The 1,153,433-nt window shown below is 41.6% G+C and overlaps 6 protein-coding genes across 20 annotated transcripts; 2 read left to right on the forward strand and 4 right to left on the reverse strand.

Annotated features, from left to right (window-relative positions):
* Positions 1-100,735: 100,735 nt before the first annotated feature.
* Positions 100,736-174,265, reverse strand: NAF1 (nuclear assembly factor 1 ribonucleoprotein). Of its 2 annotated transcripts, none has more exons than XM_084627220.1 (8): positions 174,015-174,265; positions 168,210-168,351; positions 159,339-159,432; positions 138,535-138,617; positions 132,115-132,275; positions 121,794-121,845; positions 106,291-106,396; positions 100,736-101,493 (listed from the first exon to the last, which is right to left on the reverse strand). In XM_084627220.1, the coding sequence occupies exons 1-8, from the start codon at positions 174,221-174,223 to the stop codon at positions 101,045-101,047; spliced, it is 1,296 nt and encodes a 431-aa protein (XP_084483346.1). In that variant the 5' UTR covers positions 174,224-174,265; the 3' UTR covers positions 100,736-101,044. The 2 variants fall into 2 exon arrangements, with proteins under 2 accessions (XP_084483346.1, XP_084483345.1); XM_084627219.1 differs by having other exon boundaries at positions 100,738-101,493; positions 159,339-159,435; positions 174,015-174,259.
* A 29,384-nt stretch (positions 174,266-203,649) lies between these two features.
* On the reverse strand, positions 203,650-291,227 carry NPY1R (neuropeptide Y receptor Y1). 4 transcript variants are annotated; one of them, XM_084627229.1, is made up of 5 exons: positions 290,963-291,227; positions 285,705-286,553; positions 280,293-280,367; positions 207,153-207,331; positions 203,650-204,996 (listed from the first exon to the last, which is right to left on the reverse strand). In XM_084627229.1, the coding sequence occupies exons 2-4, from the start codon at positions 286,431-286,433 to the stop codon at positions 207,179-207,181; spliced, it is 957 nt and encodes a 318-aa protein (XP_084483355.1). In that variant the 5' UTR covers positions 286,434-286,553; positions 290,963-291,227; the 3' UTR covers positions 203,650-204,996; positions 207,153-207,178. The 4 variants fall into 4 exon arrangements, with proteins under 4 accessions (XP_084483355.1, XP_084483353.1, XP_084483354.1 ...); XM_084627227.1 differs by lacking the exons at positions 203,650-204,996; positions 207,153-207,331 and adding exons at positions 279,164-279,173; positions 285,032-285,575; XM_084627228.1 differs by lacking the exons at positions 203,650-204,996; positions 207,153-207,331 and adding exons at positions 285,032-285,575; positions 288,646-288,752 and having other exon boundaries at positions 280,286-280,367.
* Positions 291,228-299,308: 8,081 nt separating this feature from the next.
* On the forward strand, positions 299,309-308,682 carry NPY5R (neuropeptide Y receptor Y5). 5 transcript variants are annotated; one of them, XM_084627224.1, is made up of 2 exons: positions 299,309-299,625; positions 306,951-308,682. In XM_084627224.1, exon 2 carries the CDS (start codon positions 306,960-306,962, stop codon positions 308,295-308,297), a length of 1,338 nt encoding a protein of 445 aa, XP_084483350.1. In that variant the 5' UTR covers positions 299,309-299,625; positions 306,951-306,959; the 3' UTR covers positions 308,298-308,682. The 5 variants fall into 5 exon arrangements, with proteins under 5 accessions (XP_084483350.1, XP_084483347.1, XP_084483348.1 ...); XM_084627221.1 differs by lacking the exon at positions 299,309-299,625 and adding an exon at positions 299,716-299,843; XM_084627222.1 differs by lacking the exon at positions 299,309-299,625 and adding an exon at positions 299,716-299,816.
* Positions 308,683-376,798: 68,116 nt separating this feature from the next.
* Positions 376,799-429,826, forward strand: TMA16 (translation machinery associated 16 homolog). Its single transcript, XM_084626292.1, has 7 exons — positions 376,799-377,074; positions 382,291-382,403; positions 391,297-391,334; positions 392,524-392,608; positions 403,924-404,072; positions 425,503-425,545; positions 429,585-429,826. The coding sequence occupies exons 1-7, from the start codon at positions 377,072-377,074 to the stop codon at positions 429,721-429,723; spliced, it is 570 nt and encodes a 189-aa protein (XP_084482418.1). The 5' UTR covers positions 376,799-377,071; the 3' UTR covers positions 429,724-429,826.
* Positions 429,827-437,838: 8,012 nt separating this feature from the next.
* MARCHF1 (membrane associated ring-CH-type finger 1) lies at positions 437,839-920,702 on the reverse strand. 7 transcript variants are annotated; one of them, XM_084626286.1, is made up of 9 exons: positions 920,533-920,702; positions 867,584-867,722; positions 866,786-866,873; positions 711,287-711,496; positions 531,208-531,258; positions 496,209-496,288; positions 476,145-476,325; positions 447,671-447,818; positions 437,839-442,358 (listed from the first exon to the last, which is right to left on the reverse strand). In XM_084626286.1, the coding sequence occupies exons 4-9, from the start codon at positions 711,383-711,385 to the stop codon at positions 442,060-442,062; spliced, it is 858 nt and encodes a 285-aa protein (XP_084482412.1). In that variant the 5' UTR covers positions 711,386-711,496; positions 866,786-866,873; positions 867,584-867,722; positions 920,533-920,702; the 3' UTR covers positions 437,839-442,059. The 7 variants fall into 7 exon arrangements, with proteins under 7 accessions (XP_084482412.1, XP_084482417.1, XP_084482414.1 ...); XM_084626291.1 differs by lacking the exon at positions 496,209-496,288; XM_084626288.1 differs by lacking the exons at positions 866,786-866,873; positions 867,584-867,722.
* LOC311519325 (uncharacterized protein) lies at positions 840,835-898,145 on the reverse strand (the record flags this gene model as incomplete). The annotated part of the gene is made up of 6 exons (XM_084625744.1): positions 897,308-898,145; positions 896,333-896,731; positions 881,125-881,215; positions 841,714-841,861; positions 841,390-841,533; positions 840,835-840,933 (listed from the first exon to the last, which is right to left on the reverse strand). Exons 1-6 carry the CDS (start codon positions 897,891-897,893, stop codon positions 840,835-840,837), a joined length of 1,467 nt encoding a protein of 488 aa, XP_084481870.1. The 5' UTR covers positions 897,894-898,145.
* Positions 920,703-1,153,433: the final 232,731 nt, after the last annotated feature.

Below are 1,153,433 nucleotides of genomic sequence, written 5' to 3' on the forward strand. Positions count from 1 at the left end.
ATCTTTTTTGTAACTTAAGGTTTTGCCTAGAGGGGTTCTCTATGTTTTGAATCTAATTACCCTGTAAGGTATCTATCATCCTGATTTTCCAGAGGTGATTTCTATTTACTTCTATTTCTATTAAAAGAATTCTTGTATGAAAACTGAATGCTTTTTCATTGTTCTCAGATCCAAGGGTTTGGGTCTGTAGTCACCTAGGCAAATTGGTGAGGCTTTTTGCCAAACCTTGTCCAGAAAGTGGGATGCAAGGTTTTGGGAAGTATTTTGGGGGGAAAGACGTGTCCAAACAGCTCTTCCCCAGTAACCAGTATTAGTTTGGTGGTGGTAGCGGCCAGTCCAAGGACAACGGGTGGAATATTTTGTACCTTGGGGAAGTTTTGACCTAAGCTGGTAAAGAGAAGCTTAGGAGGTTTTTCATGCAGGTCCCCACATCTGTATCCTAGAGTTCAGAGTGGGGGAGGAACCTTGACAAGCGGTCATAAATATAAAGGGAAGGGTAAACACCTTTAAATGCCTCCTGGCCAGAGGAAAAACCCTTTCACCTGTAAAGGGTTAAGAAGCTAAAGGTAACCTCGCTGGCACCTGACCAAAATGACCAATGAGGAGACAAGATACTTTCAAAGCTGGGGAGGGGGAACAAAGTGTTCTCTCTGTCTGTGTGTTCTTTTTTGCGGGGACCAGAGCAGGAATGCAGGTCAGAATTCCTGTAAAGGGCTAATAAGCAATCTAGTTAGATATGCGTTAGATTCTGTTTTGTTTAAATGGCTGAGAAAATAAGCTGTGCTGAATGGAATGTATATTCCTGTTTGTGTCTTTTTGTAACTTAAGGTTTTGCCTAGAGGGATTCTCTATGTTTTGAAGCTGATTACCCTGTAAGGTATTTACCATCCTGATTTTACAGAGGTGATTCTTTACTTTTTCTTCAATTAAAATTCTTCTTTTAAGAACCTGATTGGTTTTTTCATTGTTCTTAAGATCCAAGGGTTTGGGTCGGTGTTCACCTATGCAAATTGGTGAGGATTTTTATCAAGCCTTCCCCAGGAAAGGGGGTGTAGGGTTCGGGAGGATTTTGGGGGGAAAAGACGTTTCCAAGCGGGCTCTTTCCCTGTTATATATTTGTTAGACACTTGGTGGTAGCAGCAATAAAGTCCAAGGGCAAAAGGTAAAATAGTTTGTACCTTGGGAAAGTTTTAACCTAAGCTGGTAAAAATAAGCTTAAGGGGTTTTTCATGCAGGTCCCGACATCTGTACCCTAGAGTTCAGAGTGGGGAGGGAACCTTGACAACAGCATTACCTGATTTTAATTTTGACATTTCCACAATCTTACTTTGTTTAATTATGCTGCTCAGGTTTTAATATGACTGCTGCTTTATCAGAGATGGATGCAGTATTGCTGTTGCCATTTTGGTCTCGGGATACCATAGAGACAAGATGAGTGTGGTAATATCTTTTACTGAACCAACTTCTGTTGGCTCTCTCACCAACAGAAGTTGGTCCAATAAAAGATATTACCTCACCCACCTTGTCTCTCTGTTATCAAAGATGGATGAGAAACAAAATCCCAGCTACAACTCCATTGTCTCAAATTCTGGGGGACATTCAGCACTTGATCTGAGCTTTGTGGATGGTACTCCATCTGTAAAAAATAGGCCATATCACAACCCAGAATCCAAATGCTCAAGCTCCTGCAGTTTACATAATAGGGATCTAGCCATAAGACTCCTAATGGCTGTTAGGGGGGTCTCTGATGAGCCTCCTAAGGCTCATAGGCATGTGTGTGTGTTAAGAAGGTCTGTAACTACTTAATGAGCCTCTTTAGTTAGAAGCCACTAAATCCACACTGTAGTTAACCAACAATAATAATTACAGAAGGTAGGAAATTCAGAGTTAGGGTTAAATTAGCAAGAAACCCATTTTAAGATTATGGAAATTCCCAATTAAGGCACTCTGCCTGTAGTGATGGCTTGAGAAACTCAGGAAGGATATAAGTCCAGAACAAGTATTTTCATTTTATATTGAACACAAAAATTAGAATGCTTTATTTTTAATCATACAGGGGTTGTGCCAACTCTAACCTTCTTTACCATCATACACAATTGGGGGGAGCGGGGGGGGAGGGTGGGAAGACTACTTTACATATTTCTAATTAGACAAATAGCACTCTGAAGTCAATTATTCCCCACTCCTCATTAGGGCTGCAATCATGAGTGTGTGATTGGCACTTCAGAGGATCAGGTCCTGTAATTTCATATGCTAACCAATTATTCAAGTTTCCCTAAACACAGAGCTAGCCTGTCCTACAGTGGAAACAGGAGAGAAATTATACAGCATTCCATTGTGGTGCACACTTTCAATATTTCATTTCAAGCAGTACAAATACAGTAGCTTGTAAAAATTTAAGCCATAGACTTTGAATTTCAAGTCCTTAGAAAAAGTCCTTGCTCCAAAAGCAAAGCATCTTACGAAGCAACTATAAAAGAAATTTAGAAGTAGGGATGGAGCATCCAAGAAAATTACTTTGCATAACCTGTGTCAGGGTTCCCTCCCAACTCGGAACTCTAGGGTACAGACATGGGGACCCACATGAAAGACCCCCTAAGCTTATTTCTAGCAGCTTAGGTTAAAAACTTCCCCAGGCACAAATCTCTATTTGTCTTGGACTGAGGTATGCTGCCACCACCAAGTGATTTAGACAAATCAGGGAAAGGACCACTTGGAGTTCCTATTCCCACAAAATATTCCCCCAAGTCTACAGCCCCTTTCCTGGGGTGGCTTGAAAAATAAACAAGGTGAGCATAAACCAGACCCTTGGGTTTGTAGGATACTAAAAACCCAATCAGATTCTTACAAAACAGAACTTTATTATAAAGGGAAAAAAGGAAAAGAAGCATCTCTGTAAAATCAAAATGGAAGGTAATTTTACAGGACAATCAGATTCAAAACAGAGGATTTCCCTCTCAGCCAAGCTTTAAAGTTACAAAAAGAAAACCAGGAACACACCTTCTTCTCAGCACAGAGAAAATCACAAGCCAAAACAAAAATAAGCTAACGCATTCCCTTGCTAGTACTTACTAATTCTAATGGAGTTGGATTGCTTGCTTCCTTGATCTGTGCCTGACAAGCACACAGGACAGACAGACCAAAACCTCCCCTCCCCTCACCCCCAGATTTGAAAGTATCTTGTCCCCTTATTGGTCCTTTTGGTCAGGTGCCCGCCAGGTTACCTGAGCTTCTTTACCTGTAAAGGGTTAAAGGATTTTGTGCCTTTGGCCAGGAGGGATTTTATAGTACTGTATACAGGAAGGTTGTTACCCTTCCCTTTATATTTATGACAACCTACAAGCTTGGCAGTGCTTGAAGTCCTAAAAAGAGAAGTGCCAGAACTCACTACTCTATTAGAGCCCTGGTGACACAAGTCTGGGTTGACTTGCTTACAGGCAGCAAAATCAGTGGGGGTCACTATACTCCTGACAGGAACCTTTGGTCTATGTGGCAGTAAAGGACTCCTCTCCCTCCCCACTGGGTGCTAGTGGCACTAACCATAGGGAAGGCAGGGACAAGGGTAAATGAAAGGAGGACTGCCTGCACCCCTGGCCAGCTCTGAGCAGAGACTGCTGCTGCCTGCCCTCCCACCCATGCGCAAGAAAGTAGTACAGGGTGGCCCCATGGCTGGGGACCTTCTGATCACACAGGAGGTAACTGGATAAGGCACCTGCATCCCCACCCAATGCAGGACCTCCTGCCAGAGTCCCAGGCTCGGAAGAGAGGCCCCAGCACTTCACCAAGCACCCTGCCCCAGGCAGGGCAGCAGCAGGGAGTGGAACTGCAGACTTAAATTCCAGGGCTTTCCACAAGGAGCAGGAGTGCTGGTGGCCTGACAGAGATGCCTGGTACCATCCCCTGTACTCTCCAGGCTGTGCCCTGCCTGGCACTGGGGGACTAGGCTCTGCACCAGCGCTTCCTTGAGGAAGAAAGTGCATGTCTGTGATGGGCCTGGTCCTTGTTGCCAGATTGCTACTGCAGCTGCTCCTCAGAAAACATTTCAAATGCATCTCCATAGCACTGAGTATTGCCAGTGTTCAGAGACTTCACCCTTCATCCAAATGAAGTTAAATAACTTTAAAAGACCAACACTTCAGGCAATGTCATCTGGAGCAGGTGCCTTGTTGTTTTTCAGGGACCTGACTGAGGCTTCAATTTCTACTTCCAATATGTGTTCTTTGTTGTTGTCATCACAGTTGCTACCCTCAAGGACAACTGGGTGAACTTGAGTATTCATGTTCAATAACTGATGCAAATATTCTTTCCATCTTTTAAGCTTTTGATTTTTATCTAGTTCTTCTGAGCATCACATAGCTGACTTGTCACAGGTGTTAATTTATTTGATAGTAATCGGACTTTGTCAAAAACATAATATGAGAGGGCTTTTTCAGAGTGTTGTTCCTTCTCTCTGAAGCCAGTATTTCTTAACCTTTTTAACCACTCTTTTTAATTCCTTGCCATGCAGTCTGTATTTGTTTTTCCACTCAGAGCAACTTTCAGCTCTGAGAAGTACATGAGATGGTTTCTTTTTTCTTCTTGATAGGTTCTCTTTCCTTTTTGGATGCAAACTCATTTCTAAAACCTCTTTGCTCAGAGCATGAGTGATGACTTTCACTTCTGCCCAAAGTAGTTCTAGTGTTGCATCATCTAGGTCTAAGATAGGGGTAAAGGGCCACTGATGGTGTTCTGAAAGGTCACCATAGTGCCTGTATTTGTCAGGATTCAACACTATGACACTTTTGTCTTTTTCCCTAAAAAAAAATTTTTTTTAGAGTATTAAGTCTGATCCTGACTGCAGCACTCCCCAATAGTCTGAATCTGCTTTTACATTTTTATAGACCCTACAATTTAGGACACTTGTTTTTCAGCAATTATCTTAGTAAGATGAAGTTGATCATGATTTTTCTAGTACCATTTTTCTTTATGGGCTTGCAGTATTTGCTAGAAACAAGTTGTTTAATAGCACAAAAATAAAGCAATCTATTGCCTTGCTCATATTCCTTCCTTTCCCATGTTATTCTCCTAGTTGTTGTCACTCCCAATCATGGCATTAAATTCCCCCATTACAATTAAAAAAAAATCTAGATGGGGTCTTTTTGAAGTTCTTTGTACAACTGGTTTATGACACTGTCCTCTGCATCTGTGTGGCTGAGTAGACGTCCATTAGAGTCAGAGGGCCATGTTTCTCTTGTAGCTTAATGCTCATTATGCATGATGAGATTCTCCTACGTCTTTCCAAAGAAGTGTAAGCTTTTTCTGATATTATGAAGGCAAATCCTTCTCTGTGGGCATTGACAGTCCTTCCAGAGCAAATGATTTTGCAGCACTTCATGCAGAGTTCGCCACTGCCAGCCCAGTGTGTTTCACAAATACTGAGAATGTCTGTGGGAAAGGACGTAGCTCTGGCTTTGAGTTTCATCAATTAACATCCTGGCTTTGCCACACTCATATATAGTGTTCTTACATCCCATGTTCCAATATGCACTCTTGTTTTGGTACTGACCAATCTGTTTTTTCCTAGCCATTTTTTTTTTTGGTAGCAGCTGACGTTTCCAAATTGTTGGTACAGACCTTTTTAGGCTGTGTCATAAATATAAAGGGAAGGGTAAACACCTTTAAATCCCTCCTGGCCAGAGGAAAAACCCTTTCACCTGTAAAGGGTTAAGAAGCTAGGATAACCTCGCTGGCACCTGACCAAAATGACCAATGAGGAGATAAGATACTTTCAAAGCTGGGGTGGGGGGAACAAAGGTTCTCTCTGTCTGTGTGATGCTTTTGCCAAGAACAGAACAGGAATGGAGTCTTAGAATTTAGCAAGTAATCTAGCTAGATATGCATTAGATTCAGTTTTGTTTAAATGGCTGAGAAAATAAATTGTGCTGAATGGAATGTATATTCCTGTTTTTGTGTCTTTTTGTAACTTAAGGTTTTGCCTAGAGGGATTCTCTGTTTTGAATCTGATTACCCTGTAAGGTATTTACCATCCTGATTTTACAGAGGTGATTCTTTTACTTTTTCTTCAATTAAAATTCTTCTTTTAAGAACCTGATTGGTTTTTTCATTGTTCTTAAGATCCAAGGGTTTGGGTAGGTGTTCACCTATGCAAATTGGTGAGGATTTTTATCAAGCCTTCCCCAGGAAAGGGGGTGTAGGGTTTGGGAGGATTTTGGGGGGAAAAGACATTTCCAAGCGGGCTCTTTCCCTGTTATATATTTGTTAGACGCTTGGTGGTGGCAGCAATAAAGTCCAAGGGCAAAAGGTAAAATAGTTTGTACCTTGGGGAAGTTTTAACCTAAGCTGGTAAAAATAAGCTTAGGGGATTTTTCATGCAGGTCCCCACATCTGTACCCTAGAGTTCAGAGTGGGGAAGGAAACTGGACAGGCTGGGTGATGTCTGACCAGCATGGTCATCATTTTGATTCTTGCTCCTTTTGTCTGTTTCTTGGTTTAAGTAAGTACCTAGAGTGCCAGCCACCTCAAATCTAGGCAACCCCTCCTCCATTCACTGCCCATTAGGAGAACCTGGATTGCACCACAAGGAGTTTGGAGTTGCATATTGTGTTTGTGGTCTGGTCACCTTTCTACTCTTATTTAAGGTACCATGGGGTTGGACCTGCCAGTGTTTGACCCATCAACAAGATAATTTTGTAGAAAATTAACTTGCCCTTTAGAAACCTGTAATATAAGAGGGAGAAAAGGTGAAGAAAAAGGAGACAACAAGGAGTTGTCAATATTTATGTCTAGCAGTGAGTTTTCCATGTCCATGGTGACTAGGGACAGTACCAAAAATGACCATTCCCTAATCTCCCAAGGAAAACTGTGCGATCTGGTTTGCCTCCCTATGCAGCAACAAGGTGGATTCAGCACTGCAGATCTTTCTAAGAGAATGGAGGTGATGAGAAACTGGAAATTTTCATTCTGCAGGAAATTGTGACTTTAAAAAAATTAATTTCAAATAAAATCAAAGTTGAAATTTCCAAATTTCCTGTAAAAAGGAAAATTCTGGAATCTATTATTTCAATATGGTAAAAACAGGTCATTTTGACTTTGTTTCAATTCATTGTTTTTACTCTTTCATTAAAATAAATACAATACATATTTTATTACATTTAATATTTTACTATTAAAATAAAAACAAAATGAATTGAAACTGACTCCCCACCACAGAACATTCTGATTTTGACAAAACTGCATTTTTTGGCAGAAATGTTCCATTGAAGTTTTTTGACCAGCTCTATAAGAGAACTATTTATTTAACAGAGAGAACTCCATGCATTCCCAGAGTGTCTATCACTTTGTTTTTAACATTAACAAAATTCCATGAAGCATAAGTTTCAGTTACTGAGTTTGACTCTTAATCTCTACTTATGCTCTCCTATAGCAATCTGCATGGACTGCAGGAGGGAAGAGGTTGGGTGGGTCACCAGAAAGTCAGTCTGTTTGCACATGGATTGAATGCTAGCTGCAGTTGCAGCATCTCTGTAAATAAAGAACCAATTTAGTTTTAGAAACATGGAGTCTTTTCGTGTCATTACCCAGCACACAATGCGTGAAACATCTTCCATATCTCACACAGATTTGTATGTGGGAGTGAAGGGTGGGGTTATCATTTTGTATTTCCTTGTTGATATAAAAAAAAATTAATTAGCTTCTCAAAATTTGGCCTTGAGAGGTTAAATTAGTTCTGCTGTCTACAGTTCAAGAAGGATGTTGATAAATTGGAGCCATATGAATCATTAAGGGATTGAAAAACCCTGTAATGCCCTGTAATGACACACTCAAGGAGCTCTATCTATTCAGTTTAACAAAGAGAAGGCTAAAGGGTGATTTGTTCATCTATAAGTACATACATGGGGAATAAAAATTTGGTAAAGGGTATAATAAGATCTAATGGCTGGAAGTTGAAGCAAGATAAGTTCAGAATGGAAATAAGGCACACATTTTTAACAGTCAGTAATTAACCATTAGAGGAATTTATCAAGAATTTGGCAGAGTCTCCATCACTGGCAATTTTTAAATTGAGATTGGATGCTTTTCTAAAATATAATCAGGAATCAATTCAGGGAATTTCCATGGCTTGGGATTATAAAGGTAAGACTAGATGATCACAATGGTCCCTTCTGACCTTATAATCTATTAATAAATGGCTCATCTCATTAACTTTTGTGGGAGATGGTATCTTGTTTCTCTCAAAATACAGCCAAAAAGACAACAAAAATGCTCTTATGTCTGATATTGTAATCTAGTTTGCACAAAATGCTAGGTTTAAATATAAAATTCTGAGCAAGATTTTTCCTTCACACAAATGTTTTATTAATGTATTCACGTGTGTCCACAGTTGCTTAGGATTTACACCGATAAAAGGAAAAAAAAATAGATCCAGCCTATTAGCAAGAGCATCTAAAGCCAGTAGCATGAATTATCCCTTTGATGACAGAATGGAAATAGCTCAATTTACCTGGCAAATGGAACAATGGGTGCAGTTTAGAAGTTTGGGGGTTAAAATCTTTTTACTGATAATATATTGTCTGTATTAGTGGTATTACTATTCTAAGTACAGGGACTACCTGCTCAAACTAGGAAGGGAGACTCAGAGAACACTACTGTGTTGCCTAAATCTGAGGAAAAAAGGAATGATACAGCAAAGAGAGCATCTGAACTCTGCACTATGATGTCATCGTGTCATCCCAAAAGCCCAGTACTCTGAAATCAACATTGAGGTCAGCACAGCACCTGGTGTAGGAGATGAAGGCTGGCCTGCCTTTCACTGGGTCTAGTTGCTATGTTGAATCCTGAGAGCAGGGTTCAACTTCTGGCAACTGTTCAATCTGTGCCAACAGGTTGACTGTAAGAGGAGGAAGAAGGCATACTCCCTCAGGGCGGAGACACAGTAGTGCCCAGTCACTCAGAGCAAGCAGTGGAGGAGAGAGAAAAGGCACTCTGTGTATTATGCAGGACCGAGCCCTGGGATTTCCAGGTCATAGAAGAGGAACAAATGTTAGTTCTGAGTCTCTAAAGGAGCATTACCTTAATGCACCGATTTGAAGAGGCATGAAGTGGGAGAGAGAGTCAAAGAAACAATTCCAGAGAAATTCCATCTCCAAGAGGGAAATGAATGGTAAACTTTCATAAAGGTTTCTATGCTCAGTTGTCCCAAAGTGGGGGCGGGGGTGAGTTGCCCAGTAGCTTTCTGGGACAGAAGCAGAGTTTCCTGATCTTGCAGGACATACTGGTTTCTCTTTTGGGGAGAAAAAAAGATGGGAAATGACACCAGTGTGGCAGACCTTGAAGTTATGCAGATTTGGCAGTACCAAGAATGTAGGTGATACTGTGTTACCATATAAGGTTAGTGTATGTAACCAGTCCTGATTGCATGAAAGTATAAATTAATTTGACAAATACTTTAAAATGAGATAAAGCAAGGGTCAGAGTTAAAGCTGAGCTTCCAATCTGAATTTTAACCTGCAGGCTTCTCGTTGATGGATTTTCCAACCTTCACTTTAATATTAGTGTTGTGTATGGAATAGAAAATGCACTGTATGCAGTATTGCCAACTCCATGTCTTCAAAATTTATGAATCAACTTTCTCATCCCCAAAGATCTTGAGGTTGGTTTAGAAATCCTTAGATTAAAAAAAATGACTTATTTATCTACCTTTTAATTTTTCAGATGAGTCAGGGGAGTGCGTTTCTGTCTTTGGCTTTCTCATTTGAGCAGCTGGTAGAGCTCTTGAGGGGGTTCTGTGCTGGTTAAGATCCCAGGCAACTGGGGACTAAAAGTTTCAAAGTCCCGAAGAGGGCAATTTGAAGATCCATGCTGATCTCGTGGCCCCCTGGATTGGCCCAGCCAGACTGATGAGGCAGGAGGAAGAAAGTTGGAAATGCCAGGCAGCTGGGGAACATTAGAGATCCAAGATCAGTGGCAGATTAGCCACTGGGCCAATGGGGCCTGTGCCCAGGGGTCCCAGCCAATTCAGGGCCCCCTGCAAAAGACACCCCAGTGCTCCAATCTGTTCCACCCACCCAGCACTCCTGCTGGGGAGCAAGATCAGGGCACAGGGGTTTGACCTGCCCGGCGCTTCTGCCAGGGAGCGGGGGAAGCCCCTGCACCATGACCCAACTTCCTGGCAGAAGCGCCGGGGGAGGGGGGACAAGAGGAATGCAGTTGGAAGGGGTGGGAAGGGGCCCCCCACTTGCTCCAGCCCAGGTCCCCACAAATCTGTCTCTGTCCAAGGGACTGTGGGGTGTGTGGAGATCAGAACCAATCTCATCTGGGACTGGGAGGATGGTGCATGACAAGGCTACTCTGTACATCTTGGGGCAATATAATCTCAAGGACTCTGCAGGGTAGGTGGAGGCTAGGACCAAACTTCCTTTGGTCCTAGGCAAATGGTGCATGAAAAAGCAAGGCTTCTTTGGGCATCCAGAATTCTTTCATAAACCCTTTGCTTAGGACCAAAGGAAACTGGTTCTAGCCTCCACATCTCCCGGGGACCAGTGTATGTGTAAGGGACAGGGGTCCTCATCCTGGAAAAATGAGGCGTGAAAGGCAAATCCACCTGAGATATTCAGGAGCCATTACTTCTCCAGGATGCTGCAGGATGTGGAGAGGATGGGAGCAATCTCCTTTAGTTTTAGGCAGGTGGTGTATGAAAGGCAAGGCTACTCTGCAAATCCAGGGGCCAATAGCAAAGTGTCAGCGGGGGCAATGTAAAGTTCTATATCAACCTTGTAGTTCTCATAACCCAAAGAACCATAGCTCTCTCCTGTGGTGACCCAATGAGGAGGAGAATATGTCAAAAAATGTCTTTAAAATTCAGTTTCATCCTATCAGAGACCATAAACTCTAAAATGTGTTAATCAAATTAAAAGGATATTGCATGGTGGCACTACAGGGTAGAGTTAGGGCTGTTTGAGGGCCTTAACTGTGCATTTCCATATGTACACATGTTTGGATTCCTTTTATGTTTAATATTAACTGGGAATGCCCTGGCTTAATCATGCTTAGTTTTGGTATAATTGCAATTATAATGTATTTTATCTTAACTTACTGATGTGTTCTCAGCCTTAATTCCATCTTTATTCCTCTCTCCTTAATTGTCAGACAAAAACTATGTAGATACTTCAATATGTTACTCACTCTTTGCCTCTAGTAAGCTTTTGTTTGTAAAGGTCCATAAAAATAGTTCCAAAAAAACACGGGAAATATCAAAAAATAAGATTATCCTTACTGATTCCATAGAGGAAGCTAAAGATTCTGATCTAGTCCCTATTAACATTAAAAGACAAATATCTTTCCCAGAGCCCACTCAGTTTCAAAGTAAATAGAGATGATGAGTTTCCTATTAAAAAACAAAACAAACTTTAAATTCTAAATTCCTTTAGGGAATTTTCCACTTTTATTCAAACTGAGTAATATCTTTCTCTTCAAGTAATCCCACTGAAATCAGTGGGACTTACTGAGTACCATTAAATGTGAATTTGAGTGGAAAAATCTGTCCCTTTGATTTTAAGTAAGGTCAAAGACAAAGAGATTATTCTTCCACTAAAAGAAAAGGAGTACTTGTGGCACCTTAGAGACTAACCAATTTATTTGAGCATAAGCTTTCGTGAGCTACAGCTCACTTCATCGGATGCATACTGTGGAAAGTACAGAAGACGTTTTTATACACACAAACCATGAAAAAATGGGTGATTATCATACACATTGTAAGGAGAGTGAGCACTTTACATAAGCTATTACCAGCAGGAGAGTGGGGGGAGAGAAAACCTTTTGTAGTGATAATCATCCATTTTTTTCACGGTTTGTGTGTATAAAAACGTAAAACGTCTTCTGTACTTTCCACAGTATGCATCCGAAGAAGTGAGCTGTAGCTCACAAAAGCTTATGCTCAAATAAATTGGTTAGTCTCTAAGGTGCCACAAGTATTCCTTTTCTTTTTGCGAATACAGACTAAACACGGCTGTTACTCTGAAACCTGTTCTTCCACTGACAGTTCATCTTTCCCAGAGTGGGGACAACTCAGACTTTGAACAAAAAAGAGTCAGAGGAAAAGGGCCAGGATAGATTATTCCTAATGGAGTGTATTGCAACTGCGCTGAAGGCATTGATTAATGCTCTTTGACTTTCAGCCTGAAGAGGAAGAAAGCAAGAAGAAAAAAAGACAGATAAGAGAACTAAAAATGACAAAGCCAGCCATAAATAACAATTCCCTTCAGACCCAGCTAATCAGGTCTGTGCTCCACTGCATTCAGAAAATTTTAAAACAGAGAAGGAATATCCCAACAAAACCAGGTATCTAAACAGGCAAAAATCGAAAGTTTTGTTAATCCAAAAGGACTTAATCATTCTTATCTAAGCATCCCTAATTAAAGTCACAGTAATGCCTTCTTCCAAAGAACTCACTAACAAGAGAATGGAGTCCTCTCTGAGAAGGAATTATGAGGGTTTGTGTTCAAGGTGCTTCTACAGCTTTCACTTACTTTGCCAGAGCTACTTTTGTTAAAATGGGTAATTTGCCAGTCTCTGATCTTCCAAGCTAAAGGTTAGTGCCTTTGAAGTTAATGGAAAGATTCCCACTGACTTCAGTGCATGCTGGATCAGGCCCTATGAATATAATCATACGAATAAACAAAGCCAGAGTACAAGGTCCTTGCTCACCTGAGTTGAGGGCAAGGTCCATGCAGGATATAAAAAAAATAAAAAATAAGCAAAAGCAATATTTGGATCACTGCACTATGCTGATCCAATACTAACTGTTAGCTTAAATGGTGAGAAGAGCTGCAAAGGAAGTATTATTTTGGAGAGCAGTGGCAGAGCTTTTCAATTATTCTCAAGCTCTTACCAGATCTGCAAATTCCCTTATTGATTGAGAGGAGCATACATTAGTAAAGAGCTACAAAAATGAGATTTTTATCTTGTCAGTTTTGATCTAATGCCTTTATCAAATGTATTTTGGCAGTTTAAAACTACAGTACATTTCATCTGACTTACAGCTGTGCCATGCAAACTTTCTACCATGAAAGAGAGAATCTAATCCAAACCACATCTGAGATCTGTACTACCACTGGCCTTTGAAAAGATATGGCTATATCAGTGACCTACATTCACATGTCACAGGAGAAAAAGAAAAAATATAACAGACTGAACTATTACATCAGAATAAAATGTGAGGCAGTTGAACGGATTATGAATCTGAGGTACATAAGTGAGGGCAATACTAGCGATGGGCAGAAAGCATACATTTGAAATAGATAATGCTCATGTTTGGTGGTTGGAAAGGGAGTACATTATGAAATATCCTGAAATCTGAGAAATTCTGACAAAGAAAAATTGAGAAGGAAATGTTTGACAAAAAGATCTCCTAGTAATTTTTTATTTTCAATTGTTTTTAACGGATGGAGCTTTGAAATATTAGCACGTCAGCCAACACACCACTTTATTCCTGCAATTTCAATAGAACCAGTTTGGAAACTTCTCATCACTGAGAAATAATTATTTTAATTAGTCTCCTATAGAAAACACTTACTTAGGTATTTCTAAATAAGAGTTGGGAAGAGAAGGTTCCACATGAATCATTCACTTTAGTACCAAACTCAATATTGTTTTCTGACGGACATGCCAGATACATCAATGAACATGCTACCACCAGTGATTAGTAGATATTCCTCATAAGTTTTGTGTCTGTCGATTTTGCCTCTTGTGAAGTTAGATTATAGTTTTCTCTAGAATAGGAAGGCATGATTCCTGAGTCCTGATATGATGCACAAAAAGGTTCATCATTTGAAGTACCCTGTTGGGAGACCACAGCTTCTTCAACACCCTGATTGCTCCCCCATTCCTATATATTGGAGCAGTTGGTTGGTGCTGCACATTATCAGCGCCCACAATAGCTTTCATACTACTACTGGCCACCTCACTTCACAAAATGGTTCCCTCAAGCACTTCCTGTTTACCACAGGAAGCACTAGAAGGAGATTTACTATACTGCAGAGAAGCCAGCGGTGAGAAATGCAATTGGAAGAAAAGAAAAATATTTTAAGTCTGAATGGCCCAATTGCTAGTGGCCCCCCTTCATAGTAAGAATGGGAATGTTGACAATTTAGAAAAAGGTGAACTCAAGAGAGAGACTAGGAGGAAAGACCTCAACAGAAGGGTGAGCATTCACAAAAAGAGGAACTGGCAAGAGCTGAGGAGGGATGGGATAGCTCAGTGGTTTGAGCATTGGCCTGCTAAACCCAGGGTTGTGAGTTCAATCCTTGAGGGGGCTATTTAGGGATCTGGGGCAAAAAAAATTGGGGATTAGTCCTGCTTTGAGCAGGTGGTTGGACTAGATGACCTCTTGAGGTCCCTTCCAACCCTGATAGTCTATGAAGTGGATGGAAGGAAACCTGTGGTTGAGAAGAATCTGTCCACAGGCTGGTTATTTTGGTGGATAGGGAAGGTTATGGTGGAAAGCTAGATGAAGAAAATGATAGAATTGGGGGAAGAGACAATGTGAGAGGAAAGAGAGAATATGGGGAAATGAGAGACAGAGAGAGAGAGAGAAGGCAAGACAGAAAATTCTAAAACATTGGTGCCCAAACTTTTTATCTTGCATCCCCCCTTACCAGTAATGAATGTGTCCACACTCCCCTCCCCACTCCATCCCCATTACTGCTTGGGCTGAAGGCAGAGCTGGGGGCAGAACTGTGGATGGGGGAGGAGTTGTGGCTAGAGGCAGAGCTGGCGTGGGGGCGGAAATGGAATCAGGGCAGGGCTGGGCTGGAGCCAGAGTTGTGGGTGGGGCCAGAGCTGGGTTGCAGGCAGAACAGGGCTGGGTGTCCCTGTCCCTCGTGGGGGCTGTGCTAGGTCCTACTGAACCACCGAACATTCCTCCACCCCCACCCCCAGGTGAGTGCGTCGCACAGTTTGAGGACTACTCTTCAGCTTATTTTACCCATCTAATGTTCCTCTCAGAAGTGAAAAATCAGAAAATTGTTTTGAAGAGAAAAGAGAAGATACAATAACAGTTGGATGAAAATATATTTTTTTCAAAAGGGAACAGCAAAATTATACCAAGGAAATTGATTAGATTGTCCATTGAAAGTTTTCAGTGTGTGATAAAAGGCAAATAAATAACATTTGTGTATGTGATATAAGCACATGCACGAACACACTTTCATTGTAAATGTAAATCTGTGCTTTGGCTCCACTGTCCAAAATTCCCCATGAACAATAACCTTCACTCTTGCTGATCTTGTGATGGCCCTGCACATAGGTTGAGAAAAGTAGGAAAATTCACAAGAATGATACTGATATCATCAGTAAGCAACAGCTCATTTAGGATTTAATAGTGAGCTCTTTGAAGCTATTGGCAAAACTCCCACTGTTTTTAGTGGTACAGGAGCAGGCTTTTAATTTTTATGCTGGTTTGGATTAAGCAATTAGTTAGTTTCCTATGTAATTATACATTGAAGGGTATCCTGAAGTTAAGTTTAAGAAGCACTAAGTTGGAAGTAAATGGTTTCATTTCTTGTATTCCAGATTTTTTAGACTATTGAAAATGTCTTTAAAAATCCTTATTTCCTGTCCAACTTAATGGACATTTTCCTCCAATTGTCTACTTCTCCCATTCTGTGCCAATGTATAGATGTAATTAATAATAAATCTTCACAGGAAATAATTAAAATTTTTACCCTACAGAGCATATAATGGGGAAATAATATTAGGAGAAATTTTAAGTGTTATTATTACAAAGGAATGATGCAGAGATTTTGGATTTATAACAAGGGTTCAATCTGGCATCCCTTGCCCATCCAAATTTCACACTTACCAAACAGGATGTATACAAAATATGTAGCTTCCACCTTCAGGAGTTATATGTGAAAGTAGGACCTTGGCAGACAAACATTTATGCTGCCAGTGCCAACTGACCTTATAATGAATCCCTGACCTCATCAATGAATGTGGTTTGAGAAAAAGCTGACTGACTCATTCATTTTTATTGTTCCGGTTTCAAAGAAAACTTGGGATAATTTGAGATTTAGGAATTAAGTGCAATAAGCAATAAATCTTTATTTGCACTCTTGGAAAATGTATAGATGTCACAAGGTAACTATTTGGGAGGTGGATGGGGGTGGTTATGTTTTAGTATACATACCATCATTACAGATGGAATAAGTGGGCAGGGGTTACAATCAACTAGGAAATGTAAATGTATCTCATGCCATCTTTCCTGCTTATATGATGTGTAAAATATATTCAAAAATCCAGCTCACTCTCTTTTCTTTGGAAAGATGCTATTTTCAGCACCACAAATATTTTTGATGCCACATAGAAATGTATGTAAGTAAATACTAACATTGAAAAGGAGCATAGCTATTAGGGACTGAATACAACAATCCTCAAACCAGATAATTGTTGCAGCACAAGGTGGTAGCAAATGCTCTCAGTCAAGGGGTTCCAGGTAAACTTTACCTGAAACAAATGAAAAGCCATATAAAGAAGCTGGATAAGCCACACATCTAATTAATGTTAGTTGGTGCTATCCACTGATGTTGTGGAGTGCTGTAGGATCTATCAGATGGGTCAGTGGTTTTGATTAATTATGTATTCCTCCTGGAATATTTGCATTCTGATCAAACATTTCAGCTTCACTATATTTTATGCAGCAATCAGCTTCACTCGATCATCTTTCACAGAATTAATAGACATGTTCAGTATGGAAAGTTACTAGTTTCAGAAAATAAAACCTCAACAAAATTTTGGTCTCAACTCAACAGTCCATCTTTAGTCAATAAAACATAGAAGCACATTTTTATATTCTTTGCTAAATTGTATTTTAAAAAGGTACCTAAAATTACCATTGCTGAAAATCAAGTAATCTCATTTAAAAACTTTTTAACTGCTCTAAAACCTTCTACAGAATTTTTCCAATACTACATGTGAGCATGAATTTGGAGCCATATGTATTCATGGTAAATATGAAGCAGTCTTCAGCTGGTATCCAACAGGATGTTGGAATGTTTAAATGCAAATGACTATCCCCTCTACCCATCCTAAAAATAGGATTGTCCTGAATAGAATGAATATTTTTAATAGAATCAGCATCTGTGTGCACATTTACAATACAAATACAAAACAACCTTAACTCTACCCCTTAAAATAAAATGACTCAGTCTACAAATCTAAACCACTTTTATCGATCCTTCATTTAACTTTCAAAACTGTTCATTTGTGCATAAAAATGATACCTTAATTCTTACTCATACAAAGAATGTACAAAGTCTGGTCATATATATCTATACAAAATCCACAACAGTAAGGGTATTCTAATAAATCTGAATGAATCTTGCACATACAACAATGTTATCCAACTGAGCAATATAATTCTTCAAATCCATAATTAAACAAATACTAAAAAGGAGCAATATAAAATAACTATTTAGGCCCAGATCCTGAGCTGGTGTAAATTGATGTAAGTCCTCCATTGGCATTAATTGAAGCATGCCAATTTTACCCAATTGTGTATCTGGTCCCTAATTTAAGTGCAAAAGGTGAGATGAGTGGGATGCAAAATATAGTTCTTAAAGAAAAATTAATGAGATGATTTCCATTTACCTGCAACACTTAGAATTAAATCAACAATAAGGAAAGGGACATTTAAAAAAAGGGGGGGGGACATTAAAAAGAAGAGAGAACAGTACCAAATCTGCAAAGAAAGAAGGGTTTATTAAGTACATACCCATTTCCATCTGATTTCATTTTAAATTCTGGAATTCTTGAACTGATTTTGGTTTGGTTGTGGGGTCATTGTCAAGATAAAAATAAGCTTCCTATGTTTCTATTAACACTTAAAAATTTATAAAATCTAAATTTACTTTTTGCCATTTGTGTGTTTTGTTTCATCACGGTAGATAATGAAACTTGACTGGTTAATTACATTTGCTGATTCTAATGAAATAGCACAATGCTCTAATATTTGGATTCCAGTACTTCAGGGCTATAGTTAGATTCCCTAAAACCATGTATATATATTTAAATTACGATGCTTTTATTCATATTAGTTTCACTAACCTTTTTACCTGCAAGCCTCAAATTCTGAGGATAATTACAGTCTATTTCTATTATCAATTTTGAACATCTTGTTAATAACAAATCAGTGGTTTTACATATTTACAGCTATTTTACCTTAACATTTCATATTGATTTTGATCACATACCATCTGTGCTGTTATTTGTATAATATTTTGAAAGATACCATTTAAGATCTTTTCTTAGTTATATTTTGTTATAAAATATACTGCAGATAAGCTTGTGGCTTTAGAAATTACTCTGTTCAGATGCATTGTTAATTGCTCATTAATACTTTTCTGTATTGCATCAAGTATTAGTATGTCTGTCTCTTTCTCTATTGAGCTGAACATGACACATAGGGAACATTAAGTGGGAAATCCGAGATGGGCCTGATTACTCAAATTTGACTAGGATATTCTTCAGCTTTTGATGGATATTAGAAGTGATGGGTAGGATTCAAAGGGGGCTGTGGTGATTGGGGAAAAATCTGTACAATTCATTAATTCTGTGTGAGATTACAAAATCTGTATGTATCATTACCAAGCTGCAAACTCAATCTTGAATATGCAGCACTCTGCCTTTTCTATTGTCCATTTGCCTCTCTGCTGTACTGGAATTCCAAAAGGCTGGTGGCAGAGGGCTACCAAAAGAGGGTTGTTCATTTACATGGTCAACCATTGAAATTTTGTTGCTCTTCTAAACAAAAGCCTGACCCTGCCCAGAGGAACTGGTTTAGCAAGGGAGGTTGTCTAGCAATGAAGTCGCCTGGTAGGAGTTTATGATCACCTGCAGAAGCAGACCATGGAGTTACTTGGAAGGTTATAAAATGAAAGCAGCAGCTCTATTTGGGTGTTGTCTTTAGCCATTTTTCACCAGTTTAACATTATGGTATTATTTAATATTATGCTGTAGAAGCTGAATGAGATGGAGGTAACCCCTGAGCAACTTATGTTCTGCTGACATAGGCTGTAGTGTAGACAGCCTTAGACATATCAGACCATCCCCTGAAAGTGAGATGGGTGGGGGGAAACACATAGCTTGTGAATCCCATCTCTGATTTTCACCTTCGACCTTTGATAAAAAGGAAAGGGTTAATTTTACTTTCAGTCCTGCTGTGTGAAGGGTATTCACCTCTCCTGTTTTAAAGAGTAGGCAGACACACTCAAGGTGACAGAGAGACAGGATAGGAAAGGTGGGGGAAATATGGCTTTTGTTTATGTTCTTGGAACATTCGGTGGCTGGTCAGTTATGAACAGATGTTTTTGGGCTGGCTTGCCAGGCAGAATACCTATTGGTTGGACCTTGACTTACATTTTGGTTAGGGAAGTGACCTGATTGGGCCCTTTCCCCTTAGATAGGGCAGGGCTGGCTCATATAGCTGTGTTGAAGAAAGCAATACAACTGATTTCAGGATCCAATGACATGCAGAGAGAGATTGGAAGAAGACTAGTAAGACAAAAAGTAACACAAAAAGGGAAGGGAGACAGAACAGGATCTTATATGCCCAACAGCAGGCTCTACGTTGCTGACAAGTAGGTATCCCCACTCATGGGCTGAGGATATCATGAGCTAATGACTTTCAGGACTCACAGGTGAAAAACAAAATCCCTTAAAGAAGAGCAAGGCTTTACTGCCTTCCTCTCAGGAAGAAAGTCCTTTAGTCAGTTCTGCCACTTCTGTCTTAGAGTCAGGGAAGATGAGATGACAAGACAGAGTCCAGCTGAGATGCCCTGAGCCAAGATGCCATGATGATTTTTTTAAAGTCTCATTTTAAGGACCCCCCACAAAGGAGGGTGGCATGTGGGCAGCACAGTTTATTGCCTCATTGTTTTGTTCACCAATTAGGTCCAATATCCACCACACCAATCTTGGTTGATTAAATTCCAGACCCATATCTTGTTTACCAGGCACGATCTTAGCAGAGTCCTTGAGTTTTATCAGTAGGCCTTTCTGTTTGGACTAATTTAATCTCTGTCTGGTTTTTTTGCACCTGTTTAGAACATTCTTAATTGAAAATAACTTGACTTTTGGCCCACAACAACATTTTACCCAGTGTTATGAAGGCAGCAGCGTGAGGGAAAAGGAAGAGCACCTTTCCAAAGAGAAGAAGGATTATAAATACCTACCCTTAACCAGGTATTACATCAGTATTCCTGTATTGGTAGAGAAGACACATTCTGCTCTGGCAAGTCTCACAGAATCTTTATAGCTGTTTCTTTTCAGTAATGCTTTTGTCGATTAGTCTGTTTTACTGGTTAGTGTAAAAATGCATCTGCAGACATTACAACATTTATTTTGTGGAGCACCCAAATGATTTTATTAGAAGAGCAACTTATAAAAATGTTGCTCGTCATACTTAGTCAAAGTCAATTCCTGCTCTCTCATTAGTTTTTCCCTTAGAGCATTTTCAGGGATTTTATAAATAATTCAGTCCCTTTTTAAAGATTCTGTTGAATCTCAATCCTATATTTTGGTTGGTATTAGAAGCTCTTTCTTTTAGTGAGCTATAAATTCTTTCTTTCTCACAAGAGAAGAATGTATGGCACTATCAGAATATTTTTTCTGCAAAATATAGTATTCACCTGGACTATTTTAACATTGCTCTCTATAAATACATCAGAGGGATAAATACCAGGGAGGGTGAAGAATTATTTAAGTTAAGTGCCAATGTAGACACAAGAACAAATGGATATAAATTGGCCATCAAGAAGTTTAGACTTGAAATTAGACAAAGGTTTCTAATAGTCAGGAGTGAAGTTCTGGAACAGCCTTCCAAGGGGAACAGTGGGAGCAAAAAAAAACCAAAAAAACAACAACAAAAAAAAGCCACAACCAGCCACAAACACACACCAAACTGGCTTCAAGACAGAGCTTGATACGTTTATGGAGGGGCTGGTATAATGAAACAGCCTACAATGGCATGTGTGGCCCTCCCTCTCTGTCAATCTCTGAGGGAGGCCACACTTATTTGCCGTACATGCCCCTGTATGGATAGTCTAAGATAATGGGGAAGTTGTTAGTCTCAGTGCTGGATCCCTTAGTGAGGTAGAGCAGTGAGTGGTTCAGGGGCCCAAACCCTCAGGCAGGGCTGGGCACCAAACAGTCTAAAGCCCAACCCCTCAAGCAGAGTATAGTCAGGTACAGTTTGGCAACCCAGGCCCTCAGCTGGGGTACCAAACAGTCTTGGGTTCCAGCCCTCGGGCCAGGCGTCAGGCACCCAGCACACAGTCCAGGGGGCTCCAGCCAGGCGTCAGGCACAATCTGTCATCCTGGCTCTGGTGGGAGACAAGCACAGGCCTTTTGGCCTGCAGAAGGGAAGTACTTCTACCCCAGGGGTAGAGTGGCAGGGGTAGGCAGACGCAGGCCCACCTGACTCTACTGCGTCCCAGCCCAGGGCCCTAACAGTGGTAGAGTGGTCTACCACTGCATCAGCGGGGAATCCTACCGAAACATGCTGACCATGTTTCAGATGCCTCTGCAGCCAGACTAGTCAGCTTGTAACAGTGTGGGACTCATCCCTGCAGTGCCTCCTACTGGTCTCTCAGGGAAATTAGCTTTTCCAGCCTCCAGCACACCCTCTGCAGGCTACTGTCCTGCTTGCCGCTGACCCCACCCCCCATGTCCCTCCCAAACCCCAGTGCCCCTTTCCCTGAGGTGCTGCCCCCTGGCAATACCCCCACAGTGTCTGGGTCTCCCCTCCCTGGGGAACCCCCACCCACTATCCCCACCTCACCCCAGCCTTTGGCTACTGCCAGTCACCACTGCACCCCTGCACACTGGGGCAGACTGCAGCATCTAAGCCAATCATCACAGGCAAGGGGGGTTTGGACCTGCTGCCTCTGTCTACCCATGCACCACCCCCTGCAACCTCAGTACCCTTTCTGGCCTTACACTAGGCCTGCAGCCAGGGGGTTTCCAGGCCAGAGCTCCCCAGCTCCTCTGGCATTCCCCCAGCCCTGCTCCACTCCAGGTGTACCTTCTCAAGCTCCCCAGCAGTAGGCCTATCTCCCTCCACTGCTAGAGGAGACTCTCTCTGCTCCTGGCCCACTGCCCTCTTATAAGGGCCAGCTGAGCCCTGATTGGGGCAGCCACAGCTGAGCCTACTTCCCCCAGTCAGCCTGGGAACTGCTTCCTCCCAGCCACAGCCCTCTTCCAGGGCTGATTTCAAGCCCTTCAGGGCAGGAGCAGGTGGCCACCCCACTACACAGGTATTCCTGGGCTCCCCTCCCCTCAGGGTGTACTTGAACCCTGGGCTCATCCTCCATCTCCTAAGGGTATACTGCCAGTGACAATCCCAGCAGCTCTTCAGTATTGGTCAGTTCTGGTAGTTGGGGCAAGTCCTCAGGGTAACTGAAGCCTTCTGCATCAGCAGTAGAGAGAACATATCCATCTCCTTTGGCAGTTGACTCCCAACTGAGGCAACAGGGCCCGCCTTTTATACTTCCTGTTCCTGTCCCACCACTCTGCTTCTGGCGCAGTGAGCATGGCCTTCCTGGTTTTGCCCACCAGCGGGTGTCTGCCCCTCCCTTGCTGTCAATCTCTGTGGGAGGCCACGCCTCTTTTCTACAGGCATGTAGTCAATCTGCAATGACTAGCAGCAAATATCACCAAAGGCTGGTGACAGAACTTAGATGGGGAGGGTTCTGAGTTACTACAGAGAATTCTTTCCCAGGTGTCTGACTGGTGGATCTTTCCCACATGCTCAGGATCTAACTGATCGCCATATTTGGGGCTGGGAAGGAATTTTCCCCAAATCAGATTGACAGAGACCCTGGGATTTTTGCTTTCCTCTGGAGCATGGGGCAGAGGTCACTTGCATGTTTAAACTAGTGTAAATTACAGATTCTCTGTAACTTGAAGTTCTTAAATCATGATTTGAGGACTTCAGAAACTTAGCCAGAGGACTATTACAGGAATGGGTGGGTGAGGTTCTGCGGTCTGCAATGTGCAGGAGATGAGACTAGATGATCATGATGGTCTCTTCTGGCCTTAAAGTCTATAAGTCCAATATTGAATAGCATATTTTCATTTCTCTGAGTCTGGAAGTTGTTATAGAGTTGCAGCATATAATACTTTCTCCAGTTGCACGGAGGAAAATCATTTTTTCTTGGCTTTTCTGTATAAACAAAAATTGTGCACTCAATAGAAGGTGTGTCAAGGTAATAGTTTGTACTTATGTACAGTACTTGGAATTTATATAGCTCTTTTCACCTAAGGATCCCCATCCAATGACAATGTCTTACTTGAATAGTCTTCATAACAAATAAACCTGCTGATGGTATGCTGAGCATGCCCTAATGAAGCAAAATAAGTGTTGTGTGCAACACAAGCCAGGGACCACCTTCTATACCAACTGCCTGTGTATATTCTGAATTATCATGCCTCACTGAAGAAGGTGGTGTGACACACTCTCTCTACCCTTTGTTTTCCTCTTTGCAGTTAGAGACAGCAGTGGCATCACTTTTCCAGTCTCTACTGCAATCACTGTTAGAAGAAAAGGGGTGTAGGAATGCAAGGAGAAACCAGGAGTAATAGCAGCTATTAGAGCCTATTACTTGTCCTAGCGGGTATTTTTTTTTTCATGCCAAAATCCAAGACCGTTCTTCTTACACTACTTCACAGGTTTATGGTGAAAATATGACTTTAGATCAGCTGTCTTTTTCCAAGAGTGGAGGATCCTGACAGAAGCCAGAGATATTTTTGCCCTGTTGCTGCTGAATGAGAGGTAAGCAGGGTACCCTCTCTACTGACTTTGTTTGTCATGGGAATTTGGAGTGAGCCTCCTTCAAACCCTCAGGAGATGGCATCTGGAGAAGGATGAGAGGTGGAAGACCTTGAAAAACGTGGCTAGGTGGAGAGACTGGAAAAGAAAATGTGGTGAAGGTTTCTGGATTCAATGAGTAAAATTCAAAACTAAAAGGCTGTGAATCCATTTGAACCAAATTCAGTGGTATAGATTCTCAAAATCGTTATGAGCTGAAACCAGCATATTTTGCAAAGTCCTAATCACACCTATATAAAGAGGAGAAAACAAAGCAAATAAACACCACCCCAAGAATTATTTCAAGTGGACATATCTAGAGTCATCATTCCATGTGACTTGTAGGGTAAAAAAAAAAAAAAAATCACATAACCCAATTAAAGACCAAGAGTGAAATCCTGGCTCTATTGAAGTTAATGGCAAAACTCCCATTGGTTTAATCAGTCAAGATTTTACCCCAAGTGTTCCTACTGTTGATAAGCAATTGTTTATACAATTTGAGTCACTTTATATTCAAGAGACCAAATAATCAACGTCAGTCAGGTTTATTGCTATAAGAAAAAGGTTCTATATGATACCAGTGTCTGGTGGAAGCCATCAGGTGCAGAATTGTTACATTCACCAGATGCAAAAGGTGTGCTCCCAAATTACACCCCTAAAGCCATCTTTTTATACCCTACCTGTTTACAAGTAAAAGGTGGTGTATATGTAATCTGAAAAAAAGATTTAACCAATCAGTTTTCTACCTTGTTTCTCTGGTACCATGGTGTACTCTCTCTCTTTTTGCTCGGAACACATGCATTCCAACTACCAAGGGGCATGAAAGCACCTCCCAGCTTTGTACTGGGGTAGAACAACATATTCTGTCCTCTTCCTTTGGGATATTCCAGTACTAACCTGTGAGATTAACTCCCTACCTGTTGCTTCGGTAAAAGAATCATATGCCCTGATCCTGACAACTGTCCTATCTACTTAAGCCAAATGGTGCTTCAGCTAAAGCAAGGTGCTAGCATATGAGGGGCTAGAATGGAAACTCCTCCACAGTGCACAGATAGTCCTCCCTCTAGCTAGTACTCTCTCATCCTCAGCTCCAGTGTGGGGGATGTTGCATGTGTGTTCCACACCTATGTGCATTTCAGCCTCAGGGAATAAATGGCATTCGGCATTTATTTAATTCTTGTTAACATATGATTCCAGTGGTGTTTACTTAATTTCCTTATTTAGGGATAAGCAACTCTTTATAAAGACATTCTGTTCTCTAGATATGCAGCTGTTCCTATAAATACAGAACTGTTTGTACAGAAGTTTCAGTGATAATCTGAAAATAGATTATTGCAGGCCTAGGTGAAAACCTGTCATGGGGGTAATTCGTAAAGTTTTTTTTAAAAAAGGCTGAAAATGTAAAAAGTGGCCAGTAACAGACCATGAATCCCAGTGATGCTTCAACTTGGTAATATTCTAAACAAAAAGAGCCCTCTGCCATGCTTGTAAACTGCTGCAATCCATTCACATTGACTCAGATATTCTAGGCTCCAAAGTGACATACAGAGAGTAATAATCCTGGAATTTTATTATATACATAGTAATAACATTTATTTGGTAGTATTCAGAAATGAAATAGATTAACCTGTTATTCCTTTGATCAATCCAGCCCAGTGTTGTTGACTAAGCCCTATGAAAATTAAACCAAATATATTAATGAAGCCCCTTTAAGTTTTTCTTTAAAGAAACGTATTCCTTTTTTAAAACTACATCAGTGGTTTATTAAGGGCAAAATTGTGATATTTTTACTCTGAGTAGTCCCTGACTCCTTGAGTAGTCTCATTAATTTCATGGTTCCTTGTGATTTCAAAGGGATTTCTTGGGAGCAACGTACGACTCAGTGTAAAGACACCAGAGTCTAGCCTCATGTGAGCACAGGGAAATGCGGAGTACGTTATCAATACTCAAGTACCTAATAAGTTACAATAAATGAATAATAATAATAGGAAGGCAACATAAAAAATGAATATAGAAAATCACTAGTAAGCCTCTTTTCTTAGGGAAGTGTGCAGAATGAGCTCTGTGCAGCCAGGATACTTAATCCAATTTAATGATCCTAAAAGACAGAGAAATCCATATTGAAGAACAGAATATGAGGCTGCCTATTTCTGCTGCTTCACTACAAATCACAGGTCTATAACATACGGACCTAGAGCTGTTTGCAATTCATGAATTAAAATTATTAATTAAAACATAGGGGAAAAGTCAGCTTCTTCAACCTAATTTCCTGGGTAGTCTTTATGACCCATTGTCAGACCATTCAGCATTGGCATAAGGTCCAGGCACAATTATTAAGAGAAAGATTTAGGTCCATCAAAAGATAACCAAGTCAAAACACTTCCTCAGCTATATATTTTAGTTAAGGTTAATTTTAAAACGATGATTCATTTTTTATTACTATTTATTTTCTCTCTCAGCCTAATTCTCTGTGTTTAGTGGTGGTATCACATGGCTTTCTGCATTGTCTCAGCTTTCGACAGCTCTGCTCTTATCTGGATTTTGTAAACAGTTTGTTCTTCCTTTGCTGATTAATTTTATTTTTGTTTATTCTGTCTGCAATATACCAAAGGCCACACAGCCTTTGTGTACTTTGTGTGACATTCAGTGACATCCAACCAATTCATCCTTCAACGGTTGAGTCTAAAACTATGCTTGTGGACAAAATAAGTGTTGTAACTATATTGAAATGCAGTACATTTTAAACATATGGCCACTGAATAATTTATTTCTGTAAGCAATATATTTATATGATTATTATTATAAAAATGTTAGTCATGAAAATGTGTTGTTTGCATAGATATCTGTAGTACTCATGAGTATATTAGAATTTTTTTTCTTAATAGGGTAGATGATATATTAAACTATTTTTACATATGACAAGATGAAATCATAATTAAGATTTCATCTTTAACAATTTATAAAGCACTGGTTTTTATTTTTTTTAGTAATATCTTCGTTCAGAGGGCCAAATTCTCTACTGAAATCAATGGCATTATGGCAGTAGAAATTTTTGCCTAGTGTTTTTTGTTTTTTCTTAAGCTGTATCCTTTGTTAAGAGATAGTCAAGCCTGGAAGACTGAAAATAACCTACTGGCCGTGTTTCAGGTTGCAAGCAGGTGTATGCTGAAGGAGCTTTTCTCCCTGTTGTGCAGGTCTACTTCATTCTTTTGTTATCAGGCAGCGATTGAAATGTTTAAGAATCTTCACAGAGGCATTTCTTATACATTTAAATATCCTGCCTGATCAAAAGTTCAGAGCATACAGAGACATGAAGGAAAACAGTCTGTTCCAGTGTTGTTGTGGTGGCTTTTATTTATTTTGTGTTTATATAGAGTGCATTGTGGTAATTTATCAGAGGGGGAGGGGACACTGTTTTTGGTGTCAGAAGGATAAAACAGATTTCCCACCTATTAGCTTTGAAAATATTCCTTCAAAATGCATATTCTTTTCAAAAACAATTACAACAGTGATCCATATGGATCGGACTGAGCTGCCCGAGATCCACACAGATTATCCCTTTTCGATGAGGAAGGGAGACCAGCTGCCTACACAGTACGTTTCTCCTGGAGATGCATAAGTAGGGAGGTAAAAGGCAAAGGCAAGGCTTGGGGATATGAATTGTATCCTTACAACCACTGTGCAGAATAATTGGGATAAGTCCCTACCGTTCTGTATCATGGAGTCCTCCCCTGCAGGAAGGTCCCAGGGTTAACTCATGGGGTGGAAACTCATGGGGAGCCCCTGTGTGCCTCCAGGGAGGCAGGAAAGGAGGCAGAGTGCTCTGGAGTAACCATAAGAGTACAGAGCTGCCCCATGATTGGCCTGTGCCTAGAGTGGCTCCGAGGAACCCACAGAGGTTAAGGCTTGACCCTGCTCCTTCCATGTGAGCATGAGGGGAAAAGGGACATACCCTGCTTTACCCACTGGAAGAATTTGGAAGAAGTTTGCAGAAAATTCTGCAGCCGTCCCTTAGGTCTTTTTCCACAGAAGAGCACAATCTCCCTTCCCCCATGTTTTAGAAGTGTAAAACATGCAATGACGATCAAAGCCTCAAACATGAAAGGTGCCGAGTGCCCTCAGCTCCCACTGACTTCTGGCTTCACACCCCCTTTTTCACAGTCAGGGCCCAGAAATGTTTTGCTGAAGTTCTCCTGCAGCTGTTACAGAGTGCACTGCGGTAGTCTGGAATCCGTTCTCCCATGGAAAGACAAAGATTTGAGAATACTGCAGCAAATTCTACTACATCTGAACATCAAAGTGTCTTACAGAAAGTATATTTCTTTATGGCCTTTTCTCTACCATTTATCGCTATTGTATCTGGGCCGCTCCAAACATTAATTTATCTTCACTGTATTTCTGTGAAATATTATCCTCATTTTACAGCTGAGGGACTGAGGCACCGAGGGATTAGATAGATTGGCCAAAGTTACACAGGTAGTCTGACACTGAGCCAGGAACAGAACTCCCCTCTCCTGAGTCCCCGAAAGCCATTCATCCTCTAATGTGTCAGTATGCCATTGCTGTGCAATTGAACCTTGTGGAGCATTTCTGGATCCCACTGCTGAAAAACAGGGGGAAAGTGTGCTGCTACACAGAAGCTTATGGACGGTGACTTCCAGCCATGCCCTGTGAACACTAAGCAGGCCCTCTGTTCAGCTCCTGAAAGCTGGGAGAATAAGGTGGCCGCTGGACTCCTCCCAAGAAGGCCTACCAGCCAGGTAGAGATGGTTGGACATTCCTAATTTCATTATCTGAACTTCCAACACTTTCACCAAAAAGTGTTCAGTTTGAGATCAAGTTTAATGATGAATGAAAATTTGGTGGAGATGTTCTTATGTTTTCCAAATCAGTTTGTTCCATGAAATTAGTAACATTTAAACATAGATATTTTATTTCTGCCTGTATCTATGTATCTTCCTATGGTACACCAGAGGGAGAAAATGCAGGGAGTTCACTTTGAGAAGATATTGTAATGATAATATAATGCTTTTTTGGTGTCATTTAAATATAGGAGGTAATTACGGAACAAAGGCCCTCTGAGACAAATTTTAAAGAGAATTTTCCAATCCCTTTCACCTGTCCTCACCTCCAGTAATAGTGCCTTGGCTTTTAGGTGGTACTGGTAGACAAATGATTGAGTCACTATGCATTACTTCTGGGCAACTCATATCAGCCTGAGGGGACTTTGAAGCCCGGCCGTAGGTTTAAATTGTTGTCCGTTTTCCATGCAGAAAAAAAAACCCACATAATTATTCTAGGCCATGTTATCCTACTATTCTCCTCCCCTTCATTTTAGGTCATTGTGCTGACTTACCACTTGTGTTCATATCTGTGGACATACAGAATGCTATATAGTCAAGAGATCTGATAGAAGGCAGTGCTCGATCATGGCTTTCTAACAGCTTTATTTCATATATAACTAGAGGCAGCATCTAGCTGTTTTAGGAGGGGGCCATGGAGACATGTCAAATAGAATTTGTGAAACTGCTGCTTTACTATCCATTATCATTAACAAAGCAATTATATGAGCAAGGAATTTTGAAAGGGTGCTTTGGAATATTACATCCTGTCTGGAGACTAGTATTGAACCCAGGCTCACTGACATCATCCTTAACAGCTGTGCAACTCACTAAGCAATGTACTTAGCACTAAAGCTGTTGGTCAGGGAGCTAGCTAACGGCCTACAGCAGCCACATCTCTCATCCCTGATTGAGTGGACAGGCAGGTACCTTGGGTACCTGGATTTGATAAAGACCCCAACAGGAAAAGGAATGCCTGAGCAACAGACTAGTTAGTGCCTGCTGGTTACATCCCTATCTCATTGCCTCATTACATCCCTATCTTATTACCTCGCCTCACCCTGCCTTGTTGACTGTCTGCCTCACCTGACCCTATCTAGCCGCCTCATCCAACCTTGCCTCCCCGACCCACTGATCTGGCTTTTTGGATTAGCTTCAGGCTCCTGACGCCTGCAAGAATTCCAACTATTGCCCTGGACTGCCTCCGATACAGACTGACCTGCCAGCTACCTGACTACCTGCATATAGTGTTCTAGACTGACCTAGAGCCTGCCTCAGCCACCAGGCATTACACATCCACTATTAGGGAATTCTGCCGATATGCCATTACAGCCAAGCACATGGCATCCCTGCAGAAGAAGTATAGTCCTATGCAATGCTTCTTACCAAATGAAAATTACCCTGAAGTGCTTCTGAATTTCAGATGCCCTAATTAAGTGCCAACAGTCACGTAAGTAAAATATAAGAAACTCCCTGAGGAGAACTTTAGCTATGTCTGAGCTATTATAGTCACTCTCTACTTAGGCAATATAGTACAGAGAGGCAAGAGAAATACAGAATCCCTATCCCATGCTGGTACTCTGGTAAGTGAAACAGAAATTACCTAGCAAAAGCAAGAGAGACTTCCATGTTTACTGAAAGATTTGTGAGTTATTTTGGACACTTGTGCTTATTCTGCAATTGGACGGTTGGTTTATGACATTTTTCCAGTAAAGGTATAAAGTACGAGATTGCAAACTGTGCTGTTCGTTGGTAACTTTAACCTTTAGCATATCAGCTAATAACCAGCTTTATGTCAACTCAATGTATTGTATGCAGTTATTTAACTATAAGGAGATGTTATGAGTCTATCATTTGTGCACTACAATTTTGCATTCACTAAGTGGCCTGTGGCTCTAATAATCTATTTTGGGGCCTGTTTTCTGTGTTATGTTTTCTACATGCAAAGAGCCAGCAAATATTCCTACTCTAAATAACTTATTTTAGATATTAGAAAAACTGCCAAGAATAAAGAGGCTGCGCTAAGTATATCCCTCACTCTGTAAAATCCTCCGTTGTGATGATACATTCCACTGTCCCCTACCGGAAGGCAAGAAGATTCCTTACATTTAAAGGTGCCATACAAAGAAAACTATCAGAACAAGGGGGAGCAGGGAAAGTTGGGACTATGGCAAAGAAAAAGTCCTAACCCAATCACCCACTGCCAGGAACTTTCTTCTCCAAGGGCCAGATTAAGAAATAAGAGCTATAGTGATTTAAGTCAGCTCTGCATCCTCCCATAAAGCTTGTCCTTCCAAAGTGACCTACCTCCCCCTTGCAGTAATGTATTAGGAATTAATTCAAGGAAGTCCTATAGCTGGTATTATACAGGAGATCAGACTGGATGATCACAGTGACCCCTTCTGATTTCATAATCTGTGAAAGTCTCCCACTCCTGCCCCAGGAGGAAGAAGGTGGGTCACTTTACACTATTAGGTTGGAGACATTAGACAGAACTGGTATGGAAGCCAGCTGCATGGATGACCATGTAATAGAATCACAGAATCATAGAAGTGTAGGGCTGGAAGGGACCTTGAGAGGTCACTGAGTCTGCCCTGAGGTAGGACCAAGTAGACCTAGACCATCCCTGAAAGGTTTTTATCTACCTTACTCTTAAAAACCTCCAGTAAAAGGAATTTCTGAACCTCCCTTAAAAGCCTATTCCAATACTTAACTATCCTTAGAGTTAGAAAGCTTTTCCTAATATCTAACCTAAATCTCCCTTGCTGCAGATTAAACTGATTTCTCCTTGTCCAGTCTTCACTGGAGATCAATCAATCAATGTCTCCTTTATAACAGCCCTTAACATATTTGAAGGCTGCTATCAGATCTACCTCCACACACATACACACAGTCATCTTTTCTCAAGATTAAGCATGCCCAGTTTTTTTTAAACCTTTCTTCACAGATCAGGTTTTCTAAACCTTTTATCACTTTTGTTATTCTCTGGATTCTCTCCAGTGTGGCCATATGTGATGCTCAGAACTCGACATAGTACTCCAGCTGAGACCTCACCAGTGCCAACTCATGACATGTCTTACATAAAAGATTTCTGTTAATATACCCTAGAATGATATTAGCCTTTTTTGCATCTAGATCAGGGGTTCTCAAACTGGAGGTTGTGACCCCTGAGGGGGTAGCAAGGTTATTACATAGGAGAGTCATGAGTGGTCAGCTTCCATCCCAAACCCTGCTTCATCTCCAGCATTTATAATAGTGTTAAATATAAAAAAAGTGTTTTTAATTTGGGGGGGGGGAGGGTGTCGCACTCAGAAGCTTGCTGTGTGAAAGGGATCACCACTACAAAAGTTTGAGAACACTGAACTAGATCACCTTGTTGACTAATTATGAAACTAGGTACTTCAGGAAAAAAAAAAAAAAAAAGACAGGTGCTACTTATAATATACACCACCTGCCTAGCCTGGATAAGAAATCCTGGTTCTGCAGTTCCAAAACTGTTTCAAAAGGGATGTGTGGAGTGAGAGGAGAGGAGTAGGAAGTGTAAGGCCATTTGCCCATTGTAGGATGGCATGATGTGTTAATGAGGGGCAAAGGAAGGACTAGGAAAAAATGGGTGTTGTGTTAGGGGATGTCTGGTAAGATCCAGCCCTCCTGTTGTCAAGGAAGCGAGAGGAGATGTGTTGTCTTTTGCTCTTTACACAAGAAATGGAATATGAGAAACAATATAAGCACAGCAGAGTCCAAATAACCATTATTTACCACATGAAAGGACAAGCTACATATACACACTGCTGGTTCAAAGAGGGTTTGGGTGGCTTTGAAAACCAAATACTGAGAGGCCACTAAAGCGCCCACAAAACTATTTAAAGGGGTACTATCCAATTCCTATAAACTACAAGAGGTACTGAAGACTAATATATAACCTTCAACAGTCTCTGAGGACCACAAAATATGAAGATACTTCTTATTAGCACGCTAACAGTTGGTACACATACTCCAGAATTACAACAGCAGTATCCCAACCACACTGACTCAAACTGATTAGAAACCATGGTTCATACCACTTGATGTGGTAGTGGATCTAAAACTATGGACCATGGTCAACAGAGAATTTAGTGTTGTTGTCCAGAAGTGAACTATTTGAGAATTAAATATTAAGGGTGGGAGCTGATTCAAGAAATGACCAATCTTACCAAATGAAAAAGTTTGATAACCAATGTCATGACATACTAGAAAGACAGAACGCTAATACTACTGAACAAACCTAAGGGATCATCGATACAAGCCGTTAGTCTAGAATAGCTGTTATGCTTTAAATTAAACCGCCTGCTAACCACCAGCACCACTCTCCTTAGTGTTCCTTCACTTCTAAACAAAGTAGTGAAAGACATTGCTTTAGGATCTCTAGTTGAGAAAACAAAGAAAATATTGGTATTATGCTTACAAATTCTATGGATTACAGTGCCTGAACTCATTCAATTCCAGCTAGCATGGTTTCTTATCCAGTTGCTGCAAATAGCAAAGAACTCAAATCCCTGGGAAAGTGTAAGTCAATGGTACTAATATTTCTGGCTACAGCCAGGAGATGTACAAGTTTTCAGATGCTGCAGTTCTGCTACTGCATTCTGATCAATTTTACAAACACCCACTCTTATTTCACGCGCAGCCGCTTCCTGAATAGGACATGCCAGTCACGCATCATTATGTGGTGCAGACAAATATCATAGAATACCAGAATGAGAACACCAAACTCAATTCACTTCTCATCCAATCAGGATTTGAATGCACCATGGAGGTGAAAGGTAAGTATGATAACCCACTGAGCTACTTAGCCTCCCAGGAATACTCTGGCTTTATAATGGAAATTCTGACAGACATGTAAGGGTGCAATTTAAAGTGGGAGTATGGGGATTTAGCAGACTCCAATTAGCAGGGTTAGCAGATGCTGCTGTTGTATAACCTAACATTCCTCTTAAATTTTATTTTCTCTACTCTGTATTTTAGGACTAGCATAAAAGAAGTTCTTCCAGAACCTTAACAATTGTTCTTCAATTCTTGGGTGGTGTGGGAGGAAGGGTAGAGAGAAAATGTCATATGGCAGAAGACCTTATTACTTAATTGATCTTTTCCAGTTCTATTTTCATAGTTGATACCAATTTACATTTGCAGCAACTAGAGGAGCATGTTAGAGGTAATTCTGCATTCTCAGGACATGACTAGTAATCAAGTTTTATTTTATTGAATCAATACTAACAGAGCTTTGGTTCTGTTAAAATCTGTCATCTAGCGTCAAGAACACTGCAGATAACAAACAACCATTTGACTTCTTCAAGAGCATGTCCTTTATAGCATGGTGCAGTATGAGGTGACCACACATAGCAATGGCAAAAGGTGAAACCTAATCATTCTGTTGCTGTTTAACTTGATGATAGTGGGCAAGCTGTCCACGCTTCTAAAAGTCAGGATTGAGGAGAGGGATATGAAACTTCCTTGCCAACTTCTACATCCCACAAAGAAAGGGGAACAGGACCGGAGGATCATACTTTGCAGTTCACAAGAGAGACAGCCAGTTACCCTTGTCAAGGTTCCTCCCCCACTCTGAACTCTAGGGTACAGATGTGGGGACCTGCATGAAAAACCTCCTAAGCTTATCTTTACCAGCTTAGGTCAAAACTTCCCCAAGGTACAAAATATTCCACCCGTTGTCCTTGGACTGGCCGCTACCACCACCAAACTAATACTGGTTACTGGGAAAGAGCTGTTTGGATGCGTCCTTCCCCCCAAAATACTTCCTAAAACCTTGCACCCCACTTCCTGGACAAGGTTTGGTAAAAAGCCTCACCAATTTGCCTAGGTGACTACAGACCCAGACCCTTGGATCTTAAGAACAATGAACAATCCTCCCAACACTTGCACTCCCCCTTTCCTGGGAAATGTTGGATAAAAAGCCTCACCAATTTGCATAGGTGACCACCGACCCAAACCCTTGGATCTGAGAACAATGAAAAAGCATTCAGTGTTCTTACAAAAAGACTTTTAATAAAAAATAGAAGTAAATAGAAATAAAGAAATCCCCCCTGTAAAATCAGGATGGTAGATATCTTACAGGGTAATTAGATTCAAAAACATAGAGAACCCCTCTAGGCAAAACCTTAAGTTACAAAAAAGATACACAGACAGAAATAGTTATTCTATTCAGCACAATTCTTTTCTCAGCCATTTAAAGAAATCATAATCTAACACATACCTAGCTAGATTACTTACTAAAAGTTCTAAGGCTCCATTCCTGGTCTATCCCCTGCAGAAACCAGCATACAGACAGACACACAGACCCTTTGTTTCTCTCCCTCCTCCCAGCTTTTGAAAGTATCTTATCTCCTCATTGGTCATTTTGGTCAGGTGCCAGCGAGGTTACCTTTAGCTTCTTAACCCTTTACAGGTGAGAGGAGCTTTCCCCTGGCCAAGAGGGATTTCAAAGGAGTTTACCCTTCCCTTTATATTTATGACAACCCTACAAAGACATCAGTCAATGTGCTGTGGGATGGTTACTACATTCCATTCCACATACTGACTATCCAAATACAGGGGTCCTGATTCTTCTCTCACTTACACTGATTTAACACCCTCGTAATTCCATTTGCTTCAATGAAGTTGCTCCAAATTTACACTGATGTAAGTAAGAAGAGGTTTCAGAGCAACAGCTGTGTTAGTCTGTATTCGCAAAAAGAAAAGGAGTACTTGTGGCACCTTAGAGACTAACCGATTTATTTGAGCATAAGCTTTCGTGAGCTATAGCTCACTTCATTGGATCCGATGAAGTGAGCTATAGCTCACGAAAGCTTATGCTCAAATAGATCGGTTAGTCTCTAAGGTGCCACAAGTACTCCTTTTCTTTTTGTAAGTAAGAAGAGAATCTGTCAAAGAGGCTTTTCAAATTTCAGTTGCCTTAAAGACTTAAAATTCATTCAGAACACAGAATCATGGAAATTAAAGGGTGGTTTATTTCCTTTATTTTTAAATACAATCTAGGGGGGAGAGGAAATTGGTATTCATATCTGAGCAATGTTAATATTACTTTGCAAATCTTAATGTATTTGAATATGTTCTTTTTTCATCTTATTTTTACATGACACTTGGTTTTGAATGATCAGATTAATTTTCATTTGTTTTTTAAAGAATACTACATTTTATTCCTTTTCCCTCCATTGAAGAGAGATTTTTTTCATTCCAAACCCTTCTGTTACAAATTTTTTGCCTGGATATTTGTCTTAAAACCCCAACCCACAAATATGTATTTGCACACCATTAGTAACGCTTAGGACAACTGAAATCAATGGGACTACTGAAGGAATAAGGGACTACTCAACATGAATAAGCTGACTCTGGCTCTTAGTTAACAACCAGTTTCCCAATACATACCTACACAATTACAGAAGTTCACATTTTCCTGAAGGAGAAGAAACACAATTTGATTGTATTAAAAATGTGTGGTAAATCAGTTGCCAGAAGGAAAGGTACAGCACCTTTTAAAATATAACTATAATAAATCTCACTGACAGAGCCAAAAGACATTCAAATATCATTTACATTTGCTAAAATGCAGACTGCTACGAAGTAATAAAAAATTCGTTTGAAAGAACTATATTATATATGGTTAAGAGGGTGAATGCTAGATGTATAAACAGCAGAGTATCATGTATGATTAAGTATTAGTTAGATCATTACTGAAATACGGTGTCCAGGTCTAGTGTCCACATTTAAATAAGGATGTTAAAAAACTGGAAATGGTTCAGAAGAGAGCTACAAAAATTATTCAAGGTCTGGAAAACATGTTACAAGGAGAGACTTAAGCTCAGTTTATTTAGTATATCAAAGAGAAGATAAAGAGGTGACTTGGTCATGATCCATAAGTACCTATGTGAAAACAAGATTTCTGATAGATAGAGCTCTTTAACGAAGCAGACAAAAGCACAACAAAATCTAATGACTGGAAAATGAAGCTAGACAGAAGCAAACTGAAAATAAGATGCACATTTTAAATGAGGTAATTAGGTACTTGAACAATTTACTGAGGAAAGTAGTGGATTCTCCATCACTTGAAGTCTTTAAATCAATACTGGATTGCTTTCGAAAAGATATATCATACTGCAACTAGACATTAGGGACTTGATATAGGAATCACTTGGTGAAATTCTATGGCCTGTGGCATACAAGTCAAAGTAGATGATCATAAAGGTCCCTTCAGACTTTAAAATCCATGAATATAGTTAGTGAGCTTAGTTAATGCATTTTTACTAGATGGATATTCCCACCTTCATAATATCAATCACAAATATTATACATTGTATCATAGTTAAGAAGAGCTGAGAATTTTTCAAGGAATTTTAGGACCTAGAATATCCTACAGTTTTTGTCCTCATGTTTCTTCTGTGCACAGAGAATCTTTGCACTTAAAAAGAGGCCTATCAAGAATTTGCAGAAGAACACAGTTTTAGAATTGTGTAGCGCACAGAGGTATTATAATTAATGTAAAACAAGTAACATGACATCAAAAAAGTAAAATTTTTTACAAAAGGTGAAATCCTGGCCCTATTGAAGTTTATGGCAAAACTTCCATTGATTTTCAATGGGGCCAGGATTTTGCAATGTTCAGCTACCATTATAAACTCAACATTTACCAACTGTTATCAGACATACAGTAGAACCTCAAAGATACGAACACCAGAGTTACGGACTGACTGATCAGCCAGACACCAAGTGAAACCAGAAGTAACCAATCAGGCACCAGCAGAGACCCAAAAAATAAAAAAGCAAATACTGTACTGTATCTGTATTGCATCTTAAAGGTAGGCAAATCTGGGGTGCCTGTCCCCACCCCCACACTCAGGGCAGCCACTTACAGCAAGAGACTGGGGCTGCCAACCCAAAGCAGCCAGAGTCAGCCAGTAGAGCAGGAGCAGGGCTGGGGTCTGCACCACTTTCATCCCTCTCTCCGCCAGGAGAGGGACATGCTGTTTTTCCACCCCCTCCCCGGGACACCCTGTTTTCACACACACACACACCCTGCAGGGAGGGGGACAAGCTTGTATAGGGAGTTCAGCTGCTGCTGGATCTAAAGCCCGAACTGCACTTTGTTTAGAGTTATGAACATTTCAGTGTTATGAACAACCTCCATTCCCAAGGTATCCGTAACTCTAAGGTTCTACTGTACTGCAATATCTGAGTGTCTCACAATCTTTAATGTGTTTATCCTCACAACAAACACTCTTGTGAGTTATGGAAGTGCTAGAATTCTCATTTTACCCACACGGCTTTTGTCCAGTGTCACACAGGAAGTCTATGACAGAGCAAAGCCTTGAACCCAAGACTTAGGATAGAGAACACCTGTGGAATCCCAGAGGTTGTGCTGAGGTGATTGCGAGTGAATATTGATTTTCCAATGGCACCAACCGTATACTGTTATATCCCTTATTTAAAGTGTCAGTAACATTATGTGATAGGTGAAAATACATAAAATGTACTTAAACGACGTTTTATCTTTGAATTGCAAACTTACCCTCGCCTCACTTGCCACATAGTGTGGTTGTCTGCCTAAGCTGCATGCTTCCTCCCGCACCCCCCCTAGATGTGGGTATTATGGTTCTGTTCAGTATGTTTATACATGGTTGGTAAAGAATAATGAGTCCAGTTTAGCTAAGCTGAATACAAATGTTAACCTCAGAATTTGTAGAATCCCATTTTGTTTATTATAGTAAATACTTTGGTTACTAGAAATACTGAGGTTAGCTGTCTGCAAATCTTGTTTAGTTATCCAAGCCAATTGACAAATTTTAAAGGAATGCCCTGTGATTTCATTTGGGATCCTTTGAGTAAAAGGTTTCATATAAATATTGTTCAACTGCATATAATAAATGAGGAAAAATTACGTAACTTTTACCTTCACTTTTTACTTTAACATTTAAATGAGTTTATTATTTCAGGTTTCTGGTGTTTGGGGAGAAGATAGACTGTAGATATGAGATCTATATAATCTTAAAGCACTGGTGTGCCAAAGGCTCCTGATTTATTTTTGGAGCTGCAAATGGACCTGTTTCAGATTATATATCAAACACAGTAAGAATCTGATCCAAAGCCCATTGAAGTCAATAAAAAGACTTCCTTTGACTTTAACTTTGGATCAGACTCTAAGGGTATGTCTACACTACGAAATTAGGTCGAATTTATAGAAGTCTGTTTTTTTGAAATCGGTTTTATATATTCGAGTGTGTGTGTCCCCACAGAAAATGCTCTAAGTGCATTAAGTGCATTAACTCGGCGGAGCGCTTCCACAGTACCGAGGCAAGCGTCGACTTCCAGAGCGTTGCACTGTGGGTAGCTATCCCACAGTTCCCGCAGTCTCCGCTGCCCATTGGAATTCTGGGTTGATATCCCAATGCCTGATGGGGCTAAAACATTGTCGCGGGTGGTTCTGGGTACATATCGTCAGGACCCCGTTCCCACCCTCCCTCCCCCCGTGAAAGCAAGGGCAGACAATCATTTCACGCCTTTTTTGTCTGCTGCCAGCCAAAGATGTAAAGGATAGATGGAGTGGGTCAGAACAAGAAATAGACCAGATTTGTTTTGTACTCATTTTCCTCCTCCCCTGTCTAGATCACACTGCAGTCAGTCACAGAGAAGGCGCAGCGAGGTTAATCTAGCCATGTATCAATCAGAGGCCAGGCTAACCTCCTTGTTCCAATAACAACGATAACTTTGGTGCACCATTTCTTATTGGAACCCTCCGTGCAGTCCTGCCTGAAATACTCCTTGATGTACAGGCACACCCTTTGTTGATTTTAGCTCCCTGAAGCCAACCCTGTAAGCCGTGTCGTCAGTCGCCCCTCCCTCCGTCAGAGCAATGGCAGACAATCGTTCTGCGCCTTTTTTCTGTGCGGACGCCATACCAAGGCAAGCATGGAGGCCGCTGAGCTCATTTTGGCAATTAGGAGCACATCAACCACCACACGCATTATCCAGCAGTATATGCAGCACCAGAACATGGCAACGCGATACCGGGCGAGGAGGCGACGTCAGCGCGGTCCCGTGAGTGATCAGGACATGGACACAGATTTCTCTGAAAGCATGGGCCCTGCCAATGCATGCATCATGGTGCTAATGGGGCAGGTTCATGCTGTGGAACGCCGATTCTGGGCTCGGGAAACAAGCACAGACTGGTGGGACCGCATAGTGTTGCAGGTCTGGGACGATTCCCAGTGGCTGCAAAACTTTCGCATGCGTAAGGGCACTTTCATGGAACTTTGTGACTTGCTTTCCCCTGCCCTGAAGCGCATGAATACCAGGATGAGAGCAGCCCTCACAGTTGAGAAGCGAGTGGCCATAGCCCTGTGGAAGCTTGCAACGCCAGACAGCTACCGGTCAGTTGGGAATCAATTTGGAGTGGGCAAATCTACTGTGGGGGCTGCTGTGATGCAAGTAGCTCACGCAATCAAAGATCTGCTGATATCAAGGGTAGTGACCCTGGGAAATGTGCAGGTCATAGTGGATGGCTTTGCTGCAATGGGATTCCCTAACTGTGGTGGGGCTATAGACGGAACCCATATCCCTATCTTGGCACCGGAGCACCAAGCCGGCGAGTACATAAACCGCAAGGGGTACTTTTCGATAGTGCTGCAAGCTCTGGTGGATCACAAGGGACGTTTCACCAACATCAACGTGGGATGGCCGGGAAAGGTGCATGACGCTCGCATCTTCAGGAACTCTGGTCTGTTTCAAAAGCTGCAGGAAGGGACTTTCTTCCCAGACCAGAAAATAACTGTTGGGGATGTTGAAATGCCTATATGTATCCTTGGGGACCCAGCCTACCCCTTAATGCCATGGCTCATGAAGCCGTACACAGGCAGCCTGGACAGTGGTCAGGAGCTGTTCAACTACAGGCTGAGCAAGTGCAGAATGGTGGTAGAATGTGCATTTGGACGTTTAAAGGCGCGCTGGCGCAGTTTACTGACTCGCTTAGACCTCAGCGAAACCAATATTCCCACTGTTATTACTGCTTGCTGTGTGCTCCACAATATCTGTGAGAGTAAGGGGGAGACGTTTATGGCGGGGTGGGAGGTTGAGGCAAATCGCCTAGCTGCTGGTTACGCACAGCCAGACACCAGGGCGGTTAGAAGAGCACAGGAGGGCGCGGTACGCATCAGAGAAGCTTTGAAAACCAGTTTCATGACTGGCCAGGCTACAGTGTGAAAGTTCTGTTTGTTTCTCCTTGATGAAACCCCCCGCCCCTTGGTTCACTCTACTTCCCTGTAAGCTAACCACCCTCCCCTCCTCCCTTTAATCACCGCTTGCAGAGGCAATAAAGACATTGCTGCTTCACAGTCATGCATTCGTTATTCATTCATCACACAAATAGGGAGATGACTACCAAGGTATCCCAGGAGGGGTGGTGGAGGAGGGAAGGAAAATGCCACACAGCACTTTAAGCACAGCACTTTAAAAGTTTACAACTTTAAAATTTATTGAATGCCAGCCTTTTGTTGGTTGGGCAATCCTCTGTTGTGGAGTGGCTGGTTGGCCGGAGGCCCCCACACCGCGTTCTTGGGCGTCTGGGTGTGGAGGCTATGGAACTTGGGGAGGAGGGCGGTTGGTTACAGAGGGGCAGCAGTGGCAGTCTGTGCTCCAGCTGCCTTTGCTGCAGCTCAACCATACACTGGAGCATTCTGGTTTGGTCCTGCAGCAGCCTCAGCATTGAATCCTGCCTCCTCTCATCACGCTGCCGCCACATTTGAGCTTCAGCCCTGTCTTCAGCCCGCCACTTACTCTCTTCAGCCCGCCACCTCTCCTCCCGGTCATTTTGTGCTTTCCTGCACTCTGACATTATTTGCCTCCACGCATTCGTCTGTGCTCTGTCAGTGTGGGAGGACAGCATGAGCTCGGAGAATATTTCATCGTGAGTGCGTTTTTTTTCTTTCTAAGCTTCACTAGCCTCTGGGAAGGAGAAGATCCTGTGATCATTGAAACACATGCAGCTGGTGGAGAAAAAAAAAGGGACAGTGGTATTTAAAAAGACACATTTTATAAAACAGTCGCTACACTCTTTCAGGGTAAACCTTGCTGTTAACATTACATACATAGCACATGTGCTTTCGTTACAAGGTCGCATTTTGCCTCCTCCCACCGCGTGACTACCCCCTCAACCTTCCCCCCTCCCTGTGGCTAACAGCGGGGAACATTTCTGTTCAGCCACAGGCAAACAGCCCAGCAGGAATGGGCTATACTGAGTGTCCCTGAAGAAAAGCACCCTATTTCAACCAGGTGACCATGAATTATATCTCACTCTCCTGAGGATAACACAGAGAGAGAAAGAACGGATTTTGGTTGAATGCCAGCAAACATACACTGCAATGCTTTGTTCTACAGTGATTCCCGAGTATGTGTTACTGGCCTGGAGTGATAAAGTGTCCTACCATGAAGGACGAAATAAGGCTGCCCTCCCCAGAAACCTTTTGCAAAGGCTTTAGGACTACATCTAGGAGAACCGCAAATGCCAGGGCAAAGTAATCCTTTCACATGCTTGCTTTTAAACCATGTATAGCATTTTAAAAGGTACACTCACCAGAGGTCCCTTCTCCGCCTGCTGGGTCCAGGAGGCAGCCTTGGGTGGGTTCGGGGGGTACTGGCTCCAGGTCTAGGGTGAGAAACAGTTCCTGGCTGTTGGGAAAACCGGTTTCTCCGCTTGCTTGCTGTGAGCTATCTACAACCTCCTCCTCCTCCTCCTCTTCTTCGTCCCCAAAACCTGCTTCCGTATTGCCTCCATCTCCATTGAAGGAGTCAAACAACACGGCTGGGGTAGTGGTGGCTGAACCCCCTAAAATGGCATGCAGCTCATCATAGAAGCGGCATGTTTGGGGCTCTGACCCAGAGCGGCTGTTCGCCTCTCTGGTTTTCTGGTAGGCTTGCCTCAGCTCCTTCAGTTTCACGCGGCACTGCTTCGGGTCCCTGTTATGGCCTCTGTCCTTCATGCCCTGGGAGATTTTCACAAAGGTTTTGGCATTTCGAAAACTGGAACGGAGTTCTGATAGCACGGATTCCTCTCCCCAAACAGCGATCAGATCCCGTACCTCCCGTTCGGTCCATGCTGGAGCTCTTTTGCGATTCTGGGACTCCATCATGGTCACCTGTGCTGATGAGCTCTGCATGGTCACCTGCAGCTTGCCACGCTGGCCAAACAGGAAATGAGATTCAAAAGTTCGCGGTTCTTTTCCTGTCTACCTGGCCAGTGCATCTGAGTTGAGAGTGCTGTCCAGAGCGGTCAGAATGGAGCACTCTGGGATAGCTCCCGGAGGCCAATACCATCGAATTGTGTCCACAGTACCCCAAATTCGAGCTGGGAACGTCGATTTAAGCGCTAATCCACTTGTCAGGGGTGGAGTAAGGAAATCGATTTTAAGAGCCCTTTAAGTTGAAATAAAGGGCTTCACTGTGTGGACGGGTGCAGGTTTAAATCGATTTAACGTTGCTAAATTCGACCTAAAGTCCTAGTGTAGACCAGGGCTAAGCTCTTAATACAAAGCCTAGTGTCTAGTCCCCTACGCTCATGGCAGGGCCGAAGTTTTAACTAGACCATCCCTGACAGGTGTTTGTCTAACCTACTCTTAAAAATCTCCAGTGATGGAGATTCCACAACCTCTCTAGGCAATTTATTCCAGTGCTTAACCACTATGACAGTTAGGAAATTTTCCTAATGTCCAACCTAAGCTACCCGTGCTGCAATTTAAGCTCATTGCTTCTTGTCCTATCATCAGAGGTTAAGGAGACAATTTTTCTCCTTCCTCCTTCTATGGATTTGAAAACTGTTATGTCCCTTCTCAGTCTTCTCTTCTCCAAACTAAACAAGACCATTTTTTTTTTCAGTCTTCCCTCCTAGGTCATGTTTTCTAACACTAGTAATTTTTGTTGCTCTTCTCAGGACTTTCTCCAATTTGTCCAATTTCCTGAAATGTGGCGCCCAGCACTGGACACAATACACCAATTGAGGCCTAGTCAGCGTGGAGCAGAGTTGAAGAATTATTTCTCATGTCTTGCTTACAACACTCTGGTAATACATCCAAGAATGAGGTTTGCTTTTTTTCTTTTTTGCACTAGTGTTACACTGTTGACTCGTATTTAGCTTGTGATCCACTAGGACTCACAGATCCCTTTCTGCAGTACTGCTTCCTAGGAAGTCTGTGTCTGTGTGTAACTGATTGTTCCTTCCTAAGCTGAGTTCTTTACATTTTTCCTTTTTGATTATCCCTCTACGTCTGAGGGAGGCCATGCCTCTTTGCAATATGGGTCTGCTAAAGCCTTCTCTAAGCAGAAAAAGAGTGGGGGAATGAGCAATTCCCAAGGGGTCCCATCCTTCAAGTGGGGCGGGCTGTACACTGGCTGGGCTCTGGCTGGGCGAGCTGCAGCTGTTTACTCCCCCAGCTGTTAAGCAGAGTGGAGCGGTCAACACTGAAGGCTCTGGCCTGCAGTCAGGCAGAGCTTTCGTACCATATCAGTGTAGGGGCTCAGGTTTGGGGGTTGAGTACCACATGCAGTCTCTGGGGCACAGGTTTGGAGGTTGAGTGCCACACAGTGTCTGAGGATCAGGTTTGGGGTTGAGTTGAAGAACACGGGCCTCCTGGCCTACCATGGGGGAATAATGCCACCCCAGGGGTGCCGTGGCGGGGGGGGGTGTCACAGGCCTGCCCAACTCCACAGCATCCCAAACCAGGGCCCTAACAGTGGCAGAGTAGTCCACCACTGGGTCAGCAGGGATCTGCCAGCAACACGCTGACCTGGTTTCAGGCTCGCTTGCCACCAGATTACTGCCTGGTTCCCCTGGGTTGCTTCCTTCTTTCCCCCTCAGGCGTACCTGGATCCAGGGGTTGTCCTCAGTTTCCTCTGGGTACACTGCCAAAAGTAGCAGTAGCAGCTCCTCCATGTCAAGAGCACCAGGGCTTCCCAGAAGCTCACACTGGGCCCTGGGGCAGCAGCGGTTCTCCTTGGTGCGCACCTCCAGCAGTGGGGAAGAAGCATCTATTTCCTCCAGCGGCTTCCTCCCAACTGAGCAGCTGGGCTGGCCTTTTATATTTCCCCTTCCTATCCCGCCCCTCTGCTTCCAGCATGCGGGGAGTGGCCCTCGTGGCCCTTCCTACCAGGTGGCTTGATGTGTTCCCTCTGTGTCTGAGGGAGGCCACGCCTCCTCACTACACATCCTATTTACTTCAGACCATTTCTCCAGTTTGTCCAGATCATTTTGAATTTTAATCCCATCTTCCAAAGCACTTGCAACTCCTCCCAGCTTGGTATCATCCGTAAACTTTATAAGTGTACTCTCTATGCCATTATCTAAATCATTGATAAAGATATTGAACAGAACCAGACCCAGAACGGATCCCTACCACACCCCACTCGATATGCCCTTCCAGCTTAACTTTGAACCACAGATAACTACTCTCTAGGAACAGTTTTCCAACCAGTTGTGTACCCACCTTATAGTAGTTCCATCTAGGTTGTATTTCTCTAGTTTGTTTATTAGAAGGTCATGCAAGACAGTATCAAAAGCCTTACTAAAGTCAAGATATACCACAGATATCGCTTCCCCCCTATCCACAAGGCTTGTTACCCTGTCAAAGAAAGCTATTAGTTTTGACAGGATTTGTTTTTGACAAATCCATGCTTACCGTTACTTATGTTGTTATCTTCTCAGTGTTTGCAAATTGATTGCTTATTAATTTGTTGCTCCATTATCTTTCCAGGTATTGAAGTTAAGCTGACTGGTCTATCCTTATTCCCCACATTGTCCTTATTCCCATTTTTACAGATGGGCACTATATTTGCCCTTTTCCAGTCCTCTGGAATGTCTCCTGTCTTCCATGACTTTTCAAAGATCATCACTAATGGCTCAGATATCTCCTCAGTCTGCTCCTTGAGTATTCTAGGATGTATTTCATGAGGCCCTGGTGACTTGAAGACATCTAACTTGTCTACGTAATTTTTAATTTATTCTTTCCCTATTTTGGCCTCTGATGCGACCTCATTTTCACTGTCATTCACCATGTTAGTTGTCCAAACATTACTAACCTTTTTGGCAAAAACTGAAACAAAAAGTTATTGAGCACTTCTGCCATTTCCACAATTATTGTTTTCTCCCCTCATTGAGTAATGGGACAGTCCTGTCCTTGGTCTTCCTCTTGCTTCTAATGTATTTGTAGAATGTTTCGTTACCTTTATGTCTCTAGCTAGTTTAATTTCATTTTGTGCCTTGGCTTTTCTAATTTTGTCGCTACATACTTGTGTTATTTTGTATTCATCCTTAGTAATTTGACTTAGTTTCCGCTTTTTATAGGACTCTTTTGAGTTAGAGGTCATTGAAGATCTCCTGGTTAAGCCAGATGGGCTCTTGCCATACTTCTTATCTTTCCTATGCAGTGGGATAGTTTGCTCTTGTGCTCTTAATAATGTCTCTTTGAAAAAATGCCTGTCTCGTTTGAACTGTTTTTCCCCTTAGACTTACTTCCCATGAGATCTTACCAACTGACTCCCTGAGTTTTCTAAAATCTGTCTTCTTTAAATCCACCATCATTATTGTACTGTTTAGAATTATGAACTCTACCATTTCATGATCACTTTTACTTAGGATGCCTGCCTTCCAGTTTCAAATTCTCAGCCAGTTCCTCCCTATTTGTCAAAATCAAATCAAGAACAGCCTCTCGCCTAGTAGATTTCTCCACCTTCTGAAATAAAAAATTGTCTCCAATACATTGCAAGAACTTGTTGGATAATCTGAGCCCTGCTGTGTTATTTTCCCAACAGATGTTTGGGTAGTTGAAGTTCCCTATCGCCACCAAGTCCCATGCTTTGAATGATGTTGTTAGTTGTTTAAAAAAAGCCTCATCCACCTCTTCTTCCTGGCTAGGTGGTCTGTAGTAGACTCCTACCATGACACCACCCTTGGGGTTTTTTTACCCCTTTTATCCCTACCCTGAGACTTTCAACAAGTCTGTCTCCTATTTCCATCTCAACCTCAGTCCAAGTGAATACATTTTTAATATACACTTTATTCAGGAAGGACAGGAAGGGAAGAAATTAACCTGTACCCTTCTATACCAATATTCCAGTCATGTGTATTATCCCACCAAGTCTCTGTGAAGCCAACTATGTCATAGTTGTGTTTATTAACTCGCATTTCAAGTTCTTCCTGTTTATTCCCCATACTTCTCACATTAGTATACAGACATCTAAGATACAGATTTAATTCCCCACCCCCAGGTTCTCTCTTATCTCTCCCTTATCCTGCTATAACAGCCTATGCACTCCCCAGATTCCGACCCTTCTCTTAGGTGTCCATTTTTTTGACTTACCTGTGGTGCTTCTAGTGTGCCCTTCAATGATCCAGCTCAATTTTTATTTATTTTGTTACATCTGCAACTCCTCACGACCCTGCCCACCTTAAGCACTGTGTGCTGGCCACTGAAGTCATTTGGTGTTGTTTCTGATCCCTCACTGGTTGACAAACTTTTTGAGCAGGAAAACAATGAGCAGCAAATACTACATTTCTGGAATGAATTTTCATACAAATAATCATTTGCCCTAAAATACAGGATTCTTAGGAATTCTGCATATTTTCACAAAGAGCTGTTAGTTTTCAAAATACTCAAACAATATATAATATGATCTCCAAAAAGGCTCATCATTTTCATTCACTAAACTATCCAGTAATCAGATTCAACCAGACCTACTCACCAGCAAGTGTGACATAATTCTTCTAATATTCTTTTCCATTCTAAATATTTTGACTCAGTACAAGCTTGGGCTTTGAAGCCGAGGGACAGGGTTGGGCTTCAGAGCCTGAACTCCAGCGCAAACCTGAAATGTATACACAGAAATTTTTAGGGCTGTAACACAAGCCCTGTGACTTGAGTCTGCAGACCTGGGGTTTGAGACTTGCACCCATGGGATAATGCTTGCTGTGTAGATGTATCCAGAGAAACCACAAAAGAGACAGCAAAGCAGCTGTGCAGCCTGCAACTGTGACAAAACCTTCAAGAGGAATGATATATAATGAGGAAACTAAGAATCATTAACTTGGACAAATGGGCTGCATTGAGGACTTTACACCAATTCTCTCTAGAAGGATAGCTTTTCTTCGATACGTGCACGTTATTCATACTTTCAGCTCATCCTCATATTTTTGCTACCAGACACCTGACATGTTATAGTGTTGCCCATGACTCAGAATACAAATGAATTTTCAGAAGAAGATACTCTGCTTGTTTTATGAGGTCAAAAATCTTGCTCAGAACTTTCACCATGGAAACTGTTCTACTATCTATATTCTTGCTCAGATTGTTCCATAAATTGTATAGAATTTAATTATTACTTCTCAAAAAAATAGAAGTACTCCCTTTGACTGAAGAAATGAGGACTACAGCAGAGCAAAATTCAGAATTTCTGTACTGTGGGAAATTCCAACATTTGTTTTCCCTTCAAATTAGGGTAAATCAAATTTTATAGATTGGAAATTCTGAAAAAAATTAAATTTGGAAATAAAGATTTCAACATTCCTGGAATGAAAATGTTTTATTTCAATTTATTGAGTTGGTCTAAAATGCTTTCTTTAGATTCAGTTCATTATTAAACTGCATTTTCCTTTAGTGGTGCATTGCCATATGGGAGTGTAGGGTCATAGTGCCTTTGTTCTCCCCTCTGGACTAAGCTCCCTGGCTAGACTACATCTCCCAAGGTGCATCAGAGAGCTTGGTTGGAGGGCAATCCACATTGCATTATGGGAGATGTAATCCTTCAGGAAGCTCAGCTCAGAGAAACTGGATGCCTAACTAAAACTTCCATAAGGCAATATGCCAATAGAGAAATACAGTTTAATGAACTGATTCAAAATGAAATGTTTCAGGTCAGTTCATCTAAATTAAATATTTCAGTTCAGATCAAACTGACCCAAAATTACATTTAACTTTTCCCAATGGAAAAAATATCAAAAGTTTGAGCGAGAAATTAAGATTTTCGTGTGGAAAATTTAATTTCTGGAGAAACTGAATTATCTGTTGGAAAATCATTCCAACAGAAAATTCCAACCAGCTCTACTGAGCACCTGATGTTGTAAAATCTGACCCTGTATGCACGGTGCAGATAATTTAAACAAGTGACTCAAACTAGACTCAAGTCAAATCTCAAATGCTTTCTAGTGGGGAAAATAATAATAATAATAATAAATTGTATTGTAATGCAACATTTATAATACGGAAGCACTTAGTGGCCTTGACCAAGTTGGGCCCACAGTTGTAGGCACTGTACAAGTATGTAATAAGTGACAGTTTCTGCCCCACGAGCTTACAATCTACAAGACAGGATGTAAGAAATGGATGAGAAAAAGCAGCAGATCAGGATAGCATTGGAACAGGCATTGTAACAAATAAATCTAATGGGATGTGTCCATTTCTTAGTCAGTAGTAGCGATCACATGTTCTTTATGAGAGAAAACAGGGCAACGTATTGTAACAAATGTACAACTCAAGGGAACTCAATCATTGCTGATTAAAGAGAAGCTTGAGTCTAATATGGAAAGGTAAAGAACTCACCCCCTGTACCCTCTTCTCTTTTAGTGCTTGTAGAAAGTTAGGTGAACTGTTCAGAAGAATCCCAGTCCTGCCTGAACTTCTGGTTTATGCTATTTTCTCTGAGCCATTAATCCCTAATTGTGCTTAATAAACACTTCCAGACATGGCACTAAAAGGGAGAATGCAGTTTCCAGAGGTTCCAGTCAACAAAGTGGAATCAGGTAGCCTGGCAACAGTGGAAGTAGCCTTTAAAAACTATATCAATTTAACAATGCTGGGGGCGGAGGAGTCATACTGAGCTGAGGTTGCTTGAGAAATGATAGTCCAGTATCTGTAGTCACTACTTGATATAAAATAAAACACATTTACAATGGTGGAAAATGGAATTACTAGTACATTAATTTCTGGAAAACTTCCATGTAGAGTTTTTTAGATTACTTAGATTTTCAGTTTAGGAGTGACTAGCTATGTTCCCCAGTGTCCTGCAGCATCCCTGGAGCAATTAACTTCTAGAGTATTGTGTCCTCAAAGGATAATCATACCTCAGCTCAGCTACTTATTCTTTACCTATTTCCTTGCAACAGAGCAATCTCAGTAGATTTATGGGAATAAAAAAATGCAATGTTTTGTCAACACACACTGCATGAAAACTCAGATTGGATTTTATATCCCATTTAAATCCAATATCCCATCATAACAGGCTGCTAAAGGGAATCATGATGCTGACTGATAACTACAATAACTCTAACACAGCCTGTAAATGCGAAGATGGGCTCTAGCAATTTCGCACAATATGCAATGATAAAAGAGACAATTGCTTATACATTCATTGTCAGGTCTCATTTGAGCTTTATAAATGGTTAGGAGAATGCAGATACTCTGAAGGCAGCCACACTAACCAGAAAATGTTAAAAATAATGGCACTGCAAAGTAGAGATTTTACCAAATGCTGAATTTTGATACTAATACTATCTTGCAAAACATAGTTATACAATTACATGCAGAAAGATGCTATGTGCAATAGATCTTAACTCTAGCTTTAGCATTACAACTATCACTTGTACTCACTTTCATTATACCTGCTCCAATAATAATGCCTTTTAAATCTAAGGAGTGCTCATAGTAACACTTTGTATACCTAAGTCATTTGTAGGAGAGGAGAAAAATCCAAATTAAGACCCATGCCTTAATTATTTATAGCTTCTGAAATGTTCCAGCTTGTCAGCCCTGGTGACTGAATTCCCTAGCCAAGAAAGAAATAGAGCATAAGTAGTGGCTGTGTAGCTTTCTGACAACATAAAGCTAAAATCCCAGTGAATCAGCTGTGCAAGAAATCTACATATTACAGTGATGAGTACTCTACAACTACTGCATATAGTGTATTTTGTAAGCATAATGGGTGAAATTCTGGCCCTTCTGAAGTTAATGGGAGGCCATTGACTTCAATAGGGTCAGGATTTCAACTAGTCACTCAAAACACAGAATATAGCATATGCCTCTTGGGAAGCAGTGCATCCTAGAGCTTGTCTTCATGTTCACCTCAGAATTAACTGGAGCTCTTACACTCGTGTTGTCCATAACCCCACTCCCATCTACACACAAAATTTCTAACACTTGGGCTAGCTGGCCTGTCCCTACTAAAATCTGAGTACTGCTTACACGCAGACTAGAGAATCACTCACTTTATATTGTGGATGCTGTTTAACCACTAGAGTGGCCTTAGTCTTCCATTCCCTTCTCCTAATTCTCCGTATGTGCCCAAGACAATTTCTCCCACTGTTGACTGGAAAAGACTCATACAGCTGCTCAGCTAACTGTAGTATTAAGAGTAATGTGAGGTGCTATAACTTCTGAAGGAACCTTGAATGAGCAAGTACAGCTGAGTGGCCACATAAGTATGGCTTTGCAGTGTGGCTGCTCACACCTAAGCTATGACGATCTGGGCACTTACACCTGAGTGCTAATCACCCAAATTGATTTTCAATTTAAAATTACCCCTAGTGGAAAGGGCACTGGGATGAGATTTAGGAGAGCATGATTCTATTCCTGGCTCTTCCACTGAGCTACTTCATATTCTTGGGTAAGTCACTTTGCCCCCTTTCCACTCCCCACCTTAGTCTTCTCTATTTAGATGATGTGTGCTTTGCACACTGGCTATCACTTACTGTGTGTTGGTAAAAGGTACCCCAATGTCACTTGGGACCCATATTTGCTGCTTTAATACATATAACAATAATTGTAACTTTGTTGTATCTATTTGTTTATCTGTGAAAAGTTGTTTTCTTGATGCAGATATGTAAAATGTTAGTTTTACCTCCCACTTACTTCTCCAAGTGATGTGAAAAATGAAGTTGTCTAACAGAAGACAAGCAACTAAAGGCCCCACAAATTTATCCCTTACAGAAAGACATTGCTGTAAAATATGCATTATTTCATTTAAAAATATACTGAATTGTAAGATAAAAGCAGAAAATAAAAAAAATCTGAGGCTTGCTGCTAAAAGCTGTTAAATTATCACAGTCTGCAGGTAGGTAACAAATTGACCTCTAAAAAACTCTCATTATCAAATATTGTCAATTTGAGCCCACGGCTCTGAAAGCACAGTCTGGGTTCTCCAAGAATAGTACAGTACTTATGTCAGCAACCAATCAATGACATGCTAACAAATGTGTTGCTAATATCTCAAGCTATTCAGCTGATGCTAAGTAACACGCTTGCCAATTATTTGGGGAAATCTATTGGAACACACCAACAATGGCACTTACAGGTGGCATAGTAAGATCTCCTATAGCTTTAGGTTTTGATGGTCTTGCTACAGCTTACGTGGTTGTATCACCTTTTATTTGATTCAATTCTCTTGACTGTATATAGAAAGTAGTTGGATCTATCCTAATTAGAATTAAATGGACTGATATCAGGAACTTAATCAAGTCATTGATACTTCTGTCAGCCTTCCTGATTAGGGACTTGTAGACAATGGAAGCAATCCCACTGATTTCAATTTACAGTGGACTGGGCCCTAACCCTGAATTAACAGTCCTTTAGATGTCTAAGGTTTTCATCACAATTTGAGTAAATTCTCAATAGGTTGGTATGTAAATTCACCAGTACAACAAATGTAGAGCAGATCCTTCATTTATCAAGTCTTTTTGTTGCCCATACAATCGCTACTGACTATTTCCCTTGTCCAATTTAATGTTTTCTGAATGGGATTGCATTAGCAGCAGAAATATCAGTACTCACAGACATTCTGATGGAATACAAAGACAAAACATTAGGGGGCAGAATCAGCAAAAAAAAAAAGGGGGGGGAGGCACAGAAGCAACCATATAGCTGGCCAGCTAACGATTCGCATTATGAAAAGGAGTACTTGTGGCACCTTAGAGACTAACCAATTTATTTGAGCATGAGCTTTCGTGAGCTACAGCTCACTTCATCAGATGCATACCGCATTATGTCTTCCAGTGATTCCCCACTGCTGCAACAGTCTTTTGGGAGCCATTGCAATTGTCCATATATTACAAATAGTCTCTGAATTTAAATTTCAGTTTCTCTTCCTTGCTTTGAACTTAGGGTGATGGGGTGGTTGTTTCTGCCCTCTCCACTCCTCCCCATTGGCAGTCCCCCAGGGACCTCAGCAACATCTATTACTTAAAGCTGCCTGTATTTAGTGTTTTTATTTGTTTTGTTTTGGGAGAGTGGGTATTTTTATAAAACATTTTTCCTGAAATACTTACTGGACAACAACCTCTTGGCTATTTCTGCTAGTGGAAAATGTGGTGTTGAAATAAGCAAAAAGTGCTTCATATCATCCTTAAATCTTCAGACAAACTAATTATAACTCATGATTCTTCTTATTGGTTATGGTAGGTGCTTTCCAGAGAAACAAGAGGGCATTGTCCTTGCCTGAGGAGCTCACAATCCAAGGACAGACAAGTGTCAGTGGAACAGTCTCCCACATATAAATAGAATGGTTGAGATGGTGGTTGGCCCCATCTTGGCAAAACATGTCTGTGTAAAACAACTAGCTTCCTTGTAGGGAGCATGGCAGAAAAGTGTGCTCTAAAGGGATTTAAGTGTGGAGAGGGTAGGGGGCCAAGAAAATGAGCTCAGCAAGGATGCTCCATGCAGAGAGGGCAGCCTGGTGTGAGAAGTGGAAATGGATAGTGAATGCTGGCATCATTGGCAGAGCACAGGGGATTGATTTATCAGGATTAAACCTGGTTTTCACAATATACTGTATCAATTTTGGCTAGATATAAAGGATTTGGAGGAGATTTATCTTTCATGCCCTTTGTAGTCCAAGTCTTCCAGTGTTGTTTTTTTTTTCTCAGCAGCTCAGTGCAAACCCTTTCTAAATGTCCTGCAACTACTTCTGGCAAAGTTTCAACACTGCTTTTTACCTGTGGAGCTGCTGTCAGTTTATGTGACTCATTTTATGGTTATCCTTGCAACTAGTCTTTTGTAAAGTCTCTCTCATACCTTCTCAGAGTTTCATTAAGATCCTCTACACAATAGCTGCAATCATACAAAGATTAAATTCAGCTGTTGATTGGAACAGTTTCGTAGGTGGGATTTCTCTGGTCTCTCTTTCACAGAAACCACAGGAGCAGCTTATCTACCCTCTGCATGCTCCTCTTTAAGTGTTTTAATCTCAGCATCTCTTTCAATGTAGCACCTTAGTAGCACATTCTTCAGACTCTTTTCCAGACTGTTGATTAAAATCTCTGTACATCTGCAACACTTTTTTGTAACTCAGATGTATGCTCATTTTCCTCAGTTTGAGCCTCTAATTTTTCTTCAAGCTCAATAGCTTTCTGTCAGCTTTATCTCTTTGTTCTCTTTTCTTGTGTGGCTTCTGCCAATACCTTTTTATATACATTTCTATGCTTATGAGATACTATTTTACAGTTTTGTCTCTAGTTTAGCTCTTGCTTGACAAATTTCTCTCAGATCCTAATTCTTTAATTTGTATTCCTTAATGTTGTCCAGTTGGTGCTAAAGCAACTTCCAAAGTGATTCACTTTTATCTGGCAAGATTTTATTTTTACTCCCTCCCTTCTTTTCCAGTGGTCTAACATATCTGTTTCAAATGCTCACTTGTCAAATCAGTTTCAGTAGTTAAATCTCCTTCCCATTCTTTAAATGAATGATCTGCTGCTTCAAAACCTCGTCTATCCAGGAAATATTCTGTCTATACTAAAACGACAAGGACTCCTTGTGGCACCTTAGAGGCTAACAAATTTATTTGGGCATAAGCTTTCAGGGGCTAAAACCCACTTCATCAGATGCATGGAGTGAAAAAATAATAAGCAGAATATATGTTATGGGGGTCAGTGCTAACAAGCCAATTCAATTAAGGTGGAAATAGCCTATTCTCAACAGTTGACAAGAAGGGGTGAATACCAAGGGAGGGAAAATTACTTTTGAAGAAGGAGCCATGTTAGTCTGTATCCACAAAAAGAAAAGGAGTACTTGTGGCACCTTAGAGACTAACAAATTTATTTGAGCATAAGCTTTCATGAGCTACAGCTCACTTCATTGGATGCATGCCTTTTATATACGTTTCTATGCTTATGAGATACCATCTTATAGTTTTTTGTCTCTAGTTTAGCTCTTGCTTGACAAAGTTCTCTCAGATCCTAATTCTTTAACTTGTATTCCTTAATGTGATAAAGTGAGCTGTAGCTCATGAAAGCTTATACTCAAATAAATTTGTTAGTCTCTAAGGTGCCACAAGTATTCCTTTTCTTTTACTTTTGTAGTGCTGACGAGGCCAATGCAATCAAGGTGGCCCATTTCCAACAACTGATAAGAAGGTGTAAGTATCAGCAGAGGGAAAACTACTTTTTGTAGTGATGGGTACTACAGTTTTTCTGGCTAACTTCTTTCTCATTCTTAAATATGATATGCTCTCCTTTCCTTTCCTGAGCTTCTCTCTCAGCTGCTTCTTTTTCCTCCTCTCCTCAACTAGAACATTTGTGAGACACAAATATGGGAAGGAGTATCTCATTCAATGTATACATTAACTACATCCAAAAAATTGTTAAAAGAAAATTAAGGTTGCAAAGTCAAACACTTAGAAGTTAGAAAATGCCAGAATTAAGGTTACTAGGGCTTCTTTGTCCCAGTCCCAGTCTCCTTGCCTAGCCAATCCAAGTCTTCAGGCCTCCTCATCTCTGTCCCAATAGCAGGGAAAGTCCTATTCAGTCTCTGCACCACTGGGCTGGAGTAAGCTAAATACTGGCAGAATCTTCAGAGAATTTATCTGTGCAACTCTAACAAGTCTCTACTGATCACATTCAAACAGTTTGCAAAGGCTTATAACTTGACTAAATTTGGGCATCTTTTTACAGGAAGAGAAAAGGTCACATCACTGACCGTGGGAGACTCCCAGCCAAATCTGAAGGCCTTGCACCAAAACCTGGAGGGATTAGAGCTTTTCAGTGAATGGTATTATGCATTTTTTTAACATGGACACAGCAACATATTTTCCCTAATATTGGACATGAACCACTGAACCACTTTAGCTGAAGTTTCCAAAAGAAAAGAAAAAAAATCAGCCAGAGCCAGACACCCAGTATGGAAAGTTTCAGCCCAAATGGTTAAAGTTTGGTAACATTATAAACAACTGAAAATAGGGTATTATGGAAATGTCTGGAAAATTTCACCATAGATGGAGCTACCAGTTCCATCTATAATGGCAAAACCTATAAGAGTAAAATCTTCAAAAACACCTAAAGGTATGTCTACACTGCGGTGAAACACCTGCAGCTGGCCCACGTCAGTTGACTTGGGCTCATGGGGCTCTGACTGTAGGGCTACAAAACTTCAGTGCAGACATTCAGGCTCAGGCTGGAGCCTGGGTTCTGGGACTCCGAAAGTGGGGAAGGTACCAAAGGTGTTTTATTGCTGTGTAGACATACCCTGAATAACCTAGACACCTAGATCCCATTTATTTTCAAAAGGGTCTTAAGCACTTAAGAGCCTAAGTCTTTTAAAAAAATCAATAGAACTTTGTCACTAAATGTCCAGGAGTACATTTACCCTGCAAAAATAGATTAGATAGATAGATATAAAACAGCAAAAATCATACACCACTGCAGTGAATCTCAGAGCCCATGTCAACTGACTAGGGCTTATGGGGCTCTCACGAAAGGGCTAAAAATAGCAGTGTAAATGTTTGGGCTTTGGTTGGAGCCAGGGCTCAGACTCTCCCCACTTGCTGGGTTTCAGAGTCTGGGCTCCAGCCTAAATGTCTATATTTCTATTTTTAGCCCTGTACCATGAACCCTGTAAATCCTTATCAGTTGATCCAGGCTCTGAGGTTCACTGCCACATATCTTTCTCTGCAGTGTTAACATATGTAAAGCACTTTTGAAAATAAGATTTAGAATCCTTAGTCAGCCAGGTACTTCTGTGGGATGTTTAACCAATTAAATGGTCATATCTAGGAGTATTCAGTTCAATATACCCTTGTTCTTATAGGAATAGACTCACTTTCCCTACTAAGGGTAAGGACAAACTGATTTCAGTTAACAGCTAAATTCATGTTAACCCTTATTTTTAAGCAAGTGATGCTACACCATCAATTTTTGTTTCAAATTAAGAGAGACCCAACAAGCATTTCCTCTTTTATATTCACATGCACATTTAGACATCCCTGCAATCACAAGTGTCTTTGTTGAATGACTAACAAAAGTCTAAGTTGAAGTTTTCAGAGAAAAGTCAGTCCATTAGTATTAATAAGTGACCATTTTTTTCACTAAGAAGGTGACACAGTCTTTGAATATAAAAAGTAACTTTTATGTCTTGAGTAAAAGAGGGAACAAAGGTGAAATGAGGCAAGAAAAGAAAAAAGAAAAGTGTTAATTTATACCAAATGCTTCTTTGTTGCCATTTCCCCATTCAACGTAGGCATGTTCACATGAGCATATCTATTGGATAAACTTTATAGTCTAGTTGTCCAAGCCTGACACCCTTGGTTTGAAATTTGAGTTTCTCTTTTACTGTGTGAACTGCCTACCGACACTACCAAATCCCACATGCCGTGGCAAGACTTATTTTAAGGAGGAGGTCTTTATTCTCTTTGGCATCCTAGTCATAGGCCCTATGTGGCACTTTATAGGGGTAGCTGTGCCACCAGCTGCCCCAGCATGCCCTGCTGAGAGACGCCGCTGCCAGTTGGTCCAATAGGGTATTTGCAGATGTCTGGCATCTGCAGGATGTTCCCCTATCTGCTACCTAGGGACATGCCTAATGAAAAACATGGCTAAGTAACCTAGAAGCCTAATGGTCACCCCTTGAAGGGCAATTTGTACCAAACATCAGTTATAATATTGATGCAAGTGAAAGCTATCCAGATGAAGATGACATTATCCTGGCCACTTGCCGAGTCAAAACTTGAATCCCCATGTAAATATCAAACACAGATTCAACTGAAGACTCCTGCAAAGTTTTATGCACATGTTTAACATTAAGCTCAAGAGTAGTCCCACTGAATTTATTAGCACTACTTCTAAGTGTGAAGTTAAACACATGCATAAGTCTTTGCAGAGCTGAGGCCTTAGTGCCCAGTTCTGCATCTTTGATGTTAATTCCCACTGATGTCAATAGGTGGAGGACTGGGTTCCTACCGCCTCTTATGGCTGAGTAGATTATTCAAAAAAATCTTGGTATGGAACCTCTCTGTAGTTTCTACTTGACAGATGGTTGATTACTGGAAAGCAGTATGTTCTTGAGCAGTAAGCAACAGTTGTAACATTTCACTGAACTTCTGTTATAATTGAGTTGCTTACAGCCCTTTTGGCTCAGGATTACATCAGTCTGGATGGGCTATTATGAGTTTAGCTATTCCATCAATTTTCCTTTCTACTGTGAACGGAACATCTAAAACTAATTATTCTGCCTATTAAATAGCAAATGATGGAGGTATGCCAAGAGAGCTTGTTAACCATACATACCTTGGGAGAGCAGAAGGAATTAAGTGCTTATTTTTCATGGGTGACAAACCATTTATTTTCTGCATAGTTTTTGAATTCAAGCACAATTTTGAAGCATTTATCTTTGGGTGTCTTCAATTTACAAAGCCCTTTTTCCCAAAATTCTATTTCTGTGGTATAACCACATACCACATGCTTCCCACTAATCTAACAAAAAGATTGTTATATCTTAAAGGCCATTTATGAAGTGTGAATCCAAACTGTAGGGATATTCAAATCTCGCATGTTGTTTCGTGACCATTTTTACTTAATGACAGGTAAAAATATGCAAATGTAAGCTTGACTACTTTAGAATAAAGGTTAATGATATAATTTCAAGGCAGCAAGACTGTTAAATAACAACTGGGCTTTGATTTTCATAACAATTTATATCTGGCTCATCCACCATGTAACACTTTACAACACCTGCATATTTAGAGCTAATCTTATACTTAGTACTAATCAGGCCAATAAAGTAATCTAAAATTATGATACCTAACCATGAGCCAGATGCTGAAAATATCCAGTGAAGTGAAGTTCCAGAAATTGTGCACTGTGGAAAACTAGATATCTTTTCTTTAGATCGGTATAACAAGCAGATCAATAAACAGTACCTGTATTTGACTACCTTCAGCCAAATTCTATTTTCAATCAGTCATGTAAATGAAATAAAAGGTGCTAGAATGTTCCCCATCTTGCAGATGAATGAAGTAGAGGATAAAGAATGTCTCTTCTTTGCATAACCTGCAGCAGACCTGAATGTACAAAAGCCACCATTATATCTGTACTCTGCCAAAGCTTTGAACACGCTCCCTTTATGGAGCTTCATGAAACAATGTGCTCATAAAGCAAAAGTGTCAAATTTAGTCTTTTCTGGAGTGGTCAGAAAAGGGGTAAAAGATTCATGTTCAACCAAGGTGGAGTCTCTCTAACTTGAATTCTCAAATCATGATTTAAAGACCTTCAGTAACTCAGCCAGAAGTTATGGGCCTATTACAGCGGTTCTCAAACTTTTAATAGAGTCACCAGGGCTGGCTTAGACTTGCTGGGGCCTGGGCCGAAGCTGAAGCCCGAGCCCCACAGCCCAGGGCCAAGGCTGAAGCCTGAGCCCCACCACCCAGAGCCAAAGCCAAAGTCTGAGGGCTTCAATCCTGGGTAGCGGGGTCAGATTACAGGCCTCCCACCTGAGGATGAAGCCCTGGGGCTTCGCGTTTGCCCCCTCTCGCCTGGGGCAGCGGGGCTCTGGCGGGCTCAAGCTGCTGTCCCCCCTCCTGGGTTCATGTAGTAATTTTTGTTGTCAGAAGGGAGTTGCAGTTCAATGAAGTTTGAGAACCTCTGGTCTATTACAAGAGTGGATGGGTGGGTGAGGTTCCACAATGTGGCAAGAAGTCAGACTAGATGATCATGATAGTCCCTTCTAGCCTTAAAGTCTATGAGCTTAAGTAACATTTATTACACTGAGTTTTTGGGTTTTTTTTTTTTTGTTTAGGGCAACAAAAAATATCACAGTAGAACAAGGAAGAACAATAGGACCAACCACCTCCCAAGTGCACCCTTGTGAACTGTTCAAGTAAAATTTTATCCAGGCTTTTTGAGGTCTGTTAAGGCTGAATCTCCACTCTAGCACCTCAAGTGCAGGAAGTGGGGGCCCGCAAGGATTTTAAAAATTAATACTTGCCACTCCAGGCTTGTATTACACTCCCAAGATTACAGCTTCTCTCAGACCTAGGCTTGGCAAACACTGCCACCACCCAACTGGAAAAATCCCCCTTTGAACCCAGGAAGGAGCACTTGGAAATTCCTCCCTGTGGGGTATCATCAAGCCCTTTCACCTCCCTTCCAGGGAAGGGCTGAAAAAGAAAACAAAGGAAATCAGCTGTGGCTACCAGCTAATCAAACAACATGCACAAACCTCTTAGGACACCAAAAATCCAAATCCTTCTTTAAAAAAGTAAATTTTTTTTAAAACAAAAAGGAAGAAAATACATCTGGAACTTAAGCATTTGCTAGATTTAAAAAGAGCAATTCCAAAAATTTAGCACCCAAACTAGCTTTCTTGGGGGTTCAGCTTAAAGGTTACAAGCAAACAAAGGCATCTGGGGTTAGCACAGAGGAGATCCACAAGCCAAAATAAACCTGATGGCATCTGTCTAAACATTCTGTATCCAAATTATTTCTTCTAGGTATGGAAGTTACTTTTTCATACCTAGTTCAAGCCTTACACAGCATTTCAGCTTATAGCATTGGTGCTCTTTTCTAGGCTGCAGGGACACAGACCAAGGGAAAGTTTCTTTCCTCATTTTAAAAAGTTCTAGCCTTCCCATTGGTTCCTTTGGTCAGGTGCCCACTGTTTTTTTCCTTCTTCTTTGGGGGGGAGGGGGAGACACATGGACTTTTTAACCCTTTACAGGTAATGCAAATAAAGAATAGCTACCAAGAGGGATTTTACAGCTGGCTGGCTGGCTGGGTGTCCATCAAAGGGAGCTACCCCACCACTTTATATATCACAAGGTCAAAAATAGCCTCCTTGAGGATTGGGTTTATTAATATAAATAACCTCCTAACAAAACTCAAAATCCCAAAACAAAGTCCAACCAAAAATCTGCAAAAAACAAAGGGTTCTCTCCCTTCTCCCAGGCCTTCCTTCCTAGGGCCTTCCCTGATTTGGAGGGCCACTCCCAGGCCCTACCTAGCTCGAGTTCCAGTCCTGACACTCTGCTTGAGCCTGCTCACGCCTAGCAATCTCAGGTCCTTGAGCATTTCCCTCTTTTACAGGCTCCTGCTGCTTTTTTTAATTTTATTTTTTTTAAATAATAGGAAAATCACCTGATTCCTCCCAGGTGTGGCTTTTTCAGTAATCAGGGTTGATTGGTCCCCAGCCCTCCAGCCCTTAAGGGCGAGCCCCGTTACAGGAAGTAGGAAATTAAAGTTAATATGCTATTTTCTGCATTGCTAGTTATTGAAATTAAACTAGTGTTCACTGAGAACCATGGGGGGAGTTTGCAGAATATTTGCAGGGTCACATGGAAAAGAGTTGAAGACAGTAGTGACTAAACTTCACTTAAAACTGGTTTCTATGATTTACGAGTTTAGAATCACATTTTAAAAATTTCTCATTTTCTTCTGCAAACATTTGAGCCAAGAAGAAACACAAACATGTTTGTTTTGCATTATTAATAGGGAGAGACGGGAGGCACAGAAAATGATGAGACAGTAAAAGAGGAATAGATTAAAAAAAAGATAAAAATTAAAATAAATGCCAGAAAACAGTTTGACCACACAGCAAATTCCCAGCACCAGCACAACCGACGCTTTTGTTTCCAGCCTCAGCAGAAAGTCCAAGGATTGAATGAGCACAGACTATAAATCCTTGAGGTAGTTCTCCAAATCAGACTTGAGATACAAAGACACAACAGGGCAGGGACTGTTGTATTGTACCTGTGCTGGTGAAAACTAGAACTACCTTGTCCAATCATATCAATGGGAGCATTTTAGGAATAATTCTTTAATAGAAGGCATTGTATTCATCTCTCTAAATAAACTTAAAGTTATAAGAATTTGTGAAATGCAAGAGGTGATCTAACATTTTCTTCATATAATTGAATCCAAGAGATCATTATCCAAATAGCTAAAGACTCAGTCTCTGTTGAAATGGTCTAATGTACAGTGAAGCAGGATGAGAGATTCAGTATGAGAGCTCAATACTCAGACTATTAACTGAAAAGCTGTTACAATGAGATCCCTGAATCAGAAAACTTTACTTTAATGTAAAGTAGAAACAGTCCGAAAACAGCATGGAATGGAATGAAGTCAAAATAGTAATGACTTTTTTAAGTGTATGAGATGAAAAAGCTACAGTTTTGGAATAGTAAGAAACATAGAAAAAGAATATAGGAGTCAATAGCAAAACTTCCACTGACTTCAATGAGCCAGGATTTCACCCCGTATCTTCTGATCAGAGCCCTATCATGTCTACGTCACTGATTTTAATTGAGCACACTTTGGTAGTGATTGAAAGTTATTATCATTTAATAGTAATTTACTGTCCAATGTGAAATGGCATTTTAATTCAGTTAAAATTGTATTAGCATCCACATTACAAAAACCATCATCACAACTTTGCTGTCAGTAGGTACCAGATACGGAATGGACCTGGAGATTGAACTAATCCTTAGCCATAAAGGCGGCTCTCAAAGTCCTGAGTGTTTATTAGAGAGAGAAGCTTTCAGTGTATGAACTGTACATGGATCAGGAATAGAAAGATGACAATCTCCAGGGATATCAGTGCAGCAGCTTTTAGAAGAACTAAATTCACCTAATAATTATGGAAAAAGATAATTCTTCCTTAGTATTTGTTTGATTAATTTTAATCCCACGAGTTTAAGCAAACATTGATTACCATTCTTGCCACTGATGGAAAGACGACATCTTGGTTAAAAAGAGATATGGAAGTCGATATATAAAGGATGGAAGTCAAAATAGAAAGAGGGTGGACAAAAGGCAATGAATATAAGTTACAAGTTTTAAAATGTCAGTGACTGATAGGGGAAGCTAAAGGAATCAACGAAATGCCAATAGTCAACAGGGCTAAAGACAATAAGAAGGCATTTTTACAACAAAACAAAAAATACTAGATCATGTATATGGCCATTGCTAGATGCAGATGGTAAAATATTCAATAGTGATGCAGAAAAGGCAGAACTGGTCAATAGATAATTCTATTCTGAATTTGAAATGAAGCATTTCAATTTCTATTTCATATGATGTTGTGAATGGAATAGAAAGTTTATCATTTGTACCAAAAGAGTATGTGAGGCAGCATTTGCTAAAATTAAACATTTTCAAATCAATATGGCCCTGTAGCGGGGCAGTTACCCCGCTCCTGAGAGAAAAGGCTAGGCTGACTGGGGAAGCGGCCACAGCTAGGGCCGTGCCCCAATCAGGCCACAGATGGCCCTATAAAAGGGCTATGAGCCAAGAGATAAGTCAGTCTCTCTAGCTCTTGAGAGAGAAGGACCTGGGTGCCTGGGAAAGCAGGGTACTTGGGACAGAGCAGTGCTCGGGAGCTCCAGCCTGGCAACTCTACAGGCCTTGGTAAAGGCCTAAAGCAGATACTAGGGTTGCAGAGATGCGGCCTAGGGTTAGGCAGAGGCAGAAGGTCCCTTGCCAATGATGAGTGGTTTACAGACTGCAGTCTACCCCAGTGAGCAGGGGCTGGATGATGACTGGCAGTAGCCACTGATGCAAGGTGGGCTTAGAGGGTGGGGGTTCCCCTGGATGGGGAGACCCAGATTGTGGATTACTGCTGGGGACAGAACCCTGAGGTAGAGGGGCACTGGGGTCTGGGAGGGACATGTGGGGGCCTGAGGCAGGTGAGCCGCCGGCCTGCAGAGGCCGCTCGGGACTGAAATCAAGCTAATTCCCAAACTAAACAAGTCCTGTTCTCACAAACAGTAGCCCGCCACTCTTTAAGGTGGTATGGTCATCTGCTCTGAATGTCTACGATCTTCCCTGTGAGAATCATCTTAGGCTTTGACCCAATGAAACCATGTAAGAAAGGGCCCCCCAAAAAACCTAAACCTCGATGGCTAGAGGGTGTCAACAGATACCTGTACCTCACAGGCATCCTACCCCATACTATGCCAGATATGGCTCGGGACAGAACATCATGAAGGCACATAGTGCACTGGTGTCCTCTATGCTGTCCAAGCAACAGCGTGAGAACTAACCTAATCTGTTATACAGGAGGACAAACACGATAATCTAATGGTCTGTGATGAGGGGTGTACCCCAGATAGGCCCACATTAACCAGTTATGGTACCTGACTGCACCTGGAGGCGGCATAGGCGCCAACTTTTCCTGGTGCCAGTGGGTGCTTGCCTCTGGCCCTGCCTGCCCCGCCCTGCCCCGCCCCCATTCCAACCCCTTCCCCAAAGTCTCCACCCTCTCCCTGCCCCTATTGGACTCCTTCCCCAAATCCCCACCCCAGCCCCGCCTCTTCCCTGAGCGCACTGTGTTCCCCCTCCTCCCCACTGCCTCCAAGTACTTGCCGTGGCGAAACAGTGATGGAAGGGAGTGCTAGACTGGACAAGAGCTGATCTCCAGTCCCAGCCACAAGGGGGTACCCCAGCAGTGAGTGAAGCCTGTTACATGGTTGCTTCTGGCTTCAGACTATCTGTGTGGTGGTTCAATGAGAAGCCTCAGGGAGACTGGGAAGTATTCACTAAAAATCTCAGAATAATCCAAAATGCGTAGCCCCCCCTCTCCCCCCCCAAACAACCTCCACTATGTGATTGTTACATTAAATTCATAACTTTGCTAGACACTAAAAATCATGGTCTTGATAAAGACACTGGATTTATAGCTTATTACAAAACTCTGTAACCTACTAACCCCCATTTTTGTCCTATGATCACAAGGGTGTTAATGGGCCACTTCACCTTGAATGGTGCCTTAGAATATGTGCTGACTATTTATGCTAAACTATTTGTTGGACCTTGTATTTAGCTGTGACACTCTGAGTACATTCCCCAAACCCAAGGAAGAGCTCTGTGTAAGTATGAAAGCTTGTCTCTTTCATCAAAGAAGTTGGTCCAGTAAAAGATATTACCTCACCCACATTGTCTCTCTAATATCCTGGGACAGACATGGCTACAACAACACTGTATGCAATATGAAGTCAATCAACATCTTTTGCACTCTAGTCTCTTCTATATAAGGCATTTATGGTGCAGCACTGCCGATTAACCCATAATTGAGGATGTCTGAAACATCACTAGGTACACGAGAGCTTATGTAAATGTCAACATATTCACATCTGCAATTCTCCCGTCTCCTTTTGCAATTACCAGATTCTTCTTGAAATTATACATATCCCATATTAAACTCAGTGATTCATTCAACTATAGTGCTTCATAGGTATTATAATAATAATAATGGTGGGGGTAAGAAATCACAATTTCTACCTCCATTAACCACCAGCCTTTACTAATCAAGTGTGATATAACTCTTATGTCCTGGAGGAATCCATTATGTGGTTTTGTGTTTTTCCTAACAAGAAATATGAGGGGTTTTTTTCAGGTAATGGATGAAGCACCGAAGTGAAGCAAGGGATTTTTTTATTTTAATCTCTTGATGAACCTGTGTGTTGCTTCTGAATAAATCATAATGACTCTTATGGCTTTTAGAGCTTGGAACCTAAGTCAGAATAAAATGAAAGGCATGTATCAAGTAGGCAAGTATGTGTTTGTTTTTGTCCTGTCTGTAAACTTCACACATTTTTGCCTCCATTACTAAGTTTTATGACTACCATCATAATAGTTATAATATTTACAAACACTATTTTATTTTTTGTAATGTTACACAAAGAAAGAAAGAAAAAGTAAACAACCACCCACTACCACACCTTGCACAGCACAACAGCAATGAAAACAAGATCTGTCCATTCTAATTTACAGTAATAGACTAGTTGCATACAGTACCGCCTCAAAACTGTAATTACATGTGAAGAGTAAAAACATGTTTTAACTGGATTTAGCATTTTATTCTCATTCTAGTAACACCTTGTCTATTACCATATTTTATTATCCTCTCTATTTCCAGACATAAATTTGAAATATTGAATTTTTCCTACCTTTCCATATTTTCAATCATGCAGCATTACTAAGAAGAGAGTAGACATTTGTACACCAGTCTAATGTGGCTGGAAATAAGCAGGCAGATCCTCAGCTGGAGGAAATTGCCATTGTGCTATTGAAGTCAGTGTCACAATGACAATTTACAGCCTTTGAGGAGCTGTCCCTTAGAAACCATTACTGTGTCTTTTGTTCTTTACACAACAAACATAAAATGAAGGAACACAGGCACACTGGAGTCCAAATATCCGTGTTTACTAACTAACTATACACACACACACACACTCTCTCTCGCTCTCTCTCTGCTGCTCTGACAGGTTTCTGGTGACTTCTGAAACACAGAAGTCAGAAGAGGGCCAGTAAAGGGCTTTGGGATACTGCTCAATTCCGATACGCTACACGTATGCCCTTGGATTGAGCATTTAATTGGCAGAATTTATTAAATGCTGGGGGAGGGGGGTCAAAAGACTGACAAATTCTCATCTTTGGAGAGTTTGAAGTTAGACACACCCCTGAATCTGAAACATGGTAAAAAATCCTAAACTTGTCAAAAAAAGAAAAAAAAGAAAAATGTTGAGCTTGATCCAAAGCTCATTAAAGTAAATGGACTTCAATGGGCTTTGGAGCAGGACCTTTCTCAGCTAAAACACAATGTGACCTATATACAGAAAAAGAGATGTGTAAAAAGATTCAAAGTATAGGCAAATAGGATGCTTCAGGCAGTTTTAGGACTCTCATTCAGGCAAAATACTATCCTTGTTTAAAATTTAACAAACTTGCATAGCTAGAAAACAATGCAAATATTCATTTGTTGAATTTTTGTTTTCATTTATACTTTGTTGGGTATCTACATATTGTTGGAAAAATTTCACAGGTGTCAAAGTGACATTAACAATAAGAGTAAGAAATGCACTTTGAATATATTGGAAAGGGAGGCTGGCTATACCTGTGTCCTAGGGCAGCTTTGTCTGTATCTAATAGGTGTATTTGGAAATAACTGCTTCGAGACCTGGTCAGAAAGCATGTGTAGAAATCCAGGTTTTTTGTAAATGTTGCAGAAGGAGAACTTTGACTTTCTTGTGTTTTTATCTGATCTTTTATTTTTGTTTTGACCAAGAGTTTTTTGACACAAGTGGGAGGATGAAAGGAGAGGGAAGGAGAATCTGAAAAAATATTTAGAGACTTTAAAAATAATATAAATAATCACGCTCTTCTTAAGCATAAACAATTCTTACTTATTACAGACTAACAGTTTGATCCTGCTCCCATTGAGTTCTATGGCAAAATTCTTATAGATGTCAATGGAAGCAGGACAGTGACCTAAGTCGCCAACTGAATTTAGCAAAATGTGGATTTTCTTCATTTTGTTGGACAAAAAGACCCCACTTTTGAAGCTGAACTTTCTGAATATGTGCTTTCATAATATTATGTGCTGATTTTCCTTGAAGTGCCTTTGGTCTCTGCTTGATTTTATGAGTGGAAACAAGAAAATACCTGCCAAGTGTGTTGTGAATCATCATGCACTGTAATTACATCTAGAGGATGCCAAAATTCCTTCTGGAGTGAAAAATTGCCTTCTTTTATAATCACAACACTAATGGAATAAAATGCAGTAATATATTCCATCAGAATGAGTCTAGGAATCCAAAGATGTGCTATAAATATTCAATTAATCCTCCTGAAACAGTGGCAATAAGGCTGAAGATTAATCATCTTATCATTTCTTGATTGTTGTTGACAGTTTGACATGTGTTAATAATCTGGAAAGATTGCATTTATCAAAAGCAGTTTCACATTTGACATCCAGGCATTTTCATGGTCTCCCATACAATACTACTGTGTAAAATACCAGAAGCTCTGCCCCGCTTGTGAGATAAAATGGTAGGCTTTACTGTTTATTCTGGAGAATTCTTTGCACCATGCTTTTCTCTCTAATTAGCATTTATGCTCTTTGGGCAGAGACTACAGGTGGGATCCACAAAGGGACTTAGGTGTTCCAAAGCTGAGCATCACAGCATCTAACTTTTAGGTTGCTAGAAAAATCACAAGAACAACATTGCATTGCACAAAGCTGAGTTAGGTACTTAGTCTCTCCATACAATGAATGGGGAAAGATAGATCCCGAAGAATGTGATCCACAAAAACTAGCATGCTAGGTGGGGAGTCACCTAAACCAGCCAATGAAAGAGGTCAACTGGAGAGGGGTATGCTAATCCCCACCCTTCTTGCAGAGATAGGCACCAAGAGGTGCCTAGCCATCCATGAATGGTTGGAGGGTACCTACCTTTAAATTTCTGTACTGTGCTGAAAATTCTTTTTTATTCCAGTGGACTGAGCTATGGGATATTCTGATGTGGGGCCCATTGAAGCTGTTCCAAAGTTGATAAATAATGGAAGAGTGATCGGAGAAAGGGGAGTGGACCCAGGGTCTCCCATCTCCCAGGTAGGAGACATAACCATGGGATTACAGAGTCATTCCCTCTCTTGCTCTCTGGCCCAATGTCCATTTAATTATTTACAGTGGAACAACTTCAATGGGAGAGACTGAGGGAGTGCTACAGAATATCCTCAGTCTTTAGAGAACTCTCCTAAAAAATTGGAAGCCCCAGTTCAAGCTCCCCCCAACAGAGGCGGGACATGAGCCTGCATAGTCCACAGCCCAGGCAAGTGCTCTAACCATTAGGCTATAAATGGGGCACCACTCCCACCTCTTCCTCCTCCAACCAGATTTTAAATGGAACCCAGTCCAGAGGCAGGCCTCTGAGCATGCTTACCAAATCAGGCATACTGTGATTTAGGTGGCTAGATGCCCTATTTTGTGAATCACTCTGGGGCTTAGACACGTGGTCTACTTTTAGGGGCTACCCCAATTCTCAGCAGCACTGGGGGGCTGTGATTTGCAGCCCCACTCCACTTCTCCCTGCATGGCCAGCAGTAGGGACAGGAGCTGTAGGGACAGCAGCAGGTTCTGCTGCCCTCTGGTTGGGGGAAGCCAGGGTGTAGCAAGTGGATAGACTGCTGAGAGAGGGGAGATTGCCAGAGCAATCAGGAGACCTGGCACCACCACTTCATCGGGGGAGGGGTCCCCCGACCATAGTAGGACCCACTGCTCAGCCTTGGCACTTCCCTGGTGGAGTCCAGGCTCTGATGCCCTGCTCTAGAACCCATTCATCCAAGAAGGAAAAAAAGGCACACCTGGTGCCCAGTCCAGCTGCTCAGCAGCAATCATTTCGTGCCTGCTGCCTCTTGTACCAACCACTCATCCAGTGATGGGCAGAGGAGAGAGATGGGAAAGGGGATCAGGGATCTGCGGAACCATGTGAGAGGAATTGGAGATCGGATGAGCTGAGGGATCAGTGATCAAGGCAGCTGGAAGAGAGGGAGGTCAGGAATCAGTGGTCAGAGGCTTTAGTGAGCCAGGGGTGAAAGAGAGGAACAGGAGACCTATGCGGGAAAAGAGGGAAGGGAACAGCAGCTGTCACCACAGGGCACCCAGGGAATGAGGAGCTCCCCAATGGGGAGAGGGCATCTCTGGGATGGGTGGAAAGTCAGAGTGAAAAGGGAGACAGAGACGGGGAAGGCCTGGGGGGAAGCAGAGTGAGTGTTTGTCATGTACTTCTGTCTTGCTTATAGACACCAGTTGTGTTCACCATAAGATCCTTAACTGCTCTTTCAGGTATGGCTGAGGTTAGCTTAAATAATGTCTTTTACACAAAGTGCGACCTAGTGGCTGAACAGAATAATACAGTTTATCATTCTATTACATCTCCCCTTTTAAGATCTACATTCCTACCATTTACAATATTTACATTATCACACTGTCTTTGAAGTTCAGTACAGCCCAGTTTGTTAAGTGTGTCTCAGTCATACTGGTTTTCTAATGAAACATGTAACAATTTGGTCATCTAGTGGTCCATTAGTTACAATGACTGATTGTAGTCTGTCCAGAATCCTTGAGTTGTCTTCTTGTTATGCATCTGCCACCTGTAGAGGTTGCTCTGTTGATTGTTCTCTCTGAGAAACAAACTGTAGATGTCAAGAGTTTAGGTTGAACTTTCCACTGTTGGTCTTGATCACATATGATCTGAGTGCTGATTTTTTTTTCTTTAGGACAGCTGAAATTGACCTTTTTCTCAATCCACTTTGATATGAACACCGTCATCCAGTTCTAGACCCAGCAGTTCTCTGAATGACATCTGCTGTAAAAGTGTTTGTCAGCTCTTTTCACCAATTTTGAGTCATCTTCCCATCAGGAGCTGTGCTGGACTATATCCAGTGACTGCTATTGATCTGTAACTCAGAAGAGCAAGGAATGGATCTCCTTGGATAGGATTTTCTTGGCTGTCTGTGCAGCTCTCTCAGCCTCTCAATTTGCTTATGGGTAATGTGGACTGCTACTAATATGATCATAATTATGTTTCATTCAGAATGATTTAAATTCTGCTTCAGTGAATTATGGCCCATTATCCATCACTAGTTGTTCTGAAATATTGAAGTGAGCAAAACTACACTTCAGTTTCTCAATAACACTGCCACATGTTATGTCTTTCAAAGACATTCGTTCTATATACCTGGAAAAATAGCCCATGACAAGTAGGTAATGATGTCCTCTGAATTTTCATAACTCTGCAGCTAGTAGTTTCTAAGGTCTCTCTGGTCAAGGTTTTTGTACACTGCATATTTCAGCATTGTCTCTTAAGTTGATTTGTACTGTATCTCCTTTCATCATATCATATCATCATATCCTCCATCGAGTTCTTCCATCTTTCTGACAAGGCCCATCATGGCTGCCACTCTGTGAGACGATTGTTGCTATTTGATCCTTTGATCACATGCACTCTAAATGCATGCTTTTGTCTTTGTAAGTTGTTTTTGTGGTGAACTGACCCATGTACCAGCTACTCAGAGCTGTGGCAGGTGAGTTCAGCTCTGGGAGAGGTTGAAGGAGACTGTAAATCCCTTCTGAGATGACTGTGATGTCAGCTCCTGAGTCCATTTTAAAGTCAATAGTCTTGCCATGAAAACAACGAGTCCTGTGGCACCTTAAAGACTAACAGATTTATTAAGGCATAAGCTTTTGTGAGTAAAAACCCACTTCTTCAGATGTTGAAGAAGTGGGTTTGGGTAAAAACCCCTCATTGTTTTTGTGGATACAGACTAACGTGGCTAGCCCTCTGAGTCTTGCCATGGATATTCAGTTTCCCTCTCCGAGCAACCTCTGTGTCATCACAAGTGACAGATCCCAGAAACAATGGCTCTTGATTGTCTGTATTATGAGTCAATTCCCTGATTCCTTTGGTGTGGCTAACAGTTTCAAAATGTCCAGGAGTGAAGCAGGAGAGCCAAAGGGTGTTGTGTGTGCAGAAGGCTGGAAGGAGGCAGTGGTAGGAAGGCAGGTTAGACACAGGGGCAAAAGGCAGACAGGGATTTAAGGCAGTCAGGCAGAAGGGATGCTGTGGTGGGGGCAGAATGGGGAGTTATGAGTGAGGGAGTAGGCATGTGGGGAAGGTGGGGTAACAGGGGAAAGCCAGCCAGTCTTAGAGCAGCTGGGCTTGGCAGCAGACATGCCAAACCCATGAAAAATGCAGAAATTGGGCTTGTTTTTGGCTTAATTGGCTTGTGAATTGCTTGTTGGCTAATTTTTGGCTTGTAGCTTGTTGCTTTTTTTTTTTTAAATCAGCTCAAGGAGCAAACTGGGGCAAGTGAGGAGAGAGTTAGGGGTGCACAGTGGGCCCACCACAGTCCCAGACTGCATGCTAGCAAGGTCTAGTCAGAGAGTGTTGGGGTTCCTAGGGATTGGCTTGTTTGGGCCTTGTTTTGAAATGGGATTAGCTTGATTTTTGGCTTATTTTGAAAGTCGGGGTGCTTATTTACTGCGTGAAAGTTAGCAACTGTGTTCAGCAGCATAGAAGAGCCAGCACAGGAAACAGCCAAGGGATACCCTAGCACCTTGCTCTGCACTGTCTCCAGGACCAGCTGTATTCATTCAGGGTGCCCCCTATTTTTTTCCCATAAATTAAGCACTGTGGGCATGCTCAGAGACTGAAATGTAGGCAGCTAGGGAACTTCAACTTTGAAAACTCAGGCTCTGAGCAAGTTTAGGTGCCTGCTGGGTCAGTGGGAGTTTTGTGGATTGCAATAGAGATGTTGTACTGTGAGAGTATTTTCCCAAAGAATCCTTGGGAAACTGAGGTAAGACTTGATCTGCTTTCCTACAAAAGAAGATCAGCTACCTATCCTGGTTGAAGGAATCTGCAAGGGACAAGTGAAGTTATCTGCCTTCAAAGGGGAACCAGAGATGGGATCAAGTGGGACTTGAGGGATGCTCCTGGGCTGGAAGTCTTGACATGGAGGAAGCCCTAATGCTGCCAAGGAGGTAATCTCCTCCTCCCTTCCTGTATTTGGCTTATTTCAGTTAGGGGCAGTGTCCTCTTCTGGATTACTAGGTATTTTGTAATAAACAATCACTGCCTAAATAGCTTTGTCCAGTTTACATTGTATGTCCTGGACTCACATCCCACAAGTACCCAACAGTTTTGGGTGCTGTTATGTAATTAATAATAAACAAGCGGGATATTTACAAGTATCTTGACATTGTTGTTCTCCTCCTCCCAGATCTTTTACATATGCCGACCTACCTACCATCATTCCATAACACTATACATATGCTGCTCCCTTCCCACCCCTGTGATGGGCTATCCACTCCACAGAAGGCCTGAAGGGGTTAAGGTGTCTAAGTGGGCCAATTAACTGCCTATGCTGCACCTGGAGGAGGAGCCAGAGAGTAATGAGTGTTAATTAGCGATGAGGCTCAGCTGGACAAGAACGGTATAAAGCCCAGTACCCAAGAGTAGAAGGGGGTTCCAGATTGAGGCAGGCTGCAGTCACTGTTGGGGTGAGAGACGGCATGGGAGGCAGCACCCCAGAGATACAGCAGTAAGGTTTAGGATTGTGCAGACCTTGACTTTTTCTTGTAGGATCCATAGGCTAAAACCTAGCGTGGAAGATGGGCCTGGGTTCCTGCCTTACTGCCTTCTCACTTACATAAGCATAGTCACTTCATCACCATTATCAGTCACCTGCACCAGCTTCCTGTTCGTCCTAAAACTGACATCCTTGGGTGTGTTCCAGCATATCTCATGCACGCTGATTCTCTTTACTCTCATCCCAGATTCATCTGTTTGTCTACTTCCTCTGTCTACCACCGTGCTATTGTTTATGCAACAGCCTTTTCCCTCTGTAATACTTGCCCTCTGGAGCTGGCTTCCTGATCTTTCCATCTCCCTCTTTTTCCTGAGCTGCCTGTGTCACTCTGCACATTACTTGCAGTGGAACATGCACATTTACACAATTGACTTTTGTCATTTGTACCATACACTTACTGTATTATAATGTAAAGAATGATGGGAAACAGTTCGTATGAGACACACCTAACAGTATAAATGTGGAGATCTCCCCACCTTTTTTTAATTGAGTTGGCTTTATCTATTTAGATGAGCTGTTTAAAATATATGGACAGGGGGCAGGGAATGATACCTTCCATTAATACTGACAGAAGATAAATGTGTCTTGAATTTAAATTCCTTATGTGGATCCATATGGCATTTAAACTGGTGCTTAGAGCATTAGCCAACACAAAATTATGAGCAGGTAACCCTAGAGGAATGGCCACAGCATAGGCCAGCTAACCAGAGATCCAGAGAATACCCAGAAAAACAAAGTTATCTAAAGTTACCCAGGAAATTTGGCAGATGGTACTCTGGTTTTAATTTCTATTATGTCCATAGGCATACTTCTAATGCAACATGTGGAATGGCAGCAACACTATTACTATGATAAAATCCACACCTTGCTAAGAAAAAGCTTAGAAAAGCTGGACGTGCACAAGTCCATGGGGCCGGACGAGTTGCATCCGAGAGTGCTGAAGGAATTGGCAGCTGTGATTGCAGAGCCATTGGCCATTATCTTTGAAAACTCGTGGCGAACCGGGGAAGTCCCGGATGACTGGAAAAAGGCTAATGTAGTGCCAATCTTTAAAAAAGGGAAGAAGGAGGATCCTGGGAACTACAGGCCAGTCAGCCTCACCTCAGTCCCTGGAAAAATCATGGAGCAGGTCCTCAAAGAATCAATCCTGAAGCACTTGCATGAGAGGAAAGTGATCAGGAACAGCCAGCATGGATTCACCAAGGGAAGGTCATGCCTGACTAATCTAATCTCCTTTTATGATGAGATTACTGGTTCTGTGGATGAAGGTAAAGCAGTGGATGTATTGTTTCTAGACTTTAGCAAAGCTTTTGACACGGTCTCCCACAGTATTCTTGTCAGCAATTTAAGGAAGTATGGGCTGGATGAATGCACTATAAGGTGGGTAGAAAGCTGGCTAGATTGTCGGGCTCAACGGGTAGTGATCAATGGCTCCATGTCTAGTTGGCAGCCGGTATCAAGTGGAGTGCCCCAAGGGTCGGTCCTGGGGCCGGTTTTGTTCAATATCTTCATAAATGATCAGGAGGATGGTGTGGATTGCACTCTCAGCAAATTTGCGGATGATACTAAACTGGGAGGAGTGGTAGATATGCTGGAGGGGAGGGATAGGATACAGAAGGACCTAGACAAATTGGAGGATTGGGCCAAAAGAAATCTGATGAGGTTCAATAAGGATAAGTGCAGGGTCCTGCACTTAGGATGGAAGAATCCAATGCACCGCTACAGACTAGGGACCGAATGGCTAGGCAGCAGTTCTGCGGAAAAGGACCTAGGGGTGACAGTGGACGAGAAGCTGGATATGAGTCAGCAGTGTGCCCTTGTTGCCAAGAAGGCCAATGGCATTTTGGGATGTATAAGTAGGGGCATAGCGAGCAGATCGAGGGACGTGATCGTTCCCCTCTATTCGACATTGGTGAGGCCTCATCTGGAGTACTGTGTCCAGTTTTGGGCCCCACACTACAAGAAGGATGTGGATAAATTGGAGAGAGTCCAGCGAAGGTCAACAAAAATGATTAGGGGTCTTGAACACGTGACTTATGAGGAGAGGCTGAGGGAGCTGGGATTGTTTAGCCTGCAGAAGAGAAGAATGAGGGGGGATTTGATAGCTGCTTTCAACTACCTGAAAGGGGGTTCCAAAGAGGATGGCTCTAGACAGTTCTCAATGGTAGCAGATGACAGAACGAGGAGTAATAGTCTCAAGTTGCAGTGGGGGAGGTTTAGATTGGATATTAGGAAAAACTTTTTCACTAAGAGGGTGGTGAAACACTGGAATGCGTTACCTAGGGAGGTGGTAGAATCTCCTTCCTTAGAGGTTTTTAAGGTCAGGTGTCAAGGTTCCTCCCCGACTCTGAACTCTAGGGTACAGATGTGGGGACCTGCATGAAAAACCTCCTAAGCTTATCTTTACCAGCTTAGGTCAAAACTTCCCCAAGGTACAAAATATTACACCCGTTATCCTTGGACTGGCCGCTACCACCACCAAACTAATACTGGTTACTGGGGAAGAGCTGTTTGGACGCGTCCTTCCCCCAAAAATACTTCCCAAAACCTTGCACCCCACTTCCTGGACAAGGTTTGGTAAAAAGCCTCACCAATTTGCCTAGGTGACTACAGACCCAGACCCTTGGATCTTAAGAACAATGAACAATCCTCCCAACACTTGCACCCCCCCTTTCCTGGGAAATGTTGGATAAAAAGCCTCACCAATTTGCATAGGTGACCACAGACCCAAACCCTTGGATCTGAGAACAATGAAAAAGCATTGTGTTCTTACAAGAAGACTTTTAATAAAAAATAGAGGTAAATAGAAATAAAGAAATCCCCCCTGTAAAATCAGGATGGTAGATATCTTACAGGGTAATTAGATTCAAAAACATAGAGAACCCCTCTAGGCAAAACCTTAAGTTACAAAAAAGATACACAGACAGAAATAGTTATTCTATTCAGCACAATTCTTTTCTCAGCCATTTAAAGAAATCATAATCTAACACATACCTAGCTAGATTACTTACTAAAAGTTCTAAGGCTCCGTTCCTGGTCTATCCCTGGCAGAAACCAGCATACAGACAGACACAGACCCTTTGTTTCTCTCCCTCCTCCCAGCTTTTGAAAGTATCTTGTCTCCTCATTGGTCATTTTGGTCAGGTGCCAGCGAGGTTACCTTTAGCTTCTTAACCCTTTACAGGTGAGAGGAGCTTTCCCCTGGCCAGGAGGGATTTCAAAGGGGTTTACCCTTCCCTTTATATTTATGACATCAGGCTTGACAAAGCCCTGGCTGGGATGATTTAACTGGGAATTGGTCCTGCTTCGAGCAGGGGGTTGGACTAGATGACCTTCTGGGGTCCCTTCCAACCCTGATATTCTATGATTCTATGATTCTAAGAGGCTGTCTACAGACACAATCAAAATTGAAACCAGAATCACTGCAAGGTGCTTTGCAGAGATGAACTTCTCAAAATGCAAAGAAACAGAGCTCTTCCTTTGAAATATATGACTAGACACCCAGAATGCTAATTTCACACAGAACAACATATTAAATTCTTTTCAGAATAACATTTCAGACTTGGAAAATCTATATGAGCACTCCAAGTTCTGCCTGTTTGTCTTTCCAGAATAGGTGATAAAAGGTAAACCCATAGAACTTAGGCAGATTTTTTTCTTTTTATGAGACTTATTACAACCCATTGATAACCTTAATTTACAAATCAATGTGCACATTCTGTATATAACACCAAGTCCCTTAGGAACTTCTTTTTGGAGGGAAGGCCAAGGAGCTACAAACATTGTAGTAGGGTATCTTATGCCCTGCAAAAGTCATATTAAACGTCTATATAAAATCTATAGGACAAGGCTCCATGTTCTGAACAGCTAAGGAATTAACTGGAGGTCTTTACCTGTTGCATTTTAATTTCTAGCTAACTGTTTTTTGAGCAGGAAAAGATGACCAGCATTAAGAGTTTTCCCTTAATGGCTAAGGTAGAAAATTACCTGAAGGACCCATAGATTACTAGTAATAGACTACATTAGCTAACTACTAGTGTCTCTGGCTATTTATCTGGTTGTCCTGTTTCATGGTTTGCTTTATTACCATAGCTGATTCTTTACAACAAAGATTTCTGCTTAGGCCCAGGAACTGACAGGGTATTGTAACTCTTCTAGGTACTGTTACTACTAATCTGAAGCCCAAAAATGTCTCAGGGACACAGATCCCTGGTGCAGAACTGAAATAAATGAGCTGGCTAAGTGAGAAGAACAAAATGTTAACAAAATTAGCCAATAAGTATATTCCCCCAGCAATTTGGTTGAATTAAGGACTGAAAAAGAAAGGGAGAATAAAAGAGATGGGTGAAATGCAAAAACCTACACAGAAGAAATAAAAATGGAAGAGACGAGAACAAAGAGTAGTGTTCAAGGTCATTAATAAAATAGTGAGGGAACAACCATTCCCCCACACTTGAAAGAAGCAACGGTGATCTTTACGAGGCTACTGCTGAAGATAATACTGGAAAGAGGAGATTGCCTAATAAAAAACAATGAGTCTTAGTTGTCTGCTTTATTATTCTATTCTTGGTTCAGAATTAATAACTAAAAAGAATTGATTATTCTATTTATTAAAATCATGCATACATTCATATTGAGACATAAGATTACTGTTTACCCAGAATGGAGATTACTCACCAGTTGATATCACCTTCCTGCCCCCATCCCAACACATAGAATTAAAAAATCTATTTTTTGTCTCACTCTGTATGGCAAGGTGGGATTGCACTCATTAGGTTGCTTCTGAAAATGATAAACTAGATAAGGCTTAAAAGATCAGCCGCACTGGTTCCTTCCCTCCTCTACCACCCACACACCTCCTTTTTTATTTCATTATGTCTGGTTCAGAGTCAATTATTAAGAAATTATGATTACTTTTTTATGTGGTTTGAAACAGAATATTATAGTTTACTTGGATAAATAATTAATCACTTATAGATACCTACCCTATTTATGTATTTTAACTTTACAGGGAAGAGGCAGAGGGATAAAACTGAGATGTGCTTAGAAGTCTGGCACAGAAAAAAGACACTGCTTTTCATCTACCTAGATTGTAAGTGTCATAAATAATAAAGGGAAGGGTAAACCCCTTTGAAATCCCTCCTGGCCAGGGGAAAGCTCCTCTCACCTGTAAAGGGTTAAGAAGCTAAAGGTAACCTCGCTGGCACCTGACCAAAATGACCAATGAGGAGACAAGATACTTTCAAAAGCTGGGAGGAGGGAGAGAAACAAAGGGTCTGTGTCTGTCTGTATGCTGGTTTCTGCCAGGGATAGACCAGGAATGGAGCCTTAGAACTTTTAGTAAGTAATCTAGCTAGGTATGTGTTAGATTACGATTTCTTTAAATGGCTGAGAAAAGAATTGTGCTGAATAGAATAACTATTTCTGTCTGTGTATCTTTTTTGTAACTTAAGGTTTTGCCTAGAGGGGTTCTCTATGTTTTTTTACTCTAATTACCCTGTAAGATATATACCATCCTGATTTTACAGGGGGGATTTCTTTATTTCTATTTACTTCTATTTTTTACTAAAAGTCTTCTTGTAAAACACTGAATGCTTTTTCATTGTTCTCAGATCCAAGGGTTTGGGTCTGTGGTCACCTATGCAAATTGGTGAGGCTTTTTATCCAACATTTCCCAGGAAAGGGGGGGTGCAAGTGTTGGGAGGATTGTTCATTGTTCTTAAGATCCAAGGGTCTGGGTCTGTAGTCACCTAGGCAAATTGGTGAGGCTTTTTACCAAACCTTGTCCAGGAAGTGGGGTGCAAGGTTTTGGGAAGTATTTTTGGGGGAAGGACGCGTCCAAACAGCTCTTCCCCAGTAACCAGTATTAGTTTGGTGGTGGTAGCGGCCAGTCCAAGGATAACGGGTGTAATATTTTGTACCTTGGGGAAGTTTTGACCTAAGCTGGTAAAGATAAGCTTAGGAGGTTTTTCATGCAGGTCCCCACATCTGTACCCTAGAGTTCAGAGTGGGGGAGGAACCTTGACAGTAAGCATCATAGCTAAAGGTGAAGATTATGTCCTGATTGATTTCTTCCCACCTTACACATTTCTTTGGGTCTTTATTCCTCTTTCTTATTGGTATGCAAACTGATTCTCAATGAGAAGGACCCCAGTCCAGCAAACAGGTAAAAATGCATGTAACTTATGCACCTAGTTAGATCCATTGACTTTAGAGGGACTATTTGCATGAGTAAAGATCTTGTTGGCAGGACCAGGGTTTAATACAATAAAGACACAGAGTTACATTCACAAGGGGGACTTAGATACCTAACTATTTGTCATTTTAGGTGATACTGGCATTCACAAAACCCCTGTTCAGTGCCACCTAAGCCTGTAGGTGCCCAAAGTCACTAGATGCCTAAATTTCCACTGTTAAAGTCCTTGAGGTGCCCAAGTTTCAGCATCTGGAGATGTGCACAACCACTTATCTCGTAACATCCCTCAGCAGCTTGCCATCTAATGCCAAAGATTCAGAGGGCTTCCCTCACCTATCTTGAGTGTGGGGCCCAATCCAGTAGGCATGTGCAGAGCATACCTAAACCTGCACAAAAGACAGTGGAGTGTTCAACACTAACAAACTTACTTTCACTTTTACCTGTTGTTGTGTGTATTGTAATATGAAATTCAAAAGTTAGGAAATGCCAGGATTAAGATTGCCACATAACCTTGATTCTGCCCTTGTGTGCATATACATTAAGATAATCTATAACTATAGGATATCATACTTTTTTCCCCTACAGGATGTACAGAAATGAGATAGGGTTATATAATGAATGAGGCTGGGGTTTCAGAAAGGCAAACAATGGCCTTCTGATTAAAGCACTGGGCTGTGAGACCCAGCAGTCAGAAGCCTGCACCAGTATATATAACAATAATGTGCACCATCCAAAGGTAAACTAGAATTGCCAATGGTCAATAGAATTTCAAAAAGAAAATACTTAACTAAACATTGAAAGAATGTTATGGATGCTAATAAAATCCTGTATTCTCATTTGCACCAATATTCAAGAAAATAATACTCAGCACTTGCATTGCATTTTTATTTTCAAAATGATTTACATATATTTAATCCTTACACCATTTCTCAGAGACATTGTAGATAAATAATATTATCCCTCAAAGCAGATTTAGATGCAAGTCTTCCTGGAAGGCTAATAGAAGATATCTAAATCCCCTAGACTGACTTATCTTTCATTAGCCTTCCAGGAAGATGTGCATCTAAATTCCTTAGACTGCTTTAGAAATCTCAGCCTAAATTACTTTTCTCAGGCCGCAGAAACAGTTGGTATTAGTGAAAGTATTGGAATCAGGTTTCAAGCTGCTGGTCCTATGCTCAAACCACATCTCTCTTCCATACATCATAGCCTTCTCAAGATGAAAGAGTAAAAATAAAAGACAAGGAAAGCTCAGATCAGAATGATGAGTTAGCCTGGTCATATTAAAACAAGGCAGAAATGGAGAGATATTGATTTCAGAACATTATCCATCTTTTGCTCCTCCCAGGTGGTTAGAGAAGTGGTGAAGTTCTGTCTTTTTTGGCATCAATTGCAATATATAACATCACTATTTTATAGTATTTAACATTCAGATATAACTGCTTTGCTTTGGGGGTTTTTTTGCAAAAAGTTACTGTTTCTTATATGTTTCAGAGTAGTAGCCGTGTTAGTCTGTATCCGTGAAAAGAAAAGGAATACTTGTGGCACCTTAGAGACTAACAAATTTATTAGAGCATAAGCTTTCGTGAGCTACAGCTCACTTCATCAGATGCATACAGATGCATACAGATGCATCAGATGCATACATGCATCCGATGAAGTGAGCTGTAGCTCATGAAAGCTTATGCTCTAATAAATTTGTTAGTCTCTAAGGTGCCACAAGTATTCCTTTTGTTTCTTTTATGTAGCATTTAACATATTATCTCTCTGTTTTGCAAAGGGATTTTATCTCCTGTCACTGTTCCCCCCATATACGGTCTCTAATGTTTGTTCTGATTTTAAAATATCCCACTCTTTTTGTCTGCTTTGTCCCTCCTCTGTTCTGCCTGAGTATCCCATCCCTGGAATGGCAAGACTGCACGCAATACAGGATCAAAAATCTTGTAAAAGAGTAGCTATCTCAAGATTTCCAGTGTCTGAGACAGAAGAAAGTCCTTTCTGATGGCAGAAGGTAAGTAGCATTTTGAACCAGGAAATATAACAAGATTGACAAGCCCAGAAGTTGCCTAAGAACATATATTACTGATAGGAGATTGTGGTCCATTTGTGCTGGGTGGGAGAAAAAGGCAGAAGTTTTCGTCTTGCAACTAATGCCAGTCCCCCACAAAGTGAAGATGGAGTGCGGGGGAGGGTTGCAGGGAACTGGTCATCACAAGGTAACACTTTGGGGAGCAATGGGTAAAGGCAACACGGACGATCAGATAACTGATATGATGGGAAAGAGATTAGGCCTATTAAGTGGTATTGAGTGCCATGGCTTGGGAGTGGGGGAATTAACCCTCTTTCTCCCTCCAAAGTTGTTCTCCCCAGGAAATCTCCAATCCTTTTCCCATGCCTGGAGGTTAGGCTCCCAAGGTAGGGAATGTGTCCTCTCCATTCCTAGAAATATTGTGTGTGCGCAGTGTGGCATCCCTCTTCACAACTTACATGTGGAACTCCCTGGATAAAGGGTTCTCTCCATCTTTCACCTGGAGATTGCTGGGAAAGAAGTAAGGATTCTTCTTCACCCTCCTTCTCTTTCAGCAGCATGAGGGAAGGTCTACAGGGAAAGGATGAAGTGTGAGGGGGCCTATTCACCAGGAACAAAATCAGTCTCCAACCATCTTATGTACCGATGTTATAGAACTGTCATGAGCCACCGTTCTCACTATAACTATCCTCCCTATCTGGGATGAGAGTTTTGTTTTTCTCATGAGAGCACAACACACTCCAGCTGCTCTGGATAATTTTTATCCAAAATCCTAAAGTTTCAGGGATTGGATAAAAGGCTTTGGTCTTGGCCCCTATAGGCTATTATTTCGAGGTTGTGCTGTGTGCCAGTTTACTTGGGTGAATGTTCAGTAAAGATGACCAGATGAGCCAATGTGAAACTGGTGGGGTTTGTAAATACTCCACTGGCTGGAACAGTAAAGCTTTGAGACAGACTGCAGGGTTGTTTTGCTACTAGTGTGATGCATGTCTGTCTGGCATGTGCATCTGCAAAGGTGATCAAATTAGCAAAATTAGAAGGGAAAAGTTAAAAAAAATCCTCTTCAGGTTTAACTGGTAATGCAAAAGCTGAATGCTGAGTGAGCCGTGCTGAGACAACTGGTTATAAAAGAGCCTATTACTTCTACTCCCACTCGTGTTTTCTGTGCTTTATTAGAGGTGGTCCCATATGTCATACACCTCAATAGCTCATATAAAGTACTAGTGAAAGGACTCAAATCATCCTATTTATCTTGCTCATTTCTCCACTGGAAGCACATTCAATGGGAGGTAGGGGTGGTTGTGTGTGTAAAATCACAACCTGAGGTCGATCTGGGTCCTTTTCAACTCAATACAAATACCAAAACCTCCTTTTATTTATCTATATCTATATGGCATTTGCTGGGTGGATCTAGGAATATGACACTGCTCACACTGACAACCCAGTAAGGTATATTCTAAATACAGCTAGCTGTAGGGCTTGATTTTTCAGTAATTCCTTGAGCAAGCTATGAATTTCCATGGTTGCTCTGGCTGATGCAGGCTGGCTTGTCAGCATTACAAGTGCCCAGTGCTTCAGTAAGACGTGCCAGCTGTAAGATCCACCTCCATTATGTAGCAGGTGCTGTAAGATAATTTAATTTAACCCAAAGCCACACACTTTGTTTGGTAAGTACTGATTCACAATGACCACATTTTTCAGTCCCATTAAGGACCTGACTCTGGATCATAACCTGTGGAATACAAACAGCCAAATTCAGCAGTGACAGATCAGGGTCCTGCTTTGAGCAGGGGGTTGGACTAGATGACCTCCTGTGGTCCCTTCCAACCCTGATATTCTATGATTCTATGGCATAAATTAGACATTGGTATGACTCTCAGGTAGAAGTGTAAGGTTTTGATCAAGAAAAGGAAACAGGAATGGCTTCTTAACTTAAACCTTTCATAGACATTCCTATGTCCTTTTTCTGTTAAAACCCTGCTCTTCTGCCACATCAGTATCTAGGTAACACACACTACCATTTACATTATCCCTGGATTTTTAGTCAAATGCTTATCATCATGAGCCAAGTACTGAATGGATTTTACATCTGGCTTCTCCAAATGAAAATCATCATTCAGGTGGTCAGGAAATATGAATTATATTAATGAAGTAACTGAGCAAGAGGAGCCTGACATAGGTCGCTCTGCAGTCAGAGCTTCTTTTCAGTATTACCAGCCTCATGAGATCAAAAATTAAGATCATGAGTTTGATTTTTTTCCCCTTAAAAAAGTTATGCTGTGTTTTTGGCCTGTCTCTTGCTTTGTGAACTCCCCCTGGAGTTCACCTATGCTACAGGAGCTCTAACTTATACCTCTGCCTGGGCCTCTGCTATTAATTCTGCTCTCATTCTCAAAACCAATCCTTGCCCCCCGTTCCCATACCAGTTCAACCCCCCAGCCTCACCTCTGTTCCTTCTGAGTTTCTTCACCCCCCTCTGCCTCTTCCCAGGCCAGCTGTTGCAAGGGAGATGGAGGAGGAGCAGAGGCACCATTCTCTCCCCATTGCACAGGGGAGGGCTGTGGGGAGGAGGGAAAAGAGCTGCCTTAAGCTCCTAGGCTATTTAGCTCCATCCTCCTTCGAGAATGGTATTGGATCGCAGAGGGGCAGGGAAGAGAATTCAACCTATGACAGCTCTGATTGACTGCTCTGGCCCAGGAGGTGGGCAAGTGGGGCAGACAGCCAATCAGAAGGGGGTCCCTACACCCAGGCAGGGCTCAGATTTGCTAGAAAAGGAGCTTGTCCTGGCAGAGCCCAGCCTCAGCTGAAATCCCATCACTCGTAAAAATGTCACAAGAGTTGTGAACACTATTTCATGCCCCATATAAATAGAGTACAATAGAGTAAGTCCTCCAGGAAACCTAGAGATGCCACACATCCTGTCTCGCTGCAGTTGCCTCATTTTCCTCTGAGGTGCTGTATGCTGGGCAATAGAAACAAAGGAGCACAGTGCAGTTGCAGGCTGCAACAAGAGAGTAGTAGGACATTTTGTTAACTTATTTCTGTACAGAATTTTCTTCCTAATAAAGGAATGGTCCGCTGGTCAATAAGATACCATACCCCTCTTTACAGCAGTAGCTACATTTATGCAGGGAAGCACAGATCCTAGGTACAGTTAGATATAATGTACAGTAGGTTTCTCTATGCCACAGTATGAAAAGGAAAAATGAAAATATTCAATCTGTACATGCATGCAATTTTAAGGTCAAAAGCAGAACTAGGTGCATACTAAAAAAAATTAGTAAAACCCATTTAAATAGAAACAAAAATTCACATTGCTGGTATCCATTGTCCCTTTTGCTTTCTCTGAATGTTAGTCTGAGCAAGTATTTGCTTCCACAAGTTTTCATAAAATATTGGACAATTTTCCTGTATGGAAAGTGTGCTGTTTGTCTGTTTAAATCTCATGTTCATTTAGACGTTTATCATTTCCATGGTACAGAAATAAACTTTATGTATTTGTAATTATCAGAATTATGGGTACCTCCAGTCACTCTTTTAAAGATGGGCACTGCAAATGATTCTAATGAGACTCCAGATCAGCCACATCATTCTTAAGTTCCTTCACAATTCCTGGATATATACCTTCTGGTCCTAGGGACTTGTTGCTCTTCAGTTTACCAGTTTTTTCCAGCATCTTTAATTCTGGCAGATGAATCTGACATCATCTCAATTTTAATCACATGAAAGGAGTGGGTCTGGCCCTCTTTATTACATGAAGATAATAGGTGTCTCCCCAATATTTTTTGCAGTTAAGACAGATGCAAATAAATCACTGAGGGCCAGTGATTTAGGCACCTTAAGGCCCAGGTAGGCACCTAGTGTGATATTTCTAAAGCACTTAGGTACCTAATGAGAGGTGCTTAGGTGCTTTTGAGAATTCCACTAGGCATCTAACCTGCATCTTTAGGCACCTAAATGCCTTGAAAAGTCTGGCCCTTAATGTCTCCATAACATTTATCCTCCCTCTAATTACTTCCTTTATTTATTGGTAATCAAATGAATCCAATGAGTTCCTTTTTGCTCTTTAATAGGCATTAGGTAGCTAAGAAGCAATATCTTACATTTTATCTTTCTAATGACTTCATTTGAGCTTAATTTTCACTTTTTGACAGACATTTATTTAGCTTCCATAGCCTCTTGTGCCTTTGCTATATAACCATATTATTTCTTTCTTTTCTGGGATTTTTTTAAAGGGATATGCATATTTCCTGTGAATATTATGGTAAATTTAGGTACTCTCAAGTCTGTCTAAGGATTTTAATTACCTAACTTTTTTTTAGTTCAGAAAGGTGGGGTTTTGTTGTTTTTGTCTTTTTAATGAGAAAGCTAATTAAAGAGCAGGTGTTTCTCTTTTGTATTTTACTGCTAACTTATCCAAGTACAATTTCTTTAAAGTTTATCCCAAAATTTGGGCAGTTTAACAGTAGGTGAAATAACCAGGTAATCCAGTTTCAGTAGACTTGTAGCCTTATCATATGCCTGATCTGTTGGCCAATAAAATAACCCTACTAATATATTTGTGTCTTTCTGACTTGAGACTTGTATCCTTTCAAATTCTACCATACGGTCCTCTCTATTCAAATGTAATCTCTACTTCCCATACATCTTTGACCTAATTTGTCCTTCCAGTATAGTTTACATCTAGATAATACAATATTCCTTTGATTTATCATTCTGCTGTTTTTTAAAAACAAACAAACAAAAAAACTTGTCAATATCCTCAACTAGGGCCAAGCATTCCAGTTCATGTCTTTTTGCCTTTAAGTTTCTTACACTGGTATACTGTTTTTATCGCAGTTAAAATAAAATTGGTCATTTTCCTCTTTTCCACTTCATAGTTTCCATCTCCACATAATTCCTCACAAGAGAGAGATGAAATTCTACCCATTTCACACAGTTTCAACAGATGATAATCTTCCTAACCTTTATACGCTCATGACATTTTTCTCCTTTTTAGAGAAAATATACATCTCCTGAATCAGTCTTGCACACACAAATCTCCAAGGAACCTAGTCTGTGTTTAACTGGCATTTTATTTTTAAAGTTTGAGAAGTTCCTAGATTTGCTTTAGCTTTGTAAGGAGACCCATAGGCTGACTACATATGCACATTCAGAGAACACAAACCAAACAGCCTTTGCAGAGACTTACTATAAGCAAATGTGGATACTTAATATTTGAGCTTTTTCAGCTATGCTCCTTCAGCCAGCATAATCTCACTGCTAGATTTAGGATTCAGCATCTAGTGGAACAAATTATCTGTTGTTCATTAAAGATGGATATTCACTGCAACTGCATAGGAGCCTGACTATTTGCACTCTATGTAGCTGGAGTATGAAACAATTGGGAAGATTAATTCCATCTCTCCAACTCAGAAGCAGGGGGAGGCTCTGCTGTGCAGTGCCCCATCACCACCCATGTGGGATAGTGGGGCCTCTGGTTTTGTGTGAATGTGAATCTTCAGCCACTCTGATGAATTGTCACCTGTTTTACACACCCACAATTGCACAGAAAGTGCCAATGCACAGTTCTACATCTATGTACACATATTCGAAATAAAGAACTGGAACAATTTTAGATTAACAATAAAATCATAGGTTTCAGAGTAGCAGCTGTGTTAGTTTGTATCCGCAAAAAGAACAGGAGTATTTGTGGCACCTTAGAGACTAACAAATTTATTTGAGCATAAGCTTTCGTGAGCTACAGCTGACTTCAGCGGATGCATTCAGTGGAAAATACAGTGGGGAGATTTATATACACAGAGAAAATGAAACGATGGGTGTTACCATACACACTGTAACGAGAGTGATCAGGTAAGGTGAGCTATTACCAGCAGGAGAGTGGGTGGGGGGGAGGGACTTTTGTAGTGATAATCAAGGTGGGCCATTTCCAGCAGTTGACAAGAACGTCTGAAGAACAGCGGGGGGGGGGGGGGTCAGAATAAACATGGGCAAATAGTTTTACTATGTCAACATTTTTATGGCTGACTTAGAACAACGTTTCCTCAGCTCTCGTCCCCTAATGTCCCTACTCTACTTGCGCTACATTGATGATATCTTCATCATCGGACCCATGGAAAAGAAGCCCTTCAGGAATTCCACCATGATTTCAACAATTTCCATCCCACCATCAACCTCAGCCTGGACCAGTCCACACAAGAGATCCACTTCCTGACACTACAGTGCTAATAAGCGATGGTCACATAAACACCACCCTATACCGGAAACCTACTGACCGCTATGCCTACCTACATGCCTCCAGCTTTCATCCAGACCACACCACACGATCCATTGTCTATAGCCAAGCTCTACGATACAACCGCATTTGCTCCAAACCCTCAGACAGAGACAGACACCTACAAGATCTCTATCAAGCGTTCTTACAACTACAATACCCACGGGCTGAAGTGAAGAAACAGATTGACAGAGCCAGAAGAGTACCCAGGAGTTACCTACTACAGGACAGGCACAACAAAGAAAACAGAACGCCACTAGCCATCACCTTCAGCCCCCAGCTAAAACCTCTCCAACACATCATCAAGGATCTACAACCTACCCTGAAGGATGACCCATCACTCTCATAGATCTTGGGAGACAGGCCAGTCCTTGTTTACAGACAGCCCCCCAACCTGAAGCAAATACTCACCAGCAACCACACACCACACAACAGAACCACTAACCCAGGAACCTATCCTTGCAACGAAACCCGTTGCGAACTGTGTCCACATATCTATTCAGGGGACACCATCATAGGGCCTAATCACATCAGCCACACTATCAGAGGCTCGTTCACCTGCACATCTACCAATGTGATATATGCATCATGTGCCAGCAATGCCTCTCTGCCATGTACGTTGGCCAAACTGGACAGTATCTATGTAAACGAATAAATGGACACAAATCAGATGTCAAGAATTATAACATTCAAAAACCAGTTGGAGAACACTTCAGTCTCTTTGATCACTTGATTACAGACCTAAAAGTGGCAATTCTTCAAAAACAGACTCCAACGAGAGACTGCTGAATTGGAATTAATTTGCAAACTGGATGCAATTAACTTAGGCTTGAATAAAGACTGGGAGTGGATGGGTCATTACACAGAGTAAAACTATTTCCCCAGTTTATTCCCCCCGACACACTGTTCCTCAGATGTTCTTGTCAACTGCTGGAAATGGCCCACCTTGATTATCACTACAAAAGGTACCCCCCGACCCCCCGCTCTCCTGCTGGTAATAGCTCACCTTACCTGATCACTCTCGTTACAGTGTGTATGGTAACACCATTGTTTCGTGTTCTCTGTGTATATAAATCTCCCCACTGTATTTTCCACTGAATGCATCTGATGAAGTGAGCTGTAGCTCACGAAAGCTTATGCTCAAATAAATTTGGTAGTCTCTAAGGTGCCACAAGTCCTCCTTTTTTTAATAAAATCATAAATAACCTTCCATGGTTGCCAAAGGTTACATGTTCACCAAGCCAAAACTATGCTGCATTGATATGTAGATGAGCATAAACCTCCAGAAATTTCAAATAACTCTGGCATAGGAGAAAACATTAATTCTGCTATCTGAAATGTATATTTATTATGAAAGATTATCACCTGAAGTTTTAGTGTCTTGCAGTATGTCCATACAACATTTTCCACTGAGTCTTCCCTTAGTGCAAAAGTGAACACCTTTACTAACTGCTCTTTGCAGAGATGTAGTTTCTTTGTTACTTAAGTCAGGTAGTATTAAAGTTAACAGACCACAACAAACAACATCCTTGATGCACACTCAGAGCTGGGAGAGAACCTGTAAATCACTAATTATAGCTAGACTTAAAAAAACTGCCAGACTTGTTATTTCCAGCTGTGTGACACCAACATTTCTATTAGCATGCATGCACAGCTTGATCCAAAAGGTTCCCCTTTAGGAAAAAAAATCTCCATGGGGAGCTAAATTACAGATGTTGAAAGTAAATCTCAAAGTTACATTTTTAGCTTGTATTTAATCTTATTGACTTTTTTGGGTGCTCTTTTACTATTCTTTAAATTATTTTCAAAGTAAAGTTGTACAACACAAAATGTTTTACCCCCATGGAAGAAAATTACAGCAACTGAGACTTCAATTAGCCTTAATTCTCAAATAAGTAATAGAAGAACAAGCCTTTAAATCAGTGAATGAATCAGAAATTGAATGAAAATAGAATTAGTCATTAGCTTCCACAGCAAACCCAACTTTTAACACAGTATGGAGATTTCAGCTATCCATACCACTAGACTTATGAAACTTCACAATAGTAGCAAATTAAAAGCTATGTTTATTTAAGCCTTTAGAACTAGGCTTAATTCAGTCATTCAGACTAGGCTATTCCCACCTTCTATAATGTAGAAACAGAAGCCTCTCTAGTTTGAATAGCAGAAGACTGGAAGAGTGTGCCAATATTCAAAAAAGCCAAATGGGATGAGATAACAATAGGCCAGTTAGCCTGCCATCAATCCTAGGCAAAATAATTTCATTATTGGTACTGACTCAGTTTATAAAAAATTAAAGGATAGGAACATAAATGATGCCAATCAACATGGTTTTATGGAAAATAGGGTTTCTCAAACAAACCTGATTTAATTCTTTGAAATAATGTTGGTTGATGATCGTAACAGGATAGGTGTAATATACTTAGACATTTGTAAGGCATTTGATTCAGTACCACACAACATTATGATGAAAAGTTAGCACCATGTAATATCAGTAAAGCACATGTTAAATGGATTAAAAAGTGACTGACAGATCTCAAATAGTAGTTGTGAAAGGAGAATCATTGAATGGGGGTGTTTCTATGGAGGTTCTGCAGGGATCGGGAGCAGAACGGATTCTATTCAACATTTTCATCAGTGGGCTGGAAATAATTATACAATCACTGGAGATAAAACTTACAGATGACACAGCAGACGTAGAATGATCTGGATGACTTGGTAAACTGGGCCAATTCAAACAAAATGCATTTTAATAAAACCAAAGGTAAAGTTTACATATAGAAACAAAGGAACATAGGCCATATTTACACAATGGGAAATTGTATCCTGGAAAGCAGTAAGTCGGAAAAAAAGATTTAGGGATCACAGTGGACAAGCAATTCAACATGAGCTCCTACTAAAATACTGTGGCAAAAAAAGGTTAATGCAATCCTTGGTTGTATAAACAGGGGAGAAGTGAGCATACTGGGACATGTAGCAGTATACATGATAACATGCTGTCATAAATATAAAGGGAAAGGTAACCACCTTTCTGTATACAGTGCTATAAAATCCCTCCTGGCCAGAAGCAAAATCCTTTCACCTGTAAAGTGTTAAGAAGCTAAGGTAACCTTGCTGGCACCTGACCCAAAATGACGAATGAGGGGACAAGATACTTTCAAATCTGGAGGGGGGGACTAGGGTTTTGTCTGTGTGTGTGATGCTTTTGCTGGGAACAGATCAGGAATGCAAGCCTTACGACTCCTGTAAAGTTAGTAAGTAATCTAGCTAGAAAATGCTTTAGATTTCCTTTTGTTTAATGACTGGTAAAATAAGCTGTGCTGGAGGGGATGTATATTCCTGTTTTTGTGTCTTTTTGTAACTTAAGGTTTTGCCTAGAGGGATTCTCTATGTTTTGAATCTGATTACCCTGTAAAGTATTTACCATCCTGATTTTACAGAAGGGATTCTTTTACCTTTTCTTTAAATAAAATTCTTCTTTTAAGAACCTGATTGATTTTTCCTTGTTCTTAAGATCCAAGGATTTGGGTCTGTGTTCACCTGTACCAATTGTTGAGGATTTTATCAAGCCTTCCCCAGGAAAGGGGGTGTAGGGCTTGGGGGCGGGGGGGGGGGGATATTTTGGGGGAAGATGTCTCCAAGTGGTCTCTTTCCCTGTTCTTTGTTTAAAACACTTGGTGGTGGCAGCATATGGTTCAAGGACAAGGCAAAGTTTGTACCTTGGGGAAGTTTGTAACCTAAGCTGGTAAGAATAAGTTTAGGGGGTCTTTCATGCAGGTCCCCAAATCTGTACCCTAGAGTTCAGAGTGGGGAAAGAACCTTGACACACGCTATAGGCCATTGAGGCCTAGTGTGAATGGAGTATGCTTGACATGAGTACATGAGTTGCATGCTGGCAATTGAAGTGAGGATTTAAGGTTTTGAGCATTCAAGAACTGTTCATGCAAAACTACTATTTTGTGTCCATGGGACGAATCAGCAGATAAGGGAATAACACCAGCTGTATTGTTATGATAATATATCTGTTATAGCTGTGGACAAAAATTGCGGGAAATGGAATGCCTCAGATTATGGCAGCCTGCCTGGGACTGTTTTCTTGGAGTTGTGGGTGAAAGGTCCAGTGAACAGAGACAGAGAGCTGAGGAAGCAATGGACTGGTCTATAAATGGTTTCCTGACATATCTGAAATTTGGAGTCACCCATCGATCCAGGGCCCTGTTTGTGAAAAGGTGTGCAACACCAGCTCTCCACACCTTGTGATCAGACTAAATCTCAACTGGCCCTTGTTCTGATCTTTGGACTCTGGTGCAGTATGATTGGGATATGAATGTGGAGTGAGTGAGACCTATATCGTGATTAATAAAGAGCATTTAGAGTATTAAATACCAACACTGTGGTATATACAGGTATCTGTCTGCTCCCCCATCCCGTAGAGAGGCCTCTACTATGAGCCTAACAAGTAGGGTGACCATTTTATCTCTCGTGAGACTGAAATTGGAACACTGCATCTAGTTCTGGTGTCTCTATTTTAAAAGGGACATTGAAAACTGGAGAGGGTGAAAAAAGAGCCATAAAAATTATTCAAGGACTAAAGACAAGGCCTTACAGTGAAAGACTTAAAGGACTCAACCTGTTTAGTTTATCAAAATGAAGATTGAGATGTAACTTGATTACCGTGTGTAAGCATCTACACAGAGAGGAAATACTGGTACTAAAGCAGGGGTGGGCAAACTTTTTGGCCCGAGGGCCACATCTGGGTGGGGAAATTGCATGCAGGGCCATGAATTTAGGGCTGGGGCAGGGGGTTGGGGTGTGGGAGGGAGTGTGCAGGAAGGGGCTCAGGCGGAGGAGGGGTGTGAGGTGTATGAGGGGGCTCGGGGCAAGGGGTTGGGGCGCAGGAGGGTGTGGCAGGGTGTTGGTGCGGGGCTGCAGGAGGGGGCTCAGAGCAGGGGGTTGGAGTGGAGAAGGGGTGCTGGCTGTGGCCCAGCACAGCTTACCTTGAGCAGCTCCAGGGTGGCAGCAGCACATAGTGGGGCTCAGGCAGGCTCTGAAAATTCCGATTTCCCGGCCAATGGGAGCTGCAGGGGGAGGTACCCGCAGGCGAGGGCAGCACACAGAGCTCTCTCCCCCACCTCCAGGGGCCACAGGGACATGGTGCCGGCCCCTTCTGGGAGTGGTGCGGGAGAGATTGAGAGGGATCCCCCACAACAGAACATCCCATAGCCTAGTGGCTGGAACAGCTTGTGCAATGTGAAAGCCCCAGGTTTGTATCTCTTTTCAGATCAGGCAGAGGGGGGAACTGAAACTGGATTTCCCTACATCCCAGGAAAGTAACCTAACCACTAGGCTGTTGGTTATAAGGGAGGGCCTCCTCTTCCCCCACAACACTTTATGAATCTAGTCCTTTGCTTTTGTAAAAATGCCTGCAATGGAAACACATTTTTTATGTCAGGACAAAATGCAATGTTTAATTTCTACCAAACTGAAGATTTTTCTGACTTTGATTTGCTGAGGAAAATTGTTTTTGGTTCAATCTGAATTTATTATATTATTATTATTATTACTATTATAATTTTGGTATTGCCAGAAAACTGAAAAATCCATGATTCACTCAGCTCTACTCAGAAGTAGCCTTTCAAAACGGTGTGAAGAATGGACCTGGGAGCATACTGTAACTACTACTTACACTTCATCACCTAAAAAAGGAATGTTTAGGCTATTTTAGAAAATGATTGCCTTCACACGGAAGAGTTGGTCTGAGCTGCTACACAAATCTGTTTTTTTTTCCTTCTAACCTGATGCTAATTTTTCACATGTATAAACATCAAAAAAACATTTTTAAGATTCTTTTCTAAGATGTGAAAAACACTTCATCTTTCTCTGAAGATCTGCCTCTTTACTTCCTAAAAGATTTAACCCATGGTTTTATGTTCTTTTCATGACACATCATGGTTTCCCCAATGGCTTTATACATAACAATGCATTTTCACCACGTCTTTCTTCTTTTGATGTAGCAGTACTGATCAAGCCACCTCCTAGGATAATGACACAGATCAGTGGTAGCTCCTATTCACAACAAATAAATGCCTGATGGTGTTAGCATCTAACACCCTTTTCTGCAACCTAGTACTGAAGAAGTCAGAAAGCTTATGAACCTTTCTGATAAGGACACAGGAAATGAGGCACCGTATTTCTGAGTGGCTTAAGTTACTATTCATTGTGTTTATTAGGGCAATGCCTCATGGACCAGCAAAGAACGGGACTCTATTATGCCAGGTACTCTACAGATAGTTCCTGCCCCAAAGAGCTTACAACCAAGGCCCTGTCGAGCACTGCAGTTGTACCTACAGAGCTGCAGCGCTGAAGCGCATATGTTGAAGACACTCTATGCCAACGGGCGACATAGCACTGTGCTCCTCAGCGCTTATGCCGGCATAACTTATGTCATGGTGGTTTATTGATGCTCCTGAATGACAAATTATGCCAGCATAAACTGTAGTGTAGCGGGGCCAGCTCGAGGCTCCAGCTAAGGAAGCTGGTGCCTGGGGCAGCAAAGCCGAAGGGGCGGCACTTTGGCCGTTCTTGCAGCAGCACTCGTCCCTCGGCAGCACTTCGACGGCAGCTTTTTTCATTTTCCCTTCCTCGGCGGCGGCACTTCGGTTTATTTTTTCTTCTTCGGCGGCAGCTTTTTTATTTTTCTTCTTTGGCGGCCGCTTTTTTTTTCGCGCTTCGCTGCTTGGGGCAGCAAAAAAGGTAGAGCCGGTCCTGTAGCATAGGCAGAGTGCTAAATAGAGAGGGCAGGGTAGGGGAAAGGATGGAATGCACAAGCAGAGCAAACTATGTGAGCACAGCAAACACACTCGAATCATAGGACTGGAAGGAACCTCGAGAGGTCATCTAGTCCAGTCCCTGCACCCTAGGCAATTTATTCCGGTGCTTAGCCACTCTGACAGGAAGTTTTTTCCTAATGTCCAACCTAAGCTGCCCTTGCTGCAATTTAAGCCCATTGCTTCTTGTCCCTATCCTCAGAGGCTGAGAGTATTTTTTCCTCCCTCCTCCTTGTAACAACCTTTTATGTACTTGAAAACTGTTATGTTCCCTCTCAGTCTTCTCTTCTCCAGACTAAACAAACCCAGTTTTTTCAATCTTCCCTCATAAGTCATATTTTCTAGACCTTTAATACTATTAGAAATGCTGACCTTCACTCAAGTTAGTGCTGACAGGCAGAGGCAGAGTTTCATGGTCAGTACGAATTAATTAGAGTTAGAGGTCATACAGGCACTCTATTCCTTTAATTTGTGTACGTTATTCGCTTTATCTGTATGTTTTTGATACAGAAGTGTCTCCTCATTCTTTAAGCTTTCCACTAGCCTTAGGCTCTACTTTACAAGTGCCATGGTGTGCTCATACATTATATGGTGGACAGCACTGAAGTAATCAAAAACTTCTTGCTTCTCCTTCTGTTCAGGGGCAATAGTTACTCTAATTCTGCCCCTCCTGGAAATCACTGGTTTTAGGTGCATTTGGTCTACTTGCCCTTTGCCTTGAAAGGAGAATGTGGCTGCACGTTCATTTATAGTTGGCATCTTGGTTTAACAAAAGATGTGATTGCAAGACCATAAGTACCTTTTTGTGTACTCTAGCATGCCTGCACAGTACAAAGACAGTTCTAAGGTAATAATAGTAGTTCGAGAAATCAGGAGAGAGGAATCAGCCAGAGACTCCAACTAGTAGAAGCACCCAAAGCAGGTACTGCTGCACTGTGGCCTTGCTGGTGCCACTTCCTCAGTATCCCAAACCCTAGAACTGCATAGAGGAACTCCCCTGAACACTCTGGGGTTACTAGGACCCAGGTGTTGCCTACCCTCCTCCTGTAATATGCAGTCTTGAGGGGAAAATCTGCAGGAAGGAACCAGCTAGTCGGAGCAGCTGCAAATGTTCAATTTCTACCAACTGCTCACAGAAAAGAGGAGGAAAGGAAAATAAGTAGATCTTAAGCATCTAATTTGCCATAGGTCATGGCACTGACCTATCACAAACGAATTCAGCATCCCAGATATGAAAAATTGGTAAGTTCTGCTCCTCCAGTAGGTGTCATTAAAGGTGGGACACAATGTCTTAAGAAAGGCATAACCAAAAACATTATGAAACAAAGATGAACCAGTGCCACAAACTTATTTTTGCTTGAAAGTCTAGTTCTATAACCAGATAGGGAATTAATGCACCCCACCCCCCCAAAAAAGAAACTAGCAATATTTTGTCCTGCTACTATTTTAAAACCTATTTATTGAAATCTTCTGGCACATTAGTGACAGAAGATAAAACATGTAACTCTAGTTCGGTCATGTTCTGTAGTTCAGTCACTGCAATGTCTTTTTTACAGTAATCATGATTGTTAATTAACAAACTTGAAAATGTTAAACTAACCATGGGGGTGTGCTTTAAACTTCCAAAACCAAAGACATTCAAGACTTCTATATACCTACTTATTCTGTAGCGCCTAAATATTATGGAAGGGCCTCCAAATACTTGATGATCTTACCTGTTACTGTGCAGTGTAAGTTCATTAGTAACTGAAACCACAACAACATAAGGCTAGAGGAAGTATTATTTCTGAAGAGAGAAAAATGGAAACCTGGGGCTGAAAAGTCCTTCCTACAACTGATTCGACCAGATCAGCAAGCCAGGGCATATTTTGCAAAGACAGTTGAAGAAGGTATTTGTAAGTTGTAAGAAGGTATTTGCCTTTCAGGTACAGATTTTGTTTTCTTTGTGGAGCAGGAGAAAGGGAAGAAAATGGGGAGACCAAAAGGCTGAGGAGCTGTTACCTTCTGAAGTAACTAGAGTTCTTCATGGTGTGTGCCCCTGTGGGTGCACCACATACCTTTCATCAGGTTTTCCATAGCAGTGCCCATTTGGCCTACATTCAAGCTCTACACCTCCTTGCGCATGGTACCTAGGATATATACAGTTGCTTTGATGAACTACCCTTGGTTCTTTCTGCACTGTGAAATAATACAGATAAGAGACTGAAGTGGAGGGCCAGTAGTGGAGCACCCATAGGAAGACATCTGGAAGAACAAGGCAAGTAACCTCTCTTTCAAGTTGTGTCCCTATGAGCTCCAGTTCAGTTGGCTCCCAAGCAGTATCTGTAGGAGAGAGCTTTGGAACCAGATGTCAGACTGATGATCTGGCCTATAGCCTGTACATGGCCATAGTGCTTTGAGAAAGTGTGAACAGATGCCCAGCTTTGCATATCTGGCATATCTTTCACCCATGCCATGGAGGTGGATTGGTATTTAGTGAAATGAGCTGTCACATTCTTAAAGGACGCTTAATGTTAGTAGCCTCTTAACAAGTGAGGATATAGCCAGAAATCCATTTTGAAAGCCTTTAGATGGAAATTGTAAGCTTTTGATCTCACTGCAAATGAAACTAAACAGTCTCAGAGACACTCTAAGCCATATGGTTCTGTTCAAATAGAAGGCTAACTCCCTTCTAGCATCCAGAGTATAGAGGGTAGATTCCAGCCTAGAGTGTTGAGGGCTTTGGAAGAAACACAAGAACATAATTGATGTGGAAATTAGAAGATATTTTGGGTTAAAAATTTAAGATGTGGCCATAAGGAAACCTTTTTCTAAAAGAAAACTGTAAAAGTGTATCTGCCATTCATGCCCCTAGTTCTCCCACTCTGTGGAAGTTATGGTAGCCAAAAAATTTGTTTTCTTAAATAAGTGTAGCACAGAGCAATTAGCTAGTGGCTCAAATGGAGAGTTCATGAGGCAATTAAGGACTAAGTTCAAATCCAATGCAGGAGTGGGTTGTGACACTACGCCCCATATTCTTCATAGAGATATTGTTATATGAATATGGCATAACTGTGTTTTATGCAAGATGGGTCATGTGAGGTATCATTGGAAAGGTTATGATTTACTGAATGTGATTATCCTGTTTGTATGCATGTATTATTTCTGTATCTGAAGTTAGGAATATTTACTATATAACAATTACAAGCGGATTTACACCTGGGGAACACACACTTGACAGAATGCAATCAGCCTGGATAGGCCATTATGGAGCACAATAGGACTTTGAAGATGCTAATCTCTCACCTTCATGAGAAGCTTCCTGGGATGCTGTGAACAACCTTTGACTCATGACTGCTTTGACATTGCAGGATCATGTCATCTGGTACTCGACTCCATCTTGGACTACTAGTATTTTTCCACTAATAGGGAGTGGGGATCAAACTGGGAAACAAAAAATTTCTGCCATAGGTAAACCCTATTTAAGACAGAGAAGTGAGTTAATCGGGGTTCATTCTTCACTGAATCCCCACCCAGGATGAAACAGACAAAAGGGGGCGGGGAGAGGGAAGAGCTGAGCCCAGGCTGGAAAAGGTGTCTGGTCTGTGAAAGAAATGCTGAAAACTTTTAAGGGGAGAAATTACTACTTGTAACAAGTTTCTTTAATGTATTAAGCTTAGTTTGCATGTTTATTTTATTTGTTCCATAATTTGCTTTGATCTGTTTGCTATCTCTTATGATCACTTAAGATCTATCTTTTGTAGTTAATAAACTTGTTTTTGTTTTCTCTAAATCCGTTTGTGGCATTCATAACTGAGGGGGGCAAAAAGCTGTGCATATCTTCCTCCACATTGAGGGAGAGTGCGAATTTAATGAGCTTAGGCTGTAGTGTTTTCTGTGCAGCACAAGACAATAAATTTTTGTGTTTATACTCCAGAGAGGGAGTGCACTGGAGTTCTTGGCAATTCCCTAACTGAGTCTTCCCACGAAGAGCTGATTTCAGTGTCTGCATCTTTCTGCAGCTGGGTGTGCCCCTACTTGTGTGAGCGTGCTGGAGGAGGCTTGAAGGCCTGGCTCAGCAGGACAGTGTAAGGGAGCCCAGGGTGGTGGAACAGGTGGGCTCAGAGGTACCCCAGTACATCAGGTGGCACCCCGGAATGGGGGCTAACCAGTCACATGGGTTTCCTTATTTCTGGGAATAGGTTAATCAATGTGTCAGGCTCAAGGCAACAGCAGCTGTATTTCTCTTTGTGGTCCAGCAAGGTCACCCACTCTCAGGCTTCCGCTCAAAAGAAGCGCATTCGGAACATATTTAGTCCACCCTTTATACTGTTCAGAGGTCTTCACGAGCTCCTGGAAACTCCAAATCAATTAGTAGACAATGGATTTTCCTCACTGGGGCATAGCTTGAAAAGGGTGGATTCAAAGTGGATAATTTGCATTCCCCTTACACCACCCAGGAAATCCTAGTAAAGCCACTTTACATGTATTGTTCCAAAAGGCCCTTTGAAGTTCCTAATATCTTCCAGTGATTGAATTAGTCAATCTCTTATAGAAGTTACATGCAATTCCACAATAACTCATACACAATTGCATTTTAATACAATGGACTCCAAAGGTATTAAAGCTAATTCAATAAGAAAACAAGGCAGGAGCAAGAGCTATCACAGCCGTTGGTGACTGCATTGAGCAGCAGCTAAACTGCTGCTGGGCTTAAAAACTCATCTGCTGACTTCCAACTGATCAGGCAGTGTAGCCACTTAGGCAGTCCACTACAAGCCGGATGCACTCTTTAGTTTGTCCTGAGACTGGCTCTGATGCAGGCTCTGTTTCCTGATAATATGGTTCCCTCAAGTTTCTAGCCTAACAGATTTACTTCCTAACATACCTGAGTAAAGTTTATTTTAAATTCCTAAATTACACCTTTGTTCTTGTACATTTCTTTTTTATATTAATTTCATACTTCAATAACCTAGTGAGTTCAACTCAGTCCCCAGAGTAGCTAGTTTCCTGATTATCCAGAGTGGCTCACTCAGCAAGTTACTCAAGATTTACAGTTATTTCAGACATGAGGAGAAAAAATTGGCTCAATATGTTTACAAGACGGTTCACTTGCAAGTTGGTTCAAAAAGAGAATACAAAAAACCTTGTTTTAGCAGTGATTAACCTGTCACAGTTTCAGGGTTAACCGAATCTTTGCCCCCTACCCACCCTGATCTTCCTGGAGGACACCCACTTAAGATTTCAGGCTCTTGGGCAGAGACCCAAACCTCTCCCTCTATACCAGGGATTTAGGCTTGCAGTCCCTCTGCACCTCACTGATTTCTCTGGTAAGTCTGATTGTGGTCTATCGCCTGTGGTTAACCTTTCCCCAGGGGCTACAATAGTGTATACCAGTTACCAACCAGCTTTCACAAAGCCACGTACATTTATTCTCAGGATAAAAGCATTACAGAGAAAACATGTAAAAACAATAAAAATTCCTACACACATGCTAGAAGCTTATCAGAAGTCATTCGTCTTATTGGTCCCTAGTAAGTAAGTCTCTCCAACCCTTCCACAAGGGTTGGGGTCCCATTTGCACAGAAGTCCTGTCCATTTGCTGGATCAGAAAGAGGGCCCATTGTCATTATAAACTCTATTTTATACCAAAAGCCCTTTTTGCTCTCTGGTAAAAACTTCCTCAGGGGCTGATAATTCTCTAGAAGTGGTTACAACCTGAGTGATTTGCCTTAATCACCTCCCTACTCTTTTTTATTTCCTGGAGGAGCTGTGGTAACACTCCCGCAATGGAGCTACATACAATCCCTGGTCCACTGTGATACATAAACCATTCATGAAACTTAACAATGTGGTCCCTCGAAATACTGCATGGAGTTGTAATATCTGTCACAGTACCCTCTTAGAAAGGGTATATAATATTGGTCTTTAGAATGTGATGAAAGTAGACTGAATTATGTCATTTTTTTCAACAAGTTGTACAGAAGCAACATTTTCAGTTAAGATACGACAAACTACAATATTTACTTTTTTCCTAAAATATTTTTCTGGACCAATCATCATGCTATCTATGTCAATATACCCTTATTTTCATCTCAAGAGCAAATATTTTCTCTCATACCTCTATCAGATTGATACTTTATATCAGGGGTAGGGCAACCTATGGCATGAATGCCAAAGGCAACACACGAGCTGATTTTTAGTGGCACTCACACTGCCCGGGTCCTGGCCACCAGTCCGGGGGGCTCTGCATTTTCATTTAATTTTAAATGAAGCTTCTTAAACATTTTAAAAACCTTATTTACTTTACATACAACAATAGTTTAGTTACATATATTCTAGACTTATAGAAAGAGAGGGTCTAAAAATATTAAAATGTATTACTGGCACGCGAAACCTTAAATTAGAGTGAATAAATGAAGACTCAGCACACCACTTCTGAAAGGTTGCTGACCCCTGCTTTATATAAATGCTAGTTCAAAAGTTGCTACAAAAACACATCTAGACAGTTACAATGTAAAAATAACGTTTATTAATTCTTGGAATACTTCAAACTTACCACATATTATCAAAGTTAACTCATTATTCAATATATTTCATTTTTTTAAAAGATAGGCTATCAAAAGAAATACCAGTCTTTGCATGTCTGATATCGCTGCATAAGGCTGTATCTATTTAGCATTAGAACTTTGGATTTGTTCTGTTCTTACACATAATTTAAGCGCCCTCATATAAAATGTAAATAGCAATCACAAATCATAAGGGGGTTTGTGAGTGGGAAAGCCATAGTTTTCCAAGATCTGCCGCTCATTGTACACTCAGTCATGAAAATACTCGTCTAACTGGGAGATCCAAACTGAGATGGATGACCATTTGGAGAAGCAGGTGGTGGGGGTGGAGGTGGGGGCGGGGGAAATGGGAATGGTGGACTATAAATGTTAGAGTACATGTTGGGCCCTGTCCACATCATGTTTGGATTTGGGGGTGGAAAGTGATGCATCTCATTACCAACAGGTCCAAATCCTGGAGGAGGAAAAGGATACTGCAGCATCATGGGATTTTTTTGTCTGTGAGGCTGTGGAAACATTGCAGATTCTTGATGTAGCCTGTGATCTGAAGAGTACAAGTGAGGAGGTCTTAGTTGTGGTCTTGAGAAGCTTGGATTAACAGATGGATGAGGAAACCTATCCCTTGAGAAGCCAGGATTAAATTCTCTGCCACGATAGCCTCTTGAATAATTTGAAGTAGGCAGTTGTACAGACTGATGCTGAACTTCTTTTTTCTCACCTTAAAAAATAGCCACAGAATTACATTTTTTTAGTATTTATATTCAAATTTTGGAACTTGGACTATATTTAAAACAGCTTAGTCTAAAAGTCTGACAAAACAGGTGGTCTTCTCTTTATCTTTAAAATCTAATACTTAAACAGTATACGAATAAAAATATGCAACTCGCGTTTAAACAAACTCAAAACAAGGACTAGATTATGCTTAGCATTTATCAGCTGACCTATTTGTGTTTTAAAAATGATGAAAAAAACAAACATATGAACTGTAAGGTATCTTTTAAACATCTGAAATTAGTAAATGTTGTGTGATTAGTGTGGTCAATGTGGTCAATAAATTTCCATTTGTAAACAAAATGTTAAATGAACTCCATTAGGGTGGGAGGGTTTAAAACAATGCTGAAACAACAGTGATATTTAGTGGGTTTTTCTTGTAAGATTTGAAGGCTTGAAATTTAGTAGTAAAAAGAAGAAACATCAGCTTTTTCCCTCCTCCAGCATACATGGTTTATTTACCATAGAGATACTCAAATTATGAATAGCACACTCTAAAGTTTTCTTTACAATAAAATTTAAAGAGTTCGTTTTGAATAGAAAAAATATAAAGCTGAAGATGTAAAATTTGTGTTCTGATTTGGTGCAGGAGTTTTCAGATTTTAACTCCACTGAACATGCTAAGATTACTGGTACTGGATTTACCTAACAACCAACCAAATGTTTATTGGGTAAATCCAATAAACCCAATACGTTGCCTGTAGCCATCAAAAAAACCCACCACATTTTGGTCAGATAAGAAGCCAAGAGATCATATTTATGCACAGAGTTGACCAATATATGCAAGGCTAATTATAATTATATCACATTATCAACGTGAATTATTGATTCCACATATATTAATATGCCTTAAGCATACAGTATCAATATAACTTTATACTGTATATCTATTTCTAGCAGTTACAGGGCCTGTTTTGACCTATGTCTTTTTACAAGCCTGTTCACTTATGCTAAGTATCACTTTACAAAGCTGAAGTCAGCTTTGACATTAGAACACAAGAAATGTACCAAAGGCAAAATACATTAATGTTCTGACCCAGTACAAGCAGAGGAGGTATCTTCATGAACCACTATCTCGAATACTAGTATCCAAAATAAGAATAAGGACGGAACAGAACAACAAGTTAAAGAACTGGGTCAAACTGGTGGATTTTAGTGATATGTACAAAGTTTTGTAACTTGCAATATCATTTATAGGATGATAAACACGCCTAGTTAAAATATGTAACTTTGGGAGGATCCCTTGTGTGTATGTTGAATTTACCACCACCTGCACAAGACAGAGATTCCTTGAAACTAACATCCTTTAGCAATAAACCTGACTGACAATGGTTATTTGGTCTCTTGAATACATTTCATACCAAATCAAAGTGTGGTCAAGCAATTGACTATACAATTTATCAGCAGTATGCAGAATCTTGATTTCACCATTTAAATTTTACACATGTCATGCAAGGTAGTGTCAAAGGATATCCCCTATATTAACTCTAATTATTTAGTTTATCAGAGTAAGCACATAAGAGGCTTAATCAGGATTTTGATTTTTATGGTAACAAAAAGCAAGTCATGGAGCCCTTAATTAAAAGGTATTTTGACTCACTTGGGAAGATCATTTTAAAAGCATGTACATTTAAAAAACTGAGCTTATTATTCCACTGAAAGGAAAATTATCAGGATATCTTTGGTCATAAAAAATTCACAAGGTTCAGCATTAGTCATCTAGGGAATTTACATTTTTATTGACATCCCTACTGTTGTAAGAACTGAGCCAACAGGTTAATTATGAGCTCATCTGTAAAAAAAAAAAAAAAAAAAAAAAAAAAAAGTAAGCAAGTTCATAAGAGTTCACAATCTATAACAACAAATGTCAATGGGAAAAGAAGCAAAACAGAAAAACTCAATTAGCCCCAATAAAAAGGCCTAGTGATATAACTGAAGGACTATGTTAAAATCATGCTTGGTAAACAAGAAAAGTGTGGAACTGAAAATCCATAGGCCAAAATTGGTTTTTCAAAAACTAGGCCCCACAATTGGTGAACAAAAATAATGAAAGAATGGACTATTCCATCCAAACTTCCCTTTCGGGGTCCTTAAAAGACAAGACTTTAAAAAAAAAATTAGCAAAAGCAGCAGCTGTTTGCCAGCAGCTACTGAAACAAGCTTCCCATCATGGCTGCCATCCCCAAGGTCTCCTGGAACTCCAGAACTTCTTTATCCTGAACTTGAAAGATGTCTTAAGCAAACTGGGTGAGTGAGAGAGCGAGCACGCTAGATGACATCACCAGCTCAAGTTGAATCCTGCATACTTTCAGGGATGTTAGACTTTGCCAACTACTTGACACACTGTGTGTCCTTTTCTTTCCCCATCTTACTTCTTCCCTTTCCTTTTCCATTCTGTCTAATAAAAGCTAAGACTGCATATTTTGTAACACTGCTATAAGCCTGTGGCCAGAAAGAGGCACCTTACAGCAGTGCCCTGAACAGCCCAAGGCTGTTGCCAAGTCTTGGAATGGCTGATAAGACTGTGTATTTCCAGAAGAGAGGATGCAAGGGAAAGACAACCCCAGGTATAGAAGCTGCATTTTCTCTCTCTCTCATTCTTCTCTCCCCTTTTGTGTTTTTGTCTTATATCTTCTTAGGAAACAAGATCAGACTTTAACAGCAGCAGCAGCAACAGCTCCAGCCTATCACAACTAATTACCTCTCTTTTTCCCAAAAAGGACTGCTATTATTATCTTTGATATCATCAAAAAGACTGTCAAACAAGGGTTTTTGTCCTTCTAAAAATTCTTTTCAGCTCAGGGGAAAGGGAACAAGGGATGTTGTAAGGCTTTCATTTTAACTTAATACTTTACGTTTTAAATGCTTAACTGTTTTTCCTTTTTTCTGTACCTTTAATAAAAGGTTAGTAGGATTTTTAATGGCATTTACCATAGCACTAAGCAGGCTGAGGTTTTTGTATACCAAACACTGAACCCAGTTTAAAATGTTTAATGTTGAACACTAACTGGGTTAAATAACACCTTTGACTCGTTGGGCCCATTTATTCAATCTAAACTAGCACACCATTATATTGTGTTTGCACACACATGCAAATTTAATATTAAGTATATACATAATCTTCCATACAACATAATAATTAAGCAAAGTAGTATTTTTAGTTCACAATAAAGTTCTCATTTAATCTGTAAATATTTAAGCTCATCTGATAGCAATTCTTTGTTCCAATTTAGTGAGATATGTTTGTATTTGGCTTTCAGACTCAAAACCAAAAGAGAAAAACAATGGTGAACTCTTGCAAATTCCAGGTCACCACAAAACTAGTGTATCAAGGACAACTCTTGCCAGTGGTTTAAGGGTTAGACTAGTCTAAAAAACTTTGGTGCGTTTGTGAAATTTCTACAGATAAATCAACATCTAACAGATACTTTATTTTTCCAGTAAAGAAATGAGATTATTTAAATGTCAGGTACACCAGAATCCTTGCCAGACTATGTACTCTTTAATTGGTTAATGTAAATGCGGGGGGGTGTGGTTAGGTTCCAGGGAAATTTTTTTCACCAGATAAAAGACATTATATACATATACAGTATAAGTTTTAAATAATTCTATACTAACATTTTAATACTGTACTCACCAATGAGGATTGTGAAGCTTGGTTGAGGCAGGGGCGCAGCAGGATTGGGGCTTGCCCCATTCCACCCACCTGGGGCTCTTGTCAGGGAGTGGATGGGTGCGTGGCGGCTTATCCCGTTGTGCCAGCCCAGTGATGCTGCTGGGGAGTGGGGTCAAGGCATGGGGTCTTGCCCCAGTCCACCTGCCCAGCGCTCCTGTCGGGGAGCAGGGTGGGGACACAGGGGCTTGCCCACTCCCTGGCTGGAATGCCAAGCGGGAGGAACGGGGCAAACCCCTGCGCCCCCACCCCGCTATCCGGCAGGAGCGCTGGGCGAGCAGAATGGGAGGAGACACACAACGTAATCAGGGAACATTGCAGGACTTTAAAGGAGTATGTTCTCTAATAGGTCAGCGACCTAACAACATTAACTGGGACAACATTAAGTGAGGGGTTACTGTAAATGATGAACTGAGTGCTTCATCAAGATTAAATGTTTTCATTTAGTGGGTAGCGTCTTCTCTCTCTATTCAATGCCTCTGCACGGAGGCAACTGTGTCCTTCCAGCCAAGGTGACTGTGATGCAGCTCCCAGGAAGTCTGTCAGTTTTGATATATGTTGTCTAGAGAGGGACACTAATGAGTCATTTCTCCTTTTGTGAGAGTTTGTGACAGCTGCCCCCACTGTGTTCTCAGCTGCTGTCAGTTACGGAGTAAAAAACTGAATTCCATTCCTAACCATGTTTCAACAATCACACTAGATCAGCAGATTTACTTTTCATTTTTGGATAGTACGTAAATTCACAATTTAGAATATTCATTATATGTACCACAGATACTTAATAAATTATGTATATTTACATAAAAAAGTGATCATTTAGTAAAACAAAAACACACTAATAAGTTTTATGAGGAGATTAATCTGTATCAAATAGTGCAAGTTTAAGGGATATGCCCTCATGTGCTTTTAATTACAATTTTTAAAAGAACTGAAAGATTTCATGATGAAATGTACCAAAGCTCCAATATTAAACCAGTATGAAATTTAAAGAAACATCTATCACTATGCTTTTCAGACTTGGTTTGAGGGACTGAGGTTAAACCATTTATTTTCTCTATGGTATTTACTCACTTGAGTCATTCATTTCTGATTTGGGTTTCTTTCTTTCTTGATTCCGAGATTTCTTTTTCTTTGTTATTCCCTGCCTCTCCATTTCATCATCACTGAAATCTAAGGCCTTAGAGAAGTACAAAAAGATGATATTTAGAAAAATTGTCAAAAAATTGTTATACATTTAAAAGTCAACATTTTAACTTTTAGAATACCTTACAGAGGTCCTTTGGAAAATAGGCTGATCAAGTAATTACAGACTGTATCATAATGCATATGCACAAGGGATTTAAATTAAGATTTCACAGACAACTTTAATTCTATCATTTCCTAACTTCTGAATGCTTAATTTAGTTGTTTGGATGTAATAACTAACTATATATGTGTATATAAACATACATGCAGTATTGTTAGTAGTTACTGGATGCTGCCTACAATGTATTTTTACTCATTAGAAGTTATCATAAAACAGGGTCAACCAGTTATTACACAGCTAATAATTCCTCATTCAAAAATTTGAACTGGCCAGAAAAACCCTCTGCAGTATGTTGGCAGCAAAGGCATATTTAGGCCTGATAGAAGCGTGTTGTGAATTTTAAGAGTTTGTCTGATAACATTTAACAGCGTAAGCATAAGCAGAACTGCGCATGTGTAAGAAATTGCACGTTAATCATGTTTATGAGTAAAAGACCAGATAAAGTAACTAAAAAGAGCTAGAAAAGATCCACTTGAACAAACACAAAACTTGTAATGGAGGATGAAAGTTAACATAGAAATGAGAGACTAATGCATATAAAAAAAGAAAGTTATAAATAAGTAAGTTTGTGTAACAAAGGGAGGTTGACGTATTGTCCAGTGTTGGAGGCGATTATGATGGGATCGTTCTGATGAGCTTCCTACTTGTAAGTAACTGATCACCACTTGCTAAGCACTTTGCCGTAATAAAGATTTCTTAGACACATGTACAGATTAAGTGAATCTCAATCCAACACAGCACATTCTATAAATCCTCATATGGGGGGATGGAGAAATAACATTAATTTTTCTTCTTTTCTTCCCTCAGTCCAACAAATTCCCAGCTACTAAACAAAAATATTGATGAAAAGTAAAAGGCACTTTGGCCCAAATTTTAAAGGTATTTAGGCAACTAACTCATGGAAATCAGTGGGCGCCTAAATGCCTTTAAAAATCTGATCCTTCTAATTATTCAATTGCCTAGAAGCTGCAGTGAGAAATTAACCATTTACACAGAGGACAGGGTGCTTGTTAAGCACTCATTATGACAAATCAAGCTTGAAAAATAATCCAATACATAAAGTATTTTTTGTGAATAGTGCTAATCAACAGCAAAAAAAAAAAAAAAAAAGTTACTCACTTTCTCGTAACGGTTGTTCTTCGAGATGTGTTGTTCACATCCATTCCAGGCAAGTGTGCGCGCGCCGCGTGCACGCCAGCCGGAAGATTTTTCCCCTAGCAGCATCTGTAGGGTCGGCCTGGGCGCCCCCTGGAGTGGCACCTTCATGGTGCCCAATATCGGGCCCCGCCGGCCCCCACCTCCTCAGTTCCTTCTTGCCTACTATTCCAACAGAGGGGTAGGAGGGTGGGTATTGGAATGGACATGAACACCACATCTCGAAGAACAGTTATGAGAAAGTGAGTAATCATTTTTTCTTCTTCGAGTGATTGTTCATGTCCGTTCCAGGCAGGTGATTCACAAGCTAGAGCTCAGGAAGTGGGGTCGAAGTTATCCACAGAAAAGAGCACGGCTCGCCCAAGAGCCGCATCGTCTGAACTGCTGTGTAATTGCATAGTGCAACGTAAATGTATGCATCGAGGACCACGTAGCTGCCCTGCAAATTTCCTGAATAGGGACTTGTGCCAGGAATGCCACAGAGGAGGCCTGGGCCCTGATAGAATGAACGGTTATCTGCGGAGCGGGTTCCTTTGCCAGGGTATAGCACTCCCTAATGCAGGACGTTATCCATGATGATATGCGTTGAGAAGATCCTGGGAAGCCCTTCATTCTGTCTGCCACGGTTACAAAGAGTTGGACGGACTTCCGGAATGACTTAGTTCTCTCTCTATAAAAGGCTAAGGCCCTACGCACGTCCAGTGAGTGCAGCCTACGCTCCCTATCAGAGGAGTGTGGCTTGGGATAAAACACTGGGAGGAAGATGTCCTGGGTCATGTGAAAATGGGAGACAACCTTCAGGAGAAAAGCCGGATGAGGCCTGAGCTGGACCTTATCCTTATGAAAAACTGTGTAAGAGGGCTCAGACATGAGGGCCCTGAGCTCCGAAACCTGTCGAGCCAAGGTAATTGCCACAAGGAACGCGACCTTGAATGAGAGATATAACAGGGAGCAGGTGGCCAGAGTTTCAAATGGTGAGCCTGTAAGCCTGAAGAAGAGTAAATTGAGGTCCCAGATAGGGACCGGCCGATGCGTGTGTGGGAAAAGCCTGTCCAAACCCTTGAGAAAATGACTGACCATAGGGTTTGCAAAGACCGAGAGACCATCTGAGCCTGGATGGAAGGCGGAGATAGCGGCCAAGTGGACCCTTATTGATGATCGGGACAAGTCTTGATGCTTTAGGTGAAGGAGGTAGTCCAGTATAAATGATATGGAGGCAAGGAGCGGCGACTGACTACGTTGCTCCGCCCAGATGGAAAACCTTTTCCACTCGGCCAGGTAAGTAGCCCTGGTGGAGAGCTTTCTACTACCCAGGAGGACTTGTCTAACCTGGTCCGAATAAGACAGCTCTGCGGCACTTAGCCATGGAGCATCCAGGCTGTAAGGTGGAGCGACTCCAGATTCAGGTGCCGGCCTTGGTCCAGCGTGATCAGGTCAGGGACCAGCGGTAAGATGAGTGGGACCACTATGGACATTTCCAAAAGTGAGATGAACCAGTGCTGACGCGGCCATGCCGGCGCTATTAGTATGACTCGGTCCCGGTCCCTGCAGATCTTGAGGAGCACCCTGTGGACTAGGGGGATAGGTGGGAAAGCATATAGCAGGCAGCCCTCCCATGAGAGAAGAAAGGCGTCCCCGATGGACCCCAGGCCATGGCTCCCAAGGGAACAAAATGTCTGACATTTCCTGTTGCCCAGAGTGGCGAACAGGTCTATCTGGGGAGACCCCCAGAACCGGAAGATTGAGCTCACATCTGGCTGAAGGGACCACTCATGGTCATTGAAGATCCGGCTAAGACTGTCCACCAGTGTGTTTCACACCCCTGGGAGGTATGAAGCTGCAGGTGGATCGAGTGCTCTGTGCAGAAATCCCACAGTGCAAGGGCCTCTCGGCACAGGGGAGAGGTGCATGCACCCCCGTTTGTTGATATAAAACATCGCCGAGGTGTTGTCCATGAGGATTGAAACACATCTGCCCATTATGTGCGTTTTGAAAGCGTAGAATGCCAGACGCACTACACTCGTCTCTTTGACATTGATGTTAAGAGCGAGGTCCACCGGAGACCAGAGGCCTTGGGTCTTGAGGTCCCCTAGGTGAGCCCCCCAACCCAGATCCGAGGCGTCTGACACCAAGGTGAGCAAGGGCTGAGGGCTCAGAAAAAGGCACCTCTGCGCAAACCATTCGAGGGTCGAGCCACCATAGGAGGGAGTCCAGTACCAGGCGGGGCACGGTTACGACCCTGTCCAACGCATCGGGATGGTCTGTACACCGCCAGCCAAGACTGAAGTGGGCGCAGCCTGAGCCTGGCATGCTGCACCACGTATGTGCAGGAGGCCATGTGTCCCAGTAGCTTTAGACAGTTTCTTGCCAACGTTGTGGGGAACCGTCTGAAGCTCTGTATGATGTCCTGAAGTGACTGAAACCTGGCCTCCGGGAGGTTCGCCCTGGCTTGGGTAGTGTCCAGGACCGCACCTATGAACTCCATCCTCTGCACCGGGGACAGGTTAGATTTCTCCTCGTTCAGAAGGAGACCTAAGTCGAGGAAGGTCCTCCTTCAAAACTCGACCTGAGCCTCCACCTGGGCTCTCGAGCGACCTTTGATCAGCCCAGTCGTCGAGGTATGGAAAAACCTGTATCTGGCACTTGCGCAGGAACGCCGTGACGACTGCCATGCATTTTTTGAATACTTGGGGGGCAGTCGACAGTCCAGACAGGAGAATGGTAAACTGGTAGTGGCCTCCGTTCACCACAAATCTGAGATAGCATTTGTGATATGGGACTACTGCGATATGAAAATACACGTCCTTCAAGTCGAGGGTGGTGTACCAGTCTCCTGTCTGGAGGTTAGTGAGACCATGCGGAACTTGAGTTTCTTTACGTACTTGTTCAGCTGTCGCAGGTCCAGTATGGGTCTGAGGAAATACCGGGAGTAGAAACCCTTGCCCCTAAGCTACTGAAGAACCTCCTCCACTGCCCCTACCAAGAAGAGGGACTGCTTCTCTTGAATTAGAAGTTGCTCGTGAGAGGAGTCCCTGAAGAGGGACAGGGCAGAGGGTTAGGAGGGGGCGGGTGGTACAGAATTAGATGGAATATCCCTTCTCAACCATGTGGAGCACCCATCGGTCTGAAGTAATTCGAGACCAGGCACAGTAGAAAGGGGATAGACAGGACGAGAAAGTAAGATGGGAAGGATCCAATGGTCGTACTGGCAAGCCGTCCTCGACCGTATCCTCAAAAGGGTGATCTAGAGCCCAGTGGGGCCCTGGGCTGGCCCCAGCTTTGTCCAGAGGGAGCTTTGCCTCCTCCGAGTGCTCCTGTTCTGCCTATGCGGAGTGTCCTGGCGGTTTTCGGGTTGGTAAGGACGAGCGGCAGGTTGAGGCCTAAAATGTTTGCGCTGGAGAGCAGGCATGTGAAGCCCCAGTGAGCGAAGGGTAGCCCTCAAGTCCTTCAAGGTGTGAAGTCTCTTATGGTTGGCTTACCCCTGGAGTAGAACAGGGGGCATGCGGTCACCAGAGATTTGTCCCTCCTTTGGGGGGAGGATGGCACCGGGAGGCGCATCATAGAATCATAGAATATCAGGGTTGGAAGGGACCCCAGAAGGTCATCTAGTCCAACCCCCTGCTCGAAACAGGACCAATTCCCAGTTAAATCATCCCAGCCAGGGCTTTGTCAAGCCTGACCTTAAAAACCTCTAAAGGAAGGAGATTCTACCACCTCCCTAGGTAACACATTCCAGTGTTTCACCACCCTCTTAGTGAAAAAGTTTTTCCTATTATCCAATCTAAACCTCCCCCACTGCAACTTGAGACCATTACTCCTCGTTCTGTCATTTGCTACCATTGAGAACAGTCTAGAGCCATCCTCTTTGGAACCCCCTTTCAGGTAGTTGAAAGCAGCTATCAAATCCCGCCTCATTCTTCTCTTCTGCAGGCTAAACAAGCCCAGCTCCCTCAGCCTCTCCTCATAACTCATGTGTTCCAGTCCCCTAATCATTTTTGTTGCCCTTCGCTGGACTCTCTCCAATTTATCCACATCCTTCTTGAAGTGGGGGACCCAAAACTGGACACAGTACTCCAGATGAGGCCTCACCAATGTCGAATAGAGGGGAACGATCACGTCCCTCGATCTGCTCGCTATGCCCCTACTTATACATCCCAAAATGCCATTGGCCTTCTTGGCAACAAGGGCACACTGCTGACTCATATCCAGCTTCTCGTCCACTGTCACCCCTAGGTCCTTTTCCGCAGAACTGCTGCCTAGCCATTCGGTCCCTAGTCTGTAGCTGTGCATTGGGTTCTTCCGTCCTAAGTGCAGGACCCTGCACTTATCCTTATTGAACCTCATCAGATTTCTTTTGGCCCAATCCTCCAATTTGTCTAGGTCCTTCTGTATCCTATCCCTCCCCTCCAGCGTATCTACCACTCCTCCCAGTTTAGTATCATCCGCAAATTTGCTGAGAGTGCAATCCACACCATCCTCCTGATCATTTATGAAGATATTGAACAAAACCGGCCCCAGGACCGACCCTTGGGGCACTCCACTTGATACCGGCTGCCAACTAGACATGGAGCCATTGATCACTACCCGTTGAGCCAGACAATCTAGCCAGCTTTCTACCCACCTTATAGTGCATTCATCCAGCCCATACTTCCTTAAATTGCTGACAAGAATACTGTGGGAGACCGTGTCAAAAGATTTGCTAAAGTCTAGAAACAATACATCCACTGTTTTCCCTTCATCCACAGAACCAGTAATCTCATCATAAAAGGCGATTAGATTAGTCAGGCATGACCTTCCCTTGGTGAATCCATGCTGGCTGTTCCTGATCACTTTCCTCTCATGCAAGTGCTTCAGGATTGATTCTTTGAGGACCTGCTCCATGATTTTTCCAGGGACTGAGGTGAGGCTGACTGGCCTGTAGTTCCCAGGATCCTCCTTCTTCCCTTTTTTAAAGATTGGCACTACATTAGCCTTTTTCCAGTCATCCGGGACTTCCCCGGTTCACCACGAGTTTTCAAAGATAATGGCCAATGGCTCGGCAATCACAGCCGCCAATTCCTTCAGCACTCTCAGATGCAACTCGTCCGGCCCCATGGACTTGTGCACGTCCAGCTTTTCTAAATAGTCCCTAACCAGCTCTTTCTCCACAGAGGGCTGGCCATCTCTTCCCCATTTTGTGATGCCCAGCGCAGCAGTCTGGGAGCTGACCTTGTTAGTGAAAACAGAGGCAAAAAAAGCATTGAGTACATTAGCTTTTTCCACATCCTCTGTCACTAGGTTGCCTCCCTCATTCAGTAAGGGGCCCACACATTCCTTGGCTTTCTTCTTGTTGCCAACATACCTGAAGAAACCCTTCTTGTTACTCTTGACATCTCTGGCTAGCTGCAGCTCCAGGTGCGATTTGGCCCTCCTGATATCATTCCTACATGCCCGAGCAATATTTTTATACTCTTCCCTGGTCATAAGTCCAACCTTCCACTTCTTGTAAGCTTCTTTTTTATGTTTAAGATCCGCTAGGATTTCACCATTAAGCCAAGCTGGTCGCCTGCCATATTTACTATTCTTTCGACTCATTGGGATGGTTTGTCCCTGTAACCTCAACAGGGATTCCTTGAAATACAGCCAGCTCTCCTGGACTCCTTTCCCCTTCAAGTTAGTCCCCCAGGGGATCCTGGCCATCCGTTCCCCGAGGGAGTCGAAGTCTGCTTTCCTGAAGTCCAGGGTCCGTATCCTGCTGCTTACCTTTCTTCCCTGCGTCAGGATCCTGAACTCAACCAACTCATGGTCACTGCCTCCCAGATTCCCATCCACTTTTGCTTCCCCCACTAATTCTACCCGGTTTGTGAGCAGCAGGTCAAGAAAAGCGCCCCCCCCAGTTGGCTCCTCTAGCACTTGCGCCAGGAAATTGTCCCCTACGCTTTCCAAAAACTTCCTGGATTGTCTATGCACCGCTGTATTGCTCTCCCAGCAGATAGCAGGGAAATTAAAGTCACCCATGAGAATCAGGGCATGCGATCTAGTAGCTTTCGTGACCTGCCGGAAGAAAGCCTCATCTACCTCATCCCCCTGGTCCAGTGGTCTATAGCAGACTCCTACCACTACATCACTCTTGTTGCACACACTTCTAAACTTAATCCAGACACACTCAGGTTTTTCTGCAGTTTCGTACCGGAGCTCTGAGCAGTCATACTGCTCCCTTACATACAGTGCTACTCCCCGACCTTTTCTGCCCTGCCTGTCCTTCCTGAACAGTTTATAACCATCCATGACAGTACTCCAGTCATGTGAGTTATCCCACCAAGTCTCTGTTATTCCGATCACGTCATAGTTCCTTGACATCACCAGGACCTCCAGTTCTCCCTGCTTGTTTCCAAGGCTTTGTGCATTTGTATATATCAGGTCCGTTGCCGCCTCAAACACTTCCGGCGTCGATGGTGGTTGTATGTCCACCAGATGGTTCAGGGATCGAGGAGGGTTCAGACTCGACTGGACCCCGGCCGGGGCAGGAACTGACGAAACCCTGGCCGGAAGCGAGGCAGAGGCGGTCTGTCCCAAGCCACTCGTGGACAGCGCCGGCCCCTTAGGCTTCAAGGGGGGTGATCGGTCCCTCACCAGCCTCTTCTTTACTGGCACGGGAGATGGTGAACGGTGCCGAACTGAGGCTGACGCCCTATGGCCCGAGTAGTGGCAGTGCCACTGGGCTTTAGAATCCTTAGCCCGGCCCATTTCGGCCCATTTCAAGCACTGCACAGCGAAGAGGACATGCTCAGTGCCGGGCCGTTGGGTCTCGGGTCGGATTGCGGTCTCAGAGCCACCTCCATGAGCAGGCGTTTTAGTCTCTGCTCTCTGTCCTTACGGGTTCTTGGGTGGAAACCCTTGCAAATGCGGCACTTGTCCTTTTGATGAGTCTCACCAAGGCACTGCAGGCAAGATGAGTGAGGATCACTCTTGGGCATAAACTTTCCACAGGACTCACAGAGTTTAAACCCCGGAGACCTGGGCATACCCCCAAAGGGGAAACGAACTATCTAACAAACCACTGCTAACTATATGAAAAGTACAACTATAGAGAATAACTGTTTACACTCAGAACAAAGACACTGCTAAGGCCCTTGCTCTAAGAGCGAGCAAAGTTCCAGCTAGCCGTCACGGGCGGTAAGAAGGAACTGAGGGGGTGGGGGGTCGGCAGGGCCCGATATTGGGTGCCATGAAGGCGCCACTCCAAGGGGCGCCCAGGCCAACCCTATGAACGCTGCTAGGAGAAAAATCTTCCGGCTGGCATGCACACCTGCCTGGAATGGACATGAATAATCACTCGAAGAAGAAAACACCAATACATTTTAACTTAATGTCTCTTACTTTAATTCATTATCCACACGTACAGAATATAAAATATACACATTTTATACAATAGAAGTTTCACAACTCAAGTAAATTTTAAACCTGCATGGTGGTGGTAAGAACACTGCTTGCTGAAAGCTGGAGTAACAAGAGGAAAATACTTCTTTATTTTAAAGAATATTGATCTTTAAAGACCATTTGCCACTATTATAATGCATTCAATACTTCTGCAACATTTGTATTCTGATTTAGCTTGGCTATGCAGCATTTGGAAATCTGGCTAACACAATTCATTTAAGATTAATATTACTCATTAAAACGTCACAGCATCCACCCACACACTATGAAGAAGTCTTGTGGTGTGATTAGTTCTTTGAGAATTTGCTCCTTTGTTCTGGACTTTAAAAAATGAAATAAAACAAAACCATAACTAAAGCCAAAATTATTTTGCTACTATACTAAGAACCCATATTAGTAAGTGCAGAAAAACAAAATGGGCACCTGTTTCTATTAAAGGTAGTGAGCTAACACACTGCTGAAATGCTTGGATTTAAACAAAAATCATTAAAAAGGTAACACAGACCAGCACATTGCTATATTCAGACTTCTTGTATTACATTCATAAGGGAACCATAAAAGTCATGAAGTATATGCCAATATAATGTTTATGATTGAAAAAACCTTTCAGCAACTTTTTCCAGTCATGATTCTTAAAAGACCTTGCATAATCTTTGCTCCCGCCCTAGAACAACTAATGTACCTCCTGCAGCTAACTTTTTTGTTTCACTTAATGCACTGTAAGAATCACCTTATGGAAGAGCTGCAACGACTTCCCCTGAGCATTGTAGCAAATGGACCAATCTCAGAGTTTGCTAGAAAAAGCTGTGTGGCTTAACTGCCCAGATATCATCATGTGACCCCAAAGATGGGGGCCCAAGGCATGGGACAACTGAGTTCATGGTTAATCCAGACCTACTTGAAAATTACAAACTTGCCAGTAAAAAGTGTTAAGGCAGAGAGTTATATGGGTCCCTGGTGCCTGTGCTCCACTAATATTTAAGAATGTGGGCCTGACTCCACCAATGTTTGGGCTTACTGCACTTTAGGGGGCCCCACACTTCAGTGGGATGAGGGGTCCAGGGCGACCTGGGGGGTTAGTGGGGGTCCTGGCGCTGGCAGCAGGGAGCGACCTGGCCCCAGTTCGCCCCTGTTCCACCCCCATTCCACCCCTTCCCCCAAGCCCCTGCCTCTTTCAGGCTTCTGCCCCATCCCCCAATGCCGGGAGTCAGCGGGGTGGGGCAGAGTGGGGTGGGCTGGGGCTGGGTCACTTGCTGCTGCCTGCATCAGGCCCCCCACTAGCCTCCCAGACCACCCTGAAGCACGGGCCCCCCCCAAAGTTTGGTAAGCCCAAACACTGGTGGAGCTGGGTCCACGTTCTTTAAATATTGGTGGAGCATGGACACCACAGACCCACCAAAAGTTATATAAACCTGGCGCCATGGCGTTAAGCCCATATGTTAAAGAGAGAACAAGGAAAAGAGGCCTGAAATGGTTTGACCTAAGTGTGAGAGAATAGGAGTTAGGTGCTTCAGTGCTTTTGAAAATCCTACTAGGCACACCTCTGAATATTTAGGCACCTAAATACCTGAAGAAATCAGACCCTAGCTAACTAGAATATGGTTTAATACTAGAAATTAAAGGAGTATTGGATCATAATTACAGAAAAGTGACTGGGCGAAAAAGAAGGTCCTTCATCCATGTAAGATTGCTAGGGACCCTTTTGTAGCCTGTACTGGAGAGAGCTCTTGTATAGCACCAGTAAACCCTGGTTTTTGAAGGCTGTTCCAAAGCTCAAGTGATGCTGAGAAAAGTGGAATGAGCCCCATTCCACAAATAGGAATGTAATGGCAATGCTCTCAGAGAAGAACTACTGCTGGATAGCTCCACAACTTGTTTCTGGAAACAGTCTCCAGAAAGAAAGGTTTCTTACTTGTAAACTGGAGTTCTTCGAGATGGCTCTGCATATTCACACATATGGGTTTTGCACTGCCTAGTGGTGCCTAATGATAGAACCTTCTCCAAGCAGCATCCATTAAGAGCGCTCTCACGCCCCCTGCCACATCTTCCTTCAGCATCTCCAAACGTTCTGAGGGCAAGGCTATATAAGGGGATGCAGTGCCCTCTACCACCTGTGTTCCTTCCACCACCACCACAGAGACACAGAACAAAAGGGCTGAGAAAGAGGGGAAGGCAGGTGGGAAGTAAATAACCTTCATTTCTTCTTTGAGTGGGTCTGCATATTATTACATAAGAACAGCCTCCTGGGTCAGACCAAAGGTCCATCTAGCCCAGTATCCTGTCTTCTGACAGTGGCCAAAGCCAGAAGCCCCAGAGGAAATGAACAGAACAGGCAATCATCCATCCTGTCACCCATTCCCAGCTTCTGGCAAACAGAGGGTAGAGACACCATCCCTGCCCATCCTGGCTAATAGCCATTGATGAACTTATCTAGTTCTATCCTCCATGAACTTATCTAGTTCTTTTTTGAACCCTGTTATAGTCTTGGCCTTCACAATGTCCTCTGGCAATGAGTTCCACAGGTTGACTGGGCGTTATGTGAAGAAATACTTCCTTTTGTTTGTTGTAAACCTACTGCCTATTAAACATATAGCACAACCTCACTAATTGACAACTGTGACAGAGCCATCCATCACACATTACCGATGTTGTAAGCCAGTCCCCAATTCAAGAAAGCATTTAAGCACATGCTTAACTCTTATCATGACACATGGGTCTCGAACGCAGGGTTCCTAGTCACGGCCATGCCCCAACCCGCCACCTCGCAGTCTCCATTTATAGGCAGTTTGATAAGCGGTGCTGAAAATAACCTGGAGGAGAGAACACAGTCCTAACTGAACAGAAACTGAAACACCATTCTACCCAATCTAGCTTCAGACCGTGAGGCCAAATCGAGAGTATAATACTTAGCAAAAGCGTGTACAGAACTTCTGATCGCAGCTCTGCAAATTTCAGTAACAGACACTCGCTTAAGGTAAAGAATAGAAGCCGCTGCAGCTCTAGTGGAATGAGATTGTACTGTTGCTGGCACAGGAATGTCTGCTCTTGTGTAACATTCAATAATACATTTTAATCCATCTAGAAATAGTCTGGGAATAACTGTATAACCAATGTGATTGTTAGCATAAGACATGAATAATCTAGATGATTGTCAAAAGCTTTTAGTTTTATCTAAATATGCAAGAACTCTTACTTCCAAAGTACGTAAAACAGATCACCCTTATTAATGTGCAACTTTGGAAAATAAATACCATCAAATTAATTGTCTGATGTGAAAATCAGAGGCCACTTTTGGCAAAAACTGGGATCAGTCCTAAGAACCACCTTATGTTTATGAAAGGACATAAAAGGTGGACCAGCCATCAAGGCATTCAATTCACTCACACCCTTTCGGCTGTTATGACAATAATGAATTCCATTTTAACTGACAAATGATAAGGAACACTCATCCAAGGATTCAAAAAGGTGGCTTCTCGAGTGTAACTAAAACCAAATTAAGATCTCAAGGAGGGACAAGATTTCTCAAAGGGGGAATGCATAATGCATTGCCCCTTCATAAACTTCTTAACCATATTATGCACAAGCAGCCATCTACCAGCTACTAAAAAATGGTAAGCAGAGATCTATTTGAAAGTTCAGTTGTCAGCCGAATGAGATAAACCCTTCGTTTTTAAGGTGCATTAAATGTTCTAAAACACAAGGTATGGAAGCTGAGACCAGAAAATCAGACTTTCACTTCATCCAAGCCACAAATCTGGTCCATTTCAAATGGTAACATATTCTACCTCTCTAGAATTAAGCAGTATATCCTGAACCAATGAGGAACATGTCTGTTCAAGAGCCAGAATCTGATCACCCAGGCCATCAGGCAAAAGCACTGCTGATCTAGATGAAGAATCCTGCCCCCTTGCTGAGACAGAAGACGACATACAAAGACTCCACTGAACAACTGAAGGGGATCCATAAGCCACTGTGGATACCACCAAGCAGGAGCAACCAGAAGCATCTTAATCCTAGCCTGACTTATCTTTCTCACTACCTTCTGAATCAAAGGAAGCGGGGGGAGGGGAGCATACAGATGGCCCCTTTCCATAGTGTAGAATGAAAGCATCTGATATGGATTGACTATTCCTGTCTGCACTTGAATAGAAAGGGCAACACTTTTTGTTGAAACTCATAGCGAACAGGTCCATGTCTTGCTGACCCCAACTGGAAAATATGCTCTGAATCAACTGATCCTTCAGTGACCATTCATATATTTGAGAACTGTGTCTATTGAGACAATCTGCAATTGTGTTCTGACCTGCTAAATGTAGGACCACTGGATAAATGTCACCAAGAATGCACCAGTCCCATAACCTAATCACCTCCGCACATAGCTTAGCAGGGTGAGCACCCACATTTGTTGGCATAACACATAGCAGAACTACTTGCAGAAACCTTCCATGTGAGGGAGGAATGATCTGAGGGACAGACAAATGGCTCAAGTCCAACACAATGTGCAAGCCACTCTCTTGAAAAGACCAGTGACCTCAAACTTTAAGTTGGTTCAGATGCACCCTTCATCTCTCCCAACATCTGTTGACACATATGAAGTTACTGTTACCAACAACAGGAGACTGAACTGGACATCTCTGAAAACGTTTGCTGACCACCACATTATGTGTGTCCAGAATGTCTCAAGGCATGATGACTAACATTTGAGGATTATACAGATTTGTTTATATACTCAAGACATCCAATGCTACACTGGTCTCATTCTGAGACATGTAAATGGAATCTTGTAAGTAGTAGCTGCCATGAGACCCAGAGAAAAGATTAGTATCGTAGTGTCATCTGTGAACTTGCATATCTGAATGTTTAAAATATATTGCAATATCTTTTACAAATTCTGTCCTATGATAGAAAGGCTTTCCATGCTCCTAGTCCAATATGAAGCCTATGAATAAAAATTCCGAGATGGACAGAGATTTGATTTTTTGACATTCAGAAGTTGTCCCATGTCTGAGGAAAGGGTGGTTGTAAAAGCAATGAGGCTTAATAGATCCTTGCAAATGGCAGCCTTCAATAACCAATCATCCAAATAAGAGTAAACAGAAATACCCTGCATTCTCAATTGAGCCGCTACGACAGAGAGGCAATTAGTCAAAACTCTTGGTGCTGGAGGCAGGCCAAATGGCAGCACCTTGTCATGGAAATGGTATTCTGCTGCCACAAAATGAAGGTACTTTCAACGATTGTCAAATGATTGTCAAACTGGTTCTGTGGGTATGGGGAAAGCGGTGGATGTGATATACCTTGACTTTAGCAAAGTTTTTGATACGGTCTCCCACAGTATTCTTGCCAGCAAATTAAAAAAGTATGGATTGGATGAGTGGACTATAAGGTGGATAGAAAGATGGCTAGATCGTTGGGATCAACAGATAGTGATCAACTGCTCGATGTCTAGTTGGCAGCCAGCGTCAAGCAGAGTGCATATAGATCGGTCCTGGGGCCAATTTTGTGCATCTTCATTAATGATCTGGATGATGGGATGGATTGCACCCTCAGCAAGTTTTCAGATGACACTAAGCTGGGGGGAGAGGCAGATACACTGGAGGGTAGGGAAAGGATCCAGAGTAGACAAATTGGAGGATTGGGCCAAAAGAAATCTGATGAGGTTCAACAAGGACAAGTGTAGAGTTCTGCACTTAGGATGGAAGAATCGCATGCACTGCTACAGGCTGGGGACCGACTGGCTAAGTGGCAGTTCTGCAGAAAAGGACCTGGGGATTACGTGGACGAGAAGCTGGATATGAGTCAACAGTGTGCCCTTCTTGACAAGGAGGCTAATGGCATATTGGGCTGCATTAGTAGGAGCATTGCCAGCAGATCAAGAAAAGTGATTATTCCCCTCTATTTGGCATTGGTGAGGCCAAATCTGGAATATTGCATCCAGTTTTGAAACCCCCACTAAAGAAAGGATGTGGACAAATTGTAGAGAGTCCAACAGAGGGCAACAAAAATGATTAGGGGGCTGGGGCACATGACTTATGAGGAGAGGCTGAGGGAACTGGGCTTATTTAGTCTGCAGAAGAGAAGAGTGAGGGGGAATTTGATAGCAACCTTTAACCTGAAGGGTGATTCCAAAGAGGATGTAGCTAGGCTGTTCTCAGTGGTGACAGAACAAGAGGCAATGGTCTCAAGTTGCAGTGGGGGAGGTCTAGGCTGGATAATTTGAATCTCTGTTAGGATTGCATTTGCCAGTTGCCTTTCGTCATCCAGCAAATCCTGCACACACAGTGCCATCTTTGGAATTCATAACAGACCATAGCAGCTTGGTAATTTGCCACCCTAATACCAAGAAAAGAACATTTTTATTCCTAGAGAATCTTCTTTCCCTCTCTATCAGCTGAGGTGAAGTGTGCCTGTTCAGACTTCAACCTGCTACTAGCAGCAGTCACTATTAATGAATTAGATGCAGGGTGTGTATGGAAATATAAAACCCCCTCCAAAGATATCTGATATAATTTGTCTGCTTTCTTGGCTATTGACAAAAAGCAAGAGTGGTCCAAGCTGTCTTACCAGGCTGGAGCACACCAACAAGGATTGGTAGACATGGGGAAGTAGCCCCATAAACACCGGATGAGATATCTTCTCCATAGGCACTGAAGGCAAATTCAAAGTGGACACCAGGTGATCCACTAAAACTTACCTCAGGTGGTGGCTCTTGGTCATTCTGCCATGATGCATCAGACCCTTTCTCCCTAAAAGATTGGACACAAAGATGTTGAGAAGCTTTTAATAGCAATCTAATTCATTGGTTAACAAGAGATTCCTAATTCTGTGACTTTATCTAAAGTAATTACTTTACAAAAAAACAACACTAAGATAACAGATAGGCAGCTATGGCACCTTAAATAAAACATAAGTGGATTTTAAGCTTGTTTTTAAAACTAGTTAGAAATCTATTTCACAGCCTGGTAGATCATGCAGTTACTACACACCATTTCTACAATGCTCCTACTTTGAGTGAAGGCTTCATATAGTTAATATTAAGCTTTGGCTGAGTACTTTTTCAAATTTTTTTTTAAAGGCACATTGTTACAGTAAACTGGGGTACCTGTTGTATGGCCATTCTCTTTCCTAAGTGTCTGTTTTGACAATGGCACAGCAGAGTTTGGAGGAATAGATAATGTTAAAAGGAGGTTCTTCTTACTTATGGTCCTGTGTCCAACCAACTCATCCTCCTCCATATTGCCACTTCAGGTTTGTGCTTACCATTGTGTAACGCCAACAGACCCCGGTTGTCAGCAGGCGGGATCAAACCTGAGAGCTTAGTCCACGAGCCTCTACTGCACAAGCTAAAAGCCAAGTCACTGTTAGCTAAGGCTGCAGAGCAGACTCAATCTCTCTCTCTCTCAGTGGTCTCGGTGCCACTTGATGGGACATAACACCACACCCAGAAAGTATGTGGGTTACATATGAACTCCCCTTTTTCCCCAAACCACAATGATCACACACTACCTCTTGCTATCACTTTCATCTCATTCCCCTTTCTGTGATCAGAAACCCCTCACACACACATCTACCACCAGCTGGAGAATGCATTCAACTATTCTCGCAGGTTTCTCTGCAGTTTACTTACTGGCACAATAGAAAGATGGCTTAAGGAAACAAAGGTAAACACTTCTTGTTTAACACAGAAGATGAACAATTACCAGTCCTGAGTTAAATTTCACTCAAAAGTTTGTAAAAAACCTAAACATATCAACATAAAAAGCAAATGCAAAAATGGTCAGCTTGACTATTGTCCCTGAATTTCCATGTGTCAGTCTTCTGCAAATTAGCAGCTATGACAAGTTAAATGGGGGGGAGGGATAGCTCAGTGGTTTGAGCATTGGCCTGCTAAACCCAGGGTTGTGAGTTCAATCCTTGAGGGGGTCATTTAGGGATCTGGGGCAAAAAAAAATAAAAAAAATAAATAAATTGGGGATTGTGCCTGCTTTGAGCAGGGGGTTGGACTAGATCTCCTGAGGTCCTTTCAAACTCCGATAGTCTATGAGTCTATGAGTAAAATTGTACTATCATCCATTTGTGAAAACATCAACACTGTATGCCAAACTTAAATCATGATATTTGAGAAAAAGTTTATGCAAGCCTTTTTTTTAAAAAACAATGAAAATATCTCTCCCCATTTCTTACAAATAATTAAAAAAATGCTTTGATCTCCAATACGAGGATATTTGCTAAGATATTTGTTTATGCTAATGTTCTGTTTCAGTGGTAAGCCATGGCTTGAGCAAAGCACAATAGAGATTTCTAGAAAGCAGTATTGCGGTTCTATTATCCCTTTAAGTTACAGCACCAAATTGAGATGGGTCAGAGTTACATTGCCTCAGACTGTGCTATGGGAGGAATGCTATCTCAGAAAGGCAGAATTCTCCAGTCTGCACTGAGCATACTCACTGGTACACCCCTTCAAACTCTCCAATATACCATTGTGTCCCATCTCCTCCTAACCTTCCCTGCCATTCTTGGTGTGTTTGGCCCACAGGTGGCACACAAAATGAGCAGTCTCTGCACTCTGTGGAAAGCAAAGGTATGTGGGAGGAGGAAGTTAAGTAGGGTATGGCCTGGTGAATATTATAATATGTAATGAGGGCCATAGTGGCCACTTGTTTGTCTCTTACTGAGTCCTTGGTCTTTTCTTCAAAGACTGATAATTCTGTTACCATAGGAATGCATATACTGCAGAATTTATACATTTTGAGTGCAAATACAGAGTTGTAGGAATTCTCTTATTCTTCTTCTAAATGTTCTTAAGAATATTTCCTGGGATTCACATTTCAGATTCTTTTCCAAAAAACAGCCTACACCGCTTCCTGCGGCTCCCCGTGGTTGGGAGCAGCGAACTGCGGCCACTGGGAGCTGCGGACGGCCGTGCCTGCAGATGGTCAATGTAAACGAACTGTCTTGCGGCCCACCAGCGGATTACCTTGACAGGCCGCGTGCGGCCTGCAGGCTGCCCACCACCGATCTAAAGTAAATGAACAGAGAATGACTTGTCTGAAAATCTGTTGAAAGTATACAGTTCAAACGCACATAATGGAGAAGTGAGGGGCCACTAGGTGAAGAAACCCACACCTGTGGATAAACTCAGTGAAAAGAAATACAGCCACAGGAACAACGAATCTAACAAGCACTACAAGCTGAAGAGAAGCAAAAGATAGGACAGCAAGAGTAGATCTGGACTTACAACGAAGGAGAGGAAAAGTGGATTCCTCTCTGAAGTGACATAGTATACTGCTGAGAGTAATTTCTTTTGTTCTTATTAATAATGATGCATTTGGTGTAACTGTACAAAGTAAGGAAGTGTGTACAAGCTCACAAAAGTTACTGTGTTGTTAACTTACAGTTTATTATTATAATTAGTAGGTAGTTGGTAATATCCTATATTATTTATTTTCCTGCTACAGTTTTGGGTTTTCCCTTTTAAATAACTGAAAATTTAAAATTATCCCTTTGGTCTTGGTTGCCTCTGCCTCCCCTCACATTTAGCATAGCCTAATCTAGCCTGGGATCACAGCATATGGATACAGTTAAAGCTGTATTAGTGGCTGCAAGCAATCTTAAAACTGAAATTCCCATAGGAGAATTAAGATAGACCCAGAGATGAAAGTAAACCGGTGCGCTGTACCAGGCTGGATCGACTTCCCCAGGCACAATTTAAAGGGCCTGCAGCTCCCAGCAGCAGCTGGAGCCCCAAGCCCTTTAAATTGCTGCCAGAGCCTCGCTGCTGGAGCCTTGGGGTAGCGGCGGCGGGGCTGGGACGGCGATTTAAAGGGCCCGGAGCGGTAACGACAGCCGGAGTCCTGGGCCCTTTAAATCGTCCCTGGAGCCCCGCCGCCGCTTCCCCAGGGCTCCGGCAGGCTCCAGGGACGATTTAAAGGGCCCAGGACTCCGGCCGCTGCTACCGCTGCCAGAGCCCATGGCTGCCGCTGTTACCCCAGGGAGAGGGAAGGAGGCACTTGCCGGTAAAGGGTTTGACCTCTGACCTCCCCCAGCCCCGCCCTTTCCGCCCGAGGCCCCTCCCCTTCCAGGGGCCAGAGCCGGCCCCAGCCCCGCCCTGTACCAGTAAGTCCCTAGACTTACTTTCACCCCTGGATAGACCCGTAAATTCCTAATGCAATATTACTCAGTAGATTTTACCTAATCAAATACTTCAGCGTTTTGAACCCAGCTCTGCCACTGCCTCACTGTATTGCATGGTGAAGTCATTGAACCACTCTGTCTCAGTTTCTCTATCTGTAAACTGTGGATAACAATGCTTAATTACCTACTTCACAGAGATATTGTGAAAGATAAACTAGTTATATTTTATAGCACTTTGTAAATGTAAACAAATATGTAAATGTTAAGTATTATTTATTATCTAAGTAGTAAATAAAAGCTAGTTTCAAAATTGAGTTTTAACTGAGAGGATTAATTCAAATTCCTGATAAGGAAGAAACAGATGTAAAAGATATAGGTGTACCTGGGTTAAATTTAATGGCCTGTGATATGCAGGAGGTCAGACTAGGGGATCAAATGGTTCCCTCTGGCCTTGAACTCTACAAAACTAACATTAAAGAGAGAGAGAGAGATGTCTTCTATCAAGATGGAGCAGATAATGAAAATAATTACTTCAAAGATTTAAAGTACAAAACTGGCTCAAGAATCTGAATTTCATACATTATTTTACTTGAAATGTACTACCAGTTCACATTAGGGATTCAGAACACTAGGTAAGCTTGATTCCTACCATCTAAAAATCTAATTTTAACCAAATTGCACTTTGCGTATTGAATCGCTAGTACTTGCTTTGTTAGGAACGCATTTGAAATTGCATCTGCCATTATAACTTCTCATAGCAAATGTGGTCACGCATGAACGTCTTTAAAAAGAAAAATTGTATTATTATATTCCTAGATAAAATATTGAACTCCTTAGGGTTAAGTACATGGGTAAACAAAGGGTAAAAAAGATGTAATTATCTCAACAACAAGCATTACAAACCCAGGAAATTCAATGTTACATTTAAGAAATATCCAAACATGGTAAGATATGAAAAAACACAATTAAGGCACCTTAACCTCATCCTACAATTATGCAGTAACCATACAATTAAGATTCATACACAATAGTGTTTGTAGTCTTAAATTAGAAGATATTTGTTTCTGAAAACATTTGACTTCCAATTTTTTCCTCATGGAAAAGCCAAGACACCTGAGGGATGGTGGAATGTCTCAGGAGTCAATCTCTCCTCAAGCATCGAGGCTTCATTCCTTTTGGGAACAATAGGAGACAGTGGCCATTTTCATGAAGAACTTTTTTCTAATGGCAACTCTAACTTCATTGTTCTTGTGAGCTATATGATGGCAATTATTTTGAAAGAGGGTAATGTTTAATAATTTTCTGTAACACAATTTATCAGGGCCTGCTGAAGGAGAAACTTTCTGTTATGAAGAATAAGGGAAAAAATTACTTTTATTCCTGTAAAGCTGCTTTAAAGGTAGCCAATGAACTGTAAGTTATAATTATATGGGAAGCCTAAAGAGTTTGATCAGTTCCATTATTAAGATCTCTCAGGACACAACAGTTGTCTGACACAGGGTGCTAAGTCCCTTAGTGGACCCATTTTTAAATTAAACTTTAACTTGGATTTATTTGTCAATTATCAAAAAATGTATTCTGTACCCGAAGACTAATAGAATATCAGGGTTGGAAGGGACCTCAGGAGGTCATCTAGTCCAACCCCCTGCTCAAAGCAGGACCAATCCCCAATTTTTGCCTGGAATCCCTAAATGGCCCCCTCAAGGATTGAACTCACAACCCTGGGTTTAGCAGGCAAATGCTCAAACCACTGAGCTATAATTTTGGAGAGGATACGCTGAATTCTTCATACATAAAATTCTTTAAGTGTAAAAAATTCAGCCCCAACTCTGGAGCCACTAGAGGGGCTTCCATAAGTTTGCAGCACTATAAGAACAAATTATGAGGAATTTTTATCCAATTTTCAAATGTGTAGATTAAAATACATAAACTATACTACCCAATGGTTCAGAGAAACAGCAGGTTGCCCTCCAGCAAGACTCTGCGGAAAAGTTTGCAATTTCTTATAGCATCTGTGACAGATACGATTAACACAGGCATATCTTGAGACTATTACATTTAACATTATGAATGTTATCTGAATGATGTGTGCCAGGCCTTAACAGCATGAAAACGTCAAAGACTATTACCCTGAGATGGGCCAGATGATATGGACCCATGGGATATTCATAGATCTTTGTACCAGAAAGTGTTAAATATACTTGTAACAAGTTCCTGGCTCACTGTGGAATCTGGAATCTCTAGGGGGTGATTACTGTAAAATACCAAAACTAATTATGCACATACCCAGTGACTGAAGCTTCCCTTGAGGGAAGGGATAATGATTCATTTTACCTAATTTTACTAATTGTTTCGGAAAGCTTGGGTACAAAGGCTTTTGGGGGGTATAAAGAGCCAGCTTGAACTGAGAGAAGGGGACCCTTTATTTTGATTCAACAAATTAATATGACTTTTGTCCGAGTGGGAGCCAAACCCTGTAAAAGGGTTGAAAGGACTGGAACCTGCCAACGTCTCCACAGGACTGACAGGGAGACACTGGTAAGTTTAATATAGTGTTTAGACCATTTTATTGTTTTATATATATTCTCTCTCTAAGGCTTTTATCCCAAAATAAATGTACTCTACTTTGAAAGAGCTGTTTTGTTACTTGTAACTACTTGCCTACACTATTCATAGACCTTAGAGAACACAAAGTGCAAGTGCTGGATTCTGGTCAGGCCTACTGGAATAAACACATTGAAGTGCAGGAGGCCTACAAGCCTTGAACTCCAGTCTAGAGAAAGAGGAGCGCATGCCTCTGCCAAGAGAGAGGTTACTGCTTGAGGCCTGAGACCTAAGAAAGTATAGCTTGAGCAAATCACAGAGGGGGTCAAAAGTGCAGTTATCCTGAAACTAACAACATCTATATTCAAAGCACATAAAACATGAAAAATCTGGTAACTTTTTTTTAGGGGAAAAGTAGATGAGAGTGAGGAAAACAAGTGTCACCTTACAAGGAGCATAAAAAATTGTATTTTGGAACACAGTCAGAAAGTAGAAGGGTATTTTATTTTATCTACTTTTTAATCTATGTTTTGTTAATATATCTAACTTAAATTGTTAAAGGCTAGAGTCACAAAATTAAGCCTGGAACAAAAAACTCACCATTTTGTGTTCTAGAGAATTACTAAATCTAGGATTGCCGTGAAGCCTGTTGTAATCCTCACAGTAGGTATATCTGATGGACAGATTAAGGAAGAGCACCAAGGTACTCAAGTTGATTGATAAGATACACAAAAAAATATGTACTAATATTGATAGTTCTTACCACTTCCGATTGAGCAACCTAATTATTCTAGATATTAAAACCCACTTTTAGTTTTTATTATAAAGTATCAATCTATTTAATGCATCAGTGGCAACTGAGGTCTCTGAAATGAGTTTTAATTGACTTATGTAAATTCTGTGGACCATAATATTCCCCTTCAATGCATACAAGGAAGGAGATCCTCTGTGGACAGATCTCCCACAAGGAAGGGTGACTCAGGTTCCTCTGTGATACCATCTCCTCCCTATATCTGGGATCTGTGCTGGGAAGGGGTGGAAGACATGCACATTATTCTTCGCCAACTCCACAGGAATTGGATAAAAGATAATACAACTTCTCTGTATCCTCCTCAGTGTTCCTAGAGGCAGCTGTTGCCAGCCGAAGTCCCTTGCAGTGCAGCTAAGGAGGCCATGAGGCCAGGGAGTGGGATTTCCCACTGGAGGCCTAGAGCCAGTGCCTCTGTGGGAATCCAACAGATTTAAGCAGAGGCTCTGTACCCTTTTCCAGCTCCTACCCCAACACTGAAATCATATATGTGGGAGCTACATGAAGGATCCCTATGAGGTTTCCTCCCAGGGGTCTGTTCAGAAAAAGGGAAGAGCTGAGCCCAAATTTATTTTCTTGTGTATTAACTGAATGTATCCAGATTCTATAGGAATAAAAAACAAAATAAGTTTGGAAAAATACTGTTATTGTTGGGTATTGCTGAAGAGACTGGTGAAATTTTGGTCCCAAGGACAAATGGAAGAGAGGTCCTATGGCAATCTAAACAAACAATACATATGTAAATGGTGGAGGTCACCAAAAAGCAACAGTAGATAGTTCTACACAGCTCTTATAAGTGAATGCTTCTATAGGGTTTGTCTTGAAAACAAGTAAATAAACTGGACTTTCTGAAGATTTAATTTGAAACTTATTCAGACAAATCCAAGCATCTGTCAGCTTTCTCAAAGGCTCCTGAGGCTGTCAAAGGCAGCACTAATGAGCCCATGCTAATCAAATGTCAATTATATTCAAGACAGCAACTGGGTTTTAACTGAAAATGACAGTTTTCAGAAAAATTTTTTTAGCTATCATAATACTAAAAATCTGGTGTAGCAACCTGTCCAAAAGTAATATAATAAGCTTTTCTGACCACAATTGTGTTATATAAAACTTGTAAATAGAAATAACTGAAGTGCACATGTATATTACCCCAAAAGTATCTAATAGCAGCTGCATAATGGATTGCCAGGGAAAAATTACTAACAATTCTACTTGCACTGTTCTTCCCTCATCGTAGCATCACCTATATTAAGGTATTATAGCTCCACCAACAAGGAAGCCAGGAAAGAAGAATCTACAATTCCAAGTGGTTTGAAGTCAGACACAGTAACCCCTCCCATTTCTACCTCAGTCAAGAAACTTTACAGAAAGAAAAATTCTTTTAAGAGACTCACCACCTAACAAGCATTCCCCTAGAGAGAAGGAAGACAATGGAGGGAAGAAGAAGGTAACAGACAGTTATTGCTAAGTACATTTCTGCTGAGATACAAATATTAAGCAGCTACAACATACAGTAAGAATTAAGGGCAGTTAATATTCTCATAGCAGCACATATTTCATACTCTGATCCTCAAGTGCCTACAATATGATTCACAGGTTATAGCATTGCACTGGGACTCATGAGATCTTGATTCAATTCCTGCTCCAGCAACAGACTACCCATATGAGCTTGGGCATGTGTCTCAATCCCCCCCTCTGTAAAACCATACATAGCACTTCCCTGCCTCACACAGGAATTGGGAAGATAAAAATCTATTAATAATTGTGAAGCACTCAGAACCAACAATGATGAAACACAAATACTTAGGAGAGGAAACCTGCTTTTTGTTGTGTGCACACAGTTGATTATTCCTGAGCAGCAGAAGACTGCCAAGTTATTTTAATGATGGAATGTAACTCTTGCCTTTAATGTCAGAGGAACAAAAACATCTCTTCCTCACCCTCCACCCCCAGAATTTCTGTAAGAAAACAAATATCTGTCAGAAATACCAGAGCGAAGTATCAAAGGGAACCTGTAGCTCTGGTAGGTCATTACATGACACTTTGCAACCATACTGATTGCCCATAAAACTCAAACCTTGCTATAAGCCAGACACGGAAACAATGACAAACTTATCATCCTACTTCTGAGCCAGGCTTTTCTTCCTCAGCATACCACAACACAATTCACATGAACAGAGATACTAAATAACCTTCTGCAAGAAGGGGTAATAATTCTTTTATTTTTGAATTTTGGCATTTATTCTTAAGATTTACAAGTCCATCAAAAGGCTGACTTATCAGAAATATTATGTAACAATAAACCTTAAAATTAAACTCTTTAGATTGGACTTCATGTTTCAGACAAGTGTATTTTCCTTTTTAGCAGGTGATTATTCTTCATTAAAAGCATTACATTATTAATTGAACATCTACTTTCCTCTGGTGTACTGGTTAACAAAACTAAGTGAGGTTTATGCATAAAACACTGAAACTTTACTTTGTTCAATATGGGCTGAACACAGGCTACGTTTTCAAAGGGGATCATAGCTTCCCTTATGATCCTGATCTTTGAGCTGTTCCTTTTCGAGAAGCTACAATCATCTAGTCAGGAGCAGGACCTGGAGCATTACAATTGCTGTCAATCATCAATGCTGGCTGCACTGGAGTTCAATTTATAAGAGACCCAAGCTAGCTGTACTTGGAGCTCTGATTCTCAGGTAATAATCATAAGTCTCAGCATACCCAACTACACTGAGGGAATCTGCTGATGCAGGATGAGAAGAATGCAAAGCCAGTCCTAAATGCTTTGTGGCAGCCTTGCAGGTATCTATGGGCTACATCAGCCAATGTACTGCTACTCAATATGACCACCCCACCCTCCACTTGCAGCACATAGATGCAATCTGAGTTGTGTAATATTAACTACAGTTGCAAAAGTGCTATTTTGTCATAATGCTAGACAACGAATTTTATGTTATAACATCAAATTTGGAATAAAAAAATCAGTGTCAGCAGGATTATTATATTGGTGGTAGAGTCTCTTCAGACAGAAGACAGCTTTCATTTGTGGAAGAAAGAAAATGCAATACATTACAAAGAAAAGAGGTGGGGGTTTTTTGCAGAAATTGTGCCAATTACAATAAAATTAAATTATTTCAGATAAAATAGTGACATAGGAAGATTGGAAGTCTGGTTATGTATTTTACGTTGTTTTAACAATAAGTTTCAGTAATTGCTCAAACACTTAGAAGCTTGAAGATTACATATGTTCCTCTAATAACTATCTTTATACATTACAATATGTACAACTTCGTTATTACAGCATGGCTGTGAATTTATGGAACAGTTTTGTGAGAGTGTTTTATGTAGTTGTTTTTAAAGAAAAGTACATGCAGAGAAAATTAGATTATCTTTGTCGAAGTTGGTAGTACCAAATCTTTACCTATTTTTTTTTTCGTTCCTATTCTGGCCAGTTTAAGATACCGTGCTTTGTTTAGCTACATTAAAATATACGTTATATTAATATTTTAATAAGTTATAGACTCACTGTTTTAGTTTCTCTGTGAATATATACTGGGTAAAGTCCTCCACTGATGGTGCAAAATACACGGTATCTTGGATATTAATACCTTTTGCTTCAATATGCTCAGGGCTGTTAAACAGTAACACATAGAAGGGATGCAAAACAGGACCAAATATCTCATATATCTGAAAGGAAAAAAAAAAGAATTACAATTTACCTGAACAAACAACTTCCAAGGAGAAAGACAACTGTGAAGTTTTAAAAGTAAACATTACTGGTTATTATCAAGACAACATTAACTAGTGCAGTGGTTCCCAAACTTGTTCCGCCGCTTGTGTAGGGAACGCCCCTGCCGGGCCGGGCCGGTTTGTTTACCTGATGTGTCCGCAGGTTTGGCCAATCGCAGCTCCCAGTGGCCGTGGTTCGCTGCTCCAGGCCAATGGGAGCTTCCAGCAGCTCCCATTGGCCTGGAGCAGCGAACCGCAGCCACTGGGAGCCGCGACTGGCCGAACCTGCAGACACGGCAGGTAAATAAAACGGCCCGGCCCGCCAGGGGCTTTTCCTGCACAAGCCGGGGAACAAGTCTGGGAACCACTGAACTAGTGCATTTTAAAAAAATAGACACATCAAATTAATTTTTTGCACGTTGAGATTTTGTGATCGGATTTTTTTTAATGAGTTGTTTGACAGAGACTTATGTCTCTCTTCTGCAAATATCACTGCTAAAAACTAATTTTCTTCTTTTTATATCTAACCTTGTCACCACCACACCAGTAGCGGTTTCTCACCAAATGCGAACTCCTCACCCTTGCTAACAGTCTTACCTCCACCCTTCTCTCATTATCCTCTTCTACTGCTTTGACTCCCTCTGCTCCTCCCTGTCCTTTTGCATTGTAACCTCTTTGCTTTCCTTTCTAACTCTTGGTCTCCTCTCTTTTGTCATGTTGCTTGTCAAAGTTCAGGGCAAGGCACTTGTATTTCCCCTCCATGGTCTACCAAGGGCAATCACTCTACATTACTGGCTCCTCATCCGTCACCTTTCTTGGACGGAGAACCACATCACTATCATTCCTGAATGATTTTTTTCCCCCACCCAGGCTGCACAGTTCCCTACCTACACTGTGATATTTCCAGCAAGCTGGACTGCCCAAAGGGCCAGCATCTGCACTTTGCTTTCTCCCAGAGGTTATGAACAGTGTAATTGCCACAGTTGAAAGTAACAGCACAGCTTTCTAAGAAAGCACATTTATTCTTAAGGTGAAAGCATTACAGAGAATACACTGAAAACAATAAAAGAATCTATAAGCATGCTAAAAATCTTACCAGAGATCACCCCAACTCCAATCTCTGTATGTATCAGTCCTTCAAAGCCCACAACTGGGTTTCCGCATGGGTTACCAGTTCATAAGTATCTTAGATTCAGAACCGCAATTACCACAAATAGTTCCATCTTTCCTTTATACTGCTCTTGACTATAATCTTATCTCACCTAACAGGTGATCAGCAAACAATGACCCACTCCTCTTGGCATAGCTTCAAAAGTATGGAGTTTTTTGCATAATCAGAGGTGGGGAATTTTGCATTCAACCCCACCCCCCGACATTCCCCAGGAAAACCACTTAACACTTTTTGTTCCAAAAGCCCATTCTTGTCTAGCACATTGTTCAGTATAGTCCTTTGAACTCCCAGCTCTCTCAGCTCCCCCTTCAAAATGTTACACACAATCCCAGTTCACAATAATATATAAACCAGGGGTTCTCAAACTTTTTCTTTCTGAGGCCCTCCCAACATGCTATAAAAACTCCAAGGCTCACCTGTGCCACAACAACTGTTTTCTGCATAGAAAAAGCAGGACCAGCATTAGGGCGTAGCAAGCAGGGCCTGTGAAGCTAAGTTGCTCAGGCTTTGGCTTCAGCCCTGGGTGGCGGGGCTTGGAATCCCAGGCTTCAGCCTCATGCGGTGGGGCTTCAGCTTTCTGCTTGGGGCCACAGCAAGTCTAATGCTGGTCCGGCTTGGCGGACCCCCTGAATCCTGCCCAGGGCACCCCAGTGGGCCCCGGAACCCTGGTTGAGAACCACTGATATAAACCATTTATTTAATACAGTGGTCCCCAACCTTTCTGTTGCTATAGCATATTCATGTTCCTAGAAGAGTGTGGCAGGTGCCAGAGGACCAGCCGCCTAAATGCTGCCGAGAAGCGGCGTCATGAAGAAGCATCGCCGTCAAAATGCCACCAAGAAGCGGCAGCATTTCGGCGGCTGGTTGTCTGGCAGCCACACTCCTCGGCGGCGGGTTTTCTGGAGGAAGTGCTCCCCTCTCAGTAGGCGGGCGCACATAAATGCCCCAGCGGGCGCCATGGCACCCACGGGCACCGCATTGGGGACCACTGATTTAATACAATGAACCCCAAAGATAATGAAACTTAATTCTATAAGGTCTCCCCGGGATATGACAGGAGATTGCCCTGCCACACTGTCCTCTATACCCAGGGCCCTACCAAATTCATGGTCCATTTTTGTAAATTTCAGTCATAGCACTTTAAAAATCTTGAATTTCACAGTTTCAAATATTTAAATCTTAAATTTCACGGTGTTGTAATAAAACATGAATACGTATTTAAAAACGGCAAAATATAAACATGTAAAGCCCTTAAGACTCTGCATTTCTCAAACTGGGGGTCCCGACCCAAAAAGGGGTTGCCAGGCTATTGTAAGGGGGTCACAGTATTGTCACCCTTATTTCTGTGCTGCCTTCAGAGTTGGGCAGCCAGAGAGCAGTGGCTGCTGGTTGATTGCCCAGCTCTGAAGGCACCACTGTGTACCCATATAGTATAGGGTACTTTTATAGTATAGGGTAAACGTACACAAGAGACCAGATTTCACAGTCTGTGACACATTTTTCTTGGCCATGAATTTGGTAGGGTCTACACCTGGAATAGTCTCCATGTCTTTGTCTACCAAGAACTTTCTCCCCCTGCTTCAAATTCACCTCTTCACGCAACCCTTCCTCCCTTTTTACCATCCACACTGCATCCCTCACTTGTACTGCTGTGTTTGTGCAACTTGTCTTATTTAGACTGGAAACTCTTTGGACGAGGGAATGTGTCCCTATAGGTTCACTATGTATTGTGTAATTGCCCACATTTGCAAGTTACCACACAGCTTTACAGCACTAAATGATTTGTAATAATCCAAGTATCATGCTCATATTCTTTTTTAATCTAAATTATAATTTTACTTATCTAAATATATAATTTAGATAAGTAATCCATTTTCTTTTGATATAATTCAAACAGCTTGTATGTAATCTGAAACACTTCTCAGAATGGGTCAACTGATTTTTCAAAATCTGCAGTTAAATTAAGATAATCAGCTTTAAGACAGCTGGCAACCACTATCTTGATGAGAAGTAACAGATTGTAAAAATCTCCTTCCTTTACACTTTATTGCTTGTTCAATCCAGAGAAAGCCTTCACTGTACAGCTAGTACCCAATGTGCAGAAACATTTTAATACTTAAAGTATAAAAGCAGAATGGAAACTTATTTTACAGACTCTTGGGCTTTTCATTTCTGGCTTCTGATACCAATACAGCCACAAATTGGTGCTATTCAATTGGAAGGTAGCAATTTTTAAAGAAAGTATTTTTCAAGAACAATTTCTTTCCCTGTTTAAAACAAAATGGATATAATTTTCTTTTCAAGTAGGTATAAAATATAGGGGAAAAGTACAATTTAATCTAAAAAACCCACTTAAATTTGTTCTGCAATTAGATGGCTTCAAATTTTTCACTGAGTTCTGAGGAAAAACTGAAGTCTGAATGAAGTCTTGATAAGCAGGTGGATCATACTGAAATTTAGTGGAGAAAGACCTGGCCACATGTGTCTAGAAACAAACATATAGTAAGGAAGTGAGATTAAAAGGAACCATGCAGGGGTCAGGCATGACAGAAATCCTTTGACTTACCAACAGAAGAACTCTGAAGAACCAGTGCCCCTAATAGTGATAGTTTCTGCAAAGGTTTGGAGAGGAGAAAGAAGGTACCAGAGCCCTATACTCTCCATGCTAGCCAGAGAAGGGGAGTGCATAGCACACACTCTAAGATGGAAGGCACTATTACACCAGCTGGTCAGGAATTTTTTTTCATCATCACAGTTTTTCCATTGGAAAATTAAACATATCTGTTTTAAGGAAATTTTTGTTGGGAATGTTTCTCAGATCTAGGATGGATTCTCTGGTTTTAACCACAGAAAAAATCCCACCTCAGAAAAGCCAATAGTCTGGTGGTTAGGACTCTCACCTGTGATTTGAGAGGCCCAGATTCAAGTCCTCAATTTATTTCATGTCATATAAATAATTCTGTATTCACTGGGCCAGACAGACAGGCTGACTATAGTTCTTATGGCACTCACATGGGACTGGGGGAGGAAGTGGGGGAGAGAAGAGACCTCTCACTTTTTATTAAACATTTTGAAACGTCTTGATTTTGTCCTGTTGCAGAGTAGAAAAGTTTCTGAACTCTCACGGGAAAACCATTTCCCATCCAGCTCTAGGCACAATCTCTTTTCCCCATCTCTCTGAAAAGCTGTAACTCTGCTAATCATGTGACATCCATCAAAGCCCCTACATCATTTGTATAAGTTTTACAGTAGCTGTCAGGAAGTTCTAAATTCTAAAGCCAAAGCAGACCCTTAAATTCAAGCACCCTCTCCTGCACCAAGTATAGGTCTGTTTTCTATTTAAGAAAACGCGGAAAAACTCCTTCTCCTTTGCATGCGTCGGAGTCCATTATGCCACAAGCAGCTGACTCAACAGACTGGTGGAAACAAAACCCTATTATCTTTCCTATGACCAGGAACTTACCTTCTGAAAAGTTGTTGATCAATGTCGGGATACCTACTCTGAAGAGAGCTGCAGATAGTTCCTGACTACACAAAGACTCCCATTCCTAAAATTATACAGTAAGCTTGCTAGTAGTTAGATATCAATACTAAGTGTTGATAAAGAGGTTTCACGATTTTATTTTTAAATAGGAAATGTGCATTCCGTCTTAATTTATACACACTATTATAGTAGGAGCCAGAAGCAACCTAACTCTTTCCATTATAAAAAAAAAATTATTTAAAAAAATATCCCGAACACCCACCTTCATTGTTTGCATCAGAACTTTGAAATTTTCCAGAGAGAAAGCCCTGTAAATCAACTTTTCATAAGCAACTAAGGTTTAATAGTCAATTTTCTCAGAGAATATATCTGATTATATCTGAACAACATAACATTAGCCCAAGGTTAAAACAGCAGCAGAGATCTAAAAACACCCCATACCTTTCCTACAGTTTAGGAGTAGATCCTACCCTCTCCAAACTTTACTGCTAAAAAGAGCTAACTTTTAGATCATTTTTACATGCCTGAAATCAAACAACAGCAGAAACTCTTATATTGTCCTGTAATTCTTTAAAGGATAAAGATCTTGAAATCTAGTCAGTTTAAAATAAAATGGGAGAGTTTTTCACTGGTGCAACCCCACAATAAAAAAGTCAATGTTTGTAATTTTCAAACCCTTTCTTTTTTGGGGGGGAAAAAAGAGTGCTTCTCCCCCACTGCTGTCCAATTCCCACATAAACAAGAGGGGGAAATGGACTACAGTGAAAATGACTATAGAGCAACAGTTCTCGAACTTTAGGAACCCGAGTATCCCAATTTTGATTTAAAAATTTGAGGACTCCCCAAACCCCCACCCCCACTCCACACCTTCCCCAAGACCACACCCCACCTCTTCCCACCCCCTGCCGCCCCTCCTCTTCCCTACCTCTTTCCTCCTCCTCCCCCAAGCACGCCCCATCCCTGCTCCTTCCCCTCCCTCCCAGTGCCTCCCTTCACCCCGCTGAACAGCTGTTCCGCAGCATGCAGGGAGGAGGAGGAGGAGGAGGAGGAGTTGATCAGCAGGGCCAGGGGCCCCAGACATGATTCACTGACCCCCGGGAGTACCCTCATGGACCTCCAGGGATCCTTGGACCCCAGTTTGAAAAACCCTGCTATAGAAAAATGCTGTCAAATGCACAAAATAAAACAAAAAAACTGATGTTTCATTTATAGTTATATTGAATGTAACTTGTAAGAGAAGGTAAAATATTCATATATGCATGATTTGAAGTTTGTGTCCCGTTAAGAAATATTTTCATTTACAAGAATACCTCTGAAGTGTCTTATTGAAAACTCAGTTTTATAAAACACTAAGACTTTTTTCCTTGAAAGTATTAGAAGTATGGTTAATTATTCTAGTATTACATATACAGTCTGTTAAATGCAAGATACGTAGGTTAGGTGTTCAAACACATATGCAAAAATAGTCACACTCTAAACTAAAAAGAGCTAGCAAAGTAACCTAGCAAATATTTTACAGAACAAACTGCAATACAATATAATAGCTTTTGTGTTTCACACACCTTTCCTGCTGCATGCCGATCTCCTTTAAAAATGATGCTTTCCTCATTTACCGGAGGTAGGCCTTTCAGAGATTCAATTATTACTAAAATACAAGAAGATTTAAAATATATTAACCTTTAAAAATGTATTTACCAAATTATTTTAACAAGAAGCAGTAATTGCAAATAATAAAGAGCATGTTTAATTATGAAACAGCTTTAATAAAATCAAATCTGTGGATGAGACACCGATGCATATTCGTCATGAAATATACATGCATTTTTGTTGCAGTATCAGATTTTATTAGCAAGATGAGGAGTTATAAAAGCACCCACCCAAGAAAGAACAATAACTCCAAGGTTATATAATAAAACCTCTCTTACAATACTCTTGCAATACTGCAAGAATGACACATTGATGGAGATTCTAGGTAGGAAGAAGAGAAAAGGAAAAGTTATGTACAGGACCAATATTTATATTAGACCTTCATGGGGGAGGGAGAAAAGTGAGAAGAAATTAATTCAGATAGAAATTTTAAAAAAGGAATAAAAGAAGGGGGAACGATAGAATAGTTTCACATACTAGGAGCCATCATAGGTAAGCAAAACTTGCCTCTGGCCCAAAACATAATGTGGATTCCCTGATAGCTTCTCGTCTTTCAAGTGAGGGCAGCGGGATCATATGAAAAAGTAGCAAGTCACTAGTTATCACTAAGTATAATTTGACTCTGACAAGTTTGTGGAGAAAGTAGTTTGCTGGTGTAGATTTACTTTTGGATGCAATCATTCTGAAGACTGAAGTTATGTCCTAGACTACGGGTCTTTAGCATGTTTCAAAGACTGTTCAAAGTGTGTTGGTTTGTTGGATGGGTGGAGGCGGGTTTGTTTTGGGTAATTTTTGGTTTGTTTGTTTGTTTTAAAGAAAAAACAAACAAACAGTTTGGCTAACTACAGTGATAAATCCTAGATCAGAATGACCAAATAATGCAGATTAAATGCACAACAATTGCATGGTGCACTATTTGAGTTGCACTCAATCTCCACCATCTTCCCCCAGCCAAAATTGACATACCAGTCCCATGAACACAGCAAAAGTTGTTACCTTCTCTATAAAGTTAGTTTGTTCTTGCTTCAAAGATACTGGGCCTTTGAAGCTTAGCTGCAGTGAAAATATTTGAGCACACCTGCACAGCTAACAACTTCAAAGAATGGCTACTGTATGTATTATTGAAATATTTATAACTATTTAAAAACCATTATTTACAATTTTTAGAACCTTCCCCAAACCTATTATACTCAGTTTGAATTACAGGACCAGCTGCATCACCTGGTAGAGGATGTGTTAACAGCTTCTCTAAAAAAAAAAAAAAGTCACAAGAATCTTTATAATTAAGTGCTCTTCAATCTAAGTATAGGGGTCACCACCAGCTGCCACTATGGTTTATTATAAGTAGGGCCCTACCAAATTCAAGGACCATAAAATCTGGTCTTTTGTGTGCTTTTACCCTCTACTATAAAGATGTAAAATTGGGCGTCCTGATCCAAAAGGGATTTACATGGGGGTCGCGGTATTGCCACCCTTACTTCTGCACGGCCAGGTGCCCAGCTCTGAAGGCAGCGCCCTGCCAGCAGCAGCACAGAAGTAAGGGTGGCAATAGCATACCATGCCACCCTTACTTCTGCACTGCTGCCTTCAAAGATGGGCTGCTGGAGAGTGGCAGCTGTTGACTGAAGGCCCAGCTCCGCAGGCAGCAGCGGCTCTGCCTTCAGAGCTGGGCTCCCGGCCAGCAGCTGCTACTCTCCAGCTGCCCAGCTCTGAAGACAGTGCCACTGCCAGCAGCACCACAGAACTAAGGGTAGCAATGCCGCAACCCCCGCTATAATAACTGTGCAACCACCCCACAGCTCCTTTTTTGGGTCAGGATCCCTACAATCACAACACTGTGAAATTCCAGATTTAAACAGCTGAAATCGTGAAATTTACAATTTTTAAAACCCTAGGACCGTGAAATTGACCAAAATGGACCATGAATTTGGTAGGGCCTGAATTTTATAAAAGTTATAAAATTTGAACCTAGCTGTTAAAATACCATGTTAGTCTCCATGAGGCTTGAGAGCTGCTTCCTAGATACTGCTAGGCAAAATTCTCCAGCTTCAGTCCACTGAGCACACACACATCAATGTGGAATACACAGCTGCATCTACTTGAAGAATTATTAACTTTGTATGTTTTAAATTACGTACAAGTGCCATGGGCTTCAGGATAGTCACTTCTCATTATAAGACTGAACAAAACAGTTAAATGACTCAGTCTGAAAAGATGCGAAAGGCAAAGATGACAAAGGATGCCTTGTCCCCAGTGAAGTGAACGGTTGCCAGAGCATTTCCAGAAGAGAAGGTGTGCAGCAATTAAGTGCTAGAAATTTGCTGCATGGGAAAAAAAGAAGGGAGGCTGCCTGTAGGAAAAGTAGTGTTCTGCAGACATGGTTGTAGGTCTAGGCCAAATTCTCTCTCTGGTGCTTGTGTTAACTTAATTTTTGGTTATAAGCATTATCCTTTGAAGACGGAACTGTGGATACATCTGTACTTTGTTTCTTCTGAGTCAGTACATCTCAGTTAATGGTATATTTTTTTTAAATAATGCTACCATCTTTTTCCTTCCTTTTAAAAAGGTCATCCCAATATCCTGCATTGTGGTAAACCTCCCTTCCAGCAAAGAACTAGACTTGTCAGAAGGGAAGCTCAGATGTGCCAAAACACTATGGCACAGAGATTCTAACTTCACGTTATGTTGTCGCTATAAATATGGAAGCTTTATTGCTTCCACACAGTGCTGCTGTTAAAGCTAATTGTAAAGTGATTAGATTCCTGACAGAGAGCTATAATACTCCATAACTGATGGAAGCTTACTAGAGTGGTATAATTGAACAGGCACTGAGCAGTACCTTTTTTAAAAACAAAACAAAACAAAAAAACACTGATTATGGCAATCTATTATAGAACATTTATGATACTGCTACCTTAGAATATTTAATGAACATACCATACCATAAGGTACTCTTCATGTACCTGAAAGCCATTACCTTGTACCGAGGTGTTTAGCATATGTTTAGAGCAGTACCAGAAACAAGCATTCCTAAAGATATAACCACCTCAAAAGGCATCGGGGATTATTTGTTTCTAAGAATTGGTATCAGATAGCCTAAAGGCTACAATTAAGACACCAGTATAAGAACTAGAATAAATGAGGAAAAAAGTTCCCTGGAATTGGACTTATAGCATTTCCTTTAAAGAGCTATTTAGGATGGTGGGACACTCGCACCTCTAAGGGGAGGACCATGCAGACAGGACAGGCTGTCTCAAATATTAATACATTATAAAAACTGCTACAAAGTTATTGTTCTAACAGACCTATTCCTTTAAACACATATGCAAAAAATTCTGTTGTTTTAAACACATAGTTTGGTAGACAGGAAATAAGCCTACTGGATTCTTTTAATTAGATTTCTTTTAATGTATTTTCATCTTTGAGGAAATGGAAGTTTATTCCTTTTGTAGTCTCTTTTAAAAAAGAGTTGACTGTATTCACGGGTTTTATTTATTGTTGCTGCTTTACTGCACGTAATTTAAGATCTGTTCCTTTATTCTAGAAGAAATTAGTGTTGATAGTTGCTGGCCCACAGAAACTCAATGGGCCTCCTGGGCACAACATTCAGGAATACTAAATCCAGACTCAATGGTAAATTGTCCCCTCTTGAGGCAACAAAATGCTCAATTAAACATTCTCATTGTCTTACCATTAAGGTAGACTCTTAATCACTTAGGCCTTGTCCACACTGTCAAGTTTCTGCGTAGCAAAGCAGCTTTCTGCGTTGTAACTCCCGAGGTGTACACGCTGCCACGCCACTTAGTGCTCAGAAACTGCACAGTTGCAGCGCTGTATAAAAAACCACCCTGATGAGAGGCGTCCAGCGCTGTGGTGCCAGTGTAGACACCCTGGTCAGTTACAGCGCTGCGCCACAATGCCTGTTCTCGCCTCTCTGGTCATCGGTTTGAACTCTACTGCCCTGCCCTCAGGTGACACAATGGGAGCCCCACCCCATACATTCCTTTGCAAATCTGAAAGTCCCCTTCCTGTCTGCGTGATGCATGTAGTGGTCTCAGCGCATCTTTCCAGGTGGCCATGCCTGATCCATGCACCAGGCAATCCACTCCTTGGGGCAATATCGAGTTGCTGGACCTCATCAGCATTTGGGGAGAGGAGGCTGTCCAGTCCCAGCTGCGCTCCAGCCATAGGAATTATGATACCTATGGACAGATTTCACGATGCATGATAGAAAGGGGCCATGACCGGGACACACTGCAGTGCAGGGTCAAAGTGAAGGAGCTGCGGAACACCTGCCACAAGGTGTGGGAGGCAAACTGCTGCTCCACCCACAAACTGCCAGTTCTACAAAAAGCCGGACCGTGATGCTCGGTGGCGACCCCACCTCCATTGCGAAGGCCATCGTGGATACTTCGGTGGTTCGCATGCCAGTCAAGAGTGGACCAAGCCAGGAGGAGCAAATCTTGGACAAGGATGTGGAGCGGGACCCAGAGGGAGAGGATGACTCGGAGGTCAGAGATGCATGCAGCCAGTTCTTTTCTACCCCAGAAGAGGCTAGCCAGTCACAGCTGTCGGAGCTTGGCTAAGTGCAAACAGAAGAGGAGGCCCCTGGTAAATGGCTTTGATTTTGGGAAAAGTGAGTTGTTGGGGGCGGGAGGGTTGCAGAAAGCAGGGTAGAGTCTGTACGATGCACATACCACTACATGCCTAGTCTGAGCGGTGGAACAGGATGTTGATTGACTTCCTCACTTCACAGGAATCTGCTTCAGAAATCTCCAGGAAACTCTCATGGAGAGACTGGGAAATCAGTTGCCACAGGTTGTTTGGCAGAGCTGCTTTGTTTCTTGCCCCATTAACAGTAACTTTCCTTCACCACTCTGCCGTCACTGGGCAGGGGGATGGGGTACGACACCATTGCTGTACACAGGCGAGCCGCATAAGGGCCAGGGCGGAAGCCGCAATCTTGGAGAAGACCCTCCCTTGATTTCTTGCTCACCCTCAGCAGCGAGATATCTTCCATAATGAACACAGCCTGTGGAAAATGTGGGGACAGGAATGATTATCAGGCCCCCCTCTACAGTGCTAGCTCTCCCCAAGAGCCACATGCTCAGTGTACAGTACAGTCCTGGAACACTGATTTACCCTGCGGTTACTCACCATTTTGGGGGTCTTGTGGCTCATGTGTGATTGCCTGGGGTCAGCCAGTTAGTGACAGGAATGTGAATAGTGGCAGTGTTTTACATCAGTGGTCTGTGTGTTCTAAACAATACTGCTTGTGTAAAATGTTTTGGCTTCACAGAGATGATCTTGTGAGATCAGCCTCCCTCTTTGTTATCGCTGGCTGAATGGCTGTGCAGAATTAGATAGCAGCCATGAAAAACTAAAGAGGAATTTCTGCGTGATGTCATGATGCACTCCGCCGCTGAAAAACAAGAATTGAAGGAGAGGCACGACAGTGAGAAGAGGGACCGAAAGGAGAAAGCGGCACGCCAGAACAAAGCCACGGAGCGGCTCTTAAACATTATGGAGGTCCAACTGGACACTCTCCAGGCGCTACTAGCACTGCAAACCGAGCAGCTCCACTCCCGCCCTCCCCTGCAGCCACTGTCGCAAAACTCTTTCCCGTGCGCCCCCCCAGACACCGTGAACTCGCTCTTATCAACCTCGGGGCTCCAATCTGTACCCGATGCATTCTTCTCCTGCCCCATCACAGCCCAGCCTTGCAGACTCCCAGTACCCACCACATTCAACACCCATCCCTCTGCAGTTTAGTCCTGCTGAAGTGCAGTACCCACTGCACTGTGCTCCAAAGGACAAGGTTGCATATGATACCTGGACATTCACAAATCTTTAACCGTCCCGGGACCCCACCTCCTCCTGGGACCTTCTCCTCCCCCATACCCTTCAGTGCTGATGTGTTATTTTGTTTCTCTCCCCCCTCTGGTTGTTTTTTAATAAAAGAATTGTTTTAGTTTGAAAGCAATCTTTATTCCATTAATTGAAAGCAAACAGAGCCCTGCAAAGCAACAAGCAATTTTCTTAAACATTCACAATGCATTGTCCCCACCAATCACAATCACCTCCTAGCATTACAAGCACTTAACTCCCGAGCATAGCAACAATTATTAGTGGCTTTCAGTTTCAAATTGCATCCCTGGATCCTTATGGCCTCACGCTGTGCCCCTCTAATAGCCCTGGTCTCTGGCTGTTCAAATTCAGCCTCCAGGTGCTGAGCCTCAGCAGTCCAGCCCTGAGTGAAGCTTTCACCCGTCCGTTCACAAATATTATGGAGAGTACAACACACTGCTATAAGCATAGGAATATTGTTATTGGCCAAGTCCAGCTTCCCACATAGGCAGCGCCAGCGGGCCTTTAAACAGCCAAAAGCATACTCAGTCATTCTGCACTTGCTCAGCCTGTTGTCGAACCGCTCCTTGCTGCTGTCAAGGTGCCCCATGTATGGCTTCATAAGCTATGGCATTAAGGGATAGGCAAGGTCTCCCAGGATCACAATGGGCATTTCGACTTCCCCTATGGTGATCTTTGGGAAGAAAGTCCCTGCTTGCAGCTTCCTGAATAGGCCAGAGTTCTGAAAGATGCATGCGTCATGCACTTTTCCGGACCAGCCTGCGTTAATGTCCGTGAAATGCCTACGGTGATCCACAAGCGCCCAGAGAACCATAGAGAAATACCCCTTCCGATTAATGTACTTGGTAGCTAGATGATCTGGTGCCAGAATTGGAATATGCGTGCTAGCTATTGCTCACGTGCCGCCCCCCCACCCCTCACTCACAGTTAGGGAAGCCCATTTGTGCATAGCCATCCACAATGTCACACACTTTTCCCAGAGCCACGGTCTTTCGGAGCAGGATTCGATTAATGGCCCTGCACACTTCCATCAACAGGAGTCCAAAAGTCGACTTTCCCCACTCTGAACTGGTTAGTGACCGATTGATAGCAGTCTGGAATACCCAGCTTCCACAGTGCAATTGCCACGCCCTTCTGCAACGATAGGGCAGCTCTTATTCTCATGTCCTTCTGCCACAGGGCTGGGGCAAGCTCATCACATAGTCCTATGAATGTGGCTTCCCTCATCCAAAAGTACTGCAGCCACTGCTCATCATCCCAGAAGTGCATGACAGTGTGATCCCACCACTCAGTGCTTGTTTCCCGAGCCCAAAAGCAGCGTTCCACTGTGGTCAGCACGTCCATGAATGACATAAGCAATCTTGTGTCGTAGCTACTATGCGTGGTGAGTTCAATGTCAAACTCCTCTTGCCTTTGTAGTTGAAGGAATACCTCCACTGCCACTTGTGACGTGTTAGTAAGAGCGAGCAGCATACTGGTCAGCAGTTCGGAAGCCATTCCTGCAGTCCAAAGAGGCAGGGCGCACAGTACACAAACCGTTGAAAGATGGTGCCAAATGTGGGCAGAAGCACAGGGATTGCTGGGAAGCGAAGAAATGCATCACAGGGCATTGGGACAGCACCCAGGATGCCCCGCGACCCCCTTAGCAGCAGAAAAGGAAGAGATGCTCTGTCGGATAGCTACCCAGAGTGCACCGCTCCAAATACCGCTGCAAGGGCCACAAGTGTGAACATGCTCTTGCGCAGGCAGCTGCCAATGTGAACACACAACAGCTCTTTCCCTTCAGTGCTTTCTGAGCAGTGATGTAACTGCCAGCGATGTAACTGTCAGCGTAGACATACCCTTAATGTCACTGCAAAACTTCACTAAACATATCTAAGCAGCAGCATTGTTGGTAATCTTTTTGCAATGGGACTTTAAACAATAAAGTGCCCCAGTAGGCTAAGTTAGTAAAACTGCTATAAGTACAGTGTGTTTCTGATTGTTAGATGTCCGACTTATCAACCAAGTCTGCAAGCATGCTATCATAAGACTACCCGACTTACTCAGTCTCTGGGGGTGTAGGAAAACTGAACTACCTTCAGTTCTCTCATAAGAAGCCAAAGTGAACAGTAAATTAACATACTGGAAGTTTGTGCTTAGTTCAAACTCACACAAGCGAAGACACCTTAAAAAAAAAAATTCACATATGCCTTTTTGCACCAACATAAACTTTCCCCACTCCTCTATGTATTCTGCAGCAAAACAAACCCAAGTTCTGTGGCACTCGGAACACAGCAGGCCAGAAGTTCTACAGCAGCTTTAGGTACATTTTAAAATGGAGGTTTTATTGTACTATTTGTTTTCACAGTAGTTGTGTTATTTATTCTAACATTAAAAATTCGTTCACTACTGTGATAAATGTGGACATTTTTGGTAATATTTTTATATCCATATGTGTGCCTCAATCTACCCACCCACATTGTCCTGCTATACACCGCCTGTCACGGAGGGGGCGGGGGGCAATAAGGGATGGGGATGGTTATGTCACATATTCTGAGTTGGTAAGAAGGAGCCATCAAGAACTGAACGGAATCAGAACATAGGAATGGAGAATCTGGAAGAGACAACAAGACACTCAATGACTGAACATTTATGATTAACATCTGGGAAGCCAAAGCAGGCTCAGTGTGTGAACAGCGTGGTTACAAGCAAGAAATAAAGGAATGAAGTGTCAGGTGGCTGTTAAGAACTGGGCTTGGGAGTTTGGGACACAGAGGGTATGTCTACACAGCAATATAAGCATAGGATTAGTGGGACTTGAATCAGCAGACCCAAGTCTAGTAACCACATCCCAGAGTCCCTAGCACCCTCCTCCCAGTGAAATGTGGCTGGTCTAGCTCTAGGACCGTGATGTACGGTGAGCAAAATTTTACTGCTCAAAGTGAAAGTTACAGGAAGTTTGATCTGCTCACCAACAGAGCCTGCTGAGCAGTCACTTTGGTCCGTGCACTTTCAGCTACTGAAACCAGCAACATGAAGGAGGTGCCTTTTGATGAACTTCTCTTGCCTGTGCTTTCACTTGTGTGTCAGGAAACTGGCAGAGCATTCGTGAGGCACTGGTAACTCTTTAAGTGGCATTTTATGTCCCACCAAAAGGTACCTGACAGAGGCGGCAGCAGAATACCACCCCCCACCATAGACTCATACTGGCAGATGCTATAATTGGCATAGCCGCTGATACCATCTTACACAGACCACTGCTTCTGGCACAGGGCCACAAGCACAGATTGGTAGGACCACATCATCCTGGGATGACCAGCAGTGGGTCCAGAACTTTTGCATGAAGAAAGCCAAAATTCTGGAGCTTTGTGAGCAGAATCCTCCAACGTAAAGACACACCTCTGAGGTCACCTTTGCCAGTCCAAAAGTGGGTTGCTATAACTGTCTGGAAGCTGATTACCCAACTGCTACAGGTCCATTGCCAACCAGTTTGGGGTTGGAAAGTAGATGGTGGGTAAGGTAGAGGCGGAGGTTTCTGAGGCAATCAGGAGTCTGGTTTACCCCAAGGAGGCAGGCATTAAAGATATTCCTGAGGAAATTACTAATTTTTGAGGGAACGGGGTTTCCTAACTATGCCAGGCTTATTGAGGGGACTCATGTGTCTACAGTTTGCCCTCCTCAAGAACCACGAGTACATAAATCACATTGTTATGCAGGCACTAGTGGACCATAAAGGCATTTTTATGAATGTGAACATGGGCTATACAGGAAAAGTTCACGATGCCAAACTGTACCCTTATTTCAGAGGCCCTGGCAAAAAACAGGTTTAAGTAGCAGCTGTAGAATGGCTGTTGAATGTGCTTTTGGCAGATTAAAATCACATTGGAGGTGTCTACAAACCCATTTGGATGCCAGTGTCATCAATGTTGTCCACATTATTGTCACTTGCTGTGCTCTTCACAACCTTTGTGAAGCCAGAGGTGAGCCATTTCCTCCTTAACAGGCCTATGACAGAAAGGGGACACTGGAACAGCACCCTCAACCAGAAAGCACAGCCACCACCACGGGAACTGGTTGTACCTAGGCAGCAGAGGTCAGGGGTGCTTTGTGTTTTCACATTATGGACTTTAATGTCCCAATGGAAGAGGGGGAATAGTACCTGTACAAATGTGCTTGGAGGGGAGTGGGCTTCATTACCATGCAATAGAAGTCAATGACACAAATAATGAATTTGGTGAGGGGGAAGGGGTAGCAGAATGGCTGTACAGACCATATTTATTGAAATATGAACCGCTATACCTAGCTAAATAGACGAATACTGCTTGCTCACTAATGCTTAATTGCTCCTGAACATGTTTTAAGCTGTATTAACTCAAATCATGATTGCAACAGGTGATGCAGTGATAACAAACTTGCTTGAAAACATAGCATGCTTTATTTGTAAAAATGTCTTAAAATATTAAAACACTCAGTCTTGGGCAGACCAGCTGCCATTATAAAACAACACACACAAAAAAGGACCCAACACAATCTACTTCTACATGTCCCCATGCCCCACATTCTCATTTCCCTTCTATACATATTTTCCCCTCACTTGACAGCAGGGGAGATGGGTGGAGGTTTCCACTGGAAAGGGGTTGAAAAAGAAAGGCCGCATGGTGTGTAGTTGTCCTGCCCCACACGTCATGACTCCTGAATGCACAAGCTGCCCCAACATGGGGATATTCAAGCTACTGCTGGTATGCTGCAGGGTGATCATGCCATGGTGTGAGGGAGGCAGCAGAAGCTGGTGCTCTTGCAGTGATTATGGACAGGAGATGCTGGAACAGTTCTCTGTTTAGCTCTGTCCTCTTCCCTTAGCTACCATTCCTGTTCCAAGAACAGTTTTCAAGTGCCTGCTACCTCACTGAAACCCTGTCTTCCACTTGGGCAGCAAACATTAGCCTTTCCTGCTGCCTGTCAGCATGCCATTGTTCCAGTCTTTCAGCCCTTTTCTTCTGGTACTGGACCTGCTCGTCTACCCTCTCAAGATCAACCATAACATCATGGAAACACCTCCTTTCAGAATCATCCATGAGGATACGTTGGGCTGCGGATCAAGTTCCTGAAGAACAGCAGGCAACATAGCTTGAAGGTTCTGAAATAGGACAAAGAAACTCAGAGTTACTGGCTAAACTAGCTCTGTGCAAGAGCACAGAATTAATTATTGTGGAATCTGAAGGACATAAAATGTAACATTTCTAAAGTGAACCAACACATATTGTGAGGGGGATACTTCAGTCCTCATACTGTCTCCAGACATAGCCAACTTAATTGCAGTGAGAAGTGCAGAAACAGTGGTAAGTTTAAAACACTAATCTTTTTCTGTTTCAAAAAAAAAAAATAACCAAGTGCCATATTTGGGTGGGCAGAAAGGGGTATAGTGCCTTTGCTGCAAAAGGCTTTTTCTGACATTTTAGGCCTTTCATATTTTGGAAGACATAACTGTTTTTCTGGTGATCTATTGGCAGAGGGAGATGTTATTCCAAGCTGGGGGATGGAGACCTGTAATATATACAGCTCATGTATTCAAACATATAGTGACTGAGCAGCACATTTGTGAGTGGAGTGGATTGGTCAGCTATATGGGGGGGCCTGGAAAATATGCCTTTCCCCACAATGTAGGTAACTATCTGGAGTTTCTGCTTCAGGAAAAGTTTGCCGCTATTAGCAACCAGGTTTGGGTCAGAATCCATGAGGGAATTAACACCATGCTGTGTTTGCTCATTTAACAGCTTGCACTGTTACTGCTGCATGCAAACACACTGAAATCTGCAGCTTTTCTCCCTCCCACATCCGGCACAGTTCTGGGGGGAAAAACACTCATACTTTGGAGACATGATTTTGTGACCCGCAGACTGCATGGATTACCTTTAATTGAATGGACTAGATTTGGAAATAGAATACTGTTTCCCAAACACACGCACACAGTTCACTGTTCACAAGTGGCTCAGTAGACCCAGGAGGAGTGATTACAGAGCGGCAAACTTCTTATTACTGAAAGGAAAACAAGAATGACCCTAGCAACCATCTGTGACATAGTTAAAATAACTTTTTCAGCTGTCTATGAACATTTCAAATTCCAAGTCACCATTTTGAACTCCATTGGGGGGAAGACAGGGAAGACATCTGTGTGCTGTTATAGTCAGCCATTAGTAACCGAACGCCGATAGCCAGGCCTTATTTTTGCATTGCTTCTTATAGCAGAACTCTCTCCCACTACTGTAATAATAAACTTTACATTTGAGTCACACTTACCAGGCTCTGGGTAGCGTCCGTCTCCATCAGGTTCTCTGCAGGTTTGTCAGTGGGCTGTTCCTTGTCAGGGGTGGGGAATGGTGGAAAGCAAACAGTTCTTCCAAGCAGTGTTGGAGAATTTGCTGTTGATCCTGATCCACAGCCTGCTCTGGGACTTTTTTCATTAAAAGGAGAGTCAATTCAAGCTCCACACTGGTAGCCTGTTGCTGGCTCCCATCAGTTCCCATGCTGCATTCAGGGGCCAGCAGGAGATACCCCTGCTGACTAGGTCATCATGAAGCAGAGTTAACTCTGTGCTGGGTGCAGTGTCCAAAACCCAAAGACATCATAAAATGGGCATGTAAAATGGGCATGTTGATGAGTTGCCTGAGGTGTGGTTCTTGTCCCTGGTCTTCCAGTACTCACTCTTCAGCCTCTTAATACTCTCCCTGCACTGATCACTTGTCCAAAAAAATCTGTAGAGCTGCCAGTTTTTTAAGCTATTTCCTGGTACACATAGTCAGACCTGGTGCTTTTGCTGAAGTCCACAATTTACTGGCCACCAATCTGGTTGTGCTCTCGTGACCATGAAGCAGCTCGCTTTGCAAAAGGTTTGATCAGTTAGCTCTCCATTGCAAACCCAGGAGGCTCTCTGACAGTGTGCTTACAGACTGATGATCAGAAAAGAATGGGTAACGCTGACATGAGCTGTTGCTGTTTGCAAAGTGGGGGCGGCTTCTTGTTTTCAATGGAGTGGATTGTAGATTCTTGGGATAGAAAGGACGAAGGAAGTTATCCCATGGAATTGTGGGATTCTGGCTAACTCCCGGGACCTGAGTCAAGCAGGGTTGCATTTACACTGCAAAGCATTAGGACTTGGACCCTGTATCCTGGCTTAACTCCAGTTCAGACCCTCCAGCCCTGCATAGTCCTGCAACTCTAGATCCAAACCCTAGGTTAGCACAACTGCAGTGCAGATGCAAGAGGAGTTAGGCTGGAGCCCAGGCTCAAGAATGGGCTTACATTGCAATGTAGACATATCCAGAGACAGATATTGGGAGACAACATAGATCTCAGAAGAGAATGGAATCTTGGGACCATTGCTCCCACCAATATGGATTCTGACTTAGACTTGGTTTTAACCTTAGACTTGCTCACCTAAGGTCTGCCATATGTTCTATTCCAGTTGACTAATAAATGCCATCTTGTTTTGAAAAGGCTGCTTGCTTCACTACAAATACTTTCCTGGTTGCATTGCTCCTTCAGAAGGTAGAGCCTCTCTCAGGAGTCTGATTTCAGTTGGACTTTCTGTTGAAAGCCACAGTAAGAAGTGGGTGTGCTACAGCCCAAAAGTTCAGACTCAGAATCGGGGGTTGCATGACCCATTCTGAAAAACTATGGTTGGGGCCTCACACACTGAAAGGATTGCTCCAATCCCTTTAAATCTGTGACATATATTTTACTTTTCAGTGCACCACAGACTTTTGTATTTACGATGCATCGTTACATTGTAGGCAGTATGAAGTTGGATGTTTTGCCAGTGCAGCAGGGACAATGTAGACTTTAGTATCCAAAAGGAAGAAGGACACAGTTCGAGATTGTGGGATAAACAAACTACCTGAAGACGAGGCCATAGGGAGAAAGCCCATTCCCAGAAGAATTAAAAGGAAAGGAAAACAGAGGTGCAGAGAGGTACTGACCTGCCCATGCCTCACAGCAGGTCAGTAGCAGAGATGAGAACCTAGGACTCCTGATTTAAATTCTTTATACCATGATACCTTGCCTAAATTATGTGAAATGCTAATGGCTAAAGTGATAATTGAAACAGTTGACTCACATTGCCATTATAACGTTTCAGAACTGACAACCAATTGAGATTACTGGGCCAGTTCACACTTCTCAGCTATTACATAAGGCAGTCTGCAGACTCAGGGCATGGGGCAAGCTCATCACATAGTCCTATGAATGTGGCTTTCCTCATTCAAAAGTTCTGCATCCACTGCTCGTCATCCCAGATGTGCATCACGATGTGATCCGATCACTCAGTGTTTGTTTCCTGAGCCCAAAAGCAGCGTTCCCCTGTGGTCAGTGCCTCTGTGAATGCCACAAGCGATCTCGTGCCATAGCTAGTACACGTGGCAAGATCAATGTCGCACTCCTCTTGCCTTTGTAAGAAATAATTCCACTGCCATTCGTGACATGTTAGTGAGAGCGAGCAGCATACTGGTCAACAGAACCCTGAGCTCTGAACAGCCTGAGACCAGGGCTATTAGAGGGGCACAGCACAGGGCCATAAGGATCAGGGATGCCTTGAGGCAGCAATTTGAAGCTGAAAGCCACTAATATTTGTTGCTATGCTCAGGAGTGTAGTGCTTGTAATGCTAGGAAGTGATTGGTGCAGACGATGAAATATGTAGGTTTAACATAATTCTATGTTGCTTTGCAAGGCTCTTTTTGCTTTCGATTAATAGAATAAAGATTGCTTTCAAACCAACACAATTCTTTTATTAAAAAACAACAACCAGAGGAGAGAGTCAAACAAACAAACAAAAAATCAGCAGCAGTGAGGGGGATGGGGGAAGGGAAGGTCTCAAGATAGGAGGGGTCCCAGGATGGCTACAGACATGTGTATGTCCAGGGATCATATCCAACTTTCCCCTTTGGAGTACAACGCAGCAGGTACTGTACTTCAGCAGGACCAAACGGCAGACGGCCGGGTGTTGAGTGCAGTGGGAGTCCGCAGTGCTGAACTGTGAGTGGGGAAGAGTGGAATATAGCGGGTATAGACTGGAGCCAGGAGGTTGATAACAGTGTGTTGGAGGTTTGGGGGGGGGCGGGGAAGAGAAGCATGGGAAAGTTTTGCGACAGCAGCTGCAGAGGAGGGCAGGCATGCATGGAGCTGCTCGGTTTGAAGAGCTAGTATTGCCTGGAGCGTGACTGCTTGGTGCTCCAAAACCTTTAAGAGTCGCTCTGTGGCTTCATTCTGTCACGCTGAGTTCTCCTTTCGGTCCCTCTTCTCACTGTCCCGCCACTCCTTCAATTCCTTTTTCTTGGCAGCAGAGTGCATCATAACATCATACAGAAAGTCCTCCTTAGTTCTTCTTGACCACTTTCTAATTCTGCAGAGCCGTTCAGCTGCTGCTAACAAAGAGGGAGGCTGGGCTCCCAACGTCATCTCTGTGAAATTTAAACGCAACATTTTACAGAAGCAATATTGTTTGCAACACAGAGAACACTGATTCAGTGATTTAAAACACAGCCAGTACTCATACACCTGACACTAACCGGCTGACCCCAGGCAATCACACATGCCACAAGACCCCCAAAATGGTGAGCAGCTGCAGGGGCAAGGTAAATCACTCTTTCCCAACCCTGCTGTACACTGGGCATGTGGCTCTTGGAGAGAGCCAGTACTGTAGGGGGGAGGCCTGATAATCATTCCTGTCCCCACACTTTCCACAGGCTGTGATCATTATGGAAGATCTCACTGCTGAGGCTGAGCAGGAAATCGAGAGAGGGTCTTCCCCAAGACTGCAGTTTCCGCCCTGGCCCCTATGCAGCTTGCCTGTGTGTGGCAATGGTCTCCCCCCCGCCTCCCGACAGCAGAGTGGCGCAGAAAAGTTACCGTTAATGGGGCAAGAAACAAAGCAGCTCTGCTGAAGAACCTGCAGCAGCAGATCACCCAGTATCTCCACGAGAGTTTCCTGGAGATCTCTGAGGGAGATTCCCGTGAAGTGAGGGATTCAATCAACAGCCTGTTTCACCGCTCAGACTAGGCATGCGGTGGGAGACAAGCCTGCTTTCTGCAACTCTCCTGCCCCCAACAACTCACTTCAGCAATTCCCAAAATCAAATCCACTTACCAGGGGCCTCCTCTCCTGTTTGCGCTTCACCAACATCCGACAGCTGTGACTGGCTAGCTGCCTCCGGGGTAGAAAACAGCTTCTGGCTGCATGCCTCTCTGACCTCCGAGTCATCCTCTGCCACTGAGCCCCCCTCCACATCCTCGTGCAAGATTTCCTCCTCCTGGCTCTGTCCACTCTCAACTGGAATGCAAGCCACCGAAGTATCCACAGTGGTCTTCGCAGTGGAGGTGGGGTCGCCACGGAGTATTGTGCCCAATTCTTTGTAGAACCAGCAGTTAGTGGGCACAGTACCAGAGCAGCAGATTGCCTCCCACATGCCTTGTGGTACGTGTTCCGCAGCTCCTTCACTTTGACCCTGCACTGCAATGTGTCCTGGTCCTGGCCCCTTTCTATCATGCACTGTGAAATCTGTCCATAGGTATCATAATTCCTATGGCTGGAGTGCAGCTGGGACGGCACAGTCTCCTCTCCCCAAACACTGATGAGGTCCAGCAGCTCGACATTGCTCCAAGTTGGGGATCGCCTGGTTCGTGGAGCAAGCATGGCCACCTGGAAAGATGCACTGAGACCACTGCACGCATCACCGAGCAAACAGGAAGGGGACTTTCAAAATTCCCAAGGAATTTACGGGGTGGGGATGATCGTTGGTCACCTGAGGGCATGGCCATAGAGTTCAAACCGATGACCAGAGAGGTGAGAACAGGCATTGCGGGATACCTCCCGGAGGCGAATCGCAGCACTGTAGCCCCGCCGCAGAAAGCTGTACACCTCTCATTGGGGTGGTTTTTTAAAGTATTACAACTGCGCAGTTTCTGCGCACTAAGTGGCATGGCAGTGTGTACACCCTCAGCAGAAAACTGATTTATTGCTCAGAACTTGCCAATGTAGACAGGGCCTCAGGAATACACCACCCACCCCTGCACTGGTTTACATTTGGAAGGTTGCTTTGAAGCCATAAGGACTATAAACTTAGGCCAAAATTTTAAAAGCCTGTAAAGTCAGGCCACATCTAGACTAGAGAGTTTACAGGGGCAAGCTGTACCGATGCAGCTTCACCACTGTAAGATCTCCCACATAGCCACTCTATGCCAACAGGAGAGAGCACCTCCATCCATATAATTAAACCATCGCCAATGAGCTGCGGCGGTAGCAGCTACGTTGGCAGGAGAGTGTCTCCCGCTGACATAGCGCTGTCCACATCAGCACGTCTGTCGGTGTAACTTATGTCGCTCAGGGGTGTGTTTTTCACACCCCTGACGTAAGTCATACCGACAAAAGCGCAAGTGTAGACATAACCTCAGTCTCTTAAAATTTCATGTAGACAACTAAATACAAGTGATTCTCAGAAAATAAGCAACTGAGGAAAAGAGATTAGGCCCTATTTTATTCCTTTTACTTCCTTCCAGAGGATCTGTATCATGGTGACTATCCTTCCAAGCAAGGACAACTGAACTCAGCTTCCTCTCAAGATTCATTCTGACTCCTTTGAACAGCTAGAAAATGCAAGGGGACTGTGGACATGAAATCTCTTTAATATAAACTGCCTGTATCTATGCTTTCATCCACTATACTTCACAATCCCACGTGGGCTCACCCTGCAACCAGAACAATACATGAAACACTTCTGCACTTTAGTCATGCTCTATCTTATGACTGCTGGTACTAGCAACCAATACCTGGGTCAAGGTGCCAGAAGCAAAGTAATAAAAAATGTGAAAAGGATGAACAAATGCACAGTGCAAGCACTGTGGGAGAAACACAAGGTTGTTTCTCTATCACCATATACTGAAGGAGAGAGGAGAAAGCATTCTGGCCTACATTGCTACAGAACGTTGAAGGCTTTCCTTCATTGAGAGTGCTAAAGGAGTTGGCGGATGTGATTGCAGAGCCATTGGCCATTATCTTTGAAAACTTATGGTGATCCAGGGAAGTCCCGGACGACTGGAAAAAGGCTAATGAAGTGCCCATCTTTAAAAAAGGGAAGGAGGATGATCCTGGGAACTACAGGCCAGTCATCCGCACCTCAGTCCCCGGAAAAATCATGGAGCAGGTCCTCAAGGAATCAATTCTGAAGCACTTAGAGGAGAGGAAAGTGATCAGGAACAGTCAGCATGGATTCACCAAGGGCAAGTCATGCCTGACTAATCTAACTCCCTTCTATGACGAGATAACTGGTTCTGTGGATGAAGGGAAAGCAGTGGAAGTGTTGTTCCTTGACTTTAGCAAAGCTTTTGATACTGTCTCCCACAGTATTCTTGTCAGCAAGTTAAAGTAGTATGGGCTGGATGAATGCACTATAAGGTGGGTGGAAAGTTGGCTACATTGTCAGGCTCAATGGGAAGTGATCAATGGCTCCATGTCTAGTTGGCAGCCAGTATCAAACCGAGTGCCCCAAGGGTCGGTCCTCAGGCCGGTTTCGTTCAATATCTTCATAAATGATCTGGAGGATGGTGTGGATTGCACCCTCAGCAAGTTTGCAGACGACACTGAACTGGGAGGAGTGGTAGATACGCTGGTAGATACAGAGGGACCTAGACAAATTGGAGGATTGGGCCAAAAGAAATCTGATGAGGTTCAACAAGGACAAGTGCAGAGTCCTGCACTTAGGACGGAAGAATCCCATGCACCGCTACAGACTAGGGAAGGGACCGAATGGCTCGGCAGCAGTTCTCCAGAAAAGGACTTAGGGGTTACAGTGGACGAGAAGCTAGATATGAGTCAACAGTGTGTGCTTGTTGCCAAGAAGGCCAATGGCATTTTGGGATGTATAAGTAAGGGCATTGCCAGCAGATCGAGGGACGTGATCATTCCCCTCTATTCGACATTGGTAAGGCCTCATCTGGAGTACTGTGTCCAGTTTTGGGCCCCATACTACAAGAAGGATGTGGATAAATTGGAGAGAGTCCAGTGGAGGGCAACAAAAATGATTAGGGGACTGGAACACATGACTTATGAGGAGAAGCTGAGGGAACTGAAATTGTTTAGTCTACAGAAGAGAAGAATGAGGGGGAATTTGATAGCTGCTTTCAACTACCTGAAAGGGGGTTCCAAAGAGGATGGATCTAGACTGTTCTCAATGGTAGCAGATGACAGAACGAGGAGTAATGGTCTCAAGTTGCAGTGGGGGAGGTTTAGATTGGATATTAGGAAAAACTTTTTCACTAGGAGGGTCGTGAAACACTGGAATGCGTTACCTAGGGAGGTGGTGGAATCTCCTTCCTTAGATATTTTTAAGGTCAGGCTTGACAAAGCCCTGGCTGGGATGATTTAGTTGGGGTTTGGTCCTGCTTTGAGCAGGGGGTTGGACTAGATGACATCCTGAGGTCCCTTCCAACCCTGATATTCTATGATTCACCATCCTATATACCTTCTAAGGGTATGTCTTCACTACCAACGTTAAAGCATAGTCGCAGCACCAGCACTGGGAGAGAGCTCTCCCAGCACTGTAAAAAACCCACCCCATGAGGGGAGTAGCTCCCAGCACCAGTGCACTGTCTACACTGCCACTTTTCAACACTGAACCTTCCATCGCTCAGGGGAGTGTTTTTTCATACCCCTGAAGCGAGAAAGTTTCAGCGCTGTAAAGCAGAAGTGTAGACAAGACCTAAGACAATTTAAATATAACACATGGGACTAAATCATGGAGCAAAAGTTCTCACTTTAAAGTGAGTTTTGGTTTGATTTTCCTGAGCTTGTCACCTAAAACTCAAAAAAAAAAAAAAAAAAAACCAGCCAACTTGACACCTTGGTCCTTTGTCTATTGCTGTAATCATGCTGTGTTCACTTGGTCAACCTCCTTTAGCTTCCCAATTACGTGTTAATGTTGGGTCACTGAGGGTATGTCTACACAGCAAAGAAAAACCTGCTGTTTCGTTGCTGTGTAGACATCCAGGCTCAGGCTGGAGTGCAGGCTTTGGGACCCTCCCACCCTGAAGGCCTTTTCTTTTGCTGCGTAGACATACCCTGAGTTTCAAAATTGTCTCTTCCAGATTCTCCATTCATATATGCTGATTCTGTTCAGCTCTTGATGGCACTTTCACAGTAAATCAGACAGTGACGTAACAATGCAATAGCCACAGAGGGGCATTCAGCAGAAGTAATGGACAACTTACCCTAGTTCTCAGTTACTGAGGGACAATCTCCACTCATTGATATATTTTGCTTTCCTCAACCAAATCTCTGTACAACTTCTCATGAGTGATGTACCCGAATACTTGGATACTAATATCAAAACTGTAGTCTTAAATGTATTCGCCTAAATTTGGGTTATTGCTGATTATGTACTCTATGTATCATATGACTTTTAAAAACAAACTCTATTTGTGGATAATCTAAGCACTATACCCAGATGTACAAACACTCTTTTCTCAACCTATGTATTACATAATTTTTTTAACATTAGCTTTAATAAAATGTTTCTGTTCAGTAGAACAGTTTGCATTCAATGCCCTACCTTCTTTTCTCTTACATTCTGCAAGAGCATGAAGTCAAAGGAAATGGAGGACTGCCTTAAAAAATGTGATAGTGGTAATAAACACTGTTCCCAAAATACTGATAATACATAACATACATATTTTAAATGAAAATACACACACCCCTATACATATCCTTCAATTCTAGTACACTGATATGAAGCTTCTTTTCCAAGTAGTTCCAATTCTCATGAATACATATATAAATAAATTTATTTTCATTTAAACAAAATAAGAGAACTATATCTTGCTTACCCAACTGCTCAATAATGCTTGAAACTGTCCCAAAGGGCTTCAGCTCAACATCCTCAGGCAGAATTATTGTCAAATCTTCAACAGGAGGTGGTCCCTGCTAATATAGAAGAAATTAATTTTCAAAATATAATACTTTGTGGTTAGACATACCCTGCCAACCACCGAGGAATGATTTTAAACATTTCACTTTTGTAGTTCAAGAAAAAAGGTTATGGCTAATTTCTAGTAATAATTCATTCTAATAAATGGCATTCAAACAAAATTGTTCAAATTAAAGAGAGCTGAAATTACATCTGGGGAAATGTTATTTTACGTATTTTTTAAATACTTCCATGCCACGGCACTGCTGCATGACATCTAAGACAGTTTTACTCAACCAGAGAAGATTAACTTGAACACTTAGGAGAAATTTGTTTTTAAACTTTACTTTCTGACATGAACTTTTAGGTGATTATATAATCACATCCATGTTAAACACTGGAAAATATTTCTGTAGCAGCAGACAAAAATGGTATTAAATGCAGCACAGCAGAGATTAAAAATCTGATATAACAGCATGAAGAAGAGTGTATTAAACCTAAAAATTACTGAATTATATAGGATACTAGTACTGCAATAAATTATTAAGCCTTTAGTAAGAAGATGTCTGAGCTGTTGTCCGGCACACAATAAAACAGCCTATGAGAACATTTTAAAAATATGTTTAAGGTTGTTTTACACCGCCCCCCGAAAAAGATACATAGGTACAAACCACTACATGTAATATACTTATCTGAAGTTATATCTATACTGCAGTCTGCAGATGTGGCTGCAGCAAATGTAGACATACCCAGCACAGTCTTGACCTAGCTAGATTAAAGCTAGTTTGAGTAACAATAGCCATGAAGCTATAGCGGCACAGGCAGCAGGCACTGAATTACATACCCCTGGGTGGGCAGAGCTACCCTATCCAACCACCAGTCTGCGATCACACCTCTTGAATGCAGCATAAGCGTACCCTAAGATTCACTCCGTGTAACAGAAGGTTGAAAGACCCATCATAGTACAGCAATCACCACCACCCTCCAAACTTAACATTTTTCTCTAAAACCATTAGCATACAAAAACTTAAAAATACTTAAAATTGTATTAATTATCCTCATCATCCCATTTTATTGTATTGTGCTGATATTGTTAAGAGGACACCATGTATAACTTTTCCCTATATTCCTGTAAATTTGCTACAGACCTCTTATCTTATGGTTTTAAGATAATTTACACGTTAGTTCACTCATCCTTGAATCCAATGTCTTCTGGATTCTCTTGGGTAGAGTTCACAAATACCCATCAGACCTCAAACTCTGAGCTTCATTTTTGTTATTTTTGCCCTCCACAATCAGGAAACCCCACAGTACTAAAAACCAGATAATAGTGAAGACTCCTTTTATCCAGTTTCCTAGGATGGACTTGTATACTAAGATAAACAATTTTGATATCATACCTCCCCAATCCAACCAGCAATGGGCCTAAATCTACAATGTTTGTGCCACATTTCAGACATTTTAATTATTGGAGTAAATTTGGATCGGAACAGTGGAGGAATGGTTTGAGGGGTTTTGTATAACTACAGTGCTTCCCTTGCATCAACATCATTATAGGCTTTGGCAGTTGTATATAGTACTTCATCCAACACTATTCGCTCCCCTACCCTGGGATATCGTTTCATACCATTCTAAACTTAGATTAACAAATTTTCACTGAATTTCTATATTAGCAGAGACCATACTTTTAGGAGGGCTTCGGGTATACAAAATGTATTTCAGGGATAACAGAGTAAAGCCAATGATTATAGACTCACATAAAATATGCAGGGTCCTGGCCTCTCCTAATGGGAGAGTAGAAGCTAGCTACCTTCAATATATGTTTTCTTTGGGTAGAGAGGAAACATCTAAAATAGACTAGTAGTCTGCTTCTACTCTCAAGCAGAACCTCAGACATTTGGTGTTGTGCCTGGTTGTGAACAGATTTCCCGAGGTCTCTCGTCCATCACCGATGTCTTTAGAGACCAGCTTGTCTTGCAAGTGAGGAGGAAAAACTTTAGTATCCAGCTAATTGGTTTCAATTCTAGAACACTGATATGTAGCTTTTCCAAGTGGTTCCAATTATCATGAATTGTTAGGTTGCTGAAGTGGGATTCTCCATCCCAAATTGGGTTGCTGATGAAGCTATGGAGTTTAAAGTTACTCCTTTCAGGATTCAGAGGGGTGGCCGTGTTAGTCTGTATCAGTAAAAACAACGAGGAGTCCTTATGGCACCTTAGAGACTAACAAATATATTTGGGCATAAGCTTTCATGGGATAACACCCACTTCATCAGATGCATGGATTGGAAAATACAGAAAGCAGGTATCAATATACAGCAAATGAAAAGATGGGAGTTGCCTTACCAAGTGGGGGGTCAGTGCTAACAAGGCCAATTCATTCAAGGTGGATGTGGCCCATTCCCAGCAGCTGACAAGAAGGTCTGAGTATCAACAGAGGAAAAATTATTTTTTGTAGTGACCCAGCCACTCCCAGTCTTTATTTAGGCTTAATTTGTTGGTGTCAAGTTTGTAAATTACTTCCAGTTCTGCAGTTTCTCATTGAAGTTTTGTTTTGGTTGAAGAATGGTGACTTAAGTCTGTTATTGAGTGTCCAGGGAGAATGAAGTGCTCTCCTACTGGTTTTTGAATGTTATAATTCTTGATGTCTGATTTGTGTCCATTTATTCTTTTGCGTAGAGACTGTCCGGTTTGGCCAACACTCTGTCTACCACAAAAGATAGGAGAGCTTCTCTTGGGAGAGTCAATTTCAACTTGGCAGATGTTTTGCTAGCCAATATTGCAGAGCTCTCATCTTGAGCTGTGCATTGGGGTTATGTATGTAGCTGAGGCTATTAGGTCTGAGGAAGAACACTGCTGTCTAGTTGAAGTTCTCTTGACATCTAATTATTGCTGACTGAATTTTCAGGAAGGGCTCCTCTGTAAGAAAGGCTCCTCCTGCTTGAAAATCCAGAATCACGTAATGAAGGGGAATTTCTGTGTAGCAAGTGCTTTTTTCCCTCAATTTATTCTGAGTCAGTTTCTCAAAACAGTAGCATGTGAGAGACATATTCCTGGACAGATTTCTAAATCGGGGTATACAGGGTGTCACAGTTACAGGGCAAGCTGCACTTTAGACCCCTTTTAATCCCTCTTGAGTGCACCCTGCAGGTGGGAGGTCTGGCTTTCTTTACCCTCTCTTATGGGAAAAACCCATGCAGTTCACTCACTCAGACTGGGTCTCCCCCTTTAACAATCATGTTAACCCAACAGGACCAACTATGTTTGGCACCTGTAAGCCCTTTTCCTCTGGGAGCCTGTGACATCAGCTGATTAAAGTGACTCAAAAACAATCCTCAAAACAAATTATTATTCATTCACCCAGAGGTACATAACACCTAAAGCAAAAGATTGAAACAAAAAGTCCTATAGACATAGGTTTTACCTACATTGTCATGTTTCCTTGCAAGCTTTTATACACACCCTTTCAGCCAGTTACCTCCAACTTTGAGTTGGGGGAGACAGCCTGACTACTGCAGTTTCTGTGACTTTCTAAGGCCACGTCTACACTACCACTATGTCGGCAAAATTTATGGTGCTCAGGGATGTGAAAAAAATAACTCACCCCTGAGGGACATACGATAAATTTCACCTGCATAAGTGGTAGTGTACACAACACAATGTCGGTGGGAAAGCTGCTTCCACCGACATAACTACCACCCCTTGTTCAAGTGATTTTATTATGTTAACAAGAGAGCTCTCTCCCACCGGCATAAAGCCTGCGGGAGGAGACGGGGGGAACGTGGCTCTGCGAACTGACCCTCTCTGCAAGCACTGCCCTTGCAGCTCCCATTTGCTACAGCTACCCGCTCCCAGCCAATGGGAGCTCCGGGGGCGGTGCTTGCAGGCAGGAGCAGTGCATGAAGAGAGACCCCTACCGCCCGCCCCCTCCCCCAAGACCATGCTGGCCGCTTCTGGGAGCGGCTTGGGGCCAGGGCAGGCAGGGAACATGCCTTAGCGACAACCCCACTGCATCACCGGAGATTGCGATCAACTGGGAGATCCTCTAGGATCAACCAGTCGATCGCGATTGACCGGTTGGTGACCACCAATGTAGATATTATTCTGATGCTTTATCCCTCCCTAAAGCAAAACAGCTTCTGGGATGAAAACCCTGTTTGTAGAGAGATACTAATATGGCTCTGCTCTCATATAAGGTACTCATTTGGTTTCACAGCTTTGCCAAGCTTGTGGTTGACTATATTATAGTGAGCAACACATCCTTAACGTTTCAAAGGTGCTCATGGGTCTTCAATGCTAAATAGTGTAGTAAATTTAACCACAGACAAGTACCAGCTAACAAAAAACACTCAGAAGGTAAATCAGCAATATTACAGAACCAGACAGACCATTGCTATAGCTACAGAGCCTGTCATCGTTTGACTCAATCAATTTCCTTGCTTTTATGGGGTGAAGTCCTAAACACAAAAAAAACCTACAAAAGTAGAAAACACTAATGCTAGTCCTCAGTCTTGATAAATCTCATTATACTTCAGTGTGCTCTAGGCAAGCACGCTATCTTATATACACTCAAGATGAGCTGGTAACAATAGGACAAGGACACGGCAACAGGCTTAAAAATTCTGAATTTCTTTGCTTTTTCCATATTGAAGTTTGTTCAAAATGTATATATATTTAATTGGTATGCATTTAGGAGAGTCCCACACAATACACAGAAGATCAATAAAACCCATAGTATTGTATGATCCTATTCCAACCCCATCTAACCTAACCCAGTATCCCGGCTGACAATGGCCAGCACCAGCTGTTTCAAAGGAAGATGCAAAAGCCATTCACAGTAGGAAGGTATGGACCATCTGCCCCAATGAAGATCTCCTCCTAATCCTTAATAGTTTGAAGTTTGCTTAAGCTCAAAACCATGAGATATCTATTCCTTCCAAGTTACTTTGTTTGCATTAAATATTACAACTCTGAGTATTCAATAGTGATATTGTCATCCAATCCCTCCAAACCGTATAAATTCTTGCCCTCAATGACACATAGCAGTACTGAGTTCCACAGTCTAAATATGCATCAAGTGAAAAAGCATTTCCCTTTTTCAGTATTCAGTTTGCCGCCTTTCAATTTCACCACCCATTCCCTTGTTCTTGTGTTGAGACAGGGAGAACAGAAGCTCCTGGTCTATCATCTCTATATGCTTCATTCTTTTACATACTTCTGTCATGTCCCTTCTTATTTGCCTCTTTTCTAAAATAAACAATCCTGAGGAGTTCAATCATTTTCACTGCCCTTTTCTGAACACCCTCTAACTCAGTAGCATTCTTTAAGTGAGAAGATCACTATTACTGCACACAGAATTATAGATGAGGGCATATAATCAATTTATATAATGGCATTAAGCTATTTTATAATCCTTTTATTCTTACTTCATCTAAAGTAGATTATGGCTAATTACCCATCCTCATGTTATCAGAAAGAAGCCAGTTTTAAATATCTTAATTAGAATTTAGTTCTCATCTTGAAATAGGGAGTAATAATTACAGAAATATTTAATAAGTTTGTACCATTTATGAAACTCAGGAGCAAAGAAAAGAACAGTTAGATTCACATCAAGATGTTTCATCTGCAGTATTTAGAACAGAACTAATTGCAAGCACACAACAAAATATAAAAATCTATAACAAGTTCTGTTACCCATCAGACAATTCTCATTAATATGAATGGAGACGAGGGATGGTCAGCATAATCTTTGAATCCTTCCGGAGCTTAAGAAGAGCCAACACATTTGGGAGGTCCAAAACTTACTTTTCCAAGGTTTGATAACTCTACAAACATTTTAAAATAATTTGTAAAACTTGCAGAATACATCCAAGTTTCACAAGTCCCACATTTGAAAGAAAAGATTTAAATTTTAAAACAAAAACAAAAAAAAAAAAGCCAGGGAAATCTTCCTGACACAAATGATGAAGGAACACACTAACAAATACTTCCAGATTAGTGACAAATTGCTTTAGAGAGCCTTCTAATGGACCTAATGCAACTATGAACAGAAGATATATATACTCATATTTTGAGTTGTGTGAACTTCTCACTTAAATTGATCTTATTTAATACACTGAAATGTCTCTGAAAATTCTGAAATATTATACAAGCTTGTAATTTATAATGAATGTTAATTATAAGTAGTCTATATGTCCTCTAACAAGTCTGTCTATGAATGACTCATTGTGAAGTGAAAAACCAATAAATAAGTACAGCCATACTAGGTCAGACCAAGGGTCTATCTAGCCCACTTTTGTGTCTTCTGACATTGGCAGGTGCTGGATGCTTCAGAGGGAATGAACAGAACAGGGCAATTACTGCACGATGTATCTAGTCCCACCTTCTGGAAGACAGAGGCTTATGGACACCAAGAGCATGGGGTTGCATCCCTGACCATCTTGATGGACGTATCCTCTATGAGCATATCTAATTCTTTTTAAAACCCAGTTATACTTTTAGCCTTCACAACATCTCCTAGCAATGAGTTCCACAGGTTGAATGTACGTTGTCTGAAAAAGTTCTTCCTTAGGTTTGTTTTAAGCCTGTTTATTTTGTTGGGTAAGCCCTGGTTCTTGTGTTACATGAAGGAGTAAACAACATTTCCCTATTCACTTTCTCCATATCATTCATGATTTTGTAGACCTCTATTATATCACCCATAGTCATCTTTTCCAAGATGAACTGTCAGAGTCTTTTAAATCTCTCCTCATAAGGAAGCTGCTCCATACCCTAATTTTTCTTGCCATTCTCTGTACTTTTTCCAATTCTAATATATCTTTTTCTGAGATGGGGTGACCAGAACCACATGCAGTATTCAAGCTGTGGGTGTACCATGGATTTATACAGTGGCATTATATTTTCTGACTATCGATCCTTTTCCTAATAGTTCTTTATATTTATATGGTTCTGTTAACTTTTTAACTGTCATTGTACATTAAGTGGATGTTTTCAGAGAAATATCCATGATGACTCCAAGATCTGTTTCTTGAGTGCTAACAGCTAATTTAAGCCACATCCTTTTGTATGTACAGTTGTATGTTTTTCCAGCGTGCATTACTTTGCACTTGTCAACACTGAATTTTATCTGCCATTTTCTTACCTAGTCACCCACTTTAGTGAGATCTCTCTGTAACTCTTCAGAGTCAGCTTTGGACTTAACTATCTTAAATAAATTGGTATGGTCTGCAAACTTTGCAACCTCACTGTTTACCCCATTTTCCAGACCACTTATCAGTATGTTGAATAGCACAGGTCCCAGTACAGATCCTTGGTGGACCACACTATTTACCTCTCTCCATTCTGAAATTGATCATTTATTCCTATCCTTTGTTTCCTATCTTTTAAGCAGTTATTGATCCACGAGATGACCTTCCCTCTTATCCTATGACTGCTTACATTGCTTAAGAGCTTTTGGTAAAGGACCTTGTCAGAGGCCTTCTGAAAGTCCAAGTCCACTGGATCACCCTTGTCCACGTTTGTTGATCCCCTCAAATAATTCTAATAGATTGGTGAAGCATAACTTCGCTTTACATTTCCCCAACATATTGTATTCATCTATGTGTCTGATAATTTTGTTTTTTACTATAGTTTCAAGCAAGCTGACCAGTCCTGAATTTAGTCTTGCCAGCCTGTAATTGCCAGATCACCTCTGGAGCCTTTTTTTTTTTTTTTTTTTTTTTTTTAAAAGTCAGCATTACATTAGCTATCCTCCAGTCATCTGGTACAGAGGCTGATTTAAGTGATAGATTACTACAATAAGTAGTTCTGCATTTTCATACGAGTTCCTTCAGAACTCTTGTGTGAATACCATCTGGTCCTGGTGACTTGTTACTGTTCATCAATTTGTTCCAAAACCTTCTCTCCTGACATCACAATCTGACAGTTCCTCAGATTTGTCACCAAAAGAGAATGGCTCAGGTATGGGAATCTCCCTCACATCCTCTATAGTGAAGACTGATGCAAAGAATTCATTTAACATCTCTACAACAGCCTTGCCTTTCATTTACCACTTTGATCATCCAGTGGCCCCACTGATTGTTTAGCAGGCTTCCTGATTTTTACGTACTTAAAAAAGTAATGCTGTTGGTTTATTTCTTTTGCTAGTTGCTCTTCGAATTCTCTTCTAACCTGTCTAATTACACTTCTACTCTCGACTTGCCAGCATTTATGTTCGTTTCTCTTTTCCTCTGTAGGATTTCACTTCCAATTTTTAAAAGATGTCTTTTTACTCTAACCACCTCTTGTATTCTATTTCACCATGGTGGCATTCTTTCGGCACTCTTACTGTTTTTCTTTTTTAACTATTTGGGATATACATATAGTTTAAGTCTCTATTATGGTTTTTTTAAAGTTTCCATGCAGTTTGCAAGCATTTCACTTGTGACTATTCCTTTTAATTTCCATTAACTAGCCTCCTCATTTTTGTGTAGATCCCCTTTTTGAAGATGAATGCTATTGTGGTGGGTTTCTTTGGGTTTCCCCCCCTACAAGGGGGTTGCATTTAATTACATGATGGTTGCTATTACCAAGTGGTTCAGCTATATTCACCTGTTGGACCAGATCCCGTACACCACTTAGGACTAAATCTTAAATAATTAACTCTGGTACTTCTCAGCAAGTGAGAGCCATAAACCCATTGCTTATTTTATTTTTAAAAAGGAATTTTACAGAAGCTGTAAATATATTAAGTTAAATATATTTAACACGATAACTGAAAAATGTTGGAAAGGTAGCTTTCATAATATACTTACTTCAAGAGGCAATTCATCTTTTGTTTTAGCATGGGAAGATGTGTTATCCTTTCCATTTTGCTGACCATCACTTTCAGCTGATCCAATTGAAAGAGAACATGAAGAAGAGGAGGCAGAAGATGAACTATCAGAATCCGTATCACTGCATAAGACAAAGAACAGGCGTTATAAACATCTATGTCTTTTTTTGTAAGAAAACTCCTATTGTACAGTAAAATAAAAGACATAAGGATTATACTTTCATCTATTATCCTTGGATAACTCAAATAAGGGCACAACACAAGATTAGGCCATGGAACAAAACCACCATCTTTCTTAGATTGTAAGCTTACTGGGTCTATGAGTGTTTACATAGTCCTGACTGAGGTCCCATTTTACTAGGCTTCCTGAACACCACTGTAATAAAAATAATTGCAAATATATTACACACACAAACACACTTTCAATTTATGCAAAGCTATTGTGGTTACAAAACAAATTTAAGTTTATGTGGAGGTGTTGTGTGTCCATTGCTATGTCACCTAAGCATATGACAAAATTAAACTTATAGGTTTAAACTGTCTGCTACAGAGTACACAGCCACCGTTCCTGTACAACCAACAAAAACATTAACATGGAGTCTAGCCAGTCAAGCAAATACTTGCTCCAAAAGATACATTTTGCAACATGCTCTGAAGGTAAATAATTCCTAGCCCTTACAGATAAGGAACAAGTTGCACAGTCAATGACAACCCCCTGAAAATGGCCTCTTTTTACCCTGCAATTATGCATTTAGAGATTTAACAATTTCATCTGTCACAAAGGTATACAGGGCACAAGACATCTTTAAGGTAGCCAAGTCCTAAACCATTAGGCTTTATAGGTAAGAAGCAACACCTTGATTTGCACACACAAGCAGTTAAAAGGAGGTACTTCACACAACACATTCAACCTGTGGAATTCATTGCCAGGGGATGATGTGAAGGCCAAAACTATAACAGGGTTCAGAAAAGAAGTAAATCAGTTCATGGAGGATAGGTCCATCAATGGCTACTTGCCAGGATGGCCAGGGATGCAACACCATGCTCTGATGGTCCCTAACCTGTTTGCCAGAAGCTGGGAGTGGACGACAGGGGATAGAGCACTTGATGATTGCCTGTTCTATTTATTTTTTCTGAAGAACTTGGCATTGGCCACTGTCAGAAGACAGGATACTTGGCTAGTATGCAAGTTCTTATGTTCTTGTTCCACTGAGCAGAGGGGCTCCCAGGTTCTGTATTAGTTAAAGTTTCTGAGCCATCTTCAAAGATAACCCTGAATTTACTGCAGCACTCTGGCCTGGAGGTTGGAAAGGTCTGCCTGAACATGGCAAGGTGTGCAACTAGGGAGCGCAATCAACTGTCATCAGCAATTGTCCAAATTACTTCTCCCCTGAAGGGCTAAAATCCATACGCTGTTTATGTTACAACCTGATATACAGACTGTGTCAGCTCTTTTTACAGGCCCAAAATCCAGAGTTTGGTCAAGAAGACAGAGGCCTAGCAAACAGTGAACAATATTAGCTAAGAAGCAGAACAAACAAAGGACAACCTTGCTTTTTGCAAAGATAAGCTTGGTCAGCAAGAAGCCAGGCGGAAATTATAATTGGGGGCTTTATCTCAAAGTTGCAAACAGACCTAAGGAATGAAAGGGGCCCTGTTTCTTCTGTAGAAGAGGTGCCTTCCTACACACCAGCCTTGAGTTTACGGAAGAAGTTCAAACACGTCCGTATGAGATAGGATATCCTCCCTCTCACAGATGTGCACCTCTCCTCCAAGCCATTGCCAGTGCCTGCCTTAGAAACACAAATGAACTAAAAGACTATCTTTAATGATATATACTTTTCATTTGTCCTTTTGCTTTAACTCCTAGGTGTGTACCTGTCGGACAATCAGGGGAGCTACTTCATTCCTATGGATCCCAAATCAGAATTCAACATATATATTTTATACTAACACACTATATATTGTTTAAAAGAAAATACCTGTGTACTAATTAAGTGACATGTGTTAACCTGAAACTATGGGCAGAGACATTATGTAACCTTTCGACCATTGGCTACTGTGCTTATCTTGTCTTGCTGCTAGACCTATCCGGGGTTTGGGACTGCCTACCCCACCAGTTCCCACTACCCATGGAAAATCCATATAATCCATTGTAATCAATTGTTTGGCAGTGTCTCTGAGCTTAATAAGCGAGGTGACACTGTCAGCGCTGTACGTAATAAACGCACGTGCTTGATTCTACACGGTGTCCATATTTTGTTCCTTCATTCCCCCCAAACTACCTTTTCCAACTTCAGCTTCAGCCAACTCTCTAAAAGCCCGTTTCATTGCATTCTCAAAATCTATCTTCTATATCTGATAGAAGAGAGAGAGCAAAGTAGCAGCAGCAAACTATGGTACTACAGCTTAGAACTCTTTGCAATTTCCCAGACACATACTAAAAGGAGAGTAACAAAATGGAATCTCTAGGAAGCTATTATAAAGCCTTAAAGGAGAATTAGCAATATCAATCTTCCAAGTTTCTTCAGAAAGGAAAGAAAAAAGCCACTGCAGAAACAACCTAATTCAGACATATCAGCAACACCTCAGTCAAGAGTAACAAAAGGTTTTGATAGAGCTCCTATCTGGTTGTGAAGAAAGGTCTAATCAACTAAGGCCCGGTCTACATCTAATAAACAGATCAACATACCTACATCAGTGAAGGTCATGAAAAAATTCACACCCTGCACAATGTAGCTAGGTTCACCTATCCCTCACTATAGACACAGCTAGGTCAACAAAGAATTCTTCCATTGACCTAACTACTGCCTCTTGGAGGAGTCAATTTACTATAGCAATAGAAAAATCCCTTCCATCACTGAGTAAGTGTCTACACTTCAGCACCATAGCTACATCATTGCTGCTGTAGCACACGTATAGGGTGACCAGACTTCCCATTTTTAAAGGGACAGTCACATTTAAGCCCTCCTGCAGGTGTCTGGACTTTTTCTTAAAAACAGGCAAACTGTCCCATATTTTCTGTTTCTCCCCTTCTGCGCCCGCCCCCACCCCCCAATCAATAAAGGATGGTCCTGCTGCTGGCCAGAACCCTGTTTGCCAGCTGCCCGGACCAGTGATAAGTGTGTGTGGTGGGGGGAGGGGGGGGGTTCCAGTGGCAGCTGATGGGTGTGCAAGGTTGGTGGCAGGGCAAAGCTGCAGAACACGGGGGCGGACGCTCCCCCTGCTGGTCCATCAGTACAGCCCCCGCTGCGTGCCAGCTCTTGGCCCCTGTCCTGTTTCCAGCCAGCACTGGCTGCGCGCTACAGTGGCTGGTGAGTGCAGGCAGGCACCAGGCAGCGGAGTTACATGTTGCCTCTGCTGCCCACCCATCGGCCCTTTACATGCTGCCCCTCTTGCTGTCCTCTCCCTGCTTTACCCCTTCACACACCCCTCCCAGCCCTGCTGCTCCTCCATATCCTCCCCGGTGGGGTGCGTCCTGCTTCAAGAGCTGTGCAGAGAACCAGCCCCTGATTGGAGCACTCAGCTCACCAACAGCCTTGCCAGCAGGCTCCTTCCTTCCCCCTCTATGTCTGGCTGGGCAGGCACCCAGGGAAAGCCCAAGACCTTCCGGCCCGGGGCACTGACCAGGAGGTGCTAAAGCCCGCACAGCACTGGCACCGGTTAGACTCTCCGCGCCTCAGCTAAGCTCTGGAATGGTGGTTGGAGGGGCGGGGGGGAAGCGATTTCCAGCCTGTTTGCACCCCAACCCTGCAGGCTCCACAGCACCCTCTTCACCGGTCCTGCCTCCAGGAAACGTGGGGCTGCTCCATCCCCTAGGCACCCTCTCCGGCTGAGCTACCTCTCTGGCTGGGTTCTCTGAAGCCCCTGCTGTCAGATTCCTTGGGCCCTGATGCACAATGCATCCTTAGGGTTTAACCCCTTCCTGCCTGCGCTGTAGCCATGGGACAGGAGGAGGCTGGGTTATGTTGGTGGCCAGCAGCAGCCTGGAGGTGCCTTTCTACACTGTGCGGGCAGGAACGGACAGGAGCTGCTTCCAGCCACAGGGGTGGGGGTGGAAGAGATGAGCTCTGCAAAGACAGGAGCTAGGTCATCCCTTCCCCTCCTCCTGCCCTGCGGCTGGAAGCAGCTCCCATCCCTTCCCTCCCACACCGTGCGGAAAGGCTGCTGCTGGCCACATTCTGGTGGGAACCCTGGCAGAAATGGGGGTGGGGGGGAGAAGAGAGACACACGGACATGTAACCTTGCGTGCCCCACCCCCCCTTGTACATTGCCACAGGAAGATGTGGTGCCAGGTACAGGAGAGGAGGGTCTGTCCCAAAGGCCCAGCCAGGCATGGAGGGTGAGAGTGCCAGGCAGGGACAGTCAGGTCAATCACACACCCCCAACACCTATGTAAGAGAGCTGTACCAGAGTGTGTGTGTCACCCCTCCCTGCAAGTCAAAGAAATGGGCTTGCACTTCAAATGGAAAGTGATGAAGTTTGTGATGGTCTTTCATAGGGGGAGCTCATTCCAGTGTCTTGTACCATCCACCGAGAATCATTTCTGTGAGGGAGACAGAACTTTTACTATCGCTGTTGAGAGTTCCATTATGCAAGAGGAGAGGGGAACTGTTAACCACAGTCTTTGTCTCGGGATTTTAGGTGGTGTTTTAGATCTCTTGGACCCATAAAGTGCTTTACAAATAAGGACTGAGACCTTGACTCAAAATTATATGGGAAGTCGGTGAAGAGAGCAGAGAACAGGTCTGCTATGATGCAGAGGAAATTCACTGCAGTGTTTCGTTCTAGATAGTGTTTCCTAAGTGCCAAAGGCTTCATGCCCAGGCATATTGCATTGCTGCTGTCCAGCCAAGAGGTGATAAAGGCATGAACAACTGAGACCAAGTCTTTGTACACCAGGATGTGATGGAGTCTCCTAGCCAAATGGAGAGGTTAGAAACATTACTTATGATTGTATCCAAGTGTGCATCCTGTAGCTAGTAAATTGCAGCTCCCTAAGCATGCTCAGGACCCCAGCATACAAAACCAACAGGACAGCATATTTATCTCCTGATAGTGAATCTATAGAAGGATTCAAGTCAGTCTGATCCGACTTAGCCACAAAGTAGATGGAAAATTCCTCTCACCAACTGTATTACACTTCTGCTCATATCTGTACTTACAAAGCGAGTCTGTTCTCACTTACCTTTCATACCCCAAGGAACAGTTCTGCAAGCCCATTGTTAAAATTATGACTCCCCATCCACACACTCACCCAACAAAGAGTAGAGATTAGGGTTTGGCTTAAAACACCAGTTGATACGAATAACCTCGACAGTTAACAACCTGCCTTGAATTTTTTATTGATTGAATTTTCACATTTTCAGCAAGTAATGCTTAGTGCTCCTCCCTTTCCGCAGGGAAGACAACACCTGTGAGGAGGACAAGGCACAAGAGCACATCCAAGGCACAAGAGCACATCCAAGGCACAAGAGCACATCCAAGGCACAAGAGCACATCCAAGGCACAAGAGCACATCCAGAGGGCTGCTGGGGGACAAAGCCAGCAGAACCATAATCACGGAAATACACACGAATGGGGCAATGATACTTTTCTGATGGTGGAGACTGGCAGGCCCAGGGCTCCGCCGGTCAGCGCTTCCCCAAGCCGCACAAGCGTGAAACTGACAAACCCTCCGCTCAGTTTCGCGGCTGCTCCTGCCAACCCCGAAACTGACCGGAGCTGTGAGGGCCAACGGCCGGCACAGGGGGCGGGGGCGCAGGGGCGAGAATGGGCTACGCACCTGTCCGAGTCGGAACTGCTTTCGCCGGGCTGCTGCTCCTGCAGGCCCTGAGGGCCGGCGCCTCCGCCAGCCTCAGGCGCCGAGGCCTGGCCAAGCTCCTCGCCGCCCCCAGGGTCCTCGTGCCCCAGCTGCGGCCCCCCAGTGCTGGGACTCCCCGGAGCCCCCCCGTTATCAAACTTCAGCGTCTCCAGCTGCTCGACCACCTCCATCTACCCCCGCCCGTCCCCCACTGCAACAGCACGCGGCTAACGGCCACGCGCCTCAGTCTCGCCCCCGCCACCCCAACTTCCGGCTTCCTCCACACGTGCGTAGGGTCTGGAACGACGCTCCGGGGATCGGCCGCAGCACCCGCGCGCATGCGTATTGCGTCCACGGGCGGGCTCACGTCCCCATTCGCCCAGCCTTTTTTCTTTTTCCCGCTGTGTGCGCATGTGCAAAAAATAATACTACTTTAAAAAAAAAAAAAAAAGCCCGCGAGTCCGTGGGAAGCTGTTCCCTGAGGAGCGCCAGTTCTGCCTTCCCCTCCCCTGGGCGCTCGTGACAGCCGCAGGCGGGGCGGGCCCAAGCAGAGAGAGGGCTTTGAAGGGGCCCCACATAGTCTCCCCCAGTCCCTGACAGTGAGAGTTTGCGAGGGTCCCGCTCTGAGGGGCGGCGGCGCCGCTGTGTGACTCCGCAGCAGCTTCAAAGTCCCCAGCCGCGCACGGTTACATTTTACGCCCCCCCCAAGCCCCCAAAGTATAGGGGAGGAGAGTCAAGTGCGTAAAACGAGCACACTCGACCCCTTCAGCACTGCGCTGTCGGAGGGGTACAGGGCCAAGGCACACCATGAGGGGGGTGGGTGCATCCCAACGCCCTGCCCCAGGTCAGAACCCCTTACTGCACCCAAACTCCCTCCCAGACGCTGCACCCGCTCCTGCACCCCAATCCCCTGCCCCAGCCCAGAGCCCCCTCCTGCATCAAACTCCTGGTCCCCACATCCCTCACCCTCTCCTGCACCCCAACACTCTACATCAGTCTGGAGCTCCCTCCTGCCCGCAAACTCCCTCCCAGACCGTGCACCCTCTCCATTAATATAGTAGAAATGTGCGGCCCATGACGGCGCACCAAAATTCGTGGAGTGGCCCCCCTGCGAAAATTATTGGCCACTCATGATCAAGATGATAGTTCACAGTGGTTTAGAATAGGGTGCCAGGAATCACAGCACGTTGTATTTTCTGTATAAGTCTGGAGCCATTGAAATGCAAGTAATAATATCCCTCAGACTATACTTTCCGTTCCCTCCTCCCCCCAGTAATTTTTTTGTGTTTAAAAAAAATAAAGGGTTTATGGACAATTAAGTTTTGAAATAACACAGAAGCCTCAACATGAAAAACAATGACGTTAAAAAACCTATAAAGGCTTTTTCAGTTAACGATTTAACTCATAATACAAAGGAAACAAAAGTAAAGTGACATGGAAGAAATCTGACACTGCTTTGATGATCCCTCCTCCCCTATTTCCCCCAAGCAGTCACAACTATCAACCATGAGAGTACTCATACATAGCACTTGATAAACCCTATGAGCAACAGTGGCTTTTTTGTGATTTAAAAATAAATCCACATTACAATTTTATTAAATAAGTTAAAAACAGTTACAAAAATGTGAAAATTTTAAAATTTATTTTGAAATATACTTAGAGGCTCACAGTAAAAAGACAATAAAATTGTGCAGGCATTAAAGTCCCTTCGGACAGTTTACCTGGTCATTCTTAATCCACTAATAAGACTTCATTTTTCTGTTTCTACTCCCTCATACTGTGCAAGAAAAAAGTTTCAAATTTTGGCTTAGTTATTCATGCACCTTTACAAAAGTACTTTGCTTCCCTTGGGCCCAATGGTATGAGCACCCTCAAAACACTTACCGGGTTACGTTCAGCCCTAGCGATGGGTGAACATTTTCAGATAATAAAAATTTCACCAAAAAATCCCTGTTTCAGATTGTCAAAAACTATTGTGGGGAAGGAACAAAAAACTAAAACACGGATTATTTCTTAATGTTGCTTAAGTGCTCCCCAGAGATAGTTCAATGGTTTGAGCATTGACCTGCAAAAGCCAAGGTTGTGAGCTCAATCCTTGAGGGGACCATTTAGGGATCTGGGGCAAAAATTAGGGATTGGTCCTGCTTTAAGCAGGGGGTTGGACTAGATGACCTCCTGAGGTCCGTTCCAACCCTGATATTCTATGAAATCAAAGCATTTAGCATGTAACAGAAACATTGATGAATGATGGCATTGTAGTGCATTAACAGTGGCCTAAGAACAAGCAAAGGGCCCTTGCCATAATTGAATGCTTTAGTAGTTAATGTCATTGCAATGCTCTATTGAGCTTTTGCAGTAGCACCATTTCCAAGACACATTCTGGCTCCTCATCCTTCATGTGGGGTGGAGGAATAGCTCAGTGGTTTGAGCATTGGTTTGTTAAACCCAGCGTTGGGAGTTCAATCCCTGAGGTGGGCCACTTAGGGATCTGGGGCAAAAACTGGGGAGTGGTCCTGCTTTGAGCAGGGGGTTGGACTAGATGACCTCCTGAGGTCCCTTCCAATCCTGATATTCTATGATCCTATGTAGGAACACACAACAGAACTAGGAGTGTGCACATAGGCTGGGTCAGCTACCTATTCAGTTTTGGAAAGCAGTTCTGTCCTGTGACCACTTGCTATGAAAGTCTTCTCCTTTGCATTCACAGATGTGGAAAGCATAAGCACACTGCTATAATTCAAACATCATGGCCACTTTAGCATCCAGCTGGTTCTAGAGGCATTGCCAATGGGCTTTTGGATGTCTAAAGGTATACTGCACGACCCTTCTGCAGCTACTCTCTGTTGAATTCCCTTTTCCGTGGGTCATCAATGTTGGAGTACAGCTTCATTAGCCATGGTAGTAGCAGGGTTGCCCAAAATAAAGGTCAGCACAGAAGCACCATACACAATGACATTGTTTCAGGGGATATAAGTCACTTCTTGCCACTGTGGTATAGTCCCAACTTCCTGAGCACCCTGGCATCACTGACTTTTCCCGTCCTCTGAAATTGTGCTATTATTTCAGGGATGCTGGTGATGGCAGCTACCTATTGGTAGATCACAGTAGCCATGAGTCAACAGTCTAACACTCTTGCAAAAAAAGCTAACATCATTCTGGGATGTATTAGCAGAAGTTTGTAAGCAAAACACGAGAAGTAATTCTTCTGCTTTACTCTGCACTGATGAGACCTCAACTGGAGTATTGTATCCAGTTCTGGGCAGGAAAGATGTGGACAAATTGGAGAAAGTCCAGAGAAGAGCAACAAAAATGATTAAAGGTCTAGAAAACATGACCTATGAGGGAAGATTGAAAAAATTGGGTTGTTTAATCAGTACAGTAGACTGAGAGGGGACATAACAGTTTTCAAGCTCATAAAGGGTCGTTACAAGGAGGAGGAAGAAAAAAAATTCTCCTTAACCTCTGAGGATAGGACAAGAAGCAATGGGCTTAACTTGCATCAAGGGAGGTTTAGGTTGGACTTTAGGAAAAACTTCCTAACTGTCAGCATGGTTAAGCACTGGAATAAATTGCCTAGGGAGGTTACGGAATCTCCATCACTGGAGATTTTTAAGAACAGATTAGACAAACACCTGTCAGGGATGGTCTAGATCAGTGGTTCTTAACCCTGGGGGTGCGAGATGCTCTTTCTGGGGATGCGAGACTTGCTGGATTTTTTTAGAAGGTAAATCATCGAAAACACAAATTAAGCACAGGCACATAAGAACAACTACTTTGTTTCATCAAACCTATGTATTTATTAACATTATACATTTTTAACGATTATTGTAATATACAAACAGGTTTAAAGAACTGACCTTCTTCAATGATTTTTGATAAGGGTTTCGAGAACATATTTTGAGAACCCAAGGGGTGCAGGCTGCAGTAAAGGTTAAGAACCACTGATCCAGATAATACTTAGTCCTGCCATGAGTGCAGGAGACTGGACTAGGTGACCTCTCAAGGTCCCTTCCAGTCCTATGATTCTGTGATAGCCTTGTACACCTCTACAGCCAGTGTCCCTATAGTTGACTTCCCCAACCCCGAACAGTTTTGCAACTGACTGGTAACTGTCAAGCGCTGCAAGCTTCCAAACAGTGATGACCTCCCACTTCTGGCACCGGAGTTTGTTGCAAGCTCCTCGCCCAACCCGAGAAAGGTATGCTCCTTCATCCTGATGGTCTACAGCCACTGGTCAGCATCCCAGGTTTCCAAGACAATGTAGTCCCACCACACCATTCTGGGTCTCCGGGACCCAAAGAGACAGTCCACCCATGGATTCCAATCCCAACATTCAAGCTAGCTTTTCCATAGGATGCCATTGGACTTTCATTCTTCCACTAGGCCAGCTGTCTTCAGCGACTCAAAATTCTCCAGAGCGAATGCTTCCAGCGTCCGGTACTGGACCTCTGGAACATTTGTCTCACAAGAAGTAGCAGAAACAAATCCTCACACTCCATGTCTCCAAAGTAGTTTGGAAGAAGGGTGAGATAAGCAGAAGCTGCTGTCACCAAAATGTGTGAAAACATCTTATGTTACCTGCAACATGCAGCAAGGCTGTTCCCAGAGTGCACCTATGATGCAAAGGATTCTGGGATACCACCCCTGAATTCATGGTTCTACTGTTGCATGCTGAAAAGGGTCAGTTTGGATGTGGGAACATGCCCATGCACAGCATATACCCATGCCTGGAACGGCATATCTGAATAAGTATGGAGTGCCCCTCTAACAGTATACGTACATTTCCTGTGTCCACTTGCAAGTGTAGATGTACCGTTAGAAGCCACATGACTTGTGATTTGTTTAAGAACATAAGAATGGCAATACTGGGTCAAATCAAAGCTCAATCTATCCCAGTATCCTCTCTTCCGACAGTGGCCAATGCCAGGTGCCCCAGAGGGAATTAACAGAACAGGTAATCAAGTGATCCAACTGCTGTCACCCATTTCCAGCTTCTGGCAAACAGAAGCTATGGACACCATCCCTGCCCATCCTGGCTAATAGCCATTGATGGACCTATCCTCCATGAACTTATCTAGTTCTTTTTTGAACCCTGTTATAGTTTTTGAGCCCTCTGGCAAGGAGTTCCACAGGTTGACTGTGTGTAGTGTGAAAAAAATACTTCCTTCTGTTTGTTTTAAACCTGCTGCCTATTAATTTCATTTGGTGATCCCTAGTTCTTGTGTTATGAGAAGGAGTAAATAACACGTCCTTATTTACTTTCTCCACATCAGTCATGATTTTATAAACCTCTATCATATCCCCTCTTAGTCGTCTCTTTTCCAAGCTGAAAAGTCCCAGTCTTACTAATCTCTCCTCATATGGAAGGCATTCCATACCCCTAATCATTTTTGTTGCCCTAAATGATTACATGGAAGTAGAGTTAGTTTGCAGACAGGGACCTAACTATGGGCTAAAGCCACAGAGGTAGCAGAAGCTGGCTGTTAATGGAGGGCAGAGGCCTCTGCATGGGGAACAGTGGAGTCAGGGACAGGAGTGGGAGTGGGGTGGGTGCTTTTTGGAGGAGTGAGGTAAGCTACTGAGACTCAACAAGAAGAGTTTCTACTTGCTTCCCAGTCTGACCCCAGGCACCCTGGTGGCCACTCCAGCCTCTCCAGCTTCTGCTCTCACTTCCACCCCCAACATGTATGTACAGTTTACGGGAAATGATGCACAGGAGTGGAAACATAGATCAGCCCCCACAATATTTCCATTGAATAGGTGCGAGCCCTCACCGCCCGTCCCATCCCTGTTCCACCATCCCGTCAAACTGTGCCCACTATAATTGGTAGGAATATGTTTGGGATTTATTATTAATTTGTATTACTGTCATACACCTAGATACCCCAATCATGGATCTGGGCCCCATTGTGCTAGGTGCTGTACATACACAGAACAAACAGTTTCTATCCCAAAGGGTAGGGCCCAGTCTTAAAAAGCACAGAGCATCTTTCAGAGTAGCAGCCATGTTTGTCCAACTGCTTGGGCAGGGTATAGAGCCAGTTATAGCCTCTGAAAAGGAGAAGTATTGGACAAGAAGACAGTGTAGGTAGAAAATTAAGAAAGTCTTGTGCTATTTTATTAAAGATTGTAATTTGTTATTGGCCTGATCTAGTACTTTATAGGATTAGGCCCTATATTAAAATAGATCATTATGGAATTAAGAAAAACACTGCAACTATTAATCTATTGGGCAAAGGTACAGTCAATGTTTATATTCAATTAGTTATTGCCATCTCTAATTTGCTCTAGCAATATGAATAATAGTTTTCAATTTATCATTTTAAAAATGCTGTTTGCTTAATTGATCCCTAATTTCAATGTTTACTGTATTTCATAATTTATTTAAAGTAGTAAATTGTAAGTTTTATTTTCATTAGGCATCTATTTACTTACATGACAGAACAAAGATAGGGACCATTCTACAGTTTTGGGTAGGCATGAACATGCCATTATGGTGATTTTTTTTTTTTAAATCAAATCTTGAGTGGTGCTGGAGATATGAGGAATTCACCATTCATGTTAATATTTCATATGGCTCAGGTAAGGAGCTGAGAGAACAGCACCATAAATATTTTCTGTGATTAATATTCATTTAAAATATATAGGATTACTCACTAAAGTCTAATCAATACCACACCATCTTTAACAATGCCAAATTATGATCTATAACCACCTTATGCAGGAGGGTTTGCCATTATAGGTGCATTTTTATTCTCTTGTAGATTAAGTCAGAATTTTGGCCCTGAGCTACCAAACACTTCTGCACTTAATTTTACTCAAGTGAGTAGTCCCATGGAAATAGTAGGACTAATTCACCATGTGAAGTTAAGCCCCTGAGTAAATGTTTGTAGGATAATGCAGCATTATTTTACTGTGATAGGTTTACCTGAAATTTGTATGTACAATTTAACTAGAATAGGGCCACTGTTAAATATTTCTGCAGATTTAATATTATTTTGTAAACTCTTTGGAACAGGAACTGTATCTGCCTCTCTGTTTGTATTACATCAATCACAATAAGGCTTCATTTCAACCCTCATCAGAGTCCCTGGGCACTTGTAAAATATAAATCTTACACATTAACAACAATATTAAATGTTAACAGCTCTTCATAGTTGCACAGTCAACTCAAAAATAAATGGTGAGCTGTCATCAAAAAGAATATATTTTAAATCTCACTAGTGATATGGTTTTGTCTCATTTTGATTACATGAAACTAAGAAAGAATGACAGAAATAGGGAAGTACATGCAGGGGTGGCAGGTTTGTATAATTGTTGGTAGCCCAGAATGGGTCCAATTCCCACCTCTCCCCCCTCAACGTGTCTTGTAAGCCGATATATATTTTTTTAAATAATGTAAAAATGGACTGGAAACAGTAAGTGTTTAACAGTTTCCCTATATTGCACAATGTGGGGGGGGGGGGGGATGAAGGCTCTGGCTGGGGGTGAGGGCTCTGGGGTGGGGCTGGAGATGAGGGGTTTGGTGTGTGGGAGGGGCTCAGAGCTAGGGCAGAGGGTTGGGGTGCGGGGGTGAGGGTTGTGGGTGGGGCCAGGGATGAGGGGTTCATGGTGCAGGAGGGGGCTCAGGGCTGGGGTAAAGGGTTGGGGTGCAGGGGGGGTGAGGGCTCTGGCTGGGGGGCTCTGGGGTGGGGCTGGGATGAGGGGTTGAGGGTGTGGGAGGGGGCTCAGGGCTGGGGCAGAGGTTTTGGGTGTGGGGGTAAGGGCTCTGGCTGGGGGGATGGGCTCTGGGATGGGGTGAGGCTGGAGGCGAGGAGTTTGGGGTGCAGGCAGGCTGCCCCAGGGCTGGAGCCAGAGAGGAGGACTCCACAGTCCCCCCCAGCCCTCTCCCCGCCAGCAGCACATTCACCTGGCACTGGCACTGCACATGCTCCTAGGGGCCAAGCCCCTCTCAGGTCCAGGAAGCCCCCTCGTCTCCCCTGTGGTGAATGCTGTGGGGGAGGGCTGCCACCACGTGTGCGCCTCCTCCCTCAGCCTGCCGCTGGTGCTGCTCCATTTTGTAGCTGGCCATGGCAGCAGCCAGCGAGGGAGTGCACCACAGAGCAGCAGGGCAACCGCCTGCTGCCCAGGACCCAAGTAGGGATGCCCTGAGGGAGGCACACGGTGGCAGCAGGTGGGGCCAGGACACACTCTGTGAGAGGCACGCAGGGCAGGAGGTGGAGCTGCGGGAGAGACCCGGCCCCAAATATTGGTGAAGCCAGGCCCCCGGCCCCTGAATTTGCTGGAGCACAGGCATCCCAAACCTATATTACTCACTGCCCCTGGGTACGTGTAGCACAGAAGATTGATGAAAGGTAGGATCCTGCTAAGGCCCCAGCCCTGCAAAGACTTATGCACATACTTAATTTAAGAGTTAAGCAAGCCTTTCCAGGTTTGGATCCTAAGACCAAATAAGGTGACTGTAGCAGGCTACAGCAAATCATCAAGAGAGAATGTTCAGAAGTTCAGGTTGGAACACAAGTCAGCATCTCTGGCCTCTGGGTAAGAGTTATTGCAGGGATTCTGGTTCAACCCAAACTGACATCAGCTTGATAGAAGTCTCTAGCTGCAATCCTTCCATGCAATTTATAAACCCCAAACTCAAAAATATAATGGAAAGCATAAAGCATACAAGGTAGTCACTATGTTTCCTGAGAACAATCCCTTTCTTATCAGTGGGACTGGTAGTACTGACAATTATGTTTGCCTGACAATTCCCTTTATGAAATCATGTTTTCAGTTGCATATAACTTTGCTAGACTTTACTGTTTGAGCTGAAATTTTCTGTCATGTCAGCCTCAAGCAGAATCTTTTTGGAAATGTCAGCCAAACAGTCAGCTGTCTTCAGGGAAGAGACGAGGGAAAATCCATTGCTTTGCCCATGTGAAATAATTCTAGTAACTTTTATTTGAAAAGGTCTAGCAACCCCATGCTTTGAAATAGGAAAATGAAATTTGGTACAAGGTAGGGAGATGGCCTTTATGTCAGCGATGTGCCTTTTACCATCTCTGAAAAGCCATCAAAATTTGGCCAGGTTACAAACCTTTGAAAAATTGCACTTGCTCAGTAGGGGCTTCTGTCATTTTAGCAGCTAAATTCCACTAAGATTTCATCTGCAGTGGGCATATTCAAACCTGGAACTGCGTGGGCTTTTTTCCTACAATTCTCTGTGCTGCCATGGGCTTCCAGGTCTCGATCCAAGCACCCACGAGTGCTGGAACAAATTTTATAGTGGGGGTTCTGAGAGCCATTGAACCAAACAGTAAACCCTGTATGTGATTGTCATAAAAATAAAGGGAAGGGTAAACCTCTTTGAAATCCCTCCTGGCCAGGGGAAAGCTCCTCTCACCTGTAAAGGGTTAAGAAGCTAAAGGTAACCTCACTGGCACCTGACCAAAATGACTAATGAGGAGACAAGATACTTTCAAAAGCTGGGAGGAGGGAGAGAAACAAAGGGTCTGTGTCTGTCTGTCTGTATGCTGGTTTCTGCCAGGGATAGACCAGGAATGGAGCCTTAGAACTTTTAGTAAGTAATCTAGCTAGGTATGTGTTAGATTATGATTTCTTTAAATGGCTGAGAAAAGAATTGTGCTGAATAGAATAACTATTTCTGTCTGTGTATCTTTTTTGTAACTTAAGGTTTTGCCTAGAGGGGTTCTCTATGTTTTTGAATCTAATTACCCTGTAAGATATCTACCATCCTGATTTTACAGGGGGGATTTCTTTATTTCTATTTACTTCTATTTTTTATTAAAAGTCTTCTTGTAAAACACTGAATGCTTTTTCATTCTTCTCAGATCCAAGGGTTTGGGTCTGTGGTCACCTATGCAAATTGGTGAGGCTTTTTATCCAACATTTCCCAGGAAAGGGGGGGGGGTGCAAGTGTTGGGAGGATTGTTCATTGTTCTTAAGATCCAAGGGTCTGGGTCTGTAGTCACCTAGGCAAATTGGTGAGGCTTTTTACCAAACCTTGTCCAGGAAGTGGGGTGCAAGGTTTTGGGAAGTATTTTGGGGGGAAGGACGTGTCCAAACAGCTCTTCCCCAGTAACCAGTATTAGTTTGGTGGTGGTAGCGGCCAGTCCAAGGATAACGGGGGTAATATTTTGTACCTTGGGGAAGTTTTGACCTAAGCTGGTAAAGATAAGCTTAGGAGGTTTTTCATGCAGGTCCCCACATCTGTACCCTAGAGTTCAGAGTGGGGGAGGAACCTTGACAGTGATAGAAACCACTTAAAGCCAGGGGATGTGGCAGCACCCCCAGTATCACTAGTTCCAGCACCTATGCAGGCACCTGAACTGAGAGCAGGGAGACTGTCTGTCCTGTGCTCCTCTGCTTGTCCCAGGCAGTCTGGAGGAAATAACTGCCTGATTTAATGCTGAGGATACAGAAATAAGACCCAGGGAAACCTGGAAGTGGGAGAAGGAACTTGAGAGGGGGATACGGAGACTGGGTGGGTGATTAAATGAACTAGGACTGGGAGCCTGGGATAGAGACTGGGAACTGGTGGGAAGAATGGGACTGAGGGGGCAAAGAGAATGGGAAAGGAACCAGGGGGAAAGGAGTGGGAGGGAGACAGTGAAATTGGGTAAGGAGCCTGGAGAGGAAGATTGGGATTGGGAGCCAGAGATGACAGGAAATGTGGGTGTGGGACAGGTGACTTGAGTCTAGGATAGGTGAGAGAGATCTAATGAAGAGCTGGGAGGGTGTGAACCGAGACTGCCTGCCTGGCAAGGAAACAAGGAGGTGAAGTTTGGGCCTGAAATTGGGATTTGCTAATCAAGGAGGTTAGAATTTGGATGGAAAACCTGGAAAATGAAGATAGACTAGGTTAAGTGAAGAGAATGTGACTTGGACAAAGAGCTTGGGTGGAAAAGAGACAGGACCCGGAAAAGGCCAGGCTAGATGGGACAGGCAGAGGGGGGACAAGCTTGGAGCAGAAGAGACAGTGCCTCCTGGATCACACTCGCCTCTAGATCCTGTAATGAAACCCAAGATTTCCAAGTTACATTATTCCTCTACTGACAGCAAATATCTGGGAAACCTGCTGGCAAAGCATCCCATCCCCCACTGCCGCTGGACCACAGAGATTGACAATCTACCACGCTCATCAGTCCTATCCATTGGTTCAAGTGGCAGTAGTCTGTGAGATGGATCTAAATGTTACAGCCCTGCTGATGACCCATTGAGGTGTCAGTATTATGCCACATGATGGAATTTCTGTTATTTCAGTTTGCTTTTTTAAAAAGACGTAGGAAAATTTATGCTAAAAAATCTTAAGAACATTAAGATTGCAAAGTCATGGACTCAAAAGTTTGGAAATGCCAATGTATTAAGGTTGTGTGTGCAACCTTAATTCAACCCCCTCATGTATGTGCTTATGATACAATCTTTAATTATATGATCAGATGTTCTTTTTTCCACAGAATCCCTGCCTTATTCAGTGCACAAGATGGACCTGCTCTGACTCAACACTATAGAATTGATTCAAATCAGAGACATTCAGATCAGTAGAAGGCTCATGTATGGAAGCTAACTTTGTGACATAACTTTCAAGTACTGAAGACAGCAGCTCAACATGCAAAGGGCAGGGAATAGACTAAATGAGCCATATAAATATCTGGACATAAAAACAATATTAAAATTAATAATATCAGTGGCTTCAAATTTGTCAAATGACTGATTTGAAATGTCATTGTGACAGGTTTTTTGGTGAATTCATGGAAGGGACCCCAACGCGTTGCAGTACTGCACCCAGTTGTTACCCTAAGAGGAGCCACGCTAGACAACACCCTGGAACATTGTTTAATTCCCCAGCCATAATTCAGAGACGGTGCAGGAAGGCATTCCAAGCTAGGAGCTAATTAGGTGCAAACAAGTTCCCTGCTAAATGTAAACATCGTAATAATAATAAAACACTGATTCCTATCATGCAGTTCTTGTTGGAGCAAAGCACTAAGTGATTTTTAAGACTCTTATGAATCATACTGTGACATTCCATTCCATATTCCTTATGAAAATATACTTATGATATGCTTATGACATAACTGAGATGTACTTTATTCAAGATGGCTCATGTAAGATATCATTGGAAAGGTTATGATTTACTGAATGTGATTATCCAATTTATATGCCTGTATCGTTTCTGTATCTGAAGTTAGGAATATTAACTGTGTATCTGTATTTCAAATGTGTTACTTTGGGTGTTAACCCCAACCAGCCCTTCAGGTACAACAGTGGAAAAGCCAGGCAAGGCTAATGGGCCATTAGTAGAGACAATGGATTGTAAAAGAGCTTAGTCTTCCTGTGGATGCTGGAGACAGCCTACGAGCAATGACTGCCACAGCCCTGCAGAGACATGGATCCGGGTCACCTGGTGCTGGATACCCCACCTCCCCTTTTGGAATTCCAGTGGTTTTCCACCAGAAGACAAAGGGTTCCTGCCTTACACAAGAGCTATATATGGCAGAGAAGTGACATTATCATCCTTCTCCTCTCCATCCCTACCCAAAGAGACACTGAAAAACACGTTTCAGAGTAACAGCCGTGTTAGTCTGTATTTGCAAAAAGAAAAGGAGGACTTGTGGCACCTTAGAGACTAACCAATTTATTTGAGCATGAGCTTTCGTGAGCTACAGCTCACTTCATCGGATGCAAATACAGACTAACACGGCTGTTACTCTGAAACCTGTCATTATGCAAGGCACTGCATTTAGCCGTATGGAGTGGAAATCTATCAACTGCATGAAATATTTTAGATGCATCCGAAGAAGTGAGCTGTAGCTCACGAAAGCTCATGCTCAAATAAATTGGTTAGTCTCTAAGGTGCTACAAGTACTCCTTTTCTTACTGAAAAACACCTGGAAGCAAAAACTGAACTGGGTGGAGAAGGGTTGAACCCAAGCTGGAAGGGTATCTAGCTTTTGAGTAATAATACCTCAGGTCCCAAGAGGGAGACCAGTGCAGCAGCCTTTCAAGACTTTCTGTAATCTGCCTGCAACAATATCTAGGGTGAGAAATACTATTTGTAACCAATTTCTTTAGTGAAACATGCAAACTAGGCTAGTTTGGTTTCATTAGCTTAGTAATCTGCTTTGTTCTGTTTGCTACCCCTTTTACCATTTAAAAATCTGCCTTTTTTAGTTAATAAAATTTGTTTTGTTTACAATATAACCCAGTTTCTGCAATTTCTAACTGGTGAGGGTGGGGTGAGAAGTTGTGTATACCTTCCTCCACATTGCGGGAGGAGGTGGATTTCATAATATATCTTGGGTCTGCATTCCAAGGGAGGTGGACACCTGCGTGCTGAAGCAAGTCCCTTAAACTGAGTCTTTCCAGAGTTTATCTGCAGCTGGGTGTGGCCCTGCCTCTGTGTGTCTTAGAGGAGGCTTTAATAGCCTGGCTCAGCAAGACAGGTAAAAGGGAGCCCATGCTGGCAGAACAGGTAGACTCAGTGGTATCTCAGCACATCAGGTGACTTCCTAAGGAGTCCAACCCATCACACATACCTTCCCTATATATGCCTTGTAAAAGTATTTTAGTATTTTGAGATTATCCTGTAGCAACCACATTTGTTGTACTTTACAAGTTTCCTCCATTTTGAGAAAATTATCATTTCCAGCAGAATTCTTCATTTTGAGTAAATGGAATCTCTCTCAAATTGGAGAATCTTTCAAATCAGAAGACTATTTAGTGTGAACATAGGGCTTCTCTTAGAATAATGGTTATGAAAGGCATTATACATAATAAACATCAGCGTCCATTCAACAAGAGCAGAAATTGAAACAATCTGCAAAGCCGCAATGCAAGCACTAACATGTTCTAGGATAAAAAGAGAAATATTTAATATATGAACAGCTGAGACTGTATAGCTCACATGCCTATTTTATTCTCCATCCTCTATTGCAATGGAAAGATAATGCAATTTCAGTTTCTTTTAGATGGATTAGGTACATTTTGCATAAATATGTTTACAAAAACAATTCTTTGCTTTTATTTTACTGAGTTTTTCCTCTACTGCTCTTTTTTGCTTTTGTTTTGGGGGAATGGCAGAAAATATAAGAGCAGACATTTTATCAACTGGAAAAAATATGTTTTCAAAATTACATGGAGCATACTGATTTCTTATGTTAGGGGAATATTGGTGAACCTTGTTTTGCAATAAGAATGTATCAGATGATATTTTCATTAACTTGTGAAACAGGCAGAAAAAATATTTTATTTTATTTTTATTTTAAATATTAACAACCGAAGTTGTTGATGTCCATATAGGGTTTACAAAATCAGCTGTATATCCATTTATTATTCAACATGTTTAATTTCAAACACTGGATATTCATTTTTATTTTTTAAGGACAGGATTGTGATCTACCATTCTGACATTGCACAGGGCAGTATGAGGACACTAATGTCCCTTTTCCTTTCTTCAGACCCAACACTTACCAGTTCTGTTTTTGCACACTTTTATCATAGCAGCCAGAGTCTAATCAGAATAGAATATTTTCTGCTGAATTAACGTTATCATAGCTCCAAGGAGGACAAGTTTCATATTCATGCTGGGCTGGATTCTTCCACCCTTACTCAAGGTGAGTAGCATCTTACTCTGAAAGCAGTTCCATAGTATTCAGTGGGACTATTTGATGAGTAAAGTATTATTTAACAGAAGGGTTTCAAAATCTGGTCTGTAATGGCACGTTTGAATGCTGTGCTAGCTATAGCTAAGTACAACAGATGTTTGTACCTGCAGTGCATAGCTTTCTGCATTTTTATTAATACAGCACCCCAAAGAGTTCTAGCTGAGTCATGAAACATAAATGGCCTCAGCCACAAACACTTCACAGTGAATAGAATCAAGAGAAAATGTCAGCAGCTGATAATCTCTCTATTGGTAGGAAAGTATTCAATGGGCTGCTCATGTGAGTAAAGTTATGCATGTAAGTGTATATGTGCAGAGTCAGAAGTCAGGACCGAAGGTAGCAAGAGAAACAATGTGTATGAGAAAGGGATAGGCATATGCAATAGAAAGGCATTTGTGTTGCTAGTGCCATGATATTTTAAATGGGCTGCCAAATGATTTTAAAAAAATCATAATTAATTGCAAGATTAAAAAATCACAGTTTTAATCACACTGTTAATAATAGAATACCAATTTAAATTTATTATAAATGTTTTTGGATGTTTTTCTACATTTTAAAATGTATTGATTTCAATTACAACACAGAATACAAAGTGCTTACTTCATATTATTTTTAATTACAAATATTTGCTTTGTAAAAAAGATAAAAGAAATAATATTTTTCAGTTCACCACATACAATTACTGTAGTGGAATCTCTTTATCATGCAAGTGCAATTTACAAATGTAGATTTTTTTTTTTACATAACTGCACTCAGAAACAAAACAATGTAAAACTTTAGAGCCTATAAATCGAAGCATGGAGAGGCACACAAATTCTTAGCATATCTGGCACGTAAACATCTTGCAACACTGGTTACAACAGTGCCATCCTAACGCCTGTTCTCACTTTCAGGTGACATTGTAAATAAGAAGTGACAGTATTATCTCCCATAAATTTAAACAAACTGTTTGTCTTAGCCATTGGCTGAACAAGAAGTAGAAGTAAGTGGGCTTGTATTTTTTATTACAAATATTTGTAATAAAATAATATTATAAAGTAAGCACTGTACTCCTTGTATTCTGTGTTGTAACTGAAATCAGTATATTTGAAAATGTAGAAAAATATCCAAAAATATTTATAATACATTAAAATTGGTATTCTGTTATTGTTTAACAGTACAATTAAAATGGATTAATCTTGACTATTTTTTTAATCTAATTTGTTTTGCATTAATCGTATGCATTGATTGCGTTTAATTAATAGCCCTAGTATGAACCATTTTCCTCTCTCTTCCGATGTATTTTGGTGCCTCATTTTACCCATTCTCTCCCTTGCCAGATAAAGTAAGTACAATCAGCATTACACTGTGTGTGTGACACCATCAGAAAAATCTGCTAATCAGAAGGTGCCTAGTCTAGTCAACGTGTTCTAAGGTGGAGCTGAAACTTCTGGGCATGGCACCTTCATGACTCTTCCTGTCCATGAAATCCCTGCCAGCTCTTGCCACCTCCCTCCAGCCCAGAAGAGAGTGAGTGGAATCTGCTTTGGTGGAGCAAGAGTGGGAACAGGAGTCCTTATGGCTGGTCCTGCCCCTAGATTTTGTGGCTGCTCATGGTGCTCTCACTTCTCTTCTTTCTATCTCCCTTCTCGGACAGCAGGGAAGACAGCTGTCTTCTGTGTCACTAGCACAGATCATCATGTCCATCAAACACATTTTCAAATTGTTACATATATTCAGTAAAATGTTGCCATTAATTACAATACTAGTTTTCACGCTCTTAATATTTGATGCATGTTCTTCCTGGGACTGTGATCCAATACCATCTGTTCAGATAGGACTAGAAATTATTTCAGGCCTGTTCTCTGCCATATGCAATTCCTTCCATTGAAGCTCCAGGAAGCCATTTTTGACACTTATTTTATCAGTTCCTGCCAAAAGCTGCTGAAGGAGTTCTGCCTCCTTGACCCCATAATACTTTTAAAGTTAAAAGTAAAAAGAAAAGGAGTACTAGTGGCACCTTAGAGACTAACCAATTTATTTGAGCATAAGCTTTCGTGAGTTACAGCTCTGTTAGTTAGTTAGTCTCTGAGGGTATGTCTACACTATGGAATAAGGTCGAATTTATAGAAGTCGGTTTTTTAGAAATCGGTTTTATATATTCGACTGTGTGTGTCCCCACAGAAAATGCTCTAAGTGCATTAACTCGGTGGAGTGCTTCCACAGTACCAAGGCTAAAGTCGACTTCTGGAGCGTTGCACTGTGGGTAGCTATCCCACAGTTCCCACAGTCTCCGCTGCCCATTGGAATTCTGGGTTGAGATCCCAATCCCTGATGGGACTAAAACATTGTGACGGGTGGTTCTGGGTACATATCGTCAGGCCCCCCTTCCCTCCCTCCCTCCGTGAAAGCAAGGGCAGACAATCATTTTGCGCCTTTATTCCTGAGTTACCTGTGCAGACGCCATACCACGGCAAGCACGGAGCCCGCTCAGGTAACCATCACCGTATGTCTCCTGGGTGCTGGCAGACGTGGTACGGCATTGCTACACAGTAGCAGCAACCCATTGCCTTCTGGCAGCAGACGGTGCAGTACGACTGGTAGCCGTCATCGTCGTGTCCGAGGTGCTCCTGGCCACGTCGGCTGGGAGCGCCTGGGCAGACATGGGCGCAGGGACTAAATTTGGAGTGACTTGACCAGGTCATTCTCTTTAGTCCTGCAGTCAGTCCTATTGAACTGTCTTATGGTGAGCAGGCAGGCGATACGGATTGCTAGCAGTCATACTGTACCATCTTCTGCCAGGCAGGCAAGAGATGAGGATGGCTAGCAGTCGTACTGTACCATCTTCTGCCGAGCAGCCATGATATGTGGATGGCATGCAGTCCTTCTGCACCGTCTGCTGCCAGCCAAAGATGTAAAAGATAGATGGAGTGGATCAAAACAAGAAATAGACCAGATTTGTTTTGTATTCATTTGCCTCCTCCCCCGTCTAGGGGATTCATTCCTCTAGGTCACACTGCAGTCACTTACAGAGAAGGTGCAGCGAGGTAAATCTAGCCATGTATCAATCAGAGGCCAGACTAACCTCCTTGTTCCAATAAGAATAATAACTTAGGTGCACCATTTCTTATTGGAACCCTCCGTGAAGTCCTGCCTGAAATACTCCTTGATGTAAAAAGAAAAGGAGTACATGTGGCACCTTCGAGACTAACCAATTTATTTGAGCATGAGCTTTCGTGAGCTACAGCTCACTTCATCAGATGCATACCGTGGAAACTGCAGCAGACTTTATATATACACAGAGAATATGAAACAATACCTCCTCCCACCCCACTGTCCTGCTGGTAATAGCTTATCTAAAGTGATCATCAGGTGGGCCATTTCCAGCACAAATCCAGGTTTTCTCACCCTCCACCCCCCCACACAAATTGCCAAGCTCTGTGATACAACCGCATTTGCTCCAACCCCTCAGACAGAGACAAACACCTACAAGATCTCTGTCAAGCTTTCTTACAACTACAATACCCACCTGCAGAAGTAAAGAAACAGATTGATAGAGCCAGAAGAGTTCCCAGAAGTTACCTACTACAGGACAGGCCTAACAAAGAAAATAACAGAACGCCACTAGCCGTCACCTTCAGCCCCCAACTAAAACCCCTCCAATGCATTATTAAGGATCTACAACCTATCCTAAAGGATGACCCAACACTCTCACAAGTCTTGGGAGACAGGCCAGTCCTTGCCTACAGACAGCCCCGCAACCTGAAGCAAATACTCACCAACAACCACATACCACACAACAGAACCACTAACCCAGGAACTTACCCTTGCAACAAAGCCCGTTGCCAATTGTGCCCACATATCTATTCAGGGGACACCATCACAGGGCCTAATAACATCAGCCACACTATCAGAGGCTCATTCACCTGCACATCCACCAATGTGATATATGCCATCATGTGCCAGCAATGCCCCTCTGCCATGTACATTGGTCAAACTGGACAGTCTCTACGTAAAAGAATAAATGGACACAAATCAGATGTCAAGAATTATAACATTCATAAACCAGTCGGAGAACACTTCAATCTCTCTGGTCACGCAATCACAGACATGAAGGTCGCTATCTTAAAACAAAAAAACTTCAAATCCAGACTCCAGCGAGAAACTGCTGAATTGGAATTCATTTGCAAATTGGACACTATTAATTTAGGCTTAAATAGAGACTGGGAGTGGCTAAGTCATTATGCAAGGTAGCCTGTTTCCTCTTGTTTTTTCCTACCCCCCCCCCAGATGTTCTGGTTTAACTTGGATTTAAACTTGGAGAGTGGTCAGTTTGGATGAGCTATTACCAGCAGGAGAGTGAGTTTGTGTGTGTATGGGGGTGGAGGGGATGTGAGAAAACCTGGATTTGTGCAGGAAATAGCCAGACTTGATTATCATGCACATTGTGTAAATCACCAGCAGGAGAGTGAATTTGTGTGTGGGGGGGTGGAGGGTGAGAAAACCTGGATTTGTGCTGGAAATGGCCCACCTGATGATCACTTTAGATAAGCTATTACCAGCAGGACAGTGGGGTGGGAGGAGGTATTGTTTCATATTCTCTGTGTATATATAAAGTCTGCTGCAGTTTCCACGGTATGCATCCGATGAAGTGAGCTGTAGCTCACGAAAGCTCATGCTCAAATAAATTGGTTAGTCTCTAAGGTGCCACAAGTACTCCTTTTCTTTTTGCGAATACAGACTAACACGGCTGTTACTCTGAAACCTGATCCTTGATGTAAAGACACCCTCTTTGTTGATTTTAGCTCCCTGAAGCCAACCCTGTAAGCCGTGTCGTCAGTCGCCCCTCCCTCCGTCAGAGCAACGGCAGACAATTGTTCCACGCCTTTTTTCTGTGCGGACGCCATACCAAGGCAAGCATGGAGGCCGCTCAGCTCACTTTGGCAATTAGGAGCACATTAAACACCACACGCATTATCCAGCAGTATATGCAGCACCAGAACCTGGCAAAACGATACTGGGCGAGGAGGCGACATCAGCGCAGTCACATGAGTGATCAGGACATGGACACAGATTTCTCTGAAAGCATGGGCCCTGCCAATGCATGCATCATGGTGCTAATGGGGCAGGTTCATGCTGTGGAACGCTGATTCTGGGCTCGGGAAACAAGCACAGACTGGTGGGACTGCATAGTGTTGCAGGTCTGGGATGATTCCCAGTGGCTGCGAAACTTTCGCATGCGTAAGGGCACTTTCATGGAACTTTGTGACTTGTTTTCCCCTGCCCTGAGGCGCATGAATACCAAGATGAGAGCAGCCTTCACAGTTGAGAAGTGAGTGGCGATAGCCCTGTGGAAGCTTGCAACGCCAGACAGCTACCGGTCAGTTGGGAATCAATTTGGCGTGGGCAAATCTACTGTTGGGGCTGCTGTGATGCAAGTAGCCCACGCAATCAAAGATCTGCTGATATCAAGGGTAGTGACCCTGAGAAATGTGCAGGTCATAGTGGATGACTTTGCTGCAATGGGATTCCCTAACTGTGATGGGGCCATAGACGGAACCCATATCCCTATCTTGGCACCGGAGCACCAAGCCGGCGAGTACATAAACCGCAAGGGGTACTTTTCGATAGTACTGCAAGCTGTGGTGGATCACAAGGGACGTTTCACCAACATCAACGTGGGATGGCCGGGAAAGGTACATGACGCTCGCATCTTCAGGAACTCTGGTCTGTTTCAAAAGCTGCAGGAAGGGACTTTATTCCCAGACCAGAAAAACAACTGTTGGGGATGTTGAAATGCCTATATGTATCCTTGGGGACCCAGCCTACCCCTTAATGCCATGGCTCATGAAGCCGTACACAGGCAGCCTGGACAGTAGTCAGGAGCTGTTCAACTACAGGCTGAGCAAGTGCAGCATGGTGGTAGAATGTGCATTTGGACGTTTAAAGGCGCGCTGGCGCAGTTTACTGACTCGCTTAGACCTCAGCGAAACCAATATTCCCACTGTTATTATTGCTTGCTGTGTGCTCCACAATATCTGTGAGAGCAAGGGGGAGACGTTTATGGCGGGATGGGAGGTTGAGGCAAATCGTCTGGCTGCTGGTTACACGCAGCCAGACACCAGGGTGGTTAGAAGAGCACAGGAGGGCGCGGTACGCATCAGAGAAGCTTTGAAAACCAGTTTCATGACTGGCCAGGCTACGGTGTGAAAGTTCTGTTTCTCCTTGATGAAACCCCCCGCCCCTTGGTTCACTCTACTTCCCTGTAAGCTAACCAAAGTCATTGTTGCTTCACATTCATGCATTCTTTATTCATTCATCACACAAATAGGGGGATGACTACCAAGGTAGCCCAGGAGGAGTGGTGGAGGAGGGAAGGAAAATGCCACACAGCACTTTAAAAGTTTACAACTTTAAAATTTATTGAATGCCAGCCTTCTTTTTTGGGGGCAATCCTCTGTGGCGGAGTGGCTGGTTGGCCGGTGGCCCCCCCACCGCGTTCTTGGGCGTCTGGGTGTGGAGGCTATGGAACTTGGGGAGGAGGGCGATTGGTTACACAGGGTAGTGGCAGACTGTAGTGGCAGTCTGTGCTCCAGCTGCCTTTGCTGCAGCTCAACCATACACTGGAGCATACTGGTTTGGTCCTCCAGCAGCCTCAGCATTGAATCCTGCCTCCTCTCATCACGCTGCCGCCACATTTGAGCTTCAGCCCTGTCTTCAGCCCGCCACCTCTCCTCCAGGTCATTTTGTGCTTTCCTGCACTCTGACATTATTTGCCTCCACGCATTCGTCTGTGCTCTGTCAGTGTGGGAGGACAGCATGAGCTTGGAGAACATTTCATCTCGAGTGCGTTTTTTTTTCTTTCTAATCTTCACTAGCCTCTGGGAAGGAGAAAATCCTGTGATCATTGAAACACATGCAGCTGGTGGAGAAAAAAAAAGGGACAGCGGTATTTAAAAAAAGACACATTTTATAAAACAGTGGCTACACTCTTTCAGGGTAAACCTTGCTGTTAACATTACATGCATAGCACATGTGCTTTCTTTACATGGTCGCATTTTGCGTCCCCCCACCGCGTGGCTACCCCCTCAACCCTTCCCCCTCCCCGTGGCTAACAGCGGGGAACATTTCTGTTTAGCCACAGGCAGACAGCCCAGCAGGAACGGGCTCCTCTGAGTGTCCCCTGAAGAAAAGCACTCTATTTCAACCAGGTGACTATGAATGATATCTCACTCTCCTGAGGATAACACAGAGAGATAAAGAATGGATGTTGTTTGAATGCCAGCAAAGATATACTGCAATGCTTTGTTGTACAATGATTCCCAAGTACGTGTTACTGGCCTGGAGTGGTAAAGTGTCCTACCATGAAGGACGCAATAAGGCTGCCCTCCCAAGAAACCTTTTGCAAAGGCTTTGGGAGTACATCCAGGAGAGCCGCAAATGCCAGGGCAAACTAATCCTTTCACATGCTTGCTTTTAAACCATGTATAGTATTTTAAAAGGTACACTCACCGGAGGTCCCTTCTCCACCTGCTGGGTCCAGGAAGCAGCCTTGGGGGTACTGGCTCCAGGTCCATGGTGAGAAACAGTTCCTGGCTGTCGGGAAAACCGGTTTCTCTGCTTGCTTGCTGTGAGCTATCATCATCATCATAATCTTCTTCGTCCCCAAAACCTGCTTCCGTGTTGCCTCCATCTCCACTGAAGGAGTCAAACAACACGGCTGGGGTAGTGGTGGCTGAACCCCCTAAAATGGCATGCAGCTCATCATAGAAGTGGCATGTTTGGGGCTCTGACCCGGAGCGGCCGTTCGCCTCTCTGGTTTTCTGGTAGGCTTGCCTCAGCTCCTTCAGTTTCACGTGGCACTGCTTCGGGTCCCTGTTATGGCCTCTGTCCTTCATGTCCTGGGAGATTTTGACAAAGGTTTTGGCATTTCGAAAACTGGAAAGGAGTTCTGATAGCACGGATTCCTCTCCCCTACAGCGATCAGATCCCGTACCTCCCGTTCGGTCCATGCTGGAGCTCTTTTGTGATTCTGGGACTCCATCATAGTCACCTCCGCTGATGAGCTCTGCATGGTCACCTGCAGCTTGCCACGCTGGCCAAACAGGAAATGAGATTCAAAAGTTCGCGGTTCTTTTCCTGTCTACCTGGCCAGTGCATCTGAGTTGAGAGTGCTGTCCAGAGTGGTCACAATGGAGCACTCTGGGATAGCTCCCGGAGGCCAATACTGTCGAATTGTGTCCACAGTACCCCAAATTTGAGCCGGCAAAGCCAATTTAAGCGCTAATCCACTTGTCAGGGGTGGAGTAAGGAAATATATTTTAAGAGCCCTTTAAGTCGAAATAAAGGGCTTCATCGTGTGGACGGGTGCAGGTTTACATCGATTTAACGCTGCTAAATTCGACCTAAAGTCCTAGTGTAGACCAGGGCTAAGGTTAAATTAGTTAGTCTCTAAGGTGCCACAAGTACTCCTTTTCTTTTTGCGAATACAGACTAACACGGCTGTTACTCTGAAACCTATATTACGAGTATGAGGAGAAAAAATAGAAAAAAGCACTAATGAAAAAGACAGACACATTCTGTATTGTTATTGATAACTTTATTTCATCATTGTCTTGCATTCCAATTAATATTTCTCTCGCAGTCAGATTTGTATCAGTAATCCACAATCCTTATGTTTTGCCATGATATTAATAAGTCAATTTTTACTTGCATAAATTATTTTTGGTTCCAACATTTCATCTTTGCCACTATATCAATACTATGGCTTGCACAGTTAAAATGTCTTGTTCTGAAACAAGTTTAAAAGTTACTGTGCAGCACTTTGTCACCTGTTCTAAAACTTCAAGTTTGTTTGTTGTTTCTAGATATGAAATCCTTTTCTGATAACTAGATAAAAGAAAACATAAACAGAGAGCTTGACCTTCTAGCTACAGAAGACATTTTTCAAAACATCTGCTTTCAGATTTGGAAGAAATAAAGAAAGTTCCTCTAGGATTTATTTTTGAAATGTTCATCATTTTCTTTATCCTTCCAAACACAACCAGTAATTTCTTGATGATTGAGCTCCCTACAGACAATTTCTTTTATAACAATTTTCCATCCATTCACTGGCATATTAATGGTTCATCTCCAGCTATTCTCAGAGAATGTGCAGTTCATTTATCATCTCTTCTAGTAGGTTCTATTAGACTTTTCCCGGTTATGATTTGTATCACTATTGATTTGGATGCAGTCTTTTTACTTATGCCAAATTAAGTACTGTTTTATCAGTTGTCAAGCTTGTAAACTGCATCTACAAAAGTGGTTTAATTCCATATATATTTTGGCCAGAAATTTCAAGAGTCTTCACACGTGAAATTGGTATTTTGGGTAACTAGAAGTTTTTTTTCTGGCCACTCATGGTATCACTCATGGTATCTGAGAGTTGCCACAGAAGGTCCTAAGTGCACAGCCTGGAGGAAAGGGCCAGAACAAGAGCATGTTTAAGGGCATGGCTGCTGACCTGGCACTTTCAAACATCCTGATGAAGGTACCTTGTTCTCAGTAGGTGCTGCTGTTTACGAGCTTTCTTCATCACAGTGTTGCGCCTAACCTGACTCCTGTCCAGACATAAGAGTCTCTAGCTCATATTAATTGATGCTTTAAACTTGCACTAGCTGGCCTCTTAGGGAACATGGGTTGATGTGCAATGCTGCTGATTCTTGAGCTAGTAATAGAGTGGGGCTGCAGCTGCTGTGTGTTGCTAATCCCAACAATCTGTGCAGCTCAAGCGTTAGTTTGCAATGTGACTGCTCTCGCTGGGGCTAGGCTAACTCAAGAGATGAAAACGCAAGTGTGAATAACTTACGCTAACTCTGCACTGAAGAAATACCCTTAGTCGTGCCTCAGGCATGTCTAACTCAACAGAGACAAATTAATAGATTTACCTCAATGACGCTCATTAGCTCAGATACATGCCACACACCTGCAGACCCCATCACACAATGATAGAAAGACCACTCTACAGACAAGATAGCATAGGAGATATAGAGGGAAGTGGCTGCGGTTAGTGGGTTTGCCCTGGCCAGGAGAAGGATTATAGGAGAATGGAGGTAGGCAGAACAGAGGCTGGACGTGGTCCAAAGTCTCTGAAAGAGCTGGGAATTGAACACAGATTACAGAGTCCCATTTTAGTATCTTAACTACAAAACCTTTCTGCCTCCCTATGCAAGTGTGATGTGTTCTTGCCAGCCCATTCCCTTCATCTTGTACTTGTAGCACAACATTTATATATTTAAAACCCTCTTTTTTAATATTAAGATTCTGGAACATAAAAAACAAAATAGGAAATCCAAGTTTAAACCAGACATTCCCAAGCTCTACTTTTCAAAGGGAGGGGACTGTGTTTCACCCCGTTCTCTACCCTGGGTTTGCATATACGTATTCCAGTATGCATGTTTTTGTATACTCCCTTGCACTTTCAGATGACAAATTCCATCACTTGCCCACACAAGTAATAGAGGTTTACACCTGTATGTACACAAATCTCATTGTGTGTATATGCAAGGACTGTGCACAGAAAGTGAACATGTAGGTGTGAGAGTCTTCAAAATCATGAAACCACAAATGTCAGCCCTGTCCCATTGAAAATAAGACCCAGAATGTCAAATTTAACCTTGGATTTCCTCTTTCAAAGTTGTGCATGCACAGATGGAGGCTGCCATTTGAAAAATCTTTAGCTAATATGAAAAAGTCAGTATTGTTAAGAGCAAAATGGCAAACTTACACTGAAAAGAGCTGCTACAACAAATAAAAGAGACAAACCAAGCTGAGACTGACTCTGGAAACAAAACAGATTTCACTGATATGGATAGGAGTCTATAGACTCCTTGTATATCCACATGGATAGATAATGTGGATATACAATTCTTTTATCCAAGGAGATAATTGAGTATTATCCCCATACAAATTAGGAAACTTTGGCACAGAAAAGCTAAATGACTCACACTAGGTCACACAAGATATCCCTGGAAGAATGGTAGTAGAAATCAAGCTTCCTAACTCCTTGGCCAGTACATTAACCACAAAAGCATTACTTCCCTCATTCCTCGCCAATTACGGTAGATGCAATTTTGGAATCCTCAGCACAAGACTAACTAAGATTATTTCCGGATATTCTTCAACATGGCAATCCTTGAAAAACCTGTCTACCATGTATGCCATCATCATAGTGGAAGTGGACAAGAGTGTAAAACAGTATGGTATGTTTAAACAAGAAGGGCTGTTGTTAAAGTGAACTGATTTGCTTTGATCTAGGATTTCCAATACATTTACTCTGTGATAAATGAATACTGTGATACTCTGCTTACAGTTTTGAAGCAAGCATCGCTTTTGTACTTCCAAATGGAGACAAGAAACCAAAATTCCTTTACCATCAACAACATTGAATGCAACTGACAAAACCCATGCACAGGTTGAACAAGAAACTGTCAGTGTAGTTTTGGAGATTAGATTTGTTCATAGGGACAGCCATTTACTTTGAACACAGATAACTGATCTAAACACGGCATTCTTCTTCAATAGCAGAATGCCTATACCAATGAGCTCATTTCTTGTTTGTTCACACTTACATCATGCAATACAAAATATAAAATTGTATTCCAGGTCCCAAGGCCTCTCACATCTGCCCTACATAAATGATGAATAATTAAGAACTGCTTCAGAGATCTTTGATGAAATTGACAAAATGATCTGTCATTGGTAAAAACTGATCCACTGAGAGAGTGGCAAGGATCTTTTACTACTAATGAAGGAGGTTCTTCACAATGTCAACAGGAGACTGGTTCTGATTTAGCACCATATCACACATCTTTCTGCAATGGATGGATTCACCCCAGCTTATGCTCACTTCTGCTGATATAAATCAGGATGCAAAACCCCATCGCTGGAAAGTTGTTCAAAGCATTTCGCATCCACATAAGGCAGCCATAACCTACCCTCTGTCAGGGCATGAAAGGGTTCAAGCACAGCTCAATACTGTGCTGTGTTATGCTAGGAGAGCTGGACATGGCAGTTGGGGAGATGCTGTGATTTAGTGAACCTCTTCAGCAGCCTTTACTGATGGGATCCTGTGGAGCTTTGGCCCAAATTAATACTGCTTCTCCGATGTAACCCCTGAGGTTGGAAATACCTTCTGCCCTCTATGAGCAAATTTCCAGTGGAGAGCATTGTGTCTTGCTAGCGTAGGGAGTTGCAGTTTGCATCTTACTGCACTCACTGGGATGGATCTGGCTCAGTTACATAGGGTGTGCTAGCATCAGAGATGCTCTGTGATAATGTCTGAATATGAATAACAGGATGTTTATTGTATGAGCATATTGGTTTAATTTAATAGGGAGCTGTAAGGAAAAACAACAGAAATAAAACATAATAGTTTGAGATAAGCCACTTCTCCACAAACACTTGAGGGCTGTTAAGGGACAATGCCTAGACTGCTAGTGTGACTGCTGCCCTCTTGGCCAACACATCAGGAATTGAATGGGGACCTCTAGCACTATAAGTGTTAATTCCCACAGCTTGGGCTAAAGAGTCAGAAATCTGTAGCTGGGGGGCTGTAACAATTTTACCCCTTCCTCGGTCCACTTGCTAAACTAATTTTGTCCAGAAGGGCCACTGCCTGGGAACACAGTAGAATAAAAGGACTACAACAGTTTAAAAAGGGTCTCTCCCACAAAAGTTGGGAGGAGTTGTTCAAAAAAAATTAGACTGAGGTGCATGCACCCATTATGGTATCTAGAGAAGCAAGGCAAGGCCTGCCTAGGTTATCATTAGAGCATGATAAGCCATTAGGTAAGATAGTCATGCATATAGACTGTTGTTTTAAGATCTTTTCTCTCTAAAATACTTTGTTCCTACTGTTAAAACAAACAATACTTTGTTTTAAGAAGGCTATTTAACCACTGTATACTCCTGTAGGGAAGAACGGTAGGTATCAGATCCAGTTGGACCATCTGGGTAAGCACAGTTGATACACAGGGTACTTTAGCCCAGTTGCCCACTCGGAGAGTGGGAGAATTGTGTAATTACACCCAACATAGGTAAAAAGCTGAGGCCTGACACCTGAGGGGGGTCACACAGAGAGACTAGAAGGGAACAGAAGTACAGCTAGCTCTGTAACATAAGAGACACGTGATCTCACTCTCACACATCTGATTAAATGCTGGAGTTAGCACCCACTAAATGCAAAGGCATATGGTAGTATTTGAACACAATCATGAGGTGTCATGTTGGGACCTGTAATTGATCAGACAATTGACAACACTGCAAAAGAATTTTATTGATTGTCATCTGGGTCCATCATAACTTCATCGTGGTCTCATGAGTTTTACATACGTTCACTTGTCCTCTGCAATGTTTCTGAAAATCCAAACAGCCATGGTCACAAAAAACACCCTGCCTTTTCCAATCTATATCTGACAAGAAGATTGTGCCCCTTCTGTTTTCAGACTTAACCTCAGAGATCCATGCCCCGTTGACCTCCAGGTTTGATTACTGGAGTTTTCCGTACCTAAGAATGCAACTGCCAACCTTACAGAATCTACAACTGGCTCAGAATACAGCATGCCATTTGCTCTGCAAAACAGGTTAGGTTCTAGGTAGAACAATAATAAATCCTCTGATCCCCAGTGGCACCAGAACACTTAATTTCTTTTGTTTTGTGGAAGGAGCGGGGAAGTGTCTGAAAAGGAAGACACTTTAAGGAATCAGAAGCTGCAAATAGAAAACAAAAATATAGTGGAGGCAATGGATTTTGCCACCACTGCTGACCCCTTTGGTAATCAAGTTGAATTTAATTTCATCAAGGAAAAATGCATGATTTATTTTAATGCAAGACAAAGATACCCTGAACTTTAAAACTCATTAATGTCACTGGAAAAACTGAACAATGCCTATAATTTTCTTAATTTGGTTTACTTACTGAAGTAACTCAATATATTAAAAGGAAACATAATCCAGAGTAGCTCATTCATTTTCAGTCCACTTGGGAATTTTTGTTCATTAGGAGAGTTTCAGCTCCTCATTTCCACAAACATTTATGGGGTGGAAACAGGGTATACTCAGAATGGTTAGTTCCAGAGTAGTAGCCTGTTAGTCTGTATAGCTCACCTTACCTGATTACTCTCGTTACAGTGTGTATGGTAACACCCATCGTTTCATGTTCTCTGTATATATAACTCTCCCCACTGTATTTTCCACTGCATGCACCCAATGAAGTGAGCTGTAGCTCACAAAAGCTTATACTCAAATAAATTTGTTAGTCTCTAAGGTGCCCCAAGTCCTCCTTTTCTTTCTCAGAATGGTTACTTACCCACACACAAAGGCAGCATGCATATCTGCACTATTTCTGCAGCTCTGAGGCAGAAGAAGAACTTTAGCGATGGAAGAATTCTTGAAGAACAAGAAGCCTGGAATGTTGTCTGCCGCTCCAAGTATACAAGCAGAGCCACTGTCTGAAACTCCCCTTTCTTGTATCTTCAGCCTGCACTGACCTTGTTTTGTAAGCAAGTGGTACCCTTGATCTGACTTCCCAGCCCTCTGTCCTACCAAACTGTATATATAGACCCCCTCTAGCCCCTTCTATTAGTTACTTCTTTTCTCTATGGCAAGTAGACAGGGAGCACCGCTTAGAAGAGCTCTCAGCAAGGGCTGGAAGGATGCAGGACGAAAGATTGGAAATCCCATTCTCTTATAGAGAATCAATTTTGTCAATACAGGCTGGAATTGGGGGAACTGACACAGGACAATGAGGCATAAGTGACTGACAAGAATGGGAGAGGCATTGCTTGGAGCAGATGGAGAGAAAATGAACCAGCAGTGAAAGGGAAATGGGTCGGAGCAGACAAAGAGAAGTGACAACAAAATATGACATGAGGCAGTATTACACTAATAAAAATAATACCAACAGGATCTTGTAAGAGGGACAAGGCAAACTGCCACATTTATTGTAAATACAACAAAATATTCCTATATGCAATTTCTAAATAGATCCATTCACACACACAGACATTCACACACAGGTTCTACATAAAGGTTGTTATAGTTACCAGCCTAGATGTTGCTCATGCCAAGTCACTGGCCAGGTGGCCTGGACACGAGAGTGGAGCCGAGTCATTGTCAGATGCGCATCTGGTGCTCCTGGAGGGTGGTCGTAGAACCAGACTCAAAGAACACAGTCCCTGGACCCAATTTTTATAGGTCTCTCATTCAATACAAGCCTATGGAAGTTGCTTCATCATGCTTAATTTACAATTGAGATGACCATCAATCAACTCAATCAGCAGGTGGTACATCCATGATAGCTAGGTGTTATCTTCTTGTTCTTCCTTGATGCGTTTTGTGTGGATTCCGGTTCACCCTCCGGGGGTCATCCAGTTATCTCCACTTTGCATATTCTTCGGCCCATCGATATCAAGGTTGAAATTCTTAGGATTAGGCTGGCACCATTTACTAACCAATTATATCCCTGCTTCTGGCTTTCAGTCATGCACTCATCATTCATTCTTTTACTTAACAACACAATCTATGATTCTTGATTCATTTAACAAGTTTTATCCCACTATCTATTTTTCCCACTTTGGATACCAAGATTTACATAGGCATGACAAGGGGCCCCCGCAGGGAAGAACATCAGGGTGTTGTTTTAAAGAACAGCATTGTTTCCTCAAAGTTCTTATCACTTTCCAGCACAGACTCTTTGTCCTATACTGGCCTGAAATAATTAGCACTTTGGCCTTGCATTTGTTACAGAGTAAAATTCAACAGCATGGAACTGATGTTCATACCTTTTTACAATAACTATATACTTTTTTGTCTGTCTTTATTTCTACTACTACATAATTATAATTCTATCATACTTATATAACTTTGAGGGCGACCCAACAGCAGAGACTGGTAGTATCTGGAGGAAGTAATAGTAAATTACTGGATTGTGGTTATTAAGAGGAGATTGACGAAGGAGAAGCAGTGACATTAAAGCTTTGGGCAATGTAGGTGATTTAAATGTTAGTTTAATAGGGACGTTGACATATGAAACCATTCCCTGCGGTCACAGTAAAGCCAAATCCTAACTGATTAATAAAAATGTATAGCTCAGGAAAGTACTAGTAATATTTACAAACTTTGCCCATTCATTTTTCATGATTTGTTTTCATGGTGGTTCAGTAAAATTATGTCTCCTAGGGCATGAAGGCTTGATCAGCTCCATGAAAAGTTAGAGAGAACGTTTATTCAGATCACTAACAGATGATCAAAATGCAGCATCTTAATTCCATCTGGTATCACATGCAAAAAAGAAAAAGAAAGCAAGCCTCAGATACTTAGGCCAAAGAATTACATATGGGCCTATCAGAAGAGTCCTTTAAAATAGTTTAGATGAAATAATTGTATTTCTAATACAGTTACATTTAAATTAAAGACATTTTCATTAAAATGTGGTTCTATTTGAAAAGTGACTTAAATAAAAATTTAGCATCCTGGAAATTCCACTTACTCTTGCGAGAAAGGAAAATCAGTCCAATATCCCTTATTACTGTAGTAGATTGAGTGTTACTATTACTCAATTATTCTATGCCTTGATGCTGTACCACTAAAATCAAGGGAAGCAGGACAGGGCCCCACAGATGTTGTACAAAATGGAAATATCATCAAGCAATAGAATTGTCTTTACAGTGTATGATAGCCACTGAAATATAAAACAAAAAAGGTAGTTTAACTAAGGTGACAAAAAGGTTGAGAAAATTTGGAATAGGACTACAAAGCAGATATTTTCTCATGCTGTTACCTCTATCTGCAACCATATTATTTGCATACCTATCTGTTTTTTAATTTATGTGCCGCTTAATCTTTGTAACCTTCATGCACAGAGCATAGAAATCAAATAACAAAAAGACTGCTGAAAGATAATCACGGTAACCAATAAGAAAAGGCAAATAATTTGTTTGATTTATCGCTTTATTGCCACTTACCTGTTTAATCACTGCTGTATTAAATTTCTTTTTATCATCTGGTATTACATGGAATAATAAATGTACTTTTCAATTTATACTTTAAAAAGATTAATATAAAGTTGTGTGTGTGTGTGTTTTATTTCTTTGATAACGCTGACTAGTATCAAATAATTTGGCAGTATTACCAAAGCCTTTTGCTGTTTTGCAAACAGTGGGTTAGCCAATGCAACAATTCCTTACCCAGGTACTCCTAGGTGATTTTTAATTTTACACTATGATATCTTTTATTTACAACTCACCGTTAGTAAGAACTGGATTTTTCTTCAGGCACCCTTTTCTTTTTGTACATTAAAATACACTAACACGGTACTCAGAAATGTGGAAAGAATAAACTTAGAGGGTAGATTCAGTTTTCCATTCCAGAAATGTCAGTAGATTCAACAGTGAACATATGGCATTTCTTCAAACTAATAATCCAGATGGTGAAGTCATATCTGAAGCATGTTGATAATATAATTTCACCAATTACTACTACTGTTTCTTGTCTTCACAGATAAAATGCTCAGTTTTCTGATCTCATGTTAGTTAATTTAGAAACTAGATGAATTCACACCACTGAGTCTCAATTTTGGAGAAAGACAGTATTTATATATTTGAATGTTTTCAAATACTGTGCTTCTTGAACATTTCTGTTCAAGGAAGACAGAAAATAGGCAATGCTACTTATTGACATTTGTACTGTTTCTCAGTGTATGCAAATCAAAGTGTGTGTTTCATCCAGGCTTATGATTTATTGATATCACCATAGTTCTGCTGCACAAATGGGCCAATTTATGGAGAGACTAGGCAAGAGGACTTGGCAGCACCTTCATGCTGGTAGACCAGTATGGAGCTGCTCCGTAATATGTAGCCTATAGCTGTGGACTGCCTGAGCAGGTGCTTCAGGTGCCTGCAAGTGGCTCCAGGTTGGTGTGGGAGGAGTCAGTGTTCGCAAAACACTGATTCAGTCCCTTCCATAAAGCCTGTGTTCTTAGGCTTACTGTCAGTAACGGGACTTTCCACATGCACAGCTATTAAGTGAAATGCTCGCCCCATTGAAGTGAATGGGAGTTTTTCCATTGATTTCACTGGGATTGGGATTTCACTCAGTGTTTCTATCTGGCTGTGCAGAGTTGGTACATCATTGATCTCAGGGGGTGTTGGATTGGCCTGTAAAAACACCATAGTGTATTGTATTTTGTCTGAAATCTTAAGAGTTAGAAACTTAATGTATCTATTTATTAATATTTAGCTTATATAGCCCTTTTTCATTTCTAGATCTCAAAGCAGGTAAATAAGTTTGTATTTTGCAGAAAATAATCTGGGCCATCAGAGAAATGCAGGTATAGTATCCCAGAAAGTAATAGCTCAATCCAACACTTGCTTTTGGATCTTTTGGAAAGTTTGCTGGTTTTATAATGAAAAGCTATCTCCAGTCTTACCTTCTTGCAGAGTAAATTTCTGGTCATTATATATTTCCTTTGCTGGAACACTTTTTTTCAAATGCTTGACAGCTGGTGTAATGGTCCTCTAGATATCGTGATACAGCATGGCCAGAAGGCAGCAGGAGAGTGATATAGGAGAGATATGTAAGTCCCAGGATGAGGAGAAGCCTTATTCCCTGTAGAGGGAAGAAAAGTTTCTATAGATTAATTAAAAGCACCTGAAGCCAATTAGAGCACCTGAAGCTAGTCACCTGATAAAAACCCCCTGCTTCAATCAGCCCAGGGGAAGGAGTTGGAGCAGGTGCAGTTTGGAGAAGTGCTGTGGCTGGCTAGAAGACCAAGACCCTAGGTAAAGAGACACCCAGCTTGTGCAGAGAGAGAGAGAGAGAGAGAGAGAGAGAGAGAGAGAGAGAGAGAGACACACATGGCAGGAAGCCCCACAAGCTGAAGAGCAGGAGTGGGAAGTAGCACAGGGGAAGGAAGCACTAGTTCAAGTGGTTTACCACTATCCCTAGGGCCCCTGTGCTGGGACCCGGAGTAGAGGGTGGGCCAGGGTCCCTCACTCTCCACTACCCTTCTCTGGGTTACTAGTAGGACAGTAAATACCTTAGTTCAGGGGCAGGAAACTGTGCCCTGAAACCCCCCCTCCCCCTCCCCGCTCCCAAGAAGAGGAAGTGTGGGACCCATCATAATCTACCGGCAATTTGCCACAATATGTTCCTCTTCAGATCAGTCATGACTACACAGCAGATAAGTAAAAGTGATATCCATACATGACTCTCTAGCTATCTAAGAAAAGGTTAAATGACACTTTCATTTCTCTCTCTCTCTCTCTCTCTCTATGTATATATATATATAAATAATGATCTCAAGCAGTATGACTCCTGCTAATTGAGGACTTATAGCTCTAATAACCATTCAGCATCAAAGAAAATTTCAGGCATTATTCACTCCCTGAGGCCAAGAGGTATTTCCATACTTTCTCCCCATCCCCATTTTGAAAAATCAGAGGCTGAAAGAATCCATTTTATGACTGGAATCAGCAGCAAATAACTATGACAGTGACTGAAAGTTTTCCTCATCAAACTGATGTTTGTTGACTTCTGCAATGTGTATGATATCCCTAGTTGCTGTCTCTGTGGACTTAGGCTCTGCACAATATTTTATTAACTGGGGGTCAAGGCAGTCATTTCCTGAAGGATGAATTTTCTCGGATAAATAGCCTATTAAACTTTGACAGGAATCCTTTGTATTGCAAAGGTCGATGCTGTAATTTGGTTACTTGACATCTGTCATGTTTGATTTCTTGGCTTATTAAATAACACATGGGCTGTGGAAGGAGTCAATTATGGTTTCCTGTCTCCAATAAATGTTCAGCAGAATTGAAGCACCCGGAGAATATGGTATAATGCTTTATCACAACATCACTGAGGCTTTTGATAGAACAACCAATCACACACTTGTATGATTCTTTAGTATAGCCCCACACTAATTCTTCAGTTAGATTACCCAATTTCAAGGAAAAACGTGTGCGCCGTATGGGTATGCAAAATGAGGGGACATTGTTGAGCCTCTCCTCTTGTTTTGTTCTCCAATTCCATTTCTGATTTTGGACTCATAACTCATTCAAGGGTCTTGGGACATTGACTTCGATCCACCTAGGTACTTAGGTGCCTAAACCCCAGATGTAGGAACCACTACAATCCACAAAATCCTTGCTTGGCTGCCACCTAACCTTGTAGGCACCTGAACTCACTCAACTTCTTTCACTGGAAAAGTTCCCCTGCCACCTATGTTTCTGCCTGTAGGCATGTACACTGTTGCCTGACAAGGCATCCGGGAGCCTAAAGCCCTAGCACAATTCAGGAACAGAGGGAAAATAAGCACTCCTCCACTTATCTCAGATGTGGGACCTGAGCTGTTAGGTGTGCTCAGAGACCACTTAACTCCTCCCAAGACAGCCAGAGGAGGATGAGTTCCCTTCTAACCTTTAGCCAAGTGATTAGAGTATTCACTCAGGAGGTGACAGAACCCTAGTTCAATTCCTCCTCTGCCTGATGAGGAGAGAGGATTTGAATAGCAATCTGTCAGGTGAGTGCTCTGGGGATCACATTTTCACGTGCCTGCCTTTTCCCCTTCATTTTCTTGGGAGCCTAGGTACCTAACTCAGGCTTTGTTAATCCCAGTACTGTTCCAGAGATTTTTCTAGGCACCTGCAAGGTAGGTGCTCTGATGCTCAGTGTCACAATGAAAAGTCCCATTGTGAATCCAGTCCTCTAAGAAATAACAGGAAAAATTGTATATCTTTACAATGCCACTTAGCCCTGTAAGGTTGGTGAAGGGTGTTCAGTTGTATCAGTTCAATTCCTTCTCTCTGTGAGAGCGGGGCATTGGGTCTCATATTGCCTACAGATTCTCCTTTTTCTGCATATATCTTCTCTGTGGCATTTTCATTCTTTTTTTTTTTCCTGAATTGAGGAAATCAAATACTTCTTGACCAAGATATTCAGGCTAGCACTGACTCATTGTCTTATCCAAATGAAGACCCTTCTTTTCAGGGTGTTATCAGCTATGAATTTCTTTGTAGCCCACTAACAGATTCTGCAATAGTCTGGAATTTGCCTTTGTCAGGATTTCCACAGTATAGACCATACAGAGGTTAAACCACAATCTTACAACACTTAACACATCTTTAAATGCTCCAAAAATTAGGTATGCATCCGATGAAGTGAGCTGTAGCTCACGAAAGCTTATGCTCGAATAAATTGGTTAGTCTCTAAGGTGCCACAAGTACTCCTTTTCTTTTTGCAAAAATTAGGTGGCATTGTTTATCCTCTTCATTTGCTAGGGGATCTGCAAGCAGGAACATATTTCTAATCTGTAGGTATTGTTCAATTTGATACCTTCTGAGAGAAAAACCTCTGAAGGAGGTGACTTTTTCCTTTGCTTTCATTACTTCAACATTCTGTTGGACACGAAAAGCTGTGACGCCTTTGAGCACACTGATGGAGTCTGTATGCAAGTGACATAGGTGAAAATGGAATTCTGTGAAGTTTTTCTCTGGGGACTCTTTTGTTCTTTTAGGGGAAGTTTCAGTCTCCTCACTTTCCTGAGATAATGACACCACAGCTTGAAGTCACACTGAAGGATGTCACTCTCATTCGGGGACTGCTCTCTCAAGTGCCCTTCATTATTACACTGTTAAAATAGTCAGGTGAGGATGAGTCCTAGAGGGCAATGATTTAGAGATGGGAGAAACGAACTTTTATAGCAAAAAAGGAATAGTAACCATTTAGTTCCAAAAAACATAAATGAGACTTTAAGAAAAGTCTCACTAGTTTGGACCAGTCTCAAGATTTTTGATCTCTTGAGGTTGGCAAAACTGAAGTGATGAGTTTGTTCTCTCATCCCCTGCCAAGGGGGAGAAGCGTGTGCAGCAGAGTGTCTTCTTTTGGTAGGGTGATTTGTTGTTATAGTTGGGTCTTTTGTGGGGAGGAAAAAGGGGGCAGTTCTGTGTTGATTCTCAGGGCACCCATGGCTGAGAGTCTCCTTGTTGCCACCTGCCTCCAGCGTGACAGAGTCTTGCCTGGGCAAGCTAGGTGTTAGCTCCCTAATTCAGCCAGCCTGTCAGACACTCAAGTACTCTTCATGGTGCTATACCACCTCTGATGGTTGAGAGTAGATGCATCCCCACCCCCAAGTCCATTCAAAGTGTCCTCCTGTGATATCCAACCCCTGATCAGGTTTCAGAGTAACAGCCATGTTAGTCTGTATTTGCAAAAAGAAAAGGAGTATTTTGTGGCACCTTAGAGACTAACCAACTTATTTGAGCATAAGCTTTTGTGAGCTACAGCTCACTTCATCAGATGCATACTGTGGAAAGTGTAGAAGATCTTTTTATACACACAAAGCATGAAAAAATACCTCCCCCCACCCCACTCTCCCGCTGGTAATAGCTTATCTAAAGTGATCACTCTCCTTACAATGTGTATGATAATCAAGTTGGGCCATTTCCAGCACAAATTCAGGTTTTCTTCCCCCCCCCCCAAACAAAACCCACTCTCCTGTTGGTAATAGCTTATCTAAAGTGACCACTCTCCTTACAATGTGTATGATAATCACTTTAGATAAGCTAACACCAGCAGGAGAGTGGGGTGGGGGAGGTATTTTTTCATGCTGTGTATAAAAAGATCTTCTACACTTTCCACAGTATGCATCCGATGAAGTGAGCTGTAGCTCACGAAAGCTTATGCTCAAATAAATTGGTTAGTCTCTAAGGTGCCACAAGTACTCCTTTTCTTTTTGCAAACCCCTGATCACTGGATACCTACAGAAATCCCAGATGCCCTGCTCTCAAAAGAACAGTGAATCCCTAGACTACCACGACTGTATCATATAGCGCACAGGAGTTAGATTATAGTAAAGCAAAAGGAAACTGTTGCAGGCTTACTCCACTCCTGTCTTTTCATGCCACAGAAACTGATTTGGACTTTACTGCTTGTGTCCACAATGCCATTTATTTTACCATCCCATGCAACACTACTATTTATATCAACCTCTGTGCTTTCGGCCCTTTCCCCGGGGCTCAAGAGGAGCAGTGGTCTCCCTGCCTTGAGGCATCTGTGCGACTGAGATCAGCTTGCCCTGTTCCTCTCTTCCATTAGCTCACCAGCCTGATTGGAGTAATTAAAGGTAACTAGCTAATCAGATGTCTCCAGGAGAACTAATGGGTGTCAGAGTGATCAGAGTGCAGGCTCACTTGTTAACTCTCTGCGTTCTGTCACAGAAATGCATTGTGAGAAATAGAGCTTCAAAGATAAACAAGTGTGAGTGATGGAAACAAATGGTTACATACCAAACAACATCATAAAAGGCAAACTAGGGTCTATACCTAATTAATCGTTACATTTTGTATCTAATAGAGTTGATTCTTACCCCAAACTTCAGTCTTTTGCAGCAATTGCTGGCCCCACAGGAGCCAGGACTCAGTTTTTCATGAAGCACCCTCTCTGTTTCAAGGTACCTTCTCAGTGAATGGATCCAAACTGTCTTTCTCCACCCTGTGATATACTGAATCAGGTTTTTTTTTTTTGTCTTTGTTCACAGACAAGCTGATCCCCTGGCTCTTGTATCATTCCTTTTCAAGTCCAAGCAGCTTTGATGTTTACAGCTTGTCTTTAATTGTCTTCCACTGACTTTTCTGGATTGTTGCAATGGTGGACAATTGAGCCATTACCGACAGAAATCTCAATTTTTACACTGGAAAGCCCTCTGATCATTTAGTCTCCACCTTCTGCCATCATTCCCTACTTTTTCCCTCACCCTTAGCCATGCTCTAGCTTGTGATCCCCATTCTCAGTTACATTCTAGTGCCTTTGCACCGCTTCTGAGCAAAGGGGCTAGAAAGCAGCTGGATTCCATTACCACTACCAAGCTGGATAACCAGCGTGGTTCCTGGCTTCATGGCAGGGCAGAGGTGAGCCCAGAGGCAGGAAAAAGTGTGATTAGAGCTCTTTGTGGAGCAACCCTTGGGAAGATTTTTGAAGACGCAGTGATTTTAGAGAGGCTCTGAGGCCACAGACCAGTCCAGAATTCAGAAGGCACAAAAGATAGAGTAAAGCTACCTTTGTCCCAAACCTTCAGTCCAGCTCCCAAGCTACCCCCCTTGAGAGGTACAGCTCAGAATCTGGACCCTTGTCTTTATTCAGTACTGCTGCCACTCTGACTGCTCTATAGCTCAGGTCCCTCTCTGACCTCTGTCTTAGCACTTTGCACTCCCTCCTGACCTCTTTCCCACTCTTTCAATGACTTTCAATCATTAGCATCCTGAGTTCTCTTCTGCCCTCCCTCACCAGAGTTTACTCTATGGTTAACTCCTTCCACTTTATTCTCTCTCCACATTTGACTCCTTATGTCCCTCTCTCCAGCTGCACTCTCTGACCCCACCAAACCCCAGCAGTAGCTTACATCCATAATTGGTCACCTGTACCTCTGTGAATGTATAGTAAATACATTGGTAAATATCCCTGCCTGTCACAGAGGAGATCTGGGTTGGTTTCTCTATGGGGATCCACACTTTATAATGAAGTCCCTTGCCTGGGACCTATGGTTTTAAAATCATGAGCCTCTACTGCTTGAGCTAAAGCATATGGTTCTCTAGATCAGTGGTTCTCAAACTGTGGGTCGGGACCCCAAAGTGGGTCATGACCACATTTTAATGGGGTTGCCAGGGCTGGCTTAGACTTGCTGGGTCCCAGGGCCAAAGCCGAAGCCCAAACCCCACCACCCGGGGCCGAAGCCAAAGCCCAAGGGCTTCAGTCCTGGATTATGGGGCTCAGGTTACATGTCCCCCCACCTGGGGATGAAGCCCTTGGGCTTTGGTCCCCCTGCCCAGGGCAGTGGGGCTTTGTCCCAGCCACCCTGGGCAGCACTGGTTAGGTGGGCTCAGGCTTTGGTCCCCCCTTCCTGGGGTCATGTAGTAATTTTTGTTGTCAGAGGGGGGTCACGGTGCAATGAAGTTCGAGAATCCCTGCTCTAGATAGTTGCAGCCTCACAACATTTTATATTCAGTGTAGCCCCTAGAGGGCAATGAAGAGCCACATTTGTGCTAACATGAGTTGCACTCAGTCCATTCCTCTTATCTTTCTACATACTATACTGGAGTGATTTTATGATTTTAACTACCACAATTATGCATAAGTCTCTCTAAAGGACCCAGAAAAGCAGACTGGGATCTTTCTCATCCCTTAATAGATGGGGCAGAAGTGTCAAATCTTCCACAAATTTAAAAAAAAAAACCTATTTAATATGGTTAAAATATAATGTACTATTTTTTTGTTGACAAAAAAATCACTGCAGCCAATATTTTGAATTATTGTATCTATTTTTCTGTTATATTCCAGAATACTGAATCATATATAATTGTATATAATTTCCTGTGTATTTGTATACCAGGAAAGTCTCATTGTATTCCATTTTAATGCCAATCTTATATTGATGGAAGGATTGTTTCTTGTTGAAGTTTATGGTAACAGGAAGATACACTAAAACATCTGAACGGATAGTTATTTAAAGAAAGGGAGAATAGTGATTTTTAAAAAGTGAGTGGAAGGAGAGATAAACAAGAATACAGGAATCAGGAGCAGTGAATTTAAAGCATGAACAGATACAGTACATGTATTGGCCATATTAATCTACCCTGAGTAAAGAGAGGATACATGATAACAGTATGACCAAATGCATTATTTATGCCATTATTTCTTTGTAACTATAAACCACATATTATCCCTTTTGAGTCACACCTTTGGCCTACTATGTAAATTTATCTTTGATATTTGGAAGGTCTCTGGAATTCCAGACTCTTAATATAATAGCGCACAACAATGTTGCTGAAAGCTATTTCCTGTGGGGATTTGAATTTGTGCGTCTTTGAACTTATGAAGTGTCACCAGTGGTGGTTCCCCTAAAATGTCTAGGTATTTAGGGCCTGATCCTCATCTGGTGTAAATCAACCATTTACACCACTAGCCTTCGTTTCTGTAAAAAGGTGTAGCCTGTTGCCAGAGCCATCAAAATTTCCTTCCTAGTCCAGAAGGCACACTGCACAACAGCACAGCTTATTTTGTATAAAACACTTGTGTTGCATTTGAAGATATTGAAGTCTTGTTTCCCTGGATGAATGTTTAGATGTTTGTTTCTAGGAAATATCCTAGCTAATGTTACTTTTGTTATGTTTTTTTCCTGGATGTCCAAAATCAACTTACAGAAAAGCTTTCATCCAAATTATGAGAGGACATTAAAATGGCAGAAACAGTGCAATGTCTAAATTAGCTGTAAACAAATTAATCACACATCTTAAAACCTATTTCAGGCTTGTTTATTTTTTTAAGTGAGTCAGGCAATATTTTCACCCTTCTTTTTATCTCCTTGTTGTTTTAATGTGTTCTTAGGAGCTTTCACAATATTTTAACATTTCCCGTATACGAAACATGAATTCCCCCCACCTTCATTTTAAAGGGCCCTAAAATAAAATGAATGTGACTGCTTTGGGCTTTGTCTACACTACATAGCTTTTAGTGACATGGCCGTGTCAACATGGCCGTGTGGCTAAAAGTCGGGCAGTGTAAACGCTGTTTCTCGGCACTTTTGACAACAAAATACTTCCACCCCTATGAGCAGGTTTTGCATTGTTGACAGAACAGCACTCCTGCCGACAACGAGCCATTTACCCTGCCACTTGCCACGGCAAAGCTTTTGTCTTTCGGGGGGAGGGGCTTTTTTTAAGCACCTGTGAACGACAAAAGTTTTGTCATTCAATTGGCGGTGTAGACAAAACCTAAATTTAACAGCTTCACCTAGTTGCTTACTCCGTTAAAATATGTTTGAGCAATACCATTATTGATGAGGTCAGCTAGTTACTTGGTGGAAATTAAACATCACAAGAGTATTTACAGTAATTGAGTAAAGACTGCCTACCCTGCTGTGTAACACAGCCAGTCTGGGTATAGAAATAACTGAGTTCAAATACTGATGGGGTGCTTTACTGCTGTTGGATCAGTGGAAAATAGATGAGGTTAATGTACTGTGGAAGAATAAATTCTCACCACTTAATTCAAATGTCTACAGAAGAAGACTATCCAATGAAAAAAATTACACAGAAAGCTTAGAATTGGAGACAAGTGTTAGCTATTCAAAAAGCAAAGCTAAATAGAGAGAAAAATCACTTCCACCCTCCAGTTTCATACTCCATAAACAGGGGCACCTAGGGCAGGAACACACAAGGGAAGAGGGTCTTGTTTGTTTCAGCAACACTGACTGTGTTTATTTTGAGTAGGTAACTCTCTTCCATTTTCTCCTCAAATGTTTTCAATTATTAGTTTATAAGGATAATTGTTTCCTGACTTAGGACTAAATAATGCCTCTTGCATGAGAATCCTGTGGTGGCTGGGAATGTTCCGGAATTTCCTCAAAAATAAAGAAATTATGGCCAGCGGAATGGGAGCTGAGCTATCCAGTAGCACCTTCATCTCCACAGATACCCCTTTCACGTATTTAGGGTGAAATCAAGGGTAGCCGCCACCCATTCACTGGTCTGGGGTGGTTCTGCAGCACCCTACTTCACCTTTTCCCTCTTGTGGGCTCCTTAAACAAACTCCACCCATCCAGAATATGTAAAACATTCCCCTTATAAATTTAATTTACTTTATAGAATTTAAAAGAGCACTCAGTCCTAGGGCTTTTCCTCTTTTTCCAGAGGAGAATCCTCCTGTCTCCTGGGCCACAGCCACCCCTATCTAGCTAGAGTCTTTTTCCCCTCATATCCCAAACTCAGTCTTGGGCTTCTCCCCTTTTCACAGGAGAGTATCCAAGCCTTCTCGATTCACTGTGGTTATTCCCTGCTTTTGGCAGGCCTCTCCCACCCCTAACTGACTGGATCCTTGGCCCCTGAAGTCTCAGACTCTCTTGCAATCTTCTACTCTCAACAGCTTGCAGAGACTTCTAGCTCCTTACAGCTTCATTCTACCACCACTTCTTCTTCCTGTTTCCTGTGGCCCTCTAGCTTCTTATACAGTCCCCATGTCTTCTCACAAGCTCCAGCCAGAGGTTGTTAATGAGGCACAGGTGGGCTGGACTGTTAGGTTATAGATATTCAGGCCTGTCTGTAAAGGCCTATACTCTAAGAATTTAGGTGTATTCTTATCACTTGGCTAGTTATAGAGGTATAAAAGAATCAAAATCACTGTCTGCCAGTGTAAGGTCCTTCTCTTACTGTGACAGTCTGAGGCCCTGTGCTTAGGCTAAGGCCTTTAGCTAAGCAACAGAGGCAGCCATAAGCTGGGAAGCGACCAGTCACATCCTCACATTCCAAACTAGTCATACTGAAAGAAGGTGCTATTGGGCTGTTAGGAATACAATCCTGTCCTGATAATGCCTATCACCTCCAGAGAAAGGGAAGTGCCTAGAAGATGTAAAAGGAAACTTAGTTTGATAGCATCCTGTCTGGCAAGATCTCACTTATCAATAGCTGCGATGTGAAATCCTCACTTCTGTATTGTTTTGTCATTGTAGTTCCCACTTTGCTATTGTTTGTCTGTATAATCTCTGTCTGGTTCTGTGATTGTTCCTGTCTGCTGTATAATTAATTTTGCTGGGTGTAAACTAATTAAGGTGGTGGGATATAATTGGTTAAATAATCATGTTACAATATGTTAGGATTGGTTAGTTAAATTTCAGTAAAATGATTGGTTAAGGAATAGCTAAGCAGAACTCAAGTTTTACTATATAGTCTGCAGTCAAGCAGGAAGTGGGAGGGGGAAATGGGAACAGGGAATGGGGGTGGGGAAATTGGAATCATGTTTGGCTAAGGGCAGGAATGGGAACAGGGACACAGGTGTAAGGCTCTGTGGTGTCAGAGCTGGGAAGGGGGACGCTAAAGAAGGAAACTGGAATCATGCTTGCTGGAAGTTCACCCCAATAAACATTGAATTGTTTGCACCATTGGACTTTGGGTATTGTTGCTCTCTGTTCATGCGAGAAGGACCAGGGAAGTAAGTGGGGAAGCAATAAGCCCCCTAACATGGACCAGTTCCCACTGTTCCACCGGCTCTTCAGGTGCGGTGGCTATGGCTTAGTTTTCAGGGCAGTGAAAGATGAGTTATGGGGTGGAGGATAGTTATTCTCCACAACATCATTTCTCTTTAAACCTGCAGGGACATGAACTGTCATTGGGGAAGGGGAGTGTTAGGGAAGCATTTAACCTCTGCATGAATGTTCCAACTCTCAGAGATTGCTCAGAAAATCTTATAGATCCTGGAACAATCACAGCACACTCCCAAATTTGGAATGGCATGACACAGCCTGCTCCAAGGTAGAGTAAACAGTGTCCCTCTCCATTTCTAACAATAGGATGATTCCATGGAAAGAGGAGATCGGAGGGGGCAATCTCAGTGGATTTTGTCCGTTTTCTCATTTGCACACACTGCACAGTGCTATGTTTCTAAAAAGAGATGCTCTAGTTCAAACAGGAATTATTTGGGGGAAGTTCTATGGCCTGTGTTATACAGGGGCTCAGACTAGTTTATCCCAATGGTCCTTTCTGGCCTTGGAATCTATTAATCTATGTCTTTGATCAGAAGTAACCATAGAAGTAATACAGTAACAATTCTACACACGCACACAACTTCAATACACCAATAAATACATATGTAACAAGTTCTTTAAATAATATTTATAATAGCTTTTGTTTAAAAATATAAAGGCTTTCCTTAGGTGCATCAATATTTTTCTTGCAAAAGGACTGTTGATTCTGATTTGTGTAAATCAGCTTCTTTGTACTAACTGGAAATGAGAGAACATGTGGAAGATGTATGCTATTTGCATTGGATGATATGCAAATTGCCACCACAAAGCCTTCAAGTAGTGTGTGCATGTATTTATATATAAACACAACATCTTTTATATGCAAGACAGTGAAAACTGCCATAATTTCAGTGTAACCCATGACAACACAGTCAGTTGTGCTCTAGCTGTACATCTAGTATGTGAGGATCTCTTGAGAAATATTTACAGATCATGAAACAAAACAACTGATAATACCATGCCTTACTCATACATAGCATAGTAAGGTGTGAGCAGATGTGTGTAAGGCCCTAACCCTGCAATCAGTTGCATGTGGGTATGCCAGTGTACCTACACAGCGCCCCAGTGGGGATCTGCATGTAATCAGTTACAGAATGAGGGTCTTTGTCGCCTTACATGCTCTTTTAAGGTACTTCATTTGAGATCTGCCCCACTAGTGCTATTTCCTGGGCATTTTCTGGCAATTGTACTGAACTGTGCTATTTTTGAATACCACAATACATAGTGTGTGGTATGGAACACAGGTGGTACATACCCAGTGGAATTTACAGTCTAAATTAGACATACAATAAGGGTCAGACACAAAATATACTAGATGACAAAATGAGGGTTCAGTCCCAAAGCAGTGGAAGTGGTCTGGGTTTTTTTTTGTTTTTTTTTCTCTTTCTTTAATGGATATTTCTGATAAGGCTTCACAGAGAATATATCTGAAGGAGGGACTTGAATGAAAAGAGGCTGTCCATTTGGTGGGGTGGTTTTCTATGATAAACAAAAAGTTACTAGAGAAAAGGTTGAAGTTATCAAAGCTTTGTGCCTGAATCCAAGGCCTCAATCCTGCGAAGTCTTAAGCACACATGCTGAAGTCTCTGCAAGACTGGGACCCAAGTCTCCATAAGTGAAAAGCCAGTGCACTTATATACAAAGATAATGCCTTTAGAGACATCGCAAAGAAAGTGCCTGGATGTATATGAACTGAGTCACTTTAATCCGTGCTAACAGAGCTCAACTGCAGATCTTTATGATGCAGACTTCAAGACTATGGAACTAGACATAGCCAGTGACTATACACAGTGAAATGGCTTCTCCTACAAAGACAAAACAGTCATCCCTTGCAACAACTTAAATAAAAACAAAAACAACCAACCTTAAAATGTGCATGTGGGGAAAACTCTTGTGTATACAATCCTGTCAGGCTTTATGGAAAAGCTCTGAGATCCTGAAATGCTTAATACTATTAAATATAATTTAATGTACGTATTTAGGCCTATATGAAAGAAAGTTACAAGTAGAAAACTTTGAAGAGATACTTGAAACTGATCCTGGCCATTTCAAATTATTGAAGACTGTTCTGATTTAGGAATGATGTCACATTTCAATAATCTACTTTCTTTGGAATCAAAGGCAAGTCATTATGGTGACTGAAATATGATCGTAACTGCATTTGAAATAACAATCCTGATCCTGTTCCCATTTACATCAATAAGAGTTTTTTGTGGGAACCATGATTGTGCCCAGAAATTGTTAAGGATTTTACTTAATTATATATTGACAATTTTTTTTCAGCATCACCAAGATGCTCTGCTATGTCTATAGAGTAAATCTAGAGATATCTGGGCCAAACCAGTTTTCCAAATTAAAGACAGAAAACTGGGGTTCATCATGGAAGCTGGTAGCTACCTTAACGATGCAGAGGCTAACTCTATGCAGTTACATCAGATACCCTCCCTCCAACAGACACTCTCACATGTGTAATATACTCTATTGGGCTCTTGAGAATGCATAATGGGGGGGAAAGCTGGTAAGGTTTCCAAACTAGAGCTAAATGTACAGTTTGAAAGAAGAAAACGAAACCCAGCTTCTTAGGCACATCCTAGTTCCAAAACACTTAATAAAATCAGTTTGAGGTGTTTAAGCAAAGATCTTGTTTTCAACCTGTTAACTACAAACACCTCCAAAATATGGAAGGTAAATAGTTACAGTCTAAAACAAGTTTTGTTCATTGAATTGATCCAAACCATAGTCCTCTGAGATTCAGCTCTCTCTTCAGAAGAAGAAAGAAGCTTTGTTTAATTATTAACACATCATGCTACGGGGGACTCTTTAGAAGAGGCACTTTCTTGTAATCAGGTTAGAGGAAAGGAAAAAACTGATGGCACTACACAAGTCGCAAAAATTACTGATGAGTTGGAGGGGGGCTTGTGCAAACCTCTAGTTAACAGAACAGACCTTTGGCCCCAAAAAGAAGAATCTCAGCTTTCATTAAAAAATGTCTAGTCCCTTTTCTTGAGAAGATAGCCTTGAAAATATAAGATTATATAAATTGATCTCTATGATTTAAACAAACAAGTATCTTGGCTCAATTTCAGCAGCAAATGTCTGGTAAGCAGGTTACTAAAATATCCACACCACCCCCATGCACACACTTCTTATGTAAAATGATTAAGTTAAATCTGGGGTGTTTATAAAAAAGAATAACACACCCCAAATTCTCAGGCCAACCCTGATCATAGTAACTGGGAATCTTGTTTGAGAGGCCATCCTCAGAATGCTGTTAAATTGTAAAATGTAACTTGTTAAATTTTCTAGCCCTCTTTAAAGCTAGCATTGAGCTGGCTATTAACACAGGTAGCTGCTGTATTGTGTGGGTGCCCGCCTTTGTCATGCAATTACTGCAAGGGGAACTCCCCTCCTGCATCCCCTAACAGCACCATTAAGAGCAGGAGAGGTGGATACATCACATAGTTTCTGAACTATGCACCCCTGCAGGTTGCTCCAGCAACGAATAGGAAGAAAACTTGGCCAAGTTACTTCTGCACTGAGTGGGAATCCTGAAACTTACTTCTCTCCCCGACATTTTATCAAGCATGAAGCTTTGAGAGCCTGGACTGCGAAATAGCCTGGAGACCTGGTCCCTCCAGACACTCCACCAGTCAGGGTAAATCTATTTTCCCAACAAACCGATCATGCCATCTGGGAGAGACTTGCTCTCTCATTTCATCCTTCTATACCAGCAAAGGGAGACTGCCAGCTGTTAAGGGAGACTCATCCCTGCAAGAGCCAAAGGGGATCTATTCCCAACCAGCCAAAAGAGGGGACCCATTCCTCACCAACCAACCATAGCACGAGGCCTCTGAATGAAATGCCTGCCTCCACTGCTACTAGCAAAGGCTACAGATCATCCATCTCTGCTTTGAGGAACTGCTGCCAGGTCATGGAGTCAGACAGAGAAGCCTCCATGAGCTGCAAGGAGAAGTGGCAATGGTGGATTGAGACAGCTGTGTGGGTTCATGATTTTGGTGTGGGGGTATTATTTTATCTAGGCAATGTTGAATGTAGCCTCAACTCAGGTGGAACATTTCTGATCCCCTTGTTAAAATTTTGGTAGCAAATCAATGGATTAAATAGACCTTTGTCCTTTCCTGCTTCTGTATTTTTGGGAATGTTTGGAGGTAGTTGGTATTCAGCTATATTTCCTCATTCAAATCTACAAAATAATCAGCTTTCATTGCTTATAATAATTAAGCTGAGATGAAAGACCAGAAAGTTCCATGGGACTGTTACTGTTGAGGAAAATGACACTAATTACCACAGAGAGAAACACTCTTTAATTGCCTAAAACAGATAGAATGGATTTCAATTGTTGTCTTTAAGGGATTATATTCATAGCAGCAGGTTATGTTGGCAGTATTTTTTTTCAGACAATTAAATGCTGAGGGTAAAGCCACAGGGTTCATTTCAGAGTGGGGGGAAAAGAGTTAATTATACCCTTCCACTTGCTAGGAACATTATTCCTCTTACACAACAGGAAAAAACAGCAACCACCAACTTTTTAAAAAAGTGACTTTTTCTGCCTGCTGTCGTTGGACTTTTCTGCGCTACCATATTCTTGAACTTGCTTATCTAGCTATTTATTCCCCTTTGGAATAGCGGCAGAGCCCCTCAGAGTCATTAGCATAGTTATCTTCAAAACACCCCTATGAGGAAGGGAAGTGCTACTAGCCTCATTTTACAGATGGGGACCTGAGGCACACAAAGATTAAGGCCATGTCGAGAGTACAAGCTTGGAGCATGATTCCCCTGCTCATGAACACATACTTATCCTAGCTCTCATAGAACTAGTGTGAGTACAAATAGTAGTGTAGCCCCGGTAGCACAGGTAGGGGCAGCGAAGGCACAGCTGAGCCAGGCCAAGTACATACCCACCCGTTTCAAGTGGGTTTATAGCACTGCTCAGCTGTACCACCATTGCAGCTGCGCTACCATGACTATACTGCTATTTATTCGCACACCAGCTCGATGAGAACTAATGCAGGTATGTGTACATGAGCAAGGGAATCACATCCCTTGCTCATACTGTAGACTAGCCTCTAAGGCAGTGGTTCTTAACCTGGGGTGCATGCACTCCCTGGGGATGCGAGATGCCCTTTCCAGGGGTGCGAGACATCCCAGATTTTTTTAGAAGGTAAATCATTGAAAACACAAGTTAAGAACAGGCACGTAAGTATGTTGGATCATATTAAAGAAGTTCTGTATTAAAATCACAAATGAGTTTGATTCCCCATAGTTTAAATTCCAGGGTATTACTAATTAACAGGTCTCTTGGTTTTTGGTACTGTTTCTCTTCCTCTCTGTGTGAAGCTTGCAAGCTGCTAATTGTGTTAGTACATTCTAAGACAGAGTCAGGTTTCAGAGTAGCAGCCGTGTTAGTCTGTTTTCGCAAAAAGAAAAGGAGGACTAGTGGCACCTTAGAGACTAACCAATTTATCTAAGCATAAGCTTTCATGAGCTACAGCTCACTTAACACAGTCTGTTCTCAAAGCAATTCTTTGTAAGAACAACTACTCACACAGAGAGACTCAAAGCAATACTCTGTAACAACACAAACAGCACCCAGAGACTCCCCGCCCTTTTGTTGTATTCATCTGGCTTTAACAATTGTGATTAAAATAGAGATTGTGGATGGATGCTTGGTGTGGATAATAACTGAATGATCAGGGAGGTGCCAGCCTAAGAATCCAGTGTCCATCAGCTGAAGAAGGCGTCAAGTGGAAATAACCAGAGGACCCCCAGAGGGAAGACTGGAATCCACCCGACAGTCTCAAGGATGGGAGAACCAAAGAACAAGATAACATCTGGCAGCATGGAGCCATCAGGAATGTGCCATCTGCCGATTGATTCAGCAACAGCATGATGAAGCAATTCCCATAGACTGGCATAGGAAGAAATTCCTATTAAAAATGGACTCTAGAAAGTGAGAATTTTGGGGTCTGATTCTGCAAACCAACTTCCAGGAGCATCAGATGAGCATCTGACAAGGCCCTGCTCCCTCCTCATGTCCAGGCCACCTGGCCAGTGGCTTGGCATGAGCAACTCTAAGGCTGGTAACTATGATAACAACCTTGCAGAACCTGTGTGTGTGTGTGTGTGTGTGTGTGTGAATAAATACGAAATTGAAGGGAATGTTATAGCTATAACTAACTGCTTATTATGATTCTTTCTGTATTCACAATAAATGTGGCATTTTGCCTTTTCCCCTTTAAGATCCTGCTGGTTTTTATTTTATTGGTATAACAAGTACAACTACTTTGTTTCATCAAACCTATGTATTTATTAACATTATACGTTTAACAATTACTGTAGTATATAAACAAAATATATCTAGGTTTAAAGAACTGACCTACTTCAATGATTTGATAAGGGGTGCAAGAACATATTTTGAGAACGAAAGGAGTGCAGGCTGCAGTAAAGGTTAAGAACCACTGCTCTAAGAATATGTATAAACTGTAGCTGGAAGGTGTAATTTCAAGTTCAGGTAGATGTACACATGCTAGCTTTCATTGAACTAGTATGCTAAAAATAATTGTGTGGCCACAGTGGCATGGGCAGCGACTTAAGCTAGCTGCCTGAGTGTAATCCAATCTGAGATCCTAGGTACATGCTGGGCCCAAGCCACTGTCCATGCTGCCATTTTTAGCATGCTAGATTGATCAAAGTTAGTCTCTGTATGTCTACCTGAGCTAGGAAATAAAGAAGAGTTAAGGACAATTGGTCCATTACTAGAGGGAAATGGTAGAATTATCAATACTAATAATCATTCAGAAAAGGTAGAAGTAGTATCAGTACATATTTTTGGTTTGTATTTGCGTAAAAAAATAGAGTTTCATCAAATACTGATGATAATGTTCTTTCCATTCCACTAGTATCTCTGGAGGATATTAGATGGAAGCTACTAAAGTTGGACATTTTTAAATCAGCAGGTCCAAATAACTGGCATCCAAGAGTTTTAAAAGGCTGAGAGCTTCATTGGACCATTAATGTGGATTTTCAATAAGTCTTGGAGCAATGGGGAAGTTCCAGAAGACTGAAAAAAAGCTAATGTTATGACAAGTTTTAAAAAGGGTAAATGGAATGACCTGGGTAATTATACCTGTCAGCTTGATACTGATCCCAGGCAAGATAATGGAATGGCTGATACAGGACTCAATAAAGAATTAAAGGAGGGTAATGTAATCAATGCAAATCAACATTGTAAAATAGATCCTGTCAAACTAATTTGATATCTTTTTATGATGAGATTACATGTTTGGTTGATAAAGATATTAATGTTGATGTAATACACTGAGAATTCTCTAGGCATTTGACTTGGTACCACATGACATTTTGATTGAAAAACTAGAATATAAAATTAACATACACATTAAATAGATTAAAAACTCACATTTTGAGACCTATCAGTTAGCAATTGTAAACAGGGAATTGTCATCAATTGGATCCCACAGAGATCAGTTCTTGGCTCTATGCTATGTAACATTTTTATCAGTGACCTGGAAAAAAAAATCACTGATAAAGTTTGCAGATGACACAAAAATTGCAGAAATGGTAAATAACAAAGAACAGGTCAGAGCAATCTGGATCGCTTGGGAAACTGGGCTCAAGGAAATGGCTCAATGTTTAATATAGCTAAATATAAGAGTATATATCTAGGAACAAAGAACATAGGCTATACTTAACAGGATGGGGGACTGCATCTTGGGAAGCAGTGACTCTGAAAAAAGATTAGGGGATTATGGTGGATACTCAGCTAAACATGAGTTCGCAGTGTGACGCTGTGAACAAAAAAACCTAATGCGATCCTGGGACGCATGAACGGAGGAATCTTGAGTGAGATTAGAAAGATTACTTTAGCTCTATATTTGGCACTAGTGAGACTGCTGATGGAATACTGTGTCCAGTCCTGGTGCCCACAATTCAAGAAGGATGTAGATAAATTGGAGAGGGTTCAGAGAAGAGTCTTCAGAATGGTTAAAGGGTTAGAAAATATTTTTCTAAGGAGCTCAATCTATTCATTTTAACGAAAAGGTTAAATGGTGATTTGATTAGCCTATAAGTATCTACATAAGGAACAAATAGTAATCGGCTCTTCGATCTAGCAGAGAAAGGTATAACACAATCCAATGGTTGAAAAATAAAGGTAGACAAATTCAGACTGGAAATAAGGTGTAATTGTTGATAGTGAGAGTAATTAACCATAGAAACAATTTACCAAGGGTTGTAGTGGATTCTACATCACTGACCATTTTAAAATCAAAGTTGGATGTTTTTTCTAAAATATATGCTCTAGAATTATTTTGGGGAAGGTCAGTCACCTGTGTTATATAGGACTGACTAGATGATCACAAAATGGTTCCTTCTAGCCTTGGAATCTACGACTCTTCTAGCTACAGTGTATATGTACCCAAAGTAACTTGCCAATAGTTGCACAAGAAATCTGTGGCAGTGTCTGTACTTGGGTCTCCTGAGTCGTGCCACAAGACTATCCTTCTCCTCTGCTGATGTCACTTTGAGGGTGGGACTCTTAGACGAATAATTGTGTGGGCACAACACAAACAAGTGAATAATTCTCAGGGAATGGGCCGTCTCTGGGTGGAGAGATGCTGGCACACAGCGTCAGAAAGCATTTCAGTATCCTTTGTGCGAGGAGGTCTTTGTTTTTTTCTAGGCAGCATCACTGAAATGTTCTCCTGTCATACAATTTTAAATGATTGCCTTCTCCAACCTGGCCAAGTTAAACCCATTAATTCTTCACTGGCTTATTTTAATAAGCATGTTTTCCACAAAAATCTTAGAAGAAAAAACTCTGCAAAAAGTGGTCAACTTATCTTATTCAATAAGAAAGAAAATGAATTCTACTGCCATTAATTACATCATGCTTCACTGAGGGTCCTGCTTTCTGATCAATGACCTTTTTCTGGTGTAAAACAAATAAATAAATCTAATGAAAACTCAATAACAGCGGAGATGAGGAAATTTAAAATACAGATCAACTCATTTGTTCACTTAATATTTGTTGACAAAGCCCGCAGTAATGCTATCATTCTTGCAAACTTTGCGTGAACGACAGGTTCTAATGCACAAGCACATACTCTAATTAAGAAAAGGTCGTTCTATGTCTGGCTCACAGTGACCGAGAGCAATACACTGGAGTCTTGGAGTTCATAATAAGTATAATGATCTTAGTTAAAAGAAGTTACATTCTTAATTACAAGTTGCATAAATTAACCAGCTCTCTGCAAGATTTCTCTACAATCAATTATATAAACTAGAAATTGAAATTTGATTTTACTATCTAACCAAATTGCAGAAGGAGAGAAGGAGAGCTTGCAAAATAAACGTAGAGTCCATTGTAGGGCAACGTTAAAAAAGTTGAAGTACAATTTCTGATTTACACATTTAAAATTACATTCTCAACTGATCAGTTCAATCAAATAAGAATTTGCTATATGAAGAGGAGAATAAAGACTGAATGGGACCCAGATCCACCAAAAATCCACAGTCCTCAAACTTTCTGCACGGCCTCTGCCTCCCAGTGCCAATCAAATCCTTGACCAGGACCCTGACCAATAAACATTTGTTTCAGTTTAGTCCTCACTGGTGCCTTGGCATGGTGTAGTGCATGTTTCCTACTCAACATTACTTTAAGGCAATGAATGCAGTATTGTGGTTGTGAACCATGCAACTGCTTACTTGTCATCTGTCTAGGATTATCATCTTTGTGACTTCAGAGAGGCAAGGAGTAGGATACTCCAATACTGCCAATGGCACATCCGGGCGCTTTAGCACCTTCTAGTTTTAAATTCAGAGGTGTTAAAACACTTCAATCCTAATTGTCTACTGACTTCAAATTTGAACTGAGGATTGGTAAAATGAAATATTGGAACTGAGACTTTTAATATTCTGAACAATAGTTTATAACCCTAATTCTCTGCATGGATAATATGCACTTTTATGTTGAAGTCAGATTGTGAGCATGATCTCTCAAGGAACCAAAGGTTAGTCTAAGATTATGTAAGTAGTCACATTTGTGATCCCATCAGTCCCTCTGTTCACTCATAATCTCATATAATATATTGAGTAAATTCAGTATAGATTCCCCACTTGTGAGAGATTAACAGGCAGCACCAATTCTCAAGAAAGAGGTGCTTTTGAGTAATGTTAAATGAAGACTTCAGAAATGCTCACCCAAATGGGTATCTGATCTACTTGCCAAGTCAAAGGAATGATTCTGTGCAGAGGATGAATATAACTCCAAGTAGCAGCCTTACAGGTCTTTTAATTTCTGAGACATCCTTCAAAGGTTGCTATAGACCTACATGAACATGTTACAAGACTTAGATACTGAGACCCACAAGGTCACAACAAGGTTTGACTCATTTAGACAGTCTTTGAAAAGTGAATTTTCACTCTGAAGTCATGTTCCTAAAATAGATAATCTAGGACTTCTCCATTGTGCCAAGACTTATTGAAAATCCACTGAAAATTCAGTTTATGCGCAGGTGCAAATTTAAATGTTGTTTTCCCATGAACACTGTGCAAATAAAACACATTCACTGAATGTTCATTGAAAACTATCACAAGAGAGGTACCTACACTGTCTAAGAGTGTTGGATCATTCTTCCCTCTAGGGTCTGTCCCACCAGTAAAGGACTTAGATCTGAATTTTAAAGGTATTTAGATACCTAATTGTTAATTTCAACGGAAGTTAGGTGCCTAAATACCTTTAAAAATCTGGCCCTTACTCTTTTAGTTCAAGCTTTGGAGGTCTCTGATTCAGTGATATAGTTCTAGCTCTGGATTCTCTCTTGATGACTGATGAAAGCGGGGGCTAAGCACAACTGAAGGAAATTCATTTTAAGATTTAAGTGAATACTAAAACTTGTGCACATTATTTACCTGGCTACAATATTGCCAGTCATTTCTCTTCAATAGAGAATGGTGATAGGCAACTTCTCGTCTTCCCCAAAAGTCCAGATGTGTGAAATCTGGAAAGTTCCCCTACTCTTTCAATGTCTATGTAAGACCATTTGGAGAATTAATGAGATACCTCAGATTTTGTGATCAGTACACTAATGACTCAGCTGTATCTCTCATTTTTCACAGATGCAACTAGTGCTGGCAGAGATACCACAATGCCTAGGGGAGATCATACATGGATGAAAAGCAGCTGCCTCAAACTAAACCCAAGCAAGGCCAGAGTGATGCTTGTCAGAGAGGAAAGTTTTGGTGGACTAACAGAAACACCATCCTCCCCTTCTGCTAAGGGCTTAACCACCATTTTTTTCTGAACAGGTCTTTCTTTATTCTGTGTGCTACCAAATAGTGTATGAACTCTTACTAAACTGAATTTTGAGAGTGTTATATACCTAAGATCAAAATAGTTTAGCTCAAGGCATTTCACAAAAAAGATTGGAATATTTTTCTTCTAAATTTGAGGGAACATCATTTAACCGTGTGACAAGGCAGTTCCTCCACTCCTGTCATCTCACATAAATGACTGACACATCCAGTCTGTAACCACCACTGGGTATTAGATTTGTGTTTTATAAGCCACCATGCTCTTACACTCCCGTGCAGCAATTCTTATTTATAGTGTTATACAATCATAATGGACCTCACTCCATGCCAAGACAGTCCTCTCCCTTGGACTTCCTTCCTGTGCTCCTTTTCTATTCTTGCAGTTTAGGGACTAATTAGGTCCTTTGCTCTCCCCAGCCCAGGCCGATATAGTAACTAGTCATTCCTACACTCAGTTAGGCCCTCTCTCAGGCACTAACTGGATTTACAGTGACCAGAGTGCTGATTCAGCTGCTGGTTCTAAGCACTCTGTGACAAATCCCCAAACAACTATTTAAAATTGTTTTTCATCTACCTCCAGAGTCCCAAAAAATTATAATTGTTACAGCTCTTAAATGTAGCGCACAAGGACCAATATGAAAGTCTGTCTGCAATTTGAAATGCTAGATTTCCCAAAAGATCTCTTTGACAAGCTACAATGTTACTCAGATGTACTTGCATAAACTCTCAAAAACTGGAAGTGTTTTCCCACAGGGTGTTTTTGGAAAATTAGTGTATGCAACATTTCTCTTTTGTTTAGTGGAGAAGTATCACATTGTTTGACATCCTTGACTAATACAATCACAAACCTGAGGAAACCCCATCAGTCCCTGTAAAAGCACCATAATGTTGACTCTGAAAGGAAAGGACAGCTCACCCAGTTTGAAGAGTCATAGTACAAAGGTAAAAAAGTAACAAAAAGCCTATCATTCTGACAGAGAGAGACATTAACACTCACAATACCTTCTCAAGTTGCATAGAGAAAGAATTTTTTGAAATCAATATGTTGGGTAAAGAGTAGAGGAGAGAACTATACTGAATATTGCAGTAATCAGTTATGTTGCCTCCCACAACCAGCTCTCTACAAATTATTTTGTGGTACAGTTGTAATGAAGATTTTATAACAATTTTCTACATTATTCTTCTCTGTTTTGTTTTTCCCAAGGGCAGAGAAAAAGTGACTAAGAGAAAGATGTCAGCTTCAATAAATAACATCAGTTTCCAATTGTGCTGGGAGCCTTGAACCAGGCAGGCTGTAAAGCAAGAAGTGTTGGGATGTCCCACAGAAAGTGCACTTAAACTCTGCTCCAGAAACATCACCATGGAGGCATCAAAGGCTGAAATAAGTCATAACTTGGACATTTGTGTATGGCACTCATTTTCATAGCATCTATGAAATGATATTATAACTATCTTTTCAAATAGCATGTCATGCTATTTGAAAAGATAGTTATAATAAACAATATCAGTCAATGTTACTGTAGCCCATACATACTATTATGTATGCAGCATCATAATGTGTAAAATAACTAGTACCTTCCACTGTTTTGTACAGCAATACATTTTTGAATGGTAATGTGTGAAAAACCTGATTAGCAAGCTGCATTCTCCCCTGTAGATGATCGCACTCAACAAAATTCCAGAAGGAACAAATTCTATAGGCAAGGTCTCTGTATCAGAAAAATGCCCTGTAGACAAAGCAAGAGAAAAATGACTGTATTTATATTCTTGCCATTTATGTATTGGATGCAGCAATAAAGCATGTGAAGTAGTGAACATGGAACAATGAAAGATACTCTTAACTGTGTTTGTGCTTGATATCAAGTTGCCATTATGAAAAAGGAAATAAATTCGTTGTTGCAAGTTCCACTTGTGAGACGATCTAGTATTTAAAACAGGCAGTACACGCACACATTGTTTGTGTTAAATGATTTCCTTCTTCAATCTTAGTCCATGCCAATAAATTCACCTCAACCTCAGCATTACTTTTTCAATTTAAAGTAAAAAGTAAAGTTGTAACACTTGAAACACTCTAGAGAAATGGGCATAATATGTTGAGAAAACATATCTTCTTTTTGTAGAGAAATCATTCTAAGTGCCAAAATGCAGTCTGGAGTAAGTGGAGAGCTGTAAATGTTGTACCTTCATTCAAAAAAAAAAAAAAGTGCTAAGCATGATCTTGGGATTTGTTTGTTTTATTTTTTGTTTTTTTAAGAAGTTTGTTATTGTCCATCACTTCCCCATGCAAATTGGTAGAAACAATTATAAAAACACTTGGATGACATGATATGATGGGCTAAACTAGAACTGCTCTGCAAAGGAAAACTATGCCTCTCTAATCTACTAGAATGGTTTGAGAAGGTCAACAAAATGGCTAAAGGGGAACCAACTGATATAATGTATTTGGATTTTCAAACAAACAGTCTTTGCCGCAGTCTCTCAGAAAAAGCTATTAAGGAAAACCAACTAGTAATAAGATAAATATCTGTTTCAAAGTAGAAACTGGGTAATATACAGGGGAAAGAAGGTATAGGAATAAATTATCACTTTTCAACATAACGAACGGTTAATGGTGGGGGCGATCTGCTCCAAGAATCTATATTAGGGCTGGTGTTCTTTTTCAAACTCCATGCAAGGAGCACTAAGATAACAGATTCTTCAAATTTTCTTTACTCCAAGGGACAAATTATGGCAAAGCCCACTGTAGATGTGACAATGTTTTGACCATGGTGGAATCAAAAATTTTCATGATTCTTCCCATTAATTCATAGATTGCAGAGTTTATATATTCCTCCAGCTGGACCAGTTGAACAAGAGGTTTATCAACTTTACAGAAACAGGTTGACATTAGGGTGACCAGATGTCCTGATTTTATAGAGACAGTCCTGATTTTTGGGTCTTTCCTATATAGACTCCTATTACCCCCCACCCCCATCCTGATTTTTCACGCGTGCTGTCTGGCCACCCTAGTTCACATCAGCTGAACTGATTAGATTCAAGAAAAGTGAAAAACAATAATATATATTAAATACTTATTAGGGAAAAATCCTCAGCAAAAAATGCTAAGATAAAGCTAAGATTTTAAATACATATTATTTAAAATATTGTCAGAGTGGTGTAGTTATAAAAAGCACTTGCAAGTGATAAACTCTTAATTTAAGTTTCCACAAATAAATCTGACCCTTTATCAATTCACATCCTTTGCCTTTCTCCCAACCATCATATCTAGGCCAGGCATTTAGTTTTAAAAATTAGAAAGAACTGCCCACTGTCGTATTCCAGGTCTGGTCTACACTAAAAAGTTAGGTCAAACCAGCTATGGCATTAAGGGGTGTGAAAAATCCATGACCCTGAGTGATGCAGCTAAGCCGACACAACCCCAGTATAGACAGTGCTAGATCTGAGGAATTCTTCCATTAACCTAACTACCATGTCTCAGGAAAGTAGATTACCCACCCCAATAGGAGAACTCCTCCTGTCGGCATAAGTAGTGTCTTCCCTGAGCTCACAGACTATTTGTGTTTGTCAAGACTGGAGAGATATCCTTGAAAATCCCTGTGACAGAGTGTTGGAAACCAACAGCATAGCTAGAATTCTGATCTAGAGTGGACCTGACTTTGCCTAATTAATATATTAGAATGGGCTGGGGGAAGACTAAAGAGCTAATTAGTCCATTCACACAGGGAGTAGAAGAATGCACAGGAAGGAAAGGGAAGGCTGGTGGCAGCAGAGCAGAGTCAGAACTAGGGAGGATCTCCAAGTGGAGAGACCTCTTTCCTCTCCTCACCTTGGCAGACAGCTGAGAAGAAACTAATGTTGTGTATGGATCAGTAAAGATGGTGGAAGAATGTAAATAAACTACACAGTGGCATTTAACAACTGAAGGTCTCCAGACAGTTGGTGTAGACACAGCAGAAGACAGAGGCACCTTGTCACAATCCCCTTTTCTTTATCATGTGTTGATTTTTTTGAATGCAGAAAGCTAAAGTGAGGTGTTTTTTTTCCCCATCTCTACTTTGTAATTAATTGGTCTCATAGTGCACTGCTTGTGACACAAAGATAGAGTCTCATTAAAGAGGGATTAACTGGACAATTCAAACACAGTGGTGAATGCAACTGCTTCCCCTGTTATCTGTTAGAATAAGATGGCTCTGACCATAAATAGTTTTTAGAGAAAAATCTATTGAATGTGGAATAAGTGCATAGTCTAATTTCAAAGACATGGTTTATTTTGAAAATATTTGTATTCTATTCAGGTAGAGTCTTGTAGCTTTGTGAATTCTACAAAATTGGATGGCCCCTCATTTCACCAGTAATGCTGCACAGCCAAGAGAATGATTGGCTGACTTGGTGTAATCTAAGGAAATAGCTAAGGTAGTGCTCCTTACAATGTAAAATTCTTGGAGTTGACATGACTGTACTGGACAGTGTACAGGCAAGGAACATTGGCCAACAGGGCTTAATTCAACACACTGACTGTTAAGCACTCTAGTTTATGCCTTCTATGATCACCGGGGGATTACTGCTAATACATGTTTACTAGCAGAATTGTTGGTGAAATTTAGGATAAGTCACACTGTGGATGGTCAGGCTTTGAGTCCTGGGTGTGTTATAAAATTTAGACATTTAAAAAAGCCAATTGGGGTTTTTTTAAATTATTATTTCCCTGCTGACAGATGTACTACACATATCCTGCCGTCTGCAAGAACTGCATATTAACTTAGCTTGTAATAAGTATCTTATAAATTTTATTTCCCTAGGATATTAAAAACTCTAATGAAAAACTGAACATACAAGATGTCTGTTGATGGGAAAGCAACCAAGGTAACTGATTTTGGGAACCAATTGCTAACCTCATTTTTATTAAACCTACAGAAGTTTTAAATAATTTCACAAATGATACCTGAGTTGCACTGAGGGGGTCAAGTCTGCAGTACTCCTGTCATTGTTATTCTTACTAATGAAGGGTGGGTTTTTCCTTATTATTGGGCTAAATTGGAACTTACACTCCACTGCTTGGGCATTCAGTCTGAGAACCTTGGGTCCAGGCCATCAAGGGGTCCATTGTGTACATTTTCTCCCTTCCTTGAGAAAGTGGGTGGAAATATATAGGAAATAGTCAGCACTTTGGATCCACTCCCTTGTTGGCTGGTGCAGCAGGTGTTCATAGAGGCCAGCAGCAAAATACTCTCCTGCCCTGAGCAAGGAGAAAGCAGGGAAGGAATTGTGCCTCAGAAAGGGTACCTTGAGTCAGAATGCCTGCTCTTGAGTTGGTGCAGCCTACACACCGGCCTTTGCTCGGGGTTGTTTCTAAAGGCATAATCTAATCTACAAGTAGGAAAGGTTGTTAAGCTTTGCATTTCATTTTTGCTATAATGGTGTAGCCACTCATTCAGAATGCTAAGAAGTGATAGTACAAGGAAGTGGATTTTACTGAGGTTTCCTCTGACAGCTTTTATTGTAATTGGGAGCAAATTTGGTTTTTGTGGTCTTTAGATGTTGCTTGTAATTATTAGAATTGGGATCACTGGCTGTTGGGAGTCTGAAAGGACAGGAAACAGCAAGAAGGGGGGAGGAGTTGAGAGATTGGGAGAAAGCTACCAACGATGCAGCAGCAGCAGCTTGGTAAAGAGGTTTCCACTTTGAAAATAAAGTCCTTGTTGAAGCTTGCCTGGTTGATACAACATTTTGGTGATGAGGATGGATCTTCTGCCTCTGAACCCACCTGCACCCTTTCTGCAAAGCCCAGGTGAGCCTCCAATTGCTTTTACTACCTGGATCCATATGTTTGAGACTTATCTGCTTGCAATCAGTGCTACAGAGATTTCTGTAGTAAGAAAGCATGCTCTGCTAATCCACTGCCTTGGAGCAGAAGGGCAGCATATATTTTACACTTTTCCCCTCGCAGATGATAAATATGAGACTGCACTCACTGCATTAAAGAATTTTTTTGTGCCAAAAGTAAATGTAGTAGCTAATCGCTACAGATTTCACCAGCATGAGCAGAAACCAGGGGAAACTATAATGCAGTATATTGCTTCCCTGAGGAGTCTGATTGTAATTGGTGACTTTGGGAATATGGCAGATGAGATGATTAGAGACCAGCTCATTGAGAAAACAACCATGCTTCATGTAAGAGAACGCTTACTTCTAGAACCACAACTTACACTAGAAAAAGCAATAACCATTACTACTCAGATTGAGTCAGCTACAGCTGAAGCCAAAATAATGAGCATGGATACAGGAGGCACAGTCCAGGCCGTGACTCCTTGGTAGAAAAAATGTTCACTACCACTGCAGATACATAGTTGCAAGAGGAAAACTAATGAAAAAAACCACCAAATCAGCAAATTCAAAATACAGTAAAAGTATGTTTTCACTGTGGATCCCCACAACACCTTGCAAGCTACACAGGATGTCCAGCAAAAGTAGCTCAGTGCAATCATTGCAAAAAGATTGGGCATTTTGCTAAAGTATGTAGCAGTAGCAGGTTCAATCAACAGGTGCATGCAGTTACAATACCAGATGTTACTGTGCTGAGCATGGACAAAATCACTACTGCACATATTCCAGAACAGATAAAGTGCACTGTATACATTTTCGCCATACCCTCAGGCAAACCACATTCTATTCAGCTAACGTTGGACACTGGCTCAACAGTATCTATACTACCTGATTCCATCTACCTGCCTTACTTTAAAGATGTGCCTCTTACTGAACCCAAACTTCACTTGATGTGCTATTTGAAAAATCATATTCCAGTACATGGCTGCCTGCCAGTAATAGTTACTTTTGGTGATTGCTGTGTAACTGCAGAGTTCTACATTGTCCACAAAGGCACTCCTATCCTTGGCAGAGATCTATTGGCTGCTTTAAATCTCAGGGTAGTTAATGGATGCATTGATCTTCCTCAGCAAAGCACTCTTGCGGTACACACACCAGTTTCAGCTGAGACCCAACACCAACTTGAGGAGAAAATCGGCTGTGCTTATGGGTTTCTGCATAAAGTTAAAATGCTGAATAATGCTGAATAATTTTAATAAAGTACGACAGAAGTTACGGCGCTTACCATTTTCAGTCAGGGAAGCTGTGTCAGAAGAACTCAGAAAACTTGTTCAAAAGGACATTATTGAAGAGATCAACTCCTCGGAATGGGTTTCACCTATAGCAGTGATACAGAAGAAGTGTGGAGGCATTTGCCTTTGTGTGGACTTAAGGGAGCCAAATAAAGCTATTGTGATTGACAGCCATCCTCTTCCTCACATAGAAGAATTATTTGCAGAACTCCATGGAGCAAAGATGTTTTCTACTCTTGATTTGCAGAGCGCATGCCACCAGGTTATATTGCATGAAGACAGCAGAGACCTCAAGGCATTTATTACACATGAAGGACTATTTCGTTTTAAACGTGTTCCATACGGTCTCACATCTGCCCCAAATGCCTTTCAAAAAATGATGTAATTGATTCTGAAGAATCAACATGGAGTTCAATGCTATCTGGATATTATCATCGTGTTTGGAAATACTTCTGAGAAGCAAGACAATAACTGCAGTCTGTACTAAACTGCATCAGCACAGCAGGCCTCCAGCTCAATAGGTCCAAATGCAAATTTAGACAAACTGAACTCTCCTTTCTGGGGCATACAATTTCACAGGCTGAACTAAACCCTGATCCAGATCATATCCTGGCAATTTCACATGCTCCTCCTCCAACAGATTTGCAAACCTTACGTTCCTTTTTGGATCTTACCTCCTGGTATGCAAAATTCATTCCCAATTATGCTTCTGTCATTGAACCGTTATGGGAATTACTATGGAGAAGTTCAACCTTAGTGTGGACAACGGATGCACAAGCTAGTTTTGAAACGGTGAAAGACTTGATTGTACTTAGTCCAGTACTTGCACTATTCAGTCCTGCATTGCCCACAACTGTAACTACTGATGCTTCTGATTATGGACTTGGGGCTGTTCTCACACAACTGCATGAGGACACAGAGAGGACTGTTGCATTTGCTTCAAGGACACTAAGTAATGCTGAGAGAAAATATTCTACAGCCAAAAAAGAAGCACTTGCTTGTGTCTGGGCTACTGAAAAATTGAGAACTTACCTGTGGGGCCGCATGTTCAAGTTGCGCACAGACCACAGCCCTTTGATGACTTTGCTCACCACAAAAGGACTGGGAAGAGCAGGATACTGTATTGCTCGATGGTCTCTCTCTTTCAATTATGAACTGGAATATAAGCCTGGAAACCAAAATGTAGTCGCTGATTGCCTTTCTCACCTGCCTTTGCCTTCACCAGATGGTCCACCGGAGGATGAGGATGTGGTAGTTGTGCTTATTACAAGCACTCTCACTGCAGTTACAAAAGAACAATTTCAAGCTGCTTGTTCAGCTTGTCCAATTCAACAAAAAACTTTGGGAATTTCTGACAAAGAGATGGGCCAGTAACCCTAAAAACCTTGACCCAGTTTTGCTGCCTTATTTTAGAGTTCAGGATGAACTTTCTTTGTTTGATGGCTATGTGCTACGAGGTACACACCGGCTCCTTGTGCCAGAAGAATTACAGTCAAAACTCATACACCTGGCACACCATACTCATCAAGGAATTGTCCAAATCAAACAACGACAATTGAATCTGTATTGGTGGCCAGGGATAGACTCTCAAACTGAAGCACTCATAAAATCCTGTGTCACTTTCCAAATGCATGATAAGACAGCAGTGACATGTACCCCTCCATTACAGCCTGTTCCTCTTCCTGAATCTGCATGGGAAAAAGTGGCAATTGACATTGTAGGACCCTTTTATACTGCTCCAATTGACTGCCATTATGCCATCACTTTAATTGACTATTTCAGTAAATGGCCTGAGGTAGTGTTTACATTGCAAATCTCTTCTGCTACAGTAATTAAGTTTCTCTCTTCAGTTTTAGCAGGGAAGGTAACCCCAAAGAACTGGTTTCAGATAATGGTAGTCAATTTACTTCGCTGGGAGTTTGAAACTTTTCTAGCACAGAGAAACATTTTACACAGAAGGTCATCCCTATATTACCCTCAAGCCAATGAAATCGAACGGTTTAACAGAATATTGAAAGAGTTTGCAAACAGCTAAACTGGAAGGGCGATTGTGGATACCCTTCACTACTGATTTCTTGCAAGCATACCGAGCTACACGACATGCCACAACGCACAGATTGTTACTGCACGGGAAACAGATGAATACTAAACTGAACGTTGCTGGATTGTTAAAGACACGACCTGATGCCCCAACAGAGGATGATGTGAGAAAAACAGTTGAACAGAATCAAGCAAAGTCTAAGGGCTTTCACAGATAAGTGGTGGGGTGCTAAGGAAGCAAAGTTTGAGTGTGGTTCCTTCATTAGAATATGAAAACCTGGAATTTTACACAAAGGGAACCATAAATTCACAGCTCCTCTTAAAATCATAGAGAAGAAGGGATCTTACACCTATCGACTTTCTGATGGGTGGGTATGGAATGCTTCTTATCTTGCACCTGCCTATGCATCAAGAGGAGATTACGCCAACACCCAGTCTGCATTGGATGACTTCACCATAGTACCAACACAACAAGATATTACACTGGAACTGGGGCTTGACAGATGGCCTGTCAGACCCAGACGACCACCTGTCTGGACTAGAGACTGTTATGTAGTATCTACAGTGTTTTCAGCATAATATTTCTGCCAACAGTATAGTGTCTTGTTTCATATTTGTTCCTGTAGTTAGAACAATAATGTTTATTTTAATTGGGAGAGTTTCTTAAGAGAGGAGGGAATGTGGTATTTAGATGTTGCTTGTAATTATTAGAATAGGGAGCACTGGCTGTTGGGAGTCTGAAAGGACAGGAAACAGCAAGGATGGGGGAGGAGTTGAGAGGCTGGGAGAAAGCTACCAAAGGTGCAGCAGCAGCTTGGTAAAGAGATTTCCACTTTGAAAATAAAGTCCCTGTTGTTAGTACCTTGCCTGGTTGATACAACAGTTTTGATAGGACAAGTCCTGGGAAAAGTTAGAGTTCATCTAGCACTTGTGAAACAAGTTGATCTGGCATTCCTGGAGCCTGAAGTCTGCTGTTTATTCACAGAATAGATACAGTCGAGGGAATGGTAGTGCACACTTCCCACACAATCCCTCCTCAGTGTACCTCAGTGTGACCTGCAATCCATCTTTAGGGGGACAGAGAGGAGTGCAGTCTCTGTGCTCATTAAATCGTTGTTGGTCTGAGCAGAAACACCAAGATTTAGTTCCAATTAAGAGAGGTCTGAAAGCATTCACTGCTCTAACTTTTGAAAGTTCTGACCTTGAACTGCACATTGAAATTTAGTCTTCTCAAGATGCTTCCCTCTGGATGAATCAATCTGGATGTAGGCAGGCACATGCTTTTCAGGCAACATTCTGAAGACTAAAGATAATTAGAAGTCTTAGTAAGAAGCATACATGCTACTCTGGCACACTGTGAAGAAACAGAGGGGTTGCTAGTCTGGATCTGTAAAAGCGGCAAAGAGTCCTGTGGCACCTTATAGACTAACAGACGTATTGAATCATAAGCTTTCGTGGGTGAATACCCACTTCGTCAGATTCATGAAGAAACATTTATACTTCGAACAGGATATAATTTAGGATAATCATCATCTCAGGAATTAAACACAATCAACGATGGTCAGTCCAATATAGTAATGGGGAAGGGCTAGTAATATGTTTATACCATCTCATCTTCCTAAATTTTAGCTTTGTTTTTGCTGTGATCTTTCAGATCTTGCTAAAGAATTAATAACCAAAATCATAAGGAAATCCCCAAAGAAGCATATAAACATAAGCACTAAGTTACTGGAAACAATTTCCTATCACAGTGTTAATACACTTTTATGTATTTTAAAATGTAAAATGTTTAGTTTATTGCTGCACTAACCAACTGGAACTTAAATCACAAAGTAAAATTAATTAAGGAAAGCAGAGGCAAGGTAGATCAGCGGCTTCATTTATCTTTTAATCCTGCTAAGTGACACTGATTTGCTGATGGATCCTGCTCTGGATGAATGTAGGTTTACTAAAATTCTTTCCACCTATCAATCAAATACTATTGTCCCAAAAACAGCATCGCAAAGATTTCAGGTTACCTATGGACTCTTTATTTTTTTGTCTTTAAAGAATAAAACATTTTTGGGGAATGTTCCAAATAAAATAAATAATAAGCAGGAATTGTAAGCTGAAGGAAAGGCAATAGTTATAACACTGAGACTTTAAAAGATAGTATATAATGCTGGCTAATAATAACAGGCTAATATTGATTCTGAAGAATAAAAAATCCTGATGTTGATAATCAGATCATGAGAATCTTTCTAAAACAAATTATGTCTGGATTTGGCCACGTGAATCCTGCACTCATGAAAACAGAAAACATAATTAAGCTCTTTTACTGGGTCCAATGGAGTCACAGGCAACTATCTTCACTGAAAGCCGAGCAATCAGCTTCCTTGATGCTTGGTGTTATATATTAGTGTAATCAATGGGAGAAACTAGAGTTAAGGAGACAAAGAAAAAGATACAAAAATGGAGAAGGGGGACATTAAAATAGATACTAACCAGTCTCTTCCTGAGTGAAACATTATAGCCACAATAATAAAGGAAGCAGGAAGTGAAGAACCAGTTAAAAGCTATACATTCTTATAACTGGTCCATCATAGTTCTGAATATAATAATACATACCGACAGTATAGACTGAATGTATTAGATGGCTTTTGAGAATTTTACTTTATTGAATTAAATTTATATTACACATTTACTTTCTATTCTCCATAGGGTCTTATGGCATACCCATTACTGTGGTCTTTGAGCTCCTTCTAGTATTATATTATATATTATTGTAGCACCCAGGAGCCCTAGTCATGGATCAGGACCCCATTGTGCTAGGTTCTGTACAGACACAGAACAAAACAGACAGTCCCTGCCCCCAAAGAGTTTACAAGCTAAGGGCTCATTCTGAATTAATGTGACCTTCATTTGTTTAGTTTAACTGACTGAAATAGTCACTTTAATTCTGAATGAGCGGGGTAATGCAGTTTAACTAATCCACTTTAAATTCACACCTTTTGTTAATTCAGATTAATTTTCCTGAATATTCCTGTACAGACAAGCCCTATGTATTAAACAAGAGGCTGATAGATGAGGTAGTATAAAGAAACACTTAAACCATATTAGTCAGCATTATAAGCTGTGGTATCAGTGCACAGCAGCCTAACCAATGTCAATTTTTTGTCGGCATTACAGACCAGGCAAGTTTTACAGAGGTGTCTGGAGGATAAGTTAGTGTTGGGGATGTTTACAAAAAGCACTGCCCAAGCATGAAGAAAGAACAGAAGCATGGAAGAAAGTGAAAAGTTTGGGTTTTTTTTGAAAATTTAACCAGTGCAATAGAGACTGGCATCACTGGAGCAGGGGTGGGGATCAAACTTTCCATAGTGAATGAGATATGTAGGGTGTATATATATATATTCATATAGGGTGTATATAGACCATGATAGGACTTGAAAGTTAAGACAAGTAGCCTATGTTTGATATAATAAATAAGAAGGAGCCAATGGAGGGATGCAGAGAGGAGTCAAAGCAATGGGCTAGGGAAATGATCTTTGCAGTAGTATTCTGAATGGATATCAGCAGGGCAAGATTGCATTTGCCAAAGCTAGAAAAAAGGATGTTACATGTTACGGGGCACGGACTCACTCGGCAGCGCCTCCTACTGCTCATCTGCAGGAATTAGCGTGTCAGCCTCTGGAGTGCCCTCTGTCGTCCGGTGATCCGCCTTACCGCTGGGCCCGGTCCCTCCCAGGACCCGGTGCCTCCTCCCACTGGGGTGCTGCCCCCGCTAGTAAACCCCCAGCAATCCCTGAGGGTCTCCCCTCCCCTAGGAACCCCCACCCACTACCCCCACCTCATCTCAGTCTTGGTTACTGCCAGTCATCGCTTAGCCCCACTCCCCGGGGCAGACTGCAGCGTATCAGCTACTCATCACCAACAAGGGGGTTGGGACCTGCTGCCTCTGTCTACGCACGAGCTGCCCCCTTGTACTCCAGTACCTAATAAGCCCTAATCTAGGCCTCACAGCCTGGGGGTTTCCAGGCCGGAGCTCCCCTGGCCTTTCACCCTCAGCTCTGCTCCAATCTAGGTACTTCCTCAGGTCCCTGCAGCCAGGCCCTTCTCTTTCCAAAAGCAGAGAGAGACTCTGGCTAAGCTTTAGCCTAGCAGCCCCTTTATAGGCCCCAGCTGCGCCTGACTGGGGCATGGCCCAGTTGCGGCCATTTCCCCAATCAGCCTAGCCTTTCTTGCCCTCAGACCTGGCTCTCTCCCAGAGCTGGCTTTTAAGCCCCACAGGACAGGAGCAGGTAACCACCCCGCTACACTGAAGTATTTGAGACACAAGATGCTGAAAGCCTAGACAAAAGTTTTAGCTGTGTGGATGCATAGGAAAGGCCAGGTAGTGGTTCCTCAAGCTCAGAGAGGGGCCACTCTTTGTTGCTGTCAGGCAACCGTCAATTAGTAGTCTATAGTTCTGGCCCTTTGGCAGGCAGAGCAGTAAGCAGGCTCTTGCCTACACCTCCTGGCTAAGGCAGCCAGCAACCACACAGTCTGGGACTCTGGCCCTCTGGAGGGGTCAAACCACAAACAAAGCACAGGACTTTTGGCCTAGGGGTGAATAGGCCGCCACTCTAGGGGTTGGAATTGGCTGCAGGGGAACTCGGGCACATGTTTTCCACTGGGTCCCAGCCCAGGGACTAACAGTGGTGAATGGCTCCTCCACTAGGTCAGCAGAGATCCCACCGAAATACACTGACTCATGCTCCTGCAACAAAACCAGAATAAAGTCTGGTTTCTCTGGGTTACTTCCAACCACAGTCCAGGCAGAGGGTTCCGTAATCCAAGGGTCCTCCATCTTCTCGGGCTACACTGCAGACAGCAGTCGTGGCAATTCCTCTCCCGGGTCGGACTCCTCTGGGGGCAGGCTGCTGTACAGCTCTGGAGTCCAGCAGCAGTCTGGAGACATCTGACTCCTGTTCAACTGAGCTGCAGGGCCTGCCTTTTCTACTTCCTGCCACACCCCTTTGCTTCCAGTGCAGGGGGCAGACCTGGCCTGGCTCTGCCCTCCAGGGGGAGTTTAGTGATCCCTCAGACTCAGAGGGAGGCCACTCTGCCCTATTCCACCCTCGTCCCACGGCCCGCTGGGGACATTGGTTGGCGGCTTCTTCACGGAGCCATGAGCATGGGCGTCTACCTGGCATGGTTCACCCCCATTCCTGAGGCCTGCACCTTCTGTGGTGTGAGGGAGAACCTGCTGCATGCCTACCTTGAATCTGGCTCCTCCAGAACCTCTTGTTGAGGTTCTGGCTGCACTTTTCCCCACACTTGTTCATTTTCACACACCCTATCCATGGCCCCACGAAGTCACGAGATCTCCTCGTCAACCTCCTCCTGGCCCTGGCCAAAGTCACCATCTATCATTCCAGGAGGAGGATGCTAGAAGAGGGGGTGCTCTGCGACTGTGGGGCCTATTTCCGTTCCTCCCTGGTCTCACGCCTCCAGGCAGAGTTCCACTGGGCAGCATCCGCTAGCTCTCTAGACACCTTTGAGGAGCAGTGGGCCCTGTCCGAGGTCCTCTGCTCAGTGTCCCCATCCAATATCCTTGCTTTGAACCTCTGACCATCGCTCCTGACCCTGTTTTCTCATTAGTTGTCCCGAGGAATCAGTTGGAAGCCAGGTCCAGTGGTCCCTCCTGCTAGGCTGGGGGAGGGGCCTTTATAAGTGGGTGGGCTTGTGCCCGCCCACCTCCCAGGCTTTCCAATAAACCACACAAGGGGCCATATCTTAGAGATGTGATGGAGAAAGACTCTTCAAGACTTAGACATATCCTGGATGTGAGAAGCTAGAGAGAGATGTCAGAGATGAAGATGGCATCAAGGTAATGGGGCCCCCGTGCTCTCCTCATCCCATATTACCTGGGGCGGGGGTGTCTGTCCTCCAGCTGCACCAGCTCCCCCTGGCATTCAGCTGTTCTTCGTGGCAGAGAGGCCCCGGAGCCACTCCTGGATGCTGCCCGGTGCAGCATAGCAGCTGCCTGGGAGGGTGCCTGGCTCTCTCCTGTCAGCTCTGGCCTTCTGGCTCTGGTCTCGCCCCTTCCTCTCCCTATTCGGGCCAGCGGGGCTCTTGAGCCTGGGGAGGGTCACTTGATCCTTTGTGCCTCTCCCACCAGACGCCTTTACATGGCGATCCTCTGACCTTACCCCCCACAAAAAATGTTTCCTGACTAGAGCCCTGCGCGGATACAAATTTACACCCGCAGATGCAGATATCCATGAATAGAAATCGGTATCCACTGAATCGCAGGGCTCTTCTGGGAACCTCAGTGGAAAAAGGAGCAGAACTTGGGGCTGCTGGTAGCTCCTCCAGTGTGACTCTATCGCCCCCAGGCCTTCCCCAAGCCCGGCCCTCTAGCGGGGCTGTACAGACCCCAAACAGGAGACGCAGCTGCATGGAAGGGCTAGGGACGGAACTGAGGGTGGTACAGCCACACCAGAGGAGCTGCTGGTGTGGGGTCCCCGCCCCACGATCTGCTCCTTTCGCTGCTGCGGTTCCTGGGAGAGCCCTGTGGTGTTCAGCAGATACCAAATGTGTCTTTCTGGTATGGTGTACCAGCAATAAATGTCTTAATGGTACAGCTTATCTGACTGTACAGGCTTACTTGCACCATTGATTATTACCCATGTTGAGCTTAAATTGATGGCTAGACATTCATAAGGTGATGTCAGATAGACGGGCTGAGATTTTACTTTGGACAGAAAGAGACAGGTCTGGAATGGAGAGGTAGATCTGTGAATCAGCCACACAGACGTGGTATTTGAGTTTTTGTTTATAGATGAGATTACCTAGAGACAAGGTGTAGAGGGAGAAGAGAAAGGGACTAAGGAGAGATCCTGAAGAATGCCCACAGAATGCTATAGAGTTGATGAGGAAAATCCTCTAATAGATACATTGAAAGAGTGATTAGAGAGGCAGGAGGAGGACCAGGAGAGGACAGAGGCACAGAAGGCAAGGAAGGCCATGATTTCAGCTGTGTGGAAGGTGTGAAAGAAAGCCAGGGAGGATGAGGATGGAGTACTGGCTGTGAGCTTTAGCTAGGAAGAAGTCATTAGAGACTTTATTAAGAGCAGTTTCCATGGAGGGCAAAGGGGTGGAAGCCAGACTGGAGATGGCCTAAGAGGAGAGGAGCTTCTGACAGCAACTGTAAATGGTGCATTCAATTAGCTTAGATATGAAAGGAAGGAGAAATGGGGTGGTAATTGGGAGGCAAGTGGGATCAAGGGGTATTTTTCTGTTTTGTTTCTTTTTAAAAATGGGAGAAACTAAACTAAAACATGCTTGTATTGCAAGAGGTTGAGAGGTTAAGAGTAAGCAGGGGATGAGAGGTCGTTATGGAGAGAGATCAGGAGATGGGCTGGGAAGGGGTCACTGGGGCAAGTGTAGAGGTTAGAGGAGGAGTGCAGATGAGAAACTTCTGCATTTATGACTAGGGACTACTACAACTTGAAACATTTCATAAGCATTTTTACATTATCATTACACCATACTATATATGTGTTCTACAAACTATGATGTGCCCCCTGGTGATCAATACAGATAATTTAGTCAGGCAGTTATATAAATCAAAGTGATAGTAACAAATTTGATGAAAAATGAAAGGAAGACACTCTGACAGCTGTTTTGGAAATGGTTTTGTTTTTTTTCTTTTGTTCCTGGGGGGAAAAAAGCGGTCTAGATGTTTGGGCTTGGGCTGAAGCCTGGATTCAGACTCTCTCCCTCTCTGGATTCAGTGCCTGGCCTCCAGCCTGAGCCCAAACATCAACACTGCTACTCTTTAGCCCTACAGCCAAAGCTCCGCAAAACCAACTCAAACTGACCCAGGCTCTGAGACTTTATGCCGCAGGTTTGTCTTTGCAGCATAGACATACCCTATAAAACCAATCCTGCTCCAGTGGAAGTCAATGGCAAAACTCCCACTTATACTAGTGGGGGAGGATCAGGAATAAGCTCTCTCTACCTCGCTTCCTCTCTGTTCTTTTTTATTGTCTATCACATAGACTCTAAGTACTATAAAGGATAGTAAGTGTTTGCACAACTGGGCTATAAATTATCACTTCTACGCTCATTGTTTTTATGTTTTATATATATATTAGAAATGCTAAAATTGAAACGTTCACAAGTCACTATGGAAAAGAGCCAGTTCATTTCCATAGTGACTTGTGAACGTCTCAGTTTTAGCATTTCTAAAATAACAAAGCTATCACCCACACATCGCTAGTGTGATTCTTCTTAGCGTAAACACTTTAATACATAACACCACAGAATAAGTACAGTAGGTGCAGTATTTTGATTTTTGTGAAAAATAAAAGGCGATGGCATGAACACAAAGTGTAGTCAGAATTTTTATGGAAGATATAGGAAAATGTGATGAGTCTTCTCAGTGAACAGGAGAAATGCCTTGAACTCTTTGACATTTGTAATGACAGTGTTTCTCCACTGCCAATTTACCTCGTTTTAAATTATCTGGACCATATCCTCCTCTTTTCATGGAAGCATGTTTGAAAGATGTGGATATACTCAAACCTATCCTGTCATCTGTAGTCATACAAGCTTTATGGGGTTCACATGCCACTCAGTACAAGCCCTTTCATCAGCAGACTTCATGCCAGGCTCACAATGTTATGAGCTGGGTGAAATGTTGTGGGTTGAGTTAAACCCTCTTTAAACAGATGTGTGAATGAGTCTGGCTAAGAGTCTGCCCAGAAACTAGCATCAGGTGAGTGGAGGGTTTGACTGGGTATGGTCACCAAGTGCGGTGATGAGGGGAGAGAAGGGTAAATGGAGGAAGATAACACCCAACAGATTGAGTGAGAGGGGAGGCTGAAGTAGCAGCTGAAAGCATGTGGCGGACCCTGTAAGAAACCTGAAGAGATTTTTGAGTCAGGGGTTTAGGCTGAAAAGCATTCCTGCAGAACAAGTTGTTTCCTGCTATTTGATTCCCTCTGAGTTCAGATATACAGGACTTTGTACATTATTTGTAAATAAACAAAATTAGTAAATTAGTTAGGGGTAGTTAAAGATGATTTGGCACAAAAAGGTTTAAAGTCAAAAGCAGAGTTAACAGACTACCTTTAGAGACTGGATCTGAGACTTGGTCCTGGGGGAGTGGAGAAAAAAAAAAAGTTTCAAAGTGCAACCTGCCTTTCCACACTCTTTTGTTTTTCTGAAGTTTTAATGGAGGGTACTTTGGATACTTATGTGAGATGTCAAGAAAGAAGTTTTTGTTTAATGATAAAACCCAGTTATATACATGTAACTGTATGTGCAACTCTGTGCAGTCACATTGGATGGAAGCTTGGTAATTAAATTTTCCAAGGGGGTCAGGTAGAGTGGCTACTACCACCACTACGCTTCTGTCCCCAGAAGCCTTTACAGCTATTCTGAGGGAAAATGGGCCCTTTTCCCACAGAAATGGTCTACAAGGGACTGCTGCAGGCAGCAGGCAGAGAGAGAATCTGATCAAAATTATTTTACTTTTGGGTAATGTAATCAAAATCACTAAAGGATGGAAGGGGTTTCTCTTGGAACTTAACTTGGCTGCTCCTGGTTGTGTCTAGTTGTACAAGATGGAAGTGTAATCGGGGTACAGTTGTGTAAAAGAGTAATCACAGTGCAAGAAATGTTAGGCAAAAGAGAATTTTGTATGTGCACAGGTGAAAGGAAAAGGGGAGGAATGATGGGAACACTGAGCCTTGGGATGGCTCTGGGGGATCAGATTGTTGCTTTGGCGGGTGTGCATGAAAACTCTGTGGGCATGGGGGAGGCAGTTACACCTTGTGTAAAATTAATATGGCTAATATAATGTTATGGAGGTTAAACTATACGGAAGGAATGTGCATTTTCCCAGGACATGTGCAGTGTATATTGGAGAAAGGGTAAAAGAAATGCAAATAAAACATGGTACTTCATTAAAATCCTAATAGGTTTAGATTAAAATCCTAAAAGCCACAATAGGTTGTGCTTTCTTTTTCAGATCTGTGTGTTTTGGAGCAGGAGATGAAAGTGGAAAGTAATCAGAACTCTAGTGGAAGTAGAATGTTTCCCTTTTAAGACACTCTCTAAACTGCTAACAGCTTTGGATCCAGAAGCAAGCTAGTAAGCCTCTGTGTGTAAATGCAAATTACCTAGCTGATGGGCACAAAGGAGCTGCAAATAATGAATACATCCGGTCAGCAAACAAGCTACTAGAAGACTCAGATTATGGCCCTTCAGGAAAGGGAGGTGAAAAAAACAAGTCAAGCCTGAAAATAAGGGAGACAGGTTAACCTTAAGGGGTGTGTGTGTGTGTGTGTGTACAGTGCTAAAATCTGAAGCTGTGTCTCAGCTATTACCTGAGAATAAACTTAAAGCTTGGTACAGCAGAGAAACTATTGCAAACTTGGTCTGTTGTACAAGAGGGGAAACTGAGGTACACCATCTCATGAATTTCATAAATGACCAGTGAGTGAGGTAATTCACTAGCCTGACTATAGAACAAAATAAGGACAGCCTGGAGGTAATTCTTCTGTTTTTCCTGCAATTAGAAAGGACATTTGTAAAAGAAAGTGGTATTATTATTATTAAGCAATAATCTGTCCCCACCAGGGGGGTGGAAATTGTTTCTTTTGTTTTTCAGACACTCTACAAGCAAGCTGGCGCCAGCGGAAGAATAACCCACAATACCATGGATCTATGTTTTGTGTTGTTTGTCTGTGGTGTTTGTCTTGTTGCTAGCATTGCTGTGTTTTAATGAACAGAAAATCTCATGACGTGGGTGGGGGATGGCTTCAAAAGGCTGACCTTTGGGGGGAGATGTGTATGGGAATGCAAAATGCTCAACTAGGAGGCCAGCACCTGTGTAATAGCTACCGTGGTACCTGGAAATGGAATGGCAACTAAGGTGGCCCCCACAAGCCCTATGGAAATAATGAAAAGGGGAGGAGCTCACTGGGAATCAATGGAGGGGTGTGTAAAATAGTGTAAATCAATAGAAGATGTTTGGATGTGCCCCTCTCCTATGACTATAGAGGAGCAGGATCAATGGCCTATGCAAGGGGTGGACAATTGGGTGTACTGTGTATAAGGTGTTTTGCTGGGAATGTACATATTACTGGGGGCACAATTACACCAGCCCATAACCAAACTACACCCATCTACATGCTGCTATCTGGACTTTGGTGCACAAATGGATCTGTGAATCTTATTGCTGTGAATAATCAAACCAGGGCATACTGTCTGATTCCATACCAAGTGGTCAAGCTGGTTTGGACAATATCCCATTTCTCTGTGAACATTCAATGGACTTATGATATGGACAAAAGCATGCAAAACTTGCAGGAGCAGCTTGTTGCAACTGCCAGCAACTGGACACAAGATCGTGACCCCATCGAAGGAGGAGAGGCAGTGTTTTGGGGGTGTCTCGGATGTTGGACCATACTGCAGTGGACAGGACTCAGTGTTGCTGTGGATTTTGTATTGTTAACTGTACTTATGTTACGTTGCATATGGAGATAATCTATAAGTAATGTAGTAAGCCCTCCAAACCCTACAGTGTACTAGACAACCCGGACCCAACCTTCTCGGGCCTGCTATAATGGGAACTCTGGAACACTAATTGAAATAGGTGTGGTATGCCCGTACGAGAGAAGGTGCAGGGCACTATACTACACAAGGGGCAGTACTACACTATACTACACAAGGGGCACAAGGGACAAATGGAATATCGACACCTTCCACCTTGATGCCTGGCCCTATCAGGAAATGTGTCGCCATATGTCCTATGCTTTTCCAGGGATACCTGGGCAGGAGGATCCCAAAAGAAAAAAAAATAAAAAAGGGGGTGGAGTGTTAGGATATAGATATTCAGGCCTGTCTGTAAAGGCCTGTACTCTAAGAATTTAGGTGTATTCTTATCACTTGGCTAATTATAGAGGTATAAAAGAAAGAATCAAAATCACTGTCTGCTGGTGTAAGGGCCTTCTCTTACTGTGACAGTCTGAGGCCCTGTTCTTAGGCTAAGGCCTTTGGCTAAGCAGCAGAGGCAGCCATAAGCTAGGAAGTGAACAGTCACATCCTCACATTCCAAACTAGTCACATTGAAATAAGGTGCTATTGGGCTGTTAGGCACTATCAGGACAGGACTGTATTCCTATCACCTCCAGAGAAAGGGAAGTGCCTAGAAAATGTAAAAGGAAACTTAGTTTGATAGCATCCTGTCTGGCAAGAACTCACTTATCAATAGCTGGGATGTGAAACCCTCACTTCTGTATTGTCTTGTCATTATAGTTTCCACTTTGCTATTGTTTGTCTGTATAATCTCTGTCTGGTTCTATGATTGTTCCTGTCTGCTGTATAATTAATCTTGCTGGGTGTAAACTAATTAAGGTGGTGGGATATAATTGGTTACATAATCATGTTACAATATGTTAGGATTGGTTAGTTAAATTTCAGGAAAATGATTGGTTAAGGTATAGCAAAGCAGAACTCAAGTTTTACTATATAGTCTGCAGTCAAGCAGGAAGTAGGGGGGTGGGGGTGGGCATGAGCATGGACATGTGTGTGGGGGAGATGGGAACAGGGAATGGGGGTAAGAAAATTGGAATCATGTTTTGCTAAAGGGGGAAATGGGAACAGGGAATGGGAGTAAGGAAGTTGGAATCATGTTTGGCTAAGGGTAGGAATGGGAACAGGGACACAGGTGTAAGGCTCTGTGGTGTCAGAGCTGGGAAGGAGGATACTAAGGAAGGAAACTGGAATCATACTTGCTGGAAGTTCACCCCAATAAACATCGAATTGTTTGCACCTTTGGACTTCGGGTATTGTTGCTCTCTGTTCATGCGAGAAGGACCAGGAAAGTAAGTGGGTGAAGGAATAAGCCCCCTAACACCAGTTACCAGCAGCAGAAAGGGAAGAGGCACTACAGGCCATGAAGGAAATGTATCAGGACAGCATTGCTGAGGCTTCAGCCAGTTCTGGGGGCCTCACCCATAGTTCTGGTTAAAAAAAAAAAAGGGTGGCAGCACCAGGTACGTATAGACTCGCCTTCTATGATGAGATTACTGGTTCTGTGGATGAAGGGAAAGCAGTGGATGTATTGTTTCTTGACTTTAGCAAAGCTTTTGACACGGTCTCCCACAGTATTCTTGTCAGCAAGTTAAAGAAGTATGGGCTGGATGAATGCACTATAAGGTCGGTAGAAAGTTGGCTAGATTGTCGGGCTCAACGGGTAGTGATCAATGGCTCCATGTCTAGTTGGCAGCCGGTGTCAAGTGGAGTGCCCCAGGGGTCGGTCCTGGGGCTGGTTTTGTTCAATATCTTCATAAATGATCTGGAGGATGGTGTGGTTTGCACTCTCAGCAAATTTGCGGATGATACTAAACTGGGAGGAGTGGTAGATACGCTGGAGGGCAGGGATAGGATACAGAGGGACCTAGACAAATTGGAGGATTGGGCCAAAAGAAATCTGACGAGGTTCAATAAGGATAAGTGCAGGGTCCTGCACTTAGGACGGAAGAACCCAATGCACAGCTACAGACTAGGGACCGAATGGCTCGGCAGCAGTTCTGCGGAAAAGGACCTAGGGGTGACAGTGGACGAGAAGCTGGATATGAGTCAGCAGTGTGCCCTTGTTGCCAAGAAGGCCAATGGCATTTTGGGATGTATAAGTAGGGGCATAGCGAGCAGATCGAGGGACGTAATCGTCCCCCTCTATTCGACATTGGTGAGGCCTCATCTGGAGTACTGTGTCCAGTTTTGGGGCCCACACTACAAGAAGGATGTGGATAAATTGGAGAGAGTCCAGCGAAGGGCAACAAAAATGATTAGGGGTCTGGAACACATGACTTATGAGGAGAGGCTGAGGGAACTGGGATTGTTTAGTCTGCGGAAAAGAAGAATGAGGGGGGATTTGATAGCTGCTTTCAACTACTTGAGAGGTGATTCCAGAGAAGATGGTTCTCGACTATTCTCAGTGGTAGAAGAGGACAGGACAAGGAGTAATGGTCTCAAGTTGCAGTGGGGGAGGTTTAGGTTGGATATTAGGAAAAAATTTTTCACTAGGAGGGTGGTGAAACACTGGAATGCGTTACCTAGGGAGGTGGTGGAATCTCCTTCCTTAGAAGTTTTTAAGGTCAGGCTTGACAAAGTCCTGGCTGGGATGATTTAATTGGGGATTGGTCCTGCTTTGAGCAGGGGGTTGGACTAGATGACCTCCTGAGGTCCCTTCCAACCCTGATATTCTATGATTCTATGACTATAGAAAGTTACAGGAAGTCATTTTAAAGGCTTCTTATCCATTATCATGAATAGATGGTGTCAGGGTTCCCTCCCCATTCTGAACTCTAGGGTACAGACATGGGAACCCGCATGAAAGACCTCCTAAGCTTATTTCTAGCAGCTTAGGTTAAAAACTCCCCAAGGCACAAATTCTCCCTTGTACCTTGGATTAGGTAAAGCTGCCACCTCCAAGTGATTTAGACAAACTCAGGGAAAGGACCACTTGGAGTTCCTACTCCCCGTAATATCCCCCCAAGTCCCCATACCCCCTTTCCTGGGGAGGCTTGAGAATAAACAAGCTGAGCACAGACCAACCTTGGGTTTTTTTAGGACACAAAAAGAAACTCTAAAAGAAATTCTAAAAGAAACAGAACTTTATTAGAAGGAAAAACGGTAAAAGAAGCACCTCTGTAATATTAGAATGGAAGATAATCTTACAGGGCATTCAGATTCAAAAACACAGAGGATTTCCCTCTGGGCCAAACTTTAAAGTTACAAAAAGAAAACCAGGAATACACCTTCCTCTCAGCACAGAGAAAATCACAAGCCAAAACAAAAATAAGCTAACGCATTCCCTTGCTAGTACTTACTGATTCTAATGGAGTTGGATTTCTTGCTTCCTTGATCTGTGTCTGGCAAGCACACAGAACAGACAGACCAAAACCTCTCCCCCACTTCCCCATCTGAAAGTATCTTGTCCCCTTATTGGTCCTTTTGGTCAGGTGCCAGCCAGGTTACCTGAGCTTCTTAACCCTTTACAGGTAAAAGGATTTTATGCCTCTGGCCAGGAGGGATTTTATAGTACTGTATACAGGGAAGGTTGTTACCCTTCCCTTTATATTTATGACAGATGGTACCTAGATAGATACCTTGGATGCTGTAGCAGATTCAGTTTGGTTTTTCCACACTGTATCTTAAAAGTGAGCATTGACAAATGGAAATGGATCCAAAAGACAAGGGGGGGAAAAACTGCTTTCACAGCAGGACGATGCTTGTGGCAATTTAAAGTGATGGCTTTTGGCTTGTGCAATTCACCAGCCACACTTGAAGCTAATGGAGAGGGTATTACAAGGAAAGCCATTCTCAGCCTACGTGTTATACCTAGAGGATATCGTGGTGCATGCTAAAACATTTAAACAGGAACTAAAACATGTACAAATGAACTGTGTTAAGCTGAAGGTGGCCAATTTGAAACTGAATCGAAAATCATGTGAGTTGTTCCAAAAAGAGATAGTCTAGCCTGGGCACACAATTAATGAGGAGGGAATTTTCATGGACAAAAGAAAATTGAGGCTGTATAGAGCTGGCCAACTCCCCTGATGCCAACAGATGTGCAGCATTTTATAGGGCTCTGCTACTATTACAGAAGGATCATTTGTAGGTTGTCAATATTGCAAAACCACTGCGTAGGTTGGGTGAGAAAGGGAAACCATTTTAGCTATCTGCAGAGTGTGATGTAGCATCTTCAGAGTTGAAAAAGGCTCAGACTGCTCCTGTCTTGGCCTATCCATGTTTCAAAACCCCTTTCACATTGGACACACAGGCTTGTGTTTATGGTTTGGGGGCAGTATTGACACAAGAACACAAAGTACTTGAGAGGGTGGTAGCTTATTAGAGTCAAAGTCTAAGTTCTCCTGAGGGAGATTATTGCCCTACCCAAAATGTTTATCCTATCCTAGCAGTGTTTAAATCTAGAAAACACTTTCATCACTATTGGTATGGGAGGACGTTTATGAACAGGACTAACCAAACTTCCCTGCAATGGCTCTTTAGAGTCAGGAATCCAGAGGGACAGCTTGCCAAATGGTTTGAGAAACCACAGTACTATGATTTCACAGGCCTGTCATGGTAATGCTGATGCTTTTTCCACATGACTTTGTTGGGAGGCTAATTACAAACACTGCCCCAAGCAGGAGCCCAAAGAATTAGTTGCTAAAGGGGATGGGTGTGCCTCTTTCGCTAATCTGCAGAAGTGCCCCTGTTCCTGGTTCGTCCGCTCGGGGGGGCTACAGGAAGGGACCCTGGAGCAACTAAAAACTTCCTAAAGAGAAGATCCTGATATCAGGATAGTGTCTGAGTGGAAAATCAATTGGCAAATGTAGCCACCCTGGAATGTAGTATCCCTTCACAATACAACAGTAGACGCTATCTGGTCAGTGGGACAGCTTGGAGTTTAAAGATGAAATATTGTATATGAGATGAGATAAATCATTGGGTGATGGATACAGGTACCAGCTGGTTGTGCCAGATATATTAAAAATGGAGACTCTGAGACAATGTTATGATCATAAAACTGCTGTACATTTTGGGGTTGCAAAACCGTAGCCAAGCAAAGGGAGAATTTCTACTGGGTGAAATGCAATGTGGATGTAGAAAGCTGGTGAAGGAAAGGTGATGCTTCCCTTGCAAAGAAAGGTCCCCCTAAAATTGTCAGAGTCTCTTGGCAACAGTATCCTATGAGGGCACCAGTGGAGCCCATTGCCATTGGTGTTCTTGACAGTCTCTTGACAGAGACTGTGAATAATCAATACTTGCTGGTAGCTCTGGAGTACTTCACAAAATGGCTTGAGGCATATCTAATATGAAATCAAGATGCTCTGGGTCCTAGTGAATGAATTCTTCAAAAGATTTGGGGTCCCGGGTGAGTTATACATAGATCAAGAGAGAAACTTTGAATCCAAAGCATTTCAACAGGTTTGTGAGTCCTGTTAGGGGTCCACAAAACTCCGCAGCACACTTTGCGGACTTTGAAGGTTCAGCTGGTTATCTTTGTAGTACAGCACCAAGGGCCTGGGACCAGCATATCCGATTCCTTTTGATGGCTTATAGAACAGCAGTCACTGAGAGTACAAAGTATACCCCAGCTCTTCTCATGTTTGGGCATGAGCTAAGGACCCCAGCAAACATCTTGTTTGGAGTTCCTGAAGAGAAATAAAGGGATTTGAACCATTTGGATTACATAGAAACTCTACAATCCACAACTCAAAAAATTCACATCTTTACTAGGGAAAATTTGGGAACAGCCTCTGATAAAATGACAAGGCTGTATGATGTAAGGTCACATGGGGAAACTTTTAAGAGGGGAGTTGGCCTGGTTCCACAATCCTAAGACAAAGAAGGGTAGGAGCCCTAAGCTGGATAAGCTTTGGGAGGGATCCTATACAGTAATGAGTCAAATAATCAAAGTGGTGTACAGAATAAATTGGGTCCCAGGGCTAAAACCTAAAGTTATCCATAAGGATTTATCTAAGGCAGTATCAGGGGATAGGCTTTCAACAGGACTCCTCCTGAATCTGAGAATGTTACTGCAGACACTGAGGCTAAGAAAATTGTGACAGTTGTAAGTCCCCTACTTAAATAGAATGGGTGGAAACTGTCACAGACAGCAATTCCCACAGATACAATAAACATGCCTCAGGAGCACACTGAAAAGAAATCAAGGAAGAGAAAAGCCCCAAGGCTTTGGGTGGTAATAAAATTCTTATGATGATATTATGAAACTATCCTGACAGACATACATAGTATGGTTTAACATGGTTAAATAACTTGTTAAATTATTGCTTTCTTTCTGTTTGAGATAGGTTATTGCATGTTACCATTTCAGGTCTCCTCAGGATGCTGGACAAAACTGAGGTGGGTCACAGTGGAGGGATGTTTTGAGCTGAGTCAAAGCTTGTTCTGAGTTGAGTTAAAACCTTTTTAAACTGATGAGTGAATGAATCCCCCAATTAAGTCAGTTGTAAAGAGCCAGTCAGGGTAATACCTAAAACAATACCTAATAGAGTCCACCCCAAAATTAGCACCAGGTGAGCAGAGGGTTCAACTGGGCATTGTGAGCAGGTGGGTTTTGGGAAGGAGGTAGGGTGACCAGACAGCAAGTATGAAAAATCGGGACAGAAGGTGGGGGGTAATAGGATAATCTATATAAGAAGATGCCCCAAATATCAGGACTGTCCCTGTAAAATCAGGACACCTGGTCACCCTACAAGGAGGGGGAAAACACACACAAACTGAGAACAGTGTGAGTGGGAGAGACAGGGTGAAGGAGCAGCTGAAAGCAAGCGCCTGACCTGGATGAAGCCTGGGGAGAAGTTTTTTGGGTCAGGAGTGCAGGGTTAGTAGAGTGTTCTTGGAACCATGTGCAAAAGAAGCTATTTCCTGCTATTTGATTTCTTCTGATTTCAGAGACCCAGGACCTTGTACATTCTTTGTAAATAAAACTACATCAGAGAAATACCTGACTATCACAAATTTTTATCCCCAACTGGAATACCTACAGGGCCCCAAACTTTGATTAGCTGCCTGGGTTGAAAAGAGACACTGCTATGTTGAAAGACATGTTCCCTAACTCTTAGCTCTGTCTTTTTTCTGGTTCTGCCATTTTTATCCAGGTCTGCCCGCTGAAGGGAGGAGATTGTAATAGCTACAATGTGGGAGGGAACATTCTGTGTAGTCACTATACTCCTCATGGCCTGCCTGCCCCATTTTGTACAGAATTTTCATGATTCACACAGTTAAGAGGAGCTTATGGCTCTATGCTGTTATGGACAATTCAAATGAGAATAGGATACTTGGTTACTCAGGGTTTGTAGACCTGAAAAATGATATCTCTAACCAGTCTTCAGCAGCCACATAGATATAACAAAAGTTATCATTCAGATCAATCAGATGCAGACAGCTTTTGCTTCATGGAGTAATATGTGAAAAATTACAGATACCATGTTCACCATTCAAAGGTCAGTAAAGGGTGTGTTTTTGTATGAGAGAAATTAGGACAACAACTGTGATATTATATAAGGTGGTAAGTATTACAATGTCCCATGAAATCTGTCACTTTCTCCTACCTTCAACAAATTGGACCCTGTTTATCAGACCAAGTTGGCAAGTGATGGGAAGGGCAGGAACAGTCTCAATCCCTGAAAGTGTATCAGTTTTACATGATACTGCCACTAAACCAAGATGTTATTGCTCTGTACACTCCTTCAGGGCTCCTCATGCTCAACGGCAACCTAAGATCTATGTGGCAGCAGGATCAAGCCCAAAGGGCCTGAACCAAAGTCCATAGAAGTCAATGGGAAAATTCCCTTTAACTTTTATTGGCTTTATATCAGGTCCTAAAAAGTCAACATTTATCCAAGATGGACCACACACTGGTATCTGGTGTCTCCTTGTTTTAAGTAAATACTAAAGGATGGTAGCTATAGATAAATATTTATTTTTTAAAAAAAATAGTGACCACTGTTCCTGGACTTCATTAGGTCATACAAGTGAATTAATATGAATAGTGGACATGTAAGATATAAGACCTGATCTCTCTGTTTTGTGTCCACAGACACCTGCTCTGTAAGTCTCAGTACTAACAAGCTTAGAAGAATGGAACTCTTGGCTGCCTCTATAATGGAAAAGCCAGCTTTGGTCAGCCCCATTCACACAAATTATAATGTTGCTTACCCATAGCTCCACATACTGTGTTTTGTTCCTTTAATTGGAATTTCTCTGTTTTGATTGTATAAATGATAGGTACTGAGACTGTACTCATGAAAGGGCATAGGAATTGTGCAGGTATGCCCTGAAGTGTGTGAGTCTTTCTGAGCTTACAAGCAGTGGACTCTGATTTGGAAAAGGAATTTAAGCTCAACAAATGAGGTTAGAAGGCTCTGTTCTAGAGAGCAGAAAATCTGTCCTAGGATTGTATTGCTCTGGATTCTCCACCAGGAAATTCTGCGCCACATTGAATTCAACAGAGCTAGGATTTCACCCTTGTGGGAAGGTGCGGCATGCAGTAGTACACCAGTTACATAAATCTAATGTCATGCTGCAGTCGTAGCAGCAACAACTTTTAAAAAATTCTCCTAGGCTTCTGTTTTGCTTTTCCAAAAGTGTTTAACCTTTGATTCTATTGGATCCTTAGATATGCTAGGTCTTACCAGTGGGAGGGAGCTTCATACCTTCACACTATAAAATACAAAATAAGATTGTGGTTTTAATCTCATAAAACACTTCAGGTACATGGTATCACAAGCTAACAGCATCAATCATGTTCTGTTGTTGGGACTCTATGGTTTATGGCTAGTCTACTTGTTTGCTTTAGATAACACACAATTGTAGCGTGCCAGTGTTACTAGGGTGCTACCTTGTAAATAAAATTTATTTTAAATATATATCCTGGTGTAGAAACAAATAAAAACAAAACTCTTTTATAAATACTGTGATAAATTAACTAGCAACTATAACTGAAACAGATCTGCTTGGAGACACTAATCCAATGCTTCAGGTTGACAAGGCCTTGGTAATCATGTTTACTTCAGTTGGAGGTAAAATTACATCAATTGACTGTGGCATTGTAGCTCCATGAAGAAGACTTGTCTTCAGAATAACTTAAATAATGTTCCAAGTGTATGTTGCCTATTTTAATAATTTGATCTTTAGGAAGCCATTCTTTCAATAAGATCAAGTTAGCACATGTCACGTAAGGGAAGAGTACCCTCTTCACCCCACTGCCTCTCTGTTGTCATATTTTGATGGTCTACTAGTAAGTGATTAAAGTAACAGTGAGTGGACTTAACATAGGACAGGAAACCAGAAACTCCTGAGTACTAATTCGAGATCTATCACTTATTCAAGTAATCTAGGCACATGCCATCAAAACTGTCCACTAATACTGGATGTCCTTAGATTCTTAGAGGCGCTGAGTACTTACAATTCTAGTTGTCTTCCATATGAGTTATGGGTGCTCAGCATCATTAAAAGTCAGGCACTATTTGTCCCAATTTGGCCACTTAAAAGGAGGCATCTAGAATTAGTGGAGAGTTTAAAAAATGATCATTCATCTCTCCATTTCTATGTTTCCCAAGATGATGTAATGGGATTATATACTCACTCTTGCTTCACAGTCGTTGTTGTGCCAGTCTTCATTAGTTCATGTTTGTACAGCACTTTGAAATTGAAAAGCAACATACATGTGATAAATATTATTAATTTCAAGGGTAGCTAATGACAGGGAGGTGAACGTTGGAGAATGCAATTTAAAAACAAAGGAATCAAAGGAGAATGTAATAGAAGCCAATACGTCAACAGAAGATTAGAAGTAAAACAGATCAACATTCTAAAAATTGTGAGAGACCTAACTGAGCCAAATTCCTCCTTTCTTTAAGTCCATTGATTTTAATAGTATTCCACTGTGAATTTTCCCCTGACTGAAAATAACTGGAAGAACAGGCATTAACATGAGATACCATAGATGCAATCTGTGTGCTGTGGACAGCTGGTGGTCCATGGACAGCTAGATGGTCAGTGCTGGCCTCTCCTTGTTTACCATTGCTTCTCTAACTGTCTAGATGCTCTTCACTGGAGAGAAGGGTCTGAAGGACAGTGAAAGCAGTCGGAAACACGGTGGAGCCATCCTGGCTCTTTGTTTTTCCTCAAGCTAAACACACTACTTTCCTTCTCCAGATACACAGAAAAGCATTTGGAGATATTCCCATGACTAACAATTACATTTTAAGCCTATGCTGCCCCTAGCACTTGGCTGGTTTTAAACTAACTCTATTTATTCTCAGTAAACATGGTTTTAGTGCTTAAGTCACTGGTGTTAGTAACTCCCCATAAACTCTGATTTCTGCAAATTCTCAAATGTTCTATCCCTCTATTGTTGATACCCCTGTAATTCTTAAGTTGTTAGCATTAAGAACTCCCAAGTTTAATGGCAAAAATCCCTCTGCAAATCCATTCTTCAGACAATGTCCTTGCAAATATAAACTGTGCTCACTTTAATGGTGGTTATTTCTAGTCAGACAACTTACTTTAAGGCTTTTCCAAAAGCTTTTCCTAAATCTTTCATACACCACATCTTGAAAATATTTATAGTTGTTAATGTCTTTAAAATATTTATCACATGCCATACTAAAATTGAACGGAGGATTACAGTTGTAGCCTCTTTTGTTTGGAAGGCAATGAATGATAAGTAAACAAGTATATCCAAATATGTATGTTAGGTACACAAAATTAAAAATCAGTTCTGTACAGTCTCAGCTGTTTCACCCTTAGCTTCTCACACCAAATCTCTATCTTTCATCTATTTACAAAGTAATTGTAGGTAGCAATACTCATGGTCCCACTCGAGTGACCTCTGACAATGGCTTCTTCATCCTGGTCTTCCCCTTGTCCTCACAACCATCAAGTCTTCATTAGAGAATCTAGGTTGCACTTCCTAGTACTCCAACCACTAAATTTACCTCTCACACCCTCTTCACCAGTCATATATGAAACATGCCCCATTTTCATCATACTCATCTCAGCAGCTACCTTGTCATTTCTAATGTACCTGCCTTCACATGAGTTGATTCACTGTTTCTCTGCACCTTGTGTAGCCATTTACAACATGCAGTGTGGATATGAAATGCTATCATTCTGAGTTGGTGACATTTTACACACACTTTACACTGGTGTGACAGATTTATGTTACTATACCAGGTATACAGCAACAATAATATTTAGGCACCTGCGATGGAAGGTGAAACACGAGAAGGAACCTCCACTCTCAGAATGCCTCATACATCCTTTGTACCTCCCACATGGCTTGCATCTGGTTTGCTCAGGGCTCTCTGGGTTGGATACATGTCACAATTGTTTTTGAAATCACCTAGAACATATCACTGAAAACTGACAGTTACTATTCAAGATGTCTATGTCACTGCCAGAATTTCCTTCAGCAGCTCTGTTGCTCAGACACATAGTAAAGCTCGCCTTCCATGTTGGCACAACTTTCTCCTCAGCACCTACTCTTTCCTCAACCAGCTATAGTACAGATCTGCTCCTAGAAACTGTGACCCCAGTTCATAGCGCTGCTCAGTGTAGCTCAGGAAGAGGGGTATAGGAGCAAAAATGGTCCCATGCTGCCTTTGTAGCCCTGGATTTTAAATAAATTAAAGCAGCCTGGGGGATTCCCTAATTTACCCCTGGCTGCCACAGACTCAAGAAGCCATTGTAAGAACTCTGAATAGCCAGAACACAAAAGCACTCCAGCAACACCCCCTACACCAGAGCCAGTTGGTGGGTGATGAGGGAATTCCCAGAAATCCAGTTAAACTAGAGTGGTGAAAAGCAACCCGCATAATGGCCAGAATCTGGTTCTGTTTGTCTGCAGTTCCCCATTGCCCCCATCCTTTTCAACTCTCTCATCTCTTAGAAAAGCAATAGCAGTGAAGTGGCTTGGCTTGAACAGTGCCATTTGTGGACCTTCCAGGTGCCTCTACAGGACCCTGGGTCTCCCTGGGGGAAAGAAGTCTCTGTCTCTGATGTCCTTAGAGTAGGGCTCCAGCCCACCAGCTAATTGCCTCTTCAGTCCTATCCCTTTTTGTGGAATTTGGAACAGCTTAGCCCCAAATCATTTCAAACAAACCCAACTCAATACTGGGCCATTCACCAATCTTCTTAGGTGGCATCCCTGCCCTTTCCTTCAGGTGCGGTTCCAAAAATGTCTCTTACTTGTGTGTTGCCTGCTTCTAGGGGTCTAATTGCTCCTCCCCAGTGGCTGCTCCAGCTAGCAGGCCCATTTCTCCACAACTCTGCAGGCAAAGCTCTCTTGAGGCAGAGCTCCATCCTTCCTGGCCAGTCAATCCTGAATTGACTCAGGCTCTCTCCTTTTATCTGCTCCTAATTCCCCCTCCATTGACTGCAGATATAGTGGGATGGGGCTAGCTGGGCCTTAACACCTTTTCTAGTGGTGTGCAGCCTCTCTGCCCCATCACAAGCAGTTGTGTTCTACTTCCCTTTAAATGGGAAAAGCCAATACTTCGCTTTCCTCTTCTATGCAATACAGCTTATTACAACATGTCTTGAAAGCAATTATAGAAAAATATATTGCTTAAAACACACACTGGGGAATCTGATATGTGCAGGAGAAAGACACAGAAGGGATACTGGGAAGTACACTAAAGCAAATGATAGGCAGCCCAACAGATACTTATATCGTGGAGAAATAAATATCTTAGAAAGCAAAATGTAGCACACCTGAGATATGGAGGGATCAATGGAAAAAAATGGGAGTGCAAGAGACTTATAAGTCAATAGGATAATTGCTATAAAAATAGTGTGTATCAGAGGCACTGACTTTCCAAAGTGCCGGGAAGTACTCGACCCCTGGCTCTGCCCCAGGCCTCACCCCTACCCTGCCTCTTCCCACTCCCGCTTCACTTCCCACCCAATTCCACCCCCTCCCAAGAGCGCGCCGCATCCTCGCTCCTCTCCTCTCCCTCCCTCCCAGCCTCCTACGCACCACGAAACAGCTGTTCGCGGTGGGCAGGAGGCGCTGGTAGGGATCGAGAGGTGCTGATCCGTGAGGCCCGCAAGCAGGTGGGAGGCACTGGTGGGGGGGAAGCTGATAGGGGTCTGCCAATGGGTGCTCAGCACCCATCATTGTTTCCCTGTGGGTGCTCCAGCCCCGGAGCACCCACAGAGTTGGTGTCTATGATGTGTACAGTAAAGAAATGTCAGAAAATATTCAAGACACCCAAGGATGTAATTGGAAAATGAAGTGCAAAAGACTTGAAAAGCAAACACCACAAAACTAAAAATATATAAGAAGTGAGAAGACTGAGAGACTGCAAGAGCTTTAACAGATGAGATTAATTTGTTAACAAATGAGATGTATATGGCTGGGAAACTGAACATATTTTCCTATTAATAAAAAGTATTAAATGAAAAAAATAATAAATACAACTTCAGAATAAATGAAAAGTAAATCAGGGAATTAAAATGAGAGAAATCTCTAGGAATGGATGGCTGCATCCCAATAGTTCTGAAATATACGCTGAATGAAGTGAAAACCATTAGACTAGAGGGTTCTAACTTCTTGCAAGAAAGAGTAAAGATATCTAAAGATTGGGGAGGTGATAGAGACAATAAAGTGTTTCCTAATCATTAAGAAACAGGGAGGCAGAGTTCCCCAAAACACACAATGCTCCAATAACAGTGACGTGATATACCATTTTGTGGCAGTGCAAAAACAGGGTTTTGTTCGGCTAACATAGTAGTAGGCCTGGTATAAACACCTAGGTATATGGATAGCGTTGTCGGCCCCAATGCTGGGGGAGAAATTGTTTATCACTGTGACATAAAAGACACAAAAGATTCCCCTCTAAAAAACTGAATTGAATTCCTATGTCCTCTCTCCTCAGTGGGGTGTAAACTCTGCTCCTCCATTCCAGCCGATAGGAAAATGAAAAAGAGGAAAGAAAAATCATAAAAATGTTGGTAAAAATGCTTTCTTTTTTCCACGCAGAATAATTCCTTCAATCTACACTGTATGTATTCATTGGAATTGATAGTTCACAAATACAGAGGTGCAAATATTTGTTGTGTCAAAATATGCAAGAGAATATATCAGAAAGAATGTGTGATACTCCAGATATATGCAACTGCAACTCTTTGAATGACAGCACATTCATTTAAAAAAATGCAGGTACATGTGGTAAGAGCACTATGCATTCAGATTAAATATACACACGGATATTTATCTACTTACACATTCAGTTCAAATAAACCCAGGTATATTTGGGGTATAACATATTCAGAAAAATGCCAGCATGTTAATTTAAATGTGTGAGGTGGCCCAACCTCCATGTTTACTTCCATATCTAAGAAATAAAGTAGTAATACTGGCAACTTCCAGCAACAGTATCTTAAGGTATCTTATCTAACTTTTCTATGTGTCTTAAATGAACATAAATATCCATGAAACTAAGAGCGGAATTTGTCCCGCAGTTCATCTGTAAACCCTGGAAAGCCCAGCTCATACTCCAGCTACACTGTTCAGCAGAATTATTTTCACTCTTTTGGGTGATCTGCATTCACAAATCCACAGGAGGTATAGATGGGGAGACCTGTTCTTTTGAGGGCTTGGAGAACATTGGCAGATACATTTTGCTTAGTTTAATCCTCAGAACACTGACGGCTGCAATTTTCTGAATATACATGTGTAGAGTTGAGGGCAGAATTTTCCCTGTAGAGATTAGATCCAACTCAGCAGCAGTCCACGTATTGCATAGATAACTATTCTCCAGATGATATATCCACAATGAATTCATAGAAACAACCATCTTTGAATTCAGCCCATGCAATTTTTCTTGGTTGCTGGTTATAATTTAGGTTGACCTAGCTAACTCATTCAGGGGTGTGAAAGATTCACTCTCCTGAGAGACACAGTTAAGCCACCCAAAGGCTGATATAGACACTGCTAAGTCAGTGGAAGAATTCTTCTGTCAACCTAGCTACTTCCTCTCAAGTGTGTGTGTGTGTGTGTGTGTCGGGGGGATTTACTACAGTGATAGAAAAACCCCTTCTGGCACTAGGAGTATACAGTAACTCCTCACTTAAAGTCATCCCTGTTAACGTTGTTACGTTGCTGATCAATTAGAGAACATGCTCGTTTAAAGTTGCGCAATGCTCCCTTATAACGTTATTTGGCAGCTGCCTGCTTTGTCCACTGCTTGCAAGAAGAGCAGCCCGTTGGAGCTAGCTGGTGGAGGCTTGGAACCAGGGTGGACCAGCAGCCCCCCTATCAGCTCCCCTAAATCCCCTGTGCATCAGCCGCCCAGCAGGTTATCAATTGCCGGTCAGTTCAGATGTCCCTCTCCCCCACTGCTGTGTGCCACTCCTGCCCTCTGCCTTGGAGCTGCTTCCTGAGCCTCCTGCTTGCTGTTCAGGGAGCATGGTAGAGAAGTGCTAATGTCAGGGTGTCTCCCTCCCCCCGCTCCTTCCCCCTGCTCCTATATCTCATCTCCACAGAGGAGGTGCGGGGACATGACAGGGCTCAGGATGGAGGGAGCTTGCTGGCAGCAACTGCTGTCTCAACTTGCTGATCTTCTTAAAAAGGCAGTGTACTTAGAATAGAGTCAGCATACTTAAAGGGGCAATGCGCATCTCTCTCTCTCTCACACACACACACACGGTTGTGTGTCTCTGTCTCTCCCCCGCACACACACACCATCCCTCTATCTCACACACACATGCACACACACAGAGAGCACTTTGGGATATCCAGTGGGATAGCATGGGTTCATCATCATGTTCAGTTTCCACAAGGAATGTTTGCAGCCACTGCCATGCTGTGTCTCCTCCCTCCATTTGTGCTGCCTTGTAGAGTGTGTGGCTACATTAATAGCAATGTGTTAATCCGTGAGGGCTCAGCCGAGTGCTAGTTCATCATTTAGCAGTAAGACATTCCCTGGGAAATATCCCACCCTCTGACTCTACCACCTCAACCAAGCTGCACAATCATCATTGCTGTGTACAGTATTAAATTGTTTGTTTAAAACTTATACCTGACTCCCCTCCACCCCCTGCATTTATATTAATTCTTATGGGGAAATTGGATTTGCCTAACATTGTTAAGTGAGGAGTTACTGAGTAACTGAAACACTGCAGCTGTGCTGCTGTAGCGCTTGTAATGCAGATATAGTTTAAGTTCACTAGGGCTTCTCTGTTTTCAAGAGTAGAAAATTGGTACTTACATGATCATTATATTTCTTGGAAATCAGCACTTGGAACGCAACTGAGTAGCAGACTCTATGATGCGGAGCACATGAAATGGGGTTGCTATGCTGAAAGGTGCTAATGACTGCCAGCAGATGAATCTTGGGTCCAAAGACAATCACAGACCTTATTGAAGCCAGTCAGTGTCCCAAGCACTCTTTCTGGCTCCAAAGAAGGAATAATCCAGTTCCTTTATTTCGTAAGAACACCTGCAGGAAATGTTGGTGACTGCTTAAAATTCAAGTTGGGTCTCCCAGTTCTTCCAGGGCTCCATAGCTGGGAACATGTAAGCCTTGGGGTCCCTGTCCCTGGGACAGTCCGCATAGTGGGGCTGCTCCAGAACCATGGACCCTGAGTCCTGAGCTTCCCAACCGTCCACCAGACAACTCAGTAGGAAATCAGGCAGATTTCTGATGGAATCCCATTTTCTTTCTGGAAATTTCTTAAAACGGATACATTTCCAATAAAAACCTGTTTTGTTCGAAAATTCTCAGCCAGCTCCATGATTAAGTAACTAATCTATTAACAGTGTGTGTGATGGCATGCTAAAGCTGTATTGTAATGTTCAGCCACTAGGTGGCACCACTTGCAGCATACTTTACCTGAGCTGTTATAGCCAGTTATAGCCACCAGTGTGCATTAAATTATCTCATAGAGAACACATCTTTTGTATCTCTCTCCATGATGAAAGCTCTGTAGCCAGTCCATATCAACTTAACATCTATTTTAACAATGCTAACACATGGGTAGGCCAGACTGGTTTCCAGCTATGCTTTTGTTAGTATTCAGTGAGGCCTAGGGGTCTGCCTGTTCCACACCATTCCTCGCTTCACAGACCACAGAGATTCTGCCTTTGGAGAGTATTGGCAGTTTGTTATCAGTTGTGGGCAGTGGATAATGGCTTCTTTTTTATTCTCAGTTCAGTGACTGTGGGTCTATGAAGATGCATAATTTGCCTGATGTTCTTCTTTATCATCACCATGCTGTGTACCCAAACTCCTTCAAAAATGAATTATATAGTGCTAGAGGATTTTTTTATTTTTTTGTGGTAATCAGGTTCCACTCTGGGGTCTACTTCTAGTCACAGCTTTCCTTTGAAGCATAGTCATATTCAACGCAGCCTTGCCCCATTTCTGGGTAAAACATCTAGAGCAAGGGTCGTCAGTCTTCCGCATGCAGTCCATCAGGGTAATCCACTGGGATGTGCTGACTGCTGCTTCCTGCAGCTCCCATTGGCTGGGAACGGTGAACTGTGGCCACTGGGAGCTGCAGGGGTCCATGCCTGTGGACGGTCAACGTAAACAAAATGTCTCGTGGCCCGCCAGCAGATTACCCTGATGGGCTGCATGCCAAAGGTTGCCAACCCCGATCTAGAGAAAGTGAATGGGAACAATTAATGTGGACATGGCTAGTGCCAATCTCTAGTAAGAACCTATGAATTATATTTGTGACTTTACTATGGGGCCAGTAACACTACATTTATTCATCAGAAAAACTGGGGAGGGGGTATCTGTAACCTTTTTGCATACCTTAGCCAATAAGAAATTGATATTAGTGCAATCAACACTGCTTTAAATGCAGTAGGTTTTGAAGCTACAAAAGAATAATTTGTTCTGTCAGCATTCTCACTCTCACGATATTTCAACATCTAATATAAGGGTCATGGAAAACTAGAATTTACTGTTGCAACTATCATGGGCTTTACAAAAAAAATTCTATTGGAGACTTGTGTACACAATAGTTTTGACATAGAATAATCCCTCAAAGTTAAGAAGCACCATAAGTCTCCTAAAACTAAGCTATAAAAGCAAAAATACACTTGAAGACGAGGGGCTTCATTATACCAAGTGAAAACTGTCAGATAATCAGCTTGCTTACAGGTGAAAAAACTGTCTTTAAAAAGTAAGCAGAGAGTATTTATGAGCCCTTATCAAAAAAGCCATCTTTTTATAATGTTCCTCCTCAGGTTGCTATTTGTGACATGTTGGATCACAGAAACCCCTTTGGGACTGCCACCTGATGTGCCTAGACTACCTCTGAGCCCATTTTTCCTGCCAGCATGTGACTTCAGTTCCTTGCCTTGTTTGAGCCAGACATGCTAGCCTGCTGCAAACACAGATCCAAGTCTAAACCATATCTCCCGCAAGCTGCAGGCTTAACTGAAAACAGCTTAAGAAGTGCTCATGTGTCCAGCACTCAGATACCCAGCTCCCAATAGGGTCCAAACCCCAAATAAATCCATTTTACTTTGTATAAAGCTTAAATTGAGTAAACTCATAAATTCTTTGCCCTCTATAACGCTGATAGAGAAATATGCACAGCTGTTTACACCGCCACCCCTCCCCGTCCCAGGTATTAATACTTACTCTGGGTTAATTAATAAGTAAAAAGTGATTTTATTAAATATAAAAAGTAGGATTTAAGAGGTTCCAAGTAATAACAGACAGAACAAAGTAAATTACCAAACAAAATAAAATAAAACATGCAAGTCTAAGCCTAATACAGTGAAAAACTAAATGCAGGTAAATCTCACCCTCAGAGATGTTCCAATAAGCTTCTTTGACAAACTAGACTTCCTCCTAGTCTGGGTCCAGCAATCACACACACCCCTGTAGTTACTGTCCTTTGTTCCAGTTTCTTTCAGACATTTCTTTGGGGTGGAGAGGGTATCCCTTGAGCCAGCTGAAGACAAAATGGAGGGGTTTCCCAGGGGCTTATATAGTTTCTCTCTTGGGTGGAAACTCCTCTTTCTCCCTGTGTAGAATTACAGCTACAAAATGGAGTTTTGGAGTCACGTGGGCAAGTCACATGTCCATGCATGACTCAGTTCTTTACAAGCCGATGCCATTGTCCACATGCTAGTTTGAATGTTCCCAGGAAAGCTCAGATGTGGATTGGCATCTATCAAGGTCCTTTGTTAGCCAAGTACTCCCAATTACTTGGATAACCCCTTCACACTATGTTGACCAGATTTGCCTTAGGTGCTTCCTAAAGCAAACATTTTAAATACAAGCATAGAGTCAACGCCTGTAACTCCAGATATAAAAATGATATATGCATACAAATAGGATGAATTCAGTAGAACATAACCTTTGCAAAGATCTATTACATGGTATATCTAATATAAAACATATTCCAGTTATGTCATATTTACACTCATAAGCATATTTGTATAAAGCATTATGGGGGCAACATCACACTATACACCTATAGTTTTTCACACCCAAAGACCAAGTGTAATGTCTCCATTGTACACCACTCGTTGAAAGGCATGTGCTTCAAGCCCACTTTCAGGCACTATAATATGTTACTGTTAATACACAACTGGATAAGTACACAACCATATAAGGAGGCAAGATCCCTTCCCCGAGAAACTTTCAGACTAAGTAGTCAGTAAGTAGGAGAGGAATGGGATGTGAAAAAGCAAATAACTGAAACAAGAAGTGATGTGTGGTGTGTACCTTGGTTTCACATTTTTAACTATTATTGAGTCATATTGCTGCTCTCAACATTCCCATCCATTAACATATAGGAAACTCTGCACATAGATATCTCCCACCAAAGCAGATCCAAGAGATCAGCCACCTCCTGGAGTATAGCAAACTCCACGATCACATGCATTTTTTGCCCCTTGGAACAAATGCAAGTGAATCTAAAAATTACCATATGAGGCTGATCATCAACAAAATGTGCATTACTCCTGATCATGAACTGCATTATCTATTTATGAAGATTATATTTTATTGGGGCTGAATTGCTATAAGAAATGTAACACTCTGCCATAGTCAGCAATGCATAAAAGCACATTTGTTAAAGAATAGATAGATGTAATTTTCATAGGGATGGGTGTGGAGTGGGGAAGCGAAACTGGTCCAATGACATTGGAGACCAGACTCTTTTCCTAGTTAAGCCAGTGTAAATCTGGAGTAGCACTATGGACTTCAGTAAAATTATTCTGGATTTTCATCAAGTTAAATAAAATTAGAATCTGGCCTTTAGAATGTCTTTTTGGAACCTTCTGAACAAATCTGAAATCTATGATACATAGTGTATATTACTGTAAAAGCAAAAATCTTATGCGGAATTAGCCCCAATCAAATGGATTCCAGGAGTGGTGCAGTGGTAGGCTTGAAATTTGTTCCTGGACAAAAATAGGGAGTAAGAGTCACACTGGCAAAAAGGTGTAGAATAAAGATCTGTAAAAGAGTAGGAAGCATAAGCCCAGTTTTCATAGTAGAACTGATAAAAAGGACAAATAAGAGGAAGAGGCTGCAGGCATTCACCCCTGTGGTGAATCCTTATTATCATTATTAATAATTAGTATTATTTTTATTGATTTATGTTGCAGTAGCACTTATAGACCTTAACCAGATCTGAGTCACATTATGACCGACACTGTACAGACAAAACATTAAACAGTCCCAGCCTTCGGCCCTATAAGTGTAAAATAAATAGTGCAGGCCTGATTCTGATGTCATTTACAGTCTGATGTCATTTATGTTCCTGATATAAATCAAGAATAACTCCAGTGAAGTCCTTGTGTAAAACCAATATGGGTGAGGCTAGATTCAGGCTCTGTAATTTCACACAGTCAAGGAGTTATTTGAAACTGTAATTTTCCAAATAAAAATGTCACCCTTCAAACTGAATTATCATATGTTTAATCTAATATTGTCCATACTTAATTTTAAAGATATTACTTTGGAGGCCAGCATTTGTCATCACATTGTTGCTGTTCTTTGACTGCTGAAGATTGCTTTATAGGAAGCATTGTTATTAGAGAAATCTACAATTCCTGCCACAAACTGATATTTCTTACAGTGCAGGGTGAATTTGAAATGCAAATCATTCAGCTCTGGAAGATAATAATAATAATAATGATTATAACAAAATAGCAGCAATCATAGCAATAATAATAATTAATAAACACACACTCTTGGTAATGAAAAAATTGTAAATGTGTACACCTGTCAGGAACCAAAAATACACTCAGCAATGCCAGTGCATTTCTTCCAATTTTTCACTGCAGTAACCTAGTTAAAATCAGCAAGCCAGACAGTTTTGGCAGATGCATTTGGCTTAAAGTTGCATTAAGAAAAATGCACAGTACTAAGGGACACTGGGGAATCCATTATATTTTCTGCTTCCATAAGCAAAGGACAGCAGTAATAAACATATCTAATTTGGAGTGGGGGTGAGGAAAGAGAAAGCTTGAAATAAGGTCCTGATCTAACGCTCATTTAAGTCAATAGGACTCTTTCTATTGACCTCACTGGGCTTTTGATCAGGCTCTAAGGCCCCGGTTCAGCAAGGTACTTTTGCTTCTACCTAACTGTACGCAGATGAATAGAGTAAACTGAAGTCAATGGGACCACTCATGCTGAAAGTTAGGTAGATACCGAAGTATCTTGCTGCATTAGGGTCTCAATACGCACTCCTGCAGACTGCAATGACAATGCTAATGCAGAAACTGTCTACACTGCAATGTAAGCTCATGCTTGAGCCCATGCACTAACCCATGGCTCGGACCCAGGGTCCCACAGCCCTAGAGGGCTGGAGGGTCTGACCTTAAATCAAACCAGGACCCAGCGTCCAAGTCCTATTTCTTTGCAGTTTTGCTACAACCCCACTTGACTCAGATCCCAAGAGTCATCCAGGACTATCCCACAATTCCATGGGAGAACTTCCTTAATCCTCTTTATCACGACAGTCTGCAATCCACTCTCCTGAAAACAGAAGTCCCCTCACCCCCTGGGCAAAAGGCAGCAGATCAGGTCAGCATTAACCCATTCTGTTTTGATCACCAATCTGCAATCAAAGTATTAGAAAGCCTCCTGGGTTTGCAATGGAGAGTGAACTGATCAAGCCTTTTGCAAAGTGAGTTGCTTCCTGGTAACGTGCAGGGTGAGCAATGAAGTTTTCCCACATTGTACCATGCTCCTAGAGCTAGAGCGGCCACATTTTGGGGGTGTGTGCTAGGGTCTCTGTGATATGGTTACTTTGAGTCAGGTTTGTGCTCTGCAGTGTGGAGGCCAGAGGTTCAATCATGGGTCAAAAAATTCTTAATCTAGGGTTAAAATACAATGTAGACACTTAAGCTCAAGGTTCCCTAACATGGGACAGTTCACTTGAGTCCCACTAACTCTGGGCTTACATTGCAGTGTAGACATACCCAACGGGGTAAACAAAAGGCAGCCTGGACTTTTCCAGCAATGGCATTATTGAAATATAGCATTTGCTAAATCTAGAAAAAAATATAGGAAAGAACTTTTATTGTCAAATATCTGAGGATCCTACAAACAACAAAATATAATACATACATACAACTATAGGTGAGTATGAGGGAGAGACTTCAATACTGATGGGAAAATGATAGTAATAAAACTATTACCTTACTTTTGTTTTTGATGTTATCTCATCACAAATTTGTCTGTGTCTTCACCAAATATTAAGATATAGCTACAAGTAGTTAGAGCCAGGATGTTTGAAATATAACAATGCATGTTATGTTTAGCTAGTTATATTACAAAATGTTCAAGCTAATCAAAGAAATTCCAGGTGCTCTCTGCTTCTATTGTCACACCCGAGCCCCCACCACCACCACCACCACCAAGGGGTACCCTGGGGGAGGCAGATCAGCATTGTATATGCATTGTATATTGCTAACGCTGTTGCAAGCATCGCAGGGCAATTTGGGAAGGGTCAAAGGTGTGAGTGGGGAGTGGAAGATTCTTTTGCAGGCTGCGAAAGGCCAAAGGGGGAAGGAGAAAGAGAGCAGAGAACAGGTTAACTCAACACTGCAGCTAGCAAGCTCAGTCCAACGATAAGACACTGGCCCCAGTCCAAGGTCACGGCACTAGATGAAAAATTATCTCACCTAGCCACAGCCAGCTATGAGAAAAGAAAAAGTACACTGAACCAGGGCTGCAGAGCTGGAAAACACCGGCGAAACAACGAGGGGGGTAGCAGAGCTTCGCGTCCCTGGAGCCGTTGTGTTTTGGGAAAGCGGAGAAGACCACAGAAAGCCGGTTTGGACTGGCACAAAGAGCACCAGGAACAGAGGTCATGGAATGGAACAGCCCCAAAGGAGCCCAGGACTTAAAACCCTCCTGAGAGCTGAAGCAATTTGGAGATCACAGCGGACCCTGGACGACCTGTGCACACATGACAGAACTCCCGTCCACCCTTCTCCCTCTTCTTCTTATGTTACACCCAGGTCTGGCCAGCCTCATGTAGTGCGGGTGTGAGTATGAAAGTGGGTTAGGGCTTGGGGCACTAATGCTTTCTTCCTTCCTCTGAGTGATGTGGGGAGCACCCATCACTCTCCGGTGTTATTTTATTATTTTATCAATAAAGCTTTAAAACTTAGACACTTGGTGTGTTCCATCATCTCCTCCATTAACAATCCTGTGGCCTCAGCCTGATCACCTGATGCCTCAGGCAGATTGGTAACAGAAATCTGTCCCACTATCACCCAAAGACAAGTCAAATGTCAAGCAGATATCCCTCATTAGCCATAAAACCATGTTTATTACCCTTAGAGTGTCTTATCTAGACTAGGATACCTCACTCTTGTATAAATACCAGTTTGGTACAAATGTAGTCCTTATCTCAAGAATACAAACCATGTAAACATTCATGTTTTACGAAAAGATCTGACATGAAAAAGAACGTAAGGTTGGGTTAACAAAGCAGTAAATCTTCATGTAAAGTTGGCTTTTTCACCCTCACGAGAACAACTTCTAAGTAAACATTCACAGAGAATTCTAGAAATATCTTACTGAAAATAAATTTTATAATAATTCTAAAAACAGCAGTCAGAAAAGCCTCTAGGAAAAACATATGTAGTTGCAAATGTTTTAAACTTTTGTTTATTTCTAATGTTGAAATGGAAAATCATTTTGAATGGCATATATGCAAGTATTTTACCGAAAGGCAAAGCACCTAACCTAATTTCCTAACATCATTCCTATGTAAATGGTAAAATGCTTTACGTACCAGTGATGCTTTCCTGGGGTGTCCAGAACTATAAGTCACATTGTTACCTATCTGCCTCAGCAAAAGAGAGATTTGCTGGTGCTACACTAAGTGTCAGCTCCCTGCCATCCCAGTTAGTTAACCGGCCAAACAAACTGCTTAGAATTCTGCCAGCCCACACTTTGCTTTGTAAACCCTAACTTGTTGCTCTTCAGTTCCCAGACTCCCTGGAGGAGTGTTCCGCTGCAGTATCCAGCCCCTCTCACTGGACACTCACAGAAATTACAAAGACTGCTATCTCCAGAGAGGCAGTTTAGACACCAGCCTGTTAGCTCAGCACACTTTACTATTATATATTGCACTGAGATGAACTTAAAATAAAACCAGGACTAAATGTATTAATAAAGAATAGAGATTCAAGTGATACTAAGCAAAGTTAAAAAAATCAGAAAATTGTCATAAATAAAATAAAAGTATAATATGATTTCTAGAGGCTACAACTTTACAGGCTACAATCTTTGTCTAGGGTGGTTTTCTCACCTAAAGCCTCCTCTCAGAATCACAAGGCCTCCCTGGGCCAGGATCCAGCTTTCATGGATGCAAAGACCACTGATCTCTTTGTTCCCTCAAAGATGGATAACAAAATATCTTTTGTGCTTATAGTTCCCCAAAAATCATTGTTTTGACCCCAGAGACAAGACACCGCCTTGTGGCCTTGGTTTCTCATGATGGTTTCATATCCCCCAGTCAACCTGGCTTTTCCTGATGACTTATTGCAAATGGGGCTTCTTTTGGTCTTGTTTTCACAATGCTTCAGTTATCTCTCTGCCACTAATATAAATATCTTTCCTCCTGTCTGGAAGAAAACCTATTCTCTCTTTGTTTGGTTACAGATTTTAAAGCATAATATCAGTGAGTATCCTTAATTTCTCATATAATGTTAATACACACATTTCACAATGATATGAGTGACCAGGATATTACCAGCTTTCATTAAATACCTTACAAGACAGTCTTTATAGATAAATACTATGACAGCAACATGTTAGGTCCAGTGAGTTTGTCAGGCCTGATAGAAGTTGCTGACACAGAGTAGTGAACCGCCAATAGGCCTCAGTATCACAGGACCAGCCTGTAATCTAAAGATCTTGCTAAACCAATTAGTAATGTAAGAAGCCATTCAGGTATTGAATATTTATTTTAATGGGGATTTAATTATTGGCAGTGCTCAAGCCATATTAGGAAAACAAGAAGAATAATCTCTCAAAAATTGTTATGAAGACTCAACAACTTCTTTAAAAGCTATTTAAGATAAACACACTCTAAAAATCATTGAATTTTTGAAAAAACAGTTTTAAGAACCATAAGTTTTAAGTTTAAATTTAGAAGGAATATCTCAGAAAATGGACTGCATAAAAAAAGAGTTAAAACTCTAAACTTAAAGTTGTCTGAGAATCTCTCACCACAAAGACAAAGGAACTATAACTGCCAAGAAAGAATTACAATCCCAATGCATACATGCATTAATAAATTATATATTCATAAGATAAAGAGGCTTTTAAGGATAACCTATGAAAGTACTGAGCCAATGAACAGAAATCAACTTGGAGTCTAAACAAACCTGAAAGTGGCTTTTCTATAATTTCAAGCGAATAGGAAGTAGAATGGTATAAAACTCTGAAGTGGGTACCTCCACACACACACACCCTCTGCTACCCTGCTTAAACAGCAAGCATGCCACAAGTCATCCTGTCCATCTCTACAAGCAAGCTACTACAGAGACCTAACAAGAACAGAGAGGACTAAAGAAGAAACCAATTCTAGGAAAAGCGCCCCAAAACTTTAACATGGATTGGTGAAAGAAAATTAACTAAAACACTGGATTAGATTTTAAAACTCTTGTAATCATTTTGTTTAGCTATGGAAATTCTGTTGTAACTTAAAATACTAACAGTTTCTCCTGTTAATCAACACATGGTTAGACTATGTATTCCTGGAGAGGAGACAGGGGCTAACCATTGGCAAACCAAGAAATTGCAGATTTAAGTTTCTTAATACTCATAATTGGCTTGTCTTGAAGATCCTTAAATGGCTTCCTCTAAGTAACTGATTTAAATATTTTCTTAGATTTCATAAAATTGTTTATTTTGCCCAATTATAAACTGGCTGGTTGTTAATAACAACAAGACAGGTATCACCTGCCCTTAAACACATTATTTTGTCCATACATAAACAATTTTAAGTATCTAGTAAGAAACTAAGACTAAATTGACAATAACTTTGGGAAACAATATACTTTGGTCTTAATTTACCAAATGAAGTACATCCTGATTTCACTTTTAAATGTGAAATCTCTTCTAAAAGTTCTCTACAAAGAGGCATATAGAAGAGATTGTAACAGAACTAACCAGTTTATCAGTTGTGTTCTGTAATTTGTTTTGTATTGTTTAATGGTTTCTTTTCTTTTCTTTAATAATAAATAGCATGGTTAATAAGTGTGGTTATGTTGCATATCATGGTGTCCCCTAAGGTATGCAAAAGAATTTCTGTGACTAAAGTAGTGGGACTCACATCTCTGAGATAGTTTTATAAATAACCTTCATTAATTATTTCATCTTTTTATTTTGGTTTTCCTGGTTTGGCAGTAAGAGAAACACGTACTAAGAGCTGGCCCACCATTTCTTGATTCTCTGGACTAAATAGTTTTAGTATTTTTTAAAGTAAAACTACTTAGCTTGCAACAATTTAAAATTACCCCTTTCTACCCCACATAAGTATACAAGCTTCTCCATTAGGTGAAAGATTTATAAAGCAAAAGGACCACATGTAAAGAATCTTAAAATAAAACGAGGAAGAGAATGGAACATGTTAGTAGATAAATTTTGTCTCCAAAATGAGATTCAGCCATCAAACCCCCAATAGCATTTCCACAGAAATAACCAACCTCACGGTCAATATATTGAAACACTTGTGGCATAAGGAATACTCAACACAGAAACCTGAGGCTCCTCCAAGAAACACCTTTTCACAGACATCAGCAATAAAAGTAAAAAAGAGCTACGCCGCATCAGTGAGAATAAGAACAAGGGAGATTTAAGGTGGCCAGGGCTCTGCTCCTGCCATAAAATAGTTTGCCCTCACCCTGTAGAAGTGAAAGAAACTGAACTCAATGTTTTGCCAGTGTCAAGGGCTGCACTGTAGAATATACTTTTCTGCTAATGCCAAAATGGTTTTTTTCTTTGGCCTTGGTAATGAGATCCAGGTAAACCTGAGATGGAAAGTTGTAACAGGTTATCAGTTGTCTTGCCTGGCAGTTGTGAGGATCTCTCTCTTTTTTAAAATGGTGTAACAGAGAAATGTAATTGTTAGAGGTCACTGCTTGGGCATGCTTTCCAATGCCCCACCAACCATTTATATGACAGCTTGCTGGCCTCAATTAGTGCTTGATTCTGCCCTCAAATCTTCATATACATATTTCAAAAAATGCAATAATTAATGATTAACTGTTGTTCTGCTGTTTTTCTTCTGTCTTTCAAAATGTATGTTATGTCAGATATATCTGTTCTTGTTTGAAGATCTCCAAAATTAGTAGTAGACTGATTGGGCATTGGAGATTTCAGCGTAAATTACACCCATGCAACAGTCTGAAACAGACATATCTGGCATACATTTCTGAGGGCAGTGTGGATCTGTGAAATCTGCTCATAGCCTGATATGCACATGGAAAATAAAGTGTTGTGATAAACAGGAATTCTCTGTGCTGAACTGATCCTGCCATGCCTGGGTTTTACAAACACATGACACAGTATAAGGCCCATTCAGGAAAGCATCCCTTCCCAGAACAGAACTTAAGTGCAACATATTGACAGCCTTAACCCTGTACCTTCTTTAATTTTTTAGCTTACATAAGACCACTAGTGCTATTTTTTAACAAAAATGTCATTTAATATGTATCAGCATCAGCAACAGGCAAATTAGAGCATAAAAGATGTGAGTTGGTTATAGTTTTTTCCTTTCTTAAATTACATGACATCCCAAAACATTTGGACTTCAGTAAAACTGATGCAAAGAAGAACATATCTTCCTTTCAAACACACACTGGTAATGACTCAGTACTTGTCTTTTCACCTTAGAGAGGCAAAAACTGAATATCAAATAATTTAGACATGAAAAGAACATGGTAGATCAGTCATGATTTTGATCTATATCCTTTAGCCGAGAAAAAGACTGTCAATGCAACTTATCATTTGAGTATAATTTAGCATCTCTTCCCTCTACACCCCCTCCATCCAGCCAAATTCCTTTCAACTGCATAAATCAGAGGTGTTATCTGAGAGCACGTTCTGTACTGTAATATATACTGTAAAAATGAGAAAGGTAAAATCCATATTTCTTATTTCTTCCATTCACCGCAAACCAGCTGGTTAGAGTCTCTACGGCTAAAAACTAGAAAAGGACCTGAAGAAAAGCCATGGATCAAAACATCCTCAGGCTTTGGACTCCAGATCCAACTCTAGATCCAAAGTTTATGACTTGAACTTACCTGTATAAAAGGCTGAAACTAAACCCAAGAAGCAAATCCTTATGATATTTGGGACAGATCTGGGGCCCTGATTCACTAGTCCATTCCTATTCAGCAAAGCAGTTAAGAAAATCTTTAACTTTAAGCATGTGCTTAAGTCCCATTGACCTCAGTTAGAGCGATTTGCTGAATCAGGGCCTTACTGAACAGGGCTGGATTAAAGCATGTGCCCAAACGTTTTGCTGAATTGGGGTCTAGATACAGGTCAAGATCCAGACTTTGCTGGTAGAACTCATTCCTACTAAAAACCCTGTTTATAAACAGGGTCAATATTTATCAAGAATTTTCTTCTTTTAAGAAAAACTGATGTTAGAACAAGAGGTGCAATGGCAAGTTAGTTGTGGGTGGGTAATTTATTTTACTTAAAATGTTGACATTTTGTATAGAAGTTGATCATTTCTACTAGATGCTGATCATACATCCTGAACTGGAATTAGCTGATATTCATCTTCCATGGCATCTTCAGCATATGTCCCACCATGTCACTTCATGGAAGTTCTGTAATAATTTTTAAGTAAAAATATTTACATACAGGATCAAGGTGGAAGGGATCTGGTTCCTCCTCACTAACAATAGTAGTAGTAGGATCTCAAGCAGCTTCTTTGTATTGGTGATTGATCCTAATGGCCAGCTGAAAAGCTTTTGAACATCATTCAGCAAGGCATTTAAACACATGTTGAACCTTATGCTCAGGAGTTCCATTGACTTCAATGATGTGTAAGTGTCTTGCTGAATTGGGCCATTATCGTAAGATGGCAGGATCAGCACTGGACACTCAAGCCACTGGCCTTCTGAATGGTCAGTCCTGAACATAATTAGCAAATATCCCAGGTCAGATGGGTCCAGTTATGTAGGAAATTTTTTCCCCAGGTTTAAACATAATTTTCAGAGATGGATTCAAAGGGATTAAAAATCAGGGGAATTGTTTTAGTTTTTTTAATTGTAACCATAAAATACAGTCCTTAGTTAAAGGCCTCATACAAGATTACTTTCCATCACACCAACAGTAGGTGTTAGCCTAGAAACAAATAAATCAATTATTCCTTTTATATCTTCATGTAGTCCTTCTTTATGAAGACACAAAGGCTGTAGATCAGAATGCACAATAACAAGTATTTTGAAAATGAGGAATATGGGACTATTAATCTGAACACAGATAATTATTAACATGGTAACCACATATGGTAATATTTTATCTGCTATCAATCATAAAAATACTGAATGTTAAAAAACAAAAGCAAAATGTTTGTTGCTGTGGGGACAGGAATCTAAGATAATGTAAATGACCAAACAAAGGGAGGCTATTAGATTTTTATTAAATAATTCAATGTATCATTTAAGGCTGTAGTTTGGATTTGTATGTACCATACATAAATGAATAAGTAATAAGAATGCCATATTGATTCCTCTCTCTCTCTCTCTCTAAAACATTCTACCTGGCTGGAAGTCAGAACAAAAGCAATTTTCACAGAGTTTTGTCTAGAAGTCAGGATAGGTTGTGGGTTACAAGTGGACAGTACCACACAATAAAAAAACTAATCTCAAAATTGTGTGATTGTTGCTTTGGTAAATGTGAAACTAAATGTGAAACTGTGGAATTCATGTGGACAACATTACCTTGGATGAATGGCTCTCATACAAGGGAACTTGGCTGGTACAGGATGAGGGAAGTAGCAGTACAGGGAAGGAAATCTGAAAATGAAGAACAGGATCAGTGATTTGCCAGGTGGCGGGGAGGGGTCGTCTCTTGCTAGCATTGGGGGACCCTGTTGTCAAAATATTGACATGAAAGTGAAGGTGAATGTTAGGATAATCTATGAGGAAATGTTTAAAAACCTGGGTGTAGTTTGTCTTGAGAAAATAAGACTGAGGGGCGGGCAAATAGTCTCCACATATGTTAAGGGCTGTTATAACATGGACAGTGGTCAACTGTTCCCCATGTCCACTGAAGGTGAGACAAGAAGAGATTGGCTTAATCTGCTGCAAGAGAGATTTAAGTTATATATTAGGAAAAATGTTTTAACTATAAGGGTATTTAAGCTCTGGAACAAGCTTCCAAGGAAGGTTGTGGAATCACTGTGATGGGAGGTTTTTAAGAACAGCTTAAATTCTTAAGCTGTCAGGGATGTTCTATGTTTTCTTGGTCTGACTCAGCATGAGGATGTACTAGATGACCTCCTAAGATCCCTTCCAGCCCTACATAAAAATACTCTGAAGAGTAAAGATTTTGCCTTTGAAATGCCCTAGCAGGTGTCAGGCATTAGCAAACACATTGTCCTAAATGAGGAACCTTCTCATGCCCATAATTCTCTCTGCAATGTCTTCACTTCCCTCCACCATTCCAAATAACAAACTGTACTGTTAATATATGTTGTTCCTGAAAAATATACTGGGCTATATCCTCGGCTGAAGAGTACACAGCGCTTCTTGGGGAAGGAAGGGGGAAGAGTTCAAAGGTGACCTGATGCTGGGCTGGCTGTTCACCAGGCTGGCTCCCAGGTATAAGACATAAGACCAGCCATACTGGCTCAGACCAATGGTCCATCTAGTCCAGTGTCCTAGCTTCTGACATTGGCCAATGCCACGTGCTTCAGGAGGAATGAACAGAACAGGCAATCATCAAGTGATCCATCCCCTGCCATCCATTCCCAGCTTCCGGCAAACAGAGGCTAGGGACACTTCAGCGCAGGGCTTTGCATCCCTGCCCATCCTATCTAATAGCCATTGATGGACCTATCCTCCATGAACTTATCTAATTCTTTTTGAACCCTGTTAAAGTCTTGACCTTCACAACATCCTCTAGCAAAGAGTTCCACAGATTTACTGTGTGTTGTGTGAAGAAATACTTCCTTTTGTTTGTTTTAAACCTGCTGCCTATTAATTTCATTTGGTGACCCAAACTTCTTATGTTATGAGAAGGAATAAATAACATTTCCTTATTTATTTTCTCCACACCAATCATGATTTTATAGACCTCTATCATATCCCCCCTTAGTCATCTCTTTTTCAAGCTGAGAAGTCTCGGTCATACTATTCTCTGCTCATATGGCAGCTTTCCATCCCCCAATCATTTTGTTGCTCTTTTCTGTACCTTTTTCCAGTTCTGAGATATCTTTTTTTCCAGATGGGGTGACCAGATCTGCATGCAATTTTCAACATGTGGTTGTACCATGGATTTATATAGAGGCAATATGATATTTTCTGTCTTATTATCTATCCCTTTCCTAGTGATTCCGAACATTCTGTTAGATTTTTTGATTGCTGCTGCACATTGAGTGGATGTTTTCAGAGAACTATCCACAATGACTCCAAGATTTCTTTCTTGAGTGGTAACAGCTAATAATATAGACTTCATCATTTTATGTATTGTTGGGATTATATTTTCCAATGTGCATTACTTTGCATTTATCAGCACTGAATTTCATCTGCTATTTTGTTGCCCAGAACACCCAGTTTTGAGAGATCCTTTTGTAGCTCTTCACAGTCTGCCTGGGACTTAACTATCTTGAGTAGTTTTGTGTCATCTGCAAATTTTGCCACCTCACTGTTTACACCCTTTTTTTCAGATCATTTATGAATATGTTGGACAGTACTAGTCCCAGCACAGATCCCTAGGGGACACCACTATTTACCTTGCACCATTCTGAAAACTTACCATTTATTCCTACCCTTTGTTTCCTATCTTTTAACCAGTTACTGACCAATGAGAGGACCTTCCTTCTTATCCCAGGATAGCTTTCTTTGCTTAAGAGCCTTTGGTGAGGTATCCTGTCAAAGGCTTTCTGGAAATTTAAACAGACTATATCCACTGGATCCCCCTTGCCCACATGCTTTTTTATCCCCTCAAAGTATTCTAGTAGATTGCTAGAACAGTTATAAGACAGCTGTCATTTATACACACTGACAACAGTCTCAAGAGGCTGTTACAGTCCTCAGGGATTGCTTTGCTTTGTTCATAAGTCCTACACCAACCACAAGGAAGGGTTGGCATAGGAGCTGTTACCTCCATAGGTGCTGGAACTAGGTGTGCTGGGGGTGCTGCCGCACCCCCTGGCTTGAAGTGGTTTCCATCATATACAAGGTTTGCAGTTTGGTTCAGTGGCTCTCGGCCCCCCCACTATACAAATTGTTCCAGCACCCTGGGTTACCCCACTTTCCTATTTGCATCACAGGCAATAATAGCTTTAGAGTTGCTTTGCGCTAGTGGAGCCAAACACAGAGGAAACTGTATAAACATCTCCTGCAGGTACATGAATATGTTAGTTTGCCAAATACTTTTGTCTCCTGCCTTCTGTATGGTTACAAGAAAGTGTTTTTTTTTTAAATGGGAAAAACAAGGATGGATTTGCCAGTCATGCTCTGTTTCTCCCTGTGAGAATGTTTACCCCAAGTCATGGCATTTATCACAGAAGAAAGGGGAAATATTAATAGAAGCCCATTGTTAAACTATTAGCAATGTCTCACCAGAGATGACCACAGAAAAAAGGAAAAACATACGAAACACAAAAGTGGCCAAACCCCTAAAACAAAATTTTCTCTTCTGGATACAATATATATGTACAGTAGTGGTCTCATTACTCTCATCGCCCTCATAATAACATTCCCAAATTTTAAGAAATGATCCTAAAATAAAGAGATACATGAAATTATAATAGCACAAGGACACACTGTTACCTTAACATTCTATATAATACATTATTTATAAGACTGCACAAGGCACAACATTATTTTTTGACTTTTGAACACTGGCAAAATAAAATATTTTCATATCTTAATCATCTATTCCTATCAAATTTTGAGTATATTAAATTCAACATCATACTTAGAGATCCTTTATGTTTAGAGATGCCAGGCCTAATTTCCATGTGTGCTATACTTACATTACACCTACTTTTAGGCCCTTTTATACTGCCAAAATAGTTTCAAGGAATCTTAGTGTAAACAAGAATCAGGTCTATTCTTTGTATTAAACAAGCTGATTACTTGTATAGGCACTGACTTAGACAGAAAAGTACTTTATGGCATAGATTCTCTGCTAGATATTGTTGTAGTTCCATTTACTTCAGTGGAGCTATGTAGATTTTCATCAGCAGAGGATCTAGCCCTGTATGCCTATATTCTGGAGATTTATAGCTGAGAAACCTTTTAACAAATGTAATAATTCAGAGAACTGTATTGTGGACATTTGGGCAAATAATGAGTGGCTTCCACGGGTGAAAACACCATTGATCAACAGATGGAATGGGTGTATGGCAGCCAAATGTGCCAACAAAAATTTCAAGCCAAATTATGCCCTCCTTTACAATGGTGGAAATCTGGATGAACTCCTTCATTGTGTTGGAGAAAGTCCAGAAATACATCATTGTATCTGATGGAAGAATACAGCTCTACATTATTAATATAGACTAGTAAAGTAATTACTATTAACATTTCAGATAGCCAGGACCACCATATATTTTTACTAGTGGACCTGATTTTCAAAGTATTCTTTGAAGGTGAAATTCCAGCCTGTGCAGAGGGCTGGCTCTTAAACACCACTTAGGTCCTCAAAAAAGGGCGTAAGTAGCATTTAAATGGTGTGTATGTCCTGGGTTAGGGGCAAACTTCATGCTAACAGCCTGATTCCCTCAGATGTTAGCAAATGAAAATGTTAAATTTTGGTTTTTCAATGAAAAAATTGTTCACATTATTAAATCTAGCTGTAATATGTTAGGATCAAATTCAAAGACAAGATTAAGAGCCAAATTCTGCTAAAAGTTACACTGGTGAAAAGCTGGAGTAACTCCATTGCACTCAGTGGAATTACTCTGGATTTTCACTAGTGTAAATAAGAACAGAAATTGGCCCTTAAGTCTTTCTTTGATCCTAATTGATTAAAGCACAAATTATCTCTATCAACAATGCATATGCATGTCACCATTTAATTTAATCTGTGGCTTTGTGAGGGAGTCATTCTTGTCTGATTATTCCAGCAAATGGGGTTTTATTTAATACTGCTCTAAAACTGGATTTAAAAAAATAAAACTCTTCAAATCAGAGTGATCTAATTTTATGCCAGACTAGATGTCTTCTTTAGTGATAGTCTCATTCAGACCACTGTTGTTTCCGATGGATTTGCATATATTCACACTGCTGAAAAAATATTCCTTTTTGATAAATACAATAGATAAATCTTAGTACAGACATGCATAACTGTGCAACTCTGATGAAAACCCTAAATAGAAGCAGGTCCAACAATGTCTTATAGTATGATTCAAATATAACTACTGTGAATATTAAATCAGCAATCACGGGAAATGCACAGCATATAATTTCAAAGTGACACAAGAATTCCTTAAAAAAAGAAAAATCATTACCCATTTTGTTACAAATTTGTGCTTTTCCTTGGGCCCATATCACCTGTGACCACACTGACAACACTTTGGGTTGGATGTGGGGGGGTTATATTTTTTCATCATAATCATTATTTATTTTTTTAAATGCTACTGGGCTTGCTTGCTTCAAAGAGGTCTTTGAAATATCTGTTTGCATGGTGGACATGGCTATAGTCTCATAATCGTCATCCCTGGAGCGAATATCACAAAAATGAAAGAAAAACTGCAAGTCCCTCTGGAAGTTCTTGTTGAGGAATCCATAAAAGATAGGGTTCACACAGGTAGAGATCATGGCTGTGAGGTGACAAATCAAGAACAATACATTGTGGCTGCAGGTGGCAGCGGGCAGAATTTCATGATTCCAGTCAAACACAATATTAAAAATGGTAAGAGGTAGCCAGCAGACTGCAAATGCAACCACAATAGAGATCAGCATGATGTTGATCCTTTTGGTTTCAGTGGATCTGTATTTATTATCTCGCATCTTGTCCATCATGTTGTTCCTTCGTTTTAAGCGTATGTATATCTGCAGAAAACAAAATTCAACAACAACAAAGAAAAATATAGAATCATTTAGCCCAGAGGCAATTCTTTACAAGGACAAACAGAAATCAGACAGAAATAAGGAGAGATCATAAAATAGATTCTCTCTTACCTTTAAGTAGCAAATAAATATAAAACAAAGTGGTCCAAAGTACTGTATCACCAACAGAGCTGTGGTATAAGAAAGCCTGATAGTGTCCAAAGGAAACAAGTCCAAGCACACATATTTGTCCTTATATTCATCGATTGTTATATTTTTGAAGGGTTCATCAGTTAATACATGATAAACCAGGAAAGGCAAGGAGGAAGCCACGGCTAGAATCCAGATGGCAGCAACCCCTAGGTAGGCATGTCTGTTATTCGGCCTCCATCCTCGAGGGTTGATGATCAGCTGATGGCGTTCAATCGCGATGAGGACCAAAGAGAAAACCGAGACTGTGATTGAGACACACTGCACAAAAGGATTCAGCTTGCACATGGCCTCCCCGAAAATCCAGTGGTCCATTAAAGTGTATACAAAGGTGAAGGGCAGACACATGATGGTCATTAGAAGGTCTGAGAAGGAAAGATTGACAATAAGGATGTTGGTAACATTGCGCATCTCCTTCTGTTTTAAGATTATGATAATTAAGGCCAGATTTCCAGAGACGCCAAGAATGATCACAGCCCCATAAACCAGAGCCAAGGTGAAGACCATGGCCAATGGCATGTGGCAATCTTCATCTTGGAAGTGTATGATTCTGGAATTCTTCTCTGAAAAGTTCAGATGCATGGACTGATTCCCAGCAGAGGAAAGAAATGATGTGTTCATATTGTTGAAACTTGGGTCCATGCCCTGCATTGGTCTCGACTGCACTGAGTTTCTTCCGAATGGTTTCAGAAGCTCAAAATGTTCTCATCACTCAAGCAGCGGGATCTCACCAAAAGCTGTCACTTCGTTTCCTTGATAACCTTGTACAATCTGCGAAGGGAAAAGAGCACATGTGTTTATTTTTGATCATTTTAATGGCGCCATAACTTTATGGTGCTAAGGAAGCGGATATGAGCATGGAGAGAGATTGGCCCTTCTTTCGGCAGGACAGGGTATGTGAGTCCTTGTTCATAACCCTCGAAACAGACCAAGTGGTCTCAGACAGTAAGCATGCTCCCCACAACAGAACTGGTTTTACAGACTACCCTACATCAAACACTCGCCATGAGGACCCCGTACAAGCAATGCCAATGGAGTATTCTCCACCGTTTCAAATGCTTATCCACCTCGGGGCAGCATCCACCCAACTGACTTAGAAATACGGCCAGCAGAGCCACTCGCTCTGGAGCAGAAAGCACCAAGGAAGGTGAGAAGACGACTTGCCCGTAAGCAGAACGGACGACCCGAGAAGAATTTTCATCAGCACCACGGACAGACCAAAAAGCAGGCCGAGATTCAGCACGCGGAAGAGCAGGACGATGAGTATCTGTACGGAGCAGAGCTGTCCTGCTGCGAATAGACTCCAACGGAGAAGTCACTTCCCTGCGCCCTGCATCCCGAGCCTTAAATTCTCAGTGAAGAATATAGGCTGATTTCTCTCTTATATGACTTGACGGCACGTGGAGCTGGAAGAGTTTCCCAGCTGGTGGGTTGCACCCAACGCTAGGAAGCAGACGAGTCCTTTAGACATACGCATGAGAATGCATTAGGAGGAGGGCGCTTGATCACGGGGGAAGGAGAATTGTCCTTCTAGTTTCATGTCACGCGTTTGCCAGCCAGGATGAAGAACTGTCGAAAGGGGGACTGGAACAATGTGGGTGGGCCAACGCAAATCAGGAGTTTCACAATCTTTCCCTTGAATGTAGTTGCCTCTCCAGGCCTGGTGACATGAGTTCTTTCTCTGAGTGTGCCAGCGTGAGACTGCTTTGTGCCGAGCTGAAGAACTGTACAGATGAGAATGAGCGCGTGCTGCTGACAAACTAGAAAGTGAGGATGTAGGTATAGTGTCAAGGTCGTAATGGAGGCAAGGAGGAATTTCTGTTTGTATAAGCGACTCTGGCTATAAGACAAGGCTAGACGGAGAAGACGACCATTTTAAGGGATTCTACGTCCCCTCCATTCTGGGGCTTCAGAGGAGAAAAAGGGATCGCTCCCAAACCTACAGCCCTCAGCCATACCCACCTCTCACCCTTCCCAAGCATCAACCATTTTCAGTCGAATTATTCCCCCAAAGCTTTTTTAAAATAGAATGGTTGTCGTGAAACGGTTTCCGTGGTTAACTGTCTTCGCCACAGGGCTGTGGGGTTTAGGAGGAGATTGATTCACTGCTAAACAGCAGCGCAAGCAGTTCTGCGAAATGCCTGGCCCCTTAGCCTGCGTGCTCTGCCATTACTGTGATCTTAATCCTACACTTCTTCACGTGCAAAAGGAAGCTGTATCACTAAAACTGAGGGAGGAAGAAAGGGGGGTTAATGGATCCTAATCTATGCTAGGAGAGTACATGTGCGCACAATGTTTGTAATCGCTCTCCAGATTGTGGAAGTCCACCATGCCGAGAATGTAAATAGAGACTGGAAGGCGAATTACCAAAATTAAGGTCTAGATCCCGCGCCCCTGACTCAGAGGAAATTCTTTATTGGAGACGATGAGAAGTTTTGCCTCAGTAGGAAGTGCGGGAGGGAGAAAGAAAGAAAGAAAGAAAGAAAGAAAGAAAGAAAGAAAGAAAGAAAGAAAGAAAGAAAGAAAGAAAGAAAGAAAGAAAGCTCCATTATGTTACGAAATATTTACAAGTGAGAGAGAGAACAGTTGCCGATAGTTCACTATCAAAACAAGTGACATCTAACACATGACAATTATGTCGTTGACAAAGTGAGCTCAGTTTACGACCGATTGAACCTTTAACCCTTACATTCTTTTAAATATGTTTCTTATGATCTATTCTGTTGTTTTCTCAAATTGGCATGTGTTTAATGGCATCTCTCTTATTTTAACAAAGCTATTCAGCTATAAAATACAAAGGACAAGCCCAATCTGACATAAGTAAACAGTGATGAAAAAGTTACTGCAAAACATAGTTCCTTACCTAATTGATTTTCTACTGTTGACCGGCTGGTCACTAACGTGCCGCTGACATTGGGTCAAAGGCAAATCAGCAACTCTGATCACTTTAATCTCAGACAGAAGTGCTATCTAGCAGAGAAGAACAAAGGGCGGGGGAAGGAAAGAAAATAAAAAAGCAAAAATTAAACAGTTTGCCAAAAAAGAGGGGGGGAGCGATCAATATTTACCTATGCAACACAAATAGACATGGTTAAATAAGCCCCTCCTTCGCAAAAGCTGCAGGCTATTAAATCACAGAAACTCAGGCATGTGTGGTGGGGGGAGGGGAAAGAAGTCAACAAGAAACTGACACACCTCAGCTACAACCTGCAGTTAGCAACGGTCTTGTCCAATCTGGAATGTTCCCTTTGCCAAATCTCAGACGCTCTATTTACAATGTTGGATGCTTAACCTCGGAGCTGTAGGAGGGAGTATTGCCAGTTTACGCCATGTTAATGGTTCCTGAATCACAGCTCCATAATGTCGTTGTCACAAATGTGATCTTCAATGAGCATGAAAGCCGCCGGAGCATATATTGCTGAAATCCACTTTATTTTAAGATACCTCCATGGGGTGAAGTTACTTTAAATGACAGTCGGCATAAATAGTAACTGCAAACACACTAGTAACCACAAACACAGAGATTTAGATAAGTCTTCAGAGGAGGGAGGTTTTCCTCTCACCAGGGAACTGGCCTTACGTCTGTTTGATATATGCTAGGGTTCAGATCCCGTACCCTTCACTCAGACAGACCTGAACGCGTTGCCAGAGTGAGGACTGCAGGACTGGGCCCCAGATAGTCAACAGGAAGATGACAAAAGTGAACGAGGCTCACGCATAAATTAAATCGCAAACTCAGCTCAGCTGGCTTTGTGTTCCATTTCTGCAACGGATTCTCTACAATCATTATTAGCAATACGTTCACATTTAAAATCGCTAATTAATGTAGCCAGGCATTGGTGATTTATATCCACTAGCCAAAGTTTGACTACTTTGATTTTTTCCAGATAGCTTAATAGCAGACGTCCATCCACCTCAGTGTTATCGCTTAATAATATCTTTACCACATAGCTTCATCCAGTCTGTCTAATCTCCCCGGTCTATTTGAGGATTTGAAATGCCTCCTGTCACCGTGATATGTAAGGCCCCTAGCCAAACTGCTTTTGTTGTATTTTGTGTTTTAACAGAAAACTGTCTGTGCTGAAAGACAGTAGCACTCCCAAGAACCAGAAACCCTATTGAGAAGTATTTAGTGCCGGCAACGAGGACTTCATGAATTATCTACTCCCAGTAGTATGACTTTGCCGTGACCTGCTGAAAGACAGGACTGGTTTTGCTGTAAACATTAACTACATTTTCATGTCAACAGCAGAGGTCGTACAACTCCAAGCACGCTGGGACTTCAGTAGGTTTCCTCGGGTGGAGGTACAGGCTGGAGGAATGTGTTCTCTCCTCCCCGTTCTCCAATCAAGAAAGGCACTGGGATAATAAACTCAGCCACAGACTCAGACCTCGCCGCAGCGCCTTGTTCGGTGTCACTTTTCTTTTTGTGGCGCTACAACGGCTCGAAAGGGAAAATGCCGATGCTCCTTATTCTCGATAGAGAAGCCACCAGAGTCTCCAGCCCCCAAATCGCCCCCTGGGATCGGATTAAAGGAAGCTGTGTTTGCTGTGCGATTGTGACTCCCTCCCTCCTCATCTCTCCAGCGGGGATTGCATGAAGATAGGCGGGGAGGGGTAGCAGATGAAGTTGACAGTGACCGCGCTTGTCTTTCCCTGACAGCTCATCAGCTGGAGAAGACACCGGTTTACCCTCTCTGTGCTCAGGCTCCCCCCGCCTTTAAAACAAAAGGATCCCCGGAGAGGCTAACCTGTGCTTCTAGGGGTGGGGATGGAGAAATTAAAGGCAGGCAGAAAAAGCACACAGCCCTGCAACGCAACCCAACCCTCCCCCTCCTCGGGATCACACAGACCTCTCCTGCTCTCTCCAAGGATTTGATCCGAAGTTTGATGCTAAGGGATAAAAAGCTGTCACAATGCAAGGCAAGGTGACGGGAAATACCCTGTAAAAACTATTCCAGCCGCTCACAGGGAAGCATACCATACTGTGAGCCCGGACCGACAGGTAACATACCCAAGAGAGACTCCGGACGGTCAGGAATACACCTCTGAATACACCCCTCTCAGCTACACCTGTTCTGTCACCCTGATGAGCCACACAAACATCCGCCTAAAAAGCAGACGCGCACACCACAAATAAAAATAAAATAAAAACCGAGGAAACCACAAAAGGAACCCACCTTGTAACTGATCTTATCTCCCCCCGTTCCTTTATTTGGTCAGGGTTTGAGCAGAAGAGTGGATGGAGAACAAGGAGCCAGGCGATGTGGAAAACATCCACTGGTATTCCTCCAGCTCTGATCCTAAAGATGGGTGAGGAGAGCTGGAGACACCCCCTTAAAGCTGAACTCCACCTTATCCCAGTTATCACATAGTGTTGCTGTATTGAGCAGATCCTAAAGATCCCAGTGCAAGCACATCACCTTTAAATTATACATCTGGGGGTGGGTTGCCTAGTAATTCTGAAATAAATGCAATTAAGTATGGAAACAAAAGGGGAGGGGAGGTTGCACTGAGAAGAACTTGGGAGGGGAAGCAGTTTGAAATTGCTCTTACAGATTGAACATTGCAACATTTTGTTTGCAAGCCAGTGCCACCTTGTGGCCAAAGTTAAAATGATATTATATAATAGCGGGCTGGAGATGTGGCTGGTAACATGGATTGTGTCAGTTATAAAGTGTTCTGTTGTTGCTTTAAAGCAGCACAACTGGTCTCCACTTTGTTTTGCTCTTGAAAAGTGATTGAACTAATAAGGAGTCCCAAATGTAAACATGACCAATTTCTTTACATTTTGAAATACTAAGAAAGCTAAATGTTTTCTTAAAAGTAGAAACAAGTCAACTAACCAACCACCAAACCTCAAGGAACTATAACTAGTAGTCCTTAGATTCAGTGGATGTATGATTTCCTGCAGATCCATTTCACAGCTGTATGTAGTCCTGCTTTGCCCTAACTTAGCATTTCTCAGATTTTGGTCTGTTGGACCTTCCTGCATGCTGGAACATTGTGAGAACTCATCAGTGGGATGGTTGGGGAATTGGGAAGAGAAATACGCCATGAAAGGGTAGAACTATCCTCATAATATGATACACAGAAGGGAAAGTTGGAGAACCATTGCTCTAGGCAGCTCCTGCAAGTATTGTAAAAACTCCAGGTTTGACCAGATATTTGAATACAGGATGCACATGGCTAGTTCTGCTCACCTTTCCCACTTCTCACCCCATGAACTCAACAAGAAAGCAATGCTGCTTAAGGGTTGTAGTAGTAACGTGCAAGCCTCAAAACCTGGAAAGTTTTAGGACCCAGTGGAGAGTCTCAGAAAAGTCATACAATTAAACTTGTATTTAATAAAAAAAAAATCACTACAACTACCATGTAACTTGCAAACACTGGTGAGTTTCACTGAAGTCTGGAATGACTAGAAAGCTGAGATCCAGGGTTTTCCAGTGATTTAAATTTATTTTCAAAACATAAGTCATTGCAGATGTAGCTGCATTAGGATGGCACTCTGTAATTTTTGTGTGACTTGCCTTGTCGAAAAATGTCGAGTAATGATTATTATTATGTTATCATCATTACAGTAGTAATTTCACTACATTAATTAATACAATATTACCAGTAAATGGGAGGCCTGGCTTAGTGCAAGAAGAAATCTGGGACTGGTACTGAGGCTTGTGGCTAAGCTGCACCTACAGCTATAACTGCCAGGAGCCCCCATGTCTCTCAACTGAGCAGAGTAGGGCTGAGCCAGTATTTAGACTGGGAAGCCCAGCTGTTGAAGGGGACATTAGTGCTGGCATTCCCTAGATAGTGCTTTTCTCTCTGAGAAATGGCCCCTTCAGGATCTGTAAACTGAGGGTCTGACTGCTCACCTGGTCATTGAAGAGCCTGTGACACTATTCATAAGAATGGTCAGTGCCAATTTTACAGATTTTTTTAAAAGGAGTGAGAGAGTTGCCAGCCTGAAATGGAAGGGACCAGTTTCTTCTATCTTCCCCTTGTTCCTCCTGCACCAGAAGGCTCCCACGGCTTAACTGCTTCCCTGCAAGGCTCATGCCCATCCTCCCCCACCTTATGGTTATTTTAAAAAATAAATGTAAGCTTTATTGTGTCTTGCACAACCCCAGCACTTTGACTACCAACAGGTGCCAGAGGCATGGGATGAGCCTATTTACACATTCCTAGTTCTGAGTAGTGGTGTTACAGAAATTATATTTGTCTTATCTAAAAGAAATCCCAGCAGTTTCAATTGTATGAGAGACTCTTTGCTTCTTGTTTTCCAATCTTATACTGTATATTGGTACTGTCAGCTGCAATGTTTCACCTCCGAGGTAGCTGCATTTCAGTGGTACAGGAAGTAATCCATAATACTTTATTTCTATTGAACCTTCCATCCAAGGATCTCAGTGTACTTTATAAACGTGGATGAACCAATCCTCACACCATCTGTTTTGTAGTTGGTGACTATTAGTGTCTTTATTTTATACATGAGAAAACTGAAGCCAACAGAGATTAAAGATTGGCTCCTGCAATGACTGAGTGCTGTGAACTCACAATGAAGTCAATGCAATGGCAGTCCCTGATCCCACCACCATGCTAGTGGGTGCAAGTTTACAAGGCCCTTAAAGGGTTGCCCACTATCACACAGCAAGTTTACAACAGAATTGGCAACAGAGCTCAGAATCCTTGAGTCCCAGTCCTGAGTTTTAACTACAAGGCCATCCTTCATCCCATTCCCATATCTACCAAACCATGGCATGTCCAGGTTTAATTAAATAAGATTTGTGCAGTACTTTGGAAGTCCCAAAATATCATTCATTGGAGTACAATCCCAAAGGCCTATAGTACCAAAACTGGTGTTACTGCTTCCCATGTGTTAAGAACCACTGAGTTAGAGCTGTAGTTCTTAACTTTTGTGCCCTACGATATCTTTCAAAGGCAGCTTGTATTGCTAGAACTCTTGTCCTACCTCGCTTCACAAACCCCACCCCAAGCTTACTCTTTTGTCATCTCCACATGCTATTTTAGTAATTAAATTTAGACTGTAAACTCTACCGGACAGGGACTATTGCTTTCCTCGTTGAAACACCTATTAAACATTTGGGGCACTAAAAAACCCCAAAACAGTAATAATCAGGACTCACTTTATAAAGCAGAGATGTTTTCTTTTCAGACTCATAATATGTGTTGTAAAGTAAATGTTCCATAATATATAGACATAGTATACTTTCCTTATGAAATGAACTCGGACTTTAAAAGTCCTCTTATCCATTCTAACTACATTTCTATAGTGTCAGCACAAATAGCTCTTTCCAGCTCAAACTCCCTGGTTCACAAAGAGGTCAAATAATTCCCCAATAACTCTTTCTTATTGCTAGCCATTGGAAGGACACAAGAATACTGAAAAAACTAAATAACCGAGCAATAGTTCAGTAAAATAATATATTCAGACTTCTCTGGGGAGAACATTATCTCCATACACCAAAGGCACCATGAGCTGCAAACATATTATTGTTTATTTTGTAGTAATGGACTTTTTGCAACAAAATGGACTTTTTGCAACAAAACACACAGTATGCAAACACCCTACCTAGAAAAACAGTACTGTACAGATAAAATGTAACAACCTTTCATAAAATAATAATTGAACATTGAGGGAGGAGCAACATCTGTTATAGAGCCATTAATGGACTTAATAGACTTTTTGCAACAAAACACACAGTATGCAAACACCCTATCTAGAAAAACAGTACTGTACAGATAAAATGTAACAACCTTTCATAAAATAATAATTGAACATTGAGGGAGGAGCAACATCTGTTATAGAGCCATTAGGAAAGCAATATTACGAGCTTGCCTGTTGACCAATCCATAAATTATAATCTATTTGTAAATCTCAAAATATTGTAAAGTCTATATTAAAGAAAAAAACATCAAAATTAAGGTGGTGACACCATCTGACATTTATTTTGTTGAGCTCAGATAGTGCAGCACAAATGTTACACAAACCATCTTTTAGTGCAATATTCAAATTCAATAGGGTGAGTAAAGGGACTCCTGAAGAGTTCTGTGTGATCCCTTTCTATGTACAAAAAACTGTCTTTGAGGTTGCAATTGTTCTGAATAGAAATGTGACTCTTTGTAAGGATTTTTTAAAGTTTAAGTTTAGTGTTTTCATTTTGCAATAATGAGCATACACTTCTACTTTCACACCTTTGCAAGGTTTTTGTTGCACAACTGTACATTGTTCACATGTAAAGAATCACCTGTACTATTGAACCTGCTCCTATTACCATTAGAGTGAATCAGGGCTTTGCCGCAGGTTTCACTGGCAGCAGCAGTAAACTCTCTGCTTGAATGACTAAATTATATGCACTCTGTTATAGGACTAAATACTACCCTCTGTTGTCCTGGAGCCCTATTCTTCCCCCACAAGTGACGGAATGATTTAGTTGGGGATGGGTCCTGCTTTGAGCAGGGGGTTGGACTAGATGACTTCCTGAGGTCCCTTCCAACTCTGAGATTCTATGATTCTGTGATTCTATGACCAGGATCTAGAGGTTAGAACTGGATGCCAGCCTGGTGGTTAAAACTGTTGCCCAGCCTACTGAGCAGAGCCAGAAATAGGAACCAGGAGTCAGTGCCAAGGGTCAGAGCTGTAGCCAGGAGACAAGCCAAGGGTCAGAGCAGGGCTGTAGCAAGCTGGAATGAGACAGAAATAAGGCTGGGGACAAGGCAGACACAAGGGGGATCACAGCTGCAGGAATAAGCATTGAGCAGCCAGAAATACCTTCTTATGCTTTATGATGATGCAGACTCATTTAGACTCATCCTTACAAGATCCCACATTTGAGGAAGAAGACTGTGCTGCTAAAAAACAACCACCTGGTTTAACGGGGAAGTGAAGGCCCCTGTCAAAAACAAAATAATAAAAATATGTAACAAATGGAATAAAGGGTAAGTTGATAGTCATGAATATGAAGCAGAAGTTGGGAACTATAGCAAATTGCTAAGAGAAGCCAAGGAACACAAGGAGAACTCTGTGGCCAGCAGAGTTAAGGACAACAAGGAGTTTTTAAAAATTAATGGTAACAAAATGAATCCTGACAAGGGTGTTGGTCCATTGCTTGATGGATATGATAGAATGGTCAATAATAATGCAGAAAAGGCAGAGGTGTTCAGACATATTTCTGTTCTGTATTTGAGGGGAAAACAGATGATGCAGTTTCATCATATGATCTCATCTTTCCATTCCACTAGTATCTTTGAAGGATGGTAAACAGAAGGTGATAAAGTGGTCTCTGCCATGTGTTATGCCAGTTCACGGTGACACATCCTGACACTGCACAGATGTCACAACTGTAGATCAAAAAGCCACCTTCCCACTGCTGTCCAGGCTCATCCCTAATTGTTTTATATAAGGAAGGAATTTGGCTTACACTGTCTTTTTGGAAAGGTAAGAGAACAGAAATGGAGGCACAAATAACCTGTAGGATTTTTTTAATACATGCATTTTGGAGAGAAGGAGAGGAGAGAGAAGAAGGGAGGAGATGGGATGGACAGTTGAATTGCTCTGTGGAAAGCAGTATTTTCAAACAACAGAGATACTGTATATAACTTCCTTATATAGCATATCAAATCATAAAGTTGTCATTGTTTTTTAATTCATTCCAAATTTTCAAAATGTCATGCTGATGGATCACTGCTACACTGGTAGCAGACTTGTCATGACATTAAGATCTGACTCAGAGTGACTGTATGCCAGAGAATTCTGACAATTACTAAGTTAAGGCCTGTTTGTCACAGACACTGAGCACTTGCAGATCTCATTGACTTGAGCTGGAGCTTTGAGTATTCAGCGCCTCTAAAAGTTAGGCCCTAAAATCTTACTATACTCCCAGAGTGAAGTAGACATTTCAGAGTCTGATGAGAAACTTGTACTAAAATAACAGCCTCAGAGCAATGTGTGAACTGAAAGGGGGTGGTTTGGGGCATCCCCAATCATATGCCATTGGTTGTGGGATTGGATTTCACTTCTGGGATTCCACTCCACTCCACCTGCACAGAGACTGATTACTCAGGCTTTTTGCATGTAGAATTGATTTTGCTCTGTATGAATAATCTGGAGGAAAACAGAAGAATATGGAACAAATCCTGCTCACTTGAATATTATCCTGAAGAGACTACTCAAATGAATCGAATGAGCAGGATTTGGCCCTGTATTGGCATTTTAAGTTTCATTATGGTCTGAGATTTTAAAATGTATATGATCATTGTGTTTTTATATGGTAAAGCTTTTCAAACTGTAGTTATACCGAAGGGTTGTGTTCAGCACAGTATTAAATATTGATAGTGTAGTGATTGTATGAGAATGGAGAAGCCAGTATTTTATTTGTAGAAATAGCTGACATTGTATTACATTATATTTGTAGAAATAGCTGTTGTGAAGGCTAGGACTATAACAGGGTTTAAAAGAGAACTGGATAAATTCATAGAGGTTAAGTACATTAATGGCTATTAGCCAGGATGGGCAAGGAATGGTGTCCCTAGGCTCAGAGGGTGGAGACGGATGGCAGGAGAGAGATCACTAGATCACTACATGTTAGGTTCACTCCCTCTGGGGCACCTGGCATTGGCCACTGTCGGCAGACAGGATACTGGGCTGGATGGACCTTTGGTCTGACCCAGTATGGCCGTTCTTATGTTCTTATGACATACAGACTTCAACATGAGAAACTGATCTATTGAGAGAAGGAAGGAATTAGGACAGTGGGGATATTCCCTTTTCTTTCCAAAAGGTGCTATTGGATCTTTAATTTTCACCTGGACTGCCAATAAAAGGGGCCTCACTGTAGGGCCAGATTCTACCACTCTTACTGAAGCTAGTTGTACCTCACTTACTCCTCCCATTATTGTTCCTTTGGGATCAGTGAGACTTCTTGTAGAGTACTTGAAGTACTCCATATGACTAGTAGAATTTGGCCTCTTAATGTCTCATCCCACGACAGACCCTACACTTCAAAAGGAAATGTTACAATTTTAAAAATAATAGTCACTTAAACATGCCCTGTGTACATATCATGGACTAGGTCCTTGGTCAGCCAGAACTCTCCCTTTGAGGGGAATACAGTCTTACCTTCTCAAGGATTGCATTATTTATTTCTATAATAAGCCAATGTTGTTATGCAGAGTCCACCAACTCCCATACTCTTCTAGAAGGATTGAAAACTGTGAAAATAAAATGATTAAAAGTATCTTCAAATTAGTATTAAAATTCTGAACTGTCCAAACCAAGAAAATGCAGGCTGAAACTGTGCCAATCATCCTGCTGCGATTACCTTGTTACCGGTGAGTTTCCAGATTGCTTATCTCCTACAACATACAGTACATTCTATTTTAGCAAAATAAGTGAACTATGGTCCCAGTTGAGAATGACCTACTGAATCTACTCTTAAATATTAGTTGGTGTATGATTTGTTTACAGTTTCAGCAGCTTTCCATCAGAACCACCCTATGAAGTTTTGCCAGGGGGTAATCTTGAAACTTACAGGATACAAATATTGCATGAAATAGTTTGTCAGGATTCCCTAATAAACTGAATTAGGCCTGATCCTGTTCCGACAAGGGGGGATGGCAAAAACTCCATAGGAACTAGATCCAGCTTTTTTATTATTTTTAGGCAATGATGTTCTTATTTGGAAGATATTTATGCAATCCTCTCCCTTTTATTGTGGTATTCTCCATGTCACAATATTTCAACTTCGGACCTATTTACTAATTAGTGTACAGCACAGATTTTCCATTTGTATACCTCCTATTATATCATGTTTTTAAATAGCTGCATGCATCCATTCCCTCTCTCGGCTATGCATGCAAATGTGACGATAATACCTAAGAGGGCGGCTCAAAATGTTTTGTTGGCATCTGACCTATTTCAGATTCGCTTAGTCTCTCTCATGATTATAGAGCTCCTGCTGAAATACACCTCCAGTAGTTGTGATCTGTGTGTAAACTGGAATGCCAAATTGCGGAGTACATAAAGATCAGTAAAATAGGAAGACGTTACAAATATCACTCTGCCAATTATAGGAAGAAGGCAAACAGCCCTGATCACTCCCTGGGAAGCACCGCCAGGTAATACAAAGTTCAAGCACTTTCCATAAGGAGCAGAGCTGGAGCTGGTTAGTACGTGCACAATTGCATACAAAACCTGAGTTATCTGAAACATTGAAAAGGCAGATGTCCAGTTTAACCTCATGGGATTGATTTGTCAGTTTGATTTTTGCCCGTCCGAATTAAAAGGGAGTTTGCGTGATTACTAATACCTACGAAATCCGACCGAAATTAAATAACTTGTTACCTTTAAAAATATTGTGCCACGTTTTAAGCCCTCTGCAATGCGGGTCAAAGCCTCTGGCCCTTCCCACACCCTCACACACAGAGGACCGTAAAAACGGGCAGGATAGCCAATGTTTCAAGAATGCTTCGCCGCCCCTCTCGGTCCCTGGTGGTTCACCTGGAGATGGATTCAGGGGGTCTAGGAGCACTGCTTTCTTTTCTCTCCATCCTAATCCTCCCATCACCCATTCTTACCCCCAGCGCCCACGCTTCTGTCAGACAAAGACACCGTCTTCAGCGCAGAAACCCTCCTCCAGGCAGTGTTTGGTGCGTGTAAAACGCTTCGTTGCTCTTTGCTCGTTCTCCAGCATTCCAGCAGCGATGAACTGCCCGCTAGGAAAGCAGCTCTGACGACTTTGGGATAGTAGGGCTCATGGATATGAATTATTCTCCATTAAAAACATCGATAAGTCATTGGCTCCTATAGGACGCGTCGATCAGAAATGTGAGGCTACATGAACATTACTGGTGGTGGGGGGGGGGAGTTAAATGAACTGGCTGGGTTTGCTGAGGGGCATCGAGAGTAAACGGCTGGGAGCGAAGGGGCTCGGGGAGGATGCATACGCTGCCTTGTATTTAGGACCGTTTGTCGGGATTAAAGGGATACCGAATGGTCCCAGCATGACTCGACCTCCGGTAGGCTGTGAGCTCAAGTATGCAGGTGTAAGTGATGCGGAGTGACTCCACCGAGCTCAGCGGAGTTACTCCGGACTCAGAGAAGATACTGCTGGGCTCTCTGCTGGGTTTGGCTTCTTAAAGCGACGAGCCAGGCGGGCCCCCCCCCCCGGCCACCTTAAGAGGAAATCACTGGGGAGGGGGCCGGGGAAGGCGAGAGCGCGACGGGGGCTGAAGTTGGCGCGGTGCGTGGCTGGCGCTGGGGAGGCGGCAGCGCTCTGTCCCCACCGGCCTCGCCTCGGGGTCGCCGCCCGCCAGCAGCGTGCAGGGGAGGACCTGGGCCAGGGGTCGCTCCAGTCTGCCCGGCGTGCCCAGCCCGCCCCTTCTCCGTGCCCTAGGCAGCCCTGGGGCAGCAGCCTCCCTTCCCCCCGGCAGCGCGGGCCACTGGCGCCCCGGAGCAGGCTCCCCCGCAGCGACCGCCCCCTGCTGCCAGGCGCCGGGAGAGACCCTCGCCCTCGCCGCGGGCGCTGCAGGCAGAGGCTGCGGCGGCCGCTCCCCGCGGCAGGTACAGTACGAAGCCCTCGCCCCGCAGCGGCTGAGCGGGGCGCGGTCAGGGAGCCGGCGGAGAAGCCGCCACGCGCGCCGGCTGGGCAGCGGCTGCAGGAGGTGCAGGGTCAGGGCCCCGATCCCCCTGACGGCCCCATTGGGTGCGATGGGAGGCGGATCCGGCCCAGCAGCTGCGCCAGGGAAGTGCCCTGGGGAAGAGGCTGCAGGGGGAGCGCTTGCTTTTTAGCCGCAGGTTGGCGCTAACCAAGCCGGTGTCAGCGCCCTGATGGCTGCTCGGAGCACCTCTGCGAGACGCGCGTCTGCCGCCGGGCACTGCCCGACCTGGGCTGCTCCAAAGGCAGCCAGGCGGGGCTAGCTCCACACTGAATGAACCCATGTGCAGTTTAGGAGTCAGGCTGCTAGACGGAAATCTCTGTTCCTTATTTATAATCGCTTTCATGGAATACTGTGTAAATGCTTTTTAGAGCAGAGAGTATCCAATTAAGGACTTCCCCAAAGTGTGGCTAGGTAGTGATTCAATATCCCTGGAAATGGAAGTAAATATTATCAAACACCTCCCACGCTGTTGAATTATACTTAATGCAATGCCCTTGAAACATAAATATTCTGGCATTCATGTTTTACATTCTGATGAATAGTTTACCTTTGACTTGCTTACAGAATATGAGAAATGCCCACTGGAATGAGCACGTGTTTGCCGTCACTAACTTCTCTGATTCTTTGAAATGAATCCTTTTATTTTTAACCAGTGATACTTTGGCAATACTCCACTGGTGATCCTTTGGAATCTATGCTTAATAAACTTAGGATTTTGTCTAAGTAACTAATAATATACTTCAGTTGATCGCTGGAGGACAAATATAATATATTGTATTAGTTGACATAGTCCAAAATGCCTCCCTCTAGAAAAATAAAGAAAAGCATGTTACATATCTAAAGTTATAAGGTCTCCAGTGTTTGTTTGGTTGTTTATCTAGACGTTTGTTACAGTTACTCTATGTGCTCAGTAGCATATACTTTAATAATATGTTAGGCTTGCTTTACTGATCAGCCAGGTCATTAGGTCACACTCCTTCGAGTTGGGAGGTGTAATCCTATTTTAATGAAATGATGATTTGCCTACTGTGGGAAGCCATATTGTTGTTTCTCCCGGAAGAATTTTGCAATATTTATTTTCTTTTATCAAGAATGGCCACTTTAAGAGAGAGAAGTTAACTTTCATCATTAACATACGATGAAGTACTTGTCTGGAGTTTTGAAGTGCTCTTACTCTTTTTTTCAGAGCTCAGAGGTTCTGAAACTGAAGTTTCCTGTTGAATGTGCTCACTATAAAAGAATTGGAAGAGTTGCAATGGTAGCTCTACCTCTTTAATCTGTCTTTTGTCAATGCACAGCCCTAACTCTCCTTTGTTGTATTTAGGCATTATGACACAGTCTGGAATGACATGACATTTTTTATCCAATATAACATATTTCAGTGTTTTCTAGGAGCTTAGATAACCAACGATTAACTAATTATGGATTATTATAATACCTATATGCAACAGGGCAGCATTAAAGTTAAGTGTTCAACTTTTGCATTTCCTAGCTTCTGGGTGCTTAACTATACAGGGTTAACGTTGTGTTTGCAGTGTTGGTCCCAGGATATTAGAGAGACAAGGTGGGTGAGGTAATATCTTTTACTAGACCAATTTCTGTTGGTGAAAGAGACAAGCTTGCAAGCTTACACAGAGTTCTTCCATCCTCCAAAAGTAAGATTTATGGATTTTTTGCTTTTTGCATTTTAAACCAGTCACAGGCCTTAAAGTGGAATAATGAACATAATCCACTTCAGACATGTTAAACTGAGATAAGGTTAGATCACCTTATATCTTAAACTGAGCTGAGACTGGACAGTGGTTTAAGCTTCTTGTGCCATTTTAAGGCTTTAGATTAGTTTAAATGATTTTAAAAAACCAACCCTCCACCCCCCAATAAAAATCTTCCTAAAAACATAACTGGGGGGAGAAACAATTTGATTAAAGTGCTTATCAAAGGAAGATGAATATTAAGATATATCAGATGGACATAGGTGAACACGGTTCAGAAAGATATAATGAAGATCTTCCTAGTTCAGGATGCATTTACCTACTTTAAAGTACATTTACATGCTGAATGGTGACTATAAAGCAAAGTTGACAGGAAACCAGTGAGACACAAGGAATATGGAACCCCAAGATACTGTCTTTACAGTCACTGTTCAGGTTAGAACCACACTTTAAATATGATGAAGGGAAACATTTTCAAAAGCACATTAGTGACTTAGGAGCCTAAGTCCCATTTTAAAAGGTGACTGGCACTCACGAACCTAAGTCTTACTGAAAGTCTCACACTGGATGTCATTGACAAGAATAGGACCAGAGAGGGTAAACAAATCCTAGTAGTAGAAGTTGCTGCTAATACCAAGCAGCAAGAGAGACGCCTCAGTAAGTGCAAAAGTCCAAATAATATCAGTGGCGTGTTATTGTGTTATTGTGGGCTGAAAACCAGTAGTATGGTGGGGAAGCATTTTAGCTTCATACAGCTAATAGCACTCAAGCTGAAGACACACTATGCAAGTGTTGTGAGTCCGGGTAGAAACCCACAGAAACTGGAAACTGCCTTTTTACTGAATCATCTCTGTAACAACCCTCCAGCCCCCCGCATTTCTTGCATGACCAGCATGCCCCAGTGCAACAAAACAAACAGCTTCTGCATCCCAAGCTTAGTAAAATACCCACCAGTTCCAGTATATGTACTGAATCACCATCTCTGGGAGAGGCAAGCAGCGCTGGTGCATTCAAGTTGACTCTTGCTAAATATTCACTACAAGCGCTACAGTGTCAAAGCTGAAGCATAGAAACTTACTACAGTGGCAGAAGAGTTTTTCTGTTCCTGTCATAAAACCACCCCCTCAACAGGTGATAGGTGGATGGAAGAATTCTTCTGTTGACCTAGCTGCAAGTACAGTGGCGGTTAGGCTGACCTAACTACATCACACAAGTTGTGAAATTTTTCACAGCCCTGAGTGATATAGCTAGGTTGATCTAATTTTAAGGTATAGATTAGCTCTAATGTCTCCCTCTTTCTGTTATTCTACTCTCCCACAGCTGGTAGTGATACTTCTCTGTCTTCATCCTTAAGTAGGAGTACCACTGTGATGGGCTGCCCCCTTTAAGGTGCCACCTGATGTACTGGGATAACACTGAGCCCACCTGTTCTGCCATCCTGGGCCCCCTTTACACTGTCTTGCTGAGCCAGGCTTTTAAACCTCCTCTAGCACACACACAGGCAGGGTCACACCCAGCTGCAGAAAAACACAGACACTGAGATCAGCTTAAGGCAGAGTTTCCCAAACTTTAACAGCCCGCGAACCCCTTTCACTAAATTGTGAAATCTCGTGAACCCCCTCCTAAAAATGAATATTTCAAGGGATTTAAGTTTAAATTTCCTCTGCACTCCGCACTCGCACTCTGCACTCCGTGGGGCTCCTGCTGCTGGACCCCGTTGACCGCCCCAGTCTACTGAGCTCCACTGAGCTCGAGCTGGAGGTCCCACTGACCGCCGGGGCTCAGGCTACCAGCCCCAACTGCCCGACCCCGCCCTCCCTGGGGCTTGGGCTGCCAGTCCACGCGGCGCGCTGGGGTTCGGGCTGCCGGCTCCCCCACTCACAGAGGCAGGGTTTGGGCTGCCAGCCCCAACTGCCCTGCCCCGCTCTTCCTGGCTCTGGCTGTCTGCCCTGCAACCGGGTCCCACCAGCTGTCTCCAATGCCCATGGTCCTCTGGCCGCCATTAATGAAATTTTTCTGGCGATCCCCCTGTAACGTTCTGCAAACCTCAGGGGTTCGTGAACCCCAATTTGGGAACCACTGGCTTAAGGGACTTGCCCCAGCATTCAGGTGTCCACCTCCCTTGGAGTGCAGAGTCCAAAGGCATATTGTCTTGCACTGTATAGAAAAGTCTACACAGCTCAAGCTCATAAAAATTTGCTCTCTCCGTCAATGTGAAGAGAGATATGCACAGTTGTTTGCCCCCCACCCCAGATATGAATTGCACAAACTGGGTTATGTTATAAACAAGAAATAAGTTTATTGACTACAAATGACAGATTTTAAGTGATTATAAGGGATAGCAAACAGAACAAAGCAGATTACTAAGCAAATAAAACAAAACATGCAAACTAAGCTTGATTCACTAAAGAAACAGGTTACAAAATGTAATTTCTCACCCTAAATGTTGAATTAGCAGGATGCAGAGTTTCTGTATCTTAGAGTCCCAGTTATTTCTTCTTACAGACTGGACCCCTCTCTCAGACTGGACTCACCCTTGCCTTTCCCTTCAGGTTAGTTCCTTTGTCCCTTCAGCAGTCCTTCTTCTTAAGCAAGGGAGGAGAGTCCAGATCAACTCCCTCTCCAGATGTGAAAAAGGATTTACGCAAGGCTGGAATCCTTTGTTTGATCCCCATCCCTCTACAGTGGAAAAGTACCAGCAGTGTCGAAAGGGGTATTTTTCATCAGGTGACATTATCACCTGACCTTGTAGTGTTGATGCAGCATCTTCAAAGTTCTATTATCCTTCTTAAATGGGTCATTCAGGAGGATTGCCTACTGTCTGGTGGGCATTCCCCCCAAGTACACACACAGTTGTAATTGTTAGATAGTCAATATTCCTAACTTTAGATACAGAAGTGATACATGCATACAAATTGGATAATCACATTCAGTAAATCATAACCTTTCCAATGATATCTTACATGAGCCATCTTGCTTAAAGTATCTCTTAGTTATGCCATAGTCATATCATAACCATGTTTCTATGAAGAATATGGGGTGTAATGTCACAATCACATCACTTCAGTTTTGATCATGACCTCTCTCAGAAAGAAAGAAGGCAAAGTCAACCCACATTAGTGTTTATAACTAATCCAAATATGCAGACCTTTTGGGGCAAAACTAAATATATTTCCTCTGACACAACAGTACTTAGCTAAAATGAAGGATACACTGGGGTTGGCTCCATACTCTATCTATTTTGGAGATAGCTAGGTCCCCCCCACACCCCAAATGCATGAGATTTCGTTGTGGTCCACCTTTTCTATAAGAGTGCTGCCTTGTTTTTATCAAAGGGCCTGAAGGGAAGATTCCAGACTTCTAAGGCAGTTTGATACCTGGGCCAGTACAATTTCAGTGCACACCTCGCTGCCTTTGACAGCCCACTACTGTAGCCACAGCAAAAAGCATCAGTGGACATTCCCACTGCTCTGTGCAACAACCAATCATCTATGGGTGCTTGGGTAGATCTTGAACATTTACTGCAACGTATCTTGATACAGGCTATGAGCACACACTGGAATGGCATATTATGCACATTACACTGATTAACTAGACAAAAGCAGGCTGTACACTTCATGTTTATGGGGCAGGACACAAGGGGAAGCACTAGGCCACCATAAGTGGTTCTTCTGGAAGTCACTAGTCATTGTAAAAGAACCCTTTAAACACAGCACACTTGATCTTAATGACAGCAAGCATCATTGAGTGGCTCATATACACTAGACTTCAATCTCTTATTTGCTAGAGCAGGCAAGGAAGGATCCAGAGGAGGTTTCTGGTGATGATGCTGTCCCTGTCAGTGCCTTGAGGACAAACCTGAAAACTGTGTACAACAGTCTATAACAGAACAAACTGCATTGTTGCAATGGTGCTGGAATTTCACTGATCCCATTATAGTAAAAGGGAGATTTGCTAGGATTTGTCTGACTGCTAGTATTAACCCAGAATTCTCTATTTCACCTCTACTGACAAAACTCTGTAACTTTAGTGGAAGTTTTGAATCAGTGGAATCTGCAGGACTTGGCCCTATCTTACGTTAACATATATTAAATACTATTTTCCAGATTAAATTGAGTATGGCAGTTATACAATTCAAAAATTGCCACACTGGGACCTGAATTCTGTGGAACAGTGAGCAGCCATAATAATGTGACACTTTCTGAAAGATTCTTTTTTCTGGTGAAATTCTCTATTATGAAAATAAGGAATATTGCTGGAACAAAACAGTATGCATTTTTAAGCACTCCAATGTAGTTTGTCTTCATGTAACAGAAATAGGTACCCTAATAATATAATATATGGATGGGTGCAATTATTGCGCAGAGCCGGATTATGAACTCCTTATTCACAATGGTGAGCAGTTATTCAAATGACTTGTCCCATTGACTCTAAAGGGACTACTTTGATAAATAGCTGGTCACTCATGGTCCACAATCTGGCCAACAGCAAATAATTGTTAATTGCTTACTTCATCTGCACCACGCTTTAAATTGTAAGTGCAAAATATGAGAATCCAAGGGTTGGGGCCTAGGTAGGCTGCATAACACATGCTAAGAAGTGTGGCAATTAATTGGTGAGGGTTTATAATTATGCAGGATTTAGGGCAAAGTATAATGATATTACTGCACTTTTAAATGTAATGAAGCAATAAAGAAAATGGTTGTTTCTCTAAATTCTGATGAACACCAATGTCATCTTTTCTGCAGTTGCTAATTAAAATCTTTCTGATTCTGAGCAGGACTGTAATATGGAATTAGAACTCGAAGACTGTAACACAACACTCACTAAGGAGAACAGCTCTGCGACTATCAAGAGTTCTGATTTTTCTGCCTGGGAAGACTATAAGAGCAGCGTAGATGACTTACAGTACTTTCTGATTGGCCTGTACACATTTATAAGTCTTACTGGCTTCATGGGAAATCTACTTATACTGATGGCTCTAATAAAACGCAAGCAGAACACAATAATAAACATTCTCATTGGAAACCTAGCCTTTTCTGACATTTTAGTTGTGCTGTTTTGTTCACCTTTTACATTAACATCTGTCCTGCTCGATCAGTGGATGTTTGGAGCAATCATGTGCCATGTTATGCCCTTCCTCCAATGCGTGTCAGTTCTGGTTTCAACTTTAATGTTAATCTGTATTGCTGTTGTCAGATACCGCATGATAAAAAATCCCCTTTCTGGTAATTTAACAGCAAAACATGGCTATTTCTTAATAGCAACTATCTGGGCTCTTGGTTGTACAATTTGCTCCCCTCTGCCAGTTTTCCACAAAATTGTAGATCTCCATGAAACCCTTAATTTAGAGACACTGAACAGCAGGCATTTGTGTGTTGAATCATGGCCATCTGATTCATATAGAATTGCCTTTACTATTTCCTTATTACTCATGCAGTATATATTGCCCTTGGTTTGTTTAACTGTAAGTCATACCAGCGTCTGCAGGAGTGTAAATTCCAGATTGTCAAACAAGGAAAACAAATTTGAAGAAAATGAGATGATAAACCTAACACTTCATCCACCCAAGAGTTGCAGATCTCAGGTGCAACTCTCCAGCAGTTCTAGATGGAGCTATACATTTGTCAGACAACACAGAAAAAGGTATAGTAAAAAGACTGCCAGTGTGATGCCAGCTATTTTACGGAGTCATCAGGATAATAATTCTGGAGAACTCCCAGAAACCTCTGGTACAGAAAGAAGCCTGCTCTCTTCATCCAGTAAGTTCATACCAGGGGTACCAATCTGCTTTGAGATGAAACCAGAAGAAAATTCAGAGATGCAAGACATGATTACAGTATCCCGATCCATCACTCGAATTAAGACAAGATCTCGGAGGGTTTTCTGCAGACTGACAGTACTGATCTTAGTTTTTGCTGTTAGTTGGATGCCTCTTCACCTTTTCCATGTTGTCACTGATTTTAATGCCAATCTTATTTCTAATAGGCATTTTAAATTAGTATATTGCATATGTCACTTACTGGGTATGATGTCCTGCTGCTTGAATCCCATCTTATATGGGTTCCTTAACAATGGCATAAAAGCTGATTTGATGTCTCTTATTCCATGCTACCAAATATCATGATTTTAAAAGCTCGACAATAAAATATAAAACAAACAATGTTATGTCTATAAGCATACTGAAGTATAAAATATCTTTTATTTAGTTTTAGGTGTGAATCAGTTGTGGTTAGCAATGATTAGCAGCTTTAGTTGTGAACGGTTAGTTCTAGGTCTGAATGGTTTGTACATGCCTCTTATGTACAGCAGAAAATACAAATACATTGTAATATTAGTCTTTTGTTTACCTATTGTATGGAGGAAATCATGTCTAGTGTACAAAACCATATTATCATTTTACTAGTTCAGTTAAATGTTTTAACTGTACCTTGCAAATATCTGAACTCTGAATTCACAATTCATGTAAGAAATGAGTCAAATCATCTCATATCAATTATCATGAGGCTATAATCAGCAAATTATTATTATTACTGCTAAATAATGTTTAAAATGAATCAGACTATTTTGACCACTTCTTAAAATAAAAATTTTTGTTGCTTGATGTGATTAGGACAAATTTATATTTTTCTTTGATCTCGACATGTCCAGTGCAGCCAATACCTCTCTATCAAATTTGCCAGACATCAACAGATCTTTTGCTGCTTCTTTAAAGAGTGTCTTCTTCACTTGGATGACTACATGGATAATCACTGTATTCCAGATTGTTCTCATACGTCTGGATTTAATTAGCCTCATCTACCCTTTTTTTCTGGTAATTTACTGTGTCCTATCATTTCATATGATTTTCAACTTGACCTGAACATAGATAGAACGCCTCTCTCCTTATTTTCATGGCTTTCCTCCAAGAACAGTATGTTTTGATTCAGAATGAACTCTACTGATCCCTGGGAGAGCAAGTGACAACAGAAATAAGAAGAAATAGAAAGATAAACAGGTTTTTTTCTCATGAAAGCAAATGATGATCCCTTTTTCTTTACAGATAGTCTGTTGTTTTGGAGAACTGTGGTATCTTCCAGATACAAATATTGGTTGAGTCTGCATCCAAGCAGCAGACACTAGGGCCCTGGTTCAGCCAGATGGTGGAGTCAGTGGGACTACTCAAGTGCTTAAAGTGAAGAAAGTACTTAAGTATCTTGCTGACTTTAGATCAGAGGTGGGCAAACTATGTGGCCCGCGGGACCCTCCTGCCCGGCCCCTGAGCTTGTGGCCCAGGAGACTAGCCCCAGGCCGCTCCTCTGCTGTTCCCCCTCCCCCACAGCCTCAGCTCACTGAGCCGCCGGCGCCATGCTCTGGGCAGCGAGCTCCTGGGGCAACACAGCTGCGAGCCCGGCCTGACCCGGTGCGCTGAGCTGCGCGGTGCGTGGCTGGCTCCAGCTGGGCGGTGCAACTACCTGTCCTGGTGCAGCAGGGCTGCCAGCCACCAGTGCTTCAAGCAGTGTGGTAAGGGGGCAGGGAGCGGGGAGGGGGGTTGAATAGAGGGCAGAGGAGTTCAGGAGGGTGGTAAGGGAGTGGGGGTGTGGATGTGGGTGTGGTCGGGGCGGTCAGAGGGCGGGGAACAGGGGGGTTGAATGGGGGCAGTCAGGGGACAGGGAGAAGGGGTGGTTGGATGGGGCAGGGATCCCGGGAGGGGGCAGTCAGGAATGAGAAGAGGGGTTGGATGAGGGAGCAGTCAGGGGACAGGGGTTCTGGGGGCAGTCAGGGGACAGGGAGAAGGGGTAGTTGAATGGGGCAGGGATTCTGGGGGGGGGCAGTCAGGAATGAGAAGAGGGATTGGATGGGGTGGCAGGGGGCAGTCAGGGGTACGGGTTCCGGGGGCAGTCAGGGGACAGGGAGTGGGGGGGGAATGGGTTCGGGGGGGGCATCAGGGAACAGGGGGGTTGGATGGGGAAGGAGTCCTGGGCGGGGGGGTGTATCAGGGGCCGAGAAGCAGGGGATAGGGGGTGGGGACCAGCACACGTCTGGCTATCTGGGGAGGCACAGCCTCCCCTAACCAGCCCTCCATACAATTTCCAAAACCTGATGCGGCCCTCAGGCCAAAAAGTTTGCCCACCCCTGCTCTAGAGGTAGATTTTAAGAGCCTACTGTGGCTCTTTGATATCCCCAGTATCTCTGTGAACAAGTCAGTGCCTGCATCTGTTTTAAGTACAAATGCCCAGGTTCTGCCACCACTTACACTGAGAAATACACTACTCCACAATTAACTTCATTGGAATGAATAAAACTACATGTGGAGTTAGGATGACTCAAAGTGAGCAAGGGTGGCAGAATCTGGCTCAATGTCTTTCCTTTAAAAAGTACACTATGCTCCCCACTCCCCTATCTACTTTATTGCTTTTTACTTCTTCCCCCCCTCACCCCATTTTCCCTCTCCCTTTACCCTTCCCTCTCTCTTCATGTTTATTAAATAAAACTTCAAAACAAAACCAAAAATTACACTCACAGTTGGGACAAATCACAGACACAAAAATAAACTTCCTCACTCCAGACTCTTTGTCCTAAGAACTAAAATGTCGTTTTGATCTCATAGGCTACCCCCATCCAATGACAATTGCCATTTTGCGGAACTTATCTGTTTTCTCCTCGGCTATTGCTCACAATTGAATGACTGCACAAACAGTGGTGAACTAAAGTATCAGTCAAGTCATTCTGTGCCTGCAAAAGGGCTCTGTCAAAGTAGTATAAAACTACAGCATTAGAAACTGTCAGAGGCTCAAAGAAAATACATGGCAAATGTCTGTCCCGTCCTTATTGATGTATGTACCAAATCTTCTGCTGTCTGAAAATCTTCTGCTGTCCAACACCCAATTGTCCATAAGTCTCCCTTACTCCAACAGGTGCTTTATCTTCCCATTTAAACTGCAAGTGTCTTTCCCCGAAAAAATCTGGCCCCCTCCCATGCTATATTTTTATAATATAAATAAACTAAATATATATCATTCCTTGCTTTTGGCTGCTTTAACTCAGCACAGGGGAACTGGCTTTGCACAGAGGCTGCAGCAATAGATGGTGAGCTTCAAGCCACTTTTGTACACATAACCTTAACCTAAGATCCATCCAGGTCAGCTTCACCCTTGGAATTGCCCATTAATTCTTTTCCCTTTAATCCACTTTCTCCTCCAGTTCACATTTTCAATCTGGTGGCATTTAAAGGGCATTCTTTGGTGAACAGGAAGAACAAAGCGAGATACTAAAACTAAACACAGACAATTTTACATATAATGGTTGGTATATTATTACAAGTATACTTTGGCACTGTATCATCATTGATGTGTTTTGTTAAGTTTGAAGCATACAGAAAAATCAAATAATATAAATAATCTTGCTGGAAGAGTGAAACATAACACTACTTTATTTCTTAGAATTCCGAATGATAATGCACAAGAACCCAAAAACAGAGAGAGAAAAATCAGGCTGCTCCCTAAAGATGTGTCTCCACTGCAGCTGGGAGATGGGATTACAGCATGTGTAGAGATACTCAAACTAGCTTTACTCTGGATATATCAAAGCTATGTGTCTAGGCACTACTACTTGACACTACCAGTGAAGCTGCAGCAGCATGGACAGCTGCACAAGCTAACTGCACTCATCCAGATCAAGCGGCTGCCACCCGTGCTGGCATGGCTTCAGTGCTATTGTTTTTTTGTTTTGTTTTTTTCCAGGGGAAAGTGCAAACACAGTTCCCCACTACCACAAATTATGCAGTCGAGTTTCCTGCATTTGGGGAAATCACAGGGGTCCGCACACCCGCAGTGCAAAGGATGAGCCTCACCCTGGGAAAACCACCTTCATGATCATGGTATCTGTGCTATTGTTAGTTGAGCTCGCTTTGATCAAAGCTAGCTTGGGAATGTCTACACATGCTGCAATCATACCTCCCCATTGCAGTGTAGACAGACCTAAAGCAGAGAGACAGAACTCACCCCACCTTGCTTTAAGCTGGCTCTTTCCAGAACTGACTCTGCTTGCATGCTTTGCTACAGAGCCCCTAGTCTGCTTATGGGACCTGGAACCCCCTTTGTGCACACACGCACACACACATACACACTCTGTTAAAGTGCTAGCTTGCAATTTTGATACAGTCCTGAATACATGTTTAATACGCAAAAGTAGGGCTGTCAATGAATCACAGTTAACTCACGCGATTAATGCAAAACAAATGAACTAGACTAAAAAAATTAGTCATGATTAATTGCAGTTTTAATCACACTGTTAAACTAATAGAATACCAATTTAAATCTATTATATATATTTATGGATGTTTTTCTACATTTTCAAATATATTGATTACAATTAAAACAGAATACAAAGTATACAGTGCTTACTTCATATTATTTATATTACAAATATTTGCACTAAAAAGATAAAAGAATTAGTATTTTTCAGTTCATCTCATACAAGTACTGTAGTGCAATCTCTTTATTGTAAAAGTGCAACTTACAAATGTAGAATTATTTTTTTTTACATAACTGCACTCAAAAACAAAACAATGTAAAACTTTAGAGCCTACAAACCCACTCAGTCCTACTTCTTGTTCAACTAATTGCTAAGACATATAAGTTAGTTTACATTTATGGGAGATAACGCTTCCCATTTCTTATTTACATCACCTGAAAGCGAGAACAGGCGTTTGCATGGCACTGTTGTTATCGGAGTTGCAAGGTATTTACCTGCCAGATATGCTAAACATTTGTATGCCCCTTCACACTTCAACCACCATTCCAGAGGACATGCTTCCATGCTGATGATGCTCATTTAAAAAATGTGTTAATTACATTTGTGACTGAACTCCTGGGGGGAGAATTGTATGTCTTCTGCTCTGTGATTTTAGCCACATTCTGCCACATATTTTGTGTTATGGTAGTCTCAGATGACAGTATACGTTGTTCGATTTAAGAACACTTTCACTGCAGATTTGACAAAATGCAAAGAAGGTACCAATGTGAGATTTCTAAAGATAGCTATCACACTCAACGCAAGGTTCAAGAACCTGAAGTGCCTTCCAAAATCTGAGAGCAACAAGGTGTGGAACATGCTATCAGAAGTCTTAAAACAGCAACTGTCAGATGTGGAAACTACAGAACCCAAACCACCAAAAAAGAAAATCAACCTTCTGTTGATGGCATCCGACTCAAGATGATGAAAATGAATGTGCGGTGGTCTGCACTGCTTTGGATTGGTATCTAGCAGAACCCATCATTAGCAATTAATCACAACTATTTTTTTTAATCTCACGATTAGTTCTGATTAACTTTTAATAATTTGTCAGCCCTACTCAAAAGTAACATTGACCTCTCTAATAGCAAAATAAATAATAATAATAAAACTTCACATTTCTTTAGAACCTTCCATCACAGGATCATAGAACATCAGGGTAGGAAGGGACCTCAGGAGGTCATCTAGTCCAACCCCCTACTCAAAGCAGGACCAATCCCCAATTTTTGCCCTTGATCCCTAAATGGCCCATGCAAGGATTGAACTCACAACCCTGGGTTTAGTAGGCCAATGCTCAAACCACTGAGCTATCCCTTCCCCCCCATCTCTAAGCATTTAACATTGATGAATTAAGTTCTTCACAGGGGTATTGAGATTAAGTATTGTTCTCATTTTATAGATGAGTCATCAAGCAAAACCCTAAGAAAGGGGGTGAGTTTTGAACCTATATATTCTGCGTGGACTGTCTTGTGTAGGAAAGCCACCAGCTCATATGCATCAGGGCCAAAATCCCATCTGTACAATCCATAGCTCAAATTACAGACAATATATTGAGTATCTCTGTGGGGCAACCAGGGGACAGACTCCTCCCTCACAGAACATGGAGCAGTTGTACAGTTTCTCTGCTGTCACTACTGCAACTCTGAGACTACAGTGAACCCTGCAGCCTTAGCATGTGCACGCTGTGGGACAAAAGAGGTTTATGGCAGTATCTATGTAGCAGCAACTTCTCTAGTCCTTTGTACCCCCACATTTCCTGTGTACTGATATGCAGGTGGGTGGAGATACAGTCTATGGGGGATGAATCCCCCACTCTGATTCTCCCAAATCCCACTCCCACAGCCTCCCCTAAACAAGGAAACCACATTGGTTCCACTGTCAGGGGAGCTTCACAGCTGTTGAGGAAGGACCAGTTTGTCTCCAAGAGACTGAGGCCAAAATTTCAAATTTGGATGCTGAAACTGAAGCACTTAAATCCATATAAATCCATAAATCCATATTTAGTCACCTAAATAAGCGGCCCGCTTTTCAGATGTGTTGAGCAACCTTTAGTTGAGTGGGAGCTGACAGTGTTCAACTCCTTTGAAAAGCCCTTGAGGCACCCACCTTTGAAAAGTTGGCATAAGTGACTAACTCAAGGTCATATGGAGCATCTGCGGCAGATCTAGGAATAGAACTCAAGTGTCTGTCTTCCCAGGAACAGAACACAATACTATCCTTCCCCCCAGCATGCATTCCATTTTCATGATAGGTTACAATTTATATAATATTAAATGCACAAGAAAAAAAAACTTTGTCCTGGAAAATCTTTGTCAAATGCCCTTACACTTTTCAGTAAACCTGTGTCTTTACTTAACAAAGAGCTTTATCCTGTCTCCTGGTTTCAATTTTCTATTTGTAAAGGGTCCTCTTGTTAATTTTAACATGTTTCAGGAAACTATTTCCCATATACAGCATCTCCTTCCATTATCTGTGTATTTTTCCAGTAGTCTCACTCATAAACTTTTCAAACTAAGAGACAAAATCTTTCTTTTTATTGTGTTTCTTGGCTGGAGGTATTTCCAGGCAAAAGCAGTCCTTCTTTATAATACTTCAAACAATTGTCAGCCTACTGTTATTGCAATATTTCTGACATCTTCTCTCCCCAGGCTATCTTTTGATAAGAAGTCTATTGCATAGCAGGTACTAGTGTCTTTCCTTCAATATTCAACAATTTCCCCAAAGTTGGGTTACACAATAGCACATTTTTTTTTTCATTTCTGATGGTGATATCATTTATTAGTTTATTTGTGGCAGCTAATTATTACCTTTTGTAGATTTTATTTTTTTTCTAAAAAGCCCTTTATCATAGAATCATAGAATATCAGGGTTGGAAGGGACCTCAGGAGGCCATCTAGTCCAACCCCCTGCTCAAAGCAGGACCAAACCCCAACTAAATCATCCCAGCCAGGGCTTTGTCAAGCCTGACCTTAAAAACCTCTAAGGAAGGAGATTCCACCACCTCCGTAGGTAACGCATTCCAGTGTTTCACCACCCTCCTAGTGAAACAGTTTTTCCTAATATCCAACCTAAACCTCCCCCACTGCAACTTGAGACCATTACTCCTCCTTCTGTCATCAGCTACCACTGAGAACAATCTAGATCCATCCTCTTTGGAACCCCCTTTCAGGTAGTTGAAAGCAGCTATCAAATCCCCCCTCATTCTTCTTTTCCGCAGGTTAAACAATCCCAGTTCCCTCAGCCTCTCCTCATAAGTCATGTGTTCCAGTCCCGCAATCATTTTTGTTGCCCTACGCTGGACTCTTTCAATTTTTCCACATCCTTCTTGTAGTGTGGGGCCCAAAACTGGACACAGTACTCCAGATGAGGCCTCACCAATGTTGAATAGAGGGAAACGATCATGTCCCTCGATCTGCTGGCAATGCCCCTACTTATACATCCCAAAATGCCATTGGCCTCTTGGCAACAAGGGCACACTGTTGATTCACATCCAGCTTCTCGTCCATTGTAACCCCTAGGTCCTTTTCTGCAGAACTGCTGCCGAGTCATTCGGTCCTTAGTCTGTAGCGGTGCATGGGATTCTTCTATCCTAAGTGCAGGACTCTGCACTTGTCCTTGTTGAACCTCATCAGATTTCTTTTGGCCCAATCCTCTAATTTGTCTAGGGCCCTCTGTATCCTATCCCTACCCTCCAGCATATCTACCTCTCCTCCCAGTTTAGAGTCATCTGCAAACTTGCTGAGGGAGCAATTCACACCATCCTCCAGATCATTTATGAAGATATTGAACAAAACTGGCCCCAGGACCGACGCTTGGGGCACTCCACTTGATACCGGCTGCCAACTAGACATGGAGCCATTGATCACTACCCGTTGAGCCCGACAATCTAGCCAACTTTCTATCCACCTTATAGTCCATTCATCCAGCCCATACTTCTTTAACTTGCTGGCAAGAATACTGTGGGAGACCGTGTCAAAAGCTTTGCTAAAGTAAAGGAACAACACGTCCACCGCTTTCCCCTCATCCACAGAGCCAGTTATCTCATCATAGAAGGCAATTATATTAGTCAGGCATGACTTGCCCTTGGTGAATCCATGCTGACTGTTCCTGATCACTTTCCTCTCCTCTAAGTGCTTCAGAATTGATTCCTTGAGGACCTGCTCCATGATTTTTCCAGGAACTGAGGTGAGGCTGACTGGCCTGTAGTTCCCAGGATCCTCCTTCTTCCCTTTTTTAAAGATGGGCACTACATTAGCCTTTTTCCAGTCATCCGGGACTTCCCCCGATCGCCATGAGTTTTCAAAGATAATGGACAATGGCTCTGCAATCACATCCGCCAACTCCTTTAACACTCTCAGATGCAGCGCTTCCAGCCCCATGGACTTGTGCTCGTCCAGCTTTTCTAAATAGTCCCGAACCACTTCTTTCTCCACAGAGGGCTGGTCACCTCCTCCCCATGCTGTGCTGCCCAATGCAGTAGTCTGGGAGCTGACCTTGTTCATGAAGACAGAGGCAAAAAAAGCATTGAGTACATTAGCTTTTTCCACATCCTCTGTCACTAGGTTGCCTCCCTCATTCAGTAAGGGGCCCACACTTTCCTTGACTTTCTTCTTGTTGCTAACATACCTGAAGAAGCCCTTCTTGTTATTCTTAACATCTCTTGCTAGATGCAACTCCAGGTGCGATTTGGCCTTCCTGATTTCACTCCTGCAAGCCCGAGCAATATTTTTATACTCTTCCCTGGTCATTTGTCCAATCTTCCACTTCTTGTAAGCTTCTTTTTTGCGTTTAAGATCAGCAAGGATTTCACTGTTAAGCCAAGCTGGTCGTCTGCCATATTTACTATTCTTTCTACACACTGGGATGGTTTGTCCCTGTAACCGCAATAAGGATTCTTTAAAATACAACCAGCTCTCCTGGACTCCTTTCCCCCTAATGTTAAACTCCCAGGGGATCCTGCCCATCAGTTCCCTGAGGGAGTCAAAGTCTGCTTTTCTGAAGTCCAGGGTCCGTATTCTGCTGCTCTCCTTTCTTCCCTGTGTCAGGATCCTGAACTCGACCATCTCATGGTCACTGCCTCTCAGGTTCCCATCCACTTTAGCTTCCCCTACTAATTCTTCTCGGTTTGTGAGCAGCAGGTCAAGAAGAGCTCTGCCCCTAGTTGGTTCCTCCAGCACTTGCACTAGGAAATTGTCCCCTACACTTTCCAAAAGCTTGCTGGATAGTCTGTGTACCGCTGTACTGCTCTCCCAGCAGATATCGTGGTGATTGAAGTCTCTCATGAGAACCAGGGCCTGCGATCTAGTAACTTCTGTGAGTTGCCGGAAGAAAGCCTTATCCACCTCATCCCCCTGGTCTGGTGGTCTATAGCAGACTCCCACCACTACATCACCCTTGTTGCTCACACTTCTAAACTTAATCCAGAGGCACTCAGGTTTTTCTGCAGTTTCATACTGGAGCTCTGAGCAGTCGTACTGCTCCCTTATATACAGTGCAACTCCCCCACCTTTTCTGCCCTGCCTGTCCTTCCTGAACAGTTTATATCCATCCATGACAGTACTCCAGTCATGTGAGTTATCCCACCAGTCTCTGTTATTGTGCTATCACTGTATATTGTATAGGCATCTCTGTTGGTGATGCTGGATCAATATGTTAAAAAATATATCAACCAACTTTCATGTGAAAAAAACTGTGAAAAACATAGAGATAAATTCCCAGCCACTACAAACTGGAATAGCTCCATTGAAGTTATATATCAGTTTATACCAGCTGAGGATCTGGCCTATTTTGTAATCTAATTAAAAATGTAATACTTATCTAATTAATTGTATCTCTGAATCTAGAGCCATCTAACAGGATGAATTTTAGAACAAAAAAGCAGATACATGGTTGGAACTTGGAGCATTGCCTATCTCTTTCTCCATGCTGAATATTTCCTTTCAGTCTTTCTGGTAGTTTGGTTTGGTTTGTTTTGGTTTGGTTTGTTTTGTGTTGTTTTTTTGAGGAAAACAGCTATTTTCATAATTAAAACCATTTCCAACTCCTGCCCTTAGGGGAAGCACAGCTATTGTATAAGACATACACAAGCCCTGGAAGCCTTCCAGATTCAAAATGTAAAGAGCTTCCTCCATATTCTGAGGTGAGATGATTCCCTTCAGATTCAGGTGCATAAAGATGATTTTGGCTTTACGTGTCTGTCCAGTCCCCTGCATCTTTCCATGGATGGAATCAATTCATCTGTTCCCCATCCTACACCCCATTTCGACTGCTGTATATTGTAATGATGAAATCAGGGGATTCACTGAACATAGTCAGTGCTGCATCATCTAGCTTATTAGGACAACTGTTCTTTTTTCTATCTATCTATGATACCTATATGGTACCCGTCACATAGTATCTGAGCATCTCCAAAATATTTTAAGCCTCATTCCCTTTCTTTTTTCCCAGTCTTTCTCTTAAAAACTTGATTCATTTATAGGGGTTGTTTAGTATTAGTTTGTGTGTATGTGTGTGTGAGAGAGAGAGAAAGAGAGAGACTGGGTGTGCTGTGCATCCACGTGTGGATAACTTACTGAGGGAAAGTTAGATGCATTTAGCATTTAGCTCTGAAAGTGGTGAGATCTGTGGTCAGGCTTATTTCATGTAGAAGTGAGCTCCATAGTCTAGGTCCAGCTTCTCTGAACGTTCTGTGTGAGGATGTGATAGGGCAGTCTTCCCCCTTGAAGGTAGTAGTACCTAGCAGTCAGATCACTCTGGTCATGTGGCATGGTCCTTTATGATTTTGGGAGGATTTGATGTATGCAAAATACTTCAGAAATAAGAGGTATTGGTGGAGAGGAAGCAGGCCTAAACAGTATTTGGGAGAACATCAGTTACTGTTTTTTAAGGGCCCAGGACCAGGAACCTTACAGAGTGGGTGAGGCATGATTTCCTTTTCAGCCAACCAACTGGGAATGATCTTGGAGAAGACAGCTGCATATATTCTGTCTCATCCCTCAGAGAGGGACACCTTCAAGAGAAGGAGGTCTGCTGAGCCTGGGAGCAACTGGAGAAAACCATCTGAGGGAGAAGCTAGCTGAAACCCACAGCTGACCTGAGGTAAGTAGCACAGCCCTACAAGGGAGGACTAAAATCCCCTCAGACCCAATAAGGAGGGTGGGGAAGATGTCTGAATCTGATGGGAGAGTATAAGGGCTGGGAAGGCCATGACCAAAACAGCCCTAGCCCCAAGAGAGTGGCTTGTTCAGACCCCTGAAGCTAAAGGGGAGCTCTTTCGAGGGAGCTGTTCATATCAGTGCTCTGTCTGGGGGAGACACTGTCCCACTGACATAGTTTCCGCCTCTTGCGGAGATGGAGTAATTATGCAGATGGGAGACTGCTATCCCATCGGCATAGAGCATCTTCACCACACCTGCTACAGCAGTGCAGCTGTACCCATGTAGGACTTCTAGTGTAGATCTGCCCATAGGTGCTTAGATGATAGCCAGTCTCTTCCCCTTCCCTTAGTCCTGCCTTGAGTGCAGGGGACTGGACTAGAAGACCTCTTGAGGTCCCTTCCAGTTGTACTATTCTACAATTCCAGTTCAAGTCAAGATGACACAGTTTGTTGCATTTAAATTTCAAATGAAAATTTTCGATGAAAACATTTCTCGTGATTAAACACACTTAATACAAGATATATTCATGTGTGATCTTTTGGACAGTGAGGTTTTTTATTCTAGGACAGTTTTGACTATTTGAGGAACTATCCAACAAGCAGTGTTCTCAAATAATTTCTGTGGGTTCTATCCACAAACTCCTACACTCACATGCTCACCACCAGCCATCTGCTGGAGTTAAAATAAAAGCAAGTGTAAGAATGTTCAGGTAGAAGCATCCATCTACTAATAAAAACTGGAAAAACAAAACTGAAAACATACAACTGAAAATAATATTACTTATGCAGGTGGTTGTCGTGACTCTTATGGCTTCATTTGGCTTCAGGAAGATGGTTTGTGGCTGGAAAGGTTAGCTAATGGCTTTCTCAGTTCAGCTGAATAACATTTTCTGACAGACTGGCTAAAGGTTGCTTGCTTGCAGCTGTCAAATAGAAGTGTTGCACACCACTTGTCTCCAGCCCAGTTGGGAGCGTGGATGAAGTGCAAGCCTTTTTGCAGAGCATAGCTATCACAGGAGGCTGTGGTCCTGGAGTGAGAGGCAGTCAGCTAGGGTCAGTCCTATGGAAGGCTCTGATTGTTAGAACAGAAACCTAAACCTGGATTCTGTATTCATCAGGGACCCAATACTGTGGAAAACTTGTGTTGCTAAGCAGATGGGCTGTTGATTTGAAAAACAAAACAGTTTGATCTTTTTCAGGGCATGTGGCTTTATTCCCACATATGAGAAGTTCTGATAAAGCTTGTGTCATAAATATAAAGGGAAGGGTAAACACCTTTAAAATCCCACCTCTACCACCATGTCAAGGTTCCTTCCCTACTCTGAACTCTAGGGTACAGATGTGGGGACCTGCATGAAAACCTCCTAAGCTTACTTTTACCAGCTTAGGTTAAAACTTCCCCAAGGTACAAACTAAACAGAGAGGTTAGGATGACAGACTGCACGGTTCAACAAAAGCTGGAATTAGCCAGATTTGAGGCTGAGTAAAAACAAAAGGAACATGAAAGAAGGATAGAACTCATACGGATGGAGATGGATGCACACGCGGCCAGGGAAAAAGAAACGGAGGCTGCCCACAGGAGGGAAATGGAGGCAAGGAACAAAGAAATGGAGGCAAGGGACAAAGAGCTGGAGGAGAAGGAAAAAAAGAGGAAGCAAGTGGAGGAGAAGGAAAAAGAGAGGAAGCATGCACTGGAGATGGAGAAGGCAAAGGCTAAGCAGAATATACCAACAAACCCTAGCGATCCTTCTCCAGGTACCTCTTCCCCACCTACAAGGCAGGTGATGATACCAAGGCCTTCTTAGAAAACTTCGAAAGGGCCTGCCTTGGGTACAGCATCATCTCTACAGACCAATACATGGTAGAGCTGAGGCCGCAGCTCAGTGGACACTTAGCTGAGGTGGCAGCTGAAATGCCTAAGGAACACATGAACCAGTATGAACTGTTTAAAACCAAGGCGAGAGTCAGAATGGGGCTAACCCCCGAGCATTCCCGTCGGCGGTTCAAAGCCCTAAGATGGAAACCAGACGTGTCATTTACCCGACATGCCTACCACATGGTGAAACATTGGGATGCCTGGATATCAGAAGCAAGTAATAAATCTCCAGAAGATTTGCCCTTCCTAATGCAAATGGAGCAGTTCTCTATTTCCTGAGGAAATAGAAAGATACATCCTAGACAGGAAGCCCAAAACTGAAATCGAGGCAGGGGAGATTGGAGCCAAATGGGTGGAGGTGGCAGAAAAGAAAAAAACTGGTTGCAGTTGGAGCGGATACCAGAAGGGACAACCTCAGACCACACCCTATTACCGGGGGCCGCCCAAGGTCCCACCTACCCCCAAAGAACCCTCCAGACACCTTATCGTCCCGCCACACCATTCTCCAGCAACCCACCTCGCCCAAGTGACCCGTCAGCTGGGCAATGTTTTAAATGTAACGAGCTGGGGCATGTAAAGGCCAACTGCCCCAAGAACCCCAACAGATTACAGTTCATTGCACCGGAATCACCCCAGAGGTCCTCAGGCTCAGATACCTCCCAGATACCCTTGGAGCGGAGGGAAACTGTGAGTGTGGGCGGGAAGAAGGTCACCGCGTGGAGGGACACTGGAGCACAAGTGTCGGCTATCCATGCTTCCTTAGTGGACCCCAATTTAATTGACCCAGAGATCCAAGTAACAATTCAACCCTTCAAGTCAAACTCTTTCAATTTGCCTACAGCCAAGTTGCCTGTCCAGTACAAGGACTGGTCAGGAACATGGACTTTTGCAGTCTATGATGATTATTCCATCCCCATGCTGTTGGGGGAAGACTTGGCCAATCATGTGAAGCGAGCCAAGAGGGTGGGAATGGTCACCCACAGCCAGGCTAAACAAGCCGTCACACCTAGCTCTGTTCTGGAAACTTCTACCAGGACCCGGTCAGAGGTGGTGGACCCGGACACCAGGCCAATGTCTGCAACAGCAGTAGTGGATCCAGTCCCAGAGAGCCAGACAGAGCCAGTCCCAGAACCGGAACTGGCGGAACAACTAGCACCAGACCCATTGCCAGCACTGAATCCAGTACTTGCAACCCCAACACCAAACAGCCCCACCGAACCTGAACCGGCAGCAGCCGATAACCCTACACAAGAGGCTCAGCCGGAGCCTGAGCCCCAACATAGTGCACCAGCAGAGAGCGGTTCACAGTCAATGGAAACAGCCCCATCCCCTACATCGCTTCCAGAGGAACCAAGTATAGGTCCACAATCCAATGAGGAACTGATGTCTCCAGCATCAGGGGAACAGTTCCAGACCGAACAGAAGGCAGATGAAAGCCTCCAGAAAGCTTGGATGGCAGCACGGAGCAACCCACCGCCTCTCAGCTCTTCTAATCAATCCAGGTTTGTTGTAGAAAGAGGACTTTTATACAAGGAAACTCTTTCTGGTAAGTAGCGGGTCAAGCTCTTGAGCTTAGCCCATGATCATCCTAGTGGCCATGCTGGGGTGAACAAGACCAAAGACCGTTTGGGGAGGTCATTCCATTAGGGGGGAATGGGCAAGGATGTTTCTACCTATGTCCGGTCTTGTGAGGTATGCCAAAAAGTGGGAACACCCCAAGACCAGGTCAAAGCCCCTCTCCAGCCACTCCCCATCATTGAAGTTCCATTTCAGCGAGTAGCTGTGGATATTCTGGGTCCTTTTCTGAATAAGTCACCCAGAGGAAAGCAGTACATACTGACTTTCATGGATTTTGCCACCCGATGGCTGGAAGCAGTAGCTCTAAGCAACCTCAGGGCTAAAAGTGTGTGCCAGGCACTAGCAGACATTTTTGCCAGGGTAGGTTGGCCCTCCGACATCCTTACAGATGCAGGAACTAATTTCCTGGTGGGAACTATAGAAAGCCTTTGGGAAGCTCATGGGGTAAATCACTTGGTTGCCACTCCTTACCACCATCAAACAAATGGCATGGTGGAGAAGTTTAATGGAACTTTGGGGGCCATGATAAGTAAATTCATAAATGAGCACTCCAATGATTGGGACCTAGTGTTGCAGCAGTTGCTCTTTGCCTACAGAGCTGTACCACATCCCAGTTTAGGGTTTTCACCATTTGAACTTGTATATGGCCTTGAGGTTAAGGGGCCATTACAGTTGGTGAAGCAGCAATGGGAGGGATTTACACCTTCTCCAGGAACTAACATTCTGGACTTTGTAACCAACCTACAAAACACACTCCGAACCTCTCTAGCCCGTGCTAAAGAAAACCTACAGGATGCTCAAAAAGAGCAAAAAGCCTGGTATGATAAACATGCCAGAGAGCGTTCCTTCAAAGTAGGAGACCAGGTCATGGTCTTAAAGGCGCTCCAGGCCCATAAAATGGAAGCATCGTGGGAAGGGCCATTCACTTTCCAGGAGAGCCTGGGAGCTGTTAATTATATCATAGCATTCCCCACCTCCAACCGAAAGCCTAAGGTGTACCATATTAATTCTCTAAAGCCCTTTTATTCCAGAGAATTAAAGGTTTGTCAGTTTACAGCCCAGGGAGGAGATGATGCTGAGTGGCCTGAAGGTGTCTACTACGAAGGGAAAAGTGCTGGTGGTGTGGAAGAGGTGAACCTCTCCATGACCCTTGGGCGTATGCAGTGACAGCAGATCAAGGAGCTGTGCACTAGCTACGCACCAACGTTCTCAGCCACCCCAGGACTGACTGAATGGGCATACACTCCAATGACACAGGTAATGCTCACCCAATTAAAGTCCAACCTTACAGGGTGTCTCCCCAAGCTAAAACTGCTATAGAATGGGAGATCCAGGATATGGTACAGATGGGGGTAATCCGTCCCTCTGGCAGTGCATGGGCATCTCCAGTGGTTCTAGTTCCCAAACCAGATGGGGAGATATGTTTTTGCGTGGACTATCGTAAGCTAAATGCTGTAACTCGCCCCGACAACTATCCAATGCCAGGCACAGATGAACTATTAGAGAAACTGGGACAGGCCCAGTTCATCTCTACCTTGGACTTAACCAAGGGGTACTGGCAGGTACCACTAGATGAATCCACCAAGGAAAGGTCAGCCTTCACCACACATGTCGGGCTGTATGAATTTAATGTACTCCCTTTCGGGCTGCGGAATGCACCCGCCACTTTCCAAAGACTTGTCGATGGTCTCCTGGCAGGATTAGGGGAATATGCAGTTGCCTACCTTGACGATGTGGCCATATTTTTGGATTCCTGGGCAGAACACCTGGAACATCTACAAAAAGTCTTCGAGCGCATAAGGGAGGCAGGACTAACTGTTAAGGCTAAGACGTGTCAAATAGGCCTAAACTGAGTGACTTACCTTGGACACCAGGTGGGTCAAGGAACTATCAACCCCCTACAGGCCAAAGTGGATGCTATCCAAAAGTGGCCTGTCCCAAAGTCAAAGAAACAGGTCCAATCCTTCTTAGGCTTGGCCGGTTATTACAGGCGATTTGTAGCGCAATACAGCCAAATCGCCGCCCCACTGACAGACCTAACCAAAAAGAAACAGCCAAATGCCATTCAGTGGACCGAAGAGTGTCAGAAGGCCTTTAACCATTTTAAAGTGAAACTCATGTCTGACCCTGTACTAAGGGCCCCAGACTTTGACAAACCGTTCCTAGTAACCACCGATGCATCCGAGCATGGTGTGGGAGCAGTTTTAATGCAGGAAGGACCAGAGTAAGAATTCCACCCTGTAGTGTTTCTCAGCAAGAAGCTGTCTGAGAGGGAAAGCAACTGGTCAGTCAGTGAAAAAGAATGTTACGCCATTGTCTATGCTCTGGAAAAGCTACACCCATACGTTTGGCGATGGTGTTTCCACCTGCAAACCAACCATGCTGTGCTACAGTGGCTTCATACTGCCAAGGGAAATAACAAAAAACTTATTTGGTGGAGTTTAGCTCTCCAAGATTTTGATTTCTACATCCAACACATCTCAGGAGCTTCTAACAAAGTGGCTGATGCGCTCTCCCATGAAGGTTTCCCAGAATCAACTGGTTAAAATCATCCTTGAGATGTGGAAAATATTGTTAGTCTTTATATACTTGGTAGTATATTTAGAGGTGCATGTGTCTTATTAACTCTGTTTTTTCCTAGAGCTCCAGGAAGAAATTTCAGCCAGCATTTCCCCCTATCTGTGATTTGGGGGCATGTCATAAATATAAAGGGAAGGGTAAACACCTTTAAAATCCCTCCTGGCCAGACGAAAAACCCTTTCACCTGTAAAGGGTTAAGAAGCTAGGATAACCTCGCTGGCACCTGACCAAAATGACCAATGAGGAGACAAGATACTTTCAAAGCTGGAGGGGGGGAGAAACAAAGGGTCTGTGTCTGTCTGTGTGACGCTTTTGGCCAGGGACAGAACAGGAATGGAGTCTTAGAACTTAGTAAGTAATCTAGCTAGATATGCGTTAGATTCTGTTTTGTTTAAATGGCTGAGAAAATAAGCTGTGCTGAATGGAATGGATATTACTGTTTTTGTGTCTTTTTGTAACTTAAGGTTTTGTCGAGAGGGATTCTCTATGTTTTGAATCTAATTACCCTGTAAGGTATTTACCATCCTGATTTTACAGAGGTGATTCTTTTTACTTTTTCTTCAATTAAAATTCTTCTTTTAAGAAACTGATTGTTTTTTCATTGTTCTTAAGATCCAAGGGTTTGGGTCTGTGGTCACCTATGCAAATTGGTGAGGATTTTTATCAAACCTTCCCCAGGAACGGGGGGGTACAAGATTTTGGTGAGGATTTTGGGGGGAAAGACATTTCCAAACGAACTGTTTCCCAATAAAATATCCCGGTTAGACGTTTGGCGGTGGCAGCAAAATTCCAAGGGCAAAAGGTAAAATAGTTTGTACCTTGGGGAAGTTTTAACCTAAGCTGGTAAAAGTAAGCTTAGGAGGTTTTCATGCAGGTCCCCACATCTGTACCCTAGAGTTCAGAGTGGGGAAGGAACCTTGACAGCTTGGCTGCCAGCTCTGTAACAGCTAAGGGAGAGAAAATAGAGCCCATCAGACTGAAGATGCTATTTGGTTCACATAGCAACTGGTGGGGCCAGCAGTAGGGAAGGAGAAGCAGCAACCCCATCATAAAAGCAAAAGAAGAGTGGGGCATGCTATATTACCAACTCGAGATAAACAGCACCAAACTACCCCTTCAGCAATGTGGAGGGGTCAGTAGGAAGAGCCCTCCCTCAGCTCTTATCCAGGTGCATGTGATAATGTGTACAGTTCTCTGGCACCCACTGGAGGGGACATCTATGTCCACCTGCAACCTCATGGTCGATTGACTTGAATGGGAGCTGAATTAAGCCTATGCACTTCTAAAAATCCCACCCACTATTTTTCCATTACATTATGAATACACCTATGAATATATAGGCACAGCATATGGAATATGGCCCCATATTGATTTAAGTCAAGAGGAGTCTTGCAGTTGACTCTGATGGGACCAAGATGTTCTGAGTTGACTTCAGTGAGAACACAGTTAAACCAACACTAAGCAATCTTAAAAACCCCATCCATAATGTACAAAATGTTCTGGTGGTTTGAGTTTATGCTGGAAGTTAGGAATTCCCAAATTCTAATCCTATTTTAGAGGCGGATTCCCTTTGTAGACTTGGACAAGCCTCTTACCCTTCGACTCATTTTCCCACATCTATAAAGCAAGAACTCATTCTCCATTATCTCACAGGGGTATTGTAAGAATTTAGATAATGTTTATAAAGCATGTTAAACATGACATGTTATTTGAAAATCAGTCTTTGTCCATTCCACGCTTCCGATCTATTGCAGAATCTAAAAGGCAGGGCATGTCAAAGCGTGCACTGTGCAACCATTTGAAAACTCTTAAGGCAGTTTAAAATGTTAACCACTGTGATCCAACAGTGTGATATCTTTAGCATGAATATTTTTAATTGGTTTGAAGCTGCCTTACCACTGAGGTTAGCTGGTACTGTCAAGGTTTGTTGATATTCAGTAGGAGCAAATATTATTTCTATGTGCACTATTTAAGGGTGAAAACACAAAACTTGATATAGAAAGGTGTTGAGTCTAGGAACATCTTCATAAGCATATATCATCTTCATTTGGAAGCATACAAAAGTGCTTTCAAAACCCAATTCAAAGCATTTGAATTATTCACTTATGCAGAGACTCCCCTAATTCAATAAATAAGCGTTGAGTAAGGAACTATGCAGAAGGCTGGAATAGCAGCACAGATCCTTGCATGCCCTTGTTAGCATGTGCAGCCACTGGATTAGTGTAACCATGGAGCTGATAGCCATGCTACTTTCTCTCCACAGGCATACCTGTCTATGTGGAGCTCACAGGGAGCTCAGCTCTGTGGCAAGTAAGAAATGTTTAGTTCTCTTGCATTATTCTCTTCAAGCAATCTCCTCTATGCAGCAGAACCATCTGTGGTGTTGGCTCTTTCCAGGGCCTCAAATGTGCGTGGGTGAGTCATCTATTGAACGATGGGCTCAGTCCACTCTCCTGAAAGGTATTAAATGTCCTCAAGACTCATTAGCTTTAATGGAACTTGCTGTGGCTTAGCAGCCCACAAATGGACCTCTGCATGTTGAGGTTTGGTCTCTATATGAATAGTTCTCAGTGTAACTTTAGAGATGACTGCGTCTACTAAATCAATATATATTGAACCTTGTTTGTGCATTAAGTTTGATCAGAAGGGGTTTATTGTCTCTCCAGTGCATTATGGGTGAAATTAACAAGTGTGGGGAGGGCCAGAAAAAGGCTTAAGTGCCACTTATTCCTTCAAAATAGAGCTTCAGTGGGATACAGGTTTTGTGTTGGATATTCAGCACTGGAGTAAACGTCTCCCAGATTAATAATCAAGTAAATCCCCATTAGTATAAGTGAGAATCAGTAGGAAAGTAGATTCCTAAATCTTAATTCTATCTCTGAAGAGGACATATAATAAAAATTCTGCTCACTTGTTAAAATTGTCATGGTGTCTTTAAGAACAAGTTTAGGGATGTTCATTCTGGTATTTTGACCAATTTCCAATTTAGATAGTTACATTATACCTTTTTAGGACCTGATCCTATAACCACTTAGTTTGTGGAACTTCTACTGAAGTCACTGGGAGTTGTATGAATGAAATGGCTGCAAGATCAGGCTCTTAAATGATCAGCATCTTAAAATGTAAGCTTCTATGTTATCACTTTACTTAAATTTCAATATTCTTACATTTGCACAGCTCTAAGTAACCTCCTTAAACCCTGTTTCCTGATGTTCACCTTACCTGGTGACCACAAGTCTTCTATACTTTTTCCCTAGTGTCTCAAACACATATATTACTCTCTTCCTTTCCTGAAAGGGAACCATCTAATTTGGGTGAATATTGCCACCTTGAATTCGTATAAAGATGTTTTCTCAAAGCTAAACTAGGAGGTCTGAGAGAATAAATAAAGATCTTTTTGATCATGCTGTGATACTAAAAATACATTACTTTTAACATTGAGGAAAATAGTTTATTGATAATGTGCTTTCCTTTAGCACTTAACATAGGGTTTCCAGATCTACTATACTAGTGACTATGGACTCTTTTTGAAATATACTTTGGCAATGTACCACCATTGCAAAATAATTTCACTATAAAGTGGAATCTTGTTCATCACACTGACTGGACAGTCTATTACAAACTACTATAAGTTGGAAAATGACAGCTAAGGACTTGTCTAAATGGGGACACCCAGGAAAGTTAATCCAAATTGATTAGAATTGTGAACTTGAAGTGGATTAGTTAACCTGCATTAAATTCCTGTGTGGACATACTAATGCAGAATTAAAGTGACCTTAATTTGGCCAAAGTGAATTAAAGTAAACTAAATTAAGGCCACTAGCTCTGAATGAGGGTATCCACACAAAAACTTATTACAGTTTAAGTAATCTGGTTCAAATTCACATGGTTAAGGTACATCTACTCTATGATCACTACAGCAGCACAGCTGCAGCTTTGCCACTGTACTGTAGATGCTACAGTGACGGAAGGGGTGTACCCCCTCAAGAAGTGGTAGCTAGGTTGATGGAGAAATTCTTCTATCAGCCTAGCTTCATCTATATTGAGGGCTAGGGTGACCTAACTACATCACACAGGGTGTGAATATTTTTTACATCCCTGAGTGATGTAGCCAGGTCAGCCTCAGATGTTAGATGTTTGCTGTGTTGTTGTAGCCTGTGTTGGTTTCAGGTTATGAGAGAGACAAGGTAGGTGAGGTAGGTGGAACGTATAAGCTTTCAAGCTACAGAGTGCCTCAAAAGTTTGTATCTTTCACCAACAGAACGTAGTCCAATAAAAGATATTGCCTCATATACTTCGTGTCTCAAATTTTAGGTGTAGACCAGGACCTAGATAATTTGGATTAATTTTCCTTGAGGTGCCCATGTAGGCTGAAGTAAAGAAGCACAATAAAAAAGTCCAGGCTACTGCATATACCACTGTTCTATGACCACATACTTTACAACTAGTTTGTTTTCAAGCTATTTACAATACATTAAATTTACTGATACATTAAATATGTTTTGTAAAAATAGTCTGATCTCAGCAGCTGCTATTAAATCTCTCCTAAAGGTTCAGAGTTTGTTTTTGTTTTAAATCTAAATTGGAATTTAGTCAGATTCCATCCTCAGGACTCTCTCACTAGTCCCATTAAAATAGCCTCGCATAGAATGTCTTCTAAGGGTTCAGTAAGGCTGTTATATAGGTATCTTTTGTCACACCATTAATCTTGGCAAACAGGGAATATTGGCACAGAAAGCAGTAATTGGCCAGAGCTCTTATTAGAAAATTGCTGTCATAAATATAAAGGGAAGGGTAACCACTTTTCTGTATACAGTGCTATGAAATCCCTCCTGGCCAGAGGCAAAACCCTTTCACCTGTAAAGGGTTAAGAAGCTAAGGTAACCTCGCTGGCACCAGACCCAAAATGACCAATGAGGGGACAAGATACTTTCAAATCTGGAGGGGCAGGGGAACAAAGGGTTTTGTCTGTCTGTGTGATGCTTTTGCAGGGAACAGATCGGGAATGAAAGCCTTACAACTTCTGTAAAGTTAGTAAGTAATCTAGCTAGACAATGTGTTAGATTTTCTTTTGTTTAATGGCTTATAAAATAAGCTGTGCTGGAGGGAATGTGTATTCCTGTTTTTGTGTCTTTTTGTAACTTAAGGTTTTGCTTAGAGGGATTCTCTATGTTTTGAATCTGATTACCCTGTAAAGTATGTACCATCCTGATTTTACAGAGGTGATTCTTTTACCTTTTCGTTAAATAAAATTCTTTTAAGGACCTGATTGATTTTTCATTGTTTCAAGGGTTTGGGTCTGTGTTCACCTGTACCAATTGGTGAGGATTATTATCAAGCCTTCCCCAGGAAAGGGGGTGTAGTGCTTGAGGGGGGATGTTTTGGGGGACGACATCTCCAAGTGGTCTCTTTCCCTGTTCTTTGTTTAAAATGCTTGGTGGTGGCAGCATAGGGTTCAAGGACAAGGCAAAGTTTGTACCTTGGGGAAGTTTTTAACCTAAGCTGGTAAGAATAAGCGTAGGGGGTCTTTCATGTGGGTCCCCACATCTGTACCCTAGAGTTCAGAGTGGGGAAGGAACCCTGACAATTGTATTGACCTTTTTAAGGGTAGAACACTTAAATATATTATGGTTATGAACACAGTGTATGTATATAGACTAGACCAATTAGATTTGTTCATGCTTGCTCTTAAAGAGAAAATATTGTAATATGGATATTGAAATCAAATTCAATTAATATGTTCTGAGCAAAGATGGATGAAAAATGAATAACTTACCTCACATCCACTTTCGTTTACATTCTTGAAAGGTCTCTCTTGGTGACTGGGGTTAGAAATCCTCCTTGAGGTTGATATGAGTAATTCACTTGAATGGTCCTTTAGAATATGTGATAACAACTTATGCTAAAATATCTGTTCAATCTTATATTTAACTGTGACACACAAGGTACCTTTTCCAGACCTCAGGAAGAGCTCTGTATTGCTTGAAAGCTTGTCTCTCGTGCCAACAGAAGTTGGTCCACCTGGTCCAACTAATATTATCTTACCCACCTGGTCTCTCTAATATAGCACTTTGGCATTCAGAACTCATATGGGGCACAGTTCTGAATCCACTGGATTTAATGGGAGTTTCGTCATTGACTTCAGTGGGAGTAGGATCAGGGACATAGTAGTTCAGACACATTTTTCAGTGTGAAAAATCAGTCTTAGGTTTACTACTATTTTCATGAGCAGCAGAACCTATGGCAGCTGTTCCTAACCCAGTTTACTTCAGCTTCACCAGTGGAATGACCTGGTTCAAAGGATTGGCAAATACAGCAGTTTATCGGTTCTCCCTTTCTGCAGAATCAGCAAGAACTAGAGATTTCTGAAGAGAGGGGAATTGCAAGCCTTATTCTGACCAGAACATACACACAAACATCTGACAATAAATTACAATTCTTGATTTCAATTATAAGCCAGCATCTGTTTTAAAAAGGGAGATCAAATCTGTGCTTAATAAAACAGACGGGTAGTAAGCAACCTGAGTGATTATGTGCCATGTATACCAATACAGTGGGGACAAGATTCTGATAACCTTACTTTAGTTAGTATCCCCTAACTCCATGAGCAGTTCCATTGGCTCCAAGTGGACTACTGGTGGAGTAGGGTACTATTCAGCATCAATAAGGGTTTGGGAATCTGGCCTCTGGGAGCAGAGTGTGGAAGTCAGGATATAAGCTCAGTCTTAACTCTGACTTTTTTTGTGTGAATTTATACTGATAGCCACATTTTTGTTGTGATATAATATCCTGTAAATACAACTTATCTTCAATAAATTTGAAGAAGTGCAAGTTGTTCCAGTGAAACTCATCTTGTTTATTTTATGTAACCACTGGGACTCATTACTTAATACAGGCAGAACATTTATGCACTTGAATATGTGATCATCAGCAATATACATCTCTGTGGGATAGCTGTCTCAAGCCTTGTTCATCTGAATTAAGACAGTGGAGTCTTAGACCATTTGAGAAAACACAGACTTCAGAATCCTTATTGAGAGGCATGGTTGCATTGCTGAAAAGAACTCTGTTTTCAACAGATCAGAGCTACTCAGATTGTATTGCAATGTGCTCTACATGGGGCTACCCCAGGAGACCAGAGACTGAAGTTGGTGCAGAATGCAATGGATTGTTCACTAAGCTAGGGCATCTTGCTGGGAACACATGAAGCCAGTGCTCCAGGATCTGTACGAGGCACGGATGGTCTATGGGTGGAGTTAAGGTGTTGGTCATGACCTATAAAACCCTAACTATGCTGAAAGTAGCCTACAAGGCTGAGGAATTGCCTCTCTCCCTGAGCCATAATGCCACAGCTGCAGTCATCAGGGACACTGGAGCTGGATCCTCCTCACTATAAAAAAGAGGAAGTAGCTGGGAGGGTGTTCTCTGTGAGGGCTCCAAGACTGTGGAACTTGCTCTCCCCTTCCCCATCCCTTGGTCTGAAATGGTGTCCTTCTTGGCACACTGCAGAAGATGTCCATTTGAGAGGTATTGTTGAGAAGGCTGGGCATCTACCTCCCACAAAAATGAAGGGGTAGAAAGTAGTGTGTGTCTGCCTGGCTGAGTGCCAGTTGGAATGGTTACTTTAATGTTGGGATTTTATTGAATTGGTGTGTTAGGGCCTCTAGAGCCTTGGTGAGGCACCTTTGTTCATTATTTTAAATTGAAATAATAAATAGATAATCTAAGAGTATAGGAGGCAATGCAAGGCTTTAACCCTCACTTATGAAAGTCATGACATTAATGTACAGAGAAGAAAACAACTAGCTACATAAAGTTCACAGGACAGAAACAAAGTCAGTCTCTTTGGTGTACTTATAGTACATGACACTATGCCCGTTGATTCTGATAAGGGCCGTTAGATGTTACTATTATTAATCATTTATACCGCTGTAACACAAGAAAAGAAAGTGAATGATTAAATAAATGAATCTACCCAAAGAATAGTGATGGGAATGCTATGATAGTTAAATACCACTTGTCCTATTAAATGAAAATGAGGGAACTTTTTAGCAGTAGTTCAATAAGTCTGCTTAGGTGAAATGTTATTTTTATTGTCCTTTTAGATAAGTGTATACAGAGGACACAGCAATACTTCGAATTCCACAATAGTGAAATAGAAGAAAATACTAGACAAAGGCTTAAGTCTAAGGAATACTTTATACATTAAAAATCTCTCTTCCTTGCCCATATCACTATTACTACAGCAAAAGAAGTCAGTAAGTTGCTGCCTTTTTTTTCCCATGCAAAAACTTAATAGCTTATTCCCTACAACAGAACTGTATCTGCAGTATTACTGCGCTAAGGAAGAAGTAACAAGCAGAGATATAAAATTCCATCACAAACATAGACGTATACATTTTACTGTGTGAATTTGATTAACTGTTATTTAAATCTAACTGCAAAACCAGCAAACTGTTTTCTACAGTAATTAGGCAAAGATTTTATTGCATGTACCATTAGGAGGTTTTGCGGGAAAGTTACCAGGCAGGGTGCTTATGGCATGGATAGGCCCCCTCTGTATTTGTATTCTGATAATACATTTGTTCACATCATAATGGATTATCCCATTTTTCCAGATATTGGGAATCAACTCTATAATGATGTTTAGAACATGCATAAAGTTCATGATCCCATTTAGAGTTTTCCTTAGGGAATAAGTGATTGAAAGCCAAATGAGGAAAAGAGGACTAGTGCAACTACCTCTATAATGAATATGATGAATATGGGGTATTCCCCTGGCAATACAAATCACTGGAGTGTTATTCTTTGTGTGGTGTGGTTTTGCACAGAGCTGACTGCTCTAACATCACAAAGACAAAAGTTTTATATGTGGAGAAATGAATAGGAACATTCTTATTCTTCTCACACTTTTGTTGAAGCATTTAAAGTATATCAGTCTCAGATTTTACATTTATGGAGATCTTGGCATGAATTTGGAAATGCTGTTTGAATTTTGCAGTTCTTTTCAATTTTTTATATTAATTTTGATCTTTTTTAGCATATGCGCAATGTGCCTCAAGTGGCATGTGACCAGGATTCATCCCCAGATTTGGTCTGCTGGTTGGATCATTAGCTTCCCCAGCTTGGGCCGGGTACGGATGGGGATATTTTAGTCTTCAGACTCCATATTTCTACAGAATTAGTAGAAGAAGGCACCCTCTGCTGGAGGATACAATACCTCCATCTTCAACTATTGCCTGCTGACTAGAAACTTTGTTACAAAGTCCTGCTCTGTATTGGAAACTGGGTGGTGTTTAAAGCCTGTGAAGTTAGTATTTTTATTACTCCCCATAGTGTAATTAGAAATTTGTTATTTCTTAACACTCTTGTGAAACAAAAAGCAACCTAATGAATGAGAACAACATGTGTACCTTGAAAATCTGTCCTTAGAGTCTTCCCTGAGTCACCTTTGCCAAAAGCTTGGCATATTCAGCCACTTCTCTTTTTTTCTTGATTTGGGATTATTGTTTCTTCAAACCACTGACTTTGCACTTGCATTGCAGAATTCAAGGAGTCACTAAGTGACTGGTTTTACACACAGGTACCTACTGACATCAGATGGAGTGTAGGTGTTCCGCTGTTCTGGAAAATCAGGCATAAATGTTTTGGTCCCATGTAGAGCTGGCAAAATGTTACAACATGTTTCCAGAGAATATTCATTTGAATTCTTAAGTGAATTCACTTCAACTCTATTTGAGCCCCATAACAGAGATGGTCTTTCCCCTGTGAGGGCAGTAGGGGTCAGCAACCCCCATAGTACTGGAGGAGTTTTAGTAGCACCACATGCTCATAGGAAGTGTTATTTAAGCTCATTTGCTTAAATATTTATGAAAGGAAGTTTTAAAAATTGGTTTTCTGCTGCAAATGCTCAAAGATACTGGATGAGTTACTCATCCACCTAAGGAAAAGAAACAAGTTCAGGTTTGTTGGGGATTCGTGTTTTCAAGGCCACCTTACAAAATGAATAGTTAAGTCACAAAGAGTACTCATCTATCAAACAATAAATACTTGAGCAAGAAGTGGCAAAGAGTACAAGTAGCATGAGTTTCTGAATCTCTCAATACCCAATAGCAGGACTCATATACTTTACAGAGATTGACCTGATACACTTACAGAATGCTGCATGCTATTCCAAAATGGAGCCCTTATGATGAATTATTCATTTATAAAAGTGTTTTGACAAAGAGTGTGTACACACTGAAATTTATCAGGCAGGAACTGAATGAGTGAGCACAGCTTGAAAATCCTATCACATTCTAGATGGTACCATGGGAGAGCCCGAGAATTGAACTGCGGTAAAAGACTCTCAGCAGGAGTATATTGTTGGTTGCAGAGGGAAATAACAGAAGACGTGTTGGACAGACAAATAGAAAAATCATGTTTTGTCCCATATTTCCTGTATCTATTGCCATACTCTCTAAATATGTTCACGCTGCAGTAAGGAACTCAATATACTATAGTACTGTTTCCCTTCATCCACCCTCTCTCAGCTGCTGAATGCTATCAGTAATGCCAGATTTCCATTATACTTAATATATTGTTTATAATACAAATTGCCTCTCTCTCTCCAGCCCTCCCCTTCCCTCTCCCAGTATATATATGAAGGCATCTCATTTATGCCAAAATAGTTAATAAAAAGTGTTCACTCTCTCCCAAGATTTCTTCCAAACATATTGCTGCTCCTTCTCACTGATTTTTAATAGTCTCTGCCTCAGTTCAGGATAAAACAAGAACCATTAGTGGGAATATCACTCATGAATTAAACAGATACACTCACCATTGAGGTGTAAAGCTGGGCACAGACTGACAAGCAAATGGGGGTGGTAAATATGTAGCTTTAATAGAAATCTACAGGGGCTCAGTTAGTCTGCCAGTGTTTGATTCTCTGGCAAACAGCTCTCTGCAGCTCTTCTTGGTCATAACTTCACCATATTAATTGCACAGACCATGTTAATGCAGCATAATGGCTTAGATTGGAAATACAAAAACATTACTTGCCCTGGTTATGTTATGTATATGTGGTAGCTTGTTTTACTGTTGGTGGTATTAACTAAAATACCATTGTCCCTTCCGCATACACAAAAATCCATGTTCTGTCCCATGTTCACACACAAAAATCTATGCTTTGTCTTATCACCTTTTAAGCCACCATTCCATACAGTCTTTCGGTGTGATGCTGCTGGGGAGTACATACAGAGCTGAGATAAAATGGGTGCCTAAAATTAGGCTCTTAGTCCATATTTAGGCACTTAAGTAAGTGGCTTGATTTTTTCAGAAGCAGTGAACGTTCAGCAAATCCCAATGTATCCAATGGCAAAACGGGCAGTGAGAGAAAGGCTACATCAGTGGTCGAAGTTGTAATTCTTTCCCAGTCATCTCTTGGTCTGCTTGGGTGTTGGGGAGAACGTTACTTGCACACCTTTTTGTGGTGCAGCGTTGCTGGCTGCTGCGTAGAATCTGAGCCCCACCCACTCCAAGGGAAGGTAGTATTGGGTGCATAGTATCTGCTCTGCTCTGCTCCACCCCAGCCACATATTGCTGTGCAAGAGGAAAATGTTCTTCATGATTCCACTCTATAGTCACATTAAGGCTAGTAAATATCTAGCCTTGTATTATCTGTAGCTTCTCTGGAGGTAGACTTGCCATTGTTGGACAATTCAAGGAAAGTATCTGCTTAATCTAAAGTGGGGGTCAAAAAAGCAAACAGTCAGATCCTCAGCTGCTGTAAATCAGCATAGCTCCACTGATTTTAGAGCTACACCAGTTTACATCAGCTGTTTATTTGACCCAAAATGTAAGGATGTATACAGAAATAGGTAGAAACTCTGAAAATATGATATACCCTTATTTAAATTGATGGTGTGCCCTTACCTAAAATATTGTATTCCATTTTGATCATCCAACCTCAAAAATGATGGGCACCAAAATGATCAAAAACACAGAAAGACTTCTGTATGAAGAGAGGTTGAAAAGATTGGGAATTTAGAAAGGAAATGAGTAAGAAGGGGACATGGTAGAAAAATACAAAACAATGAATGTATAGAGAAGGTAAAATGGGAGCTCCTAATTATCCTTTCTCATAATGCAAGGATAAATGGATTTTCAATTCAACTAGAAAGCAAGAAGTTTATAAATGAAAAAGAGTTGTTTCTCCTTCTTCCCCCCCATGCATAATTAATCTGTGGAACTCCTTGCGAAAATATCACTGATGTCAAGATTTCAGTAAGATTCAGCATATCTATATGGATGATCAATTACATTAGAAGATGCGGGGAGTGGAGGGAACTATACACAAGTCCTCAGGCATCAGGACATAAGCCAACCATTAGCATTAGGAAGAAATTTCCCCTTTGGGCAGGTTATTCCTTAATTTTCAGTTCAAGGGTTTTTCCATCTTTCTCTGAAGCTTTTGGTTCTGGCCAGTATCATAGGCACGAATTTGGATGACACATGTCACTAGTTTTATCCAGTCGATGAAACCATTGTAGTGTGAGGGTGTGGCCTCCCTCCAAGAAGGAATGGGAGGAACCATGCCCCACCCCCTGGTGGGCGGAGCCAGGCAAGCCACGCCCACTCACTGGAAGCAGAGGGGCGGGACAGGAAGTTCAAAGGGCAGGCCCCACAGCTCAGTTGTGCGGGAGCTGGAAAAGGAGATAGATGCCTCTCACCCACTGCTGAGCCCTGCGCCTGAGACTGAGCTCCGCAGAGCCAAGGACTTGGAAGAGTTGCCGGGTCTGCCGACTGGCGAGGACACAGAGGAGTTACTGAGATTGCTGCTGGCCATATATGCCAGGGAGACGGAAGAATCTCAGGAGATAGAGGCACATGCCACCGGGATAGTAGGAAGTAGCCCTTGGACACCAGACGATAGTCCAGTTCTGTTGCCAGAATTCTGGTCAGCATGTTTCAGTGGGATCCCTGCTGACACAGTGGCCATCCGCCACTGTTAGGGCCCTGGGTTGGGACCCAGTGGAGTAGGGTGGGCTTGGGCCCCTGGGATGGCCACCTACCCGCCTTTGGCAAAGAGGCCTGCATTTGTCCACTGTCTGCCTGAGCCAGAAGGCCAGATGAAAGACTGCTTATTGCTCTGCCCTGCCCAGAAGACCAGAGCCCTGTAGACTACTTATTGCTCTGTCCTGCCAGAGGGCCAAAGCCCTACAGACTGCTTATTGCTCTACTCTGCCAGAGGGCCAGAGCGCCTTAAACTGCCTACTGCCTGGCACTGCCCAGAGGGCTAGAGCCCCTTTGATGGCTTCTTGCTCAGCTTTGTCCAGAGAGCCTGAGCTCCTGAGATTGCTAATTCCACTTTGAGCCTTGCCATTATAGATACGCAGTTGCGAGGGGGTATGGCCTCCCTCCGAGACTAATGGAGAGGGACGGCCATAGACTCCTACAGCCACAAAGGAAAGAGTGAGCAAAACCTTTTAAATTTTAACTGCAGGGCTGCTTACATGAAACTATAATAAAAATAGTAGCAAACAGCACTGTAGCTAAGCCAGAAAGCTATTTGACATTTGCAACTATAGTACAATTAGTATAAAATTATTTCACCTTGTGCTGCTAGGCAGATACTGTTTTATGAAAAGATTTCGTTTACAGTGAATAATATAGATGCTGTCAGGAAAAAAACACAGCTGTTCTGAGTTGCAATACTCACTGGCATTGTATCCAAAAAACAATTTTAATACACTAAGTCTTAAGTAATATTTTTAGACTAAAGCCTTCCATAACAAGTGCACTACATTTCAAGAAGAATGTCATGTGTTTACAAAGGCACAATATTAACATGTCCCTTCAATTTATATAACTAGTACACTTTGTCAACATATTGAATGATTCTAGGGAACTCCCAATGAAATTAATAAACAACAGGTTTAAAACAAACAAAAGGAAGTATTCCTTCACACAATGCACAGTCATCCCGTGGAACTCAATACCATGGTATATTGTGACCGCCAAAAGTATAACAGATTTAAAAAAGGAATTAGATAAGTTCATGGAGGATACGTCCATCAATGGCTGTTAGCAAAGATGGTCAGGGATGCAACCCCATGCTTTGAGTATCCCTTAACCTCTGACTGCCAGAAGCTGGAACTGGACAATGCAGGAAGGATCACCCAGAATTACCCTGTTCTGTTCATTCTCTTTGAAACATCTGGTGCTGGCCACTGTCAGAGACAGGATACTGGGCTAGATGGACCACTGGTCTGACCCAGAATGGCCATTCTTATGTAAAGAAAAGTATGACACTTATTGTCTAGGTAGGACTGAACTTAGGTTGGGGTATTGCCCTGCTAATATCAGGCATTGAAAATTCATTGGTTTTACTATGCAATATCATAACAGCTCTAGTGCTAGCTGTATTATACATTATACCATTTCTTAGAACTGCTTCTCAAGTTGGAATGTTATTTCTTTCACCAGCTACAAGTATACTTAAAATATTAAAAAAAGAAAAGAAATAGGAGTAACAAGTCTTGACGTTGGAGTCACAAGATAATTGGGGGAAGTTTTCAGAAGTGGGAGCCTAATGGAAATGGGAGCCTAAGTCTCTATTTAGGCACCTACGGTGACATTTTCAAACTGTTTAAAGGCTTTGGATACTTAATTCCACTGGAATTGACACCCAAATCTCTTATGAAGCTTTGAAAATCTCAGTCCTGCATAAGTAGCCTGATTTTTCAAAGGTGCTTGGTGTCCCACCAGGCTCTCCTTAAATGTTGTATGCTCAGGACCTGTGAAAATCCAGCTGTTTATGTTGGTGCCTAAACATGGATTTAGGAGCTTAACTGTGACTTGAATTTTCAAAGGTCTGTAAGGAAGTTAGGTATTCAAATCCCATTGACTTTCAACAAGAGACGGGTGCCTTTGAAAATTCCAACCTATATCTCTCTATATTACTAGAAATCTGAGATTTCCTAAAACAATGTTCTAAGACACATTTCTTAATCAAAGACCTAGGTAGAGTGTTTGTGAAAATTCACACAATTCTTTCAGGAACAAGTGTGCATGAGAAAAGACAGCTCAATTTCCCAACAAAAAGTCTCTGTTAAAAAAAAAAAAGCTCAAACAAGATCTGACTTTTCCAAAGGATTGATCATTGTTTATAAGAAAAGGAATGTTCTTCATTACATCATTTCTTGTCCATATTAAGATTTCCAATTGTGAGTCAATAGATGTTTGTAATTGGCTTTTTCAATTCTGGCATCCCAATGACATTTTAATATGCCTTTCTACTCCTCCACAGATGAGACATCGTTGCACCTGCTATAGTAAAGTTAGCCATGTTGCAGTCGTGTTAACTGGGTAACTGAATTTGACAGCAAATAGCACTGTGGTGAGGTGGTGTGGCCTCCCTCCGACCGTCTTTCTGCCCGGGTGGATGGAGTCAGGCTGGGCTCAACCCTCCCACAGGAAGTTGAGAGGTGGGACAGGAAGTACAAAAGGTGGAGCCCCTAGCTCAGTTGGAGCCAAGCTAGGGAAGGAGACAGATGTGCCTCGTTGGCTGCAGCCCACCGACCCTGCAGCCGAGCCAGGTGGCATCCTAGACCTGGAGAAGACCGAGGCCGGGGAGGAGCTGGTGAGACTGCCAGCAGCTGAGTACCCTGACGAAGACCACGGAGCTTGATCCAGAACTGTGGTTAGGAAGTAGCCCAGGGAAACCAGACTTTGGGACACCCTGCCACTGTTAGGGCCCTGGGCTGGGACGCAGTGGAGTCAGGCGGGTCTGTGTCCCCCTACCCCAGCCATCCCACCCTAGACCGCTTGCTAGCTCTCTCCTGCCTGGGGGTTAGAGTTTAGAGACTGCTTGCTAGTTCTCCCCTGCCTAAGGGTGAGAACCCATAGATTGCTTTGTTGTGCTTCCTGATTATGGGCCTGAACTTATAGAAGGCTTGTTAGCCCAGCCCTGCCTGAGGGCCTAGGGCCTACTGACTGTTTGGGGTTCCACCCTGTTATGAAGGTCAGGGCAATAATGCCTACTATGCTAATTCCCCTGACACTAGACCGTGATCCCAGTGATGTAGTGAGACGGTGTGGCCTCCCTCTGACCCAAAGGGGGAGTGACGACCGTGACACCACTACACTTGGTGGAGAATGTGGGCAGCGACCCCACCTCTGCACTAAGGGGTTTAGAGTGAGTCAAACCACAAAGCATCCCTGACACAATGATGGAGATGGACAAGGAGAGCCAGCAACAGCAACAGATGGCCCAGCTCCAGCAACAGCAGCAACTAGTGCAGCAGCTGGGGACCCAACAGCAGCAGCTACTCCAGAAGTTAGGAGCCCAGCACTGCGAGCAACAGCAGCAGTGTCTTCAGCGACTTGCAGTCCTGTTGCCTCGCCCTTGCAGGGCCCGGCCCATAGGAGCAAACAACCCACCTGTTCCCACCGTACTGGTCTGCCTGGCCAAGATGGGGCCCAAAGACTACCCAGAGGCCTATTTTATGACCTTTGAGCAGGTCAGCTCAGTGGCAGGGTGGCCCCCCGACCAAAGGGCCACCTTCCTCACCCTGTACCTGATAGGGGTATCTCAAATGGCCTAACAGAGGCTCCCAAATAATGAGGCCCAGGACTATGGGCGAGTGAAAGCCGCTATTCTCGATGCGCTGGAGATCATCCTGGAGACCTTTTGGTGACAGTTCCAAGGGAGAGTCTACTCACCAAGCATTTGACCCTGGGTTGTGGCCTAGGAATTTAAGAATGCTTGCTGGTGGTAGCTGCAGCCTGAATGATGGACTGCGAACAAAGTCGCTGAGCAAATTGTACTTGAACTGTTCGTGCATATACTCTCAACCTGAGGGAGGACCTGGGTCCTGTGGCACTGGCCAGTGACCCTGAGCATGGCCGAAACTCTGATGGAGGACTTCCTAGCCACTGAGACTCCAGTTGGGCTGGCAGCATGTGTCCCACCCTCGGGACCAAACATCCTGAGACCTGAAAAGTGGTCCCAGGCCCAGGGCTGATTGGCAATCCAAACCCTGAAGGCAGGATGGCTGGGTGGATGATACCCTGCGACAACCTGACCCTGCACCCCGGGGAGCGCCGAGGTGTCCAGATCAGAAGGCCCAGGCGCTGATCCCTACTCCACCCTAGGATATGGGCAAAACCCCTATGTGGCCAGGATGCCATGAAGTGGGGCCCTGCTTCTCATGCGGCAAGTTCGGACACCTGCAACGGGAATGCACCGAGATGAACCAAAGCTTTGGTTGGGTCTACATAGGTGAGTCGCAGGCATGTCAACAATCTGCCACTAAACTTATGACCCCCATGTGGAAGTCGGGGGGACCCCCATCACCACCCTCATCAACTCAGGGTGTGGACAAACCCTTGTCCGCCAGGAACTTGCCCAGACCTTGAGTGGACTCTTAGGGAGATACGGATCCAATGCATCTATTCGGACATAAAGCTGTACCCCAGGGCCCGGGTCCCCCTTACCATAAATGGGGTTGCCCAGGTAATGATGGTGGGACTGGTACCCACACATGCCTACCCTGTCATACTGGGTCATGACTGGCTGGATTTTGTTGGAGTGCTCTGGGTCCTACTGCTCGAAGTGATGCCTACACAGGAGGCCCTCAAGGGGAACCCACCCGAGAACAGTGTGATCCAGGAAAAGGGGACCAACTCCGAAGACCCACCGGCCCCAGCATCTGACCAGAACCACCTGGAAGTTGCAGCAATGCAACCTGGCTTTGCAGACTTTAATTGGGACCAGAGGGAAGCTCCTACCCTCCGCCATGCCTAAGAACAGTTGACCCGGGTCAATGGCGTGCTCCTTTGTGCCTAGTGACCAAGTGCTCCTTCTGCTTCCCTCTGAGAAATCAAAGCTTTTGGCTCGCTGGCAGGGCCCCTACAAGGTCATTCGCCAGATGGGCCCAGTCACTTATGAGATTAAACAACTGTATCACCAGAAGAAAAAATAAATGTACCACGTAAATCTCCTAAAGCCATGGCAGGAGCGTGAGGGGCTACTGATTGCCCTGTACCCCCCTGAACTAGCACAGGGTCCTCGGGCACTGGAGACCCATAGCAATGGCGAACCCCAGTTAGGTGATATCCTCACCGCTGAGCAACAGAAGCAGGCCTGCTGCCTGTTAAGAGAGTTCCCCAAGACCTTCACTGTGATGCCTGACCAGACCACCCTTGCCCAGCATGTCATCCTGACCAAACATGGCGAGATGGCCAGGGAGACTACCCAGCCCCTTCCCCGGCAAATGTGGGAGATCATAAAGGAGGGGGTCCAGATGATGTTGGAACTCAGCATCATAGAATGTTCCCAGAGTGAGTGGTGGAGCCCCATCCTCCTTGTCCCGAAGCCCAGTGGGACCCACCAGTTTTGCATCGACTTCAGGAGGGTGAATGCCATTTTGAAGTTCAATACATACCTGATGCCCCACATCGATGAGCTCCTTGACTGCCTTGGAGAAGCCCGCTACATTACGACCCTGGATCTCACAAAGGGAAACTGGCAGATCCCCTTGGACTCAAGCTCAAGAGAGAAAACAGTTTTTGATACCCCTTCCAGACTATGTCACTTCACCTGGATGCCATTTGGCCTCCCCGGGGCTCCAGCGACCTTTCAGCACTTGATGGACCACATCATTCAACCACACACCACATATGCCTTGGCCTAGTTGGATGATGTTGTGATCTATGGCTGCCATTGGGAAGATCACCTAAACCAGGTGGTGGCTGTCCTCCGAGCTCTGTGTGCCACCGGACTTACCACAGATCCCAAGAAATGACAGATTGGGTGGCAAGAGACTACATACTTGGGGTACACCCTGGGCAAAGCACAGGTACAGCCCCTCGTTGGAAAAGTCCAAGCACTCCAGGACTATGCAACCCCAACAACAAAGAGATAGGTGTGTCAGTTCTTGGCCAGGTATTACTGGTGGTTTATACCTCACTTCGCGTCCATTGCCACCCCACTAATGGGGCTACTAACTAAAGACAGCCTCCGCCAAGTCCGCTGGTCAGACAAGTGTGAGGAAGCCTTCTGGACCCTCGAGGAGAATCTGTGTAGCAAGCCAGTGTTGTTCAGTCCCGACTTCAAACAAGAATTCATTGTCCAGACTGATGCTTCAGGAGTGGGACTTGGGACAGTCCTTTCTCAGGAGGTAGAAGGCAGGGAACACCGCATCGGCTATTTCAGTCGGAAGCTGTTCCCAAGAGAAAAGAACCACTCCGTCACTGAGAAAGAGGCCCTCGCTGTCAAATAGGCAGTCAAAGCTCTCAGGTACCACCTTCTTGGGGCTCCTTTTGTGCTGGTTACTGACCATGCACCCCTGAAATGGCTCAACACAACGAAGAACTCCAACGCCAGGCTAATGCATTGGTATCTTGCCCTATAGCCTTATACCTTCACCGTCTGCCACCGGGCAGGGAAGGGCAATGCCAACGCGGACTTTCTGTCCTGTTTGGGGAAAGTGAAGATGCCAGCCCCAAGGACTGGGAATGGGACTTGAGGGGGGGAATGTAGTGAGGCAGTGGTGGTGTTGTGGCTTAACAGCCGGTCAGCGTGTTGTAGGAGGATCCCCACTGGCCCAGTGGCAGGACACCCAGCCACTGTTAGTGCCCTGGGCTGTGATGCAGTGGAGTTGGGCAGGCCTGCGACCTCTGCCACCCCACCCGTGGGGTGGCAGCCTCCCCACCATAGAGTGCTTGCTATCTCTCCCCTGCCTAAAGGTTAGAGCTCATAGACTGCTTTATTGTGTTGCCTGATTACTGGCCTGAGCCTGTGGACTGCTCATTAGCTCAGCCCTGCCTGAGGGCTAGAGCAGATAAACTACTTGTTAGCCCAGCCCTGCCTGAGGGCCTAGGGCCTATTGACTGTTTGGGGTTCCACCCTGTTACAAAGGCCGGGGCAATAACATCTACCCTGCTAATTCCCGACATTAGACCGTGATCCTGGTGATGAAGTGAGGCCTCCCTCCGATGCAGAGGGAGAGGGACGGCCATGATACCACTACAAGCATGTAGGACCAAGCTGAGGCAAGTGAAACACTGTATGATGCACTTAGCATTACAAAATTACCTCAGTGTTATCTTTTTGATGATAATCAAGACTTTGGGATGATCATCATTTACACTAAGCGCTCTTCACATCCACTTTAAGGCCCCTTACACTTGCAGAGTGAGGTAAGTCAAGTCCAATTTATTCATGTCTGAATACTGGTGACATCATAGCAGAATCTTCATCAGCATTCTTGATCCATCACTAACTTCAAACACTCAGCAGCTGACTTCTCAATGATCTGATGCACACTATCTATCCATCTCCTCATTTTAGTAAGGGAGACCGTGGCTGAGTGAGCGACCCCTCATAGACTTCAGATTTCTTTGGCACAGCCTCTTTGGTCAGAGGTGTATGATTCCAGATGATTACATTTATCTGCTGCCTCTACACCTTGGCCGTTAATTGTGATGTCCACTTGCATCCTGTTGTTCTTGATCAGTGGTTCTCAAACTTTTTTACTGGTGACCCCTTTCTCATAACAAGCCTCTAAGTGCGACCCCCCCTCCTTATAAATTAAAAACACTTTTTTATATATTTAACACCATTATAAATGCTGGCTGCAAAGTGGGGTGGAGGCTTATGGCTCACAACCCCCCATGTAATAACTTCATGACCCCCTGAGAGGTCCCAACCCCCGCATTTGAGAACCCCTGTTGTTGATTGTATACATGCATTTGGTTTTTGCCACATTCAGGGATAGTCCATATTCCTCACTAACTGCTTTTATAGACTAACATTTGTTGCATTGCATTGGTGGTTGCAGCAAAGAGTATCATATGACTGAAGTCAGTAAAGAGGCATCCATCAGTGGAAATCCCAGCTCCTTCCACTTTGACGGGCCCTGGAAGGTTTTTACATTGTGTGTACCTGTTGAAAAAATTTGGAGATAGAATGCACTCTTGTCTCACACCCTGCCCAGTGGAAAACCACTTGCTGTTGCCCGCTGTTCACATTGTGGGCTGTTAACAGTACAGACTCTCAATGAGATACTGTAGAATCCCAATATCTGTCAATATCATCCAGCAATGACTATGTTGCATTGTATTAAATGCTTTGGAGTAGTCAGTGAAACACAATCAATGGGTGACTATACTACCTACAGTTTTAAGGATATGACAGATATTCGTGATTTGGGCATCAGTGCCTTGTCTCACTCTGAAACCAGCTTGTTGTAGTTCTGCTTCTATTATTTGCTTCATGCAGTTCCTGAATTATGAAGAGCAGTACTTTACTCATGTGCAATATCATGAAGATGATACAATAGTTGCTGCACTCTGTTATAGCCCCTTTCTTTGGTAAGGGGGAAAAGATTACTTTGACCCGTCATCGAACCAATCTCTAGATCTCCATACATGGATGCACATTTTCTACAAGAGATCAATACCATGGTCACCAGAGTGGGGGTAAAGGGGTCTTAAGTGTATATCAGACTCAGAGACTGCTGTAGGCAAACCAGATAGTTGAGTAGAAGCGCTGCTACAGCTGATGGGCTACAGCAGCATGAATTGCAGAGTCTTCAACTGTGTAGACCCTGCTAGTGTGAGCGAACAAGGTAGCTCATACATCTTGATGCAGTCTTGTTTGAAAGTTAAAGTGCACTAGGTTTCCAAACAGAGCCCCCTCAAGGCATAGTCCTTGCCTTTTTAGCTGAAGCCTGCAGGTTCCACATGGGGCAGTTTGAGTGATTTGCAATTCACATCACCATAGACCACTCTCTGTGGCAACATTTCTCTCAGAAATCTGCCAACGCAAAGGAGCTGCCTAGTTTGCCAATAACTGTAGCAGCCCCTGGGTTAGAATGTGGGGGAGGCGAGCCAGAGCCCCCTCTTCCTCATCGCACCCTCCTCACCCCGGGCTCAAACCCAAGTATTGATCTGAGAAAGGCAGGCAGCTCTCTGAAACTATAAATTAACATCCAGTTGGGAAGGCAGGCAGGCTCTGGCTTGCTCTAGCTCAGGGGCAGACAAACTTTTTGGCCTGAGGGCCACATCAGGTTTCCAAAATTGTATGGAGGGCCAGTTAGGGGAGACTGTGCCTCCCCAAACAGCCAGGTGTGGCCTGGCCCCCAACCCCTATCCAACCCCACCCCCTGCTTCTTGCCCCCTGGGTCCCCCCCCAGAACTCCTACCCCATCCAACCCCCCCGTTCCCTGTCCCTTGATGCCCCCCCCGGGACTCCTGCCCCATCCACCACTCCCTGTCCCCTGACCGCCCCCGAACCCCCCGCTCCTGACTGCCCCCTGCCACCCCATCCACCCCCTCCTTTCATTCCTGACTACCCTCCCAGGACCCCTACCCCATCCGACCCCCCGCTGTCCCATCCAACCCCTCCTCTCGTTCCTGACTTCCCTCCTGGGACCCCTGCCCCCATTCAACCCCCCGCCGCCCCATCCAACCCCTCCTCTCATTCCTGACTGCCCTCCTGGGACCCCTGCCCCCATTCAACCCCCCTGTTCCCCGCCCTCTGACAGCCCCACCCCGTATCCACACCCCCGCTCCCTGACCACCACTCTGAACTCCCCTGCCCTCTATCCAACCCCCCGCTCCCTGTCCCCTTACCGCGCTGCCTGGAGCACCGGTGGCTGGCGGCACTACAGCCGAGCCGCCCGGCTGGAGCCAGCCACGCCACCGTGCAGCTCAGTGCACCGGGTCAGGCCAGGCTCTGCAGCTGCGCTGCCCCAGGAGCTCACAGCCCCACCGCCCAGAACATGGCGCTGGCAGCACATTGAGCTGAGGCTGTGGGGGAGGGAGAACAGCAGGGAAGGGGCTGGGGCGAGCCTGCTGGGCCGGGAGCTCAGGGGCTGGGTAGGAGGGTCCCAAGGCCAGATGTGGCCTGAGGGCCGTAGTTTGCCCACCTCTGCTCTACTGAATGGGGGGGCAGGAGGGGAGAAGGCTGGGACTGGGCCTTTATATGGTGGGCTCAGATAACAAAGCAAGCCCTAGACCTAGGGAAACCCGCAGTGGAAAAGGGGAGGGAGTCCTGTGACAATCTGGCTTAGGTCCTCAAAGGGACCTCTGAGGATGGGTCATTACACAAAGTAAAACTATTTCCCCATGCTTATTCCCGCCCTCCCCCCCCAACTGTTCCTCACACCTTCTTGTCAACTGTTGGAAATGAGCCATCCTGATTATCACTACAAAAGGTTTTTTTCTCCTGCTGATAATAGCTCACCTTAATTGATCACTCTCTTTATAGTGTGTATGGCAACACCCATTTTTTCATGTTCTCTGTGTATATATATAAATATATGTATAAATGCTGGCTGCAAAGTGGGGTTTGGGGAGAAGGCTTACAGCTTGCAACCCCCCATGTAATAACTTCCTACTGTATTTTCCACTGCATGCATCCGATGAAGTGGGTTTTAGCCCACGAAAGCCTATGCTCAAATAATTTTGTTAGTCTCTAAGGTGCCACAAGTACTCCTCGTTCTTTTTGCTGATACAGACTAACACGGCTACCACTCTGAAATTTGAAGGATATAGAGTCACTGCTTAACCCTACTCAGCTCAATTTAGGCTCAAAGTGTCAAGCTCCAAATTTCACCAGGCAGGAGGAACATTGGGTCTGAGGGGATGTGGGGCAGGACTCCCACCAGCAACTGCAGCCTGCAAGAGACTTCAGGGGACACCTATTTTTCAGAAAAGATTCACTGCATGAAGGAGTATGTGTGAGAAAGGGGGTGTATGAGTCTGTGTGCCATTGTGTACGAGGGTGCATGAGGGAGAGGTAGTTGTCTTTATGAGAAGGGGTGCATAGAGGGAGTGTGTCAGAACTTGTAAGTATGTGCACATGGAGAAGGGTTGTGTACATTTGAGAGGCATGTATAAGTGTGTGCATGTGTGAGGTGTATGAATGTTTGTGGGTGTCATGCATGTGTATACTTGTTGGGGTATAGGGATTGTATATGTGTTTAAAAGTGGGCCTCTGTGCATGCTCTGGTGCATATATGTTGTACGTGTATGGGGCACAGGTGAGGATAGACCTTTATGAGCTGCCACAAACTAACTGATGTACCAACCAGGCAAGGTACTAACAAACTTCAACAGGACTTTATTTTTAAAGGGGAAACCTCTTTACCAAGCTGCTGCTGCACCCTCGGTAGCTCTCACACCACCTCCTCAACTTCCCCCGCCTCCTTCCTGTTTCCTGTCCTTTCAGACTCCCAACAGCCAGTGCTCCCAGTTCTAATAATTACAAGCAGCATCCAAACACCACACCAATCTACCTTGTCATGCCAGTAGAGCCTCATTGGAGTGAACTGTATGTGGGAGTACAGGGAAAAATCTGTGTGTAAAAGTCAACAATAGCACTACATTCATCCAAAGAAAAATGCCGCTGGTGGGCTCTGGCCGCGCCATGTGGACTCTGTCTGAACTAGGGCTCATGCTTGTCCACTCCATGCTGCCACAGATCAATGCTTTCTGAGAGAGGAAAGCCCAGGCCATGGCTCCTCTACTACCCACCCTGGCTCCCTCTTCAGCAGGGCCATTTCTCCTGTCACCTGCACTTCTCACTCTCCCACTCAGTCCAGGTGCACCCCAGTACATCACACACACTGGCAAAGGACATGCTACAAGCCAGGCAGACAAATGTTCCCAGCACACACCCTGCCAGAGGGCCCACTGTAGAACAAACTGAAATTTAAGGCCAAAGGTCACTATAGTCTGTGAGCATGGGTAGTGGCCACGATCATACCAAGCACCAGTTTGCCCCTGCCCTGAGCCTCATGCTGAGTTGGTGCCCAGCTGAGCTGACTAGGGTAGGTACAGGGGTCTCCTCAACCTCACTCTGGTACGGGAGTGTTTACAGCAGCCAGCAATGAAGGGCAGAATAAAACTCCCATGGACCTAGCAGCCTCTGGCAGGGTTGGGAGGGAAAGACCAAGGGCTACCAGTCAAATGGTGGGAGTTAGTAGGAAAGGGGTATGAGATTGAGTGGAGGGTCTGTGAAACTCTGTGCAAATTCTATCCCACTGCAGTCAGAGCTGCTAGAGGGCTTGAGTGTGATCCCTTGCAGATGAACTGTTCCTGAGGGCAGGCCATTGAGGGGTCAGCTTGGCTCCTGCACAAGAGCAAATTTTCTAACAGTGAGCAACCCCCAGCATACATCCCTACTGATAAGGTCTATAAACACTTAATCTTGTAATTAAGTACACTTGTGCTGATTGGTTAGGCTGTACATTCCAGAGCATGGGAGAGGAATGACTCAGAGAGAAGGTAAGCCCTTCCCAGCTGGGGACATGCAGGTGGGATTGGTAACAAACTGCCCTGGATTTCAGTGGGCTGCTGAGGGAGGGGATTCCACTGCACACCTCTCTTTTCCATGACCGTGTGTTGCATTAAGATTAGTTAATCTGCAGTAGCCAGGGAAATGGCAGGGGCCAAGCTTCAGGATTGGAGCCATCAGTGTAGGAGGGAGGCAGCCCACTGGGGCCGCAGATTGTCACGAGTGGTCTCTGGTCAGAACCATGCCGTCTATCTTTTGTAAAGCCTTGGTCCCTCACAACACGGCAGACGGAAAGGGAAAGGTATTTGCTAATTTTGCAGTTATCAGTCTTTAATTCCGAATGATTATATAATCTTATGGCAAGGTAGTGTTAGTAGAATCAATTAGTCTTTCTTACACTAGCTTATCATGTTTCTCCCTTAGGGGATGACTACTTAACTCATGTGTTGAAAGAGCTGGTGGTATTAGTTGCTAATGAGCTGGATTATTTAAAGTGATTGAATAGTAATAATAGTAATAATATTAATTATCTATGGAACAGTTTTAGCTTTTTCAATTCATTCATTTCATCAAGAAAAAACACAAAGGAACCAGTTCCCCATGTCATCATCACTCATGCATGGGTAGCTTTTTTTTTTTTTTTTTTTTTTTGAGGGGGAGGAAAAAGGTGTCTCAATAGTTGTGTTTTTCAAAAATATCCTTGTCATTGCATATATTTTTGCAGGTTTTATGGGGCAAAGTTCAAAGTAACAAATATGGAACAAATTTCAAAGCATGCAACCCTCTGAAAAAAGTTTATTCAATAAAGAAAACATGCAGGAGTCAGCCACATAGTTTGATCATGTTTTATTCTAAATAGGGAGAAAATACAAAAACTGCAATAGCTTACCTCACAGAGAAGTTGATTATAAAGTACCCCTCTGCCTCATGACTTTTGGCTGGATACAACTGAGAAGTATTGTTAGGTAGTTTTCCTTTTGTAAATAGAATACAATAAATGGAATTTTTCTTTATTTATCCAGTGCCCACTTTTTAAATAATCTAAAAATAAATTTCTGATTCTTCACACTTAAAATGAATCTCTTGACCTGTCATATGCCTGGCTACATAATTGGTATACCTGTTTGTGTAGCCATTTGTGGATATTATAATAGAGAGATCACTAAAACAAACATCTTTCTGCATGAGTATACTAATGTATATAAGTGCTGTACTATAATAATGCTATATAATTTATAACTTTTCCTGGTATGTAATATCTGCCTTTGTGTTGTGAATTAGCAGTTTCTTTAGATCTATTTACAGATTCCTTTTAAAATACAAATTGAGTTCTTAAATAAAGAGTACTAGTAGACAAGATCACACAACATTAAATAATATTTCCCTATATTCAAAATGGACAATGATTACTAGAACATTAATTGAAATTTGAACCTAGACCAGTAGAGACTAGATAATGTTTGTATTTTATACATAAATAATTAGCTACCCCATTGCATTTGCATGTATACTGCTCATTGTTTAATTATGTGATAAAACTCAACTACTGCAAACCCACAATGGTCACCATAATTTTTATTTAGTAGGCAGCATTTTTTGAATACCTGACTAGAGAATAATGGTACACAAGTGAACATTTGTAATAGTGCCATGTGATTGATTTTAGAATAAAGTTGGCTAATTAAAAAATGGAGACAAGTCTGTGGCCACCTAGGGTTTAATGGTTTTTATTATGCTACACTTCGTGGGCTTTTGGAAATTCATGGCAGCAATGGGCTAGGACTCAAATCCCCCTTTCTTAGACAAATCATAGGTACCTAGGCCTTAGATTATGTCTACACTGTGAGCTGGGGGGTGTAATTCCCAGCTGGAGGGGACACCCGCACCATAGCTCTAATCAAGCTAGCACACTCCAGATACAGTGTAGCCATGGCAGCACAAGTGGTGGGAAGGGCTAGCTGCTCCAAGTACAGACCCATCCAAGACGAATATCAAGGTGGCTAGCCCATTCCACCACTCAGGCTGCCATGGCTACGCTACCTTGTGTGTTAGCTCAGTTGGAGTTGGCGTAGGTATGTCCCATTCAGCTGGGAATCATGACTGAAATGTAGATATACCTTTATTATGGCAATGTGCAGCCATGTGGCTACGTAAAGCATTTTTTCCTCTGTAGTCTTGCCAACCAGGTCTGCTGGTGGTCCCCCTTTGCCCTGTGATTCAGCCCTCCAGCCAGGTCACTTTTGGTCTCACCACTTTCAGGGTAAGCCAGGGGTTTTCACCCAATATTCCCAGGACCTCACAGCAGATCGACAGCCCTGGTCCAGGCCCAATAGTTCTTCTGCCCAGGAGGTATTCTGCTTATTTTCCCATTGAGCTTGCAGGAGAAGCCAGTACCTCACTTCACTGTGGGTTCTCTGGCCCAGGGATCCTTGCAGTAAGTGGTTAAGAGCTATCTCATCAGACCTCTTGCTTCTTCCCAGGGTGACTTCCTGTGTTTGATAACCTTTGTCTCAGGAGGCTCATTCTCAGTGAGGGTCTGCCCTAGGATCAAGCTACTAGTCTCAATTCTAAAGGTAACAAAAGAAAGGAAGCTAAATTAACAGAAATAAAGAGTGTCACCATCCCTTTATCCTACCAGGATCCTCCAGCTATCTGTCCTAGTTCTGTGCTTACAGACCACCTAAAGTAGCTTGGCTCATTTCTGTGTTCCTTTCAGGGAGCTGAAGATAAGGTCTGTCCACTTCTGAACAACGCTTCTCCCTTTTAAGACTCCTTCTCCAAGATTAGCATGCCTCACCGGTGTGGCAGGGCTGCCTGAGCACACAGTTACTCTAATTCCTCCTTGCCTCCTACACCCCACCACACACTTAAGAAAAATCCCCAGTAGTTGAGAGCAGTTGTGTTGATATGGTAATTCAATTCAACACTTCTGACTCTAAGAGAAACATGGTAAGCATGCATATCAATTTATTACACAATAAATGCTCTAACAGTCTGCTTGTTTCCATTTACTATATAGTAGGTATATATACTGTGACATTAGCAACTAAAAACTAAGGAAGAAAAAGAAAAGGTGATTAAAGCTGAAAATTATTCAACAGAACATAATGAAATAACATTCAAGCATTAGTAAAGAAAGATGTTAGGCTAAAGTATGTCAAATTAATTTTGGTTCCAGATTATTTCGCTACATCCTATTAGAAGGATGTTTCTTTTTGGTCTGGTACTGATTCAATAGAAACTAATTGAGAGTACAGTATGTCACAAGCCTTTTTGAGCTCCTTCCAGTTTCCTTTGGGAAATTAAGGCAAAAATTAAAATCAGGAATGGGTGATCTGTTTCCTCTCATTTCTACTGATCTTAGAAAGTGATGAATTGATCTGTTCTTGTTTATCCACTTACACAAGTAAAATATTGTGTAAATCTCATTTCCAGATGCCTGTTAGGCAGAAACAGCTATATGACAGTTTACTGAAGGGCTAAATGAGTCAAAGCACCTGACCTCAGCTATCAGAGCTAAATAGGAAAGATTCAAACTCATGTACATGCAACCACACCAGCACAGACCAAATTCAATATTTAATAAAACAAATTGAAAAAGTGGATGTGAACAGATATTGGGCTTCTCAGGAATAATGGAACTTTGATTATATAAGTCTGATTTATTTACCAGGACTCTCAAACTGCTAGAAGAGTTATGCTGGAGAGACATAAAGAGTATTGCCTAATTATTATGCACAGGGTAAACACATCCTCCAAGTTCAGCGGTATTCAAATGTAGGCATTTGGTTCAGGAAGATTTCTTGGTAAAAGTGGTCATGTTACTAGTCTAGAAAAGCAGACTGGTTATTTCAAGGGTAAGTAGATTTCCCTAAGCAATGAAATATTAAATTCATCTTAGAACCATAGGGTTAGAAGGGACCACAAAGGTCATCTAGTCTAACCCCCTGCCATGATGCAGAATTAGCATCTTGTGTGCTGCAGTGGTGATATCAGACACCTATCATTCACACACTATCAGGTCAACAGGTGGTTGCACAACAAACAAAATGCTATGACTTGGCCATGTGAGAGAAAGTAAGATGCTTGCCATGCTTTTATCCAGATGTTGCTATGCTATCCTGTGATGGGAGTGCCACTGTGTCACTTCCAGATTCCCCTATGCTTTTACATTTCATTCTTACAGGACCTTGCCTCACAGCCATAATCCTTTAACCTTTAACCTGGCTATTGGGCACAGGTTACTAATGAGTGATATGAAATATTCCTTCCCCTCTTCCGCAAAGGCGTCCACACTTCTGGCCCTGGAAACAAGAGAATGGGCCTCAGAATAGCCATAGATTACAGCTGGGCATGCTGGGCAGTGTGCAGGGAAGCAGTATGGTCCAGTGGCTAGAGCATGAGACTGAGCCTCAGAAGCTCTGGGCTCTATTTCCAGCTATGGCATGGATTGCTTTGTGGTCTTGGGTACTTCACTTTCTTCCTCGGGGAAACTGAGGCAGAGGAGTTCTGATACTCATCTTTGTGAAGTTCTTTGAGTTTTCTGGAGGATGAGTGATTATTATACAGCTAATCCCTTTTTGCTTCACAGATGTCTGAATGTTGTCTTCATACCTGTTCATGTGAGTTCACACCTACTATCACTCCAATTTTGGGATCTGAACGTTATAGCCAAGTTTCAAGTGAAATGCATGTAATATAATGAATTTCACATGTTTTTGATGTAACACACTTCAATGAGTGCCACCTTATGTTGAAATGTTTCCAATTAGTATTATGTTTTTCAAGATAAGGGTGCAATAAAACCCAATTTAGTTTTCAGGTTTGAGCCTCTCGATCCATTACAGAACATTTATTTAGTAGAGGTCCAATAGGCAACACTTTGAATAATGCACCAAACTTTATTTAAAAAGAAATATTAAGCAAACAAAAACTACAATCATGCTTACATTCAGAGATGAAATAGCATATCAATGGGTTATCATCCACTAACAAAGTGAAGTACTGCCTTATAATCCTGGAACCTAATGTTTGATGTTAACTGGAGCTTCCCCACAATTTAGCAAAACTATTCCTTTAATATTAAATTAACATAAAACTGTCCTTTACCATAATTCTGTTTCTTCCACTTTCTTATTTCCGCTTTCTTGACATTGCCCATTATTTAAATTAATGTCTGCACCAATGTTCTTCTCATACTATCAATAGACAGCGTTTAAATAACATTCACAATTCTCAAAAACACGCATTAAAAATCTTGCGTAAGCTATTTATACATAAATGGTAACATAACTCTGAGTCATGTCCTTGCTAAATCTTACTTACTCATTACACACTCTTTCCAACCTCTCTCTAACTTTCTCACAGTAGCAACTTCAGTTTCCCATACTCTTCTACAGTTAGGCTAACTTAAGCCCCAAACCTAATTTCTACTTATTTCTTAAGCCCCAAACCATCCTATAGGCTACACGCTAAGGGGTTCACAGACTTTTGAGAGATAGTACACAATTTTCATACGCTACAGGTTTCATTGCAAACATTTCATACAGCTCTAGTATAGAAGTATCTCTAGTATTTGTATCTTTGTTTTTGGCCACCGTCTCTTCTGACTAGATCTTTGAAACCCCATGCAAATGCTTCCTGGTACCATAGAAATGGTGCCACCTCTCAGTTTTCAGGTGGAAGGAAGCTGTGTGGGTCATGGAACAGAGTCTGGGAATGAGGTAGTTTGGGATAAACATGGCCTGAAAGACAGGGACAAATTCAAGCCTGCTGTAAACATGTGCATTGACCTAAGGGGCATTCTGACAGTTTACATCCAAGAATAAACTTGGCCTTTTACTTCTTCCCCTTATGCAACTTTTTTTTTTTTAAACAAGGTGCTGTTGCTAGTCCGGAGGTGGGCAAACTATGACCCGTGGGCCACATCTGGTCCAGGGGACCCTCCTGCCAGGCCCCTGAGCTCCTGGCCAGGGAGACTAGACCCCAGCCCTTCCCCTGCTGTTCCCCCTCCCCCCCGCAGTCTCAGCTCACTGCACTGCCGGTGCAATGCTCTGGGCGGTGGGGCTGCGAGCTCTTGGGGCAGTGCAGCTGCAGAGCCCGGCCTGACCCAGTGCTCTGGGTTGAATGGGGGCAGGGGTCCCGGGGGGGCAGTCAGGAATGAGAGGAGGGGTTGGATGGGGCAACAGGGCACAGTAAGGGGGGGGTCTCGGGGCGGTCAGGGGACAGGGAGTGGTGGATGGGGCAGGTGTTCTGGGGGGGAGGCATCAGGGGATGGGGGGTTGGATGGGGTAGGAGTCCTGGGGGGGCCATCAGGGGCAAGAAGCAGGAGGGGTTGGATAGGGGTAGGGGGCCAGGCCACACCTCGCTGTTTGGGGAGGCACAATCTCCCCTAACAGGCCCTCCATACAATTTTGGAAACCCGATGTGGCCCTCAGGCCAAAAAGTTTGCCTGTCTCAACTGACTAGCAACAGCCATTTTTAAAAAAGTTCACATCCCCCTGCAATGGGTTCACTAAGAAAGGGCTGTCCTTGAACAAGCGTCTAATGCTGCTAGTAAATGAAGAAATACAAAGTTTCTCTAGAATGACAAACGAATAGTGGAATGATTTGTGGTGTTTTACAATGGACTGTATCTGGTAAATGTTTCACATACAGAATACTAGCTACTAAAGATGGGGCAATTAGCAGTAACTTTCTATGTGGTAAGTGAATGTGTTTTAGAAATCCCAGATGATATCATTTAAGGCAATGCACTTACTTATACAGCAGAAAATAAAGTGCAATATGATTCCTCAATTAAATACTTTTCCAGATATGCAAATGCTTTTTGTGCTATCATCTCTGTAGTTTTACTTGTTTCTACTCCTTAGTTTCAATTTTTTTCCTCTCTCTATATTGGGAATAAGAGAGGAGGTAGAAGAGATAGTAGTATTGTACTGTAGTTACTTTCCCTTAGGAAGTTTTGTCATTATTTGTCTACTTTTTGTAGCAAACAAGTCAACTTGTACTACTGGAAAAATGCAAACAGTTATTTACATGCAGTTCTAGGTGGAAGTATTTAATTAACAAAATAGTAGGGCTTTAGCTGAAGCTGAAAACTAGAATTATGTCTCCAATGAATGTTGTAGTACAAGAAAAAGAAAAGGCCAGAATAGCCCCACTGATTTCAAGGACAGCATTTTCCTAAAGTTGACACTGTACGACAACGTCAGTAGATCTATGCCATTTACACCAGCTGAGGATTTGGCCCCTAAACTTTTAAGGCTGCTTAGAGGCTCTTTGTTGCCATTGTTTCTCTCTATGTTGCCACTCTAGCACAAAGAATATAAAAGATCAACTTGGGGCAGAATCCTGCAGATTTCAGTGGGAATATTGCAGGAGTAAATAAAGAACTGAAGGCTTTGGCCTTAGACTGCAACTTCAGGGGACACTGTAGCCACTACACACATAATATATCCTGTTCTTATAAAGAGAAGATCCCCTGTACGATTCCTCCTTTTTGTGCTTAGTCACATGAAAACAGACTGGAGCGCAAAGAAGAATCAATTTGTGTTTATGCTGGGTGTTTTCCTATTCACAAGGCTGAAAATATCAGGCCAATAACTGAAGCAGTCCAACCCTAGGATTTTGTTGATGCCGTGGTAGGTAGAGCTGTTATGGTGATGAATCTCATGATGGACCATGTGATATGGGCATCAGGTATGCTGTGTATGAGCCGTTACAACTATTGCGTAACCTTCGGGCTGTTGTTTTGCTATTTAAAAACACCACTTTCCATTCTTTCTACTCTGAAGCACCAGCAACTACAACTCTGATTGCTGCTTCTGTAAGCTTTTAGATCTTAGGACAGGTCTCGACTTAAAAATGCTGCACCAGTGCAGCTGCGTCATTGTAGCACTTAAGTGGAGATGCTCCTATGCTGATGAGAGCTTTCTACCGTGGGTGTAGTTAGTCCACATCCATGAGAGGGGGTAGCTATGTCAATGGGAGACGCTATCCCACTGATGTAGCACTGTCTACACCGGGGGTTAGGTCAATATAATAGATCACACAGGGGTGTGGATTTTTCACACCCGAGTTACCGATGTAAATGTGTAGTGTAGACCTGGCCTTAGTAACTTTAACACAGTATCTGCAGTGTTCCAGGTATTCCCTACAGTAGATACATGAAGGTTTATTTAATACTACAGATGCTAATGTACGCTTATCAATTAATCTAAGGCAAACTTGACAAGATTTTCATGACAACCCTTGTAGTTACCATAATCCTCTTTGAACGGGGAATAGTGCTCTAATGCTACAAAATCTAATTCATTCCCACCAAAGTGTAATTCATAAAATGTCTTTATAGCTATAAAAAAAGACTATTGCCTTTTTTGTGGCATTACAAAAAACTCATTGCAGCTTTAAGGAGTTTGTGTAAATCAGGGTTTGCAGACTCTGTAATAAGAAAATCTACAGCCTAAAGTAAAAAGCAATGCTACTAAACTTGCTTCACAGAGCTATCTTAAGCTTTCTTCCATTCTCCCCTCAGACATCGCTCTCCCTCCCACCTGCAGTTAACAAGGCAACCACTGTTTTCCTTGAAATTCAGCCTGAAAATACACATCTTCCATTAAAGTTCCTAATTTAATGCAACTAAGTTAGAAGTGCTATTATGCATAGATTTTAAAAAAATCATAACTACCTTCCTTGCATCATCCAGAGCAGTTTGTGGCTGTTGTGTCCATTTACACTGTAAACTCTATGAGGTTGGTACCAGGTCTTCCTCTGTTTTGTTTAGGCCTGAGCATACTGTCAACACTAAAGACAAGGACACTAAAATTATGTTTACTAAATCTTGTTGCAGTCTGCTCACCGTCTCTTTCACATTGAGTCAGAGGCTATGAAATCAGTGACATTTTAGACTGTGGAAGGTTGCCAGAGAAAAGTGGTGGAAGACTGTCAGCTGAGCAATTTAAATAAGAATTGACAAAGCTCGTCACAACACTGTTGGACCAGGTCCTGCCCTGGTTTGCATGATCTATTAGGTCTGTTCATTCTCATAGTCTATAATTCAGATTTACATTTGCATTATGAAGATCTCCTCAGCCTCTACTATTGTTTTCTGTAGCCAGTTGGTTTAGTCATTTGGCTTTAGTCTACCAGAGGCTGGTATAAAAAAATATTAAAGCCTTTAAAATAGTTGGTCAAATGCAAGTGGTCTCCAGAACCCAGCCAAGAGAAAATCCTGTCGCTATTTTTCTCCATTACATTTTAAACATGGGTGATGCAGCCAGGAAGATTTGGTGCAACTTTTTTTTTACAGTATATAAATGGAAACAAGATTATACTGTGCACCCAGGAGACTGTCTGCATGTAGAATAATTACATATGAAGCAGGCTCTCCCTCTTCAAATCAATCTTTTAGATATTTATGATTTTAAATTAGTAAAGTTCTTTGGCATCCTTTAGGAAGAAAAGAGCCACCTGAAGTGAGATGTGCAAATGCAAGCAAATGTTAATAGTCATATTACTAATGTTGTTCTTTGGTTTTTGTCATGGGGTTGCAGAGTCTGAGACTTCCTAGCAGATTTATGTTGTTTGTTTTGTTTTCTGAGATCTGTCTTTCTGCCACTGCCCTAATCCCTGCAAGTGGATAAACAGCTCCACTACTCTTCATTTCTGCTTTCTACATGGGGATGTAAAGACCCCTGATCTTCCCTTTGGCTAAACTCAGGAGGCTTTGGTTTGTGACGCACTTCAGGGGGTGAAACAGTTCAGACACTGGAAGTTACAGTTTCTGGAAACTGAAAAGCTCAGATGTTTTCATCCTATTTATCTTCTTTTCAAAAGGCAATTCCTTATATACACTGACCTATTTTTTATATGTTGTCAGCTCTTTGAAGCAGGTAACATCTGACACATCTGGAGAGGTTGTGAGGAGGAAAGTCTGAGAAAAATCAAGAAATAAATGGAATGTACAAATAGGATATACGATTTGCCATACAAGATTGGACCACGGGTGTGTTAATGTTCACTTATCCTGCTATCCTGCCTTCGGCATGACTTGAAAAAAAAAGAAAAAGGCTAAAGAAAATATTGCCACTAACAGGTTATACGATAGGCAATACATTCCTTCCTGACCCCTACAGCAAGCAGTTTAAGGCCTGACTCATGAAGTTTGATTGCCCTTATCTTAGCATACATAACTGCAAGCATTAGAAGTCAAACATCTCCAGTTCTTTTAAAAATCTAATTTTGAGTCTGTGGGTCAAATTCAGACAATAGACCAAGTAAGTAAAAGTGACCTAAGCTCTAAAGATTAATATTGAAAAGTATTATGGGCCAGACACTCAGCTGGTATAACTTGATGTAGCTATGTTAAAGTTAGAGTGCTACACTGATTTAAGCCACCTGAAGAGCTGATCCTTAAACTTTTTAGGTTGTCATTTCTTGTGATCTTGTACACAGTTATTACTGCAGTCAAAAATGTCTCCATCTGCCTGTCTATCCTGATTGAGAATAATCAAACACAGAAGTAATCAGCGGCATTACTTTTAGCTGGTTTCAGAACGATCACATGGGAGCAACTGATGAAGCCATTCTGGGATCAGATGAGGAAGCTTGTATCCAGGAATCTCTAGCAAATATAGTTCCCAGACTGATCATTTAAAATGAGAAAGTTATGTAGTACATTCATACAACAGAGATGTAACTGCTGCAGATCAGTTATCTGGTCCATAGAGACATGAATGGATGGATGGGGTGGGGGGGGGGAGGGAATGAACAAACCACCAAGCGAATATCCCAAACAGACACCAAGAACAGAAAGGACTAAAGAATTATCTACTGTATGAATCACATTTAAATGAAAGAAAATGTGTTGTGATGCAAAGCGGACCCATTGCAGATTCTTCCCATGTTCTATGGAGAAACCTGAAATTGTCTTAGTATAAAAGCTGACTCTTAAATTAGGCAGTTAATTTGTCAGAAAAATGTTCCTTCATCTTGCATTCTTATTACTGTTTACTGGTGAAAATGTCTCAGTGTATCTAGGAATATGTCAATGAATTATTTATCAGGCACACACTTCAATTGACTCTAAAATGAAGCAAACTGTGCTGCACCTTACTCTTAACCCTAAATTAAAGGGACGCTGTCAGGTCCTTCGTTCCCAAAGTGAGGTGTGCCAGTAGAGCAAGCATTCTCATAAGGGAGGGGAGTCTTTACTGTGGTTTAGGGCTGGTCTACAGGGGGTCCCCGGTATACATTTCCCCCTTAGCCATTGTTTCGGATACCTGTTGCTCATCCATAGAGGAATGTGTTCTGATTTACATTGGTCCTGATCCACATGTCCGTTGTTTGCATGGATTGGGACCGACGTGACTTCGAACACGTCCCCCTACTGTACGGTACAGTACTGTACTTACGTCCGCCAGCCACATTCAAGGCTTATGACCTACGGAGAAAGTTCTCCATGCTGATTAAGGAGACGGCAGGTGAAGGAAAGCCCAGTGTAAAGGAGTTTTGGAAGTCCTATAATACCTTGAACAGCATAAAAAACATTGATTCATCATGAGAAGAGGTCACTTTGCAATGTATGAATGGCGTTTGGCATGGCAAAATGCTGTCCACAGCTTCATGGGATTTGATGCCATTCCTGCTCTCAAGCAGGAAATTGTCAAGTTGGCAAAGGATGTTGGCTTTGAGGAGGTGGAGGAGGAGGATGTACAGGAGTTGTTGGAGTCTCACGTTGAGCAAATGACAAATGAGGAACTGACTGAGCTGGATCAACAACGGATATCTGAGGAAAGCAAGGACGATGATGCCAATGACGTAGGACAGGAAGCCAGGAGTCTGATGACAAAGAATCTCTCTTGTTTCTTTGGATTCCTGGATGAGATGACGGAAATCATATAGAGCAGTGATTCTTCTCATTAACAGTCTGCCAAAGTCTCCAGGGCTCTCAATGATGCAATGGCTTGCTACAGGGAGATCTATCATTCAAAGTTTCTTGCAGGACAGCAGACATTGGTAAAATCCTTTTTAAAGGTTTCTGCAACCAAAAAGCCAGTCATGGAAAAGCCAGACCAAGAAAACCCAGCCACCACCCCTACCTACGTTTAGCGTAATTGACACTGTTTTATACTGTACTACTGTACTGTATTTACTGTATTAAAATGTTCTATGTGTTTGAATGGTGTTAGTAGGATTCTACATTATTTTATTCAACGTTTTATGTGTAAAATGTGTACTGTATAGCCTGTCGTAAAAAGGTACACTGTTTAGGCACACTGTTTAGAACATGGGTGGGCAAATTATGGCCCGTGGGCCGGATCCAGCCCCTCAGGGCTTTGGATTCGGCCCGTGGGATTGCCCCCCATGGTGCTGCACGCCCCGCACCGCTCTCAGAAGCGGCTGGCACCACATCCCTGGGGCCCCGGGGGCAGGGGAGAAGAGGGCTTCGTGCGTTGCCCTTGCCTCCAGGCACCGCTCCCCCACAGCTCCCATTGGCCAGGAACGGGGAACTGTGGCCAATGGGAGTTTCAAGGGAGGTACCTGGAGGTGTGGCAAGGGCAGCACGTGGAGCTCTGTGCCCCCCCACGCCCCAGGGGCCGCGCAGGGACGTGGTTCAGGCCATTTGCCGGAACAGTGCGGTGTGGGGCCAGGGCAGGCATGCAGGGGGCCTGCTGTTGCCCTGGTGCATGCCACTGCCACCCCAGAACCGCTTTAGGTAAGCAGCTCCGGGCCGGAGCCTGAACCTCTCCTGCACCCTGCCCTCCAACTCCCTGCCTGCATCTTGCACCCCTCCTGTACCCCAACCCCCTTCCCTGAGCCACCTCATACACCCCTCCTCTGCCTCAATCCCTTGCCCTGAGCCCATTCCTGCAACCCGCACCCCCTCCCAAACCTCACACTCCTTCCTGCACCCCAACCCCCTGCCCTGCATACAATTTCCTCACCCAGATGTGACCCTCGGCCCAAAAAGTTTGCCCACCCGTGGTTTAGGAGAAAAGAGCATTGTCACAGGCGAGTGTGGTGAAGTTGTGAATGCATCCCTCCCACCTCCCTTATTCCATTATTTCTTTTGGGGAAAAATTCCCCATCACCCTTTTCAAGAACGCAACCCCAATGTATACAGGGGCTTGAAAAATCCACACCCCCTGAGAGATGCTGACCTAATCACCAATACAGACAGTGCTAGGTCGGCAGAAGGATTCTTCCATTGACCCAGCTCCTGCAACTTGGGGTGGTGGATTAGCTGCAGGGCCAGGAGAACCCATCCCATTGCTGGAGAAGTGCCACAGCAGCACAGGTAGAGTTTTAAGTGTAGAAATAGCCTTAGAAAAAAATCTGCACCCGGGGCTGGGTAGCTGTACAGGCAGAAGGAGGCGATACTCCCCCTGGAGACTGCCTGCGGCTTCCTGGTTGATCTTGCACAGCTGAAAGCAACTCAGAGGCAGTGGTTTGGGAGGAGAGAGAGTGAGCAGATCCTTTGGACCGGCCTTTGCTCTTACACAACCCGCTGCCTTCATTCTGCCTCGCAGGGAACCCTTGGGGAGTGAAACAAATAATAAACATACACAAATGTTATATTATACATTTAGACAAATTATTACCTTTAAGCGCTTTTTCTTCTGTGTCTGTACAGAGTCTAGCACAACGACACAATACAAGAAACTATAGGCCTGATTCTCCTCTGACTTACATGAATGTGAATGAGGAATAGTGCAATTAAAGTCAATGGTGTTACATGGAAGGAAAATTAGCGTATGTGAGAGGAGAATAAGTCCCTAGGTTTCCTCTGCTAGAGATCCCCTGAGTTTATTAAACAATGTTACACCAGTATCCCATAGTTTGGTTGCAGGGCCTTCTTAGTGAGAGGGTTCTCAGGTCCCCTGAGTCCAACAGCCCAAGACTGGGCAATCTTTAGGGTTGCTGAAAGGCTCACCTGTTTTCTCAGACAGATGGCATGAATAGAAGGATTTGGACAGTTTGCTGTGGGAGGTTACTACATTATGGTGAGGGGATTGCTTAGCTGGTTTTGGGAAAAAAGCAGATGGTTTTGAGTTGAATGGATAAGTTTGTGTGCATTGGTATTGATTTTTTGCTATTCTATTTTTTAAATATTTTAAAACATATTTATCAGCAGCTAGAAGATGAGAGCCACTTAAAATATAATCTAAATAAGTTAAGGGATAGTTCCTTAATTGTATACAGGTAAAGGTACTGTTAGAGTGGCTGGATATGCCAGCTAACTGCAATAGCCTAAAAACCTCTGACAGGAAGGATAAATGGTCTTTTACTTCTTTTGTTAGTGAGAGGCAATTGATCAGGGCTGTAATATAACTGGAAAGGAAAGAAAGATATGGAGGTCCAAAAACCTAGAGTAAGAAAGAGATAGGTAGTGTAAAGTTAAGAGTGTAAGTAGTACATTAGGGTTATTTGTTTAGAAATGAAGGGAAAGTAGGATGCTGCAAAGGTGTAATTATTTAGAAGTAGGGTTCCATGTTTTAGATTTTATAGTTTGACTATAGTCACTGTGTCTGATTCTCCATTCATTTTGCTTCTTGTGTGCTAGTTTACAAATTAGAGCTTTAATCATGAAAACAATTGTGTGTGTGCTTAAATTTAGACCTGTGAGAAGCTTTATTGACTTTATGCTCATGAATTGTTCCATTTATGTCTTAGATCACATAGGATATGTCTACACTGCAGTGTAAGATCAGGGTTAGTAGAACTAAAGTGAACAAACACTGGATTTGCAAAAAAAACCAAGGAGTACCTTGTGGCACCTTAGAGACTAACAAATGTAGGTGCCACAAGTACTCCTCATTTTTTTTGCTGATACAGATTAACACGACTACCACTCTGAAACCAAACCCTGGATTTGTTAATCTTAGGCTTGATCATCTACCCCAGGTTACAAATTGTTGAACCTAGGGTCCCAACCTGGGGTTCCAGCATCTATACTTCATTATGCAGGCCCAAGTCCAAGCATTCGTATCCCAGACTTCCTGTGCCCTCTCACAATGTGGTGCGCCAGACCTTTGTTCCTGGTGCAGTACAGGAAAACTTGACTGTTCTGAGGACTAAAAGGTGGCCTGTGGGATACTTTTGGCAGACTTTCAAAGCATGAGTCAAGTGGTACTGTGTCTAAATTTCAAAGCAATAGAGATTGAATCCTGAGACTCAACTTGAGAAGACTAAATGAGTGAATGAAAGAATATGGGCTAAGAGTAATGGAGTAACTGGGAGAGGGGAATTTGGTAGAGGTAACAGAGTGGTTGAAGTATAGAGATGGCTGTGTAAGGTATTGATAATTTTTTAAAGACAACATAAATGGAAAGTGGTCTTCATCTCTACAGTATTTACATCAGAGTTATCATTCTCACACAATAACCCAATCATTTCCCCCCTATTCAATTAGGTTCTTATTTGTATTCCTTTTTGAAACATTAATAAAAACAGCAGAATGGCTGTATGTGTTTTGGAGAACTAGGCCTAACACAATTCCAGCAGTTGTTCCCACTGTTGCCTGCAGCTTCTCTTCTCCAGGGATTGTTGCCCTCAGTATCTTATCTTTGCTAATGGTCCAGGTGACTCAACTTCATCAGTTTCATGCTGATCAATTCCTGGGGCATTTCAAATTTCTTTCTCAAATATGCCTGCTGTATACTTAGTGATTCTTTTAGGTGATGGTCTGACTTGGTTTGAAACATCCTCAGGGTTCAGGTAGCTTCCCTGAAGTTCTAAGGGTTCTTGATAGATTCCACAATGTGCTTCACAACCCATCTGTTCCAACAGCATTGGAGAAAAATCATATGTTCCTGCCACATCCTTTTCTTCCACTGTCAGTTAAATGGTAGTTCAAGCAATGAGGAGAAAGGTAGCCCAACTCATATACTTAACTTTACATGCTGCGCACAGTCCCATTAACTTCATCTTTACAAGATCAGAGCCTATACTGTATATATCTTGGGCCTGATTCACGTCTCACACTTGGGTAAATCATGAGTAACTGCATTATGTTATTGGTGTTATGGTGCTATAAAAGTAATGTGAGAGAAGAATCATCCTTGGATTTGTGCAGAAAGGAAGGGAAAAAGCCATTTTAATAGCTACTGATATTGATCATCCCTTCCAATGTATGGTGCACAGGAAACCAAAAGAGAGTAACCAAATGACAAGCAAGCACAGAAGAGGGTGTGGGCAGAGAAAAGCCTAAACATCATCCTTCCCCCACCACTCCAACAAACTGAGAGGGCTTCTCAGTCTAGTCAAGTCAAATGTGGGCTGCCATTGTGTTTTGGAGGGCTGGAATAACTGGGGACCAGCCATACTAGGTGACATTGTTTCCTGAAAATCAGAGGATTTTCCTCTTTAAAAAAAAATGCATTTGGACAAATGCCCTCTGTCTGTGTGGTACTTCAAACCTTTCTCCTTGAGAAGGCAATGCCTTGGAAACCCTTGTTCAGCTGTGCACGTAACAGATGTTTTAGGTCTCTGAGTCAATCCAAAATGAAAACTTTTCAGTTTTCTCAGCAAAATAAAAAAACAAAAAAAGTGGTTTTACATTGACAGAGATGTTCTGTTAATCCAAAATGAAATGTTTTGCTTTCAGATATTTTAACTTTAAAAAAAATTTATTTAGGCAAATTTCAAAGCAGAATATCATTTTGAAAGGAAAAATTGAAATATTTTGTTTCTAAATGGTCAAAATAAAACATTTTAACTTTTTTTTAAAAATTTTGAGGGGCTGAAACTGTGTACTGAATTTGACACTAAACAGCAGATTTTTTTAAGAATAAAATATTTGTTCAAAAATTTTACCCAGCTCAGAACACTTTAATGCATGGAGATTTTTGAATAACTTCCTTCTCCCATGCAATTTTGTGAGGAAAGGGATGTCATTGCTAACTATATAGAAAGGGAAATTAAAACCCATATACATTTAAAAAACCCTTGAATGTAGGGACTCGGATTGGAGCTTTTAGCAACTACTACAATGCAAATGAATAAATAACTGATTTGATACAGTTAAAAGAAACCTCATCTTTCAGCCTTGTAGATTTCTGATACATGGAAATGTTGTGAAGTTACACATAATCATATTACAAACTAAGATGCTTCCATTTGCTCTCCATAACCTTAAGAATGGCAAATGTTCAGCTGTGACATATTATCCAATAATACTCAGGACCTTGATCTTATGTAGATTAGATAGTATGGTAATCACACAATGTACTGAAACATTGCTAGGTTTGAGAGCCCACTAATCTATTCAAAGAGAGAAAATATTGTAATGTATTATCAATGACCCTATCCTGAGTGTCTTTGGCAAGTGCCCTTGAGATAGGGAAATTATGAATTTATGTCTATTGAAGGTGATATCTTAGGAAGAAATGTCAGGTTTTGAAAGCTACATGCTGCAAAGTGGATTTTTATCCCATACTTGATCTTGTAAAGGAACAGGAAATATTCTAAAGTGGCTCATACACTTTCAGTCAATAAATGGTCCTTAGATATGAAAACAAGATGTGAAACAATTACAAAGCGATAAAGGTTATAGAACTCGACACAAAGGGTCTCTCCACTCAGTTCAGTAGAGATGTAGAACAGTTTGATCAGCTAGTTTCTGCAGTAAAATATATGTTCCTTCTCCCCAATAACTAGTAGCTCTTTCACATTCTTTCTAACTAGACATTTATATGTCCCTCATCACCATAGTGTATAAGTGCTTAGTATTTCATGTTAATGATAGTGACAGATATGAACATACATCTGTGGGCCTATTTCTATCTAGATGTATTTGTAGTCATTTATACCTAAGTATACCTTATACAGTGCATATGAAATGCAACAATTCTGCTCTGGTAGTATTTCACACCCACACTGCACAGGTGTAAATAACTGCATAAGGAGGTAGGCAGTGGGGGAAAAAAAATCAGGGCTCTTCCAGGACGTTTTAAAAAATTTAAATTCAACTCCAACAGTAAAAGAAACAGCCTAAACTCATATTTATCTCCCAAGTCTATCCTTCTCCCACATAGAGTAGAACAGATGTACTTTTTTCTGAATCACAAAATAATTGCAATTTTAGATTCAATTCAGCTGGCATGCAGTCATATAATTAATGACATTGTTTTTACATTGCATTACTATTAAATCCAAATTCTCTTACCCATTATAATTTGTAATTATTGCTTATATAGTACATGATGTCTTAGCTCTCTAATGCTGGGCTAGTCTATCAACCCACACAGGACAGATTTTGACACATACCAGATGTGACTGACACTATTTCGAGTGTTAGTTTCATTTCTGCGAGCGCACTTCAGAATGATTACATACTATGTTAATTTTTAAGTGAGTTATACAAATATTCCAATGGCTATAAAAATTGCAAGTAAACCTTAACTTGATAAGGGTCTCAGGTGAGTAAATAAATCAGAACATTATAAAAATAAAATTTGGTTCTGTCAACATGTGGTCTTGTCTCAGGTACCCTTTTGTGGCCTCAGGCCACCCTGTGAACAGTCCTTCACCTCACTTTCCCCTTTCCTCAAATTATCTCCAAATGAGGATTTTACAAGTGCAACAACTGCTCTCCTTTGGGTCTGGTTTATTCACTTAAACTAAAATGTAACACAAAGGCCTTCCCCACAGCCTAAGGCTCTGCAAAGGCCCAAACTCCCTTGGTGTCTCATGTCCCCTCCTGCCTTGGCTTAGGCTAATCCCAGCCCTTCCTAGCAACTCCCCCTGGTTTTAGAGTCTTCCCTGTCGCGCCTGCTCAGCTCCCTGAATACAGCTTGCTGTTCCTTTGTAGGGGACCAGCTGCCCTCTTCAGTAATCAAGGTTGGCTGGGCCCAGGCCTCTGGACCACAAAGGAGCAAGCAACCCTGTTACAGTTCTATACAAATTTTGTGTATGGCTCAGATCTGAGTATCAGTTAGATAGTGGAGTTTAAAAACAAACAAACAAAACACACCCTACAATCAGCATGAACAACTGTTCAAGATGGAAGGTTTCATATTTACGGAGATTATTTGCACTACAAACTAAGAAACTACCACATGCTGCATCTCAACCACTGCCGTAACACCTCAGTTACAATATACTTTTTAATCCATCTGTGAAACTAGTGTCTTTCCCTTAGCACCTGTAAGATATGTGCTGTGCACAATTTTCTATTTTAGTTCAGTAGCTGACAAGATAATTAACTCACTATTTTGATCCTCAATACATGATAGCACTTGAATAGCCTTTAGAGAACATTTCAAACTACTAGATTATTCTACTGTTTCAGTGACAAAACTTTTGTTACATTAGAGTTCTTTTGAGTGATTTGGTTAAAAAAAATCCCTTCCCTATTATATTGTACTGCAGCTTTTACAAGTGTTCTGAGTTCAAGAGGGGAATCTGTGCAATTTCATCTCTGGGAGCCCTTTGGCATTCGTTGCAGACCTAAAGTCCAACTGAGAATGATCAATGGCAGTTTTGGGTGTACAAGGAATTGGGACTTCAGTGGATCAGTAACTATCTTCATCTAACATCAATGTGGCCTAAGATGCATGTTATTAAAACAAGAGGATAAGCAACCCTGTGTAAATTATCCAAAAAATATAGATGAAGGAGCAAAAGTGATAACATAATGGTACCCTGACTCATTTTAGTTCTATTTCCATTCTATTCAAACTTCCCTGAGCCTTAATCACAAGACCATCCTTCCTCCAGTATTTACTGCAAAAATCTCTGTTTAGTTAGTTTTAGAACAGCCTAAAAGACTGCACCTCCCATCATTGTAGCAGTCTTCTTCTGGAAGAGCAGAAATTATGTTGTGTTAGGTTTTAGTCTCTGATGCATGACAATGATGTGCATTTCTTGTGAAAAGTAGCTTTTCTATAAGCAATGTGTGGGATGGGTAAAGTGCTGAAAGGCAAGAGAGGCCTCTTATGACTAAGGAAATTCCCAAAGTGTGCTAAATGACTCAGTGACTGAGGGGGTTCACCGGTCTACCTTTGCAGAATAAAGTATGGGCGGTGGAAGAACAGGGAAAATAGGAAGGAAGGATTGTGAGTTTGTTATCTCTTGCATAGTGGATGTGGATAGAAAGTTGCCTCCTTTCTTCATAGTTATCCACTCTCTTCTTTTCTCCCCATCCTGACAGAGAGGCTTATGTTCCCTTTGGGTTCATCCACACTGTACAAATAACATATTGGGTTACAGTTGTCTCTTCATATGGTTAAAGCATAGTACTGTGTTACAGCATGGGAGGCATCCAGCTGTATAACTGTGGTGATGCTTCCTTGGGGTACCCAGGGTTGTGAAGCACCGCACTACCCTTAATGTGAGGCCTTGTCTGTGGCTGGCTCTGAGTCAGCTCCCCATCCGCACTGGCAACACAAGCACTCCTCTCTATACCTCACAGATCCTGCTGTCACTCTGCTGGTTAACAACAGGCACAGTTCAGTCCTCAGAGTATCTCCCTGGACCAGCCTCTGCTCCACTGGATATTCACCATATCCACCGATTCACTGCTTCCAAAGAAACAGTATACGCCAGTTTACCAGTTCCACCTCAGATTACTGCTATGCTTAACTCACAGCACTTAGATTTGCTTATGGTGAAATCACATTTTTTAAACAAAGTATAAAGATTCAACTGGTAACAAGTAGCAGTATTGGAAACAAATGGTTACATATAAAATAAAATAATAAACACTCCATTCTAGAGCCTAGACTTCATTAACAAGATACTCTCATATCTAATCCTCACTTGAAATCCTTGCAGCACTTTACAGCAAGGCAGGCTGTGACTCTTCTTTCATGAGACGTGCACTCTGTCAATTTGACTCCTAGGTGCAGGAGTCAGTGTGTCTCTTTGCATTCCAAGATATATCAGACAAATCCTTTGTCCTGATTCATAAACAACCCCCTTCTGACAACAAAAATTACTACATGACCCCAGGAGAAGGGGCCAAAGCCTGAACCCACCTAAGCCCTGCAGCCCTGGGTGTGGCGGGGAAGCCAAAGCCTGATCCACACCTCCCACAGCTGGGGAGCCAAACCTGAAGCCCAAAGGCTTCAGCCCCAGGCAGGGGGCCTATAGCCGGAGCCCCACCACTCAGAGCTGCCCTCAGGCTTTAGCTTTGACCCTAGGCAGTGGGGCTCAGGCTTCGATTGATTATCATACACATTGTAAGGAGAGTGGTCACTTTAGATATCATACACATTGTAAGGAGAGTGGTCACTTTAGATAAGCTATTACCAGCAGGAGAGCGGGTTTGTGTGTGTGTGTGGGGGGGGGGGTGGTGAGAAAACCTGGATTTGTGCTGGAAATGGCCCAACTTGATTATCATACACATTGTAAGGAGAGTGATCACTTTAGATAAGCTATTGCCAGCAGGAGAGTGGGGTGTGGGGAGGTATTTTTTCATGCTTTGTGTGTATAAAAGATCTTCTACACTTTCCACAGTATGCATCCGATGAAGTGAGCTGTAGCTCACGAAAGCTTATGCTCAAATAAATTGGTTAGTCTCTAAGGTGCCACAAGTACTCCTTTTCTTTTTACAAAATGGTATTGTGTTTAACTATGTTGGGAGACAATTCTGTGGTAACTGGATTTCCTAAACTGCTTGTCTGTAGTGTAAATGGCCCCATGTAGCTGGTCATTAAATGTTAATTGAGAGAAGACTTAATTCCTCGATACGTTAAAAATAATAATTTGAAAAATTAACATAAGAATTAAATGTTCAGAATATTTTGTATTAATATGAATGCAAAATTTGTTTAATAAGAAGCAAGTTATTAATACAGTCATTTCTGCCTTTCTTCAGAATAACCACATTTAGTTGTCATTGAAATAAATGCACCTTGCCAAGTTGAAGTCCAAAGGTGACTCAAAGCTTTTCTGCAGTTTCTGGAAACAATGTGTATAAGGAGGAAAATTAATCCCTTTCCATACTTATTCTGTTTTCTTTAAAAAAAAATAAATACAAAAATATTATGATAATACACTTTTATCTTTCTCCTACATCTTTATACATTTCCTTTGTCTCAGACAGAAAACAGACTTTGCAGGTTGTGTCTGGGAGAAGTTACTTGTAACTAGATAGTATTTCTATTTTATTTCTAATATAATTGTCATATTGGCTACATTATATTATTAGCCTTGTTTGGTGTTTGATCCTCATTGCCACACAGGTGAAAGTAAGAATTTCCAGTGAAATTCTTACATCCAGTAAAATCCTAATAATTCAGAATATATATAAATAATTTAGGATATATATAAATAATTTGTGGAAGCATCTTTCCAATATAACCTCATTCTTTCTCATGTATCATAAATGGGAAATAAGTGCAAATAAAAAGACTACATTCCTCAGTATAGTCATTACATATTGAAGTCACATACTACCCCATATTCTGTATTATTTCAAATCCACATACTGTTGTAGGTTCTATGGGCCATACCTTTCAGCTCTTATGCAAAAAAGTAGTAGTCGTCCTCATGCCCGCATAGTTCCACTGATTTCAACTGGGCTACCAGTGTGATTAAGGACTTTTCTCATAAGGGTTGCAAGACCAGGTATTCAGATGTCCTGAGTTGGTCTTGGAAGGTAGATGTTTATGAGAGTAAAGGGGAGAAAAAATAACACAAAATAGGAAAAGAATGGCTGAGTAGGGCATATAGGTAGATAATAGATGTTCACAATAGGAGACAAGGGAGCCAGATCCCCAGCTAATGTAATAAACTATCAGAGCTCCATTGACTTAAATGGTAGTATGCTAGTTTACCCCAGCTGAGGAGGTGGCCCAAGAATCTTTTTTTAAAGTGAACTCTTTTAGTAATTGAAAGAACAGTATCTTTAGGACATTTATTCTACGGAGAATGCTCTTAATATTCTCACTCTATATCAGACACTGAACTAGCTCAAGATATTTTACTATAATTTCCTTGAGAGAAGTTGTGTAAGCAGATATGTCACACAAACACTGAAGCTATAATATCTTCGTTAGATAAATGCCGCCATGACAGACTAAATGAATGGTGTCTTGGCATAATGTTGCCAAAGTAATCTATCAGGATGCAGTTGCCAAGCTAATCTATCAGGATGCTCTTCTGACATACCTGACGAATGTTATAGTAGTACTCATAGATGCCGGAACTAAGGGTGCTGGGGGTGCTGCTGCATCCCTGGCTTGAAGTGGTTTCTGTCATATATAGGGATTTACGATTCAATGGCTCTCAGCACCCCCACTATAAAAATTGCTCCAGCACCCCTGGTAGTACTTAGTTTGAAAATGCTATTTAAATGCTATATGTTTGAAGCACTTTACACAGATGGGTATTATTATCATCCCCATATCACAAATGGGTAAACTAAGGCTGTAAGAAATTAAATATTTTAAAACTTTTACTTCTGGACTCTATCCACTGGTTGGTGGAGAGAGCCAGTCATGGTTGTTGGCATTTATGTTTTGTGATAGGACCTATAACCCAGTGAGCTATTTTGGGACTTAGAAGCGGCATTATAGTAGTCCCTCAATCCCAAACATTCAGAAAGAATAGTCACCTCATTAAATGACCTGGGGCCAGGTGTGAGAAGAGGCTGAAATCTGGCTGACCTGACTGCCTGCATGCGGGTCCGGGACACTGAACTGTGTTGCTGTGTGGAAGCACTATTCCTGGAGGAATTCTGTGCCACTACACATGTTGAGAATTTATGTCCCCTGCAGATTTCTTTGCTTCCCTGCAGAAAAAATGACTTTCTGACAGGGAAGTAAAGGGAAGTCACAAGAGCAGTCATGCATTCCTCCCCAGCAATATGTTTTAGGTGCTTAGGGCAGACGCAGAGAGGTAAATTATTGTGAGGCAGAGGGTGGGACTGGGGAAAACCTGGTTGGTGGCTCCTACCCTGTGCTGGGCTCAGCTGCTCGTTCCAGCTGGGTTAGGGAGACAGGACTTCCTCTTCCCCTGCACTGCATCCAGGGCTGGGTCAGACCCACCCCCAGATTTCTCCCTCAGCCGCAGGAAGCTCTGCGAACTCCCCTCCCTCAACTTCCTGCACCCATTGCTCCTCGGCTGCAGGGGGTAAAGATTCCTGTATAGGGAAATGCTCCCCCATCCGCCTAAGCTCCATGGATCCAGACCCCCTCTTACCCAGACCCTCCTGCAGAGCCTCAGAACCCTCCTGCACCCCAATGAGCCCCACTCCCCCTGCACCTGGACCACCCCAATGAGCCACCCACACCAGGATCTGCACCCCACCAAGCCTCAACCAGCTGCACCTGGATCCCCATCCCACAGAGCCCTACTCCCCCACATCTTTATTCCCTGCTGAGCCCCACCCCACCCAGACCCCCCTGCCAAGCTCTATCCCCCACAGACCCCCCTGCTGAGCCACAACCACCTTCATCTGGACTCCCCTGCATAGAATCATAGAATGTCAGGGTTGGAAGGGACCTCAGGAGGTCATCCAGTCCAACCCCCTGCTCAAAGCAGGACCAATCCCCAAATAAATCATCCCAGCCAGTCCAATTACCGTTGTATCCAGATCATCCCAACAAGCCCGTGCACCCAGATCCTCCATTGAGTCACCTGCACCCAGATTGCCCCACACAAAACCCACAACCTACACCTGGATCCCCACACACTAAGCCCCTCCACACTTGCATCCTGCTTTGCTGAGGCTGCCTGCCCGCACCTGGCACAGAGGGGCAGCGCCCTGGGGTGTTTCTGGGGCAGGCCTGGTCAGGGTTGGGTTCAGCCTCACCATTGAGTCCTTGTGGGGGGGGGGGGGGGCTGCACAGTGATCACTCATCTCTGTGCAGCCAGTTGTTAAGGAAAAGTTAGCACATGTGACTCCATTTTGGTTTGGGGCCCACCATTGTCTAAAAGCAAGCACATCATGCACCAGAAGGAGTGTTCCATAGATACTGCATTCCTGTGAAAATCCTCCTCCTTGTCTCCAGCCTGCCTTGACTCCCGGTATCTGTTCTTTGTCTGTCCCTAACTCCCTATCTCCTGGCCTTTGACGTGAGGCCTCCCATCCTGATAATAAAAGTTACTGATGCATTGCTTTAGGACCATGCTGTGTAATTAACATACTAGTTTAGCACGAGGGATAGGTGGTAGGTAAGAAAAGGGTTTTTTTTATTGGCTAAGGTTTCCGATGCACGAGGGCAACATTCTTTGCTAAGAGATATATAACCTTTGTATAATCTGTATTCGGGGTCCCCTCCTGGCTAGCAGGGGGGCACCACGCTCGAGTGTAATAAACCTGGTGTTTTTGGGAACTCTGCAGTTGTGGACTTTGTTTATGTGCCTCAGCCTAGATTCGAACTGTGCATGACCTATCAGGTATAATTCGCAGCAGTTGTGTGCGTGTCCTACCAGATGTAATTCACAGCAGTTGTGTGCGTATCCTATCAGGTATAATTCGCAGCAGTTGTGGGTGTGTCCTATCAGGTATAATTCGTAACATAGTGGCCTATGCACCCCAATGCGATGCTGGAGCCTCCACATTTATTTGATAAATAAAATTTTGCAGAATTTTAAAATATTGTGCACAGAATTTTTATTTTTTTAGTGCAGAAGTAAAGCACTGAGAACTGCTGACTTCCTCGGTCTGTTTGCTAGTGTTAAGGACACATTTGCTTTCGGCCATTATTACTGTATTATCAACTGCTGCTCCTGATGGGGGATCAGTCAAGTGGCAACAGTTTCCCACAACGTCCTTAATAAATCTTGGTTTCCTTTTGAGATTTTTTTCGAGGAAAACGGTGCTCTGCGGGCCGGAGCTGGCCCACACCCGCGCACGGGGTTGTGACTTGCTTTTTCCTCCAGCCCTGTTCTGGGTAGCGCGCGGCTGGGGGTGAGCCGGAAGGGCGGGCCCCTCCCCCGCTGGGGCGACGCGCCCGGGACGCCCAGGCCGCACCCCTGGGGACGCTGGCGAGGACCAGGACGCGGCGCCGGGCCAGCGACGGGATCACCGAGAGCGGGCGGAACGGGACGCTCGGGAGCGAGGCACCGAGCCGGGCTCTTTTCCCGGCGGACCAGACGCCCAGTTCCGGCTTTTGCAGAGGTGCCCCCCTCCCCCGCGCCACGCACGCGTGCGTCGCCGTTGCCTGCCTGCGCCGCTCGCTCGGCGGACGCGCCATGGTGAGTGCGGGGGTGTCGCCTGTTGCGCTGCCGGGCCCCAGCTCAGCGGGGGGGGCGCGCAGAGCGGCCGGGGTGAGCAGCGGGGTCTGTGCGAGGCACCAGCACCCGCGCCGGGGCGACGCCAGGGTCCGTGGCGCTCGGCCCCTGCGGGGGAACCAGCACGTGCGGAGCCACGTGCACAAACATCGAAGCCCAACACGTCCGCGCTCGCCGCAGAACCGCGGTGCCTCGCCGCCTGTCCGGGGAGCGAGCGAGGAGCTTCCCCGGGGGCAGGTGCCTTCCCCAGCGCCCGCGTCACGCCCCAGCGCCTGCCTACCTCTAACGCGGGCTCAAGCCCGTGCTGGAGGCAGGGAGGAGCCGTGGGGCTGCTGGCAGGTTACATTGGAGCGGGGGCGTTGGGGTGTCTGGAAGGGTCGTTCGTTGCCTCTGTGTGTCAGGGTCCTCCACCTGGTGCCCTGCACCAATCTACTTTCCCTTACGGTTACTCTGCGCTTTGAAGTCAGTCAAGCCTGGGAACTCCGCAAAGAATTCACTGAAGGGATCCCGCCGCTCCCCTGCGGCCAGACAGTCCTTCATTACCCGCTGTTCGCTCCACCTGCCCTACCCGGCACACCCACTCTTAACCTTCCCCGCTGCAATTTGAAAATATATATACAAACAAAGACCAAAATAACAAGTAATCAGGAGATCCTAACATGCTGCCCTTGCTACGCCTCTTTTCAATCGATTCATTTCCAGCATATTAAAATACCAAAATATAGACTTGTTTAGCTCAATATGAAGACTATATAGATGAGATTTTTTTCAAAATCAGGTGGGGGTGTTGGACATATAATCCCTACTGATTTCTAATAGAAATTAAATATCCAAGTTGCTTAGATAGCGTTGGGAGTCTGTTGCTACACCATATTATTAAAAGTACAAACTTGCAAAGTTTGTGTTTAATATACAAAGCTGTGCAATGCATACATTTCGTAATAGATAATTTATTTCAGCTGTATTCATAAAAATATTGTTTTACCTCAACATACTACAGGATAAGAGAACTAATAAATCTATAGCATAACTTGGTATACCCTGGGACTATATTCTTTTCAAAATCTTTACTCCTTTAATAACAATTAGAAATACTGTTGCATATATATTTTTATTACAAAAAAAGGAGTAAGGTTTAGGTGTAAGTCTTACTTTCTATTCTGCTGAGTTTTTCTACATGCCTAATGTAAGCAGTCCAAATGGTTTAAGTCATAGAATCATAGGATTGGAAGGGACCTTGAGAGGTCATCTAGTCCAGTCCCCTACACTCAAGGCAGGACAAAGTATTATCTTGACCATTCCTGAGAGGTGTTTGTCCAACCTGCCCTTAAAAATCCCCAATAATGGAGATTCCACAACCTCCCTAGGCAATATATTCCAGTGCTTAACCACCCTGATAGGAAGTTTTTCCTAATGTCCAACTTAAACCTCCCTTGCTGCAATTTAAACCCATTGCTTCTTTAAGCCCTATCCTCAGAGGTTAAGAAAAACAATTTTTCTTCCTTCTCCTTGTAACAATCTTTTACATACTTTAAAACTGTTATCATCTCCCTTCTCAATCTTCTATTTTCCAGACTAAACAAACCCTATTTTTTCAGTCTTCCCTCATAGGTCATGTTTTCTAGGTCTTTAATAATTTTTGTCATTCTTCTCTGGACTCTCTCCAGTTTGTTCACATCTTTCCTAAAATGTGGCGTCCAGAACTGGACACAATACTCAGGCTGAGTCCTAATCAGCGGGGAGTCGAGTGGAAGAATTGCTTCTTGCCTTGCTTATAACACTCCTTTAATATATCCCAGAATGATGTTCGCTTTTTTTTGCAACAGTGTTAGCTTGTGGTCCACTCTGACCCCCAGATACTTTTTCACAGTACTCTTTCCTAGGCAGCCATTTCCCATTTTGTATGTGTACAACTGGTTGTTCCTTAAATGGAGTACTTTGCATTTGTCCTTATTGAATTTCATCCTATTGACTTCAGACCATTTCTCCAGTTTGTTCAGATCATTTTGAATTTTAATCCTATCCTCCAAAGCACTTGCAACCCCTCCCAGCTTGGTATTGTCTTCACCCTTTGTAAGTGTAGTCTGTATGTCATTATCTAAACCACTGATGAAGGTATAGAGCAGAACTGGACCCAGAACTGATCCCTACGGGACCCCACTCGTTACGCCCTTACAGCGTGACTGTGAACCACTGATAACTACACTCTGGGAATGGATTTCCAATCAGTTTTGCACCCACCTTATAGTAACTCCATCTAGGTTGCATTTCCCTAGTTTGTTTGTGAGAAGTTCCTGTGAGACAGTATCAAAAGCTTTACTAAAGTCAAGATAATAATCTATTTTGTTTATATGCTTATGGGGAATTCCTCTAAAATAGGTATTTTAGCTTTCAAGGCCAAATATTCAAAATAGCCTTATAGCCCGCCCCCAGAGTTGTACCTGCAGTTTGGCATGTGCAAATTCAGCAGGTGTATTTGATTTTCCTACTGTAAGTGTGGGGACTAGGGAAACTAGTGTAATAAAATTATACATTGTCATATTTAATGGTGTCCACTGACATACATTCCAATTTGCAAACTTTTCTTTCTCCACTTAAAAAAAAATTTAGTAATTCTTGATTCTAGCCGTGAATAAAATCTGCTGTTGTACAGCAGAGCGTACTTTAAAAACTCTTCCATTAATTGCAGGTTCTTTAACCAGGCCATTTTTTAAGCTGTTCTATCATCAGAAAAGGCAATTTAAAACATGTTGCAGAAGTTGGAATAGGATCAGTGTTCTGTAAATGCTCAGGTAGTAAATTGGTTCTTTCCTTTTCTACGTTAAATCAACAGGACAGAAAATCATTCTGTTATAGAGACTATAAACAAACAAAAGTTAAATGAACATAACAAACAGGATTGCAGCTAGAGGTCTTCTCTATCTGTAGAAGACGCATACCAAACAGGGAGAATGAAAAACTAACAAGTGGTAGTAAATATGTTAACTGCTTCTGAATCAGTCCATTTCAAGGAGTATCTGCAGGGAGTTGTCTGGATGAATTAGTTAAGATAAATAGATATGAAAGCGTTTGGTGAAAGTTTTTAATTTGTACTTTCTGCATTGTTGATCAAGGTACAGCAACTGAAACGTATCTGTTTTTCTGGACACTTTTGGCTCAAGTTTTGAGCAAGTAGTCTGCTTGTATGTGTATTGCTGTTTCACAGTTGTATTTCAGTGTGTTTCTGAACTGGATGGGCAAATGAGTCTAGGATTGTTAGCAATGACTTGACGAGAGCAATTATCTATGTTTTTCTAGACTTCCCACCACTATTCTGTTTAGAAACTGCAATCCTAAACTGAAAAATTTCTGTTCCAGTCTTGTGGGTAGAAGGCTGTGCCAAATTGCATCACATTTTTGTGATGTGGACTAGAATAAGGCCATCAAACTGCAATTCCATTTCAAAGCCAGAAAAACTTTTTGTTTCAGATTTTGAAAATAGATATTAAAAATGAGTTCAGCACCATGGGTTCTGGTCATCTCTTGGTTTTAAACATTTAATTTCTCCTATGTTTTATCTTCTTGGCCCTTACGCAGCAGGGTGACTTAGGACAGAAGCATGCAAGTGTGTAGTTGATCACCTGATGCTAATGTCACTTGTGTGGTAGCAGAGGGTGTTGAAGCCCTCAAGCTAGATTTGGAATGCATATACAGCAGTTCATTAGTACAGATTCTGCCTGATCCACGTTGTGATGCCCCCAACAATGGAAACTACAGAGCTTCCTATTTATGTTTGTTTTTCTGTGATGTTACAAAACAAGTTCATGTTGCAGTATGTTTTTAAGTGCCCTGTATATATGTAATCAAATAGAATACAATATAACTTGCTCTTTGGCCAGGAGTAAGTTATTATGGCACAGTGGTGTGCGTAAGATTCAAGAGGAAAATTCCTTGCCGCTTATGGCATGATTTAAAAAAAAAACAAAACAAAAAAAGCTGCCTTGTTTATGTTGCTGTTGCTTCCAGTTTGGCATGAAATTGGGCTGAAGTCACATGAGCAACAATAGTTGGCTATTAATACCTTCTTTAAATTAGTGGAGCTTCAGGGTGTGTTCTCAAGAAGTGCTAGAGGAAGCAGTGTATGCAAATTTAAATCATCACAGTAATAAACTTGTGAACACTAGTGCAGGATCACTACTTTATGACCAAGCTTACTCTTGTTTTCTTTCTTCCCTATATATTCCTCAATATCACAGTCCTTAGTAGTCTTTCCATTAATTTTTTGGGGCAACCTTCAAACTTCATAACAAAAAAACCAACAACAAAAAATTGAGAACTGAGAAATGGAGTGGTGTGGGGATGAGGCTTGCGATGTATTCCTTTTCAAAAAGAGCCCCTTCCTGTTACCCGAATGTTTGTTTAAGATGTTTTTCTTTAGAACATATACAAATGCACTTGAGTCACTGACACTGCAGAAAGCTATAACTTTATCTCTATTTGTAAAAGTCCTTTAGTACAGAAGTGACCAAGATGGAGCATTGTATTTTGACAGGTTTCAGAGTAACAGCCGTGTTAGTCTGTATTCGCAAAAAGAAAAAAAAAATGACATGTAGTCTCTGTGGGTGGCAGCTGCAATCTGGTTCCTTCTGTGCAAGTTAAATGGGTTCCTGATAAGGGTTGAAATGGAGCCGTCAGTTGGGCAAAGTTTAAATTAGGGTATACTGGAAATTGCATCCTTGTTAGGAGAGGTAATTTAAAGTTTCCTCACCACTGAGCTCTGTAAGAAGGAAGGTATTTTCTGTTTGTAGAAGAGTAGCAGCCTGTAACAAATTTTATCTTTTTTTAGTTCAGAGTTGATGTGTGTTATAACTGCATGCTTGCTTCAGCCATCAGTTTGTATGCCTGATTTTCATATTGCATGTGCTGTGTTGGAATCTGAACTCGGGAGTCTGCATTTTATTATTCTCAGTAACACAAGGAGTAACAAGAATATAACTTATACAAGCCCACCTAAACCCACTGTATGAATTTTGGACCTTCTGAGGTGTCAATGCATGCTCTTTCAAAGAGAGTCACTCAAGATAAGGTGCTGCTGGCTTCCCTTTGAGCAGTCTTTTACTCTGGTTGCAGTAGCTTATGAGACACTTTGTGAAGGAAACTGAAAAGTGTCTCATTTTATTCCTTGTTGTGTTTCATTTCAGCCAAAAGTACCAAAGGGCAGAGGAGGAGGGCAAGAGAAAAAAGTCATCCATCCTTACAGCAGAAAGGCTGCTCAGCTTACGAGAGAAGCACACAAACAGGAAAAAAAGGAAAAGTGAGTTAATTTTTACTGATGTTATTCAATGTGGGGGAAAGGGAGACTAATTCTGTGTTTTTTAAAAGTATTATTTTGTGTCTGAATTTCAGGAAAGTGGGGAACACGAAATTTGAAACCTTTTTTGGTAAGTGGTTAAAACTAGGAGTAATTAATAAGATGAATTTAAAACAAAGATAATTAGGCTGAATATTAGGCATTATTTCCTAATAGTGAGACTGTTAGTGTGTAGAATAACATTGCTTGGAAGCTGATAGAAGCTTCAGCACAGGAATAATGTAAAATTAAATTAGACAACCTGATTTATTAGAAAGTCAAGGTACCGAATCATAGGAATGTAGGATTGGAGGGGACCTGAAGAGATCATCTAGTCAATGCCCTTGCACAGAGACAGGATTAAGTAAACAGGATTAACTAAAATGTAAGATCATTGCATAAAACTTGAACGTAATGCCAAATTCTGCCAGATTATTTTCAGAACTTTTACTTACACTATCAATCTATTTACCAAAGTACTTTTTAAAATGAGTCTGATTAACACGTGACTGGTAATTGACATGGAGCTTTTCACCTGGTTTGAATCTACTACAAGTTGACATTGACAATAAGTTTGGTTCAGATTCTGTTTCTTACTACAAGTGTCCAGATGACAGAAAACGCCAAGATAGCTGGCATATTTTGTAGCCTTGCAAAAGGAGGGAAAGACTGAATGAGAATAGAGCCTGAATAATTCATCTCTAGAGGTGGTCCCTGCATCTTTTATCCTGCTGTTTTATGAGATCTTCCCCCACCCCCCTTCTGTGGGGCTAGCCAAGGGCACTGTGGTGAGAGGGATAGAGTTTGCCTAGTGCAGGCAGGGTAGAACATTTGGTGAAGAATTCTGATTGTCCCTACTGCTGAAACTCCTTTGTGCCATGGTAATCTGATCTCCTGGCATAACAGCCTCTCTCTTCTGGGAACAAATCTTTTCCTCAAGCTGGGAACTTTTTTTTAGGGTTGCTTCGTGCTTTGGAGGTCTGCTTGTTGGCATTTTAAATGCCAATATATATTCTTAGAACAGCTCTGGGAGATTCTCTGCTACTGCACATTTTATCTATTAAATGTATGATTAGAGATGACCAGGACAGTTAATCTGGCTTTTCACGAACTACTATATTTAAATGTTATTAGGGTTATGAGACAATAGTAACCAACCAGGAAAATTAAACTTCAATGTAAAAAAGAGTGGACTCACCGCTGCAGCGCCTTCTGGCAGCTCTCTCCCCATCTGGCACCCCAACAGCCACACTAGTCCTCCAGTGGTCCACGTCTTCCCATGACTCTGCCCTTCAGGCAGGTCACACTTTAACTCCATCTCTTCCAGGATATTAGAGTCCAAAAGACAAATGAATATTACAAACTCAAATCCAGGGTAATCTGAGAAGTTCCAATGCAATGGAATGGGTTACCTAGGGAAGTGGTGGAATCTCCATCCTTAGAGGCTTTTAAGGCCCGGTTTGACAGAGCCTTGGCTGGGATGATTTAGTTGGTGTTGGTCCTGCTTTGAGCAGGGGATTTGACTAGATCACCTCCTGAGGTCTCTTCCAACCACTGTTCCCTCTAAGCTGTGCACGTGTGTGCATAAACCCCTTGCAAATGGAAAAACACCGCACGCACAAAAATTTGCACAGAAGAAATTTTTTGCGCACACAGCCTGTCAAAAATTTGCACAGAAGAAATTTTTTGCGCACACGGCCTGTCAAAAATTAGAGCGAACATTGCTTCTAACCCTAATATTCTATGATTCTGTGATTCTAAGTCTTTGACAGAGTCACACCCCACCCTGCCCAGGATTTCTCTTCATGCAACCAGTCCTTTTAATTAGTCTTTCTGGGCTGGTTGTCCCATCTGCTTGGAGGTTCATCCATGCAGTAAGCCCTCTCAGACTCTTGCTTGAAACAAGGCTTCCCTTACCAAGAGGAGTAGAGCGCTGCTCTCTTTCCTTGTCAACCCCAAACTGAGCTGGGCCACCTCCTTTTAATTCCCCTCCTCTCTCCTGACATCTGCTACAGGTATAGAGGTGCAGGGCCAATTGGGACTACAGACCCTCATCAATCCCCTCCTTGCCAGCATGGGGCCTGTCTGCCCCATCACAGGCTGTAAGTGATGGTAATAAATAGAGTAACAATAACCAGAATATGACTACATACTACCCTTGGGTTTAATTTGGTTTTGTTTCCAGAGTATGTGCTTTAAGTGTTACGGAAACCACGCTTCTTGTGGAACCACGCGCAGAAGTAGGGTTTTATGGCTGAGTTAAGGATATTTGTGGAATTCTGACTATGAATTTCCTTTCTTTCCAATATTTGTGTTTAAGAACTATGGTGTTCTAACCATGATTTGAATTAATGGTATATGTGTAGGTTAGGGTTTTTTAAAAACTAATTTAGGAGCAAGACAATTGAAATAAATAATTGTAAAATATTTGAAAACTAGTATTCTATTGTGCAGGTTTAAGTGAAACTCCCACTTCAATAAAATGCCACTCTTTAAAAAATAGCTTATTGCGGTTTATTTAACTGAGTCTCCTGAATTTGTGCTGCTGTCTTCTGCCTGTGCTTCCTTATTGTGTCTGCTTCTTCCTTTCTTGCTCATGTCAGCCAGCTCTCCTCAGCCTAGTACTTCTCGTTTTCCCCCTGTAGCAGTGAGTGCCATAAGCCCGCATATGGTATGGGCTAGTCTAGACTAGAAGCACTACCGCAGCACAGCTGCAGTGCGTCTGGTGAGGGCGCTCTATGCTGTTGGGAGAGAGCTCTCCTGTCAGTATAATCACTGCACCTGCACAAGCAGCGGTAGCTATGTCAGCGGGAGAAGCTCTCCCACCGACATTGCACTATCCACACTGGCACTTAGGTCAGTGTAACTTGCATTGCTCGGAGGGTGGGGTGTGCGTGTGGCTTAGTCACACCCTTCTGACTGACAGAAGTTATGCTGACATAAGTGGTAGTGTGTACAAGCTCTGTGTAGAGAGAACAGATGTGAAATGAGAAGTGGCTGAAATCCTAGAGACTGGAACTCATGGATCTTCATAGCTGTCTTAGCATTTTTAAATAGATAAAATATATGTTCCACGCTTTTAAAAAATTGTCAGGTATCTTCGTTCTAGGGCTTAATTAATGTTTATGTAAAACCAAAGGCCCAACTAATAATATCGGTTTGGAAATGGAAATCTTCAAATAGAGGTGCCGGTGCAGTGTATATAGATGCAACTAAAATTATACTTGTCTCTTATGCCTGCCAACCAAGGATTTCACTGTACTTTGCAAACATCAATTAAGTATGCAGTGGAGAAAGTAACAAATACTAGAAAAGTAAAAATGCTGTAGAATGACCGCGAGTGAACTGTAAGTAATGCACAAGACTGCCACTGCCATCAGTATCAGATTGAGACTGCATTATGATCTTAGACCTACTTTGCCCAGTCTGAGGCTTGTCTACAGAGGAAAATTATCCTGGTATAAATTAAGGTGTGAATTTAAACTGATACGATTATAGCAGTATAATCTGGTATAGACACTCTGATTTGGTATGTGTGCTCCTTCTTTCAGTTTAGCTATTGTTGTTTGGGAACAGGTTTAAACTAAACCAAGAAAAGACACTTTTATATTGGGAGTAAATAGGGAGGGTTGTATAGTATTACCAGTAAACCTTTGTCCTGTCAACAAAGCCTTAGGCACCTGTTAAAGGTTACATGAGCATATCTGTGCTGCACCTGATATAGGAAACCCTGCCACATGTGTCAGAATGCAGGAGACAAACCAGCAATTTATCTGCCTGACACCTTTCGTATTGCAATAATGAGAGGTCATTGTAGCCCTCCAAGCACAGGAATACCTTCTACAGCTAGCAGAGGAAGATGTAGCAATAGACTGACCTAATTAGACTATAATATAATTCAACAAACCAGACAACAGTACTTGCCGACGCTTGTTCCCAAGGCAACAAACACTGGTAAGTATTATCTGGCTGATGTGCTGAAGTGACTACAGTGCACAAAAATGTCTTAGAGAAGTTTTATGAAGTGCTTCTGTCTCCTGACACTATGCAGTTTGGGAGAATCTGCACTCACTAAAGTGTCTTTGAGCCTCTCTGTATTATAGTGCAGGCAGAATGCCTTTGAATCCCAATTCTGTAGTGATGGACCCTTCTATTGTGAGTGGGTCCTCCAGGCAGTGAGACCTGGAACCAGAATAATGCTAGAAGTCAGTGGTTCTCAACCTCTACAGATCACTGTACCCTTTTCAGGAGTCTGATTTGTCAGATCTGGAGCACCCACAGAATTGGCACCTATGACATGCACCCTCTTCTCTCCCCTATGTTTTATTAAAAATAACATGCCTCTGGTATGTACTGCCAAAAATACTTTTCTTACTCTCTATATAGACCTTTAGGGTCTTGGGCAGCTTTGCAGTTCTACTGAATAATTCTAAAGCTATTTTAGCTTGATAGCGACTATTCATGTCACTGTTGCCAGGGAATTATTGCATTTGTCTGCACTGTAGAGCAGGGGTGGCCAAATTGTGGCTCATGAGCCACAGGCGGTTCTCAACCTATTTACCATTGCGGGCTGCATATGCAGCTCTCTGTGTGTTACACGGGCCACGTCCACACACTATCTACCAAAAAAGGCTTAGTATTTAGCAATACGATTCAGCCCGATATAATACCTTTCATTTCAACACTGGCAAATGTCTACCAAGAGTATTTTAAATGAGCAAAATAAGTGAAAACATTAACTCTTAAAATTAATTAATTTGGGTGTCATGGCATGGTGTATTGCCACCCTAGATTCTAAACTGCTGCTGGCGGCACGGCTGGGCTGAGCACCTGGAGCCTGCCTGCAAAGCTCAGGAGCCCTGCCTGGTGTGGAGTGCCCCCCAAGACAGGGACTGCTCCTCATGCACCCAGACCCTCCATCCAGGGACTGCCCCCCACCCCTCCCAGCCAGAGAATGCTCCTCTATCACCCAATCCCCTGAGACTATCCCCCCCCAGCATCAAGACCCTCCCCCTCAATACTGGGCTGGGACACGTGCCTGCGATGCAGAGACAGGGTGCCCTGTCCAGGGCAGAACTGACGCCCTTCTTCCCCAGGGACTGCCACCTCCGGAATCCAGTCCCCCACCCAGGAATGGCCCCCATGCACTCATTCCCCCACCTAGGGACTACTTCCCAGCAACTGCCTTCAGCACCCAGTCCCCCAGCACTCAACCCTTTCATCTCCGGACTGTACCTTGGTCTCTATCCCCCATTCAGGGACTGCCACCAGTCCTCCCCACATAGTCTGTCCCCTATGCATTGGCTGCAACCCAGCCCTCTGCACTCTCTCCCCAGTCCCCTGAACTGCCTTCCCTGTGGCCCTAGGTCAGTGGTTTTCAAACTGCGGGTTGTGACCCAGCACTGGGTCGTGGCGGCTCTGGTCAGCACCGCTGACCGGGCCATGAAAAGTCCTGTCGATGGTGCTGGCCAGCTAAGGCAGGCTAGTCCCTACCTGTTCTGACACTGCACTGTGCCCTGAAGCAGCCAGCATCAGGTCTGGCTCCTAGGCGGGGGGTGGTGGTGGTGACCGACTGAGGCTCCTCATGCTGCCTCTGCCCCAAGCACCGGCTCTGCACTCCCATTGGCCGGGAACTGGCCAACAGGAGCTGGGGGTGGTGGTGCCTGCAGTCGAGAGCCGTGCAGAGCTGCTTGCACACCTCTGCCTAGGAGCTGGACCTGCTGCTGGCTGCTTCCAGGGCGCAGCTCGGTCTGCGGTGCCAGGACAGGCAGGAAGCCTGCTTTAGCACCCCCGCTGACTAGGAGCCACTTGAGGTAAGCCCCTGCCCCAATCCCCTGCCTCAGTGCTGAGCCCCCCCAAATCCCAAGCCCCTTCCTGCACCCCATAGCCTCATCCCTCACCCCAGCCCAGAGCTTCGCAAACGTAGTTGGGTATGGGTGGGGTATGGGTTGGGGGGGAACAGCAGCTGTTTAACAGCCTGAAACAGGAAGCGAAGGAAAATTTATCCACTCAACTGTAGTTTTTAAGGTAGGATCAAAGAACCCAGCTTAACCTTTGGAGCCAGGGATGGAATTTATAGGAGAGAAAAAACCTCTTGACATGGAATCTGAGACATAAACATGGAACTTGCAGAGTAGAACCAAAGTTTAGTCTCAATTTTCAGAGTAGAATCTCAGTTTCATCTCTTCGCCATCCACCATATGCTGTCTGTCTTTTTGTTCTGAGTTTGTACAGCGCTTAGCACAATTGGGTCCTGGTCCATGTCTAGGGCTCATAGGTATGACAATAGTACAAATTAATAATAATATTGGGTAATACCCATATTGCAAACAAAAAAAAGCCATCACCTTTACCGCTGCTTTTCAGTCTCCCCCCTTGCAGGGTCCCAAAGCCCAGGCTGGAACCCGAGCCCGAATGTCTACACTGCAGTTAAACAACCACAGATAGCCCAAGCCCTGTGAACCTAAGTCAGCTGACACATGCAGCTGCAGGTGTTTAACAGCAGTGTAGACATACCTTAAGACACGAGGAGGGGACTGTTGGAGTGGCTAACTTGTGTGCATTTTTATCAGACTGCAGCCTGTTGTGATGGGCAACTGTTTCTCATTCCCACAAGCTCTCACTTGTGAAGTTCCTCATGGCTCAATCCTGCATTCAGAATGGTGGACCAGTTTGAGAAAGCTGCTAGTTTTGTGGATAAAAGCTCCTTTGTTGTCACTGCAACAACTTCCACAAGCCCTAATGTTCACTGGAAGAATTCCTTGTGTTAAGCTATTGACTTGAACATGCTACTTTAATTTCTAGGAGTCCCCTCATCCCTCCCCTGTTAGTGATTTCACAAAATGAAAGTGATATCCTTCCAGGAGTTTAATATTTTCTCATTTGGGATCTACATGGCTTTAACCTCTACCCACTCCAATCTCCTCTTGCAGAGTACAGTGCCAATCATGTAAATAACGTGTTCTATGCTAACTTTTTTCATGAAAATCTGTTAATGTGAAGAGTTTCTATGAATGCACACACATAAATAATGCCTGTGTGCATTCAAGCACTCACCTGCCCACCCCTGAAAAAAAGAAACAACAAAAATTTTTAGTGGTTTTTGGATAGTAACCTACTACCAACTAACATGTACCTCATATGCAGCATTTACAGGCAGGGTGAAACTATATAGCTTACACTTTTAGTTAGGCTGCTTGTCTGTCTGACGTCCCAATTTTCTCCATGGCAACACTTTGTAGACATGCACTATTGTCTGTATGTGTTATCATGTAAGGTATGGCAAACACTGAAGATGACTAAATAAAAATGCAAAGCTTCTGTTATAACTAATATGTAAAATAATGGGCTGACTTGTATTATTAAAAATATTTGAAGCACACAATTTTGTTTTGTAAAAACTGTATCATCTGCCCATGCTATTTCCTTTGTCCTCTCCTTTCATTGGTGTCTTTTTTTCATGCTGTTACCTACAGATGGAATGAGATTGTTTTTTCTGTGCTCTCCTCCTTCAAAATCCTCCCCCTTTGCTTTGCTTCTCACCACGTGCTTCCAATTCTGTGCACTGCACTCCTTCCCTCTTTTCCTACAGCAGTCTCTATTTCAAACATTAGGTACAACTCACATTTTAATTTGTTTTAATATTAAATCCTTCCTTTACATTTTCTGTGCTCATCACATTCCAGATTTGTCTAATTTAAAGTCTGCTCATCCTGCAAATCCTACACTCAGATGAATTCCATTGACTCATTTTTCTTTAAGCATTTTCATCTTTTAGCTGGCATTTATAAAATTGCTCTTACTTGTGAAATATTTAAAGAAATAAAAATAACTTCAACTTCTCCTACCCCCTGCTAAACTAATTTATTTAGATTTAGACTCTACTACACAAAAAGAGTGTCCATCCCAGGTAGAGGATGCCCTAGGCATTTTGGGGCAGATCCTCAGCTCGTGTTAATTGTCATTCGCACTACTGAAGTCAGTGTCACTATAAGTTTATACCAGCTGAGGATCTGCTCCTTTATTTTGTATATTTTAATCAGACTCTTCTCCCATGTATAACTTTTGGAGAGTCTCCATCACACGGAGTAATACTGTTTTTAAAAGACCTAATAAAGCTTTAACGTTGCTGTGTTAATCTGCCATTATTATAATGGTTTTTTCTGTGCCGAAGTAACAATAATTAGAACACTTCTGTATATTTTAACCTGTCTTGCTGGAAACAAAATTAGGACTGATGTGGGTCATTGCTGGGGATTGGACTGAGCTCTCCAGGGGTAAAATCATGAATCTCTACTACTGTACTTGAGCAGCTCCTTTGGGTAGTAGCTCTAGGCGACTTGAATCTTTTGTAAACCAGCCACTAGAGTGGGGCATTTAACAAATACTGAACAACAGGTTATATATGCCTCCTTCAGCATTGATGAGGTTTCAGTATATAACCCATAATTCAAAGAGAGTGAGAAAGAGAAAAACTCTTTGGGAACAGATGAAGAAAATCTTAGTGTAAAAGCCATTGGCTGGCTTTGTGACGATATCAGAACACTTATTTATATCTACTTGTCACAATAAAATGTTTATATTGTAGGGTCCAATAAATATCAAGAGGTCTTTTTACTCTGCCTTCACCTCCCTTCCACCATTTCTTTAAACAACGCAGTAGCGAAATGTTGGAAATAGTTTACTAAAATCTGAATTAACTGGTTGCCCTGGAGCTCTCACATAAAAAGGGAAATCAGAAGTTGTGACATTGGCAGGTTTTAGAAGTGGAATTGTGCTACAACATGTTTTCACCCAGCTTTTCCATTGATTTTTCTCTTGGGAAATGGTTGACTGGAGTGTGCACTTTGTCTTTTAGGTTGAAGAATGAAAAAGCCTTGCGTCTGAGTATTGTAGGTGAGTATCATAAGCTATTTGGTTGAAATCAAAATTAAGGTTTGTCCTATAACTTAGGTCTTACAGACTTTTGTGGGAAAAGAAATTCTATCCAATTGTTCTCTGTTTGGGGTAAGGACTGTCTTTATAGCCTATTAATAAAGTGTATAAAATTGTAAGAATATCATGGATGTTCTCACTTCAACCTGGCAACTGCAAATGAAATCAGAGCTAAGAGGAGTATGGGATTTCTTGACTTCACTTCTTTGCAACACATGTGGAGTTCATCACGTGGCTGACTGTAGCAGTAGGCAACTTGGCATACTACAGAACAAACCTTTATTTCATTAATACCACCAAGTCTTGTCAATCTATATGATTAGATGTAGCCTTCTCCGAAGTTTATACTTGTATCATCTCATGTAGATGTTTGTGAACTGGCAGAGATGCCAGGCAGCAACTGGGAAGGCTGGTAGATTTCAGACCACAGTTTGATACAGTGTTTTAAAGAGTTTGATTTTTACCTTGTTAGTTTACTTTACTCTTAAATTATGCAGATCTGTTAATCAGGGAATGAAAAGGCCTCAGGCCAGTTTCTCAGACTGCAACTCCAAGTTGCTAATTTTGACAGTTTCTCCATTACATATTTGATTATCTTGATATTGATCCAATATGGTGATTCTGTCCCCCCCCTCCCCCATCATGTCTTAATATAACATGATCTGAAAGTGATTTTTGGTACTTTTAAACATTTCACAAGCAGTACTTACAGAAAATTTTTTAACAATTTTTAAGATGTTCATCTAATTCCTCTGCACTGTACTATCTGAAAAAATTATACTGTGTATATTGATTGCTGAAAAATTGGGTTGTGTTTTAAGAAAAATAAATTGAACATTTTCTTCCTGATTTCTAGTACTTCAAAACAATTTAGGTATGTATGTATGTATTTATTCTTTTAGTAAAGGAGGATGAAAAACATCTGTAAACAACTTCTACCTTCTCCTCCAAATTAAAAATAACTGGATGAAACCTATTCTTTGTATTAATTTCATATCTAGACTGAGACCTTGTACTTGTACCATAGTGAGGCAAATTTTTATGACTGAATTTTACACCCCTGAAAAATGGGATTTATTGCAGGAACATTGATAGGCTTTGGTCTATGCTAGTGCTACAATAATAATTAACACACACTTTGTTCCTGTAGGAGAAAAATTGCAATGGTTTCAAAGTCACCTTGATCCCAGCAAAGCAGACTACACAAAGAAAGAAGCCTGTGAACTAATTGAAAAGTAAGAATGGGGTATACAATAATATAAAAGGCTCTTTTTTGATGGAAATAAGATTGACTTACTGACTGGTAAAATTAAGATGAATCTTTATTAAACTAAATATTTCCCTTTTGTATTTATTATTAGAAATCTCATTGATTTATTAATAGTGAAGATATTATGCATTAGCATAAGTAGATCATAATTATTCTGGAACTACTGGATGAGGTCAGATTATATCCAGAGAGACTTACCCACTCAAGTATTATATCTCTGCATATGTAGTGAAGGCAAACTCAAATTAAAATGGGTACACCTATATCTTTTCCAGTAACCGCATGATCAGCAATCTAAATGTTTATGTCCCCAGTGCATGAGGTGTTAGTCGCATTTCTTGGTGAAAGTGCAATCTACAGGTTCTACTTCACTTAGCCCCACTTCTTAGCTTTGTCACATTCTGTTTTAGGAAGGCCTGCTGAACAGCGCCAGAGCTGTTTCAAAAGTGGGGGCCTGTATGGGGACTATATCATTACTATACATAAGACTACATATACCAAAGGCTGCCCCCATTGCCAATTTGTCAGCTACATCTCTTGCTAGGTTATGCCTGTCTCATGATGGTAAATTCCTTTTACCCTCAGTATTTATGGCATATTTCGTATGCAGTTCAATGAAACCTGCATTATTGAGGAGCATCTCCAGTGCTACTCTGGGGCAGATCCATCACTGGTATATGCTATAGGATCTACTGCCATCTTATGTTTTAAAGTCTTCGCAGTATAATGATGGCATGAGACTTTAAAATATCCTCAATGTATCCAGAGTACTTTAGTTTGACATTTTAGTGAAAGACCACTTATAGCAGGCAACGTATGATTTTTTTTTTTTTTCCTGGGTTGCAGAGCGGTTACTTTAAGACAGGTTACACTAAGTTTAAAAAAAAAAACATTCACATTGAAAACACTACATTAAAACAGCAGTGTTGTGGTTGTGAAGTCAAGTACCCAGCAATTAGGAAATGCTAGAATTATGATTGCTTGTGCAACTTTAATTTGGCTCCCTTGTGTATAACCATTCTGATAGTCCTTAAGTACAGCCCTGGCTCGAGCATGCTGGAGTACTGACAGAGTCTTTGGAGAATTTAGCTTCCAAACTCTTAACAAATCTTTACTGGAAGTCAAAAAACAGTGATTTTTCTCATAGGCAAGGCCGCCCTGAGGGGGGGGGGGAACAAGTGGGGCAATTTGCCTCAGGCCCTGGGCCCCGCAGTCAGGGCAGGGGTGACAATTCGGCAGCGGGTTTTTCAGTCCCTCTCTTCCTCAGCGGCGGCACTTCGGAGGCAGCTCAATCGCTCCGCTTCAGTCTTCTGTGGCAGTTTGGCAGCGTGTCGTCCTGTCCTCTTCTTTCTTCGGCAGCATGACTTGGGTTTTCTTTTTTTTTCTTTTTTCTTCGACGCTTGGGGTGGCAAAACGAACTATTTTTTATGGAAGGGGCCCTTGAGATTGCTTTGCCCCAGGCCCCCTGAATCCTCTGGGTGGCACTGTTCATAGGCTCGTATCTTAGACAGGTTTGGCTGTTTGTTTCACCCGAATGGCAAAAATAGGACAGCCCCGTCTACCCCCACCAAATTTCAAGTTCTTGCTCCAAAGCGTGGAGGCACTAGAGCTTCTCAGAGAAATTATAGTACAAATGTTTAACCTAGGCAAAATAACACTTTTCTCTAATCTCGTTCTTTGAAGTGGCAAAATCATTTTAGCTGAAACATTCAGAAAAGTTCTGCCTGAGGCAGACACCTGATCTGAGAAATTTCTGCTCAAGTGATTAAAGTTTGGCAAAGTTATAAGCAACGGAAAATAGGGTCTTATAATGGGAAGTGTCAGGCAATCAAGGAAGAAGGCTGTACTTCTTCCAATCTGGTTTAGAGGGTGTCAAGGTTCCTCCCCCACTCTGAACTCTAGGGTACAGATGTGGGGACCTGCATGAAAAACCTCCTAAGCTTATCTTTACCAGCTTAGGTCAAAACTTCCCCAAGGTAACAAATATTACCCCCGTTATCCTTGGAATGGCCGCTACCACCACCAAACTAATACTGGTTACTGGGGAAGAGCTGTTTGGACGCGTCCTTCCCCCCAAAATACTTCCCAAAACCTTGCACCCCACTTCCTGGACAAGGTTTGGTAAAAAGCCTCACCAATTTGCCTAGGTGACTACAGACCCAGACCCTTGGATCTTAAGAACAATGAACAATCCTCCCAACACTTGCACTCCCCCTTTCCTGGGAAATGTTGGATAAAAAGCCTCACCAATTTGCATAGGTGACCACAGACCCAAACCCTTGGATCTGAGAACAATGAAAAAGCATTCAGTGTTTTACAAGAAGACTTTTAATAAAAAATAGAAGTAAATAGAAATAAAGAAATCCCCCCTGTAAAATCAGGATGGTAGATATCTTACAGGGTAATTAGATTCAAAAACATAGAGAACCCCTCTAGGCAAAACCTTAAGTTACAAAAAAGATACACAGACAGAAATAGTTATTCTATTCAGCACAATTCTTTTCTCAGCCATTTAAAGAAATCATAATCTAACACATACCTAGCTAGATTACTTACTAAAAGTTCTAAGACTCCATTCCTGTTCTGTCCCCGGCCAAGACGACTACAGACAGACCCACAAACCCTTTGTTTCTCTCCCTCCTCCCAGCTTTTGAAAGTATCTTGTCTCCTCATTGGTCATTTTGGTCAGGTGCCAGCGAGGTTACCTTTAGCTTCTTAACCCTTTACAGGTGAGAGGAGCTTTCCCCTGGCCAGGAGGGATTTCAAAGGGGTTTACCCTTCCCTTTATATTTATGACACGCCCCCCAAATCTCAGCTAGGGTGAAACACTGGCTGGGATTTCTTCCTGGAGCTCTAGGAAAACAGAGTTAATAAGACACATGCATCTCTAAATATACTACCAAGTACATAAAGACTAACAATATTTTCCACATCTCAAGGACGATTTTAACCAGTTGATTCTGGGAAACTTTCACGGGAGAGTGCATCAGCCACTTTGTTAGAAGCTCCTGAGATGTGTTGGATGTCGAAATAAAAATCTTGGAGAGCTAAACTCCACCGAAGAAGTTTTTTGTTAGTTTCTTTGACGGTGTGAAGCCACTTTAGTGCAGCATGGTCGGTTTGCAGGTGGAAACGCCGTCCCCAAACATATGGGCGTAGCTTTTCCAGAGCGTAGACAATGGCATAACATTCTTTTTCAGTGACTGACCAGTTGCTTTCCCTCTCAGACAGTTTTGTGCTGAGGAACACTACAGGGTGGAATTCTTGATCAGGTCCTTTCTGCATTAAAACTGCTCCCACACCACGCTCGGATGCATCTGTGGTTACTAGGAACGGTTTGTCAAAGTCTGGGGCCCTTAGTACAGGGTCAGACATGAGTGTCGCTTTAAGCTTGTTAAAGGCCTTCTGACACTTTCCGGTCCACTGAACAGCATTTGGCTGTTTCTTTTTGGTTAGGTCTGTCAGTGGGGCAGCGATTTGGCTGTAGTGCGGTACAAATCGTCTGTAATAACCGGCCAAGCCTAAGAAGGATTGAACCTGTTTCTTTGACCTTGGGACAGGCCACTTTTGGATAGCATCCACTTTGGCCTGTAGGGGGCTGATAGTTCCTTGACCCACCTGGTGTCCAAGGTAAGTCACTCTGTTTAGGCCTATTTGACACTTCTTAGCCTTAACAGTTAGTCCTGCCTCCCTTATGCGCTCAAGGACTTTTTGTAGATGTTCCAGGTGGTCTGCCCAGGAATCCGAAAATATGGCCACATCGTCAAGGTAGGCGACTGCATATTCTCCTAATCCCGCTAGGAGACCATCTACAAGTCTTTGGAAAGTGGCGGGTGCATTTCGCAGCCCGAAAGGGAGTACATTAAATTCATACAGCCCGAGATGTGTGATGAAGGCTGACCTTTCCTTGGCAGATTCATCTAGCGGTACCTGCCAGTACCCCTTGGTTAAGTCCAAGGTAGAGATGAACTGAGCCCTTCCCAGTTTCTCTAATAGTTCATCTGTGCGTGGCATGGGATAGTTGTCTGGGCGAGTTACAGCATTTAGCTTACGGTAGTCCACGCAAAAACGTATTTCCCCATCTGGTTTGGGAACTAGAACCACTGGAGATGCCCATGCACTTTCAGAGGGGCGGATTACACCCATCTGTAACATATCCTGGATCTCCCGTTCTATAGCAGTTTTAGCTTGAGGAGACACCCGGTAAGGTTGGACCCTAATTGGGTGAGCATTACCTGTGTCAATGGAGTGGTATGCCCGTTCAGTCAGTCCTGGGGTGGCTGAGAACGTTGGCGCGTAGCTAGTGCACAGCTCCTGGATCTGCTGTCGCTGCATACGCCCAAGGGTCATGGAGAGGTTCACCTCTTCCACACCACCAGCACATTTCCCTTCGTAGTAGACACCTTCAGGCCACTCAGCGTCGTCTCCTCCCTGGGCTGTAAACTGACAAACCTTTAATTCTCTGGAATAAAAGGGCTTTAGAGAATTAATATGGTACACCTTAGGCTTTCGGTTGGAGGTGGGGAATGCTATGAGATAATTAACAGCTCCCAGGCGCTCCTGGACCGTGAATGGCCCTTCCCATGATGCTTCCATTTTATGGGCCTGGAGCGCCTTTAAGACCATGACCTGGTCTCCTACTTTGAAGGAACGCTCTCTGGCATGTTTATCATACCAGGCTTTTTGCTCTTTTTGAGCATCCTGTAAGTTTTCTCTAGCAAGGGCTAAAGAGGTTCGGAGGGTGTTTTGTAGGTTGGTTACAAAGTCCAGAATGTTAGTTCCTGGAGAAGGTGTAAATCCCTCCCATTGCTGCTTCACCAACTGCAATGGCCCCTTAACCTCACGGCCATATACAAGTTCAAATGGAGAAAACCCTAAACTGGGATGTGGTACAGCTCTGTAGGCAAAGAGCAACTGCTGCAATACTAGGTCCCAATCATTGGAGTGCTCATTTACGAATTTACGTATCATGGCCCCCAAAGTTCCATTAAACTTCTCCACCATGCCATTTGTTTGATGATGGTAAGGAGTGGCAACCAAGTGATTTACCCCATGAGCTTCCCAAAGGTTTTTCATAGTTCCTGCCAGGAAATTAGTCCCTGCATCTGTGAGGATGTCGGAGGGCCAACCTACCCTGGCAAAAATGTCTGCTAGTGCCTGGCACACACTTTTAGCCCTGGTGTTGCTTAGAGCTACTGCTTCCGGCCATCGGGTGGCAAAATCCATGAAAGTCAGTATGTACTGCTTTCCTCTGGGTGTCTTTTTCGGAAAAGGACCCAGAATATCCACAGCTACTCGCTGAAATGGAACTTCAATGATGGGGAGTGGCTGGAGAGGAGCTTTGACCTGGTCTTGGGGTTTTCCCACTCTTTGGCACACCTCACAAGACTGGACATAGGTAGAAACATCCTTGCCCATTCCCTCCCAGTGGAATGACCCCCCCAAACGGTCTTTGGTCCTGTTCACCCCAGCATGGCCACTAGGGTGATCATGGGCTAAGCTCAAGAGCTTGGCCCGGTATTTAGTTGGAACTACCAACTGTCTCTGAGGATGCCAGTCTTCCTGGTGTCCCCCAGAAAGAGTTTCCTTGTATAAGAGTCCTCTTTCTACAACAAACCTGGATCGATTAGAAGAGCTGAGAGGCGGTGGGTTGCTCCGTGCCGCCGTCCAAGCTCTCTGGAGGCTTTCATCTGCTTCCTGTTCGGTCTGGAACTGTTCCCTTGATGCTGGAGACATCAGTTCCTCATGGGATTGTGGACCTAGGCTTGGTCCCTCTGGAAGCGATATAGGGGATGGAGCTGTTTCTGTTGACTGTGAACCGCTCTCCGCTGGTGCACTATGTTGGGATTCAGGCTCCGGCTGAGCCTCTTGTGTAGGGTTATCGGCTGCTGCCAGTTCAGGTTCGGTGGGGCCCTCTGGTGTTGAGGTTGCAAGTACTGGATTCAGTGCTGACACGGGGTCTGGTGTTGGTTGTTCGGCTGGTTCCGGTTCTGGGACTGGTTCCGTCTGGGTCTCTGGGACTGGATCCACTACTGCTGTTGCAGACATTGGCCTGGGGTCCAGGTCCATCACCTCTGACTGGGTCCTGTTAGAAGTTTCCGGAACAGAGCTAGGCCTCACGGCTTGTTTAGCCTGGTTGCGGGTGACCATTCCCACCCTCTTGGCCTGCTTCACATGATTGGCCAAGTCTTCCCCCAACAGCATGGGGATGGGATAATCATCATAGACTGCAAAAGTCCACATTCCTGACCAGCCCTTGTACTGGACAGGCAACTTGGCTGTAGGCAAATTGAAAGAGTTGGACTTGAAGGGTTGAATCGTCACTTGGATCTCTGGGTTGATTAAATTGGGGTCCACTAAGGAAGCATGGATAGCTGACACTTGTGCTCCGGTGTCCCTCCACGCGGTGACCTTCTTCCCACCCACACTCACAGTTTCCCTCCGCTCCAAGGGTATCTGGGAGGTATCTGGGCCTGTGGACCTCTGGTGTGATTCCGGTGCAATGAACTGTAATCTGTTGGGGTTCTTGGGGCAGTTGGCCTTTACATGCCCCAGCTCGTTACACTTAAAACATCGTCCAGCTGACGGGTCACTGGGGCGAGGAGGGTTGCTGGAGAACGGGGTGGTGGGACGATAAGGGGTCTGGAGGGTTCTTTGGGAGGTAGGTGGGGCTTTGGGCGGCCCCCGGTAATAGGGTGTGGTCTGGGGTGGTCCCTTCTGGTCTCCGCTCCAACTGCGACCAGTTTTCTTCTTCTCTGCCACCTCCACCCATCTGGCTCCAATCTCTCCTGCCTCAATTACAGTTTTGGGTTTCCCATCTAGGATGTATCTTTCTATTTCCTCAGGAACACCCTCTAAGAATTGTTCCATTTGCATTAGGAAGGGCAAATTTACTGGAGATTCAACACTTGCTCCTGATATCCAGGCATCCCAATGTTTTACAATGTGGTAGGCATGTCGGGTAAATGACATGTCTGGTTTCCACCTTAGGGCTCTGAACCTCCGACGAGACTGCTCGGGTGTTATCCCCATTCTGACTCTCGCCTTGGATTTAAACAGTTCATACTTGTTCATGTGTTCTTTAGGCATTTCAGCTGCCACCTCAGCTAAGGGTCCACTGAGCTGCGGCCTCAGCTCTACCATGTATTGGTCAGTAGAGATGTTGTACCCAAGGCAGGCCCTTTCGAAGTTTTCTAAGAAGGCCTCAGTATCATCACCTGCCTTGTAGGTGGGGAACTTTCTGGGATGGAAAGTGGTACCTGGAGAAGGATTGCTAGGGTTTGTTGGTATATTCTGCTGGGCCTTTATCCTCTCCATCTCCTCCACATGCTTCCTTGCCTCCATTTCCCTCTTGTGGGCAGCCTCCTGTACCTCCTTCTCCAGCCGCATGAGTTCTATCTGTCTTTCATGTTCCCTTTGTTTTTCCTCAGCCTGAAATTTGGCTAATTCCAGCTGTAGTCGAGCTGAGGATTTGGCCATTCTAACCTCTCTGTTTTTAACTAACTTTACACCCGAGGTTTAGAAATAAACAAACAAAACTTGGCTGTAAACTTTTGCTGTGCTGGAATAGAGTACCTATTCTCTGATAGTGATTGTCAGCCTACAGAAAAAGACAATTCCCTTGTCTCTGCTCTGGGCCCAAATTAAAGCAAAAAACCTCCAACTACTTGGAAAACTGCTTACCCAGCCCAAAGAAAAAAAAAATTTCTTTTCAAACCTGTGCTCCTTGTAAAACAAAAAAAAAAAAAATCAAAATCCTAAAAAAAAACCTTGCCACTTTTGTCTCCAGGCAAATGGGTAGAGCACACACCCCCTATTTACTTTTAGGAAGAAAAGAAAAAAAAAAAACCTCTGGGTTGGAAGACTGTGAATTTCCCTGCAGGAGTTAAGTACCCTGCCTCCAGGCAAGAAAACCTGCAATTCACAAGATAATCCCCTTTTGTCTCTGCTTGGCCACAAAGCAGAGAGAAACCAAGCTGCTTTCAGTTTCAAAGCTGCCTTCTGGACTTCCTAAAAATTCCTTTTTAAAATCTGTATTTCTAGTTCAAAAAATCTCAACTGGATCTCAAAATGATTTCAGGTTAATCCCACCACTGTGCCACCATGTCAAGGTTCCTCCCCCACTCTGAACTCTAGGGTACAGATGTGGGGACCTGCATGAAAAACCTCCTAAGCTTATCTTTACCAGCTTAGGTCAAAACTTCCCCAAGGTAACAAATATTACCCCCGTTATCCTTGGAATGGCCGCTACCACCACCAAACTAATACTGGTTACTGGGGAAGAGCTGTTTGGACGCGTCCTTCCCCCCAAAATACTTCCCAAAACCTTGCACCCCACTTCCTGGACAAGGTTTGGTAAAAAGCCTCACCAATTTGCCTAGGTGACTACAGACCCAGACCCTTGGATCTTAAGAACAATGAACAATCCTCCCAACACTTGCACTCCCCCTTTCCTGGGAAATGTTGGATAAAAAGCCTCACCAATTTGCATAGGTGACCACAGACCCAAACCCTTGGATCTGAGAACAATGAAAAAGCATTCAGTGTTTTACAAGAAGACTTTTAATAAAAAATAGAAGTAAATAGAAATAAAGAAATCCCCCCTGTAAAATCAGGATGGTAGATATCTTACAGGGTAATTAGATTCAAAAACATAGAGAACCCCTCTAGGCAAAACCTTAAGTTACAAAAAAGATACACAGACAGAAATAGTTATTCTATTCAGCACAATTCTTTTCTCAGCCATTTAAAGAAATCATAATCTAACACATACCTAGCTAGATTACTTACTAAAAGTTCTAAGACTCCATTCCTGTTCTGTCCCCGGCCAAGACGACTACAGACAGACCCACAAACCCTTTGTTTCTCTCCCTCCTCCCAGCTTTTGAAAGTATCTTGTCTCCTCATTGGTCATTTTGGTCAGGTGCCAGCGAGGTTACCTTTAGCTTCTTAACCCTTTACAGGTGAGAGGAGCTTTCCCCTGGCCAGGAGGGATTTCAAAGGGGTTTACCCTTCCCTTTATATTTATGACAGAGGGGAAGTGAAGGCAGCTATAAAAAATAAAATATAACAAATGGAAGAAAGGGAAAGTTTATAGTAATGAATATAAACCAGAAGTTAGGAATTATAGAAAATTGATGAGGGAAGCAAGAGGACACAAGGAGAAATCTTCCAGGGAGTTTTTTAAATATATTAGGAACAAAAACTTCTGACAATGGTATTGTTCCATTACTAGATGGAAATGGTAGAATTATGAATAATAATGCAGAATAGGCAGAATTGTTCAATAAATATGTTTGTTCTGTAATTGGGGAAAAAAGCAGATGATATAGTCTGATCAAATGCTGGTGATAATGCTCTTTTAATTCCACTAATATCTCTGGAGGATGTTAAACAGAAGCTCCTAAAGTCAGACATTTTTAAATTAGCATGTCCAAATAACTTGCTTCCTAGAGTTTTAAAAGAGGTGGCTGAGAAGATTGCTGGACCATTAAGGTTGATTTTCAGTAAGTCTTAGAGCAATTAGGAGGTTCCAGAAGACTGGAAGAAAGCTAATGTTGTGCCAATATTTAGAAAGGGTAAACAGCATGACCCGGCTAATTATTGGCCTGTCAGCCTGACATCGATCCTTGACAAGACAATGGAGTGGCTGATACAGGACTCTCCTAATAAAGAATTAAAGGAGTGTAATGTAATTAATGGAAATCAACATGGGTTTATGGAAAATAGATCCTGTCAAACTAACTAGATTTTTGTAACTTTTTTTATGAGGATACAAGTTTGGTTGATAAAAGTAATAGGGTTGACATAATATACTTAGATTTCTCTAAGGTTTGACCTGGTACCACATGCCATTTTGACTAAAAAACTAGAACAATATAAAATGAATATGGTGCCAATTAAATGGATTTAAAACTGGCTAACTGATGGGTTTCAAAATGTAACTATAAATGGGCAATCATCATCAAGCCAGTGTATTTCTAGTGGGGTCCTGCAGGGATAAATTCTTGGCCCTATGCTATTTAATATTTTTATCAGTAACCTGGAAGAAAACATAAAATCACTGTTAAAATTTGCGGATGACAGACAAATTGGGGGAGTGATAAATAATGAAGAGGACAGGTCACTGACTCAGAACGATGTAGATCGCATGGTGACCTGGGCACAAGCAAACATGTTTTTAGTATGGCTAAATGTATACATCTAGGAACAAAGAATGTAGGCCACACTTAAAGGATGGGGACTCTATCCACTACAGCCCACAAATCTTTTTGAAAGTCCCTGCTTCCCAGGATAATCAGCTGAACATGTGTGAGGCGGTGGCTAAAAGTGCTAATGCAATTCTGGGATGAATAACAGGGGGCTCTCAAGTAGAGGTAGAGGTTTTTTTGCCACTGGTGCAACTGCTGCTGCAATACTGTGTCCAGTCCTGGTGCCCACAATTCAAGAAAGATGTTGATAAATTGGAGAGGGTTCAGCAAAGAGCCATGAGAAAAATGAAAGGATTTAGAAAACATGCCTTACAGTGATAGACTCAAAGAGCTCAATCTGTGTAGCTTAACGAAAGTTAGGGGGTGACTTGAATATAGTCTGTAAATATCTACATAGGGAACAAATATTTAACAGGTTCTTTAATCAATAAAAAAAGTATAACATGATTCAATGAGTGGAAATTGAACATAGGCAAAAATCAGACTGGAAATAAGGCATGAATTTGTAATGGTGAGAACAGTTTACCAAGAGTTGTGGTGGATTCTTCATCACTGACAGATTTTAAATTGGTTGCATATTCTTTCAAAAGATATGCTCTAGGAATTATTTTGGGCAAGTTCTATGCCCTGTGTTATGCAGGAGGTCAGACTAAATTACAGAGGGCATTTTGGCCTTGGACCTTTGCTATAGGTGGAACAGGTAATGCTGCGTATAATAACAAACAGGTAGGAGCAAAATCTGCTCTCTCCTCATTATCCTGTAGTCGTTTGGAAGTTCTCCCAGTACAGCGCTAGTCTTCCTTCTCCCAGAGGTTCTTGGCTACAATAGGTGACATGCTATATACTCTGCTAAGTCTGAGGGGTAAGAGTCTAGAGGTCACAGCCTAAACAGAATTTCTCTTTTGGAAGAATATTACAGTTTTTCACACGAAATTCATGATTTGCATCGGTGGCATATTTAGATGTTGCGCAGATGGCAAAGAAATATTTCCCTGTCAAATGACCAAACCAGTATAGTTTTATTAAAATATTACGAGACATCTCATAGCTTAAACTTGTTGTCTTTCAGATATTTACATCGATTCAGTGATGAGCTGGAGCAAATTAAGTTACATAACAGCATTAAAGGCAGACAAGGAAGGCAGCACAGTTCCCGGGAGATAATCATCAAACAGACCATAGAGCATGAAAGACAACTCTATGAAGGATATGGGATAGGTATGGCTGCCTTATTATTTCGTTGTTGTGCAAACTGCAATAGCTGCAACTCCCTTCCTCCCTCCTCGCCCGCTCGCCCACCCCGTTCACAAGGCCTGAATCCTAAGGGAAAGCTTTAGGTCTTTAGGTGATACTTTGGTTTCTTGTTTTAGAGAAATAAATCTTCCTTTATGTCTCTTGATTTCCAGGTTCTTTTAAGGTGGATGTAAAAACAAACAGAAATATCCTAGTTAGAAATTTTACTTCCTTGAATGCAGTGATCGCCTTTGAGCAAAGATTTTGCTTTATGTTTTATGTTGCTTTAAGGCATATGTGTATGTAGATTTTGATTACTAAAGTTGACAGGAGGGTGATATTCCTATGAAGTCTGACTTCTGTTTTTAAAGCATATTAATGTAGGCACCCCAAAAGAGCATGAATTGCATACTGTACCTGTCTGTGCAGTTTCTTTTTAAAAAAGGTAAGGTTTTTTTAAGCCTGAACAAAAGGTTGCCCCCTCTTTAAAAGAATGCATAATTACATGTTTAGAGACATACGTATGATGATGTTTGTTAGTATAAAGGTTTTACTAGCTCTCATTTGAAATGACCAGCATTACTTGCTTATGGCTTCATTATTCATGACTGGTGACCATCTCAAACTCATGCCATGAAACCTTTGTACCATGAAACATCACAGAAACCTAACATCACTGAGGACCCCATGTATTGTTCCCTCTCACAGGAATGGGCCAGTGGGAAAAGTTCTACAAGGTTCACGTTGCATAAGCTTACTATATGCTCTCCACTTAAGAGGGAGGACTTCGGAGCCTACTAAACTTAGAGGGCCCAAGGCTTCCCACTCCATGAATCACAGGGATCTTTAGAGAAAAAAAGAACCCTTGATCTAAGGAGGTAGGAATAGTCCTGTATCAATTGGACCTGCCTGCACCAGGATTTACACTTTCTCCTTATTTGCGGTGGAGCAGAGCTCCTGCAGTAGATGCAGTGGAGCCAAAGGGCATTAATACAGCTCCAGACTTAATTAAATTTCTTGGGTTTTCCTAGATTTCTTCATTAAAACGTAGGGGCTCATCAAAGAATGGTGCTTCATTTTGACAGGTCTCTTGCTCCACTCTGGCCCAACCTAAAACTTTGTGCAGCCCCAGCAGACAAAAACTCTGATCAGGCTGAGGAGATACGTACACAGAAGGACCCCTTCAAATGTGTAGCTGGTGATGAATCTTTGACCCCATGGATGTTTGGAGTAGGGTTGAGAGTGTATGTTTATAAAAATGCCCTAACATTCAACCTTTAACAACGAAAGTCCCCTGAAACAAAACTCTAACATTTAGAATACAATAATGCTGTAATTTATAACAAAAATAATAATAGTCCAATAGACAGTTAGCTCAGAACAATATCTTAACTTCTAATCTGACGTTTCAGGGTTTTCACTGGCTGCTATCACAAATACATATAAAGTCAGACTGCCAGACATGATTATTGGTCTTTACTTTTAAATTTCCCCAGGGAAAAATAGCAGTTGCCCCTTTGTCATCAGTGTCTCACGATGCCTTAAAAAGAGCTCAGAGGAGAGCTGTGTGCGTCTTGAGAACCTCAGCATGATTATTACCAATGAAAGGTATCGGTCAGGGATGCTGCATGGGATTAACATTAAAGAATGGAAATATTTGAGCCTAAGTGAACTGATAGCATCCCTTTAGAAATACATACACCGGACCCTCACTAGAACGTGCGTCTATATAGCGCGAATTCACATACAATGCGGTCGCGGCCATGGATCCCAAATTTAATTACTTTAATTGCAATTCATTTTAATGCAGTCCCCGCGTTAACACGGTACTGCGCATGGATCCCAAATCCCGCGTTCTAGCGAGGGTCCGGTGTATTCTCTTTAAAGGTCGTATGCAAATACAAGCTATGCTTGAGAGAGGCCCTGAAATGACTGAAAATCATGTACATGGAACTAGGCTGATGGGCAAGAGCAGGAATCAAGTGGGGCAAGGCTAATTGGGACGGGGAAAGGAATTGTGGAGACTGAGATCCAGGCTGTGTTGTGGAGGATGTGGTAGAAAGTAATACCAAATTTAATGACCTGACACATTACTTCTTAAAAATAGACAGCCTTTTTGGAGCCAAATTAGCAGTTTAACTTTAATGTCTAGAAGTAGTAGTGTTCAAAGTCAGTGCTACTTTCATAGTGATATGGAAGTTCATTAACAGAATGGAAAATGTTTCCTGCTTGGAATGTAAAATCTTGGCCAATTAGCTTCTTTGCAACAAGTGTTTCCTATGTTTATGGGGTGGGGGTGAGGGAAGGGGAGTAATGAAAGGTTTTCAGAATATTTGTCAGCTGTACTTAATCCTCCAGAGCTTCTCATATCCTGTTCTGCATGAGATATCTTAATGCCATGAACCCCTGAATTGTTTGCTGTGTGACTTAGTGCACAGTAGGAATCCAGTGTTCTTTCTCCTCACTTCCTCTTTTGCATTTCTTCTAGGGCAGAAATAGGGAAGCAATCTATATGACTCTTTTAAAAATCTGTTCTTGTTTTCCAATTGTTGTGCACCAATACGAAGTCGTCCTTCCAATTTCTGTGATTTTAAAAATTAGTTTTCTTATTTTTAAAAATGTTTTTCTCTACTGTTGCTGTGTGAAAGTTCCAGGCAAACAGAAAAATCAGTGAAATAGGCTAGCAAACAACTCTATCAAATGCACAAGGTAAACAAACTGTAAAAAATAAAGAAACAAGGTGTTTTCATATATAGAAATCTCAAGTTTTACTTACTATTGCTGTAAGTTTAAAAATTGCAAAAATGTGACATTTTTAAGTTGATGGTGCCCCTTTACATGTTAAATGCATCCTCAAATCATTTATAGTTTATCGCAGCTGTTGAAGGTTCTGTCTGTCTAGAACTCAGAGAAAATTATTCAGAGAAAATTGTTGCTGCTAAATACTATAATTGGAATTGGGAGGAAAAAAATGTGAAGTCAGCTGGAGATTGTGCTTTAATGGCTCTATCTCATCATTATCACTAGAGGCTTCTCTAATAAAAGGGAATATCTTCAAACTGACTTTATATTTGAATGTCTCTCTCTGTTACTGAGGTCAGAATTTTCCCTTGTGTGTTGTATGTTTTGTGTTGAAGCAGCCTTAGAATATAAAAGTGTCAGGAGTTCTAAAAGTCACCCAAGGTATGCCATTTTTGTATAAAAAGTCATGTTCGCATGAATAGAAATTCAAGATTATATACATTTCTTCACTAGTTGATCAATAACAGGCTGAATTTCATGCAGAAGTTCTTAAATAGCTACACTGCCAACTGAGTATTCAGATAAATTAGTAAATGTTGTACAGATTCTTCTAGGAACAGTAATAATAAAGGAAGCTTCAGTCTTATAATCAGTGAGGTTGTTAAGGAAGTTGTGTTTCTTTAGTAGTGTCTCATTGGTTCCTGCCTTTCCCTCTATGCTTAATTGTATGACTAAACAGGTTCCTACAGGTTTGACTTTTCTGGCATATTGTCATTTTCATCATTGTGTGTTTCTGAAAAGTACTTATTTTTCAAGTGTTCATAGCTAATGTCCAAAGCTTGTTGAAGGGGCATCCCAGATGTTGACAGGAACCCCCTGATGACCTGAGAGTGCATGTTTCCAGCTAAAAATGGCAAGCAGTAGTTATTTCTTCTGAACTTCATGTTGTTTAGTTAAGTGACTAACTTTTAATTATGGCTTCTGTCAGAACATGGAAGCCAAGTGTCCTAGAAAAAGAAATTGGTCCAATGAGCTCTCAAAGTTAAACATACCCAGATATGAAGAGTTAAATTTTTTTTTAATATTTGGGATGGAAGACATAAGGGTAGAATATTATAGCACAGCTAGTGTCTGTCCTGTTTGTTCAATATATTTGAAGTTTTTGCTGCGGATTGTGGTAGAGTCCATTGTACAGCTGAATTGGTCCATGTCTAAAGAGATCACTCCTCTTTTGATGACCAGTCATTTCTCAACTTCACTTTGTGGCTCCTTGATTTTTAACACTGCCTCTTGTTCTCTTGAGTTTTTCCTCCACTCCTTAATGAGGAAATGTACATATGATTTGAATATGGGTTCAAGAACAATGTATTCCAATTCTCGTAAGACTTAACAGAAACCTTTAGTGCAAATCTGTGTGTGTCTGAGAGAATGAGGAAAAAGTTGTGTTAGAGACAGCTGATTTTTATTTTTCAGAAACATTTCATTTATATGAATCTCTATTCTGACCTCTACAGAACCTGATACTATTAAAATTAGGTAGGTATCTCTAAACTTGGATTGTAAGCTCTTCCGGGCAGGGATAGTCATTTTGTTATGTCTGTACAGTGCCTAGCAAAATGTAGCTCCCCAGCTGGGACCCTTTGGTGCTACTACAATACACATAAATATTAATAGACTAGAGTGTTTGCCAGAAACATTATGTAGTCACCTTTGTTTGACTTGCTACTCAGACTCATGTACAGCAATGGAAAGGCTGATCTGGATTGTTTAGTGAAGTGGCCTCATTTAAGCAACATGTCTTTTAATACAGCTAAATGCAAGGTTGTGCATATAGGAAAAAAACGTAGGTCACATACAAAATGGGTAGCAGTGTCCTGGAATGCAGTGATATTGAACAGGACTTAAGGGTGATGGTAAATCAACTAAATGTGAGTTCCCAGTGCTGTGCTGTAGCTAAGACAGGGGTGGGCAATCATTTTGGCCTGAGGGCCGCATCTGGGTATGGAAATTGTATGGCGGGCCATAAAGGCTCCCAAAATTAACAATTCAGAGTTATTCAAATAGACTCTTATTTAATACATTTTAGTGGAAATAAACATAAAACCTTACTTACTATTATAAATATACCATCATAACAACATATTACAATAATTAAACTAAACTTAACCCCTTTCCATGCCCTCTTTGATTAATGTGAACAATACAGCTGGTCACCCTTCTTTACAATGGCATCAAAGTCCGGTGTCATTCTTGTTATGGAAATCTGTAATACTGAGTTGAGATGCTGGTTGGTAGTGAGATTTGTTGTAATTCAGAAGGGAAAATGTTTGTTCATACACACAGGTGGAGCCGAACAAAACAAGGATTTTCTGTGCCACCTTGTGGCTATTTATTAACTTTGTTTCACTCAAGGAGGCATAAAACTCATCAGTGTTTTTCTGAATTGTACTTTTTCTTCAAGGTGGAATTGCACTGTAGATCAATGAGCAATTAAAAGTGGCAATTCTTCAACAAAAAAACTTCAAAAACAGACTCCAATGAGAAACTGCAGAACTGGAATTAATTTGCAAACTGGACACCATCAAATTAGGCCTGAATAAAGACTGGGAATGGATGGGTCACTACAAAAACTAAAAACTGATTTCCCCCTTGCTAATTTACCCCTACTGTTACTCACACCTTCGTGTCAACTGTTTGAAATGGGGCACCCTGATTACCACTACAAAAGTGATTTTTTCCTCCTCTTGATAATAGCCCACTTGTCATCAAGAGCTAACAAAAACAATGGAAAGCCCTGCTGCTTTCTTGTTCAGCTCAGAAGCCAAACGTTCACAATCACTTCTACACGGCGAGTAACAGTTTTTTGTGACAAACTAATGGTCTCAAATTTGTTTTGGTATTCCAGGCACAGCATGCCAGCAACATGAACCATGCATTCTTTCAAAAACTCCCCTTTAATAAAAGGCTTATTTTGTTTAGCAAATTTAAACTCCAGAATATAACTTGCCTTTGTAGTGGCTTCCTGAACTGTAGCTTGTCTCACATATATATTTTGCTGAGCTTTTAAGTACGTGGCGAGTTTCTCAGCTTTTCTTGCCCTTTCCTCAGTTGTTAAATTACTGCCATAATTAGGATATTTCGTTGAAAAATGGCAATTCAAATTGTACTCCCTGAACACTGCGATCCTCTCCTGACAAATCAGGCATACAGCCTTTGAGTTCACGTTTGTGAAAAAATACTTTGCATTCCAGTCTTTGTTAAAAACCCAACACTTTGTCCACTTTTCTTTTTTTTTGCAGCGCTCATTTTTGAAAGGGAAAAGAAAATCTTAACTGCTGCCCTTATTTCAAACTGCTGTTTTAGAAGATTTCACGCACTGTGAAAAAACTGGGCCTGCTCTCTAGCCTGGATTTGTTGGGCATCAGTGCCGCCGATAATTTTGAGCCATGGCACTCTATCCCAGAACTTGTGTGGACAAGAAGAGGCAGAGGCAGGTGTCAGCTCACTTGTAACTTTGTGCCCCACCCTCCCCCCCAAAATGGTGTATTTGAAATGATCTTACTGTTGTACTTTGAGTTCTGTTTGCACTGTTGTATTTATTAAAAGTTTACATAGTAAGGGATGTTACCAAGGTGGAGCGGGAGGACTCATGGGATGTGGTGCGGCGGGGCTCTGTAAGGGATGTTACCAAGGTGAAAGGGTCATGGGGTGTGGCACGGGGGTGGTACCTGGAACACCTAGGGGCCCTGCTGGCAGTGACACCAAGGCTGCCGTACCAGGCACTGCCAAGGGTGGAGGCTGCAGCCCCTGGGCAGTTTCGAGGCTCTCGAGGGTGGGGCCATAGGAGACCAGGAGGTCTCTGCTGTGTGTGGGGGGCTGCCGCATAGGGGTGGGGTTCTGATCCCGGAAACAGTGCGGTTAAGTTGCGCCTGCGCAGTGTGGCTCTTCTGCATGCTGGAAGGAATCTTCCAGGAAGATGGTGCTCATCAGTGAGTCGGGGGCTGGGGAGAGCCTGGCAGAGCGGAGCAACCCCTTGACCCCACTCCCCAGCAGGAGTGCTGGAGTGAGGCAAGCCCCCGACCCTGCTGCCTGGCGGGAGCTCAGGGGCCGGATAAAAACGTCTCATGAGCTGGAAGCAGCCCGCGGGCTGTAGTTTGCCCACCTCTAAGCTAAGAGGACTAATGTAAGTCTTGGATGCATAAGCAGGGAAATACCAAGAAACAGCTGAGAAGGGGGTATTACTACTTTGTAGAGCTTTGGTGAGTAGAACTGGTTGAAAATTTTTCATTAGAATGATTTTTTTTTTGGATGAAAAATTCCCTTTATGCAAAACTGAAATATTCTACTGAAAATTTTCAGTTTTTCAGAAAAAAAAAAATCATCATTTTTTGATTGGGAAAATAGAAACAGATACCCATCTGCCATCCCCTCCCCCACCCCCCGGCCTTGTCAGTTTCACTTTTTGCCAGTGAAATTGACAAAGGCTTTCTCAGCTGGCTGCCATGTCTGAGCTTCCATGACTTTGTCTCCTTCCCTTCTCTTCCTTTCTTATTCCCCCGCCCCAAATGAGCACTTGGAATCTCTGCTTCTCATGCTCCTGAAGCTGGGGGGAAGGTGTGCAAGTTGAATGGCCTCTCCAGCCCTGAAGCTGAGTGGGTGGCTTAGAGCCCTGTCTCTGTGCCTCTCTGGCAGCCAGGCTGGAAGGCTCTTGTCAATTTTACGAGTGCTGGACTTCAGTTCTCCCAAAACAGATTTTTTTCTTGAAAGCCTTTCCTATTAAAAATTTCACATTTTTGACATTTTGTCCAGGTTTGGGGCATTTTATTTTCAAACTTGGGAATTTTTTTTGCAGGAAGGGGATATCCATTTTCCAGCCAGCTTTGTGAGAAAACTGTATCTGGTTCCGCTTTCCATGCGTCAAAAAGGAGTTTGAAAAATTGAAAGGGTTTAGAAAAGAGCTAGAAGAATAATTTGAGGATCGGAAAACATGCCTTATAGTAAAAGACATAAGAAGCTCAGTTCTGTTGAGTTTTTATCCAAGAGAAGGTTAAGAGGTAACTTAATCATTCTCAACTAGTACCTATGTGGAAGAGAGATTCTGATAGTAGGGTCTCTAATCTAGCAGAAAAGGCATATTGAGAAGTTTGGAAGGTTAAGCTAGACAAATCCAGACTAGAAATAAGCTACACATTTTAGCACTGAGGATAACTGATAATGGGAGTATCTTACCTAGAGATGTGATAGATTTTCCATCACTTGCAGTCTAAAAGATATGCTGTTCAGCAGTTCTCAAACTGTGGGTTGGGACCCCAGAGTGAGTCGCAAACTCGTTTTAATGGGGTCACCAAGATTAGCATTAGACTTACCGAAGCTTGGAACCAAATCCGAAGCCCGAGCCCCACTGACCGGGACTGAAGCTGAACCCTGAGTTCCGCTGCCCAGGGCTGAAGCCAGAGTCTGCGAGGCCGGGCTCAGGCTTCAGCTTCAGACCTCTGCAGCGGGCTCACATTATAGATCTCCTGTCCGGGGCTGAATCCCTTGGGCTTTGGCCCCTTGCTTGGGCAGTGGGGCACAGGCTTCGGCTTTGGCTCCCCCGCCTGGGGTGGTGGGGCTTGGGGTTTGGCCCCCCCACCTTGGGCAGCAGGGCTCAGGCGGGCTCAGGCTTCGGTCCCCTTCATGAGGTCGTGTAGTAATTTTTGTTGTCAGAAGGGCGTCACAGTGCAATGAAGTTTGAGGACCACTGCTAGCTCAAACAGAAACTATGGGCTTGATGCAGAATTTGAGTGAGGTTCTATGGCCTGTGTTATGAAGGAGGTCAGACCAGATGTTCATAATTGCCCTTTTTGGCCTTAAAAATCTATGAATCTGGGAAAGGAGAATTTGAGAACTTATTTAAGCAGTTTTTGAAAAATTATTTGAAGGAAATGAAGTAAAGGCATGTGGATTAATTTACAAAGGGTAGGCACTTTATTATTCTAAAGCAGTGGCTCAAAAGCTATCCCTTGAAGAGTTTGTTGGGAGCTGTACATATCTGAGGGCAGAACGTTGCCCTTTGTGGTGACTCTGCTGCTGTTAAAATTGTACTTAAATAGCTTTTGTGTAAAATTGATTGGACTGTAGGTTATATGCCCTTGTCTGTTTTTGTATAACAGATATCTTGAAAAAAGCCTTTCAGAGATCACATTAACTGGTATTAATAAATCAGTTGTATTGCATCTAAACCAGGCCAAAAAGAGGTGAGAGTGTTAGATTCTTGTTATAAAGGTATTTTGTTTACATTACACCCTCGTAAGATTACAGAATTAAGGTTACTCCACAGAAAAACTTTAGTATGATTTCCAGTGAGAAATCTTCACTATGTGATGGATACCTGTCACAGAGCTCATCTTGAAAATTTAAATCAGCGATCCAAGAGATGACACATTCAGGAGTGTATTTGTGTATATTTGTATATAAGTTTGTGTGTGTAAAGAATTTATTGGCCTTATTAATACCTATACATTATTAATACTTATGTTAAAATACTACTGTTGTATTTTTACCTTCCCTAGATGTTTTCAGTTTTTTATTCTTCAGGTAGCTCTTTTTTCTAGATATCACAGTGCACTTTATCTTCCAATATATAAATTCTCTGGGAAGGGACTGTATTAATAGTCCTGTACAGAACTGAGTATCTTGTTGGTGCATAGATGGAGATAATATAAGTTCTAATCTGTGATTCCAATGGGATCAAAAATTCTGATTGGGAAGATGCTAGGTTGAACGTAACCCCAAATATGTTCTCTTTATTTATAACAGAAGCTTAATATCATGATTTTCAAAATAAGGTGCCTAAAAATTTATTCTTAGATCTATATTTAGACATCAAAATAACTGATCTTTTCAAAAATGCTAAGCAACCATTGAATTCAGTTGGAGCTGCTGGATGTTCAGCATTTTTTTAAAAATAGGCCATTTATTAAGTTGCCTAAATATGGATTTAGGAGCCAAAATTAAGGCATCCATTTTCAAAAATCTTGTTAATATCCATTAGTAAGACAGAATATTAAACATCTTGGTTAATATTACCATCAAGAGTACATATAGTGTTCTGTGTTTTTTGCTAACACACCCTATATTTGAACAGCTGAGATCTAAAGGCATGGCATTTCTGATGGAGGACTCATGACTATACACACCACCCTTCCCCGGTGCACTACTCTGTAAACCTCAAGGTACAGCATAAGGCCTGTTGTCACAGTTTCAGTTGTAACTCTCTTAAGGTTTCAGGCTTAGCCATCACCTCTTTTGGATGGAGACCCATGTCTCTCCTTCCAGACTGGGGGGAGAGAGAGAGAGACAGACTGTGGAGGGATCAGGTCTGACTGAGATCCAGCATCTCTAGGTTGCTCTTTTTTCAGGAGCTACAGGAGGGTACACAAGTTACCAGTCAGCCTTCACAGAGCAAAGTACATTTATTCTTAGGGCAAAAGTATTATAGAGAAAACATATAAAACACAATAAAAGGAACTACCTGCATGCTAAAAGCTTAACAGAGGTCTCCCCCAACTCCAAATAGGGCTCTGGAAGGTGCTAGTCTTTCAAACCCCTCAGCCCGGTTTGCTCTCTTGGTCAAAAGTTCATATCAGGTTTCAGATCAAGAACAACCTTGGGACAGTTCAAGGGTTTCTTTATGAAGTTTGGGCCTTTAATAGGTGACACTAGTCAGTGGCCCTCTCCTCAAAAGGTGAAGCTTCAGAAACTGAGTTTTTGTATAACTTGTGTTGGAGAACTTGCATTAACCACTCTTCAGGGATTCCCCAGGAAAACATCTCAGTAAGCCATGAACCTAAAAACATTTTTAAAATGTACTGTCACAAAAATCCATGTCTGTCTGGCACACTTCACCTCATGGTTCCCGGATCTCACATCTGTCTGTCTCAAGTGTATATCCTTTTTGTGAGAAAATACAGTACTACTGTAGTGTTGGTATCATGCCTAGGGACTATTTTGATGGGCTTATTAACGATGCATACCTATTAATTAATAAAACTTTTCTTTTTGAACAATAAATCCTTGTGCTTTCACTTCCAGTAGATGATCTGTAGATGTTCATTTTTTAAACTTGGGAAACCTTAAGTCACTTTCCAGGTGTATAGGTGCCCATAAATCTTTTGATTATATTGCAGTAGTAGAATAAGGTTAATCTAGATCTAAATGATTTTTGCTTCCTATATTTTTCAAAAGTAAAATGTCTGTTGTTGCTGTGGTAGATACCAGCACATTTAATAGCATTTTAATTAAGAGTATGGAATGATTGAGATTTTATTTTTTAAATCTCATCTTTTACCAAATCTCCTCTCTCCAATTCAAGATGAATCAGACTTTTATCACAGTCTTTCAGGAAATGATTTTATTTAACTCAAATAAACATGGGGTTATCTTATATTTACATACTGGACAGGGCAGTAATTGAATTGATCAAGATTGCAAATAATGGACCAAGAAACACGGAAGATTTGTAGTCTGTGTTTACAATTGTAAATTCAACTTTATTTGGATGTATTCGACAACTGTATTTGGTTAACTTTCTGATTTAAAATATTATTTTATCCAACTGTATATTGTAATAGATTCTGTGATTAGTCTGACCAAGTAATTATGGGGTAGTAATTTAATTGTAAGGTGCTTATGAATTCTCTGTTCCTATGGCTAGAGGACTCTGAAGTGAAGCAGAGCATTTCTTTTGCCACACAGAATAAGACACTCCACCTTCTAGAATTGTAAAATTTTAGAAGGCATTTTTTTTCTGGAATGAAACATTTTTATCAAAAGGTAAGCAAAATTTTTCTTAAGCTTTCTCTGATTGGTACTCAGAGTTTTTCAGGTTGCCAGGGTCTTCAGTCGTCTTATGAAAAGCTTTGAGTTCTATCCAGAAACAAGCTAGAATGTTAAAGGTTTTTCCACTGGTCAAGCAGAGTTTCAAATGAAATCTGATTATTTTAATGGCTCTGTAATACCACATCCTTTCGTAGCCCATCTTTAGGTTATCAGTTTGTCTCCAGCTGTGTGTGCTGTGACCACACATTTCTTTACATTAAAATTAAAATTAAAAAAAAAAAAAAAAACCACAGGAAATTCAGATTCCGTAACATACAGATTTAATTTTCTTGGGTCTCTACAAGGCAAGGAAATAATAAATTAAGCCAACACACACATAACAAAATGCCAATCTGCAAGCATTAATTTAGTACCACTGCAACACTCTACCCCACTGACATGCTAATACTCTGATACAAATCACTTTCAATTCAACATACTATTACCCTTGTTTCCTACATAAAACCTGAAAATCACAATCAAGTACACAATCCTAATTCTGACCTGTTCATTGTGGTGGTTTCTTACACAACGTACCGGTATATGAAAAGTGCTGAGCACCCTCAATTGGGGTTAGGGAAGGAACAGATTTTCAAAGTACTCAGTGTTTAGCAGCTCCCATAGTACTTAGTGTAGGTACCTAAATGTGAACTAGTCACTTTTGAAAATTTGTCTCATGAAATATTTGTGTGTGGGCTTGTTCAGTTGGTCGTATTGTATGGTTGACCTGGTTATACACACTTTGAAAACTCTGCTACTGCTGCTGAGACATCACTCGATGGAGGGTATTAATTGAACATGATACATGTTTTAATTTATTAAAAGTGCTGTTCATGTTTCCATAACTAGCAATTCAGGGCCAAATCTTGCCCTTAAGTGTATACTCATGGCTTTCATTGACTTCACCGAAGCAGAAATTTCTCATGTCCCTTATGGAACAGTCCTATAGAGTTTAATAGAAAATAAACTTCCAAAGGTTTTTGAACCATTCCATTAGAATGAAAGAAAATTATACCCTGTTATAGAAGGTTCAAAGAGCCTTTAGAAAGTTTCTCACTTTCTATTAAATCTCCTATAGATTTTAGAACAACTTCTGTAGAGACGTATTTATTTCATCTCTCTCAAATTCTGTTTCCATAAAGAATAGGAATAAAACTGATAGAATGGAGCGGAAAAAGCCCCAATTTGTCATGTTTGGTGCTTAGAATATAAAAATCCCTGCACCGGAGAAGAAATTATTGGTGCTGTTCACTGCTCTTTTTTTCTCATTACAAATGCTAAGGCATATTGCCTTTTGTTGTTCGTGTTTCTATCTTAGAGTCAAATTTCTTTCCCTGCCTATTTCTTTATTTGGCCAGTTTTGGGGTTCCTCATCCCCTAGCCACCTCTGTGTATTATAGCACTTGAGTCCACTTCCGTCTGGTTTGTTATGTTGTCTTTAAACATAATTGATAGAGCAAGCTCTCGGAATGGGTTTTGTTTATTGAATTTTGCTTCTTTACAGATGGCTGCAAATACTAAAGGTTCAGTGTTTTGAATCATGGACTTTTGTCATAGCTGTTGCAGTCTTTAGGTTTTTAAAGCCAAACAACCGAAACCCAACAACCCAAATCTAAGCGTGTCAAAGGGTAGGTGGGGATGGTAGTGTTTGGAAAGCAGTTGAACAAACCAGTGAGAGCCTTATGAGCTGTGGTACTAAATCCCGATTTGTCAGGGAAGCTAACGGAGAGTAGGAACCTGGAGACAATTCTGTGATAATTTTAAAAGGAGTGAAAAAGGCACCCCAGACCAGCAGCTGGTAGGTGAATTTTAATTCTTCAAGGACTCTGTGCGGACTGGTGGCAAAATCACAGCCACAAGAATAAAGCAGCAGTAGCTATTTTCACTTCTCAATGACAGAGTAATAGAATAAATAAAATTCTAGGTTCCAGAGAATAGTTTAAATTTATCTAAACTCTAAATTATCATGGCATAGCTGCACAATTTACCTGAACTACTAATCTGACATAGTACAAAAATAATTGTATTGTTTTAGATCTTTAAAGAACGGTACAAATATAATTTAATTACTTTACACTATTAATTTTGTAGGGTTATAGCCACTCACTGCATTGTTAGTGCTATTTTGCTACTCAGAAGCTATGCTCAGTACTACAGTAGGTAGGTTCCTACATGTGGGACTTTTTTAGCTATGAATTTCTTCCAGAAAAGAAAATGATTCATTTCTCTATTCCCCCCCCCATTGTTATAAATACAAAGCACAAAGTATCTTCTGTGACATGGATGAAAAATTTGGGCCCAGAGAGTCAAAAGTGTTAAACATGACCCTCAAACATTAAACAGAGTTAAACAAGGTTTAAGTGTTTGGTACACAGGTACCTTAGCCTGCTTAGTCTCATGGCAAACACCATTAAAAATCTTTTATTAAAGATGCAGAAAACGAAGGAAAAACAGTTAAAGCATTTGAAAAATGAAGTATTAAGTAAGGCTTTCATTTTAACAACATTTCTTGTTCCCTTTCCCTGGAGAGAGTTCTTAGAAGGAAACCTTGCCTATTTTGACAGTCTTTTAGATGGTAACTCTCCTTTTTTGAGAAGAGAAAAAGTTAGCTGAGATGAGCTGAAGCTGTTGTTAAAGACTAATCCTGTTTCCTAGAAGACAAAACAAGACAAATGCACACAAGAAGGGATGAAAAAGAACAGGAAAAGAAAAATAGAAAATGGTGCCTGTCTTTGTGTTGTCTCCACTAGCATCTTCACTGCTGGAGAAACAACAGCATGGCACGTGGTCTGATTAGTCACTCTGAGACCTGGTAAACTTGCACCAGCTTCAGGCAGTTTAGGAAATTGCTTTCATTATTCTCTCTGGTCACAGGCTTACAGCAGTGTTGCAAAATATATAGTCCTGGCTGGCTAAGCCTGACTTTTATTAAACAGAAGGAAAAAAGAGAGGGATAGGAAAGAGAAGGAATAAGGTGGGGCAGGAAAAGGATACACAGGGTGTGTGTGACAAAGTCTCACATCCTAGATGGTGTTCGGGATGTAGCTGGAGCCAGTGAAGGTGTTGATGTCATCTGGGTCCCTCTCTTGGCCCTGACTGGTCAGGACACCTCTCAGGATTAGGCGGACAAAAGCCCAACAATGTCACAGTGGCTCCTGAGGTCCCAGAAGATGGTAGGGGTGGCAGCCATGATGGTGAAACTCCTCACTTCCCCTTCCCCATCTCTAATCTCTGTTAGAGAGTGATGAGTGGAATAGCCAGTCCTCTAATTATTTGGTCCGGCAATATTGGGCCTAATTTTTGACACCCCCATTTTGGTCTGTTGATTTTGGGACTCTCACTTCTTTAGCAGCATGATCTTAATTACAGTCCTTGAGTGATATCCGCAGGAGTTTTTATTTGGACTAGTTTAATCTTTTTGTTTCCCTTTTGCACCTTTTTATTATAGGTTATGACACTATATAAACTTCTACTCACTTTTTACAGTTGAGTTCACAATTAGGATAAATCTGCAGGGACAATTATTACAACAGTTGTTGCACAATGTGTGAGTAAAGCACTTGAGTTAGCCATGAAACATACAGGAAAAGGCAAAACTTATCTTCAACTGATGTTGTATAAGCCAGAAAAGCTTGGATTATGTACTCTCCTGTGACAAGTTGGACGCTTTCCCATGTCAGTGCAGTCTACTTCTAAAGAAGCTAAATTCTCATTTAAAAAACAAAACCAAAAGCCCCCTCCAGAACCAATTTAGCACTTACGTGAAGAAAATCTTCTAAATATGAACCAAATGTAAACCGATGCAGAGATGTCACCTTAAGTCTTCAGACAGTTGTGCCTCTTCTGATGCTCAGAGTTCTGCCAAGTAGCTAAAGAATGAAAACGAACCAGAATCTTGAGTCTTCACTGGTGCTATTCAGAAGCCTGTGAGCAGCAGAAAAACGGACTAGAGTTGAGTAAGTTTCACTTTGCTACTGTCCAGTTAAGCTAGGAGCAGCAGCAGAGGCAATCATTCTGTTCTATAAACATTCTTATACTATGCTTATGTGAGCCGCTTCCAGTCTTACATTAAATGAAGTGACTACTCATCTGTCATGTAGTGTTTGTTCTTTCATCCTCTCCTCAGAATAAGGTGCAGTGCCTTTGTTTTGGTAAGGTTTTAGGGTTTTTTTTTTTTTTTTTTAAACTATATGTGTTTTTATGTATTATGTTAGAGATGGCAGGGTGAAAATGTAGATGTTGAAAAGAACTGGGAAGAAAATTGATCCTTGTGGGACTCCACCAGTGAGGGGTCTAGTGATGGGAAATTGCTCCTCTACCACTACTCCTTGTTTGTGTCCCTCCAGGAAGGCTCAGACCATTTTAGTGCGTTACCCTGGACCCCTACTCCCTCTCCCTGGTGAGACAACACTATGTCATGGTCAGCAATGTTGAATGCTGTAGCGAGCTCCAGCAGGATCAGAATGGATCTGTCCTTTATCCATTGACAGGAGGAGATCATTCCTGAGTGCCACTAAAGTGGTTTCGTTTCCATATTCTGGCCTGAATCCAGATTATGACATGTCTAGAATTTTAGCTTCAATTAGATGATCTTGTAGTTGGCCTTTGGCTAGCTTCTCTTTGATCTTGTTCAGGAATGGGAAGTTTGACATTGGGCAGTAGTTGGGTAGAACTGATGTGTCCAGGGTGGGTTTCTTCAGTGTTGGTCAAACTATTGTATATTTGAAGAAGGAAAGGAAGAGTCCACCTCTGAATGAGATGTTGTCTTTTCAGTCGAGAGTAGCACCAGTTGTTCATGACTCTTACAAGCCAAGGATATTTGTCAGATTTACAAGTCTTGGGTCAGTACTCCCTTAGGGACTCCTCTCTCATTGAAGCTATTCCCTAGGATACAGGACCCAAAAATCAAGGGTTTGGGATTGTGTAGAGTAGTGTAGATATCCCTGTTGCAGTAGTCAAGATAGGTAGAGCAGTTGAGATAATGCCCAGTACTTGTCAAGGCAAGTAACATGCTATATTTTATCATGGAGAATTGTGATACATAATTCTGTATTGATAGTATTATCTGGCTTATTACCTTGAGACTGAAGAAAATTGATAGAAGCTATTCTTTGTCCATCTAACTTTCACTGTGTGTTCAGGGTCAATCAGAGACTGCATGGGAGCCATCTGAAATGTGACATTTATATGACATGAGGCAGTAATTTAGATTTAATGCTACAGAGATAGCATTATTCCTTGTTGAGACACTTTTCTGCTCCTTAAATCTATATAGTTGTTTCTAGATAGTAATAAGGCATTTCAAGCTGTGCTAAAACTTCAAAGCATCTGAGCATTAGAATCTCTTTAAAGTGTTCACAATTACTGATGGCTTGAGAAATAGGTCACCTGTAAGATTTTAGAAATGGCCAAGAAACAGGGAATGGCTGTGTGTCACATAAAGCAGCCTAAAGGTTCTTGGCCAAATTGTGCACTGATTTGTACCGTGGGCAACTACCTTGATGCCAATAGGAATGCATAGGGATACAAGAAAGTTCAGAATTTGGTCATGTAATTTCAACTGGAAACTAGAAAAAGCATCTCTTCTATACATCTATATACAAGAATCTTGTATTCTATATTCTGCATTCTGTTAAACCAGTAAAAGTTGGATAATGAGTGTATTACTACATCCCATTTATTTCCTATTTATGAAGGGCTTTTGTTGTTAAAAGCTATTGCTATTTATTATGATTTAAGCAAGAGGTAAAATCACTTAAGTAGAAAGAGGACAAATATCAATGTACTGTGTAAGCATAACATTGAAATTACAAATTACACAACTGCATTTTTTAAAAATAGAAATTTCAATAATTGCAAAATGACAGTTTTAGTACCAAAAGTTCTGTTTATAATAATGATATATAATTAACAGTGTAAACTTCAACTACTCTGTAAACCGATACATTGATAGTGATGTGGAGGTGCCCTGTCACTCAAGCAGGCATTACCTCAAGTTTTCCAGGCAATTCAGATGTTGATAGGGGCCAAGACTGTTGAATGGCTTGAGTGGCGGAAATGGTGTGTTCCATAGCCAGAGAGATTAAACCCCCGGATATCCAAATGACAAACAGCAAGATATGATTATACCCCTCCATGAAGATACAATCTTATACATGTCCATTTTTTCTTAATGTTTTATTGATCTTTACATTCTTAGAACTGTGTTTAAAATTGATTTGAACTGGAAAGCCAGGTTTGATTCCCAGTTCAGGAACTGATCCGTTTGACCTTGCACAAGTATCTAGCCCACTACGTAGGAAAGATAGGAAGTACGGCAAGAGACCACCCTGGCTTAACCAGGAAATCTTCAATAAGTTCTACAAAAAGTGGAAACTAGGTCAAATTGCAAAGGATGAATATAAACAAATAACACAAGTATGTAGGGACAAAATTAGAAAAGGCAAGGCACAAAACGAGATTAAACTAGCTAGAGACATAAAGGGTAACAAGATACTATACTATAAATAAATAAGAAGCAAGAGGAAGACCAAAGACAAGGGAGGCCTGTTACTCAATGCGGGGGAAGAGAGCAGGGCAATAACAGAAAAAGTGCTAAATGACTTTTTCTTTCAGTTTTCACCAAAAAGGTTGGTAGCAACTGGACATCCAACTCAGTGAATGCCAGTAAAAATGAGGTAGGATCAGAGGCTAAAATAGGGAAAGAAAAAGTTAAAAATTCCTTAAACAAGTTACAGAGTAGCAGCTGTGTTAGTCTGTATCCTCCAAAAGAAAAGGAGGACTTGTGGCATTTTAGAGACTATTATTCTCTAAGGTGCCACAAGTCCTCCTTTTCTTTAAACAAGTTAGATGTCTTCAATTCACCAGGGTCTGATGAAATACATCGTAGAATACTCAAGTAGCTGACTGAGGAGATCTCTGAGCCATTAGCGATTATCTTCAAAAAGTCATGGAAGATCGGAGAGATTCCAGAGGACTGAAAATGGTCACTGTGTTTGCCCGTCTATAGAAAGGGGAATAAGAACACCCTGGGGAATTACAGACCAGTCAGCTTAACTTCATTACCAAGAATGATAATGAAGCAATCAGTTTGCAGACACCTAGAAGATAATAAGGAGATAAGTAACAGTCAGCATGGATTTAAAGAATAAATCATGTCAAACTAACCTAATAGCTTTCTTTGACAGAGAACCAAGCCTTGTGGATAGGTGGAAAGTGGTAGACCTGGTATATCTTGACTTTAGTAAAGCTTTTGATACTGACATGCATGATCTTCTCATAAACAAACTAGGGAAATGCAATTTAGATGGAGTTACTATAAGGTGGTTGCATAACTGTTTGGAAAACCATTCCCAGAAAGTAGTGTGACAAAGTTCCTCCTCTGCCTTGGTGGGTCTTGCCCTTATTGGTGGATTTCCTCGCCTCAGAGATTCACGGCAGCCCTCAGTTTGGTCACTTTTGCTAGTGGCTCAAACCTGCCATTCACTCAGCTAACCTCATCACTAGCCAGCATGGGGAAAAGGAAGGAGAACAAACCCCGTAGTCTCTGCTGGTCCACCTAATGGGTTGGAGAACAGGCCAGGGACCTTCTTCTCTGATGGGACCCACAGTTCAGGTCTACTCCTCCTGTATCCAATAGAACATTGGGGGGATGGGGGGAACCTGGGCCCACCCTCTACTCCAGGTTCTAGCCCAGGGACCTGTGGATCACAGCTGTCTACATGTTTCATGTAACCCCCGTGTGATAGCTACAACTCCCTGGGATACTTCCCCATGGCCTCCTCCCAACACCTTTGGTATCCTCACCACAGGACCTTCCTCCTGATGCTAGATAGTGTTCGTACTCCTCAGTGCTCCAGCAGCACACCCTCTCACTCTCAGCTCCTTGCACACTCCCTACTGACTAAAGTGAGGTCCTTTTTAAACCAGGTGCCCTGATTAGCCTGCCTGTCTTAATTGATTCTAGCAGCTTCTTAATTGGCTCCAGTTGTCCTAATTAGCCTGTCTGCCTTAATTGGTTCCAGCAAGTTCCTGATTGTTCTGGAACTGCCCTGTTACCTTACCGAGGGAAAGGGACCTGCTTAACCTGGGGCTAATATATCTGCCTTCTGTCACTCTCCTGTAGCCATCTGGCTGACCCTGTCACAGTAGTTATCAGTTGTTCACAGTCAAGCTGGAAGGGAATAATCAACTGGGGTCCTGCAGGGATCAGTTCTAGGTCCGGTTCTGTTCAATATCTTCATCAGTGATTTAGATAATGGCATAGGGCGTACACTTAAAGTTTGTGGATGATGCCTAGGTAAGAGGGGAGGATTAAAATTCAGAATGATTTGGACAAACTGGAGAAATGGTCTGAAGTAAATAGGATGAATTCAGTAAGGACAAATGCAAAGTACTCCAATTAGGAAGGAACAATCAGTTGTACACGTACAAAATGGAAAATGACCCTCTAGGAAGGAGTACTGCGGAAAGGGATCTGGGGGTCATAGTGAATCAAGCTAAATATGAGTGAAGAGTGTAACACTGTTGCAAGAAAAGCAAACATCATTCTGGGCTGTATTAGCAGGAATGTTGTAAATAAGACACAAGAAGTAATTCTTCCGCTCTACTCTGTGCTGGTTAGGCTTCTGCTGTAGTATTGTGTCTAGTTCTGGGCGCCACATTTTAGGAAAGATGTGGACAAATTAGAGGAAGTCCAGAGAAAAGCAACAAAAATTATTAGAAGTCTAGAAAACATGATCTATGAGGGAAGATTGAAAAAAAAATGGGTTTGTTTAGTCTGGAGAAGACAAGAATGAGAGGGGACATAATAGTTTTCAAGTACACAAAAGGTTGTTGTAAGGAGGAGGGAGAAAAATTGTTCTCCTTGTCCTATCCTCAGAGGTTAAGAAGCAGTGGGTTTAAATTGCAGCAAGGGTGGTGTAGTTTGGACATTTGGAAAAACTTCCTAACTATCAGGGTGGTTAAACACTGGAATAAATTGCCTAGGGAAATTGTGGAATCTCCATCATTGTGGATTTTTAAGAGCAGGGTTGACAAACACTATCGGGGATGGGCTAGGTAATATTTAGTCCTGCCATGAGTGCAGGGGCTGGACTAGATGACCTCTTGAGGTCCCTTCCAGTTCTCCACTTCTATGATTCAAAGTCACTTCAAGTAAAATTTCAGAAGTGTCCAAGTCCTATCTTCAGACCAAATTCAGAAATTTAGGAGCCTAAGTGCCTAAATCAGTTTTGAAATGGGACTCTTCTCCCATAGTTTAACTGGTTTGTCCGTTTAAACTGTAAGTTCTCGGGAGTAGGGCTTGTCTCTTACTTGTGTGTGTATGTATAGCACAATGGGGACTCTAGGGTATAATTGTAATACAAACAACGTAATTATGTTGCTAATCTCACTGTTGGCATTTGCAGCTTCCTTTTAAGGGCTTAAATCTTTTGCCGGTTTTAACACAAACATTTAGACAAAATGTAGCTTCTTTTCAGCAACTAGAGGCAGCTAAAAAGTTGATAAAGTACCTTGGGAGAGTCTCCCCCTACCCTGGTAAAATGGGTTCAGGAACAGCACCTTTTAGAAATCCCAGCACCCTCCCCCTTCCTGGCAGTTGTGGGAGAAAAGGTAGACTTCCTGCTAGATTATTACCATTGGACCTCGCTATTCTCAGTATGATCTGTATCCACCTTGTGGGTTCAGTCTTTCACCTACCATATAACTGATATGTCTTTGAAGTTCTAGTTTAATGTTTGCTCTGAAATGAGAATTGCTATGGATATTTTATAGCTGGTAATCTAACTGTATTTAATTTTGTTCCCTTTAGACATTCCTGACATTGTGAATGGCAAACATCTTAAAATTTTCAGGTGAGTTTCTTTTTGTTGTATTTAATTATTTGTGGTCTGTATGTGCCCGACTGGACATCTCTAGAAATGGCACGGCATATCTCCTCAATTTTTTTTGTTTTTGGATAAAAAAGCAAACCACCCCAGCATTCTACAAAAAGCAGTTGGTGGAGGACAGCGTTCTCTTGTTTGAAGGGAAACTGATGGCATATTATTAGTGTACTCAATGTTTTGCTGTTCTAGTTTTTTTCTTGGCTACTGCAGCCTAAAAATTGTAACTTACTAGCTAGTAACAATCAATTATTGAAATATTGTAAGGTTTAAAATGCTGAGACTGTTAGGATTGAGTTCATATAACTTCAGTGACTACTTTTTTTGGATATTTTCAAACAGACTTTTAAGATGGGAAATTCTCTGCCTATATTTTAGCAATTCATATAGCAAATAACTTCGACCATGCTCTGTTGAGAGATTCAGGGGATCAGAGTTATGGTGCTGAGCTTGATTCTTTTCTCCATGCATCAGCAACGGCTCAGTAGGATGCACTATAGAGTTAGCATTCTTCCTTTCCTGAAGAAGAAAACATACCTTGAATGTTATTTTGGGAGACTCTTCTGGCTGCAGAGAGACCAACATCCAGTTTTTAACCAGGAGGGCAGGCCAATATATAGGCTCAAGGCACAAAGTTTAATGGTAAATGGGAAGATATCCGAGCACCACTTCTACCTGCCACATACACTCTTCTCCCTTCCCCCCAAAAAGGATAAATAGTAGTTATCTGCATCTCATGTATCCTATCATGCAGTAGTTTCAGTATTGTATTGTTTAGATATCCCTTAAGTAACCAATATGAGTTAGGGCACTGTTTTATCTTCTGATATGTGGGTGCATCATACAAACTAGATACAGTAAAATCAGTAGTCGTACATGTGGACATCAGATGCAGTTGTTGATTTTTCCCTCTAAGATTTCAATGTGATTTCAAAGATTTGCATAGCCCCGGAATGCTCTGCCATAAAATATAATTCCTGCCAACAACTTAGAAGACCTTGTAAAGGGATTAGACATTTATATGGATGAGAACTGGCTCAGACAATTACATTAAAGGAGATACAACTTTTTTTTAAAAAAAATTATTTTTTATTTTTTGAGGGATATAACATTTCAAAGCATGAGCCAGCCACTAAGTCATGGAGACTGGGAAGAAACTTTCTGTATGGACAGGTGTCATGGTTACAGGTGAAACTGGTTTTGTCCCTCTTCAGAGCACCCCTTAGGTGACAGGCCTGGCTTCTACAGCATACTCTGGGTGGAAGCACAGAGTTCAACCGTTCTGGGACTGGATCTCTGTGCTGCAGCCCCTTAGCCTGTTTCCTAACTGTGTTAATGTGACAGGCTCTGCGGGGTTTGGCATCTGTAAGAGTTTCCCTTCTGGAGCTTGTGACAATATAAGTTTGCAGTGACAGAAACAACATCTTCAAAACAAAACATTATTTATTCTTTCATCCTAAGGTACAGAGCTTGCTGAGCAAAGGGTTAGAACAACAGAGTCCTATATACCTATTTTCCTATACCTACACCTTAGTCCTTTGCAAGTATTTGCAAGTTCCATTCAGTCTAGTTAACCCCTATTTCTGGGGAGAAGCAGACTGTCCTGCTCGTAGCATGCTCTCTTTCGGTGTCTCTCTTAGCTCTCACTGACACTCCCTGGGCAGCCTCTCCTTCCTACCAAAGCTAGCATTTTAAAGATTTTTAGGATCCCCTTTCAAACTAGGCCTAATCTGGGGGAGAGTAAACTCTTCGTAGCCTAGATGGAGCCAGTAAACAATTTTCCTGTTGTTTCCTTGAGGATTCTTATCTGTGTCATTGTTTTGCCTTTCCTGCTTGATTCCTTTAACAATCCTAAAGATTTAACTCTGTGCATTGAGGCAGGAGAATATTACAGACAGTCTGATGGGTATATGATATTTATAAAAAAAAAATACCACACATAAATCCCTCTTTCTCCACAGCAGGCTATTCTATAATCGGAGTTTCTCGGACCTGATACTGAGTACAGGATGATGGATTAGATGGACCAGTGGTCCAATCTGATATGGTAATTCCTGTGTCCATTTGTAAAATGAAATCCTTAAGGATGGATTTTCAGAGCTGCTGAGCACCTTCAAGTCCTTTTTACTCAGAGCAAGTTACAGGTGCTCAGCATTTTAAATGTTTGTTTAAAATTCAGCATAATAAACTAGCATTTCCCCATGGCAATGCAAAACCGCAACAATAATCCAGTCAGACTGAAGGCAAACTATACAGTCGAGCTACATTTATCTAGGAATAACTATAAGAAATCTTAAGAATTGGGCAGTGCAGTGGATTAATTACCACAGCTCAATCTGCTCTGTCCATTAGGAAGAAGGCTTTGGAGGATTTCATCTATGTGGTAGGAGTTAAATTTAAAGGGACTAAACCTCCAACTGCCATGAGTTCAGGAATGCATAGAGTGACTTATCATACCATGAACATTCTGACAGAAGGTTTGTGTTTTATTAGCTTGTTAGAACCACAGTAGATTTGTCCATGTAAAAAAAATGGAAAAAAAATGGCTATTGCCCTTGAGAAAAATCATCCACCAAGTGCCTTTAGTATAGTCAAACATCTATAATTTCGACACTGGGCCTGATGTGATTATTAAATGAATCCTTCCTCCTTTATGCAGCCTCTAGCCTTTAGAAAGTAATAGGTTCAGTATGTGAATTTAAATTACACATGCATTGTATCTCCTTGGAATCACTCATACAACATTTTAACATTTCTCATAGATCATAATGAACTACTGTTTTCCAGTAGGTGGAATATTAGCTCTGCACATTGAGCACCCAAATGGGGAAGTTGATCCAACTGCAGTTATTACTTTGCACAAAAGGAGTTAAGTCTGTCAAATCTAAAACCAAGTGGTTCATAGTCAGAAGGGTACAGAATAGAAATTGACAGTAGGAGTAGAATGAGTAATATTTAACTTACTTACATTTTTTCAGGGTCTCTTATCCCACAGAATTCTAAAGCACTTTACAAACTAGATAGATACATGAATCACTTAATTCATCACTGAAAGCAGCCAGATGTGGGTTGAAAAGTCATAATGGTTTTAGTTGTGCTCAGCAGAAGTATACAAGTTCAGGGCAGGAAATGAAGAACATTGTATCAAATTTGAAACTGCAGGGGGGATTTAAATTGATAGTGTAAATTAGTAGGACAGATTTGCTTGACTTAATCCAGTTCCCCTGTAAAAATGTTAACTCTGCTGTTCTTTTAAAAAGTTTCTTGATTTATGGCTCATCAAAAAGACAGCGTCACCGTCCCCCCATATGCCATGCTGGGGCACTGGGCAAGTACTAACTGTCAGAGAAGATAGTCACTGCTATAAATGGCCAGTATCACTTCCTGCAGAACCCTTTGTGATAACCTATCAAAATACAGACCAGACCTTTCTTGGCTGAGATCTTACCATGTTGGAGTCCCATGCTGTATAGATGTGTAAACACTGCAATTAGTGTGGTATACAGCAGCATGCATTTTAACAAACTTTAATCTATACAGTCAGTACTAGGTTCGTTAACACTTTAAGAACTGACTTCTCCTGAGCATCCCCATCTGCTTATCTTAACCCAGCACCCCACTCCTGCTCATCGCATACACCTTCTCCCTGCTGCTTTCTTGTCTCCCAGTTGGATAGTTGCTGGCGTGGGGTTCTTTTTTAGATTCCCCTGCTGATATACTGTCCCAGCGACATGTGCCCCCCGCCCCTACAGATTTCAGCATGAGTGTGGAACAAGTGGAAGAAAGATGTATCATTTGCGCACACATGAACCAGTAAAGGTTTGCAGAGGACAGAGCACACTGGGACTGATGTGAGGCGAAGGCTAATGCAGCAAATCCTTTCTGGTTCCAGACTTATACTTCTACCTGACCTGACTGAAAACCCTTTTCAGTAACCAATATTAGTTAATTTTTCTGGGTTCTGAATTTTAAACATTAATTATTTTTCATTATATCTTTTTTCTTTAAGAGAATGGGATGGCGATCTGAAGAAACTGCCAAACATTAAAATGAGAAAAGTGTCTACTAAAAATGCTGTTTGCAGTAGGACGGAGGTGGCAAATGGGGAAGCTGAAGAGGAATTAGATGCAGCAAAAGACACAGACTAATGAGCACCAGCTGATACGAAAGATAAAATAGCTGAAAGGGACTGCCAGGAACCTATTTGAACGATCACTGGAAGCAGAAATAAAGCTGGTATTTTCAATTATATTTGAGAAGACATGGCTTGAATATTTGATTAGTTGGTTGTGCTTCACCCTGGCCTTAATTTGTGGAGTGAGATTTCAGCAAGCAGCATGTTAGATTCAGTGTGGTGCTTACTTAAAGAAAAATGAAGGCTTTAAAATTTAAAACTTTCAGAAAATCTCCATTTCCCCCCTACCTCTTCCACTCTAGCTTCTCTTCAGGGTGCAAGCCCCTGGATATGCGTTGATGGGGAATAGTTATCTCTAGTCTAATGGCTGTGGGACAGTGCACTATCTGTGACTCACCTGTTTTGGCAAATGTGATGTGGGGGGTAAGGGGGATTTTCTTGGTAGTGCCCATTCATTGGATGATGATAATGAGAACATAAATGTAGTTTAATTTTGATAAGTAGGTAAGATACTGTTATACAGCAGACTGCCTTTACCCATAACTTGGTCCATTACCTGAGGCCTTTAAGTTAAGATAAAATGGTACTAAATAGGTGACTTAAATCTATCCCCATAGTCACCATCTCCAGATTTTCTTTACTGAGCCAGCAACCAGCCCTCAGCAAATTGTGCATTGGCAGATGATGGCTGAAGCTTGGGTAATGGCTTAGAGAAGCAGGCTTTCATACAGCCTCATGTTAGCACACTTGAAAAGAGCGTCAAAAATTGGAGGAAGGCTTTTGGAGCCTCCTGTAAAGCATCCCTCTACCTCCCTTTGTGCCTAATTTGGACCCATCTTTCAGAAAAGCCCTTGTCAGACTTTAGAAAAAGCCAAGGAGAGAACAGTAGGAAGAATTTCCTTCTCTACCCACTTCCTTTAAGGGCACAGGCCCTGGCCTGTAACTAAGAAATGTATGCCAAAGTAGAAGCATAGTGTCCCATTTAGTGATAGGGGATATCCATAACTTGATTATCAAAAGGGTTCCTAGGTCTACAACTGCATGAACTCAAGAAAAGCCTTTTACTCTAGGGCTGTAGAGGCAGAATGTATTTCTGCCACTAAAAGCTATGTGCACAGATTGACTGACTGTTTTCTGATGCCAGTGGTAACCAGTTAACCCTTTTACGGAAGAGATTTTATTGCCTTCATTACGAAGACTGAGTTGATCGCTAAACTGAGACACTGTTGGTTATTTGGTGTGGCTTAGTGGATAGAATACTGGACTGGGGTTCAGGACACCTGGGTTCTCTTCCCAGCTCTCCCACTGGTCTACTGGGTGACCCTAGTAAGTCACTTTCCTGTGTTTGCGTATTTGTAAAATGAAGATGATGATGCTTATTTCCTTTGTAAAGCACTTTGAGATTGACAGATGAAAAGTGGTGTGTACGAGGTTAGTGATAGTATTTGTACCATTGCTAGCATATTTACACGGGGATGCTCTTATGGCATTGTCAAATGATTCATAAAGTGGGTGGGCTTCCTCGGGGTTTAGTCTTAAGGGATGCTGCTGGGTCTGGCAGAGACTTGCTAAACAGGCAATAGTTTGCAGGTGGGCAGTTTAATATCTTCAGGTTAAGGGAATTTATATGGATCAGGTATTCAGCCCATCCCTCACTCATAGGGAAATACATAACAATTGAGCTTAAGGCTATTGGAAAAAACCTGACAATCTCATTTTGCTGCATCCTCCCATCCCTGTGGAAGGGACTGGGGACTCTGGATACTTTCATGGAACCTGCTGTGAGGCCCAAGTGTGTCTCTTTTTTAGCGAGTAAGGTCAGACAGTGGATAAAGTACATGTACCTGACTGATATGAAGTGTAGCGATGGTAAATGCTTTGTATTCTACTGAGCCAAATTGCCAATTCTAATATCTGTAGAAAAAAACCTGCCACGCTGTCACAGTTGTGTGGGATGTTTTCAGGGGCATAGATTTGTTGGTGCAGAAACTCAAGGTAAGATTAATTTATAGAATCCAGAATTCATTTTTCTCTTGGGCTTAGTGGATATCATGTGTAATTTGGGGCTGAGTGGGTTCTTGATTTAATATATAAAAAAGGCTTTCTTGGGTTCAATGGTATGACCATTAGGCTGCAGAAGAGAAGAATGAGGGGGGATTTGAGAGCTGCTTTCAACTGCCTGAAATGGGGATTCCAAAGAAGATGGATCTAGACTGTTCTCAGTGGTAGCAGATGACAGAACAAGGAGTAATGGTCTCAAGTTGCAGTGGGGGAGGTTTAGGTTGGATATTAGGAAAAACTTTTTCACTAGGAGGGTGGTGAAGCACTGGAATGGGTTACCTAGGGAGGTGGCGGAATCTCCTTCCTTAGAGGTTTTTAAGGTCAGGCCTGACAAAGCCCTGGCTAGGATGATTTAGTTGGGGATTGGCCCTGCTTTGAGCAGGGGGTTGGAGTAGATGACCTCCTGAGGTCCCTTCCAACCCTGATATTCTATGATTCTATGACCAAAACCTCCTTGTTGTGCTCAAGGCTAAGTTTTAAGGATCTGTAGTGTTAAGCATGTCTCTAGGATGTGGGGTTTGATTTGCCCTCTGTGTGAGACTCAGTGGGAGGACCAGCCTTCACCAGACTCCTCTGTTACTGCTGTTAGGAGATGTAATTCAAAACTAAACCTCTTGCTGTCAGGATTCCCTAATTACAGGGTATCACTCCTTTCCTTATGACTGAAATGGGAGGCAATGTTGGATACCACGCTAGAAGTTAGTAAGTGGAGGGCACAACTGGCATAGTTTGAAACTGTTGTGCCTCTCTTTTTCAGTGATGGATACATCTTGCAATTCTGTGTTAGTTCTGTTAGGCCCCTCCTAGCCTATTCTTAGCAAATTTCATTCAGTTACTTACCAGCTTTTTTTTGGTATGTGGTCTGGATAGGGGATTTCCTGCCCTGGACAGTGAACTACATTGCATAACAGTAAGTTTCTATTATTAACCAAAACCAAAAAAACTCCCTTCTTGCCAGACAGAAGGCACATGCACTGTTATGGTTTGAACTAAACTGGATTAGCCAGTAATACAGAATTAACCACTCTGTTTCTTAAACTCAAATGAAACAATGCTACAAGGAAGTGAGCTGGAGAAATTGAAGAGGCCTGGAAGATGTTTGAGTGACCTTTCACTTGTAAGCTGCATCCATGGCCATCCAGCAGTCTGGTAGCTAGTGCGCATCTCATGTGGCTGGGAGCGCAGCAGGCACCTGGGCTCTTAATCAGCCGGAATCTGTGGCAGCTCCTCTCAGAGCTGGGGACCAGGAGGAACCCGAGAATCAGCAAGGAGGAGGGGTGAGTAGTGAGGTGAGGGAGGCAGGGGCTCTGGAGAGAGCACGGCTGGCACCCATGTCCCACTCTGCCTGTCAGGCCCTCCTGGCGGAACCCATGGAAGCTCCTCTCAGTGCCACAGGAAGTTGTGAGCCAGCAAAGAGAGGGAGCTGTTCATGGTGCCATCCCAGGGCATGTGGAGCCAGCTGTGGAGACGCTAGACCCTGAGGCTGGCAGCAGCATGGAAGGCTGGCAGTGCTAAAATGAGCCCCCAGCATCCCATCCAGTACAGAGTAGTGGTGGGGGGAGAGCCTATACTGCCGTTGTGGCTGGGACATAGGTACCCGGTCTGTGAGTTCCTCTCCACTCCGGGCTCTGATTGCAACTCCCTCCCAGGGACTTGGGGTAGGGGTTGGGAGTAGGGCTGGCTTTGAGGCAGGGTTGGGGAGACCCTAAAATCCTTTCCCCAAAGAAGTCTTGAGCTAGCAGGGAGGGATAAGGGGACGCAAGGTGCACCTGGGAAGGAACAGTCTGGGGTGGGGTGTACCCTCAAGGGCTGTCTTTCACATCTTTGCTCAGTTAACCGATCATTCCCTAAAGCTGAGCATCTGAGCATTCTCATTCGTCCCTGCTAAAGGTTTTATTGCCTGCTCTACACACCCTGCATTGGTTTAACTAGAGATGTGATGATAACTGATTTAGTTAAACTGGTGCAATGTGATGTATAATTGCTCTTAACTCTATTTAAATCTGTCTCATCTGCTTAGCTTGCCTTGGTAAAGGTCCAAACAAAACCTGAACTGATATCATTGATCTGAATCACCAATTGACCTGTGTCCACAGAGCAGGTATGGAGGTTTTTTGGTTTGTTTTTTTAAACCCAATTTTAGCTGCATTGGTGTAACTTCCATATATAGACAAGTTCTGTGTTTCACTTTGGTGATAGAATCACTGCAAGAAGTTCTTTTTTTTTTTCTGCATTTTCTTTTAACGGGATGAATAAAAGGGGCAATAAGCCTTATTCTTCCTGGAAGGACTCGAAAGGCTAGTTTGTCATTGTAAAAGATGTGATGTCCTTAATAGCACTGTGTTAAACTGACATTTGTGTAAACATTTTTTAAATAATGTATGCTATTTAGAGTCATGGAGAATGTTAGATTAGCTAAGTTTTTCCATGAACAGTTCCATTAAAACAAAAGGCAATATATAAAGCAAATGTATAATCTGTAAAGTTAACTAGACAAAAATCGAGCAGTCTTGAAATAATTTGTAATACTTGCTGCTCACGTTATGCATTTTCAAATAAAAGCGAAACTAGATAGAGAAATAAAAATTTTAATTGTAATCTCATGTACCCTGTGTTCCTTTTTGCTATCGTGTAGACTTCAGCTTTTTAGACTATTATGTAGGTTACACAGGGAAACGGAAATGTCTCCAGCTAATGAAGAGAAAAATGTTTTTTATATTGATTGTAGCCAGAAAAATTACTATAAAAATGGCAAGATCTTACATAGGGAAGAGATAGGATGACTATCTGACTCATGCTGACAAACGCAAATTGGTATCAAGTGTCAGTATAGAAAAATGAGCTGGATTTTATTCTGTCTTGCACATCATCAATTTGTCGAGTAAGTTTTGACTGCAGAATCTTTATATGGTAATGATAGAAGAGAGAGACTCATGTTGACTTTTAAATTTCCAGGTTGAGAATGTTATTGAGAGAGAAAATGAATATGGAATCCCATGATGTCATTTTTATAGTAATCTTTCTGACAATTACTGTGCTTTACAGCCAGCTGGTGTGTTTACTGGATTGAAGAGCCTATTCCTTCTCTGAATGCTATAAGGATGCTTTGATGATCTGTTGCACTTACATTCTCTTTTAAATGTGACTGCCATTAACATGAAAAGTTTGCCTTCTAATTACTCCAGTGTTTTTCTATGTTTAGACTTAGATTGCTTTAATATAGGAAATACCGTGGAAATGTTACTTGCAGAAAGTGGTTATAAACATTGTAATGTTAACCACTGTAGATGGGAGGTGCTCTGTGTTTATAACTAAACTTTATCATGCTCTTTTAATTAGAAAATTCAAAAGTTCTTTTTTTCAGAATGCTGTGGGCTAATTTTCCCCCCACCCAAACGTCTATGGTTTTTTTTAGTTAGCTTTAGGTAATTGATTTTAATGGTGTTTAACTGCAAAGTTTTAAGTGCTAGAAGCAGTCTTTGTTTTAGCTAGAGGGACTCAAAATAAGTTGTGTACAAAACTTCAAACTAGCGTAAGGGCTGGTCTGCAAATTAATATAGCTCAAATAAGATAGGATGTGAACTTAAAGCAAATGAATGATGCCTCATTAATTTCACATGTAGACAATTTTATTTCCAAATAAGAGTGCCTTATTCAGAATTAATTTAATCAAAGAGGATTAAGCTAATTCTGGAATAAGAGCGTCCACCCATGGGGTTAATCAGGGGAAAAGAAACTGCTGTTATTGCATCAGTTAGTTGATGACTAAATTGGTATATTTCAGAAGCTTTCGAAGATAGGGGCCTTTCTTCCCCCCATTCCTGCTCATTCATTCAGAGGCATGGAAGCTTCCTGAGGGATCATATCTAATATACAAACAGGAGATAGAGGAGGGGCCACCTGGTCATGTTTTTTCACATCTTCACTAAATTTTACCAATTAAATGTGAAGGCCTCCTCTGCCATTGGAGGAAGAGACCTGTCTGCTAGTATTCACCCTGTAACAGTGTCTTTTTTTATTTTTTAATACATCAATCTCATCATTTGTCCTTTGTTTCTCTTGCTGGTGACACACTCTTTTCGGACATCCCATTGTAATGGATCTGCAGATTTTTCACTGTGAAGAAGAGGAACATTTGCCTTAGCTGAGAATCACCTTTCTTCTAGCATGGAAGTCAGCAGATCCAACCCACCCACCACAAGGTTATAGTTCTGAGCGAGACTTCAACTGTTGCCCTCTCCTCCATTTTCTTTTTTGGGCACATATGTACATATTGTATATATCTGCTGTTAATTGGGGTGGAATTTGAAGTTACTCTCACCTAGGAAGGGTTTATATAAATTTGTTGTTATACCTAATAACCTGTGAATTAAGGTTTAAAGGAACTAGCTCTACAAAGCAGGTCTAGAAGGATCTTGAACTGGCTTACTAGATGCATCTTCAAGAGTGTAGCCTCTCCCAGCCTGCTTTGACTGACTGATCTGGTGTCTGCCTCCAAGGAGCTGCAACTATGAGTAAGATCCATTATAATGGAGCTGCAGAGTGCACTGTAAAGAAAATGTTCAGGTAGGTTTTTTTTTAAAAAAAGGTTCCTAATAGGGAGCCTCAGAATACCATTTTAGTAAGCTGTTCTACAGAGTAGAACTGTTCTTTAAGCACCTACACTTAAACTGTTACCTTGAAAATGTGTGTATAGTGGCATGAAAATACCCTGTGCAAAGTGTCATGAGGCATATAATAAAACTCTGCTTACAACTTTAACTATGGATTTGCTACGGAGTAGTTTTGTAATCAGGGTAACTCTTAATTACCATAATTCAAATACACTGACCAATTTTTGACATAAATGGAACAGCTGTGTCAGTCTGTAACTAGTTCATTATTAGAAATGAATTAGAATTACTAAACCAACATTTACATAGAGAGCCTGGACTAAAATACTGGTCTCTCATTCACTGCTCTAAAAACACAGGCTTGTTCCAGTTGAGGTAAAAGAAGCTCTCTGTCATGCTGTCAGCCCTGATTTATATTCTTGAAGCTACATCCAATCAAGAAGGGCAGCATGCTCATTGAGAATGACTGGGTCGCCATGCTATTCCCTAGCCTACTACACATCGAATGTGATCTTGTCCAAAATTCTTATTTATTTTGCAGCTTTAGAAAGATAAGCAGCAAATCTCAAGGTGAGATTTCTAACAGTTCTCAATAAAACCTTGCCTGAGCTTCCCCTCAGACTGGTTTATGCCCAGAGCTGCTCTCTGCAGGGCTTCCTGTACCTAGCTGTTTTACCTCTGAGAGCCACTGAGCTTTTATTGGTTGCTGAACTGGTTCAAGTGAAACCCACCTAATTTTGTTACTACAGGTGGTCTTTCTTCAAAGAGAGATTTACAGACAACATGTCTGGCTTTAGGAACCTCTTACTTTGCTACAACAATTCCTGTGTAAATTTGCTTAAGAACAACCTAATTTTTTCAAATTATAGACTGTGTGTACTAGCTCTTAAGGAATTTTAACTATATGGCAAGTTTGAAGGAGTAATAAGCTAGTTTTTGCTTTCTCCAAGAGCTTCAAACTGCACGCAAAGCACCAATTGGAATAAACAAAAAAGTGCTGTTTTAATTCCCATTTCCTCAGTGTAACTAGAAAAGAGGCTACTCCATGCTGTCCTGCATACATCTTACCAAAAGATATGTGAATTCTCAGGCAAAGTGATAAACCGCATACTCCTAAGATCAAGTAGAACTGTGCATCAGGAAGTACCTACTGCTGTGGAGGGTAGGGTGGAGTCCCGGTCACCTCTAAGGTTGCAACCAAGTTCCAACATAAGCTTTATTTTAGCTGCCCAGCTTTAGCAAAGGACAGTTTTTTTCCCAGAAAAGGTAGGAAAAAAATTGGCCATAAGGTTACCATTCATGGACACTAGTCCAACATTACTTCAGGTTACCCACAATTCCCTAATTTTAAAATAAATGTAGCTCTGTATTTGTATACAATGGATAGAAATGAACATGTCTAATAAAAGCAGTTCAGTCATTTTTATTTTAATGCACTTTCTGTTTTTACTGGCAAAGTTGGGCATGTAGATCTGTTTAAACTATGACATTTTCTTTACACTTTGGCAAGGCTGGGTTAGATGATTTCTACTGCAACTCTTAAAACATGTTCTCTCAAGGAGCACTGTGATCCATTGGTCTTGGAGGCAATGGATACCATTTGATAATGTCAGACTGCTACAACTATGCTCTGGATAATCTATTTAAAACAAAGCAGACTATCATATAAAAATGGTGGGGCCCATACTTGCTGGAATTCTGTGCAAAGGGGCTTTTAAAACTTAACCAAAATCTTTTCCTGGGTGCATAGCTTGAGACAATGGGGAGGGGTCAGAAAGATGGAATCCTCCCAACAAATTCAGTTATAATTATGCTCGGAGGTCTGCCTCGGGGGAGAAATGGGATGTGAAAATGTTTTGTCCTGTTGAAGGAACGTCACACTTAAAGCAAACATAAATTTTGCATTTTTGCTTTAACAAACCAAAATGTTTTTTCTTTTGGAAACTCAAATATAGTATATGGTGGTAACATCATTTCTACCACTTAAAATACAGAAAACTGCAGTGGTTTGGGTCATTTGTTTAATACAAATACAAATTTGTTCTACAACAATTAGAAGTTATATTAATTTTGTTTCCCTTTAAAACTCCCCCTCCCCCTTCTTTCAGTACATATTCACTCACAAAAACCAACCGTTTTTGGAAAAGAGAATGGGGTTAAAGAAGTAACAACTCTTAGTTCCAGGTATTACACAGTGTAAAATATTTTCTTCATAGATTGTGTCAATTATAAAAAAGGGCTTGATCTGATGATGGGGAATGTATAGTTATGGACAGGCCAGGAAAATAACCACTTGCTTTCAGCTATAATGCTATGTGAAATAGAACCATTAGACTGGGTAAAAATCCTCATCATACTAACACAAAGGTAAGTGGTGCATTGTCACTGTTTTAAAATGAGTAATTGAAAATGTTAGTTCTGGAAATGGAAACAGATTTTAAGAAACCAAGAAAGAAGAGATCCATGTCCACATAGGGGACAGAAGCATTTTGTTTATGTTCCACAATTTCTCACTAATATCTAGTAATTCTGCAATCCTTATCCAAGCAAAACTGCCACTGAAGTTAAAGGGAGTGTTGCTCAAGCAAGAAGGCAGAATTTGGCTTCATATCCATGCAGTCTACCTGGGACTGACCACATCTACAAAAGGGCAGCTCACAATGAGTGTTCGTCCCAGAGACGATCCTGCAGTTCTTAGCCAGTCCAAATTCCACTGAGGTGAGAGGTGTTTTGCCTGAATAAGTACTGCATTTGATTACTGGGCCTAGGCCACTGTGGTTTAGCTACTTATGTATATGTAGGTTTTTACTGATCTTTAACTTCTTCTCAAAATAACATTAAAAGAAAAGCATTAAATTACTACTTGCCAATGAAAAAGAGTGGGTTTTGTGGCACAGAATCCTCAAGTGGACTACACTGATTGATTGGGTTCCTACAGAACATTATACTCTCTGATAGACAAGGATGGCAGATGTCCAGTACTTACACTCTTGACCCATTTTCATGTGAAGTTATTTATGCAAGCTTGTATCCATAACACCTCCGAGTAAATAATCTTTTTTGCTGGAGACAAGTCTTATACTACTAGGTAAATGTGGCTTTGAGTATATAGCTAAATTTCTACCCCAGACCAGAAGAAAGAGCTTTGTGTAAGCTCTAAAGTTTCTTATATCAATAGAAAGATATAAGATATTACTTCACTGACCTTGTCTCTCTAAAAACCATCAAGTCAACTGTAACTGACAGAGGGGATGAAGGGGGGAGAAAGGACTTTAACAGTGCTTAAGGCCCTTCAGTTTTTACCAGTTTAACTGATAAATTCCTGAGTTTTACAAAACAATTTTTTTTGTAAGAAGTAGAAGAGACAAGGGCATCTTCTCCTTATGCTGCTGCCTCCATCTCTTCCACTTCTGGGCCCTGCCCAGAAGGAGAGATGGTGTCTGGGTAGCCCAGTTTGTGAAGCCACTATCTCTGCTTCCAGAGCGGTGAGCCAGGTCAGAAGTATGGGAATGACCTAAATCTCATGCCCACTAAATACATATTTCCAGCTTTACAGAGAACGTGGATAAAAGTTAAGGAATTACTTTTCACACTAAATGGGTTGAAAATAAAAAACTGTATCCGACTATCTTTCGGACCACTAGGAGCTTTCTGAAAGTTAAACAAAACAAAACAGGAGCAGTGATATTTACCCAATATTTACTCAGAAAAGTGCAGTTAATTTTTTTCTGCAGATTTTCATCCTTTTTAAATTTTTGTATCAAACTGATAAATTCCCCAAAAAACATTAAACTAAATAAAAACTGAAAGGAAAGAGCCTCAATAAGCTGTAAGGGATTAAAGGCCTAGTCCAAGCCTCATTAGTCAGTGGGAGAATTACAGTTGTGTTCAATAGGCTTTGGAGTAGACATTAACTACTTCCCTATCTCCTTTCTTAAATTCTCTTCAGGGGACAAGTTCTGTTGAACTATATCTCCTAATATCTCATTCTGAACTGAGACTAAGCCTCAATTACGGAGTACTTGCAAGACAACTGCCATTTAATGGTGCTTTAAGGTTAGAAAACTCAGGATAAATTACATTCTGCAGGGTAAGTTCTGCTTGGTCATTATATCCACAAAAGGATTTGTTTGATTTCCTGTCCTTCCCCCCACATGCACACGCCAGTTTCCTAAACATGAGATCAAAGAGGGCCCTAGTTTACTGTGGTCCCCAGACTTACCCAAACCAATGCACAGGTATGTCTGGCTACTTTGGCTCTCCTGGCCCAATAATAAACACCACAGCAAGTGGAAGTGAATCACAAAATTCTTTATGACAGGTTTCAGAGTAGCAGCTGTGTTAGTCTGTATCCGCAAAAAGAAAAGGAGGACTTGTGGCACCTTAGAACTGTAGCTCATGAAAGCTTATGTTCAAATAAATTTGTTAGTCTCTAAGGTGCCAAAAATTCTTTATGTAACTCACCTCTGGACATCATTTTATCTACATTCATTTATTGCACTCTTTAATGTTATTCACACTTCAGTTTTACATGAAAATGCTCAAAACTAACAACTGAACTGTTGAATCCCTAATTGCTCAGTCTTATCCTGAACAGAGGATAACTATCCAGTCAAGTCAGAACAGGGCGATACTGGCATCCTTTTAATAGGTCAAAGTATGCTCTTTTGTGATTACCTGAATTACTGAAGCATGAACTCTTAAAAAATTCCATCTTCCACTTTATAGCTGTCATTCCTAGGGGGTGTGAGGGTCTAAATTCATTTCATATTCTTTTGTAATGGACTGCATGCTTCAACCTGTAATGCCTCTGACTATACTTTGTCTTTTTCCATTTTGGAGAAAAACTTTCTATATATCCTTTCTACATATACTGGCAGAGAGTTCATGTTAATTCACCACTTAACAAGTATCATTTATTTTACTTTAAGATAAGCAGAACTAAAAGTGTTGTTCCAGATGTAGAGCTAATAATTTGAGCCTTGTGGCTAGATAATACTTGTATTTCATGGGACCAAGGAAGCATTAGAGGCAATTAGAGGACTTGAAGATTACTTGTTGAAATTGCTTATTTTGCAAAAAATATAAACACGTATCCAAAAGCATTAAATATGTGCTTCACGTGTCCTCAGCTCACATGGCTCCCACAACATTCAGGCTCCAATGTAGCCATACAACTATGTAATGATTACTTTACGAGATTTAGAAAGTGAGTGACATGGTGCAGGTCTGTTTACTTTGTTGATTTAAGTTTAATGCAAATGACTTTTTAGTTGTGTCACTTTAAGATGATGAGCAAATAGGATGCCTAGTAGTAACAAAGAGATGGAAAGTTGTTGATGTTTTCTGTAACAGAACAGTTATAGCAGGTCTATTTCCAATTCCTCCTGGTCATCCAGTTTAAAAAGGTCATTTTGTCATGTCTGTTTGACGCTGTTAGAATTGTTCTCTGTTGTGCTTTCTACACTTCCACTACACCTGGCTGACTAATTGAGAAACTATTTCACAAACGGTCACATTCCATAAGTAATGCATTTTACTTCACTATATCCATTTCCCTGGTCAGGGTTTTTTGTTCTTTTATTTCAAATGCATGATTTGTTTCTGCTTCCTGTAGGGGCTGTGGTGTAAAATGCACACACACCTTCTTCAGTGAAGAAACAATGCCACCTCTGTCAAACTGGCATGACCTCAGAGGTCATTTCTTCAGCCGCTTGCTGTGAGTTTGTACCTGTCTGGGATACTGGCACTACTGCAGCGTCCTTGATTTCAGCGCTCTGAATGCAGGAAGGGTTCTTCTCCATTTTTTTGGCAGTGTCCGGGCAGTTTTGAACAAAGATCACTCGATTGTAAGCCTTCAGTCTGCGCCACAACTGAACGTAGACTTTGCACTGGACGTACATGAAGACTAGGCCTCCAGTGAACCCAATTGCTACCACAACCAGTTTTGTCCAAAATGGCCATTCAAGGACACCTTTCAAAGAAACAAGTTACAATTAGTTTCATCATCATTTCATAATGTCTTGCTGATGGCTTGTCTCTTCTGTCGCCTGTATATTCCAGTATTACATAAAACTGCCAAAACATTCTTTTCAAAGGATCCCTAATGCTATTTGTACTGTATGTACACAGTCACACACATGAAGTGCAGCTGTTGTTATGGTAGAAGACAGCAGCTGTTCCCTAGATCATAGAAACAAGATCAGATCCCTAAACATCTAGTACAATAGGGGATTTCTGGTTCAACAAGGAATGCAGGATCAGGTCTTAGGACAGAAAGATAACCGTCCTTACTAGAAACAGATGACATTTTTATGTCCCTTGATTGTACCCATGTCTATAGTACCTCTTTTAAGTAGGCAGAATGTAGTTATCTAGACTGGAATGGCCAGATCACTGGGCTTTGGGCCCTACTACTGAAATAAATAAAGAAAAAGCTTTTCATTTTTTTTTTTTTTTTTAAAGTTTGATGGCTGGTCTATAAGGAGACTCAAGCTAGAGTATGTACAGTGTACTGGTCTGCTACACAGTAAGGTGCTGCGTGGACCCTGCTACCATGCACAAAGTTTCATAATGAGCAGTAGCAAGGTCCACATGGCTACTTGGTGCACTGTAGTTTACACCCTAGTTTGCTGCATGCTATGGGTCTGTAAATATACCTGGCACACCCTATTTTATACCTCATTGAACAGTGGCACCTACAATACCAATGTGTTCCCCTGGTATGGGGCTGTAGCATTGGTTCAGTAGCAAATTATTGGGAAGAAATCCACTGTGTGAATAAAACAGCACCGCAGCTTTTTTTTGTTCTTTATGCCTCTCTCGTGTATGCTTTTTTCTTCTGCTAAATCAACACATTGCTATTTTCCTACTTAGTTATATAAGAACTTTACAGTTCCTGATACTGTTTTTCCTCATTGCACCCTTTGCTCTCAGTTTAAAAACCAGGAAAAACTCTTGAAAGGTCTTACTGTAACTGTAGAAAAAAGTCTCCATGGGTGATGACACTAAGGCTACAGAACAGAGAATTTGAACTCCGTAATGATATGAGTAATGCTAAGATGATTCACTTTAGCCTAGAACTAGTCTTAGAACTTTACAAAATCAATTATTGCTATACTGGGAACAGCTTTATAATCACAGGATAATGAACAACACTGCAGCTGCTTCTTGATATGTTTAGCAGTATGACTAAAATGGGGGAAAAACCCTCAGTTGTGCATTACTGCATCAGATCTAATGATGACAGTGTTGGCATTAATACATAATATGCAAGTGTGTGGTTTTGAGATTGCATGTCAATGCTGCTTTCTCGATATTTTACTTAAAATAAATTTATTAGTCACATATGGAAGATCTTTAAAAATCCTTAGAACATATAGAGTGCAAATCACGATCGAGGTGCTTTAGAAACAGGATAATTAAACTTCAAAGCAATGCGTGGGAGGCATTAGAGAGAGGCACTCCAAGATGGATATGGTGTCAGCTGGAGAATTAGAATCCACGGGTGGTCATCTGCCAGGCTTAGCTGCAACCAGTAGAGCAGTAATTTGAGTTTAATGGTGTTGTTAAACAATAATAGAATACCATTTATTTAAATATTTTGGGTATTTTCTACATTTTCAAATATATTGATTTCAATTACAACACAGAATACAGTGTACAGTACTTACTTTATATTTAATTATAAATATTTGCACTGTAAAAAACAAAAGAAATAGTATTTTTTCAGTTCACCTAATACAAGTACTGTAGTGCAATCTCTTTATCATGAAAGTTGAACTTACAAATGTAGAATTATGTACAAAAAAACAACTGCATTCAAAATAAAACATTGTAAAAAACTTTAGATCCTACAAGTCCACTCCGTCCTACTTCAGCCAGGTTTCAGAGTAACAGCTGTGTTAGTCTGTATTCACAAAAAGAAAAGGAGTACTTGTGGCACCTTAGAGACTAACCAATTTATTTGAGCATGAGCTTTCGTGAGCTACAGCTCACTTCATCGGATGCATCAGCCAATCGCTCAGACAAACAAATTTGGTTACAATTTGGAGGAGATAATGCTGCCTGCTTCTTGTTTACAATGTCACCTGAAAGTGAGAACAGATGTTCTCATGGCACTGTTGTAGCCAGTGTTGCAAGATATTTACGTGCCAGATGCATATGTCCATTCATGCTTCAACCACCATTCCAGAGGACACCTTCCATGCTGATGACGTGTTCTGCTCGATAACCATCAAAAGCAGTACAGACCAACACCTGTTCATTTTCATCATCTGAGTCAGATACCACCAGCAGAAGGTTGATTTTCTTTTTTGGTGGTTTGGGTTCTGTGGTTTCCGCATATGAGTGTTGCTCTTTTAAGACTTCCAAAAGCATGCTCCACACCTCGTCCCTCTTAGATTTTGGAAGGCACTTCAGATTCTTAAACCTTGGGTCGAGTGCTGTAGCTATTTTTAGGTATCTCACATTGGTACCTTCTTTGCCAAATTGCAATGCCACAGTGCCCAGCGAATGCCTTTTCTCACTTTCAGGTGACATTGTAAATAAGAAGCAGGCAGCAGTATCTCCCGTAAATGTAAACAAACTTGTTTGTCTTAGTGATTGGCTGAACAAGAAGTAGGACTGAGTGGACTTGTAGGCTCTAAAGTTTTACACTGAGTGCACTTATGTAACAAAAAAAATCCCAAACCTACATTTGTAAGTTATACTTCCATGCTAAAGAGATTTCACTACAGTACTTGAATGAGGTGAATTGAAAAATACTATTTCTTTTATCATTTTTACAGTGCAAATATTTGTAATAAAAATAATATAAAGTGAGCACTATACACTCTGTATTCTGTGTTGTAATAAAAATAGTTGAAAATGTAGAAAACCATCCAAAATATTTTAAAAACAAGAAAAGGAGTACTTGTGGCACCTTAGAGACGAACAAATTTATTTGAGCATAAGCTTTCGTGAGCTACAGCTCACTTCATCGGATGCATTCAGTGGAAAATATAGTGGGGAGATTTATATACATAGAGAACATGAAACAATGGGTGTTACCATACACATTGTAATGAGAGTGATCACTTAAGGTGAGCTATTAGCAGCAGGGGGTGGGGGGGGAAAGAGAGGGGAACCTTTTGTACTGATAATCAAGGTGGGCCATTTCCAGCAGTTGACAAGAACCTCTGAGGAACAGTGGGGGTTGGGGGGGCAGAATAAACAAGGGGAAATAGTTTTACTTTGTGTAATGACCCATCCACTCCCAGTCTCTATTCAAGCCTAAGTTAATTGTATCCAGTCTACTCTGAAACCTGTCAAAATATTTAATACATTTCAATTGGTATTCTATTGTTTAACAGTGCGATTAATTTTTGAGTTAATTGCATGAGTTAACTGCAATTAATCAACAGCCCTAGTTTAACCATCTGTTTTTGCTGCTTATGCAACTGGCTTGCCTTAGAAAAGTCTTTGTAAGTGAGAAATCATTGAAATAATCACTACAGAATGGTGTTTAATTACCACAGATTTCCCTGTCATGGAAACTGCTAGTAAGTGCTAACTTTTTCAGGGTGGCACTTTTGAAAGTCAAAGTGACTTTAGCACATGTTCCAGTGAAAGTCAGTTGGACTCCTACTCTTAAGTGACAGGGATGGTCTCCTTATTAAGGAAATGACAGCTACTCCACACACTGACTTAGGAGCTTCTGAAAATCCTACCTACCAGTGATCACTATTGAGATGTGGTGTTAGTTTTGAAAAATTACACACCAGGCAATAGCCTCAGCTGCAGTAAATCACTGTAACTCTGCTGAAGGCAGTGGAGCTATGCTGATTTACACGAGCTAGTTTGATTAGATATTTCTGTCATCTCACCAGACCCTGGAGTAAGTACGCCAAGAAGAAATAGGGGAAAATACTTTTAATGATTTCCCCCATCTTCCCACTTTATTGGGCTAGCGTGTAACTTTTTGGGTAGTAAATCAGAGTTCTGAATTTCAATATGAAAAAGAGTGGGCCTGCTGTTGCATCACTGTAGGGGATGGGAGCTTTGCAGTTGTCTGTAGTAATCAAATAAATGCTACTATGTGTGGATCAAATTCTGTTTTTGAATGTGCTAATCTATTTCCTCATTGACTTCACTGAGCACCAAGGGGTGTATCCATAGCCAGGATTTGCTCCCATGTGTTACTATTTCCTTAATGAATTCTTGTAACTAAAGGCAGCATAGCATTTGCAACTCTTCTAAAGTAGTATACTATACGCATGTTGGCAATATCTGCTTAGTTCAGTAATCCACTGTAGTCTGTTGTAAAACAAATCAGCTATGTAAATCCAGTCCTGCATTTAAATGCCCTCTAGCACAACGAGGCCACAATCCTGACTGGCATACTACTAGTACTGAAATAATAACCAAAACTTTTGTTAAGGTTCTAAATCAGGGGTAGTCAATAGGTGGAGCACGGGCCAAATCTGGACTGCCATATGCTTTTGAACAGACCCCCAAATCTTTTTATTTACTTATTATTTTCTCTGGATCCTGGAGATTGACTATACCTTGATGAAGAAATGTGGACCTTGACAAAAATAGACTACCCCTGTTCTAAACTGTTCCAGTAACTCCTCCCTCTCCCTCACTTTTCCCGGTCTTTGCTTGCCTGGATTCCCACTAGAACTGAAAGTGCTGAAATATCACAATAAAGGCTGCTGTTAGAGGATGAAATCCAGCTGTGTGTAGAGAATGCAGGAAAGGACCTCTGTGACATTTAATTCCCACATTAAGGGCTGCACAGGACTTTCTACACTAGGGTGAATTTCATGCAGCGTTTCCTGCTGGGTCTGGAAGTTTTAACTTGCTTGAAATCTTCTAAGAAAGCCTTTTGCAAGATTTCTACCCCAGTTTTGTAGAAGAGAGGTTTCAATAGGTCAGATGGGCAGCTTAAATCTTTTGGATGCTCTGAACTGAACTTGCACTGAACTTTTTAAGTTTCACTCATCAATTTTTAAATAGTAGCTTTAAAAAAGTCCAGCTATTGAAGTAAAATGAAAAGAATGAACTGAATGGTTTAGTTGTTGTGATGGGTGCATTGAACTGTGATCTCTTTGCACTGCAGGAAAGAAAATATATTCAGCAAAAAACAGGTTTGTAAACTGAATTGTGTGTCCTTTGCTTTGTCATCAAACAAATTCCCTATAATCCTGTTATATATTTACAAATAAAAAGTGCCTTGCTATCTATCTGTATTTCTAATGTTTCCCTCGCCATGTTAGCAATGAAGGAGATAAAGTCACTTACCATTGTCATTGCCTTGCTTAATTTCCTCAGCAGTTCGATCTATTAAAACATACAATGACCAAACAACGCAGGTAATAGCAATAATATGGAATGTAACTGAACAGACTATCTTCCTCCTTTCACTTGTTGTCATCTGTAGTTTCTCCCACTGTAATCAGAAAAGAATTAGAAATTAAGTGGGCTTGTAAAGAAAGCCTCCTTGTCATTCTAGTTGTTCCTGTTTGAAACGAGAAGAAAGACAGGTTAATTACAAAATATTTTTCTTAAAACTTATGTCCCTAAGATAGCATTGTAAGCTTCACAAACTTACCTGATGCATTATATACAAATCTACATCAATTCATAAGAACGTAGGATCCTGTGGAAGGAGTCTCACCTCTGATCTCTTACCGCCTTCCTATGAGTTACACCTAATCCTGTGTCTCTGCAGCAATGGCAGATTAACAGTGAGAGGGAAGTCAAAAAGCAAATATTAGTTTTAACTGCAGCAAGCACCCCAAATCTAGAGCTATGAAGAAAAATTCACATCTTCCAGAACTCCAAATGTGCTTGGTTGCTTAAAAACCTGTCACTTAATCCTGGGTAAGACTCTGGATAGATTTCATACAACAGGCCAAAGTCTCTCTTCAGTTGCACCCATGCAACTCAGCTGACTTCAAACTCTGACTTTTCCTTTTGTTAATACTGTATAAATTTTTTGTTTTTTGCCACAGTTCCTTCTCTCAATCATAACAAATTCTACTAAAAAAAAACCACCCTACCCTTTTGTCTAAAAAACATGTATTTAAAAACAGATTGCCTCTAACTTTGATGAATACTTTTGAAATCCACAGACACCACCCTCATGAATATTAGTAAAGTAGGTGGAAAACATAGTACAACAGTGCCACCTTTCGGATGGTCATTATTACTACATGACTGAACTGTAGAGATAATGAGACTTTTCTAGTTGTAGCTCTTTCACATAAAGTATCTAAGCAATGGCACTAACCAGAGGGTAAGTTCAACTGCACAAATTGGGAGGCACGGGGTAGAACTGAAGTGAAAAATAAATATAGAGTAAGATGAGCGGGAAAGGAAATTTAAAGACTCAGAATTTTTCTCTGACAGACATACATGCTCTCTCTCTCCAGCTCATGCAAGAAGGCAATTGCTATACCAGTAATAGTTCCTATTTAAACCCATGTCGGGACTGGCACACAAATGGTCATGTTGGTGTCCTTTGCAGGATAGTAATTCCTATATGATGCTATAACTTCAGTAAATGTGCCAAAAGCACCACTTTCCAAGTGAAGCAATTCTGAATGTGGAAACAGTTATGGTTCTGGGGACGGTGCTCTATATAGCTACAGTGTAAGGCCAGACCTTTGGGGCTGAAGCTTAGGGTGTTAGTGGGTAGGTCAAAGGATGATACAAAAGCGTTCCTCACTCTTAAGGCTTCATACCACAGTTTTACAAGTCAGTGATCTCAGCGGGTTGATATAACAAAACAACAGTTACAACAATTAAAAACAAATAAAAGCAGAATACTCCCGAGACAAGGAGGTGGAGGAAAAGTCAGGATAGTGTGAGATACAGGCAAGAGAAGGAACCCAGACTCTTGCATCACAGAAGAAAACTAAATAGCCATGGCTTATATTGGTTAAAAATAACAGGTGTTAAAACCACTAGAGCCAACCTTCAAGAATCGATTTAACACAGAAAATAGTTTCTTTTCCCTATTTTCTGTCTGCATTAGGTTTCCTAAGTTATTAGTTCTAGAGTTATTTAAACTAAATCTAGGCTAATAGTGTCTGTTGTTAACAGCCATCAAGTTCAAAGGCATTGAGTGTCCTCCCCCATTAACCTGATTCCATGCTAACTGAAGTAGCTGATAACCACTACTACATAATCCCATATCAGATATCTAGTTCAACTACAGCTGGCTGAAGAAAACACGTGAACAGTTTTGCCAATATATAGCTTTATTTTTAGTCAAAAAAACCCCACCACCCTACCAAAACAAGACACTCCACTGCACACGCTTCTCCCTGTGGGGAGAGGGTGAGAGAATAAACAAGTGACAGATGTGTAGGCATGTTGCTTCATGCACTACTGGCAAGCACTCAGATACTACTGTGATGAGCAAGGTATGAAAACCTGTATGGAATAGAACTTTTAATAGTGAAGAAAACTCCACAGATTTCATTTAATTTATTGCTAGCATCTAGTAGCCTCCACCAGGTCATGGCCCCATTGTGCTAGGCACTGTGTAAAAACAATAAATGATCATCCCTGTCCCAAAGAGCTTACAATATAACACTTACCAACAAACAGAACTTCCTTTAACACTGGGCTTTCATTGATAACACTTAGGAGAAACAAACACTCCAATTAGTCTTTTCTCAAAGTTAAACTGGGTATGTAATGTTGTTGATGCCTGAAGCACAAAAGACTTTTGAATCTAACTAGGGAGGCATAAGGGGACAGGAAGAGGGCGAGCAGTGAGACCTTGGGGAAGGGAATGAGGAAGCAGTCAGCCGAAGAGACTAAAAGGGATAAAAGTGAGGGGCTCCCTTCAAAGTCAATCTACAACTAGGAGCAGAATTTGGCCTAAGAGGGGGGTGCTGTACTGAGGCTGGTGGAGAAAAAGAGACAGCAGCAGGAAGCAGGACAGGCCAGAGAAACAGCAAGAGAAGTCTAAGGAGGGGGGGGAGAGGGAGGGGTTGGGAAAGGCATATTATGTAAAACAAACAAATAAAAATAATAATTGCACCCCTGAGTGTCAATATGGGTGGTGATGGTATGTGCTCCAGTTTCACTCTTGGAGAGATGTTTATACTGTGATTTCACAGTGCTGTATAAGAAGACAGTAAGCTCTTCAGGGCAGAGATCTAAAAGACTACAGAGTGAGTGAAGACAAATGGATAACGGAAGAATGTGGGGAAAGAATGAGGGGTACAACAAATAAATATTAAGGTTCTAATCCAGTCCTGCCACAACTCCAATAAACTCACTGGGGATGCACTTGTTTATACCAAGGATGCTTTGTGTCTTGTGGAATTTTGTGTTACAAGCTTCATAGGCATCTCTCAATTCTCTCTCTCCTTTTCATTTTGGGCAGAGGGTCAAGCGGAGGTGAGTGACAGAAGGCTAACCAATAGAGGAGTGCTATGATGAGGGATTTAGAACTACTCAGGATATTTATCTCCTTGTATTGTTAGACTGATAGGGTACAGCATTTTTCATTTTAACAAATCCACTAGAATATTACATTTTTACTGTGAAAGACAAGATAGGTGTGGTAATAACTTTTCTTGGACCAGCTGCTGCTGGTGAGAGACAAGCTTTCGAGCTACACAGAGCTCTTCTTCAGGTCTGGGAAAGGTACTCAGAATGTCACAGCTAAATACAAGATCAAACAGATAGTTTAGCATAAGTAGTTAGCACACACTGTAAGGGACCATTCATAGGACAAAGTGGTGGTGGGAGGAGGGGTGTTAGTGGGTTATAGAGAGTTGTAATAAGCCATAAATCCAGCGTCTTTATTAAGACCAGTGCTTAATTTGTGCCAGGGCTGAGCCCCGGGCACCTCTGGGCTTGCCACACCAGTTACAACAGTTAAAAAATTGCTCAAGCCCGTGCGCCTCCTTCATTACAAATTAAGCACTGATTAAGACCATGATTTTTAGTGACTAGCTAGGTTATGAATTCAAGCTCCAACACTTGTCTTTTGAAAGTGGTGTGCTGGTTTCCTTCAAGAATGAGGCCTGCTAGCCACTAGAGGGTGCAATAAGACTATACTGAGTTCATAAAGTTCATAACAATGTATTGTGAAGAGCATTCAAAGGCACAAAGAAATGAAAGCAAGATTTTGTAACTTTGCACAAAAATAAAATCAACCATTAAAAAGTGTACTGGACTAAATATAGAAGTAGAAACAATGTGCACTGTAGATTTTATGCACACATCCCAAAACCTTTGAAAAAGAAAGAGAACATTTTGTTATTAGCTCATGCCATAGAAAGGTTGTAATAATCTTAGTTAACAGTACATATAGCTCCTTGTTCAAGCTTTTTGCTTCCTCTGTGTTATAAAGACATGATCTTCCTCTGAAAACTAAAAGCTGTTACTGAAGTTCATAATCATTTTTTTTGTAATTGCAAACTAAATCATCATGAGTCATCACAGAAATAGGAATCTAAACAGTCTGCCTACACTGAGTGAGGAAAGGGTATCTAAATAAGACTATGATAGCCAATGTAGTTAACAAGTTCCTTATTCCTGCTGGCTAATCTACAGGAATCCATAGTACTTGTGGGGGCTGGCTATAGGTCAAAAGGCAGCAGGATCAAAACTGCCTCTTTTTATGTCTTTTTGAGGTGATACCGGTTAATCAAAATCACTATGCTAGTTTTATTCAAGCAATTGCTCAAAGACAGGTTTTCTGAAGTATCTAGGGATGCAGTCCCATTTTCTAGAGCAGAGGTGGGCAAACTATGGCCCACAGGCCGCATCTGGCCCGCGGACCGTTCTGCCAGGCCCCTGAGCTCCTGGCCCGGGAAGCTAGCTCCCGGCCCCTCCCCTGCTGTTCCCCCCTCAGCCAACTGCGCTGCCGGCGCAATGCTCTGGGCAACAAGCTCCTGGGGGCAGTGCAGCTGCGAGCCCGGCCTGACCCGGTGCACTGACCTGCGTGGCATGGCTGCCTGTCCTTGTGCAGCCATGCTGCCAGTCAACGGTGCTCCAGACAGCACGGTAAGGGAGCGGAGGGTGGGGGGTGTTGAATAGAGGGCAGGGGAGTTCAGGGGGTGGTCAGGGGTTGGGGGTGTGGATAGGGGTTGGGGCGGTCAGAGGGCAGGGAACAGGGGGCTTGAATGGGAGCAGGGGTCCCGGGGGGGGCAGTCAGGAAGGAGAGTGGGGTTGGATAGGGTGGCGGGGGGCAGTTAGGGGCGGTGGGGCCGAGGGCGGTCAGGGAGAAGGGTGGGTGGATGGGGCAGGGGTTGCCGGGGCGCTGTCAGGGGGCGAGAAGCAGGGGGGTTCAGATAGGGGGCAGGGGCCAGACCATGCCTGGCTGTTTGGGGAGGCACAGCCTCCCCTAACTGGCCCTCCATGCAATTTCAGAAACCCAATGCGGCCCTCAGGCCAAAAAGTTTGCCCTCCCCTGTTCTAGAGACTGCTTACTATAGACATTTTGGATCAAATTTTCAAAGGGGCCATAACTCAGTCTATAAAAGTATGGTGGCAATTCAAATTCCCTCCCCTGCACACAACATGTAGGTAAACAGACTTTATGCAAAACAGTTCCACGATCGAGACAAAAGTCTCTCCAAAAGGGCTGCACCCTTAGGATTATAGTTACCATTGGCTCACATTTCCCCATTCCCCTGCAACAGAGACACAGATTCACTGTTCAGAAAGCCACACAGTCCTCATCTAGCCTATCCTGTACCTCAAGCATTAGCCATAGTATGGCAGATAGAGCCCTGAAAGGGCATATTTCTGCAGCATGCTAAAGGTGCAGTTCTCTGCATCCTTCCACCCCCTCTCTGCATTCAGGGTTTCCCACAATCTTCACTTGGGCCAAAAGGCTTGGCCCACAATAATTTATTCCCACAATTTTGTATTTAGCTACCCACATTTGTAAATTAATGTGCTATTTACATACACAAATGTTTCTCTTGCAAGGGGCAAATAGCTATACATACAAAATTGAAGTTACAAGTTTGGGGAAAGGTGTCTCTCCTTTGAATGCTTGGAGCAGGAGGAAACTAACCTTCTGTACTGTGTAACAAACTTCAAAAGAAAAGAAGATAAAAAAGAGCTCAGAACACAAGAAATTCAGGTATCGCCAGCAAAGAAGTGATAGCGGCTCAAAGACTAGGTCAGTCAGTGTCCTGAGTATGTCATAGCAGCTACTCAGAGGGCTGTGCCACTTCACAGAGGCAGCTCAGAGACTGTCTGAAGTAGAGAAAGATGGCTGATGCTGCTGAGAAAGGGCTTCTGTAGAATTAATTAATTGTAACTCCTGTATCTTTTTCTGGATCTTTGTTTTCTAGGTTTGGTTAGAGCAGCCCTGGAAAGGGAAATTCTATAGTGATCGAGCATTAAATCTTTTGTGTTTGATGTGTTTTCCTGTTGCATCAATCCTTCTTGCTATATATAATTCTGCAAATAAACATAATAGCAGAATACAAGAAGCAGCACACACCTGCATGGAGCTGCTTCTGTTCACATCTAGAGACAAGGCTATTTTATTACATAGTTTCTGTTCTTTTTTCAAGAAGGTAAATAATTGGGGGGTGGGAGGGAGAGAGTATGTGTCCTTCTCCCTGCTCCCACCCAATAATCTCTGCAAAAGGGAGTCTGAAATGATGATTTTATGATGGCACCTAAAATGTGCTATTTCAAATGCTCTACAAACACAGAGAAGCGTGGCCCCTTTCCCAAAAGAAGCCTAATATGATTAGCAGATCATGGATGATCTTTTGGAAAAGACAGGGCAAAAGACCATAAGGACTTTAGCAAGTATATGATGCAGTGAACTGAGCACTCAAGATATTTCAGTGTGATCTGAGTACATAACTTGGGGGCATTTATTTTTCTATTTTTTTGGTCAGTTGTCAAAGTGCTAATTGTTTCCGACTCCACAGTAAACCACTCACTAATATCAAACTACCAGCTGGAGGAAAGAATCAGACTGTTTTCAGGAATGGAATGGGTTCACTAGGCAATCCGTGTGGGGAGGAAGAAGAAAGACAAACTAATACTAATAAAAGATAATAGGGGTTCCACACAGGGAGAGCAGAAGAGCTCTGAAGAAATCAGAAGTGTGGCTCAGAGAGGAGAGTTTAGCCTTTGTAGTATGTGAAGCAAAACCAAAGAGGAACTAGAGGTTAGATCTGAAACAAAGACTACCTTATACCCTAATGCAGCACAAAATACCCTGCTGTACATCACAGAATACTGAGTGTGTCTCCCCTTAGGATAATGCAGCATTTGCCAGGTCTAGTGGGTGGGAAGAACAAGGGATAGGTCCATGGCCTTCCCTTTGAGATAAACAGCACCCAAGAGGCACCAGTGCTCAGTAAAGTGTAGGGAGTATATTTGTGCCTGGTTGCTATAAGACAGAGGTGGGCAAACTACGGCCTGCGGGCCACATCCAGCCTGCAGGACTGTCCTGCCTGGCCCCTGAGCTCCCAGCCAGGGAGGCTAGCCCCCAGCCCCTCCCCCGCAGCCTCAGCTCGCCATGCCGCCAGTGCTCTGGGCAGCGCGGTGGCGTAGCTGGCTGCAGCCAGGTGGCGCGGCTGCAAGTCCTGCTGCTCTGAGCAGCATGGTAAAGGTGTGGGGAGCGGGGGGGTTAGATAAGGGGCAGGAACTCCTGGGGGGCAGTCAGGAGACAGGGAACAGGAGCGGTTGGATAGGCATGGGAGTCCTGGAGGGCCTGTCAGGGGGCGGGGGTGTGGATCGGGGTCAGGGCAGTAAGGACAGGGAGCAGGGACGGTTGAATAGGGGGTGAGGTTCCGGAGGGGTGGATAGGGGTCAGGACCGTCCGGGGACAGGGAGCAGGGAGGGTTGAATAAGGGGTGGGGTCCCGGGGGTGGGGCAGTTGGGGCGGGGCGTTCTGGGAGGGAGCAGTCAGGGAGCGGGGGGGTTGGACGGGTCGGAGGTTCTGAGGGGGGCAGTCAGAGGGTGGGAAGTGGGAGGGGGCGGGGGCCAGGCAGTTTGGGGAGGCACAGCCTTCTCTACCCGGCCCTCCATACCGTTTTGCAACACTGATGTGGCCCTCAAGCCAAAAATTTTGCCCACCCCCTGCTGTAAGATGTGTGTTAGGCTCATCATACCCCCTTCTCTTAACTGTGCATCCAGAATCAGGTCTCTATTGTGCTAGACACTGTAGACACATACAGAAAGACATGGTCCATAGACTGTATAATCTAAGGCCTGGCCTACCCACAGATTTGCACCAGTTAGGCTGTGTCTACACTGCCACTTTCAGCTCTAAAACTTTAGTCGTTCAGGTGTGTGAAAAAACACTCCCCTGAGCAACAAAAGTTTGAGTGCTGAAAAGCACCAGTGTAGACAGTATTTTATTGCCGGGAGCCGTGCTCCTGGCGATAAATCTACCACTGCTCGTTCAGGGTGGGTTTTTTTTTTGTTTTTTTTTTTTAATCACTGGGAGAGCTCTCCCCTGGTGATAAAGTGTGTGTACACTGCCCATGTCACAGAGCTGCTGCGGCCGCGCAGGAACGTGGGCAGTGTAGACATACCCTTAGCTAAGCTGATTTAGTTAAAACTGGTACAAACCCCTTTGTAGGCACTCATTTCAGTTAAAGAGTGACTTCTTTCACTGTTCCTCATCAACATAACCTAAAATATACTGGTTTAAACTGAAATCAGTGTCTACACAGACTTGCATCTGTTTAACTAAAGAAATGTTAAAATCACACACATTAAATTGGTGCAGCTCTGCTTGTAGAAAAGCCCTAAGATTCTACAGCTTCTGCAGTAATGGTCGCATAGATTATTGAAGAACTATGTTATTAAAATACCTCACTTTGCTGAACACCTTAGTAATGAGATTTTTATCTTCACAGAATTCAGAATGCAGCCTTTTCAAAATAAAGAGCAGTACATTTCTCTTTAAAAATGACAGTGAACTGAAAGAGTTGTACTCGGTTGGTACAATCAGTGCACACCACTTATTAAGCTTATGAATTTGTAACTTTGTATGTCATCAGTTAGCAGGCCCTTAAATGTGCAAAGTAGGGATATTAAGTAATTGGAACAGATCATCTCTAAAATGCAAAATGAAGTAGCTGTTTCTGTAAGCTGTATCATCAAGAATAATCATAATTCAGTAACTATCCTCACCCCAGTACCTATATTCTAGCACAGACCTAAAAGCAGGAATGTGGAAAATTAATATAAGAATGGCCAAACTAGGTCAGACCAGTGGTCCATTCAGCCCAGTATCCTGTTTCAGAGTGGCCAGCAACAGATGCTTCAGAGGAAAGTGCAAGAAACGCCACGGTGGATAATTATAGCATCCTCTGCCCATAGCAGGACCTTCTTCCAAACCAACATCATCATCACCTCCTCATCTATTAGGGATATGCTCATGTCACATTATGGTTGTTTATTTAGAAAGCAATATTAACAGCTTTCTACAATGCATAAACCCTTCTCCCTAAAAAGCCTTTAAGGATCCTCTTCACATGTTGAAACAGCAGTTAATACTGTCTTTGTTCAGTGTGACGTTGCATGATCTAGTGGACAGGGCACTAGTTTTAGCTCTGCCACTGAGCTCCTAAGGGCTAGATTCACATAAGGCCTGAGGCATTTAGCTGCCACTTTAGGCGCCTAAAATCCCAGAATCAGGCCCACTGGGATTCACAAAACTCCTGATCAGTCCTTGTCCTTGAATCCTTTAGGTACATAAAATCACACAGAGCCTACATTTCTTGCAGTAAAATTTCCCTTAGGTGCCTATGTTTCTGCCTCTGAGCATGTGCACTGCAACCTTACACCAAGGGTCCAGCTGCCTAAGCCCCTGTGTGATTCATGACTGGGGGAAGAGAGGTGTTTGGCCACCTAACTCAGTCCTTGCCTACTGGATCAGCCCCTGATAAGTGAGTTTACCAAAAAATAGCCCAGTGGTTACGATACTCACCGGGAATGTAGGAAGACCTCCAGGTCAAGTCTCACTCCACCTGAAAGGGAGAAGAGATTTGAAGTGGGATTTGCCACTTCTCATGTGAGGGCCCTAACCACTGGCTCATTCAGTATTCTGATGTGGGGCTCCCTCAGATTCTCCCATTGAAGCTGTTCCACTTTGGATAAATTATGAGAAAATCACAGGAGAGGTGCGGAAGGAAAGAACAAAAGACTATAGCTGATGGTTGCAGCACTAGCTTAGAAAGTCGAAGACCTATAGTCCCTCTGTTCCAAATAATTTTATAGGCATCTAACTCCAAGAGAGGGGTAGTTCTGAGCACACAGTGCTTGGCTTAATGTCTCCCATTGACTACCTGACGGGAGGAGCTGCCTAGCATGCTGGCTTTTGTGAATCCCACAGTAAGGGTCCTATGTCTCCCATGCATTATAAGAAGCTAGGTGCTAACCAGGTGTTTTTTCTAGGCATGTAAAAGTTAAGCAGGGTGACACTCAGCATTGCCATGCCCAAGTTCCTTTGTGAATCTAGCCCCACGTGACCTTGTGCAAGTCACTTCTCGTTTCTGTGAATCAGTTTCCCTTCTGAATCTTTATTTGTCTTGTCCACTTGGCCTGCAAGAAATCTGGGGAATACAGTCTCTCACTATGTGTTTGGACATGCCTAGCACAATGAGTCTCCAGCTGTGGCCGCTTAGTGCTAATGCAATCCAAAAGACGGTCATAATAGGGACTGTGCTGCACTACAGGCCAGTATTGAAGCTCCCGCTATCACGGGGAGCTCAGTGCCACCACAGAGAATAGCTTGGGTGAAATCCAAGATGGATAAGGCTTTCCTCCACATCAGTAGGGAGTGATCTTTTCTGACAAACAGCTAGAAGATGGCCACGTCTATCTCATTACGATATCCAGAAAGGACGTACTCTGGCTGCAGAGAAATCCATCATTCGTGCAAAGTCAGAGAGGACAGGCTATATGTGGATAATCCACACAGGAGCGAAGGGAAATGAAATCTAGCCCTGACCCTCCGCCAAGAGCTGCTGCTACAACCCGCTTTTGCTCAACCAGACTCTTGGGCAATCCTTTTTTATATTCCATTGGTTTGTTGCTCACATCTTTGGCTCTTCCCCAACCAGCCAATTCCTTTCCCTGTCCACTCTGCGATAAAGAAATTACGGCACATCTTTGTGGCAAGATCCCCTATAAGATGTCTCTACAGCATATATCTTCAGGTAAAATGTCTTGCTCCAGCTATCAAATGGAATAACCTAAATTTGTATAGTAGGTCAAACTAACTCAGGCTAAAACTACATAAGTCACAGTTACATTTGTGCTGGAAAGCCAGGCTCACAACAGTTAATCCAAGATTTTAGAGTCCCAATCAAAGCAATAGGGACTGCTGCATTTTATGGCACATACTGTATGTTAGTAGAATGTTAGTGGTATATCTAATGGCGTGTATTATGTCTTGGTATGGGACATATCCAGGTTTTTGGTTGTGATACGCCATTAAGGCTGAACATGTTGTGAAAACCACTTTCAGAGATAGGACCAGCCATGAAGCCCCCTTCCTTCACCTCCTCCAGAACCATGCCAGAGCATGTCTTTCCACTCTATGGCAATACATCTATCTGCCTCTCAACACCACGTAATATGGGCACCATCTGCATGGCTGATTATTTTTATGTTGGCATTGGTCTTAAATCTATAATGGTGCAGAGAGCATGGAACAAAGGCATAGTTAGCATGGAGGGGCAATGGGAAAGAGGGAGGATGAGCCACTTGCACCGACAAGAGGAATGAGGGGAAAGGGGGGATGGAACTAACAAGATGAATGTTTAACATTGTGACCCAAGGACCTCTTGATGCTAGCTGGCAGAAGGGTGCAATAGGGTTACAGGGATCCTCTGGGTCTGGTATTTACATACTAGTTCCCTCAAAGAGTGTTATGTAAGATCTCTACTGAAAGCCTGTGTCACACTGGTCATCATAGTCTTTGTGAAGTGTATGTGCAAATAATATGTAAGGAGGTGTGTGTGTGTAGGAAATTATATTCCTTTAAATCCTTGAAGATAAAGACAAGTCACCTAGCAGTGATGTGCCTCAAGACAGATTGCTGTACTATATAATTTCTTCTTTAAATTGAGTCTGGTCTTGCAGGTAACTATTTTAAATATCTCCAATTTAATCTACATACTTGACCATTATTAGTCATGGCATCGTAAGATTACAATTTCTAAGCCCAATTTCTACATTAGTGTACATTTGATTTCAAACAAGGTAGTTGATGTGATCCTCTATCACAATAATTCATTTGATACAAACTTGACCGATATTTACAGTTAATCCTTTCCTTATAATCTTGAAAAAACCTAGGTAATCTGTTGCTACGCTTTCTGTTACAGGAAAATTTTATTTAAAATATATCATCTTCAATTACATTGGTTACCTTCATAAACTCTAGAAAGTTGATATTCTAATTTTAAATCATATAAATACAACTGAAGCTCTGTATTACTTATACGGTATCCTCTTTGAGACTTTTGAATTTTGAACTAAATGTATATTTCTAAGTGTTTCCAGACTTCTCTGTTTGCAAACTTTTGCAACATGATTCTATTTCTTGCAGATATGGCAGGTTTGACCATACATTGGACATTGTCTAGGTTTGTGCCTCTTTCCATAACTAGAACATTCTTTCATATGCTCATACATTTTAACTATAAGACTTTCACTCTGTTTTCCTCCCTAGACTTGTTCTTTACTTTTTCTTATTAAGTCTGTATTCACATCTATTTCTTTCTGAAATGTGCAATCATTGTTGATTAAGTTCAGCAGTTTGGCAAATTCTCCTTTTTTCCTCAGATTTAGATCAGGCTCTTCTAACAGGCTTTTTCTTACATTGATACCTTTTATACCCATCTATATGTGTCTCTCTCTTCCTCTGTCTTGTCTAATTAGATTGAAAGCTCCCTGAGGCAAAGACTATGTCTTTATTATGTTTTATACAGTGCTTATAGCACTTTTGGGTGCTTATTAACAAATTATCATAGTTTTGTTAGCAAGAGACCTCTCATGGATCACCTTCCCCTCTCTACTCACGACACAACTTGGTTCCCAAAATATTTAATTATGAGACCTGGAACCACCTTGAGATATATGTGCCAAAATTAGAACTGATCAAATCATATTAATTAGATAATTTATTCAAAATTGCTGACATTTTAAATAAAATACTAAAAAAATTATATTTTTCTATTATTTACTAAGTCCCAGTCAAAATTCATGCATCCAGCCATCATCCTGGTGGCTCCAGATCTCCTGTGGCTACTGTGTAATATTAGTAATTCCCTGTAAAGTCTGGAAAATATTTTCACTTGCATTTGCTTTGTGTTAAGCCAATATAAGGGAAAAGGATTGCACTTAGTACTGTATTATGCTAAAAATGTCCTGTTCTCTTCAAATCATACACTTCCCCCCTCCTTTGTTCCATTTGCTCTAGCATCAGAGTAAAACCACTCTTTAGAGAGAGAGAGAGAATCCCCTATGCTCGCTTATTTGTTACAGACAAAACTATAAGTAACTTATTTGAGATTTGCTGGAGATCTTATGGTGTAATTTGACCTGAAGGTATTATATTTTCTATCATCAATATAATCCATGCGCATAACTCCCCTTCACATCAATGTATGTTCCTGTCACGGTTCCTCCCCCACTCTGAACTCTAGGGTACAGATGTGGGGACCTGCATGAAAAACCTCCTAAGCTTATCTTTACCAGCTTAGGTCAAAACTTCCCCAAGGTACAAAATATTACCCCCGTTATCCTTGGACTGGCCGCTACCACAACCAACTAATACTGGTTACTGGGGAAGAGCTGTTTGGACACGTCCTTCCCCCCAAAATACTTCCCAAAACCTTGCACCCCACTTCCTGGACAAGGTTTGGTAAAAAGCCTCACCAATTTGCCTAGGTGACTACAGACCCAGACCCTTGGATCTTAAGAACAATGAACAATCCTCCCAACACTTGCACTCCCCCTTTCCTGGGAAATGTTGGATAAAAAGCCTCACCAATTTGCATAGGTGACCACAGACCCAAACCCTTGGATCTGAAAATAATGAAAAAGCATTCAGTGTTTTACAAGAAGACTTTTAATAAAAAATAGAAGTAAATAGAAATAAAGAAATCCCCCCTGTAAAATCAGGATGGTAGATATCTTACAGGGTAATTAGATTAAAAAACATAGAGAACCCCTCTAGGCAAAACTTTAAGTTACAAAAAAGATACACAGACAGAAATAGTTATTCTATTCAGCACAATTCTTTTCTCAGCCATTTAAAGAAATCATAATCTAACACATACCTAGCTAGATTACTTACTAAAAGTTCTAAGACTCCATTCCTGTTCTGTCCCCGGCCAAGACTACAGACAGACACAGAGCCCTTTGTTTCTCTCCCTCCTCCCAGCTTTTGAAAGTATCTTGTCTCCTCATTGGTCATTTTGGTCAGGTGCCAGCGAGGTTACCTTTAGCTTCTTAACCCTTTACAGGTGAGAGGAGCTTTCCCCTGGCCAGGAGGGATTTCAAAGGGGTTTACCCTTCCCTTTATATTTATGACAGTTCCATAATATGGATTGAGAGAAGTATTCCTTTGTATGTTGGAAGCAACAATACACAGATAAATACACACACAACAACGAAAGACTGTATCTCAAAGAAAGCTTCTACAGAATCCTGACACAAAAGGGAAGTAACTTCATTAGAAACTTTAGTACTCATTCAGGAAGAAGACAGAGTTAAAACCCTCAAATATTTCTGAAAAATATATTTAGCTGAAGCCAATCATTCTTCCCCTCAGTATAAGCCTTACATTTTGCTGAAATACGTTCTTCAGGCCTCTTTCTAAATATGCTGAAGTGTCACTGTCCATAATTTCATGACTGCATATTAGGAAACCACGTACAAATCTTTTTTGGGCATGTCTACATGGTGCCTTAGGATGCACCAGAAAGGATGTAAATTCTAATGTGCACCAGCGCGTTGCACACTAAATGGCCCATGTGAATCCTGCTGGCATGCACTAAAAATTCCCTAGTGCACATTAGCGTAATTCTGAATGAAATGGGACTACATTAACGTGCACGTGGGAACCTTTAGTTCAGGCATAATTTGATAAGAGTTGGCTGAACCTCTAAAAGTTGTCACCCAAACCCCCATCTGCGTCCCTGTTTTTATTTTCATTTTCTGTTCTTTCTGTTAGATGCAAACAAAATTGCCCCCTGCCAATTCTGCTCCTTCCTACTCATCCAGTACATAGTAAAAGTGATCCTGAAAATAGCCATTTTTCATGTGGGCATTATTGTCTTCCTGAAGAATAAGCTAACCTTACTTGGGTGGGGAAATAGAACCCAGTATTTTTGATATTCACTTATTCAAATCAGTCTGATTCACAAGAAAGGTGTTGTTTGGGCTGCGTGACTGTATAGGCCAAAGGTCTGTCAGTCTGACATTTTCTCATGCATTTCAGCTTGATCAGGTCAGTACACTTGACTGTGCAAGTGCTAGATTCAAATGCATGACTTGCCACATCCCAGTGATTGAAAGAGGGGAGGTGCTTTATTTTCTTTAAATTTGACCTTTGCAAAAAATGTGCCAATTTGTCAATAAATAGCTACTCCTAACTCATTGTCTTTTATACTTTTCTCCATGGAAATGATTATCTGATACAATGAAACAAAACCAGCTAAGTGGGACCAATCTGTTCTGAATAATCCAGGGGAGTCCCTCACAAAAGTACACAATTGAGTCCTTCACAAAAGTACAGCCATAACACACAGATGAAGAGTTGAGGTAAGCTTTACATTCTCAAAGTCCTCTAGCAAAGATCTAATATTGTGCTTTTACTTTTCACATAGCCAACTTCTGAACATCATGTGGTAGGAGAGTGAGGTACATATAGAAAATTTTACGTCCTTGTAGTGAAAGACTATATTTTTAAACTTAAAAGAAAAAGGAGTTCAATACTGAAAGTTGTAAAATATAGGAAATTAAATATATTATTTTCCCTAATTTAATATAATTTAGACCTAGTGCTGCGAAAATAGCAGTTGATTACAAGAGAAGAGCCATGATATATATTGTAAATGAAATAGTTACATTTATTCCACCAATAACAAGCAAAGCAGATCCAGGCAGACTCTATATATAATCTGCTTCTTAGCTAAGGAAGCCCTCCATTCAGAACTACTCACATGATTTGGAAGTTTAGTTTAAATAATCTCAGTAAAGTTTGGATATTTTCATTTGATTAATTTGTCATTTATTACATTATTAATCAGTATTAGGGTGGCGAACAGCCCTCTCCCATTAAAGCCAATGGCAAAATTGCCATCAGCTTCAAAATCAAGCTCTAAAAATGGAATGTTTCAAGTATTTTTGGAACCATCTAAGAGTCAACAAATAACTAACAGCTTCAGATTTGTTTTAGGTCAAAATTGGGACTGAGAATTGAAAAACTGATGTTTTCTGCTTCTTATGTTTTTACATTTTCTAGTATGGCTCAGTAAATTCTAAAGACCCATGTTTAATATATGACTATTAGGAAATACTTGACTGGACTCTCCACCAAAAAGGATGGGGATAAAAGGTCTAGACTCATTCTGAGTTCCACAGGCCACACAACTGAGTAGAGCAGAATTGTAATAATCTCAGCTCCTGCTGAAATGCAACATTTCTGTGGGGAGCACAGTTGGGACTCTGGGCTTACCCACAGCCCCCAAGTGTTTGTTAACTGTGTCACACAATGAGAGTTAGGACTGTACAAAAGGCATTTTACCTAGCCAGATTCAGGTTCAGGTTTCTGTGCAGCAGTGGCTGACATCACAAACATCTAAAGCTGAGCAATGTCCTGAATTCCTTACACTTCCATGAGCATTACTGAGATCAGCCACTGTAGCAGGAGAAATACAGAACTTGGGAATGGCTGATGAGTAAAAGAGGAAATGATTTTTAGTAGCTGATTTTTAAGAAGCTTTATATTATGATAACCAAAGCTTTGGTTGTTTATCTTAAAATAGAGCCCAAATCACCATGAGCAACAAAACGTTATTAGAAACAATAAAAGCCAGCTGGTCTTCTCTTCAGGAAGGCTGCTGCACTGGGGTGTCACAGCACAATGTTATGATGTGATGACATTTTGCTAGCATGAAGATATCCTGGGGATGTTTCTAGGCCATGAAAGGTTCAGAGGTCAGATTCTCAGCTGGTGTAAGGCACTGTAAATTGGGAGAGGAGCAGCAGAACTGCCACTGAATAGAACAAAAAGAAATATTGGGATAGGTCGCTAGAGCAGACTTCCCACTGTGAAATATTTATGACCTATTGTTTTTGTCATGAGTCAAGTCATGAGAAGGTTGCACCACAAGAACAAGCATATGTGTGAACTGTTTACATACAAATTAGCAGTAGAGCACAACTGTAATTGCTAAAACACTAGAAGTATAACAACTGTCTGTACAAAACAGTCCCTTGTAACCTTGAGGCATCACAACCGGACATAAATGCTATAGAATTATTTTAACTTTAAAAGCTTTGATATACACATTCTCCCTAGTGCACAAAGTTGTTCCCTATAATGACATGATAGCCAATAAAAAAGTAATAGCTTTGTGCCTTTGTGCATACTGGTGAATTACATATTACAAGAAATGAGTGAGATTTAAGGCTTACAATGTTTGAGCCTCAGTTTACTGTAGGAAAGAAAACACTGATGCTGGTTGCCTTGACAACACTGGGTAGCTGCACCAGAAATCAAAGGAAAATGCAGGACCTTCTGCTATGTCAAGGACTGAAATGTATCCAGCAAATTAGGTTAAAAGAAAACGAATCCCACAGCAAGTCAGTGTTACCAGACCTACACAATATTAGCTATCACTTCTGATCATGGACCTTGTTATAAAGATAATGAAAAGGCCAGGTGGTTTCTACATTACAGCTCAGAGCAATAGGAAGAAAACAGCAAGGGATACAGTAGTGACCGCTCAAAAGTTTCCTTTTTTCCTAGGAGATACTGCAAGTCAATTCAGGTTCTGAGAGAATCTCTTCTAGTGGGAGGAGTGTTTAGTAATGGACTAGCTTGATTTCACAGCAGGAGCTCACACCGCTCTCTCTGCAGGGAATATCACTTTCAGCAGTGAATACCACATGGCATGTTCTTAAATAATGAGCGTAAATAGGAATGATCAAAGTGAAGCTATCTTTTAAACAAAAAGAAATCAACATCTTTCAGCATATTTTGCCTTTATTTCAATTATTATATCACCCAATAAAGATTTATTCTCAGATCATCACATCTTGAATGAATCCCTCCAGTAAAATACCATTTCTGTTCTCAGACAGATTCACTTCCTAAAGGTTATTCCTTCTCTGGCTTTCTACTGACCACACAATTTCAAGGCTCCATCACAAAGAAAACATTTTTGCTAATGAAACCTAAATCATTCTCTTCTAACTCTGTGCCCCATGTAAAGGGCTGGCTTGAAACCATATGAGAAGAATGTATTATATAGAATACAAAGATTTGGAGGACAGTCATAATGTCACTTTGATATGCTAGATTCTGCACTGTTTCCTGCCTCTATAGAGTCTATGGGTAAGATGAAAAAGAGGACTTGTGGCACCTTAGAGACTAACCAATTTATTTGAGCATAAGCTTTCGTGAGCTACAGCTCACTTCATCAGATGCTGTAGCTCACGAAAGCTTATGCTCAAATAAATTGGTTAGTCTCTAAGGTGCCACAAGTACTCCTTTTCTTTTTGCGAATACAGACTAACACAGCTGCTACTCTGAAACCTATGGGTAAGATGAGACTGCAAATTTTGCCAAACACCTGGAGCAAAATTGTTGTACCCATGAAGGTGAAACAACACAAGGAGTAGTGTGAGAATCTTTCCCTAAGTGTTCGTGGAATGGACTCAGTGAGAGAGACTGGATTATTATTATTAGCAAACACAACATACTGTATACAAAATCTGTAACAGAGTTTTGCCTTAAGATATTTTGAGGGAGCTCATTTGTGACCGGAATTATGGCTTTTTATTCTTGCCTCTTATAGAGAAAAATACTAAGTAGATCTTAATCAGTCACCAGCCCCTTCTCTAGGACCCAACAAGCCCTGCTGCAGACAAGGGTAATAATTTGTTACCTATTGCATTAAAACGGAATATCTGCGTTTTGACCCAATAGTGAAACTCTGTGTTGAATAACTTAATTCTCCACTAACCTGCCTCAACCACTGAGTCACTCACTAATCTACCCCGTCGGTTCACTGGGAGGACAGCAGTGACTTTAAATTCTTCTTTGGAGAGTCTTGAATGTGAGCTAACCCATTTAAATGAGTTGATTTCTTCTATATATTTTATTATTCTTATTATGGGTTGAAGTTATCATCTGGGGAGAGACCTTATCTTCTTCTGTCCCAGTACGGGTATCAGTGGGCTACCTAAGGTAATCCCATGGAGTCCACTGATATATGAAAATCAGTAGCCCAAGGAGAACTGTCTAATAGTAATGCTTGATTTGGTATACAATATTAGTATATAAACAAACACAGGCTGCAAAACTAGTGAATGCTTGGAAGAGCTACATCCACAATCTCCAATGGATAAACAAAAACGATCACATTTGTTTGAATATTAATAGTTCTAGACTTGCATTTAATTTGTTAATATGAGTAATGACAGAATTGTCATTCAATTTAAGAAAACCCAGAAACATGCCTTACGTTTTGTAAGGAGGATCATCCTGTAACTTCTATTACCCTTCCAAATAGAAATAAAATGCTGCCTGAATTATTGCATAAACAAAGTTGATAAATTCATTTTTAATGGTTAATGGTAATTACACTTCCTAAATACAGTAAAAGCTTTGTTATCTGGCATGTTCAGGGAATCGGGGGGTTCCAGTAAGTAAAAATTTCCAGTTAACTAAGAGGGAGGGAGTTTGGGTGCAGGAGGGGGCTTGGGGCAGGGAGTTGGGGAGAGGGAGGGGGTGCAGGGTGCCGGATCTCGGCGGCGACCTGTCCCTGCTGCTCCTAGGCAGAGGCATAACAGGCAGCTCTGTATGCTGCTCCTGCCCCGCTGTGAGCACTGGCTCTGCAGCTTTCATTGGCTGAGAACTGCAGCCAATAGGAGCTGCAGGGGCAGCGCCTGTGGGAGGAGGCAGCAGGAAGAGCCGCCTAGCCGCACCTCCACCTAGGAGCAGCAGGGACATGTCACCGCTTGTGGGGAGCTGCTCCAGATGAGCGTTGCCCAGATCCAGCACCCTGAACCCCCTCCCGCCCAAATTCTCTCCCAGAGCCTGTGCCCCACACCCCTTCCCACACTCTCAACCCCTTGTGTCCTTCCATCAGCCTAAGAGCAGTAGGGACATGTTGCTGCTTCTGGGGTGCCATGCAGAGCCAGCTAGGGAGCCTGCCTGGCCCGCACCAACTGGACTATAAACCGGGCTTTCAATGAAGATCAGAAATGCCAGTTTATAGAGTTTTCCGGTTGGTAAAGTGCTGGATAACACAGATTTTACTGTAAATGATTATTTAAAAAGTTTCCAAAGCTAAATCAAAACCAGGAGAGAAAGAAAGTCATATTTGATGCTACAGAATAATCAGTTGGGATAATACATTAAGGGAAAATATCTCATCAGAGAGCAAAAAACTTTAACTAGACAGCAAGATTTAAATATGAGAAGTAATTTGAAATATAATCACAGTGAGAGGCTTTGGGGAAAATCTCCATTTGAAGATATATCTCTGTGTTATGCACATTTTAATTTGATGCTTTCATCCATTCCATATGGATTATTGTAATATGTTGATTCAGTTTATGTTTTTTACTATGCTTCACGCTTCAAATATTGGATTGAGTATATCTGAACTGTAGCTGCTACTTTACCAAGATTCCATCCTTTTTAAAGGAGAATTGAGTTTCTCAAGGGTGGAGCTGTGTAACCTGATAGACTTCAGTAAGGAACACTAAAACAGGTTAATTCTCTCTCTTTAATCCTCAACATGATAAAAAAAGGTGAGTTCCTAAATGGGAAACTGAGGGATACAAAGTGGAGATGCTGAATGGAAAATCATCAAGTGAAACAAAAATTGCCTTATAAATTTAAGCAGATATAATGCACATCAGTGGAAATAAACCTGACTAGAAAGAAATAAACCTGACTAGTATTTCAAACTTAACCACCTCTAGGATTCTATAGGTTACTTCAATATAAATTACCAAAATGACAAATCTAAGTTTTATTTTATAGCATATGAGGCCTAGAAGAGACTGGGATAGGCAAACTGGTATAAATTGGCATATGGCCTTTGATTTCAATGGGACTATCAAGTTTGCATCAACTGAGAATCTGGCCCATGGTCCCGTCTGACTCAGACATAACTCTACTGAAAATCCCCCAAGGTAAGTGCCAATCTGACCTAGGGGGAAATTAATTCCTGACCACACATACAATGATCAGTTAGCCCCTGAGCATGTGACCAAGAACCAGCCAGCCAAGCACCTGAGAGAGAGAATTTTCAGTGCCACCTCAGAGCCCTGACCCTCCCCATCCTATGTGCCATCTCTAGCTGTGACCATCCCTCATTCTTCAGAGGAAGGAGATTAAAAGAAACCCAACAGAATACACTGGGGGAGGGAAGGGGGAGATAAAATCCATTCCTGACCCCTGGAGATGGCTAGATGAAATACCAAAGTATGAGCTTTTAGGACATATGACATAAACCAAAAGTGAACTCCAACACTGTTGAGCCTTGTCTCCCCTTACCACCACAAGCAAGCCCATCATACAATCACACTCATAAATTTGTCCAGCTCTCTTAAAACTAAATAAATTGTTTTCCCTCACAACTCCTATAGGGAGACTGTTCCAGAATCTCATCCTTCTGATGGTTAGAAACCTTCTTCTAATTGTCAGCCTGAATTTGTTTGTGGCTAGTTTATATCTAGTTTTGCTTGTGCCAGCATTCTCCGTGAACTTTAATAGCTCTTCACCCTCCCTGCTATTTACCCAACTGATGCATTTATAGAGAGCAATCATATCCCCTCTCAGATGCCTTTTTGCTAGACTAAACAAGCCAAGCTCTTCCAGTCTCCTCTCTTAACACAGACCCTCCTTATCATCCAATAAGCTGTTCGCTGTACCTCTTTCATTTTGAATTCACCTTTCTTGAACACAGGTAATGAAACTGTACACAGTATTCCAAATTAAGTCTTACCAGTGCCTTGTTCAATAGGATTAATACTGCTCTCTACTGGAAATGACTCACCTGATACATCCTAGGATCGCATTTGCCTTTTTCACAAGTGTTTGACCTTGAACTTTGTACTATTGAATTTCATCCCATTTCTGTCATGGGAGTCTTCAAGGTCATCCAGCTCTTCCTGCATAATATTCTGATCTTCCTCTGTACTGACAATGCGCCCCAACTTTGTATCAGCAGCAAATTTTATTAGCACACTCCTGTTTGTGGCAAGGTAATGAACAATTATATTGAATAAGATTGGTCCCGAGGAGGAGGAGGAGGAGCTCCACTAGCAATCTCCATCTAGTCAATAATTCACTTTTTAGCACAAGCTATTGCTTCCTCCCCTTGAGCCAGTTCCTTGTCCACCTTATAATGCTTGTACTGATCCCCTTCTTTCCTAATTTAACGAATAATTTCCCACATGGTACCATGTCAAATGCTTTACTGAAGTTCAAGTACTTAAATGTGAGTTTATCACACAACCTTAGACTGTGTTGTAAACAACATTAATGGCACATGGACGTCTGAGGCATAAACCCTCTGAATAAATATGGTACTTCACCAGTCAAGTTAAAGCAATGTTCTTTTAATGCCAATCCTGTTTCATGGTATCGTAGGAATAGAAATGTAGATAAACTGTAAATAGGTTCAGTTCCGATCCTTACAAGCCTGGCATTTGAAATGTTCCAAAGATGCTATTATGAAAACAATTGTAATGGAACATACTGCAATCAAGAGCCAAACCTCCATAGTCTGGTGTCAACCAGGGGTTTGTGAGAATTAGTGGCAAGACTGGTAATAGAATATTGAGCCTTTCACCTTTAGATTGCCACTTCAAATCTAGCCCTAATGGAAGTAGTGAAAATAACTGTTTTAAGCTGACAGGTGTTTGGTGGGGTTAGTAGAGCTGGTGGAATACTTTAAAAAAGCGGATTCATTAATAATGTTTTATTAAACTTGTGTAGTTCAGTTTACTATGACTCATAGACTCACATTATTCATTGTTTGTGAATCCAGTTTCATGCATTTTAGCACATAATGTTTATTCATACGAGAAGCTGGTTCTTCATTATTCACTATTCCCCTATTCAACAAGCTTTAGTCATCCAACAGGGAGCAGAAACAATATTTAGGTGACTGACCACACACTGTGAATAGTAAAGAGCCAAAGAGAACAGCTGTCAAATAATCCATATGCTGAACATTATTCATCAAAACTATTCAGCAAATACTTACAAAGAACAAATACATTCAAAGAAAAATGAAGATGGAGTCATGAATTGCTTCCTAGTCAAAAAAAGGCTAAATTCTTAAGACTATTATAGATACTGAATAGTCCAGCTCTAATAATTAGTTCTCAGATTGTAGTCCATGGAGTTCCTAGGGTTTGCAGAGCCCTTATTAGGGATGAGCAGAACAAAATGTTTTTCAAAAACAAGAAAAGAGGGTTTTATAGCATGTCTTCACCTCTATGGCACTCTCTTGCTCCTGGATATGGCATTGCAGGGGATTTTACTTCTAGTGCCCTTGGTGGCCACTTTCTCAGCCACACTAGGCCTGCTTTCTCTGGGTCTTCTGTGGCCAATTAGACCTCGTCAAAGGCTTTCTGAAAGTACAAGTACATCATACCCGCTGGATTGTCCTTGTCCACATGCTTGTTGATACCGTGAAAGAATTCTAATAGATTGGTGAGGCATCATGTCCCTTTACAAAAGCCATGTTGACTCTACCCCAACATATCGTGTTTAGCTATGTGTCTGATAATTCTGTTCTTTACTATAGTTTCAATCAATTTCCTTGGTACTGAAGTTAGGTTTACCAGCCTGTAATTGCCAGAATTGCCTTTGGAGCCTTATTTAAAATTGGCATTACACTACCTATCCTCCAGTGATCTGGTACGATGGCTGATTTAAGAGATAGGTTACATACCACAGTTAGTCATGGGAGTCAGCTAACAGTATCCATGAAACAGCATCTCTCTCAGCTAACTGTTCAGTGCCTCATATGCCATCTACTGTGTTCTTGCTGGTCCATTCATCAGTAGAGTTCACTTTTATTTCACCTTATTGGACTGTGTATATCAAACCCCTACCCTACCAGTGGGCCTGATTTTGCCTGGCTTTGAGCACTTCTCTCATCTGCACCTACCACTGTACTGTCTTTCAAGTATTCTCAGGTCCCATGAAATCAATGACTAAGTCACCAGTGGACATAACATACAGTAGGGATTGGATGTAAGTGTGATCTACTGGAAGCTGATGGCACTCAGCAACACTTTGCAAGAGATGATCAAACCCTCATTTGCATGGCTGCAAGACTGAGTCATAAGGATCTGATCCTAAAAGTTGCTAAGCACCTCAGTTTCCAAAGGGAGCTCAACCCAAGATCAGGTTACAATCATGGCTCAGAGTTCTAGGTCATCACAAAACCTGTCAAATAATTGCCTTCTCTTCTCAGTTGCTGAAAATTTCCTTGTGTGCACCTCAGAAATCTACCATTTTGCTGGCACTTCTATGCTTTATAATTTGCCTTCCTTAGTGAAGTTCAACAGCTCCGTAGAGCAAGAGGCTGTGTGGGGATCTGGGGGAGCTGACAGTGGCCTAACAGGCTGTGGAATCTGTTAAAATCACATGGAGGTTTGCAATAGAAGGTACCTGAATAGCTGAGAGCCAAGATCCACTAAGCAGAGGGCAGTAGTGTACATGGAGAAAGATGGTCTGGAAAAGATGGGTCTATAGCTGGCTTGGAAAGGGACGGTCACCAAGGAAGCTCTGGAGACCAGTGAGGGGTTGGGGGTGGGAAATCTTTCATATTATGAGTGGTTTTACAATCAAAGCCATATTGTTTTCCTCTTTACAAGGAAAGCTTTAATAGGTTATTTGCGAATACCATGGCTTTTTCAATATTAATAAAACTTCTATGATGAATTAGACAGGAATATGTAAATTGCTTTTCTATACATTTTGCATTGTCATCATTGTATTTTTAACTAATTCCTTTATGTCTTGATGCATTTACAGTCGATTCAGGCACTACTGAACCAGTCAGTGAAGGAATCAAAGTTTCCACAAACTGCCTGTTATACACCAACTTTTCTCAACATTTCTTAATCCACATTTTCTCAAGCCTGGAAGTAACTATTTCCTATTTTCTACCCTCATTCACTAGTGATGAGTATTCTCATTTTTTAAAAATGTTGTTTAGTTTGCTATTTTACTCCAAAATGAAACTGCACTACAAATGTACAGTTGAGCCACAGGCTACCGTACTTCATGGTAACGCACTTTTAGGCTATGTACACACTCCAGCTTAAGTCGGTATAAGTTGTGTTGCTCAGAGGTGTGAACAAACCACGCCCCGAGCGACGGAAGTTACAGTGACCTAAGCGCTGGTATGGGCAGCGCTGTGTCAGAGGGTTCTCCCACCAACATAGCTACCGTCACTCACAGGGGCTGGAATACTTAAGTCAGCGGGAGAGCTCTCTCCCGTCGGCTTAGAGCAGCTGCACCATTGTAAGCTCTTCACCATAGCCAGCCGCAGCCTTATTCTGAACTACCCTGGAACACATACTTGCTTTCTCTCCCACATCACCCGTTTTTAAAATATATACCTTTCTACACATGGACAGATTCAGAGTTATGGGATAGCCCTATAGAATTTAATAGGGATAACATCAATGGTATAGAAATGTAAATGTAAAAGATTACAGAATTTAATTAATAGAGAATGATAAGTTTTTCTGAACCATCCTATAAATTGTATAGCAGGGCTATAATTTTCTATTCAATTCTATAAGATGGTTGAAAAAGCCTAGAGAAAGATTATCATTTTCAATAGGACTTAGCCATAAGAGCAGGCTCAGCTAGACTGCATGGATAAAGATAGGTAGTCTCTGCGGCCCTCTCCTCCATTAAATATGAAGGTAGCTGTGGCTAGACGTTCTAGAATGCTACAGATCATATTTAACCTGAAGATGCCTCTCCTTGGCTACCCTTGCTATAAAAGTCACTCTCTGACCAGTTGTAGACAGGAAATAATTGTTTTGGGGATTCCCAATGAAGTGACTAATCCTGCTATCACTGAGATCAGTTGCAGAACTCCCATCCATTTGAATGGGATCAGGATTGCAGTACGTGGGTAGGCAATGCTCTGGCATAGAAAGGGGGGCCTCCATCTGATGCCTTTGAAGGGCTGAGTGGGATTACTGAACAATTTAGAACATCACTGGGACAGGTTAGGACATCTGAATCCACCAAGTTCATGTAGATCGTGTTACTGCCACAACTACCAATGCATATGAACATTCATATGGCTGATCTCTTTGTGATCTCTCTTCCCATTCTAGTTTTGCTTTTGCAACAACATACAAAATAGCTTCTTCATGACTGTATGGTGTATCTTAACATGTAAACAAATGTAAACAGTTAGGGATGGTATATCAGTGATATTATATCAAAAGGATATAATACTCAGGATTCCATTAATGCAAGTAATATAGATAATTTAAAGAACTTCTCAGTATTGTTTCAAAGAAATTCTCAGTAATTTTGGTATGTTGAAGTATTTAGCAGAGAGAAGAATTAACCAGAGAAGACCAGCAAGAAACAGGAGAAAAGGGATATTTCTGAGCCCAAATTACAATATAAAACTCAAACTTTTGTCACTGATTTGAGTGGGAGAACTGGGTCCATATAGTAATACACTGGGTCCATACTGTACATACAATATTGGTAAGTTATGAATTTGGGGGGGAAGACTGGTTGGCATCTTTTAATATTGCTAAAATAAATTGGGCTTGGAATGCTTCTTTGAGTGGAAAATAACTACTTTCTAAAAAACAGGGACAATCCTTGGCATGTACAAAATCAGAGATATTCCCAAGAACTGGTGATGACTGAGAGTCAGGGGGACATGACGAAAGATGAATAAAGTGTTTGCCATTCAATGAAGAAAGTTAGACTTACACGAATGTGGTTTTGTGTAACCACTCTAAATCTGCCAGTATTCCATATGATTTTCAGAATGAAAGAAGAATTCTGAATGAGAGTTACCTGCTCAGATGTCCGTAGTAATGTTAGTTTTTCATTTCTTTTCATCATGGAAGCTGTAACTTGTATTTCTTGGGCTTTCCACACACCCCGTTTAAATGTAAAGTGGAATTAGGCAGCTTATTTGTTTAAATAACATGCTCTCAGGGTATTCACCTGGGAAACATGTCAATTTTTACTTGTAATTTTGGCAGTTACTTTGGCGACTGAAGTATTGAAACCTATGTTGAAAAGGGAGTGAGCAATTTGTACAGATCATGCCAGAGGGTGTGACTAAAGATATTTAAGTACTCCATCAGATAAAATTTGCATATTAATAAAATTATAAATAATCAGTAATAACTTATTTAGATGTGCTCAATTCTCAGATCCCAGGTTGAGTTTGCAGGGCTGGCAGTTTAAAATAAAGTATTCCTTCTCTGTAACATCACCACCTGTGATAAAGCATTTGCAGATCAAATTAAGCCTTCCATGACACCTGCACAGCCCCAGTGCTTTTTATTAGCTGGTATAATTGATTGGAACTTGCTAAACAATTTCTGTGAATGAGACACAGGAAGGCATAGCATCCGGCTCACTCTCTCCAGGCTCTGTTAACAAGAGTAAAAAGCAGTATCTTTTTTCACCGAAGTGGCTCTGAATACAGGGAACAGGTCGGTTGAGTCAGATGTTATTTTTACATAATCACTTTTCAGAAAACCTCACATGAAAATTAAAGTTTAGCTTTAAATTAGATGCTGGCTCTAGTGAAACTCCAACCACAAAGATAAAACTTCAGTAAGACACAATGATGTACTGGGAGAGGAGGGAAGAGAATCACAAGAGAAAAAAAAGGATATTTCCCTTTTGCAAAAAAATTAACCTCTTCACCGTCTGTATACTGACATTAAACAGACTTTTAAAAGATTCATCCAAGAATATTTATCCTCAAACTGCATACACTTGACTTCCTAGATACCAAATTAGTTAATGTAACCTAATATACCTAATATACATTTATGCATCTAGAAGCATTATTTGGGATACCTCCAGTTTCCATCTCTGCACAAGCATCTGAATAAATCTCAATCAAAAATTATGGGCTTGATGGAGGAATTGCTGGGTGATATTCTAAGGCCTATATTATGCGAGAGATCAGATTAGATTATCGTGGAGTCCCTTCTGGTTTTGTAATATGTACATACCAATATAACACCAAAGCTAAGGAAGAAAAATCTAAACAGCAGAATATATCATAAGAGACAATATTACTGTGTGTGTGTTCTAAGGCCATGAAACTCATTGGACCAGAACCACAGCTGCTGTAAATTGACCAGCTTCTGTGGAGTAGAGCATCACCCCATTGTGTTTATTGCAACAGTAAATCAAATGACATTTGGGAAATGTAAACGTATCTTAAATATGTCAGCAGGTTGTGCAGCCATCTCATCCTTTCAACACTTGAATGTAATTAAATTACTAATATCGTACCTTCCGGAGAGGTTTGAGCTTGGTCTCCATTATAAAGTCATATTTGCAGAGTTCACAACAGCGCGTGTCTGAGCTTTTAATCCACTGGTGCAGGCAGGCCTGATGAACAAAGCGCAGGGTCCCTGTACAGCGACATGGTGTGATGAGAGGGCTTTCATCATCTCCCTCACAGTGACAGATCCTGACAGGGAGGACAGCAACAGATAGTAAGGGAGCCTTCCGAGGAGCAAAGCAAAAACACTGGTTTATTTACACTGCTTTTCATTCTCAGACTTGACATTCATAAGACTCAAGGTATATGACCTTCTAGATTAGAGCTCAGAAATACATTCCTCATTCCTTTCTGACACTTTGAATTTGCTGTGTGATCTAGAGATGAATCAGTAGAAATTATACTCATCCCCCCTCCCTTTGTATGACAAAACCTTTAGGGCCTAGTTCTGTCACCCAAACTCATGCTGAGCAGTACCTCACTCTGTGAGTAGTCCCAGTGATATACTCTGCAAGAGTGACAGAATCAGACCCCAAGTTAAACAGGCAAAGTATGAAAGGTATAGAAAGCCTACCCTGATAATGGCCCAAGGGATAAGGGAGACAGACTTGTGGATATCTTTAGCGTTCATACACTCCCCTTGGGAGAGGTTGAGAGGGGACTGGAAGAGTCACAGCCCTGTCTGTTCTCCTTTCGTCTCTGCCCCTTTTGAGGTAGGTAGCTGCACTATCTGGAAGCACAAAGAATACAACAGCAGCCAGCCTGGCTATGTCTACACTGCTGCTGGGAGCGAGCTTCCTAGCCAAGACAGACGAATTCATGCTAGTGGAGCTTAAGCTAGCATGCTAAAAATAGCAGGATAGAAACTACAGCTCCAGCAGAGACTTGGATAGCTACCTGAGCTCACACTCAGAGCATTGAGTGAGCTTGGGAGTCCAAGCTGCTATTTTTAGCACACTACCTCAAGCACCACTAGCTTGAATCTGTCTACCCACACTGGGAGGCTCCTTCCCAGCTGCACTGTAGATGTATCCCTTGAGGGTGTTGTGTGTGCACCCTGTGGGGGCTGGCCACAGTCTGATTTCTAGCTGGTAATGGGATAAAGAGCTTTTTTCACATTTGGATCTCTGTTTCAAATGTTTTGGAGTCAGTAGTGTCCTAAAGGTACTATTATTTGATGTCTTTTCTGCGGCCTACGTCAAATGACTTGGTGATCTCAGTCAGTTCTTAGTAAACATCTGTCCACATTAAAAACCGAACCAAAAACCACAATAATCAGAACTGGTACTTACTGACACCTTTGTTGACAGTGTCCCTAGAAAGGCTAAGAATTGTTCTGCAGGTGAACAGAGGACTTTGCTGTAGGGCTGTTCATTAAAAAGAAGTTTAATTTCAACAAACACTCACAAAAACTAAATGGATGTCCTAAATGGCAAACTGAAAAAAATAAGAAGCCACAAGCAATGCATCAAAACCCAAACCACATCAACCTCAAAATAGAGAAGTGGTAACCACGCACTTAGTCCTTCAGAGACATGTGAAGCTTGCAACAGGCAATTAAAATGTAGAAAAGGAACACTTTGTAACTCTTCTGCAAATTCTGTCGCTTGTATGAAAAAACCTAAAGAAAAACTCTTGCCGCAATATACAGACAACTGTGTCCAGTCTGTTCCCTATGAGGGCTATCATGCTGTATATGTTTTATACTGGGGAAGCTGGGAAGGAGCATCATATCCATCAGGATACATGAGCACCTGACATGAATTGTGAGAAGGGCTAGCAAAGTCTTGCAAATATGTTGATATAACTATTGACTACAACAGTAGCAAATACGCTACCTAGTCTATTGGCAGAAGAAAGAGGAAATTTGAAAGACAAGTAAGAGTTGATTTATGCCAGAAGTGCCATTGAAAAAACTCAACTCCCTTCCGTATCTTTCAACGGCCTGGCCCACAGCCATGAGAAAATTAGTCTACAAAATGAAAAAGCAGAACAGAGTGAGTCTTCCAGATGTACAGCCAGAAATGAAAACGCAACTTAAAAAGAAAACAGTACATGAAATTGAGAGCTGTCTCCACAGTTGGTTCAGTCAGTGATCTGATAATACTGCCAATGCACTACTCAAAGATACAAATCTTCACTCATGCACACCACTTAGGTTTTTGTACATGTTCAGGCAAGTTCACATTCTACAAAAAAAAAAAAAAAAAAATCCATCCGTGTTCTAACCTGTGCTAGCCCGGCCAAACTTGACAAATTGAAGCCTCAGCTATTATGCGTCCTCACTGTACACTGACTTTTTACTCAAACTCTCCTGTAAGTAGGATTAATTTTTTTAAATGAATAAACAGCTATTTTGATACAGCACACACATTCCCAAGAGTTGATTAAAGTTTTGTGAATGCAGTTATGATCTTACCTCTTTGCTAATGATAATTTGTAAGTCTTACTCTTTGCCAGTTTAGATAAAAGTTTTCTCCTTCTAAAATGTTACATAAAAAAGCAACATCACTTTCTTTTTAAATTAAAACCATTTCCCAAAGGGAAAATACAAGGCTTTGCTCATTTTAATTCCAGTTACATATAATTTATTTTAAAGCATTTAAGCCATCTAGAAATTAGACAACTAAATTGGGTACCCAAGAGTCTTTTTCAACCATTGTTGAAATCGTTTTACATTATTATAAAAGCTAAAATATAAAGCTAAAATTCCATTGGGATCCGCAAATAAAATGACAGTACTACTTTGAAAGGAACAAAACTATTCTTCAGTAGAAACACTTAATACAAAACACTATCTGAAATATAAATTAAAAACATACAATGAGAAAACAAACATTCTAGCAATAGAAATGATGACTCTAGAAACAATTTTCACTATATTAAATGCTCTTCTCTTCTGTATATTTTTGTTCTGTTTGTAATTTATTGACCCATAAAAGATTGGCTTGGAATGAAGCACAGCATGTCTTGCCTAAAGACAGAGTAAGTAAGTGTGAATGTTTGGCTTAGGAGGATTTGAACCAGCACAGCAATTGACCAGGCCTACCACTGCCCACCTACCCTGGTCATAAATTTCACCTCATGAAAGATTTTCTTCAAGGATGTTGAAAAAAATATTGCATAAAATAATTATAGCTGGAGGGCTCGCAATAGCTATATTTAAAGCTGCCAAAGTTTTTCCATTGTAGCCCCCCATTTTCTGATGCTCATAACTTGCTGAAATATCAGGCTGGCATTTTGCAGGCCTGGTCTCTGCCTGAGGGTTTTATTTTTCTTCTATATATCCTTTTTTTAAATACAGCTGTAGCTAGCTCTTCAGCTATAATTCAAATTTTACATATATGTTATACACACAATTATATAATTTTATATATAAATATATCATTTGATTCTATAAATATAAATACCCCATTGCCACCCTTGAAAAATTGGAATACAAATTGTTTGGGCACTGTTGAGATGAATTAAATGGGGAAAAAATACTCCCCCCTTCCCCCTCCCCCCCAAAAAAAGTTTTGCTAATTTTTGAATCGTCCTGATACTGAATTGACTGTGCCAAAAAAAGCAGGCTGAGCTCTTGGAAGGGTCCTAAAGGGGCAGTCCCAGTTCCCACTGACTTCCCAAGCTTTAAATTTGGCAGACAGTCTTCACTTTGGAGAAATTATTTTGACTATACTGGGGAAGATTAGTTACTTGGCTGTGTTAGAGTCCATTTAAAAATCACAATTTGAAAGTGCAAAGAATTTTTTTAAACAATGACAGTTCAATGTTTTAAAAATACATGGACAGAGAACTAAGTTGGATACAGTGTAAAAAATATACACAGTGATCGAGGCAGGGCTCCTCAGGAGATATGCCTCAATGATTCAATTGCACTCTGATAGCAAGTGGTTTTATAAATATCTTGTAAGATCCACAGGACAGCAACTTTTAATTATGTATTTACAATTATTTCCAAACTATAGAATTTATCCTTTTTCTTAGAAAAACAAACTTAGAAAATACACACACACACACACACAGAGGAAATTCCATATAAAATACTATATTAAGAGTATTTACAGTTGCATAGTTGACATTACTCCTTGTGCCGGTGCGTTATATGAGTCACATATTCATAAATTCATAGATTTTAAGACCAGAAGGGTCCATTGATAGTCTGGTATGGCCTTATGCACAACACAGACCATATGACTTCCTCGAAGTAATTACGGCTTCGAGCCCAATAGCTGTGGTTGAACTAGACCATATTTTTTAGAAAAACATCCAATCTTGACTTAATTTCAGTGACAGAGAACCCACCACAACCTTAGTAAGTTGTTCCACTAGTTAAATACCCTTACTTTTAATATGTTATCCTTTATTTCTAATCTGAATTGTTCATCTTCAACTTCCAGCCATTGGATCTTGTTATAACTGTCTGCTAGACTGAAGAGCCCATTATCAAATATTTGTTCCCCATGTAAGTACTTATAGACTGTATTCATGTCACCCATTAACCTTTCCTTTGTTAAATTGAGCTCTTTAAGTGTATAAGGCATGTTTTCTAGTCCTTTAATCAGTACTGTAGCTCTTTGAATCCTCTCCAATTTATCAATATCCTTCTTGAATTGTGGGCACCAGAACTGGTCACACTAGTGCCAAATATAGGGGTAACATAACTTTCCTACTCCTACTCGATATTCTCCAGTTTATACATCCAAAGATGGCATTAATCCTTTGGTCACAGCACCACATTGTGAGCTTAGGTTCAGCTGATTATCTGCTATGACTACCCCCTGCTTCCGAGCTTTTTCAGAATCACTGGTTAGAGCCCCTGTGATTGTGTAGTCTTCAGAATCCATGACAAATGACAGGGCAGATTTGACTAGAATGCAGAAATCTAGTCCCCTCTTCCCCCCAGGGATTTCTTGCAACAGTCTTGTTAAGCCCATGGGCCAGCACAGACAGCCCAACAGTCTTTATGTGGCAAAGCAAAGAAATAGTCCCAAAACCAAACTCAATAGTCCTGTGTTGGCCTGCTTGCCCCCCTCACTCCCTCTGGAAGGCTCCTGCAGTCTCTGCAGTGGTTCTGGGCTGGCCCTTTCCTCAGGGAGCAAAGGGTAGGAGGTCTGTTCTTCTCCCTCATCAGCTCATTACTGAGCTCTCCTCTTCCTTTTTTACCTGCCCCTTCATTATCTGACAGCGAGTGCACATGTGGCTGAGTGGGTCCACAGCAGCTCGTTAACCTTTGATGGCTCACTGTGGGGTTGGTACCCCCACCACAATCCCCCATCCCGTAAGTATGGCCTATATTCTTTGTTCCTAGTTATCTGACCTTACATTTGGCTTTACTGAAATGCACACTGTTTGCTTTCACCCAACTTATCAAAAGAACCAGATTGCTCTGTACCAGTGGCCTGTCGTATTCATTACGTACCACTCCATCAATCTTTGTCTCATCTGCAAACTTCACCAATGATTATCTCATGTTTTCCTCCAGATCATTGATAAAAATGCTCAATAGAATAGGGCCAAGAACTGATCCCGGTAAGACCTCACCAGGAAACACACCCACTCAAATTGGATTCCCATTTACAATTACATTTTGAGTCCTATGAGGCACTTTTTAGTCCATTTAACATGTGCAGTGTTGATTTTGCATTGTTCTAGTTTCTTATTCAAAATGCTATGCAGAACCAAATCAAATGCTGTACATATGTTTAAGTACATTACATCAAATTACTGCCTGATAATTACATAATCATAAAATATTTCACAAGCATAGAATTGTTTCTACCTTTAGACACACACACACACACAGCATCTGGTGGAATGATATGCTACTCTGTGTGTATGCAAGACAGAATCCATGAAAATTATTTATTTACAAAATGTGCTCCTGCAGAGCCCAGATTTATTTGTTATGCACCAGGAAAACAATAATGAACAATTTCAGTATTGTTTCCATTTCTTATTTTCCATATTTTGTGAAATTTTCTGCAATATTTTATACAAAGCTTTTTGCAAAAACAGTTTTCAAAGCTTTTCATTTACTGAAAACTAGGTTTTAAGTAAGAAAACATCTTTCAGTAAACAAAATAAAAAAGAAAATTTTGAAAATAATTTAAATACAAATTTAGAGAAGAATTGAAAGTTTCAGTAATATTGACAATTTTTCATGGTTTCATATTTTTTTAAAAAGCTATCTTTGACAACTTTTTTGTGTGAAAAATTTTGACCAGCTCTAAAATGTACATGAAAAGATTGCACAAAAACGGAATGTTAACATATTGCATTATGTGACAAATTGAGTGCATCATGTAATTAAATGAATACACAGCAGAGGACACAGATAAAGTTGTACCTGCAACCTTAACTGTATCATCTTCTGACTTTTGAGGACATAACGTGCTACTTTAGTTTTATCCTATATATATTACATCCAAAATTATTGTTAAAAGAATATTACTGTCACACGGTCAAGCACTCAAAAATTAGGACACGCCCAAATTAAAATTTCCCATGCAATCTTAATTCATCCCCCTTGTGCTAAGGCATTAAGATAAAATCTCCAATTACTTTCAGAAACAGCTAAACAAAAAAAAAAATCACCATTGGACAAACAGCTGGCATGGATTTCAGAGTAGCAGCCGTGTTAGTCTGTATCCGCAAAAAGAAAAGGAGTACTGGCATGGAACATTTCAGCCCCTATGGTTAAAATCTGGCAAAATTATTAGCAACTGAAAATAGGATCTTTTAATAGAAACTGTCAGGCAACCTTAATAATAAGTGTCACCACCTTCACTGCCTATAATTTAGAGATATAGATAGGTTGCAATAGGTTTGTATTTTTCCCTTCACGTGCAGGGTAATAATTTTACCTGCATTAGGAAGAATAGCTGTTAATCTCTGCCCTCATTAGTGAGAACAGTGGTTATCCTAACCTGTCTTTCACTAATTATCTTTACACTTCAGTAGTTAGGAAAATAGGCCAATTTCATTCCTGCTTGTGCAGCAAACAACATATCCTGCATCAGTCTTGCCTGCTTCACCCGAGGGATTGTACTACCTTTGGTGAATAATCCACTCTCATCAGCTGATTTGTGCAAAGTATTCTGAAGGAGCTTTCTCATCTGAGCCAGACTAGGATTATGACTGAATCAGTACATCTCTACCTACATTATCTTCAACGCAGCATTTGCAGGGTAGCGTTGGCCACATGAACGACCCCCACAACGGAGACTGCAAGCACTTTGCGTCACCAGAACCCCTGAATGGACTTTACATCACAAAAGATTCTGGATACATTTGGTACATTTATGTATAAAGCTATATCCACATGCATAATTTTCTCATCAGGGATTTCTGGAGACAATGTAAACTCTAACGTTGGTGACACCAGAATCCAAAGATAATATAGATTTAAAATAGGTTTGTCTTAAAAGAATCCCTTATCCACAAGATATCCACACTCAAAATATCCTATAAATTGCATTACTCATGGCTACGTTTTTTAAAAGTTGCAGCTAAGGTCTGCACATGAAATATCTAACTGTGGATGCGTTTGTAAAAGAAACAAGCAAAATGCCATGCAGTAATCCATTTTCTGCACTCATGTGAGAGTGTGGATACACCAATTAAATGCATCTTTGCAAGAATGTGGCCCTTACATTTGTATTTATTTGATCTTTCACACATTCATTCCTATACCTCAGTCTGGGAAATAATAAATCAAGGTATTTCAGAGGATATTTTGCTTCACTGTATTTCATTCAACTACATAGGGCCAAATTCTTCCCTCATTTACATCTCTGCAAGCCCAAGGGACATTAACAAAGCCTTTCTGAAGTTCTCAGGGTATATCTCACCACAGCCAGGGATGTGAATTGCAGCTCGTGTAGATGTACCTTCCTAGCTTTAATCTAGCCAGCTTGCTAAAAACAGAAGTGAGGACATAGCAAGTGTGGGCTTCAGCATGGACTGCACAAGCCTGCCGGACCCTGGTGGGTACACAACTTACATCTGTAGCCCATGCTGAAGCACATGCCAGTGTGTCCTCACTTCAATTTTAGTGAACTACCTAGGTTAAAACTAGCATGGGTATAGGGTGACCAAAGCAAATATGAAAAATCAGATGGGGGTGGGGGATAATAGCCATTTATATAAGAAAAAGCCCCCAAAATTGGGACTATCCCTATAAAATCGGGATATCTGGTCACCCTACATGGGTATGTCTATACGAGCTGCAAATCACACCTCTGGCTGCAGTGTAGATGTACCTTCAAAGACAGAAGAGAGGGCAGATACATTCTGTGACAGCATGGTACATAAACCAGCCATCCTGCCAACTATATGGAGCAGCTGAAGAGGTATATGGAGCTGACTTCATGGGGCTGGATGGCTGTAAATGAGGCTAAATATGGGCAGTATGTTTTCATTTGAAATCCCTGTTATTTCTTAGATAGGTAAGGAATTCACTGAATACATTAGGACCCGTTACCTTGTCAGCATGCCACAGAAAGCAGCTCCTTGCACACTCTTTTTCTCTACCTTGCTGGCCACCCCGACTAGTTGCATCAGGCTGTACTTGCCTTTGTTCTGAAACAGGCACAAAGGCATCCGATGGAAGGATGCTTCTGCCCTTGGGGACTCACAACAGAGTCCTGAAGGGGGATACACACTATCCAAACTTTCAGGTACTTCCTCTAGAACAGGGGTGGGCAAACTTTTTGGCCCTTGGGCCACATCTGGGTATGGAAATTGTATGGCGAACCATGAATGCTCACGAAATTAGGGGTTGGGGTATAGGAAGGGGTGAGGGCTCCAGCTGGGGGTGCTCTGGGGTGGGGTTGGGGATAAGAGGTTGGGGTGCAAGAGGGTGCTCCGGGCTGGGACTGATGGGTTTGGAGGGCGGGAGGGGGATCAGGGCTGGGGCATGGGGTTGGGACATGGGAAAGGTGTAGGCTCCAGGCAGCGCTTACCTCAAGCAGCTCCCAGAAGCAGCAGCATGTCCCCCCTCTGGCTCCTACATGGAGGCGCGACCAGGCAGCTCTGCGCGCTGCCCTGTCCGCAGGCGCTGCCCCACAGCTCACATTGGCCACAGTTACTGGCCAATGGGAGCTGCAGAGGCAGCACTTGGGGCAGGGGCAGTGTGCAGAGCCCCCTAGCTGCCCCTACACATAGGAGCCAGAGGGGGGACATACTGCTGCTTCCAGGAGCAGCTCAGAGTGGGGCAAGCCCCTGACCCTGCTCCCTGGCTGGAGCACCAGAACGGGGCAAGCCCCGGATGCTGCTACCCAGCGGAAGCTTGGGGGACAGATAAAAACATCTGGAGGGCCAGATGCGGCCCCTGGGCCATTGTTTGCCCACCCCGCTCTAGAAGTAACCCAAGAGAATTGTGCCCTAAATTCCTTTTCCAAATTTTTCACTGACTACAAGAAAAAAACCTATCCATGTTCCCATGCTTAGTGGACGTAAAGCCACGCACCTACTGAGAAGAAGATTACATTTGTCCCATATTTCTTTTTTTTGTGAGGAGAGACTTAAATAGGCAGGCACAATCTGTCCTAAAGTGCAAGGTGTATCCCACCTCAGCAGGGATTAACCCAGTGCGAGGATGAACCTCCAGTGGAACATACTCCTGTGCCATCCCTTCTGCTGCTGGAAGAGTGCATGATCAGAGGAAAGACACTGTTCCACACTAATCCATGGCTGTGGTTTGGGACTCCTGGAGCCATTAGCATCCAGCATAATTTACTGAGCAACACTCAGTAACTGGGCAGAGAGGGACCAGCTCCATTCACAGCTGTAACAGGATCCACGCATTGCTCTATGTACAGTTTGGCAGTCTTGAAAAATCCATTATAAAAATTTCAGTCATCCAGTTGGATGTGTCAATACCATGCATCTTAGGTAACCAATTACACACCACAAATAGCAAATGTCTGAAAATTTAGTCTGTGAACAACCCATGGCAAATAATTAACACATTTGTAAGAATCAAACCCAGCTCAGATAATTTGTCAACAGGAAAAAGAGTTAAATTTGCTCAATAAATTATGCTCTCTGGATAGTTCATCCAGCAGTAGATAACAGCATGTTGAGTTTCTCTCTCCTTCATTTGGCAGACTTGCCTTCTGATCACACACGCTCTTTTTCTTTCTATTCCAGTTTTTCAGTATAAAATAATCTAAATGACAAATTGGTCTTCCTCTCCCTCTAAACCTTGTCTGAATGAAGCACATTAATTCTGCATACTGAATGTAATCAATTTGTATACCTCTCCTCTGTCATTCCTGCCCTTCCATTATGCTATATAGTCAGCTGTCTCTATCTGAATACAGAAAAACACCTTTTGAAAATGTTGTACCACACTAACATAATTTCATAATGGTTCTGGTAAGGTGCTCTCTTGATTTCTCAAAACGTGATCAGAATAAAGAAGAGAGTCAAGAGCAAAATGTACTACGGAATGCAGGCTATGAACGATTTATTTTGTTTACAATACTTGTATTAATCTTCTTTCATTATAACTGATGAACAGGCAGTTTAATCATGTAAATAGTTACAACTCATTCCTACCCCAATGCTCTACCAGTGCCACTCAAAATTGGTGCAAAACAAGACCTCATAACACAGCAAAATTTAGGATTAAGGAATCAAGCCCACAACTTTAATAATATAGATTGCAATATACACATCAGCCAATAGCCTCTATGTCTCTGTTAATCAGAGATAAATGCTGAAAGCAACAACTTGATGACCTATTCAAGAGATGCAACCCTTGATTCCTCAATTATAATTTTATATCAGGTCACTGGTGGAATTCCCCATACCAGTGCATAATAAGGCTTTTCCTACTATATTCTCACATTGTTCATGCCCCTGGCAAAACCTGTGCCAGAATTTTGGGAAAGGAGGCTCAGAGCTTGTCTACACTTAAAATGTTACAGCGGCGCAGCTGTACCGCTGCAACTGTAGTGTTGTAGTGTAGACACTACCTACACAGATGGCTTCTCCCATCAGTGTAGGTAATCCACCTCCCTGAGACGCGGTAGCTAGGTTGACAGAAGAATTCTTCCGTCAGCCTAAAGCTGTCTACACTGGGGTTAGGTTGCGGATTTTCATATCTACACCTATGTAAATTCCTAGAGTAGACCAGGCCTCCAACAACCATAATTCCAACATGTAGGACATTTATCTAACAAGCTGCAACGTACCCAGCAGCATCTACATGTCTTATAAAAAACACTGCTTCTTCATTGCACCACACTTTTGCTACTCTAGGTACTAGCCTGAGCTGTGATCACTCTTCCAGTAAAGACCATAATTTTTTTAGAGAGCTGTTACAAACAGGTGAGCCCTCAAGAAGCTCTAAATGAAAGAAAAAAAACACGGAGCAACAGAAGTCTATTCACAGTTAAGATTGTGACCAAGTTTCCATTTTAAGCCTGATGTTGCCCCCTGCTGCCATAAAATCCATCCAAAGAAGTGCTATCAACCTCAAGTTTGGGTAGCTTTCTTTCTAGAAAATTCGAAGTAATTTGGTTAAGCAATTAATTGATTATAAGCACCACCTCCCCCAAAAAACTCTGTTAAACATAGTTCTAACAGCCTTCTAACTTTTTGCTATTTCCCAGTAAAATTGGAAAGAAAAAGAGGACTACCTAGTTTACTGGAATCTCCTAGCTGAGATTTGTGCCCACTGCTAAAACTTAGTTGCTTAAAGTCTAATTTTAGAAGTTATTAACTTTTTTTACTTTGGAATGTTGCTATGGATGCTCGCTTCAGTGAACTTAGTATAGTGTGTCAAAGGATTGCTGACCCAAGCTTTTATTATAAAGGAAGTAAGGGCTTTCTTTTTCATAGTGATTCTTTGTTACGGTAAAAACCCATTATACTGATCAGGCAGCATATAGCGGTCTTAATGTGGGTGGAAACAGCCCTTAGATTCTGCCTCCTTTATACTGGGATCATCATTTTGTTATCAGCTGACAAACTTGCAAGGTTTGCCAGCAGACTTGACAAAATACACTTCGATATCTGTATCTTGAATACTCCTGAGATCGAAGGAAACTATATTTTCTTACCCAATGCAGGTACATCACTGATGTTAAAGTTTCAGAAGTTAGGGCCAAAATCTCAGATAGTGTAAATTAGCCTAGCTCCATTGAAATAAAGGGCTCTGCGTTGATTTACACTAAGCGTCTAGGTTTTAATGTTAATATCCTCATGTGATAGTTAACAGCTGCAGAAATAAATATATCTCTAGTTCTACAGTTCGTCTCAAGACTAATCTTAGAAGGACTGTTTCTTCCCAAGCTTCTTCTCAACTTTTAGACTGTTTTCCCTTTAGATCCCAACCTGATGTGTATTAAGTGATTAAAGTTCAGAACCAATAAGACATATGTTAATTTTATACATAACTGGTACATGATTATAACACTTGATTTCACGTAATGAAATCAGGATTCAGAAATTTTATGATTTCAGTTTTATTATTTCATAATTACATTTTCATGTACCCTATGTAATATAATTTACATGATGTTTAAATTACTTATGTCTGCGGTTGATTACAATGCTTCATCTCACTTCTTTTGAAGTGTTTATAATATAGTCCAGAAAGAGTGATTCAAAAAAAAAAGAAAGAAAAAGAAATCAAATCTATTTAATACATTCACCAAAACTTTTTCTACTAAAAAGATGATTGTATTAAAGTGATGTTTGAAGTGGATTATGCAGCTTTCATTACCAATCCCCCTCATCTAATGATCGCTAAGTATCTCTCTCTGTTCCATCCGCTCCCTGACTATTAACTCTCAATTATCTGAACATATTTGTTTCCATTCAAGAAGTTCAGAAAAGTCAGGATTCTTCTGTGCATGTAATTAATTTTTGTTATGGTGATGCATCCTGTCTTATTTAAATGTGTTTTTAAAAGAAATGCATATTTTCAACCAATTACAGTTTAGTATTATAGAAACTGTAAAATTGACCCAGTCCTTTCAACTGCAAAAACCTTTGGGATAACAATTAGAACCACAGTGTAAATCAAAAATCCCTCAGTGCTCCTTTCATCAGTAATATCACAACTAACAATCTTCCAGGAGTGTCTCATCTATTGATTCTGAATTAATACCATTTCTAACTAGCACTTCTTCATAATTCCAGTGTTGAAATTCCAGGGATGAGATATTCACCCTGGTCCCAGCTCCTTTACACCAGGCACAAGGGCTGGTAGTGATGTAAAGGAGCCCTAATAGCCCCATTTCTGCCAGGGGGCGGAGTCCCTTGGCACAGGCACTGAGCTGCAGGGCTGCCCTCCAATGGTCTTGCAAAGGGCAAGCCCTAGTATAAGGGTGTGTTGGGGGGAGATTCCAGATTGCTGTGGCCCATAAGGCAGCCCAGGGAGGGCTTGCCCCAGGGTTGTTTGAGTAACACTAGGGACTTATCCAGCCCATGGAGCTACCCTCGACAGTGGCTTAAACCGAGTTTTAAACTATCCCGCCCATGATTTCATCCTCTCCCCTTTAGGAATAATATAGAAGCCAAGACAAAGCCCACTGAAGTCACTGAGAATTCTAAGGCTTGGAATTTTACAGTACTTGCTCAGTTAGCCAACACATCACAGGTAGATCAAACACTCCCACAGCCACTTCATATACTGCAAAGGGATGACACTTCTTGTATCCCCACCTATTCTGCTAGGAGCACATGGGAAACAAAACTTGTAGACCTAATACCATACATACATACATCCTGCCACCAGCAGCTCCAATACTGCATGAGGAAGAGAGGTAAGCGGCTGCAATGAGCAAGTCCTGCATCCTGCATTTCTCCTTGCCACTACCTGCCTGCCCAGCCATCTTGGAATTTGAATAAGGAGGGAACCCACCTGTGATGCTGTATGATTTAAACATGAGTATTTATCTCATTAATATTGTCTCTCTTGGACAATTGCAACACATCTTGTACAAAGTATATCGTGTAAAGTGTCAATGGAAAAGTTAGGATTTGCTGAGTACGATTATCTTGTTTATAGCATGTATCATTTTTGTATCTGAAGTTGTGAATATTGACTACATAACTGTATTTCAAATACATTTGCCCCTCAGGTAACAGCCACTAGGTAGTTTACATCCAGTCCAGCCAGCACATTGTGAATGGACCATTCAACTTGATGTTCCATTAAAGGACACTTAGCTCTCACAATGGATATAGAAGAAGCTTGTCTCCACCCCATTAGCCAGAATATGAGTAATGGCTATTCCTATGAGTCATCAAAGCATGCAAGGGCATGTGACTTTTTCATATGACCCTGGACTTCATCTTGTGCCTGTAATTTTCCACAGACTAAGAATAAGAGCATCCTCCCCACATGGATGATGGTATAAAAGACCCTGGAAGCATCTCCATTTTGCCTCTTTCCTGCTCTTCTCTCTGGACTATGGACTTGCACTAAAAGGAGCATTCCAACCAATGGACTGAGGACCTTCCAATCTCTTGGAAGTTGAGACTTTACAAGCCAGTAGTTTATTCCAGCATTGCTATAAACCTGATCCAAGATCTTTGCAATGAGTGTATGTATATGATTTCTTTGATCAATTTTAATTCTCTCCTCCTTCTTTTCTCTTATAAATAAACTTTTAGATATTAGATAATAAAGGATTGGCAACAGCGTGATTATTGGGTAAGATCTGAGTTATATATTGACTTGGCTATGTGGCTGATCTTTTGAGATTAGAAGGACCCTTTGTTTAATACGTTGGTTTTAAATAACCACACATTATAAAGTCTAGTATCTGGGTGATGAAACAAGGGCTGGTATGCCTAAGGAGACTGCAGTTTGGACTTCTTGTTTACCAGCGTGGTGAGACAGATGTTTGCTTTTGTTTCTGGCTCGGTGTATCTAACAGTAGAATAACCACCAGTTTGGGGTGAGCCTCAGCAGTTTGTCCTTAATTTGGTGTCCTCAGCTGTGACCCACTAAGGCATAGTGACACCCCCATACAATGCAGACATCCACTTCCCTGACCTAACTCCTTGCCCCAGCTAAAGGAGACCACCTCTCATGAGGGGAAGCCTGTTTGACCTCAAGATGCTAAGGTGTCCATTCCCCAACCAGCCATCCAGTCTTACACTGTAGTAAACATGCATCACTGACTTATGTGGAAAATTTGGAGGGAGCTCCTTATTAATATGTTGGCAGCACTTTACTCACTCTGAATACACTCTGCTTACGTATGTGTGGTATGCCCTACATGCCAGGATATGCAGTGCAGAAGAGGTGTGACTTCCTGCCCCAAAGTGAATATTTAATTCCTTTTTTTATTCCTGAAAGATACATTTGAATCTACGGAAAGAAACTACAAATCAGCTCTTGACTAAATAGCTAAGTAGTTTGTGCCACAGTAATTAGTAAGATTCTTTCAGCTGAAGCAGTATTATCGCATAATAAATCTTCTCCCTTCTGTGTAGCTGTATGCAAATTTAACAAGTAAAATAACTTAGTAGCCATGAAAAATTAGCATGCTTTTCATTTTGTAGCATCCTTCCTAGATGTGCAGTCTTCTAGAGCTGATACATCTAGAATGACTGCAAGAAATACAGCACTTCCCCGAGAGTGAGGAAAGGGTGGCCTTATGGTTCTGTTAACATGGCAGCATTTTAAAAGAAGAGGACAGATTCTCAACTGTGCCAAGTTTACACTCCATAAAGCTGAGCAGAGTGGCAGGGAAAGGCGGCTCCTCTGATCCTTTAAATTATGCTGGCTGTAGCAGTCACACACACACACTGCAGAGCTGCCCAGGCCTCAGGTTGAATGCTGTGTATTCTGCCCCACCCCTTCCTTGTTCCTCCTGATGTCATGGGAATCTTCGGCTACTCCTTTAGGGTTGCTTTCCACCTGCATTTGTGTGCTCCCTCAACAATTCCAACCTGGCAAAGTCAGGGCTGAGACTCTGTTCAAGCAATTATCTAATTTTAAGCATGCCTGTGATGCTTTCTTTTGTGATTTTAATCACTCTTTGAGTCTTATTTTGGGCTGCATGTGTCTGTGTGTATTTTCAAGGTGAATACTGAATATAGGTACGTGGGTCAGGCAGGTATTAGATGTTGCTGCATATTAACAGGGAGTTTTTTAATAAACGAGAAAGGAATTGTGTATGCAGCAAAATTACAATAGTGGAGACTTCTTACTAATTTGTTGTACGAGAAGAAAACGTGCTTCCCTTATTTTTATAATCAAACCAGGACAAAACACTTGGATTCAACTCAGGCAGTTACGCATTCCGAGCTTGGACATATCTAACAGAATCAGGATGGAGTGGAAACACAGGAATCTACCAGTTTCTACCCCATCCATATCTAATACCAGCACAGCTACAGTGCAATGAAGAGTCAACAAAATGGGGCAAAGAGCCAGGTAGAGAGATTTGCCAACTTCTCATAAGGGTTCCTGATTCTTTCCTATACCTCCTCAGTGTTAATGTTTACCATGGGATCAAATAGGGCACACCCCTCTCTAAGCTGGGCCGTTCTTTTGTACTACACTTGAGCCTGGGCCAGAGTTTTATGTGAACCTTCAAAAGTTTCATTTCCAGCCTTAAGCCAGGCAAATTTTACACCGCTGTAAAAGCAACTACGATGGTGGAACCTTAAAAGGTCCTCCTGTAATCTCCTCCTATAACCTCCTGTAACTTTCCTCTCTGTAATCTCCTCCTATTTCCTAGTTTCTGACCCCACCTAATGTACCACACATTTATTTTGGTGCATAAACACTGTAGTGAAAGTACACTTGAGAAACACATAGTATGATAAACGAAATTTAATCTAACAGTTCTTAGGCATCCTTCTCCCCCTACATGACCTTCTTTCTCTTCCTTTCCTGTGTGCCCCGGGTGAGCAAAATGTGGACAGTCATAGTAAAGCTGGATGGGTGGCCAAAAAGAATCATAGAATATCAGGGTTGGAAGGGATCTCAGGAGGTCATCTAGTCCAACCCCCTGCTCAAAGCAGGATCAATCCCCAACTAAATCATCCCAGCCAGGGCTTTGTCAAGCCTGACCTTAAGAACCTCTAAGGAAGGAAATTCCACCACCTCCCTAGGTAACTCATTCCAGTGCTTCACCACCCTCCTAGTGAAATAGTTTTTCCTAATATCCAACCTAAACCTCCCCCACTGCAACTTGAGACCATTACTCCTTGTTCTGTCAATAAAGAGAAAAATAGAGTCCATGCTTGCATCTGAAAACACAGTTTGAGTTTATGTTGGGGCAGCAACTTGGCCTGGTCTACCTGAAAAAGTTACACTTGTTTAATTTAAATAATTTTTTAAAATCATTTTTCACTTATATTCAGTTCATAACTGAATTTTCTTACTATATATGTGTACAGCACCTAGCACACGGAGTCTCAATATATGTTCGGGTCTCAAAGTGCTACTGTAATATAAATAATAATAATTATTATTTATTGCAATAGTAGGCAAGGCCCCAAGTATGGATCGAGGCCCAAACACAAAACAAAATGATGGGCCCTCTTCTCAAGCTCTCACAATGTAAGTACAGGATAAGACACAACAGGCGGATACAACAAACGAATAATGTAAAGGGAACTATGTTGTGGCTTGCCTAACATATTGAAGGGTGTATAGCACATGATCAACTCATAATTATATCTTACATACAGTAATCTGAAGGAACACACTGTCTATACTTCTACTGACAATTTTCTTAACCAGGACCATTGGAGCTTACTGCCAGACACAAAGTACACTGTATCACGCCACGTAGTTTCACAGCACATATTCATTTCCTCATTCCACTTCTGTTTATATTTTAATACCAATTCTTCCCAGAAAAGAAAGAAGATTGCAAGGTTTTCAGTTACTGTACCAATATATTAGGTCTGATTCTCATTTACAGTAAGGCCCACTGCCAGGGGATGCACTGTAAATGAGAAACAGGTCCAGCATATTTTTTTAAAAGAAATATTAACTTTAATGCCTGATTGTCCCCTATAACTTCCTTTTCAATTTACTGATGAATTGATTTACTCAAGTTCACTAAGTTTTCTACCCCAAACTCATATACTGGGTTTAAAGGTGTCAGTAAGCTGAAGAGTGTTTTTACTCAGAACACAATCCTGTCAGCTTTCAGATCCACTGACACGCTGCCATGTACTGATTTAATGTTGTGATGTTGGTCTGAAATCCTTCCCTTTGATAGTTCCCTCAGGTGAACGTCTCTGCTTACCTGGACCTCTTCTTGATGTTACTTTATCCTAATTCTAATCCTTTTAATATATTTTTCCTTCAAATATTGAATTTATTATTATTCCATGCACTTCCCAGGGTCTGTCACTGTGAATGGTGCCAGACTGACAGCCTTGGAAACCAAAGACCTCTATTCATTCACATAACACATCATGGATAGCAGCAGCACAAACTCCCACACACTACCTGTCAGCATACCTCTGTTCTAAACTGGAAGGTAGTTCAGTATTCGTGCTGTTACAGTTCTTAACATATGTGCCAAGACAGCCAAAGTAACGCCAGCTATAAGGCTGTCATGTGTAATATGCACTGACTTGAGACCAACAACTCACTTCATGCAGGTCAATGAACAGTCCCAGAGAGTAACACATTTCAATCACTTCAGACCAGAGCTGGATTTGAACTGGTCATCTAAGAATGAACGCCTCTGTATCCCATTAGTATTGAGCTATCTGATCTTCCCATTCAATCTCTGGTTCTCGTGCCAGAGTGCACAGTGTCTCAAACTTGGTAGGACAAGTCACCATGCAGGAGGTGGGAATCTAATTCTGTGCTACTAGTGTATTTAAATGAATTAGGTGTCATATCTTTCTTTAGAAATCTTCCTTTATCAACTATTTTGTGCTATGTATCGCTGCCCCTAACAGATAGCTACTGAGCAGTAGTTATAAAAAAATATCCAAATGACAGCAAGAATCAGGTAAAAGGCACACGTATAATTCACGGCAATAACCAACCAATTCCTTTTGGTAATATCCAATCTTTCTTATTAGAGACTAACCTGCATACTTCTAAATCATCAGACCAGTCATCATATAAAACAGGAATTTTCTGAACTGCATCTGTCACATTGGGCCCTGCCCCAACAGGTTCTCCATTTTCTGGAACTGTCAGAGTATCACTGCCAGAGCCTCTTTCTGTAAAGCCTTCCTCGACCACTTTATTTTGTCTAAGGTTAGATGAAGACTGCAGCCCTTGGGGGTAGCTTCTGCCCCTGTTTTTTCCACATTTTCTTGAGAAACTCCTCGCCTCTGGAGAGGACACTGAAGACAGCGAAAGGCAAGATTCTTTACATCTTGAAACCCTTCTCCTCCTGTGATTTAAAGTGTGGTTATCAGAATCAGACACCTCTTGTTTCTTTTCCCCCGTTGTCCCCAGGGTGACAAGTTCAATGGCATTGTTATTTGGAGATCCATCTGGGTTACTGCAAGATCTATTGCTCCTTCTCCCTCTCCTGGGCACTTTGACCTTTTCTCTGGCTCTCCTTCTAGCTTGAGCCCACTGATTCTCATCTGAGGATGATGAATCATATGTTTCCTTGTGCAATGCATTGCATCTGGAGCTTGCAACCATCGGGTACAATTTGCAGTCCTTCCCTTTTCTTTGCTTTTCTGTATGCTCAACATTGTCCCCAATCGCTTTTCTCCGCCTAAACCTTCGTTTCACTTGTTTCTTACCAGACTCCCTACTAGCAGGGGTAAGCACCATGACAGGTGTTGCATGTTCAGACTCATCTTCTGACACATCATGCAAGGTGGTAGATCTAAACAAAGCAGCAGCAAAGGAGAGAGATGGAAAATGGTAAAGAGAAAACAAAAAAAGAGAGAGATGAAAATAGAAATGAGTTGATTTAATAGAAAATATGAGATTGAAAAGGAAACATGACAAAAACAAGAGCTCAAAAGAAAACCCAGATATATGGAATTCATGAATAATGCTAGGCAGAAGCAATAGCTTATGTTCAGCTTCCTAGACAAAGAAAAAAACTAATGTTTGACAGACCGATTAAAATGACTGATTAAGCACCTACCTACAGATGTCCTGAGTGGAAGGACATACAGACAACCGTGACTGACTCCTAGGAGCTGTTCCTGTTGTAGGACTGCTTGCCTGTTGAAAAAAGTTAGACAATTTGGAATCTTTGCTCATAAAATACATTGCAGATATTTTACTGCTTTGCCACATGATTAAAAAGTTTAAACAACTGTTGCAGTTGTGCATGGTCTTCTGTTGCAAGCATACAAGTTCGCAAAATACAGGAAGAGTGAACGGAAGTAAAACCTTTTTGAGGAACTAAATATGACTGAAGGGCCACAGCTCTCATTTGCCCTTGGGTATTTTTTTGTTTCAGGAAGAGGCTTTCATCAGCTGAGATTTCATTTTAGTTCTGATCTACTGTAAGTATTTGATGGAAAAGAAGGTTGGTTTCTATTTGAAGCAGGCAAATAAGTATGACGATCCTTGTCAGAATGAAATAAGACACATTGACATTATTGTGAATCAGGATGAGCGCAGAGGCTCAGCTTGCAAACCTGCATGGCATGAAGTGACCAAGCATCATGAATATTAAAACATTTTTTAAAAAGGTTTCCAAGGCAATCAAATCATCTACCGGAGTTGAATGAATGTGAAATTGATGAGCCTGAGAAAGTCCAAAGTTCAGACTGCAACTCTACAGAGCCTATCACATTCTCCAAACAGCAGGAGAGAGAAATTCAATACACATACAAATCTACTGTACATTCCCTTCCTAAGGTTGTCACTGCAATTTGCAAAGCGCATCCAGTAAGAAACATGTTTTGATGGTGCTGAGAAGAAACAATTTTGGTCTGCCTGATAGTTTATTGGTAGGGTGGCTATGGGGGATCCAAATTTAGGTCCTGAGAGATTCCTGGTTTACCAGGAACTAGATCAGGGGTAGGCAACCTATGGCACGCATGCCAAAGGAGGCATGCGAGCTAATTTTCAGTGGCACTCACACTGCCTGGGTGCTGGCCACTGGTCCGGGGTGGGAGGGGGGGCTCTGCATTTTCATTTAATTTTAAATGAAGCTTCTTAAACATTTTAAGAACCTTATTTACTTTACATACAACAATAGTTCAGTTATATATTATAGACTTATAGAAAGAGACCTTCTAAAACATTAAAATGTATTACTGGCACGCGAAACCTTAAATTAGAGTGAATAAATGAAGACTCGGCAACCACTTCTGACAGGCTGCCGACCCCTGGACTAGATTGTGGAGCCAGCACACTTGCTTCTATAGGGAGAGGGAGCAACAAAGTAGCTGAAGTATCTGAACCCTCCCCCTGGCTGATATGGAGCACTATGATATGGGATGCAATCCTGTGAGGTGCTGAGAACCTTTAATACAGTGGGAGACAGAGGGTATGTCTACACTACAGAATAAGGTCGAATTTATAGAAGTTGTTTTTTTAGAAATCGGTTTTATATATTCGAGTGTGTGTGTCCCCACAGAAAATGCTCTAAGTGCATTAAGTGCATTAACTCGGCGGAGCGCTTCCACAGTACCGAGGCTAGAGTCGACTTCCGGAGCGTTGCACTGTGGGTAGCTATCCCACAGTTCCCGCAGTCTCCACTGCCCTTTGGAATTCTGGGTTGAGATCCCAATGCCTGATGGGGCTAAAACATTCTCGTGGGTGGTTCTGGGTACATATCATCAGGCCTCCCTTCCCTCCCTCCGTGAAAGCAAGGGCAGACAATCATTTCGCGCCTTTTTTCCTGAGTTACCTGTGCAGACGCCATACCACTGCAAGCATGGAGCCCGCTCAGGTAACCGTCACCCTATGTCTCTTGGGTGCTGGCAGACGCGGTACGGCATTGCTACACAGTAGCAGCAACCCATTGCCTTCTGGCAGCAGACGGTGCAGTATGACTGGTAGTCGTCCTCGTCATGTCCGAGGTGCTCCTGGCCACGTCGGCTGGGAGCGCCTGGGCAGACATGGGCGCAGGGACTAAATTTGGAGTGACTTGCGCAGGTCATTCTCTTTAGTCCTGCAGTCAGTCCTATTGAACCGTCTTATGTGAGCAGGCAGGCGATACGGATTGCTAGCAGTCGTACTGTACCATCTTCTGCCAGGCAGGCAAGAGATGAGGATTGCTAGCAGTCGTATTGTACCATCTTCTGCCAGGCAGGCAAGAGATGAGGATGGCTAGCAGTCGTACTGTACCATCTTCTGCCGAGCAGCCATGAGATGTGGGTGGCATGCAGTCCTTCTGCACCGTCTGCTGCCAGCCAAAGATGTAAAAGATAGATGGAGTGGTTCAGAACAAGAAATAGACCAGATTTGTTTTGTACTCATTTGCCTCCTCCCCTGTCTAGGGGACTCATTCCTCTAGATCATAATGCAGTCACTCACAGAGAAGGTGCAGCGAGGTAAATCTAGCCATGTATCAATCAGAGGCCAGGCTAACCTTCTTGTTCCAATAAGGACAATAACTTAGGTGCACCATTTCTTATTGGAACCCTCCGTGCAGTCCTGCCTGAAATACTCCTTGATGTACAGGCACCCCCTTTGTTGATTTTAGCTCCCTGAAGCCAACCCTGTAAGCCGTGTCGTCAGTCGCCCCTCCCTCCATCAGAGCAACGGCAGACAATCGTTCCGCGCCTTTTTTCTGTGCGGATGCCATACCAAGGCAAGCATGGAGGCCGCTCAGCTCACTTTGGCAATTAGGAGCACATTAAACACCACACGCATTATCCAGCAGTATATGCAGCACCAGAACCTGGCAAAGCGATACCGGGCGAGGAGGCGACGTCAGCGCGGTCACATGAGTGATCAGGACATGGACACAGATTTCTCTGAAAGCATGGGCCCTGCCAATGCATGCATCATGGTGCTAATGGGGCAGGTTCATGCTGTGGAACGCAGATTCTGGGCTCGGGAAACAAGCACAGACTGGTGGGACCGCATAGTGTTGCAGGTCTGGGACGATTCCCAGTGGCTGCGAAACTTTCGCATGAGTAAGGGCACTTTCATGGAACTTTGTGACTTGCTTTCCCCTGCCCTGAAGCGCATGAATACCAGGATGAGAGCAGCCCTCACAGTTGAGAAGCGAGTGGCGATAGCCCTGTGGAAGCTTGCAACGCCAGACAGCTACCGGTCAGTTGGGAATCAATTTGGAGTGGGCAAATCTACTGTGGGGGCTGCTGTGATGCAAGTAGCTCATGCAATCAAAGATCTGCTGATATCAAGGGTAGTGACCCTGGGAAATGTGCAGGTCATAGTGGATGGCTTTGCTGCAATGGGATTCCCTAACTGTGGTGGGGCTATAGACGGAACCCATATCCCATACCCATAACCCACGGGAGCACCAAGCCGCCGAGTACATAAACCGCAAGGGGTACTTTTCGATAGTGCTGCAAGCTCTGGTGGATCACAAGGGACGTTTCACCAACATCAACGTGGGATGGCCGGGAAAGGTGCATGACGCTCGCATCTTCAGGAACTCTGGTCTGTTTCAAAAGCTGCAGGAAGGGACTTTATTCCCAGACCAGAAAATAACTGTTGGGGATGTTGAAATGCCTATAGGTATCCTTGGGGACCCAGCCTACCCCTTAATGCCATGGCTCATGAAGCCGTACACAGGCAGCCTGGACAGTAGTCAGAAGCTGTTCAACTACAGGCTGAGCAAGTGCAGAATGGTGGTAGAATGTGCATTTGGATGTTTAAAGGCGCGCTGGCGCAGTTTACTGACTCGCTTAGACCTCAGCGAAACCAATATTCCCACTGTTATTACTGCTTGCTGTGTGCTCCACAATATCTGTGAGAGTAAGGGGGAAACGTTTATGGCGGGGTGGGAGGTTGAGGCAAATCGCCTGGCTGCTGGTTACGCGCAACCAGACACCAGGGCGGTTAGAAGAGCACAGGAGGGCGCGGTACGCATCAGAGAAGCTTTGAAAACCAGTTTCATGACTGGCCAGGCTACGGTGTGAAAGTTCTCTTTGTTTCTCCTTGATGAAACCTCCCGCCCCTTGGTTCACTCTACTTCCCTGTAAGCTAACCACCCGCCCCTCCTCCCTTCAATCACCGCTTGCAGAGGCAATAAAGTCATTGTTGCTTCACATTCATGCATTCTTTATTCATTCATCACACAAATAGGGGGATGACTACCAAGGTGGCCCAGGAGGGGTGGTGGAGGAGGGAAGAAAAATGCCATACAGCACTTTAAAAGTTTACAACTTTAAAATTTATTGAATGACAGCCTTCTTTTTTTTGGGCAATTCTCTGTGGTGGAGTGGCTGGTTGGCCGGAGGCCCCCCCACTCCGTTCTTGGGTGTCTGGGTGTGGAGGCTATGGAACTTGGGGAGGAGGGCGGTTGGTTACAGAGGGGCTGCAGTGGCAGTCTGTGCTCCAGCTGCCTTTGCTGCAGCGCAACCATACACTGGAGCATACTGGTTTGGTCCTCCAGCAGCCTCAGCATTGAATCCTGCCTCCTCTCATCACGCTGCTGCCACATTTGAGCTTCAGCCCTCTCTTCAGCCCGCCATTTACTCTCTTCAGCCCGCCACCTCTCCTCCCGGTCATTTTGTGCTTTCCTGCACTCTGACATTATTTGCCTCCATGCATTCGTCTGTGCTCTGTCAGTGTGGGAGGACAGCATGAGCTCGGAGAACATTTCATCGCGAGTGCGTTTTTTTTCTTTCTAAGCTTCACGAGCCTCTGGGAAGGAGAAGATCCTGTGATCATTGAAACACATGCAGCTGGTTGAGAAAAAAAAAGGGACAGCGGTATTTAAAAAGACACATTTTATAAAACAGTGGCTACACTCTTTCAGGGTAATCCTTGCTGTTAACATTACATACATAGCATATGTGCTTTCGTTACAAGGTCGCATTTTGCCTCCCCCCACCTCGTGGCTACCCCCTCAACCTTCCCCCCTCCCTGTGGCTAACAGCGGGGAACATTTCTGTTTAGCGACAGGCAAACAGCCCAGCAGGAATGGGCTCCTCTGAGTGTCCCCTGAAGAAAAGCACTCTATTTCAACCAGGTGACCATGAATTATATCTCACTCTCCTGAGGATAACACAGAGAGATAAAGAACGGATGTTGTTTGAATGCCAGCAAACATACACTGCAATGCTTTGTTCTACAATGATTCCCGAGTACGTGTTACTGGCCTGGAGTGGTAAAGTGTTCTACCATGAAGGACACAATAAGGCTGCCCTCCCCAGAAACCTTTTGCAAAGGCTTTAGCAGTACATCTAGGAGAACTGCGAATGCCAGGGCAAAATAATCCTTTCACGTGCTTGCTTTTAAACCATGTATAGTATTTTAAAAGGTACACTCACCGGAGGTCCCTTCTCCGCCTGCTGGGTCCAGGAGGCAGCCTTGGGTGGGTTCGGGGGGTACTGGCTCCAGGTCCAGGGTGAGAAACAGTTCCTGGCTGTCGGGAAAACCGGTTTCTCCACTTGCTTGCTGTGAGCTATCTACAACCTCATCATCATCATCATCTTCTTCGTCCCCAAAACCTGCTTCCGTATTGCCTCCATCTGGTGGCTGAACCCCATAAAATGGCATGCAGCTCATCATAGAAGCGGCATGTTTGGGGCTCTGACCCGGAGCGGCCGTTCACCTCTCTGGTTTTCTGATAGGCTTGCCTCAGCTCCTTCAGTTTCACGCGGCACTGCTTCGGGTCCCTGTTATGGCCTCTGTCCTTCATGCCCTGGGAGATTTTGACAAAGGTTTTCGCATTTCAAAAACTGGAACGGAGTTCTGATAGCACGGATTCCTCTCCCCAAACAGCGATCAGATCCCGTACCTGCTGTTCAGTCCATGCTGGAGCTCTTTTGAGATTCTGGGACTCCATCATGGTCACCTCTGCTGATGAGCTCTGCATGGTCACCTGCAGCTTGCCACGCTGGCCAAACAGGAAATGAGATTCAAAAGTTCGCGGTTCTTTTCCTGTCTACCTGGCCAGTGCATCTGAGTTGAGAGTGCTGTCCAGAGCGGTCACAATGGAGCACTCTGGGATAGCTCCTGGAGGCCAATACCATCGAATTGTGTCCACAGTACCCCAAATTCGAGCCGGCAAGGTCAATTTAAGCGCTAATCCACTTGTCAGGGGTGGAGTAAGGAAATCGATTTTAAGAGCCCTTTAAGTCGAAATAAAGGGCTTCATTGTGTGGACGGGTGCAGGTTTACATCGATTTAACGCTGCTAAATTCGACCTAAAGTCCTAGTGTAGACCAGGGCAGAGTATCATGAATGCTAAACATGAAGGAAAAGTATCCAAGGCAATCAGACCACATTCAGGAGAAGAATGAATACTAAATAGGAGCTGAGAATGCGAAGGATCAGACACCAAAACGTAATGCTGATAAATCATAGGACAGGGATCGGCAACCTTTGGCATGTGGCCCATCAGGGAAATCCACTGGAGGGCCGGGATTTACCTGCAGCGTCCGCAGGTTTGGCCGATTGCAGCTCCCACGGGCCATGGTTCACCATTTCAGGCCAATGTGGGCTGTGGGAAGCGGCTGCCAGACCATCCCTTGGCCTGGAATGGCGAACTGCAGCCTGTGGGAGCTGCAATCGGCCAAATCTGTGGATGCTGCAGGTAAACAAACTGTCCCGGCCCTCCAGCGGATTTCCCTGATGGGCCACATGCCAAAGGTTGCCGATCTCTGTCCTATGATTTATCAGCATTAAGCTTGGTGTCTGATCCTTTACATTCTCAGCTCCTATTTAATATTCATTCTTCTCCTGTATGTGGTCTGATTGCCAGTGGATTTCCCTGATGGGTTGCATGCCAAAAGTTGCCGATCCCTGTCATAAGACCTAGATAAGGCAAATATTATATAGACCATGCAATCAAACTGACTCCTGCATTACTTCGCACGGGGCAGGATGTCAATTTTTATTTCGATCAGGTGTGAATTTTGTACTAATGAAAATAAGGAATTAATAGCCCAAGCTAAAAATTGTTGATAGATGCATCTAGAGCTTCCTGCCACTGCAGCATAATCCTGACCCATAACATCCGTAACGTTTAATGTCTGGGTCTGTCTCGAGCAGGACCACCACTGTGTTATGAGGGTTTTTAATATGGACTCAACTGAAAGTTGGGAGCCGAGGTAGGACTTGAAGTAAAGTCTTCATGGGTGAGGGATTCAGTCATTAAAAAAAATAAAACCTTAGGAATAAAAAAGTGAACTTGATAATGGTGCATGTGAGAAAGCAGGTATGTTAAAACTGCTCTTGTATGGATAAGTCCCTTCCGCCTGTTACAAAACTCAGGTGTGATGTGTCGTCAGGCAGATGTGGCACATTAAAGTGTCTGCCACTGAATGAAAAAGATCAGTCATCAATGGAGAAAACACTTTATGTTCCTTGTCTCTCTAGACAAACAAACATCTTACGTCAACAGTTTTGAAGGAGAAAAGGCAGAGTCAATTACATCTGGGGAAAGAGGATGTTAGAAACAGCTGGCGGCTGTGTGCTGTGGAATATATTCTTCCTCATCTCAACATCTGTGATAAGCCTTGTTAAGTGATAGATAACTCATGTCTCATGCAGTTTGTGTGACTACTTACTACAGCATTGTCACTGAGTAACAAAATGCAGGGGCCAGTGCCAGACCCAGCAGATGCACAGTGGATAAGGGCATGAGAACAATCCGTCCAGGTCACAGAGCAGCCAAGGAATTGCCATCTGGCAATTGCTCCAGCCCAGCCCATGGGCCCTTACACAGGCTCCCTGCAGGTAGGACAGAAAAGAGATTCCACATAGCAGTGGATCCTCTGCCCTTGGTACTACTGGATCCACCCATATTCTATACCCGCTAAGCTCTATGGCATGGACACACCTTGCCTGTTCCTCTGGCCTTTTCTTTTTTGGGGTGGGTGGATGGGTGGTGGAAAGTGGTGGAGAATTGTCAGAAAAAATTAAGGACAGTTCTTACACTTGAACAATTACCTTTACATATGTGTTTAGCCGTAAAGAGCTGTGCCCTTTGGTGAAACACTGGAAGTATGAACACAAGATGTACCAAACGGAATCAGATCACAGGTCAGCTAGCCCAACATCCTAAGTTAACTTTAGAGTGAAATTCACCCAATATGCAGAAGGTTTAAGTGGGACTTAAATAATGCACAGACCTTGTGCAGGCCTTCTACACAAGGGAGAATTTGGCTTTGAGCTAATTTAGCTCTTTCTCTGTACATCAGTTGAAATTCACAGTGAGACTGTGAATTATATTATTTTATTCTATATTGGCAACTGTTTGGATTTTTTTTCCTAACAAATTTCAGCTGGTGGATCAGTCACAAACAAATTCTTCATGATTCACTAGCTGAGTGGTGTGACTGATGACTTGGCATCATGTGCCACTGTTTCTGTTACCTGTTTAAATGACCTAACCTTTATAAATTAATTCTGCTTTTATCCAAAATAAATTTCATTTAAAAACAAAGCCAACTGTATGTTCTGATGGAACAAATCCCAGCCTCTAATTGCTTTCTGCAAACATTTGTAAGAGGAACTTCATTTACAGAAATGTTTGTAAAACGTGAATAAAAATGGGTGACTCTCAATGTGGCTGAAGCAAAATTATATTTAGAAATGAGCAAAATGTTTGTCAAGAATTGACCTAATCCTGGATTAGTACAAGGTGTACTGAGAGCAGCTCCCGCTGATGGAGAGAAAGGATAGCCCACATATTTAGAGCACTAGCCTGCTACTTCGGAGACACTAGTTCAATTACTTTCTCTACTACAGGCTTCCTTTGTCCACAGACAAGTCACTTTGTGCCTCACGTTCCTATACATAAAATGGAGATAATAATACTTCCCTATTAGAGCTGGTTATGAGATTTCTGAGGAAATGGCATTGTCATCAGAAAATACTGATTCATCTAAACCTAAATGTTTTGCTCTGCCGAGGCCCTGCCCCCACTCAACCCCTTCCCCCAAGGCTCCTGCCCTGCCTCTTCCCACCCCCAACCCGCCTCTTCCCCACCCAGTCCCACCCCTCCCCCAAGCACGCTACACCCTTGCTCCTCTTCCCCCCAGCACCTCCAGACGCCGCAAAACAGCTGATGGGCGGTAGGCACTGGGAGGGAGGAGGAGGTGTTGATTGATATACACCTGAAGAAATCCAAGCAGAAGGCTTTAAGCAAAGCATGAGTGTGACCCTAGGAGAAGCTAAAGAGACAGCTTTGGTCTGGTGCTTGCGAAAGAGGCTTGGGGCTGTCAGGTAAGAAAGTGCTCCTTTTACCTTTGGTTCCTCCTGAGTTTGCAGAAGCAGGCTTTTGTAAATTCTTTGTAAATAAACAAGATTGCATCAAAGAACATCCTAGATTCCATAATCAATTTCTACTCCCAACTGGAACATCTTCAGGTCTCTGAATTTTGACTAGCCATTCAGGTCAAAAAGGGACAATGTTGTTCGCATTCACTCAGATGGTTAAAGATGATTTTTAGACTGGTTCATAGTGAGGTTCACTTTCTATTTCTCATACATTAGTAAAATGGTGTTTGTTTGGTTTCCAACATTAAAGGGGAATGTTCAAACCCTGCCAAAACTGTCTCCATTGAATTAAAAAACCAAACCAAACCTGGAAACATTTTTATGCCCATTATGGTGAAACATGACCCATATGCAGGCAGAAGGGCGATGCATCATCTAAGCCTGCAAAATAGAGCTTAAGTAGGATTTAAGTGGTGCACATGCCTTATACAGATCTTCCCCTCAGTAGTAAATTTCATTCAGTAAGTTCCCCACAATTTTTAACAGAAACCCAAATTTCAGGTTTAAACTGAACAGTGTTTCTTTAATATATGAATATCAAACTTAAATGGTGTGTGAGGCTCTAAAACTTAGAGATAGTGTTCTTAACATTTGTTTTGATTTACTTATTATTGCCCCTTTTCAATCTGAATAGCTAGTCAAAATCTGGGGTCCTGTAGGTGTTCCAGTTGGGAGTAGAAATTGAGGAGAGTCAGGTATTTCTTTGATGCAGTTTTGTTCGTTTACAAATAATAATATACAAAATTTGGCGTCTCTGAATACAAAAGGAATCAAAGCAGAAAACAGCTTCTTTTGCTCATAGCACCAAGAGCACTCTTTTCAGCCTGCACCCCTCTGCCCTTCCTCTCTGTAGCTTTCTTCCAGAGTCAGCTGCTCTTTCAGCCTCTCTCTGGCTCTGTTTGTTCTTCTGTTTGACCTCAATTTCTGTGTGATCTCTTTCCCACCCCTACTCCAAATAACACTCAGCCAAATTTTCCTGGGCAGGTTCACACACACCTTTTGTGTTAGGTTTGGCTTATGCTTTAACTATGTTAATTGAACTCTGAGTTCACAGCTACCAATCTTAATGTGGTTTTAACTCAAACATAGAAAGGTTTCACCCAGCTCGTAACATTATTCATTAAAGGTCAGATCTTGCAGCCCTTACTCAGGTTGAGTTGTGCCTTGGGCCCTGGAGCCTGCAAGCTGTACCTTACTTAAGTCAATGGGGTTCTGCATAGGTGTAGGAGTCCATCTGTGCAAAGCGGCTTGCGGGATAAAAGCCTTAGCTCACATGTAATTCCACTACGATCATACAGAGTAAGGTGCTACTCCTTGTCAGGATGGTAGAATCAGATTATAAGTTTTTATCAAGAAGCTAAATTTTAATGAATTCAGCCATACAGTTACAATGACAGAATCATGCAGAACACCATGAAGTTGATTACTTATATACCCCCCTCTACACTGAAAGCATGATAACTTGCATGGATTTTTCTAATACAATCTCAATCAAGATAATGAATCCTTAAGGGAAAATGTACACAACAGATATCTTGCAAATACATAAACTCTGCATACCACATCTCATTGCTATAATTTTCCATTTGGCACATTATGATTATGTTGAAGTTACTATATTCGTTGAATGGGTACAAGATTGATACTAAGGTCTCTATTTCATTTGGCATGTAGAATAATGAATTCTTGTAAAGAGTGTATTCCTTCAATAGATGTTTATTTCAGACAGCTTCATTGTATGGTGCATTCAAATGTGGAAACTAAACCGGAGGCCAGCTGCACAATTTTATCATAGCATATTATATCGAGTAGCAGAATTAAAGGCGGTAATTCAAAATTAAGTTGTCTGACAACCCATTTATAAGTAAGGCAGCTCATTTCTCTATGACATGAAGGCTACGAATATGCTGAAGGGACAGTGCCAACTCCAGCTGATTAGGTTTGGCATTTCAAAAATTACTGTTAGAAATCATTCTCTAGTCATCACCTTCTCATGTCTTAACCAGTTTAGATTAATTCTTCTTCAAAAGGATGCAATTCAATTAACAGAGATGACAGGATGTTTTAGTCATAATTATTTTGAACAAGAGCTGATGATGTACTTTACAAACAGAATAATTGTAAGTAGTACACATTCAGGACAACAAAAAAGCAGGCTGGCCTATTATCTGACTGCAGAAAATCCTCTAATATCAAGCATCTCTCTCTGCTTTAAAAGGCATCCAGTAAACTACTATCTTCCAGTAAAGACAAAATATTCATGGTAGCGCAGATAGTAGTGGAATTAATGTATCGTTATTGCTGGAACCCAAAGAACCTCCCCATTAGCTTTCAAATTGTTTCTAGGTCTTTGGTTTGTATGCCACAGATTTGTAAAGCTTCCCAGAAAACTTGTGTCTTCTGTAACTCAGCTGTACTTTTGACAAACTATTTCTGAAATATTGCACATTTAAGTTACCAAGAATTTAAGTCACAAGCATGAAGCAACAAGCTTCCTTCTGAATTGGAAAAAAAGGAGCTTTGAGGTGACCTTATGGAAATGTTCAGTAAAGATACATGGTTTCACACTTGCAAAGCATTCAGAACTGAACGGGCAACATGATTCAGATAAATGGTTCATTTGTCAAAAAGATGCAGTGTCAATTGACTCAAAACTATTTGCGAATTTGACCCAAGAGTTTCAGCTGGGAAAAGATTTGTGTATGTGTAGTTTGAATCCCCATCCTAGAGCAGAGAGTTAAACTCAGATTTCCTCTGCCAGGTGACTGACTAACCAGCAAGCTATAAGCTATACTGCAGTGGGTTGCTCTCAAGTATTTTCAGAACCATATTCTCTCCGATTCTTTGGTCTCCTGCCAAACCAAAAATCATTCATCCAGCTCTAGGTTTAAGCTTTGAATTTAGCCAGGCATAAATGGATAACCCATGCAGAATAATTTCACATAAAGGGTAAAGATATGGCAGAATAGGTGAATAAATTATCCTAAACCTCCCTCTTAAGTAATACCAAAAGCATTTGTATGGGATGCTTGGTTCAGGATGGTATTTGGGGCTATGATAAAAAGGAAGGTGCTAAGACAGAACCAGCAGCAAGTGTGTTGTCCTAGATGGCCTTGTTCAGTCCCTAAAATGACACACACTCTTATTCAGATACAAAGTATACTTTATAGCAGTGATTCATCATAAAATCCTCCAGATTCCCAACACCTGGCATATTCAAATAACTGAAACTTCATGTCCTATTAAAATAATGATACTTTGGAGAATGGATGCCGTAGAGGATCAGCAATGGTTTATGGAGCTTTACACATCTTGATTTGAATGCTGTTAAGGTCAGTAGTCACACAAAGTCATTATCATTTGATGACTGTTCAGAGACCCTGAAATGAGTTTGTGGTGTCAGTCAAAATCCTGGTGGACATGTATCTATACTACACAATCCATTATCATTGTTTGAGACTTAGGGCATGCTTGGTGCTGCATAGATGTAAAGGGAATTTACAATCTAAACTGGACATGGACAGCAAAAGTCCATATTATTATACATACAAAAAACATGCATGGCTCAAAGCCTGAAGAGTAGAACTTCATGTAAGTCCTGTTTAGGTTTTATTTTGCATAATTATAAAAGATGGTTGAAAAAATATATATTAGCCTATTAAAAAAAATTCTGATAAAAAATCTGATTTTTCTATGGAAATTTTTTAAACAACATTTTCTTTTAATTTCTGTTACATTTTGGACTTTTTCCTTCACTATCTTTCCCTTTATACTTTCCCCTTCTTTTCAGTGGAAAAAGAGGAAAAAACGAGAGAAACTGGGGAATAACAGTTTCATTTTTCTTCCTTTTTTCGATGATTGAAAAAGGTAAAAAGATGACCCTCAATCCCCTCCCAACCCCCTTTATTCAACTGAAAAAGTGTGAAGCTAAGTGAAAAAAATTTGTTGAAAGATTATCAAGTTAGAAAAGTAATACATTCTATCACTTTTTAATTTTATTTAACTTTTTTCACACTTTTCAAGTGCAAAGATGTTTTAATGTAAGTGTGAGAAAGTGGGAAAAATCCCTAGTTCTTTCACTTTTATTCCCCCTTTTCCACTAATAAAGAATAGAAAAAGTAGGAATAAGGAGAAAACAGTTGCTTTTTTAATTCTCCCGCTGCTCCTTCTCTCCCCTTTCTACTTTTTTTCCCAGTGAAAATGGTTTTCCCCCTTACCCTTCTCTTTCTTTTCTTTTTCTTTTTTTAAATATTTTCCAGTGGATCAAAGGGAGAGAAAGAGGGAAATAAATTCCCCCCAAACCCTAAACTGAAAATTGAAAATCAAGGTTTTTCAGGTTTCAAACTAATAAAACAAAATTTTAACCAAAATCAAAATGAAATTTTTGTTTTGTATGTTTGTTATATTAAAAAGCAGAAAAATGTTGGAAACAAAATTTTCCTGTAAAAAAAAAAATTGTTTTTGACAAAACTGCATTTTCTGACCAAAAAAGGTGTTGCTAGAAAATTGTCTAACAGTCCTAATGGTGACACTGTTACATTGTCTTGTTACTCTCCGATCTGTAGGTGTTTATCCACCTGGCTTGTGAATACCTTGGAGCAGAGGATTTTCTTCTTTGTTTACACAGACCGAGCACAATGTATTAACCATTATTTATTCATTAAATTAATTCATTCAATATAAAACACCACCATATTGTTTGTACTATAATCAAGGACCAACATCAAGGACAAGGATCCATTGTGCTAGGTGCTGTACAAACAAGACGACAATCCTGGTACCATATGTATGCAGGACTTCAACATGTCGTCATCAAAGGACCTGAAGAAAAGCTCTGTATGAGCTCGAAAGCTTGTCTCTTACCAGCTTCTTGTCCAATAAAAGATATTGCCTCACCTGCCTTGTCTCTGTGGTTGAATAAATGCACTTTAAAGAGAATTTTGAGTGTATCCAGGGATATTGCTTGGTGTACAAGGAGAAGGGAGGCCTTTCAAGGATAAGGGGAATATGGAAGAAGGCTAAAAGACAAGAGTGGGCAAATAATAAAAATGAGGTGCTTGTGGGGGTGGCAATGCTTGGGAAGAGTCTCAGTTGTGGGAGGGAGAGTTGGAAGGAATGAGAGCAGAAATATAGACAGGAGCTTGAAGGCAAGATTGAGAAACCAGAATTTGATTTTCAAAAGGCACTGAGTACCAAGAGCTCCAGCTGAAGTCAATGGCAGTTGCAGGTGCTTAGCACCTGTGCAAATCAAGGCCTTATTGTGTCATTTTTCACTCAAATGAGTGCACCAAGTTTATTTCCAACAAATCAGCATTCAAACACAAATTCTAAGTGGTATCATTATCCAGCTGTTAAAAAAAATTTAAAAACAAATCAAACAGTATGTCCAATTTTGGCACTGGTATTTAATGGATTTCTTATCAACTTCTCTCTTACTGGGGAAAGTCTATTTCCTCAGGGGTTCAAGTCAAAATTCTGTTCATTGTATAAAATCAAGAAAATTGCTAGCTAAACTTGGAATTACCAGGTCTATAGTTTTCATTGTGTGTTTGTATTACAGCAATGCAATTATTCTAAACTATGATTCCTTCTTAACTCTTTAGGACATATTTCTCAGTATTATCATTTTGTTAGTAAAAATGTTGCCGAGCTGCCTGAAAAATTAACTATTTCCTGAATCAGCAGCCTAAGCAACTGGACTTGAGTAAAAGCAAAAGTGAGCACAAATTTAGGTTTCCAACTAAACCAAGGGTTATATGAAGTTAATTCCTGAACTTCCATCTCAAGCAACCTTTTTGTCTAACCATCTCGTTCTTCCCTTTCAGCTGCATAATTAACGAACCAGCTTGTGACAAGTCATTTTGTTCCAAGCGGAATTCTCACAAAGAGCTGAAAGTTTGTTTAAGAAGTAAAGCCAAATGCCTTTTTTTTGGGAGGGGGTGGGGAAGAGGAGGGAATGGGGTAAATCAATATTATTATGAATATTTGTATTACAGCAGAACTCCAGAAGCCTCAGTCATATTGGGGAGCCAATTGTGCTGGGTACTAAACAAACACATACTGTAAAACATGCAGATATCAAGAATTTATGGACTAGGTTTATTTGCTCTTTCTTACCTGTATATACAACTTTTAAGTCTCCTAATCCACTGTTGGGGGTGGAGCAGGGAAGCTGAGCAGACTTTGTGCTGACAATGGGATTTAGAGGGATGAGTATCCAATCAACTGGCCGCTTAGAACTGAGACAGAATGGGCTGGAGCATACAACTACTGGGCTCAAGCTAAGATGTAGGGCTCTTCACAGACTTCTGTAAACAAATGGTTAAGTAATACAACACTGAGCTCTTACTTTCCCATGTCTGAGACTTTTATTTCTCAATTGATATAAAAGTAAATAAAAGGCATTTGGAGAACATCCCCTTGCTGGTGGAAAAAAAAATAGAAAAAATGCATCCTTAGGCAGAACTTATACTGGGACTTAGCAAAGCTCCACTAGTGCTCATTGTGCTGGCTACAAACCTGGGCTTCAGTCCGGCAGGTTGATCCATGAGAGTGGACCCATGGGCCCACGTAGAACAGCTTGCAGAATTGAGGCCTGGCTCAGCAGCAACATATGTAAATTAATCCTGTAAAAATTATCTGGAAACCATGTAATGTTTTCTGATCTAAAATCAAGAGCACTGATTCCTCCCACTTGCATTTCTTCTCATCTGAACTATCCTATCTCTTATATTAGCATACAAGTGCTAGATGGCTCACCTGTATCAATGACTATTAACACATCTAGGTGATAACTCCAATGTGCTTGCCAAAATAGGAAAGCAAGAAAAGGGCAAAGTGCTAACAAACACAATCACAAGATACAATGGTTTGAATTACTTTATCTTGGCTTCAATGCTGAAAAATAAATGAAAAGAACAGCCTCATTGCCTTGTTATTTATTCAGCTCAAGCTCATAGCCATATTTGATGTTGCAAGATTTTGAGTATTCTCCTTGAAAGCTGCTTGGGAGAGCTCTGCAAATAAAACTGGGTTGTGATTTCACTCTTTGTGGGCTAGATTATACCCTTGTTTTACTAAGGGTATGTTTACACTACCTGCAGGATCGGCGGGTAGTGATCGATCTATCGGGGATTGATTTATCGCGTCTAATGTAGATGTGATAAATTGATCCCTGACCACTCTGCCGTCAACTCCTGTACTCCACCACGGTGAGAGGCAGAAGCAGAGTTGATGGGGGAGTGGTGGCAGCCGACCCTGTACCGCGAGGTAAGTTGACCTAAGATACGTCGACTTCAGCTACACTATTCTCGTAGCTGAAGTTGCGTATCTTAGGTCAATCCTCCCTCCCCCACCCCCAGTGTAGACCAGGCCTAAGCCATGTAAGGCAGTAAGGGGAACTAAAGCCCTTTCCCGACCCTCATAAGAACATAAGAACGGCCATACTGGGTCAGACCAAAGATCCGTCTAGCCCAATATCCTGTCTTCTGACAGTGACTAATGCCAGAAGCCCCAGAGGGAATGAACAGAACAGGTACATCAAGTGATCCATCCCCTGTTGCTCATTCCCAGCTTCTGACAAACAGAGGCTAGGGACACCATCCCTGCCCACCCTGGCTAATAGCCATTGATGGACCTATCCTCCATGAACTTATCTAGCTCTTTTTGAACCCTGTGATAGTCTTACAGTCTCCTACTTGGCCTAATAAGTCCCACATGGATCTTGGATCTGGGTCTGGTGAGGAGTGCAAATCTGCTCTCTGGATACTCTTCTGTGAGTAGAAGGGAGGGGCAAAACCTTGGCTTCTCCCTTCCTACTGCTGGCTGTTTGTGTGAGAGGTGGGAAGTAAACTGCAGCCTTTCAAGTACTGTGGTAATTTATTTGCCCTCAGAGAAAGAGGAGAGCAGGAAAGAATTCCCCAGAGGGAAGGGTCTGAGGCACCACAACTCCCATGGCTTCTCCTGAGGTTGAGAGTGGAATCAGATTTGATATCCTTACTCGAGTTGGAATATGCCTCGATCTACAGATACTCCCACACGGCTAGGCTGCCTTTGAGCACTGCCCGGAGACAAAGGGTCAGGCATAAGCTGCATCACCCCAGGTCTTCCATTAGCAATGTGCCTCAGACACATCCCTCTGACTCTCTCTTCCTTAGAAACAGCTACAAGGATTTCACTTACACTTTTGAAAACACATATTCACCTTAGGACAGAGACCACGCATGGGAAGGCTCAGCCCAACAGAAACATTTCTGGGAAATCTGGGGTCGGGGGGAGAGACACATTATGGGGTTATGAAGAAACCATTTTGTATCTTAACGACAGCATTTGCTTCTCTGAAAGCCATAACAATATCATAATTGTACATATAGAAACAAAGGCCCTGTCCTGCAAACTCTCCTTCCACAACACTGCCATTGTCTTCAGTGTGATTTCTCTAAGCAGGTGGCCTGTGGGACCAGTGTGAATAATAAGGGTGCCCAGAGCGACTAATAAGGGTGCCCAGAGCATGATTCTGTTGATAGGTACATTTATGTAAATCAGGAGTAATACCAAAGAAAACAGTGGAGTTTTGTGAACCACATCCATGTAAATGAGAGTAAAATCAGGCTTGGCTACTCCACAAGAGTCAAAATGGTGACAAAAAATGGTATTTCACAGAAAATATTTTCTATTTTCTAACCTGCGTTGGTTGGGTATAATTTGTCTTAGTTGTGTTAAATTGTAACTACACAAGCCTGCCCAAGCTAGAGCATAACTGCTGAATGTATACTATCAAGTTATTCATAATGCATATTAAGTGAACAGTATTCTGTCTTTCTTTTTATCTGATTCTGTGTGCATTTTAGTTTAATGTGGAGAGTAGCCATTCTTCAAAAGTCATCAAGAGGATTTTCCCTTCCATGGAGGGCAAATATTCTGACAAACAGTTCTGTTTGCAAGACTTTTCTTAAAGTCTCAAAATACTTTTATAAGCTGAGCTTCTTGCAGGCACATTGTCTCCCACAACAGAAAGCTGTATTTCATCTACTTCTTTTTTGATCTTTTGTACTTCTGAGGATGCAGATTGAGGAAGTTCCCCTATCTGGGATTATAAAAAGGAAAGAACATATCTGAACAGTGCTATGTTCTCTGTTCAAGAATACTTTATTCTTTTATTTAAAAGAAGAGAGGGCAAAGGGGCTACCAAATCTTGAAAATAACTATGTGAAAGGATCTCAATGCTCCAATAAGGCAAAATGTCGTAAGAATTATGGGGCTGCCACATTTTTAAAGAGACAGCACTGTATCACAGAATGCAGCAAAACATTTTGGGGTCTGTGATGCCGGCTAGCCAGATGCCAGCTTATGCAGTGGTCCCCATGTCTCAGCTGGACACTGACAGCTACATAGCTAGAATCAGTTTGGCTCACTTGTAGGTTCACATTTGATAAAGTAGGTATTAGAATTATAAGAAAGAGTTTAGACTATTGAATGTTTGTGACTTGCTGCATGAATTAATTTCCTTTGTAATATTATAATGTAATATTTGAGTGGTTGTATTGTGAATTGCCATACAGGAGAGGGACAGTAATTACTGTGAAGAGCTGCTCCTTCCAGCATGAAGAGCTGCTCCTTCCAAAAGAGGAGACCCAGCAATACCAGCTGGGCTAGGGTTGGATCTTACAACTGGAAACTGCCTACATATGGACTGAGATACGGTCTGCAAAAGGACTGAAGACACTTATTGCTTTTCTCCCCTCATCCCCGTGAAGGTGAGTCATGCGAGTGGACTCCTTCCATCAGTTTGCACTTCAGTTTGCACCTCAGCACACATGGTACAAGGGGGATAAAAACTCGAAGCCAAAGGAACTAAGGATCTCTCTGCTTCTTGGACTCTGGGTGTGCAAGGTGTTTCTAGACATAAGCAAGAGATCCCCAGCTGTTTATCCTGGGTTAGCCCTAAAGGACAAATAGAGCTTGTTGATTACCAAAGCCTATATTACCCTTTGAGATGTACGGCTATAACTCTTTTGCGTATTTATGTTTCTTGCTTTAACCTTGTAAATAACTCTCTAGTTTCCTTTTCCTATTTAATATATCTTCATATAGGTTACGATAGGATTGGTTACAAGCGTTGTCTTTGATGAGAGATCTAACATGCAACTGACCTGGAGCAAGTGACTGGTCCTTTGAGCTTAGGAGTTGTCAAGGTTCCTCCCCCACTCTGAACTCTAGGGTACAGATGTGGGGACCTGCATGAAAAACCTCCTAAGCTTATCTTTACCAGCTTAGGTCAAAACTTCCCCAAGGTACAAAATATTACACCTTGGACAGGCCGCTACCACCACCAAACTAATACTGGTTACTGGGGAAGAGCTGTTTGGATGCGTCCTTCCCCCCAAAATACTTCCCAAAACCTTGCACCCCACTTCCTGGACAAGGTTTGGTAAAAAGCCTCACCAATTTGTCTAGGTGACTACAGACCCAGACCCTTGGATCTTAAGAACAATGAACAATCCTCCCAACACTTGCACCCCCCCTTTCCTGGGAAATGTTGGATAAAAAGCCTCACCAATTTGCATAGGTGACCACAAACCCAAACCCTTGGATCTGAGAACAATGAAAAAGCATTCAGTGTTTTACAAGAAGACTTTTAATAAAAAATAGAAGTAAATAGAAATAAAGAAATCCCCCCTGTAAAATCAGGATGGTATATATCTTACAGGGTAATTAGATTCAAAAACATAGAGAACCCCTCTAGGCAAAACCTTAAGTTACAAAAAAGATACACAGACAGAAATAGTTATTCTATTCAGCACAATTCTTTTCTCAGCCATTTAAAGAAATCATAATCTAACACATACCTAGCTAGATTACTTACTAAAAGTTCTAAGACTCCATTCCTGTTCTGTCCCCGGCCAAGACGACTACAGACAGACACACAAACCCTTTGTTTCTCTCCCTCCTCCCAGCTTTTGAAAGTATCTTGTCTCCTCATTGGTCATTTTGGTCAGGTGCCAGCGAGGTTACCTTTAGCTTCTTAACCCTTTACAGGTGAGAGGAGCTTTCCCCTGGCCAGGAGGGATTTCAAAGGGGTTTACCCTTCCCTTTATATTTATGACAGGAGTAACCAGAATATTGCTGTGATTGTTCAAGTAAGGGACCATGCATCACTGAGATTCACTCACCTGGGTGGAGGCAGGACAGACCAGAGTACCCAGGGGACTATCTGTGACTCCACCTTAAGGCTATTAAAGTGTCTGAGGAGTTTGCACTTGGTGCAATTGGTTGGTGAAATCTAAGTTTAGAACTCAACCAATCTGGGGTTTGTGCCCTAATTTTTAACAGTATGTCCTGAGGTTTGTACTCATGCTCTTGAGTCACTGTTGGGATCATCAGAGGGTCAATAGGACTCTGTACAGGGAAAACCACACTTAGCAGGACTGGGACCTTATATTTTCCATATTGCTCAACAATGAAATAGGCACATCAAATCTGATAAAAGTGCATACAATAAAGTATGTTAGGGATAGGCAGACCAAACCGTCAATTCATTGGATTATCATTCAAAAGCCTGCTTGAAAACGGGACATTTTACATAACTCAAACAACCTATGCATCATGGTTACTCTGATGCTACCAGGACTGCTTGATACATAGGGCTATGTATATAGTCTTATAGCTCAGGGTATCATCTTTTTCTCTAAAAGTATCTAGACAAGAAGCATATTATTTTAAGGTGTGTGTGTGTGTGTATAAAATCTCTCTCTCTCACACACACACACACAGAGTTTGGTTTAGATGTGTGAGTAAATGTCGCCAACTTGCATGAACTTCAATTGAGTGATAAACTATTGTTTGTATGTTCAAGATAAACTAGGCATTTTGATTACATAAAACAATCTGTACAGCAGAATGCATAGTATTTTTTCAAACACACACACACACCATTTCACTAGATTAGCAGTTTAAAACAGGTCAAGTGTAACCAAAAATAAATTGAAAAATTCATTATTCTATACTGGTAGGCCCTTGAAGTTGAAACATATTCAACGCAATTTTATTGAGAAGTTCAACCATCATGCAGAGACTTAGGAAAACAAATGCTGTTGTCATACACATTGTGAACTTACTGTAAATAGTACATTCTACAAACAGCCACTGTGTGTTTTCTGAACAAATTCTAATATTTACATCTAACAGGAAAACAAACAGCAATAGTTTTGAATGTTGCTGCATCTAATTTTAACTACATATGCTTTATTAATGTTTGCAAGAACAGGTTATTTTTCTAAGAATGTGTTTGTCAGCATAGGAGTTTTAGAGTTATAATGGTTTAATACGAGCTACACTCCAGGTCTACTCCATACTTTTTGATATTAACTGTTCTGTTTATCAGCAGGAGTTATCATTTAGGTGATTAAGCTAATATTTACTCTAATGTATTTTAATGCTGGTTTTGTAAACATAATAATAACTGAAGACAGCTTTTGAAGCATAATGACATTTTAAGATTTATACATTTTTGTTTTTTTAAGAAGCCATAAACCGTTATTACATAGGTATAGGATATACTCGCTCTCTTACACATTTGATTAAATAAGGGCCTTATTATACCTCAGATTTATGCATTATCCCCATCGGGCTCAACTGTGAGTTATGTTGAGAAAAAGATGGAACATAGCCCTTTGAAAAGTCACAGAATAGATTAGCCATTCAAAGGATTAGAGCAAAATTTGGAAAGGCCTCTTAAGAATCACAAACAAGGGCCAATTACCAGCTACATGCTGCCACTGTACTAAGATATGTGGGATTAAATATTTCTAATCATAAACCCCAATCCTACAATTGATAGTGAGCAGATGCAGCAGGCCAGTCTATCAACGGCCCGATGTGATTATAGATACTTTTTTTTTTTTTAAAGAACACTCCCAGTTCTGTGAAAAATACATATTCTTTTCTAAAATCTAAGTCAGTAGTGGTTACTTTCATAAAGAGACTGCTCAGAGCAACCAAAATAAGTCTATTCACAGAATTGCAGGGTGGAAACTTGCTGCCTTATTTAACTGTATCACACCACAGTGCTGGGAAAATGCCCCCTGACTAAAAGGCGAAGTAAAGGAGGGGCAGAGCCTAGCTCCATCCCATAATATACTAGGTAACCCAGTTAACACTATCACGACCACTTTGCTACAATTATACATTCTGATAGCGTGTACTGCGCATTCTCGGATAGCTGCACTGTTAAGGAAATGTGCTGTTTGCAGCTAGAGAAAAACTACATTATGCATGGCATCTTGAGTTTTGCTTCTATTGTGTAAATCAACCATTTATATTGTGCTATGGTATGCTTCACACTTGCACCTCAGAGTGCTATATAGAGGGTAAACTAAGAATTTGAAAACCCAGGCGGAAGACTCTTCAGCTTTGATTGAAGGAATGAAATGGCTCTCCATACTTCTAACTTAGGATGGGTAGAATAGACTGTAAACTATTAAAAAAAACCCACAAAACTTCCATTAGTGAATTCTACTTGTACCATTTTTTTAACCCCTTAGATAGAAAGCAGTGTGTAACCGGGTATATAGTGAATCTTTACAAATATTCCTCTAAAACAAGTATCTAGGACAGATGCTTCAAAATACCAAATCATGTGAGGTCAGTAATTTGGCATTTTTAATTTAATCATTAATCCAAACATTTAGAAGATATGTCTTTGACATGCCAGTGCCCCTTTTCTTGTTGTTTATAATATCACAAGAAGAGACAAAATTGACAGATATCTGGTGACAAAAATATTAGATAAGGTGAGGATAAAGATGATAAAGATACACGAAAAATCAATTCCCTCTTTCAGTCTCTGTCCATTGAGTGTTACTGTTCTCCACCTTCTAAAGCAGGCAATGAGTATTACCACACTTCATCTTTCTCCCTCCCTCCAACTATAACTCAACTGAGTTTTATATGACAGACCCTATAATAGGCTCCCAAAGAAAGAGCATTCTACTGCCTGTGTTGGGCTTTTGAAAAGTAACCGAGCTGAGCAAAATCAGACAATTTACTTTGAGTCTGAATTTCTTTTAATTGGAAAATAAGCACCTCCCATCAGGGAATTTTTAAGACTTTCTGCATGGAGAGCATATAGCTTCCGTCACTAACTAAGGGGCACTTGAATTATAGTGAACATGCAGAAAGATAATTACAATGTGTTAGAAGCATTTCTCCCAAGAAGCATTTTAGTACAACCAGTCAGTCTCACAAACACATACATAAACATATCCTCAGAGGATTATATTTCTAAGACAAGATTTGTTCCAGATAGCCACAATGGAAAGAAATGAATCCATCAGATCTTTCTCACATCATCATACCCCTTAAATAATTCAGACATTTAGGAAGACAAAGAATAGACACGGAGAAACAACATAGGCAGTGAAGAGAAATATACTCTCCAGTGGTAAGAGGCTAGATACTTTATTTATTTAGATTTAAATAAAGGCACTTAAAAGAATGTCAATCCAAGGAACTATCCGCCCTTCCCAAGAGTTAAAAATACTGTCCCAACTCCCCCTCGCCCCCCCCGCATAATTAAAAGAGTAGCACATTCGCCTACACACATACAAGCACCAGGCAGAAAAAAAAAATACAAACCAAATCTGGATATCTCCACCCCTTGCATTCCGAATTATTTTGTGTTTTCTTATGTATTGGTAATATGGTAGCGCCTGGGGGCCATAATCGAGACTCTCTTGTGCTTGGCACTGTACACATAACATAAAAAGTCCCTGTCCCTAACAGTTTACAGTCTATTATTGCAAAGCTGTGGGGAAAGTACACTCATTGCCCGCAAAGCAGGTCTAACCCTTCCTTCCTCCTCATTCTAACCCCACAAGCACCACACATCCACACTGTGTAAAAACAAGCACTCTTTTGGTCTTGCCTTACAAAGGGAATTCAAAAGACAAATGCAGTAAAACAGATTTCACATCCTGGCCCCCTTTAAAGTGTGCCTCTTACTACAGAAACCAAGGAATGTATCTTGACGGACAATTAATGCAGTGTAAGGAGGGCAGAGTTAGAGGAGTTGTGTACGCTTCTTAACTGTGGCATCTGCAAAAGGCTTATTAGGAATGCTGTGTCTTCATTAATTAACAAAAGACTGATGAAATCCTGGGCCCACTGAAGTCAATAGCAAAACTCCCATTGTCTTTCATGGGGCCAAGAATTCTCCCCATGTGCTTTTTACAAAGAGAAAGCTAACAGAGATCAAGCTGCAAAATACGAGGGTTTACTCAATCATCTACACTGAAGTAAAGCTACTGCTTTGCCTTGTGTGCGCTTGGATTTCACAATGAGCCCGTTATCTCATGTGAGCTCTCTCAGAGAAAAGGACACACTATTTGTACTAGTGAAAACTTACCCTATGTGACAGATAGCAATTTTCTGCAAAATCCTGGACAAATCTTATTGAATTAAGTTTAATCCCTTTGGGGTCTATTGTATTAAACATGCAATTGTTTATGTATTATTGGATGTAAATTTTATTGGAGGGGGTGTGTGCGCTAATGTAATTCCTTTGGTTATCAACTCTTTCAAGCTTCATTCTGGGGAGGGGACCCACTGTGTGGCTGATTACCTATTTGTGGTCTCTTCAAAGATCCAAGAGGGATTATCTAAACACCAGCAGACAAAGAAAGGACATTGGGATAAACAACCTGAGTTTACACTGACTCACGACCTTCTCCCTGGATCGAGCAAACAGACAGGACCTCCAGTCTACAGAGGGCCCCAATGTTTAAGGAAGTATTAGAAGGACTTTGGTCTACTGCAGCCCCATAGGACTGGGTTTTTGTTCAGAGCAAAGAGGTGTGATGAACTTTAAACCACAGGAAAACCCCTGGTTGGGGGCTTAACGACTACTCCTGCTGGAGTTGGGGGGTGATCTCTGGTAAGCTTACTATCACATGTATAGGTTCTTTAATTGTTTGAAAATATTTTCTTTGTATTGCTTTTATCTTAAGAATAAAATATGCTTGCTTAGAAAGAGTTGTGTGGTATCTTATATCTGTGAGCAATTACACTGTTTTTAGTCTCTGAAGAGAAGGCAAAAGAAGCCTGTTTAGACAGTCTGTATTTTACTGGGAATAACACAGTGAAAGCAGGGAACTGTTCAGCCTGGAACTACAGGCAGGAGAGAGACATGTCTCCATCCAAGAGAGGCAACAGCCACAGTTGCCAGAAGCCTGAGAAAGGCTGGACCACTGAGGGGAAACACAGATGTAGTTGCCCTCAACCGTTAGGCCCTATAAGGCTATATTTCCAGTAGCAGTTAGAAACTGTTGTGGCCTCTGGGTATAATTAGCTTCTGAGTTTGTTTTTTGCTTCAGTGTCTTGATATCCTGCTCAAGTGCTTGGTGTCTGAAGTTCTGTGGAACTAGACTAATGTGAAATTCTTCCTCACCAGTTTGCTTCTACATTTTCAGTTACACTCAGGAAATGAATTTCTATCTCTGCATAAACGAAGTTGTTATGTTTTTAAACTCACCTCCAGAGTCCTAGTGACGATTACTACAACCAATGCTAATCTTCTCCCCTCTAATTTTCTGGATCCTTACATCACATAATAACATGATTAATTACCTCTGTGATGGATCATATCTACAGTGTTCTTGACAATGCAGCAGTCTCTCATCAAGAGTCTGCAAAATGAACTAACATAGTAAGCAATAGACCGAAACAAAGATATAAATATATGTGATTGTGTGAGAGATAGAGATGAGAGTGAGATAAAGAAGGGAAAAATGTACAGTTGTTTAAAATGAAACTAGCTACTGCCATATTTTAAAAAAAATTAAGTTGACCTTTTGTGTAAGTAACATGGACAGAAAAGCTACTCAGAAAAGACCTTATCAAATGTGTTGCAGCGAAAGACACCACAGAGCAAAGGGTAACAATGAAATTTGACTAGAGCCTAAAAATACTTGACTAATGCTTTGTTAAAGTGGTGAAAATTCTTTTGCACATTTTCACACTAAAATTTTCAATATAATTCTCATTATTTTACATCCCTGAAATTCTACTTTCCTATGAAACCTGGTGAAATGAGTGTTTTAACATAAAAACATGCAAAAATATGAATTTTGAAATGTCTTCAAGGCAAAGTCTCCGACACTCAAAGTTGGCCATTTTTCTTTGAAAAATATCCTTTAATCCTGAAAATGAGTCCATTTTCATTCATAATGGTACCATGTTAAACAATTCACATAACTGGGCAAATACTTAGTGAAATTATAAAAAGTTTCATATTCAAAATAAAACATTGATAAACTCACTTAAGAATATTTCCCCTTTTTCCCTCCCCTCAAATATTTCATTTACCTGTAGACTTGACTTTAACCTGAGTAATCTAGTTGTACTCACATGCTATACATCCTGTGATAGCAATAGATGTGCTTAAAATGAAAAACAGGCAATATTCCAATAAGTATATCTGTTAGATTATGTGCAATCCTTTGCTTGAACTTGATAATTACTTGCAAAGGAACTCAGGTAGCAACAGCTGGTGCCTGCTGTGAATGACCTAATAATTCTTCTCTATTCAATCATTAAATGTCTGCAAGCTGTAATGAGACTCAGGTCTTCAGACAGAAATAGTAGTGCACTGAAACTCATTTCAGTGAGACAAAAGGCATCGAGCACCTTTATGCATGACTGATGTTCACGGAGTTCCCTTCCCTGAGATGACAGGTAATGGAAAAATAAAAAAAAAAAACAACTTTAACGTTAGCCTTTCCTTCTTTATCCATGCAGGTGACCCGTGGTAGTGAATATCTGGCAACCCTAGCAGTACACAGAAAAATCTAGAGTACTACTAAGCCTCCTTCAGAAGTGCTACAGAAATTAAACATAGTTATTTCACATGGTTAAAAAGACCATCAACTAATTGGAATAGTCCTCGTCTACATTTGCGGCAGAGTGTAGGGTACACGTACACCTCAGTGAAAAGCAGGCTGCAACCACACTGCAGTGTGTAGCTACACATAGCACTGAAAGGCCCTGGCAGGGAGGGAGGCAGCAGCGAAAGGCTCTGGAAGCAGGGTGCTTGCTCCCAGCCCCATGGGGAAAGTACCGAGTATAGAGGTGGGTCTAATTTCCCCCTGAGAACGTGCAGGGGGAAAGCAAGTCCTGTCCCTCCCCAGCCCAGCCGGGACTAGCAGTTAGGAGCCTCTGGGCTGGGGCGCTCTCAGCAGCGCAGACCCACCACCACCTCCAGAAACCGTCTGCAGCTGCATAAGTGAGTGTGGCAATCCCACGACCTCCCAGTGAGCCCGCCACAACCCCCTTAGGGGTCAGGACTAGGGATGTAAAATACTAAACAGTTTAACGGTTAACTGGTAAACTTTAGTCTTACCGGTTAACTGACCCTAACCATTAATCCCCAGCCACGTGGGCCAGCCGGCCAGAGCAGCTCCAGCCCCTCTCCCTTTAACTGGTTAACCCATTAAACAACACAATTTTAATTATTTAAATGGTTAACCTTTTTAACAGATATTTACATCCCTAGTCAAGACTCCGCACGGTTACAACACCCTGAAATTTCAGAGGTAAACAACTGAAAACGTGAACTTGACTAATTTTCAAATCCTATGGACGTGAAATTGACCAGAATGGATTACATTTGGTAGACGAAGCGCTTGGGAATGGACTGCCACTGGAGCTACTGCTGAAAGGAACTTCTCCAGAAACCCAAACAGACAAGAAGACAGACTGTTTGGGGAGCCCTTGAGGGCTAAGGCTCTAAGGAAAGAACCAGGAAACCTTGTTATGGTGTGTGAGACTGATCTCAGGAAGGGACTACTATTCTTGCACAGAGTTTGCAATAAGAGACATTAATGGGTGGGAGTGTGTTTAATGAGACGACTCAGTTACAGAAACTACCCTAGCTGAAGATAGTTTCCCAGGATTCCTTGAGAAACATAGGGAGTGAGCTGATGTGGCAGGATAAAACTTGGTCTGAAAGGAGAAGGGCACTAGAAGATAGGCCAAATCTATTACAAGTGCAACAAGTGAACTAACCTGCCCGATGGATTTTCCCTGAAACCAACCACAGCTGACCACAGGCATCAATACTGTGCAAACCTACAGATTGAAACTGGAGGATTACGGCAGATAGACAGCATTAGTTCCATGTGTAGATTATCCTCTACTTGATTTTTAATAACTCTTTTGCAAAAATCAGACCTTCCCCCATTGTTTGCCCAAATGCTTAAGTGTTCGGGGTCATAGAAGTATCTTTCAAAATGTTAGTGACAACTGTTACACATTAGTGATCCATTTCTGTCAGAAAGGACAACAAACAGCAATCAAGAAGAGTATGAAATGTGGATGAGCATATGAAATGGAAAAATTAACAATGAACTGCCTTCTAAGCCTAGGATAGTATTTCTTCCTCTCCAAACTAAGTGCACCAAGTGACGTGAAGATTACTTCACAAGTTTAAAACAAGCTCTGTGGCTACATCCAGAGCACTCCTTGGCAGATTTACAAAAAGCAGCATTGAAAGAAAACAGATGGATAAGCAAAATGGTTGGGATAAAATAAGAATGACTTTTCCTCTCCAATTCCCTCCGCCAAAAGCCAAAATACAATTTTCATCTTTGAAACACAATGAGATATTTCCATAGGTTTGATTAAAAATATTGTAATAAAAAAATTACATCTCTCTCTCTATCTAATGATAATACTTACTAGCCTGGGGTGGGAAGTGCCAAAATAAAATGCCGGGGCTTGGATCCTAAATGGACAAAAGACCAGCGTCTCTCTTGTCAGTGACCTCAGATAGCATTCCACCAATGTTTCTCTCCTGAAGTCTAGCCAGTATCGCACACATCATCATTCCTCAACTGAACACAAAAAGGTCTTCTACATCTTTCTGTTCCTGCCTCAACAGTTTCTTTGTTTACATCTCGGTGGCTGTGGTTTACTTTGGGGAGACTATAGGAAAAAAACCTCCTTGGACTTTCTAGTAAGCCTTCCACAAGGGTGCCTATTGTGGTAAGTAGTTTTGTGATATGTCTGCTTGGAACTGGACCTTCATATAGTATGGAGAACAATGAATCGATGGAAGAAACCAAAAGCTGTCACCAACATGAGATTTGAACAGACAGCCACAAGTTTAAAGATCCCACATTCTATTATTAATGGAGTTTCACCTGAGTAAGGACTGCTGGACATGACCTGTAGTGACTGGCTTAAATTTTGAGGGTTATGCTCTACACTGAAAGACTAGAAAAGGAGGACTTGTGGCACCTTAGAGACTAACCGATTTATTAGAGCATAAGCTTTCGTGAGCTACAGCTCACTTCCTCAGATGCATATCGTGGAAACTGCAGCAGGCTTTATATATACACAGAGAATATGAAACAATACCTATTCCCACCCCACTGTCCTGCTGGTAATAGCTTATCTAAAGTGATTTCCAGCACAAATCCAGGTTTTCTCACCCTCCACCCCCCCACACAAATTCACTCTCCTGCTGGTGATAGCCCATCCAAAGTGACAACTCTTTACACAATGTGCATGACAATCAAGCTGGGCTATTTCCTGCATAAATCCAGGTTCTCACATCCCCCCCACCCCCATACACACACAAACTCACTCTCCTGCTGGTAATAGCTCATCCAAACTGACCAAAAAGTCCAAAAAGACTAGAGACTTTTTCTTGTTTCAAAATTAATGTTCAGAATAAGTAGAACAGAGCTTGTAATTTTCACCAGACCTCTCACTGAAGTTATAAAGAAGCAGAAAGTTAAACAGTTTGGGCAGATCTACAGCAGGTATAAATCAGTGTAGCTGTAGCTTTATTGAACTCAGTGGAGTGAACTTTATTGAATCTCAGTTTATACTGGCTGAGGATCTGGCCCTTCATTTCATGCACACAGTGGGCTTTTGTTCCCCATTTCCGATTGTGGGATATTCATGACATGGAAAACTTACTAATATGAGCAAAGGAGGAAAGTGAACAGCATTTTGCTATTTGGTATCCTTTCATTAAACAAAATAAATCTCCTTACTTCCCATGTAACACTTATTAAATTGAACCATTTCAGAGCTGTTAAATGTCACTCACTGTGCAGGACACTCAGGCATTTGGAAGCCCTTTATGCATCCCCTCAGCCAGCTGGAACCTCACACATCTGGCTGGGCTCATGCAGGAGCCGTAGTAACTCCGTTTTTGGCCACCACAGACTACTGTGGTGCCTGCATTTCAGGCATTCCTCATTAACTATCCTTCTGTGAATGCCAGATTAGCACAGAGCTCCAGGGTGGGGAAATGGTGGAGGTGATGCAGCAGCAGCAGCAGCTAGTATGGAGGCGGAGGCCACAGGATCAAGGTAGAGCTGGAGTGGAGAACTGAGTGGAAGGATGTAGAGAAGAGGTGGGCAAACTATGGCCCACGGGACTGTCCTGCCTGGCCCCGGAGCTCCTGGCCGGGGAGGCTCGCCCCGGCCCCACCCCTGCTGTTCCCCCTCACCGCAGCCAAGCAGTCAGTGCTCTGGGCGGCAGAGCTGCACGCTCATGCAGGGCAGTGTGGCAGCGTGTCTGGCTCCAACCGGGCATCACAGCTCCAGACACGCTGCTCTGAGCAGCATGGTAAGGGGACCAGGGCTGGGGGGCTGGATAAGGGGCAGGGGATCCTGGGGGGCAGTCGGGGACAGGTAGCAGGGGGCGGTTGGATGGGGCAGAGGTTCAAGTGGGGGGGGGGCGGTCAGGGGACGGGGAACGGGGGGCGGTTGGATAGAGCGTGGTGTCCCAGGGGACAGTTAGAGGCAGGGTTCCGGGAGGGGGTGGTCAAGGGACAAGGAACAGAGGGAGTTGGATGGGTGTGGCTTCTGAGGGGGGCAGTCAGGGGGTGGGAGGTGGGAGGGGGCAGATAGGGGGTGGAGGCCAAGCTATTTGGGGAGGCACAGCTTTCCCTACCTGGCCCTCCATATAGTTTTGCACACCGATGTGGCCCTCAGGCCAAAAAGTTTGCCCATCCCTGATGTAAAGTCTTAAAAGGTGTCAGGCTCTAATGGAAAGTGGGAACAGTGGGTGAGACTACCTCTGTCCCCTCTTGCACTCAACAAGCCTCAGGGTCCACTTCTATTTCTGGCCCTTAGCAAAAGTCACACCTAGTACAGCACTGAGCACGTTGTTGGGCAAGCATTTGTGTGAAGTTTGCCCTGCTGCTGCCCTCTAGATAAATTACTTCATTCACTAGGTCTATAAATTGGCACTTTTCACCAGCAATAAACCTACATCATTTTCTAAGGAAACCTTTAGAGTCAAGTGCACATTACATTTATTGACGCTACTCCCAATAACTATTTTATTATCAACCACTCATAAATTGACACCTCTATTGTTTTAATTTATGTATAAGCCATGGATTCTCACAAGTACAAAAATCAACTTCTAATGAATATAACTTTTCCCTATAGCTTGGTTAAAATACTTCAGTGAGCAAATTCTTATTGGGGATTCATATATAAAATAAGCAAAATATTTACATACTCAGCTCATTTTGGATTATAAGCAGAAAATATTTTAACAGGAAATATATATATTTCAAATTCCCATAACTCTCTCTGCTTCTCTCCCATACTCTTTTCAATTAGAATTTGGTGAATTAAAAAATAATATGGAATTGTTACTGCTAAGTACACGATGAGCTAAACCAATTACACATGTTCCACATAGTTACAGGCCTCCGGGTGTATATCTGTACTGCATCTGGGAGCAAGCCTCCCAGCCTGGGTCTACAGGCTAGCAGGCTCATGGTAGCACTCTAAAAACAGCTGTGTAAGATGGTGCTTAGACGTTATGGCTTGGGCTGGAGCTCAGGCACTGAAGCCCAAACCCCACCACCCAAACCAGAGCCCAAGTGGCAGCCCAAGCTGCAATGTGTCCACACAGCTATTTTTAGAGCATATAATCCAAAATGAGCGGAACATGTACATATTTTGCCGAATACATAATCAATAAAATGAAACTATTGTACTACCAAGATGTTGCCTTTAATTCAACTGAATATACTACCTCTATGATGGAGAGTCAGAGGTTCAGCTCACTTAAAGTATGGTCCTGCACCACTGAAGTCAATGGGAACTTTGCAATTGACTTTGATTGGTGCAGGATCACCTTTAATGAAAATAGTCTTGGTTTTTTAATGTTGCTCGAGGAAAAAAATATGCTGTACAACTGTGCTGTTTTGGAAATCATTTCAATTAGATTAGGTTTTGTACCACACTCTAAAGCCATGTATTTTCTTTTTAAAAAATGTTTTCAGGAGCAGAAAATTAATTGGAAACATTGCATCCCCTGTCAAGTATACTCCATCATATTCCCTATTAGTGGAATATATAATGTAGCTGGTCAAATGGAATGACATCATGCTACAGATGAGCAGGAGACAGCCTAAGAAAGGGCAAGTCTGGATAATGTTGCATTGGTAAGCTGTGCACATCATATTTAAAGATCATCATCCAGAAAAACTGGTCTCCACAGAGGTCACTTTAAGAGAAATGTTAGTAGCTGATATGTTCTGCCTTGACACACACTGAATATATTTCTACAATCCCTTACAGATTATTTATGAACTGCTGATGCTGTGGCTTTGTCATAATTTAAAAGTAATTCATGTACTTTGACATTGATAGAAAAATAGACAACTATGTGTTGCAAACTGTAATAGATTTAGTTATTATAACTAAACAGGTTCAAAATTAAGGAGGCACGGAGCCACAATCTCTGGATCCTCCCGAAGTCTGGGAGTATTAGGGTTTTGAGTTCAGTTCAGCATGTAGTAGAGTGAAGTTTGACTCCAAACTTTCCCAAAAGTTCAAAAGTCTTTGCATCTGAGGTATCAGTTGGGGCCCATCTATAATGACACTATTAATATTCACACACACAACACTACGTTTACATAATATTTAGAATTTGTCAAAAATTAAAAAGTGAGGAATTCAGACTTAGGACCAACACATACATAATTGTAATTTCACTGCCAGAACTAATAGTGTCTGTTATTTAGTTCAGTCTCCTATTATGAGAGGTACCCGGGCTCGCTCTTGTTATTATTATTAATAATAAAACTAATACTTTTCACTTTTATAGCCCCTTTCATCTGAGGATCTCAAAGCATTTTACAAGCATTAATTAAGCCTCTAAGAACCCCTTCTACAATTCAACACTGGTCCTTTTCTTTTAGCCAATGGTATGAGTTAAAGGCATGACAGACTAAGTTAAGACTTAGAGTTTGAGGCTCAATTTTGAATTTCCTGGCTTTTGTTGGTTGGTATCTGATAACATTCAAGTTATTAAACCAATGGTTTTCATCTGTAATTTTCTGTGTTATCGGAGATCTTAAAACATAACAAAAAGGTGCCACAGAAGCAGATGAGAAGAGATACAAAACATTATGCTGCCTTTTGAGCAGATACCTACATAGTTTGGACAGAGTGATGGTGTATTTATTAATACTTTAAAGGGTAGATCCAGATTTTGATCTCAGTTACATTAATGTAAATCAAGAAGAAATATGATTACATCAGTTGAGTTCCCTTAGCTTTATATCAGAATAAATTATATCAAATGTAGATCCAATATTTAATAGACAATTCTAGGATAGGACACAATCAGGTAAATATGCATTTTGCTACTGGCACTATACTAATTCTGATATTGTATAACGTTTACCCAACACACTGTTAGGGCTCCCACTGGGTCAGTACAGATATTGATCATTATACACTGGAAAGTAACATACTACTTCCTTTATTTTTTCCTATAAATCTATAATTAAACTCACTAAAAAAGGAATTTGACATAATAGAGTCATTACAAAAAGTCCTGAAAGAAACAAGAGACTAGATCATACTATACACTACTGTGGTTTTATCAAAGCCATAGTTTTGTTATACAAGAGCAGAAAAACTGTTTAACCTGCATTTCTTGGAACTGCCATCATGTAACTTAAAAATTACTAGCGTAAGCATTTTCAAATCAAATGTTGCCATGGGGATAAAACCTTTTATTGCAGGGTCCAGCGTACTGTACATTTTTGTTAGAGAAGGACTGAAGACTGTGTTCCTCTGAATCAGGTATAGGATAGGGTTTGAAATTAGATTATGGCTAGTGTTTGGATTTGGCTTTTATGGTGCCAAAACCTTTGGAACTGCTCTTGTGAGATTTCAGTCTTTAGCTCTGTTTTCTGTCATTTTGGACTTGAGATTTCAGCCACGTTTGAACCAAAACCGTAAGAGTTGGTTAAAATCCATGGATCCAAGTCTGAAACAGACACTCTCTTACTGCCCCCAAGAAACTGAAAGGGATCTGAGATTCCACCACTGGCACATTTCTGGGGAGTTGAAAATCCCTGTAGATGGGACTCATATAGCAAATGCTGATACAATCATAACTGCAACATATTGTAAACTTTGGTGCCATCATTCTAGAACTGAGCAAGAAATAATTCTGCCTTAGACCAAAGATGACAGCATATTTCCCAAAGGTATTATACTGAGTGGGAAAAAAAAAAGATTGTTATGTATTTTAACAGGTTTTACATTGCAATGAAAGCATGGCAGCCTAAAACTACAAACTGGTGAATACAAAGGAAACATCAGAATATGGGTATCTGGGTAGTGGAATAAAATACTACATTACATTTAATAAATTGCTGTGACTTGGAATCCTATATAAAAGTAAATAAATTAATATATTCCACTTACCTTTGAAATGTTACTTGATCGACTTGTGGAGCGCCCTGGTGATTTGTCATTCTGGAAAACAAAATTGGACGAATTACTGAATTAGGCGGAACCCAAACTCTACGAGCTCAGATTGAGAAGAAACTGAACTCTTTAATCTTGATTGTGAACATAATGAGCTCTGTGCATACACTTCTGTGTTAGTCCACACATTGTATACTACCCAGCAGCTCAGCAACTGGCTGCCAAAATTGTTCATACTGTGCACGTTTATAAAAACTGATCATGCTATAAAAAAATAGAGGGGAGAAATTAACTTGAATTCTGAATTGCTGTTCAATGTGGCCTCTTTTTGTTGTTTTTCCATGAACACTTGAGCGAAAAGGTTTGAATATGCATTAGTGTTGGGGAGTGCTTGATGTGAACACCCCTATCTGCATGTAAACAAAGGTACACTGAGCACAAATATAGGCATTCAATATTCCCCCTGATCTCTGTTTATGAAACTTCAATCATCCATTTACAGAGAAGAAATGGCAACAACATGTAGCTTAAGTAACCAACCACACACTGTGAACAACAAATTGTGACTTGTCAGAGACAGTCACAGTAAATAGCTCACAAGTACTATATATGCTTAAATATACTAGCATAAAGTGTTTGTTGAATGATTACTAATAATTTAAACTGTGTTTGCAGACAATTCACAGAAAAGGGACTACATTGGTTCAATTAACTGTTCAGCAATAATACTTCTGCGACTCTTGTATCAGCTTAACTTAGTCTGATAAAAGATGCCTTCTCAAATCTGGATTTCCCTTTTCTAAGAATTTTATTCTGAAGCATAGAGCTCATCCAGGTGAAAAAAATACATATTTTATGGAGGTCATAATCTATGCTTTTCTTATCACCCCAATTGGTGGATTCAAATGCTGGTGTGATATACTGCTAATAAACAGGATTGATTCTGGTAGCTATTACTTCCCAGAAGAGCTGGATTTGAACCAGGCACTACTAATGTAGGTTTTCATAGTGTTTACTCTAGAAAAAAGTTTTCTCAATTTTCAGATAAATATGGGGACTTGACCCGTTCACTAAGATGTGTTCTTCAATTTCAGACCTAGTCCTACTTGAATAAAGATAAATGATTAAAAATATACCCTAGCTGTCACCAGGTCCAGCTCTAGGTTTTTTGCTGCCCCAAGCAAAACAATTTTGGCTGCCACCCCGCTTTTTTTTTTTTGCTTTTACATGTTTGCACTTTGCAATGGCTTTTTTTTTTTGACTGTTTAAAATAAAAAAAAATGAAAACAGTGAATTTGTAGTTAGTGAAATAAAACAATTTCCTACTAGTGTACTCATTTAATTTTAACAAAATCACAATTACAAACAATTTGGGTTCAATTATACACTGTAATGAAAAAAGTTAGTGTCTTCTGGTGCGCCCAGTTTCTCATAAATTAAAAGAACTATAACTGAGTAATATTTGGCATGTTTCAAATCCGATAAAATTTCATTACGCACTCTATTAGAAATTAATTGTATTATCTCATTTTGTGTATTTTTACCCAAATAATGGGAATGAATCTCTCCATCTTTCACTCTTTGTATATGCTCAGCCATAACACTATCCAATTTTGCCAATAACTCAACCAATTTCAAAATATTTCCATTGTTATTCTCATATAAAATATCCAAGGATCCACGGAATGCGAGGCACTGTTCGGCTACGAAATTAATGATTGCCAGTAAACGTTCCAACACAGCTTGCCAATGTAGAATTTCTGAATTTAGTATACATTGCTCTACCACATTGATTGTTGTACCGGAACATAATCTGTTTGACAGCTCAATCCAATTTGTCAACGAGCGTAAATGATTTTTTGATGTTTCATGTTCTTTCAAATGCTGATGCAAATTTCACCAGTCACTAAAACGTGCAGTTGCCAGAAGAATGTCCGAGTTACAGAATAGTTTGCAGCAAAAACGAAAAAACTACATCTTTGGTCTATGAATACACTAACCATGATCTATTAATTTGTTCCCTATTTTTCATTTTTTTCTTCATACTGCATGGCATAAATTGACGAGTCAACTCATTAAATGGATATTCAAATGTAGGATCTAGTTTTGAAGGACCTTTTTTCACAATAATCATTAGCATTGTATCAGTAATTATTGTTGGCCACATACTTGGATACGATCCAGTGTCAGTCTCTCCACCTTCCATTAATTGTTCTTCAGTTTTAGATTTGGATAACAGTTCTTCGTTTCTGGACTTTTTCAGCTGAAGAAGAAAATCTTTGGATGGATTGTGATTGTTTGACTTTATCAGATAGCGAAGATAATCTTTGGTCGGATTGTTGATCATCTTTATCAGTTGATAAAGATAATCTTTGGTTCGATTGGTCTTCATCAGTTGATGAATAATCACTTTCAATGCATTGCTTAGAGCTTTCTCCTTGATTGTTGACTTTTTAAAAATACTTATTTGAAGTACGAGATAGTTTTTCTAATTCTTTTTGACGTTTCTCTATTTGTTGCCGGAAAGCAGTACCAGAAAGTCATTTTCGTTTTTGTCCTGGCATTTTAGCCCTATAACCACTGGCACTGATGTGACACAGAAATTGGCGTGAATGGCGCCAATAGGGCGGCACAGTACACACAAGTAATCGTGATTCCTGATTTAATTAATCAATAACGGTTAAAGTTTACACATTTACGCACGTTCACATTATGAGTGACCGTGTCATGACGTGACACGATAGTTTTCACGTCACGCTCCTATCACACTGCTGGAAATTTGTTTGATCTTCATGTATTATTTTTTTTCCGTACATTGGTGGATTTTTCCGAAAAAAAAGCATGGCTGGAATGCCACCCCTGGAAATGTGCCACCCCAAGCACGTGCTTGCTTTGCTGGTGCCTAGAGACGGTCCTGGCTGTCACATGTCAACCTGTTCAACTCAGCAGGAACCTCCCCATTTTATTTGTCATTCGACATCTACCTTATTCCACTCCAGACTGTGGGTAACTGAGCTATTTTTCTTTTCAGCACCATGAATTGTCTACAGTGCAAATATCTTTTCACTGCACTAAATACGTCTTTGTTTTATCTCAACCAGTATTGAGTGGCACAACACATTCATGTATTCCAACAAAACCTACTGCACTTTGTGCTCACTTATATTTATCATTTTGCAGTTGATTTTTTCCCAGGGAGAGAAGAGGAGGCTGGCCTTTTCTCCAATCTTTGTATGCCTTAAGGTTTGGGTGCCAGAGCCTTTTCTTTCTCTAGAGAATTTCCAAAGCAATCTGTCCAATTTATTACTAATTGTGTGCCTTGTCCAATTACTATTTCAGTGACATATTCTTCACTGTAACTTAGTTAAATATAGTTGTAATATGTCATTAAAATCAGGTTATATTTTCTACCCTATTTTAAAAATATACAGTCTCAAACTTCAGTTTTATATCCATGCCAAATGTATTGTGGACTCTCTGGGCCTACATTCAAGGTACCCCACTTCAACCTCTAAATGGCATGCAGGAAATTATGGGCCTGTACAGAGACCTTCCTACCTAACAGTGGGGAATTGTCAGTGTAGTGGGGTTTGAAACCGGGACCTTAAGTGCTAAAAACATGAAACTAAATCACTTGAGCGAAAGGAGCATCTGTTCTCTCAGTGGTTCCCAAACTTTTTTATTAAGGTGACCCACCAACTGTATTTGGACCCACGAACTGTAACTGCAACAGCAATATTGATTTTGTATTAACTTCACAAAAACATTACTGTCTCCAACATACAACAGTGAAATAGTAGGTGCAGTGAAACCAAAATCAGCCACGAATTAAAAACACATATGAAAAGACTCTGTCAAATTATGTGCTTCATACTGCTAGCACTGAACATAATTCAGAAGATGATGACCTGGAGCAGCTTTGCAAAACCTTTCAATTCTTGGAGCAAGTTTGGAGAGGCAAAGTCTAAAATAATTTTCAACAAGAAATCTGTTGTATTGTTTGGTTTTAATTGCTGTCAGCATGGAAAACCTGTTTTTCACACAGCTAGGTGGTACAAAATGGAAAAAGCTTTTTCTGACAAAGCAGAGTACTCACATTTAATCCCCAAACAAAGTTTCCAATGACTGGGAAGGAAATCTCATCTTCAGAAAACTAATGCACGACAATTAAATGAACTCATTCTCTTCTTTGCTTTCCAGAGAATGCTGATTTTCTGAGTTTACTGTAAATTGGGCCCCAAATCCAGTCAGATTCCAGTTTGGGGAAGTAAAATGAACATTTCTGGTGAAGTACTGATAAGTTGTTTTTTATTTGATGCTGTCAAACATGTTGTCAGTGCTATTGAAGTATTCTGAAAGAAGTGGAAACGTAGGTTACTTCATTCTCAATTAGAATTTAACAAGTGTGAAGTTTCCTCTGGAAAACTTTTAATTTGTCTTGCAAAAATAGAATATTGGTATTATTACCTTATAAAGATAAATTAAGGGCATTCACTGCATTAAAGATATCTGCAAGATCTGGCCATTCAAACACCATTTCTGAAGCAATGTGCCAAATCAGAATTCACTCCTGACAGAAACTACAGCAGTTTGTTTCTAAGTTTTATAACACATTCCAAAACTTTTCCATGAGACAACCAACATATTTGTGAATGAAGCAGGTCAGTATCATCTCAGAACACAAATAGCAAATAAACACGAATTCAAGTGTCTTGCTTTAACAAAGTTTACTACTGTAATGGCACTATTAAAAACTTCATGCTGATCTACATCCATTTGTTTTGTTGCCAGAGTTTCTCAGTGGACAATGCAGTACACTGTGTTAGCATTCAGTACAACTTCTCTAGTGTGTTTCATAGTGGCACTGTATTTCCCTGTCATGACAGCAGCTCCATCTGTACAAATGCCCAAACAGTTTTTCCTATTTATATTGCTGGTGATTATAAATTCATTTAGTAGTTAAAACATTTCCTCCATTATTGCATAACTTGGAATTTTTCTGAATAAAACCATTTTTTTTCATTAAAGTCCCCCTCTCACACAAACCATACAAATGCTACTGCTTGGCTTTTTGAGTCACGTTAGTTGACTCCTCCAGTTGTAGTGTGCATATATCCTTAGCCTTAATTTCTCAAAGACTTGTGTTTTGATATCAGAAGCCATATCTTAAATTCTTCTGTGTACAATGTTGTCAGGCAGTGGGATAGTTTCCAGTTTTCGGGCAGCTTCAGTACCAATCATGACTTCACAGGTCAAAAGCTGCTGGAAGCAGAAGTTGTTCTCTAGTCATGCAAGGTATTTTGTTTTTCATTATCCTTGATGATCTGAGACAGGATGCGCACAATGGTGCCTCTGACTTATTCTTAAAAAGCAATTTACAAGTTTATCAACTAAATTAGGGTATCTGGTGTTCAGATGCTACAGAAATATCGATGACTTCACGGATTCTTTTGTTAATACCTCAGACCAAGCCAGGCACTGTGGTTTTTGATTTTCTCTGGAACCTACAAATCCAAAATCAAATTTTCAAGAATTCTCATCATACCTCTTGATCACAGATTTTGCCACTTTCACACTTGGTTCTCCGCTGGCATGTTCACTGTTTGTTCCACTGGATTCTTTACTTGAAGCATGTATACATCTTAAGAAAGGGATCTATTTTTAAATGCACTCATCACTGTTGATTCTTTACACTGGGAGAGAACTTTTAAAACAGATACATTGCTTGCCTCAGGACTGTATGACAGCTCCTAGCATGACTAGGCACAGTAGATAAACAGTTCTGAGATATGGTAATGAGTAAGCACAGTAGTGCACACAATTGTAAAAGGCATAGCAGCCCCAGACTTTTCTGGGTTTGCACACCCATGTTTATGTTCAGCATAAACACTTCACCTCGACAGTCATTTGTATCACATTTTATATTTTTCCTTTTTTCACAACATGTAAGCTTTTGAAATCATATACATTGATGCTTGTCTATAACTATGGCCATATTCTGTTTCTAATGTAAATATCAGGCATAATCTACAATGTCACAAGTGTTATGATGATATGAGACAGTTGTTAATGATAGTATACAAGAGCTACTTTCATTTTTCAACAGCTTTGAAAAGTTTCATAGGAGATAACCGCAGATAAGCAGCCATATTATTAATGCTCATAATTTAATTTCTGATGCCAAACTTATGCAATTACTCTGAAGTGAAAGTTGGAAACTGACACCCTACATCCAAAAAGTATTGAGCTCTACTCTGATTATTGAATAACAGCTGTCCTTGAACACTTTGGTATGCTTACATATTCTTAAAAACCAATTAAAATGGAAATACGTAAATTTAGAACCAGGAAGCAAATCACTGTGCTGTTGAAGGAAAAGCAGTCTGTGTTATATTGAGAATTGCTGTCACCTCCCAGCACCTATTTAAATAAATCCTGAAATATGGCAACCCATCTAGAATCTTCCGGCAGTCCACTGGTTCATCAGGACCCATCGTTTGGTGAACATTGTATTATCTGGTAGCAGTAGTAGGCTCTGTTTCTTTCATGTGGACCAGCCACGAGATGGGGACACAAGACACACTGAAATAATGGGTTACGTTCACAAGTTCTGTAAGCCCTAAAATTCAGATTTATGCATTCACACAGCATATCCACATTTAAGCTGAGTATTTATATTTTGAACTACTAGGTCTGCGAGCACAACTAGTATTCCGGGGTTGTGCAAAAGCTGATGACCTATAAAAAATGGAGGAGCAAATTACAGACTCTGTTTAAAGATCTGGCTCTTGACTAGAACTTTGTACTTCTTTCATGTTAGTTGCTTCTAAGGTGTATCACAGCAAGGCTCCCTTTTGCAAATCTTACAAAAGTGAGTACCACTCCTTCATTTCCCCAAAGGAGAAAGGATTCCTACGCCTGAAATCTCCTGTCATCCACTCCCTGAAAACCACCAACTCAACCACTAAATCATCCATACTTGAAAACTCCAGGTCTACCTTACTGCTGCATGCCTGAAGAGAAAAGAGAAGAGAAGGGACACTGTGGTAACATGAGCAAATCAGTTATTTCAAAGAAACATCCAGTTATCCAGAAGAATACCAAAATAAAATTAAATAGAATAAAAGTTAAAATTGTTGACATTATGTAGATTAAAGGCAGAGTTCTTAACTCAAGTCAACTTTAAAGTAGGTGGTATGTGCTTATATGGAGAGCATAATAATAGAGCTGCAATGAAGTTATGACTATAGAAATTTGACCTTAAATGACTCCTGGTGTAACACCATGTGTAATTTTGAAGCTGAATTTCAAAATCAATGGTTTAGTTTCTTGAAATAGGTTTTCTTGTAGAAGAACTAATTCCCTTTCATGGAACAGTCATTTTTGCTGAAAAACAGGCTGTGTTTTCTGCACACTTGATATCATTTTATATTTATAAGTTATTGTAAAAGAAACAACCATATGTTCAAGCATCAATTTTTATTCTTATTTTCATATATCAGGAAAGTGTATTAACATGTTCTTCCTAATATGTCTCTTGCAATAAAAACAGCATTAATACTTGACAATTTTATAAGATTTCATACCATGAATTAGTCAATGTCTGTAAAGTGCTTTAAAAGGTATAAACTTGTTCACTCTCTTTTAAAAAAAATTCAAAACAAAAGGCTTTTAAAGCATATTATATCAATTACAAACTGCAACACTATGTCTGGAGAGACCTACAATAAAAAGTTCCATGCAGCAGCATTTAAGATATTTTATTATTCCATAACACCAATGGTAAATTATACTGAATTCCCTGTAGTGGTAATTTAATATTAAGCATTTACAGTGTTATTTTATACAGTAAGGCAGTCAACAGGTTTTAAGGAAACTGTGACCCTATGTTTCTGCCTGGAGTTGCCTGGAGTTCCACTCCTCCAATTCCATTCTAGACCCTCTCCAATCCGGCTTCTTCCACTTTCTACTCCAGTGAAACTGTTCTCACCAAAGTCTCTAATGACTTCTTCCTAGCTATAGCTGAGAACCAGTACACCATCCTCATCCTCCTTGAGCTGTCAACCACCTTTGACACTGACCATGCTCCTCTTCTTGAAATTCTTGTCCTTCCGTGGCTTCAGTCCTCTCCAGATTTTCCTCCTACTTCTCTAATTGCTTCTTCCTCCTTCAGAGGATACTTCTTATGCCCCTTTCAGCTTTCCATTGGGGCTCCACAGGGCTCTGTCCTTGGTGTCTCTCTTTTTTCTTTACATATTATCACCAGGTAATCTCATCCACAAATACAAATTCAACTACCATTTCTGTGCACACGAATCACAGATCTACTTCTCGACTCTAGACCTGTCTCCTTCTGTCCAAATTGAATCTCAGCCTGTCTCTCTGACATCTTCTTACAGAAGTCTAGCCGTCAGCTCAAGTTCAGCATAGCTAATATAGATCTCCTAATCTTTCCCCACAAACCTACCTCTTTTCTCTACCACTTAGGACAACACCACCATTCTACCTGTCACTCAGGCCCATACCTTGGGTATCATCTTTGACTTTGAACTCTCTGGATCCTCACATCCAGGCTATACTTAAATCATGCAGATTCTTTTTGCATAATCTCTAAGGTGCGGCCTTTCTTATCTAGCCACAAGGCTGAAACTCTTGTCAGGCTCTCATAATTTTTTATCTTGATTAATGCAACATCTTTCTCTCTGTCCTTAAACAAACAAAATATTGCACCACTCAGATCTATACAGAATGGTCCTGCAAAGATCATTTTCCTAGGCCATTGCTTTGACCATATCATCCCTCTGTTTGCATCCCTCTACTGGCTTCCCCTTCTCTATCACATCAAACTTAAGCTACTTGTCTTCACTTTTCAAGGCCCTTCAAAGTCTATCCCTGCCCTAGCAATAATTTCTCATTCACTATCAAACGGCCACTGTTTACCTCCAATCAGCCATGATGCCAGCCTCCATCATCCACCTGTTAATTTTTCAAACAAACGCCTTCATGCTTTCTCTCATGCTGCCACTCATGTTTCGGAGTGGCTTCCCATAAATGTGCAAGGTTATTTCATTGTCCACATTCAGATCCCTCCGCAAATCTTTCCTTTGCCTACAAAGAACTCAACAACAGTTAGGCTGCTATTTTTCTGTGACCACTACCTATCAACAATGTTGTCTCATTGTTTCCTGTAGTCCCCCAGTGTCTAGCTGTATTGATCTGTTGTCTTTTGTTTTATACTTGGAGTGTAAGCTCTATGGGGCAGGGCCCATCTTTTTGTTTTATGTTTGTACAGTGCCTAGCATAATGAGGCCTTGGTCCATAACTAGGGCACCTTGGCACTATGGTAATATAAATAAAAATGATTAATAATAATATCCTCTTTGAACCAACCAGTCAGCAAAGATTGAGGGTTTTGCAGCTTGTTTCCCATAGGAAGAGAAACTGATGATAGAGTTGCTTTGATTCATTCCTATTTATTTACAGACAATGTAAATAAAGTCATGTGTCCTTGATCACAGCAGGAACCAACAGGAGACAGGTGTCAGAGTAGCAGCCGTGTTAGTCTGTATCCACAAAAAGAAAAGGAGTACTCGTGGCATCTTAGAGACTAACAAATTTATTTGAGCATAAGCTTTCGTGAGCTACAGCGAAATGAGCTGTAGCTCACGAAAGCTTATGCTCAAATAAATTTGTTAGTCTCTAAGATGCCATGAGTACTCCTTTTCTTTCAACAGGAGACAGTTTCCTTGCTCAACATTCCAAGCCTCCTTTTCTAGCCAACACTCTACCCAGGAAGCCTCTCTCTCTGAGCTTTCTCTCTGGGTCACTCTACAAGTGCTTCTCCGGCTGTCCTTGGCTTTCTGCTGCCTTCTCTGTCTACTTTTGTGGTGTTTCTGGCTACATCTGTTCTCTTACACACAGAACGTCACCAAAAAAAATATTCAGCCCTCTGCATTTGCATTCAGTCCTTAGTGAACCCCCTCTGCTGCACTTGACTGGCCTTGCAGGTGGCCTGTGTTTTGGGCCATGGCTCCTATTGTTTCAACTATCTTACACCAAAAGCAGTTTAACTGCTTCTTACATTTATCCTTAATGAAGGGCAGCTATTATGGTTACCAGCTTCTTCTAATCCCCAGCATAGCAGTTCAAATAAACAAATAATTTTGTAGCTGAATAGCCACAATCTTCAAAGATATGATTATTTAAATGAATGATCAACACTAGAGTCAACACTAGAGCTATGAGGGACCTGAAATTTCCATTTTGTGGCAAATTCAATTGTTTTGACATTTGTTTTAATTCTGAATTAGAAGAAAGAATTTAGAAATTTCCTGAAAAACAAAATTTTGGAAAAAATTGGTTTGGGTCAATCAGAATATTTCATCTCGATAAAATTAAAATGTTTTGTTTTGATTTAGACATATTTTACTTTTTTATTGTATAAAATAAAAACTTTCAAAAGCAAAAGTTGTTTTGAAACAAAAAATCAAAATGTGCCATTGCAAAAATGTTGGGGGGGACTGTTTCAGCCTTATCAAAATACTTCTTTCCCCTACCCTAATGCCCTGTTTTTTCTAAATGAAATAAGTTTAAATTGATACATTCCCATGTTTCAGCAAGGAAATGGCATTTTCCGACAGAACAATACTGTACTGGAAAATTTTCAACCAGCTCTAGTCATGCCATATTGTACAGCACAATCCAAAGAACGATACAGGACTGTAAAAGCTCCTCTCTTCCGTAAACTGAGATGTCAGTGTTCTCAGCCTTTTCCATCTCACATAATGGTCTAGTGGGCTTACTGTCGGGCTAGGATCCATGAATTTCCCAGCCAGGCTATTTATTTGCATCATAGTGCAAGTCACTTAACTTATTAATTAGTATCATCCCCATTTTTAAGGTGATGCAAACACATACTTACCTATTATTGTTATTTCACAGGGGCATTGTGACAATTAATTAGACTTGGTGGAATCACTCTGAATATGTTAAGTCCAACTCATAAAAGCTAAGTAATAGTATGATATTCACATATACAGAGGGCATTTGTTACTTATCAAGGCCTGTAAGTATTTCCGGAGACAACATGTCCTTGATGAAATACCATGTGATGAGATGAACATGAGGAATTTCATTAATGTCCAGCTCCCACTGGAAGATGTACAAAAGAACAAATCTAGTGCCGTCAAGAAGTAATGCAAAGAATCCAAAAACTCACTTTGTGCTTTTTCTCTGCAAAAATCAGAGATTTTAATTAAACGTTTAAGATTTGGTTCAGTGTGAAATTTGGCCAGAAAAAGTTCAACTTTACATGCCTGTCTGCCCCACATGAGCTTTCCATCTCAGCTAGTTAACATTATGTGAGGCCCATGTCTGAAGAACATAAAACTGAATACAACTTTCTACTATGCTTTTGCTCTGTTGCTCTTATCTTGCTGCCCGGGGGCTCTTTCATTCTTTGGTAGGGTATTAGGGTCTCCACAGCATCCCTGAACAGCCAGAAGCCAACCCATGATTTAGCTGAACTACATCTCTCTGCAGTCCCTGGCATTAGTCTTGGTAACTTCTAAATAATAAATTCAATTTTAAGGCCATGTATCTGGTTACTTGTACTGGATTATATCCAATTATTACTTCTTGTAGGGTATCACTGTTGGGCAGTCAACAATGGATGCCATCCTTACCCTCTGGCTGCTGGTGGAATTGCACCAAGAATTTAACTCCTTGCCTCCTGTGGCATATCTCAGCATCAAATTGGCTTTTGATTTGGTCAACAGGTCAGCACTTTGTCTAGCACTGAAAAGAGTTGGTGTTCCTGATGTTTAAATCTGGAGTGATAGTGACTGGTATCGGTGCAAGAGTGCATGTTGGTTCACAGTGTTTGCCATGTTTGTACACAACCTCAGGTGCGTGGCAGAGATGCATTCAACTGAATATTAGGACTTACCATTCCACATGCTGGAATCCAGGTGGTCAAGAAGCCTCTACTGACCAAGACTATACTGACAGACAATGTTGCCTTGCTTGTGGAGAAGTCAGAGAATTTCAGAGAATTCCTGCTCTCCAAGGTCTATAAGATAAGACCCGCACTATGGGACTGAACATTTCATGGCAGAAGACCAAGGTCCAGAACCTCTGAGCTGGGCCACCAGAATCCCTGGTGCAGGTGGGGTAAAGAACTTGTTAATGCTCTGTACTGTACATCTGCAGTGCACTGTAGGCTGCAAATAGGTCAAACAGTTGCAGCAAACAGTATGTTCTTTCATGAATAGGTCTTGCTGCCCCCTGCATGAAGTCCAGTCTGCTTATGGATGCAAAAACATTTTTGCAGTGAGATAAAAGTTTGGGAGCTATTAAACCTGCGTACTACCCAGGAGTGGGGGAAGCTCCCTAAATGTAGGGGGACTACTGGCACCTGAACCATGGCCCCTTCCCCCCTGAGTCTCCACCCTTGTCACACCCCTTCCCCTAAGGCCCCATTCCTGTGCCATCTCTTCCCGCAAGGCCCACCCTCCTCTGTGGTCCCTCCCCCCGTCACTTGCCCTTATGGTCAGTAAAAAGTGATGGGGCCATTCCGGCACCTCTGGTACTGCCTGTATTGACTCAGACACTCTTACAGGCAGACTTGGGAGTGGCTAGAGGTATTCCATATATGCTGACAGAGCCAAATCCCGGGCATAAATGGTTTAACTTGTGCAATGTAACACAATCTCACAAAGATCTGGCCTTCCTTCAACTGAGGCATTGCATGCTCTTCCGCCATGTTGCCAGATGAACTAAAGCACCCCAGCACAACGTGCCCTCAAATTCTCCATCAACACATGAATGGATGCACACCCGGACCCTACCTGGTGCCACCCACTGGGGCACCCCAAAGATTTGAGGATTTGTAGGATTGGACCAGATCTTGGAATTTCACTACATGATGCATGGTGCAATGCCATCAACTGTAGTTATTCTGGCTGCTGCAACAATCCTTAGTAGACTATTCATGTTTGATGATGATGAAGGTGTAAAAACTACTCTGAATATATGGTTTTGGTGTCTCTCAAGGACACCATTTCTCATTAAGCATTGTTTAAATTATTTTATGTTAAATGTAATTATTATATTACTGGGGAAACCACACACACATCTACAAACATGAATGAAAAATGCTTTTTAGCATGACTGTTTTTGTTTTACCTTACTATTATCCTTCTCCAAAGGAGAGGACGGACAGGAAGGTTGATGCCATCTCAAAAAGGGAAGGATAAGATTTTGCAATAGAGAAAAGTATAGTGAGTCCCAAGGCTTTGGAAAGTTAATGTTATTTTCTAACATTTCAGTTGCAGAAATTTGAACATACTGAAATTTATTCATAGTGGAAATTACTTAGACCTGAGAAACACAAAGGTCTTAACACAAGGAACAGGAATTAATGAGTATTCTTTAAACTCTTTTGAATTATTCTTACATTTGAAATAACCTACCAAGGTACAATTAATAAAATAACGCTGAGCATATCTTCTGAATATCCTCTCTTTCAATACCTTGATTCAAAAGAGTGGACAGATTTTTGACCACCAGGTAAGATCACATATACTTCATGAATATTTGGCAACATTTCCTCCAATTAAAAATAAAAATTGAGACATTGAAATACAATAACTCAAAGAACTGTTTTAATTTCTAACATGTACAAACCTGAGTTATTAAAGCAAATATTAGCTTAAGGAACCCCTAGTGAGATCATTCTAGTGGCAACAGGCTGAGCTGCAGAGAACTTCATTGAAAAATACTCTAAAAATGATTGCTGTCTGAGCTGATCAAGTTGGGACAATACTTCAGTATTTCTGCTAGGAAATTCATGCAGCAATATTCATGAAAATACTGAATGGGGTCATCCATCTTCTCTTGATAGTGGCAGTGTCCAGGATTTTGTTACCCCCACAGATAGATATAACTTCCCAAGTGGAAAGTTGCATTCCCCACCATGATACACCAGATAATGAGGATAAATGAGGAAAATTTTAAATTGTGGGGGAAAAGTTGAGGACTCCACTTAGGCTCATTGTCTTGTAAAGAGAAGGTATGATAGCAAGAAAGAACTCTCTAGATGTTTGAGGATTTCACCTCAGTAGATAAAAATAGTAAAGTAGAGTACATTTTCAAAGCTGTGTGAAGTACTGGTAGAGTGAGAACAAATTCTCAGCACTTGTACTTGTTAAGAGTAAGAAATTGATACACATGCCCTAGAATTATGTTAAATATACTTTTAAAATGACTTGCAATGAAAGTTCTGCTTAGAGATAAAGATAACCTTAAACAGTGTAGTTACAGACAGCACTGGGTCTGCAGTCGGAAAAAGGCTCTCCCACACGTGCACGCATGGCACCTGCACAGCAATATTCTATAGATGCAGTTCTAGGTTCATAAGCCATTTCAAGGCCTCATCTGAGGGTGAACTAGCTGGCTTATGTCTGTCAGGACCTTAGCTCCTTTCTAGCTATTGGTGTAGGAAAAGAAGTGAGAGTCAAATGCATCTGTGCTAAAGAAGAAACTGAGAAGATGATGGCAGACCTGCCAGCTGGAGCACCATAGACTGTCTCACATGTCCAAAATGTGCAAGAAAACTAGGGAACTTTTCCATCCCCTGGGGGATAGGGGAGGAAATGGTCCAGTAGTTGTAGGAGCCATATTGAAGGATGTCAGAGTGAACAGAGGTTTCTAAAAAGCTCTGATGTGGGCAACTTTGGCCCAGGAGTGCACCAGAGTGCTGAGAGACCAAGAAGGTAAAGATTAGAAAGAATCATGACCATCAAAAATGTTGTACATTTAGTCTGTTAGTTCTTCAAGGAAGTGTTTTCTGAGTCTATTCAGTATTTTGCTTACAACTCTCTACTAAGAGAGTTGCACCATACTAAGCAATATGAGTCCTATAATTATCTATTGTTCACATGCACCATGCCCCTAAATCACCATGCATCATTTCAAAATCATGTACATCTCAATGAATCTTAACAGTAGAAGCAGAAAAAGTTCTCTTTCACTTTTTCATAAATGACACAAACACACAATTTTCTGACTTCAAAATTTTAGAGGTTCACTCACCACTAACTATTACTTACAATTTTAGAAGTTCAGTTTGGATATAAACATATAACTATTTGATGTTTATATGAAGCCTGAACTTATTTGAAACTGATCCAGAACTGATGTTGGAAATCTCAAAAGAACAGGCCTTCATGGGAAATTTAAAGCAACAACAGGATTTGTCTAAGAATAACCTTTCACAAAAGATTGTTGGTATTTTCACTTTCAAACCCAATAAAAACAACAGTAAAAACAGTAATTTTTAAAAAAAAACTAAGCTTTTTTTAAACCTCATAGGGTAGTTCAATTTGTGGGTTAAGATTGGGTTAGTCATTTTATCTGAAGTGTCTTATAAAAAAAAAGTAAAATATTTTAAAATAGTATCTCAAAATACTACAGCTTACAACAGTAATATTAAAGTGCATTGGGCTACAACTATAAAATACTGTCATTCTGTATAAGGCTATTTGCTGCTTCTTTTTTTTTTCCCTCTGTACAGGACTCGGCAAATTGTCAGCACCAAAACATAATAAATAATGATAGTGACTGCCTAAAATAACTTTTTAAGGTCCCATTTATGTATAAGAACTATTAGCCATCCAAAATGAAAGCTGCAATGCAGATAAAATTACAGCTCGGAATCTGTCTGCCTCAACAACCAAAAAATGAAACATCAGGATTGCTTTACTTTAGCTCACAGGCTTACATGGTACAGTTTAGACCCTTCACTTTACCCTACCAGCTCCTTTCGTGCGTGAGAATAATACACCTTCAACACTTCTCTGGTGTACTCTTGCAGTGTGACTAGCATCCATCAGATGGCCCACTGTACATGGTTTGCATAACATGCATTCCTTTGAATTTAATAAAGTTGGTAGATTCTGGGATGAGCTGAAGGAGGAATCTCAGGAACCCAATGTGTTAAAAGTTTAAAGTTAAAAGTTTAATAAAACCAAAAGGAGCAAATGGGGTGGTTTCCTTGCTTACCTCTCATCTAGTGTTATCACTTGGTACTCATCAAGAGATTGAAAAGAGTAAATATTTTTCCTTTTGGTATGAACCAAGCTGCAACAAATGGCACATATTTTTCAAAAAATTCCAGAGCAGGATTCTTTGGACTCCCTGCAAGATCTTCCCCTTCTTCCTCATTACACAAGCTGAATGCTACTGCGTAGTATCAATATGCTTGGTACATAGTTATGAAACAAAGCATAAACATTTCCAACAAATGCAGTAAATATGGGCTTGTTTATGGTTGTGCGACACATGAAGAGATTCCCCAGTCCCTACCATTCCTCTCTTGAGGTCCATGGATCCACAGGATTTGTCACAGTGCAAGGAAGACAATTTTATGGCAATATTTGCAGCAGATAAACAGACAGATCTCATTCCACACCTACCAGTGTTGTATTCTGCAGATAGCCATTTCAGGGAAATTATTTCTTCTTCAGCATTTACTCAACAAGTAAATCTACACTGCCACTACTGAAGGGAAAACTAGTGCCAAATTAATAGAACACTTCTTGATGCTATTTATCATTACACCAACCCAAATAGTGGGCCAGAGCCTGATAATCTTCCATTGAATAGTACCTTACTTCACAAACAGTTCTACTGAAGTCAATGGACACCTTTGGGAAAGTAGGGTGCCAATCAACAAAGATGGTCAGAATGTGACCCAATATTTTTCTGATTTGAAACTGCTAATTACAATGTAATGAGACTCGGAGCAATTTACCTCACAGGCCAAACTGAGTCAATACTATACGTACTGTTACAGTGTGAGGGTTTCACAGTAATGCTTTTGCCTGCAATTAAAAGTACAATTTTCATGCTACCATATTCAGTTACTATCCCTGCATTACTCTGAAGCACAAGGTCAGAAACTGCATTCAAAACAGAATAAATATATCCTTGACTTAAAAACAAAAGAATTATACACTAGTGAATGTTGAAACATTAGTGCTTTTCCACAATATAATCAGGTAAAAAATAATCACATAGAGCACATAATGGGGAGGTTTCAGTTGTGCTTTAAAGTGAAATAGACATGACTGTCCAAAAAAAAAAAAAAAATCAGATGTGTTACCTCTGAACAGCTTCACACCAAGAGCTATTTTTTTGCTTTGTTGTATTTTATCCATGTGGGAATTTTGTAGCAATCCTTATCAAAACTCCAAACAAAATAAATATAAAGTTTCAAGGAGAATTACTGACTAAGTCCAATACAGTTTGATACATAGACGTGATACTAATTTCGTGTCATGTAACTAAGTATTTTTGACTGATCCCAGGAAAAAAAGCCTGTGAGAAGCTTTTATTGAAAAACAATTACTAGCACTACACAATGCTTATGGGTATGACACTATAGGAATAAAACCAAGGGAAGATACCAAAGGCTAGGATTGCAAGAGACCCATGTATGGGGGTAGAAGAGCGAACAACAATCTCTCCACACACACACATCTTGCACAGCTGTGCATGGGCCTCTCTAAAAAAAATCTCTTGCATTTTGGGGAGTGTAGGGACTGTTTGCTCCTGCTCCCTGCCGGGGTCAGGATGCCAAGAAGGGGTGGGGGAGGATTGGAGACATGGCCGTGATCCCCCTCTGCATCAACCTGTGCACAAGGAAAAAACCTGAAGAATGATCTCTCTGGTCCTCCTCCTGGGCCAGTGCAGCTCTGCAGCCTCAGGACAGCAGTGAACGTGCTACAGTCTAGTCTCACCCTCAAATGATTGAGATTGCTAACACCAGAGAAGGGAATTAAGGGGACATATAATATGCACAGAAAGTAAACATTACGGCATTACTCATATTCGGTATTACTCAAATGCAATTTTCTGCATCTCTAACAAATTTCCCCACTTTTATCCCTTGGATGTAAAGATTTCAGGATAGATCTAAACAATAATCAACACGCTGCATGGCCGTTTATCTACTGCCTTCTTTGATATAGACCAGCACTGTGAATTGCAGCTACAGATGGGGATTAACTAGTGCTGTTGTCCTTTTCCAAAAGTAAAGCAGCTTCCTTTCTTCCATCTCTTTCCCAAATGTCACCATCTATCACAGCCAGTGAAAACCAACACACCCTTCAATCTCAGGATTAAACCAATATAACAGAACATTTTTTCACCTAGTGATGACAATCTTTGTTCCACACTATGTGGAATGTTATCTACATTCTGAGCTTTAGACAGCTTTGACAGTTGTGGCACAGATAAATGTTGAGTCACAGGTCCAGTGTGTGTTCATTGACAGCAGAAAGGATTCCTATCCACATTTATCCTGCTCTCCTATGCCCTGATTTAAAGACTAAGATGTGATGGAAAGCATGTTATTGTGTAATGGTACATTTATCCTTAGATGCCATTTGCCATCACTGTATTGCACGAAACAAATGGACTGCAATATCTCAATACTGTTAGTAAACATGTTGGACACAAAACATAGTTAACTCAGAGCGCATTGCCTACTAGCACTATGACTGAAAAATCAAGGAAATCACTAATTAGGGCACTATTATCACTATTCCTTAACACCTACACATGATAACACCCAAACACATTCAGACAAGCCACCACCAGAGGAAACTTCCTGTCACTTCCACCACATAGCTAATTCCTCACAGTCACACCAAAACTCCATTTCTACTTCAGCCTTTTTCAAGAAAGTAATAACATATTATAGGTCAGAGTTAAGGTTATGCATTGGAGTGTGATGTTGAGGAACTGGATATGTGAACTGTGGGTAGTTGTCAATTGTAAGTGGAGAGCAGAGATAGAGAGCGTGCTCTGCCAGTATTTTTCTATACAAATTTCAAAAGGAGAAAAGAAATCAGAGGAAGACTATAGATAAGAGTAAACAAAAAGAAATTATCAGATTGAATGTAAGTGACATACACAAAAGAGGACGAAGATAAATGGCAGGTACTTCACAAATGCTGATTAGATGGAGAAATACAATACAGAAGATTAGATTAATAGACTTGTTTAGATAGACAAAGAATAATGAAAGAAGGAAATGAAGAGTGAAGGAGAGAGAGTGAAAGCAAACTTATTAAATATCACAATTGTCCCTACTACCTTCAGGACATACTGTCTCAAAAGGCAGAACCATACATGAAGTCACAGATCATTCTTGAGCATAAACCCATTTTTAAAAGTTTGTCCTATACACAGTTCTTTAAGACAAGGAGTGAACTTCAGGGAAGTAAGGGGTAGTCATATAACTGCATTAATTTTAGCTTTCAAAGTGGATAACAGGAGCAAACTGCACACAAGAAAAGATCATATTGATATTTAAATACATAGATCATCCTTTTCTTATTTATTAACTTTCATATCACATATAACAACTAATTTTGGCATACACATGGTTTTCATAATACTGCAGCAATATTCTGGTTTTCCTATATAGCACTATTTGCCAATATATTTCTCTGCAACAAGAATAAGCTTTCTTCATTATTCATCCATCTAAATACAGTCTGTTTTATTTCTCTATGGCATCCACCACATTAATCATAGCACTGTAGTTATAAAAGGTAGCAATATAATTTGTGATAGATTTCTGCATGTCAAAACCACCTTCTGTTACTTGCTTGCTAATGTCTAAATTACCTGGCAATTATAAATGACCTGCATGATTGCAAGAATATTTGATTTACATTAATTTATTATTGGAGACCTGCTTGGGGAGCTTCGATATTTGGTGGCTGTTGATAAAGATAGCTTATGTTGTAAAACTGCAACTGTAGCTTTCTTTCTTAGCATTGGTTTCAGAGTAACAGCCGTGTTAGTCTGTATCCGCAAAAAGAAAAGGAGTCCTTGTGGCACCTTAGAGCCTTTAAGCATAAGCTTTCGTGAGCTACAGCTCACTTCATCACTCGCTTTTTTCTTAGCATTGTTCATCTACCGAAAATCAAGACAAACACCTTGGGTAGGCACAAAAACATTCAAATTGCTCAGTAAAATGTAGCAAATGTGACAAATAGCTTGTGGGCTTAAATCTATTTTCCTAATTTATTAACATTACTTCAACCTCATTTTGTCCGCTGCAGCATAAAAGGCATGCCTTTGTGTCATCACACATCCTCATTCTGGATCAAATATTAGTCGACTGATCCAGTAAAGTAAAGCAACTAGTTACCTCTTATTTTTATGTATGAAGGAGTTCACTGTGCCTACAGTACTTCCCCTTCTAATTAGGCCTGATATATGTAGGGTTGCCAGGTATCCAGTTTTCAACGAGAACACCCAACGCTGGTGCAAGGATATTTTGCGCCCTATGTGAAACTTCCACCTTGTGCGCCCCCCCCCCCCCCGCACATCGGTTCATTGAAGGGCAAATCCCAACGAGCCATTATAGCTCTAACTACACCTGTTACCTCTTGATTATTAAAAAGATATTTCTTAATGATCAGTAATGAATACAATCTTACAATACAAGGGCAGAGGGGATATTTTATTATTGGGTTATAAATCTTTTTCTCTTATAATATAGATCATACATGCTGCTAAGAAGGAAGGTCTTGTGTGTGAGTCACATGCCTGGGAGTAAGCAGATCCATGTTCTATTCCCAGCTTTTCCTCAGAATTCCTGCAATGCACAAATTCTTCTCCCTTGCAAGGCACCTCAGAGGAACATCTAGAAGAGCTAGCTCCTAAATAGACATATCCTTGGGCCAACATGACACCCATATGCTTCATTTTCAATTGAATAGGCACATTACCTCCCAAGAACTCCAGAGAGCAGGGATAGGGCGTGTGCATGGCACACCATCCCTAGAGGACATGCTACCATATTTACAACCAATGTGGAGAAAGGTGTAAGGGGAACATGACCAAGTCTGCAGCCCAGCACCTTTTGAAGGAATTTGTGCACCAAGGGTCCACAGAGTGAGTCCCTTAAGCAGGACTACTTGCAACCATGTTCTGTGTGTCCTAGGGTGCAGGACAACACAAATCTGTCAGTTTATGGTTCAAGAGCACTTCAAATGCTATCACATCTACTAACTGATGATTAGACGATACAGCACTGAAGCACTTGCATAACTTCAACCATGTGAGTAATCCTGCTACGTTTAACGTTACTCACATGCTTCAGTGCCGCTAGCACGGGGGCTGGAAAAATGCTGCTACTCTGGATGGAGTTATGTATTGCAATTCCTATGGCACTGTGTTTCAAAAATGTTAATATTAAAGATTTATATTGCCAGAGGCGTCAACCAAGTTGGGGCCCCATTGTGCTAGGAACTAAATTGATACACAGTAAATGATAGTCCCCAGGTGTTTACAGTCTAAAGACATGATATAACAGGTGCATAGGCAAACAACTGGGCAGGTTGTCAGTGGTGCATATGACTGTGGGATGTTTCTTTTAGAATGAAATCCAAATTAATAAATAAAGTCACTTGGCATAGCCTACCAAGAATCAACTTTGCAGTTGACAAATCACACTCAGTTAATTGCTCATCTAACTTTCAGCAACTTTCATGAAAATCTAGGCTCTTTCTTAGATAAAAAAATGTATTTCTCTCTCCCCATCCTCTGGAAACATAACTACTTGGTGGCTTAGTTGATATGAGTTCATTGTTTTTCATTTGACTTTCAAAATATGCTGTGCAAATATTTGAGTAAAAGTACTTCAAAAGGTAGAAAAGGGCCAAAAAAAAAAGGTTGTTTTTCCATACTCAACTTTCAAAATCATTTCTTTCTTTGTGAATTTTTAACAATATTAAAGTTAGTAAAACAAGACTTTTTTAAAGATGTGATGGTCCAAGTATAAACAAACTCACTTTGTATAAACACATTAAAATACTTTATATTTACTCCTCAACCATGTAATTGATCTTTTTTTATCTGAAATCTGAAAAATATTCCCATCTTGCATAATAAACTATAATCTAGGCAGGGCTTCTTCTGAATTCTGTACCATTGTTCTGGAATGTAACCAAGATTTTCAATGGTGAACACAGAATCTGCTTTTCAAACACAAAACACAAAAGGCCAAAAATGCAATGTGATGGGATATCAAGTTATTGAAAACCCTAAATATGCATTTATGCGCTGGCCCCCATGCACCCCCCACCCCGGTTTCCCACCCCCGGGGGCTCCTGCAGCAGATGTATGTGGGCAGCGGCCCCCGTGCGCCCCCCGGCTCCCCCCTCATCGTGCTCGGGCTCTGCAGCTCCTGGGAGTGTGAGCTGCCGCTGCCCCTCCCGGAGCAGGCTCAGGGCCCCATGCCCTGGCAGCGGCTCACACTCCCGCAGGGGGTGCACGGGGGCCACCGACCGCATGCATCAGCTGCAGCCTGCAGGAGCCCCCCCGGAGGGGGCGCCGGGCCACAGCCTGGGCAGGAGGGGCAGGGGGCTCCCCTCTAGCAGTGCTGCCGCCTTTGCAGGGCTGCTCCCCCCTGTGCTGCGCTGGCTCCTCCATGGCTGGGGCTCACTGCCCCCGCAAGCCGACGCTCTGGCTCTCTGGTGCCTCCGGAAGGCGGCTTCTCCCTGCCGAGCCAAGGCAACGCTTTTTGGTGCCCCCAACCACTTGGCACCCGAGGCGACCGCCTAGTTCGCCTAGTGGTTGCACTGGCCCTGAGAACACCCAGTTGAAAAGGGACCATGGCGGCTCTGATCAGCACTGCCAACCGGGCTGTTAAAAGTCCGGTAAGCCCACACCCCAAACCCCGCCCCAGCCCTGAATGCCCCCCCACAAACCTGGAGCCCCCTCCTGCACTCCAAACCCCTCATTCCCGGTCCCAACCCAGGGCCCACGCCCCCAGCCCAGAGCCCTCACCCCACCCTACCCTGCCCCAGCCCAGAGCCCCCTCCCACACCCTGAACCCCTCATCCATGGCTCCACCCCAGAGCCCTCACCCCCTCCTGTACCCCAACCCACAGCCCCCTCCCGCACTCCAAATTCCTTGGCCCCACCCCTGCAGCACACCAAACCCCTCATCTCCAGCCCCACCCCAGAGCCTGTACCCCAGCCTAGAGCCCTCACCCCCCTGCACTCCAACCCCCTGCCTCAGCCCAAAGCCCCCTCCCATACCCTGAACCCCTCATCACTGGCCCCACCCCAGAGCCCTCACCCCTTCCTGCACCCCAACCTCCTACCTCAACCTGCAGCCCTCTCCAATACACCAAATCTCTTAACCCTACCCCCCAGCCTGGAGCCCCCTCCTGCACTCCAAACCCCTCATCCTCAGCCCCACCCCAAAGCCCTCACCCCCAGCCGGAACCCTCACCCCCTCCTGTGCCCCAGCCCGGAGCCCCCTCCCTCACGCTGAACCCCTCATTTCTGGCTCCACCCCGGAGCCTACACCCCCAGTTAGAGCCCTGACCCCCTCTTGCACCCCAACCCCCTGTCCCAGCCCAGTGAAAGTGAGTGAGGGCGGGGAGAGCAAACCACCGAGGAAGGGGGAATGTAGTAAGCTGGGGGTGGGGCCTCAGGAACGGGGCAGGGCTGGGGCAGGGCTACAGTGTTCAGTTTTGTGTGATTAGAAAGTTGGCAACCCTAGATATATGGCATGACAAATTGAAAATCTTTTTAACTCTGATATCAAATTTCAGGTTCCACTTTTCTCCTTGCTCTGCTGAACAGAAATGTAATACAGCACACTGTTATATTGTTCAGAATCACCAAATGGAGCTATTACAGATAGTATTACAGAGGTCTTTTACGGGCTGTATAGTGAAATATTGAAGAAATGTTTATTGTTAGTTTGTTATAATTCTGTATTCAGTAGCTATACTCACCATCACTAAATTCTGTCTGTTACCTTAGGATCTGATCCAGAGGCCATCAAAATCAATCAATTAATCTTTCCATTTACTCCAGTGGACTTTAGTTTCTGTCTGAATTATTATTTTTTATTATGTGCAGCTGCTGCTTACAGGATATACCACACACGCAAACAAAACCATGACATGGTGCCAAAACATTATGTAAACTAAGAGAGTCCATATAGACAGAATATCTCAAAAATACATTTTATGGCAGATCTAAGGCGGCTCTTTAGTTATCATAAAGAACTATTTGAAGATTTAGGTAGTAACTTTGCAAAGTCAAATATTCTAGAGGTTGTGAAACAAAGTCTTCAGTGGGAAAAATACAAGGACTATTGCATTGTGAAGAATACGCATCCTAGAGGCAAGAGAGGAACCCCTCATTCCTAGGCAAGATTATTGAGCAAATCAGTTCTAGCAACATCTCACCTCCACCTATAACCTGCCCCCTCACATTATGGCTTCAGGCAAGGTCAGAGCACTAGAAATGTTGCTGGAGGTGAAGGATGACCCCACAGCAATTCACAGAGATGAAACAACTATGCTAATCCTGCCACACACCTGCTTTTGTCCCTGTTGAACAGAGACCCACCTATTCATTCTGTCATGAACTGATGGAACCTCAATAAAATGGCTATGCTCATTTCTTTCTCGGCAGTCCCAGAGTGTCATGATGGACAGCTGCTCTGCCCTTCCATAGAACTCTCACACACAAGTGTCCTACAGGACTCAGACGTGGCTGTCAGTCTCCTTTTCATTAGCATCCTGAACTCTGATCAGGATAAATTTGAACCACCACGCGGAATCTTGAGCTAGTTGTCTTTAGGTCCTGATAAACTCTTAGTTCTCTGGATATTCTAGGATGCAGACATGAAATTAACTTATTTTGCACACTGGAATGTATTTTCTCCTTAGTTTTCTCTTATTTGAGGTGTGCCCTTCCACTGTTTAGTGTATTTTAGAGCTCACACTAGCACTTGATGGATTTTTCTCCCCTGAACATTCTACCCTCATAATCACCTCTCTGTATTGTACTTCCCCTGTATGAATGTTCCTGATGGTCCACACATAAATTGCAACAAATTGCCATGATCAAGAGTAGAGGGAATCATAGGAAAAGAGGTTATCTTTGTCATTGTCTTTACATAAACTCCTGCTTCCAACTTTGAATTCTGAGTGTGACACACATTCATCTTTTCTCTATGAATTATCAGTATATTTGCATTCTTTAACTTGGAAGACAAATTAATTTGTTTTGGAAGCCAGAATAATTCACTTTGGATTCCAGAATGTCATAGTAATTGGCACACAATAGTCAATTAACATGAGAGATGAAAGGCTCTAGGTGGCCAAGTACTTGTCTAACAGCCAAAATACATTTCAAAGGAAAGAACATTAATTAAATACACAAGGTCTAGGTGGCTCAATTACAACAGAGCTATAAAACACTTACTTGATTATTTTATGTACTTTAGCATCCATTCTTCATACCATATTTACTGATTAGAGTTTTCTTTAAAGGGACAATGAAGACATGAACCAAGTGATGAAATCAAGTTTCTCATAAGTAAAGGGGATGTGAGAGAAACATGGCTTTATTACATAAAACTCCCTATTTTTAAGGAAAGAGACCTGTTGGAGGGCTGCACCAAGGGATTACTCATTAGGGTGAAACTTTTACTGAAGAAGCTTGATGCTTGTCTTATTTTTCCTTAATCTTTTCTATCTTTAACACTATTCCTTTCAGTATAAATTAAAATGAAGAAATGTGCACCCATAAAACATGTTACTATAATTATAAGGATTTATTTTAATTAGGCATCCCCACCTCAAATACACAATACACCCGAAACAGGATTCAAACAATTCTTAGTGCAACCTTTGTCTTGATTAAAATACTGTAACAATTAAAATAATACCACCATTGATAACCTATGCAGGTGCTTTTCATCTGTATATCTCAAAGCTCTTTACTAAAGTTGGTTAGTATCATTACCTCTGTTTTACTCATAGGGAGGCAAGAGTGATTAAGTGACTTGCTTGAGGTTACACACCAGTTCTGTGGCAGCTACTTATAGAACCCAAGTCTCCTATTACCTAACCCACTGCTTTATCTACTGGGTGCACTGCTTCCCATAATTAATAATTGCTAAGAGCGTTTGCTTCTTCATCCAAGGCCTCCCTGAGACTGTCACTTTTTGTAGCATGGAAGGTGATGCTGTTGAGCAAGATAAAAGATTTCCCCATCATCATTATCATACTGGAGATCGCCACTTTTACAAATTCTGTTCATGAATAAAAAAAACCCATGCAAGAATGCAAAATGAATCTGACAGTTCTTATGAGATTTGGAGACTTATTTCCAAATGCACAACCTCAGAGGACTTTAAAAATAGCTGATCTGGGCTAAATGAGTTATCCTGGGAATTATCCCATAATACCTTTTACTCCTCCAACATTAGTGGATTTTAGTGGGAGAGTTGTCATTCTTTTATAGGACTGAAATCCTTCCTTTTTTGCCTGAGAAGAGAGAGAGGGAAAATGGGAGAGGGAATAAACACACACACAAGGTATAAAGTGTAGTAAGATTATAGCTCCAGAGAAAAGTACATTGTTATACAGGCTTCCCAGACTGCAGCCTCATGGCCCTCAGGTGGTGTAAATCAGTGGACCTCTATTGACTTCAGTGTCTATCTTTTTATTACACAGAGTACAGCATTCCCTGAAGAACCTGCAAATTTAGTCGCATTCACTAGCCTCTCTCCATGATAAAAATAAAATAAAGTACCCTGACTGAAATCCAAACCACAACTTGTATTTAAATTTCTTTACTTTCACTAAGCTGTTTTCCCCTCCCTTATACTGTATGGTGTGACCCTTATTGACCTAATTGATTCATTATACCCCTCACTATTAATTAATTATTGAATCAGTTGGTCTCTTAGATCTGTCCTATTTATAGTCCTACAACAATAGAAACCAAAGCCTTTTAGCAATCGTGCCCTTTGACTATGAAATATACTTCCTCATGCCATTTGTAATGCCCATTCTGTGCGGCCGTTCAAAATTGGGTTGTTGTTGCTTTTAACTCTTCTTAACTGCTGAAAATTTCATAATGTGTACAGCACTCTGTGGCTTCTTTGGGAAGAGTGTTCTAGAAATGTAAATTGCTATTGCTGATGGGCCAAATTCTGCTCTCAGCAAGGTGAATTTGGAGCACAGGTAAACTCTAATGTAGCAAACACCAAGTAACTGAAGTTTACTTACATCTAATTAAGTTGCAGGAGTGGAGTTTCAGCCCTGAAGCATACCTAAGCTGTTCTCAGGGTGAGCTTAGCGGGACTGAAGTTCCCAGTTAGGAGACGCTTTCGGTACCTTGTGTATTCCATTGGTTTCACTGGGACTATTCACGGAGTGAGGTACTATGCATTGTGTAATGGGGACAGAACTAGGTTCTTAATTGTCTGACCAAGACCTAGGCAGGCAAAGTGTCTTGTGTGCAGCACTCATTTCTCTCCAGAAGTGCTGCTTACATGAAAGAAACCTAATAACCGTGTTTGTAAGCAAAGTGTTTGGGTTTATCAGGAAGCCAGATATAGTCAAGCAGGTGGGTGTAGCACCAATGCTGACGTGGAGCAGAGAAGGGGGTAGGTCTGCGCTGCAGTCAGAGGGTGTGACTGCTTGAGTACCAGAACAGTGAAGCCATGTCAGCATGCACTTCAGCAGCCTGTCCAGAATGCTGCATAATTACTCATACTGCTAGCCCACACTGAAGCCCATACTCGATAGGGAACTCATCCTGAAAGAAAACTTTTTTGAACCTCCTCTTCTGGCCTTAAAATAACCCCAACCTCTTCAACTCATCATCAGAAGCAAGCTCCCCACAGACCAGGACAAACCAACACAAAGCGGCACCGAACCCTACTAGAAAAACAGATGCAAAACCCACAGACATATCTCCACTGCTACAATGATCAAACCCCACCCCCCCACATACACACACACACCTTTCAGGATCCGTGGGTCCTACACATGTCTATCACAACTGTGGTGTACCTCATTCAGTGCACTAAATGCCCCAACAACAACCAACTATGTGGGTGAAACCAGACAATCACTAGGTATTCAAATGAACTCACACAGGAAAATGATAAAAGACAAACACCACATCACCTGTGGGTGAACACTTCTGACAAAGCGATCACTCTGCATCTGACCTCTCAGTCCTCATCTTCAAAGGAAACCGCACAACATTTTCAAAAGATGAGCCTGGGAGCTTAAATTCGTAATGCTGCAAGACACTGAAAATCATGGACTGAATAAGAGACACTGGATTTATACCCACTAACAACCCTCTATCCCAGCTGCCTTGCAGTAGTAGAATGTGGCTGTGCCCACCTCCTCGGGAGCAGAGCTGTGCCCAAGCTGTGACCAGGAGCGGAGCCACGGCCAGAAGCAGAGACCGGGGGCTGCAAGCGGGGGCCATAGCGGTAACCAAGGACTGGGGCCAGGGGCAGGCTAGAGTGGAGCTGGGGGCAGAGTGGGGCTGAGTGGCACTTCCTTCCTGCCCTCTTCTGCTGCACCCTTCATTCCTCCACACCGCCTAGGAGGGCGAACCCCATAGTTTGGGGACCACTGTCATAGATGAACAATGTATTTGGTTTTGTTTGTCTTTATGGACACTAGTTGTTAAAAATTATCATTGAAATTAGTTATTTACTCATTCATGGCCATTTTAATTAATGTTTTAAATTGCAATTAATAGGTTAAGTTTTGCCTCTTTCTGTTGCTGTAGAAAACCATGTAGTCTGGCTGGCTCCATTTTATCTCTTTCTCTGCTGTCTCACTTAGAAAACCTGCATCCCTCAAATCAGCAATAAAATTATTCCCATTCTGAATAGATATCACATTTTTCTTTTTTTTATCAGACGGCATCCTTAAGGGGATAGTTTCTCCAGGTTTTTAATCTGCAGTTTATCTCCAGCTTTCTTCATGTATGCTTTGTAGCTTCCAGAAAGAATGTAAGACCATCGGGCAATGCTCCTCCAGCAGTGCCTGGGCCAAATCCTCAGCTGATATCAATGGAGCAGTTTACATGAGCGGAGGATCTGCCTCATCCACATGGTTTGAGATAATTTACACTTTGCAATATGTGGCTTGGAGCATATCTTCAGTAAGATGGATTTGTGGAAGCCTGGCCTCAATGCCTGTATAAACTGCACAAAAATGTGACTCAAGTTGTAATCAAAATGGAGAGGATGTTCAAAGTAATGATTCATGATATATAACATATCAGTAAACCAATGCATTGCCCTTAGCCTAATAACATAGCACAAATACACAGGAGATGGTGGACACCACTTGACTAATCTGAGCCATCTACACTGGGTTACCAAATTAAATGCCTACCATTGTATGGAAATTTCTTCTTACTTTGTAGATAAAATTGTGCCTAGTTGGGAAGAAAACTCTGCCTCCATATGGCAGAGCAGTATAATGAAGGAACAAGTTTTCTCTCCTTAGAGCATCAGTCACTGTTACTCTAAAATAGTGAATATGCTGTGAACACTTTGTGCAATAACTAGAGCTGGGAAAAAATTTTCAGAGAAAATTTCAAACAAACAAGTGACCTTTTTCAGAAAAAAAATTACTTTGTCCACTATGGGTTTTGTCTTTTTTCCCCAAAAAAGCTTAGTCACAAATTTTAACATTTTTTTTCCAAATCAAAATAGTTACCAACTTTTCTCTTTACCAAAACCTGGCTTTTTGATAAATGAAACATTTTTATAACCATTTTGATAAAAATTTCAATAATGTTTTTAATAAAAATGCCACTAAAATAAAAAAAAATTAAAAAGGGTGTACTTGGATCCCTGTGAAATAACTTCAACATTTTCCACCATTTTTTGAAGGCCAGTGGAAAGAACTGGACTCATTACTGAGATTAGCAATGCCTCTTTGGTGGAAGACTGGTGGCCAGCTTCTTAAAGAACCATATATGTAGCTGTTGCTCAAGCAATCATTCCCTGGTATTTACAGTCTGGCCAAGTGCTGCCCTTTATCTAATAATATTTTATTCTCAGTTAAAACTAGTTGAAAGGTTGTGATGGACTTGCAGGTCACAGGAGGGGTGAGCAGGGCTTGCTTTTGGTTGGCTGCATTTCTTTCTTGCTGCATATTCCCAAAGAGAGGTGATGGAAAATTGCTCTTTCCTTTAAGAGGGAGTTCTTATGTTCTGCAGGGTTCAGTCTCATCTCCCCTCTTGTTTAAGAAGTATATGGGCCTCTTGGAGAGTTAGGGATGACCCCTGCATTGTAGTGTATTCAGTATGGTATGGATACCTAATTGTATATTTCCATCTCATTTGATTCAGTCAGAGCCGTTGAATGCCTTACCTAGTGGCTGCAGTGTTGTTATAGAGGAGAGCTCTGTGTAAGCCCAAAACCTTGTGTCTCTCACCTACAGAAGTTGGTTCAATAGACAACATTACATCATTCACCTCTTCTCACTAGTGTCTGTCCAAAACTGGAGCATGAAAGATAGCTAGCTGAGGCTCAATGAGGATAAAACTGAAGTGATGTTGTTCGACTAGGGGAAACAACTGGAAGATGGGGTGAAGATAATACCCATCTCTGATTAAAGGTGTAGCTACATTTTATTGTTGTTTGAGTTCATAATCTAAGGCTGGTTTCCCCGCTACTGTTAGGTAACCAGTTAGCAGCAATTCATAGAATCATAGAATATCAGGGTTCGAAGGGACCTCAGGAGGTCATCTAGTCCAACCCCCTGCTCAAAGCAGGACCAATCCCCAATTAAATCATCCCAGCCAGGGCTTTGTCAAGCCTGACCTTAAAAACTTCTAAGGAAGGAGATTCTACCACCTCCCTCGGTAACACATTCCAGTGTTTCACCACCCTCCTAGTGAAAAAGTTTTTCCTAATATCCAACCGAAACCTCCCCCACTGCAACTTGAGACCATTACTCCTTGTCCTGTCCTCGTCTACCACTGAGAATAGTCTAGAACCATCCTCTCTGGAACCACCTCTCAGGTAGTTGAAAACAGCTATCAAATCCCCCCTCATTCTTCTCTTCTGCAGACCAAACAATCCCAGTTCCCTCAGCCTCTCCTCATAAGTCATGTGTCCCAGACCCCTAATCATTTTTGTTGCCCTTCGGTGGACTCTCTCCAATTTATCCACATCCTTCTTGTAGTGTGGGGCCCAAAACTTGACACGGTACTCCAGATGAGGCCTCACGAATGTCGAATAGAGGGGAACGATCACGTCCCTCGATCTGCTTGCTATGCCCCTACTTATACATCCCAAAATGCCATTGGCCTTCTTGGCAACAAGGGCACACTGCTGACTCATATCCAGCTTCTCGTCCACTGTCACCCCTAGGTCCTTTTCCGCAGAATTGCCAAGGCAGATGATATTTTCTATTTACTTACAATCAAAATTTCCTGGTCCTTTATTGAGTATGATGCCATCCATGCCTTTGCCACTGTCATAAATATAAAGGGAAGGGTAAACCCCTTTGAAATCCCTCCTGGCCAGGGGAAAGCTCCTCTCACCTGTAAAGGGTTAAGAAGCTAAAGGTAACCTCGCTGGCACCTGACCAAAATGACCAATGAGGAGACAAGATACTTTCAAAAGCTGGGAGGAGGGAGAGGAACAAAGGGTTTGTGTGTCTGTCTGTAGTCGTCTTGGCCGGGGACAGAACAGGAATGGAGTCTTAGAACTTTTAGTAAGTAATCTAGCTAGGTATGTGTTAGATTATGATTTCTTTAAATGGCTGAGAAAAGAATTGTGCTGAATAGAATAACTATTTCTGTCTGTGTATCTTTTTTGTAACTTAAGGTTTTGCCTAGAGGGGTTCTCTATGTTTTTGAATCTAATTACCCTGTAAGATATATACCATCCTGATTTTACAGGGGGGATTTCTTTATTTCTATTTACTTCTATTTTTTATTAAAAGTCTTCTTGTAAAACACTGAATGCTTTTTCATTGTTCTCAGATCCAAGGGTTTGGGTCTGTGGTCACCTATGCAAATTGGTGAGGCTTTTTATCCAACATTTCCCAGGAAAGGGGGAGTGCAAGTGTTGGGAGGATTGTTCATTGTTCTTAAGATCCAAGGGTCTGGGTCTGTAGTCACCTAGGCAAATTGGTGAGGCTTTTTACCAAACCTTGTCCAGGAAGTGGGGTGCAAGGTTTTGGGAAGTATTTTGGGGGGAAGGACGCGTCCAAACAGCTCTTCCTCAGTAACCAGTATTAGTTTGGTGGTGGTAGCGGCCATTCCAAGGATAACGGGGGTAATATTTTGTACCTTGGGGAAGTTTTGACCTAAGCTGGTAAAGATAAGCTTAGGAGGTTTTTCATGCAGGTCCCCACATCTGTACCCTAGAGTTCAGAGTGGGGGAGGAACCTTGACATGGTGGCACAGTGGTGGGATTAACCTGAAATCATTTTGAGATCCAGTTGAGATTTTTTGAACTAGAAATACAGATTTTAAAAAGGAATTTTTAGGAAGTCCAGAAGGCAGCTTTGAAACTGAAAGCAGCTTGGTTTCTCTCTGCTTTGTGGCCAAGCAGAGACAAAAGGGGATTATCTTGTGAATTGCAGGTTTTCTTTGCCTGGAGGCAGGGTACTTAACTCCTGCAGGGAAATTCACAGTCTTCCAACCCAGAGGTTTTTTTTTTCTTTTCTTCCTAAAAGTAAATAGGGGGTGTGTGCTCTACCCATTTGCCTGGAGACAAAAGTGGCAGGGTTTTTTTAGGATTTTGATTTTTTTTTTTTTGTTTTACAAGGAGCACAGGTTTGAAAAGAAATTTTTTTTTTCTTTGGGCTGGGTAAGCAGGTTTCCAAGTAGTTGGAGGTTTTTTGCTTTAATTTGGGCCCAGAGCAGAGACAAGGGAATTGTCTTTTTCTGTAGGCTGACAATCACTATCAGAGAATAGGTATTCTATTCCAGCACAGCAAAATTTTACAGCCAAGTTTTGTTTGTTTATTTCTAAACCTCGGGTGTAAAGTTAGTTAAAAACAGAGAGGTTAGAATGGCCAAATCCTCAGCTCGACTACAGCTGGAATTAGCCAAATTTCAGGCTGAGGAAAAACAAAGGGAACATGAAAGACAGATAGAACTCATGCAGCTGAAGAAGGGACAAGAAAGGGAGGCAGAACAACACCAAGAGGCTGCCCACAAGAGGGAAATGGAGGCAAGGAAGCATGTGGAGGAGGAGAGGGAAAAAGAGAGGAAGCATGTGGAGGAGATGGAGAGGATAAAGGCCCAGCAGAATATACCAACAAACCCTAGCAATCCTTCTCCAGGTACCACTTCCCATCCCAGAAAGTTCCCCACCTACAAGGCAGGTGATGATACTGAGGCCTTCTTAGAAAACTTCGAAAGGGCCTGCCTTGGGTACAACATCTCTACTGACCAATACATGGTAGAGCTGAGGCCGCAGCTCAGTGGACCCTTAGCTGAGGTGGCAGCTGAAATGCCTAAAGAACACATGAACAAGTATGAACTGTTTAAATCCAAGGCGAGAGTCAGAATGGGGATAACACCCGAGCAGTCTCGTCGGAGGTTCAGAGCCCTAAGGTGGAAACCAGACATGTCATTTACCCGACATGCCTACCACATTGTAAAACATTGGGATGCCTGGATATCAGGAGCAAGTGTTGAATCTCCAGTAAATTTGCCCTTCCTAATGCAAATGGAACAATTCTTAGAGGGTGTTCCTGAGGAAATAGAAAGATACATCCTAGATGGGAAACCCAAAACTGTAATTGAGGCAGGAGAGATTGGAGCCAGATGGGTGGAGGTGGCAGAGAAGAAGAAAACTGGTCGCAGTTGGAGTGGAGACCAGAAGGGACCACCCCAGACCACACCCTATTACCGGGGGCCGCCCAAAGCCCCACCTACCTCCCAAAGAACCCTCCAGACCCCTTATCGTCCCACCACCCCGTTCTCCAGCAACCCTCCTCGCCCCAGTGACCCGTCAGCTGGACGATGTTTTAAGTGTAACGAGCTGGGGCATGTAAAGGCCAACTGCCCCAAGAACCCCAACAGATTACAGTTCATTGCACCGGAATCACACCAGAGGTCCACAGGCCCAGATACCTCCCAGATACCCTTGGAGCGGAGGGAAACTGTGAGTGTGGGTGGGAAGAAGGTCACCGCGTGGAGGGACACCGGAGCACAAGTGTCAGCTATCCATGCTTCCTTAGTGGACCCCAATTTAATCAACCCAGAGATCCAAGTGACGATTCAACCCTTCAAGTCCAACTCTTTCAATTTGCCTACAGCCAAGTTGCCTGTCCAGTACAAGGGCTGGTCAGGAATGTGGACTTTTGCAGTCTATGATGATTATCCCATCCCCATGCTGTTGGGGGAAGACTTGGCCAATCATGTGAAGCAGGCCAAGAGGGTGGGAATGGTCACCCGCAACCAGGCTAAACAAGCCGTGAGGCCTAGCTCTGTTCCGGAAACTTCTATCAGGACCCAGTCAGAGGTGATGGACCTGGACCCCAGGCCAATGTCTGCAACAGCAGTAGTGGATCCAGTCCCAGAGACCCAGACGGAACCAGTCCCAGAACCGGAACCAGCCAAACAACCAACACCAGACCCCGTGTCAGCACTGAATCCAGTACTTGCAACCTCAACACCAGAGGGCCCCACCGAACCTGAACTGGCAGCAGCCGATAACCCTACACAAGAGGCTCAGCCGGAGCCTGAATCCCAACATAGTGCACCAGCGGAGAGCGGTTCACAGTCAACAGAAACAGCTCCATCCCCTATATCGCTTCCAGAGGGACCAAGCCTAGGTCCACAATCCCATGAGGAACTGATGTCTCCAGCATCAAGGGAACAGTTCCAGACCGAACAGGAAGCAGATGAAAGCCTCCAGAGAGCTTGGACGGCGGCACGGAGCAACCCACCGCCTCTCAGCTCTTCTAATAGATCCAGGTTTGTTGTAGAAAGAGGACTTTTATACAAGGAAACTCTTTCTGGGGGACACCAGGAAGACTGGCATCCTCAGAGACAGTTGGTAGTTCCAACTAAATACCGGGCCAAGCTCTTGAGCTTAGCCCATGATCACCCTAGTGGCCATGCTGGGGTGAACAGGACCAAAGACCGTTTGGGGGGGTCATTCCACTGGGAGGGAATGGGCAAGGATGTTTCTACCTATGTCCAGTCTTGTGAGGTGTGCCAAAGAGTGGGAAAACCCCAAGACCAGGTCAAAGCTCCTCTCCAGCCACTCCCCATCATTGAAGTTCCATTTCAGCGAGTAGCTGTGGATATTCTGGGTCCTTTTCCGAAAAAGACACCCAGAGGAAAGCAGTACATACTGACTTTCATGGATTTTGCCACCCGATGGCCGGAAGCAGTAGCTCTAAGCAACACCAGGGCTAAAAGTGTGTGCCAGGCACTAGCAGACATGTTTGCCAGGGTAGGTTGGCCCTCCGACATCCTCACAGATGCAGGGACTAATTTCCTGGCAGGAACTATGAAAAACCTTTGGGAAGCTCATGGGGTAAATCACTTGGTTGCCACTCCTTACCATCATCAAACAAATGGCATGGTGGAGAAGTTTAATGGAACTTTGGGGGCCATGATACGTAAATTCGTAAATGAGCACTCCAATGATTGGGACCTAGTATTGCAGCAGTTGCTCTTTGCCTACAGAGCTGTACCACATCCCAGTTTAGGGTTTTCCCCATTTGAACTTGTATATGGCCGTGAGGTTAAGGGGCCATTGCAGTTGGTGAAGCAGCAATGGGAGGGATTTACACCTTCTCCAGGAACTAACATTCTGGACTTTGTAACCAACCTACAAACCACCCTCCGAACCTCTTTAGCCCTTGCTAGAGAAAACTTACAGGATGCTCAAAAAGAGCAAAAAGCCTGGTATGATAAACATGCCAGAGAGCGTTCCTTCAAAGTAGGAGACCAGGTCATGGTCTTAAAGGCGCTCCAGGCCCATAAAATGGAAGCATCGTGGGAAGGGCCATTCGTGGTCCAGGAGCGCCTGGGAGCTGTTAATTATCTCATAGCATTCCCCACCTCCAACCGAAAGCCTAAGGTGTATCATATTAATTCTCTAAAGCCCTTTTATTCCAGAGAATTAAAGGTTTGTCAGTTTACAGCCCAGGGAGGAGACGACGCTGAGTGGCCTGAAGGTGTCTACTACGAAGGGAAATGTGCTGGTGGTGTGGAAGAGGTGAACCTCTCCATGACCCTTGGGCGTATGCAGCGACAGCAGATCCAGGAGCTGTGCACTAGCTACGCGCCAACGTTCTCAGCCACCCCAGGACTGACTGAACGGGCATACCACTCCATTGACACAGGTAATGCTCACCCAATTAGGGTCCAACCTTACCGGGTGTCTCCTCAAGCTAAAACTGCTATAGAACGGGAGATCCAGGATATGTTACAGATGGGTGTAATCCGCCCCTCTGAAAGTGCATGGGCATCTCCAGTGGTTCTAGTTCCCAAACCAGATGGGGAAATACGTTTTTGCGTGGACTACCGTAAGCTAAATGCTGTAACTCGCCCAGACAACTATCCCATGCCACGCACAGATGAACTATTAGAGAAACTGGGAAGGGCCCAGTTCATCTCTACCTTGGACTTAACCAAGGGGTACTGGCAGGTACCGCTAGATGAATCTGCCAAGGAAAGGTCAGCCTTCATCACACATCTCGGGCTGTATGAATTTAATGTACTCCCTTTCGGGCTGCGAAATGCACCCGCCACTTTCCAAAGACTTGTAGATGGTCTCCTAGCGGGATTAGGAGAATATGCAGTCGCCTACCTTGACGATGTGGCCATATTTTCGGATTCCTGGGCAGACCACCTGGAACATCTACAAAAAGTCCTTGAGCGCATAAGGGAGGCAGGACTAACTGTTAAGGCTAAGAAGTGTCAAATAGGCCTAAACAGAGTGACTTACCTTGGACACCAGGTGGGTCAAGGAACTATCAGCCCCCTACAGGCCAAAGTGGATGCTATCCAAAAGTGGCCTGTCCCAAAGTCAAAGAAACAGGTTCAATCCTTCTTAGGCTTGGCCGGTTATTACAGACGATTTGTACCGCACTACAGCCAAATCGCTGCCCCACTGACAGACCTAACCAAAAAGAAACAGCCAAATGCTGTTCAGTGGACCGGAAAGTGTCAGAAGGCCTTTAACAAGCTTAAAGCGACACTCATGTCTGACCCTGTACTAAGGGCCCCAGACTTTGACAAACCGTTCCTAGTAACCACAGATGCATCCGAGCGTGGTGTGGGAGCAGTTTTAATGCAGAAAGGACCTGATCAAGAATTCCACCCTGTAGTGTTTCTCAGCAAAAAACTGTCTGAGAGGGAAAGCAACTGGTCAGTCACTGAAAAAGAATGTTATGCCATTGTCTACGCTCTGGAAAAGCTACGCCCATATGTTTGGGGACGGCGTTTCCACCTGCAAACCGACCATGCTGCACTAAAGTGGCTTCACACCGTCAAAGAAACTAATAAAAAACTTCTTCGGTGGAGTTTAGCTCTCCAAGATTTTGATTTCGACATCCAACACATCTCAGGAGCTTCTAACAAAGTGGCTGATGCACTCTCCCGTGAAAAGAAAAGGAGGACTTGTGGCACCTTAGAGACTAACCAATTTATTAGAGCATGAGCTTTCGTGAGCTACAGCTCACTTCATCGGATGCATACCGTGGAAACTGCAGCAGACATTATATACACACAGAGACCATGAAACAATACCTCCTCCCGCCCCACTGTCCTGCTGGTAATAGCTTATCTAAAGTGATCATCAAGTTGGGCCATTTCCAGCACAAATCCAGGTTTTCTCACCTTCCACCCCCCACACACAAACTCACTTTCCTGCTGGTTTCAGAGTAACAGCCGTGTTAGTCTGTATTCCCAAAAAGAAAAGGAGTAGGGAGAGTGGTCACTTCGGATGAGCCACCACCAGCAGGATAGTGAGTTTGCGTGTGTGGTTTTTGGAGGGGGGTGAAGGGGTGAGAGAACCCGGACCCGCGCAGGAAACGGCCCACCCCGACTATCATGCACACCGTGAAGAGAGCCGCCACCCCGGATGGGCCACCACCAGCAGGAGAGCGAGTCCGTGTGTGGGAGGGGTGGAGGGCGAGAAAACCTGGACTTGTGCTGGAAATGGCCCAACTTGATGATCACTTTAGATAAGCTTCAGAGTAACAGCCGTGTTAGTCTGTATTCGCAAAAAGAAAAGGAGTACCCGTGGCACCCCAGAGACCAACCAATCCATTTGAGCATGCGCTTTATGAAGTTTCCCAGAATCAACTGGTTAAAATCGTCCTTGAGATGTGGAAAATATTGTTAGTCTTTATGTACTTGGTAGTATATTTAGAGATGCATGTGTCTTATTAACTCTGTTTTCCTAGAGCTCCAGGAAGAAATCCCAGCCAGTGTTTCACCCTAGCTGAGATTTGGGGGGCGTGTCATAAATATAAAGGGAAGGGTAAACCCCTTTGAAATCCCTCCTGGCCAGGGGAAAGCTCCTCTCACCTGTAAAGGGTTAAGAAGCTAAAGGTAACCTCGCTGGCACCTGACCAAAATGACCAATGAGGAGACAAGATACTTTCAAAAGCTGGGAGGAGGGAGAGGAACAAAGGGTTTGTGTGTCTGTCTGTAGTCGTCTTGGCCGGGGACAGAACAGGAATGGAGTCTTAGAACTTTTAGTAAGTAATCTAGCTAGGTATGTGTTAGATTATGATTTCTTTAAATGGCTGAGAAAAGAATTGTGCTGAATAGAATAACTATTTCTGTCTGTGTATCTTTTTTGTAACTTAAGGTTTTGCCTAGAGGGGTTCTCTATGTTTTTGAATCTAATTACCCTGTAAGATATATACCATCCTGATTTTACAGGGGGGATTTCTTTATTTCTATTTACTTCTATTTTTTATTAAAAGTCTTCTTGTAAAACACTGAATGCTTTTTCATTGTTCTCAGATCCAAGGGTTTGGGTCTGTGGTCACCTATGCAAATTGGTGAGGCTTTTTATCCAACATTTCCCAGGAAAGGGGGAGTGCAAGTGTTGGGAGGATTGTTCATTGTTCTTAAGATCCAAGGGTCTGGGTCTGTAGTCACCTAGGCAAATTGGTGAGGCTTTTTACCAAACCTTGTCCAGGAAGTGGGGTGCAAGGTTTTGGGAAGTATTTTGGGGGGAAGGACGCGTCCAAACAGCTCTTCCCCAGTAACCAGTATTAGTTTGGTGGTGGTAGCGGCCATTCCAAGGATAACGGGGGTAATATTTTGTACCTTGGGGAAGTTTTGACCTAAGCTGGTAAAGATAAGCTTAGGAGGTTTTTCATGCAGGTCCCCACATCTGTACCCTAGAGTTCAGAGTGGGGAAGGAACCTTGACAGCCACCTTTAGATTAGGTTAGAGCAACAGAATAAACTGATGGTGTTAACAGAACTAGTGAAGAACACAGTAGCTCATTTGTTAAGCAGGGCATCTCCCCATGAGCATATTACACTCGTGGTCTATGATCAGCACTGTTTGCCTACCAGTTTCCAGGCTGAGTTTTAAATGCTAGTTTTAACCCAGGGGTAGGCAACCTATGGCACGCGTGCCAAAGGCAGCATGCGAGCTGATTTTCAATGGCACTCACACTGCCCGGGTCCTGGCCACCGGTCCGGGGGGCTCTGCATTTTCATTTAATTTTAAATGAAGCTTCTTAAACATTTTAAAAACCTTATTTACTTTATATACAACAATAGTTTAGTTATATATTATAGACTTAGACCTTCTAAAAATGTTAAAATGTATTAATGGCACGCGAAACCTTAGAGTGAATACATGAAGACTCGGCACACCACTTCTGAAAGGTTGCCGACCCCTGTCTTAACCTATACAGCCTTAAATGCTCTAGGGCCTGTCTGCTTGCAAGATACCGTACCCTCACAGTTTAGGTCAGCAGAGGTGCTTATGCTACAGCCCTCTAGAAAAGGCAGCTGCCTACACAGCTTTCTGTCAATTTCCCTCAGCCTTGGAACTCACTCCTCCCCTTGGTCTGAAACAGCCCCAAAATGCTGACCATCAGAGCATGCTGCTAAACCCATGTAATTTTTCCTAGCTCTTGGGGAATGATTGGGGAAAGGAGGTATGAGAGTGGTGAGAGGATTTGGGATTTTTTTTTCTGGCCATTGCTGGCTAGATTAATTAGATAAGCTTGAAAATCATAACAATGATATTTTAAAAATATTCTTCAGTGTGCCTACATCCTGGGATAGAGGTTCTCATTTTTTGTATGCAACCCTAAGAGGATTCCCTAAACCTTAGCATAAAACCCTACTTCCTGTCATCATTAGTTCAGTCAACTGTTTTTTGCTCAATGTTATTTTTATTGATATACATTATTGACCAAATGTAGACTCTCAGAATTACTAACCAGTTCTGTGTTACATGGAAAAATCAACCCAATCTTTTTTTTAAAAAAATCTAGAGCTTGATGGAGAAACTTTGATGGAACCATATTCTGTCAGAATATGCTATTCATCAAAATAGAAAACCAGAAACAAAAAGTTCTGACATTGTAAAGTGCTGCCGAAACATCCTGTTTTGACATTTTTGGAATGGAACATTTTCATGTTTTTTAAACAACATGTTACTTCAATTTATTTTATTTTGTACAGTATTATAGATTATAAATTAATAATAATACAAAATAAAAAAGTTAAAATTGAAATGAAGCAATTTTTGTTCTGTTTTGGAATGAAATCAAATTTCAAAGCTTCAAAATGCTTCACTAAATAGAACTTCTGTCCTCTGCACAGCTCTACCTTTTACTTTTGTCTATAATTTGTACGCAAAAGGGTTTTCTCTCCCTTACGCAAGAATAGCCATGTCCCTAAATTCACTGTTTTACTATGTTTGTGACATGGAGATAACTTCATCGGACTTTCAGAGGAATAGTGAGGTAACAGAGAGAAACATAATTCAGAAGTGGGCTACAAAGATAGGGAATTATGGGTCCAGTCTTCAGGTATTTACATGAGGCGTCTCACTGACTACCAGGTGAGTTAGTCAGACAAAGACATCTGGCAGTGGATTATATCTATCACTTCTTTGTAATGCAGACATCACAGACACTTGCTTCCCTCATTTAATTTCTTTTAGAATTTGCAGATATACCAGCAAAACAATTGGAATTTATTATTTATTAAGAAGGCCCATGTTAAACACATTACAGAAAATGTCAGGAATACAGAAGACACAGAGGAAAGAGTTATATCTCACAAGAGAGGTTGGTGACTCCAGTGTGCCCTTTTTTTGCTCTTCCAATTTTACAATTAAGAAGATGCATGAAAACTTAATTTCAATACTCCATGAAGTTTATCAGTCTTTAAAAAGTTTAACTTTATGCTCAGTCATTTCAACATTCACTTTCCCTTTAATCTAATCTTATGCTATTACAATATATGACAATTGGTATATGTGATCCAATAATTCTCCCTGTGTTAGAATCTGCAACTATGGTTCCTTCTTATACTTACAACAAATAGTTTCTTGGTAACATTCAAAGGTAAAATATTTGTACACTGGTTGGGAAGTTTACTGAAGTGTGGTTCCATCTGGTGGGTCTAGTTGGAAAAGTTACTGTCCTGATTTAATCTACAGTGAAATGAACCTTTTACAATCAAAGATGACAATGAAATGGAGCGGAGGAACTGCAATGCAGGCACGCAGTGCTGTATATAATTCCCATCAGCTTGCTCACCCATGGAAGAGAGACTACCAGCGTTAGAGGGGAGGAGAGATGAGGATAGAAACTTCCACAAATCTTATGCTTATGACAAATTAATCAAATGCAAAAGGTACTCTTGCCCTGCGGTTTGATGAATACGCCCTATGCACAATGAAAGAAGAAAAAAAATAATCCCCAATAATTGCAGGACTGACATATTTTCTCTTTTGAAATGTACACATGCTTACTGATCTGAGCTACTGTTGTCCTTTCTACAAGCAGGAACATGATAATATTTTCCAACATTCTAGTGCTGGTTTTGTTGGCTTGCAACAAGGTCACTTAAGTACCAGATTGAACCTGGCACTTTTGAGGACAGAAGGTTTGTAACAGTGTAAGAAGTTTATTCCCTTGCCTGGCCTATAAAAGGTCTAACAACAGTTAAAATCCATATGAACATGAACTGCTTGCCCCTTCTTTCCTCAGTGAGCAAACTGCCCCAAAGGGCTGGGAGGAGGTGAACCCCACTCTGGAGCTGACCTAGTCTGCACCCTCCATGAGTGGCACAGAGTGCACTTCCTCTCCTCTCCACCCCATACATGCCAGTGAACTCAGGTTAAACTATGCCTAGAAAGACTAGACAAAGACAAGGGGTTGGGGTATTAGCCAGTAAAAATATAATCAGTATTCTAGTCCATACATTATCCAGAAGGCTAAATATAACCTGAATAATAGCAGCTGTGCTTGTGGGAAGGAGAGCTCCTGTACATTAGAACTCTATATCCAGGGGCCAAGCCCCATTGCCTTAATTTTCCTACAAAGTCCAAATGTTTGGCTCCTGCAGCTAATTGGAAAAAAGAAGTGGAGCAGCTGGGAACTTCTTCCCCTGCTCAGGTTCGCAGAGTGGTTGTTGCTTTGTGGGACTCCAGGGTTAGGCGAAAGAATGTGTGTGTATGTGCATAAAAGCCAGATGAGCCCCTTTTAAGTAGCTTAGGTGGTCATGGAAAATTGCTCTTGAAAAACTCAAAACAAAAGCAAGCCTTTAGAGCCAAACCCTCACTTCTGCACCAGAAAAGCTCAGCACTGGGGCTGCAATGTTGCGCTAAACTATTCCAGGGCTGGTGTGAGACCTGCCAACAGATCAGGAAGCTTCAACCAGTTCCTCCTGTTCCACCCCAGGTGCTCAGCAGATACTAGGGGCAGCAGAAAATCTATCCCTCTTCTTTAGGCAGGTAAATATAAGCACAAGCATTTAAATTCCATCATTCCAAATCCAGGACACAGAGTAACTCATTTCTACTGGGTTACTCAGAACTAAGTTCCTGTTCTTATAGTTTATAGCACATTAGCTTTTTCTGATCAGACTTCTAACGCACTTCTCCAATGGATAAAATTGTTTTATGTTCCTCAGCCTAACTAAGATCAGACAACTTGCATTAAATTTCTTCTCCAAAAAAAGACCTCTAAAAAAACCTGTGGTAAAACAGAAGCAAAGAGTGTCTTTGAAAGGTGCAACTCTTTGTAAGGTTTTTCCTGGAATTTGAGACAAGATATATTTAACTTCTCCATTTTCTGCCCTCTTTTCTCCCCTACTCTCAAGCGAACATTCTAATGGTAAATGCAAATAAAAAGATTTTTCCCCCCATAGTTTATTAAGCTATTTATTATAATCAAACATCTGCCTGACTCCCCATTAAGGTGCTGCCTTTACAGACGCTTTGGCAGGAATGAGTCATGTCTGCAAGTTAAATGCTGATCTCCATAGCAACTGGGTTATACACTCTGCAAATAAAACGGGTAATTCAAGGTTATTCCTTCTTTTCTCTCTCCTGTTCTCAGGTAGCTGGAACAATATAAAAAGGGATAGAAAAAACTAATGGACTATTAGTTTTGATTTATGATCAGCTTTAATCATGAGATGGATACAAACCAACATCAACAAAAATAGTATTAAGGTGCTTATTATTCATTCCTATGATATAGTCATTGCAATTACATTAATTAGTAAGGGATTCTTGCTATTCATATGACCATAAGCAGGAGTGCCACTGGAATCCTTCTGCAATTTAGCATTAACAACCATCCCCATTAGGATGATATAGAAAACCTACTCTATGGTACAGTAGTGCCACCCAGTGAAGAGTAAATCATTCCCGCCGGGCAGCTATGGTTGCCCACTGAAAGTAGGAACACTTGTCTCTGTAGAGGATCAAGCCATGCTTTAGCAAATTCATTTATGTTTCCCCAGAAACTTGTTTCCCTAATGACCACTGCACATCTGTCCTCTTTCTCTATATCATACTATGACCATCATTTTCCCAGGGGTATTGAACAAAATTAGAATCTTTTGTGGCCTGTCAATGTTTTCTAAGGATATACCTACACTGTCATCAAATGTGTGATTGCAGCTTGAGTAGGCATATCCATGTTAGCTTCAGTCTCAGTAGCACAGCTAAAAATAAAACTGCAAAGACACAGTGGCACAGATCCTAGCACAAGCTAGCACCATGAGTATGTGTCCGAGTTTCAGGCAGGCTTATAACAGCCTGCATTGCTGTTTCTTTACTGTTGTTTTTAGCTTCACTAGCTAGAGTAAAGCTAGCTGCAGGTATGGCTATCTGGGCTGCACATTACACCTTTCATTGCAGTGTAGACACATATTTTATTTTGCTGGAGGGGTGTTTACTGAGCAACACAAAGCACCCTCTCCTGCTAGAGATAAGTGTGATGCTTCTATGCCTTTCCATGCTCTTTCTGTCCCTGGGGTTGACCTGAAGAGCTCTGAATAAGCTCAAAAATCTGTCTCTCTTCCCAACAGAAGTTGGTCAAATAAAAAATATTAGCGCACCAACCCTGGCATTGACATTCTCAGATACTACTGCTACTCTGGATGTATGTAGTGCTTTGCATATTCAAAGCCTTATGCATGAAAAATAAAATTCACTCTGGTGCAAAGAGCTATCACTAGATTTCTTTGCTACTTTGGCCCCCTTAGTTCCCAAGGTTTAATATCCGTAACTACTGGGTGAGGTTCTGTAGCTTGTTACCCTGGAGGTCAAACTAGATTATCACAACAGCCCCTTCTGGCCTGAAGACATATGAACTTGGCCTTAGGAACCTGACTTTAAGCTCCCATATTTCATACTCTTGGGCCAATTTTTTAGATAATATTTTTGTTTCATTCAGCATCACTCAGTGGTGAAAAATGATGCAAGACACTTTAAAATTTCTGCCCATTTACTGGCATGTGTAACTTTCCCCTTTGCGTGCACAATCATACATGCAAAGTAGGAAAACAATTGCATTCTGAAAAATTATCTTTTTAAAGTACCACTGGGTTTCAGAGTTGAGTTAGCTCCACATTAGGGTGAATGGAGACAGTACACATGTACCTTAACACTATGGTTTCAGGGCTATTTAAAACAGCATCACATTAATTCACTTTTGGAAGATTATCTTCAGAGCCTGATTTTTAGAAGAACTCAGCACCCACAGCTCCCATTGTCTTCAAGAGAAATTTTAGGAACTCATCTCTTCTGAAAAGTATAAAACCCTATCTTTTTTTAAAAAAAAGTTAAAGCTAGTATTCTGCAGAATTTGAGTCTGTCAGGGATTTAGGTGACTGGAAGTTTGATCTCCCTGATGTAAAATATTCAGATTGATTTCCACTAATGTGCTGTAAATTCAGGGCCAAATCCTGAAGTCTTAACTCAGTTATTATTCAGACTGAGTAAATAACAGTTTTGCCTGAATAAAAACTGAGTAAGGACTTCAGGATTTGGTCCTTAATCCAGTTTACTCTCTAAATAAGAAGCAATCAGAAACAATCTCTTCAGAAACATGGCTTTTGCAATTCATCTTTTACTCCCAATGAAAAATACATAGTTAATGACACAGCTAGACTTTACTTTATGCTGAATAAAGTGTTGCAACCCATGCTACCATTTCTACTGAAACTAAACCCTCTAATTAAAATTGTTGTGCAAAAAACAAACAGAAAAACCCTACGTAGTAGGGCACTGAATACCACAGAATGATTAATAAATTTTCATTGCTGATATATTATACTTTAAACATGAAGTAGAGCACTTTGTTAAATAAAAAGTGAAATGAGATCAGATTTAATACTAGTCTAGTTGATCAACTGTAATTTAGATTACAGTCTTCCATTTACTCAAACCTAAGGAGCATAGCTCTCAGTAGACTATTATCTTTCTTGCTCTGCCATCAAACATACATTACATGGATTTGCATGGGAGATCTTCATCTCTGACAATGTGATCCATTACTAAGTGCCTGATAAGTTCTGTTTCAATTATTGGGCGGGCACAGCAGAATTCACAGTGAACTACACAAAATTTAACAAACTACAAAGAAACCAGTCTTGTTTGTGAACAGATGCTTCAGGTTTAGAGGTTTCTAATTGAGACTTTTTGATAGCAAGGATATTTTGTAGGTGAGAATGTGTCTACTTCATCTGTTCAACACTTGGAAAATAAAAATTCAGGGTCATGAAGAAGAGGAGAGGGTTTGGAAGGACACAGCTTGGTGATATCATTTTATATCTTGGCACAGGAATCCTTTTTTCCCATTAATTTTAAAAGATTGTGAATATTTTAATGCCAAAACTGTAAAAATAAGGAATTTAACAAAGAACAGGTAGTTATCAGTGAATATGTAATGCAGGAATGGTTTGACAGAATCATAGGGAATCTGGGTTTAGAACCATCCCCTGATTTTATTAAAGTTCTGAGTGCTCTAACTGTTGCATCCGATGAAGTGAGCTGTAGCTCACGAAAGCTTATGCTCAAATAAATTGGTTAGTCTGTAAGGTGCCACTAGTATTCCTTTTCTTTTTGTGAATACAGACTAACACGGCTGCTACTCTGAAACCTGTAAAAGCTACAAGGCCTCTGCAAATCTGCTGTAAATACCACTGTAGAATCTCAGTTGATAAAGCAAATGGACATATTCTGGATTGTCACATTGCAGTATGAGAATAATCCGGTAGATACAAAAAAATAGTAGGACATAATGTTCTAATTTACTTTGGAGCTCTAATGGTGCAAGCATGTGATATTGCAGCCTAGCCAGTGACTAAGTCCTCAGACATCATCCTATTCATGAAGCAATGGCACGTCGCCTGAGATCATTATAGTAACACAGCCTTCTTCATGGACCAGTCAGTGAAAAACAAGGGAAACCCAAACATTTAAGCAGGTTTGAGATCACAGCTATTGGAAGACAATGATACACATAAAACACAGTCAGAACTTTCCATACTCCCCCCAGTTCAGAGCTTATCCATGTGCATTTAGTGTTTATTAGAAGCACAAACTAGGTACATCATAAATGATGATTATCATCTAAGCAGCAAACACCCAAAATCATGAGTAGAGCTCAAAACTTCTAGTACAGTAAACACTGCGGGCTACCATTTGACCTAAAGGAGAATTACCCTTAAGATTTATATCTTCTTTATACGCTAGTTGCTAGCGGACAAGAAAATAAAAAACACCTGAGCAGTTCTGATTCTACTTGGGAGTCATAGCAGGCATACCCACAAATTGGTACATTATGTTAACAATCCCTTATTCTTTATGAGGCCCTTTTCCAGTCCTGTTGATCTCATCCATCACAAGTTTCAGTAAAGTTTATTCAACACTTCAACTTAATACAGACCTTTGATGAAGGGTTATCATGTAGCTGAACAGAAGCCTTGAATGGGAGATTTCTAAATACCCTTTGGGGTACCAGCTGTTGCATGGTAGTGTGGGAATACAATTTTACATGCTGGTTACTTGTATAAAAGGTCACCAGACACCATACATGATGAGGGAATGGTGCTTTGATAACAGAACTAAATGAACAGGCAAGGAAATGGAATTAGGTGAAATAGAAAACAGTACATTTTTGTATTAACTGTATAGCATTCTTAACTTGAAATGCCACAAGACCCAGAGCCAATTATAAACTTAAAGAAGGGTTTTAGGAAACATTTAAAGAGACACAATAGGAAAAAAAATTGCTTTGGGAAAAGGTAGAGGAAAGAAGGGAAAATGTATGAATATATAGGCAGAACAAGTGGAAGATAGACTTCAATATGTGGAGAGCTGATGAGATCATGTAAAGCCTGCAAAGTGGACTAAGTAAGCTGGGGAGTAAATATATGACAAGAGGCAGGACAGAGATAATGTGGATGAAAAACTGTAAATCAACTCAGTGGGTACATGAAAAATGGTTATGTCAGGTCCAGTTGAAAGTTGCACTCCTTGATATTAAAATCCTCCACGGGCTTGCTCCAGAATACTGCTCTCACAAAACTTGTCTGTCCACTCTTTTTGCTTATTGGTTTCTATAGATGGTCAGGAAATGATTATTTTCCCTGCAGAAAATTTTGATTTTAATTGAAAAAAATATCAAAAACCTAAATAATTTGTTGTTTTGGTTACCAAGAAAATTTTCTATTTTTAATTTGCTGGGTGGCGTATGCATGTCTTTTGCTTTGTTTTAGAGAAAACAGATTTGCTTTTTTTACAACATTTTTTTACTAAAGTCATTTTCTATTGAAAAAAAAGTTTCAAAAGAAGTTTTTTGACCAGATGTATTGGTTTTCTTTCTGTTCTCGCACACCATCAGACTACAGTAACAACAGGCTCCTCTGTTGGTTTTTTGGTCTAGGACAACTTATTCTATTTCTCTGCCTAATGGACACCCCATCTCATGTCATATCTCACTTGAAAATTTGTCTTTGCTAGAAAAATAGTAACAGAAGAAATATCGTACTGGATCAGACCAGTGTTCCATCAGGGCTACTAACAGGTGTTTCGGGATAAAGTGTAGTTAATCTAGTAGTGGGCAATTATGAGATTACCTCCAATTGAGGAAGTTCTTCCATACCCATTCTTCAAAAATTGGCATATGCCTGAAGCATCATGGTTTATATCCATATGTGTATTTTATTTTTAATCCTATGCAAAGGATGTAGATTATTTTGTTATTCATACAAATGTCAATTCCATTACCAGTCTTCCTAATCTCTTGGCCTCAATGATATTTTATAGCAGTGAGTACTACCTGTTAATTTTGCATTGTGTGAAGAAAGTATCTACTTTTATCAGTTTTTTAATTTGTTGCAGTTCAGTTTCATTGAATGTCATCTTATTCTTGCATAATGAAAAAGGGTAAATATGAGTTCCCAATTTACCATTTCTATACACATTCTAGTATATAATTTTTGAGACAGTGTGCCAAAAATGAACATAATATTCTTTATGAAGATAATTACAATTGATATATATACTGTCATCATAATACTTTCAGTATTACTTTCAATCCCATTCATTATACTTACTCACATTTTCTTAGCTTTATTGGCCACAATTATGCATTGATCAAAGGTTTCCATTGAGCTGTCTGCAATTACACTTTGGTCATTTTCCTGAGTGCTAATTTAGAACGCAGCGAAGAATATGAGATGTTTATATAATTGTTTCCAATTTGCATTACCTTGCATTTGTCAACAATGAATTTCAATTGCCTTTGTGTTGCCCATTTATCTTTATGTGTTAAATCACTTGGATATTCCGTCACTACTTTTAGCGTAATCTTTACTAACCTAAAACATTAGTATCATCTGAAAATTTCACTAGCCTACTGTTTCTCTCCTTTTGTAGATCATTAATGAATATTTTAAAAACAGATCCTTGGTAAACTTTTGCCATGATGAAGACACTTGACCACTGAATTTTACTCTGTGTCCAGCCCATACAGGAGAATCAGGCCACGAGACACCTGAACGACAACTTTTATTAGGTACCATGATGGCATTTCCAAATCTAAATGTTCTTTTTTCAACTGAAACTTTTTGGCCAAAATTGTTCAGTTTGGGGGAAATAATTTTCAGTTTTAAATTTTTCACCAAAAAAATCAACTTTTTTTCCCCATGAGGAATTCCTCACCTTCCCCTTCCCTGCACTCTCCTCCACCTTTCCCTCTCAATCAGCTGTAATTTTCATGAAAGAAACTATACAGATTGCGTTGTAACTCATAAAAATGGACTTTCTGGGTCTGGCATTGGTACTGTGTCTCAACTTCAGACTAGGATCAAGACTTTCCATAACCAATGTCTTTTCTATACACAAATACCATGGTATCTGGAAAAGTTGTCATTATTTTAGGCAGTTTTCCTTTCCTCCTCTATTCAGAGGGAAGCAAAACAATTAAACATACTGCTTGAATAACCCCCATCTCTAGTATTCTCACTATAATCATAGAATCATAGACTTTAAGATCAGAAGGGACCATTATGATCATCTACTCCTACCTGCTGCACAACGCAGGCCACAGAATCTCACCCATCCACTCCTGAACAAACCTCTAACCTGTGTCTGAGCGACTGAAGTCCTCAAATTGTGGTTTAAAGACTTTGAGGTGCAGAGAATCCTCCAGCAAGTGAGCCAGGCCCCACATTGCAGAGGAAGGCAAAAAACCCCCAGGGCCTCTGCCAATCTGCCCTGGAGGAAAATTCCTTCCCAACCCCAAATATGGAGATTAGCTAAACCCTGAGCATGTGGGCAGGACTCACCAGCCAGATACCCAGGAAAGGATTCTCTGTAGTAACTCAGATCCCACCCCATCTAACATCCCATCACAGGCCATTGGGCATATCTACTGCTAATAGTTGAAGATCAATTAATTGCCAAAATTAGGTTATCTGATCATATAATTCCTTCCATAAACTTATCAAGCTCAGTCTTGAAGCCAAATATGTTTTTTGCCCCCACTGCTTCCCTTGGAAGGCTGTTCCAGAATTTCACTTCTCTGATGGTTAGAAACCTTAGTCTAATTTCAAGTCTAAACTTTCTGATGGCCAGTTTATATCCATTTGTTCTTGTGTCCACATTGGTACTACGCTTAAATAATTCTTCTCCCTCCGTGGTATTTATCCCTCTGATATATTTATTGACAGCAATCATATCTCCCCCAGCCTTCTTTTGGTTAGGCTAAACAAGCCAAGCTCTTTGAGTCTCCTTTCATAAGACAGGTTTTCCATTCCTCGGATCATCCTAGTAGCCCTTCTCTGTACCTGTTCCAGTTTGAATTCATCTTTCCTAAACATGGGAGACCAGAACTGCACACAATATTCCAGATGAGGTCTCATCAATGCCTTGTATAATGGTACTAACACCTCCTTATCTCTACTGGAAATACCTTGCCTGATGCATCCCAAGACCGCATTAGCTTTTTTCACAGCCATATCACATTGGCCGCTCATAGTCATCCTGTGATCAACGCATATTCTGAGGTCCTTCTCCTCCTCTGTTACTTCCAAGTGATGCGTCCCCAGTTTATAACAAAAATTCTTGTTATTAATCCCTAAATGCATGACCTTGCACTTTTCACTATTAAATTTCATCCTATTAATATTACTCCAGTTTACAAAGTCATCTAGATATTCCTGTATGATATCCCGGTCCTTCTCTGTATTGGCAATACCTCCCAGCTTTGTGTCATCCGCAAACTTTATCAGCACATTCCCACTTTTTGTGCCAAGGTCAGTAATAAAAAGATTACATAAGATTGGTCCCAAAACCGATCTCTGAGGAACTCCACTAGTAACCTTTCCAGTCTGACAGTTCACCTTTCAGTGAGACCTGTTGTAGTCTCCCCTTTAACAAGTTCCTTATCCACCTTTCAATTTTCATATTGATCCCCATCTTTTCCAATTTAGCTAATAATTCCCCAGGTGGAACCGTATCAAATGCCTTACTGAAATCAAAGTAAATTAGATCCACTGTGTTTCCTTTGTCTGTTAGCATCTCAAAGAAGGAGATCAGGTTGGTTTGACACGATCTACCTTTTGTAAAATCATGTTGTATTTTGTCCCAATTACCATTGACCTCAATGTCCTTAACTACTTTCTCCTTCAAAATTTTTTCCAAGACCTTGCATACTACAGATGTCAAACTAAGAGGCCTGTAGTTACCTGGATCACTTTTTTTCCCTTTCTTCAAAATAGCAACTATGTTAGTAATTCTCCAGTCATATGGTACAACCGCTCAGTTTACAGATTCATTAAAATTTTTGCTAATGGGCTTGCAATTTCATATGCCAGTTTCTGTAATATTCTTGGATGAAGATTATCTGGGTCCCCAGATTTAGTCCCATTAAACTGTTCGAGTTTGGCTTCTACCTCAGATGTGGTAATATCTACCTCCATATCCTCCTTCCTGTTTGTCGTCCTACCATTATCCCTAAGCTCCTCATTAGCCTCATTAAAGACTGAGGCAAAGTATTTGTTTAGATATTGGGCCATGCCTAAATTATCTTAACCTTCACTCCATCCTTAGTGTTTAGCGGTCCCACTTCTTCTTTCTTTGTTTTCTTCTTATTTATATGGCTATAGAACCTTTTACTATTGGTTTTAATTCCCTTTGCAAGGTCCAACTTTACATGGCTTTTGGACTTTCTCACTTTATCCCTACGTGTTCTGACCTCAATAAGGTAGCTTTCCTTGCTAATTCCTCCCATCTTCCACTCCTTGTAGGCTTTTTGCTTTTTCTTAATCACTTCTCTGAGATGCTTGCTCATCCAGCTTGGTCTACAACTCCTGCCAATGAATTTTTTCCCCTTTCTTGGAATGCACGCTTCTGATAGTTGCAGCAGGCTTCTGATAGTTTCTGCAACTTTGACTTGAAGTAATTCCAGTCCTCCTCTGCCTTTCGATCCACAAGTTCTTAAGTCCAATCCACTTCGCTAACTCATTTCCTTAATTTTTTAAAGTTAGCTCTTTTGAAATCAAAAACCCTAGTTACATATTTATTTTTGTTTATCCCTCCATTTAGTTTGAACTGAATTAGCTCATGACTGCTCGAACCAAGGTTGTCCCCTACAATCATTTCTTCTATGAGGTCCTCACTACTCACCAAAGCTAAATCTAAAATGGCATCCCCTCTTGTTGGTTCAGCAAGTACTTGGTGAAGGAATCCATCAGCTAACGCATCCAGGAAAATCTGAGCCCTATTATTATTACTAGCACTTGTCCTCCAGTCTATATCTGGGAAGTTAACATCCCCCATGATCACACAACTCACATTAGTATTTACTTTATTTAAAACATTAAAGAGGTCTCTATCCATATCCAGATCAGATCCCAGCAGTCTACAGCACACCCCAAGCACTATCCCAGGGGAGGCTCTAGTAGCTTTCTTCCCCAATGTGATTTTTGCCCAGACAGACTCTGTCTTATCCATTCCATCACTTCTTATTTCTTTACAGTCTACCTCCTCATTGATATACAATGCTACTCCACCACCTTTGCCTTTATTTCTGTCTTTCCTAAACAGCACATACCCTTCAATACCTGTAGTCCAGTCATGACTGTTATTCCACCATGTTTCTGTTATCCCTATAATATCTGATTTCACTTCCTGCACCAGTAGCTCTAGTTCCTCCATTTTGTTACCTAGGCTCCTCGCATTGGTGTACAAACATCTTAATTTTTGCTGTTTGGCCTCGCTCACATTCTTTACCTGATTAGGCACAGACATTCTACTGTCAGTATCACCTATTAGACTGATATGTACACTACCGTTCCTCCTTATGTCCATTCTCCTACCCACGGCTGTATCCTTTCTTACTTCATTTTCTTCCCTCTCAATGTTAAAATCTAGTATGGAGACTACCTGGACATCTCCGAACCATTTCCCCCAGATTCCTAGTTTAAAGCTCTCTTGATCAGTTGTGCCATCCTCCATCCTAGAAGTCTATTTCCCTCCTTATTCACGTGAAGTCCATCCCGAGAGAACAGTCCTCTGTTCATGAATGCTTCCCAGTGGCCATATATCCCAAAGCCCTCCTTATAGCACCAGTGCCTGAGCCATCTGTTGAGCATCATAATCTTGTCACACCTTTGTTGCCCTTCTCTAGGAACAGGCAGAATCTCACTGAAGATCACCTGAGCCTCAATTTCCTTAAGCATCTTCCCCAGTCTGGCATAGTCTCCCTTGATATGTTCCAGCAAGAATCTAGCCATATCATTTGTTCCTACACGAAGGACAATCAGTGGATTCTTTCCCGCTCCCGTTAGGATCCTCTTCAGCCTCAGGTCCACATCCGTACCTTAGGACCTGGCAGACAGCACACCCTTCTCTTCTCTGGATCAGCTCTTGTTACAGGCCTGTCTATTCTTCTCAGTAAGGAGTCCCCAGTCACGTAGACCTGCCTTTTCCTGGCGATGGTGCGATTCTCCAGTCTATCCCCTGTTCTCTCTGGCTCAAAGTCCTCTCGATTCCTATTGTTCCTTGCAATCCTCTGCAACCCATCCTGTATCCTCCTGGGGCACATATTTGGTGTTATCTCCATTGACTCTTTCCCTCTTCCTATAGGACTAGCTGCTCTTCTCTTCTTCCTTGCCCTCTCACCTTCAGTGACCACCTGCTGTGCCCCTTCTTCATTTTCCAACTCCACAAACCACTATATTGTTTTAGTAACCAATTTATTAAAACATAATTAAAGACCCTATTACTGCTAGTTGAAATATTTGTGCTATTTCATACTGAGTATTTCTCTTTGCTCATCTAATTATCACTTTACTCAATTATACTTAAATCTCTCTCTCTGCTAAAATTCCATCCTACCTGATTTATATTTTTAACATGCTTTTACCTTTTATTTGTACTACTCTTTACAGCCTATTTAACTGCATGGCTTTCTGCACTGAAAACGTAACTGGAACAATTTGCATTTGGAATCTCTCCAACTCTTTTTAGGCATGTTTAACTTTACTGCCAGAGTTCCCCCAAACAAAAATTTCTAAATAAAATGCATTAAGCCATGTCTTATTTCCCCAAAGTGAACTCTCATAAGGTCACAAGTGTTTCTCTTGCTGCTTCTTGTGAATCTCTCAAATCTAATTACGTTGTTATTGAGAGATGAGCCAGATGTGGACTATAACCAAGTCATGGATGGCCAGTTCACCTGCTGTTGTGTGAAAATACCCTCAGGCTTCTCTATTCTATGATATCACTTCTAGAAAGAGATAACCTATAGAATTCTGGGAGCGATAATATTCACCAAACATTCACAGAGGTACAAAATCAGTTCTGGAAGTACCATATTTGAGGTTTCACTAATGATGGTACTGAAAACTGTTGCTATGCTTACAGCTATTTAGGGTTACTGAAATGCTCATGCAGATGGGTACCTTCATATTACTAAGTATTTTAAATTTCCCATATGACCTGTAAACTTATCTTTGGTGTTATTACTAGGTCTCATATTTCCCCAAATACAATTTTCTTTCTAGGTAATAATTCACATGTGCTAAGTATTAACATCATTATCATCATCATCATATATCACATCTATACTTACATGGACTGATTTCTAGAGATGATCAAACTGGTTCATCAGAAATAGCAGGAATTCTAATCTCCCTCACAAACCAATCTTCATTCATTTTAAAACCAAAGGTCTTGAGTTTCCACAGTGTCTGAACAGGCTTTTTATTTCATTTTTGTTTGCCCCTTTTCACCTCCATGCTAGGGCTAGGACAGGATCTAGGATTGATGAAATACTCAGAAAAATGCTGTTTTTACAGTATTTTCAGTCAGGATTAGAAGCAAGATCCGGTAAATGTTGTGAGATCACTTGTCTATAGGAGACTTTGAAGCAATTTGAGTAGTCAAGATGAGCTTCAGATAAGCACTGGAATTTCTGAATAAGCAGACAATAAAACCTTAGAGGTTTGCTCATCAAAACTCATTTCTTAATAAGCCTGTAACGGTATAGGAGAGCTGTGTAAATGCCTTGAAAAAGTGTTCATTTTCACTCCAACAAAAAAATTTCAGTCACTTCAGCTGTGCTTATTGGTGTCCACTTTCCTTAAATATTCTAACAAATATGTTCAACAAGTATGTAGACAGGGAATTGCATGAAATTTTTAGAGAGTGAATTTCTAACTTGAAATCTGGTATTTGCATAAACAATTTGATCCAAAGACTTACGTCAAAATCAGGGAACAGAACCATCATGTCAGCTCTGTGTCCAGTCAAAACTAATCAACACAGCTTGAATTTTGAATATTCATACTGAACTCCTCACGAACCATAGATGGACCAAGGATTATTCACCAACATTATTTGGAAAATAATTTTTAATTATGAAAGAATTGGAAAAGAATCAGTCTTTACAGACAACTCATGAACAGAAAAAAGGCTAACTTGTCAAATAAAGTATTTACTGTGAATTATTCACTCAACTTTTCTACATATATCTTAACTAAAGGTCAATTCTACTCCCTTTGAAGTGAATGGCAAGATTCCCATTAAATTCAGCGGGACCAGGATTAGGCTCCAAATGATTAGAAACAAAATCTTTCACTGCTCCCTCACAAAGTATTGGCCATCTCAGTTTCCACCTCTTTCATTATTGTAACTGCAATCGCTGGAGTCACTGGGTACTGACCCTTGTCTGGTGATAGGGGAATTAACCTCTGTAACTCTGACCTCAGTTAAGCAACTGGGGCCAGAAAAAAAAAAGTTCTTACCAGCATCTCAGAGTGCTACTGTATATGTTTATTACAGTTATCGAGTAATTCAAGTCCTTAGTGATCAGACTTCAATCTTAAACCTGAGATCATGGTCTTATCTGTGAAATACTTCCTGTTCTTAATCAATATTTTTTTTCTAATAGCTCTGGAGGTCAACAACATTCAGGAATATGCTGTTTTCTTGAATTCTGTGGCTGGGTTAGGACTCTGAGCTGAAGTTATTAACCCATTCAATGCATTTAAATGTGGGTAAATAATAGAGTGCAAATTATTGCTAGAAATGGCAAGTTCACAGATTCTGGATGTTTGATCCTGCAGCATGCTGTTGTAGTTAAAAGCATGCCAACAGGTATATACAACCAGGACTGGACCTGGAAAATGAATTCTCTCCCAATAGCCTTATGCATCAGCGTTCAGTGCATTGGAAGCAACATTATAGAATCTATCATAGGATCCCCATATATCATTCATGCTGGTTACACTGACTAAAGAAAACCTAAAAAAATGACACATACTTTGTCACAGAATAATGGTCTCCTTCTGTGGGGAAAAAGCCAGCGTAAATCTGGGACTGAGGTTATTTCAAATTGGGAGATGTTGAATGTGAAACAAACTAATAGAGTGACTTATACTAATGCATCAACTGATTGAAAGAGGCATTTGGCCCAAATATTACAAAACAAAGCCATGTGTTATACTGTAAAAACATGAACACATATAATGTCTTCTGCAGTTTCCACAGTATGCATCCGATGAAGTGAGCTGTAGCTCACGAAAGCTCATGCTCAAACAAATTGGTTAGTCTCTAAGGTGCTACAAGTACTCCTTTTCTTTTTGCGAATACAGACTAACACGGCTGTTACTCTGAAACCTGTCATGAACACATATCAGTAACTCAGTTAAAATGGAACAGCCTGCATTTCTCATAAAATGCACCCTTACAACACATCCAAGGCATATTAGTATCCTTATGGGTCAGATGCTTTGAGGGTATAAATTTCTTTAAGTCAGTGGAGCTATAAAAATGTACACCTCTGTCCATCTGGCCCAACATGTCAATACTCATTGCTAAGTACTGTTGGCTCCTACTAATTGAGCTACAGTATCTCCACTGGCTTTTAGCAATATAGTGACTGTTACATAGGGTATGTCTATATTTTGAGCAGGGTGGGGGTGATTCCTCACTCTAGGAGACATACCCACACTAACTCAGATCCAATTAGCATGCTAAAAATAGAGCATAGCCACAGCTGAGCGAATGGCGGGAGTTGTTAGCTGCCTCAAGTATGTGCCCATGGTCTCGGACAGACACGTACTCATGGCAGACAGCCCCTCCCACCGAAGACACTGCTGCAGCTACACTCTACTTTTAGCACACCCGCTGCACACAGAAATCTAATAATTTATTACAGTACTTCTACTTACATGTTGCTTTTATTGGTTTTGGCAAAAATCATGTCACTGGAGTGTAGTGCAGGTGGCTTATTACTAATCTAAAATGTAACCTGTTTGTATTGTATTTTGGGCATATCTGTTGTTCAAAATAATTAATGAGATTCATTCATTTATTTGTAAATGGATTTTTATTTGTTCTTCAAATTCTTGATTCATTTGCATATACAAGTTTTCTTTCTGGATAATCTGTCAGTGTAACTGCTTTCATGCAAGAAAGCGACATCATATCCATGCAAAATATATTCAGTGTCAGGAAAGTGTGTTATTCCTAATTATGACATGACATAAATGTACCGCAAACTTTCCTCTAACACTTATCTGGTTATATCTATGGCCCCCATCATTGTAATACCTAACTGTCTTGTGAGTACTTAAAAATATAAACAACAATCAATAACACGTGTCTCTTTCTCAGCTTATTTTGCCATCCAAATTGTATTGTACAATGTTAATATTCATGACTTTTTATGAATTGGATTTTTTTATGATTGGCCAGAGCTTGTTTATTTAAATAACTTTAAAGATCATCCTTCCAGCCGATCTGACTAGGTGATAACTGATACCATTTTGTATAGTAGATTATTGTAAAAAGGGGAAAAAATAACTCTGAAAAACTCTTAAAGGGGCACTATTGTGCCCTGTTTCATCAATGCCTCCTTGTAAGGCACAAATTAGTAATAAGGTTTTGACAGTGGACTTGACTAGAGACTGCCCATCCGATATGGAAAATGATGGTTTTACTTTGTAAGAAGACAGAAGATTTATTTTGACCTGACAGACACACACACACACATCCTTCTTTTAAAAGTGCACTGAGGATTCAACAACCAGACGGCAATTAAATTGCTGTGGAACTACTGAGAAGACAAGTTTCCAACAATATACTGCACAACATCCACCTTCTAATAGTCCAAGAGAAGTTTATATTCAAATACGTAAAGGTAATGCAACACAGACACAAAAGTACTATCAATTACTCTTTTGCTTTGCTCCTGTGACACCATACATCTCATCTAGTAATGAATATAAATCAGAAGCTAAGAACTGTACAAAATTGATGAGGGAAGCAAGGGGACACAAGAAGAAACCTATGCCAGTAAAGTTAAGGATAATAAGGATTTTTTAAAAGTACATTAAGAACAAAAGAATCCCAACAATGATATTGGTCCATTGCTACATGGAAATGGTAGAATTAGCAATCATAATGCAGAAAAGGTAAAGTGTTCAATAAGCATTTCTGTTCTGCATATGGAGAAAAACAGATGATATAGTCTCATTGTATAGCAACACACTTTTCATTCCACTAGTATCTCAGGAAGATGTTAAACAGCAGATAAACATTTTTAAATTAGCAGGTCTGGATAGCTTATATAAGTTTCAAAAAACTGGTTGAAGAGTTCACTGGACTATTCATGTTTTATTTTCAAAGTCTTGGAACACCGGGGAAGTTCCAGAAGGCTGGAAGAAAGCTAATGTTGTGCCAATATTGTAAAAGGTAAACAGGATGACCCAATTAATTATAGGCCTTTGAGTCTGACATCAATCTTGGGCAAGATAATGGAGCGGCTGACACTGGACTTTATTAATAAAGAATTAAAAGGAGGGCAATGCAATTAATACCAATCAGCATAGGTTTAGGGAAAATAAATCCTGTTAAACTAGCTTGATGTGTTTTTAATGAGATTTCAAGTTTGGTTGATAAAGGTTCTAGTGTTGACATAATATACGTAGACTTTTGTAAGGCATTTGAATTGGTAAAATGTGACATTTTGATGAAAAAACAAACAATATAAAATTAAGGCCAACATTAAATGGATTAAAAGCCGGCTAACTGATATGTCTCAAAACATAATTGTAAACATGGTATCACCAAACAGGTGTGTTTCTAGTGGGGTCCTGCAGGGACTTGTTCTTGGCCCTAAGCTATTTAACATTTTAATCAATGATCTGGAAGAAAACAGAAAATCATCACTGAAAGTTTCCAGAAGACACAAAAATTGGGAAAGTGGTAAATAACAAAGAGGACAGTTCACTGATTCAGAGTTATCTGGATCACTTGGTTAGCTAGGCACAAGCAAACAATGTGTGTTTTAATATGGCTAAATACATCTAGGAACAAAGAATATAGGCAATGCTTGCAGAATGGGGAACTCTATTCTGGGAAGCAGTGACTCTGCAAAAAGATTTGGGGATCAAGATGGTTAATCAGCTGAACCCAAGCTGCCATTATGACACTATGGGGAAAAGGGCTAATATCATCCTAGGATGCATAATCAGGGGAATCTTGAGTAGGAGTATCATAGAATCAGAATATCCAGGTTGGAAGGGACCTCAGGTCGTCATCTAGTCCAACCCCCTGCTCAAAACAGGACTAATCCCCAACTAAATCATCCCAGCCAGGGCTTTGTCAAGCGTGACTTAAAAACCTCTAAGGAAGAAGAGATTTCACCACCCACCTAGGTAACCCATTCCAGTGCTTCACCACCCTCCTAGTGAAAAAGTTTTTCCTAATATCCAACCTAAATCTCCCCCACTGCAACTTGAGACCATTACTCCTTGTTCTGTCATCTGCTACCACTGAGAACAGTCTAGATCCTTCCTTTCTGGAAACCCCTTTCAGGTAGTTGAAAGCAGCTATCAAATCCCCCCTCACTCTTCTCTTCCGCAGACTAAATAATCCCAGTCCCCTCAGCCTCTCCTCATAAGTCATGTGCTCCAGTCCCTTAATAATTTTTGTTGCCCTCTGCAGGACTCTTTGCAACTTTTCCACATCCTTCCTGTAGCGTGGGTCCCAAAATTGGACACAGTACTCCAGATGAGGCCTCACCAATGCCGAATAGAGGGGAACGATCACATCCCTCGATCTGCTGGCAATGCCCCCACTTACCCAAAATATGCCCCAAAATACCATTAGCCTTATTGGCAACAAGGGCATACTGTTGACTCATATCTAGCTTCTCATCCACTGTAACCCCTGGGTCCTTTTCTGCAGAACTGCTGCCTAGCCACTCGGTCCCTAGTCTGTAGCGGTGCATGGGATTCTTCCGTCTTAAGTGCAGGACTCTGCATTTGTCCTTGCGTATCTATCACTCCTCCCAGTTTAGTGTCATTTGCAAACTTGCTGAGGGTGCAATCCACACCATCCTCCAGATCATTAATGAAGATATTGAACAAAACCAGCCACAGGACTAACCCTTGAGGCACTCCACTTGATACTAGCTGCCAACTAGAGATGGAGCCATTGATCACCACCCATTGAGCCGGATGATCTAGCGAGCTTTCAATCCACCTTATCATCCATTCATCCAGCCCAGACTTCTTTAACTTGCTGGCAAGAATACTGTGGGAGATGGTATCAAAAGCTTTGCTAAAGTCAAGGAATAACATGTCCACTGCTTTCCCCTCATCCACAGAGCCCGTTATCTCGTCATAGAAGGCAATTAGGTTAGTCAAGCATGACTTGCTCTTGGTGCACCCATGGTGACTGTTCCTGATCACTTTCCTCTCCTCTAAGTGTTTCAAAACTGTTTCCTTGAGGATCTGCTCCATGATTTTTCCAGGGAATGAGGTGAGGCTGACTGGCCTGTAGTTTCCCAGATCGTCTTTCTTCCCTTTTTTAAAGATGGGCACTACATTAGCCTTTTCCCAGTCATCCAGGATCTCCCTTTATTGCCATGAGTTTTCAAAGATAATGGCCAATGGCTCTGCAATCACATCAGCCAACTCCTTTAGCACCCTCGGATGCAGTGCATCCAGCCCCATGGACTTGTGCTCATCCATCTTTTCTAAATAGTAGAGGTAATGTTACCCCATATAGGGTTGCTGGGATAGTGTATCCAGTTCTGGTGTCCGCAATTCAAGAAGAATTTTGATAAATTGAAGAGGGTGCAGAAAACGATTGAAGGATTAGAAAACATGCCTCGTAGACTCAGGGAGTGCAATCTATTATCTTAAAGAGTAGGTTAAGAGGTGACTTGAATACAGTCCATAAGTACTTACATGGGGAACAAATATTTGATAATGGGTTCTTCAATCTAGCACAGAAAGATCATAACAGTCAAATAGCTGGAAGTTAAAGCTATATGAATTCAGACTAGAAAAGAGGCATAAATTTTGAACAGTGATGGTAATTAACCATTCGAACAATTTACCAAGGGTTGTGGTAGATTCTCCATCATTGGCAATTTTTAAATCAAGACTGGATGTTTTCTAAAAGTTAGTGTCATGGAATTATTTTGGGTAAGATCTGTGGCCTCTGATATACAGGTGGTCAGACTAGATGATCACAATGGTCCTTTTTGGCCTTGGATTTTATCTATCTATGAACCTGTCCTTTATTACAAAATATTTTGTTAATTTTAAATTAAAAAATTGATTAAATTGATTTTTCAGGGGCAGGTTAATCTTGACAGGACTTTTTTTTTTAAAGAAATAAATTTATGGTCAATAATAACTTATTCAGTTATTGTGAATGAAATATCATATCAGGGCATTATGGGATTGTCACTTGAGTCAGGAAATAATCCCCTCGCTCTGAATAACAACACTGTATAATTAATAAGATGCATAAAAAGAATGTTGTAAAATTAATTACAGTGCACATCTGCTAATGACTTTCCAAACGAGAAGAGCGAAATAACGTTCTTTGACCTACTCTGCAGATACTTTAAACTGCAGTTTATTATTTATGGAGGATGCTCGCTATCTGTTTGTATTAAGAATCAGATCCATTAACTTCATCAACAATTTGTTTTTTAGGGATGTGGGAAGTAAGTTTGCTCCAGTAAGCCCACGTGTTGTCAACATAAAACTAAAAGGGAATTAACTGGATTTTATTTCTTTTCCTGTATTATCAACAGAATTGTTAGTTAAGTTTCAATTACAGTTAAATTTTTTCTTCAGTTACACTTGTGCAACCACCTTGGATAATTTGAAGATAATGAGGCTGCACATCTGTAACTGAGGGTGATACACAAGCTACAAAGAATCCATTTTGACTTTCAAATCACACTTTGAGTTTGCAGGGCTGGCAGTTACTGAAACATATTTTTACTTGCAATGAGTAAAACTGAGCACATTTTATCTGGAATCATGTAGACAAAATACGAATGGAACCCCAGGAAGCCATTTCTACTGAGTCACTTTTCAAATTACAATCAAACTTTAAAAGGCATAAACTCCAAGGAGGGCAAAGGATTATTTAAGATAGTATGAAGGACCATAACATGTGTTAAAAATTAAGAAAGGAAAAGTATTAGGTTGAATATCAGGAGACACTCAATAAATGAGATTCATTAGATGATAGTTTCCCAAAAGGAGTGGCAAAAGCTTGGGACTTTTAAAAATAGACTGGACCAAGCATCAGAAAATGTGCTGTAAAAAGCCATCTTGCCCTGTCAGGGGGATAGAGTAGATATTAAATAGCCTAATACAATTAGAACTTTTACACCTCTAATGCTCATGATTTGCATGGTGAGGAGAAAAACGGATACCCGCCCTTTTGTAACCGACATCAGAAATGCCTAACATGATAATTGAGAATATAAAACATTTTGTATGTATCAAAGAAAAGAGTTCCATATTAATTTAAATGTTACCTTCTGCTATTTGCAGTTTCTGTGACCCTTCAATTTAGTCTTCAACACATATTTCAAAAGGCAATATGGAAGGCAGAGTGGTGCTAAATTGAGAGTTATGCTATGCACAACAGTCATCAGTTTAAAAATTCTGTGAGCAAAATTTGTATAGGAACCCAAGAAGTTATTTCTGTCCCTGTAAACATCTTCTGTGTACTAATTAACACTGCAGAACATGCAAGAATAAGCTTTGAGTATGTTTTCTACTGGTCTTATTTTTAGAAGAATTATCCTGTCATTATGTAATCCATAAATAAGCATTTCACCCAAAATGAAATCTACAAGTTGTTAAATGTAGTCCAAAATGCCAGGAGAAATTTTAAAATACAATAAGCATTCACTTCAAAAGTTAAAGTCAGGCACTGATGGGACCCCACTATATTTTAGCGTTTCTCAGACTCAATTGCTTACTTCAGTAAAAGAAATGAATATTCAGTTGCACAGAGAGTTCCATTTGAACTCAGTATTCTAAAACAATTTGAGAAGAGGACTTATTATACTTGACTATTTATTTATTTAATTTTAAGTGAAGAAGCAAAATAGGTGATTATCAGGAAATATTATATTTGACGTTGGGTAGAGAACTCAATTTTCGGGAACATGGTAATCGTCACAGAAAGTTGTACTGGGGTTTGATTCATTGATCTTTATATGAAGGAAATACTATACAGAACAGGTATGGGTCACATGCAGCATGCTGCAATGTTATTAAACTAATCCCAAACTAACGGGGGAGGGCAGAGGGAATGTGTGCAAACTCCCCATTCCCCACCATCCCTTTAACTCTTAAGGTATTATGTGGGTCCATAATGACTAGACAATCCAATCTAACCAAGAGAGAGGAGTGACAAAACTCAGCCTTACCCCCAATATCTGGGATTCAGCTCATGCTGGGATCCATTACACAGTCCTCTCAAAGGGATGAGGGTGTCCACAAGAATGATACAATCTGCATGAGACTTAAAAGCACTCTCCATCCCCAAACAATCCAGGCTGGTGCCATGTTCAGGTTTACCCCCAGATCTGTCACGCACTTAACTTCATCTATGATACTGGACATTAGCTGCAGGTTGCAACAAAGGGTTTTTGTTTTGTTTTGTTTTTTTTAAATTTCTTTTAGCTACCTTAACTAACTGGTTAGACCTCTGGGATGCTGTGAGGAAGGCAAAAAAACCCAATCCAACAACAGCCATTTCTCCTCCAGTGGAAAAATCTCTTCCAAACCTCTGACAAGGTGATGTAACAAGGCCCATAGCATCCCCGGAGATCCAGCCAGGGCACTACACACAGTAGGAGTGGAAAGGGTAGGTGCAACTATGTGGGGTCCGAATGGCCACCCGCTCCTGGGAGAGATCTTGTATGCCCAGAGGAGGATAATGCTGGAGACAAGCCAATTAGCTTTAGTGACTCCCCTCAAATTAACTAATCACAACACTTCTCAAAGAGGCATAGCCAATCCGTTCTCCCTTGCATGTACTCAGGCAGTCTCATTAGGTGGGATGAGCTACTCCCATCCACTTCTGGTTGGCTAGAGACAAAAACACAAGTATCTCTCTCCCCATTCTCCCAGCAGGACCCAAGGGGTTTTCTATCCCCTGCCAGTGTGACTAAATCCACCTCTTGTCCCTAACTCCAGTTGAAACAGAAGAGCAGAATTCTAAATCAAAAGAAATTTCAAAACAAAGCTCCAGACAAGTGACCTGTAAAACCTGGGACACAGACTGATTTAAGCTGCTATAGGGCTATCTGTCAGAAACTCTCATTTAAGTGTTGTTATTTTTCCTTTATTTGACTTCCCACAGCTGAAGTGAACTTTCTAGCGTTTTGCATTAGACTCTGAAGAACAGAGCTGAAGACAACAATGATTTATGCTTCTATAAACCGGCCAGAGCAGGAAAGTTGTTAGATTAAAGGCCAGCCAGTCCCTTAAACAAATAGTGTCTTATTTTATTTTGACCACGTTTCTTCTTTAGGTCATCCATACACCGACAGTAATAATTTTCCTTTGGAGGAGGGAAAAGGGAAAGAAGTTTAGTGGGTAATTCCTTCTTTTCTGCAAGACTTGTTCACATACATGTAACGTTATAAATGTACCCACTTCCATGTTTTATTACGGACTTATCCTGCTTGATTACAGGACTACATTATTTTTTGTATCTTGCCCCCCTCGTAAAGCTGCATTATTTACTTGATGTTAACATCAGTCGTGTGGTGCTGTTGGCCACATCATTCACTTCTGATGTGCGGATTAGAAAATAAAGTTAGAAATCTCAGCCCATTTTGTAGCAACACAAAGAAAAGCTGTGAAGAACAGTTTGCATGTTGATAAGTCTATGCTTGGAATGCAAAGGCTCAGCTTGAACCATCTGAAGAGTTTATTATTTGTGTTCCATTTCTTCCATTTGTAAGTATAGGGCAACAATCTAGACTTGATTTAAGCCTTTGAAACTACAGCATAATACTAGTGGAAACATATGAGTTAACAGCAAGTGCCTGTTTTCATCAAGAAAATATACTCACATTATGGAGAGACGACAGCCTTCACTGTCAAGGTTACAATCATTTTTTATTATAAGCGTTATTTGAACCCCACAGTAACTTAAGCTTGGAAAACCAATTTGGGCTGAAAATTGCCAGTTTTACTGTGTAGGCAGAATTTGAAATAAACAGGTAATTAAAAATGTATCTCGATTTAAAATTTTAGCCTTTGGTTAAAATTTGTCTCATAGTTGTTAAAAAATGGCTTGTTACTACCCCGCCAAACTTTTCATATCCTTGAATCTCTTTGCAAACTCCTGCATTGGCTGTCTGAGAAAACTGCATTCAATCACACAAAGTTACAGCTTTTGTCGTGGATTGTGTTATGGCTCTCACTGATGTCAATAGGAGCATTATTCATGGATTATCATGAGAGCAAGATGAGGTGCCAATATATTTGTGCAAGCATGATGCTCTTTGTTGGCTTGCAGAAAGAAAGTAAGCTCAACTGTGGGCTTAGAGCTAATATACTGTCCTGCCTATGGAGTTGTGTGGTTTATTACTGAGCGTTGTTAACCACTCCTTATACATATGCCACTTTATTTGAGAGAGACATTGTGCTTTTATTTATTATGTGGGCAATGTAAAATGAATGATTACTCTAACTATTCATTTCTTGATTTTCAAATTCTGGAGTTTTATAAATCATGCAGTAGGTAGTACACAGTTGTTATTTTGCAATCTTAAAAGGTGGCTAGTTGGTTTATTCTTTTTTTGAGGGGTGGTTGAATTATTGACAAGGGTTATCGTTTTTCTTGACCTTAAACATGAGCAGTTTGATCCTGTAAACAGACAGCTAACTTTACTCATGTGAATAATCACATTTAACTCGTATCAAGATACAACTAATCAAATTATGATATACAACTACTAATTTCCTGCCTGATGTCCATTATTGCTCTTAATTGGAAATGATCATCATAATTAATTAAATTATGCTTCATCTGTCAACCTTTTTAAAAAAAATGTAATTCCATATTTTGTTGAGTTGTACCACCTAATCAAATTATGGTTATAGGAAAAGAAAACTCTGACAAATCCTAATTCATACTACCTATTTGTCTAATAAAAATTAAAATGTATAGCAGAACAATCCAGACAAATAACTACATGTAATTATTATTAACCAGTTATGTGCTGCATTTGTATACCCGAGTGCTTTTTAGTGGTAGGAGAACAAAGCACTAACCAAGAAAAGCAAATTTAATACTGTCCTCTCAATACATGTTTCTTGGAAGAAACACATATATGTGCATCTTTTGGAGTACAAAAATCCTCTAGAGAAATCTGTCTTCAAAAGTACACCAAGGTCAATAGCACAAGAAGATAAAAAGAAACAGTTAAATATTTACATCACTGTGCAAAACCATTATCTCAACTATACTAATGAAAACATGATGCAGGAACTAATATATTGTACTGTATAGTTAAAAGAGCATAGAACCAAAATTAAGAAGTGGTCATATTATTAATTACAAAGTAATATGCCAGGTGAAGACAATCATGGTGCTCACATACTTTTAGTCAAGAAATAAGGAATACCATGCCTGCAAGTTGATTGATAAAGAAACTAAAGTGTAAAAATAAATAGGTCACCTGCAGACCTAGCTCCGGGGCTTCATTTCCACCTGACAGTACTTCTCTGCTGCCTTCACTTTTAGCCTGCATCCAGTCCTGTCCTCCTTTACAGCTGCATGTCTCGCTCTTTTCCCTCTTGGCCTTTCATCACATTAAAATCACATCGGAAATTTTAATTATTTTCCAATGAGACTGCTTCTAACGATGTTAAGTGACTCTAGTTAAGCCTTTGAACATAAAGCCTTTTCCATCTTTGTATGGTAACTCAGCAAGTGTCTGAATAATTCATGAAAGCAGATGAACGTCTGCTTCCCCTGTAAATATACCACACAGACAAATAACTACTTTGAAGTAATACCGAGGGTCCGATTTAACCAACCAACAAAAAAATTCAAAGCTAAAACTTAAAAGTGGTCCTTAGTTAGCAATAGTTAGAGAAATTTGGGGGCCCAGTACATCATATTCCCTGGGACCCCACTACCGCCCATTTTATCTCAGTCACAGAGTTTTATCGGGGGGTGGAGGGTGAGTTTGAGACCCTGGTACAAGTGTCTCCCCTTCCCTCTCATCTTCCCCAAATCAGCACTCAGCATAAGGTCTTTAGATACTGCAAACAGGTCTGCATGAATTATGGGCCAAATTCGATTATCAGTTACACCTGTGAAGTCCTGCTGAGTCAGAGATTTCACTAGTGTAAATGAAAGCTGAATTTCATTCTAGGTAATTTTACAGTACACTATGGACACTAACACTTTGACAAAACAGATTGGTTTAGGATGGACTTTGAGTTGCTTTTAGACTTAATATTTTAGCATCTGTGCATATCTGAGAGATTAGTCATACATTACTGCATTCATTACTCCTGGGGGGAAATTCTGCACCGCTGCGCATACACAGAATTTAGGTCCTTTTCCGCAGAACTGCTGCCTAGCCATTCGGTCCCTAGTCTGTAGCGGTGCATTGGATTCTTCCATCCTAAGTGCAGGACCCTGCACTTATCCTTATTGAACCTCATCAGATTTCTTTTGGCCCAATCCTCCAATTTGTTTAGGTCCCTCTGTATCCTATCCCTCCCGTCCAGCGTATCTACCACTCCTCCCAGTTTAGTATCATCCGCAAATTTGCTGAGAGTGCAATCCACACCATCCTCCAGATCATTTATGAAGATATTGAACAAAACCGGCCCCAGGACCGACCCTTGGGGCACTCCACTTGACACCGGCTGCCAACTAGACATGGAGCCATTGATCACTACCCGTTGAGCCCGACACTTCCGTGCAGGCAATGGCCTGTGCCTCCCAATGCCATGCTGGAGCCTCCACATTTATTTGACAAATAAAATTTGCAGAATGTTAAAATATTGCAAGCAGATTTTTAATTTTTTGGTACAGAATTTTTAATTTTTTGGCGCACAATGCCCTCAGGAGTAAATTCATAGATAGAACTTTAGTCTTCAGCCTTGAGACACTGTGTTACATTCAGCAAGCACTCTGACACTTAAAAACAAACTTCCATTCTTTCACAACACAACTTCCTGATGTCCTCAGCAAATACAACATATTTTGCTATCAACATATTCTAAACTTCCCACAGTCTATTATTAAAGAAGCTGGACTATCTTATCAGTCTCTATTACTATTTGTTGTCACATCCCTAGAATTACTGGCAATCTATCACTACTGGCACACTATGTACTTCTATAATATTGTATCCTTCTATTACACTCTTGAATGGCTAAATTCCAGCAGAGTAGATTAGCATTCTGCAGTTAAAGTTTTATCAGCATTTCTCATTTGCCTACCACAGTAGTTTCTAGGCACTGTACATAGGTTTTAGAAAACCATATTTGCCAAAATGGGACAGTTAATTCTACCTCCTATTCTTTGATATAGTTGTTGGTATCTACAGAACCTCTGAAGGTGCCTTCAGTGCATGTTCAAACAGGACTTTGGGGAGTTAGTCTGTGCTGCCTTAATACTCAGAGCATGCAGACATGTAAAGCTCAATTATGTGCCTCCATATCCGTTCTCTTTTTCTTGATTTAAGGAGCTTCCCAGTGACCTGGGATAGCGAAACAGTTGGGTGTTCCTCCCATACCTAATTAACCGGGATTAGTACTATCACTGTCCATATTCTGGCATCTTTTATCTGCAAGAACAAAAATAAAATCAGTTTGTGCTCTACACTACATGGTACTGGTACCTGCTATAATTACAGGAAAAAGTAAAAAATTCCTTTGTATTGCTTGGCCATTTCTGTATGTCAGATAGTACCATGTACCATATTGCTTTACATGGTTATGTAAAGCACGGCTCTATGGTAAAGCATAAGACTGAGCCCTGGTCTACACTAGGACTTTAGGTCGAATTTAGCAGCGTTAAATCGATGTAAACCTGCACCTGTCCACACGACGAAGCCCTTTATTTCAACTTAAAGGGCTCTTAAAATCGATTTCCTTACTCCACCCATGACAAGTGGATTAGTGCTTAAATTGGCCTTGCCGGCTTGAATTTGGGGTACTGTGGACACAATTCGACGGTATTGGCCTCTGGGAGCTATCCCAGAGTGCTCCATTGTGACCGCTCTGGACAGCACTCTCAACTCAGATGCACTGGCCAGGTAGACAGGAAAAGAACTGCAAACTTTTGAATCTCATTTCCTGTTTGGCCAGCGTGGCAAGCTGCAGGTGACCATGCAGAGCTCATCAGCAGAGGTGACCATGATGGAGTCCCAGAATCTCAAAAGAGCTCCCGCATGGACTGAACAGGAGGTACGGGATCTGATCGCTGTATGGGGAGAGGAATCCGTGCTATCAGAACTCCGTTCCAGTTTTCGAAATGCCAAAACCTTTGTCAAAATCTCCCAGGGCATGAAGGACAGAGGCTATAACAGGGACCCGAAGCAGTGCCGCGTGAAACTTAAGAAGCTGAGGCAAGCCTACCAGAAAATCAGAGAGGCGAACGGCTGCTCCGGGTCAGAGCCCCAAACACGCCGCTTCTATGATGAGCTGCATGCCATTTTAGGGGGTTCAGCCACCACTACCCCAGCCGTGTTGTTTGACTCCTTCAATGGAGATGGAGGCAACACGGAAGCAGGTTTTGGGGACGAAGAAGAAGATGAGGAGGAGGAGGAGGTTGTAGATAGCTCACAGCAAGCAAGTGGAGAAACCGACAGCCAGGAACTGTTTCTCACCCTGGACCTGGAGCCAGTACCCCCCGAACCCACCCAAGGCTGCCTCCCGGACCCGGCAGGTGAAGAAGGGACCTCTGGTGAGTGTACCTTTTAAAATACTATACATGGTTTAAAAGCAAGCATGTGAAAGGATTAATTTGCCCTGGCATTCGCGGCTCTCCTGGATGTACTCCCAAAGCCTTTGCAAAAGGTTTCTGGGGAGGGCAGCCTTATTGCGTCCTTCATGGTAGGACACTTTACCACTCCAGGCCAGTAACATGTACTCGGGAATCATTGTAGAACAAAGCATTGCAGTGTATGTTTGCTGGCATTCAAACAACATCCGTTCTTTATCTCTCTGTGTTATCCTCAGGAGAGTGAGATATCATTCATGGTCACCTGGTTGAAATAGGTTGCTTTTCTTCAGGGGACACTCAGAGGAGCCTGTTCCTGCTGGGCTGTTTGCCTGTGGCTGAACAGAAATGTTCCCCACTGTTAGCCACGGGGAGGGGGGAGGGGGTAGCCACGCGGTGGGGGGAAGCAAAATGCGACCATGTAAAGAAAGCACATGTGCTATGTATGTAATGTTAACAGCAAGGTTTACCCTGAAAGAGTGTAGCTACTGTTTTATAAAATGTGTCTTTTTAAATAGTGCTGTCCCTTTTTTTTCTCCACCAGCTGCATGTGTTTCAATGATCACAGGATCTTCTCCTTCCCAGAGGCTAGTGAAGATTAGAAAGAAAAAAAAAACGCACTCGTGATGAAATGTTCTCTGAGCTCATGCTGTCCTCCCGCACTGACAGAGCACAGACGAATGCGTGGAGGCAAATAATGTCAGAGTGCAGGAAAGCACAAAATGACCGGGAGGAGAGGTGGCGGGCTGAAGAGAGTAAGTGGCGGGCTGAAGACAGGGCTGAAGCTCAAATGTGGCGGCAGCATGATGAGAGGAGGTAGGATTCAATGCTGAGGCTCCTGGAGGATCAAACCAGTATGCTCCAGTGTATGGTTAAGCTGCAGCAAAGGCAGCTGGAGCACAGACTGCCACTACAGCCCCTGTGTAACCAACCGCCCTCCTCCCCAAGTTCCATAGCCTCCACACCCAGACGCCCAAGAACTCGGTGGGGGGGCCACCGGCCAACCAGCCACTCTGCCACAAAGGATTGCCCAAAAAAAGGAAGGCTGGCATTCAATAAATTTTAAAGTTGTAAACTTTTAAAGTGCTGTGTGGCATTTTCCTTCCCTCCTCCACCACCCCTCCTGGGCCACCTTGGTAGTCATCCCCCTACTTGTGTGATGAATGAATAAAGAATGCATGAATGTGAAGCAACAATGACTTTATTGCCTCTGCAAGCGGTGATCGAAGGGAGGGTGGTTAGCTTACAGGGAAGTAGAATGAACCAAGGGGGTTTCATCAAGGAGAAACAAAGAGAACTTTCACACCGTAGCCTGGCCAGTCATGAAACTGGTTTTCAAAGCTTCTCTGATGCGTACCGCGCCCTCCTGTGCTCTTCTAACCGCCCTGGTGTCGGGCTGCGCGTAACCAGCAGCCAGGCAATTTGCCTCAACCTCCCACCCCGCCATAAACGTCTCCCCCTTACTCTCACAGATATTGTGGAGCACACAGCAAGCAGTAATAACAGTGGGAATATTGGTTTCGCTGAGGTCTAAGCGAGTCAGTAAACTGCAGCAGCGCGCCTTTAAACGTCCAAATGCACATTCTACCACCATTCTGCACTTGCTCAGCCTGTAGTTGAACAGCTCCTGACTACTGTCCAGGCTGCCTGTGTATGGCTTCATGAGCCATGGCATTAAGGGGTAGGCTGGGTCCCCAAGGATACATATCGGCATTTCAACATCCCCAACAGTTATTTTCTGGTCTGGGAATAAAGTCCCTTCCTGCAGCTTTTGAAACAGACCAGAGTTCCTGAAGATGCGAGCATCATGTACCTTTCCCGGCCATCCCACGTTGATGTTGGTGAAACGTCCCTTGTGATCCACCAGAGCTTGCAGCACTATCGAAAAGTACCCCTTGCGGTTTATGTACTCGGCGGCTTGGTGCTCCCGTGCCAAGATAGGGATATGGGTTCCGTCTATAGCCCCACCACAGTTAGGGAATCCCATTGCAGCAAAGCCATCCATTATGACCTGCACATTTCCCAGGGTCACTACCCTTGATATCAGCAGACTTTGATTGCGTGGGCTACTTGCATCACAGCAGCCCCAACAGTAGATTTGCCCACTCCAAATTGATTCCCAACTGACTGGTAACTGTCTGGCGTTACAAGTTTCCACAGGGCTATCGCCACTCGCTTCTCAACTGTGAGGGCTGCTCTCATCTTGGTATTCATGCGCCTCAGGGCAGGGGAAAGCAAGTCACAAAGTTCCATGAAAGTGCCCTTACTCATGCGAAAGTTTCGCAGCCACTGGGAATCGTCCCAGACCTGCAACACTATGCGGTCCCACCAGTCTGTGCTTGTTTCCCGAGCCCAGAATCGGCATTCCACAGCATGAACCTGCCCCATTAGCACCATGATGCATGCATTGGCAGGGCCCATGCTTTCAGAGAAATCTGTGTCCATGTCCTGATCACTCACGGGACCGCGCTGACGTCGCCTCCTCGCCCGGTATCGCTTTGCCAGGTTCTGGTGCTGCATATACTGCTGGATAATGCGTGTGGTGTTTAATGTGCTCCTAATTGCCAAAGTGAGCTGAGCGGCCTCCATGCTTGCCTTGGTATGGCGTCCGCACAGAAAAAAGGCGCGGAACGATTGTCTGCCATTGCTCTGACGGAGGGAGGGGCGACTGACGACACGGCTTACAGGGTTGGCTTCAGGGAGCTAAAATCAACAAAGAGGGTGTCTTTACATCAAGGAGTATTTCAGGCAGGACTTCACGGAGGGTTCCAATAAGAAATGGTGCACCTAAGTTATTGTTCTCATTGGAACAAGGAGGTTAGCCTGGCCTCTGATTGATACATGGTTAGATTTACCTCGCTGCACCTTCTCTGTGAGTGACTGCAGTGTGACCTAAAGGAATGAGTTCCCTAGATGGGGGAGGGGGGGAAGCAAATGAGTACAAAACAAATCTGGTCTATTTCTTGTTTTGATCCACTCCATCTATCTTTTACATCTTTGGCTGGCAGCAGACGGTGCAGAAGGACTGCATGCCATCCACATCTCATGGCTGCCCAGCAGAAGATGATGCAATAGGACTGCTAGCAATCCGTATTGCCTACCTGCTCACCATAAGATGGTTCAATAGGACTGACTGCAGGACTAAAGAGAATGACCTGGGTCAAGTCACTCCAAATTTAGTCCCTGCACCCATGTCTGCCCAGGTGCTCCTGGCCGACGTGGCCAGGAGCACCTCGGACATGACGATGAAGGCTACCAGTCGTATTGTACCGTCTGCTGCCACAAAGCAGTGGGTTGCTGCTATTGTGTAGCAATGCAGTACCGCGTCTGCCAGCACCCAGGAGACATACGGTGACGGCTACCTGAGCAGGCTCCAAGCTTGCCGTGGTATGGCGTCTGCACAGGTAACTCAGGAAAAAAGGCGCGAAACGATTGTCTGCCCTTGCTTTCATGGAGGGAGGGAGGGAACATGGGCCTGACGATATGTACCCAGAACCACCCGCGACAATGTTTTAGCCCCATCAGGCATTGGGATCTCAACCCAGAATTCCAATGGGCAGCGGAGACTGCGGGAACTGTGGGATAGCTACCCACAGTGCAACACTCCGGAAGTCAACTCTAGCCTCGGTACTGTGGAAGCACTCCGCCGAGTTAATGCACTTAGAGCATTTTCTGTGGGGACACACACACTCGAATATATAAAACCGATTTCTAAAAAACCGACTTCTATAAATTCGACCTAATTTCGTAGTGTAGACATACCCTTAGAGAAATGAACTAATGTTGAAGTTACTGTGTTGGCATTATCTTAGAATTTCTTGATTTTTCTGAGCCCTAAAGATGAGCCCCAAAGATGCAGGGGCATAGAAGATGAACACAACTTCCTTTGATCTGTATTTTTAAAGAAACATATCTGAAAAAAAATAACTGAAAATATGGTAGGTAAAGTGAAGCCAAAACTCCAGGAATAGCTTCTGCAGATAAATAAATGCAGTCTTAGCACAAAATATCTATCTGTTCTGCAGACTTATTTTTTCCCTTGGCTATCTTCATGTACTGACCAGACCCAGCCTTGCTTAGCTTATGAGATCTGACAAGATCACAGCTCATGGCAGTATAGCTGTAGAGAAGAGATTTTGTTGTTGCTGTTGCTGCTGTGCTCATTGACACTTCAAGGAATGAGATAAAAGGAAAACACATCAACAAATGATAAAGAATATGAACAGGACAAAGATATTAAACCTTTCCTATACCTTAATGTATGCACATTATATCATATATATTAAATACTCCTGAAAGGAATAAGATTAGTGAAGGTGAAGGAGGGTGGTAGAATCTGGTCCATAATAAAGATTCACCACAAATCTAGAACACTAAGCACAGAGTTTACTAACATGAGTATTCATTACACCCAAACCTACTGTGCTTCAGGAATTAGTCAAGATTAGGACTATTCAGACCAGAAAGCACATATTTTTTAAATCTGTAGCTGCTGTGCTTTCAACTGCAATTGATCGTGATTCCAATAATGTATTCATTCCAGACAACAACTGTATACCCGCAATACCATTATTTGAGTTGGTGCTACAGTTACATTGGAAATTAACATGTAGGTGACATGTTCAGAATGTAGCAGAAAGTGATGTTGAGCAGTGCTAACACTGAATAAGTGGTACAAGCACAGAGATATTTTGCTAAATGTTACCAACTAAGACCTCTAGATTTGAGAGAGAGAGAGATCCATACTACATCTGACCCCAGTGAAAAGCCTTTTAGAATTAGTGGTGACTGGGGATATCTACATCTATGAACATGTGGATAATTACACTTTGGTACATGGAAAAAAACCCAGTAAAGATACTGTGATGTTCATGGTTTTCAAGTAACAGATATATTCAAATATGTCAGTTCTTTTCTTAAAATAAAGCCAGTTTGTGTATCCATGTGTTAAAAGACCACCTGAAACATTCTTAAGTATATGTAAAAATATATTTTCCAAGCTTAAAGAACACAGACAATATTAAATGATTTTCTTTTAATTAAAAATAATAAAATCTCTTACAAAACAGTGCATGAGAGATTTCATCCACAAAAGTGATCCTGTGAGAGAAATCAACCGTTTCCAATAGAAAAGTTATATCAACCTTAAATGCAGCTTCATGAGTCTGATGCTCTAATTATAGCAATCTCTGGGCAACAAAAAAGTTTTAATTATACCTCCATGTTTCCACACACACAATGTTCTTAATTCCTTTGGGGATCTGAAATGTTCCAATCATGGCCTTAATTTTGGCAGTGAAAGGGGAGTACAGCTTGTGAAGAAAAATCATGTATGATAATCAAGGTGGGCCATTTCCAGCACAAATCCAGGTTCTCCCCCCCCCCCCCCCCGAGACGTTCTTGTTAAACCCTGGATTTGTACTGGAAATGGCCCATCTTGATTATCATACACATTGTAAGGAGAGTGATCACTTTAGATAAGCTATTACCAGCAGGAGAGTGGGGGGGGGGGGGGGGGAGAGAAAACCTTTTGTAGTGGTAAACACCCATTTTTTCATGGTTTGTGTGTATAAAAAGATCTTCTGTACTTTCCACAGTATGCATCTGATGAAGTGAGCTGTAGCTCACGAAAGCTTATGCTCAAATAAATTGGTTCGTCTCTAGGGTGCCACAAGTACTCCTTTTCTTTTTGAAAAACCTAAGGGATGTTATAAAAGAGTGTAGAGTTTTTGAATAGCAACATGCTTTTTTTAAAAATTCACAATACATTCTAGACACCAAACATCACGTTTAACTATAGCCACACTTATTAATCGCCTCTGAATGCTGATGAACCAATATGTGTACATCTCTCACTGGCCCTGATGCAGTCACTTACAGTCCCAAAATAAACTGAGAGAGAACAGAAAACCAAATTGTCTTGAATTTTCTCATATACAAAAACATAAGTTGCTTCCAGTCACCTATTTTCTTTAATCTACTACACAGTTTGAATCGAAAATAAACACGCAAAATGACTAAACTCATTGGAAACCTCCTACATCATAGGAGCCAATACGTAACATATTTCCAGTGACAGCCATAGGCTGAACACAGCGCTAGCTCAGATATCACTGCCTGCTGCATTATTTAAAAAAGTATCTCTTTGCAAAAGATTAATTTGGGTTCAGTATCAAGCATTTATAGAATGACACTATTTAAAAGTCATTGCATTCAAAGAAGCAAAATCCTCATCTTATGAGCAACATCCATAGGAAAGGCGGGGTGGGAGCATGGGCAGATGCGTAGGTGTTGAAGTGATCAGAGTCTTTGCCACCAATCCAAAACTGGGGCACAAAGCGCTCCGGATACTATACAGTGGCTGCAATTACAGCTCACACAGAATAGTAGCAGCCCAATATCTATCTCTCCCCTTACTTCAATATACAGTTTTGGACCATAACCTCTGCACTATTCAGTGACAGAATGGCCACAGTCCAACCCTACCACGTCCCTGTTCAGCATTCCTATGCAGAGTCAACACAGAGTTGGACTCTGGAGTATGAAGGACAAGTGTAATGTCCCACTGTGTGCGTTTCTGCCACGCCCTCAAAATACTACTTTTGCCCCAGAGATGAGTATTTTTACAGGAAATACTGACAACAGTATTTTATACGATTATTTGAAAATAGGAGTTTTGGTCCTAACTCTGTCCTGGATGAGGGATGCAATCTCCCAAATCCCACTGAAAGCTAGGACAGTGAAACGTGTGTACCTGAGGGAAGAATTATCTAGTATGTGTTCATACATCTTTGGAGCATAGTGTATGGGGGAGGGAGGGAAGCTGTCAGAAGAATGCAGAAGGGACAGGGGAAGACATGGATGTTAAAGTAATCTTCCTTTACTTTTTACAACTTTGCCAGGGACTCTTTCAAACACTGCAATAGGTCACATCCCCTGATAACCAGACTACTTGTGATATAACAGATTATTATTTAAAAATAGAGGTTGGGTTGTTTTAATTTGCACCTCCTGGTCTATTCCTGCCCAGAGTCAAGTGTTATATGACGGCTTTTTGTAGATATGCACAAAACTTCCTGTTGACAACATCCATTGCTAAAGGAAAGCTTTGCTATCACACTTCATAGAATCCATTGGGTTTAAATAATTTATTACAATCCATGAGAAAGACAGATTTCTAATAAACAGATAAATATTCATGTTCAGAAATAAAGTAGATCAGAGTGCAGGTCAAGCTGAGAAAAGGGATGTTTTCATTAAAACACAGAACCCAGGAATCAGAAGACCCCAGTGCTAATTATGGCTCTGCTATAGACTTCCTGTGGAAGCTTTGGCACATATTTTCAAAACAGGCCAGTAATTTTCAATGCTCAGCTTTAGCCACACAGACCAAAATTCTAAAGTTTGCATGCCTACAGTTATGCCCCCACAAGGGCCATTTCAAAAAATCCAGTCAGGTGAGCACCGCCATTTGCATGGCCTAAGAGATTCACTGTATTGTCTTCTCCCACACAGAATTCCTTACACAATTATGCCAAGCTAGATGGTGGAAGTGAAAAAAAATAGGCTATTATTTTATGTGGAAAAACTTTGAATAAAATTAAACAATTTTTTGAATTGTCATCAAAAAAATTTGGTTTGATTAGATTAAAAATTAATTTCACTTATTTGTTTTTTCCCTCCTTCTCTTCTCTTCCTTTCCTGCCTTCGTTTTTCTCCTCTAGGTGGGAAAAAGAAAAACAAAAAATTGTTTCAATTTGAACCAAATTGAATTGGAACAATTTTTCTTCATTTGAATTATAAGAAAATTTTCACCATAATGAAAAAAAAGTAAAAAATTTCTAATGATAATTTTTTTGTGAAAAATGTTGCTGAAATTTTTTGTAATAAGCTCTAGGTAGAAGGTTTTAGAGTAGCAACCGTGTTAGTCTGTATTCACAAAAGAAAAGGAGTACTCGTGGCACCTTAGAGACTAACAAATAATTCCATAAAGAATGCGCCTAAGCTTGTGTGTTTTCTTTTTCCCCAGAGGCTCAAGCACTCCACAGCAATCTCAGTGAGCACAAAATAGTTTTTAACCCAGATTGGGCAACACTAGATCATGAATGATCAAATATCCCAGTGTTATGTCAGCCTGTCCCTGGTGGGGTTGAATGCCAATGACCTACAGGTTTCCAGCAGCCATGGGTTTGGTGTCCTTTTCTGAACCAGATATGGGCATCTAAATTGATACTTGGGCACCTACATCGAAGACATATGATTTTTGGAGATGCTCGTTTCCAGATTCCTCAGAAAATCTAGCACCTACATAAAAATAGACTAAGTGTGAACTTAGGTGCCTATCTTTAGGCATCCAAGTTTGAAAATGTAGGCCCCAGAGCCTGATGTTCAGATATTGAGCATCAACAGTCATTTGAAGTCATTGGGAGGTGGAGGCGCTCAGCATCTCTGAAAAATCAGGTCTGTAAAGATATGTAAAATTGAGCACCCAAAGTAGAAGGTCATATTGGAGAATGTGGGCCTTAATCTTTCTATGACAATGTTCATCTGTAACATGGGGAGCATAAAACTCACCTACCTCACAGGGTATTGAAAGGCTCAATTCATTCATATTTTGTGAAGTATTTGAGATCTGAAGGCACTATTTTAACAGGTCTAACTGCTTTTCAGAATGCATCATGCTACTGAATCTTAGGAGCTACTCTGAAGAAGCAGTTGGATGCTTTGCATACCAATTTACATTTAAATACCCAGAATGCTCTTCCAGCTGTCTACTAATTCACAGCATTTGGGGCATCTCTAAGGAGATATGGAAAGGGTTAGTTGTGCTAGTTTGTCCAGAGAGTTCTTTTCTCCATGATTTGTAACACATACTATTAACTAGAATCACAATGGTGATATCTGTATATGGTATACTAGAAAAGCACCTGCACATTACAAGTTCATTAACTCAACTATGAGGGGACATGACTCACAGAAAAGCACTCGGAATTCTGTTTCTTAATAATTAATCCAGGGACAAACTTAGACACAAGAATATTAAAAAAAGAACATCTGTACTTAGCAATAACCCTGTAAACCTGAAAGCTTCCTTCCACTTCCTCTGCACCCCAAAAGTCTATCTGCAAGTTGTTCCCCACCTGACCCCCATTACAAGTATAAAATTGTGTGGATATCATCACCATGCCCATTCTATCTTTAGGCAGCTGGCAGATTCCTTTTGTTGTCAGGTATGCCAGATTGCATTCAGGTTCGTCTCATTTCTGCTAAGTGAGCAATAAAAGTCAAGTTTTAAAAAGAATGCCTGGAACTTCAATGATACCACAGTAAAAACAAGGAAAAGAGATGTAAAAATCAGTGGGACCAGATGTTCATAGTTACATCTAAACTGTTAGAAAGGCACTAAAAAAAATGGCCTTAGAGGAGAGAATAAAATCTGAAGGTGATCAATAGGCACAAGATTACTCCCCTGTGGTCACCAGTGAAGTTCTGTGGGATCATGATTATAAATTATATTGATCTGCAAGAAGGAGGACCTGCATACTATATAATGTCCAGCTGATAAATTAAATACAATGTTCTTTGTTCTTAAAAAGACATTGCTGAGATATTTTCAACAATTTTCAGATATCCTTTACATTATAATGTTACTCTTGGAAGCTTGAAAATGAAATTGACTCATTTTTTAAATGTGTATATACATGGTTATATTACAAGCACATAGGGACAAACTTGGAAAGGATAAAGCAAGGTATGAGTTACACCTAGTGAGAGACATAAAAGGCAATAAGAAGAGGTTATTTTAATACATTAGGAGCAAGAGAAAGATGAAGAAAAGTGTAGGTCCTCTACTTAGTGAGGAAGGAGAGCTAATAACTGATGACATCACAAAAGCTGAGGTGTTTAATGCTACTTTGCTTCAATCTTCACAAGGAAGGAACACAAGCCAAAATAGGGAAAGACCAGGTTAAAGAATATTTATAGATAAAATTAGATCAGGTTGAAGGACCTGATAAAATACATCCTAGAGTACTTAAGGAACTAGCTGAAGCAGCCTCAAAACTGATAGCAATTATCTTTGAGAACTCATGGAGTTCAGCTGAGATTCCAGAGGCCTAGAGAAGGGCAAACATAGTACCTGTCTTTAAAAAGGGGAACAAACAGAACCCGGGGAATTATAGACCAGTCTGCCTAATTTTGATACCTGGAAAGATACTGAAACAAATTATTTAACAATCAATTTGTAAGCACCCAGAGGGTAATAGGGTTATAAAGAATAATCAGCATGGATTTCTCAAGAACAAATCATGCCAAACAAACCTAATTTCCCTCTTTGCCAAGGTTACTGGCTCAGTGGATAGAGGAAATGCAGTTGACGTGATCTATCTTCATTTTAGTAAGGCTTTTAATGCAGTCACACATGACATTCTCATATGGTCTAGATTAAATTACTATAAAGTGGGTGCAAAACTGGTTTAAAGACCATACTCAATGGTTTGCTTTCAAATTGGGAGGTGGTAAGTCTTGCATCTGCTATTATTCCATATTCTCATTAATGACTTGGATAATGGAGTGGAGAGTATGCTTATAAAATTTACAGGTGACACCAACGTTGGAGGAGTTGCAAGGACAGGACTAGTATTCAGAACCTGGACAAATTAGAGAATTGCTCTGAAATCAAGAGGATGAAATTCAATATAGATAAGTAGAAAGTATTACACGTAGGAAGGAAAAATCAAATCCTTAACTACAAAATAGGAAATAAGTGGCTGGGTGGTAGTACTGCTCAAAAGGCTATGCAGGTTATAGTGGATCACAAATTGAATGAGTCCACAATGTGATGCAGCTGCAAAAAAAAAAAAGTTAATATTCTGCGGTGCACTATCAGGAAGGTTATATGTAAGAGACAGGAGGAAATTTTCCCACTCTACTCGTTACTGGTGAGGCCTCAGCTAGGGTATTGTGTCCAGTTCTGGGTGTCTTTAGGAAAGATACTTTAGGAAAGATGTGGACAAATTAGGGAGAGTCTGGGAAGAGCGACAAACATGATTTAGGAAACCTGAGCTATACGGAAAGACTGAAAACATTGGGCATGTTTAATCTTGATGAAAAAAATAAAAAAAAAGATTGAGCAGGGGACCTGATAACAGTCTTCAAATATGTGAAGGGCTGGTATGAAGAGGGTTGTAATCAATTGTTCTCCATGCACATGGAGACAGGACAAGAAGTAATGGACTTAATTTGCAGCCAGGGAGATATAGGGTAGATATTAAGAAAAACTTTCTAACTATAATGGTAGTTAAATTCTTGAATAGGCTTCCAAGGGAAGCTGTGGAATCCCTATCACTGAAGGTTTTTAACACCAAATTAGACAAACACCTGTCAGGGATGGCCTAGGGTTACCGGGGCTGGACTAGATAACTTCTTAAGGTCCCTTCCAGCCCTACATTTCCATGATTATAGGACTGCTCAAAAGTACTGGGATGCAGGCATTGATTTTTAATGTTTATCATAAAAACAAATAAGCATTTGTTTAAAAAAAAAAGCAAATGTATATGAATAATTGCATGTGATTTATAAAGAAAGACCAGTAAAAAGTTATATTTGTGATCTACCAATCGTCTTGGCCCTTTAATGTCCCCTTTAATTAATATGTCTCTTTACTTTTATTATCTCTGAGAAATCAAATAAAATGGCCTTAAACTATTTCATCAAAAAAACCCACATGAAGATCTTATTTATATTACACAAAATATTCAATCTACTCTACTAATTTTAACAGGAACCATTATTGGTGTTTTGACAATTTGGTAATTATCTATACAGTCATGAAATCAATTTAAATTGATTAATTGAATTGCTTGTTCTTCTGCATTTTGTTTTATCAGCTGCTATTAAAACAGCATAATCATTAATATTTATAGATTATAGAAATTACTAGGAGCAATTATCATATTTTGAAATATTACCCAAACAAAACGTCAAACATGATTAAGTAAACTCAGCTTTTCATAATAAAAAATAAATCCTATTATTTCAGTTTAGGGAAATATTGTGCTCTAAATTAGAGAAGTTTGCCAAGACGAGTATACTCTTAAATGTTAGTGGATTGAATCTTGCCTCCCACCTAACACACAATTTGTGTATATGCTCTTGGTCTGTTGGAACTACATTGGGTTTGAGGTTATGCAGCCTCAGCTTATGGAAAAGACATCTCTAGACTGCTCTGTTGCCTCTAGTAGAGACTGTGGCCTTTATGCACAGTGGTTTTGAGAGCCATTGGGTCTGTGAGACCACAGACTCACTGGCCACATCACTGCGTCTCTACTCAGCTCCCCTCCCCAGCTTATATGCAAACCTCTGTTACAGAGATGTATGCAAAGGTGATGGTCAGCCCAGCTTTACTACCTACTCAGGGCACGGAATCTGCAACCACTTCAGTCCTTATTGTCTATGTAGGTAGCAAGCTGAGACTAACACCTAATATGTAAAATGTGCTTATTCCAATGTTACCTCTTCTCTCACCAATCCCCTTTCCTATTTGTATGTTCCCAGCCTGTGTCTTATCAAACCTGACTATGAGCTCTTAGGGGTAGAGACTGTCTTGCTTGTTTGTACCGCATCCAGCACAAGAGGGGCATGACACACTACTGCTAGACAAACATAAATAATGAGACTAGAACAAAGTTGCACTATGTTTGTGGTGGGGACCTTCTATGGTCTCCTAACAAAAGGCAACAATGAGATAAAGAAGAAATAGGTTAGATATTCTAATTTAGCAATAATCCTTAACAGAGGTTCTGCATCAGTCTGGGATCTAACAATACCCTTATGTATTGTTAGAACAAGGCACAACTGACAAGTGGCAATCTACTATGCTAGCAATATGCACATCACATACATCTCAGGATGTCTTACTGTGATTACAAATACAGTCCTACTCTACGTTCATGACACCACCTAAAGGAAAGAATAAATTAATAGGTAAAATATTTTCTTAATTTCCAAAAATTCATGTTAGTTATTGTTTATTAAATCAAAAATACATTTTAAAAAACAACTGTTCACATTCAGCAGAGCCTCGCTAAACATACATCCCAACTATTCCCTCAGATAGCATAATGGGAAAGCTTCAGCAGTTAATTTTTAGATGTACAAATGTGAAGTCACGATTATGGTTGGGTTTATCCCTACTTGAAGTAATAGAGCTCAAAACACAACTCTTGTTTAAAGTATCCCATGAAAAATTTGCATTATATCCTTCAGATTCTATCCCACAGTCAAAACCACATTGATTTGCATATTGCTGAGGAGAGTTTGGGCGACCATGGGGGAGAAATTTCAAAAATGGAGCAAGGATGGAAGATGCGCACACACACATGCGCGCACACAAACCCCTTCACCGAAGAACAATGAAGTTAGATTTAAAGAAGGAAACACCCTATTAGGGTGACCAGATGTCCCAATTGTATAGGGTTAGTCCAGCTATTCCGGGCTTTGTCTTATATAGGGACCTATTACCATCACCACCGCCCTCATCCCAATTTTTCACACTTGCTATCTGGTCACCCGTCATCCTATCAACCAATAATTAAGCACTTGGCTAAATCCTAATAAGTCCATTGAAGTATTATACAATGCCAAATACCCATTTTATTCCTTTCTAAAGGAAGAACAAATGAGGAAAAACAGAAACATACAAGTTAGAGACCTATTAGAAAACCTATTGCATCACCATGCCCTTCACTGCTTTTCTGGTATTTTGTCCAGTTTAGTTTTCAGACTCCCAAGTAATGGAGCCTCCACATTTTCCACAGCCAAATACATTTTCTTTATAGTCAGCCTGATTTTTCTTTTCTTTTTTTTTTTACCCCATTACCGCTTCCTCACTTCATGCAAAACACTACAGAATTCTATTCCATCTCTACTGTCTATACCTTTAAAGCATTAGACTTTTAACTGTTTCTTTTATTATCTCCTTAGTCACTTACTCAAGCTATATATTAGTTCTTTTAACCTGTCCACCATCTATCCAGGTAATGTTATGGTCCTCACCTGTGTAGTATTTGAGCACGCCACAGTCATGAATGGATTTTATGCTCACAACTGGGTGCTCTCTATGTTATAGATGAGAAACTGAGGCACAAGGTAGATCAAGAAGCTGTCCAAGGTTGCACAGGACGGAAGCCTATGGCAGAGCTGGAAACTAGACAGAGTTCTACCAAATCCCAGTCCAGGGCCTTAAATACAAGATCATCCTTCTCCCTCTTAGGGTAATCTCTCATGTTTTATACCTTCTGTTGCTCTTCTCTCAACTGCCTGCAGTTTTTACTCAGTCTTTCTGGGAATGAGTATCCAGAACTGCATTTGCACCACAGCTACATACATCTAAGGCTATCACCTTCCTCACTGGGGCAGAGTAATTTTGCACATACAATCCAAAGTTATACTGGGCTTTTTTTGCAGCCACTTTACATTGTAAACTCATGTCTAATTAAAAAAAATATTTCTATTGTGGTAATATTTAAAAGCTCAGTCAGGACCAGGGCCCCAACTATAGGGTGTTATAGGACTGTGTGATTCTGTAGATGTGAAAACAGGATTACTAGCCAGGTTGTAGAATCCCCTACTGATAGCAACCAGTGATTTCAGAAGAGTCAGCCGCTAACCATTAGCTTTTGACTGCCTTTCAAGGTTTCTTGTGGCAGTAGTTCTGAAAAAAGAAGGACTGTGGTGGCCTTTTCTCTCCCCTTTGCTCCAAAACCTTCTATTGCCCCTAAACGCCCACCATTTTTGCTGTGGATTCCACCAGACTCTTCCATAGAATGTGGCCCAGCCAAACTGCCGACATCTGCAAACATCAGGCTATATTCTCTGCTTCTTCCAGTCTCTGCTGCACACAGGGAGGGGCTACAAAGAAGCTGATTGCAGTTCCATGATCCAGAGGCTGTTTCTACAGTAACTGTGGCCTAGTTTAAAGCATCCTTGGTGCTGTTCTTATTTATGCAGACTGGCTATGTATGCATCTCAAAGTGCAGTCTGCTGTAGCCTTGGGGGCAGCAGTTTTAGGAAGAAATCACTTGAGACACAGAGAGCTGTAAACCTTAAAAACAGCCATTTATTGCCACACACTGAACTAACCAAACCAGCCAAAAGTGGCTGGGTTATCCCTAATAATCTAACTCAGTTGCCATAGCAACAAGATTCTATTACCACGACAACCAAATACACAACATATTCCTCCCCGGTTAATAAGCACATCCCCTAAATAAAACAAACACTAAACTAAAGAAGGAGGGTAGACTGCTGCTGTTCCCGGCTAAACCCCAGGGATAATTTTGCCCCATAACCGTGGGTTCGCCCGAGCTAAAGATCCAGCCATGGAGGCCTTCTGTCTCTAGATGTATTATGGCGGACTTCTGGAGTTGTTGCACCCAAAAGTGTCTTGGGCACCAACCTGACAATGGACTCAGGGTTCTTAGGGCGAATGGGTGAGGATGTGGTATCAGCCCATTCTGGGCAGGGGGGTCTCTCTCCTGCCGGAAGGAATGGAGGGGGAAGTCAGGAACAGGTAACTCTTGATTCGATGTTTTGCTGGAAGTGGTGAAGTCAGGCAACTCAACTGCAGATGTGTCCTGAGGACTGGTATGACCTGGCAACAGCTGATCTACATGTCAACAGAGGGCTGGAAGAATTCACACTTGTCTTTACGGACTCATAGGCCATACTCTTCCAGTCTTTGTAGGGTAGCCTCTACTCTTCCAGTCTTTATAGGGTAGCCTCTAAATTCTTTAGGTGATCCTCCTCTTTCCTTCCAGTGACCAGGAAGTCGTCCAGATAGCACTGGACTCCTGGCAAGCCACACAAGATCTGGTCCATAGCCCTCTGGGACAAGGCAGGAGCAGACGTTATTCTGAAGGGTAGGCAACCGTATCAATAAAGACCTTTATGTATCACAATAGTCAACTGCTTTTGGGACTGTTGGGGTCATGGATTGTGATGAGGATCATATCTTGTGTGTTTTTCTACAGCACCTACCGTGATGGGGATCTGATCCTGATTGCAGCCTCTAGATGCGACTGCAGTAGAAATAGTGCTGAATCACAAAATATAATACAACAGTAATAATGTTCTGTCACACCTAGGCACAATAGAATGAGTTAAGAAGAGAGTGACTTGGAAGCATTCAGGATAATCTGAGATTTTTTTTTTACAAGATTTCACAGATTTAGCACCCTGCACTCTGCTTGAATGCTGTAGCTTAGCAGATTTTCTTGCTAGTATTACTTCTGGCAGTGTAAATGTAAAATGTGAATGCAAATTGCTTCTTTATCGCTCTTTGTAAGGAAGAAGCTTGGAAGACAATGCATGTGTTCAAATTAATTGTGTACAATGGGACAAAAGACTTCACGGAGCTAAAATGAGAATAACCTGGTTCACAGTTTCAAACAGGCAAGTTAATTGCTTGCCGCTGCCTGATTTACTAATTTTCTCGAATTCATTTTCACAGATAGCAGGTAGATTGCGACCTGGTAACCCCCTCTTTGTTTTATCATCTATAAACCTATCATGTATAGCCTAGAGCTGTGTGTGCTTTCAATTACCCAGCTTTCAAAGGAATCCAGGATTTTTATGGATATGTTAAAAATTAATTTAAGCCCTGAAGTTTCAATGTGAGAATGTTTAAACTCTGCTGAGATGGTCCAGCCTTTTTCTCTTTGACAAAAAGTGTAACAACACATTTAAAACCATTTACACACCAAGATGCCAGTTGTCTCTTTTTCAGTGGAATAGCCCCTGCTACACAAGGGAATAAGGGAAACAAATGACAAGGAGATAAATAGAAAAGAATACATAAGAAATATTTTGGTTTGTACTCAAATACCCTTGTTTGCATGTGACTACAAGCACTCATGTGAGGAACAGCCATGACCCAAACGTTCTGTGCAAAATATTCATGTCAACATTTGTGAACAGGAAATGAAAAGAAGTCAGACATGGTCTAACCAGACAGCCCTATGGCACTTAAAAAAACATTTGTCGACACTTTTCCTGTAACTGTAACTAACTGCATTCAGCCGCTGTATTAAATATATTCCCTGAAGAATTCTGCAGTCTGTAAAAGCCTGTTTAAGGAAATATATAAGTAATTAAGTTAAATGCACACAAGTACCATGGAAGGCTGTGGAGCTGAACAAAACTTCATTGCCTCTTGAGTAGTATCTAACATGGAAGAGAGATCTTTGTTTAATGTGAGCTCACTGCAGTAATATGAATGGATTAGCAAAAGTTCACAATGCCCCATTAGTAACCATCAGTTCTTTGTAAGCTGGACCACGTGGAATAACCACTTGGGAATGCCTTGTCTTACTTCTTCAACCGTCTAGCAAAGTCAACACCTGTAACATCCTTTTGGTTACCTGCATGAAGATAAAGTAACAGCATTCTTTTCTGCGCCATACAATTGTTTTCAGACAGCAGAGATGTGTTCCTTTTCATGAGTGAAGTAAAACTGGCTGAAGCCTTATGGATTTTATTGTATATAAATTTAGATATTACTTAATACAAAGCTCCTGTACATGGTCACATAAAAATGCATCTTCTGAAGAAAGCTACACTGCACCATAGGGCTGGATTCTTATTTGACTCTACCCACATTCCCCAAAACCAAAGTTTCTGTCATATATCACTGAGATGCAGTAAAGGACTTACAAATAAAGACGTGAGGAACTGAAACTTTTATAAACAGTTATAAATTAGTAAATAATTATCTTAATTTACATAGCTTTTCATCCCAAAATATCCCAAGCTCTTCGCAAGCTGAAGCCTGTAAATCTTTACTTGGTTAGCAATTCCATGTATTTCAATGGGATGGTTCATTTGAGTAAGGTTTGCAAAACTGGGTCCTATATACTGACAAAAATCACCTAGGGATGGACATGGCAGCAATGGGAATCAAAGTGTATAACAATGAAGAAGGGAAATTTTGGGGCAAGGACACCAGGACAAACTCTTACTTTCACTGAGACATGGTGTGGATTTTATACTCAGTTGTTATGCTAAATGGAGTACAGGTCTTGATTAAGGCAATAATGCAAAAGCCTACAGGTCTCAAGCCTATAAAATAATAGCTTAGCCAAATCAACCATAACTTACAGCCTAAAGACTTGACATAAGCAGCTACCCAGTAAGTGACCTTATATGACAAGGTGTAACAAGACAGAGTGGTGTTATAAGCTACTGTTGCTAAACTGCTGACAGATAACTACAAGATGTCAGTTTACACCAGCTTTAGATATTTTAAGTTAAGAATATCAGCAGATGTTGACCACAAGAATCCCATGGTAATGACTGACATACATGCTAACAAGCCTGAAGTAAAAGTCCTAGTCACCAACTGCAGCATAGCAGACCAACATTAATAGGGTGAGAAAATACACATAAGGAAAGGGGCTGAAACTGCTACTGAATCTGCATTAGGCATAAGTATTAGCATAACCTCTGCTAAAAAGATGGCACTTGACCCATGAATTCCCAAGAGATTTCCCAGAAACTGTCAAGCCAAGGACCACTGCTAGGTCATCTTCTCTAGTATGAGGCTCCCTGCAAAGGATGGCATGAGTATGCAAGTTCTGACTCCTCTAGTCTCTCTGTCTACTTTGCTACATTGTAGTGTTTGTGATATCGCTGATTGTGTTTAAAACTATTACAAATGCAGAAGGTCTTCCCTAAGTGTGAGTGTCTCTCCTGCATATACCACGGTCCTCACTTCCAACCTAACTAATACTGTAGCTGATCTAAAGGCAGTTGAGCCCTGCCAAACCACACCATGTTAATTGGAAACTTTAACTAATACCTAACTGATAAAAATTGTTGCCTGATCTAATGTCCCTGTAAGCAGAGAGACCCTCAATTTTAAGGTCCTCTCTGAAAAACTCATATACAGTAAACTGCATGAAACCCAGTTTACCAGCGTCAGAAAAATGAAGGGTGAATCAACCCTGCTGGGGTGTGAACCTGTAGTTCCAAGGACCATGAGGGATTCAGAGTAAGTTAAACTATCTCCTTTCTTATTCCTATGAATTTATGTTTGCTCCACATATTATTCTAAAAGCTACCTAACATAAGTCAGCAGTAATGGTGCTGAATTATAGGAACATGCAGTAACTATATTAAATAGGGTGGCTCCTAGGTTTCCAAAATACACAATTATGAATACAGCATGACATACTCAACTGAATTTTGCATTTTTCAGACATACGGATGGTGAAAGGTGATAAACAGTGTCCAATTTATTATGTCTGTTGAATAATGCTGTTTTGTTCAATTTCCATAGGTGGAATCATTCTGACCTTGGAAATAAGGTGTCTTTTATTTCTTTGTACACTGCAATAGGGAAATGTAAATCAGAGTGAATGGCAAGCTGTGTGGGGAAACTGACAAGCTGGGAAGTATGGGGTATGAAAGGTATTTGTTTTCTTATCCTTAGAGAATTACTGAATTGTTAAATATGACTTTATTTCCCAAGGATGAATTCAGCATGTACTGTATATGCAAGAAAGTTCCTACACACCATCAGTGCACTACCTGTAGTGGATTTCAAACAGCAGTCTCTGCATGGAATTTTTGTGGATCTCCTAATACAGCAAAATCAGAAGCTTGTTTTGCAGCCTTGTTAACCTAATTACATTCACCAATTAATTATGTAAATGAGAAAATAATTAACACAACACCTATCTATCTGGCCTTAATCACAGTAGCATCTAAGCACTAGCTTTTGGCTTTAACTACAGAATTTCCTTATGGCAAAGCACACTCAGTATTGATGGTGTTATGCTAAAAAGAGTAAAAACAAACCTAAAGTCTTGGACTGCTATATTCTCTTAACTTGAGCCTATTCTACAAGAAAGTCGGTAAGTAATTACAATATCCCTGAGGGAAATCAGTAAGCCAATTATTTCATGTTCAGATCAAGAGATTTTATTTTTATTTTGAAATTAATTTTATACTTTATCTAAAACTAAATCACTGTTACAGTATTCAGTACTTTCAAATAACTAGGCTGAGCAAATTAACATATTAAAATAATGTTTACAGCATGCTTGCTAGTCTAATCCTTCTGAAAGAAACTGTTCTATGTTGTTTCCCTCAGTATTTTTTGCATTACTATTTATTATATCATACCTAATAAACTGAAAAAGCTCTGCGGCTTCCATGTTGATCTGTGACCTGCATTTCTGCATTAAACTACCCTCATCTGACCTTTCAGTTCACACATATGCATCTTTTTGTTGCTGTTGCTTGTATGCTAAGCAGCCTGATAGAGGTGGATAGTACAGCATATCCCCATTTGCATCAGAGGAAGGCTGACCTGCACAGATAAGTTAGATATCAACTGGCTCATCCCCTAACTTATGTATGTGAAAGACTGTGCTGCTGGTTGAAAGAAAACAAAATGTACAGGACACGGATCCAAGGCCTCAGCTCATCAAAGCAATTAAGGCTTATGTCCCATTGAAGTCAATGGGATGGAAGCACATGTATAATTGCTTTAATGAATCAAGGCCCGAACTATTAGAACACATACCTTAGAGAGAAGAGAACTTATCATATATTATTATTTAGTGTTTTTATTGTGAAAATGCTCAAAGGCCTGAACTGGGATCAGGCTCCCAAGTGTGCTAGGTGCGTTGCAAATTCACGTGAAGACATGGTGCCAGCTCTTTTGCCCCCTAGCACTTACTGCAAACACACACACACACGTAACTTTACAAATCTGCAAAAAGAAAAGGACGACTTGTGGCACCTTAGAGACTAACACATTTATTTGAGCCACAAGTACTCCTTTTCTTTTTGCGAATACAGACTAACACGGCTGCTACTCTGAAACCTTTACAAATCTGAACATTCCCGTTTAAATCAATTGGACCACTCACACACATGAGTGTTTGCAGAATCAGGGCCTAAATAGACAAGACAGTTGCATATAAGCAAAATTTCAATGGTTTATATCTTGTCAGTTATATTTTTAAAGTTTATTCCCAAACCATCCTCCAGATAAGACATTAGCAGAGAGCATTTATTTCAAGGAGGTTTTTGAGATTTCAAAATAATCTGCAGAACAGAATTACTGTTCTTCACATAACTTTGCTGGGAGACCCTGCTCCGGGAAGAAGCACCGGAACCAGGGATGCTGGAAACCTTCGGAGCCTGGGAGAGGCCTTAATCCCAGGGAGCTGAGCTGCAAATGAGATGCAAGCCTGGGAAGCAGGACTCACAAGGACCCAACTTCCCAACAGCCTGCCAGGCAGGTTGCCATGAAGCTAGGCAGGTGGGCTCATTTCTGAAGGAGTTTTGTTAAAACTGACTTGGTCCCATAGAACATTTTAATTTTGATTAATTGGCAAATTAAAGCAACATTTTTTTTTGGTCAATTTTTTTCTGACCATTTCTACTCCACACCCTACATTTCTGTTCAGGTGTCTCAGACAACATGCTCCATCAATGCAGACACAATCTGCTTTTCTTCCACCTTCCCACCTCACAGAAATAGACTCAGGCTCAGCACGTGAAGGGGTGGGGGGTGAAGAATGGATAGTGAAGTGGCTAATCAAATACTGTTTCTATTAAAGCTACTGAAAGAATCTGAAAGCCTCACGGCTTCCTTTGCCACTCCGCACTACTTGCTGTGTAAGGGTAAAATATTCAAAAGCACTTAGGTAACTTAGGAGCTTAGGTCCCACAGGCTTTCAAAGAGAGTTAGACTCCCGAAGGCCTAACTCAGGGGTGCGGGAACCATTTTTATAGTGTGGGTGCTGAGAGCCATTGAACCAAACTGTAAACCCTGTATATGATAGAAACCACTTCAAGCCAGGGGGTGCAGCAGCATGCCCAGTACCCCTTTTTCGAGCACCGATGGCCTAAGCCCCTTTTGAAATGGGCTTAAGGTTCTAAGTCCTTTGGGCATTTCAGAAAATTTTATGCTAAATCAACACAATTAATGGATCATTCTAACAATGAAATTAATGTAAGTAAAAGATATACCAGATATGTATCCAGTGCTTAAAGTAGTGTGAAAAACTACAATTTCTCATAATCTGAGAGCAGCTGGTTGGCAAAAGAGTACTTAAATTCTGACCTTCTGCAATCATTTGCACCATCCTCTCCCCCACTTTAAGACTGTATGTTTCTCAAGTATATACAAATTAATTACAAGCTATTATAAATGTATTTTTGAGAAACTGTATGCAATCCTATAATTATAAAATGCATCATAATGTATGTGAATAAGGATTTCCTGGCATTGGAGTGCTTGGCCATGTAAACAATGTTCTCAAAGTGGTTTTTAAAATAACATTACAATTGTAACACAATTTAGTGAATTTGATGATAAGGCTGAGGCATTATTTTTAACGTTCACTATTCTACCTAGTATTTTTATAAGAGTACTAGTTAAAAGAAATTTCAACCTTCATTTGAATTTCCCATCAGTTCTTTTTTGTCACTACCTTAATACTACATTTTCATTATTTGAAATATTAACTCTCTCTAAGCTCCTCCCCATACTTTCATAATAATTCCAGGGTAGGCAGCTACTTTGTGAATTTTTGCACAAACGGCCCCCTCAGGCTGCCTCTATCCCAACATAAAGGGTCCTCACTGGGGTCCAGAGTCACTGAGCTCTTGCAATCTCTGCCAAGTGACTCCCTTAAGAATTACAACTACGGTGATGCTTTCTGCGGCCAACTAGGAACTGCCAAATGGACAGCTGATGGATTACTTTGGGCAGCTACTACTAACTCCAGTGATTTATACTTAATAGTCTCTATTTCTCGCTATGTTGTTTAGACTTAGTTTTAGTTTTTATACCAACCGTAAGATTTTATATCATCTGTTTACTCTGAACAATGCTCTTTAGCGCATTTGGAATAACTCACCATCTTATGCCATATCATCTATCCCTTGTCTTTGTGGGGTTTTTGGAGTAGTTGAACATTGCACCTGTCCTTCATCAGTCTCCCATGTCACAATGCAGTGCACAACCTGCATGCCATATTTGCTGAACAGTTATCTTTACATTAATATGCTCCTCACAGATAGCCCTATTTACAGGTTTGGCAAAAAGCCAATTGAACTGTTGTGCAAATATTTAATCTGAAAAGTTTTCTTCCTCCTAGTACCCCATCCCCACTTTGGTTCTATCTCAGCTTCTTCCCCATTCTAGTGTAATTCTCACAACACATGATAATCATGGCATGCTTCATTGTGTAAGGATCTCACTGTTCTTTCCTAACTGTTCTGCTAATCCTGCCTGGGAAGATCATCTACAGGAGCAGGGAGGAGAACCCAGGGTCCCTTGCAAAGAGGAAATGTTGCTGGATTCTTTTAAAATATGTAGTTTTAATTTTTTTAAACAGATGCTGCTATATAGCTACACAGTCTTCCTTTAAATAATAAGAATAATCTCTTTGACTGAAGTCTCTTAAGTAGCACTTGTCTACTTTGGTAAAATCCACATGGAATTAGAGCTTTCTTCAGCCAAACAAACCAAGCAACCAAAACAGAGCTTAACCTTACTTCAACTTCATTTAATGAAAAATCTTTTCTAAGCAGTATGGAGTCCTTGAGTTTCATACTTCCCCCATACTTCCTGACCCATAGGCTGGGTAAGCCCTTCCTCTGCCTTTTCCCCTCTAAGCTCCTCCTTTCCTAGACATGTCTGAATGAGCTAGTAATTCTCTTTCCTGCCTAATTTAGTGTGAAGTTGTGACATTAAGAACAGCCCAAGGGTAGAAGGCAAGGGGCATCCTGATGTCCAGCAGTGTGTTTCAACTGGCCTGACCAGCCCACTGTACCCCACCTCACTACTGTTATCATTTGCATCTAAAAGCTACCTGTAATATGTCACTGGAAAGCTTATAACTCACCACTTATTCATATCATTGTGTGATGTAGTTGCAACTGATTCAAAGTTATGGACATAAATTATAATTCTTAAAATGTTTGCCAGTCACACAGGAGCTACCCCGCCACAGACAAAGGAATGCAGTTTTGCCACTGGACAGTTACTTCCAAAGTACGTTGAAAGACAATGAGAATACATTTATGTATCAGATAAACAAAGCTATCAACAAGGGGGAAGAGACAGGTTGGTTACATCCCACCAGGGAAGAGAAACTTTATCTGAGCTACAAAGACAGGAGAATCTAAACCTCAAATAATAACCAACTGAATCAACTGATTGAATACAATATTAATGTATCATGTAAGTGTGACACTGTATAAAAATCATTTACATTATTATTATTGATACCATTATTATATAATTGCAAGAAATCTTGTACAAAGTGTATCATGTAATGTATCAATGGAAAAGTTAGTCTGTCAAGTATGATTATCATGGTTAAATCCATGTATCATCTTTGTATTTAAAGTTATGCATATTAGCTATGTATTTGTACCACAAATGTGTTTGTTCTTAGGGTGACACCCACAAGGTAATTTACATACAGTCTCTCCAGCCCATTGTGAATAGACTATTCAAGCTTGGTGGGTCATTAAAAATCAACTCTCCAAATAGCTGTTCCTGAGTACGCGTCAGACAGCGTGGAACCAATGGCGACCCCTGTGATTCAGCAAAACATGTAAGGGCATGTGATATGGACATGTGACCTCAGACTCCATCTTTGTCAGTAACTTTCCATACACAGGGGCTGTGGGCTTTGTTTGGGACTGTAAATTTCCATGCATATGGCAGAGGATATAAAAGACACCGGAGACATCTCCATTTTGCCTCTTTCCTCCTCCAATTCTCTAAACTGCGGATTTATAACTAAAAGAAGTTTTCTGAACTATGGACTGAGGACCTTCCAGTCTTTTGGAAGTTACCAGACTTTTGCAAACCAGCAGTCTATTCCATCACTGCTATGATCCTGATCTATGAACACCAAAAATCACTTGTATGTATATGCGGCAGAGAGTCCTGTGGCACCTTATAGACTAACAAACGTACTGGAGCATAAGCTTTCATGGGTGAATACCCACTTCGTCAGTTGCATGTTATATGTATATGATCCTTTAACCATTCAATAACTCTCTTCTTTTCTTTTACTAATAAAATCTTTAGTTAGTTTACTAAGGATTGGCTGACTGTGTGATATTTGGGTAAGATCTGAAATATATGTTGACCATGGGGTAAATGTCTGAACCCTTGGGTAGAATCTTATATATGGTGACTTGGGTTTTCAGTAATCTCTCACTATATTAGACCTATTTGTTTGGATGGGAGCCAAGGGCTGGAATGCCTGAAGGGGACTGTGTTTGGCTTCTTGTTAACCAGTGTGGTGCTACAGAAGCTCTTTTGTTACTGGTTTAGTGAATCTAATTACAGAATACACCACCAGTTTTGAGAGATTGCCCTGTTTCTTGCAATCTGCCCTGAGTGTGGCATTCTCAGTGTGGTCCATTCCAGACACCCAGTCACAGTAAGGTCTTTTACAAATGCCTATAACACACTGGTGATGAATATCATTATAAAATGTATGTATTAATACTACAGGAGGAATTATGGATACTCATTGATATGTTTTCAAGTGTGTGGCCAAATAAAGGAAGGAACAGTTCCCACTCAGACTGGGGGGGGGGGGCAGGGGGTGACTATTTATCTGTTTTCTTTGTAAATAAACATGGTAGAATCAGAAGCAATGAAAATTTGGGACTGAAGGTGCATTGGGGTCATCTTGTTTGTTGTAATAAGGCTGATGGAAGCCAGAATGGGGCTGAAAAGAGGCTGCTAGGATCAAAGCAGCTGAACCAGAGCTGTGTAAGCACACAGACACTCAGGGTGTGACCTGCTTGTGAAAGTCCCAGGTTGGGGGCTCGAGTAACAAGGCATTGTAAGGTGCCTGGGGTTGCAGGAGAAGTGATGATACAACTCCTCACTGATATAGGTTGCACCTTGAACCTGACTGGACTGTCACAGAAGTATCATATGTGCTTTTATGTTTATTATATATTTGTAATTTCCACATAAACCTGTTTCTCTTTCCTCCAAAACACTAAAAGGTATTTCTACCTAGAAAAGCCAACAGAACATATTTGGAATTTCTAAGCCAATCTTTTTTGCGAAAATAGACAAAAAATGCAATATTTTTTAAAAAGGGAAGAGCTAGTATATTATTTCAAAATACAGTAATTTTGTGAATTCTAGGAAGTTCCTGTGATGAAATGCAGCCTGCAGAATTTCAGAGGAAACATTAATCTTCTGGGAATTTAAAATAGGGCTAAAAATGGAAGCTAAATGCAGTTTCTAAGGAAACTGCCACTGCCTCTCCGTAACACACATACATAGGTGGATACAAACACACACACACACACACAAAGCATGGTACCATAGTTGACTTTGGGGAGAATACTTACAGCTGCTATCAGCAATTTAAAGCATACTTGATCTTCTGCAAGATGCAAGAAAATCCACAACACTCATAGAAGTGAGTACAGAGAGATGAATGGATTTACAGGATTTGTTAAACTGGATGGAAATTCGGTAAACCACCAGCAGTTCGGTTCCTGACCGAAGAAGCACTTAGCTGGGTAATGTTGGAAGTGAAACAGTGGAGCAGAAAAGTTAGACTGGAACAATTCATTTTTGTAAAGATGTAACACTCTTAATCAGACCTTCCCACTCTATAATAACTCCTCAAACAAGGCATAGGAATGAATGTTTATCATGATCATTGTGACAGGGTGTGTCCTCTGCTCCTGAGTTCCTGCACAAATGGCTCTAACACCTCTGGTTTGTAACTGCTGCCATGTAATTTATTTATATTATATCAACTACTAACCCTTTACATTTCCATGCAGCAATTCTATTTATAGTGACATACATTCATCATCCCTTTCTTGCCAGAGACAGGAGAAGGAAGAGATCTTTACATGCAGAGATCTCCCTTACCTGGATGCTGCTGGCCTTTCTTTTTCTCTCTTTCCTATGCACTTCATTCCTGTGCTCCTTTTCTACTTTTGCAGTTAATGGACTAATTATCTCCTTAGCACTCCCCAGCCCTAGCTGATCTAGTAATTAGCCACTCCTTCCCTCAATCAGGCCCTCTCTGGGGGAGCTAATTGGATTTACAGTGACCAGAGTACTGGTTCTCAGCATGGTCACAATGCTATGAAATTCTAAAAGAGAAAATGTGAGGAGGTTTTAGGTGCATTGGATTTAAATATAAAGGACCATAAATGCACATCAGAATTACAAAATCATATAAAAAGATAGAAAAGACCTACTGGATCGCCCAATCCACTCCCTCTTCAAAAACAAAGTCATTCCCTACAGTACATGCAGTGGAACGATGGCTCTTACTGCCACAAAACCTGCCCCCACACCAGCTCCCCCACCACCCCCCTAAAAATAGCAATAGAGTAGGGATTGAGCCCATGCACATGATTTAACCCTGCTGAGTAGGCAGAGCTCATTCAGATATGAGGCTCATGACTCATCAAGAACTGTCCAATAGTCCTGTTCTATCTATTCCACTGGGATACCAAGGACATTGCAGCCTTAGAGTTCCATGAACACCTGCAAAATACCTTGCAAAGGCAGGTAAGGAGTGTAACTGGAGTTGGGTCCCAAAGGGTTAGTCGCAAAGACCCATCTACCTCCCCTGGCTACTGAGAATTATCCTCTTCCTGATGGGTTATCCATTCCCAGGTTCCTGATCCATTTTGCTGTTGTATCTGAGCAATATGGCCCAGGCAGTCTCTATAGTTGTCAATATGCTAGGAAGGAACCCATCCCTTACATTGAGCCCACTACCTCCTCTGCATTATACAGTTTTGCCACAAAAGTGGAAAAATTAAACATTCTCTAACAAAAGGTAGAGAAAGAGCTCACAAAGGAACAGTTATACCATGAGTATACTTAAACCAAACAAGGATAAAATTATGGCACCACTGAAGTTGATAGCAAAGCTTACATTGACTTCAGGGGAGGTAGGATGTCACCCCAAGACTCAAATTGTACCCTACTAGTAGAATTAAATAAGTAATAACAATAACTAGCACTTTTCATCACTTTTTATGCTTTAAAAAGTATTTAAGATCCATAGCCTCATTTTACAGACTGGGAAATAGAGCCGCAGAGAGGTTAAGGGAAATCCAAGACTGATTATAATTATTTAATAGTTATTTTGCAATAACACTCCAGGGCCCCAATCCAGAGTGAAACCCCAGCATGCTAACTGCTATATACAAGAAAATACACAGTCTCTAACCCGAGAATTCTACAGTCTAACAAAACAAATAATTTACAAAGGTCTGACATTTTGGCTTGTTCGGAGGAATTAGCCAGATGTGCTGTGTTTTGGACAGAGTCCAGGGATTTATCCCAAACAGTGTATCTGACTTCTTCAGAACATATGCTCAGGAACTGCTCCTCTGCAAAACAATCAAGCAACTGTCCATAATTCCCTGCTTCCTTCCCCTTGGCTCACTTTTTGTCCAAATCACACAATTTACATGCTTATTCTCTCTGACTCCTCTTGTCTTGCATTTTGAGGGCTCTAAATTTCAATCTATACACTTCAGGAGTAATTTGAGACCTTTGCAATGTAGTCTTTTAAAAGTCATCTTATTGCAAAGCCTTACCAACAGGCATTTCATTAAACACATGTAATGCTTTACCCAAGAGCTTACTAATCAATGTTGGAACATTCTTGTCCTCTGGAACTTTATGAACGTCACATAAAAATGGCAAAGTATTCTTCAATACAGTCTGCTTCTTTGTACGCAGAGCACATGTCAGGGTTCCTTCCCCACTCTGAACTCTAGGGTACAGATGTGGGGACCTGCATGAAAAGCCCCCTGTGCTTATTCTTACCAGCTCAGGTTAAAAACTTCCCCAAGGTACAAACTTTACCTTGTCCTTGAACAGTATGCTGCCACCACCAACCATTTTAAACAAAGAACAGGGAAAGAGACCACTTGGAGACGTCTTCCCCCAAAATATCCCCCCAAGCCCCACACACTCCCTTTCCTGGGGAGGCTCGAGAATAATATCCTAACCAATTGGTTACAAAATCATCAAAGACCCAAACCCCTGGATCTTGGAACAATAGAAAAATCAGTCAGGTTCTTAAAAGAAGGATTTTATAAAAAAAAAAAAGGTAAAAATCATCTCTGTAAAATAGGATGGAAAATACTGTACAGGGTATTCAGATTCAAAACACAGAAGATCCCCCTCTGGGAAAAACCTTAAAGTTACAGAAAACAGGAATAAACCTCCCTCTTTACACAGGGAAAATTCACATAAAACAAAAGAAACTAATCCGCCTTGCCTGGTTTACCTACACTGGTTGCAATATTGGAGACTTGGATTAGGATGGGTTGGAGAAGACTGATTTCTGCCTGGCCTCTCTCAGTCCCAAGAGAGAACCACGTAAACAAAGAGCACACACAAAAGCCTCCCTCCCCGCCCCCAAGATTTGAAAGTATCTTGTCCCTTTATTAGTCCTTTGGGTCAGATGCCAGCCAGGTTAGCTGAGCTTTTTAACCCTTTACAGGTAACAGGGTGTTGCCTCTGGCCAGGAGGAATTTTATAGCACTGTATACAGAAAGGTGGTTACCCTTCCCTTTATATTTATGACACGCCCCTCAAATCACAGATAGGGTGAAACGCTGGTTGTGATTTCTTCCTAGAGCTCTAGGAGAAAACAGAGTTAATAAGACACATGCATGTCTAAATGTACTACTAACTGTATAAAGACTAACAATATTTCCCTCTTCTTAAGGACAATTTGGACCAGTTGATTCTGGGAAACTTTCAAGGGAGAGTGCATCAGCCACTTTGTTAGAAGCTCCTGAAATGTGTTGTATGTCAAAATCAAAACCTTGGAGAGCTAAACTCCACCAAATAAGTTTTTTGTTATTTCCCTTGGCGGTATGAAGCCACTGTAGCGCAGCACGGTCGATTTGCAGGTGGAACCACCGTCACCAAACATATGGGTGTAGCTTTTCCAGAGCGTAGACAATGGTGTAACATTCCTTTTGTCTGATTGACCAGTTACTTTCCTTCTCAGACAGCTTCTTGCTGAGAAACACTACAGGACGGAACTCTTGATCTGGTCCTTCCTGCATTAAAACTGGTCCCACACCACGCTCGGACGCATCTGTGGTTATTAGGAACAGATTGTCAAAGTCTGGGGCCCTTAGCACAGGGTCAGACATGAGCGTCGCTTTAAGCTGGTTAAAGGCCTTCTGACACTCTTCAGTCCACTGAACTGCATTTGGCTGTTTCTTTCTGGTTAGGTCTGTCAGTGGGGTGGCGATTTGGCTGTATTGCGGTACAAATCGCCTGCAATATCCAGCCAAGCCTAAGAAGGATTGGACCTATTTCTTTGACTTTGGGACAGGCCACTTTTGGATAGCATCCACTTTGGCCTGTAGGGGGTTGATAGTTCCTTGACCCACCTGGTGTCCAAGGTAAGTCACTAAGTTTAGGTCTATTTGACACTTCTTAGCCTTAACAGTTAGTCCTGCCTCCCTTATGCGCTCAAGGACTTTTTGTAGATGTTCCAGGTGTTCTGCCCAGGAATCCGAAAATACGGCCACATCGTCTAGGTAGGCGACTGCATATTCTCCCAATCCCGCTAGGAGACCATCTACAAGTTTTTGGAAGATGGCGGGTGCATTCCGCAGCCTGAAAGGGAGCACATTAAATTCATACAGCCCGACAAGTGTGATGAAGGCTGAACTTTCCTTGGCGGATTCATCCAGCGGTACCTGCCAGTACCCCGGGTTAAGTCCAAGGCAGAGATGAACTGGGCCCGTCCCAGTTTCTCCAATAGTTCATCTGTGCATGGCTTTGGATAGTTGTCTGGGAGAGTTACAGCATTTAGCTTACGGTAGTCCACGCAAAAACATATCTCCCCATCTGGTTTGGGAGCTAGAACCACTGGAGATGGCCATGCACTGCCAGAGGGGCAGATAACACCCATCTGTACCACATCCTGGATTTCCCATTCTATAGCAATTTTAGCTTGAGGAGACACCCGATAAGGTTGGGCTCTAATTGGGTGAGCATTACCTGTGTCAATGGAGTGGTATGCCCGTTCAGTCAGTCCTGGGGTGGCTGAGAACGTCGGCGCGTAGCTAATGCACAGCTCCTTGATCTGCTGTCGCTGCATATGCCCAAGGGTCATGGAGAGGTTCACCTCTTCCACTCCACCAGCACTTTTCCCTTCGTAGTAGACACCTTCAGACCACTCAGCGTCATCTCCTCCCTGGGCTGTAAACTGACAAACCTTTAATTCTCTGGAATAAAAGGGCTTTAGAGAACTAATATGGTACACCTTAGGCTTTCGGTTGGAGGTGGGGAATGCTATGAGATAATTAACAGCTCCCAGGCACTCCTGGACCATGAATGGCCCTTCCCACGACGCTTCCATTTTATGGGCCTGGAGCGCCTTTAAGACCATGACCTGGTCTCCTACTTTGAAGGAACGCTCTCTGGCATGTTTATCATACCAGGCTTTTTGCTCTTTTTGAGCATCCTGTAGGGTTTCTTTAGCAATGGCTAAAGAGGTTCGGAGGGTGTTTTGTAGGTTGGTTACAAAGTCCAGGCCATTTGTTTGATGGTGGTAAGGGATGGCAACCAAGTGATTTACCCCATGAGCTTCCCAAAGGCTTTCCGTAGTTCCTGCCAGGAAATTAGTTCCATTCTGTAAGGATGTCGGAGGGCCAACCTACTCTGGCAAAAATGTCCGTTAGTGCCTGGCACAAACTTTTAGCCCTGGTGTTGCTTAAAGCTACTGCTTCCGGCCATCGGGTGGCAAAATCCATGAAAGTCAGTATGTACTGCTTTCCTCTGGGTGTCTTTTTCGGAAAAGGACCCAGAATATCCACAGCTACTTGCTGAAACGGAACTTCAGTGGAGCGGCTGGAGAGGGGCTTTGACCTGGTCTTGGGGTTTTCCCACTCTTTGGCATACCTCATAAGATCGGACATAGGCAGAAACATCCTTGCCCATTCCCTCCCAGTGGAATGACCTCCCCAAACGGTCTTTGGTGCTGTTCACCCCAGCATGGCCACTAGGATGATCGTGGGCTAAGCTCAAGAGCTTTTCCCGGTACTTAGTTGGAACTACCGACTGTCTCTGAGGATGCCAGTCTTCCTGGTGCCCACCAGAAAGAGTTTCCTTGTATAAAAGTCTTCTTTCTACAACAAACTGGGATCTATTAGAAGAGTTGAGAGGCGGTGGGTTGCACTGTGCCTCCGTCCAAGCTCTCTGGAGGCTTTCATCTGCTTCCTGTTCAGCCTGGAACTGTTCCCTTGATGCTGGAGACATTAGTTCCTCACTGGATAGTGGACCTGGGCTTGGTCCCTCTGGAAGTGATGCAGGTGATGGGGCTGTTTCCACTGATGGTGAACCGCTCTCCGCTGGTGCACTCTGGGGTATTTCAGGCTCTGGCTGAGCCTGTTTTGTAGGATCATCTGTTGCTGCTGCCAGTGCAGGCTCAGTGGTGCCCTCTGGTTTTGGAGCTGTAGATGGGGTTGCAAGCACTGGACTCAGTGCTGGCAATGGTTCTGGTGCTGCTTGCTTCACCAGTTTTGGTTCGGGGACTGGCTTTGGCTGGATCTCTGGGACTGGATCCACTACGGCCGTTACAGTCGTTGGCAGGGGATCCAGTTCCACCTCCTCCATCTGGGTCTCTGGTAACACAGACGGGGCACTGGTGGAAGGCTCAGGAACAGGGATAGGTGTGGAAGCTTGCTTAGTCTGGTTGCGGGTGACGATTCCCACCCTCTTGGCCAGCTTTACCTTGTTGGCCAAGTCTTCCCCAGCAGCATGAGAATGGGATAATCATCACAGACTGCAAAAGTCCACATTCCTGACCAGCCCTTGTACTGGACAGGCAACTTGGCAGTAGGCAAATCAAAAGAGTTGGACTTGAAGGGTTGAATCGTCACTTGGGCCTCTGAGTTGATTAAGCTGGGGTCCACTAAGGATTGATGGATAGCTGTCACCTGCGCTTCAGTGTCCCTCCACACTGTAACCTTCTTGCTGCCCACACTCACAGTTTCCCTTTGCTCTAAGGGCATCTGGACCTGAGGACCTTTGGTGTGACCCCGGTGCAATGAACTGTAATCTGTTGGGGTTCTTGGGGCAGTTGGCCTTCACATGCCCTGGCTCATTACATTTAAAACATCGCCCAGTTGACTGGTCACTGGGGCAAGGTGGGTTGCTGGAGAGTGGTGTGGTGGGACGATAAGGTGCCTGGGGTTTTCCTTGGGATGTAGGTGGGGCCTTGGGTTGCCCCCGGTGATAGGGTTTTGTTTTGGGTTGCCCCTTCTGATAGCCGCTCCAACTGCTACTAGTTTTTTTTCTTTTCTGCTACCTCCACCCATTTGGTTCCAATCTCCCCCACCTCGATTACAGTTTTGGGCTTCCCATCTAGGATGTACCTTTCTATTTCCTCAGGAACACCCTCTAAGAACTGCTCCATTTGCATTAGGAAGGACATATCTTCTGGAGATTTAACACTTGCTCCCGATATCCAGGCATCCCAATTTTTCACAATGTGGTAGGCATGTCGGGTAAATGAAACGTCTGGTTTCCACCTTAAGGCTCTGAACCGCCGACGAAATGCTCAGGTGTTAGCCCCATTCTGACTCTCACCTGGGTTTTAAAAAGTTCATAACTGTTCATGTGTTCCTTAGCATTTCAGCCGCCACCTCTGCTAACGGTCCACTGAGCTGCGGCCTCAGGTCTACCATGTACTGGTCTGTGGAGATGCTGTACCCAAGGCAGGCCCTTTCGAAGTTTTCTAAGAAGGCCTCAGTATCATCGCCTGCCTTGTAGGTGGGGAACTTTCTGGGATGGGAAGAGGTATCTGCAGGATTGCTAGGGTTGGTTGGTACATTCTGCTGAGCCCTTGCCTGCTCCATCTCCAGTGCATGCTTCCTCTCTTTTTCTTTCTCCTCCATAGCTCTTTTGTGGGCAGCTTTCTCTGCCTCCACCCTGGATTTCTCTGCCTCCATCTCCAAGCACCTTAAGGCCCTCTGTCTATCATGCTCTTTTTGTTTCTCTTCAGCTTCGAATCTGGCTAGCTCTAGTTTATTAGCTGCTTCATTGGTAGTCATTTTCCTGCTTTCTTGTGCTTAACTCTAGCTATACCTGAGAGTTAGGGGGGAAAAAAAAACTTGTGAATTTCTCTGCAGGAGGTTAGCTACCCTGCCTTTAGGTAGAGAAAACTCTAGCTCAAAAAAGAAAAATCCCTTTGTAAAAAAACTAACACTTCTGTCTCCAAATAGATAGAAAACCCTCTAGCTGCTCTCAGTTTAAAAGAAGACCTCTTCAGGTTTGTGCTTTTGGTTCAAAATGATCCCACCGCTCTGCCACCATGTCAGGGTTCGTTCCCCACTCTGAACTCTAGGGTACAGATGTGGGGACCTGCATGAAAGGCCCCCTACGCTTATACTTACAAGCTTAGATTAAAAACTTCCCCAAGGTACAAACTTTGCCTGTCCTTGAACAGTGTGCTGCCACCACCAACCATTTTAAACAAAGAACAGGGAAAGAGACCACTTGGAGACGTCTTCCCCCGAAAATATCCCCCCAAGTCCTACACACCCCCTTTCCTGGGGAGGCTTGAGAATAATATCTTAACTAATTGGTTACAAAATCATCAAAGACCCAAACCCCTGGATCTTGGAACAATGGAAAAATCAGTCAGGTTCTTAAAAGAAGGATTTTATTTTAAAAAAAAAAAAAAGGTAAAAATCATCTCTGTAAAATCAGGATGGAAAATACTTTACAGGGTATTCAGATTCAAAACACAGAGGATCCCCCTCTGGGAAAAACCTTAAAGTTACAGAAAACAGGAATAAACCTTCCTCTTTACACAGGGAAAATTCACATAAAACAAAAGATAAACTAATCCGCCTTGCCAGGCTTACCTATACTGGTTGCAATATTGGAGACTTGGATTAGGATGGGTTGGAGAAGATGGATTTCTGCCTGGCCTCTCTCAGTCCCAAGAGAGAACAACGACAAACAAAGAGCACAAATAAAAGCCTCCCTCCCCACCTCCCACCCCCAAGATTTGAAAGTATCTTGTCCCCCTTTCTTTTTTTTTTTTTAAACTATTAAGAGAAACCTGTTTACCAATTCCACCTGACATGTCTCGTCGAAACACCTTTTAGTCACCTATTAGTGAGTCATCCATAATTTCACATAGAGTATTCTTACACATACTTTACAATTATATTATTTACAAGTGTGTTATTGGTTTTCAAATGACACTGCACAAGGCATCTTTTGTACAAAAATCATTGCAGTAGGTGTGAATACCGGGTGCTTAAGGCCACAAAAGGATTGGGGGAGGGTACAATACAATTAGATCTACAGGCATATACATTTCTCATATAGATATATACCACTGTAATTTTTTAATAATTATAAATAGATACATACAATAAATAAATGCCAGCTAACCTCACTGGCCCCTCAAGCTATCATTAATCAGTTGAGCTGGAAATATAATCCAGACCTCCCAATTACAAGTTCCAACTGCTGCCTGCTTGACCGTAGTGCTTTGCTCTGAGATATTCAAATTGATAAGAACTGTAACAGGAATTAAGGACACAATTGGGCTCTAAATACAGATTTTCATGTATTTAAATTATGTGGTGGGGTAAATTCTCTTTAGCACCTGGAGTTCACCAAACATTATCGCCATCAAAGTGAATGGGAAACACACTTGAATAGGATTCAGGGCTCACAAGTTTTGTTTTTCTCTCACTCTCTCTTCCTCTCTCCTTTTACTTTCAGATAAAGTACATTTCATCTCCAAATATAACTATCTTAAATTCTTTGGAATTATATAAACATTAAGTATAACAATCTGGAATTATCTGGCTTGCTTTTTATCCCAACAGAATATAGTACATGAATGCCAAGAAACTAGTGAACTTTGCCAGGTTAAATAACCCTAAAGGGGCTTTTTCACCAGAATTTGAATCTCTGCTATGTATCTTGCTGCAGCTCTGTATGTTCCCTCTCCTCCTCCAGCACCTCCCATACGACCACATGCCTCTGTAAAGAAACCTGGTTTTAAACAAGTTTCAGAGTAGCAGCCGTGTTAGTCTGTATTCGCAAAAAGAAAAGGAGTACTTGTGGCACCTTAGAGACTAACCAATTTATTTGAGCATAAGCTTTCGTGAGCTACAGCTCACTTCACGAAAGCTTGTGCTCAAATAAATTGGTTAGTCTCTAAGGTGCCACAAGTACTCCTTTGGTTTTAAACAATTATTTGCTTTTCTGTTTTGATGTCAGCTCCATGTTTCGACAACTGTTCTCTTCTTTCTGGTTCCCTGTTCTAATGTTTCTTCTTGACATCTTTTTAGTAATGCTTGACTTGAAATGCCTGCCTCATGTAAAACACTGAAAATGTTAAATATTCCTGAAATGGGAAAACTAACAGATCATTTGTTTTCCTTTAAGGAACAATTCTCCATCACATTAACACAAAAGTTACAATAGGAATTTCAATAAAAAGAGAAGTGTCTTCATAGAATAAATGCCCAAGTCAAAACAAGTGACAAAGACTGAATGAAACTTCAAAGGAGGCCAATTTAACACTCAATTTCATGTAACCAATGCATATACCATACTGTAACATCTTGGAGAGAGAGCGTCACAAATGTAAGTCTTAACATGTTCATTTTAAACTTAATTAACTGTTACAAAGTTTTTGAATAATAAACCTACAACCACAGCATTAAATAAAAAGGGGAAAAAATAAGTTGATTTAAGAGGATTACACTATTCATATCCAGCAGGAGCCAGGTCTTGTTTTACATCAGAAACTGGGCTTCCAGCTAGTGTCCTCTTTCCATTTTAGCAAAGAGAAATTGTAAGCATTTCTAAAATTTCATCCACAGTGTATCAAATATTCAACTCAATACTCTTCTAATAGACAGGTAGTGTTCAGTACAGTTTTAAAAGAACTGAATACCCAAACTATTTTTATTGGTGCTAGAGCCATTTGGCTAGGGGCCAGACTCTGCAACCTGTATTGTCTTTACTGTATGAATAGTCCACTGACCTAAATGGGTCTACTTGTATGAGTAACACCTGCAGGTGCAGACCTTAATCAAGTCACAGTGGGGCACATTTGACAGTCTGATACCATTTTTCAAACCAAAGAGAGTAAAAGTACAGGTTTATCTCAGACATTTTCTTATTACTAAGACAAGATTAAGATTGTGGCATGAAAAATGGAATGGACGATGCATGACAGAAAAGAGGGAAAACTGGCAAGTGAAAAACCAAAAATAGCAAATGATGCCAAAGTGATTCAAATATAGAAAGATGATGGACAAACGCTACTTTTCTTAAAATTTATTTTAGCAGTTTTGAGGTTCATCTGCATGCCGTCATGAAACATAACTTTTCACTCACCAAGGTAGAGGTATGTGAAGCATCACCTGAGACCTCGGGTGTTCTTGTGATGTTTGGGAGTCTGTGAGGGTTACGAGCTATCGCTTGACACCAGCCCAACATTTTCTCCTTCCACTTATCCCTTCTCAATTTCTGAAATTCTGAAAATAATTTACATTCCCTGAAACATTGACACTTTAAGTTTGTTGCGTGCATGCCTTTACACAGCGCTTTAGACTGTGTCTAAACAAGGTAATAAACATTTTTTACAGAAAAAGTGTAGTTGAAATAAACCATGCAGACGAAAGAGAACTGTATACTTATGATATGTATTACATGCACTCATACTATTTCAGTACCAGAAAATTCCCTTATCTAAAATTAAAAATATCTCTTGCTGAAACATGCCACCTTCTAGGGGAGGTTGTTTTCAGGAATTATATTATAGCCTAGCTGTGAAAATGGTATTACCCGTATGGCTCCCACATTGCCTGAAACAATCAACAGATATCAAATTTCATCCAGGAGCCTTAAAGGTGTGCAGCAAAGTGAGTATAAATCAACTGGGTGAACATACACACACACACTTTCTCAGCCTGAACAACTTGCATCAGACAGGGGAAATTTTCACTACAAATAGCAAAAATATCAACACACATGCTCTTTTAGATACATTAGCTATATATAATACATAACCTGTATGGAGCAGAAATTGTACCTCACATTTGTTTTAGCTATATTGGCGCTGTTTGACTGAACATTGTATTTTTATCATGGAGATAACTGGAGATCCATCAGTGGTAGTTTTCTAGTAAATGTGAAAAGTCTACAGGAAATGTAATATTTTCACTTGTAAAATTTTACAATCTACTTTTCCACCACACTGCCCAATTTGAAATGGTATAGTTAGGTCTTTAGTTAAATCATTACACTGCCAATTAAATATCAAAAATAATTTGGAGTAATTATTTTTCACAGCATCTGAAGCAATTAACAATCTGGTGGTTTATAACATTTCAAGATTTAAAATAGGCCATTCTATAGCATTATGAAAAGTAACATAAAAAGCTTTTGCTAACAGATTGATGAGTTATTACTACTCTTAATGAGAAATGATTTGAATTAAATGGATCTGAACAATGTAAATGGGGAAACGATAAAGACCTTTCATGAAAATCAAGACCAAAATGTTTAAAAGAACTGCATTCTTAACAACAAAGAAAACTCTGTGTGGGTGTAATTCTATCCATTTTAGTTTTCCCTATAATGTTAATCACTGTAGTATCTAAGTGATGAATAGGTAAATCAGATTTACCTGCTGACAATTATATCTTCACACTTCTCGGGTTCTAATTATTGACCTACCAGTTGTCCAAGAATAGATCTCAAGACATAATATTTTGATAGGCATTCACATATCCTGGTATTACCATTCCCAAACCTTCTGCCTTATGTAATGCTTAATTAAAAGAATTAAATGAATGAGGCAGCATTTTTCTATTGGTTAAAGCATGGAATTAAGTCAAGACACTCAGGTAACAGCTGTAGTTCTGTCCTACTTGTGATGGGGTAAATCACAATCTCTTTGAGCATGATAATACTTACCCATCTTTCTTAAGTGTATTGAGATCATCACATGAAATGCAAAGTATTAATATAAAATATTCATCTAATCAATGTAACATGCATTTAGTCGAATCCATTTTCATTTTAGTGAGAGAAAAATCTTTCTTGTAGACTCTTTTAGCGATCAATCATTCAAAGTATGAGCAGTCTGATCCAGCAAAGGATTTACTCATTTGCTTACAATTAAGCACTGGTTAATCTTACATGCTTACAGATACGTATTATTTAAGAGCTGCGTTGGATCAGAGTGCTCAGCATCTTGCAGGATTAAGTCTTATAACAAACTATCCATTTTAAATCATGTTTCTTGAATAATGTCAAAAGTAACATGAAATTGGCACAGTTTTGTGTCTTTAAAGTAACATGCAACCATTCAGCCCTGTGCACAAATTATTATTAAATCCAAAGGGTAAAATATGTAACAATCAAAACAGTCTACAGGTGCATAAACAGCTGCTGTCCTTAAAATATTAGATAATTAAAAATGACAATATGAGTTCCAAGTTTCCAAAAATTATTTTTAGTGCCTATCCAAACACCAGATTGAAGGATTCATACACAGAATAGGTTCAGGATGAGCAGCAATAATGCAATCATCCCCATATTATCCTTCAACATTCCCCAAACTCTAGTCTGGGAAAACTACCTCTTGGTATGAAAAGACCATCCATAGTGTTCATGTTCATTCTAAAGCCTTCATCGACAATGCAGTAAGGATAATAACTGTTGTTACGTATGATGCCATTTTCTGGTGTTCTAAATACCGGTCACACTGCTCACCAAGCAATTTTGGAATGGCAGCAAATCTTGATTCCTACTACAGCTGGTCAAAAATTTTGACAAAAAGAACAATAATTTAGTCAAAAAATGCTGTTTTGAGGAAAGTAAAATTGTTTTATGAAAACATCTTGATTGCTTTGAAATTTTTTGTATTTTCAGTATAGTTTTTAAGATTGTTTTTAAAAAACAATTAAAAATGTTTTGCCACGCCGTACCCCGATTAATGACTGAGTTTTGTCACATGGAGCCATGTGTTGTTTTGTGATTGGACGTGGGTACCTATAATTACAGGGTGACAATGCAATTAGTTCCGTTGACCTACATGTGCCAGAGGACGAACTGTTGCTCTCCTTTTAATGGTACTTGGGGTTGGTCTGGGGTGCACTGTGTGACTGATCATTTGCCTGTGCAGTTTCCAATAAGGATGCTTAGCTGTAATTCCCTTCTACACCAATCTCTGGAGAGAGGGAATGGATTCAGGGCTGTTTTTAATTCCTCTGATCATTAAAATTGGTTGTCCCTTGGCTAGTCTCTCGGGGATTCTGGGCAAGCCTTACACAATGTGGGTTGAATCATTTGCTAGTGGGGTTCCCATCTAGGACTTCTCGGCCATGCCCCTCTCACCACGAATACGGATTTTGTTTCTTTGGCTGATTAACCATTTTGTGTCTGTGTCCACATACGCACATGCATCCTTGGAGCCTTGGAACAATCTGGCTTTTCTCCATCCTCTACCCACAGAAGCACTGAATAAATAAACTCAAATGGCCTATCTTACAATTTATCCTCTGGGCTGAAATGTAGGAATCGATCACCAAATTGCTTCATTGTTTCATGTTTTTCCTTTTGACAGTTTTCAATTTGAAATTGGTGAAATTTTTCCTTTTATGTAAGATGTTTAAATTTAAACATTTCATTTCATGACAAAAATTTCAAAATTCTGAATTTTTTTGATTCAGCTGATATTTCTCTTTAATCAGAACTAGTCACTGCAGACTTGTATTGGATTTGAGAGAGTGATGTAGAGGCAGAAATCTTCATTGTCCATTAGACCCAAGATCTATGGTCTCCTAAATGCTTGTACACAGACATTTTTAAGTCCCAGCTAGCCCAACTTTTTTAATCTTTTCAACAGTTCCAAAATGTTCACTGTTCCACTTATTGTGTGTCATTGTAAACATGAAGCAAGATTTGTATCCATGAAGCCCTGTTTACCAAGTGTCTAAATAACATTTGACCCTTTGCTGAAGTTTAAATGGTCACTTAAAAAGAAAAAGAGCTTTACTCCACTGGCTATTCATATACAACTTGAGCAATTCAACGATCAGATTAGGAGAAAAGTAAATGGCAAAGCTGTTCATTCCCACAGCCATTCCATCAAGATCTTATTTTAAAGTTATCATGATTTCAGCTAATAAATGCAGTGCTTAACTTGTGCCAGGGCTTACCAGGCCTGAGCCCCGGCACCTCTAGGCTTGGCAATTCATAGCCCCAGCCTCTCTGGGCTTCCCATGTCAGTCATTAAAGTTTAAAAAAAATTGCTTGAGCCCTGGTACCTAATTGCTTGAGCCTCAGCACTTCTTTCATTACAAATTAAACACTGAATAAATGGCCAAGCGTACTGAGTGATATAAAAAGCTGAAACAAAAAAGTGAGCCCTTGAGCATGAACATATTTATATAGTGGTGAGAAAGCTAAGCACATAGATCTTATCTGATCAGCTTGAATAAGTTGAAAAAACTTAAGAGCAATAAAATGACTGGTGGCTGGGTCCCTGAGGCACTAGCCTTCCCTCACTCTAGGCCAGATCATGAACCCCTAATTCCCAGTGGAGAACAGTGACTCATATAAGTAGTCCTACTGAAACTAATGGAACTACCCATATGAGTAGATGCTTGACAGGGTTCACAATCTTACCCTATGTGCTTGATACATTACATGGTTGCAGCCTTGGCTACAGAAACTTACAAAAGCCAGGAAAGCAGGCAGTTTAAATACATTAGTCACCATCTCAAAGGTAGATTACAAGGCTAGTATTTAAACATTGAAGTTAACTACAGTCTAGCCACAATGTCAATAAATGTGTGTTAAGAAAGCAGCACTGAGACACAACTAGTGATCACAGAAACTAAGCTTTCACTTGTTTTTAATAAGCTACACTAAGCTTATTACACTATTTATTTATTTATTTGCTTACTATACTAAGGGCTTGGCTACACTTGCGAGTTTCAGCACAATAAAGGAGCCCCGGGCACACTAGCTCACTACGCATCCACACTGGCAAGGCACGCGTAGAGCACTCTGACTCTGCAGCTACAGAGCTGCTGGTACTCCACCTCGGCAAGTGGAATAACGTTTGCTGAGCCCCCGCTGGAGCGCCGCGGCGCCAGTGTGGACGAGGTGTTGCATTACTGTGCTCTGATCAGCCTCCGGAAATGTCCCATAAACCCCTTAAGTCAAGTGGCCACTCTTCTCATTGTTTTTAAATCACTGTAGGAATCCGGATATGCCCTTTGAAAGCTTCGTTTCTGACAGCCGGCTGCTTATCTGCTCTGAGACAAAGCAACCATTAGTGTGGACTGCTGTGTGAGAGAGAGAGAGGGAGGGGGAGGAGGGGTCTGCTGCTGTCTGAACTTACAAGACAGCATGTTGATATGCTCTCAGCCCCTCACAAACCCACTCTCTCCCCCCACATACACACAACACACTCCCTGTCACACTTCACCCCACCCCCACCCCCATTTGAAAAGTATGTTGCAGTCACTTGAATGCTGGGATAGCTGCCCATAATGCACCACGCCCAATGCCACTGCAAGTGCCACAAATGTGGCCACGCCAGTGCGCTGGAAGCTGTCAGTGTGGACACATGGCAGCGCTTTCCCTACTGCACTCTACGAAGGCTAGCTTAACTCAAGGCGCTCTACATATGCAAGTGTAGCCATGCCCTAAGAAACTTAATGTTAAACTTATCTTGTCCTGTTTCAGGATGTCAGTCTGATACCAATTTTCAAATCAAAGAGAGCAAAAGTACAAATGTATATAATAAATTTCTTTATTACTAAGCCAAGATGAAAATCGGCAGGGGTTCTCCTAGGGTCAGATCACAGAACTAGGTTGGAAGTTTCATTATCTAAAGGCTCAAATTCACAAGACTCTATGTTAGCATTATCTCACATCTTAAAATAATGAAGATTGTGTCTGATTAATCAAACTATTAGGTACATTTTGATTCCAGTTACATTACTGAAATCTATGGAATTACTGTAGCTTCAAAATAGCTGTAAATGAGACATAATCGTGCCCTATATTTGTCTTTTCATACAAAGCATATGCACACTATACAGTGCCATACTGGGAAAAATAATAGCCTAGTCAAAATAGTTTTAATCCATCATCTTAACAGTCTAATGTTAGTGCTTTGGCAAACAAATGCACTTTAAGTATGGTTTTATCAAATACAAAATACAGATAGCTCGTAAGAAAATTGCATGTGTGTCCTGGCTCAGTGGTTTAATGCAGTCTTTTCAATCCTGGAGATCTGGGATGAAATCCTAGTTCCATTGAAGTTAATGGCAAAACTCCCATTAACTTCAGTGGGGCCAGGATTTCACCATGAATACTTATGTCACAGTCAGTGTTTTTGATGGACTTTACTTAACAGCGAACAATTATTTGTATCAATTAACTGTCAAATTTGTTCAACTGTCCTCTCAAATTTTCTTGAGAGGACTTGGCCTTGGACATAGTTGTTTTGCTACAGGTATAAGAACCCAGACTATACCATATCCTTATTTATAAAGCACTGTCAATGTACACACAGTTTTACAAGACTAAGACATTGCCCTTAACCTATAGATCTTACAATAATATGAGAGCAAAGTTCACATGTGGTGATATACAAAGACATCAGTGATTAGCAGACAAATCTAGTGAGGTTCTATGGAAACATGGGCCTTACGGAGGAATTTGACTGAAGGAGTTGATCACTTTTGTCAGTGCCAAATTCACACAAGAATGAAAAATAAAATATTTATAAAAAAACAAAAATTATGCTAGTTTATCTGTCTCTGCATACTCAAAAAGGATGACAATTATGTATGAGATCAAAGACTTTTTAAACATCTTATGTTGTAAACAACATCAAGGAGGGCCATTTATTTAGGTAAGAAAGCTCATTTCAAATCAAGAAGCACTTGACTAATGAACTTCTCTATTCTGTGAAATGTAACTGGCTAAAATTCAGTTATTTTTGTTAATAAACAATTATTTTAGTCTGACTTTGGCTAAGGTTACAATAATATCTCATCAAGCTTTTATATTGCTTGGTTTTAAGATAGTTACCTTGGCATTAATTTCCTGCCCACATTACACTTCATAGGGTCATTTTATACTGATATCATCTGCCAACTCTGTAAGAATACCTAGTGGAAGTGCTACCAGAGTGAATTTTTCCAGGGATTCCTAAGTGTATGGGATTAAGGAAAAATCCAACAGCTCTAGGGAACCATGTACTTGTCATGCTTAGGATGCCAATTCAGCCTGAAAATACAAATCTACACAACACAGGTACACACAAGCTATCTGTCACAATACACAGTTTGTATCTGATCACAGATAAACTTCAAAGACAATATAGTCTAGGAAATATTGAAACAAAGTTACAGTGCACAACTATATACTCTTGGAATTTGGACCTTGACGGAACTGAAAGAAGACCATAAAACACAGGCCACAGATGTGGTTCAGTGTACAATGTATCTCTTAAAATCACTACACTGTGACTCCTGAGGGAATTCTGCACCACTGCATATGCTCAGATTTTATATCCCTCACAGATTCTTTTTCTTGGCAGAATATAGATTCTGTTGGAGAGGGGCTGCATTTATACCTTTCACCCACTGGGGGCTTCTATGCAGCCAGCTGCTGGAGAGGCTGCGTTCCTCACGGCAGGGCAAGCTGAGGAGACATAGAACGGACAGAGCGGAGCAACTGGGACTGCTGGGGGAGGTCACAGACTAGGGCTCAAAAGGGCTAGTGGGGGGGACAGACTGGAGCATGGGCTCAGGAGCTAGTGGGTTGACGGAATTGAGCCAGGAGCTGAATGAGAGGGGGCTGCAGGGCCGCCACACGGGGACAAGGTCAGATGTGCCTGACTGAAGGGGCGAGGCTAGTGGTCTGATTGGGGAGGCTCCCCAAATCCCTAACAATCCCCCCCCCATCACAAAAAACCTGTTCCATACTTCTCCCAGCCACACCCAACAATCCTCCAGGTTCACTCTCAGGCTTCTTCTCAACAATTACTTCCCTCCCCCGCAGCTCCTCTGTTACCTCTGACTCCCCCAAATCTCTGCACTGCAGCTGAAGAGAAATAAGTTTCTGTACTATAGTTTCAATAAATTATAACTCACAGTTCTGTATTAATATGCCTCGTAAGGAATTTATGTGTCAAAAAAAATTCTTGACTATTTTTGTCTGTATTCTTCCAGACATACTTGCTGGCAGGTATTTTGAAATAAGTTACCAAAATAAATGAAACTGGCATGATTATATTGTTATTCTGACAAATAAAATATGCAGAATTTTGCAGAATTTTAAAATATTGTGCATAGAATTTTTATTTTTTTGACAGAATTTTTAACTTTTTGGCTCAGAATTCCCCCAGGAGTATACTACGAGTGTGATTTAAATATCTTAAGGAGAAAGTAGTATTTCAGACTAATTAGCATGTATATGAAACAAGGCCTAAACATGCCAAAATCAATGTTTGTCTAATCTGGAAAAAAAACTACCCACCTCTTTCAGGATTACAATTAGATGTAGGCATTTTAACAGAGGCTGAATTAAGGCAAAATATATCAGAGGCTGCTGCTATTTCAGTCCTTGGTGAGATGTTATGAATGGCTTAAAACATTAGGAAATGAAACACACACACAGTGTTATTCCATGCATAAATTAAATGGCTCCCTTCTTTGCATTGTAACATTCCCTCTGGCAATCAGTGTGAAGGCATTTGCCCAGCACACAAACATACTGCATGACTTGGCACACTTAAAAAAGACTGCCAAAGAGGCCCAGGGCTGCAACATTAAGTGGGTCTTAAATCTACACTGAGATGCACTGGCTGTGCTACCATATGCGAACAATACAGTACCTGTTGGTTATGCCTGTCTATAGCCTGCACCTTACCATTCCTTGACTTTCATGCACACATTATTCTAATTGACTCAAATAAAATTCGCCAGATTCACTAAAATGCTCCAGCTGCATTGTGCCTTTCTGGTGACATACAGCAGCCATACATTTTACTTAACTAGCTAGCTAATCTTGGTTTAGACTGCCTTGCATTGCTGGAGTTAGTGCAAAGCAGCCAGAGCATAACAGTGAATCCCAGCCCTGTATTTCTGAAAAGAAATAATTTTTTCAGGTTTGAAGATCATTTCTAGTTTTAATCTCACTAATACAGTGTGTCAGTGACAAGTCACTATTGTGAATTCATGCAACACGCAGCAACAGTTTTGTAATACCTTAAATCCCATAGTACAATTTTGTAGTGAATTTTCTTATAATTAGAAGAATTAGTTGTAGTAAACCCAGATACCCTCAGTGGTAACCGTTGATAAACATTAACCTCCTAATGACAGCCACAGTACAACAACTGATCCTCCAAATGAAGGATACGTTTTTTGAGATGTAGATAAGATCGGAATTCCTTCCTTCCTTCCTTCCTTAATATGGTTTTTAGTGGCCTCAATGGATGACTGCCCCAGAAAATTTGAATTATCCTTGGTTACCTTCTTCATGGCTGCTTTCTATGTTTAGATAAAGAATAAGCAAATAAATTACCACAGGTTGCCAGCAACAAAAATAAATCACACTGAGAATGGTCAGAACAGCTATACAATATCAAATACCCACAGAGATATGATCTATCAAAATAGTTTGGTCAAGCCAAACTAGTTTTCCTTACACAGGATACTGTAAGTCAAACTGCTTTGCACTGTTAAGTATGAACTGATTTCTTTAAGAGCTAAGGATCTGATTCTGATACATTCAATCACAAACATTAGTACCTGGCTCCGGGCGAATACCATTGGGGCTACTTGGGGAGTAAGGCCCTGATTCAGCAAGGTACTTAAGCACATACCTAACTTCAAACATCTACTTAACCCATTGGCTCTGTCATGTAATTTATAACGGATGGAAATGGTATGTTATTTAAAAAAAAATACTGTAGCATGGGTCTTTGGGGACATTTCCAATTGCATAAGGAGCAGACTTCCTTTGTGCAATGAGCTTGAAACATATGTATAGCCTCTTCTTCCTCATTTGCTCCATAACATCACTTTAAATATGAAGCAAGTAGTACATACCGATGAGACATTCTTGCAAATAAAAACCTGGCTTTAAATCTGATTCAACAGATTTCTAGATATCCCCTTTTCCGTTATGTTCCATCTTAATAGGAATTGTATCTAACATAAAACAAAAAACAAAAACAAAAAACTACATAGGCCAGATTCCAATCCCTTTACTTAGTCAGTAGTGATACCACCTTAGACCCCAATTCTGCAAGCTACTTTAGCACGTGTCTAACTTTAAGCATGTGATCAGTCTCACTGAAAACATAAGGTAAGCCACCTCCTTTTATAATCAGAAACGCCTCCAAAAGATACATGCTTGAATATTTAATAGATTCACAGAGTTTAAGAAGGGATCATTAGATCATCTAGTGACCTCCTGTAAGTCACAGGCCATTAAATTTTACTCAGTGACCTCTGTATTGAGCCCAACAACATATGTTTGGCTAAAGCATATCTTCCAGAAAGGCATCCAGTCTTGATTTAAAGACAAAGAGACAGAGAATCTACCACTTCCCCTACTAGTTTGTTTCAGCGGTTAATCACCCTCCCTGTTAAAAATGTGTGCTTATTCCCAATTTGATTTTCTCTGGCTTCATCTTCCAACCAAGGATTCTTTTTATGCATTTTTCTGATAGATTAAAGAGCCCTCTAGTACCTGGTATTTTATCCCAGTGAAGGTACTTGTACACTGTAATCAAGTCACCCCTCAATCTTCTTTTTCATAAGCTAAACAGATCAAGCTCTTTGTGTTCCTCACTGCAAGGCATTTTCTTCAGTTCTGGAATAATTTCTGTGGCTCTTTTCTGCACTCTCTCCAATTTTGCAACACCTATTTTAAAACGTAGACGCAGAACTGTAGGCAGTATTCCAGTATAGTCTCACCTATGCCAAATACAGAGACAAAAATCACCTCCCTACCCCTCCTCAGTACTTCCCTGTTTACACATCCAAGGATTTCATTAGCCCCTTTTACCACAGCATTGCACTGGGAACTCATCTTGAATTTATCCACTATAATCCCATAACCCTTCTCAGAGTCACTGCTTTCTAGGCTAGGTCCCCCACCCCTGCACTCACACACATCCTATAGGTATGGCCTGCATTCCTTGTTTCTCACTGTATAAGTTTGAATTTTTCTTTATTAAAAACACATTTTACCTGAATTGACCTATCTTACCAAGGTGGCTCTGTAAGACTTACCAATCCAGGTGGCTCTGTAAGACTGCCCTATCCCCACAATTATTTACTACTCTGCCAATCTTTGTGTCATCCACAATTTTTTTAAAAATCAGCAGTGATTTTATATTTACTTCCAGATCATTGACGAAAATGTTGACATGTTGGCTTACTACTCTCCCCTGCAGAACTACATTAGAAACAACCCCATTCAATGACGATTCCCCATTAACAACTCATTTGTGAGATCTGTCCAGTTCTTAAGCCATTTAGCATGTGCTCTACTGATATTGTGTACTGCTAAGTTTTTAATCAGAATTTCAAGTTGCACGAAGTCAAATGACTTACAAAAGTCTAAGTATATTACATTGACACAATTGCCTTTTTCAACCAAATTTGTAATCTTATCACAGAGTGAAATTAGGTTTGTTTGACAAGACCTATTTTCCATAAACCATGTTGACTGGCATTAATTATATTCCTATCCTTTAATTCTTTTTCAATTGAATCCCATATCAGCATTTCCATTATTTTGCCCAGTCTAATGGGCCTATGGTTACCCGAAAAATTCCACTGAATTTTTTGAATATTGGTACAATGCTAAGAATCTCTCTACACTGCAATGTAAGCCCACAATTCAAACTCAAGCTTAAGCCTACACCCCACCCTCTCTCTACACACAAATCATGCTAACCCAGGGCTTGAATCCAGGATCCCACAGACATGGAGGGTCTGAGCCTGAGTCGAGCTGGGACCCCGGGTTCAAGCCCTAGTGCTTTGAGGTGTAGAAGCAGCCCCATTGGACTCGTGCTCTGGAGTCCACCAGAAGTATCCCACAACCCTACGAGCCAACTTTCTTTGCCCTCTGGACAGTCAAAGTTTGGTGGACAGTCAAGTTTTCCCACACTACTCCATAAACAAAGGGCTAGAGTGGCCACATTTTGAGGGAGGGGCACTAGGAAGTCTGGGATATGGGTCATTAGACTTAGACCTACATAATGCAGTGTATTTGCTGGAGCCCAAGGTTGGAACCCAGGGTTCAACAATTCCTAACCGGGGGTTACAAATGAATGTAGATGCTCAGGCCTTAATTAACAAATCCAGAGTCTGCTAACTCAAGTTCTATTAACCCTGGTCTTACATTGCAGTGCAGTCATATGATCACTCTTCCATTCTTCTGGAATCTCCTTGGTATGCCAAGATTTATTAAAAATTAACATCAGCGAGCCAGACATCTTTTCAGCCAATTCAAGTTATCTGGGCTGGATGATTTAAAAACATTTACCCCTTGTAGATATTGTTTAACATCCTCCTTAGTTGCTAATGGACTATAAAGTAGTTCATCATCCTCATGTGATACACACACTACATTCTGCTTCTTTCCAAATATAGAACACAAATATTTAGTGAACACTCTATTTTCAGCATCACCATGACGATTTTGTCCATCTCTAGGGCCTATACCATTGCTAGGATTTCTTTTGCTCCTAATATACTTTAAAAAAACCTCCCTCTTATTGTCTGTAGCCCTGCCAGCCATGATTATTTCCTCTGACATCTTTAGCTTTCCTTATCAATGTCCTGCATTTAAAAACATCCAATTTATACGGATTACTATATATTTCCTTTTTTCCCCACTTTTGTTATATATTGCTTTTTTATTTCTAATCCCTGCTGACACTTTATTAAATAGCAGCCTAACATTTCCACGCCCTTTAATTTACACAATAGAACAAAATGGCAAACCTTACTCATGGAAAATATGTGATAATGTGAGGGAAACAAAAAGCAATGGAACATGGTCCAAAGTGTACCAGCACCAATCATGTAATTAATACAGAAATCAAACTTCATTTCAAGATATTCTAAGCTGACACCCCACAATGCTGCTGTTTCTAGATTTTCTTTTTAATTCCTGTGTTTCCTGTCAGTGAAAGTCACTCTTTTGATCCCTGCTTTCTATAGCTGTTCATCTAATACTATATAGCACATCTGTATTCATTGACTTATGAGTTGAGAGAATTAAGAAATGAGTTATATGGAATTAAATACCAGTTCAGCTTTTATTTTGGATAGCTGATAAAACATCTAATTCCCTCATTTGTAGGAGTCCAAAATAATTGGAATTCATTAGTAATATTTGATCACTAGTAGAACTTTTATACTGGAACTTGCCATTAATCAATTTAAACAAACAAAACCATACTTTGAAAAATATGATTAATTTAAAAGAAAGTTTCTTCAAAAGAAGGTCAGAAGAAAGAAAAATTGTTGGGAGATCTGGCTAAGGATTGGATCAAATCTACTAATTACTTGACACAGTTCAGTTGGTGAAATCAAAAATCAAAATAAGAAGTTTGGGGAAACAATCATTTTATTTCTTGTGGTTAAAAATGGTCTCAGTATTCTTCTGATTTTCTTTGACTCTATCTGCTCTGTTTCAGTGTCTTTCTCCCTGATCACAAGTTTCACCTTGAAGTGAAGATGAGTGGTTCCCTCGTGCTAAGGACACAATCAGTGACACTCTGATTCATATCAAACATGCCAAAAAGTGTGTACAAACATTGAAACACATACTAAAGTAGACAGTTAAAAGTGATCTTTATAGGAGGAATATTGCATGAAAAAACACACATAGCAGAAACAGCAGTGATATGCACAGAGGGTCTAGTGTAAGTCAGAATTTTTTTTTTAACATACAGAGCTAATTCTCATTTTTTTCTTTTCCTACCTACATTCTAAAATACTTTAAAGCCAGTCTATCAGAAAAGAGAAGAGATTCTTACAAGTTTTCTTACAATCTTACTCAGTGAGGAATAGCCTTTACCTCAGAGTTTATGTAACCCAGTTACAATGAAGGCATGAGAACATTAAAATGTGGGCAGATCTGTCCTCACATTTCTTGAGCACATATTTTTTTGTATAACAAATCAATTGTAAATTAGAATGCAGTGTCTGGTATGCTGAAGTACCTAGAACTACATGCAATAGTCTAGGTTTGGTCTCATCTCATGTGACACTTAATAGAAACTATTCAGGTCTTTTCTCTTTCCCAGTAAAACCTCTAGCATCATTATTGCATTCTTAACTTTAGTGCAATCCCCAGAAGGAAACAACGCCTAGCTAAAGGGAGATAATATTGATATTAACAACCTAATGGCTACATATTTCAGACCAAATTCTTCCCTAATATATGTGGATGCTGCACCTTCTGATATCAATGAGAGATGTATCTGATTATGGCAGAGCTGATTTTAGCCCATTATGTTATATGCAATAAACTACTCAAACTTCTTCAACTGATGTGCCTTTTTAATAGGCTAAATAGAAACCTATATAGTGGACGCTCAGGGGATGAGGGGGCGGGGAGTGAGGGGAGCTTGGCTGCCAGTAATTTTTCCCCATGAGTGCTCCAGACCCAGAGCACCCACGGAGTCGGTGCCTATGCGTACAAATATGTATGCAAAGTTCACCTGTAATTATGCATAAAATTATCACAATTGTCATGCATTGTTAGTTGGGCTCCTATTAGCTGTATGAGTGCACATTTATCCAACTAGTACATACAGCTATGATAGTTGTAACCCAAATGTGGATGAACTTAGGAATGGATGTGGGTGAAACCTTAGCAAATGGCTTAAAAAAGTAAAATAAAATTAAGAATGCTACAAAACATTCTCACAGCCACTGTTTCTACTTCCCTGAAGTTATCTAACTTTAACAGATTCAATTTTTCTTTTCTGTTTACCTAATTAAAACTCAAACTAAACACAGAAGTTTAAATTTCTCAGGGTTTGTCTACACATGAAAATTAATCCAATATAAGGTAGGTGTACATTTAAAATGTATAACTATTCCTGATTAACTCCATTTGAGGACACACTTATTCCAGAATACAACTGTCCAGACATGGAATTAATCAGGAATAACTATTCCGGAATAAGCCCTCAGACAGAACTTTTTGACTTAATGCCCATTCTTTGGAAGTAATATTATGTTTATTCATAATGTGCCTGACCTAGTAGATGTTGAGCCCATTCTCCTGAAGCTAATGGGAAGACGTAGCTGCTCTGCACCTCTCAGGTCCAATGAATGGATGTTAAGAAAATGCATTTGTCATCCTGAAAAACCCATAGAGACTGAACTTAAATTTTCCTGCTGAGAGCATTGCATTTTCAGACATTTCAGGTGAGATCAAAACTTGGTTATACTGAATGAGATCTTGCTGTTACATATTCTAGTATTTTTCCCCACAGAAGAGATGCGGAAGCAGTGCATTGTTCAAAAATCAATACTTAGGCCCTGCTTCTGCAGATAGCTCTGCGTGGATGGACTCCTTGAAATCACTGGGGCACAATGCAGGTGTGGGGCACAATGCAGGAGCACGGCTCAGCCTGTGAAGAAACTCACTGACTGTACAAAGCCCATATGTGGATTTTCTCAGGACATGAATCTTGGTCAATCACTGTAAACCACTGAATTCTGAAAGACCATGGAAATTATAAATACTTACAGACTTATCCTACCCACCTTAATATACACTCAGGCAAGTTAACTAGATGGGATTTTAGACAGAGTTAGTCTATTTTTCTTTGTACAATGTCAAAAACTAAACAAATAATTACTAATGTAAATATTTATTTCTTTTACTCTCGCTGCATAAATTAATTATCCTTGCCCTATATTCATTGTTTTTCCTCTCCTGTAAATTGTTTCTAGTGTACCAACATTTTTCTGGTACACTGAAATACCTAGAACTACATGCAATAGTCTAGGTTTGGTTTCACCAGTGATGTACTGGGAAGGACACTAATGGGGCCTGTGACATGATACATTTGTTCATTATTGTAACAACCAGGCAAGGTACTAACAAACTTTAACAGGACTTTATTTTTAAAGTAGAAACCTCTTTACCAAGCTGCTGCTGCACCCTCGGTAGCTCTTACTCCGCCTCCTCAACTTCCCCCGCCTCCTTCCTGTTTCCCGTCCTTTCAGACTCCCAACAGCCAGTGCTCCCAGTTCAAATAATTACAAGCAGCATCTAAACACCACATGCATGTAGCCAAAAACAGTACTGCTATTCCCAGTTGTGATACTGCCTTGCAACCTCATATCTGCTTTGATGTCCACTGCCAATTCTATGTCTTTTTTGGCATTACTGTTTTCTAAGTATTTCCCTCGCGTGGAGATGAGTGTTTGACGGTTTTCCCACTAGCTCTCATCATACTTCTGACTCAATACCTAACCTCATTAGCGGTATAGCCCTAGTTATGACTCAGAAGAAAGACCTGTCAATGACCTTTGTGCTCCCGCACACTCAGAAGGTGTTTATTTTGAGTTTGAGGCCAAGCCGCAAAAGCACTAAGCTCCTTTGGAGAGGCTTGGCTACTGCCAAACAATTTCACACCAGATGAGAATTACCTATCAACACCGACACAATCATGTCAACAGCCAGTCATGTTTTCCCACATCCTGTCTGAAAAAAGGACAGGGAGTAAACCAGTGTCCCCTCCTCAAGTTGTTTCTAAATGACACTTAATCTGTTATTTTGAATTGTATAGTGTGAATTTTGAAAGCTGAAGATACTAAACTGTTGAGAATATGAACTTTTTAGTTTAGACCAGATTATCTGTTTGGGAACTGCATGTAATAAGTCAAACATCTCACAGTAAAGAATTGCTTAGTAATTGCCTCTCTCTTTTGTTCCACCCTCCCCCCCCACACCCTCCGAGACATACACAGTTGCAAATAACCCTGAAGTATCAAAAAATTTATGTTGTTAAATGCAATTTTGATTGCATTTTGGAGAAGAAAGTAGAAAGGGATTTACTCAAATTCTTATTTTCACAGATTAAGAGTGATTATCTTTTTTGCAGATCATTAATAAAGATGTGGTACTAGACACCTGCTACAATTTGGTACATTGTCATTTATCACTACCTTTTCTTTAGTGTGCTTCAGCCAGTTTCAATTCAATTGACAGTGTCAATAATTGGAATTAAGATTTTGTGAAGCACAGTGTGAAATGCATTAATAGTATGGGCCAAATTTCAAGGTGCTTGAAAGATTAGATTTAGTAGAGATGGAATTCTCCAAAACAAAGAGCATGCAAAAGAGTCCATATTATGGATCATTGACAAGAGATATTGGGATTTAGGGAAGCTGTGGATGAAGAAAACACACAATGGTGGGTCTATAAACTGTGCACCAGAATGTACCATTTCTCAATCTCATTATTCTCCTTCTTTAAGGGCCGCTCTCTAGCTCCCTGGCTAAATCTGGTGAAGGATCTCTTCACATGCCATTTCCCATCCCGGCAAGCCAAGATGTGCGAAGGTTGGAGGCTGTGACACTAGCTCTGCTGCTACATTGGCTAATTTCAGCTGGTAGCTGGAGTAAGTTATGAAGCTGAGATGCCAACACTCAAGGAGATGGAAGGTCCATCACTCCTGTATTCACCTTTTTTTTTCTGTCTAGGATAACTGAAATAAAAAAAAAAGATTTATTTTCAAAGGGCTAGGATTCTAGAATGACCGTCTTTTTTAAATGACACTCACTTTTTCCTTTAACCAGGACACTGTAGATTACTTTAAATCCACCATATTCCATCTTTGCATTTCTCTAGCCATTTGTTCTAAGAGAAAAGTGACTATGCTGTTTACTGTAGACAGTTCTACTTTCTGTTAAGTGCTTATAGGTTCCCAATATTTGTTCCATTATTTCACTTGAAATTATTTACATATATAGGTATCTATGTACCCCTCAGGCCGATTCTTTTACAGGTTTTTTTTCATTGGTTGGTTGGCTGGCTGGCATGGGCTTTGTTTTTGAATGTTTTGCTTGTTTTTAGAAGATCAGTACCATAATGAAAGATTTAAAGACTGAGCCATAGTTTTCTGAAGTCATTCAAAAGACTCCTATTGTCTCAGTGGATTTTGGATGAGACTAAACCTTAGTTTCATATTTGCATTTTCCTAATCCTCCAGTAACTCCTTGGTTCTCCAAGACTATTCAGAAATAACTGCCTGTGGTTCAGTAAGTTTGTGAGACCAGGGCTTGTCTTCACTACCAGGGTAAGTTGACCTAAGTTACACGACTCTAGCTACATGAATAACATAGCTGGAGTCGACATAGCTTAGGTCGACTTACCCTGGTGTCTTCACTGAGCTGCATCAGTTGGAAAAGCTCTCTGGGCAACTTCCCTTACTCTTCTCAGAGAGGTGAAACAGCGCAGTCGACCAGAGAGAGCTCTGCCTTCGATTCAGCGGGTCTTCACAAGACCCGCTAAATCGACCCCTGCTGCATTAACTGGAAATCATCTTGCCATCTTACCGTAAATGGTAACATTATTTAACATCTCTGTTATTTGGTCTGAATTAATACATAAATTTAGACATGTAGAACCAAAGTCTCTGATGACTACAGTGGATCTGTGTCAACTTACACCAGCTCAACTTGGCTCAACACTCAGTTTATTTATTAGCAGCTGATTGACATATCCAATTAATCCTTGATGATACCATAAGACAGGACCTTTTTTCCAAAATTCCTTAGCAGCTGTTTCTGGATATTTAATATGTTGTGTAAAGATGATAAATGTGATAATACCAGACCTCAGGGCTCAGTAGGATTGCAAACAGCATTGCTTTCTTCTCACTCACTTCAAAGGTGTCTATCTGCTGAGTCCTACACCCATCTCTTTGAATTTTTTGTCTATGAACGTTCAAATAAAGTATTTCACTAGCATATATGCCCCACCAAATGCCTCGAACTTCACCTCAGGCACAACATATGGTAGTATTGCGCACTATTAGGGGCAAGTTCATTGCAAGTACTATTTATTATAGATAAAATAATCACTAAGCAGCCAGAGTTTATTGCTGTTGTAATGGTTTATAAAACAGACTGAAGGAATGAGGGAGCAGTCTGAATATCTAATATTCCAACCCATGCAATTAAGCAACAAAAACAGCATAGCTCCAGCCTATTATTCTTTACTAAATATTTTCCACTTTAAATGTCAATTTTACATTTTTGTTTTGACAGATAAAAACAAGCCAGGGCATGCAGTTGTTGTAAGAGCAGCATACTCCTTAGTCATAAACTATTGAGGCACGTGGGTGGGTCTCACATTTACCGGAATACCCTAGCATGTGCAATTCCTAGCATAAACCATTTTACGATATCAACCAAAAAAGCAATATTTTTGTAAAATATTTTTACTCTTTGGAAAAAAAACACAGAAAGATGACAACTTGCTATTGCCAACTGAAGCCCCTAATAGGGTATAAAATGGTCTTTTATCCATTAATATTTGACAGTTTACCTAAAATCTAAATTATGCACTAGTAAGATGAACTTCTAAGCATTTCCCGTATGTCTGATATCAACACATTTGACCATGAAGTTTTAAATTACAACTACTAATTCTAAACCTGCAACAACTCACAATGACCATTTCAGTGAAAGCAACAATATTAGTCATACTAGCAATAACAGAAATCATAACGTTTAGACCATGGTTTAACACTGGAGGAACAACTTTAAGGCTTGATTATTGTGTAAGACACACTTACACAGTGTGGAACTATGTTTCCCATTAGTGGCTGGCTACACAGAAAGGTTTATGAGTATACTACAGCCTTGATCTAATACATCAGGCAGTGGAAGCTCATACTTTTAGATCCAGAGACCCTGGTTTCCAACCCTACTGCTGAGAATCCACCCAGAGATGTTGCATTACCATTACAATCTTCTGTTTTCTGGCCTCCATGCCATTCACTGGTCTGTACTAAGCTCAGCTTCCTTGCCTGTCATTCTGAACAAGTCACCTCCCTGTTTAAAGCTACAATTCAGCAAAGAGACTGAAGTAGGATTACTCACATGCTTGAAATTAGCCCTGTGCTTAAGTACCTTGCTCAATCAAGGCCTAATTAGCTGCACCTTCTCCACTGCAGCAAGTTCAAGTATTTTGCCATTGCCTTCAAGACCCTGCATAATTCCATCCTTCTACTTACCACTCTGACACTTTTTGTTTTGTTCCTTCAATTCCCTCTAGTGCTGCTCTGACAAATACATCAGAGGTTCTTCTATGTTACTCCTATATCGGATACTCTCTCTGAGATGGTCCACAGGACCATTATCTTTTCCTCATTCAAAGCCTTCCTGAAAACCCAAATCTACTGGGCCACCTACATGTAGCTAGTGAAGATTGAAAATGATCATTATATAAATTAAAACACAATCTCTTTAATGTTTAATCTTAACTCTAAATTCTCTAGGTTTGCTGTGCTTTGATTTTTCTATTTTTTTAAATCAGTCATTTACCATTAAGGTTAACAATACACTGACTCAATCTTAAAGTAGTATTTTATCTGAAAACTTCTCTCATCTAAGGTAAGAACGGACATCTCCTTTCAAGCCCTGCTTCTTTCAGTGTATGCAGAGAAATACCCAATACTTCCAACAAACTTTCCTAAGACAGATACATGTGAACATACTATTAGACTGTTGTGTCCACACTGCAATATCCAAGTAAGCACACACAAAGAACATTTTTAAACCCTTATAACTAGGACAAATCTCAACCAATTTTTACCAGACCACCAAAAGTCACATCAGCCACCTAGGAATATCTGACACATTTGGTTGCTACCATTTAGGCACTGGAGCTATTCAAGGGGGAAAAAACCACACGCACACACACACAAAATGAGAAAATCAAAATAATATTTTTCCTCACTGCTTTCATTTTTTTAAATGGCTAAACCAAAGGGCTCAAAACAAATTTGTTAAATATTTGTCTGAAAGGTAAAAAAATCAACAGTTATAACTTGCAGAAAAAGGTCCTTACTCGGTGAGTAGTCCCACTGAAATCAAATTTACATTTGGGAACATGAACAACTGCAAAATGAGCCTGAAGCAAAATCCTGGATTTAAAAACACCATATCTGTAGGTGGCTGGACTGTATTCAATTTTAACATCTATTTTAAAAGCTAAATTTAACTGCAGCCCAGCCACCTAGAAAACACAACATTTCAGGAGGAGCGGGGGGAGAGGGGATGCATGGGTTAAAAAATGTATATAGTTCTTGGCTGCTAAAGTATTTACTTTTAAAAAATCTTAGAGATGGAAAAAAAGATTTTTAGCCTCTATTCCCTTTTTTGTGTGTCTCATTGCCTAAAGGACAACAAATCCAGATCAAGATCCTTATAGTCATATGGAAATAGGTAAATACATTTCCAAATTTAACCAATGGAAATACTGCCTTGAGGGGGATTTGATTGGGACCTGTAATAGCAGAGGATCTAAATTTTCTGCTTTAGATTATCCATCCAAATTATAAACTGTAGAAAGTAAACAACACTGCCTTCTTGAATAGCTGCTTTTTCTCAGTTTCTTCTTTATCCAAGCAGCAATTCGATAACATGTGAGCAACATGTTTACATCCCTCATTTTATGTCCCATTTCCACCTCTCATGTCAAATCAACCATATCTTTGCACTCCTTTCTTCTACCTTCTTTGCACATGAATATTATGATTGGGGATGTAATTACTTGACTACATTGGGCAATAAGTCAGATTAATGGGAAAATATGTAACCTTAAATATATGATTAACTAAGATAAAAAATTATAGAACATTTCTTATATTGATATTTTGTAGTGATTAATAGGTTTTGAGTAAGTTGTCAGAATATAGTTAAGCTTACACAGATGATGAAACAGGGAACAACAGGTTGTTTCATCATAATTCATAGTTCTTATAACTCAACAACCAACCTTTTCATCCCGCTAAATTTGTGTGACTACAGAGGAGGCAGAGAACTAGCTCTAAATTGAAGCCACATACATATGCCAAACTTCAGCAGAGGAAGTTTCTCTCACTAAGTTATAAGCCCGAGAAAAAAGGGGCTTAGAATGGAAGTGTCTTAGAACGACGTGCCACCTCAACCTTATCTACAATGAAGCTACTGCTCTGTTAAAAGAAGGATGCTTTTTCAGAATTTTCCATGAGGCAGCAGATGTTCTTTACAGTAAAAAAGGACTTTAAAATTATTAAAAATAAGTGCTTCAAGAACTAGCCACGCTACATAATGGAATATGTTCTGCTTCACTTAAGCAGAGTGGAAACTTGTTCTGTAAAGAGAATGCAAGCACAAAGAGGCACGGTATCACAAGCGATAAAATAACATGCAATTCTCATTGCTATTACCAATAACAACCGTCAGCTTAAAAAAAAGGAGACAACAGAGTCCATTAAAATGAATGGAGACGTTCTCAGAAGTATTACCGTGTGTGCTTGAAATGTTCAGAGATTAGTGAAACAAACATCAAAACATGTAGGTGAGATTAAGGTCAAGCACGCCTTCAGTCACTGTGGAGGTTCAACACTGAGGCTCCAGAGCTATACAGTGACTACATTAAAGCCAGAGGATGCTAATTATATAAATGAAATTAAATATTAAGACAGTAGTGTATAGCCACTTTTTTGACATCCATTATTGAGGAAGTCCATTTAACAAGCTATCAAAATGATATCATGGGCTCTCAAAATACCGAACATGGCATTAGCAGTGGTAAATTTATCAGCTAGGACTTAGAGTGATTTATATTTACTAATTGTCGGCCCTCCTCAATAAGAAAATCTCTGAAAAACAATTTCCATCATAAAGCAATTTGCATGCATTTGTAAAAGCACCTCTTGAATTACTAATCTCTTTCTTACGAGATAAACAACTAGCAGGTAACAGACCCACAGCGCCATTCTCACAACTTGCAGCTGGCTTTAAACCCCCTGCTGATGGTTCAGACTGACTACTGAGTCTTTTTTATTTGTAAGGATTAATTAACTTGTTTCCTCAGTCATCAGTGAAACACCAGGTTGTGCTTCTGAAATAGACTTCTGAAAATGAAGCAGTCTGTCTAGTTTCTGATTGGTCTTAACTAACCAGATAGAAATATCATGGGATTTGATAGCTTTGGGTAGGTTGATTCCCCAACAGCCGTTCTAACTGATCACAAGGCATCACTGCTAGTCTACTGTTTCCTCATCATTCTGTGCAAGAGACCCTAGATACAAGGGGATAGAGACAAATTCCAGTTCTCAGTACAAAGCTAATTTGAATAATCTATATTTGATTTAATAACTGCAAATTAACTGAAGTATATGGCTTAATGCCTCTTAAGAGGGAAATGGAATAGCTCAAAAACCTGGTAATAGTATACAGAGCTTTTTACTTCTAAGTTAAACTCTGTCCCAGGATTGTAGTAACTAAAAGTCATTATTACTTAAAGGCTTTCAAGTATCAGGGGGTAGCAGTGTTAGTCTGTATCTACAAAAAACAGGTTTCTGATATAGGGTGGTGTTTATGTGACCATCTCTTATTTGCACTGTAGTGTCCAGGAAGTAGATCTCTTGTGTGGACTGGCCAGGCTGAGGTTGATGGTGGGCAGTGGTGAGCTGGAGCCGGTTCGCACCGGTTCACGCAAACTGATTGTTAAATTTGGAAGCTGGTTTACAATTGGTTGTTAAAGGGGTGGGCAAACTCCAGCCCGCGGCCCACACATGGTCCGCAGGACGATCCTGTCCGGCCCGCCTGAGCTCCCGGATGGTGAGGCTACCCTGACCGAGAATCCCTTTTTAATTTTTACTCACCCGGCGGCGCTCTGGGTCTTCGGCAGCACTTTGGCAGCGGGCCCTTCACTCGCTCCGGGTCTTCGGCGGCATGCCCTTCAGTAACGCCGAAGACCCGGAGCGAGCGAAAGGACCAGTTCTTCAGATTTTGGCAGCTCATTACTGATGGTGGGGTGGAAATTGTTGAAATCCAGGTGGAATTCTTCAAGGGCCTCCTTCCCGTGGGTCCATATGATGAAGATGTCATCAATGTAGCATAAGTAGAGGAGGGGCACTAGGGGGCGAGAGCTGAAGAAGAACTAAAATTCATTTGCAAATTTAACACTGTTAATTTGGGCTTGAATAGGGACAGAGAGTGGCTGGCTCATTACAAATGCAGCTTTGCCTCTCCTGGAATTGACAACTCCTCATCTATTATTGGGAGTGGACTACATCCACCCTGATCGAATTGGCCCAGTCAACACTAGTTCTCCCCTTGTGAGGTAACTCCCTTCTCTTCATGTCTGCATCTGTAATTTTCACTCCATGCATCTGAAGTGGGATTTTTGCCCACGAAAGCTTATGCTCAAATAAATCTGTTAGTCTTTAAGTTGCCACCGGACTTCTTGCTGTTTCTAAAGGCTTTCAGTGACTTTGGAGATACAGAATATTCTCCATCTACCTGGTTTCCTATACTATGTCCATCATCCTGGTATCCAAGCACCAAGGAACAGTTATGGTGTCTCTTGTCAGGAGCAGCTAATAAAAATCAGTCCCACAAAGGAAACTAGTTTCAGTAAAAAGCTCAGTTACTGGAGAATGACACTAGGTGGTGTCTTTGCAGGTAGGGCTGAGGCTCTCCAGCTGTGGAGGAAGCTTGCTGTACCAGCACCTCTGCTGTATCTGTTCTGTAAATTGAGAGAGAACTTTATTTTCCAAAGGCTGCCAATCTAGCCTCTTTAATAAGAACTAAATTCATTTAAAGATTTAAAAAGAAAATATGGTACAAGCCATTAAATTTTTCAGTTTTGCTGAGGTAACTGGCCAAATGCCTCCGAGACATAACTCTAAGTAAGCATGGTTCAGAACTAATTACATGTATGTGCCTGCTATAGAAATAAACATCACATAAAGTTAATACTATAGATTTTGCCATAAATTTTTCATCAAAAATCAAGATGCTGTGGACTCAGCAGATGCGAGACCAACAGAACAACTGCTCTGCTACAGAGCAAGCTAAGTGAGCAAAACATACTCTTCATTATTTTATCCACTTTTCTGCTCACTGTGGATAAGAATGAACATGGTGTTCAGTGTTGATTTTTATACCCTACTAAGCTGTCTTGCCTCCTTTTTTATAATTTTTTAAGTGTAGATTTTATATAGACTGTTACTTATTCCTCCACCTTTGAATGCCTGTCTGAGTACATTGTGTAGGTCTTATGGGGCATATTTTCTCCACATGTCTAATTGTATGTGATATTTTCCTTTGTATTGTTGGTTAAATAGAGATTAAATAAAGAAGTGGTGTTGCCACAAAAGCAGATGCTGGTTATTTCTGTTACACTGCATGACGAGAAAGATTTTACGTTCTGATTTCAAGAACAGTATTTAGTTAAACTAAAACAAAATCAGCCTGCTTCATAAGAGGCAGCTGAGGTTACAGGTACTGTGTCCAACACTCAGAAGATGAAAGTTAGAGAGCTAATGGCCCATTTTTCAGAAGTGCCAAGCACCTACATGTTGCCAGTGAGTAGTGTAGGTTGGCCCCTGAAAATCAAGCCACTTATTTAGGTGCCTTAGGCCTCAGTGCAGCAAAGAATTTAAGCCCAGGGTTAACTTTCACTTCAGTGTTTGAAAATTTTCACACAAGTAGGAATTTCATCACACAGAAATACTAATCTATCATTAACACAATCTACTATATCTTAGAGGACAGCTATTTTTGTACCTATCCTTAAGAAAAGACGCTAATGGTGATCTTTGGAATTACAAATCAACGAACCTTCCTTCACTAGGAGGTAAATTATCTAAAAAAAATAATTAAAGAAAGCTATACATATTAGCATTCTTGGAGGAAATCAAGAAAATAATGGATAAAGAAGGGGATAGATTTGTGCTTTCATAAAGCCTTTGATTAAATCCTTCTCAAAAGACTTTTGAAGCAACAAGTAATGGGTGATAGAAGTTGTTCTGTAATGGATAGGAAATTTTAAGAGACAGGCAACAGTAAGTAGGAATAGATGGTCAATTTTCAGTATGAAATAGGATTAACTCACAGATGCATAAAGAATTTCTACTAGGACACCTTTATTTGTATATTTGTTATTTAGTATGTTGCATGGGGGAGCCGGGGAGCTACGTTAACAGAACATTAACATGCAAGAGAAACCCTGCTCTGAAGACAGAATTATTGATTTTCTCATAGGCTTTTCCATGGCATTCATCATAAAGTAACTGAATGTTTCACAAACACGAATTCGTTTATCTTCAAAAGACTCTTGGAGAAGGAGAGAGAGATGATATCCCCATTTTACAGACAGGGATCTGAGGCACAGAGAGATGAAGGCAACAAATGTCCACTAATTTTGTGTGCCCAATTTGAGATGCCTAGGATCTGATTTTTCGGAGAATGTAGCATTACACAGTACTTAATGTGCCCAAAATACAACTCCCATTGACTTCAGTTGTAGTTGTGAATTCTCAGCACTTCTGTAAATCAGATCCCAGGATTTCAAGTTAGTCACCGAGAAAATAAGAAACATAGAATTAGTTTCCACTTGTGAAAAGTTAAGTTTAAGTGACTTGCCCAGCATGCTACAGGAGCTCTGTGGCAGAAGCAGGGATAGAATCCAATTCCCTAATGCAGCATTCAACTGCCTTAGCCATGAGATCATCCTTTTTCTTCATTCAACCCGTCTCTTTCATTACACACCTTCCAATTTTGGCAACAAATGAAGTAGGGTCCTACAGACCAGTCTCTATTACTACAGAATCCCAACTGATCCCCTGAGCAGATCCATTATGTGCACTGAAAGAAGCAGAGATGCCACTGAAAAAAACAGTATGTGAACATGTATCATAATGCATACACACAAGTAATCCTAATTCTATCAATTCCTAACTTTTGAGTGCTTGACTTTACAATCTCACTTTTCTTACCCTGATACTCATTTTCCACCTCCAGCTCCCCGTCTCATTACTCAGGCAGCCCCTTTCCTCCCCCTGGCTCCTCATATGAGATGATTCTCTACACAGATACCCATCCTCCAGTCACTCGCTGGCCCACATTCCCCTCCCCACTGGTTTCCAGTTCCGATGTGCTCCCTTCCCAGATTCCTCATTCAACCTCACTGTTCCCCACATGCAATCTCTATTCCCAGCTATTTCTGTTCTCCCTCTGCACCTTTGCTCCTTGTCAGATTTGTCTCCCCTCAACCTCCTTCCACCTACTTTACTGGCTTCCAATCCCAGTCACCTTGCCCAGTCAGTTCCAGTCTCCCCTTTTACTCCAACTCCCAGTTCCCCTCTTCTCTCCTTGCCACTAGCCTCTAGTTCCAGTCATCCCCTTTTTCCTCACCCCACTGGTCCAGCTCTTGTCCCCTCTGCATTTAAATCAAGCAGGTTCTTCCTTTACACTGCCTGGGCCCAAAAGGGAGCACACTGAGAGCACAAGAGAGACAAGCTCCCTGGTCTCAGTTGCACAGCCCAGCACACAACAGCAGGGAACTGAAATTGCAGGGAAGGTCTATTTCAACCCTCAGCTGGAGCATGCTCAGTATGGATGGAATCTTCAGAGATGGTAGCTGTGATGCTCTAAAGAGTTCTACAGTTCTATTTTTAGTGTACTAGCTCCATCAAAACTAGCGCAGATATGCCTCCCCAAACTGGAATTTCCAGCTCCAGTGTAGACATACACTATGGGATGACCTTTGTAAGGCTGCCAATGCCTGATTTGGGGAATTATACCCCTGGACAGCAAAAGGGCTTTCCTGGTCCCCTTTTTGCTGCTGCAGCAGTCTAAGACCAGAATGGACAGAATCCCCATATGGTATTAAAGGTATTTTCAAATAGAAGTATCTCTAGACTCCAAGAGGACTAGCAATGCTTATAAACCACAATGATAGATTATGGACCAGCAGCTCTCATTAAGAATGACTACTCTTCTGCCAGTGCTGTCATGCTCAGTAATGTGTGTACCCTTTCTTAAGGCTGTCTAGAAACTACAAATGTGTAGCTTGAATACCCGTGGATCCTTGGCCCTGTACTGAAGTCCCTGGTCCTGCCCCTGACTATTCTGTATCCTCACTAGTCACAGAGACACCGGGGAAGGAAGCAGTATTTCTGTGGCTCCAACCCATCTCTGGATTTTTAATTAGCTTGTTCCCCTCCCTGCATTTTTGCACAGAAGAGGAGAGAACAAATAAAAGTTTCTAAGAGTTTGAACAGCAAAAAGTTATTTAATGTCAGATTTCACTATCACATTAGGCCTAATTACGAGACTCAGTTATCTAACCTAAGAAATGACCTGATGAAATTGGTCATTCCAACACAGTGAGCAGGACATTTTACTTGTACACTATTGGGAATACAGCTGGTGATTTTATGACAGTTTTTACAAGCTTTAACAAAATGTAGACTTCACCACTTCCAGCACATCCTATAAATTATGCCAAACTCCCCCACAGAAGACAAGATCATCAACTTCTAGAATTAAGAAATGGTCCAGTGGAGCTTATCAAGAACGTTCTCAGTATATATGGGGGGACAATAAAGTCTATAAGCCATTTCATTATTTTCTCTCTAACTTCAACAACTATCTGTTAAGGATAAAAACATCATGGATAATTTCAGATAGAGCTTCAAGTTCTGTAATGCAAGGGGAAAAACACTAATTGACCACATAACCCGTCTCTAAAAAACACAACATGGATTTATTTAAGTTAAATAACTGCACTGTATTGTATCTTTTTCTGGTAATTGCTACATTTAAAGACACTGTGGTCCTAAGAACAATGTACAGGTGAGTCGCATCATACGTGCATTTAACTTATGCAAATTCAAATATACGTGCTCAGCAAAAAAAAGAACAACAAAAGATACCTGTAAATAGCGCGGGCGATTCCGCCCACCACTCCACTCAATAAGCGTATGCCCCGGAGTGAGCGTGAGATGGGAGACATGAATCTGCTGTTCCCTCAGTCGGTCTCAGTTCCCACATGCCTCTCATTGTGTGAGCATCTGGCCGTGCTGAGTGTGATTCTAGTATTTAAAGATACATATATTTTGTACAACATGGCCCCTAAACGCAAGCCAACTACTTCATCTGGTACTCAACCAAAGAAATAGCAATCTGTTTCAAAGCTGGAGGAAAAACTGGCTGTGTGGGACTTATTGAGAGACGGTATGTCAGTCTCCAAAGTGGCGCGTAAATATGGCCGCAACGAATCTCGCATCCGTGCCATCAAGATTAGAGAGAGAGAGATTCGTCAAGCATTGGCATCAAGTGCTCCAATAACTGCTAAGGTGACGAGCCAGGTGCATGATAAGACTTTAGTGAAGACTGAAAAGACACTAAACTTATGGCTGGAAGACATGAACTGTAAACGTGTGCCTATCGATGGCAACACATTGCAAGAAAAGGCTCTTAGCCTCTACGCGCTGTTCAAACCTCCCGCAGAAGAGGGACAGCCCTCTGATGAGAAGAAATTCAAAGCCAGTCAAGGTTGGCTTAACAGCTTTAGGAACCACTTCAACCGCAAAAATGTGCAGACTACTGGTGAAGCTGCACCAATGAAGAGGCAGCAAAAGCCTACTCCGAACGATTAAAGAAAATCATAGAAAAAAAGGGCTATCTTCTGGAACAAGTTTTTAATGCTGACGAGACTGGGCTCTTCTGGAAAAAATATGCCCAACTGCACTTACATTTTGAAATCAGAAAGACAAGCCTCTGGCTTCAGAGCAGCTAAAGACTGTGTGACTGTGTTATTTTGTGGCAATGCGGCTGGGCATTTATTAAAGCTGGGCTTGCTCTACAGGATCGCAAATCCCCGTGCCCTAAAAGGCAAGAACAAAAATCTCCTGCCTGTGTTCTGGCAATCAAATAAAAAGACTTGGGTGATGGCAGCATTATTTCTGGATTGGTTCCACAAGTGTTTTATTCCAGAGGTCAAGCGGTCCCTCGAAGAGAAAGGACTTGACTTTAAAGTGTTGCTGATTGTAGACAATGCTCCTGGCCACCATGCGGCACTCCGGTTTGCATATAACGACGTTGAAGTCTTCTTTCTCCCCCGCAATACCACCTCTGTCCTCCAACCTCTCGACCAAGGCGTGATACGCTGTTTCAAGGCCACGTACATGAGGCTTACATTCTCACGGATACGTCGCGCTGTGGATACTGATCCCAATCTTTATGTGATGGAGTGTTGGAAGTCCTTCAACATTGCCGATTGCATCACTTACATTAAACAGGCAATGGATGCAATCAAGCCTGAAACAGTCAATGCATGTTGGCGAAACCTATGAAAAGAATGGGTGAATGATTTCAAAGGTTTCCCGACTATTGACAAAAAAGTGAAACGCACTGTTCAGGTGGCCAGGAAAGTGGGTGGTGATGGCTTCGTCGACATCCTTGAGGAAGAAATTGAAGAACTGAGAGCCATAGAGAAACGCTGACTAACCAAGAGTTAGAGGAACTGATAAAATTGTCTACAGAAGACGAAGATGACGACGACGAACAGGAAGAGGCAGCAAGTTGGAATCTTCATAAATTTGCTGAAGTGTTCCAAGCAACAAAACACTTCAATTATTTAATTTCTGAATACGATCCCTCTATGGAACAAAGCCTCAAAATCACATGTAGTATTACGGACGATTTGAGACCGTATCAAGAAATGTTTGAGCAGCTCAAGAGACAACAGCGACAGTTGCCGATCACCATGTTTTTCAAGGAAAAACAACCAGCAGCAGATGAGTCTACGCAATCAACTTCTCAAGCTGAACCAGAGCCAACCACTTCATCTATGACTCGCTCTCCATCACCCAAGCTCTCCATCACCTCCATCTCCTGGATCGACATCAAGCCTTGACGACCCCCCCGTAATTAAAAATACAGTACTGTAAAATTATATTTTGCATATGTACCCTTTATTATATACTGTACATTACTGTATACATTTATACATAATACTGTACAGGGTTGTATACACAAAACCATGTAAAGTATACTTACTTTGTGGGCAATTTAAGGGATTTTCAAGGGTAATTTTGACTATACGCGATTTTCGTCTTGCGCGCTACCTTTAGAACCTAACCCCCGCGTAAGATGGGACTCCACTGTAAGTATTTAACCTTGAGGAAATAATAAAACCTTTATCTCCACACAATCATGGTTAGAGTTTTAACTTTAATACATATTTCATGTGGTCAATAAGTATTTTTGTTATGACACACCCATGAGCTTCGTCCCACTGTGATTAATACAAACGACACTTCTTTTGCTATTGGACTTTGTACATGACTAAGAAAGCGTATCTTCGAACAATAAAATGTTTTCTAAGGGGAAAACAGTTACATTTAGTTCTGATATAAATCAGCATTTTTTCTTGTATTAACTAGAAGTGAATTGGGCCCGAGTCTAATTTAGCACACCTCCCCAGTCTCAGCTTTTCCACGTTTATATATTTCATCAGATGTTGAAATCAGATTCCATAGATAAAAAGAGTTATGCTGGACTCTCTCCTGTAATGTAATTCATTAGATCATTAACTCACTGAACAGCATTTGAAGAATTAAGGACTTCTAACAAAGTATAAAGTTGTGTTTGTGTAATTCAGATTAAATCACTTCAAAGGAGCTTGTGCCACAGTGAACAAGATTAAACCGCTGGCATGAATATATTTCTGGGCATCATCTTCTGAATCTCTCTGCTACAGCTACAGGATAAAACCAGCCTCTATTTTTACACAGAGCATGATAAGAGTCTGCTTATAAAATTACTTTCACACTCCCAGTCCTTAAAAAATAAAATAAAATAAAATATACACTAAGAGAAGATATGCTGATGTATCTCTGGTAATGTAAGTTTAAAAACATTGCCTTTGTGATAGCCTCTGAGAAGCATAAAAACACACCCCATAGTCCTCCTGATTTAAACAGGCATTTACATTCTCTCTCTCTCTCACACACACACACACACACACCCCTGTTCTTTACATTCATATTCTTTTAGCTGATTTTTTAGCTAACGCTCTAATTGTGATTCCCTAAGTAATTATAACCACCTGCTTTCAGTTGCGCATAACTATCTGAAATATTCACCTTCCGAGGTGATATTCAGAGTTTCTGACAGATTTTTTTTTAATCTGGGGAAAATGGCATTTTTTAGAACACAGAGAATTATACTTGCTTGTGATATATTTTTGAACAGTATCAAAACAAATTGAGATAGAATGCTGAAGTTTGTCAGGAGAATGCTCCTTTCTTGAGGAGGTATTAGTCTTGAAATGGCTGATTGATTGTTACACGGTGATTTCACAGGAGGGTTACTTCGTTAATTTTTACTATGACAGCTAGAGCAAAGGGGAGAGGAAAATGTTGACAAAAATTAAATTTTGAGCAGAATTAAAATGTAATTTTACTATATTTGTTTGTTTTCCAGCCAGTTCTAACAATAGTACACTTGATCAATAGCTACTCAACATTATAAATAGAAGAGCTTTCACTGCATTCAAGCACAGATACTTTTAAATCATAGTAAAAATTGTGGTAAGTTCTGTTTCATTCAAGGTACAGTTACATGGCCTTCTTTGAAAGAGACAGAAAAATAGGCTAATTTAATACACAGTTTAGCATGCACTCTTTCATTCAGAATCTAATCCTGCACCTCTTGAAGTCAATGGTCCATTGATTTCAACGGTGCAGGGTCAGACTTTCACTGAGCTATTTCACACGGGTGCCTAGCACTACTGAAAATGGTGCAAGGCACACATCTGTCACTGTGACATGCCATCCTGGTTTCACTTCTGGCATGGTGGTGTGTCAAGTCAAAATGTGTAGACAAAAAGCACAATCTGTCATCTTTTTGATTTTCTTTTTCCTTAAAAGAAAAAGCCCATGATATTCCATACTGAAAATATATTAAATGACCATGAAAGCTGAAAGTGACCAAAAGTTAAAAAAATGCTAAAGGTAGCCTGTGGTTTTCTTCTGAACTGTGACTCTGAAGTTCCATTGTGGGATTCTATGCCGATTGTTTCAGAATGACTTGCCATGAAATGTGTTCAGTTTGCATGTGACTAGACGGTTTTTCTAACTGCCAACCCCACAAATTCAACCTCAGCTCTGAAGAGAAGTCCTTTTTTTTCATGCATCAACACCAGCAATAAAGATTGTACGCCAAATTATGCTCTCTGTTAAATCCTTGCAACTCTAAGGTCTTTGATGGTTTTTGACAGGTGTTACTATTTGGAGCTAGTTAAAAAAAAGTTAATGATGTACAATAAGGAATAGAATCTAGCTCCCTCCCTCTTGTGTTTTTAGCTCCTGCCAATTTTAAATGGTAAAATGTATTTTTGTTGCTAAAGACAATGGATGCAATTCTGAATGCATGCAGAGAGCACATCTGCAGAGTGAAAAGATCCCATTTTAACTCCTTTTTCAGAGTAGAATCACTCTTCTCTCTTGTACATGCCAATTATGATACAATTTTTAATTACATGATCACATACTATTATAGTGAAAGAAACATGCATCATTCAATTAACAGATTTGAAAGTACATAAGGCAACAGATAAAGGGTCCTGATGATTCTGCAAAATGTTCTGTGTAATTACATAAATGTAAATTCAAAGTAACTCCATTGAAGTACTACACGTGCTTAAAGTTATGCACTTTGAAGAATCAGGACCTAAGTGAGGTAATACTATTCAATGATCATATGACAAAAGTCTGTGTCATACTTCATATGCTCAAAGGAGCCTGTTATCCGGTGTAGATTTTAAAATTTACACCGGATATCTCTTGGGGATGATCAGGCAGAAGATTGTAATTTATTTTCCAATGAACAAGCCAGTTTCCAGAATGACTGCTTTACCATTGATAACTGCTTTGTCCACTCACTTGTTTAATAAATGCTGTTCCCGCCATGGGAAAAATGTTATGCAACCTTTGTCGATCTGAAATCAGCTTTGATTCTGTTGACAGAGGTCATCTCTGAGAGAAACTTGAGGGGGGCTAGCAACTCTAGGCTACTTTATCTCCTGAGTGCTCTTTATAGCCAAATAGTGGCCAAGGTCGGGACAGCAAGGTTAGCTAACACTATATCCATTGCAAAAAGATGTCCATCAGTATTGGTTATTGGCCCCTTTCCTTTTCAATTTTTATATTAATGAGGTGAGGGCTTCAGAAGGGATGTAATATTTCCCTCCCAAAAGTCTGAACCAATTTGTATCAGTCCTACTTTTTGCAGACAACATGGCTTTGCTATCCCAAATTACCCGAGGCTTGAAGCAAATGTTAAAGGACTTTAGCTCTTATTGCCAGAAGGAGTGCCTAAGCATAAACTATCAGAAAACTAAAGTAATTGTTCTTGGTCGCAGGCCGAGGCTTCCTAAAATGGATGATTAATGGCCATTATATTGAGCAGGTTAGATTTTCCCCTATTCAGGTATTTGTTTTGCATATAATGGCCAACGGCCAATAAACATATTGAGGTAGCAAAGAAAAAGCTTTACATTCTATGCAAGCAGTTCTGCATTTTATTTGGGTCGATGAGCGTAATTTAATCACTCAAACTCCTAGAGTTTTCAAAGCTAATGTCTGTACCCAAATACTTTATGGTGCGGAAATCTGGGGCTGGAAGAATCTTAGTAAGTAGAGATTGTGACAAACAAATTTTGGAAGAAAATACTTGGCCTCCCAAATTACATCCCAGATCAGGGCAGAGGTAGGGGAATGCGCTATTTTGACCAAATCCCGATGCCTTTATATTAATTATTGGCTCCATATTCCACATATGGATCAACAGCACATTCCAAGGTTATGTCTGGAAGAACAGCTCAACGATATCCATACCCTAAAGTTCCCTTGGCTTTTGCAAGTTCAGTATTCCCTCCATTCTTTTGGGCTTTTTGGAATTTGACTTAGGACAGTAGACAAAAGTATGAAAACCTGAATTAAGCTCGTTGCAGAAGATGTGTGCAAAAAAACTGGATATGACAATTGTTCAGATAACAAATATCTCTTTGGCTTTCTCAGTTAAAGAATGTTATGAGAAATATTAGAATATTTTGAACAGCAGTATGTTAAGGAGGGCCTTTACAGATCTCGATTTCCAAACTCTGCAGACAGCCTATTTGGAAAGGGAGATGTACTGGTATGGAGAAATGTAATTGTCTTTGCCCCTGTGTGTCTGGTCAGTTTGAAGACTTAACACACTATTTATTTCCTTGTAACCTGTACTGCCACCCAAGAAAGAAATGGTTATCTCCCTTCCTGGCCCAGATGCCTTAAACCATATCACTTCAGAAATCAGAATATTTGCTACACACTGAAAAATATTTCAGATGTGCAGGCTGTCATCTTATTTACCTGGTTTGCCATAAAAGAGAGGCTACTTTTGACCTGACTGGAATAGTGTACTCCTAATATTTTTGTAAATCTTATTTTCACATATTGGTGTAGATGGGATGATTTTACTGGTATAATTGATTTTAGGGAAGTGTTAATCTTGTTTTTAAATCTGTGTTCTTAAAATTTGGATTTTTTTTTGGAGTTGTGTCAATTTAAAAGAATTATTGCATTATACTCAATGACCTATGGCTAATACACTATGTTAATAAATTTGTAAACTTTATATGTTCATAGGGGTAGAGTTAAAGTTGAATTTGTAAACTTGATTTTGGCATTTCATTTTTCTTCAGTGCTTACTTGTGTAACATTAACATTTTCAGCTTTTAGTATGTAACAGTAACATAACAGCTTTCAGTATGAACTGTAAATTATTGCATCTTTATATATGCATAATGAACAACTTTAGGTAATCATTGAGTTTGTACTTCTATTGAGTATATGCACATATCTGCATATGTACATGGAAGATAGTATCAGACAGCATGCAGATATCATGGTGATGGGTAAATGATAAAATGAAATGCTAAGCAGGGATTCCTATGGTAAACATTTAACAACACAAGATGTCATCCTCAAATATTTCTGTGCATCATCCAACATACTTTTCTATTTCAGAGCTGTGAGAATGTCATTTTGAGATAGTCATGACTAATAATGACAGGCTATTATAAAAGGAGAAAAAGTTTAGTGATAACAGTAAAATGTCACCATAGTGATGACTGCCACACTCTTATTTGTAAAAATGTACTGCTAGAAATAAATTATTTTTTTCCTTCCTGGAGTCATTATTCTAAAGGTCTCTTGTAAGTTAGACCTGCTGTGGCAGCTTTTTGGATATTTTTCCCTTTAAAAAATGTTGATCTTAAAACTTAAAGAATTTATTTTAAAATGACTGTTAAAGGTACCTCAAACATAACCTAAATTGTTGATTTCTCAAAGCAACTATTTTTCATCTTTTCAAAGAAAAAGCAGTAAATATCTTAGCAAGACATGATTTTGAGAAAACTATTTTCTCCCTATAAATATAATCACAGTGAACATTTTCTCCCTTTAAGAAGCAGGGGAATTATTCACTAAAACAACATACATTGTGGTTTAGAGCATTACCGGTTTTGGTTTTTTTTAAGAAACTTGCATAATATGTGCAAACCCAATTTATCAAAGGAGAAAAACACAGCAACATAATGTTTCATATAAAATTGCTATATGAGTGTTGCAAGGTGTTTATCTGCAGCAGCTTCTGTACCAAAGCTCTGTTGTTCATTATCAGCAGCATTGTGGGAATCTGCTGAATTCAAAATAAGAAATTGAGCAGATAAAATATACCAAAAGTATGTGTCACTTACTTTTCGGGACCACAATAGCTGAAAGAAGTTGCAGGGTGTGGGGCATGACACATCAGAACTATAGATTCATAAACTAGAGTAAGATAATACTTAGAGTAACTGCGAGTGCATGATGCCTAACTCTCAAATTTTAATGAGAGTTACACTCATTCATCAGTGGAAGAGTGTACACTAAAATTAGTGATGGCAAAAGTATTCCTCTGTGAAGCTTTATATCTCCAAGAGTGAGGGTACCCAAAGACCAATTTCTATCCTCCCCAGTGGCAAACAACAGAATATTATTTTCCCTCATGCCTCACTAGTTACAATTCAATATGAAATATGATGTTTTGTCTTACAGATAGTCCCAGGCACTTTATGATAAAATTAGAGAGACAGATTGAAAAAAAACAAGCAATCTCTACCAGTGTCATTCAAACTAATGTATTTGTGATGAAAATCACATTATCTCCAGGTTAAATGATGTAGACTTGTATTTATCTGTGCAAAACAACTTGATGGATGTATTAGCAAAGTAGGAACCATGAAATAATTCCCCAGTAGCAAGCAGCTGAGATATTATTAAAAGAGAGTTTCTATACTATGTACAATACATCATAGGTGTTGAGAAAGAACGGTGTTCTAAGGGACCAGTGAAGTTAATGGGAGCTGGATTGGACCCTAAATAAGCATAATATTTCAGAGGTGGTTGCAAGGGTCATAGTCTACATCATTCTGGATATTTATCAGTCATCCACTCATGTGTTATCTATGCATGATCACAGTACCTCTTTATTGAGTATTTGTGAAGTTGAAGGTGTTTTGGAATCTTAGAATGGTGAAAATTGAATCAGAACAACTGCTTGGACACTTAACTATTTACCTTCTGCCACACAATAGGACCCTAAGAAATAGAGCAGGACACGAGAGTGTTCTCAAAATTTGAATTCACACGGGAAACATCTATCTTGGAGGTCCACATGTTGAACAGCTGCTTTTCTGTCCTAGGTTTGGACAAGCAGCCAAAGATTTTTAGAAGTTTTCTGTAAGTTATCCACCTATCTGTGCCTACTTGAGAGTCAATAAGATGGAGCTGGAAATCTCATAAGAACAGGCTTTTCTTCAAAATTTTCAGTACTTCCTGGTCAGGCTGCAAATACCATCTGAATAGCCTTCTTTTGCGTATTCTGGCCCTCAGCCATAACCAGGAACCACAAGGCAGCATAGCAATGGAAAATAAGGATAACAAAAAGTTAACCAAACCTTTCCACATCTCAACAAAACATCTGAGTTTTGGACAGTGGTTATGGTCAATTCTTATTTTATCTAAAAGGGATCACCCATCCCTTTTTATCATTAGGATGAGAAATAAATGGAAAGAAAAATACCCCACAACTCAGACAGCTCGGGTCCGTGACTGACAAAGTGCTATGAAAAATAAGATGCCTGAAACATCCTGGGTGTGTCAGATTAGAGCAAACTGCCTGAACTAAACCTTGGGGTTTTCATTCAGTTGAAAGAAAAGGAAAATATTTCCACTAAGCTTTTGTAAAGTGTGTTTCACATCACTCACATGTTTCTGACAACATGCCACTGAGTATAGTCTACTGAGTACTGTGCTGAGAGAATACTAATCAGCCTTCTTTCATTCTTTACATATGCAGCTATTAAAATCTATACTTCAGTGAATGACTGATAGCTGAGCTGTGGAATTACAGGAGGTTGTTTAACATCAGCTTGAATTCCAGTGTATGCATTTTACTACTAATATTTACATGACGACATCACACAAAGATTCTTGAGAACCAGCAAGGGAATGCACCCACAACAGTCACTTGTTCATACAGCCTTTAGCCCACTGAAATCTCCAGCAGCCTTCCTTCACTGCTCAGGATACATTAGTACATTTTCTAGCTACCACCAAACTGCACCTTCCTCCTCATCCCACTCCCCCCCAAAATAAGAACCTGTCTCTCTCCTTCCTTCAGGATTGCTTTAGATCAACAACTCATCTGTAGATCAGATGCAGAATAAAACTAAACCAATGGGAAAATATAACTGCTCATAAAAAGCTATGCAGAAAAAAAGAGGAAATGGAAGGATAACTATCCTTGCTGCTACAGCAAGTAATATCTCCTCAGGGTATTATGTAGGCAAAGGTGATGTCTGGTGTCTGCATATCTCAAGGGCCTTAAAGTTAGTCCTAGTGTGAGATGGTATTAAAATGTGTGTTATATGAGTATACTCATGGGGATATAGAGTTGGTTAATCTCTCAGAATAATTACACCTACTCTAATCTCTTGGAAATATGCTATTGTGGACCAATGAGAATAGAATATAATTTGGTTGGGTGTTTTATTATTGTTCGTTTCATTTTGTTTTTTCAGATCATAGAGTCTCATTCTTGTTCATTTTAATTTCTTCCCCAACATAAAACATAACATAAGAACAGCCATACTAGGTCAGACCAAGGTCCATCGAGCCCAGTATCCTGTCTTCTGACAGTGGCCAATGCCAGGTGCCCCAGAGGGAACGAACAGAACAAATAATCATCAAGTGATACATTCCCTGCCTCCCTTTCCCAGTTTCTGGCAAACAGAGGCTAGGGATACCATCCCTACCCATTCTGGTTAATAGCCATTGATGGACCTATCCTCCATGAACTTATTTAATTCTTGATTGAACCCTGTAACAGTCTTGGCCTTTACAACATTCTCTGGCAAGTAGTTGCACAGGTTGACTGTGCGTTGTGTGAAGAAATACTTCCTTTTATTTGTTTTAAACCTGCTGCCTATGAATTTCATTTGGTGACCCCTAGTTCTTGTGTTATGAGAAGGAGTAAACAACACTTTCTTATTTACTTTCTCCACACCAGAAATGGTTTTATAGACCTCTATCATATCCCCCCCTTAGTTGTCTCTTTTCCAAGCTGAAAAGTCCCAGTTTTATTAATCTCTCCCAGATGGAAGCCATTCCATACCCCTACTCATTTTGTTGCCCTTTTCTGAACCTTGTCCAATTTCAATATATCTTTTTTGAGATGGGGTGACCACATCTGCACACAGTATTCAAGATCATAGAATATCAGGGTTGGAAGGGACCTCAGGAGGTCATCTAGTCCAACCCCCTGCTCAAAGCAGGACCCATCCCCAACTAAATCATCCCAGCCAGGCCTTTGTCAAGCCTGACCTTAAAAATATCTAAGGAAGAAGATTCCACCACCTCCCTAGGTAACACATTCCAGTGTTTCACCACCCTCCTAGTGAAAAAGTTTTTCCTAATATCCAACCTAAATCTCCCCCACTGCAACTTGAGACCATTACTCCTCGTTCTGTCATCTGCTACCACTGAGAACAGTCTAGATCCATCCTCTTTGGTAGTTGAAAGCAGCTATCAAATCCCCCCTCATTCTTCTCTTCCGCAGACTAAACAATCCCAGTTCCCTCACCCTCTCCTCATAAGTCATGTGTTCCAGTCCCCTAATCATTTTTGTTGCCCTCCGCTGGACTCTTTCCAATTTTTCCACATCCTTCTTGTAGTGTGGGGCCCAAAACTGGACTCCAGATGAGGCCTCACCAATGTCGAATACAGGGGAATGATCACGTCCCTTGATCAGCAGGCAATGCTCCTACTCATACATCCCAAAATGCCATTGGCCTTCTTGGCAACAAGGGCACACTGTTGACTCATATACAGCTTCTCATCCACTGTAACCCCTAGGTCTTTTTCTGCTGAACTGCTGCTGAGCCATTCGGTCCCTAGTCTGTAGCGGTGCATGGGATTCTTCTGTCCTAAGTGCAGGACTCTGCACTTGTCCTTTTTGAACCTCATCAGATGTGGGCATACCATGGATCTATATAGAGGCAATATAGAACTATCCATAATGACTCCAAGGATGCTTTCTTGAGTGGTAACAGCTAATTTAGACCCCATCATTTTATATGGATATTTGGGATTATGTTTTCCAATGTGCATTACTTTGCATTTATCAACAATGAATTTCATCTGCCATTTTGTTGCCCAGTCACCCAGTTTTGAGAGATCCCTTTGTAGCTCTTCACAGTCTTCCTGGGACTTAACTATCTTGCGATCCTGCAGAATGCATTCCAACATATCATTTCAAGGGAGCAAGCTAAGACATAAAAGTCTTGCCCATAGTTAGCCCCTCCTTTACCGTGATTACTGTGCTATATATTTTTATTTGTTTAAAAACTTTTGAAAATAGGAACAATAATAATATCTAGTGTACTGTTCATGAATAAATTCATTCAGTAGGACTGTTCTTTATTAAAATTCTTTGTTTCTCTGGTACTATCAAAGCAGAAATCTAAACATTCACTACCCCGGAGTATTGACTCTCCCCCAAATCTTTATGGCTCTACCACACAACTATGATGTAAAAGTGACTTGGGATATAGCTACACTGAAGCTGGGAGGTGTGATTCCCAGTCCAGGTAGACAGACTCATGCTAGCTCTGCTCAAGCCAGTGCTCTAAAAATAGTAGTGTGGATGCTTTTACATTAGCAGTGGCTCAGACTAGCCACGCAAGTCTAAGCCCCCATGACCTTCTGGGTCCCAGCTTGGGTGGCTAGCCTGAGCCTCCACCCAAGCAGCAACATCCACACTGCTATTTTTAGTGTCCTAGCTTGAGCAGAGCTAGTGTGAATCTGTCTCCCTCCACTGCATTCTAGATATATCTTTAAAAACCTGGCCTTAAGTGCCTATAGGTATCTACACACCTGAAGATGCCGAAAGCTGCCTACTGTGATTTTCAAAAGCATTTAGGCACCTATCTGCATCTTCAGGTACCTAATAACTTTTAAAAATATGGCCCTTAGGAGCCTAAATCTCACTGAAAGTTAATGGGATTTAGGAACATTAAAAAAATTTACCCTGTAAACTCTTTGAGTCAGGAATCGTTTCTTGTTCTGTACAGTGCCTAACACAATGGAACCCCACTCATGAAATCCCACCTTTCTTACTTGGTGATTAAGACTCTGCATACACTCACCCTTACATCTCTTCCTTTAACTGGTTTGTATTGTACCCATCCAATTTAGGGATAGATTGCGGCTTCACCACGCCCACACTGAGTAAGGAGCAGTGTATAGTTGTGCTGCTTCAGGGAGAGCCCAAGGCCCAGACTGTAGACTCCAAGCATCTGGTTCACAATCTGGACATTGGTACTACCCCTGCCCCAAGGGAAACTCACATGTTCACTTACCCAAGGGAAGGTCAGGGTAGTAATCTGTTTCTGCCTTATACCCCCTTTCTCTATTCCATGCCAGTTCAACTACACTGGCTAGTACCTTACATCTATGTGCACATGTGCAGAGTCAAGGCTTCAGACAGACACTCTCCAACCCTTCCTGACCCATCTGCAGATAATGTGGAATAGTGGCTGCTTCTCCTTGTGGTACGCTGTAATATAACTAACCCTTGCAGGGAAGTTTGGGGTACCTTACCACAAAGCATGGATCTTGCCTCAGACTGTATTTTGTATGTGCCATGCAAGTCCATGGCACAGTATATAAGCTGTTAATAGTAAAGCAAATGTAACCACTATTTGTAGTCTATAGTATTTGCCAAAGATGATGACAGTGGGAATAAATAATGTAAGTTATATTTTAGAGAAGCCAGAGGGTGATTTGGAAGGGAAAATATTGCAGAGTACAATTGCTAATACAAAATAAAGGGAATGATTTCCAGCGTTTCAGCTCTGCCACAACATGAATATGACTTTTTGCTAAATTATCTATTCCAAATACTGTATATTCCCTGCTCTTTTGCTTCAGTGGCTTCTCTCACTTAGAGGAAGACATCCTCAGTAAATTCATATTGATGTTCATAAGTGGGCTGAGAAAGTTTATACTGCTATTGTTTTCTCCTGGAAATGTTGATTGGCACCTGTGTACACCTTTAAATGGTGGTGGAAAGGAAAGGAGGCATTTGAATAACAGTTCAAGGAAGTAATCATTAGCATTAATTTTCTTCTAAATAAACAAAATACGGTTCACCTTTTTTAGCAGATTTTTTGACAATCATTCAATCTTTTGTGAAGTAAGCTGGCGTTCTTAAACTTGACATCATTAGTTTTCTCAGCTTAAACAGTGCCAGCCTCCACTGTCAGTGAGATTTCATGTTTTAGATGTCTTGAAATTATATGACAGTAGAAACTGTATTCATGACTTGGGTCTTGATGCTTGAGAGCATTTAAATTTTAAACGAACAGAGAGAATATCAATCTTCATAAAATAATGGCAGAAGCAGTTAAGTTTACTGAATGGAATGTAAAAACTCCTATCATGGCTTGGAAAAGGACTTAAAAAGACGTGTGCATTAAAGGAACGAACGCGGGGTGGTTGGGACTCCTATGATTGATATGGCAGGGAGCCAACCCCACATTCTTAACCCTCCTACGAGGGTGGGGGTGGATGGTAAGGTCCTAGCAATGGATTTGCCAGAGGGACATGGATGGAAAAAGAGGGGGAGCTGGTAAAAGGCCCCTGGGTAATTATGGAACAAACATGGGGTTACCTGCACTGTACACTGTTATCTGCCGGGTAGTCCCAGACCTCTAATAAAGTTGCGGCCTGATCAAACCCATGTCACATGTCTCCTGACTTCTTTCGGCATAACCAGACAATGGTCAGACAAGTTCCGCATGTGGAAATGTAAAGACAAACTCTCTCCAACGCCTACAGCTAGTTGGACAAGTATATTGTATCTGGCTGTAGGCGCTGGAGAGAGTTTGTCTTTACATTTCCACATGCGGAACTTGTCTGACCATTGTCTGGTTATGCCGAAAGAAGTCAGGAGACATGTGACATGGGTTTGATCAGGCCGCAACTTTATTAGAGGTCTGGGACTACCCGGCAGATAACAGTGTACAGTGCAGGTAACCCCATGTTTGTTCCATAATTACCCAGGGGCCTTTTACCAGCTCCCCCTCTTTTTCCATCCATGTCCCTCTGGCAAATCCATTGCTAGGACCTTACCATCCACCCCCACCCTTGTAGGATAGCCAGATACAAAATACTTGTCCAACTAGCTCCTCTGTCAGGAATATTAGCTTTTTAAAAAGAAAAAAGAACCTAGAAGGATCATAGCTGTCTAAAACCTATCACCAGCAGAAGCCACAAGGAGCTCACTGGTTGTTAAGAATGGCTTCTACTTCCTAAAGGGAATGCCAACTTAAACTGGCACAGTCACTCATAGAAAACAGTTCGCCATCTGGAAACTCCTGCTGTACCAGATCAACAGCCAAGAGAGACAACAGCAGCAGAACATCAGTTGGAAACTGCTTCCAACTTTTTTCATCCCACAGTCCATAGTTCAAGGCGGCCAACTGCTGTTAGAATCACAGGCTGTCCTTCACGGAAGCTGTTCATAATGGAAATGTGAAATTCTATGAACATTAAGTAGCTATTAAACTTAAACGTGAATTCTTTGAATTGCAATAGTTTCTGAAGAATGGAAGCCCTACAATTTAGTCATTTAAAATGTATCTGCATTACAAATAGGTCTAAGATATAAAGTTCAGATCCAGATCTGGATCTCCCAATTTTCCCTAAATCCAAGGGAGGTTAGTTTGTAACTTCATTCAGGATAATCTCTAACTCTTGCCACCATTCAATAATTTATCTTTAAAAGATAGCATTCGACATGTGATGCAAGACACCACTGTGGAAGTAACCAAGACTGAAAGATTATGGAAATTTGCTTAGACTTAGAAAATGGCATTTCAAATTTGGGAGCGAGAACAAAATTAAACTAATTGCTACTACTCACTAGAAAAATATGCAAAGTATAACTAGCATTCTGTTGAATATAGATATATCAACACTGCCCTATTCAGCAAAGAATGTACATTTCACACTGTGGAATTTTGCTGAATAAAGCCAGAAATTCAGGAGACTATCTGGATTTTAATGAACACTACACTGTCTCTGGATTTTTTTAATCTTTAAATTGATGAGAATTATAAAAATTAATGAATTTTTTTTAAAAGAACTGTTTAGTCTCAACAGCAGTCAGTCATGGAGGCATCAAACATGATTTAAGATTATTTCAGTGTTAAATTAGTTTTTAGTTATGGAGGGACAACAAAGTTTAAATGTTTATTAGGAGAAACAGAAAGCCAACTATTCTCAGTAGTAATGGAGATGACTCCCTTGGTATTCTCTCTACTTTTCTTAAACTATGTTTACTATCTAAATTAATCTCCTTGAGGATTAGGCATTTAACAAACTAAAAACCACTGGAGCAAATCACAAGAGTATAATCCATTATGGAGTTAACATTTGCCACTATGCGGTGAAGCCAAAGGACCATTATCCCCTAGTCAGTGTACATTATCCATTGCAATGTTTGTTTATATACATACTATAAGAGTGAAAAGCAATTAACAGCTAAGACTAAACAATTTTTTTTTACAGTAGGATGCATTGGTGAATCCCAAGGATAAATAGTAAGTGAATCCTAGGACTTTGAGGATGTTTAGGGAAAATGAATACCTCCATAGAATCTAGATCACAGAAAAAAAAAGGTTAAGTAAAAACAGCAGTATACTGAAAAGTTATTAATGTTGCATAGGTTATTTAAAAGTTTTATCTGAAACTGAAAAAACAAAATTATTTTGTGTGGATGGAGAAAGTCACAAATGTATTAATTTAGAAAATATTCTCCTTCCAACTATTATAAAAGATGAGTTGTAAAACTGTATACTTCTTTTAGTTATATGCTCTAGACTGTAGATAAACGTTATATACTGTAATTCTATAGCTATAATTACCAAACATCTTGTTTGGCTGAATATTTTAATGTATCAACACCTGCAAATGGGCTAGGTATTTCAAGCAAAAAGTGACAGCCTATTACAGTTCTGTAGTATCATTCAGAATGATTTTGATTATATAACCAAAACCTAAGGCATGATCCATGATCAAGTCAAGTAATATTTTTTGGTCAGCAAACTTGCATAACATAATAAGCATAGAAGGGGTGACTCTCTATTGATCCACACCCTAAGAACCAGAAACGAAGGGACAAGTTGGAAATGCCACAAAGTGGTCATCAATAATGTGTTCCAGACCTGTTTCCTCCTACCACCACAAGTGATCAAGGATCCCAAACCCATGCAACCAACCTCTCTCCAACCTCTGTATTCCCAGCTCATGCTACCATACTCCAGTTCCCATGATTTCCTCATGTCAGGATTCCCTCTGGGACCTTTTTCCACTTTACTTCCCAAAAACTCAGTTTGACTCCAGACTTTGTCTCTCAGGTATTTTTATTTGGCATATAGCAACACTTCGCTGAGTTAATCAGGATCAAACATCAGGGAGGTGGATGCAGGGTACATCACAGCTCCAAAATTACAAAGAAACTCTACCCCGTTACATACATTACGTATCTCATTGCATTTACTATAAATTGCAAAAGACATTTTTGGATGGTTTAGTTACTTTACAAAAAACAATGTGCTGTCCATACTTGACCTCCTCTTTACCACCTCTCTACATTCCTATCTTATCTTGTTCATTGTTATCTTGTTTGCAGTAAATGGTTCTCTGGGTATCCTCCCTCTTATTTTAGCTGGTCCAGACATTCTGTCTTTTTAAACTGATGATCTGTTTACCTCTCAAATTCTATCTTTCAGGAAATGGGGCCTCAGTCTATGTGTTAGTCACTCATGTCAGGCCATGCCTCAGCTACACCTGAGGGTGCATAAAATCTGTCCCACCTTCCCCTTGGGCCTATCCTGGGTTGAAGAGAAGGTTACCAGTCAACACCATCCATCCTCAGCTCCCCCTCTGCCCAAATGACTTCAAAGCATTGTGATCCAAAAGGAATCAGAAGGTTATTCAAAAGCAAGAAACAGATTGGATTAAAAATGCTAACACCACAAAACACTGTTATGCTGCAATGATGAAAAGTCTCAGCTGACTTCCTTAAACTTGAGGAATGAAGTAAAATAATATACGAATCACACATGTTATTCTATGCAAAGGATCCTTTCCCTAGGGCCTAGAAGTTGTGACATAACAATATCCTCATCCAAGAGTCCATCTCAAAATTAGGTTTTGCAGCTGGATGTATAAGAAGTTATTGTTATGCATCTGGCTGATGGAGCTGAGCCTGATTATTTTTCCCTTCAGTTTATACGTTCAGTGTCCATTATGCCTATTCCTAGTTTTGAGGCAGCACAGTGTCTCTATGTTTTAATGCCAAAGTAAAAAAAAAAAAAAAACACATCAGCAACATGCCTGATAATCTAGGAGGAAAAAACACTGTGCAGCAACAGATCCTGTGTTTATCTTTTACGTTCACACAAAGCACAGAATTCCAAATCCATTAAGACTGGTCCCGTTAGATAATTCTTTTTTTCCCCTCAACCAAATAAATGCCCTTAGGCTTCAGACTTAGTGATTATACATGATACTGGAGAAGCATCAGCTCAAGCTGCAGAAATCACATTACAAAATATACAGAATGAGGGTCTGCTGCAGGAATAAGTTAAAGCCCAATTAATATCTTTTTCTAGCACTGATGGATGACAGAGCAGTATACACTCCCAGGACATCTGAAGCCAGTTCAAGCAGTCCAGAGCTTGTTCGGTACCAGACCATATGCTCTAGAAGTGTCCATATAATTAACATTAGACAAATAACTCCGCTCTTCACAACAGATTAACTGTAGGATGTGTTTTGGTTTTTTTCCTCCTGAGAACCACATAAAACATTACAAGTTACTAAAGGTTTACAATCCATAATTTAAGGCATTTTGTTTCATATGGTTTAAACCATATCTGGTAAAGATTAGGCTCCTGAATATGTCCATTATTCAAAATGGTGGAAGCTATACTTTGTTTAAATGAGTCAAAACTGTCTACAATCAGCATGCAACTCCCATCCATTGTTAAGGTTCAGAAAATCCACTTTAAAAATATCAACATGTGAAAAGTCAGAATGCAAAACTGCTGAAGAATGAGCATTTCGTTTTGGGAGAAAAAAGTTAGGAACAAAGCCAAATTTTGCCCCAGGGATGCAGCAGTCCACCAGTTTTTCTTCTATATGAAATTTTAGGAAAGCTTCTTATATATGGAAATCTAACAAATCTTGCAGGGCTTTTGCCTCTTGCTGTTCAGCTGCTGTGTTATCCAACTAATATTACAATGGAATGCTGAACAGCCATGCTTAACTTATATATGATACATTCACAAACTCAGAAAAGACTAGGATGAAAAAGAGTCACAGTCTATGTCAACTCAGCTGTAAGTCTCTGATAGCTAGTCTGTTCTATAGCATATTATATACACACACACACACACACACACACTCTATCATCATCATCATCATGGTTGCAAAGTGCAGCACTCAAAAGTCACAAAATGCCAGAATTAAGGTGGCCCATGCAACTTTAATTTGGCTCCTTTGTGCATATGTATTATGAGACTGTCTAATTACATAATAATTATTTTTCCACAGGATCTCAGCCTCATTCAGTGCACAGGATGGACAGCACTCATTGAATGGGTTCCTATTCAGTAGATCTTTCTAACCTCAATCAATGTATGACCCCCTGCATTATTTACTGCATGCCACCCAAACACTGTACTGCATACAGAATTATTAATTTCCTCATGAATTTTTCCATGTTACTCATATCTGAGTTCTTTACAAACAACTAACTTAACTTCACAACATCTGTTTGAGGCAAAGTGGTGTTACCCCCATTTTACATGTGGGAAACTGAGGCTCAGATTAATGTCAAAAGTGTCAACTAATTTTCGGTGCCCACTTTGAGACATCTAGGGCCTCACTTTTCTGAATACTTAGCATTTTATCAGAGCTGAGCTCCCACTGATCTCACTTGCAGTTGTGAGAGCTCAACACTTCTGCAAATCAAACCCCATGTGTCTCAAACAGGGTGCCCAGAAAAGGAGGAACATACCATGGTCACCTGTGAAAATTTTGGCTTAAGTGACTTCCCCAGCATCACATAGGAACTCTGTAGCAGAGGCTTGGCGAGAATCCAATTCTCCAGGGCAGCATTCAACTGCCTTAACCATGAGACCATCTTTCCTCTTCCTGTAGTTCCCAGATTCATTCACTACACACCTTCCAACCTCTGCAACAGATGAGATTGGGTCCTATAGAAAACAGCCTCCTTCACTACACTAATCTGAATCACCCAGAGGCCAGTCCATTTTTTGCACTGAATGAGTCAGGGGTCCTGTGAAAAAAAATAGCATGTGATCATGTAATTAAGACTATCATAATGCACACTCACAAAGGGACCAAATTAAGGTTGCACAGGTAATCCTTATTCAGACATTTGAATGCTTGACTCTGGCAACCTTAATGTCCAAGTATTTTTTAATGTAATTTTCTAAGATTTTTTAAAAATTAAAACTGAGTCAACACCACTATCCCCTTCCCAAGCTTCTGACCATCCACCATTCTGCTCGACTCCTGCTCCTCCCTCCACATTTGCTCCTGCCCATGTTTCCCCACCCACCGATCTCTGCCCTTCCCCCTAACAGCTCTGCCCCTTTCACCCTGCTCACACTCCCTCATCCACAGCTTGTCCTTTTCCCTCCTCTCTTCCTAGTCCCTCATCTTCTGCCTTCTCTCCCAGCTCCAGTTCCTAATTCCCATCACCTCCAGACTCCTACTTCCCCTCCCCTCAAGCTTCTGTCCCTGTCACCCTACACTTCATTTCTCACCCTTCCGCATTCAGGTAAATTTGCTTTCTCCATCTCACTACCTGAGCACCAGCAGACGGGGCAGTGAGAGCACAAGGAAGACAGTCTCTCTGCTCTCAGTTCCACAGCTTAGTGCCATAGCAGCAGGAGCAACAATTGCACGGAAAAGCCTGCTCACACCCTGCTCCTCTCAGTTAAAACATCTTAGTCGGTCCAGGGGAATGGTTTACACGCAGTCCAGTCAACACATAGGAGTCGAGAGCATGCCCAGTGCAGACAGGATAGTTAGAGAATTTAGCTGCTAAACTAATAAATCTCTAATGAGCATGTGTAAATTGCCATTTTTCCACAGGCTTCCACATTGCCCAAATTTGGATATATTTTCATGGGGATGGCAAAAGCCCCTGACCTAAAGGCAACCTGCTGCCAAATTTCAAGTCCCTACTCAAAAGCATAGAGCTATGCCACTAGAGCTTCTCAAAAAAACAGTTGTACTTTTCTGTTTTATTTTGTTTTTTACATGTGGACAAAACATATTTCTGCTTACCCTTAATTTGAGAAACATTTTAGCTGACTTCCCCCCCCACCACCACCACCCCCCGTGCAAAGAAAAAAAAAAAAGCTCAGCCTGCGGCAGACACCTACCATGGAAAATTTCAGACCAGACAAAGTTAGCAACATTATTATCAACTAAAAACTAGGTCTTTATTAATGGAACATGTTAGGTAGCCTTAACAATACACATTGCTAACTGCACCTGTGTGTATATTTTCTGGCTTCTTTAAAAAATAGTATTTTCTCTTTTAGAGGCACTATTCACTTATGTGAAGAAACATTCTGACCTCACTATAACAGCAATAATCTTTTACAAGTAATAATAAAACTTTGCCCTTTCATCTGAGGACATCAGTATACTTCAAAAACACCAGTGAATTTAGTTTTTAAAGGTCCTCTGAGATAGAAAGAAGTTATTGTTCCCATTCTATAGATGATAAAACTGAGGTAGGGATGTTAAGAGACTTGCCCAAGGCTACACTGAAATCCCATGGCAAACTTGAGAATAATTGAACCCAGATCTCAACCCCCAATCTTGTTCTTTAACCTTATTTGTCTCCCTATACATTACATCCTCTAAAGATTTCGCACTGTGAATTGTACAGTGAAATACATAAATTAAATTACCACAGCATCCAAAACTCAAGGTCAGCAGCTAATTAATATGATAGACATATTTACCATTACCATATTGTGATATAATAGCAGGTATTATGATACTAGTAATGTGAAATAAATATACATTACTTATTTGTCCTGAATCACTTGACTCAAAGTCTGCAACCTATATCTAGAATTTAGTCAGTATTTTGAAGTTCCACTTCTAAAAAGACTAATGGGAAGTAGGATACAGATTCTATGCAAATCATTAAAAATACATAATCAGAATGAGTGAAATCTAATGAGGTGACATTTAGAAATGCTTATCAACAAGTTTCCCATTTATTTATTCCATGTACCTAGATGAAAATAAAAGTGAACCTTTTAAATACTTGATAATGAGCTTCATTCTTTCCTGTTCCATAGAATTTTACCAGCTTTATTTATTTGACATTGTTCTATTTTTAATTGTTTTCAGAGTTTGAGTCCATGCTTACAAGCTACACATTAAAAGATGAAAATCTGAACAACTGAATCCGGTTTCAGAGATTAGCTTCACATGCTCAAACTTTTCATGACAATAGATAATGGAAAGAATCCATTCTCCAGAAATGGTCCCCTTAAAGTGCCAGTCAAAACAACACTATAGACATCATTCCTTTGGCACTTATAGAAGCTAATAATGATTCTGAAATGTGCATGTCCAACATGCTGGCTGAGTAGCACCCCAACACCAGGGTTTAGTTGCATTCACTCTTCTTTGTGCTCACCATGCATCTTGAAGTCACACCTACTTCCACCCTCCAATGATCAGACAAGAAAAATACTATTTATTAGAAAAATACTAATAAAAGATAATACTATGACTCAGAGCATTGCCAGAATGGCCATGGATGTCAAGGAGGAATGGGTCCCATGAGCATTATTTTCTGCCTGGCTCCCCAGTTCTCCTGAAATGGAATTTTTCAAAAGTTTCCATTCCACAGAAAAAGTTGCATTTCTGAACTTTCATTCCAATTCAGAATGTAAAAATGCAACATTTTCCATGGAATGTAAATTCCAGTTTCTGCACAGCTTTATAGAATAGTTTTCATGCTTGGCGGAGTTAACCGCTTAACTAAAAGGCTCAATAAAGATTTTCAAATTTCAGCCTGACTTTAATCAGGCTTCTGCTTTTGCACCCACACTTTTGCCTTTGTTTGTAATTTATAGATGTGATTGAATTTTAAGTTTCTATATACCTGATTTTGCGGTGCAAAAGTGAGGGCCTGTGCTTAATCTGTGTGCCCTTTGTGTTCTTAATAGTGCAGTAAGTGGCCAACTGGTAAAGTTGTCCTAATGCACAGTACACAAAATGGTACTTAATGTGTTTACCTCTTGGCCCAGTAGTAGCCCCCATCCCATGACTTAATAGAGGTGAAAACAATGTGGGCTAGCCCTTTGGCTATTTAAGGAGCAGCAGCACTTCTAGATGTTTTTTAACATTTATATTGCTATATCGCTTAAAGACCAACTACACTTCTCTTGGATCTGCCATGCAACAAAAATCATGCTGGTGCCCTGAGATGATCTGAAACCACACTGGGATTCTGGAAGGACATCTTCAGCAAGAGGGAGGAGACTGTTCAAAAGGATATGAGCAAGGATCTTCCTGGCAGTGGAAAGGCAGCAATACCTCAATAATTCCCACACATTGACTCGTCCCCTTTCTTAAAAATTGTCACAATATTGGCATTCTTTAGGTCAGGTGGAATTTCCTCATTAACCCAAATTCTAACAAGAAATTGCTGATATTTTTGCACGAGTACTATCCCACCAGTTTTGAAGACCTCCTTGGGGATGCCATCTGGGCCTGGCGCCTTGTTGTTTCTAGTCTCAATGATGGCTCACCAGGTTCTATTACTGAATACTGAGGAATGGACTCAATGGCGGCAGCTGAGACTTCAGATTCACAATTCAACCAGCCATTGCTTATGGCATTTACTGACCTAACAAGGCCTTTGATTCCATCAATCGTGAAGCATTATGGAAGGTGCTGTCTAGGTTCAGTTGTCCATTGAAGTTCATTCATGGTTACTTCATGATGGGATGACCGCCACCATCCTCAGTGATGGATTGAAGATGGAACCATTCACCATCCATACTGGTGTGAAGCCAAGCTGTGTTATTCCTCCAACCCTTTTTTCCATCTATCTTGCCATAATCTTGATTCTTATTCATGACTGCCCTTCTTCTGGAATTGGGATTGAGCATTGTATGGATGACCAGCTCTTCAATCTGCAACATCTTCATTCTAAAACTAAAGTCACCAAGGCTGTTCTTACCGACCTTTAGTATGCTGATGACTGTGCTATCCTTGAACACACTGAGGCTGATTTGTAATCCACCCTAGATCTCTTCTCAGGTGCCTATGATAGCCTGGGACTTTCCCTCAACGTAGAGAAAACTAAGGTGCTCCACCAGCCTGCCCCAGCAGACGTTATCCCTATTCTCCCACAAATTGTCATCAGCGGTGAACCCCTGTAAAACGTTGAACATTTCCCTTACCTTGGTATCCACCTCTCCCAGACAGCCAATCTTGATATGGAGATTGAACATAGGATCCGTTGCGCCAGTGTATCCTTCAGAAAGTTGCTCCATTGTATCTTTATTGATAGAGATCTGCGGACGGAAACTAAGATCCTGGTCAACTATGCAGTAGTCATCCCCACTCTTCTTTATGGGTGCAAGACATGTGTGACCTACTGAAACCACCTTAAGCATCTGGAGTGGTACCAGCAGCACTGCCATAGGAATATTGTATCAGATGGGAAGACTGTCACACCAATGCCAGTATTTTCTCTGCAGCTAACATCACCAGTGTTGAGGCAAAGATTATGAAACATCAACTTTGCTAGGCTGGTCATTGAGTGCGGATGACTGATACTCATCTTCCATAGCAAGTCCTCTTTTCTCAACTTAGTCATGGTAAGAGACCCCATGGGGAACAGAGGGAACACTACAAGGACAACCTGAAAGTCTGTCTTAAGAAGGGAGGCAGTTCCCCCAGGAATTGGGAAGAGTTGGCTGGCAATAGACTGCAATGGTGTCGCATCAAGCCTCGGTCCGTTTTGAAGATAATCGCCTTGCTCAAGAGGCTGAGAAATGGCAGAGGAAGAAGGAAAGGGTACAGCATCCCGGCCAGTAGTTGTGCTTTCTCCAAGCAACCACCTGTCACATATGTGGAAAAACCTGTAAAGCACAAATTGGACTCCTCAGCCATCTTAAGTCTCATTAATGACTTTCCCCCTAGCAGACATCATACTTGTATAGCTGACGAAAGACCAACTAGCAGGGTCCCATTATATTAGGCATTGTATAAATATATAGTAAATGACAGCCCCTGCTCGAAGTGCTTACAATCTCAAAATCTTGGAGCCAGATTTTCAAATGAACATATTTATGCCCACGCAGCATCTGATGTATGCACATATATAACAGGGTACACACACACCATTTACAAGGGCACAAAACTGTGCTTTTAAAAACCTGATTGTTAAACAGTAGAACTCATAGCCTCAAGGGGGAACCCAAATTGAGCACGCCTCAACTGGAAGAAGGGTGGACTGATGAGGGGCCTTACCAAGTGAAAGATAAACCATCATTTACATTATTAACATATTTGGTCCCCTAAACTCCTGTTGAATTCAGTGGGCATTGAGGGTGCTCTGCACTTCACTTTTGGATTCTTGGCCCAATCTTTTAATGTTAATGGTCTGAATCCTTGAGTCTAACCCTCTTCAGCTTCACTGAGAGTTCACAGCTGGCAACAGTGACCAAATGTCACTGTTCACAAATTTCTGCAACACATATGTGGGTGAGCTCCATGCAGTGGGTCGCTTGTGGAGATACCACTGTAGGATTGAGGCCTTAGTGAGCAAGGCATAGTCATGTGCTGCCTGTTATCCTTGGAAAACTATAATTAATCAGTGGGAGATTTCTGCAACCTCTAAATACCAACAACTCAGTTCTCTAGTTTATGCCAAAAATATTTACCCGTCTGTTTAAAAAAAAATGTAAAAAATTGTCATTTTTCTTTTCCTATTTTTTCCAAAGTGCCAAATTCTTCCTTAACTGCAGTGTTGAACCCAAAGTGTTCAAAAACCATGAGTCATATTCCAAAATTCATGAGATTGTATTTTAAAAAAAAATATTTTAAGCCATTTTGGATTCTTTTTATTTGCTGTTTTTTGAGCTATTAGGGTTCATATTTTCTAATTTTTTCTCCATAAGTGCTAGGGCTAGAAAGTTACTTATTTAAATAAAATAATGAAATCAAGATTGTTATGTGATCAACTGACTCCAAGAACTGAAGCTTTAAGAAAAGCACAAAATATATAAAATTATGAAATATGGCAATTGTAAATTATGACAATTGTAATCCTTAAAGTGATGCTGTAGGGTCCAACAGTCTTTCACTGTAAGGCAGCCAGTTTTGGGGGGCGGGGGGTTAAACGAGTAAAAGCGCTAGAGGTCAGTAATTCCACCTCTCTGTGACTGTAAATCTAGAACTTTGCTTCCAGGTCAACTCAGCTCGGTGAACTAGGAAGTGTTTAACTGCAGGGATTTGAGCTGCCTGTAATGCCTGCATAATGCCTTTTGTTCTCCCAGAAGATTATATCACCAATTTTTCAGTAATTTTATCTAAAAAAAATTCCCTCCTACTATATTAAGATATATGATTGCCTTTTGTAGAAGTATTACAAATTTTAGTTTAAATAGTATACATCTGATTAGCTGTACTTGGAAAAACTGAAGCATTTAGCAGAATTATTTTTTCAGAATACATTATTATGCAATACTACTGAGCATGATGTGTTTTTTCTTGCACACTCTGCTACTCTGATCCTGTAAGGAGCTGGGTGCTCCTGTGCCAGATGGAAAATGCCAAATGAGATTTGCATGTGTTCAGCACCTTGTAGGATCAGGTTCCATATAATGCTGTCCATGGAAATATAGAGTGTCCTACAGAGGATATAAGTATCAATTATGTTATAATCAGTCCTGATTCATTCGTATTTGATTTATCTGCACATTAGGTTAGTGTACCTGAATATGTACAATATATGGCAATCAGTCTTACAAAAATCCACTCTCTGCACCATTGATTTAGCAAACTGAAGTAACCAGAAAAAAAATGTTTTGCAAACTCCTCAACCCCCAGAGCAGGTGAATGAGGAGAGCTGGGGAACAGGTGGAGCTTTGATTCCATTCTTGTTCTACAGACACACAATGCACTGGCCGACACAGGTGAACTAGCACAATGGATATGGTATGGGCCAGCAGCAAATTACTACTCCCAGAGCAAGGAGATTTGGATCTCTGAGAGGTGTATCTAAGCCAGAACGCTTCCTGGAGGTACTCCTGGGGCAGGGGGAGTGCAGATTATGCATTACCCGTTGGTTGGGGCTATGCTAGAGGCAAAATCTTTCTTCACACAACACACTAAGCAATGAAACCTCTAAATTACACTGATGTTATATCTTTAGGATATCTGTCCTGCCTTGGTTGGAGTATCAAATATAGTTCCTTTGTCCAATACATGACATAGTTGTAATGAAAGAGGCAACTTGGACATTCCTTAAATCCCTGTGTCAATATAAGGATCTGAGGGTGCAGGTCCAGAACCCAGTGCTCTGGAAGATGCTGGTCTCCGACACTCCCACGCCACCAGGAAGGGAGACAAATGAAACAGCACCTCACTACTCCTGGAAGGTCAGGCCCCACAGGAAGTGCTCTCAGTTGGGGTTGCTGGTTTGTCTCACACCCACCATTTGAGCCAGTATGTGACCCAGTTGGCTGGTTTGAGCAACTGTGCAGACTCCCTGTTTCTGCTGCTTCAGATACCATTCTTTGCTTGTCTGCTGTGATCACATCCAACCCTATTTCCGGTTCCTGCTCCACTCCCATCCAGTTCCTGCCTTGCTGCTGGCTCAGAGCCTGAGCCTTGCCTTAACTCTGGTTCATACTCTACACCTTGATCCTAAACGTCAGCTCCAATTTTGGCTCTGACTCTTGGCTCCAGCTCTCACCTGAAGTTCAACTCCTAACCCGGCTTCTGGCCTTCAGTGCTGCCCTGATCACTAGACCTGACAGACACTGCTCCAACCCTTAGACCAGACCAACTGCATTCCAGTTCCTATTTCTTGTCCAGCCAATCTAGACAAAAAAAAATTGTTTACATTTGCAGAAGATAATGCTGCCTGCTTGTTGTTTATAATGTCACCTGAAAGTGAGAATAGGCATTCGCATGGCACTGTTGTAACCGGTGTTTACATAAAGATATTTATGTGCCAAATGTGGAAAAGATTCATATGTCCCTTGATGCTTCAACCACCATTCCATGTTGATGATAGGCTCTGCTCGATAACAATCCAAAGCAGTGCGGACCTACACATGTTCATTTTCATCATCTGAGTCAGATGCCCCCAGCAGAAGGTTGATTTTCTTTTTTGGTGGTTTGGGCTCTGTAGTTTCTGCATCAAAGTGCTGCTCTTTTAAGACTTCTTAAAAGAATGATCCATACCTCATCCCTCTCAGATTTTGGAAGGCACTTCAGATTCTTAAATCTTGGGATGAGTGCTGTAGCTATCTTTAGAAATTTCACATTGGTATCTTCTTTGCATTTGAGTCAAATTTGCAGTGAAAGTGTTCTTAAAACAAACAACATGTGCTTGGTCATCGTCTGAGACTGCTATAACATGAAATATATGGCAGAATGTGGGTACACACATTTATAATAAAAAATAATATAAAGTGAGCACTGTACACTTTGTATTCTGTGTTGTAATTGAAATAGATACATAGAAAAACATCCAAAATATTTAATAAATTTCCAGTTGGTATTGTATTGTTTAACAGTGGAATTAATCGCGATTAATTTTTTTGAGTTAATCATGTGAGTTAACTGTGATTAATCAACAGTCCTACTTTTAACTAAATAAACAAAACAGGAGTTTAAATGGTACCTTCCTAACATAGTTGTCAAACATTAGCTCAGTTCAGTTCTCAAACTGGCTAAACAGACAGAACTTAAATATGTAAGGAGACACAAACTCTGGTTCCCTCATTCAAAATGGAGAGACATGGCCCCAACTGCTAAAATCCCCCACAACTCTTTCATTGTGTGAATGCTAAGAATGAAAAGTTGTGGAGGAATTTAATATCTTGGGCTAAAATGGATTCTAGACTACCAATCTGCCCAGGCCAAATGCTTTGCAACCTCTGCACAAGTTTACGAATTCCAAAATTGGCTTTATTAACGTGACAATCCCTACTGGACATATGCAAAAGCAGCAACAATTAAAGCATAACAAGCCAGTCTGATTGAAGAGCAAAAACCAACCAAATCACAATGTGAAATTCACTTTGGGATGGTGTTGGGAATCCTGCCTGATCTCAAACAGCAAATAACTGAGCACAAAGCACACTAAAAAAATTGACAAAACAAACATAATCGACAAGCAACTACCAACCCAATCACAGTGAGCACAATAGATCAAGAGGCACCAAACAATGACTGGATATACCCAGGAGAAGGATTTAAAAAAGGCCTCTGGGTAGTCACAAAATAATGAACTCCCTTGCTATTGCAAATGGCCAACCACAACTCAACATGGGTGTGATGGTCAAGTGTTCGTCCCATCCTCTAACCCAACTCCATATGAAGCACCTAACACCAAAAAAAGAGGATGAAGGTCTCCTCACCCCCTTCAAAGCTTCAAGAAGGTGTCCTGCCAGCTCAGGTCAAAGCACCATCTTAGTGAGTGGAGTAGGCTTTTACTTGCAACTATTCTAACGACTCCAACCAGTTTGCATTACTGTTCTATGAGCATCTGCAATAAAAATTGAAGTCTAAACCTTTTAGGCCATGTTTTCAAATGTGGTCACTTACTCTGTTACAACAGATTTTGAATGCCCAGGTACAGTGGGCTCCCTCAAATGTTTCTTCCATTTTAAAAATTTCTAATGGTTTAAGAGATATTCCCTATTCCTCAAATGAGAAGTAACATTGGAACCCGTACTGTCTTTCAAAACAGAATTTTTTTAAGTGCGACCACTGTATTGTAGACATAAATACAACTTTTAAGAAAATAAAAGAAGAAAATAGAAACTGAGGCCCACATTCCCACTATTACAGTGGGAAAATAAATGATTTTAAAAAGGAAAAATATCAGAGAATACTGTGCAAAACTACCAATTTTCCACTTTGTTAATGTAAAAATGAAAGTTTCTGCCAGTTTGTGAGAATTCACTAATTTGGTCAAGGGTGAAAGGTGACCATTTCCTCTAGTGTACTGTATTCATAGTGTGACAGGGTTGGGCCAGATGGCTACAGGAGAGTGACAGAAGGCAGATATATTAGCCCCAGGTTAAGCAGGTCCCTTTTCCCTGGATAAGGTAACAGGGAAGGTTCCACAACAATCAGGAACTTACTGGAAACAATTAAGGCAGACAGGATGATTGGAACACCTGCAGCCAATCAAGAAGCTGCTAGAATCAATTAAGACAGGCTAATCAGGGCACCTGGGTTTAAAAAGGAGCTCACTTCAGTTTGTGTGCGGAGCTGGGAGCAAGAGGCGCAAGAAGCTGAGAGTGAGAAGGCATACTACTGGAAGACTGAGAAGTACAAGCATTATCAGACATCAGGAGAAAGGTCCTGTGGTGAGAATAAAGAAGGTGTTGGGCAGAGGCCATGAAGAAGTAGCCCAGGGAGTTGTAGCTGTCACGCAGCTGGTACAGGAGCCATTGTAGACAGCTGCAATCCACAGGGCCCTGGGCTGGACCCGGAGTAGAGGGCAGGCCCAGGTTCCCTCCATCCCTCCATGCCCCCAACTCCCTACTTGATACTGGAGGAGTTGAACTGGACTGTTGGTTCTACCAGAGGGGAAGGTCTCTGACCTGTTCCCCAATCCACTAGGTGGATCAGCAGAGACTGTGGATATTATTGTTCTTCCTTTTCCCCAGGTTGGCCAGTGACGAGGCTAACTGAGTGAACAGCAGATTTGAGCCACGAAAGTGGCCAAACTGAGGACTGCCGTGAACCTCTGAGGCAAGCAAATCCGCCAATAAGCGCAGTACCCACCAAGGCAGAGGAGGAACTTTGTCACAATAGCAAAAGGGACAAAATTCTGTTCTGGCAGGAAGTCAGGTTTTCATGCAGTAGTCTCAGGCAAAACATTGCTATTATCGCTGAAAAATGGCAGTTTGTCTCTCTCGCTCTCTTTCCTTTTCCTCCCCACCTCATCCTCCACTGCCCCTCTACCTCCTTACACTGTCTTCCATGAGAAACAAAGAAACGATGATATCTTTGAGATGAAAGCACAAAATATTTAGCTTTTGACAAAAATTGCAAAAATACTTGAAATGTTAAATAGAAAGTATGAAATGTGCCAACAGATATTTTTCAAATACCATTTTTCAAATTGTACAGATAAGAATAGACTAGGGATAGAGGAAGCAGAGGCTGACTGATAAACCTTGATTGCTGTCCAACGTGCTGAAATTATTCATACAGTAGTAAATGTTTGTGTGTAGAATTTGTCAGGTTTACAATAAATGGAGCCTCATAAAAGAGCAGGAAAAAAACCCAAACCACCTCTAAATGATAGGAAGCTGCATGTCATATTGGTAGCTTCCACTGAGAAGAAGGTGAATATACCACACTTCTGTGCTTAAACCATTGCATCGGAAAAAGATAATGCATTAGATATAGAGACAATTTTTTCAGTGCCAGGCTCAGTGGATTATTCCCACCCATTATTACTAACAGATGTTGCAGTTCTAAGCTGCAGTATACAGAAGTGAAAGTTTACTCCAGAGATTTCTTCTGCTCTAAGAATAAGTATCCCAGATGAACTCCACTCAAGGAGGAATTGTAAATTACCTGTAAAAAACACTAAACTGCCCTTAGGCAAAAGGTTTAGAGCCTGATTGAGCACTGATTCAGACCTGATTTCTACAGTGGAGAGGGTAAAACCCAAAACAACAAAACAAAAATGTGCGACTTTTCCTTCCATTTACATACAGTAAGGTGAGTAATGAAATGCAATCAATTAATAGTTTGCCTTTCAAATTTTTTGGTTACATATGTTTTTCTATAATTCGTAAAATGTTACTCTTTAGGACTTTCAATTAGTCGCAGTTAACTCATGCGATAACTCAAAATTAATCGCAGTTAATCACAGTTTTAATCAAACTGTTAAACAGCAAGATATCAATTCAAATGTATTTAATATTTTTGGATATTTTTCTATATTTTAAAATATATTGATTTCAATTACAACACAGAACACAAAGTGCACATTGCTGACTTTATTATCTTTTATTGCAAATATTTGCACTATAAAAATGATAAACAAAAAATAGGTTTCAGAGTAACAGCCGTGTTAGTCTGTATTTGCAAAAAGAAAAGGAGTACTTGTGGCACCTTAGAGACTAACCCATTTATTTGAGCATAAGCTTTCGTGAGCTACAGCTCACTTCATCGGATGCATCGAAAGCTTATGCTCAAATAAATGGGTTAGTCTCTAAGGTGCCACAAGTAAACAAAAAATAGTTTTTTTTTCAATTCACAACTGCAAATACTGTAGTGTGATCTCTATCGTGAGAGTGCAACTTACAAATGTAGATTTTTTTGTTACATAACTGAACTCAGTCACAAACCAACGTAAAAGTTGAGAGCCTACAAGTCCACTTGGTCCTACTTTTTGTTCAGTCAATCGCTAAGAGAAACAAATTTGTTTACATTTATAGGAAATAATGCTTCCCACTTCTTATTTACAATGTTTACCTGAGAGTGGGGCATTCATATGGCACTTTTGTAGCTGGCATTGCAAGGTATTTACATGCCAGATATGCTGAATATTTGTATGCCCCTTCATGCTTTGGCCACCATTCCAGAGGACATGCTTTCATGCGGATGATGCTTGTTAAAAAAATAATGCATTAATTACTTGGGGGAGAATTATATGTCTCCTACTCTGTTTTATCCACATTCTGCCATATATTTCATTTTATAGTAGTCTCAGATGATGACCCAGCACATGTTGTTCATTTTAAGAACGCTTTCACTGCAAATTTGACAAAACACAAAGAAGATACCAATGTGAGATTTCTAAAGACGGCAACGGCCCTTGACCCAAGCTTTATGAATCTGAAGTGCCTTCCAAAATCTGAGACGGACAAGGTGCTTTCAAAAGTCTTAAAAGAGCAACACTCTGATGCAGAAACTACAGAACCCGAACTACCAAAAAAGAGAATCAACCTTCTGCTGGTGGCATCTGACTCAGATGATGAAAATGAACATACCGCTGTCTGCACTGCTTTGGATCGAACCCATCATCAGCATGGATGCATATCCTCTGGAATGGTGGTTGAAGCATGAAGGGACATACGAATCTTTACTGCATCTGGCACATAAATATCTTGCGACGCCAGCTACAACAGTGCCATGCAAACACCTGTTTTCACTTTCAGGTGACATTGTAAACAGGAAGAGGACAGCATTATCTCCTGCAAATGTAAACAAATTTGTTTGTCTAAATGATTGGCTGAACAGGTTGAAGGACTGAGTGACTTGTAGGCTCTGAAGTTTTACATTGTTTTGTTTCTGAATGCAGTTTTTTGGTACATAATTCTAGGTTTGTAAGTTCAACTTTCATGATAAAGAGATTGCACTACAGTACTTGTATTAGGTGAATAGAAAAATACTATTTCTTTTGTTTTTTTACAGTGCAAATATTTATAATAAAAAATAAATATAAAGTGAGCACTGTGCTCGCTCTTTGTATTCTGTGTTATAATTGAAATCAATATATTTGAAAATGTGGAAAACATCCAAAAATATTTAAATAAATGGTATTCTCCGATTGTTTAACAGTGCGATTAATCACAATTAATTTTTTTAAAGCGCTTGACAGCCCTACTTTTTTATTACATTATAATTATCAATTTTTTTAGTGCTGACAATGTGCTCATTGCTATATAATACACAAAATAAAGTCAGCACTTGCCTGAAATATCTTACAGTCTAGGAGATAGACACACAGGAAGAAGAAGGGACACTGTGGAAGATGCAGAAGTGAGGATCACAAAGTATGTTTTATGGGGTTGTGGGTATTTAATAACTATTTATAAATGTAAACCGTTGGGGACTCTCAGAAGTGGATATTTAATTAATTGTATGGTTGAAATTAGCCACTTGGTCAGTGCTGAAACAGTTGCCTTTAACCAGAACTGCATTTTTGGCCTTACTAAACTTTCAGCTGACAGAGGCAGTTGCTTCCTGGTAAGAGCTCCAGATCAGAGACCAATCTCAAAGTGAATCTTAGAATGCAGGGTCTGATGCTGACTAAATACTGTGCTCAGTAGCCAATACAACAAAGAGAAGGCTATGCCTAACTTGTTCTAGAAACAAAACAAAACACAAGCACAGAGAATGGGGATAGAGGAAAGGGAAGGAAGGACTGACCAGAGTAGAAGCCCCCAGAAATAACCTTACCTGGGAGCCCTTAAAGGGCCCCTTTTACTCTCGTTTCTCTGGAATATTCTTGTGTTCTAGCTGCACTTTTCCACCCTCAAAAAATATGAGGTGTACTAGGTTTGAAACTGCACTTCAGGAATCCCCTATATAGTTGGTACATCATTCAACACTGAAGAGATTTTTAAAAACATATACGTAATTGCTATATATAATTTCCCACTTCTAGTGGGGAAGTTTCAATGTATGCAATTAAATAATAGAAAAGCCTTAAAAGTAATAATCTTGCTAAAGTCATGAAAAACACCTCACCATTTCTGTAGCAAAGGTGCAAAGCACAAACACATGGATTCAAACCTCCCAGTTTGTTCCCAAAGCTGGAGTTATTGTTTCCATAACAAAGCTGTTTATAATGGGGAAAGAATTGTGGGTAGCATGGAGAGCACATTACCAGCCTTCCAATTTCCAGATCAAAACAATCAAAACAGCTCCACTGAAGAGCCAGATTTACTCACCAGAACAGTGATTGGGGTAGACCTCAACTATGCCCTTGCCTAGAACTTTAGGCCATAATCAGGCACCTCTCTGAAACACAAGTGAATGAAAGAGCACCATCCAATATAAACAAAAACAAATGTATTAGCTAATGAGGGGAAAAAGCTTCCACCATTTATCAGCAAAGCAAATATTTGTTGTGCATATTTGGACAAGCAAACTTTTCCTTTTATTGTTCTTCTTACCATTGACCAATTTATATTGTTATTCCAGCAAAGCACCAAAATACACTATATCTCAAACTAAGCAGGAAAATACCATTTGATCTTAAAACTATTTAAAATCTCAGACAAATGTTGAATTGAAATCTAAATGAAAGTAAATCCAAAGTAAGGCGTTCTTCATACATTTTTAAACTTAGACTGAACAACCCACTTCAAGTGAATGCTACTGGGAGTTCCAGAGCCATCAGGAATTACAGACTTTCTCCACAAGGCTTGCAGGCAAACTTTAGAAGCAGCAAGAAATACGCCTCATCAGATTTTAAGCACTGACTATGAATGTAGAGAAAGAAGACAGCTAGTGAGATATGGGCTCTAAAGTTTCAACTGTTTATCAGTGAGAAATGCAATTTTAAAAATCGATACTCTTATTTGGCACACCCCCAATACATGATGACTCAAATGGGTGAAAAGTGCTGCTATCCCCTCCTTCTCCTAAGGAGCCTGACCGTCATACTCGGTAGCCACTGGCACTTATGTAGTCTTATCAGGCAAAGCAGCCAGTGAGGAATGGTGATAGTTCTAGAGGAAGCTAATAAAGGCACAGCAAGCAATCTCCTATTTCCTTACTGCTAACCGAAGAACTATTTGCCATTCAAAGGAATATCGAGCAGCAACAAGGAGTCAAAAATGGTTAGAACAAAAGAACTAAGTTTTCTTTTTTCAGTTTCATGAAATTTGCTGACATCCAGGCCCACCATAACTGACCAACACAATACTAATACCAAAACTGCAGGACACGAATCAGAAGGTTTAAATAAGGATTTACCTTTACAAAGCACCTTACATCTAGAAGAATCCTAAGTACTTCACAAACTGACTTACAAAATATACTTACTTTAATTACAAGAAGTGACTGTAACTTAGCTACATAAAACTACATATAAATTTGGTCAGGAAATGGAGAATAGCTTATAATTGCAGCTACAGGTGGAATTCAATGTAACAAGGTAATTGTTGAAATTTGGAATGTGTCCAAGAAAATTGGGCTAACTCCCCAACTCTTGTGAGAAGTGCCATAGGACAACAATAGATGTCAGAGATTTGGTTTTATGTCTTATCCAAAAGATGGCACCTCCAGCAGTACAGTATGCTCTATACCAGGCTGGAGCATTTGCTCACCACAGACTAAAAAGAAACAGCGTTGCCTAGAGTTGCCAACACCATTTTCTGCAACCCTAGTTAGTATGTCTGAGTACTTTGCTCTATCCTCTCAGATAAAAATAATCATCTTCGAGCGTTTGTGATTTTGTAACCCTCGACCAGCTGGTCTACAAGGATAATAAAAACTCCAACACTACTGGTAACTAATTTGTATGAGTTAGCAGGCAATAAATGTAGAATGGCAACAAGGCTGCCTGTTAAATTACACAGATGCCAACACTGGGAACAGAATTTAAGAACTTCAGCAACACAAGTATCTGCCACCTAAGCTGAAGAATAATTTCATTAATTGTCAGTAGTATTAGGGCTTTGGTATCCTTGCCCACATGCTAAAAGGTGACAAGCATCAACAATTTAGCAGGCCTGATTCCATCCAGCAGAGAGGACGACCATGGTACTCTGATATTACCTCATTTTTATTAGTACCTGATTAATTGCATCCGCAATTTTCAATAACCTAATTTAGGCATATCAGAAGCTGCTCTGATTTTTCCCCTTTAGTAATCATTAAAATAGTTGTTACACTTAATTACATAAGTAAAACCATGTACCTCTTTATCTTAAAAATTACATTTAAACATAATTTATTCTAATTTTGCAACTGACAGACAACATATATATTTGTGATTTTTACTACTGTACTTGTTTTCATTAATACTGAAAATGTGACAGGTTTTGAGTACCAAATAGTTCTGTATGTAGTTCCCAATTAACAGTGAAAATACAGTACAGATGTACATGAACAAATCATTTTCTTTAGAATGCAGCTAAATATATGCTACTTACCAAATATTATCATTGTATTTTTAAAAGGAATCTCCCTTTTTATTTGAGTAACTGTAGCTTATGTAAAGGGAATCCACTTTATGTGCAGAAAGAACATTCAGCTACCAGCATCCTCTTCACAAAGCTTGTCAATAACTTCTAAGCTATTTGTGAGCTTTAAGGTAAATGTTAGCAGTTACTTTAGCCTGGCATTTCAAATAAGTGTTAGCAATTACTCTAGGTTGGCATTTGCAATCACCATTCGATGTCAGCTTGATTTCTCACTTGAACAGAGGAGATCTGTTTAGAAAAATAGTATATGCTCTTTACACTAAATTGATGCAAAACATTTCATTGACAGACTTATTAGAATGCAATTCTCTTTTAAAATACAGATACAGACTTTATAAAAAACATAACATGCTCAAATTCAAATATCATACTGTCTCAGGCTCCCTGTTAGCCAAATTCTGCCCCCGCTAACATGCCAGAGCTAAAAAGCTGCAGATCTGTCACCATTCTGATGTATATGAGATTATATGGCATGGGAGAGAAGCATTGATGGGACACAAATGGGGACTCAGCATCCCCTTTGCACCACAGAATAACGTGCTGGTATATTCCATGATAAACCATGGAAGAGAGATGGCACTTATACAGATGGATGCACATGTTCCTACAGACCATGGGTTGTCATCACAGATGCAGAGCAGCTATACTGACTGGTGTTCCATACCCTGTTGTCAAATTGGTGCGAAGGAAGGGAAGTTTCTTCTTCCCCCACCACTAACCTCTTTACAGCAGTGGGTCTCAAACTTTTTTACTGGTGACCCCTTTCACATAGCAAGCCTCCAAGGGCGATCCCCCTAATAAATTAAACACACTTTTAGATATATTTAACACCATTATAAATGCTGGAGGCAAGCGGGGTTTGGGGTGGAGGCTGACAGCTCACGACCCCTCATGTAATGACCTTGCGACCCCCTGAGGGGTCTCGACCCCCAGTTTGAGAACCCCTGCTCTACAGGAATTCCATGAAAAGCTTTGTCCAGGGGACTAGTTTTTGTCCTGTAGCTCTGCCTGGGTAGCATAGTCTACAGGAATATTAATTTGTAGCAGTCTTAAGTATAAAGTTAACATTTACCAGTAAGCTACCAATGGTATTTCTTCTTTGCAAAGAATGGAAAATAACCATGGAAGCTCTAATGACGTGGTATAGCAATTGCTTGTAAATGTTAACTGTTTAATGATAGCTACTATACCATTCTTCAGGATCTTTTGTTTATTAATCATCATGCTAAACAATATATTTTAAAACAATGCTTCACTTTTAAAGTAATTTATTGCAAACATTTTACAGCAATGGCATAATTTAACTCGCAAGTTACTTTGCGGTAGATCACAAGATTGACTGACTGATGTCTATCATTTTCTTACTGTACGTATCAAGGTTATCTTTTCATATGCGGTTACTCAGAAATAAGCTCATGTTATTTTTGATGTATGCTGATGGGCAGTCATTATGTTAATCATTTTAATGTTATATGTCCTGCAATATTCTATTTCCAGAAAATATTAGCTGAGTCACAAATGTAGAAGATAGGTACAAAATGTATCAATGCCAGGGAAAAAATTTGGTTTGGTTGTGTTTACCATTTTTTCTGGTCATATCATGCTACTTATCGTTATCCTTTATAATCACAATTCATACATTCACCCAGTAAAGAAAAAGAGGGAGAGTTTGTTTCCCACAGTAGCAGCAGTAGCTTGCTATTCTCTGTAAGCTCTATATTGGTGTTGCATATTGTGTCAGATAAGCTTCATTTACTTGCTTTGGCTAAACTACTCTAACACATACAAATGACATTTTCAAGCTCTTTTTTCCTCCCTGGGGGCAATCCATGCCTGTGCAAAGTCAGGCACAGATGGAGACTCCTTATGGGTAACCCTAAGCGTCGGCCCCCGGTTAGTCAAAAGAATTTATCATAAGGGAATGTAAGCATCTCTTGCTCATCTACCCTGGGTTTTTGGAGACACATCCATAGCACTTCTTTAACCTGGCATCACAGGAAAGGAAGCCCAACAGCTCTCCAGCACAGCTACACAAGTACTATCATTAGGAGGTCTATTCTGCCCATCTCAACTCATTGATGCCTAGATTTTCAAAAGTTTTGACAAGTTTACAGTGCTCAACATCAGATAGCGGGGCCCTGATTTTTAGGAGTGTTGTGGAGTCACAGCTTCAATTGATTTTAACAGTTCAGTTGGGACAAACACACACAGAGGCCTAAAACATAACTGGACTCCTCTGAAAACGTAGGCTTTAGTGTTTTCCCATTCGCATGTGGGATGCTGCACATACAAGTTAGGCATACCTAGGGGTTTTTGTTTACTTAGAGTTTTGGGGGGGGTTGAAATGAGTGCCCAGAAATTTTATATTCTGTATATAAATCAGAATTCTAATATAACTATAGGTCTCTCAGGGCCTAAAATATATAGTAGCAAATTCATCTGTCTTGCAATTTCCCTGAAGCCAATGGAATTACATCCAGAAAGAATTTGGCTTGTTCTCATACACAGGCGTAAAGGCAAAATATTTATTTGCACTCCAGCTTTTCAGAAAAATGTACATTGCAAAAAATCAGTGTAACCATAGAATATAAAAAACACACTTACAAGTTTTACAAGGGCTGTCTACAACCACCAATTCATTCCTCATTATTTGCAAGTACCCTTTTTTACACAGTGTTGGTGGAGGAATAGATTGAGAAGGAGGACATGTAAAACTTGCTCAACTAAACCTTTTGGGCCAGAGCCTGCCCTGCATTCCTGAATGCAAAGCTGCCCTAAAGCTAGTGGAAGATTCTCCTTGCCTTGAGGAGATGTAGTACACAGCTATTGTAGTAGTGCCGGTAAAACCCACCTCTCCATGCCACAAGCACATGGGATTGGCTGTGGAAAAGAGGGTGTGATTGTGTCCCCCCCATTCCCTGAAAATCCCTGGCTGTCTGAATAGTCCCTTGAGGAGCCTTCAGGCTACGATAAATTGCTTCTCAGAACAATACCAGTGTCCCGTGGCCTCAGGATTAGGATGGTAGTGCAAAAGTGGCCCAAAGCCACTTTTGTCCTCCACTTTTCTCCTGAACTGCACAGTGTGCACGAAGAATGGACCTGGCTCTTTATTATTTACATTTTACGTAGAACCCTACTGCTAACCATGACTTCAACAATACACAGTGAGACAAGCTAACCAGAAAATGTGTTATGTGGCTAAAAAAAAGTTGAGCATCTTTGAATTGCACCCACACTTTTACTCCCACAAAGAAATTGCACATCACGCTCTCAAGAGGCAGACCACATTGCAAACATATCCTCATATGTGTATGCTGTGTTGGTGCTCCCAATATTGCGAGAATATTCATGTGGTTGAGGGCTCTAAGTAACCCTGCACTTAATGATATTATTGAGAATGTCTCAGTATCAGCCAACCACCTGTCTTAAAAGTGAAAAATCCTTTACTGAAATAAAACATTCGGTGGAAGTGCTCCCAGGAGAGACTAGAAACATGCAGCAGTAGGTCTTGAACTTTGTATAGTTCTGAGGTCCTTCTGTTGGCTTAACCAGTATACAGCTGCCCTTCACACTATTACACACTGTGAGGCTTCTCTCACTGCAGCCAGCCACGTGAATAGACAAGAACTGAAAGGTTCCGCCATCATCTCTAATGCAGCAATTGGGAAACCCAAGGGAATTCCCTACCAACCACTTGTTAGACCACCTTTTATGCACACATAGTAGCCAGGGATTATAGAGCATCTTTCGGACTCTACTCAGGGAATAAGAGGGCGCATTTCCCTGTTCTACTAAACTAGCCTTCTGGTTCTACCCCCAAGAAGATCTTTCTGATGGTTAGAGGACAGTGGCTTTCAAAGACACTTTCCCAACAAATAAAAAACACAACCTGCTGGTGGAAAAGGAGGGGAAGCAGCTACTCAGAGGCTCCTAAAAACCCAGAGGAAGGATAGAGGGTATCAATATACCTCTTGAGCCTAGCAGTAGGGGAAGGCTGCTACTGGAGACAAAAATAAGATGTGGATTGGGATGGGATTGAGGAAGGTTTCTAGGTGAGAGTGGGAGAGAACAGAGGATAGAGAGAGAGAGAGAACAGCTGGCAGGACAAAAGACCTTTTCTGTGAACCCAAATATTAGCCCACTTCAGCACAATGCTGGTGAACCTTATCAGATACCCACAAACACAGAAGAATCAAAACCAAGCATACATTTCAGATATGCTTAGGGTTTTATCTGAACAGTTTCAATTGCCCTGTTCAACGGCCTTCAGCTCTGGAAAGACATCCCTACCACATGATCTAAAGGAGAATCTCCACTAGCAGTTAGTAGCGTTAGGTCTTTTATCCTGCATAAATTGTGGCCACGGGACAGAGGGAGGACCATATAGTTGAGCAGATCAGACATGCTGTCCAGCAGAGGGCAGTTTTGAATATGCATTTTAACCAATACTCTGTAAGAGGCACAATTTTTTGTAAAAAAAAAAAAAAAGTAAAAACTAATTAAACTTTCATGAACCTAATAAATTCTGCAAACTAGTGTGCTCTTCCCAATTACACATCTGTATGAAAACCAGCAAACATTTGTACTCAGAGGCATCTGATTCTTTCCAAAATGATTTGATTCAGCCCATCACCGGACAAAAATCACCCACAGTGGAGCACAAGACAATTCTACTGATTTTAATTAACTCTGTGTGGACGTTAAACAAATGTGTTACTCTGTCAAAAATAATTTAAATCAAAAATTAAAGAAAGTTAATTTATTCTATGTATCATTTTACATGTTAGATTTTCATATATGAAATCTTAATTTGAACACCTTCCACTTCAATCTTTATCACTATTATGGAAAAAATTAAAATGTGTTCCAAGCACAGAAAACGCTAGGCATTATCAAGTTTGATAAACACTGATTAGCACAGTGCATTTGGAAAAAGATACTTTTTTTCACTTCTAGGGGAAAGACATTGTCAAGGATATTCTTCACTGAAATTTAAAATCAGAAAACAACGACTGCTACATTTGTCTTAAGCCAATTACCAGACCAAAAGAGTTTCTCAGTCTAAAATCAGTCAAAAATTAACCAGTATTTTCCACCATCACACACAACCCTGGAAACATCAGTCATCTGTTAGTCTCTAAAATTATTTATTGAGAACAAAGTCATACAAATGATTAAAAAAGGGAGGTTGTAAATACCACTTCTCTTTGGAAATTCAGTGAACTTTATTACTTTTCTCCCAGTTCATCATTAAAATATTCTCATTTGTTTTCTCCACACCCACACTTGTTTTCCAGATAGAAAGGTTAATATCCAGAACAGAAAAAATGTTTGTTAAAGATTAATTGGGAATATATCCCAAGCAAAAAATTGTTTAAGGGGGCTGGGCAGCTTTAGCTGCTACAGTATTTATTTTTCATATCGTCTCAGCCTCGCTGTTTTGTAAGGTGTCACCTACTCCTGATAGGTATTTTAAGCTAGAATCTCTGCCGCCCACGCACAAAACACTTTTCAAAACTTAGAAACAATTGTGGAGATATTTACATTTTATTTACATTTACATTTTTACTTTTTCATTATATTATGATCCAAGAATATTCTCTTAAATAGGCGAAACCTGATTATTAATACTGGTGGAATAATATTTGTTGCTTTTTAATCATCTTTTTCATGAAAGGCAGGGGACAATGGATGAAAAACAAAACAAACGGATGCATTTTAAATGAAAATGTAGACTAATTTGTAGGCTATAGAATATGTGCCTATATTTAACACAAGGAGTACATGCATATTAGTGAAACAGACGTTAACGTTAACATAATAAATGTTTTCCCTTAAAGAGGACTCTTTCTAGGCTATTTCTTCTCCCCTCCCCCCCCCCAAGAACTAGGAACAAGAAACTAAAATGTTCAAACTGCCTTGACATCTGAAAATCTGCACATGTATACGGAATAATATCCATTGTCTTTCAATGCTAGTGGGCTACATACCTCATAAAAGAGTTAAACATTTAAATATTTAAATGAATCGTAACAAAAACCATGCTATTGGCACTGCAATTTGCAACCTCCTCTTTCAGCAATAAGAAATATTTTAATCCCCCCCCCCCAATTCAGAGATGCATTTTAGTATATTGTTATTAGTTTTATAGGAATTCAATTTCGGTCTACTAAAGCATGCTGTGATCATGTGTAGTGCTGGTCCAAAGCTACAGCACAGTACATCCTGTTGAGCAGACAGAAATGCTAGCTAGTGTGGATTGGCTTTTCCTATTGTATCAAATCAAAACCTTCCTCTTACCTCGACTTCCTTGCTCTTCTCTTTGTTTCTGCCCATTGAACTTCTCCCATTGCTGGCGGTCTCCCGCGCTGGGATTACAGAAATCTGTTGGAGGGGCATTTTGACAGTGCTGCAGGTTGCCAATACCTGATTGGATGCCTTATATCTTCACTCCCCCTGAGTAGCCCACCTGTATAATTGTTCATATCCTGGCTTTGCCAAGCTCAGTTTCTAAATAAAAAGGGGAAAATAGTATTTGAGACACTGTAGCACAAGCCAGTCTTCCATCAAAAAAGTAAAGCAAACCACATTTGGGAAAGAAAAAAAACTGCACAACATAATAATCCAGAGAGTTTTGCATTCTCAGACAGACGAGTTACTGTGAGTAATAACTACTCTACCTTGTCACTGGTGCACCCCTTTCTCCCCCCTAGAGCATTGTGGGAGACCATTCAATTTCTGTGCTTCCTAATAACTGTCATGGAAACCAAGGAAACCTAGGTCTCACAGGCCCTTATTAGCAACTGCTTCCCTTTAATGGCACAGACTCCCACATTTGCAGCGGCTGCCACTTCTGCTTTTGTTTCCTGGCTGATTCCACAGGAGTCCACTAAGCACCCAGAAACACTGCATCGAGCTGACTAGGTAAATAGGCATAAGTCTGAAAGGCTTAGTGTCCTATTTTAGAGCCAAATCTCCTCCTTGAAAAGCACGGACAGCTTGCTGTGTCCTTCGTGCGTCCACAATAATCTGTTTTAGGTCAAAGGATCTGCCTCGAAGTGAAGCGCAGCAGTGAGCGAATGAGGTGCAAAAAGGAAGACCAGAGCGGGAGCAATTGCAAATGTGCCTTTCAGTGGTTGGTAGTAAGCAGTTAACCCTTTCCCATACCTTTCTTTCTCTGAGACAGCACCAGAAGCAAGCTCAGCAGGATAAGTCACAGGCACAGAGCAGAGCACGCAAGGCAGTTTTACACTTACACGTGCCTTCTAAAAGGTCATTTGCATGAATGTATTACACCCAGTAGCTACTGCTCCTCTCAGGTTCCAGAAACAAAACCAAGGGCACGGTTTCTTCTCCCCGCTTTAAACTACAAAACAATGGAAGCAGTCCCCAAGTGTCACATTGCACAAAAGGGTATGGAAATTAAAGCTGTTTTAGAAATTTCTCCCTCCTAAGAGTGCTTTGTTTGATATATCTATTTCTAAAAACATTTTTTAAACTTCTGAAGGTATAAGAAACAACTAGCCCAGAACAGAGCAAATCATACTCTAAGCAGTGTTTTGATAACATAGCTATGGATGCAATAAAGAAAAATCTAGACAGAGCAAGGACCACCGTCTTTTATGGGCAACTTACACATTAAGTAATATGTGAACAGGCTGCACCACACCTGTTTCAAGATATCCTCAAACAGGTACTTGAGTTTTTACTTATATCAATAAGGCAGCTTATGTACATATATTGGATCACATTATTTATTATTTTGTGAAGAGATTCTCTTAACACCTTTTTCTTTACTGTGTCAACTACTATCTCTCACTTTACTGGATTAAAATTAGACTACTTGAAAGAACCCAAAAATAAAAAAGTTAAGGCCTGGTTTACCATTGCATTACTCCAGTTGTGCACCAGTGATTTCAGTGGAGTTACACTTGCAGAAAACTGGAATAATGTGAAGGTGAATGAGTCTCTTAGCAGTCCTTTTGGAAGCCATACATATGTGTTACACCCTTTCTGTGGGAGCTGCACAAAATATACCGATATGCAGTGGAGACATTTACACTAAATACAAATTAAATCTATTTGCACTCCCAAATTTCCTTTAAACTCTTGATTCCTTTATTGGATTTCCACCTATTTACATTCAATTCACATATTTTACATTTTAAAATTCGTTTGAAAAACTCAGACCTCGAAACACATACAGCATCAGAGGGGGATCTTTTCTGAACTTGGAATATAAACTAGAAAAATATTGGCTTTTAAGCAAAGCACAACTAGAAACAGTTTACGAAAACAATTCTATACGTGGATCAAGTACTTTAATGGCATTTTGAGACAAGTAATACTGTTTTCAGAATAGCAGCCATGTTAGTTTGTATTCGCAAAAAGAAAAGGAGTACTTGTGGCACCTTAGAGACTAACAAATTTATTTGAGCATAAGCTTTCCTGAGCTACAGCTCACTTCATCGGATGCATTCAGTGGAAAAAAACTGAATGCATCGGATGAAGTGAGCTGTAGCTCACGAAAGCTTATGCCCAAATAAATTTGTTAGTCTCTAAGGTGCCACAAGTACTCCTTTTCTTTTTAAGTAATACTGTGTATACCATATTGTTGAGCTTAGTGTATTCATATTAAGTAATACTGTTGTCTAAGGTTAACAAATCCTTATTAGCCTGTCAAAAGTTTTAAGCCTCTAGACAAACTATCTTCCTGCTCTTAAAATCTATAGGATTAGGAGAAGCCGAGAATCTAGGTCTGCTTTGTCATGAAAGTCATCCACCTCCTTCTTAAAGCAACAGCAGAACTGTATTATTTGTGTGAGGGACTTGAAAGTGAATTTTCTAGTAAAGAGCAGAGTCCACATATGCTTCTTTAAGTAATGCTAACTTTAAGAAATGCTAACTTCACTTTGGATGCAGTACCACTCTAATTCTTCATTTTAAAGAATCTGTATTGAGATTCAAATCATACATGTCTAGGTTAACCAGTAATCCATTAAAGCCCATGCAGATCTCTCTTAGTTAGCCAGAAAAAGAGCTAATAGGGTATGACAAGCAGTTCTTGGTAAGCTTGACTTTTTCCCCTCCCCGCAAGCTATTTAGTTTATGAACCCCCAGTTTATTCTAAAACAGAAAGTCAGATCTAAAATTGAGGCAGATGCCTTTGATAGGCACAGGTTAGTTGCTGTACTGCAACTAAAATACACCCCATCCTCCTCTTTTTCCTGAAATGCCAATGACAGATTTTAGGATGGAATATTTTACCCTTTCAGTGGCTGTCCCATTAATAAGAGGAAGCCTATTGTGACTTCTTTGCCATGTGTACTGTTGTGGGGTCTAGAGCTGATGTTCTCATTATGTAAAGTATTTGTTCACAAATTTCAAAATGTAATATTTTAAAATATATTAAATATTTATTTCTAAGAACACCCCATGATCTCTGAACAGCAATATCCTATCTAAAAACTTCTTGGAATGATAATATTGATTTGAATTTATAGTGTATTTTAGCCAGAGTGACTCTTGGCTTTCTGAAGTGATTTACAGACTTACAGATACACCCAAGAATCACTTCACATCTCACTGAAATGTAGTTTCCTCTGGGGTTAAACACTGCACAAAAGAAGTGCAGGATAGGAAATGCAACTACAAGGGAAATATTAGGTAGATGGTATGTAAACTGTGTGCGAGATTTGGAAACCCTTCCCCAACCTGAATAGACCCTTATGCCATGAACAGGCCCACTGAAATCATTGAGACTTAACGTGGCCAGATGTCCGGTTTTCTACCGGAAAGTCCGGTTGAAAGGGGATTTGAGGGTGTCTGGTCAGATCTACTGACCCGACACCCCAAGTCTGGTTACTGTGGGTGGGGGAGGCACACGGTCATCAACCGGGCCAGCCCCTACTCAGCCAGGGCCACCTCCCACTTGCATCGGGCAGCTGCAGCTTCCAGCCCCAGCTCTGCAGGCAAGTCCCTCCTGACCCATGCAGGGAGAGGGGGAAAAGCAGTGAGCGACAGAGGGAAGGGGGAAAAGAGGAGCAAACAGGAGGTGGGGCCTCACAGTGGGAAGCGGCAGGGCAGGAGCGGGGCCTTGGGGGAAGAGGTGGAGCAGGGGTGAGGCCTGGGGTAAGGGGCGGCGCAGGGGCGGGTCCTCAGGGGGAAGGGGAGCTTCCAGCACTCCTGCTGGAGTGTCTGGTTCTTAAATATTACAAAGTTGGCAACCTTATGGAGACTACTTATAGAAAAAGATGTTGTTAGTAGGATCATCAGCATCTGTTCTTGAGTTTCCCACATTGGAACTAGGCTAGAAGATTGGAATTAACAACACTGCTTTTACAAAAAAAAAAATCAAAACACCGCTTTGTGCCATATGTCCGGCAGATTCTGGCTGTGTAGTCACCATAACCAGATTCAAAGGGCCATGCTAGTGCAAGAGGAATGTAGCTTCCAAACAAGGTGTGGTTATAGGAAAGGGACATGACTAGGATGCTCTTACACTGCCTCAGCCTCCTGCTGTGGTTGCAGCTTCTTGAAATCTTTAGTAGCTGCTTTGACCAGCCTTGCACTCAATAGTTCCAGGAGAAGGTAAATAGAAAGGGGAAGTTTAAGCCACTTTTTGCAATCCCTCATTCAACTTGTTCTATGCCAAGTTCAGATGGACCAAAGTATCTGCTTTAGAACTTCCAGTTGCCCAGTGCTCTCAACAGTATGCTGGGGTATGTGCTTGTTAAACTGACCAGTCATCATGGGACCAAAACCTTGAACACAAAGGAAACCATAAATCACAAGAAGTCAGGCCTCAATCCTGGCTCCACAGAAACCAGAACTGTTCACTGTTCAGAGGGTCTGCTTCGTTCTTCCACATACTGAGCCTTGGACGGTGAATGCCAAGTCAGGGCTTTTGGAGAAGGAGTGTGATCCATATGATTGAGGTTGGATGTGATGGATGCTCCTTTGGCCACTACTTACACTCCCACGCTTGGATCAACCACACTCTTAGTACAAGTAATCAGATTTACAGGAACACTTGCGTGGCCTGAATATTTTTCAATGCTAATTTACACCTGGTTGGAGAGCACAAAAGAGGGAGCTGGAATTCTAATTATGTTCTCTCACTGTTTCTACGTTATACTGTAAAAACATGATTTTCCTCTCATACCCCTTTACATCAAGAATAACTTTGGTGAAATAAGAGGAGAATTAGGCCTATTATCTTGCAGGGTGACATCATGATACTAAATAATATCAATGAGAAGTTAGAAAATCGAAACTAATACCCTTTTAAAATTAGTTAAAAACACAATTTGCAAGGAAACCTTACAACTATTGCTTTCCTGGAAGGTTATTTGCACGTTCTATCTTATTGCTATTATTTATAAAAATTACATGCATTTGCATGTAATAGAAGGATTTCAGAACAAAGCAAATTATAGTAGTGGTAAGTAAAACAATTTGATTTTTCTCAGCTTCCCTTCATTTTTGGGCTGTAAAAGCTAGGGACGATGTAGTAGATTTACAGATTTGGGGCTAGATGCTCAGGTGGTGAAAATCTGCACAGCTCTGTTGAAGTCACTGTTGATACACCGATTTACATCACGTAAGGATCTGGCCCTTTCTTTTAACAGTAGTTAAATTAAATTATACTCAGTGAAATTATCTTTGGGCAGAGGGGGCTGCAGAATCATAGAATATCAGGGTTGGAAGGGATCTCAGGAGGCCATCTAGTCCAACCCCCTGCTCAAAGCAGGACCAATCCCCAACTAAATCATCCCAGCCAGGGCTTTGTCAAGCCTGACCTTAAAAATATCTAAGGAAGGAGATTTCACCACCTCTCTAGGTAACACATTCCAGTGCTTCATCACCCTCCTAGTGAAAAAGTTTTTCCTAATATCCAACCTAAACCTCCCGCACTGCAACTCGAGACCATTACTCCTCGTTCTGTCATCTGCTACCACTGAGAACAGTCTAGATCCATCCTCTTTGGAACCCCCTTTCAGGTAGTTGAAAGCAGCTATCAAATCCCCCCTCATTCTTCTCTTCTGCAGACTAAACAATCCCAGTTCCCTCACCCTCTCCTCCTAAGTCATGTGTTCCAGTCCCCTAATCATTTTTGTTGCCCTCCACTGGACCCTTTCCAATTTTTTCACATCCTTCTTGTAGCGTGGGGCCCAAAACTGGACACAGTACTCCAGATGAGGCCTCACCAATGTCAAATAGAGGGGAATGATCACGTCCCTTGATCTGCTGGCAGTGCCCCTACTTATACATCCCAAAATGCCATTGGCCTTCTTGGCAACAAGGGCACACTGTTGACTCATATCCAGCATCTCGTCCTTTGTAACCCCTAGGTCCTTTTCTGCAGAACTGCTGCCTAGCCATTCGGTCCCTAGTCTGTAGCGGTGCATGGGATTCTTCCGTCCTAAGCGCAGGACTCTGCACTTGTCCTTGTTGAACCCCATCAGAATGGCTTACATAACACAGAAACCATGTAGTATTTGTGCTGAAAGTAGCATCCAGGTAAAGCTGCCACATATGGGGACCTAGACAATTACTGTGTCCCAAGGACATGGAGTCTGCACTGTATCTGAAAATTTTTGCAGGAAGGGAACACTGCTGAGGAGGCAATAGTGTGACATGAAAAGGTTGTAGTGTATGTAGCCTTATGGCCTGAATTCCTAAGTTGGGAGGAATGAGTTTCATCTCCCCAAAAACTGCACAGCAGGACTGAAAAAATTCTGGAATTTTTTTTTTAAAAGGCAAACTTCACAGATGCTGAAGAAGTCGGTTTAGACTCTGTGTCAACACTTCTCTTTATTAACTACCTAAAACTTCTGCAATAAACTTAGTAACACATCTCTACAAGAGTTAGATAAATGCAGCCCAGATGATGTTTCCAGGGTTTGATGGGAAAACCTGCTGCCAAAATTTTATGCATTTTGTTCCAGGGAATCTGTGGTTGCTCCATAAATATCCAGGGTCTACTTGCAAAATAGAAGAGCTATGCACAAGTAGCAAAACTCTCTCATTTTACTCTCTACTATTTTATCTCCCTTAAATGCTGTTTTTCTATGAGAATTTGGCAACATAGCCTTTTTTCACATGGAAAAAAGTAGTGAAGTCCAAAATTTCACATGAAAGTGCTATACTGACTAGTTTGGGCTTTTTGTGCCTAGAGAGGGGGAAGGAGGTTAGTTAGTTAAGTAGAGAGAGACTTTGAAATTTTATTAAAAACATTGCTCCCTCTTCCTTTTTCCCTACTCCCTGCAACTAAGGTATAGATTAAATCACAGCAATATTTCTTTTATAACATCTCCAAATCCATTCCTTCCTCTTCATCTCTGCCACTAAAACCCTGGATCCATGCCCTAGTCACCACTTCCTTCAGCTACTGCAGTATCTCCTTCGCTGGCCTACTGGATTCAGACATTGTTTCCTTCAAATCTATTCAGTGTGCTGCAGCTAAAGTAATCTTCTTTTCTCACTGCTCTGTCTAGGACCCCTTAATTCCCCCTTCTCTCCATACTTGAATTTCTGAACTGGTTTCCATTTTCTATAAGCATCAGATTCAAACTCTTTATCCTCATCTTCCAGGCTATGCACAGCAATCTGCCCTTCCCTAAATCTCAATAATTTCTTCTTTGCTGCTTGTACTCTTCATTCTGCCAGCTTACTGTGAACTGGTGCTCCCCTGATCTTGTCATCTCATAAGTGACTCCAGATCTTTTATTATGCTGCTCTCCCCCTATCCTTCTTGACTTCTACTCTTCACCCTCAAGTTTTCTCAAGAGACACTTCTTCCACCTAGTCTTGAACACTGACCTAAAAAAAAAAAATCATTTAAAACAAACGAATTAACATGTATTTAACAAGAAATGTATGGAAAAACAGCATAACTCAAGATCTCTCGTGACTGTAACTTTTATCTTCATAACATTATTGAATAATATCAACAAGAAAAATAATGTTTTAGCTAAGAATGAGCTGGGCCTTCAAGAAGAGCTCACCTCTGTCGGGTTTTATCCCAAATCAGGAGATTATGGGCTACAACAAGGCCTGCTGGGATGAGGAAAACAGAAATCAAAGGTAGATCCTATTCCTCAGTAAAGGAATCTGAAAAGAGCAGCAGTTTGCTTAGTGATCTGGGCTACAGATCAGCCTGGTTCCAGTCTGTAAGGGATCTGGGGAGAGGAGCTAGGAGCGTGTCTGATGTACAGTAGATGTGAGGGAGAGTGACCTAAGAGAAAGGCCAGTAATTCAGGGTTGGAAACAGCCCAGGGAAATTGTGAAATGGAATGCAGAGGCTGGAAGAAATGACTGCTTCTCTGCAAGGACTAGGACATACCAACTCCAGGGAAAGGATTGTGGCTCAAGCAGGGTAAAGGTTCTTGCAGAATCCCTGCCATGAGAAAGATTTCCTTCCCCCACCCCCACATTTGGGCATTCATTTAATCTGAAGGAGAGGATTTAGTTTAACCAGAGGGCTAACCTATCCTATCAACAGAGGCAGAGGGCAGCCCTGGGCAGAGAAAATAGGTCATTACTGTGACTGGACAGCAGGAGAAAAGCAGTATCCTCAGAATTCTGTAGGTGGAACGTTTTATTTTCCAAATCAGAACATTCTCTTTGAAGGGTGAGGGAACACTTATTACATTTTAAAGCCATATTTTTAGAAGGTGAAGGGACTGACTAATTTTTCCTTTAATATAAAATATAATACAATATAACTTTCACCTCTCTCTGGTGGGGAAGAAGGGAAGGCAAATGCATGGAATTTTTTCCCCAAGAATTTTGGAGAGTCCATCTCTAAAGGGTTTTTGTTTGCTTGCTTAATTATAAGAACTGTGAAAACTTGAGTTATTTAATTTACTAGTGATCTTATTATTAAAACTTCTTTTCAACAGCAGAAGTTCCAAAAATAAGAGTTTTATTTTGCCATTTTTCCCCTAATGCAACTTTGAACACTTCACATATAAACTGACAGGATTCCATACAAGCAAATTATAGTACAGGAAATTAGTAAATTCTGCTGTGATCCTGGGAGACCCTCAGTGCCAACTGGCAGCGGGCCCCCTGCCCACTGTAACTCACATCAGGCCTGACACATTCACTTCCCCAGCACACTGTTGTCATAAAATATATATCCAAAGGCATCATGTAAGTGATCATATCTAAACTGATGACACACTGGTCTTAAAAATTATTGTGTGATGTATGTAGTGGTTGTGCACAGTGAGTTATAGATGTGTGCTGTTAAGATGTTCATAAAATGTGTTTGGAAGGTCTGTCCTAGACAAAGGAATGTGTATTTACCTGTCTCACTGGCTCGGTAACAAGCAGAGGACAGTGAAAATACATTTACATATAAGGTAAACAAAGCCATCAAGCTAAACAAGTGGGAGAGACCATTTAACAATCACACTGGGGGACAGAATCTGCTCCAAAGGAAGCCTTCCTGGCTCTTGAGGCAGAGACAATGGACTTTGAGTAAAATGGGGTTAGCAAAAAAGCGTTTTAGTTACCCATCACTTAGGGGGACATAAATGGACAACGTCCTTTGAGCCTATGAAAGCTGGACCTCTTGACCCGAAGGCAAGAGTTTCTGGAAACATGATGTAAATGAGAAATCTGTTAAGACAAAACTAGTTGAAATCAAGTTTTATTCACTAGAAAGCATGTTTTGATTTGTTTTGTTTGTAAACTTATCTGTCTAACTGATTCTTGCTTCCTATCACTTACATATCTGTTCTTTATTAATCAACTCATTCTTTTTTATTACACAACCATCTCAGTACTACGTATAAACAGTGGAGAGTGAGTTCTCAAGTAACCCAACAGGTTGGTGTGTACATGGTCTCTTTGGAAGTAGCAAACTTAACTTCTGCGAATGTACAGTGAGAGGGACTATACACTGCAGGAAAACCTGTCTGGGAAACTTGGGATTTGGGGTTCCCTGACCATCTTGCCTAATAGCCACTGATAACCTCTGCTCCACAAAGATATCTAATTGTTCCCTGCAAAGCAAGGTTTTGGACTGGCAGAGTCCTGGCAAACCGGACAAGAAGTAGCAAAGTTCACTCCTGTTGAGGCGAAGTGGCAACACAGTGGCTCACAGTTCTGGGTGTCTTGCACAAACTGTCACATCTATCAAACAGCAGCAGTCTATTTCTACAGACCTCTAAGCTTGCTTCCCCAATAGTATAAGGAATATCTAGGTGACGATACAAATCCCCAGGTAATATTTGGTTATCAAAGGCAGTTGAAATTTTTTAAAGAATTATTATGTTTAAGGTAATAAGTATGTGTGATGTTGTATAATTAAAATATTACCATGTATATCATTGTTGGCACCACTGTTATACAATAGCAACAAATCTTGTACAAAGTAGGTCATATAAGGTGTCATTGGAAAAGTTATGATTTGCTAAGTATGATTATCCTGTTTATATGCAAGTATAATTTTTTATCTGAAGTTATGAACAAAGACTATATAGCTTTATTTCAAATGTGTCTGTGTAACGCCGACAGACCCCGGTCATCGGTGGGCAGCATAGAACCAGGGACCACTGGAGCTTAGAACATGAGCTAAAAGCCAACTGGCTGTTAGCTAAGGCTGTAAAGCAGACTCATTTTATCTCTCTCTTTAAGTGGTCTTGGTGCCACTAGATAGGACACAACAAACACTGCACCCAGGATGTGTGTGGGGGTTACATACTTCCCCTAGCTGAGGAAGCGGGTCCTGAGCTTCAGAATATTCCCAGCTGAAATCCCAGAAGAGCCCCCCCTTGTAACCCTGACAGACCCCAGTCGTCGGTGGGAAGGACTGAACCAGGGACCTCTGGAGCTTAATGCATGAGCCTCTACCACATAAGCTAAATGCCAACTGGCTGTTAGCTGAGGCTGTAGAGCAGACTCATTTTCTTTCTCTCTAAGTGGTCTTGGTGATACTAGATGGGACACACCACCACACCCAGAACGTGTGTGGGTTACATTTGCTCCTGGGGTAACACCCTCAAGGTAGTTGCATCCAGTCTAGCCAGCACATTGTGAACAGACTATTCAAGTTAATGGCCCATTAAAGACACTTAGCTCTCACAATGGATATAGAAGAAGCTGGTCTCCCCGCGCCCACCCGGTAACCCTCTCTGGGGGATGTTTTAGCCAGAATGTGGGTAATGGCTGCTCCTCTGACTCATCAAAGCACGCAAAGACATGTGACCTGCTCATGTGACCCTGGACTCCATCTTGTGCCTGTAATTTTCCACAAACTAAGACTGAGAGCATCCCCTCCACATGGAAAAAGGCATAAAAAATCCTGGAAGTATCTCCATTTTACCTTTTTCCTGCTCTAATTGCTGGACTATGAATTTACACTAAAAGGAGCATTCCAACCAAAGGACTGAGGACTTTCCAACCTTTTGGAAGTTACCTGAGCCTTTACAAGCCATCAATTTATTCCATCACTGCCTCAAACCTGATACAAGAACTTTGCACTGAGTTATTCGTTTTCCTTGTTCATTTTAATTTTCTCCTCCTTCTTTTGTCTTATAAATAAACTTCTAGATATTAGATACCAAAAGATTGGCAACAGCAGGATTATTGGGTAAGGTCTGAGTTCTATATTAACCTGGCTATGTGGATGATCTCTTGAGATTAAAAGAGCCCTTTGTTTGATGAAATTGGTTTTAAATAACCATTCATCATAAAGTCTAGTGTCTGCGTGGTGAAACAAGGGCTGGGATACCTAAGGAGACTTCATTTCTGACTTATTAACCAGTGTTTACACTTTTGTTACTGGCTTGGTATTTCTTATGGAAGAATAACCACCAGTTTGGGGTGGGTCTGCCACCAGTTTGTCCTGGTATTCTCAGCTGTGACCCCTGAGGCATGGTGACGGTATGTAAAATAGCAATTTGTGTAAAGGCAATCACTGTACCTCTCCCCTGTTATTCGTGAGTGTATCAAGGCAATACTGATCTGCACAAACAACAGTTACAAAATTACACAGGAGAAAATCATAGTATAACTAGAAATAATGCCAGCTAGAGCAGAAGAGTTACAGGCTTCCCAGCTTGCTACATATCCATTTTAATAAAAAATAATGTGTGCACTAAACCACTTGTAAGTAAGGCTAGGACACTGCTCGCAGGATCACATATAAACCAATAATAGTACTGTATAAGAAAATAAGCTCGGTCAATAGAAGTGGCAGCAGATTTAGAAAGAATTCCCAGACAGGTTCTCAAAAAAAGGATGCTATCCACAGTTAATATTGCTTGGTTCTAAATAATAAAACTTGCCTGATGGAGACCACAACTGATTATGTCAGATATAGAAGTTAAAGTAATGAGAATCAAAGCAAAATAGAATTATTCCCACCGACAGATGATTTTTGTATCAAAAGATAACTCTTATTCAGCTACATAAAACAAAAAGGAGAAAGAGGGAGATCAAGTGAGAAACATACAGGGGGCTTGGCATCTTAGTGGGTTTATACTCCAAAGCACAAGTTATCTGCTGTGAACTGTAGCTTCTCTCACATTTGCACAGCTTGGGTGGAGAAGCAAGTCTGCGTGTTGGTCACTGCAGGAGCCGTTGAACTGAACACTTGTATTACATTATGGTCAACTTCATAAAACATAGCTACTTAAAGTAGCGGAGGCTTCAAATCCCTCAAGCTGAACATACCATTAGCAGTTATTTATTGGCAGACAACGGAAGGGTCTGAAGGGTCTGGTCAACAGTCTTTGCGGCCCTCTCCTTTGCGGAATTCTCAAGCCCCTGACAATATACACAAGTCCCACTCTTCTAAACTGGCCTGAAGAGACTATGCTGTACAGGTTCTTGTACCACTCTCATCAACATGGTATTTTAGTGCCATCCAGTAAGGCATTAAGCATCATGACTATCATCTGTCATAGATGGTTTATTCTCTCTCTCATATTCTCCTTAGGGGGAGAATTGTGTCTCCAGGGTACATTGTGCTTATAATAAATTTGTTAGTCTCTAAGGTGCCACAAGTACTCCTTTTCTTTTTGTGTTTAGTTTGGGTTTTTTGAACATCTTCACGGCTACTATCCACATAATTCTCTTACACACTGTCACTGCTGCCACCAAATGCCATCAGAGATTGGTTGACCTGATGTTGGGAACATTCATGATATGCTTGGACCACACCACACTTTAATTGTGTTGATTAAGGTTATTCACTTCCACCAAGCATGAGAACAGTGTTGGAGGTTTTAAAATTGTAAATCCGGGAACAAGGACAGGATAGTGATGTTCCTGCCTGATATCACTGATGCACAGGTTACTCTGAAATGTCCAGTGCTTGCTGTGTGCAGATGACAGTGCCCCCTCATCATCGGCCTTCTTGTTCTAGACATTAATGGAGGAAAGATCTTTCTCCAGCAGAGAAATGACCAATATCACTTCACAACATTATTGTTCATCAGCTTTATAACATCAAAGGACTTTAGGATGACATGTACATGCTATATCATAGGCTCCAGGCAGGCTGATCTCACTGGGTCTGAGTGCAGTGCATGTAAAAATGTTGTGTTACTATATATTGTTCACATTATGGGCAGGATGGAATTCAATGACATCACCAGCTCCTGCTTTTTTTTTGCAGCTTTCCCCCTCCTTAAAAACATAAAAATGGCCACATTGTATCAGACCAACAGTCCATCTAGCCCAGTCTTCCGACAATGGCCAGTGCCAGATGCTTCAGAGGGAATGAACAGAACAGGACAATTATTGAGTGATCCATCCCCTGTTGTCCAGTCCCAGCTTCTGGCAATCAGAGGCTTAGGGACTCTAGAGCATGCGGTTGCATCCCTGACCATCTTGGCTAAGAGTCATTGATGGGCCTATCCTATATGAACTGATCTAATTCTTTTTTTGACCCAGTTATACTTCTGGCCTTCACACCGTCCCTGGCAATGATTGTGCATTGTGTGAAGAAATATTTCCTTTTAAACCTGCTGCCTTAAACTCCAAAAGGTGGTGAAGTGCCGAGTAAGTCAACTGAAGTACCACCTGTGGCACAGAGACTCAGCTCTTGGAAGGTATGTGGATTTGCTGCCTGGTCTTTTGCTGAAAGTGTGGACACAAATGCGGGAATCAACTGAGATGAATGTCTTTGGAAAGTTTTTTCCCCTCTGTTGTGCATAATGTATTGTACATTACTACACACCAACTCAGCATCAGCATTACTAGTTTATTTACAATTCTTCTTCTTCAACAAAGACTAAAAAGGAAATCAATGCAGTTACAGAGAAGAATAATGCACTTGCCACTTGTGAGGTCTGTGCCTACATATTGCACACCTGCAACATCTCTCCATCTCCACTGTGACATGGAAGTGGTAAGTCAAAAAAGCAAGTTTGAAAATATGGAAACACAAGGTGTGCAAGTAAAACCCAAAGACGTGTTGCATGATATGATGGCCCATGACATTACGTTAAGTACCATACAGTGCAAAGCTGTATCTCAACAGGAAGTGTCACAGCAAGAAAAAGAGTGGGTTGATGCAGGACAAAAAGTTCCCTCGTGTAATTTTCAGCAATGAAACAATAAAACTTCCATGGCACATCATGTCCTTCAGTCAGCTTGGGTATCACACTAGGAAGTCACTGGCACAACTTACATTAGAACTTCCCTATACTATATATAGTTTAATGCAGCTCTGCAAGTGCAGGATGATGGTTTAAACTGTACCTCACAATGTCTAGGCTGACTCCCTTTTTCTGTATTTCAGCCATTGTGAAAAGAAGTATTTTGAACAAATTATACACTTGTCTGGAGCTTTATATACAAAGAAAAGTGAAACTGGCAGCCATAGTTTACTCTAAACAATGGCAAACTAGCGTGGCAAAGAGTGGTAGAGAAAGGAGCAAAGAAGGGCCTCCAAGTCAGGCAGTAGTGGTTGTGTTTCTCCACCATCATTTGCTGTGTCCTGGGTGGATGCGGATTTTCCTTGCATGCTTCAGAAAGGGTGGGGTTGGAAATGGCACTGCTGCATTTAAACTTGTTATGTTCTGGCAGACCCAGCTGCCTCAGTGCTTTGGCCTGCCACATGCACTGCCCTCCCCCCAAATGCTCTCTTTCAGGTCATAATGAATATCACAGGAGTCTAAATTCAAACACCAGAGGACCATCAGAGGACATCCTGAGATTGCCTCAACTCCTGTGCCTTTTCTAGTGGTGGATGTGACGGGTTCCCCACTTTAATGTGCCACCTGACGTACTGGGATACCACTGGGCCCCATCTTTTCTGCCAGCCTGGGTCCCCTTTACCCTGTCTTGCTGAGCCAGGTTCTTAAGCCTCCTCCAGCACACACAGAGGTAGGGCCACACCCAGCTACAGAAAGAGACAGAGACTGAGATCAGCTCTGCGAAGACTCAGCTTACAGGACTTACCCCAGCGCTCAGGTGCCCACCTCCCTTGGAGTGCAGACCCAAAGGTATATTGTCTTGTGTGGTATAGAAAGATCTGCACAGTGCAAGCTTATGAAAATTCTCCCTCTCCCTCAATGTGAAGAGATATGTACAGCTTCTTGCTCCACACCTCTCCCAGATATGGATTGAACAAACTGGGTTATGTTAAAAACAAGAAAAGTTTATTAACTACAAAAGACAGATTTTAAGTAATTATAAGGGATAGCAAGTAGAAAAAAGCAGATTACTGAGCAAATAAAACAAAACACGCATACTAAACTTAAGTTCTTAAAGAGACTGGTTTCAAGAAGTAATTTCTCACTGCAAATGCTATTTTATGCAAGTTGCAGAGTTTCTCAGCTTAGAGTTCCAGTTATTTCTTCTTACAGACTGGACCCCTGTCTCAGTCTGGACTCACCCCTGCCTTTCCCCACAGGTCCCTCCAGGTACTTTCAGCAGTCTTTCTTCTTGGGTAGGCAATGGAGGAGCATGCAAATTAACCCCCTCCTCAGCCTTAAAAAGGATTTACCTAAAGCAGGAAAACTTTTGTTTGATCCCCATCCCCCTACATAGGAAAAGTACCTGCAGTGTCCAAGGTGGTATTTTGTATCAGGTGACAGGACCACCTGACCTGGTAGCGTCACAGCTATGTCCCAGGATGCTTCTCAGGAAGGAGAGAGATTAGTATCTTCACAGTCTTATGGTTTCTTCCTAATGGCCCATCAAGGCTGTGATGGCCTGTTATCTGGTGGATGTCTCCCAAATACACACACAGTTGTACTGTTATATAATTAATATCCCTAACTTTAGATACAGAAATTATACATGGATACAAATTGGATAATCACATTCAGCAAATCATAACTTTTCCAATGATACCTTACAAGACCCATCTTGCATAAAATATATCTTTGTTAGGTCATATTTATATCAACCATATTTATATCATAACCATCATCATAACCATGAGGAATATGGGGTGTAATGCCACAGTGGGGGGCCTCACCGCAAATGGATCTAAGTTCCACTGAGCCCCCATCCACCAGGAAGTAGATCCACAAATCAAATCTGTGTTTAACCTGAAATTGATTGGAGGGATCTTGGAACACCTGTAAATCCAGGGGCCTCCTGGGAAATCACTGTTATCTTTCCAAAGGAACCAAGCCAGAAATATTTGCAGTTAACACCAATAGATAATTAAAATATATCACATAATTAAAAATGTAAAATTAGACTCTTTGAAAGACATTTGTGCCCAGCAACTGTATGCATTACAAGTTAATCTACACAAAAGTTTAACTCTCTGTAAAACAATGAAAGAAAAATAATAATAATAAAAAAAAAATCTAACAAACGTTTACCTACCTGCAGCTTGGACTTTATGTGATAGTTATGTTAATGACAAAACAGTGCTAAAATTGTATAAAATGTAAGCAGTGGGTATTAAATCTGTTGTCTGCCCACCAGAGTTTAAAAGCACCAAGATCAAAACATTTAGCAAAAATTGCTTATGTTAACAGTACCTTTCAAATCCACTGTTGGGAGTTCACTTTTGTAGATGATGATAATGTAAATGATGATGGACACATACAATCCAGTAACAGCACCAAATTTGCTCTCATTTGAAATTCACTCCTAACTCACACATTTTTTAGGTTGTTGACGTAAATACCAACTAAACAACAAGCATGTCTTTATCATCTATTGTACCATAGTCCCCCAAAATGGGTGAGCAAATGAAGGTTGAGAGTTCTAATGCTATTCATAAATGAGAACTATTAGGTGGAAATTGTATTTTTTTCTACTCATAATATTTTATAAGAGGCATTGCAGTTTGTGACCCAGAGGTATATACACATATATCCTCACAAAAAAAACCCAAAAACTTTGAGTGAAGGTTGGTAGACATGTCATACTAACTCAAGCCACAAGCAAGCAAGCAAATATGCAGTTAAGTTATTCAAACTCCCCACATACTATTATTGTGCATTACTGACTAGGACACCATTGTGCCAGGCCAAATTATGACATAGAGGAAATGAATGCTCTCCAGGGATTGCAACAGATCAGGGTCTGTTTCTAAAAAATCAGAAGTTGGTCAGATTTTTGTCAATTCCCTTATCATTTCCTTAATCTTTGTTCCTCTAAGAAAATAAGGAGCTGAAAATTTAAATGCATCTATCTCATTCAAGAGAACTAATGATGTTTTTCAATGAAAAACACAAGTTCACAAGAAATTGACCATGGTCTTCTACATGAGGGTCAGCAACTTGATTCACACTGTTATGCAGATACTTATAAAGGAAAACTAAGCACTTTAATGTAAATGAGCCACCAGAGGGAGCTCATATAGCCATATGAGTGTAGTAGAAACACTGAGACTAGCAAAAAGTTGTTTAAACATTTTTTTATAAGGGCTACTGACTGAATTCAAACAAAGCACATTCCCTAGCCCATAACAAACTCTACATACAGATTCAATTGATTATGTTTTGTTTCTTTAACCAAAGGAACTGTTGAAAATTGGCTTAGTCAAATGAAACATATTTTGGGGGTAATAATTGAGTTGGGAAGCGTGTGATCCATACCACACAGAAAAAACATGACACATATATTTTTTTAAATAAACGTAGTTCCCAAAGGTTTCAGAGTAGCAGCCGTGTTAGTCTGTATTTGCAAAAAGAAAAAGGAGTACTTGTGGCACCTTAGAGACTAACCAATTTATTTGACCATAAGCTTTCATGAGCTACAGCTAGTACTCCTTTTCTTTTTGTAGTTCCTAAAAGATTCAGAATTACTAAATGTCTAAATATTTTTGAAGTTTATATAGTTTTGCCTAACAGCTATAGAAGTTTCAATGCAGTGTAGTTGTAGCCATGCTGTTCCCACGATACCCCCACTTCTGGCCTTCAAACAACTCCCCACCTCCCCAAGCTCCTGATCAGAAGCAAGCTCCCCACAGACCAGGACACACCAATTAAAGCAGCGCCCGGCCCTGCCAGAACAATGGATGAGAAACCTGCAGATTTATCTCCACTGCTACAATGATCAACACCTCCTACAACACACCTTTCGAGAGCCATGGATACCACACATGTGGTGTACCCTATCCAGGGCACTAAATTCCCCAACAACAATTTTATGTGGGTGAAGTCAGACAACCACTACACTCTCGAATGAGCTCACACAAGGAAATGATCAGACAAAAACATCCTATCACCTGTGGGTGAACACTTCACAAAGCGATCACACTGTATCTGATCTATCAGGCCTCATCCTCAAAGGAAACCTGGACAACACTTTCAAAAGACAAGCCTGGGAGCTAAAATTTGTAACTCTGCTCGACACCAAAAATCATGGACTGAACAGAGACACTGGATTTATGGCTTATTAAAACCACCTGTAACTCCCTAACTCTTCTTTTTGTCCTATGACTGTATAGTTGATAACAGACCACCTCTACCTTGAATGGTCCCTTAGAATATGTGCTAACTATTTATGCTAAACTACTTATTGCACCTTACATTTTGCTGGGATGCAGGGAGTACCTTTCCCAAACCTGAAGACAAGCTCTGTCTCTAAAGCTTGTCTCTCTCACCAACAGAAGTTCGTCCATTAAAAGATACTACCTCATCCACCTTGTCTCTCCAATAAAAGTGAATAGGTTTTTAAATAAGCTACCACTAGAAGCTCACCAAAGAACCATGAATTTGATAGAAGCATGTTGATAAATACAAAAACAAGCCCTTCCCACCCCCATTTTAAAATTCTGTGCAAGAATTAGAGGATAAAACCTGGTTATATCTATATTCCAAATTAAGATTTGCACTGCATCTTTTGTTTGTCTGATAACCAATTTGAAAAGAAAAAACAACGTTGGGGAGGGGAATGTTCCTACTTTTGGCTACATACTTCTCCATGACTAGAAGAACTAGCAAATCTTTTTTGGTGTGATATTTAATCCAATAATGGTAACACCACTCCAATGATTGCTGTGTTACTTCCCATCACATTCAAGCCTACGTAGCCACTAGGAAAAATAAATATTCTTATCTAGCTTACTGTCTCATAGCTATGATTCTTATTGCATTTTATAACTCTTCACTACAGTATTGTGATGTCTTGTTTTACATGGCTATCAAAGGCCCCGATCCAGCAAGCACATAAGCACATGCTTAACTTTAAGCATGTGAATAGCCCTATTGACATTAGGAGACTACTCACATGCTTAAAGTTAAGCACATGATCGATTACTTTGCTGAGCTAAGGCTAAATTGAACAGTAAGAAATAGGTTTAAACCCATGCTTGACTTCTGATATCACCTGAACAAAAGCCTGTACAGCAGAATTTCCAGGTGACAAATATTTATAAAGACACTCAGAGGAAAGGAAGGAGGTAATTAATCTAATCTGCTTCTGGCCTCTCTTTTTCCCACATGATCTCTCTCTCATTATCTCCCTACTTCAATTATCTCATCCCATTATCTCAGATCTCTTCCTTATTTCCCTCCATTTTTTCCCCAGATCCTGGGCTACCAGCCCCAACACTGTTGTATTTGTTGAGTTTCTTCCCATCACCACCACACCTCCTATTGTTAATGCTCCACATTCTTATGCAAACACTGCCTCTACAGGATGTTGCCAAGTTACATTTCAGTAGTTCTATCACAGAATCATATAATCTAAAAATGTAGTGGAAAGAGTTAGGATTAGGAAACAAACCTTTCAAACTTTTCAGAAAAAGACTTTGTTCTCAAACAAAAATTGTAGATATGAAACTGGTTTTCAAAGTGTAAGAATCTGAATTTACTCAGTTACTTATAGGATTTTACATCCCCAGTTTAATGACATATTTACCTAAACATCCCTAACCAATTAGAATCTAGTGTACTATGTATTTGTCAAGGACAATGATTCAGGTTAATAGTCAGCCAGTTTCTAGCATATATAAAAAGGTTGTTTACTGAAACCTCCTCTGTCCCTTCCTAAATTTTGAACTGAGATTTGTTTGGGAGCATTATGTCACATGGGATTTTTTGAGCTATATTAGAATATAAACCTCAAAGCTATCCAAAAGGGACCTCTGATTCTGAAATCTAGACCTATTTAGTTCAAATATGTACATCAAGCATACTGGACTCCAGTTCAGTTACATATGCTGGAAATATCATTCCTAGCATATCTCCTGTCATAATGCCCCAAGACGCTCTCAAAAATGTCTGTATTTAAGACCAGGATAAACCCAATCTTACAACAGACACCGGGCTGACAAGTAAGTGACTCTCAAATCTGATTTTGCATAAAATTATGGCTCCCACCAGCCATTCTTTGTGCTCAAAAAATAAAGAGTGCCCGGAATATTGGAACCTATCTAAACACAATAAACTGGAGCAATACCTTTTTAGAAATGATGTACAAGAACATTGCTTTATTTGGCTGAATGAATTATGTGTGTTCAAATCTGACAAATCTTTGTAGATCTATATGTGGAGTGTATACCTCATATTTCTGTACAATCTCTACAAAGTACAATTTGGCCCAAAGTTCTTAAGTCCTAGTTTTCTGTATGTCATCCATTGCCAGGTTCCAAAAAGTTACTAGAGTAAGTATGAGGGCCAGAGGGTGTTTACGCTCATCTTGTCTCTCTCTCTCTCTCTCTCTCAACTCTTCAGGGGATACAAGATGAATCTCAGTGTCCCATGACATTAATTTGCTCTCTTAGGATTTCAAATGCTACTCAAAACAATTTTTGTCTATTGGAATTTTTTTTTGCTTAAAGACACTATACAACATCTTGGCATATGGCCAACACAAAAACTTAGGGTGGATTTTACTCCATATTCTTAAGCAGAGCATCCACACCAGGTTCTAAGTATCCCTTAAGTCTCACTTAGAGAGGCTAAAGAGGCTTCTAAAGAGGCTTCCGCTGACTCTCAGAACAGAAGCATCACCTTTGTTGAGTAGAACTTTCAATCAATTGTTCAGGTCAATCCAAAATGATCTAGAAAAGATCAAAGTTGACATTTAAAGGACATTCTATCATTAATATGTCTCATTCCATTTTTCCTGAGAGTATTCATGGACAAAATCAGCACAACACACAAAATGAAAGCAGCGTCTTTTAGATAGTTAGAAGTGATAAACCAGGATCACTAGTAGAAGCAGAATATGTTAAGACTGTTACCTCATACTATCCCATGAAACCAGTCTCTCGCTCCATGATGTGTACTAGTTAAGGTTCATTTTTACTGCTGAATATCTCACCAAGTGTTTAGCTATCATGAAAAATTTTACTGCCGTGTATTTATGGCCAGCATATGTGGGATATCACTTAATAACATTAAAAATTATCATCAACAATAAATGACTACAGCAGATCACCAGAAGAGAAGTAGGTCCTAGACTTACTTGTAGATCTTAGAGTTATTTACTTCATACTAGTCACGCTAAAATGAAGAGAGAAAAATATTACCTCTGTGCAAAAGCCTGCACAAAGCCTATGAACCCCTGATTCCTCAATACACAGTTTGAGTGGGACTTAAGTGGTGAGTACGCCTTGTACTGGCCTTTTCCCATAGGGCTGAATTTCAAGACTGATTTACATATACGGTATCAGAATGACTTTATTTACACACACAAGTCCACATTATGTCTTTGACATGACGCTTTCAACTCAGCTTTACCAAAAAAAGGATAAAATATTTTCTTTTCCATCTAGTCATTTAGACCGTATGTATCACCACGGTATCTTGGCTAAATAGCTGGTAAGTGGCTAAGTAACATGGTAACTGGACAACGTTAATGCATTTTGTACCTTCACCTTCCAACCAGAGCATTTTTGTTTGTTTGCAAAGGAAGACTTTGATTTTACATTCTGAGTGAAAGGTATTGAGATTGTAGTTTTAACCTCCTCCTTTGTCCACATGAGCTATGCCAAAATAATTCCTCTCTTGGGAAGTTAGGACTCTCACTTTCTTTCTCAGATTCCAAGTAATTACAATCTATTTAGTTCTCAGTTATTTTTTAAAAGGTACAACTAAAGAAAAAAATGTCATGTCAAAATCATGTCACCGCAGCATACAGATAGTGAGTTTCCTTCATTCAGGGTTAAAAATGTGCCGTTGGTTTTGTACAAGCTACATGGTTAATGTGGGGTCAAGTGAAAACTGCAATTACCTAATTTGGACATGCATCCTAACCACTTCAGGACCATATCCTGCCTTCAATTTAAGAGAATTCCTAGTAGCAGTAATAAACATTTCATCCAGGAGCCCTTAGTAATCACCAAGATGTACAACATGAAACAGAATACCAGTGACATTTACCTTAAATAGATCATCTAAGAGACCAAATTTCAAGAACTCTGTACTGACGGAGCTCATCTGTAGAAGAGGAGGTTTGTTTATATTTTTTCTCAACACACTCTTAAGCAATGTGAAATATACCAGCTGAAAATCATTTCAAACTGCCTGGAGAAACTAGCAGGCACTTTGATGTGCAGACTTCTAAAAACCTATCTATGGCATAATCTGCTTTAAAATAAAAGGGCAAACCAACTTACTACACAAAATGACAGCTATTTTTCCAGACAAGGAAAGTTGAACACGAACTGAAATGAAAATGGTTCAAAGGGAAAATAATGCCTTAGGACACCACCACCAATGCTAACACATTATGTAAAAGCGGGAAAAATAAGTTTAGTAACTAAACAGAAACTGCCAAATAAAGAGCTCTTTGCAATATCAAAAAAATGTCCATGTGGGTCTAACTTATCAAGGTCTGATTCTGTAGCCCTTATTCATGTGAGTAGTCCCTTTCAATTCAGTAGTTGGGGTTGCTCAATACCTCTGAAAATCAGGTCACTTATTAAGTGCCTGCGTCTAGAATTAGATATTGGATTTTCAAAATGGAACTAAGGGAGTTAGATGCCCATGTCTCACTAAATAGTAGTGACCCTAAGAACCCTTTAAAGCTAATTGGTAAAGGTTTCACTGTTCCATACCAGTAACTCCTGGCAGGCCTGACAAACTCACTGCACCAAACACATTGCTTTCACAGTAATTATCCAGAGAGGGTCAAATGAGGTATCTAATAAAAGCACATGTCATACTGATTCCCATAACTGTTGAGAGAGAGATGCATGGATGACATTTAAGTTGTGTGTAAATCACATTTTCAGTACATATAAAATCTGCACCCAAGGCAGAGCTGACAAACAGTTTTGGGTCAGACAAAGGCTGCTGATTTACCCGTCTCTTTGTTGGCCATAGAGATTAAACATTGTAGGCCAATAACAATAGAAGCCCAATTTACATGTGAGTCAACAGGGGAATGGGAAGACAATGGAGAATAAACCTAAGGTGGGGGTATCATCCTGACTCTGGGGCAAAACAATGAATTTTGGGGGAATAAGAGGATGGCAAAATCCTCTTCATGCTTCACTGAGGAAGCAAAAAGAACAATTCTTTTTGCATTCATGAAAAGGGGATCTCAGCCATGAGGGTTGGAATCGCTGAGAGGTTGCTTTAGGTGAGATAAGCTCCGTTAGACAAAGGTTTTTAGCCTGTTTAAGTTGAGTTTAGATTCTAAGTGTGTTATACTTTTTATTTTATATGGAAACAGAAATGGTTACATTATTATTCTTATTCACTATCTCTTAAATCTGAGCCTTTGATTGTATGAATGTCTGCACTATAAATATATATCAGTGCTGTAATATTACACTGGAGCTGATCCTCAGTTATATCAAACAAACTGATGTGAACACTGTTCCTTTGGGGATATCTTACCTAGTAATTTCTGTGAGCGTCCTTTGACAGAGCTGGATACTGCAGGGAGTGCTTAGAGGATTCAGGGTTGATCTGTGACTAGTGCAAGTCTGCACAGAGAGGTTGAAGTCTGCAGAGACTGGGAAGGTAGTAGCTGTGTGGCCAGAGACTGGTGGTTTCAGGGAGCTGATCCACAGCAGGCACAGACAAGGCTGGCTCACTCTAAACTCCCCAAAGCTGGCTACCTTTGCTGAGTGTCACAGGTGCCTACTTTAAGCCCCTTTGAAAATCCACTATGCCTAATTGCACCAAAATTGGAAAGTGTTGACCCTTACATTTACTTACTGCAGGATAACCATATGCAATCTATATGTAAAAGTGCTATCCTTAATAGCTCCTTTGCCAGCTTGTTTTCTCTAAAGGAAGGTAACAATACTGAAACACAGACTAGATACAGCTTACCTGGTTTGAAAATGTTAGTGATGGAAAGAACCAGTTCAAATAAAATAAGTGACCAAAATCTTTTTCAAAACTCAAATCAAACCTTTTCTGAGATTTTAAAAATCTTAGCGCTGCCTCTCATCCTGCCACTCACTTTCATATCCATGCATACCTCTTCACTTTCTGGTTCTTGAAAGAACTGAAAAGTGGAAATGCAGAGAAAGGATAGATACATTGCATTTCCATCCTGACCAGAAGCAGGAAGTACCAAAATATCACAAACAAAAAAGTCTGTTCCCATGACATTTTAAGTCCACTTTTTTGGACTTTGAAGTCTGGATGACTGCTGGATGCTTACATGAACTAAATTCCTGAACTTCCCAAGTCTGGCTCAACACTAAGGTTATGTCTGTACTACCCGCTGTATTGGTGGGCACTGATCAATCCAGCGGGGGTTGATTTATCGTGTCTAGTCTATTCACATAGCTGAAGTGAAGTGTAACTTCTTCTTAAGTTGTCTTGCAACAAAAAAAAATGTCAACAGAACTAAACAGTGTGCTCAGCGATGTCATAAAAATTGTGAACCAGGTAAAGGCGAATGCTTTAAATTCGAGACTATTCACTGCATTTTATGATGATATGGGAGCTGATCATAAACAGCTCCTATTGCATGCCGATGTACGTTCATTATCAAGGAGAAAAGTCCTGTCAAAAGCATTTGAGCTCCGAAATGAGCTTGCAGAGTTTCTTCATGATAAAAAACCAAATTGGTCACAATTGTTCCGAGATGTGGATTGGATAGTCAAGCTGGCTTATTTGGCTGATATCTTTGCCATCTTTAATGATCTCAATACCTCCACGCAGGGAAGGATGGCTTCGTGTCTTACAATGGCAGACAAGATCGATGGACAGAAACAAAAGCTAAAAGCATGGAAGAGTCGAGTGTCAAGAGATCATTATGACATGTTTCACAACTTAGCGACAATCATCGCCGATGCAGGTGACCTTGATGTTACATCTCTACGAAGCGTCATCAGTGAACACTTGATGAATTTGGCAGAACATTTTGAGTTTTACTTTCCAGCAGAAGAAGATCCATGGAAAGGGACTGGATGGATCCGAAATCCGTTTATTCCACTGAAAGATGACTTAACTGTCACTATGGAGGATAAATTGTTGGAGCTGGCTGCTGACGAAAGATTGAAGATGAGTTTCGAAACTACAACATCACTTGCTTCCTTTTGGATAAAAGTGAAAGCAGAATATCCTGAGCTTACTGAAATTGCTCTGAAAACTCTTCTCCCATTTCCTTCAACATACCTCTGCAAGACTGGCTTCTCAACCGTGAGTGTCATTAAGACAAAGTACAGGAATAGTATGGATAGTCATTCTCCATTGCATGTGGCACTGTCCTCAATTGAACCATGACTGGATAAACTGACAAAGAAGCAGGCTCACCTTTCACATTAGTAAAGGTTAAGGTTTTAACATGCCTATTATTGTGTTAATAATTTTTTTTATATCATCTTTGTGAGGAGACTTTGCTAGTTTGATTTTTTAATATTTTTATTTGTATTGTAACGTATTATTTGTTTACAAAATAAACAAAATAAAAATGTCTGCCAACTTTTATTGTATTCATTATATTGTTTCAGATATAAACTAATATTACTACAAATGTTCAAATAATATTTTCTTGGATCGTAAACAAATAATAGTAATTTTATACTATCCGCTCAGACGCACAGCCTTTCAGTCAGTCTTCAATGTATTTAAATGGGAACATCTCCGCATGTACACCACACTCCCGTTCCAATTAATACAGTGAAGAACGTTAGTTTTTCTGATCTGATGTGCTACATGCCTATGCGAAAACGATAATGATATGGCACAAATATGGTACCGATTCCTGGCAAATATGGTACCGGTCCCTGGCACATTGGGGGAAAAAACTGCCGGTCCACCACATCAGATAGTTTGAGAAGCACTGATCTAGATGCATGTAGCACAAACTGTTGGCAACATCTGTTACCCTGGTCTCCAGTTTCCTTTCTGCTTCCTTTCTCTTGTATCAAGTGGCCAAACTTGTCATGCTTTTACAAAATGAGCTGTACTTACTATTGTATTCGGTTACTTATTTTGCTGTAATAAGTGCCTGCAGGAAAAGACATCAAGATACAACATAGCTGCTTTCCCAAAACAAGCTGGAGTCTGCAGATATTATAAAGATTATACCAGACCCTGACTCATACTTACACCAATTTAACCTGGCCTGAGCACAAAAGTGAAAAGAAATCCATTTGAAAGTGACCTATTCAAATGTAGGGTTTTACATGCATGGCATTCTGTTTGTTCCCACCCGTTGTGTGTCTTGTAGACTGTGAGGCATATGGGCTACAACTAGCACAGGGGGATCCCATTCTCGATTGGAACCTTTAGGTAGTACCATAATACAAATAAAACCACACTCTAAGTAGGAAAGTAAATACACTGATTTCAAAAGGATAGAACTAGAAAATCAGTGCCTCATGCCATTCTTACTTCCCACTTTCTGCATAAGAATAATGTTGAAAACACAATCTGAAAGTACAGTTATGTTCTTTTTTCCAATGAGAACACACCTAAGTATGAAACTACATTAAACAGGCAGGTCTTAGGGTATATTTATTATAACAATCCTATCAGACTGTTCCCATGGATCATTTAAACACAAATCAAGGAAGCATATTACATGCACAATCTAGCAGGCTAAATATGATGAGCTCATTAAGAAGTCCTGGAAAACCCAAAATTTTGATTACAAAAACTGAAACATTTTGGGGGGGAAGTCATAATTTCTCTCTTTTTTTTTTTTTTTGAATCTTGCACAATGAATTATAGTACAGACGGTTGACATGGGATTGTGATTCTCATGGTGAATGCTCCAACCCTTTTTCTCTCATAGACCAGTTTGAAATCTTTACAATGTCTTTGTCAAGGTTCCTTCAGCATTCTGAACTCTAGGGTACAGATGTGGGGACCTGCATGGAAAACCCCCTAAGCTTATTCTTACCAGCTTAGGTTAAAAACTTCCTCAAGGTACAAACTTTGCCTTGTCCTTGAACCCTATGCTGCCACCACCAAGCGTGTTAAACAAAGAACAGGGAAAGAGCCCACTTGGAGACGTCTTCCCCCCAAAAATATCCCCCCAAGCCCTACACCCCCTTTCCTGGGGAAGGCTTGATAAAAATCCTCACCAATTTGTACAGGTGAATCCTTGGATCTTAAGAACAATGAAAAAGCAATCAGGTTCTTAAAAGAAGAATTTTAACTGAAGAAAAAGTAAAAGAATCACCTCTGTAAAATCAGGATGGTAAATACCTTACAGGGTAATCAGATTCAAAACATAGAGAATCCCTTTAGGCAAACCTTAAGTTACAAAAAGACACAAAAACAGGAATATACATTCCATTCACCACAGCTATTTTACCAGCCATTAAACAAAAGAAATCTAATGCATTTCTAGCTAGATTACTTACTAACTTTTTACAGGAGTTTTGAGCTGCGTTCTTGATCTGTTCCCGGCAAAAGCATCACACAGACAGACCAACCCTTTGTTCCCCCTACTCCAGCTTTGAAAGTATCTTGTCTCCTCATTGGTCATTTTGGTCAGGTGCCAGTGAGGTTATCTTAGCTTCTTAACCCTTTACAGGTAAAAGAGTTTTGCCTCTGGCCAGGAGGGATTTTATATCACTGTGGACAGAAAGGTGGTTACCCTTCCCTTTATATTTATGACAGTCTTTTATACCAAGAGAGATTTAAGAGATCAGGATTGTTTACTTTAGAGAGGAGATGAATAAGAATAAAAGGATATATAATAATTGATGGTATACAGAAGGTAGACGGGGGACTTACACTGAGGGAGAATAGAAGAACAAGGGGACATCCAGTATAACTCAAAGGTGGCAAATTCAAAACTGATAAAAGGAAGTCCTTTCCCCCCATAACATACAAGTAGACGGTGTGACGCATTGCACAGGATGTGCCTGAGACCAAGAATTTAGCAAGATTCAGAGGGGAATTGGACTTTTACATTGATAACAAGCATATCTATGTTATAGATGCAACGTCTAAAAATAGAGTTTGGGGTGCACTTCGATGGGATTCTTCAGGGCTTAAGTTTATGTCTCACTATTAGTAGTTAGGAAGACTATATCTACACTTATAGTGCCATGTAGAGTACAGGCACTGCACGTGTAGCTACATGTCACAGTGAAAGGAAGGCTGTACTCATCTCTTCAATAAACTTCACAGTGAAATGGCTATCCATTCTGTTAGCTTGCACTCCTTAAATTACATCCGACAGAGACAGGTGAATAGACATCTCTTGTGTTACAGAAAACCTGTTTTTTCCACTTCTGATGGTGACTTGTACCTTGATACAGCCTCTAAGAATATATATATATATAAAGCTGGGGTCATGCTGCTCATTAATATCATAGTGAAAAGTATGTACAGATATAAACAAACTCCTTACATAATATCTGTACATACTTTTCACTATGATATTAATGAGCAGCATGACCCCAGCTTTCACTGAAGAACTCACATAATGTTCTTGGTGACCCACCACATACATACCAGAATCAGGAACTTCCTGTAACGCCCTTGCCAGATAGCATAGCGGGGTTCTTGGGTTATAAGCAGCAAGGCAGTGGGGAAAGATTCTGGCAGTTCCCTGTTGGTGGAGCCTTTCACTGCAGTGAGGAAAGTCTCTGGCAGTGGGAAGGCAGCAGGAAAGGCTCACCTCCGGCAAACTGTTGGAGATTTTCCCATTGCCTCCCTGCTGCCAGAGCCTTTCCTTGCAGCAGGAGACAGCACGACACTACATTGCTAAAAATAGCTGTGTTGTTGTGGGAAGCACTGCTTGGGGATGTACAGAGACACGCAGGGTACTTAACCTGGGAATTCAGGCACAGGGCCATCCCTAGAGGGGTGTGGGGCCTGGGTCAAGCCTTGACCCCACTCCACCCCTTCTCCCAAGCCCCTGCCCCACCTCTTCCCGCTCCTGCTCCACCCTGCCTCTTCCTGCCCCTGCTCTGCCCCCTCCCCACTCCCATTCCCCCAAACCCCCACCCAGCTTCTGTCCCCTCCCCCAAGCAACACTGGGAGCTGGTGGGGTGGAGCAGAGCAGGCTGGGTCTGGGTCGCTCACTGCTGCTGGCACCAGGCCCCCCTGCAACCCATCTGCCAGGGCGCCCTTGGCCCTGCGTCCCCAAGCGCAGGGCCACCCCAAAGCACAGTGGCTGGGGCGGTTGCACTGGTCCATCCTATGGACAGGACGGCTCTCTTTAGTCATGTCAGACACACTACTTGCCTAAGCCAAGTTTCCCCATCTATACTGTTAGTCATACCCACGTGAGCTGACTGCAGTGTCTACAGTGTAGCCACGGTCTAAGAGACTTCCTTAGATTATCCCACATCTTCCAAGGTATTTTCCTCTGAAGCATCTGGTGCTGGCCACTTTCAGAAACAGGATACTGGATTAGATGGACCATGGGTCAGATCCATATGGCAATTCCTAAATTACTACGTTGTCAAAAATTATAGCTGGTATTAAGATCCATTCTTCTTGAGCAGGTAAATTTCACAGGTGACTCTAAATTGGTGTTAAAAATTTCTTCTAATCCCAGACTTCTCCATCTGTCATATGCATTTGTTACTAGTATTTATTATTATTTCTATTGTGGTAGCATTCAGACACTCAGTTCAGAACCTGTGCCTCATTGTACTAGGCTCTGTAGAGCCACAATCTTAAACTCCAACAACTCTCCCTTAGACTGTATTAGACTACACCCACTTGCCAATGTGAAACTACCATCATCCCCCTGAAGAGCAATTCTATATTTGATCCATTTAGTCTAAAGCAGTCTAAGTTAATGTAACTCGTATGTAAAGGAGCCAGAAGAGAGATGTCTAGCAAGAAATGCAGCTAATAGTAGAGTGCACGAATGCATAGGTTAAAATAGCCCATCAGCTACTTTAAACCAATGTTGCACCTTTCTCTGGCTCCTCAGCACATAGCGCCCCCTCTTTCCTTCCCCCATATCCCTAAACAGGTCTAAAGATTAGACCAAAAACACGACTTACAGACAATCCTAGGAATTCATCCCCTGATTGGAGGGCCCATTGTGAATTATTGAGTAAGGCCCACATGTTTCTCGTCTGCACAATAACTCATGCAGAGAGGAATAAATTAGTATTTACCTCTTAGGCTACAGTGGAGCTGAGAAATCTGATCATTTTCCCCTCCAGTCTGTGAAACCCCCAGGTGTGCAGAATAGGCAGGGATAGCACCAGAAAGGGTGGCAGATCTCTCCTCCTCCCACCCCATCTTCTACCCCTCAATTGGTACTTCTTTACAAGTCTTTCCTTTCTCTATTTTAAGAATTCAGCTATTCAACATGAAGCAATCCTACTTAAAGAGAAAACAGTCAACATGAAATGATCTTACATAAAGAAAAAAAAGTGAAAGAGACTGTAATATAACAGGAGAAATAAGCCAAAACTATTCCAGCAGCAAATGTCAGTTATGTTTGGTTCAAAACATCATTGTTGTTGTTTTAAAAAATAGTTTACAATGTAATGGACATGTAACACAGTATGAGCTATTGTAATGAATTAATTTATTTTTGTCTAGTAAGCAAGTGTCACATTCTCTATTACATTTGATCTGCAGGCAGAAAACAGGACAGGATCAGGAACTGAAGATCAAACTCCTCCAGTATGCACACTAACTACACCTTTTCCAGGGAAATGTGGACCATTGGCAAAAGGAAGCCAGCTTGATCTCAGCAAAGATAAAGCTGGGTGAATACTGGGGGTTTTGTTTGGCATTTTTTAAAGCCACAAATATTTGTTCACTTTAAAAAATAAATAATCTGTTTCAAATGTATACACTTTGTATTCAGTTTGTGTGAATTTTACAGGGAGTGATTTTACCAGTGGAGATTTTCATTTAAACTGCAATTTTAAGTGAATATTTAGAATATTCTAGGAGGAACACATTTCAAATTCATAATTATGAATTTTTGCATCATATACCTGATTTTAGGAGTATGTTCATCCAATTGGGGACAAAAACCTGTGTGCCAATCAAAACAGCTCAATTTTTGAATATCAAAACTTTGCAGCAAATTACTAGTGAACAAACTACAATCCAAGAATTCATAGCAGAAAACATTTTAGTGAGTAATTCTAAATAATAAAAACATTCAAGAAGATTGCAGTCTGTTTGTAGACAAGTCACATCCAGAAAGAGAAACAATGTGTCAGAGAAATTGTTCTATGTAGGAGTTGTATAAAGCCATTTACTCTGATGTTTACTGAAATAAAAAAAATTATTTTAGCATGTCACACAACATGCCACTAACACTCTAACAACATTTCTTAATCTACTATTTTTTTAACAAAGAAATATCTAGGTAAACAAAACCTGCAATGCAAATAAAAACAGTAGATATGTTGTGAGAACAAGTAATAAAGGAGTTGCCATACTGGAGTCAAAATTTTGTTAACCCAACCAAGCACTACAAAGTTTCATTTTTTTATCCCAAAATATTTGAAGGAAGGAAAAATTCTCTTTAATCCTTGGGGATTTAAAACTCTGCTTGAGAATCCGTTTGCTGGGTCCGTGGAGTAAAATTTTCAAAAGTGACTAAGTGATTTAGGACTGGAGCTCAAGGGCCATTTTCAAAAGAGACACACATTTAAAAGCTTAAGTCTAACTGAGAATCAATGGGATTTAGGGTACGTCTACACTTAAAATGCTACAGTGGTGCCACTGCAGCACTTCAGTGTAGTCACTAGAAATGCTGATTGGAGGGGTTCCCCTATCGGTGTAGATAATCCATCTCCCTGAGAGGCAGTAGCTAGGTTGATGGAAGAATTCTTCCATCAACCTATGCTGTCTACACCGGGCATTAGGTCTGTATAGCTACGTCTCTCGGGGATGTGGATTTTTCACACCCTGGACAGACGTAGCTAGACTAATGTAAGTTCCTAGCGTAGACCAGACCTTAGACTCTTAAAAGCCTCAATCACTTTTGAAAATGGGATTTAGGTGCTTTGAAAAATGTATCCTTACTTTTGTTAAACTCCTTTTCTTTACTAGCTTAACAGGCAGCCAGGATTTAACTTTGCTGTTCTCCAAGTTTTCAGTGTTGCTTCATCAATTGTTTCCTATCACATCTGCTCACACAGAATAGTGCGAGAAATGTCAAAAGTCAAATATATTTTTGTAAAACCATTAGATTCATGGAATCTGCAACTCCAATGGGAGCGGAGACATGAGTCTGAACTTGTCTATAATAAAGTAATTGAAATACAGTGTAAAATACTCCAGCCTATCTTAAGTTAAAAAGGAGAAGCACTTCACAAAAATAAAGGACTAAATCCCAGCAAACTTTTTGCTGTAAAATAATAGGGCCACATCCAGAGGTCATTACTGAGGATTCTCAGTAGGAGTTTTGCTTGACTAAAACTGAGTGAGGACTTCAAAGTTCTCTTACAGACAGACAGTTGTTTCATTTCTGGCTCTATCAATAAATGACTTGATGTTTAGAAACACAAACAAATGTGGTGTAATCAAACTAAGAACCAAATCCTGAAATATTATGGAAATGGCCCCAAAATAGGTGCATATTAATGTGGCAAAAGTAGCCATATTTCAACCCAAAAGGCCAGATTTTCCAGAGTGCCTGAGTTACATTCATTGCACCTGACACAGAAAAGGCCAGCTTTTACTCTTTGACCTCCCTGCTGCCATCATTCTGTCCCAACTGCTCCTCCGAAGCAGCTTAAAAGGAGATGAAGTGTGGGCCAAGATCTAGGCCAAAGCTGCAAGAACTTTCCATTGATGGACTGTATTACATCATCCCATCTAATATTTACATAGTGTAAGTTAGTATCATCTCCATAACAAATTGCATTATTTCATCTTCTAATGACTTTTTAGAGTTTTACTGTATACAACTACTACCTCATGCAGGCAGAAGTTGATCCAAAGAAGATCTACATTAATCTTTACAGGGCAGTTGAGGCTTTTGTTTCTTTGAGGTAAAGCAGAGTGTTGCCGACTTCTTAAAAGGCAATCTGTGGAAACATTATTCTCTCCTTGCTCATCTTCATGAGTCAAGTGTTTTTAATTTATCTCTGCTGCTTCACTCATCGCTGGGCAGAATTTATCTCCTTGTCTGGAAGACTTTAGCTGCATTCTTGGCAGAAGAGATAAATCTGGTTTAAGGAACTTTCCTTTCCCTTTCTCCTGCATGGAATATTTGAATCCTTGCTCTACAAAGACCTGAGCGATATTTGTGTGTCTGTTACAACGTTATGCAGCATCATCCCCATTTCTATGTTCTCCTATCTCTCAAATCTTCAAATGATGCATACATTTAGAACTAAGTACTGAACAAAAGCATTACACCTTAAAGTTATATGGTCTAGTTTAAACAGATTCCCTCTTTAATATTCTCTAGCTCCATTACGGCTAATGTTATTAAAGTGTGCCCAGCTCCCAAAGCTTTGCAGGCCAGACTATAATTAAGAGTATGCAACATCAGCCAAGCATTTCACTTCCACGAACAGTGGATCACATCTTGTTGCTGGATCTTATTCCTAACTGGCCTTTCCTGCCATCCAGATCAACTGCCAAGTGTTATTCACCAAGCCCAGCAAGGACATGTGCAGAGGGGGCATCCAATAATCTACTACTGACCTTTTAAAAACAAATGATAAAATATTGAAAAGACAAATCAAGAAATCCTCTTCCATTTTACAGAGGCTAAGAAACTGTAAAATCTAAAAATTAGAAGTAAACACCATTAATACTCATCACTTACACCATATCCTTCCTCTCTCCTTAGAGGAGCTCAAAACATTAGCTGATTCATCAAAACAACTGCCCACTCACCACTTGCTGTACAGTTATTTGTAACCATCCTTTCCCACCTACTGCTGCTACCTTTCCACTGGTACCTCTTCACACTTTCTGCAGTTGAACATGTGTAAGAGGTTGCGGATGCCTCAGCACTAATTCCTGGGGCAGTCTCTGAAATTCCCATATGTATAAGGCTAATGGAGACACAAAAGGTGGTTTATCAGTGCACATGAGTTCATTAGTATTAGGTTAACAGCAAAGTATGTCAGCATATTGACAAGGGAATGAGATGTCAATACTTTGCCCGCCCCCCTTCCAAAAAAATAACTAAACAAGCTTTAACATGCAAGAGTGTCAAGGTTCCTCCCCCACTCTGAACTCTAGGGTACAGATGTGGGGACCTGCATGAAAAAAACCTCCTAAGCTTATCTTTACCAGCTTAGGTCAAAACTTCCCCAAGGTACAAAATTCTACCCTTTGTCCTTGGATTGGCCGCTACCACCACCAAACTAATACTGGTTACTGGGGAAGAGTTGTTTGGACACGTCTTTCCCCCCAAAATACTTCCCAAAACCTTGCACCCCACTTCCTGGACAAGGTTTGGTAAAAAGCCTCACCAATTTGCCTAGGTGACTACAGACCCAGACCCTTGGATCTTAAGAACAATGAACAATCCTCCCAACACTTGCACCCCCCCTTTCCTGGGAAATGTTGGATAAAAAGCCTCACCAATTTGCATAGGTGACCACAGACCCAAACCCTTGGATCTGAGAACAATGAAAAAGCATTCAGTTTTCTTACAATTTAATAAAGAATAGAAGTAAATAGAAATAAAGAAATCCCCCCTGTAAAATCAGGATGGTAGATACCTTACAGGGTAATTAGATTCAAAACATAGAGAACCCCTCTAGGCAAAACCTTAAGTTACAAAAAAGATACACAGACAGAAATAGTTATTCTATTCAGCACAGTTCTTTTCTCAGCCATTTAAAGAAATCATAATCTAACACGTACCTAGCTAGATTACTTACTAAAAGTTCTAAGACTCCATTCCTGGTCTATCCCCGGCAAAGACAGAATATAGACAGACACACAGACCCTTTGTTTCTCTCCCTCCTCCCAGCTTTTGAAAGTATCTTGTCTCCTCATTGGTCATTTTGGTCAGGTGCCAGCGAGGTTACCTTTAGCTTCTTAACCCTTTACAGGTGAGAGGAGCTTTCCCCTGGCCAGGAGGGATTTCAAAGGGGTTTACCCTTCCCTTTATATTTATGACAAAGAGCTATTTCCTCTCCCCCCACCACTTATGGAGACATTTTGTTATAATCAAATCCTCTAAACACCACAGAAGTTTATCTTTCTTTAGTGGAGCTTGTCCCCTTATTTCACCTTCAGCGAGTCATAGTATTCTCTCATTTTAACAAGGCGTGAAATTATGCCTGAGAAGTAAATTATCCTCAGGAACACCAGCGACAGATGTTGCATTTCTTAGTGTCATCAGTTTAGATATATCAATTTATATTCCCCATTATATCCTTTATTAAAAAAATCTACATAATAAGTAATGAAGCAATAGATGAAAGACCTTTGCAATCATTCATTTTTTTCTTGGTTTGCTTTGTACTAGCTTATGATCTGGAAGATGCTTACTGTATGCAAAAAAGGGAAAAATTAAAACTAGTCTCCCCTTGAATACATTTACAAAATCCAACATAAGATCCCTGGGCTAAATATTGTGTCATCTTAAAGTTTAATTCTATATCTAATTTTAACAAGACATGAAGACATAGAAATTGGATGCAAGATGCCAATCTCATCCCTACTGAACCAACAAAACCTTCCATCTAGAGCTGTGCAAAATATTTGTCATAATTTTAAACAGAATAAATCTGTGCTTTTTGAGTTTGCAGAACATCTGCATAAATGCAAAAACAATCATTTTCCCCCAATCTCTCTCTATCAGTTAAAATTTCAGTTCTGTTTCTTAGGGTACAGAATGACTCTATAGCCTGGTGGTTTGGGCTTTCACCCAGTAGGTGGGAGACCTAAATTCAAATCCCTTCTCCAATTACTATTTATTCACTATAAAAGTGAAACAGCTTCAGATTGAGCATGACCCACACCAGATTATCCCATAGCCTAGTGCCTCATTCACTACACACCTTCTAGCTTCTGCAACAAATGAAGCAAGGGTCCTACAGACAACAACAGCCTCCTTTGTGACACAATCCTGCTCATTCCCTGGAACAAATCCATTCTTTGCACTGAATGAGACGGAGCTGACCAAAAAAAAAAAAAAAAAAAGAACCACTATGAGCTCATGTAAAAATTAAGATTGTAATACAAGATTGTATACATACAAGGGGGAAGAATGCACAGGGAACTTCAATTTGGTCATATTTTAAGTTTTGAGTACTTGAAAGTACAACCTTAATAATAGTATTTTAATGTAGTTTTCTGTCTCCATAATTTCCTAATTTTTTAAAAAAAGCAAACAAACATTTCATCACCTTTACATCATATTGACACAGACACAGGACATCAGCAGGGTTGGAACCTTTAAATCCACTGTACAGATCTCTGTCTTTTGAGAAATGGAATAACTGAGAACAATAGTATGTTGCCATTCTTATATTTCTTTCATTGGACCAGCCAACAGAGAAGTATGAAACACCCTTTCCCAGTGGGTTTTACAGATATTTACTGACAGGAGAGGAAGAATGAGGCTCAGGAATCTTGGGTTCCATTTTCATGACCTGAAGGGGAATGTTCCTAGTAATCATAGATCCCATGTCTGTTTTTCAGCCCCCCATTAACTCCTTCTGCCCCACCTCTTCCAACCTGTCCCAGTTCTGTCTCTTCCCCACCTGTCTCTCTCCACTCCCAGTCTCCAATCCTCAGTCTTCTCATCCTAGTCTTGGTCTCCCCTGCTGGCTCCCTCTCTAAATTTCAAGATCAGCCCCCCCACTTCCAGGCTCTTCCCCCCCCCGGCCACTTAGTTTCCCAGTCCCCCTGCCCTGACTCCTTGACCCTGGTCTCCTTGACTGCCAGTCCCAGCTCCCCACTCTTGTCTCCTTGTCCAATCACTTTCCCCTCTCTCCATCATCCAGTTGTCCCCTTCTCATTCCTGTTTTCTCCCCACACTCCACCCCCAAGTCTTCCAAACCTCTCACTCTTTGGGTTCCTCATCCAACCTCAATCTCCATCTCCACCCTATCCCTAGCTCCTTGTCCTAGTCCCTTTATCCAGCCAACCCTAGATCTCCTTCCACCTTCTCACTCCCTTCTCTACAGCTACTAGTTCCCAGTGCCAGTTTCCTTGTTCAGCCATTTCCACCAGCTCCCTGTCTCTCCTCACTCACTCCCAAGTCCCAGCCCCAGTCTCCTTTATAAAGGAGTCATAGCCTCCCCTCCCTCCCTCAGCTACCAATTCCAATCTACTCCTTTATTCTTCTCCCCCTCCCACTGCAATCTGGCTCTTATCCACTCTGCATTCAAGTCTGGGCACCAGCAGGGGATTAATGAAAGCGCGGGAAAGACAGGTTTCTGCTCGCAGTTCTGGGTCTCACTGCCACCCCAACCAAAAGCAGCCAGGAGATGCAACTGAATGGAAAGTCCTGGTTCATTCATGTTACCAGGGGCTCTGTAGGGATTGCACCTATGCCATTTGGTCACACATGACGGGCTGGAGCATGCTTAGTGAGGATGGAATCCTCAGATTTTACCTGCTGAATACCAGGAAGTCTCTACTGACTTTCTGCGAACTACAATTTTGCAAAAGCTTAAAACTTGGACACTTTTGGACAGCAGGGCTGTCGATTAATCACAGTTATCTCATACGACGAACTCAAAAAACTTAATCGTGATTAAAAACATTAATCACGATTAATCGCAGTTTTAATCACACTGTTAAACAATAGAATACCAATTGAAATTTATTACATATTTTGGATGTTTTTCTACATTTTCAAATATATTGATTTCAATTACAACACAGAATACAATACGTACAGTGCTCATTTTATATTATTTTCATTACAAATGTAAAAATGATCAAAGAAATAGTATTTTTCAATTCACCTCATACAAGTACTGTTGGGCAATCTCTTGATCATGAAAGCACAACTTACAAATGTAGATTTTTTTTGTTACATAACTGCACTCAAAAACAAAATAATGTAAAACTTTAGAGCCTACAAGGCCACTCAGTCCTACTTCTTGTGCTGCCAAACACTAAGAGAAACAAGCTTGTTTACATTTATGGGAGATAATGCTGCCCACTTCTTATTTACAATGTCATCTGAAAGTGAGAACAGACATTCACATGGCACTTTTGTAGCTGGCATTACAAGATATTTACATGCCAGATATGCTAAACATTCATGCTTCATGCTTTGGCCACCATTCCAGAGGACATAATTACATGCTGATGACGCTAGTTAAAAAAATCAAGTGTTAATTAAATTTGTGACTGAATTCCTTGGGGGAGAATTGTAGGTCTCCTGCTCTGTATTTTACCCAGATTCTGCCATATATTTCATGTTATAAACAGTCTCGGATGATGACCCAGCACATTCTTCGTTTTAAGAACACTTTCACTGCAGATTTGACAAAACGCAAAGAAGGTACGAATGTGAGATTTCTAAAGATAGCTATCGCACTCAATGCAAGATTTAAGAATCTAAAGTGCCTTCCAAAATCTGAGAGAGATGGGGTGTGGAGCATGCTTTCAGAAGTCTTAAAAGAGCAAACACTCTGATGCGGAAACTACAGAATCTGAACCACCAAAAAAAGAAAACCAACCTTCTGCTGGTAGCATTTGACTCAGATGATGAAAATAAACATGCATTGGTCTGCACTGTTTTGGACAGTTATTGAGCAGAACCTATCATCAGCATGGATGCATGTCCTCTGAAATGGTGGTTGAAGCATAAATGGACATATGAATCTTTAGCGCATCTGGCACGTAAATATCTTGCGACGGCAGCTACAACAGTGTCATGAGAACACCTGTTCTCACTTTCAGGTGACATTGCGAACAAGAAGCAGGAAGCATTATCTCCTGCAAATGAAAATAAATTTGCTTGCCTGAGCGATTGGCTGAACAAGAAATAGGACTGAGTGGACTTTTAGGTTCTAAAGTTTTACATTGTTTTATTTTTGAATACAATTTTTTTTTACATAACTCTACATTTGTAAGTTCAACTTTCATAATAAAGAGATTGCATTATAGTACTTGTATTTAGTGAATTGAAAAATACTATTTCTTTTATTTTTACAGTGCAAATATTTATAATAAAAATAAATATAAAGTGAGCGCTGTGCACTTTTATTCTGTGTTGTAATTGAAATCAATATATTTGAAAATGTGGAAAACATCCAAAAATATTTATATAAATGATATTCTATTATTATTTAATTGCGTGACTAATTTTTTTAATTGTACGATGAATCATGATTAATTGCAATTGATTTTTTTAATCGCTTGGCAGCCCTATTGGACAGGTTTTCATAGGAACAGCAAAAGGCACATTTATGAAAAAATTGAACTCCCTGCTTGAAGCTGGAGCGTCTCAAAAGAAAAGGTCTCCAGGTTTTTTTGGGTTTTTTTTGTTTGTTTGGGTTTTTTTAAATGACAAAAAAGATTTTTCCTTAACCTTATTCTCAAACAGCTTAACTGTTTTGGGTGAAGATTTGCAAGAAACTTCAGCCTGAGGGAAACACCCAGCATGTAAAATTTGAACCCAAATGCTTTTAACTTTGCCTAACTTTAACCAACTGAATTTAGGATCTTAATAGGCTGTACTGCCATTCCCATCAAACAATAGCTCGATGTGTCTTCTAAGAATTCCATACCCTGAATATGGTACTTGACAATATATCTGCGGTCTACACAAAGCAAACACCCTTGAACCACAATTCTTTTGTTAAATTCTAAAATATCTGTACCAAAAATACCAAAGGGACCCTGAAAAATCTAACTGGACACCTGGACTGGTGTAATGATAGGTAAAACTTTACCTCTGAAAGACTTTTAAATGAATCAGACCTTTTCCTTTATTTTTTAAAGGAGAGCGTTCATTCTCTGTTAAACATGTGTTGCATGACAAAATAGTCTTGAATGCATGTTCCCAACATACTGCATATTATATGTTAATAGTCCTTAAGCGAAGCTGTTAAAAGGTAACTAGTAAAAGGCACATGACAGAAATGGAAGACAACAGACATTAGCTAAGAGCGGGACAATCCAACTGTATGAAAAATCCAGCAAAGAATTCTGTTCTCTTGTTAATTCCCCCATTAACGCTAATGGAAGTTATGTGCATAAATCCCCCATGCATGAAAAGTATAATAAACCCCAAAATAGCATAATGAACCAGTCATCAGCTTGCTCTAAAATTCACAACTGCTTGGTAAAATTATTCAGTTTGGATAATAAAGCCAATGACAAGCAGTTTGGTTAATATTGATTAGAGCATTTAGGACACTATCAAATAAGATATGTGCTGTAACAACACAACTAAGTGCCGAACCTCAGAAAATATATGCACTGCTTCATGAATACTATCACTGAACTATTCCAGTCTAAAAAAAAAGTTCACACACAAAGTGGAAATCTAACCTCATCTTAAACGAAGATTAAACAAATTATCTCCATGCAACTTTTTGAACACAGAGGAGTTTACTTCTGCCATTTCAACTGACAAATCATTTTGCTATCTTTCAAAGCTCTAGATTGTGAAGTTAGGCACAGTCCTGAGCAAGAGATGGTGCACACACTGAACCTGCCTTCCAGGAGCACCAAGAGGCAGAGAAGTACCACCAATTCACAATACCTCCCCTGCTTCCCTCCTTAGCAGATAGTAAGTTACTGGTAGTATAGGCTACCAGCAAGAGTGAAGAGAAAGCTGGGAGGATCTAATATAGTCCAGCAGTAAATTATTACCATCCTGATGTGGCTCAGCTACTCTAGCCCATAACATCATGAGGTGGAGACAAACCTCTGTTCATTCATTGCCCACCTACTCCAGGGAAAGATCAAACTGCATATAAGCAAAGTTACTCACTTAAGTGCCATGATGCAAGGACTAGGTGGCTCACACAGGGCCATAATACTTGGAAGGGTTTTTACTCCTTTATGCAGGCACACAGTCCTAACCAGAACCTAGTCCTAAAGGAGGCTGAACTGTTTCTTCTCTGTGTGTTGGACACTTGTTGGGTCAGGGATGCATCTACAGAATCTTACCATTTTCCTCGCAATATTACTGTTCAGGTGTGATGATTAAATATGGGGGGTGGGGGCAGTTGTTATAAAAAAAATTAATGGTCCAGATTTTAGACCACATCTGACCTGTGCTCTGTGAAGTGTGTGTGGGGAAAGAGGCAAAGGTGGATTTAAGAAACCCCTTTGCATTCCCCAACCTATCCTCTAGCCAGGTGTTTGTGAGGCCATTTCCTGATGTAAAAGAAAGAAGCCTCAAGGCTCATCTTTCTTACAGTTTGTGGCAATGTCCCCCAAGAGCCATTCCTCTACCTGGTAAGGTTGGTTGGTGGACTTCCTGGCCATGTCTTCTCATTCCCAACCTAAGGGCCAGGAGGATGATGGTGTAGGAGTCAATACTGTGACTCTCCTCGGAGGATTCCCCATTGGGCTGAATCTACTGGGCTTCCAGCTGTTTTCTGCTACCAGAACAGCATATCAGACTTCCATAGCCTGAGATACAAGGGGAAATCCTACAAATCTCAGGATACTTGAAAAGGACAGTGGCAGTAGCATAGATATCCATTTTTTCTCTCTCTTAGGAATGGGGTTCAGGTTGCTGGTTGGTACTCTACAAAGCATAAGAGAGTTAGGATGAGCATTCTATTGGGATATATTATTGCAGCAGTTTGATAGTTCCCAAAAAGCACTGAGTGACTTTTCACAAAATATACCTGAAGTAAAAACAGCTATGCAAAATACTTTACAAAAGGTAGTTGTCAGAAGTGGATGAAATTCCAATAGACAAGCAGTTGAGCAAATTCAGAAATATATCCAAAATCCCAAATGTCTCAAAATAAAATCAAAGAACTTCTTGTATCCTTCTCAGAGAAGGCTCAACCCCAACAAAGCATGAGAAAATACAACTGAGTAGGTGTAGTGTGTGTATGGATGAGAAGAGAATAGTAATCTGCTATTGGTAAAATACAGTGATAGATTATTACCTCTTTGAAGAATTGGGGTAGGGAGAAACTATTCCTTACCAGCACTGCTCCTGGCTCAATACAACCCCACACTTCCATCTCACTGTACATATAGTAAATGATTATGGCCCAAATTCTGCCACCCTTGCTCATACTGTAGTACACAGTCCCACTGAATTCAGAGACTGAAGTAAGCCGCTACTCAGTGCAAGGTTAACAGAATCTGACAGTCTTAAAACAAATAAATGTACAGGAAGTGAAGGTTACTGCTGAGATAGCAAATTAAAAGTTTTTGTACTTTGAGGTTTTCAAAAACTCCAGGTTACTTTGTATCAGAAAAAGGAGTAAAAACATCTCCTACATTATTGGAAATCTACATTTAATTTTAGATTTAGAGTACATGAGAATGAAATGCACCTTATCAAGTAAAAAGCTTAAAATGTAGGTGGTTTAATCACTAATTCACATGCCTTAGGGTAGTTTTAAACTTGTGGACAAAATGACAGGAATTATGACAAGAGAAGCAGAAGCAAATGTCACTCCTATAATCTGTAAGAAACTTTTGGCTTTATTCTGTGAAATGAATACAGAATAAAGATTTGGTGACTGGGCTTCTGTGATAGTCTGTACCATTTTACAAGACTATGATAAATTTTATATAAGGTATGCCTTGTAAAGTATCATTTGAAAACTCAATCTGCTGAACATTATTGTCCTCGTAAAATGTGTGTGGCAACATCGTATGTGAAGTTATAAGATTATACTGGACGGCATTCATAAGGTTAGAAAAGCACACACAAACCAGTTCCTCAGAAACAAAAGGCAAACTGATGTCTCAGCCAGGTGTCAACAGAATCAAATGGACTATCACCTGGTTAAGCATCCATCCTTTGGCAGGAAGGGAGTGAACAAGAAATGTACATATCGGCAAATAAACAGTTGGAGGTTCCCATTCCCCAGACCTCCTGTCTTCTGAACCTCAGCTGAAGATGATCTTCAAAGAGGAAAATGGCTATAAGAAGTGAGAACAGAGGACACACATCACTCTTCCTTCCTTCGCGCTGTTCACGAAATTAACACCTGAAGAAAGAAACAGCAGTACAGTACACTTCAGGTTGAAGAGTTGAGGAGATACAGCCCTTCAGCAGTCCAGATTGTATTCTGAGTAAAATCACAGCTTCACGATATTTATCACTGGTCTCATGAAAACCCAGAGAGTTGTCATTATTGTGTGTGTAAGAAGGTTACTTCCCTGTATTGTAACTATTGTTCTTTGAGATGTGGGTTCTTCGTGTATTCCATTCAGGTGTGCACATGCCCAGCTCACTGAAACTGACAAACTTGGTTTAGCAGTAGCCATCAGGGAGGCGCTTGTGCCCTCTGGCCCTCATAGGCCCTCCTATGGCAATATAAAGGCAGCACCCCCTGACTCCCCTCTGTTCCTTCACATCAAAATGCAAGGCTGGAGACTGATGCAGTGGGAATGGCATCTTCAGCACCCACATCTTGAAGAACAACACTTTTCAGAACAGATAATTAACTACCTTTTCTTCTTCAAGAGGTTGTAAGTGTGTATTCCATTCATGTGACGCACAAGCAGTTCTGATAGGTGGTGCGGCATGGAGTTTACTTAAATAATGACAGCAGTCTGCCCAAAGTTTGCATCTGATCTAGTTGCCAAGGCTGAGAACCATGATTAATCTCATCTGTGCTCTTGTCGAATGAGTCCATAATGTTGGTGGGGGTGTAGTGTGAGTTACTCCATAAGCATGGTAATACAAGAAATTATCCACCTGGAAATCATCTATGCGGAGACTGTCTGACCTTTCATCCAATCCGCATGGGAGACAAAAAGTTGAAGAGATGAATGCTAAATAAATAAAATGCTAAGTACGACCTGACATCTAAAGTATGAAGATGCTGCTCATGCACATCTGGGTGTGTCTTGGGGAAGAATATAGGCAAAAAATTTGGACAAAAACTTTGGATGTGATCTTAAGGACACTTCATCTTTGAAGACCTGGATATATGGAAGCTTGTAATTTGCTACAAGTCATTAAGATTTGTAATTTGCTGACTCTTTCTCTGAACGTTATAGCCACAAGTAAGGCTATCTTCTGGGAAAGGAAAGACCACAACAAGGTTGCTTTCAGCTCAAACTAAGGGCACATGATGAGTGTGGCCAGCACATTATTAAAGTCTCACAGTAGAACCCTTCCTTTACAGGAGGAAACAGGCAAACAATACCCTTCAAAAATTTCACTACCATGGAATTTAAGGAAACTGACTTTCCTTGGATGAGAAAATGGAATGCGAAAATTGCAGTTAAGTAAACGCTCCAATGAGATAAAAGCTAGACTTGAAATGTAGCAGATAATCCAAAATGTACTGAAACACAAGCAGACATGGGTTGCATTCCCTTCTATGTTGACCAAATCTAAAACCACTTCAACTTAGCCAAATAAATACACCTAGGAGATGCTTTTCTACTATTAAGCAGGATGTTCTCAACTGCTTCCAAGCACTGCCCATTGTTCTCATCTAGCCAAGTACCATTCACGCCATGAGATGTAGACTGCTCAACGCTGGATGAACAACACTGGATGAACCTGAATCAGCAGGTTGGGAAGAAGAGAAAAAGATCTGGTAAATCAGTCTGATAGACTGAGAAACTGGCGAACCAACATTGTCTCAGCCAGGCCAGCACAATAAGTGTCAGTGTCGCATGGTCTAACTTGAGTTTGAGGATACCTTGGGAATGAGGGGGAGGCAAAGGCACACATTAGGTCTTCTCCCCAGTTCAGATGGAAGGCACCCTGGGCTGAGTCCCACTTGGGAACAAAACTAATGACATTTCACTTTGGGTAAAGGTAGATTGATATGTTTTTTTGTTCAACTCCTTTCCCCTTTCCAGAGTAGCCTTGGTGCCTTGACTGGTAATGTGCCTATGTGAAATACCACTGAGGGCACTGTTGCTGCTGCTGATCTGCAAAACAACCCCTCCTTGTGGCAGGGTTATAAATCCCCAAAGAACACAGAGTTGTCCATGAGCCCTTAAACCAGTGGTTCTCAAACTTTTGTATTGGTGACCCCTTTCACAAAGCAAGCCTCTAAATGCGACCCCCACATTATAAACAAACAAAAACTTTAAAAAATTTTAACACTATTATAAATGCTGGATGGGAAACTGGGAGGCAGTGACCATGAGATGGTCAAGTTCAGGATCACAAGGAAGAAAGGAGAGCAGCAGAATACGGACCCTGGACTTCAGAAAAGCAGACTTTGACAACCTCAGGGAACTGATGGGCAGGATCCCCTGGGAGAATAACATGAGCGGGAAAGGAGTCCAGAAGAGCTGGCTGTATTTTAAAGAATCCTTATTGAGGTTACAGGGACAAACCACCCCAATGTGTAGGAAGAATAGTAAATATGGCAGGCGACCAGCTTGGCTTAACAGTGAAATCCTTGCTGATCTTAAACGCAAAAAAGAAGCTTACAAGAAGTGGAAGATTGGACAAATGACCAGGGAAGAGGATAAAAATATTGCTCGGGCATGCAGGAAATCAGGAAGGCCAAATCACACCTGGGGTTGCAGCTAGCAAGAGATGTTAAGAGTAACAAGAAGGGTTTCTTCAGGTATGTTGGCAACAAGAAGAAAGTCAAGGAAAGTGTGGGCCCCTTACTGAACGAGGCAGGCAACCTAGTGACAGAGGATGTGGAAAAAGCTAATGTACTCAATGCTTTTTTTGCCTCTGTCTTCATGAACAAGGTCAGCTTCCAGACTACTGCACAGAGCAGATAGCATGGGGAGGAGGTGACCAGCCCTCTGTGGAGAAAGAAGTGGTTCGGGACCATTTTGGAAAAGCTGGACAAGCACAAGTCCATGGGGCCGGATGCGCTGCATCCGAGAGTGCTAAAGGAGTTGGCAGATATGATTGCAGAGCCATTGGCTATTATCTTTGAAAACTCATGGCGATTGGGGGAAGTCCCGGACGACTGGAAAAAGGCTAATGTAGTGCCCATCTTTAAAAAAGAGAAGGACGATGATCCTGGGAACTACAAGCCAGTCAGCCTCACCTCAGTTCCTGGAAAAATCATGGAGCAGGTCCTCAAGGAATCAATTCTGAAGCACTTAGAGGAGAGGAAAGTGATCAGGAACAGTCAGCATGGATTCACCAAGGGCAAGTCATGTCTGGCTAATCTAATTGCTTTCTATGATGAGATAACTGGCTCTGTGGATGAGGGGAAAGCAGTGGATGTGTTGTTCCTTGACTTTAGCAAAACTTTTGACACAGTCTCCCACAGTAGTCTTGCCAGCAAGTTAAAGAAGTCTGGGCTGGATGAATGGACGATAAGGTGGATAGAAAGCTGGCTAGATTGTCGGGCTCAACGGGAAGTGATCAATGGCTCCATGTCTAGTTGGCAGCCGGTGTCAAGTGGAGTGCCCCAAGGGTCGGTCCTGGGGCCAGTTTTGTTCAATATCTTCATAAATGATCTGGAGGATGGTGTAGATTGCACCCTCAGCAAGTTTGCAGATGACACTAAACTGGGAGGAGAGGTAGATACGCTGAAGGGTAGGGATAGGATACAGAGGACCCTAGACGAATTGGAGGATTGGGCCAAAAGAAATCTGATGAGGTTCAACAAGGACAAGTGCAGAGTGCTGCACTTAGGACGGAAGAATTCCATGCACCGCTACAGACTAGGGACCGAATGGCTAGGCAGCAGTTGGACTTAGGGGTTACAGTGGACGAGAAACTGGATATGAGTCAACAGTGTGCCCTTGTTGCCAAGAATGCCAATGGCATTTTGGGATGGATAAGTAGGAGCATTGCCCGCTGATCGAGGGATGTGATCGTTCCCCTGTATTCGACATTGGCGAGGCCTCATGTGGAGTACTATGTCCAGTTTTGGGCCCCACACTACAAGAAGGTTGTGAAAAAATTGGAAAAATGTCCAGCGGAGGGCAACAAAAATGATTAGGGGACTGGAATACAAGACTTATGAGGAGAGCCTGAGGGAACTGGGATTGTTTAGTCTGCGGAAGAGAAGAATGAGGGGGGATTTGATAGCTGCTTTCAAGTACCTGAAAGGGGGTTCCAGAGAGGATGGATCTAGACTGTTCTCAGTGGTAGCAGATGACAGAACGAGGAGTAATGGTCTCGAGTTGCAGTGCGGGAGGTTTAGGTTGGATATTAGGAAAAACTTTTTCACTAGGAGGGTGGTGAAGCACTGGAATGTGTTACCTAAAGAGGTGGTGGAATCTCCTTCCTTAGATATTTTTAAGGTCAGGCTTGACAAAGCCCTGGCTGGGATGATTTAATTGGGGATTGGTCCTGCTTTGAGCAGGGGGTTGGACTAGATGACCTCCTGAGGTCCCTTCGAACCCTGATATTCTATGATTCTATGAATGTTGGGGGTGGAGGCTGGCAGCTCGTGACCCCCAAGTAATAACCTCACAAACCCCTAAGGGGTCACAACCCCCAGTTTGAGAACCCTTGCCTTAAACAAATTAAGTCATCTCTTTGTCAGAGAACAAACACTGATCATCACTGGGTAAGTCTTCTTACCTGGATCTCTGTAGCTATGCCAGAGTTCTGCCACCACAAAGCCTCTCATTTTACAGGCAGATGCCATAACACTAGTAGCTGCATCCACTATGTCTAATGCAGATTCCAAAGCTGCCTTGGCAAGCACGCTACCTTCTGCAATGAATACTTTGAACTCCTCCCTAGAGGATCCAGGTAGCTTGTCTATGAATTTTGCTATCCACTCCCAATTCACAAAATCATATTTGAACAGCAGCGCCTCCTGAGTTGCAATGTATATTTGCAAGGAGGAGGTTGACTTTTCTCCCCATGAGATCCAGACTCTTTGTCCTGGTGCATGGATTTGTATCTCCTTTGTCATGACTTCTCATTAGCTGCTTTTACAACAGAGTTGGGGCAGGATGTGAGTAAAGGCACTCAAACCCCTGAATAGGAATGGAGTAATGCTTGTCTTTTTTTTTTTTTTTTTTTTTTTTTTTTGCTGTAGGCATCAGTGAAACTGAGGTACTCCACAAAGACTTAGCAGGTTCTAACAGTGCTTTATGGATAGGGAGAGCCACCCTCCCCAGGGCTGAGGACTGAAGAATATCAACCAGTTCGTGCATATTTTCTTGTTCAACATGAAGACCCAAGGCTGAAGCCATTTATCTTAGAAGCTCCTGATGCTCCTTAAAATCTTGAGGCACTTGAGGAGGAAGACTCCAGTATCATGGAGTCATCTAGTGAGGCGAATGACCACTGAAGTGGAACCACTGGAATCACTTGCTGCAATACAAGTTGTGGTCTGTACTGCAGTCCTGGTCAGTACTGAAGATAGCAGCTCTGCTGATGGTACCAATCAGAAGGCAGACCTCAAATGTCCACTCTGATTTCGGCAGTGCTAAAGACAGTGCTAACAACTGGAACACATCTGCAATCACTCCAGGTGGCACCGTCCATATGGATGAGGATCTGGCAGTTGAATGCTCCTGAATAATTATGGAATCAGGAACGTATGCTATAAGACAACGGTGAATGGAGAATTAGTGAAACTATGACATCCAATCAAGAGAACAAAAGCTGAGTAACTAACAAGGGAAGGGCTTTTAATCAAACTGTTAACAGATGCAAAGGAAAATCAGAGTTGTGAACATCTATTTAACTATATTCTTTCTCCATCATGACATTTAAACATCTTCTGAGTCTTCAAACAAGGAAAGAAATCTCACAGTACACATGCTCCAAACCAATGAAGACCACAAGTGACATACCTAATACTTCTAAGGGCTTGTGTACACTCCCAATTTTATCAGTAAAACTTACATCACTCAGGGGTGTGAAAAAAAACACACCCAAGCAACATAAGGTACACCGACTGAAGTGGTAGTATGGACAGCCCTATGTTGGCGGGAGAGCTTCTCCACTGACATAACTACCATCATTCATGGCAGTAGTTTCATTATGTTGATGGGAGAGCTCTCTCCTGTCGTCATAGAGTGGCTACACGAGTGATCTTACAGTGGTACAGCTGCGCTGCTGTAAGATCACTCGTGTAGACATGGCCTAAGGAAAAAAACAAACCCTTAAAAATAAAAATAAAACTAGGGCTGTCGATTAATAGCAGTTAACTCACGCGATTAATTTTAAAAAATTAATTGCGATTAAAAAATTAATCGCTATTAATCACAGTTTTAATTGCACTGTTAAACAATAGAATACCAATTTTAATGTATTAAATATTTATTAAATATGTGGATGTTTTTCTATATTTTCATATATATTGTATTCTGTGTTGTAATTGAAATCAAAGTGTATATTATTTTTATTAAAATATTTGCACTGTAAAAATGAAAAATGAGAAATAGTATTTTCAATTCACCTTATACAAGTACTGTAGTGCAACCTCTTTGTTGTGAAAGTGCAACTTACAAATGTAGATTTTTTGTTACATAACTGCACTCAGAACCAAAACAATGTACACTTTGTATTCTCCGCTGTAATTGAGATCAATATACTTGAAAATGTAGAAAACACCCAAAAATATTTAAATAAATGGTATTCTATTGTTTAACTGCAATTAATCGCACAATTAATCACAATTAGTTTTTAGTTGCTTGACAGCCCTAACTAAAACCCTATCTATCAATAAAGGACTTGACAATATCTGACTTTTTCTTCCAACTCTTTCTGCTCACCCTCAAACATGGTCACACTATTTAAATATTAGACAGAGACCAATTTCCAGTACTCCAGACATTGCAACTGCTGGGTATTTATGGTCTAATATGCCATAAATATGACATTTTGCACAATATGGGTTCCACATGTTTTGCCTCATGTCATATAGATTTTTCTGATGACATCCCTTGGTCTGTTCTAGTCCACTTTGCATTTTTATTATTTCCAACAATATTTTTTCCTTAATTTGTTGCCCTCAGAGAACTGCAATTATAATATAACAGATGGTAAGTGAGTTGGAATAGGCAAGCTGATTCTAACTTCAACCCCATTTCTTTTTTTAGCCTAGTAATATGTTGTTGGAGCTCTACCTATCCCATTTGCATTAAGTAAGTAAACTCACCAAGCAATATTAAAAACTTGACATATTTAAATATCAAGCAGCGCTCATAAAGAAAATGCTCTCCCCTTCTCCTTTTCCCAGCTAGATGTGAAAGCCTGCATGAAGTGCCCTGGAACATCCTGTAAGTTCCTAACCACAATTTTGGCACAACTGAAAAGGAGATGGCATTAGATGGAGGCAAAGATTTACACTTAATCTTGGGTGACAAGGAACAAGTCTTTGGGCATTTAGTCAGTGCTATGTGACTATTAATACAGTGCAGACATGACAAACAGGTTGTGTGGCTTACTATGAAGTTTCACTGCCTTGGGACAACACTGCATACAGAACTGAGGTTTCAAAATATTAAATAAGTTGATAATGAAATTTCTATCAATTTGTGTTTCTGTACCAGGAGTTTGGAAATACCATGAAAACTGTCTCTGAGATCATTTCAGCACTGCCTAGATAAAACCAAGAAGTGCTACCAGAACAAATATAAAAACACAACAAAGCATAAATAAATTTCTTTGAACCTCCATAAAGGTTTGATTTGGGGGACTGACCAGCCTTTGCAAGTTTAGGATAGAGGTTTTATTTTTATCTAAGTCATCAGTTTGTCCAATAAATTACAGATACCAGGTACAGTGGTACTTTCCATTTGAAAGTATTTAGTATTGGGAATACCTCAGATCCTGCAGTAACCCTGATTTTAAAATGTTAAATGCTAACATTGTCATGAAAACCACTGTAAAGAAATCAAATTTGTCTAGCGAGTAAATCAGCAATTTACAACTTAATGCTATATTGAAGGGGAAGTACAATATAAATGGAGATACCAGAAAAGTCTCAATATATTAAAGAGATTTACATGATTGTTGTAGGCTATTAAGTAGATAATGTTTACTGGACAACTAGCTTTTGAGAATGTATAAATAAAAGAGAGAGTTTATTATTTTTCCCAAAGATATGATTTTATGCATATTTGACTATATAAGATCTGGGCAAATCAAGAGATTGGAACAGGATATAAAGCCTTTCATCTCTACACTTTAGGTTTGTTTTGTAGTTAAAGCACTGAACTGAGACTAAGACAATCGGGGTTCAATTGCCAGCTGTGCCACAGACCATGTGACCATGGGCAAACCAATCTATCTATAAAATAGGGCTACGAATCCTTCCTTCACGGAAGTGTTATCAGGATAAAATTCGCATCTCCTTACATACTTCAGTTATGGGGGAAACAAATACATACACAGAAAGATTTTGGCTGAATATTGAAGTCCAAATAATTTCCTACCAATGTTTGTTTTGTGGTCTATATGAAATCAGTTGGTTTCACTCCAGTTCAAAGAAAGTCACCACAAACATCATTACTGGTAGTCCAACCTCTTCAGTTCTGTGGGCTGGATGCTAGTTTTGGAGCACCTCAGGGTCACACACAAAAGTACACTTCCAAATTCTAGGATCAGATTTTTATTAAAGTTAGGATTCAGCCATATTTTAAAAAAACCATTAAAAGTACACAAGGCAATATGCTTGTCCACTACTTTCAATGAACAAGTCATCATCTTCCAACTTACTTTGAAATGCTCAATTCTTCTCTGCATCAACCTCTCTTCTTACTATAAGCCATTACAGTTACTTGCTCCCTTGCACTTGAGAGAAACCACTCCGTCCTCTCTCTCAGACTGAGTGCTACAGGAGACTGGTATCTTATGTGTGGGGATTGAAGGAAGAATGGAGTGCAGGGCTAGTTAGGGCTGTTCCCTGTTAATAAGGATTGCCCTACCCAAATAGCTGAGAGATGGTTCTACAGATTGACAATGCTACCTTCACTCTCTGCTGCTGTAGCAAAATGTTGTGCCGCATATGCTGGAGGAAGACCATCTCTACAACATGGCATCTTCCATGGTGCATGCATGGAGGACTCTACAAATGGTGTCCTCACACACACACCATACGGACGAGGTCATGTTAGGCACAGGACATCATTTTGTCTCCACATGTGGATTAGGCAGCATTTCACGCACTGCAATGCTCTGTTCTAGGCAACTGCTGCTGGGGGAGCGGAGGACTCAAGGGCCAGACTGAATCATCCTGCAGGCCAGATTCAGCCAGTTGTACCACTGACAATATTTTTATTGGCTGCCACAGGAGAGAGGCAGTCACTCCAAAAGAGAACTAAGGCACACTGGAAGCGGCATTGCTAGTCTCTATTACAAAACCTTTTGGTGCATTAATAATTTTGGAAAGTGAAGTCTGGTGTTGATCACCTTTTGCAAGCACTAAATTCATTTTTTAAAAATACGAGTATTTCACTGTATAATGAGTAACTACAGTTTAGCACGTCATGAAATATACAAAACTGGTGGATAAAATGCACTGTCAGCATAGAGCCTTAATAGAGAAGAATGAAACTGGTCACCACCCACGATAATTCAGCAATATAGGAATAGTAAAGAAGTGTGGAGAAAATGACTTATTCGTGTTTCCTTTACATACAGTAAAAATGCAGATGTTCCTAAGGTAAATAAAACCTCTACTTGTGATAATACATTTTCCCATTAAATTATGACAAAGAGGAACTTGTGAATAAAGCAATCTCTTAGCAAATTACTGCTATGGCAGAACTGTGTGTGTCCCTTCAAGATTCTTCCTGGGTACATTTCCTGAAAACAACAGAAATCAATTAATGACTAAACACACATCCACACCCATTATATATATATATAAAATAATGTGATAATGTAGAAAAGTCCATTTTTAAATTGAGGAAAATCTGTGAATTTTCTAAGTGTTCTGTGAAATTGGTCCATGCTCAAGAGAAGATAAAAGTGAAAGGAGGTTAAATTAACCACCCTTTTTGTGTGCATTTAGAAAATTATATCAATCCATCTCATTGTGCTTTGGATAGTCTATACAAGACATATAGGAGTTCAGGTATGAAAGATAAATTTATAGATTCACAGGATGAAATCCCAAGCATGTCAAATAGGTTTTGCCAAGAACTTCAATGAGGCCACAGCTTCACCTGTAGGTTTAAAGGCCAGAAGAGACCATTTTGACCATCTAACCGGACTATCACCCAGTAATTCTTACATCAAGCTTACCTTTAGATGATCCTATTCTTGGTACTTACATTAAAAAGGTAGAAAAGAGTTCTATAAATTTTTGGCCCTTTTTTTAGGCCCATAAATAATGTTTCTATAAATACATATTCCTTCATTGTAGAAATTTATAAAATTTCAAATGTTTGCGTTTGCTTAAATATGTTAAATTTTCTTGAAAACTAGCCTTCACTCTGGAAATAAACATGTTGCTCAAGGTCCCATATATCAATCAATCAATCTTCAGTATGCTGTTATTAGAAAGAATCAGGACAGATCCCTGGCTGGTGTAAATTGTCATCACTCCATGGACATCAGTGGAGATATGTCAGTTTAAATTAACTGAAGATCAGGGCTACTATACAGAAGACATTGCTTGGAATAGGCCCATGGAAAATGTTTATATAGTAATTTTTGAATATCTTAATGAGAAGAGAGGCATGGAGACAGACCCAACAAAAGACACAATATAAAGAAATCTTTTAGATTAAAAAATATTCTTTCACCAGTAGAATTTACACAACTTCAAAAAGGGAGCAGAATTTCGGAAAAGAATAGACAAGTTTACACTTAAGTATTCAAATTTTTCACAAACACATGACTACAAAAACACAATGTAAATGTGCCAAATATTTATTTCCCAAAGGAGAAAATAGAACATTAAAAGCTTCTGCAGCAACTACCGCCAGAGATCCCAACCACTGAACATAGTGTATTCAACAAAGAAATACACACACAATTATATCTCATTATAGATATACCATTAGATAGATATTCCATGTGTATTTTACCTAGAAATACTCACTACTGAAGTGTGGGTTGCATATGTATTATCTTCACTTTCATATTGCTAGACTTTATGCAGAAAATGTGTTGGTTAAGTTTCCACTGAAGTAGTCTTAGGGGATAATTAATTTTCAAAATGATTGGGTTTTTTGCTCAATAAAATCTATTTGTAATGCCACAAAAGAGCTTTTAGCAACAGAGAAGGAGTTAAACTAACAGGACCAGAAAACCTGAAATTAAAAGGATTTTCCATTCCTTTCAATAGATGTATAAATCTGCAGCCTTCAGAGCTACAGGAAAGGTAGTTTACAGATAGAGTAATCAGGGACACTTATTTTCCGATGTAAATTGAAAAAAAATAGGATGAACCCTGAAGATCACTGACTTTTTGAGAATCAAAGAATTAGTTGGCTATTTCCTCTTCCTGGCCATCAACATACAGTAGTTTTACCTCAAATTATTAAATTAAAATTATGAAAATTACTGACATGAAAAGCAGATAAAGAACTTTATAGCTAAGTGTCACCATTCAAAATTAATCTACTGACATCTCCATCCAAAATGTGCACAGTACTATCCATTGAATTTTGTTGCATTGCTTAGTGATCATGTTTTCCTGTTCTTTCACAGAAAATTACATAACTCTTGTTCAATACCTGTATCTATCTGTTTTATTTAGCCTCGGTCCATCTGCTCTGCAAATGTTCTTGTAAATCTGTCTCCCATGGCAACACTAAATATCATGCAGTTCCCTGTCTTCTGTTGAAGCACTTTCCTCCTGACTGATCCACTTCAGAATTTCAAGTAGTCTCGTTTCTATAGTAGTTTTTTGTTGTTGTTGTTTTAAACAAAGTCTAGTGTGCAACATTGCATTCCATAAAGCCTCAATAACGGTATGGAAACTGGAAGTCCTAGTTGTTAAGATTTAGCTGTTATTTTTTTTAATTAAATGGTTTCATTTTAGAAGAGCATTATGAGAGAATCATATGTAAATCCTGTAAAGCAGGATTAACTGGGTTATTTTATAAACAACTGCAGTTCTATTGGCAAATTTTAGTTCATTAAACCACTCAAAATATTAACTATACATGTAGTAACATACATTTGGCAAAACAAAGAGTTATATAGAATAAAAAGTCCATTAAGCTGTAAATTACAAGGTCCAGAATTAAAACCTTTAATTACTTCCTAATATAGCACTATTTAAATGGCGTACAGACCATCCCAGTTCTCTGCCTTCATATTCACATTCCTGCCCATTATTGTTCTAGAGGGAAATTCACAATATACATACACAATATATTGGCAAGATTTTATTTTTGAAAATACTGAGCCAAAGTTGTGCACGGATGTATACTCCATACAACCCCACTGACTTTGTTCTGTTTTTGTCAGCCAAAATTTCCAGCACCAGCCAGCAATTCTGATGCCCCGAATTTTTGGGAGCCTAACTTTAGAAACCTTGGCCTGACTTTCAGAAGCACTGGCCATGTTCAATGTCTTCTTAAGTCAATGGAAAGTGCTGAGTACTTTGAGAAAAAACAAAAATCATTCAAAAGGTGTCTCAAGGTGAGCACCCAAAATTGAAACACCTAAACATCACTGATTAGTTTTGAACATATTGACCTAAGTGTTTAATATGACATTCATCACCATGATATCAGACCACCTTCAAGGTGTTGCACACACTATGAGTCAGAGAAGAACTGCCCTGATAAACTCAAACTAATGAATAATGAGAATATGGGCCAGATTCTCAGATGCACCCAATATCTGTTGGGAACAGGTGATGTGAGTGATTGAGAAGGAGCTAGTTGTAAGTTCCTCTACTTTGAGCCCCGTTCTATACCAGCCCCAAAACAGTTTGGAGCAGCCTGAGGGCTACTTTAAAATACAACAGCTGTTATGGTTTTTCATGGCTGATACACGAGCTGAGAATAGCTGGAGCATAATAGTACTCTACCCAGTCCTCCTCCTCCCCAGACCATTCTCCAACTTAACCTCTTCCCCCTACCTCCATATATGGCAATCACCAGTGGAAGAGATCCACAGGCTTCCTGGCACCTTTGTGCCACCAGAGTGGCAAAAGGGTGCTGGATTAAAGTAAGAAATCTGATCCTGAAACTCAGAGTAAATATAAGGTATAAAAACAAATACACGATAAAGGTTTATATTCATAGTATTCCATATCCTTAATATTTTAGAATTGAGCTAGTTTCTATATACATACTTTCAAAATATGCTCTTGAGTTGATAAGGATATTTGTCCGTTACCTTTATAATAGGTACTATAACGTTTAGTACTTGATTTGTAAAATGGTTTCATAACCACATATTTACATGCGTATTTTAGTCAAATGTTTCAACCAAAAAATATACAAAGGGTTATGAAAATGTATTGAAACCTGTAATTAAGTATCTCTAATAATCTGTAACTACTCCTTAAATCGGAAGTTCTCAAACTGGGGGTTGTGACCCCTCAGGGGGTCACAATGTGGTTACATGGGGGTCACAAGCTGTCAGCTCCATGGGGCTGACAGCCCTGAGCCCCATTAAATTAAATTAACACCCCCCTCCCCCCCATTTTTAATGTATGAGGGCAGGGGGATCACACTCAGAGGCTTGCTGTGTGAAAGTGGTCACCAATACAAAAATTTTGAAAATCACTGCCCTAAATAATTTGAGGAGGGGTATTCCATTTTCAATTGCAAATTCATTACATTATTACCCATTTTCTAGATATCGTCAAGTTTTAATTTTAGCATTGTGCTTATTTTAACAGTAACGCGTGACTTCACTTTAATGCTGAAATATATTCAAATTGAAATATTGCACTGAATAAAATTCCAAAAGCTTAGGGTTTGAACTGAAAATGGAAAATAAGTTCTTAAAGAACTAAAACCTTTTTTTCTTACTTTGTCTCAGTCAAAGTCTAAAATTCTCAAGTTATTATAAGCCATTCAGGGAACGGCTAAGCAGCCAGTACCGTATTCATTTATCCTTTTGTCCTTTTAAGCTTTCAGGCTGCTGTGTAGCCATAGTAACTCAGTCTTTTCGTTCTGAAATCCATTAGCTGGTTTCAATACTACCATAAAAATCAAAGCCAGAGATTAAAAAAAGTTTTTTAAAATGGTAAAGATTCCTGGAGAATCTCTCTTTATCTATCTTCTTACTGCTTCTTCTGTAAGCAACAGCAACCAGAAGGGCACAAAAAGGCAAGTCAAGACTAAATTTAAAAACATGGTTTTCACTAACCAAGGTAGAACACAGTTTTGAAAATCTGGTCTATACTACAAATCAAGGTAATACAAACCAGTGGGTAGCACTTTTCATAAAGCTATCCTGTACTTGAATATGGTACAGATCTGAGCTCAACCCTAATCAGTGTGTAACTCCAACGTTAATTGACAAAAATTCTACATATGGAAGGACTGCTGGATTGAGTCCTATTAGAAGAAAGCAAGAAGGGAAGCACTAGTATCCTGCATCCTTATGCAAGGGACTTAGTTGAGTGTTTGTGTTGTCAAATACATGAGCCCTATATGAATGCGTGCTGCAATTATTTCTGAATTATACTAACTGGCAAACGTATAGTTCTCCAATAAGGTAATAGAGAAGTTGAACATCTGTCTGGAAAAAAGGTAACTGGGTCTGAGATGGAGATGACTTCTGCAATAGCCAAGCTTGGGGAGAAAGTTTAGACTGAAGTTTATATTGTGTTATTTCAATTGCCAATAAAGCCAGATCCCAGGGCAGGGATAAATTTGGACCTTATATACTGTGTATTTGTGGTGTTCAGAGCAGGGTTGAAATTCCATGCTGCCTTCAAACTTGTTTTAGAAAAAGGATATCGTTCTCTCAGTTCCCATAGAGTAATTTACAGTTACCTATTCATCACAAGGTATTTCTTTGCCATACCAACTTCACATATCAGGACAAACTAAAAGAAGGTTCCAACTGCCTCCCAAAGCTTCTGCCACAATTTTGCAAATATACAAAGGGTTATGAAAACTTACATTAGACAGAATCAGAGCATCTAACTGCCACATTTACATGCACAAATGCCATCTGCTCACCCAAATTCTGCATTCTATCAGTGCAAAAATTGGGACTAAAACACTGTAGGTACAAATTTTTGAAAATGTAACCTGTACAATGAAAAAATAATTTAAGTTTCAGAAATCTTTAGTTCAGTATAATAGAGTTTCATATTGACAAATTTTAAACAGTTTCTGCCATATTTTTGTTTGGTTTGCAATTTTTAAGACTAATACTAAAAATGTCGACGTTTTATATAATGTTGAGTGGAAGGATGACAAAGCTTATTATCATCATCTTTGTTAGTGGAGATGGGATTATTATGTTATTTCCACACTCTAAACACTAATTTAAGGGTGTTCTTATTCTAGTTTACTATACTCAATAATATGAATATTCATTTTGAACAGTTCTTTACTGTATGCATAGCCAGGTCTGTAGCTTTGCAGTAGGAATGACTCTTTATTGACTATGTATTGGAAACAAAATGGAACTGATTTTTAAAAAAAAACTAATCACCTCCAGAAATGTGAAAAAAATCTTCACTGTCATATATAATTTGTACATGTGCACACGCAAATCACCTTAAGTATACAGAGTATAGTATATTGAAAATGGGGGGGAGGAGGAGAAGGGGGAGAAAATCTCCAGTAACGTACATGCATTACTTTATTTTTTAATTTTGTTATCGTAATATTCTGCCCTGGAAGCTGAACCTGTGCTAAAGGATGGTGCAAAGGACATGAATTGTGGCTGGAACCCTCACCCCACCCATAAGGAATTTTATCCAAAATTCCTCCTGTGGTGCCTATGCCAGAGTGGTATCTTCAACAACCTTGGAGAGACGCAGCATGCTCTCCTCTCTGAGCCAGGCCAGGTCCACTAGCTGCTGTGGATGGGAATGGGACTATACCCAGACCCTGACCCCAACTGATCCCATTCCCTTTCAGACTGCTAGTAAAGATGTGAGTAGAGAGAAAGGAGTCAAGACTGTGGGATTTTGACCAGCCTCTGCACAGGGGTAACAAAAGGCAGAGGGAAACTCCTTGGGCTATATAGTCTCTTTTGTACATCCCTGCAGATGCTGACTACAGTGACCTTTATTTTGGCATTACGATATCAGATCATTATATTGATCTTAGGTGAAAATATATATATTCCACAAAGACTGCTGAGAAAATTTGATACAGGACAACTATATCAGCCTGTGTCTTTCCCACAGTGCTCACAAAGTTGAAATTCACTGTGGAAGACTTGTCATTGAAAGAATCCAGGACAATACTAGGAGGTTCTGAGTGTCTCCTTCATTTGCTGAGCACCTTCAACTCTCATTGACTTTAATGCAAGATTGGACCAAGTGTCTTGATATAGATAATAGGTCAATTGGGTTGATTGTTATTTCCAACTCTGGACACCCAGTGATTTCCAGATGAGTCTATAATCAGGGAATAGGATTTTGAGCTACCATCAACACAAAAATACAGAAATACTTATGCTCCTTTGGTCTAATGCCATATTCCTCAGTCAAGTAAAAAACTTTCACTGACTTCCGAGCAGTCAAAGTCATTTTCACAATAGCCTGGCTCCTGCTAATTTGATTTAACACTTGAATTTTTTCCCTTCTCAAGTAATGTAAATCATGATTTTAGATAGGGGAAAAAAGAGATCCATCATCGTAAGATTGCATTTTTTGCAATTATATCTTCCATTAAATTTGTTCCACTGAGAGCACGATTCTAGAACATGAAACAGCAACAAAAGGCTTGTAACCCTCAGGCAGCATTATGATGTTAAGTCATATGTGACTAAGTCCACATACGGTGCCCATACAAAACAACTTGATAAATTAGATGTATGTTTAATATGAAAGAAAATATGTAAAAAATTTATATAAACAAATATTTTCAGGTGTCAGAAATGTACACATTCTTTTGAGACATTTGCATGTCTTTTTTTAAACTTAGAGATAGTTTCAATTTTAAAGCTGTCATTCTAGGGAAAAAAACATGAAAGGCAATTCATAAAAGATGTTCAATATAATATCTCCACAGCCACCAAGATAGATTTTTTTTGTAAAATATGAGTTTGTGAAACACTAATCCTGATATCCAACTACTTCATTCTGGCTCCTTACTCTACTAAGTCCTTTTAAAAACAAACAAAATCCTGACTTTCAAGAACAGCTTTTCAGAGGATAAAAAGGAAGAGAGAGCTGTGTTATTTCATTTTAAAACAAACTAGAACAGTTAAAAAGCAACACCAGGGTCCTCTATGAAATAGATACATCTGAAGATCCAGTGCTAGGTTAGTGAAGCCTGAGAGGCTCTTCAGCCAGAAATGCAAACAGTATCACTGCTGTTCTCTTCTTCCTATCTTTTGTATGGCTCTGGGGAGCAGTGGAAAATGTGGCCAGCATGTAGGAGGACATTGCCCGGACGAGCAAGATGTCATTCACTATCTCCCATCTTGGGTCCTGACATAAGAAGAGCCCACGGGGCACTTTTTGCTGTTTACAAGTGCAAAGAGGTCAATCACCAGCCCACCAAACTGACTTCTCAGTAAGGGTATTTCTGGGTGTAGGTTCCTCTCTGTCTAACCCAACTTTGCCACGTAAATCTTGGTGTTCACCTCCCCCTTGATGGGCAGTGCAAATCAGCGATAGGAAACTTTGCTTCACCCAAAACAGAAGTTGATTTTCACACTGGGGCAAGGCTAATCATGTTCTTCCTAGTTTATTTATGAAAACAACAACAGACACATTGACTGTCATGACTGGAACTCATCCCTTACCCATGGAAGGAACATTTACCCAAGACCTCAGTGAATCACTGTGGTCAAGCTGGTGAATGGGTTTCCCCTCTCTCTTTTGGTACCTATTACATGGAGTCAGTTAGAACCTGAATAAGACCCCTCCATTATCCCCAGCTGGTATTTAACATAAGGATTTCTCTATCTGGTTCATTTTTTCCTTAAAAAAATTCTGATTCTCTGCACTCACCAGTTGAGGGAGTAGAGAATATACAATGGAACCTTGATCTCTGCCAGGATGAGACAGGGTGAGATGTAGAAACAGTGGGAATTTGTGGATAGGTCTCATTTGAACTTTATTGAAATTTATCTATGATTGAGATCAGCATTTCCAATAGGCTCCAATAAAATTGGATTTTTTTGCAACACCAGTTTCCCATGTTTTGTTACTACTGCCTTGCAGGGTCATAGTCAGTTATGAGTATCGTCTCATAGCCACAACCTAGTGTCAGTCAATCAATCCCAAAAGGTTCCCCTGTCTTCCCAAAATGTTTTAAAAGTTGTGCAAGAACATAGCCACCTACTTCATTAAAGTCAATGTAAGTGGCAATTCCAGGAACATTTGGAAAATGTACTCTTGTCTCTGTAACAATGCATATTGTATTTTGGCCACAACGAATATAGGTGAACTCAGAAACACTGAAAACACTCTGACTTTTCAAAGTTATGATTAATAACCAGTCATGGACCATTAGTTTTGGTCAAGTGACCTTTAATGATAGATTACTTCAAGGAATCCCTGTTGAGGTTACAGGGACAAACCATCCCGATGAGTCGAAAGAATAGTAAATATGGCAGGCAACCAGCTTGGCTTAACGGTGAAATCCTAGCAGATCTTAAACATAAAAAAGAAGCTTACAAGAAGTGGAAGATTGGACATATGACCAGGGAAGAGGATAAAAATATTGCTCGGGCATGTCGGAATGAAATCAGGAGGGCCAAATCGCACCTGGAGCTGCAGCTAACAAGAGATGTCAAGAGTAACAAGAAGGGTTTCTTCAGATATGCTGGCAACAAGAAGAAAGCCAAGGAAAGTGTGGGCCCCTTACTGAATGAGGGAGGCAACCTAGTGACAGAGGACATGGAAAAAGCTAATGTACTCAATGCTTTTTTTGCCTCTGTCTTCACGAACAAGGTCAGCTCCCAGACTGCTGCGCAGGGCACCACAGCATGGGGAGTAGATGGCCAGCCCTCTGTGGAGAAAGAGGTGGTTAGGGACTATTTAGAAAAGCTGGACGTGCACAAGTCCATGGGGCCGGACAAGTTGCATGCGAGAGTGCTAAAGGAATTGGCAGTTGTGATTGCAGAGCCATTGGCCATTATCTTTGAAAACTCGTGGCGAACAGGGGAAGTCCCAGATGACTGGAAAAAGGCTAATGTAGTGCCAATCTTTAAAAAAGGGAAGAACGAGGATCCTGGGAACTACAGGCCAGTCAGCCTCACCTCAGTCCCTGGAAAAATCATGGAGCAGGTCCTCAAAGAATCAATCCTGAAGCACTTGCATGAGAGGAAAGTGATCAGGAACAGTCAGCATGGATTCACCAAGGGAAGGTCATGCCTGACTAATCTAATCGCCTTCTATGATGAGATTACTGGTTCTGTGAATGAAGGGAAAGCAGTGGATGTATTGTTTCTTGACTTTAGCAAAGCTTTTGACACGGTCTCCCACAGTATTCTTGTCAGCAAGTTAAAGAAGTATGGGCTGGATGAATGCACTATAAGGTGGGTAGAAAGTTGGCTAGATTGTCGGGCTCAGCGGGAAGTGATCAATGGCTCCATGTCTAGTTGGCAGCTGGTGGCAAGTGGAGTGCCCCAGGGGTCGGTCTTGGGGCCGGTTTTATTCAATATCTTCATAAATGATCTGGAGGATGGTGTGGATTGCACTCTCAGCAAATTTGCGGATGATACTAAACTAGGAGGAGTGGTACATACGCTGGAGGACAGGGATAGGATACAGAGGGACCTAGACAAATTGGAGGATTGGGCCAAAAGAAATCTGATGAGGTTCAGCAAGGACAAGTGCAGGGTCCTGCACTTAGGACGGAAGAACCCAATGCATCGCTACAGACTAGGGACCGAATGGCTAGGCAGCAGTTCTGCAGAAAAGGACCTAGGGGTGACAGTGGACGAGACGCTGGATATGAGTCAGCAGTGTGCTCTTGTTGCCAAGAAGGCCAATGGCATTTTGGGATGTATAAGTAGGGGCATAGCGAGCAGATCGAGGGACATGATCATTCCACTCTATTCGACATTGGTGAGGCCTCATCTTCAGTACTGTGTCCAGTTTTGGGCCCCACACTACAAGAAGGATGTGGATAAATTGGAGAGAGTCCAGCGAAGGGCAACAAAAATGATTAGGGGTCTGGAATACATGACTTACGAGGAGAGGCTGAGGGAACTGGGATTGTTTAGTCTGCAGAAGAGAAGAATGAGGTGGGATTTGATAGCTGCTTTCAACTACCTGAGAGGTGGTTCCAGAGAGGATGGTTCTAGACTATTCTCAGTGGTAGAAGAGGACAGGACAAGGAGTAATGGTCTCAAGTTGCAGTGGGGGAGGTTTAGGTTGGATATTAGGATAAACCTTTTCACTAGGAGGGTGGTGAAACACTGGAATGCGTTACCTAGGGAGGTGGTGGAGTCTCCTTCCTTAGAAGTTTTTAAGGTCAGGCTTGACAAAGCCCTGGCTGGGATGATTTAATTGGGGATTGGTCCTGCTTTGAGCAGGGGGTTGGACTAAATGACCTCCTGAAGTCCCTTCCAACCCTGATATTCTATGATTGTATGATTACATAAGGATGGTGCATTTATAATCATGTCTTTTTTCACCTCTCAAACAAAAATATAAGAAAACAAAGTGTTCCTCAGTAATGCCTATGTAAAAGGGCTCAGAATTTCTGGCTGCTTGGTGAGACTTTTTATGAAATACCATCCTCCTCTTCCGAACCTCACCACAATCCTATCAATTTATTCTTAAATTGAAATGGTTAGTTAAAAAATATCCCTAGACCCTAAGCTTATGAAGAAAGCCCCTAATAGAACCAGATTATGAACTACACACAGTGTTGTTCTCCTGAGCCTGCAGACACACAGGAACAAGAGTAATGAAAAGCATGAAGTGTGCCATTTAGTAATAAATAGAAAGCAGAACTATGACAAATTTAAACTATAACACTTATGTCATCTACTGCCAGACTAGGGCCCAGTCTTGCAAAGCGTCGACTACCCTCAACTCTCAAAGTCAATGGAAGTTTAGGGCATTCACCAGTCTGAAGAATGAGGCCTATATCAAGGCGAAAGTATTTATTTCATGTTGCTACTTGTAAAGCATCAGACTTGTATCTGCATTCTCTATTCCCTACCCTTTCTATCACCACCTAGTCTATCAACCATTGCTATGGCCAATATTTATTAATCATGCTTAGTTTGTAAAATAAAAGATTTATTTCCAGTCACTGGTATGCAAATAAGGCCCAACATCTTTTCCCAAGGAACAGAGTTTCTACTGAAATCAAATTGTTTTCTTAGCATGAAGCAGGGATTCCTCTGGACCAAGACAGGCCCATTTATATATGCAGAGGAACGCTTTTTTTTCCAAGCACATTCTCTGCCAAATGAACATATGCTTCTGGTTATAGAAACTGCCCCACTCTCAAGACATCTGATGGTCATAGACACTAGACAAACAAACAGTGAATCTTTCAGAGAAATATCTTCCAATAAAGTACTGTAAACTGGAAAATATATGCAATCTGAGAAACTAACTAGTGTGTTTGACTGAGGACAAACTGAGCCTGGGACACCGAGCCAGCTTTGTATCTCTATTTTACACCACCCAGTATGTACATCACAATAGATTAGAAAAGGGAATTGGAGACGTAGACATAGATGAGATCTAGGTGGCAAAAAATTCATCTAATCTAGATAAGACTGAAGTGATACTGGCAGGTTAGGGGAAGCAACTAGAAATTAGCGAGTGGATTATATCCGGCCCATTTGTTGTGGGTTTGTGCATGCCATTTTCAACTCAACTTCACAATCCGAGGGTATTGCTAGGTCTCCAGATGCATGATCACAGAACAGAGTTTCGGAAGACTTTTTCACCTTTGCCTGAACAGCAGATTATGACAATTTCTTTCCTGTTCAGATCTTGTTACCATAATCCATTGCTTAATCACTTCAAGACTGGATTACTACAGTGTACTGCGCATAAAGCTACACTTTTAATCAAACCTGGAAACAATCTGGAGTAGAGTGTGGCAGCCCACGAAATGGCATATCTCACAGGCAGCACAGGACACCAGTCCTTTGTGATTTGCATTGGGAATGATTTAGTTTAGATAGCAACCTTCTCCTTATGTGATACTGTGACAGGTGTGGTCAGCACAGGTCTTGAGCTGAAATCCTCTGAAGGGAGGGTACACTAAGGGCTGATATTTATGGGCTAGTTGCGATATAATTTGAGTACGATTTCATCCTTGGTTGACTATTATCTGGTTTTGTAGAGAAAAGCGTCCAATTTTCTCTTACGTGGCTGTATTTTTAATTAAGATAAAAGGCTCCTAAACTCTGGAATAGAGGCTAAAAGCAAATTTGTTAGTCTCTAAGGTGCCACAAGGACACCTGTTGTTGGGTTTTTTTGCGGATAGAGACTAACACAGCTGTTACTCTGAATCCTCTCAGTTGTGTCTGATCATCACATGAAAAAAAGAGTGATTAAATGAAATACCCCAGAAAAACAATATTTGTCACACAAGACAAACTGTTCTTTATTTCAAGTGGAAACAGAAACAAGAGAGTGTGTCGGTAGAAGACCAATGGGTACCCAGAGGCAGATGAAAACACTATACTGTTCTGAACTAAAAAAACCCAAAACTTTTCACTGTATTGTATTAACAACACACAAATGAGGATGGAGAATGTGCATCACTGCAGGAGACTGATGTAAACTCAGGCTTGCATGTACAAATAACATTGTGTATAGGTTCAGCAATTCTGCCTCTTAGTCTGGCCATATGGAGTACTATTACTACTCTCTAGGATATGAAGGCCATTACAAAATCAGGGTTCACTCCTGAAACCATTATTCATGCTGGCAGCCATTAATCAAGCAAGTACTCCTATTGAAATCAATGAGAATGCTTCAGGGTTTAAGGTTTGCAGGATCAGGCTTGTATTAACCAAACTGAATTTGCAGATGGTAGGAAAAGGAATTTCATGAGCAGTGGGAAACTGTTTGTTTTTTACTCTTTAGTTAAGCACCTTTGTGGGTTTTTTGACCATGCAATTCTAATGCCAGTCTTGTGTCAGAAATACTATGAAAAGGTTTCTTGCAGCTGAGCAGTTTGCACACTTTGTGCACTTCTCTCACAACACACTTATAACCACAAGTTTGACTACTGTAATTTAATCTTCGCAAGGCCTCAGCAAGGTTCCTCTGCTGCTTGTAACTTGTAGAGAATTTAGCAGCCTGCACATTTACTGGCTTGAGCAGCAGTGACAATATTACGCTCACCTTGCAACCATTGCACAGCCTGCCTGTAATGTAGAGGATGATTTTAGGATGGCAGTATTTGAAAACTTTCTTCATATATCTTATTGAGGTGAGTGTCTGCACTCTGACCTCACCTACCTTCTTGGCAGAACTCATTTTAAGATGATGGGTGAGAGCTTTTGCTCTTGTATTCCCCACAGTATGAAATTTGCTCTCTCCTGGACACATGCCTTGTCCTATCTTTCCAGCGTCCTACTAATCATTAGAAAGCATTATTCTGGCAGAGATATATGCTTCCATCGCTGTTGGTTTGTGTGTAGGGGCCATTATCAGCCCTATTTCAGGGGAACCCATCTTTGACTCACTTAAGAGGAGTTTATTTAGTGCCTTCAAAATTAAAACAAAACAAAAATTGTGGGGCTTCTCTCATACATAGCAAAATGAAATGCGTGTTTTGCTGTTATTTGGTTTGAAGTTGCATATTGGTGAAAGGAATACGCTAAAGGCTCAACATTTTTGTTCATGTTATATTACTTACTGTGTGATGGTTGACATTTGTGTCATTTTTTTGGATTCTCATGTGATTGATACTATTGGCCTTCAACCACTTCTTCTGGTTAAGTATTGACCTCCAATACATGCTACGTTTGCAATAGCCAATAAAAGTCCATCAAGTTGGCATATATATAAAGGACAATTTAGGCCCCTTGCGACCAATCATGCTATGCTTTAGTTATTGGAATAGTCACACTGTTTTTGTGCTTTATTTGGCCTTCGTTTAGGTCCTCAGTAAAGTGATTTCAAATTTACTCAGGTTTCAATGGGCAGACTGGACTAGTTGTACCTGTTTATTCAGTCTTGGTGAAAGCAACAATATTTGCCCCTCATTATCTAGCACAGTGGCTCCCAAACTTGTTCCACCGCTTGTGCAGAGAAAGCCCCTGGCAGGCTGGGCCGGTTTGCTTACCTGCCGTGTCCACAGGTTCGGCCAATTGCGGCTCCCAGTGGCCGCGGTTCGCTGCTCCAGGCCAATGGGAGCTGCTGGAAGTGGCGGCCAGTACGTTCCTCAGCCCGCGTCGCTTTCCGCAACCCCCAATGGCCTGGAGCACTGAACCGCAGACACAGGGAGCCACGATCAGCCGAACCTGCGGACGCGGCAGGTAAACAAACCCGCCCGGCCTGCCAGGGGCTTTCCCTGCACAAGCAGCAGAACAAGTTTGGGAACCACTGATCTAGCAAAATGTAATTGGACAAAAGAAATCACTAAATCCCAGTCACACTTGATACTCCAAACTAAACTCAGAAACCTAGCATTTTACCCCTCTATCTGAAAACAGTTTTGTCAGTATTTGCGATTCTCTGTTAAGCAAGCTGTACCTCTTGTTTTTGTATTTCACAGTTACATGAAGATTATTTTGCAATTTAGGTGATAAATTACTCATCATTAACCTCCTTTGATGTTTTAGTTCCATGAACTCTGAATACATTTGACTAGCATTTAAATAAATAATCAACCAAAAGAAAGTCAGAGCTGTACAGTTCTTGAATTTGAGACATGACAAGAAATATCTAGAGGTCAAAAGAGATGCAACAGACTTTCTCCTACTAACTTAAACATGTAACTTTGTAAGAAACTGGTACAAAGTATTATTTAACATAGCCAACCCATGGTTCAGTGGCTAAGATATAGGAGTAGGCTGAGATCTGGGTTCTATTTCTCTCTCTTCAATGGACTGGCTGTGTGATCTTGGTCTAGTCACATAGATCCAGATTCTGATACCCTTACCCACACTGAACACAGTGGGGCTATTTGAGGATAAGGTCCTACTTAAGGCAAAAAGTATGTACATCTAAGTACGTTAACTAACCCCTACCTAACTTCAGCTTCTCTCTCAGTATGGATGCATTGCCATGCCTTCTAGCTTGCGGAGCTTTCATTGCTAAAAAACATTTTCTCAAGTTGATTGAGAGAGGAGGGTCACTGTTCTCTTAAATTCTCAAAGTTTGTTCCTCTCTCCCACTTCCCAATGATTTAATTTCCCCTGAAGTCATGGTCAGTGAGATCATCAGAGGGAGGAGGGGAAAAAAAAAGACACACAAGAATTTAGACAGGGCTGAGCTCCCTTTCTCTTACCTTAGCTTTTTGTTTTGAGCCCCTGTGAATGCAATATCTAAGCACTGAACAAAATTAAACAGCATAAAATCATGGAACAAAAAGATATGTTTCCCTCTCAGTTGCTCTATGCAGCTTGAGCATAGTGATGGTTTCTTGAGAAAAATCTGGGTTCCCTTTATTTTAAGCTCCTTAATTTTCATGACCAGGCTAGCTGGTTCCTGCCTCACCACCTCAAGCATTCTCAACCTTACCATCAGTGAGATTGTTCACTTGACAACATCCATGTCTTTTATACTTCTACTTAGACTAATCAAATAAGAATACTAGCACAAGATTTCAGTTTCACCTTCCCCCCCCGCCCCCCTTAGAGCTCGAGTGTGGTTTGGGCTCTGTACCAGCACATGAAAGAAAAGAGAGGAAGAACCTCTTTCACTCGTAAATGAACTACCTAAAGTCAGTGGGGTTACTAATCCAGTTACTCCCTCCTCAGAGCAGGTGGGCATGCTATGGATGAAGAGGGACAAAGTCTTAGTTCCACAGCCTCTTCCCCCACTAAGTGGCCAGACTAGCTGAGCCAGTGTTTGCTGAATAGTAACAAAAGGTTCGTGTAGACAAGCAGTAAATTACCACCACTGACAAGAGCAAGGATGACATAGGTAAGGAATTATGATTGGGAGCTATGCTTTTTACAAAGCCTTGCTCAGGACACGACTAAATTCAGAATCTAGCCCTTAGATTTTATGGTTTGTTTTACCACAAATGGTCAATTGTGATGCATGAAATCTGTTACTGTGAAAGCAACCTAGCTTTGCAGATGGGTACAGAGATATTAAGTAACTGATTTTCAAGGTCACACAGCAAGTCAGCGACCTTCAAGAATGGAAATGAACTACGCTCTCCTGACTCAGAAAGCTTTCCAAACCACAGCAGATGACAGAGAACAGAATGAGGAAGAACTACATCTTTAAACCCAAATCAGTCAACTTCTCTCCCCAAAGTCATCTCTGGATATTTAGAAGCTTTGGATGTAGTCTTGTCTCCAAAGGAAGTCAAGGGGAGATTATTATTGATTTCAATGGGACTAGGATTTCACCATATTTAAACTACACTTACCTGTATTTCAAAATGAGGATGTATTGAACAGCAGCTCAGCTGTCTTGTTCATATATTTAAGGTTTTATTTTAAGATTAAATTAAAAGTCAGTGTAAGAAAACACCTCATATACTCACATTTACATCAAATACGTAATAGGTTTTCACGAGAGTTCAGGTCTTTGATGACCATCTTCTCTTTTAAAAAAATATACAAAATAGGAACGAAGCTTATATATTTTACAAACATGTTGTGTTAACTGTTCGCTGTCTTTTTACTGCATATTCTGAGAATCATGTTTTACTCAACATATGTTTCATTTGATCCCCCAGTATGTACTGTAATATGTTTCAGTGCTTGAAGTGAACTTGCCTCAAGTTTCTGCTATTGCTGTGGTGTGGATCAGTTGTGACAATTTTTTAAATAATATGGACATAAACCACTGATTGATAGCCCAGCTCAGTTAATCAGTGTCTTGTTTTAATGATAAAGGAGAAGGGATTCGATTATAGTACAGATGGGCCCAAGCTGCAGAATTCAGATCAGAATCTAAATTGCCATAGATGCCTGGTAAACTGAAGGTTTGGTTCACCAGATGTCTTTTCCAATCTGTTCTACACACCTAGTCCACACAGTTGAAAAAGTCCAAATTCAGCCCTTTCCTGGGGTTTGGGTTTATTTTATTTTTTTTAAAGCAACAGTAAGAATATAAGGATCCACTCAAATCACCTCTCCAGGCTTGGCTGCACCTAGGGTTTGCTCTCTTAACTGCTTAGCCCATCCTCATCCTCTCTCCTCCATAAAGCCACTCATGCTTCCCATAAACCGAGGTGAGATCCTAAGGCACCTGCCTCCCTTAGTCAGTAGAACCAACTTAGCCTTTTCCCAACAGGATCAATACTTGTTATCAGCATAGGATGTTTCAGGTAAACTCTGCCAGCCTCTTACAAGCTCACCTCTAACTAATATAATCAATATAGCAGAGATTTAATGTATCAGTTTCTGTAGTAAATTAGCTAACTAATGTGCCTATCTTAAACATGAAATGTCATCCACAGAGAATTCAGAAAAAAAATTGAAGAACATCACCATCCAAAAGACAGTATTTAGCACCTGCTTCTATTTCACACAAGTTCTCGCAACACTGTACTTATATAAAGGGCATATTGATATAGTACAGCACAGATGTACATTACTCATCTAGAGATACTGTTCATCCTTTCAAAGGACACAGATTTTGCTAGTGAAGCAAACACCTCAAACTATCATTACAAGCCAGTGCTATATATATATTCAGAAGTTTCTAAACTAAAGTTATTGTTCAGCCACAGAAGACATATGATGCTATCATCTGGTTTCTTTTTTCAAAGTTTTCTGGAACTGATTTGTTAAAGCAATCAAGAATTTCAGCTGAAGTAACTTTACTGTGTTAACTAAGATCAATGCAAATGAGCTCCTCAGTTGAACTAAAATAGTGATTTGGCACCTGTATAAATGCATTATTGCACACTAACACAAGGAGGATGTCATCACAACAGATAGGTAACTTTTAAAAGATCCTAAGGTTTGGATTTTGCGAGAAGCTTATATAAATGTTTTGAGCTTCCATCCTAGCACCTGACTCATAACCCTCTAATAGGGCCTGCTCTCCACTCCCTGCTTATATCCTCCAAATAGGTTCTGGTATTCTCTTTCCAGAATTGCAGCACTGCATGCTATCTAGCTACGTTCTTAAGAATGTCATGCTGAGTCTTGACAGGTTTGAGATTACTACATTAGTAATTATTTCAGCATCAATCCCTGCACATAACAACTCAAACACTGTGTAGCACTTTGATCATGTGGCGTGGAAATGTTTGAATAAACTCTTTCTGTGCCATTTATAAAGGCTGCAAGTTGTCTTCCTATTTTGGCTCACATGAATTAAATCTGAACTATTTTAAAAGGGAGCTGATTATTTCATTCCACTTCCTATTTGAAACATCACAAAAACCACCACTGTAATTGCCACTGACAGGCAACATATCAGCTTTCTTAGTAGAGAGGCCAAGGGCTAAATGGGCATAAGGACTGAACATCTCCTCCCTCTAAATCAGTCCATTCCTTCAGTTCTATAATATTAATAGAATAGAAGATTTCAATCTCTAATGCTGTCAGCCTGGCACCTGTCATGAGCAGTAAATGTCTGTTTTAAATAAAAGGACTGTAGAGTTTTTAAAAAGCATCCTGTTTACATGAAGTAGAATTTGTTGTTCAATGCAGACTTGCAAAATTTTATCTATCTATATGCCCAATGCAAGTAACTTCATTCCCCCACCCCCGCATATCAAATATTATTCCTTTTTTCAGCACCATCAGTATCATGATGGTAAGGGGCAGGACAAGAGTTTTGGGGGTTTTGCTTTGGCTGGCAAATTTTCATAACTTTCATGACTCTCATGGCTGATTTAATGGTACACTGTGCAATGAAACTGCTTAGACACAGCAGAGGACACACCTTATCCAAAAAGGCATAGTATGACTGGCGAGTTGGGTTTTGTTTTATTTTTTTTGATGGGGCACAGTTGAGCACATGTATTTTGTGAGGTCCCTGCCATACACATTATATTAAATAGGAAGGAGGAGTTAATGGGGGGAACAAATATAACAGAGACAGCCTGAGGGCATAAAAGGTTAGAGAGAGGAAATTTTAGGGAGGAGCTGGAAGGAAAGAGTGACAGTTTTAAAGTCTTCTCTCCTTTCAGTGTACCACACTGCCCTTTTAGCAGCAGAGCACATGGAGATCTAGCCATTCTCAACCAACTTCCAGCATAAGTTGGGAAATGTTCATGGGCTGGTGTAAGTTGATAAAAAAAAGGGCGGGGGCGACAGCTTCCTTTTATGGACACCCAGCCAGCTAGTTAGCTGTAAAATCCCAGGTAGTAGTTGTTCTCTATTTGCTTTACCTGTAAAGGGTTAAAAAAGCACATAGGTAAAAGGAAGGGAGTGGGCACCTGACCAAACGAGCCAATGGGAGGGCTAGAACTTCTTAAAATTGGGAAAAAACTTTCCGTTTATCTGTCTGTCTGTTGTTCTCCAGAGAGAGAGAGGAGAGAGCAAAGACAGGGCTGGAGCTATGCTGTAAAAAGCTTTAAGCCAGGTATGAAAATCACCAGATCACGCCTAAAAACTACTTATTTGAAACCCCAGGTATGTAAGTAGATCAGGAAATGTCTAGGAAGATGTGATTAGGTTTATCTCTTATTTCTTTATGGCTTGTGGACTCCTCTGTGCTAACCCCAGGTGCTTTTGTTATGCTTGTAACCTTTAAGCTGGACCTCAAGGCAGCTATCTTGATGCTTAATTCTTGTAATTGTTTTTTTTTTTTTAAGTCTAGCAAAAAGCCTACATTCCAAATGTATTTTCTTTTGTTTTTAATAAAATTTACCTTTTTAAAGAACAGGATTGGATTTGTGTGTCCTAAGAGGTTTGTGCACATGTTTAATTAGCTGGTGGCAACAGCTGATTTCCTTTGTTTTCTTCCTCTGCTCTTCCCCGGAGGGAGGGTGAAAGGGCTTGAGGTACCCCACAGGGAGGAATACCGAAGTGCGCTTTCCTGGGTCCAAAGGGTTTTTTTGCACTTGGGTGGTGGCAGCATCTACCCATCCAAGATCAGAGAGAAGCTGTAACTTTGGGAGTTTAATACAAGACTGGAGTAGCCAGTATTAACTTTTGGAAACCTTGCGGACTCCCACCTTCTGCACTCAAAGTGCCAGCATGGGGAATCAGCCTTGACAGCTCCACGGAAGTCACTGACTACTGCAAGTACATCAAACCTGTCCTTCACTCCCCATACTGACCTCCCATAGAACATCAAATCAAGTTTAAGTTTTCAGCCCATATCATCAAGGCACAAAATCTGGGCCTAGCATGTCTAAGAGACTGCCTAAAACTCCAGAATAGACTCAGCAACACTACTCCACAGGCACAACAGAATTTTCTACCACAAGGGTGCATGCAGCTCATCTGTGCAGGAGGCAGAGCTTTCTCATAGGCTAGGCCAAAACCATGGAATGAACTCTCCGGATTTAAAGACCATCACAAACCTCACCAGTTCCCATCCCTAGTATAAGGCATACTTCTCTGACCTGCCTTCTCTAAAATAAACATACAGCAGCATGTAAAAAACAAGCAAACAAAAGACAACCTATCAAAGCAAAACATTCCACTGTACACACAATTCTCCCCCTGAAGAGAGGGTGAGAGGAAGAACGAATGACAAGACAGATGTTGGCCACATTGCTTAATACACGACTTGAAACCCCTCAGATACTATGGTAAGGAGGGTTATATGAGAACTCCTAGAATAGAACTATTGCAAAACTGGGGCCTTGGCTTTTAATAGTATAAAGTGAGCTGTTAATGATCTCCAGGCCACAAACTCCTGCTAAAAAGGAGCAACTGGGCTATTGAAGACTAGGAGGAGTAAGGATGGCTCTATATGGTCCAGGAATTTTTTTTCCAAAAATGTATTTATTTATATTTTCTTAAGGTTCAAAAACAGGGTAATTTTTTCCATACCAATTTCCTCATACATTTTTCACCAGAAACTATTATTCATAGTGGAAAAATAATGATTTTATAAAAAATTAAAGTTAGTGAGCCACACCACAATGGTAATAAGCCACGAGAGGGAGTACATTAGTAGAGTACCGAGATATTTCTTGAGTTTTGAAGGTACTCCACCTTCATGGTCATCTCTCTTAATGCAACTGATGCAATCAATGAAAATCCTGTTGTGGCTTAATAAATCCCTATTAAAAACACATATGGAGTATGACTGTCACTTGGCTTTAAGCACAGCTCCAGAGCTTTTGCCATACCAATAGTTTTTGCTCAGATATTTGTTTAAGCAGCTCATTCTGTGGGTTTTGAATTTTGTCATTATACATCTTTATTTCAGTTCAGTCAAATCCAAGTTTTAATTATCAGATAAGCAAAACTCCAATATTTCAGTTCTTGCTCTCATGTGGGTTTAAAAAAAATAGTATCTTTAATTTTTGATAACATCTGGTTGATTAGATTCATAAACATACTATATATGAGCCAAATTCTCACAGGACTACTCTCATTAAGAAGTCAAATTACTATGCTGATTAAAAAACCTTCTCATGAACCTTAGAATCAATAATACCCAGAATAATCTGAAATTTTATGTGGTTTTATGAAAATAATTATGCTTTTCTTTTGTACAGTATTTAAATAGAAACATATTTAAGTTTTCTTTGGCATTAAAATTATACTAATAATTCCTTAATTTTTCAGCACAGCAAACACAACAAAAAACCCACAAAAAACCCACAAACACCCTTGAACTCATTTTGATACTTTAAAATGTCATAAAGGAAAATCTCATTTAGTAGCTATAAAAATAAAAATCTTGGGGTCTACACAGTTTAAAGTTCTTAAAATTTGGTAACATGGGTTCTGACTTGAAGTTTAAAAAAAGAAATGAAGTTAGAGTTACGGAAAACTTCTTAACAGAAAAGACAATGGAATGATCTGCTTAGGCAAGTCATTGGAGGATCATCACTAAAAGGATTGAAAATAAAACAGTTGAGGGCCGAATGTATAGAAAAATCCTGCTTCCTTGCTGAGAGCTGGCCCAAGGTGACCCAATGTTTATATTTAAGCTCACATTGTTCACAGTATTGTCATAGTATTACATAAAACAGGTTGAGAACCACTGCTCATCATTGTGGGTTGCCTATGTGGCCCACAATGTGTTACATGGGACGCAGGTTGATAACCACAGCGCTCCCCAAAAACCCTCCACAGTTCCCTATACACCCTGCCCTGAGATCACTTTTCATTTTTTGGGGGAGGGATAGCTCAGTGGTTTGAGCATTGGCCTGCTAAACCCAGGGTTGTGAGTTCAATCCTTGAGGGGGCCATTTAGGGATCTGGGGCAAACATTGGGGACTGGTCTTGCTTTGAGCAGGGGGTTGGACTAGATGACCTCCTGAGGTCCCTTCCAACTCTGATATTCTATGATTCTATGAATCTGTGATTCTATGATCCTTCCACAGAGTGGGGCCACGAGGTAGCCCTGGGCACGGGGCCCAGCAGCTGGGACCCGAGGCCCACTGTGCAGCTAGGGCCCCCAGCACTGGGCTTGGAGTAGAGCCCTATCTAAAACCTGGGGGTGCTGCAGCACCCCCCACAAACCTCTAGTTCCCAGTGCCCCATCCTGTCACTGCCCAGAGTCTCCCCTTCCCCCAAAACCAGCCCAGAGACCCACTCTCCCATGTCCTGTCCCCTGCAGCACTCACTAGCACCCTGCTGGCAGGAGCACTCCTGCAGGCTGCCTTACACTCTCTCTCCCCACCTCAGCCAGCCCTACCAGAACAGAGCAGCAAATTTTGAATTTTTTTAAGCACAGAGCTGGGCTGCAGCTGTGTGCTAATTGGGCAGACGGTTGAGAACCACTTATGTAGAGTAAAATAGTAGCTTGATTCAATCCAACTGTTGCTTCCAAAATGGGCACAGAAAGCAGTGCCACAAAAGGTGCCATGTTAAGTTTCTTGTTTCAGCAATTTGGAAATACATGTTTCTTTTTGTTCGCTTGCCCTCTCCCGAACCTCTAAACCTTTTTCAGAAAACATCTGTGACAAGGAGCATGTCAAATACAGAAAGTCCCTAGCTTATTTTTGAAGTATTTCCACATAAGGTAAAGAAAACCTGTCACCTTTAATTCTAACTCTTTAGTACACTCTATTGTGTTAATAATCCAAACCACTGCAGGCAGCTGATTAAGCACAATGATTCAGGACCAAGTTCATCCCTGTTGTCACTCCATTTATTTCAGTTTTGAGAACTGCAATAGAATGACAGATGAATTTGGCCTTCAGTACACAGTACACAGATGGGTGTAAGCTGCTCATAGGTTCCAACGGGGTTGACTCTCCCAAAGGGTCCCACTTTGGAAAGGATAGCTTTAAATTCAGGACAATGGTGAATTAGCACATCTTCCTGGAACCTGGGTCACACCCCCGCCCAAACCCATTATGCTTGCTTTTGGGCTTAGGGGTTACAGGAATCTTTGACACTGCAGCTCATTATGTTACTGGGGCTTTCCACTTCAGAGGAACCAGAGCTTTGGCTTACACATCAGTGGAAGCTGGGATTGGATGCAACCCTTCATCAACAACTTCACATTCAGATACAAAACATTTCACAGAACTCTACAGTCCACTTAGAATCATAGAATATCAGGGTTGGAAGGGACCTCAGGAGGTCATTTAGTCCAACCCCCTGCTCAAGCGGGACCAATCCTCAACTAAATCATCCCAGCCAGGGTTTTGTCAAGCCTGACCTTAAAAACTTCTAAGGAAGGAGATTCCACCACCTCCCTAGGTAACCCATTCCAGTGTTTCACCACCCTCCTAGTGAAATTTTTTTCCCTAATATCCAACCTAAATCCTCCCCACTGCAACTTGAGACCATTACTCCTCATTCGGTCATCTGCTACCACGGAGAACAGTCTAGATCCATCCTCTTTGGAACCCCCTTTAAGGTAGTTGAAAGCAGCTATCAAACCCCCCCGCATTCTTCTCTTCCACAGACTAAACAATCCCAGTTCCCTCAGCCTCTCCTCATAAGTCATAGCATCATAGATCATAGAATCATAGAATATCAGGGTTGGAAGGGACCCCAGAAGGTCATCTAGTCCAACCCCCTGCTCGAAGCAGGACCAATTCCCAGTTAAATCATCCCAGCCAGGGCTTTGTCAAGCCTGACCTTAAAAACCTCTAAGGAAGGAGATTCTACCACCTCCCTAGGTAACGCATTCCAGTGTTTCACCACCCTTAGTGAAAAAGTTTTTCCTAATATCCAATCTAAACCTCCCCCACTGCAACTTGAGACCATTACTCCTCGTTCTGTCATCTGCTACCATTGAGAACAGTCTAGAGCCATCCTCTTTGGAACCCCCTTTCAGGTAGTTGAAAGCAGCTATCAAATCCCCCCTCATTCTTCTCTTCTGCAGGCTAAACAATCCCAGCTCCCTCAGCCTCTCCACATAACTCATGTATTCCGGTCCCCCAATCATTTCTGTTGCCCTCCGCTGGACTCTTTCCAATTTATCCACATCCTTCTTGAAGCGTGGGGCCCAAAACTGGACACAGTACTCCAGGTGAGGCCTCACCAATGTCGAATAGAGGGGAACGATCACGTCCCTCGATCTGCTGGCAATGCCCCTACTTATATAGCCCAAAATGCCATTGGCCTTCTCGGCAACAAGGGCACACTGTTGACTCATATCCAGCTTCTCGTCCACTGTAACCCCTAAGTCCTTTTCTGCAGAACTGCTGCCTAGCCATTCGGTCCCTAGCCTGTAGCAGTGCATGGGATTCTTCCGTCCTAAGTGCAGGACCCTGCACTTATCCTTATTGAACCTCATCAGATTTCTTTTGGCCCAATCCTCCAATTTGTCTAGGTCCCTCTGTATCCTATCCCTCCCCTCCAGCGTATCTACCACTCCTCCCAGTTTAGTATCATCCGCAAATTTGCTGAGAGTGCAATCCACACCATCCTCCAGATCATTTATGAAGATATTGAACAAAACCGGCCCCAGGACCGACCCCTGGGGCTCTCCACTTGACACCGGCTGCCAACTAGACATGGAGCCATTGATCACTACCCGTTGAGCCTGACAATCTAGCCAGCATTCTACCCACCTTATAGTGCATTCATCCAGCCCATACTTCCTTAACTTGCTGACAAGAATACTGTGGGAGACCGTGTCGAAAGCTTTGCTAAAGTCAAGAAACAATACATCCACTGCTTTCCCTTCATCCACAGAACCAGTAATCTCATCATAAGAGGCGATTAGATTAGTCAGGCATGACCTTCCCTTGGTGAATCCATGCTGGCTGTTCCTGATCACTTTCCTCTCATGCAAGTGCTTCAGGATTGATTCTTTGAGGACCTGCTCCATGATTTTTCCAGGGACTGAGGTGAGGCTGACTGGCCTGTAGTTCCCAGGATCCTCCTTCTTCCCTTTTTTAAAGATTGGCACTACATTAGCCTTTTTCCAGTCATCCGGGACCTCCCCCGATCGCCATGAGTTTTCAAAGATAATGGCCAATGGCTCTGCAATCACATCCGCCAACTCCTTTAGCACTCTCGGATGCAGCGCATCCGGCCCCATGGACTTGTGCTCGTCCAGCTTTTCTAAACAGTCCCAAACCACTTCTTTCTCCACAGAGGGCTGGTCACCTCCTACCCATGCTGTGCTGCCCAGTGCAGTAGTCTGGGAGCTGACCTTGTTCGTGAAGACAGAGGCAAAAAAAGCATTGAATACACTAGCTTTTTCCACATCCTCTGTCACTAGGTTGCCTCCCTTATTCAGTAAGGGGCCAACACTTTCCTTGACTTTCTTCTTGTTGCTAACATACCTGAAGAAACCCTTCTTGTTACTCTTAACATCTCTTGCTAGCTGCAACTCCAGGTGTGATTTGGCCTTCCTGATTTCACTCCTGCAAACCCGAGCAATATTTTTATCCTCTTCCCTGGTCATTTGTCCAATCTTCCACATCTTGTAAGCTTCTTTTTTGTGTTTAAGATCAGCAAGGATTTCACTGTTAAGCCAAGCTGGTCGCCTGCCATATTTACTATTCTTTCTACACATCAGGATGGTCTGTCCCTGTAACCTCAATAAGGATTCTTTAAAATACAGCCAGCTCTCCTGGACTCCTTTCCCGCTCATGTTATTCTCCCAGGGGATCCTGACCATCAGTTCCCTGAGGTTGTCAAAGTCTGCTTTTCTGAAGTCCAGGGTCCATATTCTGCTACTCTCCTTTCTTCCTTGTGTCAGGATCCTGAACTCGACCATCTCATGGTCACTGCCGCCCGGTTCCCATCCACTTTTGCTTTCCCTACTAATTCTTCGTGGTTTGTGAGCAGCGGGTCAAGAAGAGCTCTGCCCCTAGTTGGTTCCTCCAGCACTTGCACCAGGAAATTGTCCCCTACCCTTTCCAAAAACTTCCTGGATTGTCTGTGCAATCTCACTAACATTGTAAACTGAAAAAACCCCAAACCATCCAAAACAAACCCTCCCAATTTATTTCAAATGGCTTTCCTTTCACAAACCAAAGCTTGACTAAATTAGAAAAACAGGCTTATTTTGGCAAGAATGAACAGAGAACTTCTAAAATGTCAGAGCATAATAAAACAAAAGAGAACTTTTCAAACTTAATTCACATCATTGTGTTCTGTGCTGTTTGTATCATATCAGTGAGTTAAGGACAGTTTTGGAGGCTTGTATTTGATTTCCCTGGTTTGGTCAATTTGAGACCTGCAGCCATACCACCTCATGCTTGATCCCATCAGATCTCACAAGCCTAGCAGGATCAGGCCAACTCATTCTTTAGATAAGACTCCATTAGGAAAAACTAGGTGCTGCAGTTGTTGGAAATTCAGCAGGCATGTGTATCCATAAGAGCACCCCAGCACCAGAGGGGAAGAGGCTCTCTTGTATTTAACAATGAGTCGCAGCTGGACTGACCAACTCAGTTGTACACGAAACTCAACTGTTCTCATAATCTGTATCAAAAAAGGTATTATGTAAGATATCATATGCAAACTGGTAACACCTTCATCAATATTATTGTGCAGCGTGCATATGGGTGTTCAATGAAGAATTTTAAATAGGTGCCCGAAATATATTCCTAAAAGATGTTTGGCAGATGGGGCTAAAGTCACCCCCATCTAGACAAAGGAATGTGGTTCTGCTTGCTTGAATGTGTCTCCAATGTAAATCGATCAAGGAGAGAGACAATGAAATTACATTTACATGCAAGTTAAACAAAGCCATCAGCCAAACAAGAACAGAGGACGGCCATTAACACTCTAAGCAAGGGATGGAAGCTGCAGCTCCAGGAAATCTTCCTGCCTCCTGCAGTGAGGTCATTGAACTTTGGAAGACTTAAGCAAGAACACAAAGCCATTCTGGCATCCATTACTGGGCAGATACAAGAGGCCAGAGCTCTTGCATATCTGAGAAAAGTGGAACCTTTCAACCAAGGGGGTTGAACGTTGTTGGAAACTGAATATAGGTGAGAAACCTGCTTGAACAAAAGACTATTTTGTTAAGTTAGACTTTAGTCTTAGAAACATATTTTTACTTTTGATTGTTTGTAATCATTTCTAGCCCTATCCCTTGTACTTGATATCCCTTAAATATCAGTTTTTCTTAATAAACTTATATGCTTTTATTACATGTTTCAGTGCAGTATTTCAAACTGAAGTGCAAAAACCTCAGCTTAACAGGCTGGTGCTGTATACAGTATCTTAAAGGAGCAACAAACTTGATAAAGTTTTGCGAGTGCTACAGTCAGAGGGGTTAAGCACTGCAGAGAAAGACTTTTTGGGGAGACCTCAGGACTCAAAGGGCTGTTGGTGTCATCCTGCAAGGAGTAACCAGGCTGGTGAAAGCCAGGATGAGGCTAGTTTGCTCCGATAATGCTGTTGGTGTCAGTACTCTGAACTCAAGTTGTACAGCACAGAGGCAACCAGGGTTAACAGGCAGAGGGTGACAAGACCTGTTACTTGTCTGAGTTGAACCCCAAAGCATCATAGTACACTAAATCAAACACCTCATTATAATACTGGGAGGTAATTGGCAATTGGTACACGGTTTGTTCAACTGGTATTCTAATTGGTAAATGGCATGACAATACAATAGCCAAAACATTTCAACTTAATACTATACATTTAGCCAAGGCTATAAATTCAAAGTGAAACAATTTTGACCTTATCAAAAGAAAAGGTCATCAAGTTTTTCAAAATGAAAAGCTGGTATTTCATTCCCTGAGAAATTTCTATTTTTGGTCCCAATTCAGAACAGGAAAAAAAAATAATGGGAGTTGGGAATTTCCCAAGGAACAACAATCCCAAGTTCCAACCAGCGCTAGCTGCACAGCTGAACCCAAAGGCAAGATGGAGATTAGAATTTTCCACTTTCTTTATCCCTATTTCTCCCTGTAAGAGGGCAGGCTCCATCCCTATCCTTTGATGCTCCAGAAATCTCTCAGATTCCAGCAAGTGGCACCTCAGTGTCCTCATTACAGTCTCATGCAGCCAAGTATTTACAGTGTTTCTTGCCCTTTAGCCCTTTCATACAGGAACAGGGAGGAACAGAGCTCTCCCTTCCTTGAGATCTCAGCACATACTGTGCTCAGCTAGCCCAGGTCCTCCCTCCTCACTTCTTTCCTGTGTCTTTTATACCCCTTAGCTGATGGTTAATTGGTTCATCAGTTCCCCTACACCCCAACATGATGAGCTAATTAGCTGTATCTTACCAGTCAGCCTTCTCTATGGGAACTCATTGTTCCGAAGTCATGAGATGCTAGCTCACCTGTTAGCTACCAGCACTAGGTCACACTCCCCCATTACTTCATCCTGTGTTTTTGTCTTTTGTTCCAATTCTCTCTTGATTGCCCTCATCTCAACTGTGTCAGCAGCATGCATGCTCTTCGGTCTCAGTCACTCTTGTAATCATCAGCTCTTTACATTGCCTGAAAAACCAAGGCCAGAGCACGAAGCCAAGCATGGATCAGAGAACTAATGCTAGTCGGCATTAAGCAGAGTAAAAAGCTCTTCTTTGATCATATTTTTGCTGCCTGCAATGGCAGTGTGTTTTATGCAGAGGTGCATTAAATGAAGGTGTGACACATAAGAATGTCAATAAGTGACTGATTTTTATTTTCTAGCCCTGAGCACATAACATGGGTCAAGTTTACAAAAGCTTAATACTCCCACCACATTGAAGATTGTATACATATATATATGTATATATATACACACATTGTATATATACACACACCAACTCCACTGGCTAGTTGGCATAAGATGACCTGATCCCACTTCAAATACAAGGGGATTATTCTCCCTTTTCTTGATCATTTGTCAATAACCTCTCTCAAAATCTCAATGATTTTCTGATCATAATGTCTTCTTATTCTCAAAACAGTTTCTTCTGCAGTGTTCTGTTCAGCTGTTCAGGTGGACCCACTATCTGGAGGGTGGGTTTACTTCTCCTCATGAATGGGTGGGCATATGACTCCTTCAACACAGGAGCACTGTACCAGGAGCATCACGCGTGTTCTCAGGAAACAGATTCAGTATCATCCTTGGTTTCATTTGAATGTCTTCTCTCCTGCCTGTAGGTTTGATCTTCATAGGTGGTGAAGATATGCAACCCTTTTTGTACATGGTGTAGCTGTTACCTCAGCAGGTTGCCTTGCACCAGCTCTTTGAAATTTAACACTTTCTCCCACTTGCAATGGAATGATTATTTGGTATTTTGTTGCAATATTTCTTCTGTTTTAATATCCTTTTTGGTTTCTTTTATGGTGAAGAAAATGAAAAATATGTTTTCATATCAGTTTTATTTTGGGGTTTCTTAAAAGTATAAAGCAAAATTCAAGGAGGCTTGCAAACCAAAAGTGCAAAAAATAATTGACCAAACTACACACAAACCTCAAATGCCAAGCTATGCTTGGTAGTGAATACACAGAGGAACCAACTTCTGCAAGAGGCCAAGAGAGATGCAGTTATTAAGAAGATATTTTATTTTGGTTGGGCATATATTAAACAGGTTTAGGCTGTTTTCCATAGCAAGCCTGACCTTAATGGTTAGGTCAGACATTTTCAGGTCATTTCATTTCTTCAGGATCCTCTAAATGATTGACAGCTTTGTTTTTTGTCAATAGTCCATTGACAAGATTTTCAGAAAAGAATAGCGACTTTGGGTACCACAATTATTGGGTCCCAATTTTTGAGATACATTGCAAGGGGCCTGATTTTCAGAAAGTGCTGAGCACCCAAAGAAAAAGGCAACCAAAAAAAAATCACTCATTTTTTAAGATCTTGCCCATCATAACTCTTTCCAAGCTAATGGGGACCAGATCGAAAGCCCACTGAAAATAATAGGAGTCTTTTAATTGACTTCAATGGACTCTGGATTCAGCTCCTAGTGCCTAACCAGAATGAAATATACATTCATGATAGTTACTGTCTATATGGAACCATGCCCAACTTATCAGAATCATACTGAATGGCATAAAATTATTCTATTTCCCCTAACATATATTTTCCAAACATGAACACTTTAAACAGAATATATTTGCTGGATCATACACCATCTGTTCTGCATAGTATTAAGCAATCTGAATTCTACAAAGAAAAACAGCTTAGTTGACTAGGTCACTGTTGAGTAAATCATAGATTTCAAGACCAGGAGGGACCATTGTGATCCCATAGTGCCTAGTCCAACATCCTTCATAACACAAGCTATAGCACTCCTCCAAAATATATTCCTGGAGCACATATTTTAGGAAACATCCAATTTTAATTTAAGAATTACTGCAACCCTTAATAAATTGTTCCAATTATTAATTACCCTCACATATAAAATCATCAGTGGTTTAGAATAAAGAAATTCTACATTATGCGTAATTTTTTTAAAAAAAAAATCACTAAACAGAAAGACCTCTGTCATAACAGTCCCAGTTCTACCCTTTGAAGTGTTTTTTATGTTTGTCTTTCATATTTTTTCTATTGGTATCTTTATTTCATACAGAAAATTATAACAATGTATTCCCATGTTGAGGGAGCTCTCTCCGTCTAACAAAATTTTTGCCAAAGCCCAAATCAAGCGTAAAGCTCAGCTAAAAGCTTTATTTTTCAGTTCTATAATCCAATCATCCAAAAACTGCTTTAATCGAAATTCTGGGGCTTTCAAGAAAATATACCATTTTCTCCAGGCATCACAGTTTCAATATGCATCCTTCAAGCTCTAAATACTGTCACCTACATTCCAAAGATACAATACTATCACACTCAAAATGATCATTTCTTGTTTCAAAAGGACAGCCCTCTGTTGTTAGCAACATCGTGGCTGCTGAACAGAACTATTGCCTATGCTTTAACTTAGTACATGAAACTAAGAAATGTTGCAACTTGGTAAAATACTTCAATGATAGCTCAGTACTCTGTTCAGATAGGAGAGCAACAAAAAATGAGGAGGAAGCCTGAAGGAGTGACATACCAGGAGACTCTCAGGAAATAGAATGATTAAAGGATATGATCGCCTTCTACATGTGCTTAAAGAGTACACAGCAAGCAGGGAGAGTCATTATTTAGGATGTTTCAAGATTGCATAACTAGGAATAATGGGCTGAAATTAAGAAACAAATAGGCTAAATGTCAGTGAAAACTTTCTAATAGTGAGATGAGACTGTAAACAGTCTCAAGGGAAGTGGTGTAAACTGAAATAGCGGAGACATTAAATGTAAGAGCAAAGAAAGCACACAAAATAATTGTATCCTGTGAGGGGGATTGGAATATATCTTTTAATAGAGGGTTTTTCCAGCTCTAATTTCCCATGATTCACCCAACATTTTCTGTTATAATGAATAGTCTCATAGAGAAACAAACAACAAGATTTAATTTTCCTCACCCCATGAAATAATGATTCTCATTCTTTACTCCTAAGCTTTCAAATTCTTTGCTGCTAACTTACTTAAAATATAAGCAACTGCAATTTGCAAAGACAAGATTTTAAACATTTTAAAAAATGGAAGCCACAGCGTTTCTTTTTAAAGGCTGGATCTTTTGATATATGGTTCATGCGATGCATTATGAATAAGCACAGAAAAGGAAAAAAACAACATGGGGTTACTGTGAAATAGGCTGTTCTTGAATATGTTATATACATTTTAAAATAGTGCAGAGTGAGTAATGAAAGCACTGAATGTGCATGACTAGGCTAAGTGACAACTAAGGGAGGACATGCTAATTTACAGATATTTGAAGGGGATGACAGCTACGGTGAATCCTGGTTTCAATGAAGTCAATGGGCTTTTACCATTGACTTCAGCCAGGTCAGGATTTCACCTGAAAGAGAAAGACAAACAATATAGATATGTACAAGTATAACCAGGAGTGACAGGGGAAAATTAAGGGTGAGGGAGGGAAATGTAGGTTCAATATTAGAAAGAGCTCCCTGACAATAAGATGAATTTTACTATAAAACCGTCTCCAGAAAGTGTCCAACCCCTCTTAACTTTAGTCTACACATCCCTGGCCTTCAAATTCTCGGAACTGCCAAATTCTCCCTTAGATGAACATGCATGATTTCCATTGGCTTTAAGTTGAGGCCTGTGCACATACCCAAGGATAAAGGCATGCATGATATTATATATACACATAGAATTTTAAATCTGCACAAGGTTCAAATTATTCACATTATCAAACTAATGATTTTGTGCAAAAAATACGTTTTGATCAATTGAGAGGTAATATTTTCAGAAAGTATGGTCATTTATTCACACCATAGAAGATGTATAGGATTGCTTCATTGTTTAAGATTGTGACTAAAAAGCCTGCTTTGTTAATACAAGTCTAAAGTAGTCATAAAAAACAGATCTTACACAGTGGTTGCCATTATACAGTTAAAATTTACTCACACAGTTCTATTCAAGACACCATAAATATATTTCTGATGATAAAATCATCTCCAATCCTATTGTATGGTAACTCGGGATAAGTGTTTACTTTGTAATTGTTCTCACAGTGAACGCAATTCAGCTACGCATTTTCTGCGAGAAATCCCAGGTCAGTGGAGCTACTAATGCAGTAAAGTACTATTCTCTGTGGATAAGTGGACAATATCAGGCTTTGTGTGTTCATGCATGTGAAGTATATTGTTAAATATTATTCCTATTTGGTGGTGGTTGTTTTTTAAACATATAGGAGAAGGATAATAGGTTGCTATCTTTGTGCCACAGGGGGAAAAGAATTCCTTGGATGTTTGTACATATAGCTGGGGAAAGAGGCTTGTATGTATGTTCGTAAGTTATGTGGCATTTTGCTTTCACTCTTGGCACCTTGGAGACTAATCAATTTATTTGAGCATAAGCTTTCGTGAGCTACAGCTCACTTCATCGGATGCATTCACTCTGACTCCTACAACAAAGGCTGTGTGCAACAACTTCCAGTGACATTTGTTGCGACAATTAAAAATTGAATGGGAAAAGTCCCTTCTACATGGAATATAAACTTGTCTTGGAATTTGTACCTGGAATCGGTACATCACTCAGATAACCAATGAGAGAGAGAGAGAGACACACACACACACACCACCCCAAGCAATTATAACAAGCAAAACTAGTCACTCATCATTCTGTTGGAAGTTCAAGTTCACCCTGCTCAGGTTTTCTCCCTGAGCCAACTCAAAGGTTCATCAACTTCAAATAAACCCAGTCCCAACTTGAAATTATTTTTAAAATTTCATCGGCATTTCTCAACCTTTCAGTAACTTAAACATGAATATAAACATGCAAAGAGATTGTATTATACCAGAACTTATTGTTGGTTTAGTACATTGCTCCCTATTCAAATTCTCTTTGGTTGTAAAGTCAAATACACATGGTAAAATTTTAAGGACAAGTGCAAACCTACTGTAAGCAGGAATAGTACATCAGGTTGAATTTTGTTTGTATGCCGGTAGACTTGATTCTGTTGTTATTGTTTAAGATTACACCTAGGCTTGGAAGGATTAGATCAGTACTTGTCAGTAAATATTGTAGATACAGTTCAAATTTACAGATAGGCAAAAGGAAAAAAAAAACGCTGCTTGAGAACTTCAGAGTCAAAACCCAGTGATTTAAACTTTTGAATTAGGCTGGTTACAAATGGACTAGCAAATGAATAGTAACAACAGGTATACTTCATTAATTTAAGCATATTTACTTCATATATTTTGACAGGTGATGTTGACAGCTTGTGTTTTAGTAGTTTATCAAGCTTTAACTTTTTGAATCTCAACAGCTACTGTCATTAAATAATTGTCTGGACTCGTTCCCCCAACTATGAAAATTTAAAATGGTTAAAAATAAACATTGATATTATCCATCAATTTTTAAAAAAAATTGTCAGGACTAATTATACCACAATGTTGTAAAACTCTTTCTCGTATGAACATCCCATAAGGTTCTGATTTTGATTGAGAAGCTTGTAAGTATTAGATAGAGCCAAATAAATCCAGACTGTACCTCCAATGATAGAAACGGCAGTACAGCATGGATAAAGTTGGTCCAGTAGTTTTTTCCATTCATCCCTATATTGATTAAGCTAGGATGAAATCATGCACAGTGTTTCAAAAATTCAGGAATAGCTATTGGGCCAGATAAAATAGGGAGATACAGTGAGATTAGTGTTAGGGATTGAGATAGCATCTTTTTCAACTGTACTAGGAGAAGCTTGACAGCTGCAAGTCCCGTTCCACCCATACTCACAAAGATGCATCCCAGAACATCTGCCTCTTGCTGGAGATGCCAAGAACAAAAAAGAAACAGTATTCACATAAAAAGGAAGTACACAAGAATGTTCATCTTCTGGAGGGGGGCTTTTTACTAGCATCAGTTTAATATTACATCAGGATTTACAACTTGAGTTTGAGGCAGAAATTCTTGGAGATACTTCTAAGGGGTGTGGGTGTCTATTGGCAGTGCTGATTTGAGATCTACCTTCACAGCTAAGAGGATGATTCAGTCTTTGTCAAAAGATTGTGTACGACACTTCTGGTTATGGTCAGTACTAGATTACCCAATATTCGTGTTTTATTTCCATGTATGCTGTCTTTCAAATGAAAAATGCTCTTGACTAACCCTTTCCATGCAGACTGTACAAATAACTTCTTATCACATTATGGATTTTATCCCACCCCAATTCCACACATGTAGAAGACTCAGATGTAGCAGGCTGCTGGGGTCAGGTAGATGGAGAAGAGGGCAGGATAACAGAATTCTGTACAGGGAATCTGCATTGCAGCATACAACTCCAAGAGTAATCCTAGAAATTCTGTGCTCAGACTCATTCCGGAGCCAAGACAGGTGAAGTGGAAAGGGGTAGGGCAGAGAGAAATAAATCTGCCACTCCGCTGATCCTAAGGTTTTTCTTGCCATGCAGATGCTAGACACTAAGGCTAATTTCACCAGCAACCACATACCACACAACAGAACCACTAACCCAGGAACCTATCCTTGCTACAAAGCCCGTTGCCAACTGTGTCCACATATCTATTCAGGGGACACTATCATAGGGCCTAATAACATCAGCCACACTATCAGAGGCTCGTTCACCTGCACATCCACCAATGTGATATATGCCATCATGTGCCAGCAATGCCCCTCTGCCATGTACATTGGTCAAACTGGACAGTCTCCATGTAAAAAAATAAATGGACACAAATCAGATGTCAAGAATTATAACATTCATGAACCAGTCGGAGAACACTTCAATCTCTCTGGTCACGCGATTACAGACATGAAAGTTGCAATATTACAACAGAAAAACTTCAAAACCAGACTCCAGCGAGAGACTGTTGAATTGGAATTCATTTGCAAATTGGATACAATTAACTTAGGCTTGAATAGAGACTGGGAGTGGCTAAGTCATTATGCAAGGTAACCTATTTCCCCTTGTTTTTTCTACCCGCCCCCTTCCTCAGACGTTCTTGTTAAACCCTGGATTTGTGCTGGAAATGGCCCACCTTGATTATCATACACATTGTAAGGAGAGTGATCACTTTAGATAAGCTATTACCAGCAGGAGAGTGGGGTGGGGGGAAAGAAAACCTTTTGTAGTGGTAAACACCCATTTTTTCATGCTTTGTGTGTATAAAAAGATCTTCTGTACTTTCCACAGTATGCATCCGATGAAGTGAGCTGTAGCTCACGAAAGCTTATGCTCAAATAAATTGGTTAGTCTCTAAGGTGCCACAAGTACTCCTTGTCTTTTTGCGGATACAGACTAACACGGCTGCTACTCCGAAACCTAGAAAAATTAATATCACCTCTCAGATAAAAAAAACAGGACCCAAGAGCTGAACAATAGGGCTTAGCACCAAAATGTCAGCCAGTTATTACTAGCTATACTTTAATGCCTTGAATGGATGCATTCATAGGATACTTGCTATGAACATATGAATTAATTTGAATGTGGAAGCTAACAAGCTATTTCAAGAAGATTGCATGACTGATATTACCTTTATCACTACTGTAATGTACTTACATCTTGCATATCATTATGTTCTATGCATCATTCTACCCCAAATGTGATAGCTGGCCACAGAAAAGAGTGTGAGTACTTTTAAACAGCATGACCATGACTGTTAAAGGAGCAGAGAATAATGCATAGTGTATATATCCGATTACCTCTTAGAGTAGTGGATTACTGTGCTGTATTAAAATTTAGAAAAATGTAATCCTGAAAGAACCTCTCTCATTTACTGCTTAGTGAAAACAAAATCCTCCTCTGTAGACAATAAACTGAAATAAATCTTATGAGAAAAAGGTAAATAGATGACAAAGAGGTTGAAAGCTCAGTCCTTAAGGTGACAGAGACTAGCACCTGCACTTACTTTTCTTTCTGTGGAAGTAAAGTAGCTTACTGAAGCTTAATTCAAGAAGGATAGGTCTGATACTGGTGGGTAGGATGTGGTGCTTAGAAGGACTACCAGATGTATACTTCACAATCAAATTGTGAGCCTCTTCCTTCTGATCATCAGTCTAAGGAGTTCTTCTGGATTCCTTCCTGATCCTGCACCTCCAAATGGACTCAGCAGCCGCAAACACCCCCAGCACCTTTGGCTAGGCAGGAATCTATGCCCTTTGACAGAGACTGACCCAGCCAAAGTAATCATGAACTTGTCACCTCAACTAAGGTAACATGCTATATAGCTAAGAGTTGAAGTGACTGCCTGATGAATCTTCAGATTGTACAACGTGCAGCAACCCTATACATCCAATACAGAGTGTTGAATAAATCACTACCTAGTGCTTTATACTCTGAAGTGATTCCCTGTCCAATATGAGATCCAGTTTTGAGACCTAATGCTAAACTTAACAATAACTTCTCACAGATGATAAAAACTAAACACACAATTTCTAGGCATGCCACAAGACAAGACTGAGAACACAATCATTGCAGAATGTGTGTATTTTTATGCTTTTGGTTCCACTTCGAATACCATACAGTTGTGCAAATTAGACATAGATCTGCCCAGTTATGGTTTTGCTACAAAACAATGTTGATGTCATTAATAAAATAAATTAAACAAAAAACAACAACAAACAGGGCTACAGAAACTACTGGTCTGAGGAAACCTTGCCATTTGGGCAGCTCCAAGCCTGAGCAAGACCACACAGGTTAGAAAATCAGCAGCAAGTTGCTTCCTCTCCAGTTCCGCTACTGTTGGACTTTTGTTGTATTACTCATTTCAACTTTGTGTTAAACATTACTGTCCTTGCAATCTATTGATCTTTCTCAAAACAAATATTTTGAGACAATGGGAGAACAGAAATAAACATCGAAAGCTACAAGTCGCAAGGTATAGACAGCATTACAGAAAACATAAAAAGTTCTGTTTAGTTAGGCTGATCTGTAGCACAACAGAATTACACAGTACTGACCTATTTTTATGGCAAGGAAGATAACAGTGAGGTGGAAAGATAGTTTAACCCATTCTGCTGATGACTAACTTCTCAGTATATAGCCTCCAGAAGAGTCCAGGTGAAATTTTTCTGACCAAAACTTTATTCATTGAAAAATACAGTTTTGGTTGACTCAAAACTAATGTGAATTTGACACAAATTTATTGAATAGTTTAAGCTAAAATAATAAACATATTTCAAGCTGAATTCACAAAACCACAGCACCTTCCTTATAACCTTTAGCCCAGCAGCGGGATGTGGGAGACCTGATCAATTTCCTCCTCTGACCCATGTGGAGCAGGGATTTGAACTTGGCTCTACTACAGGTGAGGGCCCTACTTAGTGGGCTCTAGAATATTCTGGAGTATATTTCAGTCTCCCCTGTTGAAGTAGTCCCACTGTATATAAATTATTAAATAGTTCATGGAGCAGGAATTGGACTTGGATCTCTCCTCACCCAGGTGAGCGCCCTAACCATCCGGCAAGGGTGGCGGGGGGGCTGTGTGTCTCCCAGTGACTAGTCAAGTACTTTATACAAAGTAGAACAGCTTCAGCAAGGGAGACAGACAGACCCCATCCCCATCTTAAACTACCTTATAGACCACGTTATAGCACTCACCCAGGAAGTGGGAGATGCAAGTTCAAATCCTTTCTCCGCAGCAGGCAGCTAGGGGCAACTGAATCCAGGAACACCCCCCCCCCCCATCCCAAGTGAGTGTCCTCCTCACTAGACTCAAAATTGGAAAGACATTTCCTCCCATTTTGTGAATAATTTCCTTTGCTTTTTCTATTAAAAATGGCTGGAACTGAAATGTCTTGTTTAATCTGAAACAAAATTTTTGTCAACCTCCAAAAAAAAATTTGCTAAAGCAAAAAACACTTTTGGGGTTTGGTTCAACCCACATCAATTTTATTTTGGGTTTTCAGCACTGCCAGCAATCCAAAAAAACTGGTTCTTCACCCAGTTTCCTGGGCCACACCTTGACTGCCAACCACATGAAGTGCTATGTCAGTTATACATATTGTAAATGTCTTTTAGAAAAAATAAACATGCAGAGCTCTTTAAGACATTTTTGCTTCATCCACATTTTGAAGTGTTAGCATGAAACAGATTCTAGCTGTTACTAATATGTGCTCTATTTAAAAAAAAAATCTATGTTTTTGTCTTTGGGGAGGTTTAGGCTTGAAAAACAACATTTGTCAGCCAAAACTTTAACATTCAGACTGTCCTTGTTTGGCTGAGAAATAGAGCTCCATACAACAGAACCACTAACCCAGGAACCTATCCTTTCAACGAAGCCCGTTGCCAACTGTGCCCACATATCTATTCAGTGGACACCATCACAGGGCCTAATAACATCAGTCACACTCTCAGAGGCTCGTTCACCTGCACATCCACCAATGTGATATATGCCATCATGTGCCAGCAATGCGCCTCTGCCATGTACATTGGTCAAACTGGACAGTCTCTATGTAAAAGAATAAATGGACACAAATCAGATGTCAAGAATTATAACATTCATAAACCAGTCGGAGAACACTTCAATCTCTCTGGTCACGCGATTACAGACATGAAAGTTGCAATATTACAACAGAAAAACTTCAAAACCAGACTCTAGCAAGAGACTGTTGAATTGGAATTCATTTGCAAATTGGTTACAATTAACTTAGGCTTGAATAGAGACTGGGAGTGGCTAAGTCATTATGCAAGGTAACCTATTTCCCCTTGTTTTTTCCTACCCCCCCCCCTTCCTCAGACGTTCTTGTTAAACCCTGGATTTGTGCTGGAAATGGCCCACCTTGATTATCATACACACACTTTAGATAAGCTATTACCAGCAGGAGAGTGGGGTGGGGGGAGAGAAAACCTTTTGTAGTTGTAAACACCCATTTTTTCATGGTTTGTATGTATAACAACATCTTCTGTATTTTCCACAGTATGCATCCGATGAAGTGAGCTGCAGCTCACGAAAGCTTATGCTCAAATAAATTGGTTAGTCTCTAAGGTGCCACAAGTACTCCTTTTCTTTTTGCGAATACAGACTAACACGGCTGTTACTCTGAAACCTGTCAACTGAGGAAAGAATAGCTGGCAAAGATCTGGGTTCTAACCTTTAATGAAAAAGCATGGCTGAGTTTAGGAGTATTAAAGTGAGAAATTGCCCAGACTGCTGTGCAAAAATAAGCTTGTTTTAAGGAAAGCAGTGATGTAATATTGCCTGCACCAGCATTTTCCTTTAAATTTCCCACAGTTGCACCTCCACAAGTGCTAGTGGGAATGCTAATGTAGATAGGTCACCAGTGGTTGCCAGCATTGTAGCCACCTTGTCATCTCACCATGTTCCTCCTCAAAGCGGGATGCAATGACACTGTGGTTAGACTGAACTAAGCTAGCACTCCCATCACTGATACCCTTATTGGAACTGCATAGCCTTACAAAGCTTGAGTGTTAAAAAGGTAAATTTATGTATCAAATATTGAGTGAAATATTGTTTTACGCAAGTAGTTTCATGTAGGTAAATTCTGGAAAGCAGATGGGTGACAGCAGCTCTGATCTCTAGAACTGTGTCATTCTAAATACAGAAGTCAGTTGCATGAAAAATGCAAAACGATAAGATATGGAGGCAAAAATTAAGTTAGTATCCCATCCATCCATCCACATGCAAAACAGTTATTTTCTGGTAGAACTTACCATTTGCCCTACAGATGAGATGCTAGTTGACATTCTAATATACACTACATTTTTCTTAATTGTACTTTTACGATAAGGGGAAAAAACACAAGTATTCTAGTAACTATATATGCCCAGGTGTTGGATTTAGTGTCCTCCTCTAAAAGCCAGCTATTTTGAAATCTTCATTTTCACAGTTCCCAAATGCCAGTGTTCATCTATGCTAACATTCTCTGAATCACAATCGGAAGATGTACTGGAGGTCTCATGAGCAACAATCTCTTTGCTTTTAGCAGCTACATTGTAATCATTGTTTCTGTTACTAATACTAGGTGATATATTTCAATAAGAATATAATGTCCCTGTATCAAATACAGGTCAAATAACTGAATTACTAAATAAATCTCTCTCTCATATACACAAAGAGATCTGAGATTAGAACCATCATCCTTTCACTTCAGCCGTACAGTCTTCTATTTCTTGAGCTTAAGAAGAAAGGCATTACCTAAGAGTAGTTCTCATAACCTCTCTGTGGACTAACTTTTAAGGCAATGTCATATTCACTCATACACACGAAGTCTGTACATTACAGCCTGATATAGCATACAGAATTTCAGGTCCTGAATATTATAAACAAAAGCCTCCCTACATTAAACTGTTCGATCCCTCTGTTTGGAGATTAAAACATTGTTTTGGAGAAGTTGTTAATTGCAGCTGTATTTCTATCTCTGTAGCCACATGACCACATTTTCTCACCCAAGTTGCTGTGTCACTAAACTGTTTTGCCGTTACCTTACATTCCTTGTAGCTCCATCAAAAACTTACCTTGACCCCATAAATGTCAATAGTACAATATGAAGTCATGGCAGAATTCAGCCTATTAGATTTTAATAACTATAGAAGGTGCTGAGAATGGAGACTGTAGGTCTGTATGCATCTCTATTCAGGTCACAGTTGACCTGTTACTACTAAGTTGGCAAAAGCAGCTCAACTACTAGAAAAGTATATATCGGGGCGGCCAACCTGTGGCTCTTCAGAGGTTAATATGCGGCTCCTTGTATAGGTGTTGACTCAGGGGCTGGAGCTATAAACACCAACTTTCCAATGTGCCGGGAAGTGCTCACTGCTCAACTTCCTGCTCTGCCCCATGCCTTTCCCCACTCTACCCCTTCCAGCAAAGCTCCCGCCCCTTCCCCCAAATGTGCTGTGCCCTTCCTCCTCCCCTCTAGCCCTCCGAGCTTCCTGTGCATGCAAAACAGCTGATCACGGCAGGTGGGATGCATGGCAGGGGAGGAGGCGGCGTGGGGGACTGGAGGGAGGGCTTGCTGCTGGGGGGCTGCTGACATATTACTGTGGCTCTTCGGCAATGTACACTGGTAAATTCTGGCTCCTTCTCAGGCTCAGGTTGGCCACCCCTGGTATATATTGTAAAAATAAATAGTGGAACACTTCCTTGTAAGGCCCTGTTTTTGTTTGGTTGGATTTCTTTTTCAAGTTATATTCTGTACGTCAGAGCTTCTTCTACCTACTTGCAGAGAGATCGCTCCGTTAGAAACCTCAGAGCAAATAAAGCAAGCAAGCAAACAGTAGTATCACATTTTCCCCTTAGCCAGCAGACACACACACCCCCACACTCTTTTGGGCCATAGAGTTTGCTTCACCACAAACATACATACATAAGAGAAATGAATCCCCTCATTGCTGACAGTAATTGCAACATTCTGTGTAGAAGAATTTTCTGTTTGGACGCTAATCACTTTCATTCCCCTATACCAGTCGTTCCCAAACTTGTTCCTCCACTTGTGTGGGGAAAGCCCCTGGCGGGCCGGGCTGGTTTGTTCATCTGCCGTGTCCACAGGTTCGGCCAATCGCGGCTCCCAGTGGCTGCAGTTCACTGCTCCAGGCCAATGAGAGCTGCTGGAAGCAGCGTGGGCCGAGGGACATACTCGCTGCCGCTTCCAGTGGCTCCCATTGGCCTGGAGCAGCCAACTGCAGCCACTGGGAACCGCGATTGGCCAAACCTGTGGACACGGCAGGTAAACAAACCAGCCCAGCCCACCAGGGGCTTTCCCTGTACAAGTGGCGGAACAAGTCTGGGAACCATTGCCCTATACATAGATTTTCTTTGAGGTACACTACCTTTGGTAGTCTATATTTTGTTGTTTTCTGCAAACCCTATAGTTTTCAACAGCAGTAAGGTGCCATGGATTTCTGAGCACATGATCAGATAAGTCTATGCTGGACATAAGGAAGCAGTTAATTTTTTTCTAGCAATTCATCTATACTGGAGAAAGATGATGGATCAATACTTTAGGTTGAAGCTATGCATTCCTAAATCACAGATCACGATATCTCAGTACTATGTTGCTTTTGTGCTGGGATAGATAGAGGGTAGTTGTAACTCCAAACAACTTCACAATTCAGACAGGAATACAAAGATGAGCACTGAGGTTGTTTTGAGTCCCATCAAAAACCTTTGTCTCTGCTATAGGAGGAATACTAGGTATGTGGAACCACTAATCGGGACACCAGGAAAAGTCAGGAGTGTGCTAATTTTTCCCTGTTATCTATCAGAGGAGTCCTCCAAGAACACAAGGTTCAGGAAACCTGTTCCCCCTACAAACTCCACTTGGGGTCCCTCTAGCACCGATAGGGCTGGCTTTTCCAACAGCAGCTTTTTGTAAAGCCTGTTTCCCTGGAGAATACCTTCCTGTGGCACCAGCCCTGCAAGAAAAAGGGAAATGTACTTTCAGAGCCTCCAGGATAGTCTCCTCTTCTAGTTTTGCTCCCCCTCTCATCACCCTCAGTCACAGCACGAACACAGTGCAAAGGCTACAAGTTTCCAGACCCATTTTTCAAGTGCTGCTCAGAGAGCTGAGATGCCTTCCCTTCCCCCCACATCCCTAAACAATGGCTCACATCTCAAGCCTCCCTTATACCAGCACTCCCAAGACATTTAGTCAACTGTCCAGCTCTTCCTCACCACAAAAAACACCATCTGACCTGCAAGGTGGTCTCAGAAGCCCCCTGCTCCAGCCCAGTCTCCTTCTAGCAATGGCAGGATTCCAGAGACCATCATCAATTGACTTGACTGCCACCTGCTTCACTGAACATAGTTTTTATTAATACTGTCACTATTTCCCCATCTCAGCATGCTACCCTTTCATCCTCCCGATCTTTAACAGACCCCTTTGCCCACCCACCTCCTCTTACTATATCATTCCCCTCCATCCCTCATAGTTTTACTATTCTCATGTAACCAATTTTGCCAGCCATCACCAATGGCAACTTCTACACAGAAATGAATCAGACAGTGGGAGGTGGGGGAAGACCACTGAAGGAGGATCTCTAATCCCCTCTATAATGTCTTCAGATACAATTATTTCTCAGTGTTACTCACCTTGCAACAATCTCTTTAAGAAAGATAACCTCATTTATTAGCCTTCCAATCCACCAACTCCTTCAGCACTGTAAGTCTGATGCTCATACATTTGCAGGGCTACAGACAGAGCAGCTGAGTCCCAAACAGAATGTTCATTTTCTTTTAAAATTAAATATTTCTGCACTTTGAGAATATAGAGGAAAACATGTAACTGATGTAACAGAAAAGCTTCAAGCACAACAGATAATTACAATGGGCATGTAGTAGGGGAAAGGAAAAATAAAAGATTAAGGGAGACAGGTGCTCTGTTTTTCTTCCCCTTACTGTTACTGCTATCCATCCAAATAAAGGCACTGGAGATAAATATTACCCTTCAGTCCAGAGGTGTGGACCTACCTGAAGGCACAGATAAAGAAGCCAGAGCTACAATAGTTACATTTCACTATTTTATACACCATGCACATTCGCAACCCACACAAGAAGCAACAAGAATAGAGCAGTATGATAACTGTATCTGTAATCTGGGCTTCTTTTTCCTCTTTGTTGTCTACACTGACTCATGCAAAGACTTACTATATTTTAATACAGCAGTAGCATCCTAATCTCTGAGATCACGTTAGAAACATATTAAGGGCACCACAGTTGGAAGTACATAGTGAGTTTCAATGTACATCTCTGAATAGAATTCAGGAACTAAGATTCCTATATGCCAAGAAGCTCTTTATTAGCTGATAGCAAAGACAATTAAATAAAACATAATTAAAATTTTTAAAATGAATCTTTTTGCATTTTAATACGTAGTGTCTGTCAAACTATATTTCATTGAATTAACTACACACACCCGTGGCCTTCACCTTTTAATTATCTGCTGTCACCCTAAAATAAATTCTACTAGAATGCAATTGAATCACCAGCCTATCAAATAATTCACGTGTTCCATATGACATTTTCAATATATTATAATGGGAAATAAAATGTAAATGGTTCCTAAATAATTTCTGACCAGTTAATAAGTCCAAAGAAAACAGAAAATGAATTATGTGATTTCAAACTCCTGAGGGGTAATAAAATGATTAACTACCTCACCTGTCTGCAGAGTAGTTTACACTACAGTCTCTGTCTGTCACAAGAGGAAATGCTCTCAAGGGTCCTACAAGGAGTTCTTTGGTTGTATGTTTTTGGTTTGTTTGTTTTAAGTAAAGACATTTTGCTCAACAAAGCAGTTAAATCAAAGCTGTAGGATCGTTCATTTAGTGTTATTGCAAGGAGATCTATGCACATTGTCTTAACTAAAGATTAGCTGTTCCTTGCAAGTTCAGATAGGCCTCTGTCTGGAGCTGCTTTCAGCTAATGGTGCTGCCCTAGAGTTGAGTAGGCACAGTTAGGGAAAATTTGCCTTAATTTTTCCTTTGTTTTGGCCAATCAATCACTGTTCAGTCTCTTGTTTGGTAGTTTCTTGCTATGATTCTAGCCTGCTGGTAAAGCTGTTAGTAGTCTCTCTTTTCTCAGGGTGGTTCAGAGTTTCTTGAGTCAGAGGGCCAGTAACCTCAGTGAAGGGTCAACAGTTTCCAGCCCTCTTCTGGGGTTGGTAGAGAAACCCAGGCCTGCCCACAGCTCAAGGTTCCCATCCAGGGACCCTGTATCAAGCAGTTAGGATCAGTTTCTCCCAATCCCTTACTGCTTTCCATGACTGCTCCCTACTCCACCTCTCTTGTACACTATTTCCCAGACTCACGCTCTATGATCCTCCTCCTCTGGGGGTCCATGCTTCCTGGGAAGCTTCCCATCAGTCTGTTATTGAAAGCTGCCACTCCCACTGGTTCCTTAGCGTCTCTGGCAGCCACCCATCTCTTCTGACCTGCAACCTTTTAAAACTTCCTCACTGTTGCTGGACCACTAATCAGCCTCAGTTCAGGAGACAACTCATTTCTCTGTGGCCCCTTTAGCAGCCGGGACAGCATAGCAGCTGTATACCCCATGAGAGCCCCCCTTGCCTCAGGCATCCTCCCAGCACTGGGGCTGGGCAAGGCACACCTGAACTTTAATGTTATTTTTCTCTAAAATACCCTTTTTAAAATCCAGGAAAAGCAGTAAACAGGTTGTTTTACTTTTAAGATCTTTACTTTTTAAATAAAAGTTGAAAACCTGAAATGTGATAAGTGGGTCATTAACAGGTCAGATTCTGTACCATTACTACTAACTAGTCAAAGATTATGTTTAGGCTATATAAAGATGAGAATGAAATCATACTGAAACTCATCCTAGCTTTGGAAAGTTCAGATTTAGAAATGAATCTGGATTCTAATTCCACATCTTGGAATCATCTCTACTACAAGACACCAGTCTGATTCACATAATTGAAATCAACACTATTACCTCTAACTGCTGTGTTTATGAATGGTAGATAAGCTACCAGTTTCACATGGTCTCATTCTAGCTGAACGTTCTTAATTCAAATACCAAAATATAGAATATATATACACATATATACACCCACAGACTAGTATTCATTGTATTTAAATACTACACGTGTTTCAGGGTTATGTGGTGGGAGTCATGATTTGCAGACTTAACGTTTTGCTGCATTTCTATCAAAAAGAAAGGCCTTCAATATTTGAATAAGCTTTTCACAATGGGGATATGCTACTTTATCAACTGCTCTGACCATTTCCCTCCCCTCCATTCCCCTAATCTAGAGATGCCTTATTTGAAACCTGCCTGGTGGGACCATGGGAGCGGAATAAGAGAGGTGAAAAGTGTGGGGAGAATAGGGCAGAAAGGTCTGTATCCACCAGAACACACTGCCCTCAAGAACCTGGAATTGAGCCCATTATTCCTGAGTTTTAGCATTCTTTTGCTGTCTAGCAAATAGCTCTGAAATCCACCAGCAAAGCATGTGCCTTCATCCTCATCTAATGGCATATCCACATAGAGAAGAATTGCCTTCTTTGCTACCTGTTACTCCCTTAGCTCAAGTGGTAGAAGACTATGCTCTAGATCTAAAGATCCAAACTCTGCTGCTAAACTGTGTGGGAAGTTGATGTGGTTCCACATGATGGAATTTGCATTTACAATTATTACATTTTTTAAAAGTAGAAAATTACATTAAAAACTATGATAAAGAACAAAAGATACAAAGTCAAGAACTCATATTAGAAAATGCCTCAATTAAGGTTGCCCATGCCATGATAACAGTCTTCAGTTAAATGATCACATGCTATTTTTTCCCCACACAACTCCTGCCTTATTCAGTGCCCAGGATGGGCTTTGCTCTAGGAATGAATCAAAGGAAGTTTTTGTCTGTAGGATCCCATCCTCATTTGTGGCAGACGCTGGAAGGTGTGTAGTAAATGAAGCTGGGAACTTCAGGAAGGGTAAGCATGGTCTCATAGTTAAACAGATATTGGGAGACTGACTAAAGTTGCCACATTTCTGAAATATGTGCTACAGTACCTAAGATACACTTCGATGTGACTACCTCTCCCCCTCAACCACACGAAGTAGCATCAATTCATTCAGCATCAATACCTATGAAGTTAAAAAAAAATCAGTTTTTTTCTTTATAAAGCAAGCTTGAAGCCACCATTTTTTAAATTCCAGTGCAAGGCAACTGACACCAGATCCAATACCTTGCTATTGATCCGTCTCATGAGACGGATGAGCGGCAAATATAGTTTTGAAGTGAGATGTGGCGGGGAGAATGTACCTTGAAAACCAGACAGATTTTTGGTAAGGTTGTGTAACAGTGTACTTCACTTCACAATTCAATTTTTCAGTTTATTCTGTTGTGGCAGCTTCTGGCTTTTTTTTTCCCCCCAGCACGCCCTGAGGTAAGGAGGCAGCAGCGTGCAGGAAATTCCACAAAGACCTGGGACTGAGCATCAGGCTGTTTCTTCCTCCAGATCCCTGGGCTCTGGGAGGGTAGGGGGACTGGTATCTGGGCAAGTGTGGGGGGGCGCACCACAGCAGGGCTCAGGGGGGAGAGGAGCTGGTGTCTGGGCTGGGGAGTCCCACAGCTAAGCTCTCGGGGGTAGGAGATTTGGGTGTATTGGCTGGGTGGGCTCTGTACCTGGGCTCTGGGCAGGGAGGAGTTGTGGGTGTCTGGCTCCTCAACTGGGCTCTGGAGGGGAGGATGGCGGTGGAAAAACAGGAACTGGGTTGTCATAAGGGTTTCTTTAAGTCTAGTTCTAAGGGAATGTGTGTGTGTGTCTGTATTGTTACAGACATACTTGCTGACAAGTATTTTGAAATAAATTACCAAAATAATTGAAACTGGCAAGATTATGTAGTGTTATTTTTGACAAATAAAATTTGCAGACTTTTGCAGAATTTTAAAATATTGTGCGCAGAATTTGTGCTTGTATGTAGAATTTAATTTTCTTGCACCAAATTCCCCCAGGAGTAAATTGAATTCTAACCACAACATTACATAAACAGTTTTAAAACTATTTGGTCCTATCTAGGTACTTATTTGACCCCATGATAGTACACTATTCCAAATGATTAAATTTATTGCTAGGTACGTTGAAACGGCTATGACTGGAATTCCAACGTTTCATCATTTCCAGCAAAAGTTGTGTATAATTAAGGTAACTGACTCAAGAAAATCAGTGAAGAATTTGGATACATCATCACCAATTTCAGTGATAAATTCTCTCCATTACATTGGTGTAAAACTGGATAAAGTCCACTGGCTTCAATTAAGCCACTCCAGATTTACATTGGTGTAACAGAGTCAGTAGGTGAAATCCTGATTCCATTGTATTTAGTTATTTTGCCATTGAATTCATTGGATGAAATCTTGGCTCCACTGGTGTTATTTAAATTTAGTGCAGGGTAAACAGTAGAATTTGGCTGTTTACCATTAATTGACTGGACTTCAGAAAATTAAGAAGGCAAGTGAACAATCATTTGTTGGTGTCTCAATTTATTTTAAAAACCCTTCAGAATAATTAGTGATCAACAAGTCTCAAAATGTTTCAAGTCTCAGACTGGATAAGTCTCCCTTATGTCAGGTGCCAAGTTCTGCTCTCATACGTGCTCACAGCTCCCTTTCTTTTCTGTCCGAGTTACCCACATACAAAGGGCAGAACTGGCCAGACAGTATAACTGAGGGGTATTTTAATCTTCTCCCTCTTTCCTTCCATTTCTGCCCTTCCTTTCTATCCCTTTCTCCAGCCTCATTCTCTTCATTCCACTATTGAGTGAGATCAGCTCTGAGCGACTCTACTTCTCATTTCTTAGCTCCCCATCATTCTCTTTCCCCTGAGACTGCTCCCTATATCTAATTCCACTCCTAGATTTCCTTCCTTTTGCAGATATGCAGAAACCATTCTAGTCACCAGTAGAACTGAGTGGAAATTTTTGACAAAACATTTATTGGAAAATGCTGATTTGTCAAAGCTGTAACTTTTACTGGAAATATACTGGTTTCATTTAAATTCTGTTGGTAAGGTTTCTCAGGTCCAAAATGGAATTTCTGGTCAGAGTGAAAGATCCCTGTGCCAGAATACCCAATAGCCCAGTGATTCAGGCACTCACCAGCTACATGGGAGACCCAGGTTCAAGCCCCTGATCTAAGTCAAGTAGCCCCTAGATACCAGGTGAGTGCCCTAATCATCAAGTCATTGATTATTCTGTGGTGGGACCATATTTTTTGGTGAAAGTATTAAAGAGAGGAGTCCTTTTGTTCTTTTGCTGAAGGAAAACAAAATTTCAAAACCTCAAAATATTTCACAAAATGGAATTCTTGTTTATGGCCCACCTTAGTTACCACAGTTCAAGAGTCCTCTTTTAGGCTGGCATCTTTCCCCCCAGTTTGTGGCTTCATAGTCTGTGCCACTAACGTGGAGAAGTATTATGTGCTTCCAGCTTTGGAAGACCTATGTATCATGCATGATTTTAAGATTGCAGACAGTACAGAACAGACTGTCAGACCTGGTGAAACCACACCAAGAATATGGTAAGCAATAAGCTCAAGTGGAGAGGGAGTGGATGTTGATGATATATATAGAGAACATCTTAAGTCAGACAAGAGGGTCATTTATTTAAATTGAGGCAAATTTTCTATAAGTCATTTGGTATTTGTGCCTAGTATAGAGTTTGTATTAAGAAATAGGCTCAAAGTATGAAAACAGTCACATGATACAGCTGCAGAGACACGTAAAAGATTGACTTGTCTATTCTGCAGAAGAAGCAGTCATTAGATAAGCAAAGAAAAATGACACATGGAATTATAACCTTGTTTATACCCATTTCCGCAGAATACTATTTTTAAAAAATCCATTACATGTAAAGATGCTATTAGCACTTTGGTTAGATCCTATGGTTTGGAATGAAAAGAGTATCTACCACAAAAAAAAGGGAAAAAAAGAAATATGCAAAGCAGCGAGGGGACAATTATTTGCATCACAAAAAAAAAAAAAGATCTGAACAAAACAAACCGTATAAATTTAGTTGATTGGAAAGCGAAACCAAACAAAAGAAGACTGAAATTCTCTGTCAGTCTTTCATTTGAGGAAACAGAGTCTGGGATTAGGTTAATTACTGATCAAGAAATGGCTGTAACTTTCATTACCCAAATGTTTCATGATTGTACATAAACATGCATTCTGTGGTTCTCTTCTGCCATTAGAAAATTAACTGTAGCTATCTGGCCAAGCATCTTAGTCCTGATGTCCATTTATTTTACAGCCAGGCAGAAGCAGCATTTTGTAGGAGTACATAATTTAATGTGAAGCATTACAGAGGATAATATTCTTAAATCAGGATGGGATTGGCATGATTAACTGAAAGGTAAGCTGCAATGTAAACAGGAGCATTTGAGGGTCATAAGTATTAGGGGTAGGGGTGGAAATCTTTAAAATCTGTATCTCATGTCCAAAATACAAGTGTTATAGAGGAATTTGCCTTCTGAAATATGAACAGTAAGAAGAGTCAAGAAATAGATTAAGCCTGAATTCAAAGTTTAATCTTCCAGATGAAGAAAATAAAAGCCTTTCTAAGAATCAATTTAGCAAAAGCCTTCTCTTTTCACTGTCAAGTGTTACGCAATATGTCAGCATACAAAATGCCTTGACAACCAATTCTCTTTGGACGTTACTGTCCCAATCTACAATGTTACCATCAAGCTACAATTCCCTCAAGTAAGTAACCTGCTGTCTGAGCTCCCCATCCTTCACTAGAAAACTGTCATGCCAGAGGTCACTTTTCTGACAAACAAGACTTGTCTGTAGAAGTCTTGCTAGCACTATTTTGTAAGATTGAAATTACTCCTCCTCTCAAACAAATTGATACTTTGTCACCACCTGTATTTTGATTAAAGATGCATTTGTTATAATTTATTCATTAAGGGTCACGTACTACTTTTGACCAAATGTGCAGAACTCCGCAAGTATCAGTGGCAACTCCTCACATGGACTGAGGTGTTTAAAAAGGTGAAACGAGAGTTAAATCCTTTTTTAAATATTCTAAATTCCCTTTACCTGCTATTAGTTGTCCACTAAAAAGGTCTATCCTCTCTCCCCCCCCCCCCCGATTTTACATAGGGCAGAGGCAAAAGTTTTCAGAGATCACAATATTAACTAACTTCTGCCACTCTTCGATGGCCCCTACCATCATAGCACCTATATATCATGTGTGCAATTAGGTTCCATTACTGCAAAAGTGCAGAATGCCTCCTAGAAAGTGTTAACCATCCTCCACTGGGAGGGGACAAAGGTCTCATAAGATCAGCCATTCACTGCACTTGCACACCCATTCAGGCAGGTGTTTATGTATGTAAACTAGTAGGTCCAACATGTAAACGTGTTTAGAGTCCTGATCTAGTAAAACCCTAAAGCAGTGTGTAACTTCAAGGAGATGAGTATTCACAGTTACTGTAATGCAATATGGTTACCTGTGCTATTATATGGTGTCATAAATATAAAGGGAAGGCTAACCACCTTTAAATCCCTCCTGGCCAGAGGAAAAACCCTTTCATCTGTAAAGGGTTACGAAGCTAAACATAACCTCACTGGCACCTGACCAAAATGACCAATGAGGAGACAAGATACTTTCAAAGCTGGAGCAGGGGAAAAAACAAAGGTGGGTGGGGGTGTGGCTTTTGCCGGGACCAGAGCAGGAATGCAGGTCAGAACTCCTGTAAAGGGTTAATAAGCAATCTAGTTAGATTCTGTTTTGTTTGATGGCTAGTAAAATAGCTGTGGTGAATGGAATGTATATTCCTGTTTTTGTGTCTTTTTGTAACTTAAGGTTTTGCATAGACGGATTCTCTATGTTTTGAATCTGATTACCCTGTAAGGTATTTACCATCCTGATTTTACAGAGGTGATTCTTTTACTTTTTCTTCAATTAAAATTCTTCTTTTAAGAACCTGATTGCTTTTTCATTGTTCTTAAGATCCAAAGGTTTGGGTCTGTGTTCACCTATGCAAATGGGTGAGGATTTTTATCAAGCCTTCCCCAGGAAAGGGGGTGTAGGACTTGGGGGGATTTTGGAGGGAAAGACATTTCCAAGTGGGCTCTTTCCTGGTTATATTTGTTAGACGCTTGGTGGTGGCAGCAATAAAGTCCAGGGACAAAAGAAAAAAATAGTTTGTACCTTGGGGAAGTTTTAACCTAAGCTGGTAAAAATAAGCTTAGGGGGTTTTTCATGCAGGTCCCCACATCTGTACCCTAGAGTTCAGAGTGGGGAAGAAACCTTGAAATATGGCCACTACAAAAAACAGCTGACTCATAATGAACATTTAATACTTACACAAGATCTGCATATAAAAAAACCTCACTACAAGAAATCTGCAACTGGAGGTAGTTGGGTATTTGCATATGGAAGATCCTTTTAGCTGTTACAGCCAAATTCTGCCCTTGGTTACTAGAAGAGAATTCCCCTGACCCTTGTATTTGAAGAAACAAACTCTTAGGTGCAACAAAAACCTCAATTCACCTTATGTGAAGCAGTCATTATATAATGTAATAATAATTATTACAAAAACATGTACTTTATAAAGGAGGTCAGTATCTTTTCTCCCTTCTGTAAAATGGGGATAAAGGAGACACAGCAAGGTGAAGTGATTTGCTCAAGTTCACCAGCAGGCCACTGACACAGCTGAGAATACAAAATAGTTCTCCTGAGTCCCAGTGCAGTGCTTTATCCCACTGTGATGGAAATGTATCCACCCAAAAGTTCTAACTAGGAGGTTTCCATTTTTCATAGGCATTGAGGTTAAACCACCACACAAAGTTTTTCCCCCTTTTATTTTTAAATCAATCATATGCTTTTGGGGAGGAAATAACTTTCAGCAGGATGGTTAGACCTCTGCATATTGCGTGATGGAGAAGAGGGAATGAAAAGCAAGTGTGTTCATATGATGTGTTACTGTTTATAATACATTTTGAGAAAGAATACTGTATACAAGGGAAAAGACCTGCAATGTACAGGAATACAATGCTACTTTTTCCAATTGCATGGGTCTTCATTTGCTCTGAATCTACTATTTGGTTAGGAAGAGCAACAAACAGGTATCACACGCATGTTGGATAGTAGTAACTAATGTAAGCCCAAGAAAATGTATCTACACCTTTTTTCTAATTTACAGTCATTCCTCTTCATATCAAAATTGACCCAGCCTAGTTCCTCTTCCCTCCAGACACTAAAATCCAGCTTCCACCCATCTTGTCAAGTACTTTACCTTAGTGAGATTACTTTCAGCACTAACTGTAACACCAGAGGTGAAAATAAGCCAGTACGCCCTGGTACAGCGTACCAGCAAGAGCCGGTGCATTGTACTGGGGCAGCCTGGCTTCCCCAAGGGGCAATTTAAAGGGCCTACGGCTTCCCTGCTTCTACCGCCCTGGTCCTTTAAATAGCTGCTGGAGCCCCGCTGCTTCCCCAGGGCTCTGGCAGCTAATTAAAGGACCGGGGCAGAAGAAGCAAGGGAGTCCCGGGCCCTTTAAATAGCCCCCGGAGCCCTGGGCTGCTGCTGCTACCCCGGTGGGGGAAGGGGGCAGGAGGCGGAGGAGAAGGAGGGGTGGGGCACTTACCTTACAGGGTGGGCTGGCTCTAACCCCCACAGACCCGCCCCTTCCGCCCTAGGCCCCGCCCCTTCCAGGGGCCAGACCTGGCCCCAGCGTACCGGTAAGTCACTCCACTTACTTTCACCCCCATGTAACACTGACAGACCGCGGTCGTCAGCGGGCGGGATCAAACAAGGGGACCTCTGGAGCTTAGCGCATGAGCCTCTACAGCATGAGCTAAAAGCCAACTTTGTCTTAGCTAAGGCTACAGAGCAGACTCATTTTAACTCGAAGTGGTCTCGGTGCCACTAGATGGGTCAGAACACCATACCCAAAAGGTGTGTGAGTTGCATAAGCACTATGTTCAGCTGCAAGTATTTGCAAGGTTAGGACTCAATATATTGTACTAGAGAAATAGCATGGGATTAGAATTCAGGTACTCCAAATATTTCACTTTTGGATCTGGCACTGCCTTGCTACATGGCCTTGCATCAGTAATTCTATAAGACAGATTTTGCACAATTACATCTGTATAATTCCAGAGCAACAGAGCAGAATTTGGCCCTGCAGGTCAGTTTTTGCAGCTGTAAAATAGGAGTGCTAGTTACTACTTGTACTATTTAATGGCCCTAAATGAAAATCTTTAATCCAATCATCCCCTGAACATTAAGAACATTCAACTCTTCATCTGGATCCAGACTCTGAGCACTCCACTTCCAAGAGTGGAAGCAAGCCCTAAAGTCTTACTATATTAATTATGCATAAATGCCGTGCTACAGACTAGTAAGAAGTTCTCCTAAAGACACTTATTTAGAAGCCTTGAATCTCTTTTTTTAGGCCTTCTAAGTGATCCTGTTGACTTATTTAAAGCTCATCTAAAAAGGATCATAGAAGCCACATCTGTACAACTAACACCACTAATGAAAGGATTTGTTTTTCACAGACATGAATTATCTAGGTAGTGAAACCACAGCCAGATCTTTGTTCTAACTGCACACTTGTGTCCCTTAAACACTTCAACACACACACTGTGTTGATGCAGCTCATTTACGACACTGCCCTTTTAGCCTTTCATGTGCAGGGAGCTCATGAGCCCAGGTTTACAGAGAGGCTGTCAACATTCTACTTGTTGAAGGGATGTGGGGAAATGATTTAAAATATTCTTCAGGGATATCTGACAGCCCGGAGTCTATTAGTCATCAGTCCAGTATATCTTGCTGCCTTCCACAGATTCTTGCAATATACTTCGCAGGCTTGTAAGTTGCTATGTGGCAGAATAAGTTTCACAATCCTTTTGGCTAATTAGGAAGCAAACCTATATTACTTTAATTTGCTAATTGTAATTAGTTTTCATGTATATAAATTAAATCCAAGTTTTGCATGGCATAAAGAAAGTGACATGTTTCATCACTCACTTCCTCCTTTATGTACTGTGACAATAATTTAGTCATTATAGTGAGAATATCATGGATTGACCAGTAGTAAACTCTGGAAAATATATTCATTCCTATCAGATTTATACAGACATTCTGCTAATGAAAAAGTACACAACCAGCAGCATGACAAGCTTGATTAATTCAGAAAGAGCAAAGTCAAAACAAATTTTAATATAACCTAATTTTAATCATTCAGCATCATTAGCATTTCAGTTCAACATCCTTTGGTTCTAATCAATGTCTTCACCTAGATATTTCACAAACCAGCAATATTTACAAAGCTCAAGGCATAGAATGCTATAATCCATATATACCAGCATGCAAGTTCAAAATAGGCTTGAGTCACTTAAGCCTGGTCTACACTGCAGAGTTAGGCTGCCTTATAAATGTCTGTGTCTCCATTACCAGGACCATTCTACAGACGTAACTTTCCTGCCACTTTGGCTTAATTACTCCACCTGCATGAGAGCCATAGCACTTAAATCCACATTATTAGGTCAACGACAAAGCAGCGAAGACAGTGCATTGCTTAGGTCAACTTTAATGGCCTCCAGGTGGTATCCCACAATACTCCACTGTGACCACTCTGGGTGAATGTTTTCATCGTCTCTGCTCAGTGGCCAGGTACACAGGAAACAGCCCCTCCCCTGTTAAAGCACCAGGAACTTTTGAATTCCCAATTTTCTGTTTCATCAGCGTGGAGAGCTTGCCAGCACAGCTGATCATGGCAGCCAAACACGCTCCAGTCTAGAGTACACAGGGAGTGCCAGGTCTTATTGGTCTGTGGGAAGGAAAGTCTGTACAGGCACAGCTCCAGTACAGCCATAGAAACGTAGGCATCTACTAAAAGATTGCACAGGGCACGGGTGACAAGGGCTACACCAGGGACACACAGCAGGGCCACGTGAAAATGAAAGAGCTTCGGCAGGTGTACCAGAAGACAAGAAATACGAACAGTCACTCTGGTTCTGCACCACTGACATGCTGCTTCTACAATGAGCTGCATGCAGTTCTCAGCAGAGACACCACAACGACCCCCAAGAGCAGCACAGATACCTCTGAGAAGTCAGAGTCCTGACCCACTGCAGGCAACACTGAGGTGGTGGTCTTGAATGAGGAAGAGGAGAATGGGATATAGGTGTGCAGGGGATCCATTCTCCTGGAGAGCCAGGAGCTGTTTGAAGCCCCAGAGCAGTCCAAGTCCAGCCAGTCACAGAACAGCATATGGCTGAGCATGATGCCAGGGAAGGCACCTCTGGTGAGTATTCAATTCCAAAATATTGTGGGGGATATCTCCTGGAAAGTTTCACAGTCCAGTGCAGAAGGTTTCCGGGGAGGACTGCCTTATTTCTTCCACAGCAGGACATTTTCCCTCGCCACTCCAGTATTAGACTGCTGCAGTTGCACAGGAGCCAGCAAACAGAGCTGTAAACAGGGGAGTTTGAGTGCGAGTTCTGTTGGAGCAGAAGGCATTTGTAGAGGCTGGTAGGGGCAGTGTGCTGAGAGAAGCTTAGCCCTGATTAGGGGATGGGGCTTCTCTGATTAGGGGTCATAGAATAGACTTTAAGGTCAGAAGGGACCATTATGATTGTCTAGCCTGACCTCCTGCACAACACAGGCCAAGGAATCTCACCCACCAAATCCTGTAACAAACCCCTAACTTATGTCTGAGCTATTGAAGTCCTCAAATCGTGGTTTATAGACTTCAAGGTGCAGAGACTCCTCCAGCAAGTGACCCATGCCCTACGCTGCAGAGGAAAGTGAAACCTCCCCCTCCCCCAGGGCCTCTGCCAATCTGCCCTGGCAGAAAATTCCTTCCCAACCCCAAATATGGCGATCAGCTAAACCCTGAGCATGTGGGCAAGACTCACCAGCCAGACACCCAGGAAAGAATTCTCTATAGTAACTCACATCCCACCCCATCTAACATTCCATCACAAGCCATTGGGCATATCTACTGCTAGTAGTTGAAGATCAATTAATTGCCAAAATTAGGCTATCCCATCATATCATCTCCTATAAAGGGAGCCAGCCACTCTATGACTTTAGTTCTGCTGGCATCACTGCAGTACATAGCATAAGGATCGAGTTCTTACCTGGATGTTTGCAGCATCAGTTCTCTTCCCACCTCGGTTACCCTCAGAGGGCTGATATCACATAGGGTCAACCCAGGGGATATGGCAGCCATTTTCATTTCAATTTCTTGGACTGCAAACAGTAGTGCATGTGATTCCACCTCCACTGTGCTTTTCTGCTCCTTCACAGGTTTCCCAGACATGTCGGCAGTGGGGGTGGCAGGGATCATCATTGAACTTAGAAGCTGCAAGCCTTGGCCCAAAGCTAGCAACAGCGAAACGGGGGAAGGGGTTCTGGCAGAAGGGAAATTTGCTTGTGCACTCTCGCCACCATAAACCGACCTCCTGCACTGCCTCTGCCAAGGCTTGCAGTTTGGGAGAGTCAACAGTGGTTCCTGATTGCCACACAACATCCATGTTACAAAGGGCCGGGGGCCATTAAACTTGTGCTCTCATCACGGGTTGCCCACCCAAAGCTGCAGAGAATCCAGCACCTCTGTCCCCAGACCATATTCACCATGCCTGGTAGAGCAAGCCAAGTCAATGACTGCCTTGTGTAAATGAAAATGTTCTACCTTTTACTTCAGTGGAATAAGGGGAGTGATTTTTATACATCAGCTGTGCACTAGACCCTGGTTATGCACGGACAATGATTGCTTTGTGTTTTCCATATCTTACAACTGAAAGTACGGCCTTCATCTCATCCTCCACACCAGAGGAAAGGCTGTCCCACATTAGAAGAATGCGAAAAAGAACATTTGATAACATGTTTATGAATGCCTCTGGGACAGTGGACACCAAGCAGACGGCGTGGAGGATTTCTCTCTGAAAAATCAGACATGGACATTGCAAGCAAGAGAGAAGACCAGGAGCATGAGCGTGGCACGCAGCAGGAGATGTTAGGGATTCTAAAAGAAGAGACAGACACGTTGGGGCAACTGGTAGACATTCAGGAGAAACACCTTGAAGCTAGACTTCCTCAGCAGTTCCTGCAGAACAGCATTCCTGCATCATTGTATTCCCCCTCTCCCAAATGTTCCAGGAGGTGGGGGGCGGGGGAGAGCTATATCCCTTCCACTCCATGTCAGGGGAGGGTACTAGCAATGAAAGGTGTGCATACGATGCTCCATGCTGTGCTCTTCTCATTGTCCGGATATCTGGCTGTTCTAAATTAGCAGCCAGCTTATCTGCCTCTACACCCCACCCCTATGGAAACTTCTCACCCTTTGTCTCTGAGATATTATGGAGCCCACAGCAGACATGGGGATATTGCTTTCACTGCGGTCTAACCACACACTGCACCAGCGACCCTTTAAACAGCCAAAGGCACATTCAATCACCATTCTCAGCCCATTGTTGAACCGTTCCTTGCTGCTGTCCAGGTTTCCAGCTTCATGAGCCATGCGAGCAAGGCATATATCCCAGGATTACTACTGGTATTTCAACATCACCAATGATTTTTGTGTGTTCCAGAAAAAATTCACCGCTTGCAGCTTTCTGAACAGACCCGTGTTCTTAAAGATGCAGGCATCACGGACCTTTCTTGATCATCCCACATTCATGTCAGTAAAACGCCCCACTGGTAATCCACCAGTGCTTGCAACACCAGTAAAAAAAAGTATCCCTTTCTGCTTATGTACTCTTTGCCAAGATGGTCTGGTGCCAAGATAGGGATATACATGCCATCTATCACCCCCCTGCAGTTAGAGAAAAACCATCCAATATATCCTGCACATTGCCAAGAGTCACTACCCTTCTTACCAAAAGGCAATTAATGGCCCCGTGGACTTGGATCACAACAGCTCCACAGTGGGCTTACCAACCCCAAATTGATTCCCCACTGACTGGTAGCAGTCTGGCGTTGCCAGCATCCACACAGCAATTGCCACTCACTTCTCCACGGTCAGAACAGGTCTCATTTTATGGTCACTGCACTGCAGGGCTGGGGAAAATTCTGCACATAGTTCCTGGAAAGTGGCCTTGTGAATGCAGAAGTTCTGCAACCACTGATAGTCATCCCATAAATTCAGAACAGTGCAATTTCACCAGTTGGTATTTGTTTCTGAGGACCAGAAATGGAGCTCCACCATGTCCAGTTGCTGCATGACTGCAGCAGCAACCGGGAATTGTTTCATTCTATGAATTCCAGCAGGGCTGCTTGAAGGACATTGCCATGTGGCGGCTCCTCTGCTGCCTCTGGAAATACTGCAGCATAAGGCAAATGGTGTTTGTAATGCTCACAACAAGAGTGGGATCCATGCTTCTCAGGAGATGGCGTACATGTGGCTATGCCAGCCTTTTTGAAAAAAGGCACGAAATATTACGGTTTGCAGTTGAGATGGGGGGGGGTGAAAACTGCATCATGGGACACTGAAGCCACATTCTAAGCCTCCCCTGAGAAAATATTTTGGTCCCATGAGGCATTGCAAGCCCTTCCCAAAACCTCTGCAGTTAGTAGCACTGTTGGATAGCGACTCATGGTGCACTGCTGTCAGCATCGATGCAAGTGTTGCTAGTGAGAACACAATCCACTGACACAAGGAGCGTGGTGTGGACATGCACTATCGACTTGATTACTATGGCGGCTGGATGTGGACTTAAGTTTGAAGTGTACATATGCCCTTCAAATGAGCGTCTGGCCCATTCCCCACCAATTAAAAAGTTCAGGGTGTCCTACTAGAGGATGGGATGGTTTGGCCCTTTGTAGATGTAGGGGTCCCAAAGGTGAATTGTAGATCCAAAAGTTGATTTGGATTCCAAACCACCAAACACAGTTAGGTGAATTTGGATTCAAGGTTTAAATATAAGCCCCTCTGCTACAAAAGCTGCATGCTGATAGAAGTAGAACCACACCTTACATAAGCATTGTTTCAGGTGAGTGATTTTTCCTTTCTGCTTTGATTTGAATATTTGTAGTAGCATCTAAAAGAGATTATAAATCATCATCATTCTGCCCCCCCCTCACATTTTTACACCCTCAGCTTAGCAGGCTGAGGGTGTAAAAATGTGAGGGGGGGGCATTATTCCAAACCACTGCACTCATCTCACACACACCCTTATCACATAAAGGGCACTACACAGAAGATTCACGTGGAGCATGTTTGAGAAGAAATTAACAGTTACACAAAAGGGACAAATAAATGCTTCTGAAGTCAATTAGCCCGGTGGATATATTGTCCACAGAAGGAGAAAAAAGGCTCAGGAGAGGAATCGCAGCAGTCCCAAGGTGGTGTTGGTACCACACCTCATGCAGCTGTCTCCATACCTTATACCTGAACTCAGGAAAGGTGTTACGATAAAATTCAAAGCCAAGAAATTCAAAATTACAGCTGACACTCCATTTTTAACTCACCTGAGGTCACTTTCCATCCACTAGTTAAGGGGAAATTTCTGTCTTTACTTAGAATTTCATGTCACTTGTATATTTGCTCTCATGAGAGCAAATATACAAAAGCCTCTTTCAAAATGCCATCCCTGTAAGCCACACATTATCTACGGAATACCTTCCTTAATATTTTTGAAAAAAATTGAGTCTTTTTTTTTTAAAGTGATCCTGAACAATTCTGAGGAACAAAGTCAAAACGTTACTCTACAATTTGTTGCATAACAAGAAGAATATAAATTATATACATTTCCATATATCTAAAATCCTGCTGCAAAGTTATTTTATAAGAGTGTCCAATTTTCCTCTAAATTGAAATGCTGCGCTGACTAAATTGAAGTTCAAATCAAATGGCAAATGATTCCAGATACAAAAGCACAATAAGAGAAAGTATGCCACCCACAAATAATCTGCATGTTTGAAACATAATAAACAGCTTGTGCATCTGAATCAAGCTACATTAATCATGCTCTCTATTCTTGTGAAGAAAACAGATAAGAATGTGCTGCTAGGTAGGGTTGCCACCTTTCTGAATATATAATGCAAAATCATTAGCTTCCACCGAAAGCATTAGAAGCATTAGCACTGCCTAGACCTCCACAAATTCAGGGCTTTGGATGCTCTGAAGTGCAATCTGAGTAATTTCTTGATCTTTTAGTATATTTCTTTTACGGCAAACACATTCAGCCCAAGTCTCCCCACTCCTAAATAGATATAAAATATCTACTGTATCACCCATTTTAACACTCATTGTCTATATATGTCCCTGATTAACTGAGCATTTCTTTTAAGTGTTTGAAAGCATGACTGTACTTGAATGCAATATGGCTGATATTAATGAAGGTCAAGGGAAGTATTAGATATGTTTGGACTTCCTTTTCTTTAATTACCTCTAAAAATCCTCAATGTATTTTGGGACCTTCTACTTCCCAGCTACAAGACGACAGTTCCGCCACCTGCTGGTAGCATAGAAAAGGGAGCCCACTGTTTCATCAGCAACAGTACAAAGAAAACCATCTCCAGCACAACAAAATATGTTGATACAGTACATACAAAATGGGAAATGACTGGCTAGGAAGGAGGACTGAGGAAAGAGATCCGGGAGTTATAGTGGACCATAAGCTAAATAGGAATCAACAGTATAACACTTTAGCAAAAAAAGCGAACATCATTCTGGGATGTATTAGCAAGAGTGTTGTAAGCAAGACATGAGAAGTTATTCTTCTGCTCTACTCCTTGCTGATTAGGCCTCAACTGGAGTATCGTGTCCAGTTCTAGGTGCCACATTTCAGGAAAGATGTGGACAAATTGAAGAAAGTCCAGAAAAGATCAACAAAAATAATTAAAGGTCTAGAAAACATGACCTACGAGGGAAGATTGAAAAAATTGCATTTGTTTAGTCTGGAAAATAGAAGACTAAGAAGGCACATGATAACTGCTTTTGAGTACATAAAAGATTGTTACAAGAAGGAGGGAGAAAAAATGTCTAACTTCTGAGGATAGAAAAAGAAGCAATGGGCTTAAATTGCAGAAAGGGAGTGTTAGACATGGAGGGAAAAGCTCCTAACCATCAGAGTAGTTAAGCACTGAAATAAATTGCCTAGGGAGGTTGTGGAATCTCCATCATTGGATATTTTTAAGAGCAAGAAAGACAAACACTTGCCAGGGATGGTCTAGACAATACCTAGTCCTGCAATGAGTGCAGAGGACTGGACTAGATGACCTCTCGAGATCCCTTCCAATCCTATGATTCTAGGTTCAGAGGACGGGGGAGGGGAAAGAGACAGGAAAAGAGGCTGTAGCAATGCTTCTTTTCCCAGCACAAAAGACCTAGGCTAGGGCAGCTGCTGGATTGGAGTGAGATGAAATCAGTTCTCCACACCCACCAATAAGGCATTTCTCCTAGAAGCAGGAATGCTGACTCAATGGCCCCCAACCCTTGCTCAGCTCCCAGGTCGACTTCAGAATGACCAACCATAAATGAAGGTTTGGGGGGGAGGGATAGCTCAGTGGTTTGAGCATTGGCCTGCTAAACCCAGGGTTGTGAGTTCAATCCTTGAGGGGGCCATTTAGGGATCTGGGGCAAAAATTGGGGATTGGTCCTGCTTTAAGCAGGGGGTTGGACTAGATGACCTCCTGAGGTCCCTTCCAACCCTGATATTCTATGATTCTATGATTCTAAGGTTACTGAGGATGCAGTTAATGCTTTACTGACCATAAAGCACAGCTTCCTGAATCCTGCTGATGAAGAGTTAGGTAGGAATTGTCCATTAATTTCATCCCTGAAGACCCAGAAAATGGAGTCACAGAGTCTGTCCCATGGGTGAGGAGGGCAGAGTTTGGTAGCTGCCATAGTTGGATAGAGCAGGCCCAGGATTTGATGTAAAATTTCAGAAGTAACATATAGGAAGCTACACAATCCTTCTCTCCCTTATCATGTATCTGTTACCTGGCTGCACAGTTAATCAACACTGCAAAGGCTGTTGCATTTCAGAGACAGATTATGAAATGCTGCCAACAGTGTCTACAATATACTAGATGCTGTACAAACCCCAAGGAGGTAATGGTCTCAGGCTGGAAGAGAATTCCTGTCTATGTATGTAATTATTAGTTCATAAAGTGCACCAGGGGTGCTGGAACAAATTTTTACAGTGGGGCTGCTGAGAGCTATTGAATCAAACTGTAAAGAGGGTCTATAATGGAAACCACTTCAAGCCAGGGGGTGCTGCAGCAACCCCAGCACTCTATAAAGTGAGGGGCAAAAGCACCCCAAGGTATCTCTCCCTATCCACCTCTCTTTCAGCTCAGATGACAAAAGAAATAGCTTTGGAAGCTGGAAGCAAATCTTGGCCTGAGAATTTGGTCAGCAATGTTACTGGGATCATATGGTAAGGAATTTCACTTTGAACCAAGTTCTAGTACTAGGCAATGTTTTATCTTTATTTCTCTTCTAATCAGCTCTGACTTTAATGCAGTATACTTGTACCCAAAACTTCTCTTTACAGTTAAATAAACTTGTTTTAATTCTTTAATCAAAACTAATCCAGTATTATGAATTATTTGGTTAACAACATTTAAAGTCACAAACCATTGGATATTGTTCCCTCACAGGGCCAATGGACCTAAAAATATCTGAAATGCCCAGGAGAGGGCTGGACTGTGCAGAATACATATTTGGAAGAAAATTCGGAACTGGGATTGCGTTGGGATCACCCTGCAAGTGGTAACCAAGGCTGTTGGAAGCCAGAGTGAGACTTGAGTGTGCTGGCCGGCTGCAGCTATGCACAGACACTCAGGGTGTGATGTGCATGCGGTTTGGCTGTTTGTGAGGGGCCCAGGTTGGGAGCTACAGCAGCAAAGGATAGCGAAGCACCCCAGGTTGCAGGACAAGGGTGACAACCCCTTCACTGGTCTGAATTGTACCCCAGAATGTCAAACACCTATGTCCCCCTTTGTGGATCCAAGCTTGGGTTGTATGGATTTTGAGCTGACCACCACTACAGGCAAGTATTTACTTATGTACCGCGTAAGTTTAACATTGTCTTCCTTTCTTACAAATTTTGCACAATTAAGTATTTACACAATTAAGTCATGCTTTCACTCAAAGGAATCCATGTCACTTTGTGTTCCATTCTGGAACACTATCTAGTTTTGCCAACAAAACATTAACTAAACTTAAAATAGATTATAAATATCATTATTTCTCAATTGGATTATATACGTCACTGTAGTCAGTACTGCACAAATTAAAAAGCTTCTCATAGTCAAAATACAACTCCTAATAAGACTATGTAATAAGAGATGTTTTAAAATCCCACAAAATGTATACTTTGTAATGTTTTCAATGTAGTATGATACATAAACATTCAACTCACCTCTAGCGGCCAAACTGTGTCCAGACTTATTCAGAGTTTGGTCCAGTTAATATCCTATACTTCACAATACTTTTTCAGTGAGCTGTGAGAATTTAGATGCATGTGTGTTTCATCAGTATCAAAATGTATCCCTATGGTCCAACTTCAATGCTGGCTCCCTGTCAAAGGAGGAGGGAGAAAGTAACAAGATATTCTAGGCAGGTTGGTAGCACGGCTATTATTAAGGTTGCCTGACACTTCCTATAAGACCCTGTTTTCAGTTGGTTACAACTTTGCCAAATTAAACTGGCTGGGCTGAAATTGTGTGAGCTGGATGTCAGACTCCGAAAGGATTTTTTTTTTTTTTTTAATTTCAGCCAAAATGGTTCTGTGGATTTAGACAAAAAGGTTAGGGGAAAACACATTGTTTTGCCCATGTGAAAACATCCCAGTAACCTTTTCTAGCACCCTAATGCTTTGGAGCAGAGACTTGTAATTTGGCAGGGCGCTGGCATTTGTCAGTGATGTGCCTTTTGCCATCCCTGTGAAAATCCAGTGACATTTATCCAAGTCTTTTTTTTAAAGATCACATATGACTCATACTCAGAGACTTGCTACAGCATCAAAGTTAAATTCTATGAAGATTCCATGTACACTGGGCATTCTCCAGCTGTGGGTTGATGAGAATTTTCCTGGAAATTGCTGCTCTAGGCTATTAAGGTCTGGGCTGAGACCATGATCATGCCAATGCATGACCAAAGAGACTGTCTCTCCTGTGCTCTCAAGTCACTGTCTTTTGCTTGGCCCAGATAGCACAGAGAAAGAAACTGCCTGATTCAGATGCAGAAGGGAAAAGACCTGGACCTCAGGGAAGAGCAAGAGGACTAGACTGGGGCAAGAAGCCTAGGGAGAGAACTGGAACTGCAAGGTAAGAGAGGAAGTAGTGGCTAGTGGTAGTTAGGAGACCAAGATTTGGTAAGGAGCAATGGAGAGTGAGAGATTGAATCCGTGGAGTAGGAGAGAAAGGAGAGTGATCTGACATAGGGCTGTGATATAGGAGGGAGAACTGAGACTGGCTGATCAAAGAGACCAGGACAAGGAAGAAGGGGGTTAAGCATGACATACATTGGACAAGGAGTCCATGGAGGAAGACTGGGACAGGGAATGGGAGACAGATTGCAAGCACATGAGGGCAGACAAGGAATGGGGGTTGATGGGGAGGAAGACTGGGACTGGTATAAGGAGTCTGGGGCAGGGGTGAAACAAGGAGAAAGACTGGGATTTGAAACCTGGACACCGGGACAGGATAAGAAGCAAGGGCTGGGAAGAGACAGGACTAGCACAGGTTGGAGGGAATCCAGTTTGGGAGAGGAGCAGTCAGAAGAATCTATGCCCACTAGAGCAGCCTCCCCTCTAGAGCTTAGAATGGAACCCAAGTTGCTTGCATCTTCCCATTCCTCTGCTGTCAGCAAATGAACACCACTGGCAAAGACTTCCACCCCCCATAGGGGCAGGAACTAGGGGTGCGGGGTCCTGGCCACCAGCCCCCACACGCCTGGCTGCCAGCCTCAACTGTGGGGGGTGGACAGGGGTAAGGGGACTGGCTTTCAGCACCCCCACAATTAAAAAATGTTCCAGCACCACTGCACCCCCCTCTAACACTGGTCCACAGAAAGAGGATAACGTACCACTGCTACCAGTTACTCCATTAGCTCAAGTGATAGAGGTTCAGTGTATGTAAAGGTTCCAACCCCAAAAGGATTACATTTGACAGCACACCAGTGAAACAGGGAATGCTGGGAGAAAAGCTGGAAGCAACCCAGCCACATGGACAGAGCAGTGCCAAAGATTAGTTAAAGTTTCACTTGTTCAACTTAAACTGCATTCTGCTTCACTCTGTGAATGGTGGCGGTCTAAGCTGTAAATTCTCTGCACTACAGCAGCTGGCAGCGTGAGACATGGAACTGTCTGAAGCTGCTCTGGATTTTGTGGATACAAATGTAGCCAAGCAACAGACGCAGTGGGAAAGAGGAAGTCCAGCACATACAGCTGGCTATGCAGTAGGACAAGAGCAGCAAGGAAGTGTAACTGTTACTTTGAGTTACTGGGGAACAAAGCAGAAAGGGCTTCAGCACTCAAGCTCACCACTGCCTCAAGCCTCACAGCAATCCCAGGAACCCTGGGCTGCCACACCCACAGCGAGATGTATTTACTGTGGAAGACAGAATGACCAGGTAAAGGAGAAGTGCCCCACACTAGGACAGCGCTGCAAGGAATGTGGCAAGTTAAACCACTTTAGCAGAGTGTGCAAGAGCAGAGAATGAATCTTTCTGGGACCTGTCAGTCATTTACAAGAGGGGGATGGCCTGTTAGAGAGCAGTAATGACTTCATGGTGCTCCTTCAGTCCTAGAGAATATCAGTTTCAGATTGTTGGGACAGAAAAGCAACCAGGGACAATACCAACTTCCGTGCATGCAATAAAGTTAATAGGGAAATGTGCAATTTCAGCTGGCTAGCTGGGTCTCCTGCAGTGAGATTGCTTGGGCTGAATTGGACTCAGCCACATGACAAAAAGCAGGCACGTGCCAATATTGTACAATGAGAGCATAATCCAGCCCTGAGGAAAATGTGACCTCATAGTAACTAAACTGAAAAAATAACAGTTTTACCAACTGAAGTTTGTGGTGGTGGATAAGCACCATAGACCCCTCTTGGGGAATACAGCCATACAAGCCAGGGATCTGATTAGGATACAGTGCAAAAAGGGGGAGTCCCATGGACAATGGAGACCATTTTAAAAGCATATGGGGATGTTGTTTTCATGGACAACAGGTGCCTCAAAGGAAAGCTCTGACTTGAAGTAGACCGCACAGTGGAACCTGTGTGCTTACTACAAAGTAAAATTCCAGTTTCACTGTGTAACCCAGTACACAAGAAGCTCAAAAGTCTGCAGAGTAGGGGTATCATACCAGCTACAGAGACCAGTACAGCCTGGGTAAGCAGCATGGTGGTGGTAAAAAAAGCCATTAGACATGTGATGCATCTACATAGACTCAAAGTTTCTAAGCAAGCATTGAAAAGATGCTCACAATTGATGACATCTTGCCAGAACTTTACCAAGCTAGAATCTTTACAGTCTGCTAGGTAAGGAATGGGCTTTGGCACAAAAGCCTGGATAAAGAGTATGGCATGTTGACAATCTTCACAACTCCATTTGGTTGCTATAGATAGATGTGCAGGCTGATAGGTATAACACAGAGGTGTTCCAGAGGAGACTCACCAAAGTGCTGGAAGGACTGTCTGGGGTGAAAATAATTGCAAGTATCATCCTCATTGTAAGTGAAAGGAGCAATGATGTAAAATCTGAAGGAGACCATGAAAGAAAGCTCCAAGCTTTCCTACAGCAATGCAGGAACAAGAACAACTCAGCCCAGAAAAAAATGCAACTCAGACAGCATGAGGTGACCTACATTGGACAACAGCTTCCAGCAGAAGGACTGAAAGTAGATCACAACAGGATCAAGGCAGTCACAGACATGCCAGTTGATGTGAAAGGGGTATAGCACTTCATGGGAATGAGAGAACTTCAACAGAAAATTTGTCTGGAGCTGGCTGGGGAAGCAGAACCCATACATCAGCTCACAAGGAATAGTGGGACTGGGCAGGTTCCCAACAGCAAGCATCTGACATGCTGAAACAAATGATAATGGATGCCTCCGTCCTGAAGTACTACAAGACAGGAGAGCCACTGACACTCCAGTGTAATGCATTGGGGAAAGGATTGGGTGTAGCACTTTTGCAGGAGGGGCTGATCGCTTATATGCCAGCAGTGCCATGTAACACTGAACATGGATACACTCATTTGCTCAACTTAACCTGCATTCAGTTTTACTCTTTGTGAATAAAACTGTTAATCTGATGTCAGACTTGTGTGAGTGCCGAATCAAGCCCCAAATTAGCTGTCCAAGACTCACAGCAAAATGACAACTCAGGAATTTGTTTCCTAATCCTGTGCTTAGATTCCCACTCCTCCCATCCTTTCAATAGAGTATTTAATAATCATAAATATGCCAGCAAAGACTACTGATACTGGATACTAAACAGGACATGCCTTTTTCTGGAGCTTGATTTTCACAACAGGCTGAGCACTCAACCTTTGTATTTCAAATTTGAAACACCTCAAAAGGGGCTTTATTTTCAAATTTGTCAGTCACTTTAAATTTTATCCTTCTTCTTTGCAACACTATCCTTTGAGGAAAAAAACATTCTACATGTTGTAAGGAGGTGGTTTTGTAACAAAAATGTCTATATCCATTAGGTAAATAGGCAAACACTTACTGGGCTATGTTCAACACCAGTAGTTATTAGGAGACTGAATATATTTAAAGCCAAATTCAGTAACTATACTGGTCAGGAAAAAAAAAACATACTGCAGTAAAGATCTTAATAATTACGGAGAAGTGTGTTACCATAGTAGTGCTCTTCCTGACATTTCTGCATCTTTCTATTCATGAGTAACAATTCTTCGTTACGCAGCAATATGCTATGCACACTTTGATCATATTATGCTCCTTTGCAGAATTAAAATATGTGTTTTGACAAAGTTTCAAAGTATAGGATATTATATATATATATATATATATATATTTAAGTCAATGGCCTATATATATATATATATATATAGGCCATTGACTTAAACCCACTGATTTCATACACTCTAAGATTTGGGGGTGGGGGGCGAGTCAGTGACATCTTAAGTAGGCCATCGCTGATGCTAAGAGAGAAAGTCTCTTAAACTTAACGGTATAAAATTTTTGTAATCCATGCTTTGTCTTCTTTCCAATTCTCCAACCTCTAACAATTTGTCATGATCTAATATTGACTTTACACTGATGAAAGTCTTTTTGACAACTAGATAAAACACTTGGCATTTAAAAATACATTACTAGATTGTGAAGAATTAGCTTTCTGTTCTTTTTGTCTCCTTTTTAATTTATCCTACTGTCTGGGGTGTCAGAACTTGACAGAGCTAAAGATACATATTTTTTTAAAAAAATCTTAGTGGCATTTAAATGATGATGCATTAGCAAAATGTTCTAAAGTAATGGTAGAAATCTTAATTTGATCAACGCTTTATATTTAGATGCCCTTTCAATACAGTGTATCATTTGTTTTTTAAATCTGTTCCAATTTATCTCAAAAGCCACTTAATACAGTTTTCCAATAATAAAGGGGGCTGCTCTCTTGGTTCATTTTTCTGGCACTAACATGACTCTGAAGACAAATGGCATTAGGGTGCTATTTGAAAGCAGCAACAATGAATTTTATCAGGCTTTTAACAGCCAGGATGTTCAAAATACAGATCAATTTACTGACGTGGATATTCTATTTTGTTAAGGTATTAGTGTTCCTAATTGCATGGTAATTCTCAAAATATCTGGGAATGCATGTGGACTGCTACATGGGAGTAAAACGGAATTGGAAGCACAAGACTAAAAGAAAGTAAAAAAAATGTCAAGTCATACGGGATTCAAATCTTTCTTAAATACTTCCTACCAATCGCTCTTTCCACGTTCAGGACTTCTGAGGTAAAATAATTTACAATAGATGTGGTATCATAACTAAATTTGAAACTAAACTGAGACATATCCCTTGAAATGAGAGATGATCCTAAAGTATCAGGGTTGTGGAATATTAATTTCAGAGCCATCACCTCATGTTTTCAGGATCCGAGTAAAAAAATAGTTCATTTATGGTTTTTAAAACACCTTTCCAGCTTAAGTTACATAAAACTGATATTAGACAATATGTTTGTACTGATTTACGGTATAACAGCAAACTTATCCAATATACAGTTAAGCCACACTGAAATACAGGTTCTACTTGTAAGACACAAAAAACAGTGAAAAATTAAGATTCTTATAGTGGTATGCATTTGGTGTTCCTTTCCCCAGCCATCATCTTATGTACTTTATAGAATGTCTTACAGTGCACTTATAGGCATTCCTCTAACATCAGGAAAAATACTGTGTTTTTTCCTTAGTTTCCCAAAAGAAGTATATTCATGAACAACAATATTTCACTCCCTACTTGTATTTGAGTTCTTCAGTAACTCACTTATGGCATCCCAGCTACTGTCACAATACAGGCCCTCCTACGTTCTATTGATGTTTTAGGATTTGTCTTCCAAGAATTTGTGCCACAAAGCAACCATGGCTAACCTAGGGCGTGCCACCTGTTGGCTTTAATAGGCTTTGGGTCAGGCCCTTATTGAGTCACTACTGTTGCCTCTGGTGCATTGAATGTTAAGCTCTCATTTTTCAGGATAGGATGCTCTTCACAGTCTTTTGAACTTAGCAAAAAATATTGTATAAGCACCAGAAAGGAGAAAATATTACTATTACAGCAGAAGTAGGTACTTATTCTTCTAAGCTTTCACAATGCTAAACACATTTTTCTTGGTTATTTTGTAGAAGAGAAGCAGTTTCTATTTGGACAACATGGTGTAAAATATGCCCAATCTGAGATCTCTCCACTATTCCCATTGGGCGACATTCACCCCTGTGCAAAAGACGAGCACAAGGCCCTGTGTTGAGGGTAGTTGACAACTCAAGTGCTGCAGAGGGACTTTGAGTGAAGAAAGTTACGCACACAATGGAGCCAACTTGCTCCGAAATGATTCCTAACAAGGGTAAAATTGTTCTCATGAAACCATCTATCAGAGCACAACGTGTTTCATTTCATATAACACAGCTTTTCCCTCAAAAACTATTTAAAACTGATCACACTACGTTATGATACTTAGTACTATTAAAATGTGGCCTCAAACTCCAAGGTGAAATTCTAGTAACCCTATATGACCTATAGTATTAAATACCAAAGATATAGGGTCAGATTCTCAACTCGTGTCAAATAGCATAGCTCCATTTACTTGAATGGGAAAAATGCCAGATTACTCAGCTGAAGATCTTGCCCAGAATGTGAAAACAGTTACAGAGCAATTTATACAAACATCATGTAGGGTTTTTTTTTAAAAAAAACTTGACTAATTAAACAATTCTATATAGCTTCTTTTTATAGTAATTTTCTTAAATTCCATGTGCTTTCAGTTACAGTGGTGTAAATCTAGAGCAACTTATTTAGCTTCAAACACCTGTGTAAGTGACAGCTGACCCGGGCTCTACAGGTGCTTTGAATGTTTATTGTTTTAATTCAGTTGCAAGTAGCAGTTACTTAAAGAAAAAGAAAAGAAGCATGTTCAAAACAAAATCAAAAAGCAGTAACATGAATGGAGAATGATGAATGTGTCTACCTAGAGTGAAATCATTAACCTACAGACACCAACATCAAGATTGCCGTTGATTTCAGGAGGACCAGACTTGATCCTTCATGAGCAATATACACAATATCCCTACCAGTAAGAATACATTTCCATCATTCAAAAGACTTTCATGAAAGTTTCTCAACAGGCCATACTCAAATTATGTAATATTATTAAAGAAAAAGCTAGTAGAGTTTATTTCATACATTTTCAGGTATGTTAAAATAAATCTTTTCAGTATTGAATATTATTGGGGGGAAAGGATCTTGTTGCACTGCTAGCCATTTATCTTCACTTGTATTTATCCTTTATTTAAGAGCAATGTATGATCCTGAGCAGTCAAACTGTTAGTGTGGTGGTATGCCTGTTTCATGGATTCTAGAGAGTTTACAATCTATATCTGGAATTTTTGCTTGGATATTATATCACCATCTGTCCATATACTCAGAAAAACACTGTGAGAAGAAAAGGAGTACTCGTGGCACCTTAGAGACTAACCAATTTATTTGAGCATAAGCTTTTGTGAGCTACAACTCACTTCATCGGATGTATGCAGTGGAAAATACAGTTTTTCCACTGCATGCATCTGATGAAGTGAGCTGTAGCTCATGAAAGCTTATGCTCAAATAAATTGGTTAGTCTCTAAGGTGCCACGAGTACTCCTTTTCTTTTTGCGAATACAGACTAATATGGCTGCTACTCTGACGTCTGTGAGATTGACTGTAGAAGTTAACATTGAACTAAAACACTCATATACTCAAGGGTTCCCACTTTCAAAAGGAGGGTTCCTAGCCCACTACCCACATCCCTCTCTTCCACCAGACCACCAAAAAATATCCTTAAAAAAAAAAAAGTACCTAATAATATGTATCCAGATTCGTAGAAGCAGTGAAATTATTTTTTTCCAGTATTTTTCCGTGTTGTTAAGTTTGAACTGTGTCATCCAAATCATTACATGGACCCCATCACTGCAGTGTCAGAGCACATCACAAATATTAATTTATCCTCATGCCACCCTTGTGTGGCACTATTTTACAAGTGAAAAGCTGATCCAGAGAGATTAAGCAATTTGCACCATGTCACACAGGGTAAAACAATTTGAATGGGGAAGGAAGGACCAGGTTTCAAGGTGACCAGTATTTAAGGCAGATTTGAAATAGAGGTTCAGTCAAAAATAATTCTTTCTTGTATTACATTTAGGGTGCTCAAACAAGTGCAGGCTAGACTAAATAAGCAGAGAAAGAGAAGTCCTTAGCACAATATTTTATACCCTTTCTGGAACTTACTTAACACAGGGACATACTCTGCGTTCAGGAATGAAATATCTACTGTATCAGCATTAAACTAAATCAAATCTTCCATTTAACTATCAACTTGGTGAGTTCTGAAGAGACATTTTAGTCAGTCAGTGGAAAGATTACCTACATGAGCTTTACTTAAAAGGTGAAACTGAAGCATAAGCCTAACAGTGATAATAAGAGACAGACATCAGGAAGTGAGACTATACAAGTGTACAATATGAATTATGCAATGTGTGTTAATATGATCTGAAAAAAGGGGTAAACAGTGAGGTGGCAAAATTTGCAGATGATACAAAACTACTCAAAATGGTTAAGTCCCAGGCAGACTGGATCTCTCAAAACTGGTGACTGGACAACAAAATGGCAGATGAAATTCAATGTTGATAAATGCAAAGTAATGCATATTGGAAAACATAATCCGAACTGTACATATAAAATGATGGGGTCTAAACTGGCTGTTGCCACTTGTCATAAATATAAAGGGAAGGGTAAACCCCTCTGAAATCCCTCCTGGCCAGGGGAAAGCTCCTCTCACCTGTAAAGGGTTAAGAAGCCAAAGGTAACCTCGCTGGCACCTGACCAAAATGACCAATGGGGAGATAAGATACTTTCAAAAGCTGGGAGGAGGGAGAGAAACAAAGGGTCTGTGTGTCTGTCTATAGTCTGTCTTTGCCGGGGATAGACCAGGAATGGAGTCTTAGAACTTTTAGTAAGTAATCTAGCTAGGTACGTGTTAGATTATGATTTCTTTAAATGGCTGAGAAAAGAACTGTGCTGAATAGAATAACTATTTCTGTCTGTGTATCTTTTTTTGTAACTTAAGGTTTTGCCTAGAGGGGTTCTCTATGTTTTGAATCTAATTACCCTGTAAGGTATCTACCATCCTGATTTTACAGGGGGGATTTCTTTATTTCTATTTACTTCTATTCTTTATTAAAAGTCTTCTTGTAAGAAAACTGAATGCTTTTTCATTGTTCTCAGATCCAAGAGTTTGGGTCTGTGGTCACCTATGCAAATTGGTGAGGCTTTTTATCCAACATTTCCCAGGAAAAGGGGGGTGCAAGTGTTGGGAGGATTGTTCATTGTTCTTAAGATCCAAGGGTCTGGGTCTGTAGTCACCTAGGCAAATTGGTGAGGCTTTTTACCACACCTTGTCCAGGAAGTGGGGTGCAAGGTTTTGGGAAGTATTTTGGGGGGGAAAGACGTGTCCAAACAGCACTTCCCCAGTAACCAGTATTAGTTTGGTGGTGGTAGTGGCCAATCCAAGGACAAAGGGTGGAATATTTTGTACCTTGGGGAAGTTTTCACCTAAGCTGGTAAAGATAAGCTTAGGAGGTTTTTCATGCAGGTCCCCACATCTGTACCCTAGAGTTCAGAGTGGGGGAGGAACCTTGACACCGCTCAAGAGAGATTTTGGAGTGATTGTGGATAGGTCTCTGAAAACATTCACTCAGAGTGCAGCAGCAGTAAAAATAGCAAACAGAATGTTGGGAATCATTAAGAAAGGGATAGATAATAAAAGACAGAAAATATCATATTGCCTTTACATAAATCCATGGTACACCCACATCTTGAATACTGTGTGCAGAAGTGGTTGGCCCATCTCAAAAAAAAAAAAAAGATATGTTGGAATTGGAAAAGGTTCAGAAAAGGGCAACAAGAATTATTAGGGGCATGGAACTGCTTCCATATGAGGAGCGATTAATAAAACTGGGACTTTTCAGCTTGGAAGAAAGACGACTAAGTGGGGATACGATAGAGGTCTATAAAATCATGACTGGTGTGGAGAAAGTAAATAAGGAATATATAAGTAAATATGTCCTTCTCATAACACAAAAAACAAATGAAATTCATAGGCAGCAGGTTTAAAACAAACTAAAGTGTTTCTTTACACAACACACAGTCAACCTGTGGAACTCCTTGCCAGAGGATGTTGTGAAGGCCAAGACTATAACAGGGTACAAAAAAGAACTAGATAAGTTCATGGAGGATAGGTCCATCAATGGCTATTAGCCAGGATTGGCAGGGATAGTGTCCCTAGCCTCTGTTTGCCAGAAGCTGGGAATGGGCAACAGGGGATGGATCAGTTGATGTTTACCTGTTCTGTTCATTCCATCTGGAGCACCTGGCATTGGCCACTGTTGGAAGACAAGATACTGGGCTAGATGGACCTTTTTTCTAACCCAGTATGGCCATTTTATGTGTTGTACCCTTTTACTGACAGGCTAGAAGAAATAATGTAGGCATTTTGGATGGAACTGTTTTGGCTCTTAAGATTTGCTTAGGTTTGCTGATTTTGGCATCATTTTTTGCTAAAACAAGACATTTATTTCAAACACCAACACTGACCAAATAATTTTTGCCAAAAAAAAAATTGTTCTGTAAATGGCAAGTAACTGTCCAAGTGATACTCCAGTTCATTCAATATTTTTTTCATTCAAGAGTTTCATTTGTTAGGAGAAACCAAAAAAGTATTTTCTTAACGTATTTTCAGAAGCAATAACGTTGGCCTTCAAGAAGAACCAAAAAAATGTAATTAAAATCTAATCATATTGATGGCGTCTTTTGAAAAAAGTTATATTACAGTCAAATCTAAGATGACTTTACAATAAATGCTGCTTTCTGTTTGACTTGGTCTATAAACTTGCTTTCCAGGTATGATATATCATCTTCAATGTCTTTTTTATTTAACTGCATAATGTGGATAAAAAAAAAGTATGCACTTCTAGTTTTTCATTTCAAACATTTCCTAATTAATAACTAACACAACATTCACTACAATAATGATATGACATTTTGAATTAGGAGTTGCTTGAAAACTAATGAGTTGGTCTAGGTTACATAAAGATGATTAATTCATAATTTGCTGAGAGGTACTCCATCATAAAACTCACTTTTATTGATCAGATACCTTGGTTCTAGTTGCTTATTCTTCCTTTATCCTCTTGCACCTGCGGGTGAGTAAAGCATCCACCAGTTTCTGTGATTTATTTCAGTCCTGTGAAGGTCTGTTCACATTTTTGTGTGTAACAATGAATCTGGCTGCTTCTTCTATTATTCTGTATAATGCTTCTCTAGGTCACCCAGCTAGTATCCTTATTATCACCTGGTGTGGAAATCTTGTGGATGGCATCCTTAAAGCCTTACCCCATTTGATGCTTTAGGTTGGTTTGGTCTACTTTGAATTTCTGATGTTGCAAGAAAACTCTTTCCACTCTGAATATCTTTCAGAGGCATTTGCTTTGGAATGAGTTGGCTATCTATCAATTTCTGTTCCAGATTTCCATAGCTCTGTTCAACGAAAGAGGATAGACATGATACCAATGTTAAAAAAAAAATCAAAATTGTGTCCATGCCAATCATGTTACTTTTCCAAATCTTTTCAAGCTTATGAAAGTTGTTTGCCTGACATCTAACATGGTTTTGCTGTCATTGCACATCTCACTCCCTAGATAGGAAAAATAACTTTACTTCCTTTAGTGTTTCTTCCTCTATTCTAATGGTTGCTTTTGGGGCACTGATAACCATATTTGTCTTCCTCTTGTTGATGAACAACTGAATTGGTTTTGCTGTGTCTGCCAAAAGCTGGGTCTTTTCTTCCATTAAGTGATTTGTTGAACTAAGCAGGAACAGCTCATAAGCAAAAACAAGGTCATCCAATTGTGCTTTATCATTTGTCCACACAATACCTAGGTTGTCTGCTGAGATTACTTTATGACCATGTCATGAGTAAGAACAGCCATACTGGGTGAGACCAAAGGTTCATCTAGCCCAGTATCCTGTCTTCTGACAGTGACCAATGCCAGGTGCTTCAGAGGGAATGAACAGAACAGATAACCATCAAGTGATCCATCCCCTGTCACCCATGAACTTTAGTTCTTTTTTGAAACCTGTTATAGTCTTGGACCATTGACTATAGTGGGGACATAATACACTTTTGCCTTACTCCAGTTGTCACTTCAGTTGCTTAATCCCAATAAATACAGTTTCCTATTGCTATGCATATACTATATTTCAGAAGCCAGTAGTATAGTAGGGGGTTTCACAAACACTCCTTTAGCTTTGGAATTGCTGGATTGCATGACTTTGCTTATGCTTTCTTTTGTTTTTTATTCCTTCGGTGTGTTAACTGACAGAGACAAAGTGGGTGAGGTAATATCAAGCTTATTGTCCCCAACTCTGGCTTGAAGCCTTTTAACACTTGTCTCCTTCCCTTGTTTTTAGTTTAAATTGTTGCTTCTAGGTATTATAAATTGTCCATCTTATAAACATTCGTAAGCTATTACTAGGGACTTCTGAAAGGAAAATGTAGGACTATCCCTATTATGCCATTTATATTGCTAAAAAGTTCTCATAGCCTAAAGCAGAGCAGAACATTAGAAAACTGACACCACAATACTACCCCCTCCCCCCCAAGTCAACTAGCATGTGAGTGTGGTGTTGTTTAGCATGAGTAAGGATTACAGAATTTAACCCTAATTAATTGCATCTGAGCGGTCCATTTCTTCACTGCAAACCCAGGGGGGACAGATCAACATTCACGTTGCACTTCCCATCAGTACCCGAACCAGGCTGGGGAAGCTAATGATCCAACCAGCGGACCAAATTCAGTGATGAATCCTGGTCATATACCACCTGAGGCAAATTGTGCCTACGCCAAGATGACTGCAAACCCTATACCCTCAAGTTCTTAGCTCTGATGTTATATTCTACCATGTAAAGCTTTCTCTCAAAGCTGAGATTTTCTCTAGTTGTAACCTCTAAGGCTTCTCAGATGTTTTCCATTTTTATTGTTAAGGTTTCGTTGTCTTGTTTTACAGTTTCCAGCATATTCTGGCAGATATTTATAGACCTTGCAGCTTCCAGCATTCATCTCACAGAGGGCACCAAGCTTATCTTCATATGTTTTAAAATTTGTAATCCAGATATTTTAATTCAATACTAGCAGGGTTGCCACTTCTTAATTGGGCATAAAACACACGAAGCACAGAGTTTACAAAAAGTAACAATCCCAACCTTGGGGAGTAAGACATGACATTGCACTCTTTGTCTTCAAAACACAAGATACAGTATCTTCATGCTTTGATTTAAGTGATTAATGTAGAAAAATATAATGCATCCAACCAGGCTGATGGTTGGATGCATTACAGGACACTGTTCAGGACACTTTTCACTTAATTAAAAACAATTATTCTTCTCGTGCTCTTTTTGGTCATGATCTGGCTCTCTTCAAAGTGTCCAAGCTTCAGCCACTGGAGGGAGCTGTATTTAAAAAGTTTTGATCCAAGACTGCATTCTGATCGATAACCCTGTCCCTTACATTAACAATAGTTTGCTGACATATCTATGTGTGATTGATGTGCCAGTGTTGACGGTGATGTAACTAAAACAAATATGAAAGAAGCACCTCCACAATGTGAACCTGCAATGATTTCTATATACATTTGCATACAGCTTGAGGGCTAGTGTGCAGGAGCCAAATGAAACCTGGTACAGAGGGGAGTCACTGATAGAATGAAAACCATTTCTGGCTGCACAGAAAAGTGATCTGCAGAGCACTAATGGGCCAGCTGTACATAGTTCTCACTGTATTGTACATAAACCACTATTCTCTCAGATTTAGGTCTGAGCTCATTATTATGTAGACACATACATTTACTACTAATAGGCCAATATAGTTATTTCAAGAGAAACAAAACTTAAATTGATAGTCAACCCAGGATGCCCAGTTATTGAGTGTGTGATACCCTGGCATCCCAATATTCACCACTAACATGTAATTAGGATGTGTTTTGTACAAAGTAGGTCTTATGAGGTATCATTCTAAAAGTCTTGATCTGCTAGACATTAATATCTCATTGGATTGTATGTGTTATTGTCATATGTGAAGTTAGGCTATGTATGTGTTACTGAAACCTGTTGTGAGATTGAAAACACCCCCAAGCAGCCTTTCAGGTACAACTGTAAAAAGGCCAAACAATGTTAACGGATTACTGAGGAAATGCACACAAGCACAAGGATTATCCCAGGAACTGTGTACAATAGAAACCTCTTCAAGATAGCTCTACACAATGGGAACTGTTTGATCCAGGTCACAGCAAAAGAACTTTCCAGCAAGTGGGAAGAAGGGTTAAAAGGGAGACAATGACATCATGAAAGGACCTCGATGTCCCTGCAACACCACCTGCAAACACCTGAGGGGCAAGGACTGAACTGTGGGAATTGATGGTCCCAGACTAGAAGGACTGCATATGAAAACCTGGGAAACCCAAGGCATCTTGTGCCTTATGAGTCTGTCAGCCTGTTTATCACTCGGGGTGAGAATTTGCTAATTTATATCCTACTTATCAAGTGTGTTAAGCTGTGCGTATCTTCCTCTACACTGAGGGAGAGGGTGGATTTCATGAGCTTACGCTGTATAGTTCTCTGTCCAGCGCAAGATGATACAATTTGGGATTTACACTCCAGAGGGGGTGTGCACTTGAATGCCAACTTTCTTAGCCTTCCCATGCAGTACTGATTTCAGTGTCTTTCTGCAGTTGGGTGTGTCTCTACCTCTGTGCGTGTGCTGGAGGAGGCTTGAGGGCCTGGCTCAGCAAGACAGTGTAAGAGAGCCCAGGTTGGTGGAACAGGTGGGTCCGGTCATACCCCAGTACGAGGTGGCACCTTGGAGTGGGGGGGTAACCCGTCACAGAGTGGTCTGAAAATAAGTTTAGAAGAGCAAATCCACTCAATTATACTGTAGTGAATCACAACCCTTCACAATGGTTACTTGTCTAGACAAATTGTGGTGCAGAAAGATAGACAACAGAGTAGTATGAACTTTTTCAGCACAGTTTTCCTCACAGGCAATAATGCCAAAAATAAAATCCAGAGAATTATCTTCACTGTGTAACCATGAAATATTCATTTGGGATCTTAAATATTTCCATCAAAGTTCTTCCTTCTCCTCTATCACTGTGGACAACTTCACCATCCTTCCTGTCAGTGTCACCCAAACTCACAACCTGTGGGTCATCTTTGATTATGCTTCTCTTTTTATCCCTAGATGAATGCTTCCATTAAGTCCCACTCCTGTCACTTCTTTTCTCATCCTCTCACTCCATTCCTGCTGCTAAAATTCTGGTCCATCTATCCTTTTGCCACCTGCTGTCATAACCACTAACATCTTTCTGCTCTTCTTTCTCCTCCAGTCTATCCAAAACACTGCCTCAAAGATTCTCTCTCTCCACTCACCACTGGTGTGTCCATATCTCACACCTTTACATGTTCTTTCCCTGGTTTTCATTAACTTTCCATATCAAATTCAAGCTGGTATTCCTCTCTGTCAAGGCTCTGTATGTAAGTATTCCAAGTCATTTCCTCCACATCATCTCCTGTTCTCTTTGTGCTTTCCAAGCTTCTCTCAATTCCTTCCTTCATCTCCTTCACCATGCCTAACTTCATGCCTCTCTCATTCTGCCACTTACATTTAAAAAAACAGACTGTTCACTAATTTCCTTCCGTCTTCTCTTTCCTGATGGATTCTTGCTAAAAATAAAACTTGGAGCTATGTGCTTGTTCTATTGTGCCTTTTCAGGGCAAGGATCCTTATTTATTTAGGGTCTTTAATTATGTACACAATGACAGATGTACACAGCCCTGTACAACGGGTAAATTACTACTACTATTATAACCACTTGTGTAAGATGGGTATGATTTAACATTTAGAGAGACTTTTTAAAAGTATGGGTGTGTACAATAAGGGCTTGTCTACACTTACATTTTATAGCACTCTAACTTGCTGGCTCAGGGGTGTGAAAAATCACCCCCCTGAACACAGCAAGCCTGCTTTAAAGCACTAGCGTAGAGAGGATCCGAGCTCTCGGAGCCGCGCTCTCAGTGCTCGGAACTAATCCCCTCGTGGAGGTGGATTACCAGGAGCGCTCGGAGAGCTCTCTCCCAGTGCTCACGCATGACCACACTCGCACTTCAAAGCACTACTGAGGGAGCGTTCCCGCGGCAGCGCTTTGAAGTTTCCAGTGTAGACATACCCTAAGGGCATGGCTAAACTTGCAGATATAGAGCGCTTTGAGTTAAACCAGCCTTCATAGAGTGCAGTAGGGAAAGCACTGCCATGTGTCCACACTGACAGCTTCCAGCGCACCGGCGTGGCCACATTTGTGGCACTTGCAGCGGCATTGGGAGCGCCGCATTATAGGCAGCTATCCCAGCATGCAAATGACTGCAACGTGCTTTTCAAATGGGGGCTGGGGTGGAGTGTGACAGGGAGTGTGTTGTGTGTACGTGGGGGGAGAGAGAGTGGGTTTTTGGGGGGCTGAGAGCATGTCAGCATGCTGTCTTGTAAGTTCAGACAGCAGCAGACCTCCCCCCCACCCCTCTCTCTCTCTCTCACACACACACACACACACACACACACAGACAGCATTCCACACTAATGGTTGCTTTGTCTCAGAGCAGATAAGCAGCCGGCTGTCAGAAATGGAGCTATCAAAGGGCATATCCGCATTCCTTCAGTGATTCAAAAACAATGAGAAGAGTGGCCACTTGACTTAAGGGGATTATGGGACGTTTACGGAGGCTGATCAGAGTGTAGTAATGCAACACCTCGTCCACACTGGCGCCACGGCCACAGAGTCAGAGCGCTCCACGTGCCTTGCCAGTGTGGACGGGTAGTGAGCTAGTGCATCCGGGACACCTTTATTGCGCTGTAACTCGCAAGTGTAGCCAAGCCCAAGAGTCACCGTCCTGCACTTTAAGCGGGGGATGGAGGGGGGGTGTTGTTTGGCTGGCTGGAAGACGAGGACAATGCTTTCTGGCTTGGGGGAGGAGGGGAGACGTAAAACTGCTGGAAGAGAGGTCAGCATGGTGCATAACTCACCCCCTAGGAATGAGGGGTTTAAAAAGATCAGCCTGGGCCTGGCCCCTCCCCTCATTCACTCGGAACAGGTTGGCTCCGATGCATGGCTTGCTGCCGGACCATGTGCAGTCAAACGGTGAGCGGGGATAGCAAGGGGGGAACTCCTTCCCCATTTCAGGAGATAAAAAACAGGCAGGAATTGCACACAGTGGCAGCAGGGAGTGGGCACAGGCATAGAATCCCCATGTGGAAGCAGTCTGGATGATCAGCAGGGGATCGGGAGGGAGGAGACCACCACCTTCCCCTATTGCAAGGCATAAAAACAGGCAGCAGTTTGGGACACAGCAGCAGGGGGGAGCAGGCACTTGTTCCCTGCTGCATAGAACTCCCCATGTGGAATCAGTCCGGAGGACGAACAGGAACAGCCCCTTCCCCAATTCAGGCCATAAAAACAGAGTGGAGTTGGGACACGGTGGCTAGGGGCAGCAGAAACCCCTGTGTTTCCTAGCCGCAACTGCAAGGCAGCAGGGATGGGGGGAAAATTGCTCAATCCATTCTCACAGAGCCAGACAGACAGTGTCAGGTAGGGAAAGGCAGGAACCCTCCCCGCACAAATTGCTACAGGAGGGGAAAGAGGGCACTAAAACCAACACAATTTTGCATATAGCCCATACAGTGCAGGGGTTGGGGGTGGGAAGAAACCTCCCACTCTCTCGGAAAGCAGTGGTTGGGCTGGACTGGGGAATAGGAAGTGGATAGGGGGCTAAAAGCCATTCCCAGTTTCAGTCAAGGAGGCATAAGGGGCAGGAGCTGGTAAACATGGCTCAGCATGGCTCCAGGGGGACACAAAAGGGGAGAGCAAGGGGTGCACAAAAGGGAAGGCTTAATTCTCCTTTTCCTGTGGCACCAGTTGAACAGGATAGCAATAGGAGAACAGATTCACAAAGGGAGGTAGAGTTCATTAGAGGGGGTATAGGTACAAGAAGGAAAAGGAGGGGGGCAGTGGGCCGCTCCCATAGCGGTTGCAGTATACATGAATGTTTATGGAATCATGGTGCAGTTTTTCCCTACTGCAGCCAGAACACAACAGGATGGGGGGAATTTGCATCACCCCACCCCACCAGTTAGTTTTGTTATCACAGGAACCCAGAAAGCAATCAAATCACACACAGGGTGGACCCAGTGCAGTTGGTTGGCCCCAGGGCAAGCCAGAGGCAGAGTCCATACAGCAAGGGCAAGTGGCTGGGGGACCTTGGGGTAGTGCACCCGAGTATCAAAGTCAGCCTATCAGGCTTGGGGAAATGGAGGCACCAGGTGCAGCATTTGCTCACCCGAGTGCATTGGATTGTCACAGACGGCCTATCAGGCTTGGGGAAGTGGAGGCTCCAGGTGCAGCTCTCGCTCACCCAGCTGAGCTAGCGGCATCTGATGCTGGGGCCAGTTAGCCTGGAGCGGATACGATTAATTAAATGTATTGTGTATGAAGTTGTTTCCACAGCACTACAGGCTGTACAAAGCAGAACAAAAATCCAGGACATCCTGCTCAGGTGATTTCAGGAGCAACGGTAGATGCACAGGGCAGGAAGTGCCATCCACGAGCCCAGACAAATGCTGTTCACAGTAGGGAACCTTGGAATAGAACAGTTGTCAGTGTGGTCCAGACATCAGTGGCACCACGTACATGGCACAGCTATGAGAAAAGTTTTAATGAATTCATACAATTTCAGGAGCAGGAAGGCCAGTCAGCAATATGGCCCATTACAGAGGAACAGGTGCTGCAGTACATGCTGTCATTGCCAATCCGTCAACTGGCGTCCTCCACAATTTCTAATCGCCTTTCAGCCATTACATTTGTCAGGAGGCTAAATGCAGTGAAGGAAGCAGGTGCTTGGGGCAGCCAATAGAAAGGGGCGGCACTCCGCCAGTTATTGAAGCAGCACATCCGGGTCTTTGGCGGCAATTCGGCGGCGGGTCCTTCATTCCCTCTGTTCCACTTCGGCAGCAGCTCAACCGTTTGGTTTTTTTTCATTTTTGGGGGGTTTTTCGTGGCTTGGGGTGGCAAAAACGCTGGAGCTGGCCCTGGCTAAATGGCTACCCAGATTCTTGCGGGGGTTTCTCAATACGAAGGTTTTTGGTGGGATGGTCACGTAGCAGTGGACTCAGGGAGGATTCCCGTCATCCCATCAGGGTTTCCATGCTCAGGGACCTCTTTCACATCCTCAGTGTCATCTGTAATCATGCACAGGAGGTGTCCCTATTCAGGGCAGCATTCTGGACAGCATTTTTTGGTGCTTTCAGGATCAGTGATCTAGTGCCTGGGTCCATGAGGGATTCTACGGCAAAGGCTTTGGAATTTTGTGACATAAGCTGGCACAAGCATACAGTGATATTACACCTGCGAAGGTCAAAGACTGATCAAGTTGGCCGGGGTGCATTCGTTACCCTATGGGAGGGTGGTGAGCCTGGGGTCTGCACCATTCGGGCATTGAGGACCTTCATGGCAATATGGTGGAAGGCAGAAAGCCCTCCTTTTGCCCACAGAGATGGGAGTCCCCTTGTGGCAAATCAGTTGATTACCACGTTGAGATGGGGGCTAACGAGGTTGGGGCTGCTCACCCATGAATTTGGTTACCACTCATTCAGAATAGGGGTGGCTATGGCAACAGCGCAGATAGGTATGCAAGCAGAGGCTATTCAAGCAATTGGGCACTGGCGGTCTAATGCAGACTGAACGTATGTAAGATCACAGGTGGAAAATCAACATTAATCGGTTGTGTTCTCATTTCAGTTATGGGACAGCTGGCTATGCATGTGAGGGTGTGGATCTGTGGGCACAGTATTGTGTTGTGGGTGCATAGGCACCCATCCACATTGCCTGAGGGCTCCTAGCTGGTATTTGGTGGCGAAGCATTACTCAGTTGGCACGCACGGAGGGGCATGTTATGGAATCAACTGATACTGCTGTTGTACGCTGTGCGGGCACGTCAGCAGCCACCGGATATATTGGTGATACATCTGGGAGAAAATGATCTGGAAACACTTAAAGGGGTGGAGTTAATGCTTTGAACTAGGAGGGACCTGATCCAGATCCTGGCAATTTTTCCGGACATTATCATTGTCTGGTCAAATATGCTTCAGTGCAGGGTCTAGCAGGGAGCCATGAACCCTGCCAGGGTGGACAGAACCAGGAAGTATGTGAACAGGGAAGTGGCCAAATTCTTGTTGCCCTTGGGGGACGGGGGGACACAGTAATTTCACATCCTGGCATATTCCATGGGGCACCACAGTTATTTCAGGAGGATGGGGTGAACCTGTCAGACTCAGGTGCTGCCATATTTTTGGCTCTCAAGAAAGGCCTTGCAAGATGTCTGGGAACCCGGCTGGGGGGTGGGGAGGAGGCGGTAGCCAAGCTAATGGCTGGTGCCTCCTTGTGACGGATGTTCAATGCAGGTACTCCATAAATTAAGGCACGAAACAACGGATAAATGGCTTGGAAAAGGAATTAAGGAGAGGTGCTTGGTAACAGAGGAAGCAGGGAGCAGCTGGGGACTCCTCTGATTGGTACAGCAGGGAGCCATTCCCCCATCATTATAGTCCACCTTAAACCCTCCTATGAGCGGGGGTGGTCATTAAGGTCCCAGCAAGAGAATTGCTGGAGGGACCCGGATGAAAAGGGGGAGCGGGGAGCTGGTGGAAGCCCTTTCTCTCCCCCCCACACCCAGAAATGGCTGGAATTGGAGGGTCCTGGCAGTGGATCTGCGGAGGGACATGAACGAAAATTTGGGTGGAAGGCTAAAAAAATTACTCACTCCTCCCCCATGGTAAATTGTAGGGGTTTTCAGCTGCACTGCACATTTTATCCCAGACATCTAATAATAAAGTTGCAACCTGATTAAATCCATATCTAATGTCTACTGTCATTCTTTCGGCATAGCCAGACAATACTTTAGGAGTGAGAAATCCAGTAAAACGTTTGATTTGGATCCAGTTTTATTTCAAACCATAAATGCCAATTATATTTTAAACTTTTTGATAAAAAGTTATTTGCAGAATGTTTGGATTATTTCAAAAAGGACAATTCATTCATGGCTTAGACATATGCTGAAAAGATTTTGCAGTAGGTATTTTTTGGTTTATTTTCACAGTTTCATTTGGGGCCTATTCCAAAGCTCATTGAAGTCTGTGGAAAGACTCTACAATGGGCTTTGGATCCGTCTCCCTAGTATTCTCTCTGTAGATACTAGGAGCGAGAGGACCAACATGACATAACTGCCTTTTGCCAAGCCAAACAGAATGACATTCCGATACAATATATTTAGGCAATTTAAGGTTTGCTTAACTGAACTTAACCAGAAAGTGGCAAGACTGTATCTCACCATATTTAAGTAACCTTTCTAAGCTGCATCAATTATTACCTACAGCCACCTATACTTTCTCAAGGCATCATATAGAGAAATATCACTTTACTAATGGCATTTTCCATATTCAATATTGCATTCAAGGTAGCCCTTGGTTTCCACAGGAAAGACAGGCTATGATCCAATAGCCTTATCACAAGACCACCAAACAGTGGGAGCCAGAACTTTCAAACTCTAAGGTCAGTGTTATTATTGACTACTTATATGGCTTGTGAACAAGTGAGAGAGACTCTCAGGCCTCTTTTTATAGATGGCAAAAGTAAAAAGTGAATAATTACACACTTACAGACCTCACAGGGCCTCTTGAAAGAGGGGGAAAAAGCTTTTCATCTACCTTTTTAAAATTTAAACTACTCAAATGTAAAAAAAAAAAAATACAGTATTGATGCTTCATTCTCTAGTTGAAAGGAAGTGAAGCGTCGTTTATCCAAATAAAAAAGAGAGATGCTTACTCAAAGAATAAGAGCATAGTTTACTTGCTTTCCCCTCATCTAAGATTCACTGTTTAAGATAGCTTAGTTAGTATTGAAACCTTTATGGTACAAGCATGCTTGCAGATACAAGAATGTATTCATCTTTTTAACTGGGCATTTTCATGCCATTGGTAAGGTTAGAAGAGAATAAGGCCCCTTTAGCCCACCTGGGTGGCTGAATAAAATCATCACAGCAGGTTTTCCCCTCCAAGATCAAGTTTCAGACCTTATTGTTATTCTGATAAACAGAGAAGCAAGAAAGAAAAGGAAACATGGCTCTGCCTTCTCTGTGCACTGGCTCTAGAACCAGCTGGACATAAACAGAACTATGATTTTTTAGTTTGGCCATTTCTTTTAAATAATTGGATTTTCAATTTGACAACACCAACAAAACAACATTAATGAAAATGTCTTTCCTATGAAAGAGTGTAAAAGTAATGGTAAATCATTCTAATGAGACTGCTTTAGCAATCTGTTTTGCAGTTGCACCTGTAAGTAGATTATACAACCCTCTGGTACACCAAATTTAGAAACATCCTAAGATTTAAATGAGATGTGGACCTGCAAATAACTGAATAACTCCAATCACATGAAGTACCACACTGATCTGGAAAATTGGTCCAGTGTTTCTCATTGAGTAGTAAAAAACAAACTTCTCAGTAATCAAGGTAATGTTTCCAGTACTCCTGGCAATTAAAATGTAATGAAGTTCCCCGGCAGCACTTCTTTCAAAGAGTCAACGGTTTGAATATAGACAAGCCAGACCTTCAGCCTTACACAACTACGAGTGTTATTAAGTATCAGAGAAATGGGAAATAATAGCTTTTACAAAGCAAAAATGAATCAATGAATATTATTCATGGAGAGCTGTAAACAGAAAAGAGTCCGTTTTTCCTCAACGGTCACTGTTATATGGTGGCTTAAAAATACATTTAGATTTTAAATATACACTTGCAAGCAATTTGCTGGAGAGCACATACTGCCTTGAAAAGTTATCACTTTTTGAACAGAGCTTCACATAAAATGACATGGATGTCTTAGTAAATGGATAGAAATGCTAAGTTTTCTATGTAAACAACTAGAGTTAATAAAAGGGGAATATACCTGAATTGAAATAAATATAACCGCTGTTTATTAGAAGAGTAATCAATTTAGAGCTGCAGAGCATTTGAAGTGTTCCATCGTCAGCTGACAGGTTGTTAAATGAAGTTTTATCTCCACAAACACCTGGCGCACGCACGCACACACACACCCAAACTTCCACACCCACAGCTGTTAAATACAGTTACTGAGCATTTAAATTCACATAACTAGTCACACAAAAAGCTTCCTCCCAGCAGCTTCTGTGCAGTTGCATTTACCATAAACAAGAAATTAAGAGTCATCAGCCGTCTAACCAATACTACACATGCTTAAGAATATTAAGTGTATGATTAGGGCAGCATAAGGCAGCTGTATGGAGACAGGAATCCTTCCAGTCAGCATTTTTACTATTCTAAATAATTAGGAATAGACAACCAGTCATCAACTTTGGGTAAGACTACAAGGTAATGAGATTTAGTTGCACTCTACTGCTAATTTTAATCTAACTAGCATGGCTAAAAATAGCAGTGAAGACACATACAGCATGAGTTTCAGCACAGGCTCTATAAGGCTGCCTGGAACTCAAGGCATAAACCTGTGTACTCAACCCATACCATAGTCTGTGCTGCCCAGTGTTCACTGTTATTCTCCAACTACAGTGTAAGCATACCCTTGGGGTGCAAAACGTTCATTCTGTTCCTGAACAGGAAAACATACAGCAAACTGAAGCACCTAGTTCAGTGTTTCCAGCACTACCTCCATGTCCTCATTCTTATTTTCTCAGAACAAACCCTGGCAGAGAATCTGAATTTGGGCATTTACATGATACGTAAAGGAATGCAGTGAAGCGAAGAGCAACTCCTTTTGAAAAACCACTCAAGGCTGAAAATAAAACATTGTTTTAAATTAGACTAGCTGTTATTAATGGTTTCTCCCACATTTTGTGCAACAATTCCTTTAAAAATATATTTAATTGATGGGATGAGTATATTACAAGCACTCAATTCCCTGCGTTTCATATTTCCCCTCCTAACATTCAGGGTGCCCCAGATGCCCTTATCTTTTAAAGTCAGGGCAACGTATTTAGTTATCCAATATCAGAATGTAAGACATTGTGGACCTGATTTCCTTTCTGCTTACACTGATGTAAATCTGTGGTCAGAGACTAAGCATGGTATTAGGATTAAGGCACTGAACTGGGATTGAGGAGATCTGGGTTAAAATCTTGACTACCATAACTTTCCCAAGGTCATGCAGGAAATGTATGTCATCTCTTGCTTCTTGAGTCCTCTATCTACAAAATGGGAATAGGACTACTTTCATTCTGTCACCCCTAGTCCCTCCCCTATGTTAGTTAATAGCACTTCCATTTAGCCAGTGCCCAGCTCTCTGAAACTTTCAGATGTCCCCCAGGCTATTTGGATAAATATGATCAGAACACAACTGATCCATTTTTGTACTGTATTTGTTTATACAGAGCGTAACACAATGGCACTCCAGTGGCAGCTGAAGACTAAGTAATAATGTAATCCAAATAATATATAAAATAAATAGAAATGAATGGATTTGCAACAGTAAAAAACAGGTATGATAAAGGGGGAAAAAAGAGTATGTGTATATACCACAGGTGGACGAACTATGGCCTGCGGGACCATCCTGCCCGGCCCCTGAGCTCCCGGCTGTGTAGGCTAGCCCCCGGCCCCTCCCCCGCTGTCCCCCCTTCCCACGCAGTCACGCTGCCGTGTGGGCAGCACTCTGGCCCACTGCTCTTGACAGGCAGTGTGGCGGCATGGCTGGCTCCAGCATGGTAAGGGGTCGGGAGGTTGGATAAGGGGCAGGGGGTCCCGAGGGGCAGTCAGGGAGCGGTTGGATGGGGTGGAGGTTCGGGGGGGGGCAGTCAGGGAACTGGGAGCCGGGGGAGTTGGATAGGTGGTGGGGTCCCGGGGGGCGGTTGTGTGGATAGGGGTCGTGGCAGTCAGGGGACAGGGAGCCGGGAGGGAGGGGGGTTGGCTAGGGGCTGGGATCCCAGGGGATGGTTAGGGGCACGGGGTCCTGGGAGGGGGCAGTCAGGGGTCAAGGAGCAGGGGGGGTCGGATGGGTCAGGAGTTCCGAGGGGGCAGGAAGTGGGAGGGAGTGTGTAGGGGGTGGGGCCAGGCAGTTTGGGGAGGCACAGCCTTCCCTACCCAGCCCTCCATACAGTTGCGTAACCCTGATGTGGTCCTTGGGCCAAAAAGTTTGCCCACCCCTGGTATATACACACATAAGTAAAGTCACCCTTGCAAAATTGTCCTGAGAACATCAGCCCATCATTTAACATGTGGAAAAAAAACAAACAGTTTTACTCATCTCAACAATTTATAGACACAACATACTTTTTAATATAAACATAACTCACCCCAGCAAAGTGGACAAGTAGAACTCTGCAAGGCGGGAATATATTAGCAGCATAACTAGTACGTGCAAATGAGCTCCTCGCCTTCCATGCTGCATTATTCTTGACTCTTAAATGTGCAGGCAAATAACTTGAAGGCAATGGTGGGTGGAGCAGGGAGATTGAGATTGTCTTCAGCCTTCATGTATTACATTTTGCACAGTTAATGTTATCATATATTGATCCTCTATAGAGCTGTGCGAATTTTGGTTTGCTGTGACACAAGATTGGTGAGGTAATAACTTTTATTGGACCAGCTTCTGTGGGTGAGAGAAGTTTTTGAGACAAGACTCTCAAAATTTTGGCCAGCTCTAGTGTAATTTCCAGACAAAATCTCTGTGAAGGTGAGTTAAGGTTTTGTGCCATAAGAGACTCTTTCAAAAAGAGTGGAAGTATTAAAAAAAGTTGGCAATCCAGGAAATTCACAATTATGGTTAAACTTATAAGAAATCCTAATCTCTGAAGACATGGAAATGCAGTTAAGATCGCCCACAGATACACTGTTCTCATCTTCCCTCTTTTGTGGAAAGGGCATCAAAAATGTGCATGTTTTAAGAGTAGAACTTTACCTCAAATGAACACTCATGCAGAATTAATCTATGCCAACAAGCAAATTCAGGTTTTGTGCATGAAATTAAAACATTTTTTAAAGTCTACCCTACCATGTCTGGGAAATTTCTCTCACCCCCGACCCCCACCATGATAGCATTTTGTTTTAACATATGCTTAATGGTACCCATGGGATCTGATCCCTGGCTAGGAATCAAATAGCTTGAAGAATAAATAATCAAAAGAGACATGCAGTTGGTATATATTAGTTATACATGAACATTATTAATTAGTGGTATAAATTAACATCACAAAGCTTAGTGCTCAGTCTCACAGCCCGACAGTACATTCTGAGTCCTTTGCTATGGGACTAAGTCATGTTTTGTATCGAGAATCACAGCATAAAAAGGGGAAGGTGATATTTGTGCATTCATATATTGATACCTAGCATCTGAAAGTCATTTTTTTTGTTTGGGTAACATAGGTCCTCAGTTTGTACCAAATCAAATTTTCATTTTGAATTCAATTGAATATATAAGGCCCAATTTCAAGTTACCTCATGACAAAGCAGATGACCAAAACCCACACTGTGACCTATTATGATTATACTTGGGTACAGTCTTCGACATGCAGTTAGTTATTCCTGAATCTTAGTAAGCAGTAAAACAAGCAAAATGCCAACTCCTTTTACATCTGATGAGGCAGGATAAAAAGAGTGTAATACCCCTAGCCATATTGGGTGGCATCAAAATATGTACAAACTCATCATAGGCCAAATCCTGCTTCCTGCACAAAACCCAAATAGCTGTAAAAAGATATTCTGTACGTTCAATGGGACAAAGTACTCCCTGCCAGACAGCCCATGACAACAGCAGTCTTATTGCAGCCAGTGCCGTTCCCACTCAAAGAACAGTTTTGTTTTGTTGATCCATGTATTTGCAGTCATGCTTCTGTTCCTCACCCCTATATGGGCCTGTTGGGGAGGACACAATGGACTTCAGTTTAGAGGGCCCCCCCAAAAGAAAACTCTACCTACTTTTCTGTCTTGGCACTTACACCACATTCATCACTATGGTATCTAACACAGCCCACAACCTACTCCTCCCCACAAAGCAAACCTATCCCAAGTTCAGTGTCCAGAACTTGTTCTGGTATTACTTGAGCCAGAGAATTTGACATTATAGGAGAATATTTTTTTGAGCTTAGAGCTGGCATAAGCGAATAAATCAAGGCAGAGATGAAAAGCAGGAGTCTTGGGAAAGAGGTCATGAACTGGAAAAGAAACTGTCAGTCAACAGGTCTCAAAGATTCAGAGGGTTATAACAATCATTCCTGGAGGAAGAAACTATATTGGTAGGCCCCATATTCAGTGGGTTCCACATATGTTATAGTTTGTAGTACCTACAACTCAGAGAAAAGACATAAATGTGCACTGAATTCCACTATTATTTGAGAAGCATAGACTTTTGGCACAAAAAAAAAAGTCAGAATTTGGCTTTTACTGCTGAAAGATGTCTGTAGGTAGGCATATCTTTAATTTAAAGCTTCTTTGGGTTTTTTTTCAAAGTGTGCTTAAAACTTCCAATCAAAGTAGATCTAGCAAAAAAGATCAACAAGCTTGAAGTGCTTTTCATGAAAGATTTATTTTATAAATCATCACTCCTCACTTCCCATTCCAAACTTCATGATCCCTCCATTAGATTAATTGGATTTTGGCTAAAGATCTTTGCCATAGTGTCTTCACTTCTTTGACAGGTATCAGGTGATATCTATTTCAAAATCACACATCAGTTTATATCTGCTTAGAATCAGAGACCAGAAACGCAGATGAAGATTCTTCTATAATACACTAAAGATACACTAAATATTTTGTTCCATCAGTGAACATAGCGTTTGTTCCATTTTGTTTTGTTCCACTAACATTTTGTTCCACTAATACACTAAATATTTTGTTCCATCAGTGAACATAGTGTACCTGAAATAAATAGCAATAGAGCAGTGCTGGCTCAGGCTTTGCCTGAGCCAGCACTCATTAAATTTCAACTTCATTAAGTACTGGTCAGGCCTCTTAGACATACATAAAACAGAGACCATTATCTAAATATATGATACATACCAAGAGCAATGGTTGTTCGGGGCAGAACCCCTAAAATGTCTTCAAACAGCTACGTACTGGTGCTGCCTGAGAAACAAAAGCCGATTTATAAGAAATTATGGGGCAATTTGCCAGCATTGTTTCTATGCCACAAACAGTGCTCTCATATGCACCCTACACACTTTCCTCCCCCACTTTAATTTGGAAATAACGGAAGCTGAATGCTTTCAAACCAACGCCCCACTCAATACATCCTTAACTGTTACGGAAGAAATTTAAAAAAAAAAATCATTAAAAAGAAACCATAGAAAGTAAAACAAACCAACACTTCTTTGTTTTAAGCTCTGACAAAAGATCGGCCAAAACCAAAACTTGCAGACTCAGGGCAGGTCTACACTTAAAATGCTGTATCAGTACAGCCTTTCCCATCGGCACACTTAATCCACCTCTGCGAGAGGCAGTAGCTGTGCCGATGGGAAAAGCTCCCCCACTGACATAGCGCTGTCTACGTCAGGGGTTAGGCTGGTAGAACCACAGCGCTCAAGGGTGTGGATATTTCACACCCTTGAGCAATATAGATATACTGATATAAATGTGTGGTGTAGACCTGGCCTCAGGAGCTCCCATAACCACGATAGTTTTTTGAAGCCTAAACCTCCCACATCTTACTAAAGAAAGAGTAATTTGAAACAGAAATGAACTGAAAATACAAAATGCTACAAAGAACTTTCCAAATGGCAAATCTTCAGGGTTATGTGGATTTGGCAGCAAGTTCTGTAAGTTTTTTTTCCCCTCCCAGCAGCTTCTAGCCCATCAAATACTTGCTATAATTTTGTCACTCCTTTGAATGGGGCTAACTGTTTGGACACCAGCATAGCCATACTCCAACAAAAAGATAAAAGTCCTAGAGAATGTAGATCTGCTGACCAGTATCATCAGTCTGCACAATAAAATACTGCCCAAAAAACCTTGGCAAACTGGCTCCTCTTCAGCCTGATAAGTTCTTTCCAACACTGACCAGTCTGGTTGTATTCAAGGGAAAGCCAAAAATTATGATATTCAGTGATCATCATCAGTTTCACATTAAATAAATGAATACAAGAGGCTTTCTTCTAGCATTAGCTGCCGAGAGGGTGCGGAGGAAATTAAAATTTCAGACCTTCAGTCACAAACTGCATCCAACTACTCCACAATTCCACATATCCATTACTTCTTTTAAAATGGTTTGTGGTCAGACTTTCTTCCTAAATTGAGGCATGGGGTAAAAGTATTCTTTTATCACCTTTTCTATTTGTTCTATGAATCCATTGAACTGCTTGCAACAGCAATCAGAGATGGAGCAGAGACTGGAGAATCACAGTCTATGACAAAAAAAACAAACAAACCCTGCTCTTTTTGCAGATGACAGTTGCTTTATCTCAGTGAAATAGAAGCCTTCTTTCAATATCTTAAAGAAATCTTGGGGGCTCAAAGCACTATGTCTGTTTTTTTTGTAAATATGACAAAGTCAGAGGTAATGCTCTTAAGCATGGCTCCAGAGAGAATCTCTAATTAGATTTTCCATGCCAATGGCCCGGGGGATTTGAGAATATGGGGTACAATTCTCACTCAATTGAGCTAAACCAACACTAAATATGCAACCTCATCTGCACACTTTAGATCATGACTTTCAAAAGGCGACAACTTACCATTGTCAACACTTAACTGAGTTTATTTGAAAAACATTAATAATCCTTCCCCAAATGCTGTACTTTCTTCAACTTCTACTATTTATACCTATTTAGCATTAAAGGTGGAGGGCAAGGGTCCTAGATAGAAAATGCTTGAGTTTTACATGGCATGGAAAGAAACTGATGATCCGCTTGTTAAGGTGTTCACCTCTCTTCCTGGAAGTTTTATAAATGAACAGCTGTAATTTGACATTTTTGGAACTGGTTACATTTTACAGAAGCACCAAAACACCCCCACATGGCAGAGCACTGAAGCATCATATTGCTCTTTTTGTCCATTCTAACCTGATTTATAGCAAAGACACTTCGCTCCTGTGACGTTATTGACTTGAACTGGGACAGTATACAACATTGTTGCAACCAAGGCCCTGTAGTGGCACCAAATCTTATATAAAGGGCGTCAAATAAGGTGTCTAAAATGAGGTTACAGTTTGCTGGTTATGATTATGCTATCTGTTTGCATGTATCATTTTTGTATTTAAAGATATAAGTATTCACTCTATACTGTCTGTATTTCAAACTTATGCTATGCTTCTGGGTGACACCCCAGACAAGTTGGTGTCAGCCCTGCCTAGCCTGCTTGATGGCCCATTAAAGGGCCATCAGCTATACAATTGACCCATTGAGAGAAGGCAGACACGCCTTGCGACTCAGCAAGGCATGCAGGGACCTGCCTATGGACAGAACTCTGAGGTTTTTCCAGGCCATGTGATGGACAGCTTGTCTTTGGAACAAAGAAAGACAGACCACATGGCAAGAGACTATAAAAAGCTGCTGCAGCTCCTCCATCTTGTCTTCAATCCTGCTTCCTACCTCTGGAGGAACTTTGCTACACTGAAGCTTTGAACCAAGGACTGATGACCCATCCCAGCTGTGGATGTACTCCAGAGACTTGATTTGAACCTGCAGTTTATTCTATCACTGCTGCAAGCCTGAACCAAGAACTTTGCCATTACTGTATGTAAATGATTCCATTTAACCAGTTCTAGCTCTCATCTATATTTCTTTCCTTTTATGAATAAACCTTTAGATTTTAGATTCTAAAGGACTGGCGTGATTTGTGGGTAAGATCTGATTTGTATATTGACCTGGGTCTGGGACTTGGTCCTTTGGGATCGAAAGAACCTTTTTTCTTTTACTGGGGTATTGGTTTCCATAACCATTTGTCCCCATACCGAGTGGCACTGGTGGTGATACTGGGAAACTGGAGCGTCTAAGGGAATTGCTTGTGTGACTTGTGGTTAGCCAGTGGGGTGAAACCAAAGTCTTCTCTGTTTGGCTGGTTTGGTTTGCCTTGGTGTGCACAGAAACCCCAGCCTTGGGCGGTAACTGCCCTGCTTTAAGCAATTTGTCCTGAATTGGCACTCTCAGTTGGGTCCCGCCAGAACCAGCATCATTACAGCTCCCACAGGAGATCAGACAACATCCTATCTTAGGGAACAGTGTACAAAAATGGGAAAAGGCAATCAGGTAGCTTGGTATAGTGCCAAAATTCAAATGGAGTTTTTGAATAAGTGAGCTACTCAGTTCCTCTGCAGCACAAGAGGATGCCAGCTTTCAAAGATGGGATGCCGAAAGGACCGTCTACCATTGGTAAATCTCCAAAGTATAAACACTTACAAATTTTGAGCAGCTTAGATTAACATTTAAGCCACTTTAACTGTTGGCTTTTTTTTCAAAATGAATCTAAAAGTTAAACACTTCCTAGACATGGTCACTAGATAACCAACTATGGATGAATTTATTCAAATGAACTTGCAGACTGTGGCCAAACCCAAATCTACTCTCTTTATGGTACAACTTCTTCATCCAGAAACATTCGTAAATGCATATTCTAAACTCCCCTCCCCCACATCCTAAAATTCCTTTTAAGCAAAAATTGAAGGCTTAGGGTACTTGAACTGCCACCTGAAGTCTATACTTGCAACACTTGGAAGCTAATCCAGTACCTTATACTTCAAAAACTTCAGTATTATCTAATTTTCAACAAAACAACAACTCTAGAACTAGGATTTAAAATTTTCTATTACAATTATCAGTTACTCCTACTTCTAAAAGGCCTATGACACAAATACACCAGATTAGGGTATCAATTTAGCATTTCATACATTCCAAGTTGTGAGTGGCTATGATGTCAAACCTTTATTATATGTCCTGGAAATTGAACCATGGGACCAAGTCTGGCATGTATGGCATTGACTTAAGAGTACAGAGTGGAATGTCTATCGAGGGCAAAACATCAAATCCTAAAATCTACTGGCTGTACCACAATGCCTACATTACAGGTTTAGCATGTGATGTCAGAGACTACCTTAACCAACTGAAAGGGTCATAATAGAAAATTTGTTTGGTTTTGTTCTCTTAAGTATGGGGCAGAAAGAGAGACTGTCTTTGGACACTCGTACAGGGAGAGCAATTCTGAAAGAGAAAGTACAGTAGAACCTCAGAGTTACTGACACCTCAGGAATGAAGGTTGCCTAACTAACTCTGAAGTGTTCCGTAACTCTGAAGAAGAGGTTATGGACTTCAGCCACACCGGGCAGTTGGGACTGCGGGGGGGGGAGGGGGCGCGGAGGCGGAAGACATCTGGGCTCCAGGTGAGGGAGAGAGTTGGGGCTTCTGACCCTCAGGGTGCTAGGGCTCCGGACTGGGGGCTCAGGACTTCTGCCCTGTGGGAGTACCAGGGCTCAGAGCTTTAGACCTGGAGGGAGCACTGGGGCTTAGAGCTTCAGCTGTGCTCCCAGTTTCAGCCTCACAGGGGGTGCCGGGGCTCAAGACTCCCCATGGCTCGTCTCCCAGCTTCAGCGGGGGGGCACATTCACCAGGGCTCAGGACTTTAGCTACACGAGGGAGGGGGGAGCACTGGGGCTGACACTAGTTAAATTGGAGAGGATGGGGTTTAATACAGCAATCAAAAGGTGGGTAATGAATTGATAAAAGGGGAGACAACAACAGGTCATACTCAAAGGTGAACTGTTAGGCTGGAGGGAGGTCACTGGTAGAATTCCTTAAGGATTGGTCTTGCTCACTATAAATACATCAGAGGGATAAATAACTCCTCTCTTTCCCTGCTGTTTTAAGTTAAGGCCCAGTGCTGGCACAAGAAAAATGGATATAAACTGGCCCATCAACAAGTTTAGGCTAGAAATTAGACAAAGATTTCTAACCATCAGAGGAGTAAAGTTCTGGAACAGCCTCCCAAAGGGAGCAGTGTGTGTGTGGTGGGGGTGCGGAGGGTTGGGGGAGGAGAACCTAACTTGTTTCAAAACTGAGCTTGATAAGTTTATGGAGGGGATGGTTTGATCAAAGAGCTTCCAGTGGCATGTGGCCCATCCATGATTGCTTTTAGCAAATATCTCCAATAGACAGAGATGGAATACTAGATAGGGAGAGCACTGATTTTACTACAGAGAATTCTTTCCCAGATGTCTGGCTGGTGGGTCTCTCCCACATGCTCAGGATCCTATTGCCATATTTAGGGTCAGGAAGGAATTACTCCCCAGGTCAATTTGGCAGAGAGCCTGGGGTTTTCGACCTTCCTCTGCAGTGATGGAGGCACTGGTCACTTGCTGGTTTGAACTAGAGTAAATGTGAATTCTCTGTAACTTGAAGTCTTTAAATCAAGATTAGAGGACTTCAATAACTCAGCCAGAGGTTATGGGTCCATTACAGAAGAGAGTGGGTGAGGTCCACTGTGGCCTCTGATGTACAGGAGGTCAGGCTAAATTATCATAACTGTCTCTTCTGGCCTTAAAGTCTATAGGAGAATCTCAGTTCTGTCAGTTATGGGACATAGGAGGCCAGGCCTTGTAGTTAGCATAGGGTAATGGTCTGGGTCCCCACATCAGCCAGGGTTCAGAACCAGGAGGTAAGCAACCAAGAGTCAAATACCAGAAATCAGGCTGAGTCAAGGAACAAGGAGGTCAGGATCAGGAGACAGGAGCAAGTAGCACTGGGTGAGTAGTCTGAAACAGTGCGGAGTCCAGTTGAATGGATGACTTTCCTGTTCCTCTTCTGGCTTAAGTAGGGGGAGCAGGCCAGTAAGGACCTCTGGTGTTCCACCAATTGGAGCCCAGGGATGGAGCTTTCCATCTGACACAGAATATTTCTCCTGCCAGTGCCAGCTCACCTGCATTGGCCAGAACACTTGGGGGAGGAGGGGGTGCAAAACTAAGACTCCTCCCACTTCTTACCCCCTGACATGGTTAGAAATAAAATAGCAGCCCCATGGAACTGACTATCCATACACAGGCAGTCTAGATAGCCCATAGACAGGCAGTAGGTGGTATTGTACACAACCTCCTTTCTTCCCCATGAAGGCACACAGGACAAGTTACCATCTTGCTCTAATGGTAAGCTAATTGTCTGCCACATAGATTCTAATACCCAAGTCACATCAACTAACCACAATGTTATTTAAAATGAAAATTACAAGGAAGTGACTACTTGGCATTTTTAACATAGGTTAAAATGGTAACGCCACAGAATCTGTTCAGTGGAGACGCTGCTCATGTAACACTAGAAGGTTAAAAAAATATGTATTTGGAAATGGTATGTAGAATGCTGTTCAAAGGTGCACACACTATGTGAAGAAACCTCCTTTATCCTTCAAGTTTAACCTTAAATGTCAAAAAGTGTCACTCTAGGTTATGATTATTGTTGATGCTATAGATGATTTATTACATTTGTAAACAAGTGATTGAATTCCAGCAGTCAATTGTGGGGAGGATGGACGCATCGTTGCCTACAGTTCTGTCAGCATTTTATTTTAATGAATAACAAATTGCTTCTTTAAAATAATCTGTCCTTAAGATATTAAAATCTTTCAAATAAATCTCACTACGTCTAGGATCATAAGCCAGAAAGTGAATTGGGTTTAATTTCTCAATATTATGAAATAAGAAGCACACCAAAGCAGGGATAGGAAAGCATTGCAAACTAAACTAATAGCCTAAGAAATGAGCATGAGAGAACTGGGCTGTGAGCCATATTCAGGATTCTTGTGCCTGGTAACAAGCAGGAGCTAAATTTAGCTTGGATGCATATGACTCCCATTGAGCTCAAGAGGAAACACACATGCACCAAAAGCATAAAATTGTCCTAGGTGTAATTTTAGTAGGAATTACACTAAAAGGACCTGATTCCCCTGTTAATAGAATGTCTTGTCCTGCAGATAATCCAAGAAACTGAACTTTTGAAGTCCTTCAAGGAAGTGGCTTCCAGCTGGAGGAAGAGTACAGATACAAAAGGAACGATGATCAAGGATTAATTGCATAGGGGGGTGATGGGTACTGAATTAAGAAGTGACCAAAAGACAAGAAGAGAAATCTCTTCCATTTGCTATCAGGTCAGAAGACCAGCAGAACATGTATGATTCCTTCTGGTATTGCATTAATATGCATTTTCCGACAGACTGTGAATATACTGAAGAACAGTAAAAGCCAAAAATTTTCATTTGAAAATACATTACATCCTTTGTCTGAACTTTGGACTTGCATATCTCCTTACATTTGGCATCTCAAGAGACAAACAGCTCGCTATACAACCTCTTTCCACTGAAATCATTATAGCAGATACTCTGTGAGCAGTCATGATTCATATCATTGTTCCTGTGACTGATTTTGAAGCCATTTGAAAACACACAGAATTAAAGCCTATCTCTGTGGATTATCCGATACAATTTAATAGAAGCCTGGGATTTAATATAATTAAGTTAGCTAGTACAGCAGTAATACCCTGCCTATCCATAATCAGAAAATTAGAGAAATGTGACATGAATTATATAATTCACAAATTCAAACTGGTCCAGAAACAAAGTTGCAACTTAAGTTAGCTGCATTATAGAAGGTTTAAGAGTGTCTAAAAAAAGGAGTGCTACGTGGGTGGAGGAACAGAACAGAAAATGTCACAAAGAAAGATTAAATCCATGCGCCGTATGTTCGACAACCCTTCACAGCCAAATTGCAGTACTTGCGATAAGGGACTGTAGGTTTTTGCCCAAGGGTCTGGAAAGCTATAGGTACAGTAGGAATAGCTATATTGCTGCACAAAAGACACGGGGAAAACAAACAGGGAACAATTTCTTAGCAAAGAAATCAGAATATTAGTATGCATCTCCACAGATAAAAATACTTGTTAAAAAAAACAAAAACACCCCTCATACACCACCACCACCACCATGTGTCTAAACATGTTTAGACTCCATTTCAGAAGCTAACATCTCAAAAATAACCACTCAAGGAATTAATTCTGAGGAATGAGAACAGAAGAAAGTAGAAATCTGTCCAATAATATTAGTAACAGCCATATAAAAAAACAACAGGGAAAGGACTTTAACAATCTGGGAAAACAGACTCAGGTTGTGTTAATTATGCAGACTGCAGAGAAGAGAGGGTGGGGAAATAAAGATGGAGTTTGTACCATGTCATTGTGCAGACTGCCAAGAAGAAAAAGTAGTGGGGGGCAAGGAAGTGTGATAGCGAAAACTATTGAAAGCCTAGAATGAAAAATAAGCACAGGAAAGAAGGAAAGGAAAATCAACACAAAACTGTCAAAGTGAACTTGACAAAATATCTATTTTTCTGGATGCTGGTATACAAAAAGACACATGCAGGGAAACTGCTCATTAAAATGCATGTGACAGGTTTCTAGAAATCAATACGTTAAGAAAAGACAGCTAGAGATTTTAGAAAAGTTGCCAGTATTTTGAGTCTAAGTCCAGGAGACAGATGAACACAAAAAATGATACTATATCCTTATCTGTTAACTGGGTTTCTGCTAATTGAATTACTAATCCAGACACCCGGATTCAGCACTCTCTCAGCAGGTAGATGGACCAGTGAGAAGATATTTATTATGCAGTTTCAAATGCAGCTGCAAAAAGAAAAAGTTTCCTGACCCTCACCATCATTCCATAAAGTGATACAAATGTAGCTTGCTTGCATCTAGTCTGGTCCCCCATATTGGCATCACTTCAACTGGAGTGGGACCAACTATTAAAAAAAAAAAAAAAAAAAACAGTTAGCCTACAAGAAACTATTACTACCACCATTGTTTTCCAGCCCAGTCCCCAGATGACATTTTAAGTGAATGCTCCACAGTATCCCATCAGCTTTCAAACCAGCAGATGTCACTGGAGAGAGGCTAAGATTTGGCATCTGCTGTTCCTCTCACCGTGAGAATGCCACAGCCACTGGCTTGGGTGCCCCATCTTTAGGGCTGAACACTGTTTAAGAGCAGAAGCCATTTATAATGAAATAAAAGAGTTCTGGGGAAAAACAAGATTGGATAGCATTCTATTATCTGAGAACACAAACAGCGTATGGTATTACCATGTCCAAAATTGAAATCTTCCTATTGGTCTTTCAGCAAATTGATATTACAATTAGCCCAAAAAAATTAACAATTTTCAGATTCTTATTAGAGTGCCTCAGTAATGGTAACCAATGTTTTAAGAACATCCCCAGCAGATTCCTTACCAGGATTTTGAAACAATGAATGGAAAGTCCCCAGGAAATCCTTCCAAGGCTTTAAAACTTAGCCTACTCTATAGTGGGACAGGACTGAGTTTAATGGATACTCTATAGACATTGATACAGTTCACATGTGATTTTTTTTTTAAATATATATAGCTTATACTGTAGTTACATACCTACTGAGTTTCAGTGTAGGATTTTCAAAAATACTTAAGTGACTTACATACCTAAGTCAAATGGAGAATCAATACGACTTATTTAGGAAGAGAAATTCCAGGATACTTTCAAAGGGATGCATGCTTTTAAGTAATTGGGTGCTTTGGAAAATCCCACCCTCGGTGCCTTGATTTAAGTAGCTCTGAGTACCTGAAGGCAAAGCAGAGACATGGAAATATTATATATTTAGTAGTTCAAAGAGAATTCCACATTAGGAAGCACTACTGAGAACACAATAATGATAGGATATATATCAGAAGATAGAGTATTAGAGTCTCTGTAAAAAAATGTCTCAAGCTATAGTCAATTATTCTCATTTTAAATTCCATTTTTAAAGTAGAGATCTGGTAAGAGGAGAGACTTATCAAACCCACATTACTACAACTTACATAGATTGACAGGTAATGATGAAAAAAAATATTTATAGCTCAGGGAAAATGTTAAGTTGGTATAGAGTTCAAATCTGCCACAAGGCCAAATATTGGTTCATTATAGTAAGTGTGATTGCATAAATGATACATATTCATTTCACTTAATACTGAAGAGTACCTACTGCATCAACATTTTAATTAGTATATGCAAAAACCAGGAAGTTGTGGTGCATAAAATGCATAAACATGCAACCGTTTAATGCAAGGACTAGATGGGCCTTGTCAAAGATTGTTTGGCCTAATTTATTTTGACGGGGGTTAGATCAGAGGACTCATACCAGATGACAGCAGACATAATTTACAAAAATGGGTTTACAAGCAATTGTCACTACAACAAGAAATTTAAATTGTATATATTATATAAATAAATGTACGCATGGGTTTGGGGGCCCACCAAAAAAAAAAAAAGAGACCATGGCACATGGTAGGATAGAAAATATAACGTGCAATATAACATAGTAGGCAAAAATCAAGTGCCATACCCATTACTCATCTTGTCAGCATACTCGTCCAAATGTATTAAATCAATAAAGAGCAAATCTGACTCCCCCCTTAGTACTACAGCAATCCCAGTAAGCACGAGGTGCAGCTTGGTTTCACAGTCCAGGTACCCCACTACACAATCAATCTCAACTCTTTCGACACACCTGCATGGCCATGAGCAAGTGAACTTTGGAGCAGAGGTTTTCAAATGGGGTGGGAGGAGGGAGAGCTCCCTAGGGGAGTGTGAGAAGCTTTAGAGGGAAAAAAAAAAACACACATTGTGCACATTTTACCCACAGCAATGAATAACTAGCAAAGCGAATTCCTCCAGACAGACATACCAGCTCCTCAGATGGTGCTGTGCATTTTGACGGATTTACAAAGTTGCCATCTGTACCTTAATCAGTTTGCTACAACACTAGGTGCACATTTAATTGTAAGCATCGACCACAATTGCAGTTTTGTTTTTGCTCGTTAAAATGGATCGTTGGCTCTGTTTAATCAATACCTTACTGTTTTTAATATTTAGTGAGAGTTGTGTATTGATTTTTGGTTTTAATTGGTATATATATACTTGTGTGGTGGGGAGGGCGGTGTAAACAGACATGAAAAAGGAGGCACGATCAAATAAGTTTGAGATCCATTGCTTTAGGGCATGACAAGGTTAATTCAGTCCTCCAGCCAACCAGGGCTGCAGGCATCAAAGTTACTGCAGCCTCAAAACTCCAAGAGCAACCTTGGAGCAACTCTGCAACTACTTCCCACTTCTTCCTACTCCCATAACCCTAACAGAGATCACTAACCTACGGCCCACTAGGTGGGCTGTGCACGAATTCTCAGTATTTACAATGCTGCAATCAGGAGGCATAGAGTATTGCACCTTTAATATAACCAGTGCCTTTTTAGAAAGATTATACCTAATTCACTTGTGCATGTGAATTTCAGTATTTTTATGTAGTGCTTGTAAAAGGCAGCAAGTCACTGATTATTTACATGGTTACTGTCTGAAATAGAAGCAATAAGTGACTAGATGCTTAATTGAACAGTTTCAAAAAAGTGACTAGTGATTTTTGATGCTCAACCAGAAACACTTTAAAAGGCGCTTGATTTCCCTGCCAACCTCCTGCCCCTTCGCCCCCCCCCCCCGCCCGTTAAAAGTGGCCAAATATTGAGAAATGAATGCTGTCATGAAAAGCTAGAATTTAGGATCTCTCCTGGGATTCTCTACACTCTGACCAGGCAATTTTGAACCTCCATTCTTCCTTTGGAAACATTTAGTAGCTATATTATTTTGAGTAGCACATTCAGGTTTTGTCAGCTTGTCTCTGTTGGCACTTTTCATCCAGGCACCTCAGAAATCATTAAAGAATACTTACGGTTGACACAGAAATAGGAATATCTTTCTTGCAAATGCCTATTTTGAAAATGGATAAAACTAAAACCAGAGAGAGATTATAGCAGAGACTTATCTAAAGACCCCACAAAAGTTAGTTGCAGACCAAGGACTCAGGAGTCCCAGTGTATGTTATAAGAGAAGTAGGCTGGCTGCAATAAATTCATCTTAAGTCCCCTTCTATCAATATTCACTAGAATATCAGAGTGAGAAACAGAAAAACAACTGAAAGCCTGAAGTAGATGGAAGTAAAACCTGAGCATACGGATTAGTGGACACCACATATTTTTAAGTCTGTGTGAGAGCATGTGGGAATTCTGTCATGTCCAAAAATTACAATCTAACTCAAACCTTTTCCATTCTTGGGAGGAGGGGGGGAGGGAAGAGGGGGAAATCAAGCACAAGTTGATGATTGTGGGTGTTCGCAGAAGGTGAGCCAAGAAATGGCCATGGTATGACAGCAGCCAAACAAGTCAATTATCTGCAGCACCACATTTGAACTAAAAAAAAAAAAAAAAAGCACCAAATAATTGGGTCAAAAGAAAAACGACAAGGTAAAACCAACCAACCAACCTTATGTTGAGGTGACAGTTTTTTTATTCAAACAAAGACCAGAAAGTTTTGATGTTTGAGCTAAGAAGCAGAGTGAACTGCCACAAGTACACAGAACTGCACAGCCAAGTCAGTAGTGGAATATGAGAAAAATAGGGATAAGTAGTGAAAAGGTAAATGTTTTGTGACCCAAGGACCCCTAAATGCCAACAGGGAAGATAGCGAAAAGGGGTTACAGTAGTCTATCTTCGGAGTCTGATATGTACATTTTAGTTCATCAGCTAATGACATCGGAGGTTTCAAAAGCCAGTCAAATATAAAGTATTAGATAAGGTCTTTATTTTAAAAGCATCCCTTGTTCCCTTTAGCTGAAGAATTTCAGAAGGAAAAGTCCCCCTGCTTGACAGTCTCTTACATCGGTGGTGCCAAAACTTTTCCTGACATGCTGCCCCCCACTTAACAGTAATGAAATCGGTGTACACTGCCCATGCTCCATTACAGCACAGTTGACTGCCTCCCCATGGAAGCTGGCCTGAGACCCACCATGTGTCCCCCCAAATGTTCCTCCATGTCCCCCTTTGGGGGCACACTTCTCAGTTTGAGATCACTGTCTTCGACAGTGGCACCCCTGACAGAGAAGCTTGCTCCAGTAGCCTCCATCTGTTCTTCCATACTTTCCCTCAGAAGTTTTGTGGGGTTTTTTTTTTTTTTTTTTAAAGGACCTAAAAAAGGAGTGATGGAGGGAATAACCCATCTGCTTATTTTGTTCACCAGCTAGGCTTATTTTTAAACACACCAGCTTTGGTTTCCTAATTTTTGCATCTATTTTCTTGTCCATCAAGCATGAGTTTAACAGAATCCTCATGTTATATATTGTATTTAGACTAATTCAGTTTTTCTGTCTTTTTCATACCTCTTCCAATCAACATTATATGTTAGTGACATTTTATGAACTTGCACATAATTTAAAGTTGAGTTCAGAGAGTAAAAGTATCACAACATCCAAATAAATGGTATCCAGGTTCACTTTTGCTAATATACTCAACAAAAAACACATGTAGCAGAATTATAAACTATTCGGTTTTCTAACACAAGAGATAGGTTGAACCATCATATAAAATAGTTCAGTTAACCTAAAGTTAATTAAGACCAATTAAGACATGTAAAAAAAAATTAACACCAAAGCAAAGCTTTGTTAAAATAAAAGGCGTCATCTTAATTTATGCAGCTTCTTCATGAAAAGAAACATCAGGAAAAAAAGAAAAGCTACTGAAGTAAGAGATGCTATATTGCTATCAGTGCAGTTTCTCTTTCTAAAAGACTAATCTTTGAAATAATTCAACCTAAACCAACTTATAATACAGCTCTAGCACAATGCATAGGTGACAGGAGTTTAAATAACAACATTATAAAGCCATGTAGTTAAACTCATTCAGAATTATGTTGGGATAAAATTAGAAAGGCCAAGGCACAAAATGAGATTAAATTAGCTAGAGACATAAAAGTGTAACGAGAAAACATTCTACAGTTTCTTTAGAAGCAAAAGGACAACCAAGGACAGAGTAGGCCCATTACTCGGGGGGGGAGGGGACCGATAACAGAAAATGTGAAAATGGCAGAAGTGCTAAATGACTGTTTCAGTTTTCACCAAAAAGCTTATTAGCGATCAGATATCTAACATGCCAGTGAAAATGGAAGTAGGATCAGAAGCTAAAACAGGGAAAGAAAAAGTTAAAATTACTTAAACAAGTTACATGTCTTCTAGTCACCACGGCCTGATGAAATGGATCCTAGAATACTCAAGGAGCTGACTGAGGAGATATTTGAGCCATTAGAATACAGGAGAGATTCCAGAGGACTGCAAAAGGGCAAATATAGTGCCAAACTATAAAAAGGGAAATAAAGACAACCCAGTGAACTACAGACCAGTCAACATAACTTCAGTATCCAGAAAGATAATGGAGCAAATAATTAAGCAATCAATTTGCAAACACCTAGAAGATAATAAGGTGATAAGTAACAGTCAGCATGGATTTGTCAAATAGCATCAAACCAACCTAACAGCATTCTTTGACAGAGTAACAAGCCTTGTGGATGGGCGAGGAGAGGGGAGATAAGCGGTAGATGTGGTTTATCTTGACTTTAGTAAGGCTTTTGATACTGTCTGTCATGACCTTCTCATACATAAAACTAAGGAAATACAACCTAGATGGAGCTACTATAAAGGTGGGTGCATAAGTGGTTGGAAAACTATTCCCAAAGTGTAGTTATCAGTGGTTCACACAGTGATGCTCTGTACCTCAGGGAAACACCCTACGCCCCCATGTTCATCTGTATAAAATGACTGCATGGTATCCAATCCAAAGTTTGCCATGTCAGGCGTCTTTGGAAGGTTCATAGATTCATAGATACTAGGGCCAGAAGGGACCATTATGATCATCTAGTCTGACCTCCTGCACATTGCAGGCTACAGAATCTCACCCACCCACTGCTGTAATAGGCCCCTAATCTATGCCTGAGTTACTGAAGTCCTCAAATCATGGTTTAAAGACTTCAAGGTGCAGAGACTCCTCCAGCAAGTGACCTGTGCCCCATGCTACAGAGGAAGGTGAAAAAACCCCAGGGCCTCTTCCAATCTGCCCTGGAGGAAAATTCCTTCCCGACCCCAGATATGGCGATCAGCTGAACTCTGAGCATATGGGCAAGATTCACCAGTCAGATACCCAGGAAAGAATTCTCTGTAGTAACTCAGATCCCATCCCATCAGAAGCCATTGGGCCTATGTACCAGGAATATTTAAAGATCAATTAATTGCCAAAATCATGTTATCCCATCATACCATCTCTTCCATAAACTTATTGAGTTTAATCTTGAAGCCAGATAGGTTCATGATGCACTGAGCATTGTTGTTATAGTAACATTATTTTGCTGCCTACAGGTTTAGCAGCAGCCAAGCAGGGATTCTGTGAAAGGTAATTTCATGTATATAGTTATGAGGCTAAAAATTGTGTCCTCGTGGCTTAAAACAAGCCCAGGCAAAACTCTCCAAGAGCAGAGGGACAGTTCACACCTCATCAGGGCATGTATGGAACAAACCCCAGCCCAGCCTCACAGAAACAAAGGACACTGGCCTAGGGAACAACAAAGGATCTGTTGGACTTTCGAGTGAATCACCCACCTTCCTTTGGTTAGTTTGGGACTGCGATGTGATAATGAAGGCGGGGGCAAAGCCAAGAGAGAAGCCAGCCTGTGGTGAGAAGCATCTAAGTTTGTAAGGGCAATGAAAGTGTTAAGATCAGCTTTGAATGCGTTTTGCTTTTATTTCATTTGACCAAATCTGACTTGTGCTTTGACTTATAATCACTTAAAAATCTATCTTTGAAGTTAATAAATTTGTTTGTTTGTTCTACCTAAAGCAGTATGTTTGGTTTGAAGCATGTCAGAAACTCCCCTTGGGATAAGAAGCTTGGTACATACCAATTTCTTTGTTAAATTGACAAACTCATATAAGCTTGCAGCATCCAGTGAGCATAACTGGACACTGGAAGATGGAGGTTCCTAGGGTTGTGTCTGGGACTGGAGATATTGGCTAGTGTCATTCGGCTGCACAATCCAAGGAGCAGCTTACATGTCAGAAGCTGTGCGCGAACAGCCCAGGAGTGCGGGTTCTCACAGCAAAGCAGGGTAAGGCTGGCTCCCAAAGTCAAGGATTGGAGTGATCTAGCAGATCACTGGTCCAGATAACACCAGGAGAATGTCACACACACTCAAGCTGGAAGTGGGATCCTTCAGAGATCAATTCTGGGTCTGATTCTGTTCAATAGCTTCATCAATGATTTAGATAATAGCAGAGAGAGTATATTTAAAGTTTGCGGACAATATCAAGCTGGGAGTGCTTGCGAGTGCTTTTGGAGGATAGGATTAACATTCAGAATGACCCAGACAAACTGGAGAAATGGTCTAAAGTAAATAGGATGAAATTCAATAAGGACAAATGAAAAGTACTCCAATTAGGAAGGAACAAATCAGTTGCACACTGACAAAATGGGAAATGACTGCATAGGAAAGAGTACTGCAGAGAAGGATCTGGGGGTCATTGTGAAGCTCAAACTAAATATGAATCAACAGTGTATCACTGTTGCAAAAAAAAAAAAAAGCAACCATTATTCTGGGATGTATTAACAGGAGTGTTGTAAACAAGACACGAGAAGCAATTCTTCCACTCTATTCTGCGCTGATTAAGTCTCAACTGGAGTATTGTGTCTAGTTCTGGGCACCACATTTCAGGGAAGATTTGGACAAATTGGAGAAAGTCCAGAGTAGAGCAACGAAAATGACCTATGAGGGAAGATTGGAAAAAATTAGGTTTGTTTAGTCTGGAAAAGAGAAGACTGAGAGGGGACATAACAATTTTCAAGAACATAAAAGGTTGTTACAAGGAGGAGGGAGAAAAATTGTTCTTCTTAATCGCTGAGGACAGGACCAGAAGCAATGGGCTTAAAATTGCAGCAAGGGAAGTTTAGGCTGGACATGAGGAAAAGATTCCTAACTGTCAGGATGATTAAGCACTGGAATAAACTGCCTAGGGAGGTTGTGGAATCTCCATCATTGGATATTTTTAAGAACAGGTTAGACAAACACCTGTCAGGGATGGTCTAGACAATACCTGCATATTAATAACCTCAGACATGATTCTCAACAAGTGATAATGTTAAGTTATCTGTCAATAAGTGACCACCACTACCTGCTAATAACTGAGGTTCAGATCCACAGAAATATGTAGGTTCTTAAAACCTAGATGTAGGTACCTAAATCTCAATTTTAGACTCCATTATCTTTCACAGAATCCCTGCTTGACTGCTGCTAAACCTGTAGGCAGCAAAATTCACTCAATAGCTAAATTTTCAGGGTAAAACTTCTCTGGGCACTTCAGTTTCTGCTTCTGAGCATATGCACTGCTGCTTTGCTCTAGGCATCTAGATGTTTATCTCCCATCTAAGACCCTGCACAATCCACAACCTGGGGGAAGATAAATAGAGGAGAGCCTATCTTACCTGCAGGGCCACATCCAGTAGGGTGCTCAGATGAGGCCCCCTTTGAAATCGGGAGGGTGGTAGTGCCCACCTTATAACTTTTAACCAGTGGTTAGAGCGCTCACCCTGGATGTGGGAAGCCCAAGTTCAATTCCCCCCTCTGCCTGATGGGAAGAAAGTATTTGAACAGGCATCTCAGAAAAGTGCTCTCTACTACTGAGCTATGTTGAAGCTGTCCCACTTTGGATAAATGAAATCACTAGAGCAGGGGGACTGGACCCTGGGTCTCCCACCTTTCAGGCAAGTACCCAAACCCACGGGGTTAGAAAGTCATTCTCACTCACCCCCTCTGGCCCAATAACTGCATAGGTCTTTCCTCCACAGTTCTTCTATTGTGTATAAAGACTGATGGAGCCCCCCATCCAAATATCCTGTAGACTGGTGGTTAGGGCACTCAGTTTCAAATCCCTTCTCCTCTTTAAGCAGAGAGGGTAAAGAGAACCGCAGTCTCCTACATGAGTGCTCTAACCAGTGGGCTAAAAGTTGAAGGTGGGCAACAGAAGCACAAGCACCACCATCATCCCCCTCCCACCCCTCCCCACTTGTATGGAGTTAAGCTAGCAGCTGACTCATTCTCCCAGGAAACACCACACGTGCCTAAGCCACCTCACTCCAGGAGAGGGGCTCCCAGATATTTATAACAAGCAGAGACAGGTGCCTCTCTCATCAACATCTCCCATTGGCTAATTTGAGCAGCTCCCTGCCTAGCATGCTGACTTTGTGGATTACATTCTCGGGTGCCTCTCTCTCTCCAGGCATTGTGCTGTAGAAGTACCCTAGAAACTTACTCGGTCTGTGAATCCCAATGATTTTCTAGGCACCTAAAAGTTAAGAATTGCAAAGCTGAGCATTGCATTACTAACCGAATTCACACCCTACACACGATTGTAATCATCTTTGTACAAAATATGCCTTGTAGGTAGCATTTGAAAACTCAAAAACAAACTGGCCAGTAATATCATGGTGAAATATATGTAGCAACATTATGTGTAAAGTAATAAACAAGCTGAAATTAGGTCTGAAATTGATTTAACCAGACAACTTTAGGTAAACCAGCAAGCTGATACCTCTAACTAGGTATCAAAGTTGACAGGCAATCACCTGTCAAGTGACAATTCTTTGGCAAAAAAGGCAGAGGCGGAGAGCAGGAACAAAATGTATCTACATTTTAGCAAACATCATGGATCCTCTTTCACCATGGGACTCATCTCCATCCTCACAGCAGGAATTAGCTTTATCTAGGGGTAACCCTCAGGAAAAAATGCATTTTGAAGGGGGACTGGTCTATAAAGTGAGGGACAAAAACACCCAAAGGATCCCTCCCTATCCACCTTGCTTTCAGCTCAGACAACAAAAGAAACAGCCTTTGGGAGCAAATCCTGGTCTGAGAATTCAGTCAGCAATGTTACTGGGAACATATGGTAAGGGATTTCACCTTGAATCATGTCTAGTTTTTTAAGTTCTAGTACTAGGCAGTGTTTTATCTTTATTTCTCTTGTAACCATTTCTGACTTTAATGCCTTATACTTGTACTCAAAACCTCTCTTTATGGTTAACTAAACTTGTTTCATTACTTGTTCAAAACTAATCCAGTATTGTGAATAGTTTAGTTAACAATATTTTAACACACCTTGGTGAAAACAACCTGGTGTATGTTTGACTGCTAGACCACACTGGCCAGGTAGTGGAGTACATTTGGTAGCGAGAGAGATGCTGTGTGACACTTGCCATCCATTCCTCTTTCTACATCAGTTCCATTTAGAGAGAGGTGGGAAACACATTTCCTATCCCGCAAAAACATTTGGAGATTTAAAAAAAAAAAAAAAAAACCTGATCAGCTCTAGCCCACTTATCTTCCCTCAGCCCATTGCAAGCCACCTGCACAATTGTTAAGAGCATCTCCCAGTTCCTACTGCAGTGACATGCTTGGTTTAACCATGCCGCTGCTTTCTCAAAAAATACTCCAATAATCTTTGTCAGGCAAACAGTCTCCTGAAGGCAATGGGGTCACACAGACGTAACAAGGGGCACAATTTGGAATGTTGAGCCTCCACTAGCTGGTGAGGTTGCATTTAGAAGGAAAGATACCAGCTTGACTCTCAGATCCCAGGTTCAGTGACAGAAGTCATCTTTAAACATATAAACTGAGCAAATTTCATACAGATGTCATTTTAAAAAAGGGTTATTTATCAGATCACTTTAGTTTACAAACTACATATCAAAAAGAAAGTGTCCATAACTGAAGCCATTGTCAATTCTTTTCAGCAGTCCAAGTAGAGTGGTATGGTATGCCGTACCAGCAAGATATTTATAGATGATATGGCGTACCGGAAAGAGGAGGAGCAGAAGATGAGGCCACTGGGTGGCCCCATGCCCGCAGTTCCTCCGGCACCGCTGTACCTCCCCCAGCCCTTCCACACAGCACAGCAGCCAGCCCCACTGGAGTTGTACAGTGGCGCCGGAGGAGCTGTGGGCCTGGAGACATCTGGTGGCCCCATGTTCTGCTCCTTTTCCTGCTGCTGTTCCCGGAACAGCCCTGAACCACAGGGATCTCCCAGGAACTGCAGTGGGGAAAGTAGCAGAACCCCAGCCCCACCCCCTGCCCTACCATGGAGCTGTGCCTCCTCCGGCTCCCAGCAGCAGATGTGCCAGAGGACAGGGCTGCGGGTGGTACAGCAACTGCACTGGAGGAGCTGCTGACATGGCTCAGCTGTAAGCTAAATTGAAAGGGGAACCTTTGCCCTTACTCTTAAAATCACTTAGAGTGGGTCCTTCCATGAAAGGCACTACCAGATTAGTGCAGGAACACTGTGTGAATAAAGCTCACTTAAAGAGAAAAGTTTGGTCGCTAAAGGAAAGTCCCAACCAGAAGAATGTAAAGATTTGAACAGGGTACACAGTTCAGCAAGGATGGTGCTAGACCATGTAGAACAATATTCAGTACTTGACAGATGAAATTTAAAGATTAATGTGCTGACATGAAAAGACCTAAAGTGACCCAAACACAGGAGTAATATGATCAGAAAATTCAACTTATGTGGAAAGCTTTGCTGATGTATAATAGAAACAGAGAATGTCTGTATAACAGCAGAAAGAAGTGCACTAATCAAATCTACATAGAATAAAATCTTGAAGACTGTCAGCACAGAATGTATATGAGTTATCCTCACTGTATTTTTTTCAAATGGAGACAACTGAGTTTAAGAGGGTAGTCATATGTTCAGATAACAAGTCTAATTCCAAATGACCCAAGGCTGTTAACAAAATCAGCAGCTAGATCTATCTTAAAGTACAAGCTAAGGAAGCTCAGCTTTATTGTCCGGCTATGTCGAAAGAATGATAGGAGGCATTAGATATGAGGTTAATCGGGTTGCAACTTTATTATTAGATGTCTGGGACTAACCTGGCAGATACATTTTGCACCTGCACTGCACATTTTATGTCCCTCCAGCAGATCCACTGCTGGGACCCTCCAATTCCAGCCAATTTTTTGTGGGAGGGGGCTTCCACAACTCCCCCACTATTTATCAGGTCCCTCCAGCAATTCCCTTGCAGGGACTTTACTGACCACCCCCACTTATAGGAGGGATTAAGGTGGACTATAATGATGGGGAGGTTGGCTCTCTGCTGCACCAATCAGAGGAGTCCCCAGTTGCCCCAGGCTTGCTCAATTACCAAACACCTCTCCTTAATTCTTTTCCAAGCCATTTTTCAGTTCTTTTGTGCCTTAATTTATGGAGTACCTGCACTGAACATCTGCTATACTCTTAAATAAAGAGTTGCCACATATGGCCTACCATCTGTCATGCTATCATGAACAGAGCCCACCTGAACCTGCTGCGAGGAAGGTGACACCCCCCACACACCTGGTCAACATGGTGGTAAGGGAAAAATTCCTTCCCAGCCCCCCTTAGCACAGCGGCTAGCGTAATGCCCACAGCAGATATAGCTAAACACCTGGCATATTTGTGACCTACACAGGGAGGGAGGGTGGATGCTGACAGGCCTGTTCTGAGTGAATGAAGGGAGTGGCCAGGCCCAGGATGACCTTTTTAAACCCTCCTTCTTAGGTGATGAGTCATCCACCATGCTGACTGCTCTTCCAGCAGTTTTACATCTCCCCTCCTCCCCCAAGCCAGAAAGTTAAATGCTTAAAGAGCAGGGCAGTGATTCTCCAGTGTCTGCTATCAATCAATTGCAATTCACTTGTGTCTGTATTAAGGTAATGTCAGCCGACCATCTAAGAGCAAAACTCAGTCAAGCAACTTCACAAGAAACGCTTACTATGCCAAGGATACCCTTGTTAATGCACAGGACTATAAATCAGGATATCTGGGTTCTATTCCCAGCTCTGTCACCATCTTTCTGGGTGTCCTTGGAAAAGTAACTTAATTTCTCACTCGGTTTCCCGTTTCCTATGTGTAAAATGGATGATAACCATTCCAGTTCTCTACTTTTCTTCTGAGAGTCTTTATTCATTAATGATTGTGAGGTGTTCAAATATTATAGAATTAACTCCAAATCATCAGTTGGAAATTGAGCTAAATATTACTATCATGAGTACCATAAAAAGGCCTCTAAATAAATGAAAGTGTCTCTTTCAGTACAGATAAGCTTATGATCTGCATGACTGAGAGAACAACTTGTCAACATAGAGAGTTACTGCAGAATAGCTGTTCCTGATTAACTCCATGAGTGGATACTCTTGTTCCAGAATGAGCGCACTAGTGAATTAAGCTAATTCAGAATAAAGCACTCATTCTGCAGTAAGAGCATCCACTCACGGAGTTAGAGTGCTGTATTCTGAATTAGCTTAATTCACTGGCGCTCTCATTCTGGAACAAGAGTATCCGCTCATGGAGTTAATCAATCATGAATAGTTAATCCATGTTAAATCCTTGCCCCCACTTTATTCTGGACTACCTTTCTTGTGTAGACAGGCCCCAATCATGCAATCCAGAAAATGGCCAATTTTTGAATCAGCTCCAGAAGAGAAACTGGATGACACAAGGAGCAGTATTTTCAAAAGCATTCAGCATTGTTTTAACTCTCTTTCTACTGGAGTCAATTCCACTGACCTCAGTGGTAGCTAGGTGAGGTCAATGCTGAATGCTTTTGAAAATCCCATCCCATATGTACTTTTCTCACTATCTCAAATGTATCATAGTCTTATTATGAGAACTGTAGGGAATGTTCTAAGTTTATAATGGAGATTTATGCTCCATTGGGCATGTTTTGAGATAATCAAACGAAAATATTTAGATGTTCCAGCAAAAGTGTGTGGATCACAGTGACAGTCTGCTGAAATATGTAACTGAACTGGTAAAGTCTGAGGATGCGATATAGAAATATTGTGCTGATTGTAGTTTCTGACTAAAACAGTCTATGTACTGTGACCTGATTTTTAAAACTGAAAAATACCAAACACATGTGCCTAAGGCTGGATTATCACGGCCTTTCTGCCTATACAAGAATAGTCAAATTATAAATCTCATAAAATACCTGCAGGCAATAGAATAAAATAAGGGGGGGGGGAAGGAACATGTACCAGTAAGAAATGGATTCCACTTGCACCACTGTTTCCTTTTCTTTAGTGTTACCTGTTTTTGTTATCTTCATCTGTTATATCTATACCCTGATTATAAACTGCTTGAGGAAAGAACCATGCTTTATTTTTCAATGCTTTAGATACTATATTAAAAATAGTAATTTTGCAAAAATTCAATGTTGTCCAACCCCAGAGTAGCTTCTGCCAAGTTGACTCATTTTTCTGCCATCATTAAATGGGAGGCTGACTAGCTCTGTGTGCGTTTTCCATTTGCTTCTTTACTAGGTCAAAACACTGCTAATTAAGTGCACTGTCTATCTGCCAGAGTGAAAAAAAAAAAAAACATTCTTAAGCAGCATGTTCTTGTGTAGAGCATAACAGGAGGCTGAGAATCTCTCAATTCACAAAAATGTAACATTCAGTACCAAGAACAAGATTTCCTCCCTACATAGCGACATCTGACCATTTGTTCTTCAGAAAAACAGTGCGATGGATTACTTAGGCTTGTCCACACTTGAAATGCTACTGCGACATGGCTGCAGCTGCACCTCTGTAGCGCTTCAGTGCAGATGCTACCTATGCTGATGGGATGGATTCTTCCAACAGTGTACGTAATCCTCTTCCCTGAGAGGTGGTAAGCTAGGTTGAAGGAAAACTTAGGTCGACTTAACTACTTCACTCAGGGGTGTGGATTTTTCACATTGTGGAGTCACATAGTTGGGTCCATTTAATTTTCTCATGTAGACCAGCCCTTAGACCGATTTTAAAAACAGATTAAACTCCACTGACCTCACTAGATGCAACTCCTGATTTGGATAGTGTCTATATTAGTAGTAATTTGGATGGGGTCTATATTAGAAAACAGTATCTGATAGACAGCACTTAAATTAGTACATTCATTACTATACCTAATAACATCCTCGGGAGCGTGGCGGGGAAAGGGAAGATGTGATACAAATACCAAAAAGTACCATATTAGAATAGGATAGGATAGGAAGACTTGGATGGCTGTAATCTGTTCTCAGTGCCAACCAAAGAGAGGCCTCTCAAGAGCAATCATACAGTTTCAGAAGAGGTATACCTGCAGTATAGATACCTTGATGTTTCTATATACAGTACAGTATGTTCAAACCTGGCGTCACTCAGAGGTTCCCTAATAATCACTGGCAGGCATGAGGAGTTTCTCTATGAGAAACTTTAAAGGTCTGAAACATTTTGGATGTTCAAGAGAACCTGGACTGTCTGAACCAAAGCTGGCCACAAGAAGGGCCATATGCAACAGTCAGACATGGGCCCAAGGTTTACCTATTGTGTTGCAGTAGCTCCTACTGTGTCCCCAGCCATAGATCAAGGCTGCATTATGTTAACACAGTAAAAAAGATGTAACAAAGATCCCCGACCAAGGAGCTCACAATCTAAGTGTAAGTCCTGTGGCCTGAAGTTACAGAAGATAGGAAGCTCACTATCATTATCTGTTCTTTACTGGGCAGGGGAAGAGAGAGAAGAGACAGAGGGGCGGGAACAGAGTTCTCTGCCCCATCCACTGGTGAACAGGGGAGAGAGCTGCCAACAATTTCTTCAAAAAGTTCCTAACTACAGCTTTGGAATTTTTCACTGGAATGATTTTCCAACCAAAAAAAAGAAAATGCAGTTTCTGCAAAGTCAAGGTGTTCTATGTGAAAAATCCGTTTGAAATTTCATTTCGATTTTCCCAAATTTCTTTAGCATTTTGTGTTCAACTCCAAAACAGAAAATATCCTTTTGTGGAACTGACCTGAAACATTTTTTTGTTTTGAATCAGTTCAAAAATATACTAAACATCATTTCCCTATTAGTGTGTTGTCTTATAGTAGTTGTAGTTTGGGCCCATTTCTCTGCTATGAGCTGAGCTCCCTGGAAGACAACATCTCCCATAATACAATGTGGATTTCCCTCTGACCAAGTTATGTGTGGTGCATCATGGGAGATGTAGTCTGGCCAGGGACTGTCCTGCAGGAAATTCTGAATTTTGCTCAGCTTTACTATTCACCCAGAACTCCAGATGGACAGAAGCTCTATAAAGGAAGGAGCTCTCAACAGCCATTCACTGGTGGTGAGAGGAAAGTACAACTACAGAATTTATTTTCACAAGCTTTGTAGCCAGAAATCCTCCAAGTGACACTTCGGGACTCACCGGAACTCTACATGAGCTCAGAATTGACTGGGGAGCGGGAATGAACTGAGAGACTGGGGAGCGGGAAGGAGATTCGTACCTTTCAGCAAAGGCTGCTCAATGGCAGGGCTGCACAGAGGTTTTTGGGAGCCTGGGGCAAAATCTGAAACTTAGACCCCACCACACCTAAAAACCACAGGGGCAAAAACACTGAGGAAGTCCCAGGGAGGCAGGTTGGAGCGCAGCCCTGTGGCTCCTATCCAGACATTGTGACTACTGCATGGAGTCTCAACGCCATTCAAAATTTGGCCCATCCATCCCTAGGTGTGGACAGGCCAAACATGATTGGTGCTTCAACCCCATGTTCTAGGTTGCAACACCACTCTGTTTGGGGAGCTCTCTCGAATAGGAGGCCTCGGACAAACTTCCCCCCACCTTTAGACAGCCCTACATGCGATTGTTTTCCTTCCATTCCACTTTACAAAAAAGCTATGCAGAAGCAACTAATGACAGCCCGTCAAAGGCAGCTCTGCAAGAGGAAGCACCCTCTGAAGCCCCAGAGGGTAGCAATGGAGTTAAGTAAACTCAGGTCAGGGCACCCCTACCCAGCACCAATAAAGCTGAACTCCTATATCTGGATGAAGTGGAGGAGCCTCAGGTGGGCACGGCAGCACTTCCCCCAGGGGCTGAAGATGGGATTGTTCAAGTGCACTCCCAGACTTTGAGACTACACAACCCACTGACACCAAAATATGAGTGGCATATATGGCAGGAGGAAGAAATGTGTTAAAGAAACATTTGTTAATCAGACATTCACACCAGTGGGTGGAGAACTGAGCTAAAAGACTACTGCTAAAGATACCCAGGGAGTGGGCATTTTAATATCAATTCTATATATCTAGAGAGAGAGATGGATTATAGAGTTAGTTAGTTGCTGTGTTTTTGCCAAGTTGACACTGTGTCTTCTTATCCCCAATAAAGTCTTTCCTTGTTTTATATGCTGACTCAGCATTAGTGAACAAGGAAAATATTGTCTGTTAAGAACACCCAGGAAAGGGTATTTAGTTTTTCCACAGGTTTCTGGGTGGGACCAGTGCTGTTAGCAAAGTGAGAAGGGATGCTAAAATGCACTGGTTTGGTCCTTAATCACAAACCTGATACGGCAACTCCAAGTGATTCTCGGGGGTTTCAACACCCATTCAAACAAAAACTGGTTATTTCACATGACCATAACAATAAGCCACTACATTACAAGTTGTCATTGGGTGCACAGTACAATAGATAAAAAAAATCAAGCTAGTGTTACAACCCTCCTCCTTTCTTTCTTGCATACAGCACAAATACTCTCCAAAAGGACCTGCATTTTATTAGAGACAAAAAAAATGTAATTTAATTTATCCACAGGTTTCCTTATCTTATTTCAACCTGTGAATTAATTCTCAAGTAATTCCACAATAGGGTAGCACATGTACTAATACTTTCCTGGCTGACAACTTCAGATCTCAGTTATTGGAGGTTTATTCATCCATTTGCACACAACCTCTAAAAAATGTACTATCCTGTTGGAAAAACAGTCAGTTATGGGGACTGTTCTGGACTCAGCCCAGTGAAGATGTACTGAATAAAGCAGTTTTAATTATTAGGATCTATGAACTGAGTTAAGGTTATGGACCTTGTTTGCACAGTATAATTCACTGCTTCAAATGATTCTTCATGAAAGAACTCTTTACAAATTATGTGCACCACTATTGTAGAATGGTGTAAACTATGATGCTAAGTTGAAACATGCATAACCCACGCTCTCAAGTTACAGAAACCCAAAACGGGTGAAGTTAACATTTAAAATTGTACAAAGTCCTAACTGAAGGAGTTAAAAATAAAAGCTCTGAACTCCTTCCTCTAAGATTCAACTGACTAAAGTCATTCTGGATGTAACTTAGTTAAGTTACACACAGAGAATTTGGCCCAATATGCCTGTATTCAACATGATGCTATTTTACTGGTTTTGTTAGACAAAGCTGTCTAAAATGAGTCATTTACTTCATAATGCGACATAGATGAGAAATAGGATTTAAATGCACCCAAATGCCATTACATGGAAGTAAGTGTCACATACTAAAAAAATATATTTATTCTTTTATGATAGGATAATCACATAAGAGATTTGTCATTTTGCTTTGACCACAACAAACAACTGGCTTTCACATTTCTAGTGATGTCACTTCTCAGGGAACTTATGTATGCCAGGAGCATGCATAAGTATTTTTACTCAAAAAGAAAAGGAGTACTTGTGGCACCTTAGAGACTAACCAATTTATACTCAGTTATCTACGATCTTTTCAAGAATCTTGAATTTCTCTGAGAAGACTCCTCCACCCTGGAGCCACTGTTACAAGAAAACTGGATTTGACAGAACCCGCAGCTATCTTGTGCACTTCGCCACCATAAGCTGGAAGCAAGGACACCACATAGCGAGGAAGAATTTGGCCTTGCTAAGGCAGATAAAAACAACTGCACAGCTGCTGTGTTATAGATTCATGAGAATGAAAAAGGGAGGATGGATAGCTGACCTTGGTCTGGGTGCCTGTAAGTTTCTTGCTAGGATTTGCTTTACTGATAAGTAGAAATTATGAGTTATTTGCTGTTGCTAGGGAAATGGACAGCTTATTAGATGTTATCTTGAGTTGTATGCTTGATTTGGAGAAATTCTTTTTATGAGAGTTTAGTGAGTGTAGAAAATCCAAACTTCTCCAAAGTATATGAGCAAGATGACGTGGATATTAATCTCCCCAGCTAGGAAGAAGGCTGGCCACCTGAAATCTGCTGCCGCCGCTCAACACCACCTCAGATTTTGGGAAACTATATTCTAGGGTGCTCTAGACCAGTGCTTCTCAAGCTATCTGATATGAGGGACCGGCAATTTTTTTTCCAATGTGTGCGCAGACCGGTAGCCAATGGCTCACGGATCGGGACCGGTCTGCGGACCACCACTTTGAGTTGCACTGCTCTAGACTACTGCTATTTTAGATGTGTGCTTTTTATTCAATAAAAACAAGGATTTGGGGCGGCGGGGGGAACACCCTTGTAATATTACTTTCTGTAATATGAACGACCTAATCATTGGCGGAACCCTATTGAACACAGTTAAATTCACAAGCTGACATGGTGTTCTCCAAATAGCAGAAATAAGAACCAGATTGACCATATCATGATCAATGGCAAAGGGTGACGCTCAGATGTGACAGATGTGATAGTGTGACAGATGTGATGTGACAGATGTGAAAGTGAGAAGGGCTGCAGATGTTGGCAGCAACCACCACCTTGTGACAGCTTTCATCAAGCTAAAACTGAGATGTGTGGGTCCACCAAAAAAGGCACAGATGTTATGATATCGTCAAGCTAAAGTCCCTTGAAATACAGAAAGTCTTCGTTCTGCAGCTAAAGAACAGGTTTCACTGCAGACCTTGATGAAGAGGAGGGGAATGCAGATGAGGAGAACAACAAGAAGTGGGACAAAGTAACAGCAATTTATAGACAGAGCAGTGAAGCCTGTCTAGGCTACAGGCAGAAAAGGAAAGAACGAGTGGATTACACCCAGCACACGGAATGCCATAGAAACCAGATGAGCCCTGAAGAAAAAAGTTTTAGACACAAAATCCTAGAAGCTAAAGGACAAATACCACGAGCAAGGCACACCAGGAGGTCAAACACCGTGTGAGAGCGGACAAATGGCATTATATTGATAATCTGGCAACACAAGCAGAGGATGCAGCTGCTCGTGGTGAACAAGGAACTGGTCTACAAAATGACACGGCTTATCAGTGGTAAACAGCAGACACCAACAAACACTCATCAGGAACAAACAAGGACACCTACTAACAACCGAAAAAGAACACAAAAATGTGCTGGACAGAGCATTTCAAAGAATTGCTGAACAGGGAGCCACCTAAAGAGGAAGCAAACATCCAGGAGGCAGAAGAAGATCTTGATATCAACGCAGACATCCCAACTAAGGAAGAGATCATTCAAGCCATTAAATCCTGAAAAAATGGTAAAGCTCCAGGCAAGGATAACTTGAATACAGAATTGTTCAAGGTAAATCCTAAATCAGCAGCATCTATCCTGGCCCCTCTATTTACATCAGTCTGGGAAAGGGAAAAAGTGCCAGATGAGTGGAGCAATGGGGTTATAGTGAAGATACCAAAGAAAGGAACTCTCAGTAATTGTAATAACTGGCATAGTATCACACTTTTATCTGTGCCAAACAAAGTATTGTGTAAGATCATAGTGCAGCGAATATCAGAGGCAGTTGATAGCATTCTCAGAAAAGAGCAAGCTGGGTTTTCGGAAAGGATGTGGATGCACAGACCAGATCTTCACTCTATGAAACATAATACAACAGTGCTTATAATGGCAACAGCAACTCTACGTAAATTTCATAGACTTTGAGAAGGCTTTTGATAGCATTCACAGGACCAGCCTATGGCACATTCTGCGGGCATATGGAATTCCTTTCCATATAATAAACATCATCAGAAACTACTATTTCAACTTTACATGCAGTGTTGATGACAGTGAGCTCAGTTTTGAAGTCAAAACAGGAGTACGGCAGGGGTGTGTCATGTCTGCAATCCTCTTCAACATTGCCATCAACTGGGTAATGTGGCGTACAACAGAAGACATGCCAACAGGCATTAAATGGACACTTTTCTCATCCCTTGAAGACCTGGACTTCACAGATGAGGTCGCTCTTCTATCACATACCCAACACCATATACAAGAAAAAACAGCTTGATTCAACACATTCAGCCAGCAAATTGTACTGAAAAATCAACTGCAATAAGACAGATGATATCATGAACTTTAATATTGCCTCATCGTCACCAGTACAGATAGAGGATTATGTTCTTACCAATGTAGAAACATTCACATACTTGGGCAGCACAATCAGCCAGGATGGTGGAACAAGCCAGGACATCCAGAACAAAATCAATAAAGCCAGGAACACTTTCAGGAGCTTAAATACAGTCTGGAAATCATCAAAATACAACACCAAAACGAAACTCAAGATTTATCAGAGCTGTATACTTTCAACACTATTTTATAGTGCAGAATGCTGGGGAATGAGAAAGCATGACATGTCCAAATGGTCTTCATTCCATACAACCTGCCTCAGAAAAATCCTCTGTATCTTTTGGCTCAGAACAATCTCAAACCAAGATCTATTAACAGTGCAGCCAAGAGGATCTGAGCACCATCATTGCCAGGAGGCGTTGGAGACGGGACGGTAATGTGCTTCGGATGGAAACTGATTCCATCACCAGAGTAGAAATAAGATGAACACCTGAAGGCAAGCGAAAACAAGGCCGCCCAAAAACCAACATGGCGAAGAGCTGTGGAAGCCAAGCTGAAAAACCTGGGGCACAGCTGGGGAACCATTGAAAGACTTGCCAGAAACAGAAAGGAGTGGAGGAGCTTCGTCACTGCCCTAAACGCCAGAGGCGAATTAGGAACATGATGATGATGATGATGATGACTCTTGTGTGTGTCAATCATTTATCAGATGGAAGTACTGTGTCCCCAGCTGATTTATTTCCTGACCGACTGGAAAACAGATTAGTTACCATAGCTATGGGTTCAGATAATCCTGGGTACCATCACCTTCTTTTGTCCAAACTGAGATCTCCGTCTAACAGCTCCTTGGGGCTGTCCAGCAATGAGCTTAAGCTTAATGTGGCCAAGACACAGCTTCTAATTTTTCCCGTTCAGTTCTCCCCCTCCTTCTTCCTCAGTCACTGCAGATAACCATCTTTCCGGTCACTCAGGCCCACACCCTGGGTGGCATCTTTGACTCTGCATTCTCTCCAGATGCTCAAATCCAGGATCATGTATAAATCCTGCTACTTCATCCTGCAGGTCTTTCCATCCATGCAGCTAAATCAGCCCCAGTTTTGGGAGCAGACTAGAGGGGAGACTTGAACTGCCATCACCCATGACAAATGTTTAATAGATCTCAGTATCCTCAGCTCTGCATCCAGCACTTTTCAGAAGCACTAAATTTACATTAAAATATTTACTTAAAAGATTAGGTTTCTCTATACTTCAGCAGGCCCAACATTCATATCAGATGATCCAGTGTAGACTGGGAATTAGGCAGTAAACAAAAAATCCAAGCAAGCACCTGATCAACTAAATAATCCTGTACTATATCAGAGAATATATTTTCTTCATTTATTTTGATAAGTGTAGTTTAATACGTCATAGCATACTAGTAAATGTATTCTGGAATACTGTGTAAAAAGTAATAAGTACTAGGAGTCCATATTTGAATATTTTCTCTCACTAGATATCTTTCCTGAGCAGTCAGATGATATTTTGGAGAGAGGGGAATGCTTTTCTTATGGGGAAGGTGAGAATTAGAAAGTTTCTACCATATGCTAGGTCATGATGATCTTGCCATTTAGACTCTAGTCTAGAAAGAAGATGCATATCTTAGGGTTTGTCTACATATATAGTGCTGCAGCTGTGCATCAGATGTGCTGCAGCAGAAGATGTATAATAAAATCACAGCCACAAGCACCAATAGCTATGTCAGCAGGAGAAGTTCTCCCACCAACATAGCACTATCCACACTAGTGCTTAGGTCAGCATAATTTACGTCACTCAGGGGCATGGTTTTGTCACACCCCTGAGCGACAAACTGTAGCGTAGACATAGCCTTTCTAAATTTACCTGTAGCCCAAAAAGTACAAAAGCCAGTGTTTTGGGAGAAGATGATTACAAGTTCTATTCTTTATGCATATTGTCGACTGCTGCCACAGAGCATTACAGTACAAAATGGAAAAATTTAGACATTCCTTATATATCACTACAGAAACATTTCCTCTGACCACCTGTTCCTCATTAAGTATTGGAGCTTCTAGGTGGAATAAATGCCATTAAACACTGATCTTGCAGAAAAGTTTCTGGTTGCTAATAATAATCTAAGATCAAATGGAACTGAATGATTCAGGGAGATTATAATTTTTTACCTGATTAGACATATGTCATAAGGAATCCAAAATCCCATTTGTACAAGTTTTGTTTGCTTACTTTATGTGCTCTACCTTAGGCTCATGGTATTGCAAGGAGATTCTGAACAGCCTAATCATACGTACAGCACAGAGTGAGGAAAAAGGTGAGAATCTTGGATGCCCTGATTAGACACGTCAACAGGAAATCAAGCATAGGGAACCTCTTCCCAAATGGGTTAACAGACTCTTGTTAACATTTTGAACCACTGGTCACTATCCTACCACCTTTCATTTCTGAAGTATTTTCCATCCACTAACCTTTGATCTCAAGTTTAATTCTAAGGTTGGCATGTGTATCACATCACTTTGCTCAGCAAGCAAGTTAAAAAGACAGTTTCACAGGGGGCATCACTTTCACAGACATGAAAGATGGCATTAATTTTCTTGTTACTTCCAGCATAACTGGTTCACATTTCACTGTCTTTCAGCATGCTGATGAGCACTGAGCAAAATCTGGAGTGCCTCTACACATTAAACAGTAAAAATTCAGCAAAGGAGCACTAATACAGTGGAGCTGTGGTGTTGCACTCTAAGTTTATGGGCCTTCATTTAAGAGTGCATAGTCCCAGAACATGCCAAGAGCCTGCCACGCAAGCACTTATTTTTCCCTAAATCATGGAGTGGATTGCATACATTTTACAACCTTCTTCCATTCATTTTATTTACAGAATCCTTCTGGATAACAGGATAGATAAAAGAAGTTATGCTTTTTTCTGAGAAAAGCACCATTCTGAACTTATTTCTTTTAAGTTTTCAAATAAAATTTAGAGCCAAAGTCTGAGCAAAATATTCTACAGTGAGTGCCCCAGTTAAGGCAATTTAGTTCTAGACGGTACTATACTCAAATCACAGTGTTTGAAACCCAAGATTCACCTTAACAAATCTCTGTCTCGGAATTTTAAAGAAAGCCCTGTAATCAGAATGGGGCCAAGTGAGATTCAAGGAGGTGGGGTGGGGGGCGGATTCCCCCAACTCCTTTCCCACTCTTTCCTCTGAAGGTGTGAAGAAGTGAGCCTTATTAATGCATACCTCCTCAACTTCTTCAGAGTGGAGCTGGGGAACTTAGGTGGAACACAAATTAAGTCAGTCCAAATATGGGGAGATGCACTCAGCAGACCCCTTCCTTCTGCCCCTCTACCTAGCTAGAGGATGATCCAACATATCTTGATGTCTTCTGGAACATATGTTTTAGCCAATTACAAGTTATTGGGCTCAACATAAGGATATCTGGGTGATATTAAGTGATCTGTCATATTACAGGAGGTCAGACTAGGTGATCTGGCCTTAAATTCTATGAATCTCTTAAATATGGAGTGACGGTCAACTTCATTACAGTCCTAATTTATTTTACTCCACCCCATGCCAGCTAAAATATTCTTCTGCCCCTATCTTTAAATGAATACTAGAAGGTTCGGGTTTTTTCAGATTTGTAGGTGTAGCACGCACACATACAGCAGAAATTGTAACTTTGGCCATTCCATCCTATATACAAGGAGTCCCCTAATAAGGCATGAAAGACCTCATTAAATAATGCTAAAAGATGGCTTCTCTCTCTCCTTATTTTTCAATGAAGTTGAATACCACCATAATACAAGAATAATTAGAACACAATTCTAGGGCTAGTCTCAAAACCTGAAAATAGATCAGATTATACTATATTTTTCAAGAAGGCATTCTGACAAAAAAGTAAAGCTGCATTGAAACTAATATGTGGGACAGGAAGTCAAAATACCTGGATTCTACCATTAGGTCCATCACTGACCTGTTGTGAGATTTTGATAAGTGACTTAAGTTTTGTGTCTCACTTCGCCCCTCTGAAAATGTAGATATTTTTCTTTGTACTGTTCTTACAATCACCAAAGGGAAAGAGTTTATGGAGAAATTAGGGAGTTATAAAAACTCCTCACATAAAATGACATGCACCACCATTCACCTATTTGATATTATCCTGCCTGACTGCTAGGTGATAAATCAAAGGATGTTGTTTCAGGGGAAAAAACAAACAGGAAATGAAATAATGGTAAAAATAAGGTATAATCTGAAGAATACTGGGGTCCTTGAGGAAACAATGGGGGAAGTATGAATTGGGGAATACGCCTGCCTCGCTTAACTAAACTGGCATGGTCTTTTCATCCCTGGCCTGAGCCTAGGATAAAAAGGGGATACTAATATCTTAAAGATACTGGCCTAGAGAAGGAGGGTTGAGTGGATAGCAAGCAGCCACTGGATAGGATCTGAAGAGAAAGAAACTACAGCAAGCAGGCTCTCTCCCAGAGATGGAGGTAACTGAGCTAAATGAAACTTACTAAAGCTTTCAAGGAAAGACTAATGTTTAGGTAAGGGGTCAGGGAAATAGAACAAAGGGTGAAATAAAGAAAGGCCTATACACATATGTGTGGTGTACTTTTGGGAAATGAACAAACAATATTTTGTTTTTAAAAACAGCTATTTGAGTGACTTTAATCTGCTGCTCCTCAGGGGGAAAAAAAAACAACAACAGACTTCTAGGTTTCAAACCAGCTGAGCCTTCCATGTGGGCACTGTCATCCAGATATCCAGTCTAAAAGTGGTAGGACCACATGATTCCATCCTAGACAGGTGCAGGAACTCAGGCTTATCACCTTAGGGATGCACTTGAGAGGGACTGAAATGGGTGTAAAGCGCAGCTTGCTGTGTCACCATGACAGAGCTCTATACATTTTATTGCCAATATATGTATATAAGAGGTAAGAGGTTTGTACTAGTTCATTACTTATGTAAAGCTTCCATGCAATGTGACAGTGTTTCAAGTATCAGGGGAAAAAATTCAAAGCTTCAGACCATATGAGTTAAGACAGTCCCCATTGTAGGAATAATTGCCCTCCAAACGTAACACTATCTCCCCACATAGTGTTTATTCTGGTAATACACAATCTACATCAGATAGGGGGCACATTTTTTTCATCTGAATCCCTTCTCTCTCATTTGTAAAGATGGGCACTCTACATATATGGGAGAGGGTGTCACTTTGTATGGGCAAAGCATGGATGTGCTCCAATTACGGCATTTTAAAGAAATAATCCACATACCAGAAACAATGAGGTGAAATGCTTTGTATGAATATGAAACAAGTTGATGGGAACAATCTTCAGTCCCTATCTGCAGGCTATTCAGTGACCTCACGCCAGTCCACTGGCACTCCTAAGTGTCTCAGCAGAAAAGTCAAGGACTGATGGCCACAGAGAGCAAGTTAGCCTTTCACTTCTACAGATGGTTCTTCATGACTGAGGTCCATAGTGGGGGCAGTTCGCACAGATACTGCCCATACTGTACTTTTTCTATGGATATATAGAAAATCTGAGCTGTCTAGTTCTGTCAATCTGGTCCCTTTCACAAAGATTGAAATTCAGCTTAAAAATATTAAATGAAGATAAAGCAAACAAAGGGAAAAAAATTATTCTACAATTTACTTAAGCACACCAGGTTCCTCTGGAAATTGGCCAAAGGACTTTTACGCACTGAGCTCTAGGCTTGTAACAGCTCCATAAAAACACTTCAAATCTCATTAAAACAGGGCGAACAATGCCAATAAGGGTATGTCTACACTACGAAATTAGGTCGAATTTATAGAAGTCGGTTTTTTTGAAATCGGTTTTATATATTCGAGTGTGTGTGTCCCCACAGAAAATGCTCTAAAGTGCATTAAGTGCATTAACTCGGCGGAGCGCTTCCACAGTACCGAGGCAAGCGTCGACTTCTGGAGCGTTGCACTGTGGGTAGCTATCCCACAGTTCCCGCAGTCTCCGCTGCCCATTGGAATTCTGGGTTGATATCCCAATGCCTGATGCGGCAAAAAACATTGTCGCAGGTGGTTCTGGGTACATGTCGTCAGGACCCCGTTCCCACCCTCCCTCCCCCCGTGAAAGCAAGGGCAGGCAATCATTTCGCGCCTTTTTTGTCTGCTGCCAGCCAAAGATGTAAAGGATCGATGGAGTGGGTCAGAACAAGACATAGACCAGATTTGTTTTGGACTCATTTTCCTCCTCCCCTATCTAGATCACACTGCAGTCAGTCACAGAGAAGGCGCAGCGAGGTTAATCTAGCCATGTATCAATCAGAGGCCAGGCTAACCTCCTTGTTCCAATAAGAACGATAACTTAGGTGCACCATTTCTTATTGGAACCCTCCGTGCAGTCCTGCCTGAAATACTCCTTGATGTACAGGCACACCCTTTGTTGATTTTAGCTCCCTGAAGCCAACCCTGTAAGCCGTGTCGTCAGTTGCCCCTCCCTCCATCAGAGCAACGGCAGACAATCGTTCCGCGCCTTCTTTCTGTGCGGAGACGCCATACCAAGGCAAGCATGGAGGCCGCTGAGCTCATTTTGGCAATTAGGAGCACATTAAACACCACACGCATTATCCAGCAATATATGCAGCACCAGAACATGGCAACGCGATACCGGGCGAGGAGGCGACGTCAGCGCGGTCCCGTGAGTGATCAGGACATGGACACAGATTTCTCTGAAAGCATGGGCCCTGCCAATGCATGCATCATGGTGCTAATGGGGCAGGTTCATGCTGTGGAACGCCGATTCTGGGCTCGGGAAACAAGCACAGACTGGTGGGACCGCATAGTGTTGCAGGTCTGGGACGATTCCCAGTGGCTGCGAAACTTTCGCATGAGTAAGGGCACTTTCATGGAACTTTGTGACTTGCTTTCCCCTGCCCTGAAGCGCATGAATACCAGGATGAGAGCAGCCCTCACAGTTGAGAAGCGAGTGGCGATAGCCCTGTGGAAGCTTGCAACGCCAGACAGCTACCGGTCAGTTGGGAATCAATTTGGAGTGGGCAAATCTACTGTGGGGGCTGCTGTGATGCAAGTAGCTCACGCAATCAAAGATCTGCTGATATCAAGGGTAGTGACCCTGGGAAATGTGCAGGTCATAGTGGATGGCTTTGCTGCAATGGGATTCCCTAACTGTGGTGGGGCTATAGACGGAACCCATATCCCTATCTTGGCACCAGAGCACCAAGCCGGCGAGTACATAAACCGCAAGGGGTACTTTTCGATAGTGCTGCAAGCTCTGGTGGATCACAAGGGACGTTTCACCAACATCAACGTGGGATGGCCGGGAAAGGTGCATGACGCTCGCATCTTCAGGAACTCTGGTCTGTTTCAAAAGCTGCAGGAAGGGACTTTCTTCCCAGACCAGAAAATAACTGTTGGGGATGTTGAAATGCCTATATGTATCCTTGGGGACCCAGCCTACCCCTTAATGCCATGGCTCATGAAGCCGTACACAGGCAGCCTGGACAGTGGTCAGGAGCTGTTCAACTACAGGCTGAGCAAGTGCAGAATGGTGGTAGAATGTGCATTTGGACGTTTAAAGGCGCGCTGGCGCAGTTTACTGACTCGCTTAGACCTCAGCGAAACCAATATTCCCACTGTTATTACTGCTTGCTGTGTGCTCCACAATATCTGTGAGAGTAAGGGGGAGACGTTTATGGCGGGGTGGGAGATTGAGGCAAATCGCCTGGCTGCTGGTTACGCGCAGCCAGACACCAGGGCGGTTAGAAGAGCTCAGGAGGGTGCGGCACGCATCAGAGAAGCTTTGAAAACCAGTTTCATGACTGGCCAGGCTACAGTGTGAAAGTTCTGTTTGTTTCTCCCTGATGAAACCCCCCGCCCCTTGGTTCACTCTACTTCCCTGTAAGCTAACCACCCTCCCCTCCTCCCTTTAATCACCGCTTGCAGAGGCAATAAAGTCATTGCTGCTTCACAGTCATGCATTCGTTATTCATTCATCACACAAATAGGGGGATGACTACCAAGGTATCCCAGGAGGGGTGGTGGAGGAGGGAAGGAAAATGCCACACAGCACATTAAGCACAGCACTTTAAAAGTTTACAACTTTAAAATTTATTGAATGACAGCCTTCTTTTTTTTGGGCAATCCTCTGTTGTGGAGTCGCTGGTTGGCCGGAGGCCCCCCCACCACGTTCTTGGGCGTCTGGGTGTGGAGGCTATGGAACTTGGGGAGGAGGACGGTTGGTTACAGAGGGGCAGCAGTGGCAGTCTGTGCTCCAGCTGCCTTTGCTGCAGCTCAACCATACACTGGAGCATTCTGGTTTGGTCCTGCAGCAGCCTCAGCATTGAATCCTGCCTTCTCTCATCACGCTGCCGCGACATTTGAGCTTCAGCCCTGTCTTCTGCCCGCCACTTACTCTCTTCAGCCCGCCACTTACTCTCTTCAGCCCGCCACCTCTCCTCCCGGTCATTTTGTGCTTTCCTGCACTCTGACATTATTTGCCTCCACGCATTCGTCTGTGCTCTGTCAGTGTGGGAGGACAGCATTAGCTCGGAGAACATTTCATCTCGAGTGCGTTTTTTTTTCTTTCTAAGCTTCACTAGCCTCTGGGAAGGAGAAGATCCTGTGATCATTGAAACACATCCAGCTGGTGGAGAAAAAAAAAGGGACAGCGGTATTTAAAAACACACATTTTATAAAACAGTGGCTACACTCTTTCAGGGTAAACCTTGCTGTTAACATTACATACATAGCACATGTGCTTTCGTTACAAGGTCGCATTTTGCCTCCTCCCACCGCGTGACTACCCCCTCAACCCTCCCCCCTCCCCGTGGCTAACAGCGGGGAACATTTCTGTTCAGCCACAGGCAAACAGCCCAGCAGGAATGTGTCCCTGAAGAAAAGCACCCTATTTCAACCAGGTGACCATGAATTATATCTCACTCTCCTGAGGATAACACAGAGAGAGAAAGAACGGATTTTGGTTGAATGCCAGCAAACATACACTGCAATGCTTTGTTCTACAGTGATTCCCGAGTATGTGTTACTGGCCTGGAGTGATAAAAGTGTCCTACCATGAAGGACGAAATAAGGCTGCCCTCCCCAGAAACCTTTTGCAAAGGCTTTAGGACTACATCTAGGAGAACCGCAAATGCCAGGGCAAAGTAATCCTTTCACATGCTTGCTTTTAAACCATGTATAGCATTTTAAAAGGTACACTCACCAGAGGTCCCTTCTCCGCCTGCTGGGTCCAGGAGGCAGCCTTGGGTGGGTTCGGGGGGTACTGGCTCCAGGTCTAGGGTGAGAAACAGTTCCTGGCTGTCGGGAAAACCGGTTTCTCCGCTTGCTTGCTGTGAGCCATCTACAACCTCCTCCTCCTCCTCCTCATCTTCTTCGTCCCCAAAACCTGCTTCCGTATTGCCTCCATCTCCATTGAAGGAGTCAAACAACACGGCTGGGGTAGTGGTGGCTGAACCCCCTAAAATGGCATGCAGCTCATCATAGAAGCGGCATGTTTGGGGCTCTGACCCAGAGCGGCTGTTCGCCTCTCTGGTTTTCTGGTAGGCTTGCCTCAGCTCCTTCAGTTTCACGCGGCACTGCTTCGGGTCCCTGTTACGGCCTCTGTCCTTCATGCCCTGGGAGATTTTCACAAAGGTTTTGGCATTTCGAAAACTGGAACGGAGTTCTGATAGCACGGATTCCTCTCCCCAAACAGCGATCAGATCCCGTACCTCCCGTTCGGTCCATGCTGGAGCTCTTTTGCGATTCTGGGACTCCATCATGGTCACCTGTGCTGAGGAGCTCTGCATGGTCACCTGCAGCTTGCCACGCTGGCCAAACAGGAAATGAGATTCAAAAGTTCGCGGTTCTTTTCCTGTCTACCTGGCCAGTGCATCTGAGTTGAGAGTGCTGTCCAGAGCGGTCAGAATGGAGCACTCTGGGATAGCTCCCGGAGGCCAATACCATCGAATTGTGTCCACAGTACCCCAAATTCGAGCTGGGAACGTCGATTTAAGCGCTAATCCACTTGTCAGGGGTGGAGTAAGGAAATCGATTTTAAGAGCCCTTTAAGTCGAATTAAAGGGCTTCAGTGTGTGGACGGGTGCAGGTTTAAATCGATTTAACGCTGCTAAATTCGACCTAAAGTCCTAGTGTAGACCAGGGCTAAGTATCTGAAGCCAAACGACAGCTTTTCACTGGATTGGAGTCATTGAACAAAAATAAGTAGTATTTCCATGTGTCTCTACCTTTCAATAACAATGCCATCTTGTGGAAAATGTAGAAGTAGCACAGAAGAGCCTCTCTAGCACATATTGACTTAAGAAGGAGAAGGACTTCATTGACACAGTACACCAGTTTGTGACAGAATGACAAAGCATACAGGGCTCTGTAAAACATTCTTTTCACGTGGTAATCAGTAATCAATTTAGAGTGGATTGAAACCATAGGGGGAGCACTTATCAAGTAGGAGGAGAAAACTGGTTTCCCAAATGAGCAGGAAGATGGGGGCTATCTATAAAGTGGATCTGCAGCCCCTGAAATCCATCCCCGCCCCGCCCCCGCCCCCCGTGAGTGCCTGATAATCAAGATTCAACAAACATTGATCTATAGCCACCCTGTAGAATGGAGACCTGGATTTCTGTTACTATATCCTGGTGGTTTTATTCTGCTGTATTTTGGCCCTTTGTACTCCAATAGCCACTGCTCTCATGCAGTCAGGCAGCAGATATAGCTGCAGACTAGGGACCGAATGGCTAGGCAGCAGTTCTGCGGAAAAGGACCTAGGGGTGACAGTGGACGAGAAGCTGGATATGAGTCAGCAGTGTGCCCTTGTTGCCAAGAAGGCCAATGGCATTTTGGGATGTATAAGTAGGGGCATAGCGAGCAGATCGAGGGACGTGATCGTTCCCCTCTATTCGACATTGGTGAGGCCTCATCTGGAGTACTGTGTCCAGTTTTGGGCCCCACACTTCAAGAAGGATGTGGATAAATTGGAGAGAGTCCAGCGAAGGGCAACAAAAATGATTAGGGGACTGGAACACATGAGTTATGAGGAGAGGCTGAGGGAGCTGGGATTGTTTAGCCTGCAGAAGAGAAGAATGAGGGGAGATTTGATAGCTGCTTTCAACTACCTGAAAGGGGGTTCCAAAGAGGATGGCTCTAGACTGTTCTCAGTGGTAGCAGATGACAGAACGAGGAGTAATGGTCTCAAGTTGCAGTGGGGGAGGTTTAGATTGGATATTAGGAAAAACTTTTTCACTAAGAGGGTGGTGAATCACTGGAATGTGTTACCTAGGGAGGTGGTAGAATCTCCTTCCTTAGAGGTTTTTAAGGTCAGGCTTGACAAAGCCCTGGCTGGGATGATTTAACTGGGAATTGGTCCTGCTTCGAGCAGGGGGTTGGACTAGATGACCTTCTGGGGTCCCTTCCAACCCTGATATTCTATGATTCTATAGTTCTTGGATATTCAACAAATGATCAACGATTCATCAAAATAGCTTGAGATGATCACAAGACATGCTTCCACCAACTAACTAAATGCCAAAGCACAGTACCGATTATGACAATGGCTGATTTTTTGGACAGACAGCCGCCACTTATGTCAGAATGAGGGTTTCTCCCCTCTCCCCCCACCCCATCCTGATGCTTACATGTTTCTTCTGTCTTTATTTAGGCCCTGATCCTGCAAAGGCAACTGCATTAGAGCATCCCTGCACAGCCCCACTGAAGTCAATAGCGCTGCTCAGAGGTGTGGGTATCTGCCTAGGCAGCTGTTTTACAGGATCAAGGAGTGAGACTGTAAGCTCCTCAGGAGGGTAACTGTTGCTCATTTATGTATGCCTACAAATGGCCAGGCCCCAAGAACTGGTTGGTGCCTCTAGGCACAACCCTAATACATACAGATGAGGTGCAATTACCTTTCTATGCATGTATGTTTTTAAGAACTTCCTAAAAGCATTATAGCCAATGCACAGATTATACAAGTACAAGTTACCATGCACATGTACTGTAAAGAATTTGTTAGAGGGAGGCATAGAGTGAGGAAGTAAGGTAAGGTGCATGTTTATCTGAGCAAAATAGACAAGCTTAGCGTACCTGTTGACTTCTAGCTGACTCATCTTCATATTCATGGAACATTTGCTCATTTTTTTACTTCAGCATTATGAAAATGCAAACAGTACAAGTACGCTATGTTTCAGTAAACATACAGGTATCACAAATGCAGACTACTGTGCTCTCCATTACTGTCCAGGACAGATAGCAAAGATGGGTCAGATGGTTTTAAGCAGAATTGTGGGTATTTCACAGCTAACTGGGCTCTGGTACTATGGTTGCTCTATTAAGTATTACTGCCAAACAGTGGGAGCAATGGTAGCTAAATCCAGTTTGTTTTATATTGAGTTTTACCACGCAAAGGCGCTGGTTTCCTCATTTCCCTGGGGGTGCTTAAACCCCGACTTGCCCCAAACTCCACCCCACCCCACCTCCGCCTCTTCCCTCCCTACTCCACCCCCAGTGCCTCCTACATGCCGCTGAACTCCTCATCCACAGTGCGCGAGAAGCATAATGAGGGAGGGGAAGGAGCTGATTGGTGGGGCAGCTGGCAGGCACTGATCACCCACTATTTTTCCCCCTGGGTGCTCCAGCCCTGGAACACTCACGGAGTTGGTCCTATGTTACCAATCCCCACAAAGGGGTAGTCCGAGGACGTAACCATACAAACTTTACTCACATGTAACCCTCACCTCAAGAGAAGAGTCTGAGAGTAATACGGCCCAGTCCTCCAAACTGCATTAATGCTGCTCAAAAACAGATTCTTTTTTCAGAGTAGCAGCCGTGTTAGTCTATATCTGCAAAAAGAACAGGAGCACTTGTGGCACTTTAGAGACTAACAAATTTATTTGAGCACAAGCTTTCGTGAGCTACAGCTCACTTCATTGGATGCATGCAGTGGAAAATACAGTGGGGAGATTTTATATACACAGAGAATATGAAACAATGTTGTTCTCTGTGTATATAAAATCTCCCCACTGTATTTTCCACTGCATGCATCCGATGAAGTGAGCTGTAGCTCACGAAAGCTCATGCTCAAATAAATTTGTTAGTCTCTAAGGTGCCACAAGTCCTCCTTTTCTTTTTGCAGATTCTTTTTTGTTCTCTCTTCTAACCTGTATTTAAGCATTCTGATACAGTTGTTAGAGGTGATCTATTTTTAAAACAAAAAAAAAACAAAACACCACCTCTTCAGACCAGGAAGGCCTGAGCTATCTCAAACTGACCACCAATCTGTTCCTCAACTCCACTTGAATACACAGCAACACTGGTGTCCAGAGCAGCAACCAGCCCTATGATTCCAGCTGGACCCTTTTCATTAATGTAAGTTACCATAATTTGTTCACTTTCACATTATTTGTGAAGTACGGTATCAGAATCACAATCATTTCCAGCACTGGTACAAAACACTATTCACAGGTTTCGTGACACAGAACAACTTCCAATGAAGGATTCCTCCTGGCAGAACCTCTAATGGTTGTCAACTGTTTCACGAGCTAAGGTGGCATGGATTTCACGGCACACACAGTGCCTGCCATTTCTGAAGTCTTCATAGTATTACGGGAAAAAACATGAAACCAGAGCTTAAAAATTTGAGACAAACTGTGGTACGATTCCTAGCATTCTGTGGTAAGCGCTGCAGTGGTAAGAAGTTTTCTGATTTCAGTGCATCAAACAAGGATTGTGATTGACATTGAAGTAACAAGAGCTGCGGCAAGGAAATCACTTTACTTGCAAAAGCCCTTGAAAAGTTATAGAGCAGCGAGCTCTTGACACAACATGGCTCCTAAACTGTGTGTGTTTTTATAGCCTGTGTGTCTCTCTTCTCATGCTTAAATAAGACATTGTGGGGTGACCTAGCACGGATGCTGTAATTGCCCTAAGGGAAAAAGAAAAGGAGTACTTGTGGCACCTTAGAGACTGCATCTGACAAAGTGAGCTGTAGCTCACGAAAGCTTATGCTCAAATAAATTGGTTAGTCTCTAAGGTGCCACAAGTCCTCCTTTTCTTTTTGCGAATACAGATTAACACGGCTGCTACTCTGAAACTTAAGGGGAAAGTTGCAGCTTAAAAACAAAGGCAGGCATATTCATACCGAAGTGGGTTAAATCTATTCAAAACAATGGCCAACTAGGATACGCACAACATAAGAAATAGTGGGTGAAAATGCCTGCTTTGCTGTTTTGATTGATCTAATTGGAAAGATAACTTAACATTTCTCATCTGCAGAGGGCCTTAAAAACCATTACCCTAACCTAGGGTGGCCAGATGTTCCAATTTTATAGGGACAGTCCCGATATTTGGGGCTTTGTCTTCTATAGGTGCCTATTACCCCCCGTCCCAATTTTTCACACTTGTTGTCTGGTCACCCTAAGCGAACCTTTCAGCATCCCTTTTACAAATGGGGTAATTGAGACAAACAGGCCAGATGACTTATCTATGGCCATAGAGGGAGTAGCCAATAATATTCGTCAGGATTAGAATTCAAGAAACCCTGGCTCCTAGTTCTGTGGTGACCTAGCAAGGGTGCTGTAATTGTAATTGCAACCATTTCTTTACTTAGCTAAAACCTGATATGGTCCCTGGGTACCTACTTGCTCACCAGCCCACTCTGCACTGGTTTCACTACTCTTACATTCAAACTAGCTCAGGTAAGCTAGCCCATGTACAGGTTTTCCTGAGTAGACATCCTAAAAGACAGCAAGAAAAGCCCCCAGAACTTACAAGGTAATGTGTTACCTTTAACCACTGTTGGATATCGTATGTCTGTCAAGTATATACAAATGTGAAACTATTGTGGCATGCCACAGAAGCCCTACTGGCATATTAATACCCAGGTAACATTTAATACAGGTATATGTTTCAACGAGCAGCGAAGCCAGTGATATTACTGACAATTAATGCCAGTCCCCCCGCTTTTTTCCTCCAGTACAGAATGGGCTGTAAAAAGAAAATTAGCTACTATAGAATTAACTAGAACTAAAGGATCGTAGTTCATTACATGCAGCAATAATATCAGTTATCGGAGTTATGGTCCAGAACTGCAATTGAAATCAGTCATGTAACCAGAAGACAAACGCTTCCAAATCTAAGATAGAAAAAGGAAGCAGAATACACTAACCACTTCCAAAAATAAGAAGTACCAGAGGTGTGTGGACAAAGGCTAAAACATTAAATTGTGTCTCACTCTTTTGGTGATACACGTGCAGAAAGGTCATTTTTTAGTGCCTGTGGATCAAAACAAGTAGTGAGTGAATTGATGCCAGTACATTATATTGATTTGGAGGGAAAATTTCAGTAGCTACTCTAAGAAAACAGTAAAGCCTCGAAGGATGCACTGCTCCCCACCAACGTTTATCATGCAAATCAGTTGTCTCATCACATTTGTTTTGCTATCAAGACTACTTGGAAAACAGCCAGTTTTCAAAACAACTGCTTTTGTCTAGGAGACAAGTTATAAAGTGAAACAGCCATGTTTGTACTAAAACTGGGCAGGAAACTAATTGCTGTCCCATGGAAGATGGAGTTTCCACAATTTTTCATGTGACAGAAATGCCAAAATATTTCAAATCAGACACCAAATATTTCAATGCATCCTAAATGAAATATATTCCTTGGCAGCCCCTGCCATCCAGCTCCCTACACCTCCCCTTTTGCCCACTTAGCAGGCTGATGCACTCCCCAATTGCCTGGGTTGCCACACTAGCCTACTCCTCAGGGTCCCTGCCTGAGGCTCTGTTCACCAGGTGGGCTGCCTTGCTTCCCACCCGGCAGACAGAGGAGAGCACAGCAGCCTGCCAGCCAGCCCATTAGGCAGGCAGAGGGGGAGCCAGGCTGGCTAGCTGATAAGAAACCAAGCAAGCAGGCTGACTGACTGACTGACCGACCAGATTTCCAAATAAAGCTTTGACAGAATCAACAATTCCCATGGAATGTTGAGATTCCGTCAAACCAGCACTTTCCAGTGGAAAACTGTCTCGTTAGAAAATTTTTGACCGACTGTAGTTTGTACTCTTTATTGCTCCTTTACAATATGTAATACAACACACTTTTAGAATAGAGTCCAACCCGGTCTGTCCCTTTATCCTCACCCACACACCCGGTGGACTGGAGCAGGATAGTGACTTTATAAAAACTTAAGCTGGTGCATTTCCAGTCTTCAAATGAAGGGGTAATCAAGTGGTAGCCTCCCTAAAGTTTCTTTGTAATGAGGCAATAAAGGGAAACTAACTCACTTTGAAGTTCTTGTCTTGGAATTCAAGGAAGTAGTTTGGGTCTGCATCCCAAACTTTCATATCTTTGCAACACTACATTCATCATGGCTCCAAGTTATCTGGTACTATGTATTGGCACCTCTCTCAAGCTGCTTCCTTGTTCTCCAAAATCTTATGTTAAAAAAAGTTTCTAGCTGTTACAGTTGCACAGGTAACTTCAAAATGTTGAGACTAATAGAGCAGAGAGGTGTACAGAGATGCCAGAGAGCCTGGAACAATAGCTCTGAGAGGTTTGAAGTGCCCCATTCATCTCAACAGATGAATGTTCACAAGATGTGTCTTGTTAACCTTTAATGGCAAAATGAACAAGGCTATACATATGTAGCCCCAGCGAAGCTACCAGTTGGGTCCAGCCCCTTAGCCAAAAAGCAGCAAGCCAGATGTTAGGGGCTTATTCCTTCACCTGCTTACTTCCCTGGTCCTTCTCGCATGAACAGACAGCAACAATACCCGAAGTCCAATGGTGCAAACAATTCGATGTTTACTGGGGTGAACAGGTGAACTTCCAGCAAGCATGATTCCAGTTTCCTTCCTTAGTGTCCCCCTTCCCAGCTCTGACACCACAGAGCCTTATCTGTGTCCCGGTTCCCATTCCCGCCCCCTTAGCAAAACATGATTCCAATTTTCTCAACTCCATGCCCTGTTCCCATTCCCCTCCCTCACTTCCTGATTGACTGCAGACTATATAGTAAAACTTGAGTTCTGCTTAGCTATACCTTAACCAATCATTTTACTGAAATTTAACTAACCAAGCCTAACATATTGTAACATGATTTAACTAATTATATCCCACCACCTTAATTAGTTTACACCCAGCAAAATTAATTATACAGCAGACAGAATCAATCATAGACAGAGATTATACAGACAAACAATAGGGAAATGGGGACTACAATGATAGAACAACACAGAAATGAAGATTTCACATACCAGCTATTGATAAGTGAGTTCTTGCCAGACAGGATGCTATCAAACTAAGTTTCCTTTTACATTTTCTTGGCACTTCCCTTTCTCTGGAGGTGATGGGCATTATCAGGACAGGATTGTATTCCTAGCAGCCCAATAGCACCTTCTTTCAATGTGACTAGTTTGGAATGTGAGGATGTGACCATACGCTTCCCAGCTTATGGCTGCCTCTGCTGCTTAGCCAAAGGCCTTAGCCTAAGAACAGGGCCTCAGACTGTCACAGTCAGGGAAGGCCCTTACGCTGGCAGACAGTGATTTTGATTCTCTCTTTTATACCTCTATAACTAGCTAAGTGATAAGAATACACCTAAATTCTTAGAGTATAGGCCTTTACAGACAGGCCTGAATATCTATATCCTAACATCTATAACCACATGGCAATCTTGTAGACTCTTACATGGAAATCCTCAGCCAAAAGTCATATTGCCCTCATTGTTCTCTGTGAAAAACTTGGGCTAGGTCAGATGGGCCAGAGCAGAAAAACAGAAAAAGCCCCACTTTTGCTGAGTTGCTTTGCAACACAAACTCTCTGCAAGATCTGACCATACCTGTTGTCCTTCAAAGCTAGCTTATCTGCAAACCTCCAGTGAAATAAAGAATGCTCATTCTACAAAACTCACATGACAACAATCCATGTACACTTACTGGAGCAAAGTCTGTGAAGGATACTGTCTGTTTAACTGTTTCTATGAAAACCTTCACATCAAATACTGAGTGTTGCCAACTCTCATGAGAATTATTGTTTTCCTTAAAGCCCCAGCTCTTGGAGTCAAGTGAATATGCAATGATTTCAGCCTTCATGCTTAAAGAATAGTAAGTTTCCAGCCCTTGTGGCTGTGCAGAAGGCTTCAAAATATGAGCCCAGTGCACCCGAAAGACTCAGAAAGCAAATAGGAAGACCACCATATATTATTTTTACATAATCTCATGATTTTTGGTGAGCTCGACTCATGATTTTTGAACATTTGGGGTTGACAATACTGAATACTTACTAGAACAGAGTAATAACATGCCTTACTTTTGCAATAATTATTTAACCTATTTATTAAGGGCAAGGAAAGCTGCATCTCAGGTTTCAGTTTGATTATCTCATCACCACATGCTAGTTTCCCAACAAAAATATAAAAAAAATTTTGAAAAGAAAAAATGAACTGAATCTTTGTACATTGTACAGAAAAATTAAGGGTCGAAACACCAAGATTTTCCCCTTTTTACAATTCACCTTTAAATTATGTACTGTCCATACTTACTCAGGTCTATGACGAAGTAATGGTCCAGTCTTACACTCAGGAAAAATGCCAACGGATTTAAATTGGAATTTTGTCTCTGAAGATCGCAGTACCTGTACCAAACTGTGTCTTGGGATACTCTTTCAAATAACTGCTCTGATTTTGAAAACACTACTCTGTTTTAGTTGCCAATTGGCTGTCTGTTCACTTTAAGGTTACATATGGCAAAGATGACAAAATTTCCAAGTGTACAATTTAAATAATTACACAAAGGCACTAAGACAGTAAGACACTTTTTGCTGTGGTTAGCTTTTAAACTTTTTAGCTTATTCAGACGAGTGGCTACAGCAATTATTTTCCTTTGTGGGCCATGGGCCACAACTTGTTTCTCCAAAATGGAAAACTGTTTCATGGAGACTTTCATCTAATACAAATGCCTTGATTTCAGAGGCAGAATTTGGCACTGTATCTTTAAACAAGTGGAATAATTTTTTTAAATTGCATGCTATTTAATCTCACTTCCCCATGCGCCAATCACATAAGTGTGCACATTTGAGCACCATCTTAGGGCAAGCTGAATAAGATTACAGCGTAAAATACACAAGGCTTAGAAGAGAATGAGAGGTTTCACGAAGCTTTTTTTTTTTTTTTTTGAGGCGTTTGAAGAAGAATGCAACTAAGCTGTTCCATGCCATCCTTCCTTAAATAAGATTACTCTCAGCAGTACATAGCAGTGATTCTGTTGTCAAAAAGAGGCCTGTTTTATCTGTTCTGCTGAAAGTGATAGAATTTAAAATGGCTCGACATTCTAAAGACTGGTCATGGTTAACAGTTGTACATTTGCCATTTCTGGAGAGTTGAGGGGGTCATTGCAATTGGCTGTTCTTCAATTTCAGTTACAATTGCCAGAAATTAGCCAGTTACTCCCTCAACCTCCATGCAAATCATTATATGCTTTTACTTCTTGTCACACACACACACACCTCCCCACATAGGAGTTGAGTGATGCAAGTCATTTTTCTCCCCAGGTAAATATATGATAGCAAGTGCATTTCATTTTAACAGCACTGATCCTTTTTATTACTAATTTTCTTTTTGTTTACACCACTGAGCAGAGAGTTTTTCTATTTTCAGAAGAGTCTAATTATTTTAATTCTTAGATTTCTGCTGTGTTCCCATTTGCTCTTTCTTGTTTCCACCAAACTTTCCAATTATTAGCCCCGAAGGCAAAACTTTCTGCTGAAATCCTTAATAGCTTGTTAGCCAACTATAGTACAAGGGAAGAATATAATTTATTGGTCCTGCAGTCACAAGGAGGAGTTTTCTACACTTCACAAACATTACCACAGAGAGGGTGAGAGGCATTAGAATAATTCAGAAAGCCAAAAGATGCTCTGTGAAATTACAAAAAAAGGTGGGGTTTTTTTTTGCCAAACCAGAACATCCCGCCCAAATCACCTTTAACTTAAAACAGTGAGCCATGGCATTCATGTATATTGCACTTTCCAAACCATCCCATCCCTATTTCAAAGCAGTAAGGGTGAAACTTACCCCACTGCAGATGTCCCACATAGGACTTGCACAGCACTGAGGACTGAAGTGGTGCAAGGGCACTTCTACAGGTCCTTTGCAATGGGATGGGGTTTCAACCTAAAAGTCAAAGTACCTTGAGTAACATCCATACGACCTTGAACGGTGTGACAAGGATATAAACGAGAACAGAGTTTGGGACTAAATGAAAAGTTAGAATGAGTAGAATTCTCAGTATCATTCTTGACTTTTACACATTCATCAATTTTTAAGGCCAGAAGGAACCATTCTTATCATCTAGTCTGACTTCCTGCATAAAATGAAATCATAGAATTTTACCCAAGAATTGATGCATGACCCCATAGCATCTGGTAGAGCTGGAACACTGGATAACTTTCTAAAGGCGGTCTTTATTTGACAAGGACTTCAAGTGATGGAGAAGCTACACTTCCCTTGGTGAAAGCATGAACATTTGCAGCTTGAGCTAAAACAGCCTACTCCCCCATAATTAGCAGCTATATTGTGGTTACCGTATTTTTTTATATTACAGTATACTTATTACTAAAGCCCCTCTTATTAAAGATTTTCCATAAGCTTTTGACTATATTAGTGGAGCAGGTCATGGTCTATATTTTCCTTTTCTTATTTAAGGATACTGGGAATAATTTAACACTAGTTAATTATCAGCTGGTCCAATCACCAGCACCAAGGAAAAATAATTAATTACCAGAATACTTAGCTTGTGTGACGGAAGTGTCTTCCCACAAGATATGGAAGAACCTCTCTAAACAAACCAAGAAAGAGTCTCAATGTATGTGACTCGTACACACAGCAATGACTATTTAATGCTACAAAAAAGTGGCAAACTGGAATTTGAGTATTCTGTCCTCTGCAGTTGAAGCACCTCATCTTTCAGCAATGGTATGTAAGGGTAAGTGGGAAAGTCAAAATGAAGAATTCCAGAAGACATGCATATATGATGCAATCCTGTAGTTCCTATGAAGACATTGCTAAGGCAAGACTCCCATGAAAGTTAGTGCTTCTGAGCTGAAGCATAAGACACTTCTTTTCCCAAAATTCCTTCTGTCAGGCATATTTAAGATATAACCTGCCTGCAACCAGTTACTTGTTAGATTTGTTTCCCTAATTACCCCCCCCAAAAAAAATTAAACATTTCACCTCACTAGGAAAGAATCTGATTTCTGTAAATATCAGACAAGGTGATTCCATTACTGAACTCGTTAAGCTGGAGAACACATTTAGTTTCTTTATGCTAGGAAGCCATTAGAAACATGTAGGACTCATTCTGGGGCAGAGTATTTTAAATTGAAAAAATGTTAAATATGACTGAGGAAATGAAAACATCCATGAACACAAATAGAGGTGTTTATCCATCTCAAGCTAGGTTTAATTGTGGGAATTTATTCTGTGCAGTATGGAATGTATTCTATACCAGAAGCTGCTAGTTTAATACACGAGGTGACATGTAGTGAGTGGAATCAAAAGATAAGAGCTCTAAAATCCATATTTTCACAACAGAAAACATTGAAAGAACAAGATGTACCACTGAAGGATCCAACTATATACATCTGAAGAATATTCCTAACCTGTTTTAGGTTCACTATGGGCTTGATTCTATACCACTGAAGTCAATGGGATGATGTCATTAATTTCAAAGAAGGAAGCACCAGGCCTTATATGGGGAAGAGGTGCAACTGCACAAACAGGGCAGGATTTCACCAAAAGATGCTCACCATAATAGTCAGTCACAGAATGAATTTGCTTAGCTGTCTTTAGAACAAAAAGAAAACGAGTTAAGAAAACAAAACTGGTTCCCTGTGTCACTCCAGTTCCAGCACCTTACCAACAGATCTGAGTAAGAACCGTTTTCAAGATCTTTCACCCCATTCCGAGATTTCTTGGTATTCTGTTCTTGGACAATCTGCATTTTTTTTTGATGGGTCCTCTAGGTGACATATAAGTATCAAGTGTGGAGGAGCATAGGTGCAGAAATAGATATTGATATATCTCAGCACTGCAAAAGCCATACACTGTGTATTATTTGGGGGCAGGAGCTACATCATATTAGTGATATTACACACACACAAATGGTTTAAAAGAATATTAAGGTTGCATAAACACAAAAATTATAAAGTGCTATAATTAATGTCTGTGCAACCCTTTTCAGCCCTATATGCATATGATCACCTACCTATTTTCTCCCCAGAATCCCTGCATCATTCAGCATTCTCATTAGATGGTTCTCAGTTCAATATTTTGTTTTCTTCTGGTTCGTCAGTGTGAGATGCCAGGCACTATCTACTGCACAATATTCAAATTCTGTTCTGAAAACAGAATTATTAGTTTCCTCATGGCTTTTTCTGCGGCACTCATCACTATACTAACCAAACTAAGGAAACTTCCTCAGTTTACTAACCAAACTAACAAACAAAATCTATTTCCACTGAATTAGGCAGAGTTCCTGTGGGGGGGGAGGAAAAAGTGTGTGTGATCACATTATTAGAGACTATCATAATGCATACACACAACATGGCCTTTAGATCCATCACACAGATGATTTCTGCCACTTGAGCTAACAGCGTAATAGATAACAGTAGTAGGTGGCCATCTATTTTGGACCAGCACTGGGTGGAGTGGGACATATTTGGACCAGCACTGAGTGGGGTGGGACACAGATATTTACTGCCAGCAGAGCAATGGTGAGACCCAAAGTGCTTGGGTTCCCATTCCAACCTATGGTAGACAGTGACTTGTACTGGGCAGAGACTCCTTTTCCTAATCTTCCCTGAGCTCCTCATCCGATGTGGAATTGGAAATCTTCTGCTTGATTATTATAATACAATGCTAGGCAGCTCATTAATTTTTGGTGCAATTCACTCATGAGCAGAGGACCAAACATATTTAGGCCATCAAAACAAGGCTGAAGTATGGCTTAAGCAGCATAAAGGCCTTGCATTAGTCCTCTGCCCAGGGACAAATTTCACTCACTTTCTTATTTCAGCTTACTACTAGATTTTTTTTTTAATTATTCCATCTTCTTGATTGCACTTGTTTCTCCAAGGCATCTCAGTCTTTTCATTTTAGTCCTTTATATAATCATACCAACAAAGCCTCTTCTCCCTCTCTCCCCCGCCCATAATTTCTTTTTTAAATCTAGACTTTTCATGTTTTCTTCAAGTTTCAGTCTCCTTAAAATTGACTGTTTTGTTTTCAACTCCTCACACCGATACCACTATTTTAAAACTTTTTAAATCCGTTCCCCATCTCTTATGCAGAAAGCTGTAAGTGCACCCTATCATAGCACTTTTATCTTGTGGGGGAAAATTAACTTGGGTGGTGCTGCTGCCGCCTTTTCCTCAGAGCATTGCACTATTGACTCATCAGTGTCACATGAAGCTTATTTTACTTTTGGCTCTGTACCACACCAGATTTCTCTCAAGATTCATTTTTTGGTCGCTTCACATTTGCTTGACTTATTCAGGTTTTTCTGTGTGTGGTCCTGTCTAAAAATAAATAAATGAATAAAACATTATTTTAAAGGTTGCTTCTGGTCCAACACTATACTAGATCAATCAGCTCAGGAACCAGTGGAGCACTAGAAGCCATATTTTGTTGCCACTGGTCTCTATCTTTGCTGCCCTCACAACATCGGAAAGACAGTATTTTTGTGCTGATGGATAAGATCACATCCTTTCCCTTTGATTCAAGCTTGCCTATATGAGGGCTTGTCAGAGTACATATATTGTAAGAATTATGAAACATGACTATTAAAGAAGCAAAAAGAAATTACAAAAAACAAACTTAGTCTTTTTCCTCAAACAAATTCTGGAACTCGGTTCTATGAGAGGAGGAATAATCAATGAATCAATCAAATTTATCCCAATCCCTCCCCCCCCAGTTAAAATTACCACTAATTATTCTTTTTCAAAAATATTTAACAAGTGTTTGAACATTATTTACTACTCTTTTTATTGGAATTCTCTCTTCCAACGTTATAATCAAAATTCAGACTCTTGTTTGGACACAGAAGTCAACATTTTGTGTTCCATGGTAGTATGGCCATAAAATAAGGTTCTGTATAAATATCTGAAGTTACTAAACTGAAATTCACAGTTCCTGTATATTGTGTATTTAAAATTTGTGTTTCAGCAAAATGTTCCTGCCAGTAAATTTGTTCTTTAGACTGGTCTTGGAAAATGAACATAAAGGGGTTGCAAATTCCTTCAAAAGTTGAACAAATTCTCACAAATAATTGTTCAGGTACTCACTCAACAACTTACACTGAGTTTTCTGTACCTTTCTTTCATCCTACATCCACGCAGTTGTCTCTGTTACATATCTTGGGTCTTGATTTTGATATATGCTCCATTTCTACTGTTCCTTTTCACTCTTAAATCTACTCTTTGTTCCAATTTTCATCTCAACAGCTTTCACTGAGACTTTTCTCCCTCTAGTCTATTGGTTCTTGTTCCCTTTAATCTCCTGAGGCCTTTTTCCATTTTCTAAATCTTTCACGCTTCCTCCTCTTCAAGAGATTCCTTTATGTTTTCTCTCAAAATTCTTCACCCACTCTCTCATTTGAACAGTCTTGATCCCCTTATTCTTCACTGCTATTTCTCTTCATTTTTCTTCCTGTGCTCATCTCCATTCACTCTTTGCTTCTTTTAAAAAGTTAATTTCCCCTCCCCATTCTAAAATAAAACACCAGTTTTAGATTATCCTGTTTTCAACTTTTATGGAGAGAAACAGCTTGTTACCTTTTCCTGGTGAAGTGACAGAAAAAAAACTGCAGACCACCACTATACCAGCAATTCAGAAGGGAGTGTTTGGGGGAGAGGCGAAGGGGAGGAGTATGAGCTCAGAGGACTACATTTCCCAATAAATGGTGTTCAGAAGTGGCTGAGTAATAGAGAACCACTAGAGAGGAATGCTACTAAAAATTTCAGTATTCAACTGCAAGAGACTTTCATGAGTGCTGTTGCAGAAAATCTGATTTCACACAGTTCATGTTACTATTAGACCAAAAAAGCTGACATTCTACTTTCAGTTACATGTGCAGCCTTATCAGACATGGGGTGGTCACATGCCCCCCCCCCACCTTTAAATTGTGTGTCCCCCCACCACCACGGGTTATAGATCATCTCTACCTAGAAATAGCCTGCTTTCCTTTCATTACTCTCTTGCCCTGAATCCCTGACCTTTTGCCACTGTTTTCTCTTCCATTCTCCACACCCCATGAAGAACACAAACCAGAAACAGGAGTTAATGCCCCAATAATTTCAACACCGATTTCCTAGCAGGAATCCAACATATCCCAAAAGGGATTATGTCACATGCAGCAACTGCTTCCCTGACACATTCCCCCATCACATGGCATCAACACAAATGTCTCCCGCAATATACTGGAGGAAGGAAGGTGTGTGCTGTAGAGCCACTGCTCCCTGCCAGCATTCTTCCTCTGACTTTTGTCTTTTCCACTCATTCAGTACTGCTTTGTGCCCCATGACACCACCCAGCCAAAGGCAGTATTTAATTTGCAGAGACAATGAATATGCTTGGGCTTCAGAATATACCTTCCTTAATATGGAAGTTAAAGGTCACATAGCTGCAGTTTGAGGACATTAGTCCTTTTCTGATTTAAAGAAATACATCCAGTTGCTAGGATATTACCCATATATGCTCCTTGATTGGTAGGTATACTCAAAGTATTAAACAGTAAAAGGCCAAGATTTCCAAACTCCAGCACCTACAGTTAGACTTGTAAATTCATCTTTAGGGCCCTAAATAAAAGCTTTTGTTTTTCAGAGGTGCTGAGCACCCACAATTCTCATTGTTTGGGTCCCCAGGAATACAGCATGTTACTGCAAATAAATATTATACATCAATTTACAGGAATCCTCCTTGACATTTGTGGTTAAATGAAGTCAACTTGGAGGGCACGGACAGTGCGACAACAGCCTTTTAACCGAACTTCAGCAGAGAATCTAAAATATTCCCACTCTCTGACCTCCACACGCAGCCAGCCAATGGCATCAATTCACATATTTCTGGGGTGGAGGAAGTAAGAGGAGGGGGCGACTTTCAGCGCCTGCCCCTCCCTGCCAGGATGCCGTATCTCCCCCAGCTGAGTAGTCTCCCCTGCACTGTAGAGTCATGTTTCTGATGGACTCCCCCTCACCATGCAGTACGGAAACAGACTCCCCCATACTCCAGGTCACACCACCATTTGGCTCAAACATCCCTCAGTCAGGACAGAGGCACGACCGGGCCAAATATGAGTGACATTGCAACCCTATGCACCAGATCACAAGCCACTCACTTAAATTTGGCCTGGCAGCCCCTTCTTCTGGCAAATTTCAATAGCATTGAGACCACGCAGCTAGGGCAACGCTCCAGACTGCTCCAGCAGCACTCCGACAGATTTAGCATAAGACCACTGGGAAAAGCAGTCTAATCACACCCTTCCCTCAGCTCGGAGGCCTGTGGAACTTTGAGCAAATGCAAAAACTTTGAGGGGGAAGGGAAGTGAAACCTGTTTGCTCCATGCAATTGGCACCACTGCTTTAGCCATCTTCTTTATACTTGCAGTAAATTTGTAGCTCCAAAATTGCATTTTAGTCACAGAGCTACAGTAGTATGGCTGGGACTTAGGGAAGTGCGTGCATGTTTTCTGCAGAGCCAAGCAATAATTAGGTTGATTACCCCAATATGAACTATAACTCAATTCTTTCTAGAGACATTATTGTTCAGTTAAATAGACTACAGCCATTCTTTAACATGGGATGCTACAAATCAGATAGAAATTTCAAGCTACATCTGATTCCATGGAGCGAATATTCAGTAATATTCTAGGTTTCCTCCCACACTAGGAAACAACAACTAAAAGAATGAATTAAAAAGTTTCACTTCGGTTGTGTATGCTAGCTACTCCATTTCAAAGAGTAACATTGAACAAAAAGCCCTTTCACCTCAGATTTAACTGCCTCTAGAAACAACTGGGACTACCACCTTGATTACCATGCACATTGTAGGGAGAGTGGTCGCTTTGGATGAGCTATTACCAGCAGGAGAGTGAGTTTGTGTGTATGGTTTTTGGAGGGGGGTGAGAAAACCTGGATTTGTGCTGGAAATGGCCCACCTTGATTATCATACACATTGTGAAGAGAGTGGTCACTTTGGATGGGCTATTACCAGCAGGAGAGTGAGTTTGTGTGTGTGTGGGGGGGGAGGGTGAGAAAACCTGGATTTGTGCTGGAAATGGCCCAACTTGATGATCACTTTAGATAAGCTATTACCAGCAGGACAGTGGGGTGGGAGGGGGTATTGTTTCATGGTCTCTGTGTGTATATAACGTCTACTGCAGTTTCCACGGTATGCATCCGATGAAGTGAGCTGTAGCTCACGAAAGCTCATGCTCAAATAAATTGGTTAGTCGCTAAGGTGCCACAAGTACTCCTTTTCTTTTTGGGACCATCAGGTGATTTCTTGTGTTCTAAGGACATAATCATGGACATACGAAGAGACCTTTGGATCAATGAAGCCTCTCTTTATGCTCCTTATTTCCATTGCACACATGCACCCGGATGCATGTGCACACACCCTTTATGAATATCTTCACGGATTCACAATGAGCTGTTGTTCGTTGGCCTGAGCAGTTAGACAATATTTGTGACTCTTCCAGATTGTTTCCATGAGTCGAAAAAAAAATTATATGAGTCATACATTTCTGGTGCAACACTGTTGATTTACACAGGGTGTACACAAAGTTCTGCTTCCCTGAAAACAGGAGGATCAAACAAGATGCAGTTTCCTTGTTCAGAAATTGAAGCCCGCTTTCCAACCAGTCCTGTGCCCAAAGGAGCTCTGTCTCTGCTCCCTCCCACAATCGTTCTACCAGTACCTCTCCAGCTTTCTCCTGGCTCCCTGATTCCTTCCACAATCACTCAGATGCAACTAAATCAATGCCCCAGTCCCTGCATTTGCTATCAGCCTCCAGGTAATCCACTCAGGCAGCATGGGTCAGCTACTCAGGCCATGCCATGCTGGTCCATGCGCTGGATGGTAGCTTCTATTGTTTAATGGTAGTGGAAACAAAGGGCATTTAATTGCTCTCATTTAGCCTGAATTAAAGGTGGGTAGCATACTGATCAGCTTCAGCGAGGTCTGCTATTGCCCACAGATCAAAGACTTGCTGGGGCAGTCACCACCCTCCTCCATATCAGAGCATGAGTCCTAAGAGCTCCACAGATCCTCTAAATTACTGTAAAGTGAAGGGAAGATTCACTCTGGCAGTTCACCACTCTCCCCCACCATTCCACCTAAAGCTAGTCAAGAATCCTGCTCCCTCCAATGAAAATTTGAAGTGGGAATTTTTCCTGTGAAAACTGGGGGTGAGGTATGTTTTTAGCTTAATTTTTGTTTTCATTTTTGGGTTGCAAAAAAAAAGTTGTTTTTTTAAATGAAGTCCCAGCTATAGTCAGTGAAATGTGAGCTTTTTTGGTGAAAAGTTTCATTTTCAACCAACCCCCAGTTTTTAAATGAAGAAACTAAAAAAAAAAAAAAAAAAAGTTGACCTGTTCCACTTCTAACCCTCCCTGTAGTTATTGATCCCTCCATCTCATTCCTTAGGACACCAGATCCCCACAGATCTTCACCACTGTCCTGTAATCCCATCCCTCAAAAATCATCACAACCAGGCACTTCTCCCAACCACTGTCCTCCCTTCCCCATCTGCCTTTTCACTACTGTCCACTCCATCTCTCTGCCACCGCCTTTCTTGTCCATGTACACACATGCAAACAATAAACCTCACAACAGTCAAGTAGCATCAGCAGAAAGATGGGTTGTATGTGGAATGCATGCCCATGAATTGGGGAGATATCAACAGGACAAGATCCAGAAAGAATTCCAACCTGCCCACATGCCAACTACCAGAAGCTTCCTCCCATTCTTGGAGTACACCCAGTTCCTAAAACAACCTACTTAAACAGTGAATGTTCAAGGATCAACCTACAGTGTATTTATGGCCTTTATTGAAGGAGAAATCAAGGGGCATTTTTCCCCCCCTGAATGGACATCATCTGGTCTTTCCTCCTCTTCCACAGTTGAGCATGGCTGAGATTGCTAGCTTTGGACACACATTGTAAGATAAAATACACAGCATGACCTCATGATTCAAACTTCCTCATATCCTTATGTCAGGCTCCTTTTGTCTCAAGTATATTTGGTACTTTCATAGCATCCTGTGAACTAATCTTGCAGAACGTACCAGTTAGGAGTGACCTGTAATTGTCATGCTACAGAAAGCCAGAATAGCTTAACACAGGAAGAGCTATAAGCTTCAACACTATTCAGCTCCCTCCTATTTGTAGATAAAAAACAAGAAGCTTCACAGCCATAGATCTAGGTACATAGGCCAGTCAGAATTTTAGAAGAAAATTTCTCTCTCTTATTTTAGTTATCTGAAATGAGACATAGTTTTGGTGCAGCTTTAATCTGGAAACCCTAATTATAACCTGAACTCTAAGCAACAGCTAATTAGTTCTCCACTATTTAATGAGTACCATTCCATGGTTAACTTTAGCTGTTCAGTACTAAAAGTGAAGTTTTCTGCAAGATAAGCTCATTATCTTGTTCAACTACACTGGAGATGCTGCACTTAGATTCATGTAATTATCACAGGAATTAAGAAAGAAAGCTGAAATAGTTATCAGGTTTCCAGAGAACAGTCTTTAGACCTAAAAGTTGGTCTTCACAGTAGCTTATTGCCCTCTCTCCCATTTGTAGGAGAAACTTCACCTTCCTCTTTGATGCTCTAAATTGCTCTTAAGATTGTTTGGATTTATTAGTCAGTTGTGTCTCCTCTTTTCAGCTCAGCAATGGTTGTAAGGTAACAGAGAACAAATGGGAAAAAAGTGACCAAATGTATACCTTGGGTTCCCTGAAAGCACAAATGTCAATATAAGAATAAGTGGGCATACAATAAGGGAGAAGGAGAGAATTCATTGGGAAACACAGGTTTCAATTCATATACGATGAGGAATCTACCGTCTCGCTCAAGAGAGATCCAGAACTAAAATAGTCCAAATGACGATGATTATAGTAAAGGTGCATTGGCAGATCTGAGTGGGCAAATATGAATACCTGTCTTCACTACTGACAGCTGCTATAGCTTTCAGTCTCTCACTTTTGTAAGCACCAACTAATCAAACTCTCTCTCACACACACGAGTTAGTATGAATATTGCAAAAAGAAAAAGGAGTACTTGTGGCACCTTAGAGACTAACCAATTTATTTGAGCATGAGCTTTCGTGAGCTACAGCTCACTTCATCGGATGCATACTGTGGAAACTGCAGAAGACATTATATACACAGAGACCATGAAACAATACCTCCTCCCACCCCACTCTCCTACTGGTAATAGCTTATCTAAAGTGATCATCAAGTTGGGCCATTTCCAGCACAAATCCAGGTTCTCTCACCTTCCCCCCCCCCCAAACTCACTCTCCTGCTGGTAATAGCCCATCCAAAGTGACCACTCTCTTTAAAATGCATATGATAATCAAAGTGGGCCATTTCCAGCATAAATCCAAGTTTAACCAGAACGTTGGGGCGGGGGGGAGGGGGTAGAAAAAAACAAGGGGAAATAGGCTACCTTGCATAATGACTTAGCCACTCCCAGTCTCTATTTAAGCCAAACCTGGATTTGTGCTGGAAATGGCCCACCTTGATTTTCATACACATTGTGAGGAGAGTGGTCACTTTGGATAAGTTATTAGCAGCAGGAGAGTGAGTTTGTGTGTATGGTTTTTGGAGAGGGGTGGGGGAGTGAGAAAACCTGGATTTGTGCTGGAAATGGCCCACCTTGATTATCATACACATTGCGAAGAGAGTGGTCACTTTGGATGGGCTATTACCAGCAGGAGAGTGAGTTTGTGTGTGGGGGGGTGGAGGATGAGAAAACCTGGATTTGTGCTGGAAATGGCCCAACTTGATGATCACTTTAGATAAGCTATTACCAGCAGGACAGTGGGGTGGGAGGAGGTATTGTTTCATGGTCTCTGTGTATATAATGTCTTCTGCAGTTTCCACAGTATGCATCTGATGAAGTGAGCTGTAGCTCACGAAAGCTCATGCTCAAATAAATTGGTTAGTCTCTAAGGTGCCACAAGTACTCCTTTTCTTTTTGCGAATACAGACTAACACGGCTGTTACTCTGAAACCTATGAATATTGGAGACTTATGATGGTTGTTTCTCCCAAATTACCAGGCTCATTTTTGTTGCCAGAATACTACACTTATTCAGAAACTCCATAACATTCAAGAACCATCTATCACATTGTAAACAGAGGCATGTGAAATTGCCCCTTAATACAGTTATATAAAGATGTTTAAAATGACAGTGGGGAAAAGCCTTACCAAAAAAGCATATCTGAATACCTACATATAAACATAGCCAAATAAAATCTCTTCCCTCATAACCGGTTTCTTCAATTTTTGGAAACCGAATTTGTGTGGGAGCAAAATACACATTTTCAAATGGGAAGTCAATGGGCTTGGAAAACAAAAATCAGAAACAAGAATCATCATCAAAAGTGCAAACCCCAACAAACTTCAGGAGTAAGGAGACAAGACTAGTCAAAACAAACCAGTCACATGTGTGGTGGCAATTAACTAAGTACAGTGCAAACCTGTAATAGTCAAATGTTACAGTCAGGGAATTATTTGCACCCCACCCTCCCTTACCATTCACTAAAGCACCTAGAAGCTTGGGTCTGTGTGCGCGCGCTTTGAGGGGCTCTGCAAGATCAAAAAAATGAGCAGTAAGAATTAGAGGGGAGGCGAGAGGCTGGTTAAATCTGATCTCCCCAACGGCGTCTGCGACTTTCGGTGCAGCTGCGGAGTTCGCAGGGGCTGGGACTGTTTAAGCCACCCCACGTCCTATCCGCTGGGAAGCTTCCCAGGGACAACCAGGCAGCTGAGCCAAGTGCTGTATTCGTGGTTAGCCAGGTGCCCCGAGTCTGTACCAGTCACATTAACTGACCAGCATGGACCCAAGATAAGCGATCAGTAACTAAAACCAAACAACAAGCAGTGGAGAGTCCATGTCGCACAATTAAAGACCAGCTATCCAGAGCTAGCCCGCACAGGACACACCTCCCTCCACGCTGGGGCATAGCTGGGTTTGTCATCTCTCACTCGCACGCTTCCTGGGGATTCCCCACGCACAAGGGGGATCGGATCGGGCAATCGGGATCCAGCACTAAGATCTTTCCCTGACACTGCACCTGAGCGCTGGTTACTTGCACCGCGCAAGGGTCTGTGTATTCGCTTTCGCCTCCTGTGTTAATTGCATGCGTGTGGAAATCACTCACCAGCGCAGGGTTAAGTTTCTCAGTGAGCAGCCTGTTTAAGTGGCGGTGCAGGCTGTATACCGGGGCGCTAGCATCTTCTCCCCATCTTTTTGCCAGCTGCTTGCCAGGCACTCTTCCAGACCTCGCCGATGAGCAGCCGAGTGCCAGGCAGCCCGGCTCTGCCTCTCTCCCTCCCCTCGTCGCGTCCCCCTCTCTGTGCCGGCTCTCACACTGCTCCCATGATGTCATCCAGTAGCAATCTGCCATGCTCAAAGGCTGGAATAATCCAGAGCAGAAGCAGAGAGAGTGGTAGCCTCCTGCTGTAAATGTCACACACAGGCAGTACACCTGGAGGCAACCAAGGTTGCCGAGAGAGCAGTAGGGGGTAGATGTGGGCTGCAAAACACCCTAGGACTTAGATCACCTTTCTGTAAGCCACAAGACAGCACTCCTGCAAGGGGGCTGCAGTCACTGAGCTGGTGCCTGGCCCATCCCAGAAAGATGTTGTAAACAAACAAAAAAATAGCTTCATAACCCCACACTATTACCAGTAGCAAAGTTTTCAATACTTACAGGTTGAAACAGAGTTTGGAAAAATGCTCATTGAAGCAAACAGAACAGGCATGCTTTTTAATGGAGAATAGGAGAGAATAAAAATGGAGCATTATTGCACATAGAGGTCATTTTTCCACAGCAGGACAGATCAAGCCATCCTACATATTGAGCCTTTCCTCCCTACTTAATCATAGTAGAATCTCAGCCATTGTGTATTACCTACACCCTCTCCCTTCCTCTGGGCACTTTTGTGACATAACCCATGTTGCTCAAAAAAAAATTGTTTTCTTCAGAACAATTTTTGAATGAAAAATGGCCTCTTGGCCAAGAGGAGAGAATTCTTCCGTTAAAATTTTCCTTTTACAACCCATTTTTTCCAACTAAGTTTTCAGTTCTCTTTTTGGTAAAAACTATATGGATTCTCAAAATCCAAAAATACTTTAACCGAAAATAGTTTTGGAAAAAACACTTTTTGGAAGGTTTCAGTTTCATTTTTATTGAAAAACTGAAAGTGTTTCATGAACATAAAAGGTTGTTACAAGGAGGAGGGAGAAAAATTGTTCTCATTAACCTCTGAGGATAGGACAAGAAGCAATGGGCTTAAATTGCAGCAAGGGATATTTAGGCTGGACATTAGGAAAAACTTCCTAATTCCAGTAGTTAAACACTAGAATAAATTGCCTAGGGGGGTTGTTGAATCTATCATTGGAGGTTTAAGTGCAGGTTAGACAAACATCTGTCAGGGATGGTTTAGATCAGAGGTGGGCAAACTACGGCCCGTGGGCCACATCTGCCCAGTGGGACCCTCCTGCCCGGCCTCTGAGCTCCTGGCCCGGGAGGCTAGTCCCTGGTGTCTCCCCCTCTCCCGCAGCCTCAGCTCACTGAGCTGCCAGCGCAATGAGCTCCTGGGGCAGCACAGCTGCAAGCCCGGCCTGACCTGGTGCTCTGTGCTGCACGGTGCGTGGCTGGCTCCAGCTGGGTGGCCCAGCTGCCTGTCCTGGTGCAGCAGGGCTGTTAGCCACCAGTGCTTCAAGCAGCGCAGGGGGTGGGGAGCAGGGGGTGTTGAATAGAGGGCAGGGGAGTTCAGGGTGGTGGTCAGGGGTGTGGATAGGGTCGGGGTGGTCAGAGGGTGGGGAACAGGGAGGTTGAATGGGGGCAGTCAGGGGACAGGGAGAAGGGGTGGTTGGGGTCCTGGAAGGGAAGTCAGAAATGAGAGAAGGGGTTGGATAGGGCAACAGGGGGCAGGGGTTCCGGGGGGCCATCAGGGAACAATGGGGGTTGGATGGGGCAGGAGTCCCATGGGGGCCGTAAAGCGGCAAGAAGTGGGGGATAGGGGGCAGGGGCCAGGCCACACCTGGCTGTTTGGGGAGGCAAAGTCTCCCCTAACCGGCCCTCCATACAATTTCCAAAACCTGAGGCAGCCCTCAGACCAAAATGTTTGCCCATCCCTGCTCTAGATAATACTTAGTCCAGCCCTGAGTGTAGGGGACTGGTCTAGAACAGTGGTTCTCAAAACCAGTCCGCCGCTTGTTCAGGGAAAGCCCCTGGCAGTCCAGACCGGTTTGTTTACCTGCCGCGTCCGCAGGTTCAGTCGATAGCGGCTTCCACTGGCCGCAGTTTGCCGCTCCAGACCAATGGGGGCTGCGGGAAGCGACGTGGGCCAAGGGTCATTTTTCTGTTTCTGTAAACTACCTCATTAAAAGACTCAGGACCAAAACATTGGAACTTTGATCTGATATGAAATAAAGCTACAAAAGCCTAAAGGACTGCAAGTATCTGGCTTTAAGGAAATATTTGCTGTAAGTTTTGTTTTGAAGAAGACTAAGTCGCCTTTGTCACATTAAAACAGAGCCTCTCTTTTTCATATTTAGTTGCTTAGGTGAAGAGATCTTCTTGTGGAAGTGTCCCTAATGGTGCTTCAAAGAGTTCCTAAATCAGAAATAAATGCATAAAAATAGCTTGGGGATGAACGCACTATTAAAAACCCATAAAGCCATAGAATGACTCTCTCTCTCTCTCTCTCCAAGTTTTACAACAGGGAATCTTAATTCAGTTTTAGGTACTTCATATTATATGTCTGCTAGGATTTTAACTCAGACTTACACGGCTTCCTGTTCAGCACCTGTTCTGAGGACTTGACACTGGCTTCCAGTAACAAGTGTTTTAAGGTATTATTCACATTAGAGGCAATTCATGGAATACACCTGCTCACTGAACTGATTATACTCTGCATATATTACCTGTGTCTCTCTCATTTTTCTCTTTATTTACTGTCTGCACTCAGTGTAATCCACCTACAGACTGCTGTACTAAGTGTTTTGTTCTTTCTTCAAATTTTAAACCCTGGTATTGCATATTTAGCTTAATTCTGGTAATACACCAATGCACAGAAGTGGAAGGGCTATTTAAAGAGGTGCACAGCTCCCATGCTGGTTTTCTCTCAATGCACCTTCCGGCCTGGGACAAAAGGTCTCCCCTTCTGCAAGTCAATGCTAAGTTCAGTACATGGCATTGTTCTCAAGTTATGAAGACTTATGTTTGCAGATGAAAGGTGTAATAGTCAAAGCAGACAATGCAGTAATACATAGGAGATATATTAGTCAGTGTATGCAAGATACTAACTTCCTTCCTTTATAAGTCAATTAAGTATATTCAGTGTGTATACTCATGGAATTCCTTTTGTTGTAGGTTCTATAGCAGCCTGCTCCTAGATGAAGTTTCTATTCTGAGGCACAGCTAGTCTCATGCTCTCAAATATAGATGAAAAAGACAATGCTCACTTTCAAAATAAGACTAAGACAAACTGAGCCAAATGTTTAGCAAATTTTTTGTTTGGGGCCAGATCGTAAGTCCAGTTCACCCCATTGACTTCAGTGAGATTACTTGTGAGAGGAACTACTTACCACTTTGTGTGCTGGAAGCATCCTGCCCTAAATTAAGGCGCAAATCCTGAGTGACTCAGTTGGGTGCTGGATATCTCCAATGGGAAGGGAGAAAATGAATCTTTCCCCTTTGCCCAAAGTATGAAAGAGCAATGGAGTCAGTCCAAAGCCCAATGGTTGGAGTTGGCTTCAGGAGACCAGCTACCACAGCGATGAGCGCTAACTAAATGTTACCTAGATAGATGCAGTTTCAACTAGAACAAAGATTTCTCCCAGAAATCTTGAGCTAATTGAATCAATTAAAAAAAATACCCACATACTTAGAATATTTACAGCCAGGCAATTTAGCAGGGCTGTAAACTGTACTTCTGACATCTCCCCCCTACCAAATCCAGATTATCACGGTCCTCAAACTATTACAAAGCCACCTGACATATGAAATCTCATCATCAATCAAGTAACATGATTAAGTTCTCATGCCAATACAGTTACTGCCTGAAGTTAAAATAAGCAATTACTATTACTTGAGTGACCAAGAAATTAAGACATTCAAATCACACAGCCTGCAGGGAAGATACCTTTTGTACATTAAAAGGGTAGCAAATGTTATGCTGAAACCCAGTGTTCAATCAATATATCATCTTACCACAGAGAAATGTTGAAGGCTGCTAAATTCAATATGAAGCAGAAAGCAACAGCACAAATGTTGCTTAGCTATTTCTGTAAGCATCATACACTGATAAAGTTCAAATCTAACAGACCTCAGAGATCTACACAAGATAATAATATACAATAGCTAAAAAATACACATTCCTCCTCTTGCTTCAGGCAGTTTGTTACAGAAGATTTTGTTAACTTTTATACTATTATGAAGAGAGAATGAGCATTCACGAGGAATTAAGAATCTCTCTCGCGTGTATGGCTAAATTATACCATTGTAGTGAAGTCAATTAACGTTGGCAGATAGGCTAGCCTAAGAAATAAGAATTCCATTTTGCAATGGGGAGAAAGCAGTTTGATTTTATTTTAATTTATTTTGTTCTGCACTGGAACAAACCTTTTCCTTCAAAAATGAAAACAGGGAAAGACTCACTTAAGAGGTCTGGGCACCCATCTGGGATGTGGGAGACCCTGATGCAAATCCCTACTCCTCATCAGGCAGAAGTAGGTTTTGGCTATTCTGAGATGGAGGTTGTCTCTTCTCTGAGAAGCCTTCCCAATGACAGGCTCTTTGAAAGTTGCAGTTTCACTGAAACCAAAACGTCTCACAGAAATATATGTTCCAGTTAAGACCAAACATTTCAGCCATCCCTGACAGATATTTTAATTAGGATATACTCAATTGAGGTGTGGGGGGGGGCTCGACAAATTCCAAACATGATCATAGCCTAAAAGATGAACTATTGGAGATTAAATGCCTAACATCTCCACCCTCTCTAATCCACTGTTGTTGAAAATTCTTGATAATCAGTTGTTCACATAGACAACACTAGAATTAATGCCACTGTAGTTGTGTATGTATGAGCCATATTATACCTCTCTCTGCTAATAATCATTTTGATGAAAGACGGTCAAGACAGTTTGGGGGATGGAGGGGGGGGGGAGGGGAGAAAATCCACAAGTTTCTACCACTTTGAAACAATGAAGTTACCAGCCTTTCCCCACCTTTAGGCAAAGTAAGTATCTTGCCCTCCATGCAACATTAGGTGATTTTTGCTAATACTTGTTTGGACTAGGAGGAATTTGCCGTGGAGGGAGTCTTACATAAGTCACATATTATATAAAAGATAGTAATACTTTGTACTCACTGTGCCCTTTGCTCAAAAAAAAAATCTCACAGTTCCACAAAAAAGTCAGTAATGTTATAGGGAAGTCCTAGGTTATAGATCTTTTGTTTTATTTTCAAAACTAGTGTATAGCTATCTGGGCAGCAATTTCAGTTTGTCTCTCATTTTGAGGTGGGAAAGCCATTGTGTATTGTGGTAGGAAACAGAAAGCTTTAAGATTTTTTTTTTTAACTCCTCACTTCCCCAAAAGGGCAAGACTACTTGACTTCATGTCTCTGCATTGGCTACTTTAAGCAAGTTTTGTCTTGGGATTTGGAGGGAGGAAAGTTTTTCCCCCAGGTAAGTTTGAGTGAGGGGATTGCACAGAGGATGAAGAAGCCTGCCCCCAAATTCTACAGTTTATCCAGCAGGAGGAGGGGAAGGCAGCCCAACAGGGGAAATAGTACTAGTGAGTATCAAAGACAAGTATACGGTGGTGTCCAACCAAGTGATTTCACAAAAAAGCTACCATTAGCAAAGGAATAACTCTTCACAGGTCTTTATTCCAAAGCAGTTATGACAGACTTCGGAGTCTCTCAGTCTAATTGAAGATTCCCTCCCTCTTAACTTATGGCAATATGACAGCCACAGACCACATTGTTTAACATGTAGTAGGAACAGGTCAGCTTTGTACTTTTTTATTGAAATAAAATGCTGTACTTGCTACCCACAAAATTTACTCCAGTGCAGAGAATCTTCATGCCACTTTACCCCTTGTAAGTCCCATATTAAGGGTTTCATTGATGCTTCAGGCCACCTTATAAAGGGCCTCTGCAGTGGCGTGAGCATGCACCAGCTGGACACGGGTTCATTCCCTGTACATATGTCATTTACAGCTCCCCATATTGAAACCAGAGGGACAGCAGCAACACCATTTTCAGATACCGCTTTCATTGTAACACCACACATACATAACTTCCAATCTCTGCCTAAACTGGAGATAGCTCAGGAAGGATTGTATAGGCACCTATCCAAGCCATATCCTGCTCCTTGACCTCTACCCCCCACCCCGAACACCTCTCAACAACAATACTCAAGGAACAATCCTACCCCATCCTGTCTTATGTATCCTCACAAGCACCTTCTCAACAACTGGGTCCCAGCAGGACCCCACTTTCTTGCTTCTCCCAGCTGTCCTTTCCACAACTTCCATGACCCACCCAATCACCAACTGCTTTATGACCCTTCTTCCTCTCTTTTACCCAGCTGCCTTCCTCCCCAGCACATCGTCTTAAAGATGTACTTTCCCAGACTGTGCTTCCTCCAAAATACTCCCATCACCAAGCTATGGAGCAAGGTAGAAAATCTTCTATCTTTGCCCAGTTGCTATGAGAGCAAATAGTCATTCTAGCTATCTAAGCATTTATACAACTCATCAGCATGGCATTCAAGTTAAGTGACAAGCTTGGCTAGAGTATTGAACTGTGATAGATGATTGCTATAATTAAATTGCCTGTGAAATTGTAGTAGATTAACTCTAAGAAAAAACAACTCTGGAACTATCCAAATTGATCCACTACAAGTCTGAAAGACAAGCTCAAGATTCTGGTAAAATCCTAAGATTTTTGCCTGTAGAGTTCAACCCCAAAGCAGGATGGGCAGGAAAGGGTGGCCACTCTCTCCCTCATATAGTCCCTTATTAACATCTGAGCTAGGGAAATGGGCTTTGCAAACACAGAACTTAAAGGCTGGTATCACAGTATGAAGTGTTGCAATGAAAACTTTATCAAGTTATGACACTGTTTGGGCTCATGTTTGCTGACCAGAATTATTAGTACCTGTGCCCCATTCTTTACATTAGGCATAACAGCTGACTGAGCTAGCCCTAGAGATATGATAGCAATAGGGAGTGTATAAAAACTAAAATAGATTAGACAAGATATTGTATTCCAAAACAAAAACTCTATTCACCAGCAAAGAAATACCATCTGGAAATCTCTCTGATCAGGACACTGCATGTCACACGTGCACCAGTGCTTATCCATCTGCAGAATTTGCCACATATCAAGTGTCTCACTTAGGAAAGACTAACGTGTTGCAACAGACTGCAAGAAAGATTGCACTAGCCTTGAATAAGGCAGGTTTTGAACTTCTTATTGGTCTTAATTTGCAGATACTAAACTGTTCTAAATCATGCTAGTGCAGTGGTACTGAATGCCTGGTTTCAGTCCAGAGATGAGGTATAACTTTTATCGGACCAACTTCTGTTGGTAACGGAGACAAGCTTTCAAGCAGCACAGAGCTCTTTCCAGGTCTGGGAAAGGTACTCTATGTCACAGCTAAATACAAGCTCAAACAGATAAGAGCATAAATAGTGACAACATATTCTAAGGGACTATTCAAGGTGAAGAGGTTTAAGCACAGGCAGTAATGGTTTCTGTAATACCAAGCACCTAGCCCGAGCTTGGTGAATGCAGTTATCTGTCACGACTTTGATGGCATATACCCAGTGGTACTGTTTTTTTTCATTTATATACCCGTGGCCATTGGGTTTTCCCCCCATAATATATATTTTTGCTGCTTTGGAGAAAATTTTTGCTTGTAAATAGGCTGGTTGAATACATGAGAGCTTTTCTCCTATGCATTTGCCTAGGGACAGCTCCTTTGGTAAGCCGTCTTTTTACAGACTCCAGTTCCTGTACAGTAGTTGAGATTAATGACGTGGCAAGGTCTGATGCCCAGTAGGTGGTCGAATGGGTGATTTAACAGCAAGTCTGTGCAAATCTATCTATTTCACATCATGCAAGTTCACACAAAATAACCCTGCTAGCCCCTTACGTTTTCTAGAACTTCAAGCCTAGCCAGGAAGATGTGTTACATTTTTAATGCCTTCTAAAAGTTTCCCAATTGTAAATATTTAAAGCAATACCCAGATTTGATTTTATGATACCACAACAGGATTTCATGCATGGGATATAAGCTAGGGGACTGGGAGGGATCAAAGTCAAGCCCCAAAGCTAGTGATGACTAGGAACATTGCTAACGCCATATGGTATTGCATGAAGTGGGAAAAACAAGGAAAGGCTTCCTGAGGTTTTGTCTGTTTTTTTTTTTCCCGAAATTGGGTCTCTTTGATAAAGGACAAACTCAAAAAAAAAAATTAAAAAGTAGCAGCAGCAGCATTCAGCTCTCCCATCTGGAAGAAGAGTCACCACAACAAAGCTTGGCTGTAAGTATTTTACTATTGTATTGTGACAGCACCTGAAGGATCCATTCAAGATTGGGGTCCTAGTGTGCTAGCCTCCATACAAGAGAGTTTACAGTTACTTGCCCTGATCCTGCAAACAATGCCCTATACCTAACTTCAATGTAGAATTGATTTTGTAGACAATGTTAATTGTAAAGGCTTTTGAGTTAAGCCTTTTACCCATCCAGATAAGTCCTTTGGAAAAGGTAGAGCACTTAAAACATTTCAAGTCTCTAGTGTATCCAATCTTTTTTCCCTAAGAATATTACTTGTGAACAGACTTTCAGTAACTCTCTCTCTCTCGGGGCATGTCTACACTACAAAATTATGTTGACTTTTGAGTTAAGTCAGCATACAGCCACTATAGTAATTAAGTCACTTGCGCGTGTTCGGACTACGCTTCTTGTGTCAGTGGTGTGCATCCTCACCAGGAGTGCTTGTACCAACTGTACTGTCAGTGCAGGGCATTGTGGAATGACCAAGGGCACCAATTAGGGAGGGCATGAACCTGTAAAACAGCAACAACGACGAGTCCTTGTGGCACCTTAGAGACTAACAAGTTTATTTGGGCATAAGCTTTTGTGGGCTAGAACCCACTTCATCAGATGCATGAAGTGAAAAATACAGTAAGAAGGTATAAATATACAGCACATGAAAAGATGGGAGTTGCCTAATCAAGTGGGGGGGGGTCAGTGCTAACGAGGCCAATTCAATTTGGGTGGATGTGGACCATTCCCAACAGTTGTCAAACAGGGGTGAATATACGCAACTCCCATCTTTTCATGGGCTGTATATTTATACCTGCTTACCGTATTTTCCACTCCACTCATCTGATGAAGTGGTTTCAGAGTAGCAGCCGTGTTAGTCTGTATTTGCAAAAAGAACAGGCGTACTTGTGGCACCTTATACTCAAATAAATTTGTAAGTCTCTAAGCTTTCGTGAGCTACAGCTCACTTCACTGGATGCATTCAGTGGAAAAAAGTGGAAAAACTGATGAAGTGGGTTATAGCTTGTGCTCAAATAAATTTGTTAGTCTCTAAGGTGCCACAAGGACTCTTTGTTGTTTTTGTTGATACAGACTAACACGGCCACCCCTCTGAAACCTGTAAAACAGGAATCCCTCTGTGGGGGAAGGGGGAGTGTTGAAGAGAGAATACAGGGGACTCAGAAGAAATACAGTTTAGCCCTCTGAGCCAAGGTTACATTCAGAAAAGAGGGAGATGTGGGATGGGCGGTAGTCATAGGCACCGACTCTGTTGTGGGTACTTAGCACCACTGGTAGCCAGCTCCCCTTGCTTCCGCCCACCCCACCCAGCACCTCGCTGATCAACTCCTCCCCCTCCCTTCCAGTGCCTCCCACCCACTGCAATCAGCTGTTTTGCAGCATGGAGGAGGCTCAGGGAGGGAGGAGGAGGTGGCATGCTCAGGGGCAGAACTGGGCGGAGGCTTGGGGTGGAACCAGGAGGTTGAGAAATCCCCTAGGCCTGGAGGAAGCCGGCACCTATTGGGGTAAGGGTGAAAAAAAGGGGCCAAAACAGGAGGTCATACAGGAAGGTGTCAAAGGAAGTCCATGGGTGGTGGAGAGATTAGAACCCAGGTGTGTGTGCGCACATGTCTCTCTCTCTCTCTCTCTCAGCCAAGAAGGCCCGTTCTCTGAGACTCCAGCAATTGGTCCCAGGTGATTGGGAAGGAAATGGGGGGAGAAAGGAAGGGAAGGAGGAAGACAAAAAGAAGGGTGGGTAGGGGGGAGAACAAGAAAAAGTCAGATGAGAGGAGAGCATTTAAACTGTCAATGGGTGGCAGGTTCTGCCCCAGGCAAGGTTGTACAGCAATGCCTACTGTGAAATTTTAGATTTTAAGTGAAAATCATTTCATTTCATCACCATTTTTTGTTCTGAGCTTGAGAAAGGAAGGAATGAAAAAGTGTTGTATGAGTATCAGAAGTTACTATACCTCAAATTCTTAGGGTTTCAGCTGTATTCAGGCCAATTCCAGAACAAAGAACAGAAATTGCATTTGCACAGTCTATAAAGTCAATGATTATTGTTATGATTTGTATTATTCACTGGGCACTATCTGTGAGCTTAGCACTGTTCAGAATATGCCAGAAAATGTAGTCCCTGAGCCAATGGACACAAGATGTGTAATTCTAGAGACAATGGCTCAGATATTTAAGAATGAAGTGTACAGTTATTGACCACATGTTATCACTTGTTCACTGTGATGTGAATATCTATGAGTGAGGCACTGTGGCAATAGAAGCTTTACTTGATTAAGGACTAGACGATTTGACTCTCCAACTTCCTTTCAAGAGAAAGAGCTGCCCAGAGCTCTTTTGCCAGTTTGTTTTTTTCTTTCCTGCCTGCAGTGGCCCCAATATAGCTCAGAAATCTGGATTTTTTTCTCACCTTGAAAATGTGAAATTTTGTTGGGGTTTGGTTTAAAATATTCTCCTGTGAAAACTGCAACTCAATCACTGTAGTGTTGCGTTTAAGACCTTTCTGGAAAGTAACTAGCCTTTCAACAGAAGTGAAAGCAGTGTTGCCAACTGTCATGATTTTGTCATGAGTCTCATGCTAATTATTGTTTTCTTTAAAGCCCAGTTCCTGGAGTCAAGTGAGATGTGATTATTTCAATCTTAATTCTTAAAGAAAAATGAAGTTTCTATCCCTTCTGGTGGTGGAGAAAGCTTCAAAATGTGAACCCAGTGCACCCTAAAGGATCAAAAAAGCAGAATGTAAATAAAATGAACACTAAATCTATTATTTTTTACTTGATCATTATTTCAAAACCCATCTCATGATTTTTGGTGAGCCTGATTAATGATTTTTGAACATTTGGGGGTGGCAATACTATGAAAGTGACTTGAAAGTGTCAGCTTCACTCCTGTTTAAAGTCAGTTTCTAGTCTGTTATTTATAGTGAGGTAACACCCCTAGAGCCCCAGGCAGGTGCAGTATAAACTCATGGAGCCTTGCCAAAAGTTAAATGAACTGCAAAAAAGTGATAGAAAGTAATCTAGATTTTTCTACAGTTGAAACACTTGTAGTATTCAAGAGCTAGTAACAAAGTAAGAATATACATTAAATTTTTAAACCTAACCAGTGTCCCTTAAGTGAATTGACACAAGACGTCAGAACGTTAGTATTAGAGCTGAGTGGGTCTAATAGTTAATTTTCTTTCTTTATATAGGAATTAGAAATCAGACAATATCATCTGACACGAGCACTGTATCTAAATTATCTGCAAAAAACAAGAATTTTCAGGTGCCCAAGTAGCCTCTGTGGTTAAAGCCCCTCCCACCACACACACACCAAAATCTGAAATGGCGCCCCTGGAGATGGCTTCTGAAAGCCAGTTAACAGTTGATGTAAGCAATGCAGCATCTACAATGACACTGCATTAACATTAAATTTACACCTCTTGCCGAGGTGGAATAATTAAGTCAGTGCAGCAGGGGCAAAATTTTTGTATAGACACTTACATAGTTAGGTCAACGTAAGCTGCCTTCTGCCAACTTAACTACGTAGTGTAGACCAGGCCTCAAATTCAGTTAGTCAGATCTTCATTGTGGCCACCTGTATGTGTTCCAGGCAGGGATTGCACTGAAATGGAGCCAAATTATGAATGTAGTTACTGAAATATAAATCTGGACTCATTTCCCTTGATTCAGAGTGGTGTACGCAAGTCTTATATTTGGCATATATACTCTACTTTTCACTACAAAAAACAATGTCTGTAGAAGGATCAGTTTCATATTGTAATATAGCTATTGTTTTTTTAAGTAATGCCAATGATTGATTTTCCTGCCCTCTGGCTCAGCTGATGAAATAAAATAGTGCAAGTTTTTGTGAGTTCCTCCTCTGAAGGCAACATCCAACCTTCAAGAGCTCTTCCTCCCACATGCACAAAAATGGTAGCAGTGGTCTTCATATCAGTTTTAGAGAATATTTAACCACCTGAATGAGAGGTTTATCTACTAGGTAAAGTGGAGGCAGTCTACAGTGCCCTCTTACTGTTAGGGATCTATGATAAACTGTTGTTTCAGTTTCCATAAAGTGAGTTTAGCATGTATAAATCCATAAAGCTGTATAGTTAATAACCCCATTCATTTCAAAATTTCAGCTCAGTAAGCTAACAGCAACCACGATGCTTAGTTGCATGAGGCTTGTTACCACCACAGACCTAGAGCCTTAGAAGTCAATTGTCCTGCCGGGGCCTCTGTCCTATGAGCACCACTGTTTTCCTGAAGAACAGGTGGAACTGGAAGACTCCAGAATTACCTTGTAATTACACATGGAGGAAATAAAGTAATCGGATTCTCTCAGGATACCATTTGGCTAGAAGCCACTTCTTCTGAACTTTAGTCAGATGGCTTCCTGAACACAGCAAAGTTTCCTCTTTGCAGTTTGAAAGTGAAGAGTGAAATGAACTGTGTGGTGGAGAAACCAGGGGGTGAAGTAATATCTTTTCTTGGACCAACTTCTGTTGATGAGAAAGAAACTTTCAAGCTTCTTCTGAAGAAGAGGTTGGTGTAGTTTGAAAGCTTGTCTCTCTCTCTCACCAACAGAAGTTGATCCACGAAAAGATATTACTTCACCCACCTTGTGTCTTTAACATCCTGAGCCAAACATGGCTACAACACCGCAAACAACTCTGGTGGAGACAGGGCAGAACTCATCAACAGTGTTACAGAGAAAGCTGCTAACTGTTTCCATATTAGGAGCAATTGACATACAAGCACCACAGAGGATACTCTCCTCAAAAAAAGAAAAAGAAAAAAAAGAGAAAAAAAGGAATTAGAGGCCATGCCATAAATTGCTTTTAAAGAGCTGTTAAGTAGGGCTGTCAGGAAAACAAGATTACTATTTTGTGAAAAAAAATTGGTGTCAAAATTTGTGTTTGTTCTGCATTGGAACAAAATGACCTTTTGAAGTTTTTCTTGACATGACATGAGACAGTGACCCCAGAATAGCCAACAGAGTGCCTGGGGCATTCACTGGGAGACTTAAGTTTAAGTCCCTACACTGCCTAATTTGGAGCAACAACTTGAACCTGGGTCTCCCACATTTTTAGAAACCTGACTGCCATGCTATGGGGTACTCTGGCGTAGGGGTCTCCCATGTTGAGGTTGCTCCACTTTGTATACGGCTATGGCTACACCAGAAAGCTTACAGTGGTGCTGCTGTACCAATGCGGCTGTGCTGCTGTAAGCTCTCTAGTGTAGCCACTCTAATCAGGAGCACCAGAATGGGGCGGGGGGGCATGGGCCCATCACTTTTTACCAACAATAAGGGCAAGTAACAGGGGGAGGGGCAGAGAGGAGTGAGTCGGGGGTGGGATCCTGGGGAGAAGAGATGGCATGAGGGCAGGGGGCTTAGGGAGAAGTGGCCACAGTTTGGTGCCATTGGCCCCTCGCTCCCACTTTGAGAGCTTCCATCACTCCTGACTCCAAGCCAACGGGAGAGAGCTCTTCTGTCAACTTAATTATTCCCCCTGCAATGAGTGGCGGTAGCTATGTCAGCAGGAGAAACTCTCTTGACAGCACTGTCCACAACTGTAACTTATGTCGCTCAGGGGGGTGGCTTATTCACATCCCTGGAAAATAAGTTTAACTGACATAAGTGGTAATGTACACATAGCCTAAATAACTAAATATTCATTCAGCCAAAGAGACTGACTGTATACCCCAATGGTTCAGGCACTTGGGATGTGGGAGAGTCAGGTTGAAGTCACTGTTATAAATCAGCAAAGCTGGGACTTGAATCTGGGGATTTCATATCTCACAAAGTGTCCTAAAATACAATGGGGTTTCCCTCAGATGAGGCATCTGCTTCCCTGAAAAGTTTTGGTTTTGATTAATACACATTGTCTTGCAAGAGTGTTTTGTCAGACTCCCAGTAATCACTATTGTTAAGGGTATTGAGTGGGTTACAGCACAATTCTTCATCTGGGCCATTAGACCTGTGAGATACTCTGTGACACAAAGGAGTATCTGCAAAAAGGAGGGTTAATGGGTAGATCACCTTTTCCAGGTCTTGCAGTCTGAAAATAGCCCTGGACTTGGTTTTCACAGGTCTAAAGTTAGGGACAAAGAGGGGCATAAGACAGTTTAAATAAACAGTTGGATTTTTTTGAGGTTTTTGCACGTGCCTCCCGCCAAGTGGCTGCTTCATGGGACAATGCAGCAATGCCAGAGATCTTTTTTGAAAGAGTTATATATTGAAGGAAAAAGGATTTGTGTGTGTTCTATTTAAATAAATTACATTGTGATGCTCAACTCTACATCACTAATTTCTCCTCCAAATGGAAAACTGACTTGCTAGGCCCCAAGTTTGCTACCATTTCAGAAGGGGCAACAATAGCTCCAAATAAAGGAATGGGTGAAAGAGCCATAATTAGTTTCAAGTTTTTGAATCAGGTTAAATTTTCAGGGTCTTTAAGTCACTACCTTGGAGCAAGTAACACACCCATCTTCATCCCTGCAGAAACTACACAAGCTCCACCAGATGTGCACTCACTGACCTTTTATTTCTAGTTCCCTCCACTAGCATCATTACAGTCTCCATGCAACAGCCTATTAACAATGTTAGCCAAGCTTTTGCCTCTCTTACCAGGATCCAAGGGGGAAAAGAAGTCTTCCCACTCTGACCCATCTGTGACACTAGCCAGAGCTAGCCCATTCCTCTCTCTCCCCCCCTCTCCTCCTTGCACTTCCTTCCTATGCTTCTTATCAGCATTGGGCTATTGGGGCCAATTAAGTTCTTACCCCACTCAGCTCACCGATCTGATTAGATCATTGCCCCCAATCAGCTTCTGCTGGGGCACTAATTAGCTTCTCAGTAATCAGAGTACAGGATCCAATGCTCCCTCTCTGCACTCTGTCACAGAGCTGTTAGCATTCCTCTGGCCTATACCATACCAGTGTAGAAATCAGAACTTCGGTGAGCCATGTGCAACAATATTTATTTTAAATATTATTAAACCCATTTTGCTAGATTTAAACAGTGCAGCTAAAGAAAACAATGTCAAATATCACCTTTCCTCAAATCTACTGAGAGAATGACACTGCGGCTGTCAGCATACACAGGGAGTTTTCTTGATATTTACATGATAATTCAGTACAACTCCTCCCCACTCCCACATCTGAGACAAACTCTGCCATTATGTACAGAGTCTGGCTTAGTGGTAGTTTTCATACATGTGATAGAAAGCTAACATCACTTTTTGCAAGTAGTGTTTTACTACTTCTGATAGTACCTGATGTACTTAGACACTGACTCTGGAAATTGTCATATTCCTTAAAAGCAGTTCTCATTATTTGTTAAATACTTTCAATAACTGATTTGATGACTGTCTCTAGTTTCTATTGCAACATAAAGGCTTGTACTTCCTTCTGAATCATAGATATTATTGGGTATATATGCCTCCAAAAAGTGAGCTTTACGGTCTACTTAAAAAAGGCAAGCAAACAAATCCCTCTTAATTGGTCTCTGTGTGCTCCCTCACAATATAAGCCAAATTTATCTACATCAGTTCTCAGCTACTGGCCATTATGGCCTCTGTATCCTAAAGAGATTCCCAGCAGTTTCCAGGGAGGAAGGGGCAGACCATCACCAGCACACGTTCCCCATAACTACTGCACCAAATATTTGGTAACAGTGGGGGATTTCTACATCCTTTGAAACACTGAAGTCACCAGTGCAAAGACTTCTGGGATATAGCAGAGGAAGAACAGATAGAAGTGATTAAGGGCTTGTTTATGCCACCCATACTCCTTGAGTAATACTTTATGCCACGACAGTCCTTTTGGGGGAAGTCCTATTGCATACTCATTAGGAGTAAGCGTGTTACAGAGGAAGGCCCATACCTTGTTGTAAAAGCTTTCATTTTATGTATTTATAGATTTTACCTGAAAAGGGCAACTGAATCAGTTGGATCAAGTGATGGATCAAATTTCACAGAGAGTGTAGAAACCTTGTTTTCTCTTTCAGTTTGTTCCTAAGACAACCCTTATTCTAACAAACCACAGGGAGCATTGGATAGTGATTGAACTACATAGTTAAGCTACAATTTTTACTTCTAGAGAAGTAAATCTTTTCCACAACTGCTGAAAACCAGTGTTTAGAGGAAACAGCTTGCATTTACAATTCCTGGGGCTGATGCATGATTTTGCTGACAGACTATGTGTGACATTCTATACTTTGGGGGAGCATATTGTAACCCCCATATTCTTCACTTTCATATAAATGTGATCTCACATATAAACCATGCCTTGTAAGGTATCAGGGAAACAGTTATGATCTGCTGAAAGTCATTTCTCTATCCATATATTAATGCATATGAAGTTATGAGAATTGTGTTGTATGGTAGTCACTGAAGCATGCTGTAAGTTGGGCAATCAGCCAGATATTAGCTCCCCAGAGGCAACAGCAAGGAAAGTAACCAACGCCCAGTCAGGGTGTCAATCAACCCATCAACAACAACTGTCCAGCAAGGGAGCTACAATGCTATGACTCACCTGCATGATGCCACACCAGGGAAATTGCTCAACCTTGCTGGGAGAGACTCAGCAATGCCTCACAGACATGCCTGGACTTGTGTTCTGCAATCACATGGACTGAGAGTATAAAATAGACAGAGTGGACACATACTATGTCCTTCTCCTGCCCTGACCTATGCTGCAAGCAACCAAGACACTGAGAAGACAACAAGACTCCAACACAGGAGATTATTCAGGTTTGTTCCTTAAACCTGGGCCAAAGGACTGTAGTATCCAGTGGGGTGAGAAAAACTGCTTAATCTGTTGCTGTCCAGTCTAATAGGGTTGAGAGTTTAGACTGTGTGCTTATATTTTCTTCTCTTTTGGTAACCACTCTGACTTCTTGTGCTTTGACTTATAATCTTTATATAGTTAATAAATCTGTTTGTTCTACCTGAAGCAGCGTGTTTCGTTTGAAGTGTGTCAGAGGCTCTCCTTGGGAGAACAAGCCTGGTACATATCAATTTCTTTGTTAAATTGACCAACTCGTATAAGCTTGCAGTGTGCATAACTGGACACTGCAAGACGGAGGTTCCTAGGGTTGTGTCTGGGACTGGAGATATTGGCTAGTGTCATTCACTTGCGAACAGCTTACATGCCAGAAGCTGTGCATGAACAGCCCAGGAGTCGGGGTCCTCACAGCAGAGCAGGGTAAGACTGGCTCCCAGAGCCAAGGATTGGAGAGGCCTAGCAGATTGCACCAGAGGGGAACATCACACTGTGCCAGGGGTTTTCAATCTTTTTTTTATTTTCAAACCTTTAAAACATTTCAAATGGAGGTGCAGACCCCTTTGGAAATCTTAGGCTGCAGACCCCCAGAAGTCCACAAGTCACAGGCTGAAAGCCACTGGACTATGCCACACATCCCAGGACATTTGAATGGATAAACCAAAAACTGCATCATCTTGGTTTAAGTGTAAAAAAAATTGTTTTCAACCTTATAAACAGGTAGCAGATGTTTTGCTCCCCACCCCAAAGAAGAAAGAAAAGGTTTTCTTTGAGGACTTTTATTCCCCCATGCTGCCCTCCATAGGAAGTGCTCATGGCCACAGAATGAATAAGACCTACTAATCTTGTGAAGTCCTAAGGAAAGCAGAGGGTAACTATAGTAACAGTCCAGACAGTGATTGGAACAGTATTGTAAGCTGTAGTGTTTTAGACACTTCAAAAATGCTGTATTTGTTTTTAAGTGGAGGAGCCGTCTGACTAGATCATCGCATTTAAAGCCTTGTTTAGTAAATGGGAGCTCTCCATCCCAGGCATTTGTGAAGCAGCAGGTAACTCCAGATCTTCATGCCACCAAGAAGTCTTATTCTGTTTTGTACTCAGTGTACCATCTGTTATGTGAAATTACTGTAATTACAGTGCAGAATTAAGAACACTCATCCTTAAAGCACATCTGTTGAAGCACACGTAAACTGGAACTTTCACTGGGGACATCCTGATCATATAGAAGTATGTAAAAGAAACAGTAGCCTTACCTGTAAGGATGCGTATTGTTTATATAGACATACAGCTGAGGTGATGGTTATACAAAAATCAAGTGCTTCAGTAGCTAACAAGCACCCATCTTTCACATAATGCATGGATTACCCAACAGTTAGGAAAAGCAACTGGAGGAGCAGATCTGGCCAAGGCAGAGTAAGACAAACAGAAAAGCTGATGATTTTATAGGAGAAGTCAGTCAGTTGTCCGCAGCTGTTGCTCACATGATAGTGAGAGAAGTAGCAGGTTTTATTAAAGATGCTGCTTACTCTAAGTCCTAAGATCTCTGATAAGCAGCAAATATTCCCACCTGTCTCTCATTACCAAAATACTAAGGGTTGACTTGTCCACCAATTCACCTTCCAGGGACTGCTCTTAACATTCAAAGCTTCTTAGATTCACATTGGCTTTTTTTTTTTTTTTTTTTTTTGGTAAATAGCTTCAGATAAAGGTTTACTTCCTTGCCCTCCTTAACCCTCCCAAAAGGCAAAGTTTCTCCCTAAAGTTACACTGGCTACAGGCCCATAACAAGCAACACTATTAAGTCCTCAACCAGTGACAGGTTTAAAGACAGACACAGCCTAGCTCCTGTTTCTACCCTTGCTATATACCATTAGGAAGCTCAGAATATCTTTCTCCAAATGGTACAGCAGAATTTTTAATCCAGGTAAGTTACCAGATGTCGGACTGTAATGGTTTGCTTGCCTCCCAAGTGCTAGGCTTTGCCCTGCCCCAGTTTTCTCCTAGTAATTTAGTTTAATTTTCTAATTAAGCTGAAAAAACCCTTCCACCTTCTCCAAGCACAATATGAGTTCAAGAGAGTCTCCAAATAAATACCTGGTCCAGTCTTCAATTATACAGATCAAAGACTCTCCAAATGAGGTGTACAATTAGCTCTCATCGTGCTGCCATGAAGGAAAGGGAGTTGTAGGCCACTGCCCTCTCTTCCCTGCCCAGGAAGGACTAAACACCACCCTTTCCACCCAAAGTCTGGTCAGGCTCTTCCTTCAGGGCAGAGCTTATTCTTTAAGCATGAACACACAAAACTATTCCTCTGACCAAAGCAGATTGCAGACCCCAGAGGCCACCTACTTTCCAACAGTTTCCTCTTCAGGTGAGCACTCTCAGCCCTTCATATGAACCACCTGACCTCTTCCCAGCAGAAAGCCTGAAAATGAAACAGGGCAGGCTGGCAGTTTAGAGGCAAGCTACCCAGTTACAGGAAATCTCTACTAGAAGGTGGGCAGAAGCTACAGTTTGGGGCCCTTAAAACAAAGCAGATATTTAACTTTGGCTTCTTGTATGCACTACTTCCTTGCTTAAAGTCACTTCCTTCACCCAGAAGTACACTCACCACCACCACCACACACTTGTAGGGATCCCAAAATCTCAACCCAAAATAAACCAGTTTGCTAGTAAATCAACACAGACAGACTTCATGTGAGGACAATACCAAAAACAGTACAGAACATTTTCACTCTGAAGTTTTGTTAAAAACAGATTTTAGAAATATGGCACAATACATAGCCACATGGCGCATACCAATAAAACCTTTATCCAACAGCAGGCACAAGACTAGTGTAAGTCAATAGAGCTACATCAGTTTACACCAGCTGAAGATCTGGCCCGATCATGCTTTGTGTATACCCACATCTTGGAGGAAAGAAGAACGGGCACACATAAAACAATCACACTTTATTTAAGCACCAGGTATTCAGTAAGGGGTGCACAAATATGGGTGCAGAGATGTACCCATTTGCAGGGCTTGAGTTCAATAGGAGTCGAGCATGCATAGCAAGAGCTGGCCAAATTCTGCACTCGTCAATCTATAGGTTCCATCTATAGCTTTTATATCCCAACTTTCCCATCTAGTTACTTGCTATTAACAAACAAATACTCTCTCATGCTAAGCTAGGTAGTAATCACCAAAAACTTTTAGAAGCATCTGATATATAGTGGACTTCATCTGCGGAAAATTCTAGAGATGGAGTTTTAAGGCAAATTCTGGCTTCCCATTGTGAAAATGTGTATGTTCAAAAAGAAGGTGCAGAGTATGAACAGGGGGTGTTAGTGAAGCTTAGAACCATACATGTACTATTATATTGTACTCTCAGTTGCACACAAGCAATCTCCCTAACTTCTATGGGATTTTAGCAGGGGCTGCAGGGTTGTAAGAGTAGAATTTGGTCCTGTGTGTCTCATAAAAGCTGGTAAGAAGCGTAGCTCCACAGATACTGTTATGAGGTGGATGAAACCTTGTTATCAAAGGAGTTGACCCTCATTGAGGCTGATAATTGAAGGGTATGTTTTCACCTAACAAATTTAAGCATAAGCACCCCTCCTAAGATAACAGGAATATGTGAACCCACTTACCAACTTTGCTGAGCATTGTTTTGGGTACAGTGTGTATGAAGAAAGGCAGAACTGGAGGGCCAGAAAAAACAAAGACAGCCTGAAAGAGCAGCTGAAAGCATGGTGCATAACCCTGGAGAGAGGTTTTTGGGTCAGGGATGCAGGCTTTAAAAACAAACCCACACATCACACCTTCTTGGTGCTATGAGCAGAACAAGTGGTTTTCTGCTATTTGGTTCCTTGTGTGTTGAGACACAGGACTTTGTGCATCTCTTGTAAATAAACAAGATTACACCAAAGAAATACCCAACTGTCACCAATTTCTCCTCTTAACTGGAACCACCAAATTTTTGGCTAGCTGCTCAGGTCAGAAGGGGATAATAATAGCTTATCAGGCATACATAGCAAAGAGGTAGACCAGCAAGTATAACCGATTCAGTCTCAGAGGCAAATCATCTTCAGAGACTGTATAGAATTTTAGTCCCAGGGTCATGATGCACTCGCTATGTGTGTTTGCCTATACCATACCACTTTACCCAAAATAGATTTTGGGACTTGGGAGTGGGGCCCTATTGGATTTTCTTGGCATGTACTAAGCGCTCTCATTTGTGCAATATCATTGGTGAAGACTTTCTGCTGCATCAACAAGGGCAAGGTTTTCAGTTGCATAGCTGGACATAAGCAATTCATTAAACTATACTTCTCTTCTTGGGTGTTTACATCTGTGATATACTCAGGCCATTGGGCCATCATCAACTATTTCAGTGATCACTAGTTCAGTCTTAAGATTTCCTTTAAAAAACAAAGACCAAGACAGACACACCCCATTCACGAGTACTATTTTCATGAGTTTTCAGTCAAAATAGGCACCCACCCAAAACAGTCCCGGGAACATGGTAAAACTCCACATGCTATTTTATTTTTGGGGGGTAGTTTTGAAAGACAGGTTTGACGTCACATCTAAGACTCTGGTTCTAAAGATGAAGGAGCAAAAACTTAAACGATCCACTGATACCTCATGGGAAACTTTGAAACAAAGTCTACTGAAAAACAATGCTCTTTATAATAGCAGATATCCTCACAATATTTTTAAAAATGCACAAGAGAAATACAGAAAATATTTGCATAAAAACAGAAGCATTTTCTCTGAGGCTTATTCATCATTTGAAGCCATAATTCTCTGTCAGAAATAAATAGGAGGAACAGATAACTGCCTTTGAAATAAAGACATTGTTTTCTTGAAAGCGTCCTGAATAAAAATCACATAAAAACAAATGAATAAAATATGCTACAAAAACAGACTTTTCTCTAAATAGAATGTTTTTAGGCATCAAGTGGTCTAACATTTTGTTAACCTGAAGAATTGACTTCAGTGCGGGGGGGGGGGGAGAGAATCAGAATGTTAGTGCGGTTTCACCTTCTTTGCATGGGTAAATAACTACACAAGATGCAAGACAAGGGAGAACAAGACCCTTGATTGTTAACTAAAATCCAGTGAGAGAGGAGAATCTTCCACTGGTAAGGGTTGGTCACCAGGGAGCGAGCATCATGCTAAACAAAAACACGGGTCAACCCAACCCCTTAGAAACATCCCAACCCCAACACTGCATCCCACATGATGCAGCAACACCTAAATAGCACACACTGCACACATATGGCAATATTTTCAAAAATTGCCACCTAAAGTTAAGCTTTTAATTCCATATTTAGACATCTCAAACTCTTAGCCTTGCTTTTCTGCAGTTTTCAGGGGGGGTAGCACCTAATCTAGGATACAGTCTTACTATCCTGCATTTCAGAAGTGACAAGTGATTTTGAGTACCAGTTTGTGTGCGCCCAAGTCTTAAGATGAAATAAAAGGGACTGATTTTCAGAAGGCTGTTGCTGAGTTTCTTCAAGGTGTCTTAAGATCAAAAAAAATCATTTTTGAAGTCTATCACCATGATTCATAACCTTGCCATTCTTAAAAAAATCCTCAACAAGCATAAATGCAATTCATTTCATGTTGTTTGAGGGAGCAACCCACAGTAGGGAATAAGCAAGCCAGTTTGGCCCACAGTGCAGTCTTTTCCTTTTGCCTGTGATGGAAAAGTCCGGAAGAAAAAAGTTAAGCTTTACAATTAACATTTTTTACTTACACTATAGCGGATATTCTCTAAGGACTCCAGGCTAATGTTAGTGTGTGACAACCTACTGTTGTCACTAGAAATGACATATTACCAGTTATTTTAATAATCAACATTCTATTCAAGCTAGCAATTAGGCACTTTGCATTCTTCTCTGCTCCAAGATGGTGTTCATATTAGCACAGTGCAAGATGAACTTATTGTTGCTCACGGTCTCAAAGCCTAGGTCAACTAACTTGGGCTACAGAGCTAAACATGGCAGTATAGACGTTCTTTCACAGACTAGCACCTGGTCTACGAGACCCTGATGGGGTTTCAGAGCCCAGGCTTCAGCTCATTCCAGGAACATTCTACACTGCTATTTTCAGCCACATGAAGTGAGCCCGAGTCAGTTGACCCAGACACTGAGACTTGCTGCCATGGGACGTTTGTTTTTTCCTTTTGCACTGTGTAGACCGAAGCAGAGTAATTATTACTGAGAACTAACCAAGGTGAGAATGCAGTCTGAGACAGATAGAACTGTATAGAGGAGCCAACTGGGAAACTTCAATATATATACATTCTCTGACAAGGTCTAAGGTACACACATGGAAACAAATTAGTCTTCCATATAACTCTTAGTGACATGATTTACACCAGGATAAATTTGGCCCTTGATCTTTATTTTAAACACATACCATTTGGAGAGTATGATTGTGGTTTCTGAACAGAACAGCAGAGACAGAGCTACACTGACTACAGCTACCCAGCAATACAGATTATTGTAGAGTGCTTTGGCCATTTACACAAGGCCTGCTGAAGGAAATCCTGGGACAATCATGCCCAACAATAATTTCATTAGTTTATAGCTGAACTTTAGGTCTTGGACAGCTGGTTTTAAAAAAAAGGTCATATTTCCAGTACTATCGTTTTCTATGATTAGAGAAACAGAGACTTAGAAATAAAGTGCATATCGGTGAAATAATCTACGCTTACCTAGCCAAGACTGATGCATGACTGCTCCAGCCAGCTCAGAGGTTAGCAATAGACAAATCTAGAATAGTGACAAAGCAGGACCTGACATTGGGTTTCTGACTGGTGGCATTATCAAAAGGATATCAAAAAACAAAAAGACCAGAATAAACTCAAAGTAGAAGCTTAGAGTCCCACCAGAAAGGTAGGTAGTTGCATAGTATCAAAAAACATGTATTTAAAAAGTGACTTAGCGGGAGGCAGGGGTAAGAGTCTCTCAGGAGAAATGAAGAGCACTCCTTCCATTGTCTCATTTGAAAGAGACAAAACACTAGGAAATGTAAAGTGACTAAAAAAGTCAGGGAGAAGAACTAATAGATTTTCTCCATTCCTTTTCCTTATTGTACTGGAACTCATCCCTATGACCCCCATCTTTGCACAAATATTATTTGTGAAACAGAGTGACCAGATCAGTTTTTTTTAAGCTAAATACAAAGTCTACATAAGTGTTTAACTCATTCTGTGCACACACACAGAAAAAAGGAAACTAATAGGTCAGATTTCACAAGTATTATTTATGGGGCACCGAGAGGCAACCCACAGGCAGGTCAGTAGAAAAGTGTATATTTAACTAAGGTGCTTATGCTGGGGTAGAGTACCCACATTATATTTATAGACTATGTATTAATAGTGTTTTATAAAAACAAATATTTTCCTATCTTTTCTACTTGCTCAAGGAGAATTTTGGTATTCTACTCCAGCATTTGCTACACTGAATGACTCACACCTCATAATAATTCACCCTGGTTCATTGCTGCACAATTGGACAGCTTTGCTCAGACGCTCACTTTTGCCTATTGCTAGTAATGCCATGTTTTTCAAAGTGCTACATGAAGTGAAGTCCTCAGTTTTAACAGAAAGAAGCCACTGTTTTATTGTCCAATCACTATTTTTGTGACTCTTAAAAAGTGCCATCAGCAAGTTTTCCTCCTTTAGATACATTTACTGACCTAGTTCACTTCATAGTGGAAACAGTGAAGTCACCAAAACCAAGTTGGTTTGTATTTGTAACACTAAACAAAGCTTCTCAGTCATCTATTGAAGTATCAGAGATTCAGGAGTCAAAAGTGTGATCAGTACAATGGAAAGCAAGTCTCAAACTAGTATGTAGGTAGGCCACACAATAGAGTGGTATTCTCTCCCAGCCCCTCCCACAAAGCCAAGCTCCCAGTTGTGATGCTAAATAAGGCTATGTCTACTATGAAATTAGGTCAATATTATAGAAATCGATTTTTAAAAATCGATTTTATAGTCGATTGCATATGTCCACATTAAGTACATTAAGTCAGCGGAGTGCATCCTCACTACTGTGGCTAGCATCGACTTACAGAGCAGTGTACTGTGGGTAGCTATCCCACAGTTCCTGCAGTCTTCGCTACCCATTGGAATTCTGGGTTAAGCTCCCAATGCCTGATGAGGCAAAAACATTGTTGCGGGTGGTTTTGGGTACATGTCGTCAGTTGACCCAATGGCAAACAATCATTTTGCACCTTTTTTCTGTGCAGACGCCATACTGCTTTCAGCAGACAGTGCAGTAGGACTGCTAACTGTCATCATCCACCGCTTCCGCTGCAATTCTGCTCTGCTGCTATTGTCTCAATAGCTAATTTCTCCATGTTGTCTGTCATGGGCTCCTGGGTACATGTGTTCTTCCTTGGGAAACATGCGTGTTGCTAATCATCGTCCTCCACTGCTTCAGCTGCAACTCTGCTCTCATGAATCCACCTCGCAGGTCCTCTCATCGTTCTCTATAAATATCTATTCTCATGGCATCTGTCATCAGCCACCACTTCCTGCAGACTCCATACTATGGCAAGCATGGAGCCCACTCAGATCACTGCGGTAGTTATGAGCATTGTAAACACCTCATGCATTATCCTGCAGTATGTGCAGAACCAGAACATGCAAAAGCAAGTGAGGAGGCGATGGCAGCGCGGTGACGAGAGTGATGAGGACATGGACACAGACTTCTCTCAAAGTATGGGCCCCAGCCATTTGGACATCCTGGTGGCAACAGGGCACGCTAATGCTGTGGAACGCCGACTCTGGGCCCAGGAAAAAAGCACAGACTGGTAGGACCACATAGTGTTGTGGGTCTGAGATGATTCCCAGTGCCTGCAAAACTTTCACATATGTAAGGGCACTTTCATGGAACTTTGTGACTTGCTTTCCCCTGCCCTGAAGCGCAAGAAAACCAAAATGAGAGCAGCCCTCACAGTTCACAAGCGAGTGGCGATAGCCCTCTGGAAGCTTGCAAAGCCAGAAAGCTACCAGTCAATCGGGAATCAATTTGGAGCCAATGCAATCACTGAGCTGCTGCTATCAAGGATAGTGACTCTGGGAAATGTGCAGGTCACAGTGGATGGCTTTGCTGCAATGGGATTCCTTAACTGTGGTGGGGCAATAGATGGAACACAGATCCCTATCTTGGGACCGGACCACCTTGGCAGCCAGTATGTAAACCACAAGGGGTACTTTTCAATGGTGCTGCAAGCACCGGTGGATCACAAGGGACATTTCACTGACATCAACGTGGGATGGCCAGGAAAGGTACATGACGCTCGCATCTTCAAGAACTCTGGTCTGTTTGAACAGCTGCAGGAAGGGACTTACTTCCCTGACCTGAAAATAACTGTTGGGGATTTTGAAAGGCCTATAGTTATCCTCAGGTACCCAGCCTACCCCTTAATGCCATGGCTTATGAAGCCATACACAAGCACCCTGGACACTAGTAAGGAGCTGTTCAACTATAGACTGAGCAAGTGCAGAATGGAGGTAGAATGTGCATTTGGACATTTAAAAAGCACACTGGTGCAGTTTACCGACTCAGTTAGACCTCAGCAAAACCAATATTCCCATTGTTATTGCTGCTTGTGCTACAATATCTGTGAGAGTAAGGGGGAGACATTTATGGTGGGGTGGGAGGTTGAGACAAATTATCTGGCTGCTGATTACATGCAGCCAGACACCAGGGTGATTAGAAGAGCACAGCAGGGCACGCTGCGCATCAGAGAAGCTTTGAAAGCCAGTTTCATGACTGGCCAGGCTACGGTGTGACAGTTCTGTTTGTTTCTCCTTGATGAAAACCCACCCCCTTGGTTCACTCTACTTCCCTATAAGCCAACTGCCTTCCCCCCTTTGATCACCACTTGCAGAGGCAATAAAGTCGTTGTTTTAAAATCACGCATTCTTTATTAATTCAATCACACAAATAGGGGGATAACTGCCAAGGTAGCCTGCGGGAGGAAGCACCGGGTGGGGTGGTGGATGAGGAAAGCACAAGGCCACATTGCACTTCAAAATTTATTGAATGCCAGCCTTCTGTTGCTTGGGCAGCCCTCTGGGGTGGAGTGGTTGGGTGCTTGGAGCCGTCCTCCCCCCCCCATGTTCTTGGGCATCTGGGTGAGGTGGCTATGGAACTTGGGGAGGAGGGCAGGTGGTTACACTGGGGCTGCAGAGGAGGTCTGTGCTCCTGCTGCCTTTCCTGCAGCTCCACCAGACACCGGAGCATATCAGTTTGATCCCCCCAGTAGCCTCAGCATTGCATCCTGCCTCCTCTCATCACGCTGCCACCACCTCTCCTCTTGCTCCCGCAACCTCTCATCTTGCTCGTCCCTCCCATCCTCATGTTCATTTTCTGCTTTCCTGGACTCTGCCATTGTTTGCCTCCATGCATTCTGCTAGGCTCTTTCAGTGCGGGAGGACTGCATGAGCTCAGAACATTTCATCACGAGTGTTTTTTTTCCCCCTTCTTATCTGCGCTAGCCTCTGGAACAGAGATGATAGCGGGAGCACTGAAACATTTGCAGCTGCGGGAGGAAAAAAAGGGAGAGTAGTATTTAAAAGATACATTTTAGAGAACAATGGGTAGACTCTTTCACAGTGAGCCAAGCTGTTAACATTATATAGCTCATGTGCTTTTGGTATAAGGTTGCATTTTGCCTCTTATATTGAGGGCCTGCTGGTTTGGTGTGAGAGATCACACATGCAGGGCCGGCCAAGAGAATTCTGCTTGCAGGCAGCCATGGTTAGCCACAGTCTTTTGGCTTTTTCAACCTTCATAACATGTGGGAATAGTTTCAAGCAGCAGTGCCCTCCTTTCTCATACCAAGCACCCGTTGGGTTGGCCATTTAAAAGGAGGGGCTGCGGTTTTGGGTTAACATGCAGCACACACACACATACACATTCTCTGGGATGATCGCTTCACCCCTCCTCCCACCCTGCGACTAGTATCAGGGAAGATCCCTGCCAGCCAAATGCAAACAGCTCAGCGTGAATGCCCCTCCCCGCCCCCACCGTGTGGCTAAAAGCAGGGATGATTTCTTTTCAGAAAGAAGGTGAACAGCCCAGCAGGAACGGCCAACCCTGAATGTCCCCTTAATAATGTCCCTGGAGGATTTCCGCTCCATCCCCAGACACATTAACAGACTTTTCTAGTAGCTGTACTGGCCACGAATGCATCCCAAGTCTTCAGGGCAAATTAATCATTAAACACACTTGCTTTTAAACCATGTATTATATTTACAAAGGTATACTCACCAGAGGTGCCTTCTCTGGCTTCATAGTCCGGGAGCCCGCCTTGGGAGGGTATTGGCTCCAGGGTGATAAACAGTTCCTGGCTGTTGGGGAGAACAGTTTCTCTGCTTGCCAGTTATGCGCTATCCTCATCATCATTTTCCTCATCCCCAAAGTCCTCATCCCTGTTGCGTGAGACTCCCCCCCGCCCCCCCTTGCAGGTGTCAATGGACAGGGGTGGGGTAATGGTAGGGGCACCCCCTAGAATTGCATGCAGCTCATCATAGAAGCTGCATGTCTGGGGCTCTGACCCAGAGCAGCTGTTTGCCTCTTTGGTTTTTGGGTAGGCTTGCCTGAGCGCCTTAATTTTCATATGGTACTGCTGCGGGTCCCTGTTATAGCCTCTGTCCATCATGGCCTTGGAGATTTTTTCAAATATATTGGCATTTCATCTTTTGGAACAGAGGTCTGATAGCACGGATTAGTCTTCCCATACAGCAATCACATCCAGTACCTCCTGTTCGGTCCATGCTGGAGCTCTTTTGCGATTCTGGGACTGCATGGTCACCTGTGCTGATGAGCTCGCCACGCTGCCCAAACAAGAAATGAAATTCAAAAGTTCCTAGTGCTTTTCTGTGTACCTGGCTAGTGCATCTGAGTTGAAAGTGCTATCCAGAGCAGTCACAATGGAGCACCCTGGGATGGCTCCCAGAGGCCAATAATGTCGAATTGAGTCCACATTACCCCAAATTCGATCCGGTGATGTCCATTTCAGCACTAATCCCCTCATCAGGGAGGAGTACAGAAATCGATTAAGAGCTCTTTAAGTCAACAAAAATGGCTTAGTCATGTGGACAGCTGCAGGGTTAAATCAATCTAACGCTGCTAAATTCGACCTAAACTCGTCATGTAGACTAGGGCTAAGACACTACTCACAACATTGTCCAGATATGCAAAGTATGTGAGGTCCCAGAATCAAAGTTTTCATTTAAAAAGAGTAAAATAACGATACACATGTTTCTACCCATCAAAGGAAAACAGTTTGGTTATACCCAGGTCACCTTTCAGCATGGTCACATCTGTCAGTCTGCAAACAGCCTCTAACAGAGGGAGGAGCAGCAGCCGCCATTAGATTAAGGGAGAAAACTGATTGATACTAACCAGAAGGGCTAAAGAGTTAACTTAAAAAATAAAAGTGCTAAATCACTGATGTGATGCCACCCACCCAAAATCAATATCTGATTAAAAGGTAATATTAGGCAGAAGTGCCTGAATGGACTGTTCTTGTGTCCAGAAAGGCTCTGCCTTGCTTTGTAACATAAGAAGTTTTCTGTATTTTTTTGCCACTAGTTTCTCATAGTATGTCCCTCTTGCTAGTGTGGAGAAAAAGCCCTAGATAAGGGTCATCATTATTAGCTAAAACACAGTCTCTCTTCCCAGAAATGGCAGCGCAGAGCAAGGCACTTTAATCCCAGCGTCAGCACAGGACAGAATACAGCCAAGAAATATCCCACTTCTTCAAACAGCTTCTGCTTACCACAATAACAGATACACAGCCTCATGAACAGCAGGAATCAGTTCAACGTTTAAAAGCCCTTATTCTAGGACAAACTGAGAATAGTGGTTGAATTGCCATCATTGTTTTCTGTGCAGAGTGGTGTCATGGAAAAGCTTCTCACAGAAACCCTTGTTTTCCCACAGCTAACATTATTGTAATACAGTTCTGCTAAACCAGCTCTAACTTGCATCCCTATCTACTCCTCTTTACTTGAATCCAAAAGCCCCCCAAACTTGACATAGCAACTACCCCACAGTCGCCTCAGATTTTTCTCCACACTAAAGACAACCAGTTGCAGTTCTAACTATTTATCAATACAGCACTATAAGAAAAACCATTTGCTGTTAAATAAAGTACTAAAAATAGTCTTACAATTTACTGGATTTTCCCTGAGATTTCTTCAGGTAGTATAAGCCACATCCATTCCCACCAACTACAACACTAGCTGTAATAAGAGTAAATTATTTTATTTACCTCTCTAGTCACTTTAAGTTCTGTGCCTGAATCCTTTGTTCCTTTATGAGATCCTGCTCTGCTCCCTCTGTGCTTTAGTTATGCACACTTGTTTGCCACTTAAGCCAACACACCTGTAGTGTCTTTAGCCCACTGCACTGCAGCTGTTAACTCTCTCCTTTTCTTCAGTCACCACAAGTTTAGTTTAATGTATATTACATCCTAAAAAGCTGTGTTAGAAGACTATTAAAGGTCAAGTACTCAACATTAAGGAATACCAAAATTAAGTTTAATCATGAAACCTTAGTTTTCCCCTCCTGTGTGTACGCATTTTGATACAATTTTTAGTTACATGATCACATATTAACTTTTGCCAAAAGGCCACTGCTTCATTCAGCGCACTGAATGGATGGTGTCCTCTGAATAGGTACCTATTAAATCTTTCTTTCCATCCTCAATCAGTGTGGTTGGATGCATTATTTACTGCATACCATCCAGACCCTGCACTGAATACAGAATTATTAATTTCCTCATGGAGTTTGCTGTGGTGCTCTCATCACAGTATCTTAGTTCTTTATAAACATTAATAAATTAATATTCAGTACATCCTTCTGAGATGAGGGGATGTTATCCCCATTTTACACCTGGGAAACTGAGGCACAGAGATTAGAGTCGAACTGTCAAAAGTATCCTTCTAATTTTGGGTGCTCACTCTGAGAAGCCTAGGACTTGACTTTTTGGAGTAGCGTTATACAGTCCTTTATATTAGCTCCCCCTATAAAGTTTCCTTGCATACTCAGCACCAGAATACATCTGAGCATTTTTCTCTTGACCTCGTGTTTGTAGAATACATTTCTTATTGACTTGCATTTATTTAAGTCTAAACATTAAGAAATGTTTGTGGGCACTGGCTTTTAACTAAATTTCAGAACATAGCAATTGCCTTATTGAACCAAACCAATGGTCCTTCTAATCTATGTGTCAGCTGAGCAGGAGGGTTTGTGGATCTAAATTTTGAGTTTAGGCTCTTAAAGTGGCAGGTAGGTGCCTAAATCCCTTTCTGGCTCTAGCCCTGGATCTCAGTGATATCTCGTGGCTGTGAGTTCCACAAGTTGATCATGGATCTGAGTTTTAATCATAATCTTGCTTATAAGTTCTCTCCAAAAAAGTTCTGAGCAACACATCTAGGGCCAGATCCTCACCTGATGTAAATCCTGTGAACATTCTCCTGGTTTCTAAGAGATTGTGAATGCTTTGTGTCTCTTTTTATCCTGTACTAGAGTATGGCTTTGGATATTGCACCTGGGTAGTTGGGCATTTTGCAGTCACATCCATATACTATCTCCCAACTCTGCTCACCAAAATAAATAAAGCTATGCTTATATTCACTGTACTTATTGAAGGATGAGTGAAGGAGATAAACGGTAGGGAGGGAGAAAAATCAGTTAAAATAAATTAGTTAGAGGAAGATAAAAGTATTTTTATAATTAATTAAATCTGTCTTAAATATACAAACTACCGCTGCCCTTGATATGCCTAACAACTGAGATGAATTAATACTTCAATGGGTAAGATGAGACACTCTCTCTGTTTATTACTATCCATTTCTGCCATCATTCTGAATGTTAGTTTGAAAATGAGTGGATGATTTTTACTGGAGTATTTGCCCCTTAATGTGTTCCAAACTCCATTAATGGTAAGGTGGGAGTTGTAGTTGCCCATGAAGAGGGGACAGAGAGGGGCAACAGAGGGGATAGGAAAAGTTGTTCAGAAAACATAAGTACTCCAGTCTCCACCCAAAGCTAATACCGAACCTTACCTGCATATTATTTAAGTTTAAACAAGAATGGTTAATGCTATTGTTGGTGCTACCACTATTATAATTATTGTTCATTTTCATGTATGTCTGCAATGCCTAGTTCCTTCCAAAATCAGAACAGAGCTGTCAAGAGACCATAACAAAGGTTGTTCTCATGGTATTTCCAGAAAAATCAGGAAGTGCCAGATATCTCATGAGTAAACCTTACCTTATCATATTTCCAGCCCTCTTTTGAAGGCTGATTAGGGTGACCAGATAACAAGTGTGAAAATTTGGGGCACTTTTTTTTTCCAGGGAGTGGCAGGTATAGTTTCCTATATAAGAAGAAGCCCCTAATATCGAGACGGTCCCAATAATATTGGGACATCTGGTCATGCTAAGACTGATGCTCAGATTGTTGAGCTAGTCATCTGAACGTTAACCAGATTGAACTTCTGAACTGTTTTGAGATCTATTCAATATTTATGGACCAGTTTGATTCGTTTACAGGAAGAGATCCTTTTAAAGAATCCCAAGAACCCCTCCTTACAGTCCTACATGGTGGAGACTCCTTCTCATCAATGAAGACTGGAAGAAAACACTCTCTGGGTCCCATCAACACTACCTCTGGATCAGCTACAAATGTCACTGGCTCGGGACATGAAGCTCACTCTTCCTCTCCATGGGCACTCCCAGCTGAGGAATGAGTCTAGAGACTAATGAATTTGGGATTCCAAATAGTAGTTCCTTATGCTGTAACAGATATTCAGGGAAGCTTTGTATTATTTAATAAATATACTAATGAATTTTCTGCAATGAGAAAAACATAATACATATATGCATATTAAAAAGGTATGATGCTAAACAAGTTAATTTCTCTTTAATATAAATTCAGTATATGTAGAAATATATTTCTCTCCTTGTGAAAAACTTTCCAAATAAGAACATTTGAGAATCCTCAGAAATAAAATCATATCTTTGTATCAGCCACATTTCTATACTTAGTAAACATCACCAATGCCATCAGTTATATGAGCTGAAAATCTACGAGTTCTGAACACTGACTGCATAATAACTATTGATCAGTTCACCTTATTAGGGGCAACTTTTCAAAGTGTGTGTGTGTGTGTACCTTTCTTCCTTCAATTGTTTGCACATACTTTTTTTTTTTGCAAATTATCTAGTGAGCATGTATGATAAAATGTGTATGTGCAAACCTCATATTGCTTTGTATGTATACGGAAACCATCTTTTGCACAGACAACTGACAGTGCAGAAAATGGCTTACTTAAGTGAGAGCACACACAAATTAGAATATACATAACAAGAGGTAATGTTTTGAAAATCTGCCCCTTGGTTTTTAATTACTTGAAAACTTTTTAAAAGAGGACAGATAAGAAGTATGATAATTAATAAAAGTTATATTTATTCCATTATAGAAGAAACAGACCTCCTTCTTGCTCATCTAAATAATCACCGTAGCATGTCTGTTTTCTGAGAAGGGATTTAAACTGTCCCATATTTAATTAAAAATCAACTCTTAACATCCTAAAGATCTGAATTAAATATTCTGGATGTAAAAAGCATCATCTTTGTTCCCATACCCCTTGTTATTGCATTTTTGTTTGATTAAATGGACATGATGGTATTGCTGTGAAAGGTTTTCCCCCCCTGTAAAGCTGATGCTGTCTGCTATGTCTTGATAGCACATAGTAGTGACAGGAGCTTATTAATTTCACTCCTGCCATGAGATTTTGCACTGCTTATATTGTGAGTTACCATTGGTTACTGTGGCTTCAACCCTTTATTTCCAATGCAAATGATGGCTTGCTGCATGAGAGCTGGTGACAAATTATACAAGATTTCATGAAGGGTGTGAAATTAGCCTGTGTCACTCCACCGTACCTCTGTGCTACTCTACACAAGGCACGTGCTGCAATTTACAGCACTAATTTCTTTGTTTAAATATAAAAAGCATAACCATCATCACTGAAAACCCATAACGTGGGAGCATTTATGGAAACAAATAGAGACATGCCTTGTATCAACATTAAAATGCATTGGACTAAGTGGGGTTTCTGGATGGCCAAAGTAGGGGGAAAAGCTGTGTATTTGTTAAAATAGAGATACCGTTTCATTTAAATACAGCTAGGTAGTATGTGCAGAACATTTTTGGAGAAGGAGCCCTGTCACATAGTGAGCTGGCCAGTGAAGAATGTTAGACACAGCTCCATCTGTGCCAGGTTTAACATCCTCCTTACATGAGGGGAAGAAGCGTAGGAGTCACGTGACAAGGGGGAGCATGTGTCAGGCCTGTTGGGAGATATCAGGGCAGCCTCTGCTGAGTAAAAAAGAAGAGAAGAAGCTTTGGGAAGGAAAAGCAGGTCAGTTTGAGTTATTGAACAGCTAACCCAATAATTGAGAGTCCAAGGGACGATAACCAACAGTGGAGGTAGGTTCCCCCTATGCTGCCACCTTGTGAGGTGGTCGAGCTAATCCTGCCAATAAGGGAGAAGATGAAGGGATTGACTGGAGCCCAGAAAGGCTGTGACATGAACCTAAGAGAAGGGCTAAAGGCTGTGGTGGAAGAGGACACATCCTCAGACAAAGGGCTGTTCCTGGCAAGAACCTGGGGTGGAAGACTGGGTTGTGTTTACGTTTGGGGCTTTGATTAACTTGGGAAGGAGTGAACTTTTGTGATATAGCTGGAGAGTGACTTAACCAGCATGGGAGCTGATGGCTCCTTGCTGACATGGGAAACTGAGGCAGCAGTTGGGTCTGAAACCAGACCATGTTTAACCCCATTACAGGCCCACAGTTTCTAGTGTACAATTGCTAGGAGGACCCAAAGGCAGGCTAGGGTCCCACTTAAGAAGTTTAATGATAAGGATGGAATCTTGGAGATTGAGGAATGGAAGAAGGTGTGTGCTGGGTCAGAAAAGAAGCTAGGTTGTGTGACTAGTCCCCAATTTAGTTGGATTTTGGTTTACTTTAAAGCCATTTTGCATGATGTTAATGGGGACTTTTAAACTGTATGGGGCTGAATCTAGGAGTGTAGTATACATCAGAACAGATTTTGTTTTATATAGCACCTTTCATAATTATGATAGCTTCTTAAAGCACTTTATAAAATACTTGGCTGTTAGCAAAGTAAAGATTATGTAGGCAGGAGCATTCATATCATTATGCACTCAATGGAGCACACAGCCATAGGAAAAATAGAACCTGTTTTACTGAGAAAGGGAATATTGACCAGAACATCTACTCTTTCAAACAATGCCATGGAATGTTTATCTTCCACATCAAGAGCCAAAACAGATGGGCAGAGAGGTCCTCAGTTTAAGGACTCATTTGAAGGCTGACAAAGCTTTCTGGAACACTGCAGTGCCATCACTGGACACAAACCCAAATCCTAACTTGGAAATCCATGATCTGCTGTCTGAGATGCAGGACTACTACTGGCAGAAGGCATTATCAAGTGCTGTGGACATTATGTGGATGTTTAATTGCTCGAAGTAGAATCATAGAACTGGAAAGGACCTCGAGAGGTCGTCTAGTCGAGTCCCCTGCACTCATGGTAGGACTCAGTATTATCGAGACCGTTCCTGACAGGTGTTTGTCTAATCTGCTCTTTAAAATCTCCAGTGATGGAGATTCCACAACCTCCTTAGGCAATTTATACCAGTGCTTAACCACCCTGACAGTTAGGACGTTTTTCCTAATGTTCAACCTAAACCTCCATTGTTGCAATTTAAGTCAGTTGCTTCTTGTCCTATCCCCAGATGTTAAGAACAGTTTTTCTCCCTCCTCCTTTTAACAACCTTTCATGTACTTGAAAATGTTTCAGAGTAACAGCCGTGTTAGTCTGTATTTGCAAAAAGAAAAGGAGTACTTGTGGCACCTTAGAGACTAACCAATTTATTTGAGCATGAGCTTTCGTGCATACTGTATGCATCCGATGAAGTGAGCTGTAGCTCACGAAAGCTTGTACTTGAAAATGGTTATCATGTTCCCTCTCCGTCTTCTCTTTTCCAGACTAAACAAACCCAAGGTTTTCAATCTTCACTCATAGGTCATGTTTTCTAGACCTTTCATTATTTTTGTTGCTCTTCTCTAGACTTTCTCTAATTTGTCCACATCTTTCCTGAAATGTGGCACCCAGAACTGGACCCAATACTCCTGTTGAGGCCTAATCAGCGCGGAGTAGAGCAGAAGAATTACTTATTGTGTCTTGCTTACAACACTTCTGCTAATATATCCCAGAATTATGTTCAATTTTTTTGCAACAGTGTTACACTGTTGACTCATATTTAGCTTGTGGTCCAGTGTGAGACTGATCAGAACAGCAGTACACTCGATTTGTACAGGTGGGAATGACTACACAGTGCAAGCAAGTGGAGAATCAGACTATACACCAGAGGTGGTCAGTTAAAGTGCAGCACACGAACTGGGAGGGGGAAGCTTGGTGCTTCTGCCCTGCAGCGGGGTGGTGGGGGTAGGGGCTTTTGCCAGAGACGACTGGTGCCTGCTGAGAGTGGAGGGCACAATTTAAAGGTTTGCCCGCCACCCCACCCCCGCTTCCCTCGCAACAGCTTGAGTCATACCCCACCTCTTACCCTCAGCGGGCCCTCCCTGCATCTCCCAGGTGTTAGCTCCGTGTGGAGAGGCAGCAAGAAACTGCAGGGAGGGACCGCTGCTTTAGCTCTCCAGGGAGAGACAGCAGCAAAAGCACTGTCTCACCCTGCTGTTTGCCACTGCCTCTCCTCAGAACTGCAGCTCCTAGCTTGCTGACTCCAGCATCTACCATGCATGGAGGGGGCTTGGTGGCACTATGTGACTAGCAGGGCCAGCAAACCCTGGCAAAAATTGAAGGGGCACATGACCCCTCCATGCCCTCCCCCATGTGTAACCTCTGACTTCTGCCTAGAGGAGTGTGTGCCTTGGGGCTTCAGCCCTGCAGGGCATGCCTGGCGGAGCTCAGGGCTTCAGTAGTAGCGGGGCTGAAGCCCCAAGCCCCAGAGGCATTTCCTGCAGGCTGGAGCCCTGAGTCCCGGCAGACTTGTCCTGGCTCTCAAACTTCTGTAGGATGTCATATGTGGCTTGGAGGTCCAGTAGGTTTGGCCACCCCTGCTATACACCGATATGAATGTAGAGACCAGTAGGAACTTGATACTACATCAGTGGAGCCAGTGGGATTTTTGTCACCAGCATCAATAGGAATGGAATGGGGCCCCACTTGATAACTAAAATAGTATTGGGGTGGGGGAAGAAATCCATACTGGAATGGCTAAAATACCCAACAACGACGAGGCAGGCTACATCACGGTACATACTGGCAGAAAGAGACCAAAGTTGAATCAAAAGCAACTAGTATCCATTGTGTTGACATGGTCACTAGCATTTCATACTTGATACTTTTTTGCTATCGGAGCCACGCTCCATTTCAGCCAAGTGAACAAATTCAGTGCAGCCAAAGGTGTACTGCCAGGGACTTTGGGAACCAAAACATATCAGATTGAAGCCACTCTCACTCTGATCTGTCAAAGTTCCTTAGTAGTGTGTGGATGCAAAGATCAAATTATAGTAATTGGTGATTTAAAACCTCTTGCTATCCATAAGGGATCCTATGTGTAAATGTAATTAGATTTCTGGACTAGAGTATGTTGGGATTTCTAAAATCTTGTTTTATAGCCTGATACATTAAACAAAATGGAAATAGCAGTTTCAGTTATGCTTAGTGTCATCAGATAATACTTCTGATACAATTAGCAAAAGGAAATCTGTACAACCCAGACAGGAAAAATTCAGTTTAATCATTGTGATTATGGTTTATGATTTGGCAGAATGTTCAGTGAGGCAGGTGTCAAAGCATTTATTCCCCTGGTTGAAATATTTCAGAATATCGTGTCATTTTAACTCTAGGAAGCATCAGCAAAAATAAAAACAGAGGCTTTTTCATAGAGGTAGAACCACTTAAAACAATTAAACATGCAAAAATAAGAAGGCTAAACCTTAGAGTCAACAGAATGCTAGACATGCAGCTGATATAATTGCTATACTTTTCTCTTTATACTGTGACACCCAGAATTATAATGGAGCACTCGACTGTAAGTGCCTTCATATTCATGAAACATGCTGTCTGGGTTTTTTAAACTTTCTCTAAGATCAACTGAAATGGTAGGCCACATTCTGCTACTTCTTGCTTGTACTGGGTACACAAAAGAGAGTGGGGAAAGATAGCCTTAAAGATTATCATTTTCCTACTCTCATGCTTGTTGTTAATAGATTTTAACAGAGTGGTGTGAAACTCTTGCCTTGCAGGCTGTAAATCTGTGGTACTTATTCAACCCCGTGACAGATTTAGATCCTTCAGAATGCAATCTGTCTTCCTGAGAGCTACAGATGCAGAGGTAGGTATCAACATCATCATAATTTTAAAAAGTTTTTAGCCCTTTTAGTTCTGAAGAAATCTTCCAGATATGAATCAAGTGTAGTTAATGCCAAACTGAGGTAGCTGTCTTCTGGAGTCTGCAGGCAGCCTGAAAGCACAGCTTTGAGAAGTTCATGCTGTCCTATTCTTAAGGGCTATTACTCTTAAGCCTAATGATGGCACTTCAAGAGGAAGACGTTCAAACAGTCTAGGTGCTTAATTATGTACCCAGTTTGTACAATTACAATGGAATGTGTACACAAAAATGGCCACATTGAAAAGGGGAAAAATTAGCACTGGTCCTAAATTTTACCTCTGAATAATGATGAATAAAATAGAAACACTGCTAACTTAATGCCAGACTATGAATCAGTCTACACACATCACAGGGGGGAACTGGAAGTCCGGATATCTCTTTGCATAGAAGTAAGTGGGGCTACTCACCCACTTTCTCCAAGGAATGGCTGGGCAGGGAATGCATGGTAAGAGGCAGGGAATGGGCCAAGCATTGCTGTATTCCTCCACTCGTTGACTAAGGCTTGGTCTACACTACAGACATAGGTCAACATAAGGCAGCTCCACAAGAGGCGTAGGACTTATATCGGTGTGTTTGGGGTGTGTAGGGAGCCAGGGTGGCGCCCCTCCGAACCAGAGGGTAAAGAGCCACCCTTGCAGCCTGAGTGGGCGGGGCCAGGCCAAGCTTCCGCCAATCCCCGGAAGGGGAAGGGTGGGACAGGAAGTACAAAGGGTGGGGCCCTCTGCCCAGTGAAGAGAGCACCAGGGAGGGAGACAGACACAGGCTGCTCCCTCGTGATCCTGCTGCTGACCCAGGCGAAGCCCTGGTCAAGGAGGAGCCTGACCGGGAGGAAGGCCTGTGGCAACCAGGGCTGCCAGCCGCTGAATACCCAGAGGACCTGGAGGGGCCTGACGGCAGCCCGGGCCAGCATGAGTCCGATACCGAGCGGGAGTGGCCCGCAGCGGAATACCCAGACAAGATGGAGGGACCGGAGTGGCCCGCAGCGGAATACCCAGAGGAGATGGAGGGACTGGAGCGACCCACCTGAGAGACCAGGTAGGAAGTAGCCCAGGGGCCAAACTACACCGTGAGGTGGGTGTGTTTGGTCAGCGGGCGTGGACGGTCCCGCTGACCCAGCGGCGGGACTTTCGCCTCCCGCCACTGCCAGAGCCCTGGGCTGGAACGCAGTGGAGTTGGGTGGGCCTGCGTTCCCCTACCCCAGGGCTCCCCTGCCTGAGGGGCATGCTACTGACTCTGGCCGGCACACCTTCCCCGCTAATTCCCCAATGCCCGGAAGGTGTGGCTGAGGCCTGCCACGGAGCCCATAGCTCTCCATCACCCCTAGGGGCTCAGGGGACCGACACCTGTCACAAGTGGTGGAGAATGCGGGCAGGCGATCTCAACCCCTGCCGAAAGGGGTTAGAGCAAGGGCGCCTCTGAAGCTCCCCTACTGGAAAGATGGAGATGGAAAGGCTTATCAAGTTCCTGGCTGAGAGCCAGCAACAGCAGCAGCACCAACTCGTGCAGCAGCTGGGTGCCCACCAGCAGCAGTTGCTTCAAACCCTGGGGGCCCAGCACCAGGAACAGCAAACCCAGTGCTTCCAGCAGCTTGCAACCCTGTGGTCAGGCCATGGGGGCGCTCAACTGGAGCGGGCAGCCACCCCGACCCCTCCCGCCCCACCGATCCGTCTGGCCAAGATGGGGCCGGAGGATGACCTGGAAGCCTACTTAGTGACCTTCGAGCGGGTTGCCTCAGTGGCTGGTTGGGCGCCTGACCAATGGGCAACACTCCTCACCCCATATCTGACGGGCTTACCGTGGGCTCCCAGAGGATGAGCCCTGCATTTATGCTCGAGTGAAAGCGGCTATCTTGGATGCCTTCAACATTACCCCGGAAACCTTTCGACGACTGTTTTGGGAAAAGGTCTACCTACCGGGCGCCAGACCCTGGGCCTTGGCCCAGGAACTGAAGGACGTGGGTACCCGATGGCTCCAACCTGAGCGTCGAACCACAGCTGAGGTGACGGAACAGGTCATCCTCGAACAATTCATGCACATCCTCCCACCCCAGGGGAGGGCTTGGGTGTTACGGCACTGGCCACAAAGTCTGAGCTTGGCAGTCGCGCTTATGGAGGACTTTCTCGAGGCTGATGCCCCGATAGGACCGGCCGCCCGCCCCCCAAACCCAGGACCCAATGCACAGAAACTTGAACGGAGGGGGCCCACCTCCCAAACCAACGCACCCCACCGTACCCGACGACCAGAAGGCGGCAGGACCGAGTTTTCCCGACGGCCCGAGTCAACACCACTCTCCGGCCCTGGACGCTTAACCCGACCACCAGGCCCCGGCCCACTCTGCACCCCCACTGGTGCCCCCACGTGGCCAGCGCGCCCAGAGGTAGGACCTTGTTTCCGATGTGGCGAGTATGGGCATCTGCAATGGGGCTGTCCTGCAATGGACTGCAACTTTGGCCTGGTGTGCGCCGGGGAGCGACGGGCCCATCTGCCCTCCGTGGCCAAACTGACAGCTCCCATGGAAGTTGCCGGGGTCCCCGTGGTGGGTCTAGTTGATTCGGGCTGTGGGCAGACCCTTGTCCGCCAGGCGCTCCCCGACGGTCCGCTTGGTGTCCGAGAAGAAGTACGGATTCAGTGCATCAATGGAGATGTAAAATCGTACCCCACGGTGCGGGTCCCCATCACGGTGCACGGAGTGACTCAGTTGATGAATATGGAGGTGGCATCATCCCTCGCCTATCCAGTGATCCTGGGCCGTGACTGGCCAGACTTCGTCGAGGTGAACCCACCAAAGAGGCATTCGAGGGAGCCCCGCCTGAGAAGAAGACAGGACCTGACTCGAGCTCCGACCCGGGAGCTGAACCAGGCCCCACCCCCAGGCAGGATGGCTAGGAAATGGCGGGTCCCCCTCCTGACCTGGTGGACTTTAGCCGAGATCAAAGGGAGGATCCTATGCTCCGGTTTGCCTATGAGCAGCTGGCCCGGGTGGATGGTGAGGTCGTGGAGGCGCAGCGCATCACTTGGTGGCCCAGGTTTGAACTCAACCACAAGCGGCTCTACCGCCTTGACTGAGACCCCCAGACCCAAGAGGTCCGGACCCAGCTCGTGGTCCCCCGCATCCATCGTCGGGCTGTCCTGAAGCTTTCACATGACATCCCGGCTGCCGGCCATTTAGGGCAGGAAAAAACTGTGGCCATGGTCCTGGCCAGGTTTTTCTGGCCCGGCGTCCACCATGAGGTGAAGGAGTATTGTGCGTCGTACCCGGACTGCCAACATGCAGCCCCGGCCGGGGTACAGAAGGCCCCCCTGGTCCCGTTACCAGTCATAGATGTGCCACTTGAGCGGGTAGCAATGGACCTGGTCGGGCCGTTCCCAAAAAGCAAGGCAGGCCATCAATACATCCTCGTCCTATGGACTACGCCACCCGCTTCCCGGAGGCCATCCCCTTAAGAAGTATCACCGCCTGCACTATCGCTGCGGAGCTCGTGAAGATCTTCGCAAGGGTGGGCCTCCCACGGGAGATACTCACTGATCAAGGGACCAACTTCACGTCTAAGCTGTTCCGCCAGGTATGTGCCCTATTGGGGATTAAGAAATTGCAGACCTCGGTCTACCATCCCCAGACTGACGGGTTGGTCAAGCGGTTCAACCGGACCCTGAAGGGGATGTTGCAGTGTTTCCCCACCCAGGACCTCCGCCAGTGGGACCAGCTGCTCCCTCCTTTACTACTGGCGATTCGAGAAGTCCCACAGGCGTCCATGAAGTTCTCCCCGTTCAAATTCCTCTATGGGCGGCGACCCCGGGGGGTGTTGGATCTCTTGGGGGAGACTTGGGAACACAACCCATCCGCAACACAGGGTCTCTTGCAATATGTCTTACAACTGCAGGGGCGGCTGGCACAGGCAGGTGAGCTCGCGAGGGAGAACTTAAACACCGCCCAAAGAGCCCAGGAGCAACACTACAATCGGGGCGCCCAGGCTCGATCATTTGGGCCAGGGGACCGAGTACTCCTCCTGCTCCCCTCGGAGGAATCAAAGCTTTTTGCCCGCTGGCAGGGGCCGTATGAGGCTCTCCGCCAGGTCGGGCTGGTAACTTATGAGATTCGGCAACCTGGTCGCCGTAAGGGAAAAGCAGATTTATCATGTAAACCTCTTAAAACCTTGGCAGGCCCGGGAAGGGCTCCTAGTGGTCCCATATCCTCCCGAACCGGAACTGGGGCCCCAACCACCCGAGGAGTTGGATAATGGTGAACCCCAGCTGTCATAAATATAAAGGGAAGGGTAAACCCCTTTGAAATCCCTCCTGGCCAGGGGAAAGCTCCTCTCACCTGTAAAGGGTTAAGAAGCTAAAGGTAACCTCGCTGGCACCTGACCAAAATGACCAATGAGGAGACAAGATACTTTCAAAAGCTGGGAGGAGGTTGAGAAACAAAGGGTCTGTGTCTGTCTGTATGCTGCTCTTGCCAGGGACAGAACAGGAATGGAGTCTTAGAACTTTTAGTAAGTAATCTAGCTAGGTATGTGTTAGATTATGATTTCTTTAAATGGCTGAGAAAAGAATTGTGCTGAATAGAATAACTATTTCTGTCTGTGTATCTTTTTTGTAACTTAAGGTTTTGCCTAGAGGGGTTCTCTATGTTTTTGAATCTAATTACCCTGTAAGATATCTACCATCCTGATTTTACAGGGGGGATTTCTTTATTTCTATTTACTTCTATTTTTTATTAAAAGTCTTCTTGTAAAACACTGAATGCTTTTTCATTGTTCTCAGATCCAAGGGTTTGGGTCTGTGGTCACCTATGCAAATTGGTGAGGCTTTTTATCCAACATTTCCCAGGAAAGGGGGGGGTGCAAGTGTTGGGAGGATTGTTCATTGTTCTTAAGATCCAAGGGTCTGGGTCTGTAGTCACCTAGGCAAACTGGTGAGGCTTTTTACCAAACCTTGTCCAGGAAGTGGGGTGCAGGGTTTTGGGAAGTATTTTGGGGGGAAGGACGCGTCCAAACAGCTCTTCCCCAGTAACCAGTATTAGTTTGGTGGTGGTAGCGGCCAGTCCAAGGACAACGGGTGGAATATTTTGTACCTTGGGGAAGTTTTGACCTAAGCTGGTAAAGATAAGCTTAGGAGGTTTTTCATGTCAAGGTTCCTCCCCCACTCTGAACTCTAGGGTACAGATGTGGGGACCTGCATGAAAAACCTCCTAAGCTTATCTTAGGAGGCCGTAGAGGAGGGAGTCCAGGCGATGTTGGAGCTGAGTGTTATTGAGCCCTCCCAGAGCGAGTGGCTGAGCCCCGTCGTCCTCGTACCGAAGCCTGATGTGAGCCGGCGGTTTTGCATTGACTTCCGGAGGGTCAACGCCATCTCAAAATTTGACGCCTATCCGATGCCCCGCGTCGATGAGCTCCTCGACCGGCTCGGGGAGGCCTGTTATATCACCACTTTAGATCTCACCAAAGGGTACTGGCAGATCCCCTTGGATCCCAGGTCCAAGGAGAAGACCGCGTTTGCCACCCCTTCAGGGTTATACCATTTCACCCGGATGCCTTTCGGCCTACATGGGGCCCCGGCAACCTTCCAGCATTTGATGGACCAGGTGTTGCAACCACACACGAAATACGCGGCGGCCTACCTGGACGATGTGGTCATCTATGGCAATAACTGGGAGGAACATCTTAACCAAGTAGCAGCAGTCCTCCGGGACCTCCGCGCAGCTGGGCTGATGGCCAACCCGAAAAAATGCCGAATCGGCCGGGAGGAAACCACTTACCTGGGGTACACCTTGGGCCGAGGACAGGTCCGCCCCCTCATCGGGAAGGTCCAAGCACCAAGCGTGGTGCCGACCACGAAGAGGCAAGTACGTCAATTTTTGGGCTTAGCTGGTTATTACCGACAGTTTGTACCCCACTTCGCAAGCATTACGGCCCCGCTAACGGAGCTCTTGACCAGGGACAGTCCCTGCTGGGTGCATTGGTCCAACGAGTGTGAGAAGCCTTTCAAACTACCAAAGACCGGCTGTGTAGCGATCCAATATTCTTCAGCCCTGACTTTCATCGTGACTTTATTGTCCAGACAGATGCCTCAGGCATTGGGCTTGGGGCAGTCCTCTCGCAGGAGGTGGATGGGGAGGAACACCCGATTGTTTACCACAGTTGAAAGCTGTTCCCCAGAGAACGGAACTACTCCGTCGTGGAGAAAGAGGCCCTAGCTGTTAAGTGGGCAGTCGATGCTCTCCGCTACTACCTCCTCGGGGCCCCCTTCATACTATTACGGACCACGCACCCCTGAAGTGGCTTAATAAGATGAAGGACAATAATGCCAGGCTGATGCAATGGTATCTCGCTCTGCAGCCCTATGCCTTCACGATTCACCATCGGGCGGGACAAGACAACGCCAATGCGGATTTCCTATCCCGCCTCAGAGAAAGTGAGGATGCCAGCTCCGAAGAGCGGGAGCTGGATTTGAGGGGTGGGGTATGTAGGGAGCCAGGGTGGCTCCCCTCCGAACCAGAGGGTAAAGAGCCACCCTTGCAGCCTGAGTGGGCGGGGCCAGGCCAAGCTTCCGCCAATCCCCGGAAGGGGAAGGGTGGGACAGGAAGTACAAAGGGCGGGGCCCTTTGCCCAGTGAAGAGAGCACCAGGGAGGGAGACAGACACAGGCTGCTCCCTCGTGATCCTGCTGCTGACCCAGGCGAAGCCCTGGTCAAGGAGGAGCCTGACCGGGAGGAAGGCCTGTGGCAACCAGGGCTGCCAGCCACTGAATACTCAGAGGACCTGGAGGGCCTGACGGCAGCCCAGGCCAGCATGAGTCCGATACCGAGGGGGAGCGGGAGTGGCCCACAGCGGAATACCCGGAGGAGATGGAGGGACCGGAGCGACCCGCCTGAGAGACCGGGTAGGAAGTAGCCCAGGGGCTGAACTACACCGTGTTTGGTCAGCGGGCGCGGACGGCCCCACTGACCCAGCGGCGGGACTTTCGCCTCCCGCCACTGCCAGGGCCCTGGGCTGGAACGCAGTGGAGTTGGGTGGGCCTGTGTTCTCCTACCCCGGCGCTCCCCTGCCTGAGGGGCGCGCTACTGACTCTTGCCGGCGCTCCCCTGCCTGAGGGGCGCGCTACTGACTCCGGCCGGCACACCTTCCCCGCTAATTCCCCAACGCCCGGAAGGTGTGGTTGAGGCCTGCCATGGAGACCATAGCTCTCCATCGCCCCTAGGGGCTCAGAGGACTGACACCTGTCACAGGGTGATGTAGTGTTTGTGTAGACACTGTGTTTCTTACCTCGGCTGTTGACTGTGTCAATTTCATGGCTCTGGTGAAGCTGAAAAATTGACAAGAAAGCCAGCTCCAGCTCCCCAGCTGGGCTGCTGCTGAATCTCTTTTCCAAGCTAGGCTGCCCTCCAGCATCCTGGCTCCCCACTTTCTGCCAGGAGCACAGCAGCTGACTGGACTCGGGGTGCAGCTCTTCCCACCGGGGGCAAGAAGACGCGGTCAGCTTCCCCCCCTGCTCCCGCCTGAGAGTGGGGAGGCAAAAAGCTCCGGGAGCAGCTGGGCTCCCAGTGGCAAGCTACACAGAGCTGAGAGCCAGTGCTTTCCCCCATTTCCCACCCTCACCCCACCCCTCACTGCCCCTCTTCAGTCAGTGAAAGCACTGCTCATGAGGATGCACACCACCAACAAAAAGGAGGGTAGTGTGGGCATCAGCCACTACAGTAATTACTGCAGTAGCTGTAAGTCAACTTAACATAGGTCAATTTAAGATTGAAGTGTAGACCTACCCTAAAGGTGCTGAGTCAGTGCGGGGATTAGACGTTCATTGGCTATATTATATATATTGACATATTATAGCTGGCATATGCTAGCAATAAATTACTAACCCCTGGGAGCACAGAGGAAACAAGAGAGGAAAATGTGATTCAGAGAGAAGTCTCTGAGGCCCAATGCCTCCGAAGCCTACTCATGGGTGATGCCCTTTTAAGGAGATGTGCTTAAAACAAACAGCTAGAAGACTAGCTTACTGTATAATGTCTTTTCAAACAAAAGCTCAAAAACTGCTGTTTTTATTACTGTTTTATTTCTGGCATTTACGTGGCAAGGATTTGTTAAACCTGTTAACACTTCCTAAAGAAATCGTGTAAAAAAAACCCCATCAAAAATAAAAGAATCTAGCCCTTCATATCAGTTACTTCATATTCGATCATTAGGGCATGTCTTCACTAACAATGTGAAATCACTGCCACGGCAGTGCTTTAACATGGCTGTGTAGTCACAGCACCAGCGCTTGGAGAGAGCGAGCTGTAGAACAAACATCCCCACAAGGGAAGTAGCTCTCAGCACTGGTGCACTGTCTACATTGCCACTTTACAGCACTGAAACTTGCATCACTCAGGGGGGTGTTTTTTCACACCCCTGAGCAAGAACATTTCAGCACTGTAAAGTGGCAGTGTAGACAAGAGAGCCTTAGAGAGACAAGTGCGTGAGGTAATATCTTTTATTGGACCATCTTCTGGTGAGAGAGACAAGCTTACCCACAGCTCTTCTTCAAGTCTGGGAAAGATACTCCCAGCATCACAGCACAATGCAAGGTGGAAGTGTAGAGTGGCCGGTTAACACCTCTGCAGTCACAGAACAAAAAGAGGGGGTTAGTGGGCTACAGGTTGTTGTAATAAACCATAAATCCAGTGTCTCTGGTCAGTCCATGATTTTAGTGTCTAGCAGCAGAATGAATCATTATGCTCTCAGATGAATGCACCTAGGAAAATGATAAAAGACAAATACCCCAACATCTGTGGGTGAACACCTTTCACAAAGTGATGACTCCACATCTGACCTACCATTCCTCATCCTCAAAGGAAACCTTCACAACACTTTCAAAAGATGAGTCTGGGAGCTTAAGTTCTTTACTCTGCTAGACACTAAAAATCATGGAGTTAAGAGACACAGGAGAAGAGACCGAGCGGAGAGGGCCTTGGGGCAGAGCGTGGGTGGAGCAGGGGGCGAAGCCACAGTCCAGGCACCAGGGCCCACAAAAGATTAATCCAGTCCTGCACACACATCATGCACGCACACAGACACACGGGTGACCAGGTGCCCAGTTTTCAACTGGAAAGCCTAGTCAAAAGGGGACTTGACAGTGCTACTACCGAACACCCAACATCTGGTTACTGTGGGTGGAGGAGGACCTGCACCAGCCCCTACTCAGCCAGGGCCGCCTTCTTCCTGCAGCTGCAGCTCCCAGCCCCAGTTCCGGAGGAGAGTCCCTCCCGACCCAGGCACCCGGTGGAGGAGGGAGGAAAACCAGCAATGGGGGAAGGGGCAGAAGGGGAGAGAGCAAGGGATGGGGCCTTGGGGAGAACATGCGAGGCCTCGTGGGGAAGAGGAGGGTGGGGAAGGTTCCGGCACTCCTGCCGGAGTGTCTGGTTTTAAATATCACAAAGTTGGCAATCCTAACACACATCGTTAAAAGAATGTTATTTCATTTGCAAAGTCAAGACCTTGAAAGATAGGAAATGCCACATTATGGCAACCCATGACAAATACTCATGGCAACCTGAATATCATTCTTTTAACCTAACTTTCTCTCTGTGTGTGTGCAACTCCTTTGAAGATTGTTTTTATTTTTTTTTATCATATGCAAATGTAATAGCCCCCTGTAAAAAATAACAACATCGGACAGTTGCAGGAAAAGTCTTGTTTTCCCGGAGAGGGGATGGATTGCTGAGTCCAGGATGTGGCTGGGAAAACCCAGCCCCCATCTGTCTCTCTCTGACCCTCCCACACAGGAGTTGGGATCTCCTGCCTCTTGCGGGGACCCTGTGTAAGGGGGTGATAAATGGACCTCTAAGCCACATGTAGGGTCCAGAGGTTTACAGTGGTGGGCAGCCCGTTCTGACTCTTTGACCCCTTTCTTCCCCCTCACCTATGCTCTGGCCACTTGCTGGTGTTCCCAGGCCAGTGTAGGCTGCTTCTGCTGCTGCTCTGGGGGCAGCACAAACCTGAGAATGGTCTGTGATTTTGGCATCCTGCCAACATCTCCCTAACTAACCCATACAAAAGAAACCAAGTGGCAATTTTTAACACTTTATATCTTGGACAAATCATTGGATAAAGAGAAGGCAATTCTGTCTCCTAAGAGGATTCCCCTTGCCATATATCAAAGGCCTGCTGCAGAAGGGCAGAAGGGCATGATCTTCTCAAAGAAACTCCTATAACCTAAATATAGGTTTTGCTATCAGTTCCTCCTACAGTTCCCCAAGCCTAAAATAGCAACCATAGTGATTAAACAAATCATCACCAACACACTGGTAACTAAGGTAAATGATGGCGCCATGCATTTTGATCAGGATAAAAGGCTTGCAGAACTCAGCTTTTCACTGTGAATATTGTGTAGGTGAGTAGGCTCTTGGTATATAGTAGTGAAAACCAAAATAAATAAAACAGATTGTAGTAAAATAAGAGCTGTGTCTTTTGGGGTCATTAAAGCAATAGGTCATAGGTTAGCTTAAAAAATAAAATTCCTCAGAAAATTGTTTAGGGGAGACTAGAAGACTCCAAAGGATTGGTATTGAGATTATAGAGCTCTTCACTGCCAGATAACAGATTCAGATACAGTCCAGAAATACTGGTGACCTTCTGATGGCCTATGTAAAATGAATTTGTGGTCTCACTCTAGCTGCTAGCAGATCAATGTCCACAACACAAAAATATCATGACAACTTAAAGTAACTGATGTCTTTGACAAGTTTAGTAGAGAGGCCGGTGTTTGAATGCATATTGGATTGAATTGCATTCTCGGTTTTAAATTGGTCCCTACAGGTCATGTGGTAAATTTGATGATCAGCCACTACAGATGGCTTTTACGTTTTGTTGTCCACCTTAGTTTCAAGACTGTTTTTATTAATTAACAGACCTCTACTAAAATGCAAAAATCCTAGGTGGGTATTTTGTTGAGGCTTCGTTGGTTATCCTCCTGATGTGCATATACTCCCACTAGACAATCAAAACCCAAACTTGGATGTTTCTTCATGAAAGTCTGACTGATTTTGTTATCACAACTGTGCTTCCAATAAAAGTGACAATGATAATGCTGTCTATTTAATCACTGATATTACTGGCTGTAAATCTGTCTTTACATCTGGTAGTTTCATTGCCACTTTCCAATTATATAAATGACGTATATTAAACATTTGAATGCTACAACCAGCCTTGTTGGACTCCAGAGGCCGTCACAAATGTCTGTTTCAACTGAGAAACAGGATGTACTGTTGGAACAGAATACAAATGCTCAAAGATCTAAGAGTTTCTTCATTTGAGCATAGAGAATAAGAATTTTTCACAAGCAAGCATTGTCTGTCTATGTAGCTGAAGGTAGCATTAAAACTAATGAAGCATGGGAATAGTTCCTGGAAGAGTTCCCAGTGCTTCTCCATTGGCTGTTACAGCACATAAAAATCTAGTCATCCGTAAAATGATGATGTAGAAATCCAGCCTACTCAGGCCTTCTTCTGGACTAAGGAATGTTAAAAGAGCTGTTCATGATCATTATGGCGAACATAACGGGTGGGAACAGCATGATGATACATTCTTGACAGTTTTCGTTGCTATTCTAGATTGTCAGGAAGCTTTAGCATTACTCATTTTCGGATACTTTCCTCTATTATAGCACTGAACTAAAATAAATCTCTCTCATTTCTGGGGTTCTTTTTATATAAGGTCTTTATTGTTGATGCCACAGGTGCTTAGTGCATTTTTTTTTATGACTACCTCTTATGCCTATCATAAATCTCACTGATTGATTTGGAGTTGAGATCATACTTGCTGTTCTATGTAGCAGAATCAACAGCACCCTCGGGGTCAGATAATGTTGTTCTTGGTAGTTTATTTGATAGGATTTTTAAGTGACACATCCATCTTCCTTGTATATTGGCATTGTACGTGAAATAACTTCCTCATTCATTGCAGATCAGGATGTTGGGCTGTGAGGTATAATAGGTTTTTGCTAAATACAGAGATCTGTTCTTGGGCGACTGTAGAGAGATGCACTATGAGGCTTTGTTTGTTTGTTTGGGTTTTTTTTAGGATTATTTTTCAGGCCTTCTCCTTGGCTTCTTTCGAGGAAGTATTCAGCCATCTGCTGTTACCATGTTGCCTGTCAATCTGGCAAGTCACTTTCTGAACAGGGGTGAAAAATTGTGCTAGCAATATATTTGTGTTCTTCAGGTTCTTCTCTCTGTGTTTAGTGTATAACACTATGTTGTTTTTTCACTCTGATGGGAGCCCACTGCATACTGAAATTGTGTGACAGGAGCCTGGAGAATTTACAGCCATTTTGACAAATAAATACATACACTCCTATATTGCACCCAAGGGGTGACTCTACCGCAGCTAAGGTGGCAGTAAGAGTTCCATTGTAACTTCTTTTTAGGTCCTTCTTCTTCACCCATAATTCTTTTTCTGAGTAATGGATTTGTTTGGAAATGTCAGTAAAGTAAGTTAGAAGGTTTTTGTAAATTTTTTCCTAACTCTAGGATACATAGTTTTCACTTACTAATGATTAAAACTACTCACATGCCTGAGCATAAGTATAAGCTGAGTGGTAATGTTGGTGTCAAAACTGTTTATGTGACCTTGTCTTATTTTCCACAGCTTGAAGTTTTTCTAGATGGGTGTTCTGTTTTATTTTTAAAAAATGTTTTCAATTATATATTTTCTCTTGAATTGCACTCAGTAGCCTGACCGTAATTTAATATTTTAGTTAAAAGTGTTCTGTAGATTTATTATATAGGCTAATATTTTCATGTTTATTACTTAACACAGTGTGTCTAACATTGTTAATTATATATATTTGCAAAACTATAATAACATCATGTACTTTTATATCCATTAGATCAACAAATCAGCATATATGACTTTCACACATTCCATGCATTTGGGAAGGTATTCTACCTTTACACTGCTGAAGTGACTGCTAAGGTTTTAAGGAACTTTGGCCAGAATGTAGGTCTGGCATACCATGGAATATCTGGGATCTTGTATAGGTGATAGTTTAGTTGCCTAGGATGATCTCATAGGAGTTAATCTTCAAGGACATGGAATTATTTCATATTAGCTAATTACTTGAGAGTATCCCATTGTTAATGGTCTGTAGTGATATGCTGCAAAAAGATGGACTTACTTAGGAAGTTAAAGGAAATGGTATTATACTTACAGCTTTTGTGGAAGGGAGAAGGGGAGAAAAGAAGATCAGTTGTCCCAGCTCAGACATGTTGAACTGAGTGGTTCTCTTGTTTCTTTTTATAAATGTTGACCCTAAAGTTTAAATTGAATCTGAAAGCCTGAGAATAAGTTGTTGGAGCAAGACCATACTACATTATGCCATAGTCGGTGATCAGGAAGAAAGGATTAAAGACTCAAAGAAGAGAAATGTGTGCTAGATCTCCAGCTGTTAAATTCACTAAGTACTCTGCAGGTGCTTACCTGAAACTACAACTAGTGTTATCTTTCTAGGCAAAAAGTCACTTTTATCTTTTTTTACGCAGCACGTGTTTGGTAATTACCACATTCTTAGTTAAGATGCTTATTCTAATAAAAATATCTTAGCTATTTTTTAAGTTTTCTAGACATGGAATGTGGTTGTAAGGTTTCTCATTCATAAGGTCTACATTTCAGAGACCCCAATGAATGAGATCCCTCCTGTTCATATGCAGAATGGTTTATCAATTGCCATGAAATTTGTAACTATGCATTATAACAGTTACCAAAGCCAGATTTTTGGCTGCTGAAACTCATGTGATTAAACCAATTTTCCTATATTAAAGTGACTAATTATGTTAGTAGTGTTTTGTTTAATCAGGTAGGGTTGATTTACCATGTTTAATAAAGAAATACATGCAGCTCGAATTTCAGCTTTATGCTTTGAAAGTATCAGGCCTTGTTCTACATATTTGGCATCTATCTGGAGAAATACTATAATCTCTACCATTCGCACCCTTCCTTTCTATAGCTAACCCTTGTTGCTTTCCTCACATACTCAGAAGTGTCATGGAGGGAATTGTGCTTTTTATTTAACTATTACAGCTTAATTACATTTATTCTCCTCCTTTTTATTTACAAAATATCATTATTCATATAAACACCTATTATGATGTAACGTCATAATTACAGGGCTGATGGTACCTCTGTCTCCTTTCTGGTCTCCCTGAGTGCACCCTCTCAGATATTAGACTTTACGTCCTTTGATGGCTGAGGGTGGAATTTCGCAACTCGCGACTCTGAGACTGGAATCTGGTACACCACCACACCATCTATACCAACCACTTATTACTTCTCAAGTCCAACTGGAGCTGCATTTCTTCCTTTTACAAGCATCTGACTAATCATATACTGAAGAACTGCTTTCTTAAAACAAGTAGGTTTATTATCAAACAGTACAACGCATTAGAGAAAGACTTCAAAACAACAGTCTACATGCAAATTTGGTCTCATCTAATCCTTCACTTCACTTACAGAGAAGCTAGATGGGCTTCTCTCGAGTTACAGGAAAAGCACAAGCCAGCTTACATTGCTTTAGGAAGCCAAGGATCTCTTGTCTCTTCCCCCACCTCCCCACTCACTCGACTCTCTGCAGGACTCTGTGCAAATTGCACAACTAAGCCTATATTTTTTTAATGTCCTCTTGTTGTAATTCTAATTATGATACTACTTAGTACTTCTCCAGCAGGAAGTAGGACATTTGGAGAGTGACAAACAAATTGTGATGGATTGTTAGCAAGTCTCAGGAGCTCTCGGTCATAAAATAAATCCCATAATATGTACAATATTTCACACATGCTCCAGAGTATTTTACTTATTTATTTGAACTATTATTTTTTTCTTTCATGTCAGATTTCCATGACCACAGTGCACAACTTGATAGTTTACCTATCCTTAATTATAATTACATATAACCCTGAACCCATACTTTGGATCAAAACATCCTCCAACTTCGTAGAGTTAGGAATCAGAAGCACTATCTTGATGCACAATTTGTGACTGCTCCTTAATTTTATAATGGGCTGATCTAGAACCTCAGTGGCACCTAGATACGGTGCTGATTAAACCTATGTGTTTATATTGATAAAAAGAGATCCATACTTCCCAAACTTTGAAAGGGTTGAAGTCTAGATTCAACTTTGGCATTTCAGTTCTTCTCTACCACAATACTCTTTTTTTCTGTATGTCTCCTAGACCCTTCAGGACCAAGGACAGGAAAAAAGCCTGCGTTTTTTTCATGTGAGTGTCTCTTTAAAGTTTATTTCCCCAGGACAACCCTACTAACAAAAATATGGAATATATGGAAAATGTATATCTCTGTCAGGTTTTATCCAAGGAGTTCACACAAAGCAATAGCAGACAGTATTTTAAAACAATTTCAAGATACCAAGAACACATGCACTATACTGTGTTGGATTTTTTAGAGCTGCATATTAGGGTATACCATCATGTACCTGGGTGACTGGACAACAAAATGGCAGATGAAATTCAGTGTTGATAAATGCGAAGTAGTGCACATTGGAAAACATAATCCCATCTATACATATAAAATGATGGAATTTTATAAATTACCTGCTACCACTCAAGAAAGAGATCTTGGAGTCATTGTGGATTGTTCTCTGAAAACATCCAGTCAATGTGCAGCGGCAGTCTAAAAAGCGAACAGAATGTTGGGAATCATTAAGAAAGGGATAGATAATAAGACAGAAACTATCATATTGCCACTTTATAAATCCCTGGTATGCCCACATCTTGAATACTGAATGCAGATGTGGTCGCCCCATCTCAAAAAAGATATATTGGAATTGGAAAAGGTTCAGAAAAGGGCAACAAACATAAGTAGGGGTATGGAACGACTGCCATATGAGGAGAGATTAATAAGACTTGGACTTTTCAGCTTGGAAAAGAGACAACTAAGGGGGAATATGATAGAGGTCTATAAAATCATGACTAGTGTGGAGAAAGTAAATAAGGACGTGTTATTTACTCCTTCTCATAACACAAGAACTAGGGTCACCAAATTAAATTAATAGGCAGCAGGTTTAAAACAAAACAAAAGAAGTATTTCTTTACACAATGCACAACTTGTGGCTCTCCTTGCCAGAGGATGTTGTGAAGGACAAGACTATAACAGGGTTCAAAAAAGAACTCAGTAAGTTCATGGAGGATAGGTCCATCAATGGCTATTAGCCAGGACGGGCAGGGATGGTGTCCCTAGCCCATTTGCCAGAAGCTGGGAATGGGCAACAAGGGACGGATCACTTGATGATTACCTGTTCTGTTCATTCCCTCTGGGGCACCTGGCATTGGCCACTGTCGAAAGACAGGATACTGGGCTAGATGGACATTTGGTCTGACCCACTATTGCCGTTCTTATGTTTTATGTTTTATTTTTCAGCTAAACAGTGCTTAGTTAAAGAATAAATCATTCTCTTTTACTACAAGAGAACAGGGAATTTGAGATAGACATATATCCTGACCAAAACTAAGAAACAAAAAAACAAAAAACCACAGCATGAGACCTCAGCTCACGAAAGGATGATTAAATTAAAAATGACACTATCAAGTAATATAGGACTAAATTTTATTTATTTTAAATTGTTATTATTACCTGAATGAGATGTTCTTCAAGAATCTCAATATTACTTTAAATTAGCCTGAGATCTTTTTAAGGATACCGACTGCATATGTAGTACTCGCAAAAAACAACAACAACAAAAATTTGCTATCAGCAGACAGTAACAATGATTTCTCCAGAGCTGCTCCTGTTGTTATCAATGATCTGTCCTAAATGCCACTATAAGAATAATCACACCTGCCCAATACACTGATCATGTCACTCACCTCTTAAATCCTTTCACTGGTGTACCCTCACCTTCTGTATAAAATTTAATCTCCTTGCCATCACATGTTAAGCTCTGCACAATTTGACCTCAAGCTGCATTTATGATCGTGTTTCTTAGCACTCCTGCCTTTATTCATTTATTATGATTTAAATAGTTTTTAAAAAGCCTGTAAAAGACTCTGGGCACCCTAGCACTCACTTAATATTACAACATACCACCAGCAGCTTTAAACAATCAATGAGACAGAAATTTGGCTAGTCAGCCACCTACAAAATAGCTCTTTCCCACTCCATCATGCCAGGGGCATACACTCAGCCCTCTCCAAAACCCTGTGAAACAGATGTATTTGGCAGCATTCCTTGAAGGTCACCAAATTCATGCTATTCCATACCAGTGGAGGAGCAAGTTCCAGAAACCCTGAGCCCTCATGCCCTACCATCTGCCCCCTCTTTTATACTGACAGGGATCCAACTCAAGTGCCCCTGCTGACCATACCTGTGGCAGTGGGAGAGAGGCAATTCCTCAGGTAGGCTGTTTCCAGGGCAGTTAGGACTTTATGGGTAATGACCAACACTTTAAACTCATCCAGAGACCAATCGGCAGCCAGTGGAGATCCTGGAGTGCTGGTGTCACATGTTCCAAGCAAGATGACTCACTCAGTAAGTGAGCCACTATATTTTGCATCAGCTTCAGTCTCTGAATGGTTTTAAAGTGTGGCCCCAAGTAGAACACACTTCAGTCTTTTAAATAATAAGACTGATATTATCTCTACCATCACCTCCAGCTGCTTCCCCACAACCTTCCATCACCATTCACCTACCGGTCTTGTCTGTGTTGAGTTTCAACCAGCTTGTTCTCAACTATTCTCTAGTTTCAGCTAGACGCTGGCTGAGGTGCAAAACTGTATTGTCCAAGTCAGACAAGATGGAGACATACAGTCGGCTGTCATCCACCTGTGGGAAGCGCCACACCCGTGCCTCCTTACCAACCCTCCCAATGGCTTCATATACACTTTGAACAGGAGGGGGTAACAAAATGGCTCCCAGAGGCACCCCATACTTGAGAGCTCTTTGGGAAGATTGATTCTGATTGTCCACAACTACCTGTTAAGATCTCTCCAACAGAAAAGAACAAAGCCACTTAAGATCAGGCTTGTCTTATCCCACTGCTCACAGGTAAGCCAACACCACCTCATGATCAACTGTATTGAAGGCAGCTGATTAATCTATGAACATCAGCTTGGACACTTGATCTTTATCACCAGGAAGAGATCGTTGACCAACCTGATAAATGCAATCTCAGTGCCAAAGCCAGGCCTATGGACCCAGACTGACAAGCATCAGGGATATCAGAAGCATCTAGACACTGAAAGTTGCCACACCACAACCTTCTCCACAATCTTACCCAGGAAGGAAAGATGTGGTACTGGTTGACAATTAGCTACACTGTCAGTGTCAAGCCATGACTTCTTGAACAAAGGCCACACTAAAGCAATAGACCACCATCCTCTTAAGGATATGTCTACAATGCAGCTGGGAGTGTGTCTCCAATCCCAGATAGACAGACACTTGCTGGTTCTGCTTGAGTTAGCACACTAAAATAGCAGTGTGAACATTGCATCACAGGCATAGGTGGTCGGGTGGACTTCTACTTGGGTGGTTAGCCCATGCTACCACAGCCGCACTGCTATTTTTAGCATGCTAGTTTGAGCAGAGTTAGCATGTGTATTTCTACCTGGGCTTGGAGTCACATTCCAACCTGCAGTGTAAACATACCCTGAAAGAGGTGTGGATAGTGTCCACAAGAAAAAGACCCAATACCTCCCCACTGGCCTTCAGCAGCCAAGCACACAGATCCAAAGAATTGGTTCTTGGACAAAATTATCTCAATACCTCAGTGGCTTTTTTTCCCCTCAAGAACACACTGCCATCATGGGAGCAGACAGCTCATTCCTAATCTAATCAATTGCATCTGCAAAAATAACAAGAAATTTCCTCACAGCAGGAGGAATGTTTATTTGCCTCTTGCTCAGCCACAGTATGAGAGTTTTAAAAAATCTTTATGCTGCAATCAATCAGCCTTGGCATGAGACTTTGGCCTCCAATGCTCTACCCACATTCCCTCTCTCAACATTTGTAAACCAGGGTTGTTCTATGGGAATTACAAAGTCTTACCAAACAATCAAGGCAGTTAATGTTCTGTTAGGGGAATGAGACTCTCTTAGATCTCTTTAAAAAGAAAAGGAGTACTTGTGGCACCTTAGAGACTAACAAATTTATTTGAGAATTAGCTTTCATGAGCTACAGCTCACTTCATCGGATGCATGTAGTGGAAAATACAGTGGGGAGATTTTATATATACAGAGAACATAAAACAACATAAAACATGGGTGTTACTATACAGACTGTAACAAGAGTGATCAGGTAAGGTGAGCTATTTCTAGCAGGGGGCGGGGGAAACCTTTTGTAGTGATAATCAAGGTGGCCCATTTCCAGCAGTTGACAAGAACGTGTGAGGAGCAGTGGGGGGCGGGGGGAAATAAACATGGGGAAATAGTTTTACTTTGTGTAATGACACATCCACTCCCACTTTATTCAAGCCTAAGTTAATTGTATCCAGTTTGCAAATTAATTCCAATTCAGCAGTCTCTCGTTGGAACTTTTCAAAATGGGTTCCTCGGCACAGGAGAGATGAGCCTCAATCCCTAAATACAGGAGAAAATGGTCAGTCCATAACACAGGTTTAAGGTCCAGTTGCTTAACCTTCAACCTGAATTCAAAAAGCAGGTCCAAAGCATGGCCAAGTGTATGAGTTGTACCAATAACCGCCAGAGATAGGCCTATGGTTGTCATGGTGGCTAGAAAATTGAAAATCAACTCATTCATTATTTACTCATTTCATTATTCATTATGTGGATTGAAATTGAAGTGCTCTGGTCTGCCAACATATCATGATTGCCCCTCCCACCCCCTTCTTTCCAATTCATATATGTGTGCCTTCTTCCATGCCAGCACCAACCCTTGGCACACCATATGTATCACTATGTAGCAAGCTTCCACTATCTTTTATTTCCAAAAAAATAAAATAAAATAAAAATTTGCTACTATAGAGCAAACCAGGGCCTCTGGCATTGCTAAATAAGTTAGATTTGTTTTGTAACCTTTGTACCACTTACATTAGACTCCTCTGTAATAAGTGTAAGACAATGTTTATTGGAAATACTTAAAGTGGGATCCACAAAGTAGTTAGGCACTTAAATCCCAGACTTAGACACCTAAGTCTTAGGTTCAGGTGCATATGTCCTAATTTTGGCTCCACTGCGATCCACAAAACTCACCAAAGCCGGTTGGCACCTAAACTCACTCAGCACCTAAATTTTCAAAGTAAAAGTTTCCTAGGTGCCTATGTTCCTGCCTCTGGGCATGCACACTGCTGCCTCCTTCTAAGTATTTGGTTGCCTGTTTCCCACCCAAGCCCCAGAGTGATTTATGATGCAGAGAAAGACAGGCGTTCAAAGGCCTATGTCACATTTGTGCCCACTGTGGTATACTGCTCCTAAGCTCCTAGTGGATCATGTCCCATTTAGAACAACTGGGTAAGTATTTATCCACAGTGGAACAGTGACTGGACCAGGAGGAAGGAAGGAAGGAAGGAGTGGGGTGGGGTGGGGTGGGGGGGAGGGAGTGGGGGAGAAAGAGAGAGAGACAAGTCCAGTGGTTATGGCACTACATGGGAGGTGAAAGACCCTGGGTCCAGTCCCCCTGCTCCAACCATGCTTTCGTTATTTATCCTATGTGCAACAACTTCATCAGGAAAGACAGAGGGAGCTCCACATCAGACTATCCCATGACTCAGTAATTAGAGCACTCTCCTGAGAGGTGGGAGACCCATTGCAAATCCTTTCTCCCCCTTTGGCAGAGAGGAGGTGAGAACTGAAGCTGCATCTAGCTCGAGCTACCATGTTAAAAGTTATAAGGTGGGCATCACCACCTCCTCCAGTTGTTTTGTGCACAACACCCAACTCAGTCCTTCAAAAAATGCTTTAGATGCCTAAGCTGTCTGATTGCAGGCATCCCTTTAGTGCAGCTCTATTATTTGCTAAGCAGAGATAGGTGCCAGTCTCCAAGAGGGGATGGGACTTAACACCCCCCCTCTCCTCTGCATCTCCCTTTGGCTTGCGTGGGTGGCTCCCCACCTAGCACACTGACTTTTGTGGACTGCATCCGTAGGCACCTATCTCTCCCCATTCATTGGATTAGGGAACCCAGATGCCTAACTGAGCTTTGTGGATTGCCGTGTTCGGCATTGTGACCCTCAGAGTCACAATACCTTCGTCCCTTCGTGGATCCCAGATACGTTATCAGCACCTCCCAGCAAATATCTGGGATGGGCGGGGCTTTGGAGAAGTATACTTTTTCTGTAAGTGCATATCATCCTTTTGCCATTTTGTCAGACCAAGTGTTACAAGGCAAACAAAGTTGTGATTTGATGCTATTTAATGATGCTAGACAGCTCATCTATAGGAAGAGAAAACAAGTGCCCTCTCCACATGATGAAGCTACACAGAGCTACTGTTAGTAGAAAACACAGCTGTCGGAAGCTAGGCTTCCATTACAAAGTCAAACACAAAGAGCAGCAACTAACTGAACTGTGATGGCACAAGCATTAACTACGTGTGAATAGACCAGATCACTCCCTTTCCATTTCATAGATTCAATTGCAGCAAATCATTGCGCAATAAAGCCAGATTCTACTACCCATGATTGCTTGTGTAAGGCAGAAGTTGTCTACCTCCTGTGCATCAGAGAGCTGTACTCCATGGGGCCCTGTAGCTGCTGCACACAGGAGCTTATTTAGTATGAAGCAAATTGGATCAGGGTCATGCAAAGGGGTTCAAATGGTTCCAGTGGAACCATAAAAGGCCCCATTCTTTGGTTTTTTGGTGTTTTTACTCTTTTACATCTCATTCTTTTCTTCCATCATGAGGCCTAGCATCCTCCATTTAGGGTTTTGAATGGTGTGTTCGGGGGGGCCCCCTCTTAGTGCTTTGTAGATGCCATTGATATCAACACTAAAACAGGGTAGGCCCTTTCTGGGGACAGGGATGCAGTGAATGTCACTGGTATTGGGGAGCTCTCAAATTTGGGGTTCTCTGTGGATAAGGGGTTTGGGGTGCAGTGACATTCAGTGGACTGTGAGGTTTCCCTGGGGCTGCCAGGGGATGCACTGTGATTCACTGGGTTTGGAGATCTCTCTGGGGATACAAGCCTGGGGGTCCAGTGAGATTCAGTGATCTTGGAGTCTCTCTATGGCTGGGGCGGTGCAGTGACAGTGGGGGTGGCGGGTCTGAGTCCTTTGCCAGGGCTGTTGCCTCTGTCCTCCTATCACCCACACTGGCCCAACTCAGAGCCTATCTTTACAAGGTGCTGGGCAGCCAGCAGGGGAGGGTCTGTTCCCCCTGCAGATTTGAGAGGTTCAAACTAGACATCAGACAGTTTTCATCATGATTAGTTTTTGGGTTTACTTAAGTCTCTGGCAAGGTATATAGTATGTTGGGAGAGCATGAGGAAGTTCTTAAGGCCAGTACTGCAAAGGTGACATACTTATCAAACCAAATACAAAATGAATTTATCAGTAGAATCACAAGAAAAATATCGTAGACTATTTTTGACAAGGTTAGGAAAGCTAAATACTTCTGTATTATGTTTGATTGCACTCCAGGCCTCTCTTGAATGGCACAATTGTCTCGGGTATTAAACTATGTTGAGGTTTTGAAAGATGGAGTGTATGAGCAGGATTTTATAATTGTACTATAAGAATAGAGGTACTAATGTATGTCTTGATTTCATTTTACCAGCTACTCTTTTTGAATAGCAGAAAGGAATGACGCTCTGGGACATTGGTAGGAATGCATCTGACAGACTGCAAGTGTCTGTACTGATGTTAAGGCAGGGACAGACCAGAACAATCCTTATGACTGACTATGATCACCCTTTTGTTTTAGGATAAGTTATAATGTCTTCTATGGTTTCCTATATGTATTATAAATTAGGCACTCTAGTTAAATATACATTTCATTGTTTTTAAGGTTTAGTAAGTAAAAGATAGGATCTTATATTGTGTCTATGTGAAAGAGATTCAAAATAAACTGACACTGTTTGTATTCTCAAAGGTCTCTGTAAAAAAGACTGTTTATGTGAATGAGGAATGTATGCATCAGGAAAAGATAAGGTGTGAAGGCCATTGTTATAGCCAGATGGTCAAGAAAAAAGGAGTAAAGAGACTTAACGACACCAGAAAATCATCAACGCTGATCCATAATGAAGGAAGGGCAAACTGATGACCCTGAGGTGAAGGCTGGCACTCCTAAAGACAGGACAATTGATTAAATTGGAACCAGGACAGGATAACCCTCTCGGAGGTGTATTGGAATGTTTACATCAGAAGATAACACCAATTAAGAAGTAACCTGTCACAAACTGACACAGCAAAATCCATAGACTTCAACAGAGAAAAGGAACTATAAGACTAGGGTGCTTTGCCATGGGATTTTGGGTTCATCTTGCCACTACTCCAGGAGCATCTGATCATGACCAACAAAGCCCGGCTCCCCTCTGTGACCAATCTGACTGGCCACTAGATTCATCCAGACTCCAGACGGGTAACTATAAAAACACCAACTGGAAGGACTGTGCGTATGATGTGTGTGACTGAAAAGCATATGTTAACTGTTGTATTTTCAATAAATACAGCTGTCATAAATATAAAGGGAAGGGTGAACACCTTTAAAATCCCTCCTGGCCAGAGGAAAAATCCTTTCGCCTGTAAAGGGTTAAGAAGCTAAGATAACCTTGCTGGCACCTGACCAAAATGACCAATGAGGAGACAAGATACTTTAAAAAGCTGGAGGGAGGGAGAGACAAAGGGTCTGTCTGTGTGATGCTTTTGCGGGGACAGAACAGGAATGGAGTCTTAGAATTTAGTAAGTAATCCAGCTAGATATGTGTTAGATTATGATTTCTTTAAATGTCTGAGAAATTAAGCTGTGCTGAATAGAATGGATATTCCTGTCTGTGTGTCTTTTTGTAACTTAAGGTTTTGCCTAGAGGGATTCTCTATGTTTTGAATCTGATTACCCTGTAAGGTATTTACCATCCTGATTTTACAGAGGTGATTCTTTTATTGTAACTTCTTTTTTTACTGTTTCTTCAATTAAAATTCTTCTTGTAAGACCTGAATGCTTTTTTCATTGTTCTTAAGATCCAAGGGTTTGGGTCTGTGGTCACCTGTGAAAATTGGTGAGGATTTTTACCAAACCTTCCCCAGGAAGTGGGATGCAAGGGTTGGGAGGATTTTGGGGGGAAAGATGTTTCCAAACAACGCTTTCCTAATAAACTAAACCCATATAAACGTTTGGTGGTGGCAGTGGAAGTCCCAGGGCAAAGGGTAAAATAGTTTGTACCTTGGGGAAGTTTTAACCTAAGCTGGAAAAAGTAAGCTTAGGAGGTTTTCATGCAGGTCCCCACATCTGTACCCTGGAGTTCAGAGTGGGGAAGGAACCTTGACAACAGCGTATTTGCCTTCTCTTATAAAAGTTCCTGTGTGCTTTGTATAGCATAACAGGAGTGAAGGTAGTTGACAGCTTTATACATTTCACTGATCCCTACACCAAACCAGAGAACGGTATTATGGCAGTTATTTTAGAGAAACTGAAAAAAGATGGTTTAGATATGGCTGACTTCAGAGGACAAAGCTATGACTATGGAGCTAACATGGCAAACAAAAGCATTCATAATTGAATTCAGCAAGTAAATCAGTATGTTACTTTCATTCCATCTGCTGCCCATTCACTGAATCTTGTTGGAAAAGCTGCTGCAATGGCTGTCCCCCAAGTTGTTCCCATTTTTTTGGAATTGTTCAAAGATTGTATTCCCTGTTTTCCACTTCTACTAGTTGTTGAGTGTGTTGAAAAAGAACAAGACAGTCAGCAAGGGTAGAGGCCATCCATTTACTATGAAATCAGGTTGAAGGTGTTTTTAGATCTTTTAAGATGAGATCAAAGCTTCACACAATCTTACACCAAAACTAAGTCAGAAGCTGATAGCTTGCAAAATAATGTTTGAGAATTTTCATTTCTTGTTTTAACCCAGATGTGGCATACTATCTTATCAAAAATTGATGTCATGAGCAAAAGTCTGCAGAGTCCAGATCTTGACATTCTTGACATTCAAACAGCTCGCGATTTACTTGGCCTTTGAGACACTTTCTTGGAATTAAAATCTTCTGGGTTTATTCCATGTAAGAAAGCTACTGTTTCACAGGCCGAAACATTAGTGTCTCTTTGAACTTCATCAATATTTCCATCTCACAGGAGAGAAGCAATGCCGGTGAACTTGCAAAGGACAAAGGTCATCAGATCCTCTAAGTTTTTGAATGTGAGATTTCCAGCCCCATTTTAGATAACTGGACAATAGGATGCATAAGTACAATGAACCCATAGAAAAGTCTGGGGGTTTTGACAGGCAAAACTGAAAAGCAGCAAAAACTTAGAGGCGTGCTCAAAATTTACTGTGCAGCTACTCAGAGGTTTTTAACTCAGAGTATTGAGTACAAGACTGAGCTCTTCACCAATTTTTGTAAACAAGTCTTTAAGGATGACTTAGAAACAAAGGGACCCATTGATCTCCTTAGCTACATTCACACAAGGTTTTTAGATGAGAGTTTCTCTAACACAAAAATGGGACTGTGTATTTTTGATGTCTTCCAGTAACTATGACTGGTAACAAAAGGCATTTCAGCAAGCTAAAATTAATCAAGACCTACCTAAGAACAACCAGGGGACAGGAAGTGTTAAGCAATCTGGCAGTTATTTCTATAGAGAACTCAGAAGCAGTGCTGATAGACTAGGATGCGCTAATTAATGAAGCCTAGGAAAGTCCCTTTTTAAAAGTACTTAGTGGTGAGTGCAGGGTTTTATACAGCCAAGAGGGCTGGATTTGAGTCTTTGAACCAAGTCTTGAACACCCTTGGCACAACACTGAGTGGGATCCAAAATTATCCATTTTCAGGAGGGGCAGCACCACTATGACTTTGCGGTGTGAGGAGGAGATTACCTCCTTGCTCTAACACCTGCAGACCTCCCCAACACATAATCTGCTTACTCAGTATGTGTACAGAGAAGAGGATTTGCCCCATATGCTTTATTGTATGCCTTGTGAGCCACTTTGGGCTAGACAGTAAACCTAGCTCTTTAGCTTAATCCCCAAACATGGCAAAGTATCTTCAAATGAAAATACATTGCTTTGACACCAGTCTGTTGGCAGCTGGCTCAGTGATGACTGATTTCCAAGAACTTTAAAAACTACCTTCAAGTTCTGCAAACCAGCCAATTTTCTGCTCAAAAGCAACTTCAGTCTTTGAGGTGGCTTTTGTATCTGATCTTGAAACGATTGTTGATTTTTATTGGCATGCTTTTGCTTCAGACTGGGGATCATTGAATCTGTGTGTCTCTGAATTTAACAGTAAATTTAATAGTGATCAATTAATTCATTGGCTAATTTTAAGACATCAACCTGAGTTTTATCTAAGTTTAAGTACTCACACTAGCAAGCTGATACCACTTACTCCTGTTTGTTTCTGCCAGCCATTTGTTACAGAAAAGCTCAGAGGTTTGCGGGGAGTGTGACAGGGTCTATCAGCCCCACACTGGCATAGCAGAGGTTAACCCTTCTCTCTTAGCCGAGGCGGCCACGAGCCCCCTCCCCCTGCTCCGCTGGGCATGCTCCAGCTGGAAGCAGGATTTAAAAGCCAGCAGAGCGGCTCAGTCTGCCTTTACCCCAAGACACGGAGGCCAGCCTGTCAGAGATGGACCTCAACACACTGGCACGGGACGTCGTGGAGAGAGGAGAGCCTGGAGAATCCCAGAGATGGAGGACTCCAGAGACTTGGGTAGGAAGTGACCCAGGGAGGTTTTGTAGGGAAACAGTGACAGAACCTGACCAAAGCTTGGAGTCTTTTGGTCGGACCCTCACTGAGCTGATAGGGGGCAAACCTGTCAGCTACAGGGCCCTGGGTTGGGACCTGGTGGAGAGGGCGGGCCTGGGTCCCCCTATCCTGGCCACCACCCACACCCGGGTGGTGGCCCAGCTCACCAGTAGTACTGACTCTGGCCATTGGGCCACACTTCCCTAACAGTGGGGGCTATAGTATTAACTCTGGCCATTGGGCCAATAGGCTGCACAGCCCTGCTATCAAGGGCCGCACTAAGGATTGAGGCCCCTGAGCCATGCCACCCTTTCAAACTCGATCGCAGGGCTGTGGCGCACCTCTCTCCTGCCCCTGTGGGGTGATGGGGTGTATCAACCCTGTGACAGGGAGTTGTTTTGTTTTTACTCTGCCAGTACTACAGAAACTTACAAAAGCCAGACAATGTTGGTAGAATATGCCTGTCAGACTCACTTTCAAAAATGTGCTAGAAAATAAATTAGCATGATAGACTTCCTTTGCATGACCCTATGTAGGACCCAAAAGCATTTACTTCTTGTTGGAAACATTGAGACCAACTTAAGTCATGTAATGGTAGGAGCTATAGAACACATTTTGTTAAAATTCTGTCTCCAAATTGAAAGGAGAATGAAGATGGTGTTCAGCTCATCTCTGTTCACTGCTTAATCATCCCTGACAATGTTGATTTAGCTGCGAGCCACACAAAAAATATACAAAGGCCAAATTTCAGTTTATAGAAATGACAGTTGGCAATTTATTAGCACATGTAAACCAAGGGTTTTGGTATTTTGAAAAATAAAAGGAAATTCAAACCTGGCAATACATTCAAGTTATAAAGAAAGATGCCTAAGCCAAAAATTTCTGACCCAAGCACTCCTAAACCTTGGGGAAGCTCAAATCTGGATTTGGAAATGAATTTCACAGCTTTTACTCATCTGTGATTAAAGAAGTGTTTAGTCCATATGCAAAGAACCCCTCCTCCACCCAAAAAATGTTCACAGGTGCTACTGTGGCTGTAGGAGTCTCATATTTCCCCATCTCTGCTTCCTCTGCCTTCAAAGTCTCTGTTGTTGCCACCTGTACTCAGGCCAAGAAAAGCTGGATGAAGTCCCCTCAGTCAGTGTCTGCTGGAGACGAGTATACAGAGCAATTCAGGACCTTTCCAGACCTCTTTGGCACAAGGAATAGGATGGAGCTAAGGACTTGAATTTGAAACCCCATATGGCAGCATGTTATATTATTGCTAAGCCTCTGGGCCAGTGCCTCATAAGGATTTTCAACTTTCATACCATTTGGATCGCTGTACTTACTCTAACCAACCTATAAAATATCTCTTATCACCTATCCAGGACCAAAGGCTAAGTACTACCCTGCTCGTTCCAGTGAGTGGGAGCAGAGACGCTGCCCAGAGATCCAAGACACAGCACTATGGGGTGCATTTTGCTGATCTTCTAAGCAGGAGCAGTGTGCACAACTACCCTCCATTTGATAGTGGCATGGGTGCCAGCCAGTGTGGAAGGCTAGACATGCACCATAACCCAGAGAACATGCCTTTGGGGATGTGGTTCTCGTTAGCCAAATCTCTCTGACACTCTCTTGAGCATTCTGGAGAGCCTGTTTGCACAAAGGAAAGAGGCTCTCTAGATTCCCTTCTCAGCAGGGGCTGGACCCTGCAAGATGCTAAGCACTCTGCCCCACTTCCAGCAAAGCAAATTAAGAATGTGCTTAACTTTAAGATGCCTGTAAGTGCTTTTCTGGATTAGGTCAATGTGCTCAGCAGCTGATAGGATCAAGCCCCAGTATACCAGTGACCTGGATTTACTGTGAATTTGCTGAGGAGTCTAGACAGTTTCTACAATAATGGATAACATGGAAACGAATGTTTTATATTTTCTTAAAGACCTTGAATTCTTTTTTAACACATTTGAGGTGGAAAATTCCTCTTTCTCTTAAACATTTATAGTAAGTCCATCTTCAATTTTTGCCGCACAGACAAATTCTGACTGTTTGATTGCTAGAGTACTCTTATACAAGGAATGTAATTGGGGGTTGTTAGGATATAGATATTCAGGCCTGCCTGTAAAAAGGCCTATACTTTAAGAATGTAGGTATATGTTTATCATTTAGCTGGTAATAGAGGTATACAAGAAAGAATCTCTGTAAGGGCCTTCTCTCACTGTGACAGTCTGAGGCCCTGTTCTTAGGCCAATGCCTTTGGTTAAGCTGCAGAGGCAGCCATAAGCTGGGAAGCGTACGGTCACATCCTCACATTCCGAACTAGTCAATATGGGGCTGTTTTGAAGGTGATCCGATCTATCACCTCCAGAGAAAGGGAAGAGCCTAGAAGATGTAAAAGGAAATTTAGTTTGATAATTTTCTGTCTGGTAAGAACTCACTTATCAATAGACACAGCTGGGAAACCCTTATGTCTTTATAGATGTAGTTGTGAAATCCTCACTTCTGTATTGTTTTGTCATCATAGTTCCCACTCTGCTATTGTTTATTTGCATGGTCTCTGTCTGGTTATGTGATTGTTTCTGTCTGCTGTATAATTAATTTTGCTGGGTGTAAACTAATTAAGGTGGTGGGATATAATTGGTTAGCTAATCATGTTACAATATGTTAGGATTGGTTAGGTAAATTTCAGTAGAATGATTAGTTAAGGTATAGCTAAGAATATTACTATATAAATTGGGGCAAACAGGAAGTAAGTTGGGATTCGAAAATAAGGAAAAAGGAACTTGGATTTAAGCTTGCTGGAAGTTCACCCCAATAAACATCAAATTGTTTGCACCTTTGGACTTCGGGTATTGTTGCTCTCTGTTCACGCGAAAAGGACCAGGGAATGGGAGAGTGAGGGAATAAGCTCTCTAACAGTGGTTGACTGTGCATACTAATGTAAAAAAATGTTCCAAATGCAATACAGCTGTCTGGGGCGAGAACAAGAGGACCACTTGAATCAAAACATTTATCACATACATTATTGGCAATGGTGGCCATGAACTCCCTAGCTTCTGATCTCACTGACAAAAAATGAAAACACTACTTCTCTACATTTCAGAGAGCTCTGAACTGTTTGGCAAGCTTTGTGCTGCTATCTAGTACACATCTGCCAGTTCAAACATAGTAAGCATCCTCCTCCGTACTCTCGGCCAAGACAGTGAGCTATTTGGATTTATTCTCATTTGTGGGCTCTTGGAACATCCTGTAGGACAGCTGCCATCCAGTAATTGCTAATCTACAGGAATCACTGGTATCAAAGCACCAAAGAGTTTTCTGTTATTGGCAGAAGAGACAGTGGGAAGTTTGAAAGCTGAATCCACCATCCTTGTCTGCCAAATGCTAACTAAGAGCAAGGTGGCACTACTTAGCCCGTAAAAAATCATTACTGGATCCACAACGGGAAATTGTTAATCTGTGCTGCATGGGTTCCTCTAACAAAGGTGCCAACGATCCTCTAACAGTGGTTGTTCCAAGGGATGATACTACACAAGAGCCAATGAAAGGTAAAATTTATTAGAATGATAATAGATACTTTATGTTTCCAGATGAAATACTCTTTTAGAGCACTCCACAAATTCTATATATATACTGCCACCACTGAAATGTAACCACCTATGCAAATTTGTGCACAATATAAAAGCCTAGGATATGCAGTGTCCGTTGTAAAAGGTAAGACCATGGTTTTGAAAATTTCCTTTGAAAGACCCTCTTGCTGACTAAACTTACCTTTTGGCAGGCTAAAGGATTGAGTTGACCTGTTGAGATTTTTATCATGGGTTTCAATGCAACTTTTATATTCTAAGGCTATGCTTAAACTACTGAAATATGCTTGCTGGATTATTATATTATCATACAACATTTTGCTTTGGTTTGAAACTTTGAGTCCTTTCTGTGGCTTGGCTGTCTACTCTGGAAATGTTACCATAATGGCCCTACTTCTGCATATACTTACACATGTGCTTAATAATAACATCAGTAGTCCCAGTGACACCAATGGAATGTTCCAAGAGTCCATAAGTGACTTCAGTGGGATGGCCAATGTGCGTGAAGTTGAGCATGTATGTAAGTGTACTGCATTCTTTCTCGACACCGCTTATGATGAACTCAGTAGACAGTATTGCAATATTACAGCTGGATTCTGTGAAAATGATTGGGATGTCATAAACCAGATTATGGTGCTGGTTTGTGGATATAAACAAAGACAAAACATCTGAAATACATTTTAAAAGGGCTTTCTTTAACAGACCAACTACAAAATGGCCTTTGGTATTTTCAGATTGGAGCGGGGGGGTTGGGGGAGCTGTTCTAATTCACTGTCTCTGGGCAGGCCCATTGAGGTGCCCTCCTGCAACAGGCTGCAGCAGGACAGGCATGTCTGCCTCAGTTTCACCCTCATGCAGCCCAATAACTTCACTTCAGGGTTTCTTGGCTCAATACTGTCTCTCCTTAGGGCTGGTGTACTACAATATGTTAGTCCAAATAGTCCATAACAAAAGTCCCAGCTATATAGTCCATTTATCACCCCAGCACAAGCAGTCATTAAAACTCAAGACATCTCATCCCTTGATGCCCCATGTACCACACACTGATGCTCTCCAACGTACCAATAATCTCAGTCAGTCCTCAGCCACCCCAGCCCTTCCAACTGGAGTGCAACCCCACTCTTCCCAGCAGGAACCCCCACAGCCTCTCTGCTAGGATTATCCCTCAATCTCCCTGATCCTTTCATGGTTCCTCTGGGTTCAGCTCTTTGGCCCTGGAGATACCAGTAAGTAAGCTCCTCTACTGCTCCCCTGCCTTCAATCCTCTCCAGCTCTTGGCTCCAGCTGTCCAGTTTAGAGTTATCATGCAAATCCCTGTGCCCTCTTCAGCCCTCCAACCCATGTTCTCTGGCTTGGGAACACCAAGCAGCAAACCCTTCTTGCTGCTTTCTTTCCTGCCTTCAGCCTTCTTCCAGGAACCACTTTCTGCTTCCTTCTGTGACTCATCCAGTTCTCTGGTCTCTGGAAGCTCTTATCTTCCCTTCTTGACTGAACCAGTCTATTCTGACTCACTGGGGCTCCCTCTCACTAAGTCTCTCCTTGATCCTTTATAGCACCCAGGTGCTGCTCTGTCCTCTTAACTGGCCAAATAGGAGTACTTGTCCTGGCAGAGGGGAGCTTGACCTACTTCATTTAAAGGTGTCAGCCACTCTGACACTCACATATCGCATGGATATCGATTGATGCTTTTTACAAAGACAAAGATGTTTCACTTTAAGAAGTGGCCCAGCACTTGCACTGTAGGTACTTTTTCAGCTCCTTTTTTCTCTCTAATGTGAACAATATCAATTGCATATTACGGTTCTATTCAATTTTCAACACAATATATTTCAAACTGCTGTTTCTAACCAAATGTGTACTTCAAACGTTATTGACTTCTCACTGTTCTGTAGTCTTTCCCCATTTCTTCTATTTTTTTTATTCTTTCATTCTCTGCTTACTGTAGGTTTCTCATCATTTTCTGCTCTCTTCCTAAAAATATGGTATTTATTTGTTTTGTATAGTCACTCTATGGCCAGATCACAGCACCATAGGAAAAACCTATGGGAGGTGGAACTGCTAGATTCTCAGATATTCAGGGAAGGTTTTGCCCCTATGGAGCAAGGAGGTGCTATTTCCAGAACTCAAGGATCACCACCTGTCTTGGAAGGCCAAGCCATAAGCACAAAACCCTTGTCTTTACACTGGTCATCCCCCACTCCCTTCGGCTCCCTGGGAATGTAGCTCTAATGGACTCCTGACAACAAGGAAGTTTTTCTGTGTGACGTGAGAACAGTGTGGCTAAAGCAGGCTTCCATCTATTAATCCCCTGGAACAATCTGACTGAGAACAATTAGATCTCTGTGCAACTAACAAACAGAGTAAAGTTCCATATTTTGGTACTCTTGAGGTGAAATGTTGAATATATTATACATTCTGTCTTGCCAGCTGTATTGGCTTATTTGTGTTTTTATGGGTATTCTCTTGATTCTGCTGTGATCCCTTTGGAACAGATTAGGTTGCAGTTAACCTATTACACTAACATACTGAAATCTAATTGTCCATATAAACACATAGCACATGATCATTTGACGGGCATTTCATTAGAACTTGGACTCTGTCATGTTATCTCTCACAGTGTTTTTACAATATCATTTCAGTGCAGAAAATTCTCTTTTTGGACCCAAATGCTGACATGTCAGTCAGGAATTATCTCTTAGCTGTTTAGGAACAGTGTTACATTATTCATACGTAGTCCAAATGGAGAAGTTAGTTATTACCTGCAAAGTTATGAAAGAACTGTGGTTCCTGATTTTGACCTGATTTTAAAAAAATCATTCATGAATACACAAGGTTACATCCTCATCTGTATTCTTGACACCTGTTTAGCTTTTGTTTTATAGGAATTAGGGCTGTCGATTAATCTCAGTTAACTCACGCGATTAACTCAAAAAATAATAACATGATTAAAAAATTAAATCATGATTAATCGCACTGTTAAACAATAGAATACCAGTTGAAATTTATTAAATATTTTTGGATTTTTTTACATTTTCAAATATATTGATTTCTATTACAACACAGAATACAAAGTGTACAGTGCTCATTTTATATTATTTTTTATTACAAATATTTGCACTGTAAAAATGATAAAGAAATAGTATGGTGAACAGAAGGCACCAACTGGTAGCTTTCAACGAGACAATCCTGAAGGAAAACATTTCTAGGGAAGATTGGAGACTCCTGGACAATTGCGACGATGATTATGAGAACCTCAGTAAGAGACTGAAATGGTGTGTGAAATCAGCTGAGCGTGAAAGACCAAGAGCTAGTGGAAGAATCTCTGAAAATACAAAGACTTTATTGGAGAAGAGGAGGAAAATGAAAAGAAATGGCAGCGACAGGCTTGAGTACTCCCTTTTCTGCAAGCTCATACGAATGAAGTTGAAGGAAGATTTTGAGAAATTTCGAACTGAAAAGCTCCTAAAGGCTGCTGAAGATCATAAAAGTCTCAAAAAATGCAAATGGGAACTGGCGTTGTACAGGTCATCATTATCAGCTTTGAAGAACAGGGACGGAGAATCAGTAACTGATCAAACAGAGATGGAGGCAATCTGCAGGGATTTTTATACCCAGCTGTTTGCATCCCGTATAGACGTCCCAGTGCCATCACTTCAACAAACTGATGAACACATACTCCCAGTTCTCATCAGCAAAGTCCATCACGCAGTCCATCAAATGAAAGAGGGGAAGGCTCCAGGCAAGGACGGTCTAACAGCAGAAGTGCTTAAGGCGGGAGGTCAGGAAATTTGGAAAGCTCTCACCCAAAGGTTCAGCCATGACCTGGAAATCCAGAAGATACTGTCCAGTTGGAAAGAGTCCAATACCATCTTGCTGCACAAGAAAGGCGATCGAGAAAATCTAAAGAACTATCGCCCCATCTGCCTGCTTTCACATATCTGAGTTGTTCACTAAAATAATAACAAATTGACTGTCGCGAAACCTGAATGAACAGCAACCTAGAGAGCAGGCCGACTTTCAAAGGAATTACACCACGATAGATCACATCTTCACTCTAAACCAACTAGAGCGTTCAAGGGAGTACAAGTTCCCTTTGTGCATTACTTTCATGGAATACGAGAAGGCATTCGACAGCATAGAGACTAACGCCATTCTTGAAGCTCTTTCAGAACAGGGCATCAGCACGAAATATATCACATTACTAAAGGAAGCGAACTCTGGATGCAGAATGGACATATCGCTGTTCAATACTCCCCTCCAAATCTCCATCGAGAAAGGTGTGAAACAAAGAGATACAGTTTCACCAAAATTATTCACTGCCTGTCTTGAATTGGTTTTTTGGTGAGCAGACTTGAAAGGCGGGATTAATATCAATGGCGAGCAGCTAAACCATCTCAGGTTCACAGATAATATAGTACTGATAGCCAAAAATACAGCCCAGCTTGAGAGAATGCTTAAAGTACTGAACACGAAAAGTAGTTAAGTCGGATTAAAAATGAACCGGTCGAAAACAAAATATATGAGATCAGATATTCTGCCAAGAACCCAAATAACTCTTGAAGCAGAGCAGATCCAAGAGGTTGATAAATACGTTTATTTGGGCCAGGAAGTCAACATGTGCCACAATCAGAAAGACAAACTGTCATGCAGAAAAAAAGCTGGATGGTGCGCATCAAGGAGACATCAATGATATCAAGGAGATCCTCCAAGAAAAGATCAGCAAAACAACTCATGCGAATCTTTTTAACTCGACCGTGCTTCCAGGGATGTTATATGGCAGTGAAACATGGTCGCTGACAAAGACTGAAGAACATCACCTGTCTGTCACACAGAGGGTGATGGAACGAACATTTTTGGGCATTTCGCTTAGTGATCATATCCCCAACGAAATAATTAGGCAGCAGTCTGGAGTGCGAGATGCTGTTGTTGAAAGCAGGCTCAGCAAAATGTGGTGGGCAGGACATGTGGCCCGACTCAGCGACAACAGATGGACTGCAGCTATATCCAAGTGGTATCTGCAAGAACAGAAACGGCCACGTGGTCGGCCTCCAAAGAGGTGGGATGATTTCCTAACAAAGAGATATGGACAAGCATTGCGAAGGATGGGCAGAGCGAGAGAAGATTGGAAGACGTGTTCTGATTGGCTCAGTCTCAACTGATGAAGAACTGATAGTCTATGCATTTTTCAATTCACGTCATACAAGTACTGTAGTGCAATCTCTTTACTGTGAAAGTATAACTTACAAATGTAGATTTTTTTGTTACATAACTGTATCAAAAAACAAAACAATGTAAAACTTTAGAGCCTACAAGTCCACTCAGTTCTACTTCTTGTTCAGTCAATTGCAAAGACAAACAAGTTTGTTTATATTTATGGGAGATAATGCTGCCTACTTACTTACTTACAATGTCACCTGAAAGTGAGAACACGCGTTCTCACAGCACTGTTGTAGCCAGTGTTGCAAGGTATTTACCCACCAGATATGCTAAACAATCGTATGCTCCTTCCTGTTTCAGCCACCATTCCAGAGGACATGCTTCCATGCTGATGACACTTGTTAAAAAAATAATGCGATAATTAAATTTGTGTCTGATCTCCTTGGGGGAGAACTGTATGTCTCCTGTTCTGTTTTACCCACATTCTGCATATATTTAATCTTATAGCAGTCTCAGATGATGACCCAGCACATGTTCGTTTTAAGAACACTTTCACAGCAGATTTGACAAAATGCAAAGAAGGTACCAATATGAGCTACAGCACTCGATCCAAAAATAGCTACAGCACTCGACCCAAGGTTTAAGACTCTGAAATGCTGTCCAAAATCTGAGAGGGATGAGGTGTGGAGCATGCTTTCAGAAGTCTTAAAAGAGCAACACTTTGATGCGGAAACTACAGAACCCGAATCGCCAAAAAATCAACCTTCTGCTGGTGGCATCTCATTCAGATGATGAAAATGAACATGCGTTGGTCCACTCTGCTTTGAATCGTTATTGAGCAGAACCTGTCATCAGCATGGACGCATGTCCTCTGGAATGGTGGTTGAAACATGAAGAGGCATATGAATCTTTAGCACATCTGGCACATAAATATCTTGCAACGATGGCTACAACAGTGCTGTGAGAACGCCTGTTCTCACTTTCAGGTGACATTGTAAACAAGAAGCAGGCAGCATTATCTCCTGCAAATTGTAACCAAACTTGTTTGTCTGAGCGATTGGCTGAAGTAGGACTGAGTGGACTTGTAGGCTCTAAAGTTTTACAATGTTTTCTTTTTGAATGCAGTTATCTTTTTGTACATAATTCTACATTTGTAAGTTCAACTTTCATGATAAAGAGATTGCACTACAGTACTTGTGTTAGGTTATTGAAAAATACTATTTCTTTTGTTTTTTACAGTGCAAATATTTGTAATCAAAAATAAATATAAGGTGAGCACAGTACATTTTGTATTCTGTGTTGTAATTGAAATCAATATATTTGAAAATGTAGAAAACATCCAAAAATATTTAAATAAACCATATTCTATTGTTTAACAGTGTGATTAATTGTGTGATTAATGGCGATTAATATTTTTAATCACTTGACAGCTCTAATAAGAATCTTTACAGCCATGTTACTATCTCTATTCCTATATTTTACACTTGAAAATAAAGAGCTCCAGAGCTCTGCTTCGGTCAGGTTCATGCTATTTTTTTTTTTTTTTTATTACTAGCTATAAAATGTCTAAGAGATGGATTTTTAGCCATCTCACTCCTGAAAACCTGTCTGGTCCCCATTCATTTCAGGATCCAGGTAAAAATTGCCTTCTTAGGCCTGCCTCACCCTACCTTGAGATCTTAGGAGAGGAAAATTCCTAAGACTCTCCTGTGGAATTTTCTCCAAATTGTTGGACACATACACAGCACATGGAATAGGCACACTACACATACATCTGTATTAGTTGTAATTATTAATAGTAAATTTTGTATATACAAGTTAGGCAGGTTTCAGCATCTTTGTTTATCAGTTTCACTGCTTTCACTAACCCAATCTTGTGCAATTAGATAAACCAATTCAGAAATTACTGTAGAACCTCAATTGTCTTAAGTAACAATCAAATTAACCTGACCATAATTATGTCTTTGCTTATCCCTCTGTTGTGAAATACATATCGTTAGCAAGCAGCAGTGGGAAAAATTCTAGTGCAGTATATCATGAAGACACTGGGTCATTGACCCATGGGAAAGTAATCACCGAAGAAAGATTTCAACAAAACTGCTTCTGAATACTACATTAATACTGGTTCAGTAACTTTATTTTTCAGCAATTTTCCAATGGTGACTTTTATGTTTCCTTCACTTTGCTTTAGTATACACTTTAGATCATCAAGAGCCTTATTTTTGTACCTGAAAATTCTCCCTAGTGAATTATTTCTCAGAGCAGCATTCTTGCTCAGTTGAACAATGCTGATTGGCGAAAAGACAGCAAGAGCAACTATACGATATACCATAACAAGGCCAGGAAGTTAGAAAAGGGCAATGACTTTTACTGCCAATTATTAATCTACAGTACTAAATGCACTCCTAAAATTTTGGGTTTAATAAAGTGGGGTAAATACTGGAAATACCTACACTTCACTATTTAATTAATGTTTGAACAGATGATTAAATACTACTACATTACATGTCATATATGTGTTACCCTTCTGCCAGGTGTTATCAGCAGCAACAAGAGCCAGGTTCAATATGTAAGGGTTCCTTTCAACATTACAAAACAGAATTGGCTTGAGCACCCACCCAGAAATCTGAGTTAACTAACCACTTCCCAGGGTGCTTTTAAGAGGCAATGCTTCCCCACTCACAAGCTCTGAGTCTGTGTACAACCAAAAAAATAATAATAAAAGGAAAGGGCACACAGCATTTGTGATAAATTAAGTGGTGGGTAGCTCTCTTTTATGGATACCGAGCCAGCCAGTTAGTTATAAACTCCCTCTTAGTAGCTGTTCTCTACTTGCTTAACATGTAAAGGGTTAAAAAGTCCATAGGTAAAAGGAAGGGAGTGGGCACCTGACCAAAAGAGCCAATGGGAAGGCTAGAACTTTTTAAAATTGGGGGAAAAACTTCTCCTTTGTCTGTAGGTTGACCAGATGTCCCAGATTTTATAGAGACAGTCCCAATTTTTGGGTCTTTTTCTTATATAGGTTCCTATTAGCCCCCACCCCCGTCCTGATTTTTCATATTTGCTGTCTGGTCACCCTATTTGTCTGTCTGTGTTGTTCTCCCGGAGAGCAGAGACAGGGCTGGAACTATGCTGTAAGAGCTTGGGCCAGGTATGAAAAATCATCAGATCATACCTAGAAACTACTCATTTGGAACCCCAGATACATAAGTAGCTCAGGAAATGTCTAGGAAGACGCGATTAGGTTTATCTCTTTTATTACTTTATGGCTTGTGGACTCCTCTGTGCTAACCCCAGATGCTTTTGTTTTGCTTGTAACCTTTAAGCTGGACATCAAGAAAGCTATTCTTGCTTCTTAATTTTGTATTTGCTCTTTTTAAATCTAGCAATAGCATGAGTTTTTAGATGTATTTTTTTCCTTTTTTTAAAATAAAGTTGACCTTTTTTAGGAACAGGATTGGAGTTTTGTGTCTTAAGAGATTTATGCACATGTTTAATTAGCTGGTGGCAACAGCAGATTTCCTTTGTTTTCTTTATCAGCTCTTCCCCGGAGGTGGGGGTGAAAGGGCTTGAGGGTACCCCATAGGAAGGAATTCACAAGTGCACCTTCCTGGGTTCTCAAAGGGGATTTTGCACTTGGGTGGTGGCAGCATCTACCATTCCAATGTCAGAGGAAAAGCTGTAACGTTGGAAGTTTAATACAAGCCTGGAGTGGCCAGTATTAATTTTCAGAATTGTTGCAGGCCCCTACCTTCTGCATTCAAAGTGCCAGAGTGGGGAATCAGCCTTGACAGCATTAATTTGGGGAAACACCTGAATAAGGATTCAAAAGTGTGATGTCTCCTACCCCTTTAAATGGTTGGGTATGCTGTACTCAGAGCAGAGCTTAACTTCCACTTGTTCTTGTTTCTTGCTAGAACACTGAAGTCACCACAGCAGATTGCTATGTTTAAATCAGCTCCCCCGTGTCTCTCTCTTTCACTGCTAGATCCAAATATAACATTGGCCACAAGGATGGAATCCTGAAGGAACTGAACAGAGTTCAGCACCAGCTGGATGACCTTGTTACAGGAAAGGATCAAGAGGATCCTCTTCAAAATTTGGACACTGTCTTGTAACATTTGGAAGACTGGACTGAGAGTACATTGAGACAAATTTGAATTTTTCAAACCTTCAGCTGAATACCTTGGATGTGTAATTGATGTCACAAGCTTAAGGAAATCACCAGAGAATGTGTAACAGTTATGTTCATTCTTAGGACTGCTTAACTACTATGGTAAATTTCAGGTTAATCTGGCAACAGCTCCAGGAGCTGCTTCAGGGGGAAAAAGTGGAAATGGACTAAATGTGTGTGTTCATTTAAGGAAGCAAAAACTACTGACATCAGCCCAAGTTCTTACACACTTTCTTGCCTTGCTGCCACTGTAATTGGCTTGTGATTCTTCACCATATGACGTGGGTGCAGTTCTTTTCTAGTAGGAGACAATGTAGACTTGCAACTATGGTTGTGGAGGGAAATGGGTATTTGGAGAACCTGTTAAATGCATCAGACCTGTGTTTGGGGTAAAACTATCTGACAATACTTTATGGAAGTGATCTATGGACTAGTCCATGGATGTTCCAGCAGGACTTTCTGTTTCTCTGTTCCAACATCCTTTTCCACTACAAATCCTAATTTCAATTATTTGTTGGAAGAAACTTTGGAACCAGTTCCAGCTGATTCCTTGCCACCGACTGTTCCTGTTGTACAGAACAATGCTGCATCACCATCATCACTTTATCCCAAAAGAGTGCGAAAACTAGAGGTGCTTCTGAACCTTATGATGTGTAGCTAGCAAGTTGCTATTCCAGGGCAGAAAAATCATGGGCAACTTGAAAGTCTGTGGTAGTCCACCAGCCAGTGCCGATCGGGGGAGGTGGGGGGGGGCAGGAGGGCCATTTGGCCTGGGCCTCAAGCTCAAAGGGGGCCTCAAATTTAGACACTTGTTAATTTTTTGGCATTTGATAAGTTTCACAACTTCTTTTTATGCACAACCCTATTGGAGCAAAATGTGACACACATTCTCAGTTTACAGCTGCAAATTAGAGATGTGATTTGGTAAAAGACATAATTTTTTTAACTGATTGTCATATTCAAGTGTTAAAAATGTTCATAAATATTAACAAAAATATATCTGTTCTGATGGCACAAGCTCAGACCGTGATGAATGTGTCCTTTCAGATCAGCTGATTATATAAACAAACCACTTTTAGTGGCTGGTGCTGGATCAAGTGCATGTTGAAAGGTAGAGAATTGTTACATTTTAGTGTCTTTATAGTTTTACGTCTAGTTGACTAAGGAATTATTTATGTGTGAGAATTCCTCATTATTATCTTCATATGGTAGCTATAAGAGGTGATTGGTTGGTTGAGCCCTAACTTGGTAGCTTGGCCCCCATCATAGTCTATAGGCCCAGATTCAAGGTGAAAATTTGTGAGGACAATCTTGTACAGTGAGTTTCAAGAGGACACAAGTTTGAAATTTTTGAACATTATCCCTCTCTGTATCCATGTCTGATATTTCAATGCCAATACCTGAACATGAGGTCAGTAGTCAAGAAGGAGATGTGCCAACAGTAACAGATGCAGCAGAAGATCCTGTGTACGATCAAGAAAGTTAACGGCAACAGGAAGATCATGATGTAGATCTTATGCAGCAAGAGCAATTCATGAGTACTACAGGTTTCACTGTGACTGACGTTGGAATTATTGACTAGAGCAATGCTGCCCAAATGCAATCTTTTCTTCAAATTAGTTGTTTTGAAATTCCAAGTAAGATTCCACAAAATGCTGATAATCATGCTTTCCTTACTCGTCTCCTGACAAAAACTCTTCCAAATGGTGAGACCTGCACAAGAGACTATTTTTCTGTACTCCAGCCTAACCAATCTCTGTACTGTGCACCCTGCCTCATTTTGAACAAAAGTGATGCAAATGCATCAGTTCTCTCTGATCAATCAGGATGGAGCATCAACAGAGTTTGGAGGAAGTTGAAAGACCAAATACCATCACATGAGAGTTCTATGTCACACAAAGAAAACTATATTGCATGGAAATCAGCCAGTAGGGAAGCATCAGCTGAAAATTCAGTTGAGAATTTACTCTTGACTGAACTCTCTACAGAAACTAATAACTAATAAAAAAAACTAATAACTAATACTGGAAAAAACTTCTTGAGCACATCCTGAATATCATACTTTTTTCCATCTGAGCAGGGATTGGCTTTCTTTGGTTCCAGTCAACATATTGGTGATCATGGAAATGGAAACTTTCTAGGCATAGTTGAGCTCCTCAGCAAATATGACCCACTTTTGTCAAAGCATGTTAAGCATGTTTGATAATTGCAAGAGAGTCAAAAGCGCAGGCAAGTCCATTATCTCTCCACATGCACACAAAACGAGCTTATTGAGCTATGTGAGTCATTCGTACAAACAACAATTCTTTATGAGATTTGAAATTCCAAGTATTTTTCAATCATTGTTGATACCACTCCAGATTGTTCTCACAAGGAACAGACTACTATGGTTATTCAATATGTTAAGATTGCAGACAGCTCAAAATTTTCAATTGAAGAAAGGTTTATTTTGATTGATAATTTCAAGAGAAAAGCTGAAAAAGAAATTGCTGCTCGAGTACTAGCAATTCTAGAAAGTTTTAAGTTAGATTTTCAAGTCTGCATTGGTCAAGCCTATGACAATGGATCTAATATGGCTGGGAAGTACAAAGGTGTATAAACAGTTCTGCTTGAACATCATTCAAACTGTATTTTCTCCAGCTGTGGAAACCACACACTAAACCTTGGAGATGTTGACTGTGCTGAATCATGCAAGGAGGCAAATATTTACTTTGGAACTGTTCAGCAAATGTACAATCTCTTCAGTAGCAGTCCACAAAGGTGGGAAATTCTGAAGCAATATCTTCCTGTTTCACTGCATGGGACGTCCAAATCTAAATGGTCTGCATGGATTGATGGTGTTCAACCAGTTGTACAGCATTTGAATTCAGTGAGAGGCTTTAAATGAGCTTGAATCTCTCAATCTCACTGCACAGGCTCAAACTGAACTTCAGTCTATTCAGAAGCATATGTCCAAATTTGAATGCATTCTGATGTCTTCTTTATGGATGAAGCTACTTACAATGATTCACCAAACTAATCTGGTAATGGAAGCATGCAATACTACACTTGATGTTGAGAGGGATAACATTGAAAGTCTTATCAATGACATTCAACAGATTCATGAACAATGGAATGCAATCCTGACTGAGTCCAAATTAGTAACACAGAATATTGGCATTTCATCTGAGTTATCCATCACTCGCAACTTCCCTACTGAATCCGATGCTGGGCATCCTAATATCCTAATATCACAATTGCATTGCATATTTTTGTCAGTTTGCCCACACCAGTGGCTTCAGGTGAACTCACCTTCAAACGGTTGAAGCAGGTGAAGAACTATCACTGTTCACCTATGGGACAAGAACATTTGAATGGGCTTGCCATGCTTAATATCAGCTGTGACATTACACAAAGGCTAGATTTTTACTCAATAATTAGTGCATTTGCACAGAAAGGCTAGAAAAGCATTTGTTAAATAAAAAAATATTCAAATTATATGTCTCACTTTTTTTGGTGCCTTATTTTGTTTTCATGTGTTGTCATTTTTTATTTTTATTATGGCTAGGGGCCTCAAAACCTGGAAGTGGCCTGGGCCTCTCTGGCCCTTTGAGTGGGCCTGCCACCAGCAACATTTACTTATGTTTTATGTTCACCACATAAACAATAATGTGTGAATTTTGGGAAGTCTTTTAAAGAAGGGTGGAGGAATGTGATGTCCTGCCCCTTTAAATGGTCCTACCTCAAAGTAGAGCCTCACTTCCATTTGTTCCTATTTGTTGCCAGAAAAATAAAGTCACCATTGTGTATGGGGAGACTTTGGCAAACCAGTAAAGTGCCTGAAACCACTATGGCTTATTGCTAAAAACAGCCAAGTCAGCAGGCTGTAAATTAACCAATTCAGCAGGCTTAGCTTAACCAAGGCAGGAGGGGAGGGGGTTTTTTGGGTGCCACAGAGAAGGCAGCTTGACCCCACATCCTTCCTGATAAGAATTGTGTTGAAGTTGCTGATACATACATCTTAGAAGAGCAGGATGTGCCCCAGGAATGTCTATTGGGGCCTCAAGGCTGCAAACTCTGGAAAAACCCACACCTGGTTAATCGATAATCAGAAGGAACCTCTTACTTGTCCATTGGAACTGCTTGCTTAACAAGTTTTCTTTAAGGAACATGTCATTCTATTACTAATGTATAAATAAGGGGGGAAAGTTTGAGGCAGGGGGGACTCTTCAGGACTTGACTCTCTCTCTCTCTGGATGCATCTTGTGTTTCCCAGCTGCAGACGGGCTGTGCCACTCAAGAGCCACACTCAGCTTTGGTAATTATCAAGGGTTGGGGATGTTTTACTAACCTTTTGCAGACATGTGTATAAGTGCTTGAGACTAAGTAAAGTTTAGCTTTAAGTGAAAGCACTCGTGTGTTGTCCTGTTTGTGCCAGCCATCTATCGGTCGAACAGCCGTGTCTCCCCTGATTTATTTCCTGACACCACCTCGCACAGAGTAAAAGTTACCAAGAGCTTTGGGTTGAAAGAACCCCGGGTAACAATAGCAGATAGGCAAAAGAGGTACTAATTTAAACACAGTGATCTCCTTTACTACTGGATCCAACAAAAAGTATGCAAACAATCAGTAAAAACCTGCTCCACAGTATCTTAGGCAGTAGGCCTTTTCCTTGTGATAGATGAATTTCCCTTCGCTATACCACTTCCCTTTTCCCTCTGCTGACCTGCACCCACAATTGGTTGACCTAGGCTAGCAAAGCCCAAGATCCAGGGTGCATTCAGGTGCATTCCTTTCCCACCCATCATGAGGGGTTGTTGAACAATGCCTTTGCTGCTGCCGCTGCTCCCTCTGTTGCTGCTTTCCACTGTCACCATTGCTGTCACCTCTACCTCTATTGCTGCCTTAAGTTGCAGCCCTATGGTCTGATATTTCACCACTTAGCCCAGTTCTTAATGATTTCAGCTCTTAGTGATTTAATTGACTAGCGTAGCACCTCATTGCGGATGCATCCTCTGCATTGCCTTTCACCACATCACTGTCCCCACACCAGAACTAAAACTCAGCCTCCAGACCAACCCATCTCTGATGTCAGCTCTAGTGATCACTGAAGGACCAAGGGAAGGAACAAAGATGCTAAATAAGTCTGAGAAGGGTAGCCATGTTAGTCTGTATCAGCAAAAACAACGAGGAATCCTTGTGGAGCCTTCGACTAACACATTTATTTGGGCATAAACTTTCATGGGCTAAAATCCATTTCATCAGATGCATGGAGTGAAAAATACAGTAGGCAGGTATATATATTACCGCACATGAAAAGATGGGAGTTGCCTTACCAAGTGGGGGGTCAGTGCTAACGAGGCCAATTCAGTGAAGGTGGAAGTGGCCTATTCCTAACAGTGGACAAGAAGGGGTGATACTGATGATATCTGATAGTCATTACAGTATGTATCTGCAACAAAAGGATGCCCATATTGTGTAGTTTTACATCTACTTCATGTTGCACTGGTGGGTGGAGGGGGGGGGCGCTAAAACATCATTTTGTTAATTATATATCTTACTGATAAGATAAGATAAGCACCACATGTGCTTTTCCCAGATATTGTTATGAACTGAAATAAGGTGTCTGCCTCCTGACCTAAATATGATCAGAGTTAAGCATTTTAGAAATCTGAACTATGGCCCCAGATTCTGAGTCAGAAGCATCCCCTCATTTCTCCTCTCTTAATCCCTGTTTCCGCCTACTTTGCTTGCCTTTGTAAGGTCCACTCACAACAGCATTGTAATACTGAAATATTGCTTTTATGAATTATATCCTGACACTTGAGGGTCATGCTTGACCACACAGGTGTCTGTGATGCAGCCAAACTCTGAATTTCTTTGAGTTCATCTACGCAAAGTATACACAAAGCAGCAGTCAAAGAACTGGGTTTGTTATGATGGACACACTCCTGGACATTAAGGCAGTGTACATGCCGAGCTGTTTCTTCCAGACTCATTTCTGCTTCCTTCTAAGGACCAAGTAGAAGGCCCTGAAAATTGTGCAGGTGTTCATACTGCAGGTATTCATAGTGCAGGTGGCATGAGCTTGCTACATTTTCAGCAGTTCCAATGGAAAATTGCTCACTTCTCCTTTTATACCCCCAGGACCCTCCTCAAGGGGAGGAGAAGGCTGGGGTGGAGAGGCCCTAATGGACAATGCACACCAAGAGATAATGGAGGTTCATAGCACAGATGCCTTAATCCCACAAGTATGACCCTGACTAGGCAATACGCTCAAAGTTACTGATAAATAACCTTTTTTTTATTATTATTATTATTTTACCTTAGCTATTGACTAGAATGGAGAAGATGTGAAAAACACAAGGATATCCTCACGTGTACACACATGTCTGGGACCACAACTGAAGCACTGTACTGGATTTGATGATAACACTCCAGTAGGCTTGATGTAGATTTTTGGTGAGTCCAATGGTCAGTTTAAAATATTTCCCATTACTAAAGTTTACATCCTGGACCTGTTGTTTACTTGCCAACCTTGAGATTATCTTTAACATTAGTTAGCACTGTCATTTTACTACATCACCCACTTAAGTATGGGAGCTAAGGCTGCAGACAGACAGAGCTACCAGTTGTGTATGCCAAAGTTAGCACAAGTTGTGAATCTTAAAAGGGAAAAGGACAGCTCAAGTATTTTTCCTTTTTTCTATAGGAGTGACCAGACATCCCAGAATCAGAGAGAGTGATGCTGACTCAGAAGAATATCCCCGACTTCGATGTGGTATGGTCTCTGCAACTGCCTTGGAAGCTGCCAGAGAAGATTTACTTCATTTGTGCAAAGAAGTTCTCTCTCCCTCTTGCCCTTCCTGCCCTACAATGCTGAAGATCAGAAAATCTCATCAAGGGATTTCCCTCCCAATACTAAAAGGTAAATTTCATATCAGCAAAAGGAACTGCTAGAATTTCCTTGTGACTGAGCCTGAATTGCTTTTGAAGACACAAACCAATAAATAATACATAGCACCAAAGAGAGAGGTTTCAGTGCCGAGGATGGAAATGCAGAGGGTTACCAATCCAGGACAACAATAATATATTGAAATTATAATTTTTTAAAAAAAGTTTCAAAATGGCTTTTAATGTTGCTCTGACTTTATTTTACTGGAAAAGCTAACAAAACACTGCACACTTTGCACACACTTCTATATCTACAAGCTGGTTTTAATGGCGCTGTATTGGTGTCATTGTGAAATGAAATTTGACAGGAGTAATGTTAATCAGCGTTTCCCACAAAACTAAGTGTAATGTGTATCTGAGAGATAATTGAAAATATTAAGAAATGCCACTTAACATGTAAAAAATATACAAATTACTTTAAAGGTAGAAAATACGTATATGTGATAGGACTGCCGCCCTCTCCCTCCCACCCTCCCTCAGCAAAAACCCGCATAGAAAGCAAACAATCAAAATGATCTGCAACTGAATATAATATTTGCCAAGAAGGTTGGGGATTTCGGGGGTGGGGTGGGGAGAGGAGGGAGATGAGTTTAAAAGGGAACTTTATACTTCTAGAATATTTAGCACCCTCTGTTTTCAGTGATTTTTGTGGCAATATTTTACTTTTAATTTTTTATATATCGTTGTTCAGTTAGCAATGGGCAGAATGACAGCACCACTCCATCAGCTGTCCCGGTCACCTTGTTAAATTTTTTTCACTCCAAGAGCTATATTATGCTCCTGAGTCATGCTCATAATATCTCCTGACGTCAACAGGAGTTCTATGTGGATCAAAGTCACAATTTAGCCTTTGGAGTTGCCACACTAAAATCAAAAAAAGAAACTTGCTACTACTGTGTAGCTGTCTGCCCTTGAAATTGACAGATTTCAATTTTACTTACTTATTTTAATTTAACCGTAATAAATATACTTATTCAAGGCCTGAGGTGATCTGACAGCTGTTAAAAACACAATTCATATCTATAAAAATAACAGAGCAATGTTAGTTCCCATCCATCACAAGACAGCTAAGTAGGAAAATATAACAAAACATCCCCATTTTCCCAAACAATACCACTCCACACCCATCTCAGCCGTCTCCAAATGCCCACTCCATTAAACAGGCTTTGCAGAGGTCAGACTCAGGCTATTTCAGGGCAAAGCAGAACACCCCTCAGAGGCCCTGATTCAGGAAAGCATCCCTCATTCAGAGAACACTAGAGTACATGCTTAAATCGATGGAAATTCAGCCCATGCTAAGTGTTCAAGTGCTTTCCTGAATAGCACCTCCTTCAGTACTTATATGTTTTCTTGAAAATGGAGCCACAGAATATCCTGCCATCAGCTCCTTCCCTTGTATATTAAGGGCTTCACTCTGAGCATCTCCACTGAACTTACCTGTGGCTGTAGAACGTCAGAAGAAAGAGGCAGAACAGGTCTCAGACCACACAGGGATTTATAGGCCAAAACCACCACCTTAAACTCCACAGAAGGCAATATGCAATGTAGTTAGAACTGGGTCAGTCCCAGGATAATAGAGAGACCAGGCAGGTGAGGTGATATCTTTTATCATCTTTTATCATCTATATCTTTTATCATCTTATCTTTCATCTTTTTGCAGGTGAGAGAGACAAGCTTTTGAGCCACACTGTTCTTCTTCAGTTCTGGGAAAGGTACTCCCAGTGTCACAGCTAAATGTAAGGTTTCAGAGTAACAGCCGTGTTAGTCTGTATTCGCAAAAAGAAAAGGAGTACTTGTGGCACCTTAGAGACTAACCAATTTATTTGAGCATAAGCTTTTGTGAGCTACAGCTCACTTCATTGGATGCATAAGCCATAAATCCAGTGTGTCTGTTCAACCCATGATTTTAGTGCCTACCAGACTAATGAATTTAAGCTTCCAGGCTCATCTTTTGAAAGTGTTGTGCAGGCTTCCTTTGAGGATGAGGACTGATAGGTCAGATATAAAGGGAATGGTCCCTTAAAATATGTGCTAACTACAATCTGTTCCTCCTTGCATTTAGCTGTGATGCTTGAGTACTTTTCCCAGGGCTTGGCTACACTTGCAAGTTAGAGTACATTAAATCAGCCCCGGGCGCCCTAACTCCTGAGGTGTCCACACTGGCAAGGCACGTAGAGCGCCTGGACTCTGCAGCTGGAGCGCTCCTGGTAATCACCTCCACGAGAAGCATAAAGCTTGCTGCGCCCCGGCTGAAACGCCACGGCATCAGTGTGGACAATGTGTTGCATTACTGTGCTCTGATTGGCCTCCGGAAATGTCCCATAATCCCCTGAAGTCAAGTGGCCACTCTTCTCATTGTTTTGAAATTGGCTGCAGACATGTGAATATCCCCTTTCAAAGCTCTGTTTCTGACAGCCGGCATGCTTATCTGCTCCGGGACAAAGCAACCATTACTGTGGAATGCTGCTGCTGTGAGTGTGTGTGTGAGAGAGAGAGGCGGGGGGGGAGAGGGGTCTGCTGCTGTTTGAACTTACAAGACAGCATGCTGACACGCTCTCCCAAAACACACTGTCTCTCCCCCACATACACACAACACACTCCCTCTCACACTCCATCCCGCCCCACACATTTGAAAAGCATGTTGCAGCCACTTGCACGCTGAGATAGCTACCACAATGCACTGCTCTCTGTGGCGTTGCAAAAATTGCTAATGTGGCCACGCCAGTGCGCTTGCAGCTGACAGTGTAAACACATGGCAGCATTTTCCCTGCTGCGGTCTCCGAAGGCTGGTTTAACTCCCAGCGCTCTACATCTGCAAGTGTAGCCAAATCCCCAGACTTGAAGAAGAGCTCTGTGTGGCTCAAAAGCTTGTCTCTCTCACCAACAGAAGTTGCCCAATAAAAGAATTACCTCACCCACCTTGTCTTAGGGCTAGTCTCCGCTGGCAATGCTAAATCACTGCCGCAGCAGTGCTTTAACAGGCCTTGTGTGGTCACAGAGCTCTTTAAAAAAAACAAAACCCACCTCCACCAGGGGCGCAGCTCCCAGCGCTGGTGCACTGTCTAAACAGCTGTTTTACAGCGCTGAAACTTGCTGCATTCAGGGGTTTGGGTTTTTTTACACTCCTGAGCCAGAAAGTTGCAGCGCTGTAAATTGCCAGTGTGGAGAAGCCCTCAGAAGGCAAAAGGCAGGTAGTGCAGATCATGGAGTACTGGTGTCATGTGCTTGTGAAGAGAGATACCCTACTCAGTAAGTGGGCTGTTCGTTGAATAGAATTCAGGTGTAGTCCTTGTACACTACAAAAATTACTCATTTGCTTTGATGGCAGCAAGGCAACTAGAGCAGCAAGAAGAGCTGTGAGAACAGTACAGAGGTGGTGCCCAATGGAAGCTATAATTGAAAGGCAAAGCAGCAACATAGAGCACACCTATGTCAAAGCACATACCTCCTCCCTTCTTTTGTTTTTACATTCTATTTAGATTTGGTGGCTTTTCTTGCTCCCTCTGCAGTTTGGTATTCAGATGCTGTAACCAAATAAGGAAGACTGCAGGTTTAAAGACTGACACAATTTCTATGATGAAGAGCAACTTGTCAAAATTATGCATAGAAGCCCTACGGCAGAAAAGAAGGTGCTTTCAATCATAGTGGTAAATAAAGTCCTTGATCGTCTGAGTGAAGGAGGAGAGGGGAGTGAAGAGAGCGAGTCTGAGTGAAAGAGGAGAGAGGTCCGGCTGGCAAATTTCAGATCTAAGTTCTTCACTATGATAGAAAGATCAAGGAAGATGTATGTAGTTAGCTCTTATCAAACTGGAGTGACAAAAGTTCTGAACCTACTGGGATTTAACTTGATATAAAAGGTTACGTGCACAGTAGTCTCAATGTGTTGCAGTGTTTAATGCCTGATCCAAAGCATTTCACAAGCACAAATAAATAAATAAATAAAATAGAACAAAAAAACCCAAGCCTGGTTAAAAAAAGAATATTTCAACTATATGAAGATGTGATTTTTATGAACACAGGCTAATTTAGAATAAGGTTACTGATTAAAATGATCATGATATCAACCCATAATTACAACTCACTAGAAGATCATGTGGCAGTACCGCAGTCTCAGGATTGTGGTAAGACTGGAGAGGTACCTCTCAGTCTGAGTGGTGTATTCCTTTCCCCTTTCAGCTCCAAAGTAAAACCCTTATGTCATCCTCACGTTAAGCCATGCACACTTAGGCTTCACACAGGAAGAGTGGATTTGTCTCTTAGCACATATTAGAGTACTTTCTTAAACTCCAGTCCCCACAATTGGATCTGTGTAGGTAGATCTTTGCCCCTACACCGAGCTCTACTGCGGGTCTGACAGAATGGATCCAACTGCACAATTAGGGACTTAGGTTGCAAAATATTTGGGATAGGGGTGTGTCTTCACATGTGTTTGAATACACTAGCACAATGAGGCTCTATGATTGGGGCCTCTGGGTGTTACTATACTTTAAATATTAGTTATACATTATTCGTCAATTTCCACCATGCACCAAATTTGTGTCCGACTTTCTTCAATTGAAAGGCTAAGGGGACTTTTACCCTTTCAAACCCGTTCTGCAGGATCAGTGTATATTATCCAATGGAACTGTCAAATGGAATTCCCTCCATTATAATTTTGGATATACTTTCCTCTTTAGTTGGTTGGGATAGTTTTAACAGATGCTAGCTATGAGGAGGTATAATCAGGAGGCGCTCTTGCATGCCTCTGTCCATATTCCCTCCAACATAGGCTGGCTGGATTTTTAACATCAATTTGATTATGCACAGACAGCATTTGCAAAATTAGAGGAGGGCTGGGGACACTCCCCCCCCCCCAGGTTTTTGCATTTGATAAGCAGGATATTTATTGTACATCTCACATGGCCGGCACCTAGGCCCTCAATCTGCCGGAACTCACTGCAGTTCCTCTGGGCACCAGAGCCTGACAAGAAGCCTCGAGCCCTTAGGGAGGAGGGGTAGGGAGCAAGGTGGGGGAGGCAGGGGCTCCTAGGAGGGAGCACAACCAGCAATTGAGTCCCACTCTGTCTGCTGGGCCCTCCTGCTGCAATCCATGGCAGCTCCTCTCAGTGCCACAGGAAGCCTCGAACCAGCAGGGAAGGGTAAGAAGAGGGAAGGGGGAGGCATTTACTAGGGCACAGAGAAGCTGTTCATGGTCCCATCCCAGTGCGCACAACAAGCTTCGTCCCTTCCCCCAGCAGCAGCGCCCAAGAGCTGGTGGTGTTGAAATGAGCCCTTAGCAGCCCAGTCCAGCAGAGAGCTGAGGCAGGGATAAAGGGGGGACCTGTGCTGCTAGCACTGCTGGGGCCGGGATGCCTGATCCTCATGATCCTCCTGCCCATTCTGAGCTGTGATGGCAACTCCCTCCCACGGAGGATGGGGCAGCAAGGCTGGCTGTGGGGTAGAGAGGGAAGAGAGCAGGGTTTGCAACTCCCTCCAAAGAAATATTTGAATTGGCACCACTACTGAGAGTATGCCACTGTGGTGTTCTTAAGGTATGGAGAGCCTGTATTTATTTTTATTTGAACATTACATGACTAACAACAGCAGCAGAGCCTAGTGTTGGCTGCAGCTCACTGCTGTCCTGAGGACCCACCTTCCAAACTGGAGGAAACCCTTTGGTCTCTGGAACCACACTCACATCCTTACATAACAATAGCAACTACTCCACACAGCTCCTACTTAAAGGCTTGAGGATCCAATCTTTACTTAGGCAAAACTTCCATTGAAGTGAAGGTGTAGCTGTGTGGACGTTGAGCCAAAAATCTTGCATTGCATTCATATTAGACTTGAGGTGACGGCCCTTTGAAAAGTTTATATTTTCGCAATAACTTATCAGACCTTTCAGATGTTGAATTTGTCTCTATTGTTCCCTGAACAGACTATATTGAAAATTACAAAGAAAATATTAATAAAAAGAGAGCTCTAGAGTTCAAAGAGTGCCTGTACTCTAGTTCATAAGAGGACCTAACTGCATACACAATTTCATGAAGAGTAGGTATATTACCGTGCATTCTGTTTGCTTCTTCAAGAAATGAACTGATTAAATGTTTTTGTTAATGGAGATTACTTTTGGATGATAAAGATAATTAAGTGTTAAAGCTTTAATGATATTTTGACCTTAAGAGAATAAAAGAGATAAAGAATGTCTCATAAAAATGCAGTCCTCCTACAAGGATCTAACTCACTATCTTTGCAGTGAAAAGTGGACACTGTTCAGCAGACTGCAATCTTTTATTACCATCTATGGGAATTTACGTGTGTTAAATTAACTACAGGAGGGCTCCCCTATTGCTCCCTGCACACAACAAAAACATATTGGGAATTACAAAGAAAACATTAATAAAAGAAACTGAATATTAGATGTACTGAGTTCAAATAATTCCTGGTCCCTAGTTCATAAGTGCACAGTTTCATGAAAAATCAAATTTAGTTTCTGTGCTTTTCATCTTTAATATTAAAATGAAAAAAGATTAAGCATAAATTTGCCTATGTTTCCATGTTAGATTTCTTCATAAATAGAATTACGAGCAATGATATCATAAAAGAAAACTCCTGCGTTATAGACTCTCTAACTGTGATCCCGGAAGGTCTTCTGCTGTCTATATAGAGCTGGTTGGTTTGTTTCCAGTTGCCAAAATCTCATTTTAAAACAGCAAAAAATATATTATGGGTCAGATATTCAAAAGAGCCTACGCTACTTAGGAGCAGAAGACTCTTTGACTTTCAAAAGGACTTGTGCTCCTAAGTCACTTATGCACTTCTGAAAGTTCTACTTGTTGATCCATGACCTGATTTTGGATTGCTTAAATTTAATTTGATTGCTTGAGTTTAATCCATATAGTGTACATGTGATTGCTTTTTAATATTTAAGAGTGAAGCACATTTAGCTGAGACATACAACTGAGTATTAACACTAAGGTAGGCTTGGCGATAGGGTGAAGCCTACATGAGGCCTAGTAGTTATAGGTTTATTAACACAATAAACAAAGGTCTTAGCATAACTAAGTGACTTAGGGTTATAAGGTTTAGCAATAACGGTTCTTATAACAAGTTAACCACAAGAGAACGAAGTAATGAAATCCTAATGGCATTGGGGAGGCAGGGGAGTTGTTGAGTAAAATGTACCCCTTTGGCTAACAAAACATTGGGAAATGTATTCATGCAGTATTGACACAAAAAGCTTATATCAGCAATTGGAACCCCAGTTATGGATACGTAGAAAGCCACATATGGATAAGCTGAGACCTAAGTAAATATAGTCATGATAAATAAATGTATGAAAGAGGGAATATAAAACTCAACGCATGAATGATCACAAGTGGGTTTCAGCCCAAAAAGTCATCTCCTTGTAGTGTGCTCCACAGACAGTTGCTTCTATCTTTCTTTCTAAGGGCCTCCATAAGGTTGTAAGTATGCACTAGGTTCTGAGAATGTCAATATTGGGGATTTGCTTTGTTTTGTACTAAACTAAGGCTGTAAGTATGCACAATCTAGGTGATCGTTTTGCTATGTTTTTCATACTCTTATTTTCCTATGATTTCAGTTTTATGTATCTGAACTAACTAAAGCTCAGTCTGCATGTGCTTCACCAATCTCAAAATCAGTAAAATTTCTTAAGTAGCTGTCTAAATAAAAGAACCTGTTAGTTAGTGAAGCAGCACAATTTACACTCAGAATATTCAAGGCGAAACACTACTTTTTCCCCGAAAGTTATTTATCCATGTTAGCAGTTATTGTCGTTGCCACCGGAATGTTATGCAATCAAAAATGTAACGAGATGATCGTCACAATCATGAAAGGAAAGGGTGGTGGCCTATAGGGCAATTTCTCCATTAAGATGTAGGCCACACTGAAGAAAGATTAAGATCAGTGATACTCAGCCTGAGGGCACGTCTTCACTAGCAACGTTAAAGCGCTGCTGAGGCAGTGCTTTAGCGTGGCTGTGTAGTCCCAGCACCAGCACTGGGAGAGAGCTCTCCCAGCGCCGTAAAAAAACCCACCCCTATGAGGGGAGTAGCTCCCAACGCTGGTGCACTGTTACAGCGCTGAAACTTGCAGCACTCGGGGGGGGTGTTTTTTCACCCCCCCGGAGCAAGCAAGTTGCAGCGCTGTAAAGTGGCAGGGTAGACAAGGCCTGAGGCTCGGGAGACACAAGTGGTTCTTTAATGTGTCTCCTGCAGCTCTTTGCAGCACACAATATTAAAACATTGTGTGATTTAATTATTCACTAATCTATGTTATTAACCAATCAGGATGCATATTCTAGTTATTAACCAGTTGTAGCTGATAAAATAATAATGCTTAGAATAACAAGAATATTATATACACACACACACAAAGTAAATCAAACAATGAATTCACACTGCTGAGGCTCTTTTGGGTAATGTTGATTATGGATTTAGCTTCTGAGCCACTGAGGTCTGGGTATCACTGATTAAGATTATCTATCATACACCATCAAAAAGACAGGAACCTCTATCTTTAAAGGCCCAATTTAATCCCCTTTGGAATCAAACAGAAGCAGAAGGTGTCCATAAAACTCCTCATGAGAAAAATAAAACAACTTTTTTGATGTTACCTATAGAAGAATAGACTCACTGCTAGCTCACTTCCTTGTGGCTGGGTGTAACATAGCAGGCCCTCCTCACTTAGCACCCCTGCTGACAGCTGCTCTGGCTCCAGGGTTTTCTGCCTCTTCTTGTAACTTAGCCTCCAGCCATGTCCTGTTTAGTCCCACCCCTTCTGGAGTAGACAAAGAGTCCAATAAACTAAACTCAAACATACATAACTCTTCATCCAGATCCACTTAGACTCTTCATCACTTGCCAGGCTCTACAGAGTTGTCCTCCCCCTCATATTCAGTGTGATACCTCACAGGGGTTTTCTCCTTAGAGGCTTGGCTCCAAATTCAACAGTCCTTCTTCCACTTGTGTCATAGCATTTCTGCACTACCTTTCCTGGTGGCTGATAGGGGAATGCAGGCCCTCTGTCTCCGCTGGGTTCCAGTCGAATGAGCCCATGGAAAGCAGCTAGGGTCTGCTCCCTCAGACTCCTTGCTGCATCTCTAGACTTCTTCCTGCTTTGGCCTTCCTGCAGGTCCTTTTCCACAGCTCCTCCCCGGGCTTACTGTATCTACACCTCTCTCAGCCCTTTCTTCACTCTCTAGCAGCGAGAAAGGGACTACAGAGTTCTCTCTCCAACAACCCCCTTTGCATCAAGGCTTCCTCCATTTATTGTCACCATCCAGCTCCTTCCCCAACTGGGCTTAATTTTAGCTGAGTCTGCAGTTCCCCCCCCTTTCCCCCCCCCCAGCTTCCTGGTGCAACCAAGTGCCTTAACTGAACTCTCTAGCTCCAGTTAACCCTTTTAGTGCCAGTGTGGGATATATACCCATCACATTAGCACTGTGACATAGCTGGACTTCTGAATGATCACATAATGTTCTTCTTTGAATAGTCACTGTCCTTTACTCAGTGAATTACATTGGGAGTTATGATAGGCTGGGAGATTCTGCAAGGTAATTCAAGAATTCAGGGCCTCCAGAAGCAAAACATGGGACTTGAGTGTAGCAGAATGGCACCATCCATTATTAGAGGGAAATCAGATGTCACCAGAACACTCTTTCTCTCTCTCGCATACACACACACACACACACAGAGCTTTCTTGCGTTGTTTTTCATTTTTCTTCAGGCCTGGATTTGGAGGCCTAAAAATCTGTCCAGTCAAGTCTTTACATTAAGATCGTCTTTTTAGTAAACAGAACAGGATTGCAAGCATAACACTGCCATTTTTGCTACACAAACCAGCAGAAGAGATACAATTTTGCCATTATGAAAAAAGCAGTGCTGTTTAACTGATACGTATGATGATTTGTTTTCACTGCACTGATTCTGAAAAGTACTGAACACTTCCTAAGCAGCCACAAAAGCCAATGATTTGAATGTGCTCAGTAGCTCTCAAAATCATGGCCAGAGTGCTGAGGACAGATGTTGCAGGCTCCCACCCAGGAGCTGCCGGAGCCCCATCCCACAGAGGTGAAGCCTACCAAGACCCAGGCGGATACCCAGCTACCCGCGGACACCCAGCAGGTGTCATAACTGGCGGAAGCTCCACAGGCCAGAAATGTCAGAGACACGTGGACCACACCATTGGAAGACAGGGTAGAAAGTAACCCTGGGGGACTAGCCATTCATCAGGTTGTAGGATCAGGAATTAAGCCAGCGTGTTTCAGTTGGATCCCTGCTGACACAGTGGTGAGTACACCCACCTCTGACACGGCCCTGAGTTGGGACCTGGTGCAGTAGGGAGGGTTCGGGTCCCCTACCTGGTCATGTCCCCCTTTGGTGGTGGCCCACCCCCCACTGGCTGTTAGGCGATGCAGCCCAATGGGAGAGGGCAGCCATATTGACTCTGGCCATTAGGCCCCACAGCCCTGCAAGGTAGGGTAGCTGTATTTACTCTGGCCCATAAGGCATACCACCCTGAGGCTAAGGGGAATCAGATAGACTCAGCCACGAAGCTGCAACACCTCTTCCACTGCCCCAAAGGGAACTTGCCCATGACACTTCAACAGTCCCTTAAGTGTTTGGCTGACTCTCTCAGTCATGGTGTTTGTGTGCGGTACACAGACATCTTGAAGGACTTAATTTTCAGGAGGGTGCATAGTTCTTGCATTAACCAGATGTGAAAAAATTGGTCCCTTGGTCTGAAAATGTTCCCTATCTGGGCAAAAAGTTTCATGAGCCAAGAGGCAACCGTTGCTGCCTCTGGGGAATGCAGAAATATTGCCTTCAAATATTGTGTAGCACTATCTGTGATCACAAGAATGTACTGGTGCCCTGAAGAACTCCTCTCCAGGGGGTTTATCAATCCTTGTCCAGTCAAAGAGAGTTTCTATCTATGGAAAAGGACTCAGGGGTGCTTTTGGGACCCCCTGTGGGGCAACCAACTGCTACTCTGGGACTGAGACACAGTAATTATGAACTTTTGGGTGGAAGCTGTGCCAATAAAAGAAGGCCAGGACCCAGAACAGAATCTTGTCCTGGCCCAAGGACCTAGCACATCTCTGCCAGACAGGCCTTGGAAGAGACTAGCTTCCAATTTAAGTTAATTCAAAGGACATCATAACCTGGTCATAGTGGAGAGAAACTAAAGTGCATTATTGCTCATTTTGGTATTCCAGAACAACTAGTGATAGACAATGGACCACAATTCATCAAGCATAATTTAAGTAATTCCAAACAAAATTGTCTGTCAAAAAAAAAAAAACACATTACCCACAAGTGCATGGAGAGTCTGAGAGAGGAGTACAGGATTCCTTGCTATTCTGACTCACATAGCAACACCAATAGCAGTTACTGGATATAGTGCAGCACAACTTCTGATGGGAAGACAACTCAGAATTACTGTTCCAACTTTGGAAAAGAATCTATCTTCAAAGTAGCCAGACATGAAGAGAGTAGCCAAATCAGATAAAAAGGCAAAAAGAACTTACAATCACTTTCATAACAGACATCACTCAAAGAACTGCCTGATGATTGAGACCAACAATGGAGAGTTCAACAGAAACCATCCACATCTACAGTTTGTTCCTCAGAAAAAAACAGAGGAAACTCTACAGATGGCAGATGCGAAACAAGAGAACAACACAAGGATTCTGGACTGATCACAGCCAGTTGTTGCAACTAATGGACAGCCAGATGACCAAGTTGTTACACATTCAGGTCATGTAATTAGAAAACCTATATGATTCAGAGACACTTCACTGGCTGATCCATATTGAACTTTGTAGATACATTATCTTATACAAAAATCATGCTAATTTTTAAATGGTAGGAATGTAAGCTTAAAAGAGGAGATGTAATAGAATGTTAAACTGTATTATACTGTTCAGCCAATAGGTAGCCCATGTGTAACAGAACGTAAGTTCACACCCGCCATTCCTGGCAGTACAAGAAAGTGTTTTAAGGTGAACACATCTGGTGTATCTCTCTGGGAAGCAAGCTGTGGAGCCAATGTAAACTGACCCCTCAGAGTAGGGCTATTGTGTTATAATTTGAAATACATCTGAGAGTCACCCTGTCCCTATACCACTAACCAAGATTTAGTAATGGTCCATAGCAGAGGTGATATAATTTATTTAGCGATGAGATCCCAGGGAAGAGGGGGGAGGGTGGCTGTGTTACACTGTGATAATAGGTTATTTAATGGTACACAAAATAATACAACTGGTTGTCAAAAAATGGGATGTAAACTAGAACAAAGGAACTGGATTCCACCTACAATATTAAATATATGTTCTTATTGTATATATTCTTCAATTTGAATACACACACAGTAACTGATTACTAAGTGTACTTAACTAAATAGCACTCTCTAGATAAAAAAAAAATCTCTGTATGTACAGGCTATTATTTTAAAGGTTATTATTTTTAGTTCAAGATTCCTCTTTCCTCAAATATCTCACTAAGTGCTATCTAATGCCCAAGTCAGTTTGAGCCTATTGTGACGTTCTGAAGAGATCAACTCAACTCCAGTGATGCTTGCAGGGGTGCACCTTAAACCAGACACTCTGGATCAGAAAGACATTTTCTTCTCAGGTTTGAGTTTTCCAGGACCACATGAATCAATGACAGGGGATGACCAGATCTGATGATCAGGAACAAATAGGAACACACCATCACACTTGGACTGACCTGACCAGCCAGCTTTAAACCAAAGGGACCCTTTCCTGCCCATCTGTCTGTCCTGCCCTTATTCTTGCCTCTCCACTTATTCTTGTTTCGGAGTGGTAGCCATGTTAGTCTGTGTCAGCAAAAACAATGAGGAGTCCTTGTGGCACCTTAGAGATTAAAAAATTTATTTGGGCATTAGCTTTCGTGGGCTAGAACCTACTTCATCAGATTGCATAAGCTTTCGTGGCCTCTGTAGGTTCCAGGCAACAGAAATACTTCAGGAGTCATATTGACAGCAGACAGAATGAGCTGAATGGGGCATGGCCCCAGTGAACAGACACAGGACTTTTTTCCACATGAATGAGGTGTTTTTGCAGTTCACCCATGATGTTAGCATGGAGCACAGATGATCCATGATTTTAGGAGAGGGAATAACTGGTCAGTTCCATGGGGTCAGGAGCCAACTCAGCATTATTCCAGGGGAAAAATGCAAATCAAAATTCCTAGTGGTTTCCTGCCTCCGTTGGAATCACCTGCCTAGGAGAACCATCTGTTCCTAGCTATTTTAAGTCACTGTAGGGACTAGGGAAAAGGTTTAAGTAGTTCTGTAACTGACTTATGAATTCAATTTTATGTAAAACAAATATCTGAGGCTCTATTTCTCTTAATATTATAAAGTGAACCTGTCACTTCAAACACAGAGTATGAAAAATAAAAGGGGTGTGTTATTAACTTTTAACAGCATTTATCCTTAACTGCTCTTATTTTGAAAATGAATGGATGTCCTAGAGAATAAGAAACATATAAGCAGAGCCATCAGTCACCTTATTTTATTTATGCTTCACTCAGCTTAATCAGTCAAGGCATGTTAATAATGGCCAGACCCCACTCCACTTCAAGCTCAGTACATTAGAATCTTCTAGAAAAAAGCCTAATCTTTGGTGTTTCTGGCAGAAACACTGAATAACAAATTACTAATCTTGTTTTGTACCCCCAGGAGGGATGCCCCACAGTTTGGGGACCACTGGCCTAGTGAGAAAGGTGAAAAAACTCAGTGAACTATTTGATGATATTGGACTTTTGCAAGGACGTCTAGTACAAATAACCTTAAGAGACAATGCTGAACTACATAATGTATATTCACCTCACAGGATTCTTATCCCATTACTTCATGAAGTAGAAATGGAATTAAAGAGAATGGAGCAGACTGGTATAACTAAGCCCTGGTCTACACTAGGAGTTGAGGTCGAATTTAGCAGCGTTAAATCGATTTAACCCTGCACCCGTCCACACGACGAAGCCCTTTTTTCCGACTTAAAGGGCTCTTAAAATTGATTTCCTTACTCCACCTCCGACAAGGGGATTAGCGCTGAAATCAGCCTTGCCGGGTCGAATTTGGGGTACTGTGGACGCAATTAGACGGTATTGGCCTCCGGGAGCTATCCCAGAGTGCTCCATTGTGACCGCTCTGGACAGCACTGTCAACTCAGATGCACTGGCCAGGTAGACAGGAAAAAGCCCGCGAACTTTTGAATTTCAATTTCCTGTTTGGCCAGCGTGGCAAGTTGCAGGTGAGTGCAGAGCTCCTCAGCAGAGCTGACCATGATGGAGTCCCAGAATCGCAAAAGAGCTCCAGCATGGACCGAACTGGAGGTACGGGATCTGATCTCTGTATGGGGAGAGGAATCCGTGCTATCAGAACTCTGTTCCAGTTTTCGAAATGCCAAAACATTTGTCAAAATCTCCCAGGGCATGAAGGACAGAGGCCATAACAAGGACCTGAAGCAGTGCCGCATGAAACTTAAGGAGCTGAGGCAAGCCTACCAGAGAGGCAAACGGCCGCTCCAGGTCAGAGCCCCAAACATGCCGCTTTTATGATCAGCTGTATGCCATTTTAGGGGGTTCAGCCACCACTACCCCAGCTGTGTTGTTTGACTCCTTCAATGGAGATGGAGGCAACACAAAAGCAGGTTTTGGGGATGAGGAAGATGATGATGATGAGGTTGTAGATAGCTCACAGCAAGCAAGCGGAGAAACCGGTTTTCCCAACAGCCAGGAACTGTTTCTCAGCCTGGACCTGGAGCCAGTACCCCCTGAACCCACCCAAAGCTGCCTCCCGGACCCACCAGGTGGAGAAGGGACCTCTGGTGAGTGTACCTTTTAAAATACTATACATGGTTTAAAAGCAAGCATGTTTAATGATTAATTTGCCCTGGCATTTGCGGCTCTCCTGGATGTACTCCCAAAGCCTTTGCAAAAGGTTTCTGGAGAGGGCAGCCTTATTCCGTCCACCATGGTAGGACACTTTACCACTCCAGGCCAGTAGCACGTACTCAGGAATCATTGTAGAACAAAGCATTGCAGTGTATGTTTGCTGGCATTCAAACAACATCTGTTCTTTATCTCTCTGTGTTATCCTCAGGAGAGTGATGTCATTCATTCCAAACAAAATCTGATTTTGATCATATTACAAGTAGCCTGCATTAGCCACAAACAAATGGAAAGGCTGAGAGCTGTACAGACAGCCAAGTAAATCCTACAGCAGGAAGTTTCATTCCTTGTTTTTCTGAGCTACAGATCAATACCAATAGCAGTTCCTGTATATAGTCCAGCACTACTTTTCATGGAAAGACAGCTCAGAACTACTGTTCTGACTTTGGGAAAAAACCTGTGTCCAAAGTGGCCAGACCTGGAGAGTAGCCAAATCAGATAAAAAGGCAAAAAAGAGCTCACAAACACTTTTATAACAGATGGTACTCTGAGAACTGCCGGGTCTAGGACCTGATGACCATGTTTGTGTCAAAATAGATGGAGAAAAGGGGTGAAGACCTGCAGCTGTTGTAAGGGAAAAAAATTAATTGCCCAGATCATACGTGATCAAGACCAACAGTGGAGAGCTCAACAGAAACCATCAATATCTACAGGTTGTTCCTCAGAAAGAACAATCAACAGAGAAAACTCTTCAGATGGTGGATGCAGAAGAAGATGACTCAGATTCCACAGCAACCATAGACAGTTGCTGCAACTAATGGAAAGCCAGATAACCAAATTTTTATATGTTCTAATGTAATTAGAACACCACTATGATTTAAAGAAACTTAACAGACTGATCTATACTGAACTTTAAAGATAGCATAATACCGTAATATTTTTAAGTGGTAGGAACGTAAAACTTAAAGGGGGACGTAATAGAATGCTCAACTGTATTATGTTATTTAGCGACTAGGTGGTATCAGGTGCACCATGCCTTAACTTAAGCTCACACCAGCCATTCCTGGCAGTACCTTAAAGTGTCTTAAGGTGATCACAGCTCTTGTGCATTTCTGTGGGAAGGAAGCTGTGTATTCAGTCCATACCTGGTACAGAAGCCTGACCTAGCAGTTGCAGCTTTGCAACCTACCATGTACAAGTCGGACATAACATTGCTAGCACACTGGGAAAAGACTATAGTTGTGTCCATCCTTCACTCCACCTGTATTTCCGGGGTCAACTGCTGCTGTGAACAATGACTGAGATGAAAGCTAATGGCTAGGCAAAGATCTGGTGATAAGGAACACAGACTTTCTCTTGGGTCCCCTTTCCTGAAATGGAGTACCTAATTAGTAAGGAAATGTACACACTTGTGGATGTGCTCTAAAGATTGGAACCTGTACCAAAATGAAGACACATAGCAACTCTGTGACAATCAAGATTGTTGTAAAGCATCTTTAAAACTGAACAAGTTACTGTTGACTACAGCGGTGGAACTGTACATATATTTACCATAGTTAATGGTATCATGCTGTCTTTCAAGTTCTAGATGTATACAGACATAAATTGAGACCAAGTGTGCAAGTTTCTTGTATTGGACTCAGTCTATCATAAATGCAGGAATTTATTTTAGGTTTTTAGGAATTTTAGTTAGATCCTGGGACTAATTCATTGGGAAATATATTAAAAGAGTTGGTAACTATAGGTCAATTGGAAAGGAGACCTTGGTGAACTGGCATGTAAGTAATTAACCAAATTTTTTTGTGACCCAGCTTTGGATTGTTTTTCTTCTGTTGGGTTAGCAAAACTGGAGTTGATAACTAATTTGCATAAGTGAGGCCCTACTGTGAGGGTCTCAGTTCTCAGTCAAAAATCTAAACAAAGTATAAACAAGACAGTACTTGTCTTGTGTTTTTCTATTACGACAGTTATTTTCTATTGTGGTTGTGTAATTTTATTCTGAAAACCTAAATAATTATATCTGCCAATTTTCTAATTTGTTGCCAAATAATAATCCAATATCATTTTTACCTTGTTATATCCTATACTATTAGTTGCTAGTCATAACCCTGATGCATCCACCAGCCTGTCCCAACCTTTAATTTTTTGTTTTTATAAGTTTGTTTGAAACTGTGTAAAACTAATTGCAACTGTTGAGTCCTTTTCCTTTAGTTAAGTGAATAAAATTAAAAGAACTCTAAGAAAGGTGGTATGGGTAATCAATTAAGCAGTTGCTTAACAAAGGCTTATTTTATACCCTATGTGACACTGAGCCAGTGAAGGTTAAGTAACCAGCAGGCTGTGTGACCTGAAAACAGACACATTAGAAGAGTATTGAAATGGCAAATAGGGCCATTCCTTATAGGTATTAGCAAAGCCACGTTAAATAGAGTACAGTCCTTGAAATGTAGGCCTATATTATCAGAGAATCAAGGAGTACATACTAACTGTATTTGTCTGTGTTTACCTATATGTTGTTAAAAGCTTAGCATCTACAAGCTAATTAGATCACATTGTTAAACCTTTGTTCCTGTCTGTAATGTTTCATTACATATTCTATTGATTCAGAGATCAAAAGGGGATATTAACATTTAGGTGGAACTGGTGGTATAAAAATATTATTGTCTTCATTTATCTTTGAAATTTGTGACTCCACATTGTAGAACTACGTGTGAACTGTTTGAATAGTTAATTATCTTATGCTAATAAATGCAGCTAGTTACTGGTGTATGCCTAGGAAACAGAGATTAACTTCAAAGCAACAATGTACATTACCTTTTCTTCATCCAACGAATGCCTGCTGTGATCATTTGCTGACAGGAGGCTTATCCACTGAAAATCGGCCATAAAAGACTGACCCTGCTATCTCAGATCTGCTTAAACTTTGTCAGGGAAAGTCTAAGTCACAAGACTGAGGGATCCAGGTCTACTCTGGATTATCCCTGCAGTTTCTCATGGAAGAATTTGCACGAACTCTGTGTATGGACTGCCTATTGGACAACAACCTTTTAAACTGATTTCAAGAGGATTTTTACAAATCAGCAACCTCACCATCTCTGCTATGAAACTGACCTAAGAACGTTATTCCTATCTGTATGTATAATGATCTTTTAACCACAGTAACTCACTTTCTTTTCTTTTTTAATAAATCTTAGATTTCATTTAATAAGGATTGGCTGTAAGTGTGTATGTGGGTAAGATCTAAAATATTCATTGACCTGGTGGGTAACGTCCAATCTCTTGGAACTGACAGAATTTTATATATGGTGAATAATATTAGACTCACTATATTAGAGTTGGCTGTCTGGATGGGAGCCAAAGGCTGGATTGCTTAAAGAGAACTGTATTTTGGCTTCTTGGTAACCAGTAAGGCATTAGAGAAGCTGTTTTGTTATTGGCTTGATGAAATCTAATTATAAAATAAACCACCTGTTTTCTGGATTGTCAGCCCTGTTCTTTTCAGTTTGCCTTGATTGAGCATTCTCAGTATAGCCACCGCGGTCACACCCTATCTTTCTTATGAGAAATACCTGAGCCAGCTGGAGATCAGCATTCCATCCCTCTGCCCCACAACCTATTCACCGAAAGCTAAACAATTTTACACGGTCTTTTGTGTTGCTCAGGATTTGGCCTAGAATACCTTCTAGAAAAAGGGCAGATTTGAGGTTGCTGCGGGATCCTTAACTCTGGCTTCCTGGGCATTTCCATTAAGTGTATAAAACATGATTCTATACTGTACTTTTATGGTTCATTTTCAGAAACTGTGCTGGGTTGTACCTTTGCTGGCAATGGAGCAATGCTGAGTTAGCAGAAATAGCACTAAGGGCAATCTGTATTTCTGTGAAACCAGTTAAACTGGTTGTACTTTGCTCTACAACAGTCCAAATGCTAAAACCTATTGAACACTTTGCTCAAGGAGTTAAAGAAATCTTATTTGTGCAAAGCATTTCATTCTTCCTGCCAGAACAAACTGTTCAAACAAAAAACCTTCTTAACAGCTTAGCAGAAATTTTAATGACAGAAGATCCCCAGTATCTGAACCTGGAGAGAAAACTGTTAGCTTGTTATTTTTGCAACATTAATTCAGTTGAAAACACAAAGGCTTGGATGGGTGGTCGCTTTCTTTGTGTTAGCAATAAATACATTTTAAAAGGCTTTGGGATACATGTATTTTTTTTAAATAAAGGCCTCTCACTTTTCAGAAAACCAGTCAGATTTCACACTTTTCACCTAATGTGTCACATTGAGAGGTGAAGTTGAGGTGCCACATTGGATTGCTTTAGTCACATCATGTTATGGCTCATTGTGACATGACAGCAGATGACAAATGAAGCTAATGCAACTTGGCAGGGCAGATCACCTCAATCCTGAGGAGTTTCACAGCATTTTTTACTTCTTTGCAATATATAGGGTTCTTCACGTCCCCAGCCATTAAACAGAGTCTTATGTTCACAAATTTTGGTTCACATGTTCAGTATCTAAAAATAAAAACTTGCCATGGGAATTGCAGCTGAGAAATAAGTTTGGAGACTTTTTTTGTTCCTTCTATCCTCTAGTTCCTGCTTCAATGATAAATGGCATCAGGTTGTCTGGCTTCCGTTGGATGGTTTTTCAACAGGATCTAGCATTTTGATGAGAGAAAACCACAAATGATAGACACACCAACTTTAACATGTCTCCTTGAACAACTGAGCTTGCATAACAAAACACTGTCATTTACAGATGTGCAGAAATATGAATATAAACCAGGGTGAGAGTGGATCATGAAAGATAGTGACCACCAGGGATGAAAGTAAGTTAGAGGACTTACTGGTACGCCGGAGTCCTGAGCAGGGGGCATGGCCTCAACCAGAAGAGGCATTGCCTTAAATCCCCGGGCCCTTTAAATCTTGATTTAAAGGGCCAGGGCTCCAGCTGCGGTAGTGGTGGCTGGGAGCCCGGGGCCCTTTAAATCACCCCCGAGCTACCAGCTGCAGAGGCGGCTGGGAGCCCTGGGGCTCGGGGGCGATTTAAAGGGCCCAGGGCTCCCTCTGCCGCTACTGCAGTGGAGCCCCGGGCCCTTTAAATCACTGAGGAGCCCTGGGGACTCCCGGCTGCCACCGCTATCCCGGGGCTCTGGGCTCTGGCAGAGCTTTAAAGGGCCTGGGGTTCTGCTGTGGTAGCAGCTGCCGGAGCCCCGAGCCCTTTAAATCCCTGCCTGAGCCCTGCTGCCCGAGCTCTGGGCATATTTCAACTGATATTCTGTAAAAATTAAAGGAAATAAATGGGACACGGCCATTGTTGGCTTGATCATGACTTTGTCATAAGCCCTAAGCATGAGATAGTGTGCTGGAGAAGACCATGAGGCAGACTCTGGGGTTACAATAAGCGTCTGAATTCTCCCTGCTGTGGGGCGGGAAAGCGGTAGGAGAGACAACCCTACACCTTATGTGTCTTTACATTCTTGCACCACCACAAGAGCTGGTCCATGATCTGGCCCTGTAAAAGTAGTTGGGCTTTGTATGCAATGTTGGTGTAGCTGTGTTAGTCACAGAATATTAGAGTGAAAGTGGACAAGGTAATATATCATCTTTTATTTGACCAACTTCCATTGGTGTTAGAGAGAAACTTTCAAACTTACACAGAGTTCTTCTTCAGATCTGGGGAACAGACACTTTGATTAAGTTCCCCAGACTTGAAGAAGAGCTCTGTTTAAGCTCAAAAGCTTGTCTCAATCACGAATGGAAATTGGTCCAATAAAACATTACCTCACCCATCTTGTCTGGGTTTTGTTTATTCAAAATTTACACCCAAAGGCAGTGGATAGCTGATTAGAAGGCATTCCAGTTCCTTATGTAGGAACGCAAAACTCAACATTTTTTCTTTGTTTCCAATAATGCAGAAAGTATAAAAATAAAAAATGTAATTTGCAGGTAGAATATTTAAAAGTGCAGCTTATTTTTCTAAGACTGAAAAGCATACATGCTATTCCCTAGCGCTTTGACATTTTTGTTGCTTTGGGCACATAACAAATTAGCTGTATTAATCATGACTCTCCAAGGGAACCTACACCTCATTCTTTCACCCAATTAAAATACATCTATAAAAGAGAACATCTGGTTTTGTGGTTTAAAGAAATGGTTTCAATGAGCAATAATGACAAGTGGTGTAAATAGGGCAATGATGGATGGGTGCTTTCACTGGATATGATGGTTACCCAAGAAAGCCCAGCTGAGGGCTTTAAAAATACATTCAGACTCTGTAGGTGATTTAAATACTAAAGTTATAAATAACGCAGTTGTGAGCTTGTATTTCATGTGAGTTAAAGAAAGAGCAGGGGAAGCAAGGTGGCTAATGCAGTCGCTTTTCAGTTCAAGAAACCTGGGATGAAATCCTGGAGTCCACTTCAGAACTCCCATTGATTTCACCCCTGGATTCAGATTTGACTTAAATCACAAGTGAAATGAATGTCTTGGTCTCAAGATGTATAGCAGACATTTATCTACATTTTATAACCATCTCCCAGTTAGGCGTCATTGGAATTCATCAAAATAGTCCTTGGGTCAGATCATCCCTTCTCACAGCAAAATCCATTGCAGGGGAGTTAGGGGTGGGGAGGGACATGGGGATGCAACATTTTAGGGGGAATTTAGGGGGAACATTTAAGGACTTCCCTGCACAGATTCCCTCTCCCTTTCCCATCACAGGAGTGAGTTTTGCCCCCACCTCCAGAAAAGCCTCCCGCAAACCCATCAGATCCCAGTGGACTTTTGAGAGGCCAGAGACATTTGTGTGTGGGAGGCCCTGTATTCACATAGTACCATCACACACACCCCAGAAGTGGCAATTTCTTCCCTTCCATCCCAATTCCTCCCATTCCAAGGGAGAGAAGGCTCCCATGGACCCTGGGACTGTACTAAATTTTGAATAACTTCTGCCAGGCTACAGGGAAGAACACTGTGCTCCCACCCTAGTCCTGCCCTTGGTCAGCCTACTCCTCTTCCCATATAGATCCCAGACCTTCACGGGGTCTGGATGGTGAAGGAGGGTGAACACTCTCGGAAAGGCACCTGAGTTCCCCTTCCACTGAGAGGGGCTGAAAGCACCTCTCCACTCATGGATGTCAGATGGTATGATCTGCTTCTAAAATAGTTTGAATAGATGATGAATTCTGACAGGATGAAGACAGTCCCAAAAATTACTGGTTTTTTTATCTCCCAGCTAATGCAAACACCAGTGCTATGAAACATATGAGCAGCCAACTCATTGCCCCACTCACCACTCTGGGAGAAAGTAATATTAGTAAACTAAAAAAGGTGTGAAAAACTTCTATTAAAATTGTAATAATTTCATCAAGTGTATAATGTCTGACTCACAGCTGCCTTTCTTTTCACAGGTCCCTGTGCTGCTGCCATTGTTAACCCATCACAATGGTTTGACAAATCCAGTTAATTAGAATCAGGGTCTTGCCTTAACCCCAAAATACCCCTCTGCTGTTCTCCTGTTTCCTCTCCAGAGCTTCCCTTCTCAAACTCCCACTTATCTTATTTTATCTCCTGCTTATGCTGAGAAAGCAGCATTTTTATTTTAAAAATGTAGAGTGAAATCCTGACCCCACTGAAATGAATGGCAAAACTCCTCCTGTATTGTTTAGGACTCAATCCTGCATTCTGCCAGCTTCATTAGCAGGGATGCTGGAAATCCATTTGCCACAGAAAAAATGCAGAATTTTCATTTTTACAGAGAATCTTTAGTTTTTGTGGAAAAAATAAAAACATATTAACTATTAACTACATTTTACTGAAAGTACCAATGTGACTTATTCAATGTGCACAACCTCTCCCTCTTGTGGTTGATTTTTGAATGCGCTTTAAATTTACATAGCTAATCATACTCAAATAAACTGCTTCCAGCATACATATGTTACTCAAGGGCATATAGGGGTTTGTGTTTTAATGCATCTCAAATTTCACTTCAGCCTCCAAATGTGAGTAATTAGAGTTATGAAAAGATGCTGAAAACTTTAAAAATCACCCCTAAAAAAACGCGTCACTGAGTTTGGCCAGGACAAATTTCATGTGGATGGTAGTGTGGTGCTCTGTACCTTATACACAGCAAGGCCGTAGACAGACAATTGAAGAACACATGGAAAGCAATAAACATAAACTGAATAAAAAGAAACAAAAACAAGAGACTGAAACAGTGGGGCCATCGACAACAATATACTGTGATGTTTTACAACTGTAAATATATCAACAAAATATTGTGTTCAACTGATACCTAAATATATTGTGGCTAGGGAAACTAAAGTTCAGTGTTTCATTTTCATCATGGAAAAAAATGCAGATTTTTATGTTTTATCAGAGAATTTTTTTTTATCACAGAAAATAGGATCCTGGTTCATAAGCAATTCTGGATGTACACTGTTCCAAATGGGGTCTTAAAAAGGATCAACTTTCCGTAACAGGATACATCATTTCACAACATGCTTTCTTCCTCATATTTCAGGGCAAAAATTAAGACTGGGATTTTCAAAGGCGCCGAAGGTGCACCTTGAATTTCAATGGGAGGTTAGTGCCTAATTCCCTCAGCGCCTTTCAAAATCCCAGGCTAAGTGACCATGTTCTAAATGAAATAAAATACCCCAGGTGTGCATATACTGTCTGATGGAGTGCATATATGGAAGAATATTATTGTTGTCCAGTGCATCTGACTGTTGAATATAATGGATTTCATAGACTTGCGGACTATCAAAGAAGCCTGAATTTTTTCTGCTCTATCCAATGCCATCCATCTACCATTTCCATAAGAAGTTTAGTAATAATTATTTGATCTAACCCATATGGATGAAATCTGTTTTTTAAAATCTGGTCTTTTGTTATTTTTCTTACGATGCTGAGCTATTTTTGCACCTGAGAAATGGAGGTTCATGAGTAGAGGGTGTTTTTTTTTCAAATTGCTACTGTTGATGAAAAATATACAAAACCCAAGGCCTCTCCCATTTTCTCCATCAGTACAAAGAGATTAATTCATTCACACTGTTCTGTGCTGACACCAGAAACTTCAGCCAGTGAAGTATGACTCATGTACTGCTGCAGAACACAGGAGACTGAAGTACAGCTGCAGGTTGTATTAATACTATTAGAATGGACTGAATATCCAGATCCCATTGTATTCAGTGGAAATTTTGGCATTAACTTGAGCTAAAGCAGGATAGGTCCTATTTTACTTTTAACATCTGTGGCAAGGCACCTTCTCGGTCTCACCAACCTGAGCTGTTTTTAGCCATGGTGAGACGGGCTTGGGGTAAAACAGTCCCTCTTGGCTGCACAGAGGCAGTCCGCTCCTTCTCTCAGCCAGTCTTTTAGGTTATTTTTTCTCCCTTATGGGAGGGAACGCAGACTCCCTTCCTGGTGAGGTTTGCTGTCTTGATGCTCCTCGCCTACTGGCAGCTTGACTCCCCCTCCATCCCCCACATTGGAGGGTTTAAAAAGGTCTCATTCTGCCCTTAGTTGGAATCAGCTGATCCTAATTGCCCTCAGGTAACTCCCTCTCAGCTGATCCTAATTGATCTCTGGTAACCCCTTCTTAGCTGAACCTGATTGACCTGTAGTCACCCCTCCTCAGTTGATAGAGAGGAGGGCCTTTTAACCTTCTGGGGCTGTTTTCTACCCCACACTTGCAGCTGTCTGTCCTGAGTTTATCGCAACCCTCCCACCCCCTGGTCAACACTACGGGGTTGGGCTACTTGGGTTGGTAAACAGTGCACCTTTGACAGGCCATCAGCGTTGCCATGTTTGATTCCAGACCTATGTTGCACTCTGAAGTGGAAGGGTTGTAGCAACAGGAACCACCTTGTTACTCTTGCATTTCTTTCTTTGTTTTGATGCATCCACTTCAGAGGTGCATGGTCCATGACAAGGGTAAACCTCCGTCCAAGTAGGTAGAAGCATAGGCTTTCTACAGCCCACTTTACCACCAAGCATTCCTTCTCTACTACAGCATATTTACGTTCCCTGGGCAGGAGTTTCCTACTGAGGAACACGACTGGGTGTTCTTCTTCTCCCACCATTTGCAAAAGAACCGCTCCCAACCCAACCTCAGAGGCATCGGTTTGCAAGATAAACTCTTTCTCCCAGTCTGGAGCTACCAGCACTGGGTTGGTGCAGAGAGCAGTCTGTCGATCTACAAAAGCCTCCTCGGCCATGCTGGTCCATCTTACTATGTCTGGGCTACGGGCTTTTGTTACGATCTGTTAACAGGCATGCCCTGGTAGTATGCCTATAGTATCCAGCTAGTCCCAGGAATGCTCTGACCTGTTTCTTCCGGACTGGGCAGGGCCAATTCTGTATTGCCTCTAACTTGTTGAGTTGGGGCTTCACCACATCTCTCTCCACTATCTACCCGAGGTATTTGGCTTCTGCTAGCCCAATCGCGCATTTGGACGGATTTGCAGTAAGCCCTGCCTTCCTCAGGGTGTCCAGGACTGCTTCCCCCTTCTCCAAGTGCATCTCCCAGTCTGGGCTATGTATAATTACGTCATCAAGATAGGTGGCCGTATACTTCCCATGTGGATGCAACAGTTTGTCCATGAGTCGTTGGAAGGTTGCGGGAGCCCCATGTAAACCAAAAGGGAGGACAGTGTACTGATACAGTCCCTCTGGTGTTGAAAAGGCCATCTTCTCTTTGTCAGCCTTGGCAAGGGGGATTTGCCAATAACCCTTGGTCAGGTCAAGGGTGGACAAAAATCATGCTTTTCCAAATCGGTCAATTAACTCATCTATCCGGGGTATAGGGTATGCATCAAATTGGAACACTTAATTCAGTTTCTGGAAGTCATTGCAGAACCTCATACTGCCATCAGGCTTAGGTACTAGGACAACTGGACTTGACCATTGGCTATGAGACTCTTCAATGACTCCTAACTTCAGCATTTTCCTGACTTCTGTTGTGATCTCTTCTCTTTTCACCTCTGAAATCCGGTATGGCTTGACATTCACCTTCACTCCAGGCTCTGTGACGATGTGGTGGTGAACCTCAGTAGTCCTGCATGGCTTTTCTGAGAATACGTCCTGGTTGCGTTTGATCATGTTGATCACTTCAGTTCGTTGGTCAGAAGTCAATTCCAGGGATATTCCCACTTGGCCGGGCTGGTTGCTTTCAGGGGGTGGCAACCCTAGAGTGACCAACTGAGTTCTCTGTCTTGCCAAGGTCTCAACAGGTTTATATGATAGATCTGTTCCAGCTTCCGGCGACCAGGCTGTCAGCTGCCTTATAGTCAACCTCTCCAATGGTTTCAATTATCTCTTATGGCCCCTGCCACCTGGCCAGGAGCTTGCTTTCTGCTGTGGGTATGAGCACCATTACCCAACCTCCCACCTGGAATTTTCGGATCATCGCTGGCGATTATAGCATGTCTGTTGGGCCCCTTGGGCCCTCTCCATGTGTTCCCACACTATGGGGGCGACTTGGGATCTCCTGTCTTTCATCTGCAACACATGCTCAATAATGTTTCTCCTTGGGTTTGGCTGTTCTTCCCAACCCTCTTTGGCAATGTCCAGTATGCCAAGAGGTGGCGACCATATAACAGCTCGAATGGGGAAAACCAAGTTGAAGTCTGAGGAACCTCCCTTATAGCAAACATTAGGTAGGGCAGAAGGGCGTCCCAGTTCTTCCAGTACTGGCTCATCACCTTTTGTATCATGTTCTTTAATGTTCTATTAAAGCGTTCATCAGTCTGCGGATGATAGACTGCCCCCTTATGGTCTGTATGTGGAGCATTGCACATAAATCCTTCATTCGTTCAGACACAAAGGGGGTTCCTTGATCCATCAGGATCTCTATGGGTACCCCTACTCTAGAAAAAAATTGGATTAATTCCTTAGCTATGGCCTTGGACATAGTGTTCCGTAGCAGTACAGCCTTGGGGTATCAGGTGGCATAATCTAGCACAACTAGTATGTGCTGATGGCCCCAGGCTGATTTCTCCAGTGGCCTTACTAGGTCCATAGCTATTCGCTCTAATGGGACTTCAATAATCGGCAGAGGTACCAAAGGGGCCCTTAAGTGTGGTCGGGGCCATATAATTGGCATTTAGGACAGGAGGCACAATATCGTCGGACTGCTGCATAAATTCCGGGCCAAAAAACCTCTGCAGAATTAGATCAAGGGTTTTATCTACCCCAGATGCACCCATAACAGATGGCTGTGAGCTAGATCCACCATGCCCCTCTGATGCTTCTGCGGTACTAAGAGCTGTTCCACGACTTGCTCTTGGACCCGGACTAGTCTGTATAGCAGATCCCTCTTTATCATATAATATGGCCCTAGGCCCGTGGCTCTCCCTTCCACAGGGACCCCATTCACCTCAACTACTTTCTTGAGAATATTGTTATATATTGGATCATTGGCCTGATCCTGCCCAAAATTCTCCAGTGAAGGTCCATGTCATAAATATAAAGGGAAGGGTAAACCCCTTTGAAATCCCTCCTGGCCAGGGGAAAGCTCCTCTCACCTGTAAAGGGTTAAGAAGCTAAAGGTAACCTCGCTGGCACCTGACCAAAATGACCAATGAGGAGACAAGATACTTTCAAAAGCTGGGAGGAGGGAGAGAAACAAAGGGTTTGTGGGTCTGTCTGTAGTCATCTTGGCCGGGGACAGAACAGGAATGGAGTCTTAGAACTTTTAGTAAGTAATCTAGCTAGGTATGTGTTAGATTATGATTTCTTTAAATGGCTGAGAAAAGAATTGTGCTGAATAGAATAACTATTTCTGTCTGTGTATCTTTTTTGTAACTTAAGGTTTTGCCTAGAGGGGTTCTCTATGTTTTTGAATCTAATTACCCTGTAAGATATCTACCATCCTGATTTTACAGGGGGGATTTCTTTATTTCTATTTACTTCTATTTTTTTATTAAAAGTCTTCTTGTAAAACACTGAATGCTTTTTCATTGTTCTCAGATCCAAGGGTTTGGGTTTGTGGTCACCTATGTAAATTGGTGAGGCTTTTTATCCAACATTTCCCAGGAAAGGGGGGGTGCAAGTGTTGGGAGGATTGTTCATTGTTCTTAAGATCCAAGGGTCTGGGTCTGTGGTCACCTATGCAAATTGGTGAGGCTTTTTACCAAACCTTGTCCAGGAAGTGGGGTGCAAGGTTTTGTGAAGTATTTTGGGGGGAAGGACGCGTCCAAACAGCTCTTCCCCAGTAACCAGTATTAGTTTGGTGGTGGTAGCGGCCATTCCAAGGATAACGGGGGTAATATTTGTTACCTTGGGGAAGTTTTGACCTAAGCTGGTAAAGATAAGCTTAGGAGGTTTTTCATGCAGGTCCCCACATCTGTACCCTAGAGTTCAGAGTGGGGGAGGAACCTTGACATGGTGGCACAGTGGTGGGATTAACCTGAAATCATTTTGAGATCCAGTTGAGATTTTTTGAACTAGAAATACAGATTTTAAAAAGGAATTTTTAGGAAGTCCAGAAGGCAGCTTTGAAACTGAAAGCAGCTTGGTTTCTCTCTGCTTTGTGGCCAAGCAGAGACAAAAGGGGATTATCTTGTGAATTGCAGGTTTTCTTTGCCTAGAGGCAGGGTACTTAACTCCTGCAGGGAAATTCACAGTCTTCCAACCCAGAGGTTTTTTTTTCTTTTCTTCCTAAAAGTAAATAGGGGGTGTGTGCTCTACCCATTTGCCTGGAGACAAAAGTGGCAGGGTTTTTTTAGGATTTTGATTTTTTTTTGTTTTACAAGGAGCACAGGTTTGAAAAGAAATTTTTTTTTTCTTTGGGCTGGGTAAGCAGTTTTCCAAGTAGTTGGAGGTTTTTTGCTTTAATTTGGGCCCAGAGCAGAGACAAGGGAATTGTCTTTTTCTGTAGGCTGACAATCACTATCAGAGAATAGGTATTCTATTCCAGCACAGCAAAATTTTACAGCCAAGTTTTGTTTGTTTATTTCTAAACCTCGGGTGTAAAGTTAGTTAAAAACAGAGAGGTTAGAATGGCCAAATCCTCAGCTCGACTACAGCTGGAATTAGCCAAATTTCAGGCTGAGGAAAAACAAAGGGAACATGAAAGACAGATAGAACTCATGCGGCTGAAGGAGGAGGAGAAGGAAAAAGAGAGGAAGCATGTGGAGGAGATGGAGAGGATAAAGGCCCAGCAGAATATACCAACAAACCCTAGCAAGCCTTCTCCAGGTACCACTTCCCATCCCAGAAAGTTCCCCACCTACAAGGCAGGTGATGATACTGAGGCCTTCTTAGAAAACTTCGAAAGGGCCTGCCTTGGGTACAACATCTCTACTGACCAATACATGGTAGAGCTGAGGCCGCAGCTCAGTGGACCCTTAGCTGAGGTGGCAGCTGAAATGCCTAAAGAACACATGAACAAGTATGAACTGTTTAAATCCAAGGCGAGAGTCAGAATGGGGATAACACCCGAGCAGTCTCGTCGGAGGTTCAGAGCCCTAAGGTGGAAACCAGACATGTCATTTACCCGACATGCCTACCACACTGTAAAACATTGGGATGCCTGGATATCAGGAGCAAGTGTTGAATCTCCAGTAAATTTGCCCTTCCTAATGCAAATGGAACAATTCTTAGAGGGTGTTCCTGAGGAAATAGAAAGATACATCCTAGATGGGAAACCCAAAACTGTAATCGAGGCAGGAGAGATTGGAGCCAGATGGGTGGAGGTGGCAGAGAAGAAGAAAACTGGTCGCAGTTGGAGCGGAGACCAGAAGGGACCACCCCAGACCACACCCTATTACCGGGGGCCGCCCAAAGCCCCACCTACCTCCCAAAGAACCCTCCAGACCCCTTATCGTCCCACCACCCCGTTCTCCAGCAACCCTCCTCGCCCCAGTGACCCGTCAGCTGGACGATGTTTTAAGTGTAACGAGCTGGGGCATGTAAAGGCCAACTGCCCCAAGAACCCCAACAGATTACAGTTCATTGCACCGGAATCACACCAGAGGTCCACAGGCCCAGATACCTCCCAGATACCCTTGGAGCGGAGGGAAACTGTGAGTGTGGGTGGGAAGAAGGTCACCGCGTGGAGGGACACCGGAGCACAAGTGTCAGCTATCCATGCTTCCTTAGTGGACCCCAATTTAATCAACCCAGAGCTCCAAGTGACGATTCAACCCTTCAAGTCCAACTCTTTCAATTTGCCTACAGCCAAGTTGCCTGTCCAGTACAAGGGCTGGTCAGGAATGTGGACTTTTGCAGTCTATGATGATTATCCCATCCCCATGCTGTTGGGGGAAGACTTGGCCAATCATGTGAAGCAGGCCAAGAGGGTGGGAATGGTCACCCGCAACCAGGCTAAACAAGCCGTGAGGCCTAGCTCTGTTCCGGAAACTTCTATCAGGACCCAGTCAGAGGTGATGGACCTGGACCCCAGGCCAATGTCTGCAACAGCAGTAGTGGATCCAGTCCCAGAGACCCAGACGGAACCAGTCCCAGAACCGGAACCAGCCGAACAACCAACACCAGACCCCGTGTCAGCACTGAATCCAGTACTTGCAACCTCAACACCAGAGGGACCCACCGAACCTGAACTGGCAGCAGCCGATAACCCTACACAAGAGGCTCAGCCGGAGCCTGAATCCCAACATAGTGCACCAGCGGAGAGCGGTTCACAGTCAACAGAAACAGCTCCATCCCCTATATCGCTTCCAGAGGGACCAAGCCTAGGTCCACAATCCCATGAGGAACTGATGTCTCCAGCATCAAGGGAACAGTTCCAGACCGAACAGGAAGCAGATGAAAGCCTCCAGAGAGCTTGGACGGCGGCACGGAGCAACCCACCGCCTCTCAGCTCTTCTAATCGATCCAGGTTTGTTGTAGAAAGAGGACTTTTATACAAGGAAACTCTTTCTGGGGGACACCAGGAAGACTGGCATCCTCAGAGACAGTTGGTAGTTCCAACTAAATACCGGGCCAAGCTCTTGAGCTTAGCCCATGATCACCCTAGTGGCCATGCTGGGGTGAACAGGACCAAAGACCGTTTGGGGGGGTCATTCCACTGGGAGGGAATGGGCAAGGATGTTTCTACCTATGTCCAGTCTTGTGAGGTGTGCCAAAGAGTGGGAAAACCCCAAGACCAGGTCAAAGCTCCTCTCCAGCCACTCCCCATCATTGAAGTTCCATTTCAGCGAGTAGCTGTGGATATCCTGGGTCCTTTTCCGAAAAAGACACCCAGAGGAAAGCAGTACATACTGACTTTCATGGATTTTGCCACCCGATGGCCGGAAGCAGTAGCTCTAAGCAACACCAGGGCTAAAAGTGTGTGCCAGGCACTAGCAGACATTTTTGCCAGGGTAGGTTGGCCCTCCGACATCCTCACAGATGCAGGGACTAATTTCCTGGCAGGAACTATGAAAAACCTTTGGGAAGCTCATGGGGTAAATCACTTGGTTGCCACTCCTTACCATCATCAAACAAATGGCATGGTGGAGAAATTTAATGGAACTTTGGGGGCCATGATACGTAAATTCGTAAATGAGCACTCCAATGATTGGGACCTAGTATTGCAGCAGTTGCTCTTTGCCTACAGAGCTGTACCACATCCCAGTTTAGGGTTTTCCCCATTTGAACTTGTATATGGCCGTGAGGTTAAGGGGCCATTGCAGTTGGTGAAGCAGCAATGGGAGGGATTTACACCTTCTCCAGGAACTAACATTCTGGACTTTGTAACCAACCTACAAAACACCCTCCGAACTTCTTTAGCCCTTGCTAGAGAAAACTTACAGGATGCTCAAAAAGAGCAAAAAGCCTGGTATGATAAACATGCCAGAGAGCGTTCCTTCAAAGTAGGAGACCAGGTCATGGTCTTAAAGGCGCTCCAGGCCCATAAAATGGAAGCATCGTGGGAAGGGCCATTCGTGGTCCAGGAGCGCCTGGGAGCTGTTAATTATCTCATAGCATTCCCCACCTCCAACCGAAAGCCTAAGGTGTATCATATTAATTCTCTAAAGCCCTTTTATTCCAGAGAATTAAAGGTTTGTCAGTTTACAGCCCAGGGAGGAGACGACGCTGAGTGGCCTGAAGGTGTCTACTACGAAGGGAAATGTGCTGGTGGTGTGGAAGAGGTGAACCTCTCCATGACCCTTGGGCGTATGCAGCGACAGCAGATCCAGGAGCTGTGCACTAGCTACGCGCCAACGTTCTCAGCCACCCCAGGACTGACTGAACGGGCATACCACTCCATTGACACAGGTAATGCTCACCCAATTAGGGTCCAACCTTACCGGGTGTCTCCTCAAGCTAAAACTGCTATAGAACGGGAGATCCAGGATATGTTACAGATGGGTGTAATCCGCCCCTCTGAAAGTGCATGGGCATCTCCAGTGGTTCTAGTTCCCAAACCAGATGGGGAAATACGTTTTTGCGTGGACTACCGTAAGCTAAATGCTGTAACTCGCCCAGACAACTATCCAATGCCACGCACTGATGAACTATTAGAGAAACTGGGAAGGGCCCAGTTCATCTCTACCTTGGACTTAACCAAGGGGTACTGGCAGGTACCGCTAGATGAATCTGCCAAGGAAAGGTCAGCCTTCATCACACATCTCGGGCTGTATGAATTTAATGTACTCCCTTTCGGGCTGCGAAATGCACCCGCCACTTTCCAAAGACTTGTAGATGGTCTCCTAGCGGGATTAGGAGAATATGCAGTCGCCTACCTTGACGATGTGGCCATATTTTCGGATTCCTGGGCAGACCACCTGGAACATCTACAAAAAGTCCTTGAGCGCATAAGGGAGGCAGGACTAACTGTTAAGGCTAAGAAGTGTCAAATAGGCCTAAACAGAGTGACTTACCTTGGACACCAGGTGGGTCAAGGAACTATCAGCCCCCTACAGGCCAAAGTGGATGCTATCCAAAAGTGGCCTGTCCCAAAGTCAAAGAAACAGGTTCAATCCTTCTTAGGCTTGGCTGGTTATTACAGACGATTTGTACCGCACTACAGCCAAATCGCTGCCCCACTGACAGACCTAACCAAAAAGAAACAGCCAAATGCTGTTCAGTGGACCGGAAAGTGTCAGAAGGCCTTTAACAAGCTTAAAGCGACACTCATGTCTGACCCTGTACTAAGGGCCCCAGACTTTGACAAACCGTTCCTAGTAACCACAGATGCATCCGAGCGTGGTGTGGGAGCAGTTTTAATGCAGAAAGGACCTGATCAAGAATTCCACCCTGTAGTGTTTCTCAGCAAAAAACTGTCTGAGAGGGAAAGCAACTGGTCAGTCACTGAAAAAGAATGTTATGCCATTGTCTACGCTCTGGAAAAGCTACGCCCATATGTTTGGGGACGGCGTTTCCACCTGCAAACCGACCATGCTGCACTAAAGTGGCTTCACACCGTCAAGGAAACTAACAAAAAACTTCTTCGGTGGAGTTTAGCTCTCCAAGATTTTGATTTCGACATCCAACACATCTCAGGAGCTTCTAACAAAGTGGCTGATGCACTCTCCCGTGAAAGTTTCCCAGAATCAACTGGTTAAAATCGTCCTTGAGATGTGGAAAATATTGTTAGTCTTTATGTACTTGGTAGTATATTTAGAGATGCATGTGTCTTATTAACTCTGTTTTCCTAGAGCTCCAGGAAGAAATCCCAGCCAGTGTTTCACCCTAGCTGAGATTTGGGGGGCGTGTCATAAATATAAAGGGAAGGGTAAACCCCTTTGAAATCCCTCCTGGCCAGGGGAAAGCTCCTCTCACCTGTAAAGGGTTAAGAAGCTAAAGGTAACCTCGCTGGCACCTGACCAAAATGACCAATGAGGAGACAAGATACTTTCAAAAGCTGGGAGGAGGGAGAGAAACAAAGGGTTTGTGGGTCTGTCTGTAGTCATCTTGGCCGGGGACAGAACAGGAATGGAGTCTTAGAACTTTTAGTAAGTAATCTAGCTAGGTATGTGTTAGATTATGATTTCTTTAAATGGCTGAGAAAAGAATTGTGCTGAATAGAATAACTATTTCTGTCTGTGTATCTTTTTTGTAACTTAAGGTTTTGCCTAGAGGGGTTCTCTATGTTTTTGAATCTAATTACCCTGTAAGATATCTACCATCCTGATTTTACAGGGGGGATTTCTTTATTTCTATTTACTTCTATTTTTTTATTAAAAGTCTTCTTGTAAAACACTGAATGCTTTTTCATTGTTCTCAGATCCAAGGGTTTGGGTTTGTGGTCACCTATGTAAATTGGTGAGGCTTTTTATCCAACATTTCCCAGGAAAGGGGGGGTGCAAGTGTTGGGAGGATTGTTCATTGTTCTTAAGATCCAAGGGTCTGGGTCTGTGGTCACCTATGCAAATTGGTGAGGCTTTTTACCAAACCTTGTCCAGGAAGTGGGGTGCAAGGTTTTGTGAAGTATTTTGGGGGGAAGGACGCGTCCAAACAGCTCTTCCCCAGTAACCAGTATTAGTTTGGTGGTGGTAGCGGCCATTCCAAGGATAACGGGGGTAATATTTGTTACCTTGGGGAAGTTTTGACCTAAGCTGGTAAAGATAAGCTTAGGAGGTTTTTCATGCAGGTCCCCACATCTGTACCCTAGAGTTCAGAGTGGGGGAGGAACCTTGACAGTCCAATTTGCCCAAACTCAGGGGGATCTATTTCTGTCTCCCTCTCTGGGAGAGTCCCCGGGGAACTGGATCCGGCTGCAGGTTCGTCGACCGCCTGCATAGTTCCCTTGTCAGTTGGGCCAACCCTTTGCCCTACAAGCGTAGACTTCCGGTTCAAGGCCAAGATTCTCATTCCCCGCCTCTTATCTGCCCTCCTTTCTCACTGAGTCTTCCTGGGCTTCCCAGGAAGAGAGAACAAATCCTGGGCAAATTCATGGATTTATGTTTAACTGTTCAAATTAACAGACATACAGTATATGAGAGAACAGACAGACTGTTTGGTAACATATTGTAATGATATAAAAGGTTGAATTCAGCTAAGGTGGTGCCAGGGAGGAAGAGAGGATGGGTTAAAATACCCTTCCTTACACTAGCTGGCGCCCTTTCTTCCCATACCCCAGCAGGGTTTGAGCCTGAGGAAAGGCAAGTCTGGACGCTCTCCACTGGGTGTCTGCCAAAGAGAAAGAGCATTAAATTATGGCCTGAGCTCTCTGCCCAATTTCATAAGGTATTTGAGCACATATATAAGCATGTGAGTAGTAAGTGGTACAAGGTGGGTGAGGTAATGTCTTTTACTGACCAGCTTCTGTTGGTGAGAGACACAAGCTTTTGAGTTTACGCAGAGCTCTTCATCAGTGGGACATAATGTTGAATAAGAGCATATAGAAGTCAGTGCATCCTCTAACTGTCTTGGCCATGCCCCCTCCCTAGTCAGCAATTCTGATTTTGGGTGATTCACTGACTTCTGACAGAGAAAGTTTGAGAAAACACACCAGTAGATTTTCTTTTACCAGACCTCTACACCTGAGTCTACAACAACAGAAGCTGACATAATATTGACCCAAATTCAGTGTATCACAGAAGATGATGACATGAACCATAATGATACAGGAATAACGTTAAATTTAAAACACTAAATATTTGAGACATGCTTTTGTTTTTATGCTGCATCAAAACATCTTCAAAAGGTACCCACAATTAATATTTTATGACAGAAAAAAAAGATATATAGGAGATCAAACAGATACATTAGAGAAAACAAAAGATAGAATTTGTTGATCCAAATATTGAACTTTAAATACAGCATTTCTGGAGAAGGCAGAAAAGAAGCTGGTATATAAATATTATAAAAAAAACCCCACAAATTGTACATACAATTTAGAATTGTACTTTTATCTCAGAGTTCTAGTAAATTAAGTTTTGCTCTTGGTGTATATATAGTCACCAAAAACCCGTTATAAGAGTTTAATTAGTTATTGTTCAGTTTATTCTATCTTTCCAGAGTCATGTTATTTGGACTATGGTCCAAAGCCTCTTGCAGCTCCCAAATAATAATTAATATATTAATGTTCCATAAAAGATCATGCCATGATTATCTGGGATAGCTACATTTCATAGGTGAATTTTGGTCATTACAGATACTGGTAGACTCTGAATTTCTGATGACTTAGCAGTGAAAGTCCCTGTATTCAGTTACTAATCCTTGAGATGGTAGGTGATGTGCTGTGTTCAACTGTACACAAAAAACTGAAATCAGAGCACCAAACTGTTTCATATTGGCAAGGATGAAATATTTTCCACTGTTCAGTTGAAACATTAAATTGACCATCAGTCATGAAAAAAAAAAAAAACCTCTGTGAAAAGCACGAAAATTTCAAGTTAATGCCAATTTTATTCCTTATGCAAATGCAGAAGGAATAGCCTAAGAGATATGAAAATGATTGAGTGACCATTTTGCTGATAAAACAAAGGATTTGGAAGTGGGGCCTTGACTGGAACCAGCTGAATTTATCTTGGGCTCTCTCTGGTTGAGTCTGCAGAACAGACTACTAGGAGAATCATAGGACTGGAAGAGACCTCGAGAGTCATCTAGTCCAGTTTTCTGTACTCATGGCAGGACTAAGTATTATCTAGACCATTCCTCACAGGTCTTTGTCTAACCTGCTCTTAAAATTCTCCAATGATGGAGATTCCACAACCTCCCTGGCAATTTATTCCAGTGCTTAACTACCCTGATAGGAAGTTTTTCCTAACATCCAACAAAAATCTTCCTTGCTGCAATTTAAGCCCATTGCTTCTTGTTCTATCCTCAAAGGTTAAGAACAATTTTTCTCCCTCCTCCTTGTAACAACCTTTTATGTACTTGAAAACTGTTATCACGTCCCCTCTCAGTCTTCTCTTTGCCAGACTAAACAAACCCAATTTTTTCAATCTTCCATCATAGGTCATGTTTTCTAGACCTTTAATCATTTTTGTTCACCTTCTCTGGACTTTCTCCAATTTGTCCACATCCTTCCTGAAATGTGGCACCCAGAACTGGACACAATACTCCAGTTGAGGCCTAATCAGCGCCAAGTAGAGTGGAAGAATTACTTCTCGTGTCTCACTTACTTACTTACAACACTCCTACTAATACATCCCAAAATGATGTTCACTTTTTTTGCAATAGCATTCCACGGTTGACTCATATTTAGCATATGGTTCACTATGACCCGCAGATCCACAATACTCCTCCCAAGGTAGTCATTTCCCATTTTGTATGTGTGCAACTGATTGTTCCTTTCTGAATGGAATACTTTGCATTTGTCCTGATTGAATTTCATCCTATTTACTTCAGACCATTTCTCCAGTTTGTCCAGATCATTTTGAATTTTAATCCTGTCCTCCAAAGTACTTGCAACCCTGGGTTTGAAACACAGCCTGAATTATACACAGATGCAGTATGAGAAAACAAGACATGTCTTAAAATTAAAATGATCACATATGATCATTTCCTGCAGGAGTCCTTACACCAGAGCAGCCCATAAGCAGGAATTGGAGAGATCTTCCTTTGACTTTGCTTTCACCACAGCATATGCTGGGGAAATGTGCATAGAGGGAAGCTGGTTGAAGACTAAAAAAGGGTGTTCACAGATGCTCATTCAAATTTCTGTGTGCATTGACTTGGATTGTGTTGGTGACCCCTTTTGTGTTCCCTTTCTACAAAAACGTTACAAAATAATTTTAAAAGCAGAAAAGTTCACCAGAATAGTGAGTTTTAAATGAATATTCAAAAATTCTGCAATCTCTTATTTGCAAATTCATCATGGAAATCTGATTCTAAGAGTTGCACTCACCCAGTTAGAGAAACAGATGCATAATGTGACCTAGGTTTCAAAGCAAAACAGCCACATCAAACACTAACCCCATACTTAAATGAGCTTTACGTAGTACATAGGCACTGAGCTGGCCCCCTGCACAGAGATCAATTTCACTGATGGTAAGCCATTTCAAACAACAATTAAATTCAAGAAAAGTGCACTCTGAGCAATTCAAGAAAATGAGAAAAACTGAATCGATTGTTTGTTTTTGATTATTACATACTATTCACCCCACTCTATTACAGAGTTCAAACTTTCTGAGAGGCTTATGGTCCAGTTGCTAACATTCACTCCCAAATACGCACTCAGATGAAAACAACCAGAGATCATTTCCTAGGATGAGAGTATTTGGTGAGTAGCTACATCAGAGAAACTGCATTTTGATGATATATTATAGCAAAACTTCACCGGTGCAAAACTATTCAGACAACATTCTGGAGACAGCTAGCCCATAAGGCCTTTTTTGTGGCTGCTGCTTTAACATTCTTATTATTCATAACTGAGATGTAAGGGAAAAATACAGAAAGTAAATTTGTCTTGAAGCAAAGAAATCTCTCCTTGAAGTCCTTTTGGTTTTTCCTTGTTGGAGTTTTCAGTACAGTTGTGCTTGATATGACATAGTATGTACTATAATAATGAGAACAAGCAGGCACTGAAGTAGGCACAAAAATGGAAACACTTCACAACAAGTGAGTGATGTTTATGGGTTCAGAGGACAGAAAATTTCCTTCATGAAATAAACACTACCATATTCTACATTAGTAGCTCAAAATACTGCATTAGTTACAGCTAATCAAATTTTGCTAAATGCCCCAAACAAGATTTTTACATGCATTTTGTTTTCTTTAGTTTATGGTAAATAACCTCTAAACAAGGGGGAGCCAACTCCTAAATATGTGAAACCAAATTTGGATAAAAGTGGCCAAAAAGTGTTCCATAAAATGTTTCATTCATTCTTTTTCTGGTTACTAACCAGCTTTCTAGCTAATGTGAAATTTTCAAAAACTCTCTGAAGTGCTGACTGAAAGCAAAAATAAAAAATCATGAAAACATTCAGGATTTGTTATGATTTCCCAGCCATCCCAGGTATTAACACTAGTGTAAGCTATAGATTATTGTACACTTTGAACAACTCCAAGGGAAACCACAGCTGTCCTTCCCCCTGCATTTACATGGCATGACTCAAAAGCAGGACAAAATAGCAATACTGAAAGGGGGCACGGAAGGGTAAGATTCTGGCACCACATTCATTCTGCACCATCCCAGTACAGCCAGTGCACCAGAAAGAATAATTGATGCCTACCTAAGGGCTGACCTTTATTTGTGGAGAACAGCACTATGGAGATTGTGGCCTGATGCACCATCTCCCCAGTGCCTTTCCTGCAGCATTGAAGCTCTGCTCTGCTCCCTATTCAGGCCTTACAACAAAACGTCACAATCTAGCCTTGAGAGCTCAGAAAACCAGATGGGACTTTTGTCTCTCAGTTTAATCATGGGCTACCTTCCCATAAGCAGTCAATCAGATAGAAAAAGTACCAGAAATGCTCTAAACCTGCAAGAGTTGTGTACTTAGAGTGTCACAAAGTCTGTTCTACCTACCATTCAGCAGTGCCTCCTCATGGCTCATCTGGGGAATTAGCTCACCCCCTGGTCTGATGCCCCATCCTACAATTACTCAGACCATCATCTCACTCGCTCACTCCATGGCCTCTCACACTGCCAGAGCTGCAGACCTTTCCTCTTCATGGCTTCACCCTCTGGCCAAGTCACATTAAAGTCCTCTCCACTTCCAGGGTATTATCGTAGTCTGCTTCCAGACTGCTTCCAGCTGTCCCCAAATGGGCTGCCTCTAGCATGCGACTCCTACAGTGGTTTGTATTCTTCAGTCCATTACTCTTGAGGATTTAAAAAAAATGTATCACTCAAGTCAGAAAAAAAAACCCCTATATACACCTGCACAAACATAAACTGCTAAAAGATAGACCTGATATAAAGCAAGCACACTCTGCTTCTCTTTTAATAAAGATGTAGTGTTCCTCACTTTAATAAATCTTGCCAGTTAGCAATCAAACATAATGGATAGAGTTATTCAGCAAGATATAAAAATGGGGTGATAACTGAAAAACTATGCATTCCTTACTTGATGACCTGCTGCCTAGTAGTTTAAGAAAAGCCTGTTGGGAGGTTCCAAAAGGCTAGTTCTGCCAAATCCGGGAAAGGCTGAGCACCTGCAGCTCATTTCCTTCTGGGAGTTGCTGGTTCTCAGTCCTTCCAGGCTTTGGCTTCTCTTGTTTAGAAGTTATTTAGCATAAAATATAGAAGGCAAAATGCCTTGCTGGGACTCATAACAGATAGAGCAGTAGGACAGAGGCCCATTATTTAAATGCATTTTCCCTCCCAGTGACTTTGTCAAAGATGTATTAATGGAAAGCTATGTATAGCATCTTTATGAGGATATGGGGAAACCTGCATAGCAGTGTAATGATTCATTATTGAAAGCAGTAGAGTTCATTCTGTATGTATGAAAAAACCTAATTGAAGTCTCCTTGGCTTTCAACTATTGTATCACGCACACACTGAAATCTTCCTATAATGATATCTTAAAACAGTCCATCCCTCCTCCCCCCTAAAATTAAACAAACAAGCGATCTAGAATAATGGTCTCAGGAGAGCTTGCGTTTGGAACTTGATTAATTCATTGAGAGGATGATACTGACATTTTTACAGACAACCAGGGACTCTCCTGATATGTTCAGCAGACAATACATCAAAAGTAAAAGTTGAAAACAGTACTGGTAGTCCTTCCCCACTTAAAGCCAATGGGTAGGAGGAAGTTGTTAAGTCCACAACGATCACCTTTAAACGTTTGTATTATCTGACATAGGAGCGGGTGTGACATTGCACTCCATATGCTTTATGAAAATATGCTTGGAATGTGAATATAATGTGATTGGAATATGCTTTATGCAAAAGGTCTTTTGTAAGGTATCACTACAAATCTTATAATCTACTGAGTGTGTTTATCCTATTTGTATGAATGTATCATTCTTGTATCTGAAGCTAGAAATATGAAGTATTACTCTGAAGTCCTACTGTGATTATGCAAAGTGTGGGCCATTAATGGTGGCTTGGAATCTCGACGGTTACCATTAACCAGGACAATTGGTTGTAAATGGCTGTTTACTTGTAAGCCTTCCTGTATACGTGGGTGCCAGCCAGCAAGTAATGAAGTCTCACAGGACATGTGAATATGTCACATGATATTGGAATCCATCTTAAACCTGGTGCTTTTTCATTTAGAAGGAAGGGTGGAAACTCAGAGAGAGACAAAGGATTCCCGCCTTGTGCCAAAGATATAAAAGGGGGTGGAACAGAACAAAGGGTGCTGCAGTCATAGAAATCCCCTAGTTACCACCTGAGCTGAAACTAACAAGAACTGTACCAGGGGAAAAGATTGGGCTCAGACTAAGAAGGAGTCTAGTCTGTAAAAGAAGCTTATTGGAACATCTCTGAGGGTGAGATTTACCTGTATTCAGTTTTTTAAATGTATTAGGCTTAGACTTGTGTGTTTTGTTTTATTTTGCTTGCTAACTTACTTTGTTCTGTCTGTTATTACTTGAAACCACTTAAATTCTACTTTTTAAACTTAATAAAATCACTTTTGTTTATTAATTAACCCAGAGTAAGTGATTAATACCTGGGGGAGCAAACAGCTGTGCATCTCTCTCTATCAGTGTTATAGAGGGCAGGCAATTTATGAGTTTACCCTGTATAAGCTTTATGCAGAGTAAAATGGATTTGTTTGGGTCCCATTGGGAGCTGGGTGTCTGGGTGCTGGAGATAGCTGACTTGCTGAGCAGTTTTTGGTTAAAGTCTGCAGCTTTGGGGGCGTGGACCAGACCTGGGTCTGTGTTGCAGCAGGCCAGCATGTCTGGCTCAACAAGGCAGGGTTCTGGAGTCCCAAGCTGGCAGGGAAAACAGGCTCAGAGGTAGTTTCGGCACATCAGGTAACAGTCCCAAGGGAGTCTCTGTGACCGAACCCATCACAGGGGGCACTTTAAAAATACCAAAGGGACAGGATTTTAGAAGAGGGTAGAAAGGTGAAATCAAGCCCATGAGGTACTGAGGCTTTAATGAAAAAAGGAAGAAATTGAAATCATAACCTTACTTTTTAGGAGTCTAAAGGAAAGCTTGCAACCATATTACCTGTGTAAAATGCACAGGAAAACAAGAAATTGTGCATCACATTGTTCAGTGTGTGTGAATAACATAGATATAATATATTAACAGAATCAATTTTGCCTTTCTTCACATTAACATCAAATCTATTTTAAGTTGATTGACAATTACAGAATACACACACACACTTATAGTTTTTGAGTGATCTCAGAGTGAAACTTTGCTTACAGGCCCAAATCCTCATGCCTATGCAAAGCCTCAATAAAAGCCTGAAGATTTGGGTCTTTGCAGTAGGGTGCTCCATAGGGGTAAGGAGACAAAAATCTCCAATCCAGACCAAAAAATGGCAGCTGATAAAACAAGGAAAATAAAGTTAACAGGTTTTTTATTGTAGTTCATTTCTATCACATGAGCAGGAGTGCTGGCAAACACTCTAAGATGGAAAGAGCCAGTTCAGACCTGTTTTCATAAAACTCCTCCATCTGTATAAACCCAATCAAGGATACAGTTATAAACTTAATCTATGGGACTATTCACATGGTAAAAGTTTTGCCCACACTTAAGTGCTTTGTTGGACTTTGGCCTAAGAAACAAGACATTGCAAAAGGAATCTGAATAAATGTGAACTCTCCAAGGTACTGAAAGCCATAGGGAGGCCTGGAATACCAAAAGTAAATTGACAGGAGTTTGGTGGTGTAGACATGGTCTGGATTATAAAATGTGAGTATGGTTAAATAAAAGAGTTTAAAAGTAGAACTGGACAAAACTTGACCAGTGAGTTTCCATCAGGAACATGTCAATTTTGTCAAATTTTCTACGGAGATCAGACAGGCAATAATGACCACCGGCTGTTTGTATCTGTGAGAGAGCTGCTTGGGATGATTGAGAATGGTTGATGATTGAGAATTGGGATGATTCACATGAAGTTCTCATTCTCACTCATCTCCAATCTCTGCCCTTTACTCCAGAGGAGCACATATGGAGTCCATACAATCCCACATCCCACCAGCAGACTGTTCTCAGGATCAACAGTGTTGGTGTGGAGCTGCTATATATGGGAGTACTCCTGACTCTTGGCATAGACAGATTTAAGGGTTTAGTCCAAGGTATGTATATGACAGTGATGACAATTGGAAAACTAATAATTTTCTATAGTGTCTGACAGACACAGGCTCTCCCCAGTTTAACAGAAGAAAGGAAATAAAAACAGATTCTTGTAAATGGCCCTAGGAAAACAAAACAAGAAGCAGATGATAAAGCAGCGGGAGCACATGTTCCAAAAATACAGCAACCTTTAGCTCTCTGGAAACATTTTACTTAAAAAACACCTTTTGGAATGAATCACATTGTTTACAAAAGATTATTTATTTTTAAATGTGAGGAAAAATAAAATGTTGTTAAAACAGATACTTGGCAAATCTGCTGCATACTTATTTAAAATTCTATGAATGTTCAGTTTTAATGCTCACAAAGAATGCCTGCAACCGGTTGGATGCAGGCCTGATCAGTTCCAAAACATTAAAAATATTTTTTCCTTTTCATCTTCAGTTACAAATTGCTTGTGAATATGATTATGGACTCTTAGAAACAAAGCTGTGCAGTTCCTCTCTTGTGCTACATACTTCCAGAATGGATGCCAATCAAGTCCAAGATTTGCATCATGTATGAGCCTTTGTTCTCAGCACTTTCCGATCCATTAAAATAAGAAATGACATCAATATGTACAGTTCTTGACACTCGCAATGTTTTACAGTTATCACCCATCAAAATAGGTACCAGGCACAATTGTGTGTAAGAACTACTGAATTATTTCTTGGATAAGGTGGAGTGACAGAGGGTATAAATAACTCCATTATTTACATATCTGTCCAATGCTACAATTTTGAATCAGCAAGCTAAAACTCCATTACAATTATATGTCCCCCCCTGCATTGTTCTAGGTATACTAGCAGAACAATGGATTTCACACTTCAAAGGAATTAGCAGCCAAAAATCTGCAAACACTGAAATAGAAATGACTATTCAAATGGCTATATCAAATCTGCAACATCAGCATGCCGATATTTCATGACATTTTCTGCTGCAGAACGGAGAGACAAGCTATATGGAGAAGGATAGAGAGAATCATAATAGAGGAAAGGAGATTAAAGAAGTATACAATGCTGGGAAAGATTGCCATGTTACTGATTTAAAGAAATGTGACTCAGAACATTTTATAAATTTTATTCAAGCGTTTAAACAAAAATCAGTATATCACCAAAGCTAAGCTACTATTAATAATATTAAATTGAATAATAAATCATTACAACAATCAAAAAAATCAAACTGAGATCCAATCACATTGGAGTTAAATCATCAAATTAATAATGAAAATAACCAATCTTTACACAAATTCTAAGAAGGTGGCTGTCTTCTTGATTATAAATCCCAACAAAGAACAAAAAGTGAATCAAATGTCAGGGCCAGGACATAGGCAGCTGGCCTAGTGGTTAGTACAGGGTGGAGATCCAGGTCCCCATGCCAGTGAGCGTTCAGAACCAGAAAATCAGAAGACAAGAGTCAGATACCAGGAATCAGGCCGAGTCAACAGACCAGGAGGTTGGTATTAGGAGATGAGCCAGAGGTCAGGAACTGTGAGTCAAATACCAGGAACCAGGTCAGCTCAGGAAACTGGAACATCAGGACCAGGAGACAAGAGCAGGTAGCACTGGATGAGCAGTCCAAACCAGGGTGGAGCCCAGTTGTACAGACGACTTCCTGTTCGTCCTTGAGGCTTAAGTAGGGACAATGGGTCAATCAAGAGTTCCGGTATGCCACCAAGTGGGGACTAGGGATGGAGTCTCTTATTTGAGTTGGGCTTCAGAGAGTCCCAGTTCCAGCTGATGCCAGCAAGTTATCAGGCAGGGGGTTGGAGCATGATGACACACCAGGAACTCTGCACCCTCAGGTTCATGACATTAAAATCTATCATTTGAATTGTTAAATAGCTTAATACTGAAACCAGACTAATACCAACTATCTGGACCACAATCTAAATATAAAGCTTCTGTCTTAGAATTCAGTTTTTATGTGATTGCTAACCCTCATCTTCCTGCCCTCATCACTCCAGCAGAAATATTGTAATATGGACCTTAACAGATCACTCTGGATTAGCAGAAGTTTGACAATTCTTAGTTACCAGAAATTGCAAATGACAATCCCAAGCTTCCTAGGACTTTTAAACACAGAACACACCTTGTTGAGCATCTTTATGAGATGATATTTAGGGGTGTTTAAACCTAAGGAACATTTTTTTCAGCCACCCTCTCCATGTGCTCTTGATGAGCACTCACACACATTTATGCACACAACCACATTTTCACTTCAGATGTCTGGGATGTCTCCCAGTTAATAAAAAACAAAGACAAAAATAGAAAAATGGAAAATTAAGATACTTAAGATAACAGAGGTCTGAAAAATCTTCAGCTCTCACAGTATTCTGGACTCTCATACTGTAGGAGCTGGAACTGTCAACAAGGAGCAAGAGGGTGATGTTCTGCTGGCATAGTGCTTCTTGTTAGTGGGTCTTCTTTGTGTTCAGGGAACGACCGGTCACAGGCTGGAGTTACCTGGTTGTTGATGTCATAATTTCCTCTCCCCAATGTGATCATTCTTGGAGATTCTGGAATGTGAGTCTTGCCACAGGTAGCCTGATGAAGGGAAAGGCTTCTCAGTCTTATCCTTGATTTTTATACTTTGTGACCTTTGCTTATTTAACCTTACAGACCTTTCCTCCAAAGTCTTTTGACAAATCACTTTCATGTCCTAAATTGGAGCCATTCAACTTGGTTCAATCAGGTTCGAATTAAGTCATCCTTGGCTAGCATCAGTTTGGAATTAAATTAGCAAATTTAAAGATATTTTATGTTTTGTTTACCACAGAGGCTGTAAATCTGTGACAACTTCCCCCCCCCCATAAAAAGTCTGGATACATAAGACCACATTTGATGAAACTGGCACTGTCTTATCTTAGTGGAAGTTCTGTAACTTTCTGTAAATGCAAAGTTAATATAAAAATACTATAAAATAGCTAATTGAGGTAAAAACCTCTAGCAAGAAACCCAGTCACTCAATCTTCTATCATCAGCACAATTAAAAATCAATTCAAACTTATTATGAGTTTCATCTCTCCACTTTCTTCTTCCTTCTTTCTTCTATCTTCCTATTTTAGAACTAGACTATAGGTCAAAAAATTATCTTCTGAAATCTTCATCTTGATAAGAAGACCTTACTATATAACCTATTAAAATGAAACCCTCTTGAAAGGTAACATTTGAAATTATATATAGTGGCTGTATTCCCATATAAGCTACTCATCTTACACTATTTGGATAATTTTAGTCTGAATCACTTGAAGAGATTGAGTTGAACAAAACGCACACTTACAATCTGTGATAGAAAAAATAAGAACACAAATATTATTGCCCCAAAGTTATTATAGCACCGTAGTAACCCAATGTCACAGCCTTCAAACAGAATTATTTGGTTAATTCTGTTGATTGTGAAGTCCACGATGATGGGATTCATATGAAAATACCAATCAAAGTCCCCATAATCCAGAATGAGTACAGCACCAGGCAACACCAATCCATTGGCTTTCCAATGAGCTCATTCATTCAGAAGCATTCATCTGTGCAATCTTCCTGACTTCAGATCTAGCAGGAACATGCTTGCAAAAAAAAAAAAAGCAGCAGCAGCAGCCTCAAGCCAAAATCCCTGATACTTACTGGCCAATCCCCTCCAGCTGCTTTGTTAATACCCACTGCAGGGTCAAATGTTTGTAACATCAGGTCCGACCCCACAAAGGTACTTCGGCCCCTAAATCGGGGGTTTAGGTGCCTACATTCCAGTTTTAGGTTCCACTGCAATCCACAAAGCTCCCGTCATACCTTATAAGCACCGAAACTTTCTTGGTGCCTAAGTTTCTGCCTCTGGACATGTACACTTCCACCTCAGTCTAGGTGTCCAGGCACCTATCTCCCACCTAAGCCCAGGAGCAACCCATGAACCAGGGTAGTTGGGTGTTCATCTGCCTGTCTTATGTGCAGGGCCCACGACAGCAGGTGTGCTCAGAAACCATTTACTGAATACAGTTCCAGTTGGCAGCACCGACTTCATAACTTTCAGTTCAGTGGATAGAGCACTCACCTGGGCTATAAGAGACTCTGGTTCAAGCCCCCCACCCCCTCTGCTTGAGAGGGAGAAAGGATTTGAACAGGGGTCTTCCACTTCTAATGAGCATGCTCTAACTACTGAGCAATGGGATATTCCAGTATTCAGTCTCTCCTGTTGAAGCTGCTCCACTTAGGATAAATAATTAAAGAGTGATGAAGCAGGACGAGCGAACCCTGGGTCTCCCATCACCAGGCTACAGAATGGTTCTCTGTGTGTGTGTGTGTACAAAGACGGGGGGCCTCTGTTCAAACCATTTCTCCCCTCTAGACGCTGCGGGGAATTGAACCTGGGTCTTCCATACCCCAGGTGAGTGTTCTAACCACTGGGCTAAAAGTTATAATGTAGGAAGCACTGGCAGCACCACTACCTCCTCCTGTGTGGAGTGAGGCAGTTATGTCACTCCTTCTCACAAGAAACAACTTAGATTAGGTGCCTCAGCTGTCTGACTCCAGGAGAGGGGTTCCTGTTTGTGGATCACTAGCAGAGATAGGCATCTAGCTTCATCAGAGGGAAAGGGCTTAGAACACATGCCTCATCAGCATTTTCCTCTGGCTACCTTAGGTGGCTGTCCACCTGGCATGCTGGCTTTTGTGGGTCTCATTCTAAGGTGCCTATCTCTTCCCATTCATTGTAGAGGGAGCTCAGGCACCTAATACAGGTTTTGTGGATCACAGCATTGTTTCTGTGATTTTCCAGGCTTGTAGAAGTTATTCATTGCAATGCTCACAGTCACAGCATCTAAGTCCCTTTGTGGATCTGGGCCTCAGTGTCTGTGATCTGAGAATTGTACCAGAAGTCATAGTTCGGGATTTTTGGGTACCTGGAATTTGCAATGACAAAGCTGTGTACCCAAAACATGTATGCTTAAAACTGAAGGTATCAAGTTTAGAGGTTGCTTTGGGAAATTGGACTCTAAATCTCTACATTAATGCCCACTTGTTCTTTCACCAAACATGAGAAGGAAATATTTTATTTAAACATTAGACATTAGTAGCATTAATTGATTGTCAAAACTATTTACTTAGTTAAGGATAGGTACGTCAAACCACATGTTTATTCATTTCTCAGTACGTGAAATGTGATCCTTCCCTATTAATTAAAATTTGCCTCATTCGAAAACATTTAATCAGAGTGGCATTATTGAGAGACCATGTAATAATTCACCTTTTATGCTGAACAATTACATGAAATAGGCAATTTGGGCCTTAAAAGATATCTAATGTATTCACATTACCTAATTTGTTCTCTGTGATTTTCCCATTCACTGTGAGCATTCAGAGCCCCAAAAATGTGTGACTAAAAGAAGTTATGCTCTTCAGCATGGCATAACTGGATAGACTATTTTAAAAATGATCTCATTTTCCATTCATTCAGAAGCTTGGTGTGAAAGAGATGATACCAAGAGTAGTTAAACCTTTTTACACAGGAACAGCACACTGATTATAGAGTCAGACTCTCAGGACTCTAGCTGCCCTTTGAATATTCCTGCCTCTTGCCAACACATTGCTTAGCCTCAGACACTGACACTTTACTTGCCCACTTGTCGGTAAATTTACTTCTGCAAATCTCTTTATTGGATGAAACACTCACTTGTTTCTGACTTGCAGAGTACTGACGCGTGTGCTTAATTTTAAGTATGTACTTATGTCCCACTGCTTCAATGAGCCTTAAGCACATACTAAAAAGCTTTGCTATATAGGAATGGATTTAAACATGTACTTAAAGTTAAGTATTTTGCTGAATGAGAGCCTCTCTCCTATTTGAAGTGCACATTTTTATACTATCATGGCATCATCATGTGTGGCACACCTAATACATGAAACAACTTTGCATGTCTGTTGGTTCACATATCACAATGAAGAAGTTAATTTGTAAGAAGCACATGAGTACTAATGGATTTCAGAGCTCCTACACTTTCTTATAGTTATTAATATGCTGAAGGATGTGTACGTGGCTATTTTGATTGTACTACTGCATACTTTTGTGGACTGCAATAAAATCACTGGAGAGTCACACTTCAGCTGCTTTAGTTCGTATATTTATTACGCACACACAATGTTATGGTTGCAAAGTCAAGCACTCAAAAGTTAGGAAATGCCAGAATTAAGATCACCTGTGCAACCTTAATTCACCCCCTCCCCCCTTGTGTACATGCATTATGACAAAGTCTTTATTTCCATGATCACATACTACTCTTCCAAGGTTTCAGAGTAGCAGCCGTGTTAGTCTGTATTTGCACAAAGAAAAGGAGTACTTGTGGCACCTTAGAGACTAACCAATTTATTTGAGCATAAGCTTTCGTGAGCTACAGCTCACTTCATCGGAATGCATCCGATGAAGTGAGCTGTAGCTCACAAAAGCTTATGCTCAAATAAATTGGTCAGTCTCTAAGGTGCCACAAGTACTCCTTTTCTTTATTCTTCCAAAGGATCTCTGCCTCATTCAGTACAAAGGATGGATGGTGCTCAATTAAGTGAGCAGCTATTCAATATTTTGTTTTCACTTTGCCATTCAAAGTTAGTCCCAGGCCTTATTTATTGCATGCTATTCAAACCCTGTTCTCAAGGCAGAATTATTTGTTTCTACATGGGATTTTCTATGGCATTCATCACTATAGTATCTGAGTGCTTCACGAACACTGAATTTATTTTTGCAACATCTTTGTTAGGTATGGGGATGTTGTTATCCACATTTTACAGTCAGGGAATTGAGGCACAGAGAAATTAATGTCAGAAGAATCCACTAATTTTGGGTGCCTAATTTGAGACACCTGAGACCAGAGTTTTCAGAGTACTTAGTATTATATAGGGTTTTTCAAAATATTTAGTATTATATAGCTTTTTCCATGTTCCAAGAATATGTGCATCAGTATGCAAACTACATCTCATATACTTATGTTTTCCTATGAAGACTACCATAAATGAGCTGTGGTACAGCAGTGTGTTTATTTTGTTATGATAGATGGCATAAATATGTAAATAATTCTGTCTCGTAGCAGAAAGGTATGTGAAAATGCTCAAGAATCATCACAATAATGCAAAATTCACAACAACTTGTTTGGCATAACATTAAAGCCAATTCCACAGAAATAGTCTCTGAATACAGATGGCAAATACTTGAAAAGAAAGGTTTTTCCATGCTGAAGTTTAAAAAACAAGGGAGTTCCCTATGTCATACTTCAACTATATCATACAAATGTTGCATCCCAATCAGCCACTCAGCCTCCCTGAATCATCCCAATTTTGATGCACTGATTTTACAAATAAGTAATCTGTATAAGAACATTCCAGGGTTGTTATTGTCTGTGTGCCACTCTGAAGCCTACAGTGTCTGCTGGGTTGGTGTAAAAAAATAGAAACAGCTACAAGCATGGCTGGAAGCTTATTGTATTTTGAATATCACCAGTTTCAATCATCACTGGCATTTGTGATCTGTTACTATCCCTTTTTTTTTTTTTTTTGAGTTCTCAGACATTTTGACATCATGAATTACACCCATATGACAGCATGGTCTTTCAGCTGTGGTAAGATATGTATGCCATGCCAAAAATCCTAAACCATTGTAATTTCAAAGGTAACACAACCAGTCACCATCCTTACTCCACAGCTTATTTGCATACAACAATTTCACTGAGGGAGACTGCACAGAGACTTGGCCCAATTACCATACCCATTCAGCTACCAACAAATTAAATTATACATAATAAATAATATTTTGTGAGGAAGCCTTTCATGTACTTTCTTTTCCACATTGCATTGCACTGCTGAAGTGTTTTCTGAGGTTTTGCTCTCCTTCAATCAGCACAATGGACGGAAGCAAACAGGAAAGAACTTATTTAAGTCTTATGACAAACCTGTATGATATGGCAGGTAAATGCTACCACATTCACTTTCAATTTCGTAAACTGAGGCAGGAAGAGCTGAAGAATATGCCTATGGCTACACTGTGAGTCAGTGAAAGAGCTGAGGTTATTATAACCCAGGAGTTTGCAATTTATGGTCCCCATTCACTAGCCTTTAGATCACACTTCCTCACATTTTTCCCTTCCCAGGGTGTCATAAATGCAACTCTGAGAACTGTGAGAAATCCTAGGTGGACGGTGTGCAGTTTTGTTTTCTTCCTGCTGAACATTTCCTTAGAACAAAAGTGTTCTCTCTCAAAACAGAAAAGACATGAGAGAGAAAGAGAATTTGTATCGTAAATGAAATGTGTGACATTTGTGGTCTTGAGTAAAAAGCTTTCTTTTCCTTTCCTCTTATCTACACCACATGAGGCAACATGCTTAATCATACCATGGTTACAATAGATGTTAAAGATGTTATACAAAATTCGGCTTTGGTCAGTGAACATGAGCCTAGTCTGAAAAGTGACTTGAAGCATGCATTTCCATGTTTATCACCTTTAAGTAAAACATTTTTTTCCAAAACTGGCATCCTGGAAACTCAGCGTGGCCTCTTAGAGTTGTTGTGCTGAACCCTATTTTGGGTTCAAGTTTTAAATAATCCAAAGAGAGTGAAAAGAGAAACAATGATCATGTTAACCTATAAATATTTCTGAAGCCTATCTTCTCAATTTATGGATCATATCTCTACCACATACCAAGCTCCTATTGTTTACCACTGATATGCCAGAGCTGTTCAATATGTTTACACAAGAGGAAAAGGGTTTTATTTGTGTTATTTTTCCCCACTGTTTTCATTCTTTAAAATGATTGAACTGTTTTGGTTCAAACTTAAAAGAAAATTCAGACTGAGGACAAAACTTGTCAAATTCTATTGAGAAAGCTAAAAGACTGAAAATTTATATGCAACTAAAAACTGATGTCTTAGAATTCAGCTTTATCATGGTGGGAAGATCATCAAGATATTCATTCACAAAACTCAGGGTATGAGGGTGGGTATATGTGAAATCAATGTTTAGAATGATATTTAAAATCCTGATTTTGAAGTGAGCACCTCTATGCCAGGTTTGAGACAGGGCCAATACTTAATTGCCAAGTATTAATTATAAACCTCTGAAAGCTGTTTGTAAGGAAAACTTTGACAGACACTTCATTACAGCAGTCTTAGAGTGTGCTTCTGCACTGTGCAAGTTATCTGGCAAGGAACAAGAGGGGAAAAAATCGCTTTGTCCTGAAGCTGCCATTAGAAAGTAAATAATCTATGTGTCGTAATTTTTTTTTATTATTCCATCATTCAGATTTAAAATTCTAACAAAAGTAAAATATGAGGAGCAATAAATGTCTTTACACTGTATGTGTCTAGAATATTATTTAGTTTAGGGCTGATAAATCTCTGTCTTTCTTTTGCAGACACAAATACATTGTCACCAGCTTACTACAGGAAAGGGAGCACTAAATGAAGCAAGACATAAAATGCTGGCTATAATTAAATGGGATAGCTGCCATAGAAAACAGGATGGCTGATATCAGAAGACTCCAATGTATCCACAACTACAGTAACACTAGGATGTCCCTTCCTGGGAGTGACAGATCTAGGTATAGTTCAATTTTAAAGCTGCAGAAGTTTTAATATGAAAAAAATGAAAATTCAATCACTGCTAAATCCTCCTTTAAAATTGATTACATGCTTGGAAAGTAGTTCACAGTTAGTGTTTCCAATGCACTGGTAGTCATTTATATTCCTCACAACAGGTAGTCTAGAATAGGATAATGGCTATGATTGCCAGCTTGTAATGTTCAAGAATAACAGAAGATTGTACTCTGATATTATGTTGTCCAATAGCGATCACAGTGGGAAAAGATTTGTCTTGGTGAGTACGGACAGTCAGTCTTGGAGTGTGGCCAGGTGGAAATCACATTTACACTGGAGGTTGCACAGAAATATTCAAGATTGAATAAGGACAATGTAAGGAGATGAGCCACATCTCTGGGAGGAGATCCACTACAAATGCATCTTGCAATTTCTGCTGTTACTTAAAATGGAAAATATTGTGAAGTGCTTTGCAGTGTGAGACAATCTCACCACATATCACTTAACCAAATGGGGAACTTGGCTATGACTGTAACCACTTCCTTGTAACTATTCTAATGGAATAATTGTCATGATTTCTAAAAATGTTGGGCCAAATTCATCTCTAGTGCACATCCATTTAAGTCAAGGTTAAATTCGACCCTTTGTTGCTATGCACAAGAGACAGTTTTTTACCTAGTCTTCCTAGACCAGGTTAAAAAAAATATTAATTTTGAAATTCTTTGACAAAAACAGGGAAATTGTTTTCTCACAAATGTTTTCCTCAAAAAAAAAATCCCATATTTTGACTGGCTCTAATCCTTATTAGCTGAGTATTTTCAGTGCACATTATTTCTGGGGACAGGCAAATTGATTTGACAAATGTTTGAAGCCTGTGCTTCAAAAATGCTTCCATGATAATTACGCTTTCAGTCACACTATATTCTAAGGGTACACTGATAAATAGTTTATAAAGGGATAATAAATGACTAATCAGTGTTACGTTACAGGCCTGAGGAATATATGTTAGAGATGATTATAAGCATATCAGTTGAAGAGATTATAGATGTTATAAGCCATTGTTATAAACAACCTCGTGACCAGTTGGATTATGATTATAGATAATACTAGTCCTGCCTCAGTGCAGGGGACTGTATTAGATGACCTATCAAGGCCCCTTCCAGTCCTATATTTCTATAATTTCTATTTTAACCATTTAAGAAATCTATTCATCATTTATTGATCCTTTATAAGGATTCCAAATGTACCCTGAATAAAATGTGACCATTTTTCCATATTGCACTCCACCTCTGCACTTTCTGATTTTGTATAGAACCAGAATTGGAAATGCCACAAATGCCATGAGAAAGACTCATAAGATTCACAGCTCAGTTCTGCGACCTCAAGAAGTTCAGATTTTCTGGATAAATGACCAAAACTTAGGGAACTTATTCTTTAAGCCAAACCTTTAAAGATTCTTATTTCATTAACTTTCATGTCTCTTTTACTCTTCCTTAGATTTTTACACTGATTCCTCAATAAAAGTCATTGCACCAATTAAATCTACCTTCAGGTTTTTGTAATGCATTAGGAGAATGCATTGATCTCCTATAAACAGAGGCTTTCAAATACATCACAGTTTCTAAGCAGCTTATGGAAGTCAGACTCACAGAGATACATAATACTGACTGAGAGACCATACCACTATCCACAGCATGAACAGCAAGACACCCTCGGCTGCTCATTTAATTCAATGGGAACATGAGGGGGTTTCCCACCATTTCAAAGAAGAACTGCAACACTACATCCTGAATTACACTGTTATTGTGTGCTCAGAAGAGAAGATAATCATTTTTTATTAGGGCAGTGATAGCAGAATCCATTGCAAATTACGAGCTGTGAACGCTATTACACTGGAATGACCATGTAACAATTTAATCCTTTTCAGCTCTGCCGGTTGTGTATCATCACATTGCTCTATCTGTGCTTCTTTAAAGTGCAGTTTTACTGAAAAAAGCACTGTGGGACTTTTGGGGATAGAAGACATGATACAAGGGAAGATATTATTAATATTTTTAAAACCACATGCAGGGCTTACTTCTGATCTCACTGAAGTCAATGGGATTTTTGCCAGACTTCAATGGGACTGGAATGATGCCCATAGCAAGTAGATTGTGCTATCAGAGGTTGAAAAGTTACTTTAAATTCAAACTCTGAGATCTTGTAGCAAAAAGCCCCAACGTTTTAATCAAGTCTCCATAAATTCAGCAAATGAAGGGCTAGAATGCTGAACTCTCAAAACCGATGTCTTTGGTAAGACTATCCTTCAAAATCTAAGATAAATTAGAGGAAGGAGGACAATCATTTGTTTAAAGAACAGACCTGGGAGTAAAGAAATCTAGGTTCCTAGTTCTTCTCCAGAGCACTTATGTGACTTTCAAATGGTCACTTATACCCTCCATGACATTCTGGGGTGCAATCCAGACCAGTGAGGAGTTGAACCACACACACACACACACCCTGAAAACCCAACTGCCTCAAAATGCTTTGCTGCTGTAGCTCCCAACCAGGGCTCCTCACAAATAGCATGTAGGTCAGACCCTGAGTGTCCGTTTATAGCTGCAGCCTGCCAGCACACTCCAGTCACACTCTGGCTTCCACCATCCTTGATTACCACTTGCAAGGTGACCCCAATCCCAAATTTTCCCCCCAAATGTGTATTCTGCACTGTCCCCCCCTCTGGGACAGTTCCTCACATTTGGCTAAAAAGAATGGCTCAGATTTCGGAATCTCCCTCACATCCTCAGCCATGAAGACTGATGCAAATAATTCATTTAGTTTCTCTGCAATGGCCTTATCTTGAGTGCTCCTTTAGCATCTCGATTGTCCAGTGGCCCCACTGGTTTTTAGCAGGCTTCCTGCTTCTGATGTACTTAAAAAATGTTGCTGTTACTTTTTGAGTTTTTGGCTAACTGTTCTTCAAATTCTTTTTAGGTCTTCCTAATTACATTTTTACACTTCACTTACCAGATTTTATGCTCCTTTCTATTTTCATCAATAGGATTTAACTTTTTAAAGAATGCCTTTTTGCCTCTGTCATAAATATAAAGGGAAGGGTAAACCCCTTTAAAATCCCTCCTGGCCAGAGGAAAAATCCTCTCACCTGTAAAGGGTTAAGAAGCTAAAGGTAACCTCGCTGGCACCTGACCAAAATGACCAATGAGGAGACAAGATACTTTCAAAAGCTGGGAGGAGGGAGAAAAACAAAGGGTCTGGGTCTGTCTGTGTGATGCTTTTGCCGGGGACAGAACAGGAATGGAGTCTTAGAACTTAGTAAGTAATCTAGCTAGGTATGTGTTAGATTATGATTTCTTTAAATGGCTGAGAAAATAGCTGTGCTGAATAGAATGAATATTCCTGTCTGTGTGTCTTTTTTGTAACTTAAGGTTTTGCCTAGGGGGATTCTCTATGTTTTGAATCCAATTACCCTGGAAGGTATTTACCATCCTGATTTTACAGAGGTGATTCTTTTTTTATTTCTATTAAAAGTCTTCTTGTAAGGAAACTGAGTGCTTTTTCATTGTTCTAAGATCCAAGGGTTTGGGACTGTGGTCACCTATGCAAATTGGTGAGGATTTTTACCAAACCTTCCCCAGGAAGTGGGGTGCAAGGGTTGGGAGGATTTTGGGGGGAAAGACGTTTCCAAACTACGTTTTCTCAGGAACCCAGAGAAAGTTTGGTGGTGGCAGTGGAAGTCCAAGGGCAAAGGGTAAAATAGTTTGTACCTTGGGGAAGTTTTAACCTAAGCTGGTAAAAGTAAGCTTAGGAGGTTTTCATGCAGGTCCCCAAATCTGTACCCTAGAGTTCAGAGTGGGGAAGGAACCTTGACAGCCTCCAATTGCTTTTTTTACATTGTTGTTTAGCTATGGTGACACTTTTTTGGTTCTCTTACTATGTTTTTAATGTGGGGTATACATTTAAATTGAGCCTCTATTATATTGTCTTTAAGAAGTTTCCATGCAGCTTGCAGCAATTTCACTTTTGAACTTTACCTTTTAATTTCTGTTAGACAAACATCCTCATTTTTTGTGTAGTTCCCCTTTCTGAAATTAAATGCTACCGTGGTGGCCTGCTCCGGTGTTTTCCCCCCACAGGGATGTTAAATTTTACTATGTTATGGTCACTATTACCATAGTGGTTCAACTATCTTCACCTCTTGGACCAGATCCTGTGCTCCACTTAGGACTAAATCAAGAATTGCCTCTCCTCTTGTGGGTTCCAGGGCTAGCTGCTCCAAGAAGCAGTCATTAAAGGAATCAAGAAACTTTATCTTGGCATTCCATCCTGTGGTGGCATGTACCCAGTCAATATGGGGATAGTTGAAATCTCCCATTATTGATGAGTTTTTTTTATTTTTATAGCCTCTCTAGTCTCCCTGAGCATTTCATAATCACTATCACCATCCTGGTCAGGTGGTCAGTAATATATCCCTACTGCTATATTCTTATTATTAGAGCATGGAATTTCCATCCATAGGGGTTCTATGGTACAGTTTGGTTCATTTAAGATTTTTACTTCATTTGACTCTGCTTTCTTTCACATATAGTGCCACTCCCCCACCAGTATGACTTATTCTGTCCTTCTGATATATTTTGTACCCTGGTATTACTGTATCCCATTGATTATCCTCTTTCCACCAAGTTTCTATGATGCCTATTATATCAATATTCTCATATAATATGAGGATTTGGCTCTGGAGGTTCTTGTTTAATCCCCAGCAAAGATCCAGGGGACTGTCATTACACATACTCATACTGTTCATACCTGTTAGCGAAAGGTGAGGGAAATACTTCTGCCAGCATCTTCTGTCAGATGTTAGCAAATATGCATGGCCTCTGGCAAGGCCACCATTCCAACTAACAATGCCCCTTTGTGGCTAAAATGCCTATAACAAACCTTGAGAGGTATGATGAATTACTCAGTATTTGTGTTATTAGCAGAAGGGTTGTTTGGATTCCCAAACCGTTTGGGAATCTGATTTGCCTAAGTGCTTACACATTGACCAAACAGTGACATTCTATGTAAATATGAACTTTTAAATTATCCTCAGAACACAAATGGTTTGTCTCTTTTAAAACCTCTGTGGAAAAGGACTACAAAAAAGGACCACTGAAAGGTTACCTAGTCCCATCAGCCAATGCTGTCACACTACAATACTAACCATATCCAACAATGCTGATTGACAGACGTTCTTTCAAATGGGGGAACTTGGATAAACCAACAGAGTTCTTTTTTCATGACGATTGACATTCAAATTCCATTACTAAAAATGGTTTTGTGTGTGTGTGAGAATTCTAAAGGCAGTGTCTCAAGTTCTTAGAAAAATATGCCAGATGGTGTTTTGCTTGTAGGGAATAAAAAATTGCTAAGAATGTCTCTACCCCATATTAATTGGGAGTTAATTAGATACTCAAGATCACCTCTTTACCCATTGTATAAGAAAATGTTACAATACTCTGAAGGAAATACCCAAATTTCTTTTGCAAAGAAGGAGATTTGTGGTTGATAATTGTAAGAACTACTGATTATTTTTGGTCAAGAAGCAGCAGCAGAGGACAAGATGGATATTTCTAGTTTTGTTTGTTTTTTGTTTTTTTAAATATTGAAATCTTTTTCCTCCTTGTGTAGATAATGGAGACACAGTTTTCAAAAGTGTAAAAAATGGGATAGGTGACCAGAACATTGAAGGAGTAAGAGGCGTTGGACAAGCTAATACTGAGTCTTCCATATCACTGCTTATTCAATACCTAACATGATATACAGGTTCCCTAAGTAGCTGAATTAGCCACATATGCATTCAGTTTTCCCTAACCTGAGAAATTCAGTCTTCCTCAGACAAAGTTATGTTGAGGAAGTACAGAAGAGATGTAACATCTCTGTGTCAGTGCCAGGGATGGTCATCCTCAACACCGGGAAAGGAACAATAGGCAACAATTCCTGGTTTCTAAAAGATTAAGGACTGGTATTAGGCAGAAAGACTATGGAATAAACACTTTTCTTTTTACTGCCAAGAGCAGAGGCACTAAGAAATAGGCTGGGGGCATTACAACTACAATTTTTTAGAACACACTGCTAAAGGAAATGAGGCAACACATCTAGATTGTAGGCCACATGGTGGGATAATTAATTATTCCCTAAAGAAGGCCAGCAGAGACAAAATGTCTGCATAGGTACTATAATGCAGAGGAGTGTTTTTTATTTTAAGAGACCAGGAAAACTGACTAACAAGGAATCAGGGAACCTAGTTACAACACAGTTAAAAGTTGTAGTATCTCCCTTGTAAATGGGTTACAAACTTGTGACTTGTTTATGGAAACTAAGCCTTTCCAGTAGAGTTAGTCAGAAAATGGAATTTCCTTTCTGCTGGAAATCTTAACATTTAAAATTCAGTTTTCTTTCTGAATTAGAATGAAAGGATAAAATTTCAAAGTTTCCAATGGAACAAAAATTCTGGAAATATCATATTTGGACCTAGCAACATATTTCATTCTTTCACAGGTGTAGTTAAATGGTTCATTAGCCTTGACATTTTGGGCTTATTTTGCAAACAACCATACAATTTATGTTGCGCTCTCACATACTAGCTCTGGCAAAGTTTCATTTCTTCCTATGCCTATGCATTTGTCACCACAAAACCACACAGGATGACTCGAAATTCTAGTATGCAATTTGGTAACTAGTTCTTTAAATCAACAGATGCAAGTAGAGATAACTGATCACGTCAGAGACCAAGTCTTTTCCAGCTTTTGCCACTAATAGTCAAAAGAGCACACCGATTTTTAGTTGGTGACTGCTATTAAGAGCATTTAATCCAACCTCTGCTGTTTCAAGAAAGGTTCATTTATAAGGTTAGTGTGTACATACTACAGGAACATTTGGGAAGAATGTGAGCTTGACTTGCTGTAGCCACTCAGGCATTAAAATCAATTGCAAAATTTTCTGTTCTTAATAGCAAAGGGACTCTCATGCTAGTACCAGTTAGGGAACTCCCCATCTCCAACCTTAAACTTTACATGTTTTTGTAGCATCACCTGGAAAAAATATTTTAATAGTTGGAAAAAATCTGTCAAAAATATTGCAGAATCTTTTTTTCTTGTTCTCCTTGTTGAAACAAAATATATTGCAAATTTGATTCAATAGGCATATATGCCAAGGCGCCTGCATGAGGGAACCTTCTCTGTTTGAACTCTAGAGTCGTTATATACCATTTAAGATTTTCATTTATTCCAGTACCTTTCAACAGCTTTGAAAAATATTGCTAAGACCTGCTGCCGCTGGGAGCTACTTTAAAATCCCATCTGTTTTATTGACCAAGGACGATACAGTGTAGTTTATATAGAATTTGATATAAGAGGTTGAAGTATATGATTTTAAAATTTCTTTTGAGTAAAATTGTCAGTCTTTTAAATAAAATATGTTAAAGGAGTTAGGGACATTAATGTCCCTTTCTGCCAATACAATAGCAGTAAAGTGATACACAATACAAAGTTGTAAAAAAACTAAAATCTTCTGCGAGACGCAACAAACACATTTTGTCTGCTCAGAAATAAATAAATATATATTCATAAAATCATGAGTATAAAATATTTAATATTTGACAGCCTTTCTAATAGAGATGAAACCAACAAGATTCTCAATAAATTACACTGAAAGCTAGTAGAAAGGATAAAATTTCCATTGAGTTCTATAAATTTTTTAGGTCAGCCTATTGAACATAATAGGAGTTAAGTGAATGTAATAGAAAATACCTGCTATAGAAATCTTTAGACAGGTTTACATTTTCTACAGAAATTTTTTCTGTTAAATTCTAAAGAAATTTCCAGTGAGGGTTGAGTAATGTTTGATGCTCTAATGCTGGATTACTAGCAGAGGTGCTGTTATGGAGGCCCCTGGAACTCCACAAAAGGTTCATACAACTTGATCCTGAGGCAGGACTAAAGTTTAAGTTACTTTGAGCCACTGCTGGTAGGTCTTGGTCCAAAAAGAGGTTGAAAACCTACAACTCTTATTGACTGATGTGGTGGTTCTGAACCTCTGAAGAGGTACATAAAGGATAATATCTTAAATACTTTACTATTATATTTCTCATGGTTTTTCTGTAGCCTTTTGTATTTAATTATTTAATAAATGAATGAGTGTCTTTTGACAGTCCTTTGGCAGACGATTGTGCTATGCAAATACATTAAAAGTAAGTACAAGGGATACAAGAGAAAAAGGGTTGAGTGCAACAGATTCATACATCAACAAACCAATGGTGTGTATCTTTCATATTAGAGGTCTACAGTTTTTCTAAAATAAAAGTGTTCCCAAAGTCTAACTAAAGTATCATTTTAAAATCAAATGATTAAATTAGGGGCATATATATATACACACAGCCTCTGTTTGAAGGTGGCATTTCCAACTGCAAACTTTTCACCTGCATTTGTGACTGTAGTTTATTTGTATGTATAAATCTGAGAAGATGCACGTTTAACTACCTGATTGTAAATGTTAATCAGGAATTTAGAGGTGCAACCACTCAGATTTTCATCACAAGCGGGAAGGATGGACCTCAGCATGGCTGAAGACATCTCATTTAATATCTCACTTACAGTTTGTCATAATTTGCTGAACTTTAATTTTTCAGAATAAGAAACATACGGCCAGATATAGAAGGGTTTTTTATTTAGTCCTCCTTAACAGAGCTGCTCAGAAAAGTCAACAGAACCATATTCTGTGAGGAAACACAGTTCCGTCTAAATCAAAATGCTGCAAGAAAAATACCAATTTCACCAAAATTTTGTTTTGGAGTTAAAAAGAGGAAGATTCCAACATTGTTGAAATATCCTGTTTTAACATTTTCAGAACAAAACACTTTAAATGATATTTCAATCTTTATTTTATAATAAAAAATAAAAAAGTCAAAACAAAATGCTTTGATCAATCTGAAATAATTTATTTTTAAATTTCTTTCATGAAGAACCTCAATGTTTTCAGGTTTCATGTTGAGTCAAAACAAAAAAAAAAAGATCCAAAATCTTAAAATCTTTCATGGAATGGAATTTTCAGTTCTACGCTTACCCTGTCAGAGTTTTCCCATATCATACAACTGCAGCTATGATCAAAAAGAGACTGTTGAGCTGGAGCCCCCTTTTTATAAAAAGGAAAGGAGATGAGAGGACCTCACTTTTGGAACCTGCTCCCCACACTCTCTAAAATAGCCTGAACTGGCTGAGCTTTGGGGTACATGGCTAGATTTACCTCTTTAATAAGGCTTTGGGGTTGGAGGAACATAAAAAATACTTATATTGGTGGGGAAGTGGGAACTGTTTGTATTTAACTTTGTGATGATTAGTCATATTTTGGTTTAAGGCCAGAAGTGACCACTGTGATCATCTTGCCTGACCTCCTATACAAAGCAGTCATAAAACTTCTTTGAATTAATTCCTATTTGAACTAGAGCATATCTCAAAAAAAAAAATCCAATCTTGATTTTAAAATGGCCAGTGATAGAGAATCTACCATAAACCTGTTGTTCCAATGGTTAATTGCCCTCACTGTAAAAAATATGAACCTTATTTCTGGTCTGAATTTGTTTAGCTTCAACTTCCAACCATTGGATCTTGTTATACCTTTATCTGCTAGACTAAAGAGTCAAATATCAAGTTTTTGTTTCCTATGTAGATGTTTTTAGACTATGATCAAGTCACTCCTTAACCTTCTCTTTGTTAAGATGAACAGATTGATCTCCTTGAGACTAAAGCTCCTAGCTTTAATGTTCATTTGAGTGTATTTTTAACTTTTGGCAAGGGTTTCGATGGCACAGTACATTGTTTTGAGCAATAGATTGACGTTACCCAGATACTACTAAAGGCTATTTACTGGGCATGGACAATGTGCTTAGCAGTGTTCATGACACAGATAAACACAGTCTCTGCCCTAAAAAGCTACAATCTCCGTGTTTTAAAATGTCATTCATTCTGCATCCATTGACATTATTCCTCCTGAACTCTCAGGCTCACTGTATGGAGAATGTCCAGATTAAGGACTGCTGCTGCTTCCACCAGAGTTTGCTTACTGAGCAACATGAGAATCTCCTTTCTACTTAATCACATGCAAGCACTCATCTTGAGTGCTGAATGTCAGCTCTTAGAAGCTGACCGCTAGACTGCTGATCAAATTGCAAGAGAATGTAGATATATTTGTGAGCTGAATCTATGAAGCCATCCCTATAGAACAGTGGTTCTTAACCTGGGGTGCACGCACTCCCTGGGGGTGCGAGATCCTTTTCTTGGGGTGCGAGACATGCCAGATTTTTTAGAAGGTAAATCATCGAAAACACAAATTAAGCACAGGCACATAAGTACAACTACTTTGTTTCATCAAACCTATGTATTTATTAACATTATACATTTTTAAATGATTACTGTAATATACAAAGAAAAAATATATCTAGGTTTAAAACACTGACCTACTTCAATGATTTTTGATAAGGGGTGCGAGAACATATTTTGAGAACCAAAGGGGTGCAGGCTGCAGTAAAGGTTAAGAACCACTGCTATAGAAGATGATATGCCTGAGATTAATACATGCTGCCACTGGATGTCACTGATGCTTTGCTTGTAGAACATACATACTGTAATTAAATGGGAATTAAATGTGATCATGGGAAAGAAGACCCTTTCCCGCACCCCCCACACACGTAATGTGAAATTATAAAAGAAATAGATGTGACAGGTTAAAACATCAAGGTGTACAAACTGGATAGTTCAATGGTATTGATTTCTAAGGGATTAATGGTTCTATCTATAAATTAGTACTATATCACTCTGTCTAACAGATGTATGCTACAGTCTGAAAGGGAAGAGACATTTCCGTCTCATAGTGATTTGGTACATAACAGTGCTCAAATTGAGGGTGGGGACAAAGATAGTTATACTAAACTCCCACTTTAAATGCTGCCAGTTGGTAAAAGCTTCATATAAGAAAACCTTGTTGAGAAAGAGTTGAGGTATACCATCATTTTATTTGAAGGGATGGTGAAAAGTAGCAATTAAAGAATTGCTAAATGATTATCAGACCCTAGGATGCAGAGGAATAATTATTCCAAATATACTAAAATACTACTGATACCAAATAGGTCTCAGCCCTCAGTGTTCCTGGGTTGTATTTTTGTTAATATTGTAAAAATATAAATGTTTAGGAACTCCTATCTTCAGATGGGTCAACATAGAGAAAACCAGGCACAATACAACAGGTTGGAACAACTGCACCACATATTATATTAAGAATGGCTATTGACAGATGCAGAGAATTTCTAACAGTGTATGTAGTTTGAAGTATATTTGTCAATAGAACTCTGATATGTAGGAAAGGCCCAATCCTCTGAAGAGCTGAGCACCTTGAACTCCTTCCCCTGTTGTGCTCCATGGTTTCTGCTATTTTTACCTTCTTTTTCTTGCTATGTTTAAGTCTTGTAGGAAAAACAAACACGATGTTGAGTGGGCTCTGAGAAGGAGTTCTGATCGTTTTTCTTACAAGCAAGGAAACAATGATACTGGAGTGGGAGGGAAAAGGGTAGCATGAGCAATGACCTGATATCATTCTCCCTTAATTCTTTTTTTCTGCTTCATTCCCTTTTTCTCACCACCAGCCTCTTGAGAGGCTTTTAAAAACTTATTTTCTTATGAATAATTGGAACTTCTGAATCAATTATCTCCTTTCCTCTTAATTACACACAAGCACTCAGCTTGAGTTCTGAACATCAGGTCTCAGAAGCTGACCACTAGACTGCTGATCAAATTTCAAGAGGATGTAGATATTTGTCAGCTGAATCTACGAAGGCATCCCTATAGACCATGATATGCCTGAGAATTAACCATAATCTGCTGTAGAATAGTGCACTGAAAGGAATGAACAGGAGTCTCTACCATCTTTACAAGAGCATGCAGGCCCTGAGTTACTGTCCAAATGCACCACCTTCCTGGGATTTGCTTTTACGGGTTACTGAGAAACACAATACAATGCAAGCCTCAGCTTGGTAACAATGGGCATCCCACATTCAGTAGAGTTAGATACATCCCACTGCTTGACACTAGTTCTAATGGGATCACTCTTTTATGCCAGGTTAGGAAAGTAAATCAAGGGGAAATAAACACAGTTTAAGAGCCTTTTTGGGCTGTTTGCCTCCTGGGAGACATTTATTCTCTCACTGTTCCCATTTTACTGGGGAGGCTTAACTAAAATGATAGGAAACATCCTTTCAGTAGGATGACCATATAGTTCCAGTCCTTCCTATGTCAGGTAGATGGTGAATAAAGTAGTGAGTATTGGTCCCTTTCCCAGGCTTTCATGCTGTCATGTATGGATGGAAGGAAGCTAAGTTCTGCTCCTCTTTCCTAGAACTGTTACAGATTTCAGTTACCAATCTGCCGCCACGTTAGGTGATCAGGCTGCCACCGCAGGATCATTGGGGGAGAGGGGAAGGGCGGAGGGAGATGACGAAACACACCAAGTGCCTACATTTTAAAGCTTTATTGATAAAATAATATAACAGCAGAGAGTGCTGGGAACGCTCCCACATCAGTCAGGGGAAGAAAGGAAGTGTTAACGCCCCAAGCCCTAACCCACTTGGTTGTCCAAGGATCTGCTATTGATCTCCAAATTGCTCCAGCTCTCAGGAGGGTTTTAAGTCCTGGGCTCCTTGGGGGGTATTCCACTCTGCTTCTGGTGCTCTTTGTGCCAGTCCAAACCAGCTTGCCTCCTCGGTTTCCCAAAACATCCCGGCACTGGAGACTTTGTTTTCCCTTCTATTGGCCTTTGCTGTCACCGTCTTATTTGCTCTCACTGTTTCTGCTGTTATTTCTGCAGCTTTGCTCAACTTAGTTCTTTTCTTCTTATGGCTGGGCAGCTGCTGTTTTTTCATCGAGACCATGACCTTGGGCCTGGGCCAGCGTCTTATCTTTACACAGAGCTAGCTGAAGTGTTGAGTTAACCTGTTCCCTGCTCTTCTTCTTTCTTTCCCCCGTGGCCTCTTGTATTCTGCAATACACACGCACCTTTGACCCTCCCCAAACTGCTTTGCGATGCTTGCAACAGTGTTAGCCACATACAGTGCTGATCTGCCTTCCCAAGGGAATCCCTGAGGTTGTGACAGAACCACTTTATTAACCCATTGAAAAAATGTAGCTTTCTATGGCTTCCCTGTTAACAAGGCAGCTGAAAGGTGGATCAGACAACTAAGCCTAATGGGCCACAGGTGTTAGCCTCTCTCAAGACTAGATGCTTAAGACAGTGGATGGACTTTTCATGGGTCAACTGAGGATGCAGTACACACACTCCATCACATAGGGTAATTAAAGTGACATAGGGTATTCTAAATGCCTTAATTCTCAACACAATCTCCGTGACAAATCCTAGTCAGCCAGTAAACCTGTTTACTTCTGTGTGGTGCTCCATTTATCAGGACAGAGGTTCTTGGCAACAAGAAAATCTGTTTATAGTTTTGATCCAGTATGGAGTGCACTACTTATATATATTGTGGGAACCATATAAGAAGACAGACAGATATGAAAGGCTTAGAGTTTAAAACTGGTACGAATTTGCATAGGCGCCGACTCCGTGGATGCTCCGGGGCTGGAGCACCCACGGGGAAAAATTGGTGGGTGCTCTGCACCCACCGGCCACTCCCTGCCCCAGCTCACCTCCGCTCCGCCTCCACCCCTGAGCGCGCCACCGCATCCTGCTTCTCCCCCCTCAGCTGTTTTGCGCAGCAAGCCGAGGCGGGGGAACACGGCACACTTGAGGGAGGGGGCAGGGCTGGGGTGGGGATTTGGGGAGGGGTCCAATAGGGGCAGGGAGAGGCGGAGTTAGGGCGGGGACTTTAGGGCAGAGGTGGAGGAGGGGCGGGGCTGACGGCGGCGGGGCGCGAGCACCCACCAGCGCAGAAAAACGTTGGCGCCTGTGCGAACTTGCCATCTGAAGCTAAAGTCCAGAGTTTTTTCCTTGCCCTTTCTCCACTGACACTTTCTTACAACTAACACTGAAGAATACTGCTTGGAAGAGGTGCAGGGAAATGGCAAAATTCAGCTACCTGTCCTACTGCTTCCACTACTCCATATGGTTTGCTACCAACCATGGCTGTGGTAGTGTCACACCCCAAGGGCCCCCACTCCTCAAGGGGTCCCCTGGGGGAGGCAGATCAGCACTGTATATTGCACTGTATATTGCCAACGCTGTTGTAAGCATCGCAGGGCAATTTGGGAAGGGTCAAAGTTGTGAATGGAAGAGTCTTTTACAGGCTGCGAGAGGCCAAAGGGGGAAGGAGAAAGAGAACGGATTAACTCAACACTGCAGCTAGCAAGCTCAGTCCGACGATAAGATACTGGCTCCAGCTCAAGGCCACAGCACACAACCGACACTCGGCAGCCTGCCAAGAAAGACGGGGGGGCCTGGATTCCAGCGGCAAAACCAAGCGAGACAGTGAAGGCCGATGAGGGGGGAAAACAACTGATGTAGCATCCCTAAAGCCAGGATGTTTTGGGAAAACCGAAAAAGCCACGAAAGGCCGGCTCAGACCGGTACAAAGAGCATGGGGGGCGAGAGAATGGGGGCAGAAGTCCCGGACTGAGACTCCCCCAAAAGGACCCTAAGGTTTAAAACCCTCCTGAGAGCTGAAGCAAATTGGAGATTGGCAGCGGACCCTGGATGGCCTGTGTGCACAGGACAGAACTCCTGTCCACCCCTTCCCCTCTTCTTATGTTACTTCTTACTGGCCAGCCTTGGGTAGTGCAGGTGTGAGTATGAAAGTGGGTTAGGGCTTGGAGCACTAATGCTTTCTTCCTTCCTCTGAGAGACGTGGGGAGCACCGATCACTCTCCACTGTTGTTTTATTATTTTATCAATAAAGCTTTAAAACTCAGTTACGTGGTGTGCTCCACCATCTCCTCCCTGACGATCCTGTGGCCTCAGCCTGATCACCTGACACCTCAGGCAGATTGGTAACAGAAATTTGTCACAGTAGAACCAATGGGGTGAGAGAGGAGGGGACTGGGATTTATTTTTGGGTGAAATTCATCATCATCACATCAGGTTAGCCTCAAACTCTGCTGGTGTATTAATACTCTTAGCCAGTTAGCTGCTAATCTTTTTGTGAGTGAGATTGTAAATTAGAGAGTTATAGAGTCTGAGACCAGAAGGGACTATTATGATCATCTAGTCTGACCTCCTGCAAAACATAGGCTATAGCATCCACCCAGCTGGTGTGCAGAATTGTATCTAAGATATGGCAATATTTCTTTCATTTAGAATAGGAAATAAGTATGGGAATTTGGATACCATTGCCTGATAACCTCATTTTTAAATAGGGAGTTTGGTATATATAAAAATATAATATAATAAAAGTACAATACTACAAAGAACATTTTTCCCCTTTCCTTTTTCAACACAGAGCATTGGGAAGCCTATCCTATGGGCTATACATATGCTGGTCTGGAAATGGCAGTCATTCTCTTTTCCATGCTAGTATTTGTCCTCTTTGCTGTGTTTGGAATCTACAGTGAAAATACAGGTCATCACCATGGTAAGCAGAAAATTTAGTTTTCCTTTTACAAACGATTTGTGGCCTAGTTCACTTCTGTTTATCTTCCAGTGGTGTAACTCTGAAATCAATGGAGTTATATCAGAGTAAGCCTGGGTTATGATTAATTACCCTCATTGTTAAACATCTATGCCTTATTTCTAATCTGAATTTGTCTAGCTTCAGCTTCCAGCCACTGGATCATGTAATCCTTTTGTCTGCTAGTCTGAAGATCCCTCTTACCAAATTTCTGTTCCCCGTGTAGATACTCATAGACTGTAATCAAGTCACCCTTTAATCTTCTCTTTGTTAAGCGAAATAGTTTGAGTTCCATGAGTCTCTCACTACAAGGCATGTTTTCCAGTCCTTTAGTTACCCCCTCCACTCTTTCAACATTCTTATTGAATTGTGGGTGCTAGAACTGGACACAGTATTCCAGTAGCAGTCAAACCGATGCCAAAAACAGAGGTAATATAACCTCTCATTGTTTCTACTTGAGATTCCCCTGTTCATACATCCAAGGATCATATTACCCTTTTAGCCACATCATCATACCGAGAGCTCATGTTCAGCTGATTATCCACCATGACTCCCCAGCTCTTTTTCAGAGTCATTACTTTCCAGGAAAGAGTCTCCCCATCCTGTAAGTATGGCCTACATGTTTTGTTCCTAGGTGCATGACCTGACATTTCTCTGTATTGAAATGTGCATTGTTTGACTGTGCCCAGCTTTCAGAGTGATCTAAATCATGCTGTATCAGTGTCCTGTCCTCAACATTATTTACTAGTCATTTTTTACCAGTCAAATGACCGGTCATTTACCATTGACCAGTCATTCATAAACTTGTTAAATAGCATAGGACCAATGACCTCTCTCTGAACCACTAGAACACGTCCACTTAATGGTAATTTCCCATTTAAAATTACATTACCACACCGATTAGGCAGTTTTTATTCTATTTAACAGGTAGCACATTGATTTTGTATTGTTCTAGCTTCTTAATAAAAAATGTTGTTTGGTACCAAGTCAAATGCATTATAAAAGTCTAATGCAGTTTTGTTGTAGCCATGTCAATACCAGGATATCAGAGCAATAAGGTGGGTGCGGTAATATCTTTTATTGGACCAACTTCTGTTGATGAAAGAGACAAGGTTTCGAAGACACAGAGCTGTTTCTCTCTCACCAACAGGAGTTGGTCCAATAAAGAGATGCACCTTGTCTCTCTCACAGAAGTCTAAATACATTTCATCAACTCTACAAGTTTGGTTGACGAAAAACCTGACAGTTTCCTGGCTAAAATGTTCAAATTCAGCATTTGGATTATTTTTGTCAGTTTTAACCTCAAAAGATTGAGCCAGATCCTCAGCTGATGTAAATTTATGTAGCTCCACTGAAGTCAAGCTAAGGTTTTGGCCCATAGTCTCTAACTATGCTTTTCATGCCAAATGTTTTTGCATGTTAAAAATTTACCTGGTGACATAGCCTGGTTCAAGACTGATAACCAAAATTCTCTCTTCATTACAGATACTGGACAAAAGTTAAGTTTCTCCACAGAAGAATCGGTTATAGTATGATCTGCATTTTTTTTCACTACTGGGAAATATATACTAGCAAAAGAATACAGAGTATGAGAAACTAACTGAACAGATGGTATCTTCCAATTGTTCACTAGTCTCAGGATATTCTTACTCACTTGTTCAGCATCTGCTCACTGTACAAACAAGAACTAAGATTGCCAAAAAGACAGATCTGTTGGATGTAAAGATTACAAAGCAGACTTTGCATCCTGTGTGGCAGAGGCTAAGGAATGATTGGCTTATCCCGGCTTTTGGAAAACAGGAAATGTAACTATTAAACATGCAACCAATTTTCATAATAGTTATGAAGGAGTTTCTACTCATTTCAGCTCTTCTGCTTTTTTTTTTTAAATTGTGTGTTCAGCCAACCTCATCTCTGCTTTTCATTTCCTCTGCTCTCAATTCCTCTGGTTCTGGACTTCTAACATCTTGTGACACACCATACCTTAAAGTAGCACCCTGTAACCCCCATATTCATCATTTATATATGGTTGTGATATTTCATATGAAGCATGTCATGTAAGATATCATAGGAAAGGTCATGATCTGCTGAAACCCACCATTCTGTCAAATTCCATATATTGTCATGGTGTATGTAGTTATGAGATTTTGCTGTATGGTTGTTATTGAAATAAGTTGGGGAGTCATCCATTGCTAGTTGTCCAGTGATAACAAAGGAGGTGATCCACACCAAGGTGGGCATTAAATAACCATCAATCAGCAGAGGAGTTGTAAGCAAGGGATTTACAATTCTGTAAGAGAAGTACCACATAATAGGGATTGCATGCCTGGGATAGTTCCTTTCCAGGAACAGACTAAAAAAAAGGGACAGTGGCATCATGAGGGCATCTTTCTCCTCCCCACACCTGCTCTGGAAGCAACAAGAATGCTGGGAAGACAAAGACTTGAACTGAGGAGATTGGTCCCAGGCTGAAAGGGAAAGCCTGTTTATTAAGGAACATAATCTACCTGTAACATCCAGAGGGGTGAGAAAAACTACTTGATCCAAATAGTGCTCAGTCTAATAAGGTTCAGGATTTAGACTGCATGCTTACTTTTTATTCTGTGGTAACTATCTCTGACCTTTTATGCCTACCACTTATAATCACTTAGAATCTATCTTTCTGTAGTTAATAAATCTGTTTTGTATTTTACCTAAAACAGTGTGTTTTGGTTGAAGTGCTTAGGAAATCTCAGCTCAGCTTACAAAGGCTAGCGTGTGTCCTCTCCACATCGAGGGAGGGGCAGTCTGGTAATGAACTTGCACTGGTCAGGCTTCTGATCAGGACAAGATGGTACAGCTCTGGGGTGCAAGGCTGGGGACTTCGGAGATTTGCTGGTGCCTTTCTCTGTGTGATTCAAGAGTGGCTCTGGGAGCATTCATGCAATCTAACTGGGTGCGGGACTGCACATATTGTTGTACTCAGTGATAACAGCATCTGGAGGGGTTTGCTGCTTGTCACTAGCAAAGCATCATGAGAGACAGCCCAGGCTGGAGAGTTAAGGGGGCACTGTGGTACCCCAGTTCCAGGTTGTACCCCAGGGATCCCATCACACATCTATATTATGTTCTTTAGTTATATCACACCCAAAAAAATCTTCCTCAATATGGTTATAGATATAAAGTGAGTTTCTTCATTAAAAATCCTGATTTTCCCCATCTGTGACTGGAAAAATCACTCACTTTTTTTTTATGTTGCCTTATTTTCCTCTGTAATGTAGCTCTACTCCATTATTCCTGGCATTGCAACAAAACAGAAAATAACCACACTGACATTCACCAACAACCTTCATGTCAGATCACAAACACCAAAAAGAAGAAAGCCTTTACAAGTTTATTACAGCACTAATGGGCACCCTACAGCATTAGTCTCAACAGAAAAGCTAGGGACTGAATGGGCATGGAGAAGGAACTATCCTCTCAGCTGAGAAGAGTCAGGGCAGAGGCACAGGTGCGCACATGCAGCTGTTGCCCATGTCATACCTATTCCACAGCTACACAAAGGCCTTCAGTCAACAGCTTTCAAACAAACCCGAAAATTTTGAAGGTGCATATTAGTGAAGCCAAGCTGAAGCACAGTTGAAAATACATCATTTAATTTTTTGTGGATTACATTTCTCTTGACTTGCTAAAACACTATTGCAAAATCAAATTACTGTTTCCAGAAACTGATAGGAGCAGCTTTCATAACATTTTGATCTGTGGCTATTTTAATTTTAACATTAGGCTGAAATACGAGAGTTTTAGCATTTCTGAAATATTCTTGTTGTAAGAAGAATGCACACTCTTGAGCACATCTGAGTTCCCTCCACTTCCATTGTTTAGCACTTTGCAAGACTGGGCACTTACTGCAACACGCCAGAAATCTTCAGCCCTTTACCATTATAATTTTGCATTAGCATTTTGATTGTAAAATGTATTTGAAACATTTTTAAAGAAAAATTAAACTTCAGCAACATTTAGTGTTTTATTATGTGGGTGCTATAGATAAAAGTATCCTCCTTCCTTCCCTTTCCCTCTATTAAATGATGTAATCTTTGGAGGTGCAATTTCCCAATAAACAGTTGTCATAAATATAAAGGGAAGGGTAAACACCTTTAAAATCCCTCCTGGCCAGACGAAAAACCCTTTCACCTGTAAAGAGTTAAGAAGCTAGGATAACCTTGTTGGCACCTGACCAAAATGACCAGTGACGAGACAAAATACTTTCAAAGCTGGAGGGGGGAGAAACAAAGGTTCTCTCTGTCTGTGTGTTGCTTTTGCCGGGACCAGAGCAGGAATGCAGGTCAGAACTCCTGTAAAGGGCTAATAAGCAATCTAGTTAGATATGCGTTAGATTCGGTTTTGTTTAAATGGCTGATAAAATAAGTTGTGCTGAATGGAATGTATATTCCTGTTTTCTGTCTTTTTTGTAACTTAAGGTTTTGCCTAGAGGGATTCTCTGTGTTTTGAATCTGATTACCTTGTAAGGTATTTACCATTCTGATTTTACAGAGGTGATTCTTTTACTTTTTCTTCAATTAAAATTCTTCTTCTAAGAACCTGATTGCTTTTTCATTGTTCTTAAGATCCAAGGGTTTGGGTCTGTGTTCACCTATGCAAATTGGTGAGGATTTTTATCAAGCCTTCCCCAGGAAAGGGGGTGTAGGGTTTGGGAGGATTTTTGTGGGGGGAAAGACATTTCCAAGCGGGCTCTTTCCCTATTATATATTTGTTAGACGCTTGGTGATGGCAGCAATAAAGTCCAAGGGCAAAAGGTACAATAGTTTGTACCTTGGAAGTTTTAACCTAAGCTGGTAAAAATAAGCTTAGGGGGTTTTTCATGCAGGTCCCCACGTCTGTACCCTAGAGTTCAGAGTGGGGAAGGAACCTTGACATTTCTTAGCCTTAACAGTTAGTCCTGCCTCCCTTATGCGCTCAAAGACTTTTTGTAGATGTTCCAGGTGTTCTGCCCAGGAATCCGAAAATATGGCCACGTCGTCAAGGTAGGCAACTGCATATTCTCCTAATCCCGCTAGGAGACCATCTACAAGTCTTTGGAAGGGGGCGGGTGCATTCTGCAGCCCGAAAGGGAGTACATTAAATTCATACAGCCCTACATGCGTGGTGAAGGCTGACCTTTCCTTGGCGGATTCATCTAGTGGTACCTGCCAGTACCCCTTGGTTAAGTCCAAGGTAGATATGAACTGGGCCCGTCCCAGTTTCTCTAAATAGTTCATCTGTGCGTGGCATTGGATAGTTGTCTGGGCAAGTTACAGCATTTAGCTTACGGTAGTCCACACAAAAACGTATCTCTCCATCTGGTTTTGGAACTAGAACCACTGGAGACGCCCATGCACTTCCAGAGGGCGGATTACACCCATCTGTAACATATCCTGGATCTCCCATTCTATAGCAGTTTTAGCTTGAGGAGACACCCGGTAAGGTTGGACTTTAATTGGGCGAGCATTACCTGTGTCAATGGAGTGGTATGTCCGTTCAGTAAGTCCTGGGATGGCTGAGAACGTCGGCGCGTAGCTAGTGCACAGCTCCTTGATCTGCTGTCGCTGCATACGCCCAATGGTCATGGAGAGGTTCACCTCTTCCACACCACCAGCACTTTTCCCTTCATAGTAGACACCTTCAGGCCACTCAGCATCATCTCCTCCCTGGGCTGTAAACTGACAAACCCTTAATTCTCTGGAATAAAAGGGCTTTAGAGAATTAATATGATACACCTTAGGCTTTCGGTTGGAGGTGGGGAATGATATGAGATAATTAACAACTTCCAGGCACTCCTGGACCGTGAATGACCTGTCCCATGATGCTTCCATTTTATGGGCCTGGAGCGCCTTTAAGACCATGACCTGGTCCCCTGCTTTGAAGGAACGCTCTCTGGCATGTTTATCATACCAGGCTTTTTTCTCTTTTTGAGCATCCTGTAGGTTCTCTTCAGCAAGGGCTAGAGAGGTTTGGAGGGTGTTTTGTAGGTTGGTTACAAAGTCCAGAATGTTAGTTCCTGGAGAGGGTGTAAATCCCTCCCATTGCTGCTTCACCAACTGCAATGGCCCCTTAACCTCACGGCCATATACAAGTTCAAATGTTGAAAACCCTAAACTGGGATGTGGTACAGCTCTGTAGGCAAAGAGCAACTGCTGCAATACTAGGTCCCAATCATGGGAATGTTCATTTACGAATTTACGTATCATGGCACCCAAAGTTCCATTAAACTTCTCCACCAGGCCATTTGTTTGATGGTGGTAAGGAGTGGCAACCAAGTGATTTACCCCATGAGCTTCCCAAAGGCTTTCCATAGTTCCTGCCAGGAAATTAGTTCCTGCATCTGCAAGGATGTCGGAGGGCCAACCTACCCTGGCAAAAATGTCTGCAAGTGCCTGGCATACACTTTTAGCCCTGGTGTTGCTTAGAGCTACTGCTTCCGGCCATCGGGTAGCAAAATCCATGAAAGTCAGTATGTACTGCTTTCCTCTGGGTGTCTTCTTCGGAAAAGGACCCAGAATATCCACAGCTACTCGCTGAAATGGAACAATGATGGGGAGTAGCTGGAGAGGGGCTTTGACCTGGTCTTGGGGTTTTCCCACTCTCTGGCACACCTCACAAGACTGGACTTAGGTAGAAACATCCTTGCCCATTCCCTCCCAGTGGCATGACCTCCCCAAACGGTCTTTGGTCCTGTTCACCCCAGCATGGCCACTAGGATGATCATGGGCTAAGCTCAAGAGCTTGACCCGCTACTTAGTTGGAACTACCAACTGTCTCTGAGGATGCCAGTCTTCCCGGTGTCCACCAGAAAGAGTTTCCTTGTATAAAAGTCCTCTTTCTACAACAAATCTGGATTGATTAGAAGAGCTGAGAGGTGGTGGGTTGCTCTGTGCCGCCGTCCAAGCTCTCTGGAGGCTTTCATCTGCTTCCTGTTTGGTCTGGAACTGTTCCCTAGATGCTGGAGACATCAGTTGCTCATTGGATTGTGGACCTATGCTTGGTCCCTCTGGAAGTGATGTAGGGGATGGGGCTGTTTCCGTTGACTGTGAATGGCTCTCCGCTGGTGCACTATGATGGGGTTCAGGTAGGGTTATCGGGTAGGGTTATCGGCTGCTGCCAGTTCAGGTTCGGTGAGGCCCTCTGGTATTGGGGTTGCAAGTACTGGGTTCAGTGCTGGCAACGGGTCTGGTGCTGGTTGTTCCACTGGTTCCGGTTCTGGGATTGGTTCCATCTGGGTCTCTGGGACTGGATCCACTACTGCTGTTGCAGACCTTGGCCTGAGATCCAGGTCCATCACCTCTGACCGGGTCCTGGTAGAAGTTTCCAGAACAGAGCTAGGCATCATGGCTTGTTTAGCCTGGCTGCGGGTGACCATTCCCTCCCTCTTGGCTCGCTTCACATGATTGGCGAAGTCTTCCCCCAACAGCATGGGGATGGGATAATCATCACAGACTGAAAAAGTCCACGTTCCTGACCAGCCCTTGTACTGGACAGGCAACTTGGCTGTAGGCAAATTGAAAAAGTAGGACTTGAAGGTTTGAATCGTCACTTGGATCTCTGGGTCGATTAAATTGGGGTCCACTAAGGAAGCATGGATAGCCGACACTTGTGCTCCAGTGTCCCTCCACGCAGGGACCTTCTTCTCGCCCACACTCACACAGTTTCCCTCCACTCCAAGGGTATCTGGGAGGTATCTGGGCCTGTGGACCTCTGGGGTGATTCCGGTGCAATGAACTGTAATCTGTTGGGGTTCCTGGGGCAGTTGGCCTTTACATGCCCCGGCTCATTGCATTTAAAACATCGTCCAGCTGACGGGTCACTCAGACAAGGTGGGTTGCTGGAGAACGGTGTGGCGGGACGATAAGGTGTCTGGAGTGGTCCTTGGGGGTTAGTTGGGGCCTTGGGCTGCCCCCAGTAGTAGGGGGTGATCTGAGGTTCTCCCTTCTGGTATCAGCTCCAACTGTGACCAGTTTTTTTCTTTTCTGCCACCTCAACCCATTTGGCTCCAATCTCCCCCGCCTCGATTACCATTTTGGGCTTCCCATCTAGGATGTATCTTTCTATTTCCTCAGGAACACCCTCCAAGAACTGCTCCATTTGCATTAGGAAGGGCAAATCGTCTGGAGATTTAACACTTGCTCGTGATATCCAGGCATCCAGGCATTGTTTCACAATGTGGTAGGCATGTCGGGTAAATGACACGTCTGGTTTCCACCTTAGGGCTCTGAATCGCTGACGGGAATGCTCGGGGGTTAGCCCCATTCTGACTCGTGCCTTGGTTTTAAACAGTTCATACTGGTTCATGTGTTCCTTAGGCATTTCAGCCGCCACCTCAGCTAAGGGTCCACTGAGTTGCAGCCTCAGCTCTACCATGTATTGGTCTGTAAAGATGCTGTACCCAAGGCAGGCCCTTTCAAAGTTTTCTAAGAAGGCCTCGGTATCATTGCCTGCCTTGTAGGTGGGGAACTTTCTAGAATGGGAAGTGGTACCTGGAGAAGGATTGCTAGGGTTTGTTGATATATTCTGCTGAGCCTTTGCCTTCTCCATCTCCAGTGCATGCTTCCTCTCTTTTTCCTTCTCCTCCTCCACATGCTTCCTCTCTTTTTCTTTCTCCTCCAGCTTTTTGTCCCTTGCCTCCATTTCCCTCCTGTGGGCAGCCTCCCTTTCTTTTTCCCTTGCCTCCATTTCTTTCCGTATGAGTTGTCTTTCATATTCTTTTTGTTTTTCCTCAGCCTCAAATCTGGCTAATTCCAGCTTTTGTTGAACCGTGGAGTCTGTCATCCTAACATCTCTGTTTTTAACTAACTTTACACCCGAGAGTTAGAAAGACAACCAAAACAAAAAAAATTTGGCTTGTAAAATTTTGCTATGCTGTCCGGATACCTATGTTCTCTGATAGTGATTGTCAGCCTACAGAGAAATCCTAAAAAAAAAACCTAACACCTTTGTCTCCAGGCAAATAGGAAGAAAACCCCTCTAGTTGCTCTTAGGAGAAGAAAAAAACAAAAAACTTCAGGTCTGTGAAGACTTGTGAATTTTCTCTGCAGGAGGTTAACTACCCTGCCTTTAGGTAGAGAAAACTCCAGCTCACAAAAGATAATTCCTTTTTGTCTCTGCTCTGGCCCCCAAGCAGAGACAAAAAAACTAACTGCTTTCAGCTTAAATCTTGCTTTCCAGCAACCCAAAGGAAAAATAAAATCCCTTTTAAAATCTGTGTTTCTGGTTCAAAAAATCTCAAATTGATCTCAAAATGATTTCAAGTTAATCCCCCCACTCTGCCACCATGTCAAGGTTCCTTCCCCACTCTGAACTCTAGGGTACAGATGTGGGGACCTGCATGAAAACCTCTGAAGCTTACTTTTACCAGCTTAGGTTAAAACTTCCCCAAGGTACAAACTATTTTACCCTTTGCACTTGGACTTTCGCTGCCACCACCAAACGTTTAACCAGTTACTGGGAAAGAGTTGTTTGGAAACGTCTTTCCCCCCCAAAATCCTCACCAAAACCTTGCACCCCCCTTCCTGGGGAAGGTTTGATAAAAATCCTCACCAATTTGCATCGGTGACCACAGACCCAAGCTCTTGGATCTTAAGAACAATGAAAAAGCAATCAGGTTCCTAAAAGAAGAATTTTAATTGAAGAAAAAGTAAAAAGAATCACCTCTGTAAAATCAGGATGGTAAATACCTTACAGGGTAATTAGATTCAAAACATAGAGAATCCCTCTAGGCAAAACCTTAAGTTACAAAAAGACACGAAAACAGGAATATCCATTCCATTCAGCACAGCTTATTTCCTCAGCCATTTAAAGAAATCATAATCTAACGCATATCTAGCTAGATTACTTACTAAATTCTAAGACTCCATTCCTGTTCCGTCCCAGGCAAAAGCATCACACAGACAGACCCAGACCCTTTGTTGCTCCCCCCTCCAGCTTTGAAAGTATCTTGTCTCCTCATTGGTCATTGTGGTCAGGTGCCAGGGAGGTTATCCTAGTTTCTTAACCCTTTACAGGTGAAAGGGTTTTTCCTCTGGCCAGGAGGGATTTTAAAGGTGTTTACCCTTCCCTTTATATTTATGACAACATATGTGACACTGGTAAGCTTCCTGCATTTGTATGTTTAGGGGCTGGATTCTGATCTCATACACTGATCCATTGATTAAAAGAAATTACTCCACATTTACAACAGCATAATCGAGATCAAAATCCAGTCCTTTATTAGTTCACAAATATTTTTGAGGGCCGCCCATCAGGTCACAGATTAAAAATGTTGACTTGTATAGAAGATTAAAGGAGAAAGAGCAAACCATACTTTTTCTTCCAATAATGCTATTATTAGATTACCTGAAGATGAAAAGATGATGTTCAACTGTGTGTGCAGGGGAAGGCTAGCTTGAAAACTTGTGCAGAAATCAAAGTCCATCAGGAGCAACAGTAGCCACTAGGTGTTACTGCAATACAAATAATAAACACCTTCCATGGGATCATGAGAATGTCACTGCATTCTGGAGGGCAGTGGTTCCCAAAATTTAATAACCCGTGAACCCCTTTCACTAAAATGTCACGTCTCGCAAACCCCCTCATAAAAATGAACATTTCCCGGGATTTTCTCCTTTACCTGAATATAAATTATAAATGCAGTGATCTTGGAAATATAAAATTTGTTTTTATTATGTGCTTATTACACACTATTATTAATTATTATTTATCATTACAGTATTTTTATTACATTATGAAAATGGCAACACTCTTCCAAGATCTCACTTTTGTAGCTTGTATCACTTTGAATAAGCCTGTTATAAGACAAGGCTCCTACGGTTCATCAAGGAGTATCAGATGTAAAACAGCATGAAGGTATTTAAGAAGCCAACTCAAAGAGTTCCTCTTATACAAGCATTCAGGTCTTGAGCAGTCCAGGCAAACAACGCACGTTACAACAAAGCTTAAACTTGTTCTTCATAATAATTTTAAAAACAATACTAGCTGCCTATTTAATTTTAAAAACATCAGAAAATATCCACCTTCCTTTCCACTTCTTATAAGGAGTCTTGAAGTTTAAACTTCCTCAGTGTGATAGATATGCTTGCTTTGATCTGAATAGCTCTTGGAAGTCCAGGGGCTTCGGGCTGCTGCCCCGTGCTGCCTGGGGTACTTAGGGACAGTTCTGTCCACCATTAGGGAATTTTTTCCTGAGACCCCCTGAAATATTTCATGAACCCCAGTTTGGGAACCACTGCTGTAGGATGAAAAACAACGGTGATCACCACTACAAAGGAAATGGAAAGATTCACTCATTCACATCCGCCCACAATGTTCCCAGGATTTTACTACAAACCACTCACATTGTCATAAAACCATCATCTTTATTTAAGTTATGCTACCTCGGGGCTGCATAATTACCCAAGTTATCATAATTTTGAAGTCAATATCACAACAGTTAACAAATAGCAACTTAATCAAATGTATAATTAGGATGAGACTATGTGACAAAAGTATTAACACCAAGTTCCGCTACTGAAATTATTTACCTTTGTAACATTGCCTACCCCAGTGAGCCAGACTAACTCACATGTAGTCTCACATGGCTGCACAGGGAAATACGGGGACTCAAGGCAATCGCCACCCTCATGTACAGCTTCCCAGGATTTGCCTGGTTGTGAGGAGAGGGAAACAGAGCAGGGTCTGCCTAGCACCTGGGTTGGGAGAGGGCAAACCCTGAAGCCTGTCAGCATCACACTGGCCAGCAGAGCTGAGCAGGCCTGAAGGGGAAGTAAAATGCATGTTACAAACAGGTGCAATACCTTGCTGTCCCCTAGATCATCACTGATCTTGCAAGATTTCTGCTATGTTGGGGTCAAAATTGTATAACAACAGCTTAAAAAAATGTGAAGTTATTGAACGTGACCCTTAGCCCTCACTCAACCTAGAACACTAGCCTAAAACTGTCGACAGTGCACCAGCACTGGGAGCTACTCCCCTCGTGGGGATGGGTTTTTTACAGTGTTGGGAAACCTCTCTCCCAGCACTGGTGCCACGAGTACACAGCCACATTAAAGAGCTGCCTCAGGGGCACTCCACTTGATACCGGTTGCCAACTCGACATCGAGCCATTGATCACTACCCGGTGAGCCCGACAATCCAACCAGCTTTCTATCCACCTTACAGTCCATTTATCGAATCCATACTTCTTTAACTTGCTGGCAAGAATACTGTGGGAGACCATATCAAAAACTTTGCTAAAGTCAAGATATATCACATCCACCGCTTTCCCCATATCCACAAAGCCAGCTATCTCATCATAGAAGGCAATCAAGTTGGTCAGGCATGACTTGCCCTTGGTGAACCATGTTGACTGTTCCTGATCACCTTCCTCTCCTCCAAGTGCTTCAAAATGTATTCCTTGAGGACCTGCTCCATGATTTTGCCAGGGACTGAATTGAGGATGACCGGTCTGTAGTTCCCTGGGTTCTCTTTCTTTCCTTTTTTAAATATGGGCACTATATTCGCCTTTTTTCAATCGTCCAGGACCGACCTTGATCGCCACGAATTTTCAAAGATAATGGCCAATGGCTCTGCAATCGTATCAACCAACTCCCTCAGCACCCTTAGATGCATTAGATCTGGACCCATGGGCTTGTGCAGGGCCAGCTTTTCTAAATAGTTCTTTCACCACTGAGGGCTGTTCACCTCCTCCCCATACTGTGTTGCCCAATGCAGCAGTCTGTCAGCTGACCTTGTCTGTGAATACGGAGGCAAAAAAGCCAGTGTAGCTGTGAAAAACTATAGGCCCTTGCCAATCTCCAAATCAGCCGATCCCACCACAAAACACTTAAACCCACCGACCCCCCAAAAAACAAAAAACATAATCTGCTTGATTTAGTTCACACTTTCCCTTAAACAAGTATCACCTTTAGGCTAAGGTTAAGCATGAGTCATTTCTATGTAAGATATTTCTAACGCATCTATCATAGTAGCATTTAAACACCATTTCTGACCAAATTGGTGGTTTTGTTGCTGTAAAAGTTAGAAGGGGTGAAAACTATGAGTTACAGTGGAATGGCTCCTGCAAATAACATATCAAGAATATGTTGATATTCTTAGCATGGGATTCATAGCATGGGATGATTTCGTTTCTGAATTATCCTAGATAAGGTTTATATGCTGGTTTTAGTTTCAAAAGAAATAGATTTGCCATTGATTGATCATAACTAATTGATTCCTTTATGAAAAGATAACATTGTACAGAAGAAATATTAAACCACCTAAAAATCTTCATTGCTTGCACCATGACAGAGATTTTACAGTAAACATAAAACGATTACAAGAAATGCAGAAAGACATTATCTAAATGACTAGGATGCATATAGCAATTTGCCTTGTAAACTGTGACAGTGTGAACAAGTTGCAGTTTTAATTAGAGCTGAATTAAATACTGTAGTGCTAATCAAGTTAAATATCCCAGAATAATAAGGGGTTCTGGCAAACAAAATTGCTGGACAATTTCAGTGCTTAGTGAAGTTCTGCAGCTGCTTGACCTAAATCATTCCTCTCTATCATGAAGAGGTGAACAAACATACAGTTAGATTGTGTCATCCTTAGAATAACGTACATTGCAACATCAGTAGGGGTGGCAGAATCTGGCCTACAGAAATAAAGAGAATGTGTAGAATTTTCATATCTCTGTGTCAGGTTTCAGAGTAGCAGCCGTGTTAGTCTGTATTCGCAAAAAGAAAAGGAGGACTTGTGGCACCTTAGAGACTAACCAATTTATTTGAGCATAAGCTTTCGTGAGCTACAGCTCACTTCATCGGATGCATACTCTATCTCTGTGATATCTTTGGCCAAATCAGTTGCGGCAACATTCACTGACAAACACTATTAAATTCTGCCCTCAGGCATACATTTGTGGCTTTCATGAAAGCCAACTAAAAGTATATGCAGCTGAGTGTAAACTTCACCACTATTTTTTTCTTGCCATGTGTGTGGTTTATTTTCCAGAACTACAGTCTCATTTCCCTGACATGCATTTAAAAAAGAAGAAAGAAAGAAAAGCAGTCAGCCCAACAGACAACCACAGGAAGTGGCTCCGGACTTGGTCTACGCATGTTTGTGCATACATATTATAAAGAAATAGTGTGGAAAATTCAGCAACCTCACCACTTCATCATTACTTCCTCTGCTTATTGTGTCAGTTGGCCCATTTCTTGAGGAGGTGGGAGGAGTACTGAAGAAAATTGTACAGGTGTTGTAGTTTTGTATTTTATGGGGGAAGTTCTGAAATGTTAAGATGTTTCCATAAAAAAGTAGGTAAAAAATAAGGTGCTTTAAAAAGATGGTTCAGTCTTCAACTGGTTCCCCTATGCAACCCTATTTCTCTTCCTCCCTCTAATTGAGCAGACGTTCATTTATCTTGACTATGTGCAATTTTTATATTCATTTTATGGCATTCTTGTCTAAGTTAAAGGAGTGGGGGGGCACGAATTAAAAATCCAATAAGATGTAAAAATATCTGCTTTTTGACTAATCAAGTGTAAGTAACTGGTTCTTTCTTTCTGCCTTTCATGTATATTAATTTGTTTTCCTAGGAGCCTGTCACATCCCTTGTTGTTCTGGATATTAATCAACAACTTTCTTAGTTTCAGCAACACTCGGCTGTGTTAACATATGCAAGGAACATCTGATGCTACAGAAAGTTGTTGCAGCTTTAAGGCCACTCATCATTGCTCCCTTCCTATTCACCTTTGTATGTTATCATATCTTTGCCCTCCCAGTCTCCTCTGCTTTGCCAATAATGTTAGTCTCTGTCACCTGTTTCGCCACTTCCCTTACACATGCCTTTTTTTCATGCCACCCCTGATGCAAGGAATGCCCTTCTCCATATAATCATTCTCCTGACATTCAAATCCCTTCAAGATCAACTTCTACCATGACACCTATGGAAAACCGCCATATGATAAAGGCTAGGCAGATGGCTAATAGTGATAAATAAATAAATATTAATATCTTTTTAAAAATAATTTGGACTGAAAGCCCACTAATAACGCAACATTGAAATTAGGCAAAGGTTTCTAACCATCAGAGGAGTGAAATTCTGGAACGGCCTTCCAAAGGGAGTAATGGAGGCAAAAAAAACTGAACTTGTTTCAAGACTGAACTTGATAAATTTATGGAGGCGATAGTATGATGAGGTTGCCTACAATGGCATGTGGCCCATCTGCAACTGCTAGTAGCAAATACCTCCAACAGCTGAAGATTGGACACTAGATGGGGAAGGCTGAGTTACTACAGTGAATTCTTTCCCAGATGTCTGGCTGGTGGGTCTTGCCCACATGTTCAAGGTTTAACTGATCGCCATATATAGGACTAGAAAGTAATTTTCTTCCATGTCAGATTGACAGAGACCCTAGGGTTTTCCACCTTCCTCTGCAGAGTGGGCACACGTCACTTGCTGGTTTGAACTAGAGTAAATGGTGGATTCTCTATAATTTGACATCTTTAAATCATGATTTGAGGACTTCAGTAACTCAGCCAGAGCTTATGGGTCTATTTCAGGAGTGCGTGGGTGAGATTCTGTGGCCTGCAATGTGCAAAAGATGAGACTAGATGATTTTGATGGTCACTTCTGGCCTTAAAGTCTATGAGTCTAACACCTATATAGCCATGTTTCTTATCACTTCTTCTCCCCCTCACCCATTCCTTCATTTTTTTGTGTGTCACACCCATTTGTTACATCTTATCTAAAGTTATTTTGCAATCTCTTTGGATAAGTGAATCATCTCTTACTAGGTGTTTGTACAGTGCCTGTAATGGCTAGGGTTTAGGGGGCTGGGCCAGTAATGTCTATTGGTCTGGGGTCAAAGGCCCCTAGTTACCAGGCTGAGTCAGCAAACAAGGTCAAGCTGGGCCATGGTCAAAGGCAGGAGTTAAGAGCAAGACGGAATCTGTAGCTGTAGCAAGCCAGTGTCTGCCTTATTACTCAGACAGCCATAGGTGTTGGAACTAGGGGTGTTGCAGCACTCCCGGTTTAAAGTTGTTTCCATCATATACAGGGTTCATAGTTTGGTTCAAAGGCTCTGAGCACCCCAACTACACAAATTGTTTCAGCATCCCTGCAGACACTGGCTTGCTACTACAGACAGTGCCCTGGTGCAACTGCCTCGTTTAAATAGTTGGTGTGGACCAGTCAGGCGGCTGCAGTATTCTGTCTCTCTGGGCTCTTTGGATGGTACTTCCTGTGGTGGCTAACCCTCCAGTAATTGTTGGATGCTGCTTCACCTGGCTCCCCAGTGACAATGTGAAGATGTCAGTCACCTGAGGTTCTGGAATGCTTGGTTCTAGACCCATGGATCCTTACAGTGCCTAGCACAAAGGATTCTCAAGTTTGTCTGAGGTCTCCAGGCACTAGTATATTGCAACCACTAGGTGGTTGTGGTTAAGGCACAGGACTAGGACTCAGGAAATTTGGATTCAATTCCTTGCTTTGTTGCAGATTTCCTGCATGACTTCAAGTCACTCACTGTTCCTACCTGTAAAATGGGGATAATTCATTTGAAACTGGGCTCTGGTTTTCTCAAAAAGTTCATGAACTTTAGCAAACCTTTTGACAGACCTGGACCAAGATTAGAGTTTGGAACCAAACCTGGAACCAGGGGATTTTCTTGTGGTTTAGGATTTCACTGCAAACATCTCACATATGTCTACAGTGTTTTGAGCATAAAATTCAGGGTATTTACATTTCTGTGATTTAGCATGAACCATTAAAGCCATTGCAGAGTGTCCAAGGTTACTGGTCATGGACAACTGATTTTCAGCCTGTGAATTAAACAGTTAGAGAGCAATGGAATCAATGAAACAGATAATCTCACATTTTAAGAGATGTTCTATTATCCCCTATTAGTGATAAAATCTGTTACGAATATCAGTATGAAGAATTCCCCATGTGTGGCTACTGCTTTCATGCTATCTCTTGTGAAGTCAGAAAAAAAATTGTATCCTTTGAATGTCCTCAAACTACGACATCCTGGTTATCTAAAAAAGGCTCATATTGAGCTTAATTTCTCCCAATCAAAAAAAAAATCAATTTTGGAGTCAGCTCTGGCAACAAGTCACTGGAAGACCTAGACAGATGATGGCTATAAATTAGGAGTAAACTAGTGGTTCTCATAGGTCAGAGCATAAGAGAGGTAGGGAGAAACCCTCCCCCACCATCCATGGTATTATCATAGAATATCAGGGTTGGAAGGGACCTCAGGAGGTCATCTAGTCCAACCCCCTGCTCAAAGCAGGACCAATCCCCAACTAAATCATCCCAGCCAGGCCTTTGTCAAGCCTGACCTTAAAAACTTCTAAGGAAGGAGATTCCACCACCTCCCTAGGTAACACATTCCAGTGTTTCACCACCCTCCTAGTGAAAAAGTTTTTCCTAATATCCAACCTAAACCTCCCCCACTGCAACTTGAGACCATTACTCCTTGTTCTGTCATCAGCTACCACTGAGAACAGTCTAGATCCATCCTCTTTGGAACCACCTTTCAGGTAGCTGAAAGCAGCTATCAAATCCCCCCTCATTCTTCTCTTCCGCAGACTAAACAATCCCCGTTCCCTCAGCCTCTCCTCATAACTCATGTGTTCCAGTCCCCTAATAATTTTTGTTGCCCTCCGCTGGACGTTTTCCAATTTTTCTACATCCTTCTTGTAGTGTGGGGCCCAAAACTGGACACAGTACTGAAGATGAGGCCTCACCAATGTCCAATAGAGGGGAACGATCACGTCCCTCGATCTGCTGGCAATGCCCCTACGTGTGCATCCCAAAATGCCATTGGCCTTCTTGGCAACAAGGACACACTGTTGACTCATATCCAGCTTCTCGTCCACTGTAACTCCTAGGTCCTTTTCTGCAGATGTAGAAAATGCTTGCAGGACGTAGCATACCCTCTTTGAAAGAGAAAGTTGGGCTTCTCCTGTAAAACCACCAGAGAGGGTAGAAGCAAGAACTGCATGCACAAACACACATACACACACGAGAGACCCCTGTATGTGCTATAAAACTTGAAACCTACCAGAATCTCTGATATTCTAAGGGATGGGACCTCGCTTACATTGGCACTGATTCCATGGGTGCTCCTGGACTGGAGCACCCAAGGGGAAAAATTGGTGGGTGCTCTGCATCCACTAGCAGCTAAGCTCCCTTCCCCACCCCCCCGCCTCACCCTGCCTCACCTCTACCTCCTCCCCTGAGCGTGCCACATTCCCGCTTCTCCTCCCAGCACTTGCCGCCGCAAAACAGCTATTTTGCGGTGTAAGAGGCTCCGGGAGGGAGTGGGGAGCTTGCGCTCAGAGGAGGAGGTGGGGATTTGGGGAAGGGGTTGGAATAGGGGCAGGGAAGGGGCAGAGACTTTGGGGAAGGAGTTGAAATGGGGGTGGGGCGGGGGGGGGGGCCAGGGGCAGAGGGGGAGTTGAGCACCCACCAGGGCCAGCAGAAGTCGGCGCCTATGCCTACGCACGAAAGTGGTTAGATTAAGGAATGCAGCAAGTGGTGAATCTGCAGACCCACTACAAACTGTCTGTTCTATCTGGGATATTGTCCAATCAACACAGTAAAGTATTTCATAGCTGCCCAGCTGGATTACTGGGGTGTTTAACCCTTCACATTGTCAGAGAAATGAAACCAGACTAAGGCCTAAGTGAATCTTCCCCCTCAACCCCAGCCCACCCTCCACGCCAGTTCCTAGGTTCTATCACTTTATCAGTCCAGAACTAAACCTCTTAGCATGTACAATTTAAATATTCACACTGATATCATTTAGGTTTCCATAGACAGCTTGTGATTTTTAAATTTAAACCAAAATGCAAACTAGTAAGTAAAATAAGGGCTAAATTGATAAGAAATCAAATGTAGCACCTGAGTTTTGAGGTATTTCTGTTTAAAGCAAAACCAGCCTGGATTTTTTACATCCCTAAGAGTTCTTCCTAGAATTAGCTGTAAAACATTGTCACTTAATGCTCTGTCTAGTTATTTTAACGGACTTTGTAACTCCTTTTGTCAAACAGGTTCAGCCTCAAGGAATATTTATCTATATTTACATGGAAAAAGTCATATTATGGCTAAAATTTTATATGCACAAAATATGAAGAAATTCAATGTTATCGATCTCATACAACTATAGTTCAGCTCCCATTTACATATGTAAGAGTAAGAATACTTAGCACTTTGCCTCCTCTAAACCCTTTAAGCCTCACAATTTTCCTGAGGTAAGCAAGTATAATTGTTTCCATTATACAGATAAGAAAACTGAGCTACATACAGGTTATGTATGGTCTTGACCCAACAAAGACTTCTGCACGTGCTTAGCTTTAAACACTTGACCAGTCCCATTGGAGCCAATGGGACAATTCATATGCTTAAAGATAAACATAGGCATAAATCTTTGCAGAATTAGGTCATAAGTGATTTGCTCAAAGTCATAAAGAGTCTGATCCTGCTCCCATACAATCCAATGGCAAAATTCCCATTGCCTTCAATGGTGAAGGATTAAGTCCATAGTAATTAATACACAGAAAATGAATGTCTTCAGGAGCTCCTAACTCCAGATTTCTAGCCCACATTGCAGTATTCTGTGCTACTGTACATACCTTACTATATATGCTGTGTGTCCAAGTTACAGTTGCTGTGGCAACTGTGATAATGAATTCCCTGATATGTGTGAATGCAAGATCTTAGCTTGAATGCTGTATTAGTGTGGCGGGTTCTTCCCCCCACCCCCCCCGGGCACTAAACTAATTTCCTTTTTATGCCCTTAAACAACAATAATTCCCTACCAGTTGTGTTAGCAAAATTCAAGAAGAGCATACATTTGAGTTCAGTCAGGTTAGAATAATAAGCCGGATATAGATTCTACTTCTTAGTAGCAGATTATACCTCATTTAATTCGATTGCTAACCAATCAAAATTAAAAATCACTCAAGACTGTTCTCAGCCCTCAGATTTATCATCTCATAAAGGGTTAATCATCTACTTGAAAGAGTCACCAACTTGGGGAGCATCTGATTTATGAACAGTTCCCAAGTGTCAGAGATCTATTACTTCCTGGTAGTCATTCTACAACAACTGATTCTAAACAATTTTGATTGGGACTTGGGTGAAGTAGATGCTGCTTGGAACTGACTTAATATGTAAAGCCATATTAAGAGACCTCATCTCTTCGATGTATCATTACTAGAAACCCAGTAAGCTTCCAGTGCTATTTATGTATCATGGACCCTGGTGGACAGCCCTCTTTTATAAAGCTAAAAGTCATTATGATGAATCACAATCTGAGGTCTCAGTTTGGTGCTAAACCCAGAATATATTATACACAAATGCAATTCCTTCCAGAGCAGAAAGAGATGAAAAGAAGTTGTGGAATTATGGAAATGGCTTGCTGATGTAATTTGAAAGCGTCTAGGGCTCACACCTCTCAACAGCTATATCAAGTAGCACATGACAAAAATGTAAGAAAGTCATTCAAAATCCGGGACACCATGCTAATGAGGGGCCATATGGTGTCTCATTGCTACTCCCACACCATTCCAACATTCTCTGTCTTCATCTGGGTTCCTAAATGGAAGCCAGAAGTTATTTTAAAAATTATGTTTGCATTTTATAAATCTCATTGGATGTAAATCAGTTCTTGTGAATGAAGTGATACTAATTTACACCAGCTGAGAATCTGGCCCTACATTACTATTCTTCTTCTTCTTCTATCTTCATTTAGAAGATATGGGCATAATATACAAGCCTCTGAGCCCATTTAATTTAAAAAAAAATACAGTTAGTAACAAGTTCCAACACTCAGGCTCCAATCAATATGTTTTTATAATTGTATGCATTTCTAAAGTCTCATCAACCTAATCACAACAACTAGAGTATTACAGCAACCAGAATAAATGAAGAGGAATTTGAAATCACTGTCTATCCCCAATCAAATTGTCTTCCTTAATCCTTTGGCCTGTCTATAACAGAAAGTTCTTTCTGTTTAACAGAGATACCTATACTGCTATAATCCCCCTTCTTCCCCATGGAGATAAGATAAACCAAAAAAAGGCCCTCTTTCCCTGGATACCCTAATTCCAGGGAAAGAGGGCCTTTTTTTGGTTTATCTTATCTCACTTGGGAAGAAGTTTAAGCTTAACCAGAAAAAAAGACACTCATGCTGGAATGTGCATGTGTTATGCTCTGATTCACTCCAGAACAGCAATTCCAAAACACAAGGAAATCAAAGCAGGGTACATAAGTGGAAGGTCAATCAACACATGTAATAACCATGAACCAGTTAAGTCAGCAACAGTCTGAACAAAATATAACAGTCCAAATGGCAGGTATGTAGCAGCAGGCCCTGAGTAACTGCACATACCCAACACTACACACGCAAACGCACACACACACACACGAACACCGAGTTCAGGCAGCAGGAGCCAGGAAACAAGCAGGAACAGGAAGCAATAAGCAGGAAGGCAACACACAGTCATCACAGATTTTTGTACCAGAGGCTGTGGGTAATACCTCACCCAGACAAATGGAGGTGGAAGTGGTTTTCTAGAGATAAAGGATGTAGGGTGTGGGCTGAGTAGACCTGAAGTAGGAACGCTAAGAGCAGCAAAGCCTGAGGAGAAGACTTGAACTGAATTTTGTTGTCATCAATCACTTTGCTAATAAAGTCAAATCTCAGGAAGGGGATGAGGTTTGACCTTACATGCTGGCCTTGTCTACATGACCCTTTCTCCCTTACCATTTACCTGATGCTACTGTTGGTGCAGCTCCATTTTGGTACCAATGGGGGAAGTGCTACTGTAGACAACATGCTAGCAGCCCCAGCACTCAAATTCCTACGTGGTCTAGGCTTCCAGGATATGACAACACAGCTTCAGATGCTTCTGGCTCTCCTAATAAGTGTTCCCAGCACTGGCTACCAACAATGGGAATTTTTCAAGAAAAAAAGGCTAACGCTGACTTTGTTTCAGAGAGAGTTGGGAAAGGTACCTGCTCACACCCATGCTCTGGCAGACTGGCTGGGAGTTTTCCTTAAACTGTGGCCTTTTTACAGGCCGTGCATATGCTGGACCACAACCATCTTACTTAGCAGCACAACACGGTGTATACTGCAATAGCTCATATAGCCTGTTGATTCATTTTCTAATTCAGGTTCACTTCCAGGGCCAAATCCAAAACACCATCCCATTGTAAGAAGGAAGAGAGGCAGACAGAAAAGTGTTATATAACGGTGGCCAAGAATTATGTCAAACAAAAAATTAATATGCAGAAGGAGAGACAACAATTAGATTGTTCTGTACATCATTACAGTATCAGAAGTGCTAGACAGAGAACTTCAACTGTGCTCTGTAAGATCATGATACAATGCCATTGATTTTGAATTTCCTTCATAAAACACAAAGTGCTTTACTATAAGATTTAGTCTCAAACCAAATAAAATGAAAGAAGAGGCTTCTAAGGAGAGTTTTAGAAGGAGGAAGTGACTCACTGGGATGCTAGAAGAAAGTGAAACAGTTCCAAAGAATACAGAAACAGAAGTGAAAGTGTGACCCCCAGCCCAGCCACCTGTATCTCTGAGGAGTCATGAGAAAGGGGCACAGAAAAGCAAAGTGAATGGGGTGGGGAGCAGATGGACCTGAGACAGACAGAAGTTGGGCAGAAGAAGCTAATAGAAAGTTTTGAAAATAGTAAAGCCAGTTCTGAATGGGACTGAAAGCCAGTGCAGATTACAAAAGATGGTTTTGCTTCCTTGGAGTGACATTGGTCTAACTCTAGCCACATCATTCTGGATCCTGGATATTTAAAGAATCAGGCTGTTTGCACTAGGCAAGGAAGTAGGAACTCTTTTCTCTGACTGGTGGAGAGATGGTGCCCATATGATGGGATATTTGTTCTCATTTTAGCACTCTTACTGAGAAAGGGGAAGACATATTGCCTGAGGATACAGATTAAACAGCCTTATAGAGAAGGATGAATTTCTGTACTATGTATCATTCATGCCTGGTCAGTTATAATAAATGTTCATGAAATTCAATCAAGATAGAGACATTGGGCCAAATTGAATGCTGATGCAATACTACTGAAGGCAATAGATTTAACCAGGGGAGAGTTTGGCTCTGTCTGTGTGTTAACACAGAGTGTTTGTGACCCCTCTGCATACATTTAGACACATTACAAAGAGCAGATAATTTCCTATGAAGATTGAATATCGCTTCAAAAGGCTGTCACAACTTGAGTGCTGAGAAGGAGCATTCAAGACTACAAGATTTGGTGGAACTGTGTAAAGGAACAGTCAGGCACACTAATTGGCAATGCAATTCCCGGTCCAGATTTGACAACCAAAAACCTCACTTCCACAGCTACATTCCGTGTCAAAGGGGAGTTAAGTAAGGCTCTTCATCAGCATTAGGCAAAGGGGGGAAAGTGAGTTAGAGGAATTTAAGGGTTAAAGTCTTTTGTCACTGAATCTTTACTCTCTGCTTTAGATACAAATTTCTGGTGCTACTGGGCACATTCTCCAACCTTTGCTGAATTCTCTTTTATTTCACTCTACAGAGGCTAAGTCCTGACTCCAGCACTAGCTAGTCTTGTAAAATTTTCTACAAAAACCTCTCCCTAATCTCTATCAGCACAGGTAGATAAGAGCTTGCACTCTTCTCACAAAGTGAATAGTGTCACTCTGTAAACAGAATTACATTTAATGAACTTAGAATAATAGCATTGACAATGGCTCCCCCTTGTGACACTATATTGAAATCGCATTGATTTGGAGATTGGAAACTACAGAATATGAAAAAAGAAAAGGAGTACTTGTGGCACCTTAGAGACTAACCAATTTATTTGAGCATAAGCTTTCATGAGCTACAGCTCACTTCATCGGATGCATACTGTGGAAAGTGTAGAAGATCTTTTTATATACACACAAAGCATGAAAAAATACCTCCTCCCACCCCACTCTCCTGCTGGTAATAGCTTATCTAAAGTGACCACTCTTCTTACAATGTGTATGATAATCAAGGTGGGCCATTTCCAGCACAAATCCAGGGTTTAACAAGAACCTCTGAGGAGGGGGGAGGTAGGAAAAAACAAGGGAAATAGGTTACCTTGCATAATGACTTAGCCACTCCCAGTCTCTATTCAAGCCTAAGTTAATTGTATCCAATTTGCAAATGAATTCCAATTCAACAGTTTCTCGCTGGAGTCTGGATTTGAAGTTTTTTTGTTGTAATATAGCAACTTTCATGTCTGTAATCGCGTGACCAGAGAGATTGAAGTGTTCTCCGACTGGTTTATGAATGTTATAATTCTTGACATCTGATTTGTGTCCATTTATTCTTTTACATAGAGACTGTCCAGTTTGACCAATGTACATGGCAGAGGGGCATTGCTGGCACATGATGGCATATATCACATTGGTAGATGTGCAGGTGAACGAGCCTCTGATAGTGTGGCTGATGTTATTAGGCCCTGTGATGGTGTCCCCTGAATAGATATGTGGGCACAGTTGGCAAAGGACTTTGTTGCAAGGATAGGTTCCTGGGTTAGTGGTTCTGTTGTGTGGTATGGTTGCTGGTGAGTATTTGCTTCAGGTTGGGGGCTGTCTGTAGGCAAGGACAGGCCTGTCTCCCAGGATTTGTGAGAGTGTTGGGTCATCCTTCAGGATAGGTTGTAGATCCTTAATAATGCATTGGAGGGGTTTTAGTTGGGGGCTGAAGGTGATGGCTAGTGGCGTTCTGTTATTTTCTTTGTTAGGCCTGTCCTGTAGTAGGTGTCTTCTGGGAACTCTTCGGGGGGTTGGGGGAGTGATGTTGATCAGGTGATTCTGCAGTTTCTTTGAGAGCGTGTGGTATAAGCTGTCAGCATAGTCTGTGTGGTATGTAGATTGTAATGGATTTTTTACCTTCAGTCCTTTTGGTACGATGTCCATCTGTTTGCATTTGGAAAGGATGATGATGTCTGTCTGGAAATGGCCCAACTTGATTATCATACACATTGTAAGGAGAGTGATCACTTTAGATAAGCTATTACCAGCAGGAGAGTGGGGTGGGAGGAGGTATTTTTTCATGCTTTGTGTGTATATAAAAAGATCTTCTACACTTTCCACAGTATGCATCCGATGAAGTGAGCTGTAGCTCACGAAAGCTTATGCTCAAATAAATTGGTTAGTCTCTAAGGTGCCACACGTACTCCTTTTCGTTTTGCGAATACAGACTAACACGGCTGTTACTCTGAAACCTGTCATTATGCAAGGCACTGCATTTAGCCGTATGGAGTGGAACTCTATCAACTGCATGAAAAAACTGGTACAGATACAGACAGACATCATCTTCCTTTCCAAATGCAAATAGATGGACATCGTACCAAAAGGACTGAAGGTAAAAAATCCATTACAATCTACATACCACACAGACTATCCTGACAGCTTGTGCCACACGCTCTCAAAGAAACTGCGGAATCACCTGATCAACATCCTCTACAGCAAACAGGGAAAGATTAAGAATGAGCTCTCAAAACTGGATACTCTCATAAAAAAACAATCTTCCACACAAACTTCCTCGTGGCTGGACTTTACTAAAACTAGACAGGCCATTTACAACACACACTTTGCTTCTCTACAAAAGAAAAAGGACACTAAACTTTCTAAACTACTACATGCCACAAGGGGCCACAGCAATGGTTCCCTCAACCCACCCAGCAATATTGTTAACCTATCCAACTATACTCTCAGCCCAGCAGAAGCAGCTGTCCTATCTCGGGGCCTCTCCCTCTGCCCCTCCACCCCCACAAACATGATACAGTTCTGTGGTGACCTAGAATCCTATTTTCGACGTCTCTGACTCAAGGAATATTTCCAACATACCTCTGAACAACATACTAATCCACAGAGACCTCCCTACCAACACTACAAAAAGAAGGATTCTAGGTGGACTCCTCCTGAAGGTCGAAACGGCAGACTGGATTTCTACATAGAGTGCTTCCGCCTTCGTGCACGGGATGAAATTGTGGAAAAGCAGCATCACTTGCCCCATAACCTCAGCTGTGCGGAACACAATGCCATCCACAGCTTCAGAAACAACTCTGACATCATAATCAAAAAGGCTGACAAGGGAGGTGCTGTTGTCATCATGAATAGGTCGGAATATGAACAAGAGGCTGCTCGGCAGCTCTCCAACACCAGTTTCTACAAGCCATTACCCTCTGATCCCACTGAGAGTTACCAAAAGAAACTACAGCATTTGCTCAAGAAACTCCCTGAAAAAGCACAAGATCAAATCCACACAGACACACCCCTGGAACCCCGACCTGGGATATTCTATCTACTACCCAAGATCCATAAACCTGGAAATCCTGGGCGCCCCATCATCTCAGGCATTGGCACCCTGACAGCAGGATTGTCTGGCTATGTAGACTCCCTCCTCAGGCCCTACGCTACCAGCACTCCCAGCTACCTTCGAGACAACACTGACTTCCTGAGGAAACTACAACCATCGGTGATCTTCCTGGTAACACCATCCTGGCCACTATGGATGTAGAAGCCCTCTACACCAACATTCCACGCAAAGATGGACTACAAGCCATCAAGAACACTATCCCTGACAACGTAACGGCTAACCTGGTGGCTGAACTTTGTGACTTTGTCCTTACCCATAACGATTTTATATTTAGAGACAAAGTATACCTTCAGATCAGCGGCACTGCTATGGGTACCCGCATGGCCCCACAGTATGCCAACATTTTTATGGCTGACTTAGAACAACGCTTCCTCAGCTCTCGTCCCCTAACGCCCCTACTCTACTTGTGCTATATTGATGACATCTTCATCATCTGGACTCATGGAAAAGAAGCCCTTGAGGAATTCCACCATGATTTCAACAATTTCCATCCCATCATCAACCTCAGCCTGGTCCAGTCCACACAAGAGATCCACTTCCTGGACACTACAGTGCTAATAAACGATGGTCACATAAACACCACCCTATACCGGAAATCTACTGACCGCTATTCCTACCTACATGCCTCCAGCTTTCACCCTGACCACACTACAGGAACCATCGTCTACAGCCAAGCTCTGCCATACAACCGCATTTGCTCCAATCCCTCAGTCACAGACAGACACCTACAAGAGCTCTATCAAGCATTCTTACAAACTACAATACCCACCTGCAGAAGTGAAGAAACAGATTGGTAGAGCCAGAAGAGTTCCCAGAAGTCACCTACTACAGGACAGGCCTAACAAAGAAAATAACAGAACGCCACTAGCCGTCACCTTCAGCTCCCATCTAAAACCCCTCCAACGCATTATTAAGGATCTACAACCTATCCTGAAGGATGACCCAACACTCTCACAAATCCTGGGAGACAGGCCAGACAGCCTACAGACAGCCCCCCAACCTGAAGCAAATACTCACTAGCAACTACATACCACACAACAGAACCACTAACCCAGGAACCTATCCTTGCAACAAAGTCCTTTGCCAACTGTGCCCACATATCTATTCAGGGGACACTATCACAGGGCCTAATAACATCAGCCACGCTATCAGAGGCTCGTTCACCTGCACATCTACCAATGTGATATATGCCATCATGTGCCAGCAATGCCCCTCTGCCATGTACATTGGTCAAACTGGACAGTCTCTTTGTAAAAGAATAAATGGACACAAATCAGATGTCAAGAATTATAACATTCATAAACCAGTCAGAGAACACTTCAATCTCTCTGGTCACGCGATTACAGACATGAAAGTTGCTATATTACAACAAAAAAACTTCAAATCCAGACTCCAGCGAGAAACTGTTGAATTGGAATTCATTTGCAAATTGGATACAATTAACTTAGGCTTGAATAGAGACTGGGAGTGGCTAAGTCATTATGCAAGGTAACCTATTTCCCTTGTTTTTTCCTACCTCCCCCCTCCTCAGAGGTTCTTGTTAAACCCTGGATTTGTGCTGGAAATGGCCCACCTTGATTATCATACACATTGTAAGAAGAGTGGTCACTTTAGATAAGCTATTACCAGCAGGAGAGTGGGGTGGGAGGAGGTATTTTTTCATGCTTTGTGTGTATATAAAAAGATCTTCTACACTTTCCACAGTATGCATCCGATGAAGTGAGCTGTAGCTCATGAAAGCTTATGCTCAAATAAATTGGTTAGTCTCTAAGGTGCCACAAGTACTCCTTTTCTTTTTGTCCAGAAGAATTTCAAAGCACTTTAATTTTAAAACACATATTCATACACACACACACACACACACACTAACCACTTCAACTATCACTGCTGACCCAGCCCAGGTTATTTAGCATCCAAACAGAAAGACAGCTGGTGATTTGGGGGTTGGACTAGATGACCTTCAGGGGTCCCTTCCAACCCTGATATTCTATGATTCTATGATTCTTTGATAATTACGCTCTCAAGTAATTCCTTTAAAAAAAAAAAAGTGTGGGGGGGAGAGACTTTATTGGTTTTCATCTATCTGTGTCAGTAAGGCAGAAGAAAACACTTTTGTCCATGTAAAGATCAGTGGGTGCATCAATACTTTCATTTTCATATCCCCATATGTGTGGTCTGGGAAAATAGGTGCAACAAAGGGTGCAGCCAGTGGGCATCACTTGCTTATCTCAGCAACCTGCATATAGGGTGACAAATGTGAAAAATCGGGACAGGAGGTGGGTAATTGGAGCATATTTAAGAAAAAGACCCAAAAATCACGACTGTCCCTATAAAATCAGGACATCTGGTCACCCTACCTGCGTACCAGATCTAAACAACAGTCTAAACATTTTCCTGCATTCCTTATCCTCTCTTCCCAAAAGGTCTCATTCTAGTTAAAGGTCTCATCCGAACGTTACTTCCAAGCCAATGTCGTCCGTTATATGAAATTTAAACTGACTGACAGACTAACACAGCTGTTACTCTGAAACCTGACCTTGAATGAAGTAATCATTTGTGTAATGTTAGTGTACTTTAGGCAGATATCCCAAAGCACGCTACAAGTCAGAGTAGACCAAGAGTTGGCCGTATTAAATCAGCAGGTTCTTTAACTGGATTTTCATTTTTATGCATGACTTAAAATGGCATGATTCTTTTAAAAGGCCAAGAAATCTCTGATGTTGTGATGTAGGTCGCGGAGCACTGGGGTTACCAGTACAACAACAAAAAACTTGGTGACAATTCAGCCCCAAATACCTTCTTGAACCTGAATCTGACTCTGAAGATGGAGATTCTGGATGAGGAAGTATATGGTGCTGGCCTCTCTAAAACTACAGTGCAGAACCTTAGGAAAACAAAAGCTAATATAAAAAAGGCAGCATGCAGCTAGTTCATCTAAAAGACCAGGTGATGTCTCCCCAAACAGCCAGGCGTAGCACAGCCCTCACCCCCGATCTGACCCCCCCGCTTCTCGCCCCCTAACGGCCCCCCAGGAGTCCTGCCCCATCCAACCTCCCCCCCGTTCCCTGACAGCCCCCCAGGGCCCTGCCCCATCCACACACTCCCCCTGCTCTCTGTCCCTTGACTGCTCCCAGACCCCCTGCCCCTAACTGCCCCCCGTTGCCCCCATTCAACCCCTCCTCTCATTCCTGATTGCCCATCTGGGACCCCTATCCCATCCAACCCTTTCCCCCCGGACCTCCCACCCCAACTGCCCCCCGCCACCCCATCCAACCCTTCTCCTTCCTGACTGCCCCCCTGGCACCGCTGCCCCCATTCAACCACCCCTTCTCCCTGTCCCCTGACCACCCCCGGAACCCCCACCCGACTGCTCCCTGCCGCCCCTCCTCTCCTTCCTGACTACCCCCCATCCACACCCCCAGCCCCTGACCACCCTCTGAACTCCCCTGTCCTCTATCCACACACCCCCACACACTCCTTTACCGCGCTGCCTGGAGCACCGGTGGCTGGCGGCACTACAGCCGAGCCGCCCGGCTGGAGCCAGCCACGCCACTGCGCAGCTCAGTGCACCAGGTCAGGCCAGGCTCTGCAGCTGCGCTGCCCCAGGAGCTCACAGCCCCACCACCCAGAGCATTGCGCCGGCAGCACAGTGAGCTGAGACTGCGGGGAAGGGGGATAGCGGGGGAGGGGCCGGGGCGAGCCTCCTGGGCCAGGAGCTCAGGGGTCGGCCAGGAGGGTCCCGTGGGCTGGATGTGGCCTGCAGGCTGTAGTTTGCCCATCTCTGATCTAAGGCCCCAATCCTGTACTGACAACTATGTTGGTGAAACCCTCAGCCCATCCAGAGCACCAAGGATTCCAGTGAGGCTCTGTATGGGTATAAGGTTCTACCCGTGTGATCCTCAGACCAGGATCAGTGCCAAAAACAGACAACCCAGAAAATGAAGGAGGGTAAAAAAAGGAAACAACAAAAAAGCAAAGCAATTGGATGGAGAAGCTGAACACATATTGCATTGCTTCCAAGACTTTTATATGGGTTTTTTTGTTTGGTTGGTTTCTGATGTACACATTATTTTCAGTAATTTAAGTGGGGAGTAAGCCAAAGTTAATAGGGCTACTACAAACAACTCAGACTAGATGTTACGAATATAAAAATCAATATATAGCATTTTACATGCAAGAAGAAACTTTTAAAACCCCTAATTAAGGGAGCTGGGAAAGAGAGCTACTTTTACTTGGGATATCAGCCTAACAAAGCATGGGATTGAGTTATACTGGTAAGTTACAGATTTCCTGGAGTTCTGAGGAGAATTGTAAAGTATGTGTTTATGACAGGATTGCTATTCCACATAATACTCTTAGGATAATTGTATGAAATGCAGGATGGTGGATAATCCTGCTTCTCAAATGATACAGTACATTTATTTCTTAAGTGCCTTTAGGGCCCCAGAGCATCAGAGAAACTGCACTTTGCTTAGATAAATGAAGCTAAGAAGGGGGTTTCTGTTCTTTATCAGTTTTATTTCCCATTAAAATGTCCAAAAGAATTGCATCTACACAGTACTGATGGTGCTCGATGCAAAGTAAGCTCCTAAAATATCTCCTTAAGCCTTGACAGGACTTAGGTTGGTTGTAAATAAGATACGTAAGTGTTGCCAGATAGGACAGTGTTTAAAAAGAGAGGTGTTTAGATGAGGAAATAAGTGTGGTATTGAAGGACCAAATAATTTTGCATATTGTTCAGCATCTTCCATTTATTGCTGTTATCAGATTCCAAACTCTCCAGCAAAAATTCAGGTCAGATAATGTCTACAGCAGATACTGTCACAGTCAAATTACATATACCAAACTTCATTTGCTGTTGAATTATAATTCAATTAACAGACTGAGAACTGAATTCTATTCCTTTATGCATCAGCATCAATAAGAGTGCACGAGGATATCGGACAGGCAAGATCGGACAGAGTGGAGGGGACTGGTAGGCAGATAGTGGATGACATACTGCCCAGTCCCAGCATAAAGGTAGAACTGTGGACGAGGAGCTGTAGCTCACACCATTGAGAAAAGGTCTGTCTGAGGAATTCTGATTTGCCTTGTCCCACCCTGCTTAGCAGGCCAGAGTATCCAGCCCTTAACGGGAGCTGAAGTAAAGTCTGTTTTCCATTAACCACCAGTTCAAAACCAAATTTGTCCTTCAGCTCCCTTTTTACTGCCAAAGCATTGTTGTAATACAATAAACATAATAAAATGTTTTATATATGAATATTCCTAACTTTAATATTCTATGCATTTACTTAATTTGCCTGCTTTCTAAGGACGCATCATTTGCCAATTGTGTTTTCTCTGCACGTTAGATCATATTTATACGCTCCAGTGTTCAGACTAGTAGAGTATTTGTGGATTTTTCCTAGATGAAAAGCGTTGTTCTCAGTTCACAGCATTTGTGAGAAAATCAAATTCCAAACATCTGTACAAAAACCACAGAAATAGAACAAGGGACCCAAAAGAAAATTTCATTTGCTAAATCCCACTTGTCATCCCAGCTGTAGCTTTGCAGAGGAAACTTGTGCTCAGGCAAGTTGCTCAAAGTAAACACATTGTTTTACCATGAAGAAATACAAATGGCGTGCCAGCGATGCCAGTTAGAAACTAGCAAGCTGAACTGGAGAAGTTAGAATCCATTCTATTATCTACAGATCTATGAACATTTGATTGGCATGTCCAGAGCAGTTCAATTTTTTTAAAAAAGTTCTTCAATAAATAGCCAGGCTGATAAGAATTTCAGCTTTGCATTTATATGGCCCCTTTTTTGTTCCAAGCACTGCACAGATACTTTACACTCAATCCAGCAAAGTGATGAAAGCCTTCTCTGAGGTGCTGAGTGCTTTCATCTTCCATTGAAGTAATTAAAGTGGAGAGTGCTTAGTACATTGTTGGTTTCAGCCATAATCTTGGGCTCTGGCCTGTTCGTATTTAAGTCAAACAACATTTGTCATTGATTGACAGGAATGTGACAGTGTGCCCTTGTTGCCAAGGCTAATGGCAAATTGGGCTGCATTAGTAGGAGCATTGCCAGCAGATTGAGGGAAGTGATTATTCCCCTCTATTCAGCACTGGTGAGGCCACATCTGGAGTATTGCATCCAGTTTTGGGGCCCCCCACTACCGAAAGGATGTGGACAAATTGGAGAGAGTCCAGCTTGGAGAGAGTCCAGCGGAGGGCAAAGAAATGGTTAGGGGGCTGGGACACATGACTTATGAGGAGAGGCTGAGGTAACTGGGGTTATTTAGTCTGCAGAAGAGATGAGGGGGGATTTGATTGCTGCTTTCAACTACCTGAAAGAGGGCTCCAAAGAGGGCGGATCTAGGCTGTTCTCAGTGGTACCAGATGACAGAACAAGGAGTAATGGTCTCAAGTTGCAGTGGGGGAGGTTTAGGTTGGATATTAGGAAAATCTTTTTCACTAGGAGGGTGGTGAAGCACTGGAATGGGTTACCTAGGGAGGTGGTGGAATCTCCTTCCTTAGAGGTTTTTAAGGCCTGGCTTGACAAAGTCCTGGTTGGGATGATTTAGTTGGGATTAGTCCTGCTTTGAGCAGGGGGTTGGACTAGACGACCTCCTAGGGTCTCTTCCAACCCTAATCTTCTATGATTCTATGAATGGGTCTGCTCTCATTAAGCCTTGCAATATCTCTCTGATTAGATCCAGCCTTAGCATTTGGGGGCTGACCTACTCACAAGGATGTTGCGAGGCATATTCTGTGACCCTACCATGATATACAAAACCAGCACGAGGACTTTGGGAAGGGTCAGCGTGATGTTTCTTTTGAACAATTCCAAAGTTCTGGTTTAGGCCTCCCTTCAGTGAATGCAGTCCAACAGGATCGAAGGACCACCACAAACTTCACCACCTTCTATTCCAAGACCTAGGAACACTTTTTTTGCCTTATCTGTAAGGCGGCCGCGGCTCTCTTCCTGTCCGTCAGGGAGGGAGGCCACATCCCCTTGCTACAATGCCTCTGGAGGGACTCAGTTCTGGAGGAGAATTAGCCGACAATCAGTAGGCCACGCCTGCAGTCCAGGTCGGGCAGCAATTGAGTCTGTGAGCCCGAGCCCTAGCTCTCAGCCACGGTGGAGCAGCAAACAGTTAATGGCTCTGGTCTGCAGTCAGGCAGAGCAATAATGGGTCTATAAGCCCAAGGCCCTCAGTCAGGACAGTGCAGCAAACAGTTAATGTCTCTCACCAGCAGTCAGGGAGAGCAGCAGTGAGTCTAGGGGGACTCAGGCCCTTGAGCAGGGTGGGACACCAACAGATATGGGGCTCTGGCCTTTAGTCAGGGCAGAGCAACACAGCAGTCTAGGGGAATCAGTTCTCTGGCAGGGAAGACAGCAAACCCGTCTGGCATCCCAGCTCGTATGGATGACAGACCAATGTAGCTTCTTGGTCTAAAGGTCGGGAGGCTGCTACCCCGTGGGGTGTGGTGGCAGGGCAGGGGGGACGCAGGCCCACCTGACTCCACTGCATCCCAGGCCAGGGTCTGCCACTGGGTCAGCAAGGAATCTGACTGCAACATGCTGGCCGTCTTGCAGTCAATGCAGCCAAACCCTGTTCGACTTCCCTGGGCTCCTTCCTACTCTCCCATTCAGGGGGTACCTGGGTTCCAGGGTCATGTTCGTCACGAGGTAAACCACTAGTTGTAGCCCCAACAGCTCCTTGGTGTTCTCGATGCCTGGCAGCCCTGCAGTCTCTGGTGCTGTAGCATCTTCCATTGGGTCTGAGCTCCAGCAGCAGGTGGGAGATGTCCTGTTCCACTGGCAGCTCTCCTCCAACGGAGCTGGAAGACCTGTTTTTTATATTTCTGGTTCCTGTCCTGCCCCTCTGCTTCCGGCAGGGCAGTCACGGGTCTCTCCCAGTCTGTCATGGAGGGAGGCCACACCCACTCGCTACACTTCTCTAATATAAACACATAGCAGCGTGCTATATTTTAAAAACAAAACACTCTACTGCACGCACAATTTTTCCCAAGGAAAAGGAAGAGATTGAGAACGAACCACACATGAAAGTTGTTAGGCACATGGCCTAATGCACTACCGGAAGGCATTCAGGTACTATTTTGATAAGGGCAGTTTGAGACACTATGTAGTATAGTATAATGTATTTCTACTTGTAAATAGGCATTATTATCAGGTAGATGAGCAAGCTGGTTTTTGGCACTATTTTGTGTTCCTTTTGTGTTCGTCAACTATTTTGAGTTCCTTTTCATCTTTATAGACTTTATTTTTTAAAAATTCTCATTGTGGTCAGCCACTTTGTGGTTGCAAGTGGAAGAGTTTAGTTTGTGATGGGGGGGGGTTGTCATATGTAGGGCTTATTGTCATATGTAGGGCTTCTTTTATTTGTCTTTCCAATTTCTTGTTTTATTTGGCTCTAGGCTTGGTAGATTGTGAAATGATTCCATGGCCTATGGGGAAAACCTCTGTTTAGTCGAGAGTTTGAATTGAGTTTTTAAAACATTCAAGAAAATTTACACAGTGATGGCATAAGGTAGGGAACTCACCATTTATAGTGCCCCTTTGTGTCAGGATGTGATGCTGCAAGGGGCCCTCATCTCCAGTGCCTTGTACGGGTCATCTGCCTCTCACCATGTCTTCTGTGGCTCGGCCCTCCAGCCAAGACACAAAGTTCAGTGCAGTTCTGCGGTAACAAAAGGTCGAACTGAAAGTCCAGATCAAACACCTAAACTAATAGTTCTTTTGCTCTTCTTGGGCTCCGCTAAAGTCCTCTGCTTCTTGGCTCCTTCTCCTGACCCCTGCAGAGCTTCTCTTATTTTGCTTCTTCTGCAGCAGGGTTCCCTTATTGTCTTCCTTCCCCAGGGACTCTGGCAGCTTCCCGTAGGGGTCTCCTTGATCTTTGTAGACCCTGTCTCAGGGCTCCCCACTTAAGAGCCTACCCTGCTTCCTCCTTCTGAGTCCTGTCTTCTCTACAGTCTTGCCCCTAGACTAAGTTCCCAGCTCTACTTAAGTAGACCTCTGCAGCTGGGGTCAGTCACTAACTCGATTATATACAGCTGAGATCATTAATTGCCCCCTGAGTAGCTAGATCAAGGGCAGAGCAAAGACAAGGACAAGGTAGCTGCTAGACCATGAGCCAGACTGAGCCCAGCTTGCCTTAAAGGGCCAACTAGCCCAGGAAGACAGAATTCACACAGAATAAATGAAAAGACAAAGGGGCAGGACCTTTTACCAGGTACAGATGAAAAGGAAAAACAAGGTGACATGCAGCCATGCCTAGAAATTTGGAAACAGCACCACCTAATTACTTTCTCCTCACTCAGAGGAGCAAATAATAAGTCAATATCCTCTAACTCAGGGGTGGCCAAACTGCGAGCGGCTCTTTTACACTTAAAGTGCGGCTCATGGAGCCCTCACTCCCCGCCCCATCTTCCCATTCTCTGCCTACCAGATGGGGGGGGGGGGAACACTTGGGGTTTTTCCTTCAGCCGGAGTGGGACAGAAGCCCTGAGCCCCAGCAGGTGCCTCCTGCAGAGCTGAAGCCTTGAGGCTCCCCTTCCTGCAGGGCAGAAGTCCATAGCCCCGCCACAGGGCAGAAACCCTGAGCCCCAGCAGGTTGTCCCACAGAGCTGAAGCCCTGAGCCCTTGCAGGCCTGCCTGGCTCTCGAACTTCTAAAGATTAATAGTATGCGGCTCAGAGGATCACCCCTGCGCTAACTCATTGAAAGAAATCTATCAAAGACCCACCAGTACAGTAGAGCATCTGAGTCACAAATAAAGAGCAGTTCCTTTAAAAGCAGATTTACAATGCAATGGACAAGATGAGTGAAAGGGGGCTGTGGAGACTTTAAACACAGAATTTATCCCAACATTACATAGAGCAATTTTCTTTATATTTTATTCCACCCCTCTTATTCACAGTGACAACTATATACTTATTAAAATAATATTTTCAGTTAGGTACAATTAAACAAGTAAAAATTAGAAGATCTGAAGTCTTATTAGCACATAAAATATATGCCTGCACCTTACATTCACAAAAATATCCCATGTTATTTCCTCAGGAACAGCTTGCTGAAAGTAGGGCCTGATTCTCATTTACACTAAGGCCATTTTATACTGCTCTGGCCTTAAAACAGGTGTAAGGTCCTTACTCTCTTATTGTCAATACATTATATACATACATTCTCAAACACTCGTTGTTCCTGGTTTTGTTTATGCAAGCAGATGTATTCAGCCTACGATAACCCCAGATAGATTGTTCTTGTTAATATGGTCAGCCTTTCAATCAACTCTTTTACTTCCAATAATTGTATATAATATATGAAATATCCTGTATGTGTAGAGGTGCTCTCACTGGGGTTCTGCATGGACACAGGGAGCTGCCTGCATGGCTTAACATACAAGTTCAGAGGTAGTGTGATAAAATGCACGACTCCATGTTAAATGAATTTATCATGCAGCTTTGATTGTCTCCCCTCCCTTTTTCATTAGCACTGAGTGAAACTGAATGCAGGTTAAGCTGAACTTTATTAAACCCTCTGCACTTCTCTGTGCATGTGGCTGTGTTGCTTCCAGCCCAATCTCTGACATTCCCTGTTTCCTTGGTGTCCCCTCGATAACAGTTCCTCCTGGGAATATTGGCCCTCTGACTCCAGGTACATTAATCATGACACACTCCCCACAACACACTGATCCATCTCCTTAGGTTCCATTCTAACACTCCAAACCCTGGAGCAGCTTAAAAGAGTGCCATTGTTTTTTTAAAAAGTCAACTTGTCATTAAAGTGTTTCTTCTTCCTCCCTCTACCTAAAATTACACCTGTCTGAAGCCCAGTATAGACAATATTTAGTTTGGGGTCAGTGGTAGCTTTTCTGTATATAAACATGTCACAGCTTTAAAATCCATACTTCACATCATGCAGGACGAGAAACAGGAGTGTTATACAATGGGATCTAGTATTAAATTCTAGTCCTCAAGGGACCCACGATTATAGAACACCAACATCTTTGGATCTTATTTAGAGTTTTTTTTATTGTCCTCTGACAATAAAAACTCACGGATCCAGAGTCTCTTCTCACTTACACTGGTATAATTTATAGGAAAATTAGGCCTATGACCACTAAAGCTCTTGCCTTCATAGGCCAAGGGATACAAAAATGAGTTCCAATAAAATAAATACTGCACTCTTTAAATCATTCATAAAAATACTTTTTCTCTAACATGTGCACCCATACACAGAACAAATGATGACTTTGGTGTGGTAAAAGGGATTTGTCAACACTCATTTAGGGATGACTTACAAAACTCATTTGTGGCTTCACCAGTTATTGTATCCATCCCAACACATGCTGATGAAACCTGTACACCAAACCTTTTCTCTATATTTAATATAATCACACACACAAAACACTGAGTGCAGACACGAGTCTTGAAAATATTCCCTTATTTTTACCATCTTCCATCATTTACCAATAAAATGCTATCATGACAACAAATTTGGATACATTTATCTATCAAATAAATAGATAAATACAAATAAATACATATATTTCATCGTGTTATTCAGACACATGCAGGATTTCTGCATTTGCTTTCTGCTCAGTCAATGCTCATCCAACATCCCAGAACACATGTATCAGCATTCCAGACCTATGCCATTCAAATATAATAAGCACTGATTTAAGAGCAGAAGCTGCTGGCCGGCAAGGTAAAAAATATTCAGTGACTGTGAATACAATATTTATTTTTGCTGTTACTCATGACCTTTCATAATTGACAACTTTCTGCTCCACTGCTGATGCGTTATAAGGTCATTGATAACTCAGACATAAAGTACACCCACATTGCTCATTTGTTAGTTAACTTAAGAAACCATACACAACAGCAGGTAAGAAAACCCACAAAACAAAAATTGGATGGCAAAGCTAAAGATGCTTGATATAAGCTATATACCTGGTATGCAACCAAAAAATATAGTAACATCTAGAATGGAAAGAAGCAGGTTCAGCTGGACACAATGGGCTAGAAAAACTACTTGTCATCGACAACTACTGTCAACAAAAGGTACAGCTGAATTAGGTTTAGCTGCAAATAGAAGTAAGGATGTCATGTTCAGCAACTGCTAGCATAGAAAAGCCCCATAATAATGCTGTAACAGGCTAGCAGTGTTTGTCTGAAAACCCCAACTACAAGTAGGTGATGATCCTGCAGGAAATGTTGTGTGCATGCTGCTGATTCACTATAGCAGGTGTCTCATTTTTCTGCTGAGATAACAAAGGAGAACACAGGGTGTAGGCTGAGAAGTCTTTAGGCAGGAACTCTCGGAGCAGCCAAACCTGGGAAGAAGGCTTGAGTCGATTTTTGAGATACCTTAGTGTTGATTTATTTACAGCCAAACCCCTAGGAAGGTGGAGAATTTTTGATTACATGTAGTATAGACTGTTTTTACGTCACTCTGGGAAAGGCATCTGCTTACAAAGGTATACTTTATATGCTCTTCAAAAAGGCTTTTAAGACCTAATTATTAAGACTGTCAATTAATCGCAGTTAACTCACGCGATTAACTCAAAAAATTAATTGCGATTAAAAGCATGTTAGCAAAAGGTATAAAAGAATGTAAGCAAAAAGGTATTTACGTGCCAGATATGCTAAACATTCATATGCCCCTTCATTCTTCAGCCACCATTCCATAGGACATGCTTCCATGCTGATGACAATTGTTAAAAAAAATAACTTGTTAATTAAATTTGTGACTGAACTCCTTGGGGGAGAATTGTATGTCCCCTGATCTGTTTTACCCTCATTCTGCCATATATTTCATGTTATAGCAGTCTCAAATGACGACCCAACACGTTCATTTTAAGAACATTTTCACTGCAGATTTCATGAAACGCAAAGAAGGTACCAATCTGAGATTTCTAAAAATAGCTACGGCACTCAACCCAAGGTTTAAGAATCTGAAGTGCCTTCCAAAATCTGAGAGGGAAGAGGTGTGAAGCATGCTTTCAGAAGTCTTAAAAGAGCAACACTTCGATGCGGAAACTACAGAACCCAAACCACCATAAAAGAAAACCAACCTTCCACTGATGGCATCTGACTCAGATGATGAAAATGAACATGCGTCGGTCCACTCTGCTTTGGATCGTTATCGAGCAGAACCTGTCATCAGCATGGACGCATGTCCTCTGGAATGGTGGTTGAAGCATGAAGGGGCATATGAATCTTTAGCACATCTGGCATGTAAATATCTTGCAACGCTGGCTACAACAGTGCTGTGCGAATGCCTGTTCTCACTTTCAAGTGACATTGTAAACAAGAAGCAGGCAGCATTATCTCCTGCAAATTGTAACCAAACTTCTTTGTCTGAGCAATTGGCTGAAATAGGACTGAGTGGACTTGTAGGCTCTAAAGTTTTACAATGTTTTCTTTTTGAATGCAGTTATTTTTTTGTACATAATTCTACATTTGTAAGGTCAACTTTCATGATAAAGAGATTGCACTACAGTACTTGTGTTAGGTTAATTGAAAAATACTATTTCTTTTGTTTTTTACAGTGCAAATATTTGTAATCAAAAATAAATATAAGGTGAGAACTGTACATTTTGTATTCTGTGTTGTAATTGAAATCAATATATTTGAAAATGTAGAAAACATCCAAAAATATTTAAATAAACCGTATTCTATGGTTTAACAGTGTGATTAATGACGATTAGAATCTTTACAGCCATAAGAATCTTTACATAAGAATCTTTACAGCCATGTTACTATCTCTATTCCTATATTTTACACTTGAAAATGAAGAGCTACAGAGCCCTGCTTTGGTCTGGTTCATGCTATTTTTTTGCTGTTGTTATTTACTAGCTATAAAATGTCTAAGAGTTGAATTTTTAGTCATCTCACTCCTGAAAAGACAGAAAAAATAAGGGAGAATGTGAAAGGGTACACCCATCCTGTAGCACCCCTGCTAGCCAAGCACGGCTCTGCTGAGGCCTGCCTCAGTTTCCCCTTCACTCATGGGCCCTTTAAAAAGTCCACATAGTCCAAATATTCAAATCATTTCCCCTCTGGGGTCCAATTTATTAAATCCTACATGGTCTTTTAAACTAGAATTCAAACCTACAAGTCTTCTTCCCAGTTTCAGCTGGGCCCAATCTCTCCTTCCTGAGGGTCTACCTCTGGAAGGATGTTCTTTTCTTTTGCCCTAAACCCAAGCTAGGCACATCCTTTCCTGCTCTCTAGCACCTCTTGCCTGGAGTTCGACCTTCTCCACAAGCCTCCCCCACTGGTATCTTCCCCCTACTGACTGAGGATCCTGCAGGAGTCTTCTTAGATCCTGTAATGTTGCAAGGCATCTAACTAATCCAGCTGCTTTATAAGACCCAGGTGCCTTCCTTTAAACCCAATTGGACAGCAAGTAATAAGTCTGGGTACACTAGACCCTGCTTCCTTTCTTCCAGGACCAGTCACCTTCTGACAATGTGATAGATTAAAAGACTAGAGAGCAATGCAAAGTATAATTCAACCAAATGCTCTATATTCCCATGGCATTTAAGATAAACAGCAGCGTAACAAGTTAATTGCTTACAAAGATCATATTTATTCAGCCAGGACTGTGTAGAGTAGTTAATGTATGTTATCAGTTTTAACTAGCAATAATTGGGTTGAAACTGCGTACGTCATGCTTTCATACGTTACCTATTGAACCTTGTACTTCACTCGATTTGGTCAGAACGGGCTGCATGATATCTAGCAGTCACTGGAATTTATCACAATTTAAGTAGGATATAAAAGAAGTTTTGGTGCCACCGGTACCATTACTTTTCTAGTGTTTCTATTGAACTGGGGGCATTATCTACATGATACAGTTTCACTTTGGGAAAAGACCAATGACACATGATTTTGTGTGTTGGGAAATGTCTGTATGCTAATTTACTTCAGAACCTCACATCAAGTACAGAAGATGCTATCATGGATGAGATTTCCACTAATTACCAGCATTTCTTTCCAATGACAGGAATACCGTATGTTGGTATGTAGAGATATACATTTTAGTATAGTAATTTGTGCTTTTTTTCTGTCTGTTCCATATTAGTGTTTAGGTTTTTTAATTTTTAACTCTGTATTGTTATCATTCTCATGTCACGCTGATAAAAAACACTTAACTCCTTTTTTTTTTTTTAGCCAAATAATGAGCTAGACTTTTGGAAAGAAAGTATATCAAACTGAAAAAAAAATCATAACCATGAAATAATAGATGTAGTCCTGTCCAACTCCCAAGAAGGAGGAGTTCTCTTTCTAAATCAAGTTCAGATTTTTCTAACTTTTTGGGTTGTATGTCCAACTTGGAGAAATACATATTTCATTCTTTTTCTTCTCTTTCTCTCCTTTCTCTCTTCTTTCCTTCCTCCTGGCCAGATTCCAACACCTCTACTCATGTTAAATAATACTTTACTTTGTGAGTAGTCCCATGTAAGTTAGTGGGAATGGTGGCGTAATCATATTCTGAGGGTGAAATCTATGCCATACTAAAGTCAAACATTGTTATGACGACATATTTACAGCAGAGAAGGAAAAAAGTGAAAGTGAAAGCTTAGAATTTGCAAATATGACGAATACAGAAGAAAAGACTGCTGAGACCCTGGGATCATGAGATCCACAATTTGTTCTCAGCTATGATTTATTCCTGTCCATAATGTTTAGGCTGTTTTTTGGAGGGTTTTGCAGAGTGTGCTTCAATAAGACGGTTATAAATTAACCTTCTGCAAATTACCTCTGCACTTCCCTGTGCCTGTCAGAGAGATGCTACCTGTATGCTGTTATAAGAAAGAGTGGGGCTTCAGTGGGATCTGATAAAATGTGAGCAGACAAACACTGAGCTTGCTCAGAAGTGATTTTTCAATAATTGAAACCTGATTTACATTTCTTCCCCAGCCACAGTGACATATGGGAGAGTAGTTATCGTTGAGAGACTACCCAGAAAGTAGCATAACGAGTGGGGTGCCACAGGGATTGGTTCTGGGTCCGGTTCTGTTCAATATCTTCATCAATGATTTAGATAATGGCATAGAGAGTACACTTATAAAGTTTGCAGACAATACCAAGCTGGGAGGGGTTGCAAGTGCTTTGGAGGATACGATTAAAATTCAAAATGACCTGGACAAACTGGTCCAGATCATTTGGTCTGAAGTAAATAGGATGAAATTCAGTAAGGACAAATGCAAAGTACTCCACTTAGGAAGGAACAATCAGTTGCACACATATAAAATGAGAAATGACTGCCTAGGAAGGAGTACTGCGGAAAGGGAACTGGGGGTCATCGTGGATCACAAGCTAAATATGAGTAAACAGTGTAATGCTGTTGCAAAAAAAAAGCAAACATGGGATGTATTAGCAGGAGTATTGTAAGCAAGACACGAGAAGTAATTCCTCCGCTCTACTCCGCACTATTAGGCCTCAACTGGAGTATTGTGTCCAGTTCTGGGTGCCACATTTCAGGAAGGATGTGGACAATTGGAGAAAGTGCAGAGAAGATCAACAAAAATGATTAAAGGTCTAGAAAACATAACCTATGAGGAAAGATTGAAAAAACTGGGTTTGTTTAGTCTGGAAAAGAGAAGATTGAGAGGGGACTTGATAACAGTTTTCAAGAACATAAAAGGTTGTTATAAGAAGGAGGGAGAAAAATTGTTCTTCTTAACCTCTGAGAATAGGACAAGAAGCAATGGGCTTAAACTGCAGCAAGGGCAGTTTAGGTTGGACATTAGGAAAAACTTCCTAACTGTCAGAATGGTTAAGCACTGGAATAAATTGCCTAGGGAGGTTGTGGAATCTCCATCATTGTGGATTTTTAAGAGCAGGTTGGACAAACACCTGTCAGGGATGGTCTAGATAATACTTAGTCCTGCCTTGAGTGCAGGGGACTGAACTAGATGACCTTGCAAGGTCCCTTCCAGTTCTATGATTCTATATGCACATCATACTGGAGTAAGGGGGAATAGAGCCTTGGAAATTCCTGGAGGTGCTGCTCAGTTTCGTTTCCATTTAGCAATGGAGGGGATTTGGGCGGGCGGAATGGGGCAAGGCCCCGTGCCTCAACCCCACTCCCTAGCAGGAGGACCGGGCGGGCGGAGCAGGGTGAGCCAAACACCTTATACCAGAACGTTTCATGACTTTAAACAAATATGTTCTCTAATAGATCAGCAATCTAATAACAAAACAATGTTAACTGGGATGACTTTAAGTGAGGAGTTACTGTACTTCATTAGCCACCTATCTGCTTTGACAACAATGTAGGCATCAGACCAAAATCTGTGCCTATTGTCATCTAAAAAGCCTCCACAGAGCATTAACAAATATTCACAACGCTTAGCTCCTTTTGTGCATTCAGGCCGTAATTACCTGCAGCAACCAACAGAAAGAAGTTGGCTGCAATTTAACATTAGATGCTCTTTAAAACAAAATCAAAACAAAACGTCCAACTTGTGAGGCACTGAGTTTTATAACAGAGGACTAGAGCTGATAGGCCAGAAGAAGTGTGTTTTGAGGAGGAATTTGAATAGAAAGGAATGGTCATTTCACACATCTGATCACAGATACTATTCCATACATACAGAATGGCACCAAAAAATGGCACAAAATGAGAAGAGAGGGAGAAGAAAACAAAGGGAAAGGTTGGACATGAGGTTTAAACAATACTGGTGTTTAAAAGCAAATCATGGGGACTTTGTGCCTAGAGTTCTTTGACAACAATTTGCCATCTTTACCCTATTAGGACAGATTTACCACAGACTTCACTGGTAGCAGTAAGGTAACTTTTATAAACCTGTTGTGCTATGGGAGGCCAAACACAGTCTTAACAATGTAAACAAAAGTAAAACAATACTCGGAGATGTGGGAAAAGGCATGATCAGTGGAAAAAATCCTTCCTGACTCCCCAGATGGGTGGTTATCTACTTCCAAGATTCACTCCACTTATTAGATTCCATTGTCCATCCCGCTACCAAAAAAAGGATTGATACCAATCAATGTTGCTGTTTTCCAATGCTTTGTCTAGTCCAATTTTAAATGACTTGAGCAATAGGAATTCCACCACTAGTCTTGGGAGCTATTCCACCACCTGACAGGACTCCAACACAGCCTAAATTTTCCTTTGTTTAATTTCATCCAATGATCTTTTTACCATTTTAGAAAAACAAAATGTAGTTTTCCCAGGTTTGTTTGGGTTTTGTTTTGTTTTGTACAAAGCATGCAAATTAAGAGCTATCATCATTAATAAAATATTGATTTGGCCTTACTACTAAGGAAGGGATCTGGCAGAGTAGAAGTCTTGAATTTGTGATTAGAAAGACAGGAAGGAAGACAGGTTAAAAAGACAGTTAACAGGCAGGCACAGGTTGTTGAATTTTTCCCCAAAAGAAACAACATATAACAAGTTGCAAAAGTGATATGAGATGCTGAAGGCCAGTCACTACAAAATACACTTTTTAAAAAGTGTAAATATACGAAGTCATTTGAACAATAGGGTCAGATTGACATACAAGAAAAAAAATGTTGATGGATTTTTCTGCATGTATCAGAGTTCACATATATTTGAAAAATGTGCTTAATTCAGGCTATGAGTGCCATGGTGATTTTATATGCCAGCCAGCTCAAGATATTAGTGACAGAGTGATATTTAAAAACCAACCATCCCATGCTATTCATGCCAGCGTGATTTATCATACCGCATCGGATTGTGGGCTTGCAGCTTATGTTGTGTGAATGTGACACAGATATTAAACTTCAAAGCTTTCCAGGCTCTAAGAAATAGATTGGCATCTACTAACAACATCTGGCAAAAGACTTAAAGTCTACCACTAATATTCTTATAAAGAATCTAAACACACTAACCTTCCATTCTCTCTCTCTCACTCTCTTCAGGTTATGGACTAATTAACATTCAACCTTTCCTTTGTCCTGCACCACATGCATTAAATATGTACAGAGCATCTATAGCAGCAATCAGAGGTTTTGGCAGGTTGACTATATTAAGGATAACCCATTGATATCTGCGATGAGAAGTCAAATCCACTTAAGCTGACATAACTTCTATTGTACTTGTCACCTTACAATCTAAATTCAAATACAATTTGAAACAATACAGACACCATATTTCATTATTTATTCTCTTTCTTTATTAACCTGAGTCGAGAGAGTCTCCAATAAACAGAAGTACTATCTTTTTGAGCTGTAAAAGATATGGGCAATGAGTATTTTTGCACTTGTACATTGCAAAAATGACCCACAAAAAGATGTCTAGGACCCAATGTCAAACTGCTGATTCTACCTGTGCGCACACAGCTTTGAAAAAAGTAAGGGCCTGTCAAGGTTCCTCCCCCACTCTGAACTCTAGGGTACAGATGTGGGGACCTGTATGAAAAACCTCCTAAGCTTATCTTTACCAGCTTAGGTCAAAACTTCCCCAAGGTACAAAATATTCCACCCGTTGTCCTTGGACTGGCTGCTACCACCACCAAACTAATACTGGTTACTGGGGAAGAGCTGTTTGGACGCGTCCTTCCCTCCAAAATACTTCCCAAAACCTTGCACCCCACTTCCTGGACAAGGTTTGGTAAAAAGCCTCACCAATTTGCCTAGGTGACTACAGACCCAGACCCTTGGATCTTAAGAACAATGAACAATCCTCCCAACACTTGCACCCCCCCTTTCCTGGGAAATGTTGGATAAAAAAGCCTCACCAATTTGCATAGGTGACCACAGACCCAAACCCTTGGATCTGAGAACAATGAAAAAGCATTCAGTTTTTTACAAGAAAACTTTTAATAAAAAATAGAAGTAAATAGAAATAAAGAAATCCCCCCTGTGATGGTAGATATCTTACACGGTAATTAGATTCAAAAACATAGAGAACCCCTCTTGGCAAAACCTTAAGTTACAAAAAAGATACACAGACAGAAATAGTTATTCTATTCAGCACAATTCTTTTCTCAGCCATTTAAAGAAATCATAATCTAACACATACCTAGCTAGATTACTTACTAAAAGTTCTAAGACTCCATTCCTGGTCTATCCCCGGCAAAGACCCAGCATACAGACAGACACAGACCCTTTGTTTCTCTCCCTCCTCCCAGCTTTTGAAAGTATCTTGTCTCCTCATTGGTCATTTTGGTCAGGTGCCAGCGAGGTTACCTTTAGCTTCTTAACCCTTTACAGGTGAGAGGAGCTTTCCCCTGGCCAGGAGGGATTTCAAAGGGGTTTACCCTTCCCTTTATATTTATGACAGGGCCTGATTCAGACTTCACTCACATTGGTTTCACCAGTATAACTCCTTTGACTTCAATTAAATTACTCTTGATTTAAACCAATGGAAGTCAGATCACAACAAAACACTCTGAATCTATTTCACTGCTGCACTTTGCATTATTCTCTCCTCTTTTCTTGGAATGTCATTCATTGTCAGGAAGCTATTCTGCAAATCACTTTCTCTTAGAGCTGTAAACTCCCTTCCTAGGCCTTTTAAGTGCAGTCACTGCAGTTGCTTTTAGCTCAGTCATCTTCTGACATTGTGGATGAGATTACAGTCTCATTGTCATATGCAAATTGGTGAGGCTTTTTATCCAACATTTCCCAGGAAAGGGGGGGTGCAAGTGTTGGGAGAATTGTTCATTGTTCTTAAGATCCAAGGGTCTGGGTCTGTAGTCACCTAGGCAAATTGGTGAGGCTTTTTACCAAACCTTGTCCAGGAAGTGGGGTGCAAGGTTTTGGGAAGTATTTTGGGGGGAAAGACGTGTCCAAACAGCTCTTCCCCGGTAACCAGTATTAGTTCGGTGGTGGTAGCGGCCAATCCAAGGACAAAGGGTGTAATATTTTGTACCTTGGGGAAGTTTTGACCTAAGCTGGTAAAGATAAGCTTAGGAGGTTTTTCATTCAGGTCCCCACTCTGTACCCTAGAGTTCAGAGTGGGGGAGGAACCTTGACATGGTGGCATAGTGGTGGGATTAACCTGAAATCATTTTGAGATCCAGTTGAGATTTTTTGAACTAGAAATACAGATTTTAAAAAGGAATTTTTTTTTCCTTTGGAACTGCTGGGAAAGCAGCTTGTTTTCTCTCTGCTTTGGAGCCAGAGCTGAGACAAAAAGGGGATTATCTTTGTGAATTGCAGGTTTTCTTTGCCTGGAGGCAGGGTACTTAACTCCTGCAGGGAAATTCACAGTCTTCCAACCCAGAGGTTTTTTTTTTTTCCTAAAAGTAAATAGGGGGTGTGTGTTCTACCCATTTGCTTTTTCTTTGGGCTGGGTAAGCAGGTTTCCAAGTAGTTGGAGGTTTTTTGCTTTGATTTGGGCCCAGAGCAGAGACCAGGGAATTGTCTTTTTCTGTAGGCTGACAATCACTATCAAAGAATAGGTATTCTATTCCAGCACAGCAAAATTTTACAGCCAAGTTTTGTTTGTTTATTTCTAAACCTCGGGTGTAAAGTTAGTTAAAAACAGAGAGGTTAGAATGACAAAATCCGTGGCTCGACTACAGCTGGAATTAGCCAAATTTCAGGCTGAGGAAAAACAAAGGGAACATGAAAGACAGATAGAACTCATGCGGCTGGAGAAGGAGGTACAGGGGGCTGCCCACAAGAGGGAAATGGAGGCAAGGAAGCATGTGGAGGAGGAGAAGGAAAAAGAGAGGAAGCATGTGGAGGAGGTGGAGAAGATAAAGGCTCAGCAGAATATACCAACAAACCCTAGCAATCCTTCTCCAGGTACCACTTCCCATCCCAGAAAGTTCCCCACCTACAAGGCAGGTGATGATACTGAGGCCTTCTTAGAAAACTTCGAAAGGGCCTGCCTTGGGTACAGCATCTCTACTGACCAATACATGGTAGAGCTGAGGCCACAGCTCAGTGGACCCTTAGCTGAGGTGGCGGCTGAAATGCCTAGAGAACACATGAACGAGAGGTGGTTCCAGAGAGGATGGTTCTAGACTATTCTCAGTGGTAGAAGAGGACAGGACAAGGAGTAATGGTCTCAAGTTGCAGTGGGGGAGGTTTAGGTTGGATATTAGGAAAAACTTTTTCACTAGGAGGGTGGTGAAACACTGGAATGCGTTACCTAGGGAGGTGGTAGAATCTCCTTCCTTAGAAGTTTTTAAGGTCAGGCTTGACAAAGCCCTGGCTGGGATGATTTAATTGGGGATTGGTCCTGCTTTGAGCAGGGGGTTGGACTAGATATTCTATGATTCTATGCTCTGTCTAGAGTTCTAGCTCCACCAGCCAGCCATCCACACTCCTATATTTCCAGCAAGGAACTGAACTCCCCCTCTGGCCCTGCAGGTCTTCTTATACTAGGCTGCTGGGCCCTGATTGGCTTCATTTCACACAGCCACTCTAGGCAGCTTGGAGGACCCTCACCACTGCCCTTTTTTGGGGTGGGGTGTGGCAGGGCCAGCAGGGGGGCCTCAGAAGGTCTGGTATACTCTGTCACACCCACAAATTTCAGGGTATCCACTGAAGGGTAGAAGTCTGCATGAGAGGATGACTCCTCCATGCTTTTCCTTCATCTGTATGGATAATATACCTCTATTTTCAACAAACCAGATATTATGTAGAATATTCTGTACTCCATCTAAAATGTACATGCTTGGCGTGTGATTCTAAACTATGTTACTGATGCTCTTATTCAAATCAAGATTATAAATATATGTTTTGAGGTTGCCTCATGTTGGGGATCCCCAACATTGGGAACCTATACAGGATAAAATGACCCATATTCTCAAGCACATGATACCCGTTATCTCTATATTGTTTCTTTTGCAATGATAGGATTCTCTTAAACAATCAGCAGCATACACATGCTTCACAGTTAATAATACATATTTTTCAATTATATAATTCCCTGGCCCCTGCTTAGTAAAGAGGGTCTGAAATGCACAATGACTATTCCCCAGCCCCTCAATAACTGTACGATAAGCAATTCCCTGTACTCCTATAGGCTAAAATATCACACAGCCAATCAAAGTTCAGGGACTGATAGCATCACAGAACAAACATCTTTCTCAATAACATTAATTATGCAATATTCTCAGCTCTGATTACATAATCATGGATGAATATACTGTAGGCAAACTATTAGCCTAAGAACGCCAATCAACATGTTCATAATGAATTTAGTTGCCTTAACGTGCAATGTTTGCTTGAGCCCAGATTACCAAGCATTCCAGATCACTCCGTATCAGGTACCTCTCCTCTTTATTATTTGCCACCCTCACCCCAATCTTTGTGTCATCTGCAAACTTTATTAGTAATGGTTTCATGTTTTCTACAAGGTCCTTGATGAAAATGTTAAGTAGTGTAGGGCCAGGACCAAATTCCTGTAGTATCACACTAGAAACACACCAGCTTGATGAGGATTCCATTATTATAATTACATTTTGAGACCTGTCAGTTAGTCAGTTTTTAATCCATTTAATATGTACCATACTGATTATGTATTGTTCTAGTTTCTTAATCAAAATGTTTTGTGATACAAAGTCAAACACCTTACAGAAGTAAGAGTATATTACACCAACACTATTATCTTTATCAACCAAACTTGAAATCTCATTAAAAACATGATACATTTTACTTAGGTAAAATGTTCAAATTCAGCATTTGAATTATTTCATCAGTTTTAACCTAAAAATATTGGGCCAGAGCCTCAGCTGGTATAAATCAATGGGACTTGATTAATGAAGAATTAAGAGGAAACATAATTAAATAAAATATGATCCGTCTTATTAAGATGAACTTCAAAGGGAAATAAATGTTTGCACATGGGCGCCATGTAAACCCTCCCCCTTTGCGGATGCTAGCCTCTGGCCCTGCCCCTCGACTTGAGACCCCACTCACCCGCCAGAGAACCGAGCCCTCCCCTCCTGCCCACAGGAGCCCCAGCTCACCCGCTCCAGCTGCCCCCCAGCCGCCGCCGCCCCAACCCCCAGGTTTATTAAATTCCATTAATGTTGAAGACCATCAAAGAACTATATCAATACAAAGCATCATTGTTATTTGTATCAGCATAGGTCTGTGTTTTAACACTCTATTTTGTATTTAGAGTACAGCTTTAATGTTCTATCTCATCCTTTTATTGCTTAGCAATAAAACTGCATCCTGTTTTCTTACCATGTTAATATTTCACTAATGTTTATCATTCAAAGTATTTTACAATGTACAGTACTCAGTCTTGACTGCCCAGACTGCATTTTTGCACCGTCTGTTGCTTCTATTTTCATTAGCATTACTGACATCCTGTAAGTAGGTAAACAAAAAACACTTGTTGAGATGTGAAAACTTTCTAGCATTTTCACTGCTTGATTCCAGGAGCCTTTATTATGATGTGTATATTGTACCTTGCATGAGGAAGGCAGCAACTGAAAGGCACCAGGAAACCACATTACACTAATCACTCCCAAATCTGAGTGATTGGCTCAAAACAAGGCTGTGGAGTCATTTATAAAAATGTGGTGATTTTGAAACCACAGAAAAAGAGATCCCACTGGAATATACATACCAAATCCTCAGGGTCAGTAAGTGGTTCCTTTTCTTTATTCTGATTCTCCCTTGGCTTTCTTAAAAATATGCCTCAGAGTTTTTGAGCATGTATAATACCAATTAATTGGAGTCTTTGGCTTTTGATGGCGGGATTGCCTTTTAAGACTAAATCCAGTGAGGTGCTAAGCATCCTAAATTCCCACTGACTTCAGGAGTGGGCCATTGGTTTGGATTTGATTCCTCTGTTCACGGGGCTAGAGGTTTTTCCTCTTACATATTAAACTTTCTGCCCTACTATGAGGAAATGCGTTTCTGTAGATCTCTACCAAGATATTTTTCTCTCTTAGCTGGGTTTTACTTATTAGTGTATGGGACCCTGAATTACCTTCCTGTAATAAAATACATTATATTTATTCTCAGTTATGGGGAGTTTTAAGTGCTGCTCTCAGAATAGCATGAGCCAGGCTTTAGATGTGCCATAGCAAGAGGAAGAATGACACAATTTACTGCATATTATGTGGAGCGCGATAGGATTTGCTGCTTTCTTGAGAGCAAACAGTATTATTTCCTTGCCAGCTAAAGTCACTCAACCAGTTTGACCAGGATCTATATCCTCTTGACTAAAAACTAGGCTACTATACTGATCAGACCATGCTTTTTCTAAAGTATGTTAAGTAAACGTTTCCATTTTATTGTAGGTGAAGAGGCATTAACAGTTCATGGAGTTACCATTCACAAACCTTGAAACAGCTTTCATCTTGATGGCTTTTGTCATTTTCTCCTTGTTTATCCTGGCTTCCATCTACAGTGACCCTGATGAAAATAATGCAGGTAAATAAAATAATCCAATGTAGAGATAGTGTTCTACAATTCTTAGAAATCTAGTGCCTGATGTTCTTGCTATATGTTATTTTCTGAATCTTGTCATTAGACCATTGTAGCAAATGGGCCTGCAACATTGTTAAATTTCCTACAAAATAGAGAGAACAGCAACCAGTCAACGGACAAACAAAAGTCAGGAGCATAGAAACTGTCTTACTGGATCGGATCAAAAGCCCTTCTAGTCTCATCTCCTGATTCTAAGAATGAGCAATACCGAACGGTTCAGAGCAAAATGCAAGTAATCCCATAATGAATAGTTGAGCCACAGGGGAAGATTCTTCCTCGGTCCAGGCAGCTGGCTCATGCTCAAGTAGGAGGGTTTATATCACTTATAAATGTTTAGCCTGACAGAAATGATGTTATTACACACATAAGTGTAAAATTCCCCTTTTGAACCTGCCAAGCTCTTCAAGCCAGATCTCGATTGTACTGCTGTAGCAGCCCAAAGAGGTGGATCTGATTGAAAATTGTAGGATGGTGCAAATGTGAAAATTGTGCAAATGTTGTGAAAATGTTTATGAAAATGTTGTCCTTTTTTTTTTTGGCTGAAAAATTTTAAATTCAAAGATTTCTATCAGCTCTATGAAGGAATGAAAGCAGCTGATGACACCCTCTTTATAGTGCAGAGCAGGCATAGTTAGCCCTCTGCCATTCATTTCCCCACTCACTACTATAAGAAGTATTGTGGGTTGTACTGAGAGCAGAGTTCTAGCAATCCTGATCACCCAAGCAACTCCTTTAAATACTTTAAATTGTGCTAGGAGCCAGTTTGGCCCTCAACAGCCTCTTGGGATCGAGAGATGATTTCAAAGATATTACATAGCTACCCATAGTGCTCTGATGCACCAGGTGATCTAATCCTTGGTCTCTACAATATCTTATGGCAATGAGTTCTACAGGTTAACTTTTTATTGTGTAAAAAATAATCTTTTATCATTTTAATGTGTTGTTTGGCAACAAGGATTTGGTGTAGGGTGGTCTCATATTACAGCAAGCAGCTTAATAAGAGTGATCTCTTGCACAGGTCTCACTGTATTTGTGTAACGATATTAATCAGCATGAAAAGTAAATAAGTGTTCACGGATTTGCTATTTGCATTCCAACTGTTTTTTTAAGAAAATCCATTCTGCTCCACTGGGTTTTATATAATTGTGGAAAGTGTGGAAAAACAATAGACATTTCTGTAGGGAAAATGTCGTTGCCATGAGAACTCACTTCAATTAGAGAGCATGGACATAAACAACTTTTCCTGGGAGGAGCATGTAATGATCTAAGAGTACAGCAACACTCCACGGACAAAGATATTGTCCCTCCCCACAGATGAAGGTACAAGAGGAAAGTTTGAGAGGGCTACAAGTATAGGAAATTTAGCATCTCTGTTGTATGTGCAGAAGTGCATGCATGGACATGTGCTAATGCTTTTAAGTCTTGCGTGTGCCTTAAAAGCTTAAAAAGAGAACGTTGTTGAACCTTTCGGATTCTGAGATGGTGAGTATGTGGGCTCTGCAGTGGTAAGATGAAAAGATGAGCTCCACTGCTCCCCAAAGAATCTGTTTACTATGATGTAGCATTTATCAGTGCTGATTTGCTGCCACTGTGTTGTCAGTTTAGAAACTGCATGCAAATTGTCTGTTTGCCAGGAATTCATCAACCTCAAAACAACATCATCAGCCTGGAATGAGAAACTGACTTTTTTGTTAACAAAATTCTGAATTAGAACAATCTCACTTCCATAGGGTTTCCCAGGTGCCAAAAGTACTGTTACTCCTGGCATACACCACAGGACTAGAGCTCATATCTCACTTTATCTTGACTTAACCCCCATGGAAGTAAATCCAACTTACTATGCCAATGTAATATTCACTGAATATTCCAGCAATGTCTCCTGCCTCATTCATCCACTAACTCTTGTTTTGCCGCATAACTCTAAATTCAAAGGAAGGCCAGCAACTGCCAACAGAGCCAGGCAATTATCTTTCCATTAGCTGAGTGTTGAGTAATTTATAACGTGCTCAATCTATACAGAAGCACAATACTTTGATTGAATTCTCACACATACACACACAACCCTTCAGACGCCAGGGACTTAAAAGAAAGGCCAGCTATCTAAGCGACAGTGACACTCAATCAAAGAATGTGAGCCTCGTGCCTTCCCTCTACTAATTTTATCATTATTATTACATTGGAAATAAATAAATAGATAAAGGATAGGGCATTCAACAAAGTAATTTGGAGTGAGAGTACTCGTAGCATGGACTCCATTTAATGGGATTAATGCAAGGAAGAAGAGAAATAAATGTTTTGCTTCAGAGCTAGCTTGCTGACACATACCATAAAATGTGGGTTCAAGAACTCGACAGTCCCCGTGGGGCATTTTAGTCTCTCTTCTATCTTATACCGCTGTAAGGTGGGTATCCTCCACTAAACACTATAAAGCATCAGAATCTCCTTTCATCTCCAGGTTAAGTTACTTTTCATACATATATGACAGGTATAGATGGAATCATCATGTATATTCCAATTCAGCAGGTAGTCATTCGGGGGAAGGAGTCTGGTTTTTGCACAAAGGACACTGGACAAGATGGTCTGGATGTGGCTATGTTTTTCCCATACACGTAGAGCAAAACACATTTTTCAGTCTAGGTGATTTATTTCAGATTAAGAAAAGACAACAAATAGAAGTATAATTCTCCATGAGAGCACAAAACACAACAACCCCTTTTAATAATTACCTCTGAACTGAAACAAAATGGCTGCTGTCTTGCAACAAGAAGCAAGGATCATCTGTATTTAAAGGTGCAATGAACAGAAAACAGAATTAAATTTCCTTTCAATTATGTACCTAAATACACCACAGATGGCAAAGAGGAATGAGATATGTCACTACTCAAAATACAGGCCTCATCACTTGTGATGCAAATTGATTCAGAGAAAACTGTTTAGCAGCCTAAGTAGAGTGAAATGAGATGGGGGAAATCATAGAATATCAGGGTTGGAAGGGACCTCAGGAGGCCATCTAGTCCAACCCCCTGCTCAAAGCAGGACCAATCCCCAATTTTTGCCCCAGATCCCAAATGGCCCCCTCAAGGATTGAACTCACAACCCTGGGTTTAGCAGGCCAATGCTCAAACCACAGAATGGGTTGATGGTGTCAGTCCAACCCACAGGTGGAGCATTGTGGGTAAACTGCTACTGCCACTGCCTGTGATATAGCTGTTCTGCACCTGAAGAGAGAATTTCAGTCCTCAGAGCTGTCAAGCCATCACTCTTAATGGGCACAACATTGAACGAACAAAATACATTTAAAATAAAAAGGAAATTATCACTGGAACTGTGCTGTATGGTAGCTACTTGAGTGTTGCAGATGAAAGAAGAGCTATAAAAGCCAGAATATACCTAAAATGTTTTACAGGATACACCCTTCTTTACTGTCAAATACACTGTTCTAGGTATGTCCTGACACTCCAATCATGTTGGATCACAAATCTAGCATGCTAGCAGACAGCATTACCTACACTGCAGGAGGTGTGGGGGGCACATTATAGCTAGAGTTGCCAAAAATACAGACTGCTCTCAGGGAGTATGTACTGCGATGGTAGCTCTGCCACTCTGGGAGAGGGTGAAGCATGCTCTCCCCTCACTAGCCACCCAGACACTCTTTTTGGGGAGGCTAGTAGTACCATTGTCAAAACTAACATGGAACAGTGTCTCCACTTGCTAGCCACATCACAGCTGTCCTGTGAGAGAGAGGCGTCCTGTGCTCTTTTTATCACTCTTCCCTCATACACATTAGACAGGGCCAGACACAGCCCAGTTCTAAATATTTGCCCTTTATCCCTTTCCTGAATCCAGCCCTTTGTTCCTAGTTAATGTCTCTTCTACCTCCTTTTACAGAGGTCAGCTCCTAGAGGCAAAACACAGTGTGCTTTAGAGAGTTTTATTTTAAGTGAAAAATGCTTGTGAATTTATTGTAAAAGGGCAAAAGGTGTCTGCTAGAGAGCAGAACACATTCATACCTTATGACTTCATTTGCTGCCAAGGAGACACACTTGTGAGAAGAGCAGAGTTTCAAGTAGAGTTCATGCAATAAATCTCCCACTGGAGGGAGTTCTCCAGTCATCATGACCCCATTATCTGCTCTATTTATAGAAAAATTCTTTTGCAGACTCCAGAAGCAATCTGTGATTTCACTGGCAGGCTTGTTTCCAACAGTCTCACTCTGAATTGAAATGATAAGTTTGAAAATTAAAATGTCTTTCTTGCAACCCACATCTCCATATGCGTGACAAGCCGCACTGAATTCAGACAAAGGCAAGGGTGCACTTTTATTCAGTTGTAGATTTTTGCTTCAGGGAAACTTGATTTCTCATGCATGGGTTGAATTTCAGTGGAATAAGGTTACCATCTTGCTCCACTTCCACAGCAAAATCCAAGAGGCAAGATAGTAAAGAAACAAGCAACATGAAACTCAGTTTGTTCTGTGACCTCCATTCCCCTCCATCTACAAACATGTTTTTCTTTTTCTTCAGAGAGAAAAAACAACTAGACACATTGGGACAAGGAAAGAAAGAACTGCTTATATAAACTATTGTTTGAAAACAAGAGAATATAACATTTACTTCTAATACATCTTCGATACTTGACATTTAACAAAAACTAAAAATGGCATTAAAAATTCAGATTTTCATATGTGCCTCTTTGAAAAGATGCCCCTATAAATCCCAAACATTGGCACAATGTGATACAAGTGATCTAAGAATAAACACTAGCTCCCTTACAACTTGCTATTTGCTGCATTCTTTAGGATACTTACAGTATTTGAGATATTCTCTATACTTAGAATGGGGAATTGTAGCAAATATCACAGTAAGTATTTAAACCATTAAATGAGGTAAATACAAGTTTGTAAGGGCACTAGTATTTTCAATTTAATCCGCAAAGGGTCATGCTCCTATGGACCCTGGACTATAACTTTGAAACTTCAGGCATTAATGGAAAGAGCACCCACAACCTGAGACAGGGCCCAGTAGTTCTGAATCAGGGAACCACAACCAGCTCCTTGTGGCATTCCACTCTCGCCCCCTTCCCTACTCCACCTGGACTGAGCTTGAACAAAAGGGAGAATTAAGGCCAAAGTGTTTAAAGACTAGATTGTAGACTGATTCATTTGGCATCTTGACTTAAGCTTTTCATCAAGTTGTCTTTAAAGACCACATAGATGTCACACAATCTTCTATTCTTTTGTTTTAACCAAAAGCAATGGAAGAGCTTAACATTCTGCTAATTCCAAGATACACACACCTGTTCAGGTCTCTAAATTTATCACCATTCTCGAGCCAGTTTAAGAGGTTCAAGTGGCAAGTATTCTTGTACATGTTGAATAATAAAATATGAATTAATTATTGTTATTAAAAAGTGAGCCAAAACTAATGGCACTTTCCTATGATTGTAGAATTCTGGGTCACAGATAAAACGCTAATAAATTGCCAAACTGGAAGGACTCTGGAAAACCTGCTTTCAGACAAAGGCAGACTCCCTTTTAAAGAGGCCGCCTGGAGTGTAAAAAGTTTTGCATAAAACTAATTTGTTGTTTCCCCTGTTCAGTTTTTAAGGGCATTGCCACTTTATATCTGTGTTCTTCTGGGGCCAGAAGTCACCTTCTGCTGAAAGCATGGAAGGGAACAAACATGTATTAATTGCATCCGATGAAGTGAGCTGTAGCTCACGAAAGCTCATGCTCAAATAAATTGGTTAGTCTCTAAGGTGCCACAAGTACTCCTTTTCTTTTTGCGAATACGGACTAACACGGCTGTTACTCTGAAACCTATTAATTGTATGAAACTCAGACATTAGACTTCAAAAAAAAAGGAAAACTTCCCCACACTCTAGCTACCTGAAGCCTCTCTTCTTGATTAGGAATACTTGACTTTGGTGGGCTATGACAGACCAGAAGATAATTAGGGAGTAGCCACTTTGTGCGCCATGCTCCCTTTCCAAATTAAACATACTTGATGTGGCAAATTGCCACATTAGGAAATGTTTTGTCATTCAGCATTCACTCCCTTTCCATGTTTCAGTTCCTGCTGGTGGGAAAGGCAGTGCACAGGAGCAGCTGGGAAGTCAATATTAGCATGGCACTTAAATATACCGCCAGGGACTGGAGGATGATTTCAGGGACAACTGCTACCAGTAGATGTTCTATGATTCATGTTGTTAGCGTTCCCTCCATGATCCTTGGGCTCCCTGTGGTTGGCAACCTCACACCTCCTACCTTACCTAATGCCTCCTCAACAAGGCTACAGAGAAGAAATATTTGCTGATTGCAGAACCCTACAGAGGTTTTCAAAGTATGTTTTTCTTCTTTTTTCATACATGGAAAATGGACAGTTTTCTGCATCACAAAAAACATTGCCATCGTGGGCATTAATTGGCATCCTTGTTGACAAAGAGGCCAAGCATTGAATAAGAATGTAGACTGTACCATCTTCTCACAGTAGAGATACTCCCTCCAGAACTCTAGAAGACATTAGTGGGGCAACCAGTGCTGGGTTTACAATGCTGCCAGTGGAGCCATGAAGCTGGGCTCAGAAGGGACCCCGGCCTGCTCTGCTTGCACTGTGCCCTGAGACCCCCTGCCCACCACTTGTTCCTCTCGGCCTGCCAACCAAGCAACGGCTCCTCTCCACTCCCTGGCCTCAGCTGCTGGCTCCTCTCTGCCCCCTGGCCAGATGCCAGTGCACCTCTGGCTCCGGGCAGTCTCTGCTTCCCACCGCCTGTGAGGCCCTGCCTGTCTCCCTGGAGCTGAGCCGCCTGGGACTGGTGCAGAAGCCTGGCCAGTCTTGGCCCGTTGTGGGAGGGGTGGAAGAGTGGGGTGAGGGAGAGTGAAGGGCTTGACTGGGCCCCTCCAGGCAAGTGGGTCCTGAGGGAGCCCAGCCGGGACAGGCCCTGGCCTGGCTGATAGCACCACTCCCAAGGGGCCGGAGCGATTCCCCGCCCCAGTACCAGCCCTGGCTGCACTGGCAGCTCAGCCTGGCAGACACAGTTGCCTCCCAGTAGGGCTTGTGAGTGCGGCTGAGAGGCAGGACTCAGGGGAGTGGGTCTCTGGGGAACCTGGGGGCAAGGGTGGCTCTACCAATTTTGCTGCCCCAAGCAGTCGCCACCGAATTGCTGCCACCGCAACAGCGGCGGAGCTGCTGCCAAATTGCAGCCACGCCCGGAAGAGCGGCAGAGCTGCCGCCCAAAAGCCACCATGGCAGGAAGAGCAGCGGAGCTGCTGCCAAATTGCCACTGCGGGACACGGACTGCCGCCCCGTTCTGAATGCCGCCCCAAGCACCTGATCGGAAAGCTGGTGCCTGGAGCCAGCCCTGCCGGGGGCGGGAGGGGGTGTGATGGGTGTGAGGGGGCAGGGAAGAACTGTGTGTGTTGGGGCACTAGGGAGTGGGGGTTCTGTGTGGAGTGCTGGGCAGTTGTGGTGGGGCTATGGCCGGGGGTGCACTGGGCAGGGGTGGTGTTGTGCAGGGCGCTGTGCATTTGTGGCAGGGTCTTGAGGGGGGCCCTGGGCACAGCAGGTCTGAAGGGGCTCTAGCTATAGGGAATCAGGGGGAGTGTTACGGTTTTGGGCAGAGGGGGATGTGTGGCTCGGCATGGCCTGCCCCCGAGGGGAAGGGCCATGCTGGCAGCACAGGGCCGGGTGGGCCACTGTGCATCTGGCAATTGCCAGTTTGTAAATAGTGTCCTTGCAATGGGCTGGGCCACTCCTGCCATACCATGCCCCTGGCTGGCTCCTCACTCTGGGGACCGACCCCCCTGCACCATGCTCCATTGCCCCAAATATGTTTGGCATCGAGCCCACAAAAGGTTAATCCGGCCCTGGGAGCAGCGTGTGGGAGGCTTGCCCTATCCATGTTGCATTTTCTGAGGCTAACAAAGGAGCTCCAGGCTGCCGTTAGCCTTTGTTCAAACCCCAAATTCAAAAATAAATAGAGTCTGATTTACCATTCTGTTATTCCATTTTTCTATCAGTGTGTGTGATGCTTTGGGGTTCCACTCACATAGGTAAGGGTGCATATCACCACCTGCCCTGCAACTCTTGGTGCCTTAAATGCTATGCTGCTGTGGCTCACAGTCCTGACACCAATTGCCAGCATCAAGCATGCAGGTCACATCCTTTTTCCAGCCTCAACACCCCGCACAGTCCTGAATTTCCCCAAAACCATCTGCCCTGTGGTGTGGTGTCTAGCCCCCTTATTGAACACTTACAGAACTTATTAAGTTCATTGCTCTTTTTAAGAGAGAAAACACTTGAAGCTCATTAGTTTAACTGGGGCTTGACAAACACTCTTATTTCACTCACAGCACTGAACTAGTTTATAAGTAAAAGTAAAACAAGCTTATTAAATAAAAGGGCATAGGTTTAACGGACATCAAGTACAGTAAAAACTGTTTTATCCATCATATTGGGGAAATGGGGGGTGCTGGTAAGTGAAAAATGCCAGTTAACTAAAAGGGAGGGAGTCTGGGTGCGGGAGGGGGCTTAGGGTGCGAGGGCTGGGGGCTACTCACCTCGGGCGGCTCCTGGCAAGCAGCAGCCTGTCCTGGTTCTTCCTAGGTGGAGGCACAACAGGTGGAACTGTGGCCAATGGGAGCTGCAGGGAAGACCATGTGGGCTAACACCCCCCGACAGACTGCTTGTTGGGGGTGGTTTAATTATGCCAGCAGGAGATCTCTCTCTCACGAGCAAAAAAAAAAAAAAAAAGGCTACACGTACAGTAGTGGTACATCTGTGCAGCTGTAAGATCTGTAGTGTAGACATAGCCTAAAACTTAATTTCAGCAAGTTACAATCTTTGCCTAAGCAGATTTCTTACCTATATTCAGTTCCCAGAGACTTTCACCTCCTTGGCTGAAGGATCCAAAGTTCTGTGATTTCAAGAGTTGTAGCCTCTTTAATTCCCAAAATGATGGATACCAAAATGGTTTCCTGTTTCTGCTTATATCTCCCAAAGTTCTCTGATCCAGTTACAAGAGTCAGGATGGCTTCCTGTTGTACTTTCGATCCTGTTGACTTCCCATCCCCCAGCTGATTCGTATGTAAATGGGGCTTCCATTGTTTTGATTCCATAATGCTTAATTTACATTGGAGACAGATAAATAGCTACCTTTCCTCCTCTCTGGGATAAAACCTGTGTCTCCCTGTGTTTGGTCACAGCCTTTAAAGCATAATATCAGTATCCACAATTCCTTATATAGCACACATTTCACAGTGATCTTAATCACCATTGAGTCACAGGCTTTCATAAGGGACCTTACTCAATACACTTTTATAATACAGTACTATTGTACACAATTAGTTGATTCAATTGCTGATCATTTGAAGTCCAGAATCCCTGTCTTTATAGCCCTGTAAACCTTTGAAATGTGTTCTTCTAAAGTGTTTCTCTCTCCTGCTGGGGTATAGATGACATGTTGTCTTCTCAACTGCTTGTTAGCTTGATTGCTTTATTTACCTTATATGTAAATGTACCTTCATTGTCGCCTCCTGAAAACCAGGCGGGTCAGACAAACAAATCCACATTCCTTTGTCTAGAGTAGAATGTGCTTATGCATTGCTTGCCATGCAAGAATAGTAATGATGAGCGAGTTATTAAGTATTCCAATGATATGTTACATGCCACCTTTCAGGTATATAGCATGGCAACAACGTATTAGCAGTAGTGAGTATGTCAGGCCTGACAAGAGTTGCTGACACAGAATAGTGAAATACAAACAGGCCTCTGTGTCACAATGTGACACCATAGAAATTCCTGAAGTAACACTGTGATAAATCAGGTCCCTCATTTTTCCCAATTGAGAGTTAAAGGGGCTAAATGAACAGCGCCAGGAGCCCCATTTTTAGCCACAGAATAAGTGTCAGAATGATCATTTTATGCACGAAAGCAAAATGGATCAGAGTCTCATTTGCCCTTTGGGATGCCCAATATTCAAATATTCTGTGACCTTACAAGGTTTTTTAGAAGCTCTGATCAATGATCTGAAGCTGCATGAAATCAGTGGAGTTACACTGGAATACAGCTAGAATAATACAGTGGTAAATCAGTCCCATAATCTCTACACAATAAAAAAAGACATGTTAGCAGCACAGTTTGCTGCAGAGGGCAAACTGGAAACCATAGGTGTTGTGGTTTAACCTCGATGAAAGGGTGCATAAAGCTGAGAATCATTTGCACTTAAATGAATCCAAAGTGTAGCTTCTGAAAGCTAACACAGACAGTGTCTGAAGAGTTGCAAAATTATTGCTAGGGTCATATAGATCATCAATTAGAGCTTCTACAAAACCTTGAGAGGTCACAGAATGTCTGGGTATTAAATATCCTGGCAAGCAGGCAAGTCCCTGACCAATTTATGTTTATTATAAGGAAATGTTCACACTAGTTAAATGGCCCTAGACTTACAGAGCATGCCTTATATCTAGAAAAGTGGAATAAAGCAACTCCTCCAAAATCCAACCCAAAAGAGACAAGAAAGGCAGCATAGCAATTACTGCTTTATAGGAAAAATGTGATAAGGACAAGGTCCTGAACCTAGCATGAAAGAAAAATGAAACAGCATTTAGAGGGATTTAATCTGTTTTCCATCACTGATTAAATCCAATCACACGGAGGAAAATGAAAGAAAGAGTTAACTATCGTAATATGAACCTTCCCAGCTGAAAGCATACCTACAACCACACTGTTTTATGCTAAATCCTGTGTTACCTACGAACAACCTCAGTATGTTTTTAGGAACAAAGACTTGGCCATACACGTACTGTAGAAAATCAAAGTATATAGCTAGGAGAGATCTGCAAAAGGAAACCCCTAGGGAATGAATGCTTAACCTTCCTTAACCCACAAGAGACCCCCTTTCACTGCCTTTGTAATAACATTCAGAGTGACCTAGTTTCATCTGAAAGTTTAATATCTCTCTGTCTCCCTCAGGAGGGACAATATCAGAATTTCTATGAATAATGCAATGTTCTATATAGGTTTAGAAAACAACTGCATTTCAAATTTTAAAGCAACATTACAGCCAGTTTTATTCAGGTTAAAATAGTACTTGTTTGCCTTCTTGAAGGGCATAAGTCACAGTGTCAGACTGCAATATTCCACAGAATCATTTCATGATTTTCTCTTTCTGCTTATGGACTAGCCCTATTAAAGTGAATCGCAATAATAAACATAATATATTTATTTTTAGGCATTGCTATGGCAACCATCACCATTGTATACAAGCATCAAAATTCCATTGACTCCAGTATAAATATCAAGGGTTGTGTGATACTTCTTTAGAAGGACCACTTTTACTGCAAAGGCCATTATGACTAGCTCAGGCAAATACATATTTAAGATTAATATTACGCATAGTAAAACTGAAAGTCTATCTCCAACATTTGCAGTGGCCACAGTTAAAATGTAAATATCTCGAGTATTTGCATTCTAACAGGTATCTAAAGGAACTAGTCCATATTGTAATCCAATCACTTCCCTAAATTCATATTTAAAAATGAAGCATTTTAATAATTGTACATGACTAACACTTCCAAGCTGGGAGGATTTGTAGTACTTATATAAATGACCAAACAGAATGGACTTTCAAATTTGTTTGTAAGAAATTCCTCCTTCCTGGTCAGCTTATTTGGGATATTACAGTTTGCAGTGGATTTTGCAGGTGAAATAGAAATCCCTGAAAAAATCAGACTGCATAATGGGAACAGTGACACAGATGCAAATACATGCCGTAGCTGCAAGAACAGGTAAATGACCAAAGGCAATTTATTCTACCTGAAACAGTTTCAATAATGCCACTGCTTGGTTCGAATATATATGCAATTTAGTCTTGACTTTACAGACTCTGATGCTGCTGCAGTCTGAATTAGTGAAGGAAATGGAGGTAAACAGGAAGAGAGAGCAAGAGAGAGAAGATGACAGAGGATAAGGAAGGAAGGTTATAAATCATTTGAGTCTTTGTATTTGCCTATTACTTGCCAAAATTAGCATCCAGATTTGGATTATCCATCAACTCTTCCAGGCAGAAATATAGAATGGATATAATGTAATCTATTTACATAGAGCCATATTCTGCCCTCTGTTGCACAGAAGTGCTAGAGGGCTTTGGGGGGGATGGTAGGGATAGAGACACATACCCACGCCCTAATGCAGTAATGAGGCATCAAGACAGGATTCCTAAAATAGCATTCAAGAGCACCAGGATGGAGGCCTATCTATTGCACCCCGCGCTTTAATAAGATCATTGCTGGAGGTGCAGCCAAGCCTCAAGCTGGCTAGCACACTTCTGGCAGGCCATGTGGAACCCAGCCAGCATGCTATTTCACTTTGGCACAGCACCAAACAGTATTCATCAGCGCTTTTTGCCCCACCCTCCAACTCACTCTGACCTATGCTTCCCTGCACCAGCACGATGGTTCTCTTATCAAACATGCTGCCAACACTGTTCTGCCAAGAATAACTACATCACTGAAGGCTTGGATTTCAGCTGTAATGTTGCATAATCATTAGACCATTAAAAGGAATGCACTGCAAATGATTTTATTAAAATAAAGTCATAATGTCAAATTGCAAGCTTCATAAAAAGCTTAGGCATAGAGGCACAAAAGCAGTTAGACTTTGTGACACTGAATGTCATAGTGCTTAGAAAAATCACCATGACTCACAAAGCCTGAGTGAGGTGCCTTGGCTCCTGCATAATGAATGGGGACAGATAGATGCCATATTCACAAAAGCCATATTCTAGGGAGCTGTCTAAATTAGGCAATGGGAGATGCTGACCAGAGAGGTGCTTGGCAAACCTCACCCCTCTCACAGAGATAGGCATGTAAGTCCAGGCTGCAGAGAGATGCCTACTGATAGTAACTCTCAGCTGTGAATCTTCTCCTGGAGTTAGGCCCCTATGCCATTTTAACAAGAAGCTGGGGTGGGTGTGCAAAACAGCAGGTCCCTCAGAACTTTCAACCCATTAGAGTGCTCACCTGGGAGCAAGAGACACCCAGTTCAAGTCCCCCCTCTGCTTGAGGGGAAAATGGAATTTGAACAGGGCACTGCCACTTCTTAGGTGAAGGCCCTAACCACTGGTCTATGGGATATTCTGATGTGGGCTCTCTTAGTCTCTGCTGTTGATGCTGTTGCACACTGCAAAATCCTTTGGGCAAGAGCACAAGCATGAAAAATTTCAGGTTTCAGAGTAGCGGCCGTGTTAGTCTGTATCTGCAAAAAGAAAAGGAGTACTTATGGCACCTTAGAGACTAACAAATTTATTTAAGCATGAGAAAGACTCTATTGCCTGGTGGTTAGAGTACTCACCCAGGAAGTTGAAAACCCAGGATCCAGTCCCCCTGCTCCAACCATTCTTTCATTATTTATCCATGGTGGAATAGCTTCAACAGGAGAGACTGAGGGAACCCCATATTCGAACATCCCATAGAAAAGTGCTCTAGCCACTGAGCTAACAGGAAACAAATCCCTCTTCAAATCCTTTTGTCTCCTCATGTGGAGTGGGGGGACTTGATCTGGGGTGTCTCTCACATTCCAGGTGAGTAACCATAGCCACCCTAAAGTTATGAGGGAGCCTCCTCCCCCTCCCGTATGTTTTGTGTGAACTCACCAGGGCACCCAATCCAGTAGCCATGCTCAGAGCGCATCTACAGGATCGGGACCTGCATGCGACTGAAGCAGCCAAACACCTATTTTCCCCTAGTTTGTGAATCACTTTGGGGCTTAGGCAGGAGACAGGTGTCTGGACTTCTAGAGTGCGGCATCAGTGCACTTGCCAAGAGGCAGAAACGTTGTCCTTAGGGAACATTTACTCCAAAACCTTAGGCACCAAGTGAGTTTGGGTGCGCACAGGGATCAGCAGGAGTTTTGTGCATTGCAGTGGTCCCCAAACTGGGACTTGGAGGCCTAAAACAGGAACTTAGGTGCTTAACGTCTTTTATGTATCCAGACCTTAGTCACTAGTAGCAAGATAAATCTTGTCACTTTTCTGAGAAACCTTCTGGGGAGATCTGATCAATCAGAGCATTTTTCCTAAGAGAAGAGAACTGAAAGTCACTAAGTCTCTCTCTCCCCTGCTCTTGTAGTCATTTTCAAAGGCCACTTATCTTCCCTGTTTCTGGCACAAAAGGGAGGTAGCAAACTTTAAAAATTACCTGTTGAGGAGGAGAAGGAGAGATATGAGAGTTTCTAACAGCCATAGGTTGTCAGACTAACAACGTGGGAGCTGGAGCTGAACATCAAGTCTTTCCCAGGAACCCCCAGAGAGGTGTAAAATATGATTATAGGACTAACGTCATTCCATATTGGACTCATAGGAGTGCTTCTGAATTATAGGATAATAACCCTACAGTGGATGACTCCCTCATTGAACTCAGAAGTATTCTGCTGCTTTGCTCTCTGAGAGGTAATTGCTGTAAGTTAAATACTTATTACAATAGGTGACAGAGAAATTCGGGAATGAATTAAAAAGCTAACATCTTAGGCTTGGGAGGAGGCAGCAAATAAGGACAATGATTAATTAGCTCCTTCTCCCTCTGTCTCCTAATTCTATTTTTTGCATCCTAATGCTAGCAGCAAGATTAAAACTTTGTATGCCCACCTGTCCGAGTGTGTGCTTAGATTCACACTGATCCGCCCTGAGGGGAGCATTTGGAACCTTTGAAAGTTAGGTGCCCAGAACAAGTCCACTGCACTCACTTTGTCATGTCATTCTATTCTATTCAAAGTTCTGGAACAGCCTTCCAAGGGGAGTAGTGGGGGCAAAAAACCTGACTGTCTTCAAGATTGAACTTGATAAATTTATGGAGTGTATGGAAGGATAAGCTAGACTAATGCAAATGGTGGCTTCTCTGTAACTTGAGGTCTTTAAACCATGATTTGAGGACTTCGGTAACTACTATGGGAGCCTATTACAGGAGTGGGAGAGTAGGGTTCTGTGGCTTGCAATGTGCAGAAGGTCAGACTAGATTATTATGATGGCCCCTTCTGACCTTAAAGTCTATAAATCTATATAAATCTCATTCCACCCTGATCACAAAATAGTATGTGAGCATCTTCCAGTAGTGCATTAAGAGACATGACTAATATCTGTCATGTATGGTTCGTTCTTTCATCTACGCAATTGTGTGTACCGTGGAGTGTTCGTTTTTTTAATGGTACATGCTGCTATGTATTTATATTAGGGAAGGCAAGCTTGAAGAAAAGCACCTCCTTTTTTGGAGCAGAAGGTGGTGAGCTTTGTTATGGTCCTTAGTTCCTGTGGGAATTTGTTCCACCATCTCAAATTGGCCTCTGAGAAAGCCCTGTGTCTGTTACCCCTTACAGTAGAAAATTCCATTTAGGGTTGCCAGGTGTCCAGTTTTCAACCAGAACGCCCGGTTGAAAAGGGATCCTGGCAGCTCCGGTCAGCACTGCTGACTGGGCCGTTAAAAGTCTGGTTGGCGGCGCAGTGGGACTAAGGCAGGCTCCCTGCACGCCATGGCTCCATGTGGCTCCTGGAAGCAACAGCATGTCCCCTCTCCAGCTCCTAAGCTCGGGGCAGCCAGGGGTCTGCACGCTGCCCCCACCCCAAGCACCAGCTCCACAGCTCCCATTGGCCATGAACCGCAGCCAATGGGAGCTGCGGAGGGGGCCTGTGCACGGGGCAGGGCACAGAACCGCCTGGCCACGTCTCTGCTTAGGAGCCAGAGTGGGGACATGCTGCTGCTTCCAGGAGCTGCCTGAGGTAAGCGCCACCCGGACTCTCTCCCAAACCCCCCACCCCGCCCTGATCCTCCTCCTGCCCTCCAAACCCCTTAATCCCAGCCCGGAGCACCCTCCTACACCCCAAACCCCTTAATCCCAGCCCCACCCCAGAGCTTGCACCCGTAGCCAGAGCCCTCACCCCCCGCACCACACTCCAACCCCTTGAGCCAGCCTGGAGCCCCCTCCCACACTCCGAACCCCTCAATCCCAGCCCAGAGCACTCTCCTACACTCCAAATCCCTCATCCCCAGCCCCATCCCAGAGCCCACACCCTCAGCTGGAGCCCTCACTCCCACCTGCCGCGGCCCAACCCCCTCCCCCAGCCGTGATTCCCCCCTCCCACCCTCCAAACCCCTCAGTCCCAGCCCGGAACACCCTCCTACAACCCAAACCCCTCATCCCCAGCCCCACCCCAGAGCCTGTACCCTGCAGCTGGAGCCCTCACTGCCCAACCCCCTGCCCCAGCCCAGAGCTCCCTCCTGAACTCTGAACCCCTCATTTCTGGCCTCGCCCCAGAACCCGCACCTCCATCCCAGAGCCCATACCTCATCTCACATCCCAACCCCCTGCATCAGCCCAGAGCTGCCTCCCATACGCCAAACCCCTTGTTTCAACACCCCAGTCCAGAGCCCCCTCCTACACCCCAAACCCTTCTTCCTCAGCTCCACCCCAGAGCCCACATTCCCAGCTGGTGCCCTCACCCCCTCCCACATCCCAACCCACTGCCTCAGCCTGGAGCTGCCTCTGGCACCCTGAACTCCTCATTTCTGGCTCCATCCCGGAGGCTGCACCCGCAGCTGGAGCCTGCACCCCCTCCCACACCCCACCCTCTGAGCCAGCCCAGTGAAAATGAGTGAGTGAGTGAGTGAGTGAGGGTGGGGAAAGTGAGCGACAGAGTGGGGTGGGAATGGAGTGACCGGGGCAGGGCCTCAGAGAAGAGCGGGGCCTCAGAAGAGCGGGACCGGGCAGGGGAGGGGCAAGGGTGTTCGGTTTTGTGCGAGTGGAAAGTTGGCAACCCTAGTTCCATTATCGTGGGTTAGATTATAAAACTGCATTAATTCTGTAATCTTGCATTTGATCTTAAGGTTTGGGTTTTTTAATGTTTGGGAGCCTAATCGCTTTATGTTGATATGACTCTCCATCATTTATTCTCCCATGTGGAACAGATCCCATATTAGTGGAACGTATACATGTGAACAATAAATCAAAAGTCTTAGAAAACAATACAGTACAACTGAGAAATAGTTTTCATTTTTACTAATCGTGAGGGAATAACAGTTAGGTTAAACCCAAATTCAGCTGGAATTCAATTATGCACAATTGGAAATTGCATTTTTGAAAGGGGAAAAATGAAAGATTTTATTATGATCTACGTATCCCAAAATATATAGGTCAGCTCAAAATTCTAGTGACTGCCTGTCTATGCTATGTGAATGTATATTATAAATATACACAGACTGTTAAAAGGCGTTATGTTTTATAAAATGAAATTAACATTGAGTATAAATGTTACTAATTAATTGTATTTATGAAAAGGATGAATCTATTTAGATTCAGAATTAGACAAAACTCTTTTATCAGCATCTGATGCCTTATTTATATTCAAAAAGGCATTAGTTTAACTAACAATGTGATTTTAAACTGATTTAATTAAACCTGTGCAAAACCTTTGATGGATACTTTTAATTTGATTTAAACCTGCCTTATATCTGTGCAGTCTAACTTGATTTCTTGTGAAGTGAAATTAATATAAACCAGATTTAAATCAAACTAAGAGTATTCAGACAAGGTTCCGCATCCATTTAACTAAATCAGATTGTTAACCAACAAAGTGAAATTGGTGCAACTGTGAATATAGAAGAGGCCAAAGTAGAATTAAAACTAAAGGAAGAGAGCAGTATTTAGCTTTTGTGCTCTGTACTGAGCTAGAATGTATTACTGTAGAAAGAAACAAGATCCCTCACTGAGGTTAATTTAGAATTAAAGTGAATGTGATTTTTTAGAAATTCCACCCCAACACTAAAAATTAATGAAATAAATTCAGGCAACACACATCAAGTCCAGGTATTAGCCCATTAGCATCTAATTTCTTCTCTCGTGCTCACTTTCAATTCAACATTAGTACCCTCAATGCAGTGTTAATAAATCAAAAATTAACATTAATAAATGTTAATAGTAGCATAAGCCTTACATTAATCTAAAGCCTAGAAGTGAAGAGGAGTATTTTACCAGCCCTACTATCTCATATCCTTATTACATACCAGTTCCTACATTTCTACTGTTACTGACTGTAATGATAATGAGTATAAATAAATATACTAGCACAGATATTTTGCATGTTTAGATAAGGTGAACCACTAGAAACTGAAAACAGTAAATGTATAATCTGAGATAATTTGACTGGTAATCATTATGACACAAAAGCAGTAGCAACAGATTTTAGAATAGATATTTGCAAATCAATAATGGTAAATTAACATTAAAGAAAACCAGTTTTTTCCCCCTTTGCCTGGATATATACCAGTTTGTTAGATGCTGTGTGTATGCTATGTCACAGTTTCCTCTGCTCCTAAAAATCCTATCAAATAGTGACATGCATTTTAGAGAACAGCATGAATATTTTACTACCCTGTAGCTGAGCTCCCTTTTGTGCCTATAAGAATAAAATCAGCTCCGTGGTTTTGTTCCCACTGCAATTGATGGATGAGGTCAGATCACTTTATATTTTTTAAGATTCTATATCCTATTTTCTCTTTGACAATGATATCTAGAATCATTTGTTAGAAATCACATGTGCCGAGCATGATATCAGTTCTGATCTGGTATTGCTACTACTACATGGGATCATGTTTAATAAAATATTCCACAGCCAAATTATAGGCACATATAGCCTGCTATGAAAGGCAGCAACTCTGTGGTGAGTCATCCCTCGTATTAGCTTTTGCAGCCTATTTCTACTGTGGAACTGTGCTGGTTGTTAAGTAGTTTGTCTTTTGAAGAAGCGAGTACGAACTGTAACAGAGCTATATGCTTGCTCTTCTTAGATACAGTCAAGACATTTTGTGGTAGTGCACGTCAAAAAGTTTCAATGAAACTACCATAGAACATATGCTAATACAAGGTTTGTTTGGGGTTTTTAAAAAACATTTATTTAGACTTCCAGTAATATCACTACTGTCACTGTTCCCAACTGTCTGCCTCTGCCTTGAAGTGCTTGGCTGGTGACTATTAAAATGGCACATCAGCAACATTCCTTTTGTGACCTGGCTGGAACTGTAGAAATATGGCTCAGAATAAAGTGTTTCTTTTTACTTCCCTGTATACTTTGGTTTGGTTTTGGTTGGTTGGACAGGGAGCTATAAGGGCATTACAAATTATGCCCCAGATTTCTGTACCAACTACATTAGTACCTGATCTGCAAGGTTGAGATTTGGAAAAAACTGTTGGTTTTATAAAAAAAAATAAGAGCTCTCATCTCTCCTTTCAGGATATGCTGAGTACAAAGCAAGCCTGGCTCTTATTCTGCATTCTTCATATAGATGACTGATTACCTCTGCTCAAAGCAAGTTTACAGCTTTGCCTGTTATTCTTATTTCTTTACCAGTGACCTAGTTTACTTAAGTCTCTCAGGAAATAAAATAATAATTTGCTGCACTTACACAGCTCCCTTCATCAGAGCGTCTCAGTGTGCTCTGAAACACTAATTAAGCATGCCTTAAAACACCGTTATCAGGTAAGTACGTACAAAGAATATTTCAAATGGGATCAACATAAAAGGTGTATAAATGGCTTTGTCTTCTCCAAGAGACACTGGTAATGTCCTACATGCTCATGAGGGCTTGGAATGGGAAATGAATAATGACAAGGAAATTGCAATACTGTCTGAACAATAATCGGTAAAGAAACATTTTTGTGGCCATCCAGTACACTTTAAACATAATTTTAAAAACACCAGGATTCCCTTGGAAATTAAGTCTTGAATTTCATACAGTTTTATTATTTATCCTGCTCAGAAACTATTATTTTTCATGAAAGGAGCTAGCACGTTAGCCCAGACTTAAAAGGACTTTTTTATTCAACATGTCACCAGTTATATCTTTATTTTTAGACCATTTCCACATTCCAAGATTAAGGGATCTCTCAGTCGTCTGAGAGTCTAGGTATAAAAATTAGTATTACAAACTATAATGGACTGGCAAGGTTTGTCTTAACATGTCACTGTCCTCAGGTGGTGACCCGGCTTGGAAAGAGTTAAATGGTTTCTCCTGACCCACTGAGGCAGATGGTTCACTACCCCCACCCAGATATAAAGAGGTGGCAGAGACTGTCTACAGAGAAAGAACTTAGGGTGATGGCTGAGCAGTTCTGAGGAAGGAAGCAGCCAACCCTGTAGAGATGTTTCAGAGTAACAGCCGTGTTAGTCTGTATCCGCAAAAAGAAAAGAAATACTTGTGGCACCTTAGAGACTAACCAATTTATTAGAGCATAAGCTTTCGTGAGCTACAGCTCACTTCATCAGATGCAACCCTGTAGAGAGTTTCTCTTTAAATACCAAACTGGGGGAAGGGAAATGAGGGCGGGAGACTGGAGAGAGTATTAAACTCTGCACAGCATGTGAGCCTTGGTTTTAGAGCAGATTGAGAAAGGCAGTTGCTCACACAAATACTCAAATACAGAAATAAATATTTCATATGCAAAAAAGCAGTCACACATGAAATGGGGTGGGAGAAATAAGAGTTACATCCATAGGCACATTGGAGAATTTGAAGTCAATTGGTAAAGCCCATGGATATCTGCCTGTGTATGGAATATGCCACATATTTACCGATGCAGCTGACACTCAAACCAAGACCATCAGCTACAACAGTAAGTTTACTAGACGAGCTAAACAAAGGAAGACTTCAGCAGTCAAAACCAGTCGGAACTATGCTAAGCTTTACTCAGCTGGAAATCTTAGAGTAGCAGATTTTAAAGCCAGAAGGAAATATTAGATCTGACTTCCTGTATATCACAAGCTATTAAATTTAACCTGTATTGAGCCCAATAACTTGTTTTTGTTGAAAACATATCTTCCAGAAAGGCATCCAGTGTTAATATGAAGGCATCAAGAGATAGAGAATTCACCTCTTCCCTTGGTTATTTGTTCCAATGTTTAATCAGCTCTACAGTTAAAAACTTGTGCTCACTTCCGGTTTGAAATTGCCTAGTTTCAGCTTCCAGACACTGATTCTTGTTATGCCTTTCTACAACAGGTGAAATAGTCTTCTAGTAATTTCTCCCCATGAAGGCATTTCTACACTGTTATCAAGTCACCTCAAACTTTTCTCAAACAGCCTCTCACTGTAAGATATTTTCCTCAGAGAGGTGAAATAACTTGGCCAGTGGGAGAGCCAGAAAAAGAACCCAGGTCTCCTGAATCTTGAGTCCAGTGCTTACTAATGCTATTAATCTGCAAATATTACTCCACCTATAAGCCCCCAGCCTAAATACCCGTAGCAGATTTGTCACCTTCCATGCATTCTTAGCAGTCAGCACCACATAGTTTATCACAATTAGCACAGTCAGTCATGTGGTATAGTTTAAATCATATATCTGGGAGTTAAAATAAAGGATTTGGTGGCTAAACCAGCAAACAAGGTGGTTGCTCAATGGTTTAATCTTAGAGGTAGAAAGAGAAGCACCAGACACTAAGGCTAGCCTGAAGGACCTGGAGCAGAAAATAAGAAGCTGAATAAGGAGATGAAAGAAGAGCTGCAGGCCAATATTATGGACATCAAAAGTGAAATCAGTGAGGTTAATTTAAAAAAAAAAAGAAGTTGAAATAGGATAAAACAGTAGTTGAAAACTACCACCAATCTAGGTCAAAGACTGTAAATAATATTTTTTTTAAAGAGAGAATTAAAATTACAGGACATGTAGAATAGGGATCACAGAAACAATGTGAGGATTAAAAGTATTCTTGAGGAAGAAATCCTCTGGAAATGCCAAATGAGATTTTTCAAGGTATATTAAAATTGGGCAGCCAGGTATGCATTTATAGTGAAGGGGTACACAGGTCCCTTTTCCCAAGTCTCCAGTAGAATCAAGACAGATGTGTGATTGTCTGTTTACATTACTACTAAGGTAGGGAAAACATACTAAGAGCTATGAGGGAGAGATGTGAAACACAAATCATACTTTCACCAACCCATAAAAATCTTTCCAGATCTGGTAACCTCAGCCTTTAGAAAATAAAAGGAACTGCACCAGGTAACCACAATCCTTAGAAAATGGGGGTTCCCATTAGACCAGTGGTGGGCAACCTGTAGCCCACGGGCTGAATGCAGCCAATCAGGGTAGAATCATAGAATATCAGGGTTGGAAGGGAACCTCAGGAGGTCATCTAGTCCAACCCCCTGCTCAAAACAGGACCAATCCCCAACTAAATCATCCCAGCCAGGGCTTTGTCAAGCGTGACTTAAAAACCTCTAAGGAAGAAGAGATTTCACCACCCACCTAGGTAACCCATTCCAGTGCTTCACCACCCTCCTAGTGAAAAAGTTTTTCCTAATATCCAACCTAAATCTCCCCCACTGCAACTTGAGACCATTACTCCTTGTTCTGTCATCTGCTACCACTGAGAACAGTCTAGATCCTTCCTTTCTGGAAACCCCTTTCAGGTAGTTGAAAGCAGCTATCAAATCCCCCCTCACTCTTCTCTTCCGCAGACTAAATAATCCCAGTCCCCTCAGCCTCTCCTCATAAGTCATGTGCTCCAGTCCCTTAATAATTTTTGTTGCCCTCTGCAGGACTCTTTCCAACTTTTCCACATCCTTCCTGTAGCGTGGGTCCCAAAATTGGACACAGTACTCCAGATGAGGCCTCACCAATGCCGAATAGAGGGGAACGATCACATCCCTCGATCTGCTGGCAATGCCCCCACTTACCCAAAATATGCCCCAAAATACCATTAGCCTTATTGGCAACAAGGGCATACTGTTGACTCATATCCAGCTTCTCATCCACTGTAACCCCTGGGTCCTTTTCTGCAGAACTGCTGCCTAGCCACTCGGTCCCTAGTCTGTAGCGGTGCATGGGATTCTTCCGTCTTAAGTGCAGGACTCTGCACTTGTCCTTGCGTATCTATCACTCCTCCCAGTTTAGTGTCATTTGCAAACTTGCTGAGGGTGCAATCCACACCATCCTCCAGATTATTAATGAAGATATTGAACAAAACCGGAGACAGGACCAACTCTTGGGGCACTCTGCTTGATACCGGCTGCCAACTAGACATTGAGCCATTGATCACTACCCGAACTGTAATCTGATTGCGGTGATCTGATTGCGGGCTGCGAGACATTTTGCTGACGTTGACTGTCCACAGGCACGGCCCCCCGCAGCTCCCATTGGCAGGGAATGTGAACCGCAGCCACTGGGAGCTGTGGACGGTCATACCTATGGACAGCCAACATCAGCAAAATGTCTTGCGGCCTGTGGGACGCAGGTTGCCCCTCACTGCATTAAACTGTCCTTTAAATGAAGAGATGTGTGTCTTTTTTCAGAGTCAAAGGAAGGGAAAGAGATACTAATGGAAATGGGAAGAGGCAACTCAAGTAGGGAACAACAGACACAATGGGAAAAAAGCAGTTGGACCTACATGTCACCAAGAAACAACTGGGAATCAGTGAGACCAAAGAGAAAGAAAACAATATAAAAAGATGCAACAAGACAACAGGACAGACCTGAGATCAGTAGTAGCCCAGACATAGAAGAACAAGATTAGAATATGGGTTAAGTCATTATTCTAAATAATAGATATTATATTTTTATAGCAATGTGGATAATGAGCTGTCCAGCACCCAGGAAGCAGTACACTTAATAGTTACAAATTTATCGCTAAATTAATGCTGTGGTTCATAGGATTTAATAGACAACGTGAACAGTGATTTAGCTGGGGACCTAGCTCTCCTTCCCCTAATGAAGTATATTTGATGTTTGAGTTGTCAATATGAGAATGTTTGTGATATTCATTGAAAAAGGGTCATTTACCGTGAAAATTTTAAGAATACATGAACTCAAGTTATACAAAAATCTTATAATGGGGTGCATTAAAAGAACATTTGACAAGGCATGGTTTTTGTTAAGTATATAGATCCCTTCAGCAGGGTTCCGGCACACTCCTATAGGAAGAGAAGAGAGCTCAGGTTCCCATGGACAGTGAGGACCAGCCAATAATAGGGGAAGAAAGAGAGAAGTGGGAATGGGAAGAGAAAGCCAGAAGTGAAGGAAAAATATAAATAAAACTGGGCTTCATGACACATAGAGGCATCAACACCTCCACAGTAAGAGTATAGCTTTTTTTCTAATCATGCAAATTTATACACCGGGATCTGCTGCATCTGGTCCTCATCATAAATTGGTAGAAGATAACAGACTGAAATATCATACCTCAGATATCATATCCCAAGCGTGGACACAATGGCTGTGACCCAATTTAACATTAATAGTGGTGATCCTATGGAAAAGACTTAGAAATTGAATGATTCCCTAATAAAGCATTTGGGGTATTTTTTGTTTTGTTGGGTTTGGGTTTTGGTTGATGCTATCAAAACTGAAACTAAGGGGGTTTTATACTAATGATAAAGGTCAAACCTCTATAACCATTGCCTAGAATGCATATAAAAGCAGTAATAGCAGGAAAAAAATTTCCCAAAGGAAAAAAGAAAGGGAAGCAGAAGCAAATTACTAATGGAGATTAAAAACTGCAAGCTTTGCATAAAATAATGAGATGTAGAAGTATATTTAAAAGCCTCTCCTTCCTCAGTAGGCAACTAAATGCCATATTTCTAGAGAACTCTAAAAAGGCCCTCAGCTAGCTGACACAGATATTTTAGGAGAGGGCAATAAGGCTAGTAAACTCCTTGCCTGCAGATTAAGAAAAAGGAATGAAAAGAGTCAAATTCAGGCAAAAAAAATTCAAAATCAGAAGTAAAATTTAAGACCAGGGAGATTGTTGAAGAATTCAGGAAGCTTCAAACAAATCTTTATGCCTCAAAAGACCCAATGGAGAAAATTATAGAATATATTCATGCCAATGTTAACACACAAACAGGAATACTTAGAAAGACCAAGAGAGGAAGATGCGTTCATAAAGGTGAATAAATCTGCAGCGGCACAAAAATCTCCAGGACCAGATGGGTTCTCAGAGTTTTATAAGAGGACATCAGATATAATTGCTGGTAAACTAACTACTCTATTGAATTGTTTGTTTTTTAAAAGAGCAATGAGATTCCCAATACAATTAAAGAAGCAGATACAGTAGAAATACCAAAGTTACAAAAAGACAAGGTGCTATCTGGCTCATATGGGCCACTCTCACTTCTTAATGTAGACATGAAAATACTTCCAGAGACTCTTTCCAGAAGATCAGAAACTGTTATTTTTCAGTTAATACACATTTGATCAAACAAGTTTCCTACATAACAAATAACTCAGTGATAACATTGGATGAATCATAGTACTAATTCATAATATTCAGAATAAAAAGAAATAGAGATCTACCATTATCTTTAGACTCTGAGAAGGTCTTTGCTAAAGTAAAGTGGCCCTTCCTAAAAACACTGCTATTGGAGGAGGGTTTTGGAATTTAAGGAAACAATGTATCTCTAATCCCCAAATAAAACTTTCATTTGAATAAACAGTTTACTGTTGTAGACCTAGAACTATTAACCTATATTTACATTTAATAATTGGGCCACACCATTTGCAGCACATACGCTCAGCTTCATCCTTTTCTCCTGTTTTTCTTTTTTTTTTTAATTTTCAAATACTTCCTTGTGTTCTGAAATGTATTCTGATACAGATTTTTGTTTTCTTCCCATTTTACTGTGTCAAATCTTTAAACCATTATCTGCTAACAGCTTGAAATGTGGACATGGTGGGCGGTAAGATTCATCAGTACATTCAGATGCGTACACACTTCAGAGCTTGCATGCATACCCTGCTTGTTTCTTGTGTGTATCTTCTAGACTAATACATAGCCTTACCTCAACAGGCAGCTTTGCATATATACACAAACCAATGTATTATCATAAAACGTATATCTCATGCAATGTATTTTCCTAATAAAACAAGTTATTTTTTATATATTTGAATGATACAAAAGTAGGGTGAAAATCAGAAAAAAATAAATAATACTTTTTGTAAAACCCAAGAATTTTTTGGTAAAAATCAGTTTAAACTGAAAACGAAGGGGTTTATATAGCATATATCTCAACATCAAGTATATTTTATATTGTACGTGGAACTAGGTGTGCTGAGTCTGGATCTAACTTAGAACCTGTCGCTCTATTACCCACAGGTATATATTAATTGGGATATGATTGGAAGACAGGTAGTTGACAGAGGATGTCTACTAACTGAGTAGCACTACAACTGAAGGGCTAATTGAGGGGAGTAACCTCAGTAACTGGGATTATATAAAAAGACAGGAAGGGAATGGTGGAGAAGAGTTGGGAGATTGAAAGAAGGCTGAAGTTGGCAGGACTAGATGCTGCTATTACTGTTCCCTGCTCTAGAAGCAAGTGGGAAGCTGGCTGTGACCTGTTTCTATATGTAAATAATATTACAGGTTGTGGTCTGCTGGAAGAATACAATAAAACACAGTGGTAGTGAAGAAGATCTGGAGTAATTATGATCTGATTAAGGTCTGAAAGGTTACCATTTTTGGAATCTGAACAAAATAAATACACTGACAAAGATATGGCATTACCAAACACAAAAGGGTCTGTTGAAGTTAGCAAATGCAGGTTATGAATAAGATTAATACTTGAAGGAAACTTCACGTATTTTAATAATGACAAAATAAATTAAAAAAATAAAGGGTTTAATACAAAACTTTTGGATCTAAAAACTAAAAAATTGAGTAGGTTTTAAAACTTGTAATGATAGGCTATTTTGATTGTTTTACTTTTCAATTTGTTATTAACTTATTTTTTTTACTCTGGTATAATTTAATCTATCAGACATCTGGGAGTTAAAATGAAAGATTTTTGACAACTCTCATAACAACATTAAGAGTCAATGGAAGGTGACCATATGGTATATAAAGGCTTGCCCTTATAAACTCAAATACCATTAAACCTGTATTTCATCATCCTAATTCCATAAATGTGTCCAGCTTCTTCTTGCAGTGATTTATGCTTCTTACTGCTATTGCTGACTTCAGTAGTTGATTCCATCTTCCAGCCACTCACTGAGCTAATCAAATTAATGTTTAAACATAGTATTTTTATTATTATTTCAAAAAAAGAGAGAAACTTTTTAGTAACATTTCTGGGGAAGAGGAAGAGGGTAGAAATTCTTGTCAGCATGAAATATGGTCCATCATATAATATGGAAGACTTGAAACATAGATCCAATAGCTGTGTAGTAGATTTTTGCCACCCAACTAGCAAACCACTACCACCTGCTCCATGCCGTCAGATGTTATGGCACTTTATTCACACCAGAAAACACGCATACATAATTGCAGGTAATGAATGATTATTCCTTAAATTATGTTGATACGGTTTATTGGTTAAAATTATGGATCAGAGACTCCAAAAGAGTTCTGGGTTTTGCAAAATAAAGTTTGCAGATGATACAA

Source organism: Lepidochelys olivacea (assembly GCF_965140295.1).
Source record: "Lepidochelys olivacea isolate rLepOli2 genome assembly, chromosome: 4".
NCBI classification, from domain to species: Eukaryota; Metazoa; Chordata; order Testudines; family Cheloniidae; genus Lepidochelys; species Lepidochelys olivacea.

Bases quoted from the DNA above. Each gene is read 5' to 3' on its own strand.
- NPY1R (XM_084627227.1), bottom strand. From the start codon at position 286,433: ATGCAGGGCATGGACCCAAGTTTCAACAATATGAACACATCATTTCTT. The intron at 285,576-285,704 runs GTAAGAGAGAAT...TGTTTTCTGCAG, and splicing joins TATTTATTTGCTACTTAAAG to ATATACATACGCTTAAAACG.
- NPY5R (XM_084627221.1), top strand. From the start codon at position 299,802: ATGACTCGACCTCCGGTAGGCTGTGAGCTCAAGTATGCAGGT. The intron at 299,844-306,950 runs GTAAGTGATGCG...GATTCTGAGCAG, and splicing joins GTGAGCTCAAGTATGCAGGT to GACTGTAATATGGAATTAGA.
- TMA16 (XM_084626292.1), top strand. The intron at 382,404-391,296 runs GTGAGTTAATTT...TTTGTCTTTTAG, and splicing joins AAACAGGAAAAAAAGGAAAA to GTTGAAGAATGAAAAAGCCT. The intron at 391,335-392,523 runs GTGAGTATCATA...TTGTTCCTGTAG, and splicing joins CTTGCGTCTGAGTATTGTAG to GAGAAAAATTGCAATGGTTT.
- NAF1 (XM_084627219.1), bottom strand. From the start codon at position 174,223: ATGGAGGTGGTCGAGCAGCTGGAGACGCTGAAGTTTGATAACGGGGGG. The intron at 132,276-138,534 runs GTGTGTGAAACA...TTTTCCTTTCAG, and splicing joins ATCGGCATGCAGCAGGAAAG to ATATATGAGATATTTGGTCC. The intron at 106,397-121,793 runs GTAAGTTTTAGT...TACTTCTCTAAG, and splicing joins ACCAAGAGCCACCACCTGAG to GCCTTAGATTTCAGTGATGA.
- MARCHF1 (XM_084626285.1), bottom strand. From the start codon at position 639,430: ATGTTGGGCTGGTGTCAAGCGATAGCTCGTAACCCTCACAGACTCCCA. The intron at 531,259-639,328 runs GTGAGTGAAAAG...TTTGTTTTCCAG, and splicing joins CTTCACATACCTCTACCTTG to AATGACAAATCACCAGGGCG. The intron at 496,289-531,207 runs GTAAGTGGAATA...TTTTTTCAACAG, and splicing joins GATCAAGTAACATTTCAAAG to GCAAGCAGTCCTACAACAGG.